General features: G+C 41.6%; 2 protein-coding genes and 1 pseudogene across 7 annotated transcripts; 1 reads left to right on the forward strand and 2 right to left on the reverse strand.

The window, feature by feature from the left end:
- Nucleotides 1-72,539: 72,539 nt before the first annotated feature.
- LOC140741840 (protein FAM3C-like) lies at nucleotides 72,540-117,399 on the reverse strand. 6 transcript variants are annotated; one of them, XM_073072288.1, is made up of 12 exons: nucleotides 117,199-117,399; nucleotides 111,453-111,474; nucleotides 102,359-102,486; nucleotides 101,440-101,492; nucleotides 100,274-100,364; nucleotides 92,961-93,068; nucleotides 87,851-87,980; nucleotides 85,291-85,349; nucleotides 85,139-85,189; nucleotides 83,804-83,888; nucleotides 80,331-80,457; nucleotides 72,540-73,126 (listed from the first exon to the last, which is right to left on the reverse strand). In XM_073072288.1, exons 5-12 carry the CDS (start codon nucleotides 100,284-100,286, stop codon nucleotides 73,037-73,039), a joined length of 663 nt encoding a protein of 220 aa, XP_072928389.1. In that variant the 5' UTR covers nucleotides 100,287-100,364; nucleotides 101,440-101,492; nucleotides 102,359-102,486; nucleotides 111,453-111,474; nucleotides 117,199-117,399; the 3' UTR covers nucleotides 72,540-73,036. The 6 variants fall into 6 exon arrangements, with proteins under 6 accessions (XP_072928389.1, XP_072928391.1, XP_072928388.1 ...); XM_073072290.1 differs by lacking the exons at nucleotides 102,359-102,486; nucleotides 111,453-111,474 and adding an exon at nucleotides 94,948-95,020 and having other exon boundaries at nucleotides 117,199-117,395; XM_073072287.1 differs by lacking the exons at nucleotides 102,359-102,486; nucleotides 111,453-111,474.
- Nucleotides 117,400-139,128: 21,729 nt separating this feature from the next.
- On the reverse strand, nucleotides 139,129-706,236 carry cfap20dc (CFAP20 domain containing). Its single transcript, XM_073072294.1, has 17 exons — nucleotides 706,116-706,236; nucleotides 705,733-705,819; nucleotides 682,881-682,974; nucleotides 583,730-583,802; nucleotides 491,636-491,750; nucleotides 480,531-480,687; nucleotides 480,041-480,205; nucleotides 459,514-459,650; nucleotides 440,503-440,689; nucleotides 413,422-413,568; nucleotides 409,462-409,826; nucleotides 366,451-366,792; nucleotides 356,626-356,844; nucleotides 320,534-320,622; nucleotides 228,469-228,575; nucleotides 151,319-151,419; nucleotides 139,129-139,871 (listed from the first exon to the last, which is right to left on the reverse strand). The coding sequence occupies exons 1-17, from the start codon at nucleotides 706,134-706,136 to the stop codon at nucleotides 139,857-139,859; spliced, it is 2,421 nt and encodes an 806-aa protein (XP_072928395.1). The 5' UTR covers nucleotides 706,137-706,236; the 3' UTR covers nucleotides 139,129-139,856.
- On the forward strand, nucleotides 155,632-168,573 carry LOC140742133 (GRB2-associated and regulator of MAPK protein pseudogene; annotated as a pseudogene).
- Nucleotides 706,237-1,110,793: the final 404,557 nt, after the last annotated feature.

The raw sequence follows: 1,110,793 nt of genomic DNA on the forward strand, positions 1-1,110,793 counted from the left end.
GCTACTGCAAGTTTTTCATTTCACCTGTGCATACCTGCACGTGGGCATATGACAGTATATTTGACTTTATTATGACTTTTATTGGGGAAGCCTGTGTATAGGAAGATCCTTTGTCAATCCATTTGTCCTTGTGGGGTCACGTTGATGACATTTCCTCTCCTTAAGGATGGAATTTGGGTGACTTCCTCAATGCAGTGGTGATGTCAAAGTGTGTCAGGGACCAGCAGGTGCCTGGAATGAACGTGATTAGAAAGATGAGACCATAGGTGAACAGCACAGCCAAGCACACCAAATTGTATTTGAGGTCAAGTGAGAATAAAGTGTCAGTTTAAAAAAAAAAATACTTATTATCATTTCAGGAAAGATGAGGAAAGGGACACTTAGCTCTTTAGTCAGTAAATAAGAAATGTCATGTTTCAGACCAGTGAGACTAAGTTTCAGCATTGACAAATCCTATAGTACTGCTAATGACACCTGACAAAGTTTTACGCCAGAAAGAAGGTTGCTGGGTGACCACAATTCTAATAGTTTCAAAATAGTTATGTAAAAATTGTAGAACAGATTCACAGGTTAAAGTCTTGAAATGAAACAGGACCAACCTTGAGGACATCAGGGAGAATCCAGCCGGCATTGTCTGTGCGACTCTTTTTAAAGGCAAAAATACAATCGACTAATTGAGAGTTTTTAGAAAGGGTCACATCAAGAGTCCAGAGGCAGCATGTTCCAGCTAGGGTGAAGGATAGACATCCCAGGTTCACAGAACCATGTATCTGAGAGCTAACAAAGTTCAAAGTAAGTTTACTATCAAAGTACATTAATGTCAGCATATACAACCCTGAGATTCATTTTCCTGTGGGCATATGCAGCAGATCTGTAGAATAATAACTGTAACAGGATCACAGAAAGATCAACCAGAGTGCAGAAGACAGCAAACTGTGCAAATGCAAATATAAGTAAACGGCAATTAGTAACGAGAACATGAGATAATGAGATAAAGAGTCCTTAAAGTGAGATAATTGGGTGTGGCGGATATCTCAACAAATGGCGAGTGTAGTTATCCTCTTTTGATGGTTATCCTGATGATTGAAGGGTAGTAACTGTTCTTGAGCTTGGTGGTGTGAGTCCTGAGGCTCTCGTGTCTTTGTGGATGGCAGCAGTGGGAAGAGAACGTGGCCTGGGAGGTGGTGTTGATACTTACTCTGTTTTTAGAAATTGATGAAGCTCCAGGAGACTAGAGGGTGGCTAATGTTGGTCCTTTGTTCAAGAAAGGTAGCAATGATAGGCCACTTAACTACAAGCTGATGAGCCTGACTTCACTTGTAAGGAGGCTACTGGGGGGAACTTTGAGGGACAGAATCTACCATTGCTTGGATAGTCAATGCCTAATCAGGAATAGTCAGCAAGGTTCAGTGCATGGGAGGTCATGTCTGACAAGTATTTTGGAGTTTTTGAAAGAGATAACCAAGGGATTAAAGAAGGCAGTTGTTTATATGCATCTTCAAGAAGGTCCCACAAGGCAGACTATCTAGGAAGATTGGCTGTCCCTGATACCCATGTGACCTAGAGAGATGTATTCAGAATTGACTCAGTGATAGGAAGCAGAGGGTGATTATTGAAGATTGATTCTTTGACTGGAGGCCTGTGACCAGGTGGGGACCCCCAAGGTTCAGCATTGGAATCTTTATTATTCATTATTTATATAAATAATTTGCGCATGAATATACATAAGACATTGAGCAGGCTGGCTGATGATACTAAATTAGGGTGTCTTGATGATAGTGAAGCAGGTTACAATAGATTACAAACAGAGTTTGATCAGTTAATGAGATGGGCTGAGGAACGGATATCTACTTAAATAAGCGTGTGTCATAAGATGGGCGTTGAGAGCGGACCCAAAAGCAAGACACAGACACTGAAGTACTAGGAACAGGACTAGGTGTGTCAAGAAAGCAAGAGATGAGGGGAAGAAATGACGCTGGACAAGACACAGGCCCTGGACAAGACTAGGATACAGAGCCTGGGCTAGGACTAGACTAGCAAAGTGGGACCTGGATGAGGAACTTGGAACTAGGAACTTGGAATCTGGACAAGGACTCCGAGCCAGAGACTGGACAGGGATTCGGAAGCTGGGTCTTGACTCGGGCTTGGGCTCGGTCTCTGGATCTAGGCGAGGTTAAGACGTGGCAGGGCAACAGGACTGGACGTTGGGGCAGGACGCAGGACTCTTGGGCTGGATGAGGACATGAAGCTCAGACTCGGACTGGGAGACTGGAACACAGAGCTTTGATCTTGGGAGACAGGAACGCAGAGCCAGGACCCCTCCTTGGGAACAGGATGTAGGGCCGGGACTCATACACAGAAAGCTGAACACAACGAGACAGTTCCAACTCAAGGTAGCGGCAAACACCAGACCTGCCTAGCTAAGCCGAGGACACAAAGAGACACTTCCCAACAATGAAAGACGGTTCCTTATCTGGACACAGCAAGGCTCCAGTCTTGCTCCAACAGTAGAACTTGACAGCGAGAATAGGCAAGGACGCAGGCAAGGCTTGAGCCAAGAGCTACAGAAAGAAGGGAAAGGGAAGGGAACAGTCCAGCCTCAGGGTAACGGCAAAGATGGCCTGGCTTACCCCACAGAGGCAAGGACAGGAAGGGATAGATCCAACTGCAGGATAACAGCAAAGTCAGCCTGACTTACCCCACAGAGGCGAGGACAGGATACTGACAAGACAAACCAGCACCTACACTCAATCCCAGGGCCACTTACATTCCCAGTCCCAAGACGAGCATCAGGTGCCTATGATTAAGCCCAGCTGAAACAAGGGACAGCTGGACGACCTGGAGTCCGGAGTCCACGGACCGGACCGTGAACCGGAACGCGGGCTTCATGGACTGGACCACGACAGCGTGAGCAGATGCATTTTGGACATTCAAACCAGGGCAGGACCTAGGCAGTGAGTGACAGGGCATTGATGAGTGTTGTGCATCCGATGGACCTGGGGTACAAGTGCACAGTTTGCTGACAGCAGCTGATAAGGTGGTGGAGAAGATGTTTAGCATGATGGTCTTCATCAGTCAGGACACTGAGTTTACGAGTAGGGACATTACACTGAGTGGCCACTTTATTAGGCCACCTAACAATGTGACCACTGGGTTTGTTTGTGGTCATCTATTGCTGTAGTCCATCCACTTCAAGATTCAACGTGTAGTGCATTCAGAGATGCTCATCTGCATACCATCGTTGTAAGGTCTGGTTATTCGAGCTATAGTATCTTCCTATTAGCTTGAACCACCCTGGCCATTTACCTCTAACCTCCCTCATTAATAAGGCATTAATGATGGTGGTGGAGGCTAAAGCATTAGGGGTATTTAAGAGCCTCTTGGACAGGCACATGGATGAAAGAAAAATAGAAGGTTATGAGGTAGTGTGGGTTTAGTGCTTTTTTTAAGGATTATATGGGTCAGCACAACATGGAAGGCTGAAGGGCCTGTACTGTGCTGTAGTGTTCTGTGGTTCTATGGCGTTTTCACCCACAGTGCTGACATTCACTGTATTTTTTTTTTGTTTTTCACACTATTCTCTGTAAACTCTAGAGACCATTATGCATGAAAATTCCAGGAAATCAGCAGTTTCTGAGATACTCAAACCATCCTGTCTGCCATGAATAATCATGCTACGATCAAAGTCACTGAAGGAACGTCCACACTAGACCGGATAATTTTGAAAACGCCTGTTTTGCGTAAAAACGATAGACGTCCACACCAAGCTCTTTTGAAAATACCTCTGTCCACATTAAAACGGGTAGTTGGGCGATCTCCTCCTATTGGGCATGTGCAGGACACATCTACAGAAAACAAGCAACATGTTTGGTGTCGAATCTCGCTGTGAAAGTGCGTGCTTGTGCAGTTACAGACTAGAAAAACTTAAAAGGAAATTGCAAACAATGGACAGCTGTTGGCTCTTGCGCAGGAGGACTTAAAACTAAAAAAAACAAATACTGGAGCGTATAGAGGCAACCGACAGGGAGTTCACAGACAGTATGACCTGGCTGACGACGAACATTGAAAAACTGACTAACTCTGTTGCATTAATAAAGCACCTTGTTAAATGTATAAAACATGTCTGCATCAGTGTTATCTTGTATTTCCATACAATGTTACATTAGGCTGTAACACATCTATTGTCAGAGAAGTATTTATTGCATAAATAGGTAAACCACCTTCATACAAGCAAGGACAGAAAACAGGACAAAGTGAGTACAGTATACTTATTTATTCAGTAAGTTATGGGTCATAGTATTTTGGAGAGTACATTTCCAACTCTTCTGGCTTCAGTCTCGTTGCCGTCTGTTCTGAAATTGTTAGGTTGTGTGGGGGGTTGCGTTCAGAAAAAAAATGAAATGCTGCCATCTGTTCTGGCATGTCGTGACAGCGTTTCTAGAAATCACTGGTTACCCCCGTCCACACTACTCCTGCCCAAGCGGCGTTTTCAAATTTACACACTCTGGAGGGTGTTTTAGAAACACCCCCATTCTCGGGGGAGGAAAACGCTGTTTCAGTGTGGATGGAGGGTCAAAACGAAGTGAAAGAGCTTCAGTTACGGATTTATCAGGTCTAGTGTGGACGTAGCCTTAGATCACATTTCTTCCTCATTCCAATGCTTGGCCCGAACAACAACTGAACCTCTTCACCATATCTGCATGCATTTATGCATTGAGTTGCTGCCACATAAGTGGCTGATTATCTATTTGTATTAACGAGCAAGTGTACCTAATAAAGTGGCTTCTGAATGCATGATGCAATTATGTAAGTCACTGGTGAGAAAGCACTTGGTGCATTGTGTGTAGTTTTGGTCAACCAGTACAGGAAAGACATTGCCAAGATGGGGAAGGTACAGGAGAAATTTGCAAGGATGCTGCCTTAACTAGAGGGCCGGAATGGTTGGCTATGCTGGATCTTTATTCCTTGAAGCATTGGAGAAGATAGGTCAATATACAGACCTTATAGATGTTTATAAAATATCATGGGGTATGGATCAGGTGGGCCATCATGGTCTTTTCACTAGGCTTGGAGAGTCCAAAATTAGATGGCACTGATACAAGATAAAAGGAGAGATTTAGAAGAGCAGTGAATTCTTTTCACAGAGTACCTGGAACGAGCTGCAAGAGAAAGTGATCGAGCTGGGTCCAATTGCAACATTTAAGAGGCATTTGGATAGATACATGGAGGAAAGTCTTGGATGGTTATAAGCCGAACGTAGTAAATGGGACTGTCTGAGAGGATGCTGTGGTCAGCATGGACTGGTTCAGCCAACGGCCTATTCCCCTTCTCCATGACTTTATGACTTCGATGAGGAATGAGGCTCCATGAGATGTGAGAATTTCTTTCCTCTGGATTGATGCTATTTTCAAGAGCAAAGCATCATTATTTGGGAGGGTTTTGAAGGACTTTCTTGCTCCTCATTTGATGAGGTACGGTAGTCTTCTGGACTCAACATCAAGTTCAACATTTTCTGACAACATCTTGGAAATTAAATTTGAAAGTGACTGATCTGGTCTAAAAAAAGTATCAACCACTTTTTGAATCTTTTCTATTGATTCCATTCCATGAAGATTAGGAACAGGAGAGCCACTGAAGTCCCTTCTGCCATTCAATAAGGCCATATCTAATCTAATTATAACCTCAGCTCCGTGTCCCCACTCACCCACCGTAGCCTTGCACCCTTGCTTATCAAGAATTTATTAAGCTCTGTTTTAAACATCTTCTTAGTTAATAGGGAATATGGTGCCCCTCCAGGGCACAGTCAGGCGCACCTAGCAGAACTGCAGTTCAAAGCCAAGGAGGAAAAAAAAGCCTCACATCTGAGTTAATGGGAAATCATTTCCTCTTATACTGTGGCCATTAGTTCTAGATTGTCCCTCTGAGAAAACATTCTCTCTACATCAAAACCTACCTTCCCCACCAGTGCCAATACATTTCAATCTAGTTCCCTTTCATTCTTCTAAACTCAGGCCAAGTCTGTCTAATCTTTTCTCATAGAACAACCGTGCCCCCAATTTAGGTGTAAATTTTCTGTGAGCACTTCTAAAATTTTAAATCCTTCCTCAAAGGTTGAGGATAGAACGGTAGAGCACAGAAACAGGTCCTTCAGCCCACAGTGTCTGTACCAGAGACAATTCCAGTCTTAACTAACCCCACCAGCCTCCCTTCTATGGATTCTGTCCATTCTTCTCACGACCCCAGTAAAGCAGCTAGCATCATTTAAGACCCGCCCACCTCGGACATTCTCCATTCTTCCCTCTCCCAGAAAGATACAACAGCCAGAAGGTATGTACCACCAGGCTCAAGCACATCTTCTAACAGACTCTTGAAAAGACCCCTTGTATGATAGGATAGACTCTTGACCTCACAATCTACCTTGTTATGAACTTGCACTTTATTGTTTATCTGCATTTCACTTTTTGGGTATCGTTTACACTTTATTCTGTACTGTCATTGTTTTACCTTGTTCTAACTCACTATACTGTGTAATGATTTATCTGTGTGAACAGTATCAAGCCAAACATTTCACTGCATTGTGGTACATGCATGTGACAATAGTTAACCAAAACCAGAAGCTCCATATCTCTCTATTGCCTGCCTGTTCAGGGTCTGTCTAAATGCTTCTTAAGTATTGCTGTTTTAGCTGCCACCATCCCCTCTCCTGGCAGTCTGACATACCTTCTTTATCACCGTATCAGGGAGTTTTTCCACTATCAGCAAGAACAATATTGTACTCAGTACTTCAGATGTGGCCTCACAATGTCAGGTGCAACTGAAGCATTAAATCTTCATTCTCATTTACCTTGCAATAAATGATAATGCTCTGTTAGCTTTCCGAATTATTTGCTGTCTTTGCAGATTACGCCCCTGAAGTTAAACCAGACGGTATACCCCTCTGCATTTTATCAGTGAGATCATGAGTTAATGGGAGCACTTTGAAAGTGAGAACATGCTCAGCAGCATGTAGACGAAGGGAATGTGGGGGTTGCAAAATGGAGAGCAGGAGGACATGCCCGGTCCTGCTCTTTGCAGCTCCCACTTTCTTTGTGGGATTCTTTGATCAGGCTGGGCACATTGTTTACTTTCAGAGGGAAACAGGGCAAATAAACAAATTGAGCTAACATCAGAGGTGGGTGAACAATACAGAATCCAGGTGTGACTTCCTGTTCTGCACTCTGCAATTTTCACATTCTTTATGTTGATTCTCTCACTTTGTAGCTGTTCCCACTCACCCATGGAACAATACATCACAGGAACAGGCACTCCGGCCTGAACCAGCTGAACTAGTAATTAAATGCTGAACTAAACTAATCCCTTCAGTATGTACAACGTCCACATCTGTCCATTCACTGCACACTCGTGAGCTTCTTGAATATGATATCTGCCTCCACCAACCCACCAGGCAGAGCTTTCTGGGCACTGCCAATCTGTGTAAACCAGATACCTGCATAAACAAAACTCATTCATCAACCAGATATCTCGTTTACAACTAATCCCCATCGTCATCGTTCCACGCCATCAAGGAGCCCTGACCCTCCCTGTAGTGTGATGAACTTCTTTTACCTCTTTCTCAGTCCTGAAGTGTCTCCAACCTGGAACATTGACTCTACTTGATGCAGTCTGACCTGCCGAGTATTTCCAGCATCTTCTCTTTTTGTTTTAGATATCCAGAATCTGCAGTTTAAAAGCAAAATTATTAGTTAAGTCCCTTTGCCCCCTTCCTAAGTCGCCTTTGAAATTTACTTCTCTGCCTAGCTTTGTGGCATCGCCAAATTTGGCATAGCAACACCAGAAAGTAGTTGCAGGAGCGTGGAGCCTGCACTTCAAGTCTGCATAACTATAGTATGATTGTGGCTGATTTGTGCTGTCCTTAACTGCTCTACTCTGCTGCTTTCCCAAAGCCCTCAAATCCCCAATCTTACAAAGATTTACCTGCTTTAACTTGAACAGGAAAGGTAGGCAAAGGAGAGTCAGTAGATGTTGCTTACTTGGATTTTCAGAAGGCCTCTGACAAGATGCTGCACATGAGGCTGCTAAACAAAAGGGGAACCCATGATATACAGGAAAGTTGCTAGCATTGAAAGAGGATTGGCTAAGGATACCGGGGTATCTGATCTTAGCTTCTTCCTCTCAAACTACAGAGTGAATTCAATCAGAAGATGATCACTGCCTCTTAAGGGTTCCTTTACCATAAGCTCCCTAATCAAATATGGTTCATACACAGCACATACCAGAACTGTCTTTTCCATAGTGGGCTTAACCACGAACTGCTGTAAATGGCCATCTTGTAGCATTCCATGCATTCCTTCTCTTGGGATCCAGCACCAACCTTATTTTCCCAATCTATCTGCATATGGAAATCCCCCATGATCATTGTAACATTGCCCATTTTACATGCAGTTTCTACCTCCCACTGTAATTTGTACCCGTCTACCTGGCTATTGCTCAGAGGCATATATATATAAATATAACTCCTATAGTTTTTTTCACCTTTGCAGTTTCTAAATTTTACCCACAAGGATTTTGCATCTTCTGTCCTATGTCACTTCTTCCTAAGGACTTGATTTTTTTTAACCACAAATCTAACTTACCACCCCCTGCCCACCTGCCTGTCTTCTCAACACAATATTTAGCTCCCAGAAGTGATCTTCTTTAAACCACAACTCAAAGATGCTTATGTCATACCCGCCAATTTCTAGCTATGCTATAAACTCTACGAAACTATGAAACTATGAAATCTACCTTATTTCATATTCTACATGCATTCAATTATAAAGCCTTCAGTCTTGTATTCATCACCCTTCATTTCAGTTTTGACTTCATGTTGCCTAAAGTTAAATTTTTACCTCTATTTAAACTTTCTGTATTATTCTTTAATCTGGAGACTCATCAACCTCTCTCACACACTCTTTCCCTTTTATTTAATCCATACCTTTCCATGCTGTTGAACACAACCTCCTCCCCCACACTATTTAGATTTAATCCTATCCACAGTTCTTCTTGATTAAGTATCTATCAAAACATTTTCTATCTGTTTTCACATTTGAAACTGGCTGGTTTTCCTACTCTAATTTTCTGTTCCTTTTAACCTTTTGTTAACCATTCTTTCCTATTCACATACAGTATTCTGTCCAATTTTGCCCTGTTATATGCTGTTTCTTAAAGTGTGATTTCTTTCAGTTAACAATGATGAGTGAGCTCTCCCCCTTCTCTCCTGTTAGGGATTATACCAAATCAATTGAGCGTGTCTTATGAGAATAGGTTGAGTGAACTCGGCCTTTTCTCCCTGGAGCGAAGGAGGATGAGAGGTGACCCGTTTGGCATGTTTGGCACAACTTTGTGGGCCGAAAGGCCTGTATTGTGCTGTAGGTTTTCTATGTTTATTATTTCTCATCTCCATCCAAACACTTCTCCATCCTGTTTTACACGAGGAATTTCTTTAGCCAGAGGGTGGTGCGTCTGTGGAGTTCATTGTTACAGATGGCTGTGGAGTCCAAGTCATTGGGTATACTTATAGTGGAGGCTAATAGTTTCTTGATTTATAAGGGCATCTAAAGGACATGCAGAGAAGTCAAGAAAATGGGGCTGAAAGGGATAACAAATCTGCCTTGATTGGCGATGTATATTCAATAGTCCGGATAGCCTAATTTTGCTCCTATGTCCAATGGTTTTCCAGAGCACTTGTCTATTGTAGTATGTATTAAAAGAGACACTCATACATCTTTTCCTAACTTCTTGTCCTTCCAACATATCCTGTACCCCTTACTGCTCAGGTCCCAGTCAACATCGTCTTACTGGTATGACCCTGTAATGACTGTCAGATTATATTTATTTACATAATCACCTACATTTGGATACAAAACATTTAGTTGTGTTCTAATATTTTTGAAAGCTCCACTCTTACCTGCTGATTTAGTCTAATATTTGAAATCAAATCAGGTTTTATAATAGATTTCCAGCATCTGGATTATTTTGGCATTAAGTGATTCTGATGTCCTACCATGCATCTTGTCCAGACCCCCCTGCTCTTCCAGTGCCACTGTCATTTTCCTTAGAACAACATCCCTGTTGTCATTTATAACTTCTCCTGTCTTCACTCTACAACCGATTTCATTTGTCCTTTTTTAATCTCTTATCTTTTCACAGTATTACAGTTGAACAAAGGGAACTATGGAACTATGAGGGAGGAGCTGGCCAAAGTTCAATGGAACAATACCCTAGCAGGGAAGACAGTGGAACAAAAATGGCAGGTATTTCTGGGAATAATGCAGATGGTCAGGATTGGTTCATTCCAAAGAGGAAGAAAGATCCTAAGGGGAGTAAGGGGTGGCCGTGGCTGACGAGGGAAGTAAAGGGCAGTATAAAAATAAAAGAGAAGAAGTATAACATAGCAAAGATGAGCGGGAAACCGGAGGACTGGGAAGCTTTTAAAGAACGACAGGAGATAACAAAAAAAGCAATACGCCAAGAAAAAATGAGGTACGAAGGTAAGCTAGCCAAGAATATAAAGGAGGATAGTAAAAGCTTCTTTAGGTATGTGAATAGCAAAAAAAAAGTTAAGACCAAAATTGGGCCATTGAAGACAGAAACGGGTGAATTTATTTTGGGGAACAAGGAAATGGCAGATGAATTGAACAGGTACTTTGGATCTGTCTTCACTAGGGAAGACACAAACAATCTCCCAGATATAATAGTGGCCAAAGGAACTAGGGTAAAGGATGAACTGAAGGAAATTTATATTAGGCAAGAAACAGTGTTGGATAGACTGTTGAGTCTGAAGGCTGATAAGTCCCTGGGACCTGATGGTCTGCATCCCAGGGTACTTAAAGAGGTGGCTCTAGAAATCGTGGACGCATTGGTAATCATTTTCCAATGTTCTATAGATTCAGGAACAGTTCCTGCTGATTGGAGGGTGGCTAATGTTGTCCCACTTTTCAAGAAAGGAGGGAGAGAGAAAACAGGGAATTATAGACCGGTTAGCCTGACGTCAGTGGTGGGAAAGATGCTGGAGTCAATTATAAAAGGAAATTACGACACATTTGGATAGCAGTAGAAGGATCAGTCCAAGTCAGCATGGATTTAAGAAGGGAAAATCATGCTTGACTAATCTTCTGGAGTTTTTTGAGGATGTAACTATGAAAATGGACAAGGGAGAGCCAGTGGATGTAGTGTACCTGGACTTCCAGAAAGCTTTCGATAAAGTCCCACATAGGAGATTAGTGGGCAAAATTAGGGCACATGGTATTGGGGGCAGACTACTGACATGGATTGAAAATTGGCTGGCTGACAGGAAACAAAGAGTAGTGATTAACGGGTCCCTTTCGGAATGGCAGGCTGTGACCAGTGGGGTACCACAAGGTTCGGTGCTGGGACCACAGCTGTTTACAATATACATTAATGATTTAGATGAAGGGATTAAAAGTAACATTAGCAAATTTGCTGATGATGCAAAGCTGGGTGGCAGTGTGAAATGTCAGGAGGATGTTATGAGAATGCAGAGTGACTTGGACAGGCTAGGTGAGTGGGCAAATGTGTGGCAGATGCAGTTTAATGTGGATAAATGTGAGGTTATCCACTTTGGTGGCAAGAACAAGAAGGCAGATTACTATCTAAATGGAGTCAAGTTAGGAAAAGGGGAAGTACAACGAGATCTAGGTGTTCTTGTACATCAGTCAATGAAAGCAAGCATGCAGGTACAGCAGGCAGTGAAGAAAGCTAATGGCATGCTGGCTTTTATAACAAGAGGAATTGAGTATAGGAGTAAAGAGGTCCTTCTGCAGCTGTACAGGGCCCTGGTGAGACCCCACCTGGAGTATTGTGTGCAGTTTTGGTCTCCAAATTTGAGGAAGGACATTCTTGCTATTGAGGGAGTGCAGCGTAGATTCACAAGGTTAATTCCCGGAATGGCAGGACTGTCGTATGTTGAAAGATTGGAGCGACTACGCTTGTATACACTGGAATTTAGAAGGATGAGAGGGGATCTGATTGAAACATATAAGATTATTAAGGGATTGGACACACTGGAGGCAGGAAGCATGTTCCCGCTGATGGGTGAGTCCAGAACTAGAGGCCACAGTTTAAGAATAAGGGGTAGGCCATTTAGAACAGAGATGCGGAAAAACTTTTTCACCCAGAGAGTGGTGGATATGTGGAATGCTCTGCTCCAGAAGGCAGTGGAGGCCAAGTCTCTGGATGCATTCAAGAGAGAGTTAGATAGAGCTCTTATAGATAGCGGGGTCAAGGGATATGGGAAGAGAGCAGGAACGGGGTACTGATTGTGTATGATCAGCCATGATCACAGTGAATGGCGGTGCTGGCTAGAAGGGCCGAATGGCCTACTCCTGCACCTACTGTCTATTGTCTATTCACAGTTTTTTAAAAGCCTATTTTGCCCCTAATCTGTTCCAGTTCTGATGAAGTTACTATCCTGAAAGGCTAAGTCTGATTTCTTTCTACAGGTGTGGCCTGACTGCTCAGTACTGTTGAAATAGTTTTTTGTAGATAAGCTTGGAACTGCTCAGTGTCATGATAAAAGTTCCATCAGCTCCCCATGCAGATTTGCCAAAAACTCACGTGTTGCGTACTCTTTAAAAGTACTCTGTGAAAACTTATACTTAATACTGTATATTGACTCAGTTGTACGAACTTTGCATTTCATATTGCCAATGACTTGTTTGAAAATTTTATCTATCTTCGAGTATTAATGCTATACAAACAAATGCAAGTCTTTTTGTGCCACACTTAATCATCATACTATAATAGTGTAGAAGGAAGCCATTCAGCCCATCAGGTCAACACAAGCCTGGAGTTGAACAATCCTGTTCTCCCATTCCTTATTTCCTTGTATCCCTATAACATGTTCTCTCTTGCACTGCCCACTAATTGCCCCTTGACTCTTTTTGTTATCTGTTTAAGCTAACTGATAATTTACAGCAGCAACCAACACTCTTTGGGATGTTGGAGGGATCTAGAACATTGAGAAGAAACTGACGAATAGAGAATATGCAAGCTCCATACTGAAACATCAGTGACCCTGGAGCTGTGAAGCATTATCATCCAAACCTTAATCCATTTGCTGGCCAATGTATGTCCATTCTGTTCTTCAATACACAAAAGAGAATTTTGTTTGTTTGTTATTTTAGTAGCCAACATTGAACTTCTCTTAAGATCATAATGACAAGCAATAGCTCCCCTCCAAATACCCCAGATTTCGTTGCTCCCTCAATTAACTCTGTGATACGGTAATGGCTCTGACATGTTGTTGTCCATCTGATAACGCAGAGAGTACAACTGTGATTTTGGGGTAAAATAATTCACTCTACAAGCAAAACTGAAGACTGTATTCACAGTAGCAAGAATTGTTAAAGAATTACATCGTGATATTAAAGATTGGTGGAATTTAGAAATTAAGTGTTTCTTTCACAGAATGCATTGGCAAATCCTTCACATTTTAAAATCTTGTAAGTGGAAAGTCTAGCCACGCAATTTACAGTGTGTATTTGATTTTTAAAGAAAGCAAACATCATCACGTTATCAGTCTACTGGATGCAAATTTTTCACTTTTAAAGAAATGCTGTCTTGAAGCCAAAAGCAAACAACTGGCCCTTTACAAATCTGATTTGTGGAATACACGCCTACAGTCTGTAGCCCATCCTGCATTTTTTCCCTTTTAATCTACAGCTTATGACATGGCTGAAGATTGGACAATTGGAACCTTTCCAGCAACCTCTCTTACTCTGTTTCCTCCTGTAGTATATTCTTTAATCAAACTCTAGCCAAGCATTGTCTTTATAGTTCCTATATGGAAGGGAGTCAATTTCACTTTGATAAAATTACGTGAAGCACATTATGATGTTTGACTGTGTTGCAGGATGCTGCTGTTGTTGGGGTTTATCTCACTTTTCCAGCAACTGGATCTTTGGCTTCCTGACCAACAGACCACAATCAGTAAAGGATAGGCAGCAAGACCTCCACCATGATCGTTCTGAACACAGGTGCTCCAAAAATTAGCATCCTCAGCCCCCTACTCTACTCCCTTTACACTCATGACTGCCTGACTAGATTATACAACTGTAGCTGACCGTATCTCTAATGATGAGTCAGAGTACAGGAAGCACATAGAGAGCTTAGTGACGTGGTGTCATGACAGTAAACTCTCCCTCAATGCCAACAAAATCAATAAGCTGGTCATTAACTTCAGAGAGGGGAGCACCTGCACATGCATAGGTTCCAGTCTACATCTACAGTGTTGTTGAGAGAGTTGAGAGCTTCAAGTTCCTAGGTGTAAGCTTCACTAATAGACTGCCCTGGTCCAACAACATTGATCTCTTCGATAAGGAAGTTCATCAATGCCTCTACTTTCTCAGGAGTCTAAAGGTATTTGCAATGTCCTGTTGACCTTTACCAATTTTTATCGATGCTTTCTATCTGGATGGATAACTACTCTGCATGCAACTGCAAGAAACTGCAAAGAGTTGTGGACACAGCTCAGCACATCACGGGAAACAGACCCCCGCCCTCCCCATACCCACTACCTATACTTCAGTAAAGTGGTCAGCATAATCAAATGTCCCACCCACCTCAGGCATTCTCTCTCCTCTCTCCTATTGAACAGAAGATCAAAAGTCTGAAAACTTCTACCCTGCTGTTATCTGACTCATGAATGGACCTCTGTATGATAAGATGGGCTCTTGACCTCATGGTCTACCTCTTGCACTTTTTTGCCCCTTCTCTTCTGCTTTCATACTTTATTTTACACTGTTATTATTTTCCCTTATTCTACCACAACAATTTGATCTGTATGAACAGTAGGCAAGATGAGTTTTTCACCATATCTTGGCATAGGAGAGAATAACAAACCAGCCTGGTATATGCTTCACTATGTTAGCTGATGAATCAAAAATTGATAGTCATACTTACTTACACATAAGTGTCACGGTAGTGCAGGGGCAGCAATGGTAGCGTAGTGGTTAGCACAACACTTTACGGTACAGGCGACTCGGGTTCAATTCCTGCCTTTGCCTGTAAGGAGTTTCTGCATTCTCCCTGTGACCACACGGGTGCTCTGGTTTCCTCCCACATTTCAAAGACATACCGGTTGTTAGGTAAGTTGTCCTGTGATTAGGCTCGGATTAAATCGAGTGACTGCTGGGCAGTGTAACTCAAAGGTCCGGAAAGGACTTTTCCGCACTGTATGCCAATAAGTAAATAAATTTTAATGCATCCCTACACAAGCGTGGCATTTTTGACATATATATTTCCCTTTCTTCCACAGAACTCTATTCACTTTTGTGTTAGATCTATTGCTAGGTGATAGAGTATACAAAAGATAATAGGCTAGAGATTTCTCCTCGCAACACTGGGAAACAATGCTGTGCATTTTAAAACAACCTAATCCAGAATAAAACAACATTTTTCCTGCTTCCAGGACTGGTAATGCATGAAATTGTGGTCATAATCTTTCTGGTGTTATTTATGTTTAGCTCTGGATATAATTCCCAGTTTCCAGGGACAACAATCATGGTGCAACAGCTAGTACTCATCTCCAATGTGATCTGCAGCCTTTGAATAATCAAATCAAAAATGAAATGTAATCAAGTTTAATTGTTGCTCAAGCCATACATGGATACAGTCGAATGAGACAGTGTTCTCTAAGGCCAAGGTGCAAAAGCATACTCGCGCATTCAAAATAGTGAGAAAGGTTAAAAAAAAAAGGAGCATAAGAAAACACATTTGTAGTCCAAGATCCTGAGAGACCAGTCCTGCAAATTGATTGTTCCTGGCAGTCCAGCCTGTAATTCCACTGACCCAACACCGGAGGGCAGCACCAACAGGAGGGGTGACTCACCGCACCACCCCCCAACCCCAACTGAGCATGGACTCCATCCTACTACGCAAGCCCACAGTTTGCAGTTTAATTCTTGCTGCAGCTGAGGGAACACTGCTACCTCTCCACCAAACAAGGGAAGCAGGCCTGCAGCAATCAATGTCCAACAGAGTCTTGCGATGGCAAAAGTTTACATTGCCTTCTCACCAACTGGTGACTAAGTAGCAGGCAGCAGCATGGTCCGCACCCTGGTCAACCTTCCAAATCCAATCCTGCTCCTCCCTCGGCCCGACCGTCCAACTCGCCTCCCTCGGCCCGATCGTCCAACTCGCCTCCCTCGGCCCGATCGTCCAACCTGCCTACCTCGGCCCGATCGTCCAACTCGTCTCCCTCGGCCCGATCGTCCAACTAGCCTCCCTCGGCCCGATCGTCCAACCTGCCTCCCTCGGCCCGATCGTCCAACTCGCCTCCCTCGGCCCGATCGTCCAACCAGCCTCCCTCGGCCCGATCGTCCAACCTGCCTCCCTCGGCCCGACCGTCCAACTCGCCTCCCTCGGCCCGATCGTCCAACTCGCCTCCCTCGGCCCGACCGTCCAACTCGCCTCCCTCGGCCCGATCGTCCAACTCGCCTCCCTCGGCCTGACAGTCCAACTCGCCTCCCTCGGCCCGATCGTCCAACCTGCCTCCCTCGGCCAGACGGTCCAACTCGCCTCCCTCGGCCCGATCGTCCAACCTGCCTCCCTCGGCCTGACGGTCCAACTCGCCTCCCTCGGCCTGACGGTCCAACCTGCCTCCCTCGGCCCGACCGTCCAACTCGCCTCCCTCGGCCCGATCGTCCAACTCGCCTCCCTCGGCCCGACCGACCAACTCGCCTCCCTCGGCCCGATCGTCCAACTCGCCTCCCTCGGCCTGACAGTCCAACTCGCCTCCCTCGGCCCGATCGTCCAACCTGCCTCCCTCGGCCTGACGGTCCAACTCTCCTCCCTCGGCCCGATCGTCCAACCTGCCTCCCTCGGCCTGACGGTCCAACTCGCCTCCCTCGGCCTGACGGTCCAACTCGCCTCCCTCGGCCTGATCGTCCAACGCACCTCCCTCGGCCCGACAGTCCAACTCGCCTCCCTCAGCCCAACGGACCAACTCGCCTCCCTCGGCCCGAGCGTCCAACTCGCCTCCCTCGGCCAGACGGACCAACTCGCCTCCCTCGGCCCGATCGTCCAACGCACCTCCCTCGGCCCGATCGTCCAATTCGCCTCCCTCGGCCCGACGGTCCAACTCGCCTCCCTCGGCCCGACGGACCAACTCGCCTCCCTCGGCCTGATCGTCCAACGCACCTCCCTCGGCCCGACGGTCCAACTCGCCTCCCTCGGCCCGACGGTCCAATTCGCCTCCCTCGGCCCGACGGTCCAACTCGCCTCCCTCGGCCCGACGGACCAACTCGCCTCCCTTGGCCTGACGGTCCAACTCACCTCCCTCGGCCCGAAGGTCCAACTCGCCTCCCTCGGCCTGACGGTCCAACTCGCCTCCCTCGGCCCGATCGTCTAACTCGCCTCCCACGGCCCGATCGTCCAACTCTCCTCCCTCGGCCCGATCGTCCAACTCTCCTCCCTCTCACCTCCCTCGGCCTGATCGTCCAACTCGCCTCTCTCTCACCTCCCTCGGCCCGATCGTCCAACTCTCCTCCCTCTCACCTCCCTCGGCGTGATCGTCCAACTCGCCTCCCTCTCACATCCCTCGGCCCGATCGTCCAAATCGCCTCCCTCGGCCCGATGGTCCAACATTCCTCCCTCGGCCCGATCGTCCAACATTCCTCCCTCGGCCCGACCGTCCAACTCGTCTCCCTCGGCCCGATCATCCAACTCGCCTCCATCGGCCTGACAGTCCAACTCACCTCCCTCAGCCCGACGGTCCAACTCGCCTCCCTCGGCCCGACCGTCCAACTCGCCTCCCTCGGCCCGATCGTCCAACCTGCCTCCCTCGGCCTGACAGTCCAACTCGCCTCCCTCGGCCCGATCGTCCAACTCGCCTCCCTCGGCCTGACGGTCCAACTCACCTCCCTCGGCCTGACGGACCAACTCGCCTCCCTCGGCCCGATTGTCCAACCTGCCTCCCTCGGCCTGACGGTCCAACTTGCCTCCCTCGGCCCGATCGTCCAACGCACCTCCCTCGGCCCGACCGTCCAATTCACCTCCCTCGGCCCGATCGTCCAATTCGCCTCCCTCAGCCTGACGGACCAACTCGCCTCCCTCAGCCTGACGGACCAACTCGCCTCCGTTAGCCTGACGGACCAACTCGCCTCCCTCGGCCTGACGGTCTAACGCGCCTCCCTCGGCCCGATCGTCCAACTCGCATCCCTCGGCCCGATCGTCCAACGCACCTCCCTCGGCCCGATTGTCCAATTCACCTCCCTCGGCCTGAAGGTCCAACTCGCCTCCCTCGGTCCGATCGTCCAATTCGCCTCCCTCGGCCCGATCGTCCAACTCGCCTCCCTTGGCCTGACGGACCAACTCGCCTCCCTCGGCCCGACGGTCCAACTCGCCTCCCTCGGCCTGAAGGTCCAACTCGCCTCCCTCGGCCCGATCGTCCAATTCGCCTCCCTCGGCCCGACGGTCCAATTCGCCTCCCTCGGCCCGACGGTCCAACTCGCCTCCCTCGGCCCGACCGTCCAACTCGCCTCCCTCGGCCCGACAGTCCATCTCGCCTCCCTCGGCCCGATCGTCCAACTCTCCTCCCTCGGCCCGACCGTCCAACTCGCCTCCCTCGGCCCGACCGTCCAACTCGCCTCCCTCGGCCTGACGGTCCAACTCGCCTCACTCGGCCTGATCGTCCAATTCGCCTCCCTCGGCCCGATCGTCCAATTCGCCTCCCTCGGCCTGACGGTCCAACTCGCCTCCCTCGGCCCGACGGTCCAACTCGCCTCCCTCGGCCCGACCGTCCAACTCGCCTCCCTCGGCCCGACGGTCCAATTCGCCGCCCTCGGCCCGATCGTCCAACTCGCCTCCCTCGGCCCGATCGTCCAACTCGCCTCCCTTGGCCTGACGGACCAACTCGCCTCCCTCTCACCTCCCTCGGCGTGATCGTCCAACTCGCCTCCCTCTCACATCCCTCGGCCCGATCGTCCAAATCGCCTCCCTCGACCCGATCGTCCAACATTCCTCCCTCGGTCCGATCGTCCAATTCGCCTCCCTCGGCCCGATCGTCCAACTCGCCTCCCTTGGCCTGACGGACCAACTCGCCTCCCTCGGCCCGACGGTCCAACTCGCCTCCCTCGGCCTGAAGGTCCAACTCGCCTCCCTCGGCCCGATCGTCCAATTCGCCTCCCTCGGCCCGACGGTCCAATTCGCCTCCCTCGGCCCGACGGTCCAACTCGCCTCCCTCGGCCCGACCGTCCAACTCGCCTCCCTCGGCCCGACAGTCCATCTCGCCTCCCTCGGCCCGATCGTCCAACTCTCCTCCCTCGGCCCGACCGTCCAACTCGCCTCCCTCGGCCCGACCGTCCAACTCGCCTCCCTCGGCCTGACGGTCCAACTCGCCTCACTCGGCCTGATCGTCCAATTCGCCTCCCTCGGCCTGACGGTCCAACTCGCCTCCCTCGGCCCGACGGTCCAACTCGCCTCCCTCGGCCCGACAGTCCATCTCGCCTCCCTCGGCCCGATCGTCCAACTCTCCTCCCTCGGCCCGACCGTCCAACTCGCCTCCCTCGGCCCGACCGTCCAACTCGCCTCCCTCGGCCTGACGGACCAACTCGCCTCCCTCTCACCTCCCTCGGCGTGATCGTCCAACTCGCCTCCCTCTCACATCCCTCGGCCCGATCGTCCAAATCGCCTCCCTCGGCCCGATCGTCCAACATTCCTCCCTCGGTCCGATCGTCCAATTCGCCGCCCTCGGCCCGATCGTCCAACTCGCCTCCCTCGGCCCGATCGTCCAACTCGCCTCCCTTGGCCTGACGGACCAACTCGCCTCCCTCTCACCTCCCTCGGCGTGATCGTCCAACTCGCCTCCCTCTCACATCCCTCGGCCCGATCGTCCAAATCGCCTCCCTCGGCCCGATCGTCCAACATTCCTCCCTCGGTCCGATCGTCCAATTCGCCTCCCTCGGCCCGATCGTCCAACTCGCCTCCCTTGGCCTGACGGACCAACTCGCCTCCCTCGGCCCGACGGTCCAACTCGCCTCCCTCGGCCTGAAGGTCCAACTCGCCTCCCTCGGCCCGATCGTCCAATTCGCCTCCCTCGGCCCGACGGTCCAATTCGCCTCCCTCGGCCCGACGGTCCAACTCGCCTCCCTCGGCCCGACCGTCCAACTCGCCTCCCTCGGCCCGACAGTCCATCTCGCCTCCCTCGGCCCGATCGTCCAACTCTCCTCCCTCGGCCCGACCGTCCAACTCGCCTCCCTCGGCCCGACCGTCCAACTCGCCTCCCTCGGCCTGACGGTCCAACTCGCCTCCCTCGGTCCGATCGTCCAATTCGCCTCCCTCGGCCCGATCGTCCAACTCGCCTCCCTTGGCCTGACGGACCAACTCGCCTCCCTTCGGCCCGACGGTCCAACTCGCCTCCCTCGGCCTGAAGGTCCAACTCGCCTCCCTCGGCCCGATCGTCCAATTCGCCTCCCTCGGCCCGACGGTCCAATTCGCCTCCCTCGGCCCGACGGTCCAACTCGCCTCCCTCGGCCCGACCGTCCAACTCGCCTCCCTCGGCCCGACAGTCCATCTCGCCTCCCTCGGCCCGATCGTCCAACTCTCCTCCCTCGGCCCGACCGTCCAACTCGCCTCCCTCGGCCCGACCGTCCAACTCGCCTCCCTCGGCCTGACGGTCCAACTCGCCTCACTCGGCCTGATCGTCCAATTCGCCTCCCTCGGCCCGATCGTCCAATTCGCCTCCCTCGGCCTGACGGTCCAACTCGCCTCCCTCGGCCCGACGGTCCAACTCGCCTCCCTCGGCCCGACCGTCCAACTCGCCTCCCTCGGCCCGACGGTCCAATTCGCCGCCCTCGGCCCGATCGTCCAACTCGCCTCCCTCGGCCCGATTGTCCAACTCGCCTCCCTTGGCCTGACGGACCAACTCGCCTCCCTCTCACCTCCCTCGGCGTGATCGTCCAACTCGCCTCCCTCTCACATCCCTCGGCCCGATCGTCCAAATCGCCTCCCTCGGCCCGATCGTCCAACATTCCTCCCTCGGTCCGATCGTCCAATTCGCCTCCCTCGGCCCGATCGTCCAACTCGCCTCCCTTGGCCTGACGGACCAACTCGCCTCCCTCGGCCCGACGGTCCAACTCGCCTCCCTCGGCCTGAAGGTCCAACTCGCCTCCCTCGGCCCGATCGTCCAATTCGCCTCCCTCGGCCCGACGGTCCAATTCGCCTCCCTCGGCCCGACGGTCCAACTCGCCTCCCTCGGCCCGACCGTCCAACTCGCCTCCCTCGGCCCGACAGTCCATCTCGCCTCCCTCGGCCCGATCGTCCAACTCTCCTCCCTCGGCCCGACCGTCCAACTCGCCTCCCTCGGCCCGACCGTCCAACTCGCCTCCCTCGGCCTGACGGTCCAACTCGCCTCACTCGGCCTGATCGTCCAATTCGCCTCCCTCGGCCCGATCGTCCAATTCGCCTCCCTCGGCCTGACGGTCCAACTCGCCTCCCTCGGCCCGACGGACCAACTCGCCTCCCTCGGCCCGATCGTCCAACGCACCTCCCTCGGCTCGATCGTCCAACGCACCTCCCTCGGCCTGACGGTCCAACCCGCCTCCCTCGGCCCGACGGTCTAACTCGCCTCCCTCGGCCCGACGGTCCAACTCGCCTCCCTCGGCCCGACCGTCCAACTCGCCTCCCTCGGCCCGACGGTCCAATTCGCCGCCCTCGGCCCGATCGTCCAACTCGCCTCCCTCGGCCCGATCGTCCAACTCGCCTCCCTTGGCCTGACGGACCAACTCGCCTCCCTCTCACCTCCCTCGGCGTGATCGTCCAACTCGCCTCCCTCTCACATCCCTCGGCCCGATCGTCCAAATCGCCTCCCTCGGCCCGATCGTCCAACATTCCTCCCTCGGCCCGACCGTCCAACTCGTCTCCCTCGGCCCGATCATCCAACTCGCCTCCCTCGGCCTGACAGTCCAACTCACCTCCCTCGGCCCGACGGTCCAACTCGCCTCCCTCGGCCCGACCGTCCAACTCGCCTCCCTCGGCCCGATCGTCCAACCTGCCTCCCTCGGCCTGACGGTCCAACTCGCCTCCCTCGGCCCGATCGTCCAACTCGCCTCCCTCGGCCCGATCGTCCAACTCGCCTCCCTCGGCCTGACGGTCCAACTCACCTCCCTCGGCCTGACGGACCAACTCGCCACCCTCGGCCCGATCGTCCAACCTGCCTCCCTCGGCCTGACGGTCCAACTCGCCTCCCTCGGCCCGATCGTCCAATTCACCTCCCTCGGCCCGATCGTCCAATTCGCCTCCCTCAGCCTGACGGACCAACTCGCCTCCCTCGGCCTGACGGTCCAACTCGCCTCCCTCGGCCCGATCGTCCAATTCACCTCCCTCGGCCCGATCGTCCAATTCACCTCCCTCGGCCCGATCGTCCAATTCGCCTCCCTCAGCCTGACGGACCAACTCGCCTCCCTCGGCCTGACGGACCAACTCGCCTCCCTCGGCCTGACGGTCCAACGCGCCTCCCTCGGCCCAATCGTCCAACGCACCTCCCTCGGCCCGATTGTCCAATTCACCTCCCTCGGCCTGAAGGTCCAACTCGCCTCCCTCGATCCGATCGTCCAATTCGCCTCCCTCGGCCCGATCGTCCAACTCGCCTCCCTTGGCCTGACGGAACAACTTGCCTCCCTCGGCCCGACGGTCCAACTCGCCTCCCTCGGCCCGATCGTCCAATTCGCCTCCCTCGGCCCGACGGTCCAACTCGCCTCCCTCGGCCTGACGGTCCAACTCGCCTCCCTCGGCCCGACCGTCCAACTCGCCTCCCTCGGCCCGACAGTCCAACTCGCCTCCCTCGGCCCGATCGTCCAACTCTCCTCCCTCGGCCCGACCGTCCAACTCGCCTCCCTCGGCCCGACCGTCCAACTCGCCTCCCTCGGCCTGACGGTCCAACTCGCCTCACTCGGCCTGATCGTCCAATTCGCCTCCCTCGGCCCGATCGTCCAATTCGCCTCCCTCGGCCTGACGGTCCAACTCGACTCCCTCGGCCCGACGGACCAACTCGCCTCCCGCGGCCCGATCGTCCAACGCACCTCCCTCGGCTCGATCGTCCAACGCACCTCCCTCGGCCTGACGGTCCAACTCGCCTCCCTCGGCCCGACGGTCTAACTCGCCTCCCTCGGCCCGACGGTCCAACTCGCCTCCCTCGGCCCGACCGTCCAACTCGCCTCCCTCGGCCCGACCGTCCAACTCGCCTCCCTCGGCCCGACGGTCCAATTCGCCGCCCTCGGCCCGATCGTCCAACTCGCCTCCCTCGGCCCGATCGTCCAACTCGCCTCCCTTGGCCTGACGGACCAACTCGCCTCCCTCGGCCCGACCGTCCAACTCGCCTCCCTCGGCCCGACCGTCCAACTCGCCTCCCTCGGCCCGACGGACCAACTCGCCTCCCTCGGCCCGACCGTCCAACTCGCCTCCCTCGGCCCGACGGACCAACTCGCCTCCCTCGGCCCGACCGTCCAACTCGCCTCCCTCGGCCTGACGGTCCAACTCGCCTCCCTCGGTCCGATCGTCTAACTCGCCTCCCTCGGCCCGATCGTCCAACTCTCCTCCCTCGGCCCGACCGTCCAACTCGCCTCCCTCGGCCCGACCGTCCAACTCGCCTCCCTCGGCCCGACCGTCCAACTCGTCTCCCTCGGCCCGATCGTCCAACTTGCCTCCCTCGGCTTGACGGTCCAACTCGCCTCCCTCGGCCCGATCGTCCAATTCGCCTCCCTCGGCCTGACGGTCCAACTCGCCTCCCTCGGCCCGACGGACCAACTCGCCTCCCTCGGCCCGATCGTCCAACGCACCTCCCTCGGCTCGATCGTCCAACGCACCTCCCTCGGCCTGACAGTCCAACTCGCCTCCCTCGGCCCGACGGTCTAACTCGCCTCCCTCGGCCTGATGGTCCAACTCGCCTCCCTCGGCCTGACGGTCCAACTCGCCTCCCTCGGCCCGACCGTCCAACTCGCCTCCCTCGGCCCGATCGTCCAACGCACCTCACTCGGCCTGACGGACCAACTCACCTCCCTCGGCCCGACCGTCCAATGCGCCTCCCTCGGCCCGACAGTCCAACTCGCCTCCCTCGGCCCGACGGTCCAACTCGCCTCCCTCGGCACGACCGTCCAACTCACCTCCCTCGGCCCGACGGACCAACTCGCCTCCGTCGGCCCGATCGTCGAACGCACCTCCCTTGGCCCGATCGTCCAATTCACCTCCCTTGGCCCGACAGTCCAACTCGCCTCCCTCGGCCCGACGGACCAACTCGCCTCCCTCGGCCCGATCGTCCAACGCACCTCCCTCGGCCCGACGGTCCAACGCACCTCCCTCGGCCCGATCGTCCAATTCACCTCCCTCGGCCCGACGGTCCAACTCGCCTCCCTCGGCCCGACGGTCCAACTCGCCTCCCTCGGCCCGACGGTCCAACGCTCCTCCCTCGGCCCGATCGTCCAACGCTCCTCCCTCGGCCCGACAGTCCAAGTCACCTCCCTCGGCCCGACAGTCCAACTCGCCTCCCTCGGCCCGACGGTCCAACTCGCCTCCCTCGGCCCGACGGATCAACTCGCCTCCCTCGGCCCGATCGTCCAACGCACCTCCCTCGGCCCGACGGTCCAATTCGCCTCCCTCGGCCCGACGGTCCAACTCGCCTCCCTCGGCCCGACGGACCAACTCGCCTCTCTCGGCCCGACGGTCCAACGCACCTCCCTCGGCCCGACGGTCGAACTCGCCTCCCTCGGCCCGACTGTCCAACGCGCATCCCTCGGCCCGACAGTCCAACTCGCCTCCCTCGGCCTGACGGTCCAACTCGCCTCCCTCGGCCTGACGGTCCAACTCGCCTCCCTCGGCCCGACTGTCCAACGCGCATCCCTCGGCCCGACGGTCCAACTCGCCTCCCTCGGCCCGACGGTCCAACTCGCCTCCCTCGGCCCGACCGTCCAACTCGCCTCCCTCGGCCCGACGGACCAACTCGCCTCCCTCGGCCCGACCGTCCAACTCGCCTCCCTCGGCCCGACAGTCCAACTCGCCTCCCTCGGCTCGACCGTCCAACTCGCCTCCCTCGGCCTGACGGTCCAACTCGCCTCCCTCGGCCCGATCGTCTAACTCGCCTCCCTCGGCCCGATCGTCCAACTCTCCTCCCTCGGCCCGACCGTCCAACTCGCCTCCCTCGGCTCGACCGTCCAACTCGCCTCCCTCGGCCCGATCGTCCAACTCGTCTCCCTCGGCCCGATCGTCCAACTCTCCTCCCTCGGCCCGACCGTCTAACTCGCCTCCCTCGGCCTGATCGTCCAACTCGCCTCCCTCGGCCTGACGGTCCAACTCGCCTCCCTCGGCCCGATCGTCCAATTCGCCTCCCTCGGCCCGACGGACCATCTCGGCTCCCTCGGCCTGATCGTCCAACGCACCTCCCTCGGCCTGATCGTCCAATTCGCCTCCCTCGGCCTGACGGTCCAACTCGCCTCCCTCGGCCCGACGGACCAACTCGCCTCCCTCGGCCCGATCGTCCAACTCGCCTCCCTCGGCCCGATCGTCCAACTCGCCTCCCTCGGCCTGACAGTCCAACTCGCCTCCCTCGGCCCGACGGTCTAACTCGCCTCCCTCGGCCTGATGGTCCAACTCGCCTCCCTCGGCCTGACGGTCCAACTCGCCTCCCTCGGCCCGACCGTCCAAGTCGCCTCCCTCGGCCCGATCGTCCAACGCACCTCACTCGGCCTGACGGACCAACTCACCTCCCTCGGCCCGACCGTCCAATGCGCCTCCCTCGGCCCGACCGTCCAACTCGCCTCCCTCGGCCCGACGGTCCAACTCGCCTCCCTCTGCACGACCGTCCAACTCGCCTCCCTCGGCACGACCGTCCAACTCGCCTCCCTCGGCCCGACGGACCAACTCGCCTCCCTTGGCCCGACCGTCCAATTCACCTCCCTCGGCCCGACCGTCCAACTCGCCTCCCTCGGCCCGACAGTCCAACTCGCCTCCCTCGGCCCGACCGTCCAACTCGCCTCCCTCGGCCCGACCGTTCAACTCGCCTCCCTCGGCCTGACGGTCCAACTCGCCTCCCTCGGCCCGATCGTCCAACTCTCCTCCCTCGGCCCGATCGTCCAACTCTCCTCCCTCTCACCTCCCTCGGCCTGATCGTCCAACTCGCCTCCCTCGGCCCGATCGTCCAACGCGCCTCCCTCGGCCCGATCGTCCAACGCGCCTCCCTCGGCCCGACGGTCCAACTCGCCTACCTCGGCCCGAACGTCCAACTCGCCTCCCTCGGCCCGACCGTCCAACTCGCCTCACTCGGTCTGACAGACCAACTCGCCTCACTCGGCCCGACCGTCCAACGCACCTCCCTCGGCCCGACCGTCCAACTCGCCTCCCTCGGCCTGATCGTCCAACGCACCTCCCTCGGCCCGTCGGTCCAACTCGCCTCCCTCGGCCCGATCGTCCAACGCACCTCCCTCGGCCTGATCGTCCAAGTCACCTCCCTCGGCCCGACGGTCCAACTCGCCTCCCTCGGCCCGACGGTCCAACTTGCCTCCCTCGGCACGACCGTCCAACTCGCCTCCCTCGGCCCGACGGACCAACTCGCCTCCCTCGGCCCGATCGTCGAACGCACCTCCCTTGGCCTGATCGTCCAATTCACCTCCCTCGGCCCGACCGTCCAACTCGCCTCCCTCGGCCCGATCGTCCAACTCTCCTCCCTCGGCCCGATCGTCCAACTCTCCTCCCTCTCAACTCCCTCGGCCTGATCGTCCAACTCGCCTCCCTTGGCCCGATCGTCCAACTCTCCTCCCTCGGCCCGACCGTCCAACTCGTCTCCCTCGGCCCGATCGTCCAACTCGCCGCCCTTGGCCTAACGGTCCAACTCACCTCCCTCGGCCCAACGGTCCAACTCGCCTCCCTCGGCCTGACGGTCCAACTCGCCTCCCTCGGCCCGATCGTCTAACTCGCCTCCCTCGGCCCGATCGTCCAACTCTCCTCCCTCTGACCTCCCTCGGCCTGATCCTCCAACTCGCCTCCCTCTCACCTCCCTCGGCCCGATCGTCCAACTCGCCTCCCTCGGCCCGATCGTCCAACTCTCCTCCCTCGGCCCGATCGTCCAACTCTCCTCCCTCTCACCTCCCTCGGCCTGATCGTCCAACTCGCCTCCCTCTCACCTCCCTCGGCCCGATCGTCCAACACTCCTCCCTCTCACCTCCCTCGGCCTGATCGTCCAACTCGCCTCCCTCTCACCTCCCTCGGCCCGATCGTCCAAATCGCCTCCCTTGGCCTGACGGTCCAACTCACCTCCCTCGGCCCAACGGTCCAACTCGCCTCCCTCGGCCCGACGGTCCAACTCGCCTCCCTCGGCCCGATTGTCCAACTCGCCTCCCTCGGCCCGATCGTTCAACTCGCCTCCCTCGGCCTGACGGTCCAACTCTCCTCCCTCGGCCCGATCGTCCAACTCGCCTCCCTCGGCCCGATCGTCCAACTCTCCTCCCTCTCACCTCCCTCGGCCTGATCGTCCAACTCGCCTCCCTCTCACCTCCCTCGGCCCGATCGTCCAACTCGCCTCCCTTGGCCCGATCGTCCAACTCTCCTCCCTCAGCCCGACCGTCCAACTCGTCTCCCTCGGCCCGATCGTCCAACTCGCCGCCCTTGGCCTGACGGTCCAACTCACCTCCCTCGGCCCAACGGTCCAACTCGCCTCCCTCGGCCTGACGGTCCAACTCGCCTCCCTCGGCCCGATCGTCTAACTCGCCTCCCTCGACCCGATCGTCCAACTCTCCTCCCTCTCACCTCCCTCGGCCCGATCGTCCAACTCGCCTCCCTCGGCCCGATCGTCCAACTCTCCTCCCTCTCACCTCCCTCGGCCTGATCGTCCAACTCGCCTCCCTCTCACCTCCCTCGGCCCGATCGTCCAACTCTCCTCCCTCTCACCTCCCTCGGCCTGATCGTCCAACTCGCCTCCCTCGGCCCGATCGTCCAACGCGCCTCCCTCGGCCCGATCGTCCAACGCGCCTCCCTCGGCCCGACGGTCCAACTCGCCTACCTCGGCCCGATCGTCCAACTCGCCTCCCTCGGCCCGACCGTCCAACTCGCCTCCCTCGGCCTGACGGTCCAACTCTCCTCCCTCGGCCCGATCGTCCAACTCTCCTCCCTCGGCCTGACGGTCCAACTCTCCTCCCTCGGCCCGATCGTCCAACTCTCCTCCCTCGGCCTGACGGTCCAACTCTCCTCCCTCGGCCCGATCGTCCAACTCTCCTCCCTCGGCCCGATCGTCCAACTCTCCTCCCTCTCACCTCCCTCGGCCTGATCGTCCAACTCGTCTCCCTCTCACCTCCCTCGGCCCGATCGTCCAACTCTCCTCCCTCTCACCTCCCTCGGCCTGATCGTCCAACTCGCTTCCCTCTCGCCTCCCTCGGCCCGATCGTCCAACTTGCCTCCCTTGGCCTGACGGTCCAACTCACCTCCCTCGGCCCAACGGTCCAACTCGCCTCCCTCGGCCTGACGGACCAACTCGCCTCCCTCGGCCCAACGGTCCAACTCGCCTCCCTCGGCCCGACGGTCCAACTCTCCTCCCTCGGCCCGATCGTCCAACTTGCCTCCCTCGGCCCGACGGTCCAACTCTCCTCCCTCGGCCCGATCGTCCAACTCACCTCCCTCGGCCCAACGGTCCAACTCGCCTCCCTCGGCCCGATCGTCCAACTCGCCTCCCTCGGCCCGACGGACCAACTCGCCTCCCTCGGCCCGATTTTCCAACTCAACTCCCTCGGCCCGACAGTCCAACTCGACTCCCTCGGCCCGACGGTCCAACTCGCCTCCCTCGGCCCGACGGTCCAACTCGCCTCCCTCGGCCCGACCGTCCAACTCTCCTCCCTCGGCCCGACGGTCCAACTCGCCTCCCTCGTCCCGATGGTCCAATTCGCCTCCCTCGGCCCGATCGTCCAATTCGCCTCCCTCGGCCCGATCGTCCAACTCGCCTCTCTCGGCCCGATCGTCCAACTCGCCTCCCTTGGCCTGACGGACCAACTCGCCTCCCTCGGCCCGACGGTCCAACTCGCCTCCCTCGGCCCGACGGTCCAACTCGCCTCCCTCGGCCTGACGGTCCAACTCGCCTCCGTCGGCCCGATCGTCCAATTCACCTCCCTCGGCCCGACGGTCCAATTCGCCTCCCTCGGCCCGACGGTCCAATTCGCCTCCCTCGGCCCGACGGTCCAATTCGCCTCCCTCGGCCCGATCGTCCAACGCGCCTCCCTCGGCCCGATCGTCCAACGCGCCTCCCTCGGCCCGACGGTCCAACTCGCCTCCCTCGGCCCGATCGTCCAACTCGCCTCCCTCGGCCCGATCGTCCAACTCGCCTCTCTCGGCCCGACCGTCCAACTCGCCTCACTCAGTCTGACAGACCAACTCGCCTCACTCGGCCCGACCGTCCAACGCACCTCCCTCGGCCCGTCGGTCCAACGCACCTCCCTCGGCCCGACAGTCCAACTCGCCTCCCTCGGCCCGACGGACCAACTCGCCTCCCTCGGCCCGATCGTCCAACTCGCCTCCCTCGGCCCGATCGTCCAACTCGCCTCCCTCGGCCCGACGGACCAACTCGCCTCCCTCGGCCCGACGGACCAATTCGCCTCTCTCGGCCCGATCGTCCAACTCGCCTCCCTCGGCCTGACGGACCAACTCTCCTCCCTCGGCCCGATCGTCCAACTCTCCTCCCTCTCACCTCCCTCGGCCTGATTGTCCAACTCGCCTCCCTCTCACCTCCCTCGGCCCGATCGTCCAACTCTCCTCCCTCGGCCCGATCGTCCAACTCTCCTCCCTCTCACCTCCCTCGGCCTGATCGTCCAACTCGCCTCCCTCTCACGTCCCTCGGCCCGATCGTCCAACTCGCCTCCCTCTCACCTCCCTCGGCCCGATCGTCCAACTCGCCTCCCTCTCACCTCCCTCGGCCTGATTGTCCAACTCGCCTCCCTCTCACCTCCCTCGGCCCGATCGTCCAACTCTCCTCCCTCTCACCTCCCTCGGCCTGATTGTCCAACTCGCCTCCCTCTCACCTCCCTCGGCCCGATCGTCCAACTCTCCTCCCTCGGCCCGATCGTCCAACTCTCCTCCCTCTCACCTCCCTCGGCCTGATCGTCCAACTCGCCTCCCTCTCACGTCCCTCGGCCCGATCGTCCAACTCGCCTCCCTCTCACCTCCCTCGGCCCGATCGTCCAACTCGCCTCCCTCTCACCTCCCTCGGCCCAACGGTCCAACTCGCCTCCCTCGGCCCGACGGACCAACTCGCCTCCCTCGGCCCGATTTTCCAACTCGCCTCCCTTGGCACGACAGTCGAACTCGCCTCCCTCGGCCCGACCGTCCAACTCGCCTCCCTCGGCCCGACGGTCCAATTCGCCTCCCTCGGCCCGATCGTCCAACTCTCCTCCCTCGGCCCGATCGTCCAACTCGCCTCCCTCGGCCTGACGGACCAACTCGCCTCCCTCGGCCTGACGGTCCAACTCGCCTCCCTCGGCCCGACCGTCCAACTCGCCTCCCTCGGCCCGACCGTCCAACTCGCCTCCCTCGGCCTCACGGTCCAACTCGCCTCCCTCGGCCTCACGGTCCAACTCGCCTCCCTCGGCCCGATCGTCCAACTCGCCTCACTCGGCCTGACGGACCAACTCGCCTCCCTCGGCCCGACCATCCAACGCACCTCCCTCGGCCCGACCGTCCAACTCGCCTCCCTCGGCCCGACCGTCCAACTCGCCTCCCTCAGCCCGACCGTCCAACTCGTCTCCCTCGGCCCGATCGTCCAACTCGCCTCCCTTGGCCTGACGGTCCAACTCGCCTCCCTCGGCCTGACGGTCCAACTCGCCTCCCTCGGCCCGATCGTCCAATTCGCCTCCCTCGGCCCGACCGTCCAACGCACCTCCCTCGGCCCGATCGTCCAACTCGCCTCCCTCTCACCTCCCTCGGCCTGATTGTCCAACTCGCCTCCCTCTCACCTCCCTCGGCCCGACCGTCCAACTCGCCTCCCTCGGCCCGACAGTCCAACTCGCCTCCCTCGGCCCGACCGTCCAACTCGCCTCCCTCTCACCTCCCTCGGCCCGATCGTCCAACTCTCCTCCCTCGGCCCGATCGTCCAACTCGCCTCACTCGTTCTGACAGACCAACTCACCTCCCTCGGCCCGACCGTCCAACGCACCTCCCTCGGCCCGACTGTCCAACTCGCCTCCCTCGGCCCGACAGTCCAACTCGCCTCCCTCGGCCCGACGGACCAACTCGCCTCCCTCGGCCCGATCGTCCAACGCACCTCCCTCGGCCCGACGGTCCAACTCGCCTCCCTCGGCCTGATGGTCCAACTCGCCTCCCTCGGCCTGACGGTCCAATTCGCCTCCCTCGGCCCGATCGTCCAATTCGCCTCCCTCGGCCCGACGGACCAACTCGCCTCCCTCGGCCCGACCGTCCAACTCACCTCCCTCGGCCCGACCGTCCAACTCTCCTCCCTCTCACCTCCCTCGGCCTGATCCTCCAACTCGCCTCCCTCTCACCTCCCTCGGCCCGATCGTCCAACTCGCCTCCCTCGGCCCGATCGTCCAACTCTCCTCCCTCGGCCCGATCGTCCAACTCTCCTCCCTCTCACCTCCCTCGGCCTGATCGTCCAACTCGCCTCCCTCTCATCTCCCTCGGCCCGATCGTCCAACTCTCCTCCCTCTCACCTCCCTCGGCCCGATCGTCCAACTCGCCTCCCTCGGCCCGATCGTCCAACTCTCCTCCCTCGGCCCGACCGTCCAACTCGTCTCACTCGGCCCGATCGTCCAACTCGCCTCCCTTGGCCTGACGGTCCAACTCACCTCCCTCGGCCCAACGGTCCAACTCGCCTCCCTCGGCCCGATCGTCCAACTCGCCTCCCTCGGCCCGATCGTCCAACTCGCCTCACTCGTTCTGACAGACCAACTCACCTCCCTCGGCCCGATTTTCCAACTCATCTCCCTCGGCCCGACCGTCCAACTCGCCTCCCTCGGCCCGACAGTCCAACTCGCCTCCCTCGGCCCGACCGTCCAACTCGCCTCCCTCTCACCTCCCTCGGCCCGATCGTCCAACTCTCCTCCCTCGGCCCGATCGTCCAACTCGCCTCACTCGTTCTGACAGACCAACTCACCTCCCTCGGCCCGACCGTCCAACGCACCTCCCTCGGCCCGACTGTCCAACTCGCCTCCCTCGGCCCGACAGTCCAACTCGCCTCCCTCGGCCCGACGGACCAACTCGCCTCCCTCGGCCCGATCGTCCAACGCACCTCCCTCGGCCCGACGGTCCAACTCGCCTCCCTCGGCCTGATGGTCCAACTCGCCTCCCTCGGCCTGACGGTCCAATTCGCCTCCCTCGGCCCGATCGTCCAATTCGCCTCCCTCGGCCCGACGGACCAACTCGCCTCCCTCGGCCCGACCGTCCAACTCACCTCCCTCGGCCCGACCGTCCAACTCGCCTCCCTCGGCCCGACAATCCAACTCGCCTCCCTCGGCCCAACGGACCAACTCGCCTCCCTCGGCCCGATCGTCCAATTCGCCTCCCTCGGCCCGATCGTCCAATTCGCCTCCCTCGGCCTGACGGTCCAACGCACCTCCCTCGGCCCGATCGTCCAACGCACCTCCCTCGGCCCGATCGTCCAATTCACCTCCCTCAGCCCGACGGACCTATTCACCTCCCTCGGCCTGACGGTCCTACTCGCCTCCCTTGGCCTGACGGTCCAACTCGCCTCCATCGGCCTGACGGTCCAATTTGCCTCCCTCGGCCAGATCGTCCAACTCGCCTCACTCGGCCTGACGGACCAACTCACCTCCCTCGGCCCGACCGTCCAACGCACCTCCCTCGGCACGATCGTCCAATTCACCTCCCTCAGCCAGATGGACCTTCTCTGAACTGCTGGCCGGCTCTCGCCACCCTTATGGAGTAGATCTTCTGTACATGTAGTTACTGGAGGCAAGATTAATCTTACTATGTATAAAAACACATTTAGCAAAGGAAGAAGCCCTGAGAGGCCAGTGTATGTATACACACCACCATCAGTTTACTTACAGAACATTTGTCTTTCGGTAGCCCTGGTTTCCTGAAACTGCAGAGATAAGATTCTGCCGATGCTGGAATCTGCAGTAACAAATAATCTGCTGGAGGAACTCAGCCGTTCGAGAATGGATTGTCAGTATTTTGGGTTAAACCATGCAGTGATTTGACCTGAAGCACCATAATCGTTCCCCTTTCTTTCCCTCATGGACACTGCTGAATTCCTCCAGCAGGAGAAATATTGGTTGTTCCCTGAAACTGTTAGTTAAAGGGTCAACATTCAGAACTCCATTCTTTTTTGTCAAGCTATTCCATAGCACTCTGCAGCCTCCCAATCAAACTTGACTTTCAATTATGAATCGCCTCTTCTTGACACCTCACTTCGTGGTTTGGAGCTGAGCCATGGAAGCTAGAAACAGCACAGACAGCCTTGTGAAAGAGGCGTAGCGATGCTATTCATCACCATATCCAGCCAGAATCTTCGCCACTCTATGCTCAGAGATGGATTTCTCAGAGGAACAAAGCCTATATGGGCTTGGCTCTACTTTCTGAGATCTTCTGTGGCCACACATTACACATGTGCCTGGACAGGGTCACAGTTAGCCTTAGCTCCCTAGTCTCTGAGTCCTTCAGGGCTGCCGCTGCTGATTTCTACAGCTTCTCACAATCTTCTGCTCACTGTCACATTAAGGAAGTCACCCCAAGCTCTGTAAGTAAGGAAGGAAAGCTTTGCCTGTATCTCCACCAACCAGCAGGGGTGGGCAGACCCATTGAAGTGCAGGCCTTTACAGATGGCGCTCATGCAATGAACTTTGAACTCTGAACACTCCTCCATTGGGATGTCACCCTTTCACCTTCAGTTCAGCTACAGTCTTCCTGCATTCCCAGAGCAAGAGTTCGAGGTGGGTGAACCTGCAGCCGATAAGTTGATAAAGAGGTGCAGGCAGACATGGTCAATGGCCAGATCAATATTAACGGCCAACTCCCAACAGCAGCAGAAATTGAACAATCGTTGAAAGCGACCAGGTCCTTTGATCTGTTTGAGCCTGCGGGATTGGCTTTCCACTCAACACCTTCCTATGTGGGTGAAATCTTGGAAATTGGCTCCTAAATACATCAATCCTTTTAAACTTCTACAGAGAATCAACATGGTGCTATACAGTCTACAATTACAATGAACTCTGTGTACTTGTCCTACCTTTCATAATTCCTGCCTTTAATCTGTACCTTCCAGTCCCTTGGGCCTTGTTTTCAGGCCTCCTCCACCTCCTTGTTTGGTTGCTGGTCAACAAGTCGGATCCAGGCCAAATTGTGGTAATGGGCTCCAGGCCCCAGGGCCTATCAGAGCCACCAAAGCCGATTCGTGGACAAAGATTTAGGCAGCAGGCCAAATTGCACAGGTCAGGGCATCGGAGCCTGAGGTGAGGGATGAGTTGGTTCAGCACACAGCTCTGTGACATTTAATCAGTTCTGCGCTGGACTGAGGGTCTGAGGACTTCAGTACAGAACACTATTTGCTTGCATGATTTGTTTTTTTCCTACGCATAGGGTGTCCAATGGTCTTATTGGGTTCTTTTGTGTTTCTTCATTTTGTGGCTGCCTGTTAGGAGACGAATCTCAAAGTTGTATAACTTATACATATTTTGATAATAAATGTACTTTAAATTTTGAAGTGATATACAAGAACTGAAATTACCTGGGAGTACCAGCCTTGGAACGGTTCTGTGGACCCCATGATCCAGTTGATACTGCTTTCCATTTACCTGAGCTTTTTGGAGTACTCTCCTTTTTTACTCTCCTACTTGTGAGTTAGCAGTCCTCACCAGTTGTTGGAAGATCGCTGCATATTCCTCTGAGCCTGACATAAAAACATTGAATTGAATTGAATTTCGATTTATTGTCATTTAGAAAACACAAATGCAATGCAGTTAAAAACATGGAACAACGTTCCTTCAGAATGATACCACAAAAGCACACGACAAAACAGACTACACCAGAAAAATCCACATAACGTTCGGCAATCCCTAAATCCAGAGTCCGGAGACGTTGCTGCGTGTTAATATAATAGAACATAAAAAATAGGAGCAGGAGCAGGCCTTCTGGCCCATTGAGCCTGTCCCGCCATTCTATAAAATCATGGCTGATCTGTCTGTAAACTCATCTCCATCTACCTGCAAGACACCAAAACCATCATAATGCAGCCTTAGACAGGGAAACCTGACAAAAAAAATTCAAAGCCTGCTCTAGAAGATTTGATCTTCACAAGACTTACAAAAATAGCTTTTGGCTGTCACACAGCATAATTTTAAAGCCATTAAAACGTAGGAGAATGCCTTAGTTGATACGCTGCAGTTGAATGTGTATAACTATTCATGTTACTTATCTTGTAAACTCCCACTTATTGCTCTTTGTTTAGATCAAGTTGTCACAATCCGTATCCCCAAGATGCGTCATTTTCTCGTCTGCCGGAGACCTTGTTTCCTGTTATCTGAACTGTAATGTCCAATTATAATATGTCCAAGCCATTTAGAGGTGGCTTGCTATGTTTAATGGATTAGTAAGCTCCAGCAGATGTCTGGTAATAATAATAAAGGATAGGTTGCTGTTTGAAGGCTATGAATTTAAAACTTCAACTTCAATTAATATTTGAATATTGATCTAATCGTTTCTTGTTGGTAATACAATCTTCATTTTTAATCCAATGTTACAGCTTTAGTAACTCTTTTGGAACACGCAAGCCAAATTGTTGAAATCCCAAGACAAAGTACAAGGCTGGCAATCTGCAGTATGTCAAAATAATAAGAGTTCCTGTTACTTTGTTCTAATCAATTAATGAAGCTGGTTTATCATTATGAATGAGCTTAGGCTTAAATTTAAGTGGGTTGGGTTTCTTAAAACATGAACTGCAGCTTTATTAGAGTAACTTCAATAGCTATAATGAGCAGAACAAATCACCATGACAACCACCCACTGCAGTTCTAGATACTGACATCACCACAAACCTCTACCCACCAATGGAACATGAGGTATCAGATTCTCTCTCACACACAGACACAAACATTGATGTGACATAAATTCTTGCAATATCTCTTTTAGCAAGGGGTCTTCTGTTTTAAATAACCTAATACTAACTGGATGGTACAAGGTTAGGTTCCTTTATTCCTCATTAATCCTAATAATGAACCTGTTTTGATATTAACCCATGGTTGCTTGTCTGTTTCTGGCATTTGGACAATTTTGGTAAATAAATAGGAACTTTAGCTACCATTTTGAGTCTGAAGCAGTCAGAACAGGCACTATGTTGGTATCTCAGAAAACCATCCCTGTACCTCACTTCTGAAGTTCAGTCAGTCTGGTGTAATGCATCAGGAGAACTGATTGGCACTCCACAACCTACCTAGACTATATTTCTAAAGTTTCAGCACGGAACCACTCTCATTCCATTGTTCCAAACGTGGCAACCAGCCAATGTTCAAAATCAACGCCATTACTTCAGTGTCCAGGTTTGGTCTGGAGTCTCAGCAACTTACAATAGTCTCTGGGGGTGATTTTCAGGCAAACTTCACGTTGTAGAAAATAAACCAGGTTGCAAGATAATAAGTTCTGAACCATGCTGAGGACAGTCGGTTCCTATGGATGCTGATCAACTGGGAGTGTGGTGATTGTGAACAGGGTGGGGGAAGAGGGTGAGGAAATACTTTATGAAAGCTTGTACCTTAGTTTTTATTCATTTTATTCAGTTGTTTTCTTAATTTATGCTTTCTTGTTTACAGCATGGGAATATTGTTCCCAAAGACATCAGATATCGTTCTATTCTCAAAGACTCCTAGATTGAAGAGGCAGTTGAGGGTCACCTGTCTTCTTGGGGTCAAACCAGGTCAGATTACACATTTCCTTCCTCGGTGGATGCTGGATTTTACAACAACTCGATTTTTATTCTGGGTCTATGATTTTAAATTGAATTCTTCAGCTGCTGTGCTTGGATTCCTTATCATGTCAGTGACATATAACAGTGACTTAAACGTTAGTTTGGCAAAAACACTAAAATATAATTTTAAAAATCTGCAGATCTGAAACTGGGAAGAAAATTCTGGAAGTCTGTGGGAACAGGACGGAAGTAACTTTGCATGCCGAAGAACCCTTGTCAAATGAGTAGCCGTCCAGTATTTGAGAATGTGATACGGATGTTTCATTTTAAACCATATTTCAAACTAGCTGATCAACGTTTTGGGTGTGCCGTGTTCTATGAAAGAAAAGGCTGGAAAAACTCAGCACATCGGTTTTATGTTTCGCAGATGCTGCCTCACCTGCTGACTGTTTCCAGTATTTTCTATTTTTGTTTCAGATTTCCAGCATACACAGTTTTTCTAAAAAATATATTCTTCAGAGGTACCTCTTCCATGGTGGGTTACAATTTTGGAAAATTTACTTGTATTCCCCTCCCCCTTACTTACTCACAACCCTTTTTCACAAACAGTGCCCACGTGGTAGGCCTTACAAGCCGACTGCGTACATATCTAGAGCACTTGGAAAGGAGGAGGATGGATTTATGAATGGATGAACGGAGGCAACAGGAAAATGTATCAAAATAGAAACACATTCCTTCGCACATTATTGGCTCTGCAAGGCAGAGAGGATTAGTATTTTCCCTGGCTTTGGGACACAGCTTGTGCGTTTTCACCTCTTGGTCACCGAACAGCCAAAATGTAAGGCTAGGCAAAAGGAAATAAACTGCTGGCCAAACTCAGATAGAGAAAAACGGACAGTCAACGTTTTGTGTCGAGACCCTTCATCTGGTGTGAAAGACAGAGGGGAGATAAGGGGGTGAGGGGAATGGGTGGAGCAAGAGCTGGCGAGCAACAGGTGGATGGAGGTGGGAAGAGGTGACAGGCCGATGGAAAAAAGTAGAGTGAAAATGGGATGAAAGGTGATAGTAGGAGGTAACAACAGTTATTAGATTGAACCTGATATGAAAGGAAGGTGGGGCATGAAACCTAATAAGGGTGGTGTGAGGTGGGCGGGAACACCAGAGGAAGGAGGAGTGTGGGGTGATGGGCAGATAGAGTGGGTGGAGGAGGGGAAAGAAGCAGGGGCTCTGAGGGTGGGGAATGGGGTGGGTGTAGGAGCAATGGGGCAGATTGGGGGAAAGGGGAGAGATGCTGGAGTAAGTGTCCATGAAAGGGAAGGGACAAGTAAACCAGAGAGCCATATAGAGAGGGGTCCCTGCAGAAAGCACGAAGGAGCAAAATGTGGCTGCTGCTGAAATGTCATTTTAGCTGACAGAACTGTCTGAGAAAAGCTAGATGTTGTGTATTTAATACATCAATAACATGAGCAATATTGTAAATATATTGTTTGATTAAGCATTCTTTGCTGTTTAAATAATTCAATATGGTTGTATGTATGAAGTACGTGAATGGCATACGTTATCATGCCACTGTGTCAGGCATGTGTGCCTAGCTAAAAGTAAAATTAAGAACGTACCTCAGTTATCTCCTGACTCCGTGTTTTCCTTCCTTTGAGTTTTTATGTGTTTGCGTTACAAAACATAACACTAGAGGATGAAGAGTATTCAAAAATCATTCCCTGCTAATGGAGAGAGAGTACAAAGAAACAGGTTGCAAGCTATGGCCCCTAGCATCTTGGCTGGATGTGGAAAGCTAAATGCTCATTTGTACTGTTTTCTGAAAGTGTAAGTAACATTTTGAACTTCTTGATGAGAGAGCCTCAGAGACTTCGTTTACTAGAACCTTTACATCTGTTAGATACTCTTTTCATTAAACACCAACAAGGCTGTATTGACTTTGGCACTCAAAAGGAATGCTTGGAATTATGTTAGGGGTTTTTCTCCTCTCTTAGACAGTCACTAGGGATTGAAGAGTTCTGGCTTTTTACTTCAGTGTCATGGATTATGAGGTGGCTGATAGGACCTGCAGACTTTACTGGAAGTGGGCCAAGAAATGCTTAACGGGGCGGTTGGGTGGGTGGTCTGGAAAGCGGTGTACTTGCTGCGCCTCTGTGTGCTCACCGTGAATGGATCTATCTGTTCATTCGCAAATGAGAAACTGGCTTGAAGTACCAAATTCTCACTCATGGCTCCCTTGTTAAGGTGGAGGAAGTGCTTCATGATGACTGATTGAGCAATTGTCTCTGGCGCAGTGACCTCTTCCTTCCTTTCCGTGAGTCTCTGGCTTTGGTTCATGTCAGAAACAGACATCTGTTCATTTTGTGCCTTCCATGTCATCAGGGCCAAGTATTCATCTTCATGAAGCAGGAGGCAATGCAGTGAACTTGTGGACAACAAATGCCAATGCGATAATGTGACCTGATATTTTAATATTATCCACCTTTCAGACAGATTCTACTTCTTTGAATAATACCACTGGATTTTATTTTCTTCTGCATCAGTTTTGAAATCACCTCCAAAGATCAACTGCATTCCCTTGGCGTGGCATTGAAGTATTAGCATGGGTTTATGCTCAATTCTCTGGAAGCCCCAGACTCCTCAGAACTTTGCCAAATTAGTGGTGGCTGATTAAAATCCTGTCAGCTGAGTTTGAAAGTCTGAAATTTAGTGCGTGTTTACTGTTACACTGGATGGTCTCACCTACACAGTATACTTCACTAGTTAAGCACCTACTGTTAGAAACTTCAGGGTGAAGGTTGTGTGGACTCTAGCCATTGACAAAAGGCAAGTTGTAGCAAAATCCTTCGCTTTATTTGCTTTTTCTTCCCTCTTGCACATGGCTTTTACACTTGGTTTTGATTCATTAAAGCTAGAAATGAGGGTTGGCCATGTAACCTTTGGAAGCTGCTCAGCCACTTGAAAAGATCAAGTCTCATCCTTAGAACACTACTCCGAGACTCTACATCCACAGATTTTCACAAATAAATCAGCCTCAGGCTTGAATATCCTCAGTGACTAACTATTAAGTCATCTGTGGATGTGAATTCTAAATATACTGTATATGCTGAAGTACTCTCATTTAGATTTTTCACAACCTCAGTACTAAATGGCTGATACCTTGAAACTTTGTTGCCTGGTTCTGGCCTCTTCAGCCTGAGCACCTCAGCTTCTCTCGTGTAGGACTCCTCAAAATCTTATATGCTTCAATGAAATCAACTTCATTCTTCAAAACTACTGCGAACTTGCATTCTTCAAACTCTCTCTATAATCAATCTGATCATCCTCTAAGAATCTAGTGAATGTACAGTACACCAGGCTAAGCCCAATTAAATACATCCTTCTTTGAGTATGGAGATTTAAAACTGCAAGTGGTGTGACAAGTGCGCTCTCAACAAAAGCCCTACACAAACTCAACAACTTATTTTTCTTGTTTGGTACTTGCCTTTCAGTAGAATTTCTTTCCTAATTGCTTGTACCGTCGTGCTTTCCTTCTGCATTTCATGAACCGGCACACAGATTTCTCTGTACATCAACAGTGAATTGCTTCTCGCCTTTAAAATGTACTCCTTGTTCCCATTATTCTAATGCATTGAACGTATTGACAGATGTGAGAGCCAGCTGTACAAACTTTCTTCAACTCTGTCACGGAAGGCATTTGTCCTTCCCCAAATTGCAGCATCACTTTACATAAGGTCCCACAGCAGCACTTGTCTTCACCACTGAGGATGTCTAGCTCTTAGCAAACAAATTGACAACGACGAATACAAAAGATTATAGCCTACATACCATTTTTGTCAGCAGATAGCAAATAAAACTGCAAGATTTGGCCCTAAAAGATTACTGATTATTCCTGTCTTCACAACTCAAGACCTAAGATAAATTGACTGTTTTCCAACAACTGTCATGAATGTTTTTGAAGAATATATCCTCAAATAGCTTTGCCAAATTGATTTGCCCAGCTTCTCAAGATTAAAATGCTCTGTGGTTATTATTATTTAACAATAATTTCTAATTTTATTAATTCTTTTCAGTTTACCACTTTAACGAGATCATAAACAGTTGCAGACAATTTTTTCCACTGTAATTAGCTCGAATTTAAATGATTCTTCTTTCTGGGACAAGATGACTTTGACATTCTTCATTTTCCTTTTCCCATCTGCACAATCACTCCTTTAACATTTTGATTGTTTTTTACTATATCAAATATGTATACTGCTTAAGTCCTAACATGGAAACATATGCCTGCTTTTGGAGATGGTATGGAGGTTCTTAATGCATACTTTGCTTCAGTATTCACCAGTGAGAGGGAGTTTGACAAATGTGAGAACAGCATAAAACAAGCTGATATGCTGGAATAGGCTGATGTTAAAAAAAGGGATGTGCTGGAATTTTTGAAAAACATTAAGATCGATAAGTCCCCAGGGCCGGATGAGATGCACCCCATGTTACTACAGGAAGCAAGAGGAGCAATTGCTGAGCCTTTGGCAATGATTTTGCATCATTAATGCCCATAGGAGTAGTACCTGATGATTGGAGGGTAGCAAATGTTATTCCTTCATTCAAAAAAAGCATCAGGGATAATCCTATTGGAGAGGATTCTTAAAGACAGGATTTAAGAGCATTTGGAGAAGCATAGTCAAACTAGGGACAGTGAGCATGGCTTTCTAAAGGCAGATCACACCTTGTGAGCCTGTTTGAATTCTTTGAGGAAATGGCGAAACAAATGGATGAAGGTAGGGCAGTGGATGTGGTGTATATGGATTTTAGTAAGGCTTTTGACAAGATAGGCTTATACATCTCACCCTTTCACTACAACCTTCTTTATTGCCTCTTCTTTGTTACTTTCTTACTGGCAATGAGTTACCCAATGTGCCAGGAGGCCGGTCCAATCTAATTTAAATTGGCTCCAGCCCAGTCTCTTCCCCACTGGTGGTGTCAGGGTTCCATGAATCAAACCTGATAATTGTGCCAGGATCATGCATTTAAATCTCTAATCAGTTCAAACGCCTGAATCAGGGAGGTATTTGTGGATTAGTTAGAGTTTGGGTGGCATGTTTATGCAGAGATTAGCATAACGTTTTATTGCTGCAGCAACATGGGAGAGAGAAAGAGAGAGAGAGAGGAGAGACCTGTCTATCCAAGTACTTATATATTTGGTCCCTATAACTTTTCCACCACTGATATCAGTGTCACTAGCCCATAATTTCTTGGGTAGAGCTTTTCTTAAACAATGGAACAACATTAGCTATCCTCCAATCTTTGGGCAGCTCACCCATGGATAAGGATGTTTTAAATATCTCTGCAATTTCTACACTCGCCTCCCATAGGGTCTGAGGAAACACCTTGTCAGGCCCTGGAGCTTTATCCACCTTATTTTGCCCCAAGACAGCAAACTTCTCCTCCTCTGTAATCTGTATACAGTCCATGACCTCACTGTGGCTTTGCCTCACTTCTATAGACTTGGTGTCCATCTCTCGAGTGAATACAAATGCAAAAATTCCAGTTAAAGCCTCCCACATCTCCCACGTAGATTACCACTTTGATCTTCCAGAAGACCAATTTTGTACCTTGCTATCCTTTTGCTCTTAACATATCTGTGGAAGCCCTTAGGATCTCCTTCACCTTGTCTGGTAGAGAAACCTCATTCCTCTGTTCTCTCTCCTAATTTGCTACTTAAGTATTGTCTTGCATTTCTTATACTCCTCAAGTACCACATTTGTTCCTACCTGCTTATACCTGCTGTGTGCCTCTTTCTTTTTCTTAACCAGGGCCTCCATATCTCTCAAAAATGAAAATTCCCTCAACATGCTATCCTTGCCTTTTATGACAGGAACAAGATCTTTACTCTGAAAATTTAATGGCAGTACTCAGGACTCACAGGAGAACTCATCCAGTGGGGCTTACCAAGTACACCTTTGCCAGAAAACAACCTGTCCTAATCCACACTTGCAGATCCTTTCTGAGACTATCAACATTGGCCTTTCTCCAATTTAAAATCTCAACCTGCAGACCAGATCTACCCTCCTCCATAATTACCTTGAAACTAATGGTATTGTGATCAAAATGTTCCCCTACTGAAACTTCTGTCACCTACCCTGGCTCATTCCCTAAATGGAAATCTAGTTGGGACTTCTATGTACTAATTGAGGAAACTTTCTTGAACACATTTGACAAACTCATTCCCATCCAGCCTTTTTGAAGTTTGGGAGTCCCAGTCAGTATGAGAGAAGTTAAAATTATCTACTCTCACAACCTTAGGATTTTTGCAACAGTCTGCGATCTGTACAAATTTCTCCTCTAAATCCTGCAGAGTGGTCTATAATATAATCCCATTAATCTGGTTTTATCTATCTTATTCTTCTGTTCTACCCTTAAAGCCCCACTAGATGTGTGTCCTGTCTGAGTGCTGCCATGGTATTTTCCCTAACTTGTGATGCCACCCCTCTCTCTTTAATCCCTTCCGCCTCATCATGTCTAAAACAACACTGAGCTGTCAGTCCTGCCCCTCCTGCAACCAAGTCTCACTAATGACATAATTCCACATGCTGATCCATGCCCAAACCTCACCCACCTTTCCTACAATAGTCCTTGCATTGAAATATATATACTGTAGTTTAGAACGTTAGTCCTACCATGCTCAACCTTTTAATTCCTGACTATGTATGTAGGCTGAACAACACCTTTCTCAAGTCAAGTCAAGTCACTTTTTATTGGCATTTCGACCATAACTGCTGGTACAGTACATAGTAAAAATGAGACTTTTTTCAGGACCATGGTGTTACATGAAACAGTACAAAAACTAGACTGAACTACATAAAAAACAACACAGAAAAAAACTACACTAGACTACAGACCTACCCAGGACAGCATAAAGTGCACAAAACAGTGCAGGCATTACAATAAATAATAAACAAGACAATAGGGCAGTAAGGTGTCAGTCCAGGTTCTGGGTATTGAGGAGTCTGATAGCTTGGGGGAAGAAACTGTTACATAGTCTGGTCGTGAGAGCCCGAATGCTTCGGTGCCTTTTTCCTGAGGAGGGAGAAGAGTTTGTATGAGGGGTGCGTGGAGTCCTTCATAATGCTATTTGCTTTGTAGATGCAGTGTGTGGTGTAAATGTCTGTAATGGCTCCACAGCCACTCCACTATTTGTTCTGGAACTCTGGGTTTCATCCTCCTGCAATTCCAGTTGAAATTCACCCCCCCCCACTCCCCCCACCCCGTGCAGCACTAGCAAACCTTCCCACTAGGATGTTAATCCCCCTCCATTTCCTGTTGTTTCTGGAGGTGTTTCTGGAGGTGTTTCTGGAGGTGTTTCTAACGTGTTTCAGAGGTAGCAGCCCTGAGACTGCAACCCAAGAGCTTCTGTCTTTTAACTTAGCACCCTAACTCCCTGAACTCACTTTGCAGGACATCATCAGCACTTCTACACGTGTTCGGTACCAGTGCGCACCAGGGTTGTGATCTCAGGACTGCCACCCATGCCACGTGATAGTGAGGCAGGAATTAGGGAGGTTATACAGTTTAATACGTGGCTACAGAGTTGGTGTAGGAGAGAGGGCATAAGGTTTTTGGGTCATTGGGCTCTCTTCCAAGGAAGGAGAGATCTGTACAGTAGGGATGGTTTGCACCTGAACTGGAGGGGGACTAATATCCCCCCTCAGGAGCTGCAGTTTTGGTCATGTAGCTACAGGAAAGATGTAAACAAGGCTGAAAGAGTGCAGAGAAGAGGTAGCAGCCCTGAGACTGCAACCCAAGAGCTTCTGTCTTTTAACTTAGCACCCTAACTCCCTGAACTCACTTTGCAGGACATCATCAGCACTTCTACACGTGTTCGGTACCAGTGCGCCCCTAGTTGCTCACCCTCCCACTAATGAAAGCTGTCTCACAGAGTTATAGAGAAGTACAGCACAGAAACGGGCCCTTCAGCCCATCTAGTCCATGCTGAAAACATTTAAGCTGGCCACTTCCTTCGACCTGCACTGGGACCACAACACTACATATCCCTACTATTTATGTACCCTATCCAAGCTGCTCTTAAACATTGAACTCGAGCTCACATGCATCACTTGTGCTGGCAGCTCATTCCGCACTCTCACAACCCTCTGAGTGAAGAAGTTTCCCCTCATGTCCCCCTTAGACCTCTCATCTTTCACCCTTAAACCATGCCTTCTGGTTGTATTATCACCCAACCTCAGTGGAAAAAGCCTGCTTGCATTTACCCTATCTATACCCCTCAGAATTTGTATACCTCTACCAAATCTCCTCTCAACCTTCTACATTCTAAAGAATATAGTTCTAACCTATTCATTCTTTCCTTATAACTCAGGTCCTCCAGAGCCAGTAACAGCCTTGTAAATTTTCTCTGCACTCTTTCAGCCTTGTTTACATCTTTCCTGTAGGTACATGACCAAAACTGCAGCTCCTGAGGGGGGATATTAGTCCCCCTCCAGTTCAGGTGCAAACCATCCCTACTGTACAGATCTCTCCTTCCTTGGAAGAGAGCCCAATGACCCAAAAACCTTATGCCCTCTCTCCTACACCAACTCTGTAGCCACGTATTAAACTGTATAACCCTAATTCCTGCCTCACTATCACGTGGCATGGGTGGCAGTCCTGAGATCACAACCCTGGGGATCCTGCCCTTTAACTTAGCATCTGACTCCCTATGCAGAACCTCATCACTCCTCCTACCCATGTCATTGGTATCTACGTGAACCATGACTTCTGGCTGCTCACCCTCCCACTTAAGAATGCTGAGGACTCGATCCAAGATGTCCTGGATCCTGGCACCCGGGAGGTAACCTACCACGTGGGAATCTCGTTCTTGCCCCAGAACCTTCTGTCCGTTCCCCTTATTAATGAATCCTTTATCACCACATCTTCCCTTATCTGCCTTTAACTTGCTCTTGCTAATCAATCCCAAATGCTGGCTGGTGGCTGGTCAAAGCTTCATTATGTTGCCACTCACTCAGTGGACCTGAGTGAAATCCCCTCCTCTCAAACTTCTGAGGTCCGGATTAGTCGCTGGTCAGAACCTCCAAATGCTGATTGGTCACTGGTCAGAGCTCAAAATAAAATACCACATCCCACTGATGCCCTTTTCTATTCGGTCAGTGGACCTGAGTGAAGTCGCCTCCGCTCAACCTTCTGATGTCCGGATTGGTCACTGGTCAAAGCTTCGTTATGTTGCCGCGATCCACCACTGCCTTATTCTACAAGCTCAGTGGACCTGAGTGACATCCCCTCCTCTCAAACTTCTGATGTCCGGATTGGTCACTGGTCAGAACCTCCAAATGCTGATTGGTCACTGGTCAGAGCTCAAAATAAACTGCCACATCCCACCGATGCCTTTTTCTACTCCGTCAGTGGACCTGAGCGGACTCGCCTCTGCTCAACCTTCTGATGACTGGATTGGTCATTGGCCCAAAGCCGTGGATTCGATCTGAGCTGTCGTTGACCCTAGCGCTCAGGAGGCAATGTACAATCCAGCATCCACAGAACCTCCTTCTGTTCCCCTATCAAAGGAATCCCCTATCTCAACAGCTCACCCCTTCTAAGCCACAGAGACAGACTCAGTACCGGAGACCTGAATACTGCGGCTCTCCTCTGCCAGGCCATTCCCCCCATCAGCATCCAAAGCGGTATCCCTGTTGTTGAGGGGAATGGCCATGGGGGTACTTTGCACTGGCTGCCTGTCCCTTTTCCCCCTCCTGACAGTCACCCAGTTACCTGTGTCCTACACTGTGGGTGTAACTACCTCCCTGTATCTATCAACCCCTCATCCTCCCAAATGATCCGGAGTTCATCCAGTTCCAGCTCCAGCTCCTTAATACGGTTTATTAGAAGCTGCAGCTGGATGCACTTCTTGCAGGTGTAGTTGTCCGGGACACTGTAGGCCCTCTCCGCCTTCCCACATCCCACTATCCTGTCTGGCATCCCCACTGCTCTAAATGTGCAATAAGAAAGAAATAAAGAATACATTAGTTAAAAAAAAACTACCCACAGCCTGCAAAATGTGTCGACTGCCCCCGTTTGCTTCTTTTAAACTCACTCTCCCTCTACCCAATCAAAATGTTTGTTTTAAGTTTCAGGAAAGGGGGAGGTGTGGAGACACAGTAGATATGCTGTGTGGTGGAGACCCGGAGAAAATGAATCAAACAAATCAATGCTGATAGAGAGAAGCTTGTTAGTGGGTGATCTGGGGGCCAGGATTTGGAATTAAAGATTCCAAAGCACTTGCCTTTTATAAAGGGCAACCAAAATAGTAAAGGAGAGATTGAGGGGGTTTGCGAAGGAGGTAATTTAGGAACTTTGTAAAAATGTTTTTTTAAGATTGTTATAGCTGGGGATGATAGTGGTAATAACTCCCACTATCTTTTAGATACTCTCGATGGCCTGTGCCTCAAATAGCCTCTGACACCCAAGTCCAGCTCCTGGAAATGTGTGGCCTAACTACTAAACCCAGCAGAACCATTTCCACTGACAGAACTGGCAAAGGTGGATTACTGGTTAGATAGATAGATAGATACTTTATTCATCCCCATGGGGAAATTCAACTTTTTTCCAATGTCCCATACACTTGTTGTAGCAAAACTAATTACATACAATACTTAACTCAGTAAAAAAAATATGATATGCATCTAAATCACTATCTCAAAAAGCATTAATAATAGCTTTTAAAAAGTTCTTAAGTCCTGGCGGTAGAATTGTAAAGCCTAATGGCATTGGGAATTGGTTAAAACCAGTTGTTTCAGGCAGATGGGGCTCACCAACCATGGCTGGCTGTTCATGTATGTGAAAAAATACTCTGATCTCAAACCTCTGCTGCCTTGGGGCTATCCCCACTCATGGGGGAGGCTTCGGGAGTAAACCCTGAGGAAAATTCTGGAGCTGGAGTCCCTAAGGCAGTCCAGCTGCTGAGACACTGCTTGTGCCAAAGTGTATCGGTCTCTGCCATTCCCTTGGACTCATCAAATGCATGGAGAGTGAGAGCTTGCTACATGGGCTTTCTCTTCATATCGTACTGCCCAGGCTTCCATATCATGTAGGAAGCTGGGCCACAACATCCATGGCCAACCCCAACCAACAGAGAGCTTCGATTTAGAAAATAGAGGATGACATCAAGTGTGAAGACCTTGGATCAGAAGAACAAGTAGCAGATTCAGTCAGAGTTCAGATGAGAGATAATTCATACATGCTACAAAAAGAACTTGATTTATGCAATGGAATGAAGAATACATTGAACAAATTAAGTAAATAAAATATTTAAAAAGATTTAATTAGGAAAAAAACGTGTAACTACTTACTGAGGAATGGAAGAAACCAAGCCAACTTGAAATTAAACGGAATCATTTGTGCCCAGTTTCTGTGCTTTGATTATAAATAGGGTCTGAGATTTATAAACATTCTTCCATTGGGAAGTAGGTCCATTGTCTTCCTGGTAAAGTGGTGGTAGACCAGTGGAGCATTGAGACAACAATGCAGATCGGTGTACTTACTCTCATCTTGCTTTGCTGTGTTTGATGAGGCACACTGTACAGATGATGGTGAAACCGCATGTAGATCCAGTTACCTAGCTATAGGAAGGATGTTATTAAGCTAGAAAGGCTGCATAAAACAAAAATAAGAGTCACAAAGATGTTACCAGAACTGGAAGACTGAGTTATTAGGAGAGTCTGTACAGACTGGTGCTTTGTTTTGTAACCCCTTGTAAGCATGAGTTTGAGGGGTGAAATTATGAGGAGCATAGATAAGGTGAATGATCAGGGTCTTTTACACAGGGTTAGAGGAGATTAAAACTAGAGAGACTCCCTCTAATGCAAGGGTTCCCAACCTGGGGACTATGGACCCCTTGGTTAATGGTAGGGGTCCATGGCATAAAAAAGGTTGGGAACCCCTGCTCTAATGTGAGAGGGATGAAATTTAAAAGGGGATCTAGGGGGTAAGTTTTCACACAGTAATGGGCATGTGGAACAAAATTCACAAGAAGTGCAAAGGTGGATACAAAGTTTGAAAGACTTCAGACAGGTAAATGGATAGGAAAGATTAGGAGGGATATGGGCCAAATGCAGGGAAATGGGAGTGGCTCGGGTGCACAGTTTGATTGCACAGAGGAGCTGGGCTTATTTCTGTACTATCTGACTTCATGTCTCCAAAATCACCTCCTATTCAAAGAACTGTTTTTTAAAAGAATCACGAAATATTAACCGCTGGATTTTTTTGGGCTGTCTCCTATGCTTAATTGAAGTTTAAATACTTTTGGCAGAAAGTCATCTGACAAGTGTTGATATTTTGGTCATGTCATAGCTTGCATTAGAATGGATTACCTCCAGAGATGGACAGACTGATAGTGATTCCTCGGTGAGTCAAAGATGACAGGGGTGAGAAAGGGGGAGGGGCTAAATCGGGAAGAAGGGATCCCAGCAGAATGGCATGTTTCTGAAAGATTTTTTTGAGAACACTTCTGTCCACAAAAACGATGAATCCCCAGCACTTTATGTCTTTGGTTGATAAGAGTTATTTTTGAAATCTACCAACTCCTGCAACCTCAAAACAAAGCAAGGATGATGTCATCTGCAGCTATCGAGATTCTTGACGTTTCTGAGTGTAGCTCCTTCTGGACCACTATTGGAAATATAACAAGTCTGGAACATGACTGAGCAACTCTGTACAAAGAGTGAAACCAGATTGTATCTCCCTTTAGGCAAGATAAATTGGTGGGCTGATCGTAAGTTTTTGTAGGGACTATAACCTTCCCCATGGTGCAGGCCTGGATGAGGGAGGTGGGGAGGGAAACCAGTAGGAGAGGTGAACGGGTGATGTCCAGTCGAGAGGGTGGGGAAAGCGGAAAGAAATAAGTTGATGCAAGTTGATCAGGAGGAGTGAGAAAAGAGAACAGGGACAAAGGGGGAGCATTTACCATAAATCTGATATTCTGTGTTCATGATGTCATTGGAGGCAAACACAAGGGGCAGTCTCCATCTTTCCATTACCCACACACTCCTCCTACAGGTCCACTCCTGACCTTTTAGTCTATGTTCCATATTTCTCTCCGATCAGATTCCATCATCTTCAGCCCTTTGGAACTTCCACCTACTACCTCCCAGCTTCTATTTTGATAACTCTTTTATAAAGTAAAGGGCCTTTAATAGTGGTTTCCTAAAATTAAAATGAACCTTCCATTCACAAGATACACTGACTGTCTCTCACCCATCTAGAGCACCTACAGCACTACAGTCAGCTTTTTTATTGGTAGTTGGCTCCTGACACAGTTTCAGATTGATGACAAAAGGGATTTGCTGATACTGGAATCCAGATCAACAAAGAGAAGACAGGAAGAGGTCAACAGGTCAGGAGATGTAACTCAATGAGACCCTGCGTTAGGACTGCAGTTTCGTGTTGGCTAGTCCCCATGTGATTGAATTATTATTCCTTCGGTTAGGCTGCTACTTTTCTGGACTGAAAATAGGCCCCAGTGAATTTCCATGTGAACACTTCATTGAAGGAAGTATAAACAATTAGTGACCTGCTAGAAATATCACAATGAAGTTCACATCGCCTGATCTAGGCATTGTGATTTTCATTCTTCACACTTGAATATTTTTTTGTTATACCATGTTCAAAATCTCAAACTTTTAAAATAATATACACTTTTCTAACAAAGTGCAATGAAAGTTACTCTAAAAATGTTAGCATTGAACAGTACAGAACAGCACAGTACAGATCCTTCAGCCCATGATGTTGTGCCGAGCTTTTAAACTCCTCCTTCATCAGGCGGTCCCAAAAGCCATTGGTGTGGCACAATAGTTTTGAGCCGTTGAAGTCAATCCTATGGCCGTTACATATGCAATGTGCTACCACCGGTTTCTCAGGGTAACCCAAACGGATACACCTCCTAAGCTCCTTGATGTAGGTTTCCACTGTGCGTCCTGTCTAGCCGATATACAACACTGTCCTCCATAGTATTCAGGACATTTTCAGGGAGTGATGCCTCCAAAAGGCAGCATCTATCATTAAGGACCCCCACCACCCAGGACATGCCATGTTTTCACTGTTACCATCAGGAAGGAGGTACAGAAGCCTGAAGGCGCACACTCAATGATTCAGGAACAGCTTCTCCCCCTCTCATTCGATTTCTGAGTGGACATTGAACCCATGAACACTACCTCACGACTTCTTTATTTCTATTTTTCTACTACTTATTTAATTTAGCTATTTTTCATATATAAGGTTTACAGGATTCTCTGTGAATGCGAACAAGTGTACATCGGCCAGATGGGATGCATGATGGATTAATAAATTCTAATCATTATTCTGTAGATTTATTGAGTATTCCCACGAGAAAATGAATTGTCAGGTTTTATATGGTAATATATATGCTCTTTGATAATAACATTTACTTTGAAACTTTAATGGAAAGCATATATTGATGGTCAATTAAATACTATTTCTCTGCATTCTCTTACTGTGAATTACAGTAAATATATATACACTGTAATTCACAGTTTTTTCTGTTATTATGCATTGCCTTGTACTGCTGCTGCAAAGACAACAAATTTCACGACATATGCCAGTGATATTAAACCTGATCTCGATTTGTTCATAGTGGCAATGTTTGATCCACTTTGAATTACACTGGCCAACTTTTTGAATCACACACACAAAATGTTGGATGCTACCTAAACTGCTGTTTCCTCCAGCATTTTGTGTGTGTTACTCTGGATTTCCAGCATGTGCAGAAACTTTTGTGTTTATGACGGGACAATTTTTGTCTATTTTATGGGCGCACAATGCCATCTAGTGGTCAAAAAGGAAGCTGCCTTTACATACAGTATGCGCCACCATGTTCATCTTACATTGCACATACAAACCTATGCAGAAAACTCTAATTTGCTGACTGTTCATTGTAAGCCTTTTCCCATCTGTGATGTGTTATAGTACTCCTCATGGAATCCAGTGGCTAGGCATGAACTTCTGACAGCATCGCCATGGAATCGCTCTGACAATTCCACATCTTTGTCCTTGTAAAGGAGAGGAATCAACATTAGCTCAATGTAATCTACATTTTTTGACTTTAAATAAATATCCTTAATTATTCTAATCCTTTATTTAGAGATACAGTGTGGAACCCTTCCGGCTCAATGAGCTGTATTGCCCAGCAACCCACCTGTATCATTGGCCAATCAGTCAGAATCAGGTTTATTGTCACCGGTATGTGACGTGAAATTTGTTAACTTAGCAGCAGCAGTTCAATGCAATACATAATCTAGCAGAGAGAGAAAAAAACCATAATTCTTAATAAACAAGTAAATCAATTATATATATTGAATAGATTATTAAAAAATGTGCAAAAACAGAAATACTGTATATTAAAAAAAAATGAGGTAGTATCCAAAGCTTCAAAGTCCATTCAGGAATCGGATGGCAGAGGGGAAGAAGCTGTTCCTGAATCACTGAGTGTGTGCCTTCAGGCTTCTGCATCTCTTATCTGATGGTAACAGTGAGAAAAGGGCATGCCCTGGATGCTGGAGGTCCTTAATAATGGATGCTGCCTTTCTGAGACACCGCTCCCTAAAGATGTCCTGGGTACTTTGTAGGCTAGTGCGCAAGATGGACCTGACTAGATTTACAACCTTAGGCAGCTTCTTCAACCTACTAATCAGTATGCCTTTGGATTGTGGGAGGAAATTGGAGCAGCTGGAGGAAACCCACTCCAAGTTAGGTAATCATTTAGATTTTTTAAAAAGTTTTACTTTTAATTACTTTTAGATGTCTGAATATCAGAGGCATCAAGAAACATTCTCTATTAAGCTTTACCAATCAGCTGAGCAGAGGAAAAGACCTGGTTGGCTGTCAAAGTTTTTCAATAATTTTTAAGACCGTAAGACATAGGAGCAGATTTCATCCATTCTGCCCATTGAGTTTGCTCTGCCATTCCATCAGGGCTGATTTATTATCCCTCTTAATCCCATTCTCCTGCTTTCTCCCCATAACTTTTGCCACCCTTACTAATCAAGAACCTATCAACCTCTGCTTTAAAAACCCAATGACTTGGTCTCCCCAGGCATCCATGGCAATGAATTCCACCAATTCGCCACCATCTGGCTAAAGAAGCTCCTTTTTAACTCTGTCCCTCTGTTCTAAAGGGACACCCTTCTATCCTGATGCTGTGCCATATGTTCTTAGGTGCCCCCCACTATTAGGAAACACATCCACATCCGCTCTATCTAGGCCTTGCAGTATTTGATAGGTTTCAGTGAGATCCCTGATGCACCATCAATAACTCACTCTGAGATGTAAGAAGCGAGATATCGGCTTTTATTGACTGGAAGAATGAACAACACTACATCCTGGAGAATGAGGCTGGGCATCAGGCCTCAATCGCCTTTATACAGGGGTCTGTGGGAGGAGCCACAGGAGCAGGGGGTCTGTGGGAGGAGTCAGCAGGGGTCTGTGGGAGGAGCCACAGGAGCAGTCAGCAGGGGGTCTGTGGGAGGAGCCACAGGAGCAGTCAGACAGGGGGTCAGTGGGAGGAGCCACAGGAGCAGTCAGACAGGGGGTCAGTGGGAGGAGCCACAGGAGCAGTCAGCAGGGGGTCTGTGGGAGGAGCCACAGGAGCAGTCAGCAGGGGGTCTGTGGGAGGAGCCACAGGAGCAGTCAGACAGGGGGTCAGTGGGAGGAGCCACAGGAGCAGTCAGCAGGGGGTCTGTGGGAGGAGCCACAGGAGCAGTCAGCAGGGGGTCTGTGGGAGGAGCCACAGGAGCAGTCAGACAGGGGGTCAGTGGGAGGAGCCACAGGAGCAGTCAGCAGGGGGTCTGTGGGAGGAGCCACAGGAGCAGTCAGCAGGGGGTCTGTGGGAGGAGCCACAGGAGCAGTCAGCGGGGGTCTGTGGGAGGAGCCACAGGAGCAGTCAGCGGGGGGTCTGTGGGAGGAGCCACAGGAGCAGTCAGCAGGGGTCTGTGGGAGGAGCCACAGGAGCTGTCAGCGGGGGGGGGGGTCTGTGGGAGGAGCCACAGGAGCAGTCAGCGGGGGTCTGTGGGAGGAGCCACAGTCGGCAGGGGTCTGTGGGAGGAGTCACAGGAGCAGTCAGCGGGGGGGTCTGTGGGAGGAGCCACAGGAGCAGTCAGCGGGGGGTCTGTGGGAGGAGCCACAGGAGCAGTCAGCAGGGGGTCTGTGGGAGGAGCCACAGGAGCAGTCAGCAGGGGGTCTGTGGGAGGAGCCACAGGAGCAGTCAGCAGGGGGTCTGTGGGAGGAGTCACAGGAGCAGTCAGCAGGGGTCTGTGGGAGGAGCCACAGGAGCAGTCAGCGGGGGTCTGTGGGAGGAGCCACAGGAGCAGTCAGCAGGGGGTCTGTGGGAGGAGCCACAGGAGCAGTCAGCGGGGGGTCTGTGGGAGGAGCCACAGGAGCAGTCAGCGGGGGGTCTGTGGGAGGAGCCACAGGAGCAGTCAGCAGGGGGTCTGTGGGAGGAGCCACAGGAGCAGTCAGCAGGGGGTCTGTGGGAGGAGCCACAGGAGCAGTCAGCAGGGGGTCTGTGGGAGGAGCCACAGGAGCAGTCAGCAGGGGTCTGTGGGAGGAGCCACAGGAGCAGTCAGCGGGGGGTCTGTGGGAGGAGCCACAGGAGCAGTCAGCGGGGGGTCTGTGGGAGGAGCCACAGGAGCAGTCAGCAGGGGGTCTGTGGGAGGAGCCACAGGAGCAGTCAGCGGGGGGTCTGTGGGAGGAGCCACAGGAGCAGTCAGCGGGGGGTCTGTGGGAGGAGCCACAGGAGCAGTCAGCAGGGGTCTGTGGGAGGAGCCACAGGAGCAGTCAGCGGGGGTCTGTGGGAGGAGCCACAGGAGCAGTCAGCGGGGGGTCTGTGGGAGGAGCCACAGGAGCAGTCAGCGGGGGGTCTGTGGGAGGAGCCACAGGATCAGTCAGCGGGGGGTCTGTGGGAGGAGCCACAGGAGCAGTCAGCGGGGGGGGGGGTCTGTGGGAGGAGCCACAGGAGCAGTCAGCAGGGGGTCTGTGGGAGGAGCCACAGGAGGAGTCAGCAGGGGGTCAGTGGGAGGAGCCACAGGATCAGTCAGTGGGGGTCAGTGGGAGGAGCCACAGGAGCAGTCAGCAGGGGTCAGTGGGAGGAGCCACAGGAGCTGTCAGCGGGGGGGGGTCTGTGGGAGGAGCCACAGGAGCAGTCAGCAGGGGGTCTGTGGGAGGAGCCACAGGAACAGTCAGCAGGGGGTCAGTGGGAGGAGCCACAGTCTGTGGGAGGAGCCACAGGAGCAGTCAGCAGGGGTCTGTGGGAGGAGCCACAGGAGCAGTCAGCGGGGGGTCAGTGGGAGGAGCCACAGGAGCTGTCAGCAGGGGTCAGTGGGAGGAGCCACAGGATCAGTCAGCAGGGGGTCAGTGGGAGGAGCCACAGTCTGTGGGAGGAGCCACAGGAGCAGTCAGCAGGGGGTCTGTGGGAGGAGCCACAGGAACAGTCAGCAGGGGGTCAGTGGGAGGAGCCACAGGATCAGTCAGCAGGTGTCAGTGGGAGGAGCCACAGGATCAGTCAGCAGGGGGTCAGTGGGAGGAGCCACAGTCTGTGGGAGGAGCCACAGGAGCAGTCAGCAGGGGTCTGTGGGAGGAGCCACAGGAGCAGTCAGCGGGGGGTCAGTGGGAGGAGCCACAGGAGCAGTCAGCAGGGGTCAGTGGGAGGAGCCACAGGAGCTGTCAGCGGGGGGGGGGTCTGTGGGAGGAGCCACAGGAGCAGTCAGCAGGGGTCAGTGGGAGGAGCTACAGGAGCAGTCAGCGGGGGGTCTGTGGGAGGAGCCACAGGAGCAGTCAGCAGGGGTCAGTGGGAGGAGCCACAGGAGCAGTCAGTGAGGGTCTGTGGGAGGAGCCACAGGAGCAGTCAGCGGGGGGTCTGTGGGAGGAGCCACAGGAGCAGTCAGCGGGGGGGGGTCTGTGGGAGGAGCCACAGGAGCAGTCAGCAGGGGTCTGTGGGAGGAGCCACAGGAGCAGTCAGCAGGGGTCTGTGGGAGGAGCCACAGGAGCAGTCAGCAGGGGTCAGTGGGAGGAGCCACAGGAGCAGTCAGCAGGGGTCTGTGGGAGGAGCCACAGGAGCAGTCAGCGGGGGGGGGGGTCTGTGGGAGGAGCCACAGGAGCAGTCAGCAGGGGTCTGTGGGAGGAGCCACAGGAGCAGTCAGCAGGGGTCTGTGGGAGGAGCCACAGGAGCAGTCAGCGGGGGGGGGGTCTGTGGGAGGAGCCACAGGAGCAGTCAGCAGGGGTCTGTGGGAGGAGCCACAGGAGCAGTCAGCAGGGGTCTGTGGGAGGAGCCACAGGAGCAGTCAGCAGGGGTCAGCGGGAGGGGTCACAGGAGCAGTCAGCAGGGGTCAGTGGGAGGAGCCACAGGAGCAGTCAGCAGGGGTCTGTGGGAGGAGCCACAGGAGCAGTCAGCAGGGGTCTGTGGGAGGAGCCACAGGAGCAGTCAGCAGGGGGTCTGTGGGAGGAGCCACAGGAGCAGTCAGCAGGGGTCAGTGGGAGGAGCCACAGGAGCAGTCAGCGGGGGGTCAGTGGGAGGAGCCACAGGAGCAGTCAGCAGGGGGTCTGTGGGAGGAGCCACAGGAGCAGTCAGCAGGGGGTCTGTGGGAGGAGCCACAGGAGCAGTCAGCAGGGGGTCTGTGGGAGGAGCCACAGGAGCAGTCAGCAGGGGTCTGTGGGAGGAGCCACAGGAGCAGTCAGCAGGGGGTCTGTGGGAGGAGCCACAGGAGCAGTCAGCAGGGGGTCTGTGGGAGGAGTCACAGGAGCAGTCAGCGGGGGGGTCAGTGGGAGGAGCCACAGGAGCAGTCAGCAGGGGGTCTGTGGGAGGAGCCACAGGAGCAGTCAGCGGGGGGTCAGTGGGAGGAGCCACAGGAGCAGTCAGCAGGGGGTCTGTGGGAGGAGCCACAGTCTGTGGGAGGAGCCACAGGAGCAGTCAGCAGGGGGTCTGTGGGAGGAGCCACAGGAGCAGGGGGTCTGTGGGAGGAGTCAGCAGGGGTCTGTGGGAGGAGCCACAGGAGCAGTCAGCAGGGGTCTGTGGGAGGAGCCACAGGAGCAGTCAGCAGGGGTCTGTGGGAGGAGCCACAGGAGCAGTCAGCGGGGGTCTGTGGGAGGAGTCAGCAGGGGTCTGTGGGAGGAGCCACAGGAGCAGTCAGCGGGGGTCTGTGGGAGGAGCCACAGGAGCAGTCAGCAGGGGTCTGTGGGAGGAGCCACAGGAGCAGTCAGTGGGGGTCTGTGGGAGGAGCCACAGGAGCAGTCAGCAGGGGGTCTGTGGGAGGAGCCAGCAGGGGTCTGTGGGAGGAGTCACAGGAGGAGTCAGCAGGGGGTCTGTGGGAGGAGCCACAGGAGCAGTCAGCGGGGGTCTGTGGGAGGAGCCACAGGAGCAGTCAGCGGGGGTCTGTGGGAGGAGCCACAGGAGCAGTCAGCAGGGGTCTGTGGGAGGAGCCACAGGAGCAGTCAGTGGGGGTCTGTGGGAGGAGCCACAGGAGCAGTCAGCGGGGGTCTGTGGGAGGAGCCACAGGAGCAGTCAGCAGGGGTCTGTGGGAGGAGCCACAGGAGCAGTCAGCGGGGGTCTGTGGGAGGAGCCACAGGAGCAGTCAGCAGGGGGTCTGTGGGAGGAGCCAGCAGGGGTCTGTGGGAGGAGTCACAGGAGGAGTCAGCAGGGGGTCTGTGGGAGGAGCCACAGGAGCAGTCAGCGGGGGGTCTGTGGGAGGAGCCACAGGAGCAGTCAGCAGGGGGTCTGTGGGAGGAGCCACAGGAGCAGTCAGCAGGGGGTCTGTGGGAGGAGCCACAGGAGCAGTCAGCGGGGGTCTGTGGGAGGAGCCACAGGAGCAGTCAGCGGGGGTCTGTGGGAGGAGCCACAGGAGCAGTCAGCAGGGGTCTGTGGGAGGAGCCACAGGAGCAGTCAGTGGGGGTCTGTGGGAGGAGCCACAGGAGCAGTCAGCGGGGGTCTGTGGGAGGAGCCACAGGAGCAGTCAGCAGGGGTCTGTGGGAGGAGCCACAGGAGCAGTCAGCAGGGGTCTGTGGGAGGAGCCACAGGAGCAGTCAGCGGGGGTCTGTGGGAGGAGCCACAGGAGCAGTCAGCAGGGGTCTGTGGGAGGAGCCACAGGAGCAGTCAGCAGGGGTCTGTGGGAGGAGCCACAGGAGCAGTCAGCAGGGGGTCTGTGGGAGGAGCCACAGGAGCAGTCAGCAGGGGGTCTGTGGGAGGAGCCACAGGAGCAGTCAGCAGGGGTCTGTGGGAGGAGCCACAGGAGCAGTCAGCAGGGGGTCTGTGGGAGGAGCCACAGGAGCAGTCAGCAGGGGTCTGTGGGAGGAGCCACAGGAGCAGTCAGCAGGGGTCTGTGGGAGGAGCCACAGGAGCAGTCAGCAGGGGGTCTGTGGGAGGAGCCACAGGAGCAGTCAGCAGGGGTCTGTGGGAGGAGCCACAGGAGCAGTCAGCAGGGGTCTGTGGGAGGAGCCACAGGAGCAGTCAGCAGGGGGTTTGTGGGAGGAGCCACAGGAGCAGTCAGCGGGGGGTCTGTGGGAGGAGCCACAGGAGCAGTCAGCGGGGGTCTGTGGGAGGAGCCACAGGAGCAGTCAGCGGGGGGTCTGTGGGAGGAGCCACAGGAGCAGTCAGCAGGGGTCTGTGGGAGGAGCCACAGGAGCAGTCAGCAGGGGTCTGTGGGAGGAGTCAGCAGGGGGTCTGTGGGAGGAGCCACATGAGCAGTCAGCAGGGGTCTGTGGGAGGAGCCACAGGAGCAGTCAGCAGGGGGTCTGTGGGAGGAGCCACAGGAGCAGTCAGCAGGGGTCTGTGGGAGGAGCCACAGGAGCAGTCAGCGGGGGGGTCTGTGGGAGGAGCCACAGGAGCAGTCAGCAGGGGGTTTGTGGGAGGAGCCACAGGAGCAGTCAGCAGGGGTCTGTGGGAGGAGCCACAGGAGGAGTCAGCAGGGGGTCTGTGGGAGGAGCCACAGGAGCAGTCAACAGGGTCTGTGGGAGGAGCCACAGGAGCAGTCATCAGGGGTCTGTGGGAGGAGTCAGCAGGGGGTCTGTGGGAGGAGCCACATGAGCAGTCAGCAGGGGTCTGTGGGAGGAGCCACAGGAGCAGTCAGCAGGGGGTCTGTGGGAGGAGCCACAGGAGCAGTCAGCAGGGGGTCTGTGGGAGGAGCCACAGGAGCAGTCAGCGGGGGGGGGGGGGTCTGTGGGAGGAGCCACAGGAGCAGTCAGCAGGGGTCTGTGGGAGGAGCCACAGGAGCAGTCAGCGGGGGGGGGGGTCTGTGGGAGGAGCCACAGGAGCAGTCAGCGGGGGGGGGGGTCTGTGGGAGGAGCCACAGGAGCAGTCAGCGGGGGGGGGGGTCTGTGGGAGGAGCCACAGGAGCAGTCAGCGGGGGGGGGGGTCTGTGGGAGGAGCCACAGGAGCAGTCAGCGGGGGGGGGGGGTCTGTGGGAGGAGTCAGCAGGGGGTCAGTGGGAGGAGCCACAGGAGCAGTCAGCAGGGGTCTGTGGGAGGAGCCACAGGAGCAGTCAGCGGGGGGTCTGTGGGAGGAGTCAGCAGGGGTCTGTGGGAGGAGCCACAGGAGCAGTCAGCGGGGGGGGGGGTCTGTGGGAGGAGCCACAGGAGGAGTCAGCAGGGGTCTGTGGGAGGAGCCACAGGAGCAGTCAGCGGGGGGGGGGGGGGTCTGTGGGAGGAGCCACAGGAGCAGTCAGCAGGGGTCTGTGGGAGGAGCCACAGGAGCAGTCAGTGAGGGTCTGTGGGAGGAGCCACAGGAGCAGTCAGCAGGGGTCTGTGGGAGGAGCCACAGGAGCAGTCAGCGGGGGGTCTGTGGGAGGAGTCAGCAGGGGTCTGTGGGAGGAGCCACAGGAGCAGTCAGCAGGGGTCTGTGGGAGGGGCCACAGGAGCAGTCAGCGGGGGGGGGGTCTGTGGGAGGAGCCACAGGAGCAGTCAGCGGGGGGTCTGTGGGAGGAGCCACAGGAGCAGTCAGCGGGGGGGGGTCTGTGGGAGGAGCCACAGGAGCAGTCAGCAGGGGTCTGTGGGAGGAGTCAGCAGGGGGTCAGTGGGAGGAGCCACAGGAGCAGTCAGCAGGGGTCTGTGGGAGGAGTCAGCAGGGGGTCAGTGGGAGGAGCCACAGGAGCTGTCAGCAGGGGTCTGTGGGAGGAGCCACAGGAGCAGTCAGCAGGGGGTCAGTGGGAGGAGCCACAGGAGCAGTCAGCAGGGTCTGTGGGAGGAGCCACAGGAGCTGTCAGCAGGGGTCAGTGGGAGGAGCCACAGGAGCAGTCAGCGGGGGGGGGGTCTGTGGGAGGAGCCACAGGAGCAGTCAGCGGGGGGTCTGTGGGAGGAGTCACAGGAGCAGTCAGCGGGGGTCTGTGGGAGGAGCCACAGGAGCAGTCAGCGGGGGTCTGTGGGAGGAGCCACAGGAGCATTCAGCAGGGGTCTGTGGGAGGAGCCACAGGAGCAGTCAGCAGGGTCTGTGGGAGGAGCCACAGGAGCAGTCAGCAGGGGGTCAGTGGGAGGAGCCACAGGAGCAGTCAGCGGGGGTCTGTGGGAGGAGTCAGCAGGGGGTCAGTGGGAGGAGCCACAGGAGCTGTCAGCAGGGGTCAATGGGAGGAGCCACAGGAGCAGTCAGCAGGGGTCTGTGGGAGGAGCCACAGGAGCAGTCAGCAGGGGGTCAGTGGGAGGAGCCACAGGAGCAGTCAGCGGGGGTCTGTGGGAGGAGCCACAGGAGCAGTCAGCAGGGGGTCAGTGGGAGGAGCCACAGGAGCAGTCAGCGGGGGGTCTGTGGGAGGAGTCACAGGAGCAGTCAGCAGGGGTCAGTGGGAGGAGCCACAGGAGCAGTCAGCAGGGGTCAGTGGGAGGAGCCACAGGAGCAGTCAGCAGGGGTCAGTGGGAGGAGCCACAGGAGCAGTCAGCAGGGGGTCAGTGGGAGGAGCCACAGGAGCAGTCAGCGGGGGTCTGTGGGAGGAGTCAGCAGGGGGTCAGTGGGAGGAGCCACAGGAGCTGTCAGCAGGGGTCAATGGGAGGAGCCACAGGAGCAGTCAGCAGGGGTCTGTGGGAGGAGCCACAGGAGCAGTCCAGACAGGTATATGTAGTTCACCACAATCCCCCCGTTCTTCTAAACTCAAGTGATTACAGGTGCAGAGCCATCAAATGTTCCTTATAACCCTGGGATCATTTTCGTGAACTTCCTCTCAACTCTCTACAATGCCGGCAATCCCAACACCGACTCCTGCTCAAAGTTCAGTAGCTCTGCAGGGCCTTGCACGTTCCAGGGAATTACAGCGAGCAGACCAGCAAGAGGCAAGTTCAGAATTAATGCAAAGGTCATAGCAGATCACCACAGCAAGAAGTTCTGAACCATAATTTTAAATATCACAATAGATGAGCCTAGTGTACCTACCTAATCGAAGCATAAACATTTTTAAATGTGTATTGAAATTATTACCCAATATTACTAGTTATTATGAAATGCCTATTTCATAATATAAATATCCAAAATGGCACTGGAGTTTTATAATTAATTTCCCAAGGTAGTCCACATTATAATTTGACCAAGCTCTTTCAGAACCACAATCCAAGTGACTTTTTCAATAAATTCAGACGGTTTGGATACCTTGTCATTGATCTGAATAAAAAAAGTCATTACTCAATATTTGAGCAATAAATGAAGCCCTCAGTGCTACTGCAATCCCTAGAAGGAAACGTGAAAGCGAAACAAAGTTCTCAATCTCATTATGTCAGAGCCAATTAAGTACTTTTGAAATCTATTTTGTCTGTGAATCTGTCTGTGTGCGAGTGGGGGAGGGGATGAAAGGGGGTTGTTTTGTTGTTGCGTTCTGTGTTGTTCTGCTGAGCATTGTGGGTGGATTAGTGCTGGAATGTGCTGACCCAGTACGCCCTTAGATTATGCGGTTTGTTAATGCAAATGATGAATTTCAGTGTACACGTGATATATAGATGACTCTGAATCTGATTGTTTACATTTATATTATGGAGCAAATTTATATGTCCCTGACAACTCTTCCCCACCCATACAGAAGAAATTACTACTTTCTTGATTGATGTGACATCTTGTCAACTTCTTGTGTTAAATTAATGGTAAAATCCACCCCAGGTTCAGATCATCAGAACTTCCTATCGAACAAATTGTGCCATACGTTGTGCGTTTGTTTAGGGCAGCTCTGTACCATGACGGTTAGTGAAAACACTGTTACCACGGCAGTGACCCCAGAGCCAAAGGGTTGTGTTTTCAAGCTGATCTCCACAAATGTAACCATGTTGTGTCAGCTAGCATTCGAAACAGTGGATGTGAGATTGTCACACCAGTGTGAAGAATAGGGAAGTTCCCTAAACTGACATTTATTGATGAATCAAATCCCCAAACATAAATTACCAGCTCTTTTGTAGTTTTGCTGAATAAAAGATACACATGAATTGAACATTTGTAATTGTTTGGTAGCTTTGCTTGCTCCTTGCATTTATTGTATTAAAAAAGAATTGACCAGGAAAATGGAAATTAGTCTATCAAAATTCTGCCTGACCTGCTGAGGGTTTCCAGCATTTTCTGTGTCAGCTTTAAATGTCAGATTTACAGCATCTGCAATATTTGCCTTCTTTTTACCGTCACTTGGAACTTTCACTACAACTGGGGAGGCACGGTAACATCGTGGTTTGCATAACACTTTTACAGCGCCAAGGACCCAGATTCAATCCCCACTGCTGTCTGTAAGGAGTTTGCACGTTCCCTCTGGGACCATGTGGCTGCCCTCCAGTTTCCTCCCAAAGTGTCAGTGGCCAATGGGTGTAATGGGTAACACAAGTTCCCAGGGCCAAAACGGCCTGTTACTGAGCTGTATCTCCAAGTAATAAAAACATTCAACAAATAAAAATTGCAAGGGAAGTAACCCCATTTCCATTCCATATTTCTGTACCTCTGTTGGTGAACACACTGCTCCTTTCACTCGTCACTAGAGTGGCATCCTGCACAACAGGTTGGATTACTGCTTTGCTTATTTTGTTGGTTTTCGCTGCCAATAGCGCCCCACCCTCTTAGTTTACTGCTCCCATTCTAACCTATCACTTATTATCTAAATAACTGTGACCTTATGAATCCTTAAAGGGAACCTTGCATTTTAATTGGTCGTTCTTTGGTTCGATGACATTAACACTGATTTCAGTGTCTTTGATACCTGAAACCAGGTTAGAGATGAACTTTACCACGGGTGAAGTGCAGCACCTCGGGAGTCAAAGGCACAGAGACAGTACACGGTTAAAGGCAAGATCCTTAACAGTGTTGATGAGCAGAGGGATTTTAGGCTCCAAGTTCCCAGCTCCCTGAAAGTGGTGACACAGGTTGATAGGATGGTTAAGAAGGCATATGGCAAGCTTGCCTTTAATAGTTGAAGCACTGAGTTCAAAAGTCAGGAAGCTACGTAGCAGCTTTATATATCTCTAGTTAGGCTGCATCTGGAGTATCACATATAGTTCTTGTTGCCCCATTATAGCAAGGATGTGAGGGTGCAGGAGAGGTTTACCAAGATGTTGCCTGGATTAGAGGACATGTGCTAGAATGAGAGGCTGGAAAAACTTGAGTTGTTTTTTTCTGGAGGCTGAGGGGACATCTAATAGATTATGAGAGTCATAAATAGACTAGACAGACAGCACCTTTTTCCAAAGGTTGATATGTCTACTACCAGAGGAATGCATTTAAGGTGAGAGGGAGTAATTTCAAAGGAGATGCGAAGGGCAAGTTTTCTTACACGAAGAATGGTGGGTGCCTGGAATGTGCTTTCTGGTTTGGTGGGAATTGGATCCTCAATTTCCTCACTTGTAGACCGCAGTCAGTCTGGATTGGCAAAAACATCTCCTCCACGGTCTCCGTCAGTATAGGAGCACAGATGTGTTCTTAGCCCCCTGCTCTACTTGCTTGACTGTGAGGATAAGTAGAATCCCAACACCATATACAAGTTTGCTGATGACACCACTGTTGAGGGTTGTATCAAAGGTGGCGATGAATTAGCATACAGGAGGGAGATTGTAAACTTGGCTGAGCAGCACCAATTGTCAAAGGCCCTCACCACCAGCCCGGGCTCTCTTCTTGCTGATTCCATCTAGTAGAAGGTAGAGGCACCTCAGGACTCACACCACCAGGTTCAAGAACAGTTACTACCCCTCAACCATCAGGCTCTTAAACAAAAGGGGATAGGCACACTCATTTAACGACTATTTTATCTTGTTACTTTGTGCTCATTACTTATTGCTATTTATTTATATCTGCATTTGCACAGTTTGTTGTCCATTGATCCCGTTTACAGTTACTGTTCTGTAGACTTGCTAAGTATGCCGGCAGAATAGGAACCTCAGTGTTGTATGTGGTGACGTGTGTGACTCTGATAATAAATATTTACTTTGATAGAGGCAGAGACATTAGAGACTTTGAAGAGACATTTAGTGAATGTGAGGAAAATGGAGGGATATGGATACTGTGTAGGCAGAAGAGATTGCTTTCGTTAGCTATTTGATGACAAATGTAATTGGCTCAGCACAACTTTGTGGCCAAGGGGCCTGTTCCTGGGCTATACTGTTCTGCATTCTAAGCAGGCCATGTACATCACAGGACAGGATTCCAGTGTCAGTTCGGGTTTAAAGTGACACTACTGAAGACGTGCAATTGCTTACTTGTGGTTCAAAAGCAAAGGAATTCAATTTAGATCAGTATTAATAGCACATTATTTGAAGTAAATTGTGGTAAACTATCACGCAAGCAGTGAAGAGGCAAGTGAGGGCAAAGTGACCTTGAGAGATGGGCCTGGCTGGTGCGCTGCAAAATCAACGCTCTTGGGGTTGGAGTGGATGATTCGAAGGGGAGAAGGTGGGACGGAGTCCTGATGCCTGTCCAACTTACCTGGGTGTGAGGGTGATCGCTCTAAGTGCTGAGCCAATGTGGTGAGGTCAAGAACGGCTTCCTCAGCAGTGAAATCCAGGTCCGAAACGAATCACTGGGTGACGTGTTCTAGGCTAGGAGCAATTCACTGCAGTGAGGCAAGGGTCCTAATGCGAATGCTTGGACAATCTAAACACCAGCCCGGATAGACTGGAAAGACAGGGAGTTGCAAGACAGGCAAGTTTGTATTGCTCTTAGCACCGAGCCGATTTGGAGAGGTTGAGAATGGCTTCTCCTGCGGTGAAATCTAGGCCCGGAGCAATTCACCGCGGCAGGCCCTGGTTCCTGGTGCATGGTTCAGACAATTTAAAAGCCGACCCGGATAGTCTGGAGGCTCCTTTCTCTGTGATGCTAAGCTGTGAGACTGCCCCCGGCTACTGTGTTTCACGTCCACGAACTTTGCAGTGACTTGGCCCACTTATATGATGAACTGAATACTGAGGCTTTGGGCCTACTCCAGGCTACTCTGGAGATTTGCATCTAAGGACTCAATTTTGTTCAGAATGCTGTTGTTGTCACTCACTTCTATTGTTTGCATGATTTATTTTGTTTTTTTCCTCTATGGGCACTGGGGGTTGGTCGTATTTCACTTAATTGAGTTCTTTCAGGTTCCTTGCTTTGAGACTGCCAGTAAGCAAACAAATCTCAAGGTTGTATAATTTACACATTCATTGATAATACATCCACTTTGAATATTTGGACATCTGGGATGTGAGCATGGAAGCTGACCTTTGGTGCAGTAGGCTTCAAGAAACCAACAGTGGAGCAAGGTGGTTGAGTATACTGCTCTCTTCATTAGGCAGATTTGGATTTTCATTTAATGTGGAATACTCTCCCAGCTTTATGGCATAGTTTGCTTGTGAAGTTCAACTTTGTTTTCACTGCCACATTTACAGGCTTACTTCCAGTTTTCAAGTAGCTTGAAATGCACTTTTTTAGTGCACCTTGGACTGCTGGGCAAATCGGAGAGCGAAGTGGTGGCAAAGAGCACACACCACGCTCTCAGAGCCGGTCATAACAGAGCTGGTTTCATTCCTGTACTGCCAAGTGTTAAGTATCAAGCATGCTCCATCCCCTGACGGAGGGGTTCAGGTGTGTGACAAGAACTGGCTGGAGTGAATTATGAAGGTCAAAGGATTTGTCAAGGTCAAAGGTTCCAAGTGCAATTGCGGCTGCTGCTTTTGGCACAGGTGTGACCTGCTCCTCACTCCTCTGCCTCGGTAGTCACCTGGGATATTTTCCAGTTTACCGGGGCAGTGGGGGGGGGGGGGGGGGGAACGAAGATGGAGAAAGTCCGATTGTTCACGAAGCGAATTGTGCCCGCTGTTGCCCACGTCCTCATGCGTGACAGCATCAGCTGGTGTGTGAACCCAACTAATCATAGAGTCACTGAGCACTACAGCACCAACACAGGCCCTTCAGCCCATCAAATCCTGCTGAACTGTTATTCTGCCTAGTATCATCGACCCACACCTGGACCAGAGCCCTCCGTATTCCTCCCATCCATGTACTTATCCTCCTTCTCCTAAGGTGTTGCAATCAAATCCCATCCATCACCGGCTAGAAGCTTGTTCCACACTCGTACCACCCACTGAGGAAAGAAGACCACCCCCCCCCCCTCAGGTTCTGCTTCAATATTTCATCTTTCATTCTTAACCTCTGATCTCTAGTTCTAGACATGATCTGCTCCTGCCGTGAGGAACATGGCATGACAGGAGTCTGAGGTCCCATGACAAATTTGATTGACTAACAGAAAGATGGAAGTAAAAGTGTGTGCTAAAATACCTTTGCAAAAGTTAAAATGGTAGACACCTTGAGTAAAATGTTGCAAAACACTTTTAAATAGTCTTCCAATCTTAATGTTCACAAAGGGACAAATACAATTATCTTCACATTAAAAGTATATGCCCTACTATCCAGTACAATTAATGATTGAGAAAATCAATTTTTTCCCCTTTGAAAATATGAATCATTATACAGTAAATTACATTATTAGAAAAATACACATTCTCATATTGATTGTTTAAATTTTTCAGAAAGCCTTTTAAGGTACAGTTTGACAAGCTGAACTCTGTAAAGAATGGTGTTTAAATGCAGGATGTTGGTGCTGGGTAAGTTGAATATATTCTTTTTTTAAAATCTATTATCAATATCCAGCATTCCCAGCTGTATGGGAATCTGCCAAGTCAAGTTGGTTCCAGTTGGTATCAGCAATTTGACTCAGCCCTGAATGCAGAAAAGCAGCCTTTACAGTTCTTTTATCTCCCAGAAGCAGCTGTTCCTGTCCCCTCTTTCAATGAGAATGACAATTAAAATCAATCTTTGTACAGCTTATTGAAGCTGGTCTGTCCCCATTGAGAATTAGAATCAAATTGCTCTAACTCTTTGCACATATGTTACTTAACAGCCACCAAAGGGACAGGACTTTGCTTCCATCATTCTGGACTAATAGGCAAACAAGTTAATGGCAGATAACAGGTGCAGACTTATGAAAGCTATGGACCAGAAACTCAAGCATGCTTGTTATTTATTCTCCAGATGACAAGTTCTTTTTGCAAGTAATTTTGATGCTTCCACTTCTGATTTAATTCTGTGAAATCCATACAGTTTGCAGAAAATATAATTACTAAATAAAATCATTTGGGTTTGAAGTATCCAGTGGCATTTGTAGTGTATTTAATATTTCAGTAATATTTGAGTAATATTGTAGTTATTGTTTGATTAAGCATTCTTTCTTTGTTCATATGATTCATTATGGATTGTATGCAAGAAGTATGTAAATGGCATACGTCATTATGCCACCATGTCATATGTGAGTGTCTCACTAAAGAAAAACTAAGTGCACAAGTATTTTGGGCTCCCGCACTTTACTTTTGCTTAGGTTATGGACTTACTAAACATAACAGTGATGACGAGGAAGTTTTATACTTGAGACAACTACCTACCTGTTGAAGTGCAGCAAGATTTTCCTTCATAAGTGGAGGGGAGAGAAATGCATTAGTTAAATAAAAAGTCAGAAAACAAATGAAATTTATGGATTCATAAACAGTGAGTACTGGGTGATAATAACAATAAATTTTAAAAAGCAGAATTGGCAGGCTTCATCAGAAAGATAGATGCACAACAGATTACTGGCTGATGTACACCAAATAATTGAGTAGTATTTTGAAGCAAATGAAATAGGCAATGAAAAGTGAGTGATAGTGTTACTGAGTGCAACAGGTGGAAGAGCATACAGTTTGTTTAGAAGTTTAATCTGCTCCAACTAAACCAGCAGAAATGAGCTTTGCTGATATCATGAACATAATGCAGGAATATTTAGAACTGAAACCATTGTTCATTGTAGAAGACTTTAGCTTTCATAAGCTGATTCAAAATGAAGAGGCGTCCATAATAGCTTACCTGGCAGAATTGAAGAAATTGTCTGAGCATTGTCAGTCAACGGGTTGGAAAAGCCACACCAAGGGTGCATGAAAAATGCACTTTTTAATCAGGGCAGCAATTGAGATTTCAAAAGCAAAGTTTTTCAGCAGTTTTTCTGATTCAAGGGGCAACCAATCAGCAAGACAGATTCATTAGAAAGGGCCAATAAGAATAGTTCGAGTTTAAGCCGAGCGGCCATTCTTTGAGTGGCCATTCATTTGGAGTATGCACCAATCTTTAGAGTGGCTTTGACAAGATCAGGTTTCGGTGAGGTACATTGTCTTCTCATTGTTGCCATCAGGAAGGAGATACAGGAGCTTGAAGGCACACACTCAGTAATTCAGGAACAGCTTCTTCCCCTCCACCATACAATCCCTAAATGGACATTGGACCAATGATCACTACCTCACTTTTTAAAAATATATATTATTTCTGTTTATGCACTATTTTAATCTATTATATGTATTAGATAACAAATTTCATGACACATGGGGGTGATAATAAACCTGATTCTGATTCCGTAAGTTACTCTCTCTGTGTTCTTATTTGTTCATTCCTCATCATAGTATAGTGAATGGCTGTAGGGATAGTATTTTGTACTGCATGTGGGAAGTCTAGGAGATCTCCAGTCTCCCAGATGAACACATCTGCTCCAGGTGTACTGAGCTACATGTCCAGAGAGAACGTATTAAGGAACTGGAGAAGCAGCTTGATGACCTTCGACCCGTGCAGAATGATGAGGAGGTGATAGACAGGAGCTACAGGGAGGTTGCAGGAGATGGGTAACTGGGTGACTGTCAGGAGATGGAGGGGAAGTGCAAAGTGCACCTATAGCCATTCCCCTTAATAATAACTTCAGATACTATTGAGGAGGATGACCTATCACGGGGAGCCACAGTGACGGGGTCTCTGGCACTGAGTCTAGTGTTGTGGCTCAGAAGAGCTGAGAGATGAAGAATACTGCAGTGTTGATAGGAGATTCTTTAGTCAGAGCAAAGAGAGATGAGTTTCTGTGGACACGAAAGAGACACCCGGATGGTATGTTGCCTCCCTGGTGCCAGAATGAGGGATGCCTTGGATCATGTTCATGGCATTCTCAAGGGGGAGGGTGAGCAGCCACAAGTCTTGGGACATATTGGCACCAACATCATAGGTAGACAAGATGAGGAGGCCCTGAGGAGAGATTTCAGGGAGCTAGATAGAAAGCTGAGAAACAAAATCTCCAGGGTGGTAATCTCTGGACTATTGCCTGTGCCACATGCCAGTGAGGGTAAGAATATGATGATTTGGCAGGTGGAATGCATGGTAGAGGAATTGGTCCAAGGGGCAGGGTTTCAGATTTATGGATCATTGGAATCTCTTCTGTGGAAGGTATGACCTATACAAAAATGGTTACACCCAAATCCGAGAGGGTCCAATATCCTTGCAGGCAGGTTGACTAGAGTTGTTTATGTAGGTTTAAACTAGTTTGGTAGAGGGATGGGATCTAGAGTTGTAGGGCTGAGGATGAGGTAGTTGGGTTACAAACAGAAGCAATATTCAGTGAGACTCCTAGTAAGGTGAGACTGATGTTAAAGCAAAATTACATTCAACAGGATGAGTTGCAATGTAAAAGGTGGACAAAATCGAAAAGGGTGAATACAGGACTAGAAGTGTTATATTTGAATTCACACAGTATACAGAATAAGGTCAATGAGCTTGAAGCACAGTTACAGATTGGCAAGTATGATGCTGTAGATATCACTGAATCATGGCTGAAAGAAGATTATAGCCGGACCTAAACATTCAAGGATACACATTGTATTGAAAGGATAGGTAGGAAGGCAGAGAGGGTGGTGTGGCTCTGGGTAAAAAATGAAATTAATTCATTAGAAAGAGGTGACATAGGGTCAGAAGGTGGTGAATCATTGTGGATAGAACTAAAGAACTACAAGGGGGTAAAAAGACCCTGATGGGAGTGGTATACAGACCCCCAAACAGTAGTAAGGATGTGGTCTACAAGTTACAATGGGAGATAGAAAATGCATGGCAAAGGGGCAATGTCACAATTTTCATGGGGGACTTCAATATGCAGGTAGATTAGAAGATTCAGGTTGGTGCAGAATTCCAAAAAAGGAGATTTCTAGAGTGCCTATGAGATGGCTTATTAGAGCATCACATGGTTGAGCCCACTAGATGATCAGCTATTCTGGATTGGGTGATGGGAAATGAACCAGAATTGATTAGAGAGCTTAAGGTAAAAGAACCCATAGGGACAAGTGATTATAATATGCTCAAATTCACTGTGAAATTTGAGAAGGAGGAGCTAAGGTCAGATGTATCAGTACTGCAGTGGAGTAAAGGGAATTACAGAGGCATGAGAGAGGAGTTGGCCAGAGTTAATTGGAAAAGAACACTGACAGGGATGACAGCAGTGCTGCAATGGTCGGAATTTCTGGGAGCAATTTGGAAGGATATATACATCCCAAAGAGGAAGAGGTATTCTAAAGGCAAGATGACATAACCATAGCTAACAAGGGAAGTCAAAGCCAACATAAAAGCCAAAAATAGAGCAAAAATTAGTGGAAAGTTAGAGGATTAAGAAGCTTTTAAAAACCAACAGAAGGCAACAAAAAAGTCGTTAAGAAGGTAAAGATGGAATATGAATGTAAGTTGGCTAATAATATTAAAGAGGATACCAGATATTTCTTCAGATACGTAATGTGTAGAAGAGAGGTAGGAGTGGATATCATACAGTTGTAAAAAGGTGTTGGAAAGGTAGTAATGGTGAACAAGGAAATGGTGGATGAACTGAATAAGTATTTTGCATCAGGTGACCTAATTGAAAGCTATCAAATGGTGAAAGGCCTTGATAGAGTGGAGTGGATGTTTCCTATGGTGGGAGAGTCCGAGACCAGAGGCCACAGCCTCAAAATGGAGGGCCGTCCTTTTAGATTGTAGATGAGGAGGAATTTCTTTAGCCAGAGAGTAGTGAGTCTGTGGATTTGTTGCCACAGGCAGCTGTAGAGGCCAAGTCTTTGTGTATATTTAAGGCAGAGATGATAGTTTCTTGATTGGTCAGAGCATGAAGGGATACAGGGGAAAGGCAGGAGATTGGGGCTAAGAGGAAAATGGCTCAGCCATAAGGAAATGACAGAGCAGATTCAATGGGCCAAATGGCCTAATTCTGCTCCTATATCTTATATATTGGACAGTGGGAGGAAACTGGAGTACCCAGAGGAAATCCACACGGGCACAGGGAGAACATACAACCTCCTAACAGGCAGTGGTGGGAATTGATTCCAGGTCGCCTGCACTGTACCACCCAGTTACAAATGGCTTGATGGAAAGAGTCTAAAGAATGCATTGCAAGGGAAGTCAATAGAACACACCACACTAACACTGAATCAGGAGCTCACCCATTTTCTCTTCCATAATGCAATCCAACACACTCCTCACCAGCAATGCTGTTCCTGGGCCGTCCTTTGCACTGCCATTTGGATCTCCTCAAACCCAATCTCAGAAAGAATATGCAGGACTAAGAGCTGAGACAATTCGAAGGTTTCTCAAATGAGGAGATTTGATGTACCTCTCCTGGATAAGCAGTCCTAGTGAGGGACTACCGAGGTGATCAAAAGTGGGTACTTGGAAAGATTAAGGACAGACTTGGATCACTCTGCTATCTGGAAGGGATTGCGTCTGATGTCACCTGGAGATGACACATCGGTCATTTGAGGAGAGCAGAGTGAATTGTTGGAGAAGAAAGGAGTCCAGAGCTGTCAGATCCACTTCCTGCAGTCTCAGAGCGAACTCCTACAACCACCACGCATTAGGCTGCAGAATCTGAGATTGTTTCACAGCCACAAGTCTCACCTGCCAAGCAGAGTGACCACACCCCCATCTCCCACCATTCCCTCTCCCCTGTGCCCTGTCAGGAAAGAAAACCCTCCACAGCTATTAAACTCCTAGGCCTGAATGGGACAAAATTTACTAAGCTATAGCTGAATTATATAGTATTTATATAAGCTAACTAGAGAGAACTACGTTACATATTTGAGTTGAGATGCTTTCCATATTGAGTTTGAGTTTTTACAGTAGCTAAGCAGGGAGGAGTTTAGTGTATTTAATATTTCAGTAATACTTGAGTAATATTGGAAATATATTGTTTGTTTAAGCATTCTTTGTTCACCTAATTCATTATAGATTATATGTAAGTAATTAGCATGTGTTATTACGGCACCACAACATATGTCAGCACCTCACAAAAGAAAAAAAATAAGTACACAACTATTCTGGGCTCCCATGTTTTTCATTTTCTTTTGAATAGTTTCTGGAGTTACAAAAGGTGACAGTTTTATCAGTACAATTGACCAGTCCAGCATAAAGGTCTAGGGAAATACAGGTGGCACCAATCGTAAATTGAATTTCTATTATACATAATACATATTTAAATATAGTTTTGCTCAACCCAGACCTGCTCAAAAAATTTGGCAAAGCCCTTCAGTTAAGAAAAATAAGAATAACTTGTTTCTCTGACTGTAATCCATTAGTTATATTTCTAACTTCTTACATCAGTTTTGAATCCTGATATCCAGCCTATAAAAGTTATTCCTCTAAATTAAATATTATTTAATTAAGATCCAACAAATGAAGAAGACAATAATATTCTGTGTGTTAAGACTGTGTAGAAAAGATGGTAAAAACTTGTCAAAAGAGCTTCTGGGAAGGGTGTAGCAATACTGAAACCCCCAAACAGATAAAGAATGGAGAAAGCCATCAGAAAATAACTAATCTTTCTTCCTTGGTACACAACCATCAATTTCCAATGCTTCAGGCCAGTTGTCATATTTGTTCTTTTTCTTGTCATTCTGAAGGATCTGTAACAAAGACAAACCCTTAAAATTAATGCATTAATACCATAAAATATTTTTGTTCTTTAAGGAATGCAACATTGATTCTGAAACTTTCATGTTGTATAATTTTCTTTGCCTAGAATTGAACAATCTTCTACTTTCTTTTATTTATGGGATATTTGCTTTTACAAGCAAGTAAAGAAATTGAAAATGTTCCCAATTATCAATACCTTCAAATTGATTCTACCAATAGACACATCTTTGCTTCTTCTTACCTTTTGTGTTTCACTTTTCCACCCTCCCTAGCACTTTTCCAGGCAATTCTAAGATGACCCCTTTACCTTTTCCCTTCCATTCATTTAGGGAAGCAAAATGTCTTCTGGGTGAAGCTGTGATTCACTTGCACTGTTTCTGATAGAGTGTATGCGTTTTGGTGCTCATGTGATCTTTCTTCTACACTGGAGAGGACAAACACTGATGGGGTGACTGCTCTGTTGAACGTTTCTCTGCAGTTCACTTTTCTGACCTTGAGCTTCAGTTGCACATCTTTTTAATCCTATGTTGCACTGACTCCCACATACATATACATAAAACTCTTAAAGAACAAAACCAAATCGAGAAAACTCCCTGAGTTTATTTGGCACAGTACGCTCGTTAATTGGGACAGAAGACCGTTGCTGAAGTTTCTAAGTAGCGCCACTCACTTGCATGTCGTGTGGCCACTAGACACTGCAACGCCAGAGTGAACAATTTTTAAATAGCATCTCTTGTGTGTGTTTGTGTTCAAAAAGCAGTGACTTTTTTTTATCACTGACAGTTGGCAAGTAACAAGCAGTAAGACAATTCAGGACTGATTTGCTCACTGCAGTTTCAAGCAGCCTGACTTGGAAATGCCAGAAACGGGCTGGAGTGAAAAAGAAATGATTTTACTACTTCAGCAAGTTAGCAACTATGAAGAATTTGAAGGTACCAACAATTGTCTTGATTGTTACAATGAAAATGAAGGCATGGAGGATGTAATCATCGAAAATATTGTATGAAGGCAGTTCATTATCTGCATTAGTCGCCTGTGCTAATTTTGTTCAATTACAGTCAATCAAAAGAACATGGCAGTATACACTGCAGTGATAACTATTAGGAACAAATACACAGTTTTATACTTTGTAGTAGCTTTGGCAGTGTTCTAATTTGTTACTCAGTTAAACAGCAGTTGGTCTTTTTATACCTTTATAACTCTTTCCATATTCCCAGCATCCACAGATATGGATGGAACTTTCTGTTTTAATTTGTTTATTTCTTTTCTGTTCTGGTTCTATGCTCTAGTTTTCTATCTGGTTTCTGGTTTCTATTCTATAACAGATATTCCTTTTATTCTCGCTAGCCCTTCCTCTTTGTGACTTAAAATGTATTTATTTTCTCAGTCTTCTAGTTCCGATAGGTCCTTTCCCTGAAACCCTATCTCTGTTTCCCCCTCAAAAAATGCTGTTTGGTATGCTAAGGCATCTTCTACTTTTGTTAGGATGACGGGTCCCGGCTTGAAAAGTTGACTGTTTACACTTTTCATGGATGCTGCCTGGCCTGCTGAGTTCCTCCAGCATTTTGCTTTCGATTTGCAGCATCTTCAGATTTTCTGGTGTTCTGCTTTTGTTTTTGTTTATGTAGGCAACAACTGCCCCTCGAATAGCAAGTTTGGAGTAGAGAATTTGTAAAATGCCTCGTTTTCAAATTGTAGCTGTGGTTATGTAAGTCTGAGAGGCCCAAGCTACACACTATTGTGCACACCAGGGAGTTTCCCTTCTGTTCTCTGAAGAGAAGCCAGACAATCCTTTTCCTGTATCAAGGTATTATGGAGTGCAACCAGACTTAGCAGTTTTTATGCTCTACGACCCAGCCAATAAGGGCAAGTATACTGCATGCCTTCTTTGCTGCCTTATCAACTTGTGCTGACACTTTTAGCGAGCTATGGACTTGCACCGTGGGATTCTTCTACAGATCAATACTCCGAACGGTTCATCCAATTACTGCACACTTTCCTCTTAAAGTTCACCTCCCAAATTGTCAGATATCACACTCATCCAGATAAAACTCCATTTGCCATCTCTCTGCCCATGTTGCCAATTTATCTGTAGCTAGATGAATCCTTTGACTCAGTCCTCACTATCCATAGCTCCTGCATGTTCAGCCAAAACACTTAAGTCATTATCAGAAACAACAGAGGCTGCAACACTGATCCCTGCAGAACACCACTTCTCACAGACTGCAGACCAGACTAACACCCCTCCACCAAGATCTTCTGACTGCTTTGGGGAAGCTAACTCTCAAACTCCCTGGTAACATGTACTTTACTTCTCCAGATTGGCCTACTGTGATGGACCTTGTCAAATTCTTGACTAAAGACCATATAGACAACAACCACTGCATTGCCTTATGAACCATCCTCATCACCTCCTGAGAAAACTCAATCAAAGCTGAATTTCCCTGCAAAAGCGATGCTATTTCTCTTTAATAATTCCATGTTTTCCAGATATGAGTGAATACTATCATCAAGAATCTTTTCCATAAATTTCTTTACCACTGATGTAAATTTGAAATGTACTGTAAATATGAATAGTTTACATATACGTAAAGCTTTTCTAAGTAACTTAGATGTTCCTCATCATTATGTGACGCGGGTGAAAACGGTCTTGGCAAATCCTACACAGGTGGTTTGCTATTCCCTTCTTTTGGGCAGTGATTTTACAAGACGGGTGACCCCAGCCATTATCAGCACTCCTCAGAGATTGTCTGCCTGGCGTCATTGGTTGTCTAAGCAGGACTTGTGAAATGCACCAGCTGCTCATACCACCATCCACCATCTGCCCCCTCTGCCTACACATGACCCTGATCAGTGGCCTAGTCAGGCACTCCACCTTGCCCAAGGGTGACCTGCAGGCTAGTGGAGGGGAGGAGCGTCTTACACCTCCTTTGGATGAGATGTATCGCTACCCCACCATCCATAGGTATTGTAAAACTTTTAAAGTCATTTAAATAAATTAAAATTACTTTAAAATACTTCCCAAATGTTAAAGATGTTCAAGGATATCTTTGGTTAGGTTTGGTTTTACCAGCTGTCAGCGCCCTCTGGAATACTAAAAGAACCTGGTACTGATCAGCACTTTGCTGGGTTATACCAATAAAACCGGGGATAGGCTTGCTAGTGCTCGGCTCTATCTAGTGTCAAAGGGCGGCAATTGTGGGATTGGTTTAAAGTTTTCTTTTTGTAAATTTACTTAAACTGGACTTCATTTAACCAAGTCTAACTTCCAATCTTTGAAGCAAAACTTTCTTCAAATGCAAATTAAATGTATTAGTAGAATGTGTTCCAGTGGGTGCCACATAGTTGAGGGTGTAGGCACAATTCCTGTACAATAACAGAAGGCACAGAAGGCAGACTATGGCATTAATCAGCTGATTTGCAGCCAACACTAATTCTTTGAATTTCAGTTGAGGAGCACAGAGGAAAGCCCCCACATGCATCCTCAAAAAAGGGAAATCAAATAGCTCCAAATAGCTCTGAAGGCTATAACTTCAAATATGTAATGACTATAATTTGTAGAGTTCTTTTAAGTTGGAAAAGTTTGATAGTTTGTGAATATCTTAGTTCTGATATTAAATCATCTGCACAATCATACATGGGTACATTCCAAGACACTCTCCTACCTAATACCTGTGACTGGAACAGTTAGCAGATGTAAAATAGAACAGGACAAACTGCTGAAACAGGAAGGAGAAATGTAGGAAGAGTTCAGCTACCACAGGCTCGAGGATTTGCTCCTGTATCCCCTTGTCTAAATGAAAGTGGTGCTGAATTTCCAGCCCACAAAGCAGATGCATCTCAATGGCTCTTCACTCTACCCTGGACATTTGGACAGTGAAGATGCATATATCTGGATGCTCTTCATTAACTAAAACTTGGAATTCAGTATTATCCTAACCTCAGAATTAATCAATAAGGTTCAAAACTTTGACCTCAATACCTCCTTGTGCAATTGGGTCCTTGTTTTGCTCTCTTGCAGGCTCCATCAGTTCAGATTGACAACAACATCTGTTCCACAATTTCCATCAGCATAATTCACTACAGAGATGTGTGCTTAGCCCCCTCCTCGACTTGCTTTACACTTATGACTGGGTGGCTATGCACAGCTCCAGTACCATATTTAAGGTTGCTGATGACACTGCGGTCGTAGGCCAAATGAAACGTGGAGATGAATTAACATATAGGAAGGAGGCTGAAAATCTGGACGAGTGGTCTAACAACAACAACCTCTTTCTCAAAGTCAGCAAGGCCAAGGAGCTGATTATTGACTAGGAGGAGGGAACCAAAGGTTCACGGCATAATAATAAAGGTCCAGCACATAATTCTCTGAATTCCTCCACCATCAACACTGCCCTCAACTGCATCTCTTGCATTTCACACACATCTGCCCTCACCCCATCCTCCCACAACCCTACCAGGGATAGGGCTCCTCTTGTCCTCACCTATTACCCCACCAGCCTCCACATCCAGCACGTTATGATCCGTAACTTCTGCCATCTCACCATCAAGCACATCATTCCCTCCCACTCACTTTCTGCTCTCCGCAGGGATCGCTCCCCACACGACTCCCTTGTCCATTCGTCCCTCCTGACTGATCTCCCTCCTGGCACTCAGCCTTGCAAGCATAACAAGTGCTACACAAGCCCCCACTCCTCCTCCCTGCAACTCAGTGCTCCAAACAGTCCTTCCAGGTGAGGCGACACTTCACCTGTCAGTCTGCTGGGGCCATTTATTGTATCCGGTGCTCCCGGCGTGGCCTCTTGTGTTTGGGTGGGACCCCACATAGATAAGAAGACCACTTCACTGAGCACCTACTCCTCCATCTGCCAGAAAAAGCGGGATCTCCCAGTGAGCACCCACTTTAATTCCACTTCCCACTCCCATTCCAACATGTCAGTCCATGGCCTCTTCTACTGTCCTGATGAGGCCACACTCAGGTTGGAGGAGCAACATCTTATATTCCATCTAGATAGCCTCCAACCGAATGGCATGAATATCGATTTCCTGAGCTTTCAGTATGCCCCCCCCCACTTTCTCTACTCCCCAACCCCCTTTCCCTCTCTCACCTTATCTCCTTGCCTGCCCATCGCCTCCCTTTGGTGTTCCTCTCCACTTACTGCCTTCTGTGGCATTCTGTCCTCTCCTATTAGATCTCCCCCTTCTCCAGCCCTGTATCTCTTTCAGCAATTAACTTCGCCTCTCCTGCCCCTTCTACTTTCACCTATCACCTTGCGTTTCTTCCTCCCCTCCCTTCTAACTATGACTCCTCATCTTTCTTTCTCCAGTCCTCCTGAAGGGTCTCGGCCCGAAATTTCGACTGTACTCTTTTCCATAGATGCTGCCTGGCCTGCTGAGTTCCTCCAGCATTTTGTGTGTGTTGCAAAAGTCCATGATTCAGTCCTCATCAGGGGAATCAGAGGTGGAGGGAGTTAGCAACTTTAAATTCCTTGGTGTTATCATTTCAGAGGACCTGTTTTGGGCCCAGCACACAAGTACAATTACACAGAAAGGATGAGAGCTTCTCTACTTTCTTAGGAGTTTGCAGAGATTTGGCATGATATCTAAAACTTTGACAAACTTCTATAGATGTGTGATGCAGAGTATATTGACAGCATGGAATGGAAACATCAATGCCCTTGAATGGAAAATCCTACAAAAAAGTAATGGATACAGCTCAGTCCATCACAGGTAAAGCTCTCCCCACCAATGAGCACATCTACATGGAGCATTGTCGCAGGAAAGCAGCACCCATCATCAGGGATGGCCATCACCCAGGCCACGCTCTCTTCTCACTGCTGCCATCAGGAAGAAGGTGCAGGAGCCTCAGGACTCACACCACCAGGTTCAGGAACAGTTATTACCCCTCAACCATCAGGCTCTTGATCCAGTGGGGATAACTTCACTTGTCCCATCACTGAACAGTTCCCATAACCTATGGACTCACTTTCAAGAACTCTTCATCTCATTATCATTATCTATCTGTCTATTTATTCATTTATTTATTTTTCTCTTTCTTCTTTCATTTTATATTTGCACAGTTTGTTGTCTTTTGCACACTGTTTGTCCATCTTGTGGGGTATGGTCTTCCATTGATTCTATTATGGTTATTGGACTTATTGAGTATGCCCACAAGAAAATGAATCTCAGGATTGTATATGGTGACGTATATGTACTTACTTACGAATTATCAAACTTTTTTTGAACTTTTTTGAATGCAAGCATCACCACTTGTACTGTGAACACATCAGCTGTTTGTACACAGCGCAACAATTCAAAATCTTAGAATATAACTCACCTGAATATACCCTGCCAATGCTCAAACATTTAACCAGTTTGATACGTTTTACACTGAATATTTTTTACATCATATAAACAGAAAATGCTGGAAATACTCCACAGTCAGACAGAATCTATGGAATGAGAAAAGGAGTTAACATTTCAAGTTGAAAACTCTTCAACAGAATGCAAGAAGTTATTTTAAGTTGTAGACAGGGCGGAGTATAGATGGATTTGACAAAGAAAATATCTCTTATATAGTGATTTCATGGATGCTGTTGGAATAATCTGTGACATCATTTGGTTGATGGGCTTGACAAAGATAACAAGAACAAAGGAATATAAAAGATACAAAATAAAGATGGTTAGAGAGGGTAGAGAAAGGGGAGAGAGGGGATAGGAGAAGGGTATGGGGAGGGGGCAAGGGGAGAGGAAGGGAGGGGGTTGGGGGAGACAAATGGGGAAGGAGAAGGGAGGGTAAAGAGGGAGGGGAAGGAGGGAGGGGAAGAGGGCAGTAGGCAAAGAAAATGGGCAATGTCTGTGGCATTGAATTCCACAGATTCATCACTCCCTGGCTAAAGAAACTCCTTCTCTCCTTTGTTCTAAAGGGATATCCTTCTATCCCTAGAAAATCACTGCAAAATTGAATGTAACTACTTCAGAAGTTAATAAAGCAATCTGCAATTGATTTCTCCACTGCAAGGAAGACCATATTGTGACCGAATGCAATATATTAGACTGAGAGAAATGCAAGATATTTGCTGCTTCATATGGTAGCATCTTTCCACAGATCCTGGCTGACCTGTGAGGTATTTCCAGCAGCTTCTCTTCTCTTCCAGCATCCACAGCTTTTTGATTTCTAATATTTATCCATACCTGTTCGAATGGACTATTTTCCTTAATCGGTTTTGCTCCAAGAAAAACCCAATTGTCTCGAAAATGCAGGTTAAAGATTAAAGAGCTTCCCAGTTGAGAAAATAATCCTCTGGCTTCGTCATTCATCCTATTAAATGAAATGGAAATTGCTTCCAGAGATCATTCAGATTTCTAAAAGTGGCCTGAACTATAAAAAGTATTAGAAGAACCTTGAGATATCAAAGGAGCTTTGACGTTGCTTTGAATTGGCACATTGAGTTCTAGAAACTCTGTTTTCAATTCAACGTAACCAAAAGGGGGAGAAACAACTCCCTGCTTTGGCTCCAAGATATTTATCTTTCATGGAAGATATTAAGTGTGGTAAGTATGAAGTACAAAGTTTTTGCTTTGCAACAATATCAACTTGTGTCTATATTTCACAATTAGAGTAAATAAAACCTAATCACACTCTAGAGGTATAAAGAAAATGGGCTCCAAAACAAAGACTACATTGATCATGGGGATGAGACAATTAAGAGATGTTACAGAGTTAGGGAAATTGAGGATTTAAATTAATTTAAATGTGTCTGAAAACAACGTAGGTGAGGGAGTTCAAAGGAAATTATAACCGGGAGACAACTGGGTAAGCAGTTTTGGATAAGATGAACAACAGAAGGGAGAGAATGGATTGTCTGCCAGGAAAGGATTGTAATTATTCAGTCTTAAGCATGAATGAAGGCTTTAGCACCAAAATGGATTGAAGTAAAGTTGAAAGTGAACAAAGCACTACAGATGAAAAAGTACTGTTTTTGTGCCAGAATAGTTCTAAGATTGAAACTCCAGCTTAAATTTAAACAAGCCACTGTAGACCAGCATCTGTCGGATTCAGACAATGTGACCAGGTCAGATGGAGTCAATGATCTGGGGCAAGTTGGTAATGAAGTGTGAGGATATGGATTTAACTTTTATGTTTTACTTTTGCTTTTTTCCTTATTAGGGAGAGAGAGAGTCAGTGGTATGTCAAATTATCGGGTGAACAAGTAGTCTTTGGGGTACTGCAAGTGTGTGTCTTTATTGTGTTACGAAGGTGAAGCAACTCTGAGGGGCCGAAGGGTACAAAGTTGCCCCCTCCTTTTTGAGAATCGCAAGATCACTATTATTTCGGGTCTGAGACCCAGGAAATGAGAGAGAGAGAGAGAGAGACAGAATACACAACCAGGTGGAATGTCTCCTGACATAAGTGGAACGTAACCACTGATTACTGCCATTGTCTCTTGGAGAAGGAATTGTGTACTGTACTACACAATACTGTACTGTACTATTCATTGGAGTACTGAATAGTGAATATACGGAGTACTGAATATACAGAGTACTGTACTATTCATTGAAACCCCTCAGGGGACAACCAGAGTGGTCTGGTTGAGGGATTGCATCATCTCAACCTGATTGACATCTGAGACCCCGTGAGTGAGGATAAAAGACGGGTCTGGGGAACAACCCCTTTAGACGCACCAGGAGAAATGCTAGAGATCCAGGGACAGCGTTTTATAGCAAAAGCCGGTGAGAGCTGGTGTGTGTCCTCCCTTGCCTGGGTGGCGGGCTCATCATGGAAGAATGGTTTAGCTAAAGGAGAGGTCACACTTGAACGGCCACGACAACGAGACACCTGACGGATCGAAATCATAAAGGAAGTTTGGAAAAACCCGTAGCGGTAAATGTTCCCATTCTCTTTCTCTCTCTCTCTCCAACAACTGCAGCACAGCGACAAACAAACGGCGGCAGCCTGTGTGAACTGCAGTGAACTTTATATTTCCATCGGACAATTCATTATCCCCTAGGCATCGATAGAGCTTATTTCTTATTGATTATTATTATACCCGCACTTTTAGGTTTAGTATTGATGACATATATTATCTGTATATTTGCATTGATATTATTTTTGTGTATTTTTACTAATACTGTTAAAAATAGTATCACCAGACTCCAACGGACGTCTCTATCTTTGCTGGTAAGTGACCCAGTTACGGGGTTCGTAACAATTGATGCTTTGCTGCACACTTGAGTGCTCGGTGAGCTGGGGGGGGGGAGGTGATGCTTCCTCTTGCTGGTGGGGGGAGGACGTTGCTTTGCTGTTGCTTATGCATGGGTGGGGGAGCTGGGGGAGCTTTGGGGTTCTAACATTTAACTGTCATTCATTCCTTGGGTACTCCTCTGTCTTCGTGGATGTTTGCTAAGAAGAAGAATTTTAGGATGGATATTGTATATATTTCTCTGGCATTAAATGTACCTTTGAAAATTTCATCTATGGAGAAGAGGTGTCATCTCACCCAGAAATATAACACTGGCCCCATACTAAGTGGGAACTTCATTAGGTACACTTGTAAACCTGCTTGTTAATACAATTTTATTGAACCTCGAAGTGGATGGGCCACAGCAGCAGAAGATCACGAACGTACACTCAGTGGGCATTTTACATACAGGTATTTTAGATACAGGAGGTACCTATTAAGGTGGCCACTGTGTATGTACACAATCTATATGATCATTACTTCCTTTAATACCAAAATGTTCAGGATATTCAGAAGTTATTTATCTTAAAGTGGTCTTCCAAATTCAATTAAAATGGTCTTCAACCTTTACTGTAAGAAGTATGAGGTTATAACATGTTGTTTCCAAATTATTAGAAGGCACCAGAGTTAAAACAGTGATAATTCCAATTGTTCTTTTATTATTGTGGATGTTTGGCTTTAACAAAGGGTTCTGGAAACCAAGTCTGCAAAGTTTCATTCTCCTATGGACAATGCTGTTCTAGTTGACATTGTGGGCACATATTTTGGCAATTAGTGCAGGGCTTCATGTGCACTTAAAACATTTGCAATCTACCCACTGTATATTACTGACAAAGAAATCGTTCCTCCCTTCTTGTTTAGCACTGATAGTAAAATGGTAGAACATGAATTAAGCTCCAAATAAAAAATAATTTTACCCAAAGTCATTAGTGGTTCTTATCAAATGAGGTTTTTATTAGTTTGATGGTTAACTGCTGTGTGTATCTCTCTCTCTCTCTCATCTCAAGATGCTTATTCTTTCTACCTCTTCTCTTTATGTGCCAGTGTTCTGGTTTCTATTACCAGCTGGTATAATAATCAGCTGATGAACATTATGCATAGATGCTGATCAACAGCACTCTAAATACAGAATCGCATGCCTCCAGTTCAGAGTGGTTGCTTCTTGTCCCAGCTTATACCTGCTGGTAAAGATTCCAGGAAAACAGAGGCAGATGGTGAGGCAGGAGCCTTGGATAGCTGGGTTAGACTATGAAATCCATTTAGAATGGAATTAGCATCTAGCAAATCCACACATCGTGAAAAGTTTTCTTTCATGATTGAAAGAAAAGAAGATTGAAGGTGCCAAAATAACTTCTATATAATAAATAGTTAAACTGTATATCCCAAAACCATCATTCTTAACATCCAAAGAGTTGTTTTACTCACTTTGTTGCTGCGTCATCAAAAGAGGCAAGTAGCACAATAGTGCCAGGCTGTATCGATTTTAAAAATTTCACAAGCAGTTCAACTTCTGAAGAAAAACAGAAGAGTATTCTTTAGCTTTCTGTTTCTTAGTAGGGTTTTCATTTTGATGTATAGAGGTTAATTGATATTCAAACCATGATATTCTGTTCACAATTATGTTGAATCTACTCCCACAGCTTCTGTGAAGAATGCCAATGACAGCCACAATTAATTTCCATTTGCGCAGCGTTCTAAAACACCGACAGAAATGTGATTGGCCTCAAAGTTTGGTGGAGCTTAAAAAGCCATGCTAATTTTGTGGTATGTTGTGACCCGCCGAGCATTTTATTGGAAGGCCTTCTGCTGCTAAATTCTGTGGCGCACAACACCCAGAGCATCATGCACTGCAGGGCTGGCCTTCCCACATGTGGCTCATTATGAGAAATCTTCATAATGAGAGGAGGCAGAAGAGAAAAAGGATAAGCTGTGGGTTTGGGGGAGGGAATGGTACAGTTTGGTAAGAGTGTTAATGGGGAATAGAGGTCTGGAGAGGTGCAGAGAGAATTGGAAGCTACTGGGTTTGGGGGTGGTGGGTGTGGGGAAGAGTAGGGACTGTTTGTACTAATGGCGGTGGTTAGGGCCGCAATAATTATGGGGCATCATGGTAAGTGAAGAGGGAATCTTGGTGAGCTGTAGGCATGGCAAGGCTTGGCTCAGAGAATGGGAACTGATGGACAACAGATGGGCGTACCAGTTGGAGGACGAGCAAAAGGTTGAATGTGTATTTGATAAAGGTCATCTTAGGAACTAGTAACAATTTGGAGTGCTTTACTCTCTGTTAGGATGGAGACAAACGGCAAGGGGCCACAGTCTCTATTGTAGCTGTGTGGGGGGGGGGGGGGAGAGGTGGTCATAACCCACATGGGAAGATGTAAAATGGCCCAGAACAGAAGCACCAAATGAGGTAAGCATTTCATTTAAAAAGGACCTTCCTGAGGCTGATTCCTGGCACTTAACTACAAGGCCTGGCCTCACATGTGCTTTGTGAATGAAGCCCATGTCTGTAGGCATCACATTACGGAGCAAAATGGCAGAAATGGTGTCTGAGCCATTGGATTCCACTGCATATGTGTCAGATACATGGAAGAACCAAAAGGAGGAGGTAAAGAATCAATAGATCTTAATTTTCAAGGGAATATTCAGAGTCTCCTTTTATTTCTTAAAATTTGAGATTGAATTATGCACAAACAATATAATTCCTGAGCTGTCAGCCAAGCAAAATCAAAACAAACTTAGATGTCTTTTTAAATGTCTTACTTCCAGACCACATATCAAAAAAGTCACTCTTTAATAGTTGACCAGTTGTAGCTGTAAAACAAAGAACCAAACACATTACATATCAAAAAATATAACTTGGCAATATAAAGTTTACATAATTTTCATTCTATGATCTTGTATTATTCACTCACCATTTACTAAAGCAATGTTTAAACCTTTTCCAATATTATTTTTTACAGAGCTCATGAGTCTGTGGGAGGGAGAAAGAGAAAGGTATCTCAAATAATAGTTTGAATTTGAACGAGGTTTAGAATGAAGAGTTTGAGTTTCTGACGTGCAATGTTTTAATAAATAATGAAATTCTTAAGCACTGCTCAGGCTGCAGATCTGCCCTCACAGTCACGTTCAACGGTGGTTCAGCCTTCTACTATAATCATACTCAGGAAGAAACAAGACGACTTTATCTCCAATTTGACTTACTAGCTTGTTGCAGTTGCTTGTTGACTTGTCACAGTGGCCATCCACTGAAGCATGAAAGTTAGCACTTAGAGAAGCTGCTCTTCATAATGCTGGTAGATTATCAATACACCTGCTTCTGAATTCACTATGAAGTAAGCAAGTACTTTTTAAAAAAAATCTGCTACCAACAAGTTCTGAATCTTTTCCCAATTAATAGCTTTTTAAAAATTTGTCAGAAAGAGCAGGGTTTAATTGAAAAGATTGTATTCTAGATATCATATAGCAGGGAGGGAGATAAAAAGAAAATTAAAAAACTAAATATACAGTGGATTTTGGTTAACTGGGACACACCGGGACCAGTACATTTTGCTCCAATTAGGCAGCTGCCCAAATTAGCCAAAGTTTCATGGAAATAGTTAAAAAGCTATAAAAAAGACAACTACGATTTAACTAAGTATCAAATGATGTATTTAAATGAAATACAGAACAAATTAGAACACTACCAGTACTACAGCAGTACTTAAAAACTGTGTATTAGTTCCTAATAGTTATCAATGGAGGAATTCATCCAGCGTATGCTGACATGCTCTTTTGATTGACTGTAAATGATTAAAGTTACTGCAGACTCCTAGTGCAGGTAATGGATTTATTTATACAATACTTTTGAGGACCGCATCTTTCAAATCTTCATTATGATTGTAACATTCAAGTGGTTGCTGATATCTTCAAATTCATCGTAGTTCCTCACTTTTGAAGTAGTGAAATCATTTTCATTTTCACTCAGGGCTGTTTCTGGCATCTCCATGCCTCAATGCTTGAAATCACAGTGAGAAAAACAATTTTGAATTGTTTTACTACTTATTTGCTGTCAACTCTCAGTGCCAAAAAAAATCACTGCTTTTTGAACATAAACACATGCAAATGGCACTGTTCAAAAACTGTTCACTCTAAGCAAGGTGTAGGATCCAACGGTCACATAAGTGCACGTGACTGACGCTAGTTAGAAACTGTCAGCAGCAGTGTCCTGTCCCAAATAAGAGGCATAGTCCTAAATAAATGAAGGGAATCCCGGCTATTTTCTCAATTAGTTTTTGTTTGTTAAGAGTTGTCCCAAATTAGCAGTTGCTGCAATTAACCAATGGCCCAATTAACTGGAATCCATTGTATATTTAATGCCATCTGTCTCTTAGAAGTAAATGAAGAACCTACTCCGTGATCTTAGGAACTTAATTGGATCTCTGTAAGTACAGAAATAAATAACAGAAATATTTATAATAGTCATAGAGCAATACAGCATAGTTACAGGCCCTTCAGCCCAGTGAGTTAATGTCAACCATGGTGCCCAGTTTCCTGCATTCAACCCATCTCCCTCTAAACCCCGCCCCTCCATGCACTTATAGAAGTGCTTCTGAAATGATGCTATTGTACTTGCCTCAATCACTTCATCTGGCCTTTCATATCCTTTTAAAGCTTTCCCCTCTCAAAAACCTATGCCCTGTAGTTTTTGATCCTCCTTCCTGAGGAAAAGAAAACTGTGTGTTTCACCTTATGTATGCCTCTCATTATTTTAAACATTTGCATAAGGTCACCGCTCATTCTCCTATGTTCCAAGGAATAAAGACCCAGCCTGCGCAAACCCTCCTTACAATTCAGGCCCTTTAGTCCTCGTAACATCTTTGTAAATCTTTCCTACACTCATTCCAATTTCACCATGTATTTCCTATAAAAGGGTGACTAAAACTGTACAGAATACTCCAGCTGCAGCCTCACCAAGGATTTATATACCTGCAACATAACGGCCAACTCCTGTACTTAATGCCCAGAATGATGAAAACCAGCTTGCTAAATGTTTTTACCACCATCCTGTCTACAGGCCTCCAATGAACCTCGCCCAACTGCTCCTCACTCCCTCTGTTCTATGACCTGCTTAACCTAATGTATGCTTCCTTTTTTTTTCTTTACTAGAGACTAAAGCCCCAATATCTCTCATCAACCAGGGTTCTCTAAACATGTCAAGTTGACCTTTCACCCTGACAGGAACATGTTGCCGGTGGACACTTGGTATCAGTCTCTTAAAAGCCTCCCACATGCCAATTCTTCCTTTCCCTTCAAACAGGCTCTTCCAATCGATAGTTGCTAGATCCTACTTAATTTCCCCAAAATTAACCCCGCTCCAATTTAGCACCCTATCCGGTGTCCTTTTGGTCATTACAATAAACTGTATCTTATGGAAGGGTCATGTTTATAATTGGTTAGCAGCACAATCCAAAAGTTGTATGATCCAAGGCTTACATTTCACCGTTGAAACAAATATTGGGTCCAACAACACTTGCTGCTCCGCTTGTAATCCTAAATGGAAAATGGTCTTCAGGACAACTTGTTTCCAAATTGCAGCTAAACTTCTTAGCTTTTGACTCTGTAACTGTTAAAATAAGATATTTATAAAATGTTTCTTATAACTGAAAGGTGTAACTTAAAACTTACTTGTTTACTAACTCAATAAGACCAATGAAAGATCACGAACCTGTTGTGTTCACTCTTACATGGTTTCCACGGATGTTGCCTAATTACTATTTCCAGCATCTGCTTTTTTATTTCAGATTTACAGGATCATGCTTTCTTTTCTCTTTCTTGTTACATCCTGGAAACGGTTTTGTTTTGCAGACGCACAAAAGATACCAGAACAAATGTATTGCAGCCTCTAAGCTTGACAAATTTAACATATGGAAGTGTTTGCTTGGCAATATCAGGGAAAATAAACATTCCACTCTTTTGCCAGAATTGGGCAATTGACCCTTTCAACAAACCAATGACCAGTTGAACCACTGTTTGATGTTGTTTTAATGAAAGTTCATCAACCTGAACCAGCATCTCTGGTACACATACAAAATGCTGGAGGAACTCAGCAGGTCAGGCAGCATCTATTGAACACAGTAAGCAGTCAACGTTTCAGGCCAAGACCCTTCATTAGGACTGGAAAGGAAAGGGAGAAGTCAGGGTAAGAAGGTGGAGGAGGGGAGGAGGAAGTACAAAGTGATAGGTGATCGGGGACACGGAGAGGGGCAGGGATTGAAGTAAAGAGCTAGGAAGTTAATAGGTGAAAGAGGCAAAGGGCTGGATAAGGGAGAATCCGTTAGGAGAAGACCATGGAAGAAAGGGAAGTGGTGGGGGGCATCTGAGGGAGGAGATGGTCACGTTAGGAGATAACGTGAGAGAGGGAAATGGGAATGGGGAAAGGTGAAGGGGAGAGAATGCAATTACCAGAACTTTGAGAAATCTATGTTCGTGCCATCAGGTTGGAGGCTACCCAGATGGAATATAAAGTGTTGCTCTTCCAACCTGAGTGTGGCCCCATCATGGCAGTAGAGGAGCTCATGGACTGACATGTCAGTATGGATTATCTCTGTTCCTTTTTGACAGATGCTGCTGAATTTTCCAGCATGATCTATTTCTGACTTTGTATTTCTGGCATCTGTGATATTTGGCTTTAGAACACACTTAAGGCCTGCTTCTAAAATTGTGTATCTTGAATCCAGAGGCAATTTTTCAGGAAACATTTCACCACACGGCGAAGGTATGGTAATGAAAGCTTGGAGGTCCCCTAGTGGGAAGCTGGGAATGGTGAGAGAGTTAGACATAGTGAGATAACACCCCGAGGAACATATGGTTCAGTGATTTTAGGTTTGAAAATTTGTTCCTGCAACTACAAATATGTACGTGCTTTTCTTCTGAAAAATCTGTTAACATACAGGAAAGCGCTTTTGTGAACATTTCTGATGTCTGTCACCTGTCATGACATGTTCCCTTCACTGTTTTGATACATTTTCATTCTTACTGCACTATTTCCATGTGTTGAACTCCCCCAACTGAAGTGTAACACATAAAATTCATTTGCAGTGAGAGATTTTCAATTTGAATTTCACTGGTCAAGAAAATGACTGATCTTATTTACTGATAGAGCTATCAGATTTTTGTAACTTCTTTTCCACAGAAGCTTTTCTACTTAAAAGGCCAACATTTAAACTGCATTCTTTGTCCTCACTGGAGATCTTTGAGCCCCTTTTAATCACCTCAAATGTTAGCCATTCACGGCGCTTGACAATTTTGCCAACAGGAAGCAGAGACGTGGTCACTCTCAGCTTCCTGGTTTCATGACCATCATGGCTGCTGCTGCTGCTGCTAGATTCTGCTTCATTTTACACATTCTTACTGCTGAATCTGTAGCAGCTTGATTGTGTTCATCACCTTGAGCCTGCTCCCCATTCAATGAGGTCATAGCTGATCTGATTGTGACCTCAGCTCTTTCAAATCAACTCTGCATTTTTGATAGCCATTATAACCTTGATAACCTCTTACCCGTCAGATATCTATCTGACTCTGCCTTAAAAATATTCAAAGACCCTGTATCCATAGTAGTTTTGATGAAAGTTGATCTGATAGCCCTAGAAAAAACTATGCATTTTACCTGAGACTTAAATGGTTGACTTCGTGTTTTTAAACAATGACCTTTAGTACTGGATTGTCCTCCAAAAGGCAACATCTTCTTTCAGCAAACCTAGACTGAGTTATGCTTCTTTGTGGAAACAACCTGTCCTTCTCATGTATTAGTCTAGTATGGACATTATTTACTTGGATTTCCAGAAGGTGCTTGTTAAGGTGCCACATAAAAGATTTATCCATAAGGATGCATAGAGTTGGGGGTGATGCATTGATGATGTACATTAACGATCTGGAAGGGGGGACCGAGTGATACTAAGCTGAGTAGAAAAGCAAATTGTACAGTGGATACAGAGAGTCTGCAGAGAGATATAGATAGGTTAAGTAAGTGGGCAAGTGTCTGGCAGATGGAGTACAGTGTTGGTAAATGTGAGGTAATCCACTTTGGAAAGAAAAATGAAAGAGCATATTATTATTTAAATGGTTAAAAATAGCAGCATTCTGCCATGCAGGCGGGAATTGGGAGTGCTAGTGCATGAATCACAAAAGGTTGGTTTGCAGGTGCAGCAGGCTATCAAGAATGCAAATGGAATGTTGACCTTCATTGCTAGAGGGATTGAATTTAAGAGCAGGGAGGTTATGCTGCAACTGTACAGGGTACTGGTGAGGCCGCACCTGGCGTATTGTGTACAGTTCTGGTCTCTTTGCTTGAGGAGGGGTATACTGGCTTTGGAGGGGGTTCAGAGGAGGTTCACCAGGTTGATAAAGTATGTCTGTCTGTCTGTCTTGATTCCAGAGATGAGAGGGTTAGACTATGAGGAGAGATTGTGTCGCCTGGGACTGTACTCATTGGAATTCAGAAGAATGAGAGGAGATCTTATAGAAACATATAAAATTATGAAAGGGATAGATAGATAGAGGCTAGAAAGTTTATCCACTGGTAGATGAGACTAGAACTTGGGGACATAGACTCAAGATTTGGTGAGTAGATTTAGGACGGAGATGAGGAGGAACTGCTTTTCCCAGAGAGTGGTGAATCTGTGGGATTCTCTGCCCAATGAAGCAGTGGAGGCCACCTCAGTAAATAAATTTAAGACAAAGTTGGATAGATTTTTGGATAGTATGGGGAATTAAGAGTTATGGGGCAAAGGCAGGTAGGTGGAGATGGGTCCATGGTCAGATCAGCCATGATCTTAATGAATGGCGGAGCAGGCTCGATAGGTCAGATGGCCCACTCCTGCTCCTATTTCTTATCTTCTTATGTTTTTAAATCTTCTTCGTACTGCTTCTAATCTAATTATGTCTTTGCTTAAATAAGGAAGTCAACTCTGTACCCGTTCTTCCTTATATGATCTCACTGAAACCCCTTGCATTAATTTTAGTCCCGCATTTGTAGAGAAACTCAAAAACACTGTTCTGTGATGCCCAGCCTCCTTTCTCTTTGTAGCCCACATACTTCAAACATATTTAGGATGACTTACCATGCTGCTTTAATACCAGAAAATGGTGTGGCATACTTCTTAGGATGTGGTGTGTAAAAAATATTTCTAAAAAAGCTCCCATTTGTTTGAATAATTAAAGTGTGAATAATTGAAGTGACTAAGGGGTTCATTCAATATCATGTTAATTGCACATGTTAACGGTGATTAGTTGATTTATCCTTTAATTTCTCTCAAGCTCAACACATATGCTGGATTATGCCGGTGGTTACCAGTAGAGTTGTTGCTATATGTTAGAGTGTTTATATGCAAGTATACCCCCAGACCTCCATGTCTGCACACTGCAACAAAGTGCAGGACAGGTAGCAATGGTTCAGATTGTAATGTGAAGTGAACGGACCATATCTGGCTCTTTAGCATTATGCCAATGACAATTGGGCATCTCACACAGCTTCAATCACCTGGATGCCTTGTTTAACTCTTTTTTGAAGTTTTTCCAAAATCCTCAAATTATCAGGACTAATTTCTTTGAAGTTGGTGACTGTTCCTTCATCCAATCTTCAATTTTATTTCTTTCCACGTGATTAGCATGAAACAACTCCAGAGAGTATTTCCCCCCACTTCTGATGACAGCTGTTGATTTGAAAGGGGTGAAGGAAGCTTTAAGGGAGATGTCAGCCCTCAGAGGCTGCCCTCTTGTTCAAATGGCTGACTATGCTTGAATTCAGTTCACACGCAGGCTTCCTTAATTTGACATCGTTGGAGTCAAATTTTGCTGGTGATTCAAAGAGACTAAATGAACTCATCAACAAGGCTGGATCCGTCCTTGGCTACAACCCGGGCTCTTTTGAGTTAGTGGTGGAAAGGAGATCACTAAACAAACTGTTATCATTGTGGACAATCTGGTACATCCTCTCCATGACCAACTGAATAAGCAGAAGCGTACCCTTTCAAACAAGCTCATTCAGCTCCACTGTCACAAGGAACGTTATAGAAAATCTTTCCAACTAAAAGCAATGAGCATATACAACAGTTCATCTCTGTGTAACAGGAGAACACACAGTCTCTGTTTTATTATTTCATACATTATTATTGCACATTATTGCAAATTATTGCACACTTGTAAATCATTATTGTGTATATTATTATTCTGTACTTTATTATTAGTTAAGCCTACACATTGCTGTGTGTTTTTAAATATTGCTGCTGTAACAAAAGCATTTCCCACGTGAGATCAATATTTATTATTATTACTATTAACTAAAAAGCAATCTGATAAAGTTGTGAAATATAAGCACATCTTTCACTTTCAGCAACTGACAGAGCCCAGAGCCCAAGTGTAGCTGTGAAGCATGTTTTAGATTCAGCAATAGATTTTCTTCAAAAGTCATTGCTGCCATTTATGCCTCAATATTCAGCTACTGTCAAGAGTCTGAGAGAATACAGCTAACATTGATGCTACAGACTGCTTATGTTTACAAACTGACCTTTATTTCTAACATTATTTAATGGGAAATTTAAAATACCTTGGAGAGATATCCTATTGTTGACTTTCACTTCATAGGTCATGACTTTAGACACAATGTAATACGTTATGAAGCTCATGAGCAGCAAAACTACACCACGTAGTACAACTGGAAGAAAGTATTGAAAAAAAATCATTCTTCAAAACATTACAATATAACATTAAATGTTGTTCATAAGTACCCAGATCCCAACAGAAGTTAGCTTTCAATATGTATTGATTAATAGGTGCTGCAGTTCATGTTGTTTCATTCCTTGACTCTATATTAATAAACATCATTCATAATAAAAAATATTAAACCCATCAGTGCCTTTCATTCTTTACATTCATAGTCCATGCTTCCTGAACTGTTCTACAACATTCATACACATCAATAACTCTGCTGTCACTCATGGGGCACTGTGTTCCGATATACTAATGAATATAATGACGGAGGGGCTTATTCCCTCAACCTGGCTCCTTCCTCTTCAGTAGAACCCCCCTACACTGTGGTCCTTCCCCACGGAGCCCTGATAAGAACAGATTATTTTTATATCAAAATAAACTTTATTCTTGATTAAAAAAAATGACAATAAATAGTCCCTGCAATGTTCTCAGGGAAACGTACGGAAGAAAGGTGGCAAATTTTGAGGGATATTTGCGTGGGGTTCTGAGTAGGTACATTCCAATGAGACGTGGAAAGGATGGTAGAGTACAAGATCCATGAAGTACAAAGGCTGTTGTAAATCTAGTCAAGAAGAAGAGAAGAGCTTACAAGAGGTTCAAAAAACTAGGTAATAATATGAATCTAGAAGATTATAAGGCTAGCAGGAAGGAGCTTAAGAATGAAATTAGGAGAGCCAGAAGGGGCCATGAGAAGGTATTGGCGGACAGATTAAGGAAAACCCCAAAGCATTCTACAAGTATGTGAAGAGCAAGAGGATAAAACGTGAGAGAATAGGACCAATCAAGTGTGACGGTGGGAAAGTGTGTATGGAACTGGAGGAAATAGCGGAGGTACTTAATGAATATTTTGCTTCAGTATTCACTATGGAAAAGGACCTTGACTATTGTAGGGATGACTTGCAATGGACTGAAAAGCTTGAGAATGTAGATATTAAGGAAGAGGACGTGCTGGAGCTTTTGGAAAGCATCAAGTTGGATAAGTCACTGGGATCGGTTGGGATGTACCCCAGGCTACTGTGGGAGGCAAGGAAGGAGATTGCTGAGCCTCTGGTGATGATCTTTGCATCATCAATGGGGACGGGAGAGGTTCTGGAGGATTGGAGGGTTGCAGATGTTGTTCCCTTATTCAAGAAAGGGTGTAGGGATAGCCCAGGAAATTATAGGCCAATGAGTCTTACTTCAGTGGTTGGTAAGTTGATGGATAAGATCCTGAGAGGCAGGATTTATGAACATTTGGAGAGTCATGATATGATTAGGAATAGTCAGCATGGCTTTGTCAAAGGCAGGTTGTGCCTTACGAGCCTGACTGAATTTTTTTAAGGATGTGACTAAACACATTGATGAAGGTAGAGCCATAGATGTAGTGTAAATGGATTTTAGCAAGGCATTTGATAAGGTACCCCATGCAAGGCTTATTGAGAAAGTAAGGAGGCATGGGACCCAAGGGGACCTTGCTATGTGGATCCAAAATTGGCTTGCCCACAAAAGGCAAAGAGTGGTTGTAGACAGGCCATATTTTGCACGGAGGCTGGTGACCAGTGGTGTGCCTCAGGGATCTGTTCTAGGACCCCTACTCGATGATTTTTATAAAATGACCACCTGGATAAGGAAGTGGAGGGATGGGTAGTAAATTTGCTGATGACACAAAGGTTGGAGGTGTTGTGGATAGTGTGGAGGGCTGTCAGAGATTACAGTGGGACATTGATAGGATGCAAAACTGGGCTGAGAAGTGGCAGATGGAGTTCAACCCAGATAAGTGTGAAGTGGTTCATTTTGGTAGGTCAGATATAATGGCAGAATATAGCATTAATAGTAAGACTCACGGCAGTGTGGAGGATCAGAGGGATCTTGGGGTCCAAGTCCATAGGACACTCAAAGCTGCTGCGCAGTTTGACTCTGTGGTTAAGAAAGCATACGATGCATTGGCCTTCATCAATTGTGGGACTGAGTTTAAGATCCAAGAGGTAGTGTTGCAGCTATCTAGGACCCTGGTCAGACCCCACTTGGAATACTGTGCTCAGTTCTGGTCGCCTCACTACAGGAAGAACGTGGAAACCATAGAAAGGGTGCAGAGGAGATTTACAAGGATTGTTGTCTGGATTGGAGAGCATGCCTTATGAGAATAGGTTGAGTGAACTCGGCCTTTTCTCCTTGGAGTGACGGAGGATGAGAGGTGACCTGATAGAGGTGTACAAGATAATGAGAGGATTTGATTGTGTGGATAGTCAGAGGCTTTTTCCCAGGGCTAAAATGGTTAGCATAGTTTTAAGGTGTTTAGAAGTAGGAACAGAGGAGATGTCAGGGGTAAGTTTTTTACGTAGAGAGTGGTGAGTGCGTGGAATGGGCTGCTGGTGGCGATGATGGAGGCGGATACGATAGGGTCTTTTAAGAGACTCCTGGATGGCTACATGGAGCTTAGGAAAATTGAGGGCTATGGGTAAATTCTAGGTAGTTCTAAGGTAGGGACATGTTTGGCACAGCTTTGTGGGCCAAAGGGCCTGTATTGTGCAATATGTTTTCTACGTTTCTATGTTTTCCTTTCTTACATTCAAAGTCAATGCTTTCAGTGCTGTTCTATTGCATTCCTACATATCAATCAGTAGCAGTGCTGCCATTCACGTGGTCCACGAGATACAGACAGACATAATTTATTGATCCCAAGGGAAACTGGGTTTCCTTACAGTTGCACCAACCAAGAATAGTGTAGAAATATAGCAATATAAAACCATAAATAATTAAATAATAATAGATAAGTTATGCCAAGTGGAAATAAGTCCAGGACCAGCCTATTGGCTCAGGGTGTCTGACCCTCCGAGGGAGGAGTTGTAAAGTTTGATGGCCACAGGTAGGAATGACTTCCTATAACACTCAGTGTTGCATCTCAGTGGAATGAGTCTTTGGCTGAACGTACTCCTGTGCCTAACCAGTACATTATGGAGTGGATGGGAGTCATTGTCCAAGATGGCATGCAACTTGGACAGCATCCTCTTTTCAGACACCACCATCAGAGAGTCCAGCTCCACCCCCACAACATCACTGGCCTTACGAATAAGTTTGTTGATTCTGTTGGTGTCTGCTACCCTCAGCCTGCTGCTCCAGCACACAACAGCAAACATGATAGCACTGGCCACCACAGACTCGTAGAATATCCTCAGCATCATCCAGCAAATGTTAAAGGACCTCAGGAAGCAGAGAAAGCTCTGACCCTTCTTGTAGACAGCCTCAGTGTTCTTTGACCAGTCCAGTTTATTATTAATTCGTATCCCCAGGTATTTGTAATCCTCCACTATGTCCCCACTGACCCGTTGGATGGAAACAGGGGTCACTGGTGCCTTAGCCCTCCTCAGGTCCACCACCAGCTCCTTAGTCTTTTTCACATTAAGCTGCAGATGATTCTGCTCACAGCATGTGACGAAGTTTCCCACCGTAGCCTTGTACTCAGCCTCATCTCCCTATGCATCCAACTATGATGGTATCCTATTACAACGAATGAAGGGCTTCCTCCCCAACATGGCCCTCCATTCCAGGAGCATAAGAACCCTACAACGTGGTCCTTCCCCACCAAGCTGTTGCGGTGGCTGCACCAAGCTTCAGTGCCTCCCTCAGCAATCGAACTCGAGCACATACTCCTGTGGTCTTGGAAGAGTCAGTCGGCAGCATTCTCCCACAGACCTCTCGACGTGCTGACAGCCCAAAGGGCGTCTTTCACCGAGGTGATGATCTGCCAACAGCGTTTGATGCTCGTCTCCGTGTGCATCACTGGGAACTGCCCGTAGAGCAGAGAGTCATCTGTCCCACAGCTGCTCAGGATGAACTGCGACACAGGCCCTTGCATCCTCCACTCGCTCGTTGCAAGCCCACAGTCCGCAAAGAGATGAGCTACCCCACTACAATCGTTCCACTGGTAGTACTCAGTAGCAGTGATGCTTTGGGCATGCAGGAAGGATCTGACAGTGAGGGCCCCTCTCACCACTAGCCAGGCAAGGTCTTGGTGCCTGTCAGTGAGGTCTGGTGATGAGGCATTTTGCCTGATGGTCTGGAGAGTCTGCTCAGGGAATCACCCAATTGTGTCTGTGGAGTCTTGTCCTGCAATGTCTGCAGGACGTTCTGTATTCTGATAGACTTGTGGTCAAAGGTGTTGGTCCAGAAGAACTTTTCTATGAAGGACAGGCAGTGTGGCATCGTCCAGCTGACTGGAACATTGCAAGACAGCGGCGCCAGACTCATCCTTCGCAACATCGCGGGCAGAAGGATCCTTGGCACGTCGTGGAATTTGGTGCCCAGGTATTTAGGTTCCACACACAGCCTGATGCAGCCACACATGAAGGTGGTGACATTGCCTCCGTTGCCCAGGGACCGGTGCCTTGCGGCCCATCTGACCCACTCCGTCTTGGAACCCCAGATGAACCTAAAGTCAGCTTGGGTGATTCCAGGGAAGAAAGTTCTGTGTTCCCTGTGACCTTTCTGTCATACAGACTGGCAGATCCTTAATATGTCCAGCTGACTTCCTTAAAGCTATGGAACACAGAGCCTCCCCCAAGGACCTTTTGGAAGGAGAGATTTGGTCACATCCAGATCTCAATATACAATAATGAAAAGCCTTGTGAAGGTAGATACTCAAAAGAGTGTTTTCCCCACAGTCGATGTACTAAGTATGTTAGTACACACCTTTAATGTGACGGGGGGTGGGGGGCGGAGAATTTACAAGGCAGGTTTTGCTTTTTATACAAAGTTAAGATTGGTGCCTTGCGCATGTTGTGCAGGGAGATGATGGAAGAACATTGAAATTAACATCTGAGAGGCGTTTCGACAGGCACACAAACAGGCAAGGAATTGTTTGTTAAGAACCTGGGCAGGTGGATGGGATTATTAAAACTGGCATAGTCAGCACAGACATTGTGGGCTGAAGGGCCTGTTCCTTTGCCATAGTGTTGTATGTTCTAGGAGTTCAATAATTTAGGAAAATGAGCATTTTCAGCATATACTGTTTTCAATCCAGACTTTCTTCATCAGCAGTATTTTCTTTGTATAAACATATCGCTCACCCACACCCATCTCCAGTTTCATTTCACAACATATGCAAAATGCTGGAGGAACTCAGCAGTCAGGCAGCATTTTGGGCAAGACCATTCATCAGCACTCCCGTCTCCAATCTCCTGCTGCAGGTTTCCTTCCCTCTCATGGATATTGCTCAACTTGATAGTTCTGGCTCCATCTGCCATTCCTAATTTTTCTCATTATCACCTCCTTTACTTATCAGATTCCGCCACTGGTAGACCTTTGCGTTCCTGCTCATCTCCAGCAGCTTTTTCTCCCCTACTCTCACCTCACTCCATCTGCCTCTCATTTTTCCCCCCACTTTGCCTTTAATCATCATCCATCCCCTCCACTCCCCTATCAGGAGCAACTTGCCTGTCATCTTTCAACACTCCCCTCTCATCCACAATGACCTCAGCCATCCCCTCTCCATTTTATAACGTTGGCTATCCCCTGTCTCCCATCTCCTGCTGCAGAGATTGGACCTGAGATGTCCTTCCCTCTCACTGATACTGCTCAGCTTGCTGAGTCTCTCCAGCAGATCGTCCTTGCCCTTTTCATTCCCTTCAGTCATTTAAACTTTTGCACCCACCATACTATTCCTTTTTATCTTCCTCCTCCCTCAATGTTTTCTGCATCATAAAACTAACTTTTTTTCAAATATGGTGACATATTTCAGTTGCACAGTCTGGTTTAAGATGGTGAATCTCAGTAACTTCTGGCTGGTGGTCAATGAAACAAAGAAAACAACTAAATACTTCGTTAATCACGTTTTCCAATGGGGATTGGCAGGATGGATGCTGAGAGAATGTTTCCACTAATGGATTGGTTTTGGAATAATGGATTGTATATTTGAGATGGAGAAACCTATTCTCTCAAAGGGATGTAAACTTTTGAAATTCACTGTCCTGTGAAGTTAGGCGGATTCGAATATGCATTTGAACAGTGAATAAGTTAAGAAATACATGATGGAACTAAGAAAGTGGTGCTGAGGCCACATTTTAATCTGTCATGATCTTCTGGGATGGGAGAGATGACTGGAGGGGACCATTGCGGAGAGGTGTAAAATTAGCCAGCTCCATCATGGGCATTAGCCTCCATAGTATCCAGGTCATCTTCAAGGACTGGTGCCTCAGAAAGATGGTGGCCATCATTGTGTACCTCCATGGTCCAGGACACGCTCTCTTCTCATTGCTACCATCAAGAAGAAGGTACAGAACCCTAAAGGCACACACTCAATGATTCAGGAACAGCTTCTTCCCCTATACCATCCAATTTCTTAATGGACATTGAACCCGTGAACAATACCTCACTATATTTTTGCACTTCTTATTTAAGTTAACTATATATATATATACTTATCATAATTCACAGTTTCCCCCCTATTATTATGTATTGTATTGTACTGCTGCCGCAAAGTCAATAGATTTCATGACATATTGTAGTGATATTAAATCTGATTCTGGCAAACTCCTCCCACTGCTGCTCATGTTTTTATTTTGTGTTTTGTATGTTATAACAGTGAAGGCACTTGAAAGAGATTGCAAAGTGCTTTATAAATGCAACCTCTTAATTTAATGCAACATTACTTCAAATTCAAGCTTACTGTTTGCTTTGAAGCTCAATATTTGGAGAACAACCAGGTGTTCTAATGCGCTAGAAATTCCCACTGCTTAGAATTTTTCCCTGTCTTTTCTAATCCATGCTAAATGAAACTTATTACAATTTTTTGATGTGTTTAGTAGTAAAATCAACAAAATCTGGAAATAATCAGCAATATTTGGGACTAACCTCTGCTGACGCACACCTAATTCAACACAAATCAGCCCAAAATGTCAACTGTGCTTTTTTTTCCATAGAAGCTGCCTGATTTGCAAAGTTCCTCCAACATTTTGTGTGTTGTTCAGATTTCCAGAATCTGCAGATTTTCTCTTGTTTGCGACACACCTAGTACATTTATGGCTTTTGCAATCTATGGCTTTTGCAATCAGTGTTGTGAGTGTCAGCAGTGGTTTTCCTAGAAAAGAATTAATTCCTGAATCACTGAAATCCATGTGAAAATCACAATATTAAGACCAACTCATTGAAAGCTATAAAAAGTAAAATTCCCACCTACTGGCCTCATTTCTGGGTCATAAGATTTATCTGTATTTTTAAAGCAGTTGCAGTTCTTCCTTCGATATGATCTCCCCTGCAGCACTCCCTGAAATGGCAAGTCATCAGTCACTGAAGTAATTAAGCCAAGTTCAATTATTTTTAATTCACTGAGCACTCAATTAACCTATCATATCTTTAATTCACCAAACATTAAGCCCAATTTCAGTAGCCGATGGTAAAAGTACATGGTTAAAAGGCACTGCATTTTTTAACAGAAGAATCTTTCTATAACATTATTATGTTCTCATAAAATTTATTTTCTAATTAGCACAGCTTTAGATCTGCAAATAGATCTTGAGGACCTCAAAAACCGACAATTTTTAATAGGAGTGACTCAACTTCTTTTAAAGTAGCAAAAAATAGGCTCTTCAGAAAAATAGCAATTTGCATATTTCCTAGTATATTGCACATTAGCTAACCTGGGTATAATCCAAGCATCCTTTTTTAAAAAAAAGAAAACTTCGTCATAGAAGTTTCTAAACTACACCACTGAAAGCACCTTACATGCAGATCTATATCAGAAAAAAATGACATTAATGCATTGACAAGAGGAAGATAGAAAATGATTGAAATATCTAGTGTAGGTAAGGTTACACAGCCGCAGGACTTCTGAAAATACCGTTTTTAATAAATTGGATAAGCAAAGGGACCTCTGTTCAACTAAAACAATAGTTTTATCTTTGGCTTAATAATGTATTTTGAACAGCTAGTGCTGTGGCTTAATTGGTTCAAGCGCCTGCCTTGTAAACAGGGGATCCTGAGTTCAAATCTCAGCAGTGCCTACTACAGGCAGACAACCAGCTGGCACAGTAGCGGAGCAGTTCGAATAATGCTCATTACTGTGCCAGCAATCAGGTTTCAATAATGTATTTTGCACCAATATTTCTGTTCAGTTCTTCTGTCTGGTAGATCTTGTTAAATATTTCTCTGAGTGAAGATTTTCCTAATTTGTGCTTTAGCTTTACATTCTTCAGTCAGGAGGTAGGGAAATCTAAGGCATTCATTCAAAAATAATGAAGCAACAGTAATATTTTGTCTAAATCTCAAAACTGTCTGATGTAAAGGGCAACCTAAATAGTTAAAAAAAATCTGGAAACATTCAGCAACAATACTGTACTTACCTTTAGAAGCAGAGATTAAATTTGTCTTCCAAGTGGTGTTAGTGCCTGGAATCCTGTTGAAATTAATTGAGGAATTGTTCAAAGAAAACTGACCACAAATGTCTCACTGTCACAGTGAGTACAAGCCAATTCTGATTCAGAATCCCAATCACATTATTGCCAGTACATAAAACATCCCAGAATTGATTCTGGTTCAGTGCCAAGCATAAAACAATACCATAACAGGCAACACAACTGCAACCATCTACTTACAAGACAATAGTACACTTAACAAGACAATCGACACCTAGTAGAATGGCCACATGCACAGAGGTCAATAATCAAACTTAAATAAACGTGAACATATGAACAGACTCAATAATGATCAACAATTCAGAAGAAAATTTGTCAAACCATGTGGCTGATCCTAAACCGAGATTTTACATTTACAGGTACTTGAAGGATTGAGTAGCTAAGTAGCATTACTTTATTCTCTAGTCATCTCGCTGAGAACATGATTTTCGTATTTACGAAGTCATCACAAGAGAATGCTTGTACTTATGTGTGGAATCTCTCACTGTGGACAGGAGTGATTGATTATACATACACTTCCCACATCTCTGTAAGAAGTTTGCTATGTTGCTGCAAATAGTGTTGTAAATCAATGAACCCAACTCAAAGTAAATGCTGCAGTGCACAACAACAACAAATTGCAGAAGCCCATGCCAAGTAATTAATGTTTGAGGCTGGGGGAGGATATACATACTGTATGTTAGCAAGTAAAGATCAAAGAACTATAGATGCTGGAAATCTGATATAAAAACAGAAAAAGCAGAATCTGTGGGGAAAAAAATCAATTTTTTTTAGATCAGAGACCCCTCATCTGCATTTTTGGCTTTTGTTTCAGCTTCACATCTGTAAATCTTAATATTTCACTTACTTGTTGAATTCACTGCCACCTCTCTTCCAGGAGTGCTTAATTCGAAGATGTTCTACATTGATCCATGAATGTCTCTCTTGCCTTGTTCATTTTCTCAGGCGCCTCATTCCCATGTTGTCTGCGATAACCTGTTCACCAAAACCCGCTTCTACAGTACATCTCTCTCCTAGGCACATTTATCCTGATCCAACTTATCACTTGACAATTCCAACTGAGATTTCATTTTTCACAATTTGGACCCACCCATGATCAAAGGTTTGTTGAAACTTTAAAAAGTTGCTTGAAGATCTGATGTTGTAATATTTCTGTTGCGTAACACACAAGCTAATAACTAATCTTAATGTTTTAGAATTGTTTAATATAGTATTCACATTGATTGTTAAAACTCTAGTTACTGAGGGAACTGCACTATATTGAAAGTCAAACCAGGGTAGGACATACACAGGAATAGCAGTGGCTGGGTAGTTTCGTAGAACAGCGGGACCTGGGCGTACAAGCATATATTTCCTCGAAAATAGTAACACAACTACACGTGGTCGCGCAGAGTATTTCTTTCCACTTTCGAGGCGAAAAAGTATTTGGAGGAGAACTTCCCTACTGATATAGTCACTACTCTCCAATAAATGAGTGATTCTGATCGTGAAAGATGGTTTTCGATTCCTTAAACCAGGGTTAGTCTCTGGCTATTGGTATAGGTTTATCCTATACTTCATATTTAAGTTAAAGTGTGCTTTCGTTATATTAATCGCTTTGTCTTATACACTTTAACTACTATACTATATTTTTGACTATTATTTTTGTTCCCTTGAAGGTATATTTTTAACCTTTCGAAGGGAATTTTTTTTTTTATTATCAAGATAGTGGTTTTTTGCAAAATATTCTTGGTTTTGTTTAAGATGGCGTTATTGTTTCTCTTTTCGTCTTCTTTCTATAATGCATCGCTTATCATAGTTTAAATACTTCTTGATTTGTTTGGGTTATAACCCGATTTATAAACTTTTAGTGATTATATTCTTTTTTTTTACAACTAAGCATATCAAGAAGCGTAGTTTTTAGTATTGCGATCATAATTCTTAAAGTTGGGGTGATTTTTTTAATATATCCTTTAAACACGGAGTGGTCTGCCGCTGATATGGGGGTAGAGGTAGTCTCATTTTTTCCTTTTTCTAGCCATATTTTGGCTTTTTTTCTTTTTCGTGTGGGGGTGGGGGTTGGTCTGTTTTCCTTTTTAATTTTTCTCTTATCAATTTGTTTTAGTTTTTTTACTTGGGCTGTTCTTGAACTACAAATATGTCTACGATGTTGTCACTTCCGGGCCCGCTCTTTATTTTTGTTCCTCTTCCGGGTGCATGAGTTTATAACATGGTTAACCCTTTCTATACCAAAGGGATGACTTTAGAAACATGGCTCAAACCATTAACTTTATGTCTTGGAATACTAATGGTTTAAACCATCCGATTAAATGAAAGAAGATTTTCAAAGTATTCCAAAGACTTAATGCTCATATCATTTTTGTACAAGAAACTCATGTGAGGAAGGAGGACAAATATCGCTTTTTTAAGTCCTGGCGGGGTCAACAGTATCATTCGAATTCGAATGCCAAAGTTAAGGGAGTTTCAATTTTTATTGACTCCTCTATTGCATTTGTTCAACATGATATCCTTTCGAATCCGAATGGTAGATTTTTGTTAATTACGGGTTTACTCGGTAATAAAAAGGTTGCTATGGTTAATGTTTATGCTCCAAATGTCGATTGTCCTGACTTTTTTAAGTCCTTATTTACTTCTTTACTAATTTAAATGAATATAAGTTAATAATGGGTGGTGACTTTAATTGTTGTCTAAATCCTTTGATGGACAAATCTACATCTATCCAGACTTTACCCAATAAGTCGGCCACTTGTATTAACTCCTTTTTGACTGATAATGGAGTTTTTGATATTTGGAGATTTCGTCATCCTAATGACAAAGAGTTTTCTTTTTTCTCACATGTTTATCACTCCTATTCAAGAATTGATTATTTTTTTATTGACTCTTGTTTTATTCCATCGGTAATTGGTTGTAATTATGATATTATAGCTATTTCCGACCATGCTCCATTAAAACTTTCTATTAATTTTACGGATACAGCTTTAAGTGCTAGACAATGGCGATTTGACTCTACCTTATTGCAAGAGCCGGACTTTATTAAATTTATGAAGGAGCAGATCGATTTCTTCTTTTCAACTAATTCCACGGATGATATCTCTTGCGGAATACTTTGGGACATCTTTAAAGTGTATATACGTGGACAGATTATCTCTTATTCTGCTGGTCTGAGAAAACGCATTAAGAAGGAAACTCTTTTATTGGTTGATAAAATTAAAGAGATTGACAAGAAATATTCGACTACTCCTAGCAGGGAGCTTTACAAACAAAGGGTTGAACTTCAAATGGAACATAGTTTATTACTTACATCTCCGATTGAAAATCAATTAATGAAAACCAGATCTGATTTCTATATACACAGTGATAAATCGGGAAAACTGTTAGCTAGTCAGCTGAAGAATGTTTCAGTTAAACGTCAAATCACTAAGGTTCGTCAGCAGAATGGGGATTTGACAGTTAACCATGATGAGATAAATAAGTCTTTTCAAGACTTTTATACCTCCCTGTATCAATCTGAATTCCCTCAGGATCATAATACCATGTGTGATTTTCTCGGGAAATTGAATTTTCCAAAACTATCATCTGATGATCTTTCAGTACTAGATACTCCGTTTACGGATGCGGAAATTAAAGGGGTTATTTCCTCAATGAATTCTGGGAAAGCACCAGGTCCAGATGGGTACACAGTAGAATTTTTAAAATGTTTTTCTGCTACTCTCTCTCCTTGGCTATGCAAGGTTTTTGAAGAAGCAATTAGATTGGGGAATTTGCCACAATCTTTTTATAGAGCTTCCATTTCCTTAATACTGAAGAAAGATAAAGACCCTACTGATTGTGCATCTTATAGACCAATATCTCTATTGAATGTGGATTCTAAGATTTTTTCCAAGTTACTGGCTTCCAGGCTGGAGAAGGTATTACCCCAAATTATTTCGGAAGATCAAACTGGTTTTATTAAAAATCGCTATTCTTTTTTCAATGTTAGGAGATTACTGAATATTGTTTATACTCCTTCACATAACACTTCAGAATGTGTTATTTCATTAGATGCGGAGAAAGCATTTGATAGAGTTGAATGGCCTTACTTATTTTATGTGCTGGAGAAGTTTAATTTCAGTCCGACCTTTATTTCTTGGATTAAACTGATTTATCAAACTCCACTAGCCTCAGTGTTTACTAATAATCAAAGATCTCCATTTTTTCGTTTATTTCGGGGCACTAGACAAGGTTGTCCTCTTAGTCCATTACTATTTAACATCGCTTTAGAGCCTTTGGCAATTGCCATCAGAGAATCACAGGATATTTTGGGTATTAATTGTGGAACAGATATTCATAAGGTATCTTTGTACGCAGATGATTTATTATTATTCATCTCTAACCCTGAGAAATCTATTCCAGCAGTCTTATCATTGTTGGCTCAATTTAGTGAGTTTTCTGGGTATAAGTTAAATCTTAATAAGAGTGAATTGTTTCCTTTGAATAGACAGGTCCCAAGCTATGGTATTTTACCTTTTAAATTAGTTAATGACTTTTTTACTTACTTAGGGATTAAAATTACAAAAAACCATAAAGAATTATTTAGGTTTAATTTTCTACCCTTAATTGATCAGATTAAAGGCTTGTTTACTAAGTGGTCACCATTATCTTTATCTCTGATAGGTAGGATTAATGCTATTAAGATGGTTATTTTACTTAAATTTTTATATATTTTTCAAGCGGTACCAATTTTTATTCCGAAATCCTTTTTTACTAATGTTGATTCAAAAATTTCCTCATATATATGGCAGAATAAAAATCCCAGGTTAGGTAAAATATACTTACAGAAGACAAAGAAGGATGGTGGGTTGGCATTACCCAATTTCAGATTTTATTATTGGGCAGTTAATATTAGATATTTGATATGTTGGTTGAAAGAATGGGATGGTCCTTTTGGCCCTCATTGGGTGAGTTTGGAAACTAAATCGGTATCTGGTTATGCTCTGGGTTCTATTTTAGGGACATCTCTCCCTTTTGCTCTTTCTAAATTGCCGAATCGAATTGACAACCCGATAGTTAAATATACCTTACGTATATGGTTTCAATTTCGGAAATTTTTCGGGTTGACTCAATTCGTGTTAAATAGTCCTATTGTATCTAATTGTTTTTTCCACCCCTCAATTATAGATCAAGCTTTTTTGGCTTGGAAAATTAAGGGATTATTAAGATTTTCCGACTTATTTTTGGACAACTGTTTTATGTCTTTTGAGCAATTATCTAATAAATATAATTTGCCTAGACTTCATTTTTTTAGATACTTACAGGTTAGGCATTTTTTAAGTACGGTACTTCCTACGTTCCCAAATTTTGTGTCTTCAGATATTTTGGAGAGTTTGTTTGAATTAAACCCTTTTCAAAAAGGGCTTATATCAAAACTTTATAATATAATTATGAAGATACGTTCAGTGCCCTTTGATAAGACCAAAAATGATTGGGAAAGAGAGCTTAATCTTATTATTCCTATTGAGAATTGGGATAGAATTCTTCAATTAGTTAATACATCATCTATATGTGCCAAACATTCATTAATACAATTTAAGGTTGTACATAGGGCCCATATGTCCAAGGATAAATTAGCTCATTTTTATTCTTATATAAACCCTATTTGTGACAGATGTCAATTAGAAATCGCGTCTTTAACTCATATGTTTTGGTCATGTCCGCTTTTGAAAAAATATTGGAAAGATATTTTTGATATTATCTCGGCGGTACTGAACATCGATTTACAACCCCATCCTATTACCGCAATTTTTGGTTTACCGATGATGGACTCACTCCATTTATCTCCTTCCGCCTGTCGAATGATTGCTTTTCTCACTTTGATGGCTAGAAGATCTATTTTGTTGAATTGGAAGGAAATTAATCCTCCCACGGTATTTCATTGGCTTTCTCAAACTATGTTATGTCTAAATTTAGAAAAAATTAGAAGTGCTGTATTTGATACTTCTATTAAATTTGAAAAGATATGGAGACCATTTATTCAATATTTTCATATGATGTAATGGCCCTGTGCCAAGCTTATTGGTTTTTTCAGCTTTAATTGTACGTATGTTGAGAGGATCGGAGTTGACGACATTGATGTTTATGTATTCTTGTGAGATACTATAAACAGCCCTTTTTTTAAATCTTTTTTTTAGTTCTTTTTTCAGTTTGTTTTTCTTTCTTTGCTTTTTTTTTCTTTAGATATTAGATTAGTAGATTAGTTAACTTTTCATATATAGATTTTTTTCTCTTTTTTTATATTATATATTATGAAATATCTAGATTTACCTTGTTCATATATATACTATATGGTTTATGTTTTGGGAAAACTTATTTATACTGTATTCATTGCTTATGTATTCCTTCATGTGTAATGGGAGTTTGTATGTTTGTAATCCCTTATTAATATTTTAATTGTATTTTGTTCATAATATTTTTAATACTAATAAAAAGATTGAAAGAGAGACAACTACACATGGTGATGAAGGTAATCGGCATGCTGGCCTTCAGCATAGAGTCATAGAACACCACAGCACAGAAAGAGACCCTTCGGCCCATCTAGTTATGCATGAACCATTAATTTTCCTAGTCCTATCGACCTGCTTCTGGACCATAGCCATTCATATCTCTCACATCCATACCTATCTATATCCCTCATAATTGTGTATACCTCTATCAAATCTCGCCTCAGTCTTCTAGAGAGTAAAGTCCTAGCCTATTGAAGCTTTCTCTTTAACTCAGGACCTCAAGTCCTGGCAACATCCTTGGGAATGTTCTCTGTATTCTTTCAATCTCATTGACACCGTTCCTGTAGGTAACACAATGCTCCACATAAGGCCTCAGCAATGTCTTATAAAATGTCCACAAAACATGCCAGCTCCGGTACTCAGGATTTATGAAGGCCAATGTGCCAAAAGCTTTCTTTACAGCCCTACGTACCCGTGCACCACTTTCAAGGAATTATGGATCTGTACTCCCAGATCCCTCTGTTCCGTTCTACTGCAAACCTCAGTCCCCTACAGCATGCCATGTAAGACCTACCCTGGTTGGTCCTCCTAAAGTGTAACACCTCACAGTTGTCTAAATTAAATTCCATCTGCCATTTTCCAGTCCATTTTTACAGCTGGTCCAGATCCTGCTGCAAGCTTTAATAGTTTTCCTCACTATCCAGTACACTCCCAATCTTGGTGTCATTCGCAAATTTACCGACATAGCTTACCATATTATCATTCAGATTGTTGATATAGATGACAAACAACAATGGACCCAGCACTGATCTCTACAGCACACCACTAGTCACAAGCCTCCAGTCGGAGGAGGGTAACGATCTATAACCACACCCAACTTCTTCTGCGAAGTCAATGTTTAATGTAATTTACTATCTTATCTTGAACGCCAGGCATCTGAACCCTCCTGACGAACCTCCCATACGAGACCTTGTCAAATGCCTTGCTAAAGCTCACGTAGACATCCACTGCCTTGCCTTCATCAGCTTTCCTGGTAGCTTCCTTGAAAATCTCTGTAAGATTGGTTCGACACAACCTACCACACACAGTCATGAAGACAATCTTTCTGAGGAGACAGATCTCAAAGTTGTATACTGTATTTGTACTTTGATAATAAATGTAATTTCAACTTTGAACTTAATCAGTCCCTGTCTATACAAATACTTATATGTCCGTTCCCTTAGAATGCCTTCCAACAACTTTCCCCTTACTGACTGCAGGCTCACCAGCCTATAATTTCCTGGATTATTCTCAGAGGCTTTCTTAAACTATGGAACAACATTAGCTATCTCCAATCCTCCGGCACCTCACCCGTGATGTTTTAACTATCTCGTCTAGGGACCCTGCAATTTCTGCACTAGCTTCACACAGGTTCTGAGGGAACATGCTGTCTGGCACTGGGAATTTATCCATCCCAATATACCTAAAGATAGCAAACACCTCCTCTTCAAGCACCTCATTTATCCTTGTTTGCCTACACTTACCATGCGCCTCCTTTGTCTTAACCAGGCCCTCAATATCTCTCGAAAACCAAGGTTCTCTAAACCTGTTATCTTCACCTTTTATTCTTACAGGAGCACACAAGCTCTTTACCTCAAAATTTCACTTTTGAGGGCTTTATACTTACCAAGTACAGCTTTGCCGGGGAACAGCCTGCCCCAATCCACACTTGCCAGATCCTTCCTGATACCACCAAAATTGGCCTTTCTCCAATTTATAATCTCTACCTGAGTACCAGACCTAATCTTTTCTATAATTACCTTGAAACTAATGGCATTATGATCACTAGGTGCAAATTGTCCCCCTTCACGAAGTTCTATCACCTGCCCTGTCTCATTCCATAATAGAAGATCTAATAACACCCACAGAATGGTGGAGGAACTCAGCAGTCCAGGCAGCATCAATGGAAAAGATCAGTTGACGTTTTGGGCTGAGACCCTTCAGCTGGATTGGAGAAAAAGAGTTGAGGAGTAGAGTTAAAAGGTGGGAGGGGAGGGAGAAGCACAATGTGATAGGTGAAATTGGGAGGGAGAAGGGTAATGTAAAGAGCTGGGAAGTTGACTGGAGAAAGAGATACAGGGCTGGAGAAGGGGGAGTCTGATAGGAGAGGATAGAAGGCCTTGGAAGAAAGCAAAGGAGGGGAGGAGCACCAGAGGGAGGCAATGGGCAGGCAAGGAGAAGAAGTGAGAGAGGGAAAAGTGGATGGGGAAAGGTGAAGGAAAGGGGGGAGGTCCATAACTGGAAGTTCGAGAGATCGATGCTCATGCCATCAGGTTGGAGGCTACCCAGATGGAATATAAGGTGTTGTTCCTCCAACCTGAGTGTGGCCTCATCATGACAGTGGATAGACATATCGGAATGGGAATGGGTGGCCATTTGGAGATCCCACTTATTCTGACAGGTCTGATAGGTTGCTCAGTGAAGCGGTCTCCCAATCTATATCAAGCTTCACCAATAAACTAGAGGTCACACCAGGAGCACTGGACACAGTGCTTGATCCCGACATACTCAGAGGTGAAGTGTTGCCTCATCTGGAAGGACAGTTTGGGGCCCTGAATGGTAGTGAGTGAGGGAGGTGTAGCAACTGTTCCGCTTGCAAGGTTAAGTGCCAGGAGGGAGAACCAGCTGAGCTCCCGTGGTATTTTGTGTATGTCGCTTGGATCTCCAGCATCTGCAGATCTTCTTTTGTTTGTGATTAGTCCCAACATATTCAACCTTTTGATTCCTGACTTCTAGGTAGGCTTAACAACATCCTTCTCCAAAATCTATTCTAGAGTTCTGGTTCTATCTGGTCTAGAATTCTGGTTTCCATCCTTCTGCAACTCTAAGGTAACACCCCCCACCCCTGTATAGCAGTAGCAAACCTTTCTGCTACAATGTTAATCCCCCTCCAGTTCAGGTGCAAACCATCCCTCTCAAATACTTGCACTAATGGCACTTTGTGCATTACTGTGACATTCTGGTACTGCTGTGTTAAACCCTATGATCTTCCTACTTCTGTCCTCACCGGGATCTCTTTCACAGAATTTCCTGCCTGTTCCCATAACTATTGAATCCCTTTTCACCACATCTCTCCACTTCTCCTCTCTTCTCTTCTGAGCCACAGAGCCAGACTCATTGCCGAAGATCTTCAGCTTTCCCTCGGTAAGTCATCCCTCCCAAGTACCAGCATCCATGATACTTGTCATTGAGGGGAATGGCTACAGGGGTACTCTGCACTGTCTGCCTATTCCCTATCCCTCTCCTGACCGTTACACAGTCACCTGCCTTCTTTAACTTAGGTGTGACTCCCTGAAGCTCCAAAATATCAACTCATTCTCAAAAACGGACAACAAGCTTCAGCTCCGGTTATTTCTCACAGACGTAGTCATCAGAGACACTGGAATAATCAGGGGTATAGCATTCCAAATTCTATACCAGTACCTGACTTTTGCACACCATGGTCCTGAGAAACAAAGGTAAATGGGTGACCATCAGTAAGCAGAAAAGGGATAGACCACCAGCACATCAGAACAACAGGTATACTGCTTTGGATACTGTTGGGGGGGTGGGGGCGGAGAATGACATAGCAGAGGAAAGCCACAGTGGTCAGGCCTCTGGTAAGGTTGGTTATACACAACCTACCATGCACGAAGCCATGTTGACCATTCCTAATCAGTCCATGTCTATCCAATACTTATACACAGTCCCTTAGAATACCCTTCAATAATCTTCCCACTCCTGATGTCAGGTTGACCAGCCTATAATTTCCTGGTTTATTCTTAGAGCTTTTCTTTAACAGTGGAACAACATTGGCTATCCTCCAGTACTCCGGTACCTCTCCTGTCACTAAGGATGACTTACATATCTCTTGTTAGGACCCCTGTGATTTCTGCCCTTGCCTCCCACAGGACCTGAGGGTACACCTTGTCAGGCCCTGGGCATTTATCCACCCGGATTTGCCTCGAAACAGCAAACACCTCCTCCTCTGTAATCTGTACAGGGCCCATGAAGTTGATGCTGCTTTGCCTCACTTCTATAGAATCAGTGTCGGCCTCCTGGGTGAATACAGATGCAAGAAATCTATTCAAGATCTCCTCTATGCTTTTTGGCTCCAAGCATGGATTACCATTCTGATCTTCCAGAGGACTAATTTGTCCCTTGCAAACCTTTGGCACTATATTTGTGCATGTCAGAAAGAAATCTCCAGGATGTAGGAAAATATGTTGGATGATGTCTATCCCAAGTAATACCACATTGGAAGCATTGACACAAGTCAGATTGATACCATCCTTTTCTGATAACTTGCATAGAATATAAATGTAATCTTGCAGCATTGTTAACATTCCAACTACGAATGGAAATCTAACATATCATCACAGATTTTCTGAGAATTCTTTTACATTAACATAAACAGGAACAGAAGTAACTGTTGTTGTTTTGTATTGAACTACTCTTTTCATCCCATAAAATTCAATTTAGACAACTCATCTTTTTCTGATCTGGTTATCAGTTTAGGCGAGAGGCAAAAATTTTATTATGGGGTTTAACTCATTTCATCAGTTGTAGAAATATTCTGCAAAATTATCTAGATCTAAAGCCAAATTAATAAAACAGCATGGACTATTTATCTAACCTCACTATGAATATGTCAACCAGCATCCATAGAAACAAATATAAACTGGAGAACATTAAATTATTCTTCCCTTTACTCCATAATAAAGCTGAATTCTATTTTTGACAGCATCTTGAAGAGGTTGCTATATAATTATGAATTTAAATGGCATATTCCACATATTTGTGGCTCCTAGATATACAGTATCATCTTAATTTGTCTGTCTCTTGCTACTCAGATCTTGCAATATCATTTTCTTTTACACTCAGCTTTGTCACAGAAAAAATGTCCTGAATTACATTATGATACAGATTTAAAAAAAATAGACACTGAACAAAAAATACTGAAGGGTAGTACTGTCCAAAAGATTCATAAAAATGGTGGGTTTTACAGTAAGCTGTTAAAGGGAGAGTGAGCTTAAAGAAAGAAAAACAATGTGTGGGGTAGAGGCATCTGAAAACTAGTCGCTTAGGAGGAGAGGGGAGCAAAATGTTCTCGGGCAGTGAGTTCCAGCCCCCTAATATCCTGAGTTAAAAGCTGTTTTCTTCATGACTCCTCTAATCCTTCTACTAATAAATCTCCTGCTAGTTGCTACATATCTAATAAAGGTTCCCTCGAGTAAATCAATTTTTCAGTCAGTCAGACTGGAAAAGAAGGAAGTGATTCTTCTGAAACTTTGTTGGCAGCATGTGTCACCTAACTGGAAAAACTGGTGTAATAAGTTTCTTTTATTACAGCCAAACCCAATGAAAATCACATAAAACATTTTTCACCTGCATTATTCTTTATCCTCACTAAATGCTCCCACTACAGGACTTGTAATTTTAACTTCTGAACACTTTTTTCATGTAAAACAATCTAGATTCAAAGAATGGTCGATTATCCAAACAAAGATCGGACTGTGCTCCAAGCCACGCCTTTCCTCACCATAGCTTCATGTTACTGTTAACCACTGTGCAGGAGAATGTGCACAGACCAGGTTACTGGTATGCAGGCTGAAATCTGCAGGTGCGGGGTGGGTACAAATCAAGGGGAATAAAGTAGGAGCAATTCTATAATACAAAAGTGGTTTGAAACAATTCAATCAGGGACTTAGTTTTGAACATGCTTGATTTTGGAACAAACACAGTGTTTAATCAGGAAATACAGACCATTTATTAATTATGTGTTATATATGAAATAGCATTTTAAATACATTGGTAATCTATTATAAAAATCAGGCACTGCGTTATCAAATTTTTTTTGTTCATACAGGCCCATGTTGTAATTCTTCAGTTGCACCTCAGAGTCTAACCAACTGGGGCTCTATTCAATGGAGACTGAAGCAAAGAGAAATTTGTTTGCATCTAGCCACAAGCAATAAGCATACAGCCTTTTGGTCAAAGTATTACTGAGGGAGGCTTGCATCAGTTAGAACTCTACGAGTAGCCTGGGCCTGTTTATCTCATTTTTGTGAGGTACTTGGCCGGCGTGGCCGCAATTTGTGCATTCATTTTCCCCTACCTGTGCGTTAAACGCATATAATTTAATGAGTGTCGGGACTTAAGAAGTTCAGCATTAACAGATGCCCTGACTTCACTCCCAAAAGGGATATGCTCTTTATTACAAGCACAGATGGAAATCAATGCACAGGTTCTCAGTCACTGTCTGGAGAACCCTTTGAACCAATGTGTAGAAAATCCTACTGGTAAAATATGTTGTTTTTATTATAGGCAGCAACGATGAAAATCACGTGAAAGATTTTCAAATGTTTTCCTGCAGCAAAGCTCAACTCTTCGGGCCAAAAAACGAAATATCTGCAATCCGAAACTTCAGGTTTAATCAGTAAAATGATTTGAGGCACTAAATAAAATAACAGTACAACAGCTTGTCTTTGCGAATAAAAGGTATTCATTTGAATTACTGATGAGAAACTTAATTGCTGCAATAGGAGCTGAGTTCGGGTAGTGAAAAACTGCGTTTCTCAATCCCAAAAGCACTTCTGCTTTTTAAGGCCCAAGTCAAAAGTGTTACAGAATATTCTCCACTTGCCTGCACATTCCCCCCTTTACAGTGGCATACCAAAACTGCAGAGCATATTAGCTGGAAGATGCTTTGCAAGGGAAGGCTTCGCTGATGACATAACATGAAGGACAAAGATGGCTTATGCCGAGTAAAACTGGAGCCCAGGAACTTCCCTCAGTCATCATCCTCACTGTAGCTTTTAAAAGAACTGGAGCCCAAAGGTGCAGAGAGCTGTAAACAGAAGCTGGCTTTGCAGTCCACATCCAGAGAATTAAAAATAGTTGCCTATCTCCAACCCATAGGACTCAGTCAACATCTGTAAATGGCTTTTACTTTAAAATATTTTATGATTTATTGACGATGGGAAGTTCATTTTCATTTTTATGTTATAAATACTGTGAAAGGAAATAGTGAAGATGAGAAATGCTCAGGAGCTAAAAAATGGATGTAAAATGTGTTTTCTTGTGCGACCATGTTCTCTTTCTCTTTCTCGCTATTTTGAATGTGTGTGTGTGTGTGTGGGTTTCTGCGCCTTGACCCCAAAAGAACACTGTCTTGTTCGGCTGTATCCAAGCATGGTTGAAGGATAATTAAACTTGATTTGATTTGACTTTGCACATAATGGACTATCAAAGACTCACATAATCTAGAAAACTTCTAGGTCACTCCTAGCCTTCTTTGTGTCATGGGAAAGAAATTTAGCCAATCCATTTTCCCCATAACTAAAATCCTCTAATCCACACACCATTCTTTATAAAACTCCGGTTAGGCCACATCTAGAGTATTGCACACAGTTCTGGTCGCCCCAATATTGGAAGGATGTCGGGTCTTTGGAGAGGGTGCAGAAGAGGCTTATCTGGGTGTTGTCTGGTTTAAAGGGCACGTGCTATCATGAGAGACTGGATAAGCATAGGTTGTTTTCTCTGGAGTGGCAGAGGGTGAGGGAGATCTGATAGAGATTATGACAGAGTAGACAGGGAGTATCTGTTTCCCAGGGTTGAAATATCTGGCACCAGAGGGCGTGCATTGAAGGCAAGGGGTTTAGATTCAAGGGGGATGTGAGGGGCAAGTTTTTTACTCAGAGTTGCGGATGTCTGGAATGCACTGCCTGGTATGGTGGTAGAGGCAAATACATTAGATGTAAAAAAGATGGAGGGCTATAGATATTGGGTAGGTCGGAAGGATTAGTGTTTGCGTGTTTGAATTGTTCTGCACTGAGTGTCTTGTTCCTGTGCTGTACTGTTCTATGTTCTATGAATCTCCCCTACACCTCTGCCAGGACAAAATGCTGCCACTTCCTTCTGACAATGTGGTGACCAAAATTCCACACAGGACTCCAGTGTCGGCCAGTGTTTTGTGAAGTTACAACACAATGCCACAAACTTTTATATATTCTCTGTCCTGATTCACTCTCTGCGTGCAATCTTCAAGCAGAGAGAACTCAAGGTCTGAATGGAACTGAGGTTGCAGGAGCTGATGGCAGGAGTTCCAAGTGCTGGTGCCACTCCATGCAGGCTTCACTGCGGCCATTGATCACAGTGATTCTTTTTCTTTTATCTTCCACGTACTTTGTACAATATTATCCAACAATCGTAAGAAGCTGCAGAGAGTCATGGGCTCTGTCCGGTTCATCACAGCTCCATCCCTCTTCAGCATCAATTGTATGTACTTGAGACGCTGCTGCAAGAAAGCAACATCTATCATCAAAGATCCTCACCATCTAGGCCATGATATCTTCTGGGCTGGAGGTACAGAATCCTGAAGTCCAACAACACCATGTTCAAGACAGCTACTTCCCTTCAACCATTCGGCCCTTGAAACAACTTGTACAACTCTGATCTTCAACTTAGCAACAAATGCTGGGAAAACTTCAGTCACTTTGTATTACAATGGACTTAATTTTTTCATTCTAATTGTGTTTTTTTTCCATGTAAAAATTGTGTATAATTTATGTTTAAATCATGTTTTTCCTATAAATACTGCTTACGAACCTTTGGCGCTCCATTGCACCTGTGCATGTACGTACTTGTACATATATCACAATAAACTCAATGTTGACTTTGATGATCAGTAACACTCAACTGGAGTTGCTGATCTGTATGTAGTACAAGGAAACTTTTCAATTCAGTCTACTTCCTTCCAAATGAAACTAATTTATAAAATTGACTCTGGAGTAAATGTGAAAAAAAATTCCCATAAAATGCTACTTAGCTGAACTCCGTACTATGAAAATTTATTTCAATGGTGTAATAATTTGTTCTTCCAATCTAAGTTTTCCACATGCTCGATTACCTTAATGATTATCTTTCAATTACATCCTGTTTATAATGTAATCTGCAGATAAATTCCAGAAAATATTCTCATGTAATATAATGCTTTCATTTTCAAAAATGAATTAACTATTTCAGAAGGATACAAAATAATGTTTCAATTCAAGTGGGTTATGACATTTCCTTTCGAGAAACAAGGAAGTAGAAGTAAATATGAAAGATTCTTCAACAATGCCAAACAACTACCAAATTGAACCATATTTACCCTCTATAGTGACTGTAGTAAAATATCCGAACTCACCTGTGGTTCAGCAATCAAATCGTCAGTGTTACAGTATGAACAAGGTTTTTGTTCCTTCTGTCTTTCTGCTGTTTTTGAAGCTACCAAATTGAACTTTAGGTTCTGCTAAAGGGGGAGGAGACAGAGGTAACAAGGTACATGCAAACAAAAAGCCACACCTTTTTAACGTTGTGTATGTATGAAAGAAACTTCCGCAGCTCATGTCCCCATTGCAACAGTTGTAAACAGGAGTTGCCAAAACATCATTGGCTAAAACTGATAGAGGCAAAGTTGTTGAATGTAGTTTTAAGATTAAGAAATGGACAACTATAAAGTTAATTAACTGTCAAATTAAGGGCATGGAATTTGATTTGCATCTATGAAGCATAGTTCAGTGGAACTGGAGCAAACAGCCAGTGAGCAATAAATGGTATAGTTTGTGAGTTTTAAATTAGCAAAATGTATTGTTTATTTATTTTATTTATATGGAATAAGAATTAGCAGAAATTGAAGTTACACTGTTTTACCCTTCTACTGAAAATGATTTTTTAAAATAGTTTTCTAAGTCATTGAGAAAGTATGTTTGCACATTTAAATTTGTCTTCTCTCTAGAATGATTAATTTAAAAAAAATTTTAATCTTTGCACTTTGTAAAATGATGTTTGTAAGTAAATCATACCATTTCATAAAAGTAATTTCACAATTGAAGTTTCTACGTAAAGTTCTAACACTTTTACTTTTGATGTTAACCTTATGATGACTAATTTTTTGACTGTTCCATTTAACTTATTATTTCCCAATGCAGCTCTTGGGAACAGATTTTGCAGATTACTGAGGCGTTAAGCATGCTTGGTAAATTAGTTATTTCCTTCAAGCAGTTATATATTAAAAAATTGGAATGCCAATTTTACCAGCATAAATACAGGAAAATGGCTTCAGCTTGATAAAGTTACATTGGAATTAATTAAACCTTATTTTAAGGTTTAAGGTAGTGCAGCCGATTAGGCACTTAGCTTTAGAGATGGAAATGAAATCCCTATCTGTTTGATGAGATTAAGGTCACCATTTTTCTGTATTCTCCAAATGTAGTGACACATTTAGAGTCATAGAGCACTACAGCTCAGAAACAGGCCTTCGACCCATCTATTCTGTGTCATAACTCGACACAGTTCCACCTGGACCATGGCCCTTGGAATCAGAATCAGGCTTAATATCATCAGCATATTTTGTGACATTCGTTAACTTTACAGCAACAACACATTGAAAAAAATGATAAATAGATATAGAGAAATAAAACTGAATTATAGTAAGTATACTGTATATTTGTCTAAATTAATTAGCTATAAAATACGTTGTGTTCAGGTTAAGTCCTCAGAGGTACTGACACCCAGGAACTTGAAATTGCTCACTCTCTCCATTCCTGATCCCTCTATGAGGATTGGTTCGTGTTCCCTCGTCTTACCCTTTCTGAAGTTCACAATCATCTCTTTGGTCTTACTGACGTTGAGCGCAAGGTTGTTGCTGCGACACCACTCCACTAGTTGGTATATCTCGCTCCTGTACGCCCTTTCACCACCATTTGAAATTCTGCCCACAGTGGTTGTTTCATCAGCAAATTTATGGATGGCATTTGAGCTGTGCCCAGCCACACAGTCATGGGTGTAGGGAGAGTAGAGCACACATTCCTGTGGAGTGCCTGTGTTGATTGTAAGTGAGGCGGAGATGTTATTTCCAACCTGCAGAGACTGTGGTCTTCCGGTTAGGAAGTCAACGATCCAGTTGTAGAAGGAGGAACAGGGGATTAGGTTCTGTACCTTTTTGATCAGGACTGTTGGAATGATGGAGTTAAATGCTGACAGCACCCTGACATAGGTATTTGCATTATCCAGGGCAGGGGTCACCAACCTTTTTTGCACTGCAGACTAGTTTAATATTGACAAAATCCTTGTGGACCGGCCAATAGGGCTGGGGGGAGCGGGATTAATCACGACCGGAATATAGGTGGTAAGTCCACTATAAGACACTTATAAGTGGTTAATATACTCAATCTTGTTTCTAAAAGGGTTTATTTAACAAATTTAATATTAAACTCATAGCGCATATTTTCTTCACATGAATGTAGTGATAAGTCAATTATAAGTTACTTATAAGTCAATAGCATCATAACATTTTAAGTAACATTTGGATATTAAACACACAGCTCATATTTTCCTCATATGAACACATAAAATCATTGCAATGCACCAATATCACTGAATCAGTGGGAGCCCTGGGCTTGTTTCCCTGCAACAAGACGGTCCCATCGAGGGGTGATGGGAGACAGCGATACTCGAAGGGGGTTCCTTATGTCCAGTTTATTTAGTTTTCATTGCATTCATATCTTTGCTTTGCAGAGATGTGATGTTGGAAATGGAAGTTGGAGATTCAGCCCTGACTTTGATCCAGAATGCCGGCAGAGATGTTGTGTCAAACGTACTTTTCAGCCCACCGTCATTTGCAAGCTCGAGGAGTTGATCTTCTTCGCGCGCTGACATGGATGATTCACCGGGGACATTCACAAATGGGTCACGGACCCACTCTTTTGCACGTCTTGGGTCATCTGCGGTTGGGAAGTAACGCTCGAATTCTGTCGACAGCAAAGCTAGGTGATCATGCACCAGCTGTGAGAAGGATGGTGCAGCCTCAGTCTCTCCCAAAGTCCCAGCTAAAGGTGGGAACATGTCAAGTATGCCCCGTCCACTCACTGTCCCCACAGTTCCAGTTTGGCTTTGAAAGCAGACATTTTATCTACCAACTTGAAGACAGTTGTCATTCTCCCCTGAAGTGACAAATTGAGTTCATTGAGCAGGTTGAAGATGTCACACAGATAAGCGAGTTTTGCTATCCACTCCTCGTCACTGAAGTGTCCTGCCAGTGGTGACTTTTTTCCTGAAAGGAATCTCTGTAGCAGCTCTCTTAACTCAAAAACCCTGGCCAGGACTCTCCCCCTTGATAGCCTCCTGACTTCAAGAGAAGGCGTTTGAGCTCTGCATCCATTTCCTCATAACGCTGCTCAAACAGACGTGAGTTAAGGGCTTTTTCTTTGATGTGATTGATAACATCACTCAATACGCTGTTAAGACCAGGTGACATTTTTCGGCTAGCCAGCATTTCCCTGTGTATGACACAGTGTGTAGACTGGCATTCAGGAGCAACCTCTTTGACTCGGGTAGTGAAACTAGACAGCTGTCCAGTCATAGCTGCAGCCCCGTCTACGCAGATTCCAACACAGAATGACCAGTCCAGTTTGCCTGACATGTAGTCATTCAAAGACTTGAATAGTTCTGCCCCAGTTGTGTTAGTTGGCAGCGGCAGTGCACACAACATATCCTCGTGCACATCGTCTTGAAATACATATCGCACATTACCCAGCAGTATTGCCTTGTTGTCGACATCAGTAGACTCGTCGACCTGGATAGCATACCATGGTGACTCGTTAAGCCGTTCCAACAGCTGTGCTTCGATGTCCTCCGCTATGTCATTGATTTTCCTTGAAACTGTGTTAGCGGAAAGAGAAACCTGTGCCATCTTTTTAGCTGCAGCTTCGCCCAACAGTTCACGGCACATGTCCCTGGCAGTGGGCAGAATCAATTCTTCACCACGGTGAAAGGCTTCTTAGCCTTAGCTATACGGCTAGCCACTAAGTACGATGCTCTCAGAGCAGCAGCATTTGTGGAGGTGGTGGCTCTCAGCACTTGCTTCTGTCCTGCTTGCTCATGTTTTCTCCGCTCAAAAAACTCAACGGGTTTGTCTTTAAGTGCAAGGTGCTTGGACTCAAGATGCCGAAACAGCTTTGAGGGTTTCATTGCCTTATTAGACAGCTTGTCTCCACATCTCACACACAGAGGGCTTGGAGCATGCGAGTCACCGGTCACATTAAAGCCATATTTTATGTACGACTCATTGTATCTTCTGTTGAAGGAAGCTTTCTTTGTTTTTGCAGTCTTGGCCTCAGCTGTCTCTGCATTATCATCATCGTTAGGCCTTTTATGTCCCCTATCACCTCTTCCAAAGAAACTCTCAAGCAACATTTGTTTTTTACTCATCGAGTTGTTGTAGGTTAATGACCGACTGATGACCTTGCGTGGGTAATGACCTCGCGCGCGTTCAAGTTCAACAGTGAGCATGACAGGGAATGAGAAAAGGTACAGCTGACTCATATCATTTCATATTGACAAATCATATCGTTTCCTCTCGGCTCAGTAGCACATGCGTTGCGGCCCAGTGGTTGGGGACCACTGATCCAGGGGATCCAAGGTCACGTGGAGAGCCATTGAGCTTGTATCTGCTGTAGACCCATTGTGAGAAGGGCAAATTGCAGTGGGTCCAGGTCCTTCCTATGGCAGGTGTTGATTCGAACCATGACCAACCTCTCAAAGCATTTCTTCATCGCAGATAAACGTGCCACTGGATGATAGTCATAAAGGCAGCTCACACTGCTCTTCCTGGGCACTGGTATAACTGTTGGAAGGTGGGAGCTTCCTATCGTAGCAATGAGAGATTGAAAATGTCTTTGAATACTCCTGACAGTTAGTTGGCACTGATTTTCAGAGCATTACCAGATGCTCCATTGAGACCTGCTGCTTTGCAAGCGTACACTGCTTGAAAGACAGCTTGACATCATCCTCCGAGACAGAGATGACAGGGTCATCGGATGCTGCAGGGATCCTCATAGCTGTGGTTTTATTCTCCCTTTAAAGTGAGCATAAAAAGGTGTTGAGCTTGTCCGGTAGTGAAGAATCGCTGCCATTCATGGTGTTGGGTTTCACTTTATAGGAAGTAATGTCCTGCAAGCCCTGCCAGAGTTGACATGTATCCAATGTCACCTCCAACCTCACTCAAGAGTTATTTCTTGGATCTTGAAATAGCTTCCGCAAGTCACACCTAGTTTTCCCGTACAGACCTGGGTCACCAGACTTGAATGCCACAGGTCTAGCTCTCAGCAAGCAACAAACCTCCTGGTGCATCCATGGTTTGGGAATGTACGGTAAGTTTTCATGGGCACACACTCCTCCACACCGGATTTAATGAAGTTGGTAACAACTGCGGCATACCCATCCAGACTCGAAGATGACTCCCTGAACACAGTCCAGTCCACTAATTCAAAGCAGTCCTGTAAGCATTTCTGAGCTTCCCTACCGGTCCTCACAACCAGTGCTGCAGTCTTCAGTCTCTGCCTATTCTCAGGGAGTAGAAGTACAGCCAGGTGATCAGACTTACCAAAGTGTGGGCGTGGGAGAGCACGGTAGGCACTCTTAAACTTAGTGTGACAATAATCCAGTGTGTTATTTCCCCTGGTACCATAGGTGATTTGTTGATAATAATTATTTAGTGACTTTATCAAGCTGGCCTGGTTAAAATCCCCCATAATGAAGGGGCAGCCATCAGGATGTGCTGTTTCATGCCTGTTGACTACGTCACTCAGTTCATCTAGAGCCTGTTTGACGTTAGCCTGAGGTGGAATGTACAAAGTGCCCAAAATACTTGCTGAATTCTCCCGCGGCAGCTAAAATGGCCGGCACTTAATTACGAGGTATTCCAGGCCAGGTGAGTAATATTGGGACATCAGCGACACATTAGTACACCATGAGGAGATGATCAGAGCTCTCCCATCCAAGTACCTAACCAAACTTTTCTTAAATGTTGCAATTAAACACACATCCACCACTTCTGCCGGCAGCATGGTTCTCTGAGTGAAGATGTTTTCCTTCAGCTTCCGCTGAACATTTCACCTTTCATTCTTACCCCGTGACCTCTAGTTCTAGTCTCGCCCAACATCAGTGGGGAAAAATACACTTACCCTTCTATAGACCTCATAATGTGGTATATCTCTATTAAATCTCCCCTTACATTCCAGGGAATAAATTCCTAACCTATTCAACCTTTCCCTATAACTCAGGTACGTGTTGCTGCGTGGCCAAGTGTTTAAGGCATTCATCTAGTGATCTGAAGGTTGCTAGTTCGAGCCTTGGCTGAGGCTGCGTGTGTGTCCTTGAGCAAGGCACTTAACCACACATTGCTTTGCAACGACACTAGCGCCAAGCTGTATGGGTCAATGCCCTTCCCTTGGACAACATCGGTGGCGTGGAGAGGGGAGACTTGCAGCTTGGGCAACTGCTGGTCTTCCATAAAAAAACCTTGCCCAGGCTTACGCCCTGGAAACTTTCCAAGGTGCAAATCCATGGTCTATCGAGACTAATGGAGGCCTACTCAGGTCCTGAATCCCAACAACACCCTTGTCAATTTTCTCTGTACTCTTTAAATCTTATTGATATCTTTCCTGTAGATAGGTGACCAGGACTTCCGGTAAGATGGCGATTGTTTAGCTGCTCTGAACTTTTGTTCTGTTACTGTCGCTACCTTTGCACTAAATGTCTCCATTTTTTAAACCTTAGTTAGGAATTATTTCGGTATCTCTTACTTGCCTGTTAATATATCTAACTTACAATGTCTAGCAAGAGTTCTAAATCTGGGAGAAAAGAAGCTATGACCCCGTCGGACGAGACTATGGTGGCGCTTGGAAAGTTCCAAGACGAAATCTTAAAGGAATTTAAAACCGCTGGGGACTTCCGCAAGAGTTCTAAACCCGGGGGAAAAGAAGCTATGACCCCGTCAGACGAGACGCTGGTTGCGCTTAGAAAGCTCCGAGACGAAATCTTAAAGGAATTTAAAACCGCTTTCAAACAGTTAGAAGACAAACTGGATCGGATCAACGATAAAGTGGACAAACATGCTGAACACTTATCTCGCATCGATTTGACTTCTGAAGATTTAGAAAGTCGTGTTCGATACTTGGAGACTCTCTGTTCCAGCTTAGAGGAAAAATCTAACAAACTTCTTTCCAAAATGGTGGATCTCGAAAATCGCAGCAGATGCTGTAACATCAGAATTCTGGGATTACCAGAGGCGACTGAAAAGGGATCAACCGTGAAGTTTTTCGCCGAGTTTCTCTGTGAGTTATTCGGGAAAGATTTGCTTCCGAAGCCGCCCAAGCTCGAACGGGCACACAGAGTTTACGTTCCCCCCGGAATTCTGGGCTCCCGCCCGCAACCAGTAATCTTGTGTTTCCATCAATACCAGGTAAAACACAGTCTGATCGTAGAGGCGCGTCGCAGGGGGTTGCTTCCCTTCAAGGATACAACCATTCGCTTTGTGGAAGATTTTGGACCCCAGACCTTAAAGATGCGCGCTGAGTTTAAAGGCGCAATGAAAGTGCTTTTTGATCGTGGTTTCAAACCTTCCCTTCGTAACCCTGCTGATCTACGAATCAAGCTTAATACCGGGAAATATAAGTGGTTCAAATCAGCGAAGGAAGCTGAAGCGTTTGTGGCAAGTCTTCTGGCTATCCAGCCATCTTCGGAATCTGATCGGACCTCATAAAATGGTGGATAAGTACTCCTCGTAGTAAAATTACTTTCTCTGGACTCGGAATTCACTTGAATCACTCGGACATTATTCATTGAAACTTTAAGGGCCGTTGACAATCTCTCCCGGGATTTGGTGTGTGTGTAATCTATTTTTATTCTTGTATAACTTTACCTACAGAGTTCTGCAACTAATTCTAACTTGTTTTGGAGGTTCGAAGTCTTTAGTGAAGGCCTCCCTGTTTGTCGGTTCACAGTTCAACTGCTGATTTATTTTTCCTTTGTTTTAAATATTTATTTATTTTATCTTTTTCTTTTCTTCACCCCTTTTTTCTAATCTCTGAAATTTTTTCTCCCTTCTCTGTAAATGGTTGATAAACACTCGTCTTGAATTTATAACTTTCCCCTTCCTCTTCTTTTCTTTCTTTTTCCTTCTTACCTTTTTTTTCCCCTTTCTCTTACTTTATTCTTCTATAATGTTTCGCGGGTAGGTTAGTTTTGGTTTTCTTCCGATTTTCTCTGTATTAAGTTGTATATTTCTGCAGAAGGTGTTCTAATCTGTAGTTATGTTTTCTAGTGCATAAACTAGTTATTATTTGCTATAATATTTATACGGAAATGTTGTTAATGACACAGATCTGGAAGTTGTATTTGGGTTAATTTTTTTGGTAGAGCTAGCTACTTGTTTTGGTAGCCGTCTAGTTTTGGGTTGTGCGGGTGGGGCGGATTTTCCAGTTCCAACATCTCTTTATTGCTTAGGACATGTTTTTATATTTTGACCTTACGAATCTATGTTTACATCTCTGCTCTCAGACTGCTATTGTACTGCTTGACTTTTTATATGCCTGCTGCCTTTTATGCATTAGTAATTGATAATGGCTAGTGCACTTAAATTCGTGAGCTGGAATGTAAAGGGACTGAACCACCCTGTTAAAAGGAGGAAGGTATTCTCACATATCAAACAACTCAAAGCTGACATTGCTTTCCTTCAAGAAACTCATATTCGTTGATTTGATAACTCCCGGCTTCTGTCAAAGTGGGCGGGTCAGCATTTTCATTCATCCTTTGCCGCTAAAGCTAGGGGAGTTTCCATTCTTATTAATTCAAATATTCCTTTTGAACTCCATAATAAAATATCTGATACAAATGGCCATTTTATTATTGTTTCTGGTAAACTATATAACACTAAAGTTGCACTAGCAAACCTGTATGCCCCCAACTGTGATGATGTTAACTTTTTTGAACGTTTTTTTTCCTCACTACCAGACTTAAACTCATACTCTCTTATATTGGGTGGTGATTTCAACTGTTGGTTGGATCCTAAACTGGACCGATCGTCCTCTGTTACCAGATCACCTACTAAATCTGCCTTAGCTATTCAATCGGTTCTTAATTCGGATCTAAAGATCCATAAGGTCTGGGGACCTTTTATCGGGCACTTTCATAACCTTCCTCTTGACTAGGGTTTTTTTTTTGTTTTTTTTTTTCTTTTCGGTCCCTTGCTTTCAGCTCCCTTTTTTTTCTGGTAATAGGCATTATTATCCTCTGTTGCTAAGTGTATTCACAGTCTGGCAGTTTGACTGTTCGGACTAATACTCTTTATACTGTGTGGTGGTTGGTCTGGAGTTGTTGTTGTTTTTTTCTTGTGTTGTGGGGCTTGGGGAGGACGCTAAGCTCACTTGTCTTTAATTTAGGTGCTTTTTTTGTTAAATTCTCTTCCTTTGTAGCATATTGTTATTGTATGCTTAATCTTGCACTGTATTAATGCTCCTCATTGGGATTTGGGGTTTTTAATTTTGTAAAATGTTTTGAAAAACTAATCAAAAAAATTTTTTAAAAAAGATAGGTGACCAGAACTGCACACAGTACTCCAAATTTAGCCTCATCAACAACTTACAAAACTTCAAGATACCATCCCAGCTCCTTACTCAAAATCCAATGTGTCAAAAGCTCTCTTTACAACTGTCTACCTGTGAACCATTTTCAAGGAATTATGGATCCCTCTGTTCTACCACACTCCTCACTGCCCTACTGCTCATTGTTTAACTCCTGTCCTGGTCTGTCCTCCCACTTTTGGCTCCATCTGTCATTTTTCAGCCTATTTTATCAACTGGTCAAAGCTTCAGGCTTTGATTGCATTCCTCACTGCCCACCATGCCCCTAAACTTGGTGTCATCTGCAAATTGGCTGATCGAATTTACTGCATTGTCATCTGAATCATTAATACAGATGATAAATATCAACAGACCCAGTACTGATTCCTGCAGCACAACACGAGTTTCAGGCCCTCAGTCAGAAGGGCAACAATCTACCACCACTCTCTGTCTTCTCATGCTAATCCGACATTGAATCCAAATGCCAAGTAACAGGACCTCTGGACTATCCTCCCATGCAGGGCTTTGACTCTGCGATGGACCACATATCACTGTGGTTGCTCATCTTCTTTATTTCCATCTCATCAACATCTAAACTCATATCTGTTGTGGAATCCCAAATACAGGCCTCTTGAATTGATTATTCCCAAGTCACATTCTTCATGATCCCTCCTCAAACCTGCAGTCATCCAAAATTCTGCAGTCCATTTCCTAACTTTCACCAAGTCCCATTCACCCATCGTCCCTATACTTCCTAACCTACAGCCATTCCCATGTTAAGGATTTTTAAATTCACACATTTGTTTTCAAATTCCTGCATTTTACTGCTCCTTATTTCTGTGTTTTCCTCCAGCACCATATCCCTTTAAGATACTTCAGTGTCTCAAAAATTGGTCTTCCTATATTACCCACGAATTTCTCATATGCAGTGTTTTGTGTGTTTTATATGTTAAGTGATATGTAATTGAATGGGGTTGATGTTCTTTGTAAGAGATGAGATGGAAAAGTCTGGACCCTAGTGGCTAACTTTTGTTACTATTTTATGTTCAGGCTTCAGCTAACAGGAAGTGGAAAATTGACACATTGGTTTTAGAGGTTAAGTTATATTATTGACAGCTTAAGGGTCAGTTTCATATCTGATGTGGGAAAATTGTGTAAATTCTCCTAAAATGATTTTGCTCTGAAAGCAATTTTAATCCCCAAACTTTTACTTGAATAATTATATTCACGTTGCAGGTCTCAAGTACAATGAAAACTCATGAAAACAAAGTTTCCATGAAATAATTGTGAACGGTTTTAATTAGAAGCAGTGATACTCAAGTTGAAACTGGTGGACTTCCGGTGAGGCACGAGGCAAGATGGCAGCACGGCACTGAGCGCTGACATATAACCCTCCTTTTACAAGTTCTTTAGGGCTCATAGATGGTCTTAATACAAGGTTGAGTTGGAGAAAGATCTAACTAAAGACATGGCCACAAAAAAAGATTCAAACTCAACCAGGAAACAAGATACCAGTAGACGACACCAAGCTAGCAATTCATCCGAGGAAATAGCTATGCTAATTAAGCAAACAATGGCAATGGAGATGGAATCGCTGCAAGAAACAGTAGCCCACATGTTAAAGGAGTCGCTGGAAAAGGCTCTCGACCCCATATAGAAGCATATGGCAGAGAATGGTAACATTCTCTGGTCGTTAAAGGAGCAGGCGGACACTCATGCTAAAAACTTTAGCATGCTGATAGGTTGGATTAATGCTATTAAGATAGTTATTTTACCCAAGTTTTTATATATATTTCAAGTGGTACCAATTTTTATTCCAAAATCTTTTTTTGCTAAGGTTGATTCAAAAATTTCCTCATATATATGGCAGAATAAAAATCCTAGGTTAGGTAAAATATATTTACAGAAGGCAAGGAAGGAAGGTGGATTGGCATTGCCTAATTTTAGATTTTATTATTGGGCAGTTAATATCCGATATTTGATATGTTGGTTAAAGGATTGGGATATATCTTTAAGCCCTCACTGGGTGAACCTGGAAATTAAATCTGTACAAGGATTTGCATTGGGTTCTATTTTAGGGACTTCTCTTCCCTTTGCTCTTTCTAAATTGCCGAAACAAATTGACAACCTGATAGTTAAACATACTTTACGTATATGGTTTCAATTTCGGAAATTTTTTGGGTTGACTCAGTTTGTTTTAAATATTCCTATTGTATCCAATTGCTTTTTTTTATCCTTCTATTATAGACCAAGCTTATTCAGCTCGGAAGACTAAAGGATTACTACGTTTTTCTGATTTATTTTTGGATAATTGTTTTATGTCTTTTGAGCAATTATCTAATAAATATAATTTGCCTAGATTTCATTTTTTTAGATATTTACAGATTAGGAATTTCTTAAATACTGTACTTCCTACTTTTCCAAATTTTGTGTCTTCAGGTATTTTGGAGAATTTGTTTGAACTAAATCCTTCTCAGAAAGGGCTAATATCAAAACTTTACAATATAATTATGAAGATACGTTCAGAGCCTTTCTATAAGACTAAAAATGATTGGGAAGGAGAACTTAACCTTACTATCCCTATTGAGAATTGGGATAAAATTTTTCAATTAGTTAATACAATGGGGGAAAAGGAAATGATGGATGAACTGAATAAATATTTTGCATCAGTCTTCATTGTTGAAAACACTAATAGTATGCCGGATGCTTGAGAACGTCAGGAGGCAGAAGGGAGTGCAGTTGCTGTTACTAGGGAGAAGGTGCTTGGGAAACTGAAAGGTCTGAAGGTAGGTGAGTCACCTGGATCAGATGGACTACACTGCAAGGATCTGAAAGAGGTAACTGAGGTGATTGTTGAGGCATTAGTAATGGTCTTTCAAAAGATTCTGGCATTGTTCTGGAGGACTGGAAAATTGCAAATGTCACTTTAGTCTTCAAGAATGGAGGAAGGCAGAAGAAAGGAAATTATAAGCTAGCTAATTTGACCTCAGTGGTTGAGAAGATGTCGATTATTAAGTATGTGGTTATGGGTACTTGGAATCTCATGATAAAATGAGCGAAAGTCATCATTAGGGAAAATCTTGCTTGTCAAATCTGATGATAGTCTTTGTGGAAATAACAAAGGAAGATTGGTGGATGTTGTACTCTTGAATTTTCAGGCGGCCTTTGACAAGATGCTGCACATGATACTGCCAAATAAAATAAAAGTCTGTGGTATTCCAGGAGAGATGTTAGCTTGGATAGGAGATCGACTGACTGGCAGGAGGCAAAGTGTGGGAATGTAAGGGGCTTATTCTGGTTGGCTGCCTATGATTAGTGTTCTGCAGTGATCAGCAATGGCACCACTTTTTTCACATTATAAATTAATGATTTGGACTGACGGGTTTGTGGTTAAGTTTGTAGACAATACAAACTGCTTCTAGAGGATTGGAAAATGAAAGAAATATATAAGAAAGAAAGGAGACAGAACAGGAAAATGAGGGTAGTTAGGTTAATCGCTGCCATTGGAAAAATCTTGAAATCCATTGGAAGATAGAATACAGCACAGTATAGGCCCTTTGGCCCACAATGTTGAGGCAAACATTTAACTTAGTTTAATATCATTCTAACCTTTCCCACATAGCTCTCCATTTTTCTTCCATCTATATGCCTATCTAAGAGTCTTTTAAATACTCCTAATGTATTTGCCTCTGCTACCACCCACAGCAATGCGTTTCAGACTCCCATCACTCTCTGTAAAAAAAGCTACCTTTGACATCCCCCCCCCCCCCAATCTTTGTTCCAGCCACCTTAAAATTATGCTCCCTCGTATTAGCAATTTCCACTCTGGGAAAAAAAAGGTCTCCGGCTATCCATTCCATCTATGCCAAGGACCTGGTCGCTGTGCAGAGATCTGTTAGGTCGTCCATCTACAGCTTCAGTTCCCTCCAGCATGGTGAGTAAGGAGCTTCACCCAAATGCACTTCTCACATATGAGGCAATCAGGGACGCTTCCACATCTTGCATGAGGAGCACACCACTGATCTGGGATCCAACCTGGAGAAGGCTTCCCTTCCCATGATCCTTTCCCTGCTCTGTATCCCTTTTGCCAATCACCTTGGCTCCACACCACCCCCTCCTGTCTTCTCCTATCATTTCGGATTTCCCCCTCTCCCTCCTACTTTCAAATCTCTTACTATCTTTTCTTTTCTTTCAGTTTGTCCTGATGAAGGGTCACTGCCCAAAATGTCGACAGGTCCTTTAACATCTGCTGGACGATGCTGAGGATGTTCTACAGTGCTATCATGTTTGCTGTTGTGTGCTGGGGCAGCAGGCCGAGGGTAGCAGACACCAACAGAATCAACAAACTCATTCGTAAGGCCAGTGATGTTGTGGGGGTGGAACTGAACTCTCTGATGGTGGTGTCTGAAAAGAGGATGCTGTCCAAGTTCCAAGCCATCTTGGACAATGTCTCCCATCCACCCCATAATGTATTGGTTAGGCACAGGAGTTCATTCAGCCACAGACTCATTCCACCGAGATGCAACACTGAGCATCATAGGAAGTCATTCCTGCCTGTGCCCATCAAACTTTACAACTCCTCCCTCAGAGTGTCAGACACCCTGAGCCAATAGGCTGGTCCTGGACTTATTTCCACTTGGCATAATTTACTTATTATTATTTATTTATGGTTTTATATTGCTATATTTCTATACTATTCTTGATTGGTGTGACTGTAATGAAACCCAATTTTCCTTGGGATCAATAAAGTATGTCTGTCTGTCTGTACTTCTTCCTAGAGATGCTGCCTGGCCTGCTGCATTCCACCAGCATTTTACCTGTGAGATGAGATCAGGAAAGTGGTGTTAAGGCCAAAACTGGGTTAACCAGTATCTTACTGAATGACAAGAAACCTTGAGGGTGCTCTTGGCTTCTTGCTTCTTCTGTTTCATACACTCTTAGCTGGTCTTACTCACTCTTGAGTCTGCAAACATGAAACCATTTTAAAATTGTTGGTTGTGTTCTAATTCATTCATGGCTGACTTACAATGTCTCCCAATGAAGCAATGTTTATTTAAGATTCTCATTCCTTCTTCAAGCCTTCACACAGATTCATTCCTGTTTTGTTTTAAATCTACCAAAAACTCTCTGAAATTTTCTTCCAACATTGACCTATCATACATTGTCTATTTAAACATTTCACTATCGGCAGCCATACCTTGAGCAACTGTACAATTCCATTTGTGAATCTCTCCATCTCTTCTTCTCTTTGTTCCATCCTTTTAGAGCAAGCTGTTGGTTGTCTATCCTAATAACTCCTCACAGAATTTATGGACATTTCTTCATTGACATTTCTGCAACACCACCTGGCAATAACTTTTAGCATACTAAATAAAATTGAAAAAGTTGTAGTTACTCTAAACAACACCATGTCCAGTATAATAATTAAAATCTGTAATGCAACAAATGAGCTTAATTCTTATAGAGATGTGACAACAATTTCAATTCAATTGTCCATTAACTATTTTGATAGTTTTATCAAATATTCATTAAGTCTCAAGAAAGTGGTGCATCTTCTGATTAAATACAAATACAAATTCAATATCTGGCATAGGCTGCATTTTCACCCTGAATTAACCATAGTTCTCTCAGACTATGATATAGCAGACAGCAGACTTAATAAAACTGCAAATTGCATTGATGTATTATTAATAAAAATGTGAATGTAAATAGTATTCTTCTCTTCTTTCACCTTCCTCTATGTTGCACTGTTGCAAAACTGTGAGAAAAGAAGGTGAGGATAATCTTCAAGAACTAATGTATGGCCTCAAATCTATGGAGAAAGCAGGGTGGGTGAAGAGAATGATATACGGATGACAGTACCAGTGTCTTCCAGACAACATGGTGAAATTAACTTGAGAGCTCCTTTTACATTTTTGTCTGCTGGTTTCCTGTCAGTGCTCTGACAGTGAAATTCAGTGGCCGTGAGAAACTTCCTGCTGTAGAAACAGCGAGCTCATTTACTTCAACGGAGAATGTTAGTGAGAAATCTGGGTAAATTCAGTATAGATGTATTATTTGAATTTACTTTCATATTTTAAGAGCTTTATCTTTTAATATTTCAATTGGCTGATCGGTACTTAACAGATTTTAACACTTACAAGCAACCAAAACTTCTGGAAGTTCTGACAATTAGCTAAGTCGAAGGCATAGCTTTGTCAGCTATCAAGTTGTTTCAGTAAATCTGGGGCTTTTTCTGACCCAGAAATGTACATATGTTCCAATATGAATCAGGTCATTTCTTCAAAACAGAAAGAAGCAATCCTGATTGTATTTCCATGTAGTTAGGCCTAGAAGAATGCGGAGTGATCTTAATAAAGATTCTCTGGATGTATGGATGGGCAGATGTTGAGATGTTTCATTGGGGGATCATAGTTACATAGGGATGAATATTTAATACTGAGACATGTAGGATTTTCTTTTCACAGTCTTTGGTGAACTTCTGGATTTCGCTACCACAATAGGGTGTGGGGCTTAAGATTACTGATGGCATTTAAAAGAGGCAGATAACTTTTGAAAGATTAAAGTTTTGCGGGCACACTGGAACTGGCAAAAAAAGAGTTGAGACCGAGTCAGATCAGATTGCCTGGTGGGCCGGCCTGAGGTACCAGATAACCTCCTTGTGCTCGTATTTTCTTGCACTCTTAGCATGTAGATGAATGGTGAAACTGCTACCAGGAAATTCTAGGATATTGGGTCCTCATTATAGCAAAATGTTAAGCATATTGACTTTCCATCATGCAAATTCAAAACACATACTGTACCAACTTCAACAATATCCTTTTCTATAATCTAAATCCTCAGATATTTTTGGGAAATTTATTGAAGCAAATTCAAAGCTTCTTTGCTGCCTCAGATAATACAATTTTCATTGATGCATAGCTGTAGCGATTGACAAAGAATAGTAATTATAGGACAATCATTATATGCTCCCACCAGACCAAGTCACTTTTATAAGCCCTGTAAACTTCCTGGATTTTGTTTCTCTGAAAAATATATTAAATACTGCTTCAAATTTCAGTATCAGAGTACCTTTCTTTGGACTTCAATCCATAACATTCTAGTCCCTCTGTTTTTTATTGACATAATGGAAGTACTTTGATATTTTGATGAATACAATTTAAGACCCTGTATTGACACGATGTAATATGGCTGTGCTTGGTGAAAATTTCTGTTCATCTCACATTTAATTATTCCACCACAGCTAGCTAACATATTGCTGTCAAAGGTTTTACCTCAGGAAGTTTCTTCCTGCATTTCCCTTTGTTGCTATCCTTTTTTTCAAGGCTTTGGAAGGTGTTATCAAAGAACCATGAGCATGTACATATTAGCATACCATTAGACCAGTGTTTCCCAACCCTTTCCAGCCCAATGCCCCCTTAAAGCACTTTCACACTTGCCAACACCCCCTAAAGCACCTTCATATCTGCCAATGCCCCTCTTACGCACAATATAGCTTCCGGTGCCCCCATAGGGTACAAACATGTCTGGCATATGCTAACGTGAGAAAAATGATACTGCTTTACAGACAGACAGACATACTTTATTGATCCCAAGGGAAATTTGGTTTCATTAAATTTTTATTTGTCTTTAAACTTAGCCTACACAGTACCTGTGCACTGTACAGCAGCTTCAATATCAATGTGTTTTTTTAGCAAGAGTTCAAATATCTGGTTCAAGCTGCGGCAACAAAAGCATAAAGTTCCCACGCCTAACAGTGTCCAAGCAGTTTCTGCTTTTTGAGAATATGTGGTTCACTCCACTGAAGCCTCTTTCAACGAGGTAGGAGGATGGAAATGCAACAAAGAGCAGTTTGGCTCTTCTCCAAAGACCAGGAAAACTTGTATGACAGTGCAGCTACATATCGCAAAAGCCAACAAAAGCATGTTTGCTTCTTCATCATTCTGTATTTCAATAATTTCTTCTTGCAAGCTCTCTTCCTGTTCTTCTACCCTACAAAGAAATGGGTTGATTGCCAGGTCCAGAATTTTCAGATCATTCAAATCCTTGAAATGATTCTGAAATCCTACTTCAGAGACTGCAGGTGTAAACAGTACTTTTGCAAATCACCAGCTATGAAAGAGAGTGCCATACTTTCCATGCATGGAAATTGTGAGAACATTCTTCTCCAAATGTTTTTCTTATATTTTTCCAATTTACCAATAAAAGTGGACACTGCACTTTTTGCCTGAATTAAATTGAAATTCTCACCCAGCAGTTTCATACTTAGTATGTTCATTTTGACAGATTGGCTAGCTATGCTACATCTCCACATTGAAGTTCAATTTTGCTTCCCAAGCTCTTGTTGACTTTGAGCAAAGATTCAACCCAAGTGTCAAAAAGGTCAAAGAATCATTTTAAGCAGCAGCCTTTTCACAGCCAAAACTCTTCAGTGTGAAGAAGCAAATGTTCAAACTCTTCATCATTATTTTGGCATAACTGGTGAAATATTCTGCTAGTTAATGGATGAGCTTTAATTTTGTTGATAGCAGATATTACAAGAGTCACGCTTGAAAAATGTCATTGGCTGAGGTTTTTGGCTGAGATGTTGACGATGAATTAGGAGACTTAGAATTTCTTTTTTCATAAATGCCACTAAACTAGCATGGTGACCTCTCATATATGGTGCTCCATCTGTTGCACAAAAAATTATGTTCCTAATTGAAATGCTTTTATCCTGAATATACATTTTGAGCTCATCATAAATTGCTTCTATGTTGATAATTGTTTAAAATTTTTTACAAAAGAGAATCTCTTCATAAGCTTTTCCATCTCTGATGAACTGTACACATACCATTAGCAATGCCTCATTGTCTCACACAGTTGACTCATCCAGAGGTATCCCAAATTCTGTTTTTTGTAGCTCTGTGCATAGTTGATACTCAATGCCTTCACTCATTTTGTCAATATGATGACAATATTATAAGAAGCAACGAGATCTGATGGGAGCAGAATTAAACCACACTCCAGTTATGTAGTATTGTATTGACACACTTCCTGTAGTTTCTGTTTCTTAGTATGATGAGAATTCAAGGCTTCACCACCTTCAGGCGCATAGAGATTACGCTGCATGTATTTATCTATCATTAACGGGGCTAAATTAAAATAAAACAATTAACACAAACTGGGAATGCTTATCAGATATTGATGATGGCAGTGAGTTGACACAAATGGAATGATGGTAGCAGCATACAAAGGAACAGCGCAAGGTGAAGATGAAGATGACAACAGTGAAAATTATGCTGACAAGGATTCAGATTGGAATCTGAATGTTATTCCGAAAAGAGCTGGTGTTTGGCAAGCTATCTTTACACTATTCCAGCTGGCATGACTGACCAATCACGTAAGGTCTCATAATCCACAAAGTTAGTTCTTAACCACACATTTGAAGCTGAGGTCACTTTGAACACCTCAAAAGGAATCCTCGGGATGTGCAGGTTCACTGATTAGCTCTACTTCACTGCTTGGTTCCAGCTAGCACGGTATTGTTTTGCGACTTGTTTTCTGTAGAGGAAGTTGAAAGGATGTACTTTACCTACCAACTGTTAAATTTCATGAGCTTGTTCCGTGTTGCGAGCCAAGGGGAACTGTTGGGCACCCTGGATGCTAATTTATGCCTCCCCACTAATATCTGTTTGGTTGGTAAGGTTGGATGAGATTGCCAAGTTTCAGACACGTTGTGACGATGAGTGCTCACCACCTACAGAGCCGTGGTTCTTCCTGTGTTCCAGAGTCTCATCCTACTTTTTGGAAGTGCCTACTCTACTAACAGTCGGTCAGCTCCTGTGCCTCAAGTTAGGGTGCAGCTTACTGCCCCTCCCCAAGAATCTTTAATTCCCCCCCCATGACTTCTATTTCCCCTAATGCCCCCTTAGGACACATAACCACCCACAACGGAAATCACTGGGTTAGACTATCTTCTGATGAGGACGAACAATGCAAAGTAATTTTATGGCATGAATGTAATTTCCTTTTATCAGATCATGCCTGAATTTTGACTGCTTCCTTTTCAGAGAACTTATGAATAAAATTGAACATAGGGCTATCTCCAAACCACCACTTCTAGCTTTATGCTGGAAAGAATGTCATTGACAAAGTAGTTAGATGATGACGGTTGGGCCGAAGGTACGATCTTAAAGAACTCCACCTATGATTCTTGACAGCTGAAATCAACGTTCCCTTTAATTTGTGCAAATCAACCATCACTCAGAGTGGGAAGATTTTACACATCCTGAAAACTACGCAGCACTTACAATGATTTTTTTTGTTTGAAATAGGCATACTATATCTCTCCAACATACAGGAGGCCACACAGGAAGCATCAGATACAGTAGATGACCCTGACAGACAAGTGGAACAAATGCTACTCCTGCCCCTACACTTCCTCCCGCACTACCATTCAGTACCGTAAACACTCCTTGCCAGTGAGGCAACATTTCACCTGTGAGTCTGTTGGGGGTCATCTACTGTATCCAGTGCTCCTGATAACATCTACCACCCTGTCCTCCTCTTCTTCACCTCTTCAAAAGCTCATTTAAGTTTGTGAGATCAGATTTTCCATGCACAAATTCACACTAATCACACCACACCTTGCCAAATGCTGTGTAAATCCCGTCTCTCAGAATTCTCTCCAGTAATTTTGCTTACCAGAAATTTTAGGTTCACTGGCCTGTAATTCCCTGTTAGTGCTTGTTCTTGAAGCCTTTTAAAAATAAAGACACAACATTAGCCACCTCCAGTCTTCTGGTATCTTATCCATGGCTAAAAATGAAGCAGCTATCTCTGCCAGGGCTCTTGCAATTTCCTCCATAGCTTCCTGGTGTCCAAGGATACACTTGATCAGGCTCCATGGATTTATCTACCTGACTATGCCTTCACACCATCACCACCACTTATTTCTGTAATGAGAACATGTTCCAATATGTACATCGCTATTCACTTCTTTTATTTCATTAGCTTCTATGACCTTCTCCGTGGTAAGATTCATTTAAGATTGTGCCTACCATCCTGGCTCCACACATGGACAACCGTATGGTCAGTGTCCCTCATCAATCATGGTTCCCAAAACTTGCCAGCTTTGTCTTTCACTCAAGGAGGAACTTACTGTCTTTGAACACTCCTTACCTCAATTTGAAAAGCCTCCTACTTGCCAGGCATCCCTTTACCTGCAAAAAGCTCCTCCCAATCCTCCAGTAGATGGCATCTACTCTCTTCAAAATCTGCCTTGCCTCCAAATTCAGGCCTTTAAAAATGTGTGGTGCAGTCCCATCTTCTTCCATAACTATTTAAAACTAACAGAATTAAGGTAACTGATCCTAAAGTACACAGCAGAAACAAAGTGATTACTTTGCGAAGAGCCTACATTTAGTTTGCAGGGGTGACCCTGAGTTTTCCTTTGCCTCCATTTTACTTCTCCATGCCACTCCCATTGTGACTGATGTATGGTCTCCAGCCTGTTATAACAAAGCTTAAGGAACAACACCTCAATCTACATCTGGGCACGCTGCAGCTATCAGGATTCAGACTCAAATTCTACAACAGATAGTTCGGTTTTTGACTCTGCAACACATTTCAAATGCAACTCTCCATCTGTGATATTCACTCGATTTTACACTCTCCATTAATCAGACTTGTTGGACATATCCTACAGCTCTGTAGTTTGCAACTGTTAAGTCGCAATTTGTAGTCTTACTCTCCTCACTACATTGTTTATGCTAATTTTTTTCTCTTTCTAACTAGCTCTATTAAACATTAACTGGATGACCTTTACAACTTATCCCCATTGCAGGCCTGACCTCACCTCAGACTTCTTATCCTATCTATCTCCTTACTTTCTCTAAAAACTCCAAACCAGCTTTTGTTAGCAACAGAAATGCTATACCTGCCCATTCACCTCCTCCTTTACCTCCAGGTGAGGCAATATTTCACTCATGAGTCTGTTGGGGCTGTCTATTGTATCTGGTGGCTTCCTCTACATTACTGAGACCTGTTGTAAACTGGGGGAACCGCTCTGTTGAGCACCTCTGATCCATCTGCCAAAAGTGGAATTTCTCAGTGGCCAACCATTTTTGTTCCTACCACCATTCCTGTTCCGATGTGTCGGTCCAATGGCCTCTTTTGTCACATGAGGCCACTCTCGGGATGGAAAAGCAACTCCTCGTATTCTGTCTAGTTAGCTTCCAACCTGATGGCATGAACATTGATTTCTCTTTCTGGTATTTTTCCCTTCTCTTTCTCTCTCCTTCTTCCCCTTTCTCCCATGGTCCAGTCTCCTCTCCTATCAGATTCTTCCTTCTCCAACCTTTTACCTTTCCCACCCACCTGGCTTCATCTATCACCTTCTAGCTAGTCCCCCATCCTCTCTCCCCATCTTTTTATTCTGGCATCTTTCCCCTTCCATTCCAGCACTGAAGAAGGGTTTTGGTACAAAATATCAACTGTTTATTCATTTCTATAGAAGCAGCTTGACCTGCTGAATTCCCCTCCAGCATTTTGTGTGCGTAGCTCACTCAGTTCCCCATGTTCAACACGAAATACAGCACAGATGCTATTTGACTTGCTGAGTGCTTTCCAAAAAAGTGTAAAATTTCAATCTAAAGTTCAAGTGAAATTGGTTTGGTAGAAATTTGTTAGAGTATTAGTAATGCAAGTAACTGCAAACAAACAAGCCACTTTAATTTCAATATAACACTGGCTTCGCAAAACAAAACTGCTGTGCTTACTTTATGCAATGCCCTCTTATTCTTCTAAAATATGAAAACACCTAATTACAGCTTCATTGCAAGGTGCACTGTCATCAAGCACCAATTTTTCTACCTAATCATCTTATAACTACACAATACAGTTATTACTTGGAATACATCTTTTTGATGACATAAATAGCTATTTGTTAAGATTAATTTGGTAAGGGCAATGTAACTATTGCTAGAATTTAACTTCAATTGTACGTTGAAAATTATTGGTCTCATCAATGAATCACAATGCTGAATTACTGCTGAAGTTCACCAAGATTGAACACTGAAATCCACCAGTACCGATTTCTAATAAATGAACAGACCACATTAATAACCAGTGGAATTTTTCCAAATATGATTGAGGGCATGTTTGGTATACCAATGAATGCTACATTTCTTGTTCAGGCATTTCCCATTTATGTGCAAATGAGACCAAGGTAGATTTGGCTCACATCAGTGTACATAACTTGTAGGTAATAAGATACTGTTCTGTTCAATTTCAACCAGTGTACACAGAATCCACAAAAGCACACACAAAATAGTATTACTAAATTCAAAATTCATTTAGTTGAATGCCAAGACTTTGGTTCGCTGAAAGAGTGAGGATCAACACATTCTTCTTTTTTTTTTCATTCCCGGAGATCCTATAAAGAGAAAAAAAAATCAGAAGAATATAATAATGCACTTACCTGATTTAATAAAAATTAATCTAAATGCAAGGCTGCACGCATTAACCCAGAGAAGGCAAGAAGAGTTCAATACTCGCTGGCAGTTAGTAGGGTTTCTTCCATTTATGTAAGATCAGAGCTTCCACAAAGAGGCAGACACTTCACTGAAAAATTTTAATTTTTTTAAAAAGAGGACCTGGGCTGTTCACTACAAAAATAGATCTTCTTGGTAATACATGTCTCCAACATTTCAGTACTTTCTCATCTGCTAGTGCTAAATGTTGAAGCATTTACCCAGTCTCTGTAGTTAATAAGTGAATGCCCTGATGTTAACCTTGAGGATCCCTGAAATATGAACCTTCAATGCTATTATTTAATTGTAAAGAGAACCCTGACAACCATTTCTAAAAAATTAATGTTGTAACCTTTTTGTTGAGCTAATACCAAATCTAATGCCAATTTTGAGGGACCTAACTACCAACAATGGCTGATGAGTATTTAAGAGAAAATACTACATCTCTTGGGTTACTCGCTGCCAGTAAATGATAGTGTCAAAATACTTTAAAAATCAAAAAATTTGGCAGTAATTTGGGACGGTAGTTAACAGAACACAGGGACTTTTCTGTTTAACATGGTATAAGTAGTCTGCTCTATGTAAACAGCAGTGCCACCCAGAGCTTCTGCTGATAGCTCACACTCCTACCAGGGCAGCTCAGGGAACTGCCATATTGGCTCTGACAAAGTGTTGACAAAAGCTTTCAAGCATCACATTGCTGCCAACCCTGCAGAACTGTAAAGGTGTTCTGGCACAGTCTAGAAGTTGGCTTGGCTCCATCATGCCCACTTCCCCACCACCTACTTAGTTCCCTTGGAAGTTCAGCCAGTTGGCCCCAATACACCCTGACCATGGCCAACTATTCCAGTCAGGCCCTGGGCTCTCAGGGCTCAGACCAGCTGGAAATCACCAACTCCAACACTGCAAAGGGCTGTCACTGGGAACTCGAGAATGTTCCCAAGCTCTAGCTCCTGCGAATAGACTTTACAGGTGCAATGGACTGATAAACAAGCACAGAAAACTGGCATAAAGGAACAAAAAAAAACCCACTTCTTAATTAATCATTACAAGACTTGTAATGATGAACTAAATGATAAAATTGGATACGACTACAGAGAAGGAAGTTGAAGGATGGGGGGTGGGAGTAGGTGCAGAGCCATGCTGGTTGGTTGGGATGCACTCCAGATGGGAGACTGGGATCACTTGTGGTGCTTTTGGATGGAGGTTTGCCAGCAAATAGAGGTTTTTTCCATTTCTCCTTTTCTCTCCCCTCCTCCTGAACAAAGACATACAGCATGCCACAGATGACCATAAACCTGGACAATGAATAATGGTTTTACAGTTGTGGTCCTGCGGAACAACCCTGAGAGTGTCAGTCCTGCTTCAACTTGCCACACATTTCTCTGTATCATTCCCAACAACCTGAGGGCTGGGACTGGCCTGATTGGAATAAGGGTGGCATATTCAAACAATAGACAATAGGTGCAGAAGTAGACCATTCGGCCCTTCGAGCCTGAAATCATGATTGCTGCCAGGAAAGTTAATTATGAGGTGCAATACTCACAATTATTCAGGAAGATCCACGAAACAGTAGTTAATTACTTATTACTTACAAAACCAGGCTAAATCACAAAAATATGTCAAACCTTAACCAAAAAGTACTGAAACCGAAATATTTTCCTATCCGGAAAGAAAATGTCCTAAACCTACTGAAGAAAGAGAATAGAATTGGATTTATAAAAGAAATATGTTTATAGAGGGAGATAAATGGTGCTGGCTTTCACTAAATGTGAATGGTTTGAACATAGATAATTATCTTGTTCAAACCTTAATTTGGAAACAATTGTTTTATTAATTTAGGCAATTGTTGTAAGGAGATGCTGTCATAGAAAGGGAATGACACATTAACTTTGCAATGTAGTATAAACCCTGGAATAATATTCTGCAACTGACTAGGACTGAGGATGCAATCAGCATCTGTCACTTCCAAGAAACCTGGCAGAGGTAACCCCATTTTTTTTGATACATTTCCAAGAAATACATCACAGTTTTTAATCTCATTGTGCAACCTGTTAAAATACAGTGACAAAATTAATAGGAGATCGGGTAAGGCAGAAAAGTTGTGCTTTCCACTCCTGCTCCCCTTTAGCTTCTAGTACTGATGCTCTCTACTAGTCTCCTCATTTTTTGGCAATTCCAGTCATATTACCTTTCTTACATAATTAGAAATAAATAGACAATTAGAAAGGAAAAAAAGAACAAAAAAAGTAGCTACCAGAAATCTAGAATAAAAACAGAAAAAAACTAAGTAATCAACAGTTCTGGCAGCATCTGGAGCAGTTACCCCAAACATTTTCATGCCATGGACCAATGCCATTAAGCAAGGGGTCCATTGGGAACCCCGACTGAGAGAAGCAATGCTGATGTTTCAGATTAATGAACTTTCTTCAGAACTAGAAACAGTGAGAAAAACAAGGTTATTTGTAAAAAGTCATGGAGTTTGGGGAAGAGCTCTGAGAGAATCTTCTGTAGAGGCTATACAAGGCATTTTAGCCTTCCATAGCTTTTACAGGAAGTTTTAGCCATTCATTTTAGCCTTAAATATCTTAGGCAGAAACATGAAAAGCAATTACATTTGATAGAAATAACTGTCTCGAGGTCCTCATTTGTTCGGGTTGACCATGGGTGTTGCATTCCAGCTGTTTTACATGACATGCAAGCCAGGGCAGTACAACACGGAGAGCAAGCTGTTACCCATGTAGCAGGCTCCCTCTTTCTACACAGCTGACAAATCCAAAAGGAACATCAGAGACCGATGCAGCTTGGCACTGGTGGCATCGCAGGAGTTGTGCATCAGCATTGAACTCAATGGAGTATTTAGGGACTTGAGCTCCGGATTTTTCTTTGGAGTTTGCTCCAGAAGGCTTCCCTATGAGTGGATATAACTGCAAAGCAGTGGTGGTTTGAGATCAGTTTTCCTCCTCTGAGGTGAGCTGCCAAACACAGCCAGAGCCCCACTTGCCCAAAGCCAGTAACCTATCTTTGTCTCTTCTCCTGTCAGTAGAGATGGTTCTGCCAGGCTTAGTAGCTAAGCCACATGTGAAGGCCCCGGAGCTGGAGGCTATTTGAGAAGCATTCCATTGGGAACATTTAATTGCTAGTGGGAGCTTATCCCCACTACCAACCCCTGGCTATAACAACCTTAAGGAATAACTAATATTTGATTTAAATAATTACAGAACATTTAATACTCGATTAGATAAAGTATACTTAAAAGCATTAAAATAAGAAAAGCTTTTCCTTGTGTTTCTCCATAGCGTTGACAAGGCCCTTCAAATGCTTTTTGTTCACCAGTCCTTGTTGTAGAGCTGAGGGCTGGATGGGAAATGCACCCAGATCTTCTCTTTCGCTCATTGTTCCTGGACTGCATGGTGGATAGCACTGAAGCAGGCAGTTAGATCAATTCCTTCACCTTCACATCTGGTCTTACTTCAACTTCCATCTGAGACTTCTTGAGGCGCAAAGCCTGAATAGCCAGTGACTCCATTCAGAACTGGCTTTTAGAGATATATTAGGTCCCAGTACTCCTACACAATGCTTCTAAATTATTGATAACAAAGCAATTTTTCAAGTTCCAATAGGAATTTCTTTCTTGATTAGCAATAATAGTGTTTCATTAGTTCACCTGATCTGACTCACTGCTGTCTAGCTGTTGCCTGCTTTGGGTATTCCCATCAGGAAGGTTCAGCTCTTCATACCTCCTCAATGTTGAATATACATATGTTTGGTTTCTACAAATGGTGAAAACATTAATTATGAACATTCAAATAAAAAATAGTAACTCAACAAGTTTAACATAGCATGCAGAAATATTATAAGATGCTCAATGATGCACTTGGGTTTAATTTTGCACTAAAATTCATTTGAGGCAGGCCATCAGAAATATAGAAAATTAATTTTCCATAAATTAGAGGAGATATAATCTGGTACAGTTTTAATAGAGTCAAAAACTTTATTAATAAAATTGGGAATCTTTAACAAGGTTTCTGACATCCTATAAATAACTCAATATAAAATTCTTGAATATTACTTAAAAACTATTGAACAGTTTGCTATTGCATTTTGATTCACTAGTATATGCTACAAGTTTTCTGTTATACTAACCAATATACTCTAATTAAAACAAGATTGATTGGTGTGGCAGCAGGAGGATGGGGTGAGGGAAGGCGTGCATGAAATGGAAGGGATGTGGCTAAGGGCAGTGTTGGTGGAGAAAGGGAAGCCCTTTTCTTTGGAGAAGAAGAACATCTCATTAGTTCTAGAATGAAGTCTCATTCTGACAGCAGGGATAGGGTTCCTCGTCCTCACCTACCACCCCACCAGCCTCCATGTCCAATACATAATTTTCTGTAACTTCCGCTATCTCCAACAGGATCCTAATACCAAGCACATACTTCTCTCCCCCCACATTCTGCAGGGATCACTCCCTACGCAATCTCCCTCCTGGCACTTAACCCTTGCAAGTGGAACAAGTACTACACCTGCCCTTACACCTCCTCCCTCACTATGAATCAGGGCCCCAAACAATACTTCCAGGTGACACTTCACCTCTGAGTCTATTGGGCCCATGTACTTTATCTAATGCTTCCAGTATGGCCTCCTGTGTAATGGTGAGACCTGATATAGACTGGGAGACCGCTTCTCCGAGCTCCTACTCTCTGTCCACCAGAAAAAGTGGGATCTTCCAGGGGCCACACATTTTAATTCTACTTCCCATTTAGACATATTTTTCAATGGTCTCCTCTACTGCCGTGATGAGGCCACACTCAGGTTGGAGGAGCAACACCTTATATTCCATCTGGGTAACCTGCAACCTGATGGCATGAACACTGATTTCTCAAACTTCTGGTGATTTCCTCCCACCCTCCTTCAGCATTCCCCATTCCCATTTCCCTCCCTCACCTGCCCATCACCTCCCTCTGGTGCAACTCCCCCTTCCCTTTCTTGCATGGCCTTCTGTTCTCTCCTATCAGATTCCCCTTTCTCTAGCTCTTTAATTCTTTCACCTATCTACTTCCCAGCTCTCTACTTCACCCCTTCCCCCTCCCAGTTCTACCTATCACCTACTTGGTCTCCAGGGTTAAGGAAGGACATCCTGGCTGTAGAGGAAGTGCAGCGTAGATTCACAAGGTTAATTCCTGGGATGTCCGGACTGTCTTACGCAGAGAGGTTAGAGAGACTGGGCTTGTACACGCTGGAATTAAGGAGATTGAGAGGGGATCTGATTGCAACATATAAGATTATTAAGGGATTGGAAAAGATAGAGGCAGGAAATATGTTCCAGATGCTGGGAGAGTCCAGTACCAGAGGGCATCTCAGAATGGCGGTGCAGGCTCGAAGGGCTGAATGGTCTACTTCTGCACCTATTGTCTATTGTCTACTACCTTGCACTTTTTCCTCCCCCTCCCCCCATCTTCTTACAATGACTTCTCATCTTTTCTCTCCAGTCCTGGTGACGGGTCTCGGCCCGAAACGTCAACTGTTTACTCTTTTCCACAGATGCTACCTGGCCTGCTGAGTTCCTCCAGCATTTTGTGTGCCTTGCTGGGATTTCCAGCACCTGCAGATTTTCTCTTGTTTTTACTTGAATAAAACTAGCCCAACCTGATGAAATCTTCTGAAATAACACAACGGTGGAGATGTGCAGTGTTGTTCTGGTTTGCAGCAAGGTTGATGGCTTGAATCTGATTTAAAAATCTACCTTGAACCAGCTTAAAAGCCTGCGGAAAGCAACACTATGAGGGGTTTTATCTTACCTATCACTTAAAGTGTCTCTTTTCATTGTGCTGATATAATCAATTTGAAATAGCATGCTGCCATTCCATTGATTCTGTGCTATAGATGAGGGCTTTTTCTAATGATCTCAATAACAATAAGATTCATGAAATAAACATCTTTAAGCAATGGCCACTGATTCCAGCAGTCTCATTGTGGTCTAAATGAAATTGTATAACACTAGAACATCAGTAAGCTTCTCGTAGGGCTTGGGAAAATATCTTTCGATGCACTGCCAAAAATTTATTTTTATATCATGTCACTGTTTTGCTATCCTCTGAACCACTCACAGTATAAAGGCTGAAAAATGGGGTGGCTGGACGTCCTGTTTATGGCATTCTAAAGTTATTTGCCATGAGTTTAATCACTCAGAAAACCAGTGCCCTGCGGATCTGCGTTCTCAGCCCCTTACTATACTCATTATACACATGACAGTGTGGCTAAATTCCACTCTAACTCCACTTACAAGTTTGTAGATAGTGGGCTGGATCTTAAAACATCAAAGGGATGGAGTACAGAAAGGAGATAGAGTGTCTCCTGGAACGGTGTCAAGGTAACACCCTTTCCTTCAATGTTAACAAAAGAAAAAGAGCTGGTCATCAACTTCAGGAAGTAGAGTGGAGTATACTTTCCTGTCTGAATCAATGCTGCTGAGGTACAGATGGTTTTAAAAACTCCAAATTCCTAGCTGCAATTATCAGCAACAATTTACCCTGGATGGTGCAGCCAAGAAAGCCCAGCTAATGCACCTACTTCCTCAGAAGGCGAGGGGAATTTACAATCTCTCTTACCAAATTTTACAGATGCACCACAGAAAGTACCCTATTCAGTTGTGATAACATTTGGTTCGATAATTACTCCGACTGAAATGGGAAGAAATTAGAGATTTGTGGAAGCAGCCCATCGCACAAGCCAACTTTCCCTTCATTGGCTCAGCCAACACCTCCTGCTGCCTCAGGAAAGCAGCTAACATAATCAGACCTTCCTACCTTGGCCATTCTCTCTTCACCCCTCTCGAACTGAGCAAAGATACAAAGGCCGAAGAACATGAGCCATCAGACTCAAGAGCAGGTTCTATCCCTCTGTTAGCGGGCTCTTAAATGAACCCCTCATGCACTAGTAGATGAACTCTTGAATTCCTGATGTCCAGTTCCCCTCGGCAAGGTCCACATGCACTGTCTACCTGTACTGCTCTTTCTCTATTTTTTTTATTTTGTTTTTTTTTAATACTTCAGTGTAATTATACATACATGTCATGATCTGTCTGGATAGCACTCAGAACAAAAGTCTTTCACTGTATCGAGGTACGTGTAGCAATAAGGAATCAATATCAACTTTACTGAGTTTTTTCATGAGATGACAAGGGTGATTGATTAAGGTAGAACCGTGGATGTTGGCTGCATGGATCTTGGTAAAGTATTTGACAAGGTCCCTCATGGGAGGCTCATGCAGAAGATGAAGATGCATGGGATCCATGGTGAATTGGATGCTTGCCCACAGAAGACAGTGGGTAGTGGGCGAAGGGACTCATTCCAGGTGAAGGTCTATTATTAGTGGTGTTCCACAGGGATCTATAATGGAACCTTTGCTGGTGGTGATGTATATGAACGTCTGGATGAAAACGTAGATGAGTGGGTAAGTCTGCAGATGATACAAACGTTGGTGGTATTGTGGATAGAGCAGAAGGCTGGATAGGTCAGTTGCGGATATGGGTGGAGAAAGAGCAGATGGAGCTAGTCAAAGTATTGAATTCAAAAGTCAGGATGTTATGTTGCAGATTGATAGGCCTCAGCTGGAGTATTGCATACAGTTCTGGTTGTCTCATTATAGGAAGGATGTTGCAGATTTGGAGAGAGTTCTGAAGAGGTTTGCCAAGATGCTGCCTGGATTAGAGGGCATGTACTATAGTGAGAGGTTGGACAAACTTGAGTTACAGAGTCTTAGAACACTACAGCACAGAAACAGGCCCTTTGACCCATCTAATCTGTACCAAATCATTAATCTGCCTAGTCCCATCAACCTGCTTCCAGACCACAAACCTCTATACTACTCCCATCCGTGTACTTTTCCAAATTTCTAAGTGTCAAAATCAACCCCACATCCACCACTTGTGCTAGCAGCTTGTTCCAACCGCTCATCACCCTCTGGTCCTTAAACATTTCACCTTTCATCCTTAACCCATGACCTCTAGTTGTAGTCTTACCCAATTTCGGTGAGTAAAAATCTGCCTGTATTTACCTTAGGCAAATACGTTAGGGTCTTTTAAGAGATGTTTAGACAGGCACATGAATGTGAGGAAAATGGAAGGTATGGTCATTGTGTAAGCAGGAGAGATTAGTTTAGTTGGCTGTTTGATTACTAATTTAATTGGTTCACCACAACATTGTGAGCTGAAGGGCCTGTACCTGTGCTGTACTGTTCAATGTTCTTTAAACTACTGTCAAATCCACATACAATAGATAATATACTAATTCTGGAGCATTCCCAATATCAAGATTTCAACCCTACCATATTATTCTTCAAAATATTTAATATTCTTAAGTATCATGGTACAATCCCTAAGCAGTTAGTTATGAATTGTGTATATATATCTCTCTGAAAACTTTAGATGGAGTCACAATTCAATTCAGATAGTGTGTGATTTTTTTTTAAGAAATGAAAGAAAATTTAAGGAAGAAGTAAATTTCAAATTGGTTGCCAATCAAATACATACATTAGAGCCCATCCCACAGGATGTCGGCACTAGAACAATTTGGTCCTTTCCGGTTAAGTATGGCTCAAATAAACTTGCAAGGGGGCTGTTGCTTCACAAGCGTGCCTAGTAAACAAATTAAACGCCATTGCACCTTGTAATATCGGAATGATTTCTAGTCATATTTAAATACTTCACTAGAAGTGCCCAGTGAGTAAAGCAGTACTGGGAAAGGAATGGATTCAGTAGAGCTCATTTAAATGGAGAAATCTGAATGACCACGTGACACCTTCTGCCCTGAAGCAAAATCCAGTCACATACCAGTAGAGTTCATAAACTAAACCTCAGCTGGGACAATTCCCTTGTCTGCAAATAGGAATAGTAGTTATTTTCATGTGTATAATGAAGACGTTTACAATTTCAGTTGACTGCACCGATTCTGCACTGCCACACAGGGGCGTGATATGATCACAGTAAACAATTTTCAATGCACTCTTCCCTTTCCTTTTGTGTTTTGCAAGAAATATTACATTTTGTGAAAATATATTCTGAGATACATTTCAGCATTTGTCTGCTTCTCCTGCAGTGTGTTTTGATGTAGCCACTCTACAATGAAATCTGTACCATCACCCACCAGAGTTTTGTCCAGGAAAGAACATTGCGTCACACTACACACAAATACCTTTCTCACCACAAAAATCTGGACGAAAATTAAAGTACAATAAATTTGCAAGCTTTTCATTAATACATTTTCAAATGCAAGGGACAAGAAACGGTATAAGAAATATTGAGCTAGATCATGCAGATTTCTAGCTGACAGTTCAGCAGCTTCAGCGTGAACATCAGTGCTTTTTAAACTTGTGCTCAGAATTACAGAACACTCTTGAGATCAGACATCACTGAGGCTGATCTTCAGCTACACCCACCTTACATCTGGTCCCTCAGCTTTACGCCAACCATGGTCAATGCTTCTAACACAGTCACACACATCCCAACTGCTTGGCTTGATTTTTCATTCTTTCATTAGTAATCACGCTTTTAATTCATTTATACTTGATAGGCATGTGTTTTACCGTTAAGACTTTTTAAAAAGTAGCTTGCATTTTGACAAGAGCTGCCAAAGGACATTGGAGTATTTTGAATGGGATCTCAAATTCAGCTGCTGAGCCTAGTTATAATTTATGGTCCATTCTGTGTTGAGGTAGTTGGGGACTGCAGAAGGCAAGTGTAATAATAGAAATAGCATGAGAGTGCACAATCAATGTGTGTTACATCACATCAGTTGTCTTTGAGACTCCAATGAACATTAAGTATTATGCAAAGAAGAATGGGAGTTGCTGGTGGTGTTTAACCTCCAATTGACATTACTGAAACAGGACGTGAGGCATCTGGCTCATGGCCATTTGTATTAGCTTGTTAGTTGTTATTCAGAAGCAAATTAAGACACTTGAATGCTGTAAGTTCAGAGAGTTAACTTCAAAAAAATGCCACCTGCTTCTACCCCTTTACAACAATGGGAATGGAAGCAGCGGGGATCATTTGGCCCCTTGAACCAATGTATTCACTGATTTTTCCTCCACCTCTTTTAGATCACAAAGATGAGATTCACCAGTCCATTAGATGGCCCTGTATCTTTTTTTCTGTTGGGTTTTCTAAATAATCCCCGAGTCAAACAAAGAAGGAAAAGGAGTTAATATTCTGATCAAAGAAATGTACAGTATCTTAGAGTTTAGGAAAGAATGGAGAAAGAAGCAAGTTTGCTTTGGGGTAAGAACTTCAGACTGGAAGATTTAGATAGCTGTTTTCAGAGTAAACAGGGATGGAAAATTGCAAATGTAAGGACATTATTAATTTATTTGTGTATTTTGATGGTGTGGCAGTGCTGAAATCTCACAGCTTTAGTGACCCAAATTTGGGTGCTGTTGTATGGAGTTTGCATATTCTCCCTGAGACCTTGTGGGTTTCTGGGATCCCCCGCATTACAAAAAAAAAACCTTTTTTGATCTGAAGAATACATCTCACAATTGTCTGAACATCTCATCAGTGATGTAACCTGGGGTCATCGGGTGTTCCAGCATCAGACACCCTCACCCAGATCAAGCCACAACCTGTGTTCAGTGAAGCCCTGGCGGCCCACTTCAACAGGCTTCACTTTGCCTTCCATCCCTGGCTCCGACAGTCGTTGATCAGCTCCTCGTATCTGGCAATCTTTCTCTCACGGGCCTCCTCCAGAGGCTCCTCCCACAACACTGTCAGCTCCAGCAGGGTGATGTATTTTGCTGCCTCTGAGACCAGGAGGATGTCTGGTCTCACGGTGGTCTTGACGATGTGCTGTGGAAACTTCAGTTGTTTCTCCATGCCAGTCGTAAGCGGGTGCCAGAATCCCTGTGCGTGGCTTTACTCTTGCTTCTGGTTGCTCTCCAGCTCTCACAAAGGCGATGAGACGATTGCAGCGTTGATGAGCTCATTTGCTGTTATAAATTCTTAAGAAGATTGCTTCCGTGAGGGTCTTCGATACCTGGTCAGTGTACATACTGTAGGTAGCTAAACACCTGGTCAGTGTACATACTGTAGGTAGCTAAACACCTGGTCAGTGTACATACTGTAGGTAGCTAAACACCTGGTCAGTGTACATACTGTAGGTAGCTAAACACCTGGTCAGTGTACATACTGTAGGTAGCTAAACAATCAAACACAAGTGGATGGGCATACAAGAGAAAGAATAGTTTGCAGTGTACAAGGAAATACAGAGAGTAGGAATGGAACTGGGAGCGGACATGAATACCAAAATGCAAAAGGCCTCCTTCTATATTGTAAGAAATAAATTAAAAAGGCTCTTACCCTTGGGGAAAACAATATCTTTTGGCAATACAGATGGCAGATAAGAATGCAAGCAGGGCAATAACCAGCACAGTTAAAATGATCCCTGGGTGTGTCTGGCCCTGCAAATTCAATAACAGGAAAAAGTATATTAACAATCAAAGTGTGTCAAAGGCTGCCCATTCCTAAGTAGGATAGATTACTTATTCTCTTGTCTACCACTCACAATTAAAGCGATCTTTATTACTCCTTTTGATCAGCAAATTCATCCACAAGTGCTAAATTTTAACAATACTTTGGAATAAAGTTTCAAACAGTGGAAACCCAATTCTAAAGTACCCAGTAGCGCAAGGGTGGTGCTTATTAACCTGTTCTTGAGAAGACAGTATATTGTTTACATATCTTAGCTGGACAAATATTGCACACCAGCATACAATAACCTCACACAGCCCTAGTCACGGGATGGTAGCACAGCAGTCAGTGTAATGCTTTCCAGCACCAGTGATCCAGGTTCGATTCCTGCCACAGACTGTAAGGAGTTTGCATGTTCTCCTGTGGACTTCACCCAGGCGCTTTGCTTTCCTAAGACATTCAAAAGATGTGCAGGCTAGGGTTACTAAGCTGCTAGCAAGCTGGAGCACCAGATACAGTAAATGACCCTGACAGGATTGTAGAAGCGTCACCTCCTCTGGAAGGACTGTTTGGGGCCTGGAATGGAAGTGTGGAACAAGTGTTCCACTTGTCACATTTGCAGGGATGAGCACCAGGACGGAGATCCAGTGGTAAGGAACTGTTGCCAGGACGAGGCGGAGGACGAACCCCGAGTGCAGGACACAGGCGCGGAGGCAGAGTTGTGGGGCGTTATCACCATCACAAATGGGGAAGCGATATCCAGGAGAGTCTTTACACGGTTTATGTAGAGTATCCAGGAAATGATGCGGAGCTTAGAAATGACAGTGCTAAGGAATCAGGAAATGAGCCTTACTCACACTAGAGTCAACCAATGAACTGGCAAAGCAGGACTGTGACGCCCGAGTTTTATCCTATGATCACTAATGGGAACCAGGTGTGCTGTAATTAGCTGAACTGAGAATGATTGAAAATCAGGCAAGGGGATTAAGGCCCAATTAAAGAGCTAATAGCAAGATGGAGAATTGCCAGACGGGACCATGTCAGTATTCCCCCCCCCCCCCCTCAACAGGAGCATCCATGCAATTCCCCAGGATTGTCTGGATGGTCCCAGTGGAAGTCCTGGATGAGGGAGGGGTCCAGGACGAAGGAATGGGGAACCCAGGAACACTCCTCTGGGCTGTACCCTTCCCAATCAACCAAGTATTGGAGGCCCCTGCCCTGACAGCGGACATCCAGTAGCTGCCAGACGGTGTACGCCGGATGGTCATCGATGATCCAGGCAGGTGGAGGGGTTTCGGTCAGAGGACACAAGGGGCTCATGGAAACTGGTTTTACTAGAGAGACGTGAAATGAAGGGTGGATGTTCATAGACTTCGGGAGTTTAAACCGGATCGCTGTGGGGCTAATGATACTTTCGACCTCGAAAGGTCTCAGGAAGTGAGGGGCAAGTTTCTTACGCTTGTTTTTGAGGGGAATGTCTTTGGACGAGAGCCACACCTTCTGCCTAGGTTGATAATCAGGCACAGGAGTCTGATGGCGATCGGCAATCCTCCTATTGTGATTGGCTGATCGGAGCAGGGCTGTGCGCGTCTCCTCCCAAGTCTTGCAGCACTGATGGATATGGGCCTGAGCAGACGGCATCGCAATCTCTTCTTCTTGCAAGGGGAACAGTGGGGGTTGGTACCCAGGGGAACACTCAAAGGGAGACCTTCCGATGGCAGTACTAACCAGAGAGTTGTGGGTGTACTCAACCCACGCGAGGTGGTCACTCCAGGTAGACAGGTTGTTGGCTGTTATACAACATATCGTCGCCTCCAAATCCTGGTAGACCTGTTCCGTTTGCCTATTCATCTGTGGGTGGAAGCTGAATGACAGGCTGACCGAGGCACCTAAGACTTGACAGAAGTTCTTCCATACCTGCGAGACGAATTGGGGACCTTGATCGGAGATGATGTCCGTGGGGATTCCGTGGAGGCAGAAGACGTAGCGGACAAGAAGATCTGCGGTTTCCTGAGCAGAAGGGAGTTTAGGGAGGGCTACAAAGTTTACTGTCTTGGAGAACCGGTCTACCAAGGTGAGTACAGTGGTGTTTCCGTGTGAAGGGGGAAGACCAGTGACAAAATTTAGGGCGATATGCGACCAAGGATAGGTAGGGACTAAGTCATCCCGTAGGTGGCCGGTGGGAGGCTTTTCCACGGGCACAGATGGAACAGGCAGAGACATAGGAACGGGTATCCGCCTCCACGTAAGGCCACCAAAAGTGTCTTTTCAGGAGAGCCAGTGTCCGCTCACTCCCGGGGTGGCAAGTGAACCGAGATGTGCCCCCTCAGAACCTGAGATCTGACGGAATCAGGCACAAAAAGGCGACACGGCGGGTCCATTGCCGGGGTCAGGGTCATCCTGTTGGGCCTCCTTTACTATGGACTCAATCTCCCAAGTGAGGGTCGCCACCACACAGGATGGTGGGAGGATAGTCTCTGGGCTGGAAGCATCCTCCTTGGAGTCGTATTGGCGGGAGAGCGCCTCCAGCTTCCCGTTCTTGGACCCTGGACGGTATGTGAGAGAAAACCTGAACCGTCCAAAAAAATGCCCAGCGGGCCTGACAGGTGTTCAAACGTTTGGCGGTCTAAATATATCCCAGGTTCTTATGATCAGTCCAAACAATGAACAGGTGTTCCGCCCCCTCCAGCCAGTGCTTCCACTCATCCAATGCTAGCTTGACCGCCAGTAGTTCCCGATTCCCCACATTGTAATTCTGCTCGGTGGGGGACAGCCGGCGAGAAAAGAAGGCACAGGGATGAAGCTTGTCTTCCGGACTTATCGTTGGGACAGGACTGCTCCTACCCCGGAGTCGGAGGCGTCTACCTCAACAATAAACTGATAGGAGGGGTTCGGTTGGACTAGGATGGGAGCAGTGTTGAAATGCCTCTTCAGGTCAGTGAATACCAGGAGTCCCAACAGAAAGGCGTTGTAGGCGAGGTAAGTCGGTTAAGGGGGGCCGCCACCCAACTGTAATCCCCGATAAATCGGCGATAAAAGTTTGCAAACCCCACAAACCGCTGAAGTTGCTTGCGGGTTGTGGGTCTGGGCCACTCTTCCACCGCCCAGATCTTCTCAGGAACTGCCCTCACCTGCCCGCTCTCGATGATGTAGCCCAAGAAGCTGACCGAAGGGACGTGGAACTCACATTTCTCCGCCTTCACAAATAACTTGTTCTCTCACAGTCTCTGGAGGACTGGACGGACATGGTGAGTGTGTTCCTGGGGGCTGCTAGAAAATATTAAGATATCATCTAGGTAGACAAACACAAAGCGATTAATGAAGTCCCTCAGCACATCATTGATTAGGCCTTGAAAAACGGCAGGGGCATTGGTGAGGTAATCAATACAGGGATGAAGTGACCCATCCTTCTTCTCTACAAAGAAGAAACCGGCGCTCACCGGGGAGGATAAAGGTCGAATAATGCCTGCTGCGAGGGACTCACTAATGCATTTCTCCATGGCCTCTCTCTCCGGTCGGGATAAGTTATAAAGACGACTGGTGGGTAACGAGGCCCCAGGGAAAAGGTTGATAGCGCAATCATATGAGTGATGCAGAGGCAAGGAAAGGGCCCGTTGGTTGCTGAATACCTGTCCCAGGTCATGATATTCTGCGGGAACTCTGGACAAGTCGAGGGGTTCCAAGACAGGCGGAGTCGTAGTAGCCTCCCTAGGGGACAGAGCCGACAGCAGACAGGTGGCGTGGCAAAACGGGCTCCAACTGGCTATCCGCCCAGTAGACCAGTCGATGGAGGGGTTGTGGTGGTGCAGCCGGGGATATCCTAGAACTACAGGGGCTTGAAGACAATGGATGAGATTAAATCGTACCTCCTCTCGATGGTTTCCGGACAGAATCAAGGTCAGGGGCGGCGTACTGTGGGTAACCCACGCCAGGAGTTTTCCATCTGGCGCCCGGGCCTCCAGAGGGGTATTTAATGGCTCCCGAGGTATTCCAGCCCAGGAGGCTATGTCCTCGTTCAGCAGATTTCCCTCGGCACTGGAATCCACCATGGCAGATAGGGACAGGGACTGTTGTCAATAGTTCACGGTATCCAGGATCTGCATCCAGGTCTGGGGGACTGAAGGGAGTGTCGTCCAGCTCACCAGGAACCCTTTCTACTGGTGAGCCCTCCCTTTTGGCCGCAGAGGACAGGTATCCCGGAAATGTCCTGGCTGGCCGCAATTGTAACAGTCCCCAGCTCTCCGCCTCCAAAGTCGTTTGGCAGGGGAGAGACAGTTCAGTTCCTCCCCCAGGGTAGTGGGGTCAGTAGCAGCAGGAGCTATACTTGGAGCAGCTGCAGAAGGGAAGCTGGCTGAAGATGGTAAGGTGGCCCGTGGGATGACCCAAGGTCTTTTCTCTCAGATGCTCTTGGAGTCAATTAACTAGCCTGGTGGCTAGAGAGATCAGAGAGTCCAAGCTGTCCACGCCATCCCTCACTGACAATTCATCTTTTATCTTATCTGAGAGGCCCTATCGGAACACTTCCCGTAGTGCCTCGTCATTCCACCCAGAGTCGGCCGCTGATGTTCGGAACTCGATGGAGTATTTTAGATAGATAGATACTTTATTCATCCCCATGGGGAAATTCAACTTTTTTCCAATGTCCCATACACTTGTTGTAGCAAAACTAATTACATACAATACTTAACTCAGTAAAAAATATGATATGCATCTAAATCACTATCTCAAAAAGCATTAATAATAGCTTTTAAAAAGTTCTTAAGTTCTGGCGGTTGAATTGTAAAGCCTAATGGCATTGGGGAGTATTGACCTCTTCATCCTGTCTGAGGAGCATTGCATCGACAGTAACCTGTCACTGAAACTGCTTCTCTGTCTCTGGATGGTGCTATGTAGAGGATGTTCAGAGTTTTCCATAATTGACCGTAGCCTACTCAGCGCCCTTCGCTCAGCTACCGATGTTAAACTCTCCAGTACTTTGCCCACGACAGAGCCCGCCTTCCTTACCAGCTTATTAAGACGTGAGGCGTCCCTCTTCTTAATGCTTCCTCCCCAACACGCCACCACAAAGAAGAGGGCGCTCTCCACAACTGACCTATAGAACATCTTCAGCATCTCACTACAGACATTGAATGACACCAACCTTCTAAGGAAGTACAGTCGACTCTACTTTGCTTTGCTTTGCGAAAGGCTACGCTTTGCGAACCCTGACAGAGAGTTATCCAGCACTTAGCGGCATCCTTACCGCGAATAGGCTGTTCGAAGACCTTCCTCATTTCAGAGACGAACGAGGGGAAAGAGGAACAGACCTCTGGTCAGTTGTCCCAGATCGTGGTGACCCATGCCAAGGCTCTCCTTGTAACAGCCCCACGATGTACGCAATCTTTGGTCTGTTCGAGGTGTACGTACATGGCAGTTGCTCAAAGACCAAAGAGCACTATAATCAGAAGGCCCAGTACTTCCCTAGGTCCCCAGCGTAGGGTTCTAGTTCAGGTACATACAGCTCTCGAGGGGATTTTGTTGCTGATCCAAGGGGCGTAGCCATCCCAGGCTGTGTGGTTTAGTCAGTCAGGGTTCTTGGAAGGGACGGAGTAAGGGAAGCGGATACCCGGTCAACCTGCTCACTGACCTTCCTCACATTCATGGACAACACACAAAGGTTTTCTGTGACCTCTCTGAGCAGTTGGTCGTGGGCACCCAGTAGATAACCCTGGCTGGCGAGGGCCTGTTGCATGGGGTGTGCCCGCTGGGTTCATTCTTGGCCAGTTCGTTCTGTTGCAAGGAGGATGAAGCCAAGTACAGGACACAGGCACAGAGGCAGAGTCATGAGGCGTTAGCACCGTCATGACCAGGGAACCGATATCCATGAGAGTCTTTACACGGAGACAAGGTTTACATAGAGTATCCAGGAAATGATGCAGAGCTTCGAACTGACAGTCCTAAGGAATCAGGAAACAAGGTTTACTCACACTAGAGTCAACTAACGAACTGGCAAAGCAGGACTGTGACACCCGAGTTTTATCCCATGTTTGCTAATGGAAACCAGGTGTGCTGTAATTAGCTGAACTGGGAACGAATGGAAATCAGGCGAGGGGATTAAGGCCCAATTAAAGAGCTAATAGCAAGATGGAGAATTACCAGACAGGACCATGACTGGAACAAGTGGACAAGGGAGCATCAGTGGGGAAGGACTCAGAATGATATCTTTCTACCAGCTGGAAAAGTGGTAGCAGCATAGTGACATGCATGCAGAGTATGCGGTATCAGGCCAAACATGAGTAACGTTTTGTCCTCCCTGACTAACGAATCAGTACTCATTCAGTGACAGCAGACCCTAACATATACCAAACTGACGATTCAGCATGCATTGTTCCCAAGGTCTTTACCATTAAAGAAACCATTTTGATTAATCCTTCCCATCAGGAGATTAAAAACGAGAGCACAAAGTTAAACAACAAAACAACATCCTGCACTCAAGACCCATACTCCAGAATTCTATGTGCCCTGTGCAAGCTGGTCCAGTAAAATCACAACACTGGCATCCACCCAACAATATGAAAAATTGCCCAGGCATGCTCTGTTCTCTAAAGGAAGGGCAATTTCAATCATAGCAATTATTGTCCAGTCGACTCCAAGGTGATAGAAGATATTATTAGCAGTGTTATAAAGTTTCCCAGCCTTGGTCCAAATGGAATTAAAAGCAGAATTCTGGTCTAAGATGAGTGCGACTTCAAATCAGCACAGGATCCAGTATTACTTAACCCTGGTTTAACTGAAGTCAATCGACATCAATGTGTCACCTCTGTCACTGAATCTATCATTCAGATATCCTGAATCTATCATTCAGGATATCCTGTAGGAATTTCTCAAGATAGCTTACTGGACCCATTTATCCGCGGATGTGCTATTAACTATATTTCTTCCCAACATGTGTACATAAGTGGGAAAGTTTCATTTACAATTCCTTAGTAAATAAAGCAGTCCATGCTTGCAGGGGCCAGAACATACACAATATTCAGGGATTGGATGAAAAGTGACAAGTAGCATTTGTACCACAAAAGTGCCAGGCAATTATCATTTCAAAACATCTAACCAATATTGTTCCTTATTATGAACATTCCAAGCGTCACTATTAACCTGAAACTTAACTGGACCAACCATATAAATACTGTGGCTACAGCAGTAGGTCAGAGACTGGCTATGCTATGACAATTTTCTCAATATCTAACCATCCACAGTTTTTCCAGCATACACTGGGCACAACTAGATGTGATGATATAGTCTCTGTTTGTCTGGATCAATGCAGTCCAGACAATTCACAAGAAGTTAAGCGCTATCCAGCTATCCCATCGATTGCCTATGATGTGTATTCCTTCCATTAATTAATACTGTGCAGAAATTACTGTCCATGCAAGCTAACAGATTAGTTATTTGCCTTGGCTACACTGACACCATCTTCAAAATGCATGATAGTCACCTACTAGGATGATGTCGGAAGGAGCACAGAGACACCACACACCTTTCAGGTTTTCATCCAAGACACATTCGATGTCACATTCGATTCTTCCATCATTCCTAAATTCCTAGAGCTACTAGAAAATCTCCACCAAAGTAACTGGTAGTTCAAGAAGGCAGCTGACCAACACTTTATAAAGGACCATTTAGCACAGACAATAAATTACACACATAATGCATTTGAAGAAATTACTCAAAGGACATCCATCCTAGCTCTTGAGCAATACATAGCAAAACTGGATCTTAGATGTACGAGAATTAAATCGCAAATTAAAATTATGTACTGCTGAATTTGTCCTTTTAATTCCTAATCAATTTATCGTGGTTAATATTTACCATGTTCTAGACAAGATAGGCTAAGGTGTGATTTTGTTTGTGGGCAGTTTATACATTGACTATGTGCTTCCTCTTGCATGGTTATCACCTTAGGTAGTATATACAATATAAATCTCAATCTGGGAGCTTCACAAAGTATTTTCCCTATATTGATTTTGATGAGAATACATGGAACAAACAGCAATGACTAAAAGCTCTGGCAATCACAAACTACCAATTTATGGATGATACTTCATGGATAGAAGGGATCACCATCTCCTGAATGAACAGGAAAACTTGATTTACTGAAGTTCAATGAAAACAAACCCAAAAGTGTGACTATTAAGAAGTTAGGCTATTATTAAGTTACATAATTTAATAGTCATAACTTTTGCTGTTTTAGGAAACTGAAGGCAATTTCAATGTCTTGAAAATAATAAAGATCAGTATAATTAAGGACATTTCTGCCAACCAAATATTTAGAAAACAACTCTTCAAAATTAATGAGTTGTGGTAACTAAAATTAAAACACTTGAATTCTACTTTGCTTTGCCAGTATTTATTGCATCTTGATAAGCTTTTTCACCTAGCTTAAGGGTGCACTTACAAAGCGAGTCTCCAACATTACTGTGTTCTCTGAAAAAATTATACACTAAATTAATCCATTAAACAGCAGCTAGCTTGGTGTTGAATCCATTTAAAACCACCATCATATAGCCTAAAAGGCTTGAAAATACTGTTGAGCATGGACACTGTCATCATTCACATGCATAAAGCTAAAAATATCACAAGGATTTAATCATCTACTGGTCAATTAGAAGCCTCCCAATGTATTTGCATCATATAACTGGCAGCTTCATATGTTGATTCATTGCAGATTATTTGATAATAGTGATATTTTCATCATCAGGAAAGTATTTTGCTGCAAATAAATTACAATCTATTTGGGGTTTTTTTCTTGAGATACTCTAATGAATGGATTTGCATAGAAGCTTCCAGTAATGCACTTGTGAGAGAATTAAGCTTGGGGATATTTAAAGTAAAAACACAAACTGTTCAAATATTCAATAGATCAGGTTGCGTCTGTGGGAAGAGGAACAGTTGATATTTTTGGTCATAGATCCTTTGTCAGACAAAGAGAGATGATCGGAGGAACAGCTATGAACACAAAATCTGTAATCAAGTTCAAAACCATGTTCTTACTAATCTAGTCCCTCATGCTATTTAATGAAGGGCTAGGCTATCAAAGGTCAATAGTCACCTACTTGTGGACATCCACTTCCTCTTTAAACCACAGCCTTCATCGTGATTTCTGGTACACATTCAACCTTTATAATTCTAAATTGTGTGTTGTGTATAACTTTTAAAAAGAAATTACCAAAAAATACACCAGCCAAAGTCAATATAATCAGTCAAGTGAATTGATGTTTCCTTGAATTACTTAAATAGGACTCAGAATCAGGTTTAATTAGAATCTAAATCATGTTTAATATCACCAACATATGTCGTGAAATTTGTTGACTTTGCGGCAGCAATACAAAATAATTTTTAAAAAACTGAATTACGGTAAGTAGATTTGTATATTAAATAGTTAAACTAAATAAGTAGTGCCAAAATAGAAATAAAAAAGTAATGAGGTAGTGTGTATGGGTTCAATGTCCATTCAGTAATCGGACAGCAGAGGAGAAGCAGCTGTTCCTGAACGTGTGCCTTCAGGCTTCTGTACCTCCTTCCTGATGGTAGCAATGAGAACAAGGCAGGTCTTGGGTGATGAGGGTCCTTAATGATGGATGCTACCCTGTCACTCCTTGACAGTATCCTGGATAGGGAAGCTAGTGCCCATGATGGAGCAGACCAAGTTTGCAACTCTCTGCAGCTTGCTTCGATTCTGTACAGTAGCCTTCCACATACCAGACTTTGATGCAGCCTGTTAGAATGCTCTCCAGAGTACACCTGTAGAAATTCGTGGGTGTCTTTGGTGACATACCAAATCACCTCAGACTCCTAATGAAATATAGCCGCTGTCATACCTTCTTTGTGGCTGCATCGATGTGTTGAGTCCAGGTCAAATCCTCAGAGACATTGATGCCCAGGAACTTGAAATTGCTCACTCTCTCCACTTCTGATCCTTTAATGAGGATCATGACCCTTGGTGCTTCTTGGTCCAGATTTTCTGGTGTACAATGGATGAATGGCTGCTGTTTTGACCTTTAAGAACTTTGTTTGCAAAGATTGGCATGCATTTCCCCTTTTCCGAGGTGACATATTGTCTGGCACATTCTGTATCGGATCTGTGGCATTCATCCCAGTGATGCAAGCAAGCAGTTTTACACAGCTTATAATCAAGTGCTTTTCCTTGACAACTTTTATATCAGTTCACAGATGGAGAAATAAAAACTGAGTACACATCAGGAAAGGTGCTAATAAACCATAACTTAGAATATCATTATTTCAGAATTATGGAATCTTACATGTAATATTGATGGAATAACAATTGCCATTAAAGAGAATTATAATTTCAAGTTCAAGATGTCATTATTAGTTACATTATATATTACATCACTACAGAATTGGTTTCATGGTATATAAAGCAGAGCATTTTCAATGGTTTTTACAGTGAAAATAGTGTAAAATTTATTTACATTCGTTACAAGTCACTCACTAAATAACAAACAAATTACATCCATCAGACCCACTGCAGTATTCAACGAAATCATGGCTATGCCTGTACCACAGGTCTATTCTGCCACTCCATACCCTGATCTTTTGGCTTTGAGGAAAGTAAATAACTATACATCTGCATCTTTCTGGAATGGAGAATTCCAAAGATTTCCTAGATGTTTGATCCTTTCTGAGGCTCTGCGCCCAGTTCTCAGATGCTGAAATATCCTTGTGGCTCTCGATCCCTCTGGATCAACAAAATATTCGCAACAGTGCAGCTTATGGAGGAGCAGGGTGTTACTGATAACTTCGGAAAATACAAACTCTAAGACTGACAGCAGATACACGGAGGTGGCGGCATGTGCTGACACTTGGACAGTATTACAAGTGCAGTATCGCCACAGCAAATTTCCCAGAGAAAATAGTGAGAATTTGTAAATTTTAGCTCTACCCCAATTGGAACTTGGAACTGTGACACCTTTCATGTGCCTGGACTGAAAAATGCTTAAGCAAGTAGCTTGGCATGTGAGCAATTTGTTTTTCCATATTTAGACTCAAATTTGCCTCCGTTAAAAATGCTGCAAAGATTAAACAACCAGAAAATGTCATAAGTACAAGGGATGCTGCAGGTGCTGGAAATCCAGAACACCACGCACAAAATGATGGAGGAACTCAGCAGGGCAGGGGGCATCTATGAGAAGGAATAAACAGTCCACGTTTTGGCCAAAACCCTTTATCAGGACTGGAAAGGCTTCTTATCCCTTCCTTTCCAATACTGATGAAGAGTCTTGGCCTGAAACACTAAATGTTTATTCCTTCCCATAGGTGCTGTCTGACCTATTGAATTCTTCCAGAAAATGACATTACTCTATCAGCATCACAGATTTAACTCTGAAATTCCAATTTATTAATCCATCTATCAAATTCAAAACATTCCTTTCTTAGGGAGACACACAGAAGTACAGCACAGAAACAGGCCCTTCAGCCCATCTAGTTCATGCTGAAACCATTTGAACTGCCTACTCCTATTGACCTGCACCAGGACCATAGCGCACCATACCCTACCATCCACATACCTATTCAAACTTTGCTTAAACATTTAAATCAAATTCACACGCACCACTTATGCAGGCAGCTCATTCCACACTCTCATGATCCTCTGAGTGAAGAAGCTTCCCCTCATGTTCCCTTTAAACCTCCCATAATTTTGTATACCTCTATCAAATCTCCTCTCAACTTAACTCAGATCCTCCAGACCCAACAACATCCTTGTGAATTTTCTCTGTTCTCTCTCAACCTTGTTTACATCTTTCCTGTAGGTAGGTGACCAAAACTACACACAATACTCCAAGTTAGGCCTCACCAGTGTTTTATACAACTTCAACATAACATCCCATCTCCTAAACTCAATATTTTGCTTTATGAAGGCCAACGTGCCAAAAACCTTCTTTACGACCCTATCTACCTGTGATGCCGCTATCATGACTTTTATCTTACAGCATTTTACTTATTAATCATTGTTGTTTCTGTTAAGAATGAATACAAGGATCATAAGACCATAAGATATAGGAGCAGAAGTAGGCCATTTGGCCCATTGAGACTGCTCCACCATTCAATCATGGCTGATCCAATTCTTCTAGTCATCCCCACTCCCCTGCCTTCTCCCCATACCCTTTAATGCCCTGGCTAATCAACAACCTAACTATCTCTGCCTTAAATGCAGCTATGACTTGGCCTCCACATCCGTTTATGGCAACAAATTCCACAGATCTACCACCCTCTGACTAAAGTAGTTTCTCCACATCTCTGTTCTAAATGGACGTCCTTCAATCCTGAAATCGTGACCTTTTGTCCTAGACTTCACTACAATGGGAAATAACTTTGCCATATCCTTGCAGGTCCATCTGCATGGGAAGTCTTGAAATTATCAGACTTATTCAAACCAAGAACTTAACAAATGTCCAAAATTCAGGGTTAATTAATTGTTTTCCTTCATTTATTTCCACATACTCTATGCAAATACAAGTAAAAAATTCATTCCTAAATTATGAATAGCATAATTTTGAATCTTAATTGTTGATATGATCAATAAATGGGACATAGGCAAAGGCTTCAGAAAGGAATGGCATACTTAAAATAATGAGAAGTTTATGTTGATTGAATTGCATTTATAACTTAAAACTATATCACCAAACTAACTCTTTTGTTTTACTAAGTGAGTCTGGTGATCCATGAGCTGATTTTATTAAACTTTTATCTGGAACCTTCAGAGAACCAGAGCAGCAGTTCAGCAAATGCAGGGATTGAAGGAAGGCAGAGGTTTGGTCAAACAAGGCTGAAAGGAAGAACAGGCAATGCCAGGTTAATGAACACGGTGGGGTTGATGGGTTGAACTGAACATGTTTCAAAGCAAGGAGTACTACAGGGAAGAAACATTAACTTATAGCCAGGATTACCACATGGAGTTATTATACAAGTAACATTACAGGCACTTGGTTGAGGGAAGGGCAGGACTAGCAGCTGTGTGATATAAGATTCAGGAACTACGGATGCCACAGAGGGGGATGTAAAAGAGGTGAGGTTGTTACACTATTGATAGGGGGAATGTAATGCATTGGTGGCGACTGGACAGGACACCTGGAGGGGTTATCCAGAGCAGTAACTGGGTAGAGCCCAGGAATAACAAAGGTGTAATCACTATGAAGGGGTTATCACAATATGGGAGGGAGAAGAACACACTTTATATACCATCATATTATGGAAAGATGTAAAAGCAATTGGATAGTTTGAAGAGTGATTTTTAAAACGCAGTGAAGACTGACACTCTCTAACTGTCAAAGGCTTAGAGGAGGCAGAATTTGTTAGGTACATCAGTAAGGTTTCTTGATACAGCAGTATTTTGTTCAACCAGGGAATGGTCCATAGTAAACTTTATATTGGGAATTGAGTCTAGCTGGGTCTCACTGAAACCAGTCTACTCTTGGTCTTAGTGGGAAAGCATTTTGGGAACAATAATCACAACCAGCTTTCAGATAGTTATGGATATGATTTACCAAAGAAAAGTGTTAAATTGGGGAAAGGCTAATTACAAAATGTTAGGCAGGAGTTTGAGACCATAACACCATAAGATATAGGAGCAGAATTAGGCCATTTGGCCCTTTGAGTTTCCTCCACCATGTCATCATCAAAATTGTTGATCCAATTTTCCACTCAGCCCCAGTCTCCTGCTTTCTCCCCTTACCCATTCATGCCCTAACCAATCAAGAATGCTGACTGGGAACAGTTGTTACTGGACAAAGCCACAGTTGTCATGTATGGAGATATTTAAAGTACAGCTGATCAAAATTCAGGACCAACATGTTTCCATGAGGAGGAACAAAGATGGCAAGGCTCAGGAATCTTGTAGGACAAGAGATGTTGCAAATTTAGGCAGAACAAGAAAGGAAGCAAGATAGATGAAACTGGAAAGAGCTTTAGGAATATAAAGGAAGCAAAAGAGAACTTAAATAGTGAATATGTAGGGCTAAAATGAGCTATGAAATGTCCTTGGTAAGTAGGATTAAAGAGAATCCCACGGCATTTGATACATAAATTAAACACAAGAGGGTAAATAGAGTATAGGGCTACTCAAGGTCAAAAGAAGGAATTTATGCCTGGAATCTGTGGAATTGGGCAAGATGCTAAAGGAGAACCTTGAATCAGTATTCACTAAGGAGAAGGACATGGAGAATATCACACTTTTGTAGGGGTTTGTTGAGCCTAGTGAAAGTGTTGGGCTTTTGAAGAACATAAAAGTGGATTTCCCCAGGACCTGATGGAATCTATCCCAGGTCATTAATAGTACGAGGGAGGAGATTGCTGGGATCTTGATGGACCTCTTTATATCCTCTCTAGTCACAATCAGTGTTCCAGAGGACTGAAACCAATGTTGTCACTTTAAGAATGGCAATAGAGAGAAACCAGGAAATCATAGGTCAGTGAGTGTTACATTCCCGGTAGAGTAATTATTTGAGAAGATTCTTAGTGATGGGACTTACATTTCGAAAAAGACAGATATTAGGGATCGTCAGCATGGCTTTGTGAAGGGGAGGTCATGTCTTAAAACCTTGACTGAGCTTTTTAAGAGAGTGGCAAGGATGATTCCTGAGGAACACACTCAAAATCCTGGAGGAACTCAGCAGGCCAGGCAGCATCTATGGAAAAGAGCAAACAGTCAATGTTTCAGGCTGAGAGCCTTCACCAGGACTGGAGAAAAAAATATGAGAAGTCAGAGTAGGAAGGATCCATGGAGACTTGATACATTGGATTCAAATTTGGTTTGGCCACAAAAGATAGAGGGGTAGTGAAAGAAGTGTGTTACCTTGACTGGAGTATGTGAGCTGTGGCATTCCATAAGTATTTTTAGGGAGGCTGATAAGTTTACATCATTTACCAGTTTGTGACACAAAATAAAATGTCCAAGTGGTAAATAATGAGGAAGATTGTCAAAGGATAGGGACCTGTTGGAAATGTGAGCAGGGAAATATCAGGTGGAGTTTAAACCAGACAAGCGTGAGGTGTTACCTTGGGAAATCAATGTATGAGGAAAGTACAGAGTAAATGACAGGACCTTTAGGAGTATTGATGTAAGAGTGTAAGTCCATAGCTTCCTGAAAGTGACAACACGAGCGGATAGGGTGTAAAGAAGGCAGATGGTAAACTGATATACCCAGCCAGATGGTGGGTATGAAAGTCAGGAAGTTATGTTGGAGCTGAATTAAACTTTGGTCAGGCCACATTTGGAGTTTGCATGCAGTGCTCATTTCCTCATTACAGGAGGGGAGCTGAGGCTTTGGAGAGGCTGTAGAGAAGCTCCACCAGAACGCTGCCTCAAATGAGAGTTTTAGCTATAAGCGATTGGACAAGCCTGGATGGTTTTCTCTGGAGCATCGGAGGCTGAGAAATGACTTCATTATGAGAGACAAAGATAGTCAGATTTTTTTTTACCAAGGGTCGAAATGTCAAATACTAGACACAAAACCTTTAAGGTGGGGTGTGGGGAAGTTTAAAAATTGATGAGGCAATTTTTTAAAAATCAGGTAAATTTGTTTATTGCTGTGACATGTCACAGTGACAGGGTCCTGAAGGCAGACTGCGCTGGGAAGTAAGGCAGTACTGCTTCTCCTCCATCCAGGAACCACTGCAGCTGATTAGACTGAAGTCTACAATTCTTGCCATGTGCTTCAGAAGCACAGTTCTGAGCCCAAAGTTACAGCTCTTGAAGCAGCGTCTGCTGCCCAACCCAATGCCCATCCCGAAGAGACCTTGCAGCCAGATGGAAGCCTGCTTCTGTTTAGTTGACAGGCGGTGAATACATCAAGCATCAACAAAGAGATGCAGTGGAGCAGAGCGGCCAACCCCATGACCTGTCAATCGACTCACACAATTTACCACAGTTGGTCTGTCTTTTGGTTGGAGAAATATTGGAAAGGATTCATGAAAATGATTTGGTTTTGCTTCATTCCTGCCCATAGGTTCAAAGAGGGTCAGTATGTAAATGGGCCTTATATAAATACTCTTTTTGACTATGAGGACAATTTAAGTTATTGGAACAGGACAGTGATATCAAGGAGCCAGTGCAAAACTTCAACTGTATGGAGGAGGAGGCAAAAGCCGTTCCAGAATGAGGAGATTTGTCATGAAGGAAATAGAACTTAATGTTAAGGTAGCCTCGAGTGAGTACAGTAAAGATACAGGGGTGTGTAACATCATGTTAAGCATTTGGGAAAAACTTCTAATGGGGCAAACAGAAATCCTTTATGCCATCAAAAAAGAGCTCACAACTTAATATAACTTTTAAGGAAACTGGAAAACTAAACTCTATCAGCAAGGTTGGACAAGGAAAGTTACCGTGCCTTATCTGTATGAATCACTGAACCAATGAAAGCATTGACCTTCCTTTCCAGTGTAAAGGTAAACTTAGTATTTGTAGTCCCTCAGAGATACAGATTCAAGGAGGTGAGAACATAATTGTTGAAAAGACCAGGCTACCAGTAAATATTGCATTTTCATCAGCTTCACCAGGAAGCCCCTACAATCAACACCTCAATCAGAAAGATCATTGTTATGTTTGTTAATATTTAAATGGAATTGCAATTGTGTGCTGCGTACTTCAGAACAGCAAAATGATTTCAAAGCACTTTCTACTTCATTTAATTTTGCCAAAATTTACCTTGTCCGAAGGTTTCCTTAAGGGAGTAATGCGGTAGAGGAGTACAGTTCAGTATCCATTCAGCATTCGTCAAGAACAGGTTGACATTGAAGAATATTCACGAGCAGTTCAGGACACGAAGATTGATTAGAGTGGAGATTGAAAAGGTCTATGAAATGACTACGTCAACTCTTCATTAGCATGACTAAGGATGTCACTTAGTCAATCTTGCTAAGAACTGATGCAGTCATTCCATCGACCTTGAATATGTGTTTAAGGAAACAATTCCATAGAAATAGTTAAGTTAATTCGCAGGTTGCAGAGATCCTAGCAATGAGTGACTGTTTTTCCTGAAACCCTGCTATCACAAGATTCTGGAGAAAATGACAGTGATTACCTGCTGCCTGAAGTGAAAACCGAATCTGGAATCCAGTCGAACTCCGAACTTCCTTATGAAAAGTTCTAATCAGAACAGGGATCAGGGAAACAATGTGGGCAAGATTCTTCTATCCACTCCAAAAGTCCAGTTTCTTCAGCCCCTTCTTCTCCACGTACTTTATCTACATCGGATTTAGCAAGGCCCTTGACAACGTCCCTTTTGCCAGATGGAAAGTTAGATTTCATAGGATACAGTGGGATATTGCAGTTTGGCTCAGTATGGTTAGCAGGGTGGAGATAAGTCCCTACCAAAGAAGGTGTAAGGCACTCCTTCCCTCTGCTAGCCTGCAGGTTACCCTTGGGCAAGGTGTAATACCTGCTTAGCACCTCCAATCTAGGGCCATGTGAAGCCATGGGAACAGGTCGTGGATGGTTATATGAGCAGCTGGTGCATATCATGTCCTGATCATTCGACCAACGATGTGAGACAATCCATGAAAACTATTGATGATGCTGGGGTCACCTGTCTTGTAAAGACACTGCCCAGAAGGTGGCCATGGCAAACCACGTCTCTAGAAAAATTTGCCAAACAATCATGGTCATGGACAAAATGAAGACCACGATCGGTCACGTCATAAGACAAGGCATATAATGATGATGATGAAGAGCATTAGGAAGCAGAGGATGATGATTCGAAGTTGTTTCTCAGACTAAAGGCCTGCCCCTAGTGGCGTGCCACAGGGTTGGTGCTGGGACCTTTGCTGTTTTTATTTTATATGAGAATTTGGGTGTTAAGGTACAAGGTTAAGATTGAACATGATACTAAGGTACAAAGTTTGCACATGATATTAAGTTGTGTTGTGGGTAGTATCGAAGACAATGAAAAAGTGCGGGGGGGGGTTATCATGTGAGCATGTGGACTGAGGACTGGTAAATGAGTTTCAATCCAGATAAATGTGAAACATTGCATTTTGGAAGTTCTAGCCAGGGTAGGATTTGTACAGTGAATGGTAGGACCCTGAGGAGTGCTATGGAACAGAATGGGCTAGGAGGGCAAATACAGTTCGCTGAAAGCAGTGTTGCAGGATGAAAGAGCGATGAAGGTGTTTGACATGCTAGCCTCCATCAGTCAGAGCTCTGAGTGTAGGAGTTGGGAAGTAATGTTGCTGTTATACATTGGTGAGGACACACTTGTACTGTGTACAGTTTTTGTCACTCTGTTACAGGAAAATGCTATTAACCTAGAAAGAGTGCAGCAAAGATTTATCAGGTTGTTGCGTGGACTTGGGAGCCTGAGCTACAAGGAGAAGTTGTGTATATTGTACTAGAACTTTATTCCCTGGAACGTAGGAGATTGTAGAGTAACCCGACAGAGGTATATAGTAAGATCATGAGAGGCATTGAAAGGGTGAACATACATAATTTTTTCCCTAGGTAGGGACTGCAAAAACAACATAGAAACAAAGGGTCTTGGCCCAAAACGTCAACAGTACTTCTCCTTATAGATGCTGCCTGGCCTGCTGTGTTCCACCAGCATTTTGTGTGTGTTGCTTGAATTTCCAGCATCTGCAGATTTCCTCGTGTTTGCTGTTTTCATAAGGCATGCTCCCCAATCCAGGAAACGTCCTTGTAAATCTCCTCTGCACCCTTTTTTATGGCTTCCACATCCTTCCTGTAGTGAGGCGACCAGAATTGAGCACAGTACTCCAAGTGGGGTTTGACCAGGGTCCTATATAGCTGCAACATTACCTCTCGGCTCTTCCCATGATTGATGAAGGCTAATACACCATAAGCCTTCTTAACCAGGGAGTCAACCTGCGCAGCTGCTTTGAGCGTCCTATGGACTCGGACCCTGAGATCCCTCTGATCCTCCACACTGCCAAGAGTCTTACCATTAATACCATATTCTGCCATCATATTTGACCTAACAAAATGAACCACTTCACATTTATCTGGGTTGAACTCCATCTGCCACTTCTCAGTCCAGTTTTGTATCCTATCAATGCCCCACTGTAACCTCTGACAGCCCGCCACACTATCCACAACACCTCCAATCTTTGTGTTGTCAGCAAACTTACTAACCCATCCCTCCACTTCCTCATCCAGGTCGTTTATAAAAATCACGAAGAGTAGGGGTCCTAGAACAGATCCCTGAGGCACTCCACTGGTGACTGACCTCCATGCAGAATATGACCCGTCTACAACCACTCCTTGCCTTCTGTAAGCAAGCCAGTTCTGGATCCACAAAGCAACCTCCCCTTGGATCCCATGCCTCCTTACTTTCTCAAAAAGTGAATAGGTTTAGGATTAGAGGCATGAGATTTAAAAGGTACAACAGGGAAAACTTCTTCATCCAAAGGGTGGTGAACATTGGGAGTTAGCTATCGGAAACTGAGCTTGAGGATTGCATATTAAGAATTTTAATTTTTTTTTATCACTTTATTAAACCTTGGATAGGAGAGGTATAGAGGGCTATTGGCCAAATCTGGGCAGATGGGATGAGCTCTGTGAGTAAAACAATTGGCAAGGTCAAGTCGGCTGAAGGGCTTGATTCTATGCTGTATAACACAGAGGTATAGTGGAAGAACATTGCTTTGCATGCCAACTATACAGTTTATTTCATCATATCAGGTAGTACAAGGGAAAAATAATAACAATGCAGAGTGAAGTGTTACAGTTATGGCAGACAGACTGATACACTATTAATAACTCTAGGAAACTGGAAGTGAACGATAGGCTTTTATTAACAGCGAAAACGGAGCACAACCATGTTGAAGACTGTGGGAGGAGCAGTGCCCCAATCACCTTTATACAGGGGTCTGTGGGAGGAGCCACAGAAGCAGTCAGCAGAAGGGCGTGTCCAGACAGGTATATATGGTTTACCACACAGATGATAAGGTGCAAGGCCATAAAGAGATACATTGTGAGGTCAAGAGTCTGTGTGAGGGATACCAACCTTGCACGGGCAGATGTGATTAATTAGACTGGCATGATTGGCACAGGCATTGCGGATGAAAGGGCCTGTTCATAGTCTATGTTAAATTCCCTTACCCTGTAATGTGACAGAATGGCATGTTGATGAGAAAAGGCGTGGCAAGGTCAACGATGCATCTGGGATCTAGGTTAAAGTTAACAGTGGATCCCTATAAGTAATAAGGTTTAAGGTTTGAAGGAAAACAGAGTAATCAAAAAGACAAATTGCAGTTTACAATTAGGACTAAAGAGAGACAAAGACATGAAGAATGGAAAACAAAAAAAGCATTAGAAAATAGTCACTTACAATATGCTTCTTTAAAACCTCAAAGGATAATTTATCCCATCTGAAGGAATGATATGCCACTATCTAACAGTACAATATTTCAGCCAAAGACGTTGACTGGCATGACATTAATTATTACATTGCTAAATACTCATGTTTTAATTAGCAGGTTCAACTTTCTGTGGCCTGTTTAATAGCAATTCATGTCCAGATCTAACAAGTTTTTAAAAAGCAAGGCGAAAGGTGAAATAATGCTTAAGCTGCATAAATCAGCAACTTTCTTTTTTTGGAGATTTGCAACTCATCATATCTCCCTGAAGCTCTTGATCTTGCTGATCGATCTGTACTTTAATAAAGACGTATATCGTTGTGATCCAATTATTTATACAGCAAGATCCAGGCTTTTATCTCAGTTCTTAAATAGCCGTCATGTATCCAATTCGCTACTTTGCTTGCCACAGCATATTCTTATTAGTAAACCAGCAAAGTTTGGAGCAAGTTAATGCAGCAGGTTTAGTGCCTAGTATTTACTACTGCAGAGAAATATATACTATTAAGTCAAATGTTCAGAGGTAACCTATTTTATGACTGTAATAACTGCAAATTTTTATTTTAATATTTTATATGCCTCCCTAAGTTATAAAAATATTCAAACTGCAATGATAGTTGAAATGTTCACAGCCAAGACAGATAAATTGGAAACTACCAAAGGGATTTCTTGAATTATTCATTCAACGTGTGAGATTATTAAATTCTCCAAATACATGCTTTAGATGGTTAGGAGTCAAATAGATCAGGAAAGATATGAGCAGCTGGGCAAAGCATTTCCTGGCAAGGTTAGATGAAAAGAATTCCCAAGGATTGCAAGTGAAATAATGCCTGAAAGGTCACATTTATTTAGCCAGGAAAAAGCTTAGAATTTGACATATCAGCAAAGCGTCATTTATTCTTCTGTGTGGAAGATTGGCCACTTTTCAGACACTGGTTGTAAGTTACAATAGTGTTGCTCTGCTATTTATTTCCTTTGGTCTGTCTTCAATGCCTTGGTGTTCAGAATAATATCTCTGGCAGTAAATCAATAGAGACATTGTGAATGTACAATATTTCTTTGTAACACAATACATTCTCTTTGTTGTAGTTCAGCATTAAAATGCGAGCGAATGCAAGAATCACAGCAAATCACAGCCCAGAGACTGAAATTGGAGTGACCTTGGTTGTAGTGTGGAAGTGACATGGGTTGAACAGTTTTCTCATTTGTCTTGTAGATTTTCACCAAACTAGCAGGAGGCTTGCTGGAGGCAAGGTGCAGAAGGCAGTGAGAAATAATAAGTGTTGGTTATACATAAACTCTGTTGGAGTTTAGAATGCACTGTCTGTGAGTGTGGTGAAGGTAGCAATTCAGGACCTTTTAATAAGTACCTGGACAAACACTTGGATTGCAGACACAGAAGGCTATGGACCAAGTGCAGGGAAATGGCATAGTGATGTGCATTTAAAACTTCAGAAATATTTGAGTAGTATTGTGAATGTACTATATCTTTGATTCAGCATTCTTTGTTTATATAATGCATTGCAGGCTATACGTAAAAGTACGTAAATGGCACACATCATCAAGCCACCGCGTTATACATGCATGCCTCAATTAAAGTAAAGCACAAACTAAGATTTGCATCTTTTGTCTCTTGTTTTCCTTTCAGTTAGTTTTTATGCTTTGGAGTTACAAAACATAACAGTGGTGATGAAGTATATTTAGAATGAACCCAAGATGACTAACTACAAGTTGAAGCACAGCAAGACATTAGATTTTTAACAAGTGCATCAGCACATTTTTTTTCTTCAGAGCATCATGTTTTCTTTAAGGAAAGATGACTGAGTAAAACAAAAGGGGCAGAAAATGAAAGAATCCCTGGGTTCATTAACAGTGAGAACGAGTGATGAGAATCATTTAAAAAAAGAGCAGAAATGGCTGACTACATCAGAAAGATTGGCACTTTTGATTATACAACAGATAACTGGATATTGCATACTGAGCAGATTGAGCACTATTTTAAAGCAAATAACATAGCTGAAGAGAAACAAGTGCCAATTTTGTTGATTGTATTGGATTTAAAGGCATACAATTTGCTTAGAAATTTGATTGCTCCAACCCAATCAGCAGAAATGAGCTTTGTTGATATTGTGAGAGTAACGCAGGAACATTTAGAACCAAAACCATTGTTGACCGCAGAATGGTTTAGGTTTCATAAGGGGAGTCCATTGTAGCAAACGTGGATGAATTGAAGAAGTTGGAGAAGTTGTCTGAGCATTGTCAGTTCAGTGACGGGCTCAATGATGCACTAAGAGATCAGTTAGTTTGTGGAACCTTACAAGTAAGCATTCAAAAACTGTTCCTACTTGAAGCACAACTTACATTTAAAGGAGTAGTTGAAATTACTGTATCAATGGAAAGAGCAGACAGGGACACAACTGATTTGTAGCCAGAATGGCAAGTGAAGGTGAACAAAACTGCAATGTCTAAACAGAAACCTGCCTGACCAAACATATTGTGTTAGCATGTGTCAGGGGCTCACACTCACATTCAATGCAGATTTACATGCAAAACCTCAGAAAATACAATTACTTTATACAGGTTACAAAATAAATGGACTGATTAGGGAAGAGATAAAGAGTAAAGTCAAATTGCAGTTTCAAAAAGAGCACTATTCTCCATTCTGTTGATGAAAAATCTGATAATGATGACAGTGACACAGGACTGAGTAGCCCTGAGATTTACAATGTGGAAACTGACAACTGCCAAGCAATATGGCTTACACCAGAAGAGAAAGGCAAAATAATTAAAAATGTAATTAGACACTGGTTCAGCTGTTTCAGACATTCCACAAAATGAGTTTGAACCACATTTCAAAAATACCCAATGAAGAACTTACAATTTATAATTATCTTGTTATTGAATGCTCTCGTTATTTATTGGTACTTGTTTGCATTTGCACAGTTTGGTGCTCATTGATATTGTTTACAATTATTGTTCCATAGATTTACTGAGTATGCCCACAGGAAAAAGAATCTTAGTGTTGTATGTGGTGACATGTATGTACTCTGCTAGTAAATTCTATTAAGTTTGAGAATTTTTGTAGGAGTGACATTCCTAACAGTGAAATACAACAAAAGACAAGCCTCATTGAGCTTGTATGTGGTAAAAACAGGAAGGGCAGCATTGAGGGGGCATGATTGGCTGAGAACACTACAATCTGATTTGCATGCCACATCCCCTGCAATAGAGTCAACTGCAAGTAAATTAAGAAAGTTACTGGATGATGCCACAGCAGTGTTCAAGGATGGGATTCGAAAACTCAAACACATCAAGGGTAAAATAGCGTTAAATGAATTTTGTCAGCACACTTGTATAATTCTTGTGCGTCAATGGCACCAGAGTAAGTGGTCACAAAGTTTTGCAAATACCATCCGTGATAAAGTGAGCTAGTTTGCATAGGGCTGAAGGAGTTTGTTCCAAGGTTGAGTGGAGCCCATGGGCAACGGCAGTGGTCCCAGTAGCCAAGAAAAATGAATGTCAGGATCTGTGGTGATGTTAAGGTTACTATCTACCCTATCCTGATCACTACTCTCTGTCTAGAATAGAGAATATCTTTGAAAACTTCTCTTTATGGAAAACACCTCAGCAAAGCAGAGTTAGCTGAGGCCTACCTACAGATGGAGATGACAGAAGAGTCTAAAGTATTTCTCACCATGAACACTTATAAGGAGCCTTATCACTATAACAGACTTGGTTTTGGAGCAGCATCTGCTCCTGCACTCTGGCACAGAGTCATGACCAGCTGCTGCAAGGCAAGTCTGCCCAGGCACTCAGTGTTACCTGGATGATATTATTGTTACCAGTGAGAAGGACCAGGGGCATCTTTAAAGTCTCAAGACAGTTTAAAAATGATTAGAAGAGCATGACACAAGTGTGAATTTTTAAAACCAAGTAGTACCTACGGTGGTCACACCACTGACACACAAGAATTACACGAGTGTGCCGAGAAAATTCAAGCTGTGGTGGAGCCCCAAGGCCAAATGATGTATCACAGTTGCAATCCTTTTTAGGATTTGCCAATTACTACAACAGGCTCCTGCCAAACCTGGCTACTGTGCTCCACCCCGTGAACTCATTACTACAGATTGGGAAGAAATGGCGATGGGCAAAGCAGTGTGAGGTGGCTTTCAAGCTTTCAAAAAGGGGAAGGACATGGTGACATCAGACACTGTACTCGCACACCAACACGTCCAGAGGAAAGGTGTCTACAGCCAAGTCCAGAGCTGTCAGAACCACTTCCTGCAGTCGCAGAGTCAACTCCTACAACCTCCAGAGGAGGCCCCAGAACCTGAGATTGTTTCTCAGCCACCAGTTTCCCGTCAAGCAAAGTAAACCCCCCTCACCCGTCGGAGAGGAATGACATTATCCTGCAAGAGTAAGAAATCCTCCACAGCAAATATAGCATTGACGTAGAAGGCCAAACAGCCATGGTATTAATGAACAGACACCAAGGGCCTACACCTGCTTACATTTCTTAAGTAATTACCTATTAGGTTTCCTGATTATCTTCATCAAACCACTCTTGGTGCTTTCTGACAACGAAACTTGTGTCTCTACAAGTGCCAATTATGATGACTTCATACTCATCCAAACACTGTTGTATTTACTTTTGGTTGCGAATCGTCAGATTAGACATTGCATGAGAAGATAGAAACATAGAAAACCAACAGCATAATACAGGCCCTTCAGCCCACAAAGCTGGGCCTAACACGTCCTTACTTTAGAACTACGTAGGATTACCCATAGCCCTCTATTTTTTGAAGCTCCATGTAGCTGCCCAGGAGTCTCTTAAAAGACCCTATCGTTTCTACCTTCACTGCTGCCACAGGCAGCCCATTCCAGGCACTCATTACTCTCTGCTTAAAAATCTTACCCCTGACATCTCCTCTGTACCTACTTCCAAGCACCTTAAAACTATGCCCTCTCATGCTAGCCATCTCAGCCCTGGGGAAAAGCCTTTGACTATCCACACGATCAATACTTCTCATTATCTTGTACACCTCTATCAGGTCACTTCTCACCCTCCGTTGCTCCAAGGAGAAAAGGCCCGAGTTCCCTCAACCTATTCTCATAAAGCATGCTCCCCAATCCAGGCAATATCCTTGTAAATCTCCTCTGCACCCTTTCTATGGTTTACACGGCCTTTCTGTAGTGAGGCGACCAGAATTGAGCACAGTACTCCAAGTGGGGTCTGACCAGGGTCCTATATAACTGCAACATAGCCTCTCGGCTCTTAAACTCAATCACACGATTGATGAAGGCCAGTGCACTGTATGCCTTCTTAACCACAGAGTCAGCCTGCGTAGCAGCTTTGACAGTCCTACGGACTTGGACCCCAAGATCCCTCTGACCCTCCACACTGCCAAGAGTCTTATCATTAATGCTATATTCTGCCATTATATTTGACCTACCAAAATGAACCACCTCACACTTATCTGGGTTGAACTCCATCTGCCACTTCTCAGTCCAGTTTTGCATCCTATCAATGTCCCGTTGTAACCTCTGACAGCCCTCCACACTATCCACGACACCTCCAACCTTTGTGTCGTCAGCAAATGTACTAACCCATCCCTCCACTTCCTCATCCAGGTCATTTATAAAAATCACGAAGAGTAGGGCTCCTAGAACAGATCCCTGAGGCACACCACTGGTCACCAGCCTCCATGCAGAATATGACCCGTCTATAACCACTCTTTGCCTTCTGTCGGCAAGCCAGTTCTGGATCCACAAAGCAATGTCCCCTTGGATCCCTTGCCTCCTTACTTTCTCAATAAGCCTTGCATGGGGTACCTTATCAAATGCCTTGTTAAAATCCATAAACACTACATCTACGGTTCTACCTTCATCAATGTGTTTAGTCACATCCTCAAAAAATTCAATCAGGCTCGTAAGGCACAACCTGCCTTTGACAAAGCAATGCTGACTATTCCTAATCATATTATCCTTCTCGAAATATTCATAAATCCTGCCTCTCAGGATCTTCTCCATCAACTTACCAACCACTGAAGTAAGACTCACTGGTCTATAATTTCCTGGGCTATCTCTACTCCTTTTCTTGAATAAGAGAACAACATCTGCAACCCTCCAATCCTCTGGAACCTCTCCCGTCCCCATTGATGATGCAAAGATCATCACCGGAGGCCCAGCAATCGCCTCCCTTGCTTCCCACAGTAACCTGGGGTACATCCCATCCGGTCCCGGTGACTTATCCAACTTGATGCTTTCAAAAAGCTCCAACACATCATCTACATGCTCAAGCTTTTCAGTCCGCTGCAAGTCATCCCTACAATCGCCAAGATCCTTTTCCATAGTGAATACTGAAGCAAAGTATTCATTAAGTACCTCTGCTATCTCCTCCGGTTCCACACTTTTCCACTGTCACACTTGATTGGTCCCATTCTCTAATGTCTTATCCTCTTGCTCTTCACATACTTGTAGAATGCCTTGGGGTTTTCCTTAATCCTGTCTGCCAAGGCCTTCTAAGATCTATATGTTTGTGGCCTTTGTAAATTTCAAATGATTTTTTAAATCTTTCTGCTGAATTTTGAGACCAAGCTGATGGAGACTAGGCAGATTAGGCAGTGGGCGGTTGAATTGCCATTGGTACCAGTCATGGCATAGGTGATGCAACACATGTGCATACTCACTTTGGTAACAGTACAAGTTAATTGGCTATGCGCTCTTGCCATGAAGTCTTATATTTCTGCCAAGACAGGGCATTACTTGATGGACTGTGCGCTAATCATTTTATGAGATTCAGATCCAACAGAAGTTAACTATCCTAATTCCATCATTGGTAGTTGTGCCTTTTAGGGAGTTGGGCTGTTTTTCAGTTCCTATTACTGATGTTCTGCACTGTCCTTCCTCTACCAGACACTTCTCAATGAAGGAGATGGTGATGAAATTCACCAACTCCTTCAATGCATCTAGTGCAGACACTTACTGTCAAGGCAAGTAGTTATTTGAAGATTAGGTCCTCAAACCTCGGACTATACTCATTGTCCAGTAGTTAACAGTGCTCCTGTCGTTCAAGACACTCTGTCACAGGCAATGTGAAGCATATAAACTGGAGAGATACCACCTTTGTAAAATTCCCAAAATCCAACTGCAGTCAGCTCCTACAGCAAGCTAAATCATTCACATGCTCAAAACACATACTCTGCACCAAAATCTTTACCTGCAAGAGATTAAAAGATGACAGAGAAAATAATTTAAGGATGCTCTTAAAGTCTAGGTGTTGGTGCTGTGAAAGATCAGGTGTATTTTCCACATGACTGGATACATGCAGCACAGACACACTCATGAAGTGAAACAACATTCATAATAAAATTTGATTGGCAACTCATCCACTAACCCAAGTGTGTATTCATCCCACCACTGTTGCACAACAGTTGCACTGTGCACCATACAAAACGTACATCGTTACTCACCTAGCACCACCTAGACCTGCTGGCTTTACCAGCAACAAGGCAAAAGTCAGCAAGCCTGTGTGTACACTACCACATATAGCCTCCCATCCAAGCTACAAACTAGGCCGCCACAGAAATGTCCTACCAATCCTTCCATGTGTGGGATCTACAGTGGTATGCAAAAGTTTGGGCCCACCTGGTCAAAATTTCTGTAACTGTGAATAGTTCAGTCAGTAGAAGATGAATTGATCTCCAAAAGTCATGAAGTTAAAAGATGAAACATTCTTTTCAACATTTTAAGCAAGATTAGTGTATTTTTTTTGGTACAATTTTAGAGTGGAAAAAAAAAGGAGCACCATGCAAAAGTGTGGTCACCCCAAGAGATTTGAGCTCTCAGATAACTTTTGCCAAGGTTTCTGACCTTAATTAGCTTGTTAGGGCTATGGCTTGTTCACAGTCATCATTAGGAAAGGCCAGGTGATGCAAATTTCAAAGCTTTATAAATACCCTGACTCCTCAAACCTCGTCCCAACAAACAGCAGCCATGGATTCCTCTAAGCAGCTGCCTAGTACTCTAAAAATTAAAATAAATGATACCCACAAAGCAGGAGAAGGCTATAAGAAGATAGCAAAGTGTTTTCAGGTAGCCATTTCCTCAGTTTGTAATGTAATTAAGAAATGGCAGTTAACAGGAAAGGTGGAGGTCAAGTTGAGGTCTGGAAGGCCAAGAAAACTTTCTGAGAGAACTGCTTGTAGGATTGCTAGAAAGGCAAATCAAAACCCCTGTCTAACTGCAAAAGACCTTCAGGAAGATTTAGCAGACTCTGGAGTGGTGGTGCACTGTTCTACTGTGCAGTGACACCTGCACAAATATGACCTTCATGGAAGAGTCATCAGAAGAAAACTTTTCCTGTGTCCTCACCACAAAATTCAGCGTCAGAAGTTTGCAAAGGAACATTTAAACAAGCCTGATACATTTTGGAAACAAGTCCTGTGGACTGATGAAGTTAAAATAGAACTTTTTGGCTGCAATGAGCAAAGGTATGTTTGGAGAAAAAGGGTGCAGAATTTCATGAAAAAAAAGCACCTCTCCAACTGTTAAACATGGGGGTGGATCAATCATGCTTTGAGCCAGTGGTACTGCCGAACATTTCACTGGTAGCCCTGAATTCAATTAATTTCAATTAAATACCAGCAAATTCTGTAAAATCTGTTTTAAAAAAAAGCTGAAGATGAAAACAGGATGGCTTCTACAACAGGATAATGATCCAAAACACACCTCAAACTCCACAATGGACTACCTCAAGAGGCACAAGCTGAAGGTTTTGCCATGGCCCTCACAATCCCCTGACCTAAGCATCATCACAAATCTGTGGATATACCTCAAAATAGCAGTGCATGCAAGACTGCCCAAGAATCTCACAGAACGAGATGCCTTTTGCAAGGAAGAATGGGTGAAAATCCCCCAAACAAGAATTGAAAGACTCCTAGCTGGCTACAGAAAGCGTTTACAACCTGTGATACTTGCCAAAGGGGATGTTACTAAGTACTGACCATGCAGGGTGCCCAAACTTTTGCTTCGGGCCCTTTTCCTTTTTTTGTTATTTTGAAACTGTAAAAGATGGAAATAAAAAAAGTAATCATGCTTAAAATATTAAAGAAATGTGTCATCTTTAACTTTATGCCTTTTGGAAATCAGGTCATCTTTTACTCACTTAGCTATTCACAGCAACAAAAATTTTGACCAGGGTGCCCAAACTTTTGCATGCCACTGTAGTTACTGGACCTTCCTCTCCGACAATTTTGAGCTGGATAACTTTGTAAGGGCATTACCATCACTTGTTCTCTTAGGGATTTCACCCAAAACTGTGAATAATATTTAAAAAAGGGGCAGGTAGTAGAATTTGTAATATAGCCTATAAATGATGCAGCTGTAGACAGCAAAATGAAAAGTGCTTTCAAAACATAATTTTGGTGATGACAAATACATAAATGAGAATTTTAGCAGCAACAAAAATGAGCTATAGATGAGAGGGGGAACAACACGTTTCAAATATGAAAGAAGAGCTTTTAGTTTGATGTTTTGGTATGAATGTCAAACACCATGGAGTTGAGTACTCATTCAGAGAGACCTATGGTTCACCAGGGACTAAAAGGTGATTATTTTTGGCAGACCAATACAGAATTGCTTTAGTTCTTGCAGAACAGTTGAAATGTATTTTGGTCCAATGAGTTGCACAGTTGGCTCAAAAGTTCTGAGTGGAGTAGAAAGAAGTTTGAGCAGGGCCAATTTTTAAAAATCAAGACACTTTCATACATACATTTAACTACTGAAGTTCAGCTCCGATTTTGCAAAGTCTACACTGCAGCCCACAAAGAATAGGATGCAAGTTAAACAATGCTTCCATACTTTTACAAAATACTTCTATTAACTTGGGGCAGCATATAACAGTGTAGCAAGTAATATTAGTATAGATTATCGCTGCACTCATCTTCATGACACCGACATAACCTCAAATTGGAATAAGTATCGGCATAACCAAGTAGTTTTGCATAACGTTCCCACTAGTGCTTCACCCATCAACATATCTGTTCGGCAGTCGAGCCCTTGCAATTGGTGCTTTCCTCATCCTCTTGCACGATCCTAATTCTGGTCAGGATTGGTAACCCGCAGCTGTAACACAGACCGTGCGGTGACGGCGCCGACACGACCCCGGCCCGCTCGAGCACGCACCCACCGCTGCCCAAACCATTCACCTGAGGCGCTGATCCAGCGCCGTTCCTGGGACCTTCCCCTGCCCTGCGGCCAACTCTTCCTCCCACCTCGGGAACTCTGTCTGAAGAAGCATCTGCCTCCACCACAGTGGTGCCTGTTATGAAGAACCAGGCTGCCGAGCAGACTAAATGGAGCGCCGCCGCTCCACAAGCTCCCAAAGCCACCATCTCCCTACTTCTTCCTCCAGATCTGCAGCAACTCAACAACAGCTTTCCTTCTGATTGGCCGATGTCTCCGGACTCTTATGACGTCCCACCATAACCGATGACACTTGTGTTCATCAACTAAGCAGTGAGCGACCTAACAGGTTACGTTGTTAGCACAAGCTCACTCTTTGCCGTTTGCAATGTTTCTGCTTAAATCCGAAACCGCTATTTACAACCCCTCCAACTTTCCGTACCCAGTTCTGATAGTGGTGACAAATCTGAAGTCTTAACTCTACAGAAACTGACTGATTTGCTGGATATCTCCTGTGTCATACCTCAAATTTAATAGTATTTTACTTTTAGAACATTTGTTTCTGTCCGTTCATGTCAGTCCGGGTAACCAATTTATATTTGTGGATTATGCTTTGTGGATCCAGAACTGGCTTGCCTACAGAAGGCAAAGTGTGGTTGTAGACGGGTCATATTCTGCATGGAAGTCGGTGACCAGTGGTGTGCTTCAGGGATTTGTTCTGGGAGCCCTACTCTTTGTGATTTTTATAAATGACCTGGATGAGGAAGTGGAGGGATGGGTTAGTAAATTTGCTGATGACACAAAGGTTGGGGGTGTTGTGGATAGTGTGGAGGACTGTCAGAGGTTACAACGGGACATTGATAGGATGCAAAACTGAGCAGAGAAGTAGCAGATGGAGTTTAACCCAGATAAGTGTGAGGTGGTTCATTTTGGTAGGTCAAATATGATGGCAGAATATAGCATTAGCAATAGTAAAACTCTTGGCAGTGTGGAGGATCAGGGGGATCTTGGGGTCCGAGTCCATAGGACACCCAAAGCTGCTGCGCAGGTTGACTCTGTGGTTAAGAAGGTATATGGTGCATTGGTCTTCATCAATCGTGGGATTGAGTTTAAGAGCCAAGAGGTAATGTTGCAGCTATATTGGACCCTGGTCAGACCCCACTTGGAGTACTGTGCTCAATTCTGGTTGTCTCATTATAGGAAAGACATGTAAACCATAGAAAGGGTGCAGAGGAGATTTACAAGGATGTTGCCTGGATTGGGGAACATGCCTTATGAGAATAGGTTGAGTGATCTTGACCTTTTCTCCTTGGAGCAACGGAGGATGAGAGGTGACCTGATAGAGGTGTACAAGATAATGAGAAGCATTGATCATGTGGATAGTCAGAGACTTTTCCCCAGGGCTGAAATGGCCAGCATGAGAGGGCATAGTTTTAAGGTGCTTGGAAGCAGGTACAGAGGAGATGTCAAGGGTAAGTTTTTACGCAGAGAGTGGTGAGTGTGTGGAATGGGCTGCCGGTGGTGGTGGTGGAGGCAGAAACGATAGGGTCTTTTACGAGACTCCTGGATGGCTGCATGGAGCTCAGAAAAATAGAGGGCTATGGGCAACCCCAGGTAATTTCTAAAGTAAGGACATGTTCGGCACAGCTTTGTGGGCCGAAGGGCCTGTATTGTGCTGTAGGTTTTTGATGTTTTTTCTAAATGTCAGAGAAGGTGGAGACATTGCAAAAGAAGACAAGATAGACAAAGGGTGTTCAGTGTAAAAAAGGCAAACATTTAATAAACTCTACTGTAACAGCTCCATCTATGCATGACAAATGCAACACAAAATAAAAGCAAATAATCTTCATCAGGTCACAGTGAATCTGCAGAAAGTTGATGGTGAGTTCCCTGATCTTTCAACATTACAGGTCATTGTGGGAAAAATATATATTAGATCAGCCGCACTAAAGCAAAATCCTATCATGAGATGCATTTTGTTTTTATCAACCTGTATCTTTCATGAATAGTGCCTGATGAGATTTTGCTTTTGCGAAAAATAAAATCCAAGCCAGATCTTCAGCACAATAATTCATCCAGGGACAACCCTCAAAACTCATGGGGTTGTGGTACCTTAAACTACAGAGCTCAATAAAGGAAGACCACAGAATTACCTTGAGTTTGAGCAGCACGCCACAAAGCTAATACATTATCTCACTTGCCTGAGACATCACAACATTTTCTGTTGGCAGGTCAGCTATGTCCTGCAAGAATTCAAGTTGCATGGCTAATTTAGATATGGCAATATGATGGGTTTCCCTTGTAGATTTGGTATTGCCATGTCATTTAAGTCCCTATTCAATCAATCAATTTGCACCCTTCAAACAGAATCTAAACATAAGGAATAAAGAGTTATCCAAACACGTAGTGTTGCACATTTTATTTTACCACACAAAATTCTCCAGTCCTGCTGAAGGGTCTTTGCCCAAAATGTCAACGGTACTCTTTTCCTGGCCTGCTGAGTTCCTCCAGCATTTTGTGTGTGTTGCTTGGATTTCCATCATCTGCAGAATCTCTCCTGTTTGTGATATTCAAAGTAACAATATTTTTGTACTATATCACATTTAATACAAATTTCTACATATCCCAGTGCACCTCAATATTTTTTGGATCTAAAACCAAATCTCAGATGGTGACAAGAAGGCATACAGAAGCGAGATATGCCAAATAGTTGACTGGTGTCACAGCAACAACTTTGTCAGTAATACTAAAGAGCTGATTGTGGACTTCAGAAAGATTAAGATGAGGGAACACATACCAATCCTCATAGAGGGATCAGAGGTAGAGAGTGAACAATTTCAAGCTCCTGGGTGTCGATATCTCTGCTCCCAATATATTGAGGCAGCTATAAAATGGACAAGAGAGTGGCTATATCTCCTTAGGAGTATGACGAAATTCGATTTGTCACCTAAAACACTCAAAAACTTCTGCAGATTTACCATGAAGACCAAATTTCTTGGTGTTCACCTGGTGGAGAATCTCACCTGGTCCCTCAACACCAGCTCCATAGCAAAGAAAGCCCAGCAGCATCTCTACTTTCTGCGAAGGCTGAGGAAAGTCCATCTCCTACCCCTCATCCTCATCACATTCTACAGGGGTTGTATTGAGAGTATTCTGAGCAGCTGTATCATTGCCTGGTTTGGAAATTGCACCATCTCGGATCGCAAGACCCTACAGCGGATAGTGAGGGCAGCTGAGAAGATCATCGGGATCTCTTTCCCCGCCATTACTGACATTTACACTACACGCTGCATCCACAAAGCAAACAGTATTATGAAGAACCCCACACACCCCTCATACAAACTCTTCTCCCTCCTGCCGTCTGGGAAAAGGCACCGAAGCATTCGGGCTCTCATGACCGGACTATGTAAAAGTTTCTTCCCTCAAGCTATCAGACTCCTCAATACCCAGAGCCTGGACTGACACCTTACTGCCCTATTGTCTTGTTTATTATTTATTGTGATGCCTGCACTGTTTTGTGCACTTTATGCTGTCCTGGGTAGGTCTGTAGTCTAGTGTAGTTTTTTTTTCTGTGTTGTTTTTTACGTAGTCCTGTCTAGTTTTTGTACTGTGTCATGTAACACCATTGTCCCAAAAAACGTTGTCTCATTTTTACTATGTATTATACTAGCAGTTATGATTGAAATGACAATTAAAAAGTGACTTGACTTGACTGGCTGCATCACTGACTGGTATGGGGGGAGCTACTGCACAGGATTGAAGTAAGAAGCAGAGAGTTATAAAATTAGTCAGCTCCATCGTGGGTACTAGCCTCCATAGTATCCCAGACATCTTCAAGGAGTGGTGCCTCAGAAAGGCAGCGCCCATCAACAAGGACTCCCACCACTCATGAAATGCCCTCTTCTCAGTTTTAGTCAGGAAGGAGGTTCAGAGGCCTGAAGGCACACACTCAGTGATTCAGAAACAACTTCTTCACCTCTGCCATCTGATTTCTGAATGGACATTGAACCCATGAACACTGCCTTACTATTTTTGTTTAAATTTCTGCTTTTGCACTTCTTGTCTGAATTTAATTATTTAATATAAATATATACTTAGAGTAATTCTGTATTTTTTCTATATTTATCATATATTCCATTGTATTGCTGCCATTTCACAATACATGCCAGTGATATTAAACCTGATTCTGATATAGTTCAACTCTAGTACTCACAGCCTCTGTCAATTCTAAGTGAACAAAAAGCAAAAGTGTATCTTAATCTTAATGCAGTTTATATATGAAGGTACATATGATACATATAGGTGTAATTTTCTCTGGCTATCAGACATGAAACACAGATCATCAGGTCTGCTTTATTTCCTTGCTCATAGTCACTGAAACTGAAGCCCTTTGGGGAAAAATATTGTGATATTTAAAATATTGGGAACTCCATTGTAAAGTTAGCATAAGATGAAATAAATCAATAAATACATATTGAGATTCTGCCCAAAATGGATCATTAAGAAGCATGGGAAACACGTGTTAAATGATCTGCAAAGGTCTCTGGAATGCCGATATTTTTGAAAATTAATTATGCTGAGCATGTATTTGCATAACAATTCTCTGCAATGATATTCCAGTAGGTTTACTTCTTGCTAGAAACTATCTAAACTGTGCAGCTGATCCAGTAGGCAATAGTATTAAAGATGGTTTTTCAACTTGAGGTTAACAGTCCACACATCAAGGACCTCGTATGAATGCCCTTTCTCCACCTAGCCTGTCTTTGCCGAGATAGTAGAGGAAGGCAGACTGGCTGCAGAATCGGTGTGGTGGGGTGGATGTGGCCAGGACAAAAACAAGAGGAGAAGAAGAAAAGGGATCAAATAGCTTCTTCCGCAATATGTAGTTTCATCCCATGTCAGGCATTGTAAGGCTATTCCTCAAGTGGGACTAACACATAACAGGATTTATCTAAAGGGGAAGGACTTGAAGTTTTCTCATCCCATTTACAAGTGTTGAAGCCATTTAGGTGCAGAATGAACAAGTGTGCTATCACCTAGTACAAGTACTACCACTGAGTCATAGAAAACATGAATAGTATTTGTACCAAGTGCCCTAAATTATAGAGAAATTAATTCAATTAAAAGTGTGAATTTTAAACTGAGCACCATGTGAGATTAAAATACTTTAATCATTGTCACATTCTAACAAAGGATTTCAAAACTGCCCATTCCATTACTAGATACAATGAATATTTCAATGTGTTTTATGCTTGAAAATGAACTCTTGAGGTGAGTAAAGCATTTAGCTACAACTTGCTTTTAATCATTTCCCTATGTCTTTTTCCTGCATAAAATATGCTGCAACATTCATTATAAAATGATTCCCACTTAGCAATTCATTTTTATTCTGCACTTCACCATAATTTGCATCTAAATCTTCAAAATCAATTAATTTGCACAGGCATTATGCTTTTGAAGGTACGTAACCTACTTACATAAATCACCATTTTGCATTCCAGTTTCCATATGTATAAATTCTCCAAGTCATACAGAATGATTACAATTCATTTGCTTCTGAGATACATGGCAAACATTATTGGAAAACAACAGAGGGCATTTCAAATTGTTCCGAATTCTTGTTAATTCATGAAACCTTGATCTGTTTAATCAAAACCCAGGGCTAGTTACATTAATCTTTCATTTTCCATACTGCAGTATTATGTTGGCCTTTTGAATATATAATTATGTAACAAATCTCATTTAATTAACTATCTGATAAATGAATATGAACATAAATGAATGAAAGCATAGTTTTGAAATCTATATGCCTAGTTTTCCCAGAGATAGAAGTTAACTTTGGTGCAGTTGAAAACTGAGTAGAAGTTGGTTGCTTGTCTGTTATCCAATCTGACTGCACTTGTGCTAGGCCAAGAGTAATCAAATATGGATTCACGGACATGTGCTATAACAAGAGGCTGGACCAACTTGGGTTGTTTTCTCCGGAGCACAGAGGTTGAGGGGAGACTTAGTAGAGGTTTATAAAATTATGAGAGGCATAGATAGAGCAGATAGACAGTATCTTTTCCCATGGTTTGAAATGTCAAATACCAATGGCCATGCATTTAAGCTGAGAGGGGGTAATTTCAAAAGAGATGTGAGGGTCAAGTTTTATTACTTGGGTAGTGGTGGAGGCAGATACATTAGGTGCTTTTAAGAGACTTTTAGCTAGGCACATGAATGTGTGGGAAATGGACAGATATTGGCATTTTGTAGGCAGAAGGATTAGTTTGTTTGGCTATTTGATTACTAACTTGATTGGTTTGGCCCAACATTGGGGGCCAAAGGGCCTGTTCCTTTGTTGTGCTGTTCTATGTTCTAAAGAAGTCATTAGGGGAAGGCAAGAATGAGGTACTTCTCTGAAGCTGTTGAGCAATGCTTTGACAGAGAACAAAGCCCCTCAGCTTTGCTGCATCAAAGATGTGACAAACTTTCCAAATGCTTCTGAATGCTCTAGACATTCAAAAATGATTAGAAACGTAAATAATTGGATTTTAAAAATGTTTTAACACCTATAAGTAATGAAATTAATTAAAGCACTTGTAACTCTCATAAGTAATCAAGAAACATTTCTAGCCCAATTGAAAAGAAAATTTAACCTGCTGTTTTCTTGCATTTCTTCCTTTCAGTTGTACAAGGAAAGGGGAGGAGAAAGTGTAGAGAAGAGAAGGGGTGAGAGGGTAACCAGAATAATTTCTTCCATAATCCATTGTCCTCTTATAGAATTTCTTGAAGATGTAACTAGTAGAGTGGCTAGGGGAGAGCCAGTGGATGTGGTATATTTAGATTTTCAAAAGGCTTTTAACAAGGTCCCACACAGGAGATTAGTGTGCAAACTTAAAGCACACAGTATTGAGGGTATGGTATTGATGTGGATAGAGAATTGGTTGGCAGACAGGAAGCAAAGAGTGGGAGTAAACAGGACCTCTTCAGAATGGCAGGCAGTGACTAGAGGGGTACCGCAAGGCTCAGTGCTGGGACCCCAGTTGTTTACAATATATATTAATGATTTAGACGAGGGAATTAAATGCAGCATCTCCAAGTTTGCGGATGACATGAAGCTGGGCAGCAGTGTTAGCTGTGAGGAGGATGCTAAGAGGATGCAGGGTGACTTGGATAGGTTAGGTGAGTGGGCAAATTCATGGCAGATGCAATTTAATGTGGATAAATGTGAGGTTATCCACTTTGTTTGCAAGAACAGGGAAACAGATTATTATCTGAACGGTGGCCAATTAGGAAAAGGGGAGGTGCAACGAGACCTGGGTGTCATTGTAGACCAGTCATTGAAGGTGGGCATGCAGGTACAGCAGGCGGTGAAAAAGGCAAATGGTATGTTGGCATTCATAGCAAAAGGATTTGAGTACAGGAGCAGGGAGGTTCTACTGCAGTTGTACAAGGCATTGGAGAGACCGCACCTAGAATATTGTGTGCAGTTTTGGTCCCCTAATCTGAGGAAATACATTCTTGCCATACAGGGAGTACAGAGAAGGTTCACCAGATTGATTCCTGGGATGGCAGGACTTTCATATGAAGAAAGACTGGATTGACTAGGCTTTTACTCACTGGAATTTAGAAGACTGAGGGGAGATCTTATTGAAATGTATAAAATGCTAAAGGGATTGGACAGGCTAGATGCGGGAAGATTGTTTCCAATGTTGGGGAAGTCCAAAACGAGGGGTCACAGTTTAAGGATAAAGGGAAAGCCTTCTAGGACTGAGATGAGGAAAAACTTCTTCACACAGAGAGTGGTGAATCTGTGGAATTCTCTGCCACAGGAAACAGTTGAGGCCGGTTCATTGACTATATTTAAGAGGAAGTTAGATATGGCCCTTGTGGCTAAAGGGGTCGGGGGTATGGAGAGAAAGCAGGTACAGGGTTCTGAGTTGGATGATCAGCCATGATCATACTGAATGGTGGTGCAGGCTCGAAGGGCTGAATGGCCTACTCCTGCACCTATTTTCTATGTTTCTATGTTTCTATAACATTCTTTCTTCTTCAGCCCTTTACCTTTCCCACCTCCCAGTTTCTTACTTTATTCCCATTCCTCCACCATGCCACTTTCCCTCTCACTTGGTCTCACCTATAAACTTCTAGCTAGCCCTCTTTCACCTCTTCCCACCTTTTTATTCTGGCATCTTCCCATTTGCTTTCCAGTCCGGATGAAGGGCCTTGGCCCAAAACATTGACCCTTCAGTCCACTCCATAAAGGCACGGTAACTTGTTGAATTCCTCCAGCATTTTGTGTGCTTACTTAAAACAGCAACTTGATATGATAGGCCCAAAGAATTTTGAAAAAAGGTCTTCAGTGCAATTAACTAAAAAATTTTAGGGAATTTAGGGAAAATTGGGGAATTTTGGCAAAGCATCCTCAAAAAACTTGACACCATTCTATGCTACTTAATGCAAGGAGCAGTGATAACTGAGAGAAGGACCAATGTGGAGTGGTGTGTCTTTTCCATGAAGACATATTGAATGCGTGTTCAGGTTCCAAAACCAGATTGTAATATTCAGAAATGGTGAGTTTATTTAATATGATACTGTGAAACATCTTAAAATGTATTAAACGTATGTTGGTGTCTTCATGGGAGCAACATCTGATAATACTCATTACAGTAAAATGCTGATAATCAAGCACATTCAGGAATTTGGTGGACCTGGGTTATCAGCATTTCACCGTAATGAGACAGTTCAGAACCATGTCCCAGGATAGAATCTGGATACACTGGCACTGATTTTCCACAAGGACTATTTCTGGCTATTCAAAATTGAAATAAATATTTGCTATACCACTGGCATCCAACACTTAGCTGAAGCAATATTCAGAGAGGCTTGTAAATAGGCAAGCAACATCTCACTTGTTTCTGACAGGAGCCTGCAAAATCAGTGGCCAAACTGTTTGCAGGAACTGACCGCAGTTTTTAGATACTTACCACAACCGCATCACGCACATCGTCCATTTGCACTATGCTGTGGGTGGCCTGTAATGAAACTTGGGTGGCAGGGTGGGGATATGAATCTACCAAAGGAGATTCTTCCCCCCGCTAGCCTACAGGTCACTTCTGGGCAAGGTGTAGCACCTGCTTAGTCTCCCAATCAGGGTCTCATGAAGCCATGGGAGAAGATAGCATGAGCAGCTGGTGCACATCAAAGTCCTGCTTATGCAACTAATGACGCCAGGCAGACAATCTCTGAAGAGTACTGATAACGGCGGGGGTCAACCGTCTTGGAAAGACACTGCCCAGAAGGCAGCAAACAACTGCTGTAGAAAAATTTGCCAAGAACAATCATGATCATGGAAAGACCATGTCATACCCATGTCACCCACGTCATACGATATGGCACATAACAAATGAGTGAACGATGAAGAAATTAGAGAAAACACTCAGAAACCTAGTTTGTGTTTCTAGATGGTGTAGTCAGTCCCTTAGAAAATCCCTGCAATTCAGTGACCACAGCAGAAGCTTTGTGTATTGACAATCCACCAAGGCCTAATCTGCTGGATGAGTTAAGCATTGGAGTCACCCAATTATTCCACCTCTCCCAGATTCCTGGCTGCAGTGGTCCTCGCAGTTACTATCTAAGGCTCACTTTGCTTTTCTTTACTTCATCACCATTTGGGGCACAGGCTGCCGACAGCAGCTGCTAGAGTTCTTTTATCCTGGCGAGGATCCTTCTTCTTCCAAGGATGTGGCCTTTGGGGCTTCTGTAGTGCTGTGTTTTTACAGGATGGGGTTGCTTGCCCCATGCCCAACCCTCCTCCCTTCACAGCCAGGCTTGGGGTCATGCACGGTGGAATTCACTTTGCTCTTGGTTAGTATTAAATAATTCAGATGGGCAGAAAACTCCAAGCCAAATAATAAATGTGCTTATCTAATAAATTCTAAAAAAAATAGGTTTCACTTTCTTCTTGAACAGTGGAAATTAGAGCTATAAGCCTGGAATCTATTTATTCGACAAACACTTCAGCCAAGGTCATCTCTCTGCTGGAAAGCTGAATTTACTATTATTTCAGAGAAGGTTATATTCTTTCAATTCTTATTTCATTTATCTTGCTGTGATTTAGTCATACTGAATAAAAAGGAAAGGAATGGTATAATTTTGGGTTTGTTAATAATGCATTAAATAGGATCTTGATCAGCATCTTACTTGTCTTATTTTATTGCAATGCGAAGTAAAAAGATAGAGATTGTGTCTCCTGATATTTCCTGGAAGTTTATTCTAGTCCTTTTCAACTATTTCAACATGATCATATTGTCCAATATGTCTGATGACTTAAACTTCATTTGAGTATGACAGTTTTTACATCTAATCTGATACATAAATAGTTCAGAACCAATGCTTGATTTTTAGACACACTAGCTGACCTTGACCACTTCACCAAGTTTTTTAATAAACTGGATTGAGAGTAAGTGGCCTATTAGCTCTGCAGGAAGCAATCAAAGTGTTGCTGGAGGTTAGAACAGTAAAGCTCTGTAAGAGGAGCCCCACACTGGAATATGTCAACTTAACCTTCAGCTCATACCTAATTTACATTTTAGTGGTTTCCTGATATAGGAACCATCAAATAACAGGCAATCAAAATGAAATATCATCTTTAAGTTACTATATAAAATATACACTATTTTTCAGCTTCTCCCTTATGCAATGTGAAACGTACAACATTTATATCTGATCCATTGCTACTGATTGCATTGACATTCTGAAAATTCAAAGCAAATATTCAAAGCATGAGAATAATTTAATTGTATGTCAATCTGAAACAATAAATCTGGTTTTTGCTTTAACAGATTCATGTGAGATAACCAAAATGCAGAACAAATGAATGTATGTAAATTATCTGATCCTTCAAAAACTTAATTTCAAATAACAACTCAGCTATAAATTGATTAAGCAAGAATGTAATTAGATGGATTTGCTTCAATATAGTTTGCTTCACATTGAATTTGAAATATTGTACTCTCCAAATTAATATCAACTAATTTTCTTCAACAGTCAAAGGAATAATGAGTAATGGGATCAAAGCAGACTGAGTTGTAAATAAAAACAGAAAATGCTGCAAATGCTTAGCAGGTCAGACAATCTGTAGAAAGAAAATCAGAAATGACCAGTTGTGCTGAAAAGAATAACTTATTTCACTTCCATCCATGGATGCAGTTTAATCAATTGAATATTCTCAACATTTTCAAATTTCTATTATTTTCCTGCATTTGCCCCTTTATATTTTGTGTTATCAGCCTGGAGATGTTCTATTAAATTGCTTCTTGTTGCCTCAGGTAATATCTGAAAAGGGAGGTGGCTGAAATCATTCAACCACAATCAAAGACTCTCGTCTACCTGTAATTTTTCTAGGGTTCCTTCCAAAAACCGGGATTGGCAAGAATTTCAACAGTGTTTCCATTTATCTGAGGAAATGCAGCATCTCAGTGGGAGAGTGGGGTTCATTATCACGTGGTGTCCCCCATATTATTGGTGGTATGTTAGCTATTCAACAACTGAAGAAACTTGAGTTCTTTAATGGTGTCAATTAAATTATTCAACTATCACTGAAAGTTATTACTTAACTAGCATTTAGTAGAGGATTTTCAATTTTGCTGCCAGTGTTATTGAAAGTGGAGTAATTTCCTCATGGAAGTATTTTCAAATACTTCTGGAAACACTAAAAATTAATTTTAAAAATCCTGAAGAATTACAAATCCAAATTGCTGGACACTGAGCTACAGGTACAACTAAAAATGGACCTTGGGATTCATTGCCATTGAACTGGAAAACAGGCATCAGTAGGCAGCTCTATATCTGATAGGGCAACAGATCAATTGCTGTATAATTGGTATTGAAATCTGTTTATTGGGCACAAAAAATGGGATCGATGCTACTGTATTTCTAAACTAGAGTTTTTATAGTTAGCAGTTAATTACAGAGGAATGTAGACAAAACAAAAAAAAATCTGGTGATAAGCATTTTCAAAGCACAGCAAGTAAGGCAAAGGAGAAACTAGACCTTCATTTTAATAAAGATCTGTTGGTTTATGCCGAATGATCTTCCAGCAACATTATGCTGACCATTGTTCCTGTTACACAGCGCAGGTGTGAGACCGCACAGTAACAGAAATGCTCCTCTGCACATAGCCTTTGTTGCCATGCAGCTGGGATTTTCCTTTAGATACTGTTTTATTAAAGTGCTGTGCAGTTTTCAGGCATGTAAAAATTTTCTGCTCAAAGTAACGGTTGGTGCACCACAGGTGTAAAAAAATGTTGATGCTGACACTGCTGTGCTTTACATATATATATCTGTAGAGTGAATATTTTATGCTAATTATCAAACTCTTTAATATTCTAGACTAAAAACAAAAGAAAATTTAGCCAACTCCACAAGGCTAGGACTGAAAGAAATTCTGTGAGAAATTTAAAAACTCAAAAACATTGCCTTAATGAAAAACACATATAGAATATTTGTATTCCCTGATAGTTTTGCTTTAATTTGCTCAAAAATACTGTGTCAAAAATGTCAAGTACTGAGTTGCCAATTCCCTTCTTGGGTAGTCACCAGGCAATGAAGATGATTGACTTCCATTCTAGATCTGTGGGATACAATGCTTGATAGGGTATATGTAGGATGGATGTTCTCCTGGCTGGTGCCCAGAACCAGAGATACAGCCTCAGAATAAGGGGAGAGGTCTTTCAGAACAGAGATGAAGGAAAATCTCTTCACCCAAAACGTTAGAGTCATAACCTCAGAGTACCACCGCATAGAAACAGGCTCCTTAGCTGCACTAGTCTTCTGCCTAGTCCCACTTACCTGCACCCAGATCACAGCACTCCATGTACCTTTCCATCTTTCCCATGTACCTATCCAAAACTGTATCTACATCTGCTATTTCCACTGGCAGCTCACTTCATATTTGCACCACCTTCTGTGTGAAGATATTTCTCCCTCAGGCCCCCCTTAAATATTTCAGCTCTCACCCTAAACCTACGACTTCTAGTTCTCGTCTCAGCCAGTCTGAGGGGAGAAAGCCTATGTACATTCACCCTATCTATACTCCTCATAATCTTGTATCTCCCTTCATTCTTCTCAGGAAATAAAGTCCAAACCTATCCAAACTTTGCCTTTAACTCATGTTGTCAACTCCCAGCGACATTCTCGTACATGTTTTCGACTCTCTTTTAGATTTGTTGATATCTTTCCTAAAGGAGGTGACCAGAACTGCACACAATACTCTAAATTTGGTTTCACCAATGTCTTGTACGACTTCAATATCCCAACTCTTGCACTCAGTCTCCCGATTTATTAATTCCAATATGATCTTTGATGCCTTTTTCAAAGAATAATGGATCTGTAATCCCAGGTCTCTTTGTTCTACAGCATACCTCATGCCCTGCCATTCAAAGTGTAAATCTTACCATGGTTTATCTTCCCAAAGGGCAACACCTCACTCTTAGCCACATTAAATTCCATTTGCCATGTTTTAGCCCATTTCTGAGTTGTGAAGCTTCAGGATACTTTACCTGAGGATTCCAGATTTTTGGCTGTCAAAGGAATATGGGGTTAGAGCCAGAAAGTGCCACTGTGGGGTAAAAATCTGCGAGGGATTTAGTGGAGCAGGCACAAGGAGATGAATGCTGAATGGCCTCCTCCTGTTTCTATTTCTTATGTTTTGAGGTGGCTGACCACGTCTCCGCCACAGGTGGGGCAGCTGGTGCGGATAGGTGGGAAGCTGGTTAATTTGTGTTTTGGTAGAGTCCCTCCAATATTTATGCAGGGCCCCTGAGGGCTCCTGGTGAAGGGGCTGTATGTGCTCAGAGTCATCCTGAATGCTTCTCCATTTAGAACTGCCATGGAGCAAGAATTCCCACAAGGCACTGGGGTTCTTTCAAGGAGGATTTGGGAACATTCCTGAATAGTTTCTTCTACCCGCATGGTGATCTCCTGCCGTGACAAAGCTTGGAGTAAAGTGACTTGGTAATCTAGGGTCAGGCATGTGAACAAAGTGCCTGCCATTAGGAATTGACTGAGCATAATTAGGGCCTCAGTTGGAGATATTGGCTTGAGAGAGGATACTGACATAAGCTTAATAAAAATACAAAATGCTGGCAGAACTCAGCAGGCCAGACAGCATCTATAGGAGGAGGTAGTGACGACGTTTCGGGCTGAAACCCTATTTATTTCCAGCATCTGCAGATTCACTCGTGTGCCACTGACATAAGCTTGTTTACTTTGCTAGCAGATTTGAGGATTTTACAGAGATGGCATTGGGTATATCTCTCGGGTGCTTTGAGGTGGCTGCTGAATGATGTTCTGTGCCCGGAGCTCAGGTCCTAATGCGAGGTATGATCCACTGTTCGGACAATTTAAATACTGGCCCAGATAGACTGGGGTCTCCTCTCTCTGCGACGCTGAGGCTGTGAGTCTACCTCTGGGGCTGCTGTGCTTTGTGTCTGCAACTTTGCAGTGATTTGCCCCGCTAATGTGATGAACTGAATACCGAGGCTTTGGGCCTACTCCGGGGACTTTGTTCTGAGGGCTCAGCTTGGTTCAGAGTTGTTGTTGCTGCTTGTTTCTATTGTTGCATGATTTGTGTTTCTTTCTCTTTCTCTGTGCATTGGGGGTTGGTCTTGTTTTTATCAGGGTTCTTTTTGCAGTTGCCTGTAAGCAAACAAAACTCAAGGTTGTATGATTTATGCTTTCCTTGATAATAACTGTACTTTGAATCTTTGAAGTGTACAAATTGGTTATGGATCAGCACTAGCTAAACAAAGAACTTTCTGATGTGTTTGAGATACTAAGTTTAATACTGTACTCTTTTCTTCAGACAGTGAAGGGCTGTGTTGGTTGACACAAAGCAAAAGATGAATTTAATCTTCAGTGATGATCTTTGAGAGGCGGCTTGTGATTTTCAGTGTCCTGTTGGTCAGGGATGGTGGTGAGACTGGTAAGCTATAGAAGATCCTGCCAGTGGTGGAGAATATGTGCATGTCTTGGTAATTAGTGGGTCTGGTCAAAATGATGTTGGGCTGAGATTTCCTTCAAGGTTGCAGCACATTTTTTTATTTATAGGGATGTTCTTGGGATAGAGATGGGAGTTAGGGGTCAGGTTAGGATTTAGGGACTAGGATATGGGGGAATTAGAGGACAGGATGGAGCCCAAGCCTCTGCTCCACTTTCGAAGACTAGCGAAGTGGACATGGTCGGATGTCATTCTGACAGACCAGCAAGGACAAGGGTTGGTAATGAGTCTGGGGGTTGAGGTTCCATCCTCAGCAGATCCAGAGTTCATGGTCTAGAGTTCAGGTCATCATCCAGGGTGCTCATTTGTCATTATCATGAGTCCTGGGTCGGTGCCAAAGATTGAAGCCCAGACATCAATCGTAATGCCAGATTGAAGCTTAAAGGTCTACCAGAGGTTCAGAGTGAAGCCTGAAAGTCGAATGGAAGCCCAGAAGTTGAGGTCAGATGGATGCTCCCCCCCACCCCCCATCTGTGAATCTCTGTGAGTCCACTGGGGAAGTCGAAGGCACACAATGTCTGCGAATCCGCGAGACTGCTGGAGGTTGGAGCTCAGTGATGGCCTGCCTGGGGATGAGAGGACTCTGTACTGTATATGTGTTGGGAGGGAGGAACGGGGATGGTTTTCTGTTGTTACTTTGTCGGTTGGCATGTTCTATTTGTTGTGTTCTGTGTTGATCTGCCGAGCATTGTGGGCATGCTATGTTGGTGGCGGAGTGTGAGGCAATATCTGCGAGCTGCCCCCAGCACATCTTTGGGTGCGTTGGTTGTTAAGCAAATGAAGCATTTCACTATGTGTTTCGATGTACGGCTGATCAATAAATCCGAATCTGTATCTATTACTGGAGCTGCTCTTCTCTTTTCATTCCTTGTCTGTCACTTCTGCATTAAAGTGCAGCAACTGAAACACAATAACAGGGAACTAATGTAAGATCTGCAGTTTCTGTGTAGTTTGTGTCTGAATGGTGAGTTTTAGACAGACTGAAAATAAGTGTGCTACTGCACAAAATTGTGTCACTTTAGCTTATTGTTAAGGTGCAGATATAGCTGGGTAACATAAAAGGAAGACACTAGATTTTTAGTAAGTAGAGTTGAGTTCAGAAAATTAAACATTAAAAGGAAACTAAAAGAAAGGGGGAGATAATTTAATAATGACTCTGAGCAATCTTAGCAGTTCAAAAGAGAATGTTTCTCATTAGACCAGAAGAGAGAGGAGCAGAATTAGGCCATTTGGCCCATTATGTCTAATCTGCCATTTTATCATGGCTGATTTACTTTCCCTCTCAATCCCATTCTCCTGCTTTCTCCCCACAAGCTTTGATGCCCTTACTAATCAAGCATCTATCAACCTCTACTTTAAATATATCCAATGACTTGGCCTCCACAGCCCAATGTGGCAATGAAGTCCACAATTTCACCATACCCTGGCTAAAGAAAATCCTTCTCATCTCTGTTCTAAAGGGATGTCATTCTATGCTGTGACCGTGTCCTCTAGTCCCAGACTCTCTCACTATTTGAAACATCCTCTCCATGTCTACTTTATCTAGGTTTCAATGAGAATCCCCCTCATTCTTCTAAATTCCATTGAGTACTGGTCCAGAGCTATCAAATCCTCTCATATATTAAACTTTGCATTCCCAAGATCATTCTCATAAAACTCCTCTGGATCCTTTCTAATGCCAGCAAATTCATTCTTTGCTATGTAGCCTAAAGCTGCTCACAGTACTCCAATGTGGTCTGACCAATTCCTTATGAAGTCTCAGTATTACAACCTTGCTACTAACTTAACCTGCAAATTAACCTCAGGAAATCCTGCACTGGGAATTCCAAGTCTTTTTGCACCTCAAATTAATGTATTTTCCTCCACTTCAAAAATAGTCTAAGCTTTAATTCACCCTACTCTGTATTCTATCAGCCACTTTGCATGTTCTCCTAATTTGTCCAAGTCCATCTGCAGACTCCTTGCTTTCTCAACACTTTCCGCTCCTCCACTTATCTTTGTATCATCTGCAAACTTTGCAACAAAGCCATCAATTCTGTTATCCAAATCATTGCCATATAATGTAAAAAGAAACATTCCCAATACCCATGCCTGTAGAACACCACTAATCACCAGCAGCCAACCAGAAAAGGAAACCTTTATTCCAACTCTTAATTTCTGCCAGTCAATCAATCTTTTGGCCATGCTGATATCTTTCCTGTAATACCATGGATTCTTGTTTAGCAGCCTCAGGTGAGGCAACATATCAAAGGTCTTCTGAAAATCCAAGCAGTGAGTCAGTCTCCTTTATCTATCTTGCCTGCTATTTCCTCGAAGAATTCTAATTGATTTGTCAGGCAAAATTTCTCCCTCAGAAAATGATGATAACATTTGCCTATTTTTATGTGCTTCCAAGTGCGCCGAAACCACATCCTTAGTAATGGACTCTAACATCTTGGCAACCACTGCAGTCAGGCTAACTGCCTTATAATTTCCTGGCTTGTGCACCCCTCTCTTTTTTAAGAGTGGGATGGCATTTGTGATTTTCTAGAATTCTTGAAAGATCTCTACTAATGCCTCCAGAATCTCTTCAACTACCTCTTTCAGAAGGCTGGTGTGTAGTCCTTCTGATCCAGATGATTCATCTACTTTCAGACCTTTCTGCTTCCCAAGCAACTTCTCCTTACACTCACTTCTGCCCTGTGATACTCTCGAATTTCTGGCATCCTGCTGGTGTTTGCTTCTTTGTTCCACATTACTACCTTTCCAGGGGTCCAATGTGACTCTTGCCTCGCTTTTACTTTTTATATATCTGAAAAATCTTTTGATTATTCTCTATTATATTATTGGCTAGCTTACCTTCATATTTCATTCTTTTTCTCTCCTTATTGCTTTTTTAGTTGCCCTCTGTTGGTTTTTAAGTTTCCCAATATTCCAGCTTCCATTATAACACCAAAGGGATAGAGGACCATGAAATCACAAACCAGCATAGATAAGTACTTGCCAGCATGTGAAACACAACACCAAATATGATGGCCACATGATGTCATGATGGCTGTTGCATAGTGTCTTCATGACAGAATAACATTATGGATAAATTTCAGGAAATATTCGGCTATTACTAACTTGAAATATTGTGCTACAAGTGCACAGTTTTGGAAGATGGACAACGCTAACCTGGGCAAATATGAAAAAGACAAAGAAATGTCAAAAAGTCACACTGAAACTATTAGTAAGACTAATCAAAAATAATGAGGTGGAATAGATAATTGGTTGAAAAACACTTACAGCTTTTTTTTCCCCACTTCCACGAGCTTGCAGATTTCTAGATAATTATCTTTAAGCTTTGATGCCTATTCTCCATGACCTTAATTCTCACCCCACAATCAATTTGCTTGTATGAATTGAAATAATGCACAGAATGGATATGGGCCAGAATTAATTTTTGACAGAAGCTACCTGTTTAACGTGGTCACGTGCAGCGCCACTGGTCTCTTGCAGAAACTATATCAAAGATAGAAAATTGCAAATGGCAAGAGGGCCCTTGTGGGATGGGACCTCTAGTCATTCATGTCACTTGCAACCCAATTTAGACTGCACAAGTGTGCTATTAGTAAGACTGGTGAATATGAACTGTGAGAACTGAGAATTGACCTGAACAGTTAAACCTCTTGTGGTAAAATTTATCTTTGTTCATTAGTGGAAGGCAGCAGCTGTGAGCTGTGGTCCCCTCCCTACATTCAACTTCAGTGAGTTCTCTGGGATGCAATGATCAGAGCAGTCACTGTTGTCATACTTACTTACTCTCTGTGACCAAAGATTAATTTCTACTTAGGATCTTCAAGATAGCATGCAAATATTAGATTATAAATCATCCAAAATGCAGCATGCAATCTGAACCTCAACAATGACTAAACATTAATTATTATAATTTAAAAAATTAAAAATAATTCACAAGGATGAGGAAAGGGATTGGGCAGAGGCCAGTCCATTGATTGGACAAGGTGGCAGACTGAATGTACTGTGGGGAAATGTGAAATTATTCACTTTGCCAAGAAGAATAGAAAAACATTTTTTTGTTGTTTAAACAGTGGGAGACAGATAAATGTTAGCTTTCAGAAGATGTGGGTACTTTGTGTACATATTACAGAACATTAAGATGAAAGGATAGCAGGCAATTCTAAAGGTAAATAATTTGATTTTTGTTACTTGACAATTGGTGAATCACGAATTTCCTTGTTGACAGGAGGCAGTAAGTGAGACATCTCCACATCCTGCTCACTCAGCACTCATGCACCACAGGAGCATGGTATCTCCCCTCTCGTATTTTCTCCACACCAATGATTGCATCCCCAGTTGTCCATCAGTTAAAATGCTAAGGTTTGAAGATGACATCACTGTCACTGGTCTAATCACAAGAAAAAACAAGCTAGTGTTCTGGTGCAATCATAACAATTTGGATCTGACTGCCCTCTAAACCGCAGAGATTCCATATCCATCCTTTAATCTCTAACTGTATTAGCTTTTTTGACTTATTGTTGTTATCTTCATATTTATTTGTAATTCTTTATTTTTTATATAATTCCTTATTCTTTATAATTGTTGGATGTTATTTTTATTGCATGTTGCATCCTCACTAACGCACCACAGCAAATTCCTGATATATGCAAATGTATGATCCTTGATTCATTAAGGGTAAAGAGACGCTGCAATTACAGTGGTTAATTGGGACATATCAGGACACATCTTGGCCCAATTAAGTAGTTGTCCCAATTAGCCAAAGTTTCATGGAAATAGTTAAAAAGGTATAAAAAACAAACTATTGTTCAACTGAGTAACAAATTGTGTATTTACATAAAGTACAGAACAAATGAGAACACTATCAATACTGCTAAAATACTGTAAGACGGTTTATTAGTTCCAAATAGTTATCAAAGGAGAAGCTCATCCAGTGCTCATGCTCTTTTGATTGAAAATGAACAAAATCAATGCAGACACCTAGTGTGGATAATGGACTGTCATCATGCAATGTTATTGACGATTATATCCTCCAAATCTTCATTTTCATTGCAACATTTAAGGTGATTGTTGATACCTTCAAATTCTTCATAGTTCCTAACTTATTAAGTTGTGAAATTATTTAATTTTTATTATGTTTTTTCAGCTTTGTCACTTTTTCTCTTCCTTGTGTTACAAAAATCACTGTTTTTTGAACAGAAGTGCACACAACTGATGCTATTAAAAATTATTCGCTAGAAGCACAAAATGCTGGAGGGACTCAGCAGGGTAAGAACCAAAATGCTGTTTGCTTATTCTTTTCCATAGATGGTGTCTGACCTGCTGAGTTCCTTCAGCATTTTGTGTGCGACGTTTTGGATTTTTAGCATCTGTAGACTTTCTCGTGTTTGTGATTTGTCACTCTAAGCACAGCGTAGTGTCTAACAGCCAAACAAGTGCATGCATCTGACACTAGTTAGAAACTATTCACCATCAGTTTTCTGCCCCAATTAAGAGTCATATTGTCCAAAATAAATGAAGGGAATCCTGGCAATTTCTTTATTAGTTTTTGCTTTTTAAGAGTTGTCCCAGATAAGCAGCTTCTCCGATTAACTGGAATCCACTGGAGCTCATAGTGAAGAAAGTGAGCAGCTTCAAGTTCCTTGGTGTCAAGATCTCTAAGGATCTAACCTTATCCCAACAATATCGATGTAGTCATAAAGGAGGCAAGACAGTGGCTGTACTTTATTGGGAGTTTGAAGAGATTTGGCGTGTCAACAAATACACTCAAAAACTTCTATGGTTGCACTGTGGAGAGTATTCAGACAGGCTGCATCATTGTCTGGTATGGAGGGGCTTCTGCACAGGACCGAAAAAAAGCTTCAGAGGGTTGTAAATCTAGTCAGCTCCATCTTGGGCTAGTGCCTACGAAGTACCCAGGACATCTTTAGGGAGCAGTGTCTCAGAAAGGCAGCGTCCATTATTAAGGACCTCCAGCACCCAGGGCATGCCCTTTTCTCACTGTTACCATCAGGTAGGAGACACAGAAGCCTGAAGGCACACACTCAGCGATTCAGGAACAGTTTCTTCCCCCCTGCCATCTGATTCCTAAATGGACATTGAAGCTTTGGACACTACCTCACTTCTTAAATATACAGCATTTCTGTTTTTGCAGATTAAAAAATCTATTCAATATACTGTAATTGATTTACTTCTTTATTTATTATGTTTATTTTATTTATTATTATTATTTTTTCTCTCTCTGCTAGATTATGTATTGCATTGAACTGCTGCTGCTAAGTTAACAAATTTCATGTCACATGCCAGTGATAATAAACCTGATTCTGATTATGTCGGACCACTGTATGCATCAGTTCTGTGGAGTTGAGATTTGCATTACCTTAAAGAATCTTCCATTTTTAGTGGTCATAAAACAGGAATTCTCAAGAGTCAGGAGGGATGTTGCATTATTTTCAGGGAGATTGAATACATCCTCAAATCTTTTCTTCTTTCCATAGTTAATCCTTTGCATGACATAGCGTGAAATAGAATGTCCAATTCAGACTGTTGACATTGGGCACATGACCTGACTGAGTGTAACTAGCATGGAAGAGGGCACTACACTTGTTCACATACCCATTGAGTAATTAGGAGGATTTAATTGAGTGAGATTTGGAGGTGCTGCTCCAGTGATTTGAGGTGGTTATTTAAGGTAATCCAGGTATGACAGGTAATTGCAATTCCACAATATAAATCTCAGAAACCATAATGTTAAGCCCTTCATGGACAATTACAACTGTGACAACTCCTTGAAAATGTCCTGGGTACTTTGTAGGCTAGAACCCAAGATGGAGCTGACTAGATTTAAAACCCGCTGCAGCTTCTTTTGGTCCTGTGCAGTAGCCCCCCTACCCCACACCAGAGAGTGATACAGACTGTCAGAATGCTCTCCATGGTATATCTAAAGAAGTTTTTGAGTGTATTTGTTGACATACCAAATCTTTTCAAACTTATAATGAAGTATAGTCACTATTTTGCCTTCTTTATATCTGTATTGATATGTTGAGCCACCAGATTAGGTCCTAAAGATCTCGACACCCAGGAACTTGAAACTGCTCACGTTCTCGACTTCTGATCCCTCTATGAGGATTGGTATGTGTTCCTTTATCTTACCCTTCCTGAAGTCCACAATCAGCTCTTTCATCTTACTGACATTGAGTGCAAGGTTGTTGCTGCAACACCACTACACTAATTGGCATATCTCGCTTCTGTACTCCTTCTTGTCTGACCCAAGCGCTACTCTGTTGCCGTAACTCAGGAACACAGATCTTTGATATTGCTGGCACTTCCTTGAGTGTAACCTGACGTGCAAGTCCGACCACTTTGAAGCCCAGGATGGTGCATCCATCTTCTTCTAGAGAGCAAACCAAAAGAGGAACATCATCTTCACAGAGAGGGTTTCACCATCTGGAATGAACTTGTCTCATAGGATTTGTTAACTCATCATGACCGGTCCATGATCCACCAGCTTTTTGTAACAATGAACCAACATGCGGAAGATGAGGCCAAGGAGAACTTTCATTCCAAATTTGAAAAAAATCCTTCATCCACATGGGAGTTAAACTGCTCATTGCCAGGATGAAAAGCATCAAAACTATTTGGAGGGAAGGTATGTCAGCAAGGGAGAAGTAGAGAAGACTAACTCCAGTGGTGCCCTCTCCTGAAAAAATACTTTGAATGTACTCTTGTTATAGACAACACCATTTCATCAGAGGGGCAAGCACAAGATGAAATGGTAAAACCCTTGGCTAAGCATTGATATCTGTAAGACTGGGGGATCACAAAGGTGTCAGCATCACTTGAGCCATGATGGGTACTGACTGCGGCTGGACTGACCTCTGCTTAATCGTCACCAAAAAAAAAATCAGCATCAACAGAAGCAAGAAGATAAATATTGAAGCTCCTAATGACCCCACAAAGATGCACTTCTCAGATAGTACCACATGGACAACCTGTTGTTTCCTAGCCAGCCAAAACTGTAGTGGCCACAATTATGGGCTGCCTTGAAGGCTTCTCTAATTGACAGCTGTGAAGAGACTTCTGGCTTCTATGTCATGAAGAACTTGGACTGATTTGATGAGAATGAACAGATGTTTGAGGAAATAACTGATCACAAATGTAAGGAATTTATGGATCGCAATGCATAGGGCTTTATTTTAAGACCAGACCTTGAATATTTATACAGTTTTGTGTTCTAGATCTAGAAAATATTTATGTAGAGTTCAGGGTGGGCTCTCCTAAGTGGACAGAGTGGATAGAGTGTGCATGTCTATTGAAATGTATAAAATACTTAGGGGGGGTTTAGAGACTCTTTCCCATCATTAAGTCTAGAAGAAGGAGTAATGCTCTCATAATAAGTGGCTTTCACTCCGAACTAAGATACACAGAACTTACTTTGCTCAGAGTTCGTAAACCTTTTAAAGTCAATTTTAAAAGTTGGGATAGAAGTCCTGAAAACAACAAGATGAAGACGATAGTGCACAGGAGGATGCTGGCCTATTAGTGGAAATGCTAGAGCAGATCCAAGACAGTTTGTACAATGAGTTTAATCTCCAAAATATTGGAACATGAAGCTCCAATAACATTATGCTGCAGTTTTGCTAAATATATGAGCTTGTATATGCTCAAGGCACCCAATATATACAGACCGACGTAAAAGTGAGATTAACTCATCAATGATACTTAAAATTAAATGAAATTTTAGTTGTCTGAGTCATGCTACTGATGATGAACAAGGTTCACTTTTTAGTATTTGATAACAGCAGTTTGTTAAATTTGTTAAACAGCAATTTGAGGAGTTGAGAAAGATTGAGAAAGGAGCACATGGGACCATAGTTCATATGACCATAGGTCTATTAAGCATAGGAGGATAATTAGTGCATTTGGCCCATTGAGTCTGCTGATTCATTTTCCCTCTCATACCCATTCTTCTGCCTTCTCCCCATAAACTTCGATGCCCTGATTAATTAATAAACTATCAAGCTCCACCAATATACTCAATGACTTCATGTCCACAACCGAATGTTGCAATAAATTCCAAAGGTTCACCACCCTCTGGCTAAACACACTCCTCCTCATTTCTGTTCCAAAAGGATGTCCTTATATTCTGAGGCTGTGCCCTCTGGTCTCCCACTAATGGAAATATCCTTTCTATCTAGGCCTTTCAGTCTTCAGTAGGTTTCAATGAGATCCCCCTTCAGCCAGGCTTAAAGCCATCAAATGATTTTCATATCCTTTCATTCCTGGGATCATTCTTGTAAACCTCGCTGAAACCCCAACCAATGCCAATACTTCTTCATCTTCATGTGGCTTGCACGTTACACACTTGGGCAATCATGGCTCTCCACATTGAACGATCCCTCGCAACGTCAATGATATCTCGCACATTTAGATTTGTTAGTTCTTTCAGTGTCCATATATTTTCCTCTTTGCCTTCCTCTTCTGCGTTTCCCAGGTATTCCCTTGTAATGCAAGGCATTCTATTTCTCCCTTTCTGATGATATGGTCCAGGAAATTAAGTTTCCTCTCATTTAATGTTCTCATTAAAGATCTTTTTGTATGGGCACGTTGGAGTACTGTCTCATTGGTTACCCTATCTCTATATGATATTTTCAGCATTCTTCTAAGAAACCACATTTCTGTTGCTTCTAAGTTTCTTTGGAGTTCTGTTGTTATCGTCCATGTTTCAGAAGCATACAGCAAGATTGACCAGATGTAACATTTTAGTAGCCTAAGCCTTGTTGTCATAGAAATGTGTCTGTTGGTAAACATGGGTTTCATTTTTGGAAGTTGGATTTGGCAATGGCAATTTTTCTTTTTATTTCTACTTTACTTCTAGCATCTTGTGATATAAAACTACCAAGGTAATTAAAGCTGGTCTTTTGTTCAATCTCTTGGTTACCGATGTACAATTGGCAGTTTGGAGTATCCTGCTGTTTTGATATTACCATACATTTGGTTTTTTTTTTACAGTTGATGGTTAGACCAAAATCTGCACTTGTTTGTACTACTTTGTCTAGGAGGATCTGTAGATCTTCTGCGGCACTTGCTATTGGGGTGGTATCGTCTGCATATCTTATATTGTTGATGTTAACACCTCCAATTTTTATCCCATCTAGATCTTCTATTTCTCTCTCCAATACATTGTTTCTTATTAGATATGGAGCCTAAAACTGCTCACAATGCTGCAAATTGTCCTATCAAGTCTCAGCATTAATGATCTGATCATACAGCATTTGGAGGACAAAGATGGACTTCAGGTAACTCATGTGTGAGAGGTCATATAGGAAAGTTAATGGGGGAAACAAAAGTCTTGCATAAGGACCATATCTTTGTGTTTCTATTGCAATAAATAGTTCTCTTTAATACAAGATAGAATATTCCAACAATAAAAAAAGCATTTTTCTGCTTTTCACTTAATTTTGTTCAAGAATAGATTATATATTGTGGTGAGCAAACACGAGGAAATCTGCAGATGCTGGAAATTCAAACAACACACACAAAATGCTGGTGGAACACAGCAGGCCAGGCAGCATCTATAAGGAGATGCTTATAGATGCTGCCTGGCCTGCTGTGTTCCACAAGCATTTTGTGTGTGTTGTTTGATATATTGTGGTGAGTCTAGCGGCATTTTTCATGTATTTGTACGTTCCTGCATCACTCCACAAATCTGTCAGAGAATGGGTAATCTACAAAGAGTGGCTTAGCTCTTGATTCCCAAAGCTTTTCCATCCTTCACAGTTTATGCCTTCAGTATAATTAAATGCCTTTGATTAACCTGGATATGTGCAGCTTGAATAACATTTGAAAAGTTCTACATTATTCAGGACTCTGAAGTCCACTTAATTGGTACAACTTACATCACACTGAATATTCTCTTTCTTCATCATGGAATGTAGTCTGGACAATGTACAGGGTGTAAATCAATGACTCACCCAAGTTCCTACACTGGTGAAAAGGACAGGGGCTGGAGGCACATGCACTGAATTTTCCAATCTCACTCCCTTCATCATTTCTATCCAGGCAACCACATATAAGTTCACTTTCAAGTCATATAGTACATAATCCTGTTTTGCAGAAATGTCATCATTGCTGGGTCAAAATCCTGTAACTCATTACCACTGGGAAGGACTGCTGTGGCTCAAAGTAGTGCTGCAGCAGTAACGTCTCAAGGATAATTAGCTAACTTTACTAACAATGCATATATCTCATAAATAATAATAAAAACTACAGTTGCTGACTGACAGCAGATACTGTTATGTCACTATGCATTATGCTTCATTGTATAAATCTGCCACAAGTTCTAGTTCAAAGCAACTACTGAAAGGGAACAATAAATGTGATTTACTAATTTCTGGTTTAGAGTCATTGGAAGATTTGAGTAGAACCTACTAGATGATAATAGAGTGCAGATTTTCTCTTGTGGTTAAAATTGTTTGGCGAGCTTCTTTGCTGGTTCCTGCTCCTGATTCAGCTGCTAACATTTTTAGTAGATTGCAGTAATGTAAATCTGAAAATAATATGTGCTCCAGTCTCACTCCCAGCCACAATCTCTCAAAAGCACACCACTGATGAATAGCTCACCTCCTTCCCAGGCTGCAGTTGGCTGGAATGGGCAGTCCATGACATTATGGCCATTGGCCTGGCTTTCAAAATGCACTCAAATTTCTGTCAGCTAGACTCCAAGAAATAAGTAGCTGCTCCAACTTTCAGCCAATACCAAAATCTGACATAAACCATAAACTGTTGCATATTAAATATCAGAGGATATCAGATTTATATTATAATACATCCTTGGGTCATAATTCTTATTCAGCTCAGAATAAGATGAGAAGAATTTTCTGAGCAGAGAAACTGAAACAGAATGGCTTTACTTTGTGGATCTGGATACCCTTCTTGGATATTCCTAGTGTATGCTCAGTTGATTAAATTGCAGTCATTTTATATTTGAACATTTTTAGATATGTTGCATTCTTTTGTAAAAATGCATTTGTTTTGTGAGAATTCTTTGAATTTTAATTTTGATGCCAACATATATCGAGATAGTGTTGCTCAAGAAGAAAGGAATTAGCATTTTACCAGAAATAGAGAAAATAACAAACCTTCAATTCGGCTCGCGATGAGGATATATACATTAATCAAAATCAGAATCATCCGCAAGAGGACATTGCATAACAAAACAATTGACTTTCAGACTAAAAGGAATTACACTCTAATATTGGATCAGAAATTTCACATTGCCCAAAGCAGTCAGAGCTGCAGGGTGGAAATGGTTTCATTTCTTTTCTTCAGAATAATAACCAGAACATAGCTTACAGCATCAAAACTCTATGGCTTCATATAAGAAAGACAGTGCAAAATTGGAAGACAAAAGCCACTGAGAGAATTATACTGATCTTATACACTATATACACACTTACAATAGATTAGAACTATGGGAATTAGCATGAGAATTTATTGCATTTCCTTGACTTATAGTTGGAAATTTATGCCTTGATGTTGCCAGCAGCACATAGATCATAATCCATATCAATGAAGAGCACTCTAAAACCTTGTCACAGATGGTATAATGTCAGTCTACATGTGGGTATCAAAATGTTGTTGGATTTGTCCTTGACCAGGTTATAAGGCAATCTAATATTTTCTGCCAGCTGAAACATAAAAGCATTTCTTTTTAGAGCCATTTTGTCATTTTCTCCTTGCTATAAAGTTTAAGTCAATCATTTAACTGAATATATACTGTATATAATTTTAGCTATAGATACATAGAGACTCTTCTTAAAGCATTTTACTAAATTATAATACACAGAGCAAGTGCAAATAAATCATTTTGAGATTAGTAGCAATAGATCTCTGCATTCTCAAATGAATACATATAATTCCTGCTCTCTGGGCAGTTAAGAGAATAGGCAACAAGTACGCTTGCTTCGTATTATATTTCAAATATATAATGTTCTCTGAGGGCACAATGCAATTTTTTAAATAGATTTAACTATCATGGAGTCATACTAGATTCTGCACAAGTACTTTATAAAAAGAAACTACTTAATTGCAGTAACTTCATATTTTCCTTTCTGTACAGTATGCTGAGGAATCTTTATAGTCAGTAACACTACAGATACACTGTGCATCCAAATCCATTTCACATCAGCGCTAAAACTATAGGATAACTGGTTTCTTATAGTGGGCCAGATCATGCTGACAACTAGTGAACAGTTCGATAGAGAAACACAGATTCTCTTATGATGCACATGTGTATGTTCCAGACATAACAGCTTCACATAGTAACATGGAAGTATCAAACAGGAATTGAGATCACCTGTAGGTGCACTTAGCCTCCAGCTGAATGGAGTTACTATCCTTCATTGGAAAGTGAAAAGTTTATTTCCTAATTGTATTTTAATTAATACTTTTAATTAATTTTCTTTTATTTGATTTAATTTTTATGCAAATTAAAAGTGAATAAGTGAATATATTATTTTAAGCCTTCAATTATTTATTAATATTTATTTTATGAATTACTTAAAAATTTATTTGTAGTTTTTCAATATCTCTGACCAAAATGGAGATTTTGAAACTATGGTAAAGATCTTCCGAGATCTGTAAGCCATCAGGATCGTTCGTGGCATATGGCCTTTGTCTTTGCTGCCTGGTCACGCTCACAAACCATTCCACTTCGCAGACTGGCTTAAGTAGCCAGGCTCAGAGTACATTGGGAGCTTAATGGCCACAAAAGATCAGTGTGACTGTGGACAGCTACACACTATTTGGGTCCAGCATAATATGATACTATTAACAAATAATCACTGTTCACTTGAATAACATTTCATACAGCAAAGCTAACTGTAATGTGCTTACGTTAGGATACTTTGCATCTTATTTCCTTCAAAAACAATTTCATCAATTTTAATAAGGTGCAAATTGGACACTTGCCAGGTGAAGTGTGATTATCACCTCAGTCTGAGACCTGAGCTCAGTTGAATGGATCCGATAAGCTTTACATAATAAAACACGAGGGATGAATATTTGACTGGCAGCTCCTATGCAAATATCCCTGACAGCTCAAATTAGTGCAAATGTGGTGAAATCTTCTTCCTGCTCTTCCTATCCATACAAAAAAAGAACATAATGTCTCTGGTGAATGGTTTGACCATTTGTATCTAAAAACTGCAATTGGAGGACAATAAATTGTATTTAAAAGAGACTGCCTGTCAGAAACACTCATTTCATGGAAGATCCACTGAATTCCAGAGAAACAGTTAAAAAGGCCTTTTGTGTAGCTTCTAACAATCTCTTCTCGGTGATCTCCCTCAGAAATTTCAAGTACACGTTGGCAGCAAGACAACGAGCCTTAACCGTGTATGAACTGTTTTTGGAAGAAGAAAAAGACTAACTGTATAAAATTTCTGCAGAGATAAACAACGGTAAACCTGAAACAACATGTCCATACTCTGGATGTATTCTTGAAGCTGTGGCATTTATACTAAGTAATGAAGAATTAGCTTCCTCAATAGGGGTCATTGGAGTAAACATTAGACTACATACTTCTTTGACACCCCCCCGCACCAAATGACAGGAACTTTTAGAGATAACATCATAGTTTCTCTGTCCTCACTTCCATCAACTATCCTGCATCCAGTTGTGCCTTCTTGTTCAAGTCAAGTCAAGTCAAGAAACTTTTTATTGTCATTTCGACCATAACTGCTGGTACAGTACATAGTAAAAATGAGACAACGTTTTTCAGGACCATGGTGTTACATGACACAGTACAAAAACTAGACTGAACTACGTAAAAAACAACACAGAAAAAAACAACTACACTAGACTACAGACCTACCCAGGACTGCATAAAGTGCACAAAACAGTGCAGGCATTACAATAAATAATAAAAAAGACAATAGGGCAGTAAGATGTCAGTCCAGGCTCTGGGTATTGAGGAGTCTGATAGCTTGGGGGAAGAAACTGTTACATTGTCTGGTCGTGAGAGCCTGAATGCTTCGATGCCTTTTCCCAGACGACAGGAGCGAGAAGAGATTGTATGAGGGGTGTGTGGGGTCCTTCATAATGCTGTTTGCTTTGCGGATGTAGCATGTAATGTAGATGTCCATAATGGTGGGAAGAGAGACCCCGATGATCTTCTCAGCTGACCTCACTATCCGCTGTAGGGTCTTGCGATCCGAGATGGTGCAATTTCTGAACCAGGCAGTGATGCAGCTGCTCAGAATACTCTCAATACAATCCCCGTAGAATATGATGAGGATGGTGGGGTGGGAGATGGACTTTCCTCAGCCTTCGCAGAAAGTAGAGATGCTGCTGAGCTTTCTTTGCTATGGAGCTGGTGATGGGGGACCAGGTGAGATTCTCCACCAGGTAAACACCAAGAAATTTGGTGCTCTTAACGATCTCTACCGAGGAGCCATCAATGTTCAGCAGGAAGTGGTTGCTCCGTGCCCTCCTGAAGTCAACAACCATCTCTTTTGTTTTGTTCACATTCAGAGACAGGTTGTTGGCTCTGCACCGGTCCGTTAGCCGCTGCATCTCCTCTCTGTAAGCTGACTTGCTGATGAGACCCACCACGGTTGTGTCATCGGCGAACTTGATGATGTGGCTCGAGCTGTGTGTTGCAGCACAGTTGTTGGTCAGCAGAGTGAACAGCAGTGGACTGAGCACACAACCCTGGGGTGGGCCCCCGTGCTCAGTGTGATGGTGTTGGAGATGCTGCTCCTGATCTTGACTGACTGAGGTCTCCCAGTCAGGAAGTTTAGGATCAGTTGCAGAGGGAGGTGTTCAGGCCCAGTAGGCTCAGCTTTCCAATCACTTTCTGAGGGATGATTGTGTTGAATGCTGAACTGAAGTCTATGAACAGCATTGAAACGTATGTGTCTTTTTTGTCCAGGTGGGTTAGGGCCAGGTGGAGGGTGATGGCAATGGCATCATCTGTTGAGCGGTTGGGACGGTATGCAAACTGCAGGGGTCCAGTGAGGGGGGCAGCAGGGTCTTGATATGCCTCATGACGAGCCTCTCGAAACACTTCATGATGATGGATGTGAGTACAACGGGGCGGTAGTCATTGAGGCAGGACACTGAAGACTTCTTCAGCACGGGGACGATGGTGGCGGCTTTGAAGCACGTTGGAACGGTGGCGCTGCTCAGGGAGATGTTGAAGATGTCAGTGAGAACATCTGCTAGCTGGTCTGCACATCCTCTGAGCACTGTACCAGGGATGTTCAAAATGCATTTCCATTTATTCCCAGTGGCAGACCAAAAAAGGTAACAAATATGATTTTATTATTTACATAATTCAGTGCTGAAGATTTTGTGATCATTTATCAATAGCTAGATGCTGCATCATTGAAGTACACCCACATATTTATACACAGTCATATTTGAATCCAACAATGTCATGAAACCTACCCATCAAATCAATTGTTTAATCAGAATTTGACCTCACATTTTTAAAGAATTAAACCTCACTTTTTTAAAGAATTAAACAAAGCTTTTATTGGAAGTTTCTATTTGTCATCTGAGATAACTTAATTAATTTCTAACTTGCTAAATTTACGCCAAAAAAATCAAATTTTGACATTTAGTTTGGTTGGAAACATGTTTATATTGCGATGACTGCTATATTCCAACCAAGTTCACATTGCAACAGAAATTATTATCAGACAATTCAGCACTTTCAATTACATGTAACAAAAAGATGATTAGCTTCTCAGCAATACAGGACACAATTACCACTGTGATTGGAAATTGAAGTTTTATTGCTGTTCCCAGGTTGATCATCACCAAGTTTTAGAAATAGTTTGTAACATATTGAAGAAGAACACTGGGTTGGCTGAACTACTCTACAGATGAAGTGTCAACATAACTGCTGTGACTGAATTGCTGCTGAAATTGGACACATATTGGCAAATTTATTGTGCACTGTTATTTACAGAGTTAGTTTGCTAAGAGTTTTGTTTTTACTTAGAATGAAAAAAGGCCTATGTCATCAAATTAGCAGAAAGAATAGATAAGTTGGCCAATCGGCTGTCATTTAACACTTATCAAATTCTAAGCAATATTAACTACTGTATCCTAACCTGAGGGTAAACCTTAAGAAATTTACCAAAGAAAACAAACCTTACTGAATATTATTACTACATTTTGCCTTTCCTAGGTTACTCTAGTTAAAAGTGTTGGCGCGTGGCCAAGTGGTTAAGGTGTTGGTCTAGTGATCTGAAGGTCGCTAGTTTGAGCCTCAGCTGAGGCAGCGTGTTGTGTCCTTGAGCAAGGCACTTAACCACACATTGCTCTGCAATGACACCAAACTGTATCAGCCCTAGTGCCCTTCCCTTGGACAACACTGGTGGCGTGGAGAGGAGAGACTAACAGCATGGGCAACTGCCGGCCTTCCATACAACCCTGCCCAGGCCTGCACCCTGGAAACCTTCCAAGGCACAAATCCATGGTCTCACGAGACTAACGGATGCCTACTTTTTTTTTAGGTTACTCTAAAAACACACTGCAATGGTAAAACTTTCATTTCATATCTTATGTATCTGACCATATAGGGGTCCTTAATAGCACTTGTTATTAATTTTAAATTTTCTTCTGTAAATGACAAAACATTTCAACCCAGCTGTCTTTATTTCCTGTATTAACCTGCTGCTGGAAGCAACTTCAGAAATACTTTAATTTTGGCACATCTGCACGATACATGTAGAGCACTACAAGGAATAAGCTTAAATGGTAAGGAAAATGAAGTCTTCCAGATGGCTCTACGTTTTTTGCCTAATTCAGTGTTAAGAGACATTCCTTTATAACATGATTGCTTTCCCTTCTACAGGTTAATTTTATATTAAAAGAATAAAGGTGAACCTATGCACAGAAACAAATTAAGATGAGGCACAATGTGAAAAGCACATTGAGGAAGACATTGGTTTTACAACAACAACAAAAGGATATTATATTTATTGGGACATGGAGGACGCAAGATCAAGATATGACCTAACGTTCTAGGACATTGATATCAAGGTGGTATTGTGTCTCTTGAAGAACATTAAGGTTGGTAAGTCGTTGGGACATGATAGGATCTATCCCAGAGGGAGAGACAAGAGAGGTCACTGCTGGGTACCAGAGAGAGGCAAGAGGAGGCATTACTGGGTACTAGAGAGAGAGAGATGCAACAGAGGGCATTGCTGCGGCCTGGACAGGGATGTTTGTATCATCTCTATCCACAAATGAGGCCCAGATGACGGGGTTAGCCAATGGTTATTCTTTAAGAAAGGCAATAGGGATAATCCAGGAAATTATAGGCTAGTGAGCCTTACATCAGTGACAGGAAAGCTGTTGAAGAGGATTCTTGGGGAAAGGATATGCATTTAAAAAGTGAGGGCCTATACGGGGTAGTCAGCCTGGCTTTGTGCAGGGCTTGCCTTGTGAACTTGATGTGTGTTTTTTGAGGAGGTAATGAAGATGATTGATAAAGGTAGGGCAATTAATGTTGTCTACACCGACTTTAGTATGATATTTGAGTAGATCCCTCATAATAGCCTAATATAGAAGATTAAACCATGTGCAATCCACTGACTTGGAAGACTGGATTCAAAATTGGCTTGCCCATAGATGACAGAGAGTAATGGTGGAGTGATTTATCTTATTGGAGGTCTGTGACCGCTAGTCTTACACAGGGATCACTGCTGGGACCTCTATTTGTGATATTATATGAAGGATTTGGACAAATATGTACAGGGGATTAGTAGGTTTGCAGATGATACAGGCTGGGGTTATGGACAGTGAGGAACGTTGTCAAAGGATACAGTATATTATAGATTAGCTGGAGATATGGCCAGAAGATAGCAGATGTAAGGGGAAACTTTACAGTAAATTGCAGGGCCCTCAGGAGTATTTTAATGCTGAGAAATTTTGGGGCAAAAATCTATAACTCATGGAAAGTGGCAACACAAGCAAATAGAGAGGAAAAGAAGGTGTACAGCTTGCTTGTGTTCATCATCCGGATGCAGTGTAAAAGTCATGTTGGAGCTGGATAAAACTCTGGTTTGTCCACAATTGAAGCATTATGTGCAGTTCTGCTGATTCTTTTAGAGTGGAAACTTGGAAAGGGTGCAGAAGAGGTTCATCAGGAAGTGTTAGGGTTAATGTTAGGGTTAATTCGAGACTGCCATTACAGGTCAGGAGTGGCTCACGTAATGAGAGGGTGGGGGGAGCGAAACTGGGGACCCCGCTACACCGAAACTAACAGTGTCACGCGATTCAGTAAACAAAAGAAACAGGTAACTCGTGAGCATATGGCTGCGGGCCAATAAGATGGACACAAGTGCCCGATATTACCTAATATGTAGCGGGGGGTTGTGCTGGGGGGAAAAGGGATATAAATAAGAGCAGATTGTAAGGGGAGGTCGGAACGCGCCTTCTCCAGCGATTCCGTCGATTCGCTGTACCAGTTACGAATTCTGCAATAAACCTAAGTTTTGTAATATTCCGGTGTTGGTTGTCTCTCTTCCTAAACGAACACAGGGCAGAATTTCAAGCCCAACAGGAAGTTACTTCGATTTGAGAATTTCATCTATAAGGAGAGGTTGGAAAAACCTGAATTCTTTTCTCTGGAGTAGCAGAGGCTGAGGGGAGTCCTCACAGAAGTTCATAAAATTATGAGAGGCATAGATAGAGAGTCATTGCCTACTTTCCAGGGTGGAAATGTCACATTTTAGAGGCGATAGGTTTAAGATAAGAGGGGGAAGGTTTTAAGGAGATGTGGGAGGCAAGTTTTATTACATAGTTTTAGGTGCCTGGAACGTGCTGCCAGGGTTATTGTGGAAACTGATTTGAGAGAGCCATTTACTCAGGCATATGACATAAAGGAATGGAGGGATATGGATTATGCACAGGCAGATGGTATTCGATTAACTTAGCATCCAGGCTGGCAAAGGCATTGCAGGCGAAAGGACCCATTTCTGTGATATGCTGTTCTATGTTTTCTGTGTACTTTGAATGAGACTAAGGGAGTTGAGTGAGCTCAAATGTATGAAGCCAAAAAGTAATAACAGCAAAAAAGACTTCTATAGAAATGCTCATGAACTCTTTTATGAAAGAAGTGTGACACTCTATTGTGAAGAGCAAGTCATTCCATGGAATCAAAAAGCTAAAAACCTCCAGGTGCAGATGCTCACAATCTGGTGGAAGACCTGTTCTGACGAAAGGCCATCACCTTGAAGCGTGTACATTGTTTGTCTCTCCTGGCCTGCTTTATCCAGAATTTCCTGTTTTCTTTCCATCGAAATCCTGATTACCTGCTAATGGCCGGTAAGCGAAGGGCACAGTCTACACCAGACCAGCATTATAGTCAAACCTTGATCATTCTGTGAATTAGATTTTCTGACATGTGGACAAAAAGCCCTAATTTTTTGTATTATTGTGTGGTTTCTTCAAGCTACGTTATTTGGAGATCAGTCCTTGGGCAAATAATTTACGACCAGGCCTCTGTCTGAGATATGAGAAACTTCTGTTTGTTACCATAAATTAGTCTAAGCCCACGTAAACTTAGATTGATTGACAAAAAGCATCTGTTGTCTGGCCTTTAAGGTTGTCAAGTTACCTGTTGATATTAGGTATTAGTGACAATTAGAATTATGCATTAAATTATAACTAGCACTATTCCTTCACACTATATTTGGTGTAGCCTTGGGCAGTGTATCAGAAACATTTTGCTGCATAATCTGACTTACATGACATTCAGTATTCAGTGTTCTAGAATACGTACCTGATGATCTTTGTGTCTCTTACAGGATCTTCTCTGCACCTTCATATTAAACTATGTCCTCAATAGCTTAGACAGGAATCTATAAAAGCAACTTGAGAGACTATTTCCAAACAGGGAAGTGAACATTTTACAGTTCCTCTCTTGTGGAACTAGGGAAAAGTCTCTTCAGGTTTACACAGTCTGATTCTCTTCTCTCTCCAAGATGTGTTTGCAGATTTGGTTTTGCATCACTGACTGCCAAATTTCTAAATGGGCTGACCTGGTAGCTGTACTTAGGCACTTAATTGGTTTCTGCAGCTCACTGATTTTATGCAGATGAAGTTGAAGTGATTGGGCTTGGAAAATATCCTTCCAACACTGCCAGTTTCTTACAGACCTTACCTTCACACCTAACGAATCAAGGATGAAACATCAGCAGAATTTATTTTTCAAATGTACTCACTCATCAGGTATGAAGAGGAGAAATAGTGCTACTTTGCATTTTAAACATCCTATCATATCCTTCTTGGCTACTTCTAATAAAGGAATTATGAACATCGAGTAATTTTACATTTTGTGATCTAGAAGATAATCCTCTTTATTCAGTTGTAGGGTCTGCATCTGAACGATTCCTTTTAAGGTGGTGTCACATACACACAAAAGAGTTACATGTTTAAATTAAAAATATTTTTTTCTGAAATATTTATGATCAGATGTCTATCAGCTTACTAATATTAACAGAAACCAACATTATATATGTACTGTATCAATGTAGGTATGAAAAAATGCAAACCAAAATTACCAAGAAATTCAATCCTGCTTAGTACTTCTTAATACATTATAATCAAATCAACACATTCTGCTCTGCCTCTGAAATATATTCCTTGGATTCTTAGGCCAAATACACCAGGCTGAGATGATTTATGTGTCAACTACTAACGAATTTCAAGGCAAATATTAATTTATTTCCATTAATAATGTCTGCAAAGTTCATTTCTTCAATTTGACAATTTAACAATGGCCGTAAAGCATTATCTTGTTAATAGTAATTTTTTTTGGTAAAATTCAATATAAGGCATGGGTCACGCCAACCACACGCACGAGAAAATACAAATGTGTACGTGACATCACAGAGAGAAACATGAAAATATAGAACTGTGGAATGTGTGCAGACACCTGACTAAAGGAGGGCAAAGTGCTTTCTTTCATGTCGAAGAACTGCTGCAATTCTCGGATGGCTACCTCTATGTCTGTATCACTCAGCCTTTTACTGATTGGAGTATTCCCATTTTACAATGGTTGCCAGGATTCACTTTGAAACAAAAGTCCTCTTGCAGCTTAAGTGGTTGCTATGCAACAGTGATACTTCAAAGTCCTCAATTTTTAAATCATGCCAGTTCGTAGTATTTTCCTGTTTTTGGATCGAAGTAACAATTCAAACAGGGATCATATAACAAATCCAGTACTTCATCCTGATCTTCTGTAACACTGGCTGTGTCATCTGTCAAATATAACAGAATTCTATGATGAAGCATGTGAAAACATTATACTCTCTTGATAAAATGTCTGCCTCGATACTATATGGAGTTGTTCTTTTACTCTTTTTGGCAAAGCACATAAAAATCTTTAGGAGTCAAAACAAATGAACGCTCCTTCATATGAAAAACATCAAATAGTTTGCACCACACATAAAATGCTGGTGGAAAGCAGCAGGACTTTCCGTTATTCCTGATGAAGGATCTCGGCCCGAAACATCGACTGTACTTCTCCCTATAGATGCTGCCTGGCCTGCTGTGTTCCACCAGCATTTTGTGTGTGTTGCTTGAATTTCCAGCAGCTGCAGAATTCCTCGTGTTTGCGTTTTTAAGTAGTTTGCACATTGTGTTAAATACCACTCATATGTACATTCAGGCTAATCCCGTTTCCTGGCATTTGGCTAATTTTTTAAAGTTATGATTTGGAAGATAATTTTCTTTGTTCAGTTATAGTTTTGCTATCTAAATGCTTCATTTTAAAAGTGTTGTCACATACACACCCAAGAATTATGTGTTTGAATAAAAATATGATTGTTTTTCTGAAATGTTTATGATCAAATGTCAAACACTCAATGTTTGACAACATTCCCTCTTTTGTCATCCATATACCTGTTCACATACATCTTAAATATATCAAATGTACCAAATGTACCTGCCTCAACCACTTTCTCGGGCAACTGGTTCCATATATCTATTACTGTGTAAAAATGTTGTCTCTCAGGTTCTTATTAAATCTTTTACCTCCCAACCTTAAAACTATGTTGTCTAGTTTTTGGTTCCCCAACCCTGGAAAAAAGACCATTCACCCTGTCTTCTCATTGCTACCATCAAGGAGGTGGTACAGGAGCTTGAAGACACACACTCAAAATGTTTCACTCAATGCCTCCACGATTAGATTTCGGAATGGATAATGAATTCAGGTTGACTACCTGTTTACTTTTTTTAACTTCCTGTTTTGCACAAATTTAATTTAATTATACACGCATTTTTCTTATTGCAATAATATAATAGACATATGAATTGCAATGAACTGCTATGGCAAGACATCAAATTTCACAATATGTGCTAGTGATATTAAACCTAATTTTGATTCTGAATCTTTGCCCAGATGACTTGTACAGTAAACCACCATGGAATTATCCCTCAGTTTCCTATGGAAATTTGAAGGAATGAAGGCCTAGCCTGCTTAATGTCTCCTACAACTTAGTCCGTCAAATCCCTGTAAATCTTTTTTCCACACTTTCCAGTTTAAAAGGCACATTCTTCCTATTCTAAAACTGAGCACTGCGCTCCACATATGGCCTCACTAACGTGTTGCACCATAACAACATAACCTCTTAATTTGTGTATTCATTGCCCTGACTGATAAAGTCCAGCATGCCAAAAGCCTTCTTCCCTGCCCTGTCTACCTGTGGCTCCTCTCTGAATAGTCCCGTTGTCCAAGCGTGCCCTTTTCCACAAATGTACCCAGGTCCTTCAACTCAATATAAAGTTCATACTTGGATTTGTCCTAACCAGAATTAAATTCCATTTGCCCACAGCCCAATGTCCTCAGCCCACCTACCTAGCTGCTCACAGTCCTGCTGAAGTTCTTGATACACCTCACCGGTCTATGTCACCATCTATTTTAGTGTTATTTGCAAATCTACAAACTATTCCTCAAAATATCCCCATTCAGATCATTAACACAGATGACAAATAACAATGGGCCCAGCAATGATTCCTGGTCACAAACCCCTAGTCTGAGAAAAATCCCTGTTTCCAATCATCTAGCCTATTTTGTGTCCTGTTTACTAGCTCTCTTTGGATGCCAAGTGATCTAACCTTCTGGGCTGCCTACCATGAGGAACCTTAACAAAAACCTTCCTGAAATCCACACATAATACCTCTACCACAACATCCCCCCTCACCTCATCACTTTATTCAAAGAACTCAATCAAATTTGTAAGACAATATTTCCCATGCACAAATTCATGTTGGTTATCCCTAATCAATCCTTATATTTCTAAATGTAAGCATATTTTATCAGGATGCTTTCCAGTAACTTACCTGCCATGGACAATTGGAAAAGGGGACTATAAGATCAACCTTTACAGCCCTTCTTAAAGAAAGGTACAACATTGGCTCTCCACTATCTCTGCACCTCCGCATTGTATAGTGGCTGCGAGTATTTCATGAGGACTCTCCAGTTTCTTCTTCAGCTTCCTATACTGTTCCTGGATATGCCTTGTGTAGAAGGCTATCATTGGTTACAATAGGACATTGGTAGGATGCAGAGCTGGCTGAGAACAAAAGTGTGAAGTGGCTCACTTCGGAAGATTGAACTTGATGGCAGAAAACAAGGCTAATGGCAGGATTCTTAACAGTAGGGAGCTATTACAACACGGGGTTTTCTGGAGCTTGGAGATCAATTCTGGCACTGTTCTGTAAGGAGTCTCTCTACATCCTCCCCATAGATTCGTAGGGTTTCCCCTGGGTGCTTCAGCTTCTTTCCACAGTCCAAAGATGTACCAGGTAGGTTAATTGGTTATTGTAAATTGTCCTGTGATTAGCTTAGGGTTAATCGGGTTTGTCGGGGGTTGCTGGGGTGACAAGGCTACAAGGGCTGGAAGGGCCTACACCTCGCTGAATCACTAAAATTAAAATAAATTAAATGTATGGAGGAAGAGAGAGACCTTGAGGTTCATGTCCATAGATCTCTCAAAGATGCAGCACAAGTAAGATAGTTAAGAAGGTGTGTGGTGTGTTAGCTTTTATTAGTTGGGGACTGAGTTCAAGAACTGTGAGATAATGTTGTAGCTCTATAAAACTGGTTAGACCATTCCTGGAGTATTGTGTTAATTTCTGGTCGCCTCATTACAGGAAGGATGGTAAAGTTTTAGAGAGGGTGAAAACCAGAATGCTGCCTGAATTAGAGAGCATGTCTTATGAGGATAGGTTGAGCAAACCAGAGCTTTCCTCTTTAGAGGGAAAGAGGATGGGAGGAGACTTGACATAGGTGCACAAGATGATAAAGAGGCAAAGATAAGAGTGAGCAGGCAAGGACTTTTTCCCCAGAGTGGAAATGGCTAATACAAGGGAGCATAGCTTGAAGGTGCTTTTTTGGAAAGTTTGGGGGGCGGGGGTGGGGGGGGGGGAGATCTCAGAAGCAGTTTTCTTTTTACTCAGAGTGGTAGGTATGTGGAATGCACTGCCGGGGTGATGGTAGAGGCAGATTCATTAGGCCCATTTAAAAGACTCTTTAATAGGCACATGAATGAAAGAAACATGGGAGGCTATGTGGGAGGGAAGGGCTAGATTGATCTTGGAGAGGTTAAAGGATTGGCACAACATGGTGGGGTGAAGGGCCTGTACTGTGCTGTATAGTCCCCTATGCTCTATTTACCTCTCCACTGTAATACTGCTTCTAAACCACCTACATTAATGTTACCAGGTTCAAAATCTTCACTTATTTCTTTATATTAAAAACAGGAGAAATAGCCATTGACAACTTTCCCCTTCACCACACATCATGGTCCGTGAGGGGTCTTGTTCTTCCCTAAATCATTCTTCCTCCCTTTAAGGTACTTTAAAAAATCTCAGGATTGTCCTTAATTTTTTCATGGCTCCATTACTTTCCTTCTTGAATGTAGCAGCTTTCTCTTTTACTTTGACTGGAATATGTAGTCCTTGAACTCTTACTATCTCTCTTTTAAAGACCTCCCACTTGCCTGAGGTCCCTTTGCCTGCAAACAACCTAGCCCAATCAGCGTTTGCAAGCACCCATCTAATATCATCAAATTCCATCTTCCTAATTCAGAAGTAGAGCCTGTGGACCCATTCTGTCCATTTCCATAAATATTTTAAAGCTAATGGAATATGGTCAATGGTCCCAAAGTGCTCCTTTACCATGTCCTCACTCATTTCCTTATTTCCCAGGAACAGATGAAGCTTTGCCCCTAATAATTTTCCAAATGTTTTTGAGATCCAATATTTAACATTCATGTGTGTAATATTTTCAGGTACAGGACATCCTGCAAGCTCAGCGCAGAATGTCAATTCAAGTAGGGCTGGTAAAATTATTGCAAGAGAAAATGCAGTTCAAATAACAATTATATAACAGATTATAAACCATACTACAAGACAGTACACAGAGAAATGGGCAGTTTAAGTAAACTGAACTAATTAAAAATTGCTATTGCTAATTAGTTCAGGCAACTGAGGTACATTACATTTTTGAAACATTTGTAATTGTCATTTGTGTAAGAATTCTACACTTACTATAAAACTGATGATACTTCTTTGAGGAATATTTATTGCTTACTGAATAATTCCTACACTTCCAATTTAAACAAATTGATGCAGGATGTCATATCGTTGAGATGATATTATGAGGCAGTTGAAAGTAAAATTTTGCAATGACAAGGAAAAGGGAGGAGATCCTGAAAACAGACTACAGGGAGTTAGGAAGGAAGTTAAGAAGCAGGACCTCAAAGGTAATAATCTCGGGATTACTGCCTGTGCCACACAACAGTGAGAATAGGAATAGAATGAGGTGGAGGATAAATGTGTGGCTGAGGGATTGGAGCAGGGGGCAGGGATTCAGATTTCTGGATCACTGGGACCTCTTTTGGGGCAGGTGTGACCTGTACAAAAAGGACGGGTTGCACTTGAATCCCAGAGGGATCAATATCCTGGCGGGGAGGTTTGCTAAGGCTACTGGGGAGAGTTTAAACTAGAATTGTTGGGGGGTGGGAACCGAACTGGGGAAGAGGAGGTTGGCTCACAAATAGAGAAAGCTTGTAGACAGTGTGAGAGGGAGGATAGGCAGGTGAGAGAAAGGATGCGCTCAGACCGAAGGTTTGAGATGTGTCTATTTGAATGCAAGGAGTGTTGTGAACAAAGCGGATGAGCTTAGATTGTGGATCAGTACATGGAGCTACGATGTGGTGGCCATTACAGAGACTTCGATGGCTCAGGGACAGGAATGGCTACTTCAAGTGCTGGGTTTTAGATGTTTCAGAAAGGACAGGGAGGGAGGCAAAAGAGGTGGAGGCATGGCACTGTTGATCAGAGATAGTGTCACAGTTGCAGAAAAGCAGGAAGTCATGGAGGGATTGTCTACGGAGCCTCTGTGGGTGGAGGTTAGGAACAGGAATGGGTCAATAACTTTACTGGGTGTTTTTTATAGGCCGCCCAATAGTAACAGGGATTTCGAGGAGCAGATAGGGAAACAGATCCTGGAAAGGTGTAATAATAAAGAGTTGTCGTGATGGGAGATTTTAATTTCCCAACTATCGATTGGCATCTCCCGAGAGCAAAGGGTTTAGATGGGGTGGAAGGCTTCTTGACACAATATGTAGATAAGCCTACAAGAGGGTAGTATTTGGTATTGGGAAATGAACCTGGTCAGATGTCAGATCTCTCAGTGGGAGAGCATTTTGGAGATAGTGATCATAATTCTATCTCCTTTACAACAACATTGGAGAGAGATAGGAACAGACAAGTTAGAAAAGTGTTTAATTGCAGTAAGGGGAATTATGAGGCTATCAGGCAGGAAATTGGAAGCTTAAATTGGAAACAGATGTTCTCAGGGAAAAGTATGGAAGAAATGTGGCAAATGTTCCAGGGATATTTGTGTGGAGTTCTATATAGGTACATTCCAATGAGACAGGGAAGTTATGGTAGGGTACAGGAACCGTGGAGTACAAAGGCTGTAATAAATCTAGTCAAGAAGAAAAGAAAAGCTTACAAAGGGTTCAGAGAGCTAGGCAATGTTAGAGATCTATAAGATTATAAGGCTAATAGGAAGGAGTTTAAGAAGCAAATTAGGAGAGCCAGAAGGGGCCATGAGAAGGCCTTGGCGGGCAGGATTAAGGAAAACCCCAAGGCATTCTACAAGTATGTGAAGAACAAGAGGATAAGATGTGAAAGAATGGGACCTAACAAGTGTGAGAGTTGGAAAGTGTATATGGAACCAGAGGAAATAGCAGAGGTACTTAATGAATACTTTACTTCAGTATTCACTATGGAAAAGGATTTTGGTGATTGTAGTGATTGCAGCAGACTGAAAAGCTTGCGCATGTAGATATTAAGAAAGAGGATGTGATGGAGTTTTGGAAAGCATCAAGTTGAATAAGTTACCGGGACCGGATGAGATGTACCCCAGGCTACTGTGGGAGGTGAGGGAGGAGATTGCTGTGCCTCTGGGAATGATTTTTGCATCATCAATGTGGACGGGAGATGTTCCAGAGGATTGGAGGGTTGCGGATGTTGTTCCGTTATTCAAGAAAGGAAGTAGAGATAGCCCAGGAAATTATAGACCAGTGAGTTTTACTTCTGTGGTTGGTAAGTTGATGGAGAAGATCCTGAGAGGCAGGATTTATGAACATTTGGAGAGGTATAATATGAGTAGAAATAGTCAGCATGGCTTTGTCAAGGACAGGTCGTGCCTTACGAGCCTAATTGAATTTTTTGAGTATGTGACTAAACACATTGATGAAGGAAGAGCAGGAGATGTAGTGTATATGGATTTCAGCAAGGCATTTCATAAGGTACCTCATGCAAGGCTTATTGAGAAAGTAAGGAGGCATGGGATCCAAGGGGACATTGCTTTGTGGATCCAGAAATGGCTTGCCCACAGAAGGCAAAGTGTGGTTGCAGATGGCTCATATTCTGCATAGAGTTTGGTCACCAGTGGAGTGCCTCAGGAATCTGTTCTGGGACCCTTACTCTTTGTGATTTTAATAAATGACCTGGATGAGGAAGTGGAGGGATGGGTTAGTAAGTTTGTTGATGACACAAAGGTTGGAGGTGTTGTGGATAGTGTGGAGGGCTATCAGAGGTTACAACGGTACATTGCAAAACAGGGCTGAGAAGTGGCAGATGGAGTTCAACCCAGATCAGTGTGAAGTGGTCAAATATGATGGCAGAATTAAGTATTAATGGTAAGACTCTTGGCAGTGTGGAGGATCATAGGGATCTTGGGGTCCGAGTCTATAGGACGCTCAAAGCAGCTGTGCAGGTTGTCTCTGTGGTTAAGAAGGCTATGGTGTATTGGCCTTCATCAATCATGGAATTGAATTTAGGATCTGAGAGATAATGTTGCAGTTATATTGGACCCTGGTCAGACCCCACTTGGAGTACTGTGCTCAATTCTGATTGCCTCACTACAGAAAGGTGTGGAAGGTATAGAAAGGGTACAGAGGAGATTTACAAGGATGTTGCTTGGATTGGGGAGCATGCCTTATGAGAATAGGTTGAGTGAACTCAGCCTTTTCTCCTTGGAGTGATAAAGGATGAGAGGTGACCTGACAGAGGTATATAAGATGATGAGAGGCATTGATCGTGTGGATAGTCAGAGGCTTTTTCCCAGGGCTGAAATGGTTGCCACAAGAGGACACAGGTTTGGGGAGTAGGTACAGAGGAGATGTCAGGGGTAAATCTTTTACTCAGAGAGTGGTGAGTGCGTGGAATGGGCTGCCAGCAACAGTGGTGGAGACAGATACAATAGGATCTTTTAAGAGACTTTTGGATAGGTACATGGAGCTTAGAAAAATAGAGGGGTATGGGTAAGCCTGGTAATTTCTAAGGTAGGGACATGTTCAGCACAACTTTGTGGGCCAAAGGGCCTGTATTGTGCAGCTGGTTTTCTATGTTTCTATGACATGTATCTCATCAGCACTGAGATTCAAATCATTTGATTTATACTGCAAGTTTTGAAGTCTTTGTACAAACTGGAGCACTTCAATGATTAAAATGAAGGAGGCATTTACATTGCACCTACTGATCTGAAGCTAATCACTGCAGCTCAATTTTAAGCCAGCTAGAACCTTGCTTTAGTTATCACACTCACCCTGTCTGGTTAGAATTTTGATTATCCTGTTTAGCTCTATGAGTACCCAGACTTATGCATGGATAGGATTAATTCCCAAAATCTAAATAAATTAATGTGCAGCATGCAGGGAGGATAAAAACTCTCAATTCTGAAACAGATAAACTGAAATCAGGTGGTTTATGGATCGGGCAGGGTTTCAATTGGGTTTTTGAATTCAGTGCATATACAGTACATGCAAAACCAAACTGCAGGTTCTTTTAAAAAACCATCATTCACAAGGCCTAATGTTAATTTGAATTTATTTTGCTTGTTTAACTTGCTTTTTAAATGAAAATTCAACCAAAGCCAAACATGCTGTGTGGTGAAATCTTAAGAAAATCCCTTCTATTTTAAGATGACCAGTTAGTTGTTATATATCTCAGTACAAGTCAAAGGCACTCCAATTAACCATTTCTAATCTGCAGAATTTTGGTAATATTTTGAGCTTAAATACTGAGCATTAAAATAAATGGTAAACAATTAATATGAAAGGTGAAGAATTAAAAAAGATGCTTCTTTAAAGAAAAAAATTATAATAATTCTGAATATATTTCATCCTATTCACAGATTTCCAGACTTTACATTCTGAATGTGGAGCCCAGCTTCAAGATATGCCTGGATTTACAGTGGTTTACAATAGGTAGAAGCTAAACTGTGAAGATTAAGATTGTTGGTTTGGATTCTCTCCCAGTATCTGACATTTTAAATAAAATCTGCTGCCAATAGCTTGGAAAAGCTCAGGTAAACATCCTTCAATTACTTCATCTCAGAATTTCTAAAATAAAGTTAGGGTCAGCCAATTACAGAAAGCCCAGACTTCACCAGGAATGAGTACAATGGTTATTAAGGATTGTGTATAATTACACTTAAAGTTATAATATAATTTGAAGGGGGATTGAAAAAGGATCTAATGCATTTCTGGTGTACATAACGAATAAACTCTTCTCAGGCGTCCAGCTGGGTACAGATATCAGAATTTCAAATGTATATCACAAAGTTTTACACTTTGATATTTATTGTGAAGTTATTTAAAGTTAATAATAGTTCCCATATTTCCCTGAATAAAACTCTCAGAGCATATAGATATCATGTTTTATGTAGAAAGTGTTTAATAACTATAACCAATGCTTATATCTATGTGGTCAGGTAAAGGTTTGCATAATTGCATCATCTGTTGGAACTTATATACATCCTGGTGTTCTCTGTTTCTCTGATGTAAGTTTGGTAAACTTTTGCTCTATTAAATCACTGAGCACAACAAATAAGAAATCATCTTACTGTTTAGGTCTTGAAGAGGAGATGGTTGCCTGGGTGAAATATTTTTTTGGTCCTTCATCTGTTCACTGGGCAGAATGATGGGAGGACTGAAAATGTTACCCCAGTCACTGAAATCAAGCAGAAGTAATAATTAAATTTCAATTATGATTAGTATGTTGCATAAGATAAACTGCTAGAAGAACTCAGCAGGTCATGCAGTATCTGTGGAGGCAAAAAAATTCAAGTTGAGACCCCGCTTCAGGACTGAGCGTTTGGAGATAAGACGTGTAGGATATCTAGGCAGCATCTATATGAAGAAGTACAGCAAATACAGTAAATAGCAAGAGATCTTACAGTAATCTCTTACTATCTCTTCTTTTAGTTAGTACTGACGAAGGGTCTCGGCCCGAAATGTTGACTGTACTTCTTCCTATAGATGCTGCCTGGCCTGCTGCGTTCCACTGGCATTTTGTGTGTGTTGCTTGAATTCCCAGCATCTGCAGATTTCCTTGTGTTTGCATAGGATCTCTAGGTTCTTTTAGGAGTCCAAGAATGAGTGAAAACTTGCTGCTTCAATGATTGTTTATTTTAAAGTTTAAATAAAGGAACAGATAGAGAACAAGGAGCAAAGAAAATAAAAAAAGTAAGATTAACCATATTCCTAAAATAGAAGAATCCAATCAAAAGTCACAGTCAGAGCACATGTGTTAAATGCTAACACTTAACCAATGAAAAATGAAAAGGTGGCAAACCATTATGTGATTGCTATACCACGTTTTCTACCAGTAGGAGGAGACAAAACACCACATATTGTGAAAATACACGCGTTTGTTAAAAATACAAATCATGTATCAGTAAAAACTACGATTTTAGTCTTCAATTAATTCAACTAATATCTTATCCAAAACATAAAAAGCAGTTGATTCTAATAACAAGTATGTAGAAAAGAAAAGGGAAGGGTGAAACAGAGACTGATAAGCGATAGGTTGATTGGAGAAAGTAAGGATGATGGGCAAATGGGGAAAAATTATGGAGGGGTTAAGAAAGATGAACCAAGGGAGAATAAGCCCATGTAGAAAGATATGTGGGTGATGGGCAGCTGAAACGACATGGGGGAGAGTGATGAGTCTTAGTATGCTGGGGATGAGGGAGAAGGATCAAAATAGTGATCAAAGGGACCGAGACCATGGGTGAATATGAAGGAATGGGAAAAGAACACAGAGGAATGGGTTAGCTGAAACCGGAAAATTCAATGTTTATACATTCAGGCAGAAGGGTAGCCAAGGAAAATATGAGGTGCTATTCTTCTATTGTGTTTGACCTTATGGTGTCACAATGTGGGGGCAAGGGTGCTGGGGTAGGACCCAAATGCAGGACACAAAACACTGTTTTGTGGGGTTAACTAAATAGAGTTTATTACTAGTTACAAGCAGAACCATGACGCAAGGATAGAACAGAGAGAAATCAAGGAGAGCAAAGTGGAAACGGGAATAGGCGTAATGGACAAGTACTCAGGCCCTGGACTAGGCCGGGACTCAGGGTCTGGGCTAGGACTTGGAGCTTGGGGATTAGAGCCAGGATTCGGAGCTCGAGGATCGGAACCAGGACTCGGAACATGGACCTCGAAACCTGGACTTAATACTTGAACACAAGAGCTTGGACTTGATATTGGAACCTCAGAGCCAGGACTTGATACTTGAAACTTGGAGCCAGGACTTGATACTCAAACATAGGACATAGAACACTGAGCCAGGACTCCTCCTTAGACACAGGGCATGGAGCCGGGACTCTTCTTATTTACGGGATAGACTCGGACACAGGACATAAAACACTGAGCCGGGAATCCTCCTTAGACACAGGACGGAGTTGGGACTCTTCTTGACACAGGGTCAGGACCCTTCTAGGGTACAGGGCTGGGACCCCTTTTAAACACAGGACACGGATATGGAGACCACACAATGATAGACGGTACTATAACTGGGCATGAGTTTGCTCTAAGCAGCGGTGAGCTCCTGACTCACGTTGGTGAGTTAACCTTGCCGGACCCGCTCTGGCAAGGGAAGGCGGCTTGCTGGCACTTGCTTCGGGAGGAGACTTGGCTTGCTCCAGAAAGAAACTTAGTTGGCTCCAGCTAGATGACTTTGGCTCGCACTAGCTTCGGTGACTTTGTTAATGCTCCATAAACGCTCTTGCCCCGAACGGCTGAAGCTGGAGACTTATAAACTGCCTGTTCAGTGGAGAGTAAATTGCCTTTAATCACCAAGCCCGAGGGACACAGGAAAACAGGGAATTAAAGGGAAACAAGGAGTCAATGGTCCGGATCGTAACACAAACAAGGTAAATTTAAAGGGAACCCAATCTGGACCATGACACATGGTGGCTGTGGAGAGGGCTGAGAGCAGAGAGGTCAGTGTGGATATGCGAAGGAGCATTGAATTGACAAGCAACCAGAAATTCAAGACAGCCATTGCAGACAGAGCACATGTACTTTACAAAATGGTTGCCAAAGTCATATCACAGGCACAAGTACCATAGACCAGATTGGAGAAGGTGTATGTGAATCTCCACTTCACTCAGAAGAGTTTTTTTAGGATGGTGGTGAGATAGAAGGTGTCAGAACAAGTGTTTCATCTCCTATGGTTGAAGGGGGAAGTGCCAAAGACAGGGAGGGGTGGGTGTGGAGGGATGACTAGAGCTGGGACTCACAGAGGGAATGTAAATCAGAAAGGGTGAGGAGAGGGAAAAATGGGACTGGTGGTGGGATCTTGTTGAAGCTGGTAGAAGTGAAAATAGAATAATATGCTGCATGCAGAGACTAGTGTGGTGAAAGGTGTGGATCAGGAGAACTCTGTCTTTGTTTTGTCTGGAGGCAAGGAGGGTCTGAGAGCAGAAAAGTAGGAAATGGAGGAAGTGACAACATGCTTTCTGAAGAAGGTCATTTGAGAAGTACAAATAAGTTGGCTGGGACCAGGTAATTGGAAGTTGTCAAAATGATGGACAGTATGCAACATGTCTTGGATGAAGGTGGGAAGATTCTTGATAAGGGGAGATTGGATAATGTCAGGACACAATGAGATAAATTTGGTGGAACAATAGCAGGCAGAAGCATTAGGTCTACCAGAGCAGTCCTGTTTCTGGATATCAGTGTCTTCATGATTAGTAAACTTGTGTAGTGGAACTGTGTTTCTGGAATGTGATAGTTCTTGTATTTTTCAAGGAAGAGAAATTACACTTTAAATAGGAAGTAATCTTTCTGCAAATGATCCTTGAGCTTCTATATCTGAAATCTCCTATTAGCACTCTCATTGGATGAACTTAATTATTTATTTGTTAGGCTGTTCACAGCATGGACTGCCCTAGAATCCTGACAATAGAAATGGAACCCAACAACCTATAATGACATTAAAATATACTCTACCACAATATTATACTGTACCAATAAAGTAATTCATTGAAAACGTGTAAGTTGTCAGAAAATAAATACATGGATTTACAGTTTCCTGATGACTTAAACCCAATGCAACCACTTTAATGCCTCTTTTCTTAACTTAAGGACAAGCTGGTAACTTCAAAAGTTATAAAAGAACAATAACACCCTGTGGCAGATGGGGTAAAAAAAAAACAGGTATGTTACTGCATTTTAAAGTAATGCAAAGTTAGTATAAGTAACTTAGACTAAATAATAAACCACAGAATTTTTAATAAAAATTCTAATGAAAGTAGTGATATAAAAATATGCTGAAGTATTCAGAAACAGAAGAGATTCTGCAATGCTGGAAATCTTGAGCAACACACAGAAAATGCTGGAGGAACTCAGTAAGTCAGGCATCTATGAAGGGGTATAAACAGTGAACACTGAGCCCCTTCATTAGGACTGTTGAGTCTTTGCAACTACATATCAATTAAATAAAAATACGCATGCATTAACTGGTGTATTTAAATTGCAGCAGGAGAGAGAGGGGTGAGAGAAAGCAACGTGCATGGCATGTGTGGACAACAGATCAATATGCAGTGCTAAGGGAGGGGAGTGTCATTCTCCAAAAGAAATAGATCCATACATTACTTTAGATTAATGCAACATAAAACTGTATATGTACTAAACATTCAATTTCCCTTTTATAAACCCATATTCCAAATAAGCATACTTTCACAATAACTAACTTCACCATTCTAAAGATTCAGTCTTTTGGGCGGTGCTCTGTTTCCTTCTGGATTGTGCCTCTGGACCTGCGGAGTGCCATCAGGTTTGGTAGGTGTCTTGTCTAAGATAGCGTTCTCAGTTGCTGCTGTCACATTGCTATGAGTGACATGACCATCAGTGAGAGGTAAGTTCAATCGCTGCAATGTGTCCGTCTTCTTGGATGCTTTCAGCTCAGGTGTGCTCTTTGGTTGAGCATCCAGTATCTGGTCCACATGACATCTCCATGTCTGATCTCCAACATCCACTGTGTACGTCAGCGGTCCATTTCTTGTAGCTATCCTACCAGGTGTCCACTAGTCTTCTCAGTTATCATGCGCTAGGACTTCCTGTCTAACCTTGAAGCTCCTTGCTGCTTCACTTGGCAACTGGCTGAACTGTTTATTCTTTACTTCCCACCAAAGGTCTGTGTGAGATCTTAGATTCCTGCTCAGGAAGCGCATTGCAGGTGTTTGATTTGTTGTTACATGAACAGAGTTCTGATACACAAAAAGAAAATTGTCCACCTTGTGCTGTAGAGAAATGTCCTCCTTGTCCATAGCTTTAAAAGACCTTGAATGTTTGGATAAACCTTTCAGCTAACCCATTTGTTGCTGGGTGGTGAGGAGCTGACTTGAAATGATTGAAGCTATTTTTCTTCATGAAGAGTTTGAACTCCTCTGATGTGTATTGTAGCCCAATGTCACTCACAATTTGTTAAGGTAAGCTGTTGCTGGCGAAGAAAGTCCTCAGAGACTCTCTGGGCACAGAGCTCAGAAAAAGCAACGCAACAGACTTTCAACATCGTAAATCAGCAAGTTGTTTGTTACATCTCCCCTCTCACTGTGAAACGGGGACACCTCTTTTTCCCTTTGAAGGGAGAGAGAGAGCCTATAGAATGTTGAATATTCAGGTGAACGAATAGTTTTTGGGGTACTGCAAGTCTGTGATGCTTGCTGCACACTTGAGTGCTTGCTGGAGGGCGCTGACGCTTTTTTGCTGGTGGGGGTGGGGAGTCGTTCCCTTGCCCCTGCTTATGCATGGGAGGGGAGAACTGGGGGGGTGGTCTTTGGGGTTCTAATGTTTAACTGTCATTCATTCTCTGTTTTTGTGGATGTTAGTGAAGAAAACGAATTTCAGGATATATATTGTATACACTTCTCTGACATTAAATGTACCTATTGAAACCTATTGAAGTGATTTTGTAGAACTGTAACAATTTTGTTGAATGTCTTGCTTGTGGCTTTGCAGGAGTTACTAGGTTGTGTAAGAGGCTCTATGTTCTAGCACCCATTAAGCTAAGAAGTGTAAAGGCTTTCCTTTCCTGCCCACATCGTTCACAATACAATAGAGTTCAATCCTCTTGCTGCATATCTCCCAGCCTTCATTAGCACTATCGAATTTGTCAACTTTCCTGACTGAAGCCATTGCCCTGTTATTTTCACTTTAACTTTAGTAGTTGTGTCTTTCACTCAGTACTGTGAACTATTACTCATGCGTCCCTTTGTTAGCGTCTGAGATGACTTTCCCATACTGTTTAAGTTTTTCCTCTCACTGTCTTGTCCCGTAACTGTCGGTGTAGTTGGTGATATTCTCTGACATTCAGGTTCATACTCGTCGATTTGTTGTATCCTTGCTACTACATATCAATTAAATAAAAGCACACACGCAGGAGCTGGCTTTAACTGGTGTATTCACATTGCAGTGAGAGAGAGAGATCAATATGCATGTGAAGACAACAGATCAATTTGCATGCGTAGATAACAGATCGATATGCAGTGCTAAGGGGAGTCATTGCTCTAAAAGAAATGAATCCATACATTACAAAGATGGAAGAATTGTCTTGGCCCAAAATGACAGCTGTGTATTCCCCTCCATAAATGCTGCCTGACTTGCTCAGCTCCTCCAACACTTTGTGTGTGCTTCCCAAGTATCCAGTTGGAAATTGCATCATTATTCATTAAAACTGGAGAGTGTATTTTAAAGTAGAAAACCTGAACTAATTTCTTATACATTCATATCCATCAAACATTACAATTAAAGCAAACATGCTTACTCACATACAAAATGTGTTATTCCTCAAAGACTGCAAAATCCTGCTCAACTTCTAAAGATCAAAATGGGTCACGAGATACCAAATGGATTATGTCATTTAAGAGGCTTCACATCTAACCACTTCACACTTTTGTCTTGATTTCACTTATTTTCTTTTCATTCTTGAGGTGATTGTTTTAAACTGCTAGCCTGTTTTTCAATGGGTGTACATTTGCTACTCCATCACATTTGTTTGAAAAAGTGTATAAACCAATGCCCTTACTTGCCAGAAATAGAAATGGAGTAGAGTGGAGTGTTAAAATTACTATGGATCTCTTTTTCAATAGATATGAAACATTTCACAAGCTATTCTATAATGGAGCCTGCTCTGCCACATTGGAAAAATAAAGTTTACAGCTGAAAATGGGCTGTAATTTATACATTGTGCTCATATTTCATCAGCTAGCTGAAGATTTTTTTTGAAACTTCAGTTGTCAAATTGGATAGGTTTCTTTTAGCAAATAACATTCTTAGATATAATGTGTTAAAGCAATTGTTGAGTAGCTGGACATGTGGCATGTATTAAGTTTAGCATGCTGTGGAGAAACAGAAACATTAAACTTTTGCTCCCAATACAGTGACTATTGATAATTGTCTTGTGTGAGTTGTGTACTAATTATAGCCAAATTATAATCCACCATACCTATTCCCTATATCTATACTTATTGCAGCATATGTCTGTTCAGAAGATAAATGACAAGTGAATAGAACTCAGTAGCAGTTCCTATGGTGGGGAAATGCCCATATGAAAAAAATAATCTTTCAATTCCTTACACTAACAAGCAGAATTAAAGCACAAAGTATCTACACTACAGACTGTATGAGAAATCAGATTTTCTCTACAATGTAATTGCAGAGAGATCCAATATCATGGGGACAGATGTAGAGTGTATCATATGAAGTGGTGACATACCTGCAAGTTCAGGTCTAATTACAGTACTGTGCAAAAGTCTTATGCACATGTAAAAGAAACTGTAAAGCAAAGATGTTTTCAAAAATACTAAAATGAAAAGTTTCTGAATATCAAAAAATTACTATAAAGAGCAGTAAACAGTAAAAATCTAAATCAACAATATTTGGTGTGACCAAAAACTGTATTAATTCTCTTAGCTACAACTGTTGTACAGTGTAATGCCCTGGTTCATATTTTTACTGTTATGCCGTATGTATTTCATTTTGGCAGTTCTGTGAGAGCTGCTTGTTTTCAGCATATGTTTGGGTTATTGTTGAAGATAAGAGATGAGGAGAAATGTCTGCCATCCAATTAGGATGGTTGAATTGAAGGGGATGTTTCTCTGGTAAGGGACACTAAGGTTGGGCTTGGGGTTTTTTTGTTCGAGAGGAGATGAAGAGGAAAGACGCTGGAGAGAAGAGGTCATAGGATTCAACCCGGTTCGGGAGACTGTGATTCGATGAAGCCCGGGGTTAGATCGATTGAAGATCGGTGACTTGGGGAAACTGTGAACTCCAACTTGTGCATGTTAGAATGGGCCCTTTTCTTTACTAACCCTTTAGTCATATAAAGAATTATAAAGATAAGTCTTTTAATTGTTTGCGGTGTACTGTCTGTTATTTTGTGGCACTAATTTGTAACAGGGTAGCGAATTACACAGCATCAACACAAACAGGGATTGGGATGGGAATGTGCCTCAACCTTTTTGTGTTATGTGTTTGGGGTCATTGTCCTGTTGCAGAATAAAGTTGGAACCAATTAGACGCCTCCCTGATGGTATTGTGTGATAGATGCAAATCTGCTTGTACTTCTGAGCATTGAAGATTCCATTAAATCTGACCAGATTACCAACTCCATTTGCAGAAATGCATCCCCAAACCTGTAGGGAACCTTGGCCATGCTTCACTGTTGGCTGCAGACAGTCATCCATGTAGTGCTCTCCAGCAATTCTATAGACAAACTGTGTCCTGTCTGAGGCAAAAATTTCAAATTTTGACTTGTCATTCCAAAGCTCTTGCTGCCATTATTCAGCACCCAGTCCTTGTGTTTTTGTGTGTAGGTGAGTCTCTTTGGCTTTGGCTTCACTGTGGAGGAATAAATTTTTGGCAGCATCTGTTCCATGAAGACTACCTCTGACAAGGCTTCTCCGGACTGTAGAGGGGTGTACTTGGGTTCCAGTGGTTTCTCTGAGTTCAGAGCTGATAGCAATGTCGCACTTCTTCCAATTTAAAAGGGACATCAGTTTGATGTGTCTCTTGTGCTGTCTCAGTTTCCGTGGAAACCACTGTGTTTCTGGTCCTTAACCTTGTCTGTTTCTTTGTGCTTCTTCTGAAGAGCTTGGACAGCACATTTTGAAACTCCTGTCTGCCGCTTGGGAGAGATCTTGCTGTGCAGGATGACCACCTTGTGTCTTGTTGCTGAGATCACTCTTGCCATGATGTAAGAATTGATGGTTTGAAGGTTAAACTGCCACATCTATGACAACCTCAGCTTTTAGTTTGGTTGTCCTTCACCAGGTATGACTCCTACAACCATTTCTGTTTCAGTTCATCAGTTTCGTTCATTCAACTCATTATGTCATCGATGGTCATTAATGTATCTTTGTTTAATTATGCACTAGGATACATACCTACAATGTAATCAACTTTTTATTTGAAAAGTGTCAAAGAATGTATAAATAATACACCTTGAGATTTGTCTGCTTACAGGCAGCCACAAAGCAAGAGACCTGGATAATCCACTGTGCAGAGAAAGAATGAAAAAAAACAATAGAACGAGCCAACAGCCTTCCAAACCAGAAGAGTCCCCATATCCACTCCCAGAGTAGCTGGAGTTGGCTCAAGCCTTGGTCCCAGTTCATCACACCAGCGGGGCAAAAGTGCACAGCAGCTGGATCAGTTCACAGCCTTGGTGCCACGGAGAAGGATTCAACATTTGCAGGAGAGCAAGTAAAATCAGCCCGACCCTCTCCTCTCTTCCCAACACTCGGGTTTCCAGTCTATCTGTGCCGGTGTTTCAGTTGTCCAAGCACGGGTAGTCCCTCACTCTGGGGCCTGGGCCCCAGTGCCACGAAATGCTTGCGCCACCCAGCCCGAAGCCATTCTCAATCTCTCCAAATCAGCTCAGTGCTTGGAGCGACCCAACCTCGCACCTGGGTTAGGTGGAAGGCATTGAAATTGTTCCGCATTGACTCCTCTCCAAATCGCTGACTCCATCTCTGGCAGTGATACCATCGCCATCTATGACCCTAGATCAAACATGTTGCTCCTTGCAATGCCCCAGCATGGCTTATCTTCTGAACCAGCCTCACCTCTGCGTGTCTCCTCACTGTCTCTGATGATAGTTCATCACAATTTGCTTCAGAAAAGATGTTGTAAGTAATGTTTTAAGTCAGATTCCTTGCCTTTCAAATCACTAGTAAGCTGCCGCACATATTCAGTAGTGCCACCTTAAACTGGAATATGTTACTTTTAAAATGAAATAGAAACATTTCTCTGTAACATTTAATTTTTAGGAAAATTGAATGTTTGAAAATCCAAAATTTGCTCTTTTCTACTGACACACTAATGCAGAAAACAAAGCATAAACATCTAAAACAGAATTTATATAAAAACTCTAAGGTGCCTAAGACTTTTGCACAGTACTGTGATGAAATGGCAGAGCAGACTTTATGGGACAAATAGTGTAATATTGCTCCTATATCTTAAGGTCTTATGAATATGGCCAAATGAAACAGTGTTCCTCTGGGGCCAAGGTGCAACACATATTACGAACAACACCTATGGTTATGATTTCAGAAAAAAACATGCAGTCACAAAGAAAAAAACAATACAGCTCAAGTCCCTGAATGGCATGAATGTAGACCTAGTCCAGCTGTTCTTCTACTGAGCAAAGACTGGACAGCAGCAATGAGGAAACAGCAGAAGGCACCACCGAATGAATATTGCAGAGCAATACCAAGCGAAATACTGGAGGGCAGTACTGAAGAGAGGGGCCAGTGCCAACCCAGTACAGACTCCAGCACAACCAGCAGAGACTCCCCTACATTCTCTCCTGGGGAAGTGCAACAGGTGAGTCTTCAGCTTGGGCCTAGTCCTTGCCACAACTGAGGTGACACATTTCTCCCACTGTTGGTCTCGCCAATGAACCGGTGAACCAGACTTGCAGTATACTACTTTACCATATCCAAAATGGTCCTGCGATTACAATAAAAATGTCCAAGACAATCACTCACACTGCATTGTCATGGCACAATGGTATGCAACAAGTCCAGGTGACAACATAACAACAGTATGCAGTAAGTCCAGCTCCATCATTATCAAGCAACTTGCTGATGGATAATTAATGTTCCTAATATCCGGATGTGACCTATGAACGTAACAAAGATGTACAGGACAAACAAATACACCTTTGATTAGACCCAATTGAGGGTGCCGCCATCTCACTTTCCTTCCAACTTACAAGGCTGACTTGAGAAATACGTGGTACCTGTTAGATCTAGAGGACATACATTCTGCCTGTGGCTGTTAAAGCAACAACAGTTTTCAACTTCCAAGCTTCTAGCCCTATTTAGTTGGAAACCACAGAATTAAAAAAAAATCAGGCAGATAACAAGGTACATCATCTCATCATGGAGTTTCCAGCCAGAAGGAGAGGCTGCTTGGGTTTGCTGCTCTTCCTGGATTCATTTAAGTATAGGAGGTGTTAAATTATATTCAGGTAGTAAACATGCCCCCTCAAACAGCCTGTAGTTTTTATTATAGGGTGAAATCCTCTAGTCTGTCAACTTGGGACCAGATTGAAGCCAGACCATAGAAAATACAAACCACAGAAAATCCAGACCATGGAAATTTTCCACTTATTACCTTCCTACTCTTTTCAAGTATAGACTCTCTGCAGGCCACACAGAAGATTTTCTAAATTGGAGATGCTGTCAACTAAGCTTACAGAAGTTGTATTGGTAGGTTAATTAGCTACAGATTAGCACAGATTGAGGTTAGTTTTAGATATAAGTTAGAATTAGTTAATTAGTAACAATCTAACTACAGGTTCAAAATATGCTGGACCGTGGGAGCTGCCTGACATAGAACTCTGAATAGAGAATTTCAACTCATGATATGAAATATTACAACATATTAATCTGCTATTTGTTTGCAATTACAGGAAGATCGTTTATCCTCTGAAGATCTGTACTCACATGTCCATTCAAATTCCCCTGAGCAGACTTGGTAAAAGGAGGATAAAGCTTCCTTCTGATAACAATGACACAAATGGTTAAACCAACCAATGAAGCACAGCAATTGAATGCTTAAGGTCATTCCAAAATGTCATTGACCCAAGTGCACCATGGCTTCCAACTGTGCACAACTTAGAATAGCCAGTTGTGCAGCATCGACTTTTCATTGCATTTCTTCCAATCAGGACTTGATCCTCCTAACTTTTGATGATTCAAACATCATATGCATAGGCATCATCTTAATGGCCTCATTAAAGTCTTGCTTAAAAACTCAACAACTGTTCTGTTGTGTTTCTTGTTCCTCTGGAAATCTGATCATCCATCTTCAAGCATGAGCATTGACGCAATTTGTAGATCAGTGGTGTACAGAGTAATAACATCACTGCATGGAACATAGATTGACTTTCTCAGGACCAACATTTGTTGGCCACTCCCAGGGAAAGCAGTTCTTCCTGATGCATAGCAGAACAGGGACCTGTGTAAACTCAGTTCCACATAATAATCATTTTGCTTTTCTACTCAACACAGTACAAGGCTCACCCTTCCCAAACTCTCAACATTCTATTCTCCCGAGAACCCAAAATGAAGTCTAGATATCTAATCATCACTGGCAACATCAACCACTCACACAACCTCTGGCCAGTGTCCCAATACTCTATTGAAAATCTGAGCCATTATCTTGGGATTTGTTTTCTCCTGCTCCCAATCCAAGACATATCCTCCAATTGGCCCTGAAACCCTCAAGGTATAGTTTGTGATCCTTCACCAGTCTTTTCTAGACTCGGTACAGTCTCTGAACCTTCCCATCTATCTCAACAACACAATCACTGCATAGGCCCAGTTTGGTCTTTGATCTGAATTGCAAACCCAGCATGGACACATGCAATCAAACACTGTGGTATCAAATTAAATTCAAGTTTAATTATCACTCAACCGTACATGAATACAACCCGAATGAAACAGCATTCCTCTGGGGGCCAGGGTGCAAAACATACACAGCACATTCAAAATAATGAGCAAAAAACATGGTTACACATGGTCCAAGACCTTGAGCAACATGGGACCCGGACCGATAGAGCAGTGAAAGAAGTGTATGGAGTAAAGTCAGATCTAACATATAGAGAGGCTTTGAGGGAAGAGAAGCAGAATAAAGGGTGTAAAGGTAGTAAGGTAGAAGGGCTAAGGTGTGTGTACTTCAATGCAAGAAGCATCAGGAACAAAGGTGATGAACTGAGAGCTTGGATACATACATGGAATTATGATGTAGTGGCCTTTACAAAGACTTGGCTGGCACCAGGGCACGAATGGATTCTCAATATTCCTGGATTTCAGTGCTTTAAAAGGGATAGAGAGGGGGAAAAGGGGAGGAGGGGTGGCATTACTGGTTAGGGATAATATTACAGCTACAGAAAGGGTGGGCAATGTAGCAGGATCCTCTTTTGAGTCAGTATGGGTGGAAGTCAGGAACAGGAAGGGAGCAGTTACTCTACTGGGGGTATTCTATAGGCCCCCTGGTAGCAGCAGAGATAACGAGGAGCAGATTGGGAGGCAGATTTTGAAAAGGTCCAAAAATAACAGGGTAGTTATCATGGGTGACTTTAACTTCCCTAATATTGATCGGCACCTGATTAGTTCCAAGGGATTAGATAGATGGGGCAGAGTTTGTTAAGTGTGTCCAGGACGGATTCCTGTCACAGTATGTTGACAGGCCGACTAGGGGGAATGCCATACTAGATCTAGTATTAGGTAACGCACCAGGTCAGGTCACAGATCTCTCAGTGGGTGAGCATCTGGGGGACTGTGATCACCGCTCCCTGACCTTTAGCATTATCATGGAAAAGGACAGAATCAGAGAGGACAGGAAAATTTTTAATTGGGGAAGGGCAAATTATGAGGCTATAAGGCTAGAACTTGCGGGTGTGAATTGGGATGATGTTTTTGCAGGGAAATGTACTATGGATATATGGTTGATGTTTAAGGATCCCTTGCAGAATGTTAGTGATAAATTTGTCCCGGTGAGGAAGACAAAGAATGGTAGGGTGAAGGAACCATGGATGACAAGTGAGGTGAAAAATTTAGTCAGGTGGAAGAAGGCAGCATACATGAAGTTTAGGAAGCAAGGATCAGATGGGTCTATTGAGGAATATAGGGTAGCAAGAAAGGAGCTTAAGAAGGGGCTGAGAAGAGCAAAAGGGGGCATGAGAAGGCCTTGGCAAGTAGGGTAAGGGAAAACCCCAAAGCATTCTTCAATTATGTGAAGAACAAAAGGGTGACAGGAGTGAAGGTAGGACCAATTAGAGATAAAGGTAGGAAGATGAGCCTGGAGGCTGTGGAAGTGAGCAAGGTCCTCAATGAATACCTCTCTTCAGTATTCACCAATGAGAGGGAACTTGATGACGGTGAGGACAATATGAGTGAGGTTGATGTTCTGGAGCATGTTGATATTAAGGGAGAGGAGGTGTTGGAGTTGTTAAAATATATTAGGACGGTTAAGTTCCCGGGGCCTGAAGGAATATTCCCCAGGCTGCTCCATGAGGCGAGGGAAGAGATTGCTGAGCCTCTGGCTAGCATCTTTATGTCCTCATTGTCCACGGGAATGGTACCAGAGGATTGGAGGGAGGCGAATGTTGTCCCCTTGTTCAAAAAAGATAGTAGGGATAGTCCGGGTAATTATAAACTAGTGAGCCTTACGTCTGTGGTGGGAAAGCTGTTGGAAAAGATTCTTAGAGGTAATATCTATAGGCATTTAGAGAATCATGGTCTGATCAGGGGCAGTCAGCATGGCTTTGTTAAGGGCAGATCGTGTCTAACAAGCCTGATAGGGTTCTTTGAGGAGGTGACCAGGCATATAGATGAGGGTAGTGCAGTGGATGTGATCTACATTGATTTTAGTAAGGCATTTGACAAGGTTCCACATGGTAGGCTTATTCAGAAAGTCAGAAGGAATGGGATCCAGGGAAGTTTGGCCAGGTGGATTCAGAATTGGCTTGCCTGCAGAAGGCAGAGGGTCGTGGTGGAGGGAGTACATTCAGATTGGAGGGTTGTGACTAGTGGTGTCCCACAAGGATCTGTTCTGGGACCTCTACTTTTCGTGATTTTTATTAACGACTTGGATGTGGGGGTAGAAGGGTGGGTTGGCAAGTTTGCAGACGACACAAAGGTTGGTGGTGTTGTAGATAGTGTAGAGGATTGTCAAAGATTGCAGAGAGACATTGATAGGATGCAGAAGTGGGCTGAGAAGTGGCAGATGGAGTTCAACCCGGAGAAGTGTGAGGTGGTACACTTTGGAAGGACAAACTCCAAGAGAGAGTACAAAGTGAATGGCAGGATACTTGGTAGTGTGGAGGAGCAGAGGGATCTGGGGGTACATGTCCATAGATCCCTGAAAGTTGCCTCACAGGTAGATAGGGTAGTTAAGAAAGCTTATGGGGTGTTAGCTTTCATAAGTGGAGGGATAGAGTTTAAGAGTTGTGATGTAATGATGCAGCCCTATAAAACTTTGGTTAGACCACACTTGGAGTACTGTGTCCAGTTCTGGTCGCATCACTATAGGAAGGATGTGGAAGCATTGGAAAGGGTACAGAGGAGATTTACCAGGATGCTGCCTGGTTTAGAGAATATGGATTATGATCAGAGATTAAGGGAGCTAGGGCTTTACTCTTTAGAGAGAAGGTGGATGAGAGGAGACATGTTAGAGGTGTACAAGATATGAAGAGGAATAGATGGAGCGGATAGCCAGCGCCTCTTCCCCAGGGCACCACTGCTCAGTACAAGAGGACATGGCTTTAAGGTAAGGGGAGGGAAGTTCAAGGGGGATATTAGAGGAAGGTTTTTTACTCAGAGAGTGGTTGCATGAGTCAGTGTTGGAGGCAGATATACTAGTGAAGTTTAAGAGACTACTAGACAGGTATATGGAGGAATTTAAGGTGGGGGGTTTATATGGGAGGCAGGGTTTGAGGGTCGGCACAACATTGTGGGCCGAAGGGCCTGTAATGTGCTGTACTATTCTATGTTCTAACATGTCCCGCAGAATTTTTGTATAGATTCTCGGCAGCAATCGGCTACTGCAATCCAGTCTGTTATCCCACCAGCTGAACACTGAAGCAGCACCATTGGGAGAGGCCACCCCCCCCCCCCCCAGCCAAGCATAGTCACCACGCTACACTGCTTCTGGCGTCTCTCTTCTGGACAGCAGCAGTAGGCAAGCCTGCAGCTTGGGGCCCAGTCCTCACTACAACTGATGCCACGGAGCTCTCACTCCACCTGTTGTTCCATCAAACAAAGGAAACAGACCCGCGATCTTATATTAACAATGTTCAACGGAGTCTTACCATCGCAAGAGAAACATCCAAGACAATCACCCATGGTTGCACTATTTATCGCCTTCGCACACCAATTCAAATGCCTTTGAATAGCAGGTAGCAACATGGTCTACACCCAGGTACACTCCTCCAAACCTAGTCCAGCTCCTGTGACATGCTGGCTGACTCCCCTGACACACCAGAGGAGCAGGCTCCGACACCTGAAGCTTAGAGCCCAGCACCATCTTGTGATCTTAAAAAAATACATTTAACAAATACTGCATTTTGGTTGACTGCTGCATCTGAATGCACCACCATCTTACTGGAAGTCCCACAGGATTAATACCCAAAATGGTGCCTTGCTGCAGTACCCACCACTTGAGTTGACTAATATTTCAGGCCCTTGAACATCTATTTTAGTGTATAGAAGGCATGAATAGCATGCCTGTTGTCCCTCAGAGTGAAACGCTATCTCTTTTATCAATGATATTCTGAAACATTTCTTCCTGGAATTTGTGAAATTCCTGTAGGAGATGAAAGATACATTTTAGAAGTTTGAAGATAAGAATGATTAAAGTTTTAATTATACACGTGATCAATTTTCACTCACTGCAATGGTTTTGCAAAATGTCTTTTTGAGACAGAATTCTATCATCACACCCCTGTAAGGCAGACATCTCTCTGTCTCTAGTGGCCATGCTTTCTGAAGTACTCTTAGCTTCAAAGTCCCTGCTCAGCCACCATTACCTTAGTGGTAGTCCCAGCCCGAATCTTGCAATCTTCATGTCCCTGGTGTTCAATATTCTCTTCAGCAAGGACAGAAGGAAGAAATCACCAGGAGTAGTGCACAGGCTGCATGGATGAATGCAAGTGTAGCACATTGTTAATGGTAATGATAAGGGAAAACTATCACCCTGCATGTAAATGAGGTTCATCGTGGTTGAATAGAATAGAGTGAGACAAGTTAAACTGACGTAAGGAATGGTGCATTGAAATAGAGCGAAGAAGAATAACTGAAGGTACTGGTAGATTTTGCACATTAAAAATATATATATACTTAGTGGCCACTTTGTTAGGCAGCTTGTTAATGCAAATATCTAATCTAATCTGCCAATCAATGTGTAAAAGCTTGCAGTCATGGTCAGGAGGTTTAGTTGTTGTTCAGAACAAGCATCAGAATGGGGAAGAAATATGATGTACTGGAGGTGAATTTGACTGTGGAATGATTGTTGGTGCTAGGCAGGGTGGTTTGAGTATCTCGGAAACTGCTGATCCCCTGGAATTTTCACACACAACAGTCTCTAGAACTTCCAGACAATGGAGTAAAAAAACAAAAAAAAGCATCAAGTGAGCAGCAGTTCTGTGGGGGAAACATGCTTTGTTAATGAGAGACATCAGAGATGAATGGCCAGACTGGTTCAAGCTGATAGGAAGGTGACAATAATTTAAATATCCACATGTTACAACAGTGGTATTCAAATGAGCATCTCTGCATGCACAACACTTCAAACTTTCAAGTGGATGAGCTGCAACATCAGACCATGGACTAACACCCACCAAATAAAGTGGCCACTGAGTGAATTTTCAGATTATGAGCATCACTGTTAAGGGCAGGACTTATGACCTAATCCAAGATGGTGGTGGTGATTGGCCTTCTTGATTTAAGGATGAGTTGTGACTTGGAAGGGAACTGCATTTTTCTGAAGCACTTGTTCTTCTTGGCGGCAGAGGTGTGCGTTTTGAGAGATGCTGTCACTGTAGCCTGGATAAATAATTAGTGTGCTTTGTAGATGATACACACTGTAGTCACTGTGTGCCAGTGGTGGAGAGAATGAAAGTATGGTGGTGGGGACAAATTGCCTTCTCCTGGATTATGTCAAGCTTCTTGATATTATTATTGAAGTTGGACTCATGCAAACAAGAGATAAGTATTCAATGATGCTTCTGGCTTTATCATAATAGATGGTGAAAAGACTTTGGGGTATCAGGAGGTGAGTTACTTGCCACAGAATACACAACTTCTAACTTGCTCTTGCAACCACCTTATTTATTTTGCCCTTTCAGTTGAACTTCTGATCAATGGTTAATGATATGAGGGAACTTGGTGATGGTAATATAATTGAATATCAAGAATGGATGGCTTGACTCTTACTGGAATTGGCCAATGCCTGGCACTTCTGTGGCACAGACACTACTTGCCTTTATGAGCCCAGTACAACACAGTTACTCACCTAGGATACTCCAACCAAAGTGTTGAACTCCACAATGTAAAAGACAAGGGTAGCAGGTGCACAGAACCACTGTCAAGTGATTCCATCCTGATTTGGAAATTTACCCCTCAGATTTGTTTCATCACTGGCTCTATGTTCACCAAAATGACTGCAGTGATTCAAGAAAGAGGCTCTCCACCATCTTTTCAAAGACATTTAGGGATGGGCAATAAAGCCAGGCCTTGGTAGTAATGCCTGGATCCTCAGAAGAATACAAAACAAAGCTCTATCTGGAAGGTAATTCCATATTTCACATTCTTTGGTGAGTAACTTAGTTCTGAATTTGCTTTTGGATTTCTTGGTGTGCCCACTGAATTTCTGCTCCATCCGATTTCTATCTTGTTGCAACGTGTTACCCTGTTTAAGGATTGTTTCAGTGTAATGACTGCCAGAGTGTCTGTCTCTGTAGAAGCTTCCTGAAGGGAGCAGGACAGGTACACACAATTTGAAGATTACTTATGGATAAAACGCTACTCCATTACCCTAAGGAGAGGCACCTTGAGGCAGGATGTATAATCGATGGTCCATGCACTACTGTCTATATTGTGTTACTGCTCAAGACAAATTCCTGCTCCAAGTTTCCCTGTTTTAAGCTTTCACCAACTACTCCTCAACTACATGCTTGCAAACAGAACGGTTCATTACTTGGAATTATGCTCTAAATTTATCCAATCAACAATGGTAAGCGCCCAAAGTGAAACAGTAATCAATCACACAAATATTAATTTTGCTTTCTTAACTATCAGCTTATTTGATGACTTAATAGCTTAATTTCCAGAGTTTGAAAGTGGAAAAATGCCATTTTCAGTAATATTTTAAGACACATCTGGGACATGTCAATCATTCCACACATTACATTAACCAGAGATGAAATCCATTAAATATAGTGATTCTAAAAGGTCTGTGTGTGCCATAATATTATTAAGAAAATAACCATATTTGCTTGACATAGAGAAAATGACAGCCGAGTCAGTCAAGTTGTTAGACTGTGGCAGGTATTTCACAGTGTTTTTTTTTCCTCCAATCTATTTACTTGTACTCGATTCAATTTAATAATACACTATTTCAAATATTGTACTGGAGAAACCAGTCATCTCCTGTCTCACACTCTTTTGAGGTGAGATTAGTTATATCAATACAAAAAGTTCAAAAGCCAAAATCTTCTGCCAGTAACTAATAAGTTTTAGCTGATTATTATCATATGACAGTAGTTCATTAGTAAGGAATGCTGTATTTTTAAATTATCCTCTAACCAATCACTATCAACCAAAGATTGCATCTTAACTTCCCCCAATGGGTTCATGTCACAAGAATTCTGTATTTTTGGCCCAAAATATTGAGTTAGCATATTCTCAAACTGATATCCTTTTTCCAATTTTTCAAGCAGTTAACCAGCTGCTTAGTCACTGGTAGTAAGAGACTATAAACAGTGTAACGAAGAAATTAAAATTAATCCAGTAGCTGCACAACACCAGGATAGGTCTTATACAGTGAATAGCAGGGCATTGACGAGTGCTGTGGAACAGCTGGGCCTGGGAGGACAAGTGCACAGTTTGCTGAAGAGCAGACAAAGTGGAAAAGAAGGTATTCATCACACTAACCTTCATGTATCAGGAGTAGGTATGTTATATTTCAGTTCTATAAGTCATCGGTGAGGTTGAACTTAAGAGTATCGTGTGCAGTTTTAGTCATCCTTTTATAGGATAGATATTGTCAAGCTGGAGAGAGTGCAAAAGAGATTTACGAGGACTAGAGGGCCCGAGTTATAAGGAGAGGTTAGCTCTGCTGGAGCACATTACTGCTTGTGAATCTTTGTAGTTTTTATGTTTCCAGTATTACTGCAATTAATATATTATGAACGTGCTTAGTGGCTATAAAATGCATTGGGCCCTCTGAAGCTTATAACAAGCCTGAAATGTCAATTTTAAGTTTCAGACCCTCAGCTTGTTAGTAACAATAAAATGCCGAACAGAAAAATGGAAAAAATACTGTCTTAAACAATAAAGAGAAAATGTATTTTGTTCAGCTATTTGCGAAAACAGTATTATTTTTAAGTTCACACATTTCACATTCTAATTGTTTTTTAAAATTTTGCATAGAATATGAAGCTTTATTCAGAATTGTCAGTATAAAATGGATGGTTTTGTGCTATATCTAGGCAGGGAGAAATGCTTCAGTTTTGGTACTGCACAGCCAGTTGATAATTAATTTATTGTTGTCTTTATCTTAAGTGTTTTAGCTTTGTTTTTCTTTTCCAAATACATCTCCTTTCTTCTTCATGTTAACTTGATCTTACAGATAAAGGACTAGGGGTTAAGGTAGCTGTTGATTGAAATTCAGAATCTACATGCTGCTGAAAATTGAAATATTTGATTCCGTGATTCATTTTTGTAGCACTATGTTTTTTTTTCTGGTTTAAATGACTTTGCCTTTGATCTTTTCTATATTTCACAAAGTAATTATTTGTGCTATTATTTTTTTTCTTTCTCCCTGCCTATATTTGTTTTTAATATCTATCAGATCTAACTTTAAGTCTGTGGATATTGGTTTAAATTGTAGTAGTCCTAAAGAATTTGAATTCTATACACTGCTGTAGAAGGAGTGTAGAGCCATAAAAAAAGTGCAGCACATAAATAGGCCCTTCAGCCCATCTCCCTCCATACTCCAATAATCCATGTACCTAGCCAAACTCCTTTTAAAATGTTGAAATCAAGCTTGCATGCACCACTTGTTCTGGCAGCTCGTCCAAACTCCCATGATCCTCTGAGTGAATAAGTTTCCCTTCATATTTCCCTTAAAATGTTCATTTTTCACATTTATCCTATGACCCAATCTAATTGGAAAAAGCCTGCTTGCATTTACCCTAATTATACTCCTCATAATTTTGCATACCTCTATCAAATCTCCCATCAATCTCCTGTGTTAAAAGGACTGAAGTCCTAACCTATTCAATCTTTCCTTATAACTCAGGTCCTCCTGACTCAGCAACTTCCTTGTAAATTTTCTTTGTACTCTTTCAACCTTATTTACATTTTCCTTGTAGGTAGGTGACCAAAACTGCACACAATACTCCAAATTAGGCCTCACCAATGTATAAACAACTGTAACATAATATCCCATCTCCTGTACTCAATACATTGATTTATGAAGACAAATGTGCCAAAAACTTTCTTTAGGTCTCTATCCACCTGAGACTCCACTTACAATGAATCATACACCTGTATTCCCACATCGCTTTGTTCTGCCACACTCATCAGTGATCTACCATTAACTGTGTAAGACCTATCTTGGTTGGTCCTAACGAAGTGCAACATCTCACACTCGTCTGCATTTAATTCCATCTGTCATTTTTCAGCCTATTCTTCCAGTTGGTCCAGATCACTCTGCAAGCCATGATAACGTACCTTGCTGTTCACAACACCCCAAATCTTGGTGGCATCCACAAATTTGCTGATCCAGTTAACCACATTATCATCTAGATAGTTGATACAGATAACAAACAACAACAGAGCCAGCCCTAAGCCCTACAGCACTCTTCTAGCCACAGGCCTCTAGTCAGAGAGGCAACCATCTACTACCACTCTCTGGCTTCTCCCACAAAGCCAATGTCTAATCCAATTTACCACCTCATCTTGAATGCCAAATGATTGAACTGTCTTGACTAACTTCCTTTGTGGGACCTTGTCAAATGCCTTGCTCAAGTCTACTTAGATAATATGTACTACCTTGCTTTCATCAGCTTTCCTTGTAACTTCCTCAAAAAACTCCATAAAATTGGTTAGATATGACCTACCATGCACAAAGCGAAGATGACTATCCATTGTCAGTCCATGTCTATCCAGATACTTACATATTCGACCCCTCAGAATACTTTCTAATAACTTTCCCACTACCAATATCAAACTCACTGGCCTATTATTTCTTGGTTTCTGTTTAGAGCCCTTCTTGAACAGCAGAACAACATTAGCTATCCACCAATCCTTTGGTACCACACGTCATTAAGGGTGATTTAAATATCTCTGCTAGGGCCACAGCAATTTCTGCACTTGCCTTCTGCAGGGTCCGAGGGAACACCCTATCAGGTTCTAGAGATTTATCCACCCTAATTTGCCTCAGGACAACAAATACCTTCTCCTCCGTAATCTGTATAGGGTCCATAAAGCTGATTCTGCTTTGCCTCACTTTCATAGACTTTGTGTCCATCTCCTGAGTAGATACATTTACAAGACATTTATTTATGATCTTCATCTTTTTTGGCATTCCAAAATTCCAAAGGAGCAAATTTGCCCCTTGCAATCTTTTTGCTTTTAAAATACCTGTAGAATCCTTTTGGATTCTCCTTCACTTTGTCTGCTAGGGCAAGTCTCACTAATGGCTACAATATTATAATTCCATTGTTGATCCATGTCCTATGATACTTCTTGCATTGGAATATACGCAGCTCAGGACATTAGTCGTGCCATGCTCAACCTTTTGGTTCCTAACTTTATCTGTCTTAACAACATCTGTCTCCAAAACCCTTCCACTAACTATTCTAGCATTCTGGTTCCCATTCCTCTGCAAATCAAGTTTAAACGCCACTGTGCAGCAGTAACAAACCTTTTTCCTAGGGTATTAATCCCCTTCCACTTCTGGTGCAAACTGTCTCTCCTGTACAGGTCCCACCTTCCCTGGAAGAGAGCCCAATGATCCAAAAATCCTATGCTCTCCCTCTTACACTAATTCCATAGCCATGTGTTAAACTGCATAATCTTCCTATTTCTGGCCCAGGTATATGTGGCACAGGTAACAATCCTGACATCACAATCCTGGAGGTCCTGCCCTTTAACTTAGCACCTAACTCCCTGAAATCTCTTTGCAGAACCTTGTCACTCTTCCTACCTAAGGCATTGGTACCTACATGGACCATGACCTCTGACTGTTCATCCTCCCATGTTGAGGACTCAATCTGAGATGTCCCAGACCCTGGCACCCAGTGGCCAAGATGTATACACAATGCCTGTTTCTGTGCTGTAGTGCTCCAACAGCAGTAACCTTTGAATCTGCTGGAATACTTTTTATTAACTCACATAATTTGGGCATTACTAGTGAGGTTAGTAATTTGTATCAATACCGGCCTGCAATTGAACTAAAAGACTTGTTATTCAGGATTTAATTGCATTGCTGTGCATTAAAATGTTACTTATGGACCAGAATATATATCTGCTTCCCTTAAGAATGTTACTGAAACATTAAGTTTTTACAGCAATCTCATAGTTTCTTGGTAATTATTTAATTGACTCAATAAGTAGAATTAATCTGCAATTTCCAAGGGAGAACTGCGAATAAGAGAGGCATTCTGTAATGTTTCAAATGCCCTCTGAATATAGTAAATTAAACATAGTCAGGAAGCTGATCACATTTTTAGAACGCTCACAGTAATTTTGCAAGAGGTAGATCATGTAAAATATAATGTCCAAACAATTAAAGGTCTACTTCCTAAACTTTAATCTGTTCATTGTTGTAGCGTAGTAGTCCTCCATGTAGTAGCTGCTCACACTTCAGGTAACACAGGCGCGATTCTGACCTCTAGTGCTGTCTGTGCAGTTTACAGGTCATGAGAACACCTCCAAGTAATTTTTAAGGCTGGTAAGGGTTTCTGTCACTACCATTCTTTAAGGCAGTAAGCTTCAGATTCTTCTCATGCTCCAGATGAAAATGTATTTCTTTATCACCCCTCTATTTCTTCTCCTAAGTAATTTAAATCTATGTCAACGTAGGTGCTGGAGGAATCAGCAGGTCAGGCAGCATCAATGGAGATGAATAAGCTGTCAACATTTTGGGGCAAGACCCTTCATCAGCACCCCAATGAATCTCAGTGAAGGATCTTGGCTTGAAATGGTGACTTTTGTGTTTGCTACTCCAGATTTCCAGTATCTTCACAATCCCTTTGTTTAAATCTGTTCCCCATGGATAAAGTCCTCTTTGCTTAAAGAATTGGGTTCTTCTTATATACTATATCATGGAACCACATAACTTCAAGCATATTTCCCCTCAGTCTTCCCTGTTTCCAAGAAAGCAACCCTAGATTTCTAATCTTCTCTCATATCTATGATTTTCCCAGCAAATTCTTTATAAATCTTGCAGTGTAATGCTGACTCCCATAATGTGGTATCCTGAACTCCACATGGTACCCAGGCTATTGCCTAACTGCTGTTGTGTTGCATCATTGCAGATAGAGCTAAGGAACTGCAAGTGTAAAAAGACCCTGATGGAAGTTGTTTACAGACTTCCAAACAGTAGTAAGGATGTAGTCTACAAATTACAATGGGAGATAGAAAATGCATGGCAAAGGGGCAAGGTTACAATAGTCACGGGGGATTTCAATAAGCAGGTAGATTTGGAAAATCAGGTTGGTGCTGGATTCCAAAAAGGGGGATTTCTGGAATTCATACGAGATGGCTTTTAGTGCAGCTTGTGGTTGAGCCCACTAGGGGATCAGCGATTCTGGATTGGGTGCTGTGCAGTGAACTGGAATTGATTAGTGAACTTAAGGTAAAAGAGCCCTTAGGGGAAAGTGATCATAATATGATTGGATTCACCCTGAATTCTGAGAAGGGGAAGCTAAAGTCAGATGTTTCAGTATTATAATGGAATGAAGGGAATTACAGAGGCATGAGAGAGGAACTGGCCAGAATTGATTGGAAAAGAACACTGGCAGGGATGACGGCAGAGCAGCAATGGCAAGAATATCTGGAAGCAATTCAGAAGGCACAGGATATATACATACCGAAGAGGAATAAGTATTCTAAAGGCAAGATGACACAACTATGGCTAACAGGAGATGTCAAAGCCAACACAAAAGTCAAAGAGAAGGCAGATAACAGAACAAAAATTAGTGGGAAGCTAGAGAATAGAGAAGCTTTCAAATCCCAACAGAAGGCAACTTAAAAAGTTAATTAGAAGGTAAAGATGGAATACAAAAGTAAGTTAACCAATAATATTAAAGAGGCTACCAGAAGTTTCTTCAGATACATAGAGTATAAAAGAGAGGCAAAACTGCTGGAAAACGATGTTGGAAAGGCAGTATCTATAAGGAGAAGCACTGTCAATGTTTCGGGCCGAGACCCTTCATCAGGAACACCTGCTGTGTTCCACCAGCATTTTGTGTGTGTTGTTTGAATTTCCAGCATCTGCAGATTTCCTTGTGTTTGCTCTTGGAAAGGTAGTAATGGGGGACAAAGAAATGTCGGACAAACTGAATAAGTATTTTGCAGCAATCTTCCCTGTGGAAGACACTAGCAGTGTGGTGGAAGTTCCAGGTGTCAGGGGTCATGAAGTATGTGAAGTTACCATTACTAGGGAGGAGGTTCTTGAGAAACTGAAAGATCTGAAGGTAGATAAGTCACTTGAACCAGATGGTGTACACCCCAGGATTATGAAAGGCTGAAGAGATTTTGGAGGCTTTTGTAATGATCTTTTAAGATTCACTAGATCCTGGAATAGTTCCGGAAAACAGGAAAATGGCAAATGTCACATCCACTCTTCAAGAAGGGATAAAGGCAGAAGAAAGGTCTGCTGGTCTGACCTCAGTGGGTGGGAAAATATTGGATTCAATTTTTAAGGATGTGGTTTCAGGGTACATGATAAAATAGGTCGCAATCACCATGGTTTCCTCAAGGGAAAATCTTGCCAGACAAAACTGTTGGAAATCTTTGAAGCAATATCATGCAGGATAGAAAAAAGATAATTGATTAATGTCGTGTATTTGGATTTTCATAAGGACTCTGACAAGGGCCTCACACGAGGCTGCTTAACAAGCTAAGAGCCCATGGTATTACATGGAAGATTCTAGCATGGATAAAGCAGTGGCTGACTGGCAGGAGGCAAAGAGTGGGAATAAAGGGAGCCTTTTCTGGTTGGCTGCCGGTGACTAGTGACTCGTGGTGTTTCACAGGGGTCTATGTTGGGACCAATTATGTTTACATTATATATTAATTATTTGGATGATGGAATTGATGACTTTGTTGCAAAGTTTGCAGACAATATGAAGATAAGTGGAAGGGCAGGTAGTTTTGAGGAAGTAGAGGGGCTACAGAAGGACCTAGATAGATTAGGAGAATGGGTAAAGAAATGGCAGATGGAATACAGTATCAGAAAGTTATATAGTCATGAACTTTGGTAGAAGAAATGAAAGAGTTGACTCTTTTCTAAATAGGTAGAAAGTACAAAAAACTAAGGCACAAATAGACTTGGAATTGCTTGTGCAGGATTCCCTAAAGGTTAATTTCCAGGTTGAGTCTGTGGTGAGGAAGGCAAATGCAATCTTAGCATTTATTTCAAGAGAACTAGAATATAAAAGCAAGGATGTAATGTTGAAACTTTATAAAGCACTGGTGAGGCCTCATATGGAATATTGTGAGCAGTTTTGGGCCCATTATCTTAGAAAGGATATGCTGAAACTGGAGAGGTTTCAAAGGCGGTTCATGAAAATGATTTTGAACTGCTTGTCATATGAACAGCGTTTGATGGCTCTGGGCCAGTATTCACTGGAATTCAGAAGAATGAGGGGTGACTTCATTGGAACCTATCAAATGGTGAAAGGCTTTGATAGAATGGATGTGGAGAGGATGATTCCTATGGTGGGAGTCTAAGCCTCAGAATAGAGCAGCGTCCTTTTAGAACGGCGATGAGGAGGAATTTCTTTAGCCAGAGAATGGTGAATCTGTGGAATTCATTGCCACAGGCAGCTGCAGAGGCCAAGTCTGTATGTATATTTAAAGCAGAGGTTGATAGATTCTTGATAGGTCTGTGTGTGAAGGGATATGGGCGAAGGCAGGAGACTGAGGCTGAGAGAAAAAATGGATCAGCCATGATGAAATGGCAGAGAAGACTTAATGGGCCAAATGGCCTAATTCTGCTCCTATGTCTAAAGGTATGCAGTTTTAGCATTATCTGATTTTCAAACACACTGCCTTAATGTTGTTGGCTTGCTTAAACAGGACTCTATATATTCCTCCAAAGTCAGGTGGAAATGTCACTGATGCCTCTTGTGTCAAGATGTTGGCATAAGTATATCTAACATGTGATCCTTCCACAGAAGTGGCTTCATTCAACATCAGGCACATTGTATTCAACTGAAACTCTGAATCTGACTCCGCTTCTGTTTCAACCTCTTCCAATCCATGGAGTTTTGATGACTTTTTTCAGCATAAAATTTTGGAATGATTTTCTGATCCACACTGCACATATTTTTTCTACATGCATACATTTTTTGCTTGGCTTCTCATGCTGCCACTTGGAATGCATGCTACACCTAAACGACAGGTTTGTTTCTGACTTTTATCCTAGGTTTTATGGAAGTACTTCCTACTGTTGGCCATTCAATATTTTTAGTCTGGATTTGGACAGCTCTGCAGATTTGCATATCTGTATGCAGTTTTCTTAAATTAACTCTACTTCACATAATTGTTTAATTCCATAGAGATTTCTATTCTAAGTATTTGAGGAAGATCAATGCTCATCACAGACAATCTACATTTTCAAAATGCAAATGCTTCACTTTCAAAAATAAGTTAAAGAACCTTCAGAGTGGTTCTGTCTTTCTCACCTATCAAGCTTTAATAGGCTTTAAATACTCAGGTGCAAATTTAAGCACCTGAGGGTTACATAGTTAATTACCTTCAGCTGCATGCAATATTTCTTAGAGATTTGCTGGGATGGCTTGTTCTGATTGTGTTGTTCTCCATTAACACCAATATATTCAAAATGATTAGATTACCTGTTCCTCTGCATGAACTACAACTAGACCCTTGGTAGATTTAACTCAGCAGCTAAACCTTGATTAAAGATCCACATGTATCCAAAGAAATATAGGTTAGAGCAGGGATTCCCTACTTTTTTTTAATGCCACGGACCCCCCTACCATTAACCAAGTGGTCAGTGGACCCTGGGCTAGAGGCATAGAAGCTGGCCCTTCGGCCCAAGCTGCCCATCATGCCTATCCATACCAATCCTATTTACACAGATTAACTTCATATTCCTTTATGTCTTGGTCATATAAGTACCTGTCCAGATGTCATGAATGTTGTTATTGTTCTTCCTCCACAATCTCTTCTGGGAGCTCATTCCAGATACCAGCTACTTTTTCTGTGAAACACTTACCCCTCAGATCCCCGCTAAATCTCCTCTCTCTCACCCTACACCTATGCCTTCTAATTTTAGACACCACTACCATGGGAAACAATCTCAGGCAATCGACCCTATCTACACTTCTCATAATTTTACAAACTTCTATCATCTTACCTCTGCCTCCTTTGCTCAAGGAAAACAGACCTAATCAATCCATTTTATAACTCAAACATTTCAATTAGACAATACCCCGGTAAATACTTTTTCATCTCCTCTAGCTTAATCACATCTCTCTTGAAGTGCAGTGACCAGAACTGCACACAATACCACATGTGCAGGCCAACTGCTGATTAGTACTGTACATAACATAGTCATACAGAAGTACTGAACTTTCAGCCTATCTAATCCATGCTGAAACCATTTAACCTGCCTACTCCCATTGACCTGCACCAGGACCATAGCCCTCCATACCCTGACCATCCATGCACCTATCCAAACTTCTCTTAAATATTGAAATCGAGCTCACACAGAGCACTTGGCAGCTCAGTCCACACTCACGACCATCTGAGTGAAGAAGTTTCCCCTCATGTTCCCCTTAAACTTCTCACCTTTTGCCATTAAGCCATGACCTCTGGTTGTAGTCCCACTCAACCTCTGTGGAAAAAAGCCCACTTGCATTTACTGTATCTATATCTTTCATAATTTTGTATACCTCTATCAAATCTCCTCTCAGGCCTGTAGGTTTTAAAGAACAGAATCCTAACCTATTCATTCTTTCATTATAACTCAGGTCCTCCAGACCACAACAACCTTGTAAATTTTCTCCGCACACTTTCAACCTTGATATCACGATTCTTGTACTCAATGCCTCAGACAAAGAAGGCGAATACACCATGTCTCCTATACCACCTTTTCCACCTGTGTCCCCCTTTCACTGAACTATGTACTTGTACACCTAAGATTTTGTGCTCAACCACATTCTCAGAGCCTTGCATTCACTATACATGCCTTGTCTTGTTTTAACTTCCTAAAATGCATCACTTTGCACTTGCCACTCCTTGCCCACTTCCCAGTTGAGCTGTATCCAAAGGATTCAAAAGGATTGAAAGTACATTTATTATCAAAGTATGCATACAGTATATAACCCTGAGATTCGTCCTCCACACAGACAGCCATGAAACAAAGAAAACCATAGAATCTGTTCAAAGAGAAACATCAAACCCCAAAGGACAAATAAAAACAAATTGCACAAACAGCACCAAGAACATCAACGCCACCTCCCCCCCCCCACCCCCCCCCCCCCCCCGTGCATATCTTGGAATCTTGGACAACCTCCTTCACTGTCCACTCTAGCACCAATATTGGTGTAATCTATAAACATACTAATCATGCCACCTACATTCTCATCAAAATGTGAAAGTATGTTTTACACTAGTCAAACATTTGACTATTTTTTTGCTTAATTCTAAATCGTTTCTGATCCTCAGTCCACTACATTTTATGTGCTAAGCATGGGAGGGTGAAGTGGGAGAGTGAGCCTGAGAGACTAAGATAGAAGAAATTGTTGGCAAGTGAGTGAAGTGAGGGCTTGTGGAGGAAAATCTTGCAGATTATGCTTTCCCGTGTTTTACCATTATTCAATGTTTCCCAGATCATTGATGCCTGGATGTCAGGCTCAATACTTTCCTCTTAATTGTGCAGGCTGGCTTTAGGTCGTACAAACTAGCTCTAAACGTTCAGCTACTCACAACGGTAATCATCTTCTGAGGTATGCAGAGCACTGAGCAGCTGGCACCACGGAGCAAACTTTTAAAATTTAACAGCAGAATCAAGTTGGCTTGGTGCCTGCATGAAGAGAATAGCTGTGGATTATTTTTGTAGCGTAAGCTCCACATCTATTTTGGGAGCTACCCAATTTAATCCCTTTTTTCATCTGGCGTTGCTCACCTCGGAAGAGGCATCAGAATTGCATAGTGTTCAGAAACAGTGCCCTCAAATGGAACAATCAACAAAAAAGGGGAAACTTGAAAATATTTGAATAAATATAACTCTTAAAAATTCTTGAAACTGTTAACAATCAGACACTATGAACAAACATCTGAGAATAGTCACACTATCTTCAATGCCTACATCTTAGTGAAAGTGATAAAAGTTAAAGTGCCCATGAGAAATCTTCTTCTGAAGTAATTTCAACTAAAATGATAACATATTTTGTATGCATCTGCAAGTCATTACTTTGGTTATTTTTAATCTATCTTTGACAGACTGATTCTATGAACATCTCAAAACGAAGGATCTAAGCTGTTTGAGATTTCATATTTGAATTCCTGATGAAAGATATTACTGCATCTCTGAAATCCCAGCTTTACACATTAAGAACCAAAGGGCTTTTTTTCGTATTTTGTTTGAATCTCCCTCTTTTGACAAAAATTTGTAAGTAATGTCTAAATCATTTGCTTAGATTGATACTTTGCAAATGTTCGATTATTATGGAAAAATACTTCGTGTAAAACTGTAAAATTTTTATAAATAGGTTCCCATTTTTAACTATAATAAATGCCACTTTATATTTTATATAAGAGTACCTAAGGAAAAGATTAATCACAGCATTTTTCATTTGTTTAAGCTGAATCTAAATCTGATGCAGTAGGCAAACCTACCATGTCTTTTCATAAATATTGTGTAGCAAGTATAGAATTACTGCTGCCTGTCCTTCTTTTAATGTATAACCAGCTATCAACTACCAGAAGTACTGATGAAGCAGTAGTTTACATTTATATTCACCTTTATCTACATTAGTGGTCACCAACCCGTCGATTGCGATCGACTGGTCGATCTTTGAGACTTTCCCAGTAGATCCCGAGAAAAAAAAAGAAAAATAAATACACAAATACTGTTGAGAGATTGTTTCTGGGTTGCGGGGTTTTAGTTCCGTTCTTTCTGCCCAGTTCGCATGCTTGTAGCTCCCCCAACACGCACTTGACTACACAGTGTACTTCAGTGGTCCCCAACGCTACAAGTCAGCTGCACTCATTCTCTGTCATGCCCACTGTTGAACTTGAATACATGCGAGGTCATTACCCAAGCGCATCAGCGATCACTGGTTGGCCTCGGGTAACTGGCTGCTTCGTGCGGCCGGTGAGAAGTGCCTTTGCTACTGGCCTGGAGCGCGGACAGATGGGTGCCGCCTCTGAACCTGTTTACCACACTGAATGTCCGTGGGGAACCCAGTGCTAAAATATTCGCAGACGACCTAATTCGGGCTCAGAGATTTGTAAGTAGCAGAGCAGCTACAATGCTGCGATCTACTGAAAGTCAACCCTTGAGCCAAACTTTTGTCGGCCAATAGATTCTACAGGGGGGGCAGGCATGCGCCCTGTCACACCCCTTGCTCGGTTGGTTGCTCTCTCCGGACTGCGACCGCCGTGGTCCTGGCACGGGAACAGCCGCACCTGGGGCAAGGTGTCTGGTGGCGGGCGGGCAGGCAGGAGGCTGGAATTCGGGCCCGGAGTCTGTCTAATGAGGCAATGAAGCCCTCGAAACTGCTTCGGCACCTTGAGTCCAAGCACCCTGTACTTAAAGACAAACCCATTGAGTTTTTTTCCAGCAGAAAAAAACGTGAGCAAGCGGGACAGCAGCTAAATGCTGAGAACCACGTAAACTAAATTGCAGAATAGACTGGACATAAGGAACCTGCTTCGAGTATCGCTGTACTCCGGCCGTGTTTAACATCCCTACCCCCCCTCCCCCGTCAGCTTGTCCACAAGAATATTGTCAATATTAAACTGGTAACCGGTCTGTGGTGCAAAAAAGGTCGGTGACCCCTGGTGTTCATACATTATTTCTACTTCCGGGTTGCGGGATTTTACTTCCGGTCTTTTCTGCCCCGGTGCGCATGCGTGCAACTAATCGATTTGTAGTTGATCTCGCCTTTCACTAAGGCCGAGGTAGGGGATCTTGGGCTTTAAAAAGTTGGTCTACATTTTTATTGACTCGATTTTTTAAAATATTTGTTCAACACAAATGTAAACTTCTATAAGAAAAGTAGCGAGAAGGAGGCCATTCAGCCCCTTGTGCGGCTGATCTTTATCTCACTGCTACTTTACTGTGCTGACACTGTGGGCCTTGTTTTCCTCATTATTCCAAGAAACTATTTTTGTCTGCCTTGAATATACTTCATGACTAATGATCTACAGTTTTCTCGGATAGAATTCTGAATTTTTTTCTCATTTCAACCTTCACTGTTTCATTCCTTGCTTTAAAACTGTAGCCCCCTTGTTATAGAAATCTAACCGTGAATAGGCTAGGATTAAATTGGGGGTTGCTGGGTGACGTGGCTCAAAGGGCCATAAGCGCCCATTCTGCGCTGTATCTCAATAAAATAAAATTTAAAAGTCATTATTGCACCTAATGGTGCTGCAAAACATAGGTTTGGGATAGTTATGCAACAATCTATTCCACCAAGAAACTGTGTCAACTCCTGGACAATGGGAGAATCAGGCCACTCCAATCCCGCTTGAGAAACTGATTGGATATCCAGACTGTTACCATGGAGGCCATGGATTACAGTCTGGAATATGCTACTCTTTTTGTCTGGGATGAAATTTGGGATGGATTACCATGCAGCTTGAGGTCACCACTGATACTACCATAAATATAAATACCAACAGATAAATCACTTTTTAGACAAAGAAAGAAACAATTTGGAAAATGTGTGCTTTTAGGGCTTTTCTGAATTATCAGAAAGTTCTTGCTATGGAAATGTTTGGATCAGGGTGTGTTTCAGAAGGATTCAAAACTAATAGATAGATAGATAGATAGATACTTTATTCATCCCCATGGGGAAATTCAACTTTTTTCCAATGTCCCATACACTTGTTGTAGCAAAACTAATTACATACAATACTTAACTCAGTAAGAAAATATGATATGCATCTAAATCACTATCTCAAAAAGCATTAATAATAGCTTTTAAAAAGTTCTTAAGTTCTGGCGGTAGAATTGTAAAGCCTAATGGCATTGGGGAGTATTGACCTCTTCATCCTGTCTGAGGAGCATTGCATTGATAGTAACCTGTCGCTGAAACTGCTTCTCTGTCTCTGGATGGTGCTATGTAGAGGATGTTCAGAGTTTTCCATAATTGACCGTAGCCTGACAGTGAAATAATAACATTTCACTGAAATATTGATGTTCCACATACCTTGAATATCTTACAATTCAGGAACAGTAAAACCAATGAGATCCACAAGAATTCTAATCCACATTTCTTCCTGCTTTCATCAAACTCTTTCCTAAAGGGTAGGGAAACTCTATTTCCATTATTGATGCTAGACTACTCAATCACTGATAGCTCCAGGATATTTGATTCAGACAACATCCCATACAGATGAAACCCACTAAATTTATTTGCTTTGTATCTGCAACATTATGGGCTCATTACTACACTTCTTTTTTGCTGAATCTGTCATTATATTTTAACATTAGCCTGAGAAGCATAATTTTCTTATATAATTTCATGAATTGGAAATACTTCCTGTACACAATGTAGCGGAACAGGCCAGCAAAGTTCTCATAAGTTGTCTAAACAATAAGGGATTTTTTTCTGAATGCAGGACTTCAGATAGCAAGCAATTCTAATGCCAGTTACACCACTGTAACACACCCTAAAGACGATTCACAATAGGTATCTTGTCACACAAAAAGATTTCCATTCCTTCTTTTAGGTTTGCAGTTATAAGAATAAAAATGAACAAATATACATTAATTTGAAGAAAACCTGATGGATTCGGATTTAACCAGGCAAGACTACTCAGTTGCTCTGTTAACCACAGGAAATTTGAAGGACATAACTTGAGCAGTTATCAGATGAAGGAAAGCATAAAAACTTTGAAAATACGCAAAAAAATGAAGTGATCCACTGCAGATATGAAATTAAATATGTTGTTTAGCTAAAGTTAAAGAAAAAAATAGAAATGCTGTGGCACTTTTGAACAATTCCCAGTTAACAAAAGATCTGTTTCTTTCATATCTGTAATGTTTTCAGGGCCTTGAGCAATAATCAATAACCTTTGTGTACAAACTCAGTGCTGATAATGCACTCCATGACCACATGAGCAAACACCTGGTACCTTCAATTTTGTTTGAATTGCAGGAAAATTTCAACAAACAATTGGAGATTGAACATTGTTTCGCATGTTCAGTACCCATTTCAAAAGGGCAGCTCAAAGAAGCCTCTGCAGTAATATTTTGTGTTCAAATAGGTAAAAGTGAAGCCATGTCTTGTTGATTATTTCATAGTAGAATCTAGTTCATGATACTGTATTAGTTATCAGCAAAAAGATATAAGCTGTTCATTCTACAAGTTCAATTTGTGTATCAGGATCTTAACAAAATAAAAACATTTAGCAGGTCACAGAAAGAGGAACAATTAATCAATTAATTAATTAATCATAAGGCGCAAGACCCTTCTTTAAAACAATATTGCTTATTACTTTACACAAATTCAATTTGTCTGGTTTAGCTAGGTCTTTAAAGTATCAGCTTAACTGGCATTTTATTTAGGATATGTTGCTTCTCAGTCTATATATGGTAGACAGTCATTTCTGAAGATGTATGAAATTACTTCAATAGCAGTCTATGATTTCTTTGTGAATATTCTTAAGAGAGTTTCTTGATGGCCACCAATTTTAATTCCTATCCCACTCCCGTTCTGATATGTTGAGTCCATGGCCTCCTCATTTGCCATGAACAGTCCACTCTCAGGGTGGAGGAGCAACACCTCATATTTTGTCCAGGTAGCCTCCAACCTGATGGCATGAACACTGATTTCTCCTTCCAGTAGTTTTGTTTTCTGTCTGCCTTCTCTCTTCTTCTATTCTCCAATTTGGCCTCTTACCTCTTCTCCTCACCTCCCCTGCTGCCCCTACTTCTTCCCTTTCTCCCATAGCCCACCCATTTCTCCTATTAGATTGCTTCCTCTCCAACCCTTTACCTTTCCCATCCACCTGGCTTCACTTGTCATCTTCCAGCTTGTCCTCCTTCTTATCACCCCACCTTTTGCCAGATGGCGTGTTCAACAAGGTGGTCCCCCAATTTACATTGGGTCTCATCATGTAGAGCAGGCTAGATTGGGAGAACTGGCTTTAATATTCCACCCTAGCAGATTCACGGGTGAAGAGTTGCTTCAGCTGGAATACATGGAAGGACTGTTGGGGCCTTGAATGGAGATAAGGGAGGAGGTGAGTGAGCAGGTGTAGCAGTTTTGTTGCTAGCAGGGTTATGTGCCAGGAGGGAGATTAGAGGGGAAGGACAAATGGACAAGGAAATCATGGAGGGAGAAATCCCTGCAGAAAGCAAAGTGTGTGGTGGTAGGATCCCATTGAAGGTGGTGGAAGTTGCTGAGAATGATGTGTTAGATGTGGGGTCTTGTATGGTGGTAGGTGAGCACAAGAGGAACTCTATTCCTGTTAAGCTGGTGGGAAGATGGGGTGAGCGTGAATATTTGGAACATGGAGGAGATGCAGGTGAGGGCCGAATCAATGGTGGAGGAAGGGAAACCCTATTCTTTGAGGAAGAAGGACACCTCTAATCTTCTGGAAAGGGAAGTTTCATCCTGGGTGCTGCTGCATGAATGAAGTCACCAGGGAAAAGTACTGGTGGATATGAAGCAGCCCCTTTATTCAACAAAATAAGATACAGCAGGCATCATATGGAGACATTTTTGGAGGAAAGGTCTTCCCATGCCCAGCACTGTAGATATTTCATATGCTAAAGATCAAAGAAAATTCAGGACAATTTAAACAAATCCCTATTAACAATCTTCCCACCATCACACCCAAAGCAAATGTTAATCGCTGTCGCATCCATGCAATGGGATATTGATTGGACTCGTGCACATGCAGGTAACCAGCTTAGTGCCTGTTTCCTGGTCTGCTCGGTCTGTGAATCTATTGTTCAGAGCTGTATTAAAATCAAATCCATAATCCATATTCAGATGTGGAATCCAGTGACCGAAGTTTTCTGCTAAGTGTGTCTAATGCCCTGGTTAAGATTTTGACTGCTAATCTGTGAGATGGTTTATATTAGCAATTTTCCGTAAAAGCAGTATGCCATGCTGGAAAGTGTGTTTTGGCTTTCGCTAAGATAAGGACCCAAGTTGTCCAACTTAGGAATGCGAGTCAGACAATCATGATTGTGGGATGTGAGAGAAGGTTCTAGAGAGCTGTGGGGAAGAGTTTTCTGAAGGACAGTAGTCTGGTTCATGGTCTTTTGGTGGGAGACGTGGTAAAGAGAAGATCAGGAAAGACACCCCTGGAATTCGACCTGACAGAAAGATGCAATTGCAAGGAGTGCTTCACAAGATGAAAGAGTCCAAGATGGGAATCTCTATAGGTGATTGGTGATGACAATTCAATGCCGTGGGTAACAGTTACATTCAGCTTTTGGACGAGATTAGCTCCAACTGTCATGTGCACAGTTAGACTGGTTTAATTGTAATGGGCCCTCTTATCTTTTTCCTTTTCTTTCTTTTCTTAATAATTGTTTGATAAAGCTGAAATTAGTAAATATACTTTCTTTATAATTGTATGCAGTGTACGTTCTGTTTTTTTCTTGCCAACTGATAATTGTGTATGGCAGTATTTACACAGCATTCACTCAATCGAGGTTCCATTAATCAGAACATCTCAACTTTCCTGTTTGGTTGAACCCCAAATCATACCAACCCTAGACATATATTGTTTATGAAAGTTGGCCTTCTCAGTGTTCTGTCTCGAGGTTGTTGGCAGAGTTAGCTATCAAGCCATATTTGCATAAGAATACAGTGAAAGGGTTACATGGGCTAAACCCAAAAATCACTCTAACACTGGGAACAGATATGGTGGAGACGAGGGAACTGAGAAAATGGAATAGCATTTTTACAGGAGTCAGGGTTAAAATGATGCAGTTAAGATAGTTGTGGAATTCAGCAGGGTATAAAAGATGTCAATAGACAGTTTGTCTCCAGTGATGGAGACAGAAAGATCGAGAAAGGGGGACAAGTGTCAGAAATGGACCAAGTGAATTTAAGGGCAGGATGGAAGCTGGAGGGACCAGTAGTTCTTTAACTGTGTATATACTTCCATATCCATTCATTGCTACAAGATTAAACTATCCATGCTCAGATAGTATTAGATTCTTGAACCAGGACAGTTTTAAGTGTACCATTTTTAAGAAACTTGTATTCTTGTCACTGATATGCTTTGTCCATGGCATACAGTATATTCTAGTAAATTGTATTATGTAATATTTGAACCTTGCAATATTTTGTACATGTACTATCAAAAGTACTTCTAAGGAGTGAACAAAAACAATGAAATTAATTTTATAAAGCTTAGGCAAATAAAGAAACGGCCTCAGACTTGCAACAAAGAAAGGATCATAATTTGGGAAAAAAGATACAATAGCTAACTTTAACATCTAGGAAATATACTTATTCTGCAAAATGACATTTACAGATCATCCTAAAAAACTGATTCTCAGATTTTAAGTGTGGTTTAATTGCTCCATTAAAGTTTATGTAAAATTTGCAAGAGCACAGGATTAACTGAAATTCGGTTCACCAATATTTATAAGTGGTTTTGGCTGTTGTTTAAACAGGCTGTCGGGTAGAATTTCACTACTGCAAACTGTCTCCCCTTATATGTAGACTGAGCTTTAGTAAATTATTTCCAGTGATAAATCTCATGAATATTTCATCCTTTCAGTATGCCAACACTACCATCTTCATAAGTCAATTTGGTAGTACCTTAAATTCATTTAGTGGCTTATGAACCTGTCCTTCCTGACATATCATTCCATCAATTAATCATCCTCTTTAGAAATAATTTCATCCCTTATGGCATCCCTTTGAGACAATTCTTTTTGAGATTCAAGAACCCTCGCTCATTAAGCAATCTTAATCATGCTCCTCCCTCATAGAGAGGTATAGGGTTATGCTCTCTGCTCTGCTGCCTCTGAGGCCTGGGTGTTCCCCATGACTTGGTGATCAGCAGCTTAATCAAGTTGCTGGACAGCTGCAGCATATCTTCTGGGAATACAAATTCAGCAGATATGAATTTCAAATTCATACACAGTTTAAATGATATTTATGCATTCCTGTTGACAACAGCACTTTAATCTGACCTCTCTCACACCAACTATAATAGTTCACTGTCACTGTATCCCAGCACTGCAATTATAAAATTTACTACAAATACATTCATCCTCTGTTATCTGACGTGTCATAATTCACATAATAGCCTGCTCAGCTCAAGACTGAACTCATCATTACATCTGGAAAAGAGTGTATCAAAGAACATGTATTATTCTTCCACAATGGTAACTTCCCTCATAACCTGAATGTCCCAATTTTATGAGCCATCTTAGATGAATTACTAAATTGATTAAGTGTGGGCTATAAATAACGTGTCCAGTCCTGCCATTTAGTATTCTCTGTTATTCATTGCTCTCACTCCTTACACACTAAATTTAATTAAGATATTTTTCCTTTGGCTACTGTAGACTAGATAAATAATACTAATTTTAGATAATATTACACAAATCTTAAATGGAAACATCCAAGTTAGATAGAATATGTTTACAAATATAATTTCCAGTTTGACTGTTTCTGACAATAATTTCATTAATTTTGTGAAATAAACTATTTTAAACATTCAGTGGTTATGTATAATTGAAAAGTCTAGCAAGGGCAAATACAGATCCAGGTCCCTTATTGTCAATGATGGGAGAATTTATGATAGGGAAATAGCAGTAGAATTGAACTAAAACTTTGCATCTGTCTTCATGGAGGAAGACACACACCATTATTAATCCAGGGATCTAGCCTACGGGAGGAACTAAAGGAATATATTAGTCAAAATAGTAGAGTATAATTCTGAAAATCTGACATACTTGGGACTATCAGGGTGCTAAACTAGCAGGTTTTCAAGATGTTGTTCCAGTAAATTTAAGTACATAATTGGAAATGAGACCTTGGAGAGCGAGAAAGGAGCACAAGACCCAGGGCCTTGGTAAATGGAAGACAGCACAAAAATTGGAGATCCTGTGCATCAGAAGAGTGTGTGGGAAATGGGCCCCAGTAAGATGATTTGGAGCATGAGAATCAGGACCCATTTGAGTAGGAAGGTAGCATGGGAAGTGGAACATGGGTATTGGGGCACCATTAAGTGGGAAGGGAAGGGAATGTAGAAACCAGTGGCCTGGTGAGTGAGAGGGAAACACAGAAATTGGGATCCCACCAAGTGGGAAGGGACTGCAGCAACAATGTGCACCAATGACTGGAAATAATTGTGGGTACTTGTGCTCTGGTAAGTGGAAAGGATTGTGGAATTGGGGATCTGTGAGTGTGAGTAGATCAGATGAATCAGAACCCAGATGATTCAGAAGGGAGCGGTAACTGGGACTCTGGTGAATGACAAAGAAATACAGTAAGTGTTACCAGGTGAGCCAGATGCAAGCCATCAGGGTTTTCCAATAACTATCTAAGTTTTACTGCACTAGATAAGTTGGTGAATTTGGGAGCTGATACATCTTAAAGACCCATGGCTCAGAGTTTTGAAATAGGTGGCTCTAGAGACTTTCTTTTTGATTATTACTTACCAGAATAGTTTGGATTCTGCAATTATTTTTGTATATTTTAGGTGGTAAATGTGACCTCAAGGTTTAAGAATGAAGAAACAGAGAAAATGGGAAATTATTGACCTGTTTGCCTAATATGAGTGGATAAGAAAATTTAGGAATCAGTGAAGGATGAAGTGAAAGATCACATTGAAAAGAATAAGAGGATTGAAGAGGGTCAGCATAGACTTAAGAAAGGAAAACCATGTTTTACAAGTCTAAAGGAGTTCTTTGAAAATGTAACTGCTTAAATAACAAGGGGAAACTAGTGGTTATGTTTGTGATATATGGTGCAACTCAAACTACCTGCGTCTCAATATCACCAAGACCAAGGAGATGGTGGTGGACTTTAGGAGATCTAGGCCTCATATGGAGCCAGTGATCATTAATGGAGAATGTGTGGAGCAGGTTAAGACCTACAAGTATCTGGGAGTACAGTTAGACGAGAAGCTAGACTGGACTGCCAACACAGATGCCTTGTGCAGGAAGGCACAGAGTCGACTGTACTTCCTAAGAAGGTTGGCGTCATTCAATGTCTGTAGTGAGATGCTGAAGATGTTCTATAGGTCAGTTGTGGAGAGCGCCCTCTTCTTTGTGGTGGCGTGTTGGGGAGGAAGCATTAAGAAGAGGGACGCCTCACGTCTTAATAAGCTGGTAAGGAAGGCGGGCTCTGTCGTGGGCAAAGTACTGGAGAGTTTAACATTGGTAGCTGAGCGAAGGGCGCTGAGTAGGCTACGGTCAATTATGGATAACTCTGAACATCCTCTACATAGCACCATCCAGAGACAGAGAAGCAGTTTCAGCGACAGGTTACTATCGATACAATGCTCCTCAGACAGGATGAAGAGGTCAATACTCCCCAATGCCATTAGGCTTTACAATTCTACCGCCAGGACTTAAGAACTTTTTAAAAGCTATTATTAATGCTTTTTGAGATAGTGATTTAGATGCATATCATATTTTTTACTGAGTTAAGTATTGTATGTAATTAGTTTTGCTACAACAAGTGTATGGGACATTGGAAAAAAAGTTGAATTTCCCCATGGGGATGAATAAAGTATCTATCTATCTATCTATCTATCTATTTAATTTTTCAGAAAATTTTCAATAAAGACTTATAAAGATTGGTAAGCTGGGTATCAAGGGATATGAGAAAGTTTAGGAAAATGGTACTGTGGTAGATCCATTTGCTGAATGGAAGGGAAGGCTCGAAGGACTGTATGGCCTACTCCCGGTTCTATTTCCTTTGACCTTATCTGAACCCGGCTATACTGTCACACTTGCCATTTGTTACACAGTGGGTTAATAATTCAACAATTGTAGTTACATTGATAAATAATTTATTAAAGATGTGCATACCTCAATTGAATCCAATGTATAAATAATTAAATAATCATAATTATATAAAATATTATCATAAATGCTAAACCAACATATCTAGTATCCCAAGTACATTTTTTCAACGAAGATTTTATTTGGATAATAAGCAATTAGCTAAACCACTCCAAGTTTTGCAATCTATTACAAAGGAACATATGTTCCATAAATAATACAGATTCCTTGGTTTAAAATGTAAATAGCATTTCCTTTTAAGTGGTGCCAAAACATTCTTCTTTAATTTTTCTCCTGAAATTTAGTTAAATATCCTGAAATATAGCCATATTTCTTACACACAAATTACTTTTGAATAATAGATATTAATATTCTATGCTGAATCAAATTACTTACTTTAAATTGTATATTTTAAACTTATTTGTCAATTTAGTATTGTAATGCTATGGATTTCAAGTCAAGTCAAGTCACTTTTATTGTCATTTCGACCATAACTGCTGGTACAATACATAGTAAAAATGAGACAACGTTTTTCAGGACCATGGTGTTACATGACACAGTACAAAAACTAGACTGAACTATGTAAAAAAACAACACAGAGAAAGCTACACTAGACTACAGACCTACACTGGACTGCATAAAGTGCACAAAAACAGTGCAGGCATTACAATAAATAATAAACAGGACAATAGGGCAAGGTGTCAGTCCAGGCTCTAGGTATTGAGGAATCTGATAGCTTGGGGGAAGAAACTGTTACGTAGTCTGGTCGTGAGAGCCCGAATGCTTCAGAGCCTTTTCCCAGATTTCATTTCCAAATGCAAATAATAACTTTGTGGCTTTAGAATGCAGTTCATGTGACTATGCTTCATTCAAAAATTTGATCAGTTTTGGTTAAATCATTGGATTAAATCACTTAATAAATTGTTGGATGGAATAGCTGCTTAGCAAGCAAAAATTGTTAATGTTATTAGTTGCTAATAATAAATCCAAGTATGCGGACTGCTTAATATGATTGGAAAAGAAAAAAAATAGTGGAATGACAATGATGGGAAGATGAAACCGTGTTTTAAAATATCAAATACTGTATGGATATTTCTCTTAGTTATGCTATAATTTTCAATTCATCTCAAAATGCTGAAACTGGTACCGCGGATCGTATAACTTAAATCATAATTTAAGTTCAGCCAAACTGAACGTCCACAATCTTTTCAGCCATATAAAAAATACATAATGCTTAAAGCTGGCTCTGCCTGCAAAATTGACAATCAACCTAGATAAATTAATAACCATACAAAATTCCTATTAGTTGGCATTTTCTTAGGATTACTTAAATTATTATGATTAATAACCATACAATATTTCATTTTCAAGGAAGGAGGTGTAAGTAAACAAGTTTCTTTGGGCTTAGAATCAATAGACTCTGGCATGGTTCCGGAGGACGGGAAAGTTGCAAATGTAGTTCCGCTGTTTAAGAAAGGAGGGAGGCAGCAAAAAGAAAATTAGTCTGACATCGGTAGTTGGAAGATTATTGGACTTGATCCTCAAGGATGAGGTTATGAAATACCTCGAGGTGCATGACAAGATAGACCCAAGCTAGCATGGTTTCATGAAGGGATGATCCTGCCTCACCAACCTATTGGAATTTTTTGAGGTAATCTCAAATAATATTGACAAGGGAGAAGCTGTGGATGTTGTGTATTTGGATTTTCAAAAGGCCTTCGATAATATGCCGCATAAGAGGCTGCTTAATAAGATGAGAGCCCATGGAATTACAGGAAAGATATTGGAATGGGTGGAGCATTGGTTGATAGGCAGAAAGTAAAGGGTGGGAATAAAGGGATCTTATTCTGGTTGGTTGCCAGTTACTACTGGTGTTCTTCAGGGGTCGGTGTTGGGGCATCTTCTTTTTACACTGTATATCGATGATTTAGATTATGGATTAAATGGTTTTGTGGCTAAGTTTGCGGATGAAACCAAGATAGGTGGAGGAGCAGGAAATGTTGAAGAAACGGAAAGATTACAGAGAGACTTGGTCAGTTTAGGAGAGTGGGCAAAGAAACGGCAGATGAGATATAATGTTGAGAAATGTACAGTTGGACATTTTCGAAGAAGAAATAATCGGGCAGATTATTACTTAGATTGGGAGAAAATTCAAAAAGCGGAAGTGCAAAGGGACTTGGGGGTCCTCGTGCAGGATACCCTAAAGGTTAGCCACCAGGTTGGATTGGCAGTAAGGAAAGCGAATGCTATGTTGGCATTCATTTCAAGGGGACTAGTGTATAAGAGTAAGGAGGTGTTGGTGAGGCTTTATGGGGAACTGGTGAGACCTCATTTGGAATACTGTGTGCAGTTTTGGGCCCCCTATCTTAGAAGGGATGTACTGATGTTGGAGAGAGTTCAGAGAAGATTTACAAGAATGATTCCTGGAATGCATGGGCTAACATATGAGGAGTGTTTGTTGGCTCTTGGACTGTATACATTAGAGTATAGCAGAATGAGAGGGGATTTAATAGAAATATTTTGAATGTTGAAAGGGTTGGACAGAGTAGATGTGGAAAGGCTGTTTCCCTTGGTGGGTGAGTCCAGGATAAGAGGGCACAGTCTTAGAATTAGAGGGTATCCATTTAAAACAGAGATGAGGAGAAATTTTTTTAGCCAAAGGGTCATGAATTTATCGCTGTGGAGGCCCGATCATTGAGGGTGTTTAAGGAGGAGATTGATAGGTATCTAATTAGTCAGGATATCATGGGATATGGGGAAAAAGCCAGAAACTGGAACTAGATGGGAGAATAGTTTAGCACCTGGTGGAGTGACGGAGCAGACTTGGTGGGCCGAATGACCTACTTCTGCTCCTTTGTCTTGTGATCTTGTGAGGATAGAAACAGACATTTATGTTAATGCTTTTGAGTTAATATTGAGTTACTATCTGTGTATTATCCATGAACAATATACAAATAAACTCTTCTCAGGCTTCAAGCTGGATAGATCTTCTTAAGATGGCAGAGTTTGTCATCGAAACGTCAGTTATAATCGATACCTGTACCCAGCTTGAAGCCTGAGAAGTGGTTATTCACCATATATGCCAGGAAAGCACTAGATTCTTTTTTTAATAAACAGCCTAATCATCAAATGTTAAATAAAATCTGTGAATGCTGGAAATACTCAGCTCATCAGGTAACATCTGTGAAGAAAGAAATGGAGCTGTACTTCCAGCTTAATGATCTTTCAAATGAACCAAGTTCAGGCATAAAGCAGACATGTTTAATGTAACAGGGAGGGTCACTTGTCTGAGTGCTTCTGAGTACTGCCTGTCGCATGGTTGGGTGGTCAGCGATTAAACCGGCTCCCCCACTAGGCTTGCCTGGTGAGGAAGGTGGCTAGACACCCTGCAGGACGAAAAACAAGACCTGTCAAAGGGCAGATGAACCCTCTCGTAGGGTCAACGGCCATCTAGCAAACACGTGCTGTGAAGCGCGGAAAGGGCATCCCTTGCATCGAAGCTTGGTCTGGCCATTCACTGAAACAGAACTTCGTCCAGCCGTCTTGGATCCCACCATGCCACTGGATCCGGGAGGGGATGTCGAGAGGGCGGGTCTGGACCTGTGCAACACCCTACTCACCTAAAATCCATTCATGCACATGCTGTTCCTATCATTCTATGGGATGGATAGCCAGAGAACAGGGAAGGGGAAGAGGTGGAGAGAAGAAAGGGAAAATCTGTGATAGGGTAGTGACTAAGGGAGACTGAAGGGCACCAGTACCTAGTGGCGACAACTTACAAAATTTCCAGCATCTTCATTTTTTCTCTAGATATTGATTGACTTGCACAGTATTTTGAATATTCTTATTATCAGAAATTCAGCATCCCTAACCTTCTTAAAAACTTTGCTTCCTGTGACGAACTTAATTTCATCAAATTAACAATCTCAAATGTATCAAGACTTATTTTTTATTAATTGAAGAAAATAAATGTTTCAAATTGCTGCCTGATTTTGTTAGTTCATAGTAGATAGACACCTAAATACTAAGAAAATTCAACCACTCTCATTACAAAATTAGCACAGTTAACATTCAACAAGCTGGTCGTTTCCAAAGCCCAAAATTCTGTTGGGTATTTTAGGCCAAAGGTTTAGTACAGGTATGGGTATGATGCTAACAATAGTGACCTTTTTGAAAGTCCAGATTTAGCATAAGATTTTGATCCTAATTGAAAATTATGATTCCCTGCAGACTCTAAACATACATAAAGCATAGAAAATCATTTTTGATTGTTTTGGTTTCAGCTGCTTGTTGGCTGCATTGGCCATTATACAACCATGTAGTGATATTTAATAATAAGTACTTTATTGATCCGAAGTGGGATATTATTTCATTACAGCAGCAACATTTAAAGACACTTAGCAATAATAAATAATAATAATAATATAATAATATTAATTAATAATAAAGTACAAAATATACACAATAAAAATTTACACATGTGCAATATAACATAGAACATAGAATAGTCCAGCACATTACAAGCCCTTCGGCCCACAATGTTGTGCCGATCCTCAAACCCTGCCTCCCATATAACCCCCCACCTTAAATTCCTCTATATACCTGTCTAGTAGTCTCTTAAACTTCACTAGTGTATCTGCCTCCACCACTGACTCAGGCAGTACATTCCATGCACCAAACACTCTCTGAGTGAAAAACCTTCCTCTAATATCCCCCTTGAACTTCTCTCCCTTTACCTTAAAGCCATGTCCTCTTGTACTGAGCAGTGGTGCCCTGGGGAAGAGGTGCTGGTTGTCCACTCTGTCTATTCCTCTTAATATCTTGTACACCTCTATCATGTCTCCTCTCATCCTCCTTCTCTCCAAACAGTAAAGCCCTAGCTCCCTTAATCTCTGATCATAATCCATACTCTCTAAACCAGGCAGCATCCTGGTAAATCTCCTCTGTACCCTTTCCAATGCTTCCACATCCTTCCTACACTGAGGCGACCAGAACTGGACACAGTACTCCAAGTGTGGCCGAACTAGAGTTTTATAGAGCTGCATCATTACATCGTGTTTCTTAAACTCTATCCCTCCACTTATGAAATCTAACACCCCATAAGCTTTCTTAACTACCCTATCTACCTGTGAGGCTACTTTCAGGGATCTGTGGATATGTACCCCCAGATCCCTCTGCTCCTCCACACTACCAAGTATCCTGCCATTTACTTTATACTCTGCCTTGGAGTTTGTCCTTCCAAAGTGTACCACCTCACACTTCTCTGGGTTGAACTCCATCTGCCACTTCTCAGCCCACTTCTGCATCCTATCAATGTCTCTCTGCAATCTTTGACAATCCTCTACACTATCTACAACACCACCAACCTTTGTGTCGTCTGCAAACTTGCCAACCCACCCTTCTACCCCCACATCCAAGTCGTTAATAAAAATCACGAAAAGTAGAGGTCCCAGAACAGATCCTTGTGGGACACCACTAGTCACAACCCTCCAATCTGAATGTACTCCCTCCACCATGACCCTCTGCCTTCTGCAGGCAAGCCAATTCTGAATCCACCTGGACAAACTTCCCTGGATCCCATGCCTTCTGACTTTCTGAATAAGCCTACCATGTGGAACCTTGTCAAATGCCTTACTAAAATCCATGTAGATCACATCCACTGCACTACCCTCATCTATATGCCTAGTCACCTCCTCAAAGAACCCTATCAGGCTTGTTAGGCACGATCTACCCTTCACAAAGCCATGCTGACTGTCCCTGGTCAGACCATGATTCTCTAAATGCCTATAGATTCTATCCCTAAGAATCTTTTCTAACAGCTTTCCCACCACAGACGTAAGGCTCACTGGTCTATAATTACCCGGACTAACCCTACTACCTTTTTTGAACAAGGGGACAACATTCGCCTCCCTCCAGTCCTCTGGTACCATTCCTGTGGACAACGAGGACATAAAGATCCTAGCCAGAGGTTCAGCAATCTCTTCCCTTGCCTCGTGGAGCAGCCTGGGGAATATTCCATCAGGCCCCGGGGACTCATCCGTCCTAATGTATTTGAACAACTCCAACACCTCCTCTCCCTTAATATCAACATGCTCCAGAACATCAACCTCACTCATATTGTCCTCACCGTCATCAAGTTTCTTCTCAGTGGTGAATACCGAAAAGAAGTATTCATTGAGGACCTCACTCACTTCCACAGCCTCCAGGCACATCTTCCCACTTTTATCTCTAATCGGTCCTACCTTCACTCCTGTCATCCTTTTGTTCTTCACATAATTGAAGAATGCCTTGGGGTTTTCCTTTACCCTACTCGCCAAGGCCTTCCCATGCCCCTTTTTGCTCTTCTCAGCCCCTTCTTAAGCTCCTTTCTTGCTACCCTATATTCCTCAATAGACCCATCTGATCCTTGCTTCCTAAACCTCATGTATGCTGCCTTCTTCCACCTGACTAGATTTTCCACTTCACTTATCACCCATGGTTCCTTCACCCTACCATTCTTTATCTTCCTCACCGGGGCAAATTTATCCCTAACATCCTGCAAGAGACCCTTAAATATTGACCACATGTCCATAGTACATTTCCCTGCAAAAACATCATCCCAGTTCACACCCGCAAGTTCTAGCCTTATAGCCTCATAATTTGCCCTTCCCCAATTAAAAATTTTCCTATCCTCTCTGATTCTATCCTTTTCCATGATAATGCTAAAGGTCAGGGAGCGGTGATCACTGTCCCCCAGATGCTCACCCACTGACAGATCTGTGACCTGACCCAGTTCGTTACCTAATACTAGATCTAGTATGGCATTCCCCCTAGTCGGCCTGTCACCATACTGTGACAGGAATCCATCCTGAACACACTTAACAAACTCTGCCCCATCTAAACCCTTGGAACTAATCAAGTGCCAATCAATATCAGGGAAGTTAAAGTCACCCATGATAACAACCCTGTTATTTTTGCACCTTTCCAAAATCTGCCTCCCAATCTGCTCCTAAGTAATACTGTGTAATAATAATGTATGAAATAATAAAACAGAGACTATTGTACTATGATGTGTGTTCTCCTGTTACACAAAGATGAACTGCTGTACATGCTTATTGCACTTGGTAGGAAAGATTTTCTGTAATGATCCTTGTGACAGCAGAGCTGAATGAGCCTGTTCGAAAGGGATGTACTTGATTGTCCATAATGGAAAACTGATTGTTTATTGACTTCTTTTTCACCACTAATTCAAAAGAGTCCAGGAAGTAGCCAAGGATGGATTCAGCCGTTTTGATGAGTTTATTTAGTCTCTTTGCATCACCAGCACCGATGCTGCTCCCGTGACATAAAGCCGTAAAGAAGTCTGCTCTCACTATAACAGACTGGCAAAAGATCTCCAACATCCTACTGTGCACATTTGAAGGATCTCAGCTTCCTTAGAAAATAGTCTGCTCACTCCCTTCTTGTAAATAGCCTTGGTGTTGGTTTTCCAGTCACGTCTGTTGTCAAGGTGACTCAAGTATTTGTACTCCTCCCACCACCGCAACTTCTTCTCCCAGAATGTATACAGGACTCGTCACAGTCCTCTTCCTACTAAAATCAATCTCCATCTCCCTGGTTTTGGCCACATTCAGTAGAAAGTGATTCCTCCCACATCACTCAACAAACTTGTCCACTCCACAAACTTTTCCTCTATACTCTGACTCCTGCTCATCTTTGATACACCCAACCACCACAGAGTCATCAAAGAAGCTCTGCAAATGACAAGACTCAGATATGTACTGAAAGTCTGAGGTGTACAGTGTGAACAGAAGTGAAGACAGGAATGTTCCTTGTGGCGCTCCAGTGCCACTCACCACCATGTTAGACAGGGAAATACCCAGCCGTACAAACTGGAGTCTATCTGTCAGGTAGTCAGTAATCCAAGAGATAGTGGATTTGTCTACACCCATCCTCAGCAGCTTCTCACTCAGAAGAAGTGGCTGAATTGTACTGAAAGCACTAGAGAAGTTTTAAAAAATGTGATTCTCACTGTGTCACCAACATCATTCAGGTGGGAGTGAGCTCCCTGCAACAGGTAGATGATGGCATCAACCACTCTCATATGAGGTTGGTAAGCAAACTGTAGAGGATCCAATGAAGATCTCACCTGTGGTCCAAGGCAAGTCAGGACCAGCCTTTCCAGCACCTTCATTATATGAGGTGTAAGGGCAATTTGTTTGTAGTCATTAAGTTCAGATGGAGTCACCTTCTTGGGTACAGGAACCAAGCAGGGAGTCTTCCATAGCCCGGTATATTTTCCTGACTTGGACTCAGATTGTGAAGGTGCTGCAAAATACCAGACAGCTGGCTCACACAGGTCTTCAGTACCCTGAAGCAGATATGTCCAGTCCAACAGCCTTGCATGATGTAGTCTCTCCAGCTGTCTCTCACCCTGACCTGCAGTCACAGTCAGGCAGGGGAGGGTGGTCATCCCCATGGAGACAGGATACTCCAAAGTTGGGGGTGGGTTTGGAAAACAAGCACTTACTAGAGGGGAGGGAGAGTTGGAGGGAGAATTGATGCACCATCAATAACTCTCGGAGACGTGAGGCGAGATATAGGCTTTTATTCGCTGGAAGAGAGCAGTCAGCAGCAAGAGATCCCCACATGACATCCTGGAGACTGAGGGAGGAGCCGTGCCTCAAATCGCCTTTATACAGGGGTCTGTGGGAGGAGCCACAGGAGCAGTCAGCGGGGGGGGGCGTGTCCAGACAGGTATATGTAGTTCACCACAAGAATGCTTCGGGGGCAGGGAGGGTGTGTGGTTTGGGCAAGTAAGGGTGAGGACAGCAGGGGGTCCCATGCTGAACCTGTTGAAAAACAAATTCAATTCATTGGCCCTATCCAGGCAGCCCTCGATCTTCCTTTCCTTAAAACTGAAGCCAGTGATCTGCTTCATGTCCATTATGCTATTCTGCTGGAACTTGTACTCTAGCTTCCTCTTGTAGGATTCTTTGTACTCCTTCAGCTTTACCCTCAGTTCACTCTGTACTTGCCTCAGTACTTGTCTGTTTCCAGACATGAAGGCTTTCTTCTTTATATTCAAAAGTTCTTTCAGGTCTCTAGTGATTCAAGGCTTGTTGTTGAGGAAGCAGCGTACAGTCCTATTTATTCAGGTGAGGTAGGGGTGGTGTACATGATGTGAGTGTTACTTGGGTCAGTGTGATCTAGGAGGCAGTCACTCTATTTAAGTTACCAAGACGATGACAATGTGTCAGATGAGATTGGTGTAGATAAAGGAAAATAAGGAAAAGCAAAAGATTAAAATGAAAAGGTCAAGGTCAAAGAATAAAGAACAAAGAACTGATAAGATGCTGTAGATACAGGAGGAACAACAAAAAAGTGTAAAAATACAAGAAAAAAGTGCAAAATGTGTTAATTGCATCTGTATGAGCCTAGCAAAGCAACTAAAATAATGCCTCAAATAGAGGCAAATAAGTTTGATCTAATAGACAATACAGGAAGTTGTTTCCTGGTGACCAGATCTGGGGAATAAACTTTTCAGTCTATTTAACACACAGAAAATTAGGACAAGTTGGGAAAGGAGGAAGTTGAATTTGGGTTGGGTCCAAGTGATAGTGGATGATATAATCAATGAGGTATGTCCTTAACCCAGAAGAATTATACAAATTAATAAGTGATAACAAGGAATACAAATCACTGGATGGGATAATTAAGTGTTTGCTCCATCCCATCCTCTTACTCTGATATCCAACCACAAAAATTAAGAGTTGTTGAGTATATTCAAAACCAAAACTGAAAGACTTTTGGAACTATGGGAGCAGTTGATACATGTATCATACAATGGTACCAGGGTCACTAATGATCACAATAAATGGCAGAGCAATGTTGTGGGGTTCTATGGTTTACTTCTGCTTATCTTATATTCTAATAGTATAGAAAGGACTGACTCCATTAATTGTTTCATTGTTACATTAAACATTGGACCAGAAGACCATAAGATATAGGAGTAGAATTAGGCTATTTGGCCCATCGAGTCTGCTCCACTAGTTCATCATGGCTGATCTAATTTTCCTCTCACCCCAATGTCCTGCCTTCTCCCTGCACCCTGACCAAACAAGAATCTATCAACCTCTACCTGAAATATACATGAAGACTTGACCTCTACAGGTACCTGTGGCAAAGAATTCCATATTAATTAAGGATTCCAAAACAATTATTAGTTAAATCTATTCTGACAATACATTTTAATTTAAAAAAATGGAGCTGCTCAGATGTACATAGAGAGGATAAATAAACAAGAACATCATCATCATCACCATTATGTGCCGTGTCATATGACCAAGGTGATTTTTCTACAGATATGGTTTGCCATTGTCTTCTTCTGGGCAGTGTTTTTACAAGATGGGTAACTCCAGCTTTATCAATACTCTTCAGAGACTGTCTGCCTAGTGTCAGTGGTTGCATAACCATGACTTGTGATATGCACCAGATGCTCTTAACTTCTCCACTACCTGCTCCCATGGCTTCATGTGACCCTTATCAGGGGGGCTAAGCAGGTGCTACTCCTTGCCCAAGGGTGACCTGCAGGCTAGTGAAGGGAAGGAGTGCCTTACACCTCCTGTGGTAGAGATAAATCTCCACCCCACCACTCATAAACAAGAACAATTATTTGAAAGCAAACCTAGCATTCCTCCCATTTAGTTGTGGTTGTGTTAAAAATGTCATTTGTCTTCTATAATGTGAGTAGCTACAAGCCATAACTCTGTTTTATTTTCCTTTGAGTTACATTGGTAACATGTTTATAACAGATAACTAACAGCTTTAGATGCATCTTGTCCAATATTTCCATAGTGGGATCATTTAAAATGTTAGTACAATGTATATAATACCAACAGTAGTAGATCCAAATCAATATTTAATTTACATATATTTTCTACTAATTATATTCAGAGCGAAAAAGATCTATATTAGGCACTTGGGTAAGATGAATGCCAAACTAAATAATTTACAGAGTTCGTACAATTGCAGCCATATTCACTTCTAATATTTCTCCTGCATTTCTTACTCATGTAAGTCAGTGTGAAAAGCAGTAACATACATCACGTGTAAATTCCAGAGCTTCAAATTCGCCACAGCAAATGCATTAGAAATGGAATTGAAACTGGTGGATGGAATGTGACAGTGATCTTACATGGCAAGTAGAGTGTGATGGAGAAGAGTAGAGAACAGCTTGACAGGAGGATAGTCAGAGACCTTCTATTCAAAGGCCACTTATTGTTCATATAGAAATCCATCTTATCCCTGGGATTGAAAAAAGTATTTCTTCGCACAATTTAAGGTTTTAACATTAAGAATTATATATGCCTCATGCCTGGTTTCCCTTAAGCTTCCATTACAGCTTAAGGAAGAGTACATTCCTCTTTAAACTATCTTTCTTCAGTCTTAAAGGACAAGGCCGTGGTTACATGTGAACTAAAATGAAAATGAATCAACAAATGAAACGGATGCTTCATGCAAGATCTAATGAATACTATTTAAAGTTTATTCAGTGAATGTTGTTGCATCAGGGGTTTATCTATCATATCCCATGCTTGAATTCATCATTTAAGACAGAGGTTGAACGTTAAGTTGTCCAGTTGATTCAAAGTTCAAAGTACATTTATTATCAAAGTATGTATACTATATCCAGACTTGAGATTTGTTTCCTTACATTCAGCCACAAAACAAAGAAACCCAACACAACCCATTAAAAAACTGTCAAACACCCAATCTGCAGAAAAAAACAAATCAAAATAAGCAAATAACATTCAGAACTGAAGTTCACAGAAGTGAGTCCACAGCCATGAAGCCAGTCATCACTGCAGCTGGTCCAGAGTCCAATAGTTGCAGGCCACAGCATCAGTTCAGCACAGAGACGAGTAAACCTCACAGAGCAGTGAGATGAACACTGGCTCGTCCCTCAACGCTAGTCCTGAAACCTGACCTTTTCAATCTGGCCCGTTGCTTAAATTGGCCAAACCCTGGGTCATTCCTCACTCTTGGACCTGGGCCACAAGCAGCTCAGAAAAGCAACAACACTTCCAGTTGAAGGATTTGAGTACAAAATTCATGTTGTCAGTACAACATTGTGCTGAGGAAATGCTGCATTATCAAACATGTATTTTTCAGACAAAATGTTAAACTAAGGCCCTATTTGCCCCTCACTTGTTTTCCAAGATACTCTAGTTAGTGTTCTTCCTAACAATGCCACCATTAATATCTTTCCATCCCCATCACTAAACAAAACAATCTACCCATTGTCACACAACTTTTTGATGAACATCACAAAATGGAAGTTATTGGCATATTACAATGATATTTTCCCTTCAGAAGTACTTTAATCCGTATAAAAATATTTTTGACATCCTGCAGTCTTTAAAGATTTGACTTTATATAATAATCTTACTCTTTTGAAGACATTGAGCAACATATTTAATCGCAGATTGCAAATTATGGATCAGAATTGCCAAGTGAAATGCATTGTAATATGCAAATCACAAGATTGCAGAAATACTTAATCATACTGCTTGCTGAGCTGCCTACATGTTTTATACGCTAGAGAGAGTGAATTGAGCATCATTTGACATGCAACATACACCTGCCACTTTATTTTGTCGCAACAGTCTTGACCTATGCACAGAGGTCTTTGTTGCAAGAAAAATGTAGTATAAGAATTGAATCAAAACTTGTGTTGTACAGCAATATAATAGTGCAAAGATAAACACAAGAGATCCTGCAGATGCTGGAGGTCGAGTGAAACACACACAGAATGCTGGAGGAACTCAGCAGGTCAGGCAGCATCTGTGGTAATGAATAACAAAGGAAGTACAGAATACAGTGAAACAGAGCAACTGAAGAAAGGGAATTGCATTTTTATATGAACAGGGTGGAAAGAAGTACAGTCAAGATAGTCCAGGGAAATGGTAGGTTTATAAAAGATGTTGGTAGACAGCTTGTCTCCAAAGATGGAGACAGAAATCGAGAAAAAGGAGAGGTGTCAAAAATGGACCAAGTGAATTTAAGAGCAGAGTGGAAGTTGGAGGCAAAGTTGATGAAATTGACAAGCTCAATATGGGTACATGAAGCAGTACCAATGCAGCTGTTATTGTAGTGCTGAAAGAATTTGGGAGCATTGCCAGAGAAGGCTAGGAATATTGACTGTTGAAGGCTTGAGGATGGTGAAAAAGGGTGGAGCCAAAAGAGAAATTATTAAGGTTGAGGACCAGCTCCACCAGATGGAGAAGGGTGGTTGTGGAGGTAAACTTGTTGACTCTCTTGTCAAGAAAGGAGTGCAGAGCTATAAGGCCTTCTTGATGTAAGATAGAAGTATGTAGGGACCGGACATCCATGATGAAAATGAAGTGATAAGGTCCATGAAGCTGGAAGTTGTTGAGGAGTTTGAGAGCCACAGATGTTGATGGGAAGGGACTACACCAAGGAGGATAAAATGGAGTCAAGGTATGTAGGCATGAGCTCAGTGGGGCAGGAGCAGGCAGAAACAATAGGCCTACCTGGTTAGTCAGTTTTGTGGATCTTGGGTAGGAGGTGGAAGCAAGAAGTGTGGAGTAAGGGAGTTATGAGTTTGGTGGCTGTGGATGGGAGATCTCCAGAGTTGATGAGGTTTGTGATGATGCCATTGACAATGTTCTGATGGTCCTGAGTGGAGTTCATTTGATCTATATCTCTCCCCTTTCTTAATTTCTCTGTCTCCATCTCTGGAGATAAACTGTCTACTGAAATATTTTATACCCTACCGATTCCCACAGCTATCTTGACTATACCTGTTTCCACCCTGTCTCCTGTGAAAATGTCATTCACTTTTCTTAGTTCCCTTCTCTCCTTTGCATCTGTTTCAAAGATTAGGCTTTTCTTTTCTGGACATCAGATATGTCTTTTTTTTCCAGAAAAATGAAATTCCCCTTTCTCTATCACTGATTTGCCCTCACCTGCATCTCCCCCATTTCCTGGACATCAGCACTCATCCAATCTTCCTGCTGCCTTTATTAGGAATAGAGTTCCTCTTGTCCTCACCTATCAACCCATGAGCTTCTGCATCCAACAATTCAATCTCTGCAACTTTCACCATCTTCAATAGGCCGTTACCAACAAACAAATCTTTACTTTCCCCCACCCCCAGCTCTCTGTTTTCCGCAGGGATCTCTCCCTCCCTGCTCCCCTCGTCCATTCATCCATACCTACTAACCCCCCTCATGACATTTATCCCTGCAAGCAGAAGCACTACAATTGCCCATTCACCACCTCCATCTCCTCCATTCAGGGCTCCAAGCAGTCCTTCCAGGTGAGGTAACATTTCACCTGTGAATTTGTTGGGTTGTCTGCTGTTATCTGGTGCTCCTGAAGTGTCCATCTCTACATTTTTAAGACCTGCCGTAGAGTGGAAGACTGCTTTGTTGAGCATCTTGCTCTATTGATAAAAACAGCATTTCCCAGTGGCCAAATATTTTAACTCCAAGCCCTATTCCCACTCTGAAATATTGAGGCCACTCTCAGACTAGAGGAGCAAGATCTCATATTCTGTCTATATAGCCACCAACCTGATAGCATGAATATCAGTTTCCCCAATTTCTGACCATTTCCCCCTCTTCCTTCGCTCTTCTTCAATTCCTCATTCCCTGTCCCCCTTACCTCTTTTCTTCACCTGCCTATCACCTCCCTCTGGTGCTCCTCCTACTTCTCTTTTCCCATGGTCCACTCTCCTCTCCTATCAGATTCCTTCTTTTGCAGTCCAATACTTTTTCCACCTATCACCTTCAAACTTCTTACTTCATCCCCTTTCCCCTACCCACCTGATTTCATCTATTACTTTCTAGTTTGTACTCCTTCCCCTCCCCACCTCCTCTTTCTGGCATCTTTCCCCTTCCTTTCCAGCCCTGATGTACAAAAATAGCTGTGCCAACCTTGTAAATAGCTCAGCAGAAGCCTGGTACTTTCTCATATAGTGGCTATATTTCATTAAGAGTTTGAGGAGTATTTCTATGTCTCCAAATACATTTGCAAACTGCAAATGTGTCTTAGATGTACCATGGAGAACATTCCAACTGGGTGTATCACTTTCTGGTATGGGGAGGCTACGGCACAGGACTGTAAACAGCTGCAGAAAGTTGTAAACTCAGCCAACTCCATCATAGGCACTAGCCTTCCCAGCATCCAAGACCCTTCAAAAGATGACACCTCAAAAAGGTGGCCTCCATCGTGAAGGACCCCCATCACCCAGGACATGCCCTTTGATTATTACTACCATCAAGGAAGAGGTACAGGAGCCTGAAGAAACACACACACAAAGTTTCATGAACAGCTTCTTCTCCTCTGCCATCAGATGTCTGTATGGACAACAAATCCATCAATACTACCTCAGTATATTCTTTGCCTCTCTTTTGCACTGCTAAATTTCATTTTCTATTTTTATATATTTATTGTAATTTATAGTTCTTATTATCATTTATTACAATGTACTGCTGCAGCAAAACAACAAATTGCATAACAAATACCAATGATATTAAATGATTCTAATTCTGATTAACACACACAAAATGGTGGAGGAACTCAGCAGGCCAGGCAGTATCTATGGAAAAATAGTAGAGTCGACGCTTTGGGCCGAAACCCTTCGGCAGGACTCTACAAGAGAAAACCTGCAGATGCTGGAAATCCGAACAACACACACAAAATGCTGGAGGAACTCAGCAGGCCAGGCAGCATCTATGGAAAAGAGTAGAGTTGATGCTTTGAGCCAAAACCCTTCAGCAGGACTTCTGATTTTGATATATTTAGGATTCAAAGTTTACTTGGGCAAGGCCATTAATGACTATAACCTCTGCCTGTATCACACAATTATGTGTGCTGCTGTGTAATTAGAAAAAGGACAAATTGACTACTAGAGTTTCTGAATTAATATTGAGATCATTGGATTAGGCCTCTGTGATTTAGACCATAAGACCTAGGAACAGGATTAGGCCATTTGGACTATCATATCTGCTTTGCCATTAGATCATAGCTGATTTATGTTCCCTCTCAAGCCCATTCTCTGCCCTCATCCCATAACCTCTGATGCCATATTAATGAAATATCTATCAACATCTGCTTTAAATACACCCAATGTCTTGGCCTCCACAACCACTTGTAGCAATGAATTCCACAGATTCACCACAATCTGGCTTAAGAAATTCCCTCTTATCTCTGTTTTAGAGGGATATTGTTCTATTCTGAGTCTGTGCTCTCTGGTCCTAGACTCTCCCATTATTGGAAACATCCTCTCCATGTCCACCCTTCCTACCCTTTCAATGTTCGGTAGATTTCAATGACACTTCTCTCCTTATTCTTCTAACATCCAGCAAGTTCAGGCCCAGAGCCATCAAACACCCTTTCATTCTTGGGATTATTCTCGTAAACCTCCCCTGGATCCTCTCCAATGCCATACTCCCCCTTTCTAGATATGGAGCCCAAAACTGCTCATGATACCCCAAGTGTGGTTTGACCAGTGCCTTATAAAACCTCAGCATTACATCTTGGCTTTTATATTCTAATCCTCTTGAAATGAATGCTAACACTGCATTTGCCTTCCTTATTACTGATTTCTATGTATACACTTAATGCAAATTTAGGGTAAATTGTCGCTGAAAATTGCCGCAATTATGTTTTTGAGCTCTCTGTGGTGAATTTTAATTGAAGTTTAATGTGGCTCCTGTTTGTTTGTTCTAGCCACACTGGGATTTCAGCTTTTGGAACTACCATGAGATGTTACACAGTGCATCTAGATGCTGAGATTTTTCAAAGTGATCACTGAGACCAGAGTTCTTTTGCAACAGAGATTCAGCACATTCTCATGTGTATTCATTCCATGAATACATTTTAACTAAATACAAATTTAATTACCCTAAATTTGCATTCAATGAATAGAGACACATTGTGTAGCTAATGCCAGTATATTGTCCGAGTCAAGTATATGCACCTAGAAATCTCATGTGATCCTTTCATCCAAAGGCATGAGATCACATTTTGATCCTAAACTAAATGGTCTTAAAATAATAAAGACTTCCCTTTAAACTACTTGTCACATTCTAGCTAGATATTACAAATGTTATGAGATATATCAAAAGGCCATGACCAGGAATAGATATATAAGTAACATTTTGAAGGTAATATTTTAGATTTCAATACAATAATGATTTGTTTTAATTACTATACAATAGAGGCTACCAATGTAATAAATTCATGATTTAAAACTTTAAAGGACAATACGTTTCTTTGTATGCCCTCAAATTAATCCCTTTTCAGCACTTGGCAATTATTAAGCCATGCGATTTGGTTCTCACAACACAATTTTTTCAATTACTCATTTATTTTAGAAGTTTGAGATTCTGTTAAAGAGTTGATCATTATAACAGAAAGACGGAAATAGTCCAGTCGTTTTTTAACTGAGACTTACCAAAGATTCAGCACTTCTCTCTATTATAGCGAGAGAATTATTTGACTATCAAACCATTCCAAATGATGAATTGTAAACTGCAAGCATAATCTAAGACCAAAATGTATTCATCATGCCAGATAGGACAGGCAGCTGGCTGGTGCATTGATCATCCTCTTGGCTCTTCATAAGACCAACCAGAGTGTTAAACTGGAACTGGCACTGCTCCATTCAGAACGTCTTTCCTTTCACCATCTGTGCTCTTTAGGTTTCCCCTGTTATTTTAGGCCACACAGAACACCTGCACTTTTAAATTTTGTCTCACTGATCACAGCACTAAATAACTTTCTGGATCCAATATTAATTTGAGTAATTTCAGGTAATTTACTTTTTTTTCCTCATATACACCTCCCCCAGACTGACTTTAATTCCCTTCTTTCTCTCATTTTCACTGTTCCTTAACAAAATCAGTCCAATCACCATCAGAGGACATTCTGGTTATAAGTCTCATTAATTTGTTACAAGGTTTACCCAAAGAAGAGCTGAAAAATCTTAGACAGCTAGCTAAGGGATGACAAAAAATACTGGATTTCTTTTCAGATACTCAAACACTTAATAATTACATCTACCTAGTAACATAAAATAAATTTAGATATTTCAAATTATTTTAAGAAGTTAATATTACCAAAAACTTACCTTGAGCCCTCCCAGTTCTTTGTCTTTATTGAAATAAATAGTGCTATTGTTCTTGTACAAGTCCAGGGCTGGCTTGGGTTCATCAACCAAAACACTGAGAGTAACTACTGGGAAATTACAAGAAGTTGTCACCCTGCCATGGTGGCAGGCCATAATAAATAAAATGGGTAATCAGGTTTACAAGTGTAGAAATCCTGAACTTTTTTTCATTTTCTCATTGGGAAATGCAAAACAGAACTACTGTAACTTTTCAGGAAAAGTTAAACTGATATGTTCCTGCAAAATGTTTTGAACCTTGGAAAACCCTTTGAAAATAAAAAATGCACATTTTAAGTTGCTTCCTTCAACATCACAGCAAATCTGAACGGCTCCTAAAATGCACCATGACTGTTTATGGAACAGCTCTAAATTAAAAGGAAAACAAATCCTTTATTTTTACATGATGTTTAGCTTTTATTTAAAATTTATCCTTTAGTCACAAAAGATTCTCAAAGTTTATATCTTCTTTTAAATCCAATGTCATCTGGAGAATTATCTATGTATATGTTAATCTCTCATAATTTCATCTCATGCCATCATGGATTAAGTTAATATTTAAAGTAGATAAGATACAATATAAACATTTGAAGATGTCTGTGTTTCCACCTTTATCAGAACTGATAATGGTAACTGGGAGTTAACAGTTTTTAATGTGGAGCTGCCACATTACTCATGGGTGTTTCTGCATGAATTAATACAAAATATATTATGAATGCTGTTTAATTTGTAATATGTAGAGATCATCGGAGATTGTTGTGATTTGAATACTCTGGCTCTATCATACAATGTAGAGATCTTCATTTGTAGTAGCAGTTGAAAGACTCAAAGGTTCAAAGTACATTTATTATTAAAGTATGTATGCAGTATACAACTCTGAGATTCATCCTCCCACAGGCAGCCACGAGACAAAGGAACACCATGGAACCCGCTGAAGAAAACATTAAACACCCAATGCACAAAGAAAGAACAAATTGTGCAAACAGTAAAAAGCGAGCGAACGCTTAGAATATGAAACATCAAACCAGGAAACCAGGAGTATTCAGTTTAGTTCAGTTCAGCGCCACATTGCTAGCCCACTGCGGGCTGGAGAGCCATTCTTCACCAAAATACCCCAGTCTGCATCTATCACCCCGATGAAACTACTCAAAAACACAGCAAAAAATGAGTAACCAGAATCCAGGAACACATGCAACAAAGTCCTCCAAAGCAAGTCTACAGACTCGCTAATCAACCTATGCAACGTGGATCCCACGATTCCTGCACCTTCCTTTGACAGCAGCTAGCGAAAGGGAGAGGAAGACCGGTTAAACACAAGCAGATAATAGACAATAGGTGCAGGAGTAGGCCATTCAGCCCTTCTAGCCAGCACCGCCATTCACTGTGATCATGGCTGATCATACACAATCAGTACCCGGTTCTGGTGCCTGTCCTCTGCTCTCATCTTCATCAACTTTAACCTTGCTCAATGCATTAATCAGAGAGAGAAGCAATGGAGTCAGTTATGGACTTGCATTCCGTCTCCAAGCTTCCAGGCAGCACACTCCTCTCCAAATCTCCAAAAGTCCCTCGGACACAGCAAAGTGATAGATTGTTCCTTAGGCCCATAAACATAACATCACAATGTAAATCACAGGGTCCAATTGCACACAGCTTAGTAGTAGAATCATATTTGAAAGCGGAAGTAAAAGAAGTCGTTTCATGAACGGTCTGCAGGATGTCACCATTAGTTGTGTTGGATGCTGGCGCCATCTTGAAATCAGCTTTAATATAGAACTTACCATATTCCCTTTAAAAAAGATCTCCAACAAAACTAACCTTCACTTGGAATGAATGGCAATTATTTATGCAATGAGACAAGAAAAATGAATAGGGTGAAAATCAAGCCAATGCAATGAATCAAGCTACAAAAGGTGCAGATGCAATCTCAATGAATCTCCACACAGCTTTAGACCACCTGGAAAATACAAACACCTACGTCAGGATGCTGTTCATTGACTATAGCTCAGCATTTAACACCTTCATTCCCACAATCTTGATTGAGCAGTTACAGAACCCGGGCCTCTGTACCTCCCTTTGCAACTGGATCCTCGAGTTCCTAACCAGAACACTACAATCTGTGTGGATTGGTGATAATATCTCCTCCTTGTTGGTGATCAACACGGTTGCACCTCAGGGGTGTGTGCTTAGCCCACTGCTCTACTCTGTCTATACCCATGACTGTGTAGCTAGGCATAGCTCAAATACCACCTATAAATTTGCTGATGATAAAACCATTGTTGGTAGAATCTCAGATAGAGATGAGAGGGCGTACAGGAGTGAGATATGCCAACTAATGGAGGGGTGTCACAGCAGCAATGTTGCACTCAATGTCAGTAAGACGAAAGAGCTGATTGTGGACTTCAGGAAGGGTAAGACAAAGGAACATATACCAATCCTCATAGAGGGTTCAGAAGTGGAGAGAGTGAGCAGTTTCAAGTTCCTGGGTGTCAAGATCTCTGAGGACCTAACCTGGTCCCAACATATCGATGCAGTCATTAGGAGTTTGAAGAGCTTTTGTGTCAACAAATACACTCAAAAACTTCTATAGATATACCATGAAAAGCATTCTGACAGGCTGCATCATTGTCTGGTATGGACAGAAGCTGCAGAGGGATGTAAATTTAGTCAGCTCCATCTTGTGGACTAGCCTATAAAGTACCCAGGACATCTTCAAGGAGTGGTGTCTCAGAAAGGCAGCGTCCATTATTAAGGACCTCCAGCACCCAGGGCATTACTATCAGGTTGGAGGTACAGAAGCCTGAAGGCACACACTCAGCGATTCAGGAACAGCTTCTTCCCCTCTGCCATCCGATTCCTAAATGGACATTGAACCTGTGAACACTACCTCATGTTGTTAATGTATGTTATTTCTGTTTCTTTGCTGATTTTTAATCTATTCAAATACGTATACTGTAATTGATTTATTTATTTTTTCCCTTCTTCTTCTTCTTCTACATTACTGTATATATTGCATTGAACTGCTGCTGCTAAGTTAACAAATTTCATGACACATGCTGGTGATAATAAACCTGATTCTGATTTCAAGAAATTATAGCATGTAAAAGTGGTCTCTACTTTGTCAGCAGTCCTTGGGGTTGGGGTCAGTTCTCATGTATTACTGATCAAACTCAGTGCTTTGTGAATAATTACTGAAAAATAAACTATGACTTGGACAAAACAGGGATTGACTAATATTTCAGAGACATAATATACACAACTGAATCTGCAACAGATATCTTGAATAAGAAATCTCCAAAGACAGTGGTCTGAGATATGAGGGTTCCAAGAATGAGAGTCAGTGATCCCTGAGATGGTTGAGTGCTGGGATTGGAGGCCTGAGGTTGGCAGACCAGAGCTCGAAGGCCCAAAGTCAGAAAATCTGGAGCTTGAAGTCCAAAGGCTGAAGCCCCTTGGTCAGCGAGTCTTGTGGTCAGAGGCCTGGAAGCAGCCTGTCTTGGGGTTGGAGACTCATCTATGCGCGTGTGTTGGGGTAGGGAGGGGTTTATTTTGCTGTTGCTGCTTGTTGTATGCTGTCTATTGTTTTGCTGAACATTGTGGGCATGTTTGCATTGAATATGTATTGAAATTTGCGGGCTGCCCCCAGAACATCCTCAGATTATGTTGGTTGCTAGCATAAGCAATGTACTTTACCAAATGTTTTGATGTACACCCTATCCTCATTATATGCGTCTTCAGACAATGCAGATTCACGGTTATGTGAGAAACCTATTTCTACCAACTTCTCCTTATATGCGTCCAAAACTCACAGTTATGTGAGGAGCACCACTTTCCCGCCAATACAAGTCTCACTCCCGCCAGTCTCGCATTGGCTTTGGCAACGTGTGGGTGTGCGATCTTGCACTCTTAAACTTTTGTTGTTTTTACCTATGGTGCAGTTTTGTGCTTGAAATATTTAACTATGCCTCCTAAGCATCCAATGTCAAGTCCTGGGCCATCAGCCAAGCGGCAGAGAACCGCTTTAACACTTGAAAAAAAGTTGGAAATTATAAACAGGGCGGCGTCAGGTGAGGGTAACACAGCTCTGGGACGCTACTTCAGCCTGGGTGAGTCCACAATCAGAAACATAAAGAAAAATGCTGAGAAAATAAAAAGTGCAGTGATTGATTCATCACAAGTGTCTTCAAAGATTGTTACTAAAGTACATAACCGATTATGACAAAAATGGAGAAAATGTTGAGTTTGTACATTAAGCATGAAACAAAGCAAAAAAACCAGATAGTTCCGATAATCTTCGTGTGAGAGCTTTGGAAATTTATGGTCGCCTTTGTTCAGAGGCTAGTGAGGAAGTATCAAGTGATATTGTTAGCTTTAATGCAAGTAGGAGATGGTTTTCTAAGTTTGTTAATCGTCACAAGCTTCACAACTTAGCTGTGTGACCACAAAGCTGTTGGACGCTACCCTGAGCAGTTGCGGACTATGATAGCTGAGTTAGGCATCACACCAAAGCAGGTGTTTAATGCAGACGAGACCGGGCTTTTTTGGAAGCGTATGCCGAAACGCACTTACATAAGTAAGAATGAAAAGACTGTGTCAAGTTTCAAGGCAGCACAGGATAGATTGACTCTGCTTATGTGTTCCAATGCCGAAGGAGACTGTAAGATGAAGCCTCTTGTAGTTTACCATTCACTGAACCCCCCTGCTCTTCAGGGATTGAGTAAGAATATGCTTCCTGTCCACTGGGCAGCTAACAAGAAAGCATGGGTCACTGGTCAAATCTTTGAAGATTTGTTCGCTAATCATTTTACTGTTGAGGCTGAACGCTACTGCCGGGAACAGAATCTTGCCTTTAAAATTCTTTTGTTGCTTGACAATGCACCAGCCCATCCTAAACATTTGGACAGCATTCATCCTAACATAACAGTGCATTTCCTGCTGCCTAACACAACATCGCTGATTCAACCACTCCACCAAGGTGTGATATCCACATTCAAGGCATATTTTTTACGGCAAATTATTTCTCAGCTGCTGCAAGCAACAGACGATTTTGAAAATCCCGGGAGTTTACCAACGGTGAGGGAATGGTGGAAATCCTTCAATATCAGACATGCCATCAACACCATTGATGAAACCTGGAAAGAGGTCAGGTCTTCCACTCTCAATGGAGCATGGAAATCAATTTGGGCGGAGTACGTGCCCAAGGGGTTTCCTGCCTTCACTGCAGCTGTCCAGGATTGTGTGGCCCTAAGCCGTGAACTTGATGAGGAAGGATTCTCAGATCTAGAGACTGCTAACGTGTTAGAACTCCCGGATTCTCATGATGAAGAATTAAGTGTGGATGACTTGCGTTTAACTCAGACCGAAGGTGATAATGATGAAGAGGAAAGTCTCGAGTTGCAGGTGAAGTTTTTTACGGTGAAGCAACTGACAAAATTTTTTAAGGCTGCAGAACACTTGGCACAAATGGCAAAGGACATGGACCCAAGTTTAGAACGGAGTCAGCATTTAAGTCATTCCCTGCAGTCAACCCTTCTTCCCTACAAGCAAATTTATGCTGAAAAACAAAATGCTGCCAAGCAAACAACCCTCACCACTTTTTTCAAACCGGTGTTATCTCCTGCTGCTGGCAGTACTGAGAGTTATGTGAGTCTTCCTTCACCCCTCGCTGTCCTTGATGATCTTGATGCCCCACAACCATCTGCCTCATCTATGTAAAGCTGCCTGACACCACAACAACCACTCATCTCCCAGAGCCAACACACTGCCACTGTTGGTGAGTACTGTACACCCTAGTATGTTAACTTTCTATGATTTATTACACTGAATATTACCTTAAATTGATTAAATATAATACGAATATTGCCTTGTGGTACTGCTTTTGTGTTGTATTGGTATGAAAATGTGAATAAATTACAGATAAAACATATTTAGGAGTCCCCCGGAATGCATCCCTATTTTCTTACATTATGCGTTTTCACATTATGCATCGACTGTGTACTGTGTCCCCTGCATATAACGAGGACAGGATGTATATGTGATTAATAAAGGAATCTAATCTAATATACAATGTCACTGACAGGCTTGTAAGGTTGCATAGTGTTGCAAGTTTGCTTTGGAAGTATCTTGGGCTGGATCTTCTGCTAATCTGCAAGCTGCCTAAACCCACCTGCAATTGCACACTGCTGTTTCTTTCAGGGTGCTTTTTCCATTGAAAGGCTGGCTGCCAGCTGACAGGCAAGACCCAACATAACAGATTCTAAAAAACACACAGCTGCCTCCACCTTTAGAATGGCTTTTTCTGTTGGTGAGGCCCATCCCCAGTCTCTAACAGTTATAACTATTCAATCAGCACAATTAAAATTAAAAAATAAAAACAAAATAACTTAGACACTTCATTTACCTAATAACTCGATCACTTAAAACAAATAAACGCATTGAAATTAGCAGGATTAATTAAAATTAAAACAACCTGCTTGCTGTTCCATAGGCAGCTATTTCTATTTTAGCCTGACGCAGGTCAGCACACAGCTGGGAAAAAAAGGACGGACCTCATAAGAAGTCCACATGTACAACGCAGATGGCCCAGAGCTGAAAATTCACCATGATGGAAGACTGCACTGCAGCAAGCAATAGAGAATTTCAAGCTTTGGCCAGTTCAAACCTTAAAGTGCTCGTAAGCAGAAATTGCTCCCCAGTATATTGTACGTCCATCAATATTACATTATAAGTCAAATCCTCAAAGATTTCTATGTATTCAAAAATGGATTATGAGAATAATTCATCCTAGCTTGAGGAAGAGAAATCATTTTTATACTCTGTACCAATGTGCAAAGTGCACATTTACCTTATGGAGTTGGAGATCATGAGTTACACACCCAAGGCTACCAATTCTCCTGAGAATTGTGTGGTGAAAGGCCCTGCATAGCATAAAGTCGAGGAGGAGGTGGTGGGCTGTGCTGTTTAATAATCTCCAGTGCACAAAACAACACAATAAAAATTAGGCAGTTGGTTCATCTGGGCACCCAGGTTACTTGGCCATCAGATATAATAATAAATGATTATGTTTTTAAATGTGTTTGACATTCAAAAACATATTAAAGCCTTCTGAGGAGATACAAATTAGGTGCATTCAGGGCCTTAGCATGTCTCCAAATTATCCAGATTACAAACGAAACTCACGTCAAATCCCAGTATAAAAATGGACTGCTACTGAACAAGAAACACTGGAGTTGATTTTCAGCCAGTTCTTTTTTGTCAACATGCAAGAATTGTGAATGCTTTGTTGTGAAAACAGAAGAGGTCAGTATCAAGGGGAAACTGGAATGCATAGTTCGATGCAATCATAGGTATAGTGCCTCCTCCTTTGAAAGTGTTCTTAACAAATGATGAGGGATCATGAAACAACTGTAGATAACAGAATTAACAGAAAATGGGGAGCAGCTTTAGGGTCAGTTGATAAAGTTAATTGAAAAAGAGTGAGTTGCTGTTTAGAAAAATAAGTTTCCTACCAGCTATTACTTCTGTATGATTCAGTTATGATTTTAAATTATTATATGCGATATGCCTAAACTAAGCTATTTCAATTACTGTATTTGATTAATTGGATTTTCAAAGTTTTGAGATAATACAGGGTAATATCACTGCAATGCAGATATTTGTTTGTTAAAATATAAAATGTAAAGTAAAAACTATTTTTTTACCACTGACTAATCATCAACCTGAAATGCATCTGATGTATCAATAACCAATTTCAGCAAGTAACACTTTAAATATGGTCCTGTAATGTTAAGTATACAATCATTGAAAATAGAAAAAAGTCAGAAAATAGTAAGAAAGTCAGACAAAGACAAAAAGAAAGAATATTATTCAGTCATCCACTGCAGTGTATTTTAGGTTTTCAATGAAGTGTGTATAGAGCATTTCCTTCACCTTTAAATGTTTCACTATGCTGGTTAACAATGTGATCCACTCTTGAGTAACTTTATGGATAAAGGAATTAGCATTCAAAGTGAGATTAATTTGCTGCTTCCATGCCTGTAAACCCGCTAACTATTTGCATACTATACTTCTCTATATGTCTACACATCATGAATACTTTTATTTTTTGTAATTTATTTTTTATTGAAGTTCATCATCAAACAAACATTTCCATAAGATGTATTTCAAATATTGTACATATATATCATAAAATCATATATATCACAAATCTCCACAAAGTATTTATCTGAGGTATACACTTATAGAAAAGAGCGGAAAGAAAAAACAAGCAAAAGGAAAAAACTATGTACAAGTAGGGAGTGATCTTTTTTTTAACAACATATTAATTGATTTGTGAGAATAAAATCAGGCCTATGAGGCATTATGTAGTTAAACCATTTTTCCCAGTATGAATCAAATTGTTCCAGCTTATGATTAACAGATGCTGTTATCTTCTCCAATTTGTAAATGTCCATTGTAATTTCCATCCATGCATTTAAAGTTGGGCTCTCCTGTGATAACCATTTCCTAGTAAGAGTCTTTTTACCAGCCACCAACAGTATATTCATTAAATATTTATCTCTTTTCAACCATTCTTGAGGTATATATCCAAAATATATGGTCTTACTCTCTAAGGGTATCTCACATTTAAAGATGTCTTGTAGGGCATTGTGTATCCCCCTCCAATAGTTTTTGATAACAGGGCAGTCCCAAAATATATGATAATGATTTGCATTTTGATTTCCACAATTTCTCCAGCAAACAGGGAGGTTACTATCATAATGGGATTTCTGAGAGGGTGTTATAAAATATCTTATCAACTTTTTCCATCCAAACTCCCTCCATTTCTGTGAATTGGTACACTTCCATCGATACCTCCATATTATTGTCCATTCTTCCTCAGATATAATTATCCCTCCTTCCTTCTCCCATTTTGTTTTAATGTATGAAATCGATTAAGATTTGACAACCCCTTATACATGCTTGAAATGATTCTCCTACCGTTATCTGAATTATATGCTTTTCTAAATAGCTCTATCAAGCATGTACTTGCCTTGGTTACATTTTTAAGCGTCTTATTAACATATTGTCGCATCTGTAAATGCCGTTAAAAATTTTGTTTTTCTAATAAGTGTTTCTCTTTAAGCATTTCAAAACTGAACAGTGTTCCTTCTTTCATTATGTTCCAAAGAACTGTTATTCCTTTAGCTGTCCAGTCCTTAAATCTAGCATAAAATTTTACACCATTTTATTTGGTGTAAAATCCGAGTCATATGCACACCATTTAAGAATTGCAATATTTCCCTCTAGATTATATTCTTTTATAGTAGTTTTCCATATTTTAAGAGTCAATTTCACCCATGGGTTATCAATAGTATTTATGTACCTTTGCAGGCTGTTATCAGCCAAAATTGTTTGTATGGGGATGGGAAGTACCCGCTCCTCAATGTTTTTCCATTGAGCGTCATATGATGGGTTGCACCAACGTATCACAGCTCTCAACCGTGCTGCAAAATAATAATCTCTTAAGAGAAGGTAGGCTCCATCCCCCCTTTTCCTTTGCTAATTGCAAAGTTTTGAGACAAACTCTAGGCCTTTTACCCTGCCAAATATACCCTGATAACATCTTGTTCCATTCATTGAATTGATTTAGGGTCTGAAAGAGATATAACAGTCTGGGCAGTATATTCATTTTAATAGACTCAATCCTTGAACTGAGACTGAAAAAAGGAATTAGGTTCCATTTTGCCATATCTCCCTTAATTTTTTATATAAAGGCTGATAATTACATTCTGATAATTTTGCCAAATCTTTTGGCATAATGATGCCCAAATATTTGAAAGACTCTGTGTGCCATGCCCAGGGATATCTACTTCCAATTTCTCTTGGTGGGCTATAGTAATATGAAAGTAATTGGGTTTTATCTATGTTGATCTTGTTGATAATTGACCATATTGTTCAAGGGTTGCATCAATTTAGGTAAAGAGTTTGTTGGTTGCCCTAGCTAGATCAAAATGTCATCCGCGTAACAAGCCAATTTACGTTCTGTCCCTTTAATAGTAATTCCCCTGATATCTTCATATTGTCTGATGTATTGAGCTAATAGTTCCAGATATAATGCGAAGAGCAGCGGTGAACATGCACAACCCTGTCTTGTGCCCCTTTCCAGGGTAAGACTATTTGATAAATATCCATTGATTTTAATCCTAGCAGTAGGGTTGTCATATAGTGTCTGTATAGTTTTAATAATTGTATCATGGAAACCAAATCTATATAAAACTCTGTAAAGAAAATTCCTATTAACCGAATCAAATGCCTTTTCAGCGTCCACGCTTATCACTATTGCTTCGATTTTATTTTTTTGTATATGATCCATAATGAAGTGTCCTTTGTATATTGTCTTGTGTTTGGCATTGTCACATAAAACCTGTCTTACGCATCAGTATGGGTAGAAACTCCTCTAATCGTTTGGCCATGATGGAGGTAAATAATGTATAATCTACATTAAGAACGGATATTGGTCTAAATGGCCCGCATTCCATTTTATCCTTGCCTTCTTTCAGTATAGTTGAGATTATTGCTTCCTTCCAACTGGGTGGCATTTGTGCCTTTTTTAGAGCCCAGTTCAGTGTGGGGAGTAAAACAGGAATTACCTCATTTTTAAATTCTTTGTACCACTCTGCCATATACCCATCTGATCCTGGTGACTTGCTTAATTTAAGCCTACTAATTGCAGCTTTTAATTCAACTTCAGTTATGTCAGCAGTCATCATTCTATTTTGTTCTTCGCTTAAAGTGGGTAACTCTAGTGAATTCAAGAAGGTGTCAATTTGGGTTATGCTTCCCCCTGGAACCTTGGAATATAGAGTTTTGTAAAACACTTCAAAAGCTTCTTGAATTTCACTGCACTTATTTTTTTATCATTTTCGTTCTTCTGTCCCTAATTCTATGAATTGTATTTTCTGCTATCTTTTTTTTCAGTTTCCACACCAGTATTTTCATAGATTTTGATCCACTTTCATAATGTCTCTGTTTCAGAAACATTAAATTTTTCCTGATTTCTTGCATAGCCAAACCATTAATTTCATTCCTAATTCTTTTAATTTCCCCTAATGTATCCTGTGCCAAATTCAATTTGTGTTTTTTCTCTAGTTCGTTCAGCCTATTTTGTAATTCCTCTAATGCTTTATTCCTTATTTTTTCTTATATGAAGATATCGCTACAATTTTCCCTCTTAAGACAGCCTTCAGGGTATCCCGTAAAATGGGAGGTGAAACCTCTCCATTATCATTACATTCTAAGTAGAGACCAATTTCTTTTTTAATTTGTCCTTAAAGTACGGATCATTGAGTAGACTTGAATTTAGTTTCCAAATAGTATTCTTTGGTTGTAGGTCAAAATCAATAGATAAATATATAGGTGCATGGTCACTTACATCTATTGTCCCAATTCCACAGGCGTTTATTTTGTCTTTGTCTTTTCCAAATGTTATGAAATAGTCTATTCTTATATATACAGAATGGGGAGCAGAATAATGAGTGTAATCCCTTCTATCGGGGAAAAGGTCCCTCCATATATCAATTAAACCAACATCCTCAAAAAGTGTATTGACTTTCTTATGTAAGGATTTTGTTTCATAGGTTTTTCTGTTGGAAGAGTCTAAGTTTGGTTGTAATTGTAAAGTTAAGTCTCCCTCACATATCAGGAGACCTTCTGTTTCTGCTACCATAATATCAGTAATTTTCTGAAAGAAACCAATATCACTTCCCGGAGCTGCATATATATTCCATAGAGTAACTGAATTTCCATCTATATTCCCCCTTACCAGAATATACCTGCCCTCATTATCTCCCATTTCAAATACTTTTTCAAAATTTAGCTTACTTGAGATAAGAATAGTAACTCCTCTCCTATGTCCTGATTTATATGAGGAGAAAAACAAATTAGTGAAGCCCATTCTCTTTAATTTTCTATGCTCATTATCACTTAAAATGAGTTTCCTGTAAATATACTACATGGGCTTGTTCTTTTTTCATTTTGGATAAAATTCTATTACGTTTGATTGGATTTAATAGCCCATTAACATTAAAAGAAATTAATTTTACTTTGTCCTTAGCCATCTGTATTTATCTGTCAATGTATCATTGAAATTAGCAGAATAAAACATAATCGATCTACTCCCTGAATAAATAAGAACCAAGAAACGCAAATAATAACAAAAATGGCAATGAACATGTGATTCCAAGGCTGAGGTCTCTAGTAGATGACCCTGCGTTGAGCTAGAGGAAATGTCTAGCTGTGGGGGATAACCCCCCCTACTTGTGAGTTGAGGGCCCCCATTGCAGTATTCATAAAAGTCAGTGAACAAATCCATTACACAGAAAAGATTTCCCTGTGTACTCCTCCTATATATTGTTGTGAATGTGAAGCAACTCTGAGGGGCCGAAGGGTACAAAGTCGCCCCCTCCTTTTTGATAATCGCAAGATCGCTATTAATTCGGGTCTGGGACCCAGGAAATGAGAGAGAGACACGCAGAATCCACAAGGGTTTGGAATGTGTCCTGGCCTCAGCGGAACGAAACCACTGATAACGGCTATTGTCTCTTGGAGAAGGAATTGTGTATTGAGTACTGTACTATTCATTGAAACCCCTCAGGGGACAACCAGAGTGGTCTGGTTGAGGGATTGCATCATCCCAACCTGATTGACATCTGAGACCCAGTGAGTAAGGATAAAAGAGGGGTCTGGGGAACAACCCCTTTAGACGCACCAGGAGAAACGCTAGAAATCTCGTGACAGCATTTGATAGCAAAAGCCGGTGGGGGCTCCCTTGCCAGGGTGGCGGGCTCATCACGGAAGTACGGCTTAGCTAAAGGACAGGCCACAAGTGAACGACCACGACAACGAGACTCCTGATGGATCGAAATCATAAAAGGAAAAGCCGGCAAGTTTTTCTCCAAATCTCTCTCTCTCTCCAACCATTGCAACACAGCGGTCCCCAATGGCTGCAGCCTGCATGAACTGAGTGAACTTTATATTTCCATCGGACAATACATTATCCCCCAGACAACGATAGAGCTTATTTCTTATTGATTATTATTATACCCGCACTTTTAGATTTAGTGTTGATGACGTATATTATCTGTATATTTGCATTGATATTATTTTTGTGTATTTTTTTTTACTAATAAATACTGTTAAAAATAGTATCATCAGACTTCAACAGACATCTCCATCTTTGCTGGTAAGTGACCTAGTTACGGGGTTCGTAACAATATACATACACACACACACACACACACACACACACACACACACACACACACTCACACACACACACATATATATACATAAATGCTCATTTTGGTGAGGAAAAAGGAGTAAGCGAGCGAATAAAGAATAACAACTAAGTAATACAAAATCCACATTATAATAAGTATGTCTCGAGATAGGTATATCACCATCTACTTTTGCTTCCATTTAGCTTCTCAACATTTTTAAAGTTAGCCAAACCTTATAGCTCTTTTGGAGGGGGTGAGGGCTGTCTTTGGAAAACTCCTGGTCTCTTCCTGATATACTTCTCTTGGCCTCCTCCCGTCTCCTGCCTTCTTAATTCTCGCACGAATTCCTCTGCCAGGCTTTCCCTCGGCTTGATCGCACTGACGGGCAACCCTCTGGCCTTCATGTCTGTAGTCGCCTCTTCCACTGTCTGGTACAACCGCGTCTCGTCTTCATAAAACACTTGAAGTTGAGCAGGGTACGGAGTTTGAAATCTAATCCTTTCTTGCTTTAGTACTCACTTAACTTCAGAGTATTCTTTACGTTTCTGCAGGACAGTGGGGGAGTAATCTTGGTCAAAATATATTAATTTATCATCTAAAAACACCCTCTTCTTACCCCAGGACCTCCGTAGAATTTCCGCCTTGGTACTGTACCGAAAGAATTTAATTATTATTGAGCATGGCTTATCTGCTCTATCTTGGGTAGGCTCCGGGATGATCATAGAAACATAGAAAATAGGTGCAGGAGTAGGCCAATCGCCCCTTCGAGTCTGCACCGCCATTCAGTATGATCATGGCTGATCATCCAACTCAGAACCCTGTGCCTGCTTTCTCTCCATACCCCCGACCCCTTTAGCCACAAGGGCCATATCTAACTTCCTCTTAAATATAGCCAATGAACCAGCCTCAACTGTTTCCTGTGGCAGAGAATTCCACAGATTCACCACTCTCTGTGTGAAGAAGTTTTTCCTCATCTCGGTCCTAAAAGGCTTCCCCTTTATCCTTAAACTGTGACCCCTCATTCTGGACTTCCCCAACATTGTAAACAATCTTCCTGCACCTAGCCTGTCCAATCCCTTTAGAATTTTATACGTTTCAATAAGATCCCCCCTCAATCTTCTAAATTCCAGTGAGTATAAGCCTAGTCGATCCAGTCTTTCTTCATATGAAAGTCCTGCCATCCCAGGAATCAATCTGGTGAACCTTCTCTGTACTCCCTCTATGGCAAGAATGTCTTTCCTCAGATTAGGGGACCAAAACTGCACACAATATTCTAGGTGCGGTCTTACCAAGGCCTTGTGCAACTGCAGTAGAACCTCCCTGCTCCTGTACTCAAATCCTTTTGCTATGAATGCCAACATACCATTTGCCTTTTTCACCGCCTGCTGTACCTGCATGCACACCTTCAATAACTGGTGTACAATGACACCCAGGTCTCGTTGCATCTCCCCTTTTCCTAATCGGCCACCGTTCAGATAATAACCTGCTTTCCTGCTCTTGCAACCAAAGTGGATAACCTCACATTTATCCACATTAAATTGCATCTGCCATGAATTTGCCCACTCACCTAACCTATCCAAGTCACCCTGCATCCTCTTAGCATCCTCCTCACAGCTAACACCGCCGCCCAGCTTCGTGTCATCCGCAAACTTGGAGATGCTGCATTTAATTCCCTCGTCTAAATCATTAATATATATTGTAAACAACTGGGGTCCCAGCACTGAGCCTTGCGGTACCCCACTAGTCACTGCCTGCCATTCTGAAAAGGTCCCGTTTACTCCCACTCTTTGCTTCCTGTCTGCCAACCAATTCTCTATCCACATCAATACCATACCCCCAATACTGTGTGCTTTAAGTTTGCACACTAATCTCCTGTGTGGGACCTTGTCAAAAGCCTTTTGAAAATCTAAATATACTACATCCACTGGCTCTCCCCTATCTACTCTACTAGTTACATCTTCAAAAAATTCTATAAGATTCGTCAGATATGATTTTCCTTTCACAAATCCATGCTGACTTTGTCCGATGATTTCACCTCTTTCTAAATGTGCTGTTATCACATCTTTGATAACCGACTCTAGCATTTTCCCCACCACCGATGTCAGACTAACCGGTCTATAATTCCCCGGTTTCTCTCTCCCTCCTTTTCTAAAAAGTGGGGTTACATTAGCCACCCTCCAATCCTCAGGAACTAATCCAGAATCTAAGGAGTTTTGGAAAATTATCACTAATGCATCCACTATTTCTTGGGCTACTTCCTTAAGCACTCTGGGATGCAGAACATCTGGCCCTGGAGATTTATATGCCTTTCATCCCTTCAATTTACCTAACACCACTTCCTTACTAACATGTATTTCCCTCAGTTTCTCCATCTCACTAGACCCTCAGTCCCTTACTATTTCCGGTAGATTATTTATGTCCTCCTTAGTGAAGACAGAACCAAGGTAGTTATTCAATTGGTCTGCCATGCCTTTGTTCCCTATGATCAATTCACCTGTTTCTGACTGTAAAGGACCTACATTTGTCTTGACCAATCTTATTCTTTTCACTTATCTATAAAAGCTTTTACAGTCAGTTTTTATGTTCCCTGCCAGCTTTCTCTCATAATCTTTTTTCCCTTTCCTAATTAAGCCCTTTGTCCTCCTCTGCTGGTCTCTGAATTTCTCCCAGTCCTCAGGTGTGCCGCTTTTTTTTGCTAATTTATATGTTTCTTCTTTGGACTTGATACTATCCCTAATTTCCCTTGTCAGCCACGGGTGCACTACCTTGCCTGGTTTATTCTTTTGCCAAACTGGGATGAACAATTGTTGTAGTTCATCCATGCGATCTTTAAATGCTTGCCATTGCATATCTACCATCAACCCTTTAAGTATCATCTGCCAGTCTATCTTAGCTAATTCATGTCTCATACCTTCAAAGTTACCCTTCTTTAAGTTACCTTTGTTTCTGAATTAACTATGTCACTCTCCATATTAATGAAGAATTCCACCATATTATGGTCACCCTTACAATGACCTGCTCTCTAGTTGGTTCCTCGACATGTTAGTTCAGAAACCCATCCCGCATACATTCCAAGAAATCCTCTTCCTCAGCACCCTTACCAATTTGGTTCACCCAATCTATATGTAGATTGAAGTCACCCATTATAACTACTGTTCCTTTATTGCACGCATTTCTAATTTCCTGTTTAATGCCATCCCCAACCTCACTACTACTGTTAGGTGGCCTGTACACAACTCCCACCAGCGTTTTCTGCCCCTTAGTGTTATGCAGCTCTACCCATATCGATTCCACATCCTCCAGGCTAATGTCCTTCCTTTCTATTGCATTAATCTCCTCTCTAACCAGCAATGCTACCCCACCTCTTTTTCTTTCCTATCTATCCCTCCTGAATATTGAATATCTCTGGATGTTGAGCTCCCATCCTTGGTCACCCTGGAGCCATGTCTCTGTGATCCCAACTATATCATATTCATTAATAACTATCTGCACATTCAATTCATCCACCTTGTTACGAATGCTCCTCGCACTGACACACAAAGCCTTCAGGCTTGTTTTTACAACACTCTTAGCCCTTATACAATTATGTTGAAAAGTGGCTCTTTTTGCTTTTTGCCCTGGATTTGCCTGCCTGCCACTTTTACTTTTCACCTTACTAATTTTTGCTTCTACCCTCATTTTACACCCCTCTGTCTCTCTGCACTTGTTCCCATCCCCCTGCCACATCCTCTGTGATGCGCACTCTCGATTTCCAGCTCCATAGTCGAGGGAAGCTCCAGCGCATCCTGCAGCAACTTTCTGACAAACTCCGTCATAGACAAGCCCTCCGCTCCTTCAGGAACGCTGTAGATTCTGATATTTTTCCGCCGTGATCTTCCCTCCAGGTCAAGTAGTTTACCTTCTTGGTGATTTAATATTTTTATCGTCTTACTCAGTATCCATTCCATGTTTTGAACGCGATTTTCCACCTTCTCAATTCGAGACTCTGCCACTGCTAATTTTTGATAGACGTTGGCGAGCTCTGACTTAATATCATGTAGTTGCTGCTTTATATCTTTCAGGAACTCCCTTATCTCTTTCAGGATTTCGATCATATTTGCCGCTTCGCCTGAACGAGGCCCAGCGTCCGCCCTGCTAGCACGCGGTTGAGTAGGAGAGCCGCCCACTGCACTCCTCTCAGCTGCAGGCTCCGCAGTGTCGCTTTTTCATTTCCATTCTTGCCCCTCTTTTCAGTTCAAATATTTTTCGAAAAATACTATATTTGATGGGTTAACGGGGCTTAATACGCGTTTTTCCGGAGGAGCTAGTGACTTAAGCTGCCATTCTCGACGATGACGTCACCGGAAAAAAAACCTCATGAATACTTTTCATGCTTCTAGGTGCATACACCCTGTCAGACAACAAGTTGTTTTGGTCAACAATATGTAGTGATATAACGTTGTTCAGAAGTTTGTCACTATTTACACTTACACAACCTCAAGTGGCAAATGACCAGTTTCAGACAAACACCGGGGCAGAATATTGAGAAAAATCATGTTTGCCCAACCACCTGCTCCTAAAAATAAAATAATAATGGCAGAAAGCTCAGAAGAACATTCTAAGTAATTTATATTTAATTTATCATATATTCCAGTTTTTTAGAAAGTTTTTGATTCAGGTGGCTAAAGATATCAGTAGGGAGAACAAATGTTCTTATTAATAGTTTGAAATGTTGAATGACCTCAGAATCAGAATCAGGTTTAATATCACAGGCATAAGATGTGAGATTTGTCGTTTTGCAGCAGTATTACAGTGCAATAAATAAAACTACTATGAACTATAAAAAATTAAATAGATTAAGTTGTGCAAAAAGAGAGCCAAAAATAGTGAGGTGGTGTTTATCAGTTGGTTCATTGTCCATTCAGAAATTTAATAGTGGAGGGGAAGAAGCTGTTCCTAAAATGTTGAGTGTGTGCCTTTAGGTTCCTGTACTTCCGCTATAATGGTAGCAGGGCAGAAGATAGCATGTTCTGGGTGATGGGGATCCTTAATCATGGATGCTGCCTTTTTGAGGCTTCAGCTTTTGAAGATATCCTCGATGCTGGTGAGGTTGGTGCCCATGATTGAACTGGCTGAGTTTGCAAGACTCTGCCGTGGCCCCTCCAACCTAGATGGTAAAGCAACCAGTTAGAATGTTCTCCACAGTACATCTGTAGAAATTTGCGTGTATTTGGTGACATTCCAAATCTCCTCAAACTCCTAATGAAATATAGCCACTATTAATAAGAACATACATAGAACATAGAATAGTACAGCACATTACAGGCCCTTTGGCCCACAATGTTGTGCTGACCCTCAAACCCTGCCTCCCATATAACTCTTCACCTTAAATTCCTCCATATATCTATCTAGTAGTCTCTTAAACTTCACTAGTGTATCTGCCTCCACCACTGACTCAGGCAGTGCATTCCACGCACCAACCACTCTCTGAGTAAAAAACCTTCCTCTAATATCCCCCTTGAACTTTCCTCCCCTTACCTTAAAGCCATGTCCTCTTGTACTGAGCAGTGGTCCCCAGGGGAAAAGATGCTGGCTGTCCACTCTATCTATTCCTCTTAATATCTTGTACACCTCTATCATATCTCCTCTCATCCTCCTTCTCTCCAAAGAGTAAAGCCCTAGCTCCCTTAATCTCTGATCATAATCCATACTCTCTAAACCAGGCAGCATCCTGGTAAATCTCCTCTATACCCTTTCCAATGCTTCCACATCCTTCCTATAGTGAGGTAACCAGAACTGGACACAGTACTCCAAGTGTGGCCTAACTAGAGTTTTATAGAGCTGCATCATTACATCGCGACTCTTAAACTCTATCTCTCGACTTATGAAAGCTAACACCCCATAAGCTTTCTTAACCTCCCTATCTACCTGTGAGGCAACTCAGATCCCTCTGCTCCTCCACACTACCAAGTATCCTGCCAAGTATGTATCCAAGTATAGATAGGACAATAATCTCTGCTTTATTATTTTGTACATCATTATTGTACATTGTTGCACATTGGTATGCTATTTTATATTATTACTATTTTTACACTATTATTATTCTGTTGTATTATTAGTTAAGCCCTTTGGTGAGTATGTTTTTAAACGTTGCTGCTGTAATGAAAGTGTTTCCTACTCGGGATCAATAAAGTATTATTATTATACCTTTGTAATTGCATCAATAGGTTGTGCCCAGATTGGTTCATCAGAGATGTTGACACCCAAGAACTGAAACTAGTAACTCTTTCCACTACTGTTTCCTCGATGAGCACTGGTATAGGACTGATGAGTTCCCTTGGCTTCCTCTTTCAGAAGACACACTGAATTCCTTGATTTTGCTAGTGAGTGCAAGATAGCTGTGTGACACCAGGTGATCAGTCTTACTCCTATAAACCCTCCCGCCTGAGCCTTGACCAACATTTGTGTTATTGGCAAATTTATGGATGGTATTTGAGCTGTGCATAGCCACACAGTCATGGGTGTAGAGACAGTAGTACTGGGTTAAGCAAGCATCCTTGAAGGGTGGTGGCATTGATTGTCAGCCAGGAGATGTTATTTCCAATCCACACTAACTGTGGTTTCCTGATGAGGATGTCAAGGATCCAGTTGCAGAGCTTGTTCAAACAGCATTTTTTTTTGCCTTGGTCACAATGTAGCCCTGCCTACAAAGAAAGGTCAGACCATAAGACATAACAAATAGGAACAGAATTAGGCCACATGGTCCATCAAGTGTGTTCTGCTATTCCATCATGGCTGATTTATTATCCCTCTTAACTCTGTTCTCCTGCCTTCTCCTTATAATCTTAGATGCTTGTACTAGCCAAGAACCGATCAACCTCTACTTTAAATATACTTAATGACTTGGCCTCCACATTCATCTGAGACAATGAATTCCACAGTTTCAGCCTCCCCTGGCTAAAGAAATTCCTTCTTATATTTGTTCTAAATGGATGCCCCTTCATTCCTTCTATGAAAGTGCAGAACCATACACTTACCTACACTGTATTCCATCTGACACTTCTTTGCCCATTCTCCTCATCTTCCAAGTTCTTTTGCAGCCTCCTTGCTGCCTCAACACTACCTACCCCTCCACCTATTTTTGTATCATCCACAAACTGGCCACAAAGCCATCAATTCTGTTCTTCAGATCTTCAACATATAACATGAAAAGGAACGGACCCAATACCGAGCCCTGCAGAACACCACTTGTCATGAGCATCAAACCATAATAGGCCCCTTTTATTTCGACTCTTTGCCTCCTGCCAGTCAGTCAATCTTTTATCTGTGCTAGTATCTTTCTTGTTATACCATGGGCTCTTATCTTGTTAAGCTGCCTCATGTGTGGCATCTATTCAAAGGCCTTCTGAAAATCAAGTAAACAATGTCCACTGACTCTCCTTTGCACACATGCCTGTTATTTCCTCAAAGAATTGCAACAGATTTGTCAGAGAGTATTTCCCCTTAAGGAAAGCATGCCGATTTTGGCCTACTTTATCATGCACCTCCAAGTAACCCGAAACCTTGTCCTTAATAATGGACTCTTTCCAACCACTGCAGTCAGGTTAACTGGCCCATTATTTCCTTTCTTCTGCCTCTCTCCCTTCTTAAAGATTGGAATGACATTTTCAATTTTCCTGTCCTCCAGAACCATTCCAGAATCTAGTGATTATTGAAATTATTAATGCCTCCACAACCTTTTCAGCCACTTTTTTCAGTACCTTGTGGTGTAGCCCATCTGGTCCAGGTGACTTATCTACCTTCTGACCTTTCAGCTTCCCAAGCACTTTTTCCTTAGTAATAGCAACTACACTTTCTTTCCCCTGACACTCTTGAAAATTTCTGACATACTGCTAGTGTTTTCACAGTGAAGACTGATGCAAATAACTTGCTAAGTTAGTCTGCCATTTCTTTGTCCCCCATTACTACCATTTTCCAGTGGTCCAATATTCACTTTCACTCTTACAATATCTGAAAAAGCTTTTTTGGTATCATCTTTGATATTATTGGTGAATTTAACTTCACATTTTATCTTTAATTTCCTTATAGTTTTTTTTAGTTGCCTTCTGTTGATTTTTAAAAGCTTCCCAATCTTCTAACTTCCCACTAATTTTTGCAATATAATATGCCCCCTCTTTTGCTTTTATACTGTCTTTAATTTCCTTTGTCAGCCATGGTTGCCTTATCTTCCATTTAAAATATTTTTTCATCTTTGGGATGTATTTATCCTGTGCCTTTTGAATTGTCCCCAGTAACTCCAGCCATTGCTGTTCTGCCATCATCTATAAACTCTAGAGTCTGTTGTGCGTGAAAATCCCAGGAGATCAGCAGTTTCTGAGATAGTCAAGCCACCCTGTCTGGCACCAACAATCATTCCACAGTCAAAGTTATTTTTATCACATTTCTTCCCCATTCTGATGTTTGGTCTGCACAACAACTGAAGCTCTTGACCATGTCTGCATGTTTTTAATGTACTGTGTTGCTGCCATATGATTGGCTGATTAGATATGTGCATTAATGAGCAAGTGTAGAGCTGTACCTAATGAAGTGGTCACTGCATATTTTGTCTGCTATTTTAATTGATGTGTCTGTGTTGAAGCTGTAATCAAATATGTCATTGTACTAATACCTCACAGTGCCAATTCCAATAAACTTGACTTGACTTGAGATAAACACATTCTTGGGTTGCACATATTTACATCGACTATATCTGAGTTAATGCCAGGTTCACTGAAATCATCCACTTTTATGCCCTAATTGTTTTACACATGTTAGGAACCTGATTACAAATTTATTTTTCTATCTCCCTTAGACTTTTTGGAGTCTAGACTACACTCCCAATAGTGTTGCTGCTCTTTTATTCTTTAGTTCAATCCATGTGAACTTCTTTGATGATCCTTCTAACATACCCTTTTGCAAAGCTGTGATTGTTTCTTTAACCAATAGTGCCACCAAACCCTTTTATTTTATCTCTCTCTCTACCTTGTCTGAAGTTTTGTAACCAAGAATGTTAAGCTTTTGGTCTTGTTCCTCTAAGTCACATTTCCATGTACATCTACAAACGTTTGTATGTCCCTAACTCACTTTTATTATTCGCAAACACGAGGAAATCTGCAGATGCTGGAAATTCAAGCAACACACACAAAATGCTGGTGGAACGCAGCGGGCCAGGCAGCATCTATAAGAAGAAGCACTGTCGACGTTTCAGGTCAAGACACAGTGTCCTGACGAAGGGTCTCAGCCCGAAACATCGACAGTGCTTCTTCCTATAGATGCTGCCTGGCCCGTTGCGATCCACCAGCATTTTGTGTGTGTCACTTTTATTATTCACTGCATTTAGGAATATACCACTCAGTAAGGTCAAACTTCTATTTTGTCTGGTTATAACTTTTAATTTCTCAGCCATCTTGTTCCCTCATGCCTCTACTCTTATTTCTGTCAGCCTGTAATCATTAATTTTTTTCATTCAGCGCACTCTTGAGAGATGTGGGGTGGTCATCTCATGAAATGCACTTTGCCTTGCAGATTGACAGCAATGACATCATCCATTACCAGAGCTTCAACTTCTGGAGCTCAGTGGCCTCTGGCTGCTGACAATTCTTGCCCTATGGTTGTCCAGAACTTGGTAAGTGCTGGGAATCTCACATGGCAGAAGATCCGATAGGCGTGAAGTGCTCTGCCATGCCTCTTCCTACTTCAGCTCACTTACTGGTAATTGGAAAACAGGATGGTGTCTCTTTAAACTTAGTTTTTTTAAAAATGCAGCTTCACTGTTGTCCATAATTTATTAGAGGCCTTTGTTCATCAAAGTTTACTTTTTATAGAGACTACACTGAGTGGTACTGCATGCTGTGGTATAATACAAGACATGTTAACATGATCTAAAATGGATAGTAGTTAAATCCCTCTAGCTAAAATTCAATCAAATCTTGTAAATGAAACAGTTCAACAACTTGAAAAGCCTCATATGCTCTTTGTTAATGAGTGTGATTTGCTGCACAGTAGTAACACTGCCAGTTAAATTACATACTCATACATGGGGACTCAATGATTCATTTGGTGAAAAAAAAGCCAAGGGAAGTTGGTTGAATTAAATGATAGTCTTAACAAAAATATTCAATAAAGTTGGCAGTGCAGCTCTCTGACCAACTGTCAGAGATGTGCTTTTTCTAAGGCATAGAAATATCCCCTAACTCACCACTAATTGAGAACCTTCCTTGGAGACATCATCATTGTTGGGAAAAAAAGTAACAGGAATTATCCTAAGGAGGTTAAGTTTGTAACTGCTTATTGCAACAGTGCAAAATATGGCTAATTTTATATTTACTGTGGTGAAACTAATCCGGAGGTGGTTGATGCTGACACTGACAAACTCTTCATCACTCACCATATCCATACATCAAACACCATGTTAAATTTTAAATCAAAAAATATAAATAGCAATTTGTTATGTTTGAAAGGAGGGGTGAGCTTGAAATACCATAGAATATAAAATAGGAGTAGAAAAGCACTTTGTTGGAGCATGAACACTTTTGCATAAGGATCCCTGGCAGTAAAATTCTGTTCTGTCTGAGGGCTGAGACATCTACTGAGACATTACAGGTATGATTCAGAGTTACACGAGGCAGGTGATTTTGAAAAAATGTAAAACTGAAACGGAATTTTTAACTTTATTGGGCTGGAACTTGCTATAAACAGCAAGCTGCCAATGCACTTAGCAGCAAGCTGACATACATAGATTGACGTTGGCATACATAGATTCACATACTTGCTGTTGACCAATGAGAACCTGCCAATGTCATCTTGCTCATATGTGCTGTTACATTCTCAAATGGAGTGGTCTGTGCTGTCGCAGGATCTTGTGTATAATGCTGTAGCAATGGGGTGGGGTGATCAAAACAAGTTCCACTCTCAAAACAGCCGAAAGAAACTCTGACAACTGACTAAACCATGACCTTAAGCTTAGGAGTTAAGAAATAAAAGCAGATATAAGCTATTTATCCTCTTGCATCTACTCTGCCATTCAAATAATATCATAGCTGATCTTGAATAAACTCTACCTGGGCTTCCAGCCAAGTACAGCTATCGATCATAACCGATGTTCTGATGACAAACTCTGCCACCTTCATCAGGGAAATCGTGCAAATCCCTCCCCACCATTGAGTACATTGACATGGAGTGCTGGCACAAGAAAGCAGAATCCATCATCAAGGACCTTCACCATGCAGGCCATGCTCTCTTCTCGCTGCTGTCATTGGACACGAGATACAGAAACCTTAGGTCTCATACCACCAGATTCATGAACAGTTATTAGACTGATGAAGAGCGCGGAATTTGTCATTGAAATGTCAGCTATAATCGATACCTGTACCTGGCTGGAAGCCTGAGAGAGTTTATTTGTCATATGCAGCGGGAAAGCACTAGATTCTTTATAGCTGATCTTGTTTTAGCAGAATGTCACTTTCCTGTAGAGGGTCTATAATTCTTGATTCCATTTACATCCAAAAACCAAGAACTATCTTCCCTTGAAACTCATCACTAAGGTCTAGGACCTGGGCCTCAAAAACCCCTGTACAACTGGAGCCTTGATTTCCTTACTGGCATACTCACCATCAGCACAGGAGCACCACAAGGCTGTGTGCTTAGTCCTGCTCTACTCACTTTATACCTACGATTGTGTGGCTGAGTACTGCTCCATTGCTGCATTTGGGTTTGCTGATGACACTACTGGCAATCAAAGGTGGTAACAAATCAGCATATAGGAGGGAGATAGAAAATCTTGTTGAGTGGTGCCTCAATAACAACCACTCACTCAATGTCAGCAAGATCAGGGAGCTGATTATCGATTACAAGAGGAAGGCACCAGAGGTCCATAAGCCAATCCTCATCAGGGGAACAGAAGTGAAGTGGGTCAGTAGGTTTAATTTCCTTCATGTTAACATATCAGAGGTTCTCTCCTGAGACCAACATGTAAGTGTCATCACAAATAAGGTACAACAATGCTCCACTTTCTTATTAGTTTGAGTAGATACAGCAGATCACCAAAACATTTGAAAAATGTCTATAAATTTACAGTAGGAAGTATTCTAACTGCTTGCATCACAGCCTGGTATGGAAGCATCAATGTCCAGGAATGGAAATGTCTACAGAAAGTGGTGGATATAGCACGGTCCATCACACACAAATCCCTCCCCACCATTGAGTACATTGACATGGAGTGCCGGCACAAGAAAGTAGCATCCATTATCAAGGACCTTCATCATGCAGGCCATGCTCTCTTCTTGCTGCTGGCCACTGGGCGGGAAGTACAGAAGCCTTCGGTCTCATACACCAGTTATTAAACTACAATCACCAGGCTTTTGAACCTATATAGGTAACTTCACTTACAATGATTCTGCAACCTACTCACTTTCAATGACTCTTTACAACCATGTTCTCAGTATTATTTTTATTTGCACATTGGTTGTTTGCATGTCTTTTTGTATGGTTTTTCATAAAATTCTACCGTATTTCTTTTTATTTGCTGTAATGCCTGCAAGAAAATTAATCTCAAGGTTGTATATGGTAACACATGCACAGTTGGATAATAAATTTACTTAGACCTTTGAAAAAGCTATCAGCCCCTGCCTTGAATATAGATAGATAGATAGATAGATAGATACTTTATTCATCCCCATGGGGAAATTCAACTTTTTTCCAATGTCCCATACACTTGTTGTAGCAAAACTAATTACATACAATACTTAACTCAGTAAAAAAATCTGATATGTATCTAAATCACTATCTCAAAAAGCATTAATAATAGCTTTTAAAAAGTTCTTAAGTCCTGGCGGTAGAATTGTAAAGCCTAATGGCATTGGGGAGTATTGACCTCTTCATCCTGTCTGAGGAGCATTGCATCGATAGTAACCTGTCGCTGAAACTGCTTCTCTGTCTCTGGATGGTGCTATGTAGAGGATGTTCAGAGTTTTCCATAATTGACCGTAGCCTACTCAGCGCCCTTCGCTCAGCTACCGATGTTAAACTCTCCAGTACTTTGCCCACGACAGAGCCCGCCTTCCTTACCAGCTTATTAAGACGTGAGGCGTCCTTCTTCTTAATGCTTCCTCCCCAACACGCCACCACAAAGAAGAGGGCGCTCTCCACAACTGACCTATAGAACATCTTCAGCATCTCACTACAGACATTGAATGACGCCAACCTTCTAATGAAGTACAGTCGACTCTGTGCCTTCCTGCACAAGGCATCTGTGTTGGCAGTCCAGTCTAGCTTCTCGTCTAACTGTACTCCCAGATACTTGTAGGTCTTAACCTGCTCCACACATTCTCCATTAATGATCACTGGCTCCATATGAGGCCTAGATCTCCTAAAGTCCACCACCATCTCCTTGGTCTTGGTGATATTGAGACGCAGGTAGTTTGAGTTGCACCATATCACAAAGTCCTGTTTCAGTTTCCTATACTCCTCCTCCTGTCCATTCCTGACACACCCCACTATGGCCGTGTCATCAGCGAACTTCTGCACATGGCAGGACTCCGAGTTATATTGGAAGTCTGATGTGTACAGGGTGAACAGGACCGGAGATAGTACGGTACCCTGTGGCGCTCCTGTGCTGCTGACCACCGTGTCAGACCTACAGTCTCCCAACTGCACATACTGAGGTCTATCTGTCAAGTAGTCCACTATCCAATCCACCATGTGAGAGTCTACTCCCATCTCCGTTAGTTTGTGCCTTAAGATCTTGGGCTGGATGGTGTTAAAGGCACTAGAGAAGTCAAGGAATGTAATCCTCACAGCACAACTGACCCCATCTAGGTGAGAGATTGATTTGTGCAGCAAATACGTGATAGCATCCTCCACTCCCACCTTCTCCTTATACGCGAACTGAAGAGGATCCTGGGCATGCCTGGTTTGTGGCCTCAGATTCTGTATTATCAGCCACTCCATGGTCTTCATCACGTGCGACGTCAAGGCAACAGGTCTGAAGTCATTCAACTCCTTTGGTTGTGGTTTCTTCGGTACCGGGACAATACAGGATGTTTTCCACTGTCTGGGTACTCTTCTCTGCTCCAGGCTCATGTTGAAGATACGCTGTAGTGGTTCTCCCAGCTCAGTTGCACAGGCCCTCAGTAATCGTGGGGAAACTCCATCCGGTCCAGCCGCCTTGCTGGTACAGATCTTCCTCAGTTGACCTTCCACCTGTGCAGCCGTAATCCTGGGCGTGGGCAAGGTCTCCTGTGAGTGGCTATTTTCCTGTGAGGGAAGTAAGCCTGGTGTGGATTTCTGCGGTGATGATGAGATTGAGCTGTCGAACCTGTTGGAGAAGTTGTTCAGCTGGTTCGCTTTCTCCACATCTCCACTTATGTTCGCCCCCCGCTTTGCACCGCATCCGGTGATGATCTTCATCCCATCCCACACCTCCTTCATGCTTTTTTTCTGCAGCTTTATACCCAGCAACTGAGCCTGCACCATCTTCTTGGTTAGAAAATTCATTAAACTGTAGGCAAAAAAAAATTCCCACCTGTCTTTTGTGACCTCAGCTCTAGCCAATTTAGCCAAGGGAGGTATCATCCCTCCAACTACTCCATCACAACCTCTAAGAGTTCTGAATTTTTCAATGAAATAACCTCTCATTCTTTGAAACTGCAGACCCAGTCTTCTTCTTGGACAAAAGCCCCCTTTCAGCAATCAATCTGATAAAACTTCTGTGTACACCCTCTTTTATAATACATTTTTCTCCAAACAGAGAGACCATCTTTAAACATAATCTTTCAGGTGTTACTTCAACAGGCTCCTCCATAATTTCAGCTAGACTTTTTTGTCACGGTCCCAATCATTAATTCCCCATATTCTCATGATTCCCTTTTCCCCGTGTTCTCCCAGGCTCCTTGATTGCGGCACACCTGATCCTCATCTAAATCTGCAGCATAAATACCTCGGCTTTGCATCCACTCATTGCCAGATAGTTGTTTCAGACAGTGTCGTAATTCATGTTCCCAGCTGCTTATGACTGTGTATTCTAAGTTTTACTTCAGTACCAAAGTTTGCCTGTGTAACTCTGTCTCTCCGTGTCAAGATAAGTATTGCTTGCTGCCTGCCAGTCTGTTTGCTGTTCAGCTCCAGCAATGCTCTGTGTCAAGGTTAAGTATTGCTCGCTGCCTGTCTCCTTTTTGCTGTTCAGCTCCAGCAACGCTCCGTGTCAGGATAAGTATTGCCGGCCGCCTGCCTTTCCATTTGCCGTTCAGCTCCAGCAACACTCCGTGTCAAGATAAAGGATTGCCGGCTGCCTGCCTTTCTGTTCATTCTCCTGTTTGCCGTTCAACTCCAGCCACGCTCATGCCCTTGTCTGCATCCCAGCTCTACCTCTGTGCCAGTGTCCTGCGTTTGGGTTCACCCATTCTATGTAACATTTTTAACCTGACACTGGTAATGAAGGACATGATATTATTTGCATCCCAAATCACTTGTTTTGTCTGCATAGTAATGTGAATGATTTGTACACAAGAGCATCTGAACACCAACACTTAAATTTCCTATCATTTAAAAAGTAATCTGATTTTTGATTATTTCCACATTATATACTATTGTCTTCCTCCCTTTAATTAGCTCATTTATAGGATGGACCCTGAATCTGCTCCACATTGACTTCCTAATTCACTCTTTCACCCAGCTTTGTGTCGTCATCAAATTTTGATATATTTTACTGGATTCTATTAAGCAGAGCATTGATATAGTTTGTGAATATCCAGGCTTCCAACTCTGACCTTAGCTGCACATTGTTGAAATCACATTCTCCAGATTCAACGATGACCTTTTACTCCTACTCTCTGATTTCTATCAGTAAATCAGTCTGTAATACTTGTTAAAATATTACCCAATATCCCATATACTCTATTTCTTTTAACAATTTTATGTGTGGCAGATTATTGAAGATCTTCTAGATGTTCAAAGCTACCACATCCTCTGGTTTCTTCTTATCACTTCTGATAGTTACATCCTCAAAAGTAACAAAGTTCTCAAATCTAATATTTCTTTTATGAATCTATTTTGACTCTGTTTAGTCTATTATTTTCCAAGTGGTTCATCACCACTTCTTTAATAAAATATAACAGCATCTTTTAAATCAGTAAGATCAGTCAAACTGTTTCTCTTTCCCTCATTTACTTCTTCCTTTCCTAAAATGTTGTGATTACATTGACTCATGTACCACTGGAGGAGCTGCTGGGTCAACAGACTCATTTATAATGGTAAAGTCAAACCATGAAGACACCATTCCTATTTGGATATCTTCTTAGAAGATGAATCCATTATCTTATTCCTTGAACTAACCATCTCTTGCCTGTTCTATAACCTTCATGGTGTGATGTCCAAGTCAACATATTTGAGTTCCTGAGTTAATATAACATACTGAAGTTCCAACGTGTTGCTGTCAAGGCTGATCATGAGGATTTAATGATCCAGATCCTGAGCTTGATACCGAGTAGAAGGGTGCATGCATGCATGCACGTGTGTATGTGCAAATTATTTTAACATGAAGCAGTTGTTGCAAATCATCTAATGCATTGATTTGATCTAGAGACAAGAAATATCAAGATTTTCTCACTTAAATAATTGATATTCATAAATGGGTGCTTGTGTAGGAGCTTCTAAACATGTACAAGTACATGTAAATAGATACTTAAGGTGGGCTTAGGCACAAACATCTTGGTGTAATGCCTTCTGCCCATTTCTTCCCCAATCCATCCACTCTTCCTCTTAATTTTTTTTGTCCCTGATTTTTTTTCCTCTTTATCATCCATCCTCATTCTGCTTTCTGATCTCCTTCCACCTTCTCTCAGTGCCCCATCCATAAACCATTATACCCTGTTTTTTCCCTATGTAGATTTGAGTCTGGCTCCAGTTGCATGCCCTGACCAAACTGTTTACTGCATACACGTCAACACTTGCAGGCACATACCCAACAGCACAACTATCCACACTCACAGCCATCGTCTCTCAGTCCTGGTGTTACAGGAGTAATATCCCCAGTAATTTACATAGATAATGCAGAAACACTCATTGCAACCACCTCCTATATAATCAAATCAATTAAGTAGTGTAATTGGCTAACCATGATATTTTCCAAATCACTTGGTTTGCAAAAGAGCATTGTGTTTGGCACTTTTAGATCAATATAGATCTCCAATATACTTGTTATACAACACTATAAATATATGAAAGTATAAAATGATTACACTTACTGTTTCATCCTGTACTATTAAATAGTCCCAAATGCACAAAAATACATGTTATTTTAATCAACATCTACTCTAATATTTAACTTAATTGGCATTTTAGCCATAGTGGCCTAATTCATTGCAGCTGGATGTAACAGCAGGTGGAATACTTGGACCTGCAGTAATTATCATAAACTTTACATAAGCATCACCACAAGCATGTAATGAGGTTAGTGAACACAGGATGATTTCAGTAACAGAGATCAAAGTTCCAAACATTTTATACCTTACCAGTTATATTAGAGACTTACATTTTCTATTTATGTGCTGAACGCGCAGCTTTAACGGTTACAGAGATCTCTCATAATGGTGTTGGGAAGAAAAAGTATTAAATATTAAACAAACATTTGCAAAAAGACTGAGGCATTTTTCCCCAGGCAAGCCAATATTATGATTGTTGCCAACCAGGTCTATAAAGAACAGTTCCTCTTCATGCCAAATATTTGAACATTTTTCATTCCTCAGTATTAAGTTAAGAATGAGCAAATTCTTTGTGATATTAACAGATAATGCTAATGTCAATTGCAGATTTAGAATCACTTCGCAGAAAATCCGTGCAACTAATAATAATCTTGATTTGGTAAAGCCTGCTTCACCTGATGTTGTGGACATAGGATATGTGAATTAGGTGCAGGAGTATAAAGCTCAGCACCTTAAGCCTGCTCCCACACTTAATGAGGTCACGGCTGATCTAACTGAAACCTTAACTCTGCATTCCTACAACTCCACCATAACGTCTCATCCTATTGCTGATCAAAAATCTATTTCCAACTTTGAAATATTCAAAGATCTTCTTCCTCTACTCTTGGTGGTGTTCCGAAGACTTGCAACCTAAGAGAAAAATGTTGCTCTTTCTCTGCCTCTTAATTTTAGAGTGTGATCTTCAACTCAGGATTTCTCCCTGTAATGTCCCTATCTTATCTATGTATGTATTTATTTAGTGATACAGCAGAGAGTAGGCTCTTCCAGCCCTTTGAGCTGTGCTGCCCCCAGCAACCCCTGACAACCCTGATTTAACCTTAACCTAATCATGGGACAATATACAATGGCAATTAACCTACCCAGTACATCTTGTACTGTGGGAGAAAACTGGAGCATCTGGGGGAAACCCACACATTCCACAGGGAGTACGTACAGACTCCATACAGATGATGGAGGAATTAAACTCCTAACTCTGATCTGTAATAGTATCGCACTAACCGCTAGGCTACCATGGTGCTCTTTACATTTCACCATCTTTAGATCCTTCAGGAGTAACTTCTGGCTCTGTTTCTCACCTCTGGTGGTTGTTGCAATCACAAACTATTTAAGCTTCTCAGTAACATCAACAAATCAAAATGGCTGGACTGGGAATGGGGTAATGCAGAGGGGGGAGGGGTAGAGAAGGAAGGACTTACTTCATACTTTAGGAAATCACAAATTTCACCATGACTCCTATCTTAAATAACATTTTAACAATAATTTCCAGCACGTGGAGATATTTAACGAAGTGCTTATTTATTTTTTCTCTGAGAGTGTCCTAAACTTACAGAACTCCAATATAAATGTTAGCTTCAGTAAAGATGCAGTGGATAAATGCAAAGAAAAGATCAAACTACATATTTTTGTACATTTGCTACGTGATTAAAAATATGAAGGTGACAAGATGTTGGAAAAAAAATTGATAAATATAAAATTTGTAGCCAATCCTAAAGTTAAAAGCACAATGAAAATAACTGTAAATAGTAAGCTCCTCACAAAGGACAGAAAAGTAATTACACAATTTTCAATTCCGATAAAAGGTCATCATTCCGAGACATTAACTCATATTCTCTCTCTCTACAGATGCAGTGGAATCTATGGAATATCTCCAGCATTATCTGTTTTGACTTCAGATTTAAAGTATCTGCAGCAATTTGCTTTTCAATATGAGCAAATAATTAGCAAAAGCAAAGAGGAATTTCAAGGGAGCAATTTAACAAAGTGAAAAAGAAATGTTACATGGCTGAAACTGCAACGTCATGACATCAGAAACGCACTTAACGAACCTGATGTTTTGTAGATTTCCTCAGGGATAAATTGCACATTCATGAAGTGGATTTAGAATACTAACTGAAGGATACCGATGTACATTGTGGTAGCAGTGTAGGAATAATTGACACATCAGCATGAATGCAGCAACACATTAAGATGAAGCTTTGATAGTACTAATGAAAATTTGAAATGTACAGTCATTATCTGAACTTACCGTGGATTTGAAAGAAGAAGAGGATTCATTTTTTTCTGAGACAGAGTCAAAAGCATTTCATTCTGGTAGTGATGGCCTTGATTGACAGGCTGTAAAAGACAGGAACATTTGTGAGGTAATGACATGTAAAGATTCTTTTAAACTGATACTTTTTTTAATCAAGCAACGAAAGTCTGGAGACAGAATCTCCTAAAGGACTTATGAAATATAAAAGAATGAATATAAAATTCTATCCTTTGTCCTGGGCTGAGTTATAGCGAGATGAGTTTATTCAATTTCTAATTGCACAATCTCTCCGGTGGCTGGAAGTGGGAAGCTCATTATCTTTCAAATGAAATTAGTTACTGGAGTTGCTTCACAGGCATTTAGAGCAACAAAATTCTGCAATGGTTTATTAAAAGGGAATAAAAACATTGTTATCAATTACAATAGAAAAATAAGGGAATGAGAAGACAAAAACTTACCACAACTACATATTGCAAAATTGAGCTTTTCACAAAGACTTTTAGCTAAAGACATGATGATCAAATGAAAAAGGCAAATCCTTCTGTCCAGAAAACTTGAAACAAGATATTTGTCTAGTGTTCAGCTAAGTGAATATTAATCATCACACAGGAAATGTGTTATATTAGATTTTGTAAAACACTGGATGAATGTCTGTAAGGTCAGAATGACAATTTAGCTCTTTCTGAACTCTTAGAATGTGAGTTCTGTATGTCTATCAAGTGTTTTGATAGTTGACGATATGATTTTGTAAGTCCAAAGGATTGTTGTGTCCTAAGCATTGGTAGACTAATGGATGAGGAGTGACCTTTACAATGTCTAAATGATTTATGAGGGTATTCTGAACACTGTGTTAATGGACACAGGATATGTTCAAAAGAAAGACAGGCCGTGATGAGACAAAAGATCAAAGAGTTTGTTTGTCTCTGCCTTGTTAAGTCTGTGAATATATTGGGGTGTCTTTTCTGATTTTGTTGGGCCAGAAATCATGATCTAGGACTTAGAAGTAGTTTCAAAAGTGAGTCAGAATTTGGAGTTCTCCTGACAACAGCAATGATGAAGTGGTGAATAAGAATCACAAGCCCTGAAATTTTTGTCTGTTGCAGAAGTCTTTCTTGAAATATTTGTGACTTGCTATGTAATATTTGGTGCACTTCACTTGTTGTGCTTGTACGCTTATTACCACTCTCCTGGACACTCAAATAGTTTCAGTCTGATTAACTCAGCCTATTACAGGAAGGTATTTGTTCACTGTATTTATTGGCAAACCAATAATCCAATATAAATGTTGTCATTGCTAGATCATGTCAGACATAATATTCTTTGATGACTGGCTCACCTTAGCTCATCAAAAATTTCCCAATATCAATGTGACACAAGTCAGTAGTGCAAGGGGATATATTGATGCACATTTCTGGTGAAGTATTGAAATAACATTTGCTACCTATACATTGTAGAGTAGCAAATCACAACTGTATCTATCACAATGCTTTCCTACACTTACAATTTCCACCACAAAGGACAAGTGCAAAAAGGATATTGCAAAGCAATAACCTCAAAGCTACTCTGAGTCATACAATAAACTCACTTGAACGTTTTTCACTGTTTCTTCAATGTCAATGGGTCAGAAGTCTGGAATTATACGTCTGACACAATTGTGAGAGTACTTTCATCACATGGACAGCAGTGATTTAAGAAGAAACTAAATGGAAATGCACCGTAAATGGTAACATTGCCAATGAACCCCACAGTGCAAGAGAGAAATGTATGTCTGTATCCTAAAATGAAAAGGGCAGCTTATATTATATTTCCATGTATAGAACATATATGAACATTTCTTCACACAAATGAAAATATTAATTAACATCTCAGACTTAGTAAATCCTTCAACAACTATATTATTTGTAACAAAATATCCATGTTCTCTTCCCTATCAATGTTTAATATTTCATATCAATTACAGTTCCAATTCACCCTTTTAATCAATTCTTTTTAAATAACAATCAGAAATGTAAAATTCTTCACTAAAATTCATGACAAAATAGAATCATATGGATAGTCACATTGTTAAATCACAGATTTAAAAAGAAATGCTGCAGTTACTTTATAATTGACGTGCAGTTCATTGCACATATGAAAGGTCTCTACTAGACTCTAGGAGGAGCTGTAACCTTATTTTTACATTCAGAGTGCTGCCAGTTATATTATTGAATCTTTCTGAAATCTTAAATTTCTGATCATGCATGAAATGACTGCGGTCAGATAAGCCACAAATTACATGACTGGCCATTACAAAAGCTCTATTCCTCATACAGAAGTTAATAAGTGACATTTATCCTGTAATTCACTACTACAAAAATATCTGAAAGGAACAAAAGTGAGGTCACCTTGTTAAATTTCAAAACATTTGCTTTGTCATTGATAATACAGCATTTCAATATAATATCAGATGCTTACATTTAACCAAAATAATATTGCTTTGTTCTACTGTACCAGGTAATGCCCACTTATTTTTGGTATGAAACTGAACCAAAAAAAATATTAGCAACATGCAGAAATAACTAAGAGAGGGTTAATCTGCAGTATACCTGTTGTAGAGCACCTTCCACCTCCTTTGAAGGAGAGGTATAATAGTAAAATTTAAGAGGCATGATAAACAGACAGAGAATGGAGAGATTTAAACCATTAGCAATGGCCGATGCCATTGTTGCAAATCGGTTTCGTAGTTGGCAGAGACATCTTGGGCAGAAGTGCCTGTTCCTACGCTGTACTCTTCTATGCTCTAACATCACAAAAAGGGGTAACAACCTGAGTCAATTATGCACTGACTGAGTTTGCTAGGCACAGTACACAGTGTATTTGAGTTACTAACTTGGTGACGTTAAAATGCAGGATTTCACCTTGCTAGGAATAAGAGAAAGGTGGAATATAATTTTCATGGTGACAAATTGGGAAATTCAATTGTCAAAAGAACTGCTTGTCCTGGGGCACCCGTCATTGACAGTAAACATGCAGGTGCACTGAGTGATAAGAAGGAAAATAGTTTGTTGCCCTTTAGTGTAAGATGTTTTGAGAACAGGTGCAAAAAATTTAAAAGCCCATGATGATACCATACCAAGGTACAGTGTGTCATTTTTGGAGTTCTTTTCCTAGGAAAAGATATGATTGGCATGGGAGCATGCAGCAAGGCTTCACCAGACTAAATGCTGAGATGATGGGCTGATGGAACTGTGGTAGAAGAAGAGACTGAGTCAACTAATCTGCATTAGGTTAAGTTTAGAAGAATGAGGAAGATACAATATATAATTCTGACAAGGGTAGACAGACTAGATTCAGGCAGGCTGTTTTCCCTGACTGAAGTATCGAGAACCAGCCTCAGGAAATCGAGTATTAACAATCAGATTGACATTTATTAAGCCAACTGATGAACTCTTTGTGAAATAAAACAACACTTACAGTAAACACTGGACTGAATCATGTTATAGCTCGCCACAGTTCTAAAGAGAACCACTGGTCACTATAGTGAATACATCCAGATGTCCATGCTTGCATACTGTTGTGATGCTATCACATTAATATTGAACAGAGTCTAGACCAGTATTTCCTTTGGAATTTTGAGATGTACTCAAATGATGGTTCAAGGTCACCCAACATCTCAGACAAATGGATGGAGCAGAGAGAAGAAATATCAATACACATGTCCCTGAAAACTGCCACTTGTAGGAAAATAACTCGCACATTAAAACTGTCTCCTTCCATTCAAGTCAACATTGACAAGTTTAACATTCTCACCAGGCCTGTCTTACACGTCTGTGGGATGGCAAGGCAAACTCCGCAGCCTTTTAAATTTTCTGCTGACAGCTACATATTTTTTAGTTGCAATGAAGAGTAATTATTCAATCCTACTCAATAAAATCACCAAACTAAAACAAAATAGTATCCTGCTTTCAAAGGAATAATTTGAAAAAGAATATTTAGTTTTAAAATCATATTTATCAAATCAGCCTAAAGATTCTATTATACAGAAAATTTAACAGGTATAATGGCAAGGTAGCCATAACTTGAACTTAACTCTGTAATTTTTTTCTTCATGTGGCTTATTATAATCATTATCACTAAAGAAAAATTGAGCAGTAAATCCAGTTCATCCAAAATATATTTGTTCCTCGTGTGCTTCAAATGTGCACTATAATCTAATTCTTTATCCTACAGTTTCCATTAACATTTCTAAAGATTCTGTCAATAGCATTCATATGAATGTAAAAAATGTCAATGGGACAAACTTGACTGTGCTTTATTGAGTTCTATTCAAACCACTGTTTGTAAGGAGTTTGTGCGTTCTTCCATTGACCATGTGAGTTCCTCCGGGTGCTCTGGTTTCCTCTCATTAGTCCAAAGACATACTGGTTACTAGATTAATTGGTCATTGTAAATTGGCCCAAGTTTAGTCGGGGATGATTGGTGGCGTGACACAAAGGGCTGGAAGGGCCTGTCTTACGCTGAATTTCAATAAATAAATTTATTTATTTTTTGTGGCCGCCACTTTTTCATTGGAAAAACAAATGGCAACAAGGAGGCCTACAGAATTGAGAATGGTGGGCTGATGAGTGGTCTGCAACAATAACCTTGCACTCAATGTCAGCAAGACCAAAGAATTAACTGTGGACTTCAGGAAGGGGTACTCAGGAGACATGCACCAGTCCTCATTTGGGAGTCAGCAGTGGAAAAGGTGACACCATCTCAGAGGATTATCTGGGCCCAATACACCAATGCAACTATGATGAAAGCCTACCAGCGACTTTACTTCATTAGGAGTTTGAGGAAATCTGGTCTGTCACCAAAGACTCTTGCAAATTTCTATAGTTGTATGGTGGACAGCATTCTAACTGGCTGCATCACAACCTGGTACAGCATTGCAAGAGGCTGTAGAGAGTTTTAGACTCAGCCATCTACATCATGGGCACAACCTTCCTCACCATCAAGGTCATTTTCAAGAGGTGGTGCCTCATCACTAAGGATCAGCATCAGCATCCAGAACATGTCCTCTTTTCATTACTACCATCAAGGAGGAGGTTTAGGAGACTGAAGGCCCACACTCAATAATTCAGGAACAGCTTCTTCCCCTTCACTATCAATTTCTGAATAGTTCATGAATCCATGAACATTACCTCATTATTCCTTTTATACTGTGGCTGCAAAACAACAAATTTCATGTCATTTAAGATGGTGATAATAAACCTGATTCTGAAAAGCTATCACCCTGCATCTGTATCTTGACAAATTTTAGTTTGGAATTTTTTGGAATTAATGTGCATCTGTCAATTTACAAATTGCAAATGACTGACCTATGTATCTGATTCTGAATATGTTCATCAGAGAACTGCACAACAATGTTCCCATATCTGTGCTGATCTTTTTGCCAATAATTAGGAGTGAATTCTTTTGCATCTTTCCTACTTAAGTGTTTGAGGAAGATGTTTCCCCTGGAGATTTGCAGTACATTGTAGGATTATATTAAAACAGGAATATGATTTTTTTTACCACTACCTGAACAAGCAGAAAGAGGTTTGATTTAACATCTCATTTTGATATATGGCACTCTAACCAAGCAATATTTCCACAGTATTACAGTTAAATATCACACTCTGTTATGCGTTTGAGTCCTGTGATGTAGTGGGGGAAATGGCCAATGAATAAGCAAGCTGCCATTTTGTGATCCTGCAATGGGTAACATTTTCCACTTACTTCAGAGGATTAATTCATTTTCTCAAACTAAACTGATTTGTCCATCCAAGTTTAAGACTAGCAAAAAAAAACAAAAACAAGGAAATAAAACTACAAGCATTCAGCTATTATAGTGAATTGACCAAGTGTCAGGAAAAAAAGCTTGTCTAATACTACCAGCCAGCACTGACAAGTTTTAATGTAGTATCTTCCTTTCAAGTTACATGTCATTCTCTCCTGCAGTACTTTTTTTTGAAATGAGATATTTCAACTTATGGATGTCTCCATAAATATTACAGTGATTTTAGTCAAAGATGTGACTGTCTGGCTTGTTTTTGACTTGAATTGAATTGAATTGATTTTATTTCTTACATCCTTCACATACTTGAGGAGTAAAAATTGTCTCCATCTAAATGTGCAATCTGCAACCATAGTAATTTATAATAAATAGAACAGTCAATGTAATATAGAGTACACTCAAATCAGCGTGAGTTCATCAGTCTGATGGCCTGGTGGAAGAAGCTGTCCTGGAGCCTGTTGGTCCTAGCTTTTATGCTGCAGTACTGCTTCCTGGATGGTAGCAGCTGGAATAGATTGTGGTTGGGATGGTTTGGGTCCCCAGTGATCCTTTGGGTCCTTTTTACACACCTGTCCTTGTAAATGTCCTGAATCATGGGAAGTTCACAACTGCTGATGCACTGGGCTGTCCGCACCACTCTCTGCAGAATCCTATGATTAAGTACAGTTCCATACCAGGCAGTGATGCAGCCAGTCAGTATGCTCTCAATTGTGCCCCTTGTAGAAAGTTCTTAGGATTTGGGGGCACATACCAAGCTTCCTCAACCATCTGAGGTGAAAGAGGCGTTGTTGTGCCTTTTTCACTACACAGCTGGTGTGTACAGACCACGTGAGGTCCTTGGAGATGCGGATGCCAAGGAATTTGAAGCTGCTTTGAAGCATATATTTGAAACATAGGCTGCTTACACAATCAAGAATAGGACTAGGTCTTTCAGTCCTAAATAGTCTACACCTTACTTTGAATCTATGGCATATAGTTTCAGCCTGGGAAATCCTCCATCCTCTCATGCTTTCTGAAGAATTTTGTATGTTTCAGTGAGGTTACCTCTGATTCTTCTGAGCTCGGGGAAAAGAGGATTTACTGTTTCAGCTCCCATCATATGATAGATCTAAAATCCCAGAAGACAAACTGGTGAATCACTGCTATTTTCCTTCTACAGTAAGTGTATCCTTTTTTTAAGATAAGAAGACCAAAATTCTACATAATACTGCAGAGATTGTATCACCAAATTTGGTGTTTGTGTGTCAGGTGAGTAGCATGCATTCAAGTTCATACATTCTTCATAGGATGACATTAATAATTTGACATACTGTAGTATTTGTATTATCTTCTGAAATATTATAAACAGTGTTAATCCACCACATGTTAGATGTTTATCAAGTGCCCTGCTCACACTAAACTCCCAGCACTTGCTTCATCTGTTAATGTTTTCAAGCCAGATGAAAAGAATCTACGGTAGTTGCTGCATGTGGCAAACCATAAATGTTGGAGGATTTTAAAGGATAAGACTCAGAAAATCCAAACACTATTTTCTGTTCAAGGAGACTTATTACTATGTTGTTTCCTACTGCAATGAGCTGCCATAAGAAGTGGTAGATATTGTGTCTGTACAACTACAGTATGTATCAATTAAATAAAAGCATGCACACAGGAGATGGCTTTAAGCAGTGTATTCACATTGTAGTGACAGCGAGAGACAATAGGTCAATGTACATAGGTAAGTTATCAAGGTGCTAAGCGGAGTCATTGCTCTAAAAGAAATAGATCCATATATTACACTTCCTCCCCCTTTAGATTAATGCAACATAAAACTATATATATACATAACATTCTATTTCCCTTTCATAAAACATTTACTAAATAAATATGCTTTGACAATAACAATCCATAACTAACTTCACTGGGTGGCATTCTGTTTCTTTCAGGATAGCACCTCTGGACTGGTAGAGTGACATCAGGTTTAGCAGGTGTCTTGTCAAAGACAATGTTTTCGGTTGCCGGTGTCATGTTGCTGTCAGTGACACGGTCATCACTGAGAGGTAAGTCTGGTGGCTGTAATGCTTCCATCTTGTTGGATGCAATTGACTCAGGTGTGTTCTTCGGTTGAGCATGCAGTATCTGGTCCACATGATGCCTCCATGTATGATCTCCAACATCCACTGTGCACATCAGTGGTCCAGTACTTGTAGTTATACTACTGGGTGTCCACTTGTTTTCTTGGTAATCACACGCTAGGACTTCCTGTCCAGCCTTGAAGCTCTTTGCTGATTCACTTAGCAAATGGCTGAACTGTTTATTCTACACTCCCCTCCGCAGATCAGGCTTCAGGAGGTCTATGCAAGATCTCAGATTTCTACTCATGAACAGTATTGTAGGTGTTTGATTTGTCATCACATGAACAGAGTTCCAATACACAAAAAGGAAGTTGTGCTGCAGAAAAACATCCTCCTAGTCCATAGCTTTAATGGACTTTTTGAATGTTTGGATGAACCTTTCAGCTACCCCATTCATTAATGGGTGGTGAGGAGCTGACTTGAAGTGTCTGATGACATTTTTCTTCATGAATGAATTCTTCTGAGGCGTATTGTGGTCCAGTGTCACTCACTATTTGTTCGCGTAAGCTGTTTCTGGTGAAGATAGCCCTCAGAGTGGAAAAAGTCTTTTCTGAAGTGGTCGACATAATTGGTATGACCTCTGGCCACTTTGAATGAGCATCCACAGCATTCAGAAACATGGAGTCCATGAATGACCCAGAAAAGTCAATATATACTCTTTGCCATGGTGATGATGGCCACTTCCATGCTGCTCGTGGGAGTGTATTTTGAACTTTATGGCATTCTGAATAGCTTTTGATCAAGTCTTCAATTTGTCTATTTCCAGCCAATACAATATAGTTCAACCCTCTTGATATATGATTCCCAGCCTTTGTCAGCATTATCAAATTTGTCAACTTTCCTGACTAAAGCCATTGTCGTGTTCTTTTCATTTTACCTTTGTTAGTTGTGTGCCTTTCACTGTGTACTGTGCATTGTTACTCCCACATCCCTTTGTTAGCGCCCATGACGGCTTTCTCCATGCTGTTTAACTCTCTCCTCTCACTGTCTTGACCTGCAATTGTCCCATGACTGTCGGTGCAGTTGGTGATATTCGCTAACTTTGGGGTTCATACTCATCGCCAATTTGTTGTGTCTGTGCACACATAGCAATTAAATAAAAACATGCACACAGGAGATGGCTTAAAGTGGTGTATTTGCATTGCAGCGAGAGCGAGAGACGACAGAGCAATAGGCATGCATAGACAACAGATCAATGTTCATAGTTAAGTTATCAGTCCTTACGTAGTGCTAAGGGGAGTCATTGCCCTAATAGATCCATACATTACAGTAGAGGTGGGGTCAATTACAATATTTAAAAGATTTTTATATTGCTACAGGAATAGGAAAGGTTTATAAGGATGTGGGTCAAACAGTTGCACTTGGAGTCATTCAGGTAGGCAACTTGATCAACATGGACAAGTTGGACAGAAGGTTCTATTTCTGTGCCATATAATTCTGTAACCCTCTAATTCAATGCAGATCTGAGAGAGAAATGTTCACAGTTTGCCCTGTATTGAGCAAAAAAGCAATATCATCTTGTCTTTCTCCTTCATTTGACAGTCCTACCACCCCAGGTACCAACTGGATTAAATTTTGCTGCAGTTATTCTAGAGCATCCTATCCTTTCTTAGGAAAACTGTACACAATATTCATGCAGTGGTCTCATCAAAACCATTTAGTTTTTGATAACAATATTTTAAAAAGTGTTTTTAATCACTACTGATAATTATCATTATATTTTGCAAGGATTATAGCGCAAGTGGAATCACATGATGCCACATAAGGAACTCTCATGCTCACAAGCTCTTCTCTCTGAGCTAATGCTTTTATTATTGAAATTACCATTTAGCTTGAATTTGATTTCCCTTAAGATGATCTTTTTGTATGATTAAAAAAAGCTAGTTTTTGTTATCTCCTATATCAGTGGGAAATTTCAAATTATTAAAAATGAACAGCTTCTCCCGAGCAAACTACTTTGGGTCATCTATTATTAACAAGACAGAAAAGGAAACAAATACTGCACAGGTTGAGCTTCAAATTGCTTCATGCAGATAAAGCTTCTGTTGAATAGGCAGAATTCTTCAATGGGTACAAATTGCACCAATCTCAAGATTAAGGTTTTAAGGTTTATGTCATCTATACTTTAGAGTATAAGCTTGCGAAATTCTTCACAAGTTTTCCAATTTTGTTTACTTTATGCTGCAAATATTTATAAATTGTGCTCATCTTCCAAGAGATGGAAAATGACTTCAACAACATAAGATAAAATGGCCATGACAGAAACCTTACATGATTTACAACACTAAAAATAGGTACTTCAAACCAAGTGCTAGAAGATGAGATTTGGACACATGGGTGCTCATTGCTCAGTGTGCACATGACTCAACAATCTACCCACAATTCCCAAACTTAGCTTCCCCCTATTGTTAACTATCAATTAGCTATGATAGAAAAATAAAAGTGAAAGTAAAATAAATACTTCAAAGAATCGAGATTCAAAGTGCTTTTATTACCAAAGGATGTACAAATTATACAACCTTGTGAGTTGTTTGCTAACAGGAACACAAAAAACACAATATAAATAAAGACCAACCCTCAGTGCCCACAGAAAAACAGCAAAAAAAAAACAAATCATGCAAACAATAGAAGCAAGCAACAGCAGCATTTGAACCACATTGAGTCCTCAGATCCAAATCCCTGGAGCAGCCTGGAGTAGTCCCAAAGCCTCGGTATTCAGTTCATCATATTGGCAGGACAAATCAAGCACAGCAGTTTGGGGGAGTCTCACAGCCTTAGCGTTGTGCAGAGAGGAGCCCCCAGACTATCTGGGCCTGTGTTTAAATTATCCAAATCTCACACTAGGACTTGGCCCCACTGTGGTGAATCGCTGCAGGCCTGGAACACGCCACCCAGTGATTTGCTTCTGACCTAGATTTTGCTGCCGGAGAAGCCATTCACGATCTCTCCAATTCGGCTTGGCTCCCAGAGTGATCAAATACTTTGAACAACATTTAATGGTTCCAGCATTTGATATTGAATGGAAACAACAACTGTATACCCTTGTGATCCCTTTGTGCCTTCAGGTGGTTGCCTGTCCTAATGATCCTCCATGGGATAACCCATATGACGGCAGCGCAGCTAGTGGAAGGCTGCTGACATTCGGTGAGGGTGACAGCATTCCATCACAGAGGACAACCTCAAGTAATTCTGTCCTGGAACACTAGACTTTGTACTATTTCACCTTGGTATAGGCTGCCACAACCTAGACCAGAGATTGACAGGTAATTGCAAGGCTGTTGCTGGAGTGATAATGATGGGTTGATTAGATCTGCCATGTTCAGAGAGGCAGGAGATATGTGTTCATTGCAACTATACCTTCTCCTTGAAGGAATGCTTCAGCAGTTGTAGTTATATGTGAGAGGACAAACTGCTGGGCTGCTGTGACCCCCCCCCCTTCAAGTTCCTTTAACAAAACAATGTGCAACTGCTTTGAAAGCAACTTGAAACTGCAAGTGGCTGTCTGAATTTCTGCTAAATTATCCAGCTATTGGGTAGTTTTAACCAATATTGCAATGGAAGTTGATGCAAAAGTTATGATGAAGTTGCCCATTTTCTTCATGCTGAATAGCAGAGTCTCCAAACTCTTTAAAACCTTACCAGAGTTGGAACCTGACTCCCTCACTTTCCCTTGGTGCTGCATGGAAGCTTTCTGGCAGACCTTTCACTGTCATTAGTTATTTGAGATTTCAGTCGCATTAGGGTTAGGGTTAGCTTAGCTAACCTATCTTAACTGTCTTGGCTGCATGTCACTTGGTTCCATTGAGACTTCCTGAAGATCAGAATTTCTGCATTTGATGTATTCTCCACTACCTTCCCAGCTGAAGAGATGTTATATACTTTTTACCTGGTGCTCAGTTTTACACCAGAGAAGCTCCATTCAATACAAGAGGTTCAATGGTCCTATGGGTAAAGCTAGATGCAGGAAAATGAATCATGGAGCCACAGGACATTCCAGCACAGAGACAGGCCCTTCAGCCCATCTAGTCCATGTCAAACTATTGACCAGCTTAGACCATCAACCTGCACCTGGACCATAGCCCTCCATACCTGTCCCATCCATGTACCTATCCAAATATAAAGCATTTAATTGCATAATGGTGTTAACTGTTACGTACCCGTGACACGTGACAGTGGTACCCTTGTCACGTGACTGGGGTTGAAGTTATACTGGACTTGAGGTAATGGTCTTGTGATGGTGGAGTGATGTCATTTTCCCACCAGTAGAGGTCATGTGACAGGTTTTTTTTACAGGGTATAAAAGGAAGACCCACCCTGTCAGGTGGGGCAGTTCGTGGCGGGATTTGCCAAGCTGACTTCATGTCCCTGCGTGATTTAATGTGATGACGCAGTTTAGTTGAAAAATGAAGTTTTGTATATTGCCTAAAGTTTAAAAGGTCATTGCCAGCGGTTTCTTTGCTGGTGGAGAGTGAAGATAAGAATTTGGAAGATAAAAATCGAGGAGAATCGATTTTCGACGGTGGAAAGTTCGACCTTGTGTGATCCTCATTCGGAAGGATTTCGTTGACTGTTCTCGTGTTAATCTCCGCTGGGATAGCGGGAGATTGAGAATAGTGTGGACGGAAGGTCAGTGCCTTTAAGCCGTTATATTCCATAAAATTCTTTGTGGGAAAGTTCGACGCCGGGGGAATCGAAGGACAACGACGTGGAAGAGAATTTAAATCGCTTTAAAAAAGTCTCTCCTTTTAAATGGACTGTGAGCTTTTGAACTTTTGGCATACCGCTTTAAAGAACTGTTTTTTTTCAATACCGCTTTAAGAACTGTTTGAACTGCAACGCTATTAAGAACTGTGAATCTGCCGCACAGCAGCTGAATTCCGGTTAAGCTAATGTTTGTTTACTTTTGGGGGGTTTGTTTTCAGTGTTTAATAAACGTGTTATTTGTTATAAAAACCCTTGCCTAACTCATATATATTTATTGTTGCCTGAATACGTAACATAATTATGGGGGCTCGTCCGGGATTGGATCGTTTGAGTTTAAAATGCTTTTTGAATTTTGAGTCGGTGTTTTGGTATCGGGGAATACTCGATTCTTTTGTTTGATTGGCTTGTGAGTGGTATTCGGCAACGATGAATATTGATGAGTTTCTGGGTTCACCAGCCGCGGATTTGTTAGCGAAGGCGAAAAAAACTGAAGTATCTGAGATTGCTAATAGATTGCAACTTAAAGGTATTTTGAAGACTACATCAAAGGCTGTAATACAGAGAAAAATCGCATCACATTTTGTGGCTTCGGGTGATTTTGATGAATCGATTTTAGAATCGTTTCCAATAAGTAATCTGGAGATACAAAGTTGCAAATTGAACAAATGAAGTTGGATCAAAGTAAAGCAGAATTGGAGAGGTGTAAATTGGAAGCTGAACAGAAAAAGAGAGAGTTTGAATATGCAATGGTGAATTTAAGGTCTGGGAATCAGTCTTCTGATTCTAAAAAACCGTTTGTTGCTAGCCAAGAAATTAAATTGGTCCCTCCATTTAGTGAAACAGAAGTGGAAAGATATTTTCAACATTTTGAAACTATTGCTCGGATGTCAGACTGGCCGAAAGATAAATGGTCAGTGTTGTTACAGAGTGTGATTAAAGGCAAAGCACAGCAAGTTTATACAGCTTTAACTGCTGCGCAAGCATTAGATTATGATATTGTGAAAACGAATATTCTCAAAGCATATGAATTAGTCCCAGAAGCTTATAGGGAAAGATTCAGGAGTTTGAAAAAGTCTGTGGAAAAGACTTATGTGGAATTTGCCTATGATAAAGCTATGTGTTTTGAGAGATGGGTTTCTTCTAAAAATGTAAATGAGGACTATGATACATTGAGAGAGCTGATTTTAATGGAGGAATTTAAAAGAAGCATTCCTGTTGAAGTAAGGACCTACTTAAATGAGAGGGATACTGATAAATTGCAGGACTGTGCTAGATTAGCTGATGAGTATGTTTTAATCCGTAAGAATAAATTTCCTCAGGGTAGAATTTTTAAGAGGAAAAATAATATGGAGACTCAAGGTAAATCAGAAATTAAATCAGAGGTTAATGAGAAAGGTAAGGAGGAAGGAAAACCTGTGAAGGAAAGACAGTTTGGTCTTATTTATAACTATTGTAAGAAGCCTGGCCATGTAATAGCTAACTGTTTTAAATTGAAAAAGAAAGAGAAGGAAGCAGTTCCAGATGCTTGTGTGCAACATACTGAAGCACCTGTAAAGTTACAGGGTTTGGTAAACACAAATGAGGATTTGTTAGAGTCTGACCAAGTTAGAAAGGGATATGATCATTTTATAACTGAAGGGTTTGTATCCTTTGAAAGAAGGATCTACTCTGGTGCCAATAAAAATCCTTAGGGATACTGGAGCTTCTCAATCACTGATGTTAGATAGTGTGTTGAAGTTTAATGAAGAGAGTGATACTGGTGAGGTAAATTACATAAGAGGTGTTGGAAGTGATTTTATGCCTGTACATTTACATAAAGTAAATTTAAAGTCAGGGTTAGTTACAGGATTTGTTAAAGTAGGATTGCAGCATAGCTTACCTGTGAAGGGTATTTCTTTATTGTTAGGTAATGACTTGGCAGGTGGACAAGTTTTTCCTGAAGTGCATTTGACAATGGAGTCAGAGGAACCAGAGATGAATTCTAACACAGATTCTTCCTGTGTTGTGACTAGCGCTATGGCTAAAAAAATTGATGTGCAGAATGAGGTTGTTACTCATGACCGTTCAACTCAGAATTCGAGTTTTGAGGATGTGTCAGAGACTTTCTTACCTTCGTTGTTTGAACAAGGTTCTGGGAGTAAGTCTGACTATGAAGATTTATCTCTGTCTCGGAAGGAGATGATAGCAGAGCAGAATAGAGATCCTGAGATTATAAAATTAAGGGAACAAGCTTTACTAGGTAGTGAAATTGAGAAGGTGTCAGTAGGATATTACTTGGAAAAAGGAGTGTTGATGAGGAAGTGGAGGTCGCCTACAATTCCTGCAAGTGAGGAATGGAATGTTGTTTATCAGGTGGTTGTTCCTAAAGTTTATCAGAATGAGATTTTGACTTTAGCTCATAGTGTGCCTTTAGGTGGACATCAAGGGGTAAGGAAAACTGTGGACAAGATTTTAAAACATTTTTACTGGCCTGGTCTAAGAAAAGATGTGGCGATGTTTTGTAAAACGTGCCATACTTGTCAAATTGTGGGTAAACCAAATCAGGTTACACCAGTAGCTCCATTACAACCTATTCCAGCATTTGGTGAACCGTTTTCTAAAGTTATTGTAGATTGTGTTGGTCCATTACCAAAGACAAAAACTGGTTATCAGTATTTGTTGACTATCATGTGTACTTCGTCTAGGTTTCCAGAGGCAGTACCACTTAGGAATATAAAAGCTAAAACTGTGACAAAGGCTCTTATAAAATTCTTTACTTATTTTGGATTGCCTAAGGAAATACAAACTGATCAACACAGTAATTTTATGTCTGGATTGTTTCAACAGATAGTTTATAAATTGGGAGCTAAGCAAATCACTTCGTCTGCATACCATCCAGAATCGCAAGGTGCCTTGGAGAGGTTTCATTCTACCCTCAAGAATATGATTAGGACATATTGTGTGGAAAATGAAAGTGACTGGGATGAGAGTATAAACTTACTTTTATTTGCAGTAAGGGAATCGGTACAGGAATCTTTAGGTTTTAGTCCATTTGAACTTGTGTTTGGGCATAGAGTTAGAGGACCTATAGCTTTATTGAAGGAACAGTGGATTAGTAAGGAGGTACACACTAATTTGTTGGACTATGTTTTGAAATTTAAGGACAGGTTACATAAAGCTTGTAGTTTAGCCAAGGAAAATTTAAAGTTGGCTCAGGGGAAAATGAAAACTTGGTATGATAAAGAAGCTAGGATGAGGATGTTTAAGCCTGGAGATAAGGTGTTGGTTCTTTTCCCAGTGCAGACAAATCCTTTACAAGCTAGATTTCATGGTCCTTATGAAATTGTGTCTAGAATCAATGATGTGGATTACGTAATAAAAACTCCAGATCGTAGAAGGTCAACACAACTTTGCCACATAAATATGATTAAACCATATTTTGGGAAACAATCTGATACTGTGACTGTTGTGGTTAGTGAGAATGAGTTTGATTTAACTGGGAACATGATAGATGATTCATCTGACTTTCATTCTAAATCTAACATTGTTTCTGTTAGGTTACCTAATTCGACCATTCTGGAAAATATGGATGAGAAATTAGCACATTTACAGCTAGAGCAGAAACAACAGATGAAGGAATTGATTTTTAAGTATAAGGATTTGTTTCCAGATGTTCCGAGAAGGACTACTATAGCTTCACATGATGTAGATGTTGGAGATGCCAAACCTATTAAACAACATCCATATAGGATGAACATGGAAAAATGTGAACTTGCTGAGAAAGAAATTGAATACATGTTAGAGAATGATATTATTAGACATTCTAACTCGAATTGGAGTTCGCCATGTGTTATGGTGCCAAAACCTGATGGTAGTATTAGGTTTTGTACGGACTATAGGAAGGTGAATGCTGTAACGAAAACAGATGCATATCCAATTCCTAGAGTAGATGATTGTGTAGATAAGGTTGGAAAAGCAAAGTTCCTTACAAAGATTGATTTATTGAAAGGGTATTGGTGTGTTCCATTAACGGACAGAGGTAGAGAGATTTCTGCATTTGTAACTCCATCTGGGTTATATGAGTATAATGTTCTTCCATTTGGGATGAAGAATGCCCCAGGTACTTTCCAGAGGATGATTAATTCTGTGATTCAGGGATTGAAAGATACTGATGCTTATATTGATGATTTAGTGACAGGAAATGATACTTGGGAAGCACACATAATTGCGGTGGAGAAATTGTTTGAAAAGCTTTCAAAAGCTAACTTGACTATTAATTTAGCCAAGAGTGAATTTGGACATGCCACCGAGACTTACCTTGGTTATGTTGTAGGTCAAGGTAAGGTAGCTCCTGTTCAGGCAAAAGTTCAGGCAATTTTAGAGATTCCCACTCCGACGGGGAAAAAAACTCTTAGAAGATTTTTGGGAATGGTAGGATATTATCGAAAATTTTGTAAGAATTTTGCTGATGTTGCCCTTCCATTAACTAACCTTCTGCAGAAGAATGTGAAGTTTGTGTGGACAGTGTTTTGTCAGGAAGCATTTGAAAAATTGAAAACAATGATATGTCAACAACCTGTGCTTAAGGCACCTGACTTTGGAAAACCTTTTTCATTAGCTGTAGATGCTAGTGATGAAGCTGCGGGAGCAGTATTGATGCAAAGGAATGAGGGTGATGAGGTTGATCATCCAGTAGCATACTTTTCTAAGAAATTTAATAAGCATCAAAGAAACTATTCAACAATAGAGAAAGAATTGTTATCTATTGTTTTAGCTTTGGAATATTTTGAGGTATATGTTGGTACAACTCAAAAACCACTTATTGTTTACACTGATCATAATCCGTTAATTTTTCTGAGTAAGATGAAAAACAAAAACAGAAGATTGTTAAATTGGAGTTTGATGTTACAAGAGTACAATATTGTGATAACTCATGTTAAAGGTAAAGATAATGTGGTTGCTGATTGTCTATCTCGATATTGAATGTACAATGTAATTTTTTTTGGAGTGTTTTTTTTTATTGTAACACTCCTACTGTATTGTATATTGTGTATGTTATATAATTTATACATTTGATTTTCTTGTAAGTAATTGTTAAAATTTTTGTTCTTGTCAGACCAAAAATGTTTTTTTTGGAGGGAGGTGTTACGTACCCGTGACACGTGACAGTGGTACCCTTGTCACGTGACTGGGGTTGAAGTTATACTGGACTTGAGGTAATGGTCTTGTGATGGTGGAGTGATGTCATTTTCCCACCAGTAGAGGTCATGTGACAGGTTTTTTTTACAGGGTATAAAAGGAAGACCCACCCTGTCAGGTGGGGCAGTTCGTGGCGGGATTTGCCAAGCTGACTTCATGTCCCTGCGTGATTTAATGTGATGACGCAGTTTAGTTGAAAAATGAAGTTTTGTATATTGCCTAAAGTTTAAAAGGTCATTGCCAGCGGTTTCTTTGCTGGTGGAGAGTGAAGATAAGAATTTGGAAGATAAAAATCGAGGAGAATCGATTTTCGACGGTGGAAAGTTCGACCTTGTGTGATCCTCATTCGGAAGGATTTCGTTGACTGTTCTCGTGTTAATCTCCGCTGGGATAGCGGGAGATTGAGAATAGTGTGGACGGAAGGTCAGTGCCTTTAAGCCGTTATATTCCATAAAATTCTTTGTGGGAAAGTTCGACGCCGGGGGAATCGAAGGACAACGACGTGGAAGAGAATTTAAATCGCTTTAAAAAAGTCTCTCCTTTTAAATGGACTGTGAGCTTTTGAACTTTTGGCATACCGCTTTAAAGAACTGTTTTTTTTCAATACCGCTTTAAGAACTGTTTGAACTGCAACGCTATTAAGAACTGTGAATCTGCCGCACAGCAGCTGAATTCCGGTTAAGCTAATGTTTGTTTACTTTTGGGGGGTTTGTTTTCAGTGTTTAATAAACGTGTTATTTGTTATAAAAACCCTTGCCTAACTCATATATATTTATTGTTGCCTGAATACGTAACATAACGCTTTGCAATAGTTCAACTGAGCTAAAAATGTTTTATTGATAATTTTCATTTATACTCGGTGTCTGAGGATTCTTACTTAAGTGTCCAACGATAATCAGCCAGCATTGGTGGAGTCCAGTTGCCCTGATACCGTTTCTCCATGAGTGTAATGTCCTGGTGAAACCTTTCACCGTGCTTGTCACTGACAGTGCCGAGACTTGCAGGGACCAAGTCTAAATGTGAACGCAGAAAATGAATCCTTAGTGGCATGTTGCACTTCATGGTTTTGTATGTTTGAACAATGTTGTCAACCAGCTGCATGTAGTTTGGTGCTCTGTAGTTGCCAAGAAAATATTCAACAACATCCTTGAATGCCTTCCATGTGATTTTCTTCGGTCCTACTGGAAGTTCTTCGAATTGCCTGTCATTGATGAGCTGTTTGATTTGTAGATCAACAAAAATGCCTTCCTTAATCTTGGCATCTGTTATTCTGACTTAAATTATGAATAACAAGTATTGGTGACTTTAAAAAAGTGGTGTGTGATAGGTAAATTTCATGGTGACTTCCATGATCAGCAGCCCAAAATCTATAAGATACACCCAAAGGTATTCAGGAAACAATATCTTTGTTGCGCAGAGTAATCAGCCCCTGTCTATCAAATACTTATATATCTGGTCCTTTAGAATACCTTCGAATGGCTTATCCTTTACTGATGCCAGGCTCACCTGCCTATGGTTTCCTGGCTTATTCTTAGAGCCTTTCTTAAGCAATGGAATGACATGAGCTATCCTCCAGTCCTCCACCACCTCACCCGTGGATAAGCACATTTTAAATATCTCTGCTACAGCTTGGCAATTTCAGCACTAATGCTTTACTTATTTTATTTTAAATTATTTGCTCATATTTTATTAATTAAACTCATATCTTCTCCTTCTTACTCTTAGCTTATAAATATTTTCATCGCAATTTTATATCCTTTGACTATAGCATGCACTGTAAAAAGCCTTTTACAGTCAATGAGTTGCCAAAGACTGTTAGGACATTTTGGTGATAAGGCTGCAAGATGTGCTGCCTGAGCCTGAAGCCAACTCTGATCTTCAACACAGCCCCATCTCACCAGATGACTGTCAGGAAGTAAACAGTCAGGGAGACAGGCCCTCCACAGCCAGAAAAAAGTGAAACACGCAGGGACTGTGGACAGCAAATCCAGATAGCAACCTGAAATATCAAGAACTAGACCAACTTCATTATATTAGAATCAAAATCAGGTTTAAGATCACCAGTAGTGCAAAAAGATCCAAATAAAGAAGTAGTGAGGTAGTGTTCATGGGTTCGATGTCTTTTCAGAAATCAGATGGCAGAGGGGAAGAAGCTATTTCTGAACCATTGAGTGTGTGCCTTCAAGTTTCTGTACCTCTGTCCAGATGGTAGCAATGAGAAGAGGACATGTCCTGGGTGATGGGGTCCTTATTGATGGACACTGCCTTTTTTGAGACATCACTCCTTGAAGATGTCCTGGATACCACAAGGTGCCCATGATGGAGCTAACTAATTTTACAACTCTCTGCAGCTTACTTCGATCCTGTGCAGTATCCCCACACCCCTCCCCATACCAGACAGTGATGTAGCCAGTTGAAATGCTCTCCGTGGTACATCTGTAGAAATCTGTGAGTGTTTTTGGTGACATACCAAATCTCCTCAAACTCCTAATGAAATATAGCTGCTGTATTGCCTTCTTTATGGCTGCATTGATATATTGGGTCCAGGATAGGTCTTCGAGATATTGACACCCAGGAATCTGAAATTGCTCACTCTCTCCACTGCTGATCCCTCTATGAGGGCTGGTGTGTGTTCCCTCGTTTTACCCTTTCTGAAGTCCACAATCAGTCTTTGGCCTTACTGAAACTGAATGCAAGGTTGTTGCTGTGACGCCACTCAACTAGCCGGTATATCTCACTCCTGTATGCCCTCTAGTCACCATCTGAGTTTTGTGAACAATAGTGGTATCATCAGCAAATTTATAGATGGCATTTGAGCTGTGCCTAGCCACACAGTCATGGGTGTAAAGAGAGTAGAGCAGTGGGCTAAGCTCAAATCCCTGAGGTGCACCAGTATTGATTGTCAGTGAGGTGGAAATGTTATTTCCAATCTGCACAAGTTGTGGTCTTGGAAGTCAAGGATCAAGTTGCAGAAGGAGGTACAGAGGCTCAGGTTCTGGACCTTTCCCTTTTCAATCAGACCTGAGGGAATGATGGTGTTAAACACCAAGCTGTAGTCAATACGCAGCATCCTGACATTGGTACAATATGCTCCAAATTAAAGAATAGTGTAAGTTCTCTTCCCTATGACTAGCGAAGAAAGCCCTTACTTGCAAAATTATATGCAGATGGCCAGAGACTACATCCTATTAATAGATTAACGATCTATTACTTCACTTGTTTGAATAGCCAGATCAACCTGCTTTTGTTGGTTTCTATGGAACGAGTAAGTTGGGCAGAAATACACTCCCAAAATCTGTTTTTCATTGTATTTTCCATGTGTTCTTTCTTTGTCCCCTTTTCCTCTGTGACACAAGAGAAAAAAACCTTGTGAAGTGACTAAGCCCAAATTGTAGGTGGTGGGGTCAACAGTTGTGAAAAGTGAGATTAAAGTAAAAGGGAAGGAGAGTACAGAAGAGGTTACAAATGTCTCCAGACAAAAAATTTAAAAAAGGATAAGAATTAAACTTTCAGTAACATGGAGGCAAAATTGAAAAGGGTGGTGAATACAGGAATGAAAGTGTTATATTTGAATGAACACAGAATGCAAAATAAGGTAGATAGTATAGTAGTGTAGTTAGAAATAGACAGGTATGACGATGAGGGCATCACTGAGTTGTGGCTGAAAGAAGATCACAGTTGGGAGCTTAACATCTAACAATACGTGGTAGAGCCCATGTAGGAAAAGGCTATATTGGATTGGATGTTGTGTAATGAACCAGATTTGATTAGGGAGCTTAAGGTAAAGGACCAATTAGGAGGCAGTGATCATAATATGATAGAATCCAACCTGCAGTTTGAGAAGAAGGAACAAAAATCAGATGTATCATTATTACAGTGGAATAAAGGGAGCTACAGAGATAGGAACGAGGAGCTCGCCAAAGTTGATTGAAAGGGGACACTAGCAGATAGGGTACAACAGTAATGGGTGGAGTTTCTGGGAACAATTCGGAAGCCACAGGATAAATTCATCCCAAAGTAGGTGTAATCTAAAGGGAGGATGGGGCAACTGTGGCTTACAAGGGAAGTCAAAGAAAGCATAAAATCAAAAGAGAGGGCATATAATATAGATAGATAGATAGATAGATAGATAGATAGATACTTTATTCATCCCCATGGGGAAATTCAACATTTTTTCTAATGTCCCATACACTTATTGTAGCAAAACTAATTACATACAATACTTAACTCAGTAAAAATATGATCTGCATCTAAAATCACCCTCTCAAAAAGCATTAATAATAGCTTTTAAAAAGTTCTTAAGTAGTTTACTTAAATACATTGAGTCCTAACCCCGGCACTTTAACATATCTTACTCCTGGCGGTTGAATTGTAAAGCCGAATGGCATTGGGGAGTATTGATCTCTTCATCCTGTCTGAGAAGCATTGCATCGATAGCAACCTGTCACTGAAACTGCTTCTCTGTCTCTGGATGGTGCTATGTAGAGGATGTTCAGGGTTTTCCATAATTGACCGTAGCCTACTCAGCGCCCTTCGCTCTGCTACCGATGTTATACTCCCCAGTACTTTGCCCACGACAGAGCCCGCCTTCCTTACCAGCTTATTAAGACGTTATTGTTTCAGTTTTTATTGAGTTTCAATTTTTATCCTCTATTACATTTGTTCAACATGATATTATTTCAGATCCGAATGGTAGATTTTTGTTAATTACTGGGTTACTTTTTAATAAGAAGTTTGCTATGGTTAATGTTTACACTCCAAACGTGGATTATCCTGATTTCTTTAAGTCTTTATTTACTTCTCTACCTAATCTAAATGAATATATGTTAATAATGGGTGGTGACTTCAATTGTTGTTTAAATCCTTTGCTGGATAGATCTATATCCATTCAGACTTTACCAAATAAGTCAGCCACTTATATCAATTCTTTTTTGACTGATACTGGAATTTTCGATATTTGGAGATTTCTACATCCTAAGGACAAAGAGTTTTCATTTTTCTCACATGTCTATCATTCTTACATGAGAATTGACTACTTTTTCATTGACTCTCATTTTATTCCATCTGTAATTGGTTGTAATTATGACGTAATAGCCATCTCTGATCATGCTCCAATGAAACTTTCTATTAAATTAATGGACACAGCTTCTAGTACTAAGCAATGGCGATTTGATTCTACCTTACTACAAGATATGGATTTCATTAAATTTATGAAGGAACAGATTGATTTCTTCTTTTCGACTAATTCCACGGATGAAATTTCCTGCGGAACACTTTGGGACACTTTTAAAGCATATTTACATGGACAGATTATCTCCTATTCTGTTGGTTTGAGAAAATGTATTAAGGAGGAAACTCTTTTATTGGCTGATAAGATTAAAGAAATTGACAAGAAATATTCGATTGCTCCTAGTCAGGAGCTTTACAAACAAAGGGTTGAGCTTCAAATGGAACACAGTTTATTACTTGCATCTTCGATTGAAAATCAATTAATGAAAACCAGAGGTGATTTTTATATACATAGTGATAAATTGGGTAAACTGTTAGCTAACCAATTGACGAATGCTTCAGTTAAACATCAAATTATTAAGATTCATCAACAGAATGGTGAACTGACAGTTAATCATGATGAGATAAACAAATCTTTTCAAGATTTTTATACCTCCCTGTATCATTCTGAATTTCCTCATGATCATAATACCATGCATGATTTTTTAGGGAAATTGAATTTTCCAAAATTATCATCAGAAGAACTTTTAATATTAGAAACTCCTATTACTGATGCAGAAATTAATGCAGAAAAAATTCTATGAATTCTGGGAAAGCACCAGGTCCAGATGGGTATACAGTGGAATTTTTAAAGTTTTTTTCCTCTACTCTTTCTCCTTGGTTATGCAGGGTTTTTGAAGAAGCAATTAGACTAGGTAAACTACCACAATCTTTTTATATTGCTTTCATTTCTTTAATATTGAAAAAAGATAAAGACCCTACTGACTGTGCATCCTATAGACCAATATCTCTATTGAATGTAGATTCCAAGATCTTTTCCAAGTTATTGGCGACCAGGCTGGAGAAGGTATTACCTCAAATTATCTTGGAGGATCAAACTGGTTTTATTAAAAATCGCTATTCTTTTTTCAATATTAGGAGATTATTGAATATTGTTTATACTTCTTCACGCAGCACCACAGAATGTGTCATTTCATTAGATGCGGAGAAAGTAATTGATAGAGTTGAATGGCCATATTTATTTACTGTGCTTGAGAAGTTTAATTTTAGTCCGACATTTATATCCTGGATTAAATTGATATATCATACTCCAGTAGCCTCAGTTTTTACTACCAATCAAAGATCTCCCTTTTATCGTTTATTTCGGGGTACCAGGCAAGGCTGTCCTCTTAGTCCATTATTATTTGATATTGCTCTGGAACCTTTGCCAATTGCTATTAGAGAATCACCTAACATTTTTGGCATTACTCGCGGGATGGATATACATAAGTTATCATTATACGCAGATGATTTGTTATTATACATTTCTGATCCTGAGAAATCCATTCCTGCAATTATATCATTATTGGCTCAGTTTAGTAATTTTTCCGGGTATAAATTGAATCTTAATAAGAGTGAATTGTTCCCCTTAAATAGACAGGTTCCAATTTATGGAAATTTACCTTTTAAATTAGTTAATGACTTTTTTTATATACTTAAGGATTAAAATTATAAAAAATCATAAGGAGTTATTCAAGGTTAATTTTTTACCCTCAATTGATCAGATTAAATGTTTGTTTACTAAATGGTCACCATTGTCTTTATCTCTGACAGGTCGGATTAATGCTATTAAGATGATTATTTTACCCAAGTTATTATATATATTTCAAGCGGTACCAATTTTTATTCCAAAATCCTTTTTTGACAATGTTGATTCAAAAATTTCCTCATATATATGGCAGAATAAAAATCCTAGATTAGGTAAAAGATATTTACAGAAGTCAAAGAAGAAAGGTGGATTGGCTTTGCCTAATTTTAGATTTTATTATTGGGCAATTAATATTCGATATTTGAATTGTTGGTTAAGGGATTTGGATTTATCTCCTAGCCCTCATTGGGTAAATCTGGAAACTAAATCTGTACAAGGATTTTCATTGGGTTCTATTTTAGGGACTTCTCTTCCCTTTGCTCTTTCTAAATTGCATAAACGAATTGACAATCCGATAGTTAAACACACTTGACGTATATGGTTTCAATTTCGGAATTTTTTTATGTTGAATCAATTTGTTTTAGCAATTCTTATTGTATCCAATTTCTTTTTTCATCCCTCTATTATGGACCAAGCTTATTCAGCTTGGAAGACTAAAGGTATACTACGATTTTCTGATTTATTTTTGGATAATTGTTTTATGTCTTTTGAACAATTATCTAATAAATATAATTTGCCTAGATCTCATTTCTTTTAGATATTTACAGATTAGAAATTTTTTAAACACTGTACTTCCTACATTTCCAAATTTTGTGTCTTCAGGTATTTTGGAGAATTTGTTTGAACTAAATCCTTCTCAGAAAGGGCTAATATCAAAACTTTACAATATAATTATGAAGATACGGTCAGAGCCTTTCTATAAGACTAAAAATGATTGGGAAGGAGAACTTAACCTTACTATCCCTATTGAGAATTGGGATAAAATTCTTCATTTAGTTAATTTATCCTCTATAGGTGCTAAACATTCATTGATACAGTTTAAAGTTGTGCACAGGGCTCATATGTCCAAGGATAAATTGGCTCGTTTTTATTCCCATATAAATCCAATATGTGACAGATGTCATTCTGAGATAGCTTCTTTAACTCATATGCTTTGGTCATGTCCACTTTTGAAAAAATATTGGAAAGACATTTTCGATATTATTTCCACGGTATTGAACATTGATTTACAACCTCAGCCTATTACTGCAATCTTTGGTTTACCAATGATAGAGTCAATTCATTTATCTTCTTCTGCTTGTCAGATCATTGCATTCCTTACATTAATGGCTAGAAGATCTATTTTGTTGAATTGGAAAGAAATTAAACCCCTTACCATATTTCATTGGTTTTCTCAAACTATGTTATGTCTAAATTTGGAAAAAATTATAAGTGTCATATATGACCCTTCTATTAAATTTGAAAAGACTTGGAGGCCATTTATTCAATATTTTCACATGATGTAATTTGACCCTGTTCCAATCCTATTTGTTTTTCTGGTTTTGATTATATATATGTTGAGAGGATCGGAGTTGGGGACACTGATGATTCTTCGTCCTTTTATAGATACTATAAACAGCCCTTTTTTTTCTTTCCCTTTTTTCCTTTTTTTTCTTTATTAGTTTGTGGTTAGTTTGTTAGATTCGTTTTTCTTAGGGTAATAATATTTTTTTTCTCTTTTTCTCTTTTCTGTTTTTTTTCAACATGATATACCTAGTTTTTTTTTTGTTTTGTTTATATGATAGTCATATCATTCATGATTTGGGAAGATTTAACTATATTGTACTTATTGCTTGTGTATCCTTCTACGTTCATTTTAATTTTGTAATTTTGTAACCCCAATAACTATGTATTAATCTTATCATATTGATATTAATAAAAAGATTGAAAAAGAAAAGAATATAGCACATATTAATGGGAAGCTAGAACATTGGGAAGCCTTTAAAAACCAAAAGAAAAAAATCTACTAAAAAGCAGTGAGGAGTAAAGATGAAATATGAAGGTAAACTAGACAATAATATAAAAGAGGATACCAAAAGCTTTTTTCAGATATATAAAGAGAAAAAGAGAGGCAAGAGTGGATATCTAATGACTGGAAAAAGATGCTGGATGGGGGACAAAAAATGGTGGACAAACATCAGAATCAGAATTAATATCACTGGCGTATGTCGTGAAATTTGTTAACTTTATGCAGCAGTACGATGGGTGATAGAAAACATATGATAAATAAATACAGAGAGAAAAAACTTAGTTACATTAAGTATATATATGAATAGTTAAGTTAAAATAAGTAGTGGAAAAAGAAGTAGTGAGGTAATGTTCATGGGTTCAATGTCCATTTAGAAATCGGACAGCGGGGAGAAGAAGCTGTTCCTGAGTTGCTAATATGTGCTTTCAGGCTTCCAGATCTCCTTCCTGAAGTGTGAAGACAGCTTGTCCAAGGTGGTGGGGACCCTTCACGATGGACGCTGCCTTCCTAAGGCACTGTTGCTTGTAGATGTCTTGGACACTACAGAGGCTAGTAACCATGATGGAGCAGACTAATTTTACAAGTTTCTGCAACATATTTTGATCAGGTGCAGAAGCCCCCCTCCCCCCCCCCCCCATATTAGATGATGATGATTCGTCACCATCTGAAATTCTGCCAAGAATGGTTGTATTATAATAAGTATTTTGTGATAGTCTTCATTGTGGAAGACACCAGCAGTGTGCCAGAAATTCGAGAGTGTTTGGGGACAGGTGTGAGTGCAGTCACTGTTACTAAGGAGAAGGTGCTTGGGAAACAGAAAGGTCTGAATGTAGTTAGATAAGTTACATGCAACAGATGGACTCCACCTCAGAGTACTAATAGAGCAGAAGAGATCGCGGGGGCATTAGTAATGATCTTTTAAGAATCACTAGATTCTGGAATGGTTCTGAAGACTGGAAAACTGCAAATGTCACTCCACTCTTTTAGAAGGGAGAAAGACAAAAGTCAGAAAATTATAGGCTAGTTAGCTTGACTTCATGGCTAGGAAGATGTTGGAGTCCATTACTAAGTATGAGGTTTCATGGTAATTGGAGACACAAGACAAAATAGGCCAAAGTCACGGGGAATTTTGCCTTGGGGGATATTTGGTCCTTACGAAACAGAGCCTGACTCAGTTTGCCTGATAAATCTCAAGTAGATTCTGAATCTTAACTTAATTAAAAATTCAAGCAAGACAGTTCTGGGCAAAGAAGTGACAGATGGAGTACAGTGTCGAGAAGCGTATGGACATGCACTTTTGTAGAAGAAATAAAAGGGTAGACTATTTTCTAAATGCAGAGAAAATTCAAAAATCTGAGGTGCAAAGGGATTTGGGAATCCTTGTGTAGGATTCTCTAAAGGTTAATTTGTAGTTTGAGTTGGTGGTGAGGAAGGTAAATGCGATATTAGTATTCATTTCAAGGGGACTAAAATATAAAAGCAAGGATGTAATGCTGAGACTTTACAATGAAAGGTGATGCCTCACTTGGAGTATTGGGAGCAGTTTAGGGCCACTTATCTAAGGAAGAATGTGCTGACATTGGAGAGGCTTCAAAGGAGGTTCATGAAAATGATTCCAGGATTGAAAGACTTGTCATATGAAGAGTGTTGTTGGCTCTGGGCCTGTACTTACTGGAATTCAGAGAAATGAAGGGTGACCTCATTGAAATCTATTGAATATTGAAAGGACTGGGTAGAGTGGATGTGGAGACGATGTTTCTTATGGTGGGGGAGTCTAAGACCAGAGGACCCAGACTCAGAATAGAGGGGTGTTCTTTTGGAATGGAGATGAGGAAGAATTTCTTTAACCAGAGAATGTGGAATTTGTTGCCACTAGTAGTTGTGGAGGCCAAGTCATTGGGTACACTTAAGGCAGAGGTTGACAGATTCTTAATTAATCAGGGTTTGGAGGTATGATGAAAAGGCAGGAGATTGGGACTGAGAGGGAAATGGCCATGTATTTCTCTGCTTTTTGTTTTGTTTGTTTTTTTTGTTCTAACAAAATGGCAGTAAGTATCAAGTTTTATGTATCATGCTTGACTTCCAAACTTTTGGATTGCAAAAACACCAGGAATAAAGCATATTTTCTTCAAATATTTTGGTTTCTAGATCAACTATTAATTTTTCCAGATTTTACATTTTTACTTTTTAAGCCATGTATTTGCAGAGAAAACCCAACTTTAGAGACATGCTGCTTCATGAAGAGTGTGACGAGACCTGAAGGATTATTCTAAAGTGGACTGTTCCTTTAAGAGAGAGAGAGGGAGCGAACAGCTTGTGTGCTAATTCAGCAGCAGGGAGAGAGAGAAAGTCTGTGATTTGCCTTGAAAAATGAAAGGCAGAGCTATATGATGGACAGCTTGTGCTCAGCGCTTGGAGATATATGCAAGGTCAGTTGACTTTTTTAATCAGACACACAAGAGACACATGACGCCAGAGGCAAGGAGGACGCTGGTGAGCTTTGTGCACCCACGACAAGGGTGGGGTTTTTGCTCACAGTGTGGACAAAGGAGTGACCGGTGGGGAGCTATCGGTGTGTTTAACCCTAGCCTGGGTTGATAGCTCACTGTGGAAGACCAGCATTCCACTTCCTGTGGTCACAAGTGGTGACTTCAGATAAGTTTCGGGAGCAGGAGGACGACGTGGAGGATTGGCATCGGTATCAGCATTTGAAAGACAAACCAGCTCTCTATCTCTCTTTTTCCAACTCTACTCAAATCAAATTCCAGAACTGAACTGATTACTTACTATACCACCGTAAGACTGTATCACCTAACCACCTGAGCTGGGAGAAGCTTGGGAACCTTATTTACTCAGGTATATATATGCATATACTCTGCTAACTTTATCTCATTTTATATTACTTTATTCACGTAGTTCCTAATAAAATAGAGTTTATAACGGAAGACTCAGACTCCAGTTGTATCCATTTCTGCTGGTTCTTTTTAACCCGTTACAGGGTACGTAGACATTACAAAAGTAATCATAACTTTTATAAATGTTCTAACTTTTAACCAAATGCCTTAAAAAGGCAACATTATCTGTAAAAAATTAATCCCAATTCCATATCAGATATCCCAACAAAAGTGTATCTACGCTCACTCCTTACTTCAGAAATATTTTACTTTGTAGATTTAGTGTTGCAGTAAATATATCTGCAAAGCAATTTAGCTCTGATGAATGCTGCAGCTGTAGATTTTGGTAACTCTATTTGTTACATTGTCCTTTAAAAATTATTGTGAGCTTTTATTGGAATATTTCAGTATTTTGAAAACCTAAATACTGCCTTTTAGTTCATTCTAATTGTAATATATATTTTTTAGAGAACAGCCCCTTCTGGCTCAATGAATCGCACTGCCCAGCAACTCACCTATTTAACCCCAGCCTAATCACAAGATAATTTACAATGACTGATTAATTAACAAACCAGTGTGTCTTTGGACTGTGGAAGGAAACTGGAACATAAGGAGGAATCCCATGCGCTCAGGGGAAGGACATACAAACTTCTAAGAGAATGCTGGGAATGAACGCTGAACTCCAACACCCCGAGCTGTAATAGTGTTGTGCTAACCTTAATGCTACCTTGGCATCCATATATTCTCCATATTCCAGAATATAAGGTATTAAATATTTCACATATAACTCAATTAAAGAGATATTAATAGAGCTTGAGCACAATATAATGCTGATTTTTAGCAAAAAAAGTTGAGAAAACCTTGGTGTATGTAAATGATATTAATAAGCATGGTGTGCAACATATATGGGCTGTAAATTGAATGGATTGTTAATGGTGTGTCAGGAATTTAGTTAGTGTGGGAACGGTGCAGGGGTGCTGTTCTCCAAATTAAATCAGGAAGGCAAAATAACAAAGAAGTAGGAGTATGTTTCTAACAGAGCCTGTTGAATATTGAATGTATCTAAAAAGATAGTAGAGAAGAGATGTAGCATTTATTAAACACTGACTGTACTCTTTTCCATAGATGCTGCCTGGCTTGTTGAGTTCCTCCAGCATTTTGTGTGTGGTAGTTCTTTTCAACCATTCAGTTCTTGAACCAACTGGCAAAGCCCTAATCACTGATGCTTAGCAACACCATGACCACTTTGATCACTTTATACTAAAATGGATTTTTCCTTGCTTCTTGTGAAAATTGTGAATAATTTATGTGTAATGTATGTTTTTCTTGTGAAAGCTGTTTGTATAATACTATGTGCCTTTGATACTGCTGCAAGTAAGTTTCTCATAGCACCTGTGCATATGTGTACTTATGCCTATGACAATAAACTCAACTTTTACTTTAACTTTGAGATTACAGTGGGCAGGGTGGTTTTGTTCAGAGAAATGATGGCTCAGAGGAGGTTTGACAAATGTATATTAAATGATTTGGGGTCTTGGCAGATGCATAGTGGGAAGCTGGTAAAAGGATAATAAAAATTTGCATTCATAGAACTCCAGTCAAGATGGCACCAAGCTGTGGTTTCCATCAAGATTGTGGCTCAGACTTAAATTGTTGTTATTTTAAATCCATAAAGATAGTTTATGGCTCTAAGGGTAGTCATAGCCAAAGGGTGGTAGTGGGGGACGAGCTCCCACTGCTAAACAAATGCTCTTCATGGCATGTGTCTCAAACAGCCTCTGACAACCAAGTCCAACTCCTGGCCTTCACGTGTGGCATAGTTCTTATACCCAGCGGAGCTGTTCTCACTGACAGGAGAAGCAGCAAAGGCGGACCACTGGCGCCTTAAAACCAGTTGCTCTGGGCAAATGGGGCTCATTAACCATGGATGGTAGCTCATCTAGGAGAGGGAAAACTCCAATTTCAAACCTCCACTGCCTTGTGGCTATACCCGCTTACAGGAAAGGTTTTGGGAGTAAACCCCGAGGAAAAATCCGGAGTCAGAGACCCAAAGGTGGCTGATTGCTGTACCCAGCACCGGCACGGCAACTCCTGTGATGCTGCTGACACCAAACTGTATCGACTTTCGTCGTTCCTTTGGACCTGTCATCAGCATAGAGAGGGGGTCCCACTGCATGGACAACAGACGGATATCCATATCAACTCTGCCCTGGCTTGCGCCCTGCAGAAGCCACTCCCAGTGACTACAGGAGGCGCAGCACCCATGGTTGACCACGACTGACGGAGGCCGCAAAGATAGTTTGGGGAACAGAGAGGGAAGGCAGAGGCCAGGTTAGGATTTAAGGAAAGGGATGTGGAGGAGTTAGAGGTCTGCTCCGCAATTTGTGTTTGAAATCTAGTGACATGAACGGATGACAAAGGAAATCCAGAGTCTCTGCCCTGTGCTCACAGTTTGGTGATATGGAGGGGTAATGGAGGATATGTGGAGTTTAGATCTCCACTCCATAGTCAAAGTTTGGACATATAGACATTGGGACGAAGAATGTCCAGAATCTAGATCTCCATTCCCCGCTTGAAGGCCAGCGACATGGACAGGTGATGAAGGACACCTGTGGTTGTCCAGCTGTCCCAGGTCAGTAGGTCCCAGGATTGGATGTCCATGCAAGTAGGAGGCAAGAGGGCCAGTCAATCAGTGAATCTGAAATTTCTTTCATTGGCTAATCTGGGGGTTGAGGCAAGATCAAAAGCAAATTGAGGCCCAATGGTCAAAGCCTGGAGATTGAAGCCTGGAAACTGGATAGTTAAGGCCTGTCCTGGAGTTGGAGGTTTGTCTGTGTTTGGGGCTGGCTGGAAGGGAGTGTGAGAGGGGGCAATGGGTTTGTTTTGCTGTTGTTGCTTTGTAGCTTGTTGTGTTTTATTTTGTTATCATTTGTGTCATTCTGCCAAAAATTGTGGGCATGCTATATTGGCACCGGAATATGTGGCGACACTTGCAGGCTGCCTGCAGCACATCCTCAGGTGTGTTACTTGTTAGCACAAAAGGCACATTTCACTGTATGTTTCTACAGACATGTGATACATCTGAATCTGAAACTGAATATCTATGATGGTGAAAAGAATTAAGAGTGACACAGTGTGGTTGGAATCTGGAATGCATTGCCTGAAGTGGTGAAGACAGGTTCCATTGTGACCTTCAAAGGAGAAATGGATAAATATATAGTTAACAAAAACATGCAAAGCAACAAAGTAAGTGTCAGCCACATAATTAAAATGGAAAAGCTGGGGTTATACTCCTTGGAGCGAGAATGGTGAGAGCAGACTTCATAGAGATGTTCAAGATCAGAGTAGTTTAAAGAGAATAAACAGATGTTTCACTTAAAAGTCACTTCAAGCACCAGAGGACATACAAGTTAAAGAACAAAAGATAAAAGCAGGAAATGAACAAAAAAAACTTTTTGTTTTACACAAGGGAAGCGGTTCTAATCTGAAACTCAATGGTTGCATAGGGATTGGAAACAGAATCAGTTTGTTCTCTTAAAGGAAATTGGATACTAACTTATGGGAAAATAATTTTCAGGATTATTTGAAATAGGAAAGGAATAACAGGATTGCTCTGCAAAGAGCTGGCACAGGCTGAAAGATTTCTTTCTATGTCATAACAACAATATTTTCACATTAAACCTTGGGTTACTTTGCTTTGTGTTCTACCAGTTCTCCTAACCTATATTAAAAACTCTGATGGTTAAAATCCCATCTTTTCCCCATGCAAAGTAGCAAAATGTCTGCAGTAACAGCATCTTTCTGCTGAATAGATTTGAAGTTGAGTACTTTAGAAAGCATTTGACAATTATTATTTTTCCATACTGTGACCTGCACTGATGTTTAAAATTTCAAAATTGTGAAGTAAAAATAAAAGCAGATATTTAAAATGACAAATGTTTTAATTCATCTTTGTTAAATCTCTGTTATTTATCTATCTGTTTATATAGCATGGAGTACAACCCCCCCAGCCCTTTGACCTGCGCCACCCCAGTAAACCCGATTAACCTCAACCTAATCACGGAATGACCAGTTAAACATCCAGTATGTCTTTGGACTGTGGGAGGAAACGGGAGGACCTGGAGAAAACCCATGCATTCCATGGGGAGGACGTACAGAGTCTCCTTGTAGAGGATGCCAGGATTGAATTCTGAACTCTGTAATAGCATCACGCTAACTGCTAATAGCATGGCACCCTCTGTTGTTTATATTGACTTCTGCTTGTCTATATCTGTTTCCAGGTTCTGACAAATACTAATATGATTGGCAGAAAATTGTGGCATTGATAAGCTAATGATGAATATAGCATAAATATTTTGATTTGCAACTATACAGGAACTTCCAGACTATTAGCATTCTTTTGTAGCCATACACCATTCATTAGATAAAATAATTTATGTATTACTTTTCCAATTTCTACAAAGTGACTTCAGTGATGGAATTTCTATGGCTTTGTTTTTATTATAACTTAACAATCAAAGGAACATTAAGAATTTTCTTTCATTATATTACATCTTGTATTAAATAGAAATTGAAAATGTGACTTTTCATTCTTAATAATACAGCACAGGAGGAGATCATTTACTCCCATTGTGCTTGCAGAAGCTCTTAGAGAGAGCTATAATTAGTCCAATTCCACGTTCCACATTATCCTGCATTATATTTTAAGCGGAAGTCCAATCTGAGAGGCATTATTCTTCCACCATCCTTTCACATAAAGGATGCCATTCACAAAGTGCTAAGCTGCTTTTCAAAATCCTGATTTTTTTCATCAAATATTCTAAACATGTATCCTCTGGTTTCTGACATTTCCACCAGCTCCTATTTTATCAGAATCCCTCATAATTCTAAATACCTCAATTAAATATGCCATTAAATTTCCTAGCTGTAAGGAAGATGCTTCCAGCTCTGCAAACAACTGACTCGCTAGGATGATATAATTTCTGGGATCATTCTAGTTAATATCCTGCACAATTTTTTTTGAGCAGCTTGACCTCAACCCCTGTTCGAGAGTATGGCAACTGGAAGTGAATGTAACCTCAAAGCCATACACTAATTTATAAAGATTCAACGTAACTACATTGCTTTTGGATTCCATGATTCCATTTTTAAAGCCTTGAATTTGATGTTCTCCTTTAGAAGCTTTGAACAACTAATTTAGGTGATATTCTAAACATCTTTTAATATTGAAGAGTTTTGTCTTAATTGCACCCAGGAAAGAGCAATCTCAGTTTGATGGGACACAGAATTTCATAGATACACTATCCTTTCAGTAAAACAGATATCTTCATATTTCAGTCTCCAATCATTTATTTTGAAACTGTGACACAAATTTTAAGTCTTCACAGTCAAGGGCCTGCAATGAAGTAGTGCTGCTTTTCCACAGACATTGATAAAGATTTCCAATAAAGATCCAGCAATCTTTGCTCTAATCCTTTATAAATAATTATTAAAGTATTAGTGTGTTTAATCAGTTATCATCTTTGAATAGTTATAAATGCCAAAGATTCCCATTCAATCTTTGACAGCCAGCTAAGTTTGAAACTGGGGCTTAATTGACTCTCTGATCTATGCTGGGGTGGAGCACACACAATACGCTGAAAGAACTCAGTGGGGCAGGCAGTATCTATAGAGGGAAATGGGCAGTTGAAGTTTTGGGTCAAGTCCCTTCAATTGAGCTGGATAGAAAATGCACTCAATGCCTCTGTCCACCATGATAAAAGAAAAGTCACAGTTCAGGACTGTGGCTTTCCAAGTAATGCAGTGATTCACTTGCATAATTTCTAGTATACTGCATTTGAAGTTCCCAAGATGGTCTCCACAATGAAGAAACCAACTGCAGATTGGTTATCACTTTGCAGAGTTTCTGTGTTGGGTTTGTGGAATAAACCCCAAACTCCCACTTTATTTCTCCATCCTATCCCTATTCTTGACCTTTCTGCCTGTGGCCCCTCTAATGTTACACAAGTTTGAAGAGTAGCACATAATCTTTCATTCAGTCACATTGCAGCTGTCTGAAGTCATCAACTTCTCCAATCTTAGGGAAATATTCTTCTTACTCTCTGTATCAGAATTGGCCATTTCTACCATTCATCTATCCATGATCTTTGGTTCAGGTTTTCTCTTTCTATCTTAAAGTCTGGGCTGAAGGGTATGTCCCAAAGCCCTGTCTTAGAAACACTATGCACAGAAGAGCATAATGTGCCTTTAACTGCCACCATAACTCATTTGGTTTCAAATTTTCAAATACATTCTCCTTGTTCCACTCAACCCTATCCCACCTTCTCTGCTACTTAAAACTAACTTGTTTTTAACTCTTCCCTAATTCTGACAAAGATTCTCAGACTTGAAATTTTAACTCTGTTTGTCTGCCTGACCTGCTGAATGTTTGCAAATTTTTTTTGACATTTCCTGTGCTACTTCTATTGAGGTGTTAATTTGTTCATTTTTAATGGATTAATATCTTATAGGAATCACAAAGAAAATCATATAATAAATCCCAGCAAGTTCTAGCTTCCATGAATGTTATTTTGATACTCCAGTGATTAACCCTTAACATCTTTTTAGTTGCTTTGTATTTGAACATGATGCACACAACTGCAAAATTCATATGTACATTTGAACAAGTTGTAAGTTGTGCTATCAGACTCACTGGTCCTGTGGATTGGGTGCTCCAAATACTTGCATCATCACTGCTTGTGCTAATGCTATCATCACCATAGGCACAATCACCAAGCTGAACTGCATTCAGGTGGGTTGTCTTCCCATCATCTTCCATTTCTTCAAGTTGCTGTCTCCGTAAACTAGCCAGCATCCTTGCTTCATCAGATTCACTCATTTCCTTGGGCTGATACTGCAGCCAGTCATATTCCTAATAAATAAAAAAGCCATGATGATAATGACTACAGCATTACTTCTTCTCACAAGAATGCAAACAGGATAGTCCACTAAATGACACTCATCATCTATTCAAAAATCTAAATAATATTGCTGGTAACTTTCATAACATTACTGATATCTTTTATGTGAGTTGCTTAGTGTTGCTGATGTGATAATTCTTTTTATGATGTACTTTCCTAATCATTTCCAGATAAAATGCTTTGTATTAATCACATATTAAAAACTAGTATCTTGATTACAAGGCATCTTATAAAATTTTATATTTGCATTTTCTCATCACTAAAGTCACCAATGATAAGCAATGCCACTGAAAAGTAGTATAAACAAATGACATACCATTTTTACACCACCTACGTAGCTCTGATAGCTATCTCTCAGGCAACAGACCCAGACAGCTGAAAGCTTTTTTAGAAATGGTCAGTATCAGCAGAAATTACACGAGGAAAATGTTGGAAACTGTAGATCACACACCTAAATCAATCTTCACAAAAATATGATTGGGGTAAAAGTATTTTAAAATGTGAAGTATATAAATTTCTCTCCCTCTGGCAATCAGAAACATTTCATTCTTTAGAAGTTTCCTTGCCAAAAACAAATATTAATTCAATCATGTGTTCAGGTTTGTCTGATTTTGCAGATGCAGTCGTAAAACATCTTTTATATTGAACCTCTTTGTGTTGGATGTAGAAAATTTTGTCTTATCATAGGCAGCAAAATCTCAAAAGTATTTTGAATTCAATTTGCCTCCTCTCTTAACATAATATTCCTGCATTGAATGACTGATAAGTTATTCTCAGGATCTGGACATTACTGGGATCTGGCCAGCATTTAGTGCCCATCATTGTGTCCTTCTCTGAGTAGTGTCAAACTATCTTCTTGAACTGCTGCAATCCTGGTGAAGGTATTCCTTCAATGCAAAAGTGCTTTTGAGTGGGGAGTTCTAAGACTTACTGTAGATGTACTAATAATAAAGGCAGCGTATCTCCGAATCAGTATGGCATACGATTTGAAGGGGCACTGAATGATGTATAATAAATGCTGTCCTTACCAACAATGCCCAGAAATCTGATGCCATTGCATATGAAATGCAAAATTAGTTCAGAGACGATTAGTAATTAGGAAAGCTAATGGGATATTGTTCTTTATTGCAAAAGGAATGAAAGAAAATAGCAGGGTGTCCTTTTAACTTCTGTACAGGGTATTGGTGAAACTGGACATAGATAGGATAAGTGTTTTGGTCCTTTTACTTAGTCATAGACATAGAAAAACACAGCACAAAAACAGGCCCTTCAGTCCATCTAGTCTGTGCCAAACCATTAAAACTACCTATTCCCATCGAACGACTCCTGAACCATAACCCTCCATACCCCTAACATCCATGTACCTATCCAAATTTCTCTTCAACTTTGAAATTGAGCTTGCATATGTCACAGTTCCACTCTCATGATCCTCTGAGTGAAGAAGTTTCCCCTCATGTTCCTCTTAAACTTTTCACCTTTGATCCTTAAAGCATGACCTCTAGTTGTAGTCCCACCCAACCTCAGTGGAAAAAACTGACAGGGATTTACCCCATCTATACTCATTATAATTCTCTATACCTCTATGAAATCTCCCCTCAATCTTCTACGTTCCAAGGAATAAAGTCCTAATCTTTCCTTATAACTCAGGTCCTCCAGTCCCAACAACATCCTTCTAAATATTCTGTGTACTCTTTCAATCTTATTTACACCTCTCTTATAGGAAGGTGACCAAAGCTGCACACAATACTCCAAATTAGGCCTCATCAATGTCTCATACAACTTAACATAACATCCTATCTCCTGTACTCAATACTTTGATTTATGAACACCAATGTACCAAAAGCTTTCTATCTACCTGTGCCACCAGTTTCAATGAATTATGGAATTGTATTCTTAGATCCCTTTGTCCTACTAAGCTCCTCGGTGCCCCACCGTTTACTGTGTAAGACTTACTTTGGTTGGTCCTATTGAAGTGCAACATCCCACACTTGTCTGCATTAAATTCCATCTGCCATTTTTCATCCCACTTTTCTATTTGGCCCAGATACCACTGCAAGCTCTGACAGTCTTCTTCGCTGTCCACTAGACCATCAGTTTTTCTCATCAGCAGATTTGCTGGTCTAGTCAACCACATTATCATCCAGATCATTGATACAGAGGACAAACAGCAACGGACTCAGCACTGATCCCTGCGGCACTCCACTAGCCAAAGGCCTCCAGTCAGACAGGTACCATTTGCTACCACTCTCTGGCTTCCCCCATAAATCCAACGTCTAATCCAATTTACTACCTCATCTTGAATGCTGAGCAACTGAACTTCTTGACCACCTCTCATGTGGGACCTTGTCAAGTGCCTTGATAAAGTCCATGTAGACAACATCCACTGACTTGCCTTGATCAACTTTCCTGGTAACTTCCTCAAAAACACAATAAGCTTGGTTAGACACCACCTACCACACATAAAGCCCTGCCAATGATCCCTAATTAGTCCATGTCTGTCCAAATACTCATTAATCCGGTCCATTAGAATACTTCCAATAACTTTCCCATTACTTATGTCAGGCTCACTGGCTTATGATTTTCTGGTTTATTTTTAGAGCCTTGCTTAAACAGTGGAAAACATTAGCTATCCTCCAATCCTCTGGTATCTCACCTGTCACAAAGAATGATATAAATATCTCTTAAACCAGCAATTTCTGCACTTGCCTCCACAGGATCTGGTGATTTATCCTCCCTAATTTGACTCAAGGTAGCAAACACTTCCTCCTTTGTAATCTGTACAGGGTCCAGAAACACACTGCTGCTTTGCCTCACTTCAATAAACTCTGCATCCATTTTCTGAGTAAAAGTAGATGCAAAAAATTCATTTAAGATCTCCCCGATCTCTTGGTTCTATGTATAGTTAACCATTCTGATCTTCCAGAGGACCAACTTTGTCTCTTGCAATCCTCTTGCCCTTAACATATCTATAGAACCCCACTGGATTTTTCTTTACCTTGTCTGCTAAGGCAACCTCATGCCTTCTTTTACCCTTCCTGATTTCATCCTTAAGTGTTCTCTGGCATTTCTTATACTCCATCAGCACCTCATTTGTTCCTACATGCTTATACCTGTTATGCACCTCTGTTATTTTCTTAACCAGGGCTTCAATATCTCTAGAAAACGAAGGATCCCTAAATGGGCACATACAAGCTTTGTACTCTCAAAATTTCACTTTTGAAGGCCTCCCATTTACCGTTCAGCTCTGCCAGAAAACAACCTGTCCCAATCCACACCTGTCAGCTCTTTTCCGATTCCATCAAAATTAGCCTTTCTCCAATTTAGATTCTCAACCCCTGGACCAGACCCATATTTACCTTGAAACTAATGGTATTATGATCCCCAGATGTAGTGTTTACCTACACAACCTTATGTCACCTGCTCTGTCTCAATCCCTAATAGTAGATCAAGTATCACACAGTCTCTCACTGGGACCTCTATGCACTGATTAAGGAAACTTTCCTGAACATATTTGACAATCTCTATCCCATGGGAGTTGCAATGAATATCTGGAAAGTGAAAATCACCTACTATAGCAACCTTATGTCTCTTGCAAGTCTGTGATATCTCTACAAATTTGTCCCTCTAAATTCTGCACAACGTTGGGTGGTCTCTAATATAGCTTCTTGAGCATGGTCATACCTTTCTTATTCCACAATTCCACCCATAATGCCTCCAGTCTGTCTTGACGGAGCAATGCCGTAATATTTTCCATGACTAGTAACACCACCACTCCTCCTTTAATCCTTCACGCTCTGTCATGTCTAAATCAGCGGAACCCTGGAATATTGAGCTGCTAGTCCTGTCCCTCCTGCTACCAAGTCTCACTAATGGCTGTAATATAATGCCTGGTGTTGATCCATGCCCTGAAGCTCAATGATCCAAAAATCTGATGCCCTCCCTCCTACACCAATTCCTTAGCCATATGATAAACTGTATGATCTTCCTATTTCTATCCTCATTAGCATGTGGGTAGCAACCTTAAGGAAAGAAGTACTGGCAAATTAGAGAATACTTCCTTCATAGAATCCTAGATTTAACATGTTATCTTTTGAGTAAAAGTTGAGCAATTGGGCATGCTTGAGTTTCGATTTTGTGAGGATATTTCTCTGCCATCTCAACACTCCCCACCCTCACCCCTCCACTCCATGGGACATTCTGAAATGAATGACACTGTTTCAGAATAATAAGTCACACTGGAGAAATTTATCTTTTCAGGTTATTGTAAATGTCTAGATTTCTGTACCCAAGATAGCTGTGGAGAGTGAATCAATAAATGCTTCTTTGATTTAAATGCAGACTTGTGTGAATGATTATTTTTCTCCGTAGCAGTTGGCTTCTGATTCTTACCCATGGTTCATTGAAAGAGGTCTCTAGGATTGCTAGCTCTGGGGCTGGTGTCAGCATGTTGCCTGAAAGGCCTTGGAGGAAGGTAAATTAGTGCCCTCATGTGGAAGGAAATCAATGTCTTAAACCTGCACACCAGATAACTTCTCTGGTGACTGAGCAAGTCAATTCTGCAATACTGTCTACTCAAGAGGCCTTGGATCCATTTATGAAGGAAGAATCTATCCGCTTGTGACATAGAAATATTCAAAGGTCCTAGTTTTGCAATGATTTGGTCATGATTCTTAAACCTTTTGAGAGAAAAATAATTACCCAATTTCTTCATAAATAGTGGTCCCTATTTTTAAACAGTAATCACATTTCTGGATTCTCCCATTGGAAACATTCTCTGTATATAAAGATATATCTATTTGAAATTTGTTTTAATTTCAAGATTTAATTTCTTTAACTTTAGAAACTTTTTTGCGACTACCATAAATCACTATGGGCACATCTGTATTGATAAGAAGCAGAAAAGTACTAATTAAATAACTGTTCTTACTACTCAAAAAAGATGATAGTCACAGTCCATTCCTTGGAGCCTTAGAAATTTGTCCTCCAGATGTCATTTGTGCAGGTCCCCTTGCCCCTGCTGATAGCAGTTTGTGCTTCTCCTGAATTCCAATTCCACTCATTCTCTCCACTCCCATATTTGGTATATTTTTTCCCCTTAAATTCTAACCATCAATTTTTTAATCTTTCATATTCCTTATCCCTGAATATACTGTATATTTTAGGGTTTATTCATTTCTAGCTTGATTTTATTTTACAGCTTGAATTTTTTTCTTCTTGTCTTGTTTATTTTCTTGCAAACTAAACACTCTTTGAACTGAACCCTAGAATTCTATCACGAATGTTGCTTTCTTCAGTATCAAGGCCATTTGGATAATTCAACTCCTCTGTTGTTCTCTCCATCTCCTGTACATTTTTCTGGCATACTTGTCTCAAATTTCTTAACTGGTTTATTCCTGGTAGACTTCATCTACTTTTATGTCCTAGCCCATCTAATTGCTTCAAGTATAACATAACATACAGTACTGTACAGTGATTAGACTGTCTAAATTAAACTGTAGTTCAGTACTGTATCACATTCCATAAGATTTAAACACATAGATCATTCTTTGCTTAAGCAATGTTTTGATAACTGAGCATCATGCTTAACTCATTGGCCCTTGCACCTCTCACTGCATCAGCAATGCTACGATAGCAGTGAATATATTAAAAGTAAGACATATTAGAAAGACTCATACATTTAAACTATTTCACTGTTTGTTTACTCAACAAGCACTACATGTTTCGGTCAAGATGGCACCAGTGAACAACGATTCCTCAGTTGACATCTTCCAGATAGAAAATCTATCTATTTCTTTCACTTTTTCTATGCCTTCTGTTTGGTCTTTTCATCTTGTTTGTGTTATGGAAACTGTAGGAGCCTGTGACGTACAGATTGGAATTTGATCGAAGGATCCGGCGCGATGCTATGTTCGGAGAGCTGCCTCGTGGAGATTAGAGACGGTGGGCCGGAAAGGTCCGAAAACATAAGCTAACTTGTGGAAACGACCAGAGATGATGCGTGGTGTCATGAATGACTCCATCTCGAAGCGGTGAGGAAGACTGAAGCCTCGGGGTGAATGTGGAGAGAGTCGGCGATTGCTACCAACAGAGATGGTCAGCAGCCTGATCGGTGCATTTGCCCCAGGTCGGTGGTGTTAGGATGGTGGTCACTCTTTATGGAAGAACTGAGTTCATGCGGCTGCTCTCCTCATATGTAGATGATAAAACGTTTCCCATATTTTGAGATTCATGTGATTATTGGACTATATATTGGCTTCCTTCAATTTTTCGGTGTTTTCTTTCTTGTGGATGATTGGTGGGTGGGTGGTCTGTTAATTTTTGTGTTATGGGAGGATTGGGGATTTGGTGCTACTGTTACTGTTCTTTTCTGCGAGGGGGGGCTGGGGATTGTTATTAAGGCTGTTTTTGCAGTGGAGGAAGGGGAATTTTTGGGCCTGCGAGTTTTGTTTCTTTTCTTTTTCATGCTGATGGTGGAGAGAGTTGATGTCCTTTCTTTCATCAATACCCAATGTCTTTCTGTATTTAATAGCTATCTGGAGTAGATAAATACCAGGGTTGGATTGTACATGCATACTTTGACAAGAAAATGAACCTTAGAACCTTTATACTGACAAGGTCTTTCAGGATCTTATATGATTAAATCAAGTCCCCTTTTATTCTTCTAACTCAGGTAAACGTATAGTCAGTCCAAGCTTTCTTCGATAAAACAATGTTGCAACAATATGCTGGCACTCAATTTGCCACTGTCATTGTTTCAACTTTCAGATTCAAAGCTGACTAGCTGACAGGCCTTTTGGAATCAGTCTGTAGCACTAACTGAATAGGATTCCATGGACAACAAAGAACTTTGTGCACGAGTGCACATATACAGTAAGTGTCGGGAGCTGGTAAAGTTCCCCACATGTATAACTTTATTCCTGAAGGTCTGTGATCTTCTCATATGTAGCATCACTTTCTTTTGAATAACTGTGCATTTGTACCTGTGTGCACGTGATTATATGAGCACATGTGTGTGAGAGAGAGCAAGGGAGATTAGAAGACAATGACATTCTTCTGACATTGCTTCATACTTTGGGAATTCTCACTCCTGTCTGGCACAGTTCTAGCTACTTTCTGCTGGCTCTTCTAATGTGGACTCCCAAAGATTTCTTACATCCTGCACAAAAGGTATCACTTTAGGTATCTATCAGCTCCATCTGAACTTCAGTCTAAAGTTATGTAAAATTCTAGGAGCTGTCTATCTCTCTTCTGCAATCTTCCACTCTTCCGAGGCTTCCACTTTCTTTATTGTTAGCTAGCTAGCTTATGGCTGCCTTGGGTAGTATGCCTTTAAGGGGCGATGTCATTCTATCACTGGTGTGTAGCAAAGTGATAATAGCTTTGGCTCCATTATGAACTGTGTAGATCCCATCATGATATTTAAAAAAATTTTGGGCCTATTTCATTATTTTCTGCAGAGCAGTTTATTTGGTGTCAGAAAGGAATAAAAGACAGCTTTGTGCACTAAAAAGGATGAAATGCAATTTCTAGGCAATACTAATTACAATTATTGTAATGATTTTCAAGAAGCCTCATGCAAGTGCTTTATTTATAACATCTGAATTTAATTACTGCTGTTTTCTGGTGCTTGAGGTAATGTCCCATAGCATAATACTAGCTGTTTATTTATACACAGACACAAGCTGCTTGTAAACATTTTAAGTGCAATTTACATTTAATTTTTATCCTGACCCTCCAGAGCTAACTGTCTAGCCAGTTAACAGTATGTTTCTTAGACACTGCATTTGTAATACCGAACCATTAAACACGGATTATGTATATCCAGTTGGAGAATTTTCAATTGGCTGACTACTTGAAAAATCATCCTCAGATTTTACATTTGCATAGTATTTTTCAACAATGGGAGTGACAAAGGGAAGGACAAATTGCAGATCAATAATCTCCCAGATAGGTAAGGAAATAGAGATATGCAAGCATGCGTAGTTTTACGTTTGAAAATACCCAGTTGCCTGCTAATAAATTTATAGATTTTCCAAAGCAGTATGATACTGAAGTATAATATACAATCAGTGTCCACTTTATTAGGTACAAGAGTGGAACCCGGTGTGGTCTTACACTGCTGTAGCCCATCCACTTCAAGGTTTGACACTCAGAGATGCTCTTCTGCACACCACTGCTGTAACATGTGGCTATTTGTGTTACTGTCACCTTCCTGTCAGCTTGAATCAGTCTGGCCATTCTCCACTGATCTCTCTCATTAAAAAAATGTTTTTGGTCACAGAACTACCACTCAATAGATGATTTTTTCACATCATTCTCTGTAAACTCAAGAGAATGTTAGAGTGAAAATCCCAGGAAATCAGTTTGAGATACCCAAAACCACCCCATTTGGCACCAACAATAATTCCTCAGTCAAAGTCACTTGGATCAGATTTCTTCCCCCTTCTGATGTTTCGTCTGAACAACAAATAAACCTCTTGACCATGTCTACATGTTTTTATGCATTGAATTGCTGTCACAAGATTGGCTGATTGGATATTTACATGAAAAAGCAGGTGTACACCTAATACAGTGGTCACTGAGTGTAGAAACACAAAAAAGAAACTAATCCATTTAATTTATTCTCTGTCAAATAAGAGTCCAATGAATGAATGCAATCTGTTTACTTTAAATAGACTGTTTTATTTACTACATAATGTTAGTGGAATGAGGAAGCAGGAAGCCTTTTCAAATAATAATCTCTGATTGGCTAAGTTCTTCCACAACGTTCTCTGTTCTTCCTACTCTTCACTTCTGAACCATAAGAAACTGAACACCATTTTAAACTGCAGGAATGCTCCAGTAATTTTGTTCCCATGGGAACAAACAATTTCCTTTTCCTCCTTTTAAAATTCAATTACACAAAATACATTTTTCATACATAAACCACATATTTCAGATGTTTTACTCAATTTTCAACTATTCATTTTATCAATGTACTTTTTGAATAACATCTTACATTTTCTTTGCTATTACCTTTCATAAGAAAACAATGGCATTGGAATTTCACTAATTTTAATAACAAGTAGCACCAGTTTACTTGTTACATCATCGCCTCATAACTGTGTACAATTTGAAAAGACAGCACATGGGAAGGTTAGCAATATGCATTTAATTGAATCAATAAAAGACTGAAATTGCAGAATATTTTTGAATGCAATATGCATACTGCAAATGAATGATAAACAAAGTGACAAATGATTTTGCCCTATAATACTTGGCATTTGCTATTATTCTTTCTGAATTTAAATTTATTTTGACATAAAACAAAACAAGATGAGAACAAGCTGCTATTGAAAACTGACATTTGATTCCTACAGATGGAATTCAAATTCAGGAAAATAATGATCAACTATTTCTTGTTGATGCACCATATATATATAGAGCAATCTTTATTTGCAACTGTAAAGAACTTGCCAAGCAAACACATGAAAGAAAAGCATGTAAGAGTACTTATTAATAAAGGAAACAAACATTATATCAATTCACACATCTTAATGTAATCAAATGAAACTTACATATGTCTGTGTAGTCAGTCTTGGGTCTTCCTTTGGTATTTCTTTTAGGGATCTTTTTATTATTGTTCTGGATTGACTAAATTGGTCATCTTTCACCTTTGTGGACATCAATTCAGAATCTGGAACTTCTAATCTTGTGGGAGATCGACTCTGGACTGGATTAAAAGTGTCATGAAAGTGTTCTGTGTCCCTTTTGACCAGTGCAGGAGTTCTTTTCAAGGATCGATCCATTGAAGCAGATCTTTTTGTTACTTCCAAGGGTACAACCATTGAAGTCTGAGATAGACAGCTGGCTGGTGAGGCTGAAGGTTGTTGTTTGGTAATCTTATTCAGTGAATCCTCCTTTAAAAAAGTTGTTTTCAGCAAACATTAATCAAAACAGTAAGTAACTTATAAGTATAATGAATTTAATTATGAAATGAAAGGGTCATTAAGGAAATAAACAGTTGCATTTTTTCCTTGCCTGTGATTTCATAAATGTTACCTCTCCTTGGATAGTAACCCTTCCCTTTCAAATCTGTAAACAATCCCATTCATAGTAAACTCAGCAATTTCTTTGCTTCATTTTGATTTCCATTTTTACTTCAAAATTCTTGAATGATATTATGTTTTATGTTTATTTTTCATTCAGATCTAATTAGGGTTTCCATTTTCTAGGAATCCCTCTCACTCTCTTTGTAGCCTTTGGTATACTCAGCCACCTAGTTTTCTCAAGCAATGTCCATCTTAGCTGGAGTTGTTTTATTAGGTTTCAATCTTACCAAACAAGTTGTAGTAAGAGTATCTTTAGCTATAGCTTCTCCTTCTGCTTTGTCCTCTTTGCACCAACCTATGGATCTAGATTGGCTGCCTTCAGTTTCTCATCAATGATATCACACAAGATGTAGATTTTCTACATATAAAATGTCAACACTCAGTTGTACTATTTTTAACATCTGACTCACTCCTATAATTAGCTTTGTGCTTCAGATTACAAATCTCAAATAACTTACGATTTCTTCTAAATAAATATTGAGTTACAACAACCTTGTAACTAATGGCATTGTCCTTCCAAGCCATTGCCTCATGATGAACTATATGGTTCATTGCCTTGGCATTTTTTTTTGACAACAAACTGAGCAGATGGCTACCACATCTTTTCCATCACACCTGTCCACCTTTCTCCTCCCCTTTCACCAGCCCATCCCCATTCCTTCTTACAATCTACTGTTGAAATTTTCATCATTGTTTGTACCATCTTTAGATATAATTATTCAAGTACCCCAGTACTTCAGCTTCAGTACTACAACTTCCAGTTGCCCATTGTCTTTTGTCATCTCCTGCTCGTCTATAATTACCATCATCACAGGTTATGTCACTCATGGCTACACTCCACACTTTACTTTCCGATCTATGTTGGCGTGTGATCCCCACAGCTACCACTGTTAACTGCAAACAACGCTAACACTGAGATTAAATAGGGAATTTAACATTAAGTCTTGCAGGATTTTTGGAAGACGTTGTTTCAAGCAGCCTATGCCAATAAGTGCACATGTAGACATTGTGCAATAATCATGGCAAGTATGGATGCTTTTTCTGGTTGATGTGTTGCCAATCAAGCAAGCTGCTTTGTCAGGTGATGTCCAGCTTTTTGATTTTTAGTGGAGTTGCATTCAATCAGGCAAGTGGGAAAAATTCTATCACAATTCTGACTTGTGCCTTGATAATGGTGGAAAGACTTTGGAGTTGTAGCTATAGATCAAAGTTTAATGTAAATTTATTATCAAAGTACATATATGTCAACATATACAACACTGATATTTATTTTCTTGTGGGCATACTGAGTAAATCAGGGAACATAATAGAATCAATAAAACACCACACCAAACAGGATGGACAAACAACCAAGGTGCAAAAGACAACAACTGCGAAAATACAAAGGAAAAGAAACAAAAATAATAATAAATGTATACGAAATAAATATCGAGAACATGAGATGAAGAATCCTTGAAAGAGAGTCCTTAGGCTGTGGGTACAGATCAGTGATGGAGCAAGTGAAGTTGAATGAAGATATCCCTACTGGACCAATAGCCTGATGGATGAGGGGTGATAATTATTGCTGAACATGATGTGGGTCCAGAGGCTTCTGTACCACCTTCTAGATGGCAGCAGCAAGAAGAAAGCATGGGCAGGGTTGTGGGGATCCTTGATGATGGATGTTGCTTTCTATTACAGTGCTCAATGGTGGGAGGTCTTTACCCATGATGGAATGGCCCAATTCCACAACCTTGTGGAAGCTTTTCTGTTAAAGGGCACTGGCATTTCCATACCAGGCTGTGATGCAACCAGTCAATATATTCTCCACCACACATCTATAGAAGTTTGTCAGAGATTTGTATAGTCAATCCATTTGAGATTCTGTACATAATAAACCTGGGATGTTTATAGCGAGGCTTGTTGATGAAAAGGCCACAGATTATTAAGGAAGGTGGTTAAGCTCTTTCTTATTGGACTTTAAATGTGGAAAACTTGCTATAACTATACAGGAATATTTTCCTATAATATTAATTCTCATGATATTAAAGAAGACAACTGAATCTATTAACTCTCACCCATCAGTACTATTCTCTCACTTATTTCCTGAAACTCATTTTCTTTCATGTACCCATTAACTCTCTCAGATTCTAATGCCACCAATGTTTACAAAGAGCAGTTTACAGTACCCAGTTAATCTCCCATTACAGCAGGAGTACCTAGGGGAACATGCAAATTCCACTGAGACACCATCTAGAATCAGGTTGAAATCTGGGTTCCTGGAGCTTTTCAGCAGTGGCTCCACCTGCTGCACTGTTGTGCTGCCCAGTCCCAGTAACCAGGTCTCCTTTGAGATACTGACAGAAGGATGTGCTTGAAAGTTCAGAGGAGGTGTAGTAGGTTGATTACAGTAGAGAAGTAGTTGTTTTATGCTGAGCAAAGTGGGCATGTACCAATTTGAGTTGGAAGAATGAGAAGTCATTCAATAGAGAATTAAGATTTAGAGAAATCTTGACAGATTATGTGTTGAGAAGCTGTTTCCCCTTCTGATATAAAGAGATTGTCATTTAAGACAGAAAAAAGGTTAAAATTCTTTTCACAAATGGTTCACAGTGAAACTAAAGTTCAAAGTAAAATTTATTATCAGAGTACATACATGTCACCACATACAACCCTGAGATTCTTTTCTTTTTCTGTGGGTATACTTAGCAAATCTATAGAAGAATAACTGTACACACATGCTATTACAGCTCGAGGTCTCAGAGTTCAGAGTTCAATTCCAGCATCGTCTGTAAGAAGTTTGCATGTCCACGTATCAGTAGGTTAATTGTTCATTGTAAGTGATTCGGCTAGGATTAAATAGGAGGGTTGCTGGGAGCCGCAGCTTGTGGGCCTGTTCTGCACCTTATCTCTATGTGAATAAAAATAAACTGTAAACATCAGGAACTGTTAATTGCAAACAAACTGTGCAAATGCAGATATAAATAAATAGCTGTGGCGACCCACTTTCTGCGCTGGCGAACCGGCTCACAAATAGCCAGCGCGCGGGGAGAGACTTTGGTAATGCACCTCTGACATCATTTCCACCCGGAGAGGGCGAGCGCTAGGGATTAAATGCCAGCACTGCGAAGTTTGAAGAAACTAGTCTCGAAATGACTTACCGACTGCGTGTCGTTGTTTCAGTGCTGTGTGTAGCACGTCGCTACATTGGTGACCCCGACGGTCCAAACGGGATTTGGACCAAAGATGACCGACTCTTCATCTGTTCACGCAGTTTCGCTAAAACTGCCGACTTTCTGGACGCTGTGACCACGCGTGTGGTTTAGCCAAGCAGAAGCCCAGTTCCAGATTCGGCAGATATCCTCTGATTCCACGCGTTACTACCACGTGGAGAGCGCCCTTGGCCAGGAGACAACCGCCCAGGTTGCGGATTTCATACAGTCGCCCCCGGAAGAAGGCAAATATGAAGCATTCAAAGCGCTGCTCATTGGGACCTTTGGCCTCTTGTGGCGTGAGCAAGGTGCCCGCCTGCTTCACCTGGACGGTTTGGGAGACAGACTGCCGTCAGCATTGATAAACGAGATGCTGTCCCTGGCTGACGGACACAAGCCCTGCCTCATGTTCGAGCAAGCGTTCCTAGAGCAACTGCCCGAGGACATACATCTGCTGCTGGCCGACACAGATTTCAGCGACCCCCGGAAGGTGGCGGCCCGTGCAGACGTGCTCTGGAAAGCCAAGAGAGAGAGCGTGGCGTCCGTCAGTCAGGTTACCAGGCCACACGCCCAACAGCGGACCAGACCAGGCCCGGCAGGGGGGCGCACACAACACAGAGGCAGGAGTGAGGAGGCCAGTGAACAGTGGTGTTTCTACCACCAGCGGTGGGGCACAAAAGCCTGCCGTTGTCACCCGCCCTGCAAGGGCCAGGGCCAGGGCCAGCTGCCGCTAATGACTATGGCGGCTGGCCACCAGGACAGCCTCTTGTACAACTGGGACAAACAGTCGGGACGCCGCTTTTTATTGGACACCGGAGCGGAGATCAGCGTCTTGCCCCTGACGGGGTACAACACCCGCAACAGGAAGCCAGGACCCACCCTGAGGGCCGCAAATGGCAGCACGATACTGACCTATGGCACCCGCACAGTGCAGCTGCAGTTCGGCGCCAGCCGGTTCACGTGGGACTTCACACTGGCCGCTATGGCCCAACCACTCCTGGGGGCGGACTTCCAGCGAGCTCACAGCCTGCTGGTCGACTTGCAAGGGAAAAGACTGGTACATGCCGAGACTTTCCAGACGTTCTCCCTGGGTGAAGCCAAGTTGCCGGCTCCATACCTGGACTCCATCACGCTGTCAGACAACGAATTCACCAGAATCCTGGCGGACTTTCCATTGATTCTGGCACCGCAGTTCACGGCAGCCATGCCCAGACACAGGGTACAGCACCACATCCCAATCCAGAGACTACCCCTCCACGCCCGCGCACGAAGGCTCCCCCCAGAAAAGCTCCACCTGGCGAAGGAGGAGTTCAAGAGGATGGAGGAATTGGGGATCGTACGGAGGTCCAACAGCCCATGGGCCGCCCCCCTTCACATGGTGCCCAAAGCAGCCGGGGGTTGGAGACCATGAAGCGACTACCGCAGACTGAACAAGGCTACCACTCCAGACCGCTGCCCCGTGCTGCACATACAGGACTTTGCAGCAAACCTGCATGGGGCAAGAATCTTTTCCAAAGTAGACCCCGTCCGGGGATACCATCAAATCCCGGTGCACCCTGAAGACATCCCCAAAACAGCACTCATCACCCCGTTCGGCCTGTTCGACTTCCTCCGAATGCCATTCGGCCTGAAGAATGCCGCACAGACGTTCCAGCGGCTAATGGATGCGGTGGGACACGACCTGGACTTTGCGTTCATCTATTTGGATGACATCCTTATAGCCAGCAGTTGTCGTCAGGAGCATCTGTCCCACCTCCGCCAGCCCTACTCCCGCCTGAGTGATTTCGGCCTCACGATCAACCCGGCCAAATGCCAGTTCGGTCTCGATACCATCGACTTCCTAGGCCACAGGATTACCAAAGACGGGGCAACACCTCTGCCCGCCAAGGTAGACGCGATCTGCCACTTTGCCTGGCCCAACACGATCAAAGGCCTGCTGGAGTTCGTTGGTATGGTGAACTTCTACCACCATTTCCTCCCCTCAGCAGCCTGTATCATGTGCCCTTTGTACACCCTGATGTTGGGTAAAGGCAAGGACATTACTTGGGGCGAGGAGGCTGCGGCCACTTTCGTTAAAGCCAAGGAAGCCTTGGCAGATGCCACGATGCTGCTGCACCCCAGAACGGACGTTCTGACCGCACTCATGGTGGACGCATCCGACACAGCCATCAGTGGGGTGCTGGAGCAGCTCATCGAGGGGCGCTGGCAACCCCTGGCTTTCTTCAGCAAGCACCTACGGCCACCCGAACTCAGGTACAGTGCTTTCGACCGGGAGCTGTTGGCACTGTATCTGGCGATCTGGCATTTCAGGTACTTCACCACGTTCACAGACCACAAACCATTGACCTTCGCGTTCACGAAGGTGTCCGATCCCTGGTTGGCTCGCCAGCAGCGACATCTGTCCTACATCTCCGAGTACACAATGGACATCCAGCATGTCTCGGGGAAGGACAACGTCGAGGCGGGCGCACTCTCCAGACCAGCTGTCCAGGCCCTGTCCCTGGGGGTGGGCTATGCAGCACTGGTGGAGGTGCAGCTGGCAGATGACGAGATGCCCAGCTACAGGACCGCAGTCTCGGGTTTGCAGCTGCAAGACTTTCTCGTAGCCCCAGGTGATAGGACCCTCCTGTGCGACGTGGCTACCGGCCAACCTTGCCCCATCGTCCCGGCAGCCTGGAGGCGGCGAGTTTTCGACTCCATACAAGGTTTGGCGCACCCATCTATCAGGACAACCGTCGGGCTGGTCTCCAGCAAGTTCGCGTGGCACGGACTTTGCAAGCAGGTCAGTGAATGGGCCAGAATGTGCGCGCAGTGCCAAACAGCCAAGGTGCAGCGGCACACTAAAGCCCCGCCGCAGCAGTTCAAACCCACCCACCGGAGGTTCGACCACATTCATGTGGATATCATGGGCCCCCTACCAGTGTCCCGAGGAGCGCGGTACCTCCTACCGGTGGTAGACCGGTTCACGAGGTGGCCAGAGGCGGTCCCACTCACCGACACATCTGCCGATTCCTGCGCCCGAGCACTGATTGCAACCTGGGTAGCACGCTTCGGGGTACCGGCCCACATTACCTCCGACAGAGGCGCCCAGTTCACCTCCAGCCTGTGGTCGGCTGTGGCCAGCCTGTTGGGAACGCAACTACACCACACTACTGCCTACCACCCACAGTCGAACAGACTAGTGGAACGCTTCCATCGTCACTTGAAGTCGGCTCTCATGGCCCGCCTGAGCGGACCTAACTGGGTGGACGAGCTTCCCTGGGTCCTGCTTGGAATTCGCACAGCGCCCAAAGAGGATCTGCATGCCTCGTCGGCCGAGTTGGTGTACGGTGCGCCCCTGACTGTCCCAGGAGAGTTCATACCAGCCCCAAGGGGGCAAGAGGAAGAACCCGCAGCAGTCCTGGACAGGCTATGCGAAAGGCTCGGCAACCTGGCCCTCGTACCAACTTCACAGCACGGACAGACCCCGACCCATGTACCCAAAGACCTGCAGAACTGTAAGTTTGTGTTTGTACGAAGGGGCGGACACTGGGCACCGCTACAACGGCCGTACGAGGGGCCGTTCAAGGTGATCAACAACAACGGGTCCACGTACACCCTGGACATTGGGGGGGGGGGGGAAAGGAGGTTTTCACGGTGGACCGACTCAAACCAGCCCATGTGGACTTGGCGCAGCCAGTCGAGGTTCAGGCACCACGGCGCAGAGGCAGACCTCCCAAACAGAGGCTGATCCAGACTGTGGACATCGGGGGGTGTATCGCCAGTTCTGGGGGGGGGGGGGGGGGAGTTATGTGGCGACCCACTTTCTGCGCAGGCGAACCGGCTTACAAACAGCCAGCGTGCGGGGAGAGACTTTGGTAATGCACCTCTGACATCATTTCCGCCCGGAGAGGGTGGGCGCTAAGGATTAAATGCCAGCACCGCGAAGTTTGAATAAACTAGTCTTGAAACGACTTACCGACTGCGTGTCATTATTTCAGCGCTGTGTGTAGCACATTGCTACATAGCAATAAATAATAAACAAGAAATAACAATATAACATTCATCAATATAACAGAGTCCTTAAAAGAGTGTAGCTATCCCTTTTTGTTCAAGAGCCTGATGGTTGAGGGGTAGTAACTGTTCTTGAACCTGGTGATGTGTGCCCTGAGGCATGTGTACCTTCTACCTGATGGTAGCAACAAGGAAAGAGCATGGCCTGGGTTGTGAGGATCTTTGATGATGGATGCTGCTTTTTTACAGCAATATTTCATGTAGATGTGCTCATTGGTTCGTAGGCTTTTACCCATGATGTACTGGACCAAATCCACTACTTTTCATAGGATTTTCCGCTCAAAGGCATCGGTGTTCCCGTACCAGGCTGTAATGCAGCCAGTCAGTAAACTTTCCACTACATATCTTTCGAAGATTGCCAAGGTTTTCAAATGACATGCTGAATCTCTGCAGACCTCTGAGGAAGTAGAGGTGCTGTTGTGCTTCCTTCGCAATAATATTTATATGACAGGTCCAGAATCTTTTGAATTTTTATCTCAGAGAGTTGTGGATGCTGAGTTCATCAAGATGAATGGAACATATTTTTTTCTCTACTGGGGAATTAACAATTAGGAGGAATAGATAGGAGAGTGTAGCTGAGCCAAGATCAGATTAGATATGTTGCAACTGAAAGGTAAAACAACCTCAATGGGTTAGATAACTACTGCTTCATTGAATTCTTGTGTGTTTAAGAAATCATTGGCATACATCCACATCCCTGATCTCTTGAAGAGAAGGACATGAAGCAGCAGGGAAAGGTTGTGTCGAGGACACTTTTCTGAGGAACTCCTACAGGATTTCCAAGAGCTAGGATGATTGACTCCTTACAACCACAATCACATTTTTGATGAGCCATTCAAATAATTTGCTCTTGATGCCCATTGACTTCAGTATATCAGGGTTGTTTGATGTCATACTTGATCACAAACTGCTTTAATGTCATGGATAATCACTTTCATATTATTTCCATAATTAGCATTTTGGTTCATGAATTTTCAAAGACTGTAATGAGCTATAGAGCAGAGTGCTCATAGCAAAACTCATATAGAGCATCAATGAATAGGTTATTTGTGAATGAGTGCCACTTGATAGCTCCATTTGTGACATATTTTGTCACTTTGTTCATGACTGAGAATAGGCTGACTAGGCAGCAACTAGCCAGATTCAATTGGCTATGTTTTCTTTTTTCAGACTGTTGGATAAGTGACAATGATATAACTGTACTGGACAGATTAAATAGAAGCACAGCTAGTTCTGGAGTGCAAGCCGTCATATTACAGACAGGATGTTAACTAATCCCAAAGCCTTTGCTGTATCTTCAGCTTTCAGCTTCTCCTTATTATCATGGGAATGAATTGGATTGATGAAGATTGACTTCTGGTATATAAAGTGGAAGCTGAAATGCAATATCCGCTTGGCCCTTTTTATGATTATAGAGATTAACCGCATCGCTGCCCCTGGCACTGCCTAAGATATTGACACAATGAAAGATGAAGAAGGTAGGCTCCAGGGGTATATGGAACAGAATAACATCTGCTGTTTGCGGCCTGAAGTCAGTGCCCTGCCAATCAAATGTGGCATTTTGCCAGATGACTGTCCACACATAAGTCCTCCAGAAAACTTGTGATGAGGGCTACAATACCAAGAGGTTCAAGAGAAAGCAGTGCTGATTCATGCTGAAGTACCTGGCATTTTGCCTTGCTAGAACATGTGGGGGGTGGGGGTGGGATTGGAAGAGCAGGCAGTTTGGAGCAGAGTTGCATGAATCTGGAGGTTGCATCACAGGCACTGCCTCACAGTGCCAAGCTTTCCAAGCACCCTGGGAAGACATTCACTATGGGAGAACATGGAGGTGAATTAAATTACATACCTTGGACATATCATATTTCAATCTTCAGAAAAAGAATCAGGTTTGTTATCACTGATGTATATCATGAAATTTGTTGTTTTGTGGCATACATAAAAGATACCATATATAATAACAATAAATCTATACAAAATAAATTAGTAGGGCAAGAAGGGAGCAAAAATAGTCAGGTAGCATTCAAGGGATTTTATATCCAGTCAGAAATCTGATGGTGGAGGGAAAAGGCAGTTCCTACATGTTGAATATGTGGCTTCAGGCTTCTGAACTTCCTCACTGAGGGTAGTAAAGAGAAGGGGGCATGTCCTGGATGGTGAGGGTTCTTCATTATGGAATGCCTTTATGAGGCATTTCCTTTCGGGGTGGCTGGTGTCATGGCTGACTTTACAACACTGCAGCTTTTGCTGATCCTGTGCAGTGATCCTCCCATACCAGATGGTGATGCAACCAGTTACAATGTTTTTCCTAGTACATCAACTGACTAGAAAGGCTGGCTCTGTTATTGGAGTCAAACTGGACATACGGGAAGCTGTGGTGGAAAGTAGGTCCTTCCGGAAAATCTAGGCTATTCTGGACAATGTTTCTCACCCTCTGCATGCCATCTTGGCTGAACAGAGCAGCACTTTCAGGAATAGACTAAAACAACTGTGCTAAAGAGGTCATTTTTACCCTCGGTCATTAGGCTCTATAATGAGTCCACCTATAGCCGGGAAGGGACAAACACCCCCCCTCCCCCCCACTGTTAGACTGTTATTAACCTCTGTTTACCACACTCTGCTATCGCAGGCACCCTGTACAATATTGTGCAATACTACCATCACTTCTTATCTGGGCAGTGTGAATATGCACCCATTACTGTATAATATTACAGTAATTCTGCATTACCATCTTATCAGTGTGAACATAGAATCTTGTAAATCTTGTATACCTTATTTTGAGTGCAAGGTTGTTGTTGCAAAACCATTCAACCAGCTGATCTATCTCACTCCTGTACACCTTCACGTTATTATCTGAGACTGTCTCAGTTGTGTCATCAGCAAAATTATGAATGGCATTTGCACTGTGCCTAGGGTGTAGAAAATATTGTAACGGCCTAAGCATGTATCCTTGAGGCATGTTGGTATTGATTGTCAGCGAGGAGGAGACGTTAATTCTGATCCACAGTGATTGTGATCTCCTGACAAGGAAGTCAAGGATATAGTCGCAGAGAGAGGTACAGAGGTCCAGGTTTGAAGCTTATTGATTAGTACTGAGGGGATCATAGTGTCGAAATCTTTTTGTTATGGTGAGCTATATCTTTTTGTTCTAGTTCTATATTAGGCAGACTGGAATGGCTGTGCTATAGATAATGCAAAGGTAAATTCAGGCTTGGGTTGTTGCTCCACAGAAGAACATAATCTATGGCCATTCGAATAATTTAATCAAAAAGGAATTAGTAATAGTTTCTAGACATGACACTGGTTGATTCTGAATTATTCTCGAGTAGATATTTTTGGTTCTCTACAGGAACAGTATTGGACTGGTACAGTGATCTGTGATAGTAATGTGCAAAAGCTGACCTTGTGAGCACTGCCTCAGGGACTCCCTACAGCTTGTCAGCAGCTCTGATGAACTCAGTGAAGCAAGAGTTCTCTATTTCCATTCAAACTGCAGTGTGTATGTCACTGAAAACTTGTCAGGTGCATAAGTACAGACCCTGATTGGAAATACTGTACGCAGCCAAATTATCCAAGCAGTGCAGCGGCAGCAGCTGTGATCCAGTCAAGTTAAAACATAGATTTTCCATCACACAAAAGAGTACGCACTATGGTATGCAATTCATATTTTAAACTTAAGTTTTGAAGGTTATTGTTAAGTATTCATCAGCTTATCTGAAGAACAGCTTTTCAAAAAAATATTAGAAAAATGCCTATTTCTTTCTACAACTTCTGGATTCAATTCAAGACTATATTTGAAAAAATCTTGAAATAGTAGAAATCAGTCAATGCAGGTACAAAATACTTATTTTGAAATTTACTTAAATTTTGCCTACACCTGGTTCGATGATACTTTTCAAATGTCATTTATGTTTTGCAAAAGTATAGATCTATAAAATCATCATTAATAAAATAAACAATTTTCATGTCATCATAAATAACATAATGATGTCTTCATCTGTAATTATGTAGATATGTTCAAACAAATAGCCAGATTGCACAATCCCACTGCTTTTTCCATTGCACATGGTGGTTGCACAACATCCTAATCTTAATCCTATCCTAGGTAGTTTTGAGGATATATAGACAGCTAAAATAAAACTTTAGGACATCATCTCCAAGAATTTTGTAATGCATCAAAATTGTTTCCATTATTTCCATGACAAAATACATTTATTTTCATTGTATTAAAACAGTACAGCAGAGGAAGAGGCCTTTTGGATCATGATGTCTATGTCACTGTTGATACTAATCTAAAATAATAGTACCTGATTGCACATGAATCTATGCTTCTACTTTCTGCCTGCTCATGTGTGTGGGTCTAACTGCTTCTTAAGAGTTGCTGCTGGATCTGCTTCCACCACGTTCCTTGGATGGACATTCTAGGCACCTACCTTGGAGCATTTAAGGACATTGTCAATCAACGTCTCGCAGTGGTGAGGTGCCCACCTGCGATCATTCCAGTGCCCAGGAAGGCAGGGTGAGCTACTCAGTGACTTCCACCCAGTAAAGGTAAAGATAAAAGATAAAGATGAGATTGAAACATTCAGTGAAATGTGTCCTTTGCTCTTTTGCAAAAATGACCAGCACAGTACGAGGATTGTGTTGGGTGGAGCCTGCAAATGACGCCACATTTCCAGTGAAAAATGCAACATACCCACAAATCATTAGCCCTAACTGTATATTTCTGAAATGTGGAAGGAAACCAGAGCACCAGGAGGAAACTCACACATTCGCAGGGAGAATACACAAACTCCTTACAGACAGTGGAGGGAATAGAACTCTGATCAGTGATCACTTACATTGTTACGCGCTATACTAGCATACCACCTTCACATGTCCAAAGAAGTGATCCAAGCATTTGGTTATTGAACGTAGAATAGTACAGCACAGTACAAACCCTTCTGCTCACGATGTTGTGCTGGCCATTTAACCTAGGCTACGATCAATCTAACCTTTCTCTCCCACACAACCCTCCATTCTATGGCTAGAATTAACTCCAGCCTGAGCAAGGGCTTGAACCCTTTGTAATTGGCCTGTTGCTGCATCAGATCTACAGCGTACGCAGTTTCACTAGCTCTCCACCTAGCTTTGAATGACCACAGCATCAGTGAGACATACATCAGGCTGTCATTTATGGACGACAGCTCAGCGTTCAAAACATCATTCCCTCGGTACTAGTAACCGAGCTTCAAAACCTGTACCTCCCTCTGCAAATGGATCTTCACCTTCCTTATTGGGAGACCACAGTCAGTGCGAGCCCTCCTTGCTGAAAATCAGCACAGGTGGTCCGATGTTCTACTTCCTTTACAATCATCACTATATGGCTAAGCACAACTCAAACCCCATTTATAAATTTGATGATGAAGCGACTGTTGTTGAAGAATTTCAGATAGCAATGAGGAAGCTTCTAGGAATGAAATAGATTGTCTGGTTGAGTGATATTGAACAAAAGCTGATTGTAAGGGAACACACACAAGTCCTCTTTGATGGAAGGGCGGAAGGTCAGCAGTGAAATGGATGAGCATTTAAGTTCCTGGGCATCTACATATAGGAACATCTACCAACACATTCATGCAATCATAAGTGGCTCTACTTCATTAGGAGTTTGAGAAGGTTTGGTCTGTCATCATAGACACTGCAAATTTCTAGCAGCCTCCAATCCATAGGACTGCATAAGGTTATAGACTCAGCCAGCTCCATTATGCCACAGTCCTCTCCACCATCAAAGACATGAGGACATCGTTAGGGGACGGTGCCTCAAGAAGTCAGGATCCTTCATTAAAAACCCTCACCAACTGGACATGCCCTCCTTTCATTACCACCATAAGGGAGTAAGTACAAGAGCCTAAAGACCCACATGCAATGACTTAAGAACAGCTTTTTCCCTTCCATCATCAGATTTTTGAATGGTCCATGAACCCATGATCACTATCTTGTTATTCTTTTCTCCCCCACTATTTATTTATTTCTGCAATTTATACACATTATGTCTTTATATTGTACTACTGTTGCAAAACATAAAGATCATGTCATGTTAGTGATAATAAATCAGATTCTGATTCAAAATAATCTAATTATGTACTTTAAAGTAATATCACCCAATCTAAGCAGTATATTGGTGCGCCTCTTCTGCACCCTCTCCAAAGCCTCCATAAGCTTCTTATGTTTCCTGTAATTTTGCAACCATAACAGTCAAATGTGGCCTTACCTAATTTTTATAGAGTTGCACAATGACATCCCAGCTTAATGCCCTGACCCATGCCTGCTATCAACTTGTGTTGTCACTCTCAGGGTGCTATGGACTTGTACTCCAAAATGATTCTGTACATCAGTGTTTCTCAGAGAGCCATCATCTACTATATGTTCTCCGCTTACATTTGACCTCACAAAATGCAATTACTTACTTCCTGCTATGCCGCTGGCATCTAGGGTAGCAATGAAGGTCCTCCATCCCTGGCGGTGTTCATGGCTTCCTTTATTGCACCAGTATTTTCCTCTTGGTTTTCAGTACTGTCAGCCATGCAAGTCCTGGACAGAGATTCAGGAATGCTGTCGCTCTCAGATGTAGAAGGACTTTTCATAACTGTTTCCATAATGGTTTCGTTTTAGCTGTCAGGGTTGTTAGCTCTGAGCTGGACTCCTGAACCTGGAGGACCAGTGGACCACTCTTAGTCTCGCCACTACACTTTGACTTGGTTGGCATGGGTGACCCTACCAAGTGCCAAAGCATAAAGCCCTGACTCCAGCAAACATAGCTCTCTGGGTCATTGAGGCATGCAAGCCTCCAAACCACAATAGGGTGATGGTCCTCTTGGAGGCAAAAATGCAATGCTTCACAATTTTTCTGGATCTTATCACACTTATCTACATCTGCACTTTCTTAGCTAATATTTCCAAATGATTTATACCCTGCTGTATCCTTCGAAACCTTTCTCACTATCCACTCTACACTAATTTTCATGTTGTCTACAAACATACTGATCAGATCACGGGCATTTTCATCAAAATCATTTATACATATTGCAAAGAGAGGTCCGCGCACTGATCATTCTTGTATACCACTGGTCACAACCTTTCAACAATGCCCACCATCTTCAAAGTTACAGCTAATTTTGAATTCAACTTACCATCTCACTGTGGATACCTTGTCAATTACACTTGTGGACCAGTCTGCCATAAGGAACATGTTAAATGCTTTAATAAAGTCAAATCTAAGTATGAGACCAGAGCTCACTGTCTGTCAGTCATGTACCTGTACGTGCTCATCAATGATTTCTAAAATAATCACAAATTTTTCTTGGACATTGCAGGCATCGGGGAAATGCCTCAATGGCCATGCAGTGCAAAGTGGCCTTGCACAAAACATCGCTTTCCAGGCCACAACAGAACTCTTCAGTAAAGCCGTCCACAAAAAAAAAGAAATGATTTTGACAGTCAGATTAATTTCACTGGCTGATTGAAGAGGAATTGTCAAAGCCTGAATGTTTCAGACAGTCAAAAACTGTTAAAGGCTTCAACAAAAATAGAATTTAAAAAGAATGGAAATCACACATCATAATTTTTGCAATTGAACTAATACTAAACTCTATCCCTTGCATCCTTTCCCCTCCATTGAACTAATTGGGAAGTGCTCCCTACAGCAGATCTAATCTTGATCAGGGTTTTTCATGAAGTCAACATGATATAAAAAGTAGTAAAATGATGGACTTGATCACTAGAATGATATCAGCAAAATAGTAGCAAATTACTATAAGCAATTTTAGATATTTTCTTTTTATTTGCACAAATATGTGGAAACATGAAGCCACTGACAGATGTGCAGGAAAATGTTGGTGTTTCTTTGAGAAATTCAGGGCTTTTCTTATAGTCTAATGGCTGCAAATTTTGTTTGAAAGTCCCAAGTGTGCAAATATCTGATTGTATAAGTGAACCTTTAAGGACTTCCATAGTAAGTTTAACATTAAAGACTTTTCAGACTTGATATTTTTCCACAAAGCTCATTACCATTTTTACCAACATTCCCACTAATCTTTTTTACAGCTCCGCGGACCAACCACTGCTCTGAGCAGAAAAGGTTTATACCGCCTGAAAGCTGTGTGGTACTTCGAATGTTTTTATTTGTAATACGCATACTATAATATTTAGAATGAAAACTGAAAAATCACATTCTTCTGATTTTATCTGTTAATTGATTAATTAATTAAATAGTACAAAGAAAATCTTTCACACTTTGTAAACTTTCTCGCGTCTGTCTTTATTACAAATCCATTGTCTATAAACACTGTTCAGATTAATTTTGCACCCAGATGAAACAGTCATCTTAACTTTCATCAGATCAGATCTGTTCTATCTCTACTCTGTTTCTGGAATTACATTTGATTGAATTCATAAGAATCCACATTCAGAGCTACAAGCTTGACATTTTTCAATGATGTCAAGAAGTCATACTATAGAATTTTTCACATCAAACAAACACAAATCATAACTCTCAACACAAGTAAACAATGTCAGGTAGTGAAAACAACTGACAGGCACAATGACAGAAGTAAAAGTAAAACTAGCCGGCATTGGTATTCAGCAGGCTGGTATTATATTAACAGTGAGCTACCGACTTACATTCTGTGTTTACTGTTACAATTTGTAACAGTGTAGTAACTTGAAATACTGACAATGTCAATACGTTGAAGCTTTAAAATGTTTCAAAGTAAAGGTTGTGGTACATTTATTATTTAGAAAACTTATAGATTATACTCATTAACATAATTAATTACAGGATATTTTACAATTATATTTAAATATATTTCAAAATTATATGAACATTATATAATAAAAGATTTTAGCTGTGTGGCAACAAAGGCTATGTATATGACCATTTCAGGTACTGTGTGGCCTTGCATCTGTGCAGCTTAGAGTGCATAGTAGTTCTTACTGACATAAGTGGCTATCAGAGTATTTCTATGATAACAACACCTGTTGCATAACATTCACAACGTAAGATAACATACAGGACAGAGAAGAACCACTAGATTTGTATACGTGATAGTGGACTCCATATTGAACTCTTTTGCCAGTAACAGCAGAAAGAACTGCAACAACTTACTGAACTTCCTTTCCCCATTGTTTGTGGCCTCCACAAATAATAAGGATTAGGGCAACAATGTCAACTGACTAATCAAACTCATGTTACAAACCACCTTAAAACTGATGTAAACTTTCCAAAGTTTTATCATGACTAGGTCAAAAATCTTGAATATATGGCCAACAAAAGGGATTAGATGCTGCATTAAATAGAAAACAAAATCATAATATCATGCAGCAGTGAAGATTAGCAGAAAATTTTGGACCATTTTAAATAATACAGAATGCTCGAGGAAGGAAACAGCATGAATATCAACTGATAAAAAAAAACATGAAAACAGAAGCTAAGAGCATCTACTGGAAATGAAATGGAACAGAGCAGTAAAATTAAATGCCATCCTTTTGTAGGGAAATAAGGAAAGAATAGAGACCTTGCAAAGGGAGGACACAAATAATCAGGATAACAAGAAATCAGGAAGTTATCACAAGAATATAATTTAAAACAATAATAATATGCGAAAAAGCAATAGGGAAAGGAATATGATGAAGGTAACAACTCCTCTGGATCTTACTATCATCTGCAGTTGCCTTTCAGCAATAAAAGTCTGATTAAGCGCTTGTTATCAACTAATTCCCATCTGATCTGCTAATAGAAAGAATGGCACCTCTTTTTACAAATCACAAGAGTGAATCAAGTACCGTAGATTCCATACTACAGAGCGCACCTGATTAAAAGCCGCAGGCTCTAATTTTAGAAAGAAAATCAATTTTGTACTTGTACAAGCCGCACCGGATTTTAAGCCGCAGGTGTCCCACGTTGTAATATGAGATATTTACACAGAAAGATATTACACGTGAGGATTTTTTAACTTTTAATTAAATCCGTATGGTAACATAAACAAATACATATTGCAAATGCTTTTTTTCGAACCGTGCTTGTAACACGGCTACTTTTAAATATACATACGTATCGGTAACACACAAATTACGTTGCGTATACTTTTTTACTGAACAGTGCACGAACAACATTCCAATATCTCCTAACGACTGGTAAAAAAATATATACTGCAGCCTACCAGGAAAAGTTATTGATCGCCTTTAACTTAAAAGCAGCGTTCTCGCGCGGGTCTAATGCGCTCGCCCCCACCTTTCCGTTTATCGCAAACAGGTATTTTCCCACAAGACGCGGCGAAACCGGATGTGACGTCATAGCATCCCGGGATGTAGTACAGAAAACAAATATACTTAAAACACTTCTAACTTTAACTAGAAAATACTAACAAATGAATTACTAAGCGAAAATATTATAAACTAAATAACTGCCATAAAGGCAGCACAATGCTTTTCTTCGAGTGTTTTCCATGTTGATGAGGGTGAGTACAAATGACTGATTTACAATAATTTAATTGTGAAAGTGCGCTTGATTTATCGTACAATTTCATTGGACCTCTGTGAACTACTCATCAATTTTATTGGTCTACTGTTACGAGGCAAAATGTTTTTGGCGGCATGAAAAAAAACCATGCATTAGCCGCACCGTAGTAAAGGCCGCAGTGTTCAAAGCTGTTCAAAGCATGGGAAAAAAGTAGTGGCTTATAATCCGGCATCTACGGTAATCTATTTGGGTCAATTGCATTAAACATTTTAATCTGAGCAGTTATGAAAGGAAAAGGTAGGTTCTAATTTCTAGGGACAGGTATTTTTGCTAAAACAGTATATCTGAACATTAAAACTTCTTTTACACCAAATGTTGATTAATACTACGATCCAGATTTACTGTTTTTATCTTATACTTTTAATCTATGTTCTTTTTTTTAAATCAAAGATTTTGGACTAGCAATAGCAAATTCATATTAACTTTCTTGCAATACTATGAGTGCCAAAAAATCTATATCAGCCTTGGACAAATTAGGAAGTTGATTTCTGCCAAAAATATTGATTAATTTTGCAAGAATAATTGTTCTGCCATATACTTATCTTGACAAAGAGAATGATTTCCCTTTAGAGCCTACTCTGCTAAGACTGAAATAAACTTCACAATGGATGATGCAAATAAAATCTAGGAAGATAACTGGAAAAGTGATTGCTCTCTTTGAACAATTACTCAAAGGTAGTAAGCTATTGAATATGGAACACCATTTAGCAATTGCAGGAGTAGAATTATTGGTAGCCTTTTTTAATATCAAGTAACAGCCTTGATTGTGCTGATCACAGCTCTGACTTTACGGTTCCCACCCTTACTAATCCCACTGAGTCATTTTAACTGGGGAGTTGTCAACATTCCTATGGGTCCAGTGGCAACTCAGCTGCAGACAGTGAACATAGAACAGTCCAGTAGAGGAACAGGCCCTTTGAACCACCATGGTTTTGCCAACTATGATGCCAATTTAAACTAATCCCATCTGCTGAATATATTTTATATCCCTTCATTTCCTTTCTCTTCATGTGCCTGTCTAAATGCTTCTAAATCATGTCTACTTGCACCACCTTCCACAGAGAGCTTGTTCCAGGCAGCTACTACTCTGCGGGTAAAAAAAAACTGCTTCATATCTCCTTTAAACTTTCCACCTCTCACCTTTAAGCTATGGGCTCTAGTATTTGACAGTTCCATCCTGGGAAAGAAAGAGCTTGACTACCTTATCTATGCCACTCATAATTTTATAGACTCTTTTCAGGTTGCCCCACAGCTGTCAACTTTCCAGAGAAAGTAGTCCAAGTTTGTCCAACCTCTTCCTTATAACTAATGGCTTCTAATCCAAATAACACCCTGGTGAACCTTTTCTGCACCCTCTCTAAAGCTTCCACATCCTTCCTGTACTGTGAGGCCAGAACTGCATGCCATGTTCCAAACAAGGCCCAGCTAAAGTTTTACACAGCTGCAAAATTAACAAATCATTCAAGAATTAAAAGGTAGTCAATTTATTTTAAAAAATAAAACTGATATACAATACACTAATTAAAATATGAATATGTATTGGAAAAACAAAACTAAATAAGATTTTTAAATCTCTGAATAGCTGATGGCTGTTGGCTATAATCTGCTCCATTAGTACTAAATACATTTCATCACAAGTAGAATGATGGTTTCTATGTTTTAAACTACGCTAATTTGCACAGGTATGAGAAGAATCTTAAATTTGCTTCCAAGTGATATGGAAACTATTCAAATGTATGCAGTTGTTGGAATAAATGTTTATCGTAAATTCAGAGATCATATTTCGCCTCTCCATGTTCCTCTTACATGAGAAAAGAAATAATGATTGTGCAGGAGTGCTCATATGAGCATGTTACTAAATCCAGATTTATTAAAAAATGTCAACAAGGAATCCATATTCGCCAATTTTCAAAACTATTATTCAGTAGAGCATGCTGATTCCCTGGAACAATGGGAAAAAAGAGTTAGAAATTGCAACATGAGATCAAGATAATTACAACAGAATACACCCACATGTGTGTACAGGGAGGTTAACCTGCTCAATCCTCTGTTGTCAGTGCTGTTACACCTGCACAAAGGAATAACCGTGATTGATAACAAGAAAGTAACCGTCATAGCTGCTGAATACTGACATTCAAACAGCTGAGCTATGCATATAAAAGCATAGCTGCTTCACTATAAATCTGGTGAAATATTGAGAGGAGCAAATTGATGCTGCCATTGTCTCATTTTGTGTTCAATAATTTGTGAAAAAAATGGATCAGAAGCACAACTCTGCACACGCTGTAAATTTGAAATTAGATCTAAACATGCTACGGAATAGGTCAAGTAATAATTTATGATTTCCCTCTGGTATTTTTTCTAGTTTCTTTATATTTATGACAATTGGTTATCATGCCATTTCCCAAAAGGATTTAGTTTCTCTCTGTTTTACAGCATAGAATACTACAACAAAGAACAAGTCATTTGTCCCATGATGACTGTGCTAAACCTGATGCCAAATTAAGCTAATCCCATCTGCCTGCACATGGTCTATATTCCTTTGATTCTTGCTTGTTCATGTACCCGTCTAAATGCCTCTGAAACTTTGCAATCACATCTGCTTCCACTACTTTCTCTGGCAGCGGGTTCCAGGCAGCTATTCCGTGTAAAAAATACTTGCCTAGCAAGTGTCCTTTAAATTTACCCCTCATATCTTAAAGCTACACCCTCTAGAAGTTGACATTTATTCCTTGGAAAAAATATTCTCCACTATATTGATGCCTCCCATAATCTTAGGCTACCTCTCAGACTCCCGGAAAAAAAGCTATCCAAGATTGTCTTACTTCCCCTTACAGTTAATTCTCTCCAATCAGGCAACATCATGACGCACCTTGACCAGAAGTGCACACATTGCAAGTCCTCCCTCCCAATTTATGAGCATCTGATTTATGTAGACCCTGTATATTTAGCAAATCAGCAATAAAGATTTGCCTGTCGCTGTGGGACTGCAGGCATTTCCTGTTATTTGGAATCTCAGTTCACAAGCACTTCACAGGAACCCTGCAGTAACCTAGAAAGTACCTGTATGCCAAATACGATGATAAGGCATAGGAGCAGAATTAGGCCATTTGGCCCATTGAATCTACTCTTATCATTCGATCATGGCTGATCTATTCTCCACCTCAACTCCATTTTCCTGCCTTTTCATCATCACCTTTTCTGATGCTCTGACTAATTAAGAAGCTATCAACTGCTGTTTTAAATATACCCTCAGGCTTGGACTCCACAGCCATCTGTGGCAATGAATTCCACAGTGCCCTACCCTGTGGCTAAAGAAATCCTTCCTCATCTCTGTTCTAAATAGAAGTCCCTCTATTCTAAGGCTGTGCCCTCTGGTCCTAGACTCCTCCACTATCAGAAACATCCTCTCCACATCCATTCTATCTGCACCTTTCAATATCCAATAGGTTTCAATGATATACCCTCCTCATTCTTCTGAACTCCAGCAAGCACAGGCCCAGAGCCATCATATATTCATCTTTCATTCCCAGAATAATTTAATTATACTCCTCTGGACCCTCTCCAATGCCAGCACAGTTTTTTCTTCGATAAAGGGCCCAAAACTGCTCACAATACTCAATACAAAGTGTGGTCTGACCAATGCCTTATAAAACCTCAGCATTATAGCTTTACTTTTATATTCTTGTCCTTTCAAAATGAATGTTAACATTGCATTTGCCTTGCTTACTACCGACTCAACCTATAGTTAACCATTATGGAATCCTGCATGAGGACTCTCGTCTCTTGGCACCTCTGATTTTTGAATTTTCTTCCTGTTTAGATAATAGTCTAGGCCTTTATTCTTTCCACCAAAGTGCATAACCATATACCTCCCTACACTATATATCGTCTGCCACTTCTTTGCCCATTCTCCCAAACTGTCTAAGTCCTTCTGCAGACTCCCGCTTCCTCAACACTACCAGCCCCTCCACTTATCTTCATATCATCCACAAATTTGGCCACAAAGCCAGTAATTCCATCATTGAAATGTAACATGAAAGGAGCAGTTCCAGTACTGAACCCTGTAGAACACCACTAGTCTCCAGCACCTACTGAGAAAAGGCCGCTTTATTCACACACTTTGCCTCTTTCCAGTCAGCCAATCTTCTATTCATGCTTGCTTCTTTCCAGTACTACAGGCCAAGGATCCCTCTATTTTCTTTTTACAGCTATGTGAACCGACCATTGGTCTGGGCAGGAAATTTTTAGATGACCTGAAAACTGAAAAAAATGTTTTGTTTTTGGAATATGCATACTATCAATATTTAGAATGAAAACTGAGAAATCACATACTTTTGATTATTATTTATTAATTGAAGGGTATAATGAAATACAGTACAACAAAGAAAATCTTTCACATTTTATAAGTTTTATCGTGTTTGTCTTTATTACAAATCCATCCGTTTCTGGATTTACATTTGATTGAATTCATAAGACTGAATCCACATTTGCAATCAGCCCTAGAAACTTGAAATATTCAAACAAAGTCAACAAGAATTGACAGTTCTTCAAATTCTTTGTCTCTAAACATACAGTTCAACATAGCAGTGAACATCTCAATTGAACTAGTCTTAACTTTCTCAGAAACAACAAATTTGAAGTCACAGCATTGCTGTGAAATTTTTGAAGCAACACTTTTGTCATAGTCTGTAATAGCAGTTTGTAATAATAAAAAAAATCTTATTAGATTATGAGTTTTTTGAAAGACTATTTACCAAAAAAGTCAGAATATAGAATTTTTCACATCTAACAAATGCAAACCACAACTCACAACACAAGTCAGGTAGTCAAAAAAACTGACAGGCACAATGGAAAAGACAAGTACGTTCTGACTAGACAGCATTGGCAATCAGCGGGCCAGCAGTTTATAAACAATGAACTACTAACTTCTATTCTGTGCTTAAGTTCACCTGCCATTTCTTTGTCCCCCATTACTATTAATTTCCAGTGGTCCAAAATTTACTCTCTCATCTCTTTTACTCTTAATGTATCTAGAAAGAGCTTTTGCTATCCACTTCTATATTATTGTCTAACTTACCTTTATATTTCATCTTTTCTCTCCTTATGGCATTTTTAGTTGCCTTTTGTTGTTTTATTTTAAATCTTCTCAATCCTCTAACTTCCCACTAATTTTTGCTATACTACTACACCCTCTCTTTTGCTTTTATGCTGACTTCCCTTGTCAGCCATGGTTGTTTTATCCTTCCTCAAAAATACTTCTTCATCTTTGAGATGCATCTATATCGCACCTTCCAAATTACTCCCAGAAACTCCAGCCATTGCTGTACTGCCATCATCCCTGCTAGTGGCCCCTTCCAATCAACTTTGGCCAGCTCCTCTACCATTCCCCAGTAATTCCCTTTACTCCACTGTAATATTGATACATCTGATTTTAGCTGCTCCCTCTCAAACTGCAGGGTGAATTCTATCATATTATAATCAGTGTCTCTTAAGGATTCCTTTACCTTCAACTCTCTAATCAAATCCCTTTCATTACACAAAACCAATCCAGTACTGCCTTTCCCCTAGAGGGCTCAAACATACGCTGCTCAAAAAAGCCATCTCATGGGTGTCTACAATTTCCCTCTTTTGGGATCCAACCTGATTTTCCCAATCTACCTGCATAGTGAAATCTACCATAACTATGGTAACATTGCCCCTTTTACATGCCTTTTCTATCTTCCATTGTAATTTGTATTCCACATCCTGGCTTCTGTTCGGGGAATCTTCCATTGCAATTTGTATCCCACACCATGGCTACTGTTCAGGATCCTGTACATAACTCCCATCAGGGTTTCTTAACTCTGCCCACAAGGGTTTTACAGTTTCCAATTTTATGTCACCCTCTCTCAGTATTTGCTATCATATTTTACCAATACACCCAACTCTGCTACCTACTTGTCCTTTGTGTATCCTTGAATGTTAAGCTCCCAACTATGATCTTCTTTCAGCCATGACTCAGTGCTGCCCACAATGTCATACCTGCCAATATCATAAAAAGGTTCATGACCCTTGTACAACCAACAATCTTCTGGAGGAACTCATCAGCACCTGTGGAGGGAAAATCATTTTCTGTTCTTGTTTTAGGTGGAAATACTGCATCAGCTGCTTCACAACCAGCATTGCAGTTTATTGTGTCCCTGCATTCCTTGTACACACCTATATGAGTGATTTGTAAAGAATGAGCATGACTTTCCATGTGCTTTATCAACCATCTTCTTTAAGGGTTTGTAATTAAGCTTGCACCCCAAAGAAAATAGTGTCATAAACAAGCGAGAATCTATAGATGTTGGAAATCCAAACAACACACACAAAATGCTAGAGGAACTCAGCAGGCCAGGCAGCATCTAAGGAAAAAAAGTACAGTCAATGTTTTGGGCCGAGACCTTTTGGCAGGATTGATGGAAAAAAGATGAGGAATAGATTTAAAAAGTGGGGGAGGAGAGAGACTGAGAAACACAAAGTAATAGGTGAAAGCGAGAGGGGGAAGGAATGAAGTAAATAGCTGAGAAGTTGATTGGTGAAACAGATAAAGGGCTGGAGAAGGGGGAGTCTGATAGGTGGGAATAGAAAGCCATGGAAGAAAGAAAAGGGGGGAAGAGCACCAGAGGGAAGTGATAAGCAGGAAAGGAGATAAGGTGAGAGGAGGAAAAGGGGATGGGGACAGGTGAAGGAGAGGGTGGCGGGGGGGGGGGAGGCATTACTGGATGTTCGAGAAATCGATGCTCATGCCATCAGGTTGGAGGCTACCCAGATGGAATTTAAGGTATTGTTTCTCAAACCTGAGTGTGGCCACATTGTGACAGTAGAGGAGGCCATGGATTGATATATTGGAACGGGAATGGGAAGTGGAATTAAAATGGCTGGCCAGTGGGAGATCCCACTTCTTCTGGTGAATGGAGTGTAGATGCTTGGCGAAACGGCCTCCCAATCTATGTCAGGTCTCAGTGATATACAGGAGGCTACACCGGAAGCGCCAGGCACAGTATATGACCCCAACAGACTCAAAGATGAGGTGTTGCGCTTCACTTGGAAGGGCTGTTTAGGGCCCTGAAGTGTAGTGAGGGAGGAGGTGTTGGGACAGGTGTTGCACTCGTTCCACTTGCAAATACAAGTGCCAGGAGGGAAATCAGTGAGCAGCGATGAATGGACAAGGGAGTCGCATAGGGAGTGATCCTTGCATAAAGCAGAAAGTCAGGGGGAGGGAAAGATGTGCTTGGTAGTGGGATCCCATTGGAGACAACAGAAGTTATGGAGAATTATGAGCTGGATGCGGAGGCTGGTGGGGTGGTAGATGAGGATAAATGGGACATTATACACGGTAGGGTGGCGGGAGGATGGGGTAAGAGCAGATGTTCATTAAATGGAAGAGAAGCGGTTGAGGTAGCATTGATGGTGGAGGAAGGGAAGCCCCTTTCTTTGAAAAAGGAGGACATCTCATTCATTCTAGAATGAAAAGCCTCAACCTGAGAGCAGATGCAGCAGAGACAGAGGAATTGAGAGAAGGGGGTGGCATTTTTACAAGCAACAGGGTGGGAAGATGTATAGGCCAGGTCACTGTGGGAGTCCGTGGGCTTATAATAGATATCAGTAGGTAAGCTGTCTCTAGAAACAGAGACAGTAAGATTGAGAAAGGGGAGGGAGGTGTGAGAAATGGGCCAGGTAAATTTGAGGGCAGGGTGGAAGATGGAGGCAAAGTTGATGAAGTTGACGAGCTCAGCATGGGTGCATGAAGCAGCACTGATGCAGTTGTCAATGTAGCATACAAAAAGTGAAGGACAGACACCAGTGTAGGCTTGGAACATGGACTGGTCCACATAGCAGCAAAAAGGCAGGTATAGCTGGGACCATGCAAGTGCCCATGGCTACACCTTTTGTTTGAAGGAAGTGGGAGGAGCCAAAGGAGAAATTATTAAGAGTGAGGATAAGTTCCACTAGATGGAGGAGAGTGGTGGTGGAGGGAAACTGGTCGGGTCTGGTGTCCAGAAATAAGCGGAGAGCTTTGAGGCCTTCCTGGTGGGGGATGGAGGTGCCTAGGGACTGGACAATCATAGTGAAAATAAAATGATGGGGGACTAGGGAACCTGAAATCATTGAAAAGAGCCAGAATGAGTGAAATGTAAATAATGTCATGTAGGTTTTTATAAATTTTTCAGCTTATTCATCCCAAAAGGAATCACTCCTTAATTATCTGTACCAATCTTCCACTTTCATGCATCTGCCTAGTTAATCAATCCTTTTCATTCTTCTAAATTCAGCTATTACTCTTCTCATGTTAACCAGTTTGCTTCATTTTCAATCCCAGAAAGCTTAAATGTACAATTTACAACCAGTTCCAGGTGACTTTCACTCAGTAAGAAAAGCAATAGCCCTAAAACTGAGCCTCAGTATCTGAACTGCTTAATTCCCTCAAAAAGAATGAGCACCTGTTCAATAGTATACCTTGCCTGCTGCACTTCAGTGAACTGTGTAATATGTAATCAATGTCAGTTTTATCCCATGTACTTTTACTTTCTGAATAGGCCCACAATTAGAACTATTGAAAGTCTATATATTCATCTACAGGTCTAATGTCATCAGTCCCCTTTTGTTATTCTATTAAAGAATTCAATCAGTTAGTTAGGCATGAATAGTCTTTATTAAATCCAAGCTGACTGTCCCTCATAGGACATCTTCTCTAAATGAGAGTTAACCTTGCCTTGAAAAGTCCTTCCCATAAGCATCATTGGACTGTCTGCCATGTTGTCACTAAATTTTTCTCCCTTCCTGTTTTTGAAGTGGTATTGACAATTCCCCATTACTCCCAACAGTTCTTATAATTACAGGTTAGAATAAGATTGGTTTGAGTTTCTCTATTTCCATTTTTACTAAAAACCTAGGGTGCATCTTATGTGAATCTGGTGATTTTTTAATGAGTGATGTTGACTAGTTGAATTCAACAAATTTGCAAGACATAGTAAGCAAAAAGAAAAGAACAAGATTAGACTACTAGATAACATAAAAATATTGTATATTGGTACAGCTTACAGTGATATGCAGGAAGGAACATATTATTAAAAGTTAATGTCAGGATGTCAGGGGGGCTCGAGATGGTAAATGTTACACTTCTCTTACTATTTGTATTCAAAGAAATCATAGAATGAAGCAATTTCTTTTCTAGTCTTTAACCATATCCGAATAGATTCAAGCCTTGAAAATTCATCTATTACCCTCTGTTGAATGCTCATATTATTCCTGATTAATACTTCCACAAAGGGTTTATTTTTATTCACATAGAGATAAGGCGCAGAACAGGCCCTTTTGGCCCAACAAGCTGCGGCTCCCAGCAACCCTCCTATTTAATCCTAGCCGAATCACTTACAATGAACAATTAACCTACTGATACGTGGACATGCAAACTTCTTACAGACGGTGCTGGAATTGAACTCTGAACTCTGAGACCTTGAGCTGTAATAGCATGAGCTATTCACTATGCTACCGTGGTACCCTATTATTCCTTTTTTATCCTCTTGCAATCAATAACCTTACTTCCCTTTGCTGTCCAGAGAACTTTGCTGAGCTCTCTGCTGGAGCTGAACATTCTAGAGCTCATAAACGTTTTACAACATTGTACAGACTTTTTTTCCTGAGTTCTAGTTGCCTTACTGTATCTGCAAAATGTATTCTATTAGTTTCTAAGACTGTTTCGCCTAACGAAATTTGTTTACTTTTTTCACTGATACAATCTTACTGTACTTTCTAATAAATTGACTTTAGTAAGATAAAAATACATACATGTTGTGATTCTTCCTTTGACTCATGTAATATAATACCCAATTCTTCTGTGTGTTTCAATGAGATGACAAAGACCCAAATTTATGAGTCAAATATGCAAGCAACTTGATTAAGGAGCTATGTTAATTTAATTTCCATTTTTCCTGTTTGATGAACAAGGATTTTAAGTTCTACCATTTATCAATTAACAGCAAGGAAAGCAAAAAACAAGCATACATCATCTGTGTTATTGAAGAATTATATTACAAACACCACTCTTCCTGGAAGCATTTTTTTCTGCTCTTTAAGATTAACTCTGGAACCTGATCATAGCTACCAACAACACTTATGAAAGACTTAAAAATAATGCAATTCTAGAATAATTAATTTTTAACAATAAAAAAATGCTCTTAAGTTAGGACCAGCAGTGGCATCCAATTAAGTACATTTTCATTATAACGTTCAATTATGCTATCTAAATGAAGGCCTGATTTCTCTGACTATTCACCTTATCCATGCCCCTTATGATTTTGAAAATCTTATTAAGGTCATTCCCCAGACTTGTTCACTCCAGGGAAAACAGTCCCAATCTATCAAATCTCCCCTTTAAACTTACACCCTTTATTCCTGGTAAAATCCCATGAACCTTTTCGATACTCTCTCTGGGTTAATCACATTCTTCCTTTAGTATGGTGACCAAAACTGCTCAAAATATTCCAGGTGGAGATTAACCAACATCTTGTACATCTGCAACATGACGTCTCAATGCTTGTATTCAATGACCTGTCTGATGAAGGTACATGTGCCACAGGCCTTCCTCACCATTTTGTCTACCTATGTTGGCACTTTAAGAAAACCATAGTCTTGTATCGCTAAATCTGTCTATTCTACAAACGTACAATACACCCCAGAATCCTGCCAATCACTGTGTATACCCTGCCGTAGTTTAACCTCCCAAACTGCATCACTTAGTAATTATGAGAGTTAACTTATGTCTTCCATTTCTTGGCTCACCCTCTCAGTTGACCTTGATTCTGTTGTAGCTTTAGGCAACCTTTTCCACTGTCCATCACAGCATAAATTTTGGTGTCAGCTGTAAACTTACTAATCATACCACCTACGTTTTCATCCAAGTTGTAATTGTAATACACCAGCACTGATCCCTGCAGCACACCACTGGCCACAGGCCTCCAACCTGAGTGACAACATTTCACTACCACCCCCTTTTTCCTTCTGTCAAGCTAGTGTTGTATCCAATTGATTCACTCACCCATGTGATCTAACCTTCCAGACTAGCCTACCATGTGGAACATTGTATGACGTCCATTTAGACAACATCTCCACCGTGCCCCCATCAATTTTCACCTCTTCAATAATCTCAGACAAATCCCTAAGACAAAATTTCCCACACACAACACTATGCTGATCATCCCTAATAAGTTTTTTTTAAGCTCCTCAAATACAGATTGATCCTGTCTTTCAGAATCTACTCTAGACACTTTTCCACCACAGATGTTAGGCTTACTAGCACGTAGTCTCCTGGCTTGTCTTTGTAGTCCTTTTTAAATAAAGCCACAGTATTAGTACCTTCAGTCTTCCCATACCTTACTCATGCTCAGGATGATACAGGGCCTCTGCAATTACATCCCTTACTTCCCACAATATCCTCGCAAGCCTGGGATTTATCCTCCAAGTGGACAGATCCTCTTTACATATTGCTCAATTTTTTATTGACAGTCTTCATTTTATGTGCCGATAGATACCAGAAATGTGTAAAATATCAGGCTCTGCACATAGTATTAGTCAAGAAATTTTCTAGTTGTGTTATGCAATGCTGAGTAGAGATAGCCCAAATCAATTGATGCTATGATTTATTTATTTATTAATTTTTCATTAAAAACTGAGTTACAATATTTCAAAATGCATTCTTGGTCATAACCAAATTTTTAATGCATATAAACTCCCAATAACAAGGTTTAGTTGATTTTAACCATTCTGTTTTGATATGAGAGAATTACTCTATAGTTAATTTTGCTAATATGAAGATAGAAGATGTAATGAATAAGAGACTGAAGATCAACTGCATTTAATGGTAGAAAACTGAAATAAATATGCAGAAATGCAAGAAAACTATTAGGCTTTCAGATTTAATGACATGTCAAAAACAAACATAATTGTTGACCATCTGTTGCAGGTTTTAGCCTTGCACAGATGCTTTAGCACAAACTCAAGCAATTTACTTCAATGCTGGTGAACAAAAGTTTATCAAATCAAATCAAGTTATAAGAAAAATAGCATTTAACTGTTGTTTAAAATCTCAGTCTAATTTATAGTCCAATATTGACATGTTCTTTCAGCAGCTCCACCACCAGAAAAATTCCATTCCAGCTATTCTATAGTATTTCCTACATTTTAACAACAACAGCTCACCTGATTATTCCTATGGATATTTAACAGGTGGCCTGTTTCCCTCTTCTCAAATTGCCACTGGTTCAATACTTGTAAAATGTTTTATAACAGGGATAGCTCATGGAAAGTGCACAGTGTCTTCATCAAACACTGAAGCACTTATCTTTCCTACTACTTGATCCATTATTGCCATCCCATGATAGGAAAGAGAAAAAAGACCAGTGACAGACTTTGAACAGACAACACAAAATCAGTCCCATCCTCAAATTTGAATCTTTTATTAAATGTCTGCATATCTGGTGATGTGCTGTTTTGATTTGTCTTCTGAATCATTGGGCTTCTTAACAAAGAAACATTGCATCCTCTGAACTTGCACAACTGGGATTGATTATGGGATAATGTTTTTAATCAGTTTATGCACATAATATCAAGGTTCAAAGAAAATTTTATTATCAAAGTACACACAGTTGCAAGAAAAATTTGTGAAACCTTTGCAATTATCTGGCTTCTGCATTAATTACTCATAAAATGTGGTCTGATCTTCATCTAAGTCACAATAATAGCCAACTGCAATCAGCCTAAGCTAAGAATGTGAACCCCTGTATTTAATAATGGGTAGAATCTCCTTTAGTGTCAATAACTTACATCAAACATTTTCTGTAACTGCTGACGAGACTTGTTCAATGGTGAGGAGGAATTTTAGACCTTTCTTCCATACAAAATTGTTTCAGTTCATCAATATTTCAGTGATACTTTGCATGAACAGCCTTCTTCAGGTCATGCCACAGCATTTGAATTGGGTTAAGGTCTGAACTCTGACTTGGCCATTCCAAAACATGAATTTTCTTCTTTTCAAACCATTTTGATGTTGATTTACTCTTGCATTTGGATCACTGTCTTGTTGAATCATCTAACTTCTATTAAATGTCGTGACGGACTGCTACGCTGACATTCTCCTGTAAAATGTCTTGATACAATTTTGTTCCCTCAACGATTGCAAGCTGCCCAGGCCCTGAGGTAGCAAAGCAGCCCCAAACCATGATGCTCCTTCCACCATGAATCACAGTTAGGATGAGGTTTTGGTGTTGGTGTGCAGTGTCCCTTTTCCTCCAAACATAGTGGTGTGCATTTCTGCCAAAAAGTTAAACTTTTGTCTCATCTGTCCACAAAACATTGTCCCAGAAGTGGGGAACATCCAGGTGGTCTCACAAACTTGGGGCATGCAGCAATTTTTTTAGGAGAGCAGTGGTTTACTCCGTGGTGTCCTTCCATGAATACCATTCTTGTTCAGTGGTTTTCTTATACTGGACAAATGAACAGAGACTTAACAATATTCCGGTACAATAGTTAATATTAATATACTGTAGATTTTATCCTTATTTTCATAAGTTATCATGTGTGTACTACTGTGCTTTACAGCCAGGTTTGGAGAAACAGTGTCTCATTTCTACATATGTTATATGGTTTTATATATGTTAAATACATGTATATAGTCAAATGACAATAAACTTGACTTCTAGGGATTTCTGCAGGTCTTTATCTTTGCGTTCTTTCTCACCTCATTCAGCATTGCATGTTCTGCTCTTGGTGTAATCTTTATAGGACGCCTACTCCTAGAGAGAGTAGCAACAATACTGAATTTCCTCTATTTGCAGACAATTTCTCGTACTGTGGACTCAGGTCTTTAGAAATGCTTTTGTAGCCTTTTCTAGCTTCATGCATCACTATAATTTGGCTTCTAAGGTCCTCTGAAGGTTGCTTTGATCAAGGCATGGTGTATACAAACAGATCTTTCTTGAGAAAAGCGGGCTCTGTCAGTAACATGACTTTGTGTGTCTTTTTGATAGGGCAGGGCACCTTGACAACCTACACCTCCAATCTCACCTCCAAATAACTTTTGTAGAATGCATTACACCAGTGGTGCACCTACTTTTTTGAATGTAAACTGTGATTGTGTAAATGGCGTACTCAGCATTGGCGAGAAGTAGTACAATTGTTTGTGGGTTATTAGTCTAGGCAGATTGTGTTTGTTGCTTTAGTGACTTTGATGAAGATCAGACCATATTTTATGAGTAATTAATGCAGAAAACCAGGTAACTGCTAAGACCATAAGATTTATGAGCAGAATTAGGCCATTTGGCCCATCAAGTCACTCCATCATGTGTGATCCAATTTTCCACTCAGCCCCAATCTTCTGCCTTGAGAACATGACATGAAGAGTCCTTGTAAGTGAGTCTGTTGTTTGTGGAAACATTTCAACGATGGGACAAGTGACGTTATCCCCTTTGGTTTAAGAGCCTGATGGCTGAGGGGTAATAACTGTTCCTGAACCTCGTGGTGTGAGTCCTGAGTTTTTTGTACCTACTTCCTGATGGCAGCAGAGAGAGGAGAACATGACCTGGATGGTGGGGGTCCCTAATGATGGATGCTGCTTTCCTGCGACAGTTTTTCTGTGTAGATGTGCTCAATGGTTAGGAGGGCTTTACCCTTGATGGACTGGGCAATATGCACTACTTTTTGTAGGATTTTCCATTTAAGGGCATTGGTGTTTCCATACCACAATACATCTATAGAAGTTTGTCAAGGTTTTCGATGTCATGCCAAATCTCTGCAAACTCCAAAGGAAAGTCAATGCACTACTGTGCTTTCTTCACAATTGCACTTACGTGCTGAGTCCAGGACAGGTTTTCTGAAATAATAACATCTAGTAATTTAAAGTTGCTAATCTTCTCCACATTTGATCCTCCGATGACGATCGGCCAATGGGCCTCTGGTTTTCTTCTACTGAAGACTATTATCAGTATTTTGGTCTTGCAGACATTGAGTAAGAGGTTGTTGTGGCACCACTCAGCCAGATTTTCAGTCTCCCTCCAATATGCTGATTCACCATCACCTTTGATTCAGCCTACAACAGTGGTGTCATCAGCAAACTTGAATATGGCATTGGAGCTGTGCTTAGCCACACAGTTATAAGTGTAAAGTGAGTAGAGCATGGTATTAAACACACAGCCTTGTGGTGCACCAGTGCTGATGGAGATCATGGAGCACAATCCAGTAAAAATCAACAAAATCAGTAAAAAATAATTGGGGAACATTTAACTTGAGAATTTGCCCCAAAGCTGTTACATTTATATTTTTTTCAACTTTTATGTTGGCTTAAGATTCAGCTTCTTTTATCAGACTCTGCCCATGTTCACATCCCAAAATGCCTTGGATCAGGGCCACTCAAAATGTGACCAGTTTCTTTTCAAGGAAAGAATCAAAGTTCAAGATTCAAAGTACATTTATATTCAAGTATGCATTAATTATAAACTTTGACAGAGCAGTGCTGGTTACAGCCAGCCACAAAACAAGAGACCTGAAAGAACCCAATTAAAAAAAAGAAAGAGCAACAGCAAACGTGCAGCCAGTGAGAAAAAAAACACAACTCATGCAAAAATTACAAGCAAGCAACAGCATTCCGAACCAAATTGACTCCATAGACCTGAACCCCCGGAGCAACCAGAGTGGGCCCAAAACCTAGGTCTCAAGTTCATCATATACTGGGGCAAAGTGCCACCAAGCTCACAGATATGAAGTGCTTAGCAGCTGGAGCAGAGTCACAGCCTCATCACTGCAGAGAGAGGAATATATATTGCAAGAGAGTGAGCAAAATCGGCCCGACCCTCACCTCCGGTTCCAGCACCTTTCCCTTCCAATCTGTCTGGGCCAGTGTTTAAATCATCCAGACACCAGGTTGTGCTCCTACAGGCCCCAGTGCAGGGCCTAGACTTCACTGCCACCCTGAAGACCTCTCTAAATCGGCTCGGCACCTCGAGCGATCCAATCTCGCACCTGGTTTAGGATGATGGGCCCAAAAACCTCTCCACCTCTACTCCTCTTCATATCGCTCACTCCAACTCCATCTTCATCTCAGAAACTGCCTCAAAAACGTTCCATCATTATTTTGCAATACATCAGCACTGCTCTCACATTCATTGTCTGTGGTGATAGTATACAGCAATTTACCTCATGAAATGGGTTATTAATCATGTTTTACTCATACGTCTTGCTTTCTGAATTACCAGTAAGCTGTTGCACAACTTTAGCAGTGCCATCTTAAACTGGAATAAGCAGGCAGAAACAGAAACAAGAGAAAATCTGCAGATGCTGGAAATCCAAGCAACACACACAAAATGCTGGAGGATCTCAGCAGACCAAGCAGCATCTATGGAAGAAAGTATAGTTGACGTTTCAGGAGGAGATTCTTCAGCAGAAGCAGTAATTTTCTTGGTGCCCAATTGTACACCAATGAACTAAAAACATTGAAAATTATTTTAGTCAGTTCAAGTTACACACAGCTAGAGAACAGGAATATCCTTAATAAAATGTTAAGTTTTGGTGACAAACTCTTTTGCTGCTGCATTAATAATGTTGTACGTTACCACATTGAAAGATATTGGGGATCTCTTTTTAATAGAACGAAAATATATGATTGTGACCTATTACCCTGCCTTTGTGTTGGTTAATTGAAGATCTGATGATACTGATTATGCAAATTAATTTTAGTGGAAATTAAAACAGTAGCCCAACTGAGTGCAATTTTGAAAATATTATAGTTAAGGTTTACGGAAAGTACCCAAGTTCTACTTTATTTTTAACTGCCCTAGATCAAAACGGTTGGTAGCTCTGTATTAATAATTAACAACAGTGAAGTAATTTTTATTTACAGAATATTGGAACTTGATTTCATTTAACTTCAATTGTTCTTGAATTTAAACACTCTTCTGGTTCCTTTTCTATTTTTTCAGACCGTATCTCCTCTCCAAATCTTGCCCTCTGGCATGCTTTCACTCCCTCTTCTGATCTTCCTTTTTCAGATCCTGAATGAGCAATCCTTACTGGATACCTCATCTTTATCCCCTTTTGCTGCCATCTCAATACATATCAAGCTCAACAACATTGCCATCTTCATGCCTTCGAGCCAACTCCTTTGGCCAGGATTCTTAACTGAGTAAAATGAACTTCTTATTTTTCTGTCTTTGAAATTTGGACTCCTCCCTCTGCTGTATTTTTTTTAGTTCTTTTCACTTAAGAGAAATTTGGATAGGTACATGGATGGGCTATGGTTTGAGTGCAGGTTGATGGGACTAAGCAGATTAACAGTTCGGCATGGACTAGGTGGGCCAAGGGCCAGTTTCTATGCTGTTGTTTTCTATGATTCTATTACCACTATAACACTGACTATCTTAATTTTTCTATTTCGTTCTCACCCTCTAAATTACTCTTGTTTACAAAGGACCAACTTCAACACTGTCGTTAAAACTTACTGCCGAAGGCAGTGTTAATACTGTTTGGGACACTGGTGTACCACTTCACTGATAACTCACTACATCTCTTGCCGGATCACAACTACCTTTCAGAACTTCAGACCATTGTCCACTGACCTTTGACACTCCTGAAATCCAAAACATCCAGCTTTCTGGTCCCCAACCACACAAAATGTTTTCTCTCTCCTCCCTCAGATCCACAAGGAGAATTGTTCCAGAATACCCATCATTTCAGTCTGTTAATGACCTTTAGAACTCATTACTTTCCATTTTCTCACATCCATTCTCATCCACTTACATTGGTCACATTTCCAACACCCTTCATTTCTTTAATATTTCTTAGCCCTAATTAGGCTGGGCGCAGAAATAACACAATTTGTTCAATCTAGATTTCTGATGATATGCCAAATACAGAACGGTCACATTGCTCTTCAACACTTATAACACACTTTGAGCAAAGTCCAAGAGAACAGTGGGTTAGCAAGAGATGAGGTGATCATGTAAACACTGTAATCAATTTTGAGACACTGAGGATCAAATGCTTATAATAAGTAATTCATTCTTTATTAAGCCTATAATCCCATAGCTGCCCCCTTTCTACCAAATTCGTCCCCCATGCCCCCTTTATCTTTATCACCTCTTTAGAAACTCCCTCAATGGTTACGGAATGTTATGTCATGCTTAAATTTAGAAAAGATCTGATGTTCAGTTTTTGAATCTAGCCAAGATTGTGTGGACCATTTCTGAGTTACTTTCAAAACCTTTGATTTGTTGTAAAAGTACAGATGGTGACTAATAATATACTTTATTATATGATAAGGGTTTTCTTCCCTTTTTCTTGCTTTTCCAAACAGCTCTGACTTTGGTAGTGGGTTTAGATTTTTTTTCTGTATAATAAAATTATTATATTTCAATATTACAGTTTAATTTTTTATGAATACAGGGTTTTGTGATTGTAACTGTATTTTTAATATGATGTATTTGGTACTATTTTTTTTTCTTTTGACTTATATATATCTTCTTGTACTCTGTATTCCTTTATGCAGAAACTAATAAAAATATTGAAAGAGAAACTCCCACACTTTGGAAACTTCTGCCTCAAATTCGTCATCAACTTCTTCAAAGTTTTGCTTATCATGAAGAGTTTGGATCACGTTTTTTGGGCGCAACCATGTTCTTTTTGAGGCTGCTTGAGTTAGCATCTCCTTTCAAATATTTTTCTCACTGATCACAATCTGTTATGGTAATGTCAATTATGATTAAAAAGGAGCCTCTTTGTGTTTGAATTTTTCCACATGATTCTGACTAAATGAATTGACCTTCAATGGCAGCTTTCCTGCAGGAAAGTCTGAGTGCACAGAACAGTTAAGGCGAATATTGAGTCCAATAATTTTGTGAATTTGAGTTATCTTAATGCAGATTACAGAAGTGAACCCAAAGGATCCACTTTCAAAAGCAAAGGGCAAAATTTTAATTAAAATGATGTGAAAAGAAAATGATGGATTTTGTAGGGAAAATGTGAAAGAGCTATCTCTGGCATCTCTCAAGTGACTCCTTACATTCCAAAGGGGAATCAATAAGCCTTAAAGAGGAGGATAAAACCACCTTGTGTTTGACTAGACTTTGCTAATGGCTGATTGAGGTAAACTCATGTGGAATTCTGAACAATTAGAAGCTCTCTAAAAAGTGATGTTATTATTAGCAGCTTAATAAATGGAAACAAAGTGAACTATTAGCATAGCCGTCATTCAATATATAATATTATGGAACAATGTACCTTACATTTAGTTTCTCTCTGAAGAAGAGGACGTGGCAGAGCCTTGCAGTTCTTTGAAAAGGTGATAATGTTAAAAGTATTGACTTCTCTCTCAAACCTCCTGAAGGGAAAGCTGACAATTTTGCTACCAGAAAAGCTAATAAGTTAGCCTGATGTCAATTCCAGGCAATAAAGAGGATGCACCACAGCTGTAACAGTTCATTTATTGTCCATGAATAATGCTGATGTCAGTGAACGAGAATTCAACTGAGTCTTCTTTTCTCAGCTGTGTTTGTAATGGGAAAAATATGGAAATTTAGAGGTGTGGACTCATCATTGCTGAGTAATTCCAGACCCACGAGAAACATTTTTTTCCCAGGTATATCAATGCCCGACAGAAATAGGTAAAGTAATTGAGTATTAGAATGAACAATGTCACAATTGATTTTGCCTCAGATTTGATATAAAATAAACCAAATACCATGCTTTATAGCATCTAATCAAAGAACAAGATCATTTATTCCAACAGAATAATGCTAATTCTTTAAAAGTTCATATGGATGCCCTTATCAAAACCCTGAATCCTTCAAATCACTTATCCTTAAGATATGTTTTAATTTTCCTTCTCAAAGGCATAGTTCTATTCTCTTCAAACATTCCTTTTGATAGTAGATTTGACATCTGTACCATCCTATGTGTTAACAAGTTCCTCCTAAATAATTTCTACTTCTCAGATTGCCCCTCGGGATTGAGGAAGAATTGCTTCCACTCTGATTTTGTGGGTTGTAAGGTGAATGAAGAGGAAAATGTGGCAATGAAAAAGTCTCACATTGGTGCTTGGCTGTGGAGGTGTGTAGATAGATAGATAGATAGATAGATAGATAGATAGATACTTTATTCATCCCCATGGGGAAATTCAACTTTTTTCCAATGTCCCATACACTTGTTGTAGCAAAACTAATTACATACAATACTTAACTCAGTAAAAAAAATATGATATGCATCTAAATCACTATCTCAAAAAGCATTAATAATAGCTTTTAAAAAGTTCTTAAGTCCTGGCGGTAGAATTGTAAAGCCTAATGGCATTGGAGAGTATTGACCTCTTCATCCTGTCTGAGGAGCATTGCATCGATAGTAACCTGTCGCTGAAACTGCTTCTCTGTCTCTGGATGGTGCTATGTAGAGGATGTTCAGAGTTATCCATAATTGACCGTAGCCTACTCAGCGCCCTTCGCTCAGCTACCGATGTTAAACTCTCCAGTACTTTGCCCACGACAGAGCCCGCCTTCCTTACCAGCTTATTAAGACGTGAGGCGTCCCTCTTCTTAATGCTTCCTCCCCAACACGCCACCACAAAGAAGAGGGCGCTCTCCACAACTGACCTATAGAACATCTTCAGCATCTCACTGATAGCCTGAGATATCATCCATCTCTTCTGCTACTATTTCAGCATTTCTGAGTGCTTCTAATGCATCCGTTCAATGTCTTCAATGCCATCTGGAATGCTACTTCTCTGCTTTGAGTTTTAAATTCCTGGGCATCAACATTTGAGCATCTATCCTGAACTTAACACATTGACACAATCATGAAGAAGGCATGAAAGCAGCTGTATTTTATTAGGAACTTGAGAAGATTTGGTATGTCACCAAAGACTTGCAGATCTCTATAGATGTACAGTGGAGAGCATCCTGAATGCTTGCATCACTACCTAGTATGAAGGCGCCAATGTGCGGGATCGAAAGAGGCTGCAGAGGGTTGTAGATTCAACTAGCTCCAAATGAACACAACCCTCCTCATCATTGAGAACACCTTCAAAAGGTGGGACCACAAGAAGGATGCTCACCATCCCGACATGCCCTGTTCTCATTACTATTATTGGGGAAGAGGTACAGGAGTCTGAAGACTTCTGGAAGAAAATGGCACCAGCTAACAACGTGACTAAGGGTGACATTCTCCAGATGTTCACGAAACTACTTCTTTCACATCGTCTTTTTCTGTCAAATGTGGTTCTACTACAGTTGGAGCCTATGGTCTACATTTTGGTGGTGTGTTTTCAAGCTGATTGAGAGATCTGGCACTTTGCTGTCTCCAAGTGTGTTCTGTGAGGCATTTGGCCTCGAGGCCAAGAAGTCTGGAGGTGGGGTGTGAGCCCATGATCAGTAACATTTCTTAGCGATCTCGCTGATTAGTGCATCGAGGAAGGTTGAAATCATCATGGCTAACAGGTGTGCGGCGCCATCTACAATCTTCTCCCTTGCAGCGAGAGGCTGGTAGATGGAGGAAGGTGTCTATGTGACTGTCTCGCTCTCTCCCTCTAGCTCACTGCTCCCAGGGGAAGGTCCCTGCATCTGAATGGTCTCTCTCTCTCCCTCGATGCTGTCAGAGGATGGTGCTGGAGCCCTGGGTCTGCAGATATTGAATGACACAGCACTACATGGAACAAGAACTAAGGTGAACGGAGTATGCAAGGACTCTTTCAATTTTTTTTTATAACCTGTGTTTCTCACTCTTTTTTCCATTTGCATGGTGGGGGGCGGGGTTGGGGATTGATTTTTTTCTTTCAATGGGTTCCATGGTTTTCTTTGTTTTGTGACTATTATTGGGAAGTCAAATCTCAGGGTTGTATACTGCGCACATACTTTGATAATGAATGCACTATGATTCTTTGAAGACCGAAATTCAACATTTTAGGAACAGCTTCTTTCCATCTACCATCAGATTTCTGAAAGGTCTAGGAACTCATGAAATCTACCTTGCTATTTTTTCTTGCATTATTTATTTATTGATAGTAACATATAATAATTTTATGTATTTGTACTGCTGCCACAAAACAGAGAAATTTCACAACTTATATCAATGATAGTAAACTAGATTGATAGGCCAAAGATCCCAATGAGCCAATTGGGCACATGCATCAAAGACAATTTTTGTCATCTTGCACTTTGGTTTCTACATTATTAACCATGTCCCTAGATTAGTATCATTGGCAATTTATGACTCTATACTTCCAACTATATCTAGGATGTGACAATAACCAAATAGATAGGGAGAATAGATAAGTCTACCTAGCAGTTTTATCTGTACAGAATTATGCTGGAAGCAAAAATATTAAAGCAATTGGCTTGGAATAGTCTTATATATTTAAAAAAACACAAGAAGGTTCATAGAAAGCAAGGAAACAAAAACACACTTGGAAAAAAAAGACAAAAGTGATGGTTCCTTTTAGAAAGTCTTTAAAATCAACCACAATCAATTTTAAGGTGTATTTTGTTTCCTCTTGTGTTTTTTTCATTGTATCTTTGTAGGGTTCAAATGAAAGTCCCATTGCTTAGATCTGAATCAGTGAGCCAGGCCTAGAGAATTATACATTGAGTATAAAATTAATAATTATTTATAATTTTAATTTTAACACAATTTCTCATTAAACTGAACATCAAATCTGATGTTATGAAGTTTATTGTTGTTTCTGGTGTTCAGTCACTGAAAACGACATATTTTCTCACATGTTTTTGACAATTATCTTTTTTAATAAACAGTGGGAAGTCTTCCACTATTTTCCAGATTACGTACTTCTACCTCTTTAAAATTCTTTCTTGGTCGTTAAATCACCTTTACATTTAGGAAACCTTAAAAACACTGTTTCAGAATGTACAGCTGACAGTTTTTGAAAGAACATCTAAAGATGCTGTAACACGAGGAAATAGTGCTAATTACTTTCTCTGTTGAATACTTTAAAAAGGGCCAAATTAATGACAAAAAGACCTTTGATACTTCAGACCATTTTCCTTTAATCTTCTTGGCAGCTTGCTTGACTGGGAAATGACACACATAGCATACTTACCTTTGAATTAAATGACAGCTTTATTCTGAAAGGTGAATAGAATTGCACTCTGTGCAATTTTAGTACTGAACTAAAAAGCATTCATATTAATCACCGTTAAAATATTGGAAAAAAATTATGCAGGGGAGAAAGTGAATATAAAGTTGTAATATTGTCCATATTCAAAAAATATTCATAACTATTCAAGCCTCTTTCATAACTTAAAATATCATCAAAAATTGTTGGCTTAATTTAATCTAACATAATATTATAACTTATGTGTACAAAATTATAAAAGAAGCATTACTATAGGTTCCTGTGAATCACATGACAACATTATTTGAAAGTAATGTCAAAACTGCCCCACATTCTCTTCAATCATTGGCATTTCTGCATTACTTCTAATCCTCATTAATACCATTTCCACTCCATTGAGAGCTCTGGACACATTACAAAAATAGTAGATGATAAATTCTGAATAAAATGCTGCAATTTAATTTCAAGACTCAGTCGACATTCATAAAATATGAGAAGGAATATGAACTCAAGATTAAATCACAGCCTCATTAATTGGACAACCACCCATAAATTCACTGGCTTCTTATTTGCACTGTTCTTTATGTTGCTATTTTGTTTTGGTCTCTCATTAATTTACTGTATTTTTTATCTTTTCACTTTTCATTACTAGTTTTATTTATGTCTAACTTGAGCTTAATTTTCTTGTCTTTGGGTAATTCATCTCTGTATTTTCTATCTGTTGCACTGTTATATTGGGTATTTTCTTTCTGTGTATGATTATCTTCATTATCTTCTGATATATGTTATTTGTTTTCATACATGCTTCACGCTTTCCAATACATCCTAATGCTATTGCACCAAACCAGAATGCTGAAAGCAAGGAGTGAATCAAGGGATATGTTGCCCAAGAGCCAAAATGTTTTAATGGTATCTGAATTAAGGAGAATGGCAGCACATTCAGTTGAGTTTTTTTTTTACAAGCTTACAAAAACCAAATACACTAAAAAAACTGTAACTTCTTGAAGAAGTTACTGTTTGCTTGAGAACTGAAATTATCCTCACAATCAGACCTTCTTTGAAACTATGGCATTAGATGTTCACTGTTTCCCACTGAATGCTACTAATCTTTGGAAGTAAAAATAATTCTTGAGTTAAATGCATGCCTGTAATAATACTAGTTTTTTCCACACAACTGAGAGTAATTTGGTCCACAATTATCATTATAGCATGCTACAGCCTTATTAAACATTACCTAGGAAGCTATTCACCAATGTAATTCTTTTCAAAATTTAAGGATTAAGTAGATTCTTTCAATCTAGGCTCAATGGCTCTTGGTGTATATAAATTATAATATACAGATGAACTCAGCTGGTTTGAACTGCCTTTCCTCTTTACAATCATTATTATCGCTAAGAAACTAAGAATATCTTCAGGATCACATTTGAAGATTCCATATTGTTCAGATGACATAGAAATGACATTTGAGATTTGCCAACATAATTCACTGCACATTTTGATATCTATCAGAAATCCTTTAGCTAGGGCTTACTAGTTCAAATAGAGCTTACCTCCTCACTGCTACAATTTCTATGGAAATCATACTCCAGTTCAGCTTCGCTCTCATCTGCAATTTCCTGTTCTCCATCACCCTTCATATTCACTGTCCACATAATGCCTTGTGATGAGATATTCTGTAACTTTCCACGAGGAGCTGACCTTGGCTGTGATGAATATGTAAATATGTCCTTCAATTTCAATTCATCCTCTTTTTCATCATCTTCACTTAAAGATGCCAAATTATCTTCATTTCTCGTCTCGCTGAATTTTGGCTCTGAATGTGAATTGTCTCTGGAATGGTCTGGTTTGGGTGTGGAATGATGAGAGAAATTGAAATGGAAACTGTCTTCTGAATGGTCAGTAAAATGCCATTTGTCTGAAAAATTTAAGCAAGCTGTTTTAGAACTTCTACTATGATATCTACTGTAGCAATGTTCTAAACTACTGATGAAAACTACATAAATTGTTAGTAATATTTCATATTTTACAATATTACAATAAATGCACTAAATTCAGACCAATGTTAGACTGGAGATGCTCTTTAAAGTCTAATCCCATCATTCATAATGATTTACTTCACAGATGTCAAAATTACATAATTAGCATTAATGCAGCTGATGGATTTCAATCAATGAAAGCCAACCACAGAGACAAAGCTATGTACTTCATGTAAAAGAGTACACCGGACGTCTAATGCTGCACTGCAGGAAAAAAATATATTGATTAGTAATGGGAAAAATGTTATTCTAAGTAATGGACAAGATAAAATTAAAAGCAATTTTAGTTATTAATTGAACATAAAACATCTCTCAAGATTAAAATTTAAGACAGGCTTAAAATTTAATGCATATCAAGAGTATTATCATGGCCTTCTTTGCTTAAGTTAAACCTTATACTATTTAGTAAAAATGAGCAATGGTCTAAAAATCACAATGAATAATCCATTGTCCTATCCAAACGGACTGTGTAACTGTTGCCACTTTGTCTGGATCTTATTCACAAACAATTGATTATGAATGCCAAATCTGCTAGTTACTTGAAAATGGCTCATTTGGCATTAAAGGAATGAATACTGATTCAGGAAAGTAAAGGACTACCGTAGATTCCGGACTACAGAGCGCACCTGATTTTTAGCCGCTGGCACTAATTTTAGAAATAAAATCATTTTTTTAAATGTAAAGGCCGCACCGGATTTTAGGCCGCACCGGATTTTCGGCCGCAGGTGTCCCACGTTGTAATATGAGATATTTACACAGAAAGATATTACACGTGAGGATTTTTTTAACTTTTAATTAAATCCATATGGTAACAAAAACAAATACATATTGCAAATGCTTTTTTTCGAACCGTGCCCGTACGCGGCTACTTTTAAATATACGTTGCGTATACTTCTTTACTGAACAACATTCCAATATCTCCTAACGACTGGTAAAAAATATATATACTGCAGCCTACCAGGAAAAGTTATTGATACCTTTAACTTAAAAGCAGAGTTCGCTCGGATCCAAAGCCGCTCGCGGAATCCGCTCCCCCCTCCGTCCCGTTTCATCGCAAACGGCATTTAAAAGCAGATTTCGCTCGGATCCAAAGCCGCTCCGCCGCTCGACCCCCTCCTTTCCGTTTCATCGCAAACGGCATTTTCCCACAAGACGCCGCGAAACCGGGTGTGTCGTCATAGCATCCCGCGATGTAGTACAGAAAACAAATATAGTTTAAACTAAGAGGGTAGGTAGCACAATGCTTCGAGTGTTTTCCATGTTGATGAGGGTGAGTACAAATGACTGATTTACAATAATTTAATTGTGAAAGTGCGCTTGATTTATCGTACAATTTCATTGGACCTCTGTGAACTACTCATCAATTTTATTGGTCTACTGTTACGAGGCAAAATGTTTACGAGGCGGCATGAAAAAAAAAATGCATTAGCCGCTCCGGATTATTGGCCGCAAAGTTCAAAGCTGTTCAAAATGTGGGAAAAAAGTAGCGGCTTAAAATCCGGAATCTACGGTAACTTTTTCAAAGGATAGTCTAAATTGGAATTGGCAGTTGAGGGGACCATTTAAATAGGTGGTCATCTGTCCAGATGCAAGTGTCTGGCTATAGATACCACTGTGAAAACATTAGTCTCATGTTACATTGATCGATGGAGATCTGGAAGTAAGATTATGGTTCCATAAACTTTCCTTGTGATGTTCAAGGAACATTTTCCTCTGTCCCCAGGATTCTCATGCATTTTTGACCTGCTTCTGATACCTATTCTACAGCTTTAGTACAACACAGGCAGAGCATCACAATAGACACATCCATTGCAAAGAGGTGATAAAGGAAAAATGGCAGTGTACCTCACCCAAAGGCACTGTGGTTAACAGCAACACATTTTTATGTTAGTAGGATCCTTGGGGTGCAGAAGTGAAGGTTAAGTATTACTTTGACCCTTAAAATTCACTGCTTTATTGAATAGACTGCCATAAAAATATGAAAAAAACTGACAAAAACTTCTTCTGAATAAAAAATACAAAGATAAATTTAAAGAATATTATATTGGCAATGTCACCATTTCATGTGAATTTTGTGCATCAAATACCTCACATATGCTCGAGCAGATTATATAAGAAAAATTTACAAATTGTGGAAATATAGTAATGCCAGAGCTTTTCTCTGAATTAGTCTCCAACAATATTGATTTCCAAGAAGGAGCATTGAAAAAAGTAGCACTATTCAATTCAACATATAGATATGTACCACTGGCTGGAGCTTTTTCAATCTAAATATCTTGAAGAGACGGATGCCTAAGAAATTTATTGCCAGTTGTTAGCATCAATGCAATATGGTGGTAGAACACTATTTACACTGCTGCCAAACTTTAAACTATGCAGCGTGTTCAGCTGCATATGACATTGTTTCTTTTACACTAGAGATCCCCTATAGAATGTGCTTCACTTAATCAGACAGTGAGTTGTACATGTCTACATTTAGAAGACTATGCTTGAGAGACTGCCTAATCACTGTCAGTAACTGCCAGCATAGCATTGCTTCACAGTTAACATCAAAGTCCAAGCCAACATTTTAATTCAAACTATTTTGAGAATTAATGCTAGCATAAGTGAGAAAACTGTGTTTAAACCTTTAACAATTCTATATTTCTTAACATTTTTTTATTTACAATGTTGAATGAGGCATTCAGCCCATTGATCCATGCTGGTTCATATTCCATTTTATTATTCATTCACTTACTTCTTGTAATCTATTGTTTGTCACTTGCTCATTGACTTCCTACCACCTATCTACACTGGGTATAATGGTGGGGAATTAATCTACAACCACCATTGTTTTGCTGTGTGGGAGGAAATCTGAGTATCAGTGAAAATCTGCAATATCTCAAGGAGAATGTGCAAACTTCAACCAGATCAAAGTCTGGTCACTGGATGTGTGAGGTAAAAGCATTAAGTGCTTCTGTGTCACCCACAGGATAATATTCTGGGGAAAAAATGGGATATAACACATATCACAAGATACTCAAAGACATCTGATGTAACTTTTTTTTTGTATATGAGTAAATTTGCATTAGGCCATGTGGATCAGGAAGGCTCAGGAACATTAAATTAACTCATTATAGCAGGAAGATTTCTGTAACAGGTTTTGAATCAGGTGTGGGCCAGAATCACACAGGTTGCTTAATCCTGGATGCACACCTTCATACTACTGTACATAGTATTGAATGTAAAGATGAGGTTTCAGGTGTTGCCTTCATACTGGAAAGGATGGTTAGTTAAGCAAAATACTAAACAGTTATGAAATATATGTAAATATGACAGAAAAGAATAGCAACAGATTTTTAAGTTGGATTCCACTTAAATTTAAATCTATGTAAGTTCACTGAAATATATTTTAATATCAGGAAAAAGAAGTCGCTTTTCAGTATTCTAATTTAAAATTACTTAAGTGTTGTGTAGGATAAATCTTAATCTAACCTGTAACCTCGTCCTCCGGTTTGCTCCTACTCTGATGAAATTTGGAACTGTTGTTTATTTCACATGTTGTCTTCATCTGATCAGATGAAATATCAAACATTTCACTGGCTTTTGTCTCACTGCCTACATGATGTGGTGAGAAGGTACCTGGATTCAAAGAGAAGATACAAACATCAACAGAAGAGTACTTTCATCAACAGGATTATTACCATTTAACTCAATGAATATATTACAAGAGAACACAAGAACAAAGTATATGAGACACTGGAATGGGTTGTCTAAGCAATGTCTTTGGGCATTAAAGCAAAATGTAATATAGATTCCATAATAATAACCTACAAATTTGGAAAAAAAATCTGCCTGAATTGATAACCTCTGATTCAAAGTTACTGAGAATTAGTAATGAAAGTTACCGAGAATTAGTTAGTAGTAATTAGTAATATGATGCTGCACCATAAAGTATGATTTCATGAATATACTGTCTACCAGTGTTTCCCAACCTTTTTTAGCCCATCGCTCCCCCAAAGCACCTTCATACTTGCCAACACCCCTCTTGGGAATAATATTCTTTCTGGTACCCCCATAGTGTAAAAATATGTCTACCATATGCTCACATGTGAAAAATTATTCTGTTTTAAATTTGTATTTGTCTTCAAACCTAGCCGTATCTGTGCACTGTACAGCAGCTTTGATATCAATGTGATCCTTGAGCTTGATGGGTTTTTAGCAAGAGTTGAAATATCTGGTTCAAGTTACAACAGCAAAAACCTTAAGACCCATGTGTAACAATGCCCAAGCAGTTTCTGTTTTTTGTGAGTATGTGGTTTACTGTACTGAAGCCCCTTTCAACAATGTAGGAGGATGGAAATACAAATAAGAGCAGCATGGCTCTTCTCTAAACACCAGGAAAACTTGTATAACAGTGTAGCTACATATTACAAAAGCTGACATTTCTGAAAAGCATTTTTGCATCTTCATCATTCTGAGTTTCAATTATTTCTTAGAAACATACAAAACCTACAGCACAATACAGGCCCTTCAGCCCACAAAGCTGTGCGGAACATGTCCTTACATTAGAAATTACCTAGGGTTACCCATAGCTTTCCATTTTTTTGAGCTCCATGTACCTGTCCAGGAGTCTCTAAAAAGACCCTATTGTATCTGCCTCCACCCACCGTTGCCGGCAGCCCATTCCACGCACTCACCACTCTCTGCGTAAAAAACTTACCCCTGACATCTCCTCTGTACCTACTTCTAAGCACCTTAAAATTGTCCCCTCTTGTGATAGCCATTTCAGCCCTGGAAAAAGCCTCTAACTATCCACACAATCAATGCCTCTCATCATCTTATACACTTCTATCAGGTCAACTCTCATCCTCCAAGATCCAAGGAAAAAAGGGTGAGTTCACTCAACCTATTCTCATAAGGCATGCTCTCCAATCCAGGCAACATCCTTGTAAATTTCCTCTACACCCTTTCTATGGTTTCTACATCCTTCCTATAGTGAGGCAACCAGAACTGAGCACAGTACACCAAGTGGGGTCAGACCAGGGTCCTATATAGCTGCAAAATTAAATCTTGGCTCCTAAATTTAATCTCACGATTAATGAAGGCCGATCTAACATTTGTTTTTTTAACCATAGAGTCAACCTGCGCAGCAGCTTTGAGTCTCATAGAAACACAGAAACATAGAAAACCTACAGCACAATACAGGCTCTTCAGCCCACAAAGTTGTGCTGAACATGTCCCTACCTTAGAAATTACTAGGCTTACCCATAGCCCTCTATCTTACTAAGCTCCATATACCTTTCTAAAAGCCTCTTAAAAGACCCTATCGTATCCACCTCCACCATCGTTGCTGGCAGCCCATTCCACACACTCACCACTCTCTGAGTAAAAAAACTTACCCCTGACATCTCCTCTGTACCTACTCCGCAGCACCTTAAACCTATGACCTCTTGTGGCAACTATTTCAGCCCTGGGAAAAAGCCTCTGACTATCCACACAATCAATGCTCTCATCATCCTAAACACCTCTATCAGGTTACCTCTCATCCTCCGTCACTCCAAGGAGAAAAGGCCGAGTTCACTCAACCTATTCTCATAAGACATGCTCCCCAATCCAGGCAACATCATTGTAAATCTCCTCTGCACCCTTTCTATGGCTTCCACATCCTTCCTGTAGTGAGGCAACCAGAACTGAGCATGGTACTCCGAGTGGGATCTGACCAGGGTCTTATATAGTTGCAACATTACCTCTCAGCTCCTAAATTCAATTCCACTGTTGATGAAGGTCAATACACAGCATGCGTTCTTAACCACAGAGTCAACCTGTGCAGCTGCTTTGAGTGACTGCCAAGAGTCTTACCATTAATACTATATTCTGTCCTCATATTTAACCTACCAAAATGAATCACTTCACACTTATCTGGGTTGTCCTCCATCTGCCACTTCTCAGCCCAGTTTTGCATCCTATCAATGTCCCACTGTAACCTCTGAAAGACTTCCACACTATCCACAACACCTTCAACCTTTGTGTCATCAGCAAACTTACTAACCCATCCCTCCACTTCCTCATCCATGTCATTTATAAAAATCATGAAGAGTAGGTGTCCCAGAACAGATCCCTGAGGCACTCCACTGGTAACTGATGTCCATGCAGAATATGACCCGTCTACAACCACTCTTTGACTTCTGTGGGCAAACCAGTTCTGGATCCACAAAGCAATGTCCCCTTGGATCCAATGCCTCTTTACTTTCTCAATAAGCCTTGCATGGGGTACCTTATTAAATGCCTTGCTGAAATCCATGTACAATACATCTACTGCTCTACCTTCATCAATGCGCTTAGTCACATCCTCAAAAAATTCAATTAGGCTCATAAGGCACGACGTGCCTTTGACAAAGCCATGCTGACTATTCATAATCATATTATACCTCTCCAGATGTTCATAAATCCTGCCTCTCAGGATCTTCTCCATCAACTTACCAACCACTAAAGTAAGACTCATTGGTCTATAATTTCCTGGGCTATCTCTACTCCCTTTCTTGAATAATGAAACAACATCCACAACCCTCCAATACTCCAGAACCTCTCCCCATTGTTGATGCAAAGATCATCACCAGAGGCTCAGCAATTTCCTTCCTCGCCTCCCATAGTAGCCTGGGGTACATCTCACCCAGTCCCGGCGACTTATCCAACTTGATGCTTTCCAAAAGCTCCAGCACATCCTCTTTCTAAATATCTACGTGCTCAAGATTTTCAGTTCGCTGTAAGTCATCCCTACAATCACCAAGATCCTTTTCCTTAGTGAATACTGAAGCAAAGTACACATTAAGTACCTCTGCTATTTCCTCTGGTTCCATATCCAATTCTCAATTGTCACACTTGTTTGGTCCTATTCTCTCACGTCTTATCCTCTTGCTCTTCATCTACTTGTAGAATGCCTTGGGGTTTTCTTTAATCCTGTCTGCCAAGGCCTTCTCATGGCCCCTTCTGGCTCTCCTAATTTCTTCCTTAAGTTCCTTCCTGCTAGCCTTATAATCTTCTAGATCTCTATCATTACCTAGTTTTTTGAACCTTTCATAAGCTCTTCTTTTCTTCTTGAATAGACTTACAATAGCCTTTGTACACCACGGTTTCTGTACCCTACCATCCTTTCCTTGTCTGATTGGAATGTACTTATGCAGAACTCCACGCAAATACCAGCTGAACATTTGCCACATTTCTTCCAAACATTTTCCTGAGAATATCTGTTCCCAATTTATGCTTCCATGTTCCTGCCTGATAGCCTCATATTTCCCCTTACTCCAATTAAATTATTTCATAACTTGTCTGTTCCTATCCCTCTCCAATGCTATGGTAAAGGAGATAGAATTGTGATCACTATCTCCAAATTGCTCTCCCACTGAGAGATCTGACACCTGACCAGGTTCATTTCCCAATGTCAGAACAAGTATAGCCTCTCCTCTTGTAGGCCTATCTACATACTGTGTCAAGAAACCTTCTTGAACACAACTAACAAACTCCACCCCACCTAAACCCCTTGATCTAGGGAGATGCCAATCAATATTTGGAAAATTAAATTCTCCCACCATAACAACCCTGTTATTATTACACCTTTGCAGAATTTGTCTCCCTATCTGCTCCTCGATGTCCTTGTTACTATTGGGTGGTCTATAAAAACACCCAGTAGAGCTATTGACCCCTTCTTGTTTCTAACTTTTACGCAGACACTCAGTAGACAATCCCTCCCATGATTTCCTCCTTTTCTGCAGTCGTGACACTCTGGTCAACAGTGCCACGCCCCCATTTCTTTTGCCTTGCTCCCTGTCCTTTCTGAAACACGTAAAGCCTGGCACTCGAAGTAACCATTCTTGCTCCTGAGCCATCCAAGTCTCTGTCATGGTCACAACATCATATCTCCAAGTACTGATCCATGCTCTAAACTCATCTGCTTTGTCATAATACTCCTTGCATTAAAATAGACACATCTCAAACCACTGGTCTGAGTGCGTCCCTTCCCTATTACCTGCCTATCCTCCCTCTCGCATTGTCTCCAAGCTTTCTCTATTTGTGAGCCAACTGCCTCTTCCACCATCTCTTCAGTTTGGTTCCCACCCCCCAGTAATCCTAATTTAAACTCTCCCCAATAGACTTGGCAAACCTGCCTGCCAGGATATTGGTTCCCCTGGGTTTCAAGTGCAACCTGTCCTTTTTGAATAGGTCACGCCTGCCCCAAAAGAGGTCCCAATGATCCAGAAATCTGAATCTCTGCCCCTTGCATTAATCCCTCAGACTCGCATTTATCCTCCACCTCAGTCTATTCCTGTGTCACGTGGCACAGGCAGTAATCCCAAAATGACTACCTTTGTGGTCCTGCTTCTCAATTTCCTTCCTAACTCCCTGTAGTCTGCGTTCAGGACCTCCTCCCTTTTCCTGCCCATGTTATTGGAACCAATATGTACCACGACCTCTGGTTGTTCACCTTCCAACTTCAGGATATCGTGGATGTGGTCAGAAACATCCCGGACCCTGGCACCTGTGAGGCAAACTACCATTCGTGCTTCTTTCCTGCATCAACAGAATCTGACCATTCTGTCTGACCCTTCTTGCAAGTTCTCTTCCTGTTCTTCAGTCTTGCAAAACAAAGTGTTAACTACCAATCCAGAATTCCCAGATCATTCAAATCTTTGAATCAATTCTGAAAATCCTTCTTCAGTGACTGCAGGTGCAAACTCTTGCAAAATAGACACTGCACTTTTTGCCTGGATTAAATTGAAATTCTTACCCTGCGGTTTCATATTTAGAATGTTCATTTTGTCATACAGATCAGCTGGGTATGCCACATCTCCACATAGAAGTTCAGTCATTTCCCAAGCTCTTGTCGACTTTAAACAAATATTCAACCGCAGTGTCAAGAATATCAACTAAACATTTTAAGCAAGTCTTTTGACAGCCAACTCACTTCAGTGCAAAGAAGCCAGCATTCAAACTCCTCATTGATATCTTGGCATAACTGGTGAAATATTCTGCTTTTTAATGGATGATCTTTAATTTTGTTGATAGCAGATATTACAAGAGCAATGCTTGAAAAAAGTCACTGGCTGAGTCTTTTGGCTGTGAGATGCTGATGATGAATTAAACAATAGATTGCAAACTGACTTAGAAATTTTTTTCATAAATGTCACTAAACCAGCATGGTGACCTTTCATATATGGTGCTCCATTTGCTGCATAAGATATCATGTTCCTAATCGAAATACTTTTATCCTCAATATACATCTTGAGCTCGTCATTGATTGATTCTCCATTGATGATTGTTTTTAACTTTTAGAAAAGAGAATCTCTTCTTAAACCTTTCCATTTTTTGAAAAACCATGCATATGTCATTAGCTCATTGTGACGCACAGTTGACTCATGCAGTCGTACCCCAAATTCTGTTTATTGTAGTTCTATGTAAAGTTGATACTCAATGTCTTCACTCATTTCATTAATACGATGAGCTACAGAGTTATTGCTCAGAGGAATTGATTTTAAAATGCTGGTATCCATTTTGAAAAAAGTGGTGAGCACTGCTAATACAGCAGGCATTATTAATCTTTCACCAATTGTAAGAGAGTTTCCGCATTCTGTTTTAATTTTTGAAATGTTATATGAAGCAAAGAGACTACTATGAAGTAATTTTTAGCTTCCCTGGCAAATGACTCGTGTGTACACTTTGTAAATGTTTATTTCATCTTCTGGAACTGAGTGTATACCATAAGTGGCCTTTTCAGGGTGTCTTTTACGGATGTGTTCCTGCAGTCTTGATGGTTTCATGGCTTCATTAGACAATATAGTATTACAAATAAGACACATGGGGTGTCGCTGATCTGACGGGAATGGAACAAAACCATACTCCAGGTATGTAACATTGTACTGACGCACTTTTGTAGTTTCTGTTTTCTTAGCAGGATTAGAATTCAAGGCTCATAGGGATCATGCTGTATGTATTTATCCATCACTAACAGGGCTAAATTAAAATAAAAAATTAACACCGACTGGAAATGCCTATCGGATGTTAATGATGGCAGCAAGATGACATGGTTGGTCAGGTCTTGTGCCTCAAGTTAGGATGCTGCTTACCACCCCTCCAAGAATCTTGAACACCCCTGACAACTTCTATTTCCCTTAATGCTCTCTTAGGACACATAAATGCCCCCCGGGGGGGCAGTACTGTCCTCATTGGGAATCACTGCTGTATACCAAACTGTGTGTATAAATGCCCTTACATTGAAGGGTTAAGAATAATCAACTGCTGTTCAACTTACCCAGCAACACTGTCTGTTTATGTTTTAGCTGTAAGCGTATTATTTTATCATCAGCTCCAAATTTTTCTCTGACTGATAAAACAACAACATTAGTGCCATTATAAATTATCCATTAGCTTCCCATTGTATTGCTAGAAGTTTAATTTCTTTTACTGTTTCTCTTTCACCTTTCCCTACGTGATAATATTTTTAAGTGTTATTGCTCATTTGGAATTTAAGCCTTTCTAAATGCTATTTGATAATATTGCTAGTAATTAGTTTCTGGTTACAAGTATTCACATCTTCCTGAAGGAAGCCGCAAACAAAACATACAATTACACTTTAATGCTTAAGTAAAAAATAATTATGTGAGTTGTTTAAACTAATAACAATGGGACTTTAGTTTTTGCACTTATCAGTTTTTCCTGCAAAAAGAGCATGCAGCCAAGTCTCTCTGAGCGCAATACATATTCTACTTGTAAGGCTGCCTTATTATCTGAGGAAATTATGAACAACTCATGACCAGTAATGTGATCAGGTAATTAAATTTCATTTTTATGCTATTCCTTATTATGCCAACATAACATTTTCATTTCTTACGTTTGCAACTTTGGATCAGAAGCAAAATCTCAAGAGGCTGCAGCCATTCTTTAAGCAATGAACAACACATTTCATACTGTTACGATGGTAGCAACTAGTGCAATATATATCTATAACCAATAATATAGCTAACTGGTGACATTTTTTCTTAAAGCTTAAGACCCAATTTATTAATGTGAGGTGGAATGTATGCAAAAACTACAATTACATATGTACAACAATATGCTTCATTTTTCAAGTATGCTGAGATGCCTCACGCATGTTAGTTCAAGTTCAAGTTTAATTGTCATTCAACCATATATGTACACCCATGAATACAGCCAAACAAAGCAACATTACTCTGGAGCCAAGTTGCAAAACACAGTACCAAACGTTTACACACAGCACAGGGCACACATCGCACATATAAGACAGCAGTAAAATATAGTAACACAAAAAAATATATAGTCCAAGTCCCTGAATCCATGATTGTTGTAGCAGTCTCCAATCAAACACAGTACATTTTGTCTTCTGCCAAACAAACATTCGAGAGCAACACCAATTCCAGCATGTCACTCCACACTGCCCCCAACACTCCAGTGGAGGGCACCATCTCTGATGCCTCTCAACTGGGAGGCAGCAGACAGGTAACATAGTGTCTTTATACCTAGCCCTTGCTACGACTGAGGCCGTGCAGCTCTCCTGCCATCTGCCCCTCTGTTCGCCAATAAACCAGTATATCAGACCTGCAGCATTCCACATTAATAGGGTTTTGCAATCATAATAAAAGCAACTGAGATGATCTCCTTTGTGCATTCATTCTGACTCCTTGTTGACGCAGGCAGCAGCACAATGCACACCAGGTCCAACTCCTTCAGTTTTTCCACAAATAAGCAACTCACTGATGAGGTACACCTGCATGACTTTACGTTCATAATGTCCAGTAGGGTGTTGCTATCATAAAAAATACATTTAAGAAAGTCACTAACTCCTTTGGTTGGTACCGTAGAAAGAGCTGCATCCAAGTGCACTGCCATCTTACCGGAACACCCCAGTAAGTCAATTGTTAATTTAATTTTCTAATGCTTTTAATGTCCATGTCATGTTTTGGAATTTTCTGTTTTTTATCAATGTAATGATTTAAATAGGATTTACTTTAAAGTCTTCTTTTCAAATTAAAACAAATTTGACAAATCATTGTAGCATCTAATAGTCCTATGCTGGAGCTGCTTGGTCAAAAACTTGCTTCAGAATGAAATCTCATTAATATAATATTCAGACAGTTTTGAAAGCATTTATTTTTAAGGGTCAATTATAAACAGTAATGTGTCATGACCCGCTAATTAAAGGAAATAGCTTTTCTTTTTCATATCACAGTCCATCATTTTAACTTCCTCTGCTCTAAATCTCAAACCTTTTAGAAGCAATGAAATGGAAATTCAAGTCTGTGGCCACTTTAACTCATTCTTACCCACAAAGGAACTTGCGACCTTGGTACTTAATAACTCTTCAAGGCGATGAGAGACTGCAAAATCACTGCAAAAAATCCTTGGTAAAAATATCATGCTGACTAGTAAAATAATTAACTACATTTTAGCTTTAGTGTCATAAACCCAATACTCCCAGAGCAATCAAATTACAGATGACAAACAAGATAAAGGGCTCTCTACTCAGTAGCAATATATTATTGAAAAATAGAAAAAACATCTTTCTTAAGGCTTGCAGGTCCAGAAAATGAAAACTCATGAACATGAATGTAATATAGGGACTCTGATCACGTGCAGATAGAGGGGACTAATTTAATTTGGCATCATGGTCAGCACAGATGTCATGGGCCAAAGGGCCTTTTCCCATGCAGGACATTCCTATGTTTTATAGGTGCCAGGCAAATAACCTCTTTCTCAGGGTCAACAAGACAAATAAGATGGTGATCAACTTCAGAACTCACAGCACTCACACCCCTCTTTACATTGGCAGCACAGCAGTGGAAACTGCAAGCACATCTCACACAACCTCTCATGATCCTAGAATACATCCTACACAATCAAGAAAACTCACCAATGCCTCTACTTTATGAAGAGGCTAAAGAGAGCTGGACTATGTACTTCAATACTTGTGACCTTCTACAGATACAGTAGACGATATGGAAACTGCACTGCGGGGGCAAGAAGGCTTTACAACTCGCAGTCAAAACTGCCCAATGTGTCACCAGCACCAGCCTACCCACCATCGAACACATACAGTATATACAGAAAAATGACAGAAAAAGTCCAGTAATATCCTGCAGGCCCTACCCACCTTGTTCATGGACTGTCTGCCACACTCCCATCAGGGAGAAGGCTACGTAGCATCCACACCAGGACCAGCAGAGTCAAAAGTAGTTATTTTCCTCAAAGCAGTAAGGCTGATCAACACCTCCTGCCACTAACTCAACCACCACACTCCCCATCACCACTACTTTATTATTTCTTGTCAATCACTTTACGTACAGGCACTGCTGTACCTAGCATCACTTTATGGACATATAATCAATCTAAGTATACAAGCTATTTTACATGTTTATATTTATTGTGCTTTTTATTATTGTTATTGCGTTCTTTTATATTTATGTGATTTTTTTTCACATGCTGCATTAGATGTGGATTAACAATTATCTTGTTCTCCTTTACACTTGTGTACTGGAAATGACATTAAACAATCTTGAATCTTGAATAATATTAATATCAAACATCTAGATTCAAACCTGTTAAGGTATGTAAGTAATTTTTAACTTCACAGGCCTCTTAAGTTGACCCTCGCCCTCAACATTCTCCAGCTGTACCCTGATTTAAATTAATCCAAAACTCACTGTTCTGTTCAGTGCTTTACAATAGTGTTACAAAGGATGAACAGCTCTGATGGGCAGAAGGGTTCAAAGTTGCCCATGTCCCCCTCCCCTGGGAGAATTACAAATCGTTACTGTTGCCAGGCTGTTAATGAGAGAGAAAGAGATGGAACAAAACATATTGGGACTGGAACATTTGCTTCAGACAAGGGAGAGATAACACCGGGGGAGAGAGACCATATTATGACTCCTGTAAGACTCACGGCTTCGGAGAGGGCTGTTTACTTGGTACTATTCTGTTCATTAAAATTCCTCAGTGGACAGCCGGAGTGGGCTGGTTTGATGGGCTAAGCCATTCAAAACTGATTGATACCTGAGACCCCGTGAGTAGGGATAAAAGTGAGGTCTGGGGAGACACCCCTCAGACGCACCAAGAGACACACTAGTGAGCACTATTTAAGTGTTGGAACCCACGAGAAAAGTGGGGGGCATCGGAGACCGAACGAAGGGTCGGTCAATTTTAACACACAGTGTTTATAGCGAGGCCGGTGGGGGCTTGTGTGTGTGTCCACCCTTGCCTGGGTGACGAGTCCACCATAGAAGAACGGTCTAGCTAAAGGACAGAGGGATCATACCTGAATGGCCACAACAACACGTCGACGGATCAAGATTGTAAAGGAAGGTTTGCAAGACAATAGCTGTCACTGTTTGCTCACTCTCTCTCTCTCTCTCTCCAACAATTACAACACATTGACCAACAACTACCTCAGCTTGTATGAACTGAACTGAACTTTATACTCACATATGACAATTCATTATCCCCTAGACAACGATAGAGCTTGTTTATTATTGATTATTATTATACCCACACTTTTAGGTTTAGTATTGCTAACGTGTATTATCTGTATATTTGCATTGTTGATATTGATTTGTATATTTTACTAATAAACACTGTTTGGAAAATATTACCAGACTCCAACGGATACTTCTATTTTTGCTGGTAAGACACCCAGTTACGGGGTACATAACAATAGCTTCTTTCGTCCATATATGAAATTTAAAATTCATCCAACTGTCCAAAAGCTGAAATACACAAAAAGTTGGAGGGATTCAGCAGGCCAGGTAACATCTATGGAAATGAGTAAAAAGTTGACATTTCAGGCCAAGACCCTTCATCAGGACTTCATCAGGATGAAGGGTATTGGTGCAAAATGTTGGAAATGTCAACTGTTTACTCTTTTCCATAGATGCTGCCTGGTGGTCTGCTGAGTTCCTCCAGCATTTTGTGCGTGTTGCTTTGGATTTCCAGCATCTGTAGACTTTCTCTTGTTTGTGTCCAAAAGCTAAGTTTGCAGAGTTATTATGCTCTAACAAAATTACTGATTTTTCATTCTAATAATATTTAAGTCATTGTGAATCATGGAACAAATCTAATAGCATGAATATCTGAAGATTTAATGAAGCTGTATTCATAAAATGCACACACAACTTATGCTATTTAAAAACTGTACACTCTAAGCACAGTATAGAGCCTAACGTTCACAGAAGTGCACATGACTGACATTATTTAATAACTGTTCGGCACGCTCTCCTGTCCCAATTAGGTGTCAAAGTGTCCCAAATAAATTAAGGGAATCCTAGCTATTTTCTCAATTATTTTGTTTGTTAAGAGTTGTCCCAAATAAGCAGCTGCCCTGATTAACAAAAGCCCAATTAACTAGAATCCATTGTATTTGCTAAGTGAGTGCCATCAATGCCACAATGGAATAAAAACAGACAAGAGTCATGAAGTGAACTGATATAATGTAAAAAGAATCTCTTCAGAGATTAATGTTTGTTGCAATCACTAGATCAAAAACATATTTTGTCCATATTTGTGGACATTGAATGAATAATGATTTATTTCCTATAGCTTAACACATTAAATTGTTTTTCATCACATTTCAATTACCCTGAATAAATCCTGCTTATGATTTGAATGTTAATAAAGAACTGTATTACAAGGAATACAATTTCAGACAGTGCAGAATTCTTCCCAATTCAGAACCAAAACACCAATCCAATTTTTAAGTGAACAGTTCTTTTTAAAGAAGTTAGTACATTGGTGTGCTAGATTTTGCAAATTTGAAAGGTATAGACAAATAAAAACTTACAAACTTTTGAATGGTATTGAAATGATTGGGTCTGCATAAATATTGGTGTATGTCATTGTTATAACATATACTCGGGTAACTAATCTTAGATTCAGAGATATAAAATTTTAAAAAGCTGCAATAAAGCTAGAAGAATGAATAGCATTACCACTTTTTGTGCCATTCCTCTCCTTACTTGCAATGTGAACAAAAATATTCTACAATTATTGTAATCAAAAGATAGTTTCCAAGGAGGAAGAGGCTGTTCAATTTGAGTTTCTTCCAATTACAAAAATAGTAAGATAATGTATATCGTTAATTCTTCAATTTCTGCCTTTTGCTGCTTTACATAATGCAATGAATTATTAAAGTGATTGTAATTTCACTACAGAGAAGCAATTGCTGAAAATAAAATAATTAATTTTATCATTCAATTATTCATCATTTTTCCAAGATTTTTATATTATCTTTATTCTTTTGTCAATATATAGAATGCTTAAAATTTCTGTGTTGGCATGTCAATTTCTCATGTCAAAGTAAAAATTTATAATAAATTATTATGATCTCACTTATTAAAAAATCACCCTCTAACAAACATTTAAATGAAAAGTATTTCAGAAGAAAAAAAACTTCAAAAAGTAGTCGAAAACTCATAAAGCAGAAATGGAAATTCTATCTCTTCAAGCAACTTTTCAATTTGAAACCCTCAAGGCATAATGTAAACAATGTATTTAAATTTGACAGACATAAAATTGATAACACTATTACAAAATTGCTGGAAGGAGATTGGGCAGAAGCAATGAGTAACCAGATTTTCTTCTCAAAATAAGAAGATGCAATTATCTACTCATTCCATGTTTTATTCAAATTAAATCCTGTCCAACATTGGATCAGACAATGGCAACAATAAACTTGTAAGATAAATGTTGAAGTTCTTAGTCTAGCTGTATATAGTGCTTGGATAATAATGAATTATGAAGCAATATGGAGAATCCAAAAATACGTAACTATGTTTACCCCACTATAATAATGTTATACATATGGGCATGGTTCGTATATTTTTGGTGCATATTTATATCCACTGCAGATAGTAGTGATCTTTCAAGAATCACTTGATTTTGGAATGTTTCAGAGGACTGAAAAATTGTATGTCACTCCACTCTTTAAGAAGGGAGGGAGGTAAAAGACAGGAAATTATAGGCCAGTTAGCCTGACTTCAGTGGTTGGCAAGATGTTAAGAGTCCATTATTAAGGATGAGGTTTCAAAGTATTTTGAGGCACATAATAAAATAGTTCAAAGCGAATTTATTATCAAAGTACATATATGTAAATATATACAACTCTGAGATTCATTTTCTTGTGGGCATATACAGCAAATCAAAGGAACATGCCAGAGTCAATGAATGGACAGACAACAACCAATGTGCAAAAGATAAAATAATAATTATTATAAAATAAATAAATAATAAATATTAAGAACATGAAATGAAGAATCCTTGGAAGTCAGTCCATAGCTTGTGGGAATGATTCAATGATGGACAAATGAAGTTGAGTGAAGTTAATCGCTTTGGTTCAAGAACCTGATGGCTGAGGAATAATAACTATTCCTGAACCTGGTGGTGTGAATCCTGTGGCTCCTATACCTTCTTCCTAATGGCAACAGTGAGAAGAGTGTGTGGCCAGGTATTTGTCCCTGATGTTGGATGCTGCTTTCCTATGACAGCATTCTATGTCAATGTGCACAATGGTGGTGAGAGCTTTACCCATGATGGACTGGGTCGTAACCACTACTTTTTGTAGGATTTTCCATTCAAGGGTGTTGGTGTTTCCATACCAGGGCTGTGATGCAACTAGTCAATATCCTCTCCACCACACATCTATAGAAATTTGTACCATTTTTAGATGTCATGCCGAATCTTTGCCAACTTCTAAGAAGATGTGTTGCATGCTTTCTTTGTAATAGCACTTATGCACTGGACCCAGGATAAATCCTCTGAAATGGTAACACCGAGAAATTTAAAGCTGCTGACTCTCTTCATCTCTGACTCCCCAGTGAGGACTGGCTCATGGACCTCCAGTCTTCTCCTCCTGATGTCACGAATCAGCTCCCTGGTCTTGCGGATATTGAGTGAGAGGTTGTTGTGGCACCACTCAGTTAGATTAACAATTTCCCTCCTATATTACCACCATTACTACCTTTGATTCAGTCAATGACAGTGGTGTTGTCAGCAAAGTTAAATATGGCTTTGGAGCTGTGCTTAGCCTCACAGCCATCAGAATAAAACAAATAGAGTATACAGCTAAGCATGCAGCCTCATGGTGTATCTGCACTGATGGAGGTTGTGGAGGATATGCTGTTGCCAATCTGAACTGACTGGGGTCTGCAAGTGTGGAAATCGAAGATCCATTGAGGCCAAGGTCTTGAAGTATGTTGATTAGTTTTGAGGGGATGATAGTACTGAATGCTGAGCTATAGTCAATAAAGAGAATGCTGACATATGCATTTCACTGTCCAGATGTTCTAGGGTTAGTGTAAAGAAATGGCATCTGCTGTGGACCTATTTTGAGGGTAGGCAAATTGGAGCAAATCCAAGTTGCTTCTCAGGCAGGTGTTGAGTTGTTTCATCAACAACCTCTCAAAGCACTTCATCATATTGGATGTAGGTGCCACTGGATGATAGTCATTGAGGCAGGTTACCACATTCTTCTTAGGCACTGGCATAATTGAAGCCTGCTTGAAGCACGTAGGTACTTCAGACTGCTGAAATGTGAGGTTAAAGAATCAGTGAATACTCCAGCCAGTTGACCAGCACACGTTTTTAATACTTGGCCACATATCCCATCTGGGTCGGATGCTTTCAGTGGGTTCATTTTCCTGAAGGATGCTCTCACATTGGCTCCAAAGACGGAAATCACATGATCATCGGGGCTGTATGAGTATGTGAAAGTTCTTCTCTCAGCCAAAGTCAGCATGTTTCCTTGAGGGTAATCTACTGGAGTTCTTTGAAGAAATAACAGGTAAGACAGATAAAGGAGAGTCAGTGGATGTTAATTTGGATTTTCAAAAGGCCTTTGACAAGGTGTTATGCATGAGACTCCTAAACAAGACACAATCTTCAATGCTGCAAAGAGAAAATCTGCAGATGCTGGAAATCCAAGCAATACACAAAAAGCTGGAGGAACTCGGCAGGCCAGGCAGCATCTATGGAAATGAGTACAGTTGACATTTCGGGCTGTGAACCTTCAGCAGGACTGAAACATTGACTGTACTCTTTTCCATAGATGCTGCCTGGCCTGTTAAATTCCTCCAGCATTTTGTACGTGTTGCTTCTATGCTGCAATCTTGGCTGACTGGCAGAAGGCAAAAGAATGGGAACAAAGAGACCTTTTCTGGTTGGCTGCCAGTGACTAATAGTGTTCTGCAGGGCAGGGGCGTATCTACGGAAAATAGCACCTATGGCAAGCACTGAAATTGCGCCCCTGTCTAAACATCAGACACCCATCTTCTTTTAGTTAACTTTACCATAATATGAGCTCAAAAATACAAATCAAACTCATTAATCTTTTAATTATCAAATTATGGCACTACATGAAAATTATAACTGCATCTTCCTTGTTTTCACTGATGCAAATTGGTCTATGATATGATCAAAGTCAGTTTTTTCAGTTTCTTCTCTTTCTACACTCAGCAGAGCAAGATCACAGAGTCTGCCTTGACCCATGGAGGCTCTCAAATATGAATGTATTAGTTTTAACTTGCTGAATGATCTCTCACAGCTGGCAATGGAAACTGCGATGGTTAGCATTATCTGAAAAGCAATACGAAGATTGGGGAGAACACTTTCATCTCCATACTGAACAATAAATTCAAGAAGATCTTCAGGTCCTGATATTTTCACTTTGACCCACCTTGATAGCAACATTCTGCAATCAAAAATTTCTTCATATAGCTGCTGTCCATCAACATCAGAGCTGTACAATTTGCCCAAATTTTCACACTTCTTCTTTAGGTTGTTACTGTCGGCGCCGTAATACAGTCCCTCGACATCGAGAAGGAACACAAACTTGGCGTCAGTGTTGTGCAAACGAGCGAAACTTTCGTCCATTTCTCTGTGAAGATGGTCAAATGTTCCCTTCCTGACTCTTTCCATTTCCTCCTTAGCTGTTAACCCAGTGTCTCTCGAGTTCTCATCAGCCATTCGTTTCTTTTGTCTCTGATGCCTTTCAAGTTCAATATTCTATTCTTGACAGAGACCGACTCCTTCTTCGAGTGACTCACTGACCAACACTTCTCCTTCATCATAAAAATGATCGCGGAGGGCTTTCAAATTCAGGGAAGCATAGTGGAAGTTCATGCTAGGATCCTGCAGCCTCTTTTGAATACAGTCAATGCAAATGAGTACTTTGTTCCAAAATCCTAGCAAAATCAGAAAATCAGAAAATCGTAACTCAACATATGGTTGTACAGCATCACTTCTTGTTTCACTGGTCTCGATTGTCTATCACGTCCTGGAGAAATTGAAGAATCTCTTCAAGGTACCTGTTGACGGGCTTCACTGCTTCTGTCCTTGCACTCCATCTGGTTTCAGATTCTGACTTAACAACCACAGGCACGACGTTTTTGAGTTTTTCCCAGCACTGTGTTGAACAAGAGAAAAACACGTAGAGAGCTTCGATGGTTCTAAAAAATGTGACCATCATTGTATCCTGTTTGGCTACATGTACACTCACCAAGTTGAGTGAGTGATTGTTGCAACTCACAAACACTGCCAGGTTGTTTTTCTCACTTATTCTTTGATGAACACTACTTCTGTGTCCAGCCATCACAGCAGCGTTGTGATAGCACTGTGACCGACAGTCTTGTAGCTCCATTTCACCCTTCTCTAGCTATTTCAAGATGTCTTCAACCAAGCTCTCAGCACCCTTCTGGCTTATCTGGATAAAACCAAGGAAGGACTCTCTAACACGGATTGTCTTCCTCTCAAAATTAACTTCCGCATACCTCACTACTTCTGACATCTGCTCATGGATCAGGAGTCGAGTCAAACATGAGACCAAAGTACTTGGCTTTATGATGTTATGCCGTTGGCCCCCTCCTTTGTGAAAATCGCAAGAACTCTAGTTAAGGGGGGTCAACTGACCCAAGAGAGAGAGACGTGCGAAAGACCACGTTCTTCCAAGAAGCAGAATAAAAGTGACTTTGACTATTGTCTCATGGAGACCACCTGAAAAGCCCTCGGGCAAAGTGGGCTGGTTGAGAGAGAGATCGCATTACCTGCAACTTGATTGACACCTGCGATCCCGTGAAGAAGTATAAAGGCGGGTCTGAGGGGAGGACCCTCAGACGCACCAAGAAGACACCAAGGAAGCATGATACCGATTCCCGTGGGAGCGGGAAGCCATTTTTTTTAGGAAGCCACGTGCGTCAGATTCCGGATTGGGAATCTGTGGCTGAAGCCAAAGGAAAATCGCTTTTAGCTAACAACTGATTCCAGGGAATTGTTTCGCAAAGACAACGGGCAAGTGTTCTTTCTCTCACCAGTCCTCTCTCTCTCTCCAACACGTGAAATGCCAGCGGTTCCCAAACGGAAAAGACTGCAGATTTCTAAGTGACTTTAATATTCAATTGGACTCAGTATTACCCCTAGACAACTATAGAGCTTATTTCTGATTAATTATTATTACACCGGTGTTTTAGATTGAGTTTTGATGATCTGAATGTTTTGTATTAACCATACGTTTGTGCCCCTTTTTGAATAAAACGTTTGAAAATAGTAGCATCAGACTCAGCTGATCCATCTATCTTTGCTGGTAAGTTACCTGGTTACGGGGTTTTCGTAACAAGTGGGGGCTCGTCCGGGATTTGAAACCAAACGGGAGGGTCAGTGAATCGGGCTGTAAGTCCAAACGTAAATCTGGTTACGCAGGTAGCCAGACAGGAAACCAGCAAAGATGGACGTGGGTGAATTTATGAAAAGCCCAACTATGGAGGCGCTAGGGATGGCCACCAAATCAGACTTGTTAAATTTGGGGAAGGGGTTAAACCTCGCAGAGGTGAAGTCGTCCATGAAAAACCGGGAGGTGCGAAGGGCCATAACTCAGTATTACATTGGGGAGAATGTGTTTGAAGCAGAGGAGTTGGAAAATATCCCTGAAAAAGTACCCGCTGGTACGACGGATCAGTTAGAGATAGAGAGATTACGGTGGGAACATGAAATTAAGTCAAAAGAGCTAGAAGTGGTCGGGAGAGAGAAGGAACGAGCAGAGACAGAGAAACAAAGGATCCATGAATTGGAGCTGGACAGGCGAAGGCAAGAGCGAAGAGCTCAAGGGATAGAGAGAGAGGAGGGGTTTGATGTTAGTCGGGAGCTGAGATTAGTACCTCCGTTCGAGGAGACGGATGTTGATAGTTATTTCTTGCTTTTTGAAAAGGTGGCAGTGAACCAGAAGTGGCCACAAGAGCAGTGGGTCGCGTTGTTACAAAGTGTGTTAGCAGGAGGAAGGATTTGGGCAGCCATGATGCCGACCCGCCGACCGGCGAGTACGGTGGCCCCGCCCCTGGAGTCCCAAAGCTGTCGCGCATGCGCGGTCACTCGCAGCCTGTCGAGAAAAGCAGCTGAGAACCAGAGCAGTTTAAATCGGGCCAGTAGTGAATTGGCCAAGACGTTTTTACCGACCCTATACCACGAGGGTTCCGAGGGTGGTAAAACAGAAAGTAGTAAAGTGAAATGGGGTAAGGGTAAGGAGATAGCCCCCCCCCCCCTTAGTGAAGAGAAAGGTCCTAGAGGTAGGAAATAAAGATGAGAAACGGATAAAGCTGTTAAAAGGTCCAGAGGTGGACCTGGATGATCTGTCTGGTTTGGCAGAATTGTTTGGAGAAGTTGAGAGTTCTAAAGGTGGTCTCGATGGTCCCGAGAGTGAAGTGAGGGCAGTCTTAGAGAGGAAGGGTATCCTTGCTGTGGAGAAGTCAGCTGAAATGGCCGAGGAGGTTGTTTCAGCTCACAGGGTTGCGCCTTCCCCAACGGGGGGCTGCCTAGAGAGTAACTGGAAGGATCGGGGGACGTTAGAATTTGAAAAAGGTACGGGTGTTGAAAGCCTGGAAGAGGCCAATGTCCCGTTTGAGTGTGTCCAAGATGGGGATGCACGTGGTGCTGACCCTGGTAACGGAGCTCAGGGGAAGTCTGAGGTATTTGATTCAGGGGAACGGGGCGGCCGTCCTCGTGAGTCAGATAGACCTGGTTCGGGGAAAAAGGGGTTAACCTTGGGAAGTGTGAGTTCCCAGAGGGTTGTACAGAAGGGGGTCTTCAGAGTTAATGTGGAGTTTACAAATGGGGAGATAACTGTTGTTGTGGAGGGAGACGGGAAATCTATAATTCCCAAATCGAAGGAAGAAAATTTAATGTCTGGATTGATGTCAGAAGCAGCAACCAGGCTGCAGAGACATTGGCTTGGTAACACGGTGCCTGCGAATCAATTACAGGTTGATTTGGAATGTAAAGGTGCCCCACACGCTATTGTTATTCAAGAGGGTGCTGTGAAAAGGCAGAATTTGAAATGCTGTTTGGACCAAGAGTTTAAACTGAAAGCTAATAACATGCAGGGTCCTGAAGATAAAACCAACAACTTGCTTAAAATTAAAGAATTGTGTGGAAAAATCGGAAAATGGTCTAAGTTTGGAACACATTGTTGATAAAATAACTCATATGAAAGGAGCAGGTGAAAGCCTATTCCACACTGGTGCACAAGCTTAACTGGAAACGGGGCGAGGGTTGACGGGATGCCATTTTAAATAACAGGATCTGGTTTTAAGGGATTTTGACAAAGTATGTGAATAATAGACAACCCCATGGAAGATTGACTGTTAAGTTTGAAAGTAACATAAAAATTTGTCTTTTGCATGAACCTTTGTAGATGTATGTAAGCTAAGATCACACCTCCTTAGTTATGTTGCTGAAGAAAGCAAATAAATAAGGTGGTTATTGAGCTGAAGTTTGATGCTACCAGGCGTTAGTATGGCACATGAGGTTAAGGTATTAAAGAAAAGGGGCACTGTACTTGTTACCTGTTTAGATACTGACTTGAATGTATAACAGTAGTACTCTGTGAAGAGAAAAGCTTGTGTAGTATGTAGATTCAAAAAAAAAATTCCTGTGTCAACCTGGTTTTAACCGCTGGTTAAAAACCCATTATGGGGGGAGGTGTTATGCCGTTGGCCCCCTCCTTTGTGAAAATCGCAAGAACTCTAGTTAAGGGGGGTCAACTGACCCAAGAGAGAGAGACGTGCGAAAGACCACGTTCTTCCAAGAAGCAGAATAAAAGTGACTTTGACTATTGTCTCATGGAGACCACCTGAAAAGCCCTCGGGCAAAGTGGGCTGGTTGAGAGAGAGATCGCATTACCTGCAACTTGATTGACACCTGCGATCCCGTGAAGAAGTATAAAGGCGGGTCTGAGGGGAGGACCCTCAGACGCACCAAGGAGACACCAAGGAAGCATGATACCGATTCCCGTGGGAGCGGGAAGCCATTTTTTTTAGGAAGCCACGTGCGTCAGATTCCGGATCGGGAATCTGTGGCTGAAGCCAAAGGAAAATCGCTTTTAGCTAACAACTGATTCCAGGGAATTGTTTCGCAAAGACAACGGGCAAGTGTTCTTTCTCTCACCAGTCCTCTCTCTCTCTCCAACACGTGAAATGCCAGCGGTTCCCAAACGGAAAAGACTGCAGATTTCTAAGTGACTTTAATATTCAATTGGACTCAGTATTACCCCTAGACAACTATAGAGCTTATTTCTGATTAATTATTATTACACCGGTGTTTTAGATTGAGTTTTGATGATCTGAATGTTTTGTATTAACCATACGTTTGTGCCCCTTTTTGAATAAAACGTTTGAAAATAGTAGCATCAGACTCAGCTGATCCATCTATCTTTGCTGGTAAGTTACCTGGTTACGGGGTTTTCGTAACAATGAATGCTTCTCAGTAAACTCTGGCGAACAGTGGATGCCATCATGTGGATGAATTCATTCTGGACACCCGGTGAAAGATAAGACATGGATCCAGGATGACTTTCCAAATGAGTGAGGTATTTTTTTATGATACGGTCAAAGATGGCCAGTAGTTTCAGTAAACCAAGGAAATTTCCCACTTTGGAGTCATTGTCTAGGTGAAGTGACTCCTTGTGTCCTCGCAAAATCAGGTTCTGAGTCACAAGGAATTTTATGCAGTGAAGGATTCTTGTCAAGATATCACGCCGCTTCAGCTTTCCCTTCTCAATCTGTGACTGAAATACTGCGTCAGTAACTCCTCTGCTTCCCGCTAAATTTCTTTCCATCCCTTTCCACTGTGTGAAGCATTCCGGATGATTCTGGGCATTTTCATGAACACTAATCCTTTCAGGTGCTTTCCACTGGTTGAATCCACTTTCCTGCTCCAATGAGGATTGATGGTCTGACTGGGAATAGAAAAGAAAACAGATGCAAAATGCAGACTTTTTAGAAGGGGAATAGACCAGCCATGAGCGAGTCACTTCCTCACCACGACCATTTCCCAATTTCCTCTTGAACCAAGTTTTGTTCATTAAGCGGTTATTTGTTGGTAGGAAAGGACCCCCACTGCTCTGGAAAGACTTCGAGCCCAGCTTTATTATTTCTGTTCTCAACACGTCAGGCAGAATTGCTTTTGCAGTATCTTTGTCGAACTTCAGAAGTTCAATGTCATGCTGTTCAATCACTTCTGGTATGACAATTCGAGGCTCTTTGACACCATCCAGTCCACTAGGTTCAGTGTCATCAGGTTCAATCTCGTCAGGTAAAATCTTGTCAATGAACTCAACATCACCACCATTGTTTTCCCCTCCTGTCATGTCCACGTTCTCTGCGGCAGCCTCACTCTTAATCTTGTCATACTCGGATTTATCTGATTTGACTTCCTCCTCGGCTTGTGACTCATTTGTACTTGATCCAGCTTCGGATTTTAACAAACTTGTAGCAGGTGCACGCGACTCCATGGAACGTGGCAAACTACTTGTTCCGAGCTTTTCAAAGAAGGGCATGAAAAAATTGCTCAACTTCTTGGCTTCCTCCGCCTCCAACTTTAGACTTTTCCGTCCTTCAGCTTCACCTTCCTTCTTCTTCGTGAAGAAATGTTTCATGGTCTTTTTACACAATGCTCTGAAATAAGGCCATCCTAGTGCTTCTCAGCAATGATAATCAAAGACAGATCATACATCTGACGAAAATTCTTTTTTCACTATCAGAGGATGGCTTATCTGACTTTAATAGAAACTGCTCAGTGGCACTCCCTTCAAGTGGCGCCCAGGGCACGTGCCATACCTGCCATATCTTAGATATGCCACTGCTGCAGGGGTTGCTGTCAGATCCGCTACTTTACACATAATATGTTAATAATGTGGACGACAGAATTGATGGCTTTGTGGCAAAGTTTGCGGGTGATACAAAGATAGGTGGAGGGGTAAGTAGTGTTGAGGAAGCAGGGAGTTTGCGAAGGGCGTACAGATTAAGGCAAAAAGTTGGTGGATGGAATACAGTGCAGGGAAGTGTATGGTCATTCACTTTGGTGGAAAGAATAAAAGGAGAGCATTGAGAAACTGGAAGTGCAAAGCAATTTGGGAGTCTGAATGCGGGAGTCTGAATGCAGGATTCCCTAAAGGTTAAGTTGGTGGTAAGAAAGGCAAAGGTAATGAGAGAACTAGAATACAAAAGCAAGGATGTAATGCTGACGCTTTATAAAGCATTTGTCAGACTGCACTTGAAGTATTGTGAGTGATTTTAGACCCCATACAAGAAAGAACATACTGGCATTGGAGAGGGTTCAGAAGAGAATCAAGAAGAATATTCCAAGGATGAAAGAAATAACGCTAGAGGAGTATTTGATGGACCTGAGCAGATATTCACTGGGGTTCAGAAGAATGAGGGGATATTTCTTTGAAATCTACCAAACATTGAAAGGGCTAGATAGAATGGATGTGGAGAGGATGTTTCCATCAGTTGGAGAGTCTATGACCAGAGGGCACAGCATCAGAATAGAAGGACATCCCTTTAGAACAGAGATGAGGAGAAATTCCTTTAGCCAGAGGGTAAATATTTGAGGTACCTATGAAGTAAAAAAAATGAGGTACCTATATTTAAGATGGAAGTTGATAGTTTCCTGATCAGTCAGAGCATTAAAGGATATGCTGAGAAGGCAGGTGTATGGGGTTGAGTGGGATCCAGGATCAGCCATGATGGAATGGTGGAAGAGACTCAATGGGCTGAATGGCATAATTCTGCTTCTTTTTCTAATGGTCTTTTAGTGCTGAATCTGTGGAATTTATTGCCACAAATCACTGTGGAGGCCAAGTCATTGGCAGGTATATCTGTACCCCTGCTAATTACACTTGTACACCTGGTTATGTGAATATCTAATCAGCCAATCATGTAACAGCAACTCAATGCATAAAAACATGCAGACATGGTCAAGAGGTTCAGTTATTCTTCAGACCACACATTAGAATGGGGAAGCAATGTGATCTAAGTGACTTTGACCGTGAAATGATTGTTGGTGCCAGACAGGGTGGTTTTAATATCTCAGAAATTACTCATTTCATGGAATTTTCATGCACAACAATCTCTAGAGGTTGCAGAGAATGGTGTGAAAAACAAATATACATCCACTAAATGGTAGTTCTATAGGAGAAAACACCTTGTAACGAGAGAGGTCACAGAAAATTGGCCTGACTAGTTTAAGCTCTTAGGAAGGTGAAAGTAATTCAAATAACCATGCACTACAACAGTGCCATTCAGAAGAGCATCTCCGAAAGCACAACACGTTGAACCTTCAGATGGATGGACTGAAGCAGCAGAAGACCATGAACATACATTTAGCGTACCTTCTGTACCTAATAGAGTGGCCATCAAATATACTTAAAGTATATACTTAGTATATACTTATACTAATGAAATTGATAGGTATTTCATTAGTAAGATGATTAAGGTTACAGGGAGAAGGCAAGTGAATGGGATTAATCAACCATGATAGAATGGCAGAGCAAACACAATGGGACAAATGGCCTAATTCTGCTTCTATGTCTTGTGGTCTTATAGTCTTATGCACTGTGTTTTCACTTTTTAAATGTCATTCACAATACTGACAGATAGAACATCTTTATATGCTTTCTTAATTTCTATTATCTTGCCTGAAGCTTTTTGGTTAGTGTTATATCACTTATTGACTTGAGCAAGCTCTTGATTCAGCTCAGCAGAACCCAGTAGAAATATGTACTGTCTTAGCAGCTGGACAAACTCCAAGGCAGAGTACAAAGTAAATGGCAGGATACTTGGTAGTGTGGAGGAGCAGAGGGATCTGTGGGTACATGTCCACAGATCCCTGAAAGTTGCCTCACAGGTAGATAGGGTGGTGAAGAAAGCTTATGGGGTGTTAGCTTTCATAAGTTGAGGGATAGAGTTTAAGAGATGCAATGTAATGATGCAGCTCTATAAAACGCTGGTTAGGCCACACTTGGAGAACTGTGTCCAGTTCTGGTCGCCTCAGTATAGGAAGGATGTGGAAGCATTGGATAGGGTACAGAGGAGATTTACCAGGATGCTGCCTGGTTTAGAGAGTATGGATTATGATCAGAGATTAAGGGAGCTAGGGTTTTACTCTTTGGAGAGAAGGAGGATGAGAGGAGACATGTTAGAGGTGTACAAGATATTAAGAGGAATAGATAGAGTGGATAGCCAGCGCCTCTTCCCCAGGGCACCACTGCTCAGTACAAGAGGACATGACTTTAAGGTAAGGGGAGGGAAGTTCAAGGGGGATGTTAGAGGAAGGTTTTTCACTCACAGAGTGGTTGGTGCGTGGAATGCACTGCCTGAGTCAGTGGTGGAGGCAGATACACTAGTGAAGTTTAAGAGACTATTAGACAGGTATATGGAGGAATTTCAGGTGGGGGGTTATATGGGAGGCAGGGTTTGAGGGTCGGCACAAAATTGTGGGCCAAAGGGCCTGTAATGTGCTGTACTATTCTATGTTCTATATCCATGATCCTGCTGGATATTTACAAGATAATATTGATTTACAATGTACACTTTTGATTATGACCCTTTTCTCATAAGATATTTCTCTGTGTTCCTGAGCTCAACTAACACCTCATATCTATTTCAGCATGTCAGATTTGTGAACATTTGCTTTTTCAAAATGTTTCTCTCCATTACATTTGTAAATTGTAGCTATCACTATAAAATATCTATAATAGTTACAATTTACAAAAGCAAATTATATTAAGTAATTATAAAGTTAATTAAGTTAGGCACAAAAGAGCAAGGGATTTGAAAATCTGGATGGTAAGACTCTTGGCAGTGTGGAGGATCAGTGGGATCTTGGTGTCCGAGTCCATAGGACGCTCAAAGCTGCTGCGCAGGTTGACACTGTGGTTAAGAAGGCATACAGTGTATTGGCCTTCATCAATCATGGAATTGAATTTAGGAGCCGAGAGGTAATGTTGCAGCTATATAGAACCCTGGTCAGACCCCACTTGGAGTACTGTGCTCAATTCTGATCGCCTCACTACAGAAAGGGTGTGGAAGCCATAGAAAGGGTGCAGAGGAGATTTACAAGGATGTTGCCTGGATTGGGAAGCATGCCTTATGAAAACAGGTTGAGTGAACTCAGCCTTTTCTCCTTGGAGTGATGGAGGATGAGAGGTGACCTGATAGAGGTATATAAGATGATGAGAGGCATTGATCATGTGGATAGTCAGGGGCTTTTTCCCAGGGCTAAAATGGTTGCCACAACAGGACACAGGTCTAAGGTGCTGGGGAGTAGGTACAGAGGAGTTGTCAGGGTTAAGTTTTTTACTCAGAGAGTGGTGAGTGCGTGGAATGGGCTGTAGGCAACGGTGGTGCAGGCGGATGCGATAGGGTCTTTTAAGAGACACCTGGACAGGTACATGGAGCTTAGAAAAATAGAGGCCTATGGGTAAGCCTAGTATTTTCTAAGGTAGGGACATGTTCGGCACAATTTTGTGGGCCGAAGGGCCTGTATTGTGCTGTAGGTTTTCTATGTTTCTATGATAAACATTTTTAAGTGCAGTTTCCTTACAGCCACAAGGTAGTAAATTGCAAGCACCGACCTGCATTTACTTGGCATCATTAATGTAGTAAAACATCCTAAATGGTTTTACAAGAACTTTATCAAACAAATTTGAACACTGAGCCATTTAAAGATATGTTAGAGCTTACTTTAAGTATGGTTACAAAGCATCTCAGAGGAGATGTAGCTTGATACATTATGAACTTCAGAAAGGGAACTCCAAAGCTCAGCGCCTAAACAGCTAAGGGCATAGCCACCAGTTGATGAAGAGTGACACGAAATTGGAGAAATTGGGTAACAAGTGTAAGGGATCATTTTCAATATTAGGTATAAGCCACAGAGCTCAAAACAAGTCAACATTACGGAGAAGGCACTATGGCTTTCAAAAACAGAATAGTAAAAAGTAAATAAGGAAGAACTCATTGAAAAACTTCTCATCAAAGTTTCTGAAATGAACACTTTTTCTTTAGTCTAAATTCCATTACAGCAGAGGTTGGGATTGTAAGCAGAAAAATCTCTGTCATAAAGAGTGCAAAGGAGGAAGGAATTCAAAGACAGGCAGTACATTACAAATAAGATCATTAGGCAAAAGCATATATGAGTACACCCACTTATTTCATGTTCACTTAAAGTATTTGATTAAGGTTTTTTGTTGCTCCTTACCTGAAGTAACAGTCTCTGTACTTTGATTTGTAAAGCAAATATCTTCTTGGCTTATTTGTTTAGTTGATTCTGGTTGATTTGAAACTGGTCTTTCTGACCTACTAGTCAGTTTGTCTGCGATTCCTTCTTTATTACAGCATGATTGGTAGGAAGGCTTGCTTGTTTTGTTATCCAATAAGATCGATAACTGAAAAATTAAAGACAATAAATAAATTCTCAGTTGCTTCAGCTTTAAATGTTAAAAGGATATAAATACTTTAATACAATTAATATTACTAATGTTGAGTAATGCACAGAGGAAAATAAATTGGATCATAAACAAACAAGCAGAGAGGTAATGCGGCAAGCAGTGTCATGGGGAGAAATCTCCAGCCTCGACAACAGTAAAATATCTTTACTTATTCTGCAGCTGCTGAAAATCCAGAGCAACACACACAAAATGCTGGAGGAACTCAGCAGGTCAGACAGCATTTATGGAAATGAATAAACAGTCGATGTTTCAGGTCAAGACCCTTATCAGTACTGGAATGGAATTGGTAAGATCCCAGAATAAAAAGACTGGGGAGGGGAAGTAGGACAAGTCAGAATGTGTTCGGTGAAGCCAGGTGGCTTCACCTTGGTAGCAAGGGAGGCCACGGACTGACGTCAGAATGGGAATGGGGATTGGGAATAAAATGGTTGGCCTCTAGGAATCGCATTTTTTTGCAGATAGAGTGAAGGTGCTCAAAAAAATGGTCACCCAATCTATGTCAGGTCTCACCAATGTAGAGGTGGCCACATCAGGAGCACCGGATACAACAGATGACCCCCAAAAGTTTCGCAAGGTGAAATGTTGACACGTCTGGAAGGACATTCTGGAGGTGAACGGGCAGGTATACCATTTCTGTCACTTGCAGGGCTATGTGCCAGGAGGGAGATTAGTGGGGAGGGACAAATGGACAAGGGAATCTCTGGCTAGGAGGGAGTTTATTAATTTCCATAGAATTAATAAAATGAATTTATATATTTCCATAAAAGTAATAAACTCTCTGAGCTGCTGAATTCCTCCGGCATTTTATGTGTGTTGCTTAATTCAATCGTTTATTTTTTTTTTCTCCAGTATCTCCTACATTGCTTCCCTTTGTTTAATTTTGGATTCTGTTCTAGTCTTCTCTCAGTGAGTATTTTCCCTGTCCTTTTAATATTTTTGAAGTTAAGAGTTAACATTTTATCAATTCCTTTCTTTTTATAGGATACAGTATTTAACATATTTAAAATATTCCAAGTTGCTTCTCAAGCATTATCTCTTGGAATTTGATATTGATTCACTATCCTGAAGTGGTGTAATCCTTTGGTTGAAGGCATTTGCACCGTGTTGTTGGATATGAGGTTCTATGATTTAGGCCCAGTGATTTTTGAGGAATAGTGGAATCACTGCAAGTGACAATTAGGTTTTAAGGATTTCTTTGGAGGATAGATGAAGCATAGAGAAGGATGAGTACAATCGATAGAATGTTAAAGCAGGGGAGCAACAAGAACTGGTAATGCACAATTTGCCAAAACCAGAATGCAGATATCTTGGAGGATTATAGGGCTTCCAGAGAATGGGCCAAGACAGTACTGGTAAATAAATAGAATTTAAAATTAGATATTGCTTAAACTGGTAGACAAAGCAGGTCAGTAAGCTCAAGATGGTAGTAGCATATGGTTTAAGGAGGGTGTGCGAATGAGGTTTGGTGTGAGCTAAGATACAAACAGCTGAGTTTGAAATAACTCAAATTTATGGAGTGCAGGGAAAAAGATTGGATTAAAATGCAATATAAAAGTAATCTAAAGACACTCTATGCTGTATTCAAATACAAATGAACTAACATGCAGAGTGGGGTAAAATTACAGAGATTGTAATTGGTAGTCTTAGAGATAGCACAGATGTGTGTCCACATCTGTGCACAGATTTGGATAGCTCATCCAAATATGACATACAATGTTGATGTTCAGAACTGGCATTTCAGTATTTTGCTACTGCCAGGAAGAGGCATAGAATTTGTGGCAGGGAATTCTTGTTACCTTTTTTCTTGTTCATTTCTGTGATGCAGCCATTGCTGCCAAAGCCAGCATTTATTGTTCTTTCTAATAAAGATTGAGATTAAGGGTTATGGGGAAAATGCAGGTAGGTGGGGATGAGTCCATGGCCAGATCAGCCATGATCTTATTGAATGGCGGATCAGGCTTGACAGGCCAGATCGCCTAGTCCTGCTCCTATTTCTTATGTTCTTATCAGCATCATTATGTGCCGTATCTTATGACATAGGCAATCATGGTCTCCATAACAATGATTATTCTTGGCAAATTTTTCTTCCTAAGTGGTTCATAAGTGCATTCTTCTGGGCAGTGTCTTTACAAAATGGTTGACCCCAGCCATTATCAATGCTCTTCAAGGAGGTGACCTGATAGAGGTGTATAAGATGATGAGAGGCATTGATCGTGTGGATAGTCAGAGGCTTTTTCCCAGGGCTGAAATGGCCAACATGAGAGGGCACAGTTTTAAGGTGCTGGGGAGTAGGTACAGATGAGATGTCAGGGGTAAGTTTTTTATGCAGAGAGTGGTGAGTGCATAGAATGGATTGCCGACAACGGTGGTGGAGACAGATACAATAGGGTCTTTTAAGAGACTCCTGGATAGGTACATGGAGCATAGAAAAATAGGGGGCTATGAGTAACCCTAAGTAACTTCTAAGGTGACGACATGTTCAACACAGCTTTGTAGGCCAAAGGGCCTGTATTGTGCTACAGGTTTTCTATGCTTCAATAACTGTCTGCCCGGTGTCAGTGGTTGCAAAACTAGGACTTGTGAAATGCAGCAGCTGCTCATACAACCATCCACCACCTGCTCCCATGACTTCACATGACCCTGACTGGGAGGCTAAGAAGGTGCTACACCTTGCCCAAGGGTGACCTACAGGTTAGAGGAGGGAAGGAGCTCCTTACACCTCCTTTGGTAGAGACATAACTCCAGCTCGCCACCCATTGATAAGGTGGTGTAAGTCATCATTTGAACTGTTGCTAGAATATTGGTGCACAAATTCCAGAAGTTAGGCCCAGCAATGAAGTACAAAATATACATTTTCAAATCCAGATGATGTTCATCTGGGATGGAGAACTCATGGATGATTGTGTTCCTGTCTACAGTAGTTGAGCATTTATCCTACTTGGGGGGGGGGGCGGCGGGGGAAAGGGGTGACCTCAGGGTTGAGAAATATCAGAATAGTCTGTAAGTAACACCAGTGCATATTGTAGAAATGGCAGTTGTAGTATACTGTATGTGAAGGTATATTATGGGCCGGATAGAATATTAATCAAATGTGTGTTTTTGCCTGGATGACAAAAAGCATTTTATGTCTTGTTGGACATCTGCTGTATCTGGTGAAAAAGAATAGAAAAGGGGTGAGTCATTACTTCAGGATACCTAACCCTCCTATGATAGCAGTCTCAGCATTTCTATGGTGGGTGTAGTTAAGTTTCAGTCCAGGTAACCCCAGCATGATAATGAAGAGTAATGCCACAGCATAGTAAGAGCAGGGAGTTAAACACTTGCTGAATATCATCATTGCTTGGTACATGCCCGCGTGAATGTTATTTGCCTCTTATCTTCCCACACCTGTATGTTGTCTGATCTTGAGAGTACTGGTTTTGATTTTCACACTCCTTATTTGGAGGACATCTCTGCTCGTGCAGTTATGGGTGTGGGGCAAGCAGTTCAACTATTTAAAGACTGTGTAACAATCCTGACATCTGGCTGCTGTCAGCATTGAAGTGAAATGTTCCAGATAATGTCATCAAAGAACAATCTGCAATTGAGTAATGGGAGAGGTGTGAAGGTAATAAGGTGGAAAGTGCAGTCGAAGTACATGACGTTCAGACTACAATGATATTAAAAGTGACAGGAATAAGCATTTGCAGTATCACCCAGCTGGAAATCTTTTGGGGATAGCTGAGACCAAAGAAAAGCCCAGGAGCTAGAAAATTGGTATAACACAAAGAGAGATCAAGCTGTGCTGCAATATATAAACTGTACCAGTTGCAGTGGAAATGTAAAAATCATACTTGGATCTTGAAGAATAGCTGTTAGACCTAGGGAATTCTGTTATTTGTGGGAAGGTATGGAATCAGTTATTTTGCTTGGATATGTGGACCATTCCTGCTTAAATTTGCCAAGTATTCATTTTTCCCATCTTGGCTGATTTATCAGTATATGATGTCAGAATGAAAATGATAATAATACTTAACATAAAACCAGCAGTACAAGCTTGCATGTAGGTTTCATGTGTTGTCAAAAAAGGGTATGGTCAAAGATAAGGGTACCAATGATATTTTATTCAAGATTTGAGAACCTTTTCAAGGTTCTTCCTCAATAAAAAGACCTCATTCAATAAGGATAGGCAGCAACCCCTCTGCCACAATTATCCTCAATACTATGCCCCACAAAGCTGCACCCTCAGCCAACTCCAGTGACATTATCTGGAAATCATCTCCATCCATGATCTCCATCAGCACAGGTGAACCACAAGGTTGTGTGCTTAGCCCCCGATCTACTCATTTTACACTGACTGTGTGGCTAAGCACAGCTCCAATGCCATATTTCAGTTTGCTGTAGATACCTGTGTCATTGGCCAAATCAAAGATGGTGATGAATCAACATTTAGGAGGAAGATTGAAAATCTGGCTGAGTAGTGTCATAACAACAACCTCTTTCTCAATGTCAGCAAGATCAAGGAGCTGAACCAATATTGACTTCAGGAGAAGGAACTAGAGGTTCGTGAGCCAGTTCTCATCGGAGGATCAGAAACTTTAAATTCCTTGGTGTTATTATTTCAGAATACCTGGGTCCAGTACGCAAATGCAATTATTAAGAAAGCCTCTACTTCCTTAAGAGTCTACAGAGACACAGCATGGCATCTAAAACTTCTATAGATGTGTAGTGGAGAGTATACTGACTAGCTGCATCACAGCCTGGTATGGAGTCACCAATATCCTTGAATGGAAAATCAAAGAAGAAGTAGTGGATACTACCCAATCCATCATGGGTAAATCCACCCAACCATTGAACACATCAACATGAAACGTTATTGCAGGAAAGCAGCATCCGTCATGGACACTCACAATCCAGACCATGCTCTCTTCTTGCTGCAAGGACCAAATTTCAAGGACTCCTCATCTCATGCTCTTGATATTTAGAGCTTATTTATTTATTTATTTATTTATTTATTTATTTATTTATTGTATTTGTATAGTTGTCTTTTGCACACTGGTTGAACACCCAAGTTGCAGTTGTCTTTCATTGATTATAATATGATTATTATTCTATTATGGAGTTACTGAGTATGCCCACAAAAATGAAGCTCATGGTTGTATATGGTGACATATATGCACTTTGAACTTTAAATTCAAGAAACATAGTTTCTCAATAGATTACTGCTGTATATGCGTTCCAAATGCACCTCTAAATTCGAAATATCAAAGACTAAGAGAACTTTGTTAAAAATAAATTGCAAAGCCTAGGTTGTGTACTGAAGTTTTAAAAGTTAGGAAAGCATTCACTAAAAGTTGATTAAAAGTATCCTTGCTGAACTGCTCATGATAAGACAAATGGAATGAGAAATGCCACAAAACTAGAGAACAAAAGCTTTCCAGAGTATTCATTATTCAAAAGCAAATTTAAAGAGAATGTCCACTGAGCTGAGTTAAATTTAGATATAACTCTCGCTCAGTGTTCTAAGATGGATTATAATGATATGAAACATAACAGCTGGAGTTGTTGTTCCTTGAAATGTTAAAGTGGTGTATGTTAGCATTAAAGTGTCACCTAATGGTAATGCCATTATGGTAATACCTCTGTAAGAAAAGGTATAACTGGCACAGAGAGAAATGTAAATTTTGCTCATGCATTTTTTGTAACATTTCTCTGAGCTGCAACATAGTGTTCTCTCCCATAGAGGCAGATACCTTGCAACAATGGCAAAAGCCCTTAATTTCTAATCACTAGGCAGACTCCACAGAGGTTTAGCAGGCTAGAAAAAAATGCCCTCACACAAAACTGACTGTTTTATTAAAATTACCCAGCTAATCAACTGGTAGCATTAGTTCTGTTTTTCTCTCCACAGCTGCTGCATAACTTGCTGGGTATTTTTGCCACTTTTCATAGAAACATAGAAAACCTACAGCACAATACAGGCCCTTCGGTTCACAAAGTTGTGCTGAACATGTCCCTACCTTAGAAATTACCAGGCTTACCCATACCCCTCTATTTTTCTAAGCTCCATGTACCTATCCAAAAGTCTCTTAAAAGATCCTATTGTATCTGTCTCCACCACCGTTGCCGGCAACCCATTCCATGCACTCACCACTCTCTGCATAAAAAACTTAACACTGACATCTTATCTGTACCTACTCCCCAGCACCTTAAACCTATGTCATCTTGTGGCAACCATTTCAGCCCTGGGAAAAAGCCTCTGACTATCCACATGATCAATGCCTCTTACCATCTTATACACCTCTATCAGGTCACCTCTCATCCTCCATCACTCCAAGGAGAAAAGACCGAGTTCACTCAACCTATTCTCATAAGGCATGCTTCCCAATCCAGGCAACATCCTTGTAAATCTCCTTTGCACCCTTTCTATGGCTTCCACATCCTTCCTGTAGTGAGGCGACCAGAACTGAGCACAATATTCCAAGTGTGGTCTGACCAGGGTCCTATATAACTGCAACATTACTTCTCGGCTCCTAAATTCAATTCTACGATTGATGAAGGACAATACACCATATGCCTTCTTAACCACAGAGTCAACCTGTGCAGCTGCTTTGAGTGTCCTATGGACTCGGACCCCAAGATCCCTCTGATCCTCCACACTGCCAAGAGTCTTACAATTAATACAATATTCTGCCATCATATTTCACCTACCAAAATGAACCACTTCACACTTAACTGGGTTGAACTCCATCTGCCACTTCACACTTATTTCCAGCATCTGCAGATTTCCTCGTGTTTGCACTTCACACTTATCTGGATTGCCCTCCATCTTCTCAGCCCAGTTTTGCATCCTATCAATGTCCCGCTGTAACCTCTGAAAGCCTTCCACACTATCCACAACACCTCCAACCTTTGTGTCATCAGCAAACTTACTAACACATCCCTCCACTTCTTCATCCATGTCATTTATAAAAATCACGAAGAGTGAGGGTCCCAGAACAGATCCCTGAGGCACTCCACTGGTCACCGACTTCCATGCAGAATATGACCTGTCTACAACCACTCTTTGCCTTCTGTGGAAAAGCCAGTACTGGATCCACAAAGCAATGTCCCCTTGGATCCCATGCCTCCTTACTTTCTCAATAAGCCTTGCATGGGGTACCTTATCAAATGCCCTGCTGAAATCCATATGCAGTACATCTACTGCTCTTCCTTCATCAATGTGTTTAGTCACATCTTCAAAAAATTCAATCAGGCTGTAAGGCATAACCTGCCTTTGACAAAGCCATGCGGACTATTCTTAATCATATTATACCTCTCCAAATGTTCATAAATCCTGCCTCTCAGGATCTTCTCCATCAACTTACTAACCACTGAGGTAAGACTCTCTGGTCTATAACATCCCGGGCTATCTCTACTCCCTTTCTTGAATAAAGGAACAATATCCGCAACCCTCCAGTCCTCCGGAACCTCTCCCGTCCCCATTGATGATGCAAAGATCATCGCCAGAGGCTCAGCAATCTCCATTCTCACCTCCTACTGTAGCCTGGGGTACATCTCATCTGATCCTGGCGACTTATCCAACTTGATGCTTTCCAAAAGGTCCAGTATATCCTCTTTCTTTTTCTTGTAATTTATTTTTTTATTGAAGTTCATCATCAGACAAACATTTCCATAAGATGTATTTCAGACATTGTACATATATATTATATAATCATATATATCACAAATCTCCACAAAGTATTTATCTGAGGTATACACTCATAGAAAAGAGTGGAAAGAAAAAACAAGCAAAAGGAAAGAACTATGTACAAGTAGGGAGTGATCTTTTTTTTTTACAACAGATTCATTGTGAGAATAAAATCAGGCCTATGAGGCATTATGTAGTTAAACCACTTTTCCCAGTATGAATCAAATTGTTCCAAATTGGATAAAATTCTCTTACACTTGATTGGATTTAATAGCCCATTGACATTAAAAGAAATGAATTTTACTTTGTCCTTAGCCATCTGTATTTATCTGTCAATGTACCATTGAAATTAGAATAAAACTTAATCGATCTAATCCCTGAACAAATAAGAACCAAGAAACGTAAATAACAACAAAAACGGCAACGAACGTGTGATTCCAAGGCTGAGGTCTCTAGTAGGTGACCCTGTGTTGAGCTAGAGGAAATGTCTAGCTGTGGGGGATAACCCCTCCTACTTGTGAGTTGAGGGCCCCCAATACAATATTCATAAAAGTCAGTGAACAAATCTATTACATAAAAAAGATTTCCCTGCGTACTCCTCCTATATACATACATACACACATACATTACATACACATATATATATTCTCATTTTGGTGGGGAAAAAGGAGTAAGTGAGAGAATAAAGAATAACAACTAAGTAATATAAAATCCACATTATAATAAGTATTTCTCGAGATAGGTATATCACTGTCTACTTTTGCTTCTGTTTAGCTTCTCAACATTTTTAAAGTTAGCCAAACTTTATGGCTCTTCTGAAGGGGGTGAGGACTGTCTTTGGGAAACTCCCGGTCTCTTCCTGATATATTTCTCTTGGCCTCCTCCCATCTCCAGCCTTCTCGATTCTCGCACTATTTCCCAAGCGGAGCGGGATAATTCCTCAGTCAGGCTTTCCCTCATTTTGGTGACGCTAACGGGCAACTCTCTGACCTTCATGTCTGTAGTCGCCTCTTCCACCGTCTGGTACAACCGCGTCCCGTTGTCATAAAACACTCAAAGTTTAGCAGGGTACGGAGTTTGAAATCTAATCTTGTTTTGCTTTAGTACTCGCTTTACTACAGAGTATTCTTTGCATTTCTGCAGGACCGCGGGGGGGGTAATCTTGGTCGAAATATATTAATTTATCATCATAAAACACTCTCTTCTTACCCCAGGCCCTTTGTAGAATCTGCGCCTTGGTGCTGTACCGCAGGAATTTAATTATTATTGAGCGTGGCTTTCTATCCTGGGTAGGTTTCAGAACGAACGCGCGGTGGGCTCTCTCGACTTCCAGCTCCATAACCGAGGGAAGATCCAGCGCGTCCTGCAGTAACTTTTCAACAAACTCCATCATAGACGAGCCCACTGCTCCTTTGGGAACGTTGTAGATTCTGATATTTTTCCGCCGTGATCTTCCCTCCAGGTCAAGCAGTTTACCTTCTTATTGATGTATTATTTTTATTGTCTTGCTCAGTATCCGCTCCATGTTTTGAACGCGATCTTCCACCTTCTCAATTCGAGTCTCTGCCACCGCTATTTTTTGATTAACGCTGGCGAGCTCTGCCTTAATATCACGGAGCTGTTGCTTTATATCTTTCTGGACCTCCATTATTTCTTTCAGGATTTCGAAGATATTAGCCACTTCGCCTGAACGAGGCCCAGCAGCCGCCTCGCTAGCACGCGGTCGGGTCGGAGAGCCGCTCACTGCACTCCTCTCGGACACAGGCTCCGCAGTGTTGCTTTTTTTATTTCCATTTCTTCTCCCCATTCTTGCCCCTGTTTTCAGTTCAAATATTTTTCAAAAAATATTATATTTGATGGGATAACAGGGCTTAATATGCGTTTTTCCGGAGGAGCTTGTGACTTAAGCTGCCATTCTCGACGATGATGTCACCGGAACCCATATCCTCTTTCCTAATATCTACATGCTCAAGCTTTTGAATCTGCTGCAAGTCATCACTACAAACACCAAGATCCATTTCCTTAGTATTCATTAAGTACCTCTGCTATTTCCTCCAGTTCCATTCACACTTTCCCACTGTCACACTTGATAGGTCCTATTCTTTCACATCTTATCCTCTTGCTCTTCACATACTTGTAGAATGCCTTGGGGTTTTCCTTAATCCTGCCCACCAAGGCCTTCTCATGGCCCCTTCTGGCTCTCCTAATTTCCTTCTTATGCTTCTTCCTATTAGCTTTATAACCTTCTAGATCTCCAACATTACATAGCTCTCTGAACCTTTTGAAAGCTTTTCTTTTCTTCTTGACTAGATTTATTACAGCCTTTGTACAAAATGGTTCCTGTACCCTACCATAACTTCCCTGTCTCATTGGAACATACCAATGCAGAACTCCACACAAATATCCCCTGAATATTTGCCACATTTCTTCTGTACTTTTCCCTGAGATCATCTGTTTCCAATTTCCTGCCTGATAGCCTCATAATTCCCCTTATTCCAATTAAACGCTTTTCTAACTCGTCTGTTCCTATGTCTCTCCTATGCTATTGTAAAGGAGATAGAATTATGATCACTATCTCCAAAATGCTCTCCCACTGAGAGATCTGACACCTGACCAGGTTCATTTCCCAATACCAAATCAAGTACAGCCTCTCCTGTTGTAGGCTTATCTACATATTGTGTCAAGAAACCTTCCTGCACACACCAAACATACCAACCACACCAACCACCAACCACACCAAACCACCGACCACACCAAACACACCAACTTCCTCCACCCCATCTAAACCCTTTGCTCTAGGGAGATGCCAATCAATATTTGGTAAATTAAAATTACCCATCACGACAACTCTGTTATTACTACACCTTTCCAGGATCTGTTTCCCTATCTGCTCCTCGATATCCCTGTTACTATTGGGCTGCCTTTCAAAAACACCCAGTAAAGTTATTGATCCCTTCCTGTTCCTAACCTCCACCCACAAAGACTCTGTAGACAATCCCTCCATGGTGTTCACCTTTTCTGCAGCCATGACACTATCTTGATCAACAGTGCCATGCCCCCACCTCTTTTGCCTCCCTCCCTGTCCTTTCTGAAACATCTGAAACCCGGGACTTGAAGTAACCATTCCTGTCCCTGAGCCATCCACGTCTCGGTAATGGCCACCACATCATAGCTCCAAGTACTGATCCACAATCTAAGCTCATCTGCTTTGTTGACAACACTCCTTGCGTTAAAACAGAGATATATCAAACCTTCAGTCTGAGCGCATCCCTTCTCTATCACCTGCCTATCCTCCCTCTCGCACTGTCTCCAAGCTTTCTCTATTTGTGATCCAACCTCCTCTTCCCCAGTCTCTTCAGTTCGGTTCCCATCCCCGAACAATTCTAGTTTAAACTCTTCCCAGTAGCCCTAGCAAACCTCCCCGCCAGAATATTGGTCCCCCTGGGATTCAAGTGCAACCCATCCTTTTTGTATGTCACACCTGCCCCAAAAGAGGTCCCAATGATCCAGAAATCTGAATCCCTGCCCCCTGCTCCAATCCATCAGCCACGCATTTTTTCTCCACTTCATTCTATTCCTATACTGACTGTCGCGCGGCACAAATAGTAATCCCGAGATTACTAGCTTTGCAGTCCTGCTTCTCAACTTCCTCCCTAACTCCCTGTAGTCTTTTTTCAGGACCTCTTTCCTTTTTCTACCTATGTCATTAGTACCAATATGTACCACGACCTCTGGTTGTTCTCCCTCCCACTGCAGGATATCTTGGACGCGATCTGAAACATTCCAGACCCTGGAACCGGGGAGGCAAACTAGTATCTGAGATTCTTTCCTGCGTCCACAGAATCGTCTGTCTGACCCCCTAACTATAGAGTCCATTATCATTACTGCCTTCCTCTTCCCTTCCCTACCCTTCTGGGCCTCCTGTTGCTTCCCCCAGGTAGGCTGTCCCCCCCAACAGAACTCAAACAGGAATACTTATTGTCAAGGCGTACAGCCACAGGGGTACTCTCTAGTACCTGACTCTTCCCCTTCCTCCTCCTGACTGTGACCCACTTGCCTGTCTCCCGTAACCCCTGTGTGACCACCTGCCTATAACTCCTTTCTATCACCTCCTCGCTCTCCCTGACCAGGCAAAGGTCATCGAGCTGCATCTCCAGTTCTCTAATGCGATCCCTCAGGAGCTGCAGTTTGACACATCTTTTCATTTTTATTTAAAATCCAATATAAGTTTCAGAAGATGTGAAGTCACTAAGTAGGCTAAATTGTTGCTGTCTTAGCTCAATGGGTGTACTCTGCAGAAACATAAATGTCTGCTGCATTTATATCCTTTTGTACAGATGAGTTGTTGGCTGTAAGAACAATGACACTCTAAGTATTACCACTTTAATCAGTAAAATACAGCAAAACTATAATTATATAACATAAAGGCATGTGGTTCTCTGAAAGTGGAGTCACTGGTAGATTGGCTGGTGAAAAAGGCATTTAGCAAGCTGACCTTCATAATTCAGGACACGGTATAAAAGTTGGAAGGTCATGGGTGGTTCTGTAGGAATTGGTTAGGCCATACTTGAAGTATTGTACTCAATTTTGGTCACCATGCTATAGAAAATGTGTTATTAAACTAAAAAAGTGCAGAAAAGACTTATAAGAATGCTGCCAGGACTGGAGGGACTGAGTTATTGGGAGAGGTTGGACTAGATAGTGTGTTATTCCTTACAGCATAAGAGGTTATTTCATAGAGGTATATAAAATCACAAAGGGCATAGACAGGATGAACGTTGTCAGTCTTTTTCCCTAGAGCTGAGCATAGGTGAGAGGGGCAACATTAAAGAGGAACTTGAGAGATGTTTTTTTTGCACAAAGGGTGGTATCTTCCTCTTCTAATGTCTCTATTTTCCTTTTGAAGGTGGCTGGGGTCCAGTAGGAGTCTGTGATCTACAGCAGCATTCAAACTATGGTTCTGCACAGCATCATGTTCCTGTTCTTGGAGCTCACCAATCGGCCACATTTTTGATATGTCCAGGTGTCCAGTCAGGCGCCTTCGGGGAGTGGCCTTGCTCAGCCTTGTGGACACAAATTCTCACCAGCATCATGAACTGAATCGCCGTGGGAAGCTGGAACATCAGGACAGCAAGAACGGATGTCAGAGGCCTCTGCACTTGGGGTATCACCATTTCTTTCCTCTTGATGGTGTGTGAAAGTTTGCTGCCAATTCTTGGTTGGGGAACTCAAAATAAAAAATGACTCAGACTGTGATTGTAACATCAAAACAGTAACTACTGTCTCCCTTCTCACTGTGGAAGAAATTATATCTGCCTCTCCCTGGTTAGTGAGAGAGCGAGCCTGAGGGATGTTGAATTGTTGGAATTAACAGTTAGTTGTGGATATACTGCAGACCATGGTCCTTCTTTGGGGGCTTTGCTGTTGCTTGTGTGGTGGGTGGTGGGAATGCTGATGCTTTCTGCTAGAATAAGTGGGGGAGAGGGGGAAGGTTGATGTTGCTTGCTACTGCTTGTGCGTGGGAGAGGGCAAGGGGTTTTAGAGCCCTTACGATTTTTTCTGTCGTTCATTCTTTAGGGTTTTTCTTCTGTGGAGAGTAAGAATTTCAGGTATACATTATATATATTGTATACATTCTCTGATATTAAATGGAACCAATGAACCATCGATATGGAATGAGCTATCAGGAGAAGTGGTTGAAGCAGGTACAACAACAACTTTAAAAGTCAGTTGAACAGATACATGGATTGGAAAGGTTTAGAAAATTATGAGGCAAACATTAGCAATTTGGATAAGCTTGTATGGGTTACTTTTATTTACATAGTTGAGCCAAAGGGCCTGTTTCCATGCTGCATAACTCTGACTCTATCTATGACTCTAATAGACTTAGACATTTACAAGGGGTAGTACGTTTTTCTATTGGTGTATCAACGGCCATAAAAAAATCGGCTTGTGCTTAGCAGAAATTCTTCACAATAGCCTACAGCAAAAGAAGTTTGGCTTTGACTGTCTGACCTCACACATTATGAAGACCCTAGAGAGGCTGGTCCTGGCTCATCTCCGACCCTTAGTCAGATCGGTCCTCAATCGCCTGCAGTTTGTCTACCAGGAACATGTTGGAGTCAACGATGCTGTCATCTACCTGCTGAACAGAGCCTACTCCCATTTGGATAAGCAGTGCTGCACTATGAGGATCAAGTTGTTTGATTTCTCAAGTTCCTTCAATACCATAGAGCCCTTATTGCTGGGGGAAAAACTCTGTTCAACGCAGGATGCCACTTTCATTGTATTGTAGACAATGGACTACCTGACTGGCAGACCACAGTTTGTGCAGCTTCAGAGCTGCGTGTCAGACATGGCTATAAACAGCACTGGGGCCCCACAGGGGACTGTATTGGTTCCCTTCCTGTTTACCCTGTATATCTCAGACTTTAGATACAACACTGAGTAATGTCATCTGCAGAAATTCTCTGATGGCTCTGCAATAGTTGGGTATATAAAGGGAGGACAGGAGGATGAATACAGGGCCCTAGTGGAGGACTTTGTCAAATGGTGCAAGGTGAATCATCTGCAGCTCAACATCAGTAAGACAAAAGAAATGGTGATGTACTTTAGGAAGACAAAGCCTGCACTACTTCCTGTTACTACTGGTGGTAAGGACATGGATGTGGTGAGGACCTACAAGTACCTGTAGGTGCACCTGAATGATAGACTGAGTGGAGCATTAACACAGAGGCTGTGTACAAGAATGGCCAGAGTCACCTCTACTTCCTGAGGAGACTGAGGTCCTCTGCAGTATGTAGGCCTCTCTTTCACATGTTCTACCAGTCTGTTGTCGCCAGTACAATCTTCTATGTCATGGTGTGGCAGGGCAATGGCATCAACCGGCTAAGTAAACTGATTAGAAAGGCTGGTTCTCTTATAGGAGTCAAACTGGACACACTGAGGCTGTGGTTGAACAAAGGACCTGGAAATTCTGGACAAAGTTTCTCACCCTCTGCACGCCATCTTGGTTAAATAGAGGAGCACTTTTAGTAATAGGCGAAGAGAACTGTGCAGCTCCAAAGAGTGCTGCATGAGGTCATTATTTTCCTTGGCCATTGGGCTCTACAATGAAACAACCTATAGCCGGGAAAATGATGACACCTTCCTGTTAGACTGTTTGAGATAACTTATTTTTTATTCTTTCTTACTTCTTTTCTAATATTTGTATATTTGTATATCTGTGCACTTGTAATGTTACCAAGACACTGTAATTTCCTTCGGAAATAATATTTACGGAGCTATCTATCTTTTAAACTAATGAATCTTGCTTTAACTGTTCTAAGAGATCCTCCAAAGCAGTTTCTGAAACTCCCTTCTATTCTTTTTGTTTGCCTGCCACAAATCACTAAAAAGACGTTGGAGTGTGTGAAACAAGAGAGAAATTTCAAAAGAAGTGAGTAGGGATAGTCGGGACATTAGGTTGGATTATGCATAATTAGGTACTTGAAAGGTCCAATAAAAAGAAATCAGGTTTAAGCAGAGTGGCCATTGTTAGAGTGGGGAGATCCTTCCTCCCTTTCTTATTGCACATTTAGAGCAGTGGGATGCCAGACAGGATGGTGGAATGTTCCTCTTGCAGGGTGTGGGAAGGCAGGGAGAACACATGTCTCTGATGACTACACCTCCAAGAAGTACATCCAGCTGCAGCTTCTTACAGACCATGTTAAGGAATTGGAGCTAAAGCTGAATGAACTCCGGATTACTCGGGAGGAATTGATCAGTAGGACATACAGAGAGACAGTTACACTCAAACTGCAGGACATAGTTAACTGGATGACAGTCAGAAGGGGCCAGTACCCCATGGCCATTCCAATAAACAACAGGTATACTACTTTAGATACTACTGGGAGAGATGCCCCAGTAGAGAAAAGACACAGTGGTCAGCTGTCTGGCACTGAGACTGGCTCTGTTGCTCAGAAGAAAAGAGGGGAGAAGGGGAGAGCTCTAGTGATAGGGAATTCAATCATTAGGGGAACTGACAGGAGGTTCTAAGGACCATAATGAGATGCCTGGATGGTATGTTGCTTCCCAGGTGCCAAGGTCAAAATCCGTCTTAAGTGGGAGGGGGCGCAGCCAGAGGAAGTGGTACAAGTCAGTACTAATGATGTGGGTAGGAAGGGTGGCAAAGTGAGTTCAGGGAATTAGATGCTACATTAAAGGACAGGACCTTCAGGGTGGTGATCCCAAGATTGCTACCTGCATCCTGTGCTCATTAGGCCAGAAATAAGAAGATAATACAATTTAACATATGCTAAGGTGATGGTGCAGGAGTCAGGGCTTCAAATTTTTAGATCATTAGGCTCTCTTCTGGGAGAGGTAGTATGGTTTACACCTGAACATATGGCCTACTGAGGCCATATGGTTGGAACTGAGGAATAAGAAAGATCATCATAATGGGATTAAAAGCATCATCCTTAGATGTGTAGACCAGCCAAACAGATTTATACCATTGCATATACTGAGTCTATAACATTGGATATAGATCACTCAATAGTCAGTGGGATGTAAGGGACCAAATTTGTAGAGAGATTGCTGATTGTTGCAGGAAACGTAAGATTGTGACAGTAGGTAATTTTAACTCTCCACATATTGGTTGGGACTCCCAAACTGTAAAAGGACTAGATGGGAAAGAGTTTTTTTCCAAATATGTTCAGGAACATTTCCTTAATAGATACACGAAAGTCCCAATTGAAGGCAGGGTGATACTAGATCTCCTATTAGGAAATACGACAGGGTAGGTGACAGAAGTTTGTGTAGGGGAACACTTTGCATCTAGTGATCATAATGCCATTAGATGCAATATAATTTTGGAGAAGGATAGGTCTGGTCCTCAAGTTGACATTCTAAATTGGAGAAAGGCCAGTTTTGCTGAGATCAGAAAGGATCTGGCAAGTGTGAATTAGGACAGGTTGGTTTCAGACAAAGGTGGGCCTGGTAAATGGGAGACCTTCAGAAGATAAATATTGAGACTATGAAGTTTGTATGTTCCTTTCACAAGAAAAAGCAAGGATAACAGGTATAGGAAACCTTGGTTTTCAATTGATATTGAGGCTCTGGTTAAGAAGGAGGAGGAGGTACATGGCAGATATGGGCAGGAACAATGATGTACTTGAAGATTTTAAGATATGCAAGAGAACACCCAAGAAGGAAATCGAGATGACTAAAAGAAGGAATGAGGTTATTCTAGCAGAAATATTGAAGGAGAATCCCAAGGACTTCTACAGATACTGCATATTAAGAACAAAAGGATTGCAAAGGACCAAATTGGTCCTCTTGGAAATCAGAGTAGTCATCTACTGTATATGCTGAGCTCCGAATGGGTCATTTAATATGTTAACATCCAGGAATTTAAAGCTGCTAACTCTCTTGACTGCTGATCCCTCATTGTAGACTAGTGGTGACTATGATGCTGCTGTAAATAAGTTTATCATTGTACCTGTCCATATATGTACTGCTGCATATGACAATAAACTCAACTATGAAACTTTGAAATTTTAAACAAAGATAAAAATTGTCATGCACTGAATTAATCTGCCTTTATACTCTTAGAATTTCTCCAAGGTTAATTAAGTTTTTGAAGTATGCAATTTGCTAGCATCAGAATCAGAAATTAGATAAATTGCCAGATAATTTGTTTTTGTCATGTTAGTTGTCAAAATAAAATGACTAATAGACTGGCAAAACAATCTTTCCCAAACAGAGGCAGAATCAGGTTTGATATCAATAGCATATGCCATGTTGTCCTGCACCAGCAGTATATTGCAATTCCAAATAATAAAAAATTCTATAAATTACAATAAGGTATATATACAAATTAAATAAGCAGTGTAAAAAGAGAGCAAATAAATGAAAAAAAAATAGAGATGGTGTACATGAGTTCATTGTTCATTCAGAAATCTGATGGCAGACGGGAAGAGGCTGTTCCTAAAATATTAAGCGTGTGTCTTCAGGCTCCTGTACCTCCTCCTTGATGGTAGCAATGAGAAGAGGGTGATGGAGATCCTTAATGATGGATGCTGTTTTTTTCTGAGGCAACACCTTTTGAAGATGTCCGTGATGTTGGAGAGGATAGAGCTCATGATGGAGCTGACTGAATTTGCAAATTTCTGCAGCTTTTACTGGATCCTGTACAGTGGTCTCTCCATACCAGATGGTAATACAACCGGTTAAAATGCTCTCCATGTAGAAATTTGTAAGAATATTTAGTGACATACCGTTTCCTCAAACTGCTAATGAAACAGCCGCTGGCATACCATCTTCATAATTGCATTAAATGTTGAGCCCCAGGTAGACGTTCAGAGATTTTGACACCAAGGAAATTGAAACAGCTCCCCCTTTCCATTGCTGATCTCTCGATGAGGACTGGTGTGTGTTCCCTCATCTTCCCCTTCCTGAAGTCCTCAGTCAATTCCTTGTTCTTACTAACACTGGGTACAACAAGGTTGTTGTTGCAACACCACTCAACCAGCAGATCTATCTCACTCCTGTATGCCTCCTTGTCACCATCCAAAATTCTGCTTGCAATATTTGTGTCATTGACAAGTTTATAGATGGTATTTGAGCTATGTCTAGCCACACAGACGTGGATGTAGAGAGAGGAGAGCAGTGGGCTATGCATGCATCCTTGAGATGCACCAGTGTTGATTTTCAGTGAGTAGGAGATGTTATTTCTGATCCACGCTGACTGTGAGGAAGTCAAGGATCCACTGCAGAGGGAGGTACAAAGGCCCAGGTTTTGGAACTTGTTGATTAGTACAGAGGGCATGATGGTGTTGAATGCTGCGCTGCAATCAATAATCAGCAGTCTGATGTGGGTATTGATAGAAACAGAGTCCTGAGATAGCTTACATTCACTAAGGCAACATACAATTTTGCATCTCCTCTAAAAGCTGACATATTAGAAAGAGCATTCCTTAGTTCAGTACTAGCCAAGACCAGGAGTGGTGAATCTCTTTGAAGTGTCCCCAAATTGGCAATACTGTTCTAAAAATTCACTCACATGTCATGATAATTTTGAGCAGATTATCACTGATTACTTTAAACTTACATCTTTAGATACTGTTGTGCCAACTCTTCTGCCGATAGCTGGAGGTGGTCCAAGTACTTTTGATCCAAATGCAATGTGTGATATATCTTGGTTCCTAATACTACGTGCGCTGACTGCTCCACGACTGGAATGCTGGTCTGAATTAAAATAGAAGAATGTTCCTTAGAAGTTATGAATTTTCTGCCTCCTCTTACAAGCTACCATTTAAATGTTCAGTACATTAATTAAAAATGGAAAGCAAAAGCAACAAGACAACTTTAATTTATGCCATTGTTACAAATGGCAGAATTAAATATAAATAGTTTCCAAAATCAGGAAGAATAAGAGATCAAATCAAAGACTGTGCAAAGGCAATGTCTGAAAAATTACTTCTGTCATGTAAACATAAGCGAAGACACGAGCAATATTCCCTCCTGAGACAGAGACAGTAAGTCAAATTAATTATTTTGATATAATCAAAGTAGAAATAGTAAGCAGACTAATAAAGCTCAGAACAAAGCTCAAGGGTTTTGTAAATTTAACCCAAAGAGTCAGAGCTTATTCAGAAGTTTTGCGAGGCAAGTTTTAGTTCTGGGAAATATTTCAGGAATAGTGGTAGTTCAAAGCTTAAACAATGAAATAGCTTAATGCAACAAGCACTTTAAAAATAGTGATTAAAGAAAGACACAACTTCAAACCCATGAACCTTACTTTATTTTTTCAAAATAATGGACCTATTTGAAGAGCATGATAATGTACCTGAAAGTGGTAACATATACAAGCTGACCAGCGCAATCTTGGCTGATTTGATTTGACACAAACACATTTCATTGCATGTTTCGATGCACATGCAACAAATAAAGGTAATTTTTTATCCGAACAATCCAATAAACAGTGAAGCTTTGAAATAGTCTATCTTACCCTACCAATACTTTATTTTTTTTTTTAAAAAGCCATCCCAAATGAACACTGAAAAATATTTCTAGCACAGCATAAACCCTGTGTGCAGTAACAGAGTGGCAGACTTTGGTGACTAAAGAGAGTTTTAATTTAATATTCAAAAACTCTTTGCTTAACATACTTACATAAAACATTACTTTCCCAGCTAATTGGGTACCAGCTAGAACTCATTAAATTAAGTAGGTGACTCAGTACTGCTGCCTTTGTGCACAAATCATGGCCTAAGACTATAAATTGCAGAGGTGTACAGCCTATGCAGAGTGAGATTTGGATGAGTAAAATATTTTGAGACTGGTATGATATGCTGTAGAAGCATGTGGGAGTTGAAATTGTGTCTACATGTCCACCAAGCATAGTGACTCGAGGATCTTCAGCTCAGAGTTGATGACCTGACGTCTGATACTTAGACATAGATTTATTAAATTGTCTGGTTACCTGGTTACCTGGATAGATCTGTAAAAGTAGACAATTAAGAGGGAAAACCGGGAGACAATCTACAGCTCTCGATGCCTATGGTGTGTTCATAACATCGTTAAAGACCTATCCCATACCTGCCATCTGGTAGGAGATACAGAAACATCTTAGCCAAGACAGCAAAACTGAAAAAGTTTCTTCCTGAGTCAAGTTAAGAAGCCAAGTTTATTGTCTTTGAACAATATACATGTATATAATGTATATAACCATATAATGTACATAGAAACAAGATATAATTTCTTCAAACCAGGGTGTAAAGCACAGTAGTACATATAACACACATAACACGTGAAGGTACGGATAAAATCTACAGATGAATCACACATAGATAACCAACTAAAGTGCATCAATATTAAATTTTGTAAAGTACAGAACAGATTAACCAATGACACTTCGAATACAATGCAGCAGGGAGTTCATAAGCCTAATGGTCTGGGGGAAGAAATGGTTTCTCAGCCTGAAAGTCAAAGAGGATGCTGGATGGATTGGTGGCATCCTTGATAGCACTAAGTGCCCTGTGTATGCAATGGTCCTGACAAATGTCCTCGATGGATGGTAGAGACTCTCCTATGATCCTCTCAGCTGTTCTCACAGACCTTTGTAGGACTTCCGGCCCAATGCTTTGCTGCTCTAAAACCAGATGGAGAGGTCAGGATGATAATGGTTCTCCTGTAAAATTCAGTTAAGACGAGGGAGGGGGGTGGGGGAAATCAGAGCCTTGCTTGCCTCAATCTTCTTAGGAAATGGAGGCGCTACTGTGCCTTCTTGTTCAGGGAGTTGATACTAAGGGACCAAGTGAAGTCATCTGTGATGTGAACTCTCAGAAACTTGGTGTACTTAACTCTCTCTAAGGAGGAGCCATGTATTTGCAGAGCAGGATGTTTCATTTGGACCTTCTTGAAGTCCACAAAGATTTCCTTTGTCTTCTCCAGGTTCAGGCTTAGGCTGTTCTTCTCACACCAAACCACCAGCTGTTCCACTTTCTCTCTATACTCCAACTCAACATCATTCTTGTTAAGTGCAACCGCTGTTGTGGCATCCGCACACTTGATGACACAGTTTGAACTGGATCCTACGACACAGTCATGTGTCAGCAGTGTGAACTGCAGCGGGCTAAGCACACAGCCTTGGGGGGGGGGGGGGGGGGCACCAGTGCTCAGTGTATTGAGACTAGAGACATTGCTGCCCACACCTAATGACAGTGGGCTTACTGTTAAGAAGTCCAGTATCCAACTGCAGAGTAAGGTGTTGAGACCCAGCAAGGACAGTTTCCCCACCAGTTTTTGGGGTATGAAGTTGTTGAATGCTGAACTTAAATCTATAAACAACAGTCTTGCTTATGAGACCCCAATTTCTAGGTGGGACAGAACACGGTGGAGGGTTGAGGCTATTGCATTGTCAGTGGATCGATTTGAGTGATAAGCAAACTGGAAAGGATACAATGTAGCCCAGAGAAAGGGTTTAACGTGCTCTATGACTGGCGCTCAAAGCATTTTATATAGTTGTTGTTAATGTCACCGGATGCTAGTCATTTAGGCAGGTTACATATATGTCCCCATATTCGGCGAGAGTCATTTTCTTGCGGGCATAATCAATAAATCCTTAATAGAATTAATGGAAGACTGTGCCAATTTGAGCCACCAAATGAAGCTAGACAGTTTGGTATGACACACAAAATGCTGGAGGAACTCAACAGGCCAGGCAGCATCTATGGTAAAAAAGTACAATCGACATTTCGGATCTAAACCCTTCAGCAGGATTGGAGAATAAAAGCTAAGGAGTAGATTTAAAATGTGGGGGGAGGGGGAGAGAGAGCCACCAGGTGATAGGTGAAACCTGGAGGGGAAGGATTAAGTAAAGAAGTGGGAAATTGATTGGTGAGATGAGGTGAGAGAGTAAAAAGGGGATGGGAAATAGAGAAGGAGGGGGCCTTAATGGAAGTTTGAGAAATTGATGTTCATGCCATCAGATTGGAGACTACCCAAACAGAATATAAGGTGTTGTTCCTCCAACCTAAGTGTGGCCTCATCACAACAGTGGAGGAGGCCATGGATGGATATATCGGAACAGCAATGGGAAGTGGAATTAAAATGTGTGGCTGCTGGGAGATCCTGCTTGTTCCGGTGGGCAGATGGAGTGTGGCTGCTCACCGAAGCAGTCTTCCAATCTATGCTGGGTCTCACCGATGTACAGGTGGCCACACTGGGAGCACCAAATAACCCCAACAGTTGCATAGGTGAAGTGTCACCTCATCTGGAAGGACTGCTTAGTGCCCTGCATAGTAGTGAAGGAGGAAGTGTAGGGGCAGGTGTAGCACTTGTTCTGTTTGCAAGGGTAAGTGCCAGGAAGGAGATCAATGGGGAGGGACGAATGGACGATGGAGTCGCGTAGCGAGTGATCCCTGCAGAAAGCAGAAAGTGGGGGAGAGGGAAGGATGTGTTTGGTGGTGGGATTCTGTTGGAGGTGGTGGAAGTTTTGGAGAATTATGTACTGGACATGGAGGCTGTGGGGTGGTAGGTGTTATAAAAATGTTCAGATTGGCTCTCCTGTCCATTCTCCCCAATACTAGCAAGGTGAAGAGGACATGTCCAGGATGGTGAGAGTCTTCATTGATGGATGCTATATTCTTGAGACATCACCTTTAGAAGATGTCCTCAGTGGTGGGGAAGGTGTCCCTGTGATAGCTCTGGATGGGTCCAAAACCCTTTGCAGCTTCTTACAATCCCATGCATTGGAGCCTTGAGACTGCTCTGTCATTCCAGCATGGCTGATATCCCTCTCAACCCCATTCTTCTTCCTTCCTTCCATAACCTTTGACACCCTTACTAATCATGAAACTATTAAACTCCAATTTAAGTATACTTTATCTTAACTATGTTTGTGGCAATGAATTCCATCGACTCACCTCTCTCACTACAGAAATATCTCCTTATCTCTGGGACATCTATTCTGAGGCAATGCTCTCTGGTCCTAGATTCTCCAGCTATTGGAAACATCCTCTCCACATCCACTTTATCTAGGCCTTTCAATGTTTGACAGGTTTCAGTGAGATCCCTCTCATTCTTCAGTCAGTACAGGCCCAGAGCCATCAAAAGCTGCTGATAGGTTAACACTTTCATGGGATCATTCCCATGAACCTCTTCTGGGACCTTTCCAACACCAGCACATCCTTTCTTAGATAAGATGCCCAGAACTGCTCACAATGCTCCAAGTGTGGTCTGACCAATGCCTTACAAATCATTACATCCTTGTTCTAAGATTCCAGCCCTCTCAAACTGAATGCTAACATTGCATTTGCCTTCCTTACTACCTACTCAACCTACAAGAAACACTTTAGGGAATCCTGCAAGTAAACTCCCAAGTCCCTTTGCACCTCTCATTTCCAAATTTGCTCCCCATTTTGAAAATAGTCTTAGTCTTCGTTCCTTTGGCCAAAATGCTTGACTGTACATATCCCCACAGTGTACTTTATCTGCCACTTCTTTTCCTATTCTCCTAATCTGTACAAGTACTTCAGTAGACTCTCTGCTTCTTCAACACTATTCTGCCCCTCCTCCTATCATTGTATTGTCTACAAATTTGGCCATCAATTCCATCATCCAAATTATTGGCATATAATGTGTAAAGAAAAAGACTGAACACCAACTCTTGTGGAACGCCACTAGTCACCAACTACCAAACAGAAAAGGGCAGCTTTATTCCCACTCTTTGCTTCCTGCCAGTCAGACAATCTTCTAACCATAATATCTTTACTGTGATACCATGGGTTCCTATCTTGTTTAGAAGCTGTACATGCGACACCTTCTCAGAGGCCCTTTGAAAATCCAAACAAACAACATCCACTAACTCACCTTTGTCTATCCCGATTGTTATTTCCTCAAACAATTTCCACTTAAGGAAATCATGCTGACTTCATCCTATTTTATCATGTGCCTCTAAGTATCCTGAAACTTCAACCTTAATTATGGACTCCAACATCTTCTCAGTCACTAAAGTCAGGCTAACTGGCCTATAATTATCTGTCTTTAACATCCCTCTCTTCTTAAAGAGTGGTGTTACATTTGCAACTTTCCAGTCCTCTGGAACCATTCCAGAATCTAATAATTCTTGAAAGATTACTACTATTGCCGCCACTCACCATTTATGCCGCATCAGGTAGTGATGCAACTAGTTCATATGCTCTCCATTGGACGTTATATTTGTAGAAATTTGATATAGTCTTTAGTGACATACTAATCTCCTCAAACTTCTGATGGAAAAGAGCCACAGATACGACTCAGATGATCCTCTGTACTTGAAGCTACTCACCCTTCCAACACTAACTCTGCAACAAGGACTGGAATGTGTTCTCCTGACTTCCTCTTTCCTGAAGTCCACAATCAATTGCTTGGGCTTGCTGACACTAGTGCAAAGTTTTTGTTGCAGCATTACTCAATCAGTTGATCTATTTCACTCCTGTATGGCTCTTCATTGTCATTTGATATTCTGCCAACAATAGTCATATCATTGGCGAATCCATTCTGATTCAAATGCGTAAATCTGAAGAGGGCTTGGCAGGGTAGGTGTTGAGATGTTTTCATTTAGTGGAATAGCCACAATCAAGGGAACACAGTTACAAATTAAATGGTCATTGAAAACTGAAGTGGAGAGAAACTTCCTCTCAGAGGGTAGTGAATCTCTGGAATTCTGTGCTCCTGAAAGTTGTGGAAACCAGATCATTAGATATATTTAAGGTGAAGACAGACACATATTTGAAAGACTGAAGAATTGATGGAGCTGAATAAAACAGGATCTGAGGCCATATACATCAGCCATGATGACAATGAAGGTAGGGAACACTTTATGGGTTTGGTGGCTTATTCCTGATCCCATTTACTACTGTGATGAGAGAAAAGCAGTACTCTTTTAAGGTACTAACACCCTAAGGTAAAGTTAAGGGGGGTACTGGGTGATGCTGCCAAAAAAAAAATGGTGCCTTGGAAATGGGAATAATTCTGAATTTAGTAAAGAAGGACCAGATAAAATAAGGAAAGGGGTGTCAGCATATTAGGGTGGTCTAGTGAGAAAAAAAAAACAGTCTGTGAAATTTCTACACAAGTTAAAGCTAATATGGATTAAAAGTTGAGTCAGGAAAAGCTGATATTGAGAGATACAGGAAATGTTATAGAAATATATTAAACTTTTATCTGTCTTCATTGACAGATGCGTGGCATGCAGCTAAGGATCAATGAGTGTATCAGTTGTCATTTTCTAATGAAACTATAGATTCAAATTTAGCAATTGTAACTCCACCATTTAAAGAAGTGAGAAACAGTTAAAATCAAGAACTATAGATTAATTATCCTAACTTCAATTGTGGGGAAATTAGATGAATTTATAATTGAATTGTAATAGGATATTTGAAACATATAATAGGAAATGGCAGAATCAAATTGGATTTTCAGATATAATGCAAACTGTGTTTGGGTTGGCTTTTCTAATCTCTTTCATTAATAGTGTGAACAGAGTAGATCTAAAGAGGACTTCTGAGTCATAGTTACAGCTGCTAAATCATATTTCTGCCTTATCCAACAATGTAGCTGCCTTTTCCTTGGCAGGACATGATTAGAAGCATTTAGACATCAAACCAGCCCTGTCAGTGTTATCTGATTGATAACTGGCTTTAGTGTGCTGACAAATAGGAAAATGAAATGATAAATATGCAAGCTTGAATGTGGGGAGGCTATTGCAAACCAGCTTCAACACAACAAGCTTCCAAATTTAATCACACTCACATACATGTGCAAAAAGCTTCAAAGTAGAATAATGAAGGTAAAGGTCTTCACATTAAAATTGTAAGGACGGGAGGGAGGCCATCTTGCTATAGTTCACTGCCTCTTCTTTATTCTGTGTGTATGAGAGTAAAGGCTGATTTATACTTGTGCATTGCAACTACACTGTAGGTACTGTGTACCCTACGCCATAGGGTGACGTGCACCTCTCCAGAAAAGTTACTCACACATCGTGGCGACGCAGACCGCAACAATGGTAATTGGTACGCTTGGTAGCATCACATTTCCTCCTACGCATTTCTGGTTGCTTCTTCTCCGCCATGTCTGTAGGCTGTGCATACACCGATGTGAAACAGATGAACCAAATCGTCAAATATACTTGCCAACATGCAAAAATGTTTGAAATGCATTTCCTTGTCCATGTCTCTCACGAAGAAACCCCACCGCCAACTAGCAATTTGGTGCACACCAACACATGCTCACTACGGCATAGAGCGACGCAGGAGTGAAAATCAGGGTTATGGCGTAGGCTGCGGTGTAGGCTGTATGCATAAGTATAAATCGGCCTTAAGAGCATGACTGAGAGCAAAAGTGTGATCATGAGTGCTGGAGTAAGTGTAAGTTCAGATAAGATATGGGTAAATACACAATGAGAATGGCTAGAATTCGAAGCAGAATTGAAATCGGAATCAAAATCAGGTTTAATATTACCAGCATATGTTGTTAAAATTGTTAACTTTATGGCAGCAGTACAATGCAATACATGATCATGTAGAAAAAAACTGAATTATAGTAAATATAACTGTATATATTAAATCAGGTCCACAATCCCTTATCCAAAATTCTGAAATCCAAAAGGCTCCGAAAACTGAAGTTTTTCGCCAACAACTGATGTCACTCAGGTGTGACGGGGCAGCACTAGTAGATGCCGCCAAACGTCAGCTGTGGCTCAGCACCTGTACTGGTTACACGTGCATTTGCCGTTCACTGATATCTTGTGTTCACTGTTAACTTTATGTTTAATTTCTCTGTGAAAATGTCAAAAAGATCTGCAGATACCCCTATGGGTAACAATGAGAAAAAGAGAAGGAAGCATCTATCATTATCAATAATGCAGAAAGTGGAGTTATTGCAGAAGCTTGATCGTGGTGTGTCAGTACGGCGTCTTACTGAAGAATATGGTGTCGGAACTACCACTGTATATGATTTAAAGAAACAGAAAGGCAAGTTACTGAAGTTTTATAGTGACAGTGATGTTCTACATTTATTCCAATAAGTCATTTACCATGTGTTTCATTCGGTTCATTTGAAGCTGTATATTTTTATGTTTTATTGAATGTTTTTGTTGGAAATAATTTTTTTTCTTGTCATTATTCCCTAAAAAGTACAGTACATATAAAAACTATTTACATAGCATTTACATTGTATTAGGTATTATAAGTAAAATAGAGATGATTTAAAGTATATAGGAGGATGTACTTAGGTCCGGAGCTCCGCCGGGTCCTAAAGTCCATCGCACTGAGCCAGATTAAATAAGGGACTTGAGCATATGTATTTTTTGGTATCCGCAGGGGGTCCTGGAACTAATAAGGAGGGATTCTGAAATCTGAAAAATTCTGAATTTCAAAATGCAACTGGCCCCAAGGATTTCGGATAAGGGATTGTGGACCTGTATATATAGTAATATATGTTACTTACTGTATATATTAATGTATACAGCAATATATTACTATATATTAATATATACAGCATCAATATACATATTAAATAGTTAAGATAAGTAGTGCAAAAAAATAGAAATTTAAAAAAAAGTAGTGAGCTAGTGTCCATGGGTTCAATGTCCATTTAGAAATTGGATGGCAAAAGGGAAGAAGCTCTTCCTGAATCATTGAGTTTGCATCTTCAAACTTCTGTACCTCCTGATGGTAACAACGAGAAGGGGCATGCTCTAGGTGGTGGGGGCCCTTGATGATTGAAGCTGCTTTTCTGAGGCACCGCTCCCTGAAGAGTCTTGCATACTATGGAAGCTAGTACCCATGATGAAGCTGACTAATTTAAGGCTATCAGTTCTGTCCAGCTGAATGCAGATAGTGGCAAGTAAAATCAAGTCCACATCCACACTCTCAAAGGTGATTGTGTAGAGCCAGCACACAGTCCACACACAAGTGCCTACATGAGTTATTTGCAAAGGTTAGGTTACAATCCTTCTCCTGTACCTATTGGTTCAAAGGGCAGCACCTGCAGAGGTACGAATGGAAACCTCACCTCATCTCTCTGCTTCAAATCAGTTTTAACTTATTCTGGCTAGTGATTTGATTTTTGTTGTACAAAAGCAAGTAGAAGCACTTTGGTAACAGCAATACAGCAAGAGGAATGACTTGACATCATCACAGAACACCTGTCACTTATGAGCAGTGTGACTCTCAATGGACACAGGGATGGAACCCAGAAACATACTTTAACAAAAAACAGGAGCAAGGAAACATTGCAGATCAGATGCTAGCTGTTCTCCCTAATCAGATGCTACATGTGAGCAAACTGGCCTCCCAGAAAAGCAAAGGTATAGCAAATGTGAAATTGTTTCTGTGAAAAGATATAATCCCTTCTCTCAACCAACGCTATCTCTCCGGAATCACACAGATCTTCAATAAGATCTGTTTCCTGTTCAGTTTGTGCACGGCAGAAGGGCAGCAATGATGACCCTGGTAGAGCAATTGCCTCACAATGCTAGTGACTTGAATTCAACTCTGGCGTTGGCTGCTGTGTGTTTGTGTGCTCCCCTGTGGAGTTTCCTGCAGGTGCTCCACCTTCCTTCTAAATTCCAAAGCAATACTCATTGACAGTTAGTTGGCCACTGTCAATTGCCCTGAATGCATAAGTGAGCAGTAGAATCGGGGTTGTCAATGAGAATGTGGGGTTAATGTAGGATTAGTGTAAATGGACATTGATGTAGTTACAGACTGAGTAAGGCAAAGGATTTGTTTTCTTGGCTTAGCACTTTATGACATGGTGAAAAGTGAAAACAGCAAACAGCAGGGACTATATTACTTAGTGCCCTGAGAGATTGCCTCAGTGATTGCTAAGGTTCACAACCTTGTTGTTCTCCACACTCCACAAGACTACTAATTAGTCTCCCATCACAGCCTCTCAGGCAGCTTTCACTTCCACAAACCCCGGCCAAATGCATTACAGCTGCATTAACTGATATGGACAGCTGTTAGAAGCCAAGCTACCCAGAGCAAGAGAAAGTCTTCTGGATCACCAAGGTTATCCGGGCAACTAAAAGTGAAAAGAAACAACCTTGCAATGACAGAAAGGGCATCACATTGTATGTTTTACAAATGTTCAGTTACAATTTTTTACCATCACTCCACTGACTTTCTAGGGTACATGCATGAAATATTTCTGAAATGTTCTTTTTGTAATAAACAAAAAGCAAGCCACTCCCCGCATAGCCTAGGAAAGATGTTAATATCATGCTTTTCTTTTCATCATACTCAAGAACAAACCCTGATTGTTGCTAGACAGTGAGGGATGGTTTTCCATTAAAAAATAATTGCCTTACTGCAGCAGTACACACGACTGCAAATTAATTTGATTAGTGCCAGAGTTGCCATGCTGTTCTAGCAATGATTAAATATGAACTCCAATGTGAAGCCAATTTTTATCTAAGAATTTTTTCCCCTGGTGAGGCTGGTTTTTTACATTTTTAGCAGCCCCTCCCTCAGATAAAGCAACGCTGAGAGGTGAGCAAGTTTTCACGGTGAAATAAAATGACCACCCTGCTTTCTAAGAGCTGTGACAAGGAAACATGATGCATTTGCAGCTGAGATTTAATCAGTTCATCCCCATTGTTACTTAATAGTCAGTTGATTTACTGGCTGAAAAAAGAAAGATTTCTCATCGATGAATGAGGTCTTAATGAATGTCACTCAATGTATTTCTTTGGTCACTGCCACTATCATTAATTGTAGCATTATTTTCAGCTGCACTGGCTGCAATGGTAAATAACCATCATCAGCAATGAACAATAGCCCCAAGCAGTTAAGATCACAACCACTGTTTAAATTTCTAAGGGAAGTGTACTTTGAGTAAATGGTAGCTATTGTACCAAGCTATTTAATGAGATTAGTGATTCATTCATTGTGCTCTGACTGGTGTAGGTGAACCTGTCTGGATACTGCGTCAGCTTGGCTCTCATGTTTGATTTGCTCTGGGGCCTTTCCTGTTATTACTGAAAAAAAAATCACTGGAGATATTCAGCAGGTCAGCCAGCATTTGTGGAGGGATGATTAATGAATGAGGCCATGCAATGCAGATCTCAAGATAATGCAGTAGTACAGCTATTGGAATACATTTACACAACTTTTCTTCTCATGGTCCACAAACAGCTGAGCACTTAGACTGGAAAGTTTTTATTGGCGAAATTCTCAGTGTTTAAGGACAATAAATGGCAGCCTACAATAGAGGAAATACTGTCAATCCAAGTGGCCAAAATGCTGCTCCCTCACTAAAATCAAACGTGTAATATTTTCTTTTAAGCAATATTCCTTGATCTCCGGTGCTAGGATGAACAGCAAATTTTAAAACATGGCATAAATTTGCAAAATACAATCTAGTAGTTAGGAAATTGATCACACTTGCCCAGACATACATAGAGAGAGAACCAGTTTCCAGAAGGTGATTTAAATGCCTTTTGAAAGTTTCACCCACCTATGATTGCTCTGAAAATTGCACAAAGAATACGGCATTTCTGAAGATACTGTGAATAGCCTCTTCAGAGCTGGGCATGAGTTTGTCTCCTGCCAGAAAGACCACCTCAACCCATCTTTCTGTGGCCTGGAATATCTGTCCCAAATTCTACCCAAAATGGAGTGCTGACAGTAGTTTCACTACCAGGGCAACCATTAAAGAAGAAATTCAATGTCCGAAAAGCAAAGACATAGATATCTCAGATTGCTTCACACCAGTCATTGTACAGAGCATGAATTTGTTACTACAGGGGAAATGAGCTTTGTGTAATAGTTAGTTGCAAGCTTGACATCAGGATATCACGCAAAGTGCTGGAGAAACTTAGCAGGTCAGGCAGCATCTATGGAGGGGAGTAAATAGTCAACATTTTGGGCCAAGACCCTTCATCAGGACATTAGTGAGGATCACAGTTGGAAGTCTCTGATTAATCTTGCAATTAACATGTTTGTTACTTACAAGTGATTGCTAATTTGATTCCTCGATCTAGTTTGTAAAGAAGACAATTTTTTTGGACTGCATAGAGCTTAAATAAAGTTCTGTATAATCAAATTCCTAACCTTTGCTATCTGAAGTATTCCTGGTTTGATATTATGTGGTTCATAGACTTTAAAATATGAAATCACATGGAATTTTCTGCTTGACTTTCAAGTTACTTGAACTAAATCTAATTAGCAAATTAACAAATCTTTGCTTTGATGTTACATGAGCAAGTGAAAATCACACCAATTCCATTATACACTTTTTTGAAACTGTTGTCATTAAATATTAATTTTTCAAAGATATTAGTGTCAGTAATATGGGTAGAAAAGGTGCTATATTGACTACACTAACAGCTTTTTTCAGACCCATAACCTTTTACCCACAATGACACAGTTAGCAGGCACATGTGAACATCATCATCTGCAGGCTTCCCTTTTGACTTTACTATTCCTTCATCATTGTTGGATACAAGGTTCGGAACGCCTCACATTACAACATTGCACACGTTCCTTTATAGAATGGCTACCGTGATTGAAGGTTTTCACCACCATCTTCTCAAAAGCAATTAAAGGCAACAATTGCTCATTTGTTAGCAATGCTGACAGTCAAAAAATTGAATATTTTTACCTTAAATAGCAGGTGAATCTAGTCATTTGACAACAGTAATTATTAGTTTTAAATCAGAAAATTACTTAATTCAATGGAACTGAGTAATGGTAAGAAATCCAATGGGTGCCAAAAGCGCAGCACCCATTAAGCATCAGGAACAAAGTATAAATTTCCACTCCTAAATCTTCTCTGGCATTTTCTATTTCAGCAAAAATAATTCAGTATTTCAATGCGTCCCAGTTTTACCTCCATTTTGAATCTTCTGTTTAAATGCCAAAAAGAGTTAGCAAACCAATGTGGTAAGAGAAATCAGAACTAAACCTAATGCATCCAAAATCATATCTGTTTGCTTAGAGATAAATTGTACAGGTCTAGAGCAAACATTATGATTTACTTCAATGTCAGTACAATTGGCAGATTATTGAATAAACAGAAACATTCACCTCTCCAGCAAATGTCTTCACTTTCATTGTCCCCTCACTTCATCTTCCCTTATTTCTTTTCTTTTGCCTTCTTCCATTATCTAACTACCTCTTTCTCTCAACTCCACCCTTTGACTCCCTTACTGACTTTGACCCGCCCATCATCCGTTACCCTTCCTTAATCCACCGATTACTGCTGGCCCCTATGTCACCGCTCCCATTCTCAGCCTTGACGCAGGGCTTCGACACAAACATCAACAATTGCTTCCTCTCCCCCCACCAGCACATAAGCTGCACAACCTGCTGTTCTTCAGCACATAATTTGTTGCTCCTGATTCCAGAATCTGCAGTTTCTTTTGTCTCCCTACAGTTACATTTATGTTGGCTGTTTGTAAAATCTATGAGTCAAGCTACTCCTGATAGACAAAATACTTTTAATAGTTTCTGTGAATTACTCAATCTGAAATATTCACTGGTAGTTACACATATAGTTCATTCTTTTCACAGCTACAAAATAATAATTAGACTATTTTCTAAATGGAGAGAAAATTCAAAAATCTGAGGTGCAAAGGGATTTGGAAGTCTTTGTGGAGGATTCCCTAAAAGTTAAACACAAAGTACACTGCAGATGCTGTGGTCAAATCAACACGTACAAACAAGCTGGATGAACTCAGCAGGTCAGGCAGCATCTGTTGAAATGAGCAGTCAAAGGGTCTCAGCCCGAAACGTTGACTGCTCATTTCAACAGATGCTTCCCTAAAGGTTAATCTACAGGTTGATTCGGTGGTGAGGAAGGCAAATACAATGTTAGCATTAATTTCAAAATGACTAGAATATAAAAGCAAGGATGTAAAATTGAGACTTTATAAGTCACTAGTGAGGTCTCACTTGCTGTACTGTCAGCAGTTTTGGGCCGCTTAGCCAAGGAAGAATGTGCTGACATTGGAGAGGGTTCAAAGCAGGTTCATGAAAATGATTCCGGGATTGAAAGGTTTGTCAAATGAGTAGCATTTGATAGTTCTGGGCTTCTACTCACTAGAATACAGAAGAATGAAGGGTAATCTTATCAAAACCTATCAAATGTCAAAAGGCCTGAAAAGAGTGGATGTGGAGAAAGGATCTTTCCTGTGGTGGGGGAGTCTAAGACCAGGGGACGCAGTCTCAGAATTGAAGAGCATCCTTTTAGAATGTAGATGAGGAGGAATTTCTTTATAGTCTGAGACTGGTGAATATGGGGACTTTGTTGCCACAGGCAGCTGTGGAGGCCAAGTCATTGGGTATATTTAAAGCAGAGGGTGATAGATTCTTGATTAGTCAGGGCATGAAGGGATTTGGGGAGAAAGCAGGAGAATGGAGCCGAGAAGAAAATGGATCAGCCATGATGAAATGGCAAAGCAGACTTGATGGGCCAGATGGCCTAATTCTGATCCTATAACTTACGATCTAATAACAATGTAATTATACAATCATCAATATTATGTACTACTACTACATTGAGTCAGGCCTAGGGGACCGGTGTCAAGCACGATGATAGACTCTCCACTCCTCCCTCTCCCTCATCAGTGTGTTCAGTTCATCTACATTAGCCGTGCCGCGATCTTCTAGGTGCGTGTTCACCATAGTCTTGAGAGGGTGCCCAGGGTTCATGCTTCCATGCTTGGGCTCCCACGTGATGACTAGGCTGGTTGGTAGCTCAGGGTGGTGTAGTTGCAGTCTTCTCGCCTTGATTTTAGTAGTGAGCATCGGTAGGTCGTCATAGAGCTCGACATTCATCATGTGCTGTTGCCAACTCACGTCAAGAGCCATCCGGAGCATTTGTGTATAGCAACCATCTAGTGAATTTCACATTGTCGTGGTGAGTGTCTAGGTCTCGCATCTGTATGTGAGAATGAACTCTATGACTGCTATGAAGATCCTCTTTTTGAGCCCTCTGGTCAGGTTCGACCTCCAGATTTCCTTCATGTCGTTCACAGCCCTCCATGCCAGCGCCTTCCGTATCTTTATGTCCTTCTCCGAACTCATCATTCTTGACCCGAGGTACTTGAAGTCTAAGACTTTCATAATATTATGTAAGTTGAAGCTAATAACCAAAAGCAGAACATGAGAAAATAATGCCGGAAGTACAGCATCGTTTTAAGATATATAGAACAAGTTAGAGCAAAATAAGCAATATTATGAAACAGATAACTGGGATGGAGTACTGGCCGAGAATTTACTGGGATGAAATATACACTCAGTGGCCACTTTATTAGGTTTCACCTACTTGTTACTACAAATATTTAATCAGGCAATCATATAACAATACCTCAATGCATAAAAACATGCAGACATCATCACGAGGCTCAGTTGTTGTTCAGACCTAACATCAGAATGGGAAAAATTGTGATCTAGGTGTGTTTGACCGTGGAATGATTGTGGGTACTAGACAAGGTGGTTTGAGTACCTCACAAACTGCCAATCTTTAGGGATTTTCATGTAGAACAATCTCTAGAGTTTACAGAGAATGGTGTGAAAATCAAAAAACATCCACTGAGTGGCAGTTCTGTGGAAGAAAATGCGTTGTTAATGAGATCAGAGAATGGCCAGACTGGTTCAAGCTGACAGTAAGGTGACAGTAACTCAAATAACCAGTTCTTACAACAGATTACCACTCTCTGGCTAAAGAAATTCCTTATCTCTGTTCGAAAAGGTGCTCCTCTACTCTGTGGTTGTGTCCTCTGGTCTTAGACTCCCCCAACGTAGGAAACACCCATTCCACATCCACTCTATCAAGGCCTTTCAACATTTAATAAGTGTCAATGAGGTAACTCTCTCATTCTTCTGAATTCCAGTGAGTAGAGGCCCAGAGCCAGTAACATCATGAAAGATCCCACACATCCTGCTCCTGGATTGTTTGTCCCATTCCTATCAGGAGGAGGCTATGTAATGTCCACGTCAGTACCACCAGACGCAAATACAGTTACTTTCTCGAGCAGTAAGGCTGATCAACACCTCCACCCCAACCACCACTACTTTATCATTTCCTGTCAGTCACCTTAGGTACAGATGCTTCTGTGCCTGGTGTCACATTATGGACATGCAATCTATCTATCTATATATTTATATTTATTGTGCTTTTATATTACTGCTGTGTTCTATATCTTATTGTGTTTTCTTTCTGTGCTGCATTGGAACTGGAGAAACAATCATTTAATTCTCTATTGAATTGTGTACAGGAAATGATATTAAGGCATCTTGATTCTTGAATTGAATCTTAAAGGCCAATGTATTAATTGCCTCTTCACCACCCTGTCTACATGTGTTGCTGTTTTCAATGAACAATAAACTTGCACTTCTAGGTTCCTCTGTTCCATTACACTCGCTAGTGCCCTACCATTCATAGTACAAGTACTACTCTGGTTTGACTTTGCAAAATGTGTCACCTCACACTATCTGTATTGAAATCTATTTGCACTCTTCAGCTTATTTTCTTAATTGATCAAGATCCTCCTGTAATTTACAATTACCTTCTTCATGATCAATAACACCTGCTCATTTCTTGTCATCCGCAAACTTACCGATTAAGTCTTGAACATCCACATCAATATCATTTCAATAAATAACGAACAACACAACACTGACTTCTGCGGCACACCAGTAGTCTCCATTTCAAGAAACAACCTTCAACCACCACCCTCTGCTTCCTACCTCTGAGTAATTTTGATTCTCCCTGATAAGGAAGATTATATGGAACCTGGCCTTCCAGATCAACTTAACATGAAGGGCCTTGTCAAAGGTCTTCCTAAAGTCTATAGACAAGCTATTCATCTATCTTTTAGGTAACTTCTTCAAAACCTCCAAGGTTCTTTAAGCACAGCTTTTCATACACAAAGCCATCCTGACTCCACCTAATCTGACTTGGACGATCCAAGTGCTGGTAGATCCCGTCCCTCAGAGATCCTTCTCGTGTCTTCCCCACTACTGATGTTAGGCTAACTGGCCTGCAGCCCTAGCAAAGGTAACCTGGCAATTCATGCATTAATGAGATAATGACCTTCAACACACTAAAAACAGTTGAACTTCACTATAATGAATCCCCCATGATCAATAGAAAAGATTACATGGGAGCCCTTTTTACAGTGTTTTGTGGATTGGAACAACTTGTTCATGACTTTCTGAATAATAGTGTGCTAACTAATTCAAAAATACTGTACCTTCATTTTCAGATAATGACATTTAACCTTGATACATAATACATTACCCGTAACTAGAAAATTACTGTCTCTGGCATCTTTAAAGCAGCAATGGACACTTTTCATTGAAAACTTCATGGAGTATACAGTTTATTCTTTTCCCCTAGAACAGACTTTCATATTACAAATAGACTGCATGATTGTAAAACCAAGTATTCTGCTGATTGTAGCTTGCGATTCTCTCTTATGGTCCACATTATTAATGACATGAACTGCATTTTTAGAACTGAAGAAACTCTTCCATGTCATGTTCATATGTCAGTGCAGGTGCCTAATATGAAATTCACAATGTTACAGATGCCTTACAGATTGTGTGCAAACAGTGGGTTGCCTCATCAAGCAGCAACAGTAAAGATCAGGAAGGACTGGCAGTGCAATTGACAAAGGTTTAACTAGCCTCAGCTGGAATTCCAACATTATATCTACAGTACTGTGCAAAAGTCTTAGGGACATATTATATAAATATAGAGTGCCTATGACTTTTGCACAGTACTGTTGTAATTCTATGTTTTGCACTGTACTGCTGTCACAAACAAAATGGATTTCATAACATATGTGAGTGATGACAAACCTGATTCTGATATGGGTCTCTATTGTGGACCGACAGTGGGAAAGGAGCGGGGAGAGAGCAATCATGGTTGGGAAAAGAGGAAGGGAGGGAAGAGAGCAAGAAGCACTAGAAAGACGTTTGGCAGTGATCAATAAATCAATTGTTTGGAATTACCTTGCCTGGTGTCTCAGGGCTGGGTGTGTCTGTACTTGCACCACCTACCTCCCACCTTTGGCACTTCTGCTCTGCCACCTGTCCCACATCCCTCCCACGGCATTCCACCCTCACCATTACCAACGTCCTTTGCTCCTGCCAGATTTACAAACTCACTCTGCTCCACATTCACAAATACAGTACTGCACCAGAGTCTTAGGCACATATGTATAGCTAGGCTGCCTAAGACTTTTGCATAGTACTGTATGTCATCAGAGTAACTTCTGCTTAAGTATTTATTATAGAAAAATCAATTTCCACTGTGGAACTCATTTACCCAGACTCTTCCCCTCATTTAACAGCTCTGTTCTCACTGTTTTCTTTCCTGTTGTCTTTCCTCACTTTCCTCTTCCTATTCTGCTTAATGGCCCCTTTCGCCTTCTGTACATCTTGCTACTTCCTCAAACTACATGTTCCCCACTTCCCTTATTCTCATCTTTCTTCTCATTTGTTCCTTACTTACCACTCCTCTAACCTACTATCACTATCGTCACTTTTCCTTGTCCTTTCCTCTCTTCGCTTTCCTTTCTATAATTATCATTGTTTTCCTTTTGTCATTCTTCTCTCTGTTTCACACCCTCATCAAACCGATTATATCGTTCCTCATCTCTTATTCTATCTTCCTTCTCCATCTATCATTCCTTCCTACTGCTCTTTTCATTCCATCTCCCATTTTCAGTTCCCTGCTTCCACCTTGCTACCAACTTTCTCCTCAGATACAACACATCCTCAGCCCCTGTCTTTTTAGTGTATTATTTCCCTAACTTACTCTCAATTTCCTGAAAACATTCTTCCTCACTAGCCTCTCTATTTTCCTCACCTTGTTTTAATTATCTCCATGGCCTCTGAAATGTCTTTGTAAATTTGTGTTTAGTTTTAATTTCTAGTGTACATTGCCCTGAAAATAAAATATTACACAAACATCAGAAGGTACTGTGAAGAAGTTAGTTACATAAAAACATAAAAAATCTACATGACAATACAGGCCCTTCAGCCCACAATGCTGTGTCGAACATGTACTTACTTTAGAAATTACCTAGGGTTACCCATAGCTCTCTGTTTTTCTAAGCTCCATGTACCTATCCAGGAGTCTCTTAAAAGACCCTATTGTATCCGCCTCCACCACAGTCGCCGGCAGCCCAATTCCACACACTCACCACTCTCTGCGTAAAAAATTACCCCGACACCTCCTCTGTACCTACTTCCAAGCACTTTAAAACTGTGCCCTCTCGTGTTAGCCATTTCAGCCCTGGGGAAACGCCTCTGGCTATCCTCACGATCAATGCCTAACATCATCTTACTCACCTCTATCAGATCATCTCTCACCCTCCGTCGCTCCAAGGTATAAGATCTTAGATCTAGTATAGGACTAAACATTCTCTTATGCTGTTGAACCAATGTAATAAAGGCTTGGTGGGTAACACATTAACCAAACATTTTCCACATAACAAAGGTTTGTTCACATATAAAGAGAAATAGAGATTTTTTTTCTTGTAATATGTTACATTTTTTCAGTTATCTAGGAAAATATAATGAATGAAGAATCAAATCAAGCCATTTTTTCAATTAAATCTTGGATCACTAAACTTCAAATACGCCCCAAATACTAACTACCAGATCAAGATGTGTGTATTGGAAACAGTGAGATTATGTCTACACCCATTTTGTGAAATTGAAATGTAAGATTTACAAATGTATAAACATTTTAATGATAATCACCTCAAAATTAACCTCCAATTGCTGGCAGCAATTGAAATGCCCTTATTTTAAAATATTTAGTAAAGGTGATGAACACCTACACAACAAAATTCTAAGGATACCAACTGAATGAACAGCATTAGTTTTTCAGAGATCAGACAAAATGATCAGAAAAGTTTGGAAAGTCTTCAGTAATTTTGTAACAATCATTTTGTCAGGACAACTGTGACAATCCACTACAAATAATGTGTACCATTTACACTATGTAATTAGAAGATGGTGCTGTATAAGCTAAATTGCTTGTATCATTTCAAATTGACATAAAAAGAGAATAAGTGACAGCAAAACTATGAATTAAATTTATCAGAACAAGTGTTCCAATCATACTTAAGTCTGATGAAATGCATTGTTGGCTTCCAATTCTTAGTTCTCCTTGTCTGAGTTTTACCACATTCAGAAGCTGTGTAATTTGATCAACATCAATGCCCAGCTGACAGCATTTTGGAATCATGTCTGTGGGTCCTTCAGAGAAACACTGTAAAGAGTACATATCTGGGAAAAGGAAGACATACAGGACAAAATTTTGAAAATACCTTAAGCAATGTGTTAAAATTTAGTCAAGCATAAAGTTGAAATAATCAGTGGTAAATTAACAACTCCAATAGTTTTCACAGTTATCATGGTAGCTTAATATAAATTTGAAACCGTATGATTTTATTCATTTTTAATCCAGTGTCGTGAAAGTTGGTGAGACATTATTGGTAAATCATATGTGTGACTTGTTTCTGCATAAATGAACTTGCTTGTTTAATATCAATATTTTTAGATATTATCTTTATTTAGCATTATACAAGTCTACGCTTTCCCAAATACATACCATCCTCAAAAGTAGTATCCTGTGGCTGGAGCTTCATTGTGAAGATCTTCCTTAATTTACAATTGGCTGAGACAACAATCCGATCTAGAGACTGAAAACCTGCTCCTTTGAACGCTGCATTAGTAAATGACACCATATCAATGCAAATGTTGCTCCACTGCAAGGAAAAGAAAATTTGATTTAACTTGAATTGCTTTGCCTGTAATTCATCCTAGCACAATAATATACATAATAAAGTACAGATCTGCCAAGATGTCATGCCAGAAGGTGGTGAGTTACAGGTTCTTACTCTGAATCTTTAAGTGATGAACAGTCAGTCTGATTCACATTGTTGCGGGAAAGCAGCAAGCAGAGGGAAAATGCCCATCTGCATGGATGAGCAGAGAATTCAGTAAGTGCGTAATGGGAAAGCTCTTGCATAATAAGTAGCACGCAGTTTCAGATTAGTGTTGTCAAATGGCATCAGAGCTTTGAACAGTCTATGAACACTACATTGTTATTTTTTCTTTGGCACTATTTATTTGTAATTCAAAGTAATCATGTCATTGCACTGCATTGCTGCTACAAAACAAGTTTCACATTTTAAGAGACAGATAATAAACCTGATTCTAATGATCTCAAAGAAATTATCTAAGCTTTGGAAATATATAAAAGCAGGGATTCAAGGATGGAGAAATATGAATTACTGTATTATAAACTAATTATTACATATAACTCTTTACTTAGAGACCATAAAACCACAAGACACATGTAGGAGCAGAATTAGGCCAAAAAGCCCATCAAGTCTGCTCTGCCATTCCATCGTGGCTGATTTATTGTTCCTCCCAACCCCATTCTCCTGTCTTCTCCCTGTACCCTTGATGACCTGAGTTATCAAAATCAACCTCTGATTTAAATGTACTCAATGACTTGGTCTCCACAACCATCTGTGGCAATGAAATCTACAGATTCACTACCCTCTGGCTGAAGAAAAACCTCCTCATCACTGTACTAAATGGAAATCCCTTACTCTGGGGCTGTATCCTCTGGTCCTAGACTCACTCACTATAAAAATCATTTCCACATCCATTCTATCTAGGTCTTTCAACATACAATGAGATTTCAATTAGATTCTTTTAAACTCCAGTCAGTACAGGGTCAGAGCCATGAAATGCTCTTCATAAGTGAACACTTCCATTCCCGGAATCATTCTTGTGAACCTCCTCTGGACCCTCTCCAGTGCCAACATATCTTTTCTTAGAAAAGGGGCCCAAAACTGCTCAAAATACTCCAGATGCAGACTAGCATTTGTTGTTGAAAAATTACTTGAATCTATAAAAAAGACTGAGTGACTAAGACCTTGGAAGCTTTTAGCCCTCAGAGGAAGAGCTAGTGTGAGTTTGCAAAGTGCAGTTCATTCCTGTCAAACTTGATTGAATTCTTTGAAGCATTACTGAAAAGAATCAACTTTTAAATAATTATTTTATAATTATAAATGCAGAAACAAAATTAATAGAAATATGAGCCCCTTGAATGGTGAAACTCAATAGGTTCAATAGGTAAATTTAATGTCAGAGAGATATAAATAATATACATCCTGAAATTCTTTTTCTTCGCAATCGTCCAGAAAACAGAAGAGTACCCCAAAAAATGAATGACAGTTAAATGTTAGAACATCCAGAGCCCACCCTCCAGCTCCCCCCCCCACGCACAAACAGCAGCAAGGCAACAACAACCCCCAACCCCATCAGCTAAAAAAGCATTAGCGTCCTTAACTTCCAAAAGCAATATAGGCACGTGGTATCACATAAACAGTATTCACATGAAAACCATTAGCATAAATTATAGCAACACACACAAATTGCTGGTGGAGCACAGCAGGCCAGGCAGCACCTATAGAAAGAAGTACAGTCGACATTTCAGGTTGCGACCCTTCATCAGGACTAATGGAAAGATAGTAAGAGATTTGAAAGTGGGAGGGGGAGGGGGAGGGGGAGACCCGAAATGATAGGAGAAGACAGGAGGGGGAGGGGTGAAGCTAAGAGCTGGGAAGTTGATTGGCAAAAGGGATACAAGGCTGGAGAAGAGGGAGTACCATAGAACGGAAGGCCTTGGAAGAAAGAAAGGGGGAGGGGAGCACCAGAGGAAGATGGAGAACAGGCAAGGAGTTATTGCGAGAGAGAAAAAGAGAGAAAAAAAATTAAAAATCAGGGATGGGGTAAGAAGGGGAAGGGGGCATTAACTAAAGTTATAGAAATCAATGTTCATGTCATCAGGTTGGAGGCTACCCAGACGGAATATAAGGTATTGTTCCTCCAAACTAAGTGTAGCTTCATCTCGACAGTAGAGGAGGCCATGGATTGACATATTGGAATGGGAATGGGACCTGGAATTAAAATGTGTGGCCACTGGGAGATCCTGCTTTCTCTGGCGGACAGAGCACAGGTGTTCAGCGAAATGGTCTCCCAGTCTGCATTGGGTCTCACCAATATATAGAAGGCCACACCGGGAACACCGGATGCAGTATACCACACCAGCCAACTCACAGGTGAAGTGTCGCCTCACCTGGAAGGACTGTCTGGGGCCCTGAATGATGGTGAGGGAGGAAGTGTATCGGCAGGTGTAGCACTTGTTCTGCTTACAAGGATAAGTGCTGGGAGGGAGACCGGTGGGAAGGGATGGAGGGGAGAGATGAATGGACAAGGGAGTTGTGTAGGGAGCGATCCCTGCGGAAAGCAGAAGGGGGGAGGGAAAGATGTGCTTGGTGGTGGGATCCCATTGGAGGTGGCAGAAGTTGCGGAGAATTATATGTTGGATCCCGAAGCTGGTGGGGTGGTAGGTGAGGACAAGGGGAACCCTATCCCTAGTGAGGAGGCAGGAGGATGGGGTGAAAGCAGATGTGTGTGAAATGGGAGAGAAATTTGAGGGCAGGGTGAAAGTTGGAGGCAAATTTGATGAAGTCAATGAGCTCAGCATGCATGCAGGAAGCAGCACCAATGCAGCCGTCGATGTAGCGAAGGAAAAATGGCGGACGGATACCAGTGTAGGCTTGGAACATGGACTGTTCCATATAGCCAACAAAAAGGCAGACGTAGCTAGGACCTATACGGGTACCCATGGCTACACCTTTAGTTTGAAGGAAGTGCGAGGAGCCAAAGGAGAAATTATTAACAGTAAGGACCAATTCCACTAGATGGAGGAGAGTGGTGGTAGAGGGAAACTGGTTGAGTCTAGAATCCAAATAGAAATGGAGAGCTTTGAGACCTTCCTGGTGGGGGATGGAGGTATATACGGACTGGACATCCATGGTGAAAATAAGGCGATGGCGGTCAGGGAACTTGAAATCATTGAAAAAATCCAGAGCATGAGAAATGTCACGAACATAGGTGGGAAGGGATTGAACAAGGGGGGCTTGAACAGTGTCAAGGTATGCAGAAATGAGTTTGGTGGGGCAGGAGCAAGCTGAGACAATGGGTCTACCTGGACAGGCACGTCTGTGGATGTTGGTAGGAGGTAGAAACGGGAAGTGCGGGGTGTGGGAACTATGAGGTTGGGGTGGCAGTGGAAGGGAGATACCCAGAGCTGATAAGGTTAGTGATGCTTGGGAGACAATGGCCTGGTGCTCCTTAGTGGGGTCATGTTCAAGGGGTAAATAAGAGGGGGTATCAGCTAGTTGTCTCTGTGCCTTGGCAAGGTAGAGGTCAGCTGCCTGGCCTGTTGCATTCCACCAGCATTTCGTGTGTGTTACTTGAATTTCCAGCATCTGCAGATTTTCTCATGTTTGCATATTATCAAAGTATCAGTTTCTTGCTGATGCCATCAAGTTCAAGAACAGTTCATTCCTTTCTTGAACCACAAAACTCTAGCACACTATGAACACGTTAACCACTTTACACTAAAATGGACCTTGCTCTGAGTTTTATTCTAAAAAATGTATAATTTATGTTAATGATTTTCATTGCATCTGTGCATACCCCTAATTGTGTATATGACAACAACTTTGCCTTTGAGAATATATTTTGATGCAGAGATTGATAAGAAAAAGAAATTCAGAGGATTGTGGGGAGATCATTAAAATGTCATGCACAGCTAAAGGAAATAGATAAAATAAAAAGCTATTCAAATGCAGACTTTGGCACATAGAATATGGATTAAGAAATATAAAAGTTGAACTGGTATATATGAAATTCAGAATAAATAATTATATGATGATGATGATGACGATAATAACATTTCTAAGCTTTGGAGAAACATGACAGCAAATTTATCAAAATAATACCTGGATTTCAAAGATAGAATTACAAAGAGCCATTGTACATAGGAGGTTTGTATACCCTGGGACTTCGAATAGTTAAGTGAGGATTTGATTGATCTTTCAAAACAATGAAAAGAACTGATGTAACTACTTCTGCAAACTGAGGTGTCCAGACTAGGGAGGGAATAATGTAGCTGGGAAACATGCCTACGTGTAAAGGATGGTGGATGCTTGGATTTTTAAAAAATACAACAGCATTTCTTTCTTGGTAAGTTATTGATATTAATTATGAGGTTGATTTGTTTTCTGTTAACCATGAGAAATGACCAATGTGCAGATTAAAGTTACAAAAAAGTCATGAAATTGTTAAAAAATTAAATGCCATCTGCTACTTACTTAAAAAGAAATCAGATTAATTACAATCTTGATTACACAATTAAATAATAGAACTGCAGTACTTTTGAATGAATCTGTAAAAAAAAACAACTTGCCTTTATAAAATACCCAGTGTGATTAATCCAGTTTAGGCCTGATTTTTCTTTTTCTTCTCTCTCTCCCTCTCCCACCTTTCTCTCTAATTTTGTCGAGTCCTCTAAATCGCATATTATCATATGCCATATCAATATTGCACTGCATAAAATCATACAAGAAGTGCTATCTGAAATAATAATTTTATTGTACCAACCTCTCAGCAATATTCAATAATGGTGGTCAACATCTGCTTAGATAGTTTATATAATTTTGGGAGCCTAATTACAACTAAGTTGCTTTTGTACATATATTTATACATTGCTTATTTAGTTACTTAACAATTGGGTTTTACAATTAAAAGAACTGTACACTTACTTCAGTGAATTATAGAAACTTCAGCAGAGAATATAGTTATCCAGGGCTAAGTACTGGCTGCTTAATCAATGCTCCTTATTGTACCGAGCAATGAATGGAGAAATAAAGCACAAGAATGGGAAAAATGAGAAAATAAATATGTTTCAAGTTGCAGAGAAGGGGAGAATGTGAAGAGAACAGAAGAAAAATCTGTGGTAGGAAACACACCCAAGCTGTCAAGGGGAAAAGCTGCTTTAAAAAATGGCAGATAGGGCAAAAGAAATTAAAAGATACAGCAATTAGTAGCATAGTGGTCAGCACAATGCTTTACAGTACAGGAATCCTGGTTCAATTCCCATCACTGCCTGTAATGAGTTTGTACATTCTCCCCTGTGGGTTTCCTCCAGATGCTCCAGTTTCCTCCCGTAGTCCAACCCAATTCAATGTTTGGTAGGTTAATTGGTCAATGTAAATTGTCCCATGATTAGGTGAGGATTAAATCGGGGGATTGCTGGGCAGTGAGGCTCAAAGTGCCAGAAGGGCTCTGTATCTAAATAAATAAAATTAATTTTCTGATTTTGTTTTGGATTGTTAGTGTCACACCGCTGGTTTTTGTTAAGGGTTGCATGCCCTTAAGAAGGTGTGGACTTTAAAAATCAAACAGCAGACTGCAATAGTACATTCAGTGCAAAGGTGTTTACATAAGGCCTTAGGACTACAGCTCCAAAACATCAGTATGAAGCATTACACACTCTCTCCCTCTTCACTTACACAAAAATGAGCCTTTAAGTAAGAATCTCATAACTCTAGGAGAAAAGGATAGTCCATCTTTGGAATGCAGTGGGAGTTGTTACCATGAGTCTCAATAATTACATAAGAACAAAAACACAGGGTTTCACATCCTTTTTTGCAATCACAAAGGTCAACAAGTACATTCATCACAATAAGATCACAATGACATTGTGCAACAAAATCAATCAACAACTAACCATTTTCCAGGAGCCAGCACTCTCCCCTATCCCCCAAAATGAACTCTTCCGCTGAGCCACCTCAAACCGGCACCTTTTTTAAGACACCCCACCCAGCAGTCAGGTTCCCTCCCTGAAACAGGAAGCCACAAACAGGACACGTCAAAGAATGCCACTGTCCTGGAATGTGCAAATACAAACAAAATTGTCCATACTGCACATTCGCTTAGCGTGTGCACCCGATAAGTATAACGCCAGCACTGCTAGACAGGGATAATGAGAATTATGAGGCTACTGGGGGGGTGGGGGAGGTGAGGAAGAAATTGCTTGTGGCAGACCGGTTCTGTCACAGTTAGCATCCACTGACTTTTGTTCCAAACCTTTATTGCAGTGCTCATTTTCTCTATCTTTTAATATATGCCCTTTAATATTTTATCTAACACACAACTAACAGCTTTATATACAATATTAATTTTCTTCCACCAGTAAAAGTTCTGTCTGAATATTATACACAGCAATGCTAACAAGGGAGCTATTTCTTCTCTGATACTATTGCTTCAAATTACATACATAATCTACAAAGGTTTGAATTATCTATGAAACAATTCATCTACTCCACATGATTAGCTTAAATGCCAAAGTTTTAGAAATGTTTTATCAACATAAGTTATGTGATAACCAATGTTCGCTTGATAACTGGTTAATGTAATTTATTTTTTAAAAACTCTCTTCATAACCAATACATAAATTACAAACTTGATTTAATATTATTAATTGTCCATTTATCTCCAGCTTGAATACACAATGGTTCAGGTTATTGAATGCCTGGAAGATCATAATTTCAGCCACACAGATAAGAGGACCATTTATTCAAAATAGACAAAATTAAAATTGTTGTTATTAATTCACAACTATAATGCTTATCTAAATGTATGATCACGTGTATCATAAATCCATCTTAGAGTACTGTAATTACACTGGACAACAAGAATTTTGCTTCCTGAATACTTTTGGGCATATCTTATGGATTTTGGGCTGCTGATCATGAAATTCACCATGAAATTTCCCTATGATGCACCATATTTTTGAAATTGCCTATATTTCTTATTTCAATTCATAATTGAAGTTAATTAAAATGTTGCCCACAATGTAAGCTGAAAAGTTTTCTATCTTGCCCAGGGATGCCTTAGGCAGGGTGAATGCTGCATGGCAGGACAGATTCTAGCAAGGCTATAAAAGCATCACGCATGCACTGCTTTATGTATTGAGTTTACATGTCTATTGGTTTGTGATTACATTGATGAAACATGCAGAGCATATTTCACGTACTCATTATAATAAAGTAATTGTATTTTCAGGAGTATTTGTGAAAGCGAAATGTCTTGCTATTGTTACAACAGCCGTAATACTTTCCATTATATTTGTGGCAAGTATGCGCTTAAATCTCAAAGACAAAGCATGACTCCTCTTATTAAGAAAGCCTATGAGCTCTACTTTGGATGTAAAATTAGTGACCAAGACAAAGCCTGGGCTCCTCCAATTTGATGCGTAACATGCGCCATCGATCTTAAAGCTCGGGTCAGAGGTGCTTGGAAGTCTGTGCTGTTTGTTGTCCTAATGATATGGCGCGAACAGAAGGATCATGTGATAGACTGATACTTCTGTCTGACCAAGTGTCTGGTTTCTCTGCTAAACACAAGAGATCCATTGAATACCTCGATCTCCCATTAGCCATAAGACCTGTGCTGCATGATGACAGTCTTCCAGTACCAAAGCCACCAGAGACATGAAATATCTAGAGGAGGCAGATGCCATGATACACGAGCCAGGAATGGAAAACAATACTGATTTTGAATGCTCTATGTTGAGTGATCCTCATCTGATAACTCAATCTCAGTTGAATGACCTAGTCAGAGACTTGGGTTTGTCAAAGACCGCAAGGATGGAATCTGCTATCGCTAGGCACAAAAATTTCCATAAGTATTTAGATATTTGAGACAGATATTTCACAGAATAACTGATGCCAAGATTAAGGAAGGCAGTTTTGTCAGTCCACAAATCAAACAGGTAATCAATGACAGGCAGTTTGAAGAACTGGCACCTGAGAAAATCACATGGAAAGCATTCAAGGAAATTGTTGAAAATTTTCTTGGCAACTATATAGTACCAAACTACATGCAGCTAATTGATAGCAACCATGAAGTGCAACAATCACAAAAGATTCATTTTCTGCATTCCCATTAAGACTTCTTTCCTGCAAACCTTGCTGCTCTCAGTGATGAGCTCACGGTGAAAGGTTTCACCAGGACAGTGTGGTCATAGAGAAACCATAAGACCATAAGATCCAGTAAGATTTAAGAGCAGAATTAGGCCTTTGGCCCATCAAGTTTGCTCCATCATTTCATCATGGCTGATCCAATTTTACTCTCAGCCCCAATCTCCTGCCATCTCTCTCTATCCCTTCATGTCCTGAACGATCAAAAATCTATCAACCTCTGCTCTTAATATACATAAAAACTTGGCCTAAACAGCTGCCTGTGACACAGAATTCCAGAGGTTCACCACTCTCTAGCTAAAGAAATTCCTCCTCTTCTCCATTCTAAAAGGACACCCCTCTATTCTGAGGCTGTGTCCTTTGGTCCTAGACACACCCACCATAGGAAACATCCTGACCACATTCACTCTATCAAGGCCTTGCTTTTATATTCTAGTCCTCTTGAAATGAATGCTAACATTGCATTTGCCTTCTTCACCACAGACTCGACATACAAATTAACCTTTAGGGAATCCTGCAGGAAGACTCCCAAGTTCCTTTGCACCTCAGTTCTTTTTTGTACTTTCTCTCCATTTAGAAAATAGTCAACCCTTTCATTTCTTCTACCAAAGTGCATGACCATATACTTCCCGACACTGTATTCCATCTGCCATTCCTAAGTCTGTCTAAGTCCTTCTGTAGTCTCACTACTTCCTCAAAACTACCTGCTCCTCTACTTATCTTCATATCATCTGCAAACCTTGCAACAAGGCAACTGTTACATTATTCAAGTTATTGATAAAATATAATGTAAAAAGAATTGGTTGCAACACAGACCCCCATGGAATACTTCCAATCACCCTCAGCCAACCAGAATAGGCTACCTTTATTCCCATTCTTTGCCTCCTACCAATCAGCCATTGCTTTATCCATTCTACAATCTTTCCTGTAATATCATGTACTCATAACTTGTTAAGCAGCCTCTTTGTGGCACTTTGTCAAAGACCTTCTGAAAATCCAAATACTCAACATCAACCAAATTTTTTTTGTCTCCTTTATCCAGTTGCCCTGATACTTTTGGAACAGTATCAGGGCAACTGGAATCCAGCAATGCTGGCTGATTATTGGTGGATACTGAAGTGAGAACCCTCAGACACTAAGTACAAACAAAAATCACCAACAAAACATTTTAACTTAGTTGAACTATTGCAAAGTATCTGTACTGTTATGCAACTAAATGCATTACATTCAATAAAAAGTTAATTTCTTGTTTCTCCAAACTCCTACGTGATACAAGTAGTCTGAAATTATATCTATGCACAGCTTCAAGCAGTCTATCATAACCAGAAAAAAATTTTGAGGAAACAAGATTTTTGGAAAAAAAAGGTTGTACAGTGTTATTTTGGGAGTCAGCAATTCCATTAATTTGTTTTCCTTCATCATACACTGAAGATTATTACCAAACTGTAGTTGTTTACACAAGAGATTCTTTTCTGGGCCTAATGAAGGGCCTTAACCTGAAACATCAACAGCTTATTCCCCTCAATGGCTTATTTTGATGTTCGTTTACATCTTTCTACTTTTACAGAAGACTAAATTATGTACAGTACTGTGTAAAAGTCTTAGGCACCCTATATTTTAATATATTTTCAGATGGTATGACCTCCACACAGCCCTGATCTCAACATCATCGAGGCTCTCCGGGATTACTGAAGAGACAGAAGTGAGAACTATGGCAAGTTCTCCAAGATCCAAGATTGAACAACCTACTAAACAATTTTCTTATAAAACTGCATAACTGATGCACTTTTAAAGGCAAAGGGTGGTCACACAAAATATTGATTTGATTTATTCTTTTATTGTTTGCTGTTCTTAACTCTTTTGATATTTAGAAACTTTTCATTACTTTGCTTTACAGAATAATTTTACATATGCCTAAAACTTTTGCACAGTACTGTATAAACATGCTGATTATGTTTACTTTTTTAACTTTACTGGGATATAGCGCAGAATAGGCCCTTCCAGTTCTTCAAGCTGTGCTACCGAGCAATCTCCTGATTTATTTCCAGCCTAATCACAGGACAATTTACAGTGACCAATTAACCTACAAACCAACATATCTTTGGACTGGGGGAGGAAACTGGATTACCCAAAAGAAATCCATGTGGTCTCGAGGAAAACATACAAATTCCATGCAGGCAGCAGCGGGAATGAACCTGTATTGCGAATACAGTAAAGCATTGTGCTGACCAGTATGCTACCATGCCACTATGTGGATCATAATTTCACTGAAAACTGAGAGTAATACGCAATCTGCTGACCAGAATCTCTGTAAATAATATAGAAATAACAATAAAACTGGAAAACTTGCTTTGTTCGCAAAAGACACAGAAGAGTTGAACAGTACCAAATTACCAAAGGATACTATACTGAAATACCTTGCCATCACTTAGATTATCACAATAACCCCCATTCATTAAGAATTATCAAAAATTAAAGCATTAAATATTTATAGAATTCTGTATAATTTTTGAGTATCATGCAATAAAACTCTAAGAAAGTTTAAAAAAATTAAAGTATATATAGATTCACAGTTAGCAATTTGAAGGAAAATATAATTACATTTCCAACTTTAGATAGTAAGTGTAATATGCCAAACTGATTTTTCTCAAAGCATAGTACACAGTTCAAAAAATATTCAGAAAGAATATCTGCCACTCAATGCAAAACTTGAAATGTATGGAACTATTGAGAGATAACCTATATAACAGTGAAAGATTGTATGATTATGTAGCAAGTCACAATTATTTCAACAATCACTTACAATTTTTCGTTTGATGATACTGAGTGGTATTTTTGCATGTAGTGGAGTTGCAGAAAATTCCTTATGGATAGTTGATAAATATAGGCGCCGTTTGATATTTCCCAAATCAGTAATCCTGAAGAGAATGAAATAAGAAAAACCTTGTCAATCCGATGATTTTTTTTTCTGAGGAGAGCTGCATATATTCACATCATTTATATTCAGGTCATATAGAACATAGATGAGAAAATGGAATTTAAAAATAACCCTTTTTACAAGATAAGTAATGAGTTTTCATTCCCCTATTCAAAACTTGGTGGCCATGGGCCTAAGTATAATGGAACCACTTTACATGCTAATTTATATCTGTGTTTGATACAGAATATTACTGGTCTGCAACTTAGGAAGAAATTCAATTTGTATACAGAATGAACAAAGCTTTGATAAACCTGCTTGTTCTTGCACTTCAATTTTATGTCATCTCAGAGAAATGTACAACCAAATAAAGAAAAATGTTATTCAGTATCGTTCTCAAAAGTACAAATGACATTATATATAGGATCAAAGTTTGAAAGAAAACATTTTCTGTCAGTTTTAGTTCTCAGAGATGCATTTCTAAATCTGATTTACCATGCTCATCAGAGACCCCAATAAGCTCTTGAATTGTGCATCTATGTACACATACCTTCAGAGATAAACTAAGACTCATTCACTTGGAACTGAATTACATCTATTGGACAATTAAACTTCAGCATCCATATATTCCTATGTCCTGGTATTATACATCTGGAACTAAAAATAATCATTTTGAATTATTATACCCTGTATACCTCTTTCAAAAGAAATACTCATGGACTGGGATTTCTTGGATAGGCAGGCGGACACTTATATAGATTTTTAAAATAATTAAAAGGTTATAAAAATCTGTAATTTAATTTTGAGGCACAAACAAAAAAAATCTGCAGATTCTGGAAATCCAAGCAACACACACAAAATGCTGGGTGTCGGCCCAAAACGTCGACTGTACTCTTTTTCGTAGATGCTGCCTGGCTTGCTGAGTTTCTCCAGCATTTTGTGTGTGTTGATTTAATTTTGAGGGGTCAGCTTACATAATTTTTGATACATATATTTAACCGGAAAAATGCTGATACAGAATACTGAAGGTATCCAGGTGGTCTTTTTACTTTTGAGGTTCTACTCACAAGGAATCTACATCTTCTGATCTTATATTACTTTGTTCTAATAATTTAATTTCATTTTTATACCAACAGGGGCACCCTCCTCCCCACCTGTCTTTTCAATAGGATGCCTAGCTCTGATGCTCTTTTAGCTATGTCTCTGTAATGCCCACAATATCATATCCACCAACTTCATTCTGGGCTATGAACTCATTTGTCATGTCTAGTACACTGCAAGCATTCAAATTTCAACACTGTCAGACCTGTACTCACTACAACCTGTGAGTCTACCAGTGAGGAAGTCAAGCATCCAGTAGCGGAGGCAGAGCCACGTTTTGGAGCTTGTTATTTAAAACTGGGGGTGTGATTGTGTTGAATGCTGAGCTGTAATCAATAAACCGCCTAATATAGGTATTAGGTGATCCAAGGCTGAGTGGAAAGCCAGTGAGTTTGCACCCACCGTAGACCTGTTGTGGCCACAGAAGAATTGCAACAGGTCCAGGTCCTTGCTTCATGACCAACCTCTTAAAGTACTTTATTGTAGCAGATGTGAGTGTAAGTGGATGATGTCACTGAGTCAGCTCGCCCTGCTCTTCTTGAGGACTAATACGATTGTTGCCTTTTTGAAGCAGTGAGAGATTACAGATGTCCCTGAATACTTTTGCCAGTTGGTTGGCACAGGTTATCAGTGCCCTCCCAGGTACAGCTCAGAGCCTGATGCTTTGCGAGGGTTCACCCTCATGAAAGATGTGCTGACGTTGGCCTCTGAGAAAGAGATTACAGGGACAGCAGATGCTGGAGGGAGATGCACAGGTGTAGTTTTATTCTCCTGTTCAAAGCATGATAAAGCTTTGAGCTCATCTAGAAGTGAAGCATCACAGCCATTCATGATGTTAGGGTTTCACATTTTGTATGAAGCAATGGCCTGCAAACCCTGCCAGAGTTGTTATCTCTAACTTCAATCAGAATTGTTTTTACACTCTTAAAATGGCCTTTCTTAAGTTGTACCTGGGCTTCATGTATAGTTCTAGTTCATTGGTCTTGAATGCCACAGATCTAACCCTCAGCAGACTAGGAATCTCCTGGTTCATCCACAGCTTTTGGTTTGTGTATGTCTTTCAGATTCAAAGAAAAATCCCTGAATATTGTCCAGTCCACCATTCAAGGCTGTCTAGTAAGCGCTCCTCCTGCTCTGTTGACCATAACGGCTTGATCCTTACCACTGGTGCTGCTGTCTTTAGTTCCTGCCTATATGCTGGGAGTGGAAGTACATACAGCCAGTTGATTGGACTTTCCAAAGTGTGGGCATGGGATGGCACGGTAAATGTTTTTGATGGTGGTATAACAGTGGTCAAGTGTGTTGGCTCCTCTGGCTCCACAGGTGATATGTTGATGGCGGTTGTTCAAAGACTTCTTCAAGTTGGCCTGTTGAAATCCCCCACAATAATAGGGAATGCATCCGGATGTGCTGTTTTGTGATTGATCATGGAGCTCAGCTCATCCAGTGCCAGCCTCTTTGGCTTGTGATGGAATGTAAACCACTACCAGGATGATGGTGAAAAATGGATGACATTTATTTGCTAGATATTCCAGGTTGATTAAGTAGGACTGAGACAGAACCACCACATCTGTACACCACGATGAATTAAAGATAAAGCATACTCTACCTCCTCTACCTTTAAAAGAGTGAGCTATTGTGTCTTTGCAGAGAATGGTGAAGCCATAGGGCTTCAGCACTGCATCTGAAATGGCGGTGGTGAACCATATTTCCATGAAGCAAAGTACACAGCAGTCTCTAATGCCCCTCTAATCTTGCAGTCTTGCTCTGAATTCTGCTTTATTTTCTAGAGAGTGCACATTCACCAGTAGGATGATTGGGAGTGGGAGTCTAAAACTTCTATGTTTCAATTATATATGTAGACTAGCATGTCTTCCATGCTTACATTTTCTTAAAACAGAACTATACTCGCAACTTGAGTCTGACATCCAGGAGCCAACGATTTTCAGTATTAATAGATTCTGTTTGAATAGCTTAATAGAACGCTGTTTCCTCAGAGCTGCATGCAAAGAGTTGTAACTTATCAGTGCCATTTTGTCACAAAGAGAGTATGAAAATAGCCAAAAAATATATCTGAAGCAGCCCTAGGGTAGTTTACATCTAAAAACCTACATCGAAATAGGCTTCATCAACTTTGCCTCCAACTTAGACCCAGCTTCAGATTTTCCTGGTCTATTTCCAACACCTCCCTCCCTTTTCTTGAGCTCTCTCTCCATCTCTGGAGAGAGCTTATCTACTGATGTCTATTATAAACCTACTGTTTCTCACAGCTGCCTGGACGATACCTCTCCCCACCTTGTTACATGTAAGAATGCCACCCCCTTCTCTCAATTTCTCTGTCTCTTCTGTAATTCAGCAACCCTTGGGCATTCTTCCCATTATTGAAGTTGGAAGCTACAAATTTTAAGATATGATCAATACTTCTGTGATTTCCAACTTTGTTTCCCTCACAATCTAGGTTGCAGCTCACATGGGTCAGTAGATATTAACATTTTAAGTATAGCTACCCTTTCTAGTGCCTCCTTTTCCTCATTTGTGATTTTTAACTTACTATGTCCATGACAAATTCCTTTGTTATGATTCTAATGGCTTGTTCTTTCTTGATAAGGAACAATGTGAAGTACTCATTTATTATCTCACCTGTGATCCCTGCCAGCACAGGAAGATGCCCTTTCAGTCCATTTAAAAAAACTCTTCTCTTGTTATATGGTTACAAGTCTAAACACAAATTGAAGATGTTTAGAAGATATTTATTTTTGTCATCAGTCTTTTTCCATATTTTTAATTTCCTCTTTTACTTCCCCTCTGATCTTTCACTAATCAATCTCATTCTCACTTGTGTTATCAACCCAGCATCCAACAAAATGCTATTTTAGTTTTGTTCTCCTCTTTGCTCAATAGAGTTTTAATAGCTTCAATTGCAGCATATACCTCTCTTATAGCATGTTACATTCGCTGTATCATTGACATCTTCCTTAATAGCCTCTCCTTTTCAATAGTTTTGCCTGCCAATTATTGATTCCAATTTCTCCTCATCAAGTGTATTCTTATCCCAATGAAATCGACCCTTCTCCAACTGATCAGCTTTCCCAAGCCAACAAGATATTGACTTGCTAAAAAATGCTTTTTTTAGTGGATTAGACATCCTAAGCACAGAAAATGTCAAATGAATACAAAGAAATGTCTAGCTCAGCAGATATAACATCAGGAACACACTTAATAGCATGATTGTTTATTTACAGTTCACTGTGTATTTAAGACAGCATTGGAATAACACAAGTTGCTTTCATTCATATCTGTTTCCATGGTTATTCTAAACCTTATATGTCTTCCATTTGGATGGTTGATTCTCTGGAATCAAACCTAGTCATAGTTCTTCATTTGTGGGGCTAGCAATATACTGGAAATTCCCTTAAACACTTCAAAAATGTTTCCCTCTAGTTTCCATCCAGTTTAACATATTTCAAAAGCGAGGCACTTTGCAAGTGCCTTCTGCCTGAATATTATCTCTGCATCATCAAGGTTACCCTAATTCCTCCCTGTAGTGCTAACAGTAACCAGGAATGACACATGATTCTGAAGAAAATTTAGCCTGAAACTTTGCATGCCCCCTGGTGTGTCCACATGCCTTGATGCCCATTAACCAGAATACAGCAATGAATTAAACACCAATATAGTTGTGAGCTTGGCTCAGGAATGTCAAAAGGCATTGAAGCAAACCCTACCTAATTGATGGTAATTTCTTTGTATAGTGCCTTCCAGCAATTCATGCAACTGAGCAGGCTCCAACTGACCTTCCTATGGATTTGGACAATAAGGTTAAAGTATTGGAAGTGATAATTAAATCCTTTTTACTAACCCTTGCAGAATCTATGCGGTAAACAAAAATAAGGACATTGATAAACACAGGAGTTGGGGGATGGCTTTGTCAAGCACCTTTGCTCTGCTTCAAAAGGCTGGATCTCCTGGGGGCCACCCATTTCAATTCAATTTCCTATTCTGACATGTCTATACATGCCCTCAGCTACTGCCATGATGAGGCCAAACTCAAGTTGAAGGAGCAAGTCCTCATATGCCATCTGAGTAGCCTTCAACCTGATGACATGAGCATTGATTTCTCCAACTTCTTGTATTATTAACCCCTCCCTCCTTTTCTCTTTTTCTATTCCCCATTCTAGTTACCCTCTTCCCCCCTTCTTTCCTCCTCACTTGCCCATCGTATCTCTGTGGTTCCCTCCACATCTGTAGATGTGAACATATTCAGGCCATTTACAAAAACAGGTGTGTATAAAAGGGGCCAAAGGATCATTGGGGACCCAAGTCACCCCAACCACAAACTGTTCCAGTTGCTACCATCTGGGAAACGGTACCACAGCATAAAAGCCAGGACCAACAGGCTCTGGGACAGCTTCTTCCACCAGGCCATCAGACTGCTTAATTTGTGCTGACACAACTGTATTTCTATGTTATATTGACTGTCCTGTTCTACATACTATTTATTATAAATTATTATAAATTTCACATTGCACATTTAGATGGAGACATAAAGATTTTTACTCCTCTTATAAGTAATAAAGTCAATTCAATTCACCTGACCTTTCTTCCATAATCCACTGTCCTCTCCTATCAAATACCTCTTCAGTCCTTTATCTGCTCCACCTATCCCCTCTCAACCTCTTACTGCAACCTTCTCACCCGTGCACTTTCCCCCTTAACTGGGCACACCTATTACCTGCCAGCTTGTACTCTTTCCCCTCTCTAATTGTGGGAAAATGATTCAGATCTCTGCCTGCAATTACACTCAACAGTATTTACCTGGGAATAGTTAAGAATTTTGTTAACTTAGATCCATTGTGACAGACACCATGTTCTCAATGTGAAAATGCAATAGCAAGGCAGGCAACAGTTTCATACAATTCACAAAATGGCTCTGGAAAATTAACAACCTCACACTTATGATTAAGATATTGACCTGCAAGGTCTGTATTTGCCAGTTTGCCATATGACTGTGAAATTATGGACCACGCAGTTGACAAGATGCACCTTTGGTGCTCAGTGCTAGCTGCTGTTGAAGCTCAGAATTTCTTCGTTTGAACTATTAGTTGGAGGTATTTCTGCACATACAATCTACACAATATGAAATATTCTAAAGTTCCCATATAACATTTTAATTCAAAACAACAGGACCCAGTGCTAATTCTGAAATCAATAACTTAAGAAAATGTTGTATTCTTGCTCCATCAACTTTTAGATACTTATTATTTGGTGAAACGTAATTGTTTCAATCCTCATTGTTACCTCAGTTTCACTGTTAAAGTTTATATTAAGTGATTATACATTTGTTATTAACTTGCTAAAAGCAACAGTTCCTACTCTTTCTATCCATGCTCACCAAACTCCTTTTTTTATACTTTGTGGAAATGTGCATGCTATGGATTAGGATAATCTAGACAGATTTATAACATTGAAATTCTTAATTAGGAATCAAATGACAGCAACTTCAGAAAAGCAGTTCAAGCTGGCAGCCTAATTAACTGTGAGTTAAAAGTCCTAACTGCCAGATTCACATGGACTAACACTGCAAGTGAAGCAATCAGTTAAAGTTAAGAAATTCTAAAAGGAACACCTGTGACCTAAAATTTTGTTTGCACAATGCCAAAATTAAAATTATTTTTCTAATTCTCATTTAAAATTGCCTGATATCTCTGTAGGATATAATGCCCATTTATTTTCATTATTCACCAAAGGAAATCACTTAGAATGTCAAGTGGATATCTTTTTCTTTTCAGCTGATCATAATATCCAATGCTATATTAGCTGGCAAAATTGATCCCATAACAATAAATAGTAATAACGACTTAATGTTTTGAAAATTGCCTTCTCATATTTAAATAGTGCATTTAGATAAGCCAGCAAAATTTACTTAAGAAATTAAAATTATTATAATCTTAAATACTGTCCATGTCATAGAGTCACAGGAAAGTACAGCACAGAAACAGGCACTTTGCCCCATCTTATCCATGCCAAACCATTTAAACTGCCTACTCCCATCAACCTGCACCAGGACCATAGTCCTCCATATCTTAAACGTTGAAATTAAGCTTGCACACACTACTTGTGCTGGCAGCTCAATCCACACTCTCATGACCCTCCAAGTGAAGAGTTTCCTCTCTAAACTTTTAACCTTTCACCCTTAACCCATGGCCTCTGGTTGTTGTCCAACCCAATCAAAAGCCTGCTTGGATTTACCTTATCAATATCCCTCATTATTTTGTATACCTCTATCAAATCTCCTCTCAGTCTTCTACATTCCAAGGAATAAAGTCCAACTCTATTCAATCTTTCCTTATAACTTAGGTACTCTAGACTAAGTCAGGTCCTCCAGACCCGGCATCATCCTTTTAACTTTATTCACATCTTTCCTGTAGGTAGGTGATCAAAACTGCATGCAATACTCTAAATTCGGCCTCACCAACATCTTACACAACTTGAATTTCCAGATATCTTTTCTCTATAGCACTCAACAATTCCCTACTGTTCACTGTGCAAGATCCAAACTGGTTGCTCCTACCAAAGTGCGACACCTTGCACTTGTCTGCATTAATTTCCATCTGCCATTTTTTAGCCCACTTTTCCAACTGGTCCAGATCCTGCTGCAAGCCATGATAGCATTCCTCGCAGTCCACTATTGCCTCAATCTTGGTGTCATCTGTAAAGTTGCTGATCCAGATAGCCACATTATCATTCAGATCATTGATATAGATAACAAGTTACAATGAACCCAGCACCGATCCCTGTGGCATTCCACTAGTCACAGGCCTCCAGTCAGATTGGCACCCATCTAGTACCACTCTTTGGCTTTTCCCACAAAGCCAATGCCTCATCCAAGTTACTACCTCATCTTGAGTGCTGAGTGACTGAACCTTGTTGACCAACCTCCCATGCGGGACCTTGCCAAATGCCTTGCTAAAGACAACATTCACTGTCTTGACTTCATCAACTTTCCTAGTAATTTCCCCCCAAAAAAACTTTATAAGATTAGTTAGACATGACCTACTACACACCAAGCCATGCTGACTATCCTTAACCATGCCGTCCAAATACTCATATATCCGGTCCCTTAGAATACTTCCAATATCTTTCACACTACTGATATCAGACCAATGGCCCCATAATTTCCTGGTTTATTTTTAGAGCCTTTCTTAAACAGTGTAATAACATTGGCTATCCTCCAATTCTTTAGTATCTCTCCTGGCACTAAGGATGATTTAAATATCTCTGCTAGGGCCCTAGCACTTTTTGCACTTGACTCCCGCAGGGTCTGGGGGAACACCGTGTCAGGTTCTGGGGATTTATCCACCCTAATTTGCCTGAGGACTACAGACACCTCCTCTTCTGTAATCTGTATAGGGTCCATGAAGTTAATACCACTTTGCCTCACTTCTATAGACCATGTGTCCCTCTCCAGAGTGAATGCAGATGCAAAAAATTCATTCAAAATCTACCCCATCTCTTTCAGCTCCACGGAAAGATTACCATGATCTTTTAGAGGATCAATTTTGTCCCTTGCAATCCTTTTCCTCTTAACATATCTGTAGAATTCCTTAGGATTCTCTTCACCTCGTCAGCTACAGCAACTGCATGTCTTTGGCCTCCTTGATTTCTTTAAGTGTTTCCTTGCATTTCTTATGCTTCAAAAGCACCTCAATTTGCTCCTAGGTGCCTACAACTGCTAGGCACCTCCTTTTTTTCCTTAACCAGGGCTTCAATATCACTTGAAAACCAAGGTTTCCTAAACCTATTATCTTTATCTTTAATTCTAACAGGTACATACAAGCTTTTTACTCTCAAAAATTCACTTTTGAATGCCTCCACTTTACCAAGTATACCTCTGCCAGAAAACAGCCTGTCCCATTCCACACTCCATGGAATAGACCTATCATTTTACATATTTACTTTGAAACTAATGGCATTTTGACCACAAGCTGCAAGTGTTCCCGGACACAAACATCTGCCACCTGCCCTGTTTCATTCCCAAATAGCAGATCAAGTATCACACACTTTCTCATTGGGACTTCTACGTACTGATTAAGGAAATTTTCCTGAACTTATTTGACAAACTCTATTCCATTTAGTCTTTTTACAGTACGGGATTCCCAGTCAATATGTGGATAGGTAAAATCACCAACTATAACAACCTACACACACAAAATGCTGGTGGAACACAGCAGACCAGGCAGCATCTATAAGGAGAAGCACTGTCAACGTTTCAGGCCGAGACCATTCGTCAGGACATGAGATCTCTTTACAAATTTGTTCTCCTAAATCCCGTGAACTGTTGGGTGGTCTGTAATATAGCCCTATTAACATGGTCATACCTTTCTTATATCTCATTTCCACCCATAAGGCCTCAATAGGCGAGTTCTCCTGTCTGTCCTGACTGAGCACTGCCGTGATATTTTTCCTGACTAGTAACGCCACCCCTCATCCTTTAATCCCTCCTACTCTGTCACGTCTAAAACAACGGAACCTTGGAACACTGAACTGCTGGTCCTCCCCCTCCTCTCACTAATGGGCACAATATCATAATTAATTTGCCATTTCTACAATACTTCTTGCATTGAAATATATGCAGATCAGGATATTAGTCGTACCATTCTCAAACTTCTGATTCCTGACTTTGTCTGAGGTCTTACCAACCTCTCCACTAATTGTTTTGGCACTCTAGTTCCCACCCCCCTGCAACTCTAGACTAAAGTCCATCATGCAGCACTAGCAAACCTTCCTGCTAGGATATTAGTCCATTTCTAGTTCAGGTTCAAACTGTCTCTTCTGTATGGGTCCCAGCCTCCTGAATAATCCAGAGTTCATCCAGTTCCAGCTTCAGCTCCTTAGCGAAGATTGTTAGAAGCTGCAGCTGGCTGTACTTCTTGCAGGCATAGTCTTAAAGGACGCTAGAGATCTCCCTACCCTCCCACAGGCTGCAAGAGGAGCATTCCACTATCCTGCCTGGCATTTCTACTGTTATAACTGAACAAATAGAAAGGAGGAAGAACAATAAAGTGTAGTGGGGGGGGGGGAGAAACTATTTTTGCCTTTTCCTTACTGAAGCCTCACCTCACTGATGCATCGAAGAGCTAAAGCCTCAAAATCTCCACTTTAACTCTAACTGCTCTGCTCGCCCCTGTCTTCCTTTAATTTGTTCTTGCCAATAAATCCTGACCTCGGATTGGGTGCTGCTCAGAGCTGCAAACTGACACGAGTCCCGCCTTTTCTACTCAATCGGTGAACCTGAGTGAGCTACGTCTTCCTCAGGCTACTGACATCTGACTTGGCGCTACTCAAAGCTGTAGACTGCTGTGGGTCACTTGATTTGACCACAGCATCTGCAGTGTACTTTGTGTTTGCTGTGGGTCACTGTCTTTTCTACTCAATCAGCAAACCCGAGTGAACTACATCTTCTCTTCCAACCTCCAACCTCAGATTGGGTGCTGTTCAGAAGCTACTCTGCTGCATGTCTACTCTCTGTCAAAAGCTGTCTACTCTACTAATTACCAATTCAAGTAATGCTTATTATAATACACAATGATTACTTAAAATCTATTAAACTTTTGTTGTATTATATTCTAACTGAAATATGGGTGCATATGCCTATGTATGTAAGTATGTTTGGGAAAGGGATTGTGGGTGTGGAGAGCTGGAGGCTTATTAGGAATTTGATAAAAAATAGGGTGAAACAAAAAAAATACTAATTTTTCCCAAATGTCAATGCATTAACTATCTCCTGAGAAACCAGGATTAGTGAACCACACAGCACAATCGTGTTGGTCTATGGTCGCCAACTCGTCAATCGCGATCGACTGGTCGATCTTTGAGACTTTCCCAGTAGATCTCAAAAAAAGAAGAAAAATAAATACACAAATACTGTTGAGAGATTGTTTCCGGGTTGCGGAGTTTTAGTTCCTTTCTTTCTGCCCAGTGCGCATGAGCGTAGCTCCCCCGCACTACACAGTGTAATTCAGTGGTCCCCAACCACCAGGCCGCGAGGAAACGATGAGTCAGCTGCACCCTTCCTCATTCCCTGTCACGCCCACTGTTGAACTTGAACCCACGCGAGGTCATCAGTCGCCTAAACGCAGTGACACCCTTGCGCCAGGGATCACTGGTTGGCCTCGCCAACCACTGTTGTTTTAATTGATTGAAAATGAATAAAATTAGCAGAGATACTTACTGTCATTGCCTTTCTGCATAAAGTCAAAATAAAAAACTAAATTAACAAAAATCACTGCTTTTAGAATCGGTGCCCGTTGGCCCAAATGGATAATGTAACACAAGCACATGCAGCTAAAGCTATTTATAACCAATTCTCTCTGTAAGGTCTAATGGCCGTTTCTGGCATCTGTAAATCTGAATGCTTGAAACTGCAGAATGCAAGACAGTTCTGAATTGCTTTACGGCTTATGTCTCGCCAATTATCAGTGACAAAAATCACTGCTTTTTGAACACAAACACACGCAACCAACACTATTTAAAAGTAGTTTGCTCTAAGCACAGTGTACGGTCTAACGGACACAGAAGTGAACGCGATTGGTGCTAGTTTTAAACTGCTCAGCTACAATCTCCTGTCCCAATTAAGTGGCAGAATGTTTCAAATAAACATAGCAAATCCAGGTTTTTTTCTTGATTAGTTTTTGTTCTTTAAGAATTTGCCCAGATTGAAAACCTGACAGAGTGGTGCCACAGCAGCAACTTCTCATTCACTATCAGCAAGAACAAGGAGGTGATTATTGACGAGGAGGAGGAATATGGAGGTTCATGAGCTAGTCCTCATCAGAGGCAGAGAGGGTTAGCACTTCCAAATTCCTCAGTGTTATCATTTCAGAGAACCTGTCCCGAGCCTAGCATATAATTACAATTGCGAAGAAAGCGTGGCAGTGTCTCAATTTCCTTAGGATTTTGAATAGATTTGGCATGACATTCAAAACTTTTACAAATGTCCATAGATTTGTAGTGGAGAGTATATTGACTGGCTGCATCACAGCCTAGTAAGGACACACCAATGCTCTTGAATGGAAAATCCTACAAAAAGCAGTGGGTATGGTCCATCATGGTTAAAGCCCTCCCAACCACTGAGCACATCTATGCAAGGCATTGTCACAGGAAAGCACCATCTGCCCTCATAGACCCCCACCACCCAGGTCATGCTGTCTTCTCGCTGCTGTCATTAGGAAGAAGGTGCAGGAGCCTCAGGACTCATACTACCAGCTTCAGGAACAGTTATTACCCCTTAACCATCAGGCTCTTGAATTAGAGGGGATAACTTCACTTGTTGCATCACTGAACTGTTCCACAGCCTACGGACTCACTTTTCAGGACTCTTTATCTCGCGTTCTCCATAATATGCCTTATTTATTATTGTTATTTTGTTGATTTTTTTCTTTTTGTATTTACATAGTTTGCTGTCTTTTTAACATTGGCTGTTCATCTTGTGTGTGGTTTTTCATTGATTCCTTAATGATTTTTGTATTTACTGTGAATGCATGAGAATCTCAGGGTAGTACATGGTGACATATATGCATTTTGATAATAAATTTACTTTGAACTTGTAACAATCATTAAACTTTAACAGGCAGGTTGCACAATGATGTAATCCAAATGGAAAATGTGTCAAAGATGCTGTGGGAAATGCATATTGTTCTTCATAACACACATTTGAACCCTTTATAAAATTATAAATTTTTAAACATAGTTTTCTTCTTATATCCTAACATAAATTTAGAGATAATTATATTTATTTTAAGATTATCCTTAGACATCGTTAATAAAGACAGAGTAATTAGGGTTCCAGTTGATGTCCATGAAACCATATGATTGACATAAAATTGCAACCAATGTTAAATAACAAGCTTCATGCTGCTCATCATCTTAGGCTCAAAAGTCTGCAGCTGACATCTTCAGTGGATTTCTGATTTGCTTGAAAGATAAACTATCTTGTCTGTACCATTTATCTTCTCAAACAGACAATCCATTTTCCATAACATAATGAGCATTTGAAGATACCAAGTGCTTAATTCTACATTATACTGCTGGTAAGAAATTCCAATTAAAGTTTATTTCCCTGCCTCTCATTCATCACATTGTGTTGACCTTGTCTGCTTCAGTTGCAAACTATATTTTACAAATAAATACATGTTGGGTTTTTTTAAGAGACTCCTTTCAAAACCAGTTTCAGTAGTTCACAAATAAATAAAATACAGTATGACATAAGACTACATGATACGAGGCCTCAGGATTAATGACATTGTATTTTTCACTACACCTTCAAGGTTAGTTTATGTATTCTGTTGTGTTAATATGATTAAATTTAACAGCCAACAGTTTGAAAATGCATTATTTTTACTGTCTTTCCAATATTTTCAGAAAACATTTAACATTCTATTAATTTCAGAAGCGTTGGTATTAACGGATAATTGCAATGTATTCAATTTTATCACAATTTTTCATGCCTGTATGCAGCAAGCTAAAAACAAAATTTGAGATCTAATTTATAGTTGTTCACAGCACTCGAGTGTTACAAATGAGTTCAACCAATAAGAGCGATTCTAACCATCTTCCCTTGACATTAAACAAAGGTGACCCCCAGGACATTGATAGTGGGGTTTTGGCAGCAGGGGACACTTAAATAAATTAGATACATAAATACAGAGGTTACAACAGCAAGTCATTGGCTAGGCCTCTAGTGGCAAGTGGTTCAACGCCTGCATCTAAAATGTTAAGAAGGTCATTTTAATAATGTTTAATTTTTAATATCCCAAAAGTTACTACATGTTTTGAATGTGAAAATTATTCAAAATATTATTATCCTAATTAGCAACTATGATCAGAATTCACCGTAATCAAAGTGGTTCTGAGAATCCAGATAGATGTCTATGCTGAGACAGACAGTTCTCAGAAAATCTACCCAAATACTTCATTATGCAAACTAGATTAAGGAAAAAAAACCTTTAATGGTGTTCATTATTGAAAGTTCACTACAAATGAATGAAGTCATTTTTAAGCATACTTTGAAAACAAATGAAATAGAAACACTTTCTTTGAATAGTTCAGCTTACATTAGAAGTCATTTAAAAAAAAAGTTCAATTACATCCAAGATAATAGAGCTCTAGTGTAACACCACAATTTAATAGCCTTTGCTGAATGGTACTAGAACATAAAATGTGCAATTAATATTGAGTTCCATGATAGTAGTGGAAGATTACACGAGTATCATACATCAAAAGCTTCCAATTGACCGAGATCTTGATTTTAAATGGCAATAGACTGCCAGTGAGACTTGGCACTGAAGATGCAGTGATTTCTCAGGAATCAATAATTTTCTATTACAACAACTGCATAAAGCGCAGATAGTAATTCATCATGCATAAATTAACTGTTCAACAAGAGCATTAAATTAATCGAAACAGGATAAAGTTAGAAATTGCATTGAAGACATTTATAGCTTTTCTTAAATAAGAGAACAATGCAGCAGATTTGTAATGCAATCACTGGAGTTGAACAAACTGGCAAGAATAAGTAATACTAAGAAAATAAGGTAGTCCAAAAGTAACTATCAGTATGTATCAATTTTTCCTGCTATAACAATTGCTCCCAAACACAGTTAATTTTTAAGTTTAAAAAACAATTCAAGTTACGGATTTTGAAAGAAAATTCTCACTTTACTGTTCTATTAAATGTAAAAATACTGTGATTTGTGGTATCAGATCTAATTACAGAGTTGCAACAATTTTTTTCTTAGCTCAGCTGTGAACAGATCTCTTACCAACGAAGGACTCTTGACCTCACGATATATATCATTATGATCTTGCAGTTATCATTTACCTGCACTGCATTGTCTCTTAGCTTTTAAACTTTATTCTGCATTGATATTGTTTTACCTTGTTCTAGCTCAATGCACTGTGTAATGAGTTGATTAAAGCAAGACAAGCTTTTCATTGCATCTTAGTACAATAATAAACTAATATCAACAATACCAGATGCCCACTTAAAATAAAATGTTTAATCAATTAAAATTGTATCAAAGACTCTCGCCTTTTTCAGGTTATTTCAAAGAGAGCTACATCAATGCCTATCTTGTTAATTCTTCAGCTCATCCTGCAAACTAAAGCAAAACTAGAAGAATGCAGGCAGCAGAAGTATTATTTATAGAGGTGCACAGGTCCACTGAGAAAAATAATTTCTGGCTGTACGTGGACCATTTTGGAACTTGTGATTATAACAGTAGTGCTTCAAAGCTCATTAGTAGTTTATGGAAGGTGCAGGAGTTCTCCTGGTTTGTATTCTGTGTGAATAGTTTTATGGCTAGAATTCTATTAGATCTACAATTGCATCCACAGAAAAAACAGCAACATTAGCAAAAAGTGCACATTCAGATGTTGATAAAAACAGTAACAAAAATGGACAAAGGAAGCGATGCCAAAAGATAACCTACAACCATCACTTTGCAGAAATTGCTTTCTTAAATCTAAGAAGCAATGGCAAACTGGAGATGCTATATAAAAATGTGGATTAGAAGCAATGGTCTTGTCAGCATAATATCGACTTCTTGCCAGACTGCAGAATGGAAGTATTGGATGCACCAGAGTAAACTTAGCTAAAGGATTGGATAAACTTCAACTTAATACCATTTGAATGAGTCACCAACTTCCACTAAAAAGATATGAAAGCAAATGTTTACTTTTTAAATGATTTATTTCAATTAATATTCTTAGTCAATTTACATAAGTTGAATGTGATTTGGATAATTTTTTTTAAATTGTGAAAATATTTAAACGGGTATCAACTGGTTCCAAATCTCTGTTTATCAAAGGTACATAGGAATAGAGGAAAGGCCTTCAGAGAGCACAGTCTAATTTCTAAATCACATGCTAATTTAAATTAAATAAAAATGGTAACAATATACAACTTATAATCCATTGGCATCATAGATATGATGGAAATACATTTCCCCAAGAGGGAAAAAAAATCACATTTATTTCAACAAGCCCCACCACCCAGCAAACCACCTACCTCAATCACAAGGCATTTTACATTAGTCAATTAACCTACTATCTTGTATGTCTTTGGAATATGAGCAGAAACCAGAACACCCAGTGGAAACCCATGCATTCACTGAGAGGAGTGTACAATCTCCTTAAGACAGCTCTGGAACTGAACTCCGAACTCTGATGCCCCCAGCTGTAAGAGCATCATACTAATGCCTCTATTCCTTTTGGAGCCAAATTTTGAGGGGGAAAATGACTTGCCTACATTATTAGATGTTAAAAATTCTGGTAATGAATGGTGCCAGATTTGCACTGGAATTGCACAGGCTATTACTGTTAGACCAGGCATCCTTTAGTCCACGTAAGGATGCCTGATCTAAAACTCACAGTCAATGTAGTGCTTCTCAATGATATATTCAATCAAATGGAGTTCAACTCTTACTCCATACTTGAAGCAAGGTTGTAATGAGGTCATGAGCTGAGTGACTTTATTGGAACTAAATTGTGAGTTTCTGTGCTCAGAGTGAGTGCCGCTTATAGCTCCACTGAGTTTTCCTTCCATCATTTTGCTGATGATTAACAATAGACTAATGAGGCATTAAATAGCCAGGTGGGAATTGCCCTGCTTCTTCTGGACCAGACATATCTGCACTTAGGTGTGGCAAGTGCTTGAGCATTTCTTCAGTGCTACTGCACTACAGAAGTCTGAAGACCTACACCAGTACATTAAGAAAACATCTACCAGCTCTTGAACCAGCCATTTGGTTTTTGAACCAATTAGCAAAAATGCTATTCACCACTACAGTTTAGTAACACTAAAACCACTCTGATCATTTTGCACTAAAATGGAATTTCTTTGTTTAATTGTCATTTTTATTGAAAATCGGTGTAACTCTCATTAATCCTGGCTATATGATGCTATGTGCCTGTGATGCTGCTGCAACTGAGTTTTTCGTAGAACCTATTCTGCATATGGCAATAAACTCAACTTTGGAACTTACAAACATTTGTAGATGGAATGTTGTCATACCCCAAAGCCTTAGGTGTATTCAATAGGTCTGTAGGACTGTTTGTGGCTCTGATATGGAGGTAAGGGAAGAGGAGAATGGCCAGGAGTAGCTTTTCTGTCACTTGCAGGGATATATGCCAGGAGGGAGATTAGTGGGGAGAGATGAATGGACAAAAGAATCACAGAGGGAGCAATATCTGTGGAAAGCAGAGAGTGGGGAAGGTAAAGATGTGTCTGGTGGTAGGATCCTGTTGAAGATGGCAGAAATTGTGGAGCATGAAATGTTGGCTGTGGAGTCTCAAGGGATGGTAAGTGAGAACAAGAAGAACTCTATCCCTGTTAAACAGGTGGAAAATGGGGTGAGGACAGATGTCTGAGAAACTGAGAAGATGTGGGTAAGGGCAGCATCAATGGTGGAGGAAAGGAAGCCTCGTTCTTTGAAGGAAAACATCTTTGATGTCCTGGAAAGAAAAGCATCATACTGGGAACAGATACAGTGGAGATGAAGGAATTAAGGGAATAGCATTTTTACAAGAGACAGGGTGGGAAGAGGTAGGACAGGGTGGACATTGGAGGCAATGGAAATGAAATTTACAAGCTCAGCATGAATGCATGAAGCAGCACTATTTCAGTCATCAATGTAGTGCAGGAACAGTTGGGGAGAATTACCAAGGAAACTTCGAACACAGACAGTTCTACATAGCCAACAAAAAGCTGGGCCCATGTGGGTTGTCCATGGCTATCTGTTGAGTTTGGAGAAAGTGAGAAGAGCCAAAGGACAAATTGTTGAGAGCGAGAACCAGTTCTGCCAGATGGAGAACAGTGGTGGCAGAAGGGAACTGGTTGGTTTTTTTATTGACAAAGAAGTGGAGAGCTTTAAGTTCTTCTTGATGGGGGATAGAAGTATATAGGAACAGCACAACCATGTGAAAATGAGATGGTCAGGGCCAGCAAATTGAAAGTTGTTGAGGATATTATCCTTAAATTCACTTGATCCTTTTCGGATACCTCTCTCCCCTTTCTTGATCTCTTGGTTTCCATCTCCAAAGCCAAATTATCTACCAACATCTTCCATAAACCAACAATTCCCATAGCTATCTTTATCATACCTCTTTCCATCCTGTCTCCTGAAACAATGCCATTCCCTTTGCTCAGTTCGCCTTCACCATATCTGTTCTCAGGATGAGGTTTTCCTTTCCAGGACATCAGAGTTGCTCTTCTTCAAAAAACAGGGTTTCCCTTCCTCCACCATTGATACTGCCTTCATCGACATTTTCTTCATTTCCGTGATCATCCCATCTTCCCACTACCTTAACGAGGATAAGAGTTCTGCTTGTCCTTACTTACCACCCATGAGTCTCATCATTCTCCACAACTTCTGCCATCTTCAAAAGAATCCCACCACCCAAATACATCTTAACCTCCACTCAACTCTCCACTTTCTGTAGGGATCACTACCTCTATGATTTCCTTGTCCATTTGTCCCACCCCACTAATCTCCCTCCTGGCATATATCACTATACGTGACAGAAATGCTACATCTACACTTTCATCCCCTCTCGTACATCTATTCAGGACCTCAAACAGTGCTTTCAGGTGAGGTAACATTTCACCTGCAAGTATGTTGGGTTGTCTATTCTATCTGGTGCTCCCAATGCGACATCCTCAACGTTGGTGAGACTCAACATAAATTAGGAGACCGTTTTGTCGAGAACCTCTGCTCCATCCACCAAAGGTGGAATTTCCTGGTGGGCAACTATTTAATTCCTATCCCCATTCCAATTCCAACATTTTGATCTATGGCCTCCTCTTTTGCCATGATGAGGCCAATCTCAGGACAGAGGAGCAACACCATGCATTCTGTCTAGATAGCCTCCAACCTGGTGGTATGAACATCAAAATCTCATTCTGATAATTTCTTTTCCTTCCCCTGCCCTCTTCTTCTTTTCCTCACTCTGGCTTCTTACATCTTCTCCTCACCATCCTATCACCTCCCCTTGGTGCCTCTCCTTCTTCCCTTTCTTCATTGATCCACTCTTCTCTCCTATTAAATTCCTTCTTCTCCAGCCCTTTGTCTTTCCCATCCACCTAGCTTCACCTATCACATTCTAGCTAGTCCTCCTTCCACTTCCCCACTTTTTTTTTTATCCTGGTATCTTCCTCCTTCCTTTCCAGTCCCAAAGAAGGGTCTTGCCCAAAACATTAACTGTTTCTATGGAGGCTGCCTGACCTGCTGAGTTCCTCCAGCATTTTGTATGCGTTGCTCTGGATTTCCAGCATCTGCAAAATTTCTTATGTTTATTATTACCTATTGGCCTCTGTTTCTAACCTTCCCTGTTCTCCTCCAATCACCCAGCTCTATATGTCTGATTTCAGTCCCCCGCCCAATATTTCCAATCTCACCTCCAGGATATGTCAAAACTCCACCATCCTCCTCCCCTATGTCTCACCCCCCACCATGCACCCTTCTGGTTTCACCTATCACTTACCAACCCCCACCCTACAATTCCCTCTCACCAACACTTTACATTCAAAGTCTTGATGCAGTATCCCAACCTGATACTTCACCATCCCTTTGTCATAGATGCTGTTTGACTGCTGACTCTAGCAGTTTGGTTTCTTGCATTTTGTGGTTGCTTGTAATGCGGGCTTTTCTGCCTGTCCCTATAGGCTGAAGGGAAACAAAATGAAGACATCTAGATGTTGATACAGAGTTGGAACAACTTTCCTAATGCTGGAGTGAGCAATGAACTGTTTAATGCTGTTGAGATCAACAGCATCAGGAACAATCTGGAGACTGTGGACACTAACCTTTAGGGACAAAGTAGTTAAAGGACAGGTGAGGTTGTATAGGAGGTCACAGATTTCTGAGACAAGAAATGCAACTTTGTGCTTGAACTACTTACCATGATTGCACATTTAGATGGAGACGTAGCATAAATATTTTTACTCCTCATGCATGCAAAGGATGTAAGAAATAAAGTCAATTCAATTCAATTTAAATGTCACAGTTTCAGAGGAAACAACATTTGAAAAATTGTGTTTTACAAGTAATTAAGATTGCTATCAAATTTCTTTAACTTCTGTTTACTAATATATAAACAGATTGTTGTAATGATTTCTTGAACAGATTGTAGCTCTTCCAGTCCCAAAGTTGATTTGTATTTTTTTTAATTGTCACAACTTTTTTGATCTAAAATTAGTTTTGAATGCATGCAAAATCTCATGATACAATTGTTAAATTGATTTTGTCATTCAGGCTTGATGATCAAGTTAAGAAATATGAAAGCATTGTGGACATATTCCATTGCTTCAGTTTTTAAATGTAATGGAGATAGTTAAAAGTGCCCACCATAATTCTGCTGACTTCCATTATTATATTTTACTCAGGTCAAAATAAACTTTCTAAAAAAAAGGAACTGCACGCTATTTTATGCAACACTGGTGCAAAGGTCAGCAATATAATTATATTCTGTGGTTCAATTTGAATTCATACTTTCTGTGAATCGTATGTGAGCTATCAAAATGGGAATAATTAGATATTAACACATTGCTGTAAGATAATCTACCAGTGTAATGGCAACAATACTTAAGTGCTGAGCACAACAGCAATAAAGTTACAGTAATGATTATGATACAAATGATGTATCTCAATTAGAGTACTTTGATTGATGCTTTATTGACTGCCCTGTGTTCCTGCAGATAGAAGTGACATCTCTAAATCCATCTATGATAATGGATTTTCAGATACTCCACATTGTTCTCACATGCACCATATGGATAATGAGACAGGAAAAGTAGAAAGGACACTCTGCACCAACCATTTTGAATAAGCATATGAATCATAACATGAATCATGACACTTCCAAATCTCCAGTCCTATCATTTTTCAGTCTAAATGGCAGCTACAGGGTTTAAATATAGCAAATCTGCAATTGCCATTAATTTTAATCACGCAAAGATATGATAAAATACCTCCTAGCTTTTTCAGTGAAAGATAGCAATGCAATGGCACAAAGAAACTTGGAACTTTAGAAAATGCTTGAATAGCAGCACAGATTACTGAAAGTATCATTTCCTCAAACCTCCAAGATTGCATATACAATGGATTCTAGTTAACTGGATCATCGGTTCACTTATTTGGGACAACTCTTGATGAACAAAAACTGGAAGAAAATTAAATTTTGTTGTCAAGCTTGATTAGCTAAGTATTGCCCAAGACTTGGGTCATGGGGGTGACAGGATAAGACGCAGACGCTCTCCTGCTTGTGCTAGCTAACATAGGTCATGCCAATAATTAGGTATTGCTGACCTTTGTCAAAGAAACAAAGTGACTTACAGCCTGTCTATCTCATGCCAATAATGAGGTATTGTTAACCTTTGTCTGAGTCTGTCTGGCTAATAGGGGAACAGACTGTGGACATGCAATTCTAATTTTATGTACTGTATAAATTTAAGATGTATGCTAACATTGGCAGAATCCTGAAATGGCTCTCTGTGATCACACATTAAAGGGTTAACAGTATACCGAGATCTCTGTCTTTATTTCGGTTTGATAATGGGATAAAATCTCTCACAGTAAAATGGTGATGAAATTTTCATGCAAAACTAATCGAGAAAATAGCCATTTGGGACACTATGCTGCTTAATTGGGACAGGGGACTGTTGCCAAACAGCTTCTAATTAACATCAGCTGCATGCACCTGCGTGACCATTAGATACACTGTTTCAAGCACACAGTTTTTAAATTGCGTCATTTGTGCGCATTTATCTTCAAAAGGCAGCGATTTTCTGTCACTGATAGTTGGTGAGAAATAAGCAGTTAAGACAATTCAGAACTGTTTTGCTCACTGTGGTTTCAAACATCTAGGCTTGGAGATGCCAGAAATGGCTGAGAGTGAAAATGAAATTATTTCACAAGTTAGAAACTACGAAGACTTTGAAGGTATTGACAATCATCTTGAATATTACAATGAAAATGAAATTTTGAGGATGTAAGTGTCGACAGTATTGTATGAAGGCAGTCCATTAACTGCACTAGGTGCCTGCTGATTTTGTCCACTTACAGTAAAAAGAACGCAACATGGATGAATTCCTCTGTTGATAATTATTAGGAACCAATATGCAGTATTATAGTACTGTAGGTAGTATTGGGAGTGTTCCAATATGTTCTGTATTTTATTTAAATACATAATTTGTCTTTTTTATAGCTTTTTAACCATTTCCATGAAACTCAGCTAATTGGGGCAGCCGGTTAATTGGGCAAAATGTACTGGTCGTGTTGTGTCCCAATTAACTGGAATCCACTGTACACCAGTTATGCCTTCATTATAGCATGTATTTTCAGCAATTTTTATATCATAATCTCATCATTTATGTGATATGGTTGTCATGACACAGTCCATTTCTAACTACCTTTGAGAAAGTGAAAGCAGCAACCTGCTTGAACCACAAAATTCTTCGTGGTGAAATTATTCTCATGGCTAAATAGAGACTTCCAGTATTTTAACACAGTGACAATGAAAGAATAGCAGTTATAATGGCATGTGATTTTGAAGAAGACTTCTAGAAGGTAGCATTGCCATGCATCAGTTGTCTGTGGGTTCTCACCCTATGCAAATTACCTGCCAAGTTTCCCTAATGCATTGACTAATATATAAAACTTACTGTTACAAAAACAAACTGCTGGCCAATGCATATTCCCATGTGCATTATATCAGACAACTTGCACATACTGGCACTATTATCATATATTTATGTACTCAGATGAATGGATGACAAATCAGATCAAAAACAGTAAGCCAATTAGCAGATGAGGAAGTTTAAATATATACCCCTCTTTTTTCTCAATGCAACACTAGGAGACCATACCTTTTCAATTATGCATTATTCCTACATCTTGTACGGTATGAAATACATTCCAGTTAGGAATTAGACTAGTGCTCACAATGGTAACTCAACAAAACACACAAGCCAAAATTATTCTGTGTGTATGATTCTCCATAAAAGCACTGACTGACATTTGGCCCATAACTTCTTTGAAGAATTAATACATCAGTTATCCAACTAATCATTATTTTATAGAATTCAATCAATCAAACACCGGCCCAGTGTAAGAAAATCTAAAAAATATACATACTCTGCAAGCTTGAAATAGCAAAAAAGAAAATGTGGAAATGATTAGCACATCAGCCAGAATCTGTTGCTAGAGAAGCTGTGTTAATATCCTAAAATGAAGACCCTTTGTGAGAACTATAAAAGAGAGAATATGATTAGATTTAATTTGCAGATAGATTTGAGAAGAAATGTTTAGTACCAAGTGAATCTCTGACAAGGTGAGACAGGATTGCTGGGATATATTTTTCCAAGATGCCGGCACGACACAGCTTGCAGTGGCCACTCTGGAGCTGATTATTTGTTATTTGTGAAGTGGGGTGCCATGCGCAATCATAATCGATTGAAAATGGACGTGGGAGCATGGAGGAACATCGGGAAATCTCCAGGAAGACCTTCTTCGTTGCTGCTGCTGCTGTGAGGTCCGGGACTCTGCTGGGAAGAACAGACCCCCAAGTCCTCGGGGTCGCGTTGCCGATGGCCATTGGCGGGGGCATCTTAATACGCTCGGCAGAGGATGGTGCTCAGAGAAGCTGTGCCGGAGGGGATGGTCGTCGGCTCAGAGGTTCGACGGACTCAGAGTCGGCTGCGGTCAGGTCGCTTTCGGTGTGTGCTGCGTCTGCGAGGCTGAGTCGGGCGGCGGCGTGGAAGTCCATAGTGGGGGTAGTCCCTTCTGCCGCCAGCGTGGGATGGCGAATCTACTCTTGTGAACTTGTGGAAACTGTGTGGTGATTTCTTTTGAACTTTAACAACTTTTAACATCTTTGGACTATTTTTACTGTGCCCATAGTCTGTTTTTTTATCAATTATGCTGTTGTTTGCACAGTTGTAACTATGTGGTTTTTTACAGGTCTTGTATCTTTAGTTTTTGGTCTTGTTTGTCTGGTGGATTTGGAGCTCCTTTCCGGGGAACACGCTAAGATGGTAGCGTGATATTAATATGCAGCAGCCTCTCCAGACTCTGGATTGGGGATTGCCAAACGTTATGTGGATTTTCTAGCGTAGTCTGTTTCGTCATATGCTTTTGTGATATCATTCTGGAGGAACGTTGTCTCATTTTTTAACTGCATTGCATTTGTGGTTTCTAAATGACAATAAACTGAATCTGAATCTGAATATAAGCTTTTTAAGTACTAATCTGCTTGATGGGTTAATGCAAACATTTAGTGAGAAATGGCACAAATAGTGTAACTGAAAATAGGTTAGAGAGAACAAATGAAACCATAGAAAGGTAAAATCAGCAAAATTCAGAGATAATAGAGATGGAAAGTAGATCTGGTCATGCTAATAGTGGAAAACAGAGCCAACATTGCACAAAACTGGCCAGTTAGTTTATTAATAAATAGCATGAGCTACCTGAAGCTGCTGAGTTCAAATACCAAATTTGGAAAGCTGTAATGTGCCCAGGAAGAAGATGAAGTACTTTCCACAAGCTGCCTGACCTGCAGAGTTCCTCCAGTTTGTTGTGTATGTTGCGCTAAGTGGAGTACACTAGATCGGAAGAAGTGCAAGTGGTTCACTGCACCTACTGGGAAGGACTGTTTGGGTCCCTGGATGCTGGACAGGAATGAACAGGTGTTGCATATCATAAAGCATAAAGTGAAGTGCCAAGAGAAGGAGAGTAGTCAGTGGAGGCAGAAGAACTGAAAAGAAAGGCTTGTTGTGTACTTGATGATCCATGAATGCAGTGTTGATGGAAAGGAAATTGAGGACCACGAAAAATCTGTCCTTGCTCTGTGCCAGTTGATGATGTGGTGAAAGCATAGGTGCAGATTATAGGTGAGATGTAATCCACTGGTGTATTGGCAGTGGGGGATGGGAGGAAGTATAGTCAATACATCTGTAGGAATCTGTTAAATGTGTGTTAATACTGTTACGAACCCCGTAACTGGGTCACTTACCAGCAAAGATAGAGAGGTCAGTTGAAGTCTGATGATACTATTTTTAACAGTATTTATTAGTAAAAATACACAAAAATAATATCAATGCAAATATACAGATAATATACGTCATCATTACTAAATCTAAAAGTGCGGGTATAATAATAATCAATAAGAAATAAGCTCTATCGTTGTCTAGGGGATAATGTATTGTCTGATGGAAATATAAAGTTCACTCAGTTCATGCAGGCTGCAGCCTTTGGGGACCGCTGGGTTTGCAATGGTTGGAGAGAGAGAGAGATTTTTGGGAGAAAAACTTGCCGGCTTTTCCTTTTATGATTTCGATCCGTCGGAGTCTCGTTGGTGTGGCCGTTCATTTGTGGCCTCTCCTTTAGCTAAAGCCGTTCTTCCGTGGTGAGCCCGCCAATCCCAGGCAAGGGAAGGACGCACACGAGCCCCCACCGGCTGTCGCTATTAAATGCTGTCACGGGATTTCTAGCGTTTCTCCTGGTGCGTCTAAAGGGGTTGTTCCCCAGACCCTCTTTTATCCTTACTCACGGGGTCTCAGATGTCAATCAGGTTGGGATGATGCAATCCCTCAACCAGCCCACTCTGGTCGTCCCCTGAGGGGCTTCAATGAATAGTACAGTACTCAATACACAATTCTGTCTCCAAGAGACAATAGCCGTTATCAATGGTTTCGTTTTGCTGAGGCCAGGACACATTCCAAACCTTGTGGATTCTCTCTCATTTCCTGGGTCCCAGACCCGAATTAATAGCGATCTTGCGATTCTCAAAAAGGAGGGGGCAACTTTGTACCCTTCGGCCCCTCAGAGTTGCGGCACATTCGTAACACCCCCTTCCTTCTAAGATTTTTACCACTGGTAAAAATGAATTAATACAGAGTCTTACAGGATTTCAGAATCTAACACAATACAAAAGAGTTTTTTTGTTTCACTACAGAGTAATACAGTTATACATTCAATTCAGCATCTAAACAGTTAGCGATTACATTGTCACTTCCTTTAATATCGTAACAACTTGTACCTTAATAAAATTCTTGTAGCATCAGACTCCAATTTAATAACCACCTATTTTTATTGCTTTTCTTCAGCAAACAAAAACTAAAGAGTTGTGATCTTAGCTTACGTGTATACTACTAAAGTTCATGCAAATACTAATCTTTCAAACTTAACAGTCAATCTTCCATGGTGTTGTCTTTATTATTCACATGCTTTGTCGAAATCCCTTAAAACCGGATCCTGTTATTTAAAATGGCATCCCATCAACCCTCGCCCCTTTTCCAGTTAACTCCCACGTGGTTAACTTGTATACTAGTGTGGAATAAGCTTTTGCATGTTCCTTTCATAGGAGTTATTTTATCAACAATGTGTTCCAAACTTAGACCATTTTCCGAATTTCCACACAATTCTTTAATTTTAAGCAAGTTGTTAGTTTTATCTTCAGGACCCTTCATGCTATTAGTTTTCAGTTTAAAATCTGCAAGCGATCCCTCTTTGTCCAAACAGCATTTCAGATTCTGCCGTTTCACAGCACTCTCTTGAATAACAATAGTGTGTGGGGCACCTTTACATTCCAAATCAACCTGTAGATTCGCAGATTCGCAGGCACCGTGTTACCAAGCCATTGTCTCTGTAGCCTGGTTACTGCTTCTGACACCAATCCAGACTTTAAATTTTCTTCATTCAACTTAGGAACTACACTTTTCCCTTTTCCTTCAATAGTAATATTCACCTCACCACCTATTATCTCCTCACTAACTTTTAACACACCTTCAAACACAAACAACTGGGAATTCTCACTTCCCACTATTACCAAGTTTAACCCTTTCTTCACTGAACCAAGTCCATCTGACCCACAAGGACTGCATTCCTTTTTAACTGAATCAAATACCTCAGACTTTTCCTGAGTTTCATTACTAGGTTCAGTACCATGTGCATCCACATCTTGAACACACTCAAACGGGACATCTGCCTCTTCCAGGCTTTCAATACCCGTACCCTTTTCAAATTCTAAGTTCCCCTGATCCTCCCAGTTACTCTCTGGGCAACTCCATTCCGGAGTAAACTCAACCCCGCGGGCTGAAACAACCTCATCTGCCAACCCAGCAGACTTCTTCAAGGTACCAAGGGACAAGACTATTCTGGATTTAGTGTTATGTAATGAACAGGATTTGATAAGTGATCTTGCAGTAAAGGAGCCATTAGGAGGTAGTGATCATAATATGATAAGTTTTTATCTGCAATTTGAGAAGGATAAGGGCAGCTCAGAGGTGTCAGTGTTGCAGTTGAACAGGGGAAACTATGGAGCCATGAGGGAGGAGCTGGCCAAAGTTGACTGGACGGATAGCCTAGCAGAAAAGACAGTGGAACAGCAATGGCAGGTATTCTTGGGAATAATGCACAAGGTGCAAAATCAGTTCATCCCCCAGAGAAGGAAGGATTCAAAGGGGGGAAAGGGGCCACAGTGGTTGACAAAGGAAGTCAGAGATTGCATAGTATTAAAAAAAAGGAAGTATGACAGAGCTAAGGTGAGTGAGAGGACAGATGATTGGGAAGCTTTTAAGGAACAACAGAACTTAACTAAAAAGACAATACGGGGAGAAAAAATGAGGTACGAACGCAAGCTAGCCAGGAATATAAAGGAAGATAGTAAAAGCTTTTTTAGGTATGTGAAGAGAAAGAAGATAGTTAAGAACAATGATGGGCCCTTGAAGAATGAATTGGGTGAAATTGTTATGGGAAACAGAAATGGCAGAAGAATTTAATAAGTACTTTAGATCTGTTTTCACTAAGGAAGACACAGGCAATCTCCCAGATGTTTGGATGGGCCAAGGACATAGGGTAACAGAGGAAATGAAACAGATTGACATTAGGAAGGAAACGGTGATGAGAAGACTGATGGGACTGAAGGCTGACAAATCCCCAGGTCTAGATGGTCTGCATCCTAGGGTACTAAAGGAGGTGGCTCTGGAAATTGCGGATGCATTGGTAATCATTTTCTAATGTTCCTTAGATTCAGGATCAGTTCCTGAGGATTGGAGAATGGCTAATGTTATCCCACTTTTTAAGAAAGGAGGGAGGGAGAAAACAGAGAACTATCAACCTGTCAGCCTGACATTGGTGGTGGGGAAGATGCTAGAGTCCATTATTAAGGATGAAATAGTGGCATATCTAGATAGCAGTGATAGGATTGGGCCGAGCCAGCATGGATTTACCAAGGGTAAATCATGCTTGACTAATCTGTTGGAGTTTTTCGAGGATGTAACCAGGAAGTTAGACGGGGGAGATCCAGTGGATGTAGTGTACCTCGATTTTCAGAAGGCATTTGATAAGGTCCCACATAGGAGATTGGTGGGTAAAATCAAAGATCAGGGCATCGGAGGGAAGACATTGACATGGATAGAAAACTGGTTGGTAGGCAGAAAGCAAAGGGTAGCCGTGAATGGGTGTTTCTCGGAATGGCAGGTGGTGACTAGTGGGGTGCCACAGGGCTCGGTATTGGGACCACAGCTGTTTACCATTTACGTCAACGATTTGGATGAAGGCATTGAAAATAACATCAGCAAATTTGCTGATGATACTAAGCTGGGTGGCAGTGTGACATGTGATGAGGATGTTAGGAGAATTCAGGGTGACTTGGATAGGCTGGGTGAGTGGGCAGATACTTGGCAGATGACGTTTAATGTGAATAAGTGTGAGGTTATCCACTTTGGGAGTAAGAACAGGAAGGCAGATTATTATCTGAACGGTGTAGAGTTAGGTAAGGGAGAAATACAAAGAGATCTAGGAGTCCTTGCTCATCAGTCACTGAAGGTGAATGAGCAAGTGCAGCAGGCAGTGAAGAAGGCTAATGGAATGTTGGCCTTTATTACAAAGGGAATTGAGTACAAGAGCAAGGAAATCCTCTTGCATTTGTACAGAGCCCTGGTGAGACCACACCTGGAGTATTGTGTACAGTTTTGGTCTCCAGGGTTAAGGAAGGACATCCTGGCTGTAGAGGAATTGCAGCATAGATTCACGAGGTTAATTCCTGGGATGTCTAGACTGTCTTACGCAGAGAGGTTAGAGAGACTGGGCTTGTATATGCTGGAATTAAGGAGATTGAGAGGGGATCTGATTGAAACATATAAGATTATTGAAGGATTGGACAAGATAGAGGCAGGAAATATGTTCCAGATGCTGGGAGAGTCCAGTACCAGAGGGCATGGTTTGAGAGTAAGGGGTAGGTCATTTAGGACAGAGTTAAGGAAAAACTTCTTCTCCCAGAGAGTTGTGGGGATCTGGAATGCACTGCCTCGGAAGGTAGCGGAGGCCAATTCTCTGGATGCTTTCAAGAAGGAGCTAGATAGGTATCTTATGGATAGGGGAATCAAGGGATATGGGGACAAGGCAGGAACCGGGTATTGATAGTAGTTGATCAGCCATGATCTCAAAATGGCGGTGCAGTCTCGAAGGGCCGAATGGTCTACTTCTGCACCTATTGTCTATTGTCTATTGTAATGGCATCCTTTTCATCTAGGACTGCCCTCATTTCATTATCGGGAACACATTTAAAATTTTCAACTTCTTCAAACAGTTCTGCCAAACCAGACAGATCATCCATGTCCAACCCTGGACCTTTTAACAGCCTTATCTGTTTCTCAACTTTACTCCGTGCCTCTATAAATTTCCTCCTGGCTAAGGGCAGGTCTACCTCCTCTCCCTTACTCTCTTTCACTTTCCTATTCTCCGTTTTACCACCCTCTAACTCCTTTTGGTACAGGGTCGGTAAAAACGTCTCGGCCAAATCGATACTGGCCGGATTTAAACTGGTCTCGCTCTCAGCTGCCTTTCTCGACATGCTGCAAGTGGTCGCGCATGCGGGATAGATCTTGGAATCTAGGGGCGGGTCCTCAACACTTACAGGCTGGCTCGGCAGCTCCATGGCCGACCAGACTTCACCACCAGCTAAATCGTTACCCAGAAGGATGTCTACGTCAGTTCTCGGAAATTCTGATCGCACCCCTATTTCAACTGGTCCAGTTACCAGCTCACAATTTATAACGATCCTATGCAAGGGCACTGCTTCTGTCCCCTTTCCTATGCCTCTCAAAGCTACCTCTCCAGTCTTGCAACCAAAACCTAGTACCGTACTGCGAATCAATGACAGCTCAGCTCCCGTGTCTCTCCAGATCCGCACTGGAACTGGTGTGTCTCCCTCTTTCACAGACACAGTTCCTTCTGAAATACATTTCTCGGACCCCTCTCATATTCTGTCTACCTGGGGCTTTCTCGTCGATTTACTGATCACCACAATACATCCTGTAGGGACTGCTGCTCTCCATTTTCCTGTCTCCTTCCTCGGAGCAAGGCACTTAGATGCAATATGACCCACCTTTCCACAATTAAAACAGGTCAAGCCAGGACCTCTCCTGCCGTCTTGCCTTTCCTCCTCCTTAATTTTACCGCTAGCTCCCGGCTGGCTCTCTGCCTCAGCCGGCGGGCTTTCTCTACCGTTCCCACGGTCTCTCTGGTAACTTTCATTCGAGGAAAACTTTGTCTTGTGGGTTAGGGCATATTAATCTGTGAACCTAGCAAATTCGGATATGGACTTATTCGGCTTCTCATTCAAATACATCCGGATATCATCCGAAACACAACCTTTAAATTCCTCAATCAGAATTAACTCCCTGAGACGCCAAAAATCCTCTTCCACCATTTCTGCTGCACACCAGCAATCCAAGAGCACACCCTTCTCATAGGCAAACTCTGCATACGTCTGATTCCACCCTTTCTTTAAATTTCTGAACTTTTGTCTATACGCTTCAGGTACCAATTCATAGGTCTGAAGAATGGCCTCCTTTACTTTCTCATAATTCTCAGACTCCTCCTCCTCCATGGACAACGCCGCATATGCCCGTTGTGCCTTCCCTTTTAACACACTTTGTAACAACGCCACCCACTGATCTTTGGGCCACTTCTGATTCACTGCCACCTTTTCAAAATGCAAGAAATAACTATCAACATCCATCTCCTCGAACAGAGGTATTAACCCAAACTCCCGACTAACATTAAACCGCTCCTCTCGGTCTGACCCTTGAGCTCTTCGCTCTTGCCTGAACTTTTCCATGTCCAAGTCATGTTGCCTCTGTTTCTCTTTCTCCTCATACTCCCTCTCCTTCTCGGTTCTCTCCTTCTCTTTTTCGGCCCTTTCCTTCTCCTTTTCAGCTGCTTCCAGCTGTTTTAACTGAATTTCATGCTCCCTCTGCTTCTCAGTTCTTTCCTGCTCCCTCTTCACCTCTATCTCCTTTAGCTGGAGCGCATGCTCCCTTTGCTTTTCGGCTCTTTCTTTTTCCTTTTCAGCTGCTTCCAGCTGCTTTAACTTAATTTCATGTTCCAACCTTAATTTCTCCAACTCTAACTGAGCTGTCCCACTAGCTGGTACCTTTTCAGGGATATTTTCCAATACCTCAGCTGAAAACACATTCTTCACAATATAATATTGAGTTATGGCCCTCTGCACCTCCCGCTTTTTCATCGACAACCTCACCTCTGCGAGGTTTAGTCCTTTCGCAATATTTATCAAGTCTGACTTTGTGGCAGCCTCTAGCGCCTCCAGAGTCGGGTTTTCTATAAATTCATCAACGTCCATCTTTGCTGGTTTCCCGTCTGGTTACCTGCGCAACCAGACCCACGTTTGGACTTAAAAGCCCGATTCACCTGCCCTCCAATTTGGTATCAAATCTCGAGACGAGGCCCCCACTTTGTTACGAACCCCGTAACTGGGTCACTTACCAGCAAAGATAGAGACGTCCATTGAAGTATGATGATACTATTTTTAACAGTATTTATTAGTAAAAATACACAAAAATAATAACAATGCAAATATACAGATAATATACGTCGTCATTACTAAATCTAAAAGTGCGGGTATAATAACAATCAATAAGAAATAAGCTCTATCGTTGTCTAGGGGATAATGTATTGTCTGATGGAAATATAAAAGTCACTCAGTTCATGCAGGCTGCAGCCTTTTCCTTTTATGATTTCGATCGTCGGAGTCTCGTTGGTGTGACCGTTCACTTGTGGCCTCTCCTTTAGCTAAAGCCGTTCTTCCGTGGTGAGCCTGCCAATCCCAGGCAAGGGAAGGACGCACACAAGCTCCCACCGGCTGTCACTATTAAACGCTGTCACGGGATTTCTAGCATTTCTCCTGGTGCGTCTAAAGGGGTTGTTCCCCAGACCCTCTTTTATCCTTACTCACGGGGTCTCAGATGTCAATCAGGTTGGGATGATGCAATCCCTCAACCAGCCCACTCTGGTCATCTCCTGAGGGGCTTCAATGAATAGTACAGTACTCAATACACAATTCTGTCTCCAAGAGACAATAGCCGTTATCAATGGTTTTGTTTTGCTGAGGCCAGGACACATTCCAAACCTTGTGGATTCTCTCTCATTTCCTGGGTCCCAGACCCGAATTAATAGCGATCTTGCGATTCTCAAAAAGGAGGGGGCGACTTTGTACCCTTCGGCCCCTCAGAGTTGCGGCACATTCGTAACAATACCCTGGGAAAGGGTTTCACTGCTAACGTAATGGTCTTTCTCGTAGAAGCAATGTTTGGGTTATGCTTAGAGATAACGAGTGCTTTGGCATGTGAGCCGTCCAATGAAAGGAGTGTGTCTTTCATGTGGGTGATGAAGGGAGAAGATGCCGGAAAGAAGAGGTCGTAGGACTCGATCTGGAGCAGGGCCAGGATTTGACGAAGCCCGGGGTGATCGAAGAAGGATCGACAAAGGTGAAACCGTGAGCTCCAACTTGTGCACGTTAGACTGTTTCATTAAAATGAGCCCTTTTCTTTTTTTTGCTTTTTCTTTACTTACCCTTTAGTCAAATTAAGAATTATAAAACTAAGTCATTTAATTGTATGTGGTGTACTATCTGTTATTTTGTGGTACTTATTTGAAACAGAGTAATGAATCACGCAGCATCCACACAAACAAGGGGATTTGGTGGGCTTGTGCTTCAATCTCCCATGTTTGGTGGGGTCAGAGATTGTCTCCCCGAGACTTACACAGCTGACGGAACCTGAGTGTTTCAATTGTGGGGGTATCGTCCGGGATCAATTTCATTGGATGCTGTGTGATTGCCCTGAGCATTGATCCAGTGGGTTGTGTGTTTAAGTCTGTGCTAAACTATTGTCCGGTAAAGTAATTAAGGTACATGGTTATGGAATCTACCGGTGGTGCAAATCCATGGGTTACTGGTAACAAATGCATGCATGTTGAGTGGGGTAGACATTCATATCCTTGATGAATTGTTCATTCAAATTTTGAGTACTGTTAAAGCTGTAGAAAAGTTGCAACTGTGGGGAGGAGCTTTCATAAAATGGTGGGCAAAGACTTTGTTTTAGTCCAGACTAGGGCTGATGTAATGGCTGTGGAACTGCCTGGTACTATTGGGGCCTCGGGAGAGGGGAGGCCGTGGGCTGTAGATACTTTCTGGGAGGAGAAGAGTTTAGGGGATGTGGGCCAAATCGCGAGTCGAGTCTTCTGTAGCTGAGGGAGGAGACTACAAAGACTAGGAGCTCTTGTTTCCGCGGAGCAAGGGGAAGGAGTGGTCCGATATAGAATGTCTAATTAGCCCCCCAGCGAGGAGTGAGAATTCTGAGTTGGTAACGGCACTTACCTCCCTGGTGAATAAATGGAAAAATGCCTAGGTTCAAAGTCCCAGCTATAGTAGGCTCCACCTGTTCTCAGGAATGAAGCCCACCCCTAAAGAGGAAGAGGAGTATGAGACTTGGGCAGAGCAGACCTCCCAGTTGTTAGATGAGTGGCAGTGATGTCATGACGTAAAAAGACAGCGATTGGTTGAGAGTTTGAGGGGCGGGTTGCTGATGTTGTGAGAGCCATAAAGTCCCAGTACCCCCTTACCACTGCTGCAAGTATTGGAAAAGGCATTGTGCACGACGGTAAGCCCAATGGAGCTCATGACAGAGTTTCAGAACATGCATCAGGAGAAGGGGAGAAGCTTTCTGCCTCCATCTTTCAACTAGAGAGACAGCTAAATTGCTTGCAGCATAGTGGGGCCATTCAGACAGCTGATGTGGATCAGTTAAGAATGGACCAAATAGCTAAAAGTGCCCAGTCCCAGGACCTGATCTCTTGGGATCTCCAACTGTCTTGTAAGATGTGCCCCTTTTCCCTTGTTTGTTGAACTGATCAGAGAAGTACGAGATGAGGAGAATGCATCAGAGGTGTGGGAGGGCTCCGTCAGCAGGGTACAGTCTTCGGTAGTAGCCCCCCGTGTTGAAGTAACCATGGATTGCCCAACCCAGGGAGTGGTAAAGGAGACTGTGGCAAAGTTGAGAACTGAGATGTTCTCGGGGGGGGGGGGGGGGACACATTCCCAGCAATATATCAAGGAACACCCGAGAGCAAAAAACCCTTTTCTTGAAGACTCAGTGGGGCCAAGCTCCAATGTACCGCTACGGATAGAGTATACTTATGCTAGAGCCATACTTCACACAGGGTCAATATGCTGTACCATTCATTTTACGACCAGTATTTGACCCAGTTACCATTGACGCCAGTTTACCAGAGATCTGGGGTCTTAGTGCAGGTGATAATCCGTATGATGTTTACTTGTCAGTGAAGTTGGAGTTTTGGAGGCAGATGTGCGAGTAGCTGAGGTTCGGACCCCATTGAGAGCAGTGGAGTTTCAATTTTTGTGGGAACAAATATTCCTATTGTGAGGAGCTAATGGGAGCCTGCAAGGAGAGAGCTGGAGAGAGCTTTCTGAAGATACTGTCCATTCACCTGGTGTTCTCCCTTCAAGCTGCTTTTGAGGAAGTACGTGGCCGCACTGGACCAGATAATGAGCTTCGACGAGGGACTGTGTGGTTCATCCAGTCAAAGGCAATCGTGTTATGGCCTGGGGAAGTAGTGAGAGTGATGGGAAACCTCAAATTTCCTAGAATGCCTGAGGCCAAGGCCCTCTTAGTGAATGCTCTGGAAGACCATGAAGGGCTTAACTGCTGGGGTTCTACAGGCAAACAGGATTGCAGTGATTGTCAGGAACACTATGAAGAGGGAGGTAACCTGCAAGCAGGGGATGCCCCTGGTGCTTCTTTTCCTGGTGACAGTAATGTCTAGTGTCCCTGTGAGACAAACTGGGGAGAAACTCTCTTTGAAAAAGGGGAAGTTGACTGCTAAGTCATTCAACTTTGGGCACTCCTCAGTACCTGCAGGTTGGGAGAGGAGATTGGTAGAAAACATGTTGAAACTGGAAGGTGTATTTTCTACTGACAAGTTTGATGTGGGTTGTTCCAAGAGCACTCGCCACACTATCCAGGTGACTGAGGACACCCCGTTCAGAGAAAGGTTGTGGTGACTGATCCCTGCAGAGGTGGAAGATGTTTGGCAGTATTTGTGTAAGTTGAAGGAAGCAGATATTATCACTGAGTCCAGAAGCCCCTATGCATCTCCAATAGTTGTGGCCAGGCAGAAGAATGGGAAGGTATGGATGTATGTGGACTACAGGTCTCTGAACAGGTGCACCGTTCCTGACCAATATATGATGCGGAGGATCAAAGATGTGCTGGCTTGTCTGAGTAGTGCAAAGTGGTTCAGTGTGCTGGACTTGAGGTGTGGATATTACCCGATCCCCATGAGTGAGGCTGACAAAGATGGCATTTATATGTCCAATGGGATTCTTCCAGTTTGAAACTATGCCCCAGCGCATATCAGGAACCCGTGACCTTCCAGCGTGTCATGGAGAAAATGGTGAGGGATATGAACTTGCTTGAGGCATTGGTGTATCTGGATGACCTCGTAGTGTTTGGCTCCACCTTAGAGGAACATGAAGCGAGGCTACTGAAGGTGCTGGGTCACCTGAAAGCTGAAGGGTTGAAACTTTCCCTAGACAAATGCCATTTCTGCAAGAAGTCTGTCAGCTATGATGGGCACGTAGTCTCATGGAGTGGAGTAGCTATGGTTTCGTCTAAGATAGAGGTGGTGACCACATGGCCAAGGTCCCAGACTGTGAGCGCTTTGTGCTCGTTCCTTAGGTTCTGTGGGTACTATCAGAGATTCGTGAAGGGCAATGCAAAAGTGAGTCACCCTTTAAATCAGCTTCTGTGTGGTTACCCACCCTTGGGGAAGAAAGGGAGGAGGACAAAAGGAGAGGAGGGTAAAGAGTATCTTAGCCCTTCAGAGCCTTTTGAAGTGAGGTAGGATGCAAAATGTGAAGAGGCCTTTCAATCGCTGAAGGATCTGCTGACCCAGGCACCTGTGCTGGCTTTTGCAGATGCCCTGAATGCCTTATGTACTGCACGCAGATGCCGGCAGAGAGGGCTTAGGGGGTGTCCTGTATCAGGATCAGGGCACCACGTTGAGACCTGTTGCGTTTGTTAGCTGGAGTCTGTCACCCTTGAGAAAAACTACCCCCCCCCCCCCCACATGAGTTGGAGTTCCTGGCATTGAAATGGGCTATGGTGGTCAAGTTGAGTGACTACCTCTGTGGTGCCAAGTTTGAGGTGAGGACGGACAACAATCCCCTAACTTACATCCTGGCCTCAGCAAAATTGTATGCCACAGACCAACAGCGGTTGGTGGTGTTGTCCACTTATGATTTCAGCTTGAAGTACTGGCTGGGAAGTAGGAACATTGATGCTGATGCAAGTTGACCCAGAGCCCGACCTGGAGCCTACACCTAGTAAGAGACTTTGTGGCAACATGGAGTGACTAAAGGGCCAGCAGAAGGAGAGATTAGGCCGGCCCCTGCCCCGAATAGGATACAGACGTGGAGGATGAGGAAATGGGGGTGTGTTATATGCTGTCTTTTGCTAACTCCACTGATTGAGAAAGAGATTCTCAACCCTTCTCACGCTGAATCAGGTGAAATCGGTGGGGGGCGGGGGGGCAGGAGGACTATCTGTGGACAGACTGGATTTCAGTGGGACCATGAAAGGGATGAAGCGGGTCTCATCCAAGAGGGAGAGGGGTCCGTGTTGCAGGAGGACACATGTGACAGATCGGGGAGGCCTCACCATGTAGACCAGAAGTATCTCAAGGACTGTTTGCACCTGAAGAAGTAGATGTCAGGGTAAGGAGATCTCAGAGTATCAGGAGATCCCCAGATAGGCCAGCCTACGTAGCACCAGGGGAACAGAGTGTGACACCTATTTCCTTGGTGAGCTATGTCACTGCCATTTACACCTGTGCTTTTATATTTGTGCTTTGTATGAAGGGGTGGCAAATTATCTCAATGTCATGAGGACCTGACTAATTTTGGTGGGGGGAGTGTGTAACACCCTGGGAAATGTTTCACTGCTAACGTAATGGTCTTTCTGTAGAAGCAGTGTTTGGGTTATGGTTAGAGATAATGGGTGCTTTGGAATGTAAGCCATCCAACAAAGCCATGTGTTTTTCCTGTTGTGTGCCTGACACCGGTGTGAGCTGGATTTTGGTTTGGCAGGAGATGAAGGGAGAAGACGCAGGAGAGAAGAGGTCGTAGGACTCGACCCAGAGCGGGGCCATGATTCGATGAAGCCGAAGGAAATCGAAGGAGGGTTGGCGAATAGAAAACAATGAGCTCCAACATGTGCACATTAGACTGTTCCATTAAAATTAGTCAATTTAAGAATTATAAAGCTAAATTGTTTAATTATATGCAGTGTACAGTCTGTTATTTCATGGTACTTATTTGTAATGATAACGAATCACGCAGTATCCACACAAACAGGGGATTTGGTGGGCTTGCACTTCAACCTCCCACGTTTGGAGGGGTCAGAGATCGCCTTCCCTAGACTTGCGCAGCCGACGGAACTGGAGTGTTTCATGTATTACGGCTGTTTATCATTAACTACCCTGAGCTGACAGCAGAGAATCAGATTGAACCAGATGAAAGTGAGAATAGGATTGTAAAGCAAAAGTAATGCACAAATAATTAATTTTTTAAGAATTTTCTTCCTGTAAGATGGCACACTCTTAGATGCAGTGGCCTCTCCAGATCCAACCAAAGGTGTTACTGTCTTTTTTAAATATCTTTTTATGATTATAAGACACTGCTAGATTTTGAGAACTTTGAGTACTTCAGGTCTACCCCATCCGTGGAGGAGTTGGACTTGCTGTTGACCATTTTGCTGCCTGTTACATAAAGGTATCAGAATCAGTGCATGAACGCTGTGTGCAGTCCAATAATGAAAGATTGTTTTGAACATTTTTCTTGCGATCGCAAGACCCTGTTGGACATTGGTTATGTAGTTCAGTTCACTAGTTTATTGGCAAGACTGACAGCAGGGTAGCTGCATGGCCTTGATTGCAGCATGCTCGAGGCATCACGTCGCGGTGCCACCTGTTGCAGCCACCCAGGAGAGGAAACAGCTTATGCGGTGTGGTGCGGCATCCATGCTGGGTTGGGAACTGGCCCCTCCTATCACTGTTACCCTCCAGTGTTCGCTCAGTGGACTACGTTTGTCTGCAGACTGCTGCAGTCTTATTCTTGCCGACAACATCCAAGCACCATCAATCTACAGAACATGTCACTCATTATATTTGGATTATATTATATATTCTTTGTATGACTGTGTGTTTACTGATATTTTATATGTGCTACGTATATGTACCTTGTGCTGTGTATGATTGTCGGTATGGTGTTTTGCACCTTGGCTCCGAAGGAACACTGTTTGTTTGGCTGTATTCATGGATATTCATGTATGGTTGATTGGAAATTAAACTTAAACTTGAAGTTCTGAAACACTGTGCAGGACGCAACTCTACGCAGTCATTGATGCATCGAGGTACCAGAGAGTTGAGGTGAGAAAGGCCAAGTAGTAAAGAAGGACTGCTCCATGTATCCTACAAAAAGGATGGAGGTAATTTGGGCCCAGGTATGGTTCAATTGCAGGAAGTGAGTGAAATTGAAGGGGCAGTTGTTCATTCAACATGAGAAAAAGTTCAGCCAGGCAAGTAAGTGTATTGGTGAGGTGGGGAGGGGGTGCTGTTTAGGCCATAGTTCAGAGAGAACTGGGCTGTGCAGGCTGAGACGGAACAAAATTGGAAGCTAAGGATGGAAGATTCGAAGGACAGTACCAGGGACCTGGGTTCAGTTACCACCACTGTCTGTTAGGAGTTTATAAGTCCTCCCTGAGAATGCATGAGTTTCCTTTGGTGCTCTGGTTTCCTCCCACAGTCTAAAGACGTATCAGTTGGTAGGTTAATTGCTCATTGTAGATTGTCTTGTGACTGGGCTGGTGTTAAGTCAGGGGTTGCTGGGCAGCATGGCTTGAAGGCCAGGAAGGTCCTATTCTGTGCAGATCTCAATAAATGCCTAATATCTCTGTATAAATAAGATTAATCAAATAAATAACATTTGTGGCTATCCGGGAGATCATAGACTGGTGTTCACTGGTAAGGTCATAGACCAAAGGGAAGTACTAGGAAGCATCAGTAATGACATTTGGCCTCGACAAGAAAGATATCAGATCAGGTATCAGAAAACACAAGAGAATAATCCATCTAAGTTAACTGGATCATGATACTGTAACTGGTTCCTAGTGAAGAGTGCTGCATGTTCATAAGGGGCTAGGTTAGACTGTGTAAGGAGAATATGGAATATCATGGGGGCAGCAGGCAATAAATAGATAGGTCAAGAGAAAGTTATGGGTCGGGGAAGAATTCCAGATCGTGGAAATTATAGACACTGGAGGAAGTGTCTCCAGTTTGGCATATAGATGCCTGACCCAAGAAATGGTCAGAAGAACTCAACATCATGTCAGGCTCGGAATTTATTAGGGTAAGAATCAATTCAATCCAAGGGTTCCCAACCTGTGGTCCTTGGCTCCCTTGGTTACTGGTCAGGGCCCATGGCATAAAAAAGGTTGGGAACCCTTGATCTAGTGTCTCTGCAGGGAACTACCGTAGATTTCGCACTACAGAGCGCACCTGATTAAAAGCCACTGGCTCTAATTTTAGAAAGAAAATCAATTTTGTACTTGTACAAGCCGCACCGGATTTTAGGCCGCAGGTGTCCCACGTTGTAATATGAGATATTTACACAGAAAGATATTACACGTGAAGATTTTTTAACTTTTAATTAAATCCATATGGTAACATAAACAAATACATATTGCAAATGCTTTTTTTCGAACCGTGCCTGTAACGCGGCTACTTTTAAATATACATACGTATCGGTAACACACAAATTACGTTGCGTATACTTTTTTACTGAACAGTGCACGAACATGTAAATTGTTCCAATTGGAGTTCCAATATCTCCTAACGACTGGTAAAAAATATATATACTGCAGCCTACCAGGAAAAGTTATTGATCGCCTTTAACTTAAAAGCAGCGTTTTTGCTCGGGTCTAATGCCGCTCGCCCCCCACCTTCCCGTTTATCGCAAACCGGTATTTCCCACAAGACGCGGCGAAACCGGATGTGACGTCATAGCATCCCGGGATGTAGTACAGAAAACAAATATACCGGGTACTTAAAACACTTCTAACTTTAACTAGAAAATACTAACAAATGAATTACTAAGCGAAAATATTATAAACTAAATAACTGCCATAAAGGCAGCACAATGCTTTTCTTCGAGTGTTTTCCATGTTGATGAGGGTGAGTACAAATGACTAATTTACAATAATTTAATTGTGAAAGTGCGCTTGATTTATCGTACAATTTCATTGGACCTCTGTGAACTACTCATCAATTTTATTGGTCTACTGTTACGAGGCAAAATGTTTTTGGCGGCATGAAAAAAAATCATGCATTAGCCGCACCGTAGTAAAGGCCGCAGTGTTCAAAGCTGTTCAAAATGTGGGAAAAAAGTAGCGGCTTATAATCCGACATCTACAGTAGTTATTTGGAGTCAAAGATAGGAAGGTCAGAAGGGATAGTGAAAACATGGCAAGGGTATAAAATTGGGGGGGGGGGGGATGAATGGATGGGACCAGTGGAAACTGAAGGGGCAATGCCCTCTTAATGTGTACCTTGTCAAGATCCTACAGGATTTTTTTACATTTAGATGAGATACTGTATGACAAAAGCAAGTCATCCTTGATCCCGAGGAACTGCATTAGAAGATAATGACAAAAAATAATTTGATTCATAGGCACATCTTAATCTCTGAGGACAAATAAGAATGAAGAAAAGATTTTAAAATTATAATGATTCAGAAATAGAAAAAAATATGTGCATTTGACTAGAAACAATCCAAGTTCTGAATTCAATTGGTCTAGAAATTAGACAACAAAAGACCAAGGGGACAGGCAAGCAAACTTGACCTCATTTCCAAATCCCAAAATACTTTAATTCTACGGCCTCAAACATAGTGCCAGTCTGCTGTCAGCCATAAAATGAGTAAGTCAAAAATGGTCATTACTAAACTGGTGGCACAATAAGGAAGTTTTGTTCATTTTAAGTAGATAAGTGCAGGGATAAAAATTAAATTCTCAACAACAGTACATTGTAATTAACCACTCTCAACAACAGTTTAAAAACATCCCTGCAAAGTGCCCTGGGAGGTTTTATAATATTAAAGACACTATATAATTTTAAGTTGTAATGATATAGTGACTTTAATATCATAAAATCTCCCAGGGCACTTTGCAGGAATGTTTTTAAACTAAGTTTGGCACTGAGGCCTATAAGATATGAGCAAAAAATTGAGTTTTAAGTAGGATCTTAAAGGAGGAAAGAGAGTAAAGAGGCAGAAAGTTATAAGTGATGGAATTCCAGGCTCAGGAGCCTTTGCATGAAGGGACTTGAAAGCAAGGATGAGAATTTGAAATAAAAACAATAAAGCTTAGTACACAGTAGATTCAGCAGCATCAAGAGCCAAAATTTTCTGACGGGTCATTGAATTGAAATATTCACTCTCTGTCTCTTGTGTGGATATAGCCTCACCTGATCAATATTTTCAGCAACTTTTGTTTTATTTCCTTGATTTGTAGTCTTTTGTTCTTTAACGAGAATCCCAAAATTCTGGTGTTTTTAAGCAGCAAGTCATCAAGCACAGGGTGATGGATAGACAGGACTTGGTGCATATCATAATATGAAAATTTCCTTAATCAGTACATAGAAGACCCAATAGGAAGGTGAGTGATACTTGATCTGCTATTAGGGAATGAGACAGGTCAGGTGACAGAAGTTTGCGTAGGGGAACACTTTGCATCTAGTGATCACAATGCCATTAGTTTCAATGGAAATATGCAAAAAGATAGGTCTGGTCCATGGACTGATATTCTAAATGGGAGAAAGGCTAATGGTATCAGAAAGGATCTGGCAAGTGTGGATTGGGACAGGCTGTTTTCTGGCAGAGGTGTACTTGGTAGGTGGGAGGACTTTGAAAATGAAATTTTGAGAGGAAAGAACTCGTATGTGCCTGTCAGAATAAAAAGTAAAGATAATATGGTTATGGAACCTTTGTTTTCAAGAGATATGGAGGAACTAATTAAGAAAAAAAAAGGAGATGCATAGCAGGTGTAGGTAGGTTGAGAACAAATGAATTGCTTATGGAGTGTGAGAAATTAGGAAGGCATGGAGCTGCCCCAACAGACAAGGTGAAGGAGAACCCTAAGGAATTCTGCAGATATATTAAGAGGATAAAGGTTTAACAGAAAAAACTGGTCTTCTGGAAGTTTAGAATGGTAATCTATGTGTGAAACCAAGTTGATAAATAAAGGCAGTGAATGTTGCCTACATGGACTTTAGCAAGGCATTTGACAACGTCCCACATGAGAGGTTGTTCAAGAAAGTTCTCGCACAGTATCCAGGATGAGGTAATAAATTGGATAGACATTGGATTTGTGGAAGAAGCCAGAGAGTGGTAATAGATGGTTGCCTTGCCAGTGGAGGCCCTTGAGGAGTGGAGTACAGCAGAGATAGGTGCTGGGTCCATATCAGTGATCTGGATGATAATATGGTTAATTGGATCAGCAAATTTGCAGATGACACCAAGATTGAAGGTGTAGTGGACAGCAAGGAAGGCTATCATAGGTTGCAGTGGGATCTCGACCAGCTAGAAAAATGGGCTGAAAAATGGCAGATGGAATTTAATGTGGACAAGTGTGAGCTGTAGCACTTCAGTAGGACCAACCAAGGTAGGTCTTACACAACGAAAGGTAGGGCATTGCAGAGTGTGGTAGAACAAAGGGATCTGGGAATACAGAGAATTCATTGAAAGTCACGTCACAGGTAGAGAGAGTCATAAAGAAAGCTTCAACATTAGCTTTCATAAATCAAAGTATTGAGTACAGGAGCTAGGATGCTATGTTGAAGTTGTACAAGACATTTGTGAGGCCTAATTTTGAGTATTGTGTGTAGTGTTGGTCACCTACCTATGGAAAAGACATAAATAAGGTTGAAAGAGCACAGAGAAAATTTGCAAGAATGTTGCTAGGTCTGGATACCCAGAGTTATAAGGAAAGATTGAATAGGTTTGGACTTTATTCCTTGGAACACAGAAGATTGAAAGGAGATTAGATAGAGGTGTACAACATGATGAGGGGTATAGAAAGGGTAAAAGCAAGCAGGTTTTTGCCACTGAGGCTCGGTGGAACTACAACCAGAGATCTTGTGTTAAGGGTGAAAGGAGAAAAGTTTAGCGGGAAAATGAGGGGAAACTTCTTCACTCAGAGGGTTGAGTGTGGAATGAGCTACCAGCATAAGTCATGCATATGAGCATGATTTCAATATTTAAGAGAAGTTTAGATCGGTACATGGATGGTAGGGGTATGGAGGACTATGGTCCTGTGTAGGTCAGTGGCAATAGGCAGTTTAAATGGTTTGGCACGAACTAGATGGGCTGGAGCACCAGTTTCTGTGCTGTACTTTTCTATGACTGTATTACTCTAATTGTTTTGTGTTCTATGGAAACCCAAATTGATAAAAATAATTGGGTGAAGGAAAGGAACAGATAGTGAAGAACTCATCTCCTGGTACTGTATCAAGAATATGTAAACTATCATTACATTGTCATACCAACAGAAAATACAAGCATGCCACAATAGAAATATCACAAGCAAACATGTTCTTACATTTTACCATAGGGTGACATGTAGTGAGCCATTCTGGTATTCTGAAAGCTCTAAATCACATGATAAAAAAGCACATATATGCATCATTTCTGACTGTTAAAAATGGAAAAAAAATAGGAATTTAGAAAGAACAAAGGCAAATTAGAAACAGAAAATTTGAAAAACATGTAAAACATGGATCTAATTTAGATCACTAGATTCAAGATTCAACCTTATAGATATTAACTTATGAATTTGGATTTGTGATTATGAGTGAAGCTTCAAGCAGCATTATTACGATGCTTGCATAAACTAAATCAAATAATAACAATAAGTACTTTATTGATCCCGATGTGGGAAATTATTTCATTACAGCAGCAACATTTAAAAACACACTTAGCAGTGTGCAGACTTAACTAATAACAAAGTACAGAATATTAATATACACAATAATAATTTACAACTCCCTTGCCCACATCTTGGTGCTCACTACAGCTGCTGCAGCATTCAGTCTCTGCCTACACACAGGGAGTAGAAGTACAGCCAGTTGATCAGACTTCCCAAAGTGTGTGCGTGGGACCATTCATTTATACAAATTGTTTTTCAACAGGTTCAGCACAGGACCTCCTGCTGTCCCCTCCCCCATTTGTCCCCGAGGGCTTAATTTACTGCAAAGGAACGTTTATGCAGCATTGGGATATTGAGTTTGTATTCTAGAGACAATCAAATGAATAGCATCCCATGCTACATTCGTGTCAGCCAATGGTTGAATGTAAACAACAACAACTACGACAGCAATTGGGAATTCACGAGGCAAATAATATGGTTACATCCCAACAGCTAAGAGCTCAATTGTCCAGGCTACATAAATATTCCTTTACAGTAGTGGTCACCAACCTTTTTAAGCCCAAGATCCACTACCTCAGCCTTAGTGAGGTACTAAATCATTCAGAGAAAAAACAGCTCAGATTGTGCTTCCAACTTGAGGCCCTTTATTTGGGGTAATCGTATTTGAATCACATAAAATGCTATTGTCAAACTTTCAAATGAATTCAACCAAGAAAACACTGTAACTAGAATATAAAACAGGCCATAGCGGCATCCAGCTCATCCAATAACGCCTTGAATAAGTGGTGCTGAAGCACTTTTGCTCAAATCAAGTTTATCAGTTTGATCACCAGTGTCATTACATGAGTAAAGTCCACGACCTTCCCAGCCAAGGCCTGCTGACGAATCACACAGTGATAATAAAGGAAACCGGGAAAATCAGGGTCATTACAGCACAGAGCTATAAAACCAACCTGCACACCGCGCATTGTTGCGGCCCCATCAATAGGAATTGCCACCGGTTTACGAATGGGGATGTCATTATCATGGACTTTTTTTAAAAAACATTGTAAATATCCTCGCCTCTCGTTCTCTCCTTTAAGTGCTAAAGAGTGAGAAAGTCCTCCTTTGTTGTAAAATCCTGGAAAGCCTTTCTGACAAATTCAACAAGCTGAGCTGTTTGCATTACATCCAGGGATTCATTGAACTGTCATGAAAAATATTCACTTTAACACTTGTCACTCCACATCCTCTGAGCAGCATGTTTGCTGGGCCTTCAACCCCAATTTCAGCTCCTCAACTTTCCTGGTACAGTATTGGTAAACTGTTACTGAGACACTAGTATAAATTTCAGGGGTACGTAAGCTAAAATGACACCACTGTTTTTTGTTTCCCATTTCTTTTACATTTGGGGAATGTTGGAATTTAAAGGGGGAGAAGTGTTGCAATGTGAGCATTATAAAGTTAATACCAATTAGGATCATGGTAATATAGCAATACTCCCGCTACGGAAAGCTGTTTGTAAAGAGATTGTTTCCGGGGTTGCAGGGTTTTCCTTCTGGTCTTTTCTGCCTGTTGCGTATTAGTGAAAGCCTCTGTATGCGAATATCATTTTACCGTCCTAGATAAAGTTGTTCCTTTTGGGCATGAAGTTGTGGAGTGGTCCTTTTTCAAAGTAGAAGTTACTACATATTTGCATCAAAAGGTTTATCAAGCATAATGTATTTGTGTATTTATTTTTCTTTTTTTTTGGGATCTACTGGGAAAGTCTCAAAGATTGACTGGTTGGTGATCACTACTTTACGGTAAAGTGAAGTGCTTTGAGAGGTTGATTATGACTAGATCAACTCTGCCAAAGCAAGGACATGGACTCACTGTAAGTTGCATGTCGCCACAATAGGTCTATGGGTGGATGGAATCTCACTGGCTTTTACCGCAGCCTAGTATCACCTGGACAATACAAATACCCTTGTCAAGATGCTGTTTATTGATCATAGCTCAGTGTTTAGCACAATCATTCCTACAGTTCTGATCGAAAAGTTCTAGAACCTGGACCTCTGTACCTCCCTCTACAACTGGATCCTCGACTTCCTAATCAGAAGAGCACAATCTATGCAGATCCGAAATAACATCTCCACCTCGCTGCCAATCAACACTGGCACACCTTAGAGATGTGTGCTGAGACTACTGCTCTGCTCTCTCTACATCCATGACTGCGTGGATATGCACAGCTCAAATGTCATCCACAGATTTGCAGACGATTCAGCTATTGTTGGTAGAGCCTCAGATGGAGATGAGTGGGCATACAGGAGTGAGATTGAGTGTTGTTGCAGCAACAACCTTGCACTCAATGTCAGTTAAGACCAAGGCACTGATTGTTGGCTTCAGAAAAGGTAAGATGAGGAAACACACTTCAGTCCTCATAGTGTGAACAGAAGCGGAAAGAGTGAGCAATTTCAAGTTCTTGGGTGTCAGTATCTCTGAGGATCTATCCTGAGCCCAAAATATCAATGCAGCTACAAAGAAGTTATGTCAAAGCAGTTATAGTTCATTAGGAGTTTGAGGAGATTTCTTATGTCACCAAAGACACAATTTCTGCAGAAGTCCCATGGAGAGCATTCTAACTGGTTGCATCACCGTCTGGTATGGTGGGAATGGGGGGTGGGGGCTACTGCACAGGATTGAAAGAAGCTGCAGAGATGTGTAAACTTAGTCAGCTCCATCATGGGCATTAGCCTCTGTAATATGCAGGACATTTTCAAGGAGTGAACATAAGAACATAAAAATATAAGAAATAGGAGCAGGAGTAGGTCATCTTGCCCATCGAGCCTATTCTACCATTCAATAAGATCATGGCTGATCTGGCCATGAACTCATCTCCACCTACCTGCCTTTTCCCCATAACCCTAAATTCCCCTACTATGCAACAATCAATCTAATCTTGTTTTAAATATACAGTATTTATTGAGGTAGCATCCACTGCTTCATTGGGCACAGAATTCCACAGATTCACCACTCTCTGGGAAAAGCAGTTTCTCCTCATCTCCATCCTAAATTTACCCCCCCCCCCGAATCTTAAGGCTATGTCCCCTAATTCTAGTCTCACTTACCAATGGAAACAACTTTCCTGCCTCTATCTTATCTATCTCTTTCATAATTTTAAATGTTTCTATAAGGTCTCCTGTCATTCTTCTGAATTCCAGCAAGTACAGTCCAAGGCGACTCAATCTCTCCTCATCTCTGGAATCAACCTGGTGAACCTCCTCCGCATCGCCCCCAAAGCCAGTATATCCTTCCTCAAGTAAGCAGACCAGAACTACACACAGTACTCCAGATGTGGACTCACCAGTACCCTGTACAGTTGCAGCATAACCTCCCTGCTCTTAAATTCAATCACTCTAGCAATGAAGGCCAACATTCCATTTGCCTTCTTGATAGCCTGCTGCACCTGCAAATCAACCTTTTGTGATTCATGCACAAGTACTCCCAATTCCCGCCTGCACATCAGCATGCTGCAATTTTTTTTTACCATTTAAATAATAATCTGCTCTAATTTTTCCTTCCAAAGTGGATGACCTCGCATTCACCAACATTGTACACATAAAGGCGGCATCCATCATTAAGGACCCCCAACCCAAGACATGCCTGATTCTCATTGCTACCATCAGGGAGGAGGTACTGAAGCCTGAAGGAACACACTTAATGATTCAGGAACAACATCTTCACCTCTGCCAGCCAATTTCTGAATGGACATTGAACCCATAAACTACACCTCACTACTTTTTTATTTTTATTTTTGCACTACTTATTTAATTTTAACTATACACACACACACACACACACACACACACACACACACACACACACACACACACACACACACACACACACACACACACACACACACACACACACACACACACACACACACACACACACACTCACACTCACACTCACTCTGTAATTCCCCAATGAAAACTCCAATATTAAAGATACAGTAATTTGCTGTTAATTGTAGTCTGTTAGTCTTTTTAAAAACTTTGAAACTATTGCCACAAGGCAATGCTCATTGTGAAAATTGAATCCGTATTTGTAACCAAGAAATCAAGTTTCCTGAACTCCATCTTGACATTGTAATGCTGCCGCAAAGACAAAAAATAATTCATGACATATGCCAGTGATATTAAACCTGATTCTAATTCTGAATCAAAAAGAACCAATGATGTACAGTAGAATGAAAATACAAGCTGCCATACTGTCTAAGATAAATTACAACACTGTAATAAGAATACATTTTGCTAACATGTGTGTTCATACAGGAATTATTGCTTCTGCATTATTTGAAAAGTAATGGGTAATTTAAAAACTTAGTTTTGAGAAATACATACTAAGTACTGATATCATTGTCACCCTTTCACTTCTCTACAGAAGCTGCAACCCACTATATGTGCAGAAAGCCATCTGTTCACACCTTCATTAAGCTTTCTTGATGAGATTCACACCTTCTGGATTCTAACAGTTAAAAGTCATATGGCGCATTTATAACACTAACTGTAATACAAACACATCCAATGTGTAACTGTTAAAGATACAGTAATTTGCTGTTAATTGTAGTCTGTTTGTCTTTTTAAAAACTTTGAAACTATTGCCACAGGGCAATGCTCATTGTGAAAATTGAACCCGTATTTGTAACCAAGAAATCAAGTTCCCTGAACTCTATCCTGACAGCTGTGCCTCGCTGGGGTAGTTGGGAGACACAAAATTACATTTCTACCTTGCACTATGTGTAGGGACTTGAACTTTGTTTACTGAAATGTGAGCTTATATTAATAAAAATGTGGATCAAAAATGACAGAGAGGAAATGTGGGAAGGTGAGAAGGATAATTTCATTATCATTAGGCGGTGTTGGTGTCTGTTGTTGCTCCTCCTCCTGCTCTCAGAGTCAGATTTATTACCACCAGCATGTATCGTGAAACTTAGCACCAGCAGTACAATGCAATACATGATAATACAGAAAGAGAAAAAATAAAATAACGTAAATCAATTACAGTAAGTAGAAATATGTATATTAAATGGATTAAAATAGTGCAAAAACAGAAATAATATATATTTTAAAAAGTGGGTTCAATGTCCATTTAATATCATATGGCAGAGGGAAAGAAGCCGCTCCTGAATTGCTAAGTGTGTGCCTTCAGGCTTCTGTACCTCCTTCCTGATGGTAACAGTGAGAAAAGTGCATGTCTTGGGTGATGCGGGTTCTTAATAATGGACGTCGCCTTTCTGAGGCACCACTCCTTGAAGATGCCTTGGATACTAGGGAGGCTAGTACCCAAGATAGAGCTGACTAATTATTTTACAACTCTCTATACCTTCTTTCACAGTAGCAACACCACTCCCCCCCCCCCCCCCACCCCCGGTGTGGCCTGTCAGAATGCTATCCATGGTACATATAGAAACATAGAAAACTTACAGCACAGTATAAGCCCTTCGGCTCACAAAGTTGTGCCGAAAATGTCCCTATCTTAGAAATTACTAGGCTTACCCATAGCCCTCTATTTTTTTAAGCTCCATGTACCTATCCAAAAGTCTCCACCACCGTTGCCGGTAGCCCATTCCATGCACTCACCACTCTCTGCGTAAAAAACTTACCCCTGACATCTCCTCTGTACCTACTCTCCAGCACCTTAAACCTGTGTCCTCTTATGGCAACCATTTCAGCCCTGGGAAAAAAACCTCTGACTATCCACACGATCAATGCCCCTCATCATCTTATACACTTCTATCAGGTCACCTCTCATTCTCCATCACTCCAAGGAGAAAAGGCCGTTCACTCAACCTGTTTTCATAAGGCATGCTCCCCAATCAGGCAACATCCTTGTAAATCTCCTCAGCACCCTTTCTATGGCTTCCACATCCTTTCTGTAATGAGGCGACCAGAACTGAGTACAGTACTCCAAGTGGGGTCTGACCAGGATCCTATATAGCTGCAACATTACCTCTCGGCTCCTAAACTCAATTCCACGATTGATGAAGGCTTTACAAAAGTTTGCTTTATGCCACTTCGCTTTAGACTTGTGTTTACCCCGAGAAAGACTACCATGACCATGAAGCCTTGCGCGGGCAGGTGTGTACGCATGTGTGTACGTGCCAATTTTTTTCTACAAATCGGTTTTGACTAAATCTTCCCGATTCTGGTAAGTGAAAATACACTGTACATACATTGTTTCCACTTTATATAGGCTGTGTATTTATCATATCATTCCTGCTTTTACTATATATTAGTGTTATTTTAGGTTTTATGTGCTATTTGGTATGATTTGGTAGGTTATTTTTTGAGTCTGGGAACACTCAAAAATTTTTCCCGTATAAATGAATGGTAATTGCTTCTTCACTTTGTGCCATTTTGGCTTACGAAAGGTTTCATGGGAATGCTCTGCTTTTGGATAGCGGGAGAAACCCGTACATTGTGTGCCTTCTTAACCACAGAGTCAACCTGTGCAGCTGCTTTGAGCATCCTATGGACTCGCACCCAAAGATCCCTCTGATCCTCCACACTGCCAAGAGTCTTACCATTAATACTATATTCTCCCATCATATTTGACCTACCAAAATGAACCACTTCACACTTATCTGGGTTGAACTCCATCTGCTACTTCTCAGCCCAGTTTTGCATCCTATCAATGTCCTGCTGTAACTTCTGACAGTCCTCCACACTATCCACAACACCTCCAACCTTTGTGTCGTCAGCAAACTTATGAACCCATCCCTCCATTTCCTCATCCAGGTCATGTATAAAAATCACCAAGAGTAAGGGTCCATGAACAGATCCCTGAGGCACACCACTGGTCACCGACCTTCATGCAGAATATGACCCGTCTACAACCACTCTTTGCCTTCTGTGGGCAAGCCAGTTCTGGATCCACAAAGCAATGTCCCCTTGGATCCCATACCTCCTTACTTTCTCAATAAGCCTTGCATGGGGTACCTTATCAAATGCCTTGCTGAAATCCATATACACTACATCTACTGCTCTTCCTTCATCAATGTGTTCAGTCACATCCTCAAAAAATTCAATCAGACTCGTAAGGCACAACCTGCCCTTGACAAAGCCATGCTGACTATTCCTAATCATATTATACCTCTCCAAACGTTCATAAATCCTGCCTCTCAGGATCTTCTCCATCATATATAGAAGTTTTCGAGAGTTTAAGGTGACAACCAAATTTCTTCTAACTCCTAATGAAATATAGCTGCTGTCTTGCCTTCTTTACCGTTGCATCGATATGTTGGGACCAGGTTAGATCTTCAGAGATCTCGACACCCAGGAACTTGAAAATGCTCACTCTCTCCACTTCTGATCCTTCAATGAGGATTGGTTTGTGTTCCCTCGTCTTTTCCTTCCAGAAGATCACAATCAGCTCTTACGTTTTACTGACATTGATGCAAGGTTAATTACATGCAAGGTTGCTGCTGCAACACCACATTGAATACAAGCTTGTTACTGCAACACCAGCAACCATTTCCTACTTCACTGTTTCTCCTTTATTCTATCTCCTCCTGACACCTGCAGAGTTAAAAAGTAATACTTGACAGCCAGCTAAGACACATGCTTTTATTGGGATCTTCTTACTTTTAACATTCATCTTAAGGTTTAGGGCTATGAATATGCTAAAGATTAGTGGGGGTAGTGGGGTTTTGGTTGGTGTTTGGGAGGGGACTGGGTTGTACGGAATGAGTGCACAGATTTGGAGGGATGTGGCTGAGGGTTTCTGGGGGTTTGTGGGCTTGAGTTTGTGGGGACATCGAGGTAAAACTTAGGGATAGGGGTGGCGGTAGGGAAGGAGAGAGGGATGTGGATGTTAGGGTTAGGAGTAGGGATGTAAGATAGCAGCCAGGATACAGTACAGTATACAATGGAAGAGTCCTCCATCACCTTCATTCCTGCTGACCTACTTTCAATTGTCACCAACCTGAGGCTGCTTTTACAATCATTCCCACCAAAGCAAATGATGAGTATCAAAACCTTTGGCTGAGTTGCATAAGGAAAATGCAAACTGGAGAAGAGGTACATGACTGCATTAGTGATTGTAGATTCTACCCGTAGTCACACATTCAACTTGCGCAAACTACAACAGTAAGGAGATGCCGAGCTCATGATCTCCCTTCTCCACATCTGTTGCAGCTTCACATTCCTGCCCTCTTTTATTTTGTGCCAGATCATCAGCGTGCAGTAGATTTCTGTAGGTTATTTCAGCAAAGAATATGCACCCTATTCTCTCGACATATCATCAACAAAAAGCTGGGAACAACAATTCATGGGAAGAACTGAGTAATAGTTTGCTCCAGTCATTAATATCAAGGTACAGGTATTGCCTCTGGAATAATAAATAAGACATTGCACATCAATAAGCCAAAAATAGGTACAAATTTCCTTTTATGTACACATTTCTGGATTTAGAATGGACATTGTACAATGAGTTCCAAATGGAAGAATATTTAAAGTTTTCATAAGTTAATTATGTAAATATGAACTGTTTTTATGATTGATAAAAAATAATTCCAATTAATTTTGGTCTAACAATGAATTCTAAATTTCCCTTTGTAGTAAGCCCTTATTCACTGAGTTCCACATTAAACAAACACTTAAGTCTTTCAAGTCAAATGAGTTCTTTTTTGATAAAATGCAATGCCAGCAAGACTTCCCTAATTCACTTCCTCCATATTCTCCACAAAAATTTAAAAAAGTACCAGCTTTACATGTCAGCTAAAGATAAGGTAACAAGTCTATGTATGTATTCAATATCTTTCAATGGCTACATGCACAACTAGTTCAACACATGCTCCATGAACTAAAAAGGCCCAATTCTTCACACTTGTTTGGTCACCACATGTAAAATGCAACAAATGGATGAAAAATAAACTTTAAGAAGCAAAGATTAAAAATCTGACTATTTACTCATTTAAATGGAAGCAGTATTCAAACGTCTCGACCAAACTAAATAAAACATAAACAATGAATAGAGATTTGAGATAGCCAAAATTATTGCAAGGTGGTGATACAAATACATGCTTAAAAGGCAGAAGATGGAGAGGGAACAGTATCCTTTGGCCCATGATGTACTGAGCTAATTAACACCACATAAAAGCAGAAATAGGCTATTTGGCCCATCGAGTATGCTCAGCCACTTCATCATGGCTGATTCAATTTCACTCTCAGCCCCAGTCTCCTGCTTTCTCCCATATCCGTTCATGCCCTGATAAATCAAGAATCTATCAACCACTGCCTGAAATATACTTAAAGACCTGGTGGTGACAAAGAATTCCAGTGATTCATCACTCTCTGGCAAAAAAAATTCCTCCTCGTCTCAGTTCTAAAAGTTAATTAGCTTTATCTATCAAATCGTCCTATTCTTATCCTCACTGGTGCGAGACACAGACAGCAATTCAGAGATTACTACCCTGGAGGTCCTGCTTTTCAGCTTTCTACCTTAACCCCTACATTCTCTCTTCAGGATCTTTTCCAACCTACGTCATTGGCACCAACACATACTGTGACTTCCAGCTGCTCTTCTTCCCCTTTTAGAATGGTGTGGACCCTGCCCAAGACATCCCTGACCCTGGCAACATACCAACTGGGAATCACTTTCACGTCCACAGAATCTTCTGTTTGCTCTTCTAATTATGGAATCCCCTATCACTACTGATAAATGTGACCTAACCAAAGTTTTGTAGTGCTGCAGCATAATTTGCCAACTTTTATAATCAAACCTCAATTACCATACATCTTCTTTATCACCCAATGTACTTGTGTTGCTGCTTTCAGGGAGCTGTGGACTTGCATCCCTTGATTCTTCTACATATTAATACTCCTAAGAACCTTGCCATACACTATATCTTTTTCTGAGGCTGTGTCCTCTGGTCTTAGACTCTCCCAAGAAAGGAAATACCCTCTCCACATTCACTCTATCAAGTCATTTTATGTTCAATAGGTTTCAATAAAGTCATCCCTTATTCTCCTGAATACCAGCAAATACAGGCCCAGAGCCATCAAATGCACTCATATGATAAGCCATTCAATCTGGGAATCACTTTCATGAACCTCCTTTGAACCATCTCGTGTCAGCAGATCCTTTCTAAACTAAGAGGCCCAAAACAGCTCACGATACTCCAAGTAAGGCCTAAGCAGTGCTTTATACAGACTGAGGCTTTACCGACATCTGCGTCCACAACCTCTCCACTAACTGTTCTAATTAAACTAGCATTGGGAAGCTAACTAAATTTGTCCTCTGCTCCTACAAAATGTCCATATCCCTCTATTCTCAGTATGTTTACATTCAGTGTCTATTTAAGAGCTGCATAAATGCCTCATTCATACTTGCCTCCATAAACACCATTCCACTGCCATTCCAGGAAACCACCACTTTCTGTGTAAAAAATCTTGCTTGCACACCTTATATTCAAATACCTTACACAGAGGAATGGAGTGGATAAATTTAAGATCCACAAAGAAATTTGAAATTGTGAACAAATGGGTTGAATGTATTTTTGGAATTAGTCAAATTTGTTACATTTCAGATCTACACTTTCCAATGTCTATACTGCAAAGAGGATGTGCCATTTGTGAAGATTGTAGGAAACATTTAATTCAGCTGATTAAAGGAATGGCACTGAAAAAATAAACCCTAAAATTCTATGTCATACACATTTACTATATACAGTAATCAGCTTCATGCAACTGAAAGTCAATTTTATCTGGAGTGAAGAAGGTAACAACTATTTCTGATTCATTTCATGTCACTTTAAAAATGTATCCAGATACTTCCAATAGCATGATGCAAGGATAATATCATTCCCATACAACATTCCCTCCAAAGCATTGCGGATAAATTAGAATAAAATATTTAAGAAGCAATCATCTTTGGATAATCCCAGGGCAATTATGTCTATCCAATAGAACACTAAAACGGGACCCTGAATAGGCATGTCCCTGCATCTATCTGCTGTCCCTCCCTGTATGCACTATCACCACCCAAAGTCCAAGTCATGATCTTTACTCCTTTAAATGTCAACTAGGGACAACAGCAAATCATATGCCAGGCTGTTGTTTATCGATTACAGCTCAGTGTTCAACACCAATATCACCTCAGTGTTAATTAACAAACTTCAAAACTATACAGTGTTGAAGGGTTTTGACTCTAGCAAATTTCTACAAATATGTAGTGGAGAGCTTTCTGACTGGTTGGATCACTGCCTGGTATGAAGGCTCCAATGTGCAGCAGCGAAAGAGGCTGTAGAGCAGGGGTTCCCAACCTGGGGTCCACAGACTCTCAACTAATAGTGGGGGGGGGGGGGTGTCCACGGCATAAAACAGGTTGGAAACCCCGGATATAGGGGGTTGTGGACTCAGCCACTTGCATCAGGAGTACAACCCTATCTGCCATGAAGGGCACCTTCCGAAGGTGGTGCCTCAAGAAGACAGTATCCATTATTAAGGACTCTCACCATTCAGGACATGCCTTCTTCTTATTACTATCATTGGAGAGAAGGTATGGGAACCTGAAGACCCACCCTCAATGTTTTAGGAACAGCTTCTTCCTCTCAGCCATTAGATTTCTGAATGGTCCATGAATTCTTGAATTCTACCCTGCTATTCCTCTTTTGCACTATTTAGTAATTTGTGTTTCTAACTTATAATGATTTTTGTGCCTTGCACTGTACTGCTGCTACAAAACAACATATTGTATGTCAGCGATAATAAACCTGATTCTGATTAGGAAAAAAGCTTTTCTTAACAATATAACTTCTTTGTTAGATATGAAGTCAAATGAATTTCTGGCTTTAAGTTGACTGTAACAATGACAAGCATTATAAATTCCACTAGGTACTGGCAATAACAACTACTAAATTTGCTGGATCAAGAATTCAGAACTTGTAATAGACCAATTAGAAACACTCAATTACATTTCATTAGCTTTATCATATGGTCTCATAAAATTATTCACACTATTGATTATTGTTCAATGTTCTGCAGGTACCTAGAATCTCAAATATGTGTATGTATGTACCTAGAGAAAGAAATATATATACAGTATACATACAAACATAGAGAGAGAGAGAGTAAGATGGTTAAGGTATTATCACAAAACATTATAGTGCTCTTTCTCTGCCTATTAGTATATAGTGGCAATGCTCCTTTGAAAGAATTTCTTTTAATTAAGACCCATAATAAAACTATTATGACGTTAAGGAGGACCTTGCTTGCTAGGTCATAACTGTAAATTCATAGCTTTGAAGTTAATGCTTCTTATTACAGACCTTAATCCACAGGGTTTTTGTACAGTGCAACAGATCTGTTGAAATAAGAACATTCTAGTAATCAATTTAATTAATCTGAGTAATGCCTGGATACGCACTGCATAATTTTGATGTTGCAGACTTCAAACATGCTTTCAAAATCAAGTATGAATAATTTATCCAAACAACAACTATCATTTGGTAATGTGCAAAACCAGGGTGATGCAGTTTGATGGAGCATCAACCCTCACTACGAATTATGTAATAGAGCATGAATTCAATAAGCAGCACGCATCAACATTTTATGTGGATTTGACACTGGATTAGGCGTGGTTTTAAAACTTTTGATCAAAAAAGGTTTAAATTCATACTTCCTGTAATCCTCTATTTGACCCTGATAACTAGATTTGAGAGAAATTCTGATGTTTACTTACATCACTTTATTATTTTATCTGACTTTGTTGCTTCCATACATCTAATCAACTGAAATGTGATTGTAAGATTTTTTTTTGCCCTCAAACTCCATTGGAGCATTGAAAGAGAATAGTAGAAATTACAAAAACTAAATTGTTGTGCCATTATAATTTTACAAAAAAAACTGTTTATAGAAAATATCTGATATGAAGCCTCTAGACACAGCTGGAAATCCATTATTGTATTACTTTTTTGGCCATTAGCAGTTGTTGTGAAGCAAGGGCATGTTTCAGGGACTGAAACAAGGCAATCAAATCAGGGCAGTGAAGTGGTGGTGATAAAGACAGCAAGACACATTTTGGGTAATGTGGTGGAGAGTTCATCTGAAGCACACTACGATGAGCTGGCTGTGTCTATATCCGCAGCAACTTGCAGTTAGATCTCAGAGACAAACTACATTTATTATCCAAGTATGTATAAGTTATAATCTTGAGATTTGTCTGCTTACAGGCAGCTACAAAGCAAGAAACCCCAAAGAACCCAATTTAAAAAAAGTAACACCAACACCCAATGCACAGTGAAAGAGAAAACAACACAGATCATACAAACAATAGAAGCAAACGACAGCATTCCGAACCAAATTGAGTCCATAGACCCTGAGTTCCCGGAGCATCTGGAGGCAGCCCAAAGCCTCAGTCTCAAGTTCACCATTCATTGGGGCAAGCTGCCGCAATGCTCGCAGATACAATGAGCGTAGCAGCAGGAGCTGACTCACAGCTTCAGTGCCATGAACAGAGGATTGAACATCACCCGACCCTTGCCTCCGGTCCTGCAACTTGCATTTCCAGTCTATCAGGGCTGGCGTTTAAATTGTCCAAACACTGGGTTGTGCCCCGCCAAGCCCTGGAGACTTCGCAGCCCAGCTCGTAGACATTCTTGATTTCTCCAAATCGGCTTGGCACTCAAAACAATCAAACCTCACACCCGGTTTAGGTGGACAAGTACCAAAACTTCTCCCCCTCAACTCCTCTTCGAATTGCTCACTCCAACTCTACCTCTGTCTCCAAAACCTCCTTGAACACATTGCACCCTGACTTTGCAACACACCAGCATGGCCGATCCCTTGAGTCAGCTTCACCTTTGCCTGCCTCTTCGTTGTTTGTAGTGATAGTACTATATACCACAATTTACCTCATTAAAAGTGTTATTAATTATGTTTTAGTCATATTGTTGCCTTCTGAACAACCAGGAAGCTGTCATACAACTTCAATAGCGTTATCTTAAACCAGAAAATCTCATCCATAAAATGTTGAAATAGAACAAAAGTTGACACCAAAAAAAATGATAACAAGACAAATGTATAAAGGCTCAGTAAAGAGATAAGTTTAAAAAAAATCTCAGAATACAAAAAAATATAAAGGTGCAAGAGGAAATTACTGTGATCAGGATCAAAGCAGCTCAAAAGCATAAACATCAACACTAAAGTAATTAAAAGTCCAGAACATAAAAGAGGGTCTCAAGGAAGAAATGCAGAGATCAGGAAAGCACAAAAGCAGTTATGGAAGTTTTTGTGAATGGTGTGTGTGGTGAGACAAACACAACATGGATTTCAAACTCGGCATTTTTGGCATAATTGCTGATTTAAGTCAACAAGCATAAGTATGGGCAAACTAGACTTGAGTTTCAGCAAAGAAGGAGGACAGATGAACTTATAGAGGACCACAGATAAGGTAGATAGTTATAGCCTTTCTCCCGGAGTAGGGGAGTCCTAAACTAGTAGGCATAGGTTTAAGGTGATGGAGGAAAACATTAAAAGGAATCTGAGGAGCAGATTTCTCACATGGGTTTGAGTGTATAGAATAAGCTGCCAGAAGAGGTGGTAGAAGCAGGTAAAATTAGTGCTTAAAAGATACTTGGACAGCACATATATAGGAAATGTTCAGAGGGATATAAACAAATATAGACAGATGCAATTAGCAAAGATAGGCATCTTGGTCAGCATGGGCAAGTTGGGCCAAAGAGTCTTTTCTGTACTGTATAATTCCATGATTCTATGTGTATGTTATGACATATTCAGCAAGATTTGGGAAGATCATCTGTATATAAGGTAGAAGATGTGAGGCAAGCCAGGAAATTGGGATGCTGCTTTCAGATTGGGGTATAAGACAGCTCTCAGGTCAACAAGAATTGCACTTTCTTGCACCATCAGGAAGGCAAAACAGGATTATTCACAGAGAATATACAGCCTCTTTGGTGACATCAGAGACATGAGGTACATGTACGTGGCAGGGCATTATGACCATAAGGGACTATGTCAATGACAGCGATGCTTTTCTTCCTGATAGGCTGAGTGTCTTTTACACTTGGTTTAATGCATGGAACAATGTGCCTACAAAAAAGTGCCTCCCTCTTCACCCTGAGAAGCAGGCAATCTATCTGGCTGCAGCTGATGTGAGGGAGATCCTAGCCAGGACCAACCCACATTATGCTGTGAGGCCTGATAACTTATCTGGCTGGGTGCTGAAGGACTGTGCAGCCCAGTTAACAGAGGTTCTAACAGACAACTTCAACAACGAACCCTTTCCAGTTCGCTTATAGTTCAAATCAGCCCACTGATGATACTATAGCCTCTGCAATCCACTCCGTCCTGTTCCACCTGGAAAGTGGTGCCTCAAGTGCCAGGATGCTCTTTATTGACTTCAGCTTAGTGTTTAATACAATCATCCCTCAGAAGCTGGTGGATAAACTGTTCTTGTTGAGTCTGAACACCTCGCTCTGTAACTGGATCATGGACTTCTTGATAGAAAAGCTGTCAGTCTGTGTTAGAATCTTATCTAGCTCCATCACACTGATTACCAGCGCTCCTCAGGGCTGCCTGCTCAGCCTGCTGCTGTTCATGTTGTTGACATATGACTGCTCTGCTAGATCCAGTTTGAACTGAATCATCAAGTTCATGAATGACACAAAAGTGGTTTGCTTCATCAACAATGAAGATGAGACGGCACACAGAAAGGAGGTAGAGCAGCTGGTAGAGTGGTACAAGAACAACAACTTGAGTTTCAACATGGACAAGACTAAAGAGGTGATTGTGGATTTAAGGAAGGTGCAGACTGACCACCCCTCACTACACATAAACAGCTCCTCCAAGTAGAGAGTTAAGAGCACCAAGTTTTTGGGAGTGAACTTAATAGACAATCTCACCTGGTCCCCTGTCATCACCTCTTCGGTCAAGAAAGACCATAAGACCGTAAGGTAAAGGAGCAGAAATAGGCCATTTAGCCCATCTGGTCTGCTCTGCCATTTCATCACGGCTCCTCTCAGCCCCAAGCTCTTGCTTTTACCCCGTATTCCTCGTGCCTTGACCAGTCAAGAACCTATCAACCTCTGCCTTAAATATAAAGACTTGGCCTCCACAGGTGCCTGTGACAACGAATTCCATAGATTCACCACTCTCTAGCTAAAGAAATTCTTCCTTATCTCTGTTCTAAAAGGACACCCCCTGTTCTGAGGCTGTGTCTTCTGGTCTTAGAAGCTCCAAGCACAGGAAACATCCTTTCCACATCCACTCTTTCGAAGATTTTCAACATTCAATAAGTTTCAATTAGGTCACCCTCATTCTTCTGAATTCTATGAACACAGGCCCTGAGCCATCAAACGCTCTTCATATGGCAATCTATTCAATCCTGGAATCATTTTCATGAACTTCCTTTGAACTCTCTCCAGTTTCAGAATATCCTTTCTAAGATAAGGGGCCCAAAACTGTTCACAATACTCCAAATGAGGCCTCACCAGTGCTTTTTGAATTCTTAACATTGCATCCTCACTTATATATTCTAGTCCTCTAAAAATAAATGCTAACATTGCATTTGTCTTCCTCACCACAGACTCAACCTGCAAATTAACCTTTAGGGAATCCTGCATGAGGATTCTCAATTCCCTTTACACCTCAGTTTTTTGTACTTTCTCTCCATTTAGGAAATAGTCTACCCTTTCATTTCTTCTACCAAAGTGCATGACCATACACTGCCCGACACTGTATTCCATCTGCAATTTCTTTACCCATTCTCTAATCTAAGTCCTGCTGTAGTCTCTCTACTTCTTGAAAACTACCTGCCCCTTCACCTAAATTTGTATCATCTGCAAACTTTGCAACAAAGCCATCAGTTTTGTCATTCAAATCATTGATACCAACGTAAAAAGAACTAGTCCCAACACAGATCCCTGTAGAACATCATTAGTCACTTGTAGCCAACCGGAGAAGTCTACCTTAATACCCATTCTTTGCCTCCTGCTAATCAGCCAATGCTCCATCTTTGCTAGTATCTTTCCTGTAATCCCATGGGTTCTTAACTTGTTAAGCTGCCTTATGTGTGGCACCTTGTCAAAAATCTTCTGAAAATCCAAGTACACAACATCAGCCACCTCTCTTTTGTCTACCCTACTTGTTATTTCTTTAAAGAATTCCAACAGATATGTCAGGCAAGATTTTCCATTGAGGAAACCATGCTGACCATGGCCTATTTTATTATATGTCTCCAAGTACTGCAAAAGCAAAGCAGCATCTTCACTTCCTGAGGAGATTGAGGTGAGAGAGGCAACACCCCCTAAATCTAACCAATTTTTAAAGGAGCGCCATCAAGAGTGTCCTGACCAGCTTAATCACCATCTGGTACAGGAATTGCAAGGCATCTGACTGCAAGTCCCTACAAAGGGTTAGAAGGACTGCTGATAGGATAATCGGGGTCTCTCCTCCACCATCAGAGATATTTATTCAATGATCCCTCCCATCTGCCCAACAATCTCTTTGACCCACAACCATCAAGCAAGAGGAACGTAGCATTACAATAAGAACTGTTAGGATGGATAACAGCTACTTCCCCCAAGACGCAGGACTACTGAACGCCCTGCCATCACACATGAAGTGCTAGTAGCATTGCACTGTTTCGTTTCTAACTTGTGTCCTAAATGCAACTTAATATTTGTTAACTTACTTATTGTAATATTACTGTATTTGTTATGTGTGTGAGTTACATGTACTGTGTTATGCATCTTGGTCAGAAGGAATGTTATTTCGTTTGGCAGTATACATATGTACGCTGAATAACAATAAACTGAGTTACGCTTTGAACTGACAAAGTCACAGGTGAGTGGTAAGGAATAAGTTTACCATGGACAAGGTTGCAATCATTTGCAATTTTGGTACTGTAACAAGGTGGGAAACCAGATTCAAATACATGGAATTTCTTGAAAGATAGATTTAGATCTGAGAGGCAGCAACACACTGACTAAAGTTTTATATGGCTGCAGCATGACTTTCTTACTCTTTTATTCAACACCCCTACCAATGAAGGCAAACATCTCATATGCTTTTTTCACCATCTTATCCACTTCAGTGGTCACTTTCACTGAACTATGGACCTGGATCGTAAGGTTCCTCTGTACCTCAGTACCATGAAGGAGTCTAACTAACACTGACTGTATAATTTTTCCTTTCATTTGACCTCCCAAAGTGTAACACCTCACACTTGCCCATATTTCCACATTAAGTGCAATTATGATGAAAGCATTGGCAATGCCTCTACTTCCTTAGGTGCTTGTGAAGATTCGGCATGACATCTAACATTTAGATGAACTTCTATAGGTGTGTGGTGGCATGTATATTGACTGACTGCATCACAGCCTAGCATGGAAACACCAATGCCCCTGAACAGAAAATCCTACAAAAACTAGTGGATACGGCCCAGTCCATCACAGGTAAAGCCCTCTCCACCATTGAGCACATCTACATGAAGCGTTGTCATAGAAAAGCAGCATCCATCATCAGGGACCCCCACCACTCATGACCATTATTAAGGACGTCCAGCACCCAGGACATACCCTTTTCTTACTGTTACCATCAGGTAGGAGATACAGAAGCCTGAAGGCACACACTCAGCGATTCAGGAACATCTTCTTCCCCTCTGCCATTCGATTCCTAAACGGACGTTGAAGCTTTGGACAACACCTCATTTTTTAATATACAGTATTTCTGTTTTTGCACATTTTTAATATCTATTCAATATACGTAATTGATTTATTTGTTTACTTATTATTATGTTTTTTAATCTTTTTCTCTCTTATGTATTGCTACTTAGCTGTTGCTAAGTTAACAAATTTCACGTCACATGCTGATGGTAATAAACTTGATTCTGATTCTGACTTGCTCTCTTCTCACTGTTGCCATCAGGAGAAGGTACAGGAGTTCAGGATTCGCACTACCAGGTTCGGGAACAGTTGCTACCCCTCAATCATCAGGCTCTTGAACTAAAAGTATAACTTTACTCAACTTCACCTGCTCCATCATTAAAATGTTCCCACAACTTATGAACTCACTTTCAAGTACTCTTCATCTTATGTTCCCAATTTTGATTGTGTATTTATTTATTAATATTTCTTTTTATGGTATTTGCACAGTTTGTTGTCTTTTGTTGAATGTTTGTTGAATGCCCAAGTTGACGTGGTCTTTCATTGATTCTATTATGGTTATTATTCTTGTATGCCTGCAAGAAAATAAATCTCAAGGTTGTATATGGTGACATACGAGGGGTGATTGATAAGTTTGTGGCCTCAGGTAGAAGGAGTCAATTTTAGAAAACCTAGCACATTTATTTTTCCTACATTTACACACTTAGTCCAGCGGCCGTGCAGCATATGGATCCCTTCTTTGTTGAAGTCGGCATCTTGGACCTCCAGAAGTGGTCCAGAACATGGGGTGATTGATAAGTTTGTGGCCTAAGGCAGAAGGAGATGAGTTATTAACTTCAAACTTTCTGCATTTCACTCAAAGAGTTGAACTGCACGTGCATGTACAGGCAGTCCCCAGGTTACGTACGAGTTCTGTTCCTGAGTCCATCTTTAAGTCGGATTTGTATGTAAGTCAAAACAAGTACATCCGGTATTATTTAGCGTTAGTTAGTCAAACGTTTGTCTTAGTATATAGTATATATTTTACCTTTCTATGCATATAAAACACTTAAGAAACGTATGTATTCCAATAATTAAAGCACTGCGTTGCTTAGTAATAATTGTAGCTTTCATCAGGGCAGGGCCTTTCACGTGCTCCATTATTTTCACTTTATCCTTTATCCTTTAAAATTGTTCTGATCGTTGACCGACTGTAGCCTAACGCTTTTCCACTGACCGATGGGCGTTTCACCTCTTTCCAAATGCTTTATTATTTCCACTTTATTTTCAATCGCGATCGCTTCCCGTCAATGGAACAGAAACACTGCGGAGGTTGGGTCCTGAGCTCCGCCAGCTCCCGAAGTCCGCTGGGTCTTAAGGACCACCGCACTGAATTCCCCAGGTCCTAAGGACCACCGCACTGAGACAGGCTAAATGGGACAAGTGGGGGCTGTGCTGGGTTTGGGTATTTAATCCTCCACAATATTCCGCATGGGAAATTAAATTGGAGGTGGCAGTGTTTTTTTTACAAGGTCGAGTTGCGAGCTCAACATCAACCCAGCACGGATGGTACGGGAGTCACTGGATCGACATCAACCCGGCACGGGAACGGTCTAGCACGGGGCGGCGGGGTCAGGGTGAATCTTACTAAGAAGAATTTAAGCCAAATACAAAGTTGAACACTCAACACAGTGTCAACAGCAATGACTTAAAATGGTGGACGGCATCGCGATCCGACTTAAAATGGCGGACGGCATCGCAATCTGAGTTAAAATAGCGAACGGCATCGCGATCTGACTTAAAATGGTGGACGGCATTCTCCTTCCTCGGTTCGTAAGTACGAGTTGTCCGTAAATCGGACGTTTGTAACTCGGGGGCTACCTGTAACGAGAGCTGTATAATTTATCTCCTTCTACTTTAGGCCACAAACTTATCAATCGCCCCTGCTGTGGACCACTTCTGCAAAGAACAAATCCGTATGCTCCATGACCGCTGGACTAAGTGTGTAAATGTAGGAGGGGACTATGTTGAAAAATAAATGTGCTACGTTTTCTAAAATTGACTCCTTCTACCCTAGGCCACGAACTTATCAATCACCCCTCGTATATGTACTTCGATAATAAATACACTTTGAACTTTGTCACTTTGTCAATATCTACATATCCTTTACACTGTCCACAACTTCACCAACCTTGGTGTCAAACACAAAGTTACGAATCGACCCATCCATGTTTTCACCCAAATCATTTAATATATATCACAGACAACTGTGGATAAAAGTGAATAAGAATAAGGAACTTTGGTTCTCTTGGGATACTGGAACTCTGATAAAGAAGCAGAGAGAGATGTATGACATGTATAGGAAAAAGAGAACAAATAAGGTACTGGTGGAGTATAAAAAGCACAAAAAAATACTTAAGAAATCAGGAGGGCTAAAAGAAGACATGAGGTAGCTTTGGCAGTCAAGGTGAAGGATAATCCGAAGAGTTTCTACAGGTATAGTAAGAGCAAAAAAAAAAAATAGTAAGGGATAAAATTAGTCCTCTTGAAGATCAGAGTGGCCGGCTATGTATGGAACCAAAAGAAACGGGGGAGATCTTAAATGGTTTTTTTGCATCTGTATTTACTAAGGAAACTGGCATGGAGTCAATGGAAATAAGGCAAACAAGTAGTGAGGTCATGGAACCTATACAGATTGAAGAGGAGGAGCTGCTTACTATCTTGAGTCAAATCAGAGTAGATAAATCCCCAGGACCTGACAGGGTATTCCCTCGGACCTTGAAGGAGACTAGTGTTGAAATTGCAGGGGCTCTGGCAAATATATTTAAAATGTCAGTATCTACCGGTGAGGTGCTGGAAGATTGGAGGATAGCTCATGTTGTTCCGTTGTTTAAAAAAGGCTCTAAAAGTAATCAGGGAAATTATAGGCCTGGAAGTTTGACGTCAGTAGTAGGTAAATTATTGAAAGGAGTACTAAGAGATAGGATCTACAAGTATTTAGATAGACAGGGACTTATTAGGGAGAGTCAACACAGCTTTGTGCATGGTAGATCATCTTTAACAAATCTATTAGAGTTTTTTGAGGAGGTTACAAGTGGATGAAGGGAAGGCAGCGGATGTTGTCTGCATGGACTTCAGTAAGGCCTTTGACAAGGTCCTGCATGGGAAGTTAGTTAGGAAGATTCAGTCACTAGGTATACACGGTGAGGTAGTAAATTGGATTAGACATTGGCTCAATGGGGGAAGTCAGAGAGTGGTAGTGAAGGATTACTTCTCTGAGTGGAGGCCTGTGACTAGTGGTGTGCCACAGGGATCAGTGCTGGGTCCATTTTATTTGTCATCTATATCAATGATCTCAATAATAATATGGTAAATTGGATCAGCAAATTTGCTGATGATACAAAGATTGGAAGGTTTTCAAAGCTTGCGGAGGGATCTGGACCAGCGGGAAAAATGGGCTGAAAAATGGCAGATGGAGCTTAATACAGACAAGTGTGAGGTATTGCACTTTGGAAGGAAAAACCAACGTAGAACATACAAGATAAATGTTAGGGCACTGAGGAGTGCAGTAGAACAGAGGGATCTAGGAATACAGATACAAAATTCCCCTAAAGTGGCGTCACAGGTAGAGAGAGCTTTTGGTACGTTGGCCTTTATAAATCAAAGTATTGAGTATAAGAGTTGGAATGTTATGGTGAGGTTGTATAAGGCATTGGTGAGGCCAGATTTGAAGTATTGTGTGCAGTTTTGGTCACCGAATTACAGGAAGGATATTAATAAGGTTGAAAGGGTGCAGAGAAGGTTTACGAGGATGTTGCCGGGACTTGAGAAAATGAGTTACAGAGAAAGGTTGAATAGGTTAGGTCTTTATTCCCTGGAGTGTAGAAGAATGAGGGGAGACTTAATAGAGGTATATAAAATTATGATGGGTATAGCTAGAGTGAATGCAAGCAGGCTTTTTCCACTGAGGCTAGGGGAGAAAAAAACCCAGAGGATATGGGTTAAGGGTGAAGGGGGAAAAGTTTAAAGGGAACATTGGGGGGGGGGCTTCTTCACACAGAGTGGTAGGAGTGTGGAATGAGCTGCCAGATGAAGTGGTAAATGTGAGCTCACTTTTAATATTTAGGAAAAACTTGGACAGGTACGTGGGTGAGAGGTGTATGGAAGGATACGGTCCAGGTGCAGGTCAGTGGGACTTGGCAGAAAAATGGTTTGGCACAGCCAGGAAGGGCCAAAAGGCCTGTTTCTGTGCTGTAATGTTCTATGGTTCTATGTCAACAGAGGGAGTTGCGATCTTGGCCTAATCTTTGACAGATTAAGAGAATGGGCTAAGAAGTGGCAGATGGAATACAGCATCGGGAAGTCTATGGTCATGCACTTTGGTAGAAGAATTAAAAGGGTAGACTATTTTCTAAATGGAGAGAAAATTCAAAAATCTGAGATGCAAAGTGAATTGTCAGTCCTTGTGCAGGATTCCCTAGAGATTAAATTGCAGGTTGAGTCAAATGTGAAGAAGGTAGAGGAGTAGAATATAAAATAAGGACGTAATGCTAAGGCCTTATAAAGCACTGGTGAACCCTCACTTAGAGTATTATGAAAAGTTTTGGGCCCTTTATCTAAGAAAGGATGTGCTGACATTGGAGAGGGTTCAAAGCAGGATCACAAAAATGATTCTGGGATTGAAAGGCTTGTCAAATGAGGAGCAATTGACGGCTCTGGGCCTCTACTAACTGGATTTCATAAGAATTCGGAGTAACCTCATTGAAATCTATCAAATATTGAAAGACCTCGATAGAGTGGATGTGGAGCGGATGTTTCCTATGGTGGGGAAGCCTAAGACCAGAGGACACAGCATTAAAATAGAAGGCATCATTTTAGAATATAGATAAGGAGGAAGCTCCTCAGCCAGCTCATGGTGAATCTGTGGAATTCATTATGGAGGTCAAGTCACTGGGTATATTTAAGGCAGAGGTTGACAGATTCTTGATTAGTCTAAGGGCATGAAAGGAGATGGGGAGAAGGAAGGAAATTGGGTTTGAGAAGGAAAATGAATCAGTCATGATGAAATGGCAGAGCAGACTCAACAGGCCGAATGGCCTAAATCTGCTCCTATATCTTATGGTTTTATCTGCATGTGGTATCTGCGCTGATTTTGTTCATTTCTAGTCAATCAAACAAGCACAGTAGCAATGAATTCTTCCATCAATAAGTTACAGAACTAATACACAGTTTTATAATATTGAAGTAGTACTGGTAGTGTTCTATATGTGTTCAACGCATAATTTGTTACTCAGTTAAATGGTAGTTTGTCTTTGTTATGCTTTTAGCTGTTTCCGTGAAACTTCATCTAATAGCGGCAGCCTCTTAATTAGGCCTGGATGTGTCTCAATTAACTGGAATCCACTATATATCTTGTCAGTGCTGTCTCAACTTTGTTGAGATGGTCATCAATCTTGTCTGCTTCTACTGCACCACTTAACTGCTGAATACCAAGTTATGTCCTTGCTATTGGTGTCACTGTGGAAGCCTACCTTTTAAAGAACAAATGACACAGGGGGATCATGCTTTATCACACTCCTGATAATTCCAAGAAAGTAACTGCACTTTACACAAGGCAGAAGACGAGAAAATGGACTGGGTTGCCAGTTTCCAACTCCTCCTCATTATTTAAATGAGTCAGCCATTGACCTTTCTTATTGGACCTGGGAGGCTATGTTAACTTTGGTACATAGATGTATAATAGGCTGTAACACACTTTTACCTCAGAAAGAATATAGTACTTGCTGTCATCAGTTGTCCTTGAAAAATGAACTTAGAATGAATTATGAACATTCAATTTATGTAATCCAGCTATAACACCACTGGCTCTTTCAAGTACACATACTCAATTTACAATGTTTTCCTCAGTATAATGAAATAGAAGAATCTCCACTCAATGCATTTTATTCAGTACTTTCTCCTATGCAAAACTGACTTAGTTGTCATTATAGTTGTCTACTTTATCAGAATTTATTGTGTGCATCCTTTAAAATGATTCAAAATGCCCCAGCAGCAGTTCTGAGGACAAAGAAGTAACACACCAAGCCATAAATTTTAATACCAATCTGAATGTAATTAAATAGAAGTGGTAAAAGGTGACTATGTGATGGACATCTGTTTGTTAAACATTACAGTATAGATAATGCACACAATCCTCAACAAGGTTAACAGAAAAATTGTTAGTACCCAAAATGTTACCTCTGGTAATGCATGGCATGTCAAGAGGGTTATAATGGATTATGCACTCTATGTGCTTAGACCATTAAATCAATAGCTTGTGTCCATGTTTGATGATCATTGTCTCCCTTGCAAGCAATGTCAAAGATAGTTGCAAGCTTAAGCCTCTCAGTTTACCATACAGGGAATCTGAGGGCTCCAAAGATACATTCAAAGACCATTCCCCTAGTGATGTGGTAAGATCTAACCAAAATATCTGGACGGTAGCTCTGCTTTCTCAAGATTATATTACAGTTTCTTATCTCCTCCAGCAAAAAATATTATGCAAACAATAACCTGGACAACAACATCTTCTTACTCATTGTTGAGCCCCTGATCTACCAATTAACATTGAGGACAATATCAGAGAACCAGTTTTACTCCCAATTCTACCTTGGTGCTTATGTGAGAATATTGTTCTTGGACTATAGTTTAGCATTCAACACCATAATTCCCTCCAGGCTCGACAAGAAGCTCAGAGACCTCGGCCTTTACCATGCCTGTGTAGCTGGATTCTGGACTTCCTGTCAGATCGCCAGTAGGTGGCAAGATTGGGCTCCCTCACCTCTGCCCCTCAACACAGATGTCCCTCGGGGCTGTGTCCTAAGCCCCCTCCTTTACTTTCTGTGTACCCATGGCAGTGTCGTCACCCACAGCACCAATCTGCTAATTAAATTTGCTGATGACATTACACTGATTGGCCTAATTTTAAATGATACTGAGGTAGCCTGCAGAGAAGAAGTCATCATCCTGACACTGTGGTGTCAAGAAAACAACCTCTCCCTCAATGTCGCAAAAACAAAGGAGCTGGTTGAAAACTACAGGAGGAAGTGAGACAGGCTAACCCCTGTTGACATCAATGGATCTGGGGTTGAGAGGGTGAACAGCTTTAAGTTCCTCGATATACACAAAACCGAGGATCTCATGTGGTTTGTACATACTATGTGGTGAAAAAGGCACAATAGCGTATTTTTCACCTCAGATGGTTGAAGAAGTTTGGTATGAGCCCCCAAATCCTCAAAACTTTCTACAGGGGAACAATTGAGAGCATCCTGACTGCCTGACTGGCTGCATTACTGTCTCGTATGGAAACTGTACTTCCCTCAACTGCAAAACTCTGCAGAGAGTGTTGCGAACAGCCCAGCACATCTGTAGATATGAACTTCCCACTATTCAGGACATTTACAAAGACAGGTGTGTAAAAAGAGCCCGAAGGATCATTGGGGACCCAAGTCACCCCAACCACAAACTGTTCCAGCTGCTACCATCCAGGAAATGGTACCACAGTATAAAAGCCAGGACCAACAGGCTCCAGGACAGCTTCTTCCACCAGGTCATCAGACTGACTCATTCACACTGATACAATTGTATTTCTATGTTATATTGACTGTTCTGTTGTACATACTACAGGTCCACAATCCCTTATCTGAAACCCTTGGGGCCAGTTGCATTTCGGAATTTTTTTGATTTCAGAATCCCTCCTTATTGGTGCCAGGACCCCCCGCAGATACCAAAAAACATGTATGCTCAAGTCCCTTATTTAACCTGCCTCAGTACGGTGGACTTTAGGACCCTGTGGAGCACCAGACCTATGCACATCCTCCCATATACTTTAAATCATCTCCAGATTACATATAATACCTAATACAATGTAAATAGTTGTTATACTGTATTGTTTAGGGAATAATGACAAGAAAAAAATATTTCCAACAAAACATTCAATAAAACATAAAAATATACAGCTTCAAATGAACCGAATGAAACACATGGTAAATGACTTATTGGAATAAATGTAGAACATCACTGTCACTATAAAACTTCAGTAACTTGTCTTTCTGTTTCTTTAAATCATATACAGTGGTAGTTCTGACACCATATTCTTCAGTAAGATGCTGTACTGGCACACCACGATCAAGCTTCTGCAATAACTCCACTTTCTGCATTATTGATAATGATAGGTGCTTCCTTCTCTTTATCTCATTGTTACCCATAGGGGTATCTGTAGCTCTTTTTGACATTTTCACAGTGAAATTAAACATAAAGTCAACAGTGAACACAAAATATCAGCCAACAGCAAATGCACGTGCAACCAGTACGAGCGCTGAGCCACAACTGACGTCTGGCGGCCTCTGCTAGTGTTGCCATGTCACACCTGAGTGACATCAGCTATTGGCAAAAAAAAAACGGTTTTTGGAGCTTCTTGGATTTTAGAATTTCAGATAAGAGATTGTGGACCTGTATTTATCATAAATTACTTTAAATTGCACGTTGAACATTTAGATGGAGACGTAACGTAAAGAATTTTACTCATGTATATAAAGGGTGTAAGAAATAAAGTCAATTCAATTCATTTCAACTCAAGAACTAATGCTTTGTTGCTGTCTTCAAGGCTTACTGTCTACAGTACAAATGACACATTTCAATATGAATCTGAACAGCAATGACACACCTACCAATAAGGGAATTTAGTTGTCTAAATTCCAAGATGGCAGCGCGACGCAGCTTGCAGCGGCCACTCCGGAGCTGATTATCTGTTATTTGTGAAGTGGGGTGCCGTGCGCAATCATAGTCGATTGAAAATGGACGTGGGAGCATGGAGGAACATCGGGAAATCTCCAGGAAGACCTTCTTCGTTGCTACTGCTGCTGTGAGGTCTGGGACTCTGCTAGGAATAACAGGCCCCCAGTCCTCGGGGTCGCGTTGCCGATGGCCGTTGGCGGGGCTGTCTTAATATGCTTGGCAAAGGATAGTGCTCGGAGAAGCTGTGCCGGAGGGGATGGTCGTCGGCTCGGAGGTTCGACGGACTCGGAGTCTGCTGCGGTCAGGTCGTTTTCGGTGTGTGCTGCATCTGCGAGGCTGAGTCGGGCAGCGCCATGGAAGTCCATAGCGGGGGTATTCCCTTCTGCCGCCGGCCTGGGATGGCGAGTCTGTCGGGACCCTGAGGACTTGTGGAAACTGTGTGGTGATTTCTTTTGAACTTATAGTCCTTTAACATCTTTGGACTATTTTTAATGTGCCCATGGTCTGTTTTTTTTTTATCAATTATGCTATTGTTTGCACTGTTGTAACTATGTGGTTTTGTGCAGGTCTTGTAGCTTTAGTTTTGGTCTTGTTTGTCTGGTGGATTTGGAGCTCCTTTCCGGGGAATGCGCTAAGACAGAGCGTGATATTAATACGCAGCAGCCTCTCCGGACTCTGGATTGGGGATTGCCAAACGTTTTGTGGATTTTCTGGTGTAGTCTGTTTTGTCATATGCTTTTGTGCTATCATTCTGGAGGAACGTTGTCTCATTTTTTAACTGCATTGCATTTGTGGTTTCTAAATGACAATAAACTGAATCTGAATCAAACTAAACTACAACCTTCAAAGATCTTTTTAAGTGTAAACTGATCTCTATCTGTTCCTCGATACTTCCTAGGACTCTAACATTTATGGTGAATTCCCTAATCTCATCAGTACTCCCAGGAGCCATAACTTTATCTGGATTAACTCCATCTGCCATCTCTCAGCCTATTCTCCAGGAACTCAACCCTTTTGTAACCAGAGATTTATGTGGCTTTCTGGTGTCTCTCAGGATAAGGACTAGATTTATTTGCTGATGTAGGGCAGACTTTTTCCCAGTGTTGTTTTCCCCCTTTCACAACATGAATGGTAGCTAATCAAGCAAGCAGCCAAAGTGTTCACGATACGGTCAGAGTAATTGCAAGGCAATAATGAATGAAGGCAATGGACTGACTGAATGATCTGTATCAGAATATCTGTATCTGTATTCACTTGAGTGCTGTGATTGGCCAAATCCAGAGACATTATCTTTCTGCAATATTCCATATAGCATCAGATACTGTTATGTGTCAGGTGCTATATACCTGTGACACTGCTGTGACCTTCTCATTGCACTTGTGTACACATGTACTTGCACATATGCTAATAAACTCAACTTTGATTTTGACTTCCATATTAATCATCAACACTAATGTATGTTAATCCCATATTTTTTACTCATTTCAAATTCTTAAGGGCTATCATCAATTCTATGACCCACCTGCAAACTAGGGTCAATTGACAATGGTCAATAGACTGTGCCTTTGGTGGAAACTGAGCAACAGAGGAAAACTGTGCAGTCCCAGGAGAAGACGCAAACTCCACTTGGGCACAACTCAAAAATCAGAACTGAAGCCACCAGGTGCCTGGTGCTCTGAAATAATAGCTTTACTTTCTGCACCAGTGTGTCAATATATCTCCAGTACATTGGCACAAAATTGTAAAAGTTTGATTTGGATAACAAAAGACACTCCTCATTAATGAGGAAGTGATACAAGGACATAATCACCATGGAAAATGAAACAGATATAAACCTCTGGGTTGTAAATTAGACCTTAAATTCGCAGAACACAATTTCATAGACTGCATGCATTAACAAGTGTTGCGACTATGGGATACCTTGCCAAGGTCTAGGGCCGGAGCTCCCAACCTTTTTTTATGCCATGGATCCCTACCATTTACTGAGGGGTCATTGGACCCCAGATTGGGAAGCCCTGGTCTAGGGTGAGCTCTTGTTTGCAGGGGTGCAGCTTACTGAGTTGTAATGGTGGTCCAAAGAGTGATTGATTCAGTCAGAAGACAAAATTTATGGATTCTGTAATTTTGTTCTGTAACTCTGCTTTATGGAAGAAACATCAGAGGTAGTTGGAAGCTGTCTCTGAGCAGCAGACAAAACATACGTAAATATTTCACGCTGCATTATCAGCATGCAACTACTCTGAAAAGTGAAAAGCCAGACATCAGCAATGTCCATCACTGCAGATAATGCCTCAGTGAATCAATCAGTCTGAGCAGCTACTTCAAAGAAACCATTGATGTGTTCAACCCTGCTAAATCTTTCAGCTGCAAACTAGAAATAATCTCTCCTGTGTTGGTTGAAACAGTAAAAGAAGTTAGGCAGTGCAAATTTTTCAGCACTGCAGTAATAAACCTGATCAATGCCAGATGAGTAGATCTGGCTCCAGATAGAATTCCTCTGATCCCAAATATTCATGAACAGATCAAATGACGTCACACTGTTGTTCTCTGATCATTGCTCCCTGTTGGTTTTTACCCAAAAGAACACCAGAAAGCTAGCAGGGGGATATGGAAGATGAATGTCAAATTGCTGAACCTTGAAAACATCAAAGAAATAAAAATTTTAAATATTGCAAATTCTGGAAAACTTATATCAAACCACATCTGTGCAAAAGAAAAAGAGACAGAGAGTCATATTGCACTTCAGCACAGAAACAGTCTCTTCGGCCCACCACGTCCATGGCAAACTGTTGTTCTGCCAAGGCCCATCAACTTGCATCTGGACTAAAGTCCGCATAGATCCCTCCTGACCACATACTTACCCAAACTTCTTTTAAATATTGCAATTGAATCTGCATCCACCACTTCCGCTCGTAGCTCATTCCATTTTCACATCACCCTGAGTGAAGATGTTTCCTCTTAAGTTCCCCTTAAATACTTCACCTTTCACCTGAACTCTTTGACCTCTAGTTCTAGTCTCACACAAGTTCAGTAGAAAACATCTGGTTGCATTTACTCTATCTATACACCTCAATTTTGTGTACTTCTATCAAATGTCCTCTCATTTTCCTACACTCCAGGGAATAAATTCCTAACCTATTCAACCTTTCACTATTCCTCAGATTCTCATGTCCCAGAAACATCGTTGTAAAGTTTTCTCTGTATGCTTTCAGTCTTATTGATATCTTTCCTGTAGGTGCCATACTGAGCAAAAGACTTCGGCACGTATATACAGGTGGCCCCCGTTTTTCAAACGTTCGCTTTACGACAGCTTGCTGTTACGAAAGACGTATGCTAGTACCTGATTCCGCTAACCAAAGAAGATTTTTGCTTTTACAAAAAAAAAGATGCCCGCTTTATACGTGTGTTTACCCCGAGAAAGACTACCATGACCGTGAAGCCTTGTGCGGCAGTTGTGTGTGCAGTGTACGTGCGTAGGCATGTACATGCTGATTTTTTTCTCCAAATCGATTTCAGCTCACCGTTTCCTGACTTTAATAAGTGAAACTACACCGTACATAAAATATTCCTAATTATATAGGCTATATATTTATCATATCATTCCTGCTTTTACTATATGTTTGTGTTATTTTAGGTTTCATGTGTTATTTGGTAGGTTATTTTTTGGGTCTGGGAACGCTCAAAAATTTCTCCTATATAAATTAATGGTAATTGCTTCTTCGCTTTACAACATTTGGGCTTACAAACGGTTTCATAGGAACGCTCTACCTTTGGATAGTGGGGGAAACCAGTATAGCCTTTTGCACAGTACTGTATTTGTCAACGTGGAGCAGAGAGCAAGTCTGTCAACCCGGTGAGAGCAAAAGATGTTGGGAATGGCGAGGATGGAGCATCTTGGGAGGGGCTGTGGGACAAGTGGCAGAGAAGGAGTGCCAGCAGCAAGGGGTGGTGTAGATGCAGACACAACTAGCCCTGAGATACCAAGTAAGGCCATTTGAGTCCAAACAATTGTTCATTATAGTATGTCTCTCTGGTGCTTCCTGCTCCCTCCATTCTTTCTTCCCCTTTTCTAAACCATGATTCCACTCTCCCTGCTCCCTTCCCACTCTTAGCCCACAAAAGAGACCCATTCAGAATCAGGTTTATCATTACTCACGCAGGCCATAGCCACTTTCAAAGAATTAGGGATCTGTACTCTCAGATCTTTTTTTTTCTACTGCACTCCTCAGTGCCCTACCATTCACCTATCTTCAATTATGATTTGTACTCCCAAAGTGCAACACCTCACACTTGTCTGCATTAAACTCCATTTTTCAGTCCATTTTTCCGTCTGGTCCATATTCCATTGCAAACTTTGATTGCCTTTCGCGCAGTGCAGTTCCACCCCTTTCCACTCTCTCCACCCCCCCCCCCCCCCCATATTGGTGTCATCAACAAATTTGTTGATCCACTTTTCCACATTATCATCCAAGTAATTAACATAGATGACAAACAACAATGGACCCACCAGCAATCCCTGCAGGCCACACTAGTCACAGGCCTTCAGTCAAGAGGCAACCATCTAGTAGTACTCTCTGGCTTATCTCAGTAAGGAAATGTTCAATCCAATTTACTACCTCACACTGAATGCCAAGCAACTCAACCTCCTAGACCAGCCTTCTACATGGGACTTTGACAAAGATCTTGCTGAAGTCCATGCAGACAACATCCACTGCCTTTTATTCATGAACCTTCCTTGTAACCAGCTTGAAAAACTCTATAAGATTGGTTAGACACAACCTACCACATACACAAAGTCATGTTTACCATCCCTAATCAGGCCCTCTCTACCCTAATACATATATATCCTCTCCCCGAGAATACTTTCCAATAATTTTCACACAACTGACATCAGGCTCACTAGCTTGTAATTTCACAGTTTATCCTAAGAGCCTTTTTTGAACAATGGAACTACATTAGCTATCCTCCAGTCCACTGGCAACTCACCTCTGGCTACGGACGTTTCAATATCTTTGTTAGGCCGCCAGCGATTTCTGCACTAGCCTCCCAAATGGTCTGAAGGGAAACCCTGTCATGCCCTAGTGACTTATCCATCCTAATTTGCCTCAAGACAATAAACATCTTCTCCTCTGTAATCATAAACTTGTTATCCTTGCCTTTATTCTAACAGAAGGTACAAACTCTGTACTTTCAATCTTTCACTTTTGAAGGCTCCACACTTACCAAGCATCCTTCTGCCAGAAAACAACTTATCCACGCCTGCCACATTCTTTCTGATGCCATCAAAATTGGCCTTTCTCCAATTTAGAATCTCAACCCAAGGACCAGACCTATCGTTCTCCATTATCATCTTAAAATTAATGGAACTATGATCACTGGATCCGAAGTGTTCACCTACACACATTTCTGTCACATTCCCTAACAGGAGATCCATTATCATTCTCTCTCTAGTTGGGACCTCTATCAAGTAAACTTTACTGAACACATTTGACAAACTCTATCACCTACAGTTCTTTTACAGTATGGGAATCTCAGTCAATATGTAAGTTTAAATCACCTATTTTTCTCTTCCCCATTAGGTGGTCTGTAACATAATCCCATCAACATGGTGCTCCCTTTTTTATTCTTCAGTTCCACCCATATAGCCCCAGTAGACATGCCCTCCAGTCTGTCCTGTCTGAGCACTGCGTGGCATTTTTCCTGACGATAATGCTATCCCTCCCCCTTTAATACCTCTTCCTCTATCATGTCTAAAACTTTGGAACTCCAGAACACCTAGCTGTCAGTCCTGTCCCTCCTGCAACCAAGTCTCACTATAGGCTATAATATCACAATTCAATGTGCTGATCCATATTCTAAGCTCATCTGTCTTACCTATAATACTCCTTGCACTAAAATAGATGCAACTCAGGATATTTGTTCCACTATGGTCAATCTTTTGGCTCCCATCTTCATATGTAGGCTTGACATCTACTTCCCCCCCCAAAAAAAAAACACCCCACTAGATACCCTGGCACTCTGGTTCCAAGCTCCATAACTCTAATTTAAACCACCAACTCCCACCCCCCCCCCCCCCCCCCAGAGCAGCATTAGCAAATCTTCTCTGGAAGAGAGCCCAATGATCCAAAACTCCAAAGCCCTCCCCCCGCATCATTTCCTTAGCCACGTGTTAAACTGTATTCTCTTCCTATTTCTAGCCTCACGAGCATGTGGCATGGGTATCAATCCCCAGATTACCATGAATGATGTCCTATTCTTTAACTTAACACTCCCTGAACTCACTTTGCAGGCTCTCATCACCCTTCCTGTTTTTGTCAATGGTACTAACGGGGATCACAGCCTCTGGCTACTCACTCTTACTCTTAAGAATACTATAGACATGATCAGAGATGTCCCTGATCCTGACAGCAACAAACCATTTAGGAATCTCGTTTGTTCCTCTAACAAATGAGTTCACTATCACCGCTGCTCCCCTCTTCTCCCCCCGAGCCTCTGTTCTCCACTCCAACCCTGGCCCACTCACACAATGGCCTTTCCACTTAACGTTCATCTTTTTATTGGCTCTTGCCAAGTGCCTAATAACCCAAGCAATCTCAAGCTCCGCAGGAAGTCCCAACAGGCTCTGCTCACTCTTTAAATCTGGTGCTAAAGTCCACAAGTAACTATCGCTAACATCTCAAGTTCTGCAGAATGTCTTGAGAGGCCCTGCTCAGCTTTCAAAATCTGGCAGAAAACTAAATTGTTTTTTAAAATCTAGCGCTAAATTATATACCATGAATTATATTATGAACCAAGAATCTCCTCTGTAAATTCTCAATCCAAAACAAGAAATGCTAACTAAACAGATTTAAATAATTAAATATAGGTTAATATTAAGATAGAAAATACTTACCTTACTTTCTGCTTTCCAAACAAGTTGGAAACTATTGAAATGAATGGGACTGCCAGACATAAGCCACGTCTGACCTGGCATGGGTTAGGAAAGCCAATTCCTTAGCATGAAGTGCAGAATCCTAACAAGACTACTCAGCACTGGCATTTAAAATTAATGTAATGCTGCAATGCAACTTATCAGTCAGTAAACCTTAGGCTTATAGTCGATCCGCATTTGTCCAATGTTTCTATTAGAATGGCTGAATACCTGCAGTCCTCTTTCTGAACGTTTACATCTGGGGAAGATTTGCACCAGTGACTTGATGCTGTGGTATCAAAGTCCACATACTAAATAGCTTCATGCACATTCAAAAGAAAACCTTTTCCATGAGTATTTTTTATTCCTAGCTTCAGATAATATTTTTATTAACAATATCTGAAGCCTAGCATATTTGAAGCCACATGTTAAGTACTGATAAAACCTTCCCTAATGACCGATTAATCATTTTTAAAATATATAAATTGCTTTGCATTTTAAATTACTTGTGAATGACACCAATATATCTTGGTAGATTGCTTTGACATTGCTCACTGGCATCACTTCTCTGAAGCACAGTCCTCCATTTGAATACTAATACCACCTATCACTGTGCTATTCCCTTTTCTCAGTTCCTTCACCTCTGCTGCATCTGTTCCCAGGATGTGGCTTTCTATTTAAGGACATTAGAGATGTCTTTCTTCTTCAAAGAACAGGGTTCCCCTTCCTCCACTATTGATGCTGCCCTCACATCATCTCCTTCATTTCCCAAGCATCTGCACACACCCCATCTTCCTGCCACCTTAACAGTAATAGAGGTCCTTGTCCTTACCTACCACCCCATCAGCCTCTGCATCCAACACATCATCCTCCACAACTTCCGCCATTTCCAAAGAGATCCCACCACTAAACATATCTTTACCTACCCCATTTCTGTTTTCTGCAGGGTTTGCTCCCTCCATGATTCCCTTGTTCATTTGTCTCTCCCCACTGATCTCCCTTCTGGCACATATCCCTGTAGGCGACAGAAATGCTACACCTGCCCATTCACCTCCTCCCTTACTCCATTAAGGGCCTCAAAGACTCCTTCAAAGTGAGGCAATAATTCACCTGCGAATCGGCTGGTCTATTGTGTCCAGTGCTCCCAATGTGGCCTCCCCTACATTGGTGACACCCATCATAAATTGGGGGACCACTTCGTCAAGCACCTCTGCTCCATCTGCCAACAAAGGAACTTCTTGGTAGCAAAATATTTTAATTCTAATTCCCATTCTCGTTCTGATATGTCAGTCCGTGGCCGCTCTTGTTCCCAATGAGGCCATCTTCAGGATGGATGAGAAAATCCTTACATTCCACCTGGGTAGCTTCCAAGCTAATGGCATGAATTACTTACAGTAATAAAAAAATTCCCTCCCCCTTCTTTTATTCCCCACTCTGGCCTTTTATCTCTTCTCACCCATTTATTACTCTCCCCAGGTTCCCTCCTCCTTCCCTTTCTCCTTTGGTCCACTCTCCTCTTCTATGAGATTCTCCAGCCTTTTACCTTTCTCCCCCACCTGGCTTCACCTTTCACCTTCCAGCTAGCCTCCTTCCGCTGTCACAATCTTTTTAATCTGGCATCTTGCCCTTGCCTTCTCAGTCATGAAGAAGGGTCTTGGCCCAAACCAACGACTGTTTTTCATTGACATAGATGCTGCCTGATCTGCTGAGTTCCTCCAGCATTTTGTGTGTGTTGCTTTGGATTTCCAGCATCTGCTGACTTTCATGTGGTGTCATTCTGTTCAGATGCTTCCACTTTTTTGTTTTCCTTTAACCTTCTTAAAGCATTTTGTAAAATATATATCTTTTCATAACATTATCAATAATGAGGGGTCTGCAGTGATACATTTTTAGCAGCTTTTAAACCAATTTTGCAAGTGTTTCCAAGACAGATTCCATTGTGCACATCACACACAACCCCTCACAATCCTAGAAAACATCCCACACAGTCAAGAAAGCTTGCCAACACCTCTGCTTTCTGAGGAGGCTGAAGCGGGTTGGGTCTTTGCTCATCTATGCTCACATCAATCTACTAATGCGCAGTAGAGGACATCCTGGCAAGCTGCATCACTGCACTGCAGTAGACTGTAAGGCTCTACAACTGGTAGTCAAAACTGCCAAATGCATCATTTGTAGTAAACTACCCACTATCAAGGATACATATACAAAAAGGTGCCAGAAAAGGGCCAGTAACTAAAACTATAAGACCGTAAGACATAGCAGCAGAATTAGGCCATCAAGTCTGCTCAGCCATTCTGTCATGGCTGATCCCAGATCTCACTCAACCCCATACACCTGCCTTCGCACGATATCCCTCGATGCCCTGACCAATCAGGAAACTATCAACTTCCACTTCAAATATATTCACAAACAGTCTCCACCGCAGTCTGTGCAGAAAATCTCACTGATTCACTACTCTCTGGCTAAAAACATTCCTCCTTACCTCCGTTGAGGGTAGACCCTCAATTTTGAAGCTATGCCCTCTGGTTCTGGATACCCCCACCATAGGAAACATCCTCTCCGCATCCACCTAATATAGTCCTTTCAACATTCAGTCGGTTTCAATGAGATCCCCACACTTCCTTCTAAATTCCAGTGAGTACAGGCCCAAAGCTGCCAAATGGTCCTCATATGTTAACCTCTTCATTCCCAGAATCATCCTCGTGAACCTTCTCTGGACTCTCTTCAATGACAATACATCCTTTCTGAGATATGGGGCCCAAAGCTGTTGACAATACTCCAAGTGCGACTTGACTAGTGCCTTATAAAGCCTCAGCATTATCTCCTTGGTTTTATATTCTATTCCCCTTGAAATAATTGCTAACATTGCACTTACCTTCTTTACCATTGACTCAACCTGTAAATTAACCTTGTGGGAGTCTTGCACGAGGATTCCTAAATCCCTCTGTATCTCTGATGTTTGAATTTTCTCCCCATTTAGATAATAGTCTGCACTATTGTTCCTTTTATCAAGACGCATTATCATACATTTCCCAACAGTGTTCCACTTGTCACTTTTTTGCTCATTCTTTCAATTTGTCTAAGTCCTGCTGCAATCACATTGCTTCCTCAGCGCTACCTACTCCTCCACCTATCTTCATATCATCCACAAACTCTGCAACAAAGCCATCAATTCCATTATCTAATTCATTGACAAACAATGAGAAAACTAGCTGTCCCAATACTGACCCCTAAGTAACACCACTAGTCACTGGCAGCCAACCAAAAAAAGGCCCCATTTATGCCTATTCACTGTCTCCTGCCTGCCAGTCATTCCATCATCCATGCTAAAACCTTTCCTGTAACGCCATAGGATTTTATCTTGTTAAGCAGCCTCATGTGTGGCACTTTATCAAATGCCTTCTGAAAATCCAAGTAAATGACATCCTCTGTCTCTGCCTGTCTGCCCTGCTTATTATTTCATCTAAGAACCCTAACAGATTTGGCAGGCAAGATTTCCCTTTACAGAATCCATGCTGACTTTGACTTACTTTATCATTAGTCTCCAAGTACCTTGAAACTTCATCCTTAATAATAGACTCCAACACTTTCCCAACCATTGAGGTTAGGCTAACTGGCCTGTAAATTTCCTTTCTTTTGCTTTCCTCCCTTCTTGAAGAGTGGAGTAACCTTTGCAATCTGCCAGTCCTCTGGGACAATGCCAAAATTAATTGATTCTTGTAAGATCATAACCAATGCATCTGTTATCTGTTCAGCAACCTCTCTCAGAACTCTGGGATGTAGTCCATCTGGTCCAGGTGACTTATCTACCTTAAGACCTTTGAGATTTCTTTGTAATAGCAAAGGTACTCATTCCTGCTCCCTGACACTCACGGACCTCTGACAGACTGCTAGTGTCTTCTACAGAGAAGACTGATGCAAAGCACTCATTAAGTTCATTTGCTATTTCTTTGCCCCCATTACTACCTCACCTGCATTATTTTCCAGGGTCCAATATTAACTCTCATCTACTTTTTACCCCTTATATAACTGAAAAAAAAACTTTGGATATCCTGCTTTATATTATTGGCTAGTTTATCCTCATATTTTATAGAACATAGAATAGTACAGCTCAGTACAGGCCCTTCAGCCCACAATGTTGTGCCAACCCTTAAACCTTGCCTCCCATATATCCTCCCACCTTAAATTCCTCCATATACCTGTCTAGTAGTCTCTTAAATTTCACTAGCGTATCTGCCTCCACCACTGACTAGGCAGTGCATTCCACGCACCAACCACTCTCTGAGTAGAAAACCTTCCTCTAATATCCCCCTTGAACTTCCCTCCCCTTACCTTAAAACCATGTCCTCTTGTACTGAGCAGTGGTGCCCTGGGAAAGAGGCATTGGCTGTCCACGCTATCTATTCCTCTTAATATCTTGATACCTCTATTATGTCTCCTCTCATCCTCCTGCTCTCCAAAGAGTAAAGCCCTAGCTCCCTTAATCTCTGATCATAATCCATACTCTCTAAACCAGGCAGCATCCTGGTAAATCTCCTCTGTACCCTTTCCAATGCTTCCACATCCTTATTATAGTGAGGCGACCAGAACTGGACACAGTACTCCAAGCCTAACCAGAGTTTTATCGAGCTGCATCATTACCTCGCGACTCTTAAACTCTATCCCTCGACTTATGAAAGCTAATACCCCATAAGCTTTCTTAACTACCCTATCTATCTGTGAGGCAACTTTCAGGGATCTGTGGACATGTACCCCTAGATCCCTCTGCTCCTCCACACTACCAAGTATCCTGCCATTTACTTCGTACTCTGCCTTGGAGTTTGTCCTTCCAAAGTGTACAACCTCACACTTCTCTGGGTTGAACTCCATCTGCCACTTCTCAGCCCACTCCTGCATCCTATCAATGTCTCTCTGCAATCTTCGACAATCCTCTGCAATATCCACAACACCACCAACCTTTGTGTCGTCTGCAAACTTTCCAATTGTATTAGGTATTGTAAGTAATCTAGAGATGATTTAAAGTATATGGGAGGATGTGTGTGGGTTATCGTGGATCAGGATTGAAAAAAATCAGAAGTTCTCTTACTAAGTAAGTCGGAACAGGTACATCCGGTATTATTTATCGTCAGTTAGTCAAACGTTTATCTTAGTATATAGTATATATTTTATTTTTCTATGCACATAAAACGCTTAAGAACGTATGTTTCAGCGCCAGGCTCTGGAATGGAGGTTCCTGAGTTCGATCCAGTGACAGACCACTCCCGAGTGCGCTCTCCATTCGTGCCAGGTTGATGTGGAGGATCAAAAAACTCAAAACCCCAAAACTCAATAATTAAACCACTGTGTTGCTTAGTAATAATTGTAGCTTTCATCGGGGCAGAGCCTTTCTCCCTTTATCCTTTAAAATTGTTCTGATCGTTGACCGATGTAGCCTAATGCTTTTCCAATGACTGATGGCGTTTCACCTCTTTCCAATCGCTTTATTATTTCCACTTTATTTTCAATCGTGATCGCGATTATTTTCGTGAAAAGGAACATTGCAGATTCAGAGCTCCGACGCTGGGTCCTAATGTCCACCGCACTGAGACAGGTTAAATAAGGTCTGGGGTTCCGCTGGGTCCTAAGGTCCACCGCATTGGAACAGGTTGAATAAGGGACTTGAGCATTTGTGTTTTTTGGTATCCACGAGGGGTCCCGGAACCAATCCCTCGCGAATAAGGAGGGCCAACTGAACAACACCTAAAAGGCATTTGGAAAGGAATTACATAGGAAAGGCATAGAAAGATATGGGCCTAATTCAGGTCAAAGAGATTAACACAATTAGGCATCATACTCAACATGGACAAGGTGGGCTGAAAGGGCCTGATTCTACAATTCATAGAGAGCATGTGTCTTTTATGCAGTGTTCCCAGGAAATTATTCCCAGAAATCATTTTGGTGAGTATTATAAAATGGCCATAACTTACAATTTCACATGGAGATATAATGTTTCTGTCACCACGGTTCGGATATGGCCCAAGTGTGGAGTGAGAGACAATGAAGCAGGTCAATAGTTCACAGACTTTAGTTTGAAAAAGGGAAAATAAAACAATAAACGCTAGGCCAAACAGGGCCATTAACTAAAACTCTCAAAAGGGAAACAAAGCCTATACTGCGGCTGAAAAGAACATCTAAACATTAAATGAATACCGCTGGTCTTCAGAGTCAGTTGATTTTGAAAGTCCAATGGCTCAAGGAAGGCCGAATGCAAAACAGCAGCGAAGCTTTGCTATGCTCTGTCCAAGTCTCAACAAGCACTACGATGACAAGAATGTAGTTAAATACTATCACGATTAAATAATAATTATCTGACACGTGCAAATTCACAAGTGCAATTGCTGTATCTACGGCGCTGCCAAATCCGTGGTTGTGACAGTTTCAACGTAATGGGCAGTGCTCCTGATGGATTCTTTTGTTGGTACTGCTAAACATAACAATGCAATCATTGCCTTGCTGCAAGACTTCCAAGACAGAATGGAATGTAAGCAGTCATTTATTTAGTCTTCAATGATCAACACAATGATTCTTTTGAAGTCCACATATGCTCAAAGCTACTGATTGTCTCTTATTAAGCCATAAAATTAGTACCAACAGAAGAGATTGATTGCTTTATGCAGAGAATCTCAGCTAAGAAAATGGGGCTTTCCTCAATGCAATTTCACTGTACTGTAGCCATCGCAGAAATGCTTAATCCTTGCTGTAAACAATTCACTATTATGAGCAATATTTCCTGAACCACAGGAGTAAGATGCTCATAGAGAATTTCATTGCCTGATAAACTCATCCAGTAAAAGCTTCCCTATGAGGCCAGCTATTGTTATCATCTTCATCTGCCCTATTCTGTACTTCTCCACCAGGAAGGTGAAAGGTAATGGCTTAGTTTTCCCAATAATGACATTCTGGACTGCATCGGAAACAGTAGATGAGGTAATTAAGGGAGTAGATAAAAGACAGGAAAATGAATGTTTGTCTATATGGATTTTAGTAAGGCCTTTGGCAGGTTCCAACTGGCAGTGTGATCTGGAAGGTTAGGTTGCATGAGGTTCTAGGGGAGTTAATGAGGTGGATTCAGAAATGGCTCAATGACAAAAGCAGAAAGTGATGGTTGACAGTCAATTCCTCAAATGGAGGCCTGTGATTAGTGGGCTTTCCCAGGGGTCAGTGTGGTAACCTCTGTAATTCATTATGTATGTAAGTGATTTGGATGTGAGTGTACCTGGCATGATTAGCAAGTTTGCTTACATTACAACAGTTAGGGTGAATTCTTGGTAATGAAGCAAGTTACAATGAATTGCAAAGAGATCTTGATCAGTAAGGGAGATGAGCTGAAAAATGGCAAATAGATTTCAACATAGTTAAGTGTGAAATAATGCATTCTCGACATTCATATCAGTGTAGGACTTATACAGTGAATAGCAAGGCACTGATTTGTGTAGTGAAACAGAGATATCTAGGAGTTTAAGAGCAGTTTGCTGAGAGTGGCTGTGCAAGTGTGCAGGGTGTGAAGAAGACGTTTAACATGCTGGCATTAACCATTCAGATCATTGACCTTTGAAGTATGTTGCAGCTTCTTAAGTCATTGGTCAGGCTGCACTTGCAATATTGTGTGCAATTTTGGTCATCCTTTTACAGGAAAAACATTGTCAGGATGGGAAAGGTGCAGAAGAGGTTCACAAGAATACTACCTGGACTAAAGAGTCTGATTTATAGCAAGAGACTGGTAACACTGGATTTTTATTCCTTGGAGTACAGGAGAATGAGGGGTAACCTCCTAGAAGTATAAAACATCATGTATAAGGTATACAAGCATGGTCTTTTCCCCAAAGTTAGGGAGTTCAAAATAGAAGGCACAGATACAAGAGGGGAGAGAATTAACAAAGACCTGAGAGGTAACTTCTTTACACAGGGGGTTGTGACTACCTGGAATGAGCTTTCAGATGAAGTGGTCAAGGCAGGTACAATAACAATATTTAAAAGGCACATGGATAGACACCTGGAGGAACAGTACTGAAGGACACCTCTGGAGCAATTCAGATATTCGTATCTCTTCTTGATTTTCCCCAAATGTTCCTTGCCCTATAATGACACTATAGTAATGTTCAAGTAGCCAGAACATGGAGAGGAGTCTGAAATTAAGGACAGTAGAAATAGTTCTTTGTCCTTCAAGGTCTGGCCTCTTATACAATGCAACAGTTGAAATATGGTGTTCTATGTAGCCTGTCTAAGGAAATAGGAATCGCGTAAGTTCTCTATGATATGGCTCAGATCATAAGAAATTTCTTTTCAGGTTTGCAAAACTATTGAATAGTCAGGAAGTGATAGACCTTATATGAGGGGTGATTGATAAGTTCGTGGCCTAAGGTAGAAAGACTCAATTTTAGAAAACCTAGTACATTTATTTTTCAACATAGTCCCCTCCTACAGTTACACACTTAGTCCAGCAGTCGTGTAGCATAAGGATCTTGGACCTCCAGAAAGTGTCCACAAATGGGTGATTGATAAGTTTGTGGCCTAAGGTAGAAGGAGGTGAGTTATACAGCTCTTGTTACATGCACATGCAGGTCAACTATTTGAGTGATTATGCAGAAAGTTTGAAGTTAATAACTCATCTCCTTCTACCTTAGGCCACAAACTTATCAATCATCTCTGATGAGTTATTAGCTATATCTAACTTGTTTCGGATCACATCCAAGAGATCCTGCGGTGGGAGGGAGAACAGCTAGAGGTTGTGGTACATATTGGTACCAATGACATAGGTAGGAAAAGGGAAGAGGTCCTGAAAAAAGTCTACAGGGAGTTAGGAAGGAAGTTAAGAAGCAGGATCACAAAGGTAGTAATCTCAGGATTAATGCTTGTGCCACGTAACAGTCAGTATAGGAATAGAATGAGGTGGAGAATAAATGCATGGCTGAGGGATTGGAGCAGGGGGCAGGGATTCAGATTTCTGGACCATTGAGACCGCTTTTGGGGCAGATGTGACCTGTACAAAAAGGACAGGTTGCACTTGAATCCCAGAGAGACCAATATCCTGGCGGGGAGGTTTGCTAAGGCTACTGGGGAGAGTTTAAACTAGAATTGTTGGGGGGTGGGAACCAAACTGAAGAGACTGGGGAAGAGGAGGTTGGCTCACAAATAGAGAAATCTTGTAGACAGTGCGAGAGGGAGGATAGGCAGGTGATAGAGAAGGGACGAGTTCAGACTGAAGGTTTGAGATGTCTCTGTTTTAACGCAAGGAGTGTTGTGAACAAAGCGGATGAGCTTAGAGCGTGAATCAGTACTTGGAGATATGATGTGGTGGCCATTACAGAGACTTGGATGGCTAACCGGAATGGTTACTTCAAGTGCCGGGTTTTAGATGTTTCAGAAAGGACAGGGAGAGTGGCAAAAGAGGTGGGGGCATGGCACTGTTGATCAGAGATAGTGTCACGGCTGCAGAAAAGGTGGACGCCATGGAGGGATTGTCTACGGAGTCTTTGTGGGTGGAGGCTTGGGAACAGGAAGGGATCAATAACTTTACTGGGTGTTTTTTTTTTATAGGCCGCCCAATAGTAACAGGGATATCAAGGAGCAGATAGGGAAACAGATCCTGGAAAGGAGTAATAATAACAGTTGTCAGGATGGGAGATTTTAATTCCCCAAATATCAATGGGCTTCTCCTAGAGCAAGAGGTTTAGATGGGGTGGAGTTTGTTAAGTGTGTTCAGGAAGGTGTCTTGACACAATATGTAGATAAGCCTACAAGAGGAGAGGCTGTACTTGATCTGGTATTGGGAAATGAACCTGGTCAGGTGTCAGATCTCTCAGTGGGATAGCATTTTGGAGATAGTGATCATAATTCTATCTCCTTTACAATAGCATTGGAGAGAGATAGGAACAGACAAGTTAGAAAAGCGTTTAATTGGAGTAAGGGGTATTATGAGGGTATCAGGCAGGAAATTGGAGGCTTAAATTGGAAACAGATGTTCTCAGGGAAAAGTATGGAAGAAATGTGGCAAATATTCAGGGGATATTTGTGTGGAGTTCAATATAGGTACGTTCAAATGAGACAAAGAAGTTATGTTAGGGTACAGGAACCGTGGTGTACAAAAGCTGTAATAAATCTAGTCAAGAAGAAAAGAAAAGCTTACAAAACATTCAGACCTATCAAGTGTGACGGTGGGAAAGTGTGTATGGAACCGAAGGAAATAGTAGAGGTACTTAATGAATACTTAACTTCAGTATTCACTGTGGAAAAGGATCTTGGTGACTGTGGTGATAAGTTTCAGCAGACTGAAAAGCTTGTGTATGTAGATATTAAGAAAGAGGATGTGCTGAAGCTTTTGGAAAGCATCGAGTTGGATAATTCACCAGGACCGGATGAGATGTACCCCAGGCTACTGTGGGAGGCGAAGGAGGAGATTGCTGAGTATCTGGCGATGATCTTTGCATCATCAATGGGGACGGGAGAGGTTCCGGAGGATTGGAAGGTTGCAAATGTTGTTCCTTTATTCAAGAAAGGGAGTAGAGATAGCCCAAGAAATTATAGACCAGAGAGTCTTACCTCAGTGGTTGGTAAGTTGATGGAGAAGGTCCTGAGAGGCAGGATTGATGAACATTTGGAGAGGTATAATATGATTAGGAATAGTCAGCATGGCTTTGTCAAAGGCAGGTCATGCCTTATGAGCCTGATTGAATTTTTTGAGGATGTGACTAAACACAATGATGAAGGAAGGGCAGTAGATGCAGTGTATATGGATTTCAGCAAGGCATTTGATAAGGTACCCCATGCAAGGCTCATTGAGAAAGAAAAGAGGTATGGGATCCAAGGGGACATTGCTTTGTGGAACCAGAACTGGCTTGCCCAGAGAAGGCAAAGAGTCGTTGTAGACAGGTCATATTCTGCATGGAGGTCGGTCACCAGTGGTGTGCCTCAGGGATCTGTTCTGGGACCCTTACTCTTCATGATTTCGTGACCTGGATGAGGATGTGTAGAGATGGGTTAGTAAGTTTGTTGATGACACAAAGGGTGGAGGTGTTGTGGATAGTGTGGAGGGCTGTCAGAGGTTACAGTGGGACATTGATAGGATGCAAGACTGGGCTGAGAAGTGGCAGATGGATTCAACCCCAATAACTGTGAAGTGGTTCATTTTGGTAGGTCAAATATGATGGCAGAATATAGTATTAATGGTAAGACTCTTAGCAGTGTGGAGGATCAGAGGGATCTTGGGGTCCGAGTCCATTGGACGCTCAAAGCAGCTGCACAGTTTGAACCTGTGGTTAAGAAGGCATATGGTGTATTGGCCTTCATCAATAGTGGAATTGAATTTAGGAGCTGAGAGGTAATGTTGCAGCTATATAGGACCCTGGTCAGACCCCACTTGGAGTACTGTGCTCAGTTCTGGTCACCTCACTACAGGAAGGATGTGGAAGCCATAGAAAGGGTGCAGAGGAGATTTACAAGGATGTTGCCTGAATTGGGGAGCATGTCTTATGAGAATAGGTTGAGTGAACTTGGTCTTGTCTCCTTGGAGCGATGGAGGATGAGAAGTGACCTGATAGAGGTGTATAAGATTATGAGAGGCATTGATCATGTGGATAGTCAGAGGCTTTTTCCCAGGGCTAAAATGGTTGCCACAGGAGGACACGGGTTTAAGATCCTGGGGAGTAGGTACAGAGGAGATGTCAGGAGTAAGTTTTTTTACTCAGAGAGTGGTGAGTGCATGGAATGGGCTGCCGGCAACATTGGTGGAGACGGATACGATAGGGTCTTTTAAGAAACTTTTAGATTAGTACATGGAGTTTAGTAAGATAGAGGGCTATAGGGAAGCCTAGTAATTTCTAAGGTAGGGACATGTTCGGCACAACTTTGTGAGCCGAAGGGCTTATATTGAGCTGTAGGTTTTCTATGTTAAGAATGAAAAGATCTGATTATTAGTTTTTACCCCCTCCGTTGTCATTATTACTTCCTCTTCTATTGATTTTTTTTGCTGCATTGTCTTCCTTGGTAAAGATAGACTGAGTTTCTAATAGATAGTGATATTCCTCGAGGGTCAACGTGAGACCATTCCTTTTCATGAACTTCCTAGCCTCCTGGTCTTAACAAGCAGGTAGCTTTGTGTAAATTAGGTCACATTTTATGCTTTGTATTCGACAGCAGCACTAGAAATGTCACTGATGTGAAGATTGTTATTTGAAAACAGATATGCTAACTTGGGAGTATTGTGTGCTTCATGAAGTGATTGATTAAATTCTTTTTTCAGGCTTCTCTGAGACCCATCCAGCTCAATGTGTTGATCAACTTCTTTGTTACTAATTGGCCACACTCCACCTTTTACACTCCATTTACTATTTAGATGCTCAAAGACCTTTAGCTTCATATTTCCATTCAGTTCCCATATTTTCTTTGCCATTCTTTTTCATTTCATTCTCCCCAGTTATTTTTTATGTTCAGGTGAGTAAAATAATCTACATGACTTGTGTTTATCTAATGGTGGAACTGTCAGATAATTTACATTTGTAGAACCTGAAAATTATTAACATTACATTCCTCATGCCTAATCCAAAAAGCTCAATTCAAGTTCTTTATGAAGACTGAATATTGCCCAAAATAAATCAGCCACAGTTGTACCACCTACCATACAATCCACAAAAAGAACAAGAACCATGCATACTTACTCAATGCTTCTGAAATAAATGCTATCTATTTTTCCATATTTCCTGTAAGCCATTAACAACATTCAGAGGAAACCTAAGCAAATTATCAAGAACAAAATCTTTCCATCTATTTACGGAGCTTTCCACAATTTATCATTTTTACTACAATGAGAATCAACCAACTCCATGAGCTACTTTTCCCTAATTTATGCATGAGCAACAGTTCTTTATTCACATAAACATTGTGAACTATTGTAATTAAGAAAGTAACTGCAATAACAGATGTTTTGTGCTTTCAGTTCCCATGACAGTGCACAATGTACCAGTTGTTGAAAACTAACAATTAAATTAGCTTAATCACTTGAAGCCAGCCTAAGTCATTCTTGCAGGGGATGCCACTTACAATTAATGAACACTATTTGTAGTAAAATTTATTAACTATCTAACACATAAAACATTTAGCAATGTTTATCCTTACAGCAATTCCGTAGAGAAGTCTTGTCCCACAGGCACACAGAGCTGCAATACAAGGAATCGCTGGATCAGGCCAACTAAAATGGAAGGCAAAAATAAATACAAAATTACTTATTTTCACCAGGCATAACAGTCAATGAAATGTAAATGCTCAAAGACAATGATTTTAACAATTACAAGATTGTCAACAAAAGGGAGGATGAAGTGATGATATGTCATAAGGGAAGATTGGTACAGTCTTTCCTATCACAAATAATCTACGATAGGGATTCTAATAATATTCTGCCATAGGAGATGAATTAAAAAAGAAAAAGCGGGAAAATAGGAAAACAATAGAGTGCTCAGATGCACACACAAAATAAAACAACATACTGCTGTAAAACTGAACCAAACACTGAAAATGCTGTAAACAGCCAGTAAACCAGGCAGCAAAAATAGATTGGGTTACAGGTAGATGACCTATCACCAGAGCTGGCCAATTCACAAACACCAGAAAAGCATTTTTATCAGAACCAGTTGAGTTTAATACTGAAGGCTGTTATATATTAAGATGGAATAATTATTCACAAACTTACTCTGGGCTTTATTGCATCAACAGGAAAAGCTGAAGACTTGATCGGAGTGAAAGTGGAATGGTATATTAAAGGAACATCCTTTGTATTGATCCTATCATGATATCCTCATTGTTCTCCTATTTTCTTGCAACATAAACACCTTTAATCTGTTTTCTCTGTTCATTGACCCAATACATTAACTGTTTCTTTCTCTACAGATATTGCCCAACTTTCTGAGTATGTCCTTGTTTGCAGTATTTCTATTTCAAATTTTCAGCATTTGCAAACTTTTGTTCTTGATTACTTGAGTTGACACATTTGGCTGTTATTTATTTAGCTCAGTTAGGGCTGAACAGCCACAACAGAAATTTCAAATGCAGAAAAGAAATTGGCAACAACATTTTTCAGTTTATAACTACAGCATCATGTAGACATTTAACATTACAAACCTTTATAAAAAGACTAAACCCTTGGGTATAGATTCTTTTTTTATAATAAAATTATAACAATTCAAATTACAAATAATGTACGTGTTTGATTATGAATACTGCGATTGCAAGTGTGATTTAAATATAATATATTCGGTACTATTCTTTTTTGATTCATATATCCTCATGTATTCTGTATTCTTCTATGTGAAAATTAATAAAGATATTGAAAAAGAAAAAGACTAAACCCTATGGAGGTTTGAACAGTATTTCCCGGAGTTACCTAAAGGAGGTCTCTTAGCCAAAGTCACTGTCAAAGAAATAATTCTCTCTGTTTGACCACCTCCAAGACTTTGTTTCAAAAATTGGTTTAGTGATGTTCATTATACCAAAGGAATTAATTTTACCAAATCCAATTATCCACATAACAAAATGCTTTCAATTGGAGACAAGTATGGCACAATGGAACTCATCTTAACTTACAAGGTTTATACTTCATGAGGTAGTTTATCAGGTGACAGAGTGAGATATGTCTCTACCAAAGGAGGTGTAAGGTGCTCCTTCGCTCCACTAGCCTGCAGGTCACCCCCAGGGCAAGGTGTAGCACCTGCTTAGTCCCCTAGTCAAGGCCACATGAAGCCATTGGAGCAGGTGGTGGATGATCATATGAGCAGCTGGTGCATATCACAAATTCTGGTTATGTGACCACTGATGCCAGGCAGACAATCTCTGAAGAGTATTGACAATGGCTGGGGTCACCTGTCTTGTAAAGACACTGCCCAGAAGGAGGAAATGCAAACCACTTCTGTAGAAAAAAATGCCAAGAAGAACAATCATGGAAATAGGATGAGAAAGAATTCAAAGAGTTTTAGATTAAAGACAAATGGAAGACCATGATCACCCATGTCATATGACATGACACTTCATGATGATGGGGTAATTTATACCTATTTTAACGTGATTTGTTTGGAACTCAGCAAGTGTATATTTTTGCTGACATCTATTTCTACAAAAGTTCCATTGTAGATCTTGCGCAAGAAACTAATTTTCAATTAAGTAAATTATACTTTTCCAGCTTCAAACTTAAAGTACCACATGTGCTGAGTGAAATGTCTCCTTTTAGTTCCGATCTACATTCCTCTTAATAAAGACAATGCACCAATTAATTTAAGAAATGCTAAGAGATATCTTACTCCTCTGAGAATACCTTATAAATCACCAGATCATAGAAAAAAAGGGAAAGAAGTCAAGAAAGAATTAAGTAAATTAGAATGGTTTTCATTAGTAACATAACAATTAGAGATTTGAATTCTGTCGTGACTGAGTAGTAAGTCAAAGTCAAAGTAAAACATTATCAATGTTCATATATGTTACCAGATATTACCTTGTGATTCATTTTCCTACAGGCATTTACTGGAAAATATTTTAAAATTATGAAAAAAACCCATACTTAAAGACTGACAACAGGCTTTTGTACCTCCTGCCCAATGGTACAGTAATAGCAAGGAGAGCACAGCCTGGATGCTGGAGGTCCTTGAAGATGGTTATGGCTTTCTTGTGGCAGTGCTCAATGTAAATGTGCCCAGTGGTGGGGAGGGCTCTTCTTGTGATGGACTGGACTGTATCTACCACTTTCTGTAGACCTATCTATTCCTGGGCATTGATGTTTCAATACCAGGCCATGATGCAACCAGTTAGGGCACTCTCCAATGTGCATCTATCGAGGTCTGTCAGTCTTTTTGGTGACATGCTGAATCTACACAAATTAAGTAAAGACAATGTCATGCTGCCTATGTGATGGCACTTACATGCTGGCCCCAGGATAGATCCTCTGATTAAATAGCGCCAAGGAATTTAAAGTTACCCACTTTCTTCACTTTTGATCCTTTAATGAGGACTGGCTCATGGACCTCTGGATTCTTCCTGTTGTTGATAATGACCTCTTTGGTTTTGCTGATAATGAGTGAGACGTTGTTGTGGTACCATTCAACCAGCTTTTCAATCTCCCTCCTGTATGCTGATTCATCACTACCTTTGATTTGGCTAACAACAGTGGTGTCATCAGCAAAATTAAGTACAACACTGGAGCTGTACTTAGCCATACAATCATAGGTATAAAGTAAGTGAAACAGGGGGCTAAGCACACAGCCTTGTGGAGCACCTGTGGAGGCGATATTGCCAATCTCTACTTACTGGAGACTGCAACTGAAGAAATCAAGGATCCAGTTACACAAGGAGATATTGAGGCCCAGGTCCTGGAGCTTAGTGATGAGTTTCAAGGGGATGATAGTGTTCAATGATGATCTGTAGTCAATGAAGAGTATCCTGATACATGCATCTTCATTGTCCAACTGTTCCGGAACTGAGTGAAAGGTCAATGAAATGGCATCAGCTGTTGAGCTATGGAAGTAGTTGACATTTCCCAATGTCTCACCATGAAACTTCATTTCAGAGGCCCTTGGTCTTCTGGATATTGAGAGTACGGCATATACTCAATATATACCTCTCATATACTTCCACGAACAAATCAATCATCGACTTGGCGCACTGTCTCTGGATCTGTGCAAATGTAAATGTTATTTGCATACTGCAGTTGACTATCAAGGTTATGGTGACCTCGGTTCTGGAGTGCAGACACTTCAGGTTTAACAGTTTCCTCTGCATCCTGCAGTTTAATTCCATTCCAGTTGCAAGCTCATAAAATTCAAGTGCAGCATTGTTTGGTATCAGAGTTAATGAGATTTGCTCTGTTGTGAACCCTTTGATTAAGATCATGGCTTCATGCCATCATGATGCAAATATAAAATGTAGATTAACTTTTATGGTCAGCAAGGCAATAGTGAAGTTCCTCACCAGCAGGTGTAGCCTTTCTCTGACTGAGAAAATGAATGTTTTAATGGGCACTAGTGATCCTTGCTCTCCTATGTGTTTCTGAAACTTGGACGATCTACAGCAAGCAACTCAAAACACTGGAAAAATGCCACAAACACTATCTCTAAAAACTTTCCAATTCTATTAAAAGGATAAACACACCAATGCAGCAACCTCACCCAGTCCAACAATGTGAAGAACCAGGCAAGGAAGAGAATTGTAACAACTCCTTGATAGGCAGTTCACATGAGTTCTACTGCTAGCTATATATAAATCATACTTTTATGTTGATAGTTTCCCAAGTCTTAGTTTTTTTATATGGATATAATGACCACATAATGACCGCATGGCAAGCAGTAAGTAAAGGCAATAGAGTAAGTAAGTAATAAAGTAAGTGGCCCTGATAGAGTTTGAGTGATGTATTTTGCATGGCAATCTGACTGCAAGTTATGGGCTGGAGGCACAGGATAAAGCTAAGTGTACGAAGGCGAGGTGACCAATGTGATTTAACAGGATAAGCACAAGCTGATGAAATGCTGTAGATTCAGCAGTGACTAAACTAGTAATGCAATTTGTCAACAATGATACCCAAAGATGAAAGTCACTCATCTGGATAACTGACACCAATGAATAAGTTTGATCTTACTGGGCCAATCCCTTCACTCAGAATTGCTCCTTCAGACTCCCTACACCTGTAAATAACTAGTCAGATCCATCAAAATGGCAAACAGCATTTTGGACTTCAACAGCAAATAACCATACACAGCTTTGCAGCTGCAACCTAAGTGTTTTTAAATGTTTTGATCCTCAGAGAAATTTTGATTTTTTTAAAAAATAAGTTTACTTTAATTATAAAAATAGAGATAAAACACAATAAAGTAGTTGTAGTGGCTGATTTTAATTTCGCTAATACTGACCAGCATTCACATAATGCTGGAGACTTAGATGGGACAAAACTAGTTAGATGTATCCAGGAGGGTTTCTTGGCACAGTATTTAGATAATCCAAGCAGGGAAGATACCATACTAGACCTTGTATAAGAAAATAAACCTGACTAGGTGGTTCAAGTTTCAATATTGGAGTATTTTGGGACCGTTGTATAACATGATGAAGGGCATTGATCGAGTGGATAGCCAGAGGCTTTTTCCCAGGGCTGAAATGGTTGCCACAAGAGGGCACAGTTTTAAGGTGCTTGGAAGCAGGTACCAAGGGAATGTCAGAGATAAATATTTCACACAGAGAGCGGTGGGTGCATGTAATGCACTGCCGGTGGCAGTGGTGGAAGTGGATACAATAGGGTCTTTTAAGAGCTTAGAAAAATAAAGGGCTATGTGCTAGGGAAGTTCTAGGCAGACTCTAGAGTAGGTTACATGGCCGGCACAACAAAGGGCCGTAATGTGCTGTAAATTTCTATGTTCAATGTAAAAACATAAGACATAGCGCAGAATTAGACCATTTGCCAATTAAATCTGCTCCAAAATTTGAGCATAGCTGAACCATTTCCCTCTCAACCCCATTTGTCTGCCTTCTCACCGCAACCTTTCACACCCTAACTTATCAAGAATCTATCAACCTCTGCCTTAAATACACCCAATGACCTGGTCTCCACAGTTGCCTGAGGCAATGAATTCCACAGATTCACCACTCTCTGGCTAAAGAAATTCCTCCTAATCCCCATCCTAAATGAACGTCTCTCTGTTTAGAGGCTGTGCCCCCATTCCTATACTCCCCAAATATAGAAAACATCCTCTCCACATCTATAATATCTAAGCCTTTTGACATTCAATAGGTTTCAATGAGATTTCCCCCTCATTCTTCTAAATTCCAGAGAGTACAGGGCCAGTGCCATCAAATGCTCCTCATATGATACACCTTTAATTCCTGCAATCATTCTCAGGAATCGTCTCTGAACCATCTCCAATGTCAGTGTGACAAGGTTGAAATCTGTTGTTATAACTGATTGTTCAAATGATTTTTTAAAAGAGTTAAAATAATTTATTTCATGTGAATATCATTTCATGTTGAGAAAAGGGATATTACTTGAAAAACATGCAAATGTACTTAGTTGAAAATTCTGAGACTCTGTATGCAAGGTTTTTTTTAATAATATTGAGCACTGAATCTGCCATCAATTTGTAAGTGCTTGCGTTCAATCTTCAGCATGCTATTGATTACTCAGTCCTGACGAAGGGTCTCGGCCCAAAACGTTGACTGCTCGTTTCAACGGATGCTGCCCGACCTCCTGAGTTCATCCAGCCTTTTTGTACTAATGATTGCTTATGCCCGCTAGAATGCCTGGGGAGGGGGCAATACACACCATATTCATTCCATAAAGTGACTGATGCATAAATATAGCATATCTATGTTTCATTTCCCATATCCCTTTTTCAGGGGTACTACAAAATTTTGGAGGCACTGCTGAGATTGGGTGCGTAGGTGTGGACTTTGCCAGATTGAGTTAACCCAAGTCGCACCCAGCCTTTTCTTAATAGTCTAGAGCAGCAGCAGAGTGAGGCGGTTGACTGAGGTGAGGGTGAGGCTGAGAGCTGATGGAGCAGTGCATGCACTTGAGGCACAGTGAATGCTAGAGGCTGCAGAATCCAGTAGGCAGCAGGGAATCTTACAGTCACCACAATAACTCACACCACTGCCAAGGGGAAAAGAAAATGGATGTGCTTAGGAACATCCAAGAAAAAATTAGTGAGAAAGTGTGTTAATTTCCTAAAGACAATCTAGTAGAGCTCAGTAGCTTCCTTCAGCTCCCAGAAGAGGACACAGCTAAGAAAACACACTTGTCTCTCATATCCTTAAATAAGACCCTATCTGGAAAAGGAGGAGCTAGGAAATCTGGAGGACGGTGGCACATCTTAACTTCTGCAGGTTAGAGACAAGTTAAATGAGCTAATAGTTGTTACAACTGCTTTGGCTGATGAAATGGACAAAGAAAACCAGGAAATTACAGTTACCCACAGTTCAAAACAGAGGTCAGCTCCTAACGGTGAACTCAAGTGATCCGTAGTGGCTAGTTCGAGGAAAATTGTCCCACCAGCATGGCGCAAAGTCTTTAAAATCTATGGTCAGCTTGGAGAGCCTGGTCAGAAAGACAAGTTGCCTTTTTCTAGCCTTGATCATCAGAGAAGGAGATAATTGATCCAGTGATCAATCAGAATCAGGTTTATTATCACTGGCATGTGATGTGAAATATGTTAACTTAGCAGCAGCAGTTCAATGCAATACATAATCTAGCAGAGACAGAAAAAATAGTAATAATAAATAAAATAAAACATAATAATAAATAAATTACATATATTGAATAGATTATTAAAAGTGTGCAAAAACAGAAATACTGTATATTAAAAAAGTGAGGTAGTGTCCAAAGCTTCAAAGTCCATTCAGGAATCGGATGGCAGAGGGGAAGAAGCTGTTCCTGAATCGCTGAGTGTGTGCCTTCAGGTTTCTGTGCCTCCTACCTGATAGTAACAGTGAGAAAAGGGCATGCCTCAGGTGCTGGAGCTCTTTAATAATGGACGCTCCCTTTCTGAGACACCAATTCCTAAAGATATCCTGGGTACTTTGTAGGCTAGTGCCCAAGATGGAGCTGACTAGATTTACAACCTTCTGCAGTTTCTTTTGGTCCTGTGCAGTAGCCCCTCCATACCAGACAGTGATGCAACCTGTCAGAATGCTCTCCATGGTACAACTATAGAAGTTTTTGAGTGTATTTGTTGACATGCCAAATCGCTTTTGCCTGGGCTCCAGTTGCGCAGTTATCCTGAGGGTAAATCAGACTTGAACTTACCTACCCTTAAATGGACCCTTCACTCACATTATCAGGGAAAAGGGGCAACTGAACTGTACTAGCTGCTGATAGCAGAAGCCCAACGCGGTACGGAAATGCCACAAAATTTCTTAATACGTGTTCTTGACCTGAAGTAGAAGTACTGTCTGCCTCAGAGGAAGGGGAGCCTGGTTTGAAATATGATCCAGTCTTATTGCAGAGTACATTTTTACATACTGTACTCACCGGTTTACAAAGTGGTTGTATTCAAAAGGACCTTCAGCTATGCATTTTAGATCCCAAAATTTCAGATGAAGTACTATTAGAGAAGCTAAACATTGCATGTGCAAATGAAGTGGAGTAAAAGAATAAACAGAAGCCAGCTGGGTCAGCTCACACTGCCACTGTTAACTCTTGCACAGTCAGAGGAACATCCTGTGAGCATAAATGTCAGATGGAAAGGGCTCATATAGACCGAGTGTCACAGTTGAAAACACTTAGTGAAGCCATTGCACAGGTCTAGGAGCAACTTCAACAGCCCATACCTATATGTCAACAATGAGTTTCAAATATAAAAAAAAGGGGAATGACAGCAACTCCTTCTCAGCCACAGGATCTAGCACAGAGTTACCAGCAACCACCAGGGTGAGGTACAAAGAGGCCCAAGCAATTCATGGGGCAAAACATTCTCAGGTCTGAACTTCAGAGAGGGCCAAGCATTGAACAAAAACAGTGATGGAAAAACCAAAACCAGTTATTTGAACCGGCTCTGCCTCAATCATACCTAGCCCCACAACAAAAATCTCCCCAATTTCAGCAGTATGCAACAGAATCATATACATTGCCATCTGAAGCTCAGCAACCATGTCGTAGCTCCACAGAATTATTCATTTTTACCACAGCAGCATGGAGTTGCACCACAGTACCCAGTACGTCTGTATCCTGGCCTGCCTCAGCAGCTACGTTCAACACGAATTAGAAAGAGTTTCCACTGTCAGCAGAGAGGGTGTGAGGAACTGTGGTAGCAGTGAGCACTACTTAGTAGGATGTAAAGCATGAGGAATAATACTACCCGGAGAGGATTCATTAAACTAAGATGGGTTGCTTCTGTGGGACAGGAAGTAATTGGTATTACAGAAGTGTCCCACCAATGTGCCAGCTGTGGTAGAGAGGATGTAAATACAAGGTACTCCAGATGTAAAGGCTCATATTACTGCTCAAAAGATGTCAGACGGACCATTGGAATCAGTGTAGGATCAAGACAAATAACGAAAGACAGCCCTCCACCAGTGTTTTAGTTGTGCATTGCCAAGTCAATCAACTGTAAATTCACTGGTGGGCAGACAGTACCTCGTAGAATGCTGGTTACAGAGACATCGAAGTGAAGCAATATGGACACAGGTTCACAGGTTTGCACCACAGCTGAGCAGTGGAAAATTAGGCACTTACCTGGAGTTAAACTCAGGGATGATTCAGAGGCAGTGGAGACACCCGAGGCATTACAGCTGGTGGCAGCCTATGGTGCAGCATGCCATATGTAGGATGGGTTGAGATCACTTTCAAATTAGCTTTGCCCAGTGCAAAATAATCGATCATACCAGTTCCGGTTCTGAAAGGCAGACCTCTACCCCATTCCATCATTGGATTCAATGTGATTGAATAGATTATAAAGGAGAGTGACGTGTTACGTACTCGTGACACGTGACAGTGGTACCCTTGTCACGTGACTGGGGTTGAAGTTATACTGGACTTGAGGTAATGGTCTTGTGATGGTGGAGTGACGTCATTCTCCCGCCAGTAGAGGTCATGTGACAGGTTTTTTTTTCCACAGGTTATAAAAGGAAGACCCACCCTGTCAGGTGGGGCAGTTCTTGGCTGGATTTGCCAAGTTGACTTCATGCCACTGCGTGATTTAATGTGATGACGCAGTTTAGTTAAAAGATGAAGTTTTATCTAATGCCTAAAGTTTAAAAAGTCATTGCCAGCAGTTTCTTACAATACTGCTAGTGGAGAGTGAATATCGGAGTTCGGAAGTTAAAGATCGAGGAGAATCGATTTTCGACGATGGAAAGTTCGACCTTGTGTGATCCTCATTCGGAAGGATTTCGTTGACTGTTCTCGTGTTAATCTCTGCGGGAAGCAGGAGATTGAGAATAGTGTGGAAAAAGAGGTCAGTGCCTTTAAATAGTTACGTTTTATAAAAATTCGACGTGGGAAGAGTTCGACGCCAGGGATCGAAGGACAACGACGTGGAAGAGAATTTAAATCGCCTTAAAAAGTCTCTTCTTTTAAATGGACTGTGAGCTTTTGAACTTTCGGCATACCGCTTTAAAGAACTGTTTTTTTTCCAATACCGCTTTAAGAACTGTTTAAGCTGCCGCACAGCAGCTGTTTTCCGGTTACGTTAGGGTTTGTTTACTTTTGGGGGGTTTGTTTTCAGTGTTTAATAAACGTGTTATTTGTTATGAGAACCCTTGCCTAACTCATATATATTTATTGTTGCCTGAATACGTAACAGACGGAAGACTTAACAACAGGAAGGGAGGACTTTTATGTGAAATAGTAAGAGCTGCATTCCCTAACCTTAAAAGAAGCAAAATCAAGGCATTTATCAGTCTGATTAGCATTGAGAATCCCTGTGGTATCAAGTAAAGGCAACAAAGGAGAGAATTAACATACCAGAACATACATGCGATTTGAGATAATGCTGCCGGCGCTTTAAAAAACCCAAATCATCGGTATATACACTTGAAATTTTGTCATAGAGTATATCTAACAACGAGAATTAGACATCAAATGGGACTGGTTCCTGACCCATTTTGCTCATTTTGCCCCCACGGAATCGTTGGCTCTTTTATACATGTTGTATGGGAATGTCCAAGGGTTTTTGGTTTGTTGGGGAAGGTTATCAGTACTCTTACAGAACTAATGGGGGTACAATTACCAATGGACCCCGCTATACATCTTCTAAATGATGACTTCCACCTTTCCCTTATGGAAAAAAACACGCAAAATCTGGCTGACTGCAGCTAAGAAGATCGTAGTCCAGCGTTGGAAACCTCCTCGTGATATTTCAAGCACTCACTGGCTTCGGAGCTTTTTGGACATTTCTTACCTGGAATTATCATCGGCAAGAGTAAATGATGCACGACCAAACACAATCTTAATGTGGGCAAATCTGATATCTAACTTAAAAGATCTTCTGTTAAAATAGGAATGCTCTGTGTATGCACTACTATTCAGTTAGTTGGTGGAGGGGAGAGGGGTGGAGGGGGGGAGAACGGGTGGGGATGAGGGTTGGGGGGTGGCTGGGTTAAACAGTCAAAATTTAATCGGCAACTGGTTGTATTGAATGTAATTTGTTGGTGTTACAATAAAAATTAGTGATAAAACATACCAGAACATACAATAATGTTCATCAAATTCAACACTATGTACAGTTTCCATTTGTGAGGGAAGACAAAATGATGCTCTTGGAACCAGAAGTGAACCCTCTGTGGGCCTTGAACTGTATGAAACACTGGTAACACTTCAGAGGGGTGCATGTCCATAGAAAGTTATCGATGTGCACAACAGAACAGACGATGACACCGTTCTTGCTCAGAAGACAGTGCCTGGGATGTTGAAATCTGTGTTCTCTGGCACTGCATAAAAAGGTGCCATATTTGACCCAGTCACTCAACATCAAACACAGGATGACATGGATGAACTCAACTCTGATTTATGGGATCCTCCAGTTGATGTGAGCCAACTAAATGTGAGCTAGAGAAGAATGTCACTCCTTTCAAAATCAGACGACGACATTGGATGTATCAAAGGTTTGTAGCTGAGCATCTCTCTCTCAAAGATGCTGAACCAGTTGCTCGCTCTTATATTTCAGTTCCAAAACCCCTCTATAATACAATGAAGGATTACTTGCAAGACTTAATTATCATTTCATTAAGGATGTACATTAAGGATTTTTCTAGAATCCTGACCCTCCCCTCTATGACCTGTTAAAAAGCAGAGATGTCAGTGATCAAAATCAGCTCAGTAGGGGTAGTGGTAGCATCCAAAAGACAAATAAGTAGAGGAACTGTGTTCCCTCTGGCAAATCCATCACTTGGACAGAGACACATTAAGAAACTTTGGAGAAGCTGATTGACTGCCTAGTACAGCCACCTGTGCTCGGGTTCCCAGACTTTGCACAACCACTCATTCTCCACATTGATGCCTCCAATCAGGGGTTCAGAGCAGTCAGTCCTGTATCAAAAGCAAGGTGACAAATTGAGAGTCATAGCCTATGGCTCATGAACATTGCTGAATGCAGAAAAAAAAATTACTACCCGCACAGCAGGAAATTGGAATTCCTTGTCTTGAAGTGGGCAATTACCGAAAAATTTAGAGATTACCTGTACTATGCCCTGACGTTCACAGTTTACAGTGACAACAACCCCCTCACCTATGATCTGTCTACAGCAAAGTTGAATGCAACCGGATTTAGATGGGTTGCTAAACTGGCCGATTTCTACTTCACTATCCATTATCGCCTGGGGAAAGAAACTATCAATGCTGACATGTCGCCTCTGTCCCAAAAGCCAGTGGCCATGGAAACGACTATGAGTGAGTGCATGGAATAAATCTCGTCCCATTCAGTGGGAGCCACAGTCCAGGCCATTAAAGTGTAGCAAAGTGCAGGCATACCCTGGTCCATGGTAGTATCTGCAGAGTTAGACGCAGTAAACATCAAGTTGGTGAACACATCTGTTCCACCACTGTCCAGGAGAGAGATCCGGCAAGACAGGAAGAGGATGGTGACATCAAAATGATAATCAACTTTGTATACTCAGGTTCAAAACCTGCTTTTCAACAAATACAGACATTAAGCAAACAAGCCAGGTGCTTTCTATGAGAGCAGGATAAACTAGCATGAGATGAGCATGGCATTCTTTATTGGGAAACTACCCAATGAACACAACTGGTGCTACCTAAGAAGTTCAAGTGTACAGCCCAGAAAGAGCTACAAGATAAAATGGGGCACCAAGGTGTTGATCACCTTGGCTCTGGTAAGAGAGAGATTTTTCTGGCCTCACATGCAGAGGGACATTGAGCACCACGTGCTAAGAGTCTGTACCTGTCTCAAGCAAAAGAAACCGTGTCGGGAAACGAGGGTACCACTCATGAGCATTGTAACAATGCAGCCATTTGAACGTGTCAGTTGACTTTCTTCACCTGGACGTGCAAGAGAGGATGCAAGTACATTCTAGTGATTACTGACCATTTTACATGAGCTGCTCAGGCATATGCCACAACCTCGAAGTCAGGGAAAACTGTCGCTGTCGCTGACCAACTGTGACTTTGCCCTGAAGTTTGGATTCCCATCATGAATACACCATGACCAAGGGCCGAATTTAAGAACCAACTTTTCACACAACTGAGAAAACATAACAGTGTGGCAGGATCAAGAACTGCACTTTACCACCCCCAGGGAAATGGAAAAGTTGAGAAGTTCAACCGGACGCTTCTGCAAATGTTGAAAACACGAACAGAAAGACAAAAAGAAAATTGGAAAGAGGCATTGAATAAAATAGTCTATGCTTACAATGGTTCAAGGTCAGAAGTAACAGGATTCTCTCCATTCTACCGTCTCTTTGGAAGGTCGTTGAAGATGTCCATAGGAACATTCTTTGGCCTGAACACTGACCAAAGTCTTTCAACCCACAGTGAATACTTGGAAAGATGGAAAAGGGGGATGCAAAAGGCCCATCAGATCGCCAAGGAGTATATACAAAAGGTCTCAGGGAGAAATAAGAGAAATTATGACAGCAGAGTGAGATTTACAGAGTTACAACCTGGGAATCAGGCCCCAGGAAAGAATCTGAAACCCTGTGGAGGCCCGGGAAAACTTTGAAGCTACTGGGAGGACTGCATCCATACTGTGTATTGTTGGAGAGGATGTGCCAATCTATGAAGTAAAACCTGAACAAGGAAAGAGAAGATCCAGAGTACTACATCGCAATCTTCTCATGCCATGTGAACACCTGCCTTTGGATGCTGAACCACAAATGGATACCGCAACAAAGCAAGGCTGTCTGCCAAAATGAAGCACCAGGGCTTGTCCTCCTAAAGAAAAGGAAGAGAGTGAACCAGCCAGCCACAGTGAGGATGAATACCAGCCAACTGAGAATGAACAGTTGTTGAGCTTTCCTGCATGCAAAACACTAACAGTTCCTGTATTTACTCTAGTGAATGATGAGCCAGACAACCAGCCTGAGCGAAGACAAGGGAGTTCAAAATTTCCTCGGAGAGGATGATGGCCATCAAAATGCTTTACTTACGTTGGGACCCCACATATCACAACATACAGACAGTAGACTGTAGACCACATCAGTATCAGGCCTTGCCTTATAATTGTGTAACATCAATGATTTCATGGCTACCTGTGCCTCAGTTCCTACATCAACTACCATTTACCTACGAGTAACTAACAGAATGTTTCATACAAGGAGAGTAGTGATTGCAAGTCTAACACTGGGAAGAGATGTCAAGATGACATCTACTTCTGAGGGGGAGTGTGTGACAAGGTTGAAATCTGTTAAATTTAGTTATAAATAATTGTTCAAATAAATTTTACGAAGAGTTAAAATAATTTATTTCACGTGAATATCATTTCATGTTGAGAAAAGAAAAGGGAAATTACTAGAAAAAACATGCAAATGTGTTTTGTTGAAAATTTTGAGACTATATGCAAGGTATTCTTTTATAGTTTTGAGCAATGAATCTGCCATCGACTTGTAAGGGCTCGCATTCGAACTTCATCACACGACTGATTGCTCATGCCAGCCAGAATGCCTGGGGAGGGGCAGTACACACCATGCTGGTTCCACAAAGTGACTGATGCATGAACATAAGCCTCCTGCCAATCAGCCACTGCTTTATTAATGCTAGAATTTTTCCTGTAAAACCACGGACTCGTAGCTTGTTAAGTAGCTTCATGTGTGGCACCTTGTCAAAGGCTTTCTGAAAATCCAAGTGCACAGCATTAACCAACTCTCCTTTGTCTATCCTGCTTGATATTTCTTCAAAGAATTCCAACAGATTTGTCAGGCAAGATTTTCCCTTGAGGAAACCATGCTGACTACAGCCTATTTTACCATGTGCCTCCAAGTACCCTGAGACCTCATCCTTAATAATTGACACCAACATCTTCCCAACCACTGAGGTCAGACTAATTGGCCTACAGTTTTCTTTCTTCTAACTCTCTCCCTACTTGAAGAGTGGAGTGATATTTGCAATTTTCCAGTCTTCCAGAACTATTCAAGAATCTAGTGATTTTTGAAAAATCATTACTAATGCCTCCACAATCTCTTCAGCCATGTCTTTCAGAATCCCAGGGCTGCAGTCCATCTGGTCCAGGTGACTGTATTCCAAGATGTCGTAGCATTCAGACACAGTGACCACTTCGTCTCTGGGTGTAATAGTTCATCCATCTCCTATAGGTCTTTGTTATGATTGGACAACGATGATGACTATTAAATATACTGTGCACAGCAATTCCACTATGCTAGTGAACTGTTGGACTGCAGAGGAGATCCACAGCTTGGGCTTAGTGTAAGCGATACCCTAGGAAGAGATGCGTAAAGAAAAAAAAAGCAGAAAATACGCGGGTATTCGGCAACAACTTAGGTCAAAGCCTTTCAGGCTGGCTGTCACCTCATTCTTACAGACAAATGTTCATTCATTTGAAAATAAACTGGACTGTCTGCACCTGAGACTGAACCAGTGAGAAAAAAACTTCCGCACACTCGTTGTTAAGGAATTATGGCTTAATGAATCCATTCCAGACATGGCCATCCAGCTGGTTGGTTTCAGCACATTTCGGGCTGACAAGAATCCAGCGCTCCAGTGATCTCAGGCAAGACCTGCGGTGATGTTATCTGTATTTACATGAATAAACTGGTGTACAGACACTTTTGCAGTGGCATTACATTGTTCACCGATGATTGAGTTCATTTTTGTGAAGTGCAGACCGTTTTATATACCAAAGGAATTTACTACAATTGTATTGGTAGCTGTATATACCCCCCCCCCACCCACTGCTAATACTGATGAAGCACTGCGTTAGTTCTACAGCACCATCAGTGACTTTCAAATCACACACCCAGATGGCATGGTGATTTTAACCATGCGAACCTAAAGACAGTCCTACCTAAATTCCACCAGCATGTTGATTTTGCTACCAGAGATGAAAATACACTAGTCTTGGTTTATACTAATATAGCAGGCACCTATAAAGTAGTCTCTCAACCCCACATTGGATTTTCAACTCGCTTACCTGTAATACTAATTCCAGCAAACAAACCAGTGATCAAATGGGTCAAACCAGTTCTAAAGGTGGTGAAAACCTGGCCCTTATGAGTGCAATCTCTGCACTACAAAACTGCTTTGATAGCACAAACTGAAGAATGCTCAGGAAGGCTGTTACCTATGGCAACCATATTAATATTGAGGAATCTGTGGATTCTGTGACCAGTCACATGGAGAAGTGTACTGAGGATGTTACCATCACAAAACAAATCCTGGTGAAGACAAATCAGAAGCCATTGCTTACTGCAAAGGTCTGTGCATGGCTAAAGGATCATGTTGCTGCCTTTGGATCAGGGGATGCAACAACTCTCAGGGAAGCAAGAACTGTGCTTTCCTGCTTCATCAAGAAGGTGAAATGGGAACATTCTCAGAGAATTTACAGGCACTTCTATGATACTAGAGATATGAGGTGCATGTGGCATGTGGCAGTTTTATAGACTGCAAGTTTACACTGTACATCAGTGACCAGGAAGCCTCACTCCTACAGAACTGAATGTCTTCTACACCCAGTCTGATGTGCAGAACAAAGTGCTAGTGAAGAAGGCATCCCTCCCCACTAGGGGAGCAGACACTCAGGGCAGGGCCTTCCTCACCTCAGCTTCAGCTAAACAGGGTCAACCCAGGCAAAGTTGCATGCTTGATAACACACCAGGTAAGGTTCTGAAAGACTGCACAGCCCAGCTGACAGAGATGCTGACAGATATATTCAACATCTCTCTGTTGTTCCCTCAGTTTTCAAGGCAGAAACCATCATTCCAGAGCCAAAGAAGGCGACAGTAACCTCCTTAAGTGACTATCATCCAGTGGCATTTTTTGAGCAGGTGTCACAAAGCACATTAAAGCCTTTCTTGTTGCTACATTGGACCCTTTCCAGTTTACTTATCGCTCAAATTGATCCGCTGATGATGAAATTGGGTTTCTTATGCCAGACTGCTGTTTATAGACATCAGTTCGGCATATATCATACCTCAGAAACTGATGAAGAAACTGTCCTCACTGGGTCTCAACACCTCACTCTGCACTGGACTTCTTAACAGTAAGCCCACAGTCTGTTCATGTGGGCAGCAACATCTCTCATTCCATTATGTTGAGCACTGACACTCCCCAAGGGCTGTCACCTGGCCAGGCTCATTTCCCAAAAACAGATCTGGTTTTCTTCTCTAGTTGGACTCTCCAGATACTTTTTCAAGAACCTTTCTTGAATACACTGAAGGAATCACACCCTATCTGAGCCACGTGCATTAAAGTTGTTCCAATCAATACAGGAAATCTCCCTGACTGTGACCCTGTTGTTTCTACACCTTCCCATAATCTGCTTACTCATCTGTTCCTCCACCTCACGGTAGCTATTGGGTAGAAGCCTCTACTTTAATCCCATCAGTGCAATTGCACCTTTTTTACTTTGGAGTCCCACCCAAATTGCCTCTGTAGACGAGCCCTCCAGTGTGTTCTTTCTGTATACTGCTGTGGCATTCTCCCTTATCAGTAGTGCAAGACCTCTACCTCCCTTACCCTGCCCCTACCCCTACCACAAATAAAACAGTGAAACCCAGGAACATTAAGATGCCAGTCCTGTGCATCATGCAACAAGGTCTCTGTAATGTCAAAAACATTTAATTCTATGTATAGAGAATAGTTTCAGTGAGCTAGTGCGTTTCTCTATGGAGCAAAGGAGAATGAGGGGTGACTTGTTACAGGTGTACAAAATATTAAGAGGCATAGATCGAATGGATAGCCCGAAACTTTTTCCTGTGGAAGTGGCTAATACCAGGGGGCATAATTTTAAGGTGACTGGAGGAAAGTATAGGGGGGACATCAGAGGCAAGTTTCATTCTCCCCCACAGAGAGTGGTGTGGAACTGCCAGGGATGGTGATAAAAACAGATACATTAGGGACATTTAAGAAACTCCTAGATAGGTACATGGATGATGGAAAAATAGACGGGATGCCTATGTAAGAGGGAATAGTTAGATTGTTCTTAGAGTAGGTCAAAAGGTCAGCACAGCATCGTGAACTGAAAGGCCTGTACTATGTTGTAGTGTTCTATGGACCAGCCTCTTAGTTCATCCTCTTTACCATTGACAGTCTTTACCCTTGCAGTCTTCCTTTTCCTTCTTGTCATACCATCTTTCTTGCCCTCAACCTACCATCTATTTACCTGCTACTGTTGTTCCTATCCCCCACTAATATGTTTGTAGCTTGAAACATATTAGCAAACTTCCTAGTGATGATATTATATCCCTTCCAGCTCAGATTCCAATAATCTATAAATCTGAAGCCCTTCCTCCTTGCATCAGTTCCTTAGCCTTGTATTAAACTGCTGTATGTGTCTATTTTTCGTCTCACTAGAAAAACTAGATGTGTCTTATTACATGAGTAATAATCCTGAGATTACAACCCTGAAAGAGCTGCTTTTTAAACTTTCTACCTAACTCCCTAAATTTCCTTTGAAGGACCTCATCCTTGCTCTTGCCTATTTGTCATTGCTATCAGTTTGGACCACAGCCTCAAATTGTTCACACTCACCTCTCAGTATGTCCTTTACCTGCTGTGCAACAGCCTTGACCCTGGCACCAGAGAGGATACATACCATCCCAGAGTCTCAGCTGCAGCCATAGAAACTCCTGTCTGCACCTGTACCCCTTACTATTGAGCCCCCTATCACTGTCGCTCTGTCTAACTTTATCCTTCCCTTCCTTGCCTTAGAGCTGGGCACATTACCACTAACCCAGCTCTTGTTGCTGATCTCTGTAACGTCATAACCACCCCCCTCAACATTTTCCAAAGGGGTATACATGTGTAACACCCTGGGAAAGGTTTCACTGCTCATGTCTTTATGTAGAAGCAGTGTTTGGATTATGGCTAGAGGTAATGGGTGTTTGGAACATGAGCTGTCCAATGATAGGAGTGTGTTTTTGTGTTGTGTGCCTGATATCAGTGTGAGCTGGGTCCTTTGTTCAGCGAGAGATGAATAAAGAAGATGCTGGACAGAAGCGGTCGTAGGATTTGACCCAGTGGGGATTGTGATTCAATGGAGTCAGGTGCCAGGGTTGACTGAGGATCAGTGAAAATGTATGACTTTTGGAAGAGTTCAGCTCTAACTTGTGCACATTTGTCTGGTTAATTATAATGGGCCCTTCTTGTTTTTCTTTCTTTCTTTCTTTTCTTTTCTTTCTTTATGTTAAGATTCATAAATATAATTCCTTAAACCATATGCTGTCTGCTATTTTTTGGCACAGGATAGCAAATGACACAGCATCCTCACAAACCGGGGCTGTCTCAATCTCATGAGTTTGGTGTGACCGGGGTGTGTATTCCCTGAACATACACAGCCAAGGAAACTGAGTAGTTTCACATGTTACTGAGGGGAATGGCTGAAGTGGAATCCTACTTACTTCCTTTGCTCCTGCTGGTGGTGACCCATCCATTTGTTGCCTGCACCTGAGTTGCAACCCCCTCAATAAATTCTCATGGATGATATTCTCAAACTCCTGGATGATCCTATGTACATCTACCAGTTCCTTGACCAGATCTGTCCAGGTGTGCAGATGGTTGTACTTCCCACATAATATAGGAAGAGCATTTCAAAGCCCTGACTGCCATAATTTCTTCAGCCAAAGATTCAGTTTCTCACTCTCACACTGGGCCACAAGGATCAAGACTGGGATCTCCATTGCTTGTGATATATGAAAGTGTAGGTGGGCTGAATAGTAAGCTCAGGCTGAACAGAAAAAATGTTGTTGTGGATAGTGAGGAAGGTTGTCAAAGGTTTCAGCAGCATTTAGACCAGTTAGAAATATAGGCAGAACAATGGCAAATGGAATTGAATGCAGAATAAATATAAAGTGCAGTACTTTCAGAGGTCAAATGCAAAAGGAATGCATACAGTAAATGGCAGGACCCTTAGAAGCATTGATTTACAGAGGAATTGTAGAACATCAACACCAAGCAAAAAGGGTGTTAAAGAAGAGATATGGAATGTTGCCTTCATCAGTTAGGCAATTCTGTTGTAAATTCAGGAAGTCATTTTGTAGATGCATAAATCTTTGGTTAGACCACATTTAGAGTCTTGTGTGCATTTCTGATTGTTGTATTACAGAAAGGGTACGGAAGTTTTGGAGATGATGCAGAGACATTCACCTGGATGTTTTCTAGATTAAAAAGACTATAAAAAGATATTGAACAAACAGGTTATTTTCTCTGGTATGTCGGAGGCTGGGGTTTGGCCTGACAAAATTATATAAAATTATGAGGGGCACAGAACAGGGGCAGAGAGAGTCTTTTATCAGAGTGGAAATGTCAAATACGAGAACACATAGCTTTAAGGCAAGTGGCAAAACGTTTAAATGATACTTAAGGAGCACTTTTATTTTTTAATGCAGGAGGGATATAGACCATGAACAAAGGGCCATAATGTTCTATGTCCTATGTTCATTTACTGTTCTATGTTCCTAGCTCTTAACTCTCTTAATGGTTAACAACATAGCTTTTCAAGGATTCAGAGTTTATAGTTTTCTTGAGCAAAGTATTCCAAAGGCTCACAACTTAAAATCTTCCTCATCTCAGTCTTAAATGGGTTTCAACTTATTCTGAATCTCTGAACTCTGGTCCTAGACTTCCCCATGAAAGGAAATCTCCTCTCAGCATTTAGTTCATTAGCTTCCCCTAAGAATTTTATTGGTTTTGATAATATCAGCTTATACATATTGAATATTTATTTCTTAATTTAGCAAAGGGATGCAAATTACAAGCCAAAACTAATTCCACCATATTTAATGAGCTCAATATGTATTGATTCAAGATTAGAACCACAATGGTAAAATGTACACTGAAAAAAATCAATGCATGCTAGTTTCACATCCTTGTATATGAATACAATCCATGTATAATTAATTAGCATAATTAACAAAAGCTCTAAATGTTGTCTAAGCTCTAACACACATTCTCAAGAAACCACTATGTACTAATGTTCCATTTTCTTTTCATAAACTGACATCTTTTCTGAACTGCAAAACAGTCTATAATAGCATAAATCATTACAGTCTGTTTTATTTCAGTTTAGCTAATCGAATTTCAGAAATCCATTGGTAAATTTATCAGTATTTCAGCAGTTTTGATTGAAGAAGGCACATTAAGATCCCTTTGATATTTTTACATTTATCGTTGTGCAGTGCTGCCCTTTGCATTAAAAACATCAGCCACAAAATAGTAATTAGGTTGTACACATCGATAATAATTGCAATTATTATCAGAAAATGACTACAAGAACACATGCATAAAATAGTATTTATGGCAGGTACTTAGGTTTACGTTGAATCTACTATATTCTATTTCAAGGATTATGAAAAGAATAAACTCCATTATTCACTGAGGTTTAAGCAAAATGAATAATTAATATTACATTAAAAATCCCATATCCTATACATTAAGAATCTTCTTAGTTGGATAATATAATCAATTCAATCAACAGCACCTTGCATTTTGAGGGCTCTGTAAACTGAAGGACATAGCTCTTGTGCAAGATGTCATTAACTGAGACTTGGTAGATATATACAGGAAATTATAACACCTCACAATACCTAATGACCAATTTTGATTGTAACAAAAAATAAGTTTTGATATTTTTATAATGTACCTCACTTCCTATGGGTAATGCAAGTTTCAAATAAAGTTCTAAAGCATCACACTGGAGAAAAACAAAACAAGTTACCACACATTTTCAAATAGCAAGGAGCCCTACAACACAAATCTTTTACTTTGGTTGAAAAGGAGCATTAAATAGAGCACCAAAATGCTCCCAGGTCAATAGCAGGAAATATTAACTCAGTTTCTCTTTCCATAAATGCTACCAGTGTTTTTTTTTTGTTCTTACTTCAAGCTTGTACAGTGATCCTGCCAACTCATGGTATCAATATAATCAATAAACTAAATGGCTTCTCTTCCTGTCCACTCTATCCATAATATCCAATTTTATTACGCTTTCTGTAACTACCATTTGAAAGTTACAGTACATCAATTTACACATTATTAAGTATATACAGTTCCAAAACTTTAAAAGGCATTTTCCCTTGGGTACTCCTATTTCTTCCTTCATGCTCATGAAATGTTGGTAGTTGGTTATTGTAAATTACCTTTAGTGTAGATGGGTAGTGGGAAAATTGGAAGAAGCAGTGTTTTTAATGAGCATGTGAGAACAAATATGATACAGGGGAATGAGTGGTACAATGCAAATACTCCCAAGAACATAGAACGTTACAGAACATTACTGGCCTATTGGCCCACAATGTTGTGTTGACCTTTTAACTTACTCTAACACATAGCTCCCAATTTTTCTATCATCCATGCGCCTGAGAGTTTCCTAAATGCCACTTGTTACGTAAACCCCGTAACCAGGTAACTTACCAGCAAAGATAGATGGATCAGCTGAGTCGGATGCTACTATTTTCAAACGTTTTATTAATAAAGGGGCACAAAAATTAAGGTTAATACAAACATTCAGATAACATGCGTCAATACTCAATCTAAAACGCAGGTACATTAATAATCACTCAGAAATAAGCTCTTTCGTTGTCTAGGGTATAATACTGAGTCCAATTGGAAATATAAAGAGTCACTCTGAAGTCTGCAGGCTTTTCCCTTTTGGTTTCACGTGGAGAGAGAGAGAGAGAGATAAACGGAAAAACTTGCCCAAAACATCCGTGGAATCAGGGGAGCGATCTTCCCCGTTGTTAGTTAAAAGCGATCTTCCGTTGGTTCCAGCCACAAACTCCGCATTCGGAATTTAACGCACGTGGCTTCCTTCAAAATGGCTTCCCGTTCCCACGGGAAGCGGTATCGTGCTTCTTGGTGTCTCCTTGGTGCGTCTGAGGGTCGTCCTCTTTCAGACCCTTCTTTATACTGCCTCACGGGATCTCAGGTGTCAATCAGGTTGCAGGTGATGCAATCTCTCTCTCAACCAGCCCACTTTGCCCGAGGGCTTTACAATGTCCCTGCGAGTTGGCACGTCTGCAGTTCCCAGGTGTCTCCTGAGAACAATGCCACAGTCACCAGCTTTTGTCCCAGTGGAATGCGGTATCCAGCACGTCGCTGTCTTTCCATTTCCTGTGTCCATTCAGCCTGTCTCTCTCTCTCTCTTGCTCTCTCTCTCTCGGGTCATTGACCCCCCTTTCACTAGGGCTCTTGCAATTCTCACAAAGGAGGGGGCTGGTATCATAACACCTCCCCTCTTAAAGGTTTTTTACCAGCGGTTAAAAACACAGAGTGGTACAGAGTCTTACAGAAATTTTGAATCTAACACAATACAGAAGCTTTTCTTTTCACTACAGAGTAATACAGTTATACATTCAAGTCAGCATCTAAACAGGTAACAAGTACAGTGCCCCTTTCCTTTAATACCTTAACCTCACGTGCCATGCTAACGCCTGGCAGCATCAGACTTCAGCTCAATAACCAGCTTATTTATTTGCTTTCTTCAGCAACATAACTAAGGAGGTGTGATCTTAGCTTAGGTGCATCTACAAAAGTTTATGCGAATACTAATCGTTTCGGTCGGTTTACTTCGCCGGCAGGTCTCCAAAGGTCTGTCTTTATTATTCACAGGCTTTGGCGCAACCCGTAAAACCTGCTTTGCTGTTTTAAAAAAAATGGCATCCCCATTAACCGTCACCTCTTTTCTGGCGAGTCCCCCCGTTGGGACTTTGAGTAATTTGGCGTGGTGAACTCCCGCCCGCCTCGTTCATCGGGGCTATTTTTTCAACACCATGCCCCAAACTGTCAAGACCCTTCAGGCTATTTGTTTTTAATTCCAACTCCTCTTTCAGGTAGCATTTCGAATGCAACCTCTTCACACCCCACCCTGGCGTAACAATAGAGTGGGGGGCCCCGCTATTTCCCGACTCACTCTGTGAGCGATCTGCCAGGTTTAACATTTCTTCCTTCGACTTGGGAACTACAGACTTTCCGTTTCCTTCAATAACAATCCTCATTCCCCCCTTAAATTTGGCATTAACCTTGGCCCCACTCTCGAATACAAACACCGTGGAACTCACACTTCCCATGGTTACCAAGGTTAACCCTTTTCCTACTGAACCAACCCTATCTGATCCACAAAGACGGCCGCCCCGTTCCCCTGAATCAAACACCTCAGACTTCCCCTGAGCTCTGTTACCAGGTTCAGCACCACGTGCGCCCCCATCTTGGACACACTCAAACCGGGACATTGGCCCCTTCCAGGCTTTCAATACCCGTACCTTTCTCAAATTCTAACGTCCCCCGATCCTTCCAGTTACTCTCTAGGCAGCCCCCCGTTGGGGAAGGCGCAACCCTGCGAGCTGAAACAACCTCCTCGGCCATTTCAGCTGACTTCTCCACAGCAAGGATACCCTTCCTCTCTAAGACTGCCCTCATTTCACTCTCGGGACCATCGAGAACACCTTTAGAACTCTGAACTTCTTCAAACAATTCTGCCAAACCAGACAGATTAACCATGTCCAACTCTGGACATTTTAACAACTTTATCCGTTTCTCAACTTTAGTTCCTACCTCTAGGACCTTTCTCTTCACTAAGGGCAGGGCTATTTCCTCTCCCTTACCCCCTTTTACTTTACTGCTTTCTGTTTTACCACCCTCGGAACCCTCATGGTACAGGGTCGGTAAAAACATCTTGGCCAGATTACTGCTGGCCCGATTTAAACTGCTCACTGCTTTTCTGGACAGGCTGCGTGTGACCGCGCATGCGCGATAGCTTTGGGACACTAGGGGCGGGGCCACCGCACTCGCCAGTCTGCGGGTCGGCATCATAGCTGCCACCGTTTCAAAAAACAAGAAATAACTATCAACATCCGTCTCTTCGAACGGAGGTACTCTCAGCTCCCGACTAACATTAAACCGCTCTCTCCTTAGCTCTTCCCTCTCTCTTTCTCTCCCCGCTGCCGCTCTCTCGGCTGCTGCTAACTCTCTGATCCGAATTTCATGCTGTCTTTGCCTCTCAGCTTGATCCTGCTCGTTTTCCACCTCTAACCCCTTCGCCAAATTTAACAAGTCTGATTTGGTGCTCACCTCTAGCGCCGCCACAGTCGCGTTTTTCATAAATTCACACACGTCCATCTTTGCTGGTTTTTCTGTCTGGCTACCTGCGTACCAGATCCAAATTATTTTTTTTTGACTTACAATCCCGATTGACTGACCTCCCCCTTTTTGGTGTCAAATCCCGAGACGAGAACCCCACTTGTTATGTAACCAGTAACTGGTTTCACTTACCAGCAAAGATAGATATGTCAGTTGAAGTCCAATGGTACTATTTTCAAACGTTTTATTAATAAAGGGGCACAAAAATTAAGGTTAATACAAACATTCAGATAACATGCGTCAATACTCAATCTAAAACGCAGGTACATTAATAATCACTCAGAAATAAGCTCTTTCATTGTCTAGGGTATAATACTGAGTCCAATTGGAAATATAAAGAGTCACTCTGAAGTCTGCAGGCTTTTCCCTTTTGGTTTCACGTGGAGAGAGAGAGAGAGAGATAAACGGAAAAACTTGCCCAAAACATCCGTGGAATCAGGAGAGCGATCTTCCCCGTTGTTAGTTAAAAGCGATCTTCCGTTGGTTCCAGCCACAAACTCCGCATTCGGAATTTAACGCACGTGGCTTCCTTCAAAATGGCTTCCCGTTCCCACGGGAAGCGGTATCGTGCTTCTTGGTGTCTCCTTGGTGCGTCTGAGGGTCGTCCTCTTTCAGACCCTTCTTTATACTGCCTCACGGGATCTCAGGTGTCAATCAGGTTGCAGGTGATGCAATCTCTCTCTCAACCAGCCCACTTTGCCCGAGGGCTTTACAATGTCCCTGCGAGTTGGCACGTCTGCAGTTCCCAGGTGTCTCCTGAGAACAATGCCACAGTCACCAGCTTTTGTCCCAGTGGAATGCGGTATCCAGCACGTCGCTGTCTTTCCATTTCCTGTGTCCATTCAGCCTGTCTCTCTCTCTCTCTTGCTCTCTCTCTCTCGGGTCATTGACCCCCCTTTCACTAGGGCTCTTGCAATTCTCACAAAGGAGGGGGCTGGTATCATAACACACTCATGTATCTGCTTCTACCACCACCGCTAGGACGGTGTTCAACACACTCAGCACTCTATAATAAAAACTAACCTCTGACATCCCCCCCCCACCATACTTTCCTCCAATCATTGTAAAAATTATGCCCCTCATTTTAGCCTTTTTGTCCTGGGGAAAAAAAATCTCTATTTATGCCTCTTATCATTTTGTACACCCCTATCAAGTCACCTCTCATCCGCCTTCGCTCCAGAGAGTTAAGTCCCAACTTGCTCAACTTATCCTCATAAAACACGCTCTCTAAACCAGACAGCATCCTGATAAATCTCCTCTATGCTCTCCCTAAAGCTTCTACATCCTTACTTTAATGAGATGACCAGAACAGAACACAATATTCCAAGAGTGGTCTATCCAGGGTTTTATAGAGTTGCAACATTACCAAGCAGCTCTTGACTTAGTGAACCAAATGTCATAAAGGAATATGGGGAGGAAAAAAAAGGTCAAAATCATGACCTGGATTATATTAATATAAAAGTCTATCATAAGTGTCCCTATGAATTTTCTTTATCTGCAACTGCAACAAATATGTCTATTTTTAAATATAACAGCAAAATGAATTATAAAAGATTCAAAGTGAAAGAAGTAGTTTCGTGAACCATCTGAAGGAGGCCACCATCCTGTTGTTCGCTCACACCATCTTCATTGTTTATTCATTGATAAGACCATAAGATTGTAAGACCATAAAATATAGGAGCAGAAACAGGTCATTCAGCCTATCTAGTCTGCTCCACCAGTGATCCCTGTGGAACACAACTGGTCATTTGCAGCCAATCAGAAAAGACCCTTCCTTATTCTCACGCTTTCCTATCTACCAGTCAGCCAATCTTCTATCCATGCTAGTATCTTTCATGTCAGACACTTGTCTTCTGATCCTATGTCACCTCTTTCTAAGGTTTTGATAAAAGTAGGGAAACCAATTTCAACACATTGATACAACTCCTTGAGATTTTTTGTTAAGACTTCTATGCGATAGCCCTTGTATGAAATCTATCTCGGGGAGATACCCAGTCTATGAACCTATCAATTCAAATCTTATTTAAAATGGTAACATAGATAGACTTGAAATGGACTCAGGACTTCATTAGTATTTAATGGTACAGCTCAAGGTTCCTTAAACAAAGGACAATACTCTATAATAGACTATTGATAAAACAAATTAATAGAAAATTTAAGATTTTTCACACAATAATGCAAACAGACTCATTTGATGGATGCTGAATTTCATCCAGTGAAGCTGACATATTTTGATTCACATTTGCATCATGTAATACAATATCCAATTTTCTAGATTCATGATCTTTGTATATTCTGGTCCTTTATATACTGGTTATATCTTGTCCTTGTCCTTGAAAATACAATAAATCAAAACTAAATGTTTTGTACTTTGGTCATATCAAGGATTCTATTCTAGCCAGCCCTATTGATACAAGGAGCAAAAATCTTAATATGTTTGACAAGTTGACAGAAAACATTGCTAGGACACTAAAAAATAAGAAGAATATAAGTGGTAGGAGCAGGAGTACGCCTTCTGGCCCATTAAGCCTACTCCACCATTCAATAAGATCATAACTGACTAGCCACAGACTCAACTCCACCTACCTGTTTTTTCAGCATAACCCTTATTATGCAAAAATCTGACTGCATTTTAAATAAATTAAACAGGTAGCCTCTGTGCAGGGGCTCCCAACATTTTTTTAAATCTCCTGGACTAATATCATTAAGCAAGAGATCCATGGACCCCAGGTTGGGAACCCCTGCACTACTGCTTCTTTGGACAGAGAATTCCACAGATTAACTACTTGCTGGTGAAAACAAAGATATCTGCTCCCCTGAATCCTGAGGCTTGTCCCCTGGTTCTAGTTTCACCTACCATGGAAAACAATCTTTCTGCCCTGTACTTATCTAAATCTTTTCATAATTTATATATTATAAATTACATCATAATAGTCAGGAATATATTGTAATTTTGTGATATGCACACAATTGTATCTGCTGTGACTAAATCAGATTCTGAGGCAGGCCAAAGTGACAAGCATCCCTTGTATTTCAAGACACTTGTTTTGTAACATTTGGTGCTGGCAAACATTTTGGAAGACAGCAAGTTCTAAACTTGCGGCTGCAGTAATACTATCAAACACTTTTGCAATCCAGCATAGTGGTGACAGACCTCTACTGCAACTGATTTTGCAGTTAGTGGTCAACTGCAGTGCTCATTATTATTTTGGGGGTAAAAATACAACTTCCCCAATGTTGCAATTCTTCTGAAAAGTTATTTGCCCCAATGGAGTGAGAACAGAATAAACTGACAATCAGCTGTCTTACACTTTGCTGGAACAGTTAAATAATTTAAAAAATTAAAAACATCTGAATGTTTTAAAGACAATGAAACACATCAAAAAAGTCAAAATTTAAAAAAAGTCCTTAACATTGAGACGAATCCCAAATAGTGGGAAGATATAACAAAAATATTTTACAACTGAAAATGCATTTGAAATGCTTTTATAATAACCAAAACAATTTTCTCATAGCAAGGGGAAAACTCATCAGCTCTGATGCACAATTTACAGGCATGATCATTTCCTCAGGTTTGTGTTAGTGAGCCAAGACCATGATTACTTGCACAATTCAATGAGAGAGTCTGAGTGCAGAACACTGAGACCACCATCTGGATTTCCTCTTTTTCACTGAAAGACAGCAGGGTCAGAATGTACCTCCATTTACTTGCAGATTACATGTCAACTGAGGAGGGTGATGATCTGTGGACCGACAATGAGGTTAGAAAGCAGGGCATTGAGTTTAGGGTGAGGTCCAGATCTTGTTGTAATGGGAAGTGTTGAGGATCAGAATGTTCAGGTACAGTGTATTATAGACAATAGACAATAGGTGCAGGAGTAGACCATTCGGCCCTTCGAGCCAGCACCACCATTCAATGTGATCGTGGCTGATCATCCACAATCAGTACCCCGTTCCTGCCTTCTCCCCATATTCCTTGACTCCGCTATCTTTAAGAGATCTATCTAACTCTTTCTTGAAAGCATCCAGAGAATTGGCCTCCACTAACTTCTGAGGCAGAGCATTCCATAGATCCACAACTCTCTGGGTGAAAAAGATTTTCCTCAACTCTGTTCTAAATGGCCTACCCCTTATTCTTAAACTGTGGCCTCTGGTTCTGGACTCCCCCAACATCGGAGACATTTTTCCTGCCTCTAGTGTGTCCAATCCCTTAATAATCTTATGTTCCAATCGGATCCCCTCTCATCCTTCTAAATTCCAATGTATACAAGCCCAGTCACTCCAATCTTTCAACATATGACAGTCCCGCCATCCCTGGAATTAACCTCGTGAACCTACACTGCACTCCCTCAATAGCAAGAATGTCCTTCCTCAAATTTGGAGACCAAAACTCAACACAATACTCCAGCTGTGGTCTCACCAAGGCCCCGTACAACTGCAGAAGGACCTCTTTGTTCCTATACACAACTCCCCTTGTTATGAAGGCCAACATGCCATTAGCTTTCTTTACTGCCTGCTGTACCTGCATGCTTACTTTCAGTGACTGATGAACAAGGACACCTAGATCTCGTTGTACTTCCCCTTTTCTTAACTTGACACCATTCAGGTGGTAATCTGCCTTCCTGTTCTTGCCACCAAAGTGGATAACCTCACATTTATCCACATTAAACTGCACCTGCCATGCATCTGCCCACTTACCCAACCTGTCCAAGTCACCCTGCATTCTCCTAACATCCTTCTCATATTTCACACTACTACCCAGCTTTGTGTCATCTGCAAATTTGCTAATGTTACTTTTAATCCCTTCATCTAAATCATTAATGTAATTTGTAAATAGCTGTGGTCCCAGCACCGAGCCTTGCGGTACCCCACTAGTTGCTGCCTACCATTCTGAAAAGGACCTGTTAATCCCTACTCTTTGTTTCCTGTCTGCCAACCAATTTTCTATCCATGTCAGTACCCTACCCCCAATACCATGTGCTTAATTTTGCCCACTAATCTCCTACGTGGGACCTTATCAAAGGCTTTCTGAAAGTCCATACCCCCAATACCGTGTGCTTCAAGTTTGCACACTAATTTCCTGTGTGGGACCTTGTCAAAAGCCTTTTGAAAATCTAAATATACCACATCCACTGGTTCTCCCCTATCCACTCTACTAGTTACATCTTCAAAAAATTCTATAAGATTCGTCAGACATGATTTTCCTTTCACAAATCCATGCTGACTTTGTCCGATGATTTCACCTCTTTCCAAATGTGCTGTTATCACATCTTTGATAACCGACTCTAGCATTTTCTCCACCACCGATGTCAGACTAACCGGTCTATAATTCCCCGGTTTCTCTCCCCCTCCTTTTCTAAAAAGTGGGGTTACATTAGCCACCTTCCAATCCTCAGGAACTAATCCAGAATCTAAGGAGTTTTGAAAAATTATCACTAATGCATCCACTATTTCTTGGGCTACTTCCTTAAGCACTCTGGGATGCAGACCATCTGGCCCTGGGGATTTATCTGCCTTTAATCCCTTCAATTTACCTAACACCACTTCCCTACTAACATGTACTTCCCTCAGTTCCTCCATCTCACTAGACCCTCGGTCCCTTACTATTTGCGGAAGATTATTTATGTCCTCCTTAGTGAAGACAGAACCAAAGTAGTTATTCAATTGGTCTGCCATGTCCTTGTTCCCCATGATCAATTCACCTGTTTCTGACTGTAAGGGACCTACATTTGTCTTAACCAATCTTTTTCTTTTCACATATCTATAAAAGCTTTTACAGTCAGTTTTTATGTTCCCTGCCAGCTTTCTCTCATAATCTTTTTTCCCTTTCCTAATTAAGCCCTTTGTCCTCCTCTGCTGGTCTCTGAATTTCTCCCAGTCCTCAGGTGTGCTGCTTTTTCTGGCTAATTTGTATGTTTCTTCTTTGGACTTGATACTATCCCTAATTTCCCTTGTCAGCCACGGGTGCACTACCTTCCCTGGTTTATTCTTTTGCCAAACTGGGATGAACAATTGCTGTAGTTCATCCAGGTGATCTTTAAATGTTTGCCATTGCATATCCACCGTCAACCCTTTATCACGTCTCATACCTTCAAAGTTACCCTTCTTTAAGTTCAGAACCTTTGTTTATGAATTAACTATGTCACTCTGCATCTTAATGAAGAATTCCACCATATTATGGTTACTCTTACCCAAGGGGCCTCGCACGACAAGATTGCTAACTAACCCTTCCTCATTGCTCAATACCCAGTCTAGAATAGCCTGCTCTTTAGTTGGTTCCTCGACATGTTGGTTCAGAAAACCATCCCACATACATTCCAAGAAATCCTCTTCCTCAGCACCCTTACCAATTTGGTTCACCCAATCTATATGTAGATTGAAGTTACCCATTATAACTGCTGTTCCTTTATTGCACGCATTTCTAATTTCCTGTTTAATGCCATCCCCAACCTCATTACCACTGTTAGGTGGCCTGTACACAACTCCCAACAGCGTTTTCTGCCCCTTAGTGTTATGCAGCTCTACCCACATCGATTCCACATCCTCCAGGCTAATGTCCTTCCTTTCTATTGCGTTAATCTCCTCTCTAACTAGCAACGCTACCCCACCTCCTTTTCTTTCCTGTCTATCCCTCCTGAATATTGAATATCCCTGGATGTTGAGCTCCCATCCTTGGTCACCCTGGAGCCATGTCTTTGTGATCCCAACTATATCATATTCATTAATAACTATCTGCACATTCAACTCATCCACCTTGTTACGAATGCTCCTCGTATTGACACACAAAGCCTTCAGGCTTGTTTTTACAACACTCTTAGCCCTTATACAATTATGTTGAAAAGTGGCCCTTTTTGATTTTTGCCCTGGATTTGCCTGCCTGCCACTTTTACTTTTCACCTTACTATTTTTTGCTTCTACACTCATTTTACACCCCTCTGTCTTCCTGCACTTGTTCCCATCCCTCTGCCACATTAGTTTAAACCCTCCCTAACAGCTATATTAAACAATCCCACCAGGATATTAGTACCCTTTGAGTTCAGGTGTAACCCATAGTTTCTGTATAAGTCATGCCTTCCCCAAAATAGATCCCAGTGATCTAAGAACTTGAAGCCCTGCCCCCTGCACCAGTTACTTAGCCACACATTCATCTGCTTAATTCTGCTATTCTTACCACCATTAGCGCGTGGCTCAGGCAGTAATCCTGAGATTATTACTCGGGAGGTCCGGCTTTTCAATTTTCTTCCTAGCTCCCAGTAATCTTCCTTCAGGACCTCCTCTTTTTTTCTGTCTATGTCATTGGTACCAACATGTACCAAGACTTCTGGCTGCTCGCCCTCTCTCCTGAGAATACTCCAGACCTGATCCGAGATATCTCGTACCCTCGCACCAGGGAGGCAACAACCATTCGGGTATCCTTGTCCGGCTCGCAGAATCTCTTGTCTGTTCCCCTCACGATGAAATCCCCTATAACGACTGCATTTCTCCTTGCTCTCTTGATCACGGCACTGGGCAGAGTGCCAGATTCCTGTTCGTTGTGGTCTTCCTCTGTCTGGTCAACCTCTCCAACAGTATCTAAAACTATATATCGATTCCTGAGGGGGACTGTCAGAGAGGTGCTGTCAACTATTTCTCTATAGGTAGGTACTATCGATCACCTCCTCACTTCCTCTAATAAGCTGAAGGTCATCAAGTTGTTGCTCCAGATCCCTCACACGATCCCTAAGGAGCTTCATCTCATTGCATCTGGAGCAGATGTATTCCTGGGGGAGGCTGGGAGTCTCCCAAGGTCCCCACATCTGGCACTCCAGGCACAACACTAATCCAAAATGCATACCTCTAATGCTACTATTAGCTCTAAATAAATAAACCTGTATCCTACCACTTAACTCTAAGACTCAACGGTCGTAGGAAGCCTCTTCCCGTTTCCGCCTAAGCCCACCTAAGAGTAATTACAATTTGTAATCACTCTTCTTTTCAGAAGAGAGGTAAAAAGGCTCTGGAGACGGGCTGATTCTAGGCCGGTGCCCCTGACTGAGGCATTGCGGGAGAATATGGAGCAGCGAGTTAGCTGCTGTAGGCTGTGTGTCCAGAGACCTGAGCCTTTCTGGGGCTGACTTTCTGGGTGCAGAGCTTCGAATAAGTGATGCATCAAGCTTTTAACATCATTAATCAGCAAGTTGTTTGTTATGTCTCCCCTCTCACTGTGAAACGGGGACACCTCTTCTTCCCTTATTAGGGAGAGAGCGAGCCTATGGTATGTCGAATTACAGGATGAACAAGTACCCTTTGGGGTACTGCAAGTCTGTGTCTTTATTGATGTTTCATGCTTGAGTGTTCAGTGGAGTGCGCTGATTCTTTTCATGCTGGTGGGGGGGGGGGGGTCATTTCCTTGTTGCTGCTGCTTGTGCGTGGGAGTGGGGAGCTGAGGGGGGGCTTTAGGGTTTTAACCTTTAACAGTCATTCATCCTTTGGGGCATTCTTCTGTTTTCATGGATGTTTGCGAAAAAAAAGAATTTCAGGATGTATATTGCATGTATTTCTCTGACATTAAATATACTTATTGAAAACTAAATGATATCCAATCACAACCAAACAGGGGGAGCTCTGTGATCAACAGCGTTAAGGAAAAAGATGGCTCAGTAGCTTCCTCACAGGTGGACATACTGAGGATCTGCATAATAAAAAAAAATGAGACAGGGTGGCAGGTTGGAGATACGTCTCTATCAAAGGAAGTTTAAGTCACTCCTTCCCTTTGCTAGCCTGCAGGTTACCCTTGGGCAAGGTGTAGATCCGCTTAACACTCTGATCAGGATCACATGAAACCATGGGAGCAGGTGGTAGATATCACAAGTCCTGGTTATGTGACCACTGATACCAGGCAGACAGTCTCCGAAGAGTATTGATAATAGCTGGTGTCACCCATCTTGTAAAGACACTGCCCAGAAGAAGGCAATGGCAAACCACTTTTGTAGTAAAATTTACAAGACCATGATAGCCCATGGCATACAACACGGCACATAATGAATGAATGAATAATAGAAAGGTCACAGACAGCACAGCTTCCAAGAACTTCCTGTCCCCTATCACAGAGGTGTTAGATTCAAGATGTTTAATGTCATTTCCAATACACAAATGTAAAGGGAAACAAAATAATTGTTTCTCCAGCTCTGATGCAACACCCAAAAAACGATAAGACAAATAACACAAGAATAAAAAATACATGAAAACTTATGCTAGAATACACATAGGTTGATTGAATGTCCATAAAGTGATGTTAGGCACAGGGGTGTCCTACATAAAAGTTACTGACAGGAAACGATAAAGTAGTGGTGATCAGCCTTGCTGCTTGGAGAAAGTAACTACTTTTGAGTCTGGTGGTCCTGGTGTGGATGCTACGTAGCATTCTTTCCGATGGGAGTAGGACAAATAGTCCATGAGCAGGGTTGGAGGGATCCTTCATATTACTAGCTCTTTTCCAGCACCTTTGAGTAATGCATGTCCTTAATGGCAGGTAGGTTGATGTGTTGGGCTATTTTGGCTACCCGTTATAGAACCTTCCTGTCTACCACAGTGGAGTTTCCTTGCCATGCAAGGATACAGCTTGCTAGGATGCTCTCTACTGTGCACCTATAGAATAACTTGAGTACAGATGTACATAGTCTTGTTCTCTGCAGCCTCCTCAGAAAGTAGAGGCATTGGTGAGTTTTCCTGATTTGCTCTGCCGGCAATGCAAAGATGGCTGTGAGTGGTGAGAGTTCTCCTTAAATTAATAACCATCTCCTTTGTCTTGTTGACATTGAGAAAGAGATTATTTGCCTGGCCTTGAACTCTTCCATCTCTCTGTATGGCAAACTTGACAATGTGATTACTCAAGTGTTTGGCTATGCAGAGTATACAGTAATGGGTACAGCACAGAGCCCTAGAGGCCACATGAGAGAGGACTGGTTGTCCATCCTGACTATCTGAGGTCAGTTGATTAGGAAGTCCAAAACCCGGTTGCACAGTGGTGTATTTAGACCGAAGAGTAGGACTTTGTTTACTAATGTCTAAGGAACTATAGAGTTGATTGCTAAAATTAAATCCACAAACAACATTCTGATAAATGTCCTTGTGTGTGTGTGTGTGTGTGTTTTTTTTAAGGTATGTCAGGGCCAGGTGCATGCCAGTCACTATGGCATGTGTCATTCCATTAACAGCCATTCCAAGCAGTTCATGCTGATTGGCATTAGTTCCACTAGGCAGTAATCGTTTAGTTCTGAAGGTGTAGAGTTATTTGGTACAGGGATGATGGTGGCTGATTTGAAACACATGGGGACAGCAGCCTGGATGAGTGAGGTGTTTAAGATGTTCATGAAGACAGTGAGCTGATGTGCACATTCTGAGTACTCAGCCTGGCTGTTGTCTGCCCCCAGCTGCCATACAGGGTTTGATTCTCTGTAGAGTTCTTCTCTTGTCTGATGCTGTTCCAGACAGTCTACTACTGTTATAGGCAACAGCAAGCAGGAAAGTCAGGACCAGCAACTAACCCTAGAGGAACTGACTGGCTCCATCTGTTCTGTCAACTCAGATAAAGTTCCCTAAAGTGACAGCATGGCAGACCATGAGGAAGAGCATGACAGCAGGAAATCAGGAGTTCAATCTCACTATTGAATGTGGATTATAAGATTCTGTCCAAGATCATCACTAACAGGGTCAAGTCTGCTCTAGGACAGGTGATAAATCTGGACCAAACTTGTGCTGTACCAGGTAAGATGATTTTTGACAGCCTTGCGTTGCTCAGGGACACCACCCATGTGCAGGTCAAGAATATGGACATATGCTTAGTCAGCTTGGATCAGGAGAAAAGCCTTTGACAGGACAGCACATGCATATAAGATACATGTACTCTCCAAAATGGGCTTTGGGAAGGGAATCAGAAATTGGATTGAACTGCTTTACACAGACAACTGTAGAACCATAGAACATTACAGCACAGAAACAGGCCTTTTGGCCCTTCTTGGCTGTGCCGAACCATTTTTTTTGCCTAGTCCCACTGACCTGCACCTGGGCTATATCCCTCCAAACCCCTCTCACCCATATACTTGTCCAAGTTTTTCTTAAATGTCAAAAGTGAGCCCGCATTCACCACTTCATCTGGCAGCTCATTCCACACTCCCACCACTCTGCATGAAGAAGCCCCCCCAATGTTCCCTTTAAAGTCTTCCCCCTTCACCCTTAACCCATGACCTCTGGTTTTTTTCTCCCCTGGTCTCAGTGGAAAAACCCTGCTTGCATTCACTCTATCTATATCCATCATAATTTTATACACCTCTTATCAAATCACCCCTCATTCTCCTACGCTCCAGGGAATAAAGACCTAACCTATTCAACCTTTCTCTGTAACTCAGTTTCTCAAGTGCCGGCAACATCCTTGTAAACCTTCTCTGCACTCTTTCAACCTTATTAATATTCTTCCTGTAATTAGATGACCAAAACTGCACACAATACTCCAAATTCAGTCTCACCAATGTCTTATACAACCTCACCATTACGTTCCAACTCTTATACTCAATACTTTGATTTATAAAGGCCAATGTACCAAAAACTCTCTTTATGACCCTATCCACTTGTGACGCTACTTTTAGGGAATTATGTATCTGTACTCCCAGATCCCTCTGTTCTACAGCACTCCTCAGTGTCCTACCATTTACCTTGTATGTTCTACCATTTACCTTGTATGTTCTACCTTGGTTTGACCTTCCGAAGTGCAATACCTCACACTTGTAGTGGAGTCCAAATAAGTGGATAGAAAACAGGTAGCTTCTCCGTCAAGTCTGGGGTCAGACAGGCTTCCCTAGTCTCCCATCTTGTTTAAGAGCTGTACAGAACCTTTTGCTAAATCCATCCTGAAAGACGAGAGCATAAGATGGGTGGTGTTACCAAGCAGTACAGGGATACAGGTGAAAACCTCATGGATGGCATCACTGTCTTCTGTTTGGATCACAGGTCAGTTTGCAGATTGATCAGCGTCTGCAACCAGTGTGAGTTGGTGGCATCAGAGCTAAAGTTAACTCCACAAAGATAGGGGACATGCTCTTTGACAACTGGCCTGACCAATCCAGTGTCACCTTTAGCATTAGGTCGGACTACCTGAAGGTGCTGAAAACCTGGTTCAGAGTGGCCGAGCCTTACAACAAGAACTGGCAGGAACAGAATGGTCAGGTATAATAGATATTGGGTCTGCGAGGAGGACATTCCCCCTCAATAACAGGGAAGAACTTGGTCATCAGGTGTGAGGTGCTCTGAGAGCTGCTATGGGTGCATATATCACCCAACCTGTCCCTCCTGGGAAATTACCCGGGCCATCTTGCAGTTTATTTGAGAAACCAAGACAGGATGAATCAAATTGATTACAATGCATGTCCCTGGACATCAGGGACAAAATATACTTAATATTGCCCTCCCATTGACCACTTTTGTGTGAAACCTAACTATATGACCACCAAGTACCACAATGTGCCAAGGCTCTACCTGTTGCAGATGTTGTGATGAGTCTAGCCCCATTGCTGCTCAGCATCCCACTCAGCTGGACATCGCTGCACTACCTTTCCTTTGAGGAAAAGTTCTTCCACACCCAACACTTCTGACAGTCAACGGTCAGTGAGGAGCATCCTGCAAGACACTTCAGGAGGATTCAACTGATACAGTGGAGTGGTTCTCTGAGCAAACTGTCCAGATAATCTGGTAGAATTGGGTGCCATGGTAACGTAGCATTTAGCATAACGTTATAACAGCTCATAGCAGAGTTCAGAGTTCAAATCCAGAGCTGTCTGTAAGGAGTTTGTATGTATTCCCCTTGACCGCGTGGGTTTCCTCTAGGTATTCCACTTTCTTTCCGCAGTCCATAGACGAACCAGTGAGTAGGTTAATTAGACCCTGTAAATTGTCCTGTGATTAGGCCAGTATTAAATAGGTGGTTGCCGAGTGGCACAGCTTGTTGGGCCGGAAGGGCCTGTTTGACGCTGCATCTCTAAATAAAACTAAGAATGCTGCATAGATAGATTGAACCAGAAGGGACCAAGATCATGCTTGTCAAATCCTTTCTGCCTGTCTGGAACATTACTCCCACTGTGCACTGCTTCTGAGAGATCTGTAGTAGGCATGAAATGGTAATTCACCTCTTGGCAGACTGTGGGTTTGCTAAAAAGATGAGGAAAAAGATGCAAGGGCCTATGTCATGGTTCACCACAATTAGCTGCCTGATTATAGGACTGTTCCCAGTAACATACTGAGAAACAGTCATCAAGTGCTGCTGGAAGATCATCAACTCAATGAAAGATGCCTTCCGGTCTGCCCGAATCTTGTTGGCCTGACAGCACAACTAGATGTCCATAGAGGAATACTGCTGGCCTACAATCTGGAATGTACAAGAGTACAAGCTAAAGGATACCCTGTAGTTTGGTGCAGCCACTGCAAGGCCTTGGTGGGGAAGGACCACAGTAAAGGGTTCTTTCACTACTGAAGAGGGAGGGGCCAGGTTGAGTGAGGAAGCAGAGGCATTCAACAGTTTATTCTTGTAAATATCTTTTCTATTATGAATAAAATTTATTTTGGTAAAAATAGCTGTAAGATTGAGGTTCAGTTCCTGTGGCTGTCTGTAAGGAATGTGTATGTTCTCCCTGTGACTGTATTGATTTCCTCAGGATGTACTGCTTTCCTCCCACATTCCAAAAATGTACGAGTTAGGGTTAGCAAGCCGTGGACATGCTACATTGGCACTAGAAGCTTGGTGATACTTGCAGGCTGCCCCCAACACGTCAGATTATGTTGGTCATTGACATGAGACAATGCATTTCACTGTATATTTTAATATTTCAATGAACATGACATAAAGCTTTTTATGTTTTATCATTTCACAATACAAAGTTCAAAGTAGATTTATTATCAAAGTACATACAGTACTGTGCAAAAGTCTTGGGCACCCTATCAAGGTATATACAGTATACGTACTTAAGATGGTACAACCATTGGTGGCAGAATGTCAGATGGTGACGAGAGGGTGTACAGGAGTTAGATATGCCAACTAGTGGAATAGTGTCACAGCAACAACCTGGCACTCAATGTCAGTAAGACGAAAGAGATGAGTGTGAACTTCTGGAAGGGCAAGATGAAGGAACACATACCAATCCTCATAGAGGGATCAGAAGTGAAGAGAGTGAGCAGTTTCAAGTTCCTGGGTGTCAAGATCTCTGAGAATCTAACCTGGTCCCAACATATCAATGCAGTTATAAGGAAAACAAGACAGCAGCTATACTTCATTAGGAGTTTGAAGAGATTTTGTATGTCAACAAATACGCTCAAAAATTTCTATAGAGGTACCATAGAGAGCATTCTGACAGGCTACATCACTGTCTGGTATGGGGGTGGTGGTGGGGGGGGGGTCTACTGCACAGGACCAAAAGAAGCTGCAGAGGGTTGTAAATTTAGTCGGCTCCATCTTGGGTACTAACCTACAAAGTACTCAGGACACCTTCAAGGAGTGGTGTCTCAGAAAGGCAGCGTCCATTATTAAGGACCTCCAGCACCCAGGGCATGCCCTTTTCTCACTGTTACCATCAGGTAGGAGGTACAGAAGCCTGAAGACACACACTCAACGATTCAGCAACAACTTCTTCCCTGCTGCCATCAGATTCCTAAATGGACACTGAACCCTTGGACACTACCTCACTTTTTAAAATATATATTATTTCTGTTTTTGCATGATTTTCAATCTATTCAATATACATATACTGTAATTGATTTATTATTAGATTATTTTTGGTTTTTTTCTTCTATTATATGTACTGCATTGAAATGCTACTGCTAAATTAACAAATTTCATGACACACGCCGGTGATAATAAACCTGATTCTGATTTTTGCACACAGCTGTATTTGTCAATGTGGAGCAAAAAGTCAGTTTGTAAACCTGTCGGGAGCAAACAATGTTGGGAATGATAGAAACATAGAAACCCTACAGCACAACACAAGCCCCTCGGCCCACAAAGATGTACCGAACATGTTTCAACTTCAGAAAACACTCGGCTTACCTATAGCTCTCTATTTTACTAAGCTCCATGTACCTATCTAAAACACTCTTAAAAGACCCTATCATATCCGCCTCCACCACTGTTGCCGGTACCCATTCCACGCACTCACCACTCTCTGAGTAAAAAATTTACCCCGACATCTCCTCTGTACCTACTCCCCAGCACCTTAAACCTGTGTCCTCTCATGCTAACCATTTCAGCCCTGCAAAAAAGCCTCTGACTATCCACACAATCAATGCCTCTCATCATCTTGTACACCTCTATCAGGTCACCTCTCATCCTTCTTCACTCCAAGGAGAAAAGGCTGAGTTCACTCAACCTATTCTCATAAGGCATGCTCCCCAATCCAGGCAACATCCTTGTAAATCTCCTCTGCATCCTTTCTATGGCTTCCACATCCTTCCTGTAGCGAGGCAAACAGAACTGAGTACAGTACTCCAAGTGGGGTCTGACCAGGGTCCTATATAGCTGAAACATTACCTCTCGGCTCCTAAATTCAATTCCACGATTGATGAAGGCCAATACACCATGCGCCTTCTTAACCACAGAGTCAACCTGCGCAGCTGCTTTAAGTGTCCTATGGACTCGGACCCCAAGATCCCTCTGATCCTCCACACTGCCAAGAGTCCTACCATTCTGTCATATTCTATATTCTGTCATCATATTTGACCTACCAAAATGAACCACTTCACACTTATCTGGCTTGAGCTCCATTTACCACTTCTCAGCTGTTTTGCATCCTATCAATGTTCCACTGTAACCTCTGACAGCCCTCCACACTATCCACAACACCTTCAACCTTTGTGTCATCAGCAAACTTACTAACCCATTCCCTCCACTTCCTCATCCCGGTCATTTATAAAAATCACAAAGGGCAAGGGTCCCAGAACAGATCCCTGATGCATTCCAGCGCTGACCGACCTCCATGCAGAATATGACCCGTCTACAACCACTCTTTGTCTTCTGTGGGCAACCCCAGTTCTATATCTACAAAGCAATGTCCCCTTTGATCCCATGCCTCATTACTTTCTCAATAAGCCTTGTATAGGGTACCTTATCAAATGCCTTGCTGAAATCCATACACACTACATCTACTGCCCTTCCTTCATCAATGTCTTTAGTCACATCCTCAAAAGATTCAATCAGGCTAGTAAGGCATGACCTGCCCTTGACAAAGCCATGCTGACTACCCCTAATCATATTATACCTTTCCGAATGTTCATAAATCCTGCCTCTCAGGATCTTCTCCATCAACTTACCAACCACTGAGGTAAGACTCACTGGTCTATAATTTCCTGGGCTATCTCTACTCCCTTTCTTGAATAAAGGAACAACATCTGCAACCCTCCAATCCTCGGGAACCTCTTCCGTCCCCATTGATGATGTAAAGATCATTGCCAGAGGCTCAGCAATGTCCTCCTTTGCCTTCCACAGTAGCCTGGGGTACATTTCATCAGGTCCCGGCAACTTATCCAACTTGATGCTTTCCAAAAGCTCCAGCACATCCTCTTTCTTAATATCTACATGCTTAAGCTTTTCAGTCTGCTGCAAGTCATCACTACAATCACTAAGATCCTTTTCCATAGTGAATACTGATGTAAAGTATTCATTGAGTACCTCCGCTACTTCCTCTGGTTCCATACACACTTTCCCACTGTCACATTTGATAGGTCCTATTCTTTCACATTCTATCCTCTTGCTCTTCACATTCTTGTAGAATGCCGGGGTTTTCCTTAATTCTGCCTGCCAAGGCCTTCTCATGGCCCCCTCTGGCTCTCCTAATTTCCTTCCTAAGCTCCTTCCTATTAGCCTTATAATCATCTAGATCTCTAACATTACCTAGCTCTCTGAACATTTTGAAAGCTTTTCTTCTTCTTCTTGACTAGATTTATTACAGCCTTTGTACACCATAGTTTCTGTACCCTACCATAACTTCCCTGTCCCATTTGAACATACCTATATAGAATGCATTTATCCTCCACCTCGTTCTATTCCTATTCTCACTGTCGCGTGGCACAGGCAGTAATCCCGAGATTACTACCTTTGAGGTCCTGCTTCTCAACTTCCTTCCTAACTCCCTGCAGTCTTTTTTCAGGACCTTCTCCCTTTTCCTACCTATATAATTGGTACCAGTATGTACCACGACCTCTGGCTGTTCTCCCTCCCACTGCAGGCTATCTCGGACACGATCTGAAACATCCCGGACCTGGTGCCTGGGAGGCAAACTACCATCCGAGTTTCTTTCCTACGTCCACAGAATCGCATGTCTGACCCTCTAACTGTAGAGTCCCCTATCACTACTGCCTTCCTCTTCCCTTCCCTACCCTTCTGAGCCACAGGGCCAGACTCTGTGCCAGAGGCACAGTCACTGCCACTTCTCCCAGTTAGGCTGTTCCCCCCCCCCCCCCCCCCCCCCCAGCAGTACTCAAACAAGAGTACTTATTGTCAAGGGGTACTGTCTAGTACCTGACTCTTCCTCTTCCCCCTCCTGACTGTGAACCACTTATCTGTCTCCCATGGACTTGGTGTGACCACCTGCCTATAACTCCTCTCTATCACCTCCTCACTCTCCCTGACTAGGGGAACGTCATCGAGTTGCATCTCCAGTTCCCTAACTCAGTCCGTCAGGAGCTGCAGCTCGACACACCTGGTGCAAATATGGCTGTTCGGGAGGCTGGGAGACTCCAAGACCCCCCCCACCCCCATGACTGACACCGAGCACAGAAAACCGGCCTCACGCACATAGTTCCTACCTCGCTTCATCCCGTTACCGCCTAATCACATTCAGCCAAAGCCCTACCACTCTGCTGCCTCTCACTCCACTGCCTGCTGGATACGGTGGTCTTCCTTTTAAACCTTTCGTGCTCAACTGGCTGACGTCACGTGCCTGCGCAGTCTCGTCTCTCTTTAATATCAGTAGTAAAAAATCAGCAGTTCACTCGCAGCCTTCTTGCTCCAAATTGTGATGAGGAGCAGCACAGGAGGGTTGTTGGACGGGTGGCAGAGGAGGAGTGCCAGGGCAGGGGATGGTGTGAGTGCAGACACACACAGCCCTGAGACACCAGGCAAGGTCATATGATTCCAAGCAATTGATTTATTAATCATTACAGGATGTCTCTCTGGTGCTTTTTGCTCCCTCCCCTCTCTCCACCTCTTTTCCCAACCATGATTCCCCTTCCAACAACAGAGGTCCATATCGGAATCAGGCTTATCATCACCCAGATGTCATTAAATTTTTTCTTTGTTTTTGCAGCAGAAGTATAATGCAATACATAAAATTCCTACAGTACTGTGTTGGGCACCTTAGCTCTATACACCAATAATAAATAAATAAATAATACTGAGAACATGCGATGAAGAGTCCTTGAAAATGAGTCCATAGGTTATGGGAATAGTTTAGTGAAGGGGCAAGTGAAGTTATCTCCTCTGGTTGAAGAGCCTTTTGATTGAGGGGTAATAACTGTTCCTGAACCTGGTGGTGGAGGTCCTTGATGATGGAAGCTAACTTCCGACAATAGCACTCTGTGTAGATGTGCTCAGTGGTGGGGACAACTTTACCCGTGATGGACAGGGCTGCATCCACTATTTCTTTGTGCAAGATCGTCATGGTTCACTGGCACCATCTTGGCCAGCATCAATGGTGCAATCATTAACCATTCAAATAAGTGAACACAAAAAAAACTTCTGCAAACTTCAGTGTATAGCACTGAAAGTATCCTAACCAGTTACATCAGTCTGGTATGGCAATTCAAATGCAGGAATATATGAAGCTGCAAAGAGTATTAGAGTCAGCCAAATACATCAGGGGCATATATAGTACTTCACTGCCATCAGTAATTTCTACACAAGGTGCTGCCTCGATAAAACAATACCTATCATCAAAGTTGCCCACCATCCAAACAATTCCCTCTTCTCACTGCTACCATCATGCAAGTAGTGCACAAGTCTGAGGTACTCATGAGATTCAAGAAGAGCCTCCTTTCAACCATTCAGTTCTTAAATCAAACTCTACAACCCAATCACTACCTCAGTATAGCAACACTATGACCATTTTGTGCTACCATGGCCAAATTTTTATTCTAATTGTATTTTGCTTGTATAATTTTATATGATTTATTTTATGTTTTTCTTGTGAGTGCAAAGCGCATGAGATGCAGTTGGAAGCAAATTTTTCATTGTGCCCATGCATACATTAGCTTGTGTGCTTGAGAATTAACTTGACTGACTATATAGGGAGCCATGTTACTTTCAAGGAGTGGAAAATAATGAGACCAATACTTTAAACACTTGAGGTGCACCATTAGTTGGAGCTGATCATGGATGTTATGTCCCAGCCATCTAAGTGATACAAGAGCCAGGGAATTATGATACAGGCAGTCCCCGGGTTATGTACGAGTTCCGTTACTGAGACTGTCTTTAAGTCGGATTTGTACGTAAGTTAGAAAAAGTACATCCGATATTATTTAGCGTCAGATAGTCAAATGTTTGTCTTAGTATATAGTATATATTTTACTTTTCTATGCATATAAAACACTTAAGAAACATATGCATTCCAATAATTAAACCACTGCGTTGCTTAGTAGTAATTGTAGCTTTCATCGGGGCAGGGCCTTTCACATGCTCCATTATTCTCACTTTATTTGTTATCATTTAAAATTGTTTTGATTGTTGACCGACTGTAGCCTAACGACTTTCCAATGACCGATAGCATTTCACCTCTTTATAAATGCTTTATTATTTCCATTTTATTTTCAAACGCGATCGCTTCCCGTCAATGGAACAAAAACACTGCAGGCGGCAGGTCCCAACCTCTGCTGGCTCCCGAGGTTCGCTGGGTCCTAAGGACCACCACACTGAGACAGGTTAAATGGGACAAGTGGGGGCTGTGCTGGGTTTGGGTATTTGATCCTCCACAATATTCCACGTGGGAATTTAAACTGGAGGTGGCAATGTTTTTTTTAATGTGTTTGAGTTGCGAGCTCGACATTAACCCGGCATGGATGGTACGGGAGTCACTGGATCGACATCAACCTGGCACGGGAGCGGTCTGTCACTGGATCGAACTTGGAAACCTCCATTCTCCAGCCCAGTGCTGATCTCATTGCGCCACCAGCCACCCGGAATGGGGGGGGCGGGGTCAGGGTGAATCGTGCTAAGAAAAATTTAAGCCAAATACAAAGTTAAACACTCATAGTGTCAACGGCAACGACTTAAAGTGGCGGACGGTGTCGGGATCTGACTTAAAATGGCGGACGGTGGTCTCCTTCTTCGGTTTGTAAGTACGAGTTGTCCGTAAGTCGAACGTTCATAACTCAGGGACTACCTGTAGTTAGAGCAAGCTGTTGCCCATGTTGCAGGCTCCCCCTCTCCAGGCAGCTGATGAATCCAAGGAAATGGTAATATTTTCAAGATTTTAAAATGTAATAAGAAACTGAAGAAACCTGTGCTTTAAGATAAACTCATTATGTTTTGTAGAAATAAAATTCCACAATTTAGAAACATAAGAGCAGCTTAATATACAACTTTCTTCGAAGCTAAATATTTTTTGTAGATTAAGTACATTGACATGATAGTTTTCAGTGGATTAATGGTCTAACTTGTATCACACTTTATATTCAGTGACACATATTTCAGTTCATTTTGATGAAATTTTAACAATACAAAGTATAGATTTAATTCATATTATTAATTAACTAAATATTTTTACCTCCAACAAAGGAAATTGGATTTGAAAATCATTGAATAGTGTTAAAGCATTCAGTGCCACCTCTGAACAAATGCAACTTAACTGATAGTGCATAAGCCAGAATTTCATGGGCCTGGCCAGCTTCCCAGACTCAGTAACCACAATCCCCACCTGCCTGCACTCCTCTGAACCAGAGGTAAAGCATCATCTCATTGGTTATTTCAATCCCAAATTAACAAAAAATAATGACGAGTGCAAGAGCCCAACCTCAATTTCTCCAACAGGTTTTGACAGAAGGCAAACCTACAAGGGGCATAACTTGTCTTCTGTCAAAAGAGTAATTGATTTTTAATAGATCTCTTAAGTATTATTCATCAGTATATTAGGAGATACTCAAAACAGTTAAAATTTAATTCTAAAACATACATTTTTAATCAAAACGTTCTTTGACAATATCAATTAAAGGAACATAATTAAAACAGATCTTTTCATTTAACTCAAATCAATCCTCACTGAATTTATATATTGACAGTATCAAATTAAAGGAACATAATTAAAACAGATCTTTTTCATTTATTTCTTAAATCAATCCTCACTGAATTTATATACAATTTCAGGCTCTCAGAACTAGCCTAGTAGAGGATCAGAGAGATGATCCCACACGTATTTGTGGGAAACAATAGACAGTAGGTGCAGGAGTAGGCCATTCGGCCCTTCTAGCCAGCACCACCATTCACTGTGATCATGGCTGATCATACACAATCACTACCCCGTTCCTGCTCTCTCCCCATATCCCTTGACCCCGCTATCTATAAGAGCTCTATCTAACTCTCTCTTGAATGCATCCAGAGACTTGGCCTCCACTGCCTTCTGGAGCAGAGCATTCCACATATCCACCACTCTCTGGGTGAAAAAGTTTTTCCACATCTCTGTTCTAAATGGCCTACCCCTTATTCTTAAACTGTGGCCTCTAGTTCTGGACTCATCCAACAGCGGGAACATGCTTCCTGCCTCCAGTGTGTCCAATCCCTTAATAATCTTATATGTTTCAATCAGATCCCCTCTCATCCTTCTAAATTCCAGTGTATACAAGCGTAGTCGCTCCAATCTTTCAACATACGACAGTCCCGCCATTCCGGCAATTAACCTTGTGAACCTACGCTGCACTCCCTCAATAGCAAGAATGTCCTTCCTCAAATTTGGAGACCAAAACTGCACACAATACTCCAGGTGTGGTCTCACCAGGGCCCTGTATAGCTGCAGAAGGACCTCTTTACTCCTATACTCAATTCCTCTTGTTATAAAAGCCAGCGTGCCATTAGCTTTCTTCACTGCCTGCTGTACCTGTATGCTTGCTTTCATTGACTGATGTACAAGAACACCTAGATCTCGTTGTACTTCCCCTTTTCCTAACTTGACTCCATTTAGATAGTAATCTGCCTTCCTGTTCTTGCCACCAAAGTGGATAACCTCACATTTATCCACATTAAACTGCATCTGCCATACATCTGCCCAATCGCCCAACCTGTCCAGGTCACCCTGCATTCTCATAACATCCTCCTGACATTTCACACTGCCACCCAGCTTTGTGTCATCAGCAAATTTGCTAATGTTACTTTTAATCCCTTCATCTAAATCATTAATCTATATTGTAAACAGCTGCAGTCCCAGCACCGAACCTGGCGGTACCCCACTGGTCACAGCCTGCCATTTTGAAAGGGATCCGTTAATCGCTACTCTTTGTTTCCTGTCAGCCAGCCAATTTTCAATCCATGTCAGTACTCTGCTCCCAATACCATGTGCCCTAATTTTGCCCACTAATCTCCTATGTGGGACTTTATCAAAAGCTTTCTGGAAGTCCAGGTACACTACATCCACTGGCTCTCCCTTGTCCATTTTCATAGATACATCCTCAAAAAACTCCAGAAGATTGGTCAAGCATGATTTTCCCTTCATAAATCCATGCTGACTCAGACTGATCCTTCTACTGCTATCCAAATGTGTCGTAATTTCCTCTTTTATAATTGACTCCAGCATCTTTCCCATCACTGGCGTCAGGCTAACCAGTCTATCATTCCCTGTTTTCTCTCTCCCTCCTTTCTTGAAAAGTGGGACAACATTAGCCACCCTCCAATCAGCAGGAACTGTTCCTGAATCTATAGAACATTGGAAAATGATTACCAATGCGTCCACCATTTCTAGCGCCACCTTTTTAAGTACCCTGGGATGCAGACCATCAGGTCCCGGGGACTTATCAGCCTTCAGACTCAACAGTCTATCCAACACCGTTTCTTGCCTAATATAAATTTCCTTCAGTTCATCCTTTACCCTGGTTCCTTTGGCCACTATTACATCTGGGAGATTGTTTGTGTCTTCCCTAGTGAAGACAGATCCAAACTACCTGTTCAACTCATCTGCCATTTCCTTGTTCCCCATAATAAATTCACCCGTTTCTGTCTTCAATGGCCCAATTTTGGTCTTAACTATTTTTTTGCTATTCACATACCTAAAGAAGCTTTTACTATCCTCCTTTATATACTTGGCTAGCTTACCTTCGTACCTCATTTTTTCTTGGTGTATTGCATTTTTTGTTATCTTCTGTTGCTCTTTAAAAGCTTCCCAGTCCTCCGGTTTCCCGCTCATCTTTGCTATGCTGTACTCCTTCTCTTTTAATTTTATACTGCCCTTTACTTCCCTCATCAGCCACGGCCGCCCCTTACTCCCCTTAGGATCTTTCTTCCTCTTTGGAATGAACCGATCCTGCACCTTCTGCATTTTGTTCCACTGTCTTCCCTGCTAGGGTATTGTTCCATTGAACTTTGGCCAGCTCCTCCCTCATAGCTCCATAGTTCCCTTTGTTCAACTGTAATACTGACACATCCGATTTTCCCTTCTCCTTCTCAAATTGTAGGTTAAAACATATCATATTATGGTCACTACCTCCTAATGGTTCCTTTACCTCGAGGTCCCTGATCAAATCCAGTCCATTGCACGACACTAAATCTAGAATTGCCTTCTCCATGGTAGGCTCCAGTACAAGCTGTTCTAAGAATCCATCTCGGAGGCACTCCACAAACTCCCTTTCTTGGGGTCCAGTACCATTCTGATTCTCCCAGTCTACCTGCATGTTGAAATCCCCCCATGACGACTGTATCATTACCTTTGCGACATGCCAATTTTAACTCTTCATTCAACTTGCACCCTACATCCAGACTGCTGTTTGGGGGCCTGTAGGTAACTCCCATTAGGGTCTTTCTACCCTTAGAATTTCTCAGTTCTATCCATACTGACTCTACATCCCCAGATTCTATGTCCCCTCTCGCAAGGGACTGAATATCATTCCTCACCAACAGAGCCACCCCACCCCCTCTGCCAGTTAGTCTGTCCTTTTGATAAAATGTATATCCTTGAATATTCATTTCTCAGGCCCTGTCCGCTTGAAGCCATGTCTCAGTTATTCCCACAACATCGTACTTGCCAATTTCCAACTGAGCCTCAAGCTCATCTACTTTACTCCTTATACTTCGTGCATTCATATATAATACTTTTAATTCGGTACTCCCCTCTCCTTTCAAATCAATTCCTATTTCACTTGGCCATACTGTATGATCTCTTCTTGAGCTTTCTACTCCATTGATTCTGTTGTCCTTTTTAACTTTTCTTATTTTCACTTTCCCTTTAACTCCATCCTTACATTTCCAGTTCTTCCCCTCACCCCCACTACTTAGTTTAAACACATCCGTGTTGCAGTGGTAAACCTGTCTGCCAGAATGCTGGTCCCCTGCCTATTAAGGTGCAACCCATCCCTTTTGTACAATTCATCCCTACCCCAAAACAGATCCCAGTGGTCTAAGAATGGTCTAACTTGCTTCCTGCACCAGTTCCACAGCCACAGATTCAGATCCATTATCTCCCTGTTCCTGCCCTCTCCAGCACGAGGAACTGGAAGCAAACCAGAGATAACCACCCTGGAAGTCCTGCTTTTCAGCCTTCTTCCGAGTTCTCTGAAGTCCTGCTGCAGAATGTCCTTCCTCTTTTCCTAGCAAGACTAGGGCCTGCTAAAACAGAGTAACAGATGCAGCACCATCTGTCATACTGCAAGCTTTGGACTTTCAGTGCACCCTGAAAGTTAGACCATTCTCATAGTCGACAGGTCCCTATAAAAACAATTAGCCACAGCCAGCATCATATAGCCTAATGTGAAACTTGAGTTCTACCATTCAAAAAGTAGTAGATATTCAGCTCGACATAGAAAATAGAATAAAGTTGTTGGATGGGAGACAGAGGCAGAGGGACAGATAGAGCACAAAAACACAGCTAATCCCACTTGTATTTATTACTGCATTTGCCACTTAAAAGACCATAAACAACATTATGATGATTACACACTACAAACTGTATCACTGCTGAGTACCCAAAGGAAAATAAAGCCATAAATGGAATGAGGGATTTGTGAAAGAGGAAGGTCTAACATTTAAAGATTATGTCATGGATTAGAATCCGTTGGGGTAGACAGAAGTTTGAATCACAGCCTCAATGGGTCAAAAGGCTTGAGACTCGTCAGGGCTAAGTAGATCAACCCTTAAGGATTCAAAATTGATTGAATACATCAAAGTAAAGAACAAATGTGAATCAGGATTTAAATTAAATTAGGAAACCACTTTATTTGGGCCACAAGTGCAAGACTACTTATTACTCAGGGAAACCCTCTTAAAAACTACCTGATGGACCAAGCAGTGGCATGAAAAGAATTTTTTGAGTGCTAATTGATAAGCACACCTCAGAATAACCCGAATAATTTAAGAGCATTGTATGGTAAATGACTTCATATGGCAAAAAAAGCATGTGATCAGCACAAGTTCTCTCAGGCTCCAAGTGTCAATCTATGTTTCTAGAACAGCGCAATTCAGTCTGGAAATTGTTGTAATCATATTTCACTTGAGGAGAAAAAGTAACTTTCATATATAAATCTCCAATTCAGACTGCTGTGCATCCAAAATTCTAAATGTGAATCTGTTTCAATCTCTATAAGTAAACTGATTACAGCTTCCAACTGAGCATCACACTTTCATTCCTACATTGAAGTGCTAACTTGAATTTTTCACTTATATTCTGCAGTGAAGTTCTAAACCTCTAAATGCTCAGGATTAAAAGTATTTATCATTGGAGTAAATTAATACAAATGCCACAAATAAGAAAGTAAAATATTAGTTTACATGACCTACCCGGTACTTCATGAATCTTGGAGTACAAAAATTAGGCTGAACTTCCAATACAAATTACAAATAGCAATAGAGTTTATTCTGTTTCTCATTAAAATACTCTCAAATTGAAAATGGAAAGTTATTTTGATAAACATTTAGCTCTCTGCAACTAACAATATGGGAAATCAACATAGCTGTAAATAAGAGACTGAAGTTCCCAGACTTTTAACTGTGTATTCTGCCTTAGATTCTCTATTTCAGTGCGAACTACATCCATTATTTTAGCTATTCGCTGATCAAACATTAGTTGTAATTCCTGTAGATTATAGTTTGTTTGCTTCCAAATTTATGTGCATGACCTTTTGCATTGTGGTTTCAGAAATCATTTGTCTTGCATCCAATGTTTGACAAGTTCTTTTGCTGTTCAGTGCATGTCATCCATCAGAATTTAGTAAATGGACTTTTTGAAATAGTTACCACAAACTCTGCCTGAGGCTTTTAAATATAATTTAAAAAGTCAGATCTGAGCTATTAGCCATTAGCCTTTTGATACACAAATCAGAAAGGTAGTAGATGGCCTTCAAGAATTTTGCTGCATTTTACAGAAGCACCTATGGGAATTTCAGACAATGATAAGCTGGTATCTATACTCAGTACAGGGAATAAATAAAAATGTCTAGCAATGATTTTACAAAGAAATTGGCAACTAACCGCCTTTTAACAAATTTCCTCTTCTTCTTCTCAATTCCATAAGGGATTATTTATAAACTAGATAAGTACCAGCTGGATCATCAATTCTGCTCCAAACGGTAGGTGTAATTAGCATTATAACCACATTTCCTTTGACCAGTCAAGTCACGTCCAACTAAAGCCCAAAAATATTTTGTTTAAACTAAGGTCATGTTAAGAGAATATTTCAATACTTCTAATCATTCTTTAAAGGCCAAAAAGTGTTCCAAAAAAAAATACACATTCCAAAGTCGCAGCACTTTTTAAGCTCGCAGCAAAAATACCCTAGTGGATTTGCAGCCACCATATCTATACAGGGTGTTCCATTCAAACGATATTTTACTAACCATATTATTGTGATAATTTGTTTCAGACCTTCATCCTCTACTTAAAGAATAGCCTGTGAAAAGCTTATCTAATTCAAATATACTGTTTAGACTGACATAGGCTATCTCCCTCGCACTAGGTAACATAACTAAATTTTGCTTCTGCTTTCTTTTCCCTAAATTTTAAAGACACAAATCTCTTAAAACAAAAGAAGTTGCAATGTTGTAAACGGGAATCCAAAAGAAAATTATGGAGTACATATGTAGACTGGAAACAGAGAAAACAATGTAGGAGTTGTAAAATTCAGAGCAATAATTCACTGCCTGGTTCGGAAATTGCACCATCTCGGATCGAAAGACCCTGCAGCTGATAGTGAGGTCAGCTGAGAAGATCATCGGGGTCTCTCTTCCTGCCATCACGGACATTTACACTACACGCTGCATCCGCAAAGGAAACAGCATTATGAAGGACCCCATGCACCCCTCATACAATCTCTTCTCTCTCCTGCCGTCTAGGAAAAGGCTCCGAAGCATTTGGGCTCTCACGACCAGACTATGTAACAGTTTCTTCCCCCAAGCTATCAGACTCCTCAAGCCTGGACTGACACATTACCCTACTGTCCTGCTTATTATTTATTGTAATGCCTGCAATGCTTTTGTGCACTTTATGCAGTCCAGTGTAGGTCTGTAGTCTAGTGTAGCTTTCTCTGTGTTTTTTTTTATTATGTAGCTCAGTCTAGTTTTTTGTACTGTGTCATGTAAACCATTGTCCCGAAAAACGTTGTCTCATTTTTACTATGTACTGTACCAGCAGTTATGGTCGAAATGACAATAAAAGTTGACTTGACTTGAATAAGATATTCAGCAGGTCAGGCTGGCATGTTCTACACTGGGGGAAAAAACAGGAAAAAGCACAAACATATGATCCAATATCACAGATGTCTGATATAAGACCATAAGACCAGAAGATATTAGGAACAGAAGTAGGCCATTCAGTCCATTGAGTCTGCTCCACCATTCAATCATGGACTGATCCAATTCTTCCAATCATCCCCACTCCCCTGCCTTCTCCCCATACCCTTTGATGCCCTGACTAATCAACAACCTATCTACCTCTGCCTTGAATGCGCCAATGACTTGGACTCCACAGCCGCTCATGGCAACAAATTCCACAGACTTACCACCCTCTGACTGAAGTAATTTCTCTGCATCACTGTTCTAAACGGTTGTCTTTCAATCCTGAAGTTGTGCCCTCTTCTCCTACACTCTCCTACCATGGAAAATAACTTTGCCACATCTAATCTGTTCAGGCCTTTTAACATTCAGAATGTTTCTATAAGATCCTCCCTCATTCTCCTGAACTCCAGGGAATACATCCCAAGAGCTGCCAGACATTCCTCATACAGTAACCCTTTCATTCCTGGAATCATTTTCATGAATCTTCCCTGAACCCTCTCCAATGTCATTACAATATATCCTTTCTAAAATAAGGAGCCCAAAACTGCACACAATACTCCAAGTGTGGTCACAAGTGACTTATAGAGCCTCAACATCACATCCCTACTCTTATATTCTATACCTTAGAAATGAATGCCAACATTGCATTTGCCTTCTTCACCACACTGACTCAACCTGGAGGTTAACCTTTAGGGTATCATGTACAAATCCCTTTGCACCTCTGCATTTTGAATTCTCTCCCCAGCTAAATAATGGTCTGTCCATCTACTTCTTCCAAAGTGCATGACCATACATTTTACAATATACAAGACCATAAAATATAGGAGCAGTAACACACACAAAATGTTGGTGGAACACAGCAGGCCAGGCAGCATCTATAAGGAGAAGCACTGTCTATGTTTCGGGCTGAGACCCTTCGTCAGGACCAACTGAAAGGAAAGATAGTAAGAGATTTGAAAGTAGGAGGGGGACAGTGAAATGCGAAATGATAGAAGAAGACCGGAGGGGGTGGGATGAAGCTAAGAGCTGGAAAGATGATTAGCAAAAGGGATACAGAGTTGGAGAAGGGAAAGGATCATGGGACAGGAGGACTAGGGAGAAAGAAAGGGGGAGGGGAGCACCAGAGGGAGATGGAGAACAGGCAGAGTGATGGGCAGAAACAGAGAAAAAAAGGAGGGGGAAAAAGAACTAAATATATCAGGGATGGGGTAAGAAGGGGAGCAGGGGCATTAACGGAAGTTAGAGAAGTCAATGTTCATGCCATCAGGTTGGAGGCTATCCGTCTCCCTCTGGTGCTCCCCTCCCCCTTTCTTTCTTTCTTTCTCCCTCCCTAGGCCTCCCGTCCCATGATCCTTTCCCTTCTCCAGTTCTGTATCCCTTTTGCTAATCACCTTTCCAGCTCTTAGCTTCATCCCACCCCCTCCGGTCTTCTTCTATCATTTCGCATTTCACCGTCCCCCTCCTACTTTCAAATCTCTTACTACCTTTCCTTTCAGTTAGTCCTGACGAAGGGTCATGACCCAAAACGTCAACAGTGCTTCTCCCTATAGATGCTGCCTGGCCTGCTGTGTTCCACCAGCATTTTGTGTGTGTTGCTTGAATTTCCAGCATCTGCAGATTTCCTTGTGTTTGCTTTTTAGATATAAGAGCAGAATTAGGTCACCAGCCCCTCGTGTCTGCTCTGTCATTCCATCATGGCTGATCCCAGATCCCACTCAACCGTATACACCCGCCTTCTCGCTGTATCCTTTGATGCCCTGACCGATCAGGAAACTATCAAATTCCACCTTATATATACTGTACCTACAGGCTTGGCCTCCACCACAGTCTATGGCAAAGCATTACACAAGGTACTACTCTCTGACTAAAAAAAAAATCCCCCTTACCTCTGTTCTAAAGGTCACTCTTCAATTTTGAGGCTGTACCCTCATGTTCTGGGTAACCCCACCATTGGAAACATCCTCTTCACATCCACCCATCTAGTCCTTTCAACGTTTGGTAGGTTTCAATGAGATCCCCCTGCACACTCCTAAATTCCAGTGAATACAGGCCCAGACCTGTCAAACACTTCTCATATGTTAACCCCTTCTTCCCAGGATTATCCTCTTGAACTTCCTGACGAGTTTCTTATAAAGGCTCAGCATTATCTCCTTGCTTTTATATTCTATTCCCTTGAAATAAATGCCAACATTGCTTTTGCCTTCTTTACCATAAACTCAGCCTGTAAATTAACCTTCTGGGAGTCTTGCAGGACACCAAGTCCTTCTGTACCTCTGATGTTTGAACATTTTCCCCATTTAGATAATAGTTCGTACCAGTGTTCCTTCTACCAAAATGTATTATTATACATTTTCCAACACTGTATTCCATCTGCCATTTTTTGCCCATTCTTCCAATTTGTCCAAGTCCTGCTGCAATCACATTGTTTCCTCAGCATTATCTACCGCTCCACCTATCTTCATATAATCTGCAAATTTTGCCACAATGCCATCAATTGCATTGACAAACAATGTGAAAAGTAGCAGTCCCAATACTGACCCCTGAGGAACACTAGTTACCAGCAGCCAACCAGAAGAGGCCCCTTTTATACCCACTCACTGCCTTCTGTCTGTCAGCCATTCTGCTATCCACGCCAATATCTTTCCTGTAACGTCAAAGGATTTTATCTTGTTAAGCAGCCTCATGTGTGGCACCTTATCAAACACCTTCTGAAACTTCAAGTAAATGACATCCACTGCCTCTCCTTTGTCCACCCTGCTTGTTACTTCCTCAAAGAATTCTAACAGATTTATCAAGCAAGTTTTCCCTTTACAGAAACCATGCTGACTTTGACTTACTTTATCATTAGTCACCAAGTACCTTAAAAACTCACCCTTAATAATAGACTCTAACGCCTTCCCAACCACTGAGGTTAGGCTAACTGGACTATAATTTCCTTTCTTTTGCCTTCCTCCCTTTTTACAGAGTGGACTGACATTTGCAATCTTCAAGTCCACCAGGACCATGCTAGAATCAAGTAATTCTTGAAAGATCATGACCAATATATCCGTTTTCTCTTCAGTAACTTCTCAGAACTCTGGGATGTCTTCCATCTGGCCCAGGTGACTTCTCCACTTTAAGACTTTTGAGTTTGCCAGCACTTTTCCCTTTGTAATAGCAATGGCACTCACTCCTGCTCTTAAGGACCTCTGACACACTGCTAGTGTCTTCAATAGTGAAGTCAGATGCAAAGTGCACATTAGGTTCATCTGCCATTTCCTTGTCCCCCATTACTACATTGCCAACATCATTTTCCAATGGTCCAATGTCAAGTTACACTTATCTTTCACTCTTTATATAACTGAAAAAAACTACTGGTATTCTGCTTTACATTACTGGCTAATCTGCCCTCACATTTCATCTTTTCCCTTCTTATAGCTTTTTTAGTAGCCTTTTGTTGGATCTCAACTTCCCAAACATCAACTTCCATTCACTTTCACTCTCTTATTTGCCCTTTCCTTGGCTTTTATACAGTCTTCAATTTCCTTTGTACTAGATTGCCAACCCCTGCCATTTGAGAACTTCTTCCTCTGTGTGATACATCTATCCTGCACCTTGTGAACTATTCCCAGAAACTTTAGCCACTTCTGCTCTGCCATCATCCCTGCCGGTATCCTCCATTAATCTAACTGGGCAAGCTCCTTCCTCATGCCTCTGTAATTTCCCCTTATTCCATTGTCATACTGTTGCACGTGAGTTACGCTTCTCCCTCTTAAATTGCAGTATGAATTCAATCACAGTATGATCACTGCCTCCTAAGGGTTTCTTTACATTAAGCTCCCTAATAAGATCTGGATTATTACACAACACCCAATCCAAGATAGCCTTTCCTGAGTAGGCTCAAGCACAAGCTCCTCTAAAACCCATCTCATAGGAATTTAACAAATTCCCTCTTGCAATCTGACACCCTGATTTTCCCAATCCCTTTGTATATGAAGTCCCCCATTACAATTGTGTCATTACCCTTATTAGATGCCTTTTCCAGCTCTCTTAGCAATCTCAACCCCACATCTTGGCTACTATTTGGAGGTCTATACCTGTGTTTCCCTTAAGGCATTCGTTTAGTTCATTATATTTTCGCTTTAGTAGTTCATTTGTAATCATTTTCTAGTTAAAGTTAAGGTTGTTGAAAGTAAATTCGTTGTCTGTGATATACTGCGGCATGCGATGACGTCACACCCGGTTTCGCTGCGTCTTGTGGGAAAATACCGGTTTGGAGAAACGGGAAGGAGGGGGCTTGCGTGTTCAGGATCAGTGCGAGAAAAGTTTTCTTTCTATGCACTAGAAATATCATAGAAGCAACACCGTAAGTTCATAAGATAATCAATATGTTGAAGTAAAAATGTTAACGCTGATTCTGTTAAAAGTAATGACGGTTAATAAAGTTTATGTTCTTTGTTACTTAAAGAGTTGCGGATAGTTTGTGTTGAAGTATTTAAAGCAGTTGATGGCGTAGGTAGATTCTGACTGTATGTTGTACTTTAATGTAATAGTTTGTTGTAGTTTTATTTTTCCAAGTATTTATGATGTAAATGTGATGCCAAGAAGGAAACAAATACTGTATATATTTTGTATTGTTTTATCAACAGTTTTCACTATACGTTAATGTGGAAGAGTGAACAGTAAACGGTTAATCTTACTGGGATCGCGCCTCATTGACTCTGGTTTATACTTGGTGTTTAGTTCAGAGTTTTTACACCTGTGCGAGAACACTACAATACCTATAATGGTTTTTTTTACTCTTGCAATTCCTTAACTCCACCACAAAGATTCAACATTCTCTCACCCTACGTCACCTCTTTCAAAAGATGTAATTCCATCTCTTACCAACAGAGCTACACCACTGCCTATGCCTTCCTGTCTATCCTTTCAATATAAAGTCTATCCTTTGATGTTAAGCCCCCAACAATGGCCTTCTTTCAGCCACGACTCAGTGATGCCCATGTCATGCCGAGCAATCTCTAATTGCACCACAAGTGCGTCCATCTTATTCTGAATGCTATGTGCATTTAAATACAGCACCTTCAGTCATAAATTCTTTGCCCTTTTTGAATTTTGCCTTTGTGGTACAATTCAGCTCTTTGCTTTGTATGCATTTATACCCAATCATTGACTTGTCCTTCCTTATATTCATGTTACACCCATCAACTACTTGTAAACCTGACAGCTCAGTTTCAGCTCTATCATACTGGCTCCCATCCCCCTGCCATATTAGTTTATAAGTGGATAAAATAAATGACATGAAGTTGTGGAATTCAATATCAAGTATAGGACTGAAACTTGCCGAGTCAAAAGAGAAGGTGCTATTCTGTAAGCTTGTATTCAGCTTCAATGTAACAATACAGGAAATCACATACTGTTAGATCAAAACTATTGTGGGGTGGAAAATTAAAATGGCAGGCAATGGGAAGCTCAAAGTCACTACTGAGGATTAAATTCAGATGTTCCACAAATCAGTCAGGCTCTGCAGCTTGACCTGGTAAATATTTCCAACATTTTTGTTTCCATTTTAGACTTCCAGCATGCACAGTTTTTTTGTTATTTTTCAGTCAAGGGGACCCAACTAATTGGTACACCCCCTTTTTGGATTTTTACAATAAAATAATATTTTAAAAACCTACTTTTCATTTGTGTTACTAGTTTCTGTAACAGACAATGCTTCTTCAATCTGTTTACTTTAAATTCATCCTCAGCAGTATCAAAATTTGAAAGGAGCACCAAATTGGCAATAGCCTTGAATTGACCAATTAGATTAAATCTAAGTATATTATTGTCTGCTGCAGATGTTCCATTGAAATAAGTGGAACCGAACTGTATAAACACATATTATTATCATATATTACCACATGGTGTGCCTAGCATAAAGCACGGATGACAAATTTCCACCCCATTTATTCTTCCATCTACATTACAAGTAATACACTAATCCAGCACAACTTTTGCAATATTGCAGTGCTAGGATCCAAAGTTACTTAAAATAAAAAGCTTAAGCATTTTGAGGCTGTAACGATAAAAGTTAACATACTTAATGAAAAATGCACTCCATCTTGTGATGTATAGTTCCTCCATCTTATCACAAGTTTGTTGCCTACCACAACAATTAATCACAAGTGATCGTATTACTACAACTTTGATCATTAATGATCCTACCAAAAGAATTCTTCATCTTATTTGGTTTGCTTGAAATTTGAACTGTGAATATAGAGAAAAAAAATATATAAATTTGCTTTGCCTCATTTTCTACACTCTCACTCAAAAACTACGGAATTTGAATCTGTCATTGTTAAGCATTCAAATTTCTCTTCTAAAGTTAAATCACAGAGAAACTGTGATTAAACATTTTCAGCTGAAATATTGCATTGTCAAAATTGTCAAGTGATGCAATTTCATACACCACTGTTTATGTAAAAATGCAAAGTACATTATCACAATATCTTTTCAAGTAGATAATTTTTGCAGCACTGTCCGTGGCATCAATGAGGTGTGAATGAACACATGCAAGACAAAAAGAAACCTTCCTATTCTGAGGACTGGGAATTGGGTAGCTCAGTAGGCTTGCAGAATTGCAATGTTTCTTCATATTTCTTCTTCGATTGTGTGATAGATTTTAGGTGGGCATCAGCAGCTGGTCATGAGTTGAAAATTGGTGGGCTCGCCCAGAAATCGAAAGAAAAGAGAAAAATGACATCCGTCTGCAGAAAAGATCCATCTTAATAACCTCACCATCACCACCAGACTATTAGACAGGTATATGAGGAATTTAAGGTGGAGGGTTATATGGGAAGCAGGGTTTAAGGGTCGACGCAATGTTGTGGGCCGAAGGGCCTGTACTGTGCTATATTGTTCTATGTTCTATATCTCTTCTACAATGCAGCAAACAGAACTGCACACAATATTCAAAAGGTTGGCAAACAAGTTTTATATGACTGAAAAATGATTTCCCAATGTTTATACTTAACACCCTGACTCATGAAGACAAATATGCCCTATGCCTGCTTTACCATAGGTCTATTTGCATTGCCTAGATCCCTCTGTACATCAGTGCTTCTAAGGGTCCTGATATTCCTTCCTTCCCCTTACATTTGACCTCCAAAGTGCAATATTCCATGCTGGTCAGGAATAAACTCCATCTGCCAACATTTCCAACTGATCTATACCTGTTGAATCCTTTGAAAGACAACCTCACTCTCCACAACTTCATAAGAGATCCCATCACTGATCCTTGTGGAACACCACTGGTATTCTCTCCCTAGTTACCCTCTTGGTTTTAATGTATACAAAAAAATGCACCTTGGGATTCACTTTAAAACACAGAACATCCTGTCCAAAGATACTTTAGCCTTCCTCCACCCTCACTGTTGTTTTTTCATCATTCCATAATCTACTTAAATATCAGTACTCTTACCTCCTGTTGGCTACTGGAAGGATGATGGTATAACACCATCAGAATGATTGCAGATTTCGTATTTTTGAGTTTCACCAAACTGCTGCAGTGGAGAAGTCCTTCAGGATGGGCTAGATGTCACTATGACAATAGCCCTGATCAGAAGTGTAGCTTCCCTATCTCTTTTATACCCCTTCTTATTTTGTTAAAAAATCATAAGACATAGGAGCAGAATTGGGCATTTGGCCCCTTGAGTCTGCTCCACCATTCCATTGTGGCTGATTTATTTTCCCGCTGAATCCCATTCTCCTGCCTTCTTCCTGTACCCTTTGATGCCCAGATTAATCAAGAACCGATCAACCCCTGCTAAAAATGTACTTAATGACTTGGCCTCCACTGCCATTCATGGCAATGAATTCCACAGATTCACTATCCTCTGGCTAAAGTAATTCCTCCGCATCTCTGTTCTAAATGGACATCCCTCTATTTTGAGGCTGTCCCCTCCAGTCCCAGACTTTCCCACAATAGGAAATATCCTCTCCATATCCACCATCTGATCCTTTCTATATTCAAGAGGTTTCAATGAGATCTCCCCTCATTCTTCTAAACTCCAAGGTGGACAGGCCCAGAGTGATTAAATGCTCCGCATACATTAACCCTTTCATTCCTGGAATCATTTTTGTGAACCTTCTCTGGACCCTCTCCATTGCCAACACATTTTTTTCTTAGATTAGTGACCCAAAATTGCTCAAGTACTCTAGTCCAGTCTAACAAATATTGTATAAAACCTCAGTATTGCATCCTTGCTTTTATATCCTAGCCCTCTTGAAAAGAATGTGAACATTGTATTTGCTTTTGTTACCACTGACTCAACCTGCAAGTTAACCTTTACAAAATCCTGCATGAGGACTCTTAATTCCCTTTGCACTTCAGATTTTAGAATTTTATCCCCATTTATAAAAGTGTATGACTTTATTCCTTCCACCAAAGTATAACAATTCAAGTCCCTAAACTATATTCCATCAGCCACTTCTTTACCCAATTCCTCCCAATCCATGCAAGTTCTTCTGCAGACTCCCTGCTATCTCCTGCCAGTCAGCCAATCTTCTGTTCTATTCCTGTAATACCCATGGGCTCTTATCTTATTACGCAGCCTCATGTGCAGCTGACTCCTTTGTCTATCCTGCCTGTTATTTCCTCAAAGAGTTCCAATAGATTTGACAGGCAAGATTTCTCCTTAAGGAAACCTTGCTGATTTTAGCCTATTTTATCATGCATTTCCAAGTACCCTGAACCCTTATCCTTAATAATGGACTCCAAAACCTTCCCAACCACTGAAGTCAGGCTAATTGGCCTATAATTTCCTTTCTTATGCTTCTCTCCCTTCTTGAAGAGTGGAGTGACATTTGCAATTTTCTACTCATCCAGAGCCATTACAGAACACTATGATTCTTGGAAGATCACACTAATGCCACCACAATCTCTCCAGCTACCCCCTTCAGAACTCTCAGGTGTAATCCATGTGGTCCAGGTGACTTATCTACCTTCAGACCTTTCAGCATCCCAAGCATTTTCTCCTTTGTAACAGAACTACATTCACTTCTGCACCCGATACACTTGAATTTCTGGCATATTGCTAGTGTCCCTCACAGTGGACTGATATAAAAATAAATAAATTAATCCGCCATTTTTGTCACCCATTACTACCTCTCCTTTATTATTTTCTAGCAGTCTGATAACTCCTTACCTCTCTTTTACTCCTTACATACAGTGTCTCAAAAAAAAACGCTTTTGGTATCCACTTTTATATTACTGGCTAGCTTAATCTTTTCTCTCCTTATGGCTTTTTAGTTGCCATCTTTTGGTTTTTAAAAGCTTCCCAATCCACTAAATGACCACTAATTTTCCAAGATTGTATGCCCTTTCTTTTGCTATTATACTGCCTTTGGCTTCCTCTGTCAGCCAAGTTACCTCATCCTCTCTTTAAAATACTTCTTTATCTTTACAATGTATCTCTCCTGTGCTTTACAAAATGCCCCAGAAACTTCAGCATTGCTACTCTGTCATTATCTCTGTTAGTGTCCCCTTCTAATCAACTTAGGCCAGTTCCTCTCTCATGCCTCCTATTCCCTTTATCCCATTGCAATATTGATATATTTGACTTTATCATCTCCCTCTCAATCTGCAGGGCGAATTCTATCATATTATGATCACTGTCTCTTTAAGGTTCCTTTACCTTAAGTTCCCTAATCACCCAGGAGATGAAGGGAGAAGACACTGGAGAGAAGAGGTTGTAGGACTCGACCCAGAGCAGGGCCATGATCCAATGAAGCCCAGGGAGATCGAAGGAGAATCAGCAAAGTGGAAACCGTGAGCTCCAACTTGTGCACATAAGACCAATGCCTCTCACCATCTTATACACCTTTATCAGGTCACCTCTCATCCTCCGTCACTCCAAGGAAAAGACCAAATTCACTCAACCTATTCTTGTAAGGCATGCTCCTCAATCCAGGCTACATCCTTGCAAATAGCCTCTGCACCCTTTCTATAGTTTCCACGTCCTTCCTGTAGTGAGGTGACCAGAACTGAGCACAGTTCTCCAAGTGGGGTCTGACCAGGGTCCTATATAGCTGTAACATTACCTCTCAGCTCTTAAACTCAATCTCACAGTTGCTGAAGGCCAATGCACCATATGTCTTCTTAACCAGAGTCAACCTGTGCAGCAGCTTTGAGCGTCTATGGACTTGGACACCAAGAACCTTCTGATCCTCCACACTGCCAAGAGTCTTACCATTAAAATTATGTTCTGACATTATATTTTACCTACCAAAATGAACCACTTTACACTTACCTGGATTGAACTCCATCTGCCATTTCTCAGCCCAGTTTTGCATCACATCGATGTCCCGCTGTAACCTTTGACAGCCCTCGACACTATCCACAATACCTCCAACTTTTGTGTCATCAGCAAATTTACTAACCCATTCCTCCACTTCTTCATCCAAGTCATTTTAAAAAATCACAAAGACAAGGATCCCAGAACAGATCTCTGAGGCACACCACTGGTCATCAACCTCCATGCAGAATTTGCCCATCTACAACTACTCTTTGCCTTCTGCAGGCAAGCCAATTCTGGATCCACAAAGCAATGTCCCCTTCGATCCCATGCCTCCTTACTTTCTCAATAAGCCTTGCATGGGGTAACTTATCAAATGCCTTGCTAAAATCCATATACACTACATCCACTGCTCTACCTTCATCAATGTGTTTAGTTACATTCTCAAAAAATTCAATCAGGCTCGTAAGGCATGACCCGCCCTTGACAAAGCCATGCTGACTATTCCTAATCATATTATGCCTCTCCAAATATTCATAAATCCTGCCTCTCAGGATCTTCTCCATCAACTTACCAATCACTGAAGTAAGACTCACTGGTTTATAATTTCCTGGGCTATCTCTACTCCCTTTCTCGAATAATGGAACAACATCTGCAACCCTCCAATCCTCCAGACCCTCTCTTGTCCCCATTGATGATGCAAAGATCATTGCCAGAGTTTCAGCAATCTCCTCCCTTGCCTCCCACAGTAGCCTGGGGTACATCGCATCCAGTCCCGGACACTTATTCAACTTGATGTTTTCCAAAAGCTCCAGCACATCCTCTTTCTTAATGTCTATGTGTCTATTTTCAATCTGATGTAAGTCATCCCTACAATCAGAATCAGAATCAGGTTTATTATCACCGGCATATGACATGAAATTTGTCAACTTAGCAGCAGCAGTTCAATGTAATACATAATCTAATAGAGAGAGAAAAAAATAATAAATAAAATTAAACATAATAAATAAACAAGTAAATCAATTACGTGTATTGAATAGATTTTTAAAAAGTGCAAAAAACAGAAATACTGTATATTTTTTTAAAAATGAGTTAGTGTCCAAAGCTTTAATGTCCATTTGGGAATGGGATGGCAGAGGGGAAAAAGCTGTTCCTGAATCGCTGAGTGTGTGCCTTCAGGCTTCTGTATCTCCCACCTGATGGTAACAGTGAGAAAAGGGCATGCCCTGGGTGCTGGAGGTCCTTAATAATGGATGCTGCCTGTCTGAGACACCACTCCCTAAAGATGCCCTGGGTACTTTGCAGGCTTGTGCCCAAGATGGAGCTGACTAAATTTACAACCTTCTGCAGCTTCTTTTGATCTTGTGTAGTAGCCCGTACATATCAGACAGCAATGCAACTTGTCAGAATGCTCTCCACAGTACAACTATAGAAGTTTTTGAATGTATTTGTTGACATCCAAATCCCTTCAAACTCATAATAAAGTACAGCCGCTGTCTCGCCTTTTTTAAGATTGCATCGATAAATCACCAAGATCCTTTTCCATAGTGAATACTAAAGCAAAGTATTCATTAAGTACCTCTGCTGTCTCCTCCGGTTCCGTACACTTTTCCACTGTCACACTTGATTGGTTCTATTCTCTCACGTCTTATCCCCTTGCTCTTCACATACTTGTGGAATGTCTTGGGGTTTCCTTTAATCCTGCTCATCAAGACCTTCTCATGGCCCCTTCTGGCTCTCCTAATTTCTTTTTTAAGCTCCTTCCTGCTAGCCTTATAATCTTCTAGATCGCTATCATTGCCTAGTTTTTTTTTAACCTTTTGTAAGCTTTTCTTTTCTTCTTGACTGGATTTTCATCAGCCTTTGTACACCACGGTTCCTGTACCCTACCACCCTCTCCCTGTCTCATTGGAACATACCAATGCAGAACACCACGCAAATATCCACTGAACATTTGCCACCATTTCTGCTTTACATTTCCCTGAGAACATCTGTTCCCAATTTATGCTTCTAAGTTCCTGTCTGATAGCTTCATTTTTCCCCTTACTCCAATTAAACGCTTTCCTAACTTGCCTGTTCGTATCCCTCTCTAATGCTATGGTAAAGGGGATAGAATTGTGATCACTATCTCCAAAATGCTCTCCCACTGAGAGACCTGACACCTGACCAGGTTCATTTCCCAATACCAGATCAAGTACAGCCTCTCCTCTTGTAGTCTTATCTACATATTGTGTCAAGAAACCTTCCTGAACACACCTAACAAACTCCACCCCATCTAAACCCCTTGCTCTAGGGAGATGTCAATCAATATTTTTGGATATTAAAATCTCCCACCACGACAACTCTGTTATTATTACACCTTTCCAGAACCTGTCTCCCTACCTGCTCCTCGATTTACCTTGGGTGGTCTATAAAAAACACCCAGTAGAATTATTGACCCCTTCCTGTTTCTAACTTCCACCCACACAGACTCAGTAGACAATCCCTCGATGACTTACTCCTTTTCTGCAGCCATGACACTATCTCTGATCAGCAGTCCCACACCCCCACCTCTTTTGCCTCCCTCCCTGTCCTTTCTGAAACATCCAAAGCCTGGCACTTTAACTAAGCATTCCTGCCCCTGAGCCATCCAAGTCCCAGTAATGGCCACAACATCATAGCTCCAAATACTGATCCACGCTCTAAGCTCATCTGCTTTGTTCATGATATCTTAAACCACTGGTCTGAACATATCTCTTCTCTGTCACCTGCCTATCCTCCCTCTCGCACTGACTCCAAGCATTTACTACTTGTGAGCTACTGCCTCTTCCTCCGTCTTTTCAATTCGGTTCCCACCCCCAGCAATTCTAGTTTAAACTCTCCCCAATAGCCTTAGCAAACCTCCCTGCCAGGATATTGGTCCCCCTCGGATTCAAGTGCAACCCGTCCTTTTAGTACAGGTCATTAAATTTGAATCTCTGCCCTCTGCTCCAATCCCTCAGCCATGCATTTATCCTTCATCTCACTCTATTCCTATACTCGTTGTCACGTGGCACAGGCAGTAATCCCGAGATTACTACCTTTGTGGTCCTGCTTCTCAACTTCCTTCCTAACTCCCTGTGGTCTGTTTTCAGGACCTCCTCCCTTTTTCTACCTCTGTCATTGGTACCAATATGTACTACGACCTCTAGCTGTTCACCCTCCCACTTCAGAATATCGTGGACGCAATCAAACACATCCCAGACCCTTGCACCTGGGAAGCAAACTACCATCCATGTTTCTTTCCTATGTCAACAGAATCGCCTGTCTGAGCTACTAGCTACAGAGTTCCCCATTACTGCTGCCTTCTTCCTTTCCCTATCCTTCTGAGCTACAGGGCCAGACTCTGTACCAGAGGGATGGCCACTGGTTCTTCCCCAGGTAGGCCATCCCCCCCCGCTAACAGTACTCAAACAGGAGCACTTATTGTTAAAGGGGACAGCCATGGGGATACTCTCTAGTATCTGACTCCTGCCCTTCCCTCTCCTAACTGTTACCCACTTATCTGTCTCCCCAGGCCCTGGTGTGACTACTTGCCTATAGTTCCTCTCTAACACATTCTCACTTTCCCTGACCAGATGAAGGTCATTGAGCTGCATCTCCAGTTCCCTAACCCAGTCCCTAAGGAGCTGCGGCTTGATGCACCTGGTGCAGATGTGGCCATCCGGGAGGCTGGGAATCTCCCGGATTTCCCACATCTGACATCCAGTTCAAAACACCTGCCTCACAGACATACTTCAAGTTCCAATCCTCACAGGTAACTTACCTTGCCTCGACCCATTATCGCCAAAGCCCAAATGAGCCAAAGCCCTACAACTCTGCCTCAGATTACTCCGTCGATGACCGGTCTGCAAGGCAACGCCTCCCTTTTATGCCTGAACCTTCCCTGCTATTTAACTCGCAATTGCTGCTCCGGTTATAGCCACTGATAGGCCACATACAAAGGACTAACGCTGTCGAAACTCCCTTTTTAAATAACTGCCACCAACCCACGAGAAATCCCTCTTAATAAGGCTCTCTTGACGCTGCTGATAGGCCATGTACAAAGTTTTGGTGCAATCCACAGTGGTTTCTCCTTCTTGACTCTCAGCAAGGAATAAGATATCTGCACATCTGCAGTAAAATTTGCTCACTCATAATAAAGCTTACTAATAAACAGAGCTCTGACTGGCTGTTGATATAATTATCTTGGAAATGACTATCCATTTTCATACAATAGAATTCAATGGGGATTTCTATTTAAAGATAGGTAGTTAATTCTACCTCTCCAATGGCATATGGGTTTCCTGGAATTTCAGGTATTTCATCAGCTATCTGTCAGTGAGTGTACACATTTCACTTCATAGGAAGTAGGTATCAGCACATCATCCACCAGAACTACAAAGCATTAAATTCCCTCAACATTTAGGCACATATGACCAAGAATAATCAATCACAAATCTCAGCTTCCAGTGCTCTCACAGAAGTTAGGTTACATTTGCTTTCCAGTACTCCACTATACCACTTTATCAAATCAAAGATAGGCTATTGGGGAACAAGAGTAATCCAATGCCACGACCATGGTTTGAAAACTATAAAGATACAAATAGGCAACTTGAAGCTTTCTGGAGGAGGTCCTTATCTGACCTCACCCACTCCATCTACCCTGGCTGAAGGTGACTTATCACAGTTGACTCAATGTGGTGAAAAACTACACAAAGACTGAAAAGTAGCACAAAAACAAAAAGAAGCAAATACTAATAGTAAGCAAATGAGTAAATGAATAAAACTGAGAACTTGAGTGTGAGCCCAAAGGCTGTGTTCAAAGATCAGTTCAGTGTTGTGGTGAGTGAAGATGTCCACACTGGTTTAGGAGCCTGATGGTTTAAGGGTAATAACTATTCCTGAGCTTGGTGGTAGGCTCCTGTACCTGCTTCCTGATGGTAGCAGCAAGAATAGAGCATGGCCTGGATGATGGGGATTCTTGATGATGGATGATGCTTTTTTGTGGCAGTGCTCTTTGTAACTGTGCTCAATTTTGCTGCTTTTGCAGTGATGATCAATGCTGTATCCATCATTTTTTGTAGGCTTCTCCATCATTCATACCAGACCATGATGCAACCAACCTTTATACTCTCCACTGTTCATTTATAGAAGTTTATCAGAGTTCTCATGAGGGTCTCCAGGGTTAAGGAAGGACATCCTGGCTGTAGAGGAAGTGCAGCATAGATTCACGAGGTTAATTCCTGGGATGTCTGGACTGTCTTACGCAGAGAGGTTAGAGAGACTGGGCTTGTACACGCTGGAATTAAGGAGATTGAGAGGGGATCTGATTGAAACATATAAGATTATTAAGGGATTGGACAAGATAGAGGCAGGAAATATGTTCCAGATGCTGGGAGAGTCCAGTACCAGAGGGCATGGTTTGAGAATAAGGGGTAGGTCATTTAGGACAGAGTTAAGGAAGAACTTCTTCTCCCAGAGAGTTGTGGGGGTCTGGAATGCACTGCCTCAGAAGGTAGTGGAGGCCAATTCTCTGGATACTTTCAAGAAGGAGCTAGATAGGTATCTTATGGATAAGGGAATCAAAGGATATGGGGACAAGGCAGGAACCGGGTATTGATAGTAGTTGATCAGCCATGATCTCAAAATGGCGGTGCAGGCTCGAGGGGCCGAATGGTCTACTTCTGCACCTATTGTCTATTGTCTATTGACATGCCGAATCTGTGCAAACTTCCAAGAAAGTAGAGGCATTGCCATGCTTTCTTTGAAATAGCATTTACATGCTAGTCCCAGGACAGATCCTGTGATATAATGTCCAGGAATATAAAGTGACTGACCCTCTCCACCTCCAATCCCCTAATGAGGATTGGCTCATGGACCATCTTTGATTTGTCACCACCTTTGACTCAGTCAGCAATAGTAGTGTTATCAGCAAACTTGAATATGGCATTGGAGCTGTATTTAGCCTCACAGTCACAAGTACAAAGTGATTAGAGCGGGGGTGGCAGTAAGCACACAGCCTTGTGGTACACCTGTGCTAATGGTGATTGTGAAGAAGGTGTTGTTGCTAATCCATGATGACTAGGGTTGCAATTGAAAAGGATCCAGTTGCATAGGGAGATATTGAGACCCAGGTCTTGGAACTTGGTAATGAGTTTCAAGGGGATGATAATGTTGAATGTTGAGCTGTAATCAATGAAGAACATCCTAATGTATGTACCTTCACTGCCTAGATGTTCCAGAGCTGACAGGAGAGGATATTGAAATGGTATCTGCTGTTGACCTTTTGTGGTGATAGGCAAACTGGAGCAGATCCAATTCACTCCTCAAGAAGGAGTTGATACATTTCATGACCAACCTCTCAAAGCAATTCATCACAGTGGATTTAAGTACTACTGGACAATAATCAATGAGGCAGGTTACCATGCTCTTCTTAGGTACCGTGTGATTAAAGCCTGCTTGAAGCAGGTGGGTACCTTAGACTGAGGTTACCTTACCCTTTAACAAGAGGTTAAAGATGTCAGTAAATGCTCTCGTCTATAGATTAGCACAGGCCTTTAAAACTTAGCCTGGTACACAGTTTGGGCCAGATACTTTTTGTGGGTTCATCCTCCTGAAGATGCTCTCACGTCAGCCTTAGAGGGTCATTAAGAGCTGAGGAGATTGCAAAAGTACCTCCATGTTTTGTTGGTCAAAGAAAGCATAAAAGGCATTGAGTTTATCTGCAAGAAAAACCTTATTGTCATTTAAGTCACTTAGTTCTGCTTTGTAGGAGGTGATGACATTCAAGCTCTGCCTCAGTTGTCAAAAATCCTCTGTGTTTCAAGGTTAGTCTAGAATTAACATCTCGCACATGAGATGGCTTTCCGGAGATTGTACCTGGATCTCTTGTTCTTTCCTGGGTTGCCAGACTTGTATGCCACCTTTCTAGTGCTCAGCAGATTAAGTTGGCATTGACTTCCCTGACCATCTTTTGCTGCCCTTTGTTATCACAAGAGTCTCTGAAAAGTTACTAGACATCCTTCCTCTTTTCCCTCTAAACCTCTGGGGCAGAAGCTTATCAACTAGGAGAATATACTCTTCCTGTCATACCATTTTTAAATCCTTTTGAGGTTGGATTCATTATCTGCATTTCCATATTGTACCACAGCATACCCATCCATTAAAGCTAACTTGAAATGATGCTAGAGATATACAGTTTTGACGAATTTTCACAACCATACAACCAATAAACATCACAATGATTGCACATAATTAAGGGAATCAGCTGGCTGCTTGATAACTTTACATCCATTATATCAATATACCAAGGCCAGCTATCCCATCAAGTATTATGGATTTTATCTAATTTATTCCCATTTTAATTATTTGTCTGCAGAAAGGAACCAAAGAAAACATGTACTGATAGAGTATGTGAACCGCAAAACAATGCGTTGTCAGACTAAATAATTTAATTAGAAGTCATTTTTGAACAAGTGTCATCAACTAATAACCTCCAGTAAATGGGCTTGTAGATTGAGCCTTTGCTAAGAACAGACCTTCCATACTAATTATAATCAATGGAACAGTAAAGAGACACACAACTGAATAACAAAATTTGTATTTACTTAGTAGCTCGAGCAATAATATGAATTTTGAACAAGAGTAGGTTGCTCAGCCACTCAAAGTTACATTTCAAAGGACTGTACAGGAATGCTGTTTGGATAGTTATTTAGATGCCTGGGAAAAGAGAGATACTCAGAATCAGGTTTATTATCACTGGCATGTGACGTGATATTTGTTAACTTAGCAGCAGCAGTTCAATGCAATACATAATCTGGGAAAGGGAGAGGGAGAGATAAAATAAAACAAAAGGAAATCAATTATGCATATTGAATAGATTTTAAAAAGTGCAAAAACAGGAATACTGTATATAAAAACGTGAGGTAGTGTTCAAAGCTTTGAAGTCCATTTAGGAATCAGATGGCAGAGGAGAAGAAGCTGTTCCTGAATCACTGAGTGTGTGCCTTCAGGCTTCTGCATCTCTTATCTGATGGTAACAGTGAGAAAAAGGCATGCCCTGGATGCTGGAGGTCTTTAATAATGGATGCTGCTTTTCTGAGACACCACTCCCTAAAGATGTCCTGGGTACTTTGTAGGCTTGTGCCCAAGATGGAGTTGACTAGATTTACAACCTTCTGCAGCTTCTTTTGGTCCTGTGCAGTAGCCCCTCCATACCAGACAGTGATGCAGCTTGTCAGAACGCACTCTGCAGAGCAACTATAGATGGTTTTGTGTGTATTTGTTGACATGCCAAATTGCTTCTAATAAAGTATAGCCGCTGTCTTGCCTTCTTTATGACTACATCAATATGCTGGGACCAGGTTAGATCCTCAGAGATCTTGACACCCAGGAACTTGAAGCTGCTCACTCTCTCTACTTCTGATCCCTCTATGAGGACTGGTACGTGTTCCTTCGTCTTACCCTTCCTGAAGTTCACAATCAGCTCTTTTGTCATACTGACATTGAGTGCCAGGCTGTTGTTGTGGCACCACTCCACTAGATGGCATATCTCACTCCTGTATGCCCTCTCGACACCATCTGAGATTCTACCAACAACGGTTGTATCATCAGCAAATTTGTAGATGGTGTTTGAGCAATGTCTAGCCACAAAGTAGAGCAGTGCGCTAAGCACACACCCGAGGTGTACCAGTGTTGATCCCTGTAGGTGTTCATCAAAGGAGAAGACAAAGTGAGAAAGAAAGATACAAGGGAACTTCAAGGCTTTGAGCTTCAGCAGTTGAAAGCTTAGTAGAGTGTTTAAGTTTGGAAATAATCAAAAGGCCCAATAAAAAAAAGAGCACAGATATCTTAACCACTAGAAAGTCTGCAGACGCTGGAAATCCAAAGCCACACACACAAAATGATGGAGGAACTCAGCAGCTCATGTAGAATCTATGGAAAAGAATAAGCAGTCAATGTTTTAGCCTGCGACCCTTCTTCAGGACTGAGAGGGAAGGGAGAAAGTGCCAGAATAAAAACTTGATAGGAGAATAAAGAGGCTAGCTGGAAGGTTATAGATGAAGCCAGGTGGGTGTGAAACATCAAGGGTTGGAGAAAAAAAAATTCTGATAGGAGAAAAGAGTAGACCATGGGAGAAAAAGGAGGGGACCCAGAGGGAAGTAATAGGCAGGAGAAAAGAAGTAAAAAGTCAGAATGGGGAATGGGGTGGGGGATGTGTTTACCTGAAGGAAAAAATAATTGATATTCATGCCATCAGGTTGGAGGGTACCCAGACAGAATACAAGATGTCACTCCTTGTATTGGAGCAACTGTTAGTATTCCAGGGCGGAAGGTAAGAACAAGAGGGACTCTACCACTATTAAGGCAATGGCAAGCTAGGGTGCACACGGATGTAGGGGAAATGGAGGAAATGCAGGTGAGGACAGCATCAACAGCAGAGAGAGGAAACCCCTATTCTTTAAAGAAGGACATCTCTGATGTCCTGGAACAGGCAGAGGCGAAGAAACTCAGAAAGGGAATAGCATTTTTACAGGAGATAGGGTGGGAAGAGATATAATCAAGATAACTGTGGGATCCAGTAAGTTTGTAAAAAAAAGGGGGGGGAGAGAGATTGAGAAAGAGGAGGAAGGTGTCAGAGAAGGACCAAGTGAATTTAAGGGCAGGATAGAAGTTAGAGGCAAAATTAATAAAATTGATGAACTCAGCATGAGCACTTGAAGCAGCACCAATGCAGTCATCAATGTAGTGGAGGAAGATTTGGGGAGTATAAGCAGGGAAGGCTTTGAACATAGACTGTTCTACATAGCCAACAAAGAGGCAGGCATAGCTGGGGCCTATGCAAGTGCCCATGGCTACCCCTCAAGTTTGGAGACAGTAGAAGGAGCCGAAGGAAAAACTGTTCAGGATGAGGACCAAAGGAAAAATTGTTAGATGGTTCTAGGCTGGCAGCAATGATACAGAAAAGTAGGCATAAACAAGAATAGGAATTTTAAAACCAAGGCATTATCTAATTGCAAAACTAGTAGACAGGTACTGTTTGATCTGGGCTTGGTTATAGTTAAGGCACCTATAGCAGAATTGCCCAAGTTTAGCTAGTGCTGTACTAAAGTGTCTAGTCATGCAGGCATGAAATATTCAAGACTAAAATACAGATTAAGAACTTCCACAGTAGGTGAGATAGTAGAAATTATTACATTACTGGGCTGCACATACATTGTGTCTTAGTAATTGCAAGGATGAGGACTAAAACATATTTCAAAATCCAAACAATAAAGTAGCTTTGAATTTAGCATCTCATTGAAGACAGCACCGTCTCTCAATGAGCAGGAGCTACTTATTAATGCAAAACTTGAATACACAACACATTGCATTTTTAAAGCTGATTTTATTCAGTGATCAATCTACCTCTCTGAAAAGGTTTGAAGAGTTATTGGTTCTGATGATTAATCAATTCTGGTTCCCTTAATTTAGTCGATGTAATTTTATAGATATCAATTTCTAAACAGCAAAGTAAATTGCACAAAATGATATTCCTTAAAAATGAATAACGCAAATTTACATCATAAAGATTAAGTAATTTAAAATTTGCTACTGGAGGAACTTTTAGGCCCAGTGGTTTATTTGAAGACTACGAATTTTCAGAATGAGATCACAGATGTTCCACAGCATTTAACATGGCAACTTGCAGATTTAACACCTGTAACAAAGGACATTGACTTAAAGTGGGTCACAACAGCAAAACTGTTAAAAATTGATTCTTTCGCAAAGGAGGAGTACAGGAAGTACAACAGTAAGGGAAGTACAAATTACTCAGTATCAATAAGAGTCTTCAATGTACACAAGTTAATTAGTGAGACAGCTGTACTTAAGGGAGGAATTTCAATATCTAAAGTCCTAGAATGAGTGAACACATGAATTTCATTGGTGGGAAAATATAACAGAGATAGATGCAGGAGGCCAAAACCCATATGAATTTTAAGGAGGTTTGGGAGAGGTGAAGTAACAATAAAATTGCAAATAAGAGAATGGGAATTTTATATTGGGTATTTTGAAATCCAGACACAATATTGATCAGATAATGGGAAAATTGATTTGTCATGGGTTAAAGTAGGAAAATTTTTGGATAAACTCTGCTTCAATAGAGGATGTGAAGACAACAAAGGAAAGCACATCAAAATGACAAGTTTAGAGATTACAAAAATGTGAATATGATTTCAGCAACAGATGAGGCAGGAGTCAAGATGAGAAATCTAGCTGTTTTTAATGGCAAAAAGGAAATGGAGATAAAAGCTCATCGCCAATGTAAACATCAGAAAACATTCTGTAAGGGGATACAATCAAGCAAAAAATCTTACCAATTGCATGCTCTGTTTCAAGAGATGTAAAGATGAATAGCTTAGAAAATCTTTTGTATTTGTTGTGAAAACAGTACTACATATCTACCCCGAGGAAATCTGCAGATGCTGGAAATTCAAGCAACACACACAAAATGCTGGTGGAACACAGCAGGCCAGGCAGCATCTATAGGGAGAAGCGAAGGGTCTCAGCCCGAAACGTTGACAGCATTTCTCCCTATAGATGCTGCCTGGCCTGCTGCGTTCCACCAGCATTTTGCGTGTGCTACATATCTACCCAATGTTTTTTTTAAATACTGCAGTTGTAGAAGTCAGAAATAAAAAAAAAATTCCAGAAATAGTCAGATCAGGTAAAATCTATGGAACACGAAACAGAAGCAGAGTTCCAGGTCAATGATTTCATGAGAACAAATGCCAAGAATGGAGAGGTTAGAATGCAAATGAAATAGAGAATCAAAAGGCTGCTAATTGGCAAATTAAGGAAGCTTTTAAATAAATGCAGACATTCTTCGAAATAGTCATCTTAGGCTACGTCTACACTACACCGGATAAATTTGTAACCGAAGCTTTTTCTCTTCGTTTTTACCCTCCATCCACACTAAAACGGCGTTTTCGTCCCCCGAAACCGAAGTTTTTCAGAAATGCTCTCCAAAGTGTGTATTTTGGAAAACGCCGGATTGGCCAGAGTAGTGTGGACGGGGTAACCTGAGAAATCTGAAAACGCTATCAGACTGCAGCACACTATTTCATTGTTTTCTTGAACACAACCTAACAATTTCAGAACAGAAGGCAATGAGACTGACGCCAGAAGAGTTAGAAATGTACTCACCAAATACTTTGACCCATAACTTACTGAATAAATAAGTATACTGTACTCACTTTGCCCTATTTTCTGTCCTTGCTCGTATGAAGGTGGTTTACCTACTTATGCAAGTACTTCTCTGACAATAGATGTGTAACAGCCTAATGTAACATTGTATGGAAATACAAGATAACACTGATGCAGACATGTTTTATACATTTAACAAGGGGCTGTATTAATGCAACAGAGTTAGTCAGGTTTTCCAATGTTCGTTGTCAGCCGGGTCAATCTGTCCGTGAACTCCCTGTCGGTTGCCTCCGTATGCTCCAGTATTTGTTTTTTTTTAACTTTTAAGTTCTCCTGCACGAGAGCCAACAGCTGTCCGTCGTTTTAAGTTTTTCTAGACTGTAACTACACAAATGCGCACTTTCACACCGAGATTCAACACCAAATACGTCTCTTGTTTTCGGTAGATGTGTCCTGCGCATGCGCAGTAGGAGGAGATTCACCAAAATCTGTTTCAATGTAGACAGAGGTACTTTTAAAAACACATTGTGTGGACACCTATCGTTTTTACACGACACCGGCGTTTTCAAAATTATCCGGTCTAGTGTGGATGTAACCTTAGAGATTATGTTAAGAGTTAAGAATGCATTATACTAAACTGGCAAAGTCTAGGTAAATTACGAAGTGATTTTTGAACAGAATGAACCAACCCATGAAAACTCCCTCGCTATATTTGCTCTCTTTTTGCACCATTTACATAGAGTACAATTTATAGTATCTGTATATTTTGCACTGTATTGTTGCCACAAAACAGATTTCACAACGTGTGTCACTGATATTAAATCTGATTCTAAGTGTCTTAGTTTCCGATACAAAACAGGAAAAGGTTAAAAGAAGCAAGTATAGCATTTCCTGCAGGTAAAGGAGCATGATAAGGGGAATAACTATTGGTGGAGATGGAATTGTGAACCAGAGCATTTGAGAGGAATGGCTTTTAGAGAGTGTTAAAATACAAATAGAAAAAATTAAATATATTGAGTGGTGATGCCACTAAAGATAGTGGAAATCCAATGAATATTATATCTAGTGAAAGGCAAGATCAAAAGGACCCTTGTTCTTATTTTGAGTATGAATAAATGAGAATAGGGGAAAGAAATGTTGGTTGGGATACCAGAGCAGAGGAAAATTTAAGACTTCACATCAGTAGAATTGGGTGCAGGGCTTCATCTTAAAAATACACATGATGGAGCCCATGTGAGCAAACAGAAGGAAAATAGGAATTTCTTAACAATATGGGCTTTCCCCAAAGTGCAAACATTTATACATGACACACATTATTGTATTACTCCTTTATTCCTTACACAGACCATGCCCCAAAAATTTTATTAAAGATCTCAAAAATTACAATTATCAACAGTAATGCTCTCAGAGTGGCAATACTAGGTTTCCCTGTATCATGTCATGTTGTAGCAGTCTCTGCACCCACTAATCTATTGAAAGATTGCAAAATCTCAGCTGCAATATCAATAAACAACCCTTTAAAAGGGACGTGCTTATACCACAAGGAACACTCCTCTAGCTATATTGCTTCAAGAATGGAGGCTACAATTGAGGAATTTTAATTAAGCTTTTGTTTACAGAAAATGTATTGAAGATACAAAGAAAGATCTACCTTAAGTGAGCTGCACGTACAGGAAACAGTAAGGATGTAGAGTATAATGGAGCAGCCTGGCAAAGAATGCAGTTGAAGTATTGGTCTTTAATCAGGTTTCAGAGGAAATCTATTTAGTAGAAGCTGATTATTCTGTCATTAGTGAGGAGGAAAGTCACATTAGAGACAATTTTTATACATCACACTGCTGTTCACACCATTTGAAGGAATCTCACATTACAAGTTGTCAGGGTTCAAATTTCCCAAGAGGTGCCAATGAAATGGGCACAATATTGGCTTACACTGGGAAAATCTTATTTTCAACTGCAGAGCAGTAAATTGGCATCTTCCAATGCTGAAATACTCCTTGCTAAAATAAATATAAAATAATCTCATTGGAACATTCAGCTGGCACACAAGCAGTTAGGTTTGTCAAAAAGTATGATATAATTGTTTACAAAAAAGGATCTAGTGCTTTCCCAGAACATATGACGAAAAACTTTTCTCAGCCTTCCAGTTGGGTACAGGTATCGACTTTAACTGATGTTTTGATGACAAACTCTGCCACCTTCATCTGAGATGATGCCTGGGCAGGTCTAGTTCAGTGGTATTTATAATCATCCATCCCTCCTGATTGCAAACCAGGTGGGAGAATGGAAATTTGATTGGATGAGGACTAATCAGTCAAATTCTAGGTCTTACTTCGAGCGAGGTCTTCATCTTTGCTAGAACCTTTTCTCTTTAGTTTTATTTCAATGGCTTCCTTCACCAGGCGGTCCCAAAATCCATTGGTGCGGCACAGTAGTTTAGTACCAAAGTCACTCCTATGGTCATTGTGAATGCAATGTTCTGCTACTGCCAATTTCTCTGAGTAACCCAAAAGGGTACACCTCCTGTGCTCCTTCAGATAGATAGATAGATAGATAGATACTTTATTCATCCCCATGGGGAAATTCAACTTTTGTCCAATGTCCCATACACTTGTTGTAGCAAAACTAATTACATACAATACTTAACTCAGTAAAAAATATGATATGCATCTAAATCACTATCTCAAAAAGCATTAATAATAGCTTTTAAAAAGTTCTTAAGTCCTGGCGGTTGAATTGTAAAGCCTAATGGCATTGGGGAGTATTGACCTCTTCATCCTGTCTGAGGAGCATTGCATCGATAGTAACCTGTCACTGAAACTGCTTCTCTGTCTCTGGATGGTGCTATGTAGAGGATGTTCAGAGTTTTCCATAATTGACCGTAGCCTACTCAGCGCCCTTCGCTCAGCTACCGATGTTAAACTCTCCAGTACTTTGCCCACGACAGAGCCCGCCTTCCTTACCAGCTTGTTAAGATGTGAGGCGTCCCTCTTCTTAATGCTTCCTCCCCAACACGCCACTACAAAGAAGAGGGCGCTCTCCACAACTGACCTATAGAACATCTTCAGCATCTCACTACAGACATTGAATGACGCCAACCTCCTAAGGAAGTACAGTCGACTCTGTGCCTTCCTGCACAAGGCATCTGTGTTGGCAGTCCAGTCTAGCTTCTCGTCTAACTGTACTCCCAGATACTTGTAGGTCTTAACCTGCTCCACACATTCTCCATTAATGATCACTGGCTCCATATGAGGCCTAGATCATGCGGGTTTCCACCGTATGTTCCATCTGGCCGATATACACTGCTCCACATTCACATGGAATCCTGCAAACACCAGCCACACTGAGTGCCAGGTCACCTTTGACCCACTTAAGTTGTGATTAGAGCTTCTTTGCAGATTTGTGGATGGCATAAATACAGTATTTTTTCAGGATCCTGACAATCTTTCCAGAAACTGTGGAAATACAGGGAAGACAGGCAGTAGCAACAGATTCCTCCTAATTTTTAGGTTTTCTGTTTTTTTTGTCAGCCCTTTTAAGGGCCCAATTGATTTCCCTCACCTTGTGGCCATTCTCTAGGAGCAGTGTGTGTAATAGTCTTATTTCCTCGTGGAGACTCTTGGGTAGAAAATAGTTTTCACATGGTTAGTCAGAGTAGAAAGAACTGCTCTATGCTGTGAGGAATGATGGCAGCTGTTATCGTTGAGGTACAAGTCTGTGCGAGTGGGTTTTCGATAGACGCCATGTCTGAGGCTACCACCCAGTTTCCATTGCATTCATTGCATTTGCAATGGCCATAGGATTGACTTCAATGACACAAAACTACTGTGCTGTGCCAATGGCTCTTGGAACCACCTGGTGAAGGAAGCCATTGAACTAAAACTAGAGGAAAAGAATTTTCCATTGAATAAAGAAAAAGTCTCACTCTAAGTAAGAACTGGAAAAGAAGGTGGGACAGTGGAAACCTGACTGGACAAAGACTAATCAGGAGGGACAGGTGACATGGGTAGAAACACCACTGGACTAGACATGCCCAGGCATAATTCCGGATGAAGATGGCAGAATTTCTCATTGAAATATTGGTTAAAGCTGACACCTCTACCTGACTGGAAGCCCGAGGAGAGTTTATTCATTCATAATTGTTTGCACTCCAAACAAATCAACATTATTGTCATTCCTTTGAATTCAAATTTTGGACAAACTAATCAAAATTATTATAAAATCAGGTGTCTATTTTATATGCATGCCAGCTTGTAAGTGGGGATGATATCAGCACAATATACAAGTATATTTATCTATGTTGAGGTTCTGTTCCTGACCATAGCTCACATCTTTCCAGATTTGAGAAATACAATAAAAACATCATTCGTATGCAGAGGGTAGCACTTTATTCTCTATTTTCCAACTAGGTCAGCAATTGAATGTTAATCTTCCGTGGCATTAATTATCAGTGAAAATAAGTAACAAGATCTGTATGCTGCTGTGCCATTGGCCATATCAAATCAGTGCACCAACATCATCCTAATCTTCAAAGGCAATGATTGTTCTTTTTTGCAGGTTCTTTGTGACATTTTCATGGTTCTCCTAAAGCTATTTATTTTTGTTAAATTGTCTTTTGAAGTCCCTTTCTTTCAGATAACTTTTTTAAATTCAAAAATCAATTTGATTTGGACACCATTTCTTTATTCCCTGGATCTGAAAATTCATGCCTTCATTCCTCCTGGAGTGACTTTTTATTACAGACGATTCTCAAAACATGGGAATATGAGAATGATCAGAAAAACTATAAATGAATCAACCAGCCCCAACACACAGCACATCATTCTGGAAACATCCAAGATTAAATTAGCATTAGAATAAAATGCCAAGTTCCCATGAAACTACTGATTACTTTAAATAGTTGTTAAAAAGTTTTTATCCAAATGCTTTTAGTTAGGAAAAGATGAGTGAAAATCAGTTCTTTTGCCCAAGTCATTCTCTATGCACACATCAGATGCTGCCCTGTTTTGAGTTCCAAAAGATGAACTAAGGATGACTAAAAGGGTTAGTTTCTAATTTTTTTTTAAATTGCAAGGTTATTTAAGTAGCTGTTGATTGTGTTTGTTATAGCAAATAAAAAGCTACAAATTCAGTTAAAATATTGAGTACAGTGGAACTTCTACAATTTGTCATCCTGTTTTATTGCTAAAATTTTAAAGTCTTGTACTAAACAGCCAAATAACAATAGTCACCCTTACTCTTGTCAAAATTAACTTCAATGTATAGGAAGAATAAACACAACTTGTGTTATTTGTACTGTGCTCATCCTCTTTCTCAGGCCCATTTATGCAAAACCAAACACCGAAGATTGCTAGTTTCTATATTACATTCAGAAGGGCAAATTTTCTACAACAGAATTTTCTTTGAGGTTGTCCAACCTCAGGTTTAAAGAACAACTGTATTTTTGACAAGGATTGAGCATCTGTATTTTGCTTTTGCAAAGTTCAAATAATTTAGCCAGTTTGGTATATTAATTCTAATTTGACTCCAAAGTAGCTCTCTTCTTGTGTTACAATTAATTCAAATTTTCTGCTTTTTTGCCTATTGTTTTCGTCTGTGTTCCTGAAATAATATATGCAGACAAATGATCCAGTCATCCCATATTGAGATTATGATGAATGGTACTGCGTGGCATATGCCATGTAGCGGAATGTTATTGTGGAGAAAACTTTCACCCTGTCAGCCCAAAAGGGTTTTGAACCTATAAGAGCAATGTGTTGATCATTGCCTCTTTTTGTATTCTTCCTAGCAAATGTAATGAAGCATTACACTTTTAATTTTAAAACCGCTAGTTTTAAAATGTTTAACTTTTGTTCTATTTAAGTAAAAGTTAATGATCAACACATTGCCCTTTTAGCATTCAAAACTCTTTTGGGCTGACAGGATGAAAATTTTCTCCACAACAGCATTCTATTACATGGCATATGCCATACAACACTGTTGATCATAATCTCAATACTGGATGACTGGATCATGTGTCTGCATATATTATTTCAGAAACACAGAAGAAAACTATTGACAAAGCTGTTACATCTAGCCTGCTTTCGTTTCCATCTTACTCCTGAGTCGAATTTAGAGTTTTTGTATAGTAGGGGAATTAAGTGCTATGGGAAAAGATAGGTAGAGATGAGTACCTGGTCAGATCAGCTGTGATCTTATTGAATGGCGGAGCAGGCTTGACAGGTCAGATGGCCTACTCCTGATCTTATTTCTTATTTTTCTTATGTATCATTAAAAGTTTGCATGGCATAAGCATAATGACAAAATAAATGAAGCTGCACAAACTTAACATTTGGGGTGCAAGTGGAACTTTTTTTGTTAGTGCTTAGAAGATAGGATTTGATTTTGCCCATGATTTAAAAACTCTCCCAAACAGTTCATGCAGAAGAGATTAAATAATTACACAAACGTGTACTGAGTTGTAACCATTAGAGTAGAAATAATTGCTGTTACTGACTTTCAGACAATTATTGAAACGTAAGTCCAGATTCTGCAGCTTTTCAAACAAAAACAGAAAGTGGTGTAAGTACTCCACAGTGAAGCAGTACCAAGTGCTAAGAGAAAAATAATTAACATTTATATCACTAACTTTTCATCATAATTAGTGTAACACCCTGGGGAATGGTTTCACTGCTAATGTAATGATCTTTCTTGTTACGTACCCCGTAACTGGGTCTCTTACCAGCAAAGATAGAGAGGTCCGTTGAAGTCTGATGGTACTATTTTTAACAGTATTTATTGATAAAAATACACAAAAATAATATCAATGCAAACATACAGATAATATACGTCGTCAATACTAAATCTAAAAGCGCTGGTATAATAATAATCAATAAGAAATAGCTCTATCGTTGTCTTGGGAATAATGTGTTGTCCGATGGAAATATAAAAGTCACTTCAGTTCATTCAGGCTGCAGCTTTTGGTTGGAGAAAGAGACGATGTTTTTAGAACTTGCCCGTTTTCCTTTTTATGATGTCGATCCTTCGAAATGTCGTTGGGCTGGTTTCCCCTTTTAGCTAAAGCCGTTCTTCTGTGGTGAGGCCCACCAATTCCGAGGCAAATGGAAAAGGACGCACGTGGGTTTTCCACTGGCTGTCGCTATTATGCTGTCACGGGATTTCTAGCGTTTTTCCTGGTGCGTCTAAAGGGGTTGTTCCCCAGACCCTCTTTTATCCTTACTCACGGGGTCTCAGATGTCAATCAGGTTGGGATGATGCAATCCCTCAACCAACCCCCTCTGATCATTCCCTGAGAGCTTCCATGAAGTACAGTACTCAATACACAATTCCATCTCCAAGAGTCAATGGCCGTTATCCGTGGCTTTGTATCACGGAGGCCAGGACACATTCCAAACATCTCTCTCTCATTTCCTGGATCTCCTGACCTGAATTAATAGCGATCTTGCGATTCTCAAAAAGGAGGGGGCTACTTTGTACCCTTCGGCTCCTCAGAGTTGGGGTACAGGCGTAACATTCTGTAGAAGCAATGTAAATGTAATGGTTTTCCATAACAGCAGTGTTTGGGTTACGGCTAGAGATAATGGGGGCTTTGGAATGTGCGTCATCCAATGAAAGGAGTGTTTTTTCTTCTTGTGTGCTGACACCGAGGTGATCTGGGTCTTTTGTTTGGCAGAAGTTAGGGAGGGAAGATGCCAGAAAGGAGAGGTTGTAGACACCAGAAAGGACTGAACTTACAGTGGGGCCGGGAGTCAACAAAGCCCAGGGAAATCGATGGATGAGCAGCAGAAAGGGAAACCATGAGCTCCAAATTGTGCACATTAGACTGCTTTATTAAAATGGGCCCTTTCCTTTTTGTTTTATTTTACTAACCACTTAGTCAAATTAAGAACTATAAAGCTAAATTGTTTAATTTCATATGGTGTACAGTCTGTTATTTCGTGGTATTGATTTGTAACAGGGTGACACATCACACAGCATCCACACAAACAGGAGGCTATGCACTTCAATCTCATACATTTGGTGGGGCCAGAAATTGTCTTCACTAGACTCATACAGCTGACAAAACCTGAGGGTTACAATTGTGGGGGCTCACCCACGATTAATTTTGTTGGATGCTGTGTGATCGCCCTGAGCAATGTACCAGTGGGTTGTGTGTTTCAGTCTGTGCTAAACTATTGTCCGGTAAAGTGATTATGATACATGGGTATGGATGCTGCCAGGGTTAAGCGGTGGTATGTATCCACAGGGTTACCGGTAACGGATGCTTGCGTGTTGAGTGGGGTAGATATTCATACTCCTGATGAATTATTAATTTGACTTTTAAGTACTGTTAAAGCTGTAGGCAAATTTATGATTGTGGGGCGGAGATTTGATAAAATGGCAGGCACAGACTTTGTTTTAGTTCAGACTAGCACTGACGTAATGGTAGTGGAACTGCCTGGTACTACTGGGGCCCCAGGAGAGGAGGGGGACCTGGACTGTCCATACTTTCTGGGAGGAGGAGAGTTTAGACGACCAGGCCGAATCACAAGTTGAGTCTCCTGTAGCTGGGGGTGGAGACTTCAAAGACAGGGTTCTCTTGTTTCTGCTCAGCGAGGGAAGGAGTGGTCTGATTTGGAATGTCTAATGAGTCCCCGTGCCCCAGTGAAGAGTGAGAATTCTGAGTTAGTATCCGCCCTTACCTCCCTGGTGAATAAATGGAAAAATGCCCAGGTTCAAAGTCCCAGCTATTGTAGGCTCCTCCTATTCTCAAGAACGAAACCCACCTCTAAAGGGAAAGAGGAGTATGAGACTCGGGCGGAGCAGACCTCTCAGTTGTTTGATGAGTGGCAGTGCACTGATGATGTAAAGTGACAGCAATTGGTTGAAAGTTTGAGTGGACGGGCTGCTAATGTAGTGAGAGCCTTAAAGGCACAGAACCCCTTTTCACTTCTGCGGCTTACACACAAGCACTAGAGAAGGTGTTTGGTGTGACAGGAAGCCCAACGGAGCTCATGACAGGCTTTCAGTATGTGCTAGAAGAGGGAGAAGCTTTCTGCCTACATGTTTTGGTTAGAGAGGCAGCTAAATTACTTGCGGCGCAGAGGGGCCATTCAGATGACTGAGGTAGATCAGATAAGGATGGACCAAAGAGCGAAAGGCGCTCAGTCCCAGAACCTGATCACTTGGGGTGTCTGATTGTCTTGTAAGATGCGCCTCGTGATACCCCTCCCTCATTCTCCCTAGAGAAGTACGAGAGGCGAAGAATGCATTGGAGGCACGGAAGGCCTCCATCAGCAGGGCATAGTCCTCAGTAGTGGGCCCCTGTGGCGAAGTGACCACCAGTAGCCTGCCCTGGGGAGTGGTGTAGGAGATTGTGGCAGAGTTGAGAACTGAGATGTCCCATTTGTTATCTGCGGGTACGGCCCCCCCATATGATGGGGCTGATAGGGAGGCAGATCCTCTAAGGGGATGGACTATGCGGAGGACTGGCTAGTAGTTGGTGTCATGAGAGAAGGGAAGTGGCCAGTAATAACTGTGGTGAAGAGGGACACTTCAGGCGGGAGTGTGAACAATGGAAAACCCCTGGAGAGTGAGCCCCCAGGTACCCAAGTAGAGCAAGTCAAGAAAAGCTGGGGGGAACATGTTCCCAGTAATATATCAAGGAACACCCTAAAGCAAAAAAAACCTATTCCTGAAGGCTTAGTAGGACTAAGCCCCAGTGTATTGCTATGGATAGACGGTACTTACGCTAGAGTCATACTTGACACAGGGTCGCAGGTCACTTTACTGTACCGTTTATTTTACAACCAGTATTTGATACATTTACCATTAACGCCATTCAGTGCACTAGAGATGCACTAGTGCGGGCGATTATCCATATGATCGTTATTTGTCAGTGAAGTTGGAGTTTTCGGAGGCCAATGTGGGAGTGGCAGAAGCCGTTGATACATTAGCGCTAGTTTGTCCAGACCCCATTGAGAAGGGCAGCGTTTCAATTCTTGTGGAGACCAACACTCTTATTGTGAGGAAACTCATGGGAGCCTGCAAGGAGAAAGCTGGAGACAGCTTCCTGAGAACATTGTTCATTCACCTGGTGTTTCAAGTTGCCTTTGAGGAAGTGTGTGGCTGCATTGGGCTGGTAATGAGTTTAGACAAGGAACTGTGTAGTTCACCCAGTCCAAGCCAATTGTGTTACGGCCCGGGGAAGTAGTGAGAGTAATGGGAAACCCAAAATTTCCTGAAATGTCTGAGGGCAAGGCCTCTTGGTGGATGCTCCGGAAGACCACGAAGGGGAGTTGGGGGTGCCTGTTCGGGTACTAGTGAGGCCCGAACTGCAGAAGCCCTTGGTTGTACAGGCGAACAGGATGGCAGTGATTGTCAGGAACACTATGAAGAGGAGGTCACCTTCAAGTGGGGGATGCCCTGACGCATCTTTTCCCGGTGATGGTAATGTCTAATGCCCTTGTGAGACAAGCCGGGGAAAAGCTATTTGAAAAAGGGGGAAAGTTGATCACTGAGTCAATTTTGGGGTCTCCCTGGTACCTGCAAGTTGGAAGCAGAGGATAGTAGAGAAGATGTTGAAACTGGAAGGCGCCTTTTCCACTGACGAGTTTGATGTGGGTTGATCCAAGAGCACTCGTCACACTATCCAGATGCCGAGGACACTCTGTTCTGATAGCGGTCACGGTGACTGGCCGCGGCAGAGGTAGAAGACGTTTGGCAGCACTTGTGTAAGTTGAAGGAAGCAGGGATCATCACTGAGTCCAGAAGCTTCTATGCCTCCCCAATGGTCGTGGCCAGAAAGAAGAATGGGAAGGTACGGATATGTGTGGACTATAGGACTCTGAAGAGGCATACCGTCCCCAACCAGTATACAATCCCAAGGATCGAAGGCTCGCTGGCCTGTCTGAGTGGTGTGAAGTGGTTCAGTGTGCTGGACTTGAAGAGTGGATATTACAAGAACCCATGAGTAAGGCTGACAAAGAGAAAACAGCATTTATATGTCCACTGTGATTCTTCCAGTTCAAGAGGATGCTCCAGGGCATATTGGGAGACCCTGCAACCTTCCAGTGTGTCATGGAGAAAATGGTGAGGGATATGAAATTGCTTGAGGTATTAGTGTATCTGGATGATCTCAGTGTTTGGGTCCATGGACCCATTGGAGGAACATGAAGCGAGGCTACTGAAAGTGCTGGGCTGCTTGAAAGCTGAAGGATTAAAACCTCCCCTGGACAAGAGCCAGTTCTGCAAGATGTCTGTCAGTTATGTTTGGTACTTAGTCTCACAGGATGGAGTAGCTATGGATCTGTCTAAGATACAAGCGGTGACCACATGACCAAGGCCCCAGACTGTGAGCTCTTTGCACTCATTCCTTTGGTTCTGTGATTACTATCGGAGGTTTGTGAAGAGCTACACGAAAGTGAGTCACCCTTTAAATCAGCTTCTGTGTGGTTACCCTTCCTTGGGAAAGAAAGGGAGGAGGGTAAAGAGTATCTTAGCCCTTTGGAGCCTTTCGGACCGAGGTGGGGATGCGAAATGTGAAGAGGCTTTTCAGTCGCTGAAGGAGATGCTGACCCAGGCACCTATGCTGCCTTTTGCTAACTCCCCACTGACTGAGGAAGAGATTCCCAACCCTTCTCAAGCTGAGTCAGATGAAATCGGTGGGGGAGGGGTAGTCTATCTGTGGACAGACTGGGTTTCAGTGGGACCTTGCAAGAGATGAAGCGGGGCTCAGCTAAGGGACAGAGGAGTCTGAGTTGCAGGAGGGCATGAGAGACAGACCGGAGAGGCCTCGCCAGGTAGACCAGAAGTATCCTCAGTCATGACGGAACATGAAGAAGTAGTTGAGGGGGTACAGAGGTCACAATGAATCAGGAGACCACCTATGTAGCACCAGGGGAATAGAGTGTGGCCCCTACCACTTTGGGGAGCTCTAACACTGCCTTCTACACCTGGGTTGGACTTTGTGCTTTGCATGAAGGGTTGGAAAATTATCTCAATGTCATAAGGATGTGACTAAATTTGGTGGGGGGGGGTGGGGAAGAGTGTAACAACACCCTGGGAAAGATTTCACTGCTAATGTAAAGGTCTTTCTGTATAAGCACTGCTAATGTAATGGTTTTTCTGTAGCAGCAGTGTTTGGGTTATGGCTAGAGATAACAGGGGCTTTGGAATGTGCACTGTCCAATGAAGGGAGCGTTTTCTCTTGTTGTGTGCTTGAGAACGAGGTAATCTGGGTTTTTGGTTCAGCAGATGGGGAGAGCAGATGCCAGAAAGGAGAAGTCGTAGACACCATAAAGGAGTGGACTTGGAGCAGGGCCGGAAGTTGATGAAGCCTGGGGGTGGGGGGGGGGGGGGGGGGGGGAGAGAGGGAAAAAAAATCAATGGAGGACCAGAGGAAGGGAAAACATGAGCTCCAACATTCGACTGTTTCATTAAGATGGGCACTTTTCTTTTACTTTACTAACCATTTAGTCAAATTGATTATAAAGCTAAATTGTTCAATTCCTTTTGGTGTACGGTCTGTTATTTCATGGTATTGATTTGTAATAGGGTGACACATCACGCAGCATCCACACAAACAGGAGGTTTTGCACCTCAATCTCATACGTTTGGTGGGGCCAGAGACAGAACACTTCTGTACTTTCTTGATCTACGAAAGCCCAAACACATCTTATTACCCTTCTTAGACCTCAGCTGTACTGCAATTATAGGAAGTTTATAATCATGATCACCAGCCCCGGTAAGGCCATTAGGTACCAGGGTATTAACTCACTATTCTTAAAAACCCTCAATTATACATGATATTGCAATGGATTCCCATCAAATATTTGAATCTCTCTCTTAGGCAGAGATACAATGGGTTGTTATTTCATTTTGCTTCTATATGGTCTCCATAGCATCATTCAGACCTCTCATCTAAAACATGAGTATTTCCATAATGTAAGTTAATGTCCCCATGAGCACCTTGAACTGGTGAATATGACATGGGTCCAGAGTGCCTCCTTAGTGCGGTTGACAGTGAACATCTAGAACTACCCTTTCAGGTCCCAACCTTGTTTCATAGATATTTGAGGAACAAATGAATCCACATTGATATTGAGTGTATTGGGTTTTCTCCATGCCATATCAATACAGAAACTCGCATCATAGAATTGACCTGCTGCAGCACATTTAGGACTCACCAGACTTGAAGTTCTTTGTGTCTTGGTTTTGGCCACCTGTGGTGCAATTTCTTCCTGCAACTTAAGCTGTTCCTTCCTTTTCCAAAGCTGCTCCTCTTGTTCTTTAAATTCACTTTTATCTTTCAATAATTTATTGCCATGTGAATAATACAGCTAAATTAGTTTCCATTTTAATATGTGCAGAGGAGTTATTAGATGTACAAGACATACTGCTTGCAACAGAATTTGCAGCAGGCACATTTGAAACACTACTGTCTGGGTGTACATCTTCCTGCGGATCCTCAGCTTTATGCGAAGTCAAAACATGCCTTGAAATTTGAGAAACATATTCACTTGTTTCGACAACATGACCTCCAACATAGAACCACAGAACATTACAGCACAGAAACAGGCCTTTTGCCCCTTTTTGGCTGTGCCAAACCATTTTTCTGCCAAGTCCCACTGACCTGCACCATATCCCTCCATACACCTCTCACCCATGTACCTGTCCAAGTTTTTCTTAAATGTTAAAAGTAAGCCTGCATTTACCACTTAATCTGGCAGCTCATTCCACACTCCCACCACTGTGTGAAGAAGCCTCCCCTAATGTTCCCTTTGAACTTTTCTCCCTTCACTCTTAACCCACGTCCTCTGGTTTTTTTCTCTCCTAGCCTCAGTGGAAAAAGCCTGCTTGCATTCACTCTATCTATACCCATCATAATTTTATATACCGCTATCAAATCTCCCCTCATTCTTCTATGCTCCAGGGAATAAAGTCCTAACCTATTCAACCTTTCTCTGCAACTCAGTTTCTCAAGTCCTGGCAACATCTTTGTAAACCTTTTCTGCACTCTTTCAACCTTATTAATATCCTTCCTGTAATTTGGTGATCAAAACTGCACACAATACTCCAAATTTGGTCTCACCAATGCGTTATACAACCTCACCATTACATTCCAACTCTTATACTCCATACTTTGATTCAGAAAGGCCAATGTACCAAAAGCTCTCTTTACTACCCTATCTACCTGTGACGCCACTTTTAGGGAATTTTGTATCTGTATTCCCAGATCCCTCTGTTCTACTGCACTCCTCAGTGCCCTAGCATTTACCTTATATGTTTTACCTTGGTTTTTCCTTCCAAAGTGCAATACCTCACACTTGTCTGTATTAAACTTCATCTGCCATTTTTCAGCTGGTCCAAATCCCTCTGCAAGCTTTGAAAACCTTCCTCACTGTCCACTACATCTCCAATCTTTGTATTGTATCAGCAAATTTGCTGATCCAATTTACCACATTATCATCCAGATCATTGATATAGATGACAAATAACAAAGGATCCAGCACTGATCCCTGTGGCACACCACTAGTCACAGGCCTCCACTCAGAGAAGCAATCCTCCACTACTACTCTCTGACTTCTCCCATTGAGCCAATGTCCAATCCAATTTACTACCTCACCATGTATACCTAGCAACTGAATCTTCCTAACTAACCTCCCATGCGGGACCTTGTCAAAAGCCTTACTGAGTCCATGTAGACAACATCCACTGCCTTCCCTTCATCCACTCCCCTTGTAACCTCCTCGAAAAACTCTAATAGATTTGTTAAACATGACCTACCACTCACAAAGCCGTGTTGACTCTCCCTAATAAGTCCCTGTCTATCTAAATACCTGTAGATCCTATCTCTTAGTACTCCTTCCAATAATTTACCTACTGCCGACGTCAGCCTATAATTTCTCAGATTACTTTTAGAGCCTTTTTCAAACAACGGAACAACATGAGCTATCCTCCAATCCTCCAGCACCTCACCCGTAGATACCGACATTTAAAATATATCTGCCAGGGCCCCTGCAATTTCAACACTAGTCTCCTTCAAGGTCCAAGGAAATACCCTGTCAGGTCCTGGGGATTTATTTACTCTGATTTGCCTCAAGATAGCAAGCACCTACTCCCCTTCGATCTGTATAGGTTCCATGACCTCACTACTTGTTTGCCTTATTTCCATTGACTCTATGCCAGTTGCCTTAGTAAATGCAGACTCAAAAAAAACATTTAAGATCTCCCCCATTTCTTTTGGTTCCATACATAGCCGACCACTCTGATCTTCAAGAGGTCAAATTTTATATCTTACTATCCTTTTGCTCTTAATATACCTGTGGAAGCTCTTTGGATTATCCTTCACCTTGACTGCCAAAGCTACCTCATGTCTTCTTTTAGTCCTCCTGATTTCTTTCTTAGGTATTTTTTTTGCACTTTTTATACACCTTCGGTACCTAATTTGCTTCGTTTCCTATACATGTCATACATCTCTCTCTTCTTCTTTATCAGAGTTTCAATATCCCTAGAGAACCAAGGTTCCTTATTGCCTTTTATATATTGGTGGTCCGGTACTCCCGGTGTGGCCTTTTATATATTGGTGAGACCCGACGCAGACTGGGAGACCGTTTCGCTGAACACCTATGCTCTGTCTGCCAGAGAAAGCAGGATCTCCCAGTGGCCACACATCCCAATTCCACATCCCATCCCCATTCTGATATGTCTATCCATGGCCTCCACTACTGTCAAGATGAAACCACACTCAGGTTGGAGGAACAACACTCAACCTGATGGCATGAACATTGACTTCTCTAACTTCCGTTAATGCTCCTGCTCCCCTTCTTACCCCATCCCTGATATATTTTGTTCTTTTTCCCCCTCCTTTTTTTCTCTCTTGCAGCCCATCACTCTGCCTGTTCTCCATCTCTCTCTGGTGCTCCCCTCTCCCTTTCTTTCTCCCCAGGCCTCCCGTCCAATGATTCTTTCCCTTCTCCAGCTCTGTATCCCTTTTGCCAATCAGCTTTCCGGCTCTCAGCTTCACCCCACCCCTTCCGGTCTTCTCCTATCATTTCGCATTTCCCCCTCCCCCTGCTACTTTCAAATCTCTTACTATCTTTCCTTTCAGTTAGTCCTGACGAAGGGTCTCAGCCCGAAACATCGACAGTGCATCTCCTTATAGATGCTGCCTGGCCTGCTGCGTTCCACCAGCATTTTGTATGTGTTCCTTATTCTTATTTACTTTGCCTTTAATCCTGACAGGAACATACAAACTCTGCACTCTCGCATCGCATGAAACAAACATCGCATGTTTGTTTCAGCCATTATTTAGCATCTGCTTAGAGTGCATTAATAAGAATTAAAAATTTTGCAATATTTGCAAAATTTTCAATTTGCTTATCTTGTTCTGGGTTACAAGTTAAAGACAACAACATAAAATGTTGCTTAGCAACAAAGGTGCGGAGACTATTCAAGTCTTAAGATGAGACTGCATTTGAGAGACATTTTCTGATTCTCGCATAAGACTTTTAATTGATGGTATTCAATCTTTAACTTAGCACACATTTCTCTTATATTCCTTTTGAGAACTTTCGATTCTAGTTGCTAAGAATTTTCCAGTAAGCTTGACTTCTCTTTTAGTGCCAGCTTCAAGGACACTGACTTCAGCTCCACTCATGCTGCTTTTCATATCCATGATTACATCAGACCAAACAAACAGCATCCATTTCAAATGTCAGCAACCGGAATATTTCAGCACTTCAATAGAACAAAGCGATGGACCCTTAAGCAAACACCGCACCAATCTAGCATACAGGCAGCACTGACTATTCCAAACTGTGTTCATACCACAAACACACAGCATGAGTTAACAAAAGGTAGTTACTTGCCACAAACTGCTCCTGGCTTCTCAGTGTTGCAATTCCAATTTCACCAACAGGTCCAATGCAATCCCTGGCCTTAGACTGGTGATCTTTTGGTACAACCATCAATTCTTTTTTGTTGACAAAATGTAGTGGTTATTTGAAAATGAACCATAGCTGCTAGAAAAACAATCTTGAAATGATTAAAAACTAATAAAACTAAAATTAGCGATATAGTGAACTGAATAGAATAGCATAGCATATTTAAACATACTACACCAAGTGTACTTAGAGGCATAGCAACGATTAACAAAAAAATGATACCACCCCTTAGCCCACTCTCTATCTCTACCCAATCTAAACTGGTTTAAAGACAAAGCATGAACAAGTAACTAAATTTTGACTTCTACCACGCCCCAACACACATGACTAACTATTCATAAAAGCACAACACAAAATACAATATGGATAGAAAATAGATACATGGTTCCTACATACACCATTAATATAATGAAAATATAATATGTACAAGGTAACACAATCAGCAAGACAGCATGGGGAGAATGTTGTCTGATGAACTACAACAAATATTAGTAGGCTTTCAGTCTCTACCTATGATGCCGTGTTTTGATTAAAAGGGCAGACGGTACAATCATAAGATCATAAGATACAGTAGCAGAATTAGGCCATTTTGCCCATCGCATTTGCTCCATTATTTCATCAAGACTGATCCAATTTCCTCTCAGCCTCAATCTCCTGGCCTTCTCCACATATCCTTTCATGCATCGACCAATCAAGAATCTATCAACCTCTGTTTTAAATATAAAGACTTGGCCTCCACAGCTGCATGTGGCAATGAATTCCATAGATTCACGACTTAATAAAATTCCTCATCTCCGTTTTAAAAGGGAGCCTCCATTCTGAGGCTGTGTCCTCTGGTCCTAAACACTCACATCATAGGAAACGTCCTCTCCACGTCCACTCAATCAAGAACTTTCACCATTTGATAGGTTTCAATGAGGTCACCCCTCATTCTTCTGAATTCCAGTGAATACAGGCCCAGAGCCAGCAAACTCTTCATATGATAAGCCATTCAATCCTGGAATCATTTTCATGAACCTCCTTGAATCTTCTCCAGTTTCAGCCCATCCTCTCTGAGGTAAGAGGCCCAAACCTGCTCACGATACTCCAAGTGAGGCCTCACCAGTGCTTTATAAAGTCTTAAAAGCAAGGATATAATGTTATGTTCTAGTCTCCTTGAAATTAATGCTAACATTGCACTTGCTTCCTCACCAGGCTCAAACTGCAAATTAGCCTTTAAGGAGTCCTGCACAATGACTTCCAAGTCCCTTTGCACGTCAGACTTCTTCTCTTTATTTAGAAAATAGTCATCTCTTTAACTTCTTCTACTGAAGTGCATGACCATACACTTCCCTACACGGTATTCCATCTGCCACTTATTTGCCCATTCTCCTAATCTGTCTAAGTCTTTCAGTAGCCTCAGTACTTCCTGAAAATGACCTGCTCCTCCACCTATCTTCACATCATCAGCAAACTTTGCAACAAAGCCATCAATTCCATCACCCAAATCATTGACATAGAACGTAGAAAGAATCGGTCCTAACACAGGCTCCTCTGGAACACAAGTCACTGGCAGCCAAAAAAGGCTCTCTTTATTCTCACTCTTTGCCTCCTGCCAATCATGCTTTACCCATGCTAGAATTTTTCCTGTAATACCATGGGCTTGTAGCTTGTTAAGCAGTCTCATGTGTGGGCCCTTGTCAAAAGTCTTTTAAAAATCCAAGTACACAATATCAACTGACTCTCCTTTGTCTATCTTGCTTGATATTTCTTCAAGGAATTCCAACATATCTTGTCTGATATGGCAGACAAGATTTTCCCTTGAGGAAACCATGCTGACTATGGCCTATTTTATCAAGTGCCTCCAAACTACCCCAAAACCTCATCCATAATAATCGACTCCAATATCTTCCCAATCACAGAGGTCAGACTACTGGACTATAGTTTCCTTCCTTATGCCTCCCCCCTTCTTGAAGAGTGAAGTGACATTTGCAATTTTCCAGTTTTCCAGAACCATTCCAGAATCTAGAGATTCTTGAAAGACAATTACTAATCCCTCCATAATCTCTTTAGCCACCTCTTTCAGAGCTCTGGGGTGGACACCATCTGGTAGGTGACTTTTCTACCTTCAGACCTTTCAGTTTCCCCAAGAAACTTCTGCCCAGTTATGGTAACTTCACCGACTTCATGCCCCTTGACACCTGGAGCAAGTGAAAGACCACAGTCTTTCCACAGTGAAAGACTGATGCAAAATACTTATTCAGTTCATCTGCCATTTCCTTGTCCCCTAATACCACCTCTCCAGTATCATTTTCCAGTGGACCAATATCCACACTCACCTTTCTTTTGCACTTTACGTCTCTGAAGAAACTTTTGGTATCTTCTTTAATATTATTGACTAGCTTACCATCCTATTCCATCTTTACCTTGATAATGACTTTTTAGTTGCTTTCTGTTGGTTTTTAAAAGCTTCCCAATCCTCAAACTTTTCACTAATTTTTGCTCTATTATATGCCCTCTCTTTGGCTTTTATGTTGGTTTTAACTTTTATTGTTAGCCATGGTTGTGTCATCTTTCCTTTAGAATACTTCTTCCTCTTTGGGATGTATATATCCTGTGCCTCCTGAATTGCTTCCAGAAATTCCAGCAATTGCTACTCTGCGTCATCCCTGCCAGTGTTCTTTTCCAGTCAATTCTGGCCAACTCCTCTCTCATGCTCTTGTAATTCCCTTTACTCCACTGCAATACTGATACATCTGACTTTAGCTTCTCCTTCTCAAATTTCAGGATGAATTTGATTATATTATGACCACATGCCCCCAAGGGTTCTTTTACCTTCAGCTTTCTAATCAATTCTGGTTCAATGCACAACACCCAATCCAGAATACATGTAGCTCACCACAAAAAATTCTGATTTCAGAGGTTTTCAGAATTTCAGGTAAGGGGTACTCAACCTGTATTTAAAAGGTGTCCAGTAACAGGTTTGTAGCATTATGTACAGTTAACACATATATTATGTATGTTTGGGGTGATGAAGAATTGGCATTGTTCTATTGTGTATAACAGTGGAACAATACAGCAGCGTACATGTTCCCATTACTTTTTAAAGTGCCTGGAAAGACAAAATAGCAGATTTATGTAGTAGATTCTAGGTGACGGTTCTGATAGTGATGTTAAGAAATTGGTGACTTCCTGGTTGCTACACTTCTTCACTATATGTTTTATGGTCAGTGTAACTGAACAGAACTCACAAAAGCATGTCAAAACCTGACTGGGACAATACAGTGTGCTATAATATCAAATCAAGAGCTGAGCCCATGGTCTAAGAGGAATGTATTGCTGGCTTGCTACAGAATACCAAAGAGCCTCTCAGTAAGAGACAGTAAGACCCTCTCCCACAGGAATTTCTAACAGTCCATTAAACGAAAGGCTAATGCAGGTTCATTTTAATACAGATAGATACTTCACTTGAACAACTGCCACTTCAGACTTAGTTTCCAGAGAAACAAGTCACTCTTTTATTTCTTTTTTAGCTTAAGAATATGATGGAAGTGAGTTCCAGACCATCACTAGTCTTTGTGTAAGAACAAAAACCTCAATTTCCCATTTCTCCTTCTACCATTTAATTTACATATGAGTTTAAGATGGCACTGGTGAAGCACAATAATGACTTGTTGGCAGCAAATCAATTATTAATTACTCACACTTTCTCGAAAAATTAATACAACTATCAATAAATAGCCTGTAATTTCCCTTTCAGAGCTTAGTTTTTTTAAACCGCCTGCTTAACCTGGCACTTCTGTGGTGTAAAATGAAGTCATGAAGGTGCAGGATGGTTGTGGCGTGGCATGTACAAGCTGAACAGAGGTGGCAGCACTCTGGCCCAAGAACAGAGAACCAGCCAATGTTTTGCCATGGCTGGAGCAAACTTGGAGGCAATTGGAAGCAGCAGAGCTGAGGCAAGGCAGAGTCAAGGCAGTGGAGCCTGGGCCTGAGAGTGAAGAATAACCCGCAGTTTGGCTGATTTAAGCACTGGGCCATATTAGGAAGGTCGAGTACAGACCAAATCGAGTGGGAGGTGCCCAGGACCATGAGCGTATCAAAGAGGCAGTGCCTGGATTCGGGAGCTTGGAATGACCAAAGGTTTGGCCAATTTACACACCGGGACAGACTGGAAAGGTTGGCTATAGGCCAGATTGAGGCAGTAGGGCCTGAGCCCGAGAGCGTATCAAAGCAATAGGGCCTGGTCCATGAGTGAGGAACAACCTGAGGTTTGGTGGAGTTAAACACCGGACCAGATTGAAAAGGCCAGAGTGTCGGGGCTGGAGGTGAAAGATGGGCCAGCATTCAGCTCGCTGCTCTGTGAGGTTTACCCATCTTTACTAAACTGAGGCTGAGGCCTGAAACTAACTAGCTCCTGAATCAGCTGTGACATGCTTCATGGTTGTGGACTCACTTTTGTGATCTTCAGTTCTGAATGTTATTTGCTTGCTTTTATTGTTTGCAGAATTTGTTCCCCTCCCCCCGAGTATTGGGTGTTCGATGATTTTTTTTTAAAGAATGGGTTCTACTGTGTTTCTTTGTTTTGTGGCTACCTAAAAGGAGATAAATGTCAAGGCTTTATATAGTATACATACTTTTATAATAAATGTACTTGAACTTTGAGTTTCCTAGCTTTGACCTCTCTGCTAAAAGAAAATAGATCATTCTTATTGATCCCACCAAGGACTCTCATACTGTCAAAAGCTAAAATAAATCTTCCCCCAATCTTATGACCAAAATAAAGCAACCTGAGGCTAGACAGTTTTTCCTCACAACTAAAATTCTCCAGGCTTGACAACACACACACACACACAAATCTCCTATTGGTTATGTCCTTCCTATAACTGCATACAAGTATCACTCATCAAAATAGAAATAAGCTCATAAATATTAAAAAGAGCTGACACTATTACAAGAGATAGATGAATGCCTGGAAGAAATTTAGGAATGGTATTGGAAAATCCCACTAATTTAGGAATGGTATTGGAAAATTCCAAAGAACTGCTTCTTCAGCCTCTCTCATGGAAATCTTATGAGCAACAATTAAGAGATGGGTGGGCATCTTCTGAAACTCATTGATTCATAAGACCAAAGAGCTGCTAGTATAACTTGTAAGTAATGGATCATACCAGGCCCAAGTTAAGGCCAAACAATGGAGGCCATGGATCATTGTGATAGGTACATCTCTTTCATTGTCTCCATTAGTTCATTCAGTTTACAATATCTTATCAATTTATATTAGTCTGCATGAATGTTAGTACATTTCCCCCAAAAAAACATCAAGGATGCAGCTTAGTTATGCCCTTCAATTCTTATAATCTCTGGCAAGTCAGATCAATCTTCTTTAAAATCTCCCACCTAATAAACAACACAAGAAAAAAAAACGAGGGTGAGCAGCAGGAACAGCAAGGTGGATCACAGCAGATGGGAGACCACATGTTGTTTTTCAAAGCACTGTTAAAATGCATTGTCTAAGCTACCTTTACTAAACAAGAAACTTCTGGTCAAGAAGAGAGAAAATACAGATCTCAGTCCAAAACAAGCATGGATTAAAATTTCTGCTCATTCTGTATTAATTCTAATTATGTTGTACTACGTGGAAGCTCTTTACAACTCAACTCACTTCCTCTTAGGAAGTTTGGAATAAACTGGTCTGTTTTGGGGGGTTATTTCATGTAAGTACAAGAAGCCAACTCTGAGTGTTATGTGCAGCAATTGCAGTCAATGAGGTCATGCCACTGTGGGGGGGGGGGGGAGGATGTTTGGGGAAAAGGTTCAGAAAGTAAACACTTATGAGATTCTATAAAACATAGATATAACACTGTATTTCTCTTAATGTTATTGCTGTAAGCATTACATTTATATACAGTTTAAATGTTATATTTTTAAATACATCAAATTCCAGTAATTCTGTTTTGTCAACTGTGAGGAAAGAGTTAAATTAACTGATTCCTCCTTAGTAAATGCAGTAGTTTATGACACAAAATTTTGGTTGCAAGACAAAATGGTGTCTACCTGGAATATGGTGACAGCCTGCACATTTGAGATTAGATTGTAGTGAAGAATGTTTTCTTTCTTGCAGACTAGCTGTCTCTGTTTCTAAGTTATGTGCCCAGGCCATAGGTCTCAAGAGATAAGAAAGTACAGGCTGGTACCACTAGGGGATGGAAAAGTACGAGTAAAAGTTATGTTAGATATTTGTAAGGAGTAAAAAGAGACAGAGAGAAAACTATGTGAAAGGTAGTTGAACATCTTCAAGATTATGTAGATTGGTTCACTGATTGGCTGTTGAGTAGTACTTTGTTTCCTTCTGTATTTTAAGAATCTTTATTTCTTACTGTATTTTATTTTTTATATAACTCTAATAAAGTAGTCCCTATAACCTTCCAAACGTGTACATCACCTCCTTTATTTGCAGAAACCTCTTGTTGCTGAATCAGGGAAGAACAAGGAATGAATTTTTAAATGTTTTTATTACACAAACTGATTTACAAGCACTTTTCTTTTCCATACAAAAATCTTTCTTCTGTGTAGTCTGATCAAGCTAAAACACTAGCTAGATGTACAACACGGATGAGCTACAGAATTATTGGATTTATCTATTAGTCCTGAACTTGTCCAGTGGTTGATATTCTATAAAATCATTTGCAATAATAACAAATGTTAATTTAAATAAATCTTCCATTACTTACGTGAGTGCTTGTTATCCTTGGGTAATTGCATTTTGTTTCTCTGACAGCTTCCTTCCAGTATATAAACGTAGCTCTTCACTTCTTTGTCAAAAACCTGAAACAACAAGGTACAAAACATCCTAAGTATGTTCATTTAACTTCTACAAATAAAATGTTCTGAAATACAATAAGAAAAAGCAATGGCAAACTTTATGGATTAGCAAAAACAAGTCAATATGCTGCTACCATCTGTAAAAACCTATAACATTTTAAACAAGAAATAAATCTGCTTCTCAGAAACAGATGGTATACACAGGAAAATAGATTATGTTTTTCTTCAGTCTAAAATTGGTATCAAAGGAGCTACTAGACTACTTGGTGAGCTTCCCCCCCGCCCCGCCCCAACCCACTCTAACTTGCGAGAATATTAACATCAGAAGTTACAAATGAAAAGAAGTAATATGAATGATTTAAAAAGCTTTATACTTTTATGCATTATCACCTACCAAAAAGTTTAATCCTAAATGTTCTGCAACTTATGGTCAATTGCTTTTATGCATTCAGCAGCAATAATATTAAAAGCTCACTGAGCATCCAATCACATCAAAATATCCTCACATTCATTGAACTAGGTAGACAAAGATACAATTACAAATTGAATTTAGAAGTTGCAGACTATATGTTTGAGATAGCAACTGAAATGTCAAACTTCGAAACACTAAAAACTTTTATGATGTTAATAGTTTTGAAATACTTTTAAAATATTTTTATGAAACGTACAAAATTATTTTAAGGCTAGGGAAATTATTAAACAGTTGTCTGTTAGTATATAATATCATTCAAAAAACAATCCAACATTTCAGATACAGTTGATTCCAGTTAATTAGGATACATCGCGACCAGTACATTTTGGCCTAATTAAGCGGCTGCCCCAATTAGCTGAAGTTTCATGAAAATAATTTAAAGGGTATATAAAAGCTAAACTGTCATTTAACTGAGTTAAAAAGTATATATTTCAATAAAATATGGAACAAATTAGAACACACCAATACAGTACTATAAAACTGTATTAATTTCTAATAGTTATCGATAGAGGAATTCATCCAGTGTGCACTGCCATGTTCTTTTGATTGACTGTAAATGAACAAAATCAGTGCAGATACCAGTGCAGGTAATATACATCTTTCATACAATGCCTTTGACATCTGCATCCTCCAAATCTTCATTTTCATTGTAGTAGTCAAGATGATGGCAGGACTTTCATATGAAGAAAGACTGGATCAACTAGGCTTATACTCACTGGAATTTAGAAGATCGAGGGGGGATCTTATTGAAACGTATAAAACTCTAAAGGGATTGGACAGGCTAGATGCAGGAAGATTGTTTCCGATGATGGGGAAGTCCAGAACGAGGGGTCACAGTTTAAGGATAAAGGGGAAGCCTTTTAGGACCGAGATGAGGAAAAACTTCTTCACACAGAGAGTGGTGAATCTGTGGAATTCTCTGCCACAGGAAACAGTTGAGACCAGTTCATTGGCTATATTTAAGAGGAAGTTAGATATGGCCCTTGTGGCTAAAGGGATCGGGGGTATGGAGAGAAAGCAGGTACAGGGTTCTGAGTTGGATGATCAGCCATGATCATACTGAATGGCGGTGCAGGCTTGAAGGGCCGAATGGCCTACTCCTGCACCTATTTTCTATGTTTCTATGATTATTGATACCTTCAAATTCTTTGTAGTTCCTAACTTGTTGACGAAGTTAAATTGCTTCATTTTCACTCCAGCTGTTTCTGGCATTTCCAAGCCTGAAGACTTGAAACGACAGTGAGCAAAATAGTTCTGAATTGTCTTACTGCTTATTTTTCACAAACTATCAGTGACAAAAATCACTGCTTTTTGAACAGAAACACACAATTGATGCTATTTTAAAACTTTTAGCTCTAAGCACAGTCTAGTGTCTAATGGTTACACAAGTGCACACAACTGATTCTAGTTGGAAACTGTTTGGCAACAATCTCCTTTCCCAACTAAGCAGCATGGTGTCCCAAATAAGCAATGGAAATCCCGCTTATTTTCTTGATTAGTTTTTGCTCTTTAAGAGTTGTCCCAAATAAGTTGCTGCCCCAGTCAACTGATGGCCAATTAACTGGGCTCCACCGTATTTCAAAATCCAGTTCATAAATACTTTAGTTCATGCATTTTCCATCAATTCTGTTGGAAAAGACTAAAATCAGAAGTGAAAGTCTGCACGGAAGGTTGCTTTGTTACATTGAGAAGAAAAACAGATGAGTGATCAGATTACAGAGCATCGGCATTCAGTCCAGAGGAGCAGCCTTGTGCTTCCTGTTGCCTGCCACTTTTATTCCATCACGCTCCCAACCCTGACCTGTGGCCTCCTGTATTTTATAATGAGCCCCAATGGAAGCCTGAGGCCTTCCAGACCCAACAATGAACTCCCAACTTCCAATTGCTTACTTTCTCTGCTATCTACCTGTGATATTGGCCCAGTTTCTTTTCATGTCTCATCATCAGTACATCCTGACCTGTTATTACCTTAAAATCACAAACAGGGTTACACTATTGCCCTTCAACTCAACCTATTAGTAGCTCATCCCCACAGAATGCACGGCTTCAACCAACCACACAATCCTATCCATCCCTCAGCCCATCTTCTCTCTAACTTTAAAATTAACTCCCCCACCCAACCAACCCATCCCAGTTCTAACTAAGAATCCTTCACTTGAAACATTACTTCGGCTTTTGATCTTTTAATCTTTCAAGCATCTGGGACTAGCTCAGAAAGACATTTTGAACAGTATAGATGGATTGGCTAAAAGACCTGTTTCAGATCTCTGGCACCTGCATTTTTTCCCCCTGAAGTTTCAGTGCATTTCAGAATGCTGAAAATTTCACAACCAACATTACTATCAAATCAAGGTTAATGGGTGAATCATAGTTTTAGTATTCGAAAAGCCTTTGTTGCACAAAGGAGTAGATGCTCTTCTAGCCCCAATTTCACTATTAGCCTGCCATTGCAGATCACAAGTCTTTCTTTTGAGTATGGACCTGGGTCAAGTCTATCTCCCATGAGTGTCAGCACACCCAACATATTACAGGAAACACCTAGTGGCTCAGGCAACATCTCTAGAAAGAGAAACAGTTAACACTTCGGATTGTGAGCACTGGGATATAATGAAAACAAGTTAAAACGAATTAATGTCCATAGTCAATTTATACTTTATGTAATGAATTACTAATAGCAAGTCAATGGAACATGCATGACCCATAATCAATTCTATATTTACAGCAACATGGTTGATATTTTACTTCCTAAGGCACAGAGCTGAATCAAACCAGAGTGAGCTACAGACCCTCCTTTCTTTAGATAATGTTGTTAATAGGGTGTTCTTTGAGGAACTAATGCCCATTCCTGCAGATGCCCAACTTTTTAACCACACTGCTTATGGAGTGTGTGCACATCTCAGTTAGGCAGCATATCTATTTCTCCATTATGCTCCATTAAGCCCCATTGGCAAATGATGTAATTCATCCCATGCCAAATGACATCAGGGTTCCAGTTCTTAAAAAGGAACCTGACCACTGAAGCAATCAATTGACTGAACTCCTCATGAAGTAGGGACTAGGCATGGGCCCAGCCTTCACATTCAGTCACACTGAACTCATTTTAGTAAAAGTGGTAAAGAGGCTCAAAACAAGACATTAAAACAAGTTGGGAAAAGGGAGCATATGGTCAGAGAAATTATGACTACAACTGAATACCCTGAACTGGAACAGTGGCAAAACACATCCTGTGACCTCATTTGGTTACATTGAGCACTGCAGTGTTTATTGTTAGTACTTACTGTGCAGTAAGCAGTATATATGAATTTTATTGCACCTGGTGCATATGATAATGCCCTCAAATTCCATCTGACATTAAGAAATGTATCACAAACCATCTCAATAACTACTATTGCTCCTCTTCTTGCTGCTGGAGAGCTTTATGCAAGCGATAAATCCCATGTTGTCTAAATTCTGGACCATATAGCCAAAAAAAATGGAGAAGCATAGCACTATAAGACACAAGTCACATGTGGACAATCCCAAGCACAGAAATAATCACAGCAAGGAAACTGATGGTACTCCCCACCAGACTTTGGTAGGAAATCGACTCCATTTGTAACACAGCTGACTTCAGAATTAAAGAGAATTCATAGATGGAAGGATTACCGCCTGTTACCCAAGAGCCTTTGGTTTTATACAGTAGCAAAAATACCATTGGCTAATGAGTGTTGCCCGAGACTTCAAGCCAGGGAAACTTCCTGTAATCATCACACTGATAAGAAATTTCATCTTGTAGGTCACAGACAATTAGGATAGATGTTACAATCCACATGGGAACCCTGAAGCTCAAAGCACCATGCAAACTCTCTAAACTATAAGGAAGCCAAGAACCTTTTTAAAATCTGCATGCCTGGCATGACAAATTTTTATTTTTGCAAGGAACAGCAGATAATAACATTATCTGGAGTACATTCCCAATGTAGTGCATTGAGATATAATAATGCACATCATTACCGGTTTCAGGGGGAGACAGGAGATCCCCCTATTTTAACCATACCTTAAGTTATTTCTTAACTCTTTTAACAAGTTTTAATACACTTCAAATTTAGTTTGGTCCATTTACAAATTCTGCATCATGCTTGCATGGAACTGCTTGTAATTCTGCAAAATTTTTACATTTTAGTAAGGCAGTAAAAAAAAAAGTTACTTGGATGGAGTGAGGTTTTCAAAACAAATTAAAACTACACTTCAAAATCCATTGCACTAAATATCTAAACATGCCGGCATACATGTGGGCTGGACTTGTTACTTTATGCATAGTCAAAGGAACATAATCCAGTCTCTAAAACTAAATTACGCACCATTGCCAATGAATAGACGATAAGTACACTTATTTACATAAAACTGACTTAATACTTTTGTAAGACTTTTGGTTCCATTTAGCAGTTTTTCACTGCCCAAGCCTGTAGGGAGCTTTGAACAGCTGATTAATGAGCTGTGGTCTGTCTTCTCTTATTTAATCCAACTAATTTACTGTATTGATTTGGTCTCTAACTGTCACTAAAACAGAATGTTGCTCAGCACTACATCAGGAATGTAAATAGTACTAGTTAGTACTGGGCATTTTTGGCTCAGAGAGGAAGTTAGAGATTAAATTTAAAGAAAATTAAAGCTCCAAATAAAACAAGAAGGAGGGAGGTGGCAAATAAGCATATTAATTGATTATTTAAACCAGCTAGCAGCAAGAATAAAACAGGTAACTCATGGGAATCTGTCACATTCATGAGATGTGGTCCTTAGCAAAAACTACCAAAAAACAAATATCAACACACTCAAAGTACTGCAGGGACTCAACAGGTCAGGCAGCATCTACAGATGAAAAAGAACAGTTGACATTTCATAGAACATAGATCGTACTGCACAGTACAATGATTTCAACCACGATGTTGTGCTGAACTTTTAACTTACTCAAATATCAATCAAACCCTTCCCTCCCAAATAGCCCTTAATTTTTCTTTTATGCATGTGCCTATCTAAGAGGCTTAAATCTCCCTAATATATCTGTCTCCAACACCACATTTGGCAGCATGTTTCATCCATCTACCACTCTGTGTAAGACTCCCTATATTTTCCTCCAATCACCTTAAAAATTATCCCCTTATATTTTCCACTTCCACCCTGGGAAAAATTGATGGCTGCCCACTCTATTAATACCTCATATCATCTTATACACCTCTGCCATCACCTCTCATCCTCTTTCACTCCATTGAGAAAAGCTCTAGCTCACTCAACCTAGCCTCAGTACATGGAATTATAAGTAAGAGAAAATGTGCTGATGCTGGAAATCCAAGCAACACACACACACACACACACACAAAATGCTGGAGGACCTCAGCAGACCAGGCAGCATCTAGGGAGAAGAATACAGTTGATGTTTTGAGCCGAGATCCTTCATCAGGACTAGAGAAAAAAGACAATGAGTCAGAGTAAGAAGGTGAGGGGAGGGAGAAACATAAAGTGATAGGTGAAATCAGGAGGGGGAGGAGTGAAGTAAAGAACTGGGAAGTTGATTGGTAAAACAGATACAAGGCTAGAGAAGAGGAATCTGATAAAATACCAAAACCTAACAAAGAACGCAAAGGGGGAAGAACATCAGAGGGAGGTGATGGGTAGGTAAGGAGATAAGGTGAGAGGGGGAAATGAGAATGGGAAATGGTGAAGGATGGGGTGTGCATCCTCCCACCACCCCACCAGGGATAGGTTTCCTCTTGTCTTCACTTATCACCCCACTAGCCTCCACATCCACCACATAACTCTCCATAACTTCTGCCATCTTCAACAGGATCCCACTACCAAGCACATCTTCACCCCCCCCCCCCCCACCCCAACTTTCTGCACGGATCACTCCCTACACGACTCCCTTGTCCATTGGTCTCCTCCCACTAACCTCCTCCTGCACATCTTTGCAAGTGGAACAAGTGCTACACCTCCTCCTTCACTGGCATTCAGGGCCCCAAACAGTCCTTCCAGGTGAGGTGACACTTCACCTGTGAGCTTGTTGGGGTCACCTACAGTATAGGGTGCTCCCAGTGTGGCCTCCTTTATATCAGTGAGACCCGGCATAGATTGTGAGACAGCTTCGCCGAGCACCTACACTCCGTCCACCAGAAGTGGGATCTCCCAGTGGCCTCCTATTTTAATCATGGGAATGTCTTCCTATTCCCATTCAGACATGCCAGTCCATGACCCTCTCTACGGTCACGATGAGTCCACACTCAGGTTGGAGGAGCAACCCCTTATATTCTATCTGGGTAGCCTCCAATCTGAAGGCGTGAACATCAATTTCTCGGACTTTGGGTAATCCTTGCCTCTCTGCCTTCACCATTTCCCTTTCTCACCTTATCTCCTTACCTGCCCATCATTTCCCTCTGGTGCCCCTCCCCCTCTTCTTCAACTATCTCTTTCACCAATCATCTTCCCAGCTCTTTACTTCACCCCTCCCACCTCACCTCCCCTGTTTTCACCTATTACCTTGTGCTTCTTCCTCCCCTCCCCCCACCTTCTTACTCTGACTTCTCGTCTTTTTTTCTCCAGTCCTGATGAAGGGTCTTGGCACCTAAATGTCAATTGAACTCTTTTCCATACATGCTATCTGGCCTGCTGAGTTCCTCCAGTATTTTGTGTATGTTACATGGAATTATGATGTTTTTTGCCATTACAGAGATGTGGTTACATGAAGCACAGGCTTAGATATTAATGTTGCTGGGTTTCATTGTTTTAGTTGTGAAAGGAGGGTGGGGTAAATGAACAGGCATTGCACTACTCATAAGACATGTTCTCTAAACCAGGCAGCATCCTCTCCACCCTTTCTAAAGCTTCCACATATTCTGATAATGAGACAACCAGAGCCGAACATAATACTCCAAGCATCATCTAACCAGAGTTTTATAGAGCTTCAACATTATCTCGCTGCTCTTTAACTCAATCCTCTGTCTAATGAAGGCTAACACACCAGACACCCTCTCAACCACCCTATCAACTTGAGCAGCAATTTTGAAGGATCTATAGATCCCTCTGTTCTTCCAAACTGCTAAGAATCTTTCCATTTACCCTGTATTCTGTCTTCAAGTTCAACCTTCTGAAGTTTATCACTTCAAACTTTTCCAGACTGAACTCTATCTGTCACTTCTCAGCTGAGCTGTGTCTATTAATGTCTCACTAAATCGTAAAACAACTTTCTACATAATACCACAATGTCATCTGCCCACCCAGCCCACCATTTCACTTATTAATCCAAGTCATTTACAACAATCAGAAAGAGCAGGGGTCACAGAGCAAATCCCTGTGGAACACCACTGATCACCAGCCTCAGGCAGAATAGACTCCGTCTTGTACCACTCTCTGTCTTCTGTGGGCAAGCCATTTCCTAATCCATGCAGATAAGTTTCCCTGGATCCCATGCCTCCTCATACCCTGAATACCTTACTCAGTATCTGGAATACCTTACTAAAATCCCTATACACTACATCCACTGCTCTACCTTCATCAATTTGTTTTGTCACTTCCTCGAAGTATTCTATCAGGTTCAAGAAGCACAATCTGCCCCTCACAATGCCATGCTAACTCTGTCTAATCAGATGTTGCCTTTCTAAATACTCATACAGTAAGTTTCCAGAAAGTTTTTTTTTCTTTCTTTATCGATTTGTACATAGCTAGTGCAGTGAGAGTGGATCCAGATTTAGTGATATGTTCTTTGTGAGAAAGATGGGAATTCTGGGACACCTCCAGTTCCTGACAACTACATCTGCACAACGTGCACTGAGCTGCAGCTCTATAGTGACCACGTTAAAGAAATGGAGCTGCAGTACAATGACCTTCTGCTCTTATGAGAGAATGAGGTGATAGATAGGAGCTACAGAGATGTAGTTACCACCAAGTTGCAGGAGGCAGGTAGCTGGATGACTGTCAGGAGGGGGAAGGGAATAGTCAGTCAGTGCAGAATACCCCTGTGGCCATCCCCCTCAATAATAAGTATAACACTTTGGATATTGTTTGGTGGGGGAAGATGGGCAGAGAAGGAAGATGACCTAACAGGGGAAGCCACAGCAACCAGCTCTCTGGTACTGAGTCTGGCTCTGTGGCTCAGAAGAGAAGGGGAGAGAAAAGGAGTGCAGTAGTGACAGGGGATTCCATAATTAGAGGGGCAGACAAGAGATTCCATGGAACTGAAAGAGACACCCGGATAGTATGTTGCCTGTCAGGTGCCAGGGATGCCTCAGCTCAGGGGTCCACAGCAGTTGAAAGAAGGGGGCGAATTGTGCAAAGTTGTGGTACAAATTGACCCAACAACATAGGAAGGAAAAAGGAGGCAGGATCCTGAAAAGAGAATATAGGAAGTTAGATAGAAAGCTGAAAAGTAGGACCTCCAAGATTGATGCCCATGCCTTGCACCAGTAAGGGTTAGAATAGGATGATTTGACAGATAAAGGTGTGACTGAGAAACTGATGTGGGGGGCAGAGTTTCAGATTTCTGGACCATTAGGATCTCTTCTGGGGAAAGAATGACCTATATAAAAAGGACAGATTACAACTGAATCCAAGTGGGAGCAATAGTCTTCTGGGCAGGTTTGCTAAAGCTGTTGGGGAGCATTTAAACTAATTTGGCAAAGGGATGGGAATCAGAGAGAAATTACAGTGTGTAGTGAGACTGTGAAGAAAGACAGGTAAATGATAGGGCAAAATTGCAGAAAGTGGAATGAGTTGCTGAGTAACAAGGAGACAAAAACAATAGCAAAACCAAAGGAAAAAAAATCAAAAAGGGTGACGAATACAGGACTGAAGGTCCATTTGAATGAACACAGTATACGGAATAACGTAGGTGATCCTGTAGCACAGTTAGAGATTGGCAGGTATGACATTGAGGGCATCACTGATCTGTTGCTTAAAGAAGGTCATTGTTCGGAGCTTAACATGCAAGGATACACCTTGTTTCGAAAGGACAGGTAGGTGGGGGGGGGGGGGTTGGATTGGCTCTCTACTGCTAATAAATTAAATCAAATTCTTAAAAGAAGGTGACATAGGACCTGAAGATGTAGAATTCTTGTGGATAGAATTAAGAAATTGCAAGAGTAAAAAGAACTCAATGGGAGACAAATGCAGGCCTCCAAACAGTAGCCAGGATGTGGAATACAAATTACAACAGGAGATAGAAAAGGCATGTAAAAAGAGCAATGTTACAATATTCATAGCAGATTTCAATATTCGGGTAGATTGAGAAAATCAGGTTGGTGTTGGATCCCAAGAGAGGGAATTTGTAGAATGCCCATGAGATGGCTTTTTTTGTGCAGCTTGTGGTTGAGCCTACTAGGAGAAAGGTAATTCTGGATTGGTGTTAAATAATGACCCAGATTTGATTAAAGAGCTAAAGGTAAAGGAACCCTTGGAAGGCAACAATCATAAAATGATAGAATTCACCCTATAGTTTGAGAGGGAGACACTAAGATCAGACTTATCAGTATTACAGTGGAGTAAAGGGAATTACTGAGGCATGGTAGAGGAGCTGGTCAAAGGTGATTGAAAGGAGCCCTAGCAGTGATGACAGCAGAATAGCAATGGCTGAAGTTTCTGAGGGTATTTTGAAAGGCACAGGAATTGAATTGAATGGAATTGACTTTATTACTTATATCCTTCACATACATGAGTAAAAAACTTTGTTACGTCTCTGTCTAAATATGCAAATTATAGTAATTTATAACAAATAGTATGTACAACTGGACAGTCAATATAACATAGAAATACAATTGTGTCAGCATGAATTAAGCAGTCTTAACAACCATGGCTGACAAGACAGCATAAAAGCAAGAGAGAGCATATAATATAGCAAAAATTAGCGGCAAATTAAAGGATTGGAAAGCTTTTAAAAACCAACAGAAGGAAACTAAAAAAACCATAGAGAAAAGATGAAATATGAAGTTGAGCTGTCTAATAATATAAAAGTGGATACCGATTTTTTTCATATATGTAAGGAGTAAAAGAAAGCGAGACTGGAGAGGTACGTCATGGGGGACAAAGAAATAGAGCAGTGCCTTAATAAATATTTTGCATTAGTCTTTACTGTGGAAGACACTAGCAGTATGCCAGGAAGTCGGATGTCAGGGAGCAGAAGTGAGTGTAGTTGCTATTACTAAGGAGGAGATGCTTGGAAAGCCAAAAGGTCTGAAGGTAAATAACTCATCTGGACGAGACGGACTACACCCCAGGGTTCTGAAAGAGGTAACTGAAGAGATTGTGGTTGTATTAGTAGTGATCTTTGAAGAATCACTAGATTCTGGAGGAGAGGAAAATTGCAAATGTCACTCTAATTTTGAAGGGAGGGAGTTAGAAAAAAAAAAGGGAATTATAGACCATGCTAGCCTGACCTCGGTGGTTGTGAAGATGTTGCCCATTATTATGGATGATGTTTCAAGGTACTTATAGGCACATGATAAAATAGGCCAAAGTCAGCATGGTATCCTTAATGGGAAATCTTGTCTGACAAATCTGTTGGAATTCTATGATGAAATAACAGGCAGGATAGACAAAGGAGAGTCAGTGGATGTCTTTTACTTGGATTTTCAGAAGGCTTTTGACAAGGTGCTACACATGAGGCTGCTTAACATGTTAAGAGCCTATGATAGTACAAGAAAGATACTAGCGTGGATAGAAGATTGGCTGACTGGCAGGAGGCAAAGAGTGAGAATAAAGGGGGTAATTTCTGGTTGGCTGCCGGTAACTAGTGTTGTTCCACAGGGGACTGTGTTGGGAGCTCTTTGCATGTTATACGTCAATGATTTGGATGATAGAATTGATGGCTTTGTGGCCATGTTTTAAGATGATACAAAGATAGGTGGAGGAGCAGGTAGTTTTGAGGAAGCAGTGAGTCTGCAGAAGAACTTACACAGATTGGGAGAATGGGCAAATAAGTGGCAGATAGAATACAGTGCAGGGAAGTGTCTGGCCATGCACTTTGATGGAAGGAATAAAACTGTGGACTATTTTCTAAATGAGGAGAAAATTCAAAAATCAAAGGTGCAAAGGGATTTGGGAGTCTTCGAGCAGAATTCCCTATAGGTTAATTTACAGGTCAAGTCGGTGGTAAGGAAGGCAAATGCAATGTTAGCATTCATTTCAAGAAGATGAATATAAGAGCAAGAATGTAATGCTGAGACTTTATAATTCATTGGTCAGACCATGTTTGGAGTATCATGAGCAATTTTGGGTCCTTTATGTATGAAAAGGTGTGCTGGTATTAGAGAGGGTCCAGAGAGGGTTCACGAGAATGATTCCAGGAATGAAAGGATTGAGAAGATAACATCCCTAAACCCTCAGAAATTAATAATTTATTCAAAAGAGACTATAATCTAGGCCAGGGATACCCAACCTTTTTTACGTTATAGAACAATACATTAAGCAAAGGATCGTGGACCCCAAGTTGGGAACCCTGAAATAGCCATAAGACAAAATTTAAAAGAAATTGCCTCACATACAGTTAAATGTTAAGATATAGGATACTAACTTTGCTAACGTTATATTCTCAAATGATTTTAAATGCAAATTTTCACCAAATGCATAACTGTTGGAAAGTTAAACTAATGGCTACATACTATTCAAGCATTGCAAATGCATCAATCAGCTAAATCAGGTTGTGTTTAAACTTCTGAAATTAGCAACATACAAAATTACATTACCATGGTGTTAATAAAGAAGCATTAGTTTATAAGCATTGTTTCTGATTTAATAAGAAATCAACTCAGTCAATGAACTATATAAAATGTCAGTTTTTATTTAAGTACAGATTAGCTAATGTAAAGAGATTTAAAGTAATGAGAACAGAAACAGGCCAAAGAAAACTGTAAACGTAGAAATCTAAAATGAAAGCAAAATGTTGGATATTCTTAGCAGATCAGGCAGCATCTATGCAAAGAGAATTATTGTTTAAGGTCAAAGATTCTTTCTCAGGATGTTCGAAACTGACCATTTATTGTATATAAAGAACAGTACAAACATCAACATTTATTTATTTAGTAATACTGCAAGGTGACAGGCCCTTCCGGCCCATGATCCTGCTCCACTCAATTATACCAATGAGCTAACTAACCTGGTATATCTTTGGAAAGTGAGAGGAAACCAGAGGACCCAAAGGAAACCCACACAGTCATGGAGAGATTGTAAAAACTTGCAGACAGCAGTGGAAATTGAACCCAGGATGCTGGCGCTGTAATAGTGCTACGCTACCGTGCTACCCCAAATATAAAAATCTCTGATAAACCTTCAGTGATTTTATCCCCTGCTTCCCAGGGTACATATGGTCAGGCCCTGGGGATTAACTGCCTTGGGGCACCACAAGACCACCAACACCTCCTCCTCTTTTGTAATTAGCATTCTCTTCTCCGAATTCCCTTGCTTACATGAGATTTTTTACCAATCTGTTCATTTTCAGGTGCAAAGTCCAAAGCATTATTGTAAATTATGAAAGTGCCAGTCCTATTTATAACACCCATTTTGAATTAATCTGGCAAATCTCTCTGATGGTTCACAGACTCCACGCTTTGTAAAGAACCAGCTATAGTGTCACATAAAAGACTTAAGTCCTATGGAATTAAAACTCTTGACTACTTAAGCACACTCTCCAACATTTTTTTTAAAGACAGATTTCAGAATCTTTTCCATTATTGATATTAGATTGACTGGTCTGTAAGTATTAAGTATAGTTATATCATCAGCTTTTGAATACAGCAACCAGCTGCTCGCCATTTCTCTAGCATCATCTCCTCTTCCATGTAGTTTTATTTATATACTCACTAATTCCTTGGGTATGACAAAACAATATCTATATTTGGTGCTCTATCCTCAAATAATGTTGCATTTGTCATTTTTTTCCAATTATAAGTGCTCTATTAATCTGATACTCATCAGCTGATTTAACAAAAATGACAACCACTTTCTACAGCAAGAACAGGAACATTGTCAATATTCTGCTATTTCTCTCACTACTATAGGAGTAGCTTGCTACATTAATGTTCACTTGGCTAATTTTGGGCCTATAAGATACAAATTTTATGTACATTAATAGCCCGCTCATAATTTATATTTGCTATTTTACTGTTTTTATATACCCAAGTTCAACATCTTCTTGTAAGTAGATTTCTTTTACTGTTCTTGAAATTTACTTCCAGTTTCTTAAAACTCCTTTAAAAAAATCCCACAATTAGCTTGTTTAGGGGATTTGGAGACTTAACATTCCTCTTCAACTGCATTGATTACTATTTTCTTCCTCTTTGTGTTTTTTTTTAAAAGAAGGATTTGTTTCACCAAACTTACCTTCTCTACCACCTCATTGCTTGACAATTTCATCATTTCACATTATTCTTAGTCTTTTGCTTCTACTCTTAAACCCAAGTTTGTTGAATTTTGTTGATCTGAACAACACTTCTTATTTGTCTTATCTCCTCTGCTTTCTTATAAAATTCAGCAATGCTTTTGTATGTCCTGGAGACGCTTGTGGGCCGAGGCCAGCATATATTTAGACTGTGATGGTCATTGACACAAATGATGCATTTCACTATGTTTTGATGTAAATGTGACAAATAAAGCTAAACTTTAAATCTTTGACCATTATTATTGGATTCTGTTTTCTAAAAAACTTAACTAAATAATTGTACTCAGTAAAATCTATTCCTTCTTTCAAGATTGTTCTCTTTGAACATGGAAGAAAAAGATTTTCCTTCAAAAAGAAGCCTAAACTCTGAAGAAAAAGAAATGCAAAAAAAAAGACTGGCTTACCAAGCCTTCAGTCACTGCAAAGAAAGACACATTTTTACTGTAACTGAAAAAATAATCAGATGTGATATGATGTATTTTTTCTTCCCCAGCAGCAAGCTTTTATGACCCAATAGGCGCAGACTGCAAAGTGGGAGATGATTCAATGAAATTTGTAAAATGGGATCAGATAATGATTTTATAAGGGGAAAAACTGCAAACAGTAAGGAATATGATTTACAGGATATTCCTTCAGGAAGTTGGCACACACAAAGGGTCAAATTGTCCTCCTTTAGTGGTATATCATTTTATGGCATATCACACATTCTGTAGAGTCACCACCCGATGAGCCAAAACAAGTTTTTTCTTCCCCCAAGAAGTGGGAAGATTTATTACTACAGTGTCTGCAGTGCTATAATAAAAGAAATCATTCTAAATTTGATCAGCAGCTTCCACCTGCTCCTACCATCTGACTTTTGTAGTTCGTCACTGTCACAAAACAGCAGCTGAGCATTTTGAAAGTGGTTGATAACAACCACATTACTTCTTTGAGCATGTCAACAGAGGGGGTTGCTAAGATCATGAATTTGTTACGTACCCCATAACTGGGTGTCTGACCAGCAGAGAAAGAAGAATCCGTTGGAGTCTGGTGGTACTATATTCAAAAGTGTTTATTAGTAAAATAAGCAAATCAATACCAATAATGCAAATATATAGATAACACACGTTAGCAATAATAAACCTAAAAGTGTGGGAATAATAATAAGCAATAATAAAGAAGCTCTATCGATGTCTAGGGGATAATGAATTGTCATAGAAAAGTATAAAGTTCAGTTCAGTTCATGCGTGCTGAGGTAGATATGATTGTTGTGTTGTAATCGTTGGAGGGAGGGGGAGAGGGGGAGAGGGGGAGAGGGGGAGAGGGGGAGAGGGGGAGAGGGGGAGAGGGGGAGAGGGGGAGAGGGGGAGAGGGGGAGAGGGGGAGAGGGGGAGAGGGGGAGAGGGGGAGATATGTAACAGCTACAGTCAGGCAAACCTTCCTTTGCATTCTTGATCCGTTGTGTCGTTGTGGTCATTCAGTTATGACACCTCTGTCCTTCAGCTAGACCGTTCTTCTGTGGTAGTGCCGGTGTTGTGGTCGATATAGTAAGACCAGCCGCTGTTGGGATCCCTCTTCATCTCCCAGCCACGAGGCAGAGTGGCAGCCATGGCCTCGCTCACTACACTGCCGCCTTTCTCGACATGCTGCGAGTGATTGCGCATGCGGGATAAATCTTGGAATCTATGGGCGGGTACTCAGCACTCACAGGCTTGCTTGTTAATTTCACTGCTGAACACACGTCACCACCTGCTAAATCATTACCAAGAAGGACGTCCACACTGCCCCTCGGTAGTTCCGACCGCACCCCTATTTCGACTGGTCCAGATACCAGGTCACATTTTTAAAAGATCCTGTGCAAAGGTACAGCTTCTGTCCCTTTTCCTATGCCTCTTAACACAGCTCTTTCCTTCTCCCTTCTCGCCTCCAACTCCTTTAGCTGGATCTCATACTCCATTTTCTTCTTTTCCAAATTCATCCGATAAGGGGAGTGTTTAATAGACTGGGTGGAGGTAACAACAACATCATGCTCTGTTCCTTTACACCTCCTCGGAACATCTGGGCATAAATCTACATGCCGTGTAATGAGCTGTGTCAGCTGCTGTACATTGCTCATGACTTGTTCTACTTTAGCTTGGCCTGGGTGCATGGCAACCTCAGCCTGCTCCATCCCATTGTTTGGGGCGCCAGTGGGCTTCTCTGCAGCACCCTTGTTTTCTATGCGGGACTTGTACACAGTAGGGGGAGCACTGTATTCCATCCGTGGGCCTTGGGAGGTGCTTGGCAGCTGGTCTGGGGTTCGGGTTGGTAACTACAGGGAATAGGAACAAAACCTTATCACCCACGTGAAATTCTTGCTCTCGGGTTCGTTTATCATACCATTGTTTCATTTTAGTCTGGGAGTCTTTAAGATTTTGCTTTGCCAGGTCGCATACCTTATGGAGTCTTTCCTGGAATTTCAAAACGTAGTCAATCACATTGACTTGAACGTTCGGACTAGACCATTTCTCTTTAAGTAAGGTTAAAGGTCTCTGGGCCTGTGACCAAAAACGAGCTCAAATGGACTGAACCCCAGAGATTCCTGAACCGTATCCCTCACTGCAAATATCAGAAGTGGTAATGCATCATCCCAGTCTCGTGTGTTTTCCTGACAGTAAGTTTTAATCATGGTCTTTAAAGTCGCGTGGATTCTGGATTCCAAAACAAATCACTAAATAACAAGAGTAAAATAGTACCAATGCATGCTTTCCTAAATATGAACCCATAATGTTGATTGACATTCCAGTATAATGAGACCACTGCATTATCATAATATTTCTTCTTATTGAAATACTCAATCAAGCCTCACTTGTACTCTAAGAAAGCAAAACAAAAACACAAAATTCCATAGTTCTACTGTAAACACATTCAGGAGACATCATAAATGTCATGATTAATACTTAACAATACAGACAAGAGAAAATCTGAGCATGTACATCACTGTACATAGGACTTGCTGTGTGTAAATTTACTGCATTTTGAACATTACTACAAGTAGTAAATTTCAAAGATCCTTCATTGACTGCAAAGTGTTTTGGTTAAAAGGACTCAACGTCATGAGAAGCATTGAACAAATATGTATTTTGTTTAAGATAGCTCAATTAAGGATTTGCATACAATTTCAAGCCAACTATTTAATAATGACAACTTGCTTGACTGCAACCAGCTAATAAGCTTCTTTATACCACAATTTTCCATAAACATAGGATTGATTACCATTGATTTTCTGCTCATCAGTCTTCTCTGTTCCACTATGAATGCCTTGCATGGTGTTATTTACAGAGAATATGTCTTAGAAATCCAAGTTTTAGAATAATTTAGCTAATATAAACGATTTTGTAGTTGTAAAAACAATTATTTTGTAAATGTAGTTTATGTTATTCTTTAAATTATATCAGATTGTCTTAATGTATCAATACAACAGAATAAGTCCTAATACACCTATTGTTTCTGTAACTGACCTATTAGACTCATTGTTTTTGTACTTCCTACTAAAGATCCACAAACCTAAATGAAGTGGTAGACCTACTGGCTCTGCTCAAGATTTCCAGCATCTGCAGAAACTCATGTTTATGTCACGTTCTATACCTCACTCTCAGCAATTATAAAACTTCATTCTGCACAGTCCCTTAACATTGGCAGCCATATACTGACAAATCAGAACATACTCCTGTAAAGTGGTTTGTCAATTTTCAAATTTTACCGACGATTTGATGGTAGTAAGTCACTAATCAAATGAGAATAGACTTTCAAGTTACAGGAAAATTGATTCATGGATACAAGTGCACACATACAGAAGTAGTTTTCACTGTGATTATTGCGTATATCTGACAAGATTAAGTTTCTTGTCAAGTTCAGTGAAATGTTTAGACATTACTAAATAGCAATTTAAGAATGAACTAAATACTTAAAGATGTTGAAGCCCCAGTATGCACAGCTTTGAAAGGAATTTACAAGTAACAGCAAAATTCTCATAGTACATGTACGGTAGTTACAATCAACTACAAACAAATCAAAATTAAGCATAATTACAGAAAACAAAGCAATTTCCAAATCTGCTCAGCACTTCCAATATTTTCCTCATTTTCTGCATCTTATCAATAAATCTACCAACTAGTTGAAAATAAAACTTGGTTTGACTCATCAGATTGAGAATTTTCAAGGTACAGGTGTCCCATGTTTTTCGAACGTTCGCTTTATGACAGCTCGTTGTTATGAAAGACCTACATTAGTACTTGTTTTTGCTAACCAAAGAAGATTTTCGCTTTTACGATATTGATAAGTGAAACTACACCGTACCTACAATATTTTTACTTTATATAGGGTGTATATTTATCATATCATTCCTGCTTTTACTAAATGTTAGTGTTATTTTAGGTTTTATGTGTTATTTGGTAGGTTATTTTTTTGGGTCTGGGAACACTCAAAAATTTTTCCCATATAAATTAATGGTAATTGCTTCTTCGCTTTACGACATTTCATAGGAACGCTCTACCTTCGGATTGCAGGGGAAACCTGTATCATTGACATATCACAGAACAGTATACTACTAAAGGAGCACAATTTGACCCCATGCTTGTGCTAGCTCCCCAAAATAGTATCCAATAAGTCATGTTCCTTGCAAGAGAATGCAGATGCTGGAATCTGGAACAAAAAATGAACTGCTGGAAGAACGCAGCAGAGGCAAAGAGATGGTCAGTGCTTTGGGTCTCTTTCCAAAACCCCGCAATTTTTGCCATTCAAAAGGTTATCTAATTCCATTTAAAGATTATTCAATATTCTCCCACCTTCCTTGCAGGCAGACCATGGCAGATACTTAAAAGTGTAGATATAATTCTGTGCTGCAAGAACTGTTTCTAATTCAGAAAAGCTATTATAAATGTCGACAAAAATGTGTCCCATATGAATCAATCTTCAGTGTATAATATTCTGATTCATATCCCTAATACAATGAAACAATACAGTTCAGGTAGTAAATATACAAACCTTTTGACTGTAGCCCATATACTGTATTTTGTAAAACCACAAAGATACTACTAGCTAAGTTCTGGGTACCACACAAAATTTCGAGACATCATTAAACTGAATTTAAAGCACAATTTGATGTTAAGGGTTACAGACTGTTACTATTTCCATTGATATATGCATAAAGTTAGAGTTATCTGACACAATTTATTTGCAAGATTTCATCTTTGATTCTTTGTCAGCTTTATGTATTGATTTATTCATAGTGTTATAAAATTAAGTTATGCAGACAGTCATAGGTATATCTCAGTGAGCTGACAACAATATAAATCAGGCTAGCAAAAATAATTTGAAGCTGATGATGATGAAAACACCAACCCAATGTAGATTAAGGAAGAGATGAGAAGGAAAAGAATATTTATGTTAGTTTTGATACAATGGCTGGCTTCTAACTAAATCTGCTGAAGTGCCTTATCTTGGATTTATTTGGGATATTGTTATAGTCAAAACAAAAACAGAAATGAAAGTGATAAATTTAGGCAAAATAACCACAGAGCTTTGATATTATACATTCAAAAGAATCCATATACATTCTAAAGGAATAGACCTTGGGTCAGAGCATGTAGCAAATCAAACTGTATTTGGCGCATCACAAAGAAAAATCAAAAGGGATATGGAAATGGCCAGAAAATTTTAGTTGGATACAAAAGGGATGATTAGGAAAATTCCACTAATCTATGTATTTTATTGTTAATGAAGCATATGACCTACTACCATCAAACTGACAGTGTAAATATGTCCCCCTTCCTACCCCTCCCCATTAAATGCACTCAGACTATAATGATGTTACTCACATAATAATCCTCAAAAAATGTTCTGCAACATATTTCTAATTTCCAGTTCAGGCTACACAATTCACTGGAATTTCAAACTGTATATTTTTTTCTCTGGCTGGCCATCATTTCGTATCTTTAAGGCACCTAAAAATCTTCATTACCAGCAACCGTCCATACATTGTAGTTCTAGTTTTGATCTCAGATATGGTTACAAAAGTTATTTTATCATCTTGAGCAGTGGTGCCAAATGCTGTTTGAAACAAAGGTAAAAACGAAAATATTGCCAAGAGTTAAGTGTCTAGGAAAATGTCTCAAGAAATACACTAAGGATTGTAACATACACTGAACAGTATCAATTTAGATGAAACAGTAGAAACACAGAGACTTGGAGAGTTATATGCATAAATATTTAAAAATGACAGGATGCTGATAAAGCTGTTAAAAGAAAGTGGAATCTTTTCCTTATAAATAGGAAATGCTAAAGAAAAACTGTGGAATGCAGTTATAAATCAAAGGTCTGATGTCAACTGGAACCAAAATGTTGGATGCTGTATCTGAGCAAAGGCATTCTTGGAGTGGGATACCAAGAATCATTTTCAATAATTCTTCCATCCTCTGAGCAGGCATGATAAAAGAAATATGTTAAATGGTGACAAACTTTTCTGCATATGAAAGATTGAGGACTTAAGCAGTATTAGTTACTCTTCTTTTGGGAATTTAATGCAACCATCTTCTTGCACCATGAAATCTTTAAAAGGGGATTTCACGGTATTTGTTCCAAACATCCAACTCCCATACCCTTTCTTTATACTCTTTCAGGTAGTCACCCCCCAATGATGTTGTTGCCTTCTCCCACTCCATAAGCTCTTCCCATCACCCTGACTGCCCTTCTGACCAACATGGACATGACATCTTTAAACTACCATGGTCAGCTTAATTCTCTTCATAGACAATGTCTTGGGTCTTTTGTAAGGTAGAACTTCCAATCAGCAACTCTTTCACCCTCCTAATTAGGGTTCATCAAGCAGTAATACTTTACCTTTTGCTCAAAGATGCCATACCATACCTAGTTCATCTTCTGAAACAGCTTTTCTGGACAGAACTTCTTCAACAAATAACACCAAAGGATAGCCATCAGCATTTTCAAGAGTAATGATTAAAGAGCTCACAGTTTAAATGAAAGCACGAGAGTCTGCAGATGCTGAAAATCTAAAGCAACACACTCAGGTGAGGCAGCATCCATGGAGGGAAATGAAGAGTCAATATTTTGGACTGAGACATTTCATCAGAACTGAAAAGAAAGAGGGCATAAGCCAGAATAAAAGGATGGGGGTGGGTGGGAAAGGGGAGGAGCACAAATTGATGGGTGATAGGTGAATCCAGATGAGGGGGGAAGACAGGTATGTAGCGGAGGGGAGAAGTGGAAATGATTTGAGAAGCTGAGAAATGATAGGTGGAAGAGAAAAAAGGCTAAACAGGATGGAATCCAATAGGAGAGGATAGTAGATCATGAGATAAAGTCAAGGAGTGGGGAATAAGAGGGATGCCATCTATTTAGAGTTACACTTCCCATTCCCACACAGACATGTGCATCATGGCCTCCTTTACTAGTTGAGGCTAGACTCAGATCAGAGTAACAACACCTCATATTCTCATATTCGTCCTGACGAAGGGTCTCGGCCCGAAATGTCAACAGCGCTTCTCCTTATAAATGCTGCCTGGCCTGCTGTGTTCTACCAGCATTTTGTGTGTGTTGTTGTTACCTCATATTCTGTCTTGATAGTATTTGACATGATACTATCAACATTGATTTCTTTAACTTCCAGAAGCTACTCCTGTCTGTCTCTTCCCCACCTCCACCCCTCTGGATTTCCTTTATTCTTCTGCTCCCTCACTCCTTCCTTTTCCCTTCTCTTACCTTCACAATCTGCCCATAATCCACACCTTCCACCCTCTTAGTCCTCACCTTTATTCTAGCTTCTGCCCTCTTACTTTCAAGTTCTGATGAGTAAGTAGCTCAAATTCAAACTGTTAACTTTATCTTAATGCAGGCTAGATTAGAAAGGACAAAAAAGGCACAATAGTGCAGTATTGAGATATCTTTGACAGCCATGTCCAATTTTGTTTAATTGTGGAAAACATGAAAAGCCATCACCCAAGGCTTCCTCCCAAGTCACACACATCCTGACTTAATTATGTTACTGTTCTATCATTGCTGGGTTAGACAAACTGAAATAACTAATGAAAATATAAAAATACTAACATTATCTAGTTTGTCCCAAAATCCAGTCCAGTACTAGTGTTAATACAGTAACATTAGCATACCACTAATATACTAGTCTAGTTCAAAAATACCAACACAGAAACTGAAGCTAACATTTCAGTGCAGCTGAGAGGGAGTGTACACAGTGATTGTGCCAATATAAACTGAGACCTGCTTTGCTCTCCTTGTGAATGTAAAGGAGAACTAGCTCTGGCGATATCTTAGTCAATGTTTCTCTCACAACCAACTGCAAAAACATCAATTATATTAACATAATTGCTACTATTTTAGACAAGCGAAAATCTGCAGATGCTGGATATCTGAACAACACGCACAAAATGCTGGACGAACTCTGCAGGCCTGACAGCATCTATGGAAAAAGAATACAGCTGACATTTCGGCAGATCTGCCGAAGGGTCTTGGCCTGAAACATTGACTGTATTCATTTCCATAGATGCTGCCCGGCCTGCTGAATTCCTCCAGCATTTTGTGTGTGTTGCTTGCTACTATTTTATTCTGATTTCTGGATTTTTGTATGGCTACAGCATTTCTCAATGTAAAACAGTGACTGCACTTAAAGAGTCTATTGCTATGTAAAACACACTTCCTGAAGTGGTTGAAGTGAAGTGATGAGTTCCAAGTCTTCTGCCATCAAATGTGTTATTAAAATTTCAACACAAACTATCTTGTGGAAAAAGATAAGTTAAACTAATGCATGTCATTGTTTAAAATAGGAGTTTCAAAACAATTTCAACAGTATTCACATCAAAAACAAATAATTACAAATGTACTTCTCTTGTAAATAACTTACTTTCTGGACTGCAGGACTTCCACAAAGCTTCCATCTTGCCACAGGATCTTTGCCTTGTGAACTGAAGATTTCTACAAAGGCTCCTCCCTTTATTTAAAAGAAAATAGTGTGTGTTTTCCAACGTAGTAAAGCATTTGCTCTTAAACTGGGACGCAGGACATTACAGGTCAGTAAGGATATCAGAGATTCCGCTATTGACTGAACAATAATCTATCCAACAATTACTACGGTTTAAAAAAAAGTTGCGTGACTAAGAATTTAATATTTTAGAAAGGCAAAATTGTCAATCACAAAACACATTATTATTTCCACAAAATATGTTTATATATTTTTTTTATTATTTGCTGTGTTGTTTATTCACGCATTTACCAAAGCTGCAATACCTGATACTCGTTCTTGAACATAATGCACAACGGCAGGAAACCCCGTGTTTCAGGATAACGAACAACCAACTTTTACCGGCTTTCGATCAACCTGTCTGCCACCAGGGAACAATTTACAACTTCAGCCACCATCTTGCACCTGTTGACCATTCATCCAATCAGAGAGCGGAATAAAGCTGGTCACTCGGGTCGCGGGAATGAAACCTTGCGCGTCGTCATGGTGACGCGACGCTGAAACTCGAGCGCGGACCGTTTGTCGGCTGTGCGCATGCGCCAAACTTGCTGCCCTGAAGCGCGTGTGTGCCCTATCCGTGCCCTGTCCGTGCTCTGTGTTGCATAGCGACCCGCAGCACCATGTTATTTTAAAGTTACAGCTTAGTAGAATCAAATGTTGTTATTGAAACCTATCAAATGGTGAAAGGCCTTGACAGACTGGATGTGGAGAGGTTACTTCCTATGGTGGGAGAGTCTAAGACCAGAGGGCACAGCCTCAGAAGAGAGGGGCATCCTTTTAGAAGGGAGATGAGGAGGAATCCTTTAGCCAGAGAGTGGTGAGTGTGCCATTGTTTGCCACAGGTAGCTGTGTACATTTAAGGTAGAAGTTGATAGATTCTTAATTGGTCAGGGCATGAAGGGATATGGGGAGAAAGTCAGGAGATTGGGGCTGAGAGGAAAATTGGATCAGCCATGATGAAATGGCAGAGCAGACTCGATGGGCCAAATGGCCTAATTCTGCTCCTATATCGTAAGGTTTTACAATCAAAACGGTGGGCATAAAGCTGCATTCCAGCAAATTATTAATGGTTATTCTGCAATACTGAGGGACTGCTGCTTTGTAAGTAGGCTTTCCAAAGAGATGGAGCCATAGCTTTATAAAGCTATCCTTGGGCCCAGCTTATCAAGTTCAAGTTTAATTATTCAATCATACATGAACACAGCCAAACGAACTGTGTTCCTCCAGGGCCAGCACAAGGCACATATAGCACAGATAACAAATAAGCATACAGACACCCAAACATAGCCCAAGTCCCTGAGTGACATGTCCTGTAAATTGATGGAGCATGGGTGTTATCAGCAAGAACAGGCAGTTTTCAGCAGTCCACAGACAACAATAATCACGCACACAATCCAGCTTGTCATTCCACCAATTGAGCACCACCTCCAATGACTCCCCTCCTAGTTTGCTGCAACAGGCAAGCCCATGGCTAGAGGCTTAGTTCTCGCTACAACCGAAGCCACGCAGCTCCCCTGCCCACTGTCTCGCCAATAAACAAGAGAACTCGCAGCATTTTATATTACCAATGTTCAACAGGGTCCTGCAATCACAAGAGAAACAGTCAAGACAATTACTTGCTGTTAGACTGAACACTGCCTTCACACACCGACTTTGATGCCTTCCTGTTGCAGACAGTATCGCAGTATGCACCAAGTCCAGCTCTTCCACCAGCAAGTTGTTTGCTGACGGGTTAGGCTTGCAACACCTGAAGTTCTTAATGTCCAGCATTACCTTGCAATTGTAAAAGCAAATGTTAAAAAAGACAAAAAACATATTTGATTGGCTCCCGAGAGGCTACTGCATCCAAACACACCATCATCTGACTGGAAGACTGGAATGCCATCTATAATAATCTCATTTTCCAGCACTTCTATGCTGTAGCTTTTTATTGCTTATCTAATTCTTAAATTTTATGGCATTATCTTCCTGTCCCCCCACACACTCAGTGCACTGCAGATTTCAATCACCAGCTGGGTGAAACAAATTCTTCTTTAAATATCCTCTAAATGGTAAGACTCAAGCAAGTACTGAGGGGCAGAGAGGTCTTTTGTGAAACATGTCCAAGGATGCAACACTGTAGGAAGATAAGGTGGATATAAAGTCATCCAGTAGTCCAGATGAAAGGTCTTGAACAGAAACTTGAACTGTCCATTTCTCTCTATGGATGCTGCCTGACTTGGCTATGTTTCTCCAGCAGCTCATTCATTTTGCTTCAGATTTCAGCATCTGCAGTCTCTTGTCCTTATTAACCAGAACAGAATATAAATGTGGGAAGATAGTAAAATGTTAGTTTGGCCACAGCTGGAATCCTGTGTGCAGTTCTGGTTACCATACTGTAGAAATTCTGGGGTGGAGCAAAATCATGATGGCACTAAACAGTGGCTCCTTTGCTTGCATATTCGGAAACAGCTATATTTCTATCTTTGATATCTCATTTTTCTCCCCCTTTCAATGCTCTTTTGAAGACCCTGACCTGGAGTTACACTCTGACTTTGGTTCTTTTTGGAATGGGACCTGCTCTCAGGGTCTCACGACCGGCAGCTTTTTTTTATATCCCAAGGACACGGTCTGGAAGACTAGCAGGCCTTCAGGGTTCTGGATTTTTGTAGCTCTGAATACATGCTGATTTTAAGCCGGTGCCTCTGAATGAGATGTCACAGAAGAACACGGAACATCAGGAGCAGCAGGTTAGCTGCCGTGGTTTGTGTGTCCGAAGAGCTGGCCTTTCTGGGGCCGACTCTCTGGGCGCAGAGCTCAGAAAAAGTGACGCAACAGACTTTTAACATTGTAAATCAGTGAGCTGTTTGATCTGTTTCCCCTCTCACTGTGAAATGGGGACATCTCTTTTTCCCTTATTAAGGAGAGAGAGAGAGCCTGTGGTATGTTGGATTACCGGATGAACGAATAGTCTTTGGGGTACTGCAAATCTGTCTCTTTATTGATGCTTGCTGTAAAGATGAGAGTTCGGTGGAGGGCACTGATGCTTTTTGCTGGTGAGGGTGGGGAGGGGTCGTTGCCTTGCTGCTGCTTGTGCATGGGAGGGGGGAGCTGGGAGGGAGGCTTTGGGGTTTTAATGTTTAACTGTCATTCATTCTTTGGGGCTCTCCTCTGTTTCCATGGATGTTTGTGAAGAAAAAGAATTTCATGATGTATATTGTATACATTTCTCTGACATTAAAGGTACCTATTGAAAGAATGTTATTGCACTAAAATGGGTGCAGAGGAGATTCACCAGGATGTTGCTGGGACGGGAGCATTTCAGATATGAAAAGACATTGGATAAGCTGAGTTTGTTTTCTTTGGAGTGGAGAAAGCTGATGGGAGGTAGAGGTGCATAATCAAGGTATACTAAACTATGAGATTCTTAAAGCATGCAATATAGAATGCATAAACATAAGTCCTGATGAAAGGTCTTGCCCCAAAACGTCGACTGTTTTAATTTCCATAGATACTGCCTTACCTGCTGAGTTTCTCCAGCATTTTGTATGTGTTACTTATAATATATGATGCATAGGTGGTTGGTGAGAAACATTTTCCCCCTTAGCAGATGGAGGTTATAGATTTAAGGTAAGAGATAGTCATATAGCATGAAAATATCCCACTGAGCCCATACTGACCTATGTAGATTTATCCCATTTCCAAGTGCACAGTCCACAGCCTTCTTTGACAGATGTCTCAATTCTACTTCAATGTTTCTACCACAACATTTGGCAGTATATTCCAAATTTCAAAGACCCACTGAATATAAAAAAATCTTCCTTTAATCCCCTCTCCAACGGAAATAAAAGTGTTAATATCTTAGGTTAATGACTTCAGCAGTGCAGGTTGTACTCTTATAAAAATTGCATCATTAACATTTTAATTCTTGATCTCAAAATCCAGATATCAGTGGAAGCAAAATCATTGAATAAGATTAGGACAGAGGTAGATATTTTTTGACTATAGAAAGAAAATGGTGCCTAGCCATGATCTTATTGAATAGTGGAGTAGGCTAAAAAAGCAATATCTGTTTTATATTGTACTGGGTGCCTGGAAGTAGCTGATAGACCAAAATGATTATCCATTTAGCTGCCAGAACCAGAACTTCAACTACCATTACAAATGTCTGGATTTTTGACACACTATGAATGCTGTGCTCCATTTCTTAAAACTTTATCATTTTCTAATCATATAATGTCACTTCAGGATATGAGCCAGCCATTTGTGAAATAAAAAAAGCTGTGCAGATTCCTTTTCAAAGTTTTCCATATTGCAAAGTTATTGGTGCCTTGTTCATCACTGAGAATTGCAAAGCATTATTCAACCTTTCAAGGAGCTACTCCAATGAAGGAACTACTACTCTTAAACTTCTAGTGTGCCACATGAAATAACAGACATCACAGCAATGCCCCATATTAAAAATGAAAAATGTCTTATGACTACCAGTTTCCTTTTTTTATGAGAAGTTCTATTAATTGTGTAGAATTATATTAAACTATGTCTTCAACAAAATATTCAATAGCTGATAACCTTCATTTCAATAAATTATGAAATTCATGATCAATTTACTGTGCTGTAACATGATTCTACTTCATTCTAATTCCATTTCATGTCTCGACCGTTAATTCCCCATTTTCTCCTAATGCCCTCTGATGACAACACACCTGGTTTTCATCAAGACCTGCAGCATAAGAACTCCGGCTTTGCACCCACTATTTGCCAGATCGTTGGTTTTGCCAGTGTGATAATTAACACTGCCCGGTCACTTAGGATTGTGTGTCCCAAGTTTTGCTTCAGTACCGTGAATTATCTGTGAAACTCAGTCTCTTCGTGTCAAGATAAACTCTGCCTGTCTCCTGCATTCCTGCTCTCCCTCCAGTTTTCCATTCAACGCTGCATCCTAACTAAATCTCCGTGCCTGTGTCCTGTGCATGGGTTCGCCTCATTCATTGCAACAATTTTGTATTTGGACCTGTAATCTAACTCAGTCTTGCCATTCTATTACACAGGTTGATTTAATTTCCATTTAGGGATTTTTACATGCTCAGACTTAACTAAGGTGCAAATTACATTTTAATCAAACAGAAATTAGAGGGGAAATAATGATAAGCTCACAATGCACAAAATTTTAAGTGTTAAAAATCCAGAAATTTGTAACAGTAGTTAAAGATGTGGTTCTTGGCAAAGTGGATATGCTTGCATGATAATCATCTTGGTCAATAGGTTACCACCACATACTCAGTGCAATGTGAAACAGAAGTCTTTTTATGAAAGGGTTGCTTAGTGTAAGGGTATGTAATACTTTGACCATAAAAAGAATTGAACCTGCTTAGTTGTAGGGAGATGGGAACCAGAGTGACAGAATAGATAGTAAAGTTTGTGGAGACAGATCTTAAGATTTCAGACAAAGTTAAGAATCAGAAGATTGGGCATGGTGCAACTAATGTTCTGAGCTACGTATATTCCAATGTAAGAAGTATTGTGGGAAAGGTAGATGAGCTCAGGGCATAGATCAACACATGGAATAACAAAATTGCAGCCATTAGTGAGACTTAGTTGCAGGAATGGCAGGACCGGCAGCTCAATATTCCGGGGTTCCACTGTTTTAGTTGTGACAGAGTGGGATGGATTAAAGGGGTAGGGGTATCATTATTAGTCAGAGAAAGTGCTCAGTCAGGACAGACTGAAGAACTCACCTAGTGAGGCTTTATGGGTGGAACTGAGAAATAAGAAAGGAATGACCAGGTTAGTGGAATTATATTAAAGGCCACTCAAGGTTCATGGGATTTAGAGAAACAAATTACAAGAGAGATCGCAGATAGTTGCAAGAAACATAAAGTTGTTATAGTAGGTGATTTTAACTTTCCACATATTTACTGGGAATCCCAAACTGTAAAAGGACTAGATGGGATAGACATTGTCAGATGTGTTTAGGAAAGTTTCCTCAATCCCAATGAGAAATATGTGTGATACTTGATCTCCTATTAGGGAATGAGACAGGTCAAGTGACAGAAGATTGTGTCGGGGAATACTTTGCACCTAGTGATCATAATGCCATTAGTTTCAAAATAAATATCCAAAAAGATAGGTCTAGTCCACAGACTGAGATTTTAAATTGGAGGAAGGCCGATTTTCATTGTATCATAAAGGATTAGACAAGTGTGGATTGAGACAGGATGATTTCTGGCAAAAGTGTACTTGGTAAGTGGGAAGCCTTCAGAAGTGGTATTTAGAGAGTTCAAAGCTTGTATGTGCCTGTCAGAATAAAAGGAAAAGATAACAGGGTTAGGGAACCTTGGTTTTCAAGAGATATTTAGACCCTGCTTAAGAAAAAAAAGGAGGTGCATTGCAGGTATAGGCAGACAGAAATAAATGAGGTGCTTATGGAGTATAAGAAATGCAAGAGAACACTTAAAGAAATCAGGAGGGCTAAAAGAAGGCATGACTTTGCCTTAGCAGACAAGGTGAAGGAGAATCCCAAGGGATTCTACATCTATGTTGAGAACAAAAGGATTGCAAAGAACAAAATTGGTTCTCTGGAAGATCAGAAGGATAATCTGTAAATGGAGGCAAAGGAAATGGGGGGAGATCTTAAATGGATTTTTTTGCATCTGTATTTACTTGGGAGGAGGACACAGGATCTATAGAAGTGAAGGAAAGCAGCAGTGAGGTCATGGACCCTATACAGATTACAGAGGAGGAGATGTTTGCTGTCTTTAGGGAAATTAGGGTGGATAAATCCCCAAGGTCTGATGAAATGTTCCCTCAGACTATATGGGAGGCAAGTGCAGAAATTGCAGAGGCCTTAGCAGAGGTATTTGATTCATCCTTAGCAGCCAGTGAGGTTCTGGAGCATTATAAGACAACTAGTGTTGTTCTACTGTATAAGAAAGGTTCTAAAAATAAACTAGGAAATTATAGGCTAGTGAGCCAATACTATCAGTAGTGGAAAAGTTATTAGAAGGTATTCTAAGGGACTGAATATATGAATATTTGGATACAGGGACTGATTAGGAATAGTCAGCATGCTTTGTGCTTGGTAGGTCTTATCTAAACAATCTTATAGAATTTTTCAAGGAAGCTCCCTGGGAAGTTGATGAAGGAAAGGCAGTGGATATTGTCTACATGGAGTTTAGTAAGATATTTGACAAGGTCCCATATGGGAGATGGCCAGAAAGGTTTAGTCACTCAACATTCAAGATCAGCTAATAAATTGGATTAGACATCAGCTGAGTAGGAGAAGCCAGAGAATGGTAGTAACTGATTGCCTCTCTGACTGGAGGCCTGTGACCAGTGGAGAGCCGCAGAGTTCAGTACTGGGTCTGTTGTTGTTTTTCATCTATATTAATGATCTGGATGATAATATGGTTAACTGGATCAGCAAATTTGTGGATGACCAAGATTGTGGGTGTAGTGGACAGCAAGGAGGACTTTTAAGAGCTTACAGCAAGATCTGGACCAGCTAGGAAAATGGTCTGAAAAGTGGCAGATCGAATTTAATATAGACAGGTACGAGGCATTGCATTTTGGTAGGACCAATGACTGAAGGTCTAACACAGTGAATGCAATAGAACAACAGGATCTGGGAATACAGGTCAATAATACCGTTCCGTCCCACAACCTCACTTCGGAAAATCGAGCCATCAGGCCGTACTACTCCTCCCGGCTTACAAACAGAAACTGAAGCGGGAGGTCGCAGTGTCAAAAGTGGACATTGGACAGAGGAAACGGATGAGGTCCTCCGTGACTGCTTTGAATCGGTGGACTGGTTAGTATTGAAGGACTCGGCAGCTAACCTCGATGAGTATGCCTCAGCAGTCACGGACTTTATCTGGAAATGCACAGAGGACTGGGAGTCTCGATCCGGGTATTCCCTAACCAGAAACCTTGGATGAATTATGAGGTCCAGTCCCTTTTGAAGCTTTTAGGTCCAGGGATACCAGTTGCTACACAGAATCCAGGCATGAACTCTGGAGAGCCATTAAGGGTGCCAAGAGGCAATTTTGAGCCAAGTTGGAAGCTCAGGCTAACCAGAGAGATGCCAGTAGACTATGGCAAGGTCTAAATGAGATCACTGGGTGCAAAGAAAAGGCTGGGAATATCAATAACTGTAGCAGTTCTCTTCCTGACGAACTTAACGTATTCTACGCAAGATTCGAACAGAAGAGGAGTATCCGGCCCCCTCTGGATGAACCTGACTTGGTGGCATCGAGATTCATCGTCACCGAGGAAGACGTTAGAAGAGGCTTCCTGAAGATAAATCCAAGGAGGCGACAGACCCAGACGGCGTCCCGGGACAGGTTCTCCGGGCCTGTGCAAGCAAGCTAGCTGGAGTGTTTGCTGATATCTTCAACTGCTCTCTGCTTCAGTCTAAGATCCCCTTCTGTTTTAAGAAGGCAACGATAATCCCAGTGTCGAAGAAAAGCAAGGTGGCATGCCTGAATGACTATTCACCTGTGGCTCTGACATCAATTGCTATGAAGTGCTTCGAGTGATTGGTTATGATGCTTTGCAATTCGCCTACCGAAGCAACAGGTCAACGGCAGATGCCATCTCTCTAGCACTACATTCCTCCTTAGAACACCTGGAGAATAAAGACGCATATTTAAGTCTCCTTTTCATTGACTACAGCTCTGCCTTTAATACCATCATTCCAAAAAAAATGATTCCTAAGCTCCAGAACCTGGGTCTTAGCACTTAGATCTGCAGCTGGATCTTCAACTTCCTCACAGACAGGACCCAGGCTGTAAAAATAGGGGACAAGCTCTCCTCTACAATCACTCTGTGCACCGGTGCCCCACAAGGCTGTATACTCAGCCCACTGCTGTACTCACTGTACACCCATGATTGTGTAGCCAAGTTTCCATCGAACTCAATCTATAAGTTTGCTGATGACACCACAATTGTAGGCCGTACCTTGGGTAATGATGAGTCTGAGTACAGAGAGGAAATTAAGAACCTGGTGGCATGGTGCAAGGGCAATAACGTATCCCTCAATGTCAGCAAGATGAAGGAATTGGTTGTTGACTTCAAAAGGAGTAGCAAACCGCACAACCCCATCTGCATTGGTGGTGCGCAGGTGGAATAGGTCAAAAGCTTTAAGTTCCTCAGGGTGAATATCAGAAATGACCTGACTTGGTCTAACCAAACAGAGTCCACTGCCAAGAAAGCCCACCAGCGCCTTTACTTCCTGAGAAAGCTGAAGAAATTTGGCCTGTCCCCTAAAACCCTCACTAATTTTTATAGATGCACCGTAGAAAGCATTCATCTAGGGTGCATCATAACCTGGTATGGAAGTTGTCCTGTCCAAGACAGTAAGAAGTTGCAGAAGATTGTGAACATAGCCCAGCACATCACACAAACCAATCTTCCATCCTTGGACTCATTTTACACTGTACGCTGTCAGAGCAGTACTGCCAGGATAATCAAGGACACGACCCACCCAGCTAACACACTTTTTGTCCCTCTTCTCTCCGGGAGAAGGTTCAGTAGCTTAAAGCATACAGCCAGATTTGGGGACAGTTTCTTTCCAACTATGATAAGACTGCCGAACAGATCCTGACCCGGATCTGGGCTGTACCTTCCAAATATCCGGACCTGACTTGCACTACCCTACTTTCCCTTTTCTATTTTCTAATTATGATTTATAATTTAAATTTTTATTATATTTACTTTGATTTGTACTTCAGGGAGCGTGAAGCACAGAATCAAATATTGCTGTGATGATTGTATGCTCTAGTATCAATTGTTTGGTGACAATAAAATAACGTAAAGTAAAATAATTAATTGAAAGTGGCATCACAGGTAGAAAGGGTCATAAAGAAAGCTTTTGGCACATTGGCCTTCATAAATCATAGTTTTGAGCACCAGGAGACGGGATATTATGTTGAAGTTGTATACGATGTTGGTCCGGCCCAATGTGGAGTATTGTGTGAAGTTTTGGTCACCTACCTGCAGGAAAGATGTAAGTAAAATTGAAAGAGTACAGAGAAAATTTATAAGACTGTTGCCAGGACTGGAGAACCCAAATTATGAGGAAAGATTGAATGGGTTAGCATTTTATTCCTTTGTTACGAACGTGCCACAACTCTGAGGGGCCGAAGGGTACAAAGTCGTCCCCTCCTTTTTGAGAATCGCAAGATCACTATTAATGCGGGTCTGGGACCCAGGAAATGAGAGAGACACGCAGAATCCACAAGGGGTTTGGAATGTCCTGGCCCCTCAGCGATACAAAGCCACGGAAAACGGCCATTGTCTCTTGGAGACAGAATTGTGTATTGAGTACTGTACTATTCATTGAAGCCCTCAGGGAATGACTAAAGTGGGCTGGGTGAGGGATGGCATCATCCCAACCTGATTGACATCTGAGACCCCGTGAGTAAGGATAAAAGAGGGTCTGGGGAACAACCCCTTCAGACGCACCAGGAGAAACGCTAGAAATCCCGTGACAGCGTTTAATGGCGACAGCCGGTGGGGCCCGCGTGCGGCCTTTCCCGTTGCCTGGGATTGGCGGGACTGACCACGGAAGAACGGCTTAGCTAAAAGGAAAAAAGATACCAATGACATTTCGAAGGATCGACATCATAAAAAAGGAAAATCAGGCAAGTTCCCAAAATCTCTCTCTCGATTCCAACCAAAGGCTGCAGCCTGAATGAACTAAAGTGACTTTTATATTTCCATCGGACAATACATTATCCCCTAGACAACGATAGAGCTATTTGTTATTGATTATTATTATACCCGCGCTTTTAGATTTAGTATTGATGATGTATATTATCTGTATGTTTGCATTGATATTATTTTTGTGTATTTTTATCAATAAATACTGTTAAAAATAGTACCATCAGACTTCAACGGACCACTCTATCTTTGCTGGTAAGTGACCCAGTTGCGGGGTACGTAACACCTTGGAACATAGAAAATTAAGGGGGGATTTGATAGAGGTGTACACAATTATAACAGTTATGGATCGGGTAACTGCAAACAGGCTTTTTCCTCTGAGGTTGGGTAGGACTACAACTAGCAGTCATGGGTTAAGAGTGAAAGGTGAAATGTTTAAAGGGAACATGAGGGGAAATATTTTCACTCAGAGGGTCATGAGAGTGTGGAAGAAGCTAGCAGTGTAAATGGTACATGTGAAATCGATTTCGACATTTAACAGAAGTTTGGATAGGTATGTAGATGGCAGGGGTATGGAGGGCTACTGTCTGGGTGCTGATCGATAGGAGCAGGCAGTTTAAATGATACAGCATAGACTGGATGAGCCGAATGGCATGTTTTTGTGCTGTACTTTACTGTGACTCTATGATGGAATGATGATGCCCCCACTAACATTCCATCACACTCTTGAATAACAATAGATTCTTATGAGTTGTTTAAAATCACTCCGTCAAGAACTTCATGGGTTTTACAAACAATCTGCAGCACATCCTCTTCATGTGAATTTACAGTTGCTGCTTTGCAATTTAATTTTGTTGGTGGTTAATGTACACAATTTTCTCTTAGAAGTGAAAGAACACATGTTATGGGACCATGAGTGATAGAAGCATATTAATCATGTTGGTTCATGTTTTTGATAATAACAAGATGAAATTTTCCTTCAGGTCATGTCCTTCAAGACCTTAAGAGTAATTTTTGAGCAGATTACTTGTTTGATTGTCAGATGTGAGGTAGACTAAGCTTTGCAAATGTACAGTACGTTATTACATAGTACTCAGTACACCATCATAATTCTGAAGACTCACTGATTAGATTGATATTAGAGTTGGTTAAAATGTTGGCACAACATTGTGGGCTGAAGGACCTGTATTATGCTGTTCTATGCTCTACAGCACTGTGGTCATGTGGTCCCATTCGGCCAAAAGACTTATATCGTTTTGTATTGATCTATGACTCAATAACTATGACAGATTTGTCCCTGCATGCGTTTTTTGTAATATTTGCATGCTTGTAATATTTGTTTTCGGCATACAGCTGTATTGAGGGAAGACTGAAAGATTATGTCAACCATTCTGCAATATCTGGATCCTCTTTTCATAGGCCACCTAAGGTGTATCCCATCTAACCATGAATTTTTTCTATCTTAAACTTAGCTTCACTTTCTGATCATCAAAATTCAACCATCCCCTCCCTCATAGCTATTATACAGATAGGTTGGTTACGTCCCATTTGACGTATTCAGTTTTAATGGATTGTTGGGGCTATACTAGCAGAGTTGGTAGATGTTTTGTGTGGATAATTAGGGAATATGTGTGGGAGTATAGTCTTGGGGATTTGCAGATTAGCCCAACTGTGGCCTGGCTAAGAGTTCCACCATGGAAATTTCCAGACGTGAGAGTAGATTTGACATTACTTGGGGAATAGGCAGGATCTTGTGGGTGGTGAGAGGGTGTCTGGTCACTTACAGCAGCAGTATTTTTCCTTTTCACTTATCTTTATGGATGGTTCTAAAGACCAAGTAACCTGGTGGACTCTGGAATATTTATCCCCCGATTTAATGTTGAGGAGGGGTAAAGGCTGATGGATGTGTTGTCCATTTACACAGCAGAATTTATGTCCATTATCATTAGTCTGCAATGTGCCAAACAAGTTAAATCAAATAGAGTCATGAGCTGCTCAGGTTCTGCCTCAATACTGCAGGGTTTGGAATCAAAGCTTTCAAGGAGACCTGATCTGTTGATGGAAGGTACTATAATTTGTATGTTCTGCAGAGTATGGGAATAGTAGTACAGTTTTGCTGAGTAACTGCATATGTTGGTGTATCGGGTAATGACTTACTATGTTGGAAGTAGATATTATAGTCAATATAGGAAAGTTTGAAGCCAAACCTTGAATTCGATATGAAGCCAAATCTTGGGATTGGAAAATGGCAGAAATTGTGGGATAGTAGTGGGGCAGGTAGATGGTACTACAATTTGCTTTAATCAGTTCCGCCCATTGGGAAGCAATAGAGGGATGCTGAATGGTTGTTGAGATTACAGTTGGGACAAACAGGTTTGCACTCCACTTCGGCACTTGTTAATAAGCATGAAACTGGGTGAGGTGATTTTTGTAAGGTCCCAGCTGTGGTGAACTACATATACCTGTCTAGACACGTCCCCCAGCTGACTGCTCCTGAAGCTCCTCCCACTGACCGTGGCTCCTCCCACAGACCCCGGTATAAAAGCGATTGGGGCCTGAGCCCTGCCCTCAGTCTCCAGGATGTAGCATGGTGGTCAATTGCTGCTTGTTCTTTCTTCCAGTCAATAAAAGCCTATGTCTCAGAGAGTTATTGATGGTGCATCACCAGCGACTGTGGAACAGGTGATCATGGAGTGCTACAGATACTTGTTGGGACATAGAAAGCTGATTAGCCTATTATTGGTTAGATCTGGGGTGCTTAGTTTGTTGAATGTTCTGGCACCTGAGGCAAGGGCAGTTAAGTCATTGTAGGGTCCTGGTGAACTTTTAAACTAAAACTGGTTTGGGAGGCAACCTCTGACCCCCGTCATGACTCCTGTCATTCTGTGTTACAGCAGGTGGTGGTAAGGCAATGTCCCGATAGGTGAGAGCTGCCATTCGCACAAAAGAAGAAGAAGAAGAAGAAGATAGACAGATGTAAGCAGGTGAGATAGGGGAATGAAAGTGTGTGATAGAGGGCTTGGGAGTGAGTTGGCAGAAAAATGGGGTGAGAGAACAGCATTGTGGGCCAAAGGGCCTGTATTGTGCTGTAGGTTTTCTATGTTTCTATTATGTCCATTGCCTGCCTTTTACTGTCTTATCCTCCCTCTTTGTACATTGGGTGATGGATCTGGTCTCCAATGAGCTGAAACTTACTCATTTTTCCTGTTTCCTGTGGAAATACATTCTGCTCCTTCTGCATTTGTTTCAGCTGGTCCAGATGCTAATCCTGTTGGTGCTGCTCCTGTAATTGATGGCCCTAGTCCTCCTTGGAATTCCACTGAAAGAAGTGCAAATTTATCCCATGCTTATCTAATATTTCAGAACTCCATCTTGTAGCACTCATCCCCAAAGTTTTCAAATTGTACTCTGAAGTTTAAAAGTTCTTTTTCACAACGTGTTCATTGAATAAACCTTTAACTGAAGCTGTCAAGGAAACAGCTGTGAGGGTATATTACTTACTAATAGATTTCCCTGCCAATACATCAGTCTACTAATCTCGTTGCAATCTCACTTTGATATCTGATGAAATTCAAGAAGCGCCAGAATCCAAATGAGTAACTTCTTTGGATCCTGGGGCTTCTTGAAAAAAATCAGATGTCAAAAAATGCATGGTAATGCTGTTCTAATTGATCCACTAACAGATTGAAATTGACAAACCTCTGTTACTGATAGGGCTGCCCGTCCACAGACTAATTCACAGGAATTAAATGTGTGAGTTAGTACACTAGAATCAGTTTCTCATTACATGGATATTTACAATTCATTTAACCCAATACCTGCTCCAAAACTGAAGACCAAATCTAAGGTCTTGCAGCTGCTAGATGCTGAAGTGCTCAATCCTGAGTAACAGCCTCTCAAACATTTCACAGGTGTACTGTTTAAAGAGAAAACATGAATGGCTTGGCTGCTCTGTTGATATGTCCATTGCTTTGATGGCACTGTCAATGTTTTGGCTTGATCCTTGATCTTTGACTTAATAGTACAACATGTACTGATTTTACGTAAGTAAACAGCCTGCTGGAAGAACCCAAGTCAAGCAGCTTCTCAAGGAGGAAAGAATTCTCGATTTACAAATTATAGTGAGGGATAGAAAACGTGTGTCAAAAGGGCAATGTTAAGTTGTCATGGGGTACAGGTAGTCCCCGAGTTACGAACGTCCGACTTACGGACAACTCGTACTTACGAACCGAGGAAGGAGAATGCCATCCATCATTTTAAGTCAGATCACGACACCGTCTGCCATTTTAAGTCGTTGCCATTGACACTGTGTTGAGCGTGTAACTTTGTATTTGGCTTAAATTTTTCTTAGCAAGATTCACCCTGACCCTGCCGTTCTGGTCGGCTGGTGGCGCAGTGAGATCAGTGCTGGGCTTGTGAATGGATGTTCCTGAGTTCGATCCAGTGACAGACTGCTCCCGTGATGGGTTGATGTCGATCCAGTGACTCCCGTACCATCCGTGCAGGGTTGATGTTGAGCTCGCAACTCAACCTCGTAAAAAAAATACTGCCACCTCCAGTTTAAATTCCCACACGGAATATTGTGGAGGATCAAAAACAGTACCCAAACCCAGCACAGCCCCCACTTGTCCCATTTAACCTGTCTCAGTGCAGTGGACTTTCGAACCCGGGGAATTCAGTGCGGTGTTCCTTAGGACCCAGCGGACCTTGGGAGCCGGTGGAGGTCAGGACCTGCTGCCCGCAGTGTTTCTGTTCCGTTGTTGGGAAGCAATCACGATTGAAAATAAAGTGGAAATAATAAAGCGTTTGGAAAGAGGTGAAACACCACCGGTCATTGGAAAAGCGTTAGGCTACAGTTGGTCAACGATTGGAACAATTTTAAAGGATAAAGTGAGAATAATGGAGCATGTGAAAGGCCCTACCTACCCTGATGAAAGCTACAATTATTACTAAGCAACGCAGTGGTTTAATTATTGGAATACATATGTTTCTTAAGTGTATATGCATAGAAAAGTAAAATATATACTATATACTAAGACAAACGTTTGACTAACTGACGCTAAATAATACCGGATGTATTTGTTCCGACTTACATACAATTCCGACTTAAAGATGGACTCAGGAACGGAACTCATATGTAACCCGGGAACTGCCTGTACTTCAAATGCAGATAGACTGGGAAAATCAGAATGGTGTTGGATTATAAAAGAGAGAGTGTGTAGAATGCAAATAGGATGGCTTTTTAGAGCAGCTTGTGGTTGAGCCAACTAGGGGATCAGCTATTCTGGGTTGGGCATTGTGCAATGAACCAGAACTGATTAGAGAGCTTAAGGTAAAGGAATCCTTAGGGAACCAATGATCATAATATGATAGAAATCACTCTACAAATTGAGAAGGACAATATAAAGTCAGATGTATCAGTATTACAGTGGAGTAAAGGGAATTACAGAGGCATGAGAGAGGAGCTGGACAAAATTGATTGGTAAGGAACAGTAGCAGGGATGATAGCAAAGGAGTTTCTGGGAGAAATTCTGAAGGCACAGGATAGATACATCCCAAGGGAAAAGTAATACTCTAAAGGCAGGATGATGCCACTGTGGGTGTCCAGAGAAATCAAAGCAAAACATAAAATCCAAAGAGGTATAAAGCAAAAATTAGTAGGAAGTTAGAGGATTGGGAAGCTTTTGAAAACCAACAGAAAGCAACTAAAAATATCATAAAGAAGGAAAAGATGGAATATGAAGGTAAGTTAGCCAATAATATTGAAGAGAATACCAAAAGTTTTTTCAGATATATGAAGTGTAAAAGAGAGGCAAGAATAGGTATCACACTGCTGGAAAATGATGCTAGAGAGATAGTAATGGGGGACAAGGAAATGGCGGATGAACTGAATAAGTATTTTGCATGAATCTTCACTGTGGAAGACAGTAACAGTATGCTGGAAGTTTAAGAGTGTCAGAGGGAAGAAGTGAGAGAAGCTGCCATAATTACGGAGAAAGGGCTTAGGAAACTGAAAGGGCCGAAGGTAGATAAGTCACCTGGACCAGATGGTGTACACCCCAGGGTTATGAATGAGGTTGCTTGAAGAGATTGTGGAGGCATTAATAATGATCTTTCAAGAATCAATAGATTCTGGCATGGTTCCAGAGGACTGGAAAATTGCAAATGTCACTCCACTCTTCAACAATGGAGAGAGCAGGAGAAAGGAAATTATAGGGCAGTTAGTCTCACTTCAGTGATTCAGAAAATGTTAAAGTTTATTGTCAAGGATACAGTTTCGAGGTACTTGGCAGCACAAGATAGAATAGGCCATTGTTAGTATGGTTTTCTCAAGGGGATAACTTGCCTGACAAATCTGTTGGAATTTTTTAAAAGAAGTAACAAGCCGGATGGATTTGGATTTTCAGAAGGCCTTTGGCAATGTACCACACCTGACCTGCTTAACAAGCTAAGAGCCCATGGTATTACAAGAAAGATACCAGCATGGATAGAACATGACTAATTGGTGAAGAATGGGAATAAAGGGAACCTTGTCTGGTTGGCTGCCGAGGACTAGTGGTGTTCCTCAGGGGTCTTTGGGGTGTTTCTTTTTACCCTATATGCCAACAATCTAGATGATGGAATTGATGACTTTTTAGCCAAGTTTGTGGACAATATGAAGATAGGTGAGAGGCAGGTAATGTTGAGGAAGTAGAGAGATTCAGAAGGACTTAGATAGACTAGGACAAGGGGCAAAGAAGTAGCAGATGGAATATTGTGTCAGGAAATTTATGGTAATGTACATTGGCAGAAGAAATGAAAGGGTAGACTCTTTTCTAAATGGAGAGAAAATTTTAAAATGCTGAAGTGCAAAGGGACTTGGGAGTGCTTGTGCAGGATTCCCTGAAGGTTAATTTACAGGTTGAGTTGGTGGTGTGGAAGGCAAATGTGATGTAAGCATTAATTTCAACAGGACTAAAATATGAAAACAAGGATATAATTTTGGGGCTATATAAAGCACAGGGGATGTCTCACTTGGAAAACTGTGAATATTTTTAGGCTCCTTATTTAAGAAAGGAAGTGCTGACATTGGAGAGAAGATTCACAAAAATGATTCTGGGATTGAAAGGCTTACCATGTGAGGAGTGTTTTATGGCTTTGGGCCTGTACTTGCTGGAGTTCCAAAGAATGAGAGAGGATCTTATTGAAACCTGTTGAAAGGCATTGATAGAGTGGATGTAGAGAATGTGTTTCCTATGGTGGGGGAGTCTAAGACCAGAGGACTCAGTCTCAGAATAGAGGGATGTATATTTAGAAAGGAGATGAGGAGGGATTTCTTTAGCCAGAGAGCAGTAAATCTGTGGAATTTTTTGCCTTAGGTGGCTGTGGAGGGCAAGCCGTTGTGTAAATTTAAGGCAGAGGTTGATAGATTAAGATATGTGGACACCCCAGCACTTAAACTGTTCACCCTTTTCACTGCTGATCCCTTGATGAGTACTGGTGGGTGTGTTCCCTCAACTTCCTCATCCAGAAGTCCACAATCAATTCCTTGGTCTTACTGACGTTGAGTGCAGGGTTGCTGCAACACCAGCTAATTTATCTTACTCCCATATGCCTCCTCATCACCTTCTGAAATTCAGCCAGCATATAATTGTGTCATCAGCTAATTTATAGATGGCATTTGAGATATGCCTAGCCACACAGTCTTAGGTGTAGGAAGAAGAGAGCAATGGGCTAAACACGCAACCTGCCAGTGTTGATTTTCAGTCAGAAGAAAATACTTCTTCTGATCCACACTGACTGTGGTCTCCCGGCGAGAACATCAGGTGTCCAGTAGCAGAGGCAGGTACAGTGACACAGGTTTTGGAGCTTGCTCATTAGAACTGAGGGTGTGATTGTGTTGGATGCTGAGCTGTAATCAATAAACTGCAGTCTTACATCGGTATTGCTATAGTCCAGGTGATCCAAGGCTGAATGAAGAGTCAGTGAGATTGCATCTGCTGTAGACCTATTCTGGTGATAGGCAAAACTGCAGCAGGTTCAGGTGCTTGCTTAGGTAGGAGTTGATTATGCCCATGACTAATTTCTCAAAGCATTTAATCACAGTAGGTGTGAGTGCAACTGGGCCATAGCCCTTGAGGCAGCTTACCCTGCTCTTTTTGAGCACTGGTATATTTATTACTCTTTTGAAGTAGGTGGGAATCTCTGATTGCAGCAGTGAGAGTGTTATGATACCAGCTCCCTCTCTTGCGAGAATCGCAAGAGCCCTAGTGAAGGGGGGGGGGGGGGTCAATGACCCGAGAGAGAGAGACGTGCTGAAGACCACGTTCCACCAGGAAACAGAATAAAGCGACCCTGGCTATTGTCTCATGAAGACCACGTGTAAAGCCCTCGGGCAAAGTGGGCTGGTTGAGAGAGAGATTGACACCTGCGATCTCGTGAGGAAGTATAAAGGAGAGTCTGGGGGGGACGGCCCCTTCAGACGCACCAAGGAGACACGATAGCGATCACGTCGTAGCGGGAAGCCATTTTGAAGGAAGCCACGTGCGTTAGATTCCGAATCGGGAGTCTGTGGCTGGAATCACGGACAATCGCTTTTAACTAACAACAAGAAAGCCTGCTCTCCTGATTCCACCACGTTGCTTCGGAAGGACCTGGGCAAGTGTTCCTTTTCTCACCAACCCCTCTCTCTCTCTCTCCAACACGGGAAACTCAGCGGTTCCCAGAAGGCTGAAGCCTGTCGACTTTTTGAATGACTGTTATATTTTTCCAAATGGACAAGATATTATCCCCCTAGACAACGATAGAGCTTATTTCTGATTGATCATTACTATACCTGCACTTTAGATTGAGTATTGACGACTTATGGTATCTGATTGTTTGTATTAACCTTTCTTTTGTGCCCCTTTATAAATAAAAACGGTTTAAAAATGGTACCATCAGACTTCAGTGGACCTCTCTATCTTTGCTGGTAAGTGATCCAGTTACGGGATACGTAACAAGAGATTGAAAATGTCTTTGAACACTCCCACCAGTTGGTTGGCACAGGTTTTCAGTGCCCTACCTGGTACACCACCAGGGCCTGACATCTTGTGAAATTCACCCTCTTGAAAGATGTTCTGACATCAGCCTCTGAGACAGAGATCACAGGGTCGCCAGATGCTGCAGGGATTTGGACAGGTGTTGGTTTTATTTTCCCTTTCAAAGTGTGCATAAAAGGTGTTGAGCTCATCTGGGAGTGAAGCATCACAGCAATTCATGAGGAGGAAGTAATGGCCTGCAAATCCTGCCAGAGCTGACATGCATCCGATAATTTCTGTAACTTCAATTGGAGTTGTATTTTCACTCTTAAAGTAGCCTTCTGTAGGTTGTACCTTTACTTCTTGTATTTCCCCAGCTCCCAGTTTCCCCCATTCTGATGACTTTGTGCACATGGTTGCTTTCTTCTAGACCACAGCTTGTCCTCTACTTAGTTGACTGGGCTGTCTATCTTCCAGACTTCTTCCCACAGTCATTCTCCTCTGACCCAGAGCATATTGTCCCTTCTATCTTGAACTTTCATTCCACCAGCTGCCACATTCATCGTAAGATTATATTTAGCACCTCCCTTATTACCTATCCCTATCTTCCTGTAACATTATTCCCCTGTACATATGACGGTCAACTCTCCTTTTGATAATTCTTTGTCTTTGCAGTGTGTGTGGAATACACATCACCCTGAAGAAAGCCACATTGCCATAAAACTCTGCATAGACAGCACCGGAGGTCAGGATTACACTTGGGTCCCTGGAACATTAAATACAGTTTTCTTCTGAGTTTCGAGAGCCAATGCCAATCTAGTAAGAGTTAACTTTTTTAAAGTACAAAAATCCCTTCAAACAGGCAGCACTGAGGAATACTATATGTGCAAATAGCATTAGTTTATTATTGTCACATGTACCAAGATACAGCAAAAAATCTTGCATACTGTTCATGCAGATTATATCATTACACAGTACATTGAGGCAGAACAAGGTAAAACAATATCAATGCAGAATGAAGTCTAAAAGCTACAGGGATATTGCAATACAATAAAGTGCAATATCATAATGAAGTAGACTGTGAGGTTCGGAGACTAATTTATCATTCAAGAAGACCGCTCAAGTCTGATTACTGTGAGCTGGAAGCTGTCCTTAAGCTTGGCGGTACATATTTTCAGGCTTTTATATCTTTTGCCCAATAGAGAAGGGGAAGAGAGAATACTGGGTTGGGTGGGGTCTTTGATTTATACTTAGTGAGAAGTATGGACAGTGTCTATAGAGGAGGGCTGGTTTCCATGATGTGCTGAGCTGCATCCACAACTCCCTGCAGTTTCTTGTGGTCACATGTAGGGCAGTAGCCATACCAAGCCATTATGCATCCAGATAAGACACTTTCTATGGTACACCACTAAAAATTGGTAGGGCTCAATGAGGGCATGTTAAATATCTTTAGCCTGCTGAGGAATTTGAGGATTTGGTGAGCTTTCTTGACCAACATCATTGACCAGAACAGGCTATTGGTGATATTCACATCTAGGCATCAGTGTTTGTGCAGCTGAGATCAATGAAGTGCAAATGAATTGTGGGCTAAATTTTTCTGGAAAGGGGAAACAATTTCTAATTAGACCAATTTCTGTGTTGTTTAATTGACATTTATTGTGGAAATGCAACAACCTTATGAAACTCACAGGGTAGTTAAATGCCAGTAGTGGTTTTTCCAAGGCTAATGGCAAACCAGCACAATTTGGTCCGTAACTTTTACAATTTACAGAATATAATTTGCTTGCCTTGTGTTGCTTATTAATTTTCACATAAATAATTTCACATGTCATTCTGATGCTATTCATTTTTCACCAAAATTTGAGTCCAGTGACAAACTCGCATTAACCCACGATTAGTTTATTCAGTTTGGGAACTGGATAGTAAGGCTGAATATCAACTAGTTTGGTACCTCAAGTACTAACCCTGTGGGATTAACATATGTGCTATGACTCTTTGGCTTTATCTAAAAGCAGAATCAATATGTTATAATCACTGGCACACATATCTCAGCACTAAAAGCAAAAGATGAGATCAAAGACAAATTTGCTCTGAGCCTGAGCAATCACTGGACTAAGTACAATGAGAACTAAATTCATCCCCCTTGCCTGTCTGCAGAAATTCAATGCAAGTTCGAAGGATATGATTCTCTGGCAAATCATGACTGGCAAGGAAGAAGTTGGCGAAACTAACTTCAATGGAGTTCTCCTGCTGAAAAAAATGCTTGGAAGATGAACTTGCTATAACCAGAAAAGCAAATTTAGAGCCTGTGCAGAATTCCAACAACTGGCAGAATATTTGTACCATCGACATCACTGATGTCTGCTGGATTTGCTACCACCTGATGATTTCCACCAACCTGGCTCCTAAATAGTAGAGGCAAATGTTGGGGTACACATGGCCTCCACAGGGAAAGCATACCTCACAGGCAATTGTTGATTCACCTAGAGTATCAATGGTGCTTGACAACTTAACAACTGTGACGATACTCTTGGCTTCTCTACTAGAAAAAAAGCAAAATAGACTAGTTTGATGAGAGTAACCAGCAAATCTAAGAACAGATTACTTGTGAGCACAAGACACTTGACACTCTTGGATAGAAAGTGCAATTAACCCTCAATAAGATCTGAAGGATGGGTAGTGGGTGGAAAGGGCATGGGACATCCAGCAGCCAGTTGAAAACTATGATCAAGGATCTCATATGCCTATGAGCTAAGAACAATGGTAAGCTTATCAAGGATAGATAAACAGTCAACACTTGCTAAAAGGAATACCAATAATTTATAATATTGAAAATCTGTCTTGGATGTTAATATTCTTGTCTCAGTCCCATAATACCGTTTTCATTTTCAGTGGAACACTAAATTGGCAAAGAGGTTGAAAATGTCAGACAAAAAATAGCAAGGTTCCTTGAGAAGATGAAATCCTTTAACATGACAGGGAATAATTTCTGGCATAAATTCATAGCCTTATCTCTTTCAGTTATGGAGGTGACTGCAGGGTAGCAGACCACCGAGATGCTGCACCACGAGCACCTTTAATAAAGGAGGTAGGTCTACTTGCAATGATTATGCATGGATCTCTCCCCTATCTGGCACAGGAAAAGTCATTGCATCTGTCTCCTCAACTACTTCCTGGCAGTGGCTAAAGAGGTCACCCCAGAGTTACAGAGTATAATGATTCTGATCTTCACCATGTGATGTTCAAAAAAGAAAAACTGGGTTCAGAACATACATCTTTTTCTCTAAAGCCTTCATCTTTTTCATCTGTAAGGGATTATAGTGAATTCTCAAATGCATTGGCATTACATACCGATGGCAGTCAACTATGATACTAACCAACAGATCCACCACAGTTCTGATCCAAGTACAGACAGGGGTTATGCTCCTAAACAAGAAGAGCAGCAGAAACACAATTTCATCCTGCCAAATATCTCTGTAATTGTCATTATGACCATACTCCATCTCACCTCAATGAACAGGATGAACAGAAAACTATCTAATGTTCATTCCAGAACCAAGATCTCCTCAATTTAGTAATTGATATACAGTACATGGATGATACCTGTAAATGTGCTGACTCTGCTGAGCTCTAATCCATCACTCATTCCCTCTTTGAAGTAAATGAGAGGGCAGGCTGTTATTAACCATTCTGATGGCGAAATTTCTCTGTAAACCTGTTCCCATCACACTGCACCATTCATCATCAATAAGATCAAAAATGGATCCTTTTCTAGATCTCAAAAGTAGACATTCATGGTGAGAGCCAACACTGCTTCCAAAGTCCTGGTACATCCCTCAGAAATGACTGCTCCAAGACAATGACCTCAATCCCATCATCAGGGTCATTGCCTTCCAAATAGCAGCAAGCTTTGTTTTTCTGTATGCTTTGGAGATATGAACAACCTGTGATTAGCACCTCAAGGTGCTAGGAAATAGACATTGTCTCTATAAAATCATCCAGATCCATTGCTAATTATCACCTTTAACCAGCTATGCTGGACAGATCTTATTGATCACCTACCTGACATGGCAGTTCCAAAATCAGCCTTATACTCTGAGCTTGCTCATGAAAAGACATCCTCAAAATTATAAAGAAATTGTTTTCAAGATTTCTCAAATCTTTATTGCAAAAATGTAACATCTTCTTTGACTCATTGGAATCCCTGGCTTGTGAGAATTCAAAGTGTAAAAAGGTGCATCCAGAAAAAACCATGTAAGTCCCTGTAGAATAATAAAGAACGAAGAAAATCTAACCAATCTCCCCTATAATGCCCAATTCCAACATGGGTGAATCCTCCCCCACCAGCATCCACCTGCAAGATGTGACATGTTGGGCTTGGACTCATTCTGGATTTGGGATCATTTCACCAGTTTTATTCAGATAATGACCAAGACTTTAGGCTGATAGTTTTCTGTTCATATTCTAAATACACTGCTCTCTTTTGTGCCTTTGTTTAACACTGAGCAAACTTCTGGTGTATCAGTTTTATCTTTTCACCAATGCTGTTACGAGGGGTGATTGATAAGTTTGTGGCCTAAGGTAGAAGGAGTCAATTTTAGACAAAGTAGCACATTTATTTTTCAACATAGTCCCCTCCTACATTTACACACTTAGACCAGCGGTCATGGAGCAAACGGATCTTGGACCTCCAGAAAGTGTCCACAGATGGGTGATTGATAAGTCTGTGGCCTAAGGTAGAAGGAGATGAATTATACAGCTCTCAATGCATACACATGAAGTTCAACTCTGAATGATTATGCAGAAAGTTTGAAGTTAATAACTCATCTCCATCTACCATAGGCCACAGACTTATCAATCACCCCAGAAGAGTTATTAACTTCAAACTTTCTGCATAACCACTCAAATAGTTGAACTGCATGTGCATGTAATGAGAGCTGTAGAATTCATCTCTTTCTACCTTAGGCCACGAACTTATCAATCACCCTGGCTGTGGACACTTTCTGGAGGTCCAAGATCCGTATGCTCCATGACCGTTGGACTAAGTCTGTAAATGTAGGAGGGAACTATGTTGAAAAATAAAAGTGCTAGGTTTTCTACAATTGACTCCTCTACCTTAGGCTTATCAATCAACCCTCGTATTTTCATCTTGTTTCATGGAGGATCTTTTTTATTTTGTTTACTATAGTTTGCCAAGTTAGGATCAGTTTCCTTTTCCTCCCCATTCCTGTAATACAAAGTTCTTCATGATAAAATTACCTTTTCTAAAATGCTCTGAATCACGACTGGAACCCGTCATTGTTTGTGTCATAAGCTCAGATTCACAGTATATTCTATCCATCTACTGCTCCACATGCATCATTTCATTCATCATACACTGATTATTGAGGCATTAACTTGATAGTGAAACTGACAGACCTATACATTCATTGAATTTGGTAATAAAATGTGAAGCAAGCTCTGTGAAACCACCTTGTGTGGAGCTCAAGTGTACATCATTCATATATTCATATCAATCCATCTTGGGGAACTAGGGTTATTTCTAACAAAAAAAATGCAATATACACATGTACAGCAAGGGTCAGACTTAATTTCTTAGGAGGAAATATAGCAATATAGATATGTTATTTTAATAAATCATGATTATCTTTCACTTTCTTGCACCTTCATTAATTCTTTCACAGGGAGCTGTGAAGAATTAGTTTGTACCTTTCTATGCTTTCTATCCTCATATTGATTGATAGAGGCAAATATTTTTTAACCGGTTCAGCAGTATAGCCTCTGACAATTGGTTGTCTTGATAGTGAACTTTACACGCCGTCCAGGGTCCACACCTCAACAATCTAGCTAAATTATTGGAGTTTTAAACCAATGAAGGCTTCAGTCTGAGATGTGGGTGCTCCATGAGGGAACCTACTGTTATGTGGCTAATAGGTCATGCTGTGACCAGTTTGTTAATGAAGGCAGCAGGTCCTTCATTCTAATTAGCAATGATCAGGAATCATTTAAACAGTCTGTTGTCATTTGTTAGCTAGAAAGGTCAATGTTGCTGCTGGTGGTACTGGAAAGACCTGGCAGTTTAAGAAATTGTTACTTGCACTTAATGAATACATTTCACGCACTATGTAGAGTTCTTCAAGAATGCCTACCGAAATTACATTGTGTCAGTAAGGAACAGTAGATTTCAATCGAATTTGAACCTTTTAATACTATTTGTCATTTGAGTCCTGAGTATCTTCACAATTCATATCCTATTACATTTACCCTCATTTTTATTAAATTCTGTATAGATATTTGCTTGCTGCATAATATTTTTTATCTGACTTTAAGTGGTATGATTTCAATCAAAAATAACAACTGCATTGTTAAGCTTATGGGAAAGGTTGCTTTCATATGCAAAAAAGCAGCTCTTTCTCATTTAACTTACTTCAACACTGTTTAATTCATTTGATGAAATAAAATGATACATTCAGATGATGTACACACTTAAAGAGATAATGAAATATTTGGTAGAATCTGCCCTGAAAATTTTACAGTATTACAGCATGTTTGTGGTTTGAAAGTATATGGATAGAAGTAATCAAGATCAACATTCAGAAATGTATTCATTTTAAATTGGATTTTTTCTGTATTTAACAAATTAGATTGCATTAGGCGCTTATTTGAAAATATTTAGGAAACCAATATGTGTGAAATTATTCATTTTTACCAAAATACAAAATATTACATTACAGCATACGGATATGGATTTGTTCCCTTGCTTATAATGCACTTCCTCTTCTTTGCATCAAAATGAAACACTTCACAGGGAGGAGGGGGATGAAGACAAATGATATAGGGTTTTCTCTTGTCATTACCAAGAAATGGATAGTTTGTTAAGCAGATGCTGAATGTACCTATGGAGGAGAGTAAAGATAAAGTACTTCACAGCATATCAGTTTATCAATATTGCAGAAAAGATAAGTATCACACAGAAATAAACAGCAGATTCCAGAAATCTGAAATAGAAACACAAAATTTTGGAGATACTCAGCAGAAGCAGCATCCATGGAAAGAGAAACAACTTTTGAAGCTATGACTTTTCATTAAAACTGATAAAATTACAAAGTAGACATGTTTATGACATAAACAGGGGCAAAGGGGATATCTAAGGCACGATGGACTGACACACAGGAATAACAAAATCATAGAGAATCATACTTTATATGGACTCATTTGTCACTGTGATGACTATCAAGCACCTTTTTTATTAATCCTACTTTGCAGCAGTTAACCTGAAGTCTTCTGTGCAATGGCACGTGCTCATCTAAATACTTCTTCAATATTGTGAAAGAACTTGCTACTTCCACCTCCTCCTCAGGGAGTATGTTTCAGATTTTAACAACCTTCTGTGTAAAAGAAAACATATTTATTTATTATTGTGATACAGCGTGGTATAGACCCTTCCAGCCCTTTGTGCCGCACCACCCAGCAACCTCCGATTTAACCCTAGCCTAACCACAGGACAATTTACAATGACCAATTAACTTACCAAATGGTACATCCTTGGACTGTGGGAGGAAACTAGAGCACCCCGAGAAAACCTACTTAGTCACAGGGAGAGTGTACAAACTCCTTACAGACAGTAGCTGGAAATGACCCAGGTCAGTGGTAATGTAAAGTGTTGGGCTAACCACTATGCTACTGTGCCACCAATTTTGTGAAACCCCCTTAAATCTGCACACCCCCACTAAGGGCAAAAGTTTCCCACTATCTACCGTATCTATGATCATGGTGATTTTCTGCATCTCAATCAACTCACCCCTTAGCCTTCTCTGCTCCAAGGAAAATAAATACAAGCTACATAGCCTCTCCTACATAGCCATTAGATTCCATTCCTGAAAACATTTAGTCTGACACCAACCTACACACACATACACAAACTCAACTGAACCACTCCACTCCCTTTGCAATTTTTGCTCATTTCTTTCTCAATTCCTGCTAAAACATTGTTTACATTTACATTTACACCGTTTATTATTATATTGTAATTTGCCCTTTACTGTGCCTATTGTCTTGTTTATTAATTATTGTACTGTCCTGCACTGTTTTGTGCACTTTATGTAGTCACGTGTAGGTCTGAAGTCTAATGTAGTTTTGTGTTGTTTCACATAGTCTAGTGTAGTTTTGTGTCATTTCATTTTTACTGTGTATTGTACCAGCAGTTATGGTTGAAATGACAATAAAAGCGACTCGACTCGATTCTGCTAAATCTCCTTTGTTCCTTCTCCAATGCAATCACATCTTTCCAATAGTGTTGTGACCAAAAATGCTCAGAGAGCACTAGTTTTACCTAAGTAATGTTAAATTGTTGACTCATGACATACCTTCATTTATTTTATGTTCGGCATTTGAAGGCAAGTTTTCAGTCTGCCTTCTGAATCTCTTCAGCTGTACAGGCTGCTGCCTTCAGGGATTATGACTATGTCTACCAAGGTGTCTTGATTTCTTGGTACTTCCTCAGACCTGACCATTCATTGTGTATATCCCAGATTTATTCACCGTATTTCAAGATTAAACTTTGTCACCCAATTCATTTATATGGCTCTGTGGCCAAAAGCTACCCATTATCAATACCACCAATTCTCAAGCATCTGTGAACTAACTAATCACAAATCCTGCATTTATATCCAGGCTTCCAGCAGCAAATACAAACCTCAACCATCATCCCCTGCTTCATGTTGCCAAGCCAATTTTGGAACCGTTTGGTCCCCATAGGCTTTTAGCGTTTGAACTAATTTTGAAATAGGACTACTTAAATGTTTTATCAAACCCACATACTGTATGTTACATCAACAGTATTACTTTTATGAACAATTTATGAAAGATTCATCAAATTAGTTGAACAGCACTTTTCCCTCACAAAGCCTCACTGATACCTTTAATCAGACCAAGTGCAGATTGATCTTGTCTCTCTGACACTTTCCAATCATTCCCCTACTTTTGGTGTAAGACACACTAGCCTGTAGTCACCCAGTTTCTCATGATTGTCTTTGTTGAATAAAAGCACCATATTTGATGTCCTCCAGTCATCTGGCACATCTTCCATGGCTAATGAATATTTAAAATTTGCTACCAGAGCACCAGCATCTATTAGTCAATCCTTCATTTGTACATTTGTTACCTTTGAAATTGATAGTTTACTTCATCCTAGCTCCATAAATCTGAGGTCACAAGTTAAAAGTTGTATAACGCACACTTCATCTTCTTCTTCAAAGGTCCCTTGGGATTAAGATTGATTTATTGTAATGTAAAGCGTATCAGAGAATATCATTCATCACAATACTGAAAACTTGTGGAATAAAACTAAACTATGTAGGTCGACCAAGTTAATTTTAATACTAGCAACTGTAATTATTTGGATTTACATGCCGAATATGATTCCTAGCTATTATACAAACAGCTACTATGGGAATATTTTGTCTGGATCACTATCAAATCAAAATAATATTTTAAATTGGTCGTTGTGTTAAAGGTTTAGCTTGACAGCTGATATCATAAGATCATAAGACATAGGAGCAGAGTTAGGCCATTTGGCCCATTGAGTCTGATCTGCAATTTGATCATGGCTGATTTATTTTTCCTTTCAGCCTCATTGTTCTACCTTCTCCCCATAACCTTTGATGCCCTTAGTAATTAAAAACCTACCCACCTCAAAACTGCTCACAATATTCCAAATGTGGACTGACCAATGCCTTATATAGCATCAGCATTACATCCTTGTTTTTATATTTTAACCTCTCAAAATGAATGCTACCATTGTATTTGCCTTCTTTACTACTGACTCAACCTGCAAGTTAACCTTTAGGGAATCCTGCAATTGGACTCCCAAGTCCCTTTGCATCTATGATTTCTGAAATCTCTCCCCATTTAGAAGATAGTCTATGCACCACTTATTTATCCATTCTCCAATCTTTTTAAGTCCTTCTGCAGTCTCCCAGCTTCTTCAACACTGCCTGCACCTCCACCTACCTTTGAATCATCATTGTCATCCCTGTTAGTGTCCCCTTCCAATCAATGTTGGCCAGTTCTTCTCTCATGACCCTGTAGTTCCCTTTCCAAAGCCTGTCTGGTTCCATATACCATTAGTGAGTAAAGTAGTGGTCACCAACCTTTTTAAGCTCAAGATCCCCTATCTCGGCCTTAGTGAAAGGCAAGATTGACCCCAGATCGATTAGTTACATGTATGCGCACCGGGGCAGAAAAGACCGGAAGTAAAACCCCGCAACCCGGAAGTAGAAATAATGTATAAACACCAGGGGTACCCACCCTTTTTTGCACCGTGGACTGGTTTAATATTGACAATATTCTAGCTGACCAGCCGATGGGGAGGTGGGGTGGTGTTAAACACGATGGGAATACAGCGATAGTCAAAGCAGGTTCCTTATGTCCAGTCTATTCCGCAATTTAGTTTCCACAGAGCTTCTGTCCTGCACTGCTCACATTTTTTCTGCTGAGAAAACACTACGGGTTTGCCTTTAAGTGCAGGGTGCTTGGACTCAGGGTACCGAAGCAGTTTTGAGGGCTCCATTGCCTCATTAGAGAGCCTCCTGGCCCAAACTGCAAATTCCTGCCCGCCCACCACCAGACGCCCTGGCCAGGTGCAGCTGGTTGTGGGTAGGGTGAGAGGACAAGGTAAGGGTCAGAGGTCCCTGTGCCGGGGCCGCGGCGGTCACAGTCCGGAGAGAGCGACCAACCGAGCGAGGAGTGCGACAGGGCACACCCGCTCCCCTTATAGGATCTATCGGCTGACAAAAGTTTGTTTCAGTAAATCGCAGCAAGGTAGCTGCTCTGCTACTTATGGAACCCTGAGCCTGGATTAGGTCGTCTGCAAATATTTTAGCACCGGGTTCCCCATGAACATTCAGTGTGCTAAACAGGTTTAGAGGCGGCGCCCATCTGTCCGCGCTCCAGGCCAGTAGCAACGGAACTTCTCACCAGCCGCGCGAGGCCAACTAGTGATCCCTGGCACGAGGGTATCATGGCATTTAGGCAACTGATGACCTTGCGTGGGTTCAAGTTCAACAGTGGGTGTGACAGGGAATGAGGAAAGGTGCACTTGACTCATACCGTTTCCTCATGGCTCGGTGGTTGGGGACCACTGAAGTACACTGTGTAGTGCGGGGGAGCTACGCGCATGCGCACTGGGCAGAAAGAACGGCACTAAAACCCCGCAACCCGGAAACAACCTCTCAACAGTATTTGTGTATTTATTTTACTTTTTTTTCAGGATCTACTGGGAAAGTCTCAAAGACTGACCGGTCGATCATGATCGATGGGTTGGTGACCACTAGAGTAAGGTAAAGCTAATAGAACTTGATGTTTCAATCTCTATGATAAGTCGGCACTCTCGATGTTGGCAGTGGGCTTGGAGTGGTGACAAGGAGGGTAGGTACCTCATCGGGGTCAACAGATGGGTACCCTCCTTCTTTGACATTTTGTTGATAAGCCCACGACATCTCCAGAGGGCTCAACAGTGCTACGTGGTGTCCCAGATACACCCCCTCAGTTCCATACACTCCTGTCTTCATCTTGCAGCCCAGTTGTTGTCTTTCCTTTTAATCCAAATCCAATTACTGCTTTCTTCTGCTGCACTTGACAAGGACTTGATTGCTTGTTGGAGTGAATAACCCCTCACCCCCATCTTCTTCAATAGACTCGTCGTAGATATAGCCACGAATCCCCTGCATCCCACTTCTACAGGGAACATTTTGGTCTTCCAGCTGTTCTGGGCAGCTTCAGTTGCCAGTTCAGAGTACTTGGTCTTTTTCTTCTTATAAGCTTCTACAACACCATCTTCCCATGGTACTGTCAATTCCACAACATATGCCAGCTTGGCTGTTGTGGACTACAGGACCATGTCTGGCCGGAGTGTTGTAGCCGCAATGTCTGGGGGAAACACAAGCTTTTTTTCCAAGTCCACATCCATTTTCCAATCCCAAGCAACCTGCAGAATGCTTACTTCTTTTGATGTTATATGGTGCTCTGGAGGTTGGCCTGCTAGTACAAACCGTGTGATGTGAACATTTCTTGCCAACGTTTGTGGGAGAACATTTGTGGTGATTCGTCTCTGGTCGCAGATTGATGGCAGCTGTCTGAGAACTTGGTTATGCTGCCAAGTATACTGTCCCTGGCTGAGGCTCGTGGTGCATCCTGTTAAATTGTGCCTTAGTGATCCAGGTGCTTAACAGAGAGAGCAAACGGGATCTTCTCCCCACCACTGGTTCAGGTTCTGAGGTGTGGGTAGGAGGTCATAAGTGGCTCTGATGACAGAACTTAGTCGAGATCCCTCCATTTCCTAGATGTCATGCCAGCTGAGTTTCCTCTTTTCCAGGCTCTCCCAATTATTCCATTGGCCCTGCTTGGCCTTTGAGACGGCCCTGGCGTGTCGCTCTGCCTCCTCCTGTCTTCTCACCTCCTCCACCATCTCTTCTTCACTGATGTTGCCTTGTGCCATTGAGGAGCCTTTGGGATGAGCCCGAGTCCAGCTCTCCCAATTTGGACTTGGCCAATCACATCCCTGAAGCAAAGAGCAGACTTAGCATTCTGAATGGCTTCAGATAGGGTCCACTTCCTCCCCGTTGCCACACAGAGGGCTGCCGTTTGAATAACAGTATCTTCAGATTCAGTGAGGGTCATGACCAACCTTGCTTTGGTGTATCTGAATTCTTCCACAAGACTTGGAATTGGTCATTCTAATTTGCCGTTCCCGTACAGTCCAACAGGACTTAAACATCATGGAAGTCCAAGCCACTGTTTCACCTGTGTGCTGATCACTCTTTCGAGCTTTTCCACCTTGTTGATGGGGATTTCATACACTGTTAAATGCCACGTGAGTCTTGGAAGTATGCCGAACTGGAAGCACCACAGCTTGAGTTTTCCTGGCAGCGAGCAGGACTTGTTGATGCGAGCTGTGTACATGATGGTATTCTTTTTGAGTTATTTAAACTGCTCAGTGTCCTTAAGCTTAGCATCATACCATCAGCCCAAGCTCTTCACTGGCATTTCTGACACAGTTGGGACAGGTGTTCTGCTAATATGAAATCTTTGATCCGTGACTTGACCTTTGACAATGGAGATGCTTCTGCACTTGCAGGATGTGATCTTCATCCTCGCTCATGTGATGTTTTGATGAAGCTTTTGCAGAAGTCTCTTGGTGCAGTGGACATTTGTTGTCAGTATTGTTATATCGTCCATATAGGCTCGCATCGGTGGTAACCTTTGACCAAACTGTAGCCGCTTTCGTCCCACAACGCATTTTGAGGCTCTGATAATGAGCTCCATTGCCATAGTGAAGGCCAATGGAGAGATGGTGCACCCCGCCATGATGCCTACTTCCAGTGGTTGCCGAGCTGTGGTGAAGTCTGATGTTGTGAGACAAACTCGCAGATCCTGGAAGTAGTGTTTTACCAGATTTGTTATTGCTGCAGGCACCTGAAAGAATTCAAAAGCAGTCCACAGTAGGGAATGAGGAACTGATCCATAGGTGTTGGCCAGGTCGAGGACAAGATATGCAGATCCTTTCCTTCTTTCTTAGCCATCTGGATTTGATGCCATATGACGCTGGTATGTTCAAGGCATCCTGAGAAGCCTGCTGTGCCAGCCTTTTGGATTGACATATCAATTAAATGGTTTTGTTTCAGATACTCTATAAGTCTTTGTGCCAACACACTGAAAAAGTTCTTGCCTTCTATGTTCAGAAGATTTATTTGGCGAAACTGTTTGATGATGGACGAATTCTTTTCTTTTGGGATCAGAACTCCCCCGCTCGTCTCCAGGATTTGGGGATAACTTGTTTTTCCCATGCAACCCTCATGTTTCTCCAGAGAAATTTCAGAACATCCAGGGCATTCTTGTAGACACAATATAGAACACCGTTAGGGCCTGGTGCTGATGCCGATCTTGCCTTCTTCACTGCCTCTTTCACCTCACTCAGCTTGGGAGGACTGATGTTAAAGTAGCCAATGAGCTAGATCCTGTGGAGGACTAAGGAATTCTTTCTAAAGTTGAGTAGAGCTCATGGACAACCCTCGTGATCCCAATAGTCGAGGAGATTGAGTCTGTCAGGATTTATGGTGATTTTAAGGTCACCACCAATCTCAGTACTGAAAGTAGATCAAAACTGGCTGTCCAGGATAGAAGATATCTTTGGAAACCTTCCTGGAGGAAAACAGTTCCTGTAGCAAATGAGTTTCCAAAGTGTTTCTCACCATAAACACTCTCCAATGGCATTATCACTGTATTAGGCTAATTATTGGAGTAGCATCTGCACCTGCACTCCGGCAGAAAGCAGTGAACCAGGTGCTGCGAGGCTGTCCCGGCACACAGTGTTACCTGGATGACATCATTGTTACCGGTAAAGATGACAAGGAACATCTCCAAAATTTCAAGATTGTGTTAAAAACGAAGCATCACTTCCTGTGGTTACACCATTGATGCACAAGATTTACACAGGTGTGCAGAGAAAATTCAAACAGTAGTGGATTCCTCAAGGCCAAAAGGCACGTCAATGCTGCAGTCCTTTTTTGGATTTGTTAATTACTGTAACATGTTCCTGTCAAACCTGGCTTCCTTGAACTCATCACTACAGATCAGGAAGAAATGTCAACTGACAAAACAGTGTGAGGTAGCTTTTTAAAAAGAAAAGAAAATGGTGAAACTGATACTGTAATCACACATTATGATTCACATTGTCTAGTGAAGCTTGCTTGCGATGCCCTGCTTGTAATGTCTTATTTTATGAGTGATGGAAGTGAATGCCTTTGCATCATATTCCTTTACTGCTGCAGGGAAAAATTACGCACAGATTGACAGAGAGGCCTTGAGTCTGGTTTGGGGTGTAAAATATTTCAACCAGTACTTGAGAGTTTACGCTCATTGTTGATAACAACCAGAAGTGTCCATTTTCTATTCAAAGAAGGTCTGTTCCACTAACAGCAGCAAGATGAATGCGGTGATAGGCTCTGTTTCTTGGAGGACACCGTTACAAAATTGGATTCAAGAGGATGACTAATCATGGAAATGCTGATGGATTGTTTCCTTTAGCCTTGGAAAAGGAAATAACTGAATAATCTACGGAAGAGAATACTCCTTTTGACATGTTCTCCCTAATGCAAATTGTAAATCTCCCTCTTACAACAGAGATGATCCAAAAGGAAACCAGAAAAGACCCCAAACTGTCTCAGGTCCACATGGCAACCCAAAAAGGCTGTAATATGCAGTAGAAATCCCTTTAACCCCTTTTACTAGTACCAGGTGAACTTGCCCTTAATGAGGGTTGCTTCATGTGGAGACTGAGAGTTAGTGTACCAGCTAAGTTGAGAGCTAAAGTGTTGGCGAACTTATTTGCCTGTCATCTAGGCGTGGTCAAAATGAAAGCATTGGTTTGAAGCTTTGTCTGTTGCTCTGGGGTAGATCAAAAGATCAAGCCACTTGCCATTCATTGTTTGGAATGCCAACACGTATAGAGGATGCCAAGGGCAGTGCCGCTCTGTTCCTGTGAAAGGCCAGCATTGCCCTGGAAGAGGTTTCATGTGGATTTTGCTGGACCAGTCATGGGCACAGATCTTTTGGTAGTAGTGAATGCAGCCACAAAGTGGCCTGAAGTGTTCCCAAAAATCTGTACTACAGCCTCACACACTGTTAATGTGTTGAGAAGCCTCTTCTCAAGGACTGGTGTTCCAGAACACTTGGTCAGTGACAATGTACCACAGTTTGTTGTGAAACAGTTTCAGTCATTTCTGAAAATGAATGGAATAAGACTTATTACATCTGCACCATACCACCCAGCTACAAATGGCTTGGCAGAAAGGTTTGTCCAGAGTCTAAAGAATGCACTGTGAACAATGTCAGCAGAACGCACGACACTGACACTAAATCAGAAGCTCATTAATTTCCTCTTTGCATATTGCGATGCAGCACACTCCACAATCAATAACTCACCAATGATGTTATTCCCGGGTTGTCCCTTGAACTCATGCTTGGATCTCCTCAAATCCAATCTCAGTATGAGTATGCAGGCCAAACAGCTGAGACAATTTGAGGGCTACTCAAACAAGGAGGTTCGATGTTTCACTCCTGGACAAGTAGTCCTGGTGAGGGACTACAGAGGGGATCAAAAGTGGGTACTTGGAAAAATTAAGGACAGAACTGGACCACTCTCCTACACAGTAGAAATTGTGGCTGTATCATCTGGAGATGGCACATTGATCAGTTCAGGAGAACAGAGTCAACTGTTAGAGAAGAAAGGTGGCCAGAGCTGTAAGAACCATTTCCTACAGTCCCTGAATCAACTCCTACAACCACCAAGGAGGAGGCCCCAGAACCCAAGATTGTTTCATCGAGCAAACATGAGGAAATCTGCAGATGCTGGAAATTCAAACAACACACACAAAATACTGGTGGAACACAGCAGGCCAGGCGGCATCTATAGGGAGAAGCACTGTCGACGTTTCGGGCCGAGACCCTTCGTCAGGACTAACTGAAAGGAAAGATACTAAGAGATTTGAAAATAGTGGGGGGAGGGGGAAATGCGAAATGATAGGGTGGGATGAAGCTAAGAGCTGGAAAGGTGATTGGCGAAAGTGATACAGAGCTGGAGAAGGGAAAGGATCATGGGACGGGAGGCCTCGGGAAAAAGAAAGGGGGTGGGGAAGCACCAGAGGGAGATGGAGAACAGGCAGAGTGATGGACAGAGAGAGAGAAAAAAAAACAAACAACTAAATATGTCAGGGATGGGGTAAGAAGGGGAGGAGGGGCATTAACGGAAGTTAGAGAAGTCAATGTTCATGCCATCAGGTTGGAGGCTACCCAGCCGGTATATAAGGTGTTGTTCCTCCAACCTGAGTTTGGATTCATCTTGACAGTAGAGGAGGCCATGGATAGACATATCAGAATGGGAATGGGACGTGGAATTAAAATGTGTGGCCACTGGGAGATCCTGCTTTCTCTGGCGGACCGAGCGCAGGTGTTCATCAAAACGGTCTCCCAGTCTGCGTCAGGTCTCACCAATACGTATAAAAGGCCACACCGGGAGCATCGGACGCAGTATATCACACCAGCCAACTCACAGGTGAAGTGTCGCCTCACCTGGAAGGACTGTCTGGGGCCCTGAATGGTGGTGAGGGAGGAAGTGTAAGAGCAGGTGTAGCACTTGTTCTGCTTACAAGGATAAGTGCCAGGAGGGAGATCGGTGGGAAGGGATGGGGGTGACGAGTGGACAAGGGAGTCGCGTTGGGAGCGATCCCTGCGGAAAGCAGAATGGGAGGGAGGGAATGATCTGCTTGTTAGTGGGATCTAGTTGGAGGTGGCAGAAGTTACGAAGAATTATACGTTGGACCTGGAGGCTGGTGGGGTGGTAGGTGAGGACAAGGGGAACCCTATCCCGAGTGGGGTGGTGGGCGGATGGGGTGAGGGCAGATGTGTGGAAAATGGGAGAGATGCGTTTGAGAGCAGAGTTGATGGTGGAAGAAGGGAAGCCCCTTTGTTTAAAAAAGGAAGACATCTCCTTCGTCCTGGAATGAAAAGCCTCATTCTGAGAGCAGATGCAGCAGAGACAGAGGAATTGTGAGAAGGGGATACCATTTTTGCAAGATACAGGGTGGGAAGAGGAATAGCCCAGATAGCTGTGAGAGTCTGTAGGCTTATAGTAGATATCAGTAGATAAGCCGTCTCCAGTGATGGAGACAGAAAGATCAAGAAAGGGGAGGGAGGTGTCGGAAATGGACCAGGTAAATTTGAGGGCAGGGTGAAAGTTGGAGGCAAAGTTAATGAAGTCAACGAGCTCAGCATGTGTGCAGGAGACAGCGCCAATGCAGTCATCAATGTAGCAAAGGAAAAGAGGGGGACAGATACCGGTATAGACTTGGAACATGGACTGTTCCACAAAGCCAACAGAAAGGTAGGCATAACTGGGACCCATGCGGGTGCCCATGGCTACACCCTTGGTTTGGTGGAAATGGGAGGAGCCAAAGGAGAAATTATTGAGAGTAAGAACTAATTCCGCTAGATGGAGGAGAGTGGTGGTAGAGGGGAATTGGTTAGGTCTGGAATCCAAAAAGAAGCGAAGAGCTTTGAGACCGTCCGGGTGGGGGATGGAGGTATATAGGGACTGGACGTCCATGGTGAAAATAAGGTGGTGGGGGCCAGGGAACTTAAAATCATTGAAAAAATTCAGAGCGTGAGAAGTGTCATGAACATAGGTGGGAAGAGATTGAACAAGGGGGGATAAGACAGTGTCAAGGTATGCAGAAATGAGTTCAATGGGGCAGGAGCAAGCTGAGACAATAGGTCTACCTGGACAGGCAGGTTTGTGGATCTTGGGTAGGAGGTAGAAACGGGAAGTCCAGGGTGTGGGAACTATGAGGTTGGTGGCAGTGGATGGGAGATCCCCAGAGCTCATTTCTGCATACCTTGACACTGTCTTATCCCCCCTTGTTCAATCTCTTCCCACCTATGTTCGTGACACTTCTCACGCTCTGAATTTTTTCAATGATTTTAAGTTCCCTGGCCCCCACCACCTTATTTTCACCATGGATGTCCAGTCCCTATATTTCTCTATCCCCCACCCGAACGGTCTCAAAGCTCTTCGCTTCCTTTTGGATTCCAGACCTAACCTTTTATATATTAGTGAGACCCAACGCAGACTGGGAGACCGTTTCGCTGAACACCTATGCTCGGTCCACCAGAGAAAGCAGGATCTCCCAGTGGCCACACATTTTAATTCCATGTCCCATTCCCATTCTGATATGTCTATCCATGGCCTCCTCTACTGTCAAGATGAATCCAAACTCAGGTTGGAGGAACAACACCTTATATACCGGCTGGGTAGCCTCCAACCTGATGGCATGAACATTGACTTCTCTAACTTCCGTTAATGCCCCTCCTCCCCTTCTTACCCCATCCCTGACATATTTAGTTGTTTGTTTCTTTTCTCTCTCTCTGTCCATCACTCTGCCTGTTCTCCATCTCCCTCTGGTGCTTCCCCCCCCTCCCCCTTTCTTTCTCCCAAGGCCTCCTGTCCCATGATCCTTTCCCTTCTCCAGCTCTGTATCACTTTCGCCAATCACCTTTCCAGCTCTTAGCTTCATCCCACCCCTTCCGCTCTTCTCCTATCATTTCGCATTTCCTATAGATGCTGCCTGGCCTGCTGTGTTCCACCAGCATTTTGTGTGTATTGTTTCATAGACCTCAGAATCTGAGAATCTGGGTGAGTAGTATTATAAATTTATTATTTGATTAAGCATTTGTTGTTGCTTACATAATTCATTACAGGTTACATGTAAAAGTACAGAAACGACATATGTTATCGCACCACCACATCACACATGCGCGTCTCGTTAAAAGTCAAAACAAAGAATGTGAGTTATCCCTGGCTATCCCGTGTTTTTCTTTCAATTAGTTTTAGAGTTGCAAAACATACCCCTCCACCTCTTCTACCTTTAAAAGACTCAGTTGCCCTGTTTTTGCAGAGAAGAGTGAACCATTGACTACAGTGCTGCATCTGAAATGCTGAAGGTGAGCCATATTTCCATGAAGCAAAGTACACAACAGTCCCTGATGTCCCTCAGGTGCTGCAATCTTGTTCTGAGGTCTTCAATTTGATTTTTCAGAGACTGTACCTTCACCAGCAGGATAGTGGTGTGTGAGAACCCAAGGCCTCTGCGTTTCAATCATACCTGTGGACTGGTTCATCTTCCATGCTTCAATCATACCTACAGAATGGCTTGTCCTACACGCTTGTTACCCACTGTCCACTCCCACAATGGTCACTTTGCTTAATCTCAATTTCTTTTTATTGGCTCTTGCCTAATAAACCAATCTATCTCAAATTCAGCTAAGTCCCAAATGCCTTTTAAATCCGGCACTATTCACAAGTTACAGCTTTCGCTAAGTTCAATTTAGCAGAATACACGTGATGTTAATTACTGCAATAAAGCTGACGAAGAAGTATTAAGCTAGAAAAATCCTGACAAGCATGTTGTCAACATTACACTGTCAAAAAAGCATCATAAAGAAATGGCAGGGGATTAATGCAAAAGTCTCAAAATTCATTTGTGATAAGTACATATTTTTAAGGGTCTACCTTAAAAGGTATGCTATTTTCATAATGTTCTCAGTGGCTGAACTCTTACTCTTATTATTACTAATATTTATTGCATATTTTTTGGAAAACTTTACAGATAAGTTTTGGGTGTAAGTACTGTACAATAAGCTAAATAACACCCAAAGCAGAAAGTGGGGTTTGAGCAGTGCAACAGACCTATGCTAGAACAATAAGGGCAGGCAGCATGACAACCTGATACTGCCTGCCAATTATACAGCTGTTTCACAGGGTGGCCAGTATCATGAGTGGCCTACACCAGTTAAATCTAGCCTTTTCTTCTTAAAGCAAGACAGCTTTCTTAAAATATATAAGTGGATTAGATGTCTAATAAGTGAAGCTGAACTGAGAAATAATGAAGGTAACACACCTTCTGGAGAGAGCAAACCCCAACAGAAAACTGGAAGGATTAGTTAAGGGAATTGGAAAGGGGAAAGGGGAAATTTCTGCATCTGGAGGGGGGGGGGGGGTGGGTGGGAGAGGCTAGTAAATCTACCAGACATTTGTTCAGTAGGCAGCTAGATCAGCTGAGTCTCGAGGTCAGTTACGGACATGTAGTCTGGAGAAACTAAATGCAGCACTGTAACAAGTTCAATAATCTCACATCGTTAGTGAGGGTCAATGGAAGCTATTCTACACACAATATCATAAATCTTGCACACTGATCTATTCACCACACCTCTGTCTTTCACTGATTAAAGATCATGTTTTAAAACAAATATTTACAATCTCTGTTGAACGTTCCTACATTGTTACAAGTTTTACATACAGATTGTGCAGATATTCAATATTGGCAGTTTGTGCGTTTATGTAAAACTTGTATGCCACTTGTCACTCTTTCCTGAAGGAGAAAATGATTACAATCAGACATAGCAGAAAATTAACTGCAGGGACAAAAAGATGATAGCTTGTCTTAATTTAGATGGAGGAGAGAGTGCTGAATACAATTGTCAATAAGGCAATAAGTAACAGTAGGTGAGTTTGGTAAATATTCATCTCCATGCCCATGGAATTTGATGATGACTCCTACCTGAGAATCTACGCTGCAACAGATGCTTACCACTATCATCAATCCAGCCATACACCACCACCATCAGAACAGTGCCAAACAACGTTGGCACTCTTCTCCTCAACCTCTTGCCATTTCGGAAGTCAAAAAAACTGCAGATGCTGTAAATCGGAAATAAAAACAGATAATACTGAACCAATAAGTAGGCTGCATCCATGGAATAAGAAACAATGTTAATGCATCTGACAAAGGGTGTTTGACCTGAAACAATTCTCTCTCCAAAAACATCTATTGACCTGCCAAGTGTTCCTCACTTTTTCTGTTTTTATTCTGACTTCCCATTCAGAGGAGTGTGATGCTGCAGGGCCACAGAATTATCAGTTTTTGATGGGTTTGCAATAAATTAGGTTTTCAAAGCAATAACAGATCACAGCGTAAGCAACCTGGGCTGGATCCTGATTTCTGATCCTGTCCTATGTTCTTCCTGAGGCTGAGTGGACTTGCCCTAGGTGTCTGGCTTTCTCCCACATCCCAAAGATGTGCCAATTGGAAGGTTAGTTGGCCATTGTAAAGTGCCACGTGTTATTGGATAAGGAGTTGATGAGCAAGTAAAAGAAAATAGGTTGCAGGGAAATAAGTGAGGGAATGGGATTGATGGAATTGTTCCAAGAGACTCAATGACTGAACTTCTTACTCAATGACAAGAGGAAAGAGGAACTATGAAAGAAATTAATATGCAGCAAACTTAATTTGAATTACACCACTCTCTGTTTACCAGAGAGCTCAGTTTGCCAATTAAATTTCTGTTTCCTCAATGATTTGATTATTCTGGTAACTTTATTGGAAGCTGTTGCTGACTGCTTATTTCTAATCATGGTTTTCATTTCTGCTTCTAGTCAGGTACTCATCTTGAAAGTTAAAGGTTGTAAATTCTTCAGAATTAATTAAATCTTCTCATGCCTTAATCAATTCACCTTCAAGCTTTTGGAGACTATATTTTGTATTCCAGACTGTCAAACTACAAGATAACATATGCAATGACAACCAAGCCAATCTGACAACCACAGTGAAACTACTGAATATGCATGGTTAGATTTCACTTCCCATGTTGCCTGAAGTGACAGTCTCACAGTCTCTGCTTTATATTTGTTGAATCTATGCTTTTAGGCTGAAAAGCTGATGAGAACAGTCCTGATAAACTCATTGTTATTAGCCTCATTGTTTGTGGCTGTACCCTATGTTGTCAGTAGGAATTAATAAAAAGGTACAAGTAATCATTTTGTTAAATGAATAAAATATTAATACTTGAAGTAGCATTTTTTCCATTAGAATACTGTCAAAAATTCAATATTACCACCTAACTTCCAAATTCAATAATATTAATTCTACTTTTTCCTCAGAGCACAATAACAAAATTACCCAAAAAATGTTTTTCTGCAACATGGGAAGTAAGAAGCAAGCCCATCACTAAACTCTGAGATCTGGGGATCAAAATCTCCCTCTACAACTGGATCCTTAACATCCCGATCACAAGACCATAATGATAGGTAACAACCCCTCCTGCTACAATTATTCACTGCAGTCAGTGAGGGGGCAGGCAGTGACGAGGCTGGTTCTGGGGATGAGCCATTCTTTGGCATTGCAAGGCACAACATGTTTGAGCTGCCAGGTTCACAGACGAAATTCTTATTGCTGCCGGAGGTGGAGTGAGGAATTTGAAGAGAGTCAATGCAGAAGAATTTCGATGCCCGCACACCTAACCCAGGTGTGAGGTTGGATCACTCCAAGTGCCGAGCCGATTTGGTGAGATGGAGAATGGCTTCAGGCTAGGCAGTCCAGGCGTATTGGGCTCTGGGATCTAGGTCCTAGAGGGGCACTCCTCGGTGCTTGGGCAATTTAATCACTGACCCAGATAGATTGGAAACCTGAGTGTCAGGTATGGAGGTGAGGGTCATGCTGATTTCACTCTCTGTCTTGCAAAATGTTTATTCCATTCTCTGCAACCCTGAGACTGTGAACTGATCTGGCTGCAGTGTGTTTCTGCCGCTGGTGCAATGAAGCAGGAACTGAAGTTCCGACTGCTCCAGGAGCAGTCTGGTCTGGGATTCAGTCTGCTTCAGGATGTGTGTGTGTGTGTGTGTGTGTGTGTGTGTGTGTGTGTGTGTGTGTGTGTGTGTGTGTGTGTGTGTGTGTGTGTGTGTGTGTGTGTGTGTGTGTGTGTGTGTGTGTGTGTGTCTCTCTCTCTCTCTCTCTCTTTCTCTGGTTTTGGTGTTTTTTTTATTGAGTTATTTGGGTCTCTTGCATTGTGGCTGCCTGAAAGCAGAACAAATTTCAAGGTGCATCATTTATACGTTCTAATAATAAATGTACCTTGAATAGAACTCTGGTACCCACACGATCATGTCCTCAGCCCTCTCCCCTATTCCCTGTATACTCATCACTATGTTGTCAGATTCTGCTCCAACTCTATCTACAAGTTTGCTACAGAAACATGGCATGCCCCTGTTGACCCTTACCCTTGATGCACCATAGAAAGCATCTTACCTGGATGCATAGGTGCTTGGCATAGGGACGGCTCTACCCAGTACTGCAAGAAACTGCAGAGAATTGTGGACACAATTCATCACATCACGAAAACCAGCCTCCTCTTCATGGAATCTTCCTATACTTCTTGCTGCCTCATTAAAGCATAACCAAAGGCACCACCCACAGTGGATATTCTTTCCTATTGGGATAAAGGCCCGAAAGCACATACCACCAGGCTCAAGGGCAACATTAACCCCACTGTTTATAAGACTATTGAATGTTTGCCTAGTACGGTAGGCTGGACTCTTGCCCTTATGGACTACCTCATTATGATCTTACATCTTGTTGCCTAGCTGTTACACTTCATTCTGTGTTCTGTTATTGTTTTACCCTGTCCTACCTCAATGCACTATATGTATCTGTATGTACAATATGAATGACAAAGTTTTCATAATACTTTGGTACATATAACAATATAAGCCAATTCCAATTCCAGTTCAATCAGCAAACTCACTGAGATAACATATTTGATACAATATGCACCAGCAATGAATCTTAGGTTTGTCTTTGTTGTAGCTTCATTGTTACAACCAAGGAGACTTTTAGGGGGAATTAGGGTCCATTAGAATTCAGTGAGGAAGGGCAGAAACCCCATATCTTACCTGGAGAATTATATATAATTTGAAAATAAGCCTTTAAATTCAAGCCTATGGCTACACTACAGGTTAAATGTTTGCTGAAGAAAACAAACATTATTTTTCAACCAAGATATATGTTATTTGAACAACCTTTGAGACAACTGAGGTGAACCTTAATTTCAGTGGCTGTGGGATTGGGTGAAGCGGTCACCTGTTTGGCCGCAAATCTTTGACTTCATCACACAAAGAACCGAATCCTTTGCTAACATCACAAAGTTAACTTTATGGATCAAACTGAGCTCCAGCAACCAAAATCTTAGCAGCAGTTGTCTTGAATCAAAGCCAGAAAGAGCCCAATGAACTTCAAAATGTAAAATTATAGATACATAATTGGTTTTCCTAGCTTTGGGTCTTTGAAGGAAAGCATGTTTCACTTTGGTAGATTACCTAGCAGAAAAATGACAAGAGCAATCACATTCCTTTGCAGCTGGCCAATCAGCTGTGTCTTCTCATCAGACCCCACACAGTGTCTGCTTCCCAGATGGACAGCTGGGACAAGTTCCAAAAAACCCATAATACCTGTACACAGTATGCAACTTATAATTCTCTTGCCTTTATTCTTGCACAGTTCTAACTGCAAGAAGATCATTTTCAAACCAGCATTTACAGTGCAGCTCTCCAGCATGGTGTCAGCTTTTTTCCCCCAGTTAACTGTGGATTCAAAGCTTTCAGTTAGTTTGATTGAGACCAGAAACAGTGGTGATTGCTGAGGAGAAAATCAAAGAGCTGAAAGTACAAAATGTGACAGTAGAAAAAAAAGTAATGGATGACCGTTATACCTAAATGCTAAAGTGTAATTACAGTAGAGAATATCATTCAGCTTCTCCCAACAGAGAAAATGAATCTGCCACTATTAATATAGGTCCAATATATTTCCTATTTTAATGTGGCTGATATTAGTTACTACCACTTTTCTAAGGGGCCAAACGCTTAGATTTTACCCAGCCCCTTGTGTGTAATGCTGACCTGCAAGAGGCATTAAGAAGTTATCCTAAATTCATCTATAAAAACTAAAACATGTTTAAATATGTCAACCTTTTTCCTGATAGTTCATAGCAATCACTATTTAATTGCCTATAACTGAACTCCTTCAGGTCATAGCCTGATTTAGTTTTATTGCCAAGTTTGCATGAGGTGCTGTTAGAATTCCATAAAGTGGAGATTATTTATTAAAGGAAAATAGCAAATTTGTGGTTATTTGAGCAGACCATGTGATATCCCTCAGCTTAGCAAAACAGATTACGCTTGACAAAACACACAACTAAGCTTGCTCTATCAGGTTCTATTTTGTCACATAAGGTCTAAGTGCAATGAATCAAATCAAATCAAATCCAATCAAACAGAGAAACATATTCATCTATTAGCAGGCAAGCATACAATTACATGTCACTGTACAACTGACTTATCTATCTGAAGTAGCTGGAAAGAGCTGAAATCTTGAATACTAGTTGAGTGAGCTTTGCAAATTGATTTTGTACATATGCATTAGACTTTCCTGTTTCCTGTCAATAAAACTCTCGCAGGACAGCTTTTAAATTCTTTCTATCCACCAGAGTCTATGGGAACTAAATTGGACATCTCTCAAAAGTGAAAGTGGAGATTGTGACAGACAGTTATGTTTTAGATTCAGGCCACATACAAATTTCATACCATCAGCTCAGTTCTATGAATACTGCATTCATCCAGCAGTAGCCATACCATCTACTGGTATACTGACTCAGCGGGTCAGCTATTTTTACAAGTGGCTTACTAGTTAAAGAGCTAGAGTTGTTCTGGAGGGTTTAAACTCAAGAGGGATGGGAACCAGAGTGATTGTTGCTGAGGATGCGGCAGCTGGTTTACAGAGGCAGTGTTTATTGAGACTGCTAGCAAGGAGAGGTTGATAACAGGGCAAAATTTCAGTCAACAGTATGAGTTGTGATGTAAAAGGTGACAAAATCAAGAAGGGTGAATACAGGAATGAAGGTGTCATCTTTGAATGTGTGCAGTATACGGAATAAGGCAGGTGAACTTGCAGATTGACATGTATGATGTTGTGGACATCACTGAGTCGTGTCTGAAAGAAGGTTATGGCTGGGAGCTTAACATGCAAGGATACACATTGTATCAAAAGGACTGATAAGTAGGCACAGGGGTTGTCATGACTCTGTTGGCAAAAAAATGAAATCAAATTATTAGAAGGAGGTGACATAGGGTCAGATGGATTTGAATCATTGTGGGTAGAACTAAAGAACTGCAAGGGTAAAGAGACCATAATGGGAGCTATATACAGGCCCCCAAACAGTAGTAAGGACGTGGTCTACAAAGTACAACAGGAGATAGAATATGCATGCAGAAAGGGAAATGCGACAATAGTCCTGGGGGATTTCAATATGCTGCTAGATTGGGAAAATGAGATTGTTGCTGGATTCCAAGAAGGGGAACTTGTTAAATGCCTGCGAGATGGCTTTTTAGAGCAGCTTGTGGTTGAGACCACTAGGGGATCAGCTTTTTTGGATTGGATGTTGTGCAATGAACCAGAATTGATTAGAGAGCTTAAGGTAAAGGAACTCTTATAGAAGAGTAATCATAATATGCTGGAATTCACCCTGAGTTTTGAGAAGGAAAAAATAAGTGGGAGATAGTATACAGTGTTGGGAAGTCATGATCATGCACTTCGGTAGAAGTATAAAAGGGTTGAAAGAAATTCAAAAATCTGAGATGCAAAGTGGGATGCAAAGGTGCAAAGTGACTTGGGAGTTCCTGTGCAGGTTTACCTAAAGGTTAACTAGCAGATTGAGTCGGTGGTGAGGAAGACAATGTGATGTTAGTATTCATTTCGAGAGGACTATAATATAAAAGCAAGGATGTAATGTTGAGGCTTTACAAGGCACTGGTGAGGCCTCACTTAGAGAATTGTGTTTAGAATTTATAACTGCTTTCAAGTCCTTATTCATGGTTTTGACTACAGCATGCTTCACAGTATATATCTAGACAACTCCCTTATTTGGGGGTTAAATTCTTTTCCTTGTTCAGAGCAGTTTAAGAAAACACAGAACCTGCTGTTTTTCATGTTGGATGTCTTCTTATGTTATATGTCAATGATTTGGATGATGGAATTGATGGCTCTGTGGCCAAGTTTGCAGATGATATGAAGGTAAGTGGAGGTGTAGGTAGTTTTGAGAAAGTAAAGAGGCTGCAGAAGGACTTAGATTAGGAGATGGGCAATTTTAAGCCCCTTATCTAAGAAAAGATGTGCTGATGTTAGAGAGGGTTCAAAGGAGGTTCATGAAAATTATTATGGGATCGATTGGCTTATCATGTGAGGCTCCCCTGTTGAGATAGTTAAAAGCACCAGATTTCTTGGTGTTCACCTGGCGGAGAATCTCACCTGGTCCCTCAACACCAGCTCCATAGCCAAGAAAGCCCAGCAGCGTCTCTACTTTCTGCGAAGGCTGAGGAAAGTCCATCTCCCACCCCCCATCCTCACCACATTCTACAGAGGTTGTATTGAGAGCATCCTAAGCAGCTGCATCACTGCCTGGTTTGGGAATTGCACCGTCTCGGATCACAACACCCTGCAGTGGATAGTGAGGTCAGCTGAGAAGATCATCGGGGTTTCTCTTCCCACTATTACAGACATTTACACCACATGCTGCACCCACAAATCTAACAGTATTGTGAAGGACCCCACGCACCCCTCACACAAATTCTTCTCCCTCCTGCCATCTGGCAAAAGGTACCGAAGCATTCTGGCTCTCACGATCAGACTGTGCAACAGTTTCTTCCCCTAAGCCATCAGACTCTTCAATACTCAGAGTCTAGACTGACATCTGCATCATTTATTGTTATATCGTAATTTGTCCTCTATTGTGCCTGTTGTCTTGTTTATTAACTAATGTACTGCCCTGCACTGTTTTGTGCACTTTATGTAGTCCTGTGCAGGTCTGTAGTCTAGTGCAGTTTTTATGTTGTTTTATGTAGTCTAGTGTAGCCTTGTGCTGTTTCACATAGTCTAGAGTAGGTTTTTGTGTTGTTTCATGTAGCACCATGGTCCTGGAGGAACGTTGTTTCGTTTTTACCATGTACTGTACCAGCAGTTTATGGTCGAAATGACAATAAACTTGACTTGACTTGATTGTTTGATGTCTCTGGGTCCTTACTAGCTGGAATCCAGAAGAAAAGAGGGGTGACCTCATTGAAACCCATCAGACATTGAAAGTCCTCGATAAAGGATAAATCCAGGAATCTGAGATGCTGAGGGACTTGGGAGTCCTTGTGCAGAACATCCTCAACACACTGAAGGTTAACTTCCAGGTTGAGTTAGTGGTGAGGAAGACAAATGCATTCATTTCAAGACTTATAGAATACAAGAGCAAGAATGTGATGCTGAGGTTTTATAAGGCACTGGTGAGGCCTCACCTTGATTATTGTGAACAGTTTTCAGCCCTTTATCTTAGAAAAGATGTGCTGGCATTGGAGAGGGTCCAGAGGAGGTTCACAAGGCTGATTCCAGGAATGAAAGGTTATCATATGAGTAACATTTAATGGCTCTGGGTCTGAACACACTGGAATTCAAAAGGGTGAGGGGAGATATTATTGAAACATTTCAAATGTTGAAAGGCTTAGACAGAGTAGATGTGGAATGGATGTTTCCTATGGTGTGAGAGTCTAGGACAAGAGGGCACAGCCTCAGGACAGAGGGGAGCCAATTCAAAACAGAGATGCAGAGAAATTTCTTCAGCCAAAAGGTGAAAAATTTGTGGAATTTGTTGCTACATGCAGCTGTGGAGGCCAGGTTGTTGGGTGTATTTAAGACAGAGGTTGATAGGTTCTTGATTGGACATGGCATCAAAGGTTATGGGGAGAAGGCTGAGAGCTGGGGTTGAGGAGGAGAAAAAAAAAGATCAGCCATGATTGAATGGCAGAGCAGACTCGATGGGCCAGATGGCCTAATTCTGCTCCTATGTCTTATGGTCTAAGTGGACATGGAGAGGATGTTTCTTATTGTTGGGGAAGTCTAAGACCAGAGGACACAGCCTCAGAATAGAGGGGTATCCTTTTAGAACAGAGATGAGGAGGAATTTCTTTAGCCAGAGCCAGAGAGTGGTAAATAGGTAGAATTTGTTGCAACAGGTGGCTGTGGAGGCCAAATCATTGGGTATATTTAAGGCAGAGGTTGATTGTTTCTTGATTAGTCAGGCATGAAAGGATATAGGGAAAGGTCAAGAGATTGGAGCTGAGAGGGAAAATGGATCAGCCATGATGAAGTGGCAGAGTAGAATCAATTAGCCAAATCAATTGCTTATGGTCTAATGCTAGAATGCATTACCTAAAGCCAGTCTGTACCTCTTAAAGGGGATGTACTGAGGCTATTTTAGATTGTAACGTCAATCCTGGAAATCATTCTGACTGGAGAGACATCCAACATGAAAAACAGCAGGTTCTGTATTTTCTTAAACTGCTCTGAACAAGGACGGATGAACAAGGGAAGAAATTTAACCCCCAAATAAGGGAGTTGTCTAGATTTAAACTGTGAAGCATGCTGTAGTCAAAACCATGAATAAGGACTGGAAAGCAGTTATAAATTCTAAACACAAGAAATTCTGCAGATGCTGGAATAAATTCAATCACTTGATAACCATGGTCAAGGTAAATAAATGCATGTTCAAGTGCCATATTCCAATTACTGGTATTCATTGAAGAATGCCTGTATTACTAAACTATCGACAATCTTTATCAATCATGAATTATACCTGTTGTTAACAAAGTCTTGTACATCTCAAACATTTTGCTCTGTTGCAAGCCTCACTTAAACATTTCTCAGTTTGGATAATACAGCTAAATCATCTGAAGCAATGTACTTCCTAGTCCTCTGCTTAAAAAGGCACTGAATATTTGTCAGTGAATGGGGAGAAAGGGTGGTTCAAGATTATTTCAGTTAAAGATATCTAGGCCACCACAGATGTTTTGACTGTTTTGAGTCATCCCATTTTGGGCAATGGTCAAGTTCATTCCTATCTGGATAAATGAGTTTCATCTAATTGATTTCCCCATTTTATCTAGAAGGCTTCTCATTTTTGTCATGCCTAGAAGCAAAAATATTTCCTTTTTATCTACCCTAGCAAAACCCATCATTACTTTAAAGACCTGCATTGGACATCTTGGTTCAAACTTTACAGCTAGGTAGAACCCAATAACACCAGTAGTAATGTAATAAATTGTATGTGCATCCTCCTTAGTGACTATACAAACTTTTTGATTCTTATCTTGCAAAGACTTGAATTATACTCAGTATAAACTTTGTCTAACCAAGATTTGGTTCAAGCTTAGTATAACCCTTGTGGACGATATTTCAGAGTACTTGGAGGTACATGATAAAATAGGCCAAAGTCAGCATGACCTTGTTAAGGAAAAATGATGCCTGACAAACTAATTGGAATTCTTTGAGGAAATAATAGGCAAGATGGATAAAGGAGAATCAGTGGATGTTGTTTACTTGGATCTTCATACAGCCTTTTACAGGGTGCCATACATGAGGCTGTTAAACAAGATAAGAGCTCATGGTTTTACAGGAAAGATAAAAGATGGATGAAGATTGGCTGACTGGAGGATGGGACTAGATTGGCCTAGTGGCCTAATTCTGCTCCAATGTGTTACAGTTTTACAGTCTTTTAAATTTAACCCTCTGAAACTGAATTGTAGTTCAGTGTATACCTTTTATATAGCCTTGCTTTGTTCCTCTTCTCCAATCAGATTCATATTTTCCTAATACAATGTAACCTTGCTATTTCTTATCACAAATGCTATATTGAGATCAAACTGCCATTTATTTAGGCATTTTTCAAATTTCTGATGCTTTATTGCAGTTTGTTGTATTTCTTTTCAGTGTTGATGACCCTTTCAATTATGATTGTGAGTTGTCCTCTGATGTTTTGCAAACCAATTTCATATTGCAACACTCAAAATGCACATTACACATGGATGACATCAGATGATCTGTGTCCTGCATGCCTCGCTTTACATTGCAGATATATATTGAGATGAAAAGTGTATTGCTGAATTTAGCAAACTATGCAACTCCAGCAAAGTAACTGTATTTTCATGATTTACTTACCAGAAGTTTCTATTACAATTCTTTAAGAAATATGATGTTACACATTACAAATTTCTGGCAAGGGACTTACATATCAAGGGAGGTTAAAATGAATGATATTTTTATGAACATGGGAGTACAATGTTATAAACAGAAATGATTAGGCTAAGTAAAGGGACAAAGCAATGTCAGATGCAAATCAGTTTGCAGTTCCTATTGTGCATCTGATCTGTAAAAGACAATCACTTTTCTCATATAATGGAAGATAAAATCTGTAGAGAACTTAAGGGATTTGGGTATCTATGTACATAAATAATGAAAAGCTGAGGGCACTTTGGCTTTTATATCAAAACTGGAGAAATTGTCAAAAGCCAGCTCTGGATAACTATCATTAATTATTTTTACAGAAAGCTTCCAAAAAATTTATAATGTTAAAGAGAACATGCATAGCAGTTATTTGAAAACAGCAAATCCACTGAGAGACTGAGCGAGGGACTTCACACTGTATGATATGCTTCCAAATAATTGAGTTCCAAGTTGAAAAAAGTATGTTCAATCAGCAAAGCAGCAAAGATGAACTATTTTATATAGTGATAAACTAATGAAACTAGCACAGCAGCAGTGAAATAAGCGAAACAAGTGTAATAAGCAAAATTTACGTAACCAAATTAGAGATATAGTGGAATGCACTACCTGAGTCAATGGTGGAGGCAGATACACTAGTGGAATTTAAGAGACTACTAGACAGGTATATGGAGGCAGGGTTTAAGGGTCGGCACAATATTGTGGGCCGAAGGGCCTGTACTGTGCTGTATTTTTCTATGTTCTATATAGTATAACCAGATTAATGGCCAACAAAAAATATCCTGGTCCCTGCCTGTCTCTAACTAACAACTAACTGCACAATACGTGACCATACTTGTTTGATTCAACCATGCCCCAACCCATAATAAACACACAACACAAAATACAAATCAGACAGACAGAAAATAGGTACATGGCTCCTGTGTTGCCTTTATGGCATTTGTTTAGTTTATAATATTTTCGCTTTAGTAATTCATTTGTTAGCATTTTTTAGTTAAAGTTAGGATTGTTTAAAGTAAATTCATTGTCTGTGATATATCGCGGCATGCGATGACGTCACATCCGGTTTCGCCGCGTCTTGTGGGAAAATACCGGTTTGGAGAAACGGGAAGGAGGGGGCTCACATGTGCAAGATCAGCGCAAGAAAAGTTGTCTTTCTACGCATTAGAAACATAGTGAAGCAACGCCGTAAGTTCATGAGATAATCGATATGTTGAATTAAAATGTTAACGCTGATTCTGTTAAAAGTAATGACGGTTGATAAGGTTTATGTTTTCGTTAGTTAAAGAGTTGCGGATAGTTTGTGTTGAAGTGTATTTAAAGCAGTCAATGGCGTAGGTAGATTCCGACTGTATGCTGCATTTTAATGTAATGTAGTTGTTGTCGTTTACTTTTGCAAGTATTTACGATGTAAATGTGATATCAAGAAGGAAACAAATACTGTACAAATCTTGTATTGTTTTATCAACAGTTTTCACCATACGTTAATGTGGAAGAGTGAACAGTAAATGGTTAATCTTTCTGCGATCCTGTTTTCATTGACGATGGTTTACCTTGGTGTTTAGTTCAGCGTTCTCTTACACCTGAGCGAGAACACTACAGCTCCTAAGTATTACACTTTAATAATTACAACTATATATTGCAAAAATAGAAGGCATGAATCTTCAAGAATAACATCTTAACAATTATGCAAATATCCTCTTTCTTCTTTCTTCTTCAAGTCTAGTTACATAACAATCATCTAGGCCAGAGGTTATCAGCACTTAGCCCAGTATAAAGTGATCATTACCACCTCTGCCTGTCAAGTCAGCAATTCAAGTCAAAGTCCTGAAGCATCTGGAGCTGTGGCTCCTCAAACCTCTGTCTCCTGTAGCAGACAGATCTTGATGATAGGCCGATCCAGACAGCTGGTCTTGGTCTTGACGTGCACCTGCCTCACAAATCCTCTTCTGCCTGGAAAGGCTTGAATGACTCTGACCATGATCCATGAGTTTCGAGGCGCTGAGATCCACTGGCATCACTGGCAATGATCTGGAAGCTGTAACACCCAATCATCTATTACTTGGGATCAGTGGATGCCTTAGTAATTGGACAACTAATGATTACAGCCTCTCCTTTGCAAAGGACTGCATGGAAGCCCTCTTTGTCAAGATCCTGTATCTTCATAGTGGAATTGAGGACCTTTTGGGCAGACTTGATCAATCTCTCCTTGCTCCTCCATGATATGAACCAGCTAGGGGTAGGGGAGGGAGGGTTTAAAAATCCACTCAACTTCTTTCTAAAGTAGGACATCACTGATATCTGAATGGTTCCACTTCTTGGTGGCTTCTGTTAACACACACTCAGTTCCAACAAAGTTTGTTGCATTAAAAAAGTGCAGTTCACAAACTTGGGCTCATCTTGCTATAAAGTGTTGAGGTGTATTAACAAAGGAATCTGTGTCTAAAGAAGATGCTACTTCAGTTGAACAGCTCATGTAGCTAGACTGGTAGGTATGACCCCATACTTCCTCACTTATTCTGCTCTTCACCTCAAAAGGTGAATGCCTCAATGCCTGCACTGTTTTTGTGCACTTTACACAGTCCTGTGTAGGTCTGTAGTCTAGTGTAGCTTTCTCTGTGTTGTTTTTTTTAAGTAGTTCAGTCTAGTTTTTGTATTGTGTCATGTAGCACCATGGTCCTGAAAAATGTTGTCTCATTTTTACTATGTACTGTACCAGCAGTTATGGTCGAAATGACAATAAAAGTGACTTGACTTGAAGTCCAAAGTAGACCATTCCTACATGTGTAAGCGAAGGTTCATGTGGAGATATCACATCTAGAGGTAGATCGGTCAAGTGCTGCCATCGTAAAGCTGCATGCAGCCATCAATAAACAACACACTGATGTCAACCTGAAATTATTAACCAGCTCAGTTGAGGAAAAACACCAGAGACACGAAATCACCTCTGAAACGGTTTTTATTCAGAAAGGAGTTCGCAGCCCCGCACACTTCGGGCGTAAGGTAGCCAACTCCCAATTTTATCGGTTTACAAAGGTCATACTTATACCCAAAAGCAGGGTACTACATTCGCAAATATGGTTACCGATTCAAATTCATCAATTGATTTGCTATTGCATAGCTAAGCACGTGAAATACTTGGAATAAGCATAGACGCAAGCGTAATACTTGGAATGGGTATGGACGCAAGCAAAACACTCGAAATTGGTATATAGCTCAAAATTCTTTGCCGAACACATCGTCTTGTGGTCGCAAGGTTCCTCTTCTTTGTGGTTTCCACATGCTGTCTGGCATTTTATTTTAGCTACCTCTTCCCTGTCCTCCTACACTTCCCCAATGATGTATCCTCTCCCTGGTCCTGTCTACATATTTTGCTACACTTACCCCTCGCCCACCCCTTCTACACGTACCCCTTACCCTCTTCACATTCTCACTGAGACAGGGTTCTTCATACAGCTGTACTAGTGCTGGGAATCCAGTATTATTGGCACAATCTGGACAATATTGAGAAAGTAAGGAGGCACGGGATCCAAGGGGACATTGCCTTGTGGATCCAGAACTGGCTTGCCCATAAAAGGCAAAGAGTGGTTGTAGACTGGTCATATTCTGCATGGAGGTCAGTGACCAGTGATGTGCCTCAGGGATCAGTTCTGGGACCTTTACTCTTCGTGATTTTTATAAATGACCTGGATGAGGAAGTGGAGGGATGGATTATTAAGTTTGCTGATGAAACAAAGGTTGGGGGTGTTGTGGATAGTGTGGAGGGCTGTCAGAGGTTGCAGTGGCACATTGATAGGATGCAAAACTGGTCTGAGAAGTGGCAGATGGAGCTTCACCCAGATAAGTACGAAGTGGTTCATTTTGGTAGGTCAAATATGATGGCAGAGTATAGTATTAATGGTAAGACCCTTGGCAGTGTGGAGGATCAGAGGGATCTTGGGGTCCGAGTCCATAGGACGCTCAAAGCAGCTACGCAGGTTGACTCTGTGGTTAAGAAGGCATATGGTGTATTGGCCTTCATCAATCATGGAATTGAGTTTAGGAGCCGAGAGGTAATGTTGCAGCTATATAGGATCCTGGTCAGACCTCACCTGGATTACTGTGCTCAGTTCTGGTCGCCTCACTTCAGGAAGGATGTGGAAGCCATAGAAAGGGTGCAGAGGAGATTTACAAGGATTTTGCCTGGATTGGGGAGCACGCCTTATGAAAACAGGTTGAGTGAACTCGGCCTTTTCTCCTTGGAGCGATGGAGGGTGAGAGGTGACCTAACAGAGGTGTATAAGATGATGAGAGGCATTGATCATGTGGATAGTCAGAGGCTTTTTCCCAGGGCTGAAATGGTTGCCACAAGAGGGCACAGGTTTAAGGTGCTTGGGAGTAGGTACCGAGGAGATGTCAGGGTTAAGTTTTTTATGCAGAGAGTGGTGAGTGCGTGGAATGGGCTGCCGGCAACAGTGGTGGAGGAGGATATGATAGGGTCTTTTAAGAGACTTTTGGATAGGTACATGGAGCTTAGAAAAATAGAGGGCTATGGGTAACCCTAGTAATTTCTAAGGTAGGGAAATGTTCAGCACAACTTTGTGGGCCGAAGGGCCTATATTGTGCTGTAGGTTTTCTATGTTTCTGACATGTGGTAATGGCCATCATATCCCACTTCCTGATGTCTGAGGTATGGAGATCCTTTGCCAGTATAACAGAAGTACCATCAGGTTAATTAGACTCTTCATTCATGGGTTCCCTGCTAAGCCGTCCACCAACTCTCAAGACGCCATCTTCAAGTACTGGACTGAGCTTGAAAATATGGCTGTTCCTTTTCACACTTTCTCCACTTTGCAAACTTGAGAATTCATCTGGAAATCACTTTGTTCGTAAAACCCAATGATCTCCATTTCAGCCTTTCTGAGCTGTTCCACCGAGAGACAAATTTAGCCAATCTGACCTTTGGTTTTCTCAATTTCTCTCACCAAAGAATATCCTTGCTGTTCTTCATCAAAGTCAGATTGAGTTAAAACAATGCTCAATTGCTTTCTCTTCAGACTACAAAATAATAGTAGGTTCTTAAGTCTAAGAATCTTGGCCACCATCCTCTTCAAATGGTTCCGAGATGAAAATGATAGATTATATGTGCTACTGTGTCCACCTCTTCATTCTGCACATCATTCATTGTAACGCTCCTCTTGACTTCTAGATCATCTAGCAGGAGTTCTCCATACCAACTGGGATTCACAGGCCACTCTCCTTCAGTCTGAAGAAGAAATTGAAGCCCTGACACCCATGTTTAATTCTTCAGGAATGCTTTCACCTTCAATCCTCTAGAGGCCACATCTGCTGGGTTGCTTGAGGTGTTTACATACCTCCATTGAGATGCCAGCAAGATCTTAAGAATTTCTGAAACTGGAGGTTTTTTCCTTGAAATTGGCACAGAAGTACCATCAGTCCAAAACACTGAGTCATGGAGCTGCAAGTATAATTCATAACCCCACAATGTGTCTGTTAGAGCCATTTTTAGGTTTACCAAATAACCTCAGCCGCCAATCTTCAAATCTGAATAGAGATTGTAAATTAATTTAAAATGCAGCTCTGAGCAATAGGTTCCTAAAATCACAGACAAGACAATGCTGATTAAAATTCATTTAGATGTCTATGGCATGGTGTGGGTGCAAATCTGGAGGTGTGAAGTTTCCGTGTAGTTTCAAAGAAAGGATTGTAAATATGGAATTGTCCTTTGATGCTTAACACATAAAATGTTGGGTAGCACTGGGCCGAACACTGTATTGTGTTTTGTTGAATAAAGAGGTTGCTCGTAGCTAATGGTACTTTTCTCCGGTGACTTCATTCATGCAACAACACTGTTTATATGGCTTGCCATAGCAGCAGCAAGGAGCTATATATGAGGGATGGAAGCTGACTTCAACGGAGCTCCTCTAGATTTTCCCATGATAAAAGCACTGTGTACCTGAGAGCGTGTGTGGTACAACAATAGGTAGGTCACTGCTTCATAGCCATTTTCGCTTACCTCTATAAAGTGATGTAACTGTGCAACATCAGCTACTCCAAAATCCAATGGCTTCAAACATCTAACAACCTTGAAGTTTTCCAGATGACAGGGTTCTTCCAGCCAGCTTGTTCGCTCAGGAGCAAGTACAATTGATACAATGTCATCCCAGCCAAGCTCTTTCTTATATAGATCTTGTAGGATCTTCTTAGCAGAGAGCACCACTGGACTCAAGATTCCTAAAGGATCCTAGATGGAACTAACTGTGGAGAGAATTCCTCTTTTGGTAAGTGGTCTGTCTTGGATCATGATCTTAAACTTTAAAGTATAAGACTGAATGCACCAATTCACACCCAGTACTCTCTCCAACAAAGAAATATATTGATCCAAATCCAAATCCTTCATGTTTTTGCTCTTTGCACTTCTGGTGTCACAGCTAGCACACTATGCCTGTTACTTGTCCACTTTGAGAGTTGAAAGCCACCTTTAGCACAAGTAGATGCAAGATCCCGATAGAGAGATACCGTTTCTTCTTCACAAGGCACTGACACAAGGCAGTCATCAACATAGAAGGAATGCAAAACCTTATCCACTGAATTGTTCTTTATTGTCTTTTGCACATTTCCTAAGGACAAAGTTGGCATGGCTGAGTGAATAAGTTGCTCCAAAGAGATGTACCACCATCTAAATTCCATCATATCTTGACTGAGGTCACCATCAGACCATCAGAGAAACCTCAGCAGATCTGTATTTTTTGCTGGTACTTTAACATGGTGAAACATTGATTCAGTATCTGCCATGTTCACCATTGGTCCTTTTCTGAATTTGGTTGTGAATCCAATCAGTGAGATAGTAAGATCCTGTTCCTGTAAAAACTGAGGATTGAAATATTCCCCGAAAAGCCGTTCCACAGTTGAACTCAATGGGAAGCTTCCATTTTCTTAGGTGGTAAACATCATGATATGGAATATACCAGACTTCTCCATCACTGTGTTCCAGATCCTCTGCTGACCCTCTTTTGGCATAACATTTTGAGGTTTCGTCCTACACTAAAGCTGTATAGTCAGTGTGAAATGATGAATCCTTCTTAAACCTCTTCATTAGACTTAGAACACACTGTTCTGCAATCTTCCTGTTATTTGGCTTGTTAACCTCCTTCTTTCTCAAAGGTGAACTAATCTGGTAGTGATCAATGACCAGTTTTGCAGATTTCATAACCAAGTCCATGAACCTGTGATCTTCTTTTGACAAACTAGGTTGTCCACCTTGACTGCATTCAGGAAAATCTGCTTTGAACTGCCACTGTTAAAGCTCATCCTAGTTCAAAACTGATATCCTGTTAATTGTCAGCTCAGGCTGTGCACAGTCTCTCCCATCAGCATTGTCTCCTTTCAATGGTCCATTCATGATCCAAGCTAGCATCATCTAAGTACCGTAGTCACTTCTAATCCTGAAACAATGAAGCTACTCATGACCTTCTCTTGACCCATGGTATGTAGGAGAATGTATGTCCTTTTCCCTGTGATGTTAAGCTTGTTCATTAGACATTGCTGTATTTCCTAGATCTGGGAAAGCTGGGATACTTGCCACTGTGTACCTTGCATGAAAGACACTTTCTTACTGATGTGTCCTGTACACAAACAGCCAAAGCAGACACTATTTTCCTTTAGAAAGGCAATCTTCTCATTATGAACCCCTTTCTTCTTGCAGCAGAGCTTCGAGCACCGACATTTGATGCACTGTTCTTCGGATTTTCATCATCTTGTGGGTCATCTGCTATATGCATAGTCGAGTTCCTCCTACTTAAGAATCAGCAAACTCGCTTTCATTCTCGACAGAGACAGACCGATCACTCAAGTACAGAGGCCGCTGACAGCTGTGACCAATGTCTTGAGGTTTCAATCTCCCATGATGCTTCAGTTGGCGACATTGGCGAGGAATCAGGTTGTCCACAGGGCCACACAAGGCCACACTCTGAAGGTGCACGTCTTTCAAGCCGCTCATGGAGACCTCAAATCAGGCTGCTTAGCGAGTTCTGAAGAACAAGAACCCACCGCCCATGAAGAACTCAGTCATGGACTCCAAAAGGACCTCAGCCACCTTGAAAAGACATGCAAACAGAAGATTTAAACTGTTTCATGGATGAAAACAAAGAAATCGCCCAGGTCCGCAAAAACCTCCAGCTCTATCTTTGAAGACTTTGAATTCTGCCCGCCAAAGCTTTGGCAGTAAGTTTAATTTCTCTTTTGCCAATCCTGTCTTCAAGGTCACTGACAACAGTTCCATGTTTCGATCCACTTGTTACTTTCTCTTTAATGCGTAACTCACAATGAACTCTTTGTCCGCAGCACATTCGCAAAATGCAGCAGCGATATTCCATTCGATAAACATAAGTAACAAACTGTCCAAGTATCCACAGCACTTAAATCACAGGCAGCATTCAATTCAAATCTCAGCAACCGGAAGAATATTTCAATACATCTATAAAACAAAACAGCGAACCCTCAGGCAAACACCACATGATCGAGCAACAGTTCCTAATGGACAGACAGTGCTGTCCATTCAAAGCTATGTTTAAACCACAAATACACAGCATGAATCAATAAAAGGTCACAAGCAAATCTTGCTGCAAACTGCTCCAGTTTTACCAACAAGTCTGGGGCAATCCTTTGCCATGGACTGGCATTCGTCTGGTATAACTACTTTTTGTTGACAAAATGTAGCGGTGTGTTGCCTTTATGGCATTTGTTTAGTTTATAATATTTTCGCTTTAGTAATTCGTTTGTTAGCATTTTTTAGTTAAAGTTAGGATTGTTTAAAGTAAATTCGTTGTCTGTGATATATCGCGGCATGCGATGACGTCACATCTGGTTTCACCGCGTCTTGTGGGAAAATACCGGTTTGGAGAAACGGGAAGGAGGGGGCTCACATGTGCAGGATCAGCGCAAGAAAAGTTTCTTTCTACGCACTAGAAACATAGTGAAGCAACGCCGTAAGTTCATGAGATAATCGATATGTTGAATTAAAATGTTAACGCTGATTCTGTTAAAAGTAATGACGGTTGATAAGGTTTATGTTTTCGTTAGTTAAAGAGTTGCGGATAGTTTGTGTTGAAGTGTATTTAAAGCAGTCAATGGCGTAGGTAGATTCCGACTGTATGCTGCATTTTAATGTGATATAGTTGTTGTCGTTTACTTTTGCAAGTATTTACGATGTAAATGTGATATCAAGAAGGAAACAAATACTGTACAAATTTTGTATTGTTTTATCAACAGTTTTCACCATACGTTAATGTGGAAGAGTGAACAGTAAACGGTTCATCTTACTGCGGTCCTGTTTTCATTGACGATGGTTTACCTTGGTGTTTAGTTCAACGTTCTCTTACACCTGAGCGAGAACACTACAAGCGGTTATTTGAAAACAAAGCAAAACCACTGAGAGACTGAACAAGGATTTCATGATGTATGGTGCACTTCCAGATAACTGAGTTCCAGGTCAGAAAAAGTATGTTCAGTCCTTTATTATGAAACCAGCAAAAATGAACAATCTTATATAGCAATAAACTAATGAAATTAGCGTAGCGATAATGAAATAAGTGAAACAAAGGAAATAAGCTAAGTTAATGTAACCAAATGAGTGATATAGGGTAATCAAATTAGCAATCAACAGAAAAATATCCAGGTTCCTTGCTGCCTCTAACTAATAACTAACTGCACAAGGGGTGAATGCGTAATTAAATTCGTTTGCTTCTGTGTCGCCCCAACCAGCCTGACAAATTAACGCAATCTGTAATAAACATGCAACACACAATACAATACAGACAGACAGGAAATAAATACATGGCCCCTACACCATGGTACAAATGGACATAACATAATGATACTGTACCTTAGTACTTTTATTTTTACCTCTGAATTAGATAACTGTCATTCCAATTCCACACAGTTTTCATCTCAAAAGTAAATTAAATACAGCTCTGTTTTTGTTGTTTTCCTTACTAAGTAGAAACATAGAGGACCTACAAACACTACAATAGTGAATTTACTAGGTTAGATACTGATATATTATTCCTTTTTTGGATGGGGTTTGAATAAGACCATAAGATTATTCGACCACTCAGCCCATCCGGTCTGCTCTGCCATTCCAACATGGCTAATTTATTATTCCTCTCAACCCCTTTCTCTTGCCTTCTCCCTGTAATCTTTGACAGCCTGACCAACCAAGAACCTATCAACCTCTACTTTAACTATATTCAATGACTTAGTCTCCACAGCCATCCATGGCAATGAACTCCACAGATTCAGCGCCCTCTGGCTAAAGAATTCACCAGTGCTTTATAAAGCCTCAACATTACTTCCTTACTTTTATGTTCTAGTCCTCTCAAAATGAATGCTAACATTGCATTTGCCTTCTTTACCACCAACTCATCCTGCAAGTTAACATTTAGGGAATACTTTTGCACCTCTGATTTTCTCCGTTTAGAAAATAGTCTACATCTTTATTCCTTATAACAAAGTACATGACCATACACTTCCCTACACTATATTTTATCTGCCATTTTTATTTTGCCTGTTCTCCCAATCTATAAGGTCTGCCTGGAGACTCCCTCCTTCCTCAACACTACCTTCTCCTCCACCTATCCTTGTATCATCTGCAAACTTGGCCACAAAGCTAGCAATTCCGTCATTCAAATATTTGACATATAGCGTGAAAAGAACCAGCCCCAATGCTAACACCTGTGGAACAACACTAGTCACCAGCAACCAACCAGAAAAGCCCCATTCATTCTTACTCTTTGCCTCCTGCCAGTCAGCCAACCATCTATCCATGCTAGTACCTTTCCTATACTACCATAGGCTTTTATTTTGTTAATCTCTTTCAAATCTCTGGGCTGTAGTCCATCTGGTCCTGGTGACTTATCTACCTTAAGTCCTTTCAACTTCCTAAGCTCCTCCTCCTTAGTAATAGTAATGACACTGATTTCTGCCCCCTGACACTTTCAACTTCCTGGCATACTGCTGGTGTCTTCCACTGTGAAGACTGATGCAAAATATTTACTAAGTTTAACTGCCATATCCTTGTCCCCCATTACTACCTTTGCAGCATGATTTTCCAGCAGTTCAACATTCACTTTTACCCACCTCTCTTTTGTTTTTTATATATCTGTAAAAAACTTTTGGTATCTTCTTGGATATTATTGGCTAACTTAACTTAATATTTTATCTTTTCTTTCCTTGTTTTTCTAGTTGCCTTCTGTTGTTTTTGAAAAGTTTTCCAATCCTCCAACTACCTATTAATTCTGCTATATTACAGTGGTATATGGCCTCTCTTTTCTTTTTATGCTGTCTTTGAGTTCCCTTGTCAGCCACAGTTGCTTCTTCAAATTTGGGATATATGTATCCTGTGCCTTACAAATTGCCCCCAGAAACCCCAGCAGTTGCTTTTCTGCCAGCATCACTGCTAGTGTCCCCTTTCAATCAACTTTGACCAGTTCTTCTCTCATGCCTCTGTAATTCCCTTCACTCCAGTAAGTTTTCAGTATGGCACCACCTAGCAATGGCGATGTTTTGCTGATGGCTCAGAAAGCTACTAGATACTGTAGTAGATATGCCTCTTCTGAACTGTGATCACTGCAGTCTCAAACCTGTAATTTCTCTTTCAATGATGTTGATTTGAACAAAGTAAATGATCTGGCATTTTGCGATCCCCTCGTGGATCCCAGGTACGGCCAGGGTGGCAATCGCTGGGGTGGATACTGAGTTAAGTCCTGATGACAGAAGATGAATCATTGGCCGGCTCCATTAATCCACTCCGATTAAAGTGTTGAGCAAGATTAAAATAGTTGTGGACAAGAGCACCATCCATCCACTTGTGTTTGACCGTCTCCCTCTCTTCTCACTACTACCATCGGTGGGAGGTGCAGCAGACTTGGGTCCCATGCTGCCAGGTCCCTGAGCAGCTGTTGTCCTGCAGCCATCAGTCTTCTGGATAGGTGTCAAACGCCTCAGTGCTGAATGGGCTCTGCAGCTGTGGACTCAGTTTTGAAGATCCGCAGTTCATATTCCATATGTTTTCATTTACTTTTTTTTACTATTTGCATGATTTGATCAAGGCATTGAGGCCGAGGGCAAAGGACAAACCACTGTTCAGCTCACTAGTCTGCAAGGTTTACTCACTTCAGCGCTGAAATGACTCTGCAACTGTGGCCTGTAACCATTGGCACGTACCTTAGCACTGAAGTGGCTTCGTGGCTGTGGTTAATGTACTGTGGTAATTTGTTAACTTTTTATTGTTTGCACAATCTGTTTTTTTTGCACACTGAGTGTTAGATGGCGTGTGTGTGTGTGTGTGTGTGTGTTTTAATGGGTTTTATTGTGTTTCTTTGCTTTGTGGCTGCCTGCAGGAAGACGAATCTCAAGATTGTATACAGTATACAACTTTGATTTTAAAAAATGGATATTGAAACTTTAGATTGTAATATTGATACCGCTGACTTTATCAACTCCCTCTCAAACTCCTGGGTGAATTCTATCATTTTATGATCGTTGCCTCCGAAGGGTTCCTTTACTTTAAGCTCTTTAATCAAAACTGGTTCGATATATAACACCTAATCCAGAACTACATTTCTCCTAGTGAGTTCAACCACAAGTTGACTGCGATTTGCCCTACCAGCTGCTTGACTTTCCTTACAGTCTCACGACATTGACTTTTATACTAACTGCCCCATCCCCAGCCCTGTCATTGCTGATCTCATCTGCCTACCAACTTAAAACAACTCCAAACAACTCTAGCAAACCAGCCTGCAAGAATAAAAGGGGCTTAGTCTTAAAGTTCTAATGGATTAAATTATTCAGAGTAAAATCAGGAAGCTGGATGCAGTACCATGCATGCTGAGAATGCTTGTGAATGCTGGTTGAATAAACATTGTTATGTCATTTATTGGTAAGGATTTTTCAAAAATAGTGATTCTTGAAAATCTGAAATAAAATCAGTGAGTGCTAGAAATAGTCACCTGGTCTGATTTTACTGTTATATTTTTAAGAGGTGAGGAAAATAGAAGAAAATTGTTTAAATGGAGTTAATGTCCAGAACTGTCATTCAGTTGAATAATGGAACAAACTCAAAGAATTGAATGGACCTCTTCCATTCCTAATCTTTCAATGATCCATTTCTCTTAATTCCTTAATGTATTTACCAGTATAACCTTTTTTTAACGTAGAAATCTGCTTATGATATATTTGTCTAAAATTGGCAGGGATATGTAAACATTTACATGGTATAGAAGCAACTTTATCTGCTTTGCGCCAATACTAAGGTTTTGCATTTAAAGCTTATTCATTGATATTCTGACATGCTTCACTTGACAACATCTTCTAGAATTCACTATTGATCACTTTTAGACTTACTTCTTTTGCATTTAATTTTACTTACCATAGTACTTTACAAAATTGTGTTTGCTATACACTCTGTATTTTGTATTTCATCAGCTTAAGAGCATCACTACTTTAACAAGGTAATCATTTTAAATATGTTTTGGATGTAACAAATGGACCAATAAAAATGACAACAAAAAAATTCAATTTTCAATATTGAATAAGATTTTAAAAAATGATTGTGAAAAACATTTACTTTTCAGTGCTGACAAGGAGCAAGATGTTGCAGTACAAAGTAAAAACAAAACAAACTGCAAACAATGAAATTTTTTTTTGTATTTCTGGTCTTTGTGTGAGTCACCATGTTAACTTTGGCCTTCACCTTTTAATCTTTGGTCTCTTACATTTACTAACCGCATTGAACATATGTTTCAGGAACAGCAGAGCATCTTTCTTCTGACCCTCTGCAGCCTTCTGGTCCAAATAATGATTTTCATGAGTTCAAAGTATAGCTGAAGTCTTCACTTTGTTTGCAATTCAATCTTTTGGTGTCCATGATGTTTTCAAATGGAGAACTGGCAGGCAAGCAAGAAGTATGTTATACTTGCTGTATTTATTTAGGGCATCCTGGGCATGTGAGCTTTCTTTTTTTCTGAAATCCTGCAACTTTGTTCATAGCTTTTCTGATGCTGTTTTACTATTTTCACTACTTACAAATTCATATTCTTTTCAAGTCTTTTCATTACATTTTCATACTAATTGGGTTGTTGCTTTTCTATGACGAAGTTTGCTGATTTTTTGAACGTATTTTTTTTCTAAGCATAAAATGCAGGAAGTTGGTTTTGAAAAGATGGTGCAGCGAACATCGCTACCGAGGGTGCCATCCTCAAGGCAGTTCACAAAGCAATTCCTTTCCCTGCTTTTAAATCCTTTTATATGGATCTGCTATTGTTAAAGCCTGTTAGCTATACTTTGGTGGTGTGAGTTTGGGCCGATCGGGCAATCTGGCATTTTGCTGTCATTGAGAGTGTTCAACAAAGCTGGGCCCAAAGCATGTGTCATGGAGGCCAGCAAGCCCATGATCAAATCCACCTCTTGCCAATTAAAGCACTGAGGAAGATTGAGACGTCATGGATGGTGCGGAGGGTGAGCGAGTGTTGCGCGCTGTTTCTCAGCCTCTCGCTGCTGCTGGAGAAGATGTCTGTGTGTGGTGGTCTCTTGCTCTCTCTGACTCGCTGCTCCCAAAGGAGCATCTGTGCATTGGAGTGATCTCTCTCTCTCTCTCTCTCTCTCTCCCCCTCGGTGCTGTTAGCAGATGGTGCTGGAGCAAGGTTTAATCAACACTGATTGTAGATTTGGACTCTAATTCAGGTTTACGATGTGCTCTAATTTCTAGTTCTAGTTCTGGTCGCTCTTTTTTGCTACTACTTTCAAGTGTATTTTGAATTGGGGCAGCTGCAGATAATGAACACTGGGCTGAACTGTAATGAAGTATACCTTTTGATTTTGTGTTTTATGTTCTGTGTTGTCACTCATTTTTTGTTTGCTGTTTGCATGATTTTTTTTTTTGCCCTTGAGGGGGAGAGAGGGGTTTGATGTTTGATGCTTTTCTTTGAATGGGTTCTGTGGTTCTTCTTTATTTTGTGACAGTGGGGAAGACAGATTATAGGGTTGTATATTGCATACACACTTTGATAACAAATATATTTTGAATCTTTGAATATTTGAAACTTTCCAGTGCATTTGAGGTAACAAGTAGGGCCCTCATTGAGGTATCTACTTCTTTCTAATTTCTATGCATACTGAAGGTAAATAGGAGATTCTAGGATATTAACCCAATTTCAGCAGTACTAAATGTGCTATACTGTATAGTAACTTTAGCACAATACATTCTGTCTTTGAATTTCACTTCATTAGCATCAAAGGAAGTACTAAATCTATGAACCAGTTTATAAAATCACTTAACATATAATATTCAAAAAATACTACCAATCTCCAAGCACTAAATACAACATAACAAAATTGTATTCTATCCTGACATTTTTATTATGTTAAATTTTTGAATCTCGAGTTGCTTAAGGCTGGGTAAAGAATTATGATAGCCCTTTACCTTTGTTTACCATTTGGCAGATTTAAATTGCCAAGGATATATCATTGCAAGAACTGAATTATCCCAGCAGATTGAATATTGATGGAAGTAAGAAAATATAAATAAAGAAATTAATCTAGCTTGCACTTTGTTAAAAACAAATCTGAACTGAATATCAGCCAGAACTGCAGTGTATTTAATATTTCAGTAATATTTGAGCAATATTGTAAATATATTGTTTGATTCAGCATTTTTCTTACATAATTCATTATGGGCTATATATATGAAGTACGTGAATGGCATACATCATTATAAATCAGGTCACTTGTGAGCACCTCTCTAAAAAAAATAAGCAGGCACATTATCCTAGGCTCTTTTGCTTTTCTTTTGATTTGTTTTTGGAGTTACAAAACATAATAGTGGTGATGAGGAAGTTTTAAAATGAATCCATAAAGACTACCTACCTGTTGAAGTGTGGAACATGAGTTAAAGAATAAGCAGAAAATGGACAAAATTCACAGGTGCATAATCAGTGAGTATCAGGTGATAATAATAATATATTCAAAAAAATAAAAGTAGAAATGGATGGCTACATTAGAAAGATAGATGCATTCAATTGCACAATGGATAACTGGCTGATGAATACTGAGTAAATTGAACAGTATTTTAAAACAAATGAAATAGCCGATGAGAAATGAGTGCTAGTTTTACTGAGTGTATTAGGTGGAAAAGCATACAGTTTGCTTAGAAGTTTGATTGATCCAACTAAACCAGTCAGAATGTGCTTTGCTGATACTGTAAACATAATGAATGAATACTTAGAACCAAAACTATTGTTGGTTGCAGAACAATTTAAATTTCATAAGCAAAATCCTAAGTTTATTTCAGCTTTGGTTTGTCTGTTGGTTCAGACCCTCACCTGCCTATGGGTCGTAGGCTTATGTGATGGAATTGGAGAGGTTGTCTGAGATCAGTTCAGTGATGGGCAGGGTTTGCAGGACATTAATTCCTATAAAGCGAATTCCAACATCAGGAATGGCAGCGACGCTTCACTACCAGAAGAGCTCAACAGCTTCTATTCCCACTTTGAAAGGAAGAAAGTAATTACAGTGGTGAGGATCTTGCTGCAGCTAGTGACCTTGTGATCTCTGTCTCGGAGGCTGGCATTAGGCTGTCTTTCAGGAGGGTGAATCTTCACAATGCAGCATGATTTTCCCAGATTTGATGAGGAAAAGTGAATAATATTTAATAATATCCATGTAAATTCATTTATACTTGTTTGTTAATCTGGAATATTAGTAATTTGATGTGTTTTACATGTGGATGCTTTAGATTTTCGTGAGCAAATCGATCAGTACTGGATAGCGTGTTTGCAAAGTTCCTTAATTAGTCTACTAGGTTAGTCATTTTAGTAATTCAACTACAAGGCAATATATTGTAAAAGTTTATTTGTCTTTCTTGATTGTTTCATGAATGTGAATGAAACAGAGTAATGTGAATGTGTTGATCTCTGTTCATGTAGTGTGAGTGAGGAGAATTCATTTCAAGGTCTAGCCTATATGTGTTTGGAAGTTACACAAGTCAAGTCAAGTCAAGTCAAATCATGTCAAGTCACTTTTATTGTCATTTCGACCATAACTGCGGGTACAGTACATAGTAAAAATGAGACATTTTGCAGGACCATGGTGTTACATGACACAGTACAAAAACTAGACTGAACTACGTAAAAAACAACACAGTAAAACACTACACTAGACTACAGATCTATCCAGGACTGCATAAAGTGCACAAAACAGTGCAGGCATTACAATAAATAATAAATAATAAACAAGACAATAGGGCAGTAAGGTGTCAGTCCAGGCTCTGGGTATTGAGGAGTCTGATAGCTTGGGGGAAGAAACTGTTACATAGTCTGGTTGTGAGAGCCTGAATGCTTTGGTGCCTTTTCCCAGATGGCAGGAGGGAGAAGAGTTTGTATGAGGGGTGCATGGGGTCCTTCATAATGCCGTTTGCTTTGCGGATGCAGCGTGTAGTGTAAATGTCCATAATGGCGGGAAGAGAGAACATGATGATCTTCTCAGCTGACCTCACTATCCACTTCAGGGTCTTGCGATCTGAGATGGTGTAATTTCCGAACCAAGCAGTGATGCAGCTACTCAGGATGCTCTCAATACAACCCCTGTAGAATGTGGTGAGGATGGGGGGTGGGAGATGGACTTTCCTCAGCCTTCGCAGAAAGTAGAGATGTTGCTGGGCTTTCTTTACTATGGAGCTGGTGTTGAGGGACCAGGTGAGATTCTCCACCAGGTGAACACCAAGAAATTTAGTGCTCTTAATGATCTCTACCGAGGAGCCATTGATGTTTATTGGGGAGTGTGTGCCAAATGTGAGTATATCTCTTAGTTGAGATGTGATGTATTTATTCATATTTTCAATACTGTGTATAAGGTACAGGGGTTGGTGGGATTGTTCGTATTGTTTTTAGAATTGTATATTTTGTTTTAGTTATTTTCATATTGCATCCATAACAAGGGTGTGGTCTGAAGTTAAACTGAGATTGTAATGATGGGAACTGTTTTATAAAATTTATTTTGTTGTTTTTATTTTGATATCCTCTTTCTGCAATAAAACATCTAAAACAGATAAAGTAATTTAAGACCCGAAAAAAGATATTTGTTGTCCTGCGTGTATATTTTTCCCCAGGCTACAAAATGAGTTTGAACACATTTCAAAGATACTGAAGTGAAGCCTGCAGTTACCCATCTAAGAACTTGTCCTGGAGAAAAGATCATTTGTGTGGGAATGACATTCGTAACAGTGAAATACAGCAACCAACAGGCACATTGGGCTTGTATGCAGTAAAAACAGGAAGGCCAGCAATGTGGTGATGTGATTGACTGAGCCAACTACAATTTGATTGGAGATCCATTCACCATTTGTATGTTATATCCCCTGCAACAGAGTCAACTGAAAGAAAGGTACTGGATGATGCCACAGCAGTGTTCAAAGGATGGTATTGGAAAACTCAAATATACGTATCAAGGGAAAAACAGTGTTAAATGAAAATGCTACATACAAGTTATACAAAGCTCATCTGGTTCCTTATACCATCTGTGTTAAAGTAGCCAGTGAACTAGATCACACAGAGGCTAAGGTGTTTTTCAGAAGTCCAGTGAAGCCCATGGGCAATGCCATTGACCCTTGTTGCCAAGAAGAATGGGTCTGTCAAGATCTATGGTAATTTTAAGATCACCATCAATCCAGCACTGAAAGACGATCAATACTGTCTGCTCAGGAGAGGGGATATCTTTGCAAACTTTTCTGGAAGGAAACAATTCAGCAAAGTGGTCTGAGCTGCGGCCTACCTACAGATGGAAATGGAAGAAGTGTCCAAAGTGCTTCTCTTCATAAACACTTACAAAGGGCTTTTTCGCTATAGTAGGCTGCAATTTGGAATACTATTTGTATCTGCACTCTGGCAAAAAGCTATGGACTAGGCACTGCAAGGCTGCATAGCCACTCAGTGTTACCTGGATGACATCATTGCTACTGGTGAGGATGACAAGGGACATCTCCAAAATCTTAAGACAGTATTCAAAAGATTAGAAGATCATGGGCTCAGAGTGCAATGCAACAAGCATCACTTACTGTGATCATACCATTGACACACAAGGATTACACAAGTGTGCTGAGAAAATTCAAGCAGTGGTGAATACCCAAAGGCCAAAGGATGTGTCACAGTTGTGGCCCTTTTTAAATTTGTCGATTACTACAACAGGTTCCTGCCAAACCTGGCTACTGTGCTCAGCTCCACCCCTTGAACTCATTACTACAAAAAAAAAGGAAGAAATGGCAATGGACAAATCAGTGTGTGGTGACTTCCAAAAAAACAAAGGAAATGGTGATGTCAGACACTGTACTCACACATTATGGTTCACATTGTCTAGCTAAGCTTGCCTGTGACACCTCACCTTATGATTTAGGTGCAGTCATGTCACATGTTATGAGTGATGGAAGTGAATCTCCCATAGGCTTTGCATCATGTTCCTTTACCACTGCAGAGAAAAATTACACACAGATTGACAGAAAGACCTTGAATCTGGTTTGGAGAGTAAAGTGTTTCAGCCAATCCTTGTATGGGAGAGAGTTTACTGATCATCAACCACTAGCCCACTAACCGCAGCAGCAAGAAAGCAGAGATGGGCTCTGTTTCTTGGAGGACACAATTACAAGATTGAATTCAAGAGGACAGATAATTATGGAAATGCTGATCAATTGTGCCATTTACCCTTGAAAAATGAAATACCTGAAAAATTTGCAAAAAGAGGACATATTCTGTCTGTTGCAAATTGAAAATCTCCCCCATTACAGCTGAGATGATCCGAAGGAAAACCGGAAAAGACCCCATACTGTCTCAGGTCTACATGACCACACAAAATGGGTAGGAAGTCCAGTTCTCCCATTTTTTCAGTGTCCAGATGAACTTGCCCTTATCTGACTTAATTATATTTTACACAGAAGGTTTGATTCTAAATTTTGATGGGAAGTTTCTTGACACCAGGAGAAAGTCAGAGGAAAAAGATTGCATTTATTCAACCACATGCAATATATTTCTAGCATCCTCTTCCTTTCTTGTTGCAAAAAATCAGCGCAAGCATTGATTTGGTCATAAAATTTGGCATTATCAGTAAACCAGATCGATACATTAATCAATACAGAACAGAAAAGCCGTAAGATAAATTTATTCCATCTGTGGGTTTCAAATATAGCAAAAGTTCTTCTAGTTGTCTTGGAAGGAAAGATTTTTATAGCTCAGGACAGTGATAGCACTTCATAGAGAGAATAATGCTGTGGAGGCTTATATTCATTCAGGATGTGAGCCAAGGAGCAGGACACACTTTTATAGCTTTCATTTTAGAGCTGGAAAGGTCAAAATGTAAGTATGAAAAAGTATTCCAAAAATATGAAGACTACTTTGTTCCAAAAGACAACTTAATTTATAAAAGAACACTCTTCCAGCTGTGAACTCAGAGAGTGGAAGAACCTCATGAATCATTTGTCTAAAGTATCCATGAAGTTCCCACTGTGCTTTTGACATGCAGAAAAATGACTCAAATAGGACAGAATTATGATTGGCATGGCTAACAAAGATCTGTCACAAAGACTGCAAATGAAATCAGAGCTGATATAGGCATCCAAATCACACATCATTCAAAGCTGATAAATATACTAGGGTCAGAGAGCAAAAGAGGAAATCACACAGTGAAGACAGGGGTGGGAGGAAAGAAAATGAATAAACCAGCCAAAAATAGAGCTTTTTCTTAGGTAGAAAGAACTAATCTTGTACAAAATATAATCACAAACACAATCAGTCCAATATACAGGAAATGTAACAATCCTGTATGCTTTACAAAAATATATTGCATCAAGGTTTCCAACTGAAAGCCCAAGTGTTATGAGTTCTTCTTAGATAAATTATGTACACAGAAAAATAATTGTAAATATTAACTTCAAGAATGACAGCATTACTGTGGTGAAAGCTATTATTGGCATATCACAGTTATTAGACCACAGCATCCCTTGAGTGGGTTACAACCACTTATAACTTCTTTCTTGAAAATATCTCTTCACTGCAGTTGGGTTACTAAAAGGATAGTACTATAATGCTACTTAAAGAAGTCGGAGCCACCACTATCATGGAATTTTGTTATATGGATGAGAACGCCTTCACAGCCCTCTCTGAAGAAGACCTCCAATTTATTGCCAAGGCATATATAGCCTTGAGTCTAATTTTGAATATAAAAAGGACACATTGTCCAACATGCTATCTATTCAATCCTCCATAAAAATTGACGATATCGTCTTTGAAAATGTAGATCATTTTCTCTACCTTGGCAGCTTCTCTCCTCAAAAGCAGGCATTGGCTGAGAGATCTACCACCACTTGAGTAGTGCAAATGGAGCATGTAGAAGATTTAGGAAAAATGTTTTTTGGAGACCATGACGTGCCATGTCCGAACAAAACTTTTGGCCTATAGAGCAGTCTGTCACGACCCCGACTGTTAATTCCCTATATTCTCCTAATTCTTATCTAAACCTGCAGTATAAATTTCCCGGCTTTGCATCCACTCATCGCCAGATCGTTGTTTTAGCCAGTGTGGTAATTCATGTCCCTGGCCACTTAGGATTGTGTATTCTAAGTTTTACTTCAGTACTGAGGTTTACCTGTGTGACTCTGTTTCTCCGTGTCGAGATAAGTATTGCCTGCTGCTTGCCTTTCCATTTGCCGTTCAGCTCCAGCAACGTTCCGTGTCGAGGTAAGTATTGCCTGCTGCTTGCCTTTCCTGTTTGTCGGTTAGCTCCAGCAACACTCTGCGTCAAAATAAGTGTTGCCTGCCGCCTGCTTTTCCATTTGCTGTTCAACTCCAGCAACACTCCATGTCAAGATAAGAATTGCATGCCGCCTGTCTCCTGTTTGCCATTCAGCTTCAGCAACGCTCTGTTTCAAGTTAAGTTTTACCTGCCACCTGCTTTTCCATTCACCCTCCTGTTTGCCGTTCAGCTCCAGCCCTTGTCTGCATCCTAACTCTATCTCCATGCCAGTGTCCTGTGTCTGGGTTCGCCCGTTCCCTGCAACAGAATGATCTGGCCACCATGGACCCAGCGGACACAAACACCCTTCAACAAGCCCTCAGTTCCCTGTCTGCTCACGTCACACAGATCAGTAACCAGGTGGATCGAGTCTCTACTCAACTCGCTCCTGGAACCCAGACAGCCTGTAGCGGCAACCCCCCACGTGTCACCAACATCCCGGTCCAGAGAGCCTCACGTACCAGAGCCGGGGATGTGCATTAGCATGGGCCACAGCAGTTTGGGACAACCAACCAGATATCTGCTCTTCTTTCACCATTTTAATCGCGGAAATGAGAAACATCTTTGACCACCCCATCTGTGGTAAAGACGCCGCCAAGCGTCTACTCATTCTCTGACTGGGCTCCTGCAGTGTTGCCGAATATTCAGTGGAGTTCTGGACGTTAGTGCTGACTCGGGGTGGAACGGTGAGTCGCTCCAGGGGGTTTTTCAGAATGGACTCAGCGACCTGGTGAAGGATGAGCCGATGGCAAGAGACAACACCAACAGCCTGGATTTCCTGATCTCCCTAGCCACCAGGTTGGACAATCACCTCCGAGAATGCCATAGAGAAAGAACTGGTTGTCCACCACCTTTGGCCACTTCATGCAACTAATTTCCGTCTCCCACCAGCACAAGCCTCTCTTCTCCTCCTGCTCCTAGAATAGATCCTAGCTCAGCCATTTCCACTGTCCCAGGAGAGGGACCCATGCAGCTGGAATGGAACCATCTTTCTCCCACAGAGCAACTCCAGAGACTGAGAGCGGCTCCAGAGATTGAGAGTGACTCCAGAGACTGAGAGCGACTCCAGAGACTGAGAGCAACTCCAGAGATTGAGAGTGACTCCAGAGACTGAGAGTGACTCCAGAGATTGAGAGTGGCTCCAGAGATTGAGAGCGACTCCAGAGACTGAGAGTGACTCCAGAGACTGAGAGCGACTCCACAGACTGAGAGTGACTCCAGAGACTGAGAGTGACTCCAGAGATTGAGAGTGTCTCCAGAGATTGAGAGCGACTCCAGAGATTGAGAGCGACTCCAGAGATTGAGAGTGACTCCAGAGACTGAGAGTGACTCCAGAGACTGAGAGCGACTCCAGAGACTGAGAGCGACTCCAGAGACTGAGAGTGACTCCAGAGATTGAGAGTGACTCCAGAGATTGAGAGCGACTCCAGAGACTGAGAGTGACTCCACTGAAAGCGACTCCAGAGACTGAGAGTGACTCCAGAGATTGAGAGTGACTCCAGAGATTGAGAGCGACTCCAGAGACTGAGAGTGACTCCAGAGATTGAGAGTGACTCCAGAGACTGAAAGCGGCTCCAGAGACTGAAAGCGGCTCCAGAGACTGAGAGCGACTCCAGAGATTGAGAGCGACTCCAGAGACTGAGAGTGACTCCAGAGGCTGAAAGCGACTCCAGAGACTGAGAGTGACTCCAGAGATTGAGAGTGACTCCAGAGACTGAGAGTGACTCCAGAGATTGAGAGCGACTCCAGAGACTGTGAGCGACTCCAGAGACTGAAAGCGACTCCAGAGACTGAGAGCGACTCCAGAGACTGAGAGTGACTCCAGAGATTGAGAGTGACTCCAGAGACTGAGAGTGACTCCAGAGATTGAGAGTGACTCCAGAGACTGAGAGTGACTCCAGAGATTGAGAGTGACTCCAGAGATTGAGAGCGACTCCAGAGACTGAGAGCGACTCCAGAGACTGAAAGCGACTCCAGAGACTGAGAGTGACTCCAGAGACTGAGAGTGACTCCAGAGACTGAGAGCGACTTCAGAGACTGAGAGCGACTCCAGAGATTGAGAGCGACTCCAGAGACTGAGAGGGACTCCAGAGACTGAGAGTGACTCCAGAGATTGAGAGTGACTCCAGAGACTGAGAGTGACTCCAGAGATTGAGAGTGACTCCAGAGACTGAGAGTGACTCCAGAGATTGAGAGTGACTCCAGAGACTGAGAGTGACTCCAGAGATTGAGAGCGACTCCAGAGACTGAGAGCGACTCCAGAGATTGAGAGCGACTCCAGAGACTGAGAGCGACTCCAGAGACTGAGAGTGACTCCAGAGATTGACAGCGACTCCAGAGACTGAGAGTGACTCCAGAGATTGAGAGTGACTCCAGAGACTGAGAGTGACTCCAGAGATTGAGAGTGACTCCAGAGACCTAGAGTGACTCCAGAGATTGAGAGTGACTCCAGAGATTGAGAGCGACTCCAGAGACTGAGAGCGACTCCAGAGATTGAGAGCGACTCCAGAGATTGAGAGCGACTCCAGAGATTGAGAGTGACTCCAGAGATTGAGAGCGACTCCAGAGACTGAGAGTGACTCCAGAGATTGAGAGTGACTCCAGAGACCTAGAGTGACTCCAGAGATTGAGAGTGACTCCAGAGATTGAGAGTGACTCCAGAGACTGAGAGCGACTCCAGAGATTGAGAGTGACTCCAGAGATTGAGAGCGACTCCAGAGACTGAGAGCGACTCCAGAGATTGAGAGCGACTCCAGAGACTGAGAGCGACTCCAGAGACTGAGAGTGACTCCAGAGATTGAGAGTGACTCCAGAGACTGAGAGCGACTCCAGAGATCGCAGCCAGTCTGGCCAGCTCCTTGCCACCTGTCCCCTTCAGTCAAAAAGAGGGGACTCACCAGTAGCTGTCGCGACCCTGGAGAGCCAGACAACATTCCCTCTCGTTCCCCGACCCCGGATGCAGCTTCAAGGCACTCTGTGTTACAACCAACAGTGCTTGCCACTGCTAGCACTCGTAGATTCCAGCGCAGAGGGAATCTTCTTGGATGAAAACTCAGCCTTCCAAGCCGGAATTCCTCATGAGCTTCTGTGTACCCTCTGGGATGCGCGGGCACTGGACTGTCGACTCCTGGCCCGTATCACGCACTGCACGGAACCCCTGCTTCTCCTTCTCTCTGGAAACAGTCAGGAACAGGTACGATTCAATTTAATTTCCTCTCCTCAAGCCCCTATAGTTCTCAACCACCCCTGGTTAAGCTGTCATAATCCCCACGTCGACTGGCTCACCGGGAAGATAATCAGCTGGAGCTCGTTCTGTCATTCCTCTTGCCTGCAATCAGCCCTTCCCCCAGTGGTCACTGCGACCTCGTCCACCACTGAGCCCCCTGAATTGCCTATGGTTCCCACAGAATATCATGATCTGGGAGAAGTGCTTAGCAAGCAACGGGCCCTTTCTCTGCCTCCACATCGTCCTTATGATTGCGCAATTGACCTTCTCCCTAGAGCTTCATTACCCACCAGTCGGCTGTATAACCTGTCCCACCCAGGAAGAGAAGCTATGGAGATGTACATAAATGTCTCCCTCGTGGCTGGCATTATCCAACCCTCATCTTCCCCTGTAGGCGCTGGTTTCTTCTTTGTGGGGAAGACGGCTCACTATGCCCATGCATCGATGACCGTGGCCTGAACAACATTACCATAAAGAATATGCATTCTCTGCCCCGATCAACTCAGCATTCGATCCCCTTCACAGAGCCACTGTCTTCTCTAAATTGGACCTGCAAAATGCCTATAACCTGGTCAGGATAAGGGAGGGAGATGAATGGGAGGCAACACGAGTGAATCTGCAGATGCTGGAAATAAATAAAAACACAAAATGCTGGCAGAACTCAGCAGGCCAGACAGCATCTATGGGAGGAGGTAGTGACGACGTTTCGGGCCGAAACCCTTCATCAGGAGTCAATGGTGAAAGGAAGACTGCTTTTAACACCCCCTTGGTCATTTTGAATACCTGGTGATGCCTTTCGGCCTGACCAATGCTCCCACGGTGTTCCAGGCTCTAGTCGATGACATCCTTAGGGACTTTATTAACCATTTTGTTTTTGTTTATCTGGCCAATATCCTAATCTTCTCCAGTAATCTCCAGGAGCATACTCACGATGTCCGCCAGGTTCTTCAGAGGCTTTTGGAGAACAAGCTATTTGTTAAGGCAGAGAAGTGCGAGTTCCATGTCCGTTCTGTCAGTTTCCTGGGATACCTCATTGAGAGCGGGCAGGTGAGGGTGGAACCCAAAAAGATCCGGGCAGTGGCAGAGTGGCCCAAACCCATGACGCTTAAACAACTCCAGTGATTTCTGGGATTCGCCAATTTCTACCATCGCTTCATTAGAGACTACAGCCAGGTGGCAGCGCCCCTTACTTAGCTCACCTCTCCTGAGATCCCCTTCCACTGGACCCCCCAAAGTGGACTTGTGAACAATGTGAACAGAGGCCAATGTGAACAGCCATTTCCAACACAGTAAAGCAAAATAGAAAAATGGGAAGAAAATGGTATTTTAAACTGATAGATCAGGAATATTGAAAATAGAAATGGTGTCAGTGTATACTCCTGGCTAAATTTCAACAAGTCATTTTTGGTCTCAGTTTAAACTTATCCACTAAGGTACAAAAGTCCTTTAACTCTCACTCATCCTGACTGCTGAAGATATTGCTGTTGTATCTTTCCTTTCAATTGTTCTTCTAGTTAGAATAAAGATTTGATTAGAAGAATTCTAACAGGAGATTATCTTCAAACTCTGAAATATGTTGGCAATCCAACAATCATAAAAGCTTCAAAATCTTAATTATCTGTATGCTAGCAAATGAATGGCTTTTCAAATAGTTCTTCCATTAATCCAATATACAGTAAATGATATACGGGCACATAAAAATTTAACTAATTTTAGCTAGATTCCACTTTGTAGATGCCTAATATGTCATCTGATTACTTGATTGGATTAGAGCAAGAACTAGATTAACATGAAATAATTACTATATCACAATTAAACTGCTTAATTAGAAATAATTAGAGAGAAATAAGTGCAATAACCTCTTTTGCAGTGATTTATTTAACAGCGTAGCAGTAGTTATATTTGTATTCATCATTGTTATTGTTACACTATCAGCAAGTCGCAAATGTTTCCGACTGAGTAAGCTTGCACGGGAAAGCAAAAGTGAATGTCATTGAAGGTCAAACAGTGAGAGGGAATATATGATGAAGGAAGCATGATTTGTTTAAATATGTAGTGAGAGTGTGCAATCATCAATGTACTGTATAATAAAGTGGCACTGTGGCTGTGGAGTTCTCCGTGCTCTGGTTTGATTCACTTGGTGCTTCCTTACTAAGATGTTGAGGTCTTTGTGATGTTTTCTCCACCTGTGAATGCATTATTGTCTCTCCATAGTTCATCCACAATTTACACTGCAGCTGCATCAGAAACTCACTTCCAGTCTCTATTAATGCTCATCAATTACACATTTTTCATTCACTTGATCTTTTATTTTACACAAAACTTTGGAAAATCATTCCCATTGCTTTACTAATACAGGATATGCCCCAGCAATGCTGTGAATGGATATCCTATGTAAATATTTACTAACCTTCAAAGTGCATACGGCAGACGTTAGAATTTTCATGCAAGCCTACATTGCCTATACCTATATCTCATATCTTTTATTGATGATATCTGAGCTTAGCAACACAAGAACCATCATGGCTTAGAACAGGATAGTTTGTGGCTGGTGCATACCTAGATGGAAATTCTATTTCCCACACCAAGTTCAGAAAATGGATGGTGGTTTGCAATGTACAGCATGATGTTTTACATTGATAGATTTCCCCTACTACAAACCAAGAACACATTTAATGTTGCAGCAATTAATCAAATAACAATTTGTTCAGGATTAACAGAAATGCACGGTATTGCCAGAGTTGCTAGAGCTGTCCTGCTGACCCAGGCCGCGTTACCCAGAGCTCTGACACAATCATCCGTTCTATCTAATCCAATCTACTTCAAGCACCTTGCCTTAGGTTTCCTTATGGTTAATAAGTGCAGGAGATGGAGATTGATAAGGAATGTTGACTCGATCTTAGCACCATCTGCAGGGTTTGAACCTGAATAGGGGGAACTGAAGATTAGACATTTGGACCCAAGTACCAGAATGAAAACCAGGTTTAATATCACTGGTATATGAATTGAAATGTGTTGGTATGCAGCTGCAGTACAATGCAATAAATAATAATAGAAGCTGAGTTACAGTAAGAAGTATATCTATTTTAAAAGTTGAATTAAATAAGTAGTCCAAAAAGAGAGAAAAAAATGTAGTGAGGTAGTGCCCAAGGGTTCAATGTCCATCCAGGAATCTGGTGGCAGAGGGGAAGTTTACAACTTGCTGCATCTTTTTTAATGCTGTGCAGTGCAATCACCCCACCCACCTATACCAGACTGAGATACATCCAGTTAGAATCCTCTCCACAAAACATCTGTAGAAATTTTTGAGTGTTTTTGGAATCATGCCAAATGTCCTCAAACTCCTAATAAAATAAAGCCACTGTCATGCCTCCTTTGTAAGCTCCTTTGGAACTTAGAAAAATAAAGGGCTATGGGTAACCCTAGGTAATTTCTAAAGTAAATACATGTTCAGCACAGCGTTGAGGGCTGAAGGGCCTGTATTGTGCTGTAGGTTTTCTGTGTTTCTATGTTTCTCTGTAACTGCATCAATATCTTGGGCCCAGGATAAATCTTGAGAGAAGTTAACCTCTAGGAACTTGAAATCGCTCAACATTTACTCTTCTGATCCCTTGATGTAGACTGGTGTATGTTCCGTCATCTTATCAATGGCAGAATTGGCAATAGATTTCTTCCCTTTTAACTGCATCTTGGCACAAACCTGATTCATTAATCCACACCTGTGACCACATTATATCTGCATGGATGAACTGTTCTTTTTGGCCTTAGAGATGCATGCCAATCCTTGCACAAGACTCATTTGAAGAGAAAAAAATGTTGGATTTGTTCCAAACCATGCCTGCTGTTGGGTACACTCGACTCTACCGGGATAGCTTGCACTGCCTTAACCACGAAATCCTCTCCCATACCTACTGATCCACAGCTCTCCTTGTCATATCAGACTTGCAGTCCCTACAACCACTAAATGGCCACAAATGCTCAGTTACCCTCATGTATTCTACACTGGCATAACACACAAAGGAAGGGCCTTTAATTTCAGAAAATATTGATTTATGGTAGGGCCCCAACAAAAGTAAACTTTGGTGCAACACCAAGCACTTGTGAAAGCATAATCACAACTAGAAGAAATCAGTCAGGAACTAGCTCATAAATAGTTGATTGTTTCTTCAAATAGTATTGTTGAGAGGTCCTTGCTGCTGCTGAATGCATATTTAGCCGAGTGTGTTATGCATAAATTGTAGTCTTGAGCATCAAAATAATACCATTGGTATCAAATCAGAATTTGATGATTATTTATATTTTGATTTGTCTGCTCCCCAACAGTCAATGTGCATTCTAACATTCTTATCAAAATATGCGGCATATATTGTACAGGAGCTCTGAGGACACTTGTAGCATCCAGAAAGCAAAAATTGCATGATAGCAATTTCTCACAGAAGGCTTCTTTCCCTCCTTCTGTGCAAATGAAATGATACATAGTTCACTCTGAGTTTTCCATTTTGTGATCTCTGGTTATCTACACATGCATGAGATCATTCTGACATTTTTAGGAGAAATAAATGATGTGATGTCTCCCGTTTCAACAGCTGCAATCCTCTTAGCAGGAATACACAGATCTATAACGACACCCAGCTCAAGAAAAAAAACACAGAGAACACCAAAAGCAACAGGGAAATTAAGATGGAGAGTGAGACTTTGCTGTCTTCTTTTCTCCTTGTCAATCCTACTGCATATAAAACTCATCCTGTATGGACTTCCATTAAATCAGAGGAGGAAAACAGGTTGTTAATCACTTCTTTATTATCTACCAATGCTATAAATTTTTTCTTATGATTTTTATCAGTGTTGTGAAGCCCCCAGGCTTTAAAAGTCACACTCTAATAACTCTATTTGAAAATTCAGGAAGAACTCAGCAAGCCAAGAACAGCACTGTGGGGAGAAGCCACACATCAACATTTCATGCTTCACCCTTCATCAGGTTCTGATGAAGACCAGAGCTTTTTTTGTCCCTCTCCACAGAGGTTGTATCTAGCTTGCTGAGTAATTGCAGCATTTCCATTTTTATTTCTTATTCCAGCATCTATTGTGCTTTGGTTTCTCTCTTCTTTCATGCCGGAATTTTTCACCCACTGAGTTCAGTCCTCATACAGTGTAAGTTCAATAGGAGGTTAGTTGATAACATTTGAAATTGCAATGTAAAAAGCAGAAATGAAACCTTCAGCCTTTCGATGTCAAAGTGGTCTAAAGTGATCTTGCAAGAAAGGGCAGAAAATAATAAATATGGCACAAGACCAGCACTGGGTACATTTGTAGAGGCAGGCCTGTTTGTCTTCGTGAATCAATACATCAAGTAAGTGATGTATTTTTAGAAGCGCTACATACAGTGAGAGAGCTGTGGAATGATTTCATTAATTGGAACTAAAAGATGTCATGATAGTTTGGAAGAGATGTAAGAATGCAGAGAAAATATAAAATTGGCAATTTAATGAATCAGCATAGTTATATAAACACTCGCCAGTGAAAAACTGCAGCAACAACCTCCTTTATCCATGCACATCTCTAAAAACAGACTCTACCACGGAACAAGAGAAAAGAATTAGGAACCATCATGTGCCCATGTTCTAAAAGTAAATATTCTTCAGTAGATGCATAGATCAAGGAAGAAAGGAACAATAAAAATGAGATTTTTTAATAGAAATAAAAATAGACCATTGAAGAGTACAGCACAAGAACAGGCCCTTTGGCCCATGATAACTGTGGGAAAATAATAAAAATCTAATTGACATTTTGTATTCAAATGTTATTAGTTTGCTTGTAAAAATTAATATCTCACACAAAGCATGTTTTCTGGACTGACAATATCAAGTAAAGCAGGGTTCCTATAAACCCTTTAACTGCTTCATTGTAAATAATTTAAATGTATCCATTGGCACAATAACAAATAAGCTATACATTATGGTGAAAACTTAACTCAAGAAGACTAGTAAAATAATGAATTATATTTGTAAAATTTTATGCAACAGGCAAATAAAACTATTACTTAAAGCAGTAAGGATTCTATTCAAGTCTCATCTCTATGGCAACCAGAGCAGTACAAACTACTTTCAGGGTCCTCTTATCCAAAGTAACCTTTGTCATCAATTAATTATACATTATTCCATTAAACCGTTACCAGTCTTTTATAAAATTTTACAGACATTAAGAACTTACACAAAATGACATTTCTGTTCTTGTTTTACGTGTCAATTTTAAGTTGATAGCTTAATGTTATTTACTCAATAGTGATGGAAATAATACTTTCCCTATCAAAATACCTGATAATTTTTTAATGGACTTTTGAACATAGAACGTAGAACATTACAGCACAGAAACAGGCCTTTTGGCCCTTCTTTGCTGTGCTAAACCATTTTTCTGCCTAGTCCCACAGACCTGCACCTGGGCCATATCCCTCCAAACCCCTCTCATCCATGTATCTGTCCAAGTTTTTCTTAAATGTCAAAAGTGAGCCCACATTTACCACTTTATCTGGCAGCTCATTCCACACTCCCATCACTCTTTGTGTGAAGAAGCTCCCCCTAATGTTCCCTTTAAACTTTTCCCCCTTCACACTTAACCCATGACCTCTGATTTTTTCTCCCCTAGCCTCAGTGGAAAAAGCCTGCTTGCATTCACTCTATCTATACCCATCATAATTTTATACATCTCTATCAAATCACCCCTCATTCTTCTGCGCTCCAGGGAATAAAGTCCTAACCTATTAAACCTTTCTCTGTAACTCAGTTTCTCAAGTCCCGGAAACATCCTTGTAAACCTTCTCTGCACTCTTTCAACCTTATTAATATCCTTCCTTTAATTAGGTGACCAAATCTGCATAGAATACTCCAAATTCGGTCTCACCAATGTCTTATACAACCTCACCATTACATTCCAACTTTTATACTCAATACTTTGATTTATAAAGGCCAATGTACCAAAAGCTCTCTTTACGACCCGATCTACTTGTGACACCACTTTTAGGGAATTATGTACCTGTACTCCCAGATCCCTCTGTTCTACTGCACTCCTCAGTGTCCTACCATTTACCTTGTATGTTCTACCTTGGTTTGACCTTCCGAAGTGCAATACCTCACACTTGTCCGCATTAAATTCCATCTGCCATTTTTCTGCCCATTCTTCCAACGGGTCCAATTACCTCTGCAAGCTTTGAAAACCTTCCTCGCTGTCCACTACACCTCCAATCTTTGTATCATCAGCAAATTTGCTTTTCCAATTTGCCACATTATCATCCAGATCATTGATATAGATGACAAATAACAATGGACCCAGCACTGATCCCTGTGGCACACCACTAGTCACAGGCCTCCACTCAGAGTAGCAATCCTCCACTACCACTCTCTGGCTTCTTCCATGTATACCTAGCGACTGAATCTTCCTAACTAACCTCCCATGCGGGAACTTGTCAAAGGCCTTAGTGAAGTCCATGCCTTCCCTTCATCCACTTTCCTGGTAACTTCCTCGAAAAACTCTAATAGATTGGTTAAACATGACCTACCATGCACAAAGCCATGCTGACTTTTTCTAATAAGTCCCTGTCTATCCAAATACTTGTAGATCTTATCTCTTAGTAGTCCTTCCAATAATTTACCTACTACCAATGTCAAACTTACTGGCCTATAATTTCCCAGTTTACTTTTTGTGCCTTTTTTAAACAATGAAACTACATGAGCTATCCTCCAATCCTCCAGCACCTGACCCATGGATATCGACAATTTAAATATTTCTGCCAGAGCCCCTGCAATTTCAACACTAGTCTCCTTCAAGGTCCGAGGGAATACCCTGTCAGGTCCTGAGGATTTATCTACTCTGATTTGCCTCAAGACAGCAAACACCTCCTCCTCTTTAATCTGTATAAGTTCCATGATCTCCCTACTTGTTTGCCTTGTTTCCGTAGACTCCATTCCAGTTTCCTTAGTAAATACAGATGAAAGAAAACCCATTTAATATCTCTTCCATTTCTTTTAGTTCCATACATAGCCGACCACTCTGATCTTCAAGAGGACCAATTTTATCCCTTACTATCCTTTTGCATTAACGTATCTGTAGAAGCTCTTAGGATTATCCTTCACCCTGACTGCCAAAGCAACCTCTTGTCTTCTTTTAGTCCTCCTGATTTCTTTCTTAAGTATTTTCTTACTCTTTTTATACTCCTCAAGCATTTTATTTCCTCCCTGTTGCCTATACATGTTATACATCTCTCTCTTCTTCTTTATCAGAGTTCCAATATCCCTCGAGAACCAAGGTTCCTTATTCTTATTCATTTTGCCTTTAACCCTGACAGGAACATACAAACTCTGCACTCTCAAAATTTCTCCTTTGAAGGCCTCCCACTTACCAATCACATCCTTGTCAGCGAACAACCTGTCCCAATCTACGCTTTTTAGATCCTTTCTCATTTCTTCAAATTTGGCCTTTTTCCAGTTTGGAACTTCAACCCGAGGACCAGATCTATCTTTATCCATGATCAAGTTGAAACTAATGGCGTTATGATCACTGGAACCAATGTGTTCCCCGTCACCTGCCCTAACTCATTTCCTAATAGGAGATCTAATATTGCATCCTCCCTAGTTGGTACATCTAAATATTGATTTAGAAAACTTTCCTGAACATATTTTACAAACTCTAGCCCATCTAGACCTTTAACAGTATGGGAGTCCCAATCAATGTGTGGAAAATTAAAATCCCCTACAATCACAACTTTCTGTCTCCTGCAGTTGTCTGTTACCTCTCTGCAGATTTGCTCTTCCAATTCTCACTGACTATTGGGTGTTCTATAATACAACCCTATTAATGTGGTCATATCTTTCCTGTTTCTCAGCTCCACCCAAATGGCCTCAGTAGACAAGCCCTCTAATTTGTCCTGCCGAAGCACTGCTTAATATTTTCCCTGACTAGCAAAGCCATCCCGCCCCCCCGCCCCCCCACCCTTCATCCCTCTGCCTCTATCACGTCTGAAGCATCGGAACCCTGGAACACTGAGCTGCCAGTCCTGCCCCTCTTGTAGCCCTCTTGTAATGGCTATGATGTCATAATTCCATGTGTCAATCCAGGCCCTAAGCTCATCTGCCTTTCCCACAATACTCCTCGCATTGAAATATACACACTTCAGAAGATTATTACCACCACACACAACCTTACTATTTGTGTCTTTGCATGAACTACTAACATCATTTATTTTTACCCCCGTTCCACTATCTACTCTGGCACTCTGGTTCCCATCCCCCTGCAAATCTAGTTTAAACCCTCCCCAATAACACTAGCAAACCTCCCTGCAAGTATATTGGTTTCCTTGTAGTTCAGGTGTAACCCGTCTCTCTTGTACAGGTCCCACCTGCCCCAGAAGAGATCCCAATGATCTAGAAATCTGAAACCCTGCCCCCTACACCAGTTTCTCAGCCACGTGTTCATCTGCCAGAGCATCCTACTCTTACCCTCACTGGCACATGGCACAGGCAGAAATCCGGAGATTACTACCCTCAAGGTCCTGTTTATCAACTTCCTACCAAGCTCTCTGTACTCACTCTTCAGGACCTCCTGACTCTTTCTACCTATGTATTTGGTACCGATGTGTACCACGACATCTGGCTGATCACCCTCCCACCTCAGAATGCTGTGCACACAATCAGAGACATCCCTGACTCTGGCACCCTGGAGGCAACAAACCATCCAGGAGTCTCTGTCACAACCGCAGAATCTCCTGTCCGTACCCCTGACTATGGGATCTCCTATCACTACCGCTCTCCTCTTCTTCCTCCCTCCCTTTTGCACTGTAGAACCAGACTCAGTGCCAGAGATCCAGCTGCTGCAGCTTGTCCCAGGTAAGCCACCCCCCCCCAACAGTATCCAAATCAGTATACCTGTTTTGGAGGGGAATGGCCACAGGGGATCCCTGCACTACCTGCCCTTTCCCCTTCCCTCACCTGACGGTAACCCAATTACCTGTGCCCTGTTCCTTAGGTGTAACTACCTCCCGGAAGCTACTATCTATAAACTGCTCAGTCTCCCGAATGATCCGGAGGTCATCCAGCTCCTGCTCCAGTTCCCTAACGTGGTCTGTTAGGAGCTGCAGCTGGATGCACTTCTTGCAGGTGTCATTGTCAGGGACACCGGAGGTCTCCCTGACTTCCCACATCCTGCAAGAAGAGCACTCCAACATCCTGCCTGGCATATTCTCTAGTCTGAACAAAAAAAAAGAAGAAAAAACAAAAACTTACCGGAACCTACCCTCGCCTCTGCCTGTTTCTCGCCGAAGCCTGATTGAGCCAAAGCCGTCCCACTCCAACAATGGCCGCTGTATATGGCGGTCTTTCTTTTAAACCTTGGCGTGCTATGTCACACGCTTGCACAGTCTAGCCTCTTTTCCCCAAGCTGTTAAAGAAAAGAAAAATGACCTTCTCTCCGCTTATTTTGATGAATAGAAGTCCACTTATTTTGATGAATAAACTTTTCTCGGGCTTCCAGCCAGGTACAGATATCAATTTTAACTGATGTTTCGATGAAAAAGTCTGCCATCAGTCCAGTGGTATCAGTCCCTGTCATCCATCCCTCCTGAGTGATTAGTCCTCATCCAATCAGGTTTTTGCTGTCCTTCCTTGTTTACAATCAAATTCCAGTTCTTACTTAGAGTAAGACCTTTGCCTTTGTTAAAATTCTTGTCCTCTAGTTTTATTTCAATGGTTTCCTTCACCAGACAGTCCCAAAAACCATTGGTGCGGTACAGTAGTTTTGTGCCATCAAAGTCAATCCTATGACCACTGTGACTGCAATGTTCTGCTGCCACCGATTTCTCGGGGTAACCTAACAGATACGCCTCCTGTGCTCCTTGATGCGGGTTTCCACCATGCATCCCATCTGGCTGATATACTCTGCTCTGCATTCACAGGGAATCCTGTAGATGTCAGCTGACCCAAGTCCCAGGTCATCTTTGACCTGCAGAAGCTGTGACTTGAGCTTCCTGGATGGTATTAATCCAGTATTGCTTCACTATCCTGGCAATCCTTCCAGAAACCACGGAAATATAGGGAAGACAGGTGCTAGCAACGGCTTCCTCCTCGAGCTAGGTTTCCTAGTTCTTCCGTCAGCCCTTTTAAGGCCCGATAGATTTCCTTCAACTTGTAGCCATTGTGTAGGAAGTATTACCAATTTCTACATGGAGGATGTTGAAGAGAGGGTTCTGAGGTCATCACCCCTATGCCCCAAATCCTTCTTCAGATATGTCCTTTGTAGTGTGGCTCATGGACTCCAGGCACTCCAACTGTTCCATGACCATTTCAACAGCGTACATCCAAGCATTCAATTTACAGTGGAGATGGAGAAGAATGGTTGCCTCCCATTCCTAGACATTCTAATATGATGGAAAGCAGATGGTAGCCTCGGACATGGCGTCTATCAGAAATCCACACACACGGACTTATACCTTAACAATAACAGCCACCATCACGCCTCCCAACATAGAGCTGTTCTTTCTACTTTGATTAACTGTGAAAAAACTATTTTGGACCTGGAGAGTCTTCATAAGGAACTAAGACGATGACACACGACACTCCTACAAAATGGCTACAAGGTGAAGGAAATGGATTGGGCCCTTAAAAGGGCCAACAGAAGAACCAGGAAATCTAACAATGAGGAGGAACCCATCACTACCGTCTGCCGGAACTATATTTCCATGGTATCTGGAAGGATCGCCAGGATCCTGAAGAAATATTGGATTCATGCTATCCACAAACCCTTTTGAAAGCTCAAATCATAGCTTATGGGACTCAGGATGGCTGGTGTTTACAGGATTTCCTGTGAAAACGGAGCAGCAAATATCAGCTAGATGGGACGCACAGTGGAAACATGCATCGAGGAGTACAGGAGGTGTACCCATTTGGGTTACCTGGAGGAATCAGCAGCAGCAGAACATTGAATTCGGAATGACCATAGTATTGACTTTGACAGCACATGACTATTGTGCCATGCCAATGGCTTTTGGGACCACCTGGTGAAAGAAACCATTGAACTAAAACAAGAAGGAAAGAATCTTAACAAAGATGGAAGTCTCACTCTAAGTAAGAACTGGAGCTTGATTGTTAACAAGGTGGAACAGTGGAAACCTGGTTGGATGATAACTAACCAATCAGGAGCGATGGACAGCAAGAGTATAATTCCCACCCGACTAGACATGCCCAGGTATCATCCTTGATGAAGATGGCAGAATTTGTCTTAAAATGTTGTACCCTGCTGGGTCTGAGAAGAGTTTATTCAACATACACGCCTGGAAAGCACCAGTTTCTTTTTCATTCACTTATTCTCTTCTCAGCAACGGGGTAAATAATATCAATCCAAACAATGAAAGCTTCCCAAACAAATAGAGTCATAGAGTTGTATAGCACAGAAACAAGCCCTTAGGCCCAATTTGTCCATAGCAACCAGGTTGCCTCTCTCAGCTAATCTCTAAAAAAATTTTATCCATGTACCTAAATATCTTTTAAACATTGTGATTGCCTCCTCTTTATATAAAAGTATGGTGGACGTACTTAGACTAAACTACTTGTGTTATTTTTTGTAACTCCTAAACATAAAAAAAATCAAAATAATGTGTCTGAATAATGTATCGTGTGTTAACTTTAAGAAAGGCATGCTCAAATGATGCATGCAATTCACTTATTTTTACACATAAGCTGTAATGAATTATTTAAATAAATAATAATGCTTGATCATACAATATAGTTACAATATTACTCAAATACTTCTGAAATATTAAATACACAACACTCCTCCCTGCTTAGCTATAAACTCTAATACAATTAAATGCATCTCAACTACATACTATATAATGCAAATACTATACAGACATCCACAGCAAAGTCAATTTTTTAAATTTTTCCGGACTAAAGATTTAATCACTATGGAGGCTTTCTTCTCCTTGTGGGATAAAGTCTTTCCTGGCAAGGGGGGCTCATTCTGCCTGGCAGGTGAGACTTGTGACTCTGAAACAATCTCAGGATCTGGGGTCTCCTCCTTGGTGGTTGTAGGAGTTGACTCTGAGACTGCAGAAAGTGGTTCTGACACCTCTGGATACCTTCCCTCTCTTTTTCTCAGCTTTTCTCTCTGGATCTACTTTGATCCTTGCATCTCTTCTGCCTCCATTTTGTTTCTCCTTTTCTTTCTCATGTTCCTTCTATGTCGTCTGCTCTAGTTATCTAGGGAGTTCTTCTCCATAAACCTGATTGCAGTTTACACAACACCAAAGGCCAACTATAATCAAATGCTGAAGATACTGCATGATGCCATCTCCAAACAAGAAACCATTCAGCCCGGCACATTTCAAATCATAATCGAAAACTTCAGCTTTCTTGAAGAAACCTGTGCCCAATTACCATGAGCATATAACCTGTAGCACCAGAGATCCCCAAATGCTAGACCACTATTATACTAAGATAAGGAATGCTTACCATTCAATGTCCAGATCGCATTTCAATAAATCGTCTCATTTGTCTGTCCTACCTGCATACAGGCAGAGACTAAGAGCAAAGTTCCAGAGATGAGGACAACAAAGAGGTGGTCTGGGAGGCAGAGAAGTGGCCATGGGATTGCTTTGAGTCAGTGGTCTGGGCTGTGTTCAAGGACTCATCTGTGGATCTGAATGAACGCACCATGGCTGTGACGGACTTTATTAAAACAGCTGCAGATGGGTTTGTGTCCCCACAAAATCATTCCGAGTCTTCCTCAACCCAAAGTGCTGGATGAAACATGAGATCTGCAAACTGCTGAGGGCTAGATCAGAGGTATTCAAGTATGGTGACCAAGAAAGAGGTCCAGGTACGATGTCCAGAAAGTCATCTCACAGGGAAAATGCCAATACTAGACTCAACTTGAATCAACAAAGGATGCTCGACTGTTGTGGCAGGGCTTGAATACTATCACCCCTTATAAAGTTAAATGGTGTCATAGGCAACAACAGAGCTTTGCTTCCAGGTGAGCTCAATGCCTTCTATGACCATCAAACATGGAGGAACCATCATGAATTTCCACAGTTTCCAATGATCCTGTGACTTCAGTCTCCGAGGCCGACGTGCGAGCAGCCTTCAGAAGATGAACCCATGAAAAGTATCCGGCCCAGACGGGCTACCTAGGCAGGTACTAAAAACCTATGCTGATCAACTGGCTGGAATGTTCATTGAGATCTTTAACATCGCACTTTGTTATTGAGTTACCCACCTGCTTCATGCAGGCTTCAATTATACTGGAGCCTAAGAAGAATGTAGTAATCTGCCTCAATGACTATCATCCAGTAGCAATTACATCCACAGTGAAGTGTTTTGAGAGGTTGGCGATGAAATATATTGACTCTTGCCTAAGAAGTGACTTGGATCTGCTCCAATTTGCCTACCATCACAACAGGTCAACAGCAGATGCCTTTTCACTGGCAGTTTACTCACTGCTGGAATATCTAAACTAAGATGCATACACTAGGATACACTTCATTGACTACAGCTCAGCATTCCATACCATCATCCCCTCAAGGTGAAGGAAATCAACCAGGCCCTCAAAAGGGCTGAAGGAAAAACGAGGAAACCTAACAATGAGGAGGAACCTGTCGCTACCGGCTGTCTTCCCTGTATTTCCATGGTTGCTGGGAGGATCCTGAAGAAATACCAGATTAATACCATCCACAAACCCATAAGAAAGCCCAAATCACAGTCAAAGAAAACCTGAGACTCAGGACAGCTAACATTCACAAGATTCCCTGTGAATGTGGAGCAGTGTATATCGGCCAGACAGGACATACAGTGGAAACCCACATCAAGGAGCACAGGAGGTGTATCCGTCTGGGTTACCCAGAGAAATCAGCTGTAGCAGGACATTGCATTCGCAATGACCATAGGATTGACTTAGAGAGCACAAAACTACGGTGCCTTGCCAATGGCTTTTGGGAATGTCTGGTGAAAGAAGCCATTGAAATAAAACTAGAGAAAAAGAATTTAACAAAGTTGAAGGTCTCGCTCTATGTAATACTGGAATTCAATTGTAAACAAGGTAGGACAATAGGAAACTGTTTGGATGAGAGCTAACCAATAAGGATGAATGGGCAATGGGGATATATATACCACCAACTAGACATTGCATGGCAGCATACCTGATGAAGATTACAGAGTTTATCATCAAAACATCATTAAGATCGATACCTGTACCCTGTTGGAGGCCTGAGAAGAGTTTATTTGTCATATACAATGGCCTCACTTCACCTTTCTGTTGCAGCCTTCTCCATTACCAGTCCAATCCCATGTTCTCAGAACACTTGCTTATTGGGCAACACACTCTTCCTCTGTCAAATAATTGAAATCAAAACCATTACCAAAGGTGATGGTCTGACTTTACGGAAGTAATGACTTAAACTTTTCTCTCCTTCCAATTTTCGCAAGTTGTTTTCTAATATTGTGATTACGCTTTCATCTCATCTACCATCAGAACTCAGTGCAGACTTTTTAAAGGATTGTCCTTCTTTTGAACTCTTGCAGGCTTTTCATTTTCCATTAGAGGTGCTACATAAATGCAAATTTTTGTAGCAAATGCCTGAAATCATGACTAAAGTGACATTATGATAATCTTCCATTCTGAACTGTCATCTCACATTTCATACCAGACTGCTCATAGAATAAGGAGCAAATACTTCTGTGCAACAAGGTCATAAACTTGTTGAAGATAAATGGCTATTCCACTTTTGCAATAGTAAATGCACTAAAACAATTTTACCCCATGGTGATTTTTTTCATTTAATTTTACAGTCATCAGAACCAAGGGTAATGCTATAATTTATACTAGAAGATTGAATATAATTTAGTTAGGTTTTAACTTTTAATATTGTTTGTGTTGTTACAGTTTAAGAAAATGAAAGTCAGAGTTGTAGATTTATACTGTTTCAATACGCATGTTTGTCATTCTACTAACTTGTTTTATCATATGGAATCAATTCTGCCAGTGTATTGTAGAATTGTTTACATTTGCTGGATCATAATGCATCAAATAATTTTGTATTGAGTTCAGTATGCATTTAAGGTGAAGGGGGAAAGTTCAAAGCATAAGTGTAGGGCAAATGCTTTTTATGTAGATTGGTGGGTGCCTGGAATGCCACGCCAAGGGTGATGGTGGAGGCAGATCAGATAGAGGTGTTTAAGAGGCTGTTTGATAAGCACATTAATCTGAAAAATGGAGGGATATGGACATTGTGTAGGCAGAATGGATTTGGAGTAACTGAAATCAGCACGTCATGAGATGGAAGACCTGTTTATATGCTGTATAGCTCAATGTCTCATGTCTAATGCTATTCTACAAATAAGATGATCTCAAATAGTGACAATATCATGGATTGAATACCTACTTAAGTATTACATTCCTGAGCTAATTTCATCTCATGCCACCAATGTCTATAGAACTAAATTAATACAGTATAAACAAAGTACAGAGAATTAAAAAGAGGCTTAATCAGCTATAATGGTTAATTAACAGTTACTAAAGAGCCCTCTCAATCACAAATTGGAATAATTTTATTGCTTGCAACTGACCCCAAAATATAAAATTTATACTGAAAGATTTAATAAATGTTAAATGATTAACCAGAGTTTGTAGTTCATGACAGCAATATGATATGGGTAATAATGAAACTTAAAACCTACTCATAGAGTCATACATTATGGGAATAGGTCCCTTGACTCAACTTGCCTATGCCAACCAAAATGGCAGTCCCATGAGCCCACATTTGACCCCTATCCCTTCAACATTTTCTATGCATGTACCTGTCAAATATCTTTTAAGTGTTATTGTATCTGTCTCAATCATTTCCTCGGGCAGTTTGTCATTGAAAATAAAGACAATATCAAATGCAGCCTCAAGACATACTAAAAGTTGATTGACTTGCCCAAGGGTTTTGATAAACCCATACCTAACCTATTTGAAAATGAAGCACTAATGAAGATTTCTGAATAGCAAAACCTTCTCTCTATCTAGACTTAAACTTTGTAAGCTACATTCCTTTGGAAGTATGTATCTCATGATGGATCAGAGAAGAGCCGAGTTTGATATAACACAGTTATATAACTATATATATATATACATATATATATATAAACCATATAACAATTACAGCACGGAAACAGGCCATCTTGATCCTTCTAGTCCATGCTGAACGCTTACTCTCACCTAGTCCCACCGACCTGCACTCAGCCCATAACCCTCCATTCCTTTTCTGTCCATATACCTATCCAATTTTACTTTAAGTGACAATACCGAAACTGCCTCTACCACTTCTACTGGAAGCTCGTTCCACACAGCTACCACTCTCTAAGTAAAGAAATTCCCCCTCGTGTTACCCCTAAACTGTTGCCCCGACTCTCAACTCATGTCCCCTTGTTTGAATCTCCCCTACTCTCAATGGAAACATTTATGGACGTTAAATTAAAACATTTTTTTCTTTATTTCTTAATGGATTATTTGATATCAGCCTATATACAGTAAGTGGCCACTTTATTAGGTACAGCTGTACAGGTGGACGTTAATGCAAATATCCTATCAACCAATCATGTGGCAGCAACTCAATGAATAACAGCATGCAGACATGAGGTTCAGTTGCTGTTCAAACCACACATCATTAACGAGGAAGAAAAGTGACTTTGACCGTGTTGGTCAAATGATTGTTGGCGCCAGACAGGGTGGTTTGAGTATCTAAGAAACTACCGATCTCCTGGAATTTTCACGCCCTTCAGTGTCTAGAGTTTACAGAGAATGGTGTGATAAACAAAAATGTGCAGCAGTTCTGTGGGTGAAAACAAAGACCACACTGGGTTCCACTCCTGTATCTAATAAAGTTATATAAACTGATTGTTTATATGCCGAAAAATCAGAATCAGGTTTATTATCACCAGCATATGTCGTGAAATTTGTTAACTTAGTGGCAGCAGTACCATGCAACATATGATAATATAGAAAGTAAAATAAATAAATAAATTACAGTAAGTATACAAATGTATATTGAATAGATTAAAATAGTGCAAAAACAGAAATAATATATATATTAAAAATTATCACAGCAGTGACAATTCAATTGATTTAGCAAAGAATATCAGAAACACACAGAAAATTCAGTTAGCAAAGGTTAACTATGATTAATTTTGCAAAATATTTGTTTTGTTTTCTACTTCTCTTTGTATCCTAAATTTCAACTCCAGGTTTATGAACAAATTCAAGGACTTCTTTTCTTGCTGAACTTCAGTACTCATCATTATAAAGTTTTTTTAAGACTACTTTTGGCCTTAATGATACTTACCTAGTTTAGAAGACTGAAAAGATTTGAAAAATAGGAAGTTTAATAAATTTCTTTATAACTAAAAAGGAGGAAAGTGCAGCAAATATCTAGAGCCATCATGAATCAAAGATTAGAAGCACTTGAGCATTTCCTGTATGCTTTCTGATTCATCCATTTTATTTTGTCCACTGTTGTTATTTGGGAGTATTCCCTAATGCAGTATTTTTGTTAACTTCTATGATAGATTCTCTTCATTTTTGTGACTATAACCAAATATATTAATTAAGTATCTTACCGGTTTTACAATGCATTAATTGGGTGCATTGTTGTAATGAATAAGCAAAACTGTTACCTCCCTTTTTTATAACCTGGCTTGAATCCAGTTTCTTGTCTACACTGGCAATTATTTTTGACACTAATTTGCTCTTGCATTTGATCAATGCAAATAAATTCCTATTATTTAAAATATTCAAGTGTTCAAATATTCCAACACTCTTCTACTTCAAATCTGTTTCATCACCTTTTTTCACAGAACTGAGCTGTGAAACCATATTTTGATAAGTTTTTAACAATCACGGTAAATTGCCTTTTTAATTCAGATTTCTTCTGGGAGCCTCACTTGTGGCATTCTGATGTTGTTCCATTTGAATATAGTTTCTTTGTGAAAACATCTGTTGAATTCTTAACATCACATTAATTTGTGACTTTTAGTTTTCATGACCTTCAGTATCCCAAGCTTGTGCTGACTGAATTTCTATTTTGGGGATGAGCCTAAGTTATTTTCAGTTCTTCAGGTAAAACAGCTAATGTAGTATGCATTTATTGTATAGGTCAGGAAGTGGGCCAATGTGTGGAAAATAGATTTCAGTACAGATACAGTGAGGTGAAGCAGTTTGCAATGTCATAGCAGTGTAGCATTTATATAACACATACAAAATACTGAAGGAACTCAGCAGGCTGGGCAAAGAAAAGAGTAAACAGTCAATATTTAGGACTCACACACAAAATGCTGGTGGAACACAGCAGGCCAGGCAGCATCTATAGCAAGAAGCTCTGTCGACGTTTCAGGCCAAGACCCTTCGTCAGGACTAACTGAAAGGAAAGATAGTAAGAAATTTGAAAGTAGGAGGGGGAGGGGGAAATGCGAAATGATAGGAGAAGACCGGAGGGGGTGGGGTGAAGCTGAGAGCCGGAAAGGTGATTGGCAAAAGTGATACAGAGCTGAAGAAGGGAAAGGATCATGGGACGGGAGGCCTAGGGAGAAAGAAAGAGGGAGGGGTGCACCAGAGCGAGATGGAGAACAGGCAGAGTGATGGGCAGAGAGAGAGAAAAAAAAGGAGGGGGAAAAAAAACTAAATATATCAGGGATGGGTTTCGCTCTGTCCGCCAGAGAAAGCAGGATCTTCCAGTGGCCACTCATTTTAATTCTGCGTCCCATTCCCATTCTGATACGTCTATTCATGGCCTCCTCTACTGTCAAGATGAAGCCACACTCAGGTTGGAGGAACAACACCTTATATACCGGCTGGGGAGCCTCCAACCTGATGGCATGAACATTGACTTCTCTAACTTCCGTTAATGCCCCTCCTCCCCTTCTTACCCCATCCCTGATATATATTGTGGTATATATTGCTTGAATTTCCAGCATCTGCAGATTTCCTTGTGTTTGATATTTAGGACTGAGACCTTTCATCAGAACTAGAAAAAAGAAATAATAAATCAGAGTAAGAAGATGGAGGGAGGGAAGGAAGAAGTACAAGGGAGTAGGTGGGGGGGGGGAGGGAGGGGCGAGGGGTGAAGTAAAGACCTGGGAAGTCAATTGGTGAAAGAGCTAAAGGGCTGGAGAAAGGGGAATCTGATAGGAGAGAACAGAAGGCAATGGAAAAAAGGGAAAGGCGGGGAGCACCAGAGGGAGATGATGGGCAGGTCAGGAGATAAGGGAAGAGAGGGAAGTGGGAATGGGGAATGGTAAAATATGGAGGGGGTGGAATTATTAGAAGATCAAGAAATTGATCATCATGCCATCAGGTTGGAGGCTACCCAGATGGAATATAAGGTGTTTCTCCTCTAGTCTGAGAATGGCCTCATCGCAGCAGTAGAAGAGGCCGTGGACTGACATTCAATCAGTGACATGATTGTTTGTGATACGACTTATATAATATGAATGATAAGGTACTAGTGAGTTAAATGGGACAGAGAGACCTAGAGCAGAAATGCATAAATGGTGTCGCAGGTGGGTAGGGTGGTGAAAAGGCTCTTAGCAGGCTGGCTTTCATCAGTCAGAGTAGTGAGTATAGAAACTTGGAATTGTGTCAGTTGTATAGATCACAGGTGAAGTTGCGCATCGAGTATGGTGGACAGTTTTTGTCACCCTGTAATATGAAAAACATAGTTAACCTGGAAAGAGTGCAGGAATGATTTAAAAGGATGTTGCCTGGACTAAAGAACCGGAGTTATAGGGAGAAATTGGCCAGGCTAGGCATTATTCCTTAAAATGTAGGAAAATGTGAGGGCAATCTTTTGGAAGTGTTAAAATCATGAGAGGCATTAATAAAGTGGATGGTAACAATCTTTACCCCAGTATAAGGGAGTCCACAATTAGGGGCATGGGTGGTGAGCATATGGAAGGAACAGCCAGAAGAGGCAGTTGAGTCAGGTACAATGGCATCATTTAAGAAGCACTTGGTTAGGTACATAGAGAAGTGGGGTTTGTAGGGACATGAGCCAAACACTGGAAATTTAGACTGGGTACACAAGGGTAAGGTGTGAGGGATGGATAATGCATTGAATCATACAGTCCTGACCTGACAGAAGAACCACTGGCTAGCTCTACTGTCAGCATTAAGGATTTTTGTACCAGTTCCATCCAACATTCAGATGGCAGCTGGATGAACATAGAAAAGAGAAGAGAACAGTGGATTAAACTTAATATATTTAAGTGAAGAACAACAGGAGGAGATTTGAGTGGATCATAAACTCTGACATGGACACATTAGCTGAAAAATCTGTTTCTCTATTATTTAGTGCTATCTCCTCATTGGAACCCTCATGGAAACCTTGGCAATGAGGTAGTGTTTCTTATGATCCACCTCGCTTATCAAAATATTGAGATCAAAGTCAATAGATCCCCCTCTCCTGCAGGGCCTCCTTCACAGCGATACCACTTGCTAGGGATATTTTTTTTTAAGCAGTGCTCTATCTTAGTGGAGGATGCATGGGATGAGTTGAAGCCCTGATGTCAAATAATGCAGCAATCAGTCAGCAACTATACACTTTTGAGCCAGTAATGACAAGGTCTTGCATGTTGAGAGCTGGGAAGCAGCAGTGTATCTTAAGACATTCTCACCAAAATGAAGATGATTTGATGAAGATGAAGATAGCATGATGAGTTGAAGATCCTGCATGAGCACAAGAGAGCATGAGTTAATTAATTTCAGAGCCATTTACAGTTTTTAAGGAAAACTTTTTTCTTTTGATTTTGCTGACAGCAAACTGCATTGAGAATTAGGTTTTTCAATTATATAATTAGACATGCAAATATAGTAATTCAAAAATGGTTTTGCTGCATATGTTTTATTTCTATTGGCAGCACTATTCATAACACACTTGCTTTTTATTGTATTTTACTTATTGAGATAAAAATCAATTCAACTTACTATTGTTCTGACGTCAATGAAGTGCATTTCCTTATGTTAAAAGTACATATGCCAAATTCTTTGAGGATTGTCACCTTGTCATGGTGGAGAAGCTTATGGTTCCTGGCATCCCAAGAGTGATGTTCTCTGGAGCTTTGCTCCTGGTAGGATGACCCATGGTGGCAAGGTTAGGAAGGTGGTTCCAGACAGAGAGCGGTCCTGCCAAAACCTCAATGGTGGAGCTGGCAGAAGATGATGCTACATCACAGCAGCAGTGAAGGCGGAGGAAGGCTGCAGGAGTGAAGGGTCTGCAGTCATCTTGCATTCCACACCACTGGACCCTGTCCCGGATCTGTCAAAGATGGTGTGGTGGCTGCCCCTGCATTGGCCTCCCCATGTTAAACAAAGTCATGCACAGGCATTCTCCATTAAGGGAATGCTGGAGAACATAATACTTAGGAGAACATCAGAGACTGCATTACCATTACTACTACTACTACAGTGATCACCAAAACCTGGAAAAAACATTACAATTCTTCCTCTTCCCTCCTACTGTTGGAAGAGATTGTATTAAAACCACTTCAATTATGTATTGTGGCGATATAATTTGAAAGGTAAAAATATAATTATCATTATGATGTTTTACACAGATGTCCCTTTACCGTCCTCAGTTTTTATAAACCATTGACACTATGTATTCGCAGAGTACATGTCTCCTCCTCAAGTTGATAATATCAACTGGAGCAAGGTTAATCTTGTTGTATTCATTTTCTGCAACCAGTTCGTACCACTCTCAATGGAAATATGAGTGTCTATGTTATGCTCTTGGTGGATAGCTTTCTAACAGGAGTAAAGGTTTCTGTGTGAAAGTGATCCTGTCCTTTTTTATTATCGACTGGTGAAGAAATGCAGTCCTCAACTCAAGCAAAATTGATACTGATGTAAATTTACTTTCCTCTTATTAATAGGAGAAAAGTAATAAGTAGTTTCATGCCTTTCTTGAGGGGTTAACATTTGTAAAATGACATGTTTATCAAAATAAGTGCAGAAATGTGGAGCAACAATGTATTCTATTCAACGTATGATGTGAAGAAATATATGCAGTTGTACACTCCAGTTTTAGTGTCCATTTGAACAATTGACCGCCATGCCGCGAACCTGTTGCATGAATTCACCAACAAGTGAAAATCTGCAGATGCTGGAAATCTGAGCAACACACACAAAATGCTGGAGGAACTCAGCAGGCCAGGCAACATCTAGGAAAAGAGCACAGTCGGTGTTTTGGGCTGAAACCCTTCGGCAGCCCTGCTGAATGGTTTCAACCTGAAAAGTCGACTGTTTACTCGTTTCCTAGATGCTGCCTGGCCTGCTGAGTTCCTCCAGCATTTTGTGTGTATTGACATGAATTCACCTCTGGTTTTGTTTCGGGTCAGCAAAACAACAATATCATGAAGAAGAGATGAATGTTAAAGGACATGTTGGTTCTCTACAAATGAAAGAAGCATCATCTACTTAGGTGTAATCAAATTCAGAAGGAAGGATTTCATTAAGAACATGAGTGATTTATAATAACAGTTTAAAACAACCTAATCTGTTGCCAATGGTAACATTGCCATGTAACTTGGCAGTTGGTGTCATAAAGCTGTTAATAGTTCCAGCTTTTAAATATAAAATAGCAGCTTCAAATAAGATATGATGTTTGAAGATCTGCTGATCCTTTTCAAGGCTATTGAAAAGTTTGCCATGAATTCAGTCCATTGGCAAATACCTGGAAACCAACTGTTACCTACAGTTAAAAATGAACTGTATAGAGAATGTTTCATGGTGCTTCTGTTATTTTAACTCTTATTGTTATCATGAATTAATGACTGCCGTACAATACAAAGAAATGACTTTTGGCAGGTTGATCAAGCATTGAAAATCTCTGAAGTGTCTTGAGTTCAGTCCACATTTAGTTCCAATTATAGATTGGTGGATACTGGGATTCACAATCAAGGTACTGTGCCTTATCTAATTTTTTTAGATATAGTTTCAAATGAATAAAACATGCATTTGGAGGAGTCATGCTAGGAAGAGTAAGAAGTAGCCACTTTAAAGCTTGTTAAACAACAGAATGCTTTTTAAAGTGCCTAATGGGACACATTAAAGAAGCTGTGCAGGATTATAGTGGCTGCATTCAACTAATGTCAACTGTTTAGAGTAAATGTGGAAACGTGTCAATTTCAAGGACAATTTAAGATAATACTCACAATGCACGTGCCTCTGGATCTATGAAGACACAATGAAAGTACCTCGAGACATTCTGTGAACATTCTGCAAGACTTCCCTTACACTCAGGCAACAGTTATTTTTCTGAGTAGATCCTGTGCAGATACACCTTATTGAGTCATTAAGATAAAGCTTTAGGCATACGCTTCTTGCCTGGTTCCCCTGGGAGAGTAGTTTGAAAGAATGTGAAGACGCTAGGCAGGGAAACATTGATCGGTGCAGGAACATGGAGCAGGTGGGCAAGGTGGCATTCTTCTCTCCTTGGGCATGAGGCATCCTAATTCCATCAGGAGCTCCACAGCCAGATGTGCCTCTCTCTTTGTTACTGCGTAATCCCGTAAGTGACTCTGTAAGCCAGATTCCTTTATATCTTTTTGGAGAAAACCTTAATAAAAATTACATCTAACCACCACTTGATTTTTCCAGCACTGGGAGAGTCTAGCACCAGAAGGCACAGCAGCGGAATTGAAGGATGTTCCTTTAGAATAGAGATGAGTGGTGAATCTGTGGAATATATTGCCACAGACAGCTGTGGAGGCTGAGTTATTGCATTTAAAGCAAAAGTTGATAGGTTCTTGATTGGTAATATTGTCAAATGTCACGGGGCAAAACAGGAGAGCTGGGTTGAGAGGGGCAAATAAATCAGCCACAATCAAACGGTGGATCAAATGGAGCGGATGGCCCAATTCTGCTCCTGTCTCTAATGTTCTTACGGTCTTAAGAGTTGAAACTCCAGGGAAGTTCATTTTATTGTAATCACCAATCATGACCTTAATTAAAGGCCTAATTCAGAACTTGCGGGCATGCCAATTGTATTAGTAATGCCTTAACCTTACACCCGATTTCACTTTGTTCAAAAGAACATGGGAAAATAGAACACAGAACAGTACAACACAGGCTCAGACCCTTCGATCCACGATATCTGTGGTCAACCAGAATTGCATACAATACTCCTAGTGCAACCTAACCGAAGTTTTGTATAGCTGCAACATGACATCCTGACCCTTAAATGCAATGCCCCAACCCCTGAGGACAAGCATTATTGACGACCCTATCTACTTTTGTGGCTACTTTCAGGGAGCAATGGACTTGGAGTATTTCTGAAATCATCAAATATTTTTACCAAAGCAGAACACTGTGGTTTCTGGATATCTGAAATAAAAACTGAAAGTGTTGGAAATTCTTATTGGGTCAGGAAGTGTCAGTGAGTTCAGATCAGTGACATTTCTCCATTCCAATGGCAGGTATTGACTGAAATGTTAACCTCTCTACATAGATGCCCCCTAACCTGCTGTCTGCTCTCAATATTTTATTGATTTGCTTGGTGCTAGTAAACCACTTCATTGGTTTACTTGTTCCTCATGTTTTATACATTTGAAAACATATCCAAAATTTTCATATAAAACACAACATCTTGATTGTAAATCCCAGTATTCACCAAATTATATGGACTGTGGCAATTGTGCGGCATATAATTTCTGCTCCTGACAGCATTCTAATCTAATATTTCTTTGCAATAGTAAATATTGAGTTCTTTTTCCATTAACACTATCTTTGAGGGATGAGATTTTCCATTAGAATTCATTACATTATTTTAGTGCTATCAAATACAATGGCTGCTAGAGTATAAGAATTGAAATATATAGCATCCAGTAATGATGTCCGTATAATGTAGAGTGATTGGCAGCCTGAATCAATTACAATGCATAGATGAACCACAACTTAATTCAATTCAGTAGGAATTCCATGTAATATCACAAAGCAGTGAAGTTTATTGTTGTGTTTCTTTTACAATTAGCTTTAATAGAAAGTACACTTTGGAAAATGACACATTTTAATAACAATGTTGTATGGGATGCAGCAACTTGAACACCATTGCTTGAATTAGAAATAGTTCCAGCTTTGCTGTTCCACACAGAGATGTCAGAACGTGACATGTAAAATAACTTACAAACCTATTAAATTCACAACATAACATGGTTGTTGTGAATCATAAAACATGTTCTGTCAAATTTTTTCTAGAAAAACTAGTATTTCATGTTTGAAAAATATAGCCTGCTAAAGTAACCCTGAGGCAAAGAAATATATACTTGTAAGTTGCTTCTTGTAAACAGCACCAATTTTCTAACAGTCTTCAAATGAATCATGTTCTATTTTATGGACACGGCAGTTCCTTACTATCTATCAAGAATAATACATGCTTCAGTAACTGATGGCAGTAGTTTCATTAAAGGACTCACATTTACCTTTTTCTGTGTTAGGATGACTATTTTGAATGACAAAAATTTCAACAATAAGGCAGTCAATTTCATAATTGTTTTCATAATTTTCTGTGCAATAACCCAAGTTTTCTTTATCAGAATTTTTCAGATTATACTTCCAATGCAAGCTAAAATACAATTTACAAAATTACAGCTATGAATATTGTTAATGCAATAGCAAACAAATATATTTTAAAACGACTCTGTTGATGAGTACAGGATCCCCTCAGTGCTCTATAATAATAGAGTGTCTCTATGATGGTGTATTAGCACCATCTCTGTGCCTCAGACTACATGCTACAAACAAAGGAATCATTGCAAATTGGCATTTCACTTATGGGCTCGTTCTGATTGTATGGCGCCAATACCACTTTAGTAACAACGTTTATCTTTTGAAGTAAAAATACAATTTAAAACTGCAAAAGAAAAATACAGCAGATGTTGGAAATGCTCAGCAGTTCAAGCAGAATCTCTGTAGAGAGAAAAACATAATGTTTAGAACTGATGGACTGGTAAAAACTGGAGATAAATAGGTTTTAAAATACAAGAAAGAGGGAACAAAGAACAAAAAGGAAAGACTGCAGTGGATGATAAACAGGGGAGATTAAATGACAAGTAGCAGTGGTAGTATGAAGTGAAAAGAGTCTGCTAATAAAGAAATGAAAGTTCAACATGGGAGAAGTGCATTTTGGAGAAAATGGAATACCTATCTTAAATTACCAAATAATATTGCAAATGAAAACCTGAAATATGGAAAATGCTGTAACTGCTCAACAGATCAAGCAAGTCCCTGGTACAGGTAATATTTCAGGTTAATGACATCTCAGAATAAAAGGTTTTTGATCTGATTTCAGATGTTGTCTGACCAACAGAATATTTCAGTATTTTCTACAGCTGAACTCAATGCTGAGTCCAAGTGCCTGTTAATGTGCTTAGTTGGAAGATGAGATGTTATTCTTTGAGCTTTCTTTGACCCTCATTTCAAAAGTTTTGGAGGCAAAGAACAGTGAAGGCAGAGGGCAAGTGGTACAGAGAATTAAAAAGATAAGGAAATGGTCTCATTTGTGCATTGTGCATTGGGGAGGTGGGGAGTTCGATGTTTTTCTTTCTACGGGATCCATGGTTTTCTTTGTTCTGTGACTGTTTGTGGGAAGATGAATCTCAGGGTTGTATACTGCATACATACTTCATTAATAAATGTACTTCAAATCGCTCTTTAGACAGGTGGAAGGATTTTTGTCAATTTACCTTAAATTATGAAGGATATATTATCCCTGAACTCCACAGTTAGGAGTTGTGATAACCATTCCTCACTCCCTTTACTCCACATGCTCACAGCTGGTTCTTCTACAATGAAAATGATTCTGAAAACATAAAAGCTTAAAAAATAGAAGCAGAAATAGGTCATGCAGTCTCTTGCACATGCTCTACCATTTCACAAGATCATGGAAGATCTTTTACCTGAGTGTCACTTTCCCACATAATTCCGTCTCCCTTAATTTCCTTAATCTCCAAAATAGGTAAATCACCATATGCAATGTATGCAGCAACACCACCTCCTTTGTCTTCCTGAACTGTGAATTCAATTGAACCGAGCAATTGTCCTGTCACAAAAGCAGGAACCTATGGCAATATTTATCCAATTTGTTTCCTTTTCTCTAATCCTCCCACATCTAGCCAATCATTTTACAAAATGTATATCTTCAGGGAGAAAAGTGCTTTGATTCCTCTTACTTCACTGTCTTCAATTACATCACAAACTTCTATTGTCTCTGAATTATTGGGCACCGCTGCAGATCAGGAAACTTGAAAGGCTTGCAGACAACATTCAAGTCTTAAAACGTTTCCCTTTTTAGTAATTGAATGTATATACCTTTGGCAGATTAAAGAATTTAAATATCTGCAAAAATATCTGAAGTTATTAAGGGGAGTGTAAATTAGACAAAGGCACAATTAGAATACATTTTAGTGCAGAAAAGCCTATTGTAGCACTTCAAGACAAACCTGTTTTTTCAAGTATGGCTGCTGCATTTAATTCTTACTGAGTAATCTTTCTGACTATTTTCTTAACCCATTATTTCTCTAACTGCAAGAAATCTAAAGAGATATTTGTAGTACTTAACCAATTTGACCATTTGAGTGCGGAGTTTGTGTGCCAGCACTGTGGAGCATCCACAAAGCTGAGATTTTAGAGGGGGCCACGTGCAGCTTAAGGAAATTCAGTCAAATGGAGAAGGGGCATTAACAGGCAGGAGATGTGAGGCAGGCTAACATGACAGAAGTTTTAAAATGTATCTCATTCTAGAAATGTTTTTTTCCTGTGTTGGAGTGTTACTCTGGAGAGTACAACAGAGATAAGTTTATAGCACTGCTGATGGCACTGTTCACAAAGCAGAATAGTGAATTCAACTTGTAGGAGACTTGAAGATAATGAGAGACTGATTGACCTGCTCCCTTGTGCTAAGGTAAAGGATATCATGAATCATTGTAAGGTATTCTAAAGAGCAAGAATGAATGGTCAAAGTTTGTGGTCCAAATAACTTTAGTAAAATGAGGCATTGGGTCCTGCAATTTCACTAGATTCATAGATAGATTCAAAGTTATACAGTGGAAAATGAGTGTTCAGCCTAATTTTCCCATGCTAACAAAGTTGCCTAAGCCAGCCTGTGGTGTAGTGGCACCCACTCCAGACTTCAAGGCGACTGGTCCCAAGTTCGAATCTGGTCAGCTCCATACACGCTTTCCATTCCTGCTGGGTTGAACTTCAAGCTAGCAAATAGGCATAATGAAAAACAGACAAAAATGCTTTTTTTTTTAAATGGCATGGTTGCCACTCCTCCCTCCCCCTCCCCAATGTGCCACAAGGTGTAGAAAGGAACATCTACAACAAAGATGCCTGTCTAAACTAAGTCCACCCTGCCTGCATTTGGCCCATTTCCCATCCACATATGTACATATCAAAAAAAATTTAAGTAGGGAGCTAGGTAGTGGATGAACAAATGAGAACCTATAATTTTAATTTCTAGATTATTTCTTATGCTACATGTTAGCTAGTATAGGAACAGAAGAGTAGGTCAGATGGTTGAATGCAGGACTGGAGAAATAGTTCAGGAGAGGTGGCTTTGGACTTCTGGATCACTGGGGGAAAGGTGGCACCTGTATGTGGTGCACAGTTTACACCTGAACCAGAACATGACAAACATCCTTGGAGTTGGGTTTGATGTTGCTTGGAGACTGGGTTGGGGTGGGGAGATTGTTTAGATTAATTAGATAGGGGAATGGGACATAAAGTCAGAGTTCAATCAGGCATGGGGAATAGACAAGTATGGAAGGAAAGATAAGTCACTCCAGTAGGCAGAGCATGCAATAGACTCAGCAAGTCACAGAGAAGGAATACAAAGTTTAATTGCATCTAACTTTAATGCACAGACTGTTTGAATTTACACATGGGAATAAAACACTGCCGTAGTTCAGAGATGTGGTAGAAAGGTGGATAGGAATGGTAACTCGGAAATGCAACATTCCTGGAAAGAGTGCAGGAATCATTAGGCTTAACCAGCAGAGATCATGGAGATGTGAAAGAGAAGATGACATTGCAGTATTAATCAAAGTGCCCATTACTGTAGTAATGAGGGGGGAGATCCCAGAAAATTTGCCAATAAGGACATAATGCCATATCCCTTGATAAATAAAATCTCCCTCTCCCTGTCTTGAATGTACTCAACCATTAATTTACCGCAGCTTTCTTTACAAAGAATGTCCAAGAGTCACTACCATCCTATAAAGCCCATTACCCTCTATTTCTCTTATCTCCATCTGCCTTTCTAAGTGAATCTTCTATGTTCCTATTGAACCAGCTTCTACCATCACCCTCAGCAGTGTGTTCTAGGCACATAACTCTACCTGTCTCTGACATCTCCCCTAAACTTTCCTCCACTCATCTTAGAGAGATGTCCTCTGGTATTGGCCATTGCTGCCTTGAGAGAGAGGTGTTGGTTGGCCTGCTGAGTATTTCCTGAATTCTGTGTTTTTATCTCCATTGACCTTGGTGTCATGGTATCAGGCAGGAATGGTGCTAGCAGCTCACTAGAGGTGGGCTGCAGTAGGTTTATTGTGGGTAGGTTCTGTAGGTCAGCACAACATTATGAGGAGAAGAGTCCACTTTGAACTGTGTGTTATATGATCTATGTCACTGTTCCAACTGGCTGACTCCTTGTTTTGAGGCAGGTCCCCCCTCCCATTCTAGATGCCCCAACTGAGGTAAACATCACTCTCAAATAAATTACATTTTTTCATGTGTTTCAATGAGATCAACTCTCATTCTTTTGAAATCATACAATAAACCCACCATCCCAAGAATCAAGCTGGTGAACATTTGCTCATCTCCATCTATTACAAACATACTGTATCATTCCATATCAAATACAGGTAGTTAATATTCCAGCGGCCTTCTCACCACGTCTCCATAGAACTGGAGAAATATGTCTCTACTTGTAACTGAATCCTCATGTGGTAAAAGCCAACATTTCATGTGCTTCCTAATAGCCTGCTGCATCTATGTGTTAGCCGTCAGTGAGTTGTGCACAAAGACAGTAACATCTAACTGAACATCAACTCTTTTCAATCTCTTGCTATTTGAAAAATACTTTTCTATTTTATTTCCATCAAAGACTTTGGGTATTTGTACATTATATTCCATTTGCCATGGCCTTGCTGTTCACTAAATCTGAAGCCTCTCTGCTTCCTCTTCACAGCTAAGCAATCCCTAAGCTTTGTATTATTCATCAGCAGACTTTGATATCTTGCACTTGATCTCCTCATCTAAGTCACTGTGAAACGCTGTGAACTAATGGGAATAGCAACATCTTCCTACCCTCTCTGCAACTGAAAACTAACTTTTTCCCACTCTTTCCCAAATATGGCTCTTGAACCTGAAACATATGACATATAACTTTATTTTTCTTACCACAGATGCTATCTGACCAACTGAGTCTTTTCAGCAATTTTATTATTAAACATAATTTTCCTTTCATCATTGCAACAGTCCCACTATTGTTTTCCAAGTGTTCAGTTATCATTTCCTTAACAGTTTCCAGCATTTTCTTTACTCACTGATGCCAGGCTAACTCTCTTCTTTATTTTCTCTCTGTACCTTTTCTTAAGCAGAGATTTGAATCACTGAAAACTTTATGCATTAAATGTAATTAGCACTTTATCGAATGTGGTCTCTAACAATGTGCAAACATCCCAGGCTGCAACCAAGAGTATTGTGCAAACGTCTTAGGCACATGCACAGTATATAGCTAGAGTGCCAAAGACTTTTGCACAATACTGCAGTAACTTCATGCATTGCACTATGCTACTGCCATGGGAAAAAAAACAAATTTCATGATGTAGGTGAGTGATGATAAACCTGATTCTGATATGGGTCTGTATTGTGGACTGAGAGTGGGAAGGGGGCAGGGAGAGGGGAGGGAGTGGGAAGCACCAGAGAGACCTTCTGTAATGATCAATGAGCAAATTGTTTTGAATCAAATGACCCTGCCTGGTGTCTCAGGGCTGGGCGTGTCTGCACTCACGCCATTCCTTGCCCCGCCCCTGGCAGTCCTTCTCTGCCACCTGTCCCACACCCCTCGCACAGTGCTTGGCACTCCACCCTCTCCAGTCCTGATATCCTTCGCTCCAGCCAAATTTACAAAATCATTCTCCACTCTACGTTGGCATATACAGTACAGTGCAGAAGTCTTAAGCATACTAGCTTTGTGTGTATGCCTAAGACTTCCGCACAGTGCTGTAAAGAAATTCCAATTTGTTCGAGACATCAATGTTCATACCTTGTTCATCAGAAAAGCCTGGCAGTCCGTCACCCTGCTTCAATCAACCACCCTGGGATCCTATCCAGGATCATCCTAATTGTTTGTGTCCTTATCACCCAGTGCTGCAAATCCTTGATTCATTCCAGCAGGCTTGTCTGTTTTACTGGCGTTATCTCCTATTCTTCTCACGGCATACTCTTTTAGTGCTTTGACTTTCATCCACCTACTGTCCTTTAAAACCATTTCCTTAAACCTCTTTGCCAAGCTACTCCCCCTCTGCTTTTAAATATTACCTTCAAAACAGAAGAGTCATGAGCCACGAGCAGACAAGGCCTCTGCAGCTTGTCGCAGGGTTTTGGGTTTCAGGGTTTCCTGAGCACCTATATTTACTAATTGTTAGGGCCATTAAGCCCAGGTGCTTTCTGTTTGGTCTTGTCGGGTTGATTGTGTTTATCGTATTCTGTGATTATTTAAAAGGACTCTCGTTATGCTTGTGGTGTCACTCAGTCGTGCCTCTAACACTCTATTGGTATTCCTATGGCTAACCTCTTGTACCCATCTCTTCAAGGGGAGTCTGCCGTTTCTCCACTCCTGGGCTGAGTCATCACCAGAGCTCACCGCGACAGAGTCTGTTGTCCTCCGCTCCTGGGTTGTGCCTGTGCCAGCGACCTCCAAGACAGAAAGGGTCTGCCATCCCTCCGCACCTGGGTCCAGTCCTGTGAGCATGCACCGTGACAGAAAGGTTCTACCGAGCATTCATCTAACTTCCCTGCTCTATCATCAATGAAACTCCTATGCCCCTATACCTACTGTACAGGTGGATGCTAGCCAGCTGGTGATGTAGTGGCATCCACACTGGACTTCGAGGCCAGTGGCCCCTTGTTCAAACCCAGCAGGCTCCTTGCAAGCTTTCCATCCATAATGGGTTAAGTGTCGAGCTAGCAACTTGGCCTTGAAAAAACAGACAAATGCTAAAACAACAGCAAGGTTGCCACCCAAAACACCACAAGGCACAGAGAGGATCAACGACAGATGGATACACTACTTTGGGCATTATTTTTTTCAGACACTCAGATCAAGATATCACTATGTGCAGTTATTCTTTCCCAGCACCACATTTCCCAGCACCAGCGCAGTACAATTAGATTGACAATTATAATTATTTGTTTACCTGTCCTGGAATAAACATGCTTTCAAATTACTTATCCCTGATTTATGCTCTGTTGTTATTCAGGAAGATAATTCTCAGATGAGACCCAATTGTGATATTTTCACATCAGAGTGTTAAATAAACAGAAACATTTCTTCGCAAGCTGTTACTTCACCTCAAAATGGATCAGCTGTCAAGAGAGTGTTATGGAATGCTTCTAATTTACTCCTGGAGTGTTTTAGACACAATTAATACATTGGCCAATATTATTACTAAGGATGCATTCAAGGTAACATTGATATTATAAAAGTCTGCTGGCATTTCTTGCAGATATTATTGAATATGCAATGCAATTAATAGTTTGCACAAAAGATATTCCTTCCATATCCATCATTTTATGTGTGCTGTGCTTTGCTGAACAAATTAGTGTAAATGTTCTTGAATTTTTCATTACGCCTGAGGTTTGAAGACTCATAACAATGATACAGCCCATTTCTAAAATGATCCAGAAATACACTTTCATTAAAACAAAGGAACAAAATGTAATTAAGCTCTGCTGATGGGCCTCTGAAATTCATTCATCAAAATGTTATCAAAAAATGAATTGCTGGAAATTATGAAGCAAGTTAAAAATTCAACAGACGTCTCCTGTAATTAGAACAAAGCAATATTAGAACAAAACAATTGCTGAGTAAGACAATTTTTGCCATAAAGTTGTAAGAAAAGCAATGTAAGAAAAAAAGATAAATGATATAGTTAGTAATGTATTTGTTTGCTGCTTAATGTTGTCATCTGATCATGTCAGGGTGCATAGCAGCTTTTGTCTTTTATTCTTGCAGGTACAGTTCAAACAGGTGGAGGCTTCTGATCTCTTCATTTATCATAATCATTATCAATACAGAGATTATGACTAACAGTTGGTGAAAGGTAGAAACTATCTGTTTCTGTTGGAATATTAAAGGTGAAAAATGAAAGCCTCACAATATGACAAAATCACATTTAAAGGAAGGGAAATTAAGTGGTAAAGAATAATAAATCATAGTTGCAATCTTAATCAGGAACATTTAAGCCAAGTGGAAATGAGTGCAGCATGAAGATTCACTGAAATTAAGTAACTGATTAAATAAGTAACACTCTGTTTAATGCAAAGTGGAACAATGATTAAAAAAAAGATTAATGGCTGTATTAATACTCAACAGTATATATTAAAGACAGGGTGTTTCACAGAAAAAAATTGCATGGAAGCAGAGCTTATCGTTTCTGTGTGTGATAGATATTCACTTCCATCTCATGTTTGCTAAGCTTGCTTTCTAAATAGCAACTGCCATTTGAAAGGTCACGGGCGGTTGTAAGTAAACTTTTAACTATATTACTTTGTTTGACTTCCAGTCGTAAATGGAAGTCAGTCTTCAGTTCTTAAAATGTAAATGGAAAGCAGCTTGAGGTTAAAAAAGACCCTCTTTATAGAACAGCTTTGCAAATAGGCTCTGTATTTTGAAGATGCTCTGTCTGTAAAGAGTCACTGCACCTGCTTTTATTTGTGATCAAGAGTAGAGTATAAGAAAATTTGATTTGGGTTGTTTCAGACAGACAAGCTGACTGTTAAGTTAATTAGTTCAAGGTAGCTTGTAGAACCAGATGGATAATATCATTTAGCACATCAATAACTGATGTGTTTATACTGAAAATCCGACAGGGCTTAAAGTCTTCATTTGAGTTTAGAACCTAGTAGTGAACAAATGCAATCCCATCATGCATGAGATTGAGAATGAGTCATAGTTTATCGTCGGAACCCAAAAACTGTCCCAAGGAAAATATTGCAAGACATATGATTGAATACAGTGACTACTTTCCACAAATGATCTAGTAGCAAACTGTATTTTTAAATGAATCACTTTATTCTTGTTTCTATTTACATTCTAAGTAGGATGACAAACATCTAATCATGAAATTTCCTCTTTAAGAAACCTCTATGGTGGCAATTATATGAATCGTGACCCAATGCTTTAATGCTAATGTTACTGAGTTAGAAAACTAAACTTACCTCAGTTTTCTATCTTGACTATGATGTCAAATATTATTTCACTATCACATCCTCATCCTTTGATATTGTCTCTTGGAACGTCAGAATATGTTAATCTGGGTTTAGGACCATAGCTGGTAAAATGCTAAAAAAATGGACTAGAAATTACACAGAAATTTCTGCATCTGAGCTAAATTGGAATTTATTGTGTTAGATTGTTCAATGAAACCAGCTCCCAAGTAACAGATTAAAATGTGTGTAGTGCAGGGTCTTCTAGTCGTAAGTAATGATAATGCAGTGGGCTCTGAAGAAATACCTCAACAACTAGTTAAGCCACATTACCAATTTAAGTGGATGTTCACTGTCATCTCTGATGCTCCAAAATATTAAAAGCTAATCACATTAACATTTTAAAAATCATGTTTATAAAAAGCAATTAGACCTCAAAATCATTAGAAAACACATAATTAACTAATTATGTTTAAATGGATTAAATTAGATAAACATTTATAAGTTACAGTATTACCTACGGCAATTCCTTTCCAAAACTCAAGAAATTTTGCAGATTCTGGAAATCCAAAGCAACAAACACAAGATTCAGGAGAAACTCTGCAGATCAGGCAGCATCCATAGGGGGGAATTAACATTTCGGGTTGAGACCCTTCTTCAAGACTGGAAGCGAAGGGAGCTGATGCCAGAGTAAAAAGCTGGGAAGGATGACTAACTAAAAGGTGATAGGTAAAGCCAGCTGGGTGTGAAAGATAAAGGGCTGGAGAAGAAGGAATCTGATGGAGAGAAAAGTGGACCATGGGAGAAATGGAAGAAGGAGGGGCACCAGGGAGAGGTGATAGGCATATGAGAAGAAAAGGTAAGAGGCCAGAGTGTTGAATAGAAGGAAAGGGGAGGGAAAAAATTACCAGAAGGAGAAATCGATGTTCATGCCATCAGATTGGAGGTTACCTAAATGGTGTATGAGTTGCTGTCCCTCCAACCTGAGAGTGACCTCATCATGGCAGAAGAGGAGTCTATGGATTGACATGTCAGAATGGGAATGGGAATTGGAATCAAATTGGTTGGCCATCAAGAGATCTTGCTTTTTGCGGATGGAGTGAAGGTGCTCCACAAAATGGTCCCCCCAATCTATATCAAGTATCATAGAGGACGCTGCGTCGGGAGTACTGGATACTGTAGCTGACCCCAACAGATTTTCAGGTGAAGTGTTGTCTCTGTTGGAAGGACCTGTTTTTTGCCCTGAATGGAGTGAGGGAGGAGGTAAAAGGGAAGGGCTAACATTTCTGTCACTTGCAGGGATATGTGCCAGAAGGGAGATTAGTGGGGACAGACCAATGGACAAGGGAATTGGATCCCTGTGGAAAGCGGAAAGGTGTGTTTGGTGGTAGGATTCCATTGTTCACTGCAGAGGCTCATGGGGTGGTTGGTGAGGACAAGAGGAACTTTATACCCTTTAAGGTGGCGGGAAGATGGGATGAATGTGGATGTCTGGGAAATGGAGGAGATGCAGGTGAGGGCAGCATCAATGGTGAAGGAAATGAAACTCCTTTCTAATGTCCTGGAAAGGAAAGTCTCATCCTGGACACAAATATGGTGGAGACAAAGGGCCCTTCTTTCATGCTCACCCCACCTTCCTCCTGACACTTATTCCTGCGTACTTCATCCGCCTATTCACCTCCTTTCTCATCGCCATTCTGAGCCCCAAAACTTTATTTCCTGCAGATTTGTTGGGGCCATCTATCATATCCGGTGCTCCCAATGCAGCTCCTCTACACTGGTGAGACCCAGCGAGGATTAGGGGACCACTTTGTTGAGCACCCTCACTCCAATTGCAAAAAGCAGGATATCCTGGTGGCCAACCATTTTAATCCTAATTCCCACTCTCACTCTGACATGGTGGCCCATGGCCTCCTCTTCTGCCGTGATGAGACCTCTCTCAGGTTGGAGGAGCAACACCTCATATTCTATCTAAGTAAATTTCAACGTGGTGGCATGAACATCGATTTCTCCTTCTGGTATTTTTTTTACCTCCCTCTTCCCTCTTCTTCTATTCCCCACTCTAGTCTCTTCCCTTTTCTCCTCACCTGTCCCTCTTCCCTTTCTTCCATGGTCCATTCTCCTCTCCTATAAGATTTCTTCTTCTCCAGCCCTTTACTTGCCCACCCACTTGGCTGCACTTATCACCTTCTAGCTAGTCCTCCTTCCCCTTCCACACATCTTTCATTCGAGTGTCTTCCCTCTTCCTTCCAGTCATGAAGATGCTGCCTGACCCGTTGAGTCCCTCCAGCATTCTGTGTGCTTTCCTCTCCAATGAAAGGGAGACCTCCCCTGCTGGTCTGATGTCGTACATGTTTGGTGGGTAACATCTAGCTATAAATGCTGGGGCAGGAATTGGTACTCTATCAAGGAGTTCAGTCAAGGTGCAGTTATTGAAATTGCTATTCAATCTCTCTCAGGAAGTCGAGGATACTGATACTTGCAAATGTCTGCAAGGGATTTTCAAGATTTCTGACGATTATAGAGGGAAGTGCAGATAGTGCTATATGAAAATGTGTGCAATTCCCTGAGTGTGTGTCAATTTAAATTCTTTCTATAATACTCCCAAATGATGGCTTATAGCATTAGAGCAAGTTCAACAATATTCATCACAGGTATAATTAACCTTTACAAAATAGTAAAGTGGCAGGTACTTCATAGTTAATATTATGCTAAATAAATTATTCAATACACTTTATGCTGCAAAAAGAATACATATCTTCATATTTTACCATGCTTAAAAATATTTTAAGAAAACTAATTTGCCTATGCATCAAATCAAGGTAGTATCAAAAATCAAATTGTATTCCAACTGAATTTTGCCATTAACTGAAATGAAAGCTTCAGAGTCAACCTTCCCTGTCAATATCCTTTGGTTTGATCTTTGAATAGCTTCCAACAAGTTACTCTTTACCTTAGTCAAACTCTCTCACTCTCTGACACTCAAATAACATGAACAAGTGGTCCTTGGGGACTTCTGGATAGCAAATTGTGCAAGTCTGGAATGTTAACTCTGGTGCCCTCAGTCAGAGTTAAACGCTGCTGTGTTACAGTCAGTAACTGAGGTGCCAGTGCTTCCTCAGTCAGAGTTAAACGCTGCTGTGTTACAGTCCGTTACTGAGGTGCCAGTGCTTCCTCAGTCAGAGTTAAACGCTGCTGTGTTACAGTCAGTAACTGAGGTGCCAGTGCTTCCTCAGTCAGAGTTAAACGCTGCTGTGTTACAGTCCGTTACTGAGGTGCCAGTGCTTCCTCAGTCAGAGTTAAACGCTGCTGTGTTACAGTCAGTAACTGAGGTGCCAGTGCTTCCTCAGTCAGAGTTAAAAGCTGCTGTGTTACAGTCAGTAACTGAGGTGCCAGTGCTTCCTCAGTCAGAGTTAAAAGCTGCTGTGTTACAGTCCTTTACTGAGGTGCCAGTGCTTCCTCAGTCAGAGTTAAAAGCTGCTGTGTTACAGTCAGTAACTGAGGTGCCAGTGCTTCCTCAGTCAGAGTTAAAAGCTGCTGTGTTACAGTCAGTAACTGAGGTGCCAGTGCTTCCTCAGTCAGAGTTAAAAGCTGCTGTGTTACAGTCAGTAACTGAGGTGCCAGTGCTTCCTCAGTCAGAGTTAAAAGCTGCTGTGTTACAGTCAGTAACTGAGGTGCCAGTGCTTCCTCAGTCAGAGTTAAAAGCTGCTGTGTTACAGTCAGTAACTGAGGTGCCAGTGCTTCCTCAGTCAGAGTTAAAAGCTGCTGTGTTACAGTCAGTAACTGAGGTGCCAGTGCTTCCTCAGTCAGAGTTAAAAGCTGCTGTGTTACAGTCAGTAACTGAGGTGCCAGTGCTTCCTCAGTCAGAGTTAAAAGCTGCTGTGTTACAGTCAGTAACTGAGGTGCCAGTGCTTCCTCAGTCAGAGTTAAAAGCTGCTGTGTTAGTCAGTAACTGAGGTGCCAGTGCTTCCTCAGTCAGAGTTAAAAGCTGCTGTGTTACAGTCAGTAACTGAGGTGCCAGTGCTTCCTCAGTCAGAGTTAAAAGCTGCTGTGTTACAGTCCGTTAACTGAGGTGCCAGTGCTTCCTCAGTCAGAGTTAAAAGCTGCTGTGTTACAGTCAGTAACTGAGGTGCCAGTGCTTCCTCAGTCAGAGTTAAAAGCTGCTGTGTTACAGTCAGTAACTGAGGTGCCAGTGCTTCCTCAGTCAGAGTTAAACGCTGCTGTGTTACAGTCAGTAACTGAGGTGCCAGTGCTTCCTCAGTCAGAGTTAAAAGCTGCTGTGTTACAGTCAGTAACTGAGGTGCCAGTGCTTCCTCAGTCAGAGTTAAAAGCTGCTGTGTTACAGTCAGTAACTGAGGTGCCAGTGCTTCCTCAGTCAGAGTTAAACGCTGCTGTGTTACAGTCAGTAACTGAGGTGCCAGTGCTTCCTCAGTCAGAGTTAAACGCTGCTGTGTTACAGTCAGTAACTGAGGTGCCAGTGCTTCCTCAGTCAGAGTTAAAAGCTGCTGTGTTACAGTCAGTAACTGAGGTGCCAGTGCTTCCTCAGTCAGAGTTAAAAGCTGCTGTGTTACAGTCAGTAACTGAGGTGCCAGTGCTTCCTCAGTCAGAGTTAAAAGCTGCTGTGTTACAGTCAGTAACTGAGGTGCCAGTGCTTCCTCAGTCAGAGTTAAAAGCTGCTGTGTTACAGTCAGTAACTGAGGTGCCAGTGCTTCCTCAGTCAGAGTTAAAAGTTGCTGTGTTACAGTCAGTAACTGAGGTGCCAGTGCTTCCTCAGTCAGAGTTAAACGCTGCTGTGTTACAGTCAGTAACTGAGGTGCCAGTGCTTCCTCAGTCAGAGTTAAACGCTGCTGTGTTACAGTCAGTAACTGAGGTGCCAGTGCTTCCTCAGTCAGAGTTAAACGCTGCTGTGTTACAGTCAGTAACTGAGGTGCCAGTGCTTCCTCAGTCAGAGTTAAACGCTGCTGTGTTACAGTCAGTAACTGAGGTGCCAGTGCTTCCTCAGTCAGAGTTAAAAGCTGCTGTGTTACAGTCAGTAACTGAGGTGCCAGTGCTTCCTCAGTCAGAGTTAAAAGCTGCTGTGTTACAGTCAGTAACTGAGGTGCCAGTGCTTCCTCAGTCAGAGTTAAACGCTGCTGTGTTACAGTCAGTAACTGAGGTGCCAGTGCTTCCTCAGTCAGAGTTAAACGCTGCTGTGTTACAGTCAGTAACTGAGGTGCCAGTGCTTCCTCAGTCAGAGTTAAAAGCTGCTGTGTTACAGTCAGTAACTGAGGTGCCAGTGCTTCCTCAGTCAGAGTTAAAAGCTGCTGTGTTACAGTCAGTAACTGAGGTGCCAGTGCTTCCTCAGTCAGAGTTAAACGCTGCTGTGTTACAGTCAGTAACTGAGGTGCCAGTGCTTCCTCAGTCAGAGTTAAAAGCTGCTGTGTTACAGTCAGTAACTGAGGTGCCAGTGCTTCCTCAGTCAGAGTTAAAAGCTGCTGTGTTACAGTCAGTAACTGAGGTGCCAGTGCTTCCTCAGTCAGAGTTAAACGCTGCTGTGTTACAGTCAGTAACTGAGGTGCCAGTGCTTCCTCAGTCAGAGTTAAAAGCTGCTGTGTTACAGTCAGTAACTGAGGTGCCAGTGCTTCCTCAGTCAGAGTTAAAAGCTGCTGTGTTACAGTCAGTAACTGAGGTGCCAGTGCTTCCTCAGTCAGAGTTAAAAGCTGCTGTGTTACAGTCAGTAACTGAGGTGCCAGTGCTTCCTCAGTCAGAGTTAAAAGCTGCTGTGTTACAGTCAGTAACTGAGGTGCCAGTGCTTCCTCAGTCAGAGTTAAAAGCTGCTGTGTTACAGTCAGTAACTGAGGTGCCAGTGCTTCCTCAGTCAGAGTTAAAAGCTGCTGTGTTACAGTCAGTAACTGAGGTGCCAGTGCTTCCTCAGTCAGAGTTAAAAGCTGCTGTGTTACAGTCAGTAACTGAGGTGCCAGTGCTTCCTCAGTCAGAGTTAAACGCTGCTGTGTTACAGTCAGTAACTGAGGTGCCAGTGCTTCCTCAGTCAGAGTTAAAAGCTGCTGTGTTACAGTCAGTAACTGAGGTGCCAGTGCTTCCTCAGTCAGAGTTAAAAGCTGCTGTGTTACAGTCAGTAACTGAGGTGCCAGTGCTTCCTCAGTCAGAGTTAAAAGCTGCTGTGTTACAGTCAGTAACTGAGGTGCCAGTGCTTCCTCAGTCAGAGTTAAAAGCTGCTGTGTTACAGTCCGTTAGCTGAAGTGCCAGTGCTTCCTCAGTCAGAGTTAAACGCTGCTGTGTTACAGTCAGTAGCTGAGGTGCCAGTGCTTCCTCAGTCAGAGTTAAACGCTGCTGTGTTACAGTCAGTAACTGAGGTGCCAGTGCTTCCTCAGTCAGAGTTAAAAGCTGCTGTGTTACAGTCAGTAACTGAGGTGCCAGTGCTTCCTCAGTCAGAGTTAAAAGCTGCTGTGTTACAGTCAGTAACTGAGGTGCCAGTGCTTCCTCAGTCAGAGTTAAAAGCTGCTGTGTTACAGTCAGTAACTGAGGTGCCAGTGCTTCCTCAGTCAGAGTTAAAAGCTGCTGTGTTACAGTCAGTAACTGAGGTGCCAGTGCTTCCTCAGTCAGAGTTAAAAGTTGCTGTGTTACAGTCAGTAACTGAGGTGCCAGTGCTTCCTCAGTCAGAGTTAAACGCTGCTGTGTTACAGTCAGTAACTGAGGTGCCAGTGCTTCCTCAGTCAGAGTTAAAAGCTGCTGTGTTACAGTCAGTAACTGAGGTGCCAGTGCTTCCTCAGTCAGAGTTAAACGCTGCTGTGTTACAGTCAGTAACTGAGGTGCCAGTGCTTCCTCAGTCAGAGTTAAAAGCTGCTGTGTTACAGTCAGTAACTGAGGTGCCAGTGCTTCCTCAGTCAGAGTTAAAAGCTGCTGTGTTACAGTCAGTAACTGAGGTGCCAGTGCTTCCTCAGTCAGAGTTAAAAGCTGCTGTGTTACAGTCAGTAACTGAGGTGCCAGTGCTTCCTCAGTCAGAGTTAAAAGCTGCTGTGTTACAGTCAGTAACTGAGGTGCCAGTGCTTCCTCAGTCAGAGTTAAAAGCTGCTGTGTTACAGTCAGTAACTGAGGTGCCAGTGCTTCCTCAGTCAGAGTTAAAAGCTGCTGTGCTACAGTCAGTAACTGAGGTGCCAGTGCTTCCTCAGTCAGAGTTAAAAGCTGCTGTGTTACAGTCCGTTAGCTGAGGTGCCAGTGCTTCCTCAGTCAAAGTTAAAAGCTGCTGTGTTACAGTCCGTTACTGAGGTGCCAGTGCTTCCTCAGTCAGAGTTAAAAGCTGCTGTGTTACAGTCCGTTAGCTGAGGTGCCAGTGCTTCCTCAGTCAGAGTTAAAAGCTGCTGTGTTACAGTCAGTAACTGAGGTGCCAGTGCTTCCTCAGTCAGAGTTAAAAGCTGCTGTGTTACAGTCAGTAACTGAGGTGCCAGTGCTTCCTCAGTCAGAGTTAAAAGCTGCTGTGTTACAGTCAGTAACTGAGGTGCCAGTGCTTCCTCAGTCAGAGTTAAACGCTGCTGTGTTACAGTCAGTAACTGAGGTGCCAGTGCTTCCTCAGTCAGAGTTAAACGCTGCTGTGTTACAGTCAGTAACTGAGGTGCCAGTGCTTCCTCAGTCACTTTACAGATTGTGGCTCAAAATTTTTGACTTCATAAAGTTAACATGTGTGAAATTTCACATGCGTAAACTTTGTTGATCAGTTTTCAAAAGGTGAAAAATATTGCTGCCTAGCAATTTTAATGAGGTATAACTGCATAAAATATTACCACACTACATTAAATTTAACAACATGAATGCTGCACAGTGCCTGCAAATATATATGTCAGACACATTTGTCTGATTTATGGGCCTGGCTGTGGAAGCTCCATAAACATATCAGAATGCATGTTTTTATTTATGAGTTTCTATCCACAACACAGACGCTGCAGTTGGTATAGTTAATTATTTAAGCACCCCTTTGATGGACTATAGCTCTCAGGACTGTTATACTTACTGTTAAAAGTTCACCTTAGTTTCTCTTCTACATCGTAAGCATCCAAAAGAACAGAAAATTATTTTAAATTCTGAAGATATGCAATATATGTGTATATTGGCTGAAACATGTTCACCATAAAATTATATTAAATGATTTCTGAATGTAATTACCTTTGATACCTTTCCTTTCCAAACCCAATTTTTCATTCCCATTGTTGGTACAATTATTATGACGAGAGTAATAATTTTTTTCCTAACTCGCTGTGCTGTGAAAGTTATGGTACAAATGAATCTGAATGGCATTGGTTTTGTATTGGGGCAAGCCCATGAAACATTATTATTATTATTATTATTAATGAAATTCAAGTTCAGAAAGTAAAACATTGCCAAGAGTTCGTGACTCCCAAGATTTTGTAATGCTTTTAGGTCTCAATGAAAATCATAGATCTTATTTCAAATTTTCAAAGACTGGATTTTACAAACTGTTCTTTAGAGATGCAACTAATCTCAAACCTCAGAAGTGAAACACCAAACAGCTACACAGTATTTTACAGTGGTTAAAATAATTAAACCATACCTGTTTCCTCAGGGAAGGGCACAGGCAGGAATTTGGACATTTAACATACTATGTACTCTCATCTGGAAAATGTATCTGTACTTGAATACATTGAATTATAGAATAATTGAAAGTATCAATAATTTGTATCTACACAGAGAACCTTTACAAAGTGAGAAGTACCAAGACGTCACACCAGTTCTTGATTCCACACGTGTTTTCAGTCTCTCTGTTGTTGGGATAGGGTTTAGCATGACTACAAGCCGAACATTGTAGAGACTCAGAGGAGCCAGCATGTGGTTCCTATTTGCAATCATGAATAAAAATGGTGGAATTTCGACTCTGTATCCAACAATGGATTTTAAATCTATGCACTTTTAAAAGGCATCACACATTTCTTATATATACAGAGAATGATAGGTGCCTGCAATGAACTTCTGGGGATAGAGATGGAAGCAAGTATGACAGTGGAGTTTAAAAGGCTTTTAGATGGGCTCATAAATATACAGGGAATGGAGAGATTCGGATCATGATCGGATAAGAGAGATTTAGTTTACTTTGGCATCATGTCCAGCTCAGACATTGTGGGCTGATGGACTGGTTGCTGCATTGTGTTGTTCTATGTTTTTCCGACAAACTTGCATCTTGAGCCAATAAAAGGGCTATCTTCACCACTATGAAAGAATGATATTCATCTTCATTTCCCTCAAGCCAGTGTTACCATTCCTCCAATGTCAACTTAACTGCTGATAGTTCCCATTTCCCGATGTTGTAGTTTCTGCCTGCGGGGGATAGCCACCTGGGGAAGAATGCACACGGCTGCAGTTTACTGTCCGAAGGTGGTCCACCAAGTGCTGGAGTATCTGGCGCTGCAGTCAAGACACGGTATGAAGCTGGAACAAAATCAAAATGCCAGATGATATCTCTAGTTAGGCTTACGATTGAGCAGTGAAGTTCAGCTCAGGTGCTCCGTAAGTACTCCAGTCTTGGCGCCCAAAACATGACTGTCAATTAGCAGAGCCACCTTGAACCCGATGAGTTAGAGCGTCGAAACCTCAAAAGCTGGCATGGTTGGGTGCGTCTCGTAACATTACTGGTTATTATTGTCACACGTATCAAGGTACAGTGAAAACCTTGTCTTGCATACTGTCTATACAGATCTAATCATTACATAGCACATTAAGCTGGAATAAGGTAGAACCATAACAACACAGAATAAACTGTAAAACCTACCAAAAGAGTGTACCGCCCGTAAACAATTAAGTGCAAGATCATAATTGTGAGGCCAAGAGTCCACCTTATTGTACAGAAGTCTGATGACAGTGGAATGGAAGCTGTGAGCCTGCTGAAACATGCTTTCAGGCTTTTATATAAGGCTTTTGTCTGCAAAGATTTGCCGTTTTCTTTCTCTCTCTCCAAGACCATGCAATGAAGTTTCAATACAGCAACTCCAGGCAAACCTCATTTTAAGTACGGTTGGCGCAGGAAAGAGCGCACAAGCTTTTGAGTGTTCCTCAGTCTGAGTTTGTACCAAAAGTAAAATCCATTGTGGAGCCACCAAATAAAAATGATAGGTATTGCTCAGTGGTGACCTTGATGCTCAACTTGCTATCCCAGTGCTGGTCACTTGACCCACCCACTGTATAATCTACCACTGTTTACACCATGAGACTATAAGACATAAGAGCAGAATGAGGTCATTTGCCCCATTGAGTCTGCTCCACCTTTCTCAAGTCTGCTCTCATCCCCATTCTCCTGCCTTCTCCTCTTAACCTCTAACACTCTTCCTAATCAAGAAACTATCCACCTCTGCTTTAAATATACCCAATGATTTGGCAAAACCTTATGCAATGTGGTATAAGATCAGCTCCTATCTGTACATTGTTACAGTATCTCATTGCAGAAGCTTCCAGAGTCTGTATGGATTTGCAGGGAAAATCACTGTTAAAAAAAATTACTTTTTCCTGCAGTGCAAGTTATTGATATAAATTAAGTACTTGATTGTTTAATTTCCTGCACTGCTCCAGTATCACTTGCAAGATGCTTTGGCATACTTTGCTGCCTAAACTTATCATAGGCATTAGCTTATTTACAGATAAAAACAATTATGAAACATTATATAAAAGGTAATATTTCTTTTGCTGGTGAACTTTCCTGTAGGTCTGCAGGAGAACAGGGCAATGGTTATTAGCTATGGAGAATGAGATTCTGCCTTGAATGGCAGGAAGCAGCACCCCTCATCACCTGTAGGTCATGGCACTGAAAGGCTTCAGTTATTTAATTGCTTTCAACTCTCCTTTAGTTTCTAGAAAACTTATCCCTACCTTACCTTTGCAGCATGAGGCTAATTCCACAAAGTCGCTTATCTAATAACCCTGTAGAAACTCGGCAAACACTACCAGCACTAATCTACAAACTGCAAAGTTTTATTATCCCTACTTTGCTGGTGTAATTAGAACTCAGGGCCTTGAGATGGAGGAAAGAAGTATAATAGTATTCTCAGCATGTTCCTTTCAACCCCATGGCAAGAGATTTTACACTCTGAAATTCTGCATATATTTTCCTGGATCAAACCTGTTGCAACCATTACTTGGTATATAGTTGTTCAATTTACCCAGAGCAAAACAAGAGAAATATAGGGAAGGTAATGAAGGAATCATTCTGCCTCAAGTGAACATTGGCAGAAAAAAAAACAGTAGTGATTTATACTCCACTAACTTGCATCTGGAAAGCCTCTCCAGATGCAAGTTATGCATCATAATGAAACGTTTCAAAGCAATCTGAATTATCTGGATTTTCTGGTCGTCATCACAGTGTTGATAGTGAGAGCTTGCTGTGTGTTTATTTAGCCCATATTATTGAAAGTCCTTTAACATGAACACAAGACTGGTTACCACATGGTAGACAGAAGTAGAATAAATATGAATCAACAAAGAATTTGCTGAGAGGACTTCGTGCGCTGACCAGCATCACCATTGTCAAGCCAACTAGTTTATATTTCCATTCTTCATTCCTCAAATTATGATGTTAAATTTTCTCTCTGTCATTCTTATCCATCCAAAATCAAGGCAGTTTTTCATCTCTTATTTCTGCAGCATACAGTTTGATGCAGGCAATCAGGTTCAGGTGAATTTCTGCGGTAGTATGTTTGGTGATATTAGTGGAGTGGATCGCACCAGCAAATAAGGTCAATCCCAAGTGGAACTGTTAGCATTCAGCCTATTAAATAGTTGCAAACTCAGCTTTAAAGTCCATGTGGAAAGTGAATAAAACTGTAGATGCTGGAACAGAACCTGAAGCGAAAACGGAACTTCCACCCCACACTTCCCCCAGTACTGAGGGAGAGGCAATAGCCCATTAACTGGCTTCTCTTTCCACAGATGTTACTTGACTGGCTGAGTTCTTTTCAGCATTCCTGTTTTCATTTGAAATGCATGCGTGTCAAACATTGGAAGTCAAGAAATTATCGAAGTGTCTAAATGCTCCATCACAAGGTTGCACTGGGAAATCACCTGCCAGATCTGAGATCGGATTGATTTCAATGGGAATTATGGGAAAAGTAAATTAGAAGGCGAAGGGATTATTATGTGCTTAACAATTTTATTACTTTACTTCAGTGTTTTTAATTTATTTCTTGTTGGGTATTTTTGATTTGTTACTTATGTCACGAGGTGGGGACAAGGGTGCTGGGAGAGGACCCACAAGCAGGACACAAACACGTCTTTCTTAGGTACAATAAAATAGCGTTTATTACTCGCTACACAGAAGATCGGGAAATCGAGGACAAAGAGAAACACGAACCTCGGACTAGGGGACTAGGGGACTAGGGGCTTGGATCGCTGCGGACTTTGGATTTGGACAGGGGGAGCATGGACAGACGCGGACCTTGGACTCGGACAGGGGGAGCATGGACAGCCGCGGACCTTGGACTTGGACGGAGAGAGCATGGACAGCCGCGGACCTTGGACTTGGACCCTGGGAACTGGGACCGCCATGGCCCTTGGGGAGCAATGGGTAGAAAGGGGGGAACCCCCGCTGGGCAGTGGCAGTCCAACCGGACCTGCCCGACGGAGGCAACGGGTAGGAACATCAAGTCAGGACTCTGCCTTCCACTCAGGCACTGAGCCGGGACTTCTTCGAAGGGTAGACATGGACAACGGGCAGGAACATCGAGTCAGGACTCCGTCTTCTGCTTAGGCACCGAGCCAGGACTCTTCTTCAGGGGGTAGACACAGACAAGGGGCATAAACGTCGAGTCAGGACTCCGCCTTCAACTCATCCCTGGCAGATTGACCTTGCCCGGACCCACTCTGGTGACGGAAGGTGAATTGCTGGTACTCCGATGCGGGCTGGATCACTCTGGTGACGGAAGGTGAATTGCTGGTACTCCGATGCGGGCTGGATCACTCTGGTGACGGAAGGTGAATTGCTGGTACTCCGATGCGGGCTGGGTCACTCTGGTGACGGAAGGTGAATTGCTGGTATTCCGATGCGGGCTGGATCACTCTGGCGACGGAAGGTGAATTGCTGGTACTCCGATGCGGGCTGGATCACTCTGGCGACGGAAGGTGAATTGCTGGTACTCCGATGCGGGCTGGATCACTCTGGTGACGGAAGGTGAATTGCTGGTACTCCGATGCGGGCTGGATCACTCTGGCTTGTCGTAGCAGCGGCAGCGACTTGCGAAGGCTTCTTTAACACTCTCGCCCCAAACGGCTAAAGCCAAAGGCTTATAAGCTGCTGGTTCGGGTCGAGGGTAGATTACTTTGATTGCCAAGCTCAAGGGACGCGTGAAACGAAATAAAGAGGGAACAAGGCGTCAATGGTCCAGATCGCAGCCAAACTAAATTTAAAGGGGAACTGATCCGGACCATGAAAACTTAAAAAAAGAGATACCTAATGTTTCATGATTTTAAGTATTTACACTTAAAGGCTTGTCATGTGAACAAAGTCACTGGAGAGATGTAAGTTGGAGGTGACATCGGATGCACAGCAACTCTGGCAGGGTCTGCAAGACATTCCTTCCTACAAAGTGAAACCCAATAGCATGAATGGCAGCAATGTTTCACTACTAGATGAACTCAACACCTTCTATGCCCGCTTTAAAGGGAGAACACAACTACAGCTGTGAAGATCCCTGCTGCACCCGATGACCCTGTGATCTCCATCTCAAAGGCTGATGTTAGGCCTTCTTTAAAGAGAGTGAACCCTCACAAGGCGGAAGGTCTCGATGGAGTACCTGGTAAGGCTCTGAAAACCTGTGCCAACCAACTAGTGTGAGTATTCAAGGACATTTTCAACCTCTCACAGCTATGGGTGGAAGTTTCCACTTGCATCAAAAAGGCAACAATTATACCAGAGCCAAAGAAGAATAATGTGGCTACCTTAATGACTATCACCAGTAGCACTCACATCGACAGTGATGAAATGCTTTGAGAGGTTGGTCATGACTAGACTGAACTCCTGCCTCAGCAAGGACCTGGACCCATTGTAATTTGCCTATTACCACAATAGGTCAATGGCAGATGCAATCTGTATGGCTCTCCACATGGCTTTAGACCACCTGGACAACACAAACACCTACGTCAGGATGCTGCTCATCAACTATAGCTCAGCATTTAATACCATCATTCCCACAATCCTGATTGAGAAGTTGCAGAACCTGGGCCTCTGTACCTCCTTCTGCAATTGGATTCTCAATTTCCTAACTGGAAGACCACGGTCTGTGTGGATTGGTGCTAACATGTCCTCCTCGCTGACGATCAACACTGGCACACCTCAGGGGTGTGTGCTTAGCCCACTGCTGTATTCTCTATATACACATGACTGTGTGGCTAGGCATAGCTCAAATACCATCTATAAATCTGCTGATGATACAACCATTGTTGGTAGAATCTCAGGCGGTGACAAGAGGGCATACAGGAGTGAGATATGCCAACTAGTGGAGTGGCAACAACCTGGCACTCAACATCAGTAAGGCAAAAGAACTGATTGTGGACATCAGGGACGGTAAGACGAAGGAACACATACCAATCCTCACAAAGGGATCAGAAGTGGAGAGAGTGAGCAGCTTCAAGTTCCTGGGTGTCAAGATCTCTGAGGATCTAACCTGGTCCCAACATATCAATGCAGTTATAAAGAAGGCAACAGCTATGCTTTATTAGGAGTTTGAAGAGATTTGGCATGTCAACTGTTACGTACCCCGTAACTGGGTCACTTACCAGCAAAGATAGAGAGGTCCGTTGAAGTCTGATGGTACTATTTTTAACAGTATTTATTGATAGAAATACACAAAAATAATATCAATGCAAACACACAGATAATATACGTCGTCAATACTAAATCTAAAAGCGCGGGTATAATAATAATCAATAAGAAATAGCTCTATCGTTGTCTAGGGGATAATGTATTGTCCGATGGAAATATAAAAGTCACTTTAGTTCAGTCAAGCTGTAGGCTGCAGCCTTTGGTTGGAGAGAAAGACGGGTTAAAACTTGCCCATTCCTTTTATGATGTCAATCCTTCGAGAGTCGTTGGGAGTTGATTTCCCCATTGTTAGCTAAAAACCGTTCTTCCGTGGTAAAGGCCACCGATTCCGGGGCAAATGGAAACGGACGCACGTGACCTTCCACTGGTTCTTGCTATTACGGGATCGCTAGCATTTCTTCTGGTGCGTCTGAGGGGCTGTTCCCCCAGACCCTCTTTTTATCCTGACTCACAGGGTCGCAGATGTCGATCAGGTTGGGATGATGCAATCCCTCCACCAACCTCCCCCTCGGTTCATTGCCTGGGGGGGCTTCGATGCATCGTGCAGGATGCAATACACAAGTCCGTCTCCAAGAGACAATAGCCGGTATCAATGGGTCCGCCTTTCGGAGGCCAGGACACATTCCAACCCTTTTGTGGATTCTGCATGTCTTTCTCTCATTTCCTGTGTCCCCTGAACTGACTTAATAGTGATCTTGCGACTCTCACAAAGGAGGGGGCTACCTCGCACCCTTCGGCCCCTCAGAGCTGTGGCACATTCGTAACACCCCCTTTCTTCAAAGCGTTTTCACCAGTGGTGAAAACGAAGTAGTACAGAGTCTTACAGGATTTTAGAATCTAACACAATACAAAAGCTTTTCTTTTCACTACAGAGTAATACAGTTATACATTCAATTCAGCATCTAGATAAACAGTCCACGAGCACATTATCACTTCCTTTAATATGCTGTATCTTAATATCGAACTCTTGCAGCATCAGACTCCAACTCAATAACCTCCTGTTTTTATTTTTCATATTTTTCTTTAGCCAACAAAACTAAAGAGTTGTGATCTTAGCTTATGGGTATACTACAACAGTTCATGCAAATACTAATCTTTATGTTGCTTTCAAACTCAACAGGCAGGCTTCCATGGGGGTTGTCTTTTATTATTCACAGGCTTTGTCAAAATCCCTTAAAACCGGTTTCTGCTATTTAAAAATGGCGTCCCCATTAACCCTCGCCTCTTTTCCGGTTAGTTCGCACGTGGGGAGCTTGGGTACCCTGGCGAAATAGGCTTTTGTCCGCTTCTTTCATAGGAGTTATTTTATCAACACTGTGTCCCAAACTTAGACCATCTTCTGAATTTCCACCCAATTCTTTAATTTTACGCAAGTTGCTAGCTTTCTCTTCAGGACCCTTCAGGCTATTAGTTTTCAGTTTGAACTCTTTGTTCAAGCAGCATTTCAAATTCTGCCTTTTCACACCACACTCTGGAATAACAATAGCATGGGGGGCCCCGTCATCTTCCAACTCAACCTATAAGTGATCCGCAGGTTTTAAATTTTCTTCATTCGATTTGGGAACTACATATTTCCCGTTTTCTTCAATGATAATATTCATCTCCCCACTTTTGATCTCCGCATTAACTTTTAACACACCTTCGAGCACAAACACCTGGGAACTCTCACTTCCCACTATTACCAAGGTTAACCCTTTCTTCGCTGAACCAAGTCTATCTGACCCACAAGGACTGCCTCCCTTGTCAACTGAATCAAATACCTCAGACTTTTTCTGAGCTTCATTATTAGGTTCAGTACCACGTGCATCCACATCTTGGACACACTCCAATGGGACATTTGCCTCTTCCAGGTTTTCAATACCCGTACCCGGCCCAAACTCTAAATTCCCCTGATTCTCCCAGCTACTCTCTGGGCAACTCCCTTCCGGAGTAAACTCAACCCTGCGGGCTGAAACAAACTCATCTGCCAACCCAGCAGACTTCTTCAAGGTAAGGGCACCCTTTTCATCTAGGACTGCCCTCATTTCATTATCGGGAACACCTTTAGAATTTTCAACTTCTTCAAACAGTTCTGCCAAACCAGACAGATCATCCATGTCCAACTCTGGACCTTTTAACAGCTCTATCTGTTTCTCATCTTTATCTCCTGCCTCTAGAACTTTTCTCCTCGCTAAGGGAAGGTCTACCTCCTCTCCCTTACTCTCTTTCACTTTACTACTCTTCATTTTACCACCCTCTAAATCCTCGTGGTACAGGGTCGGTAAAAATGTCTCGGCCAAATCGACACTGGCCAGATTTAAACAGCTCTCGTTCTCAGCTGCCTTTCTCGACATGCTGCAAGTAACCGCACATGCGGGATAGATCTTGGACGCTAGGGGTGGGGCTGCAACGCTCACCGGCCGGCTCGTCAGCGTCATTGCTGACCAAACCTTACCACCGGCTAAATCGTTACCCAGAAGGATGTCCGCGTCAGTTCTCGGGAATTCTGATCGCACCCCCATTTCAACTGGTCCAGAGACTAGCTCACAATTCATAATGACCCTATGCAAGGGCACCATTTCCGTCCCTTGGCCTATTCCTTTCACAGCTACCATTCCCGTCTTGCGACCAAAATCTAGTACCTTACTGCTGATCAATGATAGTTCAGCCCCCATGTCTCTCCAGATCCTTACTGGAACTGGGGTGCCTCTCTCCCTCACAGACACGGTTCTGTTTGACATACAAGTCTCAGACCCTTCTCGTACTCTGTCTACCCAGGGCTCTCTTGTCAATTTACTGATTACCACGGCACATCCGATAGGGACTGCTGCTTTCCCTTTTCCTGTCTCTTTCTTCAGAGCAAAGCACCTAGATGCAATATGCCCCACCTTTCCACAATTAAAACAGGTCAAGCCCGGAAATCTCTGGCCGTCTTACCTTTCCCCCTCAATCTTACCACTAGCTCCCGGCGGGACCTCTGCCTCAGCCGGCGGGCTTTCTCGATCGTTCCCACGGTCTCTCTGGGAACTTTTATTCGAGGAAAACTTTGTCTTGTGGGTTAGGGCATATTCATCTGCGAACCTAGCAAATTCTGAGATGGATTTATTCGGCTTCTCATTCAAATACATCCGGATATCCTCCGAAACACAACTTTTAAATTCCTCAATCAGAATTAACTCCCTGAGACGCCAATAATCCTCGTCCACTATTTCTGCAGTGCACCAACGGTCCAAGAGCACACCCTTCTCATAGGCAAACTCGGTATACGTCTGATTCCACCCTTTTTTTAAATTTCTGAACTTTTGTCTATACGCTTCAGGTACTAGCTCATAACTCCGGAGAATGGCCGCCTTTATTTTGTCATAACTCTCCTCCTCTTCATCCTCCATGGACAACGCCGTATATGCCCGCAGTGCCTTCCCTTTTAACACACTTTGTAACAACGCCACCCACTGATCTCTGGGCCACTTCTGATTCACTGCCACCTTTTCAAAAAGCAAGAAATAACTATCAACATCCATCTCCTCGAACGGAGGTACTAACCTCAACTCCTGACTAACATTGAACCACTCCTCTCGGTCTGACCCCTGAACTCATTGCTCTTGCCTTAACTTCTCCATCTCCAAGTCATGTTTCCTCTGTTTCTCTGCCTCCCTCTCCTTCTCGGCCCTTTCCTTTTCCTTTTCAGCTGCTTCCAGCTGTTTTAATTGAAGTTCATGCTCTCTTTGCTTCTCAGTTCTGTCCTGCTCTAACTCCTTTAGCTGGAGTTCATGCTCCCTTTCTTTCTCAGCCCTTTCTTTCTCCTTCTTAGCTCTTTCCCTCTCTTTCTCTCTCTCTCTCAGCTCTTTCTCTCGGCTCTTTCCTTCTCCTTCTCAGCTGCTTCCAGCTGCTTTAACCTAATTGCATGTTCCAACCTTAATTTCTCCAACTCTAACTGAGCCATCCCACTAGCTGGTACCTTTTCAGGGATATTTTCCAATACCTCAGCTGTAAACACATTCTTCCCAATATAATACTGAGTTATTGCCCTTTGCACCTCCCGTTTTTCATTGACAACCTCACCTCTGCGAGGTTTAACCCCTTCGCCAAATTTATCAAGTCTGATTTTGTGGCCACCTCTAGCGCCTCCAGAGTCGGGTTTTCTATAAATTCACCCACGTTCATCTTTGCTGGTTTCCCGTCTGGCTACCCGCGTAACCAGATCCAAGTTTGGACTTACAAGCCCGATTCACTGGCCTCCCAATTTGGTGTCAAATCCCGAGACGAGAACCCCAAGTTGTACATACCCCGTAACTGGGTCACTTACCAGCAAAGATAGAGAGGTCCGTTAAAGTCTGATGGTACTATTTTTAACAGTATTTATTGATAGAAATACACAAAAATAAAATCTATGCAAACACACAGATAATATACGTCGTCAATACTAAATCTAAAAGCGCGGGTATAATAATAATCAATAAGAAATAGCTCTATCGTTGTCTAGGGGATAATGTATTGTCCGATGGAAATATAAAAGTCACTTTAGTTCAGTCAAGCTGTAGGCTGCAGCCTTTGGTTGGAGAGAAAAACGGGTTAAAACTTGCCCATTCCTTTTATGACGTCAATCCTTCGAGAGTCGTTGGGAGTTGATTTCCCCGTTGTTAGCTAAAAACCGTTCTTCCGTGGTAAAGGCCACTGATTCCGGGGCAAATGGAAACAGACGCACGTGGCCTTCCACTGGTTTTTGCTATTACGGGATCGCTAGCGTTTCTTCTGGTGCGTCTGAGGGGCTGTTCCCCCAGACCCTCTTTTTATCCTGACTCACAGGGTCGCAGATGTCGATCAGGCTGGGATGATGCAATCCTTCCACCAACCTCCCCCTCGGTTCATTGCCTGGGGGGGCTCTGATGCATCGTGCAGGATGCAATACACAAGTCCGTCTCCAAGAGACAATAGCCGGTATCAATGGGTCTGCCTTTCGGAGGCCAGGACACATTCCAACCCTTTTGTGGATTCTGCATGTCTTTCTCTCATTTCCTGTGTCCCCTGAACTGACTTAATAGTGATCTTGTGATTCTCACAAAGGAGGGGGCTACCCCGCACCCTTCGGCCCCTCAGAGCTGTGGCACATTCGTAACACAACAAATACACTCAAAAACCTCTATAGTTGTACCGTGGAGAACATTCTGACAGGCTGCATCACTCTCTGGCATGGAGGGGCTACTGCACAGGACCGAAAGAAGCTGCAGAAGGTTGTAAACCTAATCAGCTCCATCTTGGGCACTAGCCTACAAAGTACCCAGGACATCTTTAGGGAGTGGTGTCTCAGAAAGGCAGCATCTATTATTAAGGACCTCCAGCACCCAGGACATGCCCTTTTCTCACTGTTACCATCAGGTAGGGGGTACAGAAGCCTGAAGGCACACACTCAGCGATTCAGGAACAGCTTCTTCCCCTCTGCCATCCAATTCCTAAATGGACATTGAAGCTTTGGACACTACCTCACTTTTTTTTTAATATACAGTTTTATACAGTTTCATATACTTTTTTTTAGCACATTTTTTTGTAATCTATTCAATATACATAATTGGTTTACTTGTTTATTTATTATTATTTTTCTCTGCTAGATTATGTATTGCATTGAACTGCTGCTGCTAAGTTAACAAATTTCACATCACATATCAGCATTAAAAACCTGATTCTGATTCAGGTAGAAATGAAGTAGTCTCTTTATTTGACAAAATGAGACACAGCAGACATCATATTGAGTCTGTTTCGGAGGAAGAGGCCTAGTTGACCCAACGCTACATGTCATGTGCTAAAAATCAAATTCAATATTTACAATGGATCCAAAATGCTTCCTTTCAACTAGACACAATCTCCACATTTCCCTCTTTGAACCCATACTACAGACACCCATATGAATTTAAATCAGCATTGTCTAGTCTTCCAATTAACCGTGGTTCACAGTTCTTAGAAACCCATTGTTCAGAGCTGCATTTTAAATTTAATCTACAATCTATATTCAGATCTGAATCTAAAGTTGGTTGTTGAAGTTATTTGTTATGTATGCTAACCCCAAGAATTCCCCAACAGAGATCATTTTAAAAAATCGCTCTGGGTTTTTACCTTGGCAAGCCTGTGAGTGGAACTTTGCGTGCTACTGGGTGTATTTTGGGGGCAGTTCTCCTCACTGCATATCCAGAGATCCTGATGCTATTTAGATCCATTGTTGCAGTTTGAGACGTGAGGGCCAGCCAACTTGGTCCTCTGTATTGTGACAAGCTGATAAAAAACACAGCATTCATCGGTGGTGAATTATGAAAGGGTGGCACAATAAAATCAGGCACTTTGATTCACTGACTCTGCACTTATTTCTGCTACTTCCTTCCTCCTTACATAATTCTGCAAGTTCCAAGTTCTTTTTTGAATTAATTACTTGCTAATTTGCTCCTTTACTATATTTTCTCCTTTTATCATTTTTGTTTTGATAATTCTTTACTGTTTCTTAAATACTCCGAGTCTTCAGGTCTAAGTTTTCTCCTTGTTGTTTCAAGGAGGAAAGGTCCTGGCATCAGAACTCCAAACTATGAACTGTCCAGGTGGATGCCCCTTAGGTAATGCTGAAGCAGAGCTCATATGCTGTGAAGCTGCACATTGATGAGTGGTCACAGGTCATACATGCTGCGTGTCATGTGGGTGGTAATCAGTGGCTTACATGCAGTACCGCATGACAACCCCGGAAAGAATATTGTGCACTTTTGTGCTCCATGCAATTCGTCCTCAGTTCCTATTTCATTTTTTTTTTGTAATTTATTTTTTATTGAAGTTCATCATCAAACAAACATTTCCATAAGCTGTATTTCAGATACTGTACCTATATGTCACATATAGAAATGTAATGACACAATGAATACAGATGTTAGATTCTCCGATATCGTTTCTTCTCGTTGTATGAGGCATAAGTTTTTTTATTCATTCTTGTTTTGCATTTTGAGAATATGTTCAATATTGCAATAAAATCGATGTCTGTGATAATGCTTAGCTTGACTCCATAAAGCGTTTGGATAACTGAAGTTGAATATGGTTTGTGCTTCATTAGCTTTGTGCTATTATGATGAATATTTCCACTTAAGCAGACTTCATATTCATTCCTTGAAGGCATTCTCATCACATTCTGCCAGCATTAAATAAATTCAATATCACACAACAAATATTAATCCCAGACCTCTCAGCAGAATGAGGGATATTAGATTTGTGGAACTCGTTTAGAACAGGTGGTGGAACAAGAAATCAGAACCCAAAAGAATCGGGAAGAAGCTAACAATATTCTTTTTAAAAACGGGATTCGAGATTGTTAGAAATGCCCCTAAAAAAGGAAGATTTTCAAGTGTGTGATAATCAATGTAACCTCATGGTGCTCCAAGGCATTTGCAGGCATAATGAAATCTTCCATTGCCAGAGTTGTGATGAGGGAAATGTAGCAGCCTAGGTTCACACAGTAAGTTGCCAGAAGTAGTAATGAAATAAAGACTGGATTATGAAAGTCCAAAGTAAATTAATTCTCAAATTGCATACATGTCACTATATGCAACCCTGAGATTTGTTTTCTTCTGGGCTTGCTAATCCAAGAACCATAACAGGATCAATGAAAGGCTGCACCCAACAGGGAGACCAACAACCAATATGCAAAAGCAAACTGTGCAAGCACAAAATAAATAAACAAACAAAGCAAGCAAGCAAGCAATAAGTATTGAGACATGAGATGAAGCGTCTTTGAAAGTGAGCCCATGGGTTGTGGGAACAATTCAGTGATGTTATCCCCTCTGGCTCATGAGCCTGATGGTTGAGGGGTAATAATTGTTCCTGAACCTGGTGGTGACAGTAACTTCTCCCCGATGGCAGCAGGGAGAAGAAAGCATGGCCCTGGATGATGGGTGCTGCTTTCTTGCAACAATGCTCCATGTAGATATGCTCAAAGGTGGATTGGGACTATGATGGACTGGGCTGTATCCATTAATTTATGTCGGATTTTCCGTTCATGGGCATTGATGTTCCCATACCAGGCTGTGAAGCAACCAGTGAGCATACTCTCCACCACACACCTATAGAAGTTTGTCAAAGTTTAAGATGTCATGCTGAATCTTCACATGGAAGTAGAGGCACTGTTGTGCTTTCTCCATAATTGCACTTAAGTTCTGAGCCCATGGCAGGTCCCCTGAAATGATAAATCTTAAAATCGTTGACCTTCTCCACCTCTGATGAGGACTGGCTCGTGCACCTCTGGCTTCCTCCTCTAAAGTCAATAACCTGCTCCTTGGTCTTGTTGACATTGAGTACCAGGTTGTTGTTGTGACACCCCTCAGCCAGATTTTCAATCTCCCTCCCATCAGCTGATTTGTCACCATCTTTGATTTTTTAAAATCTGGCAATGTTTATTTTGGTGAGATCTCCCCACTGCTGTTCAAAGCGTGGCCTTGGATTATTTACTATCACCTTGGTGAAAAGAAACAGCCACAGCTCCAAAAAGCAGTACGTAATGATGTTTAACGTCTTTCAGTTTTACTTTGGAGGATCACGCCAGATCATTGTACTCAAGTCCCTGCAGTGCTTGAATCTATATTCTTCTGACTCCGATGGAAAACAGCTATGCATTGAGTCATAGCTTACCTGAAAATAAATGAGTAACCTTGAGGGATAATTACAGTATCTGGACAAATCAACAAAGATCATCAAGCTGCATAAGATTACCCAGACTTGGGCAAGCTTCCTATAATCATTGTTTTTCCGAGCTCACCTAATCTTGCTGAAGGCATATTTTCCATCTCATCATCCTCGAATGGCAGCAGATAAAACCCAGTATATCCTTTTCATATGTCCCAGAATAAGTACCAAAGCAATTCACATTATCTTTGAGCAATCCCTTTACAACATAAATATATTCATTAATTTTTTGAAATGGGAACTTATTTCAACTTATATTCAATTTTATGTGTATCAACAAGCAATAATTAATAGTCAGAAATGACCTTACTTCAGTACAGTGTTCCCAGTGGAAGAAAATAAATAGAATGAATGATTTGTTGACTTTGTGTGTGCTTGGAAATAAATTGTTTAATGATCATTCCATAACAGCTTCAATAACTCAAAACTCACTTGGGGTAACTTTTTTTCCCCTCAATCAGTGGAATATGTTTAGTTATTTATAGCCTGAATCAATGTAACATGGATAGCAAAACTCATGGACTAATTAGTATATGACCGTTATTTAAATAACAAACCGCTCTATGAAGTATTGGAGACTGGAGCCAGTTCTGTCCAGTCCTTTGAAATAGAATTACAAAATGTAACTCGAGGCAGCTTTCACTAAACAGAGTGTGCAGTAGATGGCAAACATCCAATGTTAGCTTCAGATATGAAACCATACTTCTGCTGCATTCGATAATTCCCAATACTAAAAGCTTTCCAAAAGAAACCTTGTGGCCTTTTGGGATTGTTTTGATAAAGAACTACCGCTGTTTTTTCTAAAATAAATTACAATGCCATTCAGCCTTTTGGTTTAGAAGTAGGTCAGTTTCAAGGGCTTAAATGTTTTGTGCATTGTTTAAACCTTTTTAGTGCACGCATATATACCTCAGTTCTTTGACGTACAGTAGATACTGACATACGATATATACTGTTTATTTATTTCCATAGATGCTGCCTGACCTGCTGAGTTCCTCCAGCATTTTGTGTGTTATGCTTTGGATTTTCAGCATCTGCCGATTTCCTCATCAGTATATACTGATTTCAGCATTAAGGTATACCAGTGATGAGAACCACATTATCATTTGAAAACCAGGACACTCCCAAATAGATCCCTACGTACTATAGATCTACTATTTTTCTCCTTAAAAAGCCTGTTGTTTTCATTCCAATGAAAATCTGTTATTTGACCTGCAGTAGTAAATATTTCTCTTTCCCCAGAACCTGCCCGACCAACTGGATATTTCCAGCATACTGTTGTTAATTTCTGCTATATAAAAAAATGTTAAAATAGAATAACAACTTTTCTTCTAATGTTTCTATCTGTGCACTTGTAATGCTACTGTGACGGAGTTGTTTCCTTTGGGATTAATAAACCCCTATCTATCTAAAAAGGGGTTTCACTAATTTAAATGGTTTGGCACAGCAAAAGGGCCCTTTCCTGTGCGGTACTGTTCTGTTTTCCTTCTAAAGTTTCTCCTGTGCACAACTTCAGGCAAACAGTAAATATGATGTTCATTCAATGATTCCCTGAATTATCTAAATGCATCCCAAAGTCTCACCCTCATTGGCATTTCCATGGCCAGCCACATCCAAATGATTCACTAATTCTAAAATAATGCAGATTGTATGAACCTAGCTCAGATTAACATCATGCAAAAAGGATCAAAGTTGGCAAAGAGAAGAGGACGCTTTCAGTCTTACTTTTCAATAGAATGAAGCAAAAATAAAAGTCATTGGCCTGGATTTTAGAATCGGGACAAAAGAATAGCATTGCCATTCACTGTGTTAAAAGCTGCCAGCAGGTCTTTTGTCAGTTTTAGGCGCTGGCTTCCTCTTAACCGACATTAGCTTTTAGTTGGTCTCTTCTGCAAGGGAACTGTGTTCTCTAGGAACAGTGCAGGTAGCAAGGAGACCGATCCCTGGCTGTATTGCCTACTGTATGCGCAAGATATCAAATACTGGAACACACACACACACACACACACACACACACACACACACACACACACACACACACACACACACACACACACACACACACACACACACACACACACACACACACACACACACACACACACACACACCACCCCCCCCCCCAATGGAATCTTTGGAACACTTATGTCAGAGAATGGAGATCTGAGGGTTAAGTTTTTATCAAAGATTGTGGTAATTATTTGGAACAAGCTACTGGGGAAGGTGGAAGAGTCACATAAAATGACAATGATTTGTAAGGAACTTGCACTGGTACTTGGATAGGGAAGGTTTAGAGGGTCATGGGCCAAATGTAGACTGATGGGAGTAGCGTAGATAGGCATCATGGTTGTCATGGAGAAGATAGGCTGAAAGGGCCTGTCTATATGAATCAATGTTCCTATAACAAAGCCATTTGGCCTGTTGTGTTTGTGCCATTTGATAATAATCTTTCTAATCAAATCTGACCTTTCAGAATTGGCCAGTTGTCCTGCACTGCACAGTTCTTTAAATCCATCTCCAGACACTTCTGAAAAGCTGTGGGGATTTCTGCCTCTATCAACCTTTCAAAAAGTGATCACAGACTTCCGCTACCTTCTGAGTGAAAGAAATTCCTCATCTCCATTCCACTGTTTCCATCACTCACCTTAAATGCATGTTTCCTCTTCCTAAATAAATTTCCGTTGCTCATTTTCCTTCTTCATGCAATCAGCACTAAAGATCAAAATTGAAGATCTAATATTCCAAGGCCAGATCCTCTAAGATAAAAAAAAAGCCTACCTTTGTACCTATTTTCTGCACACTTTTGACTGGTCATATTAAATGATACTCTAGAAAAGATCAAGGACATAAAGACTATTGTGATTGAATTGGGTTTGTTATTCGCGAAATTCTAAACTCAGACAAAGACTTTAAGCCCTATCGGATATAATTAGCCATGAGCACACTCACTAAAGGAAGATTATACTGCAACTACCCAATCTTCAAAGACTAGTTCACTTTCCTGTTTATTCTCCACAGCAAGTTTATCTGCCAATGCTCACTACTTGAGTGATGGGTCCCCTCTCCCCACCAAGGGGAAGATACTTCCAGCTAACAAAGTAGTTTGAAACACAGTTCATTTACTTTCAGTGATTCACGTTTAAATCAACGTAACGATCCTAAAACACATTTAAAACTCACGGTGGATTTCTATCTTAAACATTTCCAAATCACAAACCATTTCTAAAGTACAAACCATTTCCAAATCACCAAACACAAAGCATTTCTGAAACATAAAAGATTAAGAATTTCCAAAACACAGGTACAATTCCCAAAAGAACATAACTAGCAATGCAGACAACAAATCATCTGTTGCAGAAATCAAAGCTGAAAGAATGGATTCTAGTTCTTCCATGTTTTCTGATGTTGCTTCCTAATAAGCCTGAGCTGCACTCTACATTTCCTTCCACTTGAGTGACTTTGCAAGCATGTAATATTTCATCAGATATCCCTTTAATACAAATAGTCTAAAAGCATTTTTTGGAGACATGGATCTCAGCTTCCTCCCATTAATACTGCAAAGCTAACTTCAGAGTACATAAAGCCTCCAACTATTAACACATCGGTTATTGATATGCTAAATTATATTATCCATCTGTTCCGCAAGCTACCTTGAACTAGCAACTGAACAGTCAGCTTGTCTGTTTGAAACAACTAAATTAAACAACCCATTGTTTTATTCTCTACTCTTAAGCAATAATAAAGCAGGTGTGCTGACTCTTTACAGACAGAGCGTCTTCAAAAAACAGAGCCTATTTGAAAAGCTGTTCTATAAGGAGTGTTTTTATTAGGCTGCTTCCCATTTACATTTTAAGAATTGGAGAATGACTTCCATTTGTGATCAGAAGTTAAACAAAGCAATATAGCTGAAAGTTTACTTTGTGCCCTTTCAAGTGGCAGCAGCTATTTAGAAAGCAAGCTTAGCAAACATGAGATAGAAGCAAATACTTATCACACTATCTACATATTCTCAGTCACACATTTTCATTCTGATTTCACTTGTTTCAAAATAGTTCAATAGAAAATTGTTGCATACCACCAGGTTCCAATTTTTGCCATAGAGAGTTAAAGACTTGAACTTGTTTTTAAGAATATCTGGTTTCCGGTTGCTCTTTTTTATGTTGTTACTTTGGGTGATGTTCATTGGTGCGGCCTGCAGATTACAAATGACACAGTGCCAGATTGAACTGAACTGAGCTGAACTAGATATGCCAGGACTGTTTTGATTTTGCATTTTATATTCTGTGTTTCTCACTCGTTTTTTTGCCGTTTACACAATTTGTAGTTTTTTTTGCACGTGGGGGTTTGATGTTTTTCTTTGAACAGGTTCCATGGTTTTCTTTGCTTCATGGCTGCCTGTGAGAAAATTAATCACAGGGTTGTACTCTGCATAAATGTACTTTGAATCTTAACACATACAAAATGCCGGCAGAACACATCAGGTCAGGCAGCATCGATGGAATGGAATAAAGAGTTGACGTTTTAGGCCGAGACCCGAAGTTCCTCCAGAATTTTGTTTGTGTTACTCTGGATTTACAGCATCTGCACAACATCTTGTGTTTAAGGATATCAGAATGTTTTGGTAATAGAAAGTGTAGATGTACTTACTGTTTAGAGCTTGGCTGAAATATGTGTAAGTTCAGAAGGGCCTGAAAAGCAAAATAGTGACACACCAAGAAGATGAGAATTGATTGGCAGCTAACATAAAAGAGAACTCAAAAGTCACCTGTAGGCATGTGTAAATGATTAGTAGGAGGAATGAAGCTGATTAGAGTACTTAATAATGAGCTATACATGAAGAAGAAGAACATGGCTGAAATGCTTAGAGGGCCCAAATTATCTAAAAACAACAAGCTACGGATGATTGGTGAAGTGACACATCTGGCAGCAAAAATGAAGAGACACAATATAGACTAAATGGGACAAATATAAAGGGAGCCAAGGACAGATATTTCTGAGCATATGCACACATCAGTGTATTGCTGAGTAGATTAAGAAAGCAATTAATAAAGCACTTGGCATCCGGAATTTCATAAATGGACCTAGAAAGTACAAAAGCAAAGTGCTTACACTGAACTTTTATAAAGAATTGTTTAGGTCACAGCTAGGATAACACGGTCAGAAGAACACAGAATTAAGAGAGGGTATGGAACTAATTTTCAATAATGGCTCCAGAGATAAAGAGTTTTAGTTATGAAGACAGGGAGCAAATGTTTCCTGGGGTGACGATGTTGAAGACGTCTCCGCAATAGGAGGATATGGGCTTACACTGATTAGCAAAAAATTCAGAGGCACTGTGAGAGAGAGAAAAATAACAGTGATTCGTTATGACCCAGCATTCACTGCCCGAAATGGTGCTGAAATCAGATTCAATTGTGGCTTTCAAAAGGGAATCAGGTGAGTATTTGATCCTCTTGAGGGTGGAAGAGCAGCAGAGCCCCCAGAGCAGCCGTTTCACAGCTCCTGTACCCGGAGTAGAATGCCAGTCTCTGGTGCTGTCTGCGTGGAGCAGGAGTCTCTCTTCCCCTGGGAGCACTGGCTTTGCTCCCACAGCAGAAAAAAATGTTCAGGTTAGTAGTTTAATGCCACTGGGTCTTTCCCCTCTTCTGTACTGAGCTGTAGAATCTGGGGGGAGCTGATAAATATTAGGGAGAATAGATTACAGGGGAAGTTGGGGAATAAGAAAGCTCTGTGAGTCAGCAAGACTCAATGGGATGAAATAACCATTTCTTCTTTGTAATAGAGTCATTTAATTACTCATAATTCTACTGTGAAGATCTTCTATAATGTAAAAATAATTGCACAGCAATTAAGGGAGACGACTGGAGTGGGACTGACCGGAATGATCCATCGAAACCTGGCACAGACCCTGTGGGCCAAATGTGCTGTGCTGTAGCAATTCTATTACTGTATCTGATTGGTCCAGAGGTAAAACCTATTTCACACACATTTAATCAGATGTAGAAGTATTTCCCACTCTGAGCTACATATAATTTTAACTCCTGTGTATATGATCATATATGTAAACCAGCCCAAGAACACAAAATAACTTGACAATAGCTTATCTCCTGTGTGTTTATCGAATCCATTTAGTGATGGCTGCAAGGAGGAGTTGTCTGTGAGTGGAGGATGCAGGTATATTTCTGCTATTGTCTATAAGGAGTTTATACATTGTCCTCGTGACCGCGTGGTTTTCCTCTCACAGTCCAAAGACCTACCAATTGGTAGGTTAATCGGTCATTGTAAATTTTCCCCGATTAGTCTAGGGTTAAAATTGGGGGTTGCTGGGCAGCGTTGTTTTGAAGTTAAGAAGGGCCTATTCCGCATTGTACCTCAATAAATAAAAAAAAGGAAGTGCTGTAAATAAGTAAATCTTATCTGGCCTTCAAAGAAGTTAATTAGAACCACCTTGACACAAATTGCTCAGTCAACAATAATGGCGAAGGCATGGTTTGATTACAAACAAAAACAGATGTGCAGAGTATACCTGGTGATTCTGATGCATGCAACACATACACTTTATGAATTACCACCTGCACCTAATAAAGTAGCTACTGAAAGCATGTTTGTGGTCTTCTGTAGCCCATCCACTTCAAGGTTCGAGGTGTTGTGTATTCAGAGATGCTCTTCTGCACATCACTGTTGAACCCATGGTTATCTGAATTACTTTCACCTTCCTGCCATCTTGAACCAGTCTGGCCATTCTCCTCTGATCGCTCATTAACAAGGTGTTTTCACCCACGGATCTGCCACTCCCTGGATCTTTTTTCTATGTCACACTATTCTCTGTAAATTCTAGGGACTGTTATGGGTGATAATTCCAGGAGATCAGCAGTTTCTGAGATAATCAAACCACCCGTCATGGTGCACTCATGAAGGACTGGACTCGGGTACAGGGGAACGGCAGGATCCCCTGGAAGAGATGGAAACAAAAGGTTAGACATCAGAGGAGCAACTGAGTGACACCATGAGACAATTCATTCTCTCTGACACAGTGATACAGTGATCCCCCGCCCCCCCCCGGCACTGAATCATCGTCCTCTTTAATCATGGGATGCGGGAAACATGCCAACCACAATTAACTCAACAAGATTAGACCGTAAACACAAGGTCTTAACAACTCCAGTTAAGATATTGATTAGTAAATTCAGGTGCTCGAGAATCCTAGAAGCTCAACGCTCTATGGCAAGCCGCAGGGCTCATGACAACCCCATCTGGCACCAACAATCATTGCATGGTCAAAGTCACTCAAATCACATTCCTTCCCCATTCCAGTGTTTGATCTAAACCACAAATGAACCTCTTGACCACGTTTGCATGCTTTTATGCATTGAGTTGCTGCCACATGAAGGTCTGATTATATATTTGCATTAATAAGCAGGTGTGCTGACTGTCTTCACTACACAATTCATAATTAATTGAAGCTTGGACTTTATTGTCTCTGCACAAACAACAATGTATCTATGTTGATCTTGGGCCAGCAACTAAGAACATGGATTCTATTGTCCCCTCTGTACCAGTACTCACTCAGACCACTTTTCCAATTTATAACACCAAACTAGGGGATCTCTGTTGACCAGATGATCAGCCCTTTCTTTGCCCAGCCACTGGCTTGGGGGTTCTTCCTTCTGATGGTGGGTGTCTTGAGAGAGTTATCAATGATAGCAGACTTGAAGTGTCCACTTTTATATTTGTTCATTATCAATTCAAACACTGCATTCCAGTGTCATTGGCTGTAGGTCATCTGATTGACATTTAACACTTTTTTTATTGGCTCTGCTCTATTGCCCTCTCCCCAGCAAGTGACAATTGGTAATGTATGGCTCTTTGTTCTCTTCAGTAACCAGCTCGAATCACTCCAGGCAGGCACCAACCCCAACATTCACAAACCTACATGTTATATTGTATCATAATCAAGTTTATTATCACTGGCATGTGACATGAAATTTGTTAACTTAGCAGCAGCAGTTCAATGCAATACATAATCTAGCAGAGAAAATAATAATAATAATAATAATAATAATAATAAATAAAATAAAAAATAATGAATAAACAAGTGAATCAATTACATATATTGAATAGATATTTTTTAAACATGCAGAACCAAAAATACTGAATATTTTAAAAAAGTGAGGTAGTGTCCAAAGCTTCAATGTCCATTTGGGAATCGGATGGCAGAGGGGAAGAAGCTGTTCCTGAATCGCTGAATGTGTGCCTTCAGGTTTCTGAGCCTCCTATTTGATGGTAACAGTGAGAAAAGGGCATGCCCTGGGTGCTGGAGGTCCTTTAAAATGGATGCTGCCTTTCTGAGACACTACTCCCTAAAGATGTCCTGGGTACTTTGTAGGCTAGTGCCCAAGATGGAGCTGACTAGATTTACAATCTTCTTCAGTTTTTTTCGGTCCTGTGCAGTAGCCCCTCCATACTAGACAGTGTTCTGATGCAGCCTGTCATATTGCTCTCCATGGTATAACTATAGAAGTTTTTGAGTGTATTTGTTGACATGCCAAATCTCTTCAAACTCCTAATAAAGTATAGCTGCTGTCTTGTCTTCTTTATAACTACATCGATATGTTGGAACCAGGTTAGATTCTCAGAGATCTTGACACCCAGAAACTTGAAGCTGCTCACTCTCTCCACTTCTGATCCCTCTATGAGGATTGGTATGTGTTCCTTCATCTTACCCTTCCTGAAGTTCACAATCAGTTCTTTTGTCTTACTGACGTTGAGTGCCAAGTTGTTGCTGTGGCACCATTCCTCTAGTTGGTATATCTCACTCCTGTACACCCTCTCATCACCACCTGAGATTCTACCAACAATGGTTGTATCGTCAGCAAATTTATAGGTGGTATTTGAGCTATGCCTAGCCAAACAGTCATATGTATATAGAGAGTAGAGCAGTGGGCTAAGCACACACCCCTGAGGTGTGCCGGTGTTGATCATCAGCAAGAAGGATATGTTATAACCAATCCACACAAACTGTGCTTTTCCGGTTAGGAAATCGAGGATCCAATTGCAGAAGGAGGTACAGAGGCCCAGATTCTGCAACTTCTCAATCAGAATTGTGGGAATGATGGTATTAAATGCTGAGCTATAGTTGATGAACCGCATCCTGACGTAGGTGTTTGTGTTGTCCAGCTGGTCTAAAGCCTTGTGGAGAGGTATCAACGAATACCTCACAAATAATTTCTTTGGAAATTATCTCTAGCTCAGCAGATTAGCTGAAGCATCGCTGTGTCCACTTTAAAACACAGAAAGCAAAGCAACTTCATCTCACAAAATGGAGGATGTAAAACAGTTCCACAAAATGGCAGCCTCCTTCTTCATGCACATGGCAGGAACAAAGACAATTGATCTGTTTGCTTCCACTGTCCTAGACCCATTCGAGTTTGACATTTTCTTCCATATTTTAAATGCACCATGGCCAGCAGGTGTACCTAACACTCTGGCCAAAGCTGTGCCACTTTGTGATATGAATGCTTGTTGCATGCACTCCATGGATACAAAGAATCAATGTACCATTTAAAACCAGCAAGTGTCTTCTGCTACTGAGTTGTACAGTGGCCACAAGTTGGAGGTGTTGCCTGAAGACCATCAGAGCTGTGATACTATGTAAAAAAGGTTGGGTTCCAACATTTTCCAAAACTGGTCCAAACTTTGGAATGGAAAGTGGAGAGTCTTCACACTTAATATTCATAGGCTCACTGCATCCTCACACACTTAGTGCTGCTGCAAGACACACCCACGTATCACAGCTTGCACACTCTGCCAGCTACTTAACCATGAAAGAATGCCCACTGGCACTCCTCCTTTCCTTTTATAAGAGAAGCTATTGCATAACCAAGGGCAGGAAATGTACGTAGCTGAAAAGATGCAGTCCTACATGAGTGGCTCAGAGGAGGATCTTGGTGTGACAAGAAGACTGGGCATGCTCAGAGAAGTACTTGGTGCACGTGCAATTCGGCTCACCGGGCTGCAGAATTGACATGATTAATCTAGAGAAGGTGCAGAAATTACTCACACAAGTATTGCCAGGTCTGGGAGGGCTTGAGTTATTAGAGGCTGGATAGGCTGAGCCTCCTTTCCCTGGAGAGAAGGAGACTGAGGGGAGACTTTATAGAGGTTTATAAAATCATGAAAGTCATTGACAGGGCAAGCAGTCAGAACCTTTTGCCCAGGGTAGAAATGTTAAGTATGAGAAGTAATGTATTTAAGGTGGGGTGGGGGGAAGTTTAAAGGATATTTATCTGGCAATTTTCTTTACACAGAGAAGGGGGTCAGCAGATTTGAAAGCAATGCTTAAGAATTAAGAAAGGGCTTGATCAGGTTGGAAATTGAGGAATGCAGGCTCTGTGCAGGATGACATACACTTCAAATTGACGTTGAGGTCAACACAGAACTTATGGGCCAAATGGCCCATTCTTGTACTGCCCTGTTCCATATTCTGCGACTGAGGGGCAACAGAAGGTGGTGTGCATGTGGGATGAACTGCCAGAGGAAGTAGACGAGTCCGGTTGAATTATAGTGTTTAAAAGAAACTAGGACAGGTTCATGGGTGTAAAAGGTTTAGAGGGGGTTTTAGGCCTGCTCCATTTCCAAGAGCAGGCAAATGGAACTGACTTGGGAAGACATCTTGTTAGCATGGATGAGGGCCTGTTTTTGTCATGGTTCCGGTTGGCCGTTCCCCTTTAACACTACTTTCTCCCTGATTATGCCCCAATTTCAGTCAATTGCTACTAGTTACCCAATTACCGTACATCTGGCTCTCATCAGAGACTGGAAAATAAATACGAGGACGACTCTATCACACGTTGCCAGTTCGTTGGTCAATTCTCGTGTGATACTTCGTTCCCTGTTCTGATTAGAACCGGTGGTTCTAAGTTCCGCTCTAGTTTCTAGAGAGTCCCTGTGAATCCCGTCTCCTTGTCAAGATCCCCCTGGTTTCCTGCTCTACATTCAGGCCTACGCCAGCCTCCCCAACTGAGTCGACGTGCCAGTGTCCTGCACTTGGATTCTCCTCCATCGCCCCCATGTAACAGTTTTTGTAATATACAACTCTAGGACTGTATGCCTGTCAGAAAATGATGGGTAGAGGCTGTTGTTAGAAGCTAATGAAACAGCGTAGCAGATACTGTGAAGTTTAATACCCATCATCCTACCTACTGCAGAGACATGTATGATGAATAGAAGCAGTGGAATCATTAGTCTGAGAATTCTGAGTAAAACCTTGTATTTCTGCTTGGAACCACTGGTTTTCTTCCTTCCATAACTGTGTGGAAGCCTGGGACACTTGAGCAAAGGCAGAAGCTCTGATCAGCAGATTGCAGGTCTTGGGACGACTGTGTCCTGTTGTTGGAACTGAGCCTGTAGCAGACGAAGCTGGCTCTAGTCCAGCAGGCCTACTGATTTCAATTGGAAAACATGCAGTGCAGAGAAGGGCAAGTACAAGTTAATTTCCTTTTTTTTTACTTTAATTGAGTTGATATAAATGTACTTAATTATTCTAAATGGTTTTAAAAACATTTTAATCATTTGCATTGCACTTATATTATGATTGGAATGTTGGTAGATGTCAGACGTATTCAATCACCGTGACAGTTTGGACAGCTGATGAGCGTCCCAGAGAGAGCTGAATCAGACAGTAAGGCTCCACGCTGCTCTGTATTTCACTGATCCACCAGCAACTGTCTTTTCAGGAGAGCACGTACGGAGACTTAGTCCAGGTAAAAAGCAGACTTCAGGGCCTGTTGACAGTCAGCACAAGATTCAGCATGTCAGTGCTCTGCTCAAAGATGGGTTTTTTTCCGGCGGCAGCAAGGGATTTGTATGCGTGCTGCCCACCTGCAGAATGGATGTGCAGTTGAGTTGGTTGTTGTCAGTCGCCGCACTTTAGTTTCCTGTGGCAGATACATCACAGAAAGGAGCCATCACGACAACTGCCATAATACAGGGCACCAACCTGCATGAAGTACTGACTTTGGTCACATTTCAAATGGGAATGGTATGAGAATGAAATCCCTTCTGGCTATAGCACTCTTCAGAATTAACTACCAATTCCCTTAAAGCAGTGTGCACGTAATCAATGGCACACTGTCTATGGGGAAGATTAAATCCTCTAAAAGCTGCAGACTCTCTCTGTCTTTTGCTCTCAGTCTGGAAGAATGAATTACAGTCCATTTTTTGTTGAATAGGGAGTGCGAGTCTTAATCCGTGTCTTAATCTAACACTGGGCAGCAAACAATGGGGTGCTGGAAATCTCCAGCTCCTGCCTGGCTGCTGCCTCCATGAAGGTTAATGAACACAGTGAGAATGACAGCAATTTTTTTTTAAATTTCAAAAATAGACCATTCATAATAATAAAAAAATGAGAAAATCTGTAGATGCTGGAAATCCGAAGCAACACCCTCAAAACGCTGGAGGAACTCAGAGGCTAGGCAGCGTCTATGGAAAAGAGTAAACAGTCAACATTTTGGGCCGAGACCCTTCAGCAGGACAGAAGAAAAAATATATACACTGAAGAAACAGTGTAAAAACATTTTACATTCATAGTTGTTGCATTCAGTACTGTAAAATCTTAAAGAAAAAAAGCACAAACAGATATAGCACTATTGCCAATCACATGCCCTCTGAGGTGATGTCCTCTGAGACTTCTTCCTTCTCTCTACTTGCCATACCCCTTCTTGTCTCCCCACCACTCCCTCGTCCTTTGAGCAGAGGCCTGGGGGCTTGTGGCTGGTGGATGGGAGTTGGAAGTGGCTGACCTTTCTTCAGACTTGGTCTCAGTTCAGTCTCTGTCTGTGCTGGGGCCTCTGCACTGGTAGAGTGGTGTGCCAGCATTCCTCCAGGGTCATTGGAGTCAGCTCACCCTCCTACTGCCCTGACGCAGATACCAACACACTTTGGCCTTCCTCTCCACACAGGTTGCAACTTCTGCTTTCTTTGATCTGGCGGCCTTCCTGCTGACAGTTAAAGCAGATTGCCACAGTGCACTCACCAACATGTGTTCAGGTTTGTTGCAGTTATGATACAGTCCGAGCTGTCTGGCACATACCACCTACTCACAGTTCCCTCCAACAGCAAAATCTGAGGGAAGGGGGGATAATGGCTGCATCTACATCCACCCTTAACTTGACTTTCACCTGGCACTTGCTGGTCCAGATCCCAAACAAGTGCTTAATGCCCACACAGCTTCCTGCTCTCTTGTCGACAGGCCAGGAAGGTATGGAAGTTATGAACAACCACCATGGGCGTGTGTGGATTAAATATCTGCACTGTTATCTCACACTCCTCCCAGGAGGGCAGGGTGAAGAGTGATGGCATTTCAACAGTGACCGTTCCCTTCTCCTGTTAAATTGGTTTCGCGATCAGCATTAGGATCCACCCAGATGTCAGCAGGTTAGCCTCTTATCAGGCTGCCACCTGATCACAAACAATTGCCATTGTCTTCCTTCTTCTTCACCACAGATCTGCTTCATGGATCAGCCTCAGTCCAGGGCTCCTGACCCTGGTGATCACCAATTATCCCAGCAGTGCAGGTTCTTAACCTGCTCGGAAGTCACAGGTCAGCAAGTTTCAGTGAATGTGTGCTCACTGATTGCAGACACACCTCCATTGCTGTCCCTCCCTGAGACTGACGTAGGGTATCTACTCCCCACACAGCTGTCCATTTAAGGTGTTCTGCTGTCAGTCCTTCCCCTCCTACTCCTTCATCTCCCTGGTGGCTTCTCTTCCAATCCATACCTTCAGTTCCTCAGTGATTCAGGGGATGCCATGGAAACCACCAAGATCTGGGAATAACTTGCAGGAGTTTTGCACATACCAAGCCACTTCTTGTAAAACGTTGAAACTAGTCTAGAAAGTTGTACTAATATAGTAACAACCATCAGAAATCACTCAGTAATTACCCTATCAATCGTTGATAATGACTTTAGAAAGCATAGGAGGCACCATTCTGCTGTTGGAAATCTATTCGGCCATGCATGTTCGAGGAAGTTCATTCACAGCGACTTTGAGCTCCAAGTCGCCAGTCGCAATTCATAGCGATTGACTTTGCGATCCACTGGCCTGCACATTGTTTGCATTAATTAAACATTCACTAACACAAGTATCCAACAGCCATCTCACATCTCGAGTTAGAACTGTGGTTTTGTAAACTACGTAGTGCTCATAGACTTCAAAAAGGGCACTAATAAGCAGCAATTTGTGGCCCTAGACTTTGAAATACAATGTTTTAAAGGGATCCTTAGTGCAACATAGACATCACTTTGTTGTGACATGATTAAAACAACCTGTACAATGCAGTTCATTTGTATGAACAGAAAATAGAGAGCAAGTGAAATTTCATCCTCTGTCATTGAGAGGGCATATTTCCTTAGCTTTTGAAAGAACCATTGTCTGTGAAACAAATGACATCCCTGGAGCGTGGCATAAAGCTTCCAGCCTGAGATGTTAGAAAATTAATAAAGGAAGTGACTTTGGACTAGATCTCCAGGTGTGTTCAGTTTGTTGGCTGCTAACAATGTTCTGGGAATTGACACATTGCTGCTTCATCAGCTACTGAGAAAATGTGGCACTCAACGTATTTCAAGCACTGAAGCTATGCAACTGCATGAAGCAAGAGGTGACAGTGGAATTGAACCAGGCCATCCATACAGAACTAGCATTCCATCCTTAAAATCCTGAGACGTTTTGTTTCCCTGCAATTATCCCTTTTAGCACATCAGTTAAGATCTCCTTTGAAAAAATTATGTAATGCAATATTCTTATATTTACCTGAATTATGTATGTATGAAGAGCACAAAACTCGACAGGGATCATTTAGGAGTTGCTTTCGCCAGCAACAGGGTTAATAAGCCATTACAAACAGCCTGAAAGATCTCTGCCACCAACGTGCTGCTCTCCTCAGGTAGGCTTTCATTCCGAGCAGTTGAGAGAGCACTCACAATTGGGGTCCTTTTCTGAAACTGTGGTGGCATATTCTCAAGCCTACTTTTATGTGTAGGAACTTGAGTGTGAGGGGAACTCTGGCACGCCTCCATAGGTCACCTCCTTGGGAAGGAGATGCAATCGAAACGAGCCAAAGAAATCAGTTTGGAACTTTCATTTGAACGTTCTTCCATGAGCCTCCCATGGACTGTTCACTCCAGCTCTGCCTCAGGCATTATGAATGCAATGTTTCAGGGAAATTCAAGGCTAGAGGCTCTTATTAGGATCAAATGCAGGCTCAGTATATGCCTTTGAGGTGGAACCTGACCTTTCCACCTACACTGGCCAGGAGTGCTATGTTGGTGTTGTTTTATTCATAGAGTGGTTTCTATATTTTTACCTCTGCCTGGAAGAGACTGGAGACCTGGGGCATGATTTTCTAAAGTTACTGGAAACTCCCAGTTCAACCCATAAAGTTGTCACGTGTAATCACCTTCCTTGGTGTTTAGTTGCAGTGCATCACCCTCCATCTTTTTGCTCTGTGACATTGGGCTTCGGATTAATGGCCCACAGCCACTTCCTTCCAGTACTGAAAAATAACAGCGAGGCCAGGGAGCTAGGAATCTTCTCTCCAATTGGAGAGATATGCAAGTTACTGCCACTTGCTGGTTCACATTTCAAGTTAGTATTTGGTCATGTTTTCAGCCCTACCATCTATACCAAGAGTGAACTTCACTTTTGATTTGAGTACTCTCACCAAGTTGAGCATGACTGAGATACTGAGACTGACCAAAATTTATTGCAACACATTGTATTCTGTTGTGTCATCAACAAAGTTACTGGCCTGTAATTCCCCACAGTAGGTGGAACTGGAAACCATGATTCGGATTAACAGCATCTCTTTTATGAAAAGTCATCAATAAGCTCTGCTCTGGAGCTGTTGAAACTAATATGAAACATTAGAGCATTGAGGAATGGTCAGCCTTGCTTTTATACTTCTACAAAAAGTGAACTAGTGTTTTAGACTTGAGTAAAATTGTATAATTGATGCACCATCAATAACTCACTCTGAGACGTAAGAAGAGAGTTATCGGCTTTTATTGACTGGAAGAATGAACAACCCAACATCCTGCAGAATGAGGGCCGGCCTCAGGCCTCATTCGCCTTTATACAGGGGTTTGTGGGAGGAGCCACAGGAGCAGTCAGCAGGGGTCTGTTGGGAGCAAACCACTCTGGGATATGTAGTTCACCACATTCACCCCCCCCCCCTTTGTTGGAAAAGAGTCCCTAGGTGGCGAAGTTTCTTACAAGTATATTTACAGGTTAAGTCTATCAGGTGGTCGAATCTGTCGCTGCGATCTGCGTAGTTCCGGCTGTGATAGCACAGGTGCCGGAGGTGGTGATTGCATAGATGCCGGAGGTGGTGATAGCTCAGGGGACGGAGGTTGTGCTGGTTCTGGCCTAACTGGAGGTGGCAGTGATCCCTCACGTGTGTGCGAGGCGTCCGGACTATACGCGTACGAGGTGTCTGGTACATGAGTGTCGTGAGGAGTCTGTGCTGGGCACGGTGTGCGCGGTATCACCTCGGGTACAGGGTTCATAGTTACCGTGGAGTGTTCGGGGTAGTGGTCTGCCGCTCCTGCGGGCGCCAGGTCGCGGACAGAGACCGTGTCCTCCCGCCCATCAGGCAAGACCACGTAGGCATACTGGGGGTTAGCATGCAGAAGGTGAACCTTCTCTACCAGCGGGGAGTATTTATTATCCTCACACGTTTTCGGAGCAGCACTGGCCCCGGGGACGTCAGCCAAACTGGTAGGGTGGTCACAGTGACAGCCTTCCTGGGAAAAGAGAATAGGCGTTCGTGAGGGGTGGCATTGGTGGACGTACATAACAGGGAGCGGATAGAGTGGAATCGTGACTGGCAGCGGCGTTGGCGAATTCGCTCGCGGGAACCGCCGCCGGCGGGGTCTGAGGCGTCCACGAGTCCGACGGGGAATCGCGCGGCTGGACGGCGTCAGCATAGCGTAGAGCAGCCTCGAGTGTTTCGGCCGTCTCGATCGCCGAGCGTAAGGTGAGGTCGGGATTTTCCAGCAAACGCTGCCGCACATACACTGACCTCAGTCCCGTCACAAAGGCGTCTCGTACCAAGAGTTCCGCATGCTGTTCCGCCGTGAGCGTTTGGCATTCACAAGTCCGCACGAGTGTCTGTAGGGCTTGGAGAAATTCGGCGCACGATTCTGCAGGCCGCTGCCGTCTGGTAGCCAAACGATGTCTTGCGTAGACGGTGTTCACTGGCCGCAGGTACTGTCGTTTGAGGGCGGCCAGAGCCCCGTCGTAGGTCGAGAGGTCCCTGATGAAGGAATAAACTTTTGGGGTGACTTGCGAGAGGAGAATCCTGTGCCTAACAGCAGGGTCAGTTGCACGAACCTCCTCCAAGTATGATTGGAAGCATGCAAGCCAGTGTTCAAAGGCAAGAGCCGCTTCAGGGTCCTGGGGGTCCAGATCCAATCGTTCCAGACGTAAAACGGTTTCCACGCTTAAAAACTTCCAGTCAATAAAATTGATGCACCATCAATAACTCACTCTGAGATGTAAGAAGAGAGTTATCGGCTTTTATTGACTGGAAGAATGAACAACCCAACATCCTGGAGAATGAGGGCCGGCCTCAGGCCTCATTCGCCTTTATACAGGGGTTTGTGGGAGGAGCCACAGGAGCAGTCAGCAGGGGTCTGTTGGGAGCAAACCATTCTGGGATATGTAGTTCACCACAATAAGTAAAGCAGTATTACGTTAGCAGTATGAACAATGATGAATATTGCTAAAATAAAATGGATCTCTATCCTTTGGAATTTAGATGAATAATGGATGATCTTATAGAAACAGAAAAGTTCCTGAGGAAGCTTTACAGAGGACTTCCAAAGATGCTTCCACCAGAGGAAGAATGGTGAATGAGAGAACAATGTTATAGAGTTAGAATTGTTATTCATGTGGCACATCAGGCAGCAACTTTGCTGTTTCTAGTTTTTTTTAGGAGGCCGAGCTGCTGGTTGCAACTGGATGGAAAGCATGCGAGGAGCTGGCCGGATTCGAACCCACGACCACTCACCTCAAGCCCGGTGCTGATGCCACTACACCACCGGGCACCATTGGATTAGAATGCAGTCAATTAAAACAGAGTTATGTATGAACCCAGTCCTGTGGAGTGTGTGAATCTCTGGAATCCTAAAGGGTTGTAGAGGCAAGATCACTGAAGGTATTTAAAGAGGAAGTAGGTACATTTTTGAAGGGCCTGGGAGTTAAGAGCTATGTGGAACTGGCCGAGAAGAGGAGATAGGGCAGATAAACCTGGTCATAATGAATGGCACGGTAGGCTTGAGGAACCTAGTGGCCTGCTCCTGCTCTCATGTTTTGATTTTCTTATGTGACTACAACATATGAGAGCCAAGCGCAGGTTAAAACCGCTGCGTGGGGGTGTACGGAAGGGGACGGCAACTCGTGCAGATTCTACTACTACAACTACTTGCCATGTCCAATGCAAAACCTGCACGTTTACTGATGTAACAACTTTACAAAACACTCCAGGCAGCTCATTATTCCTTCAGTCAACTCTAGGAGAGAATCCCTCCTGACCGGCTGCTCTGCTGAAGCGCTGTCCCGGATTCAGTAAGTGGGACTGAAGACACCGATTGTGAGTAAGCACGTTAGCTATTTGTTTACAAACAAACAGTGAAACGCTCAACCAAGCATCTGTCAAGCAAGTATTCCCCGCGCCCAAGTTACAGAACAACAACACTAAGCATTCAATAACAATTCTAACTTAAACAGGTACTTTGGTAATTCCCTCCAAGTATTACAACTACAATACCAAACACTTAGCAAATGGATCCTGATCTAAGTGTGCCCGCAGGCCCTCCTTTCTGCAGCACACTTTCCCAATGGTCCTTCAGAGCTGGGCATGACCCAATCTGAAGGGGAGCTGCTGGTGAAGAGACAGATAGGCTCATACGCACTACTCATATACCCCTGGGTGTCCAAAACCAAGAACCAGTGATGTGGCATGAGAGCCAGCCAATGAGAGAGAGCTGACGCATCTTTCAAACGGCCCAATCAGTGACTGGCATGGAGGAAGCAGCTTTTGACTGGCAGGTAAGTTAACCCTTCATGTTACATTCCACCTCTCGAAAGTAGTGACATCACGGCAATTTGGCCCTTAGGCTACTCTAATCCCAGTTAAAGACCCAGTAAACTATGCATAAAATGCAAAACTACGATAGCCTGTAATATAAGCCTACTAATCACTACCCTGTGTACTATGGTGGAACACCAACCTCCTAGCACTCCACCAGCCTCCTCCTGGAGTGTAAAAGCTATGGAAATGGTCCTCCAATTTCTTAATCTTATTCACTACCAGCAGTGGTCAGCCAGGGGAGTGATTTCCCCTGACTCGCTGGGACTGTAAGTGCAGCGTTCTTGACTGCTAACAGCACAAGTGCCACCGTCCACCTTGAGCAGGTAGTGTAAGATCAACTGATTCTGCAAGGCAGCTATTCGAATGGCCATCGTTTCAGCCGATAATCAGGTCAGTGCGCTTGAGAGCTATGGCCGTCTCGTTAGCCAGCATCTTTATCACAGAGGTCGTACATATCAGTTCTTGGAACAGTCTGCTCTTGCCATACTGGGGAAAGGCTATTATCAAAAACCTTCCGGCCTCTGGGAAAGCCCTCTTACTATGCTGACCATCACAGAGCACTGAGGTGGTGTCGCAGCACCAAACCACCCCATGTGACCCAGGAGCCGTATATACATTAAATGCCGTTCAGCATCCAGAGACGGCACCCTTCGGCATAGACACAGTTGTCCCAGGACACCGCTCTCGCTCACACTTGCTGTGTCCCACTGACTGGCTGGACTATCATACTATCTACAGCAACATCCCTTTCCCTTCTTTGTCAACTAGGGAATCACTTTCAGAGTCGGGATTTCTGGGTTAAACACATCATTAGTACAGAAATACCAGCCCTTGAAGCGCTCACTCCACCATGGGTCACGAAGGCTCAAGTTCTCTAAGGCTGTTACCATACGATTGGGTTAGGAAGGCTGAAGTGGACTACCCCTTCCCTATATCCCCCAGAACAGAATACCGAAGTCAGTGGAGCTTGACAAGTTCCCCCAACAGTCTTTTCCCTTGTCATCGAGGGGGATTGGCGTTAATGGTATTGCTTCTGTGGTGTGGTTTGGAGTCCTCATACAAATGCAACAATCTGACAGGTTGGCCCTGTTTGATATCATGATGCATCATCCACAGGAGGGTGTTATTGGGCCTCCCACTGCAGGTCAGCATCATCACTGCGTCAGCACCTACCAGAATTGGAATTAGAATCAGGTTTATTATCACCGGCATGTGTCGTGGAATTTGTTAACTTAGCAGCAGCAGTTCAATGCAAGACTTAGCTATTCTAATGTAGGGAGACTCATACTTACACTCTGCTATTTAATTGGTGGATGTTTAGACATGTTATTCCTGGCTCCCCTAGTAACGCTACCCACTGCATATTCCCTGGTCCGTGCACCACAGTCTCCCCCACCCCCACCGTCCTGGTGGCCCCTGTAGCTGCTGCACCCATGGAGTTGGTCTAGTGATGTGAAGGTTGCTAGTTCGAGCCTCAGCTGAGGCAGCGTGTTGTGTCCTTGAGCAAGGCATTTAACCACACATTGCTCTGCGACAACACCGGTGCCAAGCTGTATGGGTCCTAATGCCCTTCCCTTGGACAACGTCGGTGGCGTGGAGAGGGGAGACTTGCAGCATGGGCAACTGCCGGTCTTCCATACAACCCTGCCCAGGCCTCAGTCATCATCAAAAATCGATGGACAGCGGAAGAAGAAGAAATGCCGGGACATTAGGGATCTGGATTCACCGGACAGGAGTTCAGATGGTCCACCACTTGCTAGCCAACCCACCCCCGGGGGATGCAGGTAGGAGTCAATAGCTTAATCTGTTGTTTCAACAAGCCATTCATGTGTTCAATCAGCCTCGATGTCCACGGGTAATAAGGGATGTGAAACACTCATAAAATACTGGACTCTGCAATCCAATCCAGAAGCTTAGCACCTGCAAAATGTGAAGCTTTGCCTGATTGAATCTCCCAGGGGATCCCACACAAGGACGACAAGCACTGTAACCCCATTATTGTGTTTTCCTGGTCAGCATGGTCACAGGACACCACCACCAGGACTCTGGAATACGTGCCAGCCCTGGGTAGCACATGCTGCCTTTTATTATTTCACTACCAGAGGCCCGACACAATCTAGCTGCCAGATCTGATCTGCTCCTGTAACCCTTCGGATGTGTCCCGAGGGATCTGCCGCCCAACCCCTGGGTGCGGCGGGTCGAACAGCTTACGGCTGCTGTTTTGGCTTCATCATAATGCTACCTCTCGAGCCTCCACCTATTTCCTTACCCCATCCACCCCAAAATACCCACTCTTCTGGCATGCTCAGAGCACCAGGCAACCGTGGTCGTCCTCCTCAGAACAGGCCATGGCCATCCTGATCTGCACTACTCTATCTACAGCAGCAATATGTACACCCTCCTCAGCATCCCGAGAGCTGTGGACATCTACATGACGGACCGTAATCTGCCATATTATATCCCTTTTATATTCTAGTCCTCTCGAAATGAATGCTCACGTTCCATTTGCCTTCCTCAGCACAGACTCAACCTGCTAATTAACCTTTAGAGAATCCTGCACAAGGACCCCAAGTCTCTTTGCACATCAGTTTTTTTAATATTTTCTCTCCATTTAGAAAATAGTCGACACTTTTACTTCTTCTGCCAAGGTACATAACCATACACTTCCCAATACTGTATTCCATCTGCCATTTCTTTGACCATTCTCCTAATCTGGAGCCTCTCTATTTCCTCAAAACCACCTGCCCCTCCACCTATCTTCATATCATCTGTAAACTTTGCAAAAAAGTGATTAATTCCACCATCCAAATCATTGATATACTGTATAACATAAAAAGAATTAGTCCCGACACAGACCCCTATGGAACACCACTAGTCACTGGCAGCCAATCAGAAAAGGCCTCCCTTTATTCCCACTCTTTGCCTCTTGCCAATTAGCCACTTCTTTATCCATGCTAGAATCTTTCCTGGAATACCACGGGCTCTTAACTTGTTAAGCATCTTCATGTGTGGTACCTTGTCAACGGCCTTCTGAAAATCCAAGTACACAATATCTACTGATTCTTCTTGGTCTATACTGCTTATTATTTCATCAATTAATTCCAACAGAATTGTCAGGCATGATCTTCCCTTGAGGAATCTGCTGATAATCACCCTTTTTATCATGTGCCTTCAAGTATCCTGAGATCTCATCCTTAATAATCAACTCCAGCATCTTCTCACCCATCAAGTTCAGACTAATTGGCCTATTGTTTCCTTTCTTCTGCCTCTCTCCCTTCTTGAAGAGTGGAGTGACTTTTGCAATTTTCCAGTTCTCTGGAACCATTCCAGAATCAAGTGAATCTTGAAAAATCATTACTAATGCCTCCACAATCTCTTCAGCCACCTCTTTCAGAACTCTGGGGTGTACACCATCTGGTCCAGCTGACTTATCTACCTTCAGACCTTTCACTTTCCCAAGAACATTCTCTCTTTAGTAACGGTAATTTCACACATTTCATGCCCCCTGACACCTGGAATGTTCACCATACAGCTAGTGTCTTCCACAGTGAAGTCTGACAAAAAATACTTATTCATTTCGTCCACCATTTCCTTGTCCCCCATTATTACCTCTCAACATCGTTTTCCAGTGGCCCAATATCCTCTCCCACCTCTCTTTTACATTTTATGTATCTGAAAAACTTTTGGTATCCTCTTTTATATTATTGGCTAACTTACATTTATATTCCATTCTTTACCTTCTTAATAATATTTTTAGTTGCCTTCTGCTATTTTTTTTTAAAGCTTCCCAATTCTCTAACTCCCACTACTTTTTCCTCTATTATCTGCCCTCTCTTTAGCTTTTATGTTGGATTTGACTTCCCTTGTTAGCCATGATTGTGTCATCTTGTCTTTAGAATACTTCTTCCTCTGTGGGGTGTATATATCCTGTGCCTTCCAAATTGCTTCCAGATATTCCAGCCATTGCTCCTTCGCCATCAACCCTGCCAGTGTTCTTTTCCAATCAACACTGGCCAACTCCTCTCTCATGCCTCTGTAATTCCCATTACTCCACTATAAAACTTTAGCTTCTCTTTCTCAAATTTCAGGGAGAATATGATCATATTAAGGGTTCTTTTACCTTAAGCTCCCTAATCAATTCCAGTTCATTGCACAACACTTAACCCAGAATAGTTGATATTCTAAGAGGCTCAACTATGAGCTGCTCTAAAAAGCCACCTAGTAGGCACTCTAGAAATTCCCCATTCTGGAATCCACCACCGACCTGATTTTCCCAATCTACCTGCATATTGAAATCTCCGATGACTATTGTAACATAGCCTTTTTGGCATGCATTTTCTATTTTCCATTGTAATTTGTAGACAATATCCTTACTACTGTTTGGTTCCTCTGCTCTTTCCACAATGATTCAACATCTTCTGACCCTCTGTCACCACTTTCTAATGATTTAATTTTATTTTTTTTAAAGTTGTGCAACACCATCCCCTCTGTCTTCCTACCTGTTCTTTTGAGATAATGTGTATCCTTGCACATTAAGCTCCCAGCTATAATCATCTTCCAGCCATGATTCAGTGATGCCTACAACGCCATGCACGTCAATCTGCAACTGTGCTACAAGTTCACCTACCTAATTCTGTATAATGTGCACATTCAAATATAACCCCTTCAGTCCTGTATTCACCCTTTCTAATTTTGTCTGCCTTATATGTTGCAACTCATCCTGTTGACTGCAATTTTGCCCTAAAAAACAGCCTGTCCTCACTACACATTGCCTCTGTTTGTAAACCATCTGCCCCTTCTTCAGTACTCTCTTCAGCCTTTCCTACGATACTTCTTGTATTGAAATACATGCTGCTCAGGACACTAGTCACACCATGCTCAACCTTTAGATTATTGACTTTGTCTGAGATCTTACCAACATCTGCCTCCACAAGCTGTCCACTAACTGTTCTGGCACTCTGGCTCCAATTCCCCTGCAACTCTAGTTTAAACCCCACCGTGCAACATTACCAAGCCTTCCCACTAGGATATCAACCCTCCACCAGTTCAGGTGCAAACTGTCCCATCTGTACAGGTCTCACCTTTCCAGGAAGAGGAACCAATGATCCAAAAATCTTCTGCCCTCGCTCCTGCACCAACTCCTTAGTCACGTATTAAACTGTATAAACTTACAGGGGAAGGTGGCAGGGCAAATGAGTCCCTCCCGCAACAGGGCATCTGAATTTTTCCCAATCCCTTCGCTGCCTCACTGGATTCGATCCTGTTTAATGCTCACCACCCTCAAAATATGGTGGCTGATCTTCTCCCCATGGGAGTCCAACTTGCCTGACCGATCCACTGGAGTGTCATGGCCGGCCAGTAGATAGGCAAGACCGTCGAAACAATCAGTGTTGTCAGTGCACCTTGGGATTCAGCACTTCTCACATGAAGGTTCCTATCTCTTGCTCTTTCCCTGAACATTTTAAACTCCTGTAATACTCACGCTAAATGTTATGCGGAAGCAGATTCACAGATTCAGTAAGTGGGACAGAAGAGATTGATTGCAAGTAGGGACGTTAACTATTTGTTTACAAATAAACAGTGAAACTTTCAACCAAACATCTTAGTCAAACAAGTACTTACAGTATCTAAACCTGCTCCCCAAGTTAAAAATCTATGACACTAAGCATTCAATAACACTTCTAACTTTAACAGGTACTTCGTTAAGTAACAGGTACTTATCTAAGTGTACGCATGGACCCTTGTTTCTGCAGCACACTTACCGATAATCTTTCAACACTCTGAAGGGGAGTCCCTACTGAAAAGAGACAGTGGGTCGTGTACAAACAATCTTTATACCCCTGGGGTGCCTGAAACTGAAAACTGGTGCCTTGGCACAAAAGCCAGTCAATTGGAGAGAGTTGTTACATCCTTCATGTGGCGGAAGCGATTCAGAAGCGGCTTCTGATGGGTAGGTAAATTAACCCTTCACATTATACTGGGTCGCGGGCAGGAACAGGAACCAATATTGCTGAGACAGGCAGGAGGACAGTACTAGAACTTTAATTAAGTCACTTGACTCCTGTCAGTGAGTTTCCTGCTTATTTCTGATGGAAGCTCTTGCTGCTAGAATACAAGATGGCTTGAAAATTGAAATGAAGGTTGGAAAGGACAAAGGAAAAGGAAATAAAATTATAAGAGAGCAGAACCACCATTTGCTTAATTGTGATTTTGTTTAAGTCCTGCTCCTAAACTCTAAAGAAAGCAAATTAGTGTCAATAGAGCAGAATGGTGCTGGAGACAGAGAAATGGGGCAGCAAGAGATATTATATATGTACTTGTAAGAGAAATCGTCTCATGGAACTTCAATAGTAGGTGCAAAAACAACTAATAAAGACACATAAAATCATAAACCTTAATAAATGTCTGTACTTCTTATGAATTGGCCCTGAATTTCTTTTGCACCAACCTTAGTCTTAATACCTAAGGTTGTGATGAACTGAGAATTTTTCTATTTTTGATGAAATGCCATTGACCTGGATCATTAACTATTCCTCTCTTCACAGATACTGGCTAACTGAGCGTTTCCAGCAATTTCCCTTTTTTTTTGCATTGGACAATTGGCAGGACTTGGAATTGCTGGCTTTTTGACTGGGCAAGATAAACTGCGTTTCTCCACCTGCTCCATACATAGTTTAGCATTAAGAAGTAACAGGCGTGAGGGTCTCTTCAGCAGATGGGCTGTTGTGGAGGCGGCGATCGGCAATATAACGAGAGTGGAAATTGGCAGCATTTCTGATGGAAAACTAAGCAGGTTCAAAAATTCATCTCAGAGCATCTAGTGACATTTTTTCCCTGTAAAGCAGCTGGAGATTTCAATTGATACCAATTTCTAAACATCTCATTAATAGAATTTATTGCTTGATTGAATAAATTTTCTCACATAATCTGTACCCAAAGGTGGGTTTCATGAGCCAACCTCATTCCATTTGATTTCCTGCCTGCTGCTGCTGAATTTGTTAAATAGTGTGGTTGTGGTGAGGTCTTTCAACGATTCTACTATGGATGTTATTCTATTATGGACTGTTGAGTGTGCCCACAAGAAAGTAACTCTCAGGGTTGCATATGGTGACATATATATACTTTGATAATAACTTATACTTTGTATTTTGTACTTTGTTGTAAATTCAGGTAGCTGATTTCAGGCCCTTCCCAGGATCATGGGGAGTGGTAGAGATCTGCATGATATAATCAGTAGATGACAATATTAGCTGCTACAGCACTTTATAGATGGAGAAGGACATGGGAGAGCCCACAGCTTCCCTTGATGGTCCTAGGAGTGCAACGTTCCTTCATCTGTTTCCACACGCAGAGTGAAAGTTCGCCATTTGTGTGCCTACCAGCCCCCAATCTTCCCTGCCGACTTTAGCTGACGAGGAAGGCATGCCCATTTCCTGCTCAAGCCATCCAACCAGGCCCCAGTGATGTCTCTGATACCAGAAATGGGCCTCTCCCATGGTACACTGTTGTTCTTGCGATCTTTGAGCAGAGTTACTGGTCAGCTGGCAGCAGCCACAGGGGTAGGAAGGTGTGGTGAACTAGATATACCTGTCTGACTGCTCCTGTGGCTCCTCCCAAGACCCTGCTGACTACCCCTGTGGCTCCTCCCACAGACCCCTGTATAAAGGCGACTGTGGCCTGCTGCTCTCCCTCATTTTCCCCAGGATGTAGTGTTGTCCTTCAGTCAATAAAAGCCGATATCTCACTTCCTAAGTCTCGGCGTGAGTTATTGATGGTGCATCAATTTTATTGACTGAAAGTTACAACATGGAAACCGCTTTACGCCCAGAACGCCTAGACTTGGACCCCCGAGACCCTGGAGCAGCTCTTGCCTTTGAACACTGGCTGGTGTGCTTCCAATCGTACTTAGAGGAGGTTCGTGCCACCGACTCGGCTGTTCGGCACAAACTTCTCTTCTCGAGGGTCGCCCCAAAAGTTTATTCGTTCATCAGGGACATATCCACCTACGAGGAGGCGCTTGCCGCCCTCCAAAGACAGTACCTGCGGCCAGTAAATCCAGTTTATGCACGGCACCGCTTGGCCACGCGAAAACAGCGGCCTACGGAGTCGACTGCTGAATTCCTCAGCGAGCTACAGATACTCGCGCGAGACTGTGGCTGCAAAGCGCTCACAGCGGAACAGCATAAGGAACTCTTGGTCCGAGACGCTTTTGTGACTGGGGTTCGGTCAGTGTGTATCCGCCAGCGGCTGCTGGAAAAAGCTGATCTTACCTTACGCTCTGCGATAGAGACGGCCAGTTCGATAGCGGCTGCGCAACTGTACGCCGAAGAAGTCCAACCGAGCGATTCCCCGGTTCCGAGCGAATTCGCCAACGCCGCTGCCAGTCGCGGTATCTCAAACCCCACGAATTTGCCAGGTATGAAACTCTGTTACTTTTGTGGGCTTCGGAAACATGCCCGAGAACTCTGTCCGGCGCGCGAAGCGACTTGTTCCAGCTGCGGGAAGAAGGGCCATTTCGCCAAGGTCTGTAAATCTAAACCGCGCCCGGGGTCGAGCAGCGCCGCGTCTGAGACCTGGGGGCCGCCATTTTGCATGACCGGATGTGGACAACCATCTTTGCCGGCGTCACCTGGCCCCGCCCCTACCTACCCGTGTGCGACCTGGGAGCCGCCCTCTTGCATGCCCGGATGTGAGCGGCCATCTTTGCCGGCGTCACCAGGCCCCGCCCCCGCCTCGCCATCTTGCATGCCCGGATGTGAGCGGCCATCTTTGCCGGCGTCACCAGGCCCCGCCCTCGACACGCCCAGTTCAACGCTGGCTTCCGTGACCCTCGATCAAAGCGCCCCGCACCAGCTCGCAAGGTCGATGATGGACATCCTGGTGGAGGGGCACAGGACTCGCTGCCTGTTTGACACGGGCAGCACTGAGAGTTTTATTGACCCGGCCACAGTGAAACGCTGCGGACTCGTGACACGGCCGGTCCGTCAGAAGATCAACTTGGCTTCAGGGTCGCATTCCACAGACATCCGGGTGGGTTGTGTAGCGACATTGGTGGTGCAGGGCACAGAGTATCGGAACTTTGCGTTCCTGGTCATGCCTCGACTGTGCGCACCTGTGCTATTGGGGCTGGACTTCCAGAGCCATCTCGAAAGTGTGACTATGGCATATGACGGGCCCCACCCACCACTCACTGTCAGGAATCCTCAGTTTGGTGGGACTTCGCCATATACTCCGTTACCACACGCACATACACCCCGAACCCCACATCCCGCCCAGCACCATGCCGCTAGCTGTGCTGCTGACACTATTTGCAACCTCTCCACCCTCAAGATCCCTCCCCCATCGCTGTTCACCAACCTGACCCCCGACTGTAAACCTGTGGCAACTAAAAGTAGGAGGTACAGTGCGGGGGACAGGGCCTTTATTCATTCAGAGGTGCAGCGGCTGCTCAGGGAGGGGATCATTGAGCCAAGCACAAGCCCATGGCGGTCCCAGGTGGTCGTTGTTCGGACTGGGCAGAAAAATAGGATGGTTGTGGACTACAGCCAGACCATCAATAGATTCACGCAGCTTGACGCGTACCCCCTACCCCGCATCGCGGATATGGTCAACCAGATAGCTCAGTACAAGGTGTACTCGACAATTGATCTGAAATCCGCTTATCACCAGCTCCCCATCCGCCCAGAGGACCGCCCCTACACCGCCTTCGAGGCGGGTGGCAGGCTCTATCACTTTCTGCGCGTCCCATTTGGTGTCACAAATGGGGTCTCAGTCTTCCAGAGGGAGATGGACCGGATGGTGGACCAGTACAAACTGATGGCCACATTTCCCTATCTAGATAACATCACCATCTGTGGTCGCGACTGGTCGGACCATGACGCCAACCTCCAACGTTTTTTCCAGGTGGCCGATGCTTTGAACCTCACTTATAACAAGGACAAGTGTGTGTTCAGAACCACACGGCTCGCTATCCTCGGGTATGTCGTGGAGAACGGGGTCATTGGCCCTGACCCCGACCGTATGCGCCCCCTGTTAGAACTCCCTCTTCCCACTACTCTCAAGGCCCTCCGGCGGTGTCTGGGTTTTTTTTCCTATTACGCCCAATGGGTTCCCCATTACGCAGACAAGGCCCGCCCCCTGGTCAAGTCTACCACCTTTCCCCTCTCTGCCGAGGCCCGAGCGGCCTTCAGCTGCATTAAAGGGGACATTGCCAAAGCAACGATGCATGCGGTAGACGAGACCATTCCCTTCCAAGTAGAGAGTGACGCCTCTGACGTCGCGCTGGCTGCTACCCTCAATCAAGAAGGCAGGCCAGTGGCGTTTTTTTCTCGTACCCTTCAAGGCTCTGAACTTCGGCACTCCACGGTGGAGAAAGAAGCCCAGGCCATAGTGGAAGCTATTCGGCACTGGCGGCACTATCTCGCCGGCAGAAGGTTCACCTTGCTGACCGACCAGCGCTCGGTTGCGTTCATGTTCAGCAGCCAACAGCGGGGCAAAATCAAAAATGATAAAATTTTGCGATGGAGAATAGAACTCTCCACCTATACTTACGATATCCTGTACCGGCCTGGCAGGCTCAATGAACCGTCTGATGCCCTATCCCGGGGACTGTGTGCTAGTGCCCAGCTCGACCAGCTGTATGCCCTTCATGCCCAACTTTGCCACCCGGGGGTCACCCGGTTTTATCACTTCATTAAAGCCCGGAACCTGCCATACTCCCTGGAGGACATCCGGACGATGACCAGGGACTGCCAGATCTGCGCTGAGTGCAAACCGCACTTCTACCGTCCTGACACTGCGCAGCTTGTCAAGGCCACCCGCCCTTTTGAGCGACTGAGTATTGACTTTAAGGGCCCCCTTCCCTCCACCGACCGCAATGTCTACTTTCTCAGTATTATTGACGAGTACTCGCGATTCCCCTTTGCCGTTCCCTGCCCCGACACTACTACCACGTCGGTCATCAAAGTCCTGCGCCAGCTCTTCACACTGTTCGGATATCCCTGCTATGTCCACAGTGATAGAGGGTCCTCCTTTATGAGTGACGAGTTGCGCCGGTTCCTGCTTGCTAGGGGCATAGCTACTAGTCGCACCACGAGTTATAATCCCCGGGGGAATGGCCAGGTGGAGAGGGAGATCGACCACCTGATCGACTTAACCTGTAAATATGCTTGGGAATTTTTTTTTTTAAACAAAGGGGGGGTGAATGTGGTGAACTAGATATACCTGTCTGACTGCTCCTGTGGCTCCTCCCAAGACCCTGCTGACTACCCCTGTGGCTCCTCCCACAGACCCCTGTATAAAGGCGACTGTGGCCTGCTGCTCTCCCTCATTTTCCCCAGGATGTAGTGTTGTCCTTCAGTCAATAAAAGCCGATATCTCACTTCCTAAGTCTCGGCGTGAGTTATTGATGGTGCATCAGAAGGTGAGGAAGGTAGAGGGGACGGGAGGGCGTTGTTAGGAAAGCAAGAGGAAAGGCATGGGGTGAATGAACTGAACATTTTCCCAGATGAAGCCAGAATGGTATTTTTTAAAACTTACATACTAATTTTTTTTAAACTGAAAGCAAATGCAATCACATAGAATGAATAATAAACTGTACTTTGTATCCCACTACACAAATCACAAGATGTTTGGATGTAAGTGTTCAGAAAATGTCAGAATAGTGTTCCTATTTTCCCCCAACAATGCAGAATAAATTACCAAACACTGCAACCTTTTTAAAGGTCCGTTCACTTTGGAGACTGATAACCTACTTAGCAATTCATAAGTCACACCAAGCTGATATACAATCAATCAGACTGAAGGGACTGTGACTTCTCAGGTAATTTCAAAGCAGTTTTAAAACCACTGACCTTGCAGATTTTGTTTTACATTTTGCTTTATAGCTAACAGTCCTGTGAAGTACAACAACCTGGGAGGCTGGCGATAGAACAATAATATGTTAACTTAAAAGGACTGATACGTTTAACAGAATCAGCAGAGTATGTAATTTGGTGTAGAGTATTCTTCTGAATTGGTCTTAATTAAAACTCAGTAACCGTTAGACTAGATAGTCGCTTGTAGTAAAGATATCAACTATTCTCTATTTAACTGATTCACTGCAACATTCTCTTAAATGTATTGATGCAGTTTAAAGTAATTTAGATTGAGGATGCTTATGTCACTCTCAGGCCCTGGATGGCCTTGATGTAATTAGATGATTAGTGGCTCCTCGGCCACTGGGAGGACCCTGGAAATGACTTCTCCATAGCAGACTGCAGATCCACCCCTCTGACATTACCACAGTGGGGCCTGCCTTCTTTTTGTTTGAAGTTGATTACTGTCACCGTATCTCTGAACGCCCCTTTGCTTATTCCTTCTCTAACAAGTTTTGGGACTTTAGTGGAGACATTGTCTGCTGGATTTTAGTGGATATATGGCCTTCTTAGCCTTTTGTCAGTAGGAGTGACAGCAATAGTTACTGTGGAATGGAGTCAGCAACCCACAGGTAATCATGGCAATCTGTCAAGGTCTCCTATAGTCCAAGCAACCAAGGCTGCCCTCCTGAGAGCCAACAATGCAGCTGAATGTATCAAAGGGAGCAGGTCAATCAGGACACGCTGGAAGGAAAACACTCGCCCGTGTCTGCCTTTCACATAAAGCTCCCAGCCTACCAAGCAGCAACAATCGCTGCCCTCCTGTATACTTCTAAAACGCAGAAAGCTCACAGCAGCCACCTGAAAGCATCGCTGTATCACAAAATCCTCCAGATCCATTGGAAGGTTAAGCAAACATCCCAGGCGAGCATTCCCAGGACTAAGACCCCAGTCAGTTCTCCTGGTTAGGCCACGTCTGATCCAAGATTCCCAAGACATTTACTATAATCCCAGTTCCATCATTGTCAGATATTATCAGATGGACAGAGGAAATGACTCAAGGATATATTTCATGGCCTCTTGAAAATGTCTAACATCTCCACTGACTTTATTGCTCAATGTGGAGGAGAATTAAGTTGTTTTCTCTGGAGTGGTGGTGGCTGAGGGGAGAACTGATAGAGGTTTATAAGATTATGAGAGGCATAGATAGAGTAGGCAAGGAATATCTTTTTCCCAAGATAGGAACATCTAATACCAGAGGGCATGCATTGAAAGTGAGAGGGGGTAGGTTCAGAAGGGATGCGAGGGCTAAGTTTTTACTCAGAGTGGTGGATGCCTGGAATGCGCTGCCTGGTACGGTGCTCGAGGTGAATGCATTAAAGGCTTTTAAGAGACGTTTAGATAGTCGCGCGAATATGAGGAAGGTGAAGGGATATAGACATTTTGTAGATAGGAGGGATTCGTTTCTGGGAGGTTTTTGATTAATTTTTTATTTGGTTCAGCACAACTTTGTGGGCCAAAGGGCCTGTTCTTGTGCTGTGCTGTTCAATGCAAAGGGTGGAAGAAGAGCACCATGTCACATTCCTACCCAGAGAGTATCCCCTACCTGGGCATCCTGACGAAGGATCTCAGCCCAAAACATCGACTGCTTACTCCTTTCCATAAATGCTGCCTGGCCTGCTGAGTTCCTCCAGCAGTTTGTGTGTGTGGCTTGGATTTCCAGCGTCTGCAGATTTTCTTGTGTCCATGTTTCATTCTGTGCATCACACGTCAGGCCTCTTGGAAACCTACCATGGAGGGGAGTGGGGAGAAGAAGAATGGAATTCCTTTCCATAAACTCTGGCTGACCTGAATCAGAACCAGAATCAGGTTTAATATCACTGGCATATTTCGAGAGATTTGCTGTGCTGCGGTAGCAGTACACTGTTAGTATATAATAAACTATAAATTACAATAAGAAATATATATTAAAAATTTAATCAAAGCTCTAAGTAAGGTGGCATGGTAGTGTGGTGGTTAGCATAACGGTTTACAGTACAGGCGACCTGGGTTCAATTCCCGTCACTGCCTGTGAGGAGTTTGCATGTTCTCCCCGTGACTCTGTCTGTCTCCTTTGGGTGCTCCGGTTTCCTTCCACAGGCTAAAATTCCAGTTGGAAGGTTAAATTGGCCCCTGATAAGGCTAGGGTCAAATCAGGGATTTGCTGGGCAGTATGGACCAGGAAGGCCTAATCCATACCTCAATAAATAAATTTTAAAAATACATTTATTATCAAAGTACTGATACAACCTTGAGATTTGTCTTCTTGCAGGCAGCCACAAAACAAAGAAACACCACTGAACCTGTTAAAACACTCTACAAAGCCAAGACCATCAAATATCCAATGTGTGTGGGGGAAAAAAAGAACAAATCGTGCAAACGATAAAAAACTACACAAATAACACACAGAGCATGAACCGTAGAGTGCCTAAAAGTGAGTCCACAGCCACTGTTCAGCACTGAGGCAAGTGAAACCAGTCCAGGAGCCCTGTGGCTGCAGGCCATAGCCACGGAGATAGTTCAATGCTGAGGTGAGTGCCGATGGTTACAGGCCATAGCCACGGAGATAGTTCAATGCTGAGGTGAGTGCCGATGGTTACAGACTATAGCCACGGAGATAGTTCAATGCTGAGGTGAGTGCCAATGGTTACAGGCCATAGCCACGGAGATAGTTCAATGCTGAGGTGAGTGCCGATGGTTACAGGCCATAGCCATGGAGATAGTTCAATGCTGAGGTGAGTGCCAATGGTTACAGGCCATAGCCACGGAGATAGTTCAATGTTGAGGTGAGTGCCAATGGTTACAGGCCATAGCCACGGAGATAGTTCAATGTTGAGGTGAGTGCTGATGGTTACAGGCCATAGCCACGGAGGTAGTTCAATGCTGAGGTGAGTGCCGATGGTTACAGGCCATAGCCACGGAGATAGTTCAATGCTGAGGTGAGTGCCGATGGCTGGAGGCCATAGCCACGGAGATAGTCTAATGCTGAGGTGAGTGCCGATGATTACAGGCCATAGCCACGGAGATAGTTCAATGCTGTGGTGAGTGCCGATGGCTGGAGGCCATAGCCACGGAGATAGTCTAATGCTGAGGTGAGTGCCGATGATTACAGGCCATAGCCACGGAGATAGTCTAATGCTGAGGTGAGTGCCGATGGTTACAGGCCATAGCCACGGAGATAGTCTAATGCTGAGGTGAGTGCCGATGGCTGGAGGCCATAGCCACGGAGATAGTCTAATGCTGAGGTGAGTGCCGATGATTACAGGCCATAGCCACGGAGATAGTTCAATGCTGTGGTGAGTGCCGATGGCTGGAGGCCATAGCCACGGAGATAGTTCAATGCTGAGTTGAGTGCCGATGATTACAGGCCATAGCCACGGAGATAGTTCAATGTTGAGGTGAGTGCCGATGGTTACAGGCCATAGCCACGGAGATAGTTCAATGCTGAGGTGAGTGCCGATGGTTACAGGCCATAGCCACGGAGATAGTCTAATGCTGAGGTGAGTGCCGATGGTTACAGGCCATAGCCACGGAGGTAGTTCAATGCTGAGGTGAGTGCCGATGGTTACAGGCCATAGCCACGGAGATAGTTCAATGCTGAGGTGAGTGCCGATGGTTACAGGCCATAGCCACGGAGATAGTTCAATGCTGAGGTGAGTGCCGATGGCTGGAGGCCACAGCTGCAGAGTCAGTTCAGTGAGGAAATGAAGAAGTGAGGAAACTACACGGACTAGAGAACTAAACATCGGTTGCCCTTTGACCTTGGCTTTGATGCCTTGATCAAATCATGCAAATGTTAAAAAAATTGTAAAGAAAAACACATGGAGCATGAGCTGCAAAGTTCCTGAAAGTGAGTCCACAACGTCCAGGAACCCAGTAGCTGCAGGGCAACAACTGCTCACAAACCTGGTGGCGTGGGACCCACACCTCTCGCCTGATGGTGGTAGTGAGATGAGGGGGAAGCCGGTCAAATGCAGGCAGACAGCGTTGAACACCTGTTTGTTTTCTGCTCTCATCCTCAAAGATTTTAATCTTGCTCGACACTTTAATTGGCACTGAGGAAAGGATCCAGCCATGTTCTTCTGACATTATGCTCTGACACAGCGACTACCACCACTGATGACTGCCCCGGCTGTACCTGCACTCCCAAGAGTCTAGTTCCTCAAATACCCCAGGAAATCCAAATAGTGACAGATCATTTAGTCGGTTCAAAATAACATCCTTAAACAGGAAATTATAGGTTGCAGACAGCAGCGATCGCAGTCCTGAAGTATATCTCCTAGAGTATCTTGTAGATTTTTAAGCTATCTGTAAAGCGCCATCTTAAACAACTAGTGCTAAAAGAGAGCAAAATATAGTGAGGTAGTGTTTGTAGCTTCATTGTCCATTCAGAAATCTGATGGCGAAGGGGAAGAAGCTGTTCCTAAAAAGTTGAATGTGAGTCTTCAGGCTCCTGTATCTCTTCCTTGATGGTAGAAATGCGGAGGATATGTCCTGGGTGATGGGGGTACTTAATGATGGATGCTGCCTTTTTGAGGCATTGCCTTTTGAATATGTTCTCAATGCTGGGGAGGCTAGTGCCCATGATGGAGCTCGCTAAGTTTGCAACTTCCTGCAGCTTTTCCTGATCCCGGGCAGTGGTCCCTCCATACCAGACGGTGATGCAACCAGTTAGAATGCTCTCTACAGTCTATCTGTAGAAATTTTGAGAGTTTTTGGTGATATGCCAGGTCTCCTCAAACCCCTAAAGAAATACAACTGCTGTTGTGCCTTCTTTGTAACTGTGTCAATATATTGGTCCCAGGATAGATCTTCAGAGATGTTGACATCCAGGAACTTGAAACTGCTTATCCTTTCCATTTCTGATCCCTCAATGAGGATTGGTGGGTGTTCCCTCGACTTCTCCTTCCTGAAATCCACATTCAATCCTTGGTTTTACTAACGGCGAATGCAAGATTGTTGCTGTGACTCCACTCAACCAGCTGATCTATCTCACTCCTGTACACCTCCTCATCACCATCTGAAATTCTACCAATAATAGTGTCATCGGCAAATCTGATGAGGCTCACCCGTGTTTTTGTCAGTGAGGAGGAGATGTTATTTCCGACCCACATTGACTGTGGTCACCCTATGAGGAAGTTAAGGATCCAGTTGCAAAGGGGGGAACAGAGGCCCGGGTTTGTTGAATAATACTGAAGGTATGATGGTGTTGAACTCTGAGCTGTAGTCAATAAACAGCAGCCGGATGTAGGTATTGCTATTGTCCAGCTGATTCAAGGTTGAGTGGAGAGTCAGTGAGATTGCATCTGCTTTAGACCTTTTGACACAACAGGTAAATTGCAGGAGGTCCAGGTCCTTACTTAGGCAGGAGTTGATCCTGGTCATGGCCAACCTCTGAAGGACTTCATCACAGTAGTTGTGAATACACAGTAGATAGAGAGATAGATAGATAGATAGATAGATAGATACTTTATTCATCCCCATGGGGAAATTCAACTTTTTTTCCAATGTCCCATACACTTGTTGTAGCAAAACTAATTACATACAATACTTAACTCAGTAAAAAATATGATATGCATCTAAATCACTATCTCAAAAAGCATTAATAATAGCTTTTAAAAAGTTCTTAAGTCCTGGCTTAATAGTCGTTGTCGCAGCTCACCCTGATCATCTTAAGCACTGGTATGATCGTTACTGTTTGAAGCAGGTGGGACCTCCAACTGCAGCAGTGAGAGATTGAAGACGTCCTTGAATGCTCTTGCCAGTTGGTTAGCGCAGGTTTTCAGGCCCTACTAGCTACATGTGATGCCTTCATCCAGAGATCCAGATGCTGCAGGGATTCGCACAGGTGTAGTCTTATGCTCCTTTTCAAAGCATGCATAATAGGTGTTGAACTCATCAGGGCGTGAAGCATCACAGCCTTTCATGATGTTAGGTTTTGACTTGTAGGAAGTGATGGCTTGTAAACCCTTCCAGAGCTGATGTGCATCAGATTTTGTCTCTAACTTCAGTCAGAATTGCTTTATCGCTCTTAAAATAGTCTTCAATAGGTCATACTTGGACTTTGTGTATAGTTCTGTACTGATCCTTCAGCAGATTACAATGCTCCTGGTTCATCCATGGCTTTTGGTTTAGGTATATCTGGTATGTTCTCAAAGGCACACACTTGTCCTCAGAGGACATGATGAAGTCGGTGACAACTGTGGTGTATTCATTCAGAGTCAAAGATGAATCCCTGAAAATTGTCCAGTCCACCAAGCCAAAGAAGTCCAGTAAGCACTCCTCCATCATCCTTGACCACATCTTCTTGGCTCTCACCACTAGTGTTGCAATCTTTTGTCTGCATGTCTGGTGTAGAAGTACAGCCAGCTGAGTGGACTTCCCAAAGTGCAGGTGTGGGATAGCACAGTAAATGTTCTTGATGGTGTTATAATAGTAGTTAAGTGTGTTGACTCCACTGGTTCCACAGATGATATTGTGTTGATAATTGTTCAACGACTTCTTCAAGCTGGCCAAGTTGAAATATCCCATCGTGCACTATTTTATCACTGCTAATGACAGTGTTCAGTTCCTCTAGTGCCTGCCTGACATTGGCCTGAGGTGAAATGTACACCACTACCAAGATGATGGTAGAAAACTCTTTTGAGCGATAAAATAGACACCTGGCCAATAGATGTTCCAAGATGAATGAGCAGAACTGGAACATCTGTGCACCATGATGAATTAATCATGAAGCATACTCCACCTCCTTTATCTTTGGAAGACTCACCTGACCTGTATTTATGGTGAATGGTGAAGCCCTCGAGCTCCAAAGTGGCGGGTGTGAGCCATGTTTCCATGAAGCAAAGTACACAGCAGTCCCTGATGTCCCTCTGGTACTGCAATCTTGCTCTGAGGTCTTCAGTTTTATTTTCCACAGAATATACATTCACTAGCAGGATAATTGGGAGTGTGGGGGGGGGGGGCGTTCTAAGGCCTTTGCGTTTCAATTTCAAATATACCTGCAAGCCAACCCATTTTCCTTGCTTCCTTTTTCTTAAAGGGGAATCTGCTAATTGGGTCCACTGATTTTAAGGATTGATAGATTTTTAAAAATGTCTTAAAACTATGTTGTTTACTGAACTACCCACAGCTGTGACTGTGGATTTCAGCTGTAGTAGTCCTAAACAAGGATTTTTGATGATTCCCATCCAAGTTGCATGCAAAACGTTGCCACTTATTGGCACTATTTTGCCTGTGTTACTCTGGATTTCCAGCATCTGCAGAAGCTCTTGTCTTCACAATAATTGACTTTTCTTTTTCCAATTTGTTGATGGATTGTTCAGTAAAGTAGTTATACCAGTAAATGTACTGTTTGTAGATGTACATTCAAAAATCAAATTCTTACTCCAGTAATGGAACAAAACACAGAACCACTTCTCTGTTAAGTTTGATATCCACAACAGGAACTTCAAGCTGAAATTTTTATTGCAGTTTTAGTGCAGAGTGTTCATTAGCTGAAAATGCATTTAAAGGTTATTTCAGCTCTTGCAGGAATATCATAGACTGAGATTATTCCCTGTAATTGTTCTGTATGTGGCATGACAATTAAAACTAAATAACCCGGTTAGCTGGGGAGTTCCACATCTCAGCAGAGAGTACAAGCTGCCAGCAAGGATTTAGTAACCATGAGTTGCAATCAGAAAGACCAATCAGTTTAACGTATAGACACAGTTTTCATGCTCCAGAGATTATTCTTATAACAAAAGTTATATTAGAAAACCTGAAAATCATTAAAAACAAACAGGAAGGAAAATGACCCTGTCCACTCCATCCTCTTGGCCAATATACTAATGGTATTCTCAGAAGTACATATAAAATAATGTTGGCACATGATAAAAAGGATTTAGAGCCTGGTAGTTGTCAGAAGCTACGTAACATGTCTTGAAGAACAATGAAAGAGTTCGGCGGTTAAAATGAACACCCGCTATAATATGAATATTATATGCCTGGAGAGCTGTTGCAAAAATGACTTGTATGATTATCCAGCTTTATCATCGTTTTATCCGCTTATTGTATGAAACATTCAGGAATTCTCAAATGAAAATGTCAGAATCAATAACAATCAGTTTTGCACCCTAATCACAGTACGATTACGCCACTGTACATAATACAGCCATGTCCCAAAATAGATTTTGTTATTCATTGTAATCAGGACAAACAGGAGTGTTATTCACAGTCAGTGTCCTGGGTGCAAAATCAGTAGAGCAATGCTATCTATCCTGAAGGGGAGAGCAGGGGTTCTCAACCTGGAGTCCACAGACCTCTTGGTTACTGGTAGAGGTGCATGGCATTAAAAGGTTGCGAACTGCTGGTCTAGAGGACCACATTGTCATTCCATCTTCCCATCCACCCTCCACTCCACCCCAACATAAAATTGCTTCAGGTCATGCATAATGTGAGTGTGAAGCAAAAGTGGCCTTCCTTAACATGATCCTGCTTATACACCTACACCTTTGCAAACCAGGGCTCACTCTACGGCAGAACCTGGATTTTATATTGTTGCCTTTTGGAGCTAAACCATCAACTTGTCATCAGCTGCTGTCAATTTTATATCAGCTCCATTTTATTAGCTCTGAGACTTCGAATTCTATCCCACAGGTGAAAATATAATTTCTATTTACTATGTCATACAGGCACTTGACAAAAAAACAGATTCAATTCATAATTTGCTTCCGGATATGTAATCCAATAAATAATTCTGCTTTTAAAATATCTTCAGCCTCTGGACTGGATAATAAATATTTCTCAGTATTAGTTATAAATTTTAATCATTGGCCACATTTCTCAATGTGTGGTACCTGGCTTATATGTCAAGTATTATAGAACAAAAAATGAGAATTTACTAACACAGAATTTCTTTGTAGCAGTGAATCACTTGTATGTACCACTCACGTACCTGGCAGATCTACAAACTTCTAGTAGAAGTAGATCTAATCTGCAGAACTATTGTGGAACCGTTCAAACTATGACAATTATGCTCCATAACCAAGGTAGCCTAATTTCAATAATCCATGAGCAACACACACAAAATACTGTAGGAGCTCAGCGATCAGGCAGTCAATGTTTTGGGTCTTAGCCTGAAGCATCAACTGTTTACTCCCCTCCATAGATGCTGTCTGACTTGCAGAGTTCCCTCCAGTATTTTGTGCATGTTGCTCAAGATTTCCAACATCTGCAGAATCTCCTGTGTCTAGTCTGTGTACTGGAAGAATACTGAAGACCAGCATAAATGGTGCATACAGACACACTATCTTGAACTACCCAACCACTTACTTGTCCAGTCAGTCTCTTCCTGTAGATTCCACATCAGCCACCTCAGAATTCACAGAACTGGAGTGGGAGTGAACCTTAATCAATTCCAAGGGACTGCCAAAGTAGTAAGGAATTGATATGGCCATTTAAGATGATATAAAACAATTCAGAGAGCAATCGAGGATGACATTACTATGGCAGAGAATGGCAAATATTTCTGTCAGATGTGTCAATATGTTCTAGTTTTCCACTGAGCTTTACAATGGAACAAGTCGTGCAGCAAAAAGACAATTCATGTAAAAACCAGGATCTACTACCCTTAAATCAATCCCTTCCTCAAAATTCAAATAGCAAGTGTCTCATAGGATGACCACTCACTATCCCAAATATATTCATCCCAGTCATTAGAAATCAGGTTACATTGAAATAATTACATTTTAGCAGCAGAGCAGAATATATTCCCACACATTTCAGCTATCGATCAGGATATTATACAAGACATTAAGCATATTGAAGTGGTTGAGGACAGGAAAGATCATGAGTAAAAATGTGTTCAAAAACCATTTTTCCTTCATTAGATTATCTCAGATTTATTTCAGAGAAACAACCAAGCTACTTTATAACAATAGTGCAAGCAGGTGGTAAAGTATCATCAGCAATCTCAGTTAAGTCCTTTTAAGGCTCTGGTAGATTATTTCAACTTCAAGTTGTTAAACAAAGCACCACTCCATTTATTATTTTCCCTGAAAAAAAAACTGGTATGTTTATTGGCTAATTCAGGAAATAGAAAAGCATGACAAAGTACAGTAGTCGTGTGTGAGAAGGTTAATATATCTTCTTAAAGCAGCTCTGGAATTCGAATGGTTAAAATGGAATTATTTCCTATTTTCGAACTTCCTTCCTATTGTTCCCAGTTATTATGTGAGAAGCTTTACTATCAGACTAGCCTTCAATTTCAGATTTTAAAGTCTGTTGCTTCTTAGCCAAATGTCTATTTGTGTGTTGCATTTCAGCAGGGTGTTGGATCTGACATTGAAAGAATAGTTGTTAATACCTACCAAATTGATTTTCTCTTTCTCCTTCTCTCAGCATGGAGAGAGAAATGAAGACAAGAGAAGGCAAATTTATAAAAGAGCTAATCAGATTTAAATTGTAACATGACCTCTAGGCTCATGTTGAATGTACTCTTTCTGTTAAATATGATCAAACTCAGACTATCTCAGTCTCTAAGTATAACCTCCACAGTTCATCCTCCCCTGATTAAACAATTTGGCAACCTTATCTGAAGCAACTATAAATTCAATGAGTTTCTATCAATAAAATCTGCCAACATCTATTATTTAATTATTTATAGAGTGTTTTGTCTTCAAGTGTCATTAATCTTTGTAGATTGATACTCCTTTCCCTGCAGTGACATGGCAAGTCGATATTTGCTGCCATTATTCTTGTCAAGCCTATCATTGTTTATAATCTAACATTTATTAAATATTTGTTTGCTTTGTAAATACTGGCAATTATATTCAAATAACTATGCCAGCAGAGAATTGGTCTGATGAATTAGCTGGCACAGAAGAAATATGTTTCATTATCGAACAACTCTTGCAGGGAGTACACATGTGCTGGATGGTTCTGGGCTATGCTCTGACATTGTCTATAGTTTTACAGGCTGTGTAAACTCCGTGTTCACTTCTACATATGAAAAAAATAGATACATATTGTCAGTGCAATGCGGCACAATACAGGCCCTTCAGTCCAACAATTCCATGCCAACCACATTGTCCACTAGCTAGACCCAATGACCTGCGTTGGGCCCGTACCCCCATATATATATCTATCAAGTGCTTCTTAAATACTATTGTATCTGTCTTAACCACGTTCTCTGGCAGCTTGTTCCTTCTACTCACTGGTCTCTGAGTGGAAAAAGATGCCATTCAAATCCCTTTTAAATCCTTCTCCTCTCACCCTAAACATATGCCCCTGAGTTCTGGACTCCTCTACTTAGGAGAAAAGACTGTTACCACCCATCTTACCCATGCCTCTCATAACTTTAAACAGTTCTATCAGGCTGCCCTTCATTCTCCTATGTTCTGAAGAATAAAAACATAGACAGACCAACCTCTCCCTATAACTGAGCCCTCAAGTCCTGGCAACATATTTGTAACTCTTTCCTGTTTAACCATTTCTTTTCTACAAGAGGGTGACCAAAACTATACACAGTACTACAATTGTGACCTCACCAACAGCTTGTACAGATGAAGACCAGCATGCTAAATGCTGTTTTCACCACCCTGATTACTTATGATGTTTTCAATAAATTATGCACTTGTACTCTGAGATACCTGTTCTATTACACTCCCTTGTGCTTTACCATTCAGAGTGTAAGTTTTACAGTGGTGTGACTTTACAAAGTGCATTACCTCACACTTATCCATATTGAAATCCATTTGCCACTCCTCGGTCCAGGCCCCTAACTGATCAAAATTTCCCTGTCACTTCCAATAGCCTTCTTCATTATCAACAACACCTTGTATTTTTGTGTCATTTGCAAACATACTGATCAAGCTTAAAGCATTCATATCCAAATCATTTATATAAGTATTGAATAAAAAGGGCACAAAACTGAACCTTGTGCACACCACTAGTTACCAGTCTCCATTCTGAAAAACAACCTTTAATGACCATCTCTGAACCAATTTTGAATCCATCTGACGAGCTCTCCCTAATTTCCATGGGGCCCATCTGTCCAGACCAACCTGCCACATGAGATCCAAACAGACAACATCAACTGTCCTACCTTCATCTACCTTTTAATTATCTGTTCAATATGACCTTACTTCCAAAACACCAGGCAATTCTGTCATTGGAATTGGAGTAAGATAGCACCAGGTGATTATACTTAAATATAAATTGGACAAATAGATAGAGAGATAATCATGATCTCCTTTAAGTAGCAGAAATGAAGAACTCACATTATCTGTCAGTCCAGATGAAGGAACTTGACACAAAGTATTGACTGATAAATTCCCTCCATAGATGCGGCTCGTCTTGCTGAGTTTCTCTAGTGCAGGGATTCCCAACCTTGGGTCCACGGACCCTTTGGTTAATGCAAAGGCTCCCTAGCATAAAAAAGAATGGGAACCCCTGCTCTAGTCTTCTGTGTGTTGCTCCATTTTGTAGCATTTGCAGAGTCTTGTATCTCTTTCACAATGCTCTTCATCTGTGTAAGTGCCCCCACTGTTTGACATTATTACACAAGTCTAATGGCCTCTGTCTATTCATATCTTCAGCTCTTTATCACCTTCAACTATCACTTCCCAGCTTCTGTCACAATTTTAACTCTCCACTCCTCAGTTTGCCCATCAACCTTCCTACCAGGATCTACGGATCGCTTATTAGCTTTCTCCACTCCTTCCCTCCACCTTTTTTATAATTTTTCCCGTCATCTTTCAGTCCAGATGAAGGGACTCTACCCAAAATATAAACTGTCCACTTCCTGCCGCAGATGCCTCCTGACCTGCTGAGTTCTTCCAGCATCTCGTTTATTGCTTCAGATTCCAACAGCTTTAGTCTCTTGTCTTGCCTCTGTGTGCTTGCATGTCATAAGCGCTGAAGATCCAGATTAACTTTAGCGAAGGACTCAATGCTTTAGAATAAATTCCTTTACGTAATATATCTGTGATTCTCCCTTATTGCAGGGTTAAAGTCATGCAACTTATCATTTATTGGCATTGTGGGAGGAGGTGGCCACAGTGCTATAAATGGCAAAGGGCCAATACTGTTTCACAAGCATTTCTGCATAGCAATTTTACAATCCCATTAACCTCTTGGAGGCTGAATCATTGGAATAACAAGACACTTCTGAAAATCTCCTTGGCTACTGCTATCCTCTGCTATGAAAGCAGCATCCTGATTGTGGATTCCATTTGTCAGAGCTCCCACTCCAGAACCTAGATATTGAGTAGCTTTTGTCTGTGCTTCAGAAGAAACTGAAATCCATTTTTGTGGAAGGCAGAGGTGAAATCTGAGCAAGGGGAGTCTCTGCTGAGCCATAAATTCTCTGGCAGCCGCACCAGCAGTGGGCAACTCTCTCTTTCTCATCTAGGCCATTGAACTGGTGGATCAAATGTTTTCCACTGGCATTGAATGTGTGCCACTTACTCCTGAAGAGAGAGGAAAATGTGTAACAGAGTACAGGCTAAGTGTAATTTTGAGTGTTCTCTGACAATAGACTGTATAATACTTGGACTATTGAAAACTGTGTGAGGGTCTGGTGAGGTAAATAGATGATTGAGAAAAGTCACCATTGATAGAGTATTCTTCAATGCGGACAGAAAACAGATGAAGAAAAATGTAAAGCTACCTGTGCCATTTTGAGGAATTAACTTTGGGATTTTCATTGACCTTCACCTCTTGTATGAGGCAATTAAACTTTTTACAACTGGATTAATGTTTCACACCATAGTTTCACATTAAATGTGAACTTATCCCACTTCAATTTATCAGTCCCTGCACATGATTTTGATCTCTTATGTGTAGATATCTCACATCTTCATCTTGTCCATCAAGGCGTATAGAATCAAAACTGGGATGCCATTTAGAATTCCAGCAAACCTTTGCAATGCCTTCTGTAATATGCATAGCTCCCCTCTGAGAGTTGGAGGCATTGATTTAGTCTCATCTAACCAGCTCTCGTCACTGAGAGCCATTCATGAAATTGGATGCTATGGTTGTGCACTAAGGCAATAAACAGCACAGTTCTCTGTGGTTGAGCAACTCAACCTGTTACTGAGTCAAAAGAATGAATTTTATGTAGTGCTGTGCTCAGTAGAACAAGCACAGATTAAATTTGCATTGTGATTCTAGGACACATTTTCCAGCACTATTCAAGTTGACCCTCATACTGTTTCCTTTCACTTTATCTTGATTTGAACTTAAACTAATATTGCAAAGAATGGAAAAATCCACAGTCCCATCTCCTAAATTTTTCAATTCCTTGGGCTGGCTTTAATTTAAACGAGCAGTAATTGTACCTGATAATTGTAAAATACATTTACAGCTTAACTGCTATTTCCACTTTTAAATGATCAATTCAGTTGGCAATCAGCAGTTGATCTAGATGATCACAGTTATATATTAAATAAATATCCCAGGAAGGATTGCATATTGACTTTCCACTATGAATCTATCTGGTTCTAATGGGAATTTGAATTGCATTTTGTGCATTTGTTATCTTTCCTTCCACCACAGCCTTTTTTTTTGTTCAATTAGCATGGGAACCAGCTGAGTGCAGCTAAAACATGTTTTATTCACCGACAAAGTGACTTAATTAAATCAGCCACATTAGTGACTATTAGATGATTAAAAAGTATGTTCTCAGCAATCCAAAAGTTCCGGCTATTAAATAATCTGCTCTGTAGCTTATTCATTGATTCCCACCATTTAGAAGTAGACAAAACAATGTTCTGAACTAAATATATTCAATTATGATATTTTTCAGACAAGATTAAATCACACAACTTTGGAATAATCATGTTCCATTAGGCTGGAGATGGCTAAAAAATGAAAAGGCAAAACTGAAGAAAGCACATATATTGAAGTGAAATCACAATTGATTGAAAATGAAGCAAATTCAAAAACACTTGAGATAAAAATTGCCACTAAAACTGAAACAGTTGTTTCATGAGGAGATGAGTCATATTTAATATAAAACATTTACAGCCTTAGATATTAAGATTAAATCAATATGTGCTCCATAGTTTTCAAGCCACTGAAAATTATGGAACCATTTCTTAATGCACCTACCAGGAACAGGCAGAGTGCTGATTTATCGAGGCAGAAGCTTGTGCCAGAACCCTTTGACCCCCATCTCTTCACCATTATTAAGCAGGAAGTCTGCGTTCTCCAGTTTATGAAAGTCGATAATATGGTCAGATGTTTGAGCACAATAACTGTGATGCTACAACCTAAACCTGTTGAAACACCAACAATCCAAAATCTAGTGCTTTCTCAATGTCAAGTCAAGTCAAGTCACTTTTATTGTCATTTCGACCATAACTGCTGGTACAGTACATAGTAAAAATGAGACAACGTTTTTCAGGACCATGGTGTTACATGACACAGTACAAAAACTAGACTGAACTACGTAAAAAAGACAACAACACAGAGAAAGCTACACTAGAGTACAGACCTACACAGGACTACATAAAGTACACAAAAACAGTGCAGGCATTACAATAAATAATAAACAGGACAGTAGGGCAAGGTGTCAGTCCAGGCTTCGGGTACTGAGGAGTCTGAGAGCTTGGGGGAATCTGTTACATAGTCTGGTTGTGAGAGCCCGAATGCTTCAGAACCTTTTCCCAGACAGCAGGAGGGAAAAGAGATTGTATGAGGGGTGCATGGGGTCCTTCATAATGTTGTTTCCTTTGCGGATGCAGCGTGTAGTGTAAATGCCCGTGATGGCGGGAAGAGAGACCCTGATGATCTTCTCAGCTGATCTCACTCTCCGCTGCAGGGTCTTGCGATCTGAGATGGTGCAATTTCCGAACCAGGCAGTGATACAGCTGCTCATATGACATGATGACGTATATGACATATAAACTCTCCTTGGATTTCCAGCCAGGTACTGGTATCGATTATAACCATTTTCAGGGATGATGCCTGGCATGTCTAGTCCAGTGGTATTTATACCCCTGTATTCTGTCCCTCCTCATTGGATGAGGACAAACCAATTAGGTTTCTGCGTACCCTCCATGCTTACAATTGAATTCCAGTTCTTCCATAAAGCAAGAATTTTGTCTTTGTTAAAATTCTTTTCCTCTAGTTTTATTTCAATGGCTTCCTTCACCAGTCAGCCCCAAAAGCCATTGGTGCTGCCCAGTAGTTTTGTGCCATTGAAGTCAATCCTATGGCCATTTCGAATGTAATGCTCTCTGCTACCGCCGATTTCTCCAGGTAACCCAAATGGATTGATGCACCATCAATAACTCTCGGAGACATGAGTCGAGATAGGCTTTTATTAGCTGGAAGAAAGCACCGTCAACAGCAAGAGACCAGCGCACAACATCCTGGAGACTGAGGGAGGAGCAGTGCCTCCAATCGCCTTTATACAGGGGTCTGTGGGAGGAGCCACAGGAGCAGTCAGCGGGGGGGCGTGTCCCGACAGGTATATGTAGTTCACCACATTCACCCCCCCTTTGTTTTAAAAGAGAATCCCCATGGGGCGAAGTTTCTGACAAGTATATTTACAGGTTAAGTCTATCAGGTGGTCGAATCTGTCGCTGCGATCTACGTAGCACCGGCGGTGATTGCACAGGTGTTGGTGGTGATTGCACCAGAGACGGTGGTTGTGCTGGTTCCGGCCTGACTGGAGGTGTCAGCTCATTAGGTGTCAGTGATCCCTCATGTGTGTGCGAGGCGCCTGGTATATGCGTGTGTGAGGTGCCCAGTATGGGAGTGTCGTGAGGAGTCTGTGTAGGGCTTGGTGTGCGCAGTGTCAGGTGGGTATACACCTTGGTGGGTACAGGGTTCATAGTTACCGTGGAGTGTTCGGAGTAGTGGTCTGCTGCTCCTGCGGGCGCCAGGTCGCGGACGGAGACCGTGTCCTCCCGCCCATCAGGTAAGACCACGTAGGCATACTGGGGGTTCGCATGTAGTAGGTGAACCCTCTCGACCAGTGGGGAGTATTTATTGCTCCTCGCATGTTTCCGGAGCAGCACTGGCCCTGGGGATGTCAGCCAAGCCAGTAGGGTGGTCCCAGTGGCAGACTTCCTGGGAAAAGAAAAGAGGCGCTCATGAGGGGTGGCATTGGTGGATGTACATAACAGGGAGCGGATAGAGTGGAGTGCCTCGGGGAGGACCTCCTGCCATCGAGAGACAGGCAACCCTTTTGATTTAAGGGCTAAAAGTGTGGCCTTCCACACTGTGGCATTCTCCCTCTCCGCCTGTCCATTTCCCCGGGGATTATAGCTCGTGGTCCTACTAGTAGCAAGGCCCCTAGCCAGCAGGTACTGGTGCAGCTCGTCACTCATAAAGGAGGACCCTCTATCACTGTGGATATAGCAGGGATATCCAAACAGAGTGAAGAGCTGGCGCAGAGCTTTTATGACGGACGTGGTAGTGGTGTCGGGGCAGGGGATGGCAAAGGGGAACCGCGAGAACTCGTCGATAATGTTGAGAAAGTAGACATTGCGGTCGGTGGAGGGAAGGGGGCCCTTAAAGTCAACACTCAGTTGCTCAAAGGGGCGGGTGGCCTTGATAAGTTGCGCCTTTTCAGGAAGGTAGAAGTGTGGTTTGCACTCAGTGCAGACTTGGCAGTCCCTGGTCATCGTCCTGATGTCCTCAAGGGAGTACGGCAGGTTCCGGGCTTTCATGAAATGGTAATATCGGGTGACCCCCGGGTGGCAAAGATCTGCATGGAGGGCGTATAGCTGGTCGAGCTGCGCGCTGGCACACGCTCCCCGGGATGGGGCATCAGGGGGCTCATTGAGCCTTCCAGGCCGGTACAGGATATCATAGTTGTAGGTGGAGAGTTCTATTCTCCACCGCAAAATTTTATCATTTTTGATTTTGCCCCACTGTTGGTTGCTGAACATGAACGCAACTGAGTGCTGGTCGGTCAGCAAGGTGAACCTTTTGCCGGCGAGATAGTGCCTCCAGTGCCTAATAGCTTCCACTATGGCCTGGGCTTCTTTCTCCACCGCGGAGTGCTGAATTTCAGGGCCTTGAAGGGTACAAGAGAAGAATGCTACTGGCCTGCCTGCCTGATTGAGGGTAGCAGCCAGCGCGAAGTCGGAGGCGTCACTCTCTACTTGGAAGGGAATGGTCTTGTCCACCGCATGCATCGTTGCTTTGACAATGTCCCCTTTAATGTGGCTGAAGGCCGCGCGGGCCTCGGCAGAGAGGGGAAAAGTGGTAGACTTGACCGGGGGCAGGCCTTGTCTGCGTAATGAGGGACCCATTGGGCGTAATAGGAAAAGAAGCCCAGGCACCGTCTGAGGGCTCTGAGGGTGGTGGGAAGAGGGAGTTCTAACAGAGGGTGCATACGGTCGGGATCAGGGCCAATGACCCTGTTCTCCACGACATACCCAAGGATAGCGAGTTAGGTGGTTCCGAACACACACTTGCCCCTGTTATAGGTAAGGTTCAGAGCTTTGGCCACTTGGAAAAATCGTTGGAGGTTGGCGTTGTGATCCGGCTAGTCGTGACCATAGTTGGTGATGTTATCCAGATATGGAAATGTGGCCTTCAGTTGGCACTGGTCCACCATCTGGTCCATTTCCCTCTGGAAGACAGAGACACCATTTGTGACACCGAAGGGGACGCGCAGGAAGTGATAGAGCCTGCCGCCCGCCTCGAAGGCGGTGTAGGGGCGGTCCTCCGGGCGGATGGGGAGCTGGTGGTAAGCAGATTTCAGATCTATTGTCGAGTACACCTTGTACTGAGCTATCTGGTTGACCATATCTGCGATGCGGGGTAGGGGGTACGCGTCAAGCTGCGTGAACCTATTGATGGTCTGGCTATAGTCCACGACCATCCTATTTTTCTGCCCAGTCCGAACAACAACCACCTGGGCCCTCCAAGGACTTGTGCTGGGCTCAATGATCCCCTCCCTGAGCAGCTGCTGCACCTCCGACTGAATGAAGGCCCTGTCCCCCACGTTGTACCTCCTGCTTTTAGTTGCCACAGGTTTACAGTCGGGGGTCAGGTTGGCGAACAGCGGTGGGAGAGGGATCTTGAGGGTGGAGAGGCTGCAAGTGGTGTCAGTAGCGCAGCTGTCGGCATGGTGCTGGGTGGGATGTGTGGGTCGGTGTGTGTGTGTGGTCAGTAGCGGGGTATATGACGAAGTCCCACAAAACTGAGGATTCCTGACAGTGAGTGGTGGGACGGGCCCGTCATATGCCATAGTCACACTTTTTAGGTGGCTCTGGAAGTCCAGCCCCAATAGCACAGGCGCACACAGTTGAGGCATGACCAGTAGCGCAATGTCCCGATATTCTGTGCCCTGCACCACCAATGTCGCTACACAACCCCCCCGGATGTCTGTGGAATGCGACCCAGAAGCCATGGTGACCCTCTGGCTTACCGGCCGTGTCACGAGTCTGCAGCGTTGCACCGTGTCCGGGTCAATAAAACTCTCAGTGCTGCCCGTGTCAAACAGGCAGCTAGTCCTGTGCCCCTCCACCAGGATGTCCATCATTGACCTTGCAAGCTGGTGTGGGGTGCTTTGGTCGAGGGTTACGGAGGCCAGAGTTGAATCGCTGTCTTGGTGCCCGGTAAGCACCCGTGGGTTGGAGGTGGGGCGAGGTGGCGCCGACAAAGATGGCCGCCCCCATGCCTCACACGAGGCGGGCAGGCAAGATGGCGGCGACCAAGATGGGGGCCCCCATGCCTCGCACATGGCGCTGCTCGACCCCGCTCGTGGTTTAGACTTACAGACCTTGGCAAAATGGCCCTTCTTTCCGCAGCTGGAGCAGGTAGCTTCTTGGGCCGGGCAGCATTTTCGGGGGTGCTTTTCGAGTCCGCAGAAGTAACACTGTGCGGACTTGCGACTGGCAGCAGCCGAGGTCGATTTGCTGGCGGGTGGCGGGGTCTGCGGCGTCCCTGGGGCCGGCGGGAGATCGTGCGGCTGGACAGCGTCAGCGTTGTGCAGAGCAGCCTCCAGCGTGTTGGCCAGCTCGATTGCCGAGCGTAAGGTAAGATCGGTGTTTCCAGCAGCCGCTGGCACATGTACACTGACCTGATCCCCGTAACAAAGGCGTCTCTTACTAGCAGCTCCGCATGCTGTTCCGCCGTCAGTCCCCTGCAGTCGCAGGCCCGCACGAGTGTCTGTAGGGCCCAGACAAATTCAGCGCTCGACTCTCCGGCCCACTGCTGCCGTGTCGCTAAGCGATGTCTTGCATAGACGGTGTTCACCGGCCACAGGTACTGTCTTTTGAGGGCGTCCAGTGCCCCTTGGTAGGTCGGCAGGTTCCTGATAAGGGAGTATACCTTCGGACTGACTTTGGAAAGGAGGATTTTGTGCACGATAGCAGACTCAGTCACAGGAATCTCTTCCAAGTATGATTGGAAGCATGCAAGCCAGAGTTCAAAGGTAATAGCTGCTTCTGGGGCTTGAGGATCAATATCCAATTTTTCCGGACGTAAAATACTTTCCATGTTTTAAAATTCCAGCTAATAAAATTGATGCACCACCAATAACTCTCAGAGACGTGAGTCGAGATAGGCTTTTATTAGCTGGAAGAAAGCACTGTCAACAGCAAGAGACCATCGCACAACATCCTGGAGACTGAGGGAGGAGCAATGCCTCCAATTGCCTTTATACCGGGGTCTGTGGGAGGAGCCACAGGAGCAGTCAGCAGGGGGGGCGTGTCCGGACAGGTATATGTAGTTCACCACATGGATACACCTCCTGTGCTACCTGATGCGGGTTTCATCTGTGCATCCCATCTGGCTGATATACGCTGCTCCGTATTCACAGGGAATCCTGTAAATGTCAGCCGACCCGAGTCCCAGGGCATCTTCAACCCGCATAAGCTGTGACTTGAGCTTCCTTATGGGTTTGTGGATGGTATTGATTTGGTATTTCTTCAGGATCCTGGCGATCCTTCCAGGAACAGTGAAAATATAGAGAAGACAGGTAGTAGCAATGTGTTCCTCCTCGTTGATAGGTTTCTTGGCTTTTCTGTCAGCCCTCTTAAGGGTCTGATTGATTTCCTTCACCTTGTAGCCACTCTGTAGGAATGTTGTCCATAATCGTCTTATTTCCTCAGGCAGACTCTCCAAGCCACTCTGTAGGAATGTTGTCCATAATCATCTTATTTCTTCAGGCAGACTCTCCGAGTCCAGAATAGTTTTCACATGGTTAATAAAAGTAGAAAAAACATCTCTGTGCTGGGAGGCGTGATGGTGGCCGTTATTGTCCAAGTGAGTGGGTTCCCAATAGATGCCATGTCCAAGGTTATCCCATCCGGTTTCCATCGTATTAGAACGTCCAGGAACAAGACACAACCATTTTTCTCCATCTCCATCGTAAATTGAATGTATGCTACTCAAATGGTCGTGGAACTGTCGGAGTTCTGGGAGTCCATGAGGTCACACTTTGAAGGTGTCATCGACGTATCTGAAGAAGCATTTGGTGTGGAAGAGCGATGAACTCAGAGCCCTCTCCTCAAAGTTCTCCATGTAGAAATTAACACTAGCTGGTAACAAGGGTGATCCCATGGCCACTCTTTCCATTTGTTGATAGTAGTTCCCCTTATAGAGGGAGTACATTGATGTAAGGGTGTGTTCAAAAAGGTCAATGGTACCCTTAGCAAACCTTGACCACAGGAGGGCCAAGCTGTCCTTAAAGGGAACTCTCGTGAACAGCGACACCACCTCTGGGTTCAGCTGAATATTGGTTATTGTTTTAACAAGGACGAACCAGTGGCTACTACCTGTCTTCCCTATATTTCCACAGTTTCCAGAAGGACAACCAGGATCCTGAAGAAATACCAGATTAATACCATCCACAAACCCGTAAGGAAACTCAAGTCACAGCTTGTGCAGGTCAAAGGTGACCTGGGACTCAGGCTGGTGTTTACAGGATTCCCTGTGAATGCAGAGCAGAGTATATCAGCCACAGAGGATGCATGGTGGAAACCCACATCGAAGAGCATAGGAGCTATATCCATTTGGGTTACCTGGAGGAATTGGTGGTAGTGGAACATCGCATTCACAATGGCCATAGTATTGACTTCAACAGCACAGAACTACTGTGCCATGCCAATGGCTTTTGGGACCACCTGGTGAAGGAAGCCACTGAAATAAAACTAGATCAAAAGAATTTTAACAAAGACAAATGTCTCGCTCTAAGTAAGAACTGGAATTTGATTGTAACTAAGGTGGCAGATCAGAAAACTGATTGGATGAGGACGGTCCAATCAGGAGGGACAGGATACTGGGATATAAATACAACCTAGACATGCCCAGGCATTATCCCTGAAGAAGACAGCAGAATGTTTCATCAAAATGTTGTTTATAATCGATCCCTGTACCCGGCTTGAAGCCTAAGAGGAGTTTATTCATCAACAATCTATTTCTCTCTAAGGATGCTGCCTGACCCACAGAGTTCCTCCAATTTTTCTTGTGTTGCTCCAGATCCCAATATTTGCAATATCTTCTGTCTCCATCAATCTTTAAGGAGATTTTCTGGACTTTTGCGTAGCTTACTGTGCTGCTCATCTTCATCTTTTCCCTCTTTCAGAAGCTTGTCCTGCTCTTTGTAGTCTCTATTCATGTTTCCAGATGAGCCTAACACACAGCAAAGTCTGCTGAGAAACTTTAAAATCACTAAAAAGCCTTCAGCATCTGCCATTCCACTCCCTGCAGACTTACAGAATTGAATTGGAAAGCACCTACGCAATCACACAATATCCAGAAGAAATCAAATAATAGCTTAACAGCAGGAAACTAATGATTCCTGCAAATTACATCGGATGGATTTGCTCCCACTCCCAAACAGGGAGAATTGTGCAGGGTTTCAAAGAGATTCTCAGGTATAGGATTTAGCTCAAAGTTGCAGCATTTTTAAATCAGCATTAAACACAGATACCACATGATTGGTTGGTTCCTAATGTACTTAATAGTGCCAATATGTTTATGGGGTTTCTCTCAAATCTGTGAATACACATTCTGAGGTCCCCAGGACATTTGCTGCAGTTCTCTAAATCCAAGCTTCACACCGTAAGTATCCCATTTCCTTTTATTTTAATACTTTTGTAGCAGCTTACTCTTTGCTCTCCAAGAGGGGTGATTGTATAATTAGCCCTTCAAGTGGTTATCCATCTGTCTCCCTGGATACAGTTCTAAGTTCCCTCCATCACATTTTAACAGGGTAATTGCAAATAGCCCACAGTTTGCTACCAGGATTTTTCATCCCACCCAATCCTATAATCAATTAACTCATTACTTTTATGGAACAAATCAGTAACCAATAAAAAGGAAAGGCTAGAACTTTGCAAACATAACACAACATGTCCCACAAGAATCTGGTCATAGATCTAATGAGATGAAAATCTGTTCTTGCCATTAGCCACAGCAGGATAACTATTTCCTGACCAACATTTCCCAATTGGACTTGGCTACTATTTTGAATTGATCCAATTTGTCACCACAATCATATATATATATTGCTGCTCACTGGCTTAATTGTGTGATGTTACTGGGTACTGTGGAGCTCAGCCACAGTAAGCATGTGAGGCAGTTGGCTTTAAGAAACCTTTTGAGCATTGTAATTAAGTGGATTTTCTAGTGAATACTAAATGTTTTTATACATAATTTATACTGTATGTGGAATTGAATTTTTAACAATGCGCTCTTAAGCATTTCATTGATGAGATGGGAAATCGGAGAACTTAGATCAGCACCTAAGGGAGTTAAGAGTTTTACTGTTTTAAAATGAGATGTAGAGTATTAGAAAGAGGGATAGTAGTGCATAAATAACAGCATGATCTGATGGGCTGAATGGTCCATTCTGAGCTATTTATTTTCTGCAGTTTAATTCATGGATTTACTTCTATCCTTCTCAAGAATCCTACATTGTCAATACTTTTGATAATTTAATTCCATCAAGCGAAGATAGGAACCCGAGGTTCCAAAGCTCCTTAAAACGGAACATTAATATGACATTTTCCCACATTCTGAACACTATTGCCTCCAGAAAAGAGAAAAAGGCATAGAGTTATTCTACAAGAAATGATATATTTGCTAATCAATTCAATTATTTTTTCGGTTTCTTTACTCAAGCTTGGAAAAAGCTGAAATATTACTACATCACCATGAACCAAATCCTCTTTTATAGGCATAACATAAAGACAAGGAAAGCATATGCAATTGATTTTTTTTCTCTTTTTGGATGTTGTTTGTTCTAAGGACCACATTGTTTTTTGCATTTTTACATTTTTTTTTCACCTGTAGTTGAAGCAAACATCCATCGCTCAGGATTTAATATGAAGTAGAAATCATTTAGAAAGGAAATAGTTGTAGAACACACCTTCTGGTGCTACTTGGACACGTCTTCAGTGATGAACCCGGGGTCGTAGAATGTTTTGGATCTTTAATCATCAGACGCCCTCGCCCAGGCGACCCAGCCGGGGGTGATAACCCCCCCCCCCCGACTTGTGTCCAAGTGGCGCACTAATCCACAGATCCCCCTCCGGATCCACGACCACTGCGAGGCCTTTTCAGCAGCCTCTGGAATGTTCTTCAGGCCCTTCTTCAGACCCTTCCTGATGAAGGGTCTCGGCCCGAAAGGTTGGCTACTCTTTTCTCATGGATGCTGCCTGACCTGCCGAGTTCTTCCAGCGTTGTGTACGTATTCTTTGATCCACAGCATCTGCAGTTGTATATTTGTGTCCAGAATGTTCTTGGTGGCTCTTCTGCATGGCAGTCCTTTTACTCCAAGGAGTTTAAGAATCCGCTGTAATGAATGGCCAGCGAAGTCCCAGCACCCAGCTTCGACTGGCTCACAGCGAGCTCTCCAGCCATTGCTCCAGCATTCTGCAAGAACGTCTGTGTATTTAGCCACCTTGCACTCGTTGGCCTCTTCAATTCGGTCTTCCCAGGGGACAGTAAGTTCCAGCAGGACCGCTTGCTTTGTAGACTCCGATATTAACTCCAATATATTGCGGAAGAATGCAGATACGAATAAAACAATTGAAAAGCATTTCTTCAGATCCAGTGAGTGCATTTGCTGTTAATTCAGTACAGGTTTCCTACTTTGCCATCCCGATGAAAAGTCTCAGCCCAAAATGTTGACTCCATAGACGCTCCTTGACCTGCTGAGTTGCTCCAGCAGTTTGTGTTTGTTACTCCAGATTTCCAGCATCTGCAGGATCTCTTGTGTTTCCCACTTTCCAATTAAATAAAACTCTGAGTTGAAATACACACTTTCAATAATTCTGGATTACTAAATGGAGAATAATTCATAACTTTATGGAATAAGTAATAAATTTAAAAAATCGTAAAAGCTGCAGTAATAATTTTGCTGAAAATACTAAGAGACATGTGCAAAACTCACCACAATCTTGCTAGCAATCTATGTCTCTTTGTCTTCCAGAGCCTCAAGGTCTCAAACTTAAGTTCTTATTATTGAGTTTTAAGTTATTTCCATCAATTTTCCCTTTCTGTCCCTGCAAACTAAAAACTCCCAAACCCCAAATTCTTGGTTGCCCTCATTTTTCCTTTTAGCTCCTTATAGTGTACCTTTTTAAAACAAAGTTGTTGGATTTCCCTCCGAATCTTGCTGCTTAACTTTGAGTGAACAAGAAAAATGAAAGACAAAGTCTGTGCATCCCTTGCAGACTTGGGAGTTGGCACAGCTAAGTGGTAGTTCCCACGAGTGCTCAGAGCTAGATTGCAAAGTTACTTTTTCTTGTAATGCCTTGTGTTATTGCTTAATGTTGAAGCTTTCACAAGTTTTACTTCTTCAGGCTTTTCTCAAGCACTTAAAATCTCTTCCTAATACATGCTTGGCTTGTGTTTTCTTTAAGTATTCTCACTAAGTAAAGGAGTACTTGCTACAATGTGTGTGTGTCACCACTATTAATTTGTGAATTGCCCAGAGGCTCCGTTGTGTTGATATACACATAGACAAATAACAAGGATAGAGTTACCAAAGAAACATCCATTACTAAAGGTAGTCAATACTCAATTAATAGTTACTGAATAGTTAATTAATTAATAAACTGTTACTGTTAATTAATTAATAACAGTTACTGAATGCACTTATGAATACTACACATGAAATCATTACATTATAATTATAGTTTGACAATTATACACTACATTAAATCTTTACATATAAGTGCAGTTACCATGGCTACTAGTGAAATGAATAGGCTGGACCATTTTTATACAAATAGATGCAGTACTTACTAAGCCATCCCATGGCCTCATCTTGGCCTCTCTGATCACATCTCCAAGAGTTTATCCCAGTGTACCGACTACTGCTGGAAGTAGAGAAACCAGTCAAGAGGACCATCACTGTATAGTCTAATGAGGTCATCTTTATCCTTCAGGACTGTTTTGAATGGTCTAATTCACAGATACTCATTCACAAATGTTGAAGGCACAGATCTCGAGAAATATGCCTCATCTGTCACTGGCTGTGTCTGTAAAAATGTGTTGCTGCCTCAAGAATGGTCACTTCCCAGCCCAAACAGAAGCTTTGGCTGAACACAGAGGTATGATTTTTACTAAAAGCTATGGGCACTGCCTTGAGGTCTGGAGACAAAACAGCTCTCAGAGCATCCAGGAGGAACCTGAATTCTGGCACAAGAGGGCAAAGAACCCCTTTGCACAAAATATTCAAGAACACCCGTCCGATAATGATCCCCAGTGCATGTGGCCGGGCATCAAGGGCATTACTCACTACACAAGGAAAATCAGCTTCGACTCTTCCAGCGATGCCTCCCTCCCCAATGCTCAAACAACTTTCATGCACGCTTGGAGGCACACCACACAATTCCAGCCACAAAAATCGAACCTCTCCCAGGAGAGCAGCTGCTGTCTGTAACAGCAGCAGATGTGAGAAGGGCTCTGCAGAGAGTTCCACACTCCATCCCCCTCCCCCTGTAAGGTGGCCAGGCCAGACGGGTACTCGAGAGTACGTACACCAGCTCACTGGCATCTTCATACACATCTTCAACACTTCACTCATCCAGACTGCTGTCCCCATATGCTTCAAATCAGCTACCATCATTCCTGTAATAAAGAACTCCACACCTTCAGAACTAAATGACTACCACCCAGTTGCACGGATAACAATAATCATGACGAGCTTTGGATGGCTGGTGATAACACACAGCATTCCTACCTCACTGGACACTCAACAATGGTGCTTATTGACAGATGTCATAATATCTGTCATGCACTTAGCCCTGGCACACCTAGAAAATAGGGCACTTATGTCAGAATGCTATTTCTAGATTTCAGTTTGGCATTCGACGCTATTGTCCCACAGACCCCAGTGAACAAGCTCCTGCTCCTCAGTCTAAGTACACTACTGTGCAACTGGATGTTGAACTTGCTTACCAATGGACATTAGGTAGTCAGGATGCACAACCACTCCTCCCTCCCCATCTTCCTCTACATGGGTGCCCTCAGAGCTGTGTGCTGGCCCCTTGCACACAGCTGAATGTGTGTCTTCAGGCTCCCATCCCTCCTCCTTGATGGTAGCAATGACAAAAGGGCATATGTGCCGGGAGAAGATTGAGGATCCTTAAAGAAGGATGCCGCCTTTCTGAGGCATCACCTTTTGAAGTGCTCGATACAGGGGAGGATAAAACTGTGATGGATTTGGCTCAGTTTGCAGCTTTCCGCAGCTTTATTTCCGATCCTGTGCAGTGGTCCCTTCACACCAGACAGTAATGCAACCAGTTAGAATGCTCTCCATGGTACACCCGTGGAAACTTGCGAGGGTATTCGTTGGCAGACCAAGTCTCCTCAAGCTCCTGATGAACACATCTTATCCAATCAGGAAAGCTCACCATCATGTCCACTTTCTGAGGAGGCTGAAGAGAGCTGGACTATGCACATCTACACTCACGTCCTTTTACAGATGCGCAGTAGAGAGTGTCCAAACATGCTGCACTCCGGCAGAGAGGAAGGCCCGGCACATCACCAGCACCAGCCTACCTGCTATCAAGGGCATACATGCAGAAAGGTGCTGGGAAAGGGTCAGTAACATCATGAAGGATCCCACCAACCTGCTCATGGACTCCCTGGAGGAGGCTAGATAGCATCCATGCTAGGACTACCAGATTCAAAAAGTTATTTTCCCCAAGCGGTAAGGCTGATCAACACCTGCATCTACTAATGCACCACTCCACACCCCCATACACCACTACTTTGTTATTTCCTGTCTGAGCCATCTTGAGTACAGACACTCCTGTGCCTAGCTACACTTTATGGACATATAATCAGTCTATGTATATAAGCTATCTTAGGTATTTATATTTATTGAGCTTTTTCATTATGGTGTTTTTTTGTGCTGCATCAGATCTGGAGTAACAATTATTTCATTCTCCTTTTTACACTTGTGTACTGGAAATGACATTAAACAATCTTGAATCTTGAATCTTAGCAACCATACATTCAAACAATCTATATGTTTTCCTGACCTCTGAGATCTTCTCAACTTGAGATAAGTTTTCGCCAACCCTGAAGTGTCTGCTTGAGTTTACTCCCTCCAGTGAGCTGCACCCTGTGTCATTCACTTGTTTGTTGTGCCTCTGGAGTATCCTGACCCGTAGTGTTCAGCACTAACTATATCATAGAACTAATACTGTAATTCAGCCTCATCCTTCCGTCAATAATCTCTTTCTGCCAGCTAATCGAGTTCCTCCAGCAGATGGTTTGTTGCTCCGGATTCCAGCGTCTGTAGAGTCATAGAACACTACAACACAGAATCAGTCCCTTTGACCCATATATGAGGGGTGATTGATAAGTTCGTAACTTAAGGAAGAAGGAGTCAATTTTAGAAAACCTAGCACATTTATTTTTCAACATAGTCCCCTCCTACTTTAACACTTAGTCCAGCAGTCGTGGAGCATACGGATCCCTTCTTTGTAGAAGTCGGCGTCTTGGACCTCCAGAAATGGGCCACAGCAAGGGTGATTGGTAAGTTTGTGGCCTAAGGTAGAAGGAGATGAGTTGTACAGCTCTCGTTACATGCTCGTGCAGTTCAACTCTTTGCATGGTTATGCAGAAAGTTTGAAGTTAATAACTCATCTTTCATCCTTAATCCATGACCTCTAGTTGTAGTTTCACCCAACCTCAGTGAGGCCTGCTTGTACTTATCCTATCTGTACTCCTCATAATTTTGTATACCTTTATCAAATCTCCCCTCATTTTTCTATGCTCTAGGGAATAAAGTTATAACTGATTTTACCTTTCCTATTACTCAGCTGCTCAAGATCTGGGAACATCCTTGTAAACTTTCCCTGCCCTCTTTCAACCTTATTGACATCTTTCCCATAGGTAGGTGACCAAAACTGCACACAATGCTCCAAATTAGGCCTCAGCAATGTCTTATACAACTTCAACATAACATCCCATCTCCTGTTGACTTATGAAGGTCAATGTGCCAAAAGCTTTCTTTATGAACCTATCTACTCTCGATGGCACTTTCAAGGAATTATGAAGCTGTATTGCCAGGTTCCTCTGTGCTATCACACTCCTCAGTGCCCTCTCACTTATCGTGTCAGCCCTCCACTGGTTTGTCCTCCCAAAGTTCAACACTTCACACCTGTCTGCATTAAATTACATCTGCCATTTTTCAGTCCATTTTCCAGCTGGTCCAGATCCCACTGCAAACGTTTGATAGAATTCCTTGCTATCCACCACACCCCCAATCTTGGTGTCATCGCAAATTTGCTGATCCAGTTTAGCACATTATCATCCAGATCATTGACATAGATGACAAAGAGCAATGGATGAGTAGGTGCCTTCATGTTTTTGATCACCATTGCTTTGGGTATTACCTCATGTACTGACTGATGACCATGAACCTTGTGACATCTGTTGCTCATCTTTACTATTTGGTTTCCCATTCCCAGCACCTCTAGAATCTCTCTACAGCTCCATAATGCCACTGCCTGGTGGCTAGAGTACTTAACTGTCAATATCTCTGAGTCCAACAATGCAGAAGCATGGAACATATCTAGCTCATTAAAACATTGAGAACCCGCACCACTTACCAAGTCTGCCTGAGGAGCAACTTGGATCGACTCTAATTTGCCTGCTGGTGCAACTGGTCCATAACAGATGCCATCTCTTTGGCTCTTCACTCAACCCTGCAACATCTGGCCAGCAAAAGTGCATACATCAGGGTGTTCTTTATTGACTACAGCTCAGCATTCAATACCATCATCCCCTTAAAACTAATCTATAAGCTTCAAGACCTTGGGCCAATACCACCTTGTACAATTGGATCTTTGATTTCCTCACTTGCAGAACCCAGTCAGTTCAGATTGGCAACAACATCGCCTCCACAGTCTCCATCAACACAGGTGAACCACAGGGCTGTGTGCTTAGCCCCCTGCTCTACTTGCTTTACGCTTATGACCTGGTGGCTAAGCATAGCTCTAATGCCTTATTCAAGTTTGCTATCAAAGGTGGTGAGGAAGCATACAGGAGGAAGAATGAAAATCTGGCTGAGTGGTGCCACAGCAGCAACCTTTCACTCAGTGTCAGCAAGAACAAGGGGCTGATTATTGACTTCAGGCAGAGGAACTCAGAGGTCCATGAGGCAGTTCTCATTGAACCATCAAAGGTGAAGAGGGTCAGCAACTTTAAATCCCTCAGTGTTGTTATTTTGGAGGATCTTTTCTGGGCCCAGCATGTAAGTGCAATTATGAAGAAAGCATAGCAGCGCTTCAACTTAATTGTGAAGATTCAGCATGCCATCTACAACTTTGACAGATTTCTATAGATGTGTAGTGGAGAGTATTTTGACTGGCTGTATCACAGCTTGGTACGGAAACACCAATGCCTTTGAATGGAAAATCTTACAAAATGTAATGGATACGGTCCAGTCCATCACAGATAAAGCTCTCCCTCCATTGAGCACATCTACATGAAGCGTTGTTGCAGAAAAGCAGCAGCCATCATCAGGGACACCCACCTCTCAGGCTATGCTCTCTTTTCACTGCTGCCATCAGGACTCATGCCACCAGGTTCAGGAACAGTTATCACCCCTCAACCATCAGGTACTTCAATCAGAGGTGATAATTTCACTCAATTTCACTTGCCCCATCACTGAACTGTTCCCACAACCTATGGACTCATTTTCAGGGACTCTTCATCTCATATTCTCGATATTTACTGCTTATTTATGTATTTATTTTTTTCTTTTTTCTTTACACAGTTTGTTGTCTTTTGCACATTGGTTGTTTGTCCACCCTGTGGGATGTTTCCTTTCATTGATTCTACTATAGTTTTAGGAATGACTGAGTATGTCTGCAAAAAAATGATTCTCAGGGTTGTATATGGTGAAATGTATGTACTTTGATAATAAATTTACTTTGAACTTTGGACTTGTCTACTATAGGGACCACTACAAATGGAATTGCTGAGTCATTATACTGAATCTTCACCTATGCCCCATTCTTTTTCCAATTTGCTTGCTTCCTCTTCCAGTCGTGACTTAAGGCTCCAGGAAAGTACTGAGTACAGGTGATGGGGATACTCACCACAGTAGTTTAGTGAGTATTGTGTGCGGTTTTGGTCATCTACCTACAGGAAATGAGGTTGAAAAAGTACAGAGAGAATTTAGAAGGATATTGCTGGGACTGGAGGACCCAAATTATAAGGAAAGGTTGAGCAGGTTAGGACTTTATTCCTTGGAACATGGAGGATTGAGGAGAGTATTGATAGAAATATACAAAATTATGAAGCCTATAGCTAGGGTAAATGCAAGCAGGCTTTTTCCACTGAGATTGGGTGGGAGTACAACTAGAGGTCATGGGTTAAATCAAATCAAATCAGGTTTAATTATCATTCAAACCATACATAGGTACAGTTGAATGAGACAACATTCCTCTGGGGCAAAGGTACAAAACATACAAAATAGAAAGCAAACATTCAAAAATGGCAAATAACATAATTCAAAATATCAAGCAAAGAAGTATATTCACTCAAAAAATATATATATATAGTCCACGACCTTGAGAGACAATGTCCAGCGGTCAATGGTACAGTCTTCTGGCAGTATACAGACACACGTAATCCAGCCTGTTATTCCATCACTCGAACACGGGAGGGCAGCACCAACAAGACCAGGCCCCAGCTGTAGTGCTTCCGTGTCACTCACCTGGTCAGCAACAGCAGGCATGCCAAGGCTTGAGGCCTAGTTCTCACTACAATTGAGGCTACACAGCTTCCAGCCAAGGGTAACAGACCCTTATGGCAACTTGTGTTATCACTATCCAACAGAGTCTTGCAATTGCAATTGAATTGTCTGAGGCAATCTCCCATGGTTATACTGCACCTACTCCAATTTCAAACTGGCTTCTCCGTCACATTGGTGGACTCCTCTGATATCCTGATAGGCTCCTTCAACACCTCAACCGGCTCTGCCATAAACACCAGTCCAGCTACTCCAATGAACGAACAGTTTGCTGATGGAGTAGCCCTGCAGTACCCAGGGTTCCTGGAGTAGAATTGTCTTTGGATTGTAAGAAACAAATTTTACAAAGAGAAAAGCACCTTTGCTTGGCCCCCCGAGACGGTGAAAGGTGAAAAGTTCAAGGGGAACTTGAGGGGAAACTTCTTCACTCAGACGGTTGTGAGAGTGTGGAACGAGATGCCAGCTTGTGGTGTAATTTCAAAATTTAAGGGAAGTTTAGATAGGTACATAGGCGGTAGGCATATGAAAGGCTACGGTCCGGGTGCAGGTCAACGGAGTAGGCAGTTTAAATGGTTTGGCATGGACTAGATGCTGTACTTTTCTATGATTCTATGACTCTGTGAAAGCAATACTGGTAAAAATAGTAGGGCTTTTCTCTTGAATATATGTAAATGTCGATCATGTACCCAAGAATGCTATGGTAAAGTCAGTAACAAGGAGTTTCTCATCCATTATGGCCAATTACTACCCACTCAGCCATGAGGAAAGCAATGGATTTGTCCTTTAGTTGTGAATCGTCTGCAGTATTACCGAGCAGCACTCACTGATGCCCAGTTTGACTACCATGACTACTAGCTCCAGACCTCATCATAGCCTTGGTCCAGAAGTGAAATGAAAGTAACTTCCTGTGATACTTAGATGGCGTTTAGCCAAATGTGGCATCAAGATGCCCTAGGAAAACTGAATTAAAAAACAGATATTGGAAGAATGTGAAACACTTAGAAATTGACATTCTTCCACTTGGCATAAAGGAACAGTCTGAGCTTCTCTACTAGAAAGAAAGATACCTTCAGATAGCACTTTTCACAGCATCTAGATCTCTTAAGTATTTTCAGTCATTGAAGTGTGGTATTTTTGAAGTGTATCATTTTTGTAATGAAGGGACCAAAACAACCTCTCAAAAAGCTGCACTTTGATGGTTTATTACCCAATAATGTGATTTTTCACCATGTTGATTGAGGGATAGATACTGAATACAACTCTAAGATAACACATCCTTTCTCATCCAAAATACTGCCATGGGATCACTTATATCGAGCAGGAACGTAGTTTTAGCAATTCATCTGGAAAGGAACACCTCTGATGGTGAAGTGTTCCCTGCTGGGCACTCAGCCCAAAATTCTGTTCTCATTTCTCAGTGGGATTTGATGCAAAATTATTATGCCTTAGCCACTCAGCTTTTTTCACAGCATCATGAATTTTGTATCAGGTGTGTTCTTGGTTCCAAGAGGGGCAGTTCAAGGTGTAGTCCATTCCCAAATTGAACTGATACCCATCCCAATTTTTCTTCAATCTTAATTCATTGAGTAAATCTTGAGAGTCTTATGTTTACTTAAGACATTAAATATGATTTCCACTTAGCAGAGCCTAGCTGTTTAAAATTATTATTTAATTACATAGTTAATATAGATGCAGAACAGTAAAATATTTCACATACACGAGTTGATTTAAGTAAGGACATCAGGATCAGTGGGGAGTATTATGAAAGCACCTTCACAAGTGCAGATTGGGCGTTGAGCTGTAATGTTCCGTGGTCATTCTGAATAAGTATAGCCATGTCCTGAAGCTTCGCTGATCTGTATGGGACTGATATTTCAAAATACCCACAAATGCTATTTGGTTTTACAAGACTCATTAGTGCAGTGTTGAAATTATGCTTGTTGGTCCAGTAGTATTTCAGGGACTTTAAGCAATGGTGATGGGGAATGCTGAGGTTCTGAGGGATCTTTGTTTTTCTTAATTTTCTGGAGTTCTTGTAACATTGCAGTAATATAGCAAAAGGCTGGGAAAGTTATATGATGCTAATCTTGGAGGCATCATACTCTGAGCGATCCTAAACCTTAGCTCTATCTTTTTAAGAATATTCATCTAGGTTAGGTCTTCCAGACAAGGTAGACACAATTACGAAGATACACTTGAACTCAGTCATTAGCGGCTGCTGGCCCTTGCAGGCCGGGCAACAACAGCGGGCTTCTGTGCCCCACCGCTGGTGGTAGAAACACCACTGTTCACTGTCCTCCTCACTCCTGCCTCTGTGTTGTGTGCGCCCCCCTGCCGGGCCTGGTCTGGTCTGCTGTTGGGCGCGTGGCCTGGTAATCTGACCGACGGATGCCACGCTCTCCCTCTTGGCTTTCCACAGCACGTCTGCCCGGGCCGCCACCTTCCGGGGGGGTCACTGAAATCTGCGTTGGCCAGCAGCAGATGTATGTCCTCGGGCAGCTGCTCTAGGAACGCTTACTTGAACATGAGTCCATCAGCCAGGGACAGCATCTTGTTCATCAATGCTGACGGCAGTCAGTCTCCCAAACCGTCCGGGTGAAGCAGGCGGGCACCCCACTCACGCCGTGAGAGGCCAAAGGTCCCAATGAGCAGTGCTTTGAATGCTTCATATTTGCCTTCTTCCGGGGGTGACTGTATGAAATCCGCAACCTGGGCGGCCGTCTCCTGGTCAAGGGCGCTCACCACGTGGTAGTAACACATGGAATCAGAGGATATCTGCCGAATCTGGAACTGGGCTTCTGCTTGGCTAAACCACACGCGTGGTCGCAGCGTCCAGAAAGTCGGCAGTTTTAGCGAAACTGCGTGAACAGATGAAGAGTCGGTCATCTTTGGTCCAAATCCCGTTTGGACCGTCGGGGTCACCAATGTAGCGATGTGCTACACACAGCGCTGAAATAACGACATGCAGTCGGTAAGTCATTTCGAGACTAGTTTATTCAAACTTCGCGGCGCTAGCATTTAAATCCCTAGCGCCCGCCCTCTCTGGGCGGAAATGACGTCAGAGGTGCATTACCAAAGACTCCCCCCGCGCGCTGGCTATTTGTGAGCCGGTTCGCCTGCGCAGAAAGTGAGTCACCACACTGCAATCAGTTAGTGATGTATTTTGTATTACCTTGATGCACTGCCTAGTGAATTGATCAGTATGAACACTATGCAAGATAAGCCTGTCGTTTTACCTCGGTACCAATGACATGAATAAACCAACTGCAATTCCAATAAACTCAACTTTGAGTTTAAACTATTTTCAATAAAAAAGCAATCTAACTTAGGAACTCCACAATCATACAGTTGGTGGAGTTGCTGCCTCTTAGCATCAGTACCCCTGGTTCAATCCTGACCTCTAGGGCTGTCCATATAGAGTGTGCATTCTCCCAATTGCTTGGGCTCTGGCTTCCTGCCATATCTCAAAGGCATAAGGATTGTCAGATAAATTGCCCTAGTTTGTAAGTAGAACCTGGTGGTAGAATATACAGTAAAGGTTACAAGGATTCATCTGCTGTTCTTTATTAATTATTTCTTAGAAATATATTGGCTCCAGTGAGACGGGAGCTGTGTAGATGATTTGCACCATGGAATACTTTGCTCTGAAGGGAGTGGGAGCCTGTAGAAAGAAACAAATATACCTCACAGCAATGGTATAATCAACCATCAGAATTATTTCTGGCCTGGCAGTTGGGAATATATTTTCAGTTATTTGTGATTTCATCCATCTTTACTGTAAGAAACACTTCCCTGAATTCCTTTCACTTTTAGCACCAGTTTTCTCAAAAATGGCTAACGCGTGGGAGTGCAGTTTTAAGCTGTTTGGAGGTACAGAGGAGATGTCAGAGCTAAGTTTTTTAAACAAAGAGTGGTGTGTGTGCGCAATGCACTGTCAGCAACAGTGGTAGAGGTGGATACAATAGGGTCTTTTAAGAGACTCTTAGATAGGTACATGGAGCTTAGAAAAATAGAGGGCTATGCGATAGGGTAATTCTAGGCAGTTTCTAGACTAAGTTACATGGTTGGCATAACATTGTGGGCTGAAGGGCCTGTAGTGTGCTGTAGATTTCTATGATTCTATAAAAAAAATTATCACAAAAGCAAAGCTGAAAATCTGAAATTTAAAAAAATCAAAAATACTGTAAGTACTCAGTGGGAGCGATAACATCTACAGAGAGAGGAAGAATTATAAATGAAAGATCATCAAACTTTCTGTTCTGTCCTACCAGGAATTTCTGATGTGCTGAAATTCCTAGCACTTTATGCTTTTATTCACCAAGCAGGGGTTTGCCACATGCATTCATGCCTATCCCAAGACCAGACCTCTCCTGTAATCTCTGACTGACTGCATACCTGTATAACACTTAGTGATCCCATGGACATCTCTTGACATATAGCATCAGATATGCCCTTTGACCATCCTTGTGAAACTGAACATGGGTACGTGGTAGTCACCCAGCAGTTGCCATGACAGATCCCAAAACCGTTCACGATTACAATCAATGTTTCCACAGACTTACAGAGTCCAGTTACTCTTGCTCACTCTTCTGACTGGGAACACTGTCAACTTGTATTCATTAACACTTTCTGGCAAAGAAGGTGTTAAAGATTAGCTTCATTTGTCACATGTACACCGAACTATTGGTACAGTGAAATGGAATGTTTGAGTCAACAGCCCACAAGAGTCACCATGCTTCTGGCACCAACATAACATGCCGACAACTTACTTACCCATACATCTTTGGATTAGTAATTTGTCACGTATGGTAATATTTGGTGATAAGCTGATTTAGCAAACATTCTTTGTTTCCCCTTGGAATGAACCTAGTCTACTGCCCTCGCAGTGCATTTGAACAAAGCTATGCAGCGAGTTAAACACCGTCTCAAAAAATCACTCAAGATGTAAGCTTTCTTCGGGGTTTTTAATGAGATCTTATTTGTGAAAAGATATTTTTTCAAGGGCAAATAAAGAGAGGATGGAAGTGGATGTCTTTCTGCCACGCACTTTAATCGAATCCACATTAATCCGCGCAGGAAAAGACATAAAAAACAGTTTACTTACAGGAAGTGATGTTCATACAAAATGAACTGCACCTCTGGAGCCCAGAACACTCCCTGCCTGGCACCCTTAGGTTGTCAAACTTAGCTACTGAAACTAAAAGTCAAATAATTGTTTCATTAAGTCTTCAGCAAAAGAAGGATAGTCTCAGAGGCCGGTGTTGAAAACAGTCTTACTACACCATCTTTAACCATTCACACTTTCAAAAAGCTAACCTTGATGAGATTCCTGGGAATCAGCAAAAACTTCTGGGCCAGTTGATCATGAGGAGAGGGTGAGCTGATCAGCTTGGGGTTCTCTTGTGACATGACTAACTGGGTTGAGGAAACAGCTTCAGGAAAAGGGCTTCATTGGCTTTTCTAAGTTGATCACCTGATACATTGGATCCTATTATGTACACAAACATAGAATCTCCTTAATTCATTAAATATATAATGAACACAGCCTTGCTGTCAGTAAAGAACTTGATGTCATCTAGTTTGCTGCCCAGCTGTTTGGTTATCATCTTAGCCATCTCAACTGCTAGAGCAGCAGAACCAAGTTTAAGCCTTGGTGTGGTGAGATCTGGTATGGGAGCAAGCTTTGCTTTGGCCAGGATGAATCCAACTTCACTGTATCCAGCAGCACCTGTGACCTGCAGGAATGGCTTTAGTTTGTGAATCACAGAAGATGCTGCCCTCTTTCCTTTGAGCTGTAGATAGCAGAATTGCTGTGTAGGTTCTTGGAATCTTCAAAACTTTAAGATCCTAAAGGGAAGAACACCACTACTGCCACTGCTCATGTTTCTCTTTTGGAAATGGGACATCCTATCCACCACAGCCTGAATCAACTCTCTTAACACGAAGTGTTCCTAGATTGTGACTGGAGCAACAAACCCAAGAGGGTCAATAGTTGAGGCTGTTACAATGGATAATCAACTTTTATATAATTGGTTTCAAAAAGGGATTAGATATATAGGAGATTGTTTTGAAGGAGGTATATTAATGTCATTCGATCAATTAAAGAATAAATATAAAGTATCAAACAACACTCTTTTTTGTTACTTTCAACTAAGGGCTTATTTAAGAGAAAAGTTAGGTCAAACAATGTTATTACCGAAACCCAATGAAATAGAAACTTTAATTCAAAAAGGAAAGATTAAAAAATTTATCTCTTGTATGTATAATTTGATTCAAAAACAGGCAATTAAACAAGGAGTCCATAAGTCAAGACAAAAATGGGAAAGTGATTTGAATATTAAAATTGAAGAAAAAAATTGGTCAAGACTATGTCTTGAGAGTATGACAAATACAATAAACATCCGATTAAGATTAGTGCAATACAATTTTTTACATCAACTATATATTACACCACAAAAAATAAACAAATTAAACCCAAATTTATCTGATCAGTGTTTCTGATGTAACCAAGAAATTGGTACTTTTTTACATTCTACTTGGTCTTGTTCTAAAATTCAACCTTTTTGGACAAATTTAAGAGTTTTATTGGAACAAATGATTGGAATACAACTTCCACATAATCCAATATTACTTTTACTAGGTGATATTGAAGGGATAAAACCGATATCCAAATTGAATAAATATCAGAAAGAATTTATAAAAATTGCATTGGCAGTAGCCAAAAAAGCTATTGCAGTTACTTGGAAATCGGATACATATTTAAGTATAGATTGTTGGAAGAAAGAAATTTATGGCTGTATTCCACTTGAAAAAATTACTTATAATTTAAGAGATAAATATGAAACATTTTTGAAAATTTGGCGCCCTTATTTACAAAAGACAGGATTAAATATATAGGTGCTCCGAAGATGAAATAATTGGTTACTTGGGGAAAGAAATAAATATATATACTAAAGTTATTACGAACTCCGTGGAGCATGTGGGGATCTTCCAATATCCAGGCATTCCTTTTTTTTTCTTTCTTTCTTTCTTCTTTTTTTCAATAGGGATGTCAGGGGGGAGGGGTTAAGGGGAGGAGGGATGGGTAACACATATTTTCTTTTTCACACACTTTTATTCTGTAACTATTTGAAAACACAATAAAAAAAGTTTTTAAAAAAAAATAGTTGAGGCTGTTGATAGTTGATAGCATGCCATGATGGATAAAGGATCTTTCCGTGACTGCGACTGGAAAGTAAGGTAACAACGTCCTATCCAAAGCCCAGACTAGCTGCATAAGAGGGAGGTCCTGTCAATGATCAAGATTCTCTATATCTTAGATTCGCTGGATTTTCAGATGGGAAATGTTACATGACCCTAGCGCTGTTGGATGTGATCTTATTCAGTCTGAGATTAGACTGTACCAACATGTTTTGTGTTGCTTTCAGCATGTTGACTGCTTCTTCTGAACGAGAGATGATTTTAGACCATCATCCATATAGAAATGATTTCTATGTACCTCTGTGCTTCAGTCCCAAATTCCTTCTCTCCCTCAACAGCTGTCCTCTTAAGGCCATAGATTGCCACAGCTGGTGAGGGACAGTTGCCAAATTCATGAACTCTCATGTGGCACTCCAGAATCTCATTGTCCATTTGGTGGTCACGAAACCACAGATCTGAGGTATTCTCACTGATCCTCTCTCATGAGGAAGTTGTGGAATATTTATCAAATGCCTGCTGTCACTATGACAGATGCGCAAGAGGATCCTGAGCAGATTGTTATTGAGGTCTGGATCTGATGGAGGCGTTAATTCAGTATGATTGTCCCTGAAGAGTTTCTCCAAGAACTCCACATAATAATCTTTCACTTCTGGTTTCCTTCTCAATGTGCAACTGAAGGACATGAGTTGACTAAGGACCTGCTCTCTGTTGTTTGGTAGGAGTTGTTGTGGAGAGCAGAACAGAAAGGGTGCTACCCAGCTGTATGCTAAACTCTTTATTCATGAAAGATCTGATCTTCAGTGGAAGGTGCCAACTCATAATCATCTTCCAAGTGACAGAAGACCAGCTTGCCTAAATCTAGTTGAGTATGTCAGAGCACATGGTTTGCTTACCTACAATCATACAGATTCTACTCATTTTAGTAGGTCCAATTTAAAGACAGAATATAATATAAATGGTAAGACTCTTGGCAGTGTGGAGGATCTGAGAAATCTTGGGGTCCGTGTCAATAGGACACTCAAAGCTACTGCACAGGTTGACAGTGTTGTTAAGAAGGCATATGGTGTGTTGGCATTCATTAACTATGGGATTGAGTTCAAGAGCTATGAGGTAATGTTACAGCTGTATAAGACTTTGGTCAGACCCCACTAGGAGTATTGTGTTCAGGTCTGGTCACCTCACTACAGGAAGGATGTGGATACCATAGAGAGAGTTCAGAGGAGATCTACAAGGACATTGCTTGACTGGAGGGCATACCTTATGAGAATAAGTTGAGGGTACTTGGCCTTTTCTTCTTGGAGTGACGGAGGATGAGAGGTATAGCACCATGTGTCGCATATGTGCTTTGTAAACATTTCATGAATTTCTATCAGGTCAATGAACACATAATGAACAGAAAGGCAGCATCCATTATTAAGGGACCTCCAGCACCCAGGGCATGCCCTTTTCTCACTGTTACCATCAGGTAGGAGGTACAGAAGCCTGAAGGCACACACTCAGCGATTCAGGAACAGCTTCTTCCCCTCTGCCATCCGATTCCTAAATGGACATTGAACCCATGAATACTACCTCACTTTTTAAATATATAGTATTTCTGTTTTTTTTGCATGATATTTAATCTATTCAATATACATATGCTGTAATCAATTTATTTATTTATTATTATTTTATTTTGCATTTTTCTTTCTTGTCTTCTGTATAATGTATTGCATTGATCTTTTGCTGCTAAGTTAACAAATTTCACATCACAGGCCGGTGATAATAAACCTGATTCTGATTCTTTCTGATCTTGTAGCATGTGAGATCTGTCACTGACTAAAAATCTGTTAGTGAGTAAACTTTGAGAAAGTCTGCCAAGAGGTTTGATGCTTGGATTGATGGATTATTTTTGGATAAGGGCTTATTGATTATATGTGTAAATTTTAATGTATTTTGTAAGCCCAAGGAATGTGCTGTGCCCAGACATTAGGAGACAAATGAACAAAGATTGACCACGAAAATATATAATTAATTTATGAGGGTGTGTTGAACATTGTGTTGCTTGAATGAAAGAAACTAGGCTGAGTTAACGTAAGAACAAAAGGTTTGCCCATCTCATGGTTGTTCCGTGTTTGTGAAGCTTATGGATATATTAGGCTGTTGTTTGAATTTTCTTTGGACTTCATTTGGGACTGGGATCGTGATTGGTGCCTAAAGACCCAGAGATGGTTTCACGAGTCCGAAATCGGAGATCCCCCAACAGCAACAATCAAGCGGTGACTAAGGATCATGAGCCCAGAGATCTTTGTGACTTATTACATAGTATTTTGTGTGGTTTATTTGTGCTATCTATTTCATAATAATGAATTAGGCTTAAGTTACTTTGTCGTGCTTGTTCACTTATTACCGTGCAACTCCCTGGTTAATGCAGCAGGGTATTTCATTTCATAGCTTTCTGTCGATGCAGGGTGTCCTGTTGATAGTGTTTTGGTTTCACTTAAAGATAAAGAGCTGTGATGCACAATTTAGGATTGCTGCGTCAGCCAATCAGGATGGTGGAATGGGAGAAGGTGCTAGAGAAAGCTGAGTGGAGAGAGATTTGTAACCAACACGGGGGGAAGGGGGTATGCAGTCTCTTAGCAGGAGATGGAGAGACTGAAGAATGGGAGGGATGGCCATAGGATTTGATCCAACGGGAAGGCTCAATTCGGAGGAGTACAAGATGGGAAGTCCTACTAGTGATCGGTATGAGAAATTGCTGCCATGATTAAAGAGACACGCCCAGCTTTTGGAAGATATGAGCTCCAACATATGCACATTTAGACTGGTTTAATTATAATGGACCCTTTCATTTTTTTTCTTTTCTTTTTTCCTCTTAATAACAGTTTGATTAAACTGAAATTAGTAAATACCCTTTCTTTATAATTGTACATGGTGTGCGATTTGTTATTTCTTGCTGACAGATAATTGCATATGGGCAGTATATACACAGCTTTCACTCAAATCGGGGTACCGTTAGTCATAACGTCCTAGCTTTCTGGTTTGGTGAGACCCAAATCACACCTATCTTAGATGTACATTGTTTGTGAAAGGTGGCTTTTTCACCACTGAGTTCAGTGGCTGCTAGCAAAGCCGGCTAAAGAGCCAAATTTCTAGACAAGCCTGGTGAGGGGGCTTCAGCCATCCCCTGGTCACTGCCTACCAAACCACACGCAGAGAAAGTCTTCTCTCCACTAGGTTTGGAACTTAATCCTTTCACGGCTTTGCAAAAATTTGACTTCCAAGTCAGATAACTGGCAGACTGGTTGATGAATGCTTTTAGTCCTGCTGTGATCAGGTCTCAATGAGCCAAATCTAATGCCTCTGCAGCTCCTGAATGAGGTCATTGTGGAGACTGGTTTGCCAAGTGTGTGTCCTGAGATAGATGGAAGCTCAGTCTGTCCATGCCTGTGCAGATGGGTTTGGCATCAATAGAGTTGACTGAGGTGGAACTGCAGAAGGGAGTGTTGTGGGTCTTTGCTGCTGTAGACCTTGGCTGTCAATATCTGGGCTATGTGAAAGGCATGTTGGCTGAGTGATTTGGACAGCTTCTTCTTTTAGAGCTGGAGCACTGTCTTTTTATAGACAAAATGTGTTCAGATATTTTCTTTAGTAAGCTGCATTGGCTGTTGTGATGGCAAAGCATGACTGGTTCTGGTTATGGACTCACTGCTGCCTAAGTCAGCTGCTGCTTCATACACCTTCGCATCTGCTGAGGCAGCATCAGTTCACACTCTCCCTTCAGCCAACTTAATGCAGCCTCTCCACCTCTATACATGCGTTCTCTATGTCTAAGCGAGCTTTCTCCATTTACATCTCAACTTCACGTGTAGCATAAGCTGCTCTCATTCCTGCCGCTTCTGCTCTGGTGCTGCAGCTACACTAATCAGGGATTTTGTTTGAGCATCGCAAAAAACTTGATTCATGCACCACATTCTGACCTCACTTCTAGGTCTTAGCGATCAACGTTGCCTGGGTTGGAAGCCGATATTGTCACGTACGGAGTTCAGATGTGTCTCCGGTCTGTAGCGATGCCTTTGGAGACGAGATTTATTTTCACTCTACAGTGCGCGTGTACAATGCTATGCAGCGAGTTAAACACTTCCTCAAAAACCAAGATCGGTGCTCTCTTCAGGGTTCATGATGAGATCTTACTTGTGAAAAGATATTACTGTTTCAAGGGCAAATAAAGAGAAGATGGAGGTGGATGTCTTTCCACGTGTGTTTCAAATCGAATCCAAATTAACCTGGGCAGAGAAAGATGTAGAAAGCAGCTTACATACAGAAAATGATGTTCATACAAACAAACTTCACCTCTAGTGGCCAATACCAAGTTTTCAAAATTCAGTGTTGTGGTTCCCTTTCTGTGCCAGAGTAATTGTTGTCTGCGTTATTTGATCGAGCTAAAGGATTAATACAGATTAATAAGAAATGGAACAGAGATTACTGGGGCAGAGTTGGTGGAAAAGACCTCACAAATTCCTAGATGCATCCTGTTGGATCAAACCCTGTTTGAGCTGCTCTGGCTTTCGTCTGGTGCTGCCTGATTAATCCAGCACCCTGCTGATCCTTCACCGCCCACTCCTCTTCAGTACAAGCCTCGCTATTGTCATTGGAGAAAATAAGTGAAACTGAGTTAAATTAATTTTGCAAGGTTACCTGCTGACTTTCCCATGAATTGGATTAGCAAGTTCCACTCCAACAGCTTTACTTTAAACAGTCCCTCACTCATCGTCAAGCAGCCATGCCTGAGATGTACAATTAGAAAGGAACAGTCATTGAATACATGATGGTTCAAGTAGCTCTGTGATTTACTTCAATTTGCCACATGCTCCATAACTTATCCTGAAACCTGCCTGAATAGAGGAAAGAAAATTAGTGGAGCAGACCCTTGTCCCAACCTCCTGTGCCCAAAAACCATTCACTCCTTTGTTATTCCAGTAAACAAAAATATTTTAAATTTGTTTCTTCCATCATCAAGATTCAATTTCCTTCATTGCCCTTGTGTACTGTTAGGTTATTATTGTCCATTAACTTGCTCTGTTCAAAAATTAATCCATCATTCAAGACCTGGAACAGAACCTTTACTTCCATGGGGTTTTAAAAAATTTATTTTATGTATAAACCATAGAGATTATTTAAATCACAGAATCTTTCTGAGAACTCTAATGAGGTTTGAGTGACAGGTGGTCAGTAACCATATGTTCAAGTGCATTTGAGTAGGACATTTACAGAATGGCAATTTTGTCTCCTGATGGATTAATCTGACTGTTTTACAGCAAATGATATTTATAAAAAATCTATTGGTTCCAGTTATTATGAACTGTTATTCCATAAGATTAAGTACTCCATTAAGTACTTCATTAATCCAGAGCATTGGTGTTACTCCTTAATATTGGACTGTGATGGCATATGTTCATTTTCCACACAGAGTATTTCCTATTTACAAGTATTTATTGATATATCTTTGAACAGGCTAAACAAATAAGAAGTTTACATATTAAACAGATTTCTTTGCCTGCTAATTTTTGCAGTAATATGCAGTATTAGGAAAGTATTTTCCTTGAATTCAATTAGACTAAACTGTATCCTGACTGAAAGCTTATTATTTACTGCAGCTTCCTGATTTCTTAATTGGCACAAAATGAAGATATACAGAGCACTAATGTGTGGAATCACTGACTGGTGGGGCCACAGTTTTCTCCCTAATCCCCCATATCACTGATGGCCTGTTATCTACTGTGCTGCTATTGTACAATTGCTGTGAAAAAGCCAAGCCCATTCTCATTATAAGGAAAGAAAAACTGGCAGAAGGCCACACTCCAAGCAGCTGGGCCATTGGGAAAGACACAAGAGCTGGTTGCCCTCCCTCTTCTTGGCTACTATTGGTGCGAGTCCCAGGGAGATGAGAAGAAAGAAAATATATTCATGAATAAATGTAAATTTAGGTAATTTGAATTTGGATACAGATATTAGGCTCATTTCCAGCTGGCATTGGATTGCTACATACTGAAAGCTCAAAAGAAATTTTGGATTTTTAGATTGTTAGCTGTAATTGCTACCTTTTTGAAAAACCCAGAATATTCATTATTTGCAAATTTTGTAGGATTTTCCAAAACTGCATGAGGCGATTCACCCATCCTAATCATACTGGATTTTTCTGAATGCTGTTCTATTCTTTACGCCAGACCTGTACAATCTATTTCTCGTCATATATACATTCAACTTTGGAAGTGACTAATGAATGTGTTTCCAGCATCATTTAGGCAGTACGTCCTAATGATAGCAACTTATTCCCTAAAATATATTGTCCTTATCCCCATCTGCATTCTTTAATCAATCACCTTATATTTACTTTCTTAGCCTTCTACCACTGGAAATCGTCCATAAGGCCATAAGAGATAGGAACAGAATAAGGCCATTTGGCTCATCGAATATTCTTTGCCATTTCATCATGGCTGATCCATTTTTCCTCTCTACCCCATTCTCCTGCCTTCTCCCCGTAACCTTTCATGCCTGGACTAATTAAGAACCTACCAACCTCTGCCTTAAATATACCCAATGACCTGCCCTCTACAGCAAATGAATTCCACAGATTCAGCTACATCTGCTGAAGAAATTCATCCTCATCCCCGTTCTAAAAGAATGTCCCTCTATTCTGAGGCTGCGTCCTAGACTCCTTTACAAGAGGAAACATCATCTTCACATCCACTAGACCTTTCAACATTCGATGTGTTTCAATGAGATCCCCTCATTCTTTTCAGTGAGTACTAATAAAATGTACTCTGGAATAAAAGTTCCAGAGAGCTAATAAAAATGCTCCTCATGTGATAGACCTTTCGTTCCTAGAATCATTCTTGTGAACCTCTTCTGAACACTCTCCAATGTCAGCACATCCTTTCTTAAATAAGGGGCCCAAAACTGCTCATAATACTCCAAGTGAGGTCTCACCAGTGCCTTATAAAGTCTCAGCATTACCTCCTTGCTTTTATATTCTAGTCCTCTTGAAACGAATGCGAACATTGCATTTAGCTTCCTCACCATCAACTCAACCTGTGAGTTAATCTTTAGGGAACCCTGCACAAGGACTCCCACATCCCTTTTCACTTAGGACTTTAGAATTTTCTGCCTGTTTAGAAAATAGTCTACTGTCATGGGTAACCCTAGTTTGTAACGGGGTCCAGAGTAGACCCTATGAACTGCGCTGCTATTAAGAGAGCGAGAGGGAGGTGTCCAGCGCAGTGAGAGAGAGAGAGAGAGACAGAATCTGCTCGAAAGATTGATGTTATGGTTTCTCTACCTTGTTTACCTTTCCCCGAGGTCACTTGCCTGCTTGTTAAAGTTCCTGCAGAAAGAGGAGGGCGGAACAGGTTGATGGACAGCTGGTGTCCAACATGTGGAGATAAGAAACCAGGTCCGCTGTTACACAGACAGACACACCACGAGACACACAGGTTCGGACACTGAACGAGCTTTGTTGCGCCCACAGGAAGGTGGGGTTTTGGAGGATCGATTCGGGGAAAACTATCAGTGGCTCACAGTGTGAAAAGGTGCAACCGGTGGGGAATTATTTGTGTGTCCATCCTTGCCTGGGTGATAATTCCACCACTGAAGAACGGTCGTACGTGTTATGGTCATAGTCGGTGACTACAACAGGATTTTGGAAGACAACGGGAAGATCGACAGCATCAACTCACCTCTCACCTCTCTCCTTCTCACTCTCCAACGCTACTCAACTACATACCACAGACAGAACTGAACTCTCTTCATCATCGTAAGACTCTATCCATTTACCCCTAGGTTTGAAAGAGCCTAGTTTTGTTCCAATTTCCACACACACACAGGTTAGCATTGCTAATCTGTTCAATATGTTTGCATTTATATTACTGTATTGCTTAGTTACTAATAAACACTATTAGTTTTATAGCAATACCAGACTCCAATGTGTTTTCCATTTCTGCTGGTTCTTTAACCCGGTCACGGGGTACATGACACTATGCTTTTGTTCCTTTTAGCAAAGTGCATGACCATCCATTTTAATAAAACTGTATTCTGTCTGCCACTTATTTGCCCTTTCTCTTATGCAGCTTCCCTGCTTCCACAAAACTACCTGCCCCTCCACCTATCTTAGTATCATCTGTAAACTTGCCACAAAGCCATCAATTCCATCATCCAAATCATTAACATAGAAACATAGAAAACCTACAGCACAATACAGGCCCTTTGGCCCACAAAGCTGTGCCGAACATGTCCTTACCTGAGAAATTACCTAGGGTTACCTATAGCCTTCTATTTTTCTGAGTTCCATATACCTGTCCAGGAGTCTCTTAAAAAACCGTATTGTATCCGCCTCCACCACTGTCGCTGGCAGCCCATTCCACACACTCACTACTCTCTGCGTAAAAACTTACCCCTGATATCTCCTCTATACCTACTTCCAAGCACCTTAAAACTGTGCCCTCTCATGCTAGCCATTTCAGCCCCGGGAAAAAGCCTCTGACTATCCACACGATCAATGCCTCTCATCATCTTATACACCTCTATCGGGTCACCTCTCATCCTTTGACGCTCCAAGGAAAAAAGGCCGAGTTCACTCAACCTATTCTCATAAGGCATGCTCCCCAATCCAGGCAACATCCTTGTAAATCTTCTCTGCACCCTTTCTATAGTTTCCACATCCTTCCTATAGTGAGGCGACCAGAACTGAGCACAGTACTCCAAGTGGGGTCTGACCAGGGTTGATATAGCTGCAACATTACCTCTTGGCTCCTAAACACAATCTCACAACTAATGAAGGCCAATGCACCGTATGCTTTTTTAATCACACAGTCAACCTGAGCAGCAGCCTTGAGAGTCCTATGGTCTCGGACCCCAAGATCACTCTGATCCTCCACACTGCCAAGAGTCTTATCATTAATACTATATTCTGTCATCATATTTGACCTATTAAAATGAACCACTTCACACCTATCTGGGTTGAACTCCATCTGCCACTTCTCAGCCCAGTTTTGCAGCCTATCAATGTCCCACTGTAACCTCTGACAGCTCTTCACACTATCCACAACACCCCCAACCTTTGTGTCATCAGTAAATTTACTAACCCATCCCTCCACTTCTTCATCCAGGTCATTTATAAAAATATAAATTTTTTTTCTTCATCACCAAGAGGGATGGTGACATAGACTACAGTGGGCTAATTAAGATCACTGTTAAAAACAGGAGCCCGCTCCCTCTCATGAACACAGCCTTTGAGGTTCTCCAGGGATCTACAATATTTACCGTTGGACCTCCGTAGCACCTAAAACCTACTCCACATTCTTGAGGGAGGTGAATGTAAAATGATATTTAACACAACTATGGTCCACTATGAAAACCGGGTCACGCCTTTCAAGTTGGCAGATGTTTCAATGGTACTTCCAGCCCTCATCAATGACATGCTCTGGGAGATGCTACACCACTTCGTCTTTGTTTACCTAAACAATATATTTGTTTTCTCCCGGTGCACTCAACAACACATCCGGCATATCTGACAGGTTCCACAATGGCTTCTTGAGAATCAGCTATTCGCCAAGCTCGAGAAGAGCGAGTTCCATGTATCTGCAGTCTCCTTCCTTAGCTTTGTTGTGGCAACCTACAAACGGACTCCAATAAGACCCAGCCTGTGTGGAATTGGCTGCGATCCATATCTGTGAAACAACTGCAGAGTTTGCCTACTTTAACAGGTGGCTCTCTGCAATTTTAGTTCAATGGTGGTGCTGCTCACCAACCTCACCAAGAAATCTACTGGGCACTTCCACTGGACCCTGGAGGCCAAGGCGGCTTTTGTGGAGTTAAAGCAAAGGTTCGTGTCTGCACCTATCCTCGTTCCACTAGATGCAGACTTACCTTTTGTTGTCGAGAGCAACGCATCGGACATGGGAGCAGGGACCAACGGTCTGCCTTGGACCACAAACTGTATCCCTGTGCCTTCTACGCAAACCATCTTTCTCACGCACAGGCAAACTATGACATTGGGAATTATTGGCCGTTAAACTAGCACTGGAGGAGTGCAGGCACTTGTTGGAGGGGCCCAAACATCCCTTTGTGGAATGGAGCAACGACAAAAACCTAATCACATATCCAGGTTGCAAACAGGCTGAATTACAGAAAGGCACGTTGGTCTCTGTTCTTTTACAGGTTCAACCTCCTTATTACTTACTGACCAGGATCAAAAAAATCAAAAATCAGACCACCCTCTCTCAACAGTTCGAAACAGCTTCCGGAGAAGAGAACCCTTCAAGCTCCAGAGTGGTGGCGTCCATCCACTGGAACATAGACTTGAGAGTGTGCTGAGCTCAAGAGCAACATAGGGCAGACCTGGCTAATGGCCCACCTGAATGTATCTTTGTTCCTGAGCCTGTTAGTTTGGAAGTGCTCAACTGGGGTCACGTTTCAAACAATGCAGGGCAGCCGGGGGTGGCCCGCATCCAAAAGTTTGTCAAGAGATGTTACTGGAGGCCAAGCATGACTAAAGATGTCCAGGAATATGTCTTAGCATGTGATGTCTACACACGGAATAAAGAACCCCGAGCACTCATCCTTGGTCCCACATTTCTATGGACTTTGTCTCAGGTCTCTGGCATCTCAGGGTAATACTGTAATCATGGTGGTAGTAGATCCATTCTCCTGGGCCTGCTGATCCCAAATTACCATTGGCTTCAGAAACCACTAAGCTCATGTTACAGCATGTCTTCAGGATACACAGTTTTCCCCAGGACATCATCTCCAATTGCAGCCCCCAGTTTGCCTCTACGTTTTTGAAGGCTTGTTGTGAGCTCACTGGGGCCTCTGTCAGCCTATCTTCTTGGTTCTATCCGCAGACCAAAGAGCAAATGGAGAGGGTCAACCAGGACCTAGAGAACACTCAGATGTTTAGCCTCAGAGAACCCTACCACCTGGAAGACAACCTGATCTGGTCTGACCTAGCACACAACATTCGTTTATTGGGAAGCGCCCTTTCAAATGCCAATTTGGGTATCATCCTCCACTGTTCCTAGAACAAGAAGCAGAGATGGAAGTTCCATTAGCGGATCAACTGGTCCAGAGGCATCACCAGAAATGGGTTAAGGTGAGAGAGAGAGGTTGCTGACCAATTCACGGCAACACCAAGACCAGGGCATCTGTAGGAGAGGACTGGGACCAGCACTTCTTCCAGGTCAGCGGCTCTGGCTCTCAGCTGGAGATCTCCCCATGCCGTTTGAATCCAGAAAATTGGCCCCTTGTTACACTGGTCCAGTCAAAATCCTTTGACCCGTCAACCCAGTTACCTATTGTCTCTAATTCCCAACCTCCTTGTGGACTCACCCTACATTCCGCGTATCCCAGCTCAAGTCCTTGAGTGCCATCCCTTTGGATCCAGTTCCCAAACCTTGCAAAATTGTTGAGGGACAACCCACCCACACAGTCCAGTGACTTTTGGACTCCCATGTTGTTCGAAATAAAATGTAGTACCTCATTTATTGGGAAGTATATGACCCAGAAGAAAGAAGCTGGAATCCTTCACAGGACACTCTGGACCCTACGTTGATAGAGGAGTTTCACCAGCACCATTCTTATCACACAAAGCCTGAACTACTGTTTCTTTATTGCACGCATTTCTAATTTCCTGTTTAATGCCATCCCCAACCTCACTACTACTGTTAGGTGGCCTGTACACAACTCCCACCAGAGTTTTCTGCCCCTTAGTGTTATGCAGCTCTACCCACATCGATTCCACATCCTCCAGGCTAATGTCCTTCCTTTCTATTGCATTAATCGCCTCTCTAACCAGCAATGCTACCCCACCTCCCTGAAGGCTTTGTGTGTCAATGCGAGGAGCATTTGTAACAAGGTGGATGAATTGAATGTGCAGATAGTTATTAATGACTAGGATATAGTTGGGATCACAAAGACATGGCTCCAGGGTGACCAAGGATGGGAGCTCAACATCCAGGGATATTCAATATTCAGGAGGGATAGACAGGAAAGAAAAGGAGGTGGGGTAGCATTGCTGGTTAGAGAGGCGATTAACACAATAGAAAGGAAAGACATTAGCCTGGAGGATGTGGAATCGATATGGGTAGAGCTGCATAACACTAAGGGGCAGAAAACGCTGGTGGGAGTTGTGTACAGGCCACCTAACAGTAGTAGTGAGGTTGGGGATGGCATTAAACAGGAAATTAGAAATGCGTGCAATAAAGAAACAGTAGTTATAATGGGTGACTTTAATCTACATATAGATTGGGTGAACCAAATTGGTAAAAGTGCTGAGGAAGAGGATTTCTTGGAATGTATGCGGGATGGTTTTCTGAACCAACATGTCGAGGAACCAACCAGAGAGCAGGCCATTCTAGATTGGGTATTGAGCAATGAGGAAGGGTTAGTTAGCAATCTTGTCATGCGAGGCCCCTTGGGTAAGAGTGACCATAATATGGTGGAATTCTTCATTAAAATGGACAGTGACATAGTTAATTCAGAAACAAAGGTTCTGAACTTAAAGAAGGGTAACTTTGAAGGTATGAGACATGAATTAGCTAAGATAGACTGGCAAATGATACTTAAAGGGTTGACGGTGGATATGCAATGACAAGCATTTAAAGATCGCATGGATGAACTACAACAATTGTTCATCCCAGTTTGGCAAGAGAATAAACCAGGGAAGGTAGTGCACCCGTGGCTGACAAGGGAAATTAGGGACAGTATCAAGTCCAAAGAAGAAACGTATAAATTAGCAAAAAAAAGCAGCACACCTGAGGACTGGGAGAAATTCAGAGACCAGCAGAGGAGGACAAAGGGCTTAATTAGGAAAGGGGGAAAAGATTATGAGAGAAAGCTGGCAGGGAACATAAAAACTGACTGTAAAAGCTTTTATAGATACGTGAAAAGAAAAAGATTGGTCAAGACAAACGTAGGTCCTTTACAGTCAGAAACAGGTGAATTGATCATGGGGAACAAAGACATGGCAGACCAATTGAATAACTACTTTGGTTCTGTCTTCACTAAGGAGGACATAAATAATCTTCCGGAAATAGTAAGGGACCAAGGATCCAGTGAGATGGAGGAACTGAGGGAAATACATGTTAGTAGGGAAGTGGTGTTGGGTAAATTGAAGGGATTAAAAGCAGATAAATCCCCAGGGCCAGATGGTCTGCATCCCAGAGTACTTAAGGAAGTAGCCCAAGAAATAGTGGATGCATTAGTGATAATTTTTCAAAACTCCTTAGATTCTGGATTAGTTCCTGAGGATTAGAGGGTGGCTAATGTAACCCCACTTTTTAAAAAAGGAGGGAGAGAGAAACCGGGAAATTATAGACCAGTTAGTCTGACATTGGTGGTGGGGAAAATGCTAGAGTCGGTTATCAAAGATGTGATAACAGCACATTTGGAAAGAGGTGAAATCATCGGACAAAGTCAGTATGGATTTGTGAAAGGAAAATCATGTCTGACGAATCTTATAGAATTTTTTGAAGATGTAACTAGTAGAGTGGATAGGGAAGAGCCAGTGGATGTGGTATATTTAGATTTTCAAAAGGCTTTTGACAAGGTCCCACACAGGAGATTAGTGTGCAAACTTAAAGCACACGGTATTGGGGGTATGGTATTGATGTGGATAGAGAATTGGTTGGCAGACAGGAAGCAAAGAGTGGGAGTAAACGGGACCTTTTCAGAATGGCAGGCAGTGACTAGTGGGGTACCGCAAGGCTCAGTGCTGGGACCCCAGTTGTTTACAATATATATTAATGATTTAGACGAGGGAATTAAATGCAGCATCTCCAAGTTCGCAGATGACACGAAGCTGAGCGGCGGTGTTAGCTGTGAGGAGGATACTAAGAGAATGCAGGGTGACTTGGATAGGTTACGTGAGTGGGTAAATTCATGGCAGATGCAATTTAATGTGGATAAATGTGAGGTTATCCACTTTGGTTGCAAGAACAGGAAGACAGATTATTATCTGAATGGTGGCCGATTAGGAAAAGGGGAGATGCAACGAGACCTGGGTGTCATTGTACACCAGTTATTGAAGGTGGGCATGCAGGTACAGCAGCGGTGAAAAAGACAAATGGTATGTTGGCATTCATAGCAAAAGGATTTGAGTACAGGAGCAGGGAGGTTCTACTGCAGTTGTACAAGGCCTTGGTGAGACCGCACCTAGAGTATTGTGTGCAGTTTTGGTCCCCTAATCTGAGGAAAGACATTCTTGCCATAGAGGGAGTACAGAGAAGGTTCACCAGATTGATTCCTGGGATGGCAGGACTTTCATATGAAGAAAGACTGGATTGACTAGGCTTATACTCACTGGAATTTAGAAGATTGAGGGGGGATCTTATTGAAACGTATAAAATTCTAAAGGGATTGGACAGAGATTCAGGAAGATTGTTTCCGATGTTGGGAAGTCCAGAACGAGGGATCACAGTTTAAGGATAAAGGGGAAGCCTTTTAGGACCGAGATGAGGAAAAACTTCTTCACACAGAGAGTGGTGAATCTGTGGAATTCTCTGCCACAGGAAACAGTTGAGGCCGGTTCATTGGCTATATTTAAGAGCAAGTTGGATATGGCCCTTGTGGCTAAAGGGATGAGGGGGTGTGGAGAGAAAGCAGGTACAGGGTTCTGAGTTGGATGATCAGCCATGATCATACTGAATGGCGGTGCAGGCTCGAAGGGCCGAATGGCCTACTCCTGCACCTATTTTCTATGTTTTTTCTATGTTTCTATGTATCACCCTGGACCATCAAGAGCTAGCCACAGGAGTGGGGAGGAGGATTCTGTCATGGCTCCAGCTGAAGAGTGGCAGGCATCCAAGTTTCAGTGGTCCAATTCCCCAACGTATGGTTAGCTGCCACTGTCCCTTTAAGACTCAAACTGCTAATTATTGCCTATCACTTTCCTGCATGATAAATCTTTACTTAAAGGCCTTGTGCTGAGCACTCAGTGCTCAATTATAGGAGTTCCATCTCTAATAGTACTATTTGTGATTTCACCTTTGGATTTTGTTTGTGTCATCTTGTTTATTTCAAGTTTGAGTCTGTTAATTCTAGACATTACTCTTCACTTGGGTTCACTACGATCTGTAGCTCTCTCATTACAAAGGGTTCCTTTACCTTAAACTCCCTAGTCAAATCCAGTTTCTTACACAACACCCAATCCAGAACAGCCTTTCCCATAGTGTGCTCAGCCACAAGGTACTCTAAAAAGTAATCTCATAGGCATTCTACAAGTTCTCTCTCTCAGGAATCCAACAGTAAACTGATTATCCCAACCTACCTGCATATTAAATCCCCCATGACTGTAGTAACATTGCCCTTTTGACCTGCCATTTCTATCTCCAGTTGTAACTTGTAGCCAACATTCTGGTTATTCTTCAAAAGCCTGTATATAACTTCATCAGGGTCATTTTACCCTGGCAGTTTCTAAACCTTACCCACAAGGATTCTACACCTTCAGATCCTATGTCACCTTTTTCTAAGGATTTGATTCAATTTTAACTAACAGAGCCACCCCAACCCTCTGTTCACCTGTCTGTCCTTTCGATACAATGTGTATCCTTGGATATTAAATTCCCAAATGTGATCTTTCAGCCACATCTCTGTAATGTCCACAACATCATACCTACCAATCTCTAACTGAGCTACAAGATCAGTATACCTTGTATTTTGCGTGCATTCAAATATAGCTCCTTCAGTCCAGTATCGATCACCCTTTTAGATTTTGTCCCTATGTTACTGTAACGTTGCCCTACCATCTGCCTGTGCTTTCTAACAGTCTCACTGCACACTGCATCTAATTGTATACTAACTGCTCCATCCTCAGCTCTTTCACTTTGGTTCCATCCCTTTGCCAATTTAGCTTAAACCCTCTTCAACAGTTCTAGCAAACCTGCCAGCAAGGATATTGCTAGGACATTGATTTTGGACACCTTATCAAATCTTCTCTGAACCTCTTCTGTTTTAGTTAATCATTTCACTGCAATTGCAGCAAACCTCTCTTTCAAGGCCTGAAAAACTTTTGCAAAGTAGCATACCATTTTTGTAACTTGTTTTCTTTCTCATTAAAGTAGAATCCTAAGTGATGGCTCTAATCTCTTGTATATCATTGGAATCAAACTTAGGAGGAGATAAGTATAGGCCACCAATTCCTTAGTATTTTCAGTTTCATAGAACAAAAATCCTTCTCTGCATAAGAATATGACAATTTTGTTCTCTACTTAACTGTGGGGGTGTTGGAGTAAGAGGAGAAAGTGGGATGTGATGTTAAATTGATCAGATTGGTTCAGAGCTCAATTGATATTCATGGCCAGGCTTTTTCTTGAAGTGATTAAAGTAAACTTTGCATTTGTTTCTGGCTTCTAAAAGGGAAAACCTTTTAACTTCTTGTGTCTGCGCATTTGCATCAACATTAGTGCAAAAAGTTATATGAACAGTATAAAATATGAAAAAGTATTAAAAAACCAATGAAGCCCCATATAGCTCCAGAAACAATGTTTATCTAATGCTCTTTAGGGGCAATCCACTGAAAAGATAACAAACAGCAACATAGACTGGCTGTTTTACTTCGCTAATAAACTCAGTGTATACCTTATTTCCATTCTGTTTGGATAGAACTGTGAGCACTCAGCTAGCTCTATCTGTGTGGAAAATTAAAATGGACAACTTCATTCATTCAGGTCTTCAAGCTTTCTGAAGGTAATGGAAAGCAGGCTGTCCAGACTCCTGGATGTGGGGACATCACCCAGAATTTGAATAAACTTTTATAATCACCCTGAATATCACTCAGTCCTTCTGGAGGGGGTGACACAACAACTGATTTCCAACTTCTTCACTGCCAGACTCCAGGACAATGTCACAGTTCCACAGGCAGAGAATATAAGACATCCCCCTTCTCTTCCCTGTATTCCTAGCATTAATTAGCTGCCAATAAATCTTACTATCTTAAAGCAACACTGACATTCAGAATGTAGGCTGGTTTGGAGAATGGGTGGAAGGGTTTAGGACTGAAGTGAAATAGGCTGGACAGTTTCTAATTTGATGTCTTACACTACAGGTACTCACAGGAATTACTTACTTTCACACAAAAACCCATTTTTTAAAAATCTCATACCAAACTAATGTTATGTTAACAGTGTTATGTTATTTTGCAGTCCCACAGGTTAAGTTTTTTCGCAATCCCAGCCAAAGGAAGCTTACTGGAAAGAATTACAGCAATTTTAAGTAATTTGTGCATTTTGAAAAATATGGTCTTGTCTCTCATGGTATCAGAAGAAGACAAAGGAGATGCCACATGATAAGTCCGAGAAGGCTGACTGGAAACAGCTTGGAGTGACCTCAACCACAACTTGCTGGTGACAGTGGCCTATAGCAACACCATGCTTGGATACCAAATAGTATCCATCCAATAACTTCGAGGTGTGTCCCAATCACACTACTGCAGGTAAATGTGGGGCATTTAGCATAGATTACCTAGAGGTATGGTGCAGAAGTCAAGGGCCCACTTTAGTTCAACAAGTCTTTCAAAGAACTTGGGCAGTCAGTTTTTTTCTGGTGACTGTCTGCTGCAACTGGAGTGATTTAAAAAGAAATGAAGGAAGACAGTGGTTTATAAAGCAATATCTTGACATTGACCACAAGAGTAGTGTTCAGGAAGAGAGCATTGATTGTGTGCACTTCTAAGATTTATTTTTAAGTGAAGTGAATTGAAATGATAGGTCTCTTTGTATTGATAAAGGTTAGAGTTACACAGGGAAAGGGTTCATTCAGGATGCTGCTCTCACCTGCATCTCGAACATTTCTTGCCCGTTTCCCAAATATCCGTGCTCACCCCATCTTCCCACTGCCTTAAGAGTGATAGAGTTCCTCTTGTCCTTACCTACCAACCCATGAGCCTCCTCATTCAACACACCATTCTCCACAACTTCTACCGTCTCCAAAGGGATCCCACCACCGAGCATATCTTTATCTCGTGCCCCCCACCTGGCTTTACGCAGCAATCGCCCCCTCTGTGATTCCATTGTCCAGTTGTCCCTCCCCACTAATCTCTCTTTCTCGGAACATATCCTTGCAAGCAGCTCGAACTACTACACCTGCCCATTCACCTCCATTCAGGGCCCCAATCAGACCTGACAGGTGAAGCAACACTTCACCTGCGAACCTGCTATTGTATCAGGTGCTCTCGATGCATCCTCCTCTACACTGGCGAAACCCGTCGTAAATTGGGTGATCACTTTGTCAAGCACCTCGGCTCCAGCTGCCAAAAGCGGAACTTTCCATCGGCCAACATTTTCTTTTCGATTCCCATTCCCATTCCGACATGACAGTCCATAGCCTTCCTCTTGTGTGACAATGAGATCAGGGTGGAGGAGCTACTTCTTATATTCTGTCTGGGTAGCCTCCAACCTGATCGCACGAATATTGATTTCTCCCTCTGTTCTGGTTAAAAAAAAATTCCCTCCACTCCCCTTTTCTTCTATTCCCCATTTTGTCCTCTTACCTCCTTTCACCTGCCTATGACATCCCCAGTCATGGGTCCCCTTCTCCTTTCTTTTCTCCTACGATCCACTCTCCTCCCCTATTAGATTCCTTCCTCTCCTGCTCTTTACCTTTCCTACACCCTGGCTTCACCTATCCCCTTCTAGCTATCAACCTTCCCTCCCCCTCACCTTTTTATTCTGGCATCTTCCCCCTTCCTTTCCAGTCCTGAAGAAAGATCTCAACCTGAAGAGTAGATTGTTTATTTATTTCCACATGTAACCCTCAGGCTCGGCCAGCACATGTTCATTTGGGTCTTCCCCTCTGGCCCAGCCAAACTGAGAAATCTTGTTTGTGTGGATGCTACGTGATGTGTTGCCCGGTTACAAATCCGAACCTCAAACTATCAGACAGTACACCGTATGCAATTAAATGATTGAACTTTATAAGTATTAATCTGAATATAGGGTTAGTAAAGAAAATAAAAAGAAAAAGGGCCGATTTTAAGGAAAAAGTCAAAAGTTATTGTTGGAGCTCACTGATACGGCCATTCATCAACCATCGACCTCCTCCGAGCGTCGCTGATCTTCGGATCCTCACTCCCCGTCCACTCCGTCCGGTGGTCTACCAGCTCCCTCTACATGCGTCTACCTTCTTCATCTCTCACCAACAGAAGACCGCTAAAATCCCTCTTCCAGACCCACAAGAAAGAACAACTCCCCTCTCATTGGCTAGCATACATTCCAAAGTCCTCGTTATCTCTAGTCATAACCCAAGCATTGCTGCTACAGAGAAACCATGACCTTAGCCTTAGCAGTGAAACATTACAGAGAGGCCACTACATTAGCAGTGAAACCTTACAGCATGTTACACACAGATGCTGCCTGACTTGCTGAGTTTCTCCAGCATTTTGTGTGCGTTCCTTCAGTGATGTGTTGATAACTGGAAAGTTCACTTTGAAACAATAACTTATTCATTTACTTATTGAGATGGAGCACGGAATAGGCCCTTCCAGCCCTTCACGCTGGGGCTTCCCAGCAACCCCCAATTTAACCTTAACCTAATCACGCGACAATTTACAAGGACCAATTAACCTACCAACTGATACATCTTTGGACTGTGGGAAGAAACCAGAGCACCCAGAGGAAACCCACGTATTTCACGGGGAGAACATACAACTTCCTTACCTTACAAACAGTGGTGGGAATTGAACCTGGGATACTGGTACTGTAATGCATTTGCTAGCCACTAAGCTACCATGTTGCCCCAATATGATAGAATAGATAATGATTTGAGAGCATCACCCATGATCCACCTAGAAGCTGTGACATCAAAAAGTAGCCATGCTGTTTGTATCTTCAGAACACCTCCTCTCCATCCCCACCCACCCCTTCATGTGATGCTATTGTTGACCCACTATAATAACTGCCAATTGGCAGTGGCTGTGAGCAAAGTGTGGGCTTCAAGAATCCGGGTAAGGACTGATCCTGTTAGAAGCTGTCAGAAGTGACTGCAGATATTTTGAGACAGTATTCAAAAACTAACAAAAGCTCAATTTAGACATAAAAAGTGAAAACGAAAGCATTCAGCAGGTCAGGCAACAGCTGTGAAATGGGAAGCAAAGTTAATGCCTCAGTATTTTAAGGCCTACAAAGGCATTAAAATCTGCTTCTATGAGATATAACAGCAGACTGGCAGTGTTTGCAAGACATTACTTCCTACAAAGCGGAACCCAATAGCACGAATGGCAGCGATGCTTCACTACCAGATGAACTCAACACCTTCAATGCCTGCTTTGAAAGGGAGAATATAGCTACAGCTGTGAAGATCCCTGCTACACCTGGTGACCCTGTGATCTCTGTCTCGGAGGCTGATGTTAGACTGTCTTTGAATAAGATGAACCCTCGCAAGGCAGAAGGCCCTGACGGAGTACCTGGTAAGGCTCTGAAAGCTTGTGTCAGCTAACTGGCAGGAATATTCAAGACCATTTTCAACCTCTCACTGCTATGGGCAGAAATTCCCACTTGCTTCAAAAAGCAACAATTATACTAGTGCCTAAGAAGCATAACGTGTGCTGCCTTAATGACTATCACCAGCAACACTCGCATTGACAGTGATGAAATGCTTTGAGAGGATGGTCATGACTAGACTGAACTCCTGCCTCAGAAAGGACCTAGACCCATTGCAATTTGCCTATTGTCAATGGCAGACACAATCTCAATGGCTTTTCACATGGCCTTAGACCACAATACAAACACCTATGCCGTGTTTGTCAATTATAGCTCAGCATTTAATACCATCATTCCCACATTCCGGATTGATAAGTTCCAGTACCTCCCTTTGCAATTGGATCCTCAACTTCTTACTTGGATCTGTGAGGATTGGTAATAATATCTCCTCCTCGCTGACGATCAACACTGGCGCACCTCAAGGATGTGCTTACCCTACTACTCTACTCTCTCTGTACCCATGACTGTGTGGCTAGGCATAGCTCAAATACCATTTGCTGACGATACAACCATTGTTGGTAGTATCTCAGATGGAGACGTAAGGGTGTACAGGAGCAAGATATACCAACTAGCGGAGTGGTGTCACAGCTGCAACCTTGCACTCAACATCAGTAAGACGAAAGAGCTGATTGTGGACTTCAGGAAGGGTAAGACGAAGGAACACATACCAATCCTCATAGAGGGATCAGAAGTGGAGAGAGTGAGCAGTTTCAAGTTCCTGGATGTCAAGCTCTCTTAAGACCTAATGTGGTCCCATCATATTAATGCAGCTATAAAGAAGGCAAGACAGCAACTGTACTTCATTAGGAGCTTGAAGAGATTTGATATGTCAACAAAAACACTCGAAAACTTCTATAGATGTACCGTGGAGTGCATTCTGGCAGGCTGCATCACTGTCTGGTATGGGGGGGGGGGGGGGGCGCCACTGCACAGGACCGAGAAAAGCTGAAGAAGCTCATAAATTTAGTCAGCTCCATCTTGGGTACCAGCCTACAAATTACCCAGGACATCTTCAGTGAGCGGTGTCTCAGAAAGGCAGCGTCCGTTATTAAGGACCCCCAGCACCCAGGGCATGCCCTTTTCTCACTGTTACCATCAGGTAGGAGGTACAGAAGCCTGAAGGAAAACACTCAGCGATTCAGGAACAGCTTCTTCCCCCATGTCATCTGCTTCCTAAATGGACGTTGAACTTGTGAACACCACCTCACTTTTTCAATATATATTATTTCTGTTTTTGCACAATTTTTAATCTCCAGTATACATATACTGTAACTGTTTGATTCTTTTCTTCTATATTGTGTACTGCATTGAACTGCCGCTGTTAAATTACAAATTTCACAACACATGCTGGTGATAATAAACCTGATTCTGATTCTGAATTAGGCCATTCACCCCATCGAGTCTGCACCACCATTCCATCATGGCTGATTTATTAACCCCTCTCAACCCCATTCTCCCTGTAACCTTTGACGTTCTGACTAACCAAAGAACCTGTCAACTTCTGCTTTAAATATACTTAACAACGTGGCCTCCACAACCATTCGTGGCAATGAATTCCACAGATTCACCACACTTTGCTTAAAGAAATTCCTTCTCATTTCTGTTCTAAATGGATATCCCTCTATTCTGAGGCAGTGCCCTCTGGTCCTAAACTCACCAACTATAGGAAGCATCCTCTCCACATCCACTTTGCCTAGGCCTTTTATTATTTGATAGGTTTCAATGCAATACCCCCTCATTCTTCAGAACTCCTGTGAGTACAGGCCCAGAGCCATCAATCACCTACCATACCTCTTCATTCTAGAATCATTCTCAGGAACCTCCTCTGAACCCTCTCTACTTAACTTATATTAACTAATAACTTAACTTATTATTATTTAATTATTTGTGGGTTTTATATTGCTATATTTCTACACTATTCTTGGTTGGTGCGGCTGTAACAAAACCCAATTTCCTTCGGGATCAATAAAGTATGTCTGTCTGTCTGTCTGCCTCTAATGCCAGCACATCTTCTCTTAGATGAAAAGTTGCAAAGCTGCTCACAAAACTCCAAGTGCAGCCTGACCAACACCTTATTAAACATCAGTATTACATCCTTCCTTTTATATTCTAGTCCTCTTGAAAAGAATGCTCCCATTGCATTTGCCTTCCTTACTAAAGTCTCAACCTGCAAGTGAACCTTTAGGGAAGGATTGTCCTTTTGCACCTCTGATTTTTGAATTTTCTCCTTGTTTAGAAAATAGTCTACACCTTTATTCCATCTACCAAAGTGCATGACCATACATTTCCCTACACTATATTTCACGTGCCAATTCTTTGCCCATTCTTCCAATCTGCGTAAGTCCTTCTGCAGACTCTCTTCTTCCTCAACACTACCTTCTCCTCCACTTATCTTTGTATTATCTGCAAATTTGGCCACAAAGTTATCAATCCCATCATCCAAATTGTTAACCTATAACGTGAAAGAAGGGGTCCCAATACTGACACTTCTGGAATGCCACTTGTCAACAGTAGCCAAGAATAGACCCCCTTTATTCCCATTCTTTGCATCCTACCAATTAGCCTAACTTTTATCAATGCTAGCATCTTTCTGGTGATACTATGGGCTCTTATCTTGTTAAGCAGCCTCATGTGCAGCACCTTGTCAAATACCTTCTGAAAATGGAAGTGAACACAACTCCACTGGCAGTCTATCCTGCCTGTTATTTCCTCAAAGAATTCCAGGAGATTTATCAGGTAAAATTTACTCTTAAGTAAATTATGCTGACTTTGGCCATTTCCCTCCAAATACCCCAAACTTCATCCTTAATAATGGACTCCAACTGCTTCCCAACCACTGAGGTCAGCCTAACTGGCCTATAATTTCATTTCTTCTGCCTCCCTCCCTTCTTGATGAGTGGAGTGAAATTTGCAATTTTCCAGTCCTCTGGAACCATTCCAGAATCTAGTGATTTTATTGAAAGATCATTGCTAATTCTAATGTCACAATCTCTTTAGCTACTGTGTGTCTTTCCGAAGGCTGGGGTGTAGTCCATGATCCAGGTGACTAACTTCCCTTCCCAATCAGCTTCTCATAGCAACTACACTCACTACTGCCCCCCAACACTCAAATTTCTGGCAGCATGCTAGAGTCTTCCACGATGAAGAGAAATGTAAGATATGTATTTATTTTGCCAACTTCCCCTGTGACTTTATTCACAATGTGTTTCCAGGTTATTAATGTCACTGGACAACAAATTTTTTCAGAAGTGTTGCTTCCTCAGAATTTATTTTTGTTTATGATAGACCACTTGAAGCCGAACACAAATATAGTTCCAGACTAGTTGTATCACGTACGAACTTGGAGAAACAAGAAATTAACTTTTATTGAAGCTAATGCATTTAATTGCATACCAGATGTGACACTTTGCAATAGTTCAATTAAACTAAAAATGCTTTGTCGATGATTTTCATTTGTACTCAGTGTCTGAGGCTTCTTGCTTAAGTGTCCAACAATAATCAACCAGCATTGATGGATTCCAGTTGCCCCGATACCATTTCTCCATGACCGCAATGTCCTGGTGAAACCTTTCACCATGTTCATCACTGACAGTGCCAAGATTTGCAGTGAAGAGTCTAAATGGAACGCTGAAAATGAATCTTTAGTGACATGTTGCACTTCATGGTTTCAGTTTACATTGTGGGCAACATTTTAATTGACATGAGTCATGAATTGAAATCTTTGAGCCTTAAGCGTACACTCGCCACAGATGTAACAGAACGTATCGCAGCTGTTGCAACATTGATGAAACATTTCTGCTGTATCAAATCATCCTGAAGATAATGAATCCTGTTGTTAGGTATACTCACTATGCTACTGCCTGAAGAACATGTGCATCAACATGCGTCCAAAAAGCATCTGTAAGTGCGAGCAGCTCTTATAGCCTGTCTGCCAGCATCTAACCTGACTAAGCACGCCCAGGCATGCCTGAGACAACATTTGCATGGCACCTACACTGAGTGCATGCCCAGGCATGCTTGGACTGACCAAAAGAGCTTGCTCTGTGGGCAATATACTAGTAGACTTAAAGTATGATGGGAAATCACAAAAATAGGTTATATCTACAAAATGGTATGTGATAGGAAAATTTTAAGGTGATTTTCGTGACCGGCAGCTCAAAATCCATAAAATACATCCAAAAGTTTTCGGAAGCAAAATCTTCTTTGTCCAGTGTGTGAGGAAATCAAGACAAAATTCATATTCCCCCAATGCTGTATGTATTGGTTATTGGTTAATACGTAAGTTTGACTGGTGCCATACTTGGTGTTACTACAGCATTAAATTATTTACTTATCCGAGTCTCACAGACTGTCCGGATATCATGATTTGTGGCTGAAGTTAAAAGCACTGGCAATATAAAACTGATTTGACAATCTTATTAAAACAAGGCCATGAATGGTAGCATGATAATTGTGTAGAATTCAATTGCATGTGTAATTGCTTGATATTGTATCATTTTATTAGTGAGGATGAGTTATTTAACCAAAAAAAAAGCTATTGTAATGTTTTCAACCAAAGCTTATGAAGCAGAATATTTATATTCACCAAGGTTATTAATAATGTGAAGAAAATTACACAATACTATTCAGATTAGGCCAGATGTAAAGGGTATTCGATGGAATGAGCTTGTAATTGAAGGAAGTAAAAGACACAGTGAGGACAATGACATTTGGAATGGGAATTTGGTGACAGCAGGAATTCAGTGATGAGGAAAAATAAAATGTCGGCAGGTAGAAATTAACTGCTTTACAGTAAAATGATATCTAAATTGAAGTTTTAACTTGCACGTCATCATGCCAATTTGTAATTGTCAGTCAATTATAAGGTGATCTGCAGTTACAAACTATATGGTTGCTGTTTAAAGTAAGCAATATTTGGAAAAATTGCTCTATAATTGGGGGGCAGGGCTCATAGAATGAAAACTAGTTACTAACTTCCTACTTGACATTAAAATTAATTGATTTCTAAATTTCTTCTTTGTGAAAGGAGCTGATCTATAAACTGCAGTCATTTTTCTAGGCATTTACATCCTGACGTTTATCTATAAATGTTTGACATCCGTCTGTCTTGAAGGACAATGAGTGATGATGGTCATCTTCATCACAAGCCTGGCCGGAAGGTACAGAGGTCCTGAGATTCCCAGTCGTCAAGATCCCCCTCTCGGCCTCACCGGTGTAGTCCAAAGGAAAGCTTATGAAGCAATAAGCTAGGCTGCAGGAGCTGCCAGAAGGATGTTCAATGATGTCCAGCTGCCTGAGGGGTTCCACTCCGGATTTGCTGTCTGGGTTTCCTCCCATAGCCTTCGTCTCTCTCGAGGCAGCCCATGAGGCAGTGGGGCTATTTACCCATGGCCAGGTATACCCTAGCCCTGACCCTAATGGCAACAAAACTATTAGTGTTCACCTTCAATATACCATGAAACTGGCAGCAAACATAGGATTTCTGCAGAAGCAGAAGCTCAAAGTTCCTTTGATGATTTAACTTTCTTCCAAAGTTGCTTTGAATTGCAGCATTCTCCACCACAGCTGAGGAAAACGTTTAATTGATGAAAAGTTCATATGTTTATTAATTAGTCCCCCTGGCAAATACCCTGAAAATTTTACTTTTCATATCATGAGGTCAGAGTCAGTTGTTAAAGACGCACTAGGTCATAATTGCTGCTTTGCAAATTGGTTTTCGGAGACAGCAGTGGAAAAGGTTGCACAAACTCAAAGGCTGATGACCACCCCTGAGCTTGTTACCATAGAGAAATCTGTGGACCATAGAGAGGTGTGCAGCCAAACAAAGAGAGGAAGACCATCATTATCCTTTACGTTCTGCGGGATCCAAAAGGTCTGTCAACAGATGAATCAGATGCTGCCAGGCCCCAGGCGATTCATAGCTGGATCCGCATCGGTTCCCAACGCCCAGGTTACCAGCACAGCAGCAAGTAAGGCAAAGATGTACCAAGTTCTTAGAATCCACGTTTCTGGTCTGGCAGCACACAGCAGTGGGGAGGTCAGACGATTATGTTAGGCTGTTGGGAATGAACAGTACCTCTTTATAAATAACCCTTTCAGTGCCAGTTACATCAGAACTCCCTTTCCTAGGAAAGCATTGCCAATGGAATGGAATTTCAGAGACCACGTACAAAGTGCAGGTATTGTATTTTCCATGACTCTTTGCACTATTGACCTAATTTACATTTCCAGACACAGAGTTAAGACATTTAATCTTATACATTTCATGGAGGTCCTGAATTTTCCCCTATTAGCCTATTAATTACATAAAATACATTACATGGAAACAGGACATCTGGTCCAGCAACAAACTCTAGCTTTTATGCTCCGCTCGAGCCTTCACCCATCCTTTCTCATTTAATACAAGAAATTCTGCAAATGCTGGAAGTCTGAAGCAACACACAGAAAATGCTGGAGGAACTAAGCAGATCATGCAGTATCTAGAATAAACAGTCGAAGTTTTAGACTGTGTTACGTACCCTGTAACAGGTTAAGAGGACCAGCAGAAATGGAACCCACCTGGAGTCTGAGTCTTCTGTTAACAAACACTATTTTATTAGTATCTACGTAATAAAATAATATAAAACAAGATAAAGTAAACAGGTTAGCAGAGTTTATGCATATATAAGCAAGTAATTAAAGTTCCCAAACTGCTCCAAGCTCAGGTGGTAAATGATACAGTTTTACGATGGTATAGGTATGAAGTCAGTTCTGTTTGTGATATTGACTTGAGTAGATTGAGGAGAGAGAGAGAGAGAGAGAGAGAGGTGATTTGTTTTCCCAGCACGCCAATGCCGTCGAATCCTCCTGTTGTCCTCTGACGTCCCTGTTAAAGTCACCGTCTGTGACTCCACAAAAGAGAATGCCATTTTCACGTGGTGAAGCTATCAACCCAGCTTTTGTTTTATTTGTTTAATATAAATATTTTATTTGTTTAAACACACCGATAGCTTTCCACTGGTCACCCCTTTTCCACACTGTGAGCAAAACCCACCCTTTCCATGGGCACACAAAGCTCATCCAGTGTCCGTGTCTCGGTATTTCTGCGTGTCTTCTGCATGTCTGGTGTGTTTAACCCTTGCCTGGGTTGATAGCACAGCCAAGAAGGGCCAAAAGGCCTGTTTCTGTGCTGTAATGTTCTATGGTTCTATGGTGACATAAGAATAATAATTTTTTAAAATTCAATAAATATAAATGCACAAGATAACTTCTATAACAAATAAGAGAAAATCTTGTATAGCTTCTATACATAGATTGATCATATGTCTGTAATGGCTTCTTTGTAATGTTTCACTGGTAATGCTATTGTAATGGCTTCTCTGTAATGTTCACTGCTGATGTAATGGTTTCTCTGTAGCAGCATTGTTTGTGCTATGGCTAGGAGATAACGGGGCTTGGTATGCAGGGGTAACCAATGAGGAAATGCTGTTCTTTCTTATGTGTCTGGGGGCCGGGTCAGCGGTTGAGGTCTTTTGTTGAGGAGAGATGAAGAGGGAAGATGCGTGTGGAGAAAGCTGGTAGACCACTGGACAGAGTGGACTGGGATCTGAGGGTTCAAAGGTCAGTGACGTTCAGAGGGGATCGATGGTGGAAGAATGACGACTGAGTGACCTCGAACAGGGACTTTGACTTTGACTTGGGCCCTTTCTTTGTTTTGTTTATTTTCATTACTAACCCTATATTCAGATTAAGATTCATAACATCTATCATTTAATTGCATATGGTGTACTGGCTGATATTTGTGTTGTGGGTTTGTAGCTGGGGGTATGTTACACATCATCCACACAAACGTGATTTCCCAGTTTGGCGGGGCTGAAGGCTGATTCCCCTAGATGAATACGAGCTGGGAGATCCTGAGGGCTACATGCCGTAAAGTGATGCTAGGCTGTATGTAAGGAGAGTGACGGGAAATAATAAAGACACCCAGGAAATTGAAATTGTTCACTCGCTCCACTTCTGCTCCCTCTGTGAGGATTGGTTTGTGTTCCTTTGTCTTATCCTTCCTGAAGTCTACAATCAGCTCTTTGGTCTTACTGACATTGAGTGCAAGGTTATTGCAGTGACACCACTCATTGAGCTGGTATATCTCGCTCCTGTACGCCCCTTCATCACCATCTGAAATTCTGCCAACAATGGCTGTATCATCAGCAAATTTATAGATGCTGTTTGAGCTATGCCTAGCCACACAGTCATGGGTGTGGAGGGAGCAGAGCAGTGGGCTAAGCACACATCATGATGCAAAAGAAATAATCTGCAGACTGACACAATGCAGCAATTATTAATGAGAGGATAACTTTTCATCCATTAGCCAGTGATCCCTGCTCAATAAATAAATATGATATCTAACATTTGACAATGTTGGATACCACAACTGACAATCTTCTTTGTTAACTTTGACTCTAAGTATCATGTCTAAGTAGGGCAGCGTTTATTGATGGTTTACTTGACAGTTCTATTCGATTTAGCAGTATGCAACCACCAGTTCTGAATTCTTAAACATGTCAGGTATTACAGTGGAAATAAAATATGTAAAGTGTGAGTCTCCACTAGGAATTAATACCCACTAGCCAAGTGATCGTATTGCTGACTTCTAATAACACATCTTCTCAGTTAAGGAGATGACCCTTTATTCAAGCATATGTGAGATGTCAGCTTAAGGTTTAACAATTCAGTCTTGCCAGGCTCTATATATTTTCATTACTAAATCAACAAACTAAATTTTCTCCTAAAAATATAAACTATTACTGTGCATCATTTTAATTAAAAAATCTTAATTAGTTGTTTTTTTAAAAAATGTCTTCCGGTCTGTTAAATGAGCCATTCAGAAAACATATATTACAGTCTTCATCAAATGAAGTAATTATAGAGAAAAATGAACAAATGGTAAAGTAGAAATCCCTACAGAGGCTGATAAGTCAGTGCGCAAGGATGCAATGCTGCCTACTAATGTGTTGTCATGGTGACAAGAGAATCAATATCATTCAGCTGGTCAGATATTTGACAGTAATTCTTGCTAGGTCACAGGATCCAGGAGCTGCACAGAATTCATCCTGGAACAAAAGAATTTTCAAATCTTCTCATGTATTCCTTCTTAATGATTGTAAAACTGTAGATTGCACACATACAAACCTATTCGGCTTCCACCACTTTAAGGCACCTTCAAATTAAAACAAAAACTTAACCTATGTGCTACAATTCATTCAACACATGAACTCATCCCGGACATACTGTTTTCTTCTACATTTAAATTGGGGAAAGAATGAAGCACAATCTAATGAAAAGAAACTGCATTCTTTGAACATGCTCTTTCCTCAGAATAAACAGCTCAAGTTTGAAATAAACTGGCGATTTTAAGAGGATTTGAGGAACTGTAGTCATCTGTAGCTGAGAATGTATCTTCTGATCTGCAAAGTCCTAACATGATTGGTCTATTTTCAGAGAAGCAGAAGAGATTCTTTTTAATAATATGCAGATTAATAAACTCAGATTTTGAACAACCTGCTTAAAGCAAATGAAGCTTTAGGACAAATTAATAAGAAATGAATGGAGAGGTATCAGCTCAATATACCAAGTTGATTTGCTACTGTGTAAATCCAAGTGTTGAAGGATGCAAGTCTCATCTCTCTCAACAATGATACAGACTTGATACCAAAATTTTTCTTAAAAAAAAACATAAAGAATAGGAGAATAAAAATACAAAATGCTGGCAGAACTCAGCAGGCCAGACAGCATCTATGGGAGGAGGTAGTGATGACTTTTCGGGCTGAAACCCTTCATAAAGAATAGGAGGTTGAGGGGGTTGCATAGGTAGGGGGGATGAGGGGTGTAGAGAATATAGGTAAGGAAAAGGGAAAGGGGAGAATGCAAACTGAAGAAGTATCAAAGGAAGCTTTCATTTATTTTGTACTAAATTAATTATTAGATTGCAAACATTTACTCCATAGACCCTTCAATTAAAAAGTGTACTATGGTCAGTGTTTTCATTATCAAAGATATAATTAAATAGTAAAGAGAAAAATCCAATTTACAGAAACATGTAACTCGCCTAACATTTTACTATATTATCTGCAAAAGTTTTGGGATATGCTATTTAAGCTTTCATCATATTTTGAGACCATCAACTTCAAACTACATAAAACATCAGAGCAGAATGCAATTTTCCATTACCACACATTACAGCAAATTCTTTTTCCTTTATGGGATTAAACTGATAAAGAGTTTGATAGAGAGCAACTAGAAATTGAGTAGAACTAGGTTGCTGTGTGCTGTTGGATCTTGTATAATAATTTGCTGGATTTTTAAAAAATTGATAGCAGTTTGAAATATTGCAGTTTTAACTACAGTAATAAATCTGGTTTTCTTCATGAATCGCACAATGATTATTGTTGGTGGAATATGGTTACCATGTGACAGGAGTGCGATAGGATGACTTGAATGTTCTGCAGCTTACAAGATTCTATTGATTTCAGTGGGAATCGTTTGACTAATTGTTTCCTTCCAAGGTTTTATTTCTCATTAACAGTCAGAAACATGGCTCCAGTCTTCCATATAGAGCTTCTTTGTCACTTGGTGCTGTCTGCTTATTGACATCCCATTTCCAAAGGTTTCTCACATAGAACAGCTACCTGTATGTTTTGAAGAACTGTACAAAATGCGGTAGTGGTTAAGAAGTGATTTCATTGGCACAATGAAGGATTCGAGTCTGTAGGCTATACAGATTCAGTGGATGTCACTGCAACAAGAATAGAATCATTTGCACACTTACTGCAGAAGCTGTAGACAGTGTGATACAATATTTTGAAATTGAGTGCTTAAACATTTCTTCGACAGTACTTAAATGAGAAAATAAGGTGGCCCGGTTTTCAAAAGGAGAGGCAGAGCATTTAGAACTCAAAGTTTTTGTTTGATTTATGAAAGCCAGGCTGTGCATTTGTTTACTAACATGAACAGAAAAGAACAAACTTATTAAAGTGGTTGAAATCACTTGATAAGGCAATGGCTGACACTGAGAGATGAGGTTCCTCATGCTCTCCTTTACCTAAACTGATGACTGGCAACATCCATAATTCATGAGATTCAGGTGGACAACAATGCCAAAGGTTTACAAATTTTAGAAAACATTCTTCCAGATGCCTTATCAAGTGCCACGCACTGTTAGCTGAGGCCTTTATGCAATCTATTGAGACAATGGATTAAAAGGAACTGTATGTACTTCAGGAAATAGCAATGAATCTGACTTCAAATATGATTTTAGACAAAACCAGAACAAATTTAATGACTACACCATCCTTCTCCAGCCAGTCCCTCCTCTAAGTCTAAAAGAACTCTGTACCATATGGAGGGCTGGCCAAATGTCAAACTTCCAACAAAAGGGATGGAACCTTGATTGGTCTAAACAATCAAAACCCGCAAAAGTACGGGTCAAAATTTGTGCATTTCCATCACAAGACTTTCAAAGTCCATTATTAATTTAGATTCAGTCTGTGAATAAAGTATTTGTATGACTTGCTGCCAGGTCCAATAAGGTATTTACTCCCTTAGTCATTTATCATTGTGCTCCATTGTTGGTATCACTCAATCCAAGATTTAGTTTTCAGTCAGCTATTAATAACACCACTTGCAGGGGGTGGTGGTGGGTTACATATTCATCTGATGAATTTCATTTACATTGGATATCCTTGGGGCCTATTCAGTAGAACAACATTATAAAAACTAATTCTGATGTGTGCATGTGTGTGTGTTACTGGGATCACTGGAATTTGTAGCTTGACTGGTGAATTGACTTGCACAATGCTATTAGGCTGTGACGGATAATAATTTAATCGAGTGATGTTTGAGAAAGAATGTTGTATGACATTAATGAGAATTGGGAGGTAAGAGCCTTCCATGTACCTACCTTCATTGTCCTTTTACAAAGTAGAGACTGCAGGTTCGGGAAGTTATTCCAAAGACAAAGGCCTTAGAAAGATGCTGTAGTTCCTGCTGAGAGGACTCAAGTAACCATAGTGCACAACTGGAGGGAAACATGAATGCTAAATTTAATGGATTGGCTGTCAATCACATTGATTGCTCTTGATGTCAACAAGCTCTTGATGTCAACAAGCTTCCTGAACACCGTTTCGCTGAACACCTACGCTCTGTCCACCAGAAAAGCAGGATCTTCCAGTGGCCACACATTTTAATTCCACATCCCATTCCCATTCTGATATGTCTATCCATGGCCTCCTCTACTGTCAAGATGAAGCCACACTCAGGTTGGAGGAACAACACCTTATATACCATCTGGGTAGTCTCCAACCTGTTGGCATGAACATTGACTTCTCTGTTTTGTTAATGCCCCTCCTCCCCTTTTTACCCCATCCCTGAATTATTTAGTTTTTTCCTCCTCCCTTTTTTTTCTCTCTCTCTCTGCCCATCACTTTGCTTGTTCTCCATCTCCCGCTGGTGCTCCCTCCCCCTTTCTTTCTCCCTAGGCCTCCTGTCCTATGATCCTTTCCCTTCTCCAACCCTGTATCCCTTTTGCCAATCACCTTTCCAGCTCTTAGCTTCACCCCTCTCTCCAGTCTTCTCCTATCATTTCAGATTTCCCCTCCCCCTCCTACTTTCAAATCTCTTACTATCTTTCCTTTCAGTTAGTCCTGACGAAGGGTCTCGGCCTGAAATGTCAACAGTGCTTCTTCCTATATCTTCCTATAGATGCCGCCTGGCCTGCTGCGTTCCACCAATGACGTTAGCCAATGTTATTCCACTGTTTAAAAAAAGACTCCAAACATAAACCAGGAAATTATAGGCCGATGAGTCTGACATCACTTGTGGAAAATTTATTGGAAGTTATTCTAAGGGATCGGTTAAGTGTTTAAATAGACATGGACGTTAAGGATAGTCAGCATGGCTTCATGCATGGTAGATGTAACCAATCTTATAGAGTTTTTCAAGGAAGTTACCAGGAAAGTTGATGAAGGCAAGGCAGTGGGAGTTGTCTACATGGACAAGGCACTTGACAAGCTCCTACATGAGAGGCTGGTCAAGAAGGTTCAGTTCTTGCCATTCAGGATGAAGTAGTAAATTGGATTATTCATTGGCATCATTGGAGAAGCCAGAGAGAGGCAGCAGAGAGTTGGCTGTCTGATTGGAGGCCTGTAGAAGATTTGTAGAAGACACCAAGATGGGGGGGCGGGGGGGGCAGGGGTGTGTAGTGTACACCAAGGAAGGCTATCATAGCTTAAAGAGTGATCAGCTGGGCAGTTGGAATTTAATGCAGACAAGTGCAAGATTTTGCCAACCAGAGTAGGTCTCACACAGTGAATGGTGGGGAACTGAGGAGTGAGGTAGAACAAAGGGATCTAGGAATACATAATTTATTGGAAGTGGCATCACAGGTAGATAGGGTCGTAAAGAAAGCTTTTGGCACATTGGCCTTCATATAACAAAGTATTGAGTACACAAGATGGGACGTTATGTTGAAATTGTATAAGACATTGGTGAGGCTTAATTTGGAGGATTGTGTGCAGTTTTGGTCACCTACTTACAGGAAAGATGTAAACAAAGTTGAAAAAGTACAGAGAAAATTTACAAAGATGTTGCTGGGGCTGGAGGACCTGAGTTATAAGGAAAGATTGAATAGTTTAGGACAGTATTCTTTAGAACGTAGAAGACTGAGAGGAGATTTGATAAAGGTATACAGAACTATGAGGGATATAGATAGGGTAAATGCAAGCAGGCTTTTTCTTCTGAGATCGTGAGGGACAACCAGAGGTCATGGGTTAAGGGTGAAAGATGAGATGTTTAGGAGAACATGAAAGGAAACTTCTTCATTCAGAGGGTCGTTAGAGTGTGGAATGAGCTAACAGGTATGTGGATAGTGGAGGCGGAGTGCTATGGTCCTGGTGCATGTTGATGGGAGTAGGCAACTTAATTGATTTCAGCATGGACTAGATGGGCCAACGAGCCCGATTCTGTGCTGTACTTCTCATGACTTTAAGACTCTATGATTCCATCGAGAGAGAGAGAGAGAGAGAGAGAGAGAGAGAGAGAGAGAGAGAGAGAGAGAGAGAGAGAGAGAGAGAGAGAGAGAGAGAGAGAGAGAGAGAGAGAGAGAGAGAGAGAGAGAGAGAGAGAGAGAGAGAGAGAGAGAGAGCAATCGCTCCAGTACAGTGGCCATCTTCCGACAGCTGTTCCAATGCTTCAGTCTCCAGCAACGTCTCAGTCCGGGACATTGGTGAGAAACTGGGTCATCCATGGGGCTGCACACCAAAGGCGCACATCTTCCAGGCCACGCCTGGATTTATCAAGCACCAGGCTGCACGGTGAATCCAAGGATGAGAACCCTTTGCTCATGGAGAATTGTAGTTTGAACTGCAGCTGTAGATCTTGGCATCCGATAGGACCCCAGCCATCTTGTAAAGAAAAGAGAGACTTGAGAGAAGAAGAATAAGCTGTTTTGCAGATGAACTGGAAGAAGTCACCTGGTTGTGCAAAAACTGCTGATGCCATCTTTTATGCCATGTTAATTGGCCATTGGATTATTTTCCGGAGATCTACCTGGACCTCTTGTAACTTTCTTGATCACAGGGCATGAATGCCTTTGACCTGGCTGTCAGTAGATTGTGGTTCATCCAGGGCTTTCATTGGGGAAGACTCTGAAGGAGTTTGTGGGAACTCTCTCATCTTTAACTGTTCTAATAAAGTCCATGACAACCATGGATTCAGATCACAGATGAGTCTCTGAACACAGCCCAGCCCACCAGCTTTCTTAAGATTGTTATAGCCAGGGGAAATACAGGGGACAAGCTCCCACCAACTATTAAATGCTCCCAATGGTGTGTGCCTCAAATAGCCTCTGACAACCAAGTCCAGCTCCTGGTCTTCACGTGTGACTTAGCTACTAAGCCCAGTGGAACTATTTCTACTGATGAGAAAAGGGGCAAAGTTGGACTACTGGCACCTTAAAACCAGTCACTTCAGGCAGAGAGCTGTGGTTGGCTGTTCATCGAGGAGAAGGAAAACTCTGATCTCAAACCTTCGCTGCCTTGCGGCTATACCCACTCATGGGGAAGGCCTTGGGAGTAAACCTCGAGGGATAAACCTGGAGCTGGAGTCCCAAACGCAGTCCTACGTTGAGCTCAGTGCTGACTAACAACTGCTTTGGGTTCATCAGCTGCATGGAGAGGGGGAGCTTGCTACATGAGCAACAGCTTGCTCTGCATATCGTACTGCCCTGGCTTGCATAACTAGACAGCTAGGATGCAACACCCATGGTCAGCCATAACCAACAGAGGCTTCATCCAGTCCACTGACTTGAAGCAATCCCATAGCTGCTTTCCTACTTCCCATGACCGCCTCACTGTTGTCATAATCTTTGGAGCTTTGCTCTTTAGCTTCTACCTATATGTAGCTTGGAGAAGGACAGCCAAGTGATCAGATTTAATGAAATGTGGTCTGGGAATGGAATGCTAGGCATTCCTTATCTTAGTATGACAGTGGTCTAATGTATTGGGTCCTCTGGTGCTGCAGGTTATACACTGCTGGTAATTGAGCAGGGTTTTCCTCAAACAAGCTTGGTTGAAGTGTCCAACTATGATTTGAAATGCATCAGGATGGACTGGTCCGTGGTTGGAAACTGCATTATGCAATCTCTCAAGCTCCTGATTATAGTTGGTCACTGGTGATATGTAAATTGTGGTCAGGATTATGCAGGAGAACTCCCTTGGTAAATAGAACAGACAGCATTTGACCATTAGGTGTTCAAGGTCACGAGAACACGAGTTCGGCAAAACTGCCACATCAGAGCGCCACCAAGAGTTTATCATGGAACACACACCTCCAACTTTTGCCTTTTCCAAGTCAGCAGTTCAGTACCTCCTGTGAATTGAGAAGCCTACAGGTCTGATCACTGTATCTGGCGTGCTGGGAGAAAGCCAGGTCTCATTCAAACATAGAAATAACAATCTCTCATTTCCCTCCAATACAGCAATTTTGCCTTTAGGTCCACAATTTTGTTCTTCAGACACTGCATGTTTGTTAACAAGATGCTGGGTAGAGGGGGTCTTATTCCTTTGTGTTTCAGCCTGCCTGGCAACCCTCCTGCCTCACTTCTGGCTATGGCAATGAAACTGCGTCCACTTAAAGGTGCACTACCTGCTTGCTGAGAGTTAAGTCCACCAAGTCCTTCAGAAGATTGTGAACTCTGAGGTTCATTAAGTCAAGTTAAAAGTACATTGCTTATGGAGAAATTACATCCTCAGACCACAGTGAGAGTAATTCAAAAGTGGTATATTTCGAAATATTGTACTTAGTACGCAGTACGCCACCATGGTTCACTGGTGCTATCCTGCCAGATGCAAAATTCAAGGTTATAGGACATGCTTGGGAGGTCGGTCTGTATTAAAGGAGAGAGAAAAATTGAGTAAATTTCACAGATGGATGACGTACAGCAGAAAGGTCCAATTCTGTTAAAGGCAGGGTAGGGGAACTTACCTGAAATTATAGAAGTTGATATTGAGTGTAGAAAACTTCAGCATGTCTGGATGGAGGATGAGGTGAAGTTCATTCAGCTTATTTCAAACTCATTTATAATTGCATTACAGGAGGCAACAGGCAGATCAGAGTGAGGGTAGGATGGAGAATTAAGGTGGCCGGCAACATGGGAGCTTTGAGGCAACCTTACTATTGAATGAAAATGCTCTTCAAAGCCATAACCCAATCTGTGTTTGGTTTATTTAGTGTAAGGAAACCACATTGTGAATATGGAATCCAGTGCATCAGATTGGAAGAGGTGCAAGTGAACTATGTTTCATTGGCAGAACTGTTTTGGTCTCTGGATGGTGGGAAGGGTAAAGGTAAGATGACAAGTAACATATTACTGACAGGTGCATAAGATTGTTCCGGACAATGGAATAATGCATCATGGGAATCTGAAGGGAGTGGTTCTTTTGAAAAGCTGAAAGATACGGATTATGCAAAATGTGTCTGCTGGTGCTGACAGAAATTGTAAATATGAAAGCTGTATTAACGAAGGAGCTGTGAGCCTCAGTAGCCCACACAGGGTATAAAATTGCTCTTCCATTCATCAAGTTCATAGCTGATCTTCCTTTTCAACATCATTTTCCTGCACTGTCCTCTTATCCTTTCATTCAGGAATCCATAAGCCTGTTGAGGGACTGACCCCGCCCCCCCCCCCCCCCCTCCACCACCGCTGTCCTCCAGGGCAGAACTTCCCAAAAATTCACCACACTCATGGGTGCAGACATCAGTGTTGAATGCAAGGTGACTCTGCATGCTTTCGGTCAGTGTTTATTTATTTATTCAAATGTCGCCTGTACCGTGATGTATCAGTGCCCTTTGCTGTTTCATGATATCACCTGGGGCGAATCAAATTGGCTGAGTGCTGAGTTCTGTAATGGTAGGGACCTCAGGAGGAGGTTGAGCTGCATTATTCACTCCGCATTTCTAGATGACGGGGACAGAGACCAGGCAAGTAACACAGTAGGAGTATCAAAAACGAGAGGCATGGGTTTACGGCGCAAGGAAGGAGCAAGAAAAGGATGGTTGATATCTGGAGCCTACTCAGAGGAGGTATTAGACTCAGATTACAGCAGTACTTTAAAGTGGCTTTTAACCAGGCACTTGAACAGACGGGGCAAAGGCATGATGCTGACAAATGAGATTAGTGTACATTGGCAAAAAGATTGGCATGGATGTGATGGGCTGGGGGGTGGTGGTGGAGGCTGTTTCTGTGCAGAGCAACTCTCTGCCTTTATGTCATCCACATCCTTGAGTGAATTCAGAAACAAAGCACACTTCCACCGTACTGTGCAGGAACATCATTTACCTATCGTAGGAATTGTTCCTTCGAGATAGATATCCCAGATAGAGCAATAGCACCGTAAAGCATTAGTGGTGGTTCTGGACCTCCACACAATAGGCTGGATTCTTTTATGCCATCTTGTAAAGCAGCTTGATTGTACGCTTGTAATTAAGAGTTACATCTTCAGAGCTAAGACTGGTGGAGAGCGCAAATCAACATCGAGCACTAGGAAGCCAGATCTGGCAGTAACCACGGTGAGAGCTTTAGCAACAGATTGCCTGAGATGTGACATGGCGAGCAACGTTCTTGTTAGGAAAGATAATTATATCATGAACCACGATATAATTGAAGAGCAGAATACGTCTGAAGATTGGAGGCCCATTCCCATTCCTGTGTTGCTGAGGTGGAAGCAGGCAATCTGTTTTATAAAATGCCTGAAGCTCATTTCAGAGTTGAGTAATATGCCAGACTTTTATGGCTGCTTGAGTCTGTGGTCATGTAAGAGAGCAGAATTTCTGGCAAAGTTAGCAAGCTTGTGCCTGCAGCTGAGAACAAATTCATCTCCTGCAGAAATGGATAGATCTCAAGCTGTGTTGCCTCTTCAGTGGCAGGGTTAGATTTTGAAAATCTGTGTAGTAACTAGGCCATTAAACTCTGGCATGTGTCTTTGAATGCAAAATTAAAGATTCCAGTCTCCAGATAACTATGACGAAAATAAATAAAATATGTCTGACTCTTGGAAATTATTTGGTTTTCATTCTGTCCTTCCTCTAAAGTAATTGTGCCCCAGTAAGGCACAGGCCATAATCAGATAGTCACATCTAACATCAGTATATAATTACCATACAAGCAGGGTAGAACAATGGCTGAAGCAATTCTGCAGCTGAACAAATTCAGCTGATACAGTTACTGGGATTGCAGCCTTAGAAAACATATCAAATGGCTGATCACAGAACCAAATCCAATTTGAGAGATTCTCCATGAAACTACAAAGGGAACAAACCAATTTCCTAGCTGAGTGAGGAATCTGAATTATTACCATAGTGCAAATCACCAGGCAGGATGTACATCCCTCTTCACAAATTTTAGCTCATCTCTACGCATTATTAATGAAGTACTGTTCACAATTTGCATTGATAAGTTAGAGTTTAGAGCTTAATGCAATTTAACAACTTCTAATAGCCAGTATTGAGGAGATTTGCAACAAATTGCAAGACATTAATAATTCTTGTGGAGTGGACATTTAATTAACACATATCAATTTAGATCAGTGTAAGGCAGTTCATTTTGGTTAGAAAAATAAGGAGGTGATATATTACTTGGCAAATAAAAATCTAAATGTGGTCTAGGATAAGAAGATAAATGCACAATTCAACTTAAGCCACCAATGCAGGTTAATAAAACTATAAAAAGGTAGGTCAAAAGCAGGAGATAATTTCTAAGAGAGATGCAGCTTAAAAATATAGGAGCTCTACTAAAACTTGTATCAGATCTTAGTTACACCATTCTGGGAATGTTGCATGCAGTGTATTTCTAGTCAGTGGATTACAATGACAGAAGTGGCACCAGGGAGGATGTAAAAAGATTTACAAAGGCGATAGCCGATGATCATAAACTGGATAAACAGAATGGATGTTCTTTTTCATTGAAATGAGAAGATTGAATGGTGGCTCAATAGAGATCTGTAAGATATCAGAAATGTTTGAAAGAAAGGAACATGGAAACACTTTCACTTGTGGGACAAAGCAAAACAAGATACCTTCAATGAAAGATAATTATCAAAAAAATCAACAGGGAATTCAGGAGACACTCTATGACTTAGAGAGTGGCCACTGCTTGGCTAGATTCTGTTCAAACTTCATCTACAAGTTTGCAGATGGCACCACTGTGGTGAGTTGTATTTCAATTAATGAAAAGTCAGAATACCGGAAGAAGTTGGGGAGATTTATGACATTGTCTCATGACAAAAATCTTTCTTTCAAGGTCAAAAAAACAAAAGAAGAGGGGTGGTACACATATTCTTGTCTATATCACTGGGGCTGAGGTCAAGAGGGTTGAGAGCTTCAAATTCTTACAAGTGAACATCACCAGTAATCTGCCCTGGTCCAACCACATAGACACTACCACCAAGAAAACTCACCAATGCCTGCACTTCCTCAGGAGGTTAAAGCAATTTAGCATGTTCATAGAACATAGAACATAGAATAGTACAGCACATTACAGGCCCTTCGGCCCACAATGTTGTGCCAACCCTCAAACCCTGCCTCCCATATAACACCCCACCTTAAATTCCTCCATATACCTGTCTAGTAGTCTCTTAAACTTCACTAGTGTATCTGCCTCCACCACTGACTCAGGCAGTGCATTCCACGCACCAACCACTCTCTGAGTGAAAAACCTTCCTCTAATATCCCCCTTGAACTTCCCTCCCCTTACCTTAAAGCCATGTCCTCTTGTACTGAGCAGTGGTGCCCTGGGGAAGAGGCACTGGCTGTCCACTCTGCCTATTCCTCTTAATATCTTGTACACCTCTATCATGTCTCCTCTCATCCTCCTTCTCTCCAAAGAGTAAAGCCCTAGCTCCCTTAATCTCTGATCATAATCCATACTCTCTAAACCAGGCAGCATCCTGGTAAATCTCCTCTGTACCCTTTCCAATGCTTCCACATCCTTCCTATACTGAGGCGACCAGAACTGGACACAGTACTCCAAGTGTGGCCTAACTAGAGTTTTATAGAGTCGCATCATTGCATCGCGTCTCTTAAACTCTATCCCTCTACTTATGAAAGCTAACACCCCATAAGCTTTCTTAACTACCCTATCTACCTGTGAGGCAAATTTCAGGGATCTGTGGACATGTACCCCCAGATCCCTCTGCTCCTCCACGTTACCAAGTATCCTGCCATTTACTTTGTACTCTGTCTTGGAGTTTGTCCTTCCAAAGTGTACCACCTCACACTTCTCCGGGTTGAACTCCATCTGCCACTTCTCAGCCCACTTCTGCATCCTATCAATGTCTCTCTGCAATCTTTGACAATCCTCTACACTATCTACAACACCACCAACCTTTGTGTCATCTGCAAACTTGCCAACCCACCCTTCTACCCCCACATCCAGGTCGTTAATAAAAAATCACAAAAAGTAGAGGTCCCAGAACAGATCCTTGTGGGATACCACTAGTCACAACCCTCCAATCTGAATGTGCTCCCTCCACCACGACCCTCTGCCTTCTGCAGACAAGCCAATTCTGAATCCACCTGGCCAAACTTCCCTGGATCCCATGCCTTCTGACTTTCTAAATAAGCCTACTGTGTGGAACCTTGTCAAATGCCTTACTAAAATCAATGTAGATCACATCTACTGCACTACCCTCATCTGTATGCCTGGTCACCTCCCCAAAGAACTCTATCAGGCTTGTTAGGCACGATCTGTCCTTCACAAAGCCATACTGACTGTCCCTGATCAGACCATGATTCTCTAAATGCTCATAGATCCTGTCTCTAAGAATCTTTTCCAACAGCTTTCCCACCACAGACATAAGGCTCACTAGTCTATAATTACCTGGACTATCCCTACTAGCTTTTTTGAACAAGGGGACAACATTCGCCTCCCTCCAATCCTCCGGTACCATTCCCGTGGACAACGAGGACATAAAGATCCTAGCCAGAGGTTCAGCAATCTCTTCCCTTGCCTCGTGGAGCAGCCTGGGGAATATTCCTTCAGGCCCCGGGGACCTATCCGTCCTAATGTATTTTAACAACTCCAACACCTCCTCTCCCTTAATATCAACATGCTCCAGAACATCAACCTCACTCATATTGTCCTCACCATCATCGTTCCCTTTCAGTGGTGAATACCGAAGAGAAGTATTCATTGAGGACCTCGCTCACTTCCACAGCCTCCAGGCACATCTTCCCACTTTTATCTCTAATCGGTCCTACCTTCACTACGGTTATCCTTTTGTTCTTCACATAATTGAAGAATGCCTTGGGATTTTCCTTTACCATACTCGCCAAGGCCTTCTCATGCCCCCTTCTTGCTCTTCTCAGCCCCTTCTTAAGCTCCTTTCTTGCTATCCTATGTTCCTCAAAGGACCCATCTGATCCTTGCTTCCTAAACCTCACGTATGCTGCCTTCTTCCACCTGACTAGATTTTCCACTTCATTTATCACCCATGGTTCCTTCACCCTACCATTCTTTATCTTGCTCACTGGGACAAATTTATCCCTAACATCCTGCAAGAGATCCTTAAACATCGACTACATGTCCATAGTACATTTCCCTGCAAAAACATCATCCCAATTCACACCCGCAAGTTCTAGCCTTATAGCCTCATAATTTGCCCTTCCCCAATTAAAAATTTTCCTGTCCTCTCTGATTCTATCCTTTTCCATGATAATGCTAAAGTTCAGGGAGTGGTGATCACTGTCCCCCAGATGCTCACCCACTGACAGATCTGTGACCTGACCCAGTCCGTTACCTAATACTAGATTTAGTATGGCATTCCCCCTAGTCGGCCTGTCAACATACTGTGACAGGAATCCATCCTGAACACACTTAACAAACTCTGCCCCATCTAAACCCTTGGAACCAATCAAGTGCCAATCAATATTAGGGAAATTAAAGTCACCCATGATAACAACCCTGTTATTTTCTCACCTTTCCAAAATCTGCCTCCCAATCTGCTCCTCGGTATCTCTGCTGCCACCAGGGGACCTATAGAATACCCCCAGTAGAGTAACTGCTCCCTTCCTGTTCCTGACTTCCACCCATACTGACTCAAAAGAGGATACTGCTACATTACCCACCCTGTCTGTAGCTGTAATAGTATCCCTGACCAGCAATGCCAACCCTCCTCCCCTTTATCCCCCCTCTCTATCCCTTTTAAAGCACTGAAATCCAGGAATATTGAGAATCCATTCCTGCTCTGGTGCCAGCCAAGTCTCCATAATGGCCACAACATCATAATTCCAAGTATGTATCCAAGCTCTCAGTTCATCACCTTTGTTCCTGATGCTTCTTGCATTGAAGTACACACACTTTAGCCCTTCTACCTTACTACCTTTATACCCTTTATTCTGCTACTCTTTCCTCAAAGCCTCTCTATATGTCAGATCTGGCTTTACTCCATGCACTTCTTTCACTGCTCTATCGCTCCGGGTCCCATCCCCCCTTGCAAATTAGTTTAAAGTTTAAATTAGTTCCTGCTAAAACTCATCAATTTTTATCATTGCACTATAAAATGCATTCTATCTGGATACACTGTGTCTTGGTTTGGCAACTGCTCTGTTAATGACAAGGCAAATGAGAAATTGTAGGCAGTGGAATGAGATGGAGTGTAACATGGGAGCAAAATCAAAAAGAGCGATGAATACCAGACTGAAGGTGTTCTATTTGAACGTACCCAGTATATGGAGTAAGGCAGATGATTTTGGAGTGCAGCTAGAGACTAAAAAGTACAACATTGTGGGCGTCACTGAGTCATGGCTAAAAGAAGATCATAGTTGGGAGCTTAACATCCAAGGATACATATTTTATCAAAAAGACAGGCAGGTAGGCATAGGGGGTGAGTTGGCTCTGTTGGTAAAAAAAAAAGAAATCAAATCCTTAAAATAGGGTTGGAAGGTATAGAAACCTTGTGGGTAGAGTTAAGAAACTGCAAGGGTAAAAAGACCCTGATGGAAGTTATCTACAGGTCTGCGAGTAGTAGCCAGGATGTGGGATACTAATTACAATAGGAGATAGAAAAGGTATGTAAAAAGGACGATGTTACAATAGTCAAGGGGGATTTCAATATGCAGGTAGATTGGAAAAATCAGATTGGTGCTGAATCCCAAGAGACGGGAATTGTAGAATGCTGACTGGATGGATTTTTAGAGCGGTTGGTCCCCACTAGATAAAAGCTACAGTGGATTGGGTGTTGTGTAATGAACTAGATTTGAATGTGGAGCTTAAGGTAAAGAAACCCTGAGGAAACAGTGATCATAATTTGATAGAATTCACCCTGCAGTTTGAGAGGGAGAAGATAAAGTCAGATGTGGCAATGTTAAAAGGGAATCAAGGGAATTAGAGAGGCATGAGAGAGGAGTTGGCCAAAGTTGCTTGGAAGGAGCCGCTAGAAGGGTTGATGGCAGAACAGAAAATGGCTGGACTTTCTGGGGCAATTTGGAAGGTATAGGATAGATATATTTCAAAGATGAAGTATTCAAAAGAGAACACGAGGCAACCATATCTGACTAGAAAAGTCAAAGACAGCATAAAAGGAAAAGAGGGGGAATATAATATTGCAAAAATTATTTGGAAGTTAGTGGATTGGGAAGCTTTTAAAATCCAAGAAAAGGCAACTAAAAAAGCTATAAGGAGAGAAAAGATGAACTGTGATGCTAGCAAACAATATAAAATAACATACCAAACATTTTTCAGATATATAAAAAGTAAAAGAGAGGCAAAAATTGATTTTGGACTGTTTGAAAATGATGCTGGAGAGTTTGTAATGGGAGACAAAGAAATGGCAAACAAAATGAAGAAGTATTTGCACAAAATGCTGGTGGAACACAGCAGTCCAGGCAGCATCTATAGGGAGAAGCGCTGTCGACGTTTCGGGCCAAGACCCTTCGTCAGGACTAACCGAAAGGAAAGATAGTAAGAGATTTGAAAGTAGTGGGGGGAAGGGGAAATGCGAAATGATAGGAGAAGACCGGAGGGGGTGGGATGAAGCTAAGAGCTGGAAAGGTGATTGGCAAAAGTGATACAGAGCTGGAGAAGGGAAAGGATCATGGGACGGGAGGCCTCAGGAGAAAGAAAGGGGGGGGGAGCACCAGAGGGAGATGGAGAACAGGCAAACAACTAAATATGTCAGGGATGGGGTAAGAAGGGGAGGAGGGGCATTAACAGAAGTTAGAGAAGTCAATGTTCATGCCATCAGGTTGGAGGCTACCCAGCCGGTATATAAGGTGTTGTTCCTCCAACCTGAGTTTGGATTCATTTTGACAATAGAGGAGGCCATGGATAGACATATCAGAATGGAAATGGGACGTGGAATTAAAACGTGTGGCCACTGGGAGATCCTGCTTTTTTGGATGATAGAATTGATGGCTTTGTGGCCAAGTTTGTAGATGATACAAAGATAGGTGGAGGGGGAGGTAGTGTTGAAAAAGCAAGAAGTCTGCAGAAGGACTTAGACAGATAGAGAGAATGGGCAAATGGAATATAGTGTACGGTCATGCCCTTGAGAGAAGAAATAAAGGTGTAAACTAAGCTCTAAACGGGGATAAATGTTTAAAATGAGAGGTCCTCATGCAGGATTCCATAAAGGTTAACTTGCAGGTTGAGTCGGTGGTGAGGAAGGCAAATGCAATGTTTGCATTCATTTCAAGAGGAATAAAATATCAGACTAAGGATGCAATGCTGAAACATAGAACACAAGAGGTACTGCAGATACTGAAAATCTAGAACAACACCCACAATGTGCTGGAGGCACTCAGCCGGTCAGGCAGCATCCTTGGATGGAAATAAACAGTTGACACTTCAGGCCGAGACCCTTCATTAGGACGTTGATGTAATGCTAAGGCTTTGTATGTCATTGGTCAGATCGCACTTTGAGTATTCTGGGCAGATTTAGACCCTTTATCTAAGAAGGGATGTGCTGGCATTGAAGAGGGTCCAGAAGGTCCAGAGGACATTCATGAGAATGAATCTGGAAAGGAAAGGATTAACATGTTAACCCTGCCCAATTACCACCAGCGTATAACCTGTAGCACCAGAGGTCCCAATATACTAGACCACTGTTGTACTAAGATAAGGAATGCCTACCGTTCCATGCTAAGACCACATTATGGTAAATTGGATCACTTGGCTGTCCTTTTCCTACCTACATACAGGCAGGGGCTGAAAAGCAGACTCCAGGCCAACAGAGGGGTGATCGAGGAAGGCAGAAAAGCGGTTATGGGATTGATTTGAGCCAGTGAGTTCAAGCACTCATCTAAGGATCTGAATGAATACACCATGGTTGTAATAGACTTTACTGAAACAGCTGTAGATGAGTGTGTTCCCACAAGATCATTCGGAGTCTTCCCCAATCAGAAGCTCCGGGTGAAGCATGAGGTCTGAAATCTGCTGAGGGACCAGGTCAGAGGCATTCAAGCAAGTTACAAAAGGTCCAGATACAATCTCCAGAAAGCCACCACACAGTTGAAGTGGAAATTCCAGACCAGACTTGAACCGACAAGGGAGACTCGACAGCTGTGTCAGGGCTTGAATGCTGTCGCCTACTATAGAGGTCAGTCAAGGGACATGGGAGACAGCAGGGCTCTGCTTCCTGTTGAGCCCAATGCCTTCTATACTCTACACTTAAGGCTGTGTGGCTAAACACAGGTCCAATGCCATATTCAACACCACCGTCGTAGGCCGAATCAAAGGTGGTGATGAATCGGCATGTAGGAGGGAGAATGAAAATCATAACAACAGTATGCACAAGTTTTTCCACTGAACCTCTGTACTTGTGACAATTATAATCCAATTCCAGTTCCAAAGATGTGCCGTCTTTTAGTCTGTAGTTGAAATAAATAAAAATGCATTTCAAGCAGAGTTGGAAAAGTAAGGTCAGAGGAAGTTTTGAGTAAATATAAGCACTGGAACAAATTGGTTGGTATAAATATACTGTTTATGTGCCACTTTACTTTCTAGGTAATTCTAAATATGTGTGTCAAACATAGAAGAATGCCAATGCTAATAAACATTATTTAAGAACTGAATATCTCTGAATGCCCACGATAGATACTTAGCCTTGGCCATACTACATCTTTAAATTGGAATTATTGGTAATTATGTAATTCAAATATCCTCTATATGTCTAGAACAGGCAGAGCTCTAGCTAATAAGCGTGTATACAAATAGGCCTCGATATAATTCAATGAAGTATTACCTTAGCACACACTGAGATGAAATTTTGACCAACACTGCTGTTCATAATATGCAATGTGATTTGTTTGCAGTAAAAACCACAGCTCAAAATACATTGTATAGGATGTGAACGGGGTAAAATAGACTGCCAGCTAGACATTCATTATCTGTTCAGAGCTAAACAAAAGCAGCTTACAAGAAAGAGGCTTCCACAGAAAAATATGAACATACATCATGCCAGCGTACAGCACACTGGACTACAACAGAGATCACAGTGGATGCAGTAAAGTCCTCATTTCGATAATGAAAATGGGATCATTTACTTCTCTCAATTGCAGTTGAGTCTTGTCATGCTGTGATATCTCATTTAAGTTTCTTTTCTTCATATATAATCCTTGGCAGTGGTAGTGAACTAACCAGCGTTCTAATTGACTCCTGGTTTCGTAACACCTCAACTCTAAAACTGTCATTCTGGGGTTCCAATCCCACTATGTTTGTGCTCCTCTCTATGTCTATAACCATCTCTATCACTACGATTTTCCAAGGTATATAAATCTTCTTGCTGAAGTAATACGTTTCAATGAATTGTGCACCCTTAAGATTAAATTCAATATATAATATACTGAGATTTAATATTTTTAAGAGTCTTATGACAGGATTCACCAGCTTCCCTGAAAAGTGCAAAGCAGAACACAGGTTATTTCATTGGGCCAGATAAAGCTGAACGTGATGAACCTTCCGCAGTAGACCCACAACTCAGTGAGTCCCACCTACCCTGAGTCCTTAGTTCTGTGGCCAGACTGCCCACAGATTGGCCTTTAGACATTGCCCTGCTGGCCTTTGACAGCTAGTGAGGTCATAGACTCACTCGCTCCACTGTCTGAAATGATAGAAGCAAAATTAAAGCATTTAAAAACAGTAAATTTTACTAAATTGTCGCTAAGACATAAATATGAAAAGACATTAAGAAAATTAAATAAACAACGTATCTAAACCTTGGCGTTTAATGAAGTTGGCAACTGCACTCATAGTTGTCTTTTGCACCATTTATTTATTTTGTAGCTTACAGCGACCGGCTGGTGGTTTAGTGGCATCAGCACTGGACTTCTAGTCGATGGTCCTGAGTTCAAATCCAGTCTGGTCCCAACCTGGGCAGCAGCAGTATCTGTGCAGGAGAAAGGCCTGGCAATCTACTTCTGTATCTTAAAATGTCCGTGAAAGCCCGACGGACAACTAAACTATCCACAGGGTCGCCATGAGTCAATGGCAACTCTACAGCACTCGACAACAGCTAGAATCGCTGCAAAACAACAAATTTCATGATATTTCATGACCCTGATTCTGATTCTGCAGTCAAATAAATGAGGCCGTGCTGGAAATGCCAACTGTGTTGGTGTAAGGTTGAGAGGCCTGGTGTGAAGTATAGCTGGTATCTTGGCTCCAAATGTTGCAGAGAGAGCTGGCTGGACTTCGGTGAGTTCAGTGGCACAGCAAGATGCCAGGTGCACTGGCACCTGACCCTGACCTTCAGGGTGCTCCAAACTGCCGTGCTGAATTGGACAGCTAATTCAGCCATGGAAGTCCCACTGCACATAGCTAGCTGGCTACCATCAGCCCAAACTGTCAGCTTGGAGTAACGATCCCGATTTTCAACTGTCTCAGAGAATATTCTGCATGAAGCAAGACATTGTATTATCATATACCTGTAGAGTAGTATTAAAAGTATCATCAATCAACTCTATTTCAACCTTTATTGTAACTGTCGTAGACCAAGAAAATAAACTGATCACTTCAATACTCCGTTCAAATGTTAATCAGACTGACTGGCACTTAATACTCAGTACCTTCTCCTGATCCTAAAACATACCCTTGGATGTTGGGTATAAAGATGGCTGCATGATAAACATATCCTGAAATATATTTATTCCGTTTTCTACTCCTCTAGCAAAAACTATCCATATCTGCGACAGGCAATGCGGTAGAAATGTGTTCGTGTTTCGTAGGTGATTCTTGTGCCTAAATGTGTTAGGCTTGGGAATCACCTGACACTGGATTATTTAAAATGCACTAGCAAGTTGCTGGCACGTCCCCAGTGGGAATATGCAGGCAGCTTGTCAACAGAGCCCCGACGTACAGAATTCAATTGCTGCCGCGCCAGCAGCAGCCTTTAGAGAAAGCTTTGAAGAGGAATGGAAGACAAGCCGGAGCTAGGTGACTATCATCATAAAGAGCTCAACGGTTACAACATTAGGCAGGTGGTATTGGCAATGGCCGGTGGTGAGATGTAAGAGGTCGCGGAGGAAGGATGGTGATGCGAGGGTTGGACAAGGAAAGCATATGGAGGTGACGGCAAGATGGTAAGGGTAGGCTGGCAAATGGCACTGACTTTAATAAAACAAAACCGCTCTACTCTTGGTTCAGACAAGTATGCATTTTGAAATATAAAAAACATAAATTATGCACAAAAAGCATAAAATATACAGAATAAAGGGTACAGAATAAAGACAGTAAGAGTGAAGATGAGAGATGAGAAAACAGAAGAGGCAGAGTGAAACAGCAACACACAACCATCAGGATAAAGGAGTGAAGACATTCTCATGACATACCATGTGCAACATCATAGCCAAATGACTGTGCTACACTTGGCAGCCGGCATGCTTCCAAAGTTCACCACACAAAAAAAGCAATGAGAAAAATCAACTGCTGTAATCAAATAGGCTTGCATGGTCTGTTTAAGGGCATCCATGGAAATTGTTGATAAAATAATAAAATTCTCTTTTCAACTTTTGCCGAAATAAGTATGAAATTTTATGCTGGAGAAAATAATTTGCCAGCTTTTCCCTTACATTTTCCAGTTCTCTCATTATCACAGTTACAGAACACACTGGAGATACTGTAGGTAATAGAGAGGGTTAGCTTCAGCCCGTACCATTGCTGACCTTTCAATCTCAGACAGCCCACCATTAAAATATCTTGTCCACGCACTTATCTAACCAGTCAATGTGGAAGCTAACAATGTAAAGTGGCAAACAAAAGTTCGGGCACCCCGGTCAAGATTTCTGTTACTGTGAATAGTTAAATGAGTAGAAGGTGAACTGATCTCCAAAAATCATAACGTTAAAGATGAAACATTCTTTTCAACATTTTAAGCAAGATTAGTGTATTATTTTTGTTTTGTACAATTTTAGAGTGAAAAAAATGAAAGGAGCACCATGCAAAAGTTTGGTCACCCCAAGAGATTTCAGCTCTCAGATAACTTTTACCAAGGTCTCAGACCTTAATTAGCTTGTTAAGGCTATGGCTTGTTCACAGTCATCATTAGGAAAGGCCAGGTGATGCAAATTTCAAAGCTTTATAAATACCCTGACTCCTCAAACCTTGTTCCAACAATCAGCAGCCATGGGCTCCTCTAAGCAGTTGCCTAGCGCTCTGAAAATTAAAATAAATGATGCCCACAAAGCAAGCGAAGTCTATAAGAAGGTAGCAAAGCATTTTCAGGTAGCCGTTTCCTTAGTTCGTAATGCAATTAAGAAATGGCAGTTAACAGGAACGGTGGAGGTCAAGTTGAGGTCTGGAAGACCAAGAAAACTTTCCAAGAGAACTGCTTGTAGGATTGCTAGAAAGGCAAATCAAACCCCTGTTTGACTACAAAAGACCTTCAGGAAGATTTATCAGACTCTGGAGTGGTGGTGCACTGTTCTACTGTGCAGTGACACCTGCACAAATTTGACCTTCATGGAAGAGTCATCAGAAGAAAACCTTTCCTGTGTGCTCACCACAAAGTTCAGTGTTAGAGGTTTGCAAAGGAACATCTAAACAAGCCTGATGCATTTTGGAAACAAGTCCTGTGGACTGATGAAGTTAAATAGAACTTTTTGGCCGCAATGAGCAAAGGTATGTTTGGAGAAAAAAGGGTGCAGAATTTCATGAAAAGAACACCTCTCCAACTACTAAGCATGGGGGTGGATCGATCACACTTTGGGCTTGTGTTGCAGTCAGTGGCACGGGGAACATTTCACTGTTAGAGGGAAGAATGAATTCAATTAAATACCAGCAAATTCTGGAAGCAAACATCACACCGTCTGTAAAAAAGCTGAAGAAGAAAAGAGGATGGCTTCTACAACAGGATAATGATCCGAAACACACCTCAAAATCCACAATGAACTACCTCAAGAGGTGCAAGCTGAAGGTTTTGCCATGGCCCTCACAGTCCCCCGACCTAAACATCATCGAAAATTTGTGGATAGATCTCAAAGAGCAGTGCATGCAAGACGGCCCAAGAATCTCACAGAACTAGATGCCTTTTGCAAGGAAGAATGGGTGAAAATCCCCAAAACAAGAACTGAAAGACTCCTAGCTGGCTACAGAAAACATTTACAAACTGTGGTACTTGCCAAAGGGGGTGTTACTAAGTACTGACCATGCAGGGTGCCCAAACCTTTGCTTCGGGCCCTTTTCCTTTTATGTCATTTTGAAACTGCAAAAGATGGAAATAAAAAAGTAATCTTGCTTAAAATTTTAAAGAAATGTGTCATCTTTAACTTTATGCCTTTTTGAAATCAGGTCATCTTCTACTCGCTTAGCTATTCACAATAACAGAAATTTTGACCAGGGGTGCCCAAAATTTTGCATGCCACTGTAGTTTTAAAATACCAAAGGCAATAAAACCTATTTTCTCCACCTTTCGTAATTGTTTTTGTGTGTTTATATGACATCCTTGTGGCAGCACAGGTTTAGCTTCCTAGTGAAGGACAAAACTTAACATTCAAAAGGGTAACCTGTTAATAAATTCTAATATTTACTGCTAAAGATGCTCACCATCTGTGCAGGTGGCTGGCTGGCAAGCTCCAGAACCTATCATTCCCCACGCAGATAGAACATGTACTGAATGATAAAGTGTTGAACCACACTGGGCTGAATACAGTTCAGTATCATTAGTCCTAGCTTTGCTGCTTCTGGGTCAACTCCTCACATGTTCAGCTTTCCAAAATAAAACTCTGAATTTTTCTCTCAAAATGTAATAAAAATAAAGGGGTCATCATTTTAAATGAGGATCAGGAAGAAAAGCAGGGAACTATGAGGCTTCCCCACCCTGGCTTTCTGCCATTGTCAGGCAGATGTTCTGTCACCATTTCCTCAGGAGCCTCAGACATCACAGAGAAGGTCTCCAGAAGTTGTGCCCCTGCTAATGTTGTTGAAGGAAAAGTTCTTCACTTGAGAAATGGACAGCGTTCATACTTCAGTCAGCAAAAGCAGCTGAACTTGTAATTTGTAGGAAGCTACTCACCAAGGATTATGCATCGAATTGCTGAGCCAAGTGATGGTACTGCTTCATGTTTGCACCTGCTGTGCCAAAAGTACTTGATTATCTGCTATTTGGATCATCTTTGGCTCAAGCTAATCTGAAAAATATTCGACAAACTAGAGAGCAAAATTATATTTTTAAAATCTCCAACAATTAGAAACTAGAGTAAGCTGGAAGATTAGATGATTTCATCTAACTATGTGAATGAACCTTAACCACCATTAAGTCCACCCTCACTGCCACCTTTCATTCCATTGTAAAATATTAGTTGCAACATTTCACATTCTGCTTGTTCTCCTTCTTTTGGTGTGCACAATCACAATGTGCATTCTTAAATGCACACAAATGTCCAGGTCAACTATATTGATGCCTGCTAATGTTTATGAATTAGAGGTAATGAGTTTTAATGCCTGGTTTCTTTGCATTAGATGCTTTTCTAGTCCCAGTCTCAGATACTGATAAAACAATGTCTTGCGTTTTAGTCTGCTAACACCACCAGTTCCCCCGTTCTGACTTGAAAATAGAAACTCATTTTAAAGATATGATTGATCATCTAAAAGGTAAAAGAAAACTCATTATGTAGCAGAATGGGAGACAGGTCTGTGTGACATATGATTTATCTGATGCTGTCCTAGATGACCTATATAACACATTGTTGCAACAGTGATGACAATAATTTAACGTCATTATGAAGAATAATGTAACTATCTACAACAGTGATATAAATCAGAATTCACTCAGCATTTTAACATTCTCTATTTATATATCCTTGATGGACTTTTGCAAATAAATAGTTGCTTTTTGCTGTCATGGGATGGGATGCTGCCATGTTGCTGATTGCCAATAGGTGGAGCAGTTTATCCTTTTTAAGGTTTTTCAATCAGCACAAGGGAGTGTTTCATCAAAACGATTGTTCTGATAACTAAAGCAAAGTAAGGTAGAGATTAGAAATTAGAAATATAAACAAAATGCTGCAAAAGCTCAGGAAGCATCTATGGAGAGAGTCTGTTGATCTTTTAGATTAAATACCTTATGTGTGAGTTGTCTGTCTCTCCATAGGTACCACTTGACGCTGTGAGCAGTCCCACCATTTTTCTATGTTGGCTTCAGAAGATAATAAACTGTAAAAAAAAAAGAAGCAAATGGCAGCTCTTTTCACAGAAACATAACCAGAAACGCTCTATTATTCTTTACATATCATCGTTAGTTTTGAAATAATATTTACATTCAAAGCCACAGATGTGACATCTTGCGCTCAAAGGGGTCACTGATTTACAATGCTAAACTCTGTGGCAACAATTGCTTATCCTTTGAAATTTGGAAATCAAACTTGGGAACAAGAAAAAAACTGAGGAACTGGAAGATATTTAATAGACAGAAAGATTCATGTCCCAAGTCTTGACAACCATTTTGCCAAAAAGATCGCAATTACAATTAGTGACACAAACTAGTACAGAAGGTTAAGGATCAGCGAGCACACTCATTAGGTTAATACGTTGCCCAATAATTTTTAATTTGCAAAACAAGCTCCCATGACACAGAGTCAAAGAGAAATTTGCTTTATGGATGAGTGGTAGGAATCAGAAATAATTAGCTTCTTTGAATGTATGTTGCTTCATCTGTTCATTCTACTCTTTGACAAACTCTTCACATTTGATGAAATTAGTTAAGTCAGCTGAGGTTCATTACTGTTCTAAATACAAGTCCAGTCGTTTTTATTAACCTCTCTCAAACAGCACAAGATGCAGCTTCTCTAAACCCAAGTGCTTCTTTGATGGTTTATAGTTAAACAGAATGTAGAATAAAAATTACAGTGGTGTTGTTATGGCATCTAACTCATATTGAAACTCAGTACAACTTGCACCAAAACCTTGTCTTATTACCATCGTTTGCCGTTTTCTGTATGTGCTCAATATTGCACTTGTTACAGATGTCAGTCCAGAGATGAAGCACGCTCACCCACCAGCTGACTGATAGCCTTGGTGGCTCATTCAGCTTTCGCCAAGACTGATGGTGGAAAGAAAGATAGGGCCTGTGGGCAGAGTCCGAGAGAGTCTGGAGATACCTACGTTAGATCTGGTTAAGCCTGTGATATCACCGCTGCTCCACTCTGCCCTACAGCGAACAGAAAAAAAAACTTGACTGTAAAGTTTCTGCTTGTTCGGGCTTCCACCGGCAACAATGTGAGCAAATGCATGTTACACATAAACCATGCCTAATATTCCTAGCAACACACTCAAAATGCTGGAGGCCTGCTGAGTTCTTCCAGCATTTTGTGTGTGTTGCTTGGATTTGCAGCTTCTACAGATTTTCTCTCATTTGCCCAGTATTGCTAAATTTGCAAAGACCTGCATACATCACAGGAGTCTGAATTACATACTAGAAGGCTTGACTCAGGCAGAGGCAATGGCCACACTGTTACAGGCTGTGGATATATCGTGGTACTGGCAAAAAAAAGAGAGCAGTATATTATTTAAGGGAGATACTGTCCCATTTCTACCTCAGCGTCTTCTCTGTAATGTGTGGACCTGTTTATTTATTGTCTACATACAAAGAAATGATTGTAAAATGGATTAATAAATGTAATGCCTGGGTGAGAACAGCACATTAATTTTATCTCCAGCTAGTGAGGAGAATGGCAGGCAGAATGATGGAATGTATTCTGTGCCCAGCTGACTGGGATAATACCACTAAAATACACTTTCCTCTTTAGCCTTCCCCAGAGACCAAGTTGCCAGTCACAAGGAGAGTTATTGGGTCAAATTCTGAGTGGTGTCAAGCCAAGAGTATAGAAAACGCTGACATTATTACACCTGGGGTATTTTTATTTTAGTCTACATTCCACTAAAATGTTCTAATGTGCTCATGCAGACAGACAGTGAGGGATATGACAGCAGCAAGTCTGGTGCCACTAATCACATCCCCAGCCTAGATTTTAACTTTTGGGAGCTTGTGGCTTTTGGATCGGGTCAGAGGATAAATGCAGTTAAAATAACAACGTGTCAGGTAGCAACCTCCAACCTGCCATTAAAGATGAGCGCATCAGGCTGGGTAGAACTACTTCATAGGGAGAAGCAGGTGATCAATTTCATTAACAGCTCTGGAAGAGAAATGTCAACAGGAGTCTTATTATATGTTTAAACCAAGAGCAGATGGGTTTGCTTAGCTCCCTGGGGCTCGCTGGTGCAAGAACATAATCACGGTGTACAGGGAACGCAAATACTGTATCACCGTTTTCGGCGGTGACTCTGTGAGAATGCTTACTGCCCTTGCAATATGTTGTGTGTAAAGCTAGGCAGGGAATTAAGCATCTTCTCCAAATTCACCTGAGCCAGAAGCTTGCTTCAGTGTTTTTGAGGAGAAAACTTTGTGAAACTGCAGGAAGTTGAATAAGACACATATTAGATTCAATACAGAATCGTCGTGCCTGAATAAAGTAATATGATCAATTATTCTCACGATCAGCATTAAACAAGGGAATACACTCGTGCAACATTCTATAGCTATGCCATGGACTAGAGTGAACTTGTGGTGCAATGACAGCTTCATAGCAATGAATGAGAAACATAACACTTCCTTCAAAGTATATCTGCTAAATGTTTACCGATAGTAAGAAAGCTTAAGTCTACAACTATTGTCATTTCAAGGGCAAATAAAGAGTGGATGGAGATGAATATCTTTCTACTGTGTTTGCTTCAAGTTGAAATCCAAACTTACCCACACAGGAAAAGACGTAAAACACAGCTTACGAACAGGAAGTGATGTTTGTACAAAACGAATTGCGTACAAGATGAACGGCACCTCTAGAAGAAGAACACTCCCTGCCTGCCATCCATGACGTCGGAGTTAACTACTGAAACTGAAAGTCAAATGATGAGTTCATTAAGTCTTTGGCAAAAGAAGGACAGGGTTAGAGACTGGTCTTGAAGACAGTCTTACTGCACAGCTTTAACTGTGTTCGCTTTGAAAGTGTTGTCTTTGACGACATTCTTGCTCATGGTAGTATCTGATGAGCAGACCAATGAGACGGGGCTCACACAGAACGATGATTGTGTGAGGCTCCTTGGAAGTGAGTTGTGCCTTCGTAACACATCCTCCAAATTGCTGAGACCCCTCAGAGTGAAGAAAGGGATTGAGTTCACTAAGGTAGCTTTAGATTAGAAGGGGTTACTGATTTATGATGCATTGCAGTTCCTCGGCATTCACCTGTCTTTGAACAACAAGAAAGATTCTAACCTTTGCTCAATTCAGTTGCTCTGTGCTGAGAGTTTGCTTACAAATGTGCCAACCATTGCAAAGGCTGTCTTTGACTATTCCTACAATCCTCTCTTTTATATAGATCAGGGGTTCCCACCCTGGGATTCACAGACCCCCTCGCTTAATGGTATTGGTCCATGGCATAAAAAGGGGTTGAGAAACCCTGAAATAGATACTACTCTCTCAGGGTCTGAAATGACTTGGGTGCCCATTCTTCAGGACATTGGTTTTAAGTGCGCTAACATTTGGCTGATGAGCACCTTCGAGGTAGACTTCATCCACTATGGTCCAACCCAGGTCCAGTCGTTGGGCATAAGGTGCATCACTGTTCTGTTCATGTACCTTATGTGCACCGGTGCCAAACAACAGGAGAATCTCAGCTGAATAGTCAAATGCCAGGGATCTTGTCAGCTATGTCCTTAAGATGGGAACAACTTCAGCTTCAGCAGTTGGCACTTCATCCCTGTTTGTTAGGAATATGTTCACAGTGATTGAGAGTTGGCAGGGGTAAGCATACCTCGGTGTCTCTAGTCTGTGGGCGATGCCTTTGAAGGTGAGTGAAAAGAAGATCTTTTCACTCTACCGCCCTCACAATGCATTGTGTCAAAGCTAGGCAGGGAGTTAAACATCTTCTCAAAGATCACTAGAGCCAAGAATCCTTTTTCAGGGTTTTTAAAGAGAAAACTTTGTGAAACTGCAGGAAGTTAATTCAATACAGAACTGTCACGCCTGAATACACTAATATGATCAATCATTCTCACAATCAGTGTTAAACAAGATACATATGCTAAACACACATACAACATTCTATAGCTACGCCGTGGACTAGAGTGAACTCATGGTGCAAAGACAGCTTGATAGAAATGAATGGTAAACATAATACTTTCTTCAAAGTACATCTGCTAAATGTTTACCAATAGCAAGGAAGCTTAAGACGACAGATATTTCTGTATCAAGAGCAAATAAAGAGTGGATGGAGATGGATGTCTATCTACCACGTCTATTCCAAGTCAAAATCCAGTTTAACCTGCGCAGGAAATTATGCTAAGAACAGTTTATGAACAGAAAATGATGTTTGTACAAAACAAGCTGCGTACGAATTGAACAGCGCCCCCAGAGGCAGAAAATGCATAATAATTGTGATATGCATCTGTTCAGAAAATTGGAGCTGCCATTGTAAACTTCGAAGTCCATCTCAGTTTTCAAACCCTATTGATCACATGAACTACTGCAGCATTGGTCTTGGATCTGAGAGGAGAAATCATGATTCACTTCAGCAGTTCCATAGGAAAAGCGCAGTTCACAGTTAGTGATACCTGGTGCAAAAAGTATCGGGCACAGAAAAATAGGTTTTCTCAACATGTGTAAATTCCAGAGTCTCAGGAAACTCAAAACATCATATCAGGTATGGGTTGTCAATGGCAGCCTGCTGGTTCTGTTGGCAATGCCTTGTCAGTGGCCTAACCTTGCAAAATGCCTGCTAGAAAATGAATCTCAAGGTATATGGTAACATATACAAACTTACTTTAAACTTTGAACCATAACCTCAATGGCTTTGCTTCAGGATTATTCCAGGACTCTGCAACTTGCTATCAGCAAATGTATAAGGCAACTGACTAATAGATATTTGCTACAGAAGACAAGGATATAAGACTATAAAACCATAAGATATTGGAGCAGAATTAGGCCATTTGGCCCATTGAGTCTGCTCCACCATTTCATCATGGCTGATCGATTTCTCCTCTCAGCCCCAATCTCCAAAGGTTTCAAAAGGTACATTTAATGTCAGAGAAATGTATACAATATACATCCTGAAATTCTTTTCCTTCGCAAACATCTATGAAAACAGAGTGTCCCAAAGAATGAATAACAGTTAAATGTTAGAACCCCAAAGCCCTCCCCCAGCTCCCCCCTCCCATTCACAAGCAGCAGCAAAGCAACGACCCCCCACCAGCAAAAAAAGCATCGGCGCCCCCCCACCGAGCACTCAAGCGTGCAGCAAAGCATCAGTAAGACACAGACTTGTAGTACTCTAAAGACCACTCTTTCACCCGGTAATTCGACACACCACTGACTCTCTTTCCCTAATATGGGAAAAAGAGGGGAGGCATAACAAAACAACTCACTGGTTTATGATGTTAAAAGTCTATTGCATCGCATCTTCCGAGCTCTGTGCCCAAAGAACTCGGGTCTCTGGGCACGCAGCCAGCGCGCTGCTTTCAATCTTCCTTCTCCCACAACACACCAGTCTCCAGCAGCGGCACCGACCTCGAGTCCGCCTGCCTCCAGAGCCGCGAAATCCCAGAACTCTGAAGGCATGCTAGTCTTCTAGGCCGCGTCCTTGGCATTTTGAGCAGCGGCCAGTCGTGAGACCCCCGAGAGGGGGTCCCATCCCGCAAAGAACCGAAGTCAGCGTGTAACTCCAGGTCGGGGTCTTCAAAAGAACCCTGAGAGGGAAATATAGAGGTATTAAAGATAGAAACAGAGTTGTTTCTGAAGATGCAAGCAAAGGCACCATCATTCTCCTAAGCTACTGATCTCCCTGCCTTCTCCCCATATGCCTTCATGCCCTGAGCAATCAAGAGTCTAGTAGCCTCTGCCTTAAACATACGGAAAGACTTGGCCTCCACAGCCACCTGTGGCAACAAATTGCACAGATTCACCACTCTCTGGCTAAACAAATTCCTCCCCATCTCTATTCCAAAAGGATGCCATTCTATTATGAGGCTGTGTCCACTGGTCTTAGACTCTCCCACCATCCTCTCCACATTCATTCAATCAAGGCCTTTCAACATTCAATAGGGTTCAAATAAGGTCACTCCTCATTCTTCTGAAATCTGATGAGTAACAGCCCAAAGCCATCAAATGCTCTTCATAAACATTATTTGCAGAAGGCAGGATTAGCTGTCTAACGGTTTGGGTGGAGGCCCTGCACTTAGACAAAGGTGAAACTCAGATCATCGGTCTTGACCCAAAACTTCTAGCGTTCATTTGCCTCTCCAGATTCTACCTAACCTCCTGAATTCATCCAACACCTTTTTTGCTATAAGATCAAACGTTGGGAAGATAATTGTCCTGAAAATTGATGGGGCTGGGGGGGAGGCTGACTTGATATTTGCGATCATGATTTTCTAGCTTCTGCCTTTCCAGATCACATATGATCATTAAAATGCTCCAGTACTTCATCCAGCATCGGGGTGCCACACCAAACTGCTCACATCCATAGTAATCTCCAGCTATGTTTTGTCACTGGTAGGCTTCTTTTCTTCAGAGGAGAAAACTGAGACTCTATAAGCCCTAGCAGTCTTAAGATGGAGCCAAGTAAGAAGTCATTAAATCAGCAAGCAGCCTTGGCTCATTTAAAGCCCATTTTCAGCATTTCGGTTCGTATGCAGAAACTTGCATGAACTTGAGGTGTAGGTCTTACAAATGGGATCAATGGGGTCGTTGCAGATGGAATATAATGTAGAAAAATGCAAGTTCACGCACTTTGGTATGAAAAATAGGAGAGCAAATTATTTTTTAAACACTGAGTAAGCTTGTACATGAATCTCTGAAGGTTTATACGCAGGTACAACAAGCAGTTAGTAAGACAAATAGTGCATTGTCCTTTTTTTAACAGTGTATTTGAATGCACAAGAAAACACATCTTACTCATTACATAGGAACCTAATGAGAAGTGCAGCTGGGATATTGTATAAAACTGATCTCCCTGCCTTGTGAAGGATAATCTGATGATAGAAATAGTGCAAAGCAGTTCACTTGATTTATTTGTTGGGGGAGGGGTTGGGTGGGATTTTCCTGTGAAGAGAGATCAAGCAGACATGACCTATACTGTCTGGAGTTTAGAAGAGTGAGAGGTGATCTCAGTGAAACATCCTGAACTCTTAAAGAACTGTGCAAGGCTAGACTTTATATTTTCAGGAAGTTGAAGCAGATTGTATAAAAGGTCTGAGCATGTTATAGAGTCATACAGCATGGAAAAGGGCCCTTCTGTTGTTGTGCGAATGAAACCACCAGAGAGAATTACTGGTAGATACAAAGCAGCTTCTTTATTTGACAAAACAAGGTACAGCAGGCATCATATGGAGATGCTTTCGGTGGAAAGACCTGCTGGCCCATCGTGGTGCTCGATATTTACGTGCTAAGCACAAAGGACAATTCCATATTTACAAAGTATAGATAATGCTTCCTTTTGAAGCCACATACAAACTTCACACCTTCTGATTCGCATCCATCCCACAAACGGCAGCAGCGTCTGGACTGGGATTCACAGCTTTTAGGAATGCATTGTCCCAAAATGAATCCACAATACATTATCAAGCAACAGAAGACTGGTAGCCAAAGCCATTTGCTAAACGTAAATGACCTAAACCCAAAAGTCACTCGAACGCTTCTACCCAACTTGTCCCGCACAACCAAGATGACCATGTCCTTGTTCTACTACACAAGTCAGACTTAGTTTCCCTAATTGGACTGGCAGGGTCCGAAATATAAGCAATAACATACTAATAACACTGGAATGTTCCCAAAGATAAAAGAAGCCCCTTAGAAAATTAGCCTCTCTAAGAATGCAGGGAGCTGTGATAGATCCATAAACACAAGTGGTCAGTTGACTAATAATAACAGGTTTGTTGGGTGCACGTGACCATTGGAGATGTGTGGCATTGATTGAGTGATTGAATCAATGGGGTAGAACATAAAGAACAGTACAGCATAGGAACAGGGCTTTTGGCCTTCAATGTTGTGCGGAACCTGCTAAAATGCCTAATACCAGAGGGCATGCATTGAAAGCTTTGTTGTTTTTTAGATTCTGACCAGATTCATTAGGCTTGGTTAAAAAAAATGCTCATTGAGGATGTGAAACCTTTGAAACTGACAATACAATTCACATATAATTAAGTTCAGGTCGTGAAACCAACTGTACGAGTCGAGATATTAAGCTATCCCAGAGCTCAGTAGCTGGCTGACTTCCTTGCATATGCTTGAACAAAACTGTGATAAAGGAACCTATTATTCCAGAGTCTACAGGGTGACTGAACTCCCACAGAAGGCGGATGTAGAAATGATGTCTCCACTGTAACAGGGATCATAAGATCAAGCCAAGAAGCTGGTCGTTCAGAACAGAGATGGAAAGAAATTAGTTCACCAAGAAGATTTCCTGTCCCTCTTTGAAATTGAGAGGAATAATAAAAAAGCCCTGATCAAATGGCAGAGTAGACTCTGGCTAAATGGCTTAACTCTTCTCCTAAGGTTTACAGTCATAAGTATTGAGGGATCAATAAACTATCAAAGGATATGGTTTATTTTACTAATTGACCTTAAGGTAAAAAGACAGCCATCTTCTTACTGCCTACAAAAATTGTGTGAGGGAGATAAATGGTTCAGTCCTGCTTCTATTCTTTATGTATTTTTGTTCTACCCCATCCTGGATGATCACAGTTTATGATTCCCTATCTCTAGACCCCTTTCCTGACCAATTCCCAAATACCTCAATTTCCTCACTTTCCCGAAAGCTATATCTCCACTTTGACCATGTTCAATGACCGAACATCTATGGTCCCCTGGCGTAAAATATTTCTCCTAATCTCGATCAGAAGTGATTGGCGTTTTACCTTGAAATTATGTTGCTCGCCCCATTCCCAACCCTTGATACGATAGCCTTTATAAATGTAAACGTGTGACGATGGCCAGGGCATTCATCAACTGTCCCTTGCCTGAAACATAACAGCTGTAATATGTGCATCTTTGCTCTGATTTTGACTTTTAACCCTCATCAGCTTAAATATTCAGATCACCCTTTAAATGAGGACTCCATACAAATGTGCAGGTTTGTGTGTGGATACCGATGTAGGACCCCAGTTGTTATTTTTCTGACCAAGTAGGTACTGCGTACCGAAGTCTGCAACTCACCAGTCAAACTGAAGCCAAAATGGAATGGTTTGCACTGCCTGATAATGTCTTTGAGTAAACACTGCAGTTTACAAGTCAGTTTTGAATTGAAGTTAAAAATGAACATACTCTCAAACACTGAATAGATGTATTAAAACCTATTTTGATAGTTGGAGAAAAGTCCCTCTGAGTATTGTTTGATCTTTGTTGGAGAACTGTCTCTTTTCCAAAGCATGGTGCTGTGGGTATCAGTATAATAGAAGCCATTATTAATACTATAAATCTAGGGCATAACCTTTCACACAAAGTCTTGCATCCTGTCATTCAGCATGCAATATAGGAACTTAAGTACCTGAAACTCTGATTATGCTTTGTAAATTCAATTAATTGAATGTGTAAAAATGAAAGGATTTTTTTGGAAAGACATTACCCGTACAATTTTTTTTGTTCTTTGTTTTGCACATGTCCATTCCAGGCAAGCATAGTGTACTCTCGAGCTAGTAGTGTTTGGAGTTATTACATTTGATTAGAGTCAATTAGATTAGGCTTGGTGCTAGAGGCTGTGTGAGAGTGTGAGTAATTTACATTAGATTTAAAATTTATAGAAAATGATTGGTGGGATACTTGCATTCACTGCCATAAGTAAAGCTCCCTATTACTTCTCCCCTTTACTCTTACTTAGTCTTTCTCAAATCAATTCCCATCTGCATTAAGACATTAGGCACAACAACAGCTCACGGTGACTTCTTCTAAAAGGATTGTTTAATCTCTTGATCTTTCTTTGTCACCATCTAGGAGTCAGTGAAATTCAAGTATGTACTTCCCACTAACATCCTCTGGGGCTCACAAAAGCACTGTTAGCTCAAACAGCTTGCCACAAGGGGTTTTGTTAAAAGTGCTGAGAAAATCTGTAGTTAGAACAGCATGCTTAGACTTTGGAAATCAAGAGAAGCAAGTATCACCGGGGAGGGGTGGGGGAACCTAGTCCGTAGACACGCACATACATCCTCTGAACCTTACCTCCTCTTGAAAGGTTCAAAATTCAAGATTCAAGCAGATTTATTATCAAAGAATGTATAAATTATACAATCTTGAGATTTGCTTACTCACAGGTAGCCAAGAAACCCAAAAGACCCCAGTCAAGAAAAAAAAAGAATAAAATAAAAATAAAAGACCAACACTCGATGCACAAGAGAAAGGAAAAAAAAATACAGATCACGCAAACAATTGAAGCGAACAACAATATTCTGAACCAAAATTGAGTCCCCAGATCTAAACCCCGAAGCAGCCTGGAATAGGCCGAAAGCTTGACTTATCAGTTCGTCATGTTAGCGGGCAGGGAGCACAGCAGTCTTCATAGCCTCAGTGCCATGGAGAGAGCCGTGACCATCGCAGAGAACTAGCAAAATCAGCTGTTATCCTGGATCCCAACACCCTGTCTTTTCAGTCTATCTGGACTGGGGTTTAAATTGACCAAACAACAGACAGTGAAAAGTTACGGCACCCTGGAGAGAGGAGTAAACGTCGTGGAGAGAGGAGCAAAATTGTCTCTTCCCTCTAGTCTGGGCTGCCGTTTAAATTTTCTAAATAGCGAATCGTACCTCACGTAAGGACACGGGCACTGCTGCAGCGAAAGGCTCCGGGCCTAGGCCACACCACCCAGTGACTCACTCTGGGCCTAGGTTTCGCCACCCAGCCTGAAACCACTCTCAAGTTCTTCAAATCAACACAGAACCCAGAGCAATCCAACCTCATATGCTGGGCCAGTTGTACAGGCATCAAACTCAAATCTCCTCTGCACAGTCCCTAACTTCTCTTTTTGATGCCCAGAGTCATCCAGCCTAACACTCTGGCCATTTGTATGGGCATCGGAACTCCACCTGTAAAAATCCTGCAACGTACCATCTTGGCTCAACCCCTGAACTCACCGCACCATCGTTTGCCCCTTCACTGTTAGCGGCAAAAATCTAACACAAATTACCTCAGAAAAGGTATTTTTAGTAATGTTTTTAGTTAGATTTCTTATGTTTTTAACTACCAGAGAGCTGTCACACAGTATGAACATCAGTGAATTGGAACTGACTGGTGGATGCTCTGAGACTGGGCTTCCCAGACCTGGTTAGAACATTACAATAGATAAGACACCAGCTGGCACCTTTTGGTGATATTTCGCTAAGCAAGTCTGACTTGACTACATAAGTATTGGGGTCTGAGTATTGCAGAAGGAATCAGAATCAGAATAAGGTTCATTATCACTGATATATATCATGAAATTTGCTGTTTGTGTCATTAGAACCAGTGTGAGACATAAAAATTATTAGTTTCAATAAATTAATAGTTAGATGGATAGATAGATAGATAGACAGATAGATAGATAAATTAGATGGATCGATTAAAAAGATAGATAGATAAATTAGAAAGATAGATAGAGAGGTAGACAGTCAGATAGATAGATAGAGCAGAAGAGGAATAGCAAGGAATGACTTCATGGTAGTGAGGAAGAAGCTGTTCCCAAACACTGAAGGTCCTTAAAGATCGATGCCATTTCTTGAGGCACTGGCCTTTGAAGACGTCCTCAGTGGCAGGGAGGGTGGTCACCGTGATGGAGATGACTGAGTCTACAGCCCTCTGCAGTCTCTCTTGATCCTGCACATTGGAGCCTCCACACCAGGCGGTGACGCAGCCATTTAGTTCTGTCTCAGTAAAGGAACAGAGAAAAGCCGTAGAGAGTGAGGGACTCCGAGAGTACCTAGGGAAGTTTAGGCTGGTTTGGTGATGCAGTTTATTGTGTCCTTTATTTATTGCTTTGCAGATGGAGTCCTGCTTACTCTCTTCCACCTCTCCCCAGCAAGGCTTTTCTACTTACCCCGCACCACCTCAGCTTCAGGAAACAGGAAAACTTCCACAATAAACTGGCATGAACTCATATCATTAGGCGGAGCACACATGGGTGAGCTGGAATAGGAAACTGTGTCCAGATTTAGTTACAAAGCTCTGTGATCCCAAAGTCAAATAACCCTGAAACAGGAAGCTCCCTAATCACTGATATTCTCTACAATTGTTCCTGTTGTTCTGTGCACAATCTGTCAAGGACTGGCTTCAATTAGAGGCCCGTGAGCTGTATCCACTATATTAGTCCGCTTCTTTGAGCCAGTCTACTCTGCAAGACGTGGCATCCTCGAGGGTTATGTAAATACTTGAATGGTTTGAGATTCAGTCTGCAAGAATTTGAGCTCCAAAAATGCTTAAATGGATACAGCCAAAATGCAGGAATTGTGTGCTTCATTGATATTCAGGAGGCAATCTGCACGCTGATTCCTGGACGAGTTTCAAGTGCCCAGCAGAAAAGGCACCACAGCAGGCAGGGTCACTTCCTCCAGCCACCCGGTTAAAATGAATGGTTTGTCAGAAGATACAGTCCCTGCTGTTCTGCATGTGGAGGAAGCAGTCACAGGGTCACTGCAATTACAAGAGGTCACCTCTGGGTCATAGCAGTAAGTAGGAGGACGAGAAGGACCCATAAATTAGATTGTAAAACATGAAAATCATAGCTTGTCGCAAGGAGAGCTGACAAGGTAAAGGTACACTAACAAAGATTAAATTTGGCTGCAATTTATTCTCACCCACTCAGTATCTTTCAAATGTACAGATACTTAAGGGGATGGTGTGAGGAGACTTATTTATGAATGTGTTCTGTTGGAACTGATTTGTACAGGGGCCAATGTCAGGAAACTTGTTTGGCTTCCAGCCCTTGTGAGTTCCAGCAATTCAAAAAAAAATGCTCTCAGCAGGAAAAGCTTCTCATCTTCCCCTTCCTCACTGTAAGAGAAGACTTCCCCTGCCACTGTATTTTGGCTGTCCCTCTTTACTTGACAGCAGTGCAAATCAAGGATGCTAGAGACCAGACAGCTTTAAACGGCAAGTACGGTACATCCATCTGAGGCATTTACTGTCTTTCAGGCTAAATGGATCGTGTTTGTTTGCTTTCCGGTGTTTATGACTGACGTGTCATAGCCACGTTTCAAGTTTCATTCTAGTACTTCTTTATGACTCAGACCCATTTGGAGTAAATGAGTCATGCCTGGTGTCTGGGAAATGTAATTAATTGCACTCTGCATGTGGCTAAAAAGGGGTTAGGTTAGGATTGCAATAACCTCTCGTTCTGCGGCGTGTTGCTCAGGGGGAAAGAGTGCAGTTTATTTGTCCTGGTCTGTCAGGTCCTTGGAACATCGATAAAGACAGATGAACTGAAGTTACTCATGTCCCTGCAGCACAGTGACACGAGTTGGAAGCACGAAGGCATAAAGCTATGGTGCCCTTGACAGCTTCTGCTGGAAGAACGTTTGAGGTTTCCAAGAAGAGACCTGCGACGCCTCAACTATCTGTCAATGAGACCAAGTCTGCCATGCAGCTTTCTGGAAACATGACCTTCATCGTCTCTTTTCGCCCGTCTACTCAGGCTCGCAATGGTGGAGAGAGTCTATGTCAGGGATGCACTGACCTGAAACATCAGCTTTTTCTTTCTCCGACAATACTGTTACAGCGGCCGAGCATTTCAACATTTCCTTTTCTAACTCCTGGTGTGACCTGATCTGTTTTCCTTCCTTTCCTGCTCTTTTACCTTCTCCCAAATATCCAAAAGCAATGGGAATCCTGAAGTGTAACAATGAAAGTTAGTTCAGATAAACCTTTAAGCCTAAGCTTTCAAAGAGAACCTGAAAATGGGAATTTAGTAGCAACCTGCACTATAATGGCTACCTCAATTACACTTCCAGGAAATAATTTAAAATGATGGCTCCAACCAAAGCCAACTAGTTTATGTTAAGAGCAGTTTACAAGTGAAAAATAAATGGAAAATGGTGCCTGTGATCATGTTGTTCAAGTAATGAAAGGAGAAGATTGCCAGTTTTTGAAGAGGACATCCTTTAGCTGCCTCGCATGTGGCGACAGAGGGTCTGATACCTGGCAAGTGGAGTTTCTATACAATTTCCTAAGGCCCACTGCTTATCTCAGATCACCACAAAAACCATCAGACGATCCACCGCCAGTTTCAGTCTTCCACTCACTGGTTTAGTGTGTGTTCGACACATCCTCACTTGAAAGGTCACTCATAACATCAGGGATGCTGGCAGATAGAGCTTTGAATCTGTGACAGCAGGGATATAGTCAAGTTAGACTTCAGCTGGAGGGATAAAATGCAACTTCAATGTGTAATGCAGAACTGTCAAATAGGATCTGAAGTACTGCTTTCTATTTGTAATTGGTCGACAGCTTGGACACTTTACATAAGAACATAAGATAAAAATTGGATATAGAACATGCTATCTGTCACTGGTGTTTGCTCCACCATTCCTGAAGATATTGACTAATCTACCTCATAATTATTTTGCTGTCCTATCCCTATATGATTTGATTTCTTTCATTTCCAATCTCCTTGTGGAATATTCTCTTCTTTAGTCTTCTAGGACAGAGCAATTGGGATTCAGCACTGTCCGAAGAGGCCAATACTCCTATCCTGCCACTGTGATCCCTTGCTGTAGACTCTTCCTTAGGGGGTAAAAGCTAATTGCTACATCAAATTGTTCAATAATTTAAAGTCAAAGTCAAAATAAATTTATTGTCCAAGTAAATATATGTTGCAATATACTACCCTGAGATTCATTTTCTTGCAGGTATTCATAGGAAAATAAAGAAATACCACAGAATTTATGAAAAACTATACATAAACAAAGACTGACAAACATATTAAATACATTTCAATGAGATCATGTCTCAGACATTTAACATCAGAGTACATAGTCTTATTTTACTCGATCTCTTCTTCCACTGTTCATCTCAGGTATTAACCTAGTAAATCACAAACACAAGAGATGCCACTGATGCTGGAAATCCAGAGTAACCTAGTAAACCTTCATTACAATCGACCTAAGGCAAGCACATCTTGTTCCTTAGGTAAAGAGACCAAAACTGTACACAGCGTTCCATTTGCAATCCCACCAAAAAGATGCATAATTGTAACAAAACTTCTTATATTGTTGCCACAAAACAACAAATTTCATGACATTGACATGATGACATGACATTGTCAGTGATAATAAACATGATTCTAATTCTTCTCTTTTATCCCCAATCCCCTTAGAGTAATTTATCATTTATCATTGATTTTCCAAGTTTGTTGCAATATCTTTTTGTGCTGATAATTTGTATACAAGGACATGTAAATCATTCTGAATACTGATAATTACTAGGTCTGCTAGGTTTTTGCTCAGAATTGTACATGGGAAGACAAGGGGGACTAAGATTGCTTCCATAAGACAAAATAAATTTTAGTAGAATTCTCAATTCCATCTGTAGTTTTTTTTATGTAACACAATCCATAAACAAAAACCAGGGTTTATGAGGAAAGGTGAATATGTACTTTAATTTAATTGCTTCATATAAACTGCCCAGGGATATGACGGAGGAGGATGTGTTTGGAAATTTAAGAGCAAACTTAACATTGTTTGTAGAAATAAATAATTCAGAGATATGAGTCATAATGGTATTGGAGTAGAGTAAGTCTTGTTTGAACACTGGGACGGCAAGATTTACTGTAATTTTTTAGCCCATATATTTATACTTCTAATGATTTCATGACATTCGATAGCCAACAGATAAAACCTCTGCGGGCTGCTCAAGTTCATTTCCGTGTAGTTGCTTAATTGTTTCTGGAAGTTCCTCAGCTGGTTCTACATTTCCATTAAATTCAACATTTTATACTCTTATGCAGAGATCTTACTGCTCCAATTATGACTTACGTTTGAGCTCTCACCACTATGGAATCTGCAGATGGCTGCAATTTCAGTCATATACAGCCTGTAAACACGTACAAACAAGCTGGATGAACTCAGCAGGTCGGGCAGCATACGTTATATATAGCCCGTAGTTTCTTCACCTCAGTAAGGGTATGTAGTGGCTACATTACTGGGCTAGTATCTTGAAGCCGAGATTAGTACCACAGATACCATGAGTTCAAATCCATAAGGTATTCAGACACGTTGAATTCAGTGTAAAATAGATTGCAAATTGTTATGAACACTCAATGGTTCTTTAGGGAAACAGACTCTTCAGCTGTTGCCTTCCCTGGCTCCAGTCACATGCTAAATTTGTTGACATCTGCCCTTTGAAGTGGCCTAGCAAGTAATGCATTTGTATCAAACACTTTCCCAGGGCAGCTAAAGGTGGACAATCGATGCTGCCCTTACCATTGATCTTAACATTTGAAGATAAATAAAAACACCCCACCTTGCAGTTAAGAGCACTGTTACAATCCTTTCAGACAGTTTGTAATTCTGTGATGGGTGAAGATGCCCATTTCTAATTAAAGGTAGCAAAATGTCAATAGAAGAGATTTTAAAATTCTTTCTGAGACTGGAAGGATTTTTCTTAACCTTGACTTTTTTGGAACACATTTTATACGCTGGCTCGCTGCATATTAAAGGATCTTGCAAACATAAAGTTAATTTAGAGATGGATTGAAAGCAAAAAAGTAGTTTGTGAATTAATAATAAATGATTTTTGCAGCTTAAGCTAACAAAAGAATGGACACAATTACTGCACATTGAGTGAACTCATGCTGTTGTAAAATGATCGAGAAGCTCTCAGTAATTTCATACAAATATGTATAGAGCACCTGCAGTATAGTTGACAATATATTTATGAGCAGCCTGGAGAATGTTAAAATTATAATTTAAATTTGAACTAAAGTGTGTGGTGTTGTAAATAAAAAATATTTGTTGTACAAATATAACATTTTTAATAAACAACTGCTGTTCTGTAAGTAAATGAAGATGACTGCATGTTGACTTCAATACCATTTCACTTTAAAATCATTAATCTTCCTTTGCATAAGAGCTTTCTTTGCAGCCAGAACAATACCCTGCACTGAAGTGCAGCTGAATTATAAATCCTCATTTCCCTACCCAGGAAGTGGGGTAATGACTATTTCCACTTACTGATGATGATTACTGTACTTATGGTATCGCTTTGGATGAGCTCAACAGCTTATTGTCAGTTTCAGTCCACAAAAATATGACCTAAAATGCTGCAAGTTAGAAATATATTCTATAACAGTTTGACTAGGACGGGGCAGTAGCCTAGTGGTTAGCACAGCACTTTGCAGTGCAGACATCCTGGGTTAAATTCCCTCCACTGCCTGTAAGGAGTCTGTACATCCTCCCCATGATTTCGTGGGTTTCCTCCAGGTGCTCCAGTTTCCTCCCACAGTCCAAAGAGGTACTGGTTGGCATGTTAATTAGTCGTTGTAAACTGTCCTGTGATTAGGCTAAGATTAGATCAGAGGATTGCTGGGCGGTTTGGCTAGGAAGGCCGGAAGGGCCTATTCCGCAAAATATGTCCATAAATAAATTCACAGTATGAACATCAGGGAAGGGTTAGCATTTATGGTCCCTCCCGACAAAAGCAGAGGAAAATCAGAAGCCAACCACATTGTAGTTACAGAGAGAAAAGACTAGGTACAAAGCAAATTCCTTTTGATCAACAACATTCATTGACCAAGCGGTGTAGTTTCAAGAACATCATTACTGATAATAGGTATTTTATGAGAAATGTGTTCAAATGCTTGCATTGAGATTACCCAACTGCCTTGGTGGAACCCAATCTCCAGTCTTTTCATCAGTTCTATCTGCTTTGGATATTCATGTCTGAGTGGAGCAATTTTGAATTTGATTTTTAACTTTGAAAAGGTGGTTTGATTTGCTAACTCCAAACAAATTGTGAAAAGCCAACTGCCAGGTTACGTTGGTGCACTAACTTACAAGCTTCGATCACTTTGGTGCAGTAACCGGCCCTATCCTAATCCTCAAATGATGCTGAATCTTAAGACAGCAAGCTAGCTTTCAGATGCGGAGGACCACAAAATAAAACAGACAGAATCAGAATCAGGTTTATTATCACTGGTATGCATCATGATATTTGTTAACTTAGCAGCAGCAGTTCAATGCAATACTTAATACAGTGTATGTATATTGAATAGATTTAAAATCATGCAAAACAGAAATAAAATGTATTTAAAAAGTGAGTTAGTGTTCACGGGTTTAATGTCCATTTCGGAATCGGATGGCAGAGGGGAAGAAGCTGTTCCTGAATTGCTGAGTGTGTGCCTTCAGGCTTCTGTACCTCCTACCTGATGGTAACAGTGAGAAAAAGGAATGCCAGAATGCTGGGGGTCCCTGATAATGGATGCTGCCTTTTTGAGACACCGCTCCTTGAGGGTGTCCTGGGTACTTTGTAGGCTAGTACCCAAGATGGAGCTGACTAAATTTATCATCCTCTACAACTTCTTTGGGTTCTGTGCAGTAGTACCCCTCTCCCCATACCAGACAGTGATTCAGTCTGTCAGAATGCTCTCCAAGGTATAGAAGTTTTTGAGTGTTTTTGTTGACATACCTAATCTCTTCAAACTCCTAATGAAGTATAGTCACTGTCTTGCCTTCTTTATAGCTGCATCAATATGTTGGGACCAGGTTATAGGCTATTTATACCATCAAAAGGCCCTTCTTATTTCAATGATGTACTCCTAGTTATTGTCTGTGAAATCTTGCTAAGATATATTGTAAATTTGTTTCATAGTTACCTACAGCCTCCATATATGTGTAGTTCTGCCATATTGTCAATAACCTCTGATCCTGGGCACTTACAATTGTACTACAATATGCTACCACCAGATGGCAGACATCTCCTACATAGACCGTTTATTAGCCTATTGATCTTCTGGTTTATTCTCCTCATGGGAGACTCTCACTCTAATTGCAATGTGAACTATGGCTCAGTTAGTACCACTCAAGTCTCTAAATCTGAAAAATGTGGATTCAAGCCTCAATCTAAAGAGTCAAGTACAGAAATCTAAGTTTGTGTTTCAGAGCAGTACTCCCACTGTAAGAGGCTTCACCTACTCTGGCAAGATTACGGTCCCATCTGCTCTTTCAATTACATGTGAACGATACCGTGGCCCATTTTGAAAATAAGCCAGAAAAATTCCACTCTGTATCCTGCCCAAAGTTTTATACTCAATAACATCAGAAGAACAAATTACCATATCAATACTGCATTACTATTTCTGAGAACTTATTGAAGGCAAATTGACTGTCAAGTTTCCTTCGTCATAACTGTAATATACTTTATAAGTGCTTTAGTGGCAGTGAGGTGCTTCCACATAACCTGAGGCAGTGAAAGAAACTGAATAAATTACTTCTCTTTATTATTACCTATTTCCAATGTCTTCCAATTCTCTTTCCTGTGTACATGCATCATTCTTTTCATTTCTTCTTCAGCCACTCACTGAGTTCCATTTTCATACATCATGTGTGCAATTTTACTCCCCTTGGTTCAATTGTATTCTGCCTACTTTTCCTACGGTGCACAAGAGCAACTACTTCTCTAACGACTGCTCTGGCAAGCTTCGTTGTGATTTTAAAAACAAGCAGAATAAGGTGCGCTAATACAAGCAGAACCTCACGACTTGAAGCTTCAGAGTTAGTGTGGGATGCAGATGAAAACAGAACGTCACCAGCATAACAAGTGGCCAAAACTATTGCGGGCGGAAAAATCTACAAGAGCCTAGGAATGATAAATCAAATTTTTTTGAAATGGTGACAGTAGGAGCAGTGGGTGCTTAAAGAGATCAGAGGGACCCTGTTACACAGATCCTTTGAAACTAGTGAGCAGATATAATAATGGATCAGGAAGGGGACTGGAATGCCAGGCTTTACCTCAAAGATGCTGGATTACGAAGGGAGGAAGCAAAGCTTCAGTTGCTCAAATCCTGCACGGAACCTCAAGCAGGATAAAGACAGAATGCTGCACACATTCAGCATCTGAAGTAAGAAAATCAGAGTTAGCATTTCGGGCCAGACACCCTTCATAAGAACAAGGAAAAAAGGAGGTCTGGAATATCATACTTGGATTTGGATGGAGAGCACATTGACAACTCAATTATAAGGGAGTCTGAAAGGGCCAATTTCAAATAGCTTATACTTCTTCAAGCAAAGGTGATTGAATCATGAGTTTGAATGCTTAAAGTACCAAAGCAATTTAATAGGTTAGATTCAACAAATCTTGTCGCAGGAATCAAAAATGTAGAGATCCAGACATAAATCAAGAACTACGACATTTGGGCTAACTTTCTTGAGTGATAGTATCATGGGATATAGAATTGAGTATATGGAAGTATAGATCAACCATGATCTAATTGTCTTATGGAGCAGACACAAAAGTTTGAATTCTGGTTCCATTTTTATGATCACTCCAACAAGAAAACATTTGGAGGCAGGGATGAGGATATTCTGTAGAATACACTTTATTGTTCAGGATTGATAGGCTAGCTAATTTGTAAACATTGAAATTAAGCCTTCTTTTTCTCAAGATGAGTCTTCCTTATTTAACAATTGTACTTCTGATGCAATTAATGTGAAGTCAGTTATTTCAGACTGAAGATAATGAAGTGGCTCAGTGGTATGTAAATTGTGGGAAAACTGTTCCTTTTAAAACAGGAAGTTGAATATTCTATTCATGTTTAAAAAAAACTTAGACAAAATAATCTGATCATGGGATGCAGTAAGATTGTAAATCGGTTCCATATGTGAAGTCCGAGTGCATAAGAACAAAACTTAGTGACATATCAAGATTTTAACAAGTAGTCTAAAATGTAAATGTAATGGCATCAGAATGCCCACATGGAAATTCAATGATCTACTGTAACTCCAACAGTAGATCTAAAGAAACACCAGAGAGACGGTTTTGCTTCAACTTTAAAGTAAACCAGACAACAGGAAGATACCCTAACGAAACTTAATCTGCTGAATAAAGTGAAGGGGAAATCACTGTCCTTGAAAGGTCAGTCTAATTAAGAGGAGGAGCACTAATGCGCAATCTTTATTTTAAAATTTTATTTAGAGATACAGCATAGAACTGGTCCTCCCAATGAGCCTCGCCTTCCAGCAATCCATCTATATAAGTTATCCTAATCACTGGATAACTTACAATGCCTATTACCTACTAACTGGTACGTCTTTGGGGGGGAAACCGGAGCACCCAAAGGTAACCCACGCTGACACAGGGAGAACATACAAGCCCTTTACAGATGGTGCCAGGATTGAACTCTGAACTCTAGGGTGCTCCAAGCTGTATTAGTGTTGCACTAACTGCTATCTGGCATGACGCCCATCCTTGTGAGACCACAGCAATGAATTACAACTATTCCAAGCTCATGTGAGTTCTAAATCAGAAATCTCCCTTCTATCTGCTTAACCACCTCTTGCATTGTAGTAATGCACCTTTAGTTGTTCAGACTGAATATAAATGGAAACAGCCTATCCAAATAGAGTTAATGATCATGGGATCAAATGAATATTATCTTGTGGTAACTTAATATCATCCTAATTATAGTGTTGATTCAGTAATGCCAGTGATGTCCATTTTGCAGACAAGATGCCTGCAACAAAGCCCCTTCAGTTGAGAATGGGGAGTAAAATCTTTACCTTCATTGCAAATTTTAAACAGCCATTTAGATGGAATTTGTTAGAAGAAAACCTTTCATTCTCACTGCAGGTATATACAAATTAATAATTCAGTATCATTCAATACTTTAAAAACAAAAGCAGAAGTCTACTCATCGCATCAAAGCCATTTCTTCTATGTACCACATGTTTTCCATGTTCTTGTAGTCTATGCTAAATTGATTCCTTTCACTGAAAGACGTTTTATCTTTCTCCCCGAAGGATAAGTTAAAGCAATCCTCCACAATACCAGTCAAGCCACATCCACGCTTTATCTGTCACTGCATACAGCACTTCCACAATTTCAGAACCAGGCCCAACAGTATTTATTTTGCAAGACATCCACCTCAACTTGTTCTTAAACCTTTAGCTTTCCTTTCCATCTGCTGCTTTTCTTTTTTAATTATCTTTTACCTTGTGCTATTTAGAAGGCAAGTGGAATATTTCTACAATATGTATTCCTGATTCTTGTTACAGATTAGGGTCTTCTGTGAAAGATCTGCCGTGTGCTGACCTTTATTGCAAATTTATCTGTTTATTTATTGAGATACCGCGTGGAACCGGCCGTTCAGGCCCTCCAAGCCCCACCGCCCAGCCACTCCTGATTTAACTCTAGCCTAATTACGGGACAATTTACAATGACCGATTAACCTTTGGGTCTTTGGACTGTGGGAGGAAACCAGGGCACCCAGAGGAAATCCACACCGTGACGGGGAGCATGTACAGGACGGCAGTGGGAATTGAACCCGGGTCGCTGGCACCGGTAAAGCTCTGTGCTAACCACTATGCTATTGTGCAGCCTCTGTGATCTGGGCCACACAGAAAGCATCACACCGATCAGCAAGCATCATTCAAAGAGAGGAATTATTCCACTTAGTCCTTCAAAAAAAAATGAAATGTACACCAAACTGAGTTACATTGAAAGCAAGCGTATTGGAATAAATATTATGTAATCAATGTACTGTAAAATAGACCACTTGTGATGTCGGGAGGCCATGTCCATCTGCTTTGTTTGTTCGTTATGTCATCTGCCATTGCTCAATTTATTCTGTAGGAACCATCAGTCTCCATTGAGCATTGACTATCATATTCACTTTAGATCAACATCATCCAAATTGAATCTGATTGGTAGTGTATTTGTGCATGAGCTCGACAACATTCAACTAAATCTGTACTATTACTCCGATTTACTGAGCAAGATCAGTCCCTGGGGAGGCAGGCACAGATTTGTAAAATCCTGCAGCAATCTGTAACCAGTTATTGTAAACAAGCCATGGCAGCTCGGTACACTTGAGCTGTCATATTTTTCAATCTCAGAAATTAGGTGGTGTTATCCAGAAGGACTGCCCCATCTCAAAGTGATGAAACAAACGGTTAAGTATTGGTAAAACAGGCCAGCAAGGTGTCTGTGGCACAATTCTCTGATTTTATAAAGGCACTTATAAATCTGAGACATCACACATGGTCCCTGGAATTTTTCCTTCATGAAAAACGTTGTCGCAAAATAAAATCCATCCCGGGGAAGACACTTCCTTTATGACTCAAGCTGCTAAACCAAACTGGGATTTAGTTCGAACACAAACATAGAACAGTACAGCACAATACAGGTGCTTTGCCTCGCTATATTGTGCTGACCTCTAACATCAATCTAACCCTTCTTCCTACATAGCCCTCCATTTTTCTGTCATCCATGTGTCTATCTAAGACTTAAATGCCCCCAATGCGTCTGCTTCTACCTCCAACCCTGGAAGGACACTCCATGCACCCTCCACTCTGTGTAAAGAATTACTTCTGATATCCCCTCCTTACTTTCCTCCATCACCTTCTAATTATGCCCTGTCCGCCATTTCCGTTTCCAAGTATTAGCCACTTCCATTCTGGAAGAAGGTCTCTGTCTATTCAGTCTGTCTATCCCTCTTACCATCTTGTGCACCTCCATCAAGTCACTCCTCATCCTCCTTTGTTCCAAAGAGGAAAGGCCGAGCTTGTCCAGTCTGCCTTCATAAGACATGCTGTCAAACCTAGGCAGCATTCTGGTTCTGGCACATTGGATGACATTTACAATGTAAATCTAATGTGTATGAGCTCAAAATCAAAGAATATTCTCTCTTCTTGGAATAAATATTATTAGCAACAATAAGTGTAAATGAAAGGGAGAGGAATATAAAAAATAGTTTCTCAAAGCGAGTTATGCTTTGGTACCACTTCCTTCTCTCCATCTTGTTAACCCTGAAACATCTTTGGAATAAAGCTTTGGTACGTGCACTTTAAAAAGTTTCAATGCCACCACAATCTGACATGGAATTGAGAGAAGTCATTGTAAATTGAATTTCCCTTGTAGCTTTTGAAATATTTGGTTACATTTAATATGTAGCCAATCCTTCAAAATTTCTAGTGGCAGAGCATTGTATCAAATGAAATATGAATTACACTTTAGAAACATAGAAAACCTACAGCACAATCAAGGCCCACATAGTTGTGCCGAACATGTCCCTACCTTAGAAATTACTAGGCTTACCTATAGCCCTCTATTTTACAAAGCTCCATGTACCTATCTAAAAGTCTCTTAAAAGACCCTATCATATACGCGTCTACCACCATTGCCGGCAGCCCATTCCACGCACTCACCACTCTCTGAGTAAAAAACTTACCCCTGACATCTCCTCTGTACCTACTCCCCAGCACCTTAAACCTGTGTTCTCTTGTGGCAACTATTTCAGCCCTGGAAAAAAGCCTCTGACGATCCACACGATCAATGCCTCTCATCATTTTATACACCTCTATCAGGTCACCTCTCATCCTCCTTCACTCCAAGGAGAAAAGGCTGAGTTCACTAAACCTATTCTCATAAGACATGCTCCCCAATCCAGGCAACAACCTTGCAAATCTCCTCTGCACCCTTTCTATGGTTTCCACATCCTTCCTGTAGTAAGGTGACCAGAACTGAGCATAATAATCCAAGTGGGGTCTGATCAGGGTCCTATATAGCTGCAACATCACCTCTCGGCTCCTAAATTCAATTCCACGATTGATGAAAGCCAATACACCGTACGTCTTCTTAACCACAGTCAACCTGCACAGCTGCTTTGAGTGTCCTATGGACTGGGACCCCAAGATCCCTCTGATCCTCCATGCTGCCAAGAGTCTTACCATTAATACTATACACTGCCATCATATTTGACCTACCAGAATGAACTACTTCACACTTATCTGAGTTGAACTCCTTCTGCCACTTCTCAGCCCAATTTTGCACCCCATCAATGTCCCACTATAACCTCTGACAGCCCTCCACACTACCCACAACACCTCCAACCTTTGTGTCATCAGAAATCTTACTAACCCATCCCTCCACTTCCTCATCCAGGTCATTTATAAAAATCACAAAGAGTAAGGGACCCAGAACAGATCCCTGAGGCACTCCACTGATGACCGACCTTCATGCAGAATATGACCTGTCTACAACCACTCTTTGCCTTCTGTGGGCAAGCCAGTTCTGGATCCACAAAGCAATGTCCCCTTGGATCCCATACCTCTTTTCTTTCTCAATGAGCCTTGCATGGGGTACCTTATCAAATGCCTTGCTGAAATCCATATACACTACATCCACTGCTCTTCCTCCATCAATGTGTTTAGTCACATCCTCAATAAATTCAATCAGGCTGTCCTTGACAAAGCCATGCTGACTATTCCTAATCATATTATACCTCTTCAAATGTTCATAAATCCTGCCTCTCAGGATCTTCTCCATCAACTTACCAACCACTGAGGTAAGACTCACTGGTCTATAATTTCCTGGGCTATCTCTACTCCCTTTCTTGAATAAAGGAACAACATTCGCAACCCTCCAAACCTCTGGAACCTCTCCCGTCCCCATTGATGATGCAAAGATCATCGCCAGAGGCTTAGCAATCTCCTCCCTCACCTCCCACAGAAGCCTGGGGTACATTTCATCCGATCCCAATGACTTATCCAACTTGATGCTTTCCAAAAGCACATTCTCTTTCTTAATATCTACATGCACAAGCTTTTCAGTCTGCTGCAAGTCATCACTACAATCACTAAGATCCTTTTCCATAGTGAATACTGAAGTAAAGTATTCATTAAGTACCTCTGCTATTTCCTCCAGTTCCATACACACTTTTCCATTGTCACACTTGATAGGTCCTATTCTTTCACGTCTTACCCTCTTGCTCTTCACATTCTTGTAGAATGCCTTGGGGTTTTCCTTAATTCTGCCCACCAAGGCCTTCTCATGGCCCCTTCTGACTCTCCTGATTTTCTTCTTAAGCTCCTTCCTAGTAGCCTTATAATCTTCTAGATCTCTAACATTACCTAGCTCTCTGAACCTTTTGTAAGCTTTTCTTCTTGACTAGATTTATTACAGCCTTTGTACACCACCGTTCCTGTACCCTACCATAACTTCCCTGTCTCATTAGAACGTACCTGTACAGAACTCTACACAAATATCCCCTGAATATCTGCCACATTTCTTCCGTACTTTTCCAATTTCAGCCTCTAATTTCCTGCCTGATTGCTTCATAATTCCCCTTACTCCAATTAAACGTTTTTCTAACTTGTCTGTACCTATCTCTCTCCAATGCTATTGTAAAGGAGATAGAATTATGATCACTATCTCCAAAATACTCTCCCACTGAGAGATCTGACATCTGACCAGGTTCATTTCCCAATACCAAATCAATACAGCCTCTCCTCTTGCAGGCTTATCTACATACTGTGTCAAGAAACCTTCCTGAACACACCTAACAAACTCCACCCCATCTAAACCTCTTGCTCTAGGGAGATGCCAATCAATATTTGGAAAACTAAAATCTCCCATCATGACATCTCTATTATTATTACACCTTTCCAGGATCTGTTTCCTTATCTGCTCCTCAATATCCCTGTTACTTCTGGGCAGCCTATAAAAAAACACCCAGTAAAGTTATTGACCCCTTCCTGTTCCTAACCTCCACCCACAGAGGCTCCGTAGACAATCCCTCCGTGATGTCCACCTTTTTGGCAGCCGTGACACTATCTCTGATCAACAGTGCCAGACCCCCACCTCTTATGCCTCCCTCCCTGTCCTTTCTGAAACATCTAAAACTCATCTAATGTTTTTTGGCTTTTAACATTAGAAATAATGATAAAACTAAATGTTTAATCCCAGACAAAATTTAACTTAGTAGTAAAGTAAAATACATTGTTCTTACTTAGTCTCAAAAGGTGCCCTGGTGCAGTGCAGATAAATATAGCACACACTAATTTCTAAATCCAACTGAAAGAACTACCGTAGATTCCGGATTTTAAGCCGCTACTTTTTTCCCACATTTTGAACAGCTTTGAACTTTGCGGCCAATAATCCGATGCGGCTAATGCATGATTTTTTTTCATGCCGCCTCGTAAACATTTTGCCTCGTAACAGTAGACCAATAAAATTGATGAGTAGTTCACAGAGGTCCAATGAAATTGTACGATAAATCAAGCGCACTTTCACAATTAAATTATTGTAAATCTGTCATTTGTACTCACCCTCATCAACATGGAAAACACTCGAAGCATTGTGCTACCTACCCTCTTAGTTTAAACTATATTTGTTTTCTGTACTACATCGCGGGATGCTATGACGACACACCCGGTTTCGCGGCGTCTTGTGGGAAAATGCCGTTTGCGATGAAACGGAAAGGAGGGGGTCGAGCGGCGGAGCGGCTTTGGATCTGAGCGAAATCTGCTTTTAAATGCCGTTTGCGATGAAACGGAAAGGAGGGGGGGAGCGGATTCCGCGAGCGGCTTTGGATCTGAGCGAAATCTGCTTTTAAATGCCGTTTGCGATGAAACGGAAAGGAGGGGGGGAGCGGATTCCGCGAGCGGCTTTGGATCCGAGCGAACTCTGCTTTTAAGTTAAAGGTATCAATAACTTTTCCTGGTAGGCTGCAGTATATATATTTTTTACCAGTCGTTAGGAGATATTGGAATGTTGTTCAGTAAAGAAGTATACGCAACGTATATTTAAAAGTAGCCGCGTACGGGCACGGTTCGAAAAAAAGCATTTGCAATATGTATTTGTTTTTGTTACCATATGGATTTAATTAAAAGTTAAAAAAATCCTCACGTGTAATATCTTTCTGTGTAAATATCTCATATTACAACGTGGGACACCTGCGGCCGAAAATCCGGTGCGGCCTAAAATCCGGTGCGGCCTTTACATTTAAAAAAATGATTTTATTTCTAAAATTAGTGCCAGCGGCTAAAAATCAGGTGCGCTCTGTAGTCCGGAATCTACGGTATTTTTTTATTTGAAAATCCTTCTGAAGCTGGTCTATATTGATGTTATAAAACCCGTGTTTGTATTATCTCTACTCCAGTCAATGACACCGTGAAAGGCAAAGTACATAACTGGTCTCCAAATCAATTCAAAGTGTAGAGCAAAAAGCAGCATCTGATGGCACAAAACAAGCCTGAGCTTTGGTTCTGGTGTGATCCTGTCTGACAAAAGTAGACATGATGAAAGGTTCCGCAGGTTTTGAGTCAGGATATTTTTTCGCCCTTTGTAGTCAATCATGTGCAGACAATAAAAGTAAACACAGATGACAGACGTCATAAGGAAAGATTGCCAATAATAGAGAATGTTTTCAACATCGTTGGTAGTGCTATCTTCGCACATATCTTGTATTGGACTGATTATTTGGCTACTACTGTTTGTCCATTATGGTATTTCTAGTTCTGCCACAGACTAGATGCAGACATAGGACATAAGCATAGAGTTTTATCATCACAAATCAACATCGATCTTTTTTTGCAGGTTGATGGTAAGAAAACATAATTAATTCTATTAAAGACAGAAAGAATGCAAATAACTACTTATTTCATTTTATTGAGTCTGAAAGTCACTGTAAAGGACGGAATTAATATATTTCTCCAATTATTCTTCAGAAGGTGTGGGCGAGGCACTTTCTTGAAAATCTGTCATGGTATTTCCAGTGCTGTTGAGCAGAGATCTTTGGAGTTTGAATTCAAAAACAATGAAGGACTAGTAATTCTATTTTCAGGTTAGGCTTGGAAGGGAATCAGCTTGTGGTGAAGTTCCATAAGCCTATTGTCCTTGTTCTTGGTAGAGGCTGTGAGTTATGGACTAGCCTGGGCAAGTACATGCAGAACCTATTGTAGATGTCACACATTGCAGCCATTATACTTCATGGATGGAAGGGGTGAATGCTTAGGGTGGATGATGAGCTGCCAAGTAGATGGGATACTTTCTTCTTTCTGGGGCTGAGCTTTACAGATATTGTCGACAACGCACTTATTTGGGCAACTAGAGAATCATTCTCTTGACTTCTGTCCTGAATGTGTAGAAAGATCTTGGAATGTGAGGAGTTAAGTCATTTACTGAAGGATGCCCAGTCTCTGATCCAATTTTTATGTGGCTCGTGCTGTTGACTTTCTGGTCAGTGTGACCTTCATGACCTTGATGGGAATTCAGTGTTACAAAACTCACAAGAATGTTGCTTTAAAATGATCAGCAGTTCAATGTCATACCAAACTAATTTACTTTATTGTTACCACCCACCAGTTACTTGAGGCTACAGATATCACCTGACCTCAGATCGGTGGCAAGTCCACAGAGGTTTTCTAGTGAGTGCACATATTGATGTTGATTGAGGCTCCCGTCCTCTAACTTCAAGAGATTTTGGCCCTTTCTTGTACAATAAACCACAGGCTTGTGTGAACACGCAAGGAGGCCCAAGATAGATAGCTCTCTCTCTCTCTCTCACACACACACACACACACACACACACACACACACACACACACACACACACACACACACACACACACACACACACACACACACACACACACACACACACACACACACACACCTTCATATTAATCAATTTCATAGTCTGTCTTTCTACACATGACCAAATCAATCATGCCAAACATATGGTCAATGAACATGTCATCCTTATCTTCTCTTAGTACTCTTCTTCATCTCAGGTCCACTGATCCATTGTTTGTTTCTCTCATGGTCATTACAGTGATTAGACAATACCCTGCACTTTCTTGTGATCAGGGCTTTAACAATCAGTGTGAATATCATTTTTAACAATTGTTGGTCCTTTCCACGCCTTGTGGCGCATCAGGTGGCAACCTTGCCTTTTCTTTAGCATGTTTGTGTTTTTTTTTACGAGCTCGAGTTGCTAGCTGAATGCTTAATCCAGCAAGGATGGAAAGTGTGCAAGGAACCGGCCGGATTCGAACCCAGGACCACTCGCCTCAAAGTCCGGTGCGGATACCACTACACCACAGGCCAGCTGAATTATTAAACAACAACACATTAAATCATAGATGCACTGTATATACAATGGGTATGCTAATATTATCACATTTGTGAAAATATCACTGAAGTAGGTGGTTAGACTCTTTCCTATTGGAGACGGCCAATTCCTGCCACTTGTGTGCTGAGAACATTACCTGCCACTTTTCAGCCCATACATGAAACTTGTCCATGTTTTGCAGTCAGCAGGCAAACAGTAGGCTACTTGATTTGCTGAGAAGTTGCAACAGGAAGTGAATATCGTACAACCATCAGCAAGTTCACTTCTACTTTTTAAAGAGAAGGAAGATCTCGCTTAAGTAGTTGATGGTGCGTCTAGGAAATCATCCTGGAAACATCTGTAGTGATGTCCTGAAGACTGGGATGATCAACATCCACCATCCACAACCATCTTCCTCTAATAAAGATCTGGCTCCAGCAATTGGAGCGTTATCCCCTTAACCCCCCGCCCCCCACCCCATTGACTGCTGTTTACTGGGACACTTTGATGCCTTACTTGATCAAATGTTCCCTTGATTGCAAAGGCAGTCACTCTCACCTCACCTCTAGAATTTATCCCTGTGATTCACTTCAGGACCAAGGCTGAGAGGAGGTCTAGGGCCGAGTGGTCCTAATGAAACCCAAACTGGGCATCAGTGAGTAGGTTACTGGTGAGTAAGGGCTGCTGTTGTTAATTTGTTGATTGAGAGTACGTTAATTAGTGGTAATTAGCTATATTGGATTTGCCCTGATTTTTGTGTATGAAATACGCCTGGGCAATTTTCTATATCCTCAGGTTGAAAAGCTCAGTGCTGTATCTCAGATGGAACCACTTATCTTGAGGAGCAGATTGTTCTGAGGTGCCTTGGCCTAGACAGGATATTGCAGGTACAGCCAAACTGCTGTCTGGTCCCTTTTCATTTACACTATCCAGTGCCCTCAGCTGTTCCTTGCTATCACGTGGAGTGCACTGAATTGACCTGAGACTGGCTTCTGAGATAGGGGTCTCAGGAGGAAGCACTCGATACTTCTGTTTGAATGAGGTTGTGAACATTTCGGCCTTTTCTTCAGCACTCGCATACAGGGTTCTTCCATTGTTGAAGACGGCAACTTGTCTTATAAAGTAAACAAAAAATTGCAGATGCTCTAAATCTGAAAGAGAGAAGGAGGGAAACACTCAACAGGGCAATGAATAACTGTAGGAAGAGAAGGAAAAGTAATACTTCTGACTGAAGATCCTTCACCAGAATAGAGAATTGCCTTTGGTTACTGAAGAACATTCTCAAGTCAGAAGCAGCAATGAGTGACAATCAAACAAAAGAACTGCAGATGCTTGAAATCTAAAACAAAAATACCTGAAGTCCTCAGCAGGTCAGGCCATCTCTATGGGGAGGAGTTTACAGAATCAAATTTCAAGTCAGAGACATTGCGTTGAACATTGTGAAATCATCAACAAGACCATTTTTGTCCCTTTGACGGAAATACTTGAAGACGGTCGGGCTGAGGAAGGGTCTCTGAGCTGAAATGTTTGCTCTGTTTCCCTTCTCAAAGGTGCACCCTGACATGCCGCGTAATTTCAGCATCTTGTTCCTTCTCTTCTTTCAGACCTGCTCCATTGCCTCCACCTGAATTATAGTTTGTGCAATGAATAGCTTCCTACTGGGTGAGCTTGAACATAGGCAGTCACATGAAACCTAAGTGTTTGTAGCCAGCAAAAAAAAATCATTTATCAAATTGCAGTGATCTTCACATTGTAGAGGTGGATGGGTAGTATACAGATTTACAACAACGCTCACTTCCCTTCTTCTAACTCTCAAAGTAGATTGCAGCAATAATGTAATACAGCAGTTATGAATAGAAGTAAAATTCACTCATTGGCATTTCCAGCTCAGTTCATGGATGATAACTGCACAATGATCAATCCCATGAGCTGATTAAGCTAGTTTTCTCTCGTAAGAAGTATGACAATGGAGCCATCCATATTCTACTTTTTTTTCAAGCAAGACCATTACAAGGTACAAAGACAGCTTGTTGTCTATTCCACATAAATTTGATTGGCAGAGATAGTCTTCCCAGAATTTGGTGACAATGAATAGAAGAAATTCCTTAATGCTAGATCCATCTTGGGTCTGCTATTTTCAGGCAGCCAATGCATTACAGAAAGTATTCATTCAATTGCCCACAAAGAGTTAGGCATATATTTAATTCTTTACAACGACAAATCCATTCTTAAACAATTACATTGTTCTCTTTTTAGCTTTACATGTTTGTGTGGTAATAAATTATATTTATGTGTGTAGCTATGGGACTTATTCTGTAAATAAAATGTATATGAAGCTTTCAAACAGAATAATGCCAGAAGCAGAAAAGCATGGGCACATTGTGAATTCAAAGACGGACACATAGATTGCAATTAGCCTCTGGCTGTAAAGTTTTTGCCAATTTGCTGAAATAAACATTGCCTCTAATTTTACTTCCATGGAAATTTTGTGCAGCAATCATTTTTGCCTGCAGAAAATAAAAGTCATAAAATGCATTAGCACACATCAGCAAAAGCTTTCAAAATGTAAGTCATCTTGACCATTTCTTAGTGCATTTGTGGAAATGATTTCATCCACAGTAGAAACAGCATAATGCATTTGCAGCAGGAGGCATGCTGAACCATTTCACAGAGGGGGGAATTAGGCCCAAAGAGCAGATGTAAGGGAATAGCTGATTTCATAATAAAAGAGACAGAGTTGACAGTGTGTTATGGTCAGCAGGGAAAGGCAACTCTTGCAATGGAAACAAAACAGACAAAGTTGGTCAGGGTTGAATAGGATGTTTCCAATAGAACTCATGGCTTGAGATGGAGGTCGGAGTACAACAATATTTGCATAACTTACACAAAAAAAATAAAGCATTTAATATTGAAAGCTTGAGTAAATGCAGCATTGGTTAAGCCACAAGGAGCTGAACGCAACAGAGGAAAAGGAATTAATGTATCACTTCACAGACCCTTTATGCAAACTGGCAAAGGTATAACATTTAATGAACTATGAGGAAACCTGTGGTAGGGAAAAGACTAGAGGAGAAGAAAGAACACAATAGTCTCTGAAAAGGTGAATGGAGGTGAAGACTAGATGGGATGAAGGTGCATGAAGAGGTAGGGGTAATTGAACACAAAAAAAATCAAGGACTGGGACCAGAGATCTACAGTAGATGTAAATGGTACTTAGGAGGGATTATGGAGTTTTGCCCACAGAAATTTGTCTCCATCTTAACTTTATTTCAAGGTGACATGCAAGCTGTGATACTAACCAACAGATCTACTGCAGAGTCAATTTCAATGCCGGCTACTGTCAAGCAAAACTGTGTCCACAACTTCTTCAATCTTTCTTGCTACAAACCAGTCTACAGAATTAGTAGGAAACTCTTTAACATAAGTAATTCCCACTCCAAACTAATGTCACCGCCACCTCAATAGCTGAGCAGGAATATGCAGGCAAAATCTGAATTTTTTTGTACACCAGGAGGCTGAGCTCCAAGTCATTATTGGCTTGCTCACTCCTGCATTCTAGAAGAATGGGCCTCCCTCTAAATACAGCAGAGGTCATCTACCAACCTGCTGCAGCTGGACAAACCAGCTCTAGGAGATGTAAACCACATCCCATTTCTTTGGACCTAGCTCTTAGTGAAGGTAGACTTCAGGAATAAAGTGTATACCTCAGATAAATACTTTGTGGAGATTTGTGATATATATGATTATATGATGTATATGTACAATGTCTGAAATACATCTTATGGAAATGTTTGTTTGATGAACTTCAATAAAAAAATAAATTACAAAAAAAAATCATGATCTCTATTAGTGCACTAGTCCTGTGTTTGACGCTAAGAAAAAGAGTGTTTGAAAATCAAGTCTTCAACACAACATCAAATGTACGCTCCATTGAGCACCATTAATCCCTGTGCTCTTATGTAGTTCAGATATGAACTACCAAAAGATCAGAAGAGGCATCACCAACACTGCCTCTGCAAGATCTCAAATCCACCTGGAAGATAAGCAAACTAATACTGGTGACACAAGAGATCCTACCGATGCTGGAACTCTTGAGCAACAGACACAGAATGAGTCCTGGTGAAGGATCTGATCCCGAAACATTGACTATTTCTCTCCGTCAATGCTGAGTTCCTCCAGCATTTCGTATCTGTCAACCAATGTCTGTGTTCTCACCCAGACACCATCCTCAGCAGCAATGCCTTATTTACACTCATTTGGCTCTTAAGGGATAGCCTAACATTGGAGTTCTGAAACAGAAATTCTATTCCAGTTCTATTCTGTCACCACAATAACAGTTTCTTCCCCCAAGCTATCAGACTCCTCAATACCCAGCACCTGGACTGACACCTTACTGCCCTATTGTCCTGTTTATTATTTATTGTAATGCCTGCGCTGTTTTGTACTCTTTATGCAGTTCTGGGTAAGTCTGTAGTCTAGTGTAGTTTTTTTTTCTCTGTGTTGTTTTTTACGTAGTTCAGTCTAGTTTTTGTACTGTGTCATGTAACACCATGGTCCTGAAAAACGATGTTTCGTTTTTACTATGTACTGTACATAGCAGTTACGGTCGAAATGACAATAAAAGTGACTTGACTTGACAATCATTGTGTCATGCTGTTGTTTAACACACATCACAGTATTCAAAGTCATCTTTTCCCCATAGATCACCTAAGAATAAGGTGAATTGGTAATAGCAGATATAAAAACTTTCTGCTGACTGAACAAGTGAGGGCAATGCTTTTTATTAAATTAATTGTTGAATATGAACATCTCTGGGAAGTGCCAAGTTTATTGCTCTTAAGAAAGGGATGGTAGACCGCTTTTTTGAATTGCTGCATTCTGAGATGGGAAAGTACCCCATAATGCTGTAAAGGAAGGATTATTTTAGGTATTTTGGTACAACTAATTCACCTGCCAGGTCATCTTAGTGTACAGCTGAGAATCAATTGCTTGGCTGTAGCCCTAGAGTCAGGTGTAGGTCAAATCAGAAAAGGTTTCCTTCTGAATTCATGAACAAGGCAAATCGTCACATCTTTCATGTTCAACAATACTAATGTCAGCTGCTTCTTTCAGGTTTATTTGAATAATCGATTGAATTTAGACTGTCCTGCTGAGATGGTAAGGCAGGAATGTATATCTCCAGATCTTTCATTATAAGCTGAGCTTGTTCAAGTTTCATTTGGGTCTGGAAGGCTGTGAAACTGAAGGTCACAGTCACAGCAACAATGGCTCAGAATTTAGGACTGAGATGCTGGAAACGGTCTTGACTCAACCTATCACAAATTTTTACATTTGTGTTTATGAACCAGAATGTGAGGAAGTGCCTTTGTTTGATACGTTCATGATAAAAATTGCTAGATTTTTGAGTACGAAGGGGAACAAAAGTAGAAATGAAGAGAAAAGAGCTGTCACGATCCCACTGAAAATCAGAGCAGACTCAAAAGGTTGAGCGGGCTTATCCTGGTCATGGACCTTATGCTCCCGGTCCAAAGGGTCTGTCCAACTCTTTAATCACCCCCAATACCCCTTCCCAGTGTCATCAGTGTGCATACAGGTGATACAACATCAATCCTTTTAACACTGCTTTCCCACCAAACATTCCTTCTGGGCGAAATATCAATCTATGGGTATAGTATATTCACTGCTCCCAGTGTTGGCTCCTCTACATAAAGGAGAGCAATTGCAGATCGGATGACTTATTTGAGGAACTCCTCTTTAATCTGAAAACGTGAGCTTGAATCTCCAATCAATTACAATTTTAATTCTTCTCCGACTCCTGCTCTCACCTCTCTATCCTTGTGCTCGTATCTTATTCAAATGAAGCCCATTGTCACCTTGAGGAATAGCACCTGTGTCCCTCAATCAGGCAGCTCACAATCTTCAAGTCATAATACTGAACTCAACGATTTCAGCCCATAATCTCCTTTACAATATCATTAATTTCATTTATAATGCAGGGTTAATGTAAATGGGTGACAGATGACACATGTTGTTCATAATGGAAACTGTTCTACACAATTCACAAACACCATCATTGAGTTGTTGTGTTCACTTTATGGGACAAAGTCTAATGTAATGATGTCCATGTAAGGCGACGGCTTTTGGTTTGTTCAGAATGGAAGTAAAGGGATGCAGCTATTACTCAGCACATAAAATGACTCTCGCATGTTTTATTTACAAAATCCTAGCCTGGTACCCCCAAAGCTTTCGGATGATCCCAGAGTTACTCAATGTCATGTTAACGAATGCAGTTGCTTTGAATTCACTGGAGTCTGAGGAACAGCACACTGCAGACAGAGGCCCAGTTCACACTTAGAGAAATGACAGTGGGCAATGCCAAATTTTACTCTGTCGTAGTATCGCTAAGTAGTTCCGCTGCGGCCAGAGTGATAATTCTGCTAGAAGACCCACCTACACGTGATAAATATGCCACTCCTAAAATTCACCATTTACAGACTTTTGGATTGTCTGAATCTGAGTGTACCAGTTGCCCTCCTTGCCCAGCCTGGGTGACACTAGGCCTTCAGAACTAATGGACCACGTGCAATCACTATCCTTGTTTTATTTTTAAAGAAATCTTTATGCAACAAATGCCTGATCAAGTTCGCACAGCCCTCACTAATATTCCTGTGAAGGAATATAGGGAGCCTTGTAGCTGAACTCACGACTGCGACTCCAAACCAGACAATGCTGGATCTATGTTTTCAGCACACATGCCAAGGAGTGCCAACTGCCACACAGCTTCAACTGTGCCAGCGCATTGGGACATCGGAGGTCTTGGTTCCAGCTGCCAGGGTTGTCTATTGTTCATTATGGATACCCTTTCTGGGCAGCGCTTCTTGGGTGACACGGGCGCTCAGGTGAGTGTGCTGCTAGCGTCACTCATTGTTTATAAAGCAGAGAACAACAGATCCTTTCTGGAGGCCACCAACGGCAGCAGGATCTGATGTATGGGACATGACGTGTGACGCCCTGCTTCAGTGGATTACACCACATATGGGACTTTGTCTTAGCTAAAGATGCTAGACCTCTGCTCGGTGCAGATTTCCTGTGTACCAAAGGACTGTTAGTAGATTTTAAGAACTGCCAGCTTGTGGACACAAAGTACTTTGGGTCATTGCCCTGTAAGTTGCCCACAGTTACTCTGTCTAGTGCACGCACCAACACATATGAATTCACTTGTCTGCTAGGTGAACTCACGAACCTCACCATGCTCACATTTCCCAGTACAGTCACAAAGCATAGGATCGAGCACCACATATCCACGACTGGCCCACCAGCCCACACCCAGATTGGACTCAGAAAAGCTGGCCAGCACGAAGGTTGGGTTTGCTGACATGGAAATGTTTGACATTGTATGCAGGTTGAACGGCCATTGGGCTTTATCCCTCCACATGGTCCCTAAGCCCAATGATGGTTGCCTTAGGGTTGACAGATGACTCATATTGTTCATAATAGAAGCTGTACTACACAACTCACAAACAGCGTTATTGAGTTGTTGTGTTCACTTTAAGAGCCAGTGTCTGACACAGTGACATAGGCGACTGCTTTTGCTTTGTTCGTAACGAAAGTAAGGGGCTGTGGCTGAAACATAAAATGGCTCTCGTGTTTTATTCACAAAATCCTACGATATATCTGCTAGACCCAACTTTTGTTTTCTTTATTCTAAATTTGTTTCGAACGATTGATTTTTTGTCATTAAATTATTCCCTTCTCTCAATTTGCAAAATATTCCTTGTCTTTTATCACATCTTTCTCCTACCTCTGCATTTATCTCTAGCTCCTTCCAGTTCTGAAAAAAAAGGTCGTTGATTTAAAACTGTTCCTCTCCCCACAGATACTGCTTGACCTGCAGAGTATATAGATCATTTCAATTTTTATTTTATATTTCCAATATCGGTTGTGTTTTGATTTTGCTGACATGCCTGATAAATAGGGCACGGATTGTAATTTCTCTAGAACAGTAATTAACCTCTTATCTTAGCCACCATAGTAATTATAATGATGTTAACCTTTAAATATATTTACATATGCTGTGGAAATAAATTACATTTTCATTTATTCAAGGCTGTGATTGGAGAATCTGTGTAAAGTAGTCATGCGAGAAAATATATTCTGTGATATTGTGGGCTACTATTACCTCAATTCACATTTATATTCAGACATTAACTAATATTGACTTTCAGTAGCTCATAATAATTGCTGCTCCCAGCTCTAGCAGTAACTGTAACTCGAAACTCAGCTGAAAATGTAATGACTTCTACACAGAATGTGACTAATTAAGCAGCGTTGCAAATATTCTTTGATGGTTATGGGGTAACATTTTCATGGCTAGGAGCAAACCCAAGTGGGTTATAGTTGGACAAGTACAGGAGACACATAGGAATGTGCGCCCAAAACAAAGCTACATGTCAAACTAAATTCAGCGGCAAAAGGAAATTCCATTACTGTAGGTAAGATGATTTGTAAAAACGGGAGGTGATTGAGTTCAGTCATTGTGCTGAACCTCTGTTACCTTGATCGAATCAATTTGCCCCAAAATGTCACAAATAGCTGCTGCTCGCAAGAAGTAAAAACAGGCATATATAGTACTCGCCAAATAGCCTGTCTCTGATGTGACATTTCATAACTTTTCCATGTCAATATTCCACAGAGGAGACAATTGCTCCAATTCCTAGATGCTTCCAAATCTTAGAACTCTATTATTAACCCAGGAGGAAGATTTGAAACAAGCATAATTCTGCATTATAGTATGCTCACATGTTCCTTCAATAAAGATTCTACAAAGCTGACTGTATTTAACCTATTGCAGCATCACCTTCCAGCTGCACACATAAGAGATAAAAAACAAAATTCCATCAGATTTCTATATGAATTAAAATCAGGTTTTTTCTTATAACCCAATCTTCTGGAAAATAATTTGATTGTGTGTCAGCTAGTTTTTATTGCATTGATTCCTAAGGGAAGTGAATAGAATTTCAGCATCATTTGCAGGTACTTTCTTTCTGCCAGGACTTTAATGCACTCTCGTATGATTGGCCTCAAACATTGTAAATCACGGGGCACAAAAACACATTGAAGCTGAAGGCTGCCTATCTGTCATCTTTAATATAACCACACAGCATCACTCTGTCACACAAGCCTTTTGGTATGTGTTTATTGTCCTTTTTCATTTTAGCAGGGCCCAATTCTTCCTGAACAACAATGATGTATTAATCTCTGAGGCGAAAAGCTGGAACTTCAGTGAAATACACAGAACAAAGAACAAAGTGAGTACTTACATGAAAGAGAGGGGAAAGAAACTCACACTAATCCTAATTCCATAGGGTAACAATGCACAGTTATGCCTTAGGTCTTATTACTCCCTACACTACAGTTACAGAAATTGTTTGATGCTTTTAGTAGAATTCGATCTGTTCTGCAGCAAAGATCATTTTATGCTTTATAAAACATCGTTGGTATAAAGGCTGCTGAGTGATGTTCAATGTGGCATGCTTTAGAATTAATTTATACCAGTCCATTCTCTGAACTGTTCCCCATTCTCTGTGGTTTCCCCTTTCAAAAAGGGGCAATAAATGTTCATTTCATAACTTTAAGTTCTAAACTACTTTTTGAAAACCTTAATACATCATAACATCTGATAGAGGTTCAAAAGACATTGTATAATATTGAACAGGAGAGAAAAACAAGATGCTGGAAATCCAAACAATTCACACAATATTGAGGCACCTATTTCTGCTCTCAAACCACAATTTGACCATTTCTACTATCATCATTTTTAATTCAAGCACATGATAGATGTTACATCTTAGTTTCCATTTCTTATTTATTCATACTCATGACATGGGTTCTATTGGCAAAGTTACATTTAATGTTTTTCCTAATTGTCCTCAATAAAGTGATTAGACCCTAGAAATGCTGCTGCCTTTGTGGTGTCATGGTGCTGTTGGCCAGAAATTCCCAGGGAATTCGCCCAAAGAGAATGAAATAATGACAATGTGTTTCCAGATCAGGGTGCTTGGTGGCCCAGGAGGTGATATTCCTACATGGTTGATGCCCTGTCCTTTCAAGGTGATAGATGCAGTGTTGCTTTCAAGGAAGATATGTGAAAATGCAATGGTAAAGCTTGGAGGTGATACATTCAATGTGATGATCCTTCAGTGAAAGATGAAGTAACTCTTTAGGGCAGATTATGAGATAATACGGGGGTTATGAGATCCATCACATGAACTAAGAAGAATCTTATAATCCTTCTTATTTTATGAGAACAATTAAGAGGGGTTCCTTTTCTTGTATAATGCTAGTTTCTTAAGATATTATTTTTTTTTTGAGCTACACTCATTCAGACCACTCTTCCTGATTTGTAGCTTTATAGGATTGAACAATATCCCAGTTCCTGCTGGGAACTGTAAATAGGCTTTATTAATGGCATGTTGCTTATGCAATGTGTATTCCTCTGTTAATAATCACACTCAGCGTACTAAATTGAAGTGCACTGCCAGATTCAAATTGAACAAATTAATATTCAAAGTATATCTTAATAATTAATTAGGAAGTGGAATACTTTCCTTGAGAAGAAGAGGTTAATACTTAAAAGAGCTGAAGAAAGCTTCTGCATCTTTACAAAGCCACAGATTAATATCAAACTGGATTGGCCTAACTTGCCTTCATCATGAAGTTGGAAAAAGAGAGTAAAGGGTGAACTTTTGTTCAAAGGAAACACAATTGTCCTCAAAAAAAGTTTTTTTAAAAATCCCAAATGAGGCTTACTTGTTCCAATTCTGTTTCCCTTTTGCTCAGGTCAGAATTGGAATCTATAGGCTTTGGAAATAATGGAAGCGGTTACAGCGCCTTTTCAAAGTTGGAGCTGGCTACAGTGATCATTTTTTATGCTAATTGTGCTGCTTTATGCTGGAATTAACCCATACCATGTGAAAATTGCACTTCCTAAAATAGAAGCTGCTCTAAACATATGGCCAAAGGCACAATATTTTAAAGGTGATATCTGTTTCTATATACGTAATCCTTTAACACTTCAAATTTGAATGACTTTCAGAGTTGTGGATGTTAATCTTTTTTCAAAATTTCTTTATACTATTTCAACTTCTCACTTACTTGAATTCAAAGAATCAAGATTCAAAGTACATTTATCATCAAATTATGCATGCAGTACACAACTCTGAGATGAGTCTTCCCACAGGCAGCCACTTAACAAAGAAAACCATGGACATTGTTTAGAGAAAAATATCAAACCCCAAGAACAAATTGTGCAAACGGCAAAATTTGAGTAAAAACACAGAATATAAAACATCTAACTACAAAGTTATTGAAACAGTCCAGGAGTGTTTAGTTCAGTTCAATTTTGCGCTGTGTCATTTATTGACGGAAGGCTGCAGAGACACTCCACCCCGATTAAACTCACATGAAATAGCAATAAAAAATGAGTAGCCAGAGCAACCAGAAACACAACATAACGTGAACAATTCACAAACTGCATCATTTAAACTTTGCCCAATCCCAATCCCAAGACTCCGGCACTATCCTCTGGTAGCATTGAGGGTGGGAGAGGGAGGGAAGGAAGGTGGGAGAGGGACAGCGAAGAAGAGGGGGAGGGGGATCAAATGCAGGACGACAGTGTCTTCCGCTCTCATCCCCGTTGACTTCAATCTTCCTCAATGCTTTAATCACGAGATCGGCAAGAAATCACACACTTCACTCAAAACCTCAACAAACTCCCCCTCGGAGACAGCAAAGCGCCAGATCGCTTAATTGGCTCAAACACTCACCATTTAAATGTAAATTGCGGCTTCCAACAGTAGCAGAATCATTTTTGTAAGAAGTAATAGAAGTAGTTTCGTGAATTGTCTGAAGAACGTTGCCTTTGGTCATGTTGCTCGCTGGTGCCATCTTTTTTAAATTTGTTTCTCAACCTGCACTGTGTGTTTGGTACAGTATTAAAATGTAATTTATATTCTCTTTTTTCCATTTGCTATTTTGTTATCTTTGGGAATTCTTCAAACTATTTGACGGATCAGTATGCCTGCTGCCCTTGATGTCAATGGATGACTCTGAATGCCCCGAATTCAAAAGCAGCCATTGCGGTGGAAATCAATCAGCAGGAGCTTCTAAGTGGTCATAAACAGATTTTTCTTGAGTGCCATTCTTTCATCGCTGACTCAGCCAATGTTTATGTAACCAAATTTCACCCCTTTTTCGGTTCTAATCCTACCTAATGTAAAAGAGCTTTGAATCCGATGAACCTTAGTACCAATCAAAATAAAAGAGGAATTTTAGTTTGAAGCTTCAAATTATTGTTTAAAAACAGAAGTTCATCTTGTCCCTGATAACTGTTCTGGTGCTCATCACTGAAGGTCATTCATGTCTTTTTCTGATACTGTATCATTTCTGTTTCCTGCTTTTAACCCAAGCCAGAAAATTTCCTCAGGTCCCTTCCAAGCTCTGTCCTTTTATCAACTTCACATTATCTGCTTTGTCTTTCTTGGCTTCTCTGTCTCCTTTTCTATGAGCAGCACAGAGGACACACAGCTCAGTGGGTCAGGCTGGATAAACTGTCAGTTGCCCATTTCCCTCTATAGATACTGCCAGATCCATTGTATTTCCCCAGCACCTTTTTCCAGTATCCAGTCTATTGTGTCTCCATACTGTGAGCAATATTCACCATTAGCGCACAGACTATCAGAACTGCTTTGAGTGCACTCCCACATAGTCCATTTCTTATATGGATTCCATCTCATTCTGCCAGTGGTTTCATCTTTACATTGTTGTTCTGCTGCAACAGTTTATCCAAATGTCCTTGGAGCCACTTGCTTTCTTAGTGAGCATTTTACAAGCTTTCAACCTCAATCCTGTGTTCAATAATTTCAGCTGTAGCAATAACAGAATCTGTTGGCAATAATTCTGCTATTGGGTTTCTTCTATTTCGTAAGCAGTCAGTCAGGATCAAGGAAGGCTTGCTTTGATTTTGGGGTAGTGGGAAAGTGGGAACTGCAGATTATCACAGATGCGGCAGATGTCTGACTTGATGGGCGATTGGCTAGTTTGTGAGGAGGTACACTCCGACAGCAACTAACACAGTACCTTCTGTATGCGTCCAATGCATGGACTCAAAGTTCACAATATCATTCAGAATCAGAAACAGAATCAGATTTATTATTACTAACATGTGTTTTTTAAATGCTGCAGCTGTATAGTGCAATACCTAAAATATGCTATAAATTACAGTAAGTATTTCATATAAAAATTGAAAACATTCTTGAAACTTTTCCTTTAGCTGCCTGTGTTGACCGATCGTCAATGAATCTAGGTTAGACAATTCACTATGCAACTCTTAATTAATCAAAGCTCACACTTAATTGTCTCTGCACGAACAACAACATAACTGTGTTGACGCTGGACCAACAGCTTAAAACATGCTTTCTACTGTTCCCTCTGTAGCAATTTTCACTTAGGCTACTTCTCCAATTTATAACACCGAAATAGAATCTCCCATCGGCCAGGCCATCGATCCTTTCTTCTCCCAGCCCAAGGTTCTTCCTTGCAATGGTTAGTCTCCAGAGTTCTCATCACTCTGCGTTTGAAGCTCCTTACTTTTAAACACTTATTATCAGTTCAAATGTTGCGCTTCAAATTGTTAGCTCGAAGTCATCTGACTGAACTATGTCAGATTCCCACTGGATCTAGTCCAAGGGCTACACAACTTTGTGCCTTAGTTGACTTCTTTTGTTCTATTCAACTCTGGTTCAAACCTGGCTAAATGGATCACACAGAAACTGAGCTGAGATGAAGAGATTTCTTCAGCAAACCTGCTATTGTACACAATGCAAAGCTTATCTGAGAATGGTCTCAGGTGTAGCGGGTCAATAGAGAAACTCCTTGTGTCCACATTCAATTTCCCTGATTAGGTTATCCCAGAGTAAGAATCAATTCCTCAAACAGTTCACAAAATGGAGTTTAAAGAGCAGATTCACAAAACGGCAGCCTCCATTCCTTCTTGACAAGAACAAAGAGATCTGATTTGTCTACTTCTGTTATCCTTGACCCATTCAAGTTCGATGTTTCCATCCATATTTTAATTTCTCCAACATCTAGTGATCTCCTCTAGCAGCGAAGCTTGAAACACTGTTTGCATTTCAGGAGTCTGGTGTAAGGCACATGAATTACATGGCTTGTCCGAGCTGCCTCGGTGTAATTAACCCTCTGTACTGAGGATGATGATGTTGGTTTGTTTATCTTTCCAGTGGATTTGGAGGATTTTAAGTTCCTTAAGGACAGTGGCAGAATCAAACCCAGGTTGCCGGCACTTTTATGTATTATACTAACTGCTGTGCTATTGTGTTCCACCCCCCACCCCAGAGATTTTGTTGGTTGCATGTATCTTCCTCAAAGTAAGTAACATTAAACCAACAAAACCTCTGGGGTGGGGGGGGGGGGGGGAATGGACACAATAGCACAGCATTTAGCAGTGACCAGTTAGTCTTTGTTGATTTCTCACAAGCATTTGATACAGTGGACAGAGAAACACTCTGGGAAGTGCTCAAAACTTATGGCTGTCCAGATAGGCTGGTTACGATGATCAAGTTGTTTCATGAGAACATGTCTGGCAAAGTATCTATCGGAGGAGACATCAGCGAAGCCTTCATCAACAACCACAGGGTAAAATAGGGATGCGTTCTTGCTCCAACTTTGTTCACACTATATCTTGCTGCAGTTTTGGAAATAATGGACCATAATCTTGACAAACGTGTGTACATCAGGACTCGCTCAGATGGAAAATTGTTCAACCTGTCAAGACTCAAAGCCTCAACCCAAATCAAGAGAGATATGTGTCAGAGAGCTTCTGTATGCAGACGACTCAGCCCTGGTTGCTACTGATGTTAATGTGATTCAAGAACTTGTAGACCGCTTCTCGTTTGCTGCCACTCTTTTTGGCCTAAGAATCAATGTCTCCAAAACCGAACTTCTGTACCAGGCTCCTCCTCTATGTAGTCCCAGTGAGACCCAGCCACCAGTCATATTGGTCAATGGGGTAACGCTGAACTGTTCTGACTCTTTCTCATACTTAGGAAGCACTGTGACCAACAACAACTCATCAGACCTGGAAGTTGAGAGGAGAATTCAATCAGCTACAAAAGTCTTTGGTGCTTTGCAGAAGCGACTTTGGTCTCGCCACGACATTAAAATGGCAACCAAGGTCAAAGTGAATAACACAGCTGTTTTACCATCTCTGCTTTATTCAACTGAAATGATGACATCGTATCGGAAGCATATCAAGAAATTGACCATGACACAACTCAGGCATTTACACCAAATATTACACATCAAGTGGCAAGAGAGGGTACCAGATGTGGAGGTGCTCAAACATGCTGGGACAGTCAGCACAGAATTGCTCATCACAGCTTCTCAGCTGCGTTGAACTGGTCACGTCACAAGAAGGAACGATGATCGTTTACCCAAAGCTGTTTTCTATGGCGAGCTACATGAAGGAAAGAGGAAGCATGGTGGTCAGAAGCTGCGCTACAAAGATGTGCTGAAGCACCATATGAAGAACACTGACATGAATGTCAGCACCTGGGAGAAAGATGCTTTGGACAGAAGAAGTTGGCGCTGCATTGTGAAGAAGTCAATCCCAGCTATCGAGGAGAAAAGGCAGAAGAAATATGAATTATGTCATGAACGCAGATATTCAGTGCTAGACCAGTCAAATCACAAATGCAATCGACGTGGGAGACCGTGCCGATCCAATGCTGGTCTTGTGGCCCATAAACGTGCCTGCAGAGACTAAACTCTCAGCACAGTCAACATTGAAATCGATGGACAGCCAAAGAAGATGAAGAAGAAGTATCTTCCAACTTCTGTTTGCATTCATATTACTGCCAAACCTATCTTCTCACGTCCCCTGGTCATCTCCTGTTACCAAGTAGCCTCGTCTCTCTCGCTTTTAACCATGGCAACTTTCCCTTTCACAGACCTCTCTTTAGTTCTTTCATTGACTCCTTCTTGCCCTCATTTTTCTGCTCACTTTAAACCAGGGCTCTCAATTAAATGCCGCTTAAAGATGCACCCCAGTGTCTTCAAAAACATAATCTTCTCTGCATCAGGTGGGTAAGCCCTCCTGCATTAGATCACCCAATTCCCACAGCCTGAGAAGAATCCAGTTATGGAATACCCCAGCCCTTCCCACTGTTACACCTTTCCAATCCCAAATCTTCGGCACGCCTCACCTCAACTCCCCCTGTTGTGATCACAAGCAGTGATTTCGGGCTGAGCAAAGGAAAGAAAAACCTATCTGACCCTAGCCTGCCGACACCCAAGGTTACAGATAGCAGGCCAGCTCTAGAATCTGCCATCATAGTGTTGCAGTTAGCACAACGCTATTGTAGCTCAAGGCTTCCCAGAGTTCAATACTGACGGCACCTGTGAAGAATTTCTATGTTCTTCCTGTGACGGCATGGATTTCCTCCCACAGTCCAAAGGCGTACCGGTTAGTAGGTTAATTGCTCATTGTGAATGTTCCTGTGATTAAGCTGGTATGAAATAGGTGGGTTGCTGGGCGGTGCAGCTTGTTGTGATAAAAGTGCCTGTTCGGTGCTATATCTCTATACAAATAAATAATTCATTTTAAATAATGAATTAAAATAAAAATAATGAATTTAATAATGAAATAATAATTCAATGATTAGCTGGGCAGAAGGGTCATTTAGGATGGGTAACAAGGAAGAAGAAAACTAGAGATGATAATGGAAGGAGGATGGAGAAAGGGGAAAGTTGTGAAGGAGAGAGAGGGAAGAACGGATGGGAATGATACGGAGGAGAAAGAAGGAGGATGGAAAGATGGGAATGGTGTGGAGGAGAGAAAAGGAGGGAAAGAAGGGAAGTGGGGGAAAGTTGAAAAGAGAGGGAGAGAATGAGAGACAGTAAGAGAGGAAAGTGAGATTGTGAAGAGTGATCAATGGGACAAGGAAAGAGAGAAAGGAGGGAGAAAGATTCAAGGGATAAGGAGAATGGGATGAAGGGGAGGTACTCAGAAAGAGGAGAGGGTGGTAAAGAGTGAATGAGGGAAAGATTAAAGGAGAAGTTAGAGGTGAGATATACAGAAGGAGGGGGAACTGCAGCGAAAGCACAACCTTTTGAGCATCAGATACCCAGACCTGATTCGTCAAAGTGAAGGTGAGATGACTTGCTGACTACTTTTCTACCTTTGGACCAAGGCAGCACTCTCCTGTCGGCATTTTTCCTTCTCTCACCCCACCACTTTCAAAAACAAATGTGTTTTCTTTCGGACCATTCAAATATATTGGTATTCTATTGTTATTTAGCGACACAGTTAAAACTACCATTTACCTCATTAACACAAAATTAATTGCTCAATAGCCCTAATTGAAATTTCACATTTCTAATTTTCGTCTGCTCTGATGAGAGCCCATTGACCTGAAACATTAACTGTTTTTCTCTTTACAAACCCTGGCTAAGCTGCATTTCCAGCATTTTGTTTGCTGAATTCTGCAGATTTGTGTGTTTTGTATCATAGATTACCCATGACTGATTCAAGTTAATGTCCATCTGAGTGAATTTTGTGCTGATCTCTGAAGGAGATTTTTTTTAAATCTAGGACATCTGGTGTTAATTCCATTTGTTAGACTTAGCGCTTTCAATTACAACACCTTTACCAGACGTGTCTGAATGTATTGGAGTGCTGTAAAAATGATTGAGGTAATTATCCCCCCCATCAAGGAGGAAGTCTAGTCAGACAATCAGTGCATAAATCTTCACCATTTCATTGCACTAAGCAGGCTTTGAAGCTGAAATGAAATCTCAATGTGAAGCATTTGTGAATATAGATTCTCCCTGTGTGCTCTGTATTCCCAAACACAAGGGCCAAAATGATCACCTTTACTGTGTCAACAGATGAGAAAACAATAAACGATTACCTTTTATTTTCTGTAACATCCTGTGAATAGGTATCTGCAGACAGAAATACAAATAGAGTTTAACACAGGTTAGCAACGTCCATTGTACAAACAGCAAAGTACAGCTGTGGTAGTCTACATTATTTGCTCAGGTACCATTGAGGCTTTAGCTCAAAATCTTTTGACTTAGAGATAAAATTACAAGTAACAAATCATCCCTGAAGAAGATGGCAGAGTTTGTCATCGAAATGTCAGCTATAATCAATACTGGTACCCAGCTTGAAGCCCAAGAAGAGTTTATTCATCATAAACACTGGAAAAGCACTAGATCCTTTTTAAAATTACTTGCTTGATTATATTTTTGTCACAAATACATGAAATAAGAGAATTTTATTTTACTTATTCTTCCTAGAGACAACAAGGATCTGGACCAGCTGGGAAGATGGGCTGAAAAAAAATGGCAGATGGAATTTAATGCAGACAAATGTGAGGTGTTGCACTTTGGGAGGACAACCAGGTTAGGACTAAGGGCACTGAGGAGAATGCTAGAACAGAGGGATCTGAGAGAACAGATCCATAATTGCTTGAAAGCGGTATCCCAGATAAATAGCTAGGGTTGTAAAGACAGCTTTTGACCCATTATCCTTCATAAATCAAAATATTGTACAGGAATTTGAATGTTATGTTGACGTTGCATAAGACATTGCTCAGACAAATATGGAATATTGTGTGCAGTTTTAGTCATGTGCAGTACCTATAGGCAAGATGTCAATAAAATTGAAAGAGCACAGAGAAAATTTAATAAGATTTTGGCAGAACTTGAGGACCTCAGTTATACGGAGAGGAGGACTAGAATAGGATTTCATTCCCTGGAGGATGGGAGAATGAGGAGAGATTTAATAGAGGTATACGGATGATGCACCATCAATAACTCTCTCTGAGACGTAAAGACGAGATATCGGCTTTTATTGACTGGAAGAAGGAACAAGCAGTGGTTGACCACCATACTACATCCTGGAGACAGAGAGGCCAGGCTCAGACCTCAATCGCCTTATACCGGGGTCTGTGGGAGGAGCCACAGGAGCAGTCAGCAGAGGGCGTGTCCAGACAGGTATATGTAGTTCACCACAATGGAATTATGAGGGGGGCAGATAGGGTTAATGCAAGCAGGACTTTTCCACTGAGTTTGGGTGAGACTATAATTAGAGGTCAAAGGCTAAGGGTGAAAGGTAAATACTTAAGGGGAATCTGAGGGGGGATCCTCTTCACTCAGAGGGTGGTGAGAGCGTGGAACAAGCCTGCAGAGGAAGTGGTGGATGCGGGTTCAATTTCAACACTTAAGAAAAGCTTGGATAAGAACATCGACCGGAGGGGCAAAGTGATCTACGGTTCAGGTGCGGGTATGGACTAAATGGGCTGAAAGGCCTATATCTGTGTTGTAGCGCTCTATGACTTTGTGACGCTATAACCGATGACCAGGTCCAAACCCTTCAGCATCCAGCATTACACCATGGCAGATTATAAATGGAAGAACTACACCCTTGTAAAGCAGTAGCCACCAGAAGTAGGAATCAAGCAGTAACTAAGCTACTGGTAGTGGATGATGTCCTTAAAGAACATTGGTAGTAGTGGGCCATTGGGCGGTGCTGCCGTGCTACTGTTAAAGCTGAATGCATGATCAATTGTTTGAGTTGGGGGGGGGGGCGGGGGTTATTAATTGTAGACTTAAAACAAAAACTGTAGCCTGGTGTCAAATCAGCATTTCATACTAATCTGCGTCGTGTGAAAAGGTTCAAACTCCTGAACGTGCTTTTCACGCACAACTTCTCATGGTCCCAGAACACATTCCACACATTCTGGAAGTTCTCCAGCACCTCTGCTTTCCGAGAAGGCCGAAGACATCTGTACCCACGTCCTTCTACAGACGCACAGTGTTGCATCCCTGCATGGTATGGAAACTGCACTGAGGTGGAGGGGATAGGCTCTATAACAGGCAGCCCAAACTGCCCAACGCATTACCAGCGCCATCTCGGAACTATGTACAGAAAGCTGCCGGGAAAGGGCCAGTAACGTCACGAGGAGCCTCACCCAACCTACTCATGGACTGTTTGCCGCACTCCCATCAGGAAGGAGGCTACATAGCAACCATGTCAGGGCCAAACTCAAAAGCAGTTACTGTCCCCAAGCAGAAAGACTGATCAACATCTCCACACACTAACCCACCCCTTCACACCCCCAACGGCCACTGCTTTATCAATTACTGTCAGAGTCACCTTATGTGCTTAGAGCTACTTTATGGACATGTCATCTATCTATGCATATAAGCTACCTTATGTATTTATATTCATTGCTTTTTTTATTATTGTATTCTTTATCTTATTGTGTTTCTTTCTGTGCTGCATGGGGTCTGGAGTAACAATTATTTTGTTCTCCTTTACACTTGTAAATGACATTAAACAATCTTGAATCCTGAATCTGCCCACTCTGGACGGTGCTCGTGTTGCTTTCATTCACAAATAGCTCAACTAGTGCAATCAGCACTACAAATGTGTAGACACACAGCAATCAGCATTGCATAGCGAGTGCACTGAATAGGTTCATAGCCTCAGACACACTTTATCGCCAGTGTGTGAAACGTACCAGAATTGATTGTGGTATGGTGCCAAGCATAAAACACTGGACAATACCATAACAGACAACACAATAGCAACCAACAATTTACAAGACAATAGTGCAAACAGCCATGAGCAATCAACAGAATGAGCAATCATTAGCTGAACGATCACATGCACAAATGTTAATAATCAAACTTAAATACATGTACCAACACATCAAGGAGAGCATGAAAGACCATCTAATGGGTGTTATTAGTTGCACCTGAGTGAGCAAGTTTTGTTGAGAAGCTGGATAGCTACGGTAAAGAACCTTCTGAGATGACGTGTAGTCCTGGTGATGCTGGACTTGTAGTGTCTCCCTGACGGCAATTTGGTGAATAGGTGACTTCTAGGGTGGGTGGAATCAGCAGTTAATTTTCCCAACTCTTTCCTTTCCTCTGGAGGTGAACAGACCTTTTAGTGTTGATAGCTGAGTGCCAATGATCTTCCCTGCGGAGTGGGCCGCTCACGGTAACCTGGACTAGGAGAGGGAGGAGATGGTGGGAAACCAAACGGTGATAAGAGTGGTCACAGCGCTCTCAAGGATGGCTGAGTGAAAATTCTTCAGGATGTTTTTTCTAATAAAGTCTACAGGCTGGAAGATGTAAAGCACAAGAATTCCAAAAGGGTATAGCTTTTCAAGAATTCTTAGCAGACTGCCCCTACAATAACACAAGAAGCAGTTACTCACACAATTACTCAGCTCTTGCAGTAAATATATTGTTCATAATAAATATTGCACATACTGCAGCCACATTTGAATTAAATGTCAGACCCAGGCATTAATTATCGACCCTGCAGAGCTGAGTTTTGCAGTCATTGGGTCTGTAATAGACCGGCACAGAAAAGGGTTAACCATGGCAAAGGCACAAATACTGTGAATGAAATGAATTATGAGGGAATCTGCTCGTTTAACATTGTTTTCCAGCAGCGTAAATTTCAACTTCTATTTGTCATACTGGATAATGCATTTCTTAAGCCTAATTACTGGCTTGTGGTTGTTTGTAAGGAAATGGTTGAATGGTTAGAACAGATGGTTTTTGTCTGAGCATAAGGAAGTGAAATTTATGCTTACAAAGCAATGAGAATACTGAGGTTGGACAAGTAAGCAGGATGTATCTCTGTAATGCAATCTTTCACTTCTTGATGAAATAAGCAGGCTTGCAGAGTGAGGAATCTGGAGAATCAGGCTTGAAGTTAGAAAATGCTCATTATCAGAAGAAGGACTTTTGCAAGGGGTATATTCTGTACAACAAGATAACTTGAACATAATGAGACAAAGTATGACCCAAATTCAGCAAAAGAGGACTATCGTCTCAAATAGCACATGCTTTCTTCCTTTAAATTTACACCATGTCTGGGAGGAAAAATAAATTAATGCTGGGGCAAGTATGCTAAGAAATAGAGTTAAGAGAGATGGATCCTGTGGCCAGCTGGAGAGCTGTGGTGTATCATTTACGCAATAAAGACATTGGCAGGTTGTGTCCCAGGGTAAATGTAATTATGGGATCCTGTAATTTAAAATTGCCACATAGCAGACTGCAGAGCGATGTTGTCTTACAGATCGATGGTTAATGCTGTGTGCATTTCTGGTAGACTAGAAGTTGGAGATAAATAAAGATTATATTGATCTTTTTAAAGTATGCAGATATACAAATTGTGATTCAATGGTTCTAATCTCAAATATAATTAAGGACACAATGCTTGATTACCCAACATTCAGAGAAGAATCCAGTCACTGCTTGGCATAAATTAGTATACTTAGTCAGGAGATCCTAAAGGAATGCTTGGTATAAGAAGATTAAAGATTTACATTTTTTGCAGCAACTGAGACTCTGTGTGGTTACAATTCAATGGACATTGGATTAGGGTTACAAATATTAGGCTTGGCACAAGTACAGCAAAACTAATTTGGAAGTGTTCATGACCATTCTGCATTCCCAGAGTGAAAATGACTTTGCATTTACCATAAAGAGATTTATTATTCATCTGCAGATTGTGGGTATCAAGTGATAAAGATTCATCCCCAAACACTCCGCCCTCTCTTGCACACCACTTCGGTGACTGATCCAGCTAACTTTTTTTTGATTACTAGTGACCCTGAGGACCTTATTAGCAGGGTACTCAGTAATGGTAATACTGATGAGTGCAGAGGCAAGATGTTTAGACCTCCTGTTGATGAAGATATCCATTGTCTGGCATTCCTCTGCCATGAATATTCCGAATCAGAATCAGTGCCAACTGTAATTGTATCACAGCGTAAATCATTCCTTGCTATTTAACAAGTCAAGCCTGGTAGATCAAAGTTCAAAGTAAAATTTATTACCTGAGTACATACATGTCACCACATACAACCCGGAGATTTTTTTCTGTGGGCGTACTTAGCAAATCCGTAGAACAGTAACTGCAAACTGTAAACGTCACGTGCTATTAACTGTCAACAAACAGTGCAAATGCAGGTATAAATAAATAGCAATAAATAGCAAGCATTAAGTAACAACATAACAGAGTCCTTAAATGAATGTAGGTATGCCCTTTTGTTTCAGAACCTGGTGACTGAGTTGTAGTAACTGTTCTTGAACCTGGTGGTGTGAGTCCTGAGGCTCTTGTACCTTTTACCTGATGGCAGCAGTGAGAAAAGAGCATGGCCTGGGTGGTGAGGATCAATGATGATGGAGGCTGCTTTTCTACAGCAATGTTTTTAATGCAGATGTGCTCAATGGCTAGGAGGGTTTTACCCATGATGTACTGTGTGAAATCCTCTAGCTTTTGTAGGATTTTCCACTCGAAAGCATTGGTGTTCCCAGACCAGGCCATAATGCAGCTAGTCAGCGCACTTTCCACCACAGATCTATAAAGGTTTGCCAAGGTTTTCGATGACATGCCGAACCTCTGCAGATTCCTGAGGAAGTAGAGTCACTGTCGTGCTTTCTTCCCAATAATATTTACATGATGGGTCCAGGACAGGTCCTCTGAAATGGTGACACCCAGGAATTCAAAGTTACTGGCCCTCTCCACCTCTGATCCTCCGATGATTACTGGCTCATGGACCTCTGGTTTCCCTCTCCTGAAGTCTACAATCAGTTCCTTGGTCTTATTGACATTGAATGAGAGGTTGTTGCTATTACACCACTCAGCTAAGTTTTCAGTCTCCCTCCTGTATGTTGATTCCATCAGCAAATGTATATGGTGTTGGAGCTGTACTTAGCTACACAGGCATAGGTATAAAGCAAGTAGAGCAGGGGTTTGAGTCTAGGAAACTATCCTAGGGGAGATCTATAGTGATGATGGCTTAGAGCTGAAATGAAGGGAATTCTTTTTCATTGTGCTACCTGATTAAGCACTATCCCAAATTCAAAATTCTCACCTTTGGGTTCTAATCTCTCCCCGGCCTCAACTCTAGGTAACATAGTAATATTCTCCAGTCCTGTCACTAGTACTCCTTGTGATCTCCAGGTCTCTGCTTTTCACTAACCCACCTTTAGTAGACACATATTTAACTATCACTGCTTGCTTAGGAATTTCAGAAGGCAATTACGAATGAAATTCTTCCATGCCTTGAGTCACGTATAGATGAGAAGGGCATTGGTGCAATTAATGAGTTTTTTTCCCATAATTATGGAAGCACATCACTATTAACAATATATTTTTTATTCCAGTCTTATTTTGTGAATTGTACTGAATGGATTTGAATTTGCTTCTGTTCAAACTCCAGACTTCACAATTTCAAACTTTTGGAACTCTAGTTACTAGACCTGTAACATTACCAGATAAACACACAACAAAATGCTGGAGGACTTCATCAGATCAGACAACAACTATGGAAGTGAATAAATGTCAATGTTTCAGGCTGAGACCCTTCATCAGAACTAATTACCAGTCTGTTACTTAGATAATGCTAACAAAAGCAACTGCAGAAAAGCTTTTTTTTAAATTTCTTTACATTTTCTGATTTTACTTGAAGCTAATAGGATACGTGAAGCAGGGTAGTGTTTCTGGGACCTGACTTGTAACTCCAAGGTCATGAGTTCACAGCAAGCTTGGAATTTAAATTCAATAAATCTGTTAATATTAATGTCAGCAGGGAAAAGAATGACATTGAAAAGCAGAATCTTATTCATTAAAACCTTATATGAAAAGGAAGCTACCCACACTTCTAGTTCACCCTATCTGCAAGACCAGACCCAAAGTAAATGACTGGTTCTTAATGATTTCTGAAATGGCATAATAGGTCACAGAAATGTAAAATCTTCTTCACAGAAGGGACAATATTCCCTTGAAGTAACTAAGGAAGGTTAATATATGTGAACTGATAGTATTGCCACCCAATAAGAATAGAGATATTTATGCTACATAATGAAAGATGTGATGATTTTGTAAAATTAGAAGGTAACATTTGAAGCATTTAATATGAAATATTATAACCCAGTAATTATTTTTCCTTTGATAAGATGAAAACACTTCACTATTGTGGGAAGTAAACAAAACGTTTTGCAAGCTTAAGTGAATTCTTCGTCCCAAATACCTTTTCGACTCTTGTCTGAAAATGTTTGCAACGTGGAGACAATATAGCAATAGATTTAGGGATTCTGTCTTGCAAATTACAAATGATATGCTAGTAAGCATAAAAGGGACAAGAAAGAATAATAGCAGGTGCAAAGTTAAATATGTTCATGTTATTGGTATTATTTTATGTTACTCTTATCCAGTAACTTAAAAGTGAGTAAAACTTAAAATTAATTATCTGTTCATTGGCATATAAATGCAGCACAAATTTCCATATCTGAAAGTTGGATCCAAATAATATTAGAAGGTAACTAGGACTTACCTTTCTCAAATTGTAAACAATAGATGATAAATGTTATCATTAGTTGCTAACACAAAAAAATCGGTCACTAATTATGCCAACAAAAGCACAGGGGTAGAAATAAGATTTAGGGTGGCCAATAGTCACACATGTGTATTAAGTACCAGTAATCAAAATAGAAGTTTTAGTGAAGTAAGGGTAAGGTCTAATTATGTTGTTCTATTTCATAGGTCTCCTTGTGGTAATGATACTATCAGGATACAGACCGTAATTTGTCTTAACGCCTTGAAATTGTTTATCCCCTGAGGAAGCAAAGTTAGCTTTTACGATTATTTTCATTAAGTTCAATTGTATATTGATTTGTAAATCTATTTTGTCAGGGCTAACTGAATTATACAATATATTATTGAAGCCCTAACATTCATATTAATCTAAACAGTGTGGGATTTTGTGTTTTTTAATCTAAGACTGGAGTGTGTCAGGTGAAAATTCTTCAAAATTAAAATGTACACTGCATGGTTTCTTAAAACAGAGCTGCTAACAGTATGTGTAATACAGCATAAATAAACATTTGGTGATTGACTATTCATAACTTGATGTAGTGAGAACACATTTATGATTTCACTTTTACACGTCTTAATCAACCCTTTTTGAAATTTCTTCCCTTTTTGTGGTTGTCCCAATAACGTTGTGATGTGATTTCTGTTCATGAAACAATTTTTTTCAGATACTTGAAGAACCACTTTCTACTTAACGGCTACAATTAGAAGTAGGAATTTAGTTAGTACATAAGTTAGAATCCTGGCTTTCCCCAATGTTTCTTTCAGGCAAAATGGCAATGTTTAGAAAATAATATTATAAAACACAAACACAATAAGATGCTTAAACCAAGAAATTAGAACAGGCACAAGTTTGTTAGTGAACAACTCAATTGAAATAGCCTCATTAATGTACAATACACCCCAGGTGCTTCACAGGAACATAATCCAGCAAGATCTGGCACCATGCCACATAAGGACATACCAGCCTAGAGGGTCAAAAGTTTGCTCTGCCTTAAAAGGATGTTTCATGAATGTAGAGTGGAGAAATAGAGTTAAGGATGAGTATCGTCCTTGGTAGCATAAGAATCAGATATCAATGATGGAGGGATTAAAATTGAGAATAGTCAGGAGGTTAAAGCCACACACTACAGATGGATATAGAGCTCAGCACTAACACCTCAGCTTTTAGAACAAGGAAAGTCAGCCAGGAGGGTACTGAAGTAATTAAGTCCAGAGATAATAAAGTCAGGAAGAGGGCTTCAGCAGCAGGTGAGTTCACACAGTGGATTCGAGGTGGAATTGAATGGGATTTGTTGGTCACTGGTCCTGTGGTTTATGTGATTGGGTAATCTCAGCTGGGGCTGTGTAGGAGCAGCAATAATGGCTTTGCACTCTTCAGATATCAAAAAAAGTTTCTCCTCCTGCCCCCATCATGGTGAAGTGAACCCTGTGAAAATGGGAACACTGACCCAGGCAAAAGTCAGAAGCATTGCAGGTTAAATAAATGACTGAAAACAGAGTCACAGTCTGTCTTCAATATATGACAGGCAGCTGGAAGTAAAGCAGAACGAGAGAAACAGACTGATCAACAGTGATCAGCTACCCGGAATAATGAAAATGTTGTTCCGCAACTTAAGCTGCAAGAGAAAACGGAAAGCAATGCGTAAAATTTTGCACACAAGCTCAGTCTAATGAAATTGCCTCACAGTTATTACAGATTTTCTATAAACATATACAGTAAACGTGAAGCAATTGCTAGCTCCAGTAGTTGACTATAACATTCCTATGCTATGAAGAAGAGCTCAGGACCTTGATTCTCGATTTGATTTCCGTTCCAACTCCATCCACCCCCTCACTTGGGACGAAACAAACATCATCAGGGGATCAGTAATTTGAAGCTCTTGACAGATGATATAAACTACATTGATAGAAAGCGCTAAAAAGTACAGGGGCTGGAAGCCCCGGCCCTCTCTGTAGAGGAATGTCACAACACAGAGATAGGAAGGAAAGAGACCTTGATATAATAGATACCGGTATATAGACGTTAGCCAGTGAGAACAGTGAGAAGTGTTTAAAAATTAGAAGAGTCCAAAAGGTGACGGTTATTTCTTCAGTGGTTTGAACGGGGCACGACTGCGCGAGATCGTGGACGTCAGCCAGTGAGAACAGCAAGAAGAGTTTAAAAAGGAGACAGTCTTATAGAGCGGGTGTCTGAGTAGAGGGAGACTGAGTAGGCTTTGGCTCAACGGGGCTTTGGCACCAAAGGGTCGAGGCGAGGTAGGTTATCTGTGTAGAATACAGACAGGAAGTATGTGTGTGAGGCCAGTTTTCTGTGCTCGGTGTCAGATGTGCAAGGTCTGGAGACTCTCAACATCCCAGACGACCACATCTGCACCAGGTGCATCGAGCTGCAGCTCCTTAGGGACCGCTTTAGGGAACTGGAGATGCAGCTCGATGACCTTCATCTGGTCAGGGAGAGTGAGGAGGTGATAGAGAGGAGCTACAGGCAGGTAGTCACTCTGGGGCCTGGGGAGACAGATAAGTGGGTAATAGTCAGGAGAGGGAAGGGAAGAGGCAGATGCTAGAAAGTACCCCAGTGGCTGTCCCCCTTAACAATAAGTACTCCTGTTTGAGTACTGTTGGAGGAGACGGCCTCTGGCACAGAGTCTGGTCCTGTGGTTCAGAAGGGTAGGAAAAGGAAGAGGATGGCAACAGTGATAAAGGACTCTGTAGTTAGGGGGTCAGACAGGCGATTCTGTGGACGCAGGAAAGAAACGTGGACGGTAATTTGCCTCCCAGGTGCCAAGGTCTGGGATGTTACTGATCGCGTCCATGATATCTTGAAGTGGGAATGAGAACAGTGGTACATATTAGTATCAATGACATAGGTAGGAAAAGGTAGGAGGTCCTGAAAACAGACAACAAGGAGTTAGGAAGGAAGTTGAGAAGCAGGACCTCAAAGGTAGTAATCTCAGGATTACTGCCTGTGCCATGTGACAGTGAGTATAGGAATAGAATGAGGTGGAGGATAAATACGTGGCTGAGGGATTGGAGCAGGGGGCAGGGATTTAGATTTCTGGGTCATTGGGACCTCTTTTGGGGCAGGTGTGACCTGTACAAAAAGGACGGGTTGCACTTGAATCCCAGGGGGACCAATATCCTGGCGGGGAGCTTTGCTAAGGCTATTGGGGAATTTAAACTAGAATTGCTGGGGGGGGGGGCGGTGGTGGGAACCGAACTGATGTGACGGAGGAAAGGGTGGTTGGCTCACAAATAGAGAAAGCTTGGAGACAGTGCGAAAGGGAGGATAGGCAGGTGATGGGGTTGTCTACGGAGTCTCTGTGGGTGGAAGTTAGGAATAGGAAGGGGTCAATAACTCTGCTGGGTGTTTTTTACAGATCACCCAATAGTAACAGGGGCATTGAGGAGCAGATAGGGAGACAGATTCTGGAAAGGTGTAATAATAACAGGGTTGTTGTGGTGAGAGATTTCAATTTCCAAAATATTGATTGGCATCTCCCTAGAGTGAGGGGTTTAGATGGGTGGAGTTTGCTAGGTGTGTCCAGGAATGTTTCTTGACACAATATGTAGATAAGCCTACAAGAGGAGAGATTGTACTTGATCTGGTATTGGGAAATGAACCTGATCAGGTGTCAGGTCTCTCAGTGGGAGAGCATTTTGGAGATAGTGATCACAATTCTATCTCCTTTACCATAGCATTGGAGAGGGATAGGAACAGATAAGTTAGGGAGGTGCTTAATTGGAGTAAGGAGAAATATGAGGCTATCACACAGGAACTTGGAAGCATAAATTAGAAACTGATGTTCTCAGGGAAATATATGGAAGAAATGTGGAAAATGTTCAGGGGATACTTGTGTGGGGTTCTGCATAGGTACGTTCCAATGAGACAGGGAAAGGATGGTAGGTTACAGGAAATGTGGTGTACAAAGGCTGTTGAAAATCTAGTCAAGAAGAAGAAAAGAATTTACTAAAGGTTCAAAAAAATAGGTAATGATAGAGATCTAGACGACTATAAGGCTAGCAGGAAGGAGCTTAAGAAGGAAATTAGGAGAGCCAGAAGGGACCATGAGAAGGCCTTGGCAGACAGGATTAAGGGAAACCCCAAGGCATTCTACAAGTATGTGAGGAGCAAGAAGATAAGACGTGAGAGAATTGGACTAATCAAGTGAGACAGTGGAAAATCGTGTATGGAACCGGAGGAGATAGCAGAGGTACTTAATGAATACTTTGCTTCAGTATTCATTATGGAAAAAGATCTTGGCGATTGTAGGGATGACTTGCAGTGGACTGAAAAGCCTGAGCATGTAGATATTAAGGAGGATGATCTGCTGAAGCTTTTGGAAAGCATCAAGTTGGATAAATTACCGACCGGGACCACACCGGGACCCAGGCTACTGTGGGAAGCGAGGGAGAAGATTGCTGAGCCTCTGGCGATGATCTTTGCATCATCAATGAGGATGGGAGATGTTCCAGAGGATTGGAGGGTTGCGGATGTTGTTCCCTTATTCAAGAAAGGGAGTAGAGATAGCCCAAGAAATTATAGGCCATTGAGTCTTACTTCAGTGTTTGGTAAGTTGATGCAGAAGACCCTGAGAGACAGGATTGATGAACATTTCGAGAGGCATAATATGATTAGGAATAGTCAGAATGGCTTTGTCAAAGGCAGGTTGTGCCTTATGAGCCTGATTGAATTTTTTGAGGATGTGACTGAACACAATAATGAAGGTAGAGCTGTAGATGTGCTGTATATGGATTTCAGCAAGGCACTTGATAAGATACCCCATGCAAGGCTTATTGAGAAAGTAAGGAGGCATGGGATCCAAGGAGGCATTGCTTTGTGGATCCAGAACTGGCTTGCCCACAGAAGGCAAAGAGTGATTGTAGACGGGGCATATTCTGCATGGAGGTCGTTGATCAGTGGTGTGCCTCAGGGATCTGTTCTGGGACCCCTACTCTTTGTGATTTTTATAAATGACCTGGATGAAGAAGTGGAGGGATGGGTTAGTAAAATTGCTGATGACACAAAGGTTGTGGGTGTTGTGGATAGTGTGGAGGGCTATCAGAGGTTACAATGGGACATTGATAGGATGCAAAGCTGGGCTGAGAAGTGGCAGATGGAGTTCAACCCAGGTAAGTGTGAGGTGGTTCATTTTGGTAGGTTAAATATAATGGCAGAATACAGCATTACTGGTAAGACTCTTGGCAGTGTGGAAGATCAGAGGGATCTTGGGGTCTGAGTCCATAGGACACTCAAAGCTGCTACGAGGTTGACTCTGTGGTTATGAAGGCATACAGTGCATTGGCCTTCATCAACCATGGGATTGAGTTTAAGAGCCGAGAGGTAATGTTGCAGCTATATAGGCCCTGCTCAGACCCCACTTGGAGTACTGTACTCAGTTCTGATCACCTTATTGCAGGAAGGATGTGGAAACCATAGAAAGGGTGCAGAAGAGATTTACAAGGATGTTATCTGGATTGGGGAGCATGCCTAATGAGAATAGGTCTGAGTGAACTCGGCCTTTTTTCCTTAGAACGATGGAGGATGAGAGGTGACCTGATAGAGGTGTACAAGATAACGAGAGGCATTGATCGTGTGGATAGTCAGAGGCTTTTTCCCAGGCCTGAAATGGCTAGCACGAAAGAGCATAGTTTTAAGGTGCTGGGGAGTAGGTACAGAGGGATGTCAGGGGTAAGTTTTTATGCAGAGAGTGGTCAGTGCGTGGAATGGGCTGCCGGTAATGGTGGTGGAGGCGGAAATGATAGGGTCTTTTAAGAGACTCCTGTGTAGGTACATGGAGCTTAGAAAAATAGAAGGCTATGCTTAAACCTAGGTATTTCTTAAGTAAGGACATGTTTGGCACAACTTTGTGGGCCAAAGGGCCTGTATTGTGCTGTAGGTTTTCGTTGTTTCTATAATAGATATAGAGACATCAATACAAGGCTACATACTGCTGCTTAACTTCCCTACAGAACCTGTTTTATTGCACACAGTAAAATAAACAAACTCTACTGGTGTGAGAAGCAGGATCCTCCCATTTACAATGCTATCCACTTCTGTTACCCTAATCTGGTTATTCAAGTAACAGCAGTTTTAGAAAGATAACAGGGAATGCATCTTTAGTGACTGATGCCATGAAGAAGCAATCTACAGATAGTGTAGGATAAAATGAACTACACAGTCCCAAGGCAACAGAAAACAAGAGAGATTAGAGTCTTTATTTTTAAAGAGCTGCTAAATCTTGTTGCTCTGGAAGTGGTGTTCTATGTCAGATAACGTATTTATAAAAGTACTGATATGACAAATTTTATGATCAAAGACTGAAGCAATTTGAAGAGTAATGAACAAAAAATGCTGGAAGAACTCAGCAGGCCAGGCTGCTTTTTATGGAAAAGAGTAAACAGTTGATATTTCAAGCCGGGACCCTTCATCGGGACATTTTCCAGCATCTGCAGATTTTCCCTTGTTTGTGAAAGTTTATGAACATCGACGTTGAAATAACTTATCTCGAACTTGAAATGATTTAAAAGTTGCTCTAAAAGCTTCACAAGTACCTCCATTAAAGGAACTACATACTGTAATTCTGTCCAATTCACACCTTTTCTTCACAGATGAAATTAAAATCAGTTACACTGCATTCATTGAAATATGGAGAAGCACTACACTGTCTCTATAATAAATGCATTTTGTGTACCTTAGCTAAATTCCTTAATAGGGATTGTATTTTCCACATGCATTCACTTCTACCTCTGAAAAATTGCAGTATTCTGACAGCTTTCAAACTATCCAAGTACTTAACCCTCTTTTTCCCTTCTAAGATCTTCAGCCCCTCCTGTCCTTTTGAGACAGTGTCATACATCTACGTCTCCAAGTGCAAAGATAGATGACTTCAGATGAAATCTCCATGACAACTACAAGACATACAAGACTGAAAAAAAAGAGGTATTTTTACAACATTAAAGGGTTTTAAGTATCCTTGTATATCCATGGGTTGACAAATCTAATTCCCACAAACACTTTCCAGCACTTTTCTCCACTGGATAATTATTTGCCACTGAAACACATACAACGTTTTCCTTTGCTGAAGAAATATTGTGAACCTCTGAATTAATTAAGTTTTCATATCTTGCTTTGGCAGGACCCCCGAACTACTATGATAACAAAGCAGGATGCAATCTTAAAGCATGATTGCCTAACTCTCTCACTATTTTGGTATTTTTAATTGCGCATTTATAAAATTTGGGAAAGGTAATCTTATCCTAACTATGATAAATTTCAGTAATACATTAGTATGCCAGAAGAGAATGATAATTTGGTAGCACTTGATTCATATGTAGCACGAGAAAGAGTTTAATGTAAAATTTGAATGATTATTTTAAGTTTTGTTGTTCTTTTCCGCACCGTTTGGCCTATCAGGCAGCAGCCTTGCCATTTCTTTAGCATTTGTCTGTTTTTCACAAGGCTGAGTTGCTAGCTCAGTGCTCGGATCAGCACAAACAGAAAGCATGCAAGTAGCAGTCCAGATTCGAACCTGGGACCACTCGCCTTATAGTCCGGTGCACATGCCACTACATCACTGGCTGGCATTTTAAGTATTAGTGTAGAAAAAAACACGTTATTAAATCTGTGATTTCTGAAGTGGGCTTCTCTGAGTAGGTAATGTTGTGAACAGTTCAAAAAATTCTCTTTAGTTCTAGGGAGAACAGGTTCTAAAAAGAGTATTCTCTTGCAGATAATTGGATCATTAAACTTGCTTTGGTTTACAAGGAGCTCATTTGGTTTATTGGGTGTATGTCATCTGCAAGCCAAGTCATCATCTCAGTTATATTTCCCAATTTTCCCCATAGTTCTGCAGAGTCCTCTGTTTCAACTGCCTATACATTTCCCTATACAGTAAAAATGGCCTCAGAACTGAACCATGGGGAACATTACTATCTAGTATGAGAAACAATCATACTAGACTTGCATGCTGACAGCAGAAATATTCAACAGGTTAGGTAGCAACTGTGGAGAGAGAAGCAGAGTTAATGTTTTTGATCAATGATCTTTTGTTTCAATTAGAAAATGAGAAAAAAGTACACTTTAAGTTATAAAGAGGAAGAGAAGAAGAGTGAGGGAAATACTGGGTGTATTCATGATCTGAGGAGACCAAGGACATCTAGCTGGCTCAATGCTTTCAGTGCAGTCTAGTTAATAGATGAGAGAAGTTAGAGAGACAGACAGAGAGACAGAGAAGCAGACAGAGAGAACATACTGAAACAATGAGGTGCAGCTGCTAGATATCTGAAGCAAATTTTCATTTGTTTCCTAACATTACCAAAATCCCTCCAAATATCCCAATAAAAAGAAAATAAAACTTTAAAAAGAGAAATCTTCATTAGTTGCTGCCAATTTATTTCATAAAAAAGGTACGGCAAATCTTAGCAGGCCAGGCACCATCTACGGCAAAGAGTACAGTCGACATTTTGGGCTGAGACCCTTCATCAGGACTGGAAAAAACAGATGAGGAGTCAGTATAAGAAGGTTAGGGGAGGGGAGGAAGAAACACAAGCTGAAACAGGGAGAGGAGGGGTGAGGTAAAGAGCTGGAGAGTTATTTGGTGAAAGAGATACAGGGCTGGAGAAGAGGGAATCTGATAGGAGAGGACAGAAGACCATGGACTAAAGGGAAGGGGGAGGAGCACCAGAGGGAGGTGATGGGCAGGTGAGGAGATAAGGTGAGAGAGGAAAATGGGATTGAGGAACGGTGAAGGAGATGAGGGGAGGCATTACTGGAAGTTTGAGAAATCGATGTTCATGCCATCAGGTTGGAGGCTACCCAAACGGAATATAAGGTGTTGCTCTTCCAACCTGAGTGTAACCTCATCACAACAGTAGAGGAGGCCGTGGACTGACATGTCGGAATAGGAATGGGAAGTTGAATTAAAATGGGTGGCAGATACTATACTGCTTTTTCTGTTGTAGGTGCTCAGCAAAACAGTCTCTCAATCTACATCGATATACATGAGGCCACACCAGGAGCACCAGATACAGAAGAAGGACCCCAACAGGTGAAGTCTCACCTCACCTAGAAAGAATGTTTAGGGCCCTGAATGGCAGTGATCCCCTTACAAGGGTAAGTGCCAGGAGGGAGATCAGTGGGGAGGGACAAATGGGCAGGGAGTCACGTAAGGAGAGATCCCTGTGGAAAGCAGAAAGTGAGGGTGGGGGGGAAGTAAAGGTGCTTGATGGTGGGATCCTGTTGGAGATGGCAGAAGTTGCAGCGAATTATGCGCCGGACACAGAGGCGGGTGGGGTGGTAGGGGAGGACAAGAAGAAACTTATCTGTAGTGAGGTGGTAGGAGGATGGGGTGAGGGCAGACATGCACAAAATGAAAGAGATGCGGTTGAGAGCAGCACTGATAGTGGAGGGAGGGAAGTCCCTTTCTTTCTTCCATGGACCTAATCCTCTCTCCTATCAGAATCCTGCTTCTCCAGCCCTGTATCTCTTTCACCAATCAACTTCCCAGCTCTTTACTTCACCTCTCCCCCTCCAGGTTTCACCTATCACCCCTCCCCCCACCTTCTTACTCTGACACCTCATCTTTTTTTCTCCAGTCCTGATGGAGGGACTCGGCCTGAAATGTCGACTGTACTCTTTTCCATAGATGCTGCCTCGACTGACAAGCACTTTAAGTGTCCTCCAGCACTTTATGTGTGTTGCTTGGATTTCCAGCACCTGCAGAGTTTCTCCTTTGTAAAGCAGACCTTATTAGTTTTAAGTAATATCCAGAATAACTTGAACAGAAGTTGGAACAATGATTCAAAGCTCTTAGAGATATATGAATTAACGTCAATTATATCTGCATGTCTTCAATTTGTCTATCTTGGTCTCGGCTTACTGTGATTTAGCTTCTAGGAGCCAGAGTTACAAGGAAGCGTGTACAATCATTTCTAGTTAAATGTGGCAATGGAACTTCAAGTTGTCTCATCTCTTCATCAAACGTGCATGCACAACTGTCATTTCATTAGACTTGAACAGAATCATTGGGTAATTTAAAATTCAAACAGCTGCTTCCACACTGCACTGAGTGAAAAACTAAATATTCTGCATTGTGATTCATTCATCAAATTATTTGTTAGATCTACTTCAGATGAATTACGTTCTTTTCTTTAAGTTAGAGCTAGCTTTTATGTTGAAAACTTAATAGGAGTCATTTGTGATGACATGACTGTGAATAAGTCAAGTCCACAGAAAAATGTTTTGTTTTTCGGAAGTGGGGATAGGGCAATAGACTTTAACTCTCCCAATCATGACGCCGGAAAATGTGGAACCGTTAAAATGGAGCATTGCATTTTATTTGTTATCCCCAGCAATCAGCAATTTTAACATCACAAACTTCAAAGGCAAACAGGGCTCTTGTTACTGTGGTGGGGATTTTATTTTTGTATGTAAACTGAGATCTCATGGTTTATTTTATTCATGTTTCAGAAGTTAGGAATCATTCACATACAAATTTATTGCCCATCCCTAATTTCCCTTAGGGAGATGTTAGTCAAGCAAATTTTAACCTGTACCAGTCTTTCTGGTGAAGGAATTTCCACATTACTAGTGAAGAGGGAGTTCCAGAATTTAGACCCAATCTTGAGGGAAAATACTGTGGTTACGTTTCCAAACCAGAATGGTATGTCACTTGTGGGTGCTGATGCAAAATTACAGAACTCTTATCACAGTAAGTACCGGTACATATCTTTTAAACATTAGATGGTTGTCATCATACAAAAAGAATTACAGGGAAATATAAGTGTAAGTCACTTTTGAACTTACGTGCACTGTTTCATTAAATGTATCAATTTACCTCAGCTCTATGAATTGCTGGCACGATCAGCATTTATTTCCCTTCCCTAACAGCCCTTGAGAAGGTGGTAGCAATCTTTATTATAGTCACTACATTATACAGCCTTACTGGTCCGTAATGACCAAGAAGCCCCATCTGAGCTATTCCCATTTGTCAGTGTTTGGCCAATAACTTTTAAAACCGTTTTAATTCACATACCTATCCAACCAACTTTTATGAGTTGTTTTTGTTCCTTTTTTTTTAACCACTGGCAGCTCACTCCAGATACATACTAACCTTTGTGCAAAAGGTTGAGAGCCCTCAAGTTCCTATTAAAACTTCCCTTCTCACCTCAAACCAAAGGCCTCTACCCCAACTCTGGGAAAAAGTCTGAGTGTATTCAACCTGTCTCAGCCACTCATGAATTTATATACCTATATTAGAAACCTTTCAGTCTCCTCGGCACTAAAGAATGTTTATTCTTATACTGCTGAAGGTGAGTCCTAGGATGTTGGTATTGACAGACACAGTGCTGTTAATGCCATTGAATGTCAGTGATAAGTGGTTAGACCATCCCTAGATAATGCACAGATCTGCGCAGATAATGCTTGCCACTTTTAGCACTTACCAGAAAGATGAAGGGGCCTGGCGGCGTCTGCAAGCATCATCAGATCTGTGATGGAAGGAATACCCTTGGTGAACCAACTGAAAACGCTGGGTCTAGGACACCTTCTGAGGCACTCCCGCAATAATATCCTTGGGCTGGTATGCATGAGTTCCAAGAACCATAACCACCTTACTTTGGACAAGATATGGATCCAGACATCAGAGCTCCAGTGGCAAAATATCAAGTGTAAATTCTTGTGATATTAAGACATTATTCATCAAATTTACTTTGACTTAGAGCTGAGATTGGCAGCAGATGGGTATCAGGCACTAAACTCTCCATAGATTGGAGAATATCTTTGCAGGAGAACCTTAGGGTAAAATTTGAGGCATTACCTTCAGCTTCTTCATCAATAATTCTCCTTCCATTTCAAGCTCAGAAATTAGGAAGGTTTTTGTTCATAAGCCTATAAGATATAGGAGGAAAATCAGGCCATTCAGTCCATCAAGTCTTCGCCACTATTCATTCATGGCTACTTTAAAGAGAAGAGTGACATCTGCAATTTTCCAATCCTTTGGAACCATTGCAGAATCTAGTCATTCTTGAAAGATCAAAACTAATGCTTCCCCAAACCCTTCAGATATCTCTTTCAGAGCCTTGGTAGGCAGTCTATCTGGCTCACATGACTTAACTACCTTCAGACTTTTCAGCTTCCCAACCACTTTCTCCTTAGTAATAGCAACTACACTTGTTTCTGCCCACAACACTCTCCTTGCTAAGTCCTTGCAAAGATATTGCTAGAGCTGGACAATATCCATGCTTTAGATTAAACAGAGCAAGTAGTACTCACATCACATGACAAGCAATGGCCATCTCTAATGAGAAAGAACGTTCGATCATTGTGGCAGAATGAGATTTGTACCAGGCCACAAGTTTACAGACTTCTTGGGAGCTCATTCACTCCAAAATATATAACACACTTGACGGTTTCCCCCGCAAGAATGATAATCTAGGATGCTTGTTTTAAAAGTATAATACTGTGAGAAAATGTCAAGCTGTATCCTGGCTAGAGGGATAATTCCTCCATTGTCAGCAAGTGTAGGCGAATAGGACTTTACAAGATTGACTGGGCATGGGTGATTTTGACAAGTTATGTGTTAAGTTCTGCCTGGTTTAATCATTTTACTTTGATGTAGCATGTCTATACATCTGAATGGCATGCTTCAATATTCCAGAGGAGTGGAGCAGTTAAAAGTGAAGGCCTGGAATCTAATTTAGGTCTGAATGGGTAAGGATAGCAGATGTCCAATGAACGTTAGTGAACCTGATTGGGTTTCATGGCAGCCTGTGATTTTACCCTTATCTTTATCAATACTAGCTTTTTATAGATTTATTTCATTAATTACATTTAAATTTGCCTGCAGCTATGGCAGAATTTAATTTTACATTTTTCTATCAATACTCCAGGCTACTAAATTGATAGTCCAGAAGCATTACCACAACACTACTGTGCCCTAGTTGTGCCTTTAGGCTGGATAACTATCAAATGCTTTTGCCTTGTTAATGACAAAATCTTTCCAAAGTACCCTTCTCTCTTCTGCCTGACATGAGACCAAGAGAAAGCGTGTTGAGGAAATATTGATTACTCACAGAGAAATCAATAGCGCAATCATTTTTGAAAGTTCCCTTAAAAACATTTTCTCATTGAATAACCCTTATGTTCAAAGTTCAAGCTTACTAACCTACATGTGAGTTCTCAATTACAACCTGGCCCACTGGGAGAGGCAATGAGCAGAGATGAAGGATTTTTCCCAGTGGGAAGATGGATAATGAGAAGATGGTTAGCCCAAACTATTTCACCAGACTTCCCAGCAGCTAACTGAGAGGTGGCAAAGCAGGAGCACCTTGGTAAATCAGGAGACGTGCCCAGACAACAAAACTTTGCAACATGAGAAATTACAGAACATAAAGACAGAGTTATTCACTCCTGTTCAAAAGATCCATCAAACATGTTGCTATGAAGTCCTAAGTCCTTCTCAATTTGAAGTCAAAAGCCTATAATATATATTATATGTTGAATCATTCAACTTAGTTCTCATTTATTGCACCAGGTGGCAGTCTATTCCATAAATTAACAATACTCAAGCGCAAACTTATTCTCTTTAGTTCAAATAATACTGATAAATATTCTAATAAGTTAAAGATAACTTCAGCAAGGATTTACCAGCTTTTATAGAGCTCTGTAGAGATCATAGAAATTCTTAAAACTTTCATAGAATCAGAGAAAATTTACAACAGAGGGGGCCATTCAGTCTATCGAGTCTGTGTGGGCTACCCCGTCTAATCCCTCCTTTTGCAACAATGTAAGTCACAGTTTCTCACTTGTATGTCCAACTGCCATTTAAAAGTAATGACGGTGTCTGCTTCTACTATTTTCTAGGTTCTACCTTTTTATTTGGTATCCTCTCTCATCCTACCAATTACCTTATATTCGTTGCTCCCAGTTTTTGACCTTCTTCTAAGGGAAATAGATTCTTTCTTCAGTCCCTCATTATTTTATACATCTCAATTAAGTTATCCCTCAATCTCCTCTTCTTCAAAGAATACATTGTTTTCGTAGCTACAGTTTTCTATTCCAGGCAACATCATTGTTTATTTCCATCCTACCATCTCTATTGCAGCCTGTGGCTTAATTGGCATTGTTACAATTCTAAAATATCCACCTCTTCTCATAACCCTCATCTTTCTAATATTCATCTGCATTTTAAACATATTATTTACCTATTCTTTACCATTACGTAACTGGGTATGTTTATTCATTGACATCCTTCACATCATTGACAATCCTACCATTTATTGTGCCCCCTTGCTGTGTGGCATCCCTCAAAACACAATTCTCACTTCTATTGATTAATTTGTACTTGCCATTTCTTTTACTTGTTGATCAGACCACCCACATCTTCTTGAAATCTAAATCATTCCTAATCTCTGTCAACTGGAAGATCAATGTTTCTTTCACCCTCGAGTGTAAGCCTCAATATTTTAGAATTTATGTAAGGATTTATGAAAGGGTCGGAGGTTTGGTTGCTAGGTTTATTGGTGAATCAAAGAAGAAAAGGAAACTAAATAGTGATATGGACATTGGAAGCTATAAAGAGATATAGATACATTAAGTGAGAAGGCAACTATCTGGAAAAATTGACTATAATATGGGAAAATGTCCATATTTTGGCAGGAAAAATGAAAAAAAAATCCTATTTATTCATAATTTTACAAGTTTTCTTCAGATCGCCTTTCTGCTGCTGGCTCTCCAATAAAGCAATCCAGCTTTGTCTAACCTCTTTGTATCAAATACCCTCTAATCCGGGCAACAACTTGTAGAGTCTCTTCTGCACCCTCTCCAAAGCCTCAACATCCTTTCTGTAATACAATGACAGAGTGACATTCAATAGTCCAAGTGTAGGCTAACCAGAGTTTTATACAGCTGTAATGCGACTGTCCAACTTTAAACTCAGTGCCCAGACCCATGAAGGTAAGTATGCCATGCTCCTTTTTTTAAACCATCCCCATCTACTTATGTTGCCATGTTCAGATATATGGATTTGGATTCCATGATCCCTCCATACATCAGTGCTCCTTGGGGACCTGCCATTTACTTTTCTCTAACATTCCCAAAGTGTGAAGTGCGAAGAGCATAACTTCAGTTGTCTGGAATAAACTCCATCTGCCATTTCTCTGCCCAAATTTCCATCTGGTCTGTAACTTGTTGAATCTTTTGGCAATCTTACTCGCTATTTCATCTTCTATGCCATCCACAAACTTACTGATGAGCACAACTACATTTTCATCCAATTACTGTATCTGAGGTCCCAGGGACTGATCCCTGATGGATTAGCAATGGTCACAGATATCCACACAGAATAACTCCCCTACACTACTACCCTGTGACTTCTACAGCCAAGCTAATTTGAATCCAATCCACCAAGTTTCCCTGGATTCTATGCATCTTTATCTTAAGACCTTGTTGAAAACTTTACTAAAACCTTTGTATGAAACATCTACTGTCCTACCTTGTCAATCATCTTCATTCTCTTCTCTAAAAATTTAATTGTAAGACATGACCTTCCCTGCACAGAGTCATATTGACTATCCTGAATAAGTAGATCTGATCACTATGAATCTTCTCCAATGTTTTTCCTACCACTGGTATATGGCTCAACAGCCTTTAATTTCTGGGTGTCTTTCCACTGTTCTTCTTAAACAGAGGAAAATCATTGGCTATTATTTAGGCTACTGAGACTTTTCCTGGAGTGAAAGAGGATACAAAGACCTCTGTCAAGGAATCTCCACTCTTTCCTTCCTGGAATAGATCCCATCAAGCCCTGGGAAAATCCACCTTATTACTGTTCAAGAGCTCCAATACCTTCATGTTATTAACGTGCCCTAGAATATCAATATACACCTCCCTTACCTGACAGGTCAGACTCTGCATCAGGACTGTGTCGACAAACATTTACAATTCCTTTCTCTGCACAGATGTTGCTCAACCTGTTGAATTCCTCCAGCAGATTGTTTGTTGTTTCTTTCTAATAGTGTTGTAATTAGCCTTTCTTCAGTTTTCCCCAGAGGTCCAATGTTATCCTTCGGCATAACTATCTGAAAATTTATGGAGTTATGATCACTGTTCCAAAAATGCTTTCCCACAGAAATTCTGATCATCTGGCCAGGCTCATACACAAAACAAAGTTTAGTATGAACTTTTCCATCTCTCTCCGGTTGATTATCTACATACTGTGTTACGAAACCCTTCTGGGCACACCTAATAAATCCTGCCCCATCTATGCCTCTGGCACAAGGGAATTCCAGTCAATATTGGGACTGTTTCTTTTACATCTTTCCATAATCTATTGTTCTGTCAGTTTCTTTATCTGCAAATGGTCATTGAAGGCCTATAGCATAACCCCATCACAGGAATTGCACTTTTCTTATTCCTAAATTCTACCTATATAACTACACAGGATGAGTTTTCCAAGCTATCCTCTCTAAGTGCCACTGTAACATTCTGTCTAATCAGTAGAGCAACTCCCAGACTGCTCAATCATTCATAAGACCATAAGACCATTAGACATAGGAGCAGATTTAGGTCATTCAGCCCATCAAGTCTGCTCCGACATTTCTACATGGTTGATTTATTATCACTTTAAGGCCGCTCCTTAAAAAGAAACATTTGTCTTGAAAGAATCACAAGGATGAATAATCAGAGTCAGGGCTATTATTGTCATATATGATGTAAAATTTATTGTTTTGCAGAGAGAAATATAGGGCTATAATATTATAACAGTACAGTGAAGTAACTTCAAGCAAGTGCTGGAACACTTAAGCTCTAGGTTTATCATGCCTCTGTCTATAACCTTGGCTGTGTGTTAGGAACATTATTTAAAAAGATGTGCAGGATTCCCATCTTTATAGACAGAGAAAAGGTAAATCAGTTTTGAATATTAATGATTCTTCAGTTGGAGTACTGCATCCAAATAAAAACTTCTGACATTATTACAGTTGTCCAAGCCTCGGAATTCGTGCAAAGCGGTTTGCCCAAATGGATACAAGGTTGTGATACAGCCATTAATTCTCAGAAAGCTGCAGCTGTAAGGGGAGAAAGGGTTCAGGAAAGATATATTAGAGATGGTCAAAGCTGTAATATTTCATTGGAGAAGAAGGGCAGAAATGATTACTGTTGGCAGAGGACTCAACAATCAGAGAACCCTAGTTTGATATGATTGGCAAGGGAGCAAGAGGAAACAATTGTTATACAGTTATCTAGAATTCGTGCTGAAAACAGATCCAATCAAGACTGTCAAGGTGAATTAGATAAATACAGAAAAAGAAAAAAATAGTATTAAGAGGAAGATCTGGAGTTTGGAATTATTTGAACAGTTCTCCCACAAAAAAAAACATGCTTGAAGTATTGACTTCATTCTAATTCTTCTGTAAGATTTGCTTCAGTAAGGTGTCTACAGCCGTCCGGTGTTGTGCATCACACAGTCATTGGACCCAGATCCTAGAACAGACTTTGAAAACTGCAAGACCTACACAGAAATAACCTGATGACATTTAATGAGTAACCGTAGGTTAAATTCCTTTTTGAATGCATGAAAACATTCCTTAAAGTGAAAAAATAACCTTTTTCTGTTACTAACATGTGTTTAGGATTTTTTTTAGACTAGAGATATAAGAGCCAACATATTATTCCTCAATGTTTTGGTGTCCTATTTATAAATTTACCCATGATTTGTTCAGAATATAAATGGGTTATGACAAGCAGATTAATCCTTTTAGTGAATGAACTGCATGCCAAACTTTCCTACCAAAACCACAAACCCTTTCCTTCCTCTGTTGAATCCAATCTGTTGCTTTAAAATTCTTATTTTTAACTTACTCCTTCACTGCATTAATATTCCCAAAGATAATTTTAACATTTAATTTCAGTATAAAGTAAAACTTCACTTACATTGCTGTTTTATCTAAAGGAGATCTAAAGGGGACACCAAGTGTGTCATCTTAGAGTGTTAATGTCTTATATCACGATTACTGTTTGTAATTGTACCCTCCTACGATCAATAATATCACTTTAATGATTAGGCACTATGGTCCTGGTCAACTGTTTATAAAGCAATAAATAAACTTCTTTAGGTTTATCTTCTACGCCGGTTTTGAGGTGGAAAATAACGTGGCAGCGAGGAAGTCCACCCCTCCTACAATTGACCAGGTGCTGTGTCTCACCGTGGCCAATGTGAGAAGAACCCTGTGCAGAGTCAACCCACGAAAGACTGCTGGACCAGACAACATTCCTGGTAGAGTGTCTCAGAGGATGTGCAGACCAGCTAGCAGATGTTCTCACTGACATCTTCAACAACTCCCTGAGCAGCGCTACAGTTCCAATGTGCTTCAAGGCCGCCACCATCGTCCCCGTGCCGAAGAAGTCTTCAGTATCCTGTCTAAATGACTACTGTCCCATTGCACTCACATCCATCATCATGAAGTGTTTCGAGAGGCTCATCATGAGGCATATTAAGACCCTGCTGCCCCCCTCACTGGACCCCCTACAGTTTGCGTACCATCCCAACCGCTCAACAGACGACGCCATTGCCATCACCCTCCACCTGGCCCTAACCCACCTGGACAAAAAAGACACATACTTTCAAATGCTGTTCATAGACTTCAGTTCAGCATTCAACATAATCATCCCTCAGAAACTGATTGGAAAGCTGAGCCTACTGGGCATGAACACCTCCCTCTGCAACTGGATCCTAGACTTCCTGACTGGGAGACCTCAGTCAGTCCGGATCAGAGGCAGCATCTCCAACATCATCACACTGAGCACGGGGGTCCCCATGGCTGTGTGCTCAGTCCATTGCTGTTCACTCTGCTGACCCACAACTGTGCTGCAACACTCAGCTCAAACCACATCATCAAGTTCGCCAATGACACGACTGTGGTGGGTCTCATCAGCAAGTCAGCTTACAGAGAGGAGATGCAGTGGCTAACAGACTGGTGCAGAGCCAACAACCTGTCTCTGAATGTGAACAAAACAAAAGAGATGGTTGTTGACTTCAGGAGGGCACGGAGCGACCACTCCCCACTGAACATCGACGGCTCCTCAATAGAGATCATTAAAAGCACCAAATTTCTTGGTGTTCTCCTGGTGGAGAATTTCACCTGGTCCCTCAACACCAGCTCCATAGCAAAGAAGGCCCAGTAGCATCTCTACTTTCTGCAAGGCTGAGGAAAGTCTATCTCCCACCCGCCATCCTCATCACATTCTACAGGGGTTGTACTGAGAGCATCTTGAGCAGCTGCATCACTGCCTGGTTTGGAAATTGCACCATCTCGGATTGCAAGAACTTGCAGCGGATAGTGAGGTCAGCTGAGAAGATCATCGGGGTCTCTCTTCCTGCCATCACGGTCATTTACACTACACGCTGCATCCACAAAGCAAACAGCATTATGAAGGGCCCCACGCACCCCTCATACAAACTCTTCTCCCTCCTGCCGTCTGGGAAAAGGCATCGAAGCATTCGGGCTCTCACGACCAGACTATGTAACAGTTTCTACCCTCAAGCTATCAGACTCCTCATACCCAGAGCCTGGACTGACACCTTACTGCCCTATTGTCCCGTTTATTATTTATTGTAATGCCTGCACTGTTTTGTACACTTTACGCAGTCCTGGGTAGGTCTGTAGTCTAGTGTAGTTGCTTTTTTTTCTCTCTGTGTTGTTTTTTATGTAGTTCAGTCTAGCTTTTGTACTGTGTCATGTAACACCATGGTCCTGAAAAACGTCTCATTTTTACTATGTACTGTACCAGCAGTTATGGTCGAAATGACAATAAAAGTGATTTGACTTGACTTGACTTGACTTCAGTCTTCCTGTAGGCATACCTACTTTGTTTTAATATCTTTATTTTTCCCTTTCAGGGTTCTTTTGAAGACCCTGACCTGGAGTTACATGCAGACTTCGGTTCTTTGCGGGAATGGGACCCATTCTTGGGGTTCCATGACTGGTTGCTATTCAACATGCCAAGGGTTTGGCCTGAGGATCTTGATTGTGTTTGGAAGCCTAAGATCTCGAGGCTCTGTAGGCGGGCAGATCAAGGGTCGATGTCACGGCAGGAGACTCGTGTGTCATTGGGGAGGCCGGAAAATCTTTTGCTGTGGGCCCGAAGATATGAGGTCTTTGTGATCTTCGGACACAGAGCTCAAACAAAGCAATGAAATGGATTTTTAACATCGTAAACCAGTGGGTTGTTGTTATGTCTCCCAGTAGCTGTGAAAATGCCAGGGAGAGAGAGACCTGTGGGTTGTCGAATTTGGATGAAATGCGAAGCTTTTGAGGTAACTTTGGTCTGTGTCTTTGCTATCACTTAGCACACACTTGGGCTTGGTGATTGTACCGATGCACGTTTATTTTTGCCGGTGGGGAGGGGGAATTGTTGTCAACTGCTGCCTACGCGTAGGGGGGGGTTCTCACGTTTAACTGTTGTTCATTCTTTGGGGCACTTCTCTGATTTTGTGGATGTTTGCGAAGAAAAAGCATTTCTGGATATATAATTGTGTACATTTCTCTGACATTAAATTTGACTTTGAACCTTCGAAATATTCAGATTTTTTAATTGTAAATTGAACATTAGTTGTGTAAGCAACTACATTATGTTGCAGTTGCATTTCAAATAATATTGAAAACATAGAGAAAGCAAAATTTATTTTCACTGGTTTTCCACCCTCTGTGTTAAGATGATAAGATCATAAGATATAGGAGCAGAATTAGTCCATTCGGCCCATCGAGTCTGCTCCATCATTTCATCACAATGGATTCCTCTCAGCCCCAGTCTCCTGCCTTCTCCACATATCCCTTCATCACCTGACCAGCCTCTGCTTTAAATATACCCAATGACTTGGCCTCCACAGACACCTGTGGCGAGGAATTCCACAGATTCACCACTCTCTTGCTAAAGAAATTTCTTCTCATCTTCCTCTACAGTGCGTCCCTCTATTTTGAGACAGTGTCCTCTGGTCTTAGTCTCCCTCACTGTAGGAAGCATCTTATCAAGGCTCTACAACATTTGTTAGGTACCAATGAGATCCCCCCTCATTCTTCTGAATTCCAGTGAATAGAGGCCCAGAGCCATCAAATGCTCCTCATATGATAAGCCTTTCAATCCCGGAATAATTTTTGTGAACCTCCTTTGAACCCCCTCCAATGTCAGCACAAGCTTTCTAAGATAAGGGGCCCAAAACTACGCTCAGTACTCCATGAGAAGCCTCGCCAGTACTTTATAAAGTCTCAACATTACATCCTTGCATTTCTGTTCTAGTTCACTTGAAATGAATCTGTTGCCTCATCCTCCATCGAATCTGTCATCTACCTGCTTGTTTTCCTCCACCATTTTTCCAAAAAGTGTTCTCAAAGAGAGTGCATTCTCACCAGCTTATTTATTACTTAGGCACTTGTGAAGATTCAGCATACCCACATGGATTCTCTTGAACTTCTGCAGATGCACCACAGGAAGTATACTGACTGGTTGCATCTCAGCCTGGTGCGGCAATTGCTCTGCTCTGGACCGTCGAGAGAGCAGCAAACACTGCCCAGCCCACCACAGGCTCATCACTTCTTTCCATCCAGTCCATCTACACGGTGTATTGCTTCAGCAGGGCTAATTAAATTGACCATTTTGTCCATTCTCCTTTTGTTTTAACCCTCTGGGAGAAGGTACAATAACTTAAAAGCTTAACATCCAGACTGAAGAACCACTTCTTCCCCAATACTCTTAGATTTCTGGAATAACCTTCTCTTTCATACCCCGTTCCTGGTGGTGCTGCCACATTCTTGTACTCTGAATTCTACCTCTCTTGTTATTACATTACTGTCTCTTTAGCATTCCTTTTACACTACTTCAGATTGCACAGCAATTTTTGCACCATCCTGCTATTTTGCATTCATTGCTATACTTACTGTATTTATTATTACTGTACATTCACTTCACTCTCTAACCTTCATGTGAACAAGGCATTTCATTGCACCCTGTTATATATGACAGTAAACTAATCTGATCTGATCTCATTCTGCTACGTTCTATGACTTCAAAGCACTAATAGGAAAACTCTATGCTATTTTTGTAAAAACTGGTCAGATTTAGTTGATGTGATTTTTTTAGAACTTAAATTAATTGTAAAAAGTATTTGGGAACCAACATTCGGACTCCTCTCACATCATCTCACTCTGGTTACTTGGCCTCTCTAGATTATATTTCAGGTTTAATCTCCTGTATTTTGATCGTTTTGCTGATAGTGATTTCTTTAACTGATTTTCAGGTATCCCAAAAAAAAAATGCCTTCCCAAAAGATATATCAACCAGTTTTGCAGAGCCACTTTCATTATGTCGCATGTATTGAAGGTTAGCATCTTTTATTTTCACTGTGTTATAATTTTGTTCCAATAGTAAGTCCTCACGGTTAATTTGAGCACTTAGATCAGTTTCTTGGTGACTCTTCTGACTAAGATATTGACCAAATTTATGTTTGAATCCAAACATAAATTTGCTTTCTATTTGTCCTGATATTGGTAAAACCATGCAGCAACAAGCAGGGGCAGACAGAATGATGGAGTACCACATTTCTATAGTCAGCAAAGAATCTATTTCTCTGAGATTGGAGGAGATATCGAATACCTAAGTCATCTAGGATGACCATCTAGGAAGTGATCATTTACTTCATTGTATGACAGATCCACCTTGCAAGTTTAGTAATACATTGTTGTATTTGTATTGTGAAAGGTGAACATTTCATTGTTCTTTTTTGCCTATCAAAAAATTAAAATTTATAAACTGGTTTGAACATTTAAACAGTAGTTTAATATATTATTTATAATGGTTTTGATGAGCACACATGGAATCCTTAGCCCTGCCTATCTTTCAGATGCTCCTGAACCAGAACCTGAGAATAATTTGATACTGATAACAACTGCTATGGTTTACTGTACAGTGAAACCCAGGACAAAGCTACGCAGAACGAGCATATGGGAATAATATTGCCTCAGCTCTACCCACCATCTGAGACTAAATTTTAATCTAAAGAAGTCTCACCATCTTTTGGCATTAAAACATTTGTGTCTTGCACATCAGTAAGTCATAGGATATTCTCAAGTCTTTCCATGTGACCGGTAATCATCAAGGATGAGACACTCGTACGTCCATCTTTGTCGGAGTTGCCTCCAGGTGCAGGCTGCGACTTTGATCAAATGGGAGTGATTCAAATGGATATTACCAAAATGTATATTGGTGAAAGAAGTGCTGATGTTGTTGGGATGCTGGTCACCCTGACCTTTTTTACCTGCGCTGCCACCAAAGCTGAACAGTCCACATTTCAGTTGCTACAGTTATCATTTCCTCAACCTGTGTATCTGATAACTGGAGCATCACAAGAGTTACTTTTAGTGTAACCATCATTCAAGTGAAGATACATGTGTTAACTAAGTAAAGCAAAGAAACTCTCAACTCAGAGCAATATTAAAATAAAAAGAAAGAGCTAAGTGTTTTCTTTTTTATTCCACATGAACTGTGGTGATTTTCTTCATCGGTGTGTTTGTAGCCTTCTTCATTGATGAAGAGGCTCTTTAAAATTTAATGCTCTGCTTCTTTCCAGGAGCTTCTGAAACCTCAATTACTTTGCATTTTTCTTTCAGATATTACTGCTTCTTCTGCTAAAGGTAAGTCTGCAGGGTTTTATTCCATCATTTTATTCCATAGTTATTATGTCAACAAGCTCAAAACCTGGGCCTCTGTACCTCCCTCTGCAAATGGATCTTTGACTTCCTCACCTGGAGACCACAGTCTGTGTGGATCAGAAATAACATCTCCTTCCTGACACTCAACAGTGGCGCACCTCAAGGATGCATCTTTAGCCCACTGCTCTACTCTCTCTGCCCCCATGACTCTGCGGCTAGGCACAGCCTAAATGCCATCTATAGATTGCTGATGACACAACTATTCTTGGCAGAATTTCAGGTGCTGATGACGTGTACAAGGGCAAGATAGATTGTGCCGTAATAGCAACACTTGCTGTTAGTAAGACCAAGGAATTGTTTGTGGACTTCAGGAAAAGGAAGTCAAGGGAACACACACCAGTCTTCATCAAGGGATCAGCAGTGGAAAGGGTGAACAGTTTCATGTTCCTGGGTGTCAACATCTCTAAAGATCTATCATATTGATGCCATTACAAAGAAGACACAACAGCGACTATATTTCCTGAGGAGTTTGAGGAGATTTGGAATGTTACCAAAGACACTTGCAAATTTCTACAAATGTACCATGGAGAGCATTCCAACTGGTTGCAGCCCCATCTGGTGTGGAGTGGCCACTGAAAAGGATTGAAAGTTGAAAACTCCCCAGCATTGAGGGCTCGTTCAAAAGATGATGCCTCAAAAGGTGGCATCTATCATTAAGGACCCCCATCACTAGGGACATGCCCTCTTTTCATTTCAACCATCAAGGAAGAGGTACAGGAGTCTAAAGACAAGACACGCACTGAATGTTTCAGGAACAGTCTCTTCCCCTCCAGCATCAGATTTCCGAATGGATAATGAATTCATGAACGTTACCTCTCTTTTTCCTCCCTTTTTGCACTACTTATTTAATTAAATTTTTAATTGTTTATTGTAGCTCATAGTTTTTTTTATTATTATGCAAAACAACTATTTTCACCACATATGCCAGTGACATTAGACCTGATTTTTATTCCTTTAAATCTACAGCCTACGCTCTGTGTGGTCACCAATGTACAACTAACTTTACCTTTGCAAGTGTTAGTGCATCTCTGATCCCCCTAAAGTGCACTCATAGCAACAAAGTATGTTCGAATTAAACTGTCCAAAGAAAACAGACTCGAGTTATGAGTGCTGAATTCCAGCAAAAAGTTTACTTCAAGAAAAAATAAGGTTATCAATTGTTTAACGTTTGCTGATGATTTTTAAAGTGTCACAATGAAACCTTTAATCCACTCAAATTTTCAGTTGCACTGAAACCAATTCTAAGCATGAAATAAATTATCACAGAAAGAAGCATTCACATACAAACAATTTTATTCTTTCACAGCTGTCTGCATTCAAAATTTATCTCAAATCAATGAAACACCACAGCTGAACCATACTGATGTGAAGGAAGCATGGCTAGGATTCAGAGTTTGATAGGAACATTATTCTCAATTTTTGAGACAAATAAGACTTCAGAGGTTTGCTCTCTATAGACTGAACGTTATTTTGCCAGTAATTATTCATTCAATTTTATCCAATTCAAAGAAAGAAAATAGCAGTGCAAGCAATAAATAACAGTTCAGAATCACTGCAAAGCTGTCATTGTCAGGTTCTTTATGTAACCTGTGACAATAGTACAAATTTAGTAACTGATTTATTCCAATTTATGCCAAAATTATTCTTTTCACCAAATGTTTAATCAACTATTTAGCATTTTACTATTGGAGACATAATGTGATTGAAATTCTGTAACATTTAGCAGCAGTTTTGAAATATTTCTATGTGATAACCAGTAAGCAAAACTAAGTAATATATAATTAATATAATCATTAAAAAGTCATAATTTCTTTCTTACCATAAAGTTGATGCATTTGAAAATCAATGACCACTGTTACAATCTAATACACAGCTCAGTCCCAAATTATGTTTGCTTGAGGATAAATTGCTTTCTCTGCAGCCAAAAGAGCACACTCAGTGTTTATTTTATTTATAGTGCTCCAGGCAAAGATAGATTTGGTATTAAATTATGCTGGAATCAATTAATAATAATCAATTACAGATTTAGCTATGACCTATCTATTATTGCAAACAGCTTGTTGGTAAATTTGACATCAATTCCCATAAATGATCACCTCCACTTGATAGCATTGTACTATTTGCATCTTTTAAAATAATATTCACAATAATCAAGGTCATAAAGAAGAACCATAAACAAGAGAAAATCTGCAGATGCTGGAAATCAAAGTAATACACACAAAATGCTGGAGGAACTCAGCAGACCAGACAGCCTCTATGGAAAAGAGTAAACAGTCAACGTTTCAGGTGTTTTTCATCACCATCTGCATAACACAAGTAATTCTATCATTCAACTCTTACTATTAGTCACATGGAGTGTGATATCGAGATGGTATAGTTTTAAATTATGTACAAAAAAGTGTAATATGGTGATTGCAGGAATTTGATGAAGTGGATGAAAGATTTATTTTAATCACCATCACTTGTAGTGGCATCAGACAAGAAATGTTTCAATGTGCTGCATATAAACCAGGGTATTTTCTTTTTAACTTATGAAAGATTGAAATATAAATATAAGCGATTGGACAGGCTAGATGCAGAAAGATTGTTTCCGATGTTGGGGAAGTCCAGAATGAGGGGTCACAGTTTAAGGATAAAGGGGAAGCCTTTTAGGACCGAGAGGAGGAAAAACTTCTTCACAGAGAGTGGTGAATCTGTGGAATTCTCTGCCACAGGAAACAGTTGAGGCCGGTTCATTGGCTATATTTAAAAGGAAGTTAGATATGGCCCTTGTGCCTAAAGGGATCAGGGGGTATGGAGAGAAAGCAGGTACAGGGTTCTGAGTTGGATGATCAGCCATGATCATACTGAATGGCGGTGCAGGCTCAAAGGGCCGAATGGCCTACTCCTGCACCTATTTTCTATGTTTCTATGTTTAAGTAGAATACTTAAATTATTTCATTGAAAAAAACAAACTAGATAACAAGAAAATAGAAACTTAGTTGAATCTAATAGATATATTATGCCTGGACAGGAATGACAGAGCACTGCAGTACATGGGAATTTGTGGAGCCAGGTGAGAATTCCAGCAACACTATTCGAAACACCATGAGGAACTTTGATTCAAAGTTCATAGCTGGAGGCTTAGTTGCAGACACTAGGATGTATCAGGAAGTGGAAAGTTACCCCAACAGTTTGACCCAGGTGTCATGCACATTCCTTTGAGTAAGTAGGCAGCAGCCTGGTCGTCAGAGTCTGAAGTATGTCAGGCAGATTTGAAGATGCAGGATATTGCCCTGATGGAGCCTTTACCTTTGACCTTGTCCTACGACTAAAAGGCACTTGTTTCTGGCATGAATGTGGATAAAAGTCTATCAGGAAGACAAGCAGTCAGACCGTGAGTTCTTGGTAGAAAGAAACCATTCTGTGCTAAGGTTGGGGCAAGGGGCTTTTAAAGCAAGGTGATAGTGTTGGGGACAATACTGTGAGAGAGAATAGATGATATTCCCAGCATATGAGTTAGAGTCCCCACAGTTGTACTACGTCCCAGCTCGATGGTTAAGCACATATCCTCATGGATGGTGTGAGAATAGGAAGGGAAGGATTGAATGTTATGGTCCGCATCCAAATACTGAGGAGCCAATGTCCAATTTACCAAACAGAAACTTTTTAACAGTTTGGGAACATAACATTAACATTAAAGAAAGGAGCATGAAAATAAATAGGGAATTATTGGCCAGGTAGCCTAACATATCAGAAACCTAGAATCTCCAATTAGGCAGAGTCAAAGTTGAAGTAAAATTTATTATTAATGTATGTATACTACCGGACAGTATCTTGAGGTTAGTTTTTTGCAAGCATTTTCAGGAAAGTAAAGGAATACAATAGAATTTCTGAAAAACTGTACATAAAGACTGATAAACAAGCAATGGGCAAAGATAAATAGTGCAAATTTTAAAATGCTGAGAACGTGAATTGTAAAGAGTCCTTGAAAGTGAGCCTGTGGGTTGAAGAATCAGCTCAGAGTTGTGATGAGTGACTGGTCTAGGAACTTGAACGTTGTAGGGTAATAACGGTTCCTGAACCTTTTTGTATTTTTGAGGGTTTTTTTTGCATAGTGGGGGAAATAAGGGCTATGGGGAAAAGGCAGGTAGGGGGAGATGAGTCCATGGATGGCCAGATCAGCCATGATTTTATTAAATGGCAGAGCAGGCTTGACTACTCCTGCTCCTATTTCTTATGTTCTTATGGTGGCATGAGACTGAAGGCTTCGGTACCTTTGGCCTAATGGTGGTAACAAGACCTGGATGGTGGGGGGTCTGTGATGATGGGTGTGGCTCGTGACAATATGCTCAGTGGTGGAGAGGGCTTTGCCTGTGCCAGACCGGGAGGGAGCCACCACTTTCTGGGCACTGGTGTTCCCATCCCAGGCTGTGATGCAATCAACATCATGGAACTGTTAACTGAGCACCGAGAGTAGGCACTTCATAAAATGTGTTTGAATATTTTGAGGATGTAACTGATAGGAGAAATGAAGTGAAGCCAATAAGCAAAAAGCAGTTGGATATCCAAAAATCATTTGATAAAATGCCTCTTACAAGATAAGGGGCCACGTGTCTGAGGACATTATGTGGCTATGGCTTGGTGAACAAAGCACAGCCAGTAATTAAGAAAGTAAATAAATTGATGGACTTACTGCAAGTGGGAGGGAACACAAGACTGAGGCTACATCCACACTAGACCGGATAATTTTGAAAACACCGGTTTCGCGTAAAAACGATAGGCGTCCACACTATGCGTTTTTGAAAATATCTCTATCCACATTGAAATGGAGATTTCAGCGAATCTCCTCTTCCTGCGCATGCGCAGGGCACATCTACCGAAAACAAGCGACATGTTTGGTGTCAAATCTCGCCATAAAAGTGCGCGTTTGTGTAGTTACAGACTAGAAAAACTTAAAACGACGGACAGCTGTTGGCTCTCATGCAGGAGAACTTAAAAACTAAAAAAAAATACTGGAGCGTACGACGGCAACCAACAGGGAGTTCACGGACAGTATGACCCGGCTGACGACGAACATTGAAAAACTGACTAACTCTGTTGCATTAATAAAGCACCTTGTTAAATGTATAAAACATGTCTGCATCAGTGTTATCTTGTATTTCCATACAATGTTACATTAGGCTGCTACACATCTATTGTCAGAGAAGTACTTGCATAAGTAGGTAAACCACCTTCATACGAGCAAGGACAGAAAACAGGGCAAAGTGAGTACAGTATACTTATTTATTCAGTAAGTTATGGGTCAAAGTATTTGGTGAGTACATTTCTAACTCTTCTGGCTTCTGTCTCTTTGCCGTCTGTTCTGAAATTGTTAGGTTGCGTTCAAGAAAACAATGAAATAGCGTGCTGCCTTCTGACAGCGTTTTCAAAAGTCTCTGGTTACCCCGTCCACACTGATCTGCCTGAGCAGCGTTTTCAAAAATACCCACACTGGAAAGCATTTCTGAAAAGTTCCAGTTTCGGGAGATGAAAACGCCGTTTTATTGTGGACGGAGGGTAAAAACGAAGAGAAAAAGCTTCGGTTATGGATTTATCCGGCATAGTGTGGATGTAGCTTAAGGATGTGTTCTTAAAACTGCAGGGAGCATTGATAAAAACACAGGTGGAAAGCAGCTAGTTAGCTTAAAGGGCTAACTAGTTTTGGCCTCCTTAGTGAGGAAAGATGTATTTAACTTTAAGGCAGATTGGGTTCATCAGAGGCATATCTAGAAACGGACAGTTGCATTTTAAGAAATATTGAGCAGAATAGGCTTATGATCTTGGAAATTTAGGAAAATAAGGGTAGATATTTTTGGAAAATACCGTATAATGATTCTGGGAGAGTTTGACAGATTAGATATTGAAAAGGTCTTTCCACAAATTAAATAGTCAAGAACAATGGGACACAGCCTTAAGATCAGGGGACAAGAACCTAACAGTGATCTGGTTTTCCTGGCAGAGTTGTCCCAGAGCTTCAGCAACCCATTGTCCATCTGTGTTGAGTTTAGAGGTGTTGTGTGTAGTTTCCATACTATCCTCGTGTTTTTACCTCCTACCCAAGATCTCGCATTTCCACTGCCTACCCAAGATCCACAAACCTGCCTGTCCAGGTAGACCCATTGTTCCTGCCCCACCAAGCTTATACCTGTATACCTTAACTCTGTTTTATTCCCTCCCCCCCCCCCGTTCAGTCCCTTCCTATCTACATCCATGACACTCCACACACTCTTGATTTTTTCAATGACTCCAATCATCCTATTTACATGATAGATGTCTAGTACCTATACACCTCCATCCCCACCAGAGTAGCGTTAGTGTTCTCCACTTCTTTTTAGACAACAGACCCAGTCTGTTTCCCTTCACCACCGCTCTCCTCCATCTAGCAGAACTTGTCCTCACTCTCAATTATTTCTCTTTTGGCTCCTCCCACTTCTTGCAAAGCAAAGGTGTAGCCATAGGCACCCGCATGAGTCCCAGCTATGCCTGTCTTTTTGTCGGCTATATGGAACGGTCTGGTATCATTCCACATCTTGTCCTACGCTACATTGATGACTGTATTGGTGCTGCTTCCTGCAACTATGCTGAGTTCGTCGACTTCAACTTCCACCCTGCCCTCAAATTTACCTGGTCGATTTCTGATACCTCCGTCCCCTTCCTCAATCTGTCCATCTCTATCTCTGGAGACAGTTTACATACTGATATCTTTTATAAACCCACTGATTCTCACAGCTACCTGGACTATACCTCTTCCAATCCTGTTACTTGTAAAAATTCCATCCTCATCTCGCAGTTCCTCCATCTCCACCACATCTGCTCTCAGGACAGGGCTTTTCATTCCAGAACAACCGAGATGTTCCCCTTCAAAGAAAGGAGCATTCTTTCCTCCACCATCAATGCGGCCCTCAGCTGCATCCATTCCATTTTGTGCATATTGGCCCTCACCTCATCCTCCCACCACCCCACCAGGGATAGAGATTCTCTTGTCCTCATCTACCACCCCACTATCATCCATATCCAGCACTGTAACTTTAGCCATCTCCAACAGGATCCCACCACCAAGCAGATCTTTCCCTCCCAACTTGCTGCTTTCCCCAGGGATTGCTCCCTACACAACTTCTTTGCTCCTCCCCACTGATTTCCCTCCTGGTATTTATTCTTGCCAGTGGAATAAATGTCACACCTGCCCCTAAACCTCCTCCCTCCCTACCATTCAGGGCCCCAAACATTTTTTCCAGGTGAGGCAACACTTCACCTGTGAGTCTATTGGGGTCATCTACAGTATCCAGTGCTCCTCGTCTGGCCTCCTGTATATTAGTGAGACCCAACGTAGATTGGGAGACTACTTTGCCAAGAATTTACTCTCCATCTGCCGGAAAAAGCTGGATCTCTCAGTGGCCAACCTTTACAATTCTACTTCCCTTTTCTATTCCAATATGTCAGTCCATAGCCTCCTCTACTGCCCTGATAAGGCCATACTCATGTGGGAGGAACAACGCCTTATATTCCATCTAGGTAGCCTCCACCTGATCTCGTTTGAAATCATCCCCTCTCTCTCTCAATGTATGTTCTTGAATATTAGACATTATGAAGCTGGGAAAAAGTACTGGCTGTCTATCCAAGAATCACATTATTATATAAATCTCAATCCGATCCCTCTCCTCAGCCTTCACCAGTTCAGAGAAAGCAACCCAAGTCTGCCCAGCCTCTCATTATAGCACATGCCCTCTTGACCACGTCTGCATTGAGTTGCTGCCACATGATTGGCTGATTAGATATTTGCATTAACAAGCAGGTCCACAGGAGGTACCTAATAAAGTGGCTACTGAACGTATGTTATTGATAATAAATTTGATTCTGATGGTGTCATAAGGTGGGCGTTGATGGCGGACCCAAATGCAAGACATAGAAGTACTAGGAACAGGACAAGGTTTATCAAGAAAGCAAGGGGAGTGGAAGAAATGACACTGGACATGGACACAGGCCCTGGATGAGACAAAGACACCAGTCCTGGGCTAGGACTAAGACTAGGAAAGTGGGACCAGTACAAGGAACTTGGAACTAGGAGCCTGGGCTAGGACTCTGAGCCAGAGACTGGACAGAGACCTGGAACCTGGGTCTTGACTCAGGCTTGGACCACGGATCTAGGTGAGGACAAAACATTGCTACAGGACTGGACGTGGAACTCCTGCACAGGACAAGGCACATGGACAAGATGAGTACACAAAGCCTTGACTTGGAATGGACTAGGTTCTTGGACTAGGCTTGGATGAGGGAACTCCAGCACAGGGCTGGACGAAGCTCTTGGACTTGGAGCCACCGGGACCCCTTCCATGGGCTCGGAGCCACCGGGACCCCTTCCAGGATGCAGGGCCTGGAAGACTGCTGAGGATATTTGCTGAGGTAACTGCCAAGGATACTTGACAAGGATTCTGACAAAGGTAGCAGGCAAGGTAACTGTCAGGGATTCAGAAGGGAGGGGAAGGGAACAGTCCAGCAGGGAATCCTTCGTTTGCAGAGGTATTTATGTTCCAGCCCAAAACGAGAATTAGGTGCCTCAATTAAGGCACCCAATGGAACAAGGGAAAACAGGAAAACCCGGAATAAGCATTGATGAACCGGACCGTGAACCGGAATGCGGATTTCACGGACCGGACCATGACAGATGGTCAGGATCATATTGAAAAGTTCTGCTGGTTCATCCATATCTTTGTGGGAAGAAATTCTGCTAACTTATGCAGTCTGACTCGAACCACTGCAAAGTTCCTGATTCTCAGTAATTGCCTCCCCTCCTGTTCACTATTCCCCATTCCAGTTTTCCTTCCTCAACTTAGCTCCTCACCTACCCATCATCTCCCACTGGTGCTCCTCCCCCTTCTTTTTGTTACATGGTCTTCTGTCCTCTCCTTTCAGATTCCCCCTTCTCCTGCCCTATATCTCTTTCACCAATCAATTTCCCAGCTCCTTACTTCACCACTCCCCCACTCCCTGTTTCACCAATCGCCTACCATCTTGTATTCTTCCTCCCATCGCCCAACTTCTTACTCTGACATCTCGCCTTGATTTCCAGTCCTGATGAAGGGTCTCGGCCCGAAATGTCGACTGTTTACTCTTTTCCATAGATGCTGCCTGGCCTGCTGAGTTCCTCCAGCATTTTGTGTGTTGCTTGGATTGCCAGCATCTGCAGATTTTCTTGTGTTCATGTTAATCTCCGTGACCGCATGAATTTTCATCAGCAGCTCCGCTTACAGTTATAGTAAAGTCCAGGAAGTGGATATGGGAGTGGTACATTTGTACGTAATTGTATAAACAAATCATGTAATTAAAGGGAATAACTTTGTCTTTGATTTTATGCTTGCACTTTATCCTATCGTAAAGCACTTTGAACTGCATCGTTTGTTTGAGAAGTGCTCCATAAATAAGTTACTGTTATCATGGTGACATCATCTCATGTAGATATACAGATGTCCCCCCCTTTACAAAGATAGAGCGTTCCTATGAAACCTTCCTTAAGCCGAAATGGCATAAAGTGAAGAACCATTCATTTATATGGGAAAAATTTTCGTAAAAGCGAAAATCCTCTTTGTAATGCAAAAACAGGTTACTGATGTAGGTCTTTTGTAAAAGCGAAGTGGCGTAAAGCGAACATTCATAAAGCATGGGACACCTGCACATGATGTAAGCAACTTGTACAGTGTATGTTCCTCACTACTACACATTAGAACAAGCACCCTCATATAAAATTTCTGCTTTCTGCGGATGTAGAACCTCATTAGTATCTGTGGTTCATCTTATGAAGCATTACAATGAGAAATATTTAAAGAAGATTAAAATTGAAAAGAAAAATCAGCATGATGCCCTTGTAACATCTTTCATCATGGACTCTTGTGAAAACTCAATGCCTGCAAGGAGGAGTACCAGAACACTGAACATAGAACAGTACAGCATAGGAACATGCCTTTTGGCCCTCGATGTTATGCTGAACTAATTAAACTGGTGTTATCTAATCCCTTCTGCCTGCACACGGTCCACATCCCTCTATTCTCTGTATATTCATGTGCCTGTCTAACAGACTTTTAAATGCCTCTGTCGTACCTGTGTCTAACACCACTCATAGCAACACGTACCAGGCACCCACTACTCTATGTAAAAATCTTGCTCCACACATCTGTGAACTATCCCCTCTCACCTTAAGTGCATGCTTTCTAGTATTGGACATATTGGCCTCAAGAGAAAGATATTTGCTGTTTTGTCTACCTATGCTCTCAGTTTTCTCCCCAGAAGATTGGCAAGAAGCAGGCAATAAGAGTTCAATTTCCAACACGTGACTGTATAAGTCCTTCTTGCCTTAGTGCAGACAGTCAGATCAAAGAGCAATTGAAAACTCCAGGCAGCTGCACTTGCTTGCAACATGGCAAGATTCGCTCGTAAAGCTGCAGAAATATATTTGAATTAAAACAAGGGAACAGTGTAAGTGTACAAAGGGTGGAACAGACTGTGTAAGTGTACAGGAAGTGAATTTACTCTGATTCAGTCTTGGCAGGAACAAGAGAGAATGGTGGCACAGATGTCCAGTATAGTTTGTGTCATAACTAAGGAGAGTGCAGCGTCTGCCACAGTCAGTATGTTCAAAAGTTCAAAGTAAATTTATTGTCAAGGCATATATGTCACCATATACAAACCTGAGATTCATTTTCTTACAGGCATACTTAATAAATGCAATAACTATAATAGAATCAATGAAAGGCCAGACAGCTAGTGTGCAAAAAACAAACTCTGCAAATACAAAAAGATACAAATACAACACAGAAAAATGAAGACATTATCACTGTGAAGAAAAAAGTTAACCAATGGAAGAGCATGACCCTCCATGGAGGACATCCTGACAATCTGAGCAGACTAGATGTCAACAAGGAAATGTCGAATGCCTGGCTCAGACTTGAAGACCTCTTTCCTGAAGCAAAAGGGTCTTTGTGGCAATACAGGGCCAGGTGGCTAACACACACACACACACAAAAAAATCAAAATACATAAAAAAGACCAACAAATTTGAGACCATAAATGCAGAAAATGCCAAGAAGAACCAGAAATAATCCAACACATTATAGGATCCTGCAATAGTTTAACTCAATCTTATTACTTACACAGGCACAATCAAGTGGCAATCTTCATCCATCAAACTCTTGCTTTAAAATACATGCTCGTAAAAGAAACCATACCTTATTATAAATACAAGCCTGAGCCAGTTTTAGATTTGGAATCCCATAAATTACATTATGACCAATCTGTTATCTATAATAACCATCCAGATATATTAATACAGGATAAACAAGTAAGAACAACTTATTTAATAGATATAGCCATTGGAGTAAGAGGAGTAATTAAAGTAAGGGGAGCAATGAGGCTATCAGGCAGGAACTTGGAAGCATAAATTGGAAACAGATGTTCTCAGGGAAATGTATGGAAGAAATGTGGCAAACGTTCAGGGGATATTTGTGTGGGGTTCTGAGTACCTACTTTCCAATGAGACAGGTAAAGGATGGTAGGGTACAAGATCCATGGTGCACAAAGGCTGTTGTAAATCTAGTCAAGAAAAAAGGAAGATCTTATGAAAGGTTCAAAAAACTAGGTAATGATAGAATCTAGAAAATTATACGGCTAGCAGGAAGGAGCTTAAGAATGAAATTAGGAGAGCCAGGAGGGGTCATGAGAAGGCCTTGGCGAGCAGGATTAAGGAAAACCCCAAGGCATTATACAAGTACGTGAAGGGCAAAAGGATAAGATGTGACAGAATAGGACCAATCAAGTGTGACAATGGAAAAGTGTGTATGGAACCGGAGAAAATTGCGAAGGTACTTAATGAGTACTTTGCTTCAGTATTCACTACGGAAAGGATCTTGGCAATTGTAGGGATGACTTGCAGTGGACTGAAAAGCTTGAGAATATAGATATTAAGAAAGAGGATGTGCTGGAGCTTTTGGACAGCATCAAGTTGGATAAATCACCAGGACCGAACGGGATGCATCCCAGGCTACTGTGGGAAGCGAGGGAGGAGATTGCTGAGCCTCTGGCAATGATCTTTGCATCATCAATGAGGATGATAGAGGTTCCAGAGGATTGGAGGGTTGTGGATGTCATTCCCTTATTCAAGAAAGGGAGTAGAGATAGCCCAGGAAATTATAGACCAGTGAGTCTTACATCAGTGGTTGTTAAGTTAATGGAGAAGATCCTGAGACAAGATTTATGAACATTTGGAGAAGCATAATATGATTAGGAATAGTCAGCATGGCTTTGTCAAAGGCAGGTCGTGCATTATGAACCTGATTGAATTTTTTGAGGATGCGACTAAACACATTGATGAAGGTAGAGCCATATATGTAGTGTATATGGATTTGATAAGGTAAGGCAGGGCATTTGATAAGGTACCCCATGCAAGGCTTATTGAGAAAGTAAGGAGGCATGGGATCCAAGGGGACATTGATTTGTGGATCCAGAATTGGCTTGCCCACAGAAGGCAAAGAGTGGTTGTGGACGGGTCATATTCTGCATGGAGGTCGTGACCAGTGGTGTATTTCAGGGATCTGTTCTGGGACCCCTACTCCTTGAGATTTTTATAAATGGCTTGGATGAGGAAGTGGAGGGATGAGTTAGTAAGTTTGCTGATGACACAAAGGTTGGAGGTGTTATGGATAGTGTGGAAGGCTGTTAGAGGTTACAACGCGATATTGATAGGATGCAAATCTGGGCTGAGAAGTGGCAGATGGAGTTCAACCCAGAATAATGTGAGGTGGTTCATTTTGGTAGGTCAAATAAGTTGGCAGAATATAGCATTAATGGTAAGACTCTTGACAGTATGGAGGATCAGAGGTATCTTGAGGTCTGAGTCTATAGGACACTCAAAGCTGCTATGCAGGTTGACTCTGGTTCAAAAGGCATATGGTGCATTGGCCTTCATCAACCGTGGGATTGAGTTTAAGTGCCGAGAGGTAGTGTTGCAGCTATATAGGACCCTGGTCAAACCCCACTTGGAATACTGTGCTCAATTCTGGTTGCCTCACTATAGGAAGGACGTGGAAACCATAGAAAGGGTGCAGGGGAGATTTACAAGGATATTACCTGGATTGGAGAGCATGCCTTATGAGAACAGGTTAAGTGAACTCGGCCTTTTCTCCTTGGAGCGACTGAGGATGAGAGGTGACTTGATAGAGGTGTACAAGATAATGAGAGGCATTGATCGTGTGGATAGTCAGAGGCTTTTCCCCAGGGCTGAAATGGCTAGCATAAGAGGGCATCACTTTAAGGTGCTTGGAAGTAGGTACAGAGATGTCAGGGGTAAGTTTTTTATGCAGAGAGTGCTGAGTGTGCGGAATGGGCCGCTGGTGGCGGCGGTGGAGGCGGAAACAATAGGGTCTTTTAAGAGACTCCTGGATGGGTTCATGGAGCTTAGAAAAATAGAGGGCTATGGGTAAAGCCTTGGCAGTTCTAAGATAGGGACATGTTCGGTACAGCTTTGTGGGTCAAAGGGCCTGTATTGTGCTGTATGTTTTCTAAGTTTCTATGTTTCTATTCCAAACACACATAACATACAAAAATCAATCAGTGAAAAACACCAGAAATATGCTGAATTCAAAGAGGAAATTGAAAGACTATGGAACATGAACAGGGTATACATTGTCCCAGTAGTAATATCTACAACTTGTATCATCGCAAAGCCACTACACAATTACGCCTGCACAGCACTAGCTACATAAATATTCAGAAAGCCACAATAGTAAGTACCACGAGACTGGTCCGAAATTTCCTAGCAATTGAGAAGTAAGTGTGCTTTGTTATGACCGTACCTCAGGTTTTTCCAACTTGAGCTGATTTTTTAAAAATAATAATTAAATGAACAAGAAGAAATATTGAGAAAATGAAATGAAGAGTCCTTGAAAGTGAGTCCATAGGTTGTGGGAATAGTTCCATGATGGGGCAAGCAAAGTTGAGTGAAATTATCCCCTCTAGTTCAAGAGCGTGATGTTTGAGGGGTAATAACTGTTCCTGAAACTGGTGATGTGAGTCCTGAAGCTTCTGCACCTTCTACCTAATGGCAGCAGTGAGGAAGAGAACGTGTCTGGATGGTGAGGGTCACAGATAATGCATACTGCTTTCCTGCGACAATGCCCTATGTAGATGTGCTTAAAGTTGCTGGAGATTTTACCTGTAATGGATTGGCCTTTATCCACTACTTTTTGTAGGATTTTCTATTCAAGGGCATTAGTGTTTCCATACCAGCTTGTGATGCAGCCAATCATTATACTGTCCACTATACAGCTATAGAAATTGCTCAAAGTTTTAGATGTCATGCAGAATCTTTGCAAACTTCTAAGGATGTTGAGGCGCTGCCATGCTTTCTTTGTAATTGCATTTGTGTACTGAGTCCAGAACGGATTCTCTGAAATAATAACACCGAGGAACCGACAGTTACTGACCTCTGATCCTCCAATGAGGACTGGCTCATGGACCTCCAGTTTCCTCACCCTGAAGTCAACAATTAGCTCGTGGGTCTTGCTAACGTTGAATAAGAGGTTGTTATTGTGGCACCACTCAGCCAGATTTTCAATCTCCCCACCTTATGCTGATTCATCACCACCTTTGTTTCGGCCTACAACAGCGGTGTCATCAACAAACTTGAATATGGCATTGGAGCTGTACTTAGCGATTAGAGCAGAAGGTAAAGTGATTAGAGCAGGAGGCTAAGAATTGAATTGACTTTATTTCTTACATCCTTCACATACGTGAGGAGTAAAAATCTTTACGTTACGTCTCCGTCTAAATGTGCAATGTGCAACCATAGTAATTTGTAATAAATAGAACAGTCAATGTAATATGGGTACACTCAAATCACCGTGAGCACATAGCTTTGTGGGGCTTCTGTGCTGCCGGATATTGTGGAGGAGATGTTATTGCCAACCTGAACAGACTAGGATCTGAAAGTGAGGAAATCGAGAGTTCAGATGCACAAAGAGGTATTAAGGCCAAGGCCTTGAAGCTTATTGATTAGTTTTGAGAGGATGATGGTATTGAATACTGAGCTGTAATTGATAAAGAGCATCCTGATGTATGCAACTTTGCTGTCCAGATGTTCCAGGGTTGAGTGAAGACCCAATGAGATAGCATCTGCTGTTATATTGTGGTACCAGTGGGCAAATTGGAGTGGATTCATGTCACTTTTCAGGCAGGGATTGACATGTTTCATCACCAACCTCAGAACACTTTATCAGAGTGGTTGTAATGCTCCTGGACAATAGTCAGGTTACCTCATTTGTTCTCCTTAGGCACTGGTATAATTGAAGTCTGCTTGAAGCAGGTGGGTAGCTCAGACTGTTAAAGTGAGAGGTTAAAGATCTCAGTGAACACTCCAACCAGTTGATCAGCACAGGTCTTTAGTATTTGACCAGGTACCCCATCTGGGCCAGATGCTTTCTGTGGGTTCAATCTCCCGAAAGGTGCTATCACGTCAGCCTCAGAGACTAAGATCACAGGATTATCAGGGGCTGTGGGAGTTCATCAAGTCAAGTCACTTTTATTGTCATTTCGACCATAACTGCTGGTACAGTACATAGTAAAAATGAGGTTTTGAAGCACGTTGGTATGGTGGCGCTGCTCAGGGAGATGTTGAAGATGTCAGTGAGAACATCTGCCAGCTGGGCTGCACATCCTCTGAGCACTCTACCAGGAATATCGTCTGGTTCAGCAGCCATCCATGGGTTGACCCTGCACAGGGTTCCTCTCACATCGGCCACGGTGAGACACAGTACCTGGTCATTTGTAGGAGGGGTGGACTTCCTCGCCGCCACGTCATTTTCCACCTCAAAATGGGCGTAGAAGTTATTCAGCGCATCTGGGAGGGAGGCATCACCCGCACAGTCAGGTGATGTTGTCCTCAGTTGGTGATGTCCTGGATGCCCTTCCACTTGTGCCACATGTTGTCGCTGTCCTGGAAGTGGCTGTGGATTCACTGGGCGTGTGCACAATTTACCCCTTTGACGGCCTGGGATAGTTTGGCCCTCTCTGTTGTTAGGGCTGTCTCGTGACCTGCTCTGAAGGTGGAGTCACAGGTCCACAGCAGTGCACGCACCTCCGCGGTCATCCATAGCTTCTGGTTGGCACATATAACCATATAACCATATAACAATCACAGCACGGAAACAGGCCATTCCGGCCCTCCTAGTCCGTACCGAACTCTTAATCTCACCTAGTCCCACCTACCCGCACTCAGCCCATAACCCTCCACTCCTTTCCTGTCCATATACCTATCCAATTTTACCTTAAATGACACAACTGAACTGGCCTCTACTACTTCTACAGGAAGCTCATTCCACACAGCTATCACTCTCTGAGTAAAGAAATACCCCCTCGTGTTTCCCTTAAACTTTTGCCCCCTAACTCTCAAATCATGTCCTCTCGTTTGAATCTCCCCTACTCTCAATGGAAACAGCCTATTCACGTCAACTCTATCTATCCCTCTCAACATTTTAAATACCTCGATCAAATCCCCCCTCAACCTTCTACGCTCCAATGAATAGAGACCTAACTTGTTCAACCTTTCTCTGTAACTTAAGTGCTGAAACCCAGGTAACATCCTAGTAAATCGTCTCTGCACTCTCTCTAATTTATTGATATCTTTCCTATAATTCGGTGACCAGAACTGTACACAATATTCCAAATTTGGCCTTACCAATGCCTTGTACAATTTTAACATTACATCCCAACTTCTGTACTCAATGCTCTGATTTATAAAGGCCAGCATTCCAAAAGCCTTCTTCACCACCCTATCTACATGAGACTCCACCTTCAGGGAACTATGCACTGTTATTCCTAGATCTCTCTGTTCCACTGCATTCCTCAATGCCCTACCATTTACCCTGTATGTTCTATTTGGATTATTCCTGCCAAAATGTAGAACCTCACACTTCTCAGCATTAAACTCCATCTGCCAACGTTCAGCCCATTCTTCTAACCGGCATAAATCTCCCTGCAAGCTTTGAAAACCCGTATAGTGATGGTCTTGGACAGAGTAACATCATCAATGCACTTGCTGATGTAGCTGGTCACTGATGCTGTGTACTCCTCTAAGTTGGTAGAGTCGCCATCGGTTGCAGCCTCCCTGAACATGTGCCAGTCAGCGTGCTCAAAGCAGTCTTGAAGAGCAGAGATGGCTCCTGCTGGCCAGGTTTTCACCTGCTTCTGAACTGGTCTGGAGTGCCTGACGAGCAGTCTGTATGCTGGGATTAGCATAACAGAGATGTGGTCTGAGTAACCAAGGTGGGGGCGGGGCTCTGCCCGGTATGCGTCGGGGATGTTTGTGTAAACCAGGTCCAACACATTCTCCCCCCTCGTTGCAAAGTCCACGTACTGATGGAATTTGGGGAGCACTGACTTAAGGTTCGCGTGGTTAAAATCACCGGCAACAATAAACAGTCCATCAGGGTATGTGTTCTGCAGTTCGCTAATAGCCCCGTACAGTTCACAGAGCGCCTCCTTAGCATTAGTACTGGGGGGAATGTATACACTGAATATAAGGACAGAGGTGAATTCCCGTGGCAAATAAAATGGTCTGCATCTAACAGCCACAAACTCCACTAGCAACGAGCAGTATCTGGAAACCAGCACAGAGTTCTTACACCATTCCGTGTTGATGTAAACACACAAGCCACCACCGTGAGTCTTACCGGAGAGAGCGGCATCCCTGTCCGCACAAAACAAGGCGAGCCCGTCCAGCTGAACGGCAGCGTCCAAAATTCCAACAGTGAGCCATGTCTCCTTAAAGACGTACGCACAGCACACTCTGTACTCCCACCGAGTATTTCGTTGGAGTTGGATGTAGTCCAATTTATTGTCCAGGGAGCAGACATTGGACAGCAGAATGGACGGGAGAGCCGGCCGGCCGGCTAGGGTTCGCATTTTGCCTGGCACGGACCCTTGCCTCGCTTCTGCTTCCTCACACATCGCTTGCAACGTCTCCATCTCCGGCCACCAGCATCAGGCGATTCCAAGGATTGTAGGCCCGTTCCCCTCAGCAAGCCGACGTCGCGTAATTCAGCCAGCAGATCTTTGTGAAGGTTTGTTTTTCGGCGATCTCTGTATTGTAGTAGTATCTGGCAATGGTAGATAGTCGCTCTGTTATCCATGTGCCCTAATCGAAAATTGTATATCGAACTTAAATGAGAAAATTAAATTAAAATAACACCAGGTCTGAAAGGCCACTGCTGCGTGCCGCGCCGCCTCATGAGATAGGATGGTTCCTCCATACTTTGATGCTCAAAGTGAGCATGAAAGGTATTGAGCTTATCTGGAAGTGGAGCCCTGTTGTTATCTACGTCGCTTGATTTCACTCGTCAAGTGGTGATAGCATTCAAGCCCTGCCACAATCCTCCTTCATTGACTCGAGTTCAGTCCGGAATTGGTACTTCACCTGTGAGAGGGCTTTCCAGAGATCACACCTGAATCTTGTAACTTTCTTGGCCGTCAGACATGAATGCCTCTGATGTAGCCCTCAGTAGGTTACGGATCTCATGATTCATCCAGGGCTTCTGGTTGGGGAAGACTCTGAATGATTTTGCGGGGACACACTTGCAGTATCTCAAGTGCTTGATTATAGTTGGCTGCTGGTGATATGCAAACTGTGGTCAGGATCATAGAGCATGGTAACTAGTATGGTTGGCATTTGATCATTTGATCTTTGAGATAGGAGACAGTGTTAGAAATACACAGGTATAATATACTGCAGAGGAAGAAGAATACTTGATTGTGTAGAGCCACAAATTTGGCAGAAGCAATCAAAAATTGGGAGATACTGTGAGAAACTGTGTCATGCAGTTAATAGCTTCTTGAGGTATTGTAACTCTGGAGGGTTTTAAATTGTACACAGAGCCAGGTTCATATACAGTCTAAGAGCTGAGAGCATCCAATTCAAGTACTTAGATGAATCGGGTCTTATGTTTAATTTGGCACAGATTGTGATTTTCATAGTGACGGCAGCCAAAGGAAAACTAAGGAATTCTGTCCTGCACCAAACACAGATTTAATGGTAGACTACAGTCAAGGGGAAATTTCTAAGTTTTGGTTAATAAGTAAGACCAACATCAGGTAACCATGAGTGTTGCAAGCCACAGCCTTACAAGTTCAAGGTAGGCACTTTTCACTTGATTGTTCTTTTAAAGAGTCTTAATGCTGCTCATGTTAAAAGATAGCTTGTGAATTGAAATACAATATAAGGACAAGGATGTAATCTTGAATGCAGTATCAATACAGAGAGAAAAAAAGGTTTTCAAATAATGGCAACGCTGTGAAATAAGAACAAGACTAGAGCTTGGCTTTTCCAACCTGCTCTTCCATTCAATACAATCGTAACAGTTCCTGCTCAATGTGACATTCCAGCTCTTTTCTCTTACCCATCAAAATTGCTTTTGTGGAGAAATCTATGTCCTTCCGAAGTATATTCAGTGATGTGACCTGTATCACATTCTGTGACAGTGAATGCCAAGGTTCCCAAGAGTCTTATCCCATATCCTGAGACCATGAACATTGACTCTAAAGCATTCCCAAGTAAGGAAATCATTTTTGCAGCTATCAGTCTATCAAGCTCTGTCAGATCTCTGCACATTTCAATGACATCTTTTCTCATTCCTTTAAAAGCCATCCAATAAAGTTTCAATAATTCCTCATGGAACAGTTGTGAACTTTACTGCAATTATATATATTCAGGGGCCACTTTGGCTATATCTACACTACGCCAGATAAATCCGTAACCAAAGCTTTTTCTCTTCGTTTTTACCCCCTGTCCACACTAAAACGGCATTTTTGTCCCCCGAAAACAGAGCTTTTCAGAAACGCTTTCCAGTGTGGGTATTTTTGAAAACACTGCTCGGGCAGATCAGTGTGGACGGGGTAACCGGAAAAATCTGAAAACACTGTCAGACGGCAGTGCGCCATTCATTGTTTTCTTGAACGCAACCTAACAATTTCAGAACAGACGGCAAAGAGACTGAAGCCAGAAGAGTTAGAACTGTACTCACCAAATACCTTGACCCATAACTTACTGAATAAATAAGTATACTGTACTCACTTTGCCCTGTTTTCTGTCCTTGCTCGTATGAAGGTGGTTTATCTATTTATGCAAGTACTTCTCTGACAATAGATGTGTAACAGCCTAATGTAACATTGTATGGAAATACAAGATAACACTGACGCAGACATGTTTTATACATTTAACAAGATGCTTTATTAATGCAACAGAGTTAGTCAGTTTTACAATGTTCATCGTCAGCCAAGTCAATCTGTCCGTGAACTCCGTCGGTTGCTGCCGTACGCCCCAGTATTTGTTTTTTTTTTAGTTTTAAGTTCTCCTGCGCGAGAGCCAACAGCTGTCCATCGTTTTAAGTTTTTCTAGTCTGTAACTACACAAACGCGCACTTTTACAGCGAGATTCGGCACCAAACACATCGCTTGTTTTCAGTAGATGTGCCCTGCACATGCGCAGGAGGAGGAGATTCGCTGAAATCTCCGTTTCAGTGTGGATAGAGATAATTTCAAAAATGCATAGTGTGGATGCCTATAATTTTTACTCGAAACCAGCATTTTCAAAATTATCCGGTCTAGTGTGGATGTAGCCTTTATTAGGTACACCTCTACATCTGCTCTTTAATGCCAATAGCTAATCAGCCAATCGTGTGATAACAGCTCAACGCATTATAGTATGCAGACATTGTCAACTTGTAGAGACCAAACATCAGAATGGGGAAGAAATGTGATCTGAGTGACTTTAACCGTGGGATGTTTGTTGACGCCAGACGGGATGGTCTGAGTATCTCAGAGACTGCTGATCTCTTGGGATTTTCCAACGTAATAACCTCTACAGTTTACAGAGAATGGTGCAAAAAACAAAAACAAAAAATCCAGTGACTAGCAGTTTTATAGGTGAAAATGCCTTATTAATGAGAGCGGTCAAAGGAGAATGGTCAGCTGACAGGAACGCAACAGTAACTTAAATAACCACAATGGTGTGCAGAAGAGCACCTCTGAACACTCAGATGTTGAATCTTGAAGTGGATGGGCTACAGCAGCAGAAGACCATGAACATACACTCTGTGGCTTCTTTAATGGGTACAGAAGATACCTAATAAAGTGGCCGTTGAGAGTATGTCCTCTCTTAGGTAAGAAGATCAAAACTGCACAGAAAATTCCAGGTGTGAACACAACCTCTAGAAGAAAATTTCAGTGCTACTGACTGCAGACAACACAGAATTTGCTTTGTAAAGCATTAGTGCTACAAGCAATTGTAATGTGAGACAACAGGGCTTCAAGGTCATTGTCCTGATTGATGGAAAGCCAATAGATTTGCATGTTAACAGAGCTGCAATCTGTTCCATTGAAGGGAAGGAAATATATAACATCACTTCAGTCATCAACTCTTGGGAAGAACTAAGCTTATGTTTAAAAGTTACTCAGGACAAAGTTTCAAGTCCTGGGACAGATGCAAAGTAAGGTATAACATAAATGCCAGCATCTTGAGATTCAGATTCAGATTTATTAAGCACAAAAAACATACAGTGAAATGTGATGTTTGTGGTGACAACCAACACCTCCAAGGACATACGGTGGCAACCCACAAGCGTTGCCACACTTTGCAGCTTCAGCATAGTGCACCCACAATGTTCAGCAGAACAACACAAGCAACAAGAAGACCAAGACAACATCACCAAAGCAAGCAACTTCCCCACCCTAGCCTCTCACACACTCAAGCAAAGACAGGCCACCAACTTCCAGACTGGCCACCTCTGGGCCTTCAGTACTTGGCCCTAGACTCTCAGACTCACAGACATTGGGCGTCCAACTTTGTTTTTTTCCCCAGGACTCGCCGATCACAGGTTTGACCTTCAGTCCTCGACTTTTGGACTCTTAGGATCTCTGACCTCTGTGAGCTGGCCCCTTGTGATTCCTTCAGGCTTCTATCTTCGGTCTTTCCCATCCTGCCATGTTCTGAGCTTCAACCTTCGGCTTTGCCCTCCAGACTTCATTGGCAACTGTGTTCACCAACTTACTCTTCAGACCTCAACTTCCAGACTAGCACAAATCTAACTTGACCTTCAGGCGTTGACCGCAGGACTGGCACGGACCTCCAATCCTTTTGAAGATATCCTCATTAGTGGGATAGGTTGAGTCTGTCTTGGGGCTGGCTGAGGCCAGCTTGTTAAAGTGTTTTCAGCATTCAGAACAATCACACATTTGATACAATTATGACTATAGGAATAACCATATCTATGATAGTTTTTGTTAAATGAGTAAAGAACAGTTCCTTTTGCTTATTGATATGCACTCACTAACAACTTTCAGTTGTGGCATTAACAATTTGTAAAAGAAGGTGATAGGCCAATGTGGGCAATTGGGATCAGCTTGGATTGGCATTTTGGCCAGAGGGTCTGTTTCTATGCTTATTATTCTATGAAATCTAACATATCGATTCTTGTGCAACACGCACAAAATGTTGGAGGAGCTCAGAGTCAAGCAGCATCAATAAAGGAGAATAAATAATCAGTGTTTTGAGCCGAGACCCTTCATCAGGACTCGAAAGGAAGGGGCAGCAGCCAGAATAAGAAGGTGGCGGAAGAGCAAAGAATATAAGCTGGCAGGTGAAAAGTCAGATCAGGTGAAGGGGAAGGTGGAGGAGTGGGGAGAAGGGATGAACTGGGAGGGGAGAGGTGGAAGAGGTTAAGGGCTGAAGAAGGGATCTGCATAATAGGAGAGGTCTGACCATGGAAGAAAAAGAAGTTCCTCCTGCAGCAGTTTGCGTGTGCTGTTCAAGATATTCAGCATCTGCAGTATCTCAAGTGTTTATGATATTGTTTCTTGTACCTTGGAACATGTCATGGAGGGTGAAATAAATCTTTGATTTGTGTGGTGACTAGAAATAGACTAAAGCTCATTTCACATTTATTTGAGAGTTCTGTACTATATACAGTAATAGCTTGAAACGTCTATTGATTCCTCTGAGGACTGAAAGAATCTATGAGAGGCAAACATTGGAAGCTTACTCCAGCTTCACAATGAACCATTGATTGGCAAACTTCTTGTTTAAACAGTATACAATGCAACAATCCAGTACAATGTGTGGGAGAGTGCAAATGCACTATTGAGACAATAGGCAAGGAGACCGGAGCGTACATTCAAGGTTGCAGATTGGCTCACTGGAGAAAAGAGAAGGAGGTTACAGGAGGCTTCATTGGGTTTCAGGTGTCTGCAGATGGCTTGGAGTTTGAATGAATGGTGGGCAAAACAAAGGCCTGCTGCTGAGAGCATGAAAAGTGCCTGAAAAAAATAAAGAATATTCATCTCCATATTTGAGTCCTAGCAGTTTTCTCTAGGGAAGTGTTAGCTGGCTGTCGAGCATAGTTCAGACTCAGCCTCCTGTGGCAAAAGTACAGAATGTGCTGAAGATCAGATGGGAGGGAATCAGATCTCTGGCTTTGCTCTTGAACTCAGCGTGGACTCTTGGGGGGTGGGATGTTGGGGGGAGGGGGTTCTATCGCTTGCTCAGCTGAGGAATTGGATATAGCTGATATCTGGGTCCTATGCTTTATGCCAGCCAGATATGGTAGCTAGATTTGCTTGAATAGGATCAGTAACCTTAATTAAAAATGTAACTATAAGTGAGTGATCTATTTAATTTTATATTATTTTAATTAATGTTAACATTTGACACAAGTTGATGTGTTTAAAATTTTTGAATTTTATTTTCATTTTCATAAACTATTATTTTCATTATTATATATAATTTTATTTTATTTTAAACTTTACATTTTAAATTTACTGATCATATTCAAACAAACCTAGCCACAGGCGATGCACCGAATTTGGCTGGTATAAAGCCTGGGACCCAGATTTGGGCATCATGGTAGTTTAGTGGTTAGCGCAATGCTATTATAAGCTGGAGTGTTGGTGTTCGGAGTTCAGTTCTGGTGTCTTCTGTAAGAAAGTTAATACGTTCTTCCTGTGAGCCCACATGTTTCCTCTGGGTGCTCTGGTTTCCTCCCACAGTCCAAAGTCAGTTGGTTAATAGGTCATTGTAAATTGTCCTGTGATTAGGGTGGGATTAAATAGGTGGGTTGCTGGCTGTTGCTGCTTGTTGGGCCAGCGGGGCCTGTTCCACGTTGTTGGTCTAAATAAATAAAATGCTATTCAATTATTATTTAATTTATATAAACTATTTAAAGCTTTTCAGCTGTTTTTAAATCCCTCTCATCATCAGACACATTTAGAAACCGTAGAACAAACGCCTGAGAGCTCAGCAGGATAGTCTATAGGCCACCTGCGGCCTTCTCACAGCTGCTCCATTTTGAGAGATGGCTGCTGGAACAACGTGGACAGGAAGGTGGGAGCTATATACAATCAAAAGATTGTTTTACGAATGTATATTTTGTCATTGCACTGTATTGAAAATCATCGCCATCAAGTTGGCCAACGTATTTATCATAGCAATTGAGGGTAAAATCTCCATTGTCTATTACTTGCAGTGAAATCCAAAGGAAAAGAGACAAGGTATATATTTTGCTGTAATCCCTGAACAAAGCTCTTGCTGTGGCCGGCCTTGGTTGATCAGCAATTCTGCTGAAAATCAGTTTGAGAATGGAAATGGCAAAAGAATACGCTGAAAGCCGGCAAATGAAATTGGATGATGTTGGACATGGTTATCCAGAAGTATAGAACTTTTAAGTAGGAAAGTCTGGCAAATGTAAAGATGAGGATCTCTAGCATACAAAATATATTTTCTTTTTGCAGACTTGAACTGATTAGGAACAGCGAGCAAATCTAATTCACCTGAATAAATCGATTATGGGGTGTCTGGAGAGCCTTGAAATTGGAAGAGGTTAGCCCATTATATTAGGAGCTGCTGATTTGATTTCTGAAATGGTGCTTGATGCACAAGCAAAAATCGCATATTGCCATTATTTTCAAATGTCTGTATTTCACGCTTTTTCTTTGTTCTGCAAACATACCCAAGTGATCACAATGCACCTTCACTTACTTTGCTCAGTGCACAACAGTATTCTTGTACAATGGTTAAAAAGTGAATATTTCTTTTATTCTTTTTTCAAAGAACAGAATCACTCTTTGGTTAACCGAATTGAAGGATATTAAATTTTATAATTTGCAAATATAGATGCCCTTCTGATGAAGCACCTTCAGCCTGAAACTTTAACATCCGTTTCCTGAGCTTTCCAAGCATTTTCTGTTTTGGTTTCAAACTTCCACTGTCTACAGTTTGTTGATTTTCATCTGTGCATTCTTATCTACGGATATATAAAGTGAATATAGTGGACGTGGTGGATGTAGAGTGATGGGGTGAGGGGACTGGCAGTGCTGATTCCCCAATATCAAGTGGTGATGCACTCTTTTTCTTCCATTGTGAGAAATTGTGTTTCTTATGTGATTTACAGAACAAAAGAAGATGAAAACTGTGCTTGTTGCAGTACTGCCACCTTGATTAAAGAGTGTCTAGTTTCAGTACCTGCAATGGGTCTATGTAGAGGCATGTTTTGTATCAGTCAACAAAAGACCTTCTACTTGGGATTAGAATTTAGCATTTGATTCAGTGTATGCCCGAACTTTTCCAAAAGACTGAAGTTATAAGACCAGAATTTCAGAGTTTATGTTCATGGTTTTTTTCCACATCTCCATCACACCCTTTGGCTTACTCTTTCAACAAGGATATTTTGCAAAGCATTTGGCTCTACAAGCCCAATAGCTTTTGTGCAAATACTTCTTAGTATTCCCCAGTAAATACAATTTTTTTTGAATAAATTAATATTCTGTGTGAAGTTTGCACTTCTTGGGCTTCCATGGTCATTTTGTTTTGCCAAGAAACAGCAGCTAACATCTCAGGTCTGTTCTGACTGAGGGAAAAAGTGTCTTTTACTGTCTTAACTCATTGGAGTTATCGTGTCCCTTTCAAAAAGCTGTAACCCACTCCTGTGTGTCACCTGTTCTCTTGCACCTCGTTAATAACTTGCCAAGCTATTCTGTGACTAGAGCTAATTACTTAACTTCAGACGAAACTATTAGCCAGCCATGATTCTGCAGTTAGTCCACATCCATATCCACACATACAACTCTGGGCAGGAACCAGGAGCCAGACCACCTTTTTTCCTTCCCATGGGAACCATATCCCAACTTTGATCAGATAACCCAGTAAGTAAAAAAGACCGATTGGCTCATGCAACCCTGAGCTCCTCAGTGTTCTTTTGGGATGCCAGGTGGAAAAACCTGCTGAGAAACGTAAAATATAGGCAGGAACAGAAACACAATTTCACACCAAAGAAGCAACCCAATTTCTCAATGTAAAATCAAGACAATCTCCCTTCAGTGTGTGCGCCATTAATTTCCATATAAATTGTGGCAAGGAAGTTATATGTTGATGCTATTTGAGTTTAATTAGATACTTCTAGCACCAGCATGTTTTTCTTCTAAGGAGTCAACCCTACAATAATTCATTGGGTTTATTGCTCATTTGAGAAGAACTTCTCAACTCCACAAGCTATTTGTGTGTATATATAATAAAACCAAGTTGAATTATTGTAATATTTTTGAAATTGTGAACTGATAAATATAGACGCCCCTATTTTCAACTGGTATTATAATAACTATAATAAACTGAAGGATTATGATGAAATTACTTTGCAGTTACAGCCATGATGTTTGTTTTAAGTATACGTGGTCTTTGAGAGGAATCACGTCTAGAATTTGTAGTTAGAATGAACCATTTGTGAAAGCATCTGATACTGTTTACTTATGTATACAAGATCATCAGAACCCAGTAATTTGTGCTTCTATTGCAATTTCCAGCTGTTATTTAGCAGTAAATATTTGCCTCAGGGTTATAAAACAGACTGAAAATATGCGATTGTCTAAAGGTGAAAACACAGAGATGCAATTTTCCAAATTACAGTCCCCAAAAATATAGATAATTTTGTTTTGATGCACCCTTTGACTAAATTGAATATCAACAGGCAAAATCATTTGCCTATTCTAATAAAATCATTGAAGTTCACTCTGTTCACCCCGACAGGGGACGGATTTCACAGTGGAAGTAAGTGCAATACCAACAACACTTACCGTTATTTCCGTGAAGATTTGAAAATAATTCCCCTCTGCAATTAAAGTCAGAAAGGTGGAAGCTGCATTCTGAAAGATGGCTTTCTTCCAAATGCTTTTGGGAAAGTACACCTCACCATCTGGCTCCCCATTCAAATAAATTACAAAAAGTTGCTGCATCTACATCAAAGACATGCATCAGCTTAACACAAACGTTTATACCATAGCTTGATTCTAATTTCAGTCTAATTGATCTTTAACAACAGACGTAGCATACTGATTCTTTTTCAGAATCAGAATCAGGTTTAATATCAGTGGCGTATGTCATGAAATTTGTGAACTTTATGGCAGCAGTACAATGCAATACATGATAAATAAAGGAAAAAACTGAATTACAAGTATATATAAGTATATGAAAGAGTTAAGTTAAAATAACCAGTATAAAAAACAGAAATAAATAAAAAAGTATTGAGGTTGGGTTCAATGTCCATTTAGAAATCGAATGGCAGAGGGGAAGAAGCTGTTCCTGAATTGCTGAGTGTGTGCCTTCAGGCATCTGTATCTCCTTCCTGGCAGTAACAATGAGAAGAGGACTATTAAACAACCTCTCTAGCACTGAAAACTAATATTTACAATACTTTGTCTCCTTTATTTCTCCCTTGGTCAATATTTATTTCTCTTTTTATTCTATTCTCTGTATGGAGTTAACATATAAGATATAAGTCAATAATCCATCTACCATTCCTGGTTTTGAGTACTGCAAATGCTTTATTGAACATTCTTGGGCTGTTAATGGTTTGCCAGCAGTAATTTCCCATGTAAAGTCCAATTGCTTGTTCAAGTCTAACAAGCTGCTTGCACATGTTATTCACAATGCTAAATAGAATCTGGCTCCATCTGACAGCAACAGTAATACTGCCAGCAAGGTAAAATCATAAAATTCTGTTTTCTCTCATGTTATCTTTACGGCATGGTTTGACTCCTCAGCCATCTTCACTTCAGATTTAAGTAACAATTCTAGCTGAATGTGGAATCTTGGCTGAGTAGTCACGATGGGTACGATGATCAGAGTTTCTTTCTGTCTGTCCTACATTCATTTGAATTGCATTAGATACTCATAAACAATAATTCTTTACTTAATTGAATTAATGTAGCTGTCTTAATGCTGTGCAGTTATTGGACATCATTTAATTGTAATAAATGATAATGAGATTTTTTCACGTTATTTAAAGCAAACTGTTAATCACTCAAATTGTAATTGTGTGTTGAAATTATAGGGCCAGTGATCACACAGAGCACTTCTGACAAATTATAACTTCCTACAAATCCAATATACATGTCAAAATATGCAGAGGTGTATATCCCATATAAGGCAAAGTGTCAAAAATATACTATGAACAAGCAAAAAAAATTATTCTCTTAGCAATTGGTTTGCCGAATAGATCAGTCATCTCTCCATTTCATGAATGACTGCCTTTACCCCATCCTCCTGCCACCCTACCAGGGATAGGGTTCCTCTTGTTCTCACCCTTCCACCCCACCAGCCTCCATGTCCAGCACATAATTCTCCGTAACTTCCGCCATGTCCAGCAGAATCCACCAAGTACATCTCACCTATCCCACCTCCCGCCCAACTTTCTGCTCGACTCCCTTGCCTATTCATCTCTTCCCACTCATCTCCCTCCTGGCACTTAACCTAGCAAGTGGAACAAGTGCAACACCTGCCCCTATACCTCCTCCCTCACTACAATTCAGTGCCCCAAATAGTCCTTCCAAGTGAGGCAACACTTCACCTGTGAGTCTGTTGGAGTCATCTACTGTATCCGGTGCTTCCAGTGTGGCCTCCTGAATATTGGTGAGATCTGACATAGATCGGGAGACTGCTTCACCAAGCACCTATGGTCCAATCAGTGGGATCTCCCAGTAGCCGTACATTTTAATTCAACATCCCATTCCCATTCCAACATGTCAGTCCATGTCATCCTCTAGATAGATAGATAGATAGATAGATAGATACTTTATTCATCCCCATGGGGAAATTCAACATTTTTTCCAATGTCCCATACACTTGTTGTAGCAAAACTAATTACATACAATACTTAACTCAGTAAAAAATATGATATGCATCTAAATCACTCTCTCAAAAAGCATTAATAATAGCTTTTAAAAAGTTCTTAAGTAGTTTACTTAAATACATTAAATACAATCAACCCCGGCACTTTAACATATCTTACTCCTGGCGGTTGAATTGTAAAGCCTAATGGCATTGGGGAGTATTGACCTCTTCATCCTGTCTGAGGAGCATTGCATCGATAGCAACCTGTCGCTGAAACTGCTTCTCTGTCTCTGGATGGTGCTATGTAGAGGATGTTCAGGGTTTTCCATAATTGACCGTAGCCTACTCAGCGCCCTTCGCTCAGCTACCGATGTTATACTCTCCAGTACTTTGCCCACGACAGAGCCCGCCTTCCTTACCAGCTTATTAAGACGTGAGGCGTCCCTCTTCTTAATGCTGCCTCCCCAACACGCCACCACAAAGAAGAGGGCACTCTCCACAACTGACCTATAGAACATCTTCAGCATCTCACTGCAGACATTGAATGACGCCAACCTTCTAAGGAAGTACAGTCGACTCTGTGCCTTCCTGCACAAGGCATCTGTGTTGGCAGTCCAGTCTAGCTTCTCGTCTAACTGTACTCCCAGATACTTGTAGGTCTTAACCTGCTCCACGCATTCTCCATTAATGATCACTGGCTCCATATGAGGCCTAGATCTCCTAAAGTCCACCACCATCTCCTTGGTCTTGGTGATATTGAGACGCAGGTAGTTTGAGTTGCACCATATCACGAAGTCCTGTATCAGTTTCCTATACTCCTCCTCCTGTCCATTCCTGACACACCCCACTATGGCCGTGTCGTCAGCGAACTTCTGCACATGGCAGGACTCCGAGTTATATTGGAAGTCTGATGTGTACAGGGTGAACAGGACCGGAGAGAGCACGGTCCCCTGCGGCGCTCCAGTGCTGCTGACCACCGTGTCAGACCTACAGTCTCCCAACCGCACATACTGAGGTCTATCTGTCAAGTAGTCCACTATCCAATCCAACATGTGAGAGTCTACTCCCATCTCCGTTAGTTTGTGCCTTAAGATCTTGGGCTGGATGGTGTTAAAGGCACTAGAGAAGTCCAGGAATGTAATCCTCACAGCACCACTGACCCCATCTAGGTGAGAGAGGGATTTGTTCAGCAAATACGTGATAGCATCCTCCACTCCCACCTTCTCCTTATACGCAAACTGAAGAGGATCCCGGGCGTGCCTGGTTTGTGGCCTCAGATTCTGTATTATCAGCCGCTCCATGGTCTTCATCACGTGCGACGTCAAGGCAACAGGTCTGAAGTCATTCAACTCCTTTGGTTGTGGTTTCTTCGGTACCAGGACAATACAGGATGTTTTCCACTGTCTGGGTACTCTTCTCTGCTCCAGGCTCATGTTGAAGATGCGCTGTAGTGGTTCTCCCAGCTCAGTCGCACAGGCCCTCAGTAATCGTGGGGAAACTCCATCCGGTCCCGCCGCCTTGCTGGCACAGATCTTCCTCAGTTGACCTTCCACCTGTGCAGCCATAATCCTGGGCGTGGGCCCCAGGCTGTCGCGATGAAGCCCCCCTCAGGTTGGAGGAGCAACACCTTATATTCCGTCTGGGTAGCCTCCGACCTGATGGCACGAGCATCAATTCCCCTTCTCCAGCCTTGGCTCTCTTTCACCAGACAAGCTCTTTACTTCACCCCTCCCCCACTCCCAGTTTCACCTGTCACCTTGCACTTCTTCCTCCTCTCCCCCCTTCTTACTCTGACTCCTCACCTTTGTTCCTCCAGTCCTGATGAAGGGTGTCTGCCCGAAACGCCATCTGTACTCTTTTCCATAGTTGCTGCCTGGCCTGCTGAGTCCCGCAGCATTCTGGGTTTGTTGCTTGGATTGCCAGCGTTTGCGGATGTTCTCTTGTTTAAGTTCCTTAGAGAACCCTCATCTTTCTGCAGTGAGTAGGTCATTGTGTTCCAGTTCTTTAAGTTTGAAGATCACAAGCAGAACCCTGCACCATGTATGCTTCAGGCACATCTCCTAATGCACTGAACGGGGGTGTGGGGGGTTGGGGTGAAAACATCTCATACCTGTCGCCTCAGTTTTAAACTGCCACAACTGATTGCACCTAACTCACCCTGACTTCCTCTAAAATTGGAAGAGACGTTAAGACATTTTTTCTTTGTTTCAATTAATATTAATGTTTAAACTAATGTGCATGTTTGATATATGGTTTGAAGAAAATTCATTGTTTTATTTTTAATGAATTATATGTTTTTCAGTTGTTGGTCATCATATCGATGTAGTTATAAAGAAGGCAAGACAGCGACTATACTTCATTAGGAGTTTGAAGAGATTTGGTATGTCAACAAATACGCTCAAAAACTTCTATAGATGTACCATGGACAGCATTCTGACAAGCTGCATCACTGTCTGGTATGGGGGGGTGCTGCTGCAGAGGGTTGTAAATTTAGTCGGCTCCATCTTGGGTACTAGTCCACAAATTACCCAGGATATCTTTAGGGAGTGGTGTCTCAGAAAGGCAGCATCATTATTAAGGACCTCCAGCACCCAGGACATGCCCTTTTCTCACTGTTACCATCAGGTAGGAGGTACAGAAGCCTGAAGGCACACACTCAGTGATTCAGGAACAGCTTCTTCCCCTCTGCCATCCGATTCCTCAATGGACATTGAACCCGTGAACTCTACCTCACTTTTTAAATATATTTCTATTTTTGCACTACTTTTAAATCTATTGAACCCGTGAACTCTACCTCACTTTTTAAATATATTTCTATTTTTGCACTACTTTTAATCTATTCAATATATATCTATTCAATATTCTATTCAATTGATTTGCTTATTTATTTATTATTTTTTACTTGTTCTTCTATTGCACTGAACTGCTGCTGCTAAGTTAACAAATTTCATGACACATGCCAGTGATAATAAACCTGATTCTGATTCTGATTCTGACATATAAAAGCAGAAGTGGCCTTTGACAGGATTCGGGTCTGTCTGTGCATGGGGCCTAAGTTTGTACTGCCTGGAGCCAAGTTGCCATTCATAGCAACCTCCACTTCACCGAATATTCAAGGTAGTGAAATAAGGAGGAAGTTATGAGTCTTGTTACTGTAGAAGTTAAATGTTAATGCTGAAATAGCATGGATCAGACTCAACATGATCAAGTCCAGCAAATATAAAAAGTCATCTTCATTCAGGCTAAATATCAAATTTGAAAAATTCCCTTATTCAAGACCTTTTGCAAGGATGTACTAGAGTATTTATTCCCTTATCTAACATTACTGCTATTAATATCAGAAAAAAAACTCCACATGCACCAGTAAATCATCTCATTCACCAAGCTGTAAAGTAATCTTGACTCTCCCTGTCCAATTTGTAATCACCAGTGCTTTGAAGGGCAGGAAACATATTACTACAAATATTCAAATAGGTTTTTCCAGCTTGTCGACCACACATCAGGATTTTGCTACTTGGCATTCGGTATACACGCCGGCGCCAAGAATTGGTCAGCTGCAACTTTATTAATACTTGAGAATATTCTATGCCCGTCTACTGCTTTGCTTTCACATTCCCAGAGCAATGTAACATTTCTTTACTGTCTCCTGGTTTCCTATCCCCTCGTTTCGAAACATCTTTGTGCACCTGTCCTTCATCTGAAAGAAATGCTCTTCCAAATACCTGACAGATGAATTACAGCATGGCTCTAATATTCCGAGATTATTGACTTTTTTGTGAATATTTCATACATGGTTCGCTCTGAAAATTGTCAATGTTAGCATGCACAATGTATCCATGGATCACCGATCATTTCAAAATATCTAGCTGTGTTACATCTGACTCCCTCAGCCTGCTTTGGCTGTTCCTATGTCAACAAGAAAAAATATGACTTGATAAACATGCTTCTGGAATTGTATTCCTACCACGAAATATTCTCCTCGGCCAATGAGGAAAATGTGTGTTTTTACCTTGTCTAACTGTAAATAGAAACTATAATGAAAAAGCAAACATGACCAATCAGAGATATCTGAATGTTCCAATCTGAAAAGTGCCTTTTATTTCCCAGACTGACACAAACACAAAACAAATCAGTGCTACCACATTAATCATTGAGACATGGCAGTCTTTCAAAGTCACCAAGCACTGAGTCAAGTCCAAGTACACCCTGATAAGAATATACTTTGTAAAAGGACTCGACCATGAAACTTTCTGAACCAAGAAAACTAAAGGAAAAGCAGTTTAAAAAGGAAGACTTTGAAAAGCAAATGCACTAAATTTGGTCTGCATATTAACAGTGGAAGTGAAGGGGAGCAGAAACAATTTTAGATTGATAGATAATCAAATCACATTGTAAAACCAATACAAAATAAGATCTATCCATTATTAAGCAGCTTGTTTTCTATGGTAGCAGGTTGAATTAAATGCAAAAGATGAAAGTCAATATCCATATTATGACAGAAATTTGAAATCCTATTTGTAAAATCGGATTTGGCTAATGGAAAGCATGTATAGACTATTCTGCCCTCAGTATGTATGTGTTCAATTATGCAGCTATTACAAGATCTCAGTCAAATGCTAAACATCACCAGCAAATTTTAAAATTATCAAGTGATCTGTTCTCAGCCCAGAAAAGGTCAATTCAAACTGCAAACAAAACCCGCAGCTTAACCAGAGCAAAGAGGACACTCAGTTATGTCAAATGTCCTGAGAAAACAACCAGTTTGATTACTTGTATTCCTAATGTCTCCAAGAAAAATACTAAAACATCTGTAAGTAATACTTGATTTTAGGCACATGGCATCAGTTTTCTCTAAATTTAGCCGATTTCTTGAAACAGGAAAAGGGTTCTGGTTGTGTTCTGAAAATTGGTCACCTTAGCCAACAGGAGTTGGCTAGCTGTAGCAAAACACTTTGATGGTACAATAAATAATTTCAATAGCTTTTCTTTAGTTTCCACAGTCAGCATCTCTACTATATTAACTTTGTACAATGCCTTTTAAGTTCCTTATCTTTTCTGCTGTAACACCAATTTCTGACTCTGCAGTCATGAACTCTTTTCACTCAGTACGAGGGGTGGTTGATAAGTTTGTGGCCTAAGGTAGAAGGAGTCAATTTTAGAAAACCTAGCACATTTATTTTTCCTGCATTTACACACTTAGTCCAGCGGTTGTAGAGCATACAGATCCCTTCTTTGCAGAAGTCGGTGTCTTGGAACTCCAGAAGTGGTCCACAGCATGGGATGATTGATAAGTCTGTAGCCTAAGTTAGAAGGAGATGTTATTCAAACTTTCTGCATTTTCACTTAAAGAGTTGAACTGCACATGCATGTAATGAGAGCTGTATAACTCATCTCGTTCTACCTTAGGCCACAAACTTATCAATTACCCCTGTGGACCACCTGGAGGTCCAAGACGCTCTTGTTACATGCACATGCAGTTCAACTCTTTGAGTGATAATGCAGAAAGCTTGAAGTTAATAACATCTCCTTCTACCTTAGGCCACAAACTTGTCAATCACCCCTGGTGTGGACCACTTCTCCAAAGAAAAGATCCGTATGCTCCACGACTGCTGGACTAAGTGTGTACATGTAGGAGGGGACTATGTTGAAAAATAAATGTTCTAGGTTTTCTAAAATTGACTCCTTCTACCTTAGACCATGAACTTATCAATCACCCCTCGTATTTACTGAAGTTAGAATCTAAAGAAAGCTTGTAAGTTTCTAAATTATACTCAGTAGCCACTTAATTTGGTACTAATAAAGTGACCTCTGACTGTATGTTCATGGTTTTCTGTTGCTGTAGCCCATCCAGTTCCAGGTTCGATGTCTTATGTGTTCAGAGATGCTCTTCTGTGCACCACTGTTGTACCACATGATTATGAGAATTACTGCTACCTATCAGCTTAAACCAGTCTGGACATTCTCCTCTGTCCTCTCTTATTAAAAAAGGCCTTTTTGCCCACAGAACTGCCCCTCACTGGATGTCTTTTATTTGTTTTTCACACCATTTTCTGTGAACTCTAGAGATTGTTGTGTGTGAAAATCCCTGGAGATCAGTTTCTGAAATAATCAAATCACTCCATCTGGCACCAACAATCGTTCCACAGTCAAAATCACTTAGATCACATTTCTTCATCAATCTGATGATTGGTCTGAACAACAACTGAACCTCTTGACCATGCACTTTCGTGCATTGACCTGCTTCCTTGTGATTGGCTGATTAGATATTTGCCTTAATAACAGGGGTAGCTGTGTGTCTAATAAAGTGGCCACTGCATGTATGTTCCAAATTTCATTCCACTTTCACCCAATAACACAAGAGTGAGTCAGATCTATCACTTGTCAAAGCTGGGAAAGATTAACTTGAGATTTAGAATGGCAAAGTCTGCAAACATTTAAAATGTCATCTTTTTTTAAATGTTGATGTGAGAAATTAAACTTTTCAAGTCTGAAATAAAATGGAGGAACCTTATTGGTTTAATTGTCTACCAAGAAAAATGTTATTAACAGCACTGAAACACGCATAAATTAATGATACATGAGTGAAGATAAAATCTACCAATCAATCACCAGCTGTAGTGTAAACAAATGTACCTTTAAGAAATGAGTGAACATGTGGGATGATTTATGATGCATTACTGCAGAACCTGCTGCCACTAGCAGTTAACTCTCCTTAAAAATGTATATTTGATAGGTCTCTCCACCTCGGCCATTTGCCTGAGTAGACAGCAGCAAGTAGGGAGCTGCAGATAGTATACTGGCATGTTACTGTTTGTGGGAGTCATTACTCCTCTCCACACCTTGTTTCACACCAGGCGACAATCTTGCCATATCATTGGCATTTTGTCTGTTTTTTACAAGGCCAAGTCGCTAGCTCGGCACTCAACCCAGGATGGATAGAAACCATGCTAGGAGCCAGCTGGATTTGAACCTTTGACCATTCACTTCAAAGTCCAGTGCTGAGACCACTACACCACCAGCTGACATATCTATGGGAGTAGCGGGCTATTATTCAAATGAATGGGGCTTTCCCGATGGAGTAGTGACGATCTTAGATGATGCAGTGGATATGTTGAAAATCTCAGCTATTTGCCCTTTATACATGTGAAAAGGTTGTTAAAGATGAAGAGAGTACAGCAAACAAAACAATGCAGCTTTGTTTGAAAACTGAAAACTGGTTTTTAGACTGGAGTCGTACGAGATACTAGTGATTCCATTGTCTCCACAGAGTAAAACCCTTTGAAGTTATATTTTAACCTAGTGTTCCACAATTAAAGGCTTGGCAAATGCAATTGAAGATTCAAGGAAACAACAGGCAAAAACCTGGTCAGGTGAAAGATGTGACAAAAAGAGACTATTTCCAGATAATTTTAGATCGGGCATTGTGGGGCTCCTTGATGTGCAGATTTTAAATGAAAGAATTCAACTGAAAGTGTTCAATATGTCAGACTGAACTCTAAAGTTAGAAAGCAGAATAGTCACCAGTAATGAGAAAATGTATAAACTATAAAGCAATGTCCTGCAAGTTAAGATTCTACAGTGTAGCCAAAATTGTCACATGGTTTGGCAGGAAACCATTTGTCAGATGATTGCCAAATTCCTGAGGACTACAAATCATGTGGGTACAGACACCTTTGCAGGGAATTAGATGTTCATTCTGCTTCTGCCTGCACAGAATCTGCCCAGCCTGCTAAGTTCCTCTAGTACTTCGTCTTTCCTCCGAGATTTGATGGAAGCCAACTGGCTTCAGAAGACCTATTCAAGATGGCCCAGTGTCAATAGCCAGGGCGTGTTGCCCTGGGGTGCACAAGCCTGAGGAAGCCAGGGGCAAAGACAAGACTTCCTGGATGTCTCAGAGATAGAGAGATAGGGAGGTTCCACTGAAGTGTCCGACACGAGGTATAATTGGACATTGAGTAGTGGCACTAGTAACACTTAATGTCTTTGATAAGGAAAATGATAAGGACAGAGCAGTTAGACAAACCCTAAATGATTGAGAAAGCAACATTAAGCATGTACCATATATTGATACCATGCCCAGGGTCAGGGTATATATTTCACCATCTTTCCCCAAGGCAATGCAAAATGCTGCTGTGCACCTATGCAAAGGGACAATACAAGTCAAGGGAAAGGTGAACTGTGAGGTGTCAGTGGAGACAGACTGTCATAATAATTAAAAAGATAGATCAGTTTTAGTCATGTTTTTGGGGCTCTTCCAATTGCACTTACCCGATCCAAACAGTTTATGGTTGGGGAAGGTAAGGTTTCTTCAGAGATATTTCCAGACCAGAGTCACAGGCTGAAGCTCCGATGAGCTAACAACGGAAATAAGAGATTGATGTCTTCCATCTTGTTGCCTAGGACAGTGACTTGAAATGTGAGTGCAAAATGGCACTCTCTCCACATAGATAGGGATGGGGTATGGTGTACGCACCATTGCAGATTACATTTGAAAGCAGTCCATTGAGGGAAGTGGGAAACTTTGCTAAAAGGTAAATCACAAACAAGAGAAAAGCTGAGGGTGCTGGAAATCAAAGCAATACACACAAAATGATGCAGGAAATCAGCAGGCCAAGGCGAATCTATGGAGTCATAGACGTTACCTGGCCTGCTGAGTTCGTACAGCACTTTGTGTGTATTCCTGAAAGGTTATCTAATACTGGATCTTCCTGCAAGGAGATGAGCCAAGACAAGGGTTGCTAACTAAGGAAGTATTCCCCCTCCCGTCATCAACTCTCCAACCACCCCCAACAAACTTCCCAAAGAACTCAACAGGTCAAGAAAGGGTCTCAATCTGACTGTTTATTACCCTCCATAGATGATGCCTGGCTCTTTTGCTGAGTTCCTCCAGGTGTGTGTGTGTGTGTGTGTGTGTGTGTGTGTGTGTGTGTGTGTGTGTGTGTGTGTGTGTGTGTGTGTGTGTGTGTGTGTGTGTGTGTGTGTGTGTGTGTGTGTGTGTGTGTGTGTGTGTGTGTGTGTGTGTGTGTGTGTGTGTGTATTGCTCAAGATTTCCAGCATCTGCGGCATGCCTTGTATCCTCCAACCTTTTACACGTTCAGCCTCTCTTCCATCTACACTCTCGGTCTTAATGCAGAGTCACACCTGAACTGTCAGCCATTCCTTTGCCTTCACAGTTGCTACCTGACTCACCGAGTTCTTCCATCAGAAGTTTAAAAGGTCTGCACAACATCATAGGCTGAAGGGCCTGTACTGTGCTGGAATGTTCTATGGTCATTATTTTGCTCTGAATTTCAGTTATTTGCTCATGAGTCTCAATGGACTTTAACCTGTCTAGATTGTCTTCAGAGCTTGTAATACTTCATGACTAAACTTTCAGCCGCTGTTGTTACATTCAAGCTAGATGACATTGGAATAAACACAGAAAGGTCATGTCCATTGTGATAACTCTTGTAGGACCTTGTGAACTTTTGAACAGCCTTTGCATTACATTGCAGGCCTCTGTTAAAACATCCAGTTCTATTGAAGGCTATTCAGTAATTCTGCTAGAACTGGAAGACTTGTGGACATTGAACTCTTGTTTAAGTTTGCAGTTTTTGGCAACAGGATGAATTGAAAGGTTGAATGTGTAGGCTCATGGGGCGGTAGGGGTGGACTCTATCCCTCTTAGGGTTGGGGGTGTGCGCAGAATTGGATGAAGGCTGATATATGTGAAGTACAAGAGATATGGATGACGGTTTCATCTCCAGTAGTGTGGGCAAACCCCCTTTTCAATAAACGAGAAGATCTTGAGAGGCATTGATCGTGTGGTTAGTCAGAGGCTTTTACCCAGGGCTGAAATGGCTAACACGAGAGGGCACAGTTTTAAGATGCTTGGAAGCAGGTACAGAGGAGAGGTCAGGGGTAAGTTTTTACGCAGAGCGTGGTGAGTGCATAGAACGGGCTGCTGGCGACGGTGATGGAGACAGATACAATAGGGTCTTTTAAGAGACTCCTGGATAGGTACATGGAGCTTAGAAAAATAGAAGGCTATGGGTAACCCTAGGTAATTTCTAAGGTAAGGACATGTTCGGCACAGCTTTGTGGGCCAAAGGGCCTATATTGTGCTGTAGGCTTTCTATGTTTCTATGTTTCAGTCTTGGATGTCCTGTAATGGAAAGTCTCATTGCGAGAATAGATGCAGCAGAGACAGAGAAACTGAGAAAAGGAAATTGTGCCATTGTAAGTGACAAGTGTAACTGAGGTCTCTGTGGGAGGTAGTGCATTTGTAGAAGGGGTCAGAGATCGGTCAAGTGAATTTGAGGACAGGGTGTAATTGATGAGCACCGATGCAATCATCGAAGTAGCAGATTGCTTTTTTGGGCACCTTCTACCGCACCAGCCAAGATCTCTCACCTGGTTCACCATTTTATTCCACTTGCCACTGCCACAGTGACTCCTCCATTGCCAAGTCGAGGCGAGATGCAGATTAGAGAAACAGTATCTCGTATTCTCTCTTGGTAGTCTCTAATCCAATGAACATTGATTACCTCTCACTTTTGGAAAACACCCTTTCTGTCACTTCCCCCTTTTTTTTAACCCTTATGCCACTGCCCCTCATCACCCTATCTATTTCCCTTTCCTTGCCCTCTCCATTTCCCCATCACCCAGATACTCCTCCGACCAGTTCCCCTCCTGACCTTCTTCCCTAAAGGTCTGTGATCCATTGGCCTCCCCTATCAGAGTTCATATTCTTCAGCTGTTTAGCACACCTACCTATCACCTCCCAACTTCTTCCATCACTCCCACACCTCCCTCCCTCATCTCCCTATCACCACCTATCGCTTACCAGCACTTGCTCCATCCTTTGCCCCCACATTTTTATACCGGCTAGTTTCCTTCCTTCATTCCAGCCATTATGTTGACAGCCCATTTCCTTCCGCAGATGCTGCCTGACTATTGAGATCTTCCACCTCCCTTGTGTGCTGCTCCAGATTTCCAGTATTTGCAGTCTATTGAGTCTCCAGTGTATCTTGGATCTTATCTCTCCTCACTGTACACAAAAGGCAAAGCAAGAAAATATAGCTGTTTGAGGGTTTTCTATATGGGGGGGGGGGAAGGGTGAGGAGGCATTTCTGTAACTGTCAATGAGAGTGTATTAGGTGTATTGTCTCTTTGGTGCCAGAGGTAAAGGAAAAGATGCACAGGTGCAGAAGTAACTTGTGGGGGAAAGGGGAGTGAGTCAGAAGTTGTGATGCACAGTAAGTACCAAGAGATGACAAGCAGTTGAGTTTGTGTTGACAGACTGATCAGAGGTTGGGTAATGTTAAAAAGTAGAACATTAAAGGCAGTAGTCACTGAACCACTGCCAGTTCTACACACCAAGAGAAGAAACAGAAAGACGGGAAGATCAATATGGTAGTTTAAGACATGGTTCATGAGGGAAGGCTTCAGATTTTTGAGTTATAAAGGTCAGTACTGAGCAGGGTTCACCTGTGGTAAAGAGAAGAGTTGCATGTCAATAGCAATGGAATCGCTGTCCTTGCAAGGATGCTCACTAGATTATGGAAGGTTCCAACCAAATTGGCTAGGGTGGGTGGAATGAATACCAGCGTATTGATAAGATAAGATAATACTTTATTTATCCTGAAGGAGATTATTGTTGCCTGGGTTGTTCAGTCAGAAATATATACTTTAAAATACAAAATTTAAGCATTGAGGTACAAAAAAATACAAGATGTGCATTAAAAAGTAATAATGCAAAATACAGATGTGCAATGAAACCATATACTTATATACTTAAGGAGGAGGAGTTGCAGAGTCTTATATCCACAGGGAGAGAGGATCTCCTGTGGCGTTCAGTGGTGCACCTCAGTCGAAGGAATCAGTCTGTTACTGAAGTTGCTCTGTTTACGTCATGGAAGGGTTGAGAGGGATTGTTCATAATGCTCTTTAGCTTCTGCAGCATGCTCCTCTTAGACAAAACCACCGGGGAGTCCAGTTCCACCCCCAGAACAGAACCAGCCTTGCTGACGAGCTTATTAATCTTCTTGGCGTCAGCAGTTCTCACCCCTGCTGCCCCAGCAGACTACAGCGTAGAACAGAATGCTGGCCAGCACTGAGTTACAGAACATGTGCAGCGTAGAACAGCAGACGTTGAATATCCAGAGCCTCCTCAGGAAGTATAAAAGGCTCTGTCCTTTCTTGTACAGAGCCTCTGTATTTTCAGTCCTGTCCAGTTTATTGTCCAGGTGAAGAATAAAGTGCATAAAAAGGAGAAAATGTTGAATAGTGGAGTTATAAAATAATATCATATTAAACACAGTAGGTGGATGCAAGGAAGGGTAATGATTTATGCAAAGCAAATTCAGGGTGTGTGATAAGCTAAATAAAGTTTGTGAGACATAGACTCAGTGGTCACTTTAATGCTCATTAATGCAAATATCTAATAGGCCAATCATGTGTAAAAGCATGCGGACGTGGTCATGAGGTTCAGTTCACGAGAGAATCTGCAGATGCTGGAAATCCAAAGCAATACGCACATATGCTGGAGGATCTCAGCAGGCCAGGCAGCATCTATGGAAAAGAGTAAACAGTCAACGTTATGCACTGAGACCCTTCTCCAGGACCCGTGAAGAAGTTCAGTTATTGCTCAGACCAAACATCAGAATGGGGAAGAAATGTGAGTTGAGTGACTGTGCTGGTTGACGTCAGACAGGGTGGTTTGGGTATCTCAGGCACTGCTGATCTCCAGGGTCTTCACACTCAAGTCTCTAGCGTTTACAGAGATGGCGCAAAAAACTAAAGACCATCCAATGAGCAACAGTTCTATGAGCAAATATCAATGAGCAAAAATGCCTTGTTAACAAGTGAGGTCAGAGAAGAATGTCCAATCTGGTTCAAGCTGACAGGAAGGTGACAGTAACTCAAATAACCACATGTACAACATCAGTGTGCAGAAATGCATCTGTGAACGCACAACACATTGAACCTTGAAGTGGATGTGCAACAGCAGCAGAAGACCACAGACAAGCATTGAGTGGCCACTTTATTAGATACAGTGGGTACTTAATGAAGTGGCCATTGTGTGAACGTACGAATAAGTAATAATACAACTGTAGCTTAAAATGATGAGTAGAATATTGACTATTTATGGATAAAAATTGCTCACAACAGAGAAAGGGGAAAAAAAGTAAATACATTCATTGTTGGTGTGGATGGCCTGCAATCCCTGTTGCTAATGAAAGAAGTTTTGGAGATAATAGATGTTATCTTAATCTTTCACTTTTCCATAGGAATGGAGAAAGTGCCCAAGGATCAGAAAGAGTCAAATATAACAAACCTGTTCAAAATTGGGTGTAAGGACATTTCTCCTAACTCCAGGTGTTGGGTAATTTCTTTAAAGTAAAGGTTAAGGTAAAAATAAACAGCATTCTGAGAACTTTCAGCATTTTGCAGCATAGGTCTGTGAAAGGCGGAAAACTTGTCTAAACTCATTGATTTTGATCAAGTAACAGAGAAACTCAATTATAGGAATGCAATGGATGTTGTCTGTTTAGATTTTAATAAAGCATTTGATCAAATGCAATGTAAAATCCAGGCTAATAAAAGTGAGGCTCATGACATCAGCATAGAAAATACTTTGCTTCAGGGCAAGTAATGGGGAGTTGTGGTAAATGGTTGTTTTTCAGTATGGAACATGATAGACAATAATACTTCTCAAGGGTAAGCACCAGGGCCACAACCTCATGATATCTGTAAAGGACTTGGATGGAAAATTTCAATATTTGTTGGTGAGGTATGGTAAGCAGTAAGAGTGATACCAATCAACCTTAACTCTGACGGAGCGGTGTTGGTAGATACATTGCAAATAGAATTAAATTCAGAGGAATGACAGATGATGCACTTTCACAGAGAGAATTGCAAGAGGGAATATAGACTTAATGGTACTGCTCTAAAGAGCATACAGAAACAAAGGGAATTGGGATTTCTCGTGCATAAATCTTTGAAGATGTAAGGATATGCGACAAGAACAGTCAGCATGGAGGATCTTGGGCTACATAAATAAAGGTACTGAGGAAAGAGAAAGAATATTTTTCTGCACCTTTATAAAGCTCTGGTTTGACTACAATTATAATCTCCTTGTGATTTTTATAAATGACCTGGATGAGGAAGTAGAACGGTGGGTTAGTAAGTTTGCTGATGACACAAAGGTTGGGGGTGTTGTGGATAGTCTGGAGCACTGTCAGAGGTTACAGGGGGACATTGATAAGATAAGTGTGAAGTGGTTCATTTTGGTTCGTCAAATTTGAAGACAGAATATAATATTAATGGTAAGACTCTTGGCAGTGTGGAGGATCAGCGAGATCTTGGGGTCTGTGTCCATAGGACACTCAAAGCTTCTGCGCGGTGTTGTTAAGAAGGCAAATGGTGTGATGGCCTTCATCAACTGTGTGATTGAGTTCAAGAGCCATGATATAATGTTAAAGCTATCTAAGACCTTAGTTAGACTCCACTTGGAGTACTGTGTTCAATTCTGGTCACCGCAGATGCTGCCTGGATTGGGGAGCATGCCTTATGAGAAGAGATTGAGTGAACTTGGCCTTTTCTCCTTGGAACAATGGAGGATGAGAGGTGACCTGATAGAGGTGTATAAGATGATGAAAGGCATTGATCATGTGGATAGCCAAAGGCTTTTTCCAAGCCTAAAATAGCTAACATGATGGGGCATAGTTTTAAGGTGCTTAGAAGTAGGTACAAAGGGGTATCAGAGCTAAGTTTTTTACACAGAGAGTGGTGGGTGCATGGAATGAACTGCCAGCAAAGGTAATAGAGACGGATACAATAGGGCCTTTTAAGAGACTCTTGGATAGGTAGATGAATCTTAGAAAAATAGAGGGCTATGCAGTAGGGTAATTCTAGGCAGTTTCCGGTGTAAGGTACCTGGTCAGCACGATATTGTGGGCTGAAGGGCCTATAATGTGTTGTAGATTTCTATGATAAAATAGTCGCGATATTTTACAAATCATTTGGAAGTCAAAGAGTCGTGGTTGTACATCAGTTCAGTCCATCATGTCCTTGTTGACTTATTTGCCCATCTCCCCTAATCCCTTCTGTTTGCATTAGGTTGATATCATTTTATGCCCTGCCTATTTAAGTGTTTAAGTGCCTCCTGTTAGTAATGGTTGTTTCATATCCATCGCTCCCTCTAGCAGCATGTTCTAATCCCTATGTAAAATCTTACCCTCAGATCCCATTAAAACTCTTTGTTCTCACTTTAACTCTATGTCCTCTTGTTTTTGATATTTCTTACCATGGGAAAAATGTACAGTCTCCCCAACTAAAGCCTCTTGAAATGTAATACACATCTTTCAGGTCACCCCTCAGCCTCTCTCACTCCAAGGAAAATAAGCATAGCGCATCCAATCTCTTCCCATGACAAACATTCTCAAATGAAGGCACGACTTGGAGAATCCTCTCTGCACTCTCTCCAGCATAATCCTTCCTATAATGTGGCAAACAGAACCACACACAAAACTCCAAGTGGGGTTTAATCAGTGCTTTGCAGGTTTGCAATAAAATGCCCCAATTTCTATATTCTGTGCCTTGAAGGAATATGAAGGAAATTCATGAAAATTATTGCTGGGAAGGGAGATTTTAAGTGTAAGATTAAGATGGGGTTGTTCTCCTTTGAAATAAGGAGGTTTAGGGAAATTGTAAACAGATTCAGACAGGATAGGCAAAGAAATGCTGATTGTATTGGCAAGTTGCAGAGGTTTAGGGAACTAGGGCAGGAGATATGAGAGGAAGATCTTTATCTTTTAAGCATCGTTGAAGTGGAGGTAATCAATGAGTTCAAAAGGGAATTGAATAGACACTTGAGAGAAATAAATTCACAGGAAGTGGGCACAGTGTGAGGAAATAGATTGATCCACAGAGAGCTAGCACTTTTCTGTGGCCTAATGATCATATGGCTTTGAAAACACAATGGAGGAAAGCCTTCATATCAGTAACAGGATTTAGTCACAATGAGGACACTACTGTGGAATGAGCTTCCTGTAGAAGTAGTAGAGGCCAGTTCAGTTGTGTCATTTAAGGTAAAATTGGATAGGTATATGGACAGGAAAGGAGTGGAGGGTTATGGGCTGAGTGCGGGTAGGTGGGACTAGGTGAGATTAAGAGTTCGGCACGGACTAGGAGGGCCGGAATGGCCTGTTTCCGTGCTGTGATTGTTATATGGTTATATGGTTACTGTGATCTATCTGCACCAGCTAAATAACAGAGATGATTCAGTAGGCTTTCCTTGTGCTGGCTTTCTTGCTAACCCTCAAGAACCCAGTTACACCCTCCAGGACTTATCCAAGTAGTATTATCAAGCCAGCCTTAAGTGACAGACGTAGAATCCAATAGAGGTCACTCTTGCCATATTTGCCCTCCTTTCTCCCTTCCCAAATCGTGAGACGGATTCAGCATTTCAGTGAACACAGTAGATGGCAATCAGTCTGTTTCTTCCCTGTCTTTGATATCATTCTCAGCATACGACAGCATCAGTCGACTTCTTCATTATTCAGTTTGACATGCTTCACAGTTCGATCCTGCACCCAGGGGTGTGCAGTGGGTTTTGCAGGATTGACTGAGCTCGTGTCCATTTGTCAGATCTGGCTGTGCTCGTGCCAGTTGGTGCATTCAGGTTTGCACATCTCATTGCTTTATGTTGTGTCTGGTACAAATAAACGGCTTGTTTGACCATTTCAGAAGCTGTCAACAGTGAGTTCTGCATGTCTGGAGTCATATGTGGGCCAGACTGGTGAAACAAATTTAAAGGTATCCAGCAACCTTGAATTTTTCTTTTAACAGTCTAGTAAGTCCCATGGTCGCCATGACTATTGTAAGCCATTTATTATGGAATAATTTAACTGACCTTTAATTCTTCATTTGAACTTGTGTTTTTGGGTCATTAACCCAGATCTCTGGATCACTAATATAGCATGAAACCAGCTCTTGCTTTAAAACTATTAATGGAGCATTTTCCCAACTTATTGCCAGTGTAAAAACATCATGCTTAATACCACCAAATTATTTTTAAACAAGCTAGTGGCAATAGAACAACCATAGAACCTCGAGCATCTAAACAATTCTCAAAGCCATTTTCTCCTGTCAAGCTTTACGTTCTTTTGTTTAGACCTTTGACTTCTGGAGGTTGGAATTTATTTCAGTAAAATCTGTCTGTCACTGAAACTGTCTGATGCATTTTTTGTGCACATTCAGGACTACAGATTTAAACATCTACCATTGGATGTGCCAAAATATGAAAAAAAAATGCATGTGTCAAGAACTATTGAGGTCAATTAACAAACCTAGAGAGGCTCTGAGGTTATTCAGTGTTCACAGAAATGCTCTGACTTGACAGCAAAGCTACACATGCTGACTCTAAGTAAGAATATGGCAGGCAAGATTAAAATAAAATGCTCTCCCATTCTATACTGGAAACATGCTAACAGCAATGTCAGCACCAGAAGAAAATGAGAGGTATTTCATTTGCTGAAAATTATGAGCATAACCAAAACATACTTTAAAAGTATATGCGTTTGTGTAGTAAGTAGGGCCAAAAGTATGAAAACAGCATATGCCTTTCATATCTGTGTTACGAATCGATTGTGTTGGCACATGGCCAAGTGGTTAAGGCGTCGGTCTAGTTCAAGCCTTGGCTGAGGCTGCGTGTGTGTCCTTGAGCAAGGCGCTTAACCACACATTGCTGTGCGATGACACCGGTGCCAGGCTGTATGGGTCCTAATGCCCTTCCCTTGGACAACATCGAGGAGACTTGCAGCTTGGGCAACTGCTGGTCTTCCATTTAAAAAAAACCTTGCGCAGGCTTGCGCCCTGGAAATTTTCCAAGGCGCAAATCCATTGTTTATCTTTCCTAACGGAGGCCTACACATACAATAATGAATCGTTGGGTAAAATTCTGCATTTTGGAGTCTGTCCAAACTATTTACCTGAATTTTGCCATTTGTCATGACAGCCATTCATATCGCACACTCTGAGTCACAGGCAAGCTATAGACTATGGTAATAGGGCTGTGCTCACACAGCGTGTATCCAAAAGATAGATAATAAGACCATAGACCATAAGACATAGAAGCAGAATTAGGCCATTCGACCCGTTGAGTCTGCTCCATCATTCCATCATGGCTGATTCATTATCCATTTCACTCCCATTCTCCTGCCTCTCCCCATAATCTTTGATGCCCTGACTATTCAGCAACCTATCAGCTTCTGCTTTCCCATCTGTGGCAATGAAATTTACAGATTCATCACTCTCTGGCTAAAAGAAATTATTCCTTGTCTTTGTTCTAAATGGACGTCCCCCTATTCTGATGCTGTGCCTTCTGGTCCTAGGCTTCCCAATGATAGATAACATCCTCTTCACTTCCACTCTATCTAGGCCTTTCAATATTCAATAGGTTTCGATGAGATCCACACCCCCCACTCCCCATAAACTCTAGTGAGTACAGGCCCAGAGCCATCAAACTCTTCTCATGCATCAACCATTTCACTTCCGGGATCATGGTTGTGAGCCTCCACTGGACCTTCTCCAATGCTAGTACATCTTTTCCTAGATAAGATGCTCACAGTACTCTAAGTGCAGTCTGACCAATGTTTTATAAAGCATCAGAATAACATCATTGCTCTTATATTTTAGTCCTCTCAAAATGAATGCTGACATTGCATTTTCCTTCCTTACCAGCAACTCAACCTGAAAGTGAACCTTTAGGGAATCATACATGAGGACTCCCAAGTCACCTTGCAACTCTGGTTTTGAATTTTCTCTCCATTTAGAAAGCAGTGTATGCCTTTATTCCTTCTACCAAAGTGAAAGACTTCCCAACGCAATATTCCATCTGCCACTTCTATATCTATTCTTTTAATCCATCTTAGCCCTTCTGCAGACTCCCTGCTCCCTCAACACAATCTGCCTCTCCACCTCTCTTCATACCATCCGCAAACCTGAACACAAAGCCGCCAATTCTGTCATCCAGGTCGTCGACATATTATGTGAATAACGATTGCGATCTCCACTTGTTAGTGTCCAGCACTCAGGCTTCCCTGTGTAATGCCAGAGGGTATTGATGCCTATCTTTTACCAAGATCTCATAGCTGCCAGCACCTTGTGTTCCAGCTGCTACCCCAGAGGACTGGCCTTAAAGTGAAATACACACCATGCAACTACTGGTATGGATGTTGCAGCACTGGGAGAGTTGTTGAGTGGGAGGGTGAGGGAAATAGAATGCTTCCTAGTAGATCCTGAGGTTAACGGACCCCTCACGGGTCTATAGTTCAGGGCAGAAGAGATTATGGATCTCAACTAAAAATGTTATGGTGAACTCTAGCACGTGTGGACATTGTACCCCATAAACATGCATGCAGCTATAGGAATCTTTATAAACGCTTGCTGGATAAAGTCCCGACTGAAAATCCTTCTGTGCCTTTCCATATGATCCTCTTAGCTGTCTGTGATGTCTCTGTCTAGACCATAAGGCAGAGGAGCAAAATTAGGCTACTTGCCCCATTGAGTCTGCTGCACCATTTCATGTTGGCTGATTTCTTATCCCCCTCAACCCCATCCTCCTGCCTTCTCCCTGTAACCTTTGATGCCCTTATTAATCAAGAACCTATCAGCCTCCAAGGTAACCGTACCTAATGACTCGGCCTCCACAGCCAACTGTGGCAATGAAGAGCATTTGTGGAGAGCATTCTTGGAGAGGCCACTGCTCAGGGTTGGGAAAAGCTGCAAACTCAGCCAGATTCTTCATGGGCACTAGCCTCCCCAGCATCGAGGACACCTTCAAAAGGTGGCATCCATCATTAAGGATTCCCCTCACCCAGAACATGCCCTCTTCTCCCTGCTACCATCAAGGAGGAGGTACAGGAGCCTTAAGACACACAGTTCACACTTCAGGAACAGTTTTTGCCCAACCACTGTCAGATTTCTGAACAGTCCATGAAGCCATGAACACTACCTCACTATTTTTTGCTCTCTTTTGTACTATTTACTTAATTTAATTTTTATACATATTTCTTATTGTAAAGTATAGTTTATAATGATTGTAATTAACTGCTGCCACAAAACAGCAAAGTCCATGACACATGCCAGTGATATTAAACCTGATTCTGATTCTGAATTCCACAGATTCACCACCTTCAGCTAAAGAAATTCATCCTTATCTCTGTTCTAAAGGGACTATCACCCAACAAGTCAGTGCCAGTTGTAGGCAAATTCCCGCGTTATGTCAGTTTAGAGCATCAAAATCTCACTGAGGATGTAAGAGGGATTGTTTAATGGTGAACAATTCCAGGCTACGAGTGCAAAGAACGCCACACAATTTTACCCCTTTCAAATTGCATCGCTTCAGAAATGTTAGAGCTGTCTTCTTCAGGATGTACACAAGATCGATCATATCTCAGACAAGGAGTTAAAAGTTATGCCGGAAACGAACACTAGGCATTATACAGCTGTTGAAATAATCTGAGGAAGTTTCACGCCCAAGCAATGCTACCTTTGTGAACTGAAAATCCCAACAGAAAGTCAGGATTGAATTTCCTGCTAGCTCAAGAGACAAGGAAATAGATGTGATTTGGCTCTACTCCAGGTTAACATATTTTCAATTGTGCATCAAATTTATATTTGTAATTAAACCAGAAGATTCTGCAAATACATAGCAGATCGGGCAGTATCTGTGGAAACAGTTAATATTTTGGATTGATGAGTTTTTATAATTTCAGCTCATGTCTCCATAGATGCTACTTGAATCTAGTACATATTGTATTACTGATTTACAGAACCTGCGGATTTCTTGTTTCTTGGTCTCTGTTCATTTTCGAAGTTATAATAGGATTGTATTTTCTGAATCAGTTTGAAGAATCCTTATTCAGGCACACAGCTTAAACAAGTTCACTGCCTAATTATGTACAGGAACCAAAGTGGCAGAAAGTTTGTATTAAAAGACAGAGAAACAAAAAAAAATCAGGAAAAAAATGTTTTCTTTATTTTTTGTCTTTCCAACAATGGTTAACATGTGAAGGAATTATTCTCAAAATGCTAATAGACTGTGTCCTAAAAATTATGTTGAAATTAATAACATTGGAGGCCATTTGACTCATTGGGTCCATGTCTATTGAAGAAGAATTACCTCATGTTATCCTTCTTTCCAGCACAGAGTTTGCTGGACTAAAATTTACAGCTTAAACAAGTACTGTTTCAATGTGATGGTTTCTATCTCTATCAACTCTTTGTGCAGAGAGTTCCAGTCCCCTGCCGCTCTTATATCCCTGCTTATCCTTTCCCCAATTACTTTAAGTCCAGGTGCCACAGTTTTCAATTTCTCAGCTCAGGGAAGTAAGTTCTTACTATTTACTCTACCCCGGCTCTTGCTGTTTTCTGTACTTCAACTCTTCTCTCAGCCTCCTCCATCTGAAGAAAACAAACCAAACTAGTCAGACTTCTTTCACAGCAAAACTTTTTAAATCCAGGCAACCTCATTGTAGTCATATCCTTGTCAATCCATTACTTATGTGTTAATTAGGGCTGCCAAATGACAAATCACAATCAAAGCAAAGGAATCCCAATTTGATCGATGAGAGATGGCCATATCCTTGAAGCCTTTATGACCACAAGAGGATTTAGTGGAATGTAGACGGCTCACTAAAGCAGCTTGTGGTCCATAGCTAATAGTTTGCTCCCTGTAGGGGACAAATCCTGTGCTTCACTGCTATTGTGTTTTGCCTCCTTCTGTTTCCTGCCAGATTGTGTGGGGCTTATTCCGTGCCATTGAGGGTTGGTGTTGCAGGATAATACTGCCACTGATTGGTTTTGAGAGGGAGTGGGTGGCTGGCTGTCATTTACAGGTCAAGTGCAACAGGTAAAACCAAGATGAATATCACAGCTGCTCTCAGGGGAGACATAATGGAGGAGTCAGACACTGAGTCCATTTGGGTGGGACTCAGGAATACGAAGGGTGCATTCATACTGATGGGATTGTACTACAGACCCCGAATAGCCACCGGGACATTAAGGAACAGATATGTAACCAGATTAAGGAAATGTGTAAAAATAATAGGGTTGTTGGCATGAGGATTTCAACTTCCCGATACAAACTGGGACCTTCTTGATGTAAGGGGTTCAGATTAGGTTAGATTATGAGGACACTCAGTCCTTGTTTATTGTCATGTATTAAGAAATGATACAATGTTCCTCCAGAGTGATATCACAAAATAAAAAAAGGACAAACCAAGACTCACACTGACAAAACCACATAATTATAACATTACCGGTAGTTACAGCAGTGCAAAGCAATACCATAACTCAATAGACGCAGTTTAAAAAATAGTCTCAAAGTCCCCGATCGTCACCAATAGTCCGATCATCAGGCAGCAAACTTCCAGGCACTGACAATTAATGCCTCGGAAGTACCCGACGACAGCAGTCTCTGAGTCCGTCCAAAAACTTCGAGCCTCCGACCAGCCCCTCCAAATCAGCCTCCCGAGCTCCATCCTCTGCCGAGCACCTTCGACCTCATCCCGGCCGCCGAAACAAGCAAAGCCGAGGTCTCGGAGGCCTTCTCCTCCGGAGATTCCGGACCGCACAGGAGCAGCGGTAGCGAAGCGGGCATTTCAGAAGTTTCTCCAGATGTTCCTCCACGCTCTCACGTCTGCCTCCATCAAATCAGGATTGTGCACGGATCCCCTACTTAACAAGGAACAGATATCCATTCTCTGGAGAGGCCGCGTGCGCTGCGTTGTGCCACCATCTTCTCCTCACTGATGAGTTGATGAGGTTGAATTTGTTAAGTGTGTCCAAGAAGGTTTCTTAAATCAATATGTGGACAGTCCAACGAGATGAGGGGTCGTACTGGATCTGGATGTGGACCTGTCCAGGAGACTGACCTTTTAGTGGGCGAACAGTGACCACAACTCCTTATCTTTCAGGATAGCAATAGATAAACAGAAACATGGTCCCTGTGGCAGAGTTTTAAATTGGAGTAGGGCAAATTACAGGGGCATTAGGCAGGAGCTAAGAAGCATTAATTGGGAACACCTTTTCTTTGGCAAGTCCACGTCAGACATGTGGAGGGTGTTTAAAGGTCAACTACACAAAGTACAGAAAAGGTATGTTCCTGTTAGAAGGAAGGACGGGGACGGAAAGTTAAGAGAACCTTGAATGTACAGAGAGATAATGAATTTAGTCAAGAAAAAGGAAAAGGATGTGAAGCTTCAGAAGTTAGGATCAAATAAAGCACATGAGCATAAAGAAACCAGAAAAGAACTAAAGAAGCCAAGAGGGACCATTTTATTCATACATCGAGAGTAAAAGGATAACTAGGGAGATGGTGGACTACTCAAGGATAAATGGAGGAACTGTTTGCTTGGATGCAGAAAATATGAGTGAGGCAGTTAATGAGTACTTTGCTTCTGTATTTGTCGAGGAAAGGGATATGGAGGACTAGGAAATCAGTGCTGAGTGTTTAAATATGTTAGGGTGTTTAAATGTCAAGAAGGAGGAAATGCTGGGCCTCCTAATTAGTATTAAGGTGGATGTCCACTGGGTGTAATGGGATTTACATCAGGATATTGAAGGAGGCAAGAGATGAGATCACTGGGCCTTTGACCAGTATCTTTGTGTCCTCTCTAGCCACAGGTGAGGTCTCTCGAGTGGCTAATGATGTACCTCTATATATGAAGGGAAAATCCTGGGAACTATAGACTGGTGAGTCTCACATCAGTTGTAAGGAAATTGCTGAGGAAAATTCCTAGGGATAGGATATATGAGCATTTGGAAACCCAGGGCCTAATTAGAGAGAGCCAGCATGGCTTTGTGCGTAGCAAATTGTGCCTTACCAACCTGATTGAGTTTTTTGACAAGGTGACGAGAGAGATTGATGAGGGTAGGACGGTGGATGTTGTATATGTGAATTTTAGTAAGGTGTTTGACAAAGTTCCTCATGGGAAGCTAATCCAAAAGATTAAGATGATGCATAGGATCTATGGTGAATTGGCTGTTTAGATTCAGAACTACCTTGTGCATTAAAATCAGAGGGCAGAGGGCAGAAGTTGAAGGGACTTATTTGAGATGGAGGTCCGAGATTAGTGAAGTTCCGCAGAGATCTGTGCTGGGACCTCTGCTGTTTGTGATTTATATAAATGACCTGGATGAAAATGTAGATGGATGGGTTAGTAAATTTATGGTTGATACCAAGATTGGTGGAGCTGTGGATAGTGTAGAAGACTGCAAAGAATACAGCATGACATAGATCAGTTGCAGATAAGGGCTGAGAAATGGCAGATGGAGTTTAATCTAGATAAATGTGAGGTGTTTCACCTCGGTAGAGCAAATGCAAGGAGACAGTACACTGTTACGGACAAGATCCATAACAGTGTTGCCGAGCAGAGAGATCTTGGGATCCAAATTCATGGCTCCTTGAAAGTGGCTACACAGGTCAATAAGGTGGTTAAGAAGGCTTATGGAATGCTTCCTTTTATTAGTTGAAGCACTGAGTTCAAAAGTCAGGAGGTTATGTTGCAACTTTATAAACTTTGGATAGGCCACATCTGGAGAATTGTGTACAGTTCTGGTTGCCCCACTCTAGGAAGGATGTTGAAGCTTTGGAGAGGGTGCAGAAGAGGTTCACCAGGATGCTGCCTGGTTTAGAGGGCATGTGCAGTCGCGAGAGGCTGGATAAACCTGTGTTGTTTTCTCTAGCGTGTCAGAGGCTCAGGGGAGATCTGATAGAGGTTTACAAGATTATGAGAAGCATAAATAGAGTGGACAATGATTATCTGTTTCCCAGGGTTGAAAATTCTCATATCAGAGGGCATGCATTGAAGGTGAGAGGGGGTAGGTTCAAGGGGGATATGAGGGGTAATCTTTTTACTCAGAGAACTGTGGCTGCCTTGAATACGCTGCCTGGTATGGTGGTAGATGCAAATATATTGGAGACTTCTAAGGCATATGGATGTATGGAAGATATGGAAAGGATATGGACATGGTGTAGATAGGAGGAATTAGTGTTTAGGTGCATGTGATTTGCTTTTTAGCTGGTTCGGCACAATATTGTGGGCTGAATGGCCTGTTCCTTTGCTGTACTCTCCTCCGTTCTAAAGTGCGGAACCTTTTAGGAATTGAAGGTCAAAAGGAGGGGGCGGGGTGCAAGTTCTATTCAGCCCACCTTCGGCCCATCTACTCCATGCGAATCTGGTCTTCTGCTTAGTTTCATCTACCTGCACCCAGACCATGTCTCTCTAAACCCCTCTCACCCATGTACCTATTCAAACTTCTCTTAAGTGTTACAATTGAACCTACATCTACCACTTCCACTGGCAGTTCAATCCACACTCACAATTCTCTGAGTGAAAAAGATCCTTCAGACCTGGACAATAAAGAAAATCGTCATTATTGCTAAGGTACTCCTGTGCGTTAATTGTAAGTAATTGTCTGCCATAGTCAAAATTAGGGTTAAAATTGAGTGCTGAAAATGGGAAATTAAGTGAGTAGTTAACAGGTAAATACAACTACTTTACATAATCAATGTACTTTTGGAGGAATCTACAGATGAGTTTCTGGTTAATCAATGCTTCTTTGAGATACAGGACATCTTAGACAGCAACCTCCCAAATTCTTTGTTTGCTTAATACCTGCAGGAATTATTCTCTGGTTTATTCTTCAGTGATGGTAAATAGCAATTGCCTTTGCTGTTATTTTTACTGCAAATAAAAATAATTAGCTGTTAATTCTTATCTGGTAAAGCACATTAATTACACTTGCATTAATGGAGAGGGGTGATAGGGGAGTTCTACGTGTGTTTGCAGAATGAAAGAAATTAACAGAATTAAATCATATGAGGCATTATGCTGGATGACAAAATGCTGTACCATGTGGACATAAGACATGCAGCAAAGAAAACCATCTGGAAAAACGAGAGCTAAGGTAATCTATCAGAATCTGAGAAATCCTGGTGAAGAGTAGAAATTTTATATTCACAAAGCATTTCTTTTGTCAAGTGTTTTAATTACTAAAACACTTCATATTATACATGATCAATAAATTCATAAATTGTTGGCCAGGACACAGCATGCAAGAAGAAATGAGTTCAGACAAGGTCTCTACACTATGTGGGTAAGGTAATAAAGAAAACTGTAATCAATATCACATAAATAACATGCCTTGTAATGCTGTTTGATTTTAATCTACTTTTTGTCATTTGTTGTTTGATTTTTTTTCCCTTTTACAAACTCATATGGTTGAATAGCTTTAATTTGCACACCCAGGGCATGCCAATCAGCTGTACTTGCAAGTATAGAATCTGCCAAAGTATTTAAAGTATGTGATGCTTTATGTGTATAGGCTGTAGAAGGTTCTGTAAGGGGCCTTGTTATTATAAGCTACGTTGATTTATTAACACTGGGAAACATCTGTTTCCTTATTAACTCAAGTTCTGTTCTATTTCTCATCACATTTATAGTAATAATTAACAATATTTTATATAGCTTGGCAACTCTATTTAATACCTTTGTTTAAAATAGCCTTTTACTGAAGTAATGCACAGAAATAAACACGTTATTGAATAATAGCTGCCTTCATATACAATTTTCTTTCCTTTCCAATTAGATGCAACTTCAGTAGTGTGGGAAAGGTTGCAGCTGAACTCTCTAAAGAGAGTAATATAAATATTGTGTATTTTCTGATCTAGACTGTTGCCTTTTATGGTTCTGTGATGCACACAGCTTTGCTTTCAGAAGTGCAGCTTTCAACAAACATTTAACTAAAGCACATGCACCTGTGATGGCTGTAAATAGGTAAATTCCCTACTGTTCATTTGTAGGAAACATTTTCTTTTATCTGTCCCATAAGCAGAATGATTTTTGTTTTAATATTTAATTTGATATTTATATCATAACTAATTTATATCTTTACTTGCTCTATACACAGGCACACCTCATTATGCTGATGAATAACTTGGTTAGGCAAAGTGGAGAAATTCAAATTCCCACATTTAACGTAAAGTAAAATTTATTATCAGAGTCCATACATGTCACCACATACAACCTGGAGATTCTTTTCCCTGCAAGCATACTTAGCAAATCTATAAAACAAGAAACTGTGCAAATATAAATAACTAGCAATAAATAATGAGCATGAAATAACAAGATAAAGTGTCCTAAAAGTGAGACTATCAGTTGTGGGAACACTAGAAATAGAATGAGTGTAGTTATCCCCTTATGTTCGAGCCTGATGGTTGAAGGGTTTTTGAACCTGGTGGTACGAATCCTGAGGCACTTGTATCTTCTACCTGATAGCAGCAGAGAGAAAAGAACATGGCCTGGGTGGTGAGGATTTGTTTGCAGAAACTGAACTGTGCCAAATAAAGAGTGATATGCACATCCCTATGTGGGAGAGCAAATATATTTAGCCTGGGCTCCTCTTGCTCAGGTCAAATGATCCTGATGAATACTTGTGAACTTTAAAGTTAAAAAAATAATATCCTGAGGGAATTTAGTGAGCCCATATACATTCAGTGTAAATGAATAAGTGGTTGAGAGGTAATGAGTCAACTCTATCAGACATTGTAATGTAGCAGAGGCAGTACAGGACAAGCAAGATCCAAAATTACAATTTCAAATTCTGCTGCGACTACAAACTAGTACTAAATTAAGCTGATGATACTTTCTTTGGTGGCTTAATAAGGCATTTAATTGTATGTAAACTTCCTGCAGGAGAACTAGGGAGAGGAAATAAAGTTGACAAAATGAGCTGGCCAGCATACTGACAACAAATGTAAAGATAATTAATTTAGTCTAAAAATGTGTTACATGTACCAAGTGGAACCAATAGTTAAATTGTGCTGGCTCTCCAGAAGTACAGAAAAAAGACTAAATATATTTTGGGGCATCCTGCTGCTATGAAATCTCAAGTGAAGTGCAAGTTGTTTCTTTAATTTTCGATACTTTCAGTGATCTAAAGCAGCACTGAACTATCACACTGAATGTAAAACAGTTAAGCTGAGTTTAAAATAAATGCTGCCCCACCAACAGATTCAAGATCACATGCTGGTATAAAAATAAATATTGGCCCCTCCTTCAACGTTGCAGCTAATCTCAAACATCAGCACTTCTACATCTCAGACAAGAACAAGGCAGGAAATGAACCTTGGCGTTTATATTATAAATGGGTTTACTTTTCATCCAGTGAGCACAGTAAACATACTTTCCGATGAAAATTTATATATAGAAAAGTCTCATTACTTTTCAAATACTGTAACAGAGGGCCATGATCTTACTAATTGTAGGTACATACAAACAAATACTAATTAGATGTGGTTTCCGTGACCTCATGTCCCTCTGGTTTTATTCTGTTCCCATAGTTTCAAAACCTAACTGCAAAGCCAAAACAAATGTTAAACCAGTAAGAGGAAGTCTAGCTTCTGTCACGCATGTTTGCACTGTGAACTTGAAAGTAATGTAAAAAGATCACAGTCTTTTTTGCTTCAAATTTAAAAAATCAAACTTCCATACAGTTGCAACAGAACAGATACAATACAGAATGACTCAACAGTAACTATTTTTAAAGAGTCATGCCACCATTCTCAGCACTGTACCACTAATTTAGATAAATTACTTTTAAATCAATAAGAAAGCTGAATTTTAACAGATATGTATATCTTTTATTAGATATTTTACAGATTGATTTGATAAATATTTACATATAAACTAAGCAATGTAGGGATTTGGGTATATTTCTTCAGAGTTTATATCTAATCAAGATTTTTGTAACCTCAAAAGTATCTTCCACGTTTTCAGAATATCCGAAGCATCTCTAAGCCAGTTACATCTGAAGTGTTGCTATTGTGGTAAAGGTAGTCTCTTCTCTGCAAGTTTCCCTTAAACAGCAGACACAGAGGCAAGATATGAAACTCAATTAATCTTCAAATTTAACTTCAAAACGTAGAAGTGTATGGTTTTTAGTTAGAGAAGTTAGATTATCAACAACAAGGGGCATTGAATTAAAAAAACTAAAACTGGAGAAGTTTGTAACAAGAGGTCTTTGAGTGAGGAAATCACGTTCATTTTTATAAGTGTATGAAAAAATAGTTGTTTTCACTCAGTGTTAATACTAAATACAAATATCCCAAGGATAATTCAAAGAATTATAATCAATTATTGAAGCTCATAGTTATCGCTGAGTCATCAGTAGATTTAAATTATTTTGAATCCCAAAAACTATCAAATTGTCAAAAACCATTTTAACAGGTTACACATTGAAGTTGAAATCAACAGTTGATTACTTCAGTATAGACTTACCCTGAGAGAAGGTTTGAGTCTAAAAACACTTCAACTCTCAATGGAAAATCAACTCATATGGTTTTTGTGTTTCTGCTAACAATTTTACTTACATTTAATTATTAATTTCAAAATAATTTTGCTGATAAAACAGAAAAAATAAATCAGTACTTTACAAAACAAACTGCAAAGGTATTCGGTTTGAATTGACAATGAAGAACAGGGAAACCTTTTTTAAACAGTAATATATAGAAAAGTGTTGATGATGAGAGGGACATACATGGATGTATTTGATTCACTGAAAGGTAACGTAAATTCAGCAAGAAATAACATCTTGGTCTTCTAATTGTTTCCTATTTGCAAGAGAATTTGAGTATAAAGTAAAGATGTTTTACTGCAATTAAATGACCCAAATCTGGAATACTGATTAGCCACTCTACCGGAGAGTAAGTATATACAAGTATATGTAATAGACAGTGTGCAACAAAGGTGCAACAGATTGAATTCTGGAATAGGGTCATTGTCATATGATGAGAGATTAAGGCTTCAAGTTCCTAAACACATGTTTGTGGTGTTTGAAAGATTACATGCAGATGATGTTTCCCCAATAAATAAAAATAAAGAGTCAATATTTTTGAAAGTGAGATGAGAAGAAATTTCATCACCTTTTGGCTATGGATATTTTCAAATTCCTTACCTAAGAGGATCAGTTGCTTCAGTTGTCAGATCAGTTGCTTCAGTGTATCTAAGATGGATCTCTGGATAGTTAAGAAATAAAGGGCTAGGAAATGGTGAAGATAGGTGAGTGGTGCTGAGATGGAAGACAGCATTTAATGTAGGTGTTAGGGAACAAATAGCTTATTCCTGCTGATATTTTTTATGTCCAAAGTATTCATCTGGGTAGTAGGAGGACCACTGAAGATCAGAAATTTGGACAAATATTGGTGATTCCCTGCTATCATCTGTGGTTTCTTGAAACAAAGCTGCATGCACACAAGGTCAAGAACAATGCAGAACTTTGTTGAACATAATCTGAAAATTCTTCTGTTGGCCTAGAAGCTTAATATATACCATCAAGATTACTTTCTAATTCTGCTTGTTTCCTGAATGATGTCAGGGAGAGTAAATATCTTTGACTTGATGTCTCTAAGAAGTAAGTGGAGTGTTAGTTCATTAGTCTGAAGATCAGCTTATTTAGCCCAAACATTTAATTTTACTTTACTCCTGTTGTATCATTCAGTATTGATGGGAACACTGCTGGTATAGGTGCACTGTTGACCATTATGAATGCATGTGATACATTCCATCATTTTTCATACAGTATTTACATTACTGTAAAATTTCCTCTCCACCCACCTAATTTTTCTGCAACATTGCCAAGAGATTATTGGCTATTGGCTATTGTGATTATTGGTGTGGAGTACAGTTTATATTGGTCTTCTTCAGTTTCTCTGTGTTATGTTGCCGATTGGTGGGTGGATGATATATTACAGTTTTTAAGCTAGGGAGAGGCTTGAAATTTTGGGTGCAATGTTCTTGTTGGTGTTTTTCCGTGTGAGTAATCTGTTATATTTTTGTGTGCGGGAGAGGGGTTGGGGGGGGGGGGTTGATGCTATTGTCACTGTTTTTTTTTGCATGGGGGGGATTGGGGTTTCAGGGTTTGATGGTTTAGCAGTGGTATCTGGGTGGGTGATCTGTTGGTTTTGGTGTTGGGGGGCTGGGGATTTGCATAATCTGTTTCTTTTTCTTTTTTGTGAGGGGTGGGTTTGATGTCTTTTCTATCAATGATGTCTATAGTTTGTCTGTATTTCATGGCTGTCTGGAGAAGGTGAATCTCAGAGTTGTATTCTGCTTCCATTCTTTGAAAATAAAAATGAATCTTTGAACCTTTTTGAATCTTTGAAGGAAAGGTTCCTCGATCTATCTTCACCTTATTTACAAATGTTGCTGACTGCTTCCTCTTATCACATTAAATAAGTAATTAATAAATAATTAAAAACCTGGTTAAATATTTAAATTACATATAAAATAAATAATAAAACAATAATTTATTTTAAACAATTGCAGTTCTTCCACTTCCCCCTGTCTCTCACTTTATTGCACAAATCTATTTCATTCTTCTGGGTAAATGTATTATTTTAAGAAATATTGGATTGTTTGTATCCTACATAGTCTCACAGTTTTTCCAAATGAAACTATTCAAGGAAAGAGTGATCTTAATAAATTGCATTATACTTTTAATACCACTAAAATATAAATCAAATGGGAAGTTCTGTTCATATATTCCCTGAACACACTGGAAAAAAACTAGTTTCAAATTGCCTATTGACAGAATTATTTGAGTCTATCTGTTATCTATTATTCTTTTAAGTAGAAATCGTTAAAGATGCACTACTTTTGTAGACCTGAAAATGTTCAACATCAATACCAATAGAGACAAGGTTTTTAATGAAGTGTTTTCATTTTAACAACATAACTGAGTGTTTGCATTTCTGATTCATTTAAACACAATAAATCCTACAAACTAACCATAAGGTTCCATTTGTGACCCCTTGCTCCCTGGTTCTCCCTTTTGCTGAATGTCATCCAGTGATTTTTATATTAGCGTTGCATACCACACAGATCAGCAGGATCCACGTGTTTGAGTACATCTGTCTGAGGTTCATGCACAACAATTCCCTTGCCCAATGTCCTTTTCAGATCAGGTATGATCCTTACTGAGTAGCTGTTACAAACATTCAATACATAATGCTTAATGATTGAATGACATTACACTCTATCTGATAATCCCACAGGAATTTAGAAAAAGTAAAATTAGATACACCACAAGTGGGTAAGATGGGTAAAAGAGCCAAAAATTTATGGAAAAATATATTCAAGTGCAGCTGAATAATTCCAGAACCATGGGAAAAAAAAGCAGAGGGAAAGTAAATTATTCAGGGTTAACATTGTGACACTTACATTTGGGTCACTAACAACAGAGCTTTTATACTTTAAAATATGCTTTCAGAAGCTTTAGGCAGACTTGGGTCATTTCAAAGCACTGGGTAAGCCGCTCATTCCTGTTTGCTGAGGTATCATTGAACAACCAGCTCAATACAAGAATGTCAATCTAAATATCAGTTCAATAGCAGTGTTGTATAAATACTGACAAGGGACCTTAAAGACAGACTACTGCATCATTTCCCTCCAGTACCAAAACAATCCTCCACTGACTACTGATCTTACAATCTTCAAATGTCTGACCCTACCCACACAATGGTTCCTCAATCCTATAAGGTCCTGGACACCCAGTGCTCCTGATTGTAAAAACCTGCACTTCCCTGCTCTTTCAAGATCTTGAATCAGTGAGACTTGATATCCATAATTCCCTGAGCCTCACTGTCTCATACTGTCCACCTCAAATACCCTGACCTCCAGGATGACCTTATTTGCACAACTCTCAAGAAACCTGTAGAAACCTTAATTGTTTATTTTTACCAAAACCAACCCTTTGACCACTGACTCCCTGCTCTTTGACTTCCTCCCAACCGCAGCCTTTGATACAGATCTGGTAACTACTGGTCTTAACCAAGCTTTTAGTCTCCCAACTGCTGAACAGCTTTGGGCAGGGCTTTGAGGACTGCAGAAGTTCATATGGCAGGCTTCGATCAGAAACTGTTACTGACACACTGTCTAATGGCTGCTATAAATAATGGCATAAAATAATTTCTAGGACATTGTAACAAGAAAGATGTCCATGAGTGTGATATTGCTGCAACAACCTAGTGTTCTTCAAGAAAGGAAATCTGCTGTGCTTACCCAGTATGGCCAAATGCACTCCTAGACTATTAGCTGCCCTCTGAAAATGCTCAGTAAACCATTCAGTTGATGATGTGTTTGGTAGTCCTGAAAAATATTGACTACTAAACATTACACCATATATATAACAAATGCTATTCATTGCTTTTTAAGTCATTTTTGCAGCCTAATTCTGCAAATGTTCACGTGTTTTCAGTAAGCTCTGATGACTGCAGTTATCCACAAAGCCAACAGAAACATAATGGGAAGTAGCATGTTATACTGAAAGGTCAAGTTTTCCTTGTCACTGTGTTGTTCTTTCATCTTATCGAATAAGGGTGATAGATTTTCAGGTCTATCTTATCTACCATGCAACAGAGCCTGGGCTTCTCTAGTACACTACGGAATTAAAGGATCATGCCCCGCACAGTGGGTGAAGCACAGCATACCAATCTAGCTCATTGTACATAAAAGCCTCATGATATTAACAGATAGGGCATCAATATACATATATGAAATAAATATACAGTGGAGGCTCAAAATCTTAAATAAAAATTGAACAAGCTGAAAATATTCACAGAGAGGGCAAGGCTAGTTTTGCAAACAGAGGAAGTATTTTGGGTATGTAACTTTTCAACAGTACATGCACTTAGTGGCCACTTTATACTAGGTACACCTGTGCACTTGTTTGTTAATGAAAATATATAATCAGCCAATCACGTGGCAGCAACTCAATACATGAAAGCATACAGACATGGTCAAGAGGTTCAGTTGTTATTCAGATCAAACATCAGATCAGTGACTTCGACCGTGGAATGATCATTTTTGCTAGGTGGAGTGGTTTGAGTATCTCAGAAATGGCTGGTCTTCTGGGATTTTCACACAAAAGTCTCTCAAGTTTATAGAGAATGGTTTGAAAAACAAAAAATAAATCACTTTGTCAATGAGAGAGGTCAAGGGAGAACGGCCAAACTGAATCAACCTGACAGGAAGGCGACAGTAACTCAAATAGCCACGCATTACAACAGTGGTGTGCAGAACAACATTTCTGAATACACAACACGTCAAACCTTTAAGTGGATGGGCTACAGCAGTGAAAATCACAAACATAACTCACTGTGTACAACATTTTTATTAATTTAGCGGTGCCAGTGAGGTATCCACCTTTGATGGTATTATGCAACCAAATATATACTTAGTTTAGTAATTGATGAAGTAACTAAACTGTCAGCCAATAAATGAGTCATTTGGATTTTGTTATGTTGAAAAATGAGAGGATCCATATTGAGATTAGTGCAGGTTAGAATAGCATTCGGCAGAAACAATAATAAAATTTAATATGGTAGATGGAAGTAAGGATGTTGTTATCCGAAGATTATTAGAAGTGAATAATTAACATGTTAAATATTTCTAGAAGGTAGTTTGTTCACAAAACAAAACTATTGGCTTACAATCTAGAAGACAATGGACTTGTAGCGAACAGGAAGTATTGAAGTTCAATCAACCTTATGTAACAGCAGCACGACTGTCATTAGGTAAACTAAGAAAATCAATCATACTGGATCAGAATGGAACGGCACAGAATTATAATGCAAATAGCTGTGACGGGAACTCAAGGGAGTTACAATCCTGCATTTGCAATTCCTGTAATGTTTTAATGTCTGAGAATAGTTCAACACTGACAGATTCTGTTTATCTGATATCATTGTGAATATCGAAGGAACTGTTACCACTGAATTCACTGTTCAAATATATTTTTTAAAAATAAATGTCATGAATTGCTGCTTGCATTTCAAGACAAAAGCTCTCAGCTCAGCCGCCTTGATCTTTCAACACTGATTGTAGTGTAAATCCAGACTCTGTGATCTGCGCTCAGGTTTCAGAGAATGGTTGCTGGCTGTGGTTATAACATACAGAGGAAAGATACCTTCAATGATTCAGTGGATTGTGAACAACATGAAAATAGTGAGCACGGCAACAATAAAAAGGATAACAGAAATGGTGATCTGTAGAGCAAGAATGATCCACATCCAACATGTCAGGCATTCTGTGATTTCACCTACAATGTTAGATAGCACGGATTTCAACAGAAACTGATCAGAAAAAGAAAACAATAAAATAAATACAATGATTTTTATTGATTTAAAATTGTCATTAACTGCCTTGATGATTACAACTTCTAATGTCCCGTTATCGTTAGCATAAAATGGGAATTGTTGTGTATTTAATATTTCAGTCATATTTGATTAATATTGTAAATATATTGTTTAAGTCAGCATTCTTTATTTGTTTTAATAATTCATTCCAGTTTAATGTAAAAGTACATGAATTGCATATGTCATGACGCCACCACATCACTCGTGCGCACCTCACTTAACGTAAAGAACTAAGTTAGACTTGCATTTTCTAAGTGAAATCTAAAAGGAAGAGGAGTCTATTTTTGTGTACATGGTTAAATTGAAGAGATTATCTGAGCATTGTCAGTTTGGTAATGGGCTTAATGATGCACTGAGAGATCATTTAGTTTGTAGAATCTTCCAAGAATGCATTCAAAAATGGCTCCTAACTAAAGCACAACTTACATTTAAAAGAGCAGTTGTAATTGCTAAATCAATAGAAACAGCAAACAGAGATGCAATTGGTTTGCATTCAAGAATGAAAATGAGCATGAACAAAATTGCAACCAGAACCCTACCTGGTTGAACAAATTGTGTTACTATTGTGGTAGGGGGCTCACATGCACTAGGCCAATGTAGATTTAAAAGTGAAACTTGCAGAAAAATTCAACAAAGTAGGCCACATACAAAGAGCATGCTGGGCAGACAAAAATAAATGGACTGTACAGGGAAGAGAATAAGATAAAATGTCAAATTGCATTTCAAAAAGAGCACTGATCTGTATGCTGTTGAAAAATCTGATAATGACAACAGTGACTCAAGGATGACAGGACTGGGAAGCCTTGAGATTTAAAATGTGAAAGCTAAAAGTGGACAAGCAATATGGCTTACACCAGAAGTGAACGGCAAATTAATTAAAATGGAACTGAACACCGGCTCAGCTGATCCAGTCATTCCACAAAATGAGTCTGAATGGCATTTCAAAGATACTGAACTGAAGCCTGTAGATATCTAACTAAGAACGTATACTGGAGTAAAGGTAACTCCTGTGAGAAAGACATTCATAACAGTGAAATACAAAAGCTAACAAGCCACGTTAGACCTGTATATGGTAAAAACAGGAGGGCCAGCATTGTGTGGATGTGATTGGCTGAGACAATTACAACTTCATTGGAGAATCTTCCCCATTATTTGCATGCACATCCCTTTAATGGAGTCAACTGAAAGTGAATTAAGAAACGTGCTGGAGAATGCCACAGCAGTGTTCAAGGATGGCACTGGAAAAATTCAAACATATCAAGGGTAAAATTGTGTTAAATGAAAATGCCACACCCAAGTTGTACAAAGCCCATCTGGTTCCTTATACAGTCTGTGATAAAGTAGCCAGCAACTGCATGGAGGCTGAAGGAATTTTTTCCATGGTTGAATGGAGCCCATGGGCAACAGCAGTGGCCCTAGAAGCCAAGAGGAATGGGTGGGTCAGGGTCTGTGGTGATTTTAAGGTCACCATCAACCCAGTATTGAAAGTAAATCAATACCCTCTGAGGATGCCTTTGCAAACCTTTCTGGAGGAAAACACTTTAGCAAACTGGACTTAGTTTAGGCTTACCTACAGATGGAGATGAAAGAAAAGTCCAAAGTGTTTCTCACCATAAACAGAAGGGGCGTTATTCTGGGAATACTTGCACTCTGGTAGAAAGCCAGGAACCAGGTACTGGAAGGCTTTCCAGGCACTCAGTGTTAGGAATGACATCACTGTTAGCGGTAAGAATGACAAGAAATATCTTCAATATCTCAAGACGGTGTTAAAAAGTTTAGAAGATTATGAACTCCAAGCATTGTTGATGCACAAGGATGCATAACAGCAATGGGCAAATCAGTGTGAGGTGGCTTTCCAAAGGGAAAGGAAATGGTGACGTCAAACACTGTACTCACACATTATGATCCATACTGTCCACTGAAGCCAGCCATGCACTGTTTGGGATGCCAACTTGTCCAGAAGAACGGGGTATATAGCTGTCAGAACCACTTCCTGCAGTCCCAAAATCAACTCCTACAA

Source organism: Hemitrygon akajei, chromosome 19, assembly GCF_048418815.1.
Source record: "Hemitrygon akajei chromosome 19, sHemAka1.3, whole genome shotgun sequence".
Classification (NCBI taxonomy): domain Eukaryota; kingdom Metazoa; phylum Chordata; class Chondrichthyes; order Myliobatiformes; family Dasyatidae; genus Hemitrygon; species Hemitrygon akajei.

Coding starts and splice junctions, on each gene's coding strand:
- cfap20dc (XM_073072294.1), bottom strand. CDS start 706,136: ATGTTCAAGAACGAGTATCAG. Junction 705,820..706,115: donor TGTTCAAGAACGAGTATCAG/GTATTGCAGCTT, acceptor TTTTAAATAAAG/GGAGGAGCCTTTGTAGAAAT. Junction 413,569..440,502: donor TACAGAGACTGTTACTTCAG/GTAAGGAGCAAC, acceptor CTTTGAATCCAG/GTACCTTCTCACCACATCAT.
- LOC140741840 (XM_073072287.1), bottom strand. Junction 80,458..83,803: donor TTTGATGACGCAGCAACAAA/GTGAGTAAAACA, acceptor TTCATTTAATAG/GATGAATGACGAAGCCAGAG. Junction 73,127..80,330: donor AAAATAGTCCATTCGAACAG/GTATGGATAAAT, acceptor TCTTTGTTACAG/ATCCTTCAGAATGACAAGAA.